Raw genomic sequence first — 1,153,433 nt, forward strand, 5'->3', positions numbered from 1 at the left:
TCAAGTTAAAAGATCTCAAGTATCAGGTGCAGGGGGAAGACCAAGCTATTCCTGAGGCCCTGGATAGCTATCACCAGTTGGGTCAGACATTGATAGGTTAAATGAACCAATGGTGTAACGCAGCAGTAGGGTCTCACCATTACGAACAATCCAGATCCACCCAGGTCAAAGATCCACCTACTCCTGCCAGGTGCCTCGGGGACCTCATAAACAAGCCATAAAGACAAGTATTTTACTTATTCACTTTATTTATGTCCCACCTTTCTCTCTTACATTGTTTCTCTTTTCCTCACAACAGCCCTGTGAGGTAGGTTAAGCTGAAAGTGTATGACCGGCCCAAGGTCACCCAGTGAGCTTCCATGGCAGAGCAGGGATTCAAATCTAGGTATCCCAAATCATATCCCAACACTTTAACCAGTACACCTGGCTGGCTGTTTCCCTTGTGATTTGCCACCCAGGATTTGGCAAGGTAGCCTGTTTCTGTACCCAGAGGTTCCATTCAGCTATCGTAGTAAACAGGAATAGAAAGCCTCCGTAAGAACCTAACTATTGCTTTGCTGTTCCATGCATTCCAGCATTCTTGCCCAATGTTCCATTTCCCACAGTGGGCAGACGCAAGTGCCTTTGGGTATCTCTGAATTCTGAGATGTTTACAAGAAAGGCATGAAGGCAAAATCCTCTATCCAGTTGGTTGTCAAGAACATAAAAGAAGCCATGTTGGATCAGGCCAATGGCCCATCCAGTTCAACACTCTGTGTCACACAGTGGCCAAAGAAACCCAGGTGCCATCAGGAGGTCCACCAGTGAGGCCAGGGCACTAGAAGCCATCTAGTATTCAGAGGTATACTACCTCTCTCTAAATACTGAAGTTCCATTTGGCTATCAGCCGCAGTAGCTATCAATAGTCATCTCCCCTCATCCACGAGTTTGTTAGTCCTTTTCAAAAGTCAGCTCCATTCCCACATTTTGTTGAATGCCTGGACAGAGAGAAACATGCCTAACGCTATTGGGTGTATCACAAGGAAAGATAAGATGCAGATAGGGAAATGTCAGGGAAGCCTGGTTAGCCCAGTGCCTTCAGATCTCAGAAACTGAGAAGGGGTGGCCTTGATTCATACTTGGATTGGAGATAGAGTTGCCAGCCTCCAGGTGGTGGCTGGAGATCTAACCTGGGGTTACAGCTAATGTCCAGGCATCAAAAATCAGTTCCCCTGGAGAAAATGGCTGCTTTGGAAGGTGGACTCTGTGGCATTATATGTCACTGAAGTCCCTCCTTCCCCAAAGGTCCTCAGGTTCCACCTATAACATCTCCAAGTATTTCCCAACCTGGAGCTGGCAGCCCTAATTGGAGACTACCAGGGAAGTCCAGGGTTGCTGCAAAGAGGCAAGCAATGGCAAATAAACCTCTATTCATTTTCTTGCCTTGAAAATCCCACAGGGTCACTATAAGTTAATGGGACCTGATGGCACTTTTTACCAACATATCCACTGCCTTCAATAGCAACCTGTCCACAGGACTATGGGACCAGAAAATTACAGGGCTAGAAACGTAAGGACTAGAAACTTAGAGCCTAACCTTAAGAAGAAGAATGCAGATTTATACCCCGCCCTTCTATTGGAATCAGACACAGAGTGACTTACAATCTCCTTTATCTTCTTCCCCCACAACAGACACCCTGTGAGGTGGTGGGGCTGAGAGAGCTTTCCCAGAAGCTGCTGTTTCAAAGACAACTCTGTGAGAGCTATGGCTGACCCAAGGCCATTCCAGCAGCTGCAAGTGGAGTGGGGAATCAAACCTGTTTCTCCCAGATAAGAGTCCACACACTTAACCACCAGGACTGGATCTACATGTTTTTTGACAGGGGACAAAATTAAAAAAATGACACCCCCTTATGGGCCCATTCTATCTTATGGGCCCATAGATAGAATGAACTTCATACCCAATTTGGCACCCCCCGCCATCTGGCAACCCTCCCTCTGATCTGGCCCTGTTAATCACTACACCAAACTGACTCTCCAAGAAGAAAGAACCACTGAACAGCACTTGCTAAGAACTGCTGTTATGCAGTCCAGTTATGGAGAGAGCCAGTTTGGTGTAGTGGTTAAGTGTGTGGACTCTTATCTGGGAGAACCGGGTTTGTTTCCCCACTCCTCCACTTGCACCTGCTGGAATGGCCTTGGGTCAGCCATAGCTCTGGCAGAGGTTGACCTTGAAAGGGCAGCTGCTGTGAGAGTCCTCTCAGCCCCACCCACCTCACAGGGTGTCTGTTGTGGGGGAGGAAGGTAAAGGAGATTGTGAGCCGCTCTGAGACTCTTCGGAGTGGAGGGCGGGATATAAATCCAATATCATCATCTTCTTCTTCAGTCTACTCTTAAAAAGTAGTGCAAAAGCAATGTGTTTTAAAGTAAAGGCATGTTTGTACTATGAACTTACACTAGATTAAGTTGCGCTGTTAACGCATGCTTATCTTTCAGTAAGGTCAGTGGAATGCTTACTTACTTCAAGGTCTATTAATTGTTACTGAGCTTTTCTCCTTCTGAAAGGAAATTACTGTAAAACCATAAGACTGGGATACATGTTTGTAGAATATATACGTAAAATTATGCACAGGATACTAATGACAAAGCTTCAGTCAGAACTATTCACAACTTAAAAATTCAGTAATGAAAGCCAATCAAAAACAGGTTTAGGCTAGTTGTGGAGCCAATAGGGAAAGAGCAAATGTCTTAGAAGGAGGACCAGAATAGTCTTTCATTGGCTGGAGGGAAACACAAGGGTGTAAACTGAAAAAAGGTAATAAATAGAGTTAAACTGTTGCAGGTGTGGAATCTGGGTTCTGCTCTGCATTCAACTGCTGGCTTAAGTCAAGACATAGGAAATCACCTCCTCAATAGGAAAAGTTATTGAGAAAAAAGTGACTTGGGCTAAATTGATATGTAATGGGGTAAGTAAGCTAACACAAGTGAAATGTCTTAGACATCCGTGGGAGGGGTCAATTTGGAGCACTTCTATTTGTTTGAAGGGCACTTTTCTTTTTAAGGAGGGAGTTGGTAGAAATCCCAGTAGAAAGCAGTTTCTCAAAAACTTTGACCCAAGGAGGGAGGAAATGTAAATATCTTCAGCACCACTAGCACATCAACCACATAGTCCATAACAGAATGTGACTAGGTCTCTGCATGTCCTTGTTGTTTCTGTGCGACTTGGTGGTGTGTGCAAAGGTCTTTGTGGTTGCCAGCTCTAGGTAGGGAAATACCTGGAGACTTTGGCGATTAGGGTTGCCCAGTCTGTTGGAAAATACCTGGAGATTTTGGGGGTGGATCTGGGAGAGGGCGGGGTTTGGAGAGAAGGGAGGGGCCTCAGCATGGTGCAATGCCATAGAGTCCACCCTTCAAAGCAGCCATTTTCTCCAGGGGTAAATATGCAAAATACTCAGGCTCTGGTGTTTAAACTGGAAAAATAGTCAAAATATCAATGAAGAATATATATTAATAGGCAGGGCTTTTTCTTTTTTTAGCAAGAATGCACAGGAACACAGCTCCAGCTGGCTTGGAATCAGGGGGTGTGGCCTAATATGCAAATGAGTTCCTGCTGGGCTTTTTCTACAACAAAAGCCCTGTTAATAGGTATATTATACAATGCAATATACACTATGTCTAAACATTTCAACATTCATTGTATACCGACATAATTGCAATCAATACAATAGCTACCCTCCTGGATTTCCGGTACTGTTCCTTTAACACCACCCTTAGTCCAGTCCATAAGAAAAGTAATGTTCTCATTCTTTCAAATAATTGCATATAAGACAGCAAGGTCTTTCAAAAGTCCACCAAACTCTCTGTAGGGTGTGACAAATGTAGAATACACTAAGAAATCCATGGTAAAATCATCCATGAGAGAAGAGAGTAAAACGGGATCCCCTTTCCAGAACTTTAGAGTTTTGACCCTTCGTCAGCCAGGTCTCTCTTCAAAAAGTATTTGTAGGGCCACAGCGAAAATATTTTTTTATGTAGTGGATCAACGCATAAATGCTTCTAACCTGGGCTTTTTTGTAGCAGGAACTCCTTTGCATATTAGGCCGCACCACCTGATGTAGCCAATCCTCCAAGAGCTTACAGGGCTTTTAGTACAGGGCCTACTGTAAACTCTTGAAGGATTGGCTACATCAGGGGTGTCTGGCCTAATATGCAAAGGATTTCCTGCTACAAAAAAAGCCCTGCTTCTAACATTTGCACATGCAGAGGTGAGTTAACTTGTGGCAAATCAAAGGAGACTTCTCTGCCAGAATGTACTCATGTATGCTGGATGGTGCTGGTAAGAAGGCTGCACTTGCTCAAGGGTCTGTCCTTTACGGACCTGCTGTTATTTTCCCATCACTCCTTCCTTCCCCAAGTGTCCAGAGCATCTAAAGCAAGCTTCAAGGCCAAGAGCACCTCAAAGTTATGATCAAAGACTTTCCCTTTACTTCCACAGCATCTTGCTGATTAGAAAGACTCAGAACCATCTTTTTGTATAATACAAGGGAGGAGGAAATAATTTTTTAAAATGCTTCAAGGAGCTCCTGGTAGGAGTGTGGGGACGGGTTATCTTCTCTGCTCTCGTCTCATTTTCCCCTCACAACAACCCTGCGAGGTGGGTTAGGTTGGGAGAAGACTGGCTCAAGCTCATCCAGTGAGCTTCACAGCAAGGATTTGACCCCCTTGGCTTTAGTTATTTTGTGTGCTCAGCTAGGTTGCCAGCCTCTAGGTGGGGCCTGGAGATCTTCTGCTTTTACGACTGATCCTCAGTTGGCAGAGGTCAGCTCCTCTCCTAAGCCCTGTCCTCTCCCAGGCCCACCCCCAAAGACTCCAGGTATTTCCCAGCACAGACCTGGCAACCCTAGTGCTCAGAGTGCTTCAGATGCATTATCTCTGTCCATTCAACAACCTTGCAGGGAAGGACAGTATGATTATTTCCCCCAGCTGAGGCAGAGAGAGAAGGGGTTATGGCAAAAGCCAAGGCTCAATCCAGATCTCTCCCCCTCTTCTCTTCAGGGCAAGTTACAACATGATTAAAACACAACCACGTATAACATAATTAACTATAGTACAACAAACGAATAAAACCTTTTAACAACAATAACAAGCAGGCCGCACATTCAGCAGGAGCACAGCTCCTAAACCTTCTGAGCCCCCCCCTTGCTCCTCCCCCCACCTACCTTGTCCATTGAATGGTAGGGGGAGCTGCATAACAATCCCTGGATTACGAGAAGAGCCAATCACCAGGGTTTTTGTCATGCCCCCAGCAGCCCTCGTTAACCCCTGGAGAAGCCTGCACCACCCTTTCTCCACATGTGATTTTGGGCTTGCTGGCCTTTTGACTGTGGTGATGGAGTGGTCAAGGAGAGCCCCAGGTGAGTGAATCCTGCTTGGGCTGGCTGGATCTCTAGCCAACCCAAGCAGACCTCGCTGGCCTGGGACTCTTTTTTCTTGCATCAGGTTGGTTTTGGCTGGTGTTGGTGTGTGGCATATGCTAATGAGTTATGCTAATGAGCTCCACCACTTATTTTTGTACAATACAACCTCTGATAACAAGAAACTAAAAACATTCACTGGCATTTGCTGTACAATTAAACTAAAATCCCAAGGGATTTCAATTGTGAGCAGCTGCTGGTGGAACAGTGCAGAACAAATGGGTGGGTGAGAAGGTCAGCCATGATGAAGTAAAGCTGGGCAGAGCATATATCAAAACAATGTATGTTCCACCTTTCCTGATGGTTCAAGGCAGTTTATAATAATAGGTAAAAAAAGGTTAGGTTAAAACCAAAAATGAAATATGTGAGTACAGGCCTTGAATTCAGCAGGAAATCACAGGAGTGCAGCTCCTGAACCTTTTTGAGGGTTCCCCCTCTTCCTCCCCACCTACCTTACCTTGTCCATTGAATAGTAGGTGCAGCTGCATAACAATCCCTGGATGAGCTCCACCACCTATTTTTCTACAAAATGACCCCTGTGCAAAGTGTCATCAAGTCTTGGCTGACTTATGGTGACCCTGTAGGGTTTTCAAGACAAGAGACTAACAGAGGTGGTTGGCCATTGCTTTCAAGCGACTGTGGAATGACTCTGCTTAGTTTCCCAGATCTGACCAGACAAGAATCTTACACCTTTTCTGTTTCATAGCTCAGTTTCTTAGCTACTGAGTTATACCAACAGAAATTCTGCATTTGTAAGCCAAAAAATAGGTCAAAAGTGAACATCTTCCTGAGCCACAAAGCCTTTCTGGGTAATGGTTGCCTCGGTATCCCACTTTTTAAAATGTTGGAAAGTAATTTCTTTTACCTACTTTTTGCATCAGGGTTGCCAACTCATTTGTAACATTCTGGCATCTCTGTGCATGTGCAGAGTGTTTTTCTTTAGAACAGAGTTTGCGTGCATGTGTGTACACAGATATTTAGTAACTTTAATGTCACTGTTTCTTTGGCAGTACAGAACGTCCTTTTTATAGAAAGCAACTTTAACAAAGCAAATCAATGCTAAAACGAAGTGATTTTGGGTATATGCTGAGTGTTCCCCCGCCTGAAGGCGTCTATTTTTAAGCAGAGCATTTTATACAGCAAAATAATGAATATGCAAACTCCCCCTCCTATTTTTTCTGACTATCCCCCAAAATGAAATTAAAATGATTTCAGAATTTTTTTTAAAAAATTGCTGGGGTGGTAACTCTGATTTGCTGTTTAATCTCCCCCCCCCCAAAAAATGGCTTTTGCATTAATTTTATGCATTTTTGCATTAATTGCTGAGACAATCTGCATTTGTACTGAGATACCATAAAGCTGCATATTTGTTTCAGTGTGTCATAAGAATGTGGCTCCTAAACAGGATTTTTTTTTGCCACAATTTGAGACTGGTAGCAGAATTACCAACTTGGGGAAGTGGGTGTTTTTTCATCAGTCAAGCTGTGTGGGAAAGGCATAATGTGTATGTTGAGTTGAGATCTTTGTGGGGTGTAGTGATTAGAGCATCAGTCGAGGATTGGAGACACTCAAGTTCACATATGTATTCAACCACAAAGTTCACATTGTGTTTTTGGTACAATCACCATATTTTATAAACGAATACATTAATAATTTATAAATAAATTGCCTTAATCTGCATTACAGGATTGTTATGAAGGTAAAAGGAGGGGGAGAAACTGTAATGCCTTGGAAGGGGGAGGGTGGGTACAGAAATCTAATCAATACAAAGTAATAAATGTATTTGGTACTTTCCAGTTAGCAATTGGTTTCCTCAATAAGAAACCAAGTCTTGAGTCTATGGGAGCATTCCTCAGCAGGTTCACTTGGAATGAGTTCCCATTTAATTCAGTGGAGCTTACACCCTGGAAAGTGTTTTTAGGATTGCATTGTATATCACTAATTCCCACTGGATTTGGAGGCAACGTCAGAGTGCAGTTTAGGATATAGTTACATGTGATTCCACATGTGGCCCTTTAAAACATTTTTCTTTTTACACAATGAAACAGTTTGGTGTTATATCTGTAAGAAGAAAGCCTTTCAGTCTGTTCCACATTTGAATCCTGTGCTTCCTTCAAAGAACTCAAGTCAGCATTCACTGGTCTCTCCTTTCTCCATATTAATCTCTGAGGCTGGAGAGAGAAAGACAGAGATTTATACCAAAGTCAGCCCGGAAGCATCATGGCTTGGAGGGGGGTGGGGAGTGGAGAATTTGAGCTCTAGTCCAGCAATATGGTTGCCAATCTCCAGGTGGGGGCAAGAGATCAGACAGGTTAAAACGGATAAAAGGAAGTACTTCTTCACCCAAAGGGTGATTAACATGTGGAATTTACTGCCACAGGAGGTGGTGGCGGCCACAAGTATAGCCACCTTCAAGAGGGGTTTAGATAAAAATATGGAGCACAGGTCCATCAGTGGCTATTAGCCACAGTGTGTATGTATATATAAAATTTTTTGCCACTGTGTGACACAGAGTGTTGGACTGGATGGGCCGTTGGCCTGATCCAACATGGCTTCTCTTATGTTCTTATCAGTCCTTTTGGAGAAAATGACTGCTTTGGAAGGTGGATTTTATGGCATTGTACCCTGTTGAGATCCCTCCCTAGGCTTTACCCCAAAATCTCCAGGAATGTCCCAAAGCAGAGTTGACAGCTCAGTCACAGCATCTTGTGGAGAGCCTCTGAATTCAGGGTGCCATAGAATTTCCCAACCCAGGAACCCTATCCAACACTTTTGTTACACCACACTAGTTCTTGTCATCCTTTGCATGGTGCCATTTTCCCACTGAAAGTCATTACCCCGCTGCTGCTTTTGCTAGAGATAACCTACATACCTCTATACATTTTCCCTGCCAGAGCCAGTGTGGTGTACTAGTTAAGACTGCTGAACAACTAGGGTTGCCAGCCTCCAGGTAGGGCCTCGAGATCTGCTTTTATAACTGATCTCCAGCTGGTAGAGATCAGCTCCCCTGGAGAAAATGGCTGCTTTGGAGGGTGGACTTTAGGGCATTGTATCCTGCTGAGGCCCCTCCCTTCCTCAAACCCCTCTCCCAGATCCACCCCAAAGTCTCCAGGTATTTTCTAACATAGATCTGGAAACCTTATTGGAGACTCAGGCTCACAGGGCTTTTTTGTAGAAGACATTCCTTTTGATATTAGGCTACACCCCTCTGATGTAGCCATTCTTCCAAGAGCTTACAGGGCCTATTGGAGGATTGGCTATTTCAGGGATGTGTAGCCTAATATGCAAACAAGTTCCTGCTACAAAAAAAGCCCTGCAGAATCATATTTCCACTGGTGCCATGGAAGCTTGCCAGATGACCTGGGACAAGCTAGTCAGTCTCTCAGCCTAGCCTACCTCACAGGGTTGTTGTGAGGTTAAATTGGAGGAGAAAGGACAACAATGTAAGCTGCTTTGGGTACCAACTGGGGAGAAAGGCAGAGGACAAATGAATTACACAAAATTCCACTGGAACCTAACTTCAGGTCCAATACAAGTCCCGGAGCACATGATACAGTAACCTCCCTCTGGGCCTCTGATAGGGCTGCCAATCCCCAGGTGGGGGCAGGGGATCCCCCGGTTTGGAGGCCCTCCCCCTACTTCAAGGTCATCAGAAACCGGGGGGGGGGGAAGAAAGGGGGAGAAATATCTGCTGGGCATTCCATTATTCCCTATGGGAACTGATTCCCATGGGGGGGCTATTTTCTGAGGTAGATGCACCAAATTTGCAACATAGCATCCAGTGCCTCTCCTCAACCCCCCCCCCCCCCCCAAGTTTCAAAAAGATTGGACTGGGAGGTCCAATTCTATGAGCCCCAAAAGAAGGTGCCCCTATCCTTCATTATTCCATGTGGAGGGAAGACATTTCAAAGGAGCATGGTCCCTTTAAATGTGATGGCCAGAACTCCCTTCGGAGTTCAATTGTCGTTGCCACACCCTTGCTTCTGACTCCACCCCCAAAGTCTCCTGGCTCCACCCCCAAAGTCCCCAGATATTTCTTGAGTAGGACTAGGCAACCCTAGCCTCTGAGCACGTGCAAGCTGCTTTTCCTACCCCCACCAAGCGACTACAGCCAGCCTACAGAGTTTCTCCTTTCATAGTCCCCTTTTAGAAAATTATATGTTGATTGTGTTCATTCTTACAAGGAAGATTCGACTTCCCTTCCCCATCTAGAATGGCGAGAACATGCTTGCGGGCGCCAAATGCCCTTGAGCCAACGCGGAGCAGGAGGATAATTCAGTGCTAAGCGAGCGCCGCAAACCAAACGAAACCGGCGACTTTCAATTAGCAAAACAGGGGCGGAGCTATATTTGCATAAGACCTCCCCTCGCTCCCTGTTTTCCCAGTTCCCAGCAGCACTATATGAGCTTTCCCAGGCAGTGACTCAGGCAGACTGTCAGTTGGAGAGCTGCGCCCAGGAAGGCGAAGAGGCACCCGGAGAGCCCTGCCCGTCACTCTGCCGCCGCTCGCCGTTGCCAGGCCCTGAAACCCGCCGCCATGGAGACCCCCGGGCAGAAGAGAACCACCCGGAGCGGGGTCAACTCGACCCCTCTCTCGCCGGCCCGCATCACCCGCTTGCAGGAGAAAGAGGACTTGCAGGAGCTCAACGACCGCCTGGCCGTCTACATCGACAAGGTGCGCTCGCTGGAGTCGGAGAACGCCGGCCTCCGCCTGCGCATTTCCGAGTCCGAGGAGGAGGTGAGCCGCGAAGTCACCGGCATCAAGTCGGCCTACGAGGCCGAGCTCGCCGACGCCCGCAAGACGCTGGACTCGGTGGCCAAGGAGAGGGCGCGCCTGCAGCTGGAGCTCAGCAAAGTCCGGGAGGAGTTCAAGGAGCTCAAGGCCAGGTGGGTGCCCGCGCCGGGATCGGGGTCTGGGCTGAGGGTGGGTGGGCGCTAGCCTCCACAAATGGCTCCAGGGCTTTGCGAGAGACACCGGGGTGGCCTTTCCGGCAGGCAGGTCTCGTTTCTCCCTGCGGGCATGCGTGTGTGGCCTTTGAGAAATGATCCTTGGAACCTTAAGGCAAGCTGTGAGCTGGGCGAATGTGGCGTAATGGGATTTTATCTTTGCGCACAGCAGAGGGACATGGGAGTTGACGGCCAAAGGAGCAGGGAGGGAGGGAGAAAAATGTCATTCTCCAGTTGGAGAAACGTTGACTCTCCCTGCAAAGAGCACGGAGGATAGAGGATGAGAGATATTGTCCTCCCCCCCCCCCCCAAACAAACCAGTCCTTTGCTGGGTTTAAATGGTTGTAAGAGTGGCTGGCCCTGTAACGTCCTTGGGAAAAGCCTGAAATGACCGGCCTGACAGTCTTTCTGCTTTTGGAGGGATGCCAGTGTTTGAAAGCACAGGTGGGCTCAAAAGGGACCCTCCTTTGCCGCTTTGAGAAAGGCTCCCCCCCCCCTTTAGAAACACCCAGTGTCTGTCTCAGTCTTGGGCATTTTCCAACAGCTGTCAAATTGCGCTTTTTCTCTGTGTCCTGGAAAACCCTTTGAAATGAGGGCTGGGCCACAGGAGGCAGCCAGCCGCCTCCGTCTTGGCAGTGGGGAGGGCTTGTGGTTCGCAGGAACATCTGCCTTCTGCCAAGATGCCTCCCCTAAAATTCAGTCTGGGGGTGCTTTTTAATGTGTTGAAGTAAATACTGCCTAGATCCATTCCCCCTTTTTGTCAGCTGGGCTAAATGTAGCTCTGAAGCCCTTTTCACCAGCTGCTGGGCCAATCATGCAAACAGGTCTACTAGCTAATTACCTTCTTTTCCCCACCTTTGGGGATGGAGTTGTCTGAATGGGTTTCTGTGATCCTCCATCTTTCTGGCCATGGCTCAGTTTGGGGGTGCCCTGCAAAATGGTGCACTGAACTCCTGGCAGACTCCAGGGCAACCCTGGTTGCTCTGAGGCAGGAAAGAGAACAGCTGCCTCCAGGTTTACCGATTTGATAATTCAGTCTCAGCCTGTTCTCAGCCTATATAGGGCTTTAATTTTGCATACGCCATGCAAATTTTCTTGGATTTCCTTCCAGTCCTTTGAATTCTTGTGAGTTTTATCTTTGGCAAAACCTAAGTCTGAATGGAGAACACTTCTTTGGCACTTGTTCACTGTGGCCGGCAGAGCTGTATGGAAGAGAATTTTGAGAATACCCGACGTTCTGGCCTGGAGCGTGGAATTTTTGCACTTGTATGCTTAGGAAAAAGTGCAGAAACCATTTTCCACACAGGGTTTGGCCAAGATTTAACAATCGCTGGGTTCCCACCCCAGCATCACAGTCGCTTTCCAAATAATCTGTCTCAGTTTTTAATTTTTTTCTGCCTGCTTTTCTCCTATTGTCTTAAGCCTTTCTTTTGGGGTTGTGGTGGTGGAATTTTAACCTGCTCCCCACCCTCCAGATTTCTGCAACTGGTATAATTTATGTAGATGAAGCCGATTACAGGATACAGTTCACTGTAGGCTGGCTGCATTCTTGTGGTAGAGATGGTAGGGTGTGGTGATCCCTGGCTTTTTTTGATAATGAGCTGGAGAAAGGAGGGTTGGTGCTTGAACACCCAGAAGCAATGGGTGTACAACGATGCATGAGCTGGCAGCCATGGTCAAGGAGTGGGAAGTTGGCAGAGTAACTGATCCCCTCCCCCCCAAAAAATGGTTTTCTAGTTTCAAAACATTCAGCTTTGGTGGTCTTAGAATTTTTGGTTGGGGTTCTTTTTGCTCTTCCTCAGCCCTGAGGACTAGTAAAACATATCCAGTTTCCAGTGAAAGCTCAGATTTTCATAGAAGTGCATGCGTGCGACAGTGACCACACTCTGCACTGTTTGATAGTGATTGTGGCCTCTGTCTACTCCGGCTTCTGCAATGCAACTGAGTTTTGGTGGAGACCCCAGGACTCAAGAGGACGTAGAGGCTTTATGCCAAAGTTAGCATTCTGACCTTCTATGGTTTTGGCCTTGGTCTCCGAGGCCATTCATAGGAGAAGCATCGGAGGGAGGCTTCCTCTGTCCCTCTTGACGTGAAAAAGAATCGGATCTGATTAGAGTTGAGGATGGGTCTGCCAGTGGCTATTAGCTGTTCTGACTAACTAGAACTTCCATATTTAGGAGCAGTCTACTAGATTGCAGGGGACGAAGAGCAGAGGAAGGCTATTGCCTTCCAGATTTTCTTGTGAGCCTCTCAGATGCATCCACCCAGCCAGCCGCTCCAGGACTCGGTGAACTCTGATTTAAGCAAGCCAGTTTCTTCTAGCTGAAATAAAAACTGAACAGACCTGGAAGGGAACTTCATTTAAGAAACATCCTTCTGCATCCCTGGTGGTCGTGGATCAGGATTCTCAAATTTCAAGCCAGTGCTCCCCATACTCCTGAGTAGTCTCATTCAAAGCCCACGCTGTGTCTTACAGATGCCTCTGAAAGCAGCTCACTGTTTTATATTTAACCGGCATGTCCCGCCGTAGGTTCCCTCTTTAGAAAACTTTGTGCTCGTCTCGACTGACAATGCAAGCTTCTGCATTTAGAGCCAGGCGCTCTATGCCATGTGGCTGAGCTTTTTAAAGATGGCATTACTGAGTGCTGGATGGCTGTTCCTTTACATGGGCGCCTGGTTGTTGCTTAGCATTGCTGGATCTGCAGTGTGGCTGAGCAGGGGAAGTTGCAGGCGTGGAATCTGCCCTTTACACCAGTTCTCTTTAAAGTGCAGATACCTAAAGCAAGCTTGGGCATAAGTTTTATAGTTGTGCACGTGCAGAATACGTAACCATTCAGATCAGATTTCCAAGGCTGTTTGTAAATTGGCCTGACGTCCATTTCAGCATCAGGATCTGCCTTTCAAAGTCATGCTCTGTCATTGAGCTGTTGAAGTTTCTTGTTCAAATCGCGTCTCTGCCGCTAGTATGCTAGGTGGCTGTAGGTTTTCAGCCCTTTCGCCACGTCAGCATCACAACAACCTTGCGAGGTGGGTTAGGCCAGTCGTCCCCAACCTTTTTGAGCCAGCGGGCACCTTTGAAATACAGACACGGCATGGTGGGTACAAACAAAATGGCTGCCACAAAAGCCAACCACAAAATGGTTGCCATAACTTAAGTAACACAGCATAGGTTCTTGTGCTCTGGTGGCAGTTGATGCCAAAGCGACGTTTTTAAAAATCTGCAATGATGGTCGGAAACCTTGCTGGGCAAAACCTGGCATCACCCGCTTCTTAAACACTTGGTGTCAGTAGGCAACATGATGGGGACTCCTGGGTTAGGCCGAAAGAAAGAGTAACTGGCTCAAGGTCAGTCAGCAAGCTTATGGCCCAAGAGGGAGGAGATTGGCAGGGATACCCTTATTACCCCAGTTTCTTTCTGTTGCCTTTTCTGTAGCCACTTTCCTAAACTCAGAGCAGGGGTCGTGGCTACAGCATTTGCACATTTGTTTGGGATGGCTTGTCCCAAAGGCAGAGAAGAGAAAGGGGTCACTTCAAGGCAGAACAAAGACAAAGGAACAAATCGATTCAGAGGGAAATAGAACCTTTCATAATTATACAACCCCTTTGCGTTTCGCATGCAGCTTCGCCAGGGGGAATCTTTCTGATTTCTTTTGAACTCTTTTTAGTTATGTATGGGAATGGAACACAAGAAGTCTCTGCCCCAAGGAGCAGTCAAGTGTATATTTTGCCAGCAATCGCAGTGCTAAAGGAAGAAAAAGACAAGACAGATGGGAATGAGCAGGATAGAAGGGACTGGGAGAATCAAGAGCAGGCTGGGAACACACACACATTTTGTCTCGTCGTTCAGTTTTTCCCCTTTTGAAGAATGTAAACTAGCATTTAAAATGCTTTGTGTGCATCTTGTGTGATCCTTACAACAGTCTTGTAAGGTAGGCCAATATTGGGGCTGAAAGAGAGAGAGACTGAGACTCAAGTGAACCAGCGGCAGAGGCGAGATTGCGATCAGGAATGTCTGGATTTGTAACTTGTTCAGCCATTAACCTGCACCAGCCCTGTACACTTGAGGCTTCTTGCCCTTCTCTTGGGTGACTGATTCACCGGCCACTGTGCCGCGCCTCAGAGCAGTAGGCATCCTTGGTAATGTGTGGGAGATTGCACCCTTGGCAACTGTGTGTTTGCACTGCAAACAGCCCCAGATGCAAATCCTCCCCACCCTTTAAGGGAGTCTGCATGGCCTTTTCCCATATGCCGGTCTAGATAAAAAGGCTCCCTCGTAATTACTCGCCTGCCTCTGCAAACAGCGCAGTGATAGTGGTTGCCAAGGGAAGCCGTGTTGTGAGGTGGCAAACAGAGTGCCTTGTGACTCAGAAGTGGGAAACCAGAGTAGTAATTCATTGATTTCGGCTGCGCCTGTAGACAGAAGTTCCAAGGAGAGCTGGAAAGGGCGTGCGGGTGAAGCTTGAAGGGCTGCGACTGGCGGGGAAATCAGATTATTCACCTTGAGAGTTTCACTGTGGCTGTGAAATTTCTATTTTAGTGGTTGTTTTGTGAAGATCAAAGCGATTGGGGCATGGAAGTGTCTCTCGTTCTGTCATGTCCTTTCTCCCTCAGAACTGCACAGCTGGGCTGAGAGATTGCATAATATTTCATTCATTAGCTGTTGGTCTTCCTCTCTGGTAGCTTTCTGCCCTCCCACCTGATATTTGGCACAGAGGGTAAAATGAGTTGAGTTGCAACTGAGCAGCCGTCTCTGGCACTGATATCAGTTTATAAACCATTAAATAAGCTATGACTGGGATGTCTGAAGGGCTTTCTTTCAGCTGCATAGTCCTGCTTGTTTACTGAGGTCCTCACCTGAAGCCTTTGTTTTGGTGGCGCACCTTCAGAGGTCAGACAGGAGCGAGGTCTTTTGGGTGGTGGCTCCCAACAGTGGTATAGCTTCCCCACTTGGCACAGTCTACTGAGTTAGAAGAATCTTGCAGCTACTATTGTAAGCTGCCTTGAGCCAAAAAGAAAAGTGAAATGTAAATGTTTTAATAAATAAAACTTCGAAGAACTTTTCATGACAGATAACTTGAGGGTCCTCTTTCTAGAGTTGGTCTTGTTCAGTTCCAGAAGTTCAGTGTCTGCCCTGAGTGAATAGTAGATAAGGTACTGAGAGAAGGATCTGGAATCTCTTGACTGAGAGACTGAACATCTGTGGTTTCGGCTGTGGCGGTAACAGAGATTGAAACAAGGAAAGCAAAAGGAAAGTTTCCTCACTGAGATCTATTAACTTGAGAGGTCTGTATCAGTTTAGGTCTGGTATTTCATATGTTCTTATTCTTGTAAACTTAAATTGTATTTTATGTTATTGACTGTATCATGGAAAAGAAGGGTTGAATAGTACAATATTGCAGCCTGAGACCTTGGAGAGCCGCTGCCAGTCTGAGAAGACAATACTGACTTTGATGGACCAAAGGTCTGATTCAGTATAAGGCAGCTTCATATGTCCATATGTCAATATTGTTTCTGGAGCAGTCTCTTACTGCTGCTGTAGCTGTGCTGGGGGTACACTTTGCCATCATGGGTGGCTCTTCTCTGTTACTGGGGCAGGCCTGCTTGGCAGAAATTGCTTGGAAAGCAGCATGGCAAGGGCTTCATGGAGGGAAAGGGAGACTGCAAGTGGCGCACACAGATATCCAGGCAGCCATTCATCTTGCGGCTAGAAGGAAACAGACACTTGATATCTTAGCCGATCAGGTTCAGCTAGTGGTCTGGCCAGCCATTTATCTGGGTCGCGCAGCCTTTTGTCTGCACCAGGTCTCAGTGTGATCGTCTTACTTTAAAAATATGACGCTGGCTTAGTGGGGAACGGATGGTTAAGGCTGAAAGGAAGCGTCCTGCCTAAGGTGTAAGTGGTCCCTAAATGCCACACCACTATTCGAATTGATGAAGGGAAATTTGCACTCCAACTTTGTTCTATTGCTTCAGACCAACACAGCTGCCTGCCTAGTCTCTAAGATGTTACTGCCCTCAAATCTAGTTCCCTATTTCTAATTGGCTCTTTCTGTAGCCTGCACCTGGCATATTTCTGCTGCAAGGTGTTTAGGTCTATTAAATATGTTTGCTTTCACAGGAGCAGGTGAGAGAAAGACACGTTGTCCCTGTAGCTGGATCCACCCATCCCTGACTCTAATCACAGTCTCACAGCTGAAGTAAGGGAGCTGTACAGACAAAGATCCCTAGAGAAGCTGTATATGAAAGATGCAGTCTCTGCACCCCATTCTGTCATCTGGAGTATCCTGTCTGTATGTGCTTTGTGCGTTTTCACCTTGTCGTCTTTCATGTCTCAATTTTTCCTGCCAGCTTTGACGGAGAACGCATTTGCCCCCCCAGCCAGACTGATCTTTTCACTTCCTTCCCAGCAGTTGCACTGCCTTTTAAAAAAGAAATTAACATTTCATGATTGACCCTTTGCCTTCAACCAGTGGAATGCTTGTGAGCATTCTGAGACGCCGGTGGCTGGTGAGGCAGCCAGAGTGGCCTCCCTGACAGGTGTCTCAAAGTTTATGTTGCCAAACTGCTGGCAGCCAGCCTTTGGGATTGCCTCCCCAATTGCAGACCAGCCGCGGTCAAGAGAGTTGTAAATGTTGCTTTTCAATGAAGGTGCTGACTTGTTTCAGAGGGAAGCCGTTGGCTTATAATTAACCAGCTAGAGTAGAGTCCAAAGAGGGCCTGCACCTCTGCAATAGAGCACAGTTTTTGAATGAAGGAAGCTCCACCTTTAATCCTCGGTGTCTCTAGCAAAAACAGTCTTGGGCCTGGGAAAGTTTTTTCTTTGCCTGGGACCAGGGCTGGCCCTGCCACTCGTCAAACTAGGTGATCATCTAGGGTGTTGGCCTTCTGAGTGTGCTGAATTGGGTGCTCCCCGTGTGACTTGGTGAAGTTATCAGTGCAAGGGGGGGGCACCAGAAGTTGGCCTTGCTTAGGGTGCCAGGCAGTCTAGGGCCAACCCTGCCTGGGATGCTGGAGAGCTGCTATTAGGCATTCCTGTGCTGTGTTAGAAGGACCAAGGATGACCTGCTACAAGACAGAATCCTAAAAGAATAGCTCAGTGCCAGAGTGCATTGTTTGCCTGCAGAAGGCCCCAGGGTCAGTTCCTAGGGGCAGGAGGGCTGAGGAAAAAGACCTTGTAAGATTAATGAGCACAGGCCCTAGTTCTTAGGCTAGGTGGGCCAATAGTTTGAACATAAGAGAAGCCATGTTGGATCAAGCCAGTGGCCCATCCAGTCCAACACTCTGTCACACAGTGGCCAAAGAACCCAAGTGCCATCAGGGGGTTCACCAGTGGGTCCAGGACACTAGAAGTCCTCTCACTGTGCCCCCCCCCAAGCACAAAGAATACAGAGCATCACTGCCTGAGACAGAGTTCCATCAATACGCTGTGGCTCATAGCCACTGATGGACCTCTGCTCCAGATGCTTATCCAATCCCCTCTTGAAGCTGTATATGCTTGTAGCCGCCACCACCTCCTGTGGCAGTGACTTGGCATAAGGCAGTTTCATAGGTGCCCATTCTAGAGGGGGGTACTGTGTTAGTCTGCCGCAGCCTAAATAGCAAAGAATTTCGTAACACCTGAAAAATAACTAATGTATTGTGGTGGTGGATGAAATCCTCTTTGGTAGATGCACAAAGCAGAAAGGCCGGGGGAGCAGAGAGGAAAGCCCAGCTTCCCAGGACAGGTTGTGTTGCATTACATTACAGAATGCAGTTCAGCATAAATGATCTGCTCAAAGCGGGCGTGGACACTCCCAGCTGTGGCTGAATTAGCAAAGCAGGGTGAATCTGAGTAATGCATGCAGGTCTGTAGGAAGAAGTGATGAGATCTTAGCTCACCGCCCCTCTTCACTATTGAGTCTGGCATCAGACCTGCATGTTAAATTCCAGTTCAGCAGCGTCTCGCTGGAGTCTGCTTTTGATTTCTGCTGAAGAGCTGCAACCTGGAAGTCTAGATGATTGAAAGTCCAAGGAGGCGGAAATGCTTCTCTGTTCATTTCTGATATTTCCGTTTTTAATGTCTGACTAGTTTGTCCTCTTGTACGAAGATTTCCCAGTGTAACTGGAAAAAGCGCGTGGCTGGCACATGGGAGGAGCAAAATGAACACCCCATCTATCCTGGTTACCCTCTCTCTTGTTCAGGTAAAAGCACTAGGTAATCTTGGTGCCGGATAACTTGCTGTTCTGCATATACTGCAGCATGTATAGTCAGTGTACATGGCCACTTACACGTGGTAAAGGCGTTCTCCAGAAAGCTATAACGGGTAAAGCAACTATTACCACGTTCTTACCTTGAATCCAATGCATAAAGCACGTTACAAGCGGCATTCAGCCCTCCATTCAGTAGGTTAAGTAGAGGGTGTTACTTCCCAAGATAGTTAATCCAGTGTCTCAGTGGTGCTGAGATTTGAACTAGGGTCACTGCCTGTGTCCCGCATGGACCTCTTGTGTGTTTCTTGATCATATAATTGTTTCACCAGGGGGTATATTAAAGGCTCGATAGTTGGCTAAATGGAATGCTTTTTCAAGACCCGAGCCAGCCCGTGGTGTTAGAAAGGACGGCTAAGTTTTGCATTGGCGCAAGCTGGCAGTGCGCATGTACCAAACAAGTGAGCCGTCCCATCAGTCCCTGCTCCTGGCTTCTTTCAAATAAGCCAATGGCCATCGGAGACATTGTGCTTGTAACTCCGGATTGGCTGTCCGCAGGGGAAATGAGATGGTTATTTGGTTTTGAAGGGCAAGCGAGACTGTTTGTCATCGGGGTGAGCCTGTGCTGGAGAAGCCCGTTTCTGACTCACTGTTGCAGGCAGCAGCCAACGCCCTTGGCTGCTGTAACAGATGCCTCTTGTGGGGCTTGAGATTCACAGAGACCGCCAGCTCTTGCCAGTATTTACCCCCCCCCCCCCAAAAAAAAATACACATATGGAGCTTTAAAGCAGAGGCTGGATGGGGGTGCTGCCCGAGGCCTTTTCTATTACTTTCCTTTGGAGTTTGCTAGCTAGGAATGTGTGAAACAGCACTCGTGATCACTCCGTATTTGGCATCCTCCATATTGGTTCATCCATTGAAGTTGGCAGTGTATTTGTCCCAGTGCATTCTGGGCAAACTTGGCTTGCTTTGGTGTTACGGGTCAGGCGTCTGGAGTTGTGTACAGTTTGTTCCCCCGTGTGGGGAATCGAGCCCATAACATTTGCAGTCACAATTAAGTATGACTATGTGTTTTTGGTTAGATTGTGCAATTTTTTTTGTTTCCCTTTAAACAGCTGGAATCTGGACAGAATAGCCATTTCCCACCCTTTCTCCTTGCTTTGGGATGTTCATTGTTTTGTTTCAATTGCCCTGAGAGTTTGACATTCACAGTGATATTGTGAGCTCCTCGAAGCGCTAGTCAAAATCACCCCTGATACAGCCAAGGCCTTAAATCTGCTCACTGTAGACTTGCCGTTTATGGGATTGAAACCCATGAATCATGAGTCCGTCTAGCTCAGACCTTGCTGATTGTTGCTCCCTATGCCATATCTTGGAAAAGCAGACTGGATCCTGTGTGAGGCTTAGCTGGTTTGAGCCAGGCCTAACCCTGTCATCTTCTTCAGTATGGACTCTGTTTACATGGAGGCAAGGTTTGAGGGCAATTCAGGTCTTTTTCTGTAGCAGGAACTCCTTTGCATATAAGGCCATGCACCCCTGATATAGCCAATCCTCCTGGAGCCTACAGTAGGCCCTGTACTAAGAGCCATGTAAGCTCTTGGAGGATTAGCTACACCAGGGGTGTGTGGCCTAATATGCAAATGAGTTTCTGCTACAAAAAAAGCCCTAGAGAACATGATTCAGAGTGGTACAAAGAAAACAAGGCTGCCTGGAGAATGGAGCTACTCTCGGAGCAGTCTTTCTCTTGTATTCTACCATCTTTGCCTCTGCATGAATACCATTTACCTCAAGAATAGGGTTTTTCCCATGCATGTGCCATCAAGAAATATGCATACAAATTGCATAAAACTGTTCTGTGCATAGCTTTCGAAAGAAGACGACGACATTGGATTTATATTCCGCCCTCCACTCAAGAGTCTCAGAGCGGCTCACAATCGCCTTTATCTCCCTCCCCCACAACAGACACCCTGTGAGGTGGTTGGGGCTGAGAGGACTCTCACAGTAGCTGCCCTTTCAAGGACAACCTCTGCCAGAGCTATGGCTGACCCAAGGCCATGCCAGCAGGTGCAAGTGGAGGAGTGGGGAATCAAACCTGGTTCTCCCAGATAAGTGTTTTCTTCCATCCTTGTGGCATCTCACCACAAATGCACATCCTTACTCTTGCACGCCACGACATGTTGCTGAAGATCCTTCTCTGCATGCTGGATGTTGTCAGGGCTGGTTTACCACCTGAGTGACCCGAACAGTCGCTTTGGGGCACCAGACTGGCAAGGCAGCGCAGACGAGGAAGGAGACGACAGGCAGCCCCAGTGCGCCTGTCATCCTCTCCAGTGCTAGTGCCACGGGGAGGGAGTCTAAGGCCTAAACTAGATGTGACATCAGCCACGTGGCTGCCAGGGGGACAGATGGCTTCACTGCCTGTTGTGCGTTTCCTTTGGGAACTTGGTTCTGTAGTCCCGCAGGGATCTGATTCAGGTTGGGACTGGGGTATAGAAGGAGGGGGGGGGGGGGTTCAGCTTTCCTTCCAATGCCGTTCTTCTTTTTAAAATTTTAACCATTTTATTATAACGAAAGTAATTGTCCGTAAGCTTTGTAGTAGGCACATACATAGTAATACATAGTATCCATTGCAGATGTAGAACTTTAAAGTACATTGTTTATAAAACAATAAAATCCAACAATTCAGGAGGTATCAATTCTGCTACAGAGGCATTTGAATTCACATATTCCAGAAATGGAAACCATTTTACAGTTAGGTGATTCCATAATTAATATTTGTGAAGACAGTTTGTCTTGAACCATAAATTCTCCAACCTTCACATGTCATTCTTCTATTGAAGGGGTACCCTTTGTTTTCCATTTCTGGGCCAATATTATTTTTCCAGCTAACAACAATAATGAAATGAGGTTTCTATGTAACGGGGTAGAAAAATTTTCCGGCCAAAGGTTTAATAATATTGAGTCTACTGCAAGTGGAACTAGACAACCTACAATTTCTGATATTTTGGCCACTATAAGGGACCAGTAGTTTTGGATTTTGGGACAGGACCACCAGCAATGAAGAAAATTACCTTCCAGCCCACATCCTTTCCAGCAGTTGGCATTGTTACTTATTTTACTTATAAAAATCTTTAGCAGCATTAAGTACTAGCGGGACAGGATTTTGTATTGTTGGGTACGAATATTTATAGCTCTACTCTTCAAGGTTGGGGTGGACCATATTTGTTCCCATTGTTCTGTAAATTGAATACCGCAGTCTTTTATCCATGCATTTTGTTGGGATGTGGGTTTGTTCCAAATTTTTTCCATTAGTATTTTATAAATTATCGTTATTTGGCCTTTTGTTGTAGATCTTCCTTTTTTAAAGACTTTTTCAAAACCATTCAATTTGGTTTTACTTATTATTGGCAGAATTTGGTTAAAGACCTGATATATTTGATAATACTGAAACCATGGGATACTAATCTTGTGTTTTTTCTCCAGCTGTTCTTTAGTTCCTAGTCTTCCGTTAATAACCAAATCATTTAATTTAAAATGATTTTTCTCCCTCCAATTTCTAAAAGCATTTGGGGCCCTTCCTGGGATGAACCAGGTCTGGCCCAAAAAAGCCATCATAAGGGATGTTGGAGGAGCTAGCTGTCCCCTAACTTTATCCCACATCCCTAGTGTGAACTATAAGTAGGGATTCAAACCGATGCCTTTCTTCCACTCTGAAAATGGCTCCAGGGCTGTATGTGCAGAGTTCTCAAGGCAAGTGGTGCCCTCCCCACAGTGGGGCATATAACATCACTGGAGTTATTTGAGGTCTGGAAAATGATACAGAGGGGGAACTAGCCCTTCCTCTCCCTGCACAGTGGTCCCAATCTAAATTTGGTTGTTGTGGTGCTTTAGAACAAAGCCTACAAGAGGGAATTTGGAGAGACTTCAGTCTCTGTGGTAGTCACATGGTAGACGCATGCAAGAGCTTCCTTTGTGCCACACCTTGGGCACTTCTCCTGGCAACGTGGGGGGAGGTGTGCTCTTCTGTTGTGCTTCCGCCACCCACCTTTTTAAGGAAGGTCCAGAGCAAGGTTCCCTCTAAGCTGCAGAGTCTTGTGAGCAAAAATTCTGCTTCGTGAGCTGCTGGCGTTAAAGTTGTGAGCTCCTGCATAAATGAGTTTGCTCTGGGGCTATCCTTCCTGGGCTAAGACAAAACTGTGTGAACTGGAGGCTGAAAAACTGAGCTAGCTCGCACTAGCTCAGCTTCGAGGAACACTGGCGCAGAGATGTTTCTCTGCACTGCTTCTTGGAGCCTGCCAGGAGGTCCAGAAGAGGTCCATGGGGGTGCAGCTTGATAGATTCAGACAGCCTTGTAGGAGCCACTCCTGCAACCAGAGTTGCCAACTCTAGCCTGGGGAAATCCTGGAGATTTGGAGGGGGAAGTCAGGAGAGGGGTTTCATGTACAATTTATGAGGTTCCATAGTGTTTGACCTCCAAAGTGGTCATTTTCTGCAGATCACCATAGTCTGGATATCAGTTGTAGTTCCAGGAGAACTGCAAGCCCCACCCAGAGGTTGGCTGCTTTGCACTGGCGCTGCATGTGTGTTTGTGTGCTGGGCGTCCTTCCTTCTAAAAGAAGATTTAATTCTGCAGTGGCTCTAGGTTGCCCTCCTAGCAGAATGCCATCTCAGGTAACAAAGCCCTGACTTTTAAATAAGAAAAAACTTGTCTATGGATGCTGCAAATCCAAGTGGAGAAATGCAGTCCACAAGGGTGTATAATTCCTTTCCTTGCTGCTCGCGTCTTAAAATCCTAACCCCATGCTGCAGATCCAAACACCTAGTTATCGTTGTGAATGAGCACTGGGGAGCCCTGCTTTTGGCACTTGGAGCACAAGAATGGGGGTGGGGGAATGGGATTAAGCTTGTTTGGACCAAAGCAGCCATTTCCTGAAACCGCTTTTCATTGATTTTGAAAACAAGACTTCTTGATTATATTTGTGTGTCGCATGCCATTAGCTCCTCCCAACATGCGTAACAACAGTTTGCTGGCTAACTGCGAAAGTTAGCCTTCCAAATTCCCACCCCAAGGCAAAATTGGGATGATTTACCAGAGACAGGGGGTGTCCTGGATAAGCAAGAACAACCAAAGCATATGCAGTGGTAAACATCACCTCCCCCCTTCCTTCCCGTATGTACCCGGAATGTTCTTCTGATGCTTTGGGTGTGGCTTTGCCCTGGCTTTAATTGGATCCTTCTGCCAGCCTCCCTCTGGATTCAAAACCGTGCTTGAAACAGCCAGTCATGCCAGAGTTCTTCCAGCTGCACGTCCTCGCAGCTTGGCAGGGAGTTCTAGTGAGACGGCAAGAGCCTCTGTGTGTGCGTGTGTGCTTTGCTACTTGTTTTTGTGCCCCCTGTATTGCTTTGTTTCTTTTCCTTTTTGCTGTCAAGTTGCAGCCGACCTAAGGCAACCCTGTAGGTTTTCCAAGGCAAGGGACTTCAGGGGTGGTTTGCCATTGGCTGCCTCTGCGTAGCGACCTTGGACTTCTGAGCGGGTCTCCCAACCAAATACTGACCAGGGCTGACCCTGCTTAGCTTCCAAAGGCTGATAAGGTTGGGCTGGCCTGGGCTATCCAAGTCAGGGTTGATTCCCAGAAGACTTTTTTTTTTAAAAGTCTGCAACAGTAATTATTTGAAAGCTGCATTTTGCACTTTATGGGCTGTATCCATCCCTGTCGTCTTAGCAAAACTTGGGGGTTTTAATATGCTGTTCTTACTTAAAAGTTTATTCTGAAGATATCGGTGATCTTGAAGAAAACTGTCAACTTATTTTGTTTCCTTATTCTGTGCAGCTCCCTTCACTTTCCCCCCTGATACTTTGATCAGACAAATCTCCTTTGTATGTCTGTGAGGCTCCCATTAAAATTTTCAAGATCCTAGGCTCTTGTTAAACCTAAGCTTCTAGTCCTTCTTGTGGAAGTGTGCCGCGGTGCTTCTTTCTCTCTCTCTCATTCCTAAATCTACTATCAGTAACCTTTTCAAACTCAGAGTGCTCAAATATCTAAAAGGCAGAGAGCTGTCCTTGAGCCAGCTTTTAACTGCCTTCTTTTAAAAGCCAGTTGTATTCCCCCCCTTTTTTTTTTGTTAAGGTGATTTGGTGGATGGGTGACCACCAAGGAAGTCCACGGTCACAATGTAGAGGCAGGAAATGACAAAACCACCTTAGATGACCTTTCTACAGGTTCTTGTTATCTTCTATTATTAAATTTCTGCCCAAGAAAATGTAAATGCTATTCATGGCATATCAGAGGTCTTATGCAAGTTGGCATCTGATAAAAACTAATTATTTCTGAGGGTCACCTCAAATTATTTCTTTAGGAAAATTCTAGTCCTTATTTTTCCCTCAGAAGTGATGGAAACTGGACCTTCAGTACTTTGCCAAAGGCAGAAAATATGGCAAAGGTGCGGGAACGTGCTATCATGCATTCTTCCCCCTCCATACTGGACACAGAATAGAGTTCCCAGGTCTGGGTTGGAAAATACCTGGAGACTTTGGAGATGGATCCTGGCGAAGGTAGGGTTTGGGGAGGGGAGGGGCCTCAGCATGGTACAATGCCATAGAGTCCACCCTTCAAAGCAGCCATTTTCTCCGGGGGGAGCTGATCTCAGCCAGCTGGAGATCAGTTGTAAAAGCAGGAGACCTCCAGGCCCCACCTGGAGGCTGGCAACCCTAACACAGAATGTGGAGTGTAGGAATTAGCAGCTATGGCATTTGTGATGGGAAGATGGAAGCGGAAGGGGGTAGAGAAGAATATTGTCCTTTTTGAACAAAGTTAGTCCAGTAGCACCTTTAAGCGGCACTAGGCTCTAACTTTGTTCTGTTGTTTCAAGCCAACAGAGTCACCTGGGTTGTCCTTTTAGGATATTACTCTGAGTAGCAGCCCCTTCTGCCCTAAGATGATGATACTGTTGGTCCTGTTTCTCCATCTTGAGAAGAGAAGATCTTCTCGATCGGAGTAGGCTTTGGCATGCACCGGGAGGGGAGGCAGGCTGGTTTTTAATTTCCCTTTTGAATTCTGCGTGAGGAACTAGTCTTTGGTTGACATGAGATTGTCTGGCTATTGTTTCCTGAATTGCTGCTCCCAACAGCGCAGGGCCTGTATGGTTCCCTGCCTTCTGTCAGCCCCGCCTCTCTTTTGATATGCCCTGTTTCATAATGCAGAACCAAAAAGCTCGTTTGTTTTGGAATATCCTCTGAGTTTTGGACCTTTTTAATGGGTTTTGGGGTTTTTTGACTTTTCTCAGGTTGGGGAAGAAGAACTTAAGGCATACCTTTTTAAAAAAACCCATCTGAAGGATCGGCTAACCTAGCATTCTGTTCCTAAGATGCCTCTGGGGACTTGCAAACAAAGTTGAACTAGCTCTGGCTTGTTAGCTACATGGAGATTTCACTGTGTCTGGCCATGGAGGTTCCATTTAATTCTTGGACATTGTTTTGCTGGGTGGGGATTAAAGGTCCTTTTGGTCTGTCACCTTGCTTCCAACACTAGCTAGTCAGGGAAGTCTGAGCACAGAGCAAGGGTCACTGAGGGAGTGGCAAGGGGAGGTAATTATGAATTTTCTGAATTATGCAGGGCTTGGACTAGATGGCCCTTGGAGTCCCCTCTAGCCCTGTGTTTTTAGTTTGCAACCAGGGCATGAAAGCGACAGCACTGCCATGCTGCTAATCTGGCCTTCCTTGGTATACTGCTTCAGTCCATGGATGTTCCACTTAGCTGTTATGGTTAACCATGGCTTATCCAACTCACACATGGGAAAGTAGGATGTTTCTGGCATTGCAATGTACTGAGGGGGAGGGGGGGGAGTGAGGCTGTATTCATTCTCAGTTTGCACATAAGAATATCAGAAGAGCCCTGCTCCATTAGAACAGTAGTCTGTGTAGTCCAGCATCTCATCTCATACAATGGCCAACCAGGTACTCTGGAGGGCCAGCAACAGGATATAGAGGCCTAGACTTTCTGCTGATGTTGCCTCCTGGCCTGGGGATTCTGAGGTTGACTTTCTTAATGTGGAACCTCCCTTCAGTCATCGTGGCTAATAACCCGTTTTCCATGCATCTAATCCCCTTTTAAAATCGTCTGGGCTTGTGGCCATCCGAATGCCACATCTTAATCACTTGTGATGTAAAGACATATTTCCTGTTATTCATCCTGAATTTACTGCCCATCGGCTTCATTGAAAGTTGCGAGAAAATGGTTTGTCTTCATACACTGCGATGCTTTTACTGTTCCTGCCCCAAGTCCGGCATATGTATCTGCCCTATCAGTGGCAGAGACTTATGGGCCTTTGTTTGCATGGAGCAAACATGCTTCCGTCCCACAGAAAATGGACTTTGATCCCTTTACAGGATCCTTTACCGGATCCTTGAGCCGCCCACTCTGGGTTTGTGCATGCTAAATCAAAAAGGTCTGTGCTGCCAAGCCATCTGTTCTTGCTTCTTTTGTCCCATCAGCAACTGGAGGAGTGAATGTTCTTTCCTAGAATCAAGTCAAATCTAGCATTTAGAAGAAGACCATAGATTTATACGCTGCCCTTCTCTGTGAATCACTCTCAGAGCAGCTTACAATCTCCTTTATCTTTTTCCCTCACAACAGACACCCGGTGAGGTAGGTGAGGCTGAGAGAGCTCTCCCAGGAGATGCCCTTTCAAGGACAACTGTGGGAGAACTATGGCTGACCCAAGGCCATTCCAGCTGGTGCAAGTGGAGGAGTGGGGAATCAAACCCTCTTCTCCCAGATGAGAGTCCGCACATTTAACCACTACACCAAACTGGCTCATTTAGCTATGAAAAGGGCCCCTGAGAGAAGATAAGGTTGGGCAGCTGAGTGTTCAGAGACAATTGGAAGGTGCCAAGGGTGAAAGATGCCAAGTGTGGGAGGCACAGACACCTTTCTGAAGCTGGCACGTGCAGAAACTGAGGGGGCAACCAGAAGAGACAGCATTGTGTAGTGGTTAGGGTGCTAGATGAGGACCTGGGAGATGTGGGTCAGATCCTCACTCTGCCATGCAGGCTCACTAGGTGATCTTGGGCCAGCCATTTTCTTTCAGGCCAGCCTACTTCATTGGGTTGTTGTTATGAGGATAAAATGGGGAGAGGAAGAGCAGAGCACCTCCCTCTGAGCTCTTGGGAAAAGGGTGACTTTAAAAAACCAAAAAGGCAAGCAGCGGAAGGCTTTCGTGTGTAGAGGGGAAGAGGCAGTGGCCCAGCAGCTGGGAAGTGGCCAGTTCATCCTGCTGGCAGACCTCTCATGAAAGCAGAAGATGGGGGAGACTGAAGAGGAAGTTGGTCTCCAGCTTTCCTCAGACAGAGAAGGAATGGGGAAGGGAGGCAGCGAGGCAGGACAGCTCACCTTCCCTGCTCCTGAGGCAAAATGGCTCTACACATGCCCCAGCCTTCTTTCTTACAAAGGGCATCTTTGCTTCTTTTAGCCGTCTGGTTAGACACGGGCAACAGTGTCGATGAGCGAGGAAGAGGACATCTGAAAAGAAACTTTTTCGGCCTTTTCTCTTGCACCGAATGCGGTTGCAGATCATTTAGCTAAAAATGATGTTGGAAAAGTTCTCCAAATAGTCCCTGGGGACAGAGTCTGGCAGTTTGGGGAACCTTGCGCTTCTCATCCCTGTGGCACAGTCCTTGCTAAATTGTGTCTAGGCTGTACCATGGCACACTGTGGAGGCTCCAATAAATGATTGCCTGTCTGTGCAAAATAATAATCCCTGCAGTTAAACGAGCATGTCAGGGAGTAGGCTGAGCTGGACCCTGATATGCTAGTTTTCTATGTGCAGGGAGTTTTAAAAAAAACTAAGAATGTGTTCTGTCATGTGCGCCCCTGCTTGCAGCCCGGAGCAGTGTTGCCCTAGCATTGTTTGACTCCATCAGTGGGAATGCAGGTTTTGATCACATGCAGACATGTTTCTAATCGAAGGTTGTTCAGGGACACAAGGGAGTGGCAAGGAAGAAAGTGGAAGAGATTCTCTCTGTCTCTGTTTTTAATTTTATACCTTTGAGGTGGGGAGAGCGGTGAGCGGGGTTTATCGTTCCACAATGAGAATGTCTTTTCAAAGAGTGGTTGACAGGATGTGAGTCAGAGGACCAGATTATCCCCTGGGGGTCTGAAGGAGTGGCTGGTGTGGGTACTGAAGCTGCTTACTGTGGGAATGAGGAGAGAGGAATGATGGGTACCTCTTAGGGAGGTCTGTATGTTGTGCACTGTGACACAGTTTGGAGGCTCAGGCTGCTAATTTGGGGGAGGGGGTTGCTCCTCTTTTTAATTTTGGAGTGGGGAGTACTATAAAGATGCTCTTTTTTAGCCATTATAGCCAAGTAGACCCTCCATGTTCAGATGCAGTATATCTGTAAGTCCCAGGAGCTGATGGTAAACAGATGAAGACTGTTTCTGTCCTGTTCCGCCTACAGGCTTCCTAGAGTCATCTGACTGACTGCTGTTGAAAACAGGGAGCTGGGTTAGAGGGACTCTTGGTCTGATCTAACAAAGCCGTTTCTAACTTTGTTATGACCTCCTTTTTTTTTTGAGACTGGGATTTGTGCTTATCTCAGATGGATAAAAAGGAAGAGGAGCAGGATACAAACCCTCTACATATATGGAAGCAGATGTACACGATTTAAATCTGTGCTGCAGAAGTCTGCTTTCCTTGGTGCAGAAATCTGGGTTACTTAAAAGTTGGCTTGTAAACAGCCACTTGTAAACAGCCTCGTCACCTGGTGTGTGTGAGGAGTGCGGCTAGCTAACCAGCTGAGAATCTTTGTAAATTGCAGGTGAGAATTTTTGGGACTAAAATTGGAAGTGATTTGATGCCTTTTTGTCTTCCAGACCCAGGGCCGGATCTAGGGGGGGCAGAGCGTGGTGCTTGCCCTGGGCGCCGATGGAGGGGGAGGGCGCCAAATTGGGTATGGAGTCCATTGTATTCTATGGGACCATAAGATAGAATGGCCCATAAGGAGGCGTCATTTTTTAATTTTGACCCCCCCCCCCTCAAAAAGCATGTAGATCTGGTCCTGTCCACACCTTCTCTTCCAACTAACCTTTGAAGAATTTACACATATTGCCTTGGAGATATATTTCTACCCCCAGCCAAACTCTCAAGTATTTCAAAGAACAAAAAACCTATGTTTTGAACCCTGAGGTATTAGAAAACTAACACAAACTTCCATGAGTTTTAAAGGAAAGCACCTAGATACATCTCAGATATCTAAAATTAATAAGGTCTAATGTTTTTGCACCTTGGGGTGTATTTTCTGCCTCAAGAACACTCTTGTGTTGAGGTAAATATTTATTAGGAAGCATCAACCATTTGTCATGAACAATTGTATCTCTCCAGAGCACCATAAAAGGCTTTCTTTGAGCAGTGTTTTATGAAGAACCTCATGGGGTATTTTTTCGTATCACAATACATAATACAGGCTGTGTTTAAAACATACCCCAGTGACAAAATGCATAGCTTTCTCTGGGATTGTACTTCTGCCCCAAATGGAGTGTTTTGTTTTCTGCAGAAGGAATACCATGAGTGGTTAAGAGAGCCTGTGTTTTGAGTACATTCTGTTAGCAATACCATAATAAAATGTCCATAACCAGTTTTCTGTGCAGTCTGCCAAAACGCATACAGCAGGGAGCAAGACATCATCCACAATGTTGTTCATACTCATAGAGTTGGAGAGTATGATAGAGACCATCTAGTCCAATCCCTGCTCAATGCAGGGTCAGCCTAGAATAGAGGTGGCCAAACTTGCCTAATATTCATAGTCACATAGAATAAATGTTGGATGTTTGAGAGCTGGAAGGAAGGCAAATATATTGGGGGGGGGGAGAAAGGTGGAAAGAAAGTAACTTTAAATGAGTTATCCAAGTGGATGTCTGGCTTGGCTTGGAGAAGTCAAGGAAGGCAACAGGCAAATAGATTGGGGGGGACGGGACAAAAAGATGGAAAGAAAGCAACTTCAAATGCATTCTCTAAGCTGACAGCTGGCTTGGCTTGGAGGAGTGATTTAAAGAGACAGATGCCTTCTCCAAGCCAGCTGACCAGGCAGTGGGGGCTTTGAGAGCTGCACAGTATGTGTGGAAGAACCACGTGTGGCTCCTGAGCCTCAATTTGGCCCCCCATGACCTAGAGCATCCCTGACAAGTGTCTGACCAACTGCTGTTTGGAGACTGCCAGACAGTTCTTAGATGGTTCAGAAACTTTTTTTTGTGAGGGGAGGGTTATTTGTGAGCGTGACTTGCAGGACCACAGCTAAGCACAGGCAGCCAGTTCTGCAGCACCAGCATAGTTGTGTTGGACTCCTTACTTTCGATGGTTATGCCTTTTGCATTGGTGTTGCTGAGAAATTTGCACTTTTCAGAGTTGCTGTAGGAATGGGCAGGGCCAATCCCAGCAGCAGGAGGACAGGGGAGACCTATTGAAGGGGTGCACGTGCCTAATAGCAATTTGGCAGCCCACCTATTTTTGCAACTGCTCTCTTGCGCTCCGTGCCTTCAATGGACACAGTGTCTGAGCAGGAACAACTGGCCAAGCCAGCAACTTGCACTTAGTTTTCCCCCCAACTGAGAATTCTGAAATTAAGTGCTGTAGCAGCTTTGGTATGCACAATCCCCCCCTCCCCCAACTAGGTTTGCCACATGCCATAGATTCTGCAGAGGAAGCCTGGGAGCAAAGGAGTTGTGTGTGTGTGTGTGTCTGACAAAGAGACAGGATGGCACCTGGTTTAGGAGTCAGACCCCGACTGTCCTGGAGTCAGCAGGAGGAAAGATATCCAACCAAGCAAAAAGAAAACAGCCTGTTCCCCTGGATTCTAAGAACATAAGAATAGCCCTGCTGGATCAGACCAGTGGTCCATCGTGTCTCACACAGTTGCCAACCAGTTCCCCTGGAAGGCCAACAAACAACAGGGCATAGAGGCGGAGGCCTTCCCCTGTGTTGCCTTTGGACACTGGGATTCGGAAGCAGTCGTGGAAGTTCCCTTGAGTTGCCACAGCTAGCAGCCACTGATAGACCTGTCCTCCATGATTCTTATCTAATCCGCCTTTAAAGCTGTTTATTCCTGTGGCCATTACTACCTCCTCTGGCAGTGAATTCCACACTTCAGTCACTCCGTGTGAAATAGTATCTCCTTTTGTCTGTCGTGAATCTACTGCTCATCAACTCTAGTATTTGATTCTGACCCCTCACTCTGCCTTATTTTGCTGTTTCCAGCTTGGTATCCTGAAAGGGAGTTTTGGCCCTTTCTGATTTGACCCAGTGAATCCCAATTCTAGCCTTGACCTTTGCTGCAGTCTCTATGGGTTAGATTGCGTTTTGTTGTTTACCCTGAGAGCCAAAAATGTACCTTGGGGGAAGAAAGGGGCTGGAATTGTTGGAGTATAGGCCCTAATGGATCCTGACTTGGATAGAAGAAGAAGAAGAAGATATTGGATTTATATCCCGCCCTCCACTCCGAAGAGTCTCAGAGCGGCTCACAATCTCCTTTACCTTCCTCCCCCACAACAAACACCCTGTGAGGTGGGTGGGGCTGGAGAGGGCTCTCACAGCAGCTGCCCTTTCAAGGACAACCTCTGCCAGGGCTATGGCTGACCCAAGGCCATGCTAGCAGATGCAAGTGGAGGAGTGGGGAATCAAACCCGGTTCTCCCAGATAAGAGTCCACACACTTAACCACTACAGCAAACTGGCTCTCCTACACCAAACTGGCTCTCCTGGATAGCCAAGATTAGCTTGATCCTGTCAGATCTTGGAAGCTAAGCCAGTATTTGGAAGGGATCACCAAGGAATGCCAGGATCTCAATGCGGAGGCAGCCAATGGCAAGCCACCTCCAACTTCTTTTTCTTTAAAAACCCCATAAAGGTGTCCTAAGTCGAGGGTGAGGGGGGAAGCCCTACTATAATGATTTTGCAAAAGGAGACTTTGGGGGGGATTCATATGGAGTGCCTGTTTCTATCTTGATTCTCCTAGTTTACAAACAGCACTGGTTGAAAAATAGTTCAGGACAAGGTTCTTATACGGGCAGTATCCCATTGCGGTTGGCTTGGTCTGGCAACCCTTCTGTGTTGGTTTTAACACTGTTTTTCTGGAGCCTGGAGCTCAGAGGGAGAGCACCTGCTTGGCATGCAGATAGTCTCAAGTTAACCCCGTCCCCCCTCCCCCGGTTTCCTTAACTACAGGTATTGATGGTATAGGGCTGGAAAAGGCTTCTTCACTCTCTAAGAGCAACTATGTTCGCAGAAACTAGGCCGAGGAGGAGGATATTGCATTTACACCCAGTTCTTCACTCTGAATCTGAGAGTCTGAGTGGCTTACAATCTCCTTTACCTTCCCCCCCCCCCACAACAGACACCCTGTGAGGCTGAGACAGCTCTCCCAGAAGCTGCCCTTTCAAGGACAACTCTGCGAGAGCTATGGCTAACCAAAGACCATTCCAACAGCTGCAAGTGGAGGAGTGGGGAATCGAACCTGGTTCTCCCAGATGAGAGTCCACGCTACTACACCAATCTGACTCTCTCAAGAGGAAGTGGCGGTGGGTATGCTTTGCATGCCGAAGGTTCCAGGTTCATTCCTTGGCGCCCCCATTTAAAAACATCAGGTAGGAGGTGATGGGAAAGGCTTGAGACCCTGGAGAGCCACTGCCAGTCAAAGAGAGCAGCAAATATGGGCAGTGGCAGACCTCATGATCTGACCAGGGTAAGGCTTCATGTGTTTGAATAAATCAGACCATAATTTTTTTGACTCTGTTGCCTGAAACTCTGGAAATGTGGATTTTTGTGTGTGTGTTTTCTTACAAAGATCTGGCGTTTAGCAGAATGAACACCAGCTTGTTTTATGGAGCGCGGATACTGTGGCACAAAGATAAAGTTAATTTGTTTCAAGGCGTGGGAGATAAAAAAATATATTTTATTTATTGGCAAGATTTATAGGCTTGCAGCTTTCAGCCAACTGCTCCTGAAGCCGTTTACGACCTAAAGTGGCAGCAAAAACAATTTAACAATAAAATTAGACTTGCGCTAATGAAAAAGGTCCAGCAACTGACAAAATGCAAAGTCCTTGGAAGACATGCAAACAAACGTATGGGGGCATACAATTATTTCAGTACTCTGACCTGGATAGCTCAGGCTAGCCAGCTCTCATCAGATCTCAGAAGCTAAGCAGGGTCGGCCCTGGCTAGTGCTGGACGGGGGACCACCAAGGAATACCAGCAGGGGTGGAATTCTAGCAGGAGCTCCTTTACATTTTAGGCCACACACCCCTGATGTAGCCAATCCTCCAAGAGCTTACAAAAAAGAGCCTTGTAAGCTCTTGGAGGATTGGCTACATCAGGGGTGTGTGGCCTAACATGCAAAGGAGCTCCTGCTAGAATCCCACCCCTGAGTACTAGGGTTGCTATACAGAGGCAGGCAATGGCAAAAACCACCCCTGTTTGTCTCTTGCCTGGAAACCCCTATGGGGTTGCCATAAGCCGGCTGAGACTTAATGGCACTTTGCCCCACCACCAATTGTATTAGTCAAAGTGAAGGCCGAAGAATGGAAAATAAAGAAGTTTGTGGAAACCAACCAACAACCTGGGTACGAAGAGACCTGGGCTCCTGAAGCTGGATGAGGTCAGCAGAAGAGGACCAATGGGAGGGAAGGGAGTCCAGGTAAAGGCACCCAGGCATCACCACCAAGAAGGGAAGGCCTTGTCCCTAGGTGCCACCTGACTCCCCTCTAAAGGAGTGAGCACACAGATTGAGGCCTCTATAGAAATCTTAACTGATGGGCAGGTTAGTGGGAGAGTTCTGATCTTTTTAACATCTGTTTGCTGTGCATTGAAGACTTTTAAAAGTCATCTTCAGCACTTTGAACTGAACACAGAAGGGAATTGTCAGTCCAAATGACTTCTTTTTTCCCTAGGACTGTCAAAGATACCGTTCTTTTATAACAAATCGCAGCCAGCAGTCCCCCTGTTGCTTTTTGTGCTGTTCGAAGCTGCCAAAGTGTTTTCAAATGATTCTTGAGTCCTGGCCTTTCCAGAAGTTGGTGTATTTCTTCTGCCCTTGATCTCTGGCTCTGTAGGACAGTACACTGTCTCTAATCCCCATCCCTCTGTGGAAAAAGGACCGCTTATGGTCTGTCAGAACAACCAGGGTTTTGCAAGTGCGTATTGAACAAGAAGGTAGTAATTAAAGGAAGCCTCTTTGCCTACCCTACCGGGCAAGGCTTGCATTGCAGCTTCCCTTCTTCAGTGTGGCATGAGCAGAGAGGGCTCTGGGGGTGGAAACATGATCCCGGTGCACATGCTGCTTTGGGGTGTGGCTCCCTGCAGTAGGCCTGGGGCCTCGGCTGCCTAACCAGGAAACGCCTTCGCTGGTCTCAGCCAGCTGCCGAGCTGGTCTGGTTTTGTCTGGGACTTGGCTTGGACTGGCTAGGCTCTTTGGCTGCAGGATCTCCTAAAATCCTGATTTTTATATGACAGCCTTATTTTAAGAACTGCCTCCTGCTTCAACTTGGAAGACGCCGAATGCCCAGTTGGCTAAAAGTCTGAATTTGATGGAAGCCGCTGATGTTTGCATGCTCAGTTCCTTCCAGCATTTTATTCAGTTGGGCACCACCCAGCCATCCATACAGAGCTGAAACAAAATGGCAACTGTGCAGTGAAAGTGCTGTAGTCCAGGGGTGGCCAACAGTAGCTCTCCAGATGCTTTTTGCCTACAACTCCCATCAGCCCCAGCCATTGGCCAGGCTGGCTGGGGCTGATGGAGTTGTAGGCAAAAAACATCTGGAGAGCTACTGTTGGCCACCCCTGCTGAAGTGTAGAGTGTTGGACTGCTATCTGGGTTCGAATCCCCACTTGTGCCATGGAAGCTTGTTGGGCTGACCTTGGGCCAGTCACATCCTCTCAACCTAATTTACCTCACAGTTGTTGTGAGGATAAACTGGAGGAGAGGTGAATGATGTAAGCTGCCTTGGGACCTGGTTGGGAGAGAGACAGGAAATAAATGGGTTAAAGCAAGGGTGACCAAACTTGCTTAATGTAAGAGCCACATGGAATAAATGTCAGATGTTTGAGAGCCGCAGGACATGACCGTCAGATGTTTGAGAGCCGGACGAAAGGAAAGAAGAAAAGCAAATAGATGGGGGAAGAGGTGGAAAGAAAACAACTTTAAATGCATTTTCCAAGCTGCTGGCTTAAGTTGGAGAAGTGATTTAAAGAGGCAAGTGCCTTTTTTCAAGCCAGCCAACAGGATGGCAGGGGCTTCGAGAGCCACACGATATGTCTGAAAGAGCCACATGTGGCTGCTGAGCTGCAGTTTGGCCATCCCTGTGTTAAAGGATTCAGGGTTCTTGCATCTGTAAGTTATTGGCTGCTGCAGCCTTCTTTGCTACCGTTTTTACCACAGCTGTGCTGAACCAGTAGCACAGAGAGCTGCTGCCCAGGTGAGCCTTGAGTATCTGACACCCCCACCCTGCTTCTCCAAAAGTTCATAGCTTGAGTAAAGCTTCAAATCCCGTTCTAGCCCAGGCTGAATTGATCCCTGGATCGGTGAAATGAAGCCAGCTTCCTTGAGCTGTTAGAAGCAAAGTTTTTTTTCCGTAAAAGTTCCTTTCCCTCTCTCTTGGCAAGCTGGAGATGAGTATGCACACGCAAGAGTTTAAGAGTGTGTTGCAATCAGTATGACTGAATCAATTAAAGTTAAAATTAATTAAAATTTAAAAGGGGGATTAGATAGACTTCTCTTCCCTGAATCTCTCAGTGGCTGCTAGCCATGGTGACTGAGGGGAACCTCCACATTCAGAGGGACAAAGCCTCTGAATCCCAGAGCCAGAAGGCGGCAACATCAGGGGAAGGCCTCAGCCTCTATGCTCTGTTGTTGGTCCTCCAGAGGAGCTGTTTGGCCACTATGTGCGACAGGATGGTGGACTAGATGGACCACTGGTCTGATCCAGCAGGGCTCTTCGTATGTTCTTAATTACTACTCCATTAATTGGAGTCAAGAATAGATCCAGTTGCGGTCTGTGTAGCTGTGTATCTGGGCCATGCCTTTTTATGGCATCTTTGGAATTTGCTGCCCTGAAATATGTAATGAAGACCATCACTTTGGATGCCTTTAAGAGAGGGATGAGACCAATTGACGCTGTGGATAGCTCAATGGCAACTCCATACTCAAGAGCAGAATTTATTTTATGTTGTTTCTCATCCACCTTTCTCACTGAGATGCACGGTGGATCGCACAGTGTAACTCAATACAGTCATCAGGGACGGGGTATCCAGTAGACTATGCAATCGGATTGGAATTGCTGAAATCTGAAACCAAGCAGAACGCCATCTGAATACCAGTTGCTTGGGTCTCATTGGCGAGGGAAGACTCTGCCTTGACTTGTGAATTCATTGGAAGCATCTGGTCATCCACAGCTAGAAAAGGGACGGTGGACTCGAACAAGATTTCAGTTCAGTAGTACATTAAACCCCACGGGGAGCCCCACGGGGCAGAGTGGTAAAGCTGCAGAACTGCAGTCCAAGCTCTCTGCTCACGACCTGAGTTTGATCCCGGCGGAAGCTGGGTTCAGGTAGCCGGCTCAAGGTTGACTCAGCCTTCTGACCTTCCAAGGTCGGTAAAATGAGTACCCAGCTTGCTGGGGGTAAAGTGTAGATGATTGGGGAAGGCAGTGGCAAACCACTCTTAACAAAAAGTCTGCCAAGAAAATGTGATGTGACATCACCTCATGGGTCTGTAACGACCTGGTTCTTGCACAGGGGACTACCTTTTTAGCACCTTAAAAGATCTTATAGGGTTATAAGTTTTTAAGGGTCAAAGCTTCCTGTGTCAGATACCAGCTTTGACTCTCAAAAGCTTAGACACTGGGGACCTTGTTGCTATTCATGGTGCTCTGGTGGGAATTAATCAGGGGCCGGTGGGAATTAATCAGCTAGAAATGCCCTTTTGTCGGTTGGCAGCCTTATTTATCAACCGTTTCTGTGAGTTTTGTGTGTGTAGAGGAAGGAAGAAAGTAGGCCTGAGAGAGAATCAGCAGTGTCCTTGTTGCCACTGCAGGTATTAATAGAACCAGTAAATAAAATTTCCATGAACAGCCGGACCTGAGCGAAACGTTGCTAGCCCGGCATGGGAAATCCATCTCGACCGGCCTGTCTTTGCAAAGCACATGTCCACACTCGGTGCCAACCAGCAAGAAAGCCTTGCTTTGTTTACAGTCTCCGGCAAAAGACCAGCAGTCGGTTCCTGCAAACGTTGAATGAAGCACCCACCACACCCTGCATTTCATTGCCCCTTACAAGAGCAAGAAGCGCCTACGCTGGGTGTTGTGCCAGCTGTGGATCGCAGTATGCATTTGTGGAGAAAGGAATCACCTGATTCCAGATGTCTCACATGGTTTGGACGCAGGGTAAGGAGTGACAGGATGACCTTTCCCATGGTGGATTTAATAGAGCAAAGAAGAAATGAGTTTCTATTGTTTATATTTTTGATATCTTTGATTTTTGGGAGAGGGGGGCTTTTTCAAGAGCTTGTGAGATATGGCTACCGACTGCTATTTTTATCCAGGTATTTTTATCTTTGCACCTTGAAGCATGTGCAGAGTTCCCCCAAACATTAGTCTTCTTTTTAAAACTGTGACTTAAATAAAATTGGGGAATAACACAGCTACTGGCTTTGCCTTCAAGACCAAAAGTGCCCTGACAGGTCTGTAAAAAGGTTGCCTAATCCAGCATCCCCTTTCTCACAGCCTCGATCAAATTGATCTGTTAAGGTTAGTGTTACTTGCGCTGACTGGCAGCTGCTTTGCAGGGTCTCCAGTGGAGGTCTTCCCCCTCTACTCCTACCTGATCCTTTCAGCTGGACAATGCCAGGAATTGAATCCAAGACTTGCATGCACAGTGCATGTGCTGTCCCTGAGCCACAAGCCCCATCTTCTGGGAAAACCCCAACCATAAAGGTTAAAGCCCTCTACTGCTTGTCCCTAGCATTCAGAGGTATGATGTCTCTGCAGATGGAGGTTCTACTGAGCTATTATAACTAAAAGCCATTGATTTTTCTATTCTCTTTTTTTATTAAGCAATTTTCCTGCTAATCGCAGCACTGGAGGGAATTCCAAAGAGGCTGGCAAAAATATTTCTGGCTGGCGGTCCATCTCAAAGCAGTGGCCTTTTCCACTCACAGTGCCGCATTTCTGGATGTCGCAGTAGCCAGTGGCTCTCTCTCTTTCTTCAAAAACAGGTGGTGACTCATTCCAAACTCAGCCAGGAAGGGCCTTTGTGCAGCAGCTGCTGCCAGGGCATCTGTTGGGCCTCTTTCGTATTCTGTCTCCAGTTGCAAAAAAAAGTCTCCCGGCTTTCCCTGCGCCCTTGAAAAACCAGCCTCCCCCCACCCCACCCCTGCTTGCTTGAAACGTAAATAATTCTCCTGGTTTTTTTTTAATCTGCAAGCCAAAATAATAAAAAAGTTCCCTTTTGTGCTGTGCCCAGGCCAGTTGCGGCTGCTCTGTTCAAACTTGAGGCCCGACGGCCCCTCCTGTTACGTCTCTGAGTCAGATGGATCTCAGCTGCCAAGAGCTGGAATCGGAAAGGCAGACCCGGGGTGGTGATAGAAAAGCAAACTATTCGCTTTTCTTTGTTTGTATGGATAAGGGAGTCTTGGAAGGAGGGATTTAACATGCAGGCAGCTTTGTGTTCTGCTCATGTTTATGCATCTAGTGGGTTTTTTTGCCTTGTTTTGAGAAGGGTACTTCAGTTTCTTTAATAGCTGTTTACAGATATTAATTAAATGGAACCTTCAGGCTCAGGAGCAGTGTGTCTCTGGACACCACTGTCGGGGGGGGGCATTGTTTGGAGAGCTTTTGACTTCATGACCTATTTGGGAGCTTCCTGGTAGCATCTGGGTGGTCACTGTGGGAAACAGAATGCTGGACTAGATGGACCTTTGGCTGGATCTAGCAGGGTGGTTCTTATAAGCAGCATGCTGGTAGGAGAGTCTGACTCCAGAAATGTGACTTAGGAATCATAGAATTGGAAGGGACCTCCAGGGTCATCTAGTCCAACCCCCTGCACAATGCAGGAAACTCACAAATACCTCCCCCTAAATCCATATGATCTGCATTGCTGTCAGATGGCCGTCTAGCCTCTGTTTAGAAACCTCCAGGGAAGGAGAGTCCACCACCTCTCGAGGAAGCCTGTTCTGCTGAGGAACCGCTTTAACTGTCAGGAAGTTCTTCCTAATGTTGAGCCAGAAACTCTTCTGATTTAATTTCAACCTGGTGGTTCTGGTCCGACCTTCTGGGGCCACAGGAAACAATTCCACGACATCCTCAATATGGCAATTCCACGACATCCTCAATATCCTTCAAGTACTTGAAGATGGTCAAGTAGGTAGCCAAGGAACATTGACAAGATGCTGGATTCTGTGCCCGGAATCCAATTTGGGGTCTGGATAGTGTGCTCGTGCAGTTCACACATCCGGTTTTGCAGATCATGCTTGTGAGCCGCCCTGAGCCCGCCTTTGGCGGGGGAGGGCGGGATATAAGAATAAATTTATTATTATTATTATTATTATCAATCAACCAGAATTACTAAGTTCTCAGCTTTTATCTGATGGCTGCTTTGGGTGGTGGACTCTATGGCATTAAGCCCCACTTTTGATGTCTCCCCACCCCACCCCAAAATCACTCTCCCTAGATGACAATCTCCAGAATTTCTCAACCCAGAGCTGGCAGCCTGTACTCGGGTGAGTGTCTCTTTGCAGACTTGTGAACTCATGAAGCCAGCTTTTATTGAATCAGGCTCTTGGTCTGTCAAGGTCAGTAGAGCTTGTGCTGATTCTGCATTTTCAGGGTTTCTTGCAGATGACTTTCATATCACCTATAACTGGTCCTTTTACGTGGAGATGCTGGGGGTTGAACTTGGAGCCTTTGTATAAAGTGGATACTCTTCCACTGAACCAGAGCCTGGTTTTTTGACCACTGTGTGACAGAATGTTGGCCTGATCCAACATGGCTTCTTTTACATTCTAGAGCCCCTTCTGTTTGCATATCAAATGATGCCTTTTGTGAGCACAGTACTGACACTGTTGTTGCTACCCAGCAGCCACCTGGGCACCAGTGTCCTCTTCCAAAAAGCCTGTGCTGTTTTCTAAGCTCTAGAAACACTCTGACTCTTGTGGGACTCTTTGGCTGCTGGGAGAAGAGGAAATACAGTCCAGGATATCCTCCTGGATCCCATCCCAGCCATTGGGGATGTTCTTAAAATGGCAAAAAGCAACACCTTTGGTACGAACCTGTGATGGCAGAGTCAGCCAGACGCCAGTGCCTATGTGCATAGGCTGAGCCATGTGAATTGTGGGCCAGTTGGCAAACAGGACAGCGGTGAATGACTTGCGTTGACGTTCAGAGGAGGAAGGATTTGAAAGACAGCTATTTCCTTGCTGGGTGGTTAAGATTTTTCTTACAAGCCCTGCTCTCTGTGCCTCCACCTTCAGAGGTGAGGAGGGTGTGGCCAGAGACAAGGCTTTTTCAGTGGTAGCACCTTGTCTATGGAACACCCTTCCCCTTGAGGCTCTCTCAGTGCCTGCCCTGGGACTCTCTTTTAGGCATCAGGCCAAAACGTGTCTTTTTCAACCAGGGTTTTTCATTAAAGGGTTGATGTTTGCCAAAAAGGGTTGATGTTTGTGCGCTTCTCAATTCAGTGCCTCTTCCTTTTGTATAAATTTACTAACTACACATATTTTTTTTATTTTCCTGTCCAGTTGTAACTTTCCAGTTCAAATACATTTTGTGTCATTTAACTGCTGGCATTTATCTGTGAGCTTTTGCAGGTTCAGCGAATTGCCATTTTCTCCCCCTTCACTGGCATAACGCCTAGCTGCTATGGAAATTTCAGTGGGCAGGCAAAGAGTATGGCATCAAAAAGTACTACAGCTTAATTTTAAGGATGATCACAGCTTATTTTTAATGATGATCTTTAAATGATCTTTTAATGATTTTTATGACCACCTTCTAGCCTGAGAACCTGTTTTATGGGATTTGTTTTACGCTCTGGCTGGGGTTTTAAGAGTTTATTGATGCATTCATTCTGCTTTACTTTGCAAACTGCCAGTCCAACAGATTCTTTGGAAAGGTGGCGTAGAAGTTTCCTAAAAAAGGCCTGAGATAGGGTTGCCAGCTTCCAGGTGGGGGCCTGGAGATCTCCCGCTTTTACGGCTAATCTCCAGCTGGCAGATCAGCTCCCCTGGAGAAAATGGCTGCTCTGAAGGGTGGACTCTATGGCATTGTCCCATGCTGAGGCCCCTTCCCTCACCCCACCTTCTCCTGGCTCCACCCCTAAAGTATCCAGGTATTTTCCAACACAAACCTGGCAATCCTAAGAGGGACTGTGCAAGGGGCCGAACAGAGCTCTGCCCTCCAAATCAGTCTGCTGATTCTCATTTGCCTGCCTTGAAAGCCACACTGCTGAGAGAGAACAGAGGGAGCCATTGATTTCTTCTCCTGAAAGTCTCCCTGACTGGTGTCCCCCTCCCCCGCCCTGTGCTGGGAAAGGAGCTTGTGCTTGCGTGACCCAGGAAGGCCTCTGATCCAGATCAGCTCTTGAAGGGGGGGGGGGGAGTTTTGCAGATGCTCCATGGAGTTTCAGAAGAAACAGTTCCCAGCATTGCACAGCAAAGACAGTGTTTCATCAATGAATTGTGCCTATCATTTAGGGTTGCCAGGTCTCCCCTGATCACTGATGGGGGATGGGGGTAGGGCTGCTAGATCCAGGTTGAACTCCTGGAGGTAGGGTTGTCAATCCCCAGGTGGGGGCAGGGGATCCCCTGGTTTGGAGGCCCTCCCCCCGCTTCAGGATCATCAGAAAGTGTGTGTGGGGGGAATGTTTGCTGGGCACTCCCATTATTCCCTATGGAGATCGATTCCCATAAAGAGTATAATGGAAAATTGATCGGAGAGGGTGTTTTTTGAGTTACAGACACCAAATTATCAGCATAGCATCTAATGCCTCTCCTCAAAACACCCTCCAAGTTTCAAAAAGCCCCAAAAGAAGGTGCCCCTACCCTTCATGATTTCCAATGGAGGGAAGGCATTTAAAGGGTGTGCAGTCCCTTTAAATGTGATGGCCAGAACTCACTTTGGAGTTCAGTTACGCTTGTCACAGCCTTGCTTCTGGCTCCACCCCCAATGTCTCCTGGCTTCACTCCCTAAGTCTCCAGATATTTCTTGAATTGGACCTGGCAACCCTAGCTGGAGATTTGGGGAGGGCAGGACCTTAGTGGGGTTCAGTGCCATAAAGACCACCCTCCAAAGCTGCCATTTTCCCCAGGGAAGCTGATCTCTAATCTTGGGACGAGCTATAATTCCAAGGCAATCCACCGGGAGGCTGGCATCCAGAAATGGGTCTTCCTGAGGCGATGTCTGTAGGGCGTTCACTGTACAAAAGGCAACGTGTTTCAGCGTTGTTTGTCTCCTGGAATTACAACTGATCTTCAGGTAACAGATCAGTTTGGAGAAAATGGCTACTTTGGATGGTGGACTCTATGGCATTATATCCCACTCATGTCCCAGCCTGCCCTCCCAGGCTCTGCCCCCAAACTCTCCAAGAATTTCCCAGCCCAGTGCTGGCAACCCGAAGTGTGAGCTGTTGATGGGACTCTGGCGAATGTCAGACTTAGCTGTCAACTCGAGTTAGCTCTGGTTGCGGGTGGGAGTCCAGGACCTGTGCTGTGCATTCGGCTGTGCCAATGAGGGTAACCAGTCACCTCTGTGAAGTCACGTGATCCCTCCAAATGGCAGTCTGCTGCGTCTGCATCCCCAGAGTCTTGAACCCTCAAACAGAGTCCACATGCCAAAAGCTTTACTGATGTGTACAAGTTATCAACATTTGGTATTGCTGTGTATGTGGTAGGAATAATTTTGCATACCCAGGTCGTAGTGGTTTGCCACTTCCCCCTCTTGATTGCCACAACCCTCAAGGTTTTCATAGACTTGTGAACTGGAAGGTTTCCCTCATGCACATGTATGTGTGTGCACAGACCACCGATCCTGCTGGCTCCTGTTAGTTATGTGGCAGCCAGACAAGACAGGTTTGATGCTTCTGCTGCTTTACAGACGGGCATGTGGATTGCTTGTGGCACTCTCTGGGAATTGCCCAGTAGGAGAGAGGCCCTGGGCTGTTCAACTGCTGTGGCATTTTCAGCATGCTGTAGCTGGGCTGGTTTCCTCAGCCGAAAGGAATGTTTAGAAGTTTCCTCTAAGCCGTTGTGCGCCATTCTGGTTTAATTTTTGTTTTTATTGGGATTAAGTCCCTTTTTTCCAGGAAGAACAGTCTCAATCCTTCCCCTTATTTCAGCTGTGGGAAGGTGTCAGACTCTCTCTGTCTCATATACAAATGTATGTTTGCAAATCTTCCTATCAGATATTTTTTGTTCTCCCTCTCCACACACACTTAAATACAAGTGTGTGGGGGGGGAATCCTGATGCATTTTTCACATTGCTCACAGCCTTCAAACTTCTTCTAACTGGCGACGTGGTGGTGGCGGTGGCGGGGAGGTGTGGCATATTTGACTCATTTCTCCCCCAAAATGTCACTGAGCCGGTGCCAAAAAGTCCCATTTCCCTGTTTGAATGTGTTTCTCTTCTCTCTCTCCCACCCATTCAAAGCGGTTGCTAGGGCTTCGCTGGCCCAAACAGCGGCAAATACTGCAGCTTCCATTTGTGGAAATGCAAAGCGGCTGGAATGATTCAGCCGGGGCTGGAGTGGGGAGGAAGGGTGGGAAGAAGAGACGGCCCGCCACTCCAGCCAAGACCTTGCTTATTGCTGCCTTTCTCTTCCTGCCTTAATGTAATATTTAACATCTTGCTTCCTAATTCAGTAAGCCCGGAATTAAATTGTCACCGCTGCTTGGACACAAAGAGCAGATTGTGTATAATAATGGCTTTTGATTTACTTAAGATAGAATGCCAAGGTGGCTGTTTTGTCTTCTAAATCAGGGGTGCCCAATGTGGTGCCCATGGGCACTGTGGGTGCCCATTGACACCGTTCCTGGTGCTCACCTAGTGTTTTTAAGTGGGTGCATTTCTTGCCCAGTGGGGCTTTGTTTGGCCACTGATTGGCTGTGCAGATGAAAATGTTGTTTCAGCGTCAGGTACCCCCAGTGTCGGTTTTATTATCTCACTCACTTTTCCCAGTGTTTTTTGAAATTACCTCTTTTCCCCCCGCACTTGAATTTCTTCTGTGTGTGGGGTGGTGGTGGTGGTGGTTTCTGACTCCTGTGGCAGCCATTTTATGGTTGTACCTACCACCGTGTGCCAGAATTCCAAAGGAGCCCACAAGCTATGGTTGCCATCTTCCAGGTGGTGGTTCAAGATATCCCAGAATTACAGCTTGTCCCCAGATACCTGATTCTCAGGGGAAAATGGCTGCTTTGGAAACTGGATTGAATGGCCCCTCCGCTCCCCAGGCTCCACCCCCCCCAAATCTTCAGGTGTTTCCCACTCTCCGAAGCTGGCAATCCTAAATTCAGGTTCAAAAAGGTTGGGGGCGCTGCTTTAAAGGGTAGCAAGACTACTTGCTTGTCATCTGAATATGGTAGGCCGAGCGGCACCAGGCTCTTTAGACAGTCTCCGACAGAATTTTGGTGACTCCAGTTCTCGTTCCTTTTTAAGGACCATGTTTCTAGCCCTTGCTGTGCTTGAAAGTTTGTGCCTGAGAAGTGTGATGACGACCAGTTAAGAGCTGGAGGCAAGTTGACCCAGACTCTGGGCTGTTGGCAGGCCTGTCATGGCTTTTGTTGATATTGCAGACATAATATTTTCAGCAGGCAAATATTGTTGAGCCAGGTGCTGCCACCTCTGCCTGGCTCATGAAAATAGCTTGCCCATGGCAGGCTCCTCCTGTGCAGAGGTGTCCCTTGTCATCCCACATCCCAGTTTCAGAGTTGTGACTTCCGGATTTCTTACTATCAGAGCTTTTTTTTTAAACAGGAACACACAGGAACGCAGTTTCAGCTGGCTTGGTGTCAGGGGGTGTGGCCTAATATGCAAATAAATTCCTGCTGGGCTTTTCCCACAAAACCCCTATGTGGGTGTGGCCTGATATGCAAATGAGTTCCTGTTGGGCACTTTCTACCAAAAAAGCCCTGCTTACTAAAATCAGTGGCACTTAGCTTGTGTTTGATGACAGGGGTGTTTCCTAGCTTTCAAGGTCTCAAGAAACTTCTGCATCTGGGAAGATGGTCCTTTTTGTTCCCCAAGTCAGGTTTCTTTTGTGAAGTTGGGATATCCTGATTTATTGTGTTGGTGAATTAGTAGCTAAAGATGCACAGCTGCCTTTGTACCTCACATTCGAGGTTCCTTTTTCCGTCTGTCTGCATGACCCTAAAAGTTGTTGAGTTTTAGTTGCCATGTGAAGAGGTTTTGGTTTTCTCAGTCTTTTGATGGTGCACATCAGTTTTTTCTGATTTCTTTTCTCCTTTTCTTCTATGTGTACTTGGTTTAGTGTGTGGTATTAACTCTGGACTGGGAAATAACTGAAAATTGGCAACAATGTGTGTGGTTTTTTTTTAAATTATTTCCTTTCCCCTTAATTAGTACATGGTTGATATTTATTTTTGAAATTCTGGCTGGTTTCTGTTTTAACTGTGCCCATCATATTTTTGTAATGGACATGAGCTTGCCTCTCGAGCTGGGGGAAAATATATTCTCTCTGTCTCTAAAGATCCCGGCGTGATAAACCTCAGCTTGAGACCCTGGAGAGCCGCTGCCAGTCTGAACAGACAATACTGACTTTGATGGACTGAGGGTCTGATTCAGTATAAGGCAGCTTCATATGTTCATCCAGCCTTCCTTTTATTTTGTTGGAGCTTTGTTTTTGCACTTCTACTTTGGGGCTTTGTTTTTGCACTTCTGCCTTTGTGCCTGCTTGCTTTATTGTTAAAGAGTGGCAGGTGCTTCATGCTCCTCCGGCCTTTGAAACCCAGGGGCTGCCTTGTGAGGGGATTGGAGGTAAACTGCAAGAGATGCTTAGAAATGTGGAAGGTGCTTGATGATCACCCCGGGGGGGGGTGGTGGATGGGAGACGAGGGTCTTGCTGGAATGTTTGGGCGTCTCCCTTCTTAGTGGAAAAATCTTGTTTTAATTCCTTGGATATGAAATCCTACCCAGTTGGCTCTGATCTGGCAGGATGGCGGCATTCTGCAGGCTTCCCTTCAGCGTGGCAGCGGCTCACTTGAGACCAGAAAAGAATGGATGAGTCAGAGAACGTGGCATATTGTCTTTTCGTTTTCCCCTCAGCGTTGAAAACACAAGTGGGATTTCCCTTGCCTGTCCTTTCCTGGCCTTTTTGTCACTTTTCCAAACAAAATAAGTTTCCAGTGAAGATTTCGAAAACCCGACTCAGTTTTAGAGCTGTTTTATGTAACCTATGGCTGCCAACTTCCAGGTGGGGCCTGGAGGCCTCTTGGAATTACAGTTGATCTCCATGCTTTGCAGGATGGATTCCATGACATTATATCTCACTAGGTCCCTGCCTTCCCCAAGCTCTGTCCTCAAACTTCCAGGAGTTTCCTGATCCAGAGGTGCCCGCCCCTTGCCCTGTAGTATCTGCCTTGCAGATAAGTACAAAAAAGGGGAGGAGGTTAGACTTCTGGTACATCTCTGCTCAGCTTGAATCCAGCAAACTGCTGTCAGGCTTTGTGGGCTTAGGAGAGATGGTTAGGTAGACTGTGGAACTGGCAGCCCGCACAGGAGAAGAACCAAGTTGGCTTCCTACAGCAGCAAGTTGCCCAGAATCGGGGCTTTTTTTTGTAGCAGAAACTCCTTTGCGTATTAGGCCACATACACCCTGACATAGCAAATCCTCCTGGAGCTTACAGGGCTTTTAGTACAGGACCTACTGTAAGCTCCAGGAGCTTGAATACATCTGGAGTGTGTGGCCTAATATGCAAAGGAGTTCCTGCTACAAAAAAAGCCCTGCACCAGAATAAAGTAATCAAGCATCATAATTTTTACCACCAGGAGTAGTTTTCCTGTTATGATCTAGGATGTTGTTTTTGTAGGGTGGGGACAGTTGCATGAGAGGGGCTGTGGTTCAGCGGTAGACCATCTGCTTGGCATGTAGAAAGCCCCCAGGTTCAGTCTCCAGCATCTCCAGCTAAAAAAACAAACCAGACAGTAAATGATATGAAAGACCTTGACTGAAGACCCTGGAGGGCTACTGCTACTGGCGGTCTGAGTTGACAGTATTCTCTTTTGATGGGCTGACAGCAGGGCTTTTTTTGTAGCAGGAGCTCTTTTGCATATTAGGCCACACACCCCTGATGTAGCCAATCCTTCAAGAGCTTATAGTAAACCCTGTAAGAAGAGCCCTATAAACTCTTAGAAGATTGGCTACATTAGGGGTGTGTGGCCTAATATGCAAAGGAGTTCCTACTACAAAAAAAAGCCCTGGCTTGTGTGTTCATGAAACTCCTGGCTGGAGGTGTCAAATTCTTCCTTCTAGTGCAGGGGTGGCTAATGGTAGCTCTCCAGATGTTTTTGCCTACAACTCCCATCAGCCCCAGCCATTGGCCATGCTGGCTGGGGCTGATGGGAGTTGTAGGCAAAAAAAACATCTGGAGAGCTACCATTAGCCACCCCTGTTCTAATGGACCGGGTAGCAGGGCACTCGGACCTGTTAAAACAGTTCTTTCTGACAGCTCCTGTCCTGGAAAGAATTCTTGAGCAAATGGGTGTCTGGCTGTAGGGCTGCCATCTTGATTTCATTACTTTCTCCTGACTTAACATTGGTGCACTTGCTGCTTTGGCCGAAGGCCCTGCACACAAAGGTAATAGAATTAAGAATGAGGAAACAATTAGAAGGCTCCCAGTATGCCCCGGAATGGGAAGTTAGAGCAGCTAATCGTATCATCTGAGATTGTGGTTGTGATCTGGCAAACTCAGATTCTGATATATATCTTACAGCTGTCCTGTCTTTTATCGTTTGCTTCCCAATGTTGTTACTTTCTAAGACGAGAGCAGTAAGGGGGATGTGCGTTCAGATGGGCATCCCGTGGAAAGCAAAGGACAGCATCCAGATTTGGATGGGGGTGCAGACATGCACTCGCTGTAAAATTGCCATTCCCCCCTCCCCATGAAAGGGTTGACCTGGATCCTCTACAAAATGTTTGCAGGTATCCTAGTCCACTGAGTGCAAAAACAACACAAATGCTAATAAAATGATCCATTGTACGATTCAGAGCTGGGAATGCATACTCTTATAAAATGCTTTTAATTGCTTCCTCCTCACTGAATTCAACTCAAACATGAACCAGTTTTGCTAGAGAGGATAAGGAATTATTTGGACAGACTGTCCCCATCCTGCCAGCAAGCTGCACAGTTGTCACAAGCATTGATCCTTCTGTCTGACTTCTAGCTTGGCTAGAGAAGGGGCTAGCGACACCTCTCAGAGGGTCTGATTTGGCCTCCAGGCTGCCAGTTACAGAGGGTTGCTAGCTCTGAGGTGGAAAATCCTGGAGATTTTGGGAGGTGGAACCTGTGGAAGGTGGGGTTTGGGGAGGGGAGGAACCTCGTCAGGGTATAATGCCATAGAAACTACACTTTAAAGCAGCCATTTTCTCCAGGGGAAGTGATCTTGGTCATTTGGAGATAAATTCTAATAGCGTGAGCTCTCCAGGTACCACCTGGAGGGTGGCAACCCTGCAGAGCAATTGGAAGCTCCTTGCTGGATTCTTGCCAGCAAGGCTTGAATCAAATTCTGTGTTGAGTTCTTTGCTAGGAGCCATCCGAAGACAACCCAAAAAGTTATAAACAGTTCTGAGCAAGCCAGTCATTGTTTCTAAAGTGCCGCTTTTAGAAGCGTCACAGCAGGGGATTCGCGAAGTTATAGGGAGGAAACTCCCTACTTTTCTGTAGTTTAACTTTCAGTAGTTGATTTTTATGCCATCTCTGTGCGTCTAGGCTTAAGGGGAAACCACCCGAACTCAGGAATCCGAAAGTAGTAATATTCTTCCCTTTTAGGGGCAGGCTGGTGATTAGGAAATGAATAGCTGCAATCTGTACTGGGGGTGGGAGGGACGCTTCTTTCTGTAAGTCTAGCGGGAAATCCCAGGTCTGCTGAAGCCACATGAAAATTACTGCCTGTGGAGTCTGTACTGGAAACCTATTATGGCAAATGTTCTGGTTATCTAGGGTTGACAGGTCCTATCTATCTAGGGATGATGGGTAGGGTTCCAAATCCAGGTTGGAAAACTCCTTGAAACTTGGGGGTGGCGCAGGGGGAGTACAGAGACCTCAGTGGGGTACAATGCCACAGAGTCCACCCTCCAAAGCGTCCCATGTTCTGCAGGAGAACTGATCTCTGTAGTTTGAAGTGAGCTGTCATTCCAGGTATTCCAAGCTCCCACCGGGTGTACTGAGTTCTGTGACACAGCACAGTGAGGACAGGAGAGCTATTTGGGAGAACTAATTACACTGAGAGCTATCTGGCAGAACCGGATTTGATTCCCCACTCCTCCACTTACAGCTGCTGGAATGGTCTTGGGTAAGCCATAGCTATTGCAGGAGTTGCCCTTGAAAGGGCAGCTTCTGGGAGAGCTCTCTCAGCCCCCCCCCCACCTCACAGGGTGTCTGTTGTGGGGGGAGAAGATATAGGAAATTGTAAGCCGCTCTGAGCCTCTGATCAGAGAGAAGGGGGGGGTATAAATCTGCAGTCGTCTTCTTCTGTTTGGCCTGGGCCTCATATTCACAGATGACCTCTTCAAAAAAAGGCACTTGGAACAGCAGTTATAAGGACTAGAAATGCTGCCTTCCTTTTCAAAACAGAATTTGAAATACTTTAGCTGTTTGAAACAGCCAGCAAAGGATGCTGGGAATTCAGATTCCAAGATGTGGGGAGGAATGTCCCTTGTGCAAATGTATAGATTTTCTCTGTTGATAAAGAGTGCCTGTTTCCTTCATTTTTCTGTCTCTTCAAAGCCAGGCCCTGAGTATTGGAGGGGAACATTCTGTCCCCGCCCCCCCAGTTGCTCTTTGTAGAATCTTTGGCCTGGGGCTTGCGGCACAGGGAGAGGACGACTGCTCTCAAGAGGAGGAAAAAATATCAAGAGAGGAAAAAGCACCTAATTGTTTAATAAAAGTTGTATGTTTGTATTTTTAAAATGTTTGTCTTAATCTTGTAAGCCATGTTGTTGTCTTGACCAGGAGTGGCCAGAGTTTTTTAACATAAGAGCCACATGGAATAAATATCTATGAAGTCTGAGATCCGCAAGACAAGGACATCAGATGTTGGAAGGAAGGCAAATAGATGGGGGAGAGGTAGAAAGAAAACAACTTTAACTTTAAATGAATTTTCCAAGCCACCAACTGGCTTGTCTTCGGGAAGTGATTTAAAGAGAGGAAATGCCTTCTCCAAGCCGGCCAACGGGATAGTGGGGGCTTCAAGATCCATACAATATGCGTGAAAGAGTCATATGTGATTCCCAAGCCACAGTTTGGCCACCCCTGGTCTTGACCTTTTGATCCAAAAGGTATCATGCAGATTTTTTAAAAAAAAGCTGTATTGTCAGATAGCATAAAATCGTGTCCTGCAATTTGCACGTGGCTTGCACTCATTTGTGCAATGCCTTTAATATCCACGCTGGTGAGCAAGCGGATGAGTTGCTGCCTAGCCTCTTCAGCCCTCACTGCGAGCAGGCTAACTGCTTTTTAAAAAACGATGCATGTAATTTATCCAGTGCGTCATGCATCTGTCGTCCCCTGAAGAAAAAAAAGATGGATTCTCTGCATCCCCCCTTTTTAAGTTTGCAAGAATTTGGTGGCTTCAGTGAGTGACAATGCAGAACTTCTGAAGCTGTGAAGGCACTAATAATTGAGCCCTGGGCATGATGCTGTTGTGTTTTGCTGCTATGCAGACAGGCACCTCTTCTGGAATCTGCTGTTAGATGGTGGGAGGAACAGGCCCATCGCTCAGGAACAGATATGCTTTGCAGCCAGTGCAGTCATCTCCAGGATCTCTGGTTACAAAGAGCTCCAAAGGCAGGAGTAGCAAAAGCCCCAGACTGAAATCTGAGAGACCCGGAACAGGACTGAGGAGACAGGAGGGGCCAAGAGGTGAGCCTCAGCATCAGGGCGCTTCATATGTTCTTGAGCCAAAATCTGGAGTGAGACTCCTCTGCTTTTTGCCACAGGTCTCTGTAGCACAGCATTGGAGCACATGGCTTTGCATACACAAGGCCCCAGTATCTGGCATCCCTACTTGGAAGGGAGGCGATGTCTTTATAATGAAGTGTAAATGATAACACGTTCCCTAGGTTTTAAAAACTGTGTTTCGGTTGTAGACCTTCGTCTTGATCAATTCACTTCATATTATCTGGAACCAATGCTCACAACAATATGCACGCGACTAGTCAGTTTCTTTATCTGACATTAGCGGTTCTCGAATTATGAAGACGTTGCCTCATGTGTTGAGTCTTCAGTGTACTGCAAAGTAGTTTTTGACATCGCAGACATCATCGTCATCCATCAGGAGAGGTCAAAGCACACCTACTAGGACTTTGCACTCCTTGGAGTCTTTCCTCTATATGGACTCTTTCATGGTGCAAAATGGGAAATGCTTTATTGTAATTTTGATTTATAATTTTATTATTTTTATTTCCATAGATTTATAGGCCGCCCTTTCCCATAATGGGCTTAGGGCGGCTTCCAACATAATAAAACAATCGAAACAGTTTAAGAACAATTAAAACAGTTAAAACAGTTTAAAGGTAAAACAATATGGTTATGTATGAGATAAATAGTATGAGATATTCCTTCAATAGTGAGTCTTTAAAAAATTCTTTGTACTGAGCAACTGCAGCATATTCTTGTAAATTTCACTGAAATTGACTTTTTTGTAGGTCTCCCCTGCTTCCTAACTTTACTGTGTTCATCCAGTTTGGTTTGCTAATCCCCAGGTGGGGGCAGGAGATCCCCGGTTTGGAGGGCCCTCCCCCTGCATCAGGGTCATCAAAGCAATGTGTGGGGGGAGAATGTCTGCTGGGCACTCCATTATTCCCTATGGAGACCGATTCACATAGGGTATAAGGAAGGATTGATCCATGGGTATCTGGGGTTTGCGGGGACGACAACTTTTTTTTTAACTTAGAGGCACTGAATTTTCAGCGTAGCATCCAGTGCATCTCCTCAAAATACCGTCCAAGTTTTAAAAAGATTTGGAACCCCTGGTCCAGTCTATGAGCCACAAAAGGTGCTGCCATCCTTCGTTATTTCCAGTGGAAGGAAGGCATTTAAAAGGTATGTGGTCTCTTTAAATGTGATGGCCAGAACTCCCTTTGGAATTCAGTTATGCTTGTCACACCCTTACTCCTGGCTCCACCCCCAGAGTCCCGAGATTTCTTGAATTGGGCTTGGCAACCCTACCCTGAACAGTCAGAGCTTAACAGACACCGAGCTGGGCAAAGTGGACCCCCAGGATCTGACTCTGAAAGAGGCATCTTCATGTATTTTTGGCACATGTGTTTTAACATGCTGCCTTCAGCAAGGGGGAGAAGCACACGGTGCATGCTCAGAGGCCCTTTGTCGCAGGGTGCCTGTTCTCTAAATGCCAGATTTGGCCCTTTCCAGCTCTGCGGCTGCCTTTCAAGCAAGCAGCAGAGAGCAGTTTATCCCTTCTTCAAAGGCAGTTGTGCAACTCAGGCTGCCTCTCCCAGATAGCTGCTGCTCAGACCGACTCCCTTGTTCAGCGCATTCCAGGCCCGCGCGCCTGTTCTGTCTACCACACAGAGGGTTTAGTCTTTTGCTTTTCGTCATCTGTTTAGTGAGTGTCCTTTATAAAAAGAAGAAAAAAAGCAGCTGCGTTTCAGTTTACCACTAGCCGTGTCTTTTTTGGACGTGTTCCTTTAATTTATTTCTCCACAAACCCTCCTCTTCCCTCCCGCCCTCTTTTGTACTAAGTAATGGAAACTTGGATCTGAGCTGATTATAAACTTTGGATTTTCTCTTAGCTCAGCCATATTTATAGCTTTCTGTCCTCCTCTCTGCTGCCTCCTGCCCGGGTTGTGTGTGTGTGTCTCAGCTAAAAAGCTTTTCACTTCATTTCTGTGTACTGGTAAATGTTACAGCGTAATAGAAATTACAGTCATATTTGCCTGGTATACTTCCTGCAGATCTATTTACCAATCTTTTTATTTAATTAGAATTGTAGCCTGGCTAGTAATATGGGGATGAGTCTACCCAAGCAGTCCCTGTCTCAGCCTACACCATATTTCTTTTGGACCAAGTAGGAGGTGATGTGAAATACCTCAGCCTAGAGAGCTACCACTCTGAGCAAAGAATACTGACCTCGATGGGCCCAGTACAAGGCAGTTTCATGCATGTGTTCATGCGTGAGGCGGAGCTTGTCTGAGTGACCCAGTGAGCTTTTGTGGCAGAGTAGGGATTTGAATTCAGTTCTTCCAGATCCTAATCTTACCACTGCTTTCAAAAGCCTTCAGTTTTCGTGAGCCTCCTGCCAAAGGGAGTTCTGAAGTTTACTGGTTGGGTCAGCCAGCATTTTTATTATGACTTTTGAGAAATGTTTGGCTTATCAGAAACTGAAATCCCCCCGTCTGGAGACCGAAGAGAATGGTCCAAAGATATTTGGAGGGTTTTTTAAGCAAGACATTTGGTCAAATTGATCAGCTAAACATTTTAATAGAAGAGCACATCAGCAAACCCCTTAGCTGCCATCTTAAAATATATTTGTGGAGGGTAAGCTAACGGACAACTTAATAAGCAGAAACCTATCCCCTTATTAAAGATACTCTGATTTTTTTTATTTTTGGTCGTTGATGCAGTAACAAAAATTCCTCACCAAAACTGGCTTCCTTTCCTTGAATCCAACAAATTAGAATTCTCCTCAATAGATTAATCAATTGAAAATTTCAGTTGACCCAGGCCAGTTTTAATTGCTAGAGCTGAGATCTTGTTCACACTAAGGCTCAAGCCTGCCTGGAAACCTTATGCCTCTGACCCCGTGCCATGGATGATCTGTGTGCAGTTTGCTGTTGCTCAGAGGCACTCTTGCACTGTGCAGGGGGTTGGACTAGATGACCCTGGGGGTCCCTTCCAGTTCTATGATTCTTTCTGGTGTTTCCCGGATTGGCCAGTGCACTTCTGGTGAAGCACTAGTGCTATCTGGGATTCATACAAGTCAGTCCCTTCTGAGCTCAAAGTGGGATTAGTAATTATGTGCAACAGCTCTGAAATGTAGGCCAGCATTGTTATTCCCAGATACCGGCTGGAGGTGGGAGGGTTGCCAGCTTCCTGTTGGGAAGTTCCTGGAGATTTTGGGAGTGGAACCTGATGTGGGCAGGGTTAGGGGAGGGACCTCAGCATAGTGTCCACCTTCCAAAGCAGCCATTTTCTCCAGGGGAACTGATCTCTGTTGCCTGGAGATCTTCAGCTACCACCTGGAGGTTCACAGCCCTATGAGAGAGTGTGTGAGTACCTTGCCTAAGGCCCAGCTAGTGAGTCTGTCGCAGAGTCAAATTTTAAATCTTCTAGCTTTTTCTTAGTTCCCCTGTAGCCTTCATGGGTAGAAGCTGTTTCTAAATCTCCGCCCAAGCACAGGGCCTTTTTTGTTCTCAACCTCATAGTTTGTTGGAGCTGGTCAGACAATCATCTATAACAGGGGTGGCCAAACTTGCTTAACATAAGAGCCACATAGAATAAACGTCAGATGTTTGAGAGCCATGAGACATGAATGTCAGATGTTTGAGGGAAGGGAGGGAGGGAAGAAAATAGATGGAAGGAGAGGTGGAAAGAAAGCAACTTTAACTTCAGATGCATTCTCTAAACTGTCAGCTGGCTTGACTTGAAGAAGTGATTTAAAGAGACAAACAGCTTCTCCAAGCAAGTGGGGGCTTTAAGAGCCACACAATGTGTGTGAAAGAGCCACATGTGGCTCCCGAGCCAGTTTGACCACCCCTGATCTATAAGGTGGGATTTTGAACACACTCTGTGAGCAGCTGGCTGGTCACAAAGCATTTTATGGGCATCCAAGTATGACAAGAGTGCAGGGCTTTTTTTGAGCAGGAACGCAGTTCCGGCTGGCTTGGCATCAGGGGGTGTGACCTACTATGCAAATAAATCCCTGCTGGGCTTTTTCTAAAAAAAATCCTACGTGAAACAATAGTGATGTCAGGGGGTGTGGCCTAATATGCAAATGAGTTCCTGCTGGGCTTTTCCCTACAAAAATAGCCCTTCAAGAGGGCTCAAGAGCGTAAGCGTCAGCCTTTGGGAGGACACCTGTTGGTTCAACTAAGCTCAGATAAATCTTCTGAAGTGGGCAGTGAAATGGTGGCTCTATCAGAGATGGGAATTACTCGGTGTGTGAACTTTCACTGTTCAGAGGGTGGGAGCTTTATCCGTACCAGATCTTCAAGAGTCCTTGAATTGCTTTTCTGTGTGTTTGGTGTTACATGCTGCTGCATGGTATTAAAAGGTGCATTGGTGTTGCAAACATGCTATGTTGGAAATAGCCACCTCCTCTGTTGGGTAACTCGAATGAGTTCTTTCCCTGAGGCTCAGTGGGGTTTGTTCTGGTCAGTGTCTGGATGGAAAACAGACTCATAAATCACTTCTTGGAGGATGGGTATGCCCCACCCTCCTTCCAAGGTACTAAGAATGGCGCACACATTTTGCCTTCAGGACAACCCTGTGAGCAATGTTGGACTGAGAGGGTGCGACCCACTGATGTCTAACCAAGGGGCTGTGATGGTCTGAAGCAATGCAATAAGAGCCCGGGGGCACCTTTCAGATAAAACAAGGGAACTTTGGACTCCTGCTTATGGGAGGGGCAGTGGCTCAGTGGTAGAGCATCTGCTTGGTAAGCAGAAGGTCCCCAGGTTCAATCCCCCAACTAAAAAGGATCCAGGCGATAGGCGTGAAAAAGCTCAGCTTGAGACCCTGGAGAGCTGCTGCCAGCCTGAGTAGACAATTCTGACTTTGATGGACTGAAGGTCTGATTCATTATAAGGCAGCTTCATACGTTCATATGTACTTTCAGACCAACAAAGTTTTTACGCAACAAAGTTTTTCGTGTGCAAGCACACTTCCACCGATAAAATGAAATGGAAGTAAACCGTTCCAACTTACAGACAGGGCTGAACAGCAAATTAGCGTATGACATGATGAAGAAAAGTGGCACACTTGGCTTGTTCCTGTTATGTCTCAGAGTTGTCTTTATCATGGTACATGCTAATTTGATGTTCAGCCCTGTCTGTAAGTTTGAATGGTTTTCTTCTGTTTCATTTTATCGGACAAAGTGTGCTTGCCCACGGAAACTAATACCTTGAATAAAACTTCAAAGGTAAAGGTAGTCTCCCGTGCAAGCACTGAGTTGTTACCGACCCATGGGGTGACATCACATGACGTTTTCATGGCAGACTTTTTATGGGTTACGGGGTGGTTTGCCATTGCCTTCCCCAGTCAGCTACACTTAGCTGATCATAAAGGTGCAGCTGGACTCAGACTTTGTCCTGATGATTACCCAGTAAGCTTTCCTGGCAGTGTGGTGGGGGTGTCACCTCGGGGCTGGGAAATACCTGGAGACTTTGGGGGTGGAGATGGGGGAAGGTGGGGTATGGAGAGGAATGTCAGCAGGGTATAATGCTGCAGAGTCTGCCCTCCAAAGCTGCTGTTTTTTCCAGGGGGAACTGATCTTGGTCACCTGCAGATCAACTGTAACAGCAGGAGATCTCCAGGTGCCACTTGGAGGGTGGCAACCATGCAATGTGGAGAAGTGCACTCTGCTCTCTCAGATTCTAGTTTGATGTTCCACCCACTGTGGTGTACCAAAGAGACTCGCACAGGTTTTTAAAGGACATGGTGGACGGCCTTGCAGTTTTCCATATCTTCCAGTGTGTTTTGGGGAAAGGAGACATAGCAGAAGCTTGTCAATTGTTACATGGTGTTGGGAAGGTGATCCCCCTCCCCTTATCATTCTAAAACTGGGGAATCATCCATTGAAACTGATGGATGGTAAATTCAGGCCAGGCTGGTTAAATGGTTTCACACAGTGTGTTGTTAACTTAGGGATTTGTTGCCGGGAGATGTGATGAGGCTTCAGGATTCCTGAAGGGGTAACTCTATCCAGAGAGAGCCAGTTTGGTGTAGTGGTTAAGTGCGCAGACTTATCTGGGAGACCTGGGTTTGATTCCCCACTCCTCCACTTGCACCTGCTGGAATGGCCTTGGGTCAGCCATAGCTCGTGTAGGAGTTGCCCTTGAAAGGGCAGTTGCTGTAAGAGCTCTCTCAGCCACACCCACATCACAGGGTGTCTGTTGTGGGGGGAGGGGGAAGGTAAAGGAGATTGTGACCATGCTGAGATTCAGAGTATAGAGCAGGATATAAACCCAATATCATCATCTTCTTCCATGGCTATTAGCAGTATCAGCTAAGTGGAGCCCCCATGTTCAGAGGCAGTGTATCTCTGAAAACCAGTTGCTGGGGTGCAGCATTGAGGGAGGACTGTTGGTTTCGTGCTCCACTTGCTGAGCCACCTAAAGACATTGCTGGGAAGAGGGGACTGGGCAGATCCCGTGAGCTTCTCCTATTTTGACATTCTTGTGTCGGTGGACTCAACTTGCATTCCACAGACAGTAGTGAAAAATGTTGCTGGCTCCCACTTGTCCAGAGAGCTGCTCCGAGAGATCGCCACCGTCTTAGATGTGTGAAGGAAGAGGCTCATTTATTTATTTAAATACATCCAAATTTCTCTCCTGTGTGCAAAGCTGGCAGGTTGCAGGGCAGCATGGAAGGATTCTGCACAGCTATTCTGTGTTTGGAGGCAAACTAGCTCTAAATTCCCAGCCACAGGGCAGACAAATTGGGAGGATTGTCTCCTTCCAGACCCTGCTTGTGGGTTTCTCAGGATCTCCTAGGTGGCTGTTGTTGGACCAGCTGGACTCTAGGTCTGATCTGATAGGACTCCTCTTTCATGTGTGTGTTTGTGTGTCTGCACCTGGAAGTCACGGCAACTTCTGAGGCCAGACCCCTACTGGGAGCCTGGAGGATATGCAGAGAGAAGGCTGAATAAAGCCTGCCCCCGTCCTCCTGACTGCTGGTATTCCAAGAAGGTCTCCCCTCCAAGTACTTACCAGATCAACACTGCTTAGCTTCCAAGATCCGACAAGGTCGAACTATCCAGGGCAGGGCCCGATAGGATTCCTCTTGTGCTGTCATCTATCTTTCACGATGGTGTCTCACTGTTTTAAGCAGTGGGAGATGTACAGGCTGTCAGGAGATAAAACCTGGTCCCTGAGATGCAGGCTTAATGGACACTTCTCCTTTCTTCCTCCCTCTTCACTTTTTAGGAACACCAAGAAGGAAGGGGACCTGCTGGCTGCCCAGGCCCGCCTGAAGGATGTCGAGGCCCTGCTGAACTCCAAGGAAGCTGCCCTCACCACTGCTCTGGGGGAGAAGCGGAACCTGGAAAACGAAGTCCGTGATCTGAGAGCCCAGGTGGCCAAGGTGAGCAACGCCCATGTCCTGCTAGTATTCCTCAGTCAGCAAACCAGAGCAGGCTGCATGTCCATCAGATTTCTGCCTGAGCGGCTGGAATGTTTGAAATCAGGCTGAGTTAAATCACTGGAGAAAACAACTCGGAGTCTCGTAGTGCCCGGGAGGGTAGTGGATATATTGTGGGCTTTTGCAGGCCACTGAAATGGACTCTGGCCTGCAAAATGTGAAGCCAAAATCATCTTGTTATTCTTCAAGGTAGGGAGGGACAGTGGCTCAGTGGTAGAGCATCTGCTTGGGAAGCAGAAGGTCCCAGGTTCAGTCCCCGGCATCTCCAAAAAAGGGTCCAGGCAAATAGGTGTGAAAAACCTCAGCTTGAGACCCTGGAGAGCCGCTGCCAGTCTGAGAAGACAATACTGACTTTGATGGACCAAGGGTCTGATTCAGTATAAGGCAGCTTCATATGTTCAAGGTGTCAGAAGAGGCCTGGTGATATAGGAAGGAGTATGGTAGCCCTGAAGATCCACCCCTTTGTGAATACAATATAACTCTATGTGTGTGTTTGATATACATGTACACATGCCTCTGTACCTAAATTTGTCTGTAGAGACATAACGGCATTTTAAGACTGTCATCTGTTGAATGAATTTTGGTCCATCAGTTTCATAAACTATCCTCAATTTAGGCTGTGGTCCTAGGCAAGCTGATGCAAAATCAAGTGTGACTGGGCAAAGTGAGGCTCCTGTTCTGAGTAAACGCACATAGGATTTTGCTCCGAATCTTTTAAAATTTGCATATTAATACAAATAATACGCTATTTGCCCAATGCGTAATTATTGTGGCAGCACAGTCTTAGAAGACAGGGGCCTCTGTGGCTCAGAGGCAGAGCCTCTGCTTGGATGCCGAACGTCCTGGGTTTCAGTCCCTGGCATCTCTAGTTAAAAGGACCAGGTGATGTGATTTCAATTTGAGATGCAGCCGGAGAGTTGCTGCTAATCTGGGTGGACAGGACTGGTCTTGATGAGACCCATGGTCTGATTCAGTGTAAGGCTGCTTCATGTGTGTTCAAGAGAGATTTCCCCGGGGGTGTGTGATGGATTCTAAAACGATGTCTTCCTTCCTATCCACAGCTTCTATACATTCTTGCATTCAGCCCCCCTCCCCGGCCACCAAAAAAAAAACCTTGCTAGGACGTGAACACCTCTTTAGTGGGACAAAATTAAGCAGATTTATTAGTATTGTAATTGAATTGACATAACGATGCAGTTTGAAGGTTGGGTGGGCGATTCCATGTGTTTCCCATTCGGGCTTGGTGTGTATTTTTTATGTATTCAGCAAACCTGTTTGATTGTCTCAAACATGCCTCTTTCCAATTTCCAGGATTTTGAAACAGGTGCCTCTGTCTGCTCTCTTTAACACCATTTAACATGTGTCCAGCCCCTCAAACAACTTAGTCCATAATTGCTCTGTCTGACCTGTCTTTAGGCAAAAGAGAAATACTGGGATATGGTTCCAGAGAGTGCCTAAACTGCCCCCCCCCCCCAAAAAAATTAACTTCGCCTCTTAAATTGTCTCAGGTATTTTAAGGAATCCCTATTTGGGAAAGGTGATGGTAAACCACCCCGTAACAAAAGTCTGCCAAGAAAACATTGGGATGTGACATCACCCCATGGGTTGGTAAAGGTTTGCCTTTACCTTTACATCCACTTTGTGCGAAAGTTCAGTTGTTGTTAAGAGCATTGTTAGGGAATCTGCCTTCTGAAGAGGCCACATTGGCCACCAGGGGGAAGCAGAGTCCACAATCTGTGCATGGCAGAGCTTCACTTCCCACAATAACTTCTGTAGGAACGAATTCAGATTGGGGTGTGTGTGCGTGTGTGTGTGTGGTTGGAATAGTGTTTCCAGGGCCTTTTGGAGAATATGGGCAGCAGATTGTATGTTTCACTATCTCCACCTTGTGTTAAAACAAGCTCCCTGCAACTCAAGAATTTGGCAAGGTCAAGAACATGGTAAAGCATTTGGTCATGTGTTTTCCCGCCTGCGTTCTGTGTGCTGTTCCTGCACACTTGTGTTAATAGATTTTTATTTGAGTTTTTAAGGGGATACAGAGTAGGGAAAAGAGGGAAACACATTTAAAAATATAGTTACCAAATTTTACGAACATTACAGACATTCTTTAATCAATATGTGTGTGTGTGTGTGTGTGTATATATATATACACACACACACACACACACACAAAAGCAATCAAAACAAGAAAAGGTATGATATTATAGCTTAAAAATATATTGTGATATAGATGATATTATGACTTCAAATTACATATGGCAATATCATTTGGAAGTGTGTGTGCGTGTGTAAAAAAATTAGCTTAATATTAGATTAGATTAGATAATTTTATTTATATCCCGCCCTCCCCGCCGGGGCAGGCTCAGGGCGGCTAACAGTAACAGTAACATTCCATTGTATAAAAACAAGGTTACATTCAACATTAAAATTCTAATAGATTTAAAATTAATTACAGTTATAAAAGTGCTAATGCTATTGCTATTTGTTCTTTATTATGATGGCGGTATCTTTAGTACTTAATTTTCTACATCATCGAAAGCCAGTCGGAAGAGGAAAGTCTTGCAGGCCCTGCGGAATTGTTCAAGATCCCGCAGGGCCCGCATTTCCTCTGGAAGTTGGTTCCATAAGCTCGGGGCCACAGAGGAGAAGGCCCGATTGCGGGTGCATTGCAACTTCACCTCTCTTGGTCCGGGGATAGTCAGCAAGTTTTTTCCAGCTGACCTCAGTGCTCTCTGGGGTTCATATAGGGAGAGACGGTGCCTGAGGTAGACAGGTCCTCGACCATATAGGGCTTTAAAGGTAATGACCAGCACTTTGTAACGAACCCGGTATATAACTGGCAGCCAGTGCAGCTCGCGCAGCCCAGGCTGTATGTGCTCCCATTTAGGGAGCCCCAACAGTAGCCTGGCCGCTGCGTTCTGCACCAGCTGCAGCTTCCGGGTTCGGTACAGAGGCAGCCCCATGTAGAGGGCATTACAGTAATCCAGTCTCGAGGTGACCGTTGCGTGAAGTACCGTTGCCAGATCTTGGCGCTCTAGGAAGGGAGCCAACTGCCTTGCCCGCCTCAGGTGGAAGAAGGCTGACTTGGCAGTGGCTGCAATCTGGGCCTCCATTGATAATGAAGGCTCCAGTAAAACTCCCAGACTCCTAACCCGGTGCGCCGCTTTCAGCGGCGCCCCGTCGAAGACCGGAAGAGGTGTTTCCCCTTCCCGGGCGCCCCGACCCAGACAAAGGACTTCTGTCTTCGCTGGGTTCAATTTCAGCCCGCTCCTCCTCAACCACATTGCCATATCCTGCAGGGCCCGGTCTAGATTCTCAGGGACGCAGTCAGGCCGGCCGTCCATTAGCAGATAGAGTTGGGTGTCATCTGCATATTGATGGCACCCAAGTCCGTATCTCCTGGCAATCTGGGCAAGAGGGCGCATGTAGATATTGAATAATATTGGTGAGAGAACTGCCCCCTGAGGCACTCCACAGTCCAGTGTGCGCCTCCGGGACCGCTCGCCACCAATTGCCACCCTTTGTCCCCGATCCTCGAGGAAGGAGGAGAGCCATTGTAAGGCAGACCCCCTCACCCCTATATCGGCGAGGCGGCGGGTCAGTAGCCGATGGTCGACCGTGTCGAACGCGGCCGACAGGTCTAACAACATCAGCACCGCCACACCGCCCCGATCCAGATGCCGTTGGAGATCGTCTACCAGGGCGACCAGTACTGTCTCCGTCCCATAGCCCGGGCGAAAGCCGGACTGGCAAGGGTCTAGGATGGAAGCGTCATCCAGAAAGCTCTGCAACTGCGACGCCACTGCCCTCTCAATTATTTTACCTAAAAACGGTAAATTAGAGACCGGTCGGTAGTTTGCCAATTCGGCCGGATCTGCTGTAGTTTTTTTCAGGAGGGGTCGGACCAAAGCCTCTTTCAGGGATGATGGAAAACGCCCCTCTGAGAGGGATCTATTTATGATGTCCCGTAAAGGACATTCAAGCTCCCTCAGGCAAGATTTAATTAGCCAGGAGGGGCATGGGTCCAGATCGCAAGTTGTAGGGCGCGCAGAGGAGAGGATTCCGTCAACTTCCTCCAGGCTGAGCGGGTCGAAATGATCCAGAGTTAAATCAGAAGACAGGCAAGGGGCCTCGGGCTCATGTACTGTATCTAAGGTGATGGGCAGGTCCTGGCGGAGCGACGTGATTTTGTCTGCAAAAAATTTCGCAAAAGCCTCACAGCCTATTTCTAATTCTCTTACGTTTGGTCTGCCTTGGGGCAGAGTAGTTAAGTGTCCAATTATTTTGAATAATTGTGCCGGGCGCGAATTTGCAGACGCAATCTTGGCCGCAAAGTACTTCTTCTTTGCGGCCTTGACTGCCATCTCATACGACCTCATAAGCGTTCTGTAGGATGTTCTCGCCGCTTCGCCACGAGTGCGCCGCCACTGCCTCTCTAGTCGTCGGAGTCCTTGTTTCAACCGGCGTAGCTCCAGGGTATACCAAGGAGCCAGCCTTGAACGAGGGCGCAGAGGACGTCGGGGTGCGATCTCGTTGATTGCCCCAGATAGCCGGTCTTGCCAGGCATCAACCAGGGCGTCAAGGGAATCACAAGGCGTCAAGGGAATCACAAGGGGGCCAAGGATCCCGAAGAGCCGTTTGGAACCGTTCCGGGTCCATCAGGCTCCGCGGGCGAGCCAAAATAGGCTCTCCGCCCTTACAGGGTTGTGGTAGCGTCTCCATACGAGCCTTGAGGGCTAAGTGATCCGACCATGGTATCGCCTCCGTTGCGATTTCGTTCACTTTAATTTCGTTCACTTTAATATAATGACCTAGCCAAATATTCTAACTTTTTCTCATGATATTTTATCTTTTATATCCTTTTTTTTCTATCCCATGAAATAACATGTATTACCTCATAAGAATTTTTATAAAAAAATTTCACACAACAATCATTTGGCTAAAAGTCACAAGGATGTAATACCCTTAGTATTTCTTATTAAAATTGTCATGTAATGGTATATAATCTTAAACCATTCAAATGTGCAGTTACGAAGACTGATTATAATGATCATTAGAAATTTGCCAATTACTTTCAAATTCATATTTCACTCTTTGATGTAGTTCTTCAACTTTGCCATAATTGCATATTTTTGGCATCTCTATCCAGTTTTCAAGAATTGGGCAACACTCAGCTTTCCAGTTAGCTGCAAATAGTACTCTTGCTGCAGTAAACACATATCTAAGCAGTTCCTTAGAGCCCTGTGGCGCAGAGTGGTAAAGCTGCAGTACTGCAGTCAGAGCCCTCTGCTCACAACCGGAGTTCAACCCCAGCGGAAGCGGGTTCAGGTAGCCAGCTCCAGGTTGACTCAGCCTTCCATCCTTCCGAGGTTGGTAAAATGAGTACCCAGCTTGCTGGGGGGAAAGTGTAGATGACTGGGAAAGGCAATGGCCAACCGCCCCATAAAAAGTTTGGTCCTGAATCCAGTTCCTTCTGAGGGTCTCTCTGGCCACTGTGGAAAGAAACAGTTCCTTCTTCTGAAGAGAGCAGCGATGAATTTTGGGACAACCCTGTGCAACTTAGCTGAGTGTACCAAAATCAGTGCCTGCCAGTCTGTATTTATGAATAAAGTGTCTCCAACATTCAGGGCACCTGTTACAGAATTCAGTAACCTGGGAACATATGAAGCTGCCTTACACTGCTCTGTGGCACAGAGTATTAAAGCTGCAGTACTGCAGTCCTAAGCTCTGCTCATGACCTGAGTTCGATCCCCCATGGAAGCTAGGTTTTCAGGTAGCCGGCTCGAGGTTGACTCAGCCTTCCATCCTTCTGAGGTTGGTAAAATGAGTACTTGCTGGGAGGAAAGTGTAGATGACTGGGGAAGGCAATGGCAAACCACCCCGTAAAAAGTCTGCCATGAAAACGTTGTGAAAGCAACGTCACCCCAGAGTTGGAAACGACTGGTGCTTGCACAGGGGACTACCTTTACCTTTTGAAGCAATTCCTACACACTTGAATGGATGTGTTTTGAATGAAAACGTGAGGAGAGCCTCGGAAAGGGGGCAGAACAATTGTGTGAGAATGAAACTCTTTAATATGTCAAAAGGACTCTTTTCTTTCCCTTATTAATCATTGCTTTTTGTGGGAGAGCCCTCCCCCTTAGTTTCAAGAAGTAGGCAACACAAGCTCTCCACGCCAAGAAACACATCTAGAGGGGATGGATGACAATTATAGGACTTCTTCTCCATGCAGGCCAGATGAACATATGAAGCTGCCTTATACTGAATCAGACCCTCAAGCTGAGGTTTTTCACGCCTACTTGCCTGGACCCTTTTTTTAGTTGGAGATGCTGGCGATTGAACCTGGGAACTTCTGCTTACCAAGCAGATGCTCTACCACTGAGCCACCATCCCTCCCCTAAATCCGCAGTGTGTTTCATGGTGTGCTATTCCCAGGCAAGAGGTGCCAAGGATATTTGGAGCAGCCTCCTTACAAGACAAGAGCAGGTTTTTTTTTTTTTAAGTTTCATTTAGGAGGGAGTATACAACAAAGTTATGCACGGCGTGGAGAAGGTGTGTGCAAGAAGTGTTTCCTTTCCCATCGCACAAGAACTGAGGTGACCCCATAAAACTGGTTGGTGGAGCTAGACTTGAGGGCAAAGAACTTCTAGAGTCTGCTGCCATGAGATGCCGTAAAGACAACGGGCTAAGATGTCTTTAAAAGGGGATTTGATCGATAAATGGAAGAGCAGGGCTTTTTTTTTGTAGCCAGAACTCCTTTGCATATTAGACCACACATCCCTAATGTAGCCAGTCTCCAAAAGCTTACAGGGCATTTAGTACAGGGCCTACTGTAAACTCCAGGAGGATTGGCTACATCAGGGGGTGTGGCCTAATATGCAAAGGAGTTCCTGCTACAAGAAAAGCCCTGTGGAAGAGGGATCGGTCTGATGCCAGGACAGCTGATTGGAGCTTGCATGGTCATGAGCAGGATATCTCAGAACAGCTGTTCTGGAGTTTCAGCAGTGGGGCAGAGCTGCTGCTTTTGTGTCCTCCCAGTGAGGTTGCTGGATACATCTGGTTGGCTGACTTTCAGTCTGCTCCAGCGAGACTGTTTTTATGTTCAGCCATCACCAAATGAAGCTGCTAACCTGCCTCTTCCCTCTGAATGGCTGGTTATGAGGAGCTGTAACTCTTGTGTTCCTCAAGAGCAGTGGCCCCCAACCTTTTTTGGCACCAGGAGCCGGCCCCAGGGCCAGCAGGGTGGGGGCACCGAATTCAGTGCTGCCTCCTCCTCCCCCCGTGGTGCTTCCTCCTCCCTCCGTTTTCATAATTTTAAGGTCCAGGAAGAGGCGGTGAAGCGCCTCTTCCTGGGCCTTTAAAGGCCGACCCCCCCGCTAATTGGTGGAGAAAACTGCAGCAGTAGTGGCAAGCCACCCACTGAAAAAGCGGCACTGCCCTTGCCGCCTCTGGGGAAGGAAGTGGGGAGGAGGAGGCAAGGGCAGTACCACTTTTTCAGCAAGTCGCTTGCTGCTGCTGCTGCGGTTTTCCCTGCCCGTCAGCTGATCGTGGGGGAGGGGTCGGCCTTTAAAGAGCCCAGGAGGCACTTCACCGCCCATTCCCAGGCCTTAAAATTGTGAAAATGGAGGGGGGAGGCACTGCTGGGGGGGTGGGGGCCGAGGTTGCACAGCGCCATGGGGGGGCAGGGGGCGAGGCTGCGCAGCCCAGTTGGGGACCTCTGCCCTAGAGGAATTGAACATACAAAGCTATGAGCGTGGATCGTGGAACTGAACATGCAAAACTGCGATGCTGGATTCTGCCAGCATAGCTGTCAAGCTTCAAGCAGCCTGTTCTGTATGAGATGCCCTTCTTCCTTAGTTGCCTGTGATTCATTTTTTCTTTTTTCCTTCCTTCGCCAGCTGGAAGCGGCTTTGGCTGAGGCCAAGAAACAGCTTCAGGATGAGATGCTGCGGCGGGTCGATGCTGAGAACAGGCTGCAGACTGTAAAGGAGGAGCTGGAATTCCAGAGGAACATTTACAGCGAGGTGAGTAGATGCCTTGCAGAGGGGTGCAGGTGCGTCACCTCTGCTATTGCACCCTCTCCCGCACTCAGAATTCAACCATCTCTGCAGATCAGATTAGCTGAGAGAATCTGGTAGGTGCCTGGTTTTAGCAAGCAAGAAAGGGGGGGAAGCCAGTGTGTAGGCAAAATTACAAATAAGAGAAAAGAACCGCCGACTACGACCACTAGATGTCACTCATGTATCTTAGAAGCATTAAGTTACAGTTTTATTCTATACAAAAATCCAGTCTCTATCTTGTTTGGCTTGTGGTCATAACCAAAATGATATTGCGGTAATCCAATATGGAAAGAGAAAAGCACAATAAGATATAGTCCCAAAATTTCAGTGTCCAGCTTGATGTGCAGTCATGAAGGAGAGTGGACTGATGCAGAATCTTGAAAATCCATAAAGGCAAAGCAATAAGGTGCATTCTCACGTTTTGAGTAGCTCTTTTTCAAACCCAATAGGCTAATAATGGGACCCAATCTCAGTAATATGTTCATGTAGGAACCATTTCATTCAGTCACGGTGGATCACGGGTCCTTGGCTTTAGCAAGTTGCAGCTTCCCTTGAAGACATGGGCTTCAGTTTTTTCTTTGGCACCAGAGCAGGCAGTTTTTAGGCAGGGATGCCGACTGACTGGATTTTTAAAGGCCCAGCCATCATCATTTTCTTTTGGCTGCAATGCAAAGAAGAATTGCTGCTGCAGTTAACATGCGTGTGTTGATAGAATAGTACACAGACAGACACTGTGGTTGTTAACAAGGGAGAGTGATAGCATTTTATAGTGTTTTGACTGTTTGTGGGCACTGCACCTGGAAATAAAGCCATGGATAAGAGGCGATCAGAGGTGGCGGCTGTTAAGAACGTAAGAGAAGCTGTTAGATCAGGCCAGTGGCCCATCCAGTCCAACACTCTGTGCCACACAGTGGCCAAAAAACCCAGGTGCCATCAGGAGGTCCACCAGTGGGGCTAGGGCACTAGAAGCCCTTTCACTGTGCCCCACCCACCCAAGCACCAAGAATACAGAGCATCACTGCCCCAGACAGAGTTCCATCAATACACCGTGGCTAATAGCCACTGATGGACCTCTGCTCCATATGTTTATCCAATCCTCTCTTGAAGCTGGCTATGCTTGTAGCTGCCACCACCTCCTGTGGCAGTGGCTTCCATGTGTTAATCACCCCTTGAATGAAGAAGCACTTCCCTTTATCTGTTCTAACCTGACTGCTCAACAATTTCATGGAGTGCCCATGAGTTCCTGTATTGTGAGAAAGGGAGAAAAGTACTTCTTTCTCTACCTTCTGTACCCCATGTATAATCTTGTAAACCACATGTCACCCCTCAGTCGACGTTTCTCCAAGCTAAAGAGCCCCAAGCGTTTCAACCTTTCTTCATAGGGAAAGTGTTCCAACCCTTTAATCATTCTAGTTGCCCTTTTCTGCACTTTTCCCAAAGCTGTAATATCTTTTTTGAGGTGTGGTGACCAGAATTGCACGCAGTACTCCAAATAAGGCCGCACCATCAATTTATACAGGGGCATTATGATACTAATTATGTTCCTTTATGTATAATTATGTTCCTTTATTCATTTTGTCCATTTATACCCTGACTTCCTCTCAGATGGGGGACCCAAAGCAATTTATTTCTCCTCTCCTCTATTTTATCCTGACAACAATAACACTGTGAGGGAGGTTAGGCTGACAGGGCATGACTGGCTGAAGATCCCCAGCCAAGTTCCTGGAATGCTGACATAATCCTGGCTCCTTCCCTCCTCTCTCAGGAGCTTCGCGAGACCAAACGCCGCCATGAGACCCGCCTGGTGGAGATTGACAGCGGTCGCCAGCAGGAGTTTGAGAGCAAGCTGGCCGACGCCTTGGTGGATCTGAGAGGCCAGCATGAAGCCCAGATCCAGCTCTACAAGGATGAGCTGGAGAAGACTTACAGCGCCAAGGTAACATGTCATCCTGCCCCAGTCCCAAAATGGAAAGTGGGGGAGCAGAGGACCTTCCAAGAAGAGGTGGGCATACGGCATCTCCTTCTGGCTGTGTGCCTGAGAATTTTACCACAGCAAGGACTCAACTGGATATGACAGTTCCCTTGGAATGACCCAACGATGCTGCCTCCATTTTACAGCCCGATGAGGGGGATCCAAATATGTTGTGAGAGCCTGATACACTGCAGGCCTGCAGCATGGTAGGACAAGGCTCTCTTGTCCTCTTCCCCCTCTCTCCCACCGGTGCCTTTTTGGCACTTGAAAAGATGTCAAGGAGGGGGGGGGACAAGAACGATGTAGCCAATCCTTAGAGCTTACAGTAGGCCCTGTACTAAGAGCCCTGTAAGCTCTTGGCGGATGGGCTACATCAGGGGGTGTGGCCTAATATGCAAAGGAGTTTCTGCTATAAAAAATGCCCTGGCCTCATCCCGCCACACCCTGGGCCTGATCAGGACCAGTCATTGCCACGTTTTTAAATTGGTGCTGTTTGACTCTAAAATGGCAGTGTTGTCACTGGGTTGTACCTGTGGGGAACTGTCACATCTAGTTTGGTCCTGAATCCAGTTCCTTCTGAGGGTCTCTCTGGCCACTGTGGAAAGAAACAGTTCCTTCTTCTGAAGAGAGCAGCAATGAATTCTGGGACAACCCTGTGCAACTTAGCCGAGTGTACCAAAATCAGTGCCTGCCAGTCTGTATTTATGAATAAAGTGTCTCCAACATTCAGGGCACCTGTTACAGAATTCAGTAACCTGGGAACATATGAAGCTGCCTTACACTGCCCTGTGGCACAGAGTATTAAAGCTGCAGTACTGCAGTCCTAAGCTCTGCTCATGACCTTAGTTAGATCCCCGGTGGAAGCTGGGTTTTCAGGTAGCCGGCTCAGGGTTGATTCAGCCTTCCAACCTTCTGAGGTTGGTAAAATGAGTACCCAGCTTGCTGGGGGGAAAGTGTAGATGACTGGGGAAGGCCATGGCAAACCACCCTGTAAAAAGTCTGCCGTGAAAACGTTGTGAAAGCAACGTCACTTCAGAGTTGGAAACGACCTGTGCTTGCACAGGGGACCTTTCCTTTTCCTTTCCTACACTGAATCAGACCCTCAGTCCATCAAAGTCAGTATTGTCTACTCAGACTGGCAGCGGCTCTCCAGGAAAGACGGACCAGAGGGGCTGCCCCAAGAGGTTGCTATGCTAACTGCTGGAAGTCAAGCAGACTGCTTAACTGCTTTGGATCAGCCAGGGGTGGGGGTTGGAGCACTGCAGTAATTATCTGCTTGGAATGCAGAAGGCCCAGGTTTGATCCTCAGCCTTTCCAGGGACTGGATCTCAAGGAGCAGGTGTTTTTCATGGAGACCCTCTATAGATTCAGGCAGGGTGGCTGTGTTGGGCTGAAGCAGCAGAATAAAGTGTGAGTCCAGTGTCACCTTGAAGACCAACAAAGTTTTATTTGTGGCGTAAGCTTTCACGTGCAAGTGCGCTTGGTGAGATACAGAAAGACGGTTATGGACGAATTGTGCATGCACCGTGAATAAAACTTAGTTGGTCTTCAAGGAGTCGCTGGACTCACATTTTGTTCTAGCTTGGAAAAGTAGACAGTAGTCAGTGGTCCAACTTTGGGGTAAGGAAGTTCATAAGTTGTAAGCCACCCTGAGCCCACTCACGGGATATGGCAGGGTATAAATCCTAAAATTAAATAAAATAATGTGGGGTTTGAGTCTAAGCCAGTTTGGTGTAGCGGTTAAGTGGGTGGACTCTTATCTGGGAGAACCGGGTTTGATTCCCCACTCCTCCTCCACTTGCAGCTACTGGAATGGCTTTGAGTCAGCCATAGCTCTTGTAGGAGTTGTCCTTGAAAGGGCAGCTTCTGGGAGAGCTTTCTCAGCCCCACCCACCTCACAAGGTGTCTGTTGTGGCAGGGCGGGGGGGTGGTAAAGGAGATTGTGACCGCTCTGAGACTCTTGAGATTCAGAGTATAGGGATATAAATCCAATATATTTCTTTTAAGGCTTTGTGGGAAAAGATGTGGCTTTTAAGGAAGGGTTTGGAGCAAAAGAGAAAGATACTGTACGTGAGCATTGGGAGAGAGATGGCATAAAGGCGAGCGAGAGGTGAAGTGAGTTACTGGGAAACAAGGGTGCAAAGAGAGCGTTCAGAGTAAGAAGAATACTGGTACCTTAAGCTGGGGTGGGGTGGCCAGGAGCTGGTTTGCCTTGTGTTTACTCAAATCTAGCCCACGTCTCAGGACTTCCCATCTTCATTACTTTTTTAAAAAAACACACCTTCTGATTACTCCTCCTCTCTCCTCCTCCCTCTCCCTGTGATGTGAACTCCTTTCCAGCTGGAGAACGCCAAGCAGTCTGCCCAGAGGAACAGCAGCATGGCGGGGGCGGCCCACGAAGAGCTGCAGCAGACCCGCATCCGCATCGACAGTCTGTCCGCTCAGCTCAGCCAGCTGCAGAAGCAGGTGAGGGCACCTGCAAGGACCGGTGGGGAGTGGCAACCGGGGCGGCCAGCGCTCCTTCAGGACAGGCCTCTGGTGGGGCTAGGCCAGCAGTTTGTAATCAGTGTTGAGTGCCTTTGCTCAGAGGGTTCCATTACAACGTGGTTCAGTAAACCTTGCGTTAGCATTGATGGCAGAGGTAAAACAAAGAAGCATGCGTGATGCTCCACAGTACAGTGAAATGCTGTTTGGTTAAGACACTTTGGGGGTGAAGCCCTTCCTCTTTCCCAGCTCTTTGTTTTAAACTTTCTCCAGGTTCTAAGAAAACACAGTCAAGTCTAATTCAATGCACTGTGTTACTGCATAAGAACATAAGAGAAGCCATGTTGGATCAGGCCAGTGGCCAAAACCCCAGGTGCCATCAGGAGATCCACTAGTGGGGCCAGGACACTAGAAGCCCTTTCACTGCTGCCCCCCCCCACCACGAACCCAGAATACAGAGCTTCAGTGCCCCAGACAGAGAGTTCCATGTATACCCTGTGGCTAATAGCCACTGATGGACCTCTGCTCCATATGTTTATCCAGTGCAGCCATGGCCTGATTATGAGGCTGAGGCGAATGGCGCATTACAGGCTTCTAACATTGTTCTGTTCTTTTCTTTTCTGAAAGAACAAAGGCAGAGGTAGAATCCGGCTGGCTGTTGTCAAAAGTCGCATGAATTGGACGGAGACTGGTCTGTCCATCAAAGCAGTTCTGGTGTTCTGTAGAAGTTGTCTTCTCTGTTGCTGTCTGTTACCCAATTCTCACTGCATTGTCTTTCTGGTTGGGCAGTACCATTTCTTGCGCTATTTAACTTGTCATATTAAATAGATATGCCTTGTTTCAATTTTCCGCAATCTTGGACCTATTACATTATTACATATGCCTTCAGCTTGTCGATTGTATTGACTTACCTTACGTAATCTTCTTGAGTTCGAGTGAGAAAGGCGAACTGTAACTAAATAAAGCGCTGCCAAGTCAGTCAACCCACTATGACTCCTCGTGGGGGTTTCCAGGTGAGAGACCAGCAGGAATGGCTTGCCATTGGCTTTCCTGTGCAGACCAGCCCACATCTTGCTCGCTGGTTTCCCATCCGAGATACTAACAGTGGCCAACCCTGACCAGCTTCCGAATTCAAGCTCAGGAGCAATGTTCCCTCTAAGCTGCAGAGCCTTGTGAGCAAAAATTCTGCTTTGTAAGCTACTGGCATTGAAGTTGTGAGCTGCTGCATATATTATTATGCTCTGGGGCTATCCTTCCTGAGCTAAGACAAAAAGGTGTGAGCTGGAGGCTAAAAATCTGTGAGCTAGCTCACGCTAACTCAGCTTAGAGGGAACACTGGTGAGGAGTGTCAGACTCATTTATTGTGAGGGACAGATCTGATATAAATGAGACCTTCTTGGGGCCGGGCCAGGTTGACTTTATAGACTTTGTAAAGGACACAAACACTATTAGAGATTAGGGTTTGTAGAATCTTTCGGGCTCAAGTGCCGTGTTCTACTGGAGGAAGTTTTCCTTCCAGACGTTTCGTTCTCAGCTGCGGAGAACATCCTCAGTGGCGTTGCAGCCGGAGCAGGCGCTCTGACCTTCTTGGCTGCTGTGCATTGAGTGGGGCCAGGGCTGCCGGAGAGCTGCTATTTGTAGGCTGGAGGGGGTGTGATGAAAGGGCAATTGGTTTGTGGATGTGCCCATTGTTTGGTGGGGCTTCCTGGAAGGGTAGTGATACAAACATCCACAAACCAATTGCCCTTTCATCACAGCCCCTCCAGCCTATAAATAGCAGCTCTCCAGTAGCCCTGGCCCCACTCAATGCACAGCAGCCAAGAAGGTCAGAGCGCCTGCCCCGGCTGCAACGCCACTGAGGATGTTCTCCGCAGCTGAGAACGAAACGTCTGGAAGGAAAACTTTCTCCAGTAGAACACCGCACTTGAGCCGGAAAGATTCTACAAACCCTAATGATGTTACCAGCCGTGAAAACCTGAAATCTTTGATACTATTAGAGATTTTTTTTAAAAAAGAAGCTTTAAATAAAACATACTTAAAAGATTAGCACTCTTGCAATATTTTGACAGTCTCTGATGAAGGAAGGAAGCAAGAGCGAGGGAGAAGGAAGCGGACTTGTTTGCAGGCCTGATAGGATCCCTCCGAGGGCCTGATTTGTCCACCACGCTGCCTGTTCGACACCCCTGACATTCATGTCTCATGGCTCTCAAACATCTGATGTTTATTCTTTGTGGCTCTTACATGAAGCAAGTTTGGCCATCCCTGGACTAGGGGGTGAAAATGTAGTATTTTTTGAATATTTTCTTGGTTGCTGCCAAGGAGGGGAAAGTTAGCCTCTCCCCTAGATAGCTGCCCTCGAGGCGGAATCTCTCGTCTCCCCAGCCTTCTGAGTCCCCGGTGCCGGACTTTGCCCCTGACCGCTCCCCCTGCTCTGCTTCTTCCCCAGCTCTCAGCCAAGGAGGCCAAACTGCAAGACCTGGAGGATGCTCTCGCCAGGGAAAGGGAAACCAGCCGCCGCATCCTGTCCGAAAAGGAGCGGGAGATGGCTGAGATGCGGGCTCGCATGCAGCAGCAGCTGGACGAGTACCAGGAGCTGCTGGACATCAAGCTGGCCTTGGACATGGAGATCAACGCCTACCGCAAGCTCCTCGAGGGGGAGGAGGAGAGGTCAGTGCCCAGCTGGGCCAGGACAGGGACAGTCCCCCGGTTGCGCTCTCTGTTGGGATGGGGGCACAGGAGCCAAGGGAACCCTACTCTACTCACCGCCCTCTCCCATTCCTTCCTCCAGGCTGCGCCTCTCCCCGAGTCCTTCTTCCCAAAAGTCCGGCGCCAGGACCCGGATCTCCCACTCATCCATGCAGAGCTCTTCCAAGAAGAGGAAGCTAGAGGACGGAGAGAGCCGCACCAGCTTCTCACACCATGCCCGGACCAGCGGCCGTGTGGCTGTGGAGGAAGTGGACCTCGAAGGGAAGTTTGTCCGTCTCAGGAACAAGTCTAATGAGGTAGGGGTGTGCATGCTTGTAGGGGGGAGAGCCAGTTTGGTGTAGTGGTTAAGTGGGCGGACTCCCAAACCTGGGAGAACCGGGTTTGATTCCCCACTCTTCCACTTGCACCTGCTGGAATGGCTTTGGGTCATCCTGGCCATAGCTCTCGTAGAGGTTGTCCTTGAAAGGGCAGCAGCTGTAAAAGGTCTCTCAGCCTCACCTACCTCACAGGGTGTTTGTTGTGGGGGAGAAAGGTAAAGGAGATTGCGAGCCGCTCTGAGATTCAAAGTATAGGGTAGGATATAAATCCAGTATCATAGAGTTGGAAGGTACCTCCAGGGTCATCTAGTCCAACCCCCTGCACAATGCAGGAAACTCACAAATACCTCCCCCTAAATTCACAGGATCTTAATTGCTGTCAGATGGCCATCTAACCTCTGTTTAAAAACCTCCAAGAAAGGGAAGCCCACCACCTCCTGAGGAAGCCTGTTCCACTGAGGAACTGCTTCCTTGGGAGGTGGTGGGTTCTCCTTCATCATCATCTTCACCCTTCATCATCATCTTCCTCCTTCCTTGTGCCTGTTGGGAATGAGTTAGGGAGACCACCAGCTCAGAACCTCCCTGTAGGGTCAGAGGGCCTGAGGTCTCTTAGTGCCCCTCTTAGTATCTTGAATCCAAGGGAGTGTCAGAGTGTTCTGTCTGGTTTAGAGCCACAAACTGTGGTTCTCAGTCTTTTCCCTTTAATGTTGGAATTGGTTCTGCTGAATTGTGGTGAGCAGAGAAAAAGGGAAGTAAGATGGCTGCAAGGAGAGAGACTGTACTAGTGTTATCCTTCTGAGGGGGAGGCTGGGCCCACCTATGGTTCTAACTAAATGCCCAGCTGTGACCTGGTTTGGAGTCTGATGGGGCCATGAGCAACACTTAAACTTTGGGTGTTTCAATTCATAGAGCACCAGTTGTAGATGTTTCTCTTCTGTCCCTCCTTTCAAGTTTTGTTGGTGTTTAAAATTTCAGAGATTTTAAAAAATTGTGTATTTGTTTATTTGAAATATTTATATGCTGCGGTTTTGAGCAACAAACACAATCGTAACACCTTACTAGACTCCACAAATTTCCAAGCAAAAATAAAAATTAACCAAACATCAAAACATGCTGAAACAGAACTGGCTTCCTGCATGTTATCAACCAGGAGGCCGCAGGGGCTTCCCCTGGGAAAGGTGTTTCCTTGTGCTGGGGCTGCCACTGAGAAGACCTTATCTCTTGTCACTGCCCACCCACTCTTAGAGGGAGCTCAGGGACCTTGGGTGAAGACCTGCATGTGTGGGGAGGCAATTAGGGAGTAGAAAGGAGGCCCTTAAAGTATCACAAGGTATCTTGGGATTTTGGTACCTGCTTCCCTTTGGGTGTCCTTCTGTGTTTCACTTTTGCAAGGTTTCTGCTGTTTTAAGTGATTGGTGCCTCTTTGTCAAAAGATTGGGATAGACATCTTTTAACAAAGTACATTTTCACATAGATGTTAGCTTTCCCCTGATCTGATGGGAAGAGAGCACCAATGAAACCAATGCAATGGCACAGCAAGTCCAGTGGGCCGACAGCAGATGGACCTACGTTGTGCATTTGGGGCCGGGGGACACTTGTTGGTCTTTAGTGTGCAGGGCCAGGATTTGAAGAATGTACTAAAGGTGCAACCACAACCATCCAGCTTCTCTTTGGGGGCAGCAGCTGGGCCAAACAGGAGATCGAGCCAGGGCCAGCTTGTCTGCCAGGGACTTAAGCGGTGTCTGCCTTCTGTGGTTTCCCTCCTCCAGGACCAGTCTTTGGGGAATTGGCAAATCAAGCGCCAGAACGGAGAGGAGGCCCCCATCTGCTACCGGTTCCCTCCTAAGTTCACCTTGAAGGCTGGGCAGGTTGTTACAGTAAGTACCTGTGAGGATCCTCTGGTGTGAGCTCATGATGAGGGGGGTTCCCTGTCTTCTCCGCTAGGGAAGGGGATGGGTGGGTGAAGCAGCATGTGATGCTTATAATCAGAGTTAAACTTGGCTGTTCTTGGGGCTTTTTTGTAGCAGGGATGCCTTTGCATATTAGGCCACGCCTCTTGATGTAGCCAATCCTCCAAGAGCTTACAGGGCCTACTGTAAGCTCTTGGAGGACTGGCTACATCAGGGGTGTGTGGCCTAATATGCAAAGGAGTTTCTGCTACAGAGAAAGCCCTGGTTGTTCTTAAAGGTGCCACTGGACTCAAACTTTGTTCTGACCAACATGGCCACCCACCTGAATCTCAAAGCTGAGGAGACTTTGGCTGAAAGCGTGTAGCCGGTCCAGTGTCACGCCTTGGCAAAGCGGAGATTCAGACCTGGCTCTCAAAGGGTGGTTTTGCTAATGAGTAGCCATCTTTGGTTCCTAGTCCTGAAAAATACCTGGGCTGTTCTAGAAGGAAGAGCACAGAGCTCCTTTGAGGAGTTAATTGGGGAGGGGCTGTGGATAAGTGGCAGGCTCCATCTCCAGTAAAGACCAGGTGAAATGAAAGACCACTACCCGAGACCTTGAGCTCAGCTGCTGCCAGTGTGAGTAGACAGTATTGACCTCAATAGGACCAAGGGTCTGACTATTGTTTCCTCTCTTCAGATCTGGGCTGCTGGTGCTGGGGTGACCCATAACCCCCCTTCGGATATGGTGTGGAAGAACCAAAGCTCCTGGGGATCTGGGGACAGCCTGCGCACTGCACTTTTCACTTCCACTGGAGAGGTAAGGCACCATGAGCCCGGCACTTGACAAGAAGGGGGCAGTCAACAGCTGGCGTGAGGCAGCTGGCCCTCAGCAAAAAACAGGGAGGCCTGTCCAACATCCCTAAAGGAATTGTATTGGGGCCTGTTAGCTGGTAGAGCTCAGTTTTGCTGGTCTCTTCCAACTGGTCTTTGGCCTCCTGTTTGTGTCTGGTTTTGATTATGAACTTCCAGAATGGCCTCTTGTCCCTTTGTCAATGTCTAATACTAATACTAATGATTAATAGCAATACCAGGAACCTGTTTTCACCACCAAGATTTTGAAGTCTGAAGCTTTTTTCTTTCCCCCCTGCCTTGGCTTCTGCTCTGGTGTTAAATGTACCCTGCCCTTCCTCCCTAAACAGAACAATTATCAACAGCTACATGTGATGTCACTTCCTCCTTTTCCCTCCTTTTCTCCACAGGAAGTGGCCATGAGGAAGCTGGTGCGCACTGTAGTTGTTGAGGATGACGACGAAGAGGATGACGATGAAGTTGGCATCCGCCGCCACCAGCACCACCACGTGAGTTCTTGAAGAACTTCTAACTGGCTCTCTGAAACGCAGACACCGTGGTCTCCCCTTCAGAGGTTTCTGGTCACCTAGAGGCAGGATTGACCCTGTCACTAGGCAAACTAGGCGATTGCTTAGGGCAGGGGTGACCAATGGTAGGAGCTCCTTTGCATATAATGCCACACAACCCTGATGTAGCCAATCCTCTAAGATCTTACAAAAAAGAGCCTTGTAAGCTCTTGGAGGATTGGCTACATCGGGCGTGTGGCCTTATATGCAAAGGAGCACCTGCTAGAATTCCACCCCTGGACACACCTATCTTGAAGGATGCTCAGCACCTTCCCCAAAAGTAAAATGGCAACAGTGTGTTGCCAGGGGGAGGCACCTGGAGAAACTAGGACAAATCCCTGATTAGAGATCGGTGGAGCTGTGAACGGGCGTCTCTGTATTCCCAGAATCACTGGGCAGGATCCTGTGATTTGTTCCACTAATGGCAGCACTTCTCTCCAGTGGGATGTAAGCCTCTTGCACTGGAGGAAACTACTGCTGTTTAGTGAAACAAATCCATAGGATGCAGCCCATTAAGTTTAACAAAGTAATGCGTCTTAAATAAGTAGATTTGGTTTTTAGATTTTATTAGCTTCATTTTATAGTCTGCCCTTTTTCACAGAAATTCAAGGGGGAATTACAGAACTAGAAAAGCAAGATTTGTGTTCAGAAGCACCATAAAGACCATGAGGATATCCAGGTGTCTTTGAGTGTCAAAGATACCTGATGAGCTTTGACTCTTGAAAGCGCACACCCTGGAAATCCTGTTGTCTCTAAGTTGCTACTGAATTTGAACCTGCCTCTACTTCTGCAGACCAACTTAGCTACCCACTTGGAACTAGAATAAGAAAAGAATGCAGCCAAGACCAGGGTGGTAACACAGGCCACAAGCATTGCAGTGAAACGGGATGACTTAGTGCGGACTCTTAACTGGGAGAACCGGGTTTGTTTCCCCACCCCTCCACTTGCAGCTGCTGAAATGGCCTTGGGTCAGCCATAGCCCTGGCAGAGGTTGTCCAGCTGCTGTGAGAATCCTCTCAGCCCCACCCACCTCACAGGGTGTTTGTTGCGGGGGAGGAAGGTAAAGGAGATTGTGAGCCAGTCTGAGACTCTGAACTTTGGAGTGGAGAGCTGGATATAAATCCAATATTATCATCTTCTTCACTGAAATTGAGGCTTGGATAGTGCACTGAATAAACAGCTCAATTTCCCCCTTTATTATTCCCCTTGTGAACAGTTGCATTCCACATGCTTTATTGGAATGAGCATGGGAGCCTTCTTTATTTTGTACCTTTTATTTTTTTAAAAGCACTCTTGAACAGTACTAAATGGTCCCTTGAAGGAATAGTTCTGTTTTTATCCATTCTCTGAAATGATAGGAGTATGGGACCTTTCTTGATACCTGTCTGATAAGAGGGGCCACCACAGAGAAGGCTCCATCATGGGCTGATGTTGATCTTACCCATTTGCAAGGTGGCATCTTCAGAAGGTTTCGTAAATACCTTTTATTCACATGGGCCACAATGACCACAGATCAATGCACAAGCTTATTTTGTGTTTTGTGATGGCGGTGAGAGACTCAGGTTAAGTTACACTTTACATCTCTGCTTAGTGCTACAATCCTGAGCAATTAACTGATCTGCTGCGGTTGACTTAAATAGGTTGGACACAAACTAAGTGTTCCACTACTGGAAGCAGCGGGTAATTTCTGCCAATCTCCTGCTGCAAACCTGTGATTTGTCCCTCACACTGTTCCTGAGTTCTCCCTGTCCCCCAGAAGTAGCATTTTGAGGCAATCAGTGGGCTTCATTAGGAGGGGGAGGGTAGGCTGGAACATTCTTGTTCCCCTGATGGCAGTGCCTTGTGTGACTGGGCAACTTAGTGAGGATCCAGCCCTCTGCTTGCCGTGAGGCGTTGGGTGAAAGGCCTTCTCAAACAGCTTGTGAATTGGCACCTTCTCACTGTCTCCCTCTCCTCCTTCAGAGCCACTGCAGCGCCACCGGAGACCCTGGCGAGTACAACCTGCGCTCCCGCACGGTGCTGTGTGGAACTTGCGGGCAGCCAGCGGAGAAGGCCGGCCCCACCAACGCTGCCACCGGCGCCATGTCCTCTGGCTCTTCCTCTTCCAGTGTCACCGTCACCCGTGCTTACCGCAGCACAGGAGGGACTGCCCTTGGGGAGAGCCTGCTACCCAGGTCTTACATTCTGGGCAATTCCACCCCACGCCAGCAGGTTAGTATTCCATGGGGTGGCACAGAGGAGGGCAAAGAGATGATTGCCTGGAGAAACAAACTGCAGTTTGGTGTAGGGGTTAAGTGCACGGACTCTTGTCTGGGAGAACCAGGTTTGATTCCCCTCTTCTCCACTTGCAGCTGTTGGAATGGCCTTGGGTCAGCCATAGCTCTGGCAGAGGTTGTCCTTGAAAGGGCAGCTGCTATAAGAGCTCTCTCAGCCGCACCCACCTCACAGGGTGTCTGTTGTGGGGGAGAAGATATAGGAGATTGTAAGGCGCTCTGAGTCTCTGATTCAGAGAGAAGGGCAGGGTGTAAATCTGCTGTCGTCTTCTTCCTTGAATTGGTGTTTGCGTGTATGCATTTATCTACTTTACTGGCTTCCATGGTGTCTAATCTGGAGAGCCAGGTTTGATTCCCCATTCCTTCACATGAAGCCAGCTGGGTCAGTCCCAGTTCTCAGAGCAGTTCTGGGAGTGCTCCCTCGGTCTCACCTACCTCACAGGTGTCTGTTGTGGGGAGAGGAAGAGAAGGTGGTTGTAAAGTGCTCTGAGACACCTTTGGGTAGTAAGGAGGAAAGATCCCCTGTGCAAGCACCAGTCATTTCCATCTCTGTGGTGACGTTGCTTTCACAAGGTTTTCACAGCAGACTTTTTATGGGGTGGTTCACCATTGTCTTCCCCAGTCATCTACACTTTCCCCCCCAGCAAGCTGGGTACTCATTTTACCAACCTCAGAAGGATGGAAGGCTGAGTCAACCTCGAGCCAGCTACCTGAAAACCCAGCTTCTGCCGGGGATCGAACTCAGGTCATGAGCAGAGTTTGGACTGCAGTACTGCAGCTTTAACACTCTGCGCCATGGGGCTCTTTTTTGGGTAGTAAAGGGTGGGGTATAAATCCAATCTCTTCTTCTTAATGAGGGGAAGGTACTACAATTTGATGATTTTGGTGGTCTGTTTTTGCATGTACGTATTGCTTGCTTTAGCTATAGTATCCAAAATACATTGTGGTGACTTTTCCCTTCTCCTTTCCTTTGCAGGGTCCTCAAAACTGCAGCATCATGTAAATCCGCTTGATTTCTCCCCCCAACCATGTTCACTGCCCAAATATACAATGCTATTCGGTCCTTATTGTGTACACAGGAGGAAAAAAAGAGCGAAAAACGTTTTTAAAGAATTTATTTTCTATGGCAAGAATTTATACTTATTATATATATAAAACGCTAAAGATGCTTCAGGGGTTTTTTAAGGAAAAAAATCTTTTTTTCTATAACAAAAAAAAGGCTTTAATTTTTTTTTTCTTTTTTAAAAAAAGAACCAAGCCAAAGAGATTGTATTGTTGGTGCCAAAAAAAGAGAGAAAAATGTTAGTTTAATATCTCTATATATAGGTATAGATGTATCTTTTTCTTTGAATACCAAAGCTTGCTATTTGTTAAAAAAAAAATAATAATGAGAAAATAGTTCCCAGAGAAAGGCCCCCTCTAGGGAACGGTGCTTCCTGGGGCTGAATTCTGGCCTTTTGCACTTAATCTGTGGGATGTATTGAAGAGGCAAAGGCCTCCACGACTTACTTTAGCTAGCGGTGTCTTCAGCTCACAACTGCCCCTGAGGCAGAACCCTGTTTCATCCCTAGTGTGGACCCTCTAAATTCTTGTTTACACCTTGAGGGAGGCTTGGGGGACCCATTTATTCATAAATGTTACAGACCTTTGGGTTCAAAATCCATAAGGAGCAGCACAAAACATTTAATCTGGCCTAGGTTATCCAAGATGGATTCCCTCTTGCTTTCGAGACCAGGTTTTAAAACACTACGGGGGGTGGGGGTGGAATAGTGGTAAGAGTCATGCAGGCTAAACTCCAAAGCGTCCTTAAAATCCCAACTGCTGCCGATTCTGATTTTTCTGCCCCTTCCCTTTCAAGAAAGACACCTGTGTTGACCCCAGTCACTCCTAATCCGATTAGCTGCATCTAAACGAGGTGTATTTGCACTTTCTGAAATCTGCATTTTAAATCTCCACCCCTGAAGAAGACCTAGATGCTGTCTGGATTTGTGCCTTCAGTGGCTCTCGACAGTTTTATGCGGAGGGGACATAATGCCCCTCCCACCCTGCTTCTCCTTCAAGGAAAATAGATCTTGAAAAGAAATGCCTTATTTTGGAAATCAGGATTTGAACCTCTCGCTTGGGTCGCTGGGGTTTTTCCTAGCAAAGACCAGCAGAGGGAGCTTCAAGCTCCTCTCTCCCCTGCTTTGCTTGAGCTGCAGCCGCGCTGTTATCTTTCCCCGCTCCACGCCACTCGCTTAGCTGCAGTAGCCACTATTGATGCTCTCGGGTTGATTTTTTATGTACTGTATGTTCTTCGGTGGCACTTTGGAGGGTGGAAAAAGGGAAAGTGAGAGAATGTAAGTCAAACTAACCAAGATGTGCCTTGCTGGGAAGAAGTGACGTTCATAGGCTGGGAGTTAGAGGCAAGAGAGACAAGAGGACAAGAACCCAGAAGCTGCCTTCAGTTAGCTAGTTTATTTTTTTTCTCCTGGAGGTGTTTTCATTTAAGAGAAAGCGAGCGAGACCGCGAGCCTTTCTTTCAGTTTCGGGACCAGGCACTTTTCAAAGGCTGTCAGATTTAGCACAAGCGTCAGACTTTTGAGTTGTGGTGGCAACTCAGTAGCTCTCCCTCTCCGCAGCTCTGTTGTGGAAAGACAGTGCTTCACGTGAGCAGGGGTTCTTTTAGTGTGAGAGCTCCCTACCAAATAGCATGGGCTCCTTTCTCAAAATGATGGCATCATGGGAGTGTGTTGTGGGGGGGTGGGCTTCTCCTCCCTGCTGTTAATGGAGCTGCATTGGTGGGGTTGTTTCCTTCTGGAAATCAGGCCCAGCAAAGATTCTCCCCCCCCCCCCATTTCCCCTCTCCTCCTCAACACAAAGCAGGTAGTGAGGTCCCAGATCAGTTCCTAGCGTTTCAGATCAGCTTCTCACTTTGGTTTTGGAAGATAACAGGTTCAGGGGTTAGGAGCTCAACTTTTTAGGGTATGTTTTGATGAAGATGGGGAGCAGGGACACAAACTCTTTCCTTGGGGATAGCCTCTGCAGTGATCCAGCAGAGTGCACACCCAAAACTGGTCCCTGCTGGGTTAGGAGGATTTGGAGGGGGGGGGGAATGGAACTGGCGCCCTCTTTTGTGCTTCTGAAACCTGTTTGACCAGAGCCAGCAGTGGCACCGAAGGAATGTGTGCAAACTCGCCCCCTCCACCCCCATGGACAGTCAAGACTCTCCCTTCAACTTCTTTTGAGTGGGTTGGCAACTTGGCAACATGGGCTGCAGCCTTAATTTGTCAGGGGGGAGTTCAAGGTGGCCTAGACCCCTGCCTCCCCCCCCCCCACAACAGATGGTGATTAGCACAATCTTTCGAGCACTTCCAATTAGTGGCCGCAACATCGAAAGCTCTGCTAACGGCTTTTTTTGCAGCAGGAACTCCTTTGCATAGTAGGCCATGCCCCTCTGATGTAGCCAATCCTCCAAGAGCTTACAGTAGGCCCTGTAAGAAGAGCCCTGTCATCTCTTGGAGGATTGGCTACATCAGGGGTGTGTGGCCTAATATGCAAAGGAGCTCCTGCTAAAAAAAAAGCCCTAGCTGTGTATGTGCAGAGGTATGCACGGCAAGGATCCTCTTCCCAAACAACAGCTTGGCGCGCCACGTTTCAAACGATTTCCCCCACCCCAGACTCGAGTGTTTTAAAAAGCAGCGCCGCCTTTGTGGCACCAGAATTTACAAGGAAGGGGAGCCCGTCCGCCCAGGCGCATCTTCTTGCATGCTGCTCTCAACTGCAGCAGAGTCTTTTACTCAGGAAAACCACGACAAGGGTGGTTAATGTCTAGCCTTGCCCTGTGCCACTTTTCCAGCTGCAGGCGGCAGCCGCTTGCACCCATGTTGCATCGCATCTGCACTGTGGCCTTAATTCTGGGGCGGGGGGAAGGGCTTGGTACAAAGAGCCACGCCCTAACAGGCAAAAACACTCTAGGCTGCCACTGACCTCCTTCTCCCCTGTTCGTCTTGTCGCCCGGCATGTAGCTGCCCCAGCTCTGACCTCTTTCCGCCCTTCCTGGCAAGGGGCCATTGCCCAGAAACCAGTTCTCCAGGGGAAGCCACTTCTTTTTCCTGTTCTACCGCTAATTTTGGATGCTGTGAGGTGGGTCCGATGAGGCCTGCTTTGCTGAGACTGTTGCAATATTTTTTTCCTGTATTTTCTTAAAACCAATACAGTTAAGGAAATCTACTCTCGTGTCCGTGTCTGTTTGCTGCTTACGTTACTGGGTCTCCTCCGACAGTACGCCATTGAGGTGCCCCCAAACATTAGCTTTGTTATTCCACCTTTCTGTTCACAAGCGAAGCAAAGAGAGCCAGTTTGGTGTAGTGGTTAAGTGTGCGGACTCTTATCTGGGAGAACCGGGTTTGATTCCCCACTCCTCCACTTACAGCCGCTGGAATAGCCTTGGGTCAGCTATAGCTCTCGTAGGAGTTGTCCTTGAAAGGGCAGCTGCTGTGAGAGCTCTCTCAGCCCCACCTACCTCACAGGGTGTCTGTTGTGGGGGGGGGGGGAGATAAAGGAGATTGTGACTGCTCTGAGATTCAGGGTATAGGGTGGTTTATAAATCCAGTATCTTCTTCAAGGTATGTGCTGCGGGAGGAGTCTGTGAGGGAGGAGGGATCCCATTTCCCCAGGCCTGCTCCAGCTTTTCCACCCCATGAAATCTCTTTGCCTCTGCAGGCTTTCCCGCTCCCCCTACCACTGGACTGGCTCCCTTCTGCATCTCATGCTCAAGAGCAGTTCTGTGTAGTGGTTAAGTGTACAGACTCTTACCTGGGAGAACCGGGTTTGATTCCCCACTCCTCCACTTGCAGCTGCTGGAATGGCCTTGGGTCAGCCATAGCTCTTGCAGCTCTCCTTGAAAGGGCAGCTTCTGGGAGAGGTCTCTTAGCTCCACCCACCTCACAGGGTGTCTTTTGTGAGGGAGGGAAGGTAAAGGAGATTGTGACTGCTCAGACCCTGAGATTCAGAGTATAGGGTGGGATATAAATCCAATATCATCTTTTCTCAGAGCTCTCTCAGCCCCACCTGCCTCACAGGGTGTCTGTTGTGGGGAAGCCATGCAAAGTGAAGGGTGAGGTATAAATATAGTGTGCTCTTCATCGCATGCCAGTGTTCCAATGTGACATTTTTAGGTTGCTACGACAACCCAAAATGCAGCTGAACTCTTGGGTTTTTTTTTTTTTTCATTTATCACATTTCCACAAGAACAGAAGTTGCTATTAATGTTTAGGACTTTAAAAGACATAAACCAAGTAGGTGGATTTAATGCCAGCTATTTCTGTTGTGCTTGGCTAGCAGACCTAGAGATGTAGTCCCTTTATGGTGTCATCGTCACAGACTCCTTATGGTGACCTCAGGCAAAGGAGAAGCTGAGGTAGTTTGCCTCCCCCTGCAGAGCCCTCCTTGGTAGTCTTATGTTGAAGTACCAACCCTGCTTAGCTTCTGAGATCTGATGAGATACCTAAACCATTCCATTTCACTGACTGTACCACGTGGAACCAGGCTGTGTGCAAGAACACAGAAAGCCATGGATCTTCCGCCACAAAAGTTTTTGAGAACTGTGCGCAAACCAGGCCTTGAATTCAGCAGCAGCTCACAGGAGCACAGCTCCTGAACCTTTCTGAGGGTTCCCCCTCTTCCTCCCCACCTACCTTGTCCATTGAATAGTAGGTGCAGCTGCATAACAATCCCTGGATTAGGAGAGCAGGCAGCCAGCCAGCCACCAGAAGCTTTGCCACATCCTCAGCAGCCCACATTAATCCCTGGAGAAGCCCGCACCACCCTTTCTAAGTGATTTGGGGCAGTGGGTGGCTTGCTGGCCTTTTGACTGTGGGGGGGGGGAGGCAGCCAAGGAGAGCCCCAGGTAACCAAGGCCTGCTTGGGTTGGCTAGAGATCTAGCCAACCCAAGCAGGCCTCGCTCGCCTGGGGCTCTCCTTTCTTGCATCAGGTTGCTTTTGGCTGGGGGGGTGGCATATGCTAATGAGCTCCACCACCTATTTTTCTACAAAATGACCCCTGGAGCCAGCTGATGTTATGAAAACCTTATCTATTGGCTGCATCCTAGAGGATTCTGATGATAAAATCTCTTTTTCAAAAACTTCACACTCCAGGTTGGCTTCTATTAATATTTGATTAATCAAATCAGTCAGTAGAATTGGAGAAGGGCTGCAGCTCAGTGGTAGAACCTCTGCTTGGCATGCAGAAGATCCGAAGTTCAATCTCCGACATCTCCAGTTCAAAGGACCAGGCAGTAGGTGAACTGAAAGAAATTTTCTCTGCCTGAGATCTTGGAGAGCCGTTGCTCGCCTGGGAACACAACACTTACCTTGATGGATCGAAGGTTTGATTCAGTGTAAAGCGGCTCCCTGTATCCAGTTTTTTCAGCAATACTCAAGATGTTAACAAGCTCTTCCTTGACTGCTAAGGGTTTCTATTATTGCTCCAGTAACATCTGAGTTGCCAAGAGAAGGTTTAGTATAAGTATTCTGAAGGCACAGGGAAGCACCTAGTTAATCTCTATAGGGTGACATCACAATCCTATATGGAAATATGGTTTAGCACAGGGGTGGCCAAACCTGCTTAATGTAAGAGCCACATAGAATAAATGTCAGCTGCTTGAGAGCCACAAGACAGGGAGGGAGGCAATTAGATGGGGAGGGGGGACAGGTGGAAAGAAAGCAATTTTGACTTTAAATGCATTCTTCAAGCTGCTAGCTGGCTTGGCTGGGAGAACTGATTTAAAGAGAGAAATGCCTTCTCCAAGCTGGTCAGTGCAGCAGTGGGGCCTTCGAGAGCCACACAATACGTGTGAAAGCCACGTGTGGCTACCGAGCCGCAGTTTGGCCACCCCTGGTTTAGCATTAAACATACAAAGCTGCCTTGTACTAAGTCTGATCACCGCCTGAAGCATGCAGTCTTCCCCTACATTTGTCTGCAGCAAATTTTGCATTTTGCAGGGGTACAGCTGCAAGCTGTGGTTAAGGATGCTTTTAACCTCCCCTATTGAAGTCCCAGATTTGCTTCTACTTCTCCAGGGGTGAATATTTCCCACCCTGTGTGTTACCCCTTGTAATCACTAGATGGCACTAGAGGCTTCTCCAAGGTTTCTTTCTGTCAGGCATGTAGCTCAGGTTTGCAAGAACAGAAATGTTGATCATGGCTCTCCCCAGCCAGCTTTCACATGTCTGTTCCGCTCTTCCTCTGAAGGAAACCCTGGATTTTCCCTCCCTCCCCCCGCAACAACCCTGCGAGGTAGTCTGGGCTGAGAGAAAGACTACCTAGCATGAGGTCAAAGCCACATAATTAGGCCAAGTAGGCACTGGCCTATGGGCCCCCATGCCTTTAGGGGCCCCAGACAGGCTCCCCCCCCATTTCCCCCCTGCTTGTAGCCCTCCCAGCCTGCACACACAGCCAGCAACTGAGCTGCTCTTTGCCCGACTCGCCTGGTGCGGCTACTGGTGGCGTTATCAAGTTTGCCTCTCTCTGCCTCTCCCCCGCACCTTAGTAAAAAGGGCTTTCGAGAAGGTGCCTGCAGGCTGCAGCGGGGGCTGTGGGTGGTGGGACAGGCCCTCAAACGGATATAATTTGCAAGGGGCCCCCTAAGACTTTGACTGCCTAGGGGCCTCCGCAGGGTTTAATCCGGCATTGCACAAGGTTAATTTCACTCAGGGAGATTATGCTTGGGCTGCCTTTGCCTCCTGGCTGGTAAGCATGGCTTATTAAAAACATCATATTCCCCTTCCTCCATTTCATCCTCACAACAACAACCCTGTGAGGTAGGCTGGTGGTGGAAAGTGCCAACAAGTCACGGTTGACTTCTGGTGACCCCAGTGGGGGTTTTCCAGGCAAGAGACATTCAGAGGTGTTTTGTCATTGTCTGCCTCTGTGTGGCAATGCTGGACTTCCTTGGTGGTGTCCCTTCCAAATTCTATCCAGGGCCGACCCTCCTTAGCTGCTGAGAACTGAGGAGATCAGGCTTGGCTGGGCTACGGGCTGGATCTTAGTCTGCCACTCAAGCAATGCTGAATCTCCAGAGGTGAAATGGGCGGCCGATGAACCCAGCAGCGCCTTAAAAACCAACAGCCTTTTCCAGGGCATAAACTGTTGGGAATAAAAGCTCATTTCACCAAATACAGTGCAGCATATTGGCTAGACTAGGCCGTGGGAGCCATAGGTTCAATTTCCTGCTCTGCCATGAACAAATGAAGCTGCCTCATATTGAATCAGACCCCTCAGTCCCGCAGGGTCAGTATTGTCTCCTCAGAAAAGCTGCGGCTCTCCAGGGTCTCAGGCTGAAGTCTTCCTCATCACCTACTATGTGTTCCTTTTAACTGGAGAAGCCGTGGACTGAACATGGGACTTTCTGCATGCTGAGCAGATGCTTTACCATTGCGCTATAGCCCTTCATGGAAGCTCACTGGGGGACCCCTGGGCCAGTCACATGCTGTCAGCCTAGCCTACCTCACAGGGTTGTTCTGAGGAAAAAGTGGAGGACAGGAGAAGAGAATGATGTAAAACGATCTGGGTCCCCACTGGGTAGAAAGATGGGGTATAAATGACATAAAATATACCAATAAATAAATGAGAATGACAATCGGACAGCTCTGCATCCCAACACCAACTGCCTCTTCTTTCTAGTCCCCTCTTTTTTGTTAATGGATACAAGGCCTTGAACAACCCAAAACCACAGAATAATTTCTTCCAGATTCAGAGCATAAGCTTTTGTAGCATAAAGCTTATCGTGGCACAAGCTTTTGAGAAACACAACTCTCTTTGTCAGATGCTACAATAAAATTTGGTAGTCTTAAAGTTGCTACTGGATTCTAATATATTCTAAAGAATTTAAATTTGATGCTAACCCTTTACACCAGGGGTGTCAAACATGCGGCCCGGGGGCCCAATCAGGCCCTCAAGCAACTGGCTGCCATTTCCTTCCTTCCTTCTCCCTCTCTCTCGCTCCCTTTTGCATCGCAGCTTATTTTGCCAGGCTTGCTCAATAACACAGGAACTATAGAGCAAAACCTTTATTTTCTCCATTGGCTGAGGCTCTTTCCTTGGAGGGGAGGCAGAGTTTGCTTCGCCAGGCTCTCTCAATCACACAGCAGAGCTACTGAGCCAAGCCCCTCTTTCTTCAAAAAGAAGCAGCTCCCAAAAACTTTGCAATGGCTACTGTACAATCATACTTTACAACTGGAAATAGGTTTTGGGAAACAGAATCTGGAGAGCTGATATTGTGTACCAAAACCCTTCTCTGGATGCACTGTCCTCTTGCTGTCTCTTTTAAGCAAGGGCACTTCACCATTATGGGTGAAATGGTATCAGTCATGCCCGAACCCGGCATAAAAATGCATAGGAAAGAAGGCATTTGATTGTGCTAACATAAATGCTCAACACCCTGAGGGAACAGGAAGAGTGGATGAATAATGAGCGAGTTTTCCCATTGGAATAATTTAATGTGCTAATGGGGAGCAAACCTGCCTTCCTCTTCTCCAGGTTGAAATAAAATCCAACTCAGTTTTCTTTTCCTTTCGCCAATACTAGCCCTGCAATTCAATGACTTGAGCAATATAACAATCTGAAATTTCATTTACAGTCTCTATTTCTATTGGTAAAATGTGGTTTGGATCCTATTACTGTTAGGTGGATCTGTGACTGGTTGACAGATTGCACCCAAAGAGTGCTTCTTAATGGTTCTTCATTCTCTTGGAGATAAGAGACAAGTGGAGTGCCTCAAGAATCTGTCCTGGGACCTTTTTGTTCAACATCATTATAAATTATTTGGATGAATGAATAGAGAAAATGTTTATTAAATTTGCAGATGATACTAAATTGGGAGGGGTTGCAAATACAGTAGAAGACAGACAGGATACAGGATGATATTGACAGGCTGGAAAATGGGGCTAAAACAAATAAAATGAATTCTAATGGATAAATGTACAATTCTGCATCTAGGTAGGAAACATCAAATGCATAATTATAGGATGGGGGAGACCTGACAGTAGTTTGTACAAAAAAGGATCTAGGGGTCTTAGTGGACAATACATTGAACATAGGTCAGCAGTGTGATGTGGTAGCTAAAAAGGCAAATGCAATTTTGGGCTGTATCAACAGACGTATAGTGTCCAGATCATGTGAAATTATGGTATCACTTTGCTCTGGTTAGACTTCACCTATTGTGTTCCATTTTGGGCACCACAAATTAAGAAGGATATAGACAAGCTGGAAGGTGTCCAGAGGAGGGCAACAAAGATGGTGAGGAGTCTGGAGACCAAGTCCTATGAGGAAAGCTGAAGAAGCTGGGTATGTGTAGCCTGGAGAGGAGACGACTAAGAGGTGATATGATCACCATCTTCAAGTACTTGAAGAGCTGTCATATTAGAGGATGGTGCAGAGGTGTTTTCTGTTGCCCCAGGTTGGACCAGAACCAATGGGCTGAAATTAAATCAGAAGAGTTTTTGACTAAACATTAGGAAGGACTTCCTGACCATTAGAGTAGTTCCACAGTGGAATGGGCTTCCTCGTGAGGTAGTTTGGAAATTTTCAAACAGCGGCCAGATGGCCATCTGACAGCAGTGCTCATTCTGTGAATTAGGCAGATCGTGAGAGGGAGGGTAGGAAGGGTTACATCGGTGCTTAGTTCTTGTGGCTCTTTCTTACATGCCCAAGGAAATGCTGATCGCCACTTTGGGTCAGGAAGCCATTTTTCTCCAGGCTAAAGGGTTTGTGGAGGTAGGGTTGCCATCTTCTGGGCATTGTGCAAGGGTCACTGGTGGTTTGTGGGGGGAGGTACTTGTGAATCTCCTGCGTTGTGCAGGGGGTTGGACTAGATGACCCTGGAGGTCCCTTCCAACTCTGATTACCAAAAGACAAAAAGAAGAATTTTATTAAACAATCAAGGTAAGGCTGTAGCCAGCAGGAGGACACAGGAAGACTGAGGAAGATTGGGTGGGGGTGCTGCAGATTCTATAGGGGGCACCGCTCCTGTGCCACCCCCCCCCCCCACTGGCTAAGGCCCTGATTCAAGGTTGTATTAGAATTTTGATTTGAGAGTACAAAGGGGATCCCCCTGCTTGGATTAAAATCATCAAAATTCACCAGCCACAGTAGAATAAAATGTCATCTTTGATTAGAATGTAGAGGGCATTCCAATAAAATATGAGAGATGGAATCTATTTTACCAACAAGGGAGCAAGAGCAAATTCTATCAGAGTGAGAAAGAAGCAAAAAGCCACTTCTCATAACCACTACTGAATGGGCATTCGTTCTAGCAAGAGAAAAAGCCCCGAGTAGACCAAGTGAGGTCAGAGGATAAGAACAGGAGGGAAGAGAATGAGGAGGAAGTATTCAAAAAAGACTGTGAAGAACTAAACTATTGGAATCAATCTGCCTAAAACAGGTTTTAATTGTAGCAGTTGATTCAGCGAACCCCAACTCCTTGATGGATTCAGTAGAGCCCCAACCCCAATAAGAGAAGCGAATGATTGCTTTTACACTCTTACAACTTTTAAATTACCTTTTTGCCTGTGACTGTCCCAAATTAAATTAAAGGGGTAACACAAAGATACTTACAGATTTTTACCTGCTCAATTTTACAATTATTTAGTATCCAGGGAATGTTGGTATTAGATAGAACCTTTTTAAAGACCAAGACTTTGGATTTAGAGTAATATGCCCCTAAGGAGTGGTGATTGCAATAAAGCAAAAAAAAAGGCATTCATTGAGTCCCTAAGGCCAACTCTAGTGCTAGAGAGCAGAAGAATGTCATCAGCAAATAACAGGGGTGGCCAATCTTGGGGGGGGGATCTGTTGTCCCTTGAGGGTGCTCGTAGGTCCTCTAAATATAAATTTAAAAGAAGCCAACTCCTTTAATAACCACCACCTCTTCTTTGTAACACCCCTCCCGCCTTCTGACCTGGATATAAGAACCGATCCTGATGGATCTTCATTTGTATCTGATGAAGTGAGCTTAGACTCATTACACTCCGCGAACTGTTACAGCTCTTTAAAATGCTACTGGACTGGGCTGCCAACCCCCAGGTGGGGCCTGGAGTACTTCCAGGATGGCAACTGATCTCCATATCACAGAGATCAGTTCCCCTGGAGAAAATGGCTGCTTTGTCTCCTGGTAGATCCTGTGGCATAACTCACAGAGGCTCCACCCCCCAAAAAATCTTCAGGAATTTCCTCCCAACCCATAGTTGGCAACCCTGTACGGGACTCCACTTTTTGTTCTACTGCCTCAGACTAACCTACCTCACAGGGTTGTTGTGAGGACGAAAAGAGGGTTGACAGCCCCGGATTGTAGGGTTGCCAAGTCCATATCTGGGGACTTTGGGGATGGAGCCAGGAGACTTTGGGGGTGGAGCCAGGAGACATTGGGGGCAGAGCCAGGAGCAAGGGTGTGACAAGCATAATTGAACTCCAAGGGAGTTCTGGCCATCACATTGAAAGGGACAGCACACCTTTTTAGATGCCTTCCTTCCACAGGAAATAATGAAGGATAGGGGCACCTTCTTTGGGGGCTCATAGAATTGGACTCCCTAGTCCAATCGTTTTGAAACTTGGGAGGTATTTTGAGAAGAGGCACTAGATGCTATACTGAAAATTTGGTGCCTCTAACTCAAAACACAGCCCCCCTAGAGCCTCTGATATCCGTGGATCAATTCCCCATTATTCCCTAAAACTGCCAGCGATCTAGAGCTGTGGGGGGTGGGGCTTCCCCCACCGGCTAGCTGGCTGGGGGGTGGGGGGAAACTTGTAAAACCAGGTGATCCGCCGCTGGGACCTGGGGATTGAGAAGCCTACCAGATTGGGAAATTCCCAGAGCTGGCAAAACCTAGGGAGGCCAGGGGTCAGGATAGGAGGGCCCTCCGCAGGGTGCGATGCCATAGGATTCACCTTCCAAAGCGGCCATTTGCCCTCAAGAAGGGGTGGCCAAACTTGCTCAATGTTAGAGCCACACAGAATACACATCAGATGTTTGAGAGCCACAAGACATGGATGTCAGATGTTTGAGAGCCACAAGACAAGAAGGGAGGGAGGGAGGAAAGCAAATAAATGGAGGGAAGGAGGAGGGAGAGAGATGGAAAGAAAGCAACTTTAAATGCTTTCTCCAAGCCACCAACTGACTTGGCTTGGAAAAGTGTTTTAAAGAGAGAAATGCCTTCTCCAAGATGGCTGACAGGATGGTGGAGGCTTTTGAGCCACACATATCTGTGAAAGAGCCACATGTGGCTCCTGAGCCACAGTTTGGCCACTCCTGGCCTAGAGGAAGTGATTTCTTTTGTCTCCTAATTCCGGGAGATCTCCAGGCGCCATCTGGACTACGCTAAATAGAGAAGGCAAGAAAATTTATGTAAACTGCCTTGGAGGAAAGGCAGAATAAAAATGCGTTCAATATTCCCGCCCAACCCCCCCTTGCAACCAAGCACGTCGAAACGTTCATAAGCAGGTGGGTGGGTTTGAAGTGAAATTTCCTCTCCGGCTATTCGGAACCCGCAGACCCGCGAGTTTTTCACCGTGAATAGCAAAACCAGCTTTACAGTAGCACAAGGGTGTTTTGTGCGTGCGTGTAGAATTAACGGTTGCAGAACCGTTTATGCAAAACCACACCAACGCTGCGCCTTTTGCGTAAGGCAAATTCCATGTCGCAAACTCGGGGGAGGAGGGGCGTTGCGTTTGTTGGCTGGGTGCACAAATGGCAAAGTCTCTGCCTCGTCAGTGCCACGTGTGAATCCAACCTTACTAGGGTTGCCAATCCCCAGGTGGGGGCAGGGGATCCCCCCGGTTTGGAGGCCCTCCGCCCGCTTCAGATCAGAAAGCGAGGGGGGGAGGGAAATGTCTGCTGGGCACTCCATTATTCTCTATGACCGATTCCCATAGGGTATTATGGAGAATTGATGTGCAGGTACCTGGGGCTCTGTTGGTTGAGATAGAGACACCAAATTTGCAGCATGGCATCCAGTGCCTCTCCTCGAAACACCCTCCAAGTTTCAAAAGGATTGGACCAGGGGGTCCAATTCTATGAACCTCCAAAGAAGGTGCCCCTTCATTATTTCCAATGGCATTTAAAAGGTGTGCGGACCCTTTAAATGTGACGGCCAGAACTCCCTTTGGAGTTCGATTATTATGCTAGTCAAAACCTTGCTCCTGGCTCCAGCCCCAAAGCCTCCTGGCGCCACCCCCAAAGTCCCCAGATATTTCTGGAATTAGACCCGGCAACCCTACTTGTGCGTGTTCGGGGTTGGGAGCGCCTGTTCTCTTCGATCCGCCCCAATTCAATCAAGGGCAGCAGCCAAGTCAGCATCAGCTGAGGCGCAAGTCCCGCAGTCAACCCGCGGAGCTGTCGCTGTAACTGGGCGCGCCCGCTCCTCTTGCGCCTTCGGGTCGGCTCGGTTGGGGACTAAAGCAGCGGGGCCGCCGCTTTGGGATTGGGGGTCACGTGGAGCTGCATGACTCCTCCCCTCCCCCCAGTCCGGGGCGTTGCGAGAAAATCCGGGGAGGGGGGGGGGTGTTAGCTGGGAAGTTGCGAAAGGCCTGCGACGGAGAAGTTTGCTTTTCTTTTCTTTTCTCCTGGTTTGCGAGTCGTGCCAGGCAGAGGCCGCTTGGCAGGCGACTGGGCAGCCAGCGGAGCGACGCTAATTCTCCCCGGGAGGCTAATCGGGTGGAGGCGGCGGGCAGAGGGGGGAGGAAGAAGGGCAGAATCGCGCCCGGGATCGACGGACGGAGCCCTCCCTGAGTTGCTGCTGCTGCTGCTGCTTCGCACAGGCTCGAGAGGGAGAGCGCGCGCGCCCCGGGCAGAGGCTCCGCGAAAACAACTTTCCTCCCAAGGCAGCTTTTGCAGCCCAAAACCGGGGCATGCCGAAGCAGACCGAAGATCGGCCTCCACGTGAGTTGCTGCTTCCTTCCCGGCGTTTTTAGGGCTTCTCAGGAACTTTTTTTTTTTTTTTTTGCGGAGGGGTTGCAGCTTAAATTGCCCCACCTGCTGGGGTTGCCAGCCTCCAGGTGGGACCTGGGGATCCCCTGGAATTAAAGCTCAGCTCCAGACTACGGAGATCAGTTCCCCTGTTGGAAATGACTCCTTTAGGGATGGGCTCTATCGGCCCACTGAGGCCCCTGTCCTCCCCGGGCTCCACCGCCACATCTCCAGGAGTTTCCCAGCCTGGATCTGGCAACTCTAGTCTCTCCTCCCTTCCCAAACATTGGAGTCAGTGTAAATGCGCAGGTTGTTTGCAGATGCAATGGAGACAGACCTAACGAGTGCTCACCACCTGGAGGATCAGACTGCGAAGCTGGTGCCTGCACACTAGCGCCAGCCTCTGAGCGACTCTGTGCAAGCGCGCTGCACGACGTGGTTTTGCAAAACCGTCTGGAAGGAACAAGCCGACGGTGGCTGACTCCAGGGGCCGACGTTACTTAACGGAGGCTTGCCAGGGTCTCGCCTGTAAGTTCAGGGTGTCCCGACGGCAGCGCGGGCGATTGATGGGGAAGATCTAGCCAAATAAACGGTAGAATGCTGGTGTTTTCTCTATGGGGACATGGATGATGGTTTCCCTATTGCTGAGGTTGCTAATATAGCATGGTGGCAAAGGGGCTTTGCATGGTAAGTTTTCTCCATGAGAATATAAGAAGAGCCCTGCTAGATCAGACGAGTGGTCCATCTAGTCCAGCAATCCACCTCACACAGGCCAACCTTTTCCTCTGCAGGGCCAACAACGGGGCACAGAGGCCGAAGACTTTCCCTGATGTTGCCACTTGACTGCCTCTGAACATGAAGGTTCTCTTTAGTTACCATGGCTGGTACTGCTGACAGACCTTTCCACCATGAATCTGTCCAGTCCCCTTTTGCAGCTGTTTAGTCCTGTGGCCATCACTACATCCTCTGGCAGCAAATTTCACATTTTAATCACTCTCCGTGTAAAGTGTTTTTCTCTTGTTTGTCCGGAACCCAGGGCTTTTTTTTGAGCAGAACCCACAGGAACGCAGTTCTGGCTGGCTTGGTGGAGGTGTGCCTTACTTTGCAAATTAGTTCCTGCCGGGCTTTTTCTACCAAAAAAGCCCTGCCGGAATCTGTTGCTCGTTAGCCTTTGTTGGATGCCATGGTATCCTTCGGTTCTAGTATTTTGGGAGGGGGAGAAAAAGTTCTCTATGTCAATTCTCTCCACCCCATGCATAATTTTATAAATTATTATTAAAATTGCCCTATTTTTTCCTCCAGCTGTGCCTCTCCCACTACCAGGGCTGCTGCAGCTTTCAAAACCCAGCAATTTAATGTTGTTGATCTATCACTATGATATGATATGGGTAATTGGTTCTCTGAATTCTCAGGTTTCATTTTTTAAAAAGTCTACTGTCTTTCATCATGGAGAAATGTGTCTGCGACTGCAGCAACAAGCACTAGACTTTACCCAGTCTCCTCCCTTAAAAAACAAAACAAAACTGGGGACTCTGAGAAACTTCTTATAATGTTATGGTGATAAAGTTGCCCTTTAACCCCTTCCCTCGTGAGAGAGGAACTGGCTGATATGGGGAAATTGCCCTGTGGGTAGGACTAGGAAAATCCAAACTTTCACACCCACTTGGGAGCTTTCCAGAGTTTCTACTTTCCCCAGATTTTTTTCAGCAAAGCAGGTTTTGGCAGGATCATGGGAAAGCCAGGGAAATCCTGGGAAACGCACATATGTGGGGAAGTACGGGGGGGGGGGGGGGAGAAGGAAGCCTGCTTCCCAACAGCATTAAACCTGGGACATATAACCTGGGTGGAAATGGCCGTGTCTAGTACAAGGTATGCACACAACCATGTTCGATGTTTTGTATGGTTGGATGATTCCAGCATGTTTTATATGATTTGACTATTTGATTTGGAGGGAAAGAACAAGTTTTTAGTGGATGAAAGGGCAGTGATTCTGTCCAAGGGCTTGTTGAGTCCAGTTATTACCCAGAGAGCAAGATGCTATAGATCACCTCCCACATTCATCGTGGGGGAGAATTGGCCTTGGCTAGGACAGCCACATTCTTAGGGAGCGTTATAAGAAAGCAAGAGTCGGTGGGAAAGACAATAATGCTAGGAGACTCAGAAGGCAGCAGGAAAAGAAGACCTAACATGAGATGGATTTAATTTAACCAAGACCTTAAAGTTCAGACCTTTTGTGGGGGGGTCATTAATTTATACAGCCGCCAGAAGTTGGAAATGACTCAACAGCAGGACTTTTTTTGTAGAAAAAACCCAGCAGGAACTCATTTGCATATAAGGCCGCACCCTGACAGCATCATTGTTTCACACAGGGCTCTTTTTGTAGAAAAAGCCCAGCAGGAGCTCATTTACATATTTGGCCACACCCCTGATGCCAAGCTATCCGGAACTGCGTTCCTCCTCAAAAAAAACCCCTGCTTGACAGAACTTAACACACACACACACATACACTAATGCACCGGACAGCTTTAGTTTACAGATTGCACATCTTGCCAGTGGGGCTGCCAGCTCTGTATTGGGAAATACCTGGGAATTTTGGGGGTGGAGCCTGAGGAGGGGAGGGACCTCAGCAGGGGCACAGCACCGTAGGGTCCATCTTCTAAAGTAGCCATTTTTTTCAGGGGACCGGACCTTGGTTGTCCGGAGACCAAATGCTATAGTGGGAGATCTGCAGCCACCACCTGGGGACTGGCAACCTACCTGCCAGCCTCTCTTTGCAAGGCCTCAGCTAACCTAGCATGTTTGGCAAAGCTTTAATTTGCTTGTTGAGCGGATGAATCTCAGGAACCCATCCACTTATTATTGCAGTGAACTTGATCTACTATTCTGTGATGTTCAGATTGGTCTTAATGGCAGACCCCAGGAAGACGCGGTGTCCCATTGCGCTTCATGATGAAGCTGGTGGAGAGGCAAGTGATTTAATCACAGCTTTTCTAGGAATAAATGGCCCTTTTGTAATACAGGCTGGCTCGAGGGCCCAAGCTCCTTAGACATGAGCTCGTGGTCTGTTAAGCCTTGGAAAATTGCGGGGAGGCAGCCCCGCTGGAGAAACAGAGCAGCAGAATTCTTCAAGTCATGCAAACAGAGCCAGATTGGTATAGCGGTTAAGTGCGTGAACTCTTATCTGGGAGAACCGGGTTGATTCCTCACTCCTCCACTTGCAGCTGCTGGAATGGCCTTGGGTCAGCCATAGCTCTGGCAGAGGTTGTCCTTGAAACGGCAGCTGCCGTGAGAGCTCTCTCAGCCCCACCTATCTCACAGGGTAGGTGTGGAGTAAGAATATCTGAGACTCTGATTTAGAGAGAAGGGCAGGGTATAAATCTGCGGTCTTCTTCTTCCCCACTCCTCCACTTGCAGCTGCTGGAATGCCGGAATAGCTCTCCCAGAGTTTGTCCTTGAAAGGGCAGCTGCTGTAAAAGCTCTTTCAGCCCGACCTACCTCACAGGGTGTCTGTTGTGGAGGAGGAAGGTAAAAGAGATTGTGAGCCACTCTGAGCTTCGGAGTGGAGGGTGGGATATTAATCCAATATCCTCATCATAATCACTTCTATGTGCCAAAAAAAGAGGGAGTGTAAGGGGTTTTTTTTTTCAACTTACCTGTCCCAGGTGAATTGCTGCCTTAATGTTTTGTCTTTGAGGGATGCTTTTTGAACTGTTGTGGTGCCGGAGTTTGTAGAGCTGCTTCCTCAGGCTTCAAGGAATGAAGTCTTGGAGCAGAGAAAGGCCCAGTTGCATAGATGATGGGAGTTCTGTGTAAAGCATTCCAAAACCAGGTTTTATTTTTTAAGTAGCAGGCACAAAGGATCCCTCCTAGGACCAGAACCACAGCGTGGGTTCTTTCAACCTTCCCTTTGTGCTTATTCTTCAACCTGAAACTCCACCTGGGGTGTACGTACAAGTCATAGAATCATAGAGTTGGAAGGGACCTCCAGAGCCATCTAGTCCAACCCCCTGCACAATGCAGGAAACTCACAACAAATACCTCCCCCTAAATTCACAGGATCTTCATTGCTGTCAGATGGCCATCTAGCCTCTGTTTAAAAATCTCCAAGGAAGGAGAGCCCACCACCTCCCAAGGAAGCCTGTTCTACTGAGGAATTGCTCTAATGGTCAGGAAGATCTTCCTAATGTTGAGCTGGAAACTCTTTTGACTTAATTTCAACCCATTGGTTCTGGTCCTACCTTCTGGGGCAACAGAAAACAATTCCACACCCTCCTCTATATGACAGCCCTTTAAGTTCTTGGTGATCATATCACCTCTCAGCCGCCTCCTCTCCAGGCTAAACATCTCCAGCTCCTTCAACACACTTCTGTGTCCTTGACACACTTCTGTGATTATAACTGCCCCGGATCATTTTAGATCAAGGGAATTGCTCAGCCAATCCAAAATGTGCAGGACTTGTCTTGTTTTTAAATTTGGGAGCTCAGTGTATGGAACTCCCAGTGACTTGGCCTGCTGTTTCATACCCTGCAGCTGCTGAGATAATGTTTTGAACCTCTGAGAATGAGAACACCTCATGGTAGACTTAGACACAACCATACACCTAAGCAGGGGTGGAATTCTAGTAGGAGCTCCTTGGCATGTTAGGCCACACACCCCTGATGTAGCCAATCCTCCAAGAGCTTACAAAAAAGAGCCTTGTAAGATCTTGGAGGATTGGCCACATCAGGGGTGTGTGGCCTAATATGCAAAGGAGCTCCTGCTAGAATTCCACCCCTGCACCTAAATACCTTGGCATTATCTTGGACAGGACCTTGTGCTGTAAACACCATCTTACCAATGCAGCCATGAAAATATGCATGCAAAGCAACATTCTTCAAAAATTATATGGTACAACTTGGGGTGCGTCCGCTACAACACTTAGATGCTCAGCTTTGGAGGTGGTGTAATAGTAGTGCAGAATACGGTGCTTCAGTGTGGCTCAGCAGCCCCCATGTCCACAGATTTGATGTCTAACTCAGTGCAACTATGAGAATCATCAGTAGCTGTATTAAACCCATTGCTGCCCATGTTGTTCCCTGGATCTCCATAGACAAGATGCTCTTCATTAATATAGAAAGATAATTGAAAACAGAGACTTGCCTATCCACAAAGACATGGCTGATACAGGCCTATCCAGACTGAGATCCTGACATCCAGCAATAAGATCTGCACAAATCCTGCAATCACAAAGTTGTGATCTAGAAAATGAATAGTTGTGATAGTGAACAGTCTTTAAGCAAGTGACTGAACAGACACTTGTCAGGGATGCTCTAGGCCAGGGGTGTCAAACATGTGACCTGAGGGCCACATCAGGCTCTGGAGGGCTCTTATAAGGGCCACAAGCACCTCACTGTCATCTGCTTCCTTCTCTCTCTCTTGCTTCCTTCTGCGTCACAGCTTGCTTTGCAAGGCTTGCTCAATCACACAAAAGCTACAAAGCAAAGCCTCTGTTTACTCCATTGGCTGGCCAGCACATGAAGCAACTTATGTACAAGTTCTCACAATGCCCATCCATTTCATGTTTTCCCCTGGGTCTTATGCACAAAGCCGTGACCATGAGATTTGCAACTTACACATACACCTGAACAACACTTGAACAGCATACTTAAGATTACTACAGCACAGACACTGTCTTCAGATTTTGATGCAGTTAATTCAGAGCAAGAGGTGTCAGTTATCAGATACGTAAATAAACAAAATATTGCAAGAGTGCCAATCTTTTAAGCATATTTTAAGTTTTTAAAAAGTATTTAATTGTGTTTGTCTGTGTCCTTGATAAAGTTTATATCTCCACTACCTGACGTTACATTTTATGACACACACGTTCCGGCCCAACAAAGTCTCATTTATGTCAGATCCAGCCCTCATAACAAATGAATTCGACACCCCTGCTCTAGGTTGATCCTGCATTGAGTAGGGGGGTTGGATGTCCTGTATGGCCCCTTCCAACTCTGTGATTCTATGATTCTATGCAGTCAGTTCCACTGGATTGCCATAGCCTGATAAACACCAATGAGAGGCTCACAGGATGTGACTTGCCACATAAAGTATGGAAGATGGGTAATAGAATACGAACAGGTATTGGAAGTTGTGCAGACCTGTTGTTTAAATGGGGCAAAATACCAGGACCCAAATGCGATTGTGGTACAGCCTGACAAACTATTTTTCATCTGTCACAGGAATGTGAGTGTTGTGCTTTCCGGGGAGATGCGATGGAGCATTTTGAACTCTCTCCAGCTGCAACTGAATGGAATGAAACTTTAGGTATTAGTATTTAGGGAGATTGCCCAATCGGCCTGTATACTCACTGTATCAATTTGGTTCAAAATCTTATATTAATATAAGCTTCCGGAGTGTAACTCTGCCATGCAAAGGATAAATAACAAATTATGGTTTGTGTTGAGGTAAGCTTCAGTGCTTGAATTTCTGCCTGTTAGGAAGCAGTTAATGGTCTCCAACAGAAGAGGCCGTTGCGTTATATACGGTTGCCAACCTCCATGTGGTGCCTGGAGATCTCCCATTATTACAGCTGATCTCCGGGTGACATAGATCATTTCACCTGGAGAAGGTGGCCACTTTGGAAGTTGGACTCGATGGAAAGTCCTGCCCCCCCCTCAGGCTCCACCCCCCCCCAAATCTCCAAGTATTTCCCAGCCTGGATCTTTCACCCCTATGCATGAACCTGCCGTGTTGAGTCAGATTATTGGTCCACCCAGCACAGTATTACTTCTTCTGACTGGCAGCAGCCCTCCAATATGTCTTCCCAGTATCTGCTCCCTGGGGTCCTTGTCATTATAGAAGCCAGGTGCTGAACTGGGGACCTCTTGCGCCCAAAGCAGATGCTCTGCCCCTGAGCTCTCTGTCTTTCTCTCTTTAGCCTGGAGAGGAGGCATCTGAGAGATGATACGATCACCATCTTCAAGTACTTGAAGGGCTGTCATATAGAGGATGGTGCGGAATTGTTTTCTGTGGCCCCGGAAGTTAGGACCAGAACCAGTGGGTTGAAATTAAATCAAAAGTTTCCAGCTCAACAGTAGGAAGAACTTCCTGACCATTAGAGCGATTCCTCAGTGGAAGAGGCTTTCTCGGGAGGTGGTGGGCTCTCCTTCCTTGGAGGTTTTTAAACAGATGCTAGATGGCCATCTGACAGCAATGAAGATCCTGTGAATTTAAGGGGAGGTGTTTGTGAGTTTCCTGCTTTGTGCAGGGAGTTGGACTAGATGACCCTGGAGGTCCCTTCCAACTGTATGATTCTATGATTCTCTCACACCAGGTTTGGGTAGCATATTTATTTCCTTTATTTATATCCTGACTTTCTCCCCACTGGGGAATCAAATCATTTTACATTGCTCTCCTCATCTGTATTTTATCTTCACAACAACCTTGTAAGGTGGGTTAAGCTGAGAGTGTATGACTGGCCCCAAGCTTCCATGGCAGAGTGGGGATTCAAATCCAAGTGCCCTAGATCCTAATCTGATGGTAGCAGCTACACCACCCTGGCTGTATGTATCTTAAACCAGCAAATTTCAACAGGAGGGGTGTGGAGAAAGTCTGACTGATTGCAGCTTTCTCTCTTCACTCGCTCCTGAGCATTTTCCTGTCAAATGTAAAGATCTGTTTGTTCCGCGTTACGGTCACAAGATAGTATCCTGGGTTTCATTTCCTGCTCTGGATAAGAAGCTGTTTCCTAAATGGGTTTGCAGCCTGCAGAGAGAGATGCAGGCAGACATTGCTGGGGAGGAGCTTTGAGTTATTTCTGAAATTGGGGGGGGGGGGGGCCCAGCTTGTGGCCCTTTTTTATTGGGATTCGATTCATAGAATCATAGAGTTGGAAGGGATCTCCGGAGTCATCTAGTCTAGCCCCCTGCACAATGCAGGAAATTCACAAGTACCCCACCCCCAGTGACCCCTGCTCGAAGCCTGAAGATGGCAGAAAAAAAGAGGAAAAAAACTCTCCAGGATCCCTGGCCAAATTGGCCTGGAGAAAAATTGCTGCCTGACCCCATAGTGGCAACCGGCATTTCCCTGGGCGTGTAAGAAAGGACCACAACAACTAAGCAGTGATGCAACCCTTCCTGCCCTCCTTCTCATGATCTACCTAATTTACAGAATCAGCATTAAGAGATCATAAGAGAAGCCATGTTGGATCAGGCCAATGGCCCATCCAGTCCAACACTCTGTGTCACACAGTGGCCAAAATACCAGGTGTCATCAGGAGGTCCATCAGTGGGGCCAACTTTGCTGTCAGATGGCCATTTAGCCTCTGTTTAAAAATTTCCAAAGATTGGGTTGTTAACTCCACCCAGCTGAATCTCAGGAGAGGTTAGACTGATGCCTTTGGGGGGCTTATAGGAAGGTCTGTCTTGTCCTCTCTGTGTCCAGAGCTGGTCACTTGAGAGCCTGCCTAGTGTAGTGGTTAGAGTGCTGAGCTAGGATCTGGAAGACCCAGGTTCGAATCCTTGCTCTACCATGGAAGCTTGCTGGGTGACCTTGATCCAGTCACATTCTTTCAGCCTAACCTACCTCATAGGGTTGTTGTGAGGATAAAATGGAGAAGAGGAGAATAATGTGCCTTGGGTCTCTATGGGATAAATGCGGAGTATAAATTATGTAAATAAGTAAGTGAAGAGATACTGAATATTTGAGGCTTCATTTGCCTTTTGTGATTTAATAGCTCTGGAGTGCTCTACCCTTTGTAATGCCATTCAGGATCATGTCAGAGGTCCATCATCTTGCTGTTTCCAGAAGCAGCAACCAGTGGAAATTCACAAGTAGAGTACAAAAGTCGACAACCCTCTTTTCTCAGCAGCTTGCTGCATTTAAACATGGAGATTCTGTTTGCCTGTCATGACCACTCACTGATGACAAGTCTGTCATGAATTGGTCTAACTATAAATCTTTTTTTGTCAGAGTCACCCAATAGCCTTCATTGTAACTTGTGACGGTGAGTTCCATAAGTTATACAGTTTGTACGAGTCCTGAGTTTATAGCTCAGGAGTCCCTAACCTTTTTGAGCATGTGGGCACCTTTGGAATTCTGATACAATGTAGTGGGCGCACCCACAAAATGGCTGCTGCTGGAGGCAGGGCTGGCTCACCCGCTAGGCAAACTATTTTGCGGAGCTAGCCACAAAATGGGAAATTCAAGCTAGAGTTGTCAACTTTTCACTGGCTGTGCCTTTAAGCGGAGGCTTGGTGTGCAGACGGTAGTACGTGATGATGCTTATCTCTATGCCTGGAAGAACTTTGCCTGCTGATTTCTACAGATCTTTCTGCAGGAACAGGATAGGGTCTTTTTCCCCCAGTCAGTTGGCTGCCTTTACTTATCTGAGACCCACTGTATCTCAGATGAGTGGGAGATAGGCCGTGGCTGTGCTTGGCGAAGAGAAATTCCACAAGCAGTATGATCAGGGTGTTCTCTTTATTATATCCACGTAGTTACGGTATATCCTGATACAGAACACAGGTTCATGTTGCAACAATTTTCCTTTTTTCCAAGTTGTGAGGAATTCTAGAAGCTGTGTTCCTACGTTTAGGTTCCTGTGGCTGAGGGAGCACTGGAGCCTTATGTTACCTCTGTATATCTACGGCAAAAGCAATATTACCTATATGGGATGAGTGGAGAAGCAGAGGGGCAGTCAACAAGGCATATCCATGGCTCCACATGGGGGACCCTGCATCCTGAGACGCTTCCCCTCCAGCCAACTCAAAGCCCTCAAAAGGAATAAAAGAATCTCACTTCTGATACCAATTTTGTGTGGTTGCCTCATGTCCTTAGATGGGGAGAAATTCCCAGATCAGTGATTCCATGTTTAGTGTTCAGTGTGCTGTAGGTGTCTGGTATCTTGGGGAGGGGCTGCAGCTTAGTGGAGGAGTCTTGGCTTTGCCTGCAGAAGGTCCCAGGTTCAGTCCCCAGTTCAATCCCCAGCATCTTCAGTTAAAAGGACCAGGCAGTAGGTAATGAAAAAGACTTCTGCTGAGATGAGACCCTGCAGAGCTGTTGCCAGTTTGAGTAGACCATACTGACCTTGATGGACTGATGGTCTTATTCAGTGTAAGGCAGCTTCAAGAGGGGACTGGATAAACATATGGAGCAGAGGTCCATAAGTGGTAATTAGCCACAGCGTATTGTTGGAACTCTGTTTGGGGCAGTGATGCTGTGTATTCTTGGTGCTTGGGAGGGGCAACAGCGGGAGGGCTTCTAGTGTCCTGGCTCCACTGATGGGCCTCCTGATGGCACCTGTGTTTTTTTTAGCCACTGTGTGACACGGAGTGTTGGACTGGATGGGCCATTGGCCTGATCCAACATGGCGTCTCTTATATTCTTATGTAATAGTGGTCTCGGTTAGAACATTCCTGTAGAATATAAGCTTTAGGTGAACAGACTGAAGGCTTGAGGGGCCTCCCAGGACTACCCCATTCCAATTCCAGCTAACTCCAGTTATCTCTGTGTGTCTTTTCTGAAATGCCAACTGCTGTGTCTCTCACACATGGCCCAGTTGGGCCTCCTGCCCTCAGCTGGGCTATTTCCTTCTTGGATTGGTCTCTCAATCCAGAAATCATTGTGATTCCCATCTATCACTTGCTGGGTGACCTTAGGCCAGTCATGCACTTTCAGCCTAAGCCACCTTAACAGGGTTGCTGTGCGGATAAAATGGAGGAGAGGAGAATAACGTAAGCTGCTGTAAGTCCCCACTGGGGAGAAAGGGGGAAAATAAATAAATACTATCAGGAGAGCATCCTACCCTAGTCGTTCTGCTTGTAAGTCTTCTGGAGAGGCAGTGGACAAATTTTGGAAATAATTTAATAAATACTGACCATCCAGAGCTGACTGTCTAACAAAGGAAGAACGAGCCATGAGCTCTTAACAGTATTTTGGGTGTACTGAGGCAACCAAATGGGTCCTTTCAAAATGCATTCTCGCATTGAGCATGGAAATTTCTGGAGGGACAAAATCTCGAGGTCCTGCTAAGGAACCCAAGAGAAAGGCTGTCGGATCTGCCCGAAGGGGGGCATGGACATCAGCATCCTTCTTCCCACACTGGTTCCCACGCTCTCCCCTTTTGTTTGTCCCAAAGAGGTGGATATTTAGAGGTAGGACTTTTTTTTTTGTAGCAGGAACTCCTTTGCATATTAGGCCACACACCCCTGATGTAGCCAATCCTAGAGCTTACAGTAGCTCCTATACTAAGAGCCCTGTAAACTCTTGGAGGATTGGCTACATCAGAGGGTGTGGCCTAATAAGCAAAGGAGTTCCTGCTACAATTTTTAAAACGCTGTTTAGAGGTATACCCCATCTGAACATGAAGAATCTGTTAGGCTGTGGCTCAGACCTATTGCTGGCCTTCCATTAAATAAACAAAGATGCTTTCCTAGCTTGGCTGTACTGTAAGGCTGCCGATATTGCTGATTTCCTCTCTGAACCGACTAGCCTGAGGTCTCCCTTGTGCTTGTGTTTCTGGGCTGCTGCCAAGCTGCTTCCCCTCTTTTCCATTCCACTGTGCTTCCCTTGGCCTACCTTGGCCCTCCTTCCTTCCCTTTTCTGCTCCCTGCCAGGATATCTGCAAGCCAAGAAAGGAACAATGGTGTGTGGAGTACTGGTATAATCTGCAGAAGCTTTTCTCCGAAACCAGGGTAGCCGGGTCTCAGGGGAGTGACTTGGAGTTTCAGGATATTTGTGACCTTTTCAAGGGTCAGAGCAAAGATGAGAATGAGGGGGTAGTCTGTATCTAGGAGGGCAGACTCTCACTGATTTCTCTGCTAATTCCAAGACCTTCTGCTTCCTGCTTGAGCTGCCGAGCTCAGCTGATCTGATCTGCAAGTTGCCATCTTCAGAATCTACCAGGCACTACTAGTCCCAGCCCTGTTTTGGTAGGCTCCAGTTTGGTGTAGTGGTTAAGTGCATGGACTCTTATCTGGGAGAATGAGGTTGTGATTCCCCACTCCTCCACTTGCTGCTGCTGGAATGGCCCTGGGTCAGCCATAGTCAGGACTGGTGTGTGGGAGTAGGCAAAGTAGGCGGTCACCTAGGGCGCCACCTGGCCTAGGGGGCACCACTGGGTGCCCTCAACAAAGCCAAGCCATTCCCCTCTCCCCGATGTGTGACTTGGCCTCCCACCTCATCCTGTCCTACAATCCTCCTTCCTGGCATGGCCGGAAAGCACTTGTTCTCACAATTTTTTGAATAACTTATCACATTTAAAAAAAAAATCAGTAAATTAAAAATGTAAAAAGTTTCAAGTTTGGCACTCTTCATTTTCCCTATATTTTTAATAACGGGGGGAGGGGGTGCTAGTGGGTGATTTGCCTAGGGTGCCAAAAAGCCTAGCACCGGCCCTGGCCGTAGTTCTCGCAGAGGTTGTCCTTGAACGGGCAGCTACTGTGAGAGCTCTTTCAGCCCCACCCAGCTCACAGGTTCTTCTTCTTCCAGCCCAACCAGGTACCACCCCTCTAGCTCCTAGGTCCCACCCCTTGAGCGTTAGAATGTGTGCCTAAAAGGACATGGCAAGTCTAGCCCAAACTTTCCCAGTTCTTCTGGCTCATGTTCACCTGTATGTAGTCTTTGATAAGGAAAAGCACTCTGCACTTGCTCAGAGGTATCTTCCCATCTCTGTTTCGCTTGTTCCAGAATTTCACCCCCCTCAACTGTTTTTGAGGCCATGCACCTTGGGGAAATTCCAGCTAAGGTCTGCTTAACAATGCTGACAGTTCACCTATATTTTCTTGTTATTCATTCCACACTTTCCTGCCCTGTGAGGGGTTTTAGGTTGGTTTCCCTTACTCCATTTTATTCTCACAGTAACCCTGTGAGGTAAGCCTAGGCGGTGAGTGTGTGACTGGCCCAAGGTCACCCAGTGGGCTTCTCTGGCAGAGCAGGGATTCGAACCTGCAGCTCTCAGGTCCTAATATGACACTCTAAGCATTACACCATGCTGGTGACATCAGATCATATGCCAGATCATCTCCCTCCCTCCCTCCCTTCCTCCCTCCTTCCTTCCTTCCTCCTTCCTTCCTTCCTTCCTTCCTTCCTTCCTTCCTTCCTTCCTTCCTTCCTTCCTTCCCCCCCTCCCTCCCTCCTTCCTTCCTTCCTTCCTTCCTTCCTCCTTCCCCCCTCCCCCCTCCCTCCCTCCCTCCCCTCCCTCCCTCCCTCCCTTCCTTCTTCCTTCCTTCCTTCCTTCCTTCCTTCCTTCCTTCCTTCCTTCCTTCCTTCCTTCCTTCCTTCCTTCCTTCCTTCCTTCCTTCCTTCCTTCCTTCCTCCCTCCCTCCCTCCCTCCCTCCCTCCCTCCCTCCCTTTCTTCCTTCCTTTCAGAACCCTTACCAGTTTCTCCCCAACGCTTTGTTCATGGTCACATATTCAGAGAACACACTGAAAATGTCACAGCCCTGCCCAGAGCTCTGCAAACCCACAAAGAGATGGTTGCTGTGTGACCCTGCGGCCCAGCACATACTACGTGAGGCTTCCCCCTTGCCATAACCCCAGTCATCAGTCATATGATTAGCTAATCGGCTGGACAAAGAAAGAAGCTTGTGAGCTGGGTGCCTCTGGAAGGGAAGGGGGAAGCAGCAGTTTTCCAGTGCCACCCAAAGCAGAGTTGGACCCAGGGCTTTTTCTGTAGCAGACACTCCTTTGCATATTAGGCCGCACACCCCTGATATAGTCATTCCTCCAAGAGCTAACAAGCTAACAGGGCTATTAGTACAGGGCCTACTGTAAGCTCCAGGAGGATTGGCTAATATGCAAAGGAGTTCCTGCTGCAAAAAAGCCCCGCTTGGACCTTTCTAAACCAAAGGAAATCAGTTGTCTTACGAGGCTGTCACTCCTTAGGATTGTACTGTGATTTTAGTAACCCAACTGAGGAACAGGGTTTTCTCCTCCCCTTAAGCATTTGCTGCCCAGAGCCTGATGAAAGAGCAAGATTAAAATGTGATAAGAAGATATTGGATTTATATCCCGCCCTATACCCTGAATCGCAGAGCCTCAGAGCTGTCACAATCTCCGTTACTTCGCCCCCTCTCACCACAAGAGACACCCTGTGAAGTGGTTGGGACTGAGAGAGCTCTTACAGCAGCTGCCCTTTCAAGGACAACCTCTGCCAGAGCTATGCCTGACCCAAGGCCATTCCAGCAGCTGCAAGTGGAAGAGTGGGGAATCAAACCCAGTTCTCCCAGATAAGAGTCCACACACTTAACCACTACACCAAACTGGCTCTAATAGTTCCACAGCTGAGAAGCCCCATGATGTATCTGTCTCTGCATCCATATGTAGATTATTACAGAATCGAGAAAAGGCCAGAAAGTGTTTTTCTTCTAAGAAAGAGGTAAATAGAAAGAAAAACCACTGTAGCTGTGATAGGAGTCTTTGTTTCCAGTCCGTGGGTCCTGCAGGGCTTTAGTAGTGTCGCAGAAGCCAAAACAACCTATTTGTGCAGTGGATGTGACAACTTCATCTCAAATCAGATAGCACTGTAAAAACCTGGAAGACCTGTTGGATCAGAAATGTTGGTGAGAGGAGCATGCACTCGTGGTGTGGGGGTAGCAGTTGGGAAGACTGCATGGACTGGCTTGTCCCTCTGGGGCTTTTGGAACTATGCACACCATGTAATTTGCTTTCATGTGATGTGTGGATAATGTCTTGGAGGTATGGGTGGGTCTAGTGAGATTCTTTGTCTAGGGGCTCACAGTGGCTCTGGGCAACATTGCGGACACACCATGGGTAACAATATCCCTTTTTTGTGTCTCCTGCTCTAATGCTTTTCAATTAAATAACTGAATATTTCATGACAACTGTGTGGAACAGTTAGTATCCAAGTTGCATTTCTCACTGAGGTGGTTTGCCTATCTTGAGTTACACCACATCAGACAGGAGGTGAGGCTCATGTAGATGAATTTGGCTGTTAAAATATCTCCCTGCATGTCGAAAACTAGTGCTTCAGGGAAAAGGCTGCTCCTTGATATCTAGATTTCTCTGTGCAGGGGGATATAGTTTTAATGCAAAGGTGCATTCAGTCATGAAAGATGACTACTGTATGAGAACAAAGCCTTCAGAGTAGCTGTGGTGGAAGGAGTCAGCTGTATTATCCATGCGTCCTTTCCCTAGAGTTCATAGTGCTTGTAAGGTCACACAGCTTTTCCATCTATTCCAATCTGCACCTACCTGCCAATTCCCTGGCCCTTCAGATAGGAAGAGGTTTGCATTAATGGGAAGTGCCATGAAGTCACAGCTGACTTGGGCTTTCAAGGCAAGAGACCAACAGAGGTGGTTTGCCATTGTCTGTCTCTGCGTAGGAAACCTGGACTTCCTTGGTGATCTCCCATCCAAAGACTAAACAGGACTTACCCCGCTTAGCTTCTGAGATCTGATAAGGTAGGGCTAGCCTGGGCCATCCAGTCTCCTCCTTCTGACTCCTTCCCTTCTCTCTTAGCCTGTGGGAAAGCCTGAGGGAGCCGTCTTTGGCCTCTGATGGTTTTTTCCATGCTGGACATTCTGTTAATTTTTATTTTTTACAGATAGGGTCAAGCACGTGGGTGAGGGGAACGAAGCTCTGCTCTCTCATCTCCTTACACTGTCATGCTCCAAAGAGTGATTAACACATGGAATTCAGTGCTACAGGATGTGGTGACAGCTGCAAGCATAGATGGCTTTAAGAGAGGACAGGATAAACATATAGATCAGATGTCCATCAGTGGCTATTAGCCACACAGTATAGATGTCGGGGGCAGTGATGCTCTGTATACCTGGTGCTTGAGGGGAGGGCAACAGAGGGAGGGCTTCTAGAGCAGAACTTGGTATACTTGTGAGCTATGCTAATGGTGGAAGAGGATACAGAATCCTAGACCCTAATGCACGTACTGTAAAAGAATGCAGTGTGGTATATATAGATGGCAACAGTGTTTTGCAAGCTCCTATGCAAGCTGAATCCACAGTACAGAATCCTATAGAGGATGTTACCTTCAGTGAATTTGCTATTTGGCAACCTGCAGAGACCACCTGTGAGTAGGCAGGTCCACCTTCACAAGAAAGCAATGTATCAGAAAGGGAAGCAGGAAGTCCAGGAGAAGCAGAGACAACCACAGAGTTACTGTGAGAAAGTCAGCAAGGAGCAACAAAGGCATACCACCACCAAGACTTGGAATTTGTGCAACAGTACAACCTGTCAAAGAACCCTCAACTTGGAAAGAAATAGGTCAACTACCTGATCCAGAAAGAAAGAAATGGGTGGATGCAATGAATGATGAAATGAAGTCTTTACATGACAAGCAAACTTGGACACTTGCAAACTTACCTCCTGAAAGAACAGCTATTGGTTGTAAATGGATACTCAGAGTAAAATACAATCCTGATGGAAGTGTGGATTGATACAAAGCACGTTTAGTAGCAAAAGGATACAAGCAAGAACAAGGAATTGACTATACAGAGACTTTTGCACCTGTCATTAGTCATGTCACGTTCAGAATACTTCTAACAATTGCAGCTTCCAAAGGCATGCAAGTTGAATATGTGGACATTAAAACAGCTTTCCGCAATGAAGACTTAACAGAAGAAATTTACATGGAACAACCTGAAGGATTTGAAGAAGTTGGAAAGGAAAAACTTGTGTGTAAACTTCAAAAAGGAATTTATGGATTAAAACAAGCTACAAGAGGTTGGTCAGATAAACTGACAGAACTACTAAAGAAGCAAGGATTTCGACAAGGGAAATCAGAACCCTGTTTGTTTACAAGACTAAAAAATGGACAATACCAGTACATATTGACTTACGTTGACAATCTGATTTTATGTTGCTACAACAAGGAGGACATCAAAGAAATTGCTGATGAGCTGAATAAAGATGTGGAAGTCAAACAACTGGGAGACATAAAACATTACCTTGGAATAGAAATTGAAAGAGCTGAAGACGGAAGTTTTCTGCTGAACCAAAAACACAAAATTATGGACTTTGTTGAATCCATGGGAATAAAGAAACATGGAAACATTAGTACACCACTTGATCCAGCATACGTAACTTTGAAAGAAGGAAAATTGCTTGAAAACAATCGTGTGTATAGAGAAGCAATTGGAAAACTACGGTACTTAAGCAGAATCTTGAGACCAGATATTTCTACTGCTTTTGGAATCTTGAGTAGAAAGACAAGTTCACCATATTATCATGATTGGAACGCCATAAAGAGACTGGCAAGATACTTATCTAAAACTGCTGATTACAAATTACTAATTTCAGCATGTGACAACCCAAGACTAGTTGTCTACATGGACACCAACTTTGGGAGAAATGAAGGAGATGGAAAATCAACAAGTAGAAACGTATTCTTCTATGGAGATAGCGTGATTGACTGGAATACTAAGAAACAAAAGATTGTAGCTCAATCTACTGCTGAAGCTGAATGTGTGTCTGCTCAAAAGGCATGCAGTGAACTGGAATGGATTATTTTTCTTCTTAAGGAATTTGGAATAGAGGAAACTAACCCAGTACTTATGTATGAAGACAACCAAGCATGCATAAGCATATGCAAAGCTGAGAACATAAAACTAGACAAGAAACATATTGTCATCAAGTGTTTACTTGTGCAAAAGATGATTAAAGAAGGACTGATTGAATTACAATATTGCCCTACTGAAGAAATGATCGCTGACATCATGACGAAGCCGCTTGACAGACTGAAGTTTGAACGACTACGTGAAAGTATGAACTTGATTGAAATTGCTAATGACTGAAATGTTACATAACTTGAGAAGGGGTTTGTTGGAATACAAGCTATGCACATTTCAGACATTATAGTTAACTGTTTGTTTACCTGATTGAGGAAGTGATGTATTGTAACCTAAACCCAATTGTGAGCCGAGCCTTCTTTGCCCGTGAAAGATGTAAACCTAACATTGGTCAGAAAGGTCATTAGGTGTGAAATGCTTTGATCTTGTACGCAAGCTGAATTGTTCTTCTTCCTGGCAGAATGCTCATTGGGAAGAAAAACTGTTAGACTGTTAGGGTTGTATAATATAGCCATGGAAAGGACAGCCTTGGTTGACTAGCTGATATGCTAAATTGTTTTTCTTTTATCCCAAGTACCCTATCCTGATGTTTTCTAGTAAACTTTATTTCTTTGATAAGCTTAAGCCTCGACTCCAATTATTTTCCAACGTGTCCTAACCCCACTGGTGGACCTCCTCATGGCACCTGGTTTTTTGGCCACTGTGTGACAGAATGTTGGATTTGGATGGGCCATTGACCTGATCCAACATCGCTTCTTTTATGTTGTTATTGTTTGACTTGTCCCCTGCCCCCAGCTCTAATACCGTAGTTGCAATCAAATGTTATGATAAATTCTGTTTTGTAAATGAGATTGAATTCCTGCTGGTTGTGACATCAAAATGGTTTGACAAACTGGCTAGCACTATACAGGAGTTTCAGACTAGCAACAGTTTCACACTAGACCTTTAATCCTGGTTTAGCCCTGTCCCCAAACTGACATTCTACACTAAAATCATAGAATCATAGAGTTGGTTTCTCTGATTCTATTATTCTAGTGTAGAATGTCAGTTTGGGGACAAGGCTAAACCAGGATTAAAGGTCTAGTGCGCAATTGGTCTAGGAGTTGCAGCGGGTTGGTTAATTGGTTTGTACAAGTTGTGGTTTGTTGTGATGTCTGAGTGTGCTGTGCATATACCACATGAATTGTATGTTACTGATATGTGTACACGTGTGGTGAATTGTCGTTTTCTCTATTATTGGATTTTCCTGCTGCTGTATTTTATCAGTTTGTAAGATGCCATAGGTGTAAGAGAGGGAAGTCAGAAATCATCTGGTAAGATTTGCAGCGCAGACACATGATTTAATTCATTATCTCGCGTAAGGAGCCCTGAGGGTTTGTTCCAGGGTGGGTGAGGGACTCCCCACCGCCTTTTCCTTTGTAGAGAATTTCAGTTTGGCTTCATGCTCTGAGCCAGCTTTACTATCCTTCGATTTGCGGCTGAGGGGAAACTGCTCTTTGCTCCACACTTATCATCCTGTCTGGGGAACGTGATCAAAGGAAATGGCTGGAAGCTGATTATTTGTATTGTTCCGGGCGTGCCGGAGGTCGGGTCTGCTTTTATGAGAGGCTCTCATTTGCCTGGCTGGTAAACATCTGGCGGCCGGTGGATTTTGTTTGGAGGAGGGCGGCAAGTGCGGCGCATTAACGTTTCCGTCTGTACATGTGCCTCTACCCCCAGCTGCCGTGCGATGAGTCCTTTGTGGGGGAAGAAAACCCTTCATCGTCGTCGTCATCGTCGTCTCTCTGCCCGACCCCCACATCTGGAATTGGGAATCACTGGCAGGTCGTTTCTGCATGGCTAACACCGGAGCTGTGTGAGCAGATCGCCGGACCGCTGCTGGAGGTAAGCCGTCGCTATGGCAACGCCAGGATGTTCCCTGAGAAGAACCAGAGGGCCGTTGTGACACAGGGGATGTGTTTGACAGAGGGGTTTTCCTCCTTTCGGCTGTGAAGAGTAGGTCGGTTTTGTAGCACCCGTCAGCTGGTAACCTCCGGTGAGCTGGACCAGGGGTGGGGAGGGTCTTGTGGTCGCGCCTCCAATATGATCATGCCGAGACAGCTGAGATCTAGGTCATGCTGAGCCACCAGGTAATTTTTTTTTAAAGCATGTTTTTTGCTTGGGAAATAATTAAAGGTGTGTGTACGCATCTTTCTGTTGAAAGTGTGAAAAGCAGTCAGGGAAGTGTTTCATAAAAAAAAAACAACCCATGGGTTTCTTGGATGGGAAACCCTTCAGAAGATTTAATACAAAGAGGAGGCATCCTTTAGGGCGGGGTGGGGGAGAGTGTTTCGGGCTCACTGAATATTTGCAAATGAAGGAGCTCCACACCGGTTCCTTTAGAAAGATCTGATGAGTAATTTAAATACACGTGCGTCTTGTGTTTGAGGGGGGGGGGGTAGGGAGTTTCCTCACACATTACGTTGAGTTGGAAATCGGTATGTGAAACAAGGTGCCGGGAGATTTCCCCTGAAACCGGTCTCCCTTGTAGGATATTTGGTGTGGATCATCAGGGGAACTGGCTGTGGGTTTCATGCTCAGGTGGCTGGAGCGGGTGGGGTGGATGGAGGAGGAGGAGGAGGAGAGCAGCAAGCGTAATTTAATAAAAGCCAGGCGCTGCTTAAGCTGTTCAGTGCCGGAAAATTAGATACAGGATTGTGCCAGGGCCCTGGAGCATCCCTGCCTTCTTTGGAGGGCTTTGGTTCTGTAGACCTCACAACCTGAGTGGATCACGTCATGCTGAGTAGGCAGGTGGGGGTTGGAGGGGGAAAGAAATGCGGGGGATGAACGATTCTATGAGGACCTGAAGTCTGGTTGTGCCGCACCCAGCTGCCCAAATGAAGCACATCTGGGGATGCTGTCATGAGCCAGGAGCTGCATCAATGGTGAAAAGTGAAGTCACCTGTTTTTTTGGTTGTGGCTTTTCTGTCTGTTATCTGCAAACCTTGCAGAGGGGGCAGGTCTGGGGTGGGGTGACGGCTACCACCAGGGGTTCAGAATCCAAGTAGGGCTTTGCTGGGATGGAGGGAGATCAGCTGGGCTGGCCTCTTGGGTTTTGCGGGGGTTCTTGGACAAAAAGTCCTCAGTAGGGCACTGTTAACCAGTATCACATCACATGCATCACTGGAGCCAGCCCCCTCCTGGAATCCTCAGGGAAGAGCCAATTCTTTGCAAAATGTCCGATCCCAACCCTTTTCTTGCCCCACCCAAGAAGCATCTGGCCCTCTGATTGTAAGGCTCTCTGCACGTTCGGAATGATCAAGGCAGCAGCTATTGAACTAGTCTCCAGGAGCCATTGAGGGACTGTAGCAGCAGCTTTCAGTAGTGGTAGCTATTGATACCTGGACTGGGGAGACCTCTTGCAGCTCTCTTGGAGCTGCCCTCACTGCTCACAGTCCAACAGTGTGTGGCTTCTGATGGCATGGAGAGTAAAGTCACAGCAAAAGAATATTCTGTGCTAATGTGCTGATGTGGATTGGCATTGTTAGAGTGGGGAAGGAGGAGAAAGGTGGCAGTAAGCAGCCACCAGGCCGGCCCTAGACTGTCTGGCACCCTAGAAAAGGCTAACTTTGGGCGCCCCTCCCCTGCATTGATAATGTTACTGAGTAAAATGGGGTGCCCAGTTCGGTGCCCCCAGAAGGCCAGTGCCCTAGGCAGTTGCCTATTTTGCCTAGTGGCAGAGCCGGCCCTGACGGCCACCAGATCTGCTAGCTGCTGCAGTCACTCAGAGGCATCTGGTCGTGTGGAGGCTGCTCAGGCGAATATGAGGCTGCTTAAGCCATTGCCTGGAGGCTAGTCCATTTCTACACACTTTGGGACCGGACTGCCCGCTTTCAGATGCACTTGCCTGTTCATTAAGGTTGTCTTTGGAAGTCCCCTGGGTTCTTCCATCAGTGAGGTGTGTGATGACTGGAGACGGAGCCTTTTGCGTGGTGGTGCCCTGCTCGTGGAATGCCTTCTCAGGAGGTGTCTGTCTGGTGCTTTCTTCCCCCTTTCTGGTTGAGTTTTATGTGTCGGGATAAAACTGCTGTTAGTCACTTGTGTTTTCAATAAACGAGAAGCTAACAGTTGCTCCGGCTGTTTGGTGGAGAGGTTGTTTTATTGGCATTTCATTCTTGCATGTTAATTGATAATTAGTGTTTCATAGCTAGAAACCGCTTTGGAAATATTATATTGAATGACAGGGCATCAGTTCTCCGAAAAACTGATCTTCCATCTATGCAGGCAGGCTGAGTGCTCCCTTTCTCCTGTGTAGGAGAGACTACAATGCAGTCGTTTTAAAGGGAGGGGGAGAAACCAGCAGGGCTGTGTCCCTAGAAGCAAAGCTGTCCTTCCGCCTTTGACATGTGACTGATCTAATTAGTACCAGTTCTTAAAATGTATTGAGCACCAAGTGCTTTATATGCCTTGTCTGTTACCCCTCCAACAGCCCTGTGAGGTAGGACAGCGTTATCCCCCAGCCAGAAGACTGGGGCACAGCGAGGCCTGTGTAATGTGAGCTCACAACAGTGGTAAAGTTCTCACAACTGTTTTTAAGCACCTCTTGTCCTACAGAGGGATTTAAGCAGGTGAAACTTTTCCTCATATATCAAACTGCTGTCAGAGGCCCTGGAAGAGAGCCAGTTTTCACCAGGGTGGGGTGGAGGGATTGGGGGGAAATCCCTGACAGAGGTGAGATTTGAATCAGCGAAGTCCCGGTTCTGGCTTTTAACTGCTGCCATATACCAGCTGCTTTGCTGGTATATACCCTTTGATTCCGGTCTTGTAGAAATCCCCCCCCCAGCCCCCTACAGAAAGAAAACTTTAAAATGCCCCCTAACAAAAGCTTTGAACCAATAATCTCAGTCAGCCTGGAGAAAGATCGGCCCTTTCATTTTCCTTTCTCGTGGCGGCAGTCCAGCCCAGAACAATGCCAAGCACTTTAAAACTCTGTGCGGCCTCGTTTCTCGGCCAACGGTACACGGTGGCCTGTGAAGTCCGGCCTGGCCTAACCTAGTTTTGCTGGGTTACTACAAGGAGCTTTCTGTCTCAGCTCTAGGGTGTGCTTTGCCACCCCCACCCCGCATTATTCTGCCCTTCTCCAGACAATATGCTCAGCCATTCACATACTTTAGGAGGCCTCCTCTGAGGAGAGGAGAGAGCCAACGTGGGGTTGGGTTGCTGCCAAGACTTGGTGTGTTTGGCCTTTATCCTGACAAGAACACATATATATTTTAAGCCAGTACTATTTTGGCTCGTGAGGACCCGGAACTCCCTTTGAAAAGTTGTGTTTGAAAGCTGTCATGAAGGGTGCTAGGTTCTGACCAGGGCAGTGATGTTGTGAGCAGTGCTGAGTTAACGTGAGTTAGCTCACAGATTTTTAGCCTCCAGCTCACACATTTTTGTTTTAGCCCAGGAAGGATGACCCCAAAGCACATTAATTTATGCAGTAGCTCACAACTGTAATGCCAGTAGCTCACAACTTTAATACCAATAGCTCACTTTAATACCAATAGCTCACAAAGTAGAATTTTTGCTCAAAAGACTCTGCAGCTTGGAGGGAACATTAGTTGTGAAAGGGGAATTTAACCTTTCCTTCATAGGGTGCAAACCTCCAGGTGGCACCTGGGGATCCCTGGGGAGGGACGGTGGCTCAGTGGTAGAGCATCTGCTTGGGAAGCAGAAGGTCCCAAGTTCAATCCCTGGCATCTCCAAAAAGGGATCCAGGCAAATAGGTGTGAAAAACCTCAGCTTGAGACCCTGGAGAGCTGCTGCCAGTCTGAGAAGACAATACTGACTTTGATGGACCAAAGGTCTGATTCAGTATAAGGCAGCTTCATATGTTCATATGATCTCCTGGCATCACTGCTCGTCTTTACCCGACAGAGATTGGTTCCTCTGGAGAAAATGGCTGTTTTGGAAGGTGGAGTCTCTGGCACACTGAGGCTCCTATTCTCCTCAGGCTCTACCCCTAAATCTCCAGTAGTTTCCCAACCTGGAGCTGGCAACTCTACCTTCCTACAACACCTCTTCCCACCCGGAGTATTTCCGTGATCTAAATCCCCCCTAGTAAGATTCTGTTCACCCCATAAGGGTGAAATTTACAATATAGATACCTGTTTTGCTTCTGTGGCTGCTAAGCAGCTTTGACAGAGCAGTTTAGATCAGGAACATGAAATGGGGGTGAAATTAAACACGCACACCATCCTTTGATCAAGACTGGAGGACAACCCCCCCCCCCCCCAAAAAAGAAAAAAGAATACACATAGTTACTGTACAGATTTTTTTGGAAAAATAAATCAGTTGTGGCCCTCTTACTTCATCATTGAGAGACAGTTTGGTGTAGTGGTTACGGTAAGTGGGCAAACTCTTATCTGGGAGAACTGGGTTTGATTTCCCACTCCTCCACTTACAGCTGCTGGAATGGCCTTGGGTCAGCCATAGCTCTTATAGGAGTTGTCCTTGAGAGGGCGGCTTCTGTAAGAGCTCTCTCAGCCTCACCCGTCTCTCAGAGTGTCTGTTGGGGGGGGGAGGTAAAGGAGATTGTAACCAGTGTTCCCTCTAAGCTGAATTAGTTTGAGTTAGCTCACAAATCTTTAGTCTCCAGCTCACACATTTTTGTCTTAGCTCAGGAAGGATGACACCATAGCACACTAACTTATGCAGTAGCAGTAGCTCACAGCTTTAATGCCAGTAACTCACAACTTTAATGCCAGTAGCTCACAAAGTAGAATTTTTGCTCATAAGACTCTGCAGCTTAGAGGGAACATTGATTATGACTGCTCTTAGACTCTGAGATTCAGAGTATAGGGTGGGATATAAATCCAATATCATCTTCATCATACCTGTTTTGGCCTTGAGTGAGCGTGAAGGCAGATAGAAGCTTCCACTGCCTAGGGCAACTCATAACAATTAAGATATAAATAAATCACAATAGCATATGATAAGAACCAAGTTAAAAACAGTCAAGCAAGATGGCAGTAACCTTAAAGCCTCCCGCAGGATGATAAGTCAGTGATATATTTCTGTGATGAATTCCATGGACAGGGGAGGCCAAAATGGACTGAATTGCCTGCTGACTTTAATTGAAACCTCCACATTTAGGGGCAGTGTACTATTAGTAGCTGGGGAGCAAATAATAGAAGAAGGGGCTTTTGCTTTCACTTTACTACTTACTGCTCATGGGTCTTCCTGGGGCTGTCTGTATGGCTACTGTGGGAAAGAGGATACTGGTCTTAGATGGGCTTTTGATTCAATCAGGCAGGGGTTTTTCTTAAATTAATCGCTTATATGAGAGTTAGGCTATAGAGAAGAGGCAACTGGGCTTTCTAGATACACATCTCTGCCTGGATCCACTGGGAGTGCTATTGCATAAGATGCCTTGAGATAAAGTTAAGATTTACAGAGTCTGTTTTCAGCCCCCCCCTCAAAAGAAATCTGTACTCCTCCTTGTTTAATTTCTTTTTCAATCCTTTGTATTCCCGTGGCTTATCAGCCCAGCATAAACCTACGGATCGCCCCACAGGAACAGTTAAGCAACCGCTGAGTGTCTGCAGAGGGAGGGAAGCTGAGAAAATACTGGTGGCCAACAGAGGCCTGTAACAAAATAATAATAGGTTAGTCCGAAACCCACGAAATTCACATTGCGCCCCAAACTGAGATGTGAATGTTGATTTGGGTGACAGGAGGAGTTACCGCCAATTAAGCACGAACGAAGTCCTTCTTACGTAACAGAATTGGCTTGTGTTACCGGGGGCATTCTCGACTTCCTGGCCACCCGTCCCTAGGATTAACACCTCCTGAGACAGATTCTGGGGCCCAGCTATGCAATATGCTGTTCCCAGGTCTGTTTCCCAGGTTCACCCTGGATCTTTTCATGCATACATGGTTTGGGAATTCCTTGCTGGCTCTCAGACACATAAGGGCAGATTTGAGCTGGGATCATAGTGTGTGAGGAGAGTGATCTTAAGGCTCCCGCCCCTGTGCCATTTCCCCAATCTGAAATAGTCCCCAGCCGCTGGGGCATCACATGAACCAACAGGCCACACATGAAGTTTCCCTGATGGGGCTTCCTGAGGCCATTTTGGGTTGGGAGAACAGCAGGGAAGGTGGGGAGGGTTAGTATCCTGAGCCCCTGATAGGCAGAGGGTAGAGTCTGGGAGCTAAGAGGTGGTGCCTAATAGATTGGGGCAGAGCATGGTGGGATGGGGTCGAGCCTAGCAGTGGCTGAGGGGGATGGGGGAAGAGCTTGACTGTGCCTCAAGGATTGGGGAGGAAGAAGAGGGGAGTCTTTGGGGTGTGAGGAGGAGCTAACTGAAAAGCTCTCAAGCCACCCTGAAAATAGTCTGTCCACTTTCATATAGGCCTCTTTCCCTCAGTTTTTACTCATTCCAGTGGAAGGAAGTACAGGCCTGCCTCCTAGCTGTCTGCCTGTAAAACAAACAAACTTGCAAGCTGGTACTGTTTTGTTAATTAATAGCTCATTATGATGTTTCATTCGTGTTGGCTGCCTTGAGCCACTCTTTTGAACAGAAAGGCAGGCTACCAATAGGCAAATAAATAATTAAAATTAAGGCAGGGAAGCGGCCCGTGGCCCAGTGGTGGAGCTTCTGCTCACCATGCAGAGGGTCCAAGGTTCAGTCCCCAGCATCTCCAGTTAAAAAGGACCAGGTAATGTGAAAGACCTCCACCTGAGACCCTGGTGTGCCATGACCGGTCTTAGTAGATAATACTGATCTTGATGGACCAATGGTCTGATTCAGTATAAGGCAACTTCATATATCTACATGTTTAAAACTCTTCAGACTTTTCAGGTCCAGCCTTGTGGTGTGGCACCTTTCCACTGTGCCTGATAAAATTCTCTTTTTTTGCCCCGGGGGAGGTTCTAGGGTTGCCTTTTAAATTGCTGCTAGTGCAAATTCACATTGTTTGGGTTTCATTCCTGACCCTTAGAGGGCTCTAATGGTTAAATCTCTAAATAGGTGGATGGATGTGCTTGGCCTCTGGCTCACACTCTGTGTCAGTTACTCCCAATGCCAAGGAAGAGCCCACCTGGATCAGACTAAACATCTGTTGAACCCAGCATCATCTTGTTTCGAACAGTGGCTAGCTAGATGCTTCCAAGAAGCCCCAAAAGGAGGTAATGAAGGCAATAGCGTTGCTCAGTTGTTTGCAACCACTATTTGGTATTCAGAAGTCAACTGCATCTGGACATTTAGCTACCGTAGGTAATAGCTGTTGTTCTCTTCTGTCCCATTCTTTACAAAGGTCCATCTGGTCCAGCATGTGACTCCCAAGACGGCCAGCCAGAGGAAAATTCACATGGAGGAAATGTTAGGGCCACTTTTTTTGGTTGTTGTTGTCAAGTCACAGCCAATTTATGGAAACCCTGTAGGGCAGGGGTGTCAAACATTGGCCCAAGGGCAAAATCAGGCCCCTGGAGGGCTCCTATCAGGCCCCCAAGCAACTGGCTGTCTGCTTCCTTCTCCCTGTCTCTTGCTTCCTTTTGCATAAGAGCTTGCTTTGCACAGCTTGCTTAATCGCACAGGAGCTACAGAGCAAAAGCTCTATTTCTCTTGGCTGAGGCTCCTCCCTTGGGGGAGAAGGGGGGAAAGGCAGAGCTTGCTTTGCCAGGCTATCTCAATCACACAGCACAGCTACTGAGCCAAGCTCCAATGGACAAGGAGGTGGAACTCTCAGAAGGAGGAGGTGGAACTCTCAGAAAGGTTCAGGCGCTGCGCTCCTGTGAGTTCCCACTGAATCTGAGGCCTGATAGTATTCATACCATCTTTCTTCTTTCTGTTGGCTGAGGCTCCTCCCCCATCTCCTTTGCCCAGTTCCCTGGATCCCATTGGAGAGATACAAAGAAAGCACCTTTAAGACCAATGAGTGTGAACATTTTAAGCATTTTTTTTAGTTTTTAAAATACGTGTATGTGTATATGTGTGTGTGTGTGTGTATATATATATATATATATATATATATATATATATATATATATATATATATATATATAAAAATTGTGTTTATCTCTGTCCTTTATAAAATTTATATCTCTGCTACCTAATCTTAAATAGGTACACACGTGGCCTGGCCCAACAAGGTCTCATTAATGTCAGATCTGGCCCTCTTAACAAATGAGTTCAACACCCCTGCTGTAGGGCTTTCAAAGTAAGACATGTTCAGATGTGGGTTGCCATTTCTGCCTTCTGCGTAGCGATTTGACTTCCGCAGTGGTCTCCCATCCAAATAACAACCGGGGCTGACCCTTCTTAACTTCTGAGAGCTGACAAGACCAAGCTATTCTGAACCATCCAGGTCAGGGCAGATTTGGTCCAGAGCCCACTTATTTAGTAACAGAGACTACACATTACAAATCATAGCATATAACCTACACTCGTAATCCCATTCGGGACCCCTAGTTTAAGAGGAGCTGGAACAAAACAGGAGCTCTGATCAAGGATCTCTAACATCTTGCCTAATTTGGCTCCATCTCAAAACCAGCCACTCAATCTTTCTTGTCCCCAGTGGAGGTGGATGGGAGGGGGTGTTTTGTCATATCTGAGAATGGAGCCTAGTCTCAGGGTTGATCATGCAATTGTGCTGAGTTGGCAGGAGAATAAGGAGGAGTTGGCAATGCTACTGCCAGTGCCCGATTTGCATATCTGTCTGATTCCCCCTCCCACTGCTTTGGTTTCTTTCTGTCAAAATCAGCCACCTGTTGACGGATCCAGCTGCTGCTCAAACTCCTTTAGATCTGTCTTGTTTCCCTTCAACTTGATGCCAGATGTTTCTTCTAGTAACCTGCCGGGCAAGAGGCACCCGCCCGCCTCCGTCCAGCCCTCAGGGTGCCATGGAGGCTGTTTGTTTGCATTTTGGGCCAATCTCCAGAAGGGCAGGAAACAGCATAACAGCCTTGCCAGCAGCAGTCTGATCTTGCCAACTGGACTTGTGCGTGAGCCTTCTGTCTTGCTGTGTCTGACAGTTCAGATTAATGCCGCTTATTCATTCAGCATTAGAGGATGCAAAACTTTGTTCGTTCGGTGCAACTGCTTGAGATCAGCCCAACCAAATCCTGCTTTCCCTCGGGTTACCTCTAAGACTGAAGCTAGATGTTGGGGGAGGGCAGTCCTTTGTGTGTTTCAGTGGAGCCCAGGGAAAGGGGGGGAGCAAAAAACATGCACAAGAGAGGGGACCCGAATCCTCCTCAGTGTGCAGTTTTAAACCTCACAGCCCAAGAACTTTATGTCAGCTTGGGTTCTCCTATTGGAACCCCATCCAGAAGAAAAGTAACTGGAGAGTGGGCGGAGAGGAGGCATGCCATGGATTTGTGTAGGGATTGCCGGCATCCCTTTTGCTTTTGCAATAGATCACACCCTTTCTCTGCATTTGCAAGTTTTCAAAGACAAAAACATGGGCAAAAACACAATAGCAACCCTATTCTCAACCAGGGGACCACCATAAGAACATAAGAGAAGCCATGTTGGATCAGGCCAATGGCCCATCCAGTCCAACACTCTGTGTCACACAGTGGCAAAAAAAAAATTATGTATATATATACATATACATATATATACACACTGTGGCTAATAGCCACTGATGGACCTCTGTTCCATATTTTTATCTAACCCCCTCCTGAAGCTGGCTATGCTTGTAGCCGCTACCACCTTCTGTGGCAGTGAATTCCACATGTTAATCACCCTTTGGGTGAAGAAGTACTTCCTTTTATCTGTTTTAACCCGACTGCTCAGCAATTTCATTGAATGCCCACGAGTTCTTGTATTGTGAGAAAGGGAGAAAAGTACTTCTTTCTCTGCTTTCTCTACCCCATGCATTACCTTGTAAACCTCTATCATGTCACCCCGCAGTCGACGTTTCTCCAAGCTAAAGAGCCCCAAGCATTTCAACCTTTCTTCATAGGGAAAGTGTTCCAACCCTTTAATCATTCTAGTTGCCCTTTCCTGCACTTTTTCTAATGCTATAATATCCTTTTTGAGGTGTGGTGACCAGAATTGCACACAGTATTCCAAATGAGACCGCACCATCGATTTATACAGGGGCATTATGATACTGGCTGATTTGTTTTCAATTCCCTTCCTAATAATTCCCAGCATGGAGTTGTACTTGGACCAGCAGTATTGGAGGTGAAAGGGAAGCTGTGTCCTGACATTTTGCACACATGCACATGCATTTATACACTCGTGAGCTAGAGTCAGCACGGACCTACCTCTCTTTTTTGACCAGTGACCTGGGGAGGATACCAAACCGTAAAGAACTTCAGTGCACATAATCTGCACACTGATAGAGGCTGTATTTCTCCAGTGTGGGGTCTCTGTTTACCAGTCATCGCCGCTGAGCATAGGAGCATTTGCACTAGGGACAGAGCATCTGCATGAGGGTTTTGAGCTTACTTCCTTCACTCAGCCATATTTTTCCTGCCACTGGAGAACCTTAAAATAGGCGGTCACTACAGTTGCACCATGGCCCAGTAATGTCAAAAGTCTCACCGTGGAATATTCTGCAATATCCTGCAGTGAAACTTCCTTTTTTTAAACGAAAACTCGGAAATTAGAGGAGGCACAGAGATTATGGGAAGAGATCATCCTAACACTTTTTTCTAAAATTGTGCAATAGTTTTCTATTTTAAGGCAACAAAAAATGACTTCCAGGGTCTGGTAGAGAAAATCGAGCCATAATGGAGTGATAGAAAACAATGGTGTTGGTGGGACCTTTCAAAATGCACACTTTCCCATCCAGACAGCACACTAATGTGCTTGGACTGTGTTCTTTCAGGCATACTTATACCAGGCCAGGTTTGAAAGAGAACGTGTTGAGGACAAGGAGAGTCTGGATAAGTAGAGGAGGAGGAGAAGGAGGCAGAGAAGAAGAGCTGATGATGATGATATTGGATTTATATCCTGCCCTATACTTTGAATCTCAGAGCGGTCATAATCTCCTTTACCACACCCCACAACAGACACCCGGTGAGGTGGGTGAGGCTGAGAGGGCTCTCGCAGCAGCTGCACTTTCAAGGACAACTCCTTTGAGAGCTATGGCTGACCCAAGGCCGTTCCAGCAGCTGCAAGTGGAGGAGTGGGGAATCTCCTAGCTAAGAGTCTGCACACTTAACCACTACACCAAACTGATGTGAATGTGCCAGGGTGAGGAGGAACCTGCTTCAGCCTGAAAGGCCAGGTGGGAAAAAAAAATCTTTGTGTGGGTGCAGCAATATTCCTACCCCAAAGGGAAAATGTTTGGGGGCAGCATTTTGACAGCCATAAGGACCAGACATCAGTAAAGGATGGGGTTTTTTTTAATTCCTCAATCGTGGTGTTTTCAGACTGAAAGAATCCCTACTTTGATTTTGCTTCTGTCTTATGAGAATCAAATGAAGATTAGTTTCTGCTGCCCAGCATGGAGTTTTTCCTGCAAAGCATATACATTTTTCACTGTTGTTTCTGCATCAGTAAATCTACATTTCATATAATTCATGTAGATAATGCAGGACTTACATATAAATATGATATGAAGCAGATCTATAATATCAAGAACACAAATGCAAAAAACCAAAAGCACTGGCAAAAAAAGGTAATGGAAAACCAAACAGTGAATATTTTTCTAAAAGCTGGCTCTGCGCTTAGTCAATAGGGGCAGTTGGACTGTGTGGATTTGGACAGTCTCTTTTTTTGCAACCTGGAACTGTCACCATTAAGCTTTATTTTTTAATCGTCAGAAGTGGGCGGCACTACTTTTAAAATCTGCATTTTTTCCAGTTATTTTTGGTCTGTCTCTTCTTAAGTATTTTCCTGCAGAAGTTTTGGAAATATTTAATGTCAGCTGCAGTCGCCTAATTTTGGTGAGGGAAGGTTGATGCGATTTCCTGAAATCATTGGAGAAAGAAAAGTATACAGACTTTTTTGGGGGGGGGTGTTTACAGCAGTGACTCAAAAGTAGGGGGGGGGACTGCCTGAGTCCATCATTCTCTGGGGCCGGAACACCCAATGCTCCTTTCTGTGTTCCCCAGGTTTCTTGATACGCATGGGCAGTAGGTGGAAGCCCTGTTGTGCATGCTCTTTCACACCTTCTGAGGAAGGAGTGGGGAAGGAGCATTTGTGTTCTGTCTCATTAGAGGTGAGATGTTGGCAGAGACCATAGAAGAGGAAAAAGAAGACCAAAGATTTATACCGCGGCTTACAATCTCCTTCCCCCACAACAGACACCCTGTTAGGTGGGTGGGGCTGAGAGGGCTCTCACAGCAGCTGCCCTTTCAAGGACAACTCTTGCAAGAGCTATGGCTGACCCAAGGCCATTCCAGCAACTGCTAGTGGAGGAGTGGGGAATCAAACCCTGTTCTCCCAGATAAGAGTCCGTGCACTTAACCACTAAACCAAACTGCCCTCACCCTCACGTCAATATAGGACAATATAGGAATATATTTTAAAAAATATATTCCAAATCCACTTTGTATCCTGGGGTTGAGTGTTGGGTTACATTTTTAAAGTGGTGATTGTCCTTACACTCCCTCCCCTCTGCTGCCATTGCCATTGGCTGAGCAGTGTTCATGATGTCACAGACAAGCTAAGCAACAGATGCCAGTGGGGCCTAGGAACAGAGAAAGCTGGGACTGGGATTGCTGCGAAGTTGGGCAGAGCAGGCGGTGGACTAAGGAACAGGAGCCTGTGGGACAGGGTAGGTAGGTAGAGGAAGGGGAAAAGGGGCAAGGGGGGCTGTGTCTTAGTGGTAGGGCCTCTGCTCGGCATGCAGAAAGTTCCAGGTTCAGTCCTTGGCATCTCCATTTAAAAGGACCAGGTAGCAGGAGAGGAGAAAGACTTCTGTTCTGAGATCCTGGAGAGCTGTCAGTCTGAGTAAGCAAGACTAGCCTTGATGGATCAAGGGTCCAAGTCAGCTTTGTTGGAGAAGCACTTAAGGAAGGATGGGCCGACAAAGCAGGAGGTCCATAATAGAGAGAAGGGTAGCGGGCTGGGAGGAGAAAGAGCAAAGGAGAGGAAGACCTATACAAAGGTGTTTCTGCCTTTGAAATAACTGTTCCAAGTTTGTTCAGAGCCCTGACAAACAAGTTCCATGAAATGCAGTAGAAATTTGGGTTCTCTCCACAGTCATCAGGTGGAGAAGTTCTGGTCTGTATTCTCCCGGAAAGGTTTCCCCAAGGGATGTGGGATATTGAAGAGGCCAGAATGGCTGCTGGTGTTGTGTTGTGGTAGAGGGTATGAGACCATATGCCTAAAATTCAACTGGTAAAACTCCTTGGGTAGTCTCAGAGAAGACTATGAGTGGATCAGAGAAGACTATGGGTGGATTCAGTGATTGTGTATCTTTCCCCCATTCCCCTCTTGGCTCTGAAAAAGTGTTCTCCCTGATTACTCCTATGGACTAACAGCTACGGTGGGTTAGCACTCTGTAGTGTGGAAGAGGTAAAATAATTCTTCCCTCCCTCTTAAAGGATGGAAGGAAGAGGGATTTTGACCCTTTCTGCTCCTCACTGCAGCCCATCAACCGCAGGAGTCCTGTGGCTTCATGGTCAGAAAGGAAGCAGGAAGAAGGGGATGTGGGAAAGATCAACAGCTGTCGGCACCTTCCCATAACAGATCACTGGATCCAATCCTAAGTCTCATTCTACCCTCACCCCGTCTATAAACTGGAAAGAATAATATTGGCTTTCTTCATAACGCAGTTGTCACAATTGCAGAGAATAATAATATGCATGAAGTGTTTAGAGTACTCCCTTGAAATTATATGTTATAGGTTATTATATATACGTAATTTATAGTTTTTACAAGAAGACGTCATGATGTGACATTGCCACATGAATTAGAAATGACTTGGTGGTTTTACCTTTACATCTGTTATTCATTAGGGATGGGTTTCCCGCCAGAGTCCGTAGCGGACCATTGTGGGAGAGAGGATGCTGGACTAGATGGGCTGCTTGTCTGAATCATTGTGACTCTTCTGATGTTCTTAGCGGTGACAATGTTCAGTTCCATTCTGTGGAGTCATGCCCAGTGGCGGACTGACCAGGGTATCAGCTTGTCCAACGGCGAGTTACTTGCGGTCAAAAAATGCCCTGCAGCCACTGTGGCCGGATCTGCCTGTCCCGCATTGGTCTTGTGAGCCTGCAGCAGACGTGGACTACTGCACCCTTCTTAAATCTTCGTTCGCGAAGTCAAGCCGAGAGAGAGAGAGAGAATGCAACTAAAATTTATGTTGTATTTAAGGTTGCCAGCCTCCAGGTGGGGCCTGGGGATCGCCCGCTTTTACAGCTGATCTCCAGCTGGCAGAGAACAGCTCCCTTGGAGAAAATGCAATCTGTATTTTACATTTAGTATCTACTGTATACTGCAAGTAATATGTACAATGTATGTACACTGTAATTGCAATTGCAATATATATATATATATATTTCACAAAAGTTTTAATTGTACCTTTTCCTCGCTTATGTGTTTTTTTGAATTTTTTAAAATTTATTTCTTACAAAAATTAAATGATAGTCGTATAGTTGTGGGTGGGCCCCCTTTGTCTATGGCGACCAATATTTTTAAACCCAGCCCGCCTCTGGTCATGGCACAGAAGAGAATAGATTCAGGTGGATAGCAATATTGGTTTGAAGCAGCAGAACAAAGTTTGAGTCCAGGGGCACTTTTAAGGTCAACAGAGTTTTATTCCAGGTAGAACAAGCGCACTTCTTCAGCTATGTTTTTTTGAGGAAGTGTGGATGCACAAAAAAAGTTTATACCTTGAATAAAACTTTGTTGTTCTTAAAAGTGCCCCTGGATTCAAACTTCCTTCCACCGAAGAGAATGAAATAATTTGGCTCCATGTAAATCCTGGAGTGGATTGTAAAAGCAGGAGCAATGTCTTCCCTAGGTGGTGTGGGCGACAAGGAGAAAAGCAAAACATCTCCCCCCCTCCCCACTGGAGGCCTGTGTTTCTTTCTACCAGTTTCCAGACCTGCTTCAGAAATGCTCTTATCCTTTCCAGAAGCCATTAATTGTACCTCAGATTGGGGAGGGGAGGCGTCTCCATCAATTATTCTTTGAGTTGCTATTTATTCTGCTTCTGAAGGTATATAATTTATATGGCTAAAGCAGGAGAGAAGTCTTGGTGGGGGATGTGTCCTGTGGAATGTCTTCTTTGTCCAGTGATACCTGCGTGGCTTACAAATATATAAGGACATGAGCTTCTGGTAGAGCTGCCAACTAGGGGTTGGGAATTGCCTAGAGATTAGAGCGGGGGGGCCTAGGGAGAGTGGAGTGAGAGGGCGGAACCTCAGCCGGGTATAATGGCATAGAATCCATCTTCCCAGAGCAGCCGTTTTTTCAGGGGAACTGATCTCTGTCATCTGGAGAACAGCTGCAATCCCAGGAGGTCTGCAGGCTCCATCTGGAGGTTGGCAATGGCAACCCTGTAAATGGCGGTCAATAATCAGCTGTCTCTAGGGACCTCTGATGACTGGGTTTTTTTTTTGCAATTTGGTAGTAAATATAACTGTTTACAAATGAGATAGCCTAGGGGTCCCTAATCTCATTTAGTTTGTGGGCACTTTTGGAACTTTGAGAATTGTTCTGCCTTAGAATGGCTGCCGCAGGGAACAGTTAGGAAATGACTGCCATGGGATGTTGAGGCGCATTACAGAACATTGAGAGGTTGACACTCCAACATCCTCCCACATTGAGGTGGAGGAAGGCTAGGATTGTCTGCCTTGATGAAGAAGCATTTGAACTCCACAAGACCCATTGGACAGCCCTACACTTGGGATAATTGAGTTCACTTTTGAGACTCTTCATATTGGGTGTAACTGGTTAGTTGGTCCAGCATCCCTTCTCAATTTAGCAGAGTGCACCTTGACTACACACAGTAGAAGCTCTTTGCTGTCAGCATGCTAGCAGAATTATAAAGTTGCACAGAACCGTTTATGAGATTCAAGACTAATAAACAGATTCAAGTGGGCAACCATATTGGTCAGAAGCAGTAGAACAAATTTTGAGTCCAGTGGCACCTTTAAGACCAACAAAAGTTTATTCAAGATATGAGCTTTCGTGTGTAAGCACACTTCCTCAGATACATAGAAATGGAATATAACAGTTCATATATGCAGGCAGATTTAAGTATGGGGAAGAAACAGTAGAGCAATAAATATGACAACGTGGGAGACTAATGTGTAAAAATATCCTTCTTAATTGTTAGCTAACAGTAACAGTTCGCTACCTCAAGCGCTACCTTCACTTGAGAGGAGATGAATAGAGCTTAACAAAGCAGTCTCAATTACTCTTAACAATTAAGAAGGATACTTCTATCCATTAATCTTCTACTTTGACATATTTATAGCTCCACTGTTTCCCTCCCCTCAATTAAATCCTAACATATTGTGATCTATGAACTTAGCTTGTTATTGCTATTTATTCTTTGCATATGTCAAAACATCTTCATTAAGTTGTATGCTAATTTGCTGTTCACCTATGTAGAGGCATCTCTACATATAGGAGAGAGCAGTGGGCTCCTTTGTTGTTGTGTGTAAGAGAAGAAGAGCATATGAGAGGGCAGAACGGAAGGAAGGTAGCTGTTCCCCTGTGATCTGTCAGTCTGTCAAAGAGTAAACAGGAAGAAAAACCCACAGTTTCCCTGTCTGTTTCACTGACTTGTTGCAATCCCCCCTTGGAGACTGCAGCTTGAGATAGTGTCTAGGGCCTTCTGTTCCAACACTTTGTTGGGTTTTGCTACAACATGCAGTCTTCATAAGGCCTTTGTTCTGGATTTTCACTCCTGTTGAATGCTGCTCCCTCTGCTGAGTCTGATCTTGGTCTTTCTGTCAAAATTTATCTGTGAGATGAATTGGGGTTTTCAGGTAATTAATCGCATGGAGGGAAGAAAGAGAGCTGTGACGTCATCCTCTTCCCCCTTTTTTGGAACACGGCAATAGCAAAATTAGATTTCTTTCTTTTGAGAAAGCAGATGAATGGATCCTGAATTTTTAAAGTACTGGCTGGCTTCTTGTTAATAGAAATTAAAATTCCCTTGCGTCTACCTTACGCTAGTTCCTGTATATAGGACTGCCAACTTCTTCCCTACTCATGCACCTTTTTGAGCTCCCCAATGCAGGTAGAAATTAAGTAGGTGAAATTTGGTATCTTGTTTTATTTGTGTGCTTAGGAAACAACTTCACCTCTTGAATTTCTGCATAGATCTGGCTATGGCAAAAACCACGAATTTCTGAATAGATCTGGCTGTGGCAAAAACACAGGAACTGGGCCAGGTGAAAAAGGTGGCCAGTTGTATGTGGGGATGAGTTTGGATTTGTCATCCTTGCTGGTGAGGCCTGGCAACCCCCCACTTGGATCTTACTTCTCTCTGTGCATCATGACGCACTCAAGGCACTTCTGCCTTATGATGACCCTGTGAATTAATGACCTCCAAAACCTCCTATCATTATCAGCTTTACTCAGGTCTTGCCAGGGCTTTTTTTGTAGCAGAAACTCCTTTGCATATTAGGCCACATACCCCTGATGTAGCCAATCCCCTGAAGTTTGCATTAGACCCTGTACTAAGAGCCCTGTAAGCTCTTGAGGGATTGGCTACATCAGGGGTGTGTGTCTAATATGCAAAGGAGTTCTTGCTACAAAAAAAGCTCTGGATCTTGCAAATTGAAGGCCATAGTTTCCTTTATTGAGTCAATCCATCTCATGTTGGGCCTTCCTCTTTTCCTACTGCCATCAGCTTTTCTTGGCAGTACTGTCTTTTCCAGTAAGTCTTCTCACAATTTGACCAGAATACCAAAGAGTCTGTTTCACTTTCGTGAGAATCAACCAATTATTTACTTTTGCGTCATTTTACTGTGCCAAATCCCGCCTCCCCTGTAAAATGTACACGTCAGTCAATCAGCAGCATACAAGTATATAAATCTGTTATGCTTAGGAATGATGTGCGCTGTGCAAATGACCGGCACATCCGTTTCGCCTCAAAACTGTACCATGTGTACATATGACATGCAAGAAGATATAGAAACTCAACTGGGAGAAAAAGAGAACAAATTGGTTCATAAAAAAACCATACTCATAAACAAATATAAGAGCAAGATTCGAATCCAGTAGCAGCTTTAAAAGATCAACAAGATACTCAGTATAAGTTTTCAAGAGTCAAACTCCCTTCGTTGGATACCAAACAAGTAAGAGAACAGTGAAACCACAAACATTTGCTCATGCCGCGAGCCTGGACAACAGGAAAGTTTTACACCCTCCTAAAAAGTGCTCAAGTTTTGGACTTTGGAGGGGCATGGGGATTCTACAGTTGCAAGGCCAGTAAGTTCCCAGAGCTGAGAAAGTGAAGAAGTCTGGGTTCGCCTCTGCCTCCCTCCACTCCAGCAACACACAAGTTTTAACCCACCCCTTCTCTTCTAAAGCCTCAGGGAGCTGCTGAAGTGTGCAACGCCAAATGTGGTACGAGACTGTTTGCTTGTAAAACAAAAGCCACCACCTTCAGCAGACAGGTCCTGCCTTGCTGGGAGAAGAGGCTTTGGATGTGTTGGGACTCGCCGCTCTGTCTTTTCGCCAGGGAGCAAGGACGGGGTTGACTTTCTGGTTTCCTGAAGAACGGCGAGTGACAACCCACGTTCACGGTTCCCTTTCCACCCACCCCTCTTCAGGGAGAACCCTCTTCCTTCATCCAAGTTGTAACTAGGGCAGAAGTTTTTTTTTTACTCTGAAGCTGTGCACGGAGAAAGGAACCTGAGTTTTGGAGTGGAAAGGCTGCTTGACTGACATAGATGTAAAGGAGGCTCTCCCCCTCCAACCAGCTGCTGAATTCCTTCCTTGCCCCATGTTCAGAGGACAAAAAAATCCATAGTTGTGGACTCCTCGGCAGCAAAAATGTTTGTGAATTCAGGCTGGCGTTTGCATCCCTCCGGAAAGGTAATGCAACCTGTGAGGTGTTTAGAGTTGGATGTCTGTACTGCAGACTGCTAGGGCTGAGTTTGTGTATGGGGAGGTGGGGTGAAAATTGCAAAGGGGCAGATTTAGCCCCTTCCAATCCTTTGTTGTTCGGAAGTTAGTTCAGGGCTGTGTTCCCCTCCTCCTGAGAGGCTGGAGCTCACGGATCTGTTTTTACTAACTGTGGCACTTCCTTCCTGTGCAAGTAGACTCCCCCGGGAAAGGCTGTTTGCACCAGGGGAAACTGGTGCAAGCACTAACTGATCAGGGAGCTGTCATTACCGAGAAGAAGGATGGTGCGACCTGGTCTGGTTTCACAGATGAAATGTCTTCCTGCGTATTGCAGTGTGCTTCGTTCGCGTCCAGCTCCTTCAGTTCGTTTCTGTGCCCACTATGTTATTGATATACACACATGCGCATTTCAAAAACTCTGCCAAAAAGCCAGTCTCGGCATGACTGTACATATGGTGGCATCGATCTTTTGTTTTGGTTTTTTTCCCCCCACGTGTGCTGCTGATAGTAGGAAAGCACCGTGCAAAGAGAATCTTGATACGAGGGGACTTACTATCACTCTTGCTTTTCTGCATCTTTCATCAGGGTGCACCCGCACCATGGAAAGGCAAAAGGGGAGACGGTGCAAAGGAATCAAAGCCACAGTATATTGCATATGTACAGCTTTCTAGTATGAATTGTGTGAGGGGAGAGGAATACAATGTGTTTAATGCATCGGTTCCACTTCGGTAATAAGGTGGTGCAATTTGGAGCTGTGAAATTGAGTGGACAATTTGGATGTACAGAATTTCAGGAGTGTCTCTAGTTGTCATCAGGCAGGGAAAAAGGGTAAAGGAGTGTGCAGGAACACCTTTGCAGTGCCCACTCTAGTAATTTGAGTGCTCTAGTAAGTATGCGCTCCTATGAAACTCCTGTAAAAATTTGCCCTGTCTCTGTCTTGTGTGCTCTGTGCTAAGCAGCAACGGTGGATCTGGGCCCTTTGCCGTTGTTGGCTGCTGCACAAATTGTCTCACCGTCTTTGGGAGCCAGCCCTACCCCTTTGCCCATGGAGATTAATCCAGTAGGGCCACTTGGGAGAAAACTGGACTTTCATCAGACATCATTGATTGAGGAATAATTTCCCATTAGAAAAAGAGAGCTAATTGCAGTCATTCATGCCTAACTTACATCCAAGCTTGACTACTGTAATGCTGTCTACATGGACCTTCCTTTGAAGACTACCTGGAAAGCGTAGTTGATGCAGAATTAGATTCCCAACAGGGGCCTTTTGTGCCTATTCTCTAGTCATTTTCACTGGCTGCCATTTTGTTTGCAGGCTCAATTCAGTTCAGGATGGTTTTAATCTTTAAAGCTCTAAGCTAACTGATCAGGGTCCAGAATACTTCAAGCACCACCTATGGCCATGCAGACCTACTACACTCTTTAGTCTGAGGCCCTCTCCTTGTGGTGGTTCTGTCACAAATCCCATTGGTGGCCATGTGGGATACATGAGACCAAGACTGTGGAACTCTTTCCTCATGGAAGCCCATCTTGCACCTTCCCTGGTGGCATTTCAGCATCTGGCCAAGATGGCACTCTTCAGGAAGGTATTTAGACTCCTTGTTTAACAGTATTTGCTAGATTTGACTTCAGTACTTGGTCTGCTGCTTCGCTTTCTTTCTGCTGTTAGGAAAGGGTACAGCTCTAGTCCCCAGTGTAAGCTTGTTTGGGTCTCCATTGAGAAATGTAGGGTATAAATAAATGTTTTCAAATGTGTTTGATATTGTTTGCTGTGGAATCATGCAATGTGCAGGTGTGCAGAAAGGTTTGTTGGAGGAGAGCCTGCACACTCATGCGCTCTTTCTAGCAGACCCACAGAGAATGTGTTTGCTATGGCCAAAGTTTGTGGGAGGAAGCGTGCACCAAAAACATGCGGTGGATATCTACTAGGGAGCAGTGGACCATCATGGTTCCATAGAATATCCTTGAGTGTTTGGGGTGTGACTTTCCCGTTCACATTTATTGCAGTGGCATGCCAGGTGGGATCTCAAACTATCATTTGCATTTTATGTCCCACTCTTCTATCCAGTTGGGACTGAAAGCAGCTTAGACCACCGTTCTCCCCATCTCTGTTTTCCCACAACAGCAATTCTGTGAGGCAGGCCAGTCTGAGAGTTTGTGATGGGCCCAAGGTCACCCAGCGAACGGCCTTGGTAGAAGTAGGGATAACACAGGCCTCCCAGGATCCTATTTGGCCACTCTATCCACTACATCTGCTGCAAAGCCCACACAAAAATAGTGTGTGTGTGTAAGGAAAGGAAGGGATAGCAAAGGATAATGAGATGGTTAGACAGTGTTATATCGATGCAACAAACATGTATTTGAGTGAACTTAGGAGGATGGTGGAAGATAGAAGGACCTGGCACAATGTGGTCCATGGGGTTGCGAAGAGCTGGATTCAATTGTGCGACTGAACAACAACAAAGAAAGGGAATTCTTGTTCTTCTGAGCTGGTTGTTTCTTGTGACCTATTAGAACAGCTTTGGGAGTTGTGTAAAGTAATACAGAAACACGGAGGCTGGGTCCTGACTGACATTTTGATGGGTGCAGGGACTTCCGCTCACAGTGTACGGTTTCCCACTCTCCCCTTCCTATGGGAGCCTGAAATGCCTCCCCCATCCTGTTCCTTTGGAGTATTTTGGGCAGGAGGAAGGAGATGGAAGTCATTAGAAAGATTTGCCTTCCTCTCTTTCTGTCTTTTCTATCTTTCTTTGTCATTAACTTGACTAGACCGCAGATGCTTGTTAGAGGTGACATTAACTAGACCACATGCTTGTTTCCCGTTATCAAGCAGCTGATTGCAGGGCCAGGGCTTCATGTCCTTTCTTCTGTGGAAAGACGCTCCCTCCATTCTCTTGTGAAATGATTGTACAGTAGGCTGTCTTTAAGAATGCTGTTCTCAGAAGCTATTGCTGTTCCAGTTGCTGGAACTTATATCGCAGCAAACCTGGTTAAGGTCAGGGACCAGGGTAATTAAATCTCTCTCCCACCCCTCCTTTCCCCCCCCTTTCCCTATTGGCACATCATTTCTGGCACATTTGAGGAATATTACAAACACTTTTCCATCAGTGTAAATGATCCTAAGGTTGTTAACTGTTCCAGATTAGCGTAGAATGCAACTGTGATCTCATGCATATGGGAATCTCTCCCCTCCCCCCCCCCTCTTTTTACACTAGTTTCTTCATCCCTGCTGTTTAAAAGGGCCGGGTGCAAAAACTCTTCTTTCCCCATCCCTCTCCACACACACCTCCCCACTACGCCACATGCCACTTCTCGGCACAGCCACATTTTCTAGCCATCTGTTCAGCAATCTTGTTATTATTGGACAGACGGTCAGAAAGTGTGCAAATTTCTCTCCCATGCGGTCCGATCCCCAGATAGCTCTTCAGGGCTTGGATATTCCAGGATTGTCAAATCAATTCCAGAGCACCAGTTCGTGCAAAGCACCAGTTCCTGCTGTCTTCTCAAAGCAGAGGCATCTATTTCCCAAACCAGTGCAATGATGCAAAATAAAGGAATTCCCCTTTGAATAAGGGGTGTCTGGCATTGTAAGGGGGGGGCACCCATTACCTGTCCTCTGCTGTCATTTACATGGCTTTTTGTTTTGTGTGTTATTTTTCAGAAATACTTTCTGTTCCCTGCTTCTATCACTTGCTGGGATGTTTTGTTTAATAGCTGCTGCTAATTCACTTTGAATGCACAGGCTTTAGAATCACAAGACAGACTGAACTCAGCCGCAAGGGCAGGGTAAGCAAGTGACCTCCCTTTCTTCTCCTTCTGCTGACCCGCCACAGTTAACTCTTAATTTATCACCAAGCTCACTCTAGACTCTAGATAACACAACAAGGTGCTGTATGTAAAAGGGCAAAGAATCACATATATGCAGTTGGTATCTGAACTGGTGATGACTGAATAGGAAAGAGATATTGGGGTCGTGCCACACAGTTCAGTAAAAATATGGACTTATTGTGGCACAGCGGTGTTAAAAAAGGTAAACCACTTTTTTGGGGATCTCTAGGGAAAGACTGAAAATAAAACAGCCAGCTTCTTCATACCATAATATAAATCTTTGGTGCAATTGCCACTGGAATAGTGTGAGCTGTTTTGGTCACCCTGTCTTGGAAAGGATATCATAGACCAAGAAACAGTGCAGAAGAGGGCAACTGAAGGTGTGAGGAACTCAGTCAAAAGCTTTCTCGGGAGGCGACCACTTTAAATTTCTCCCCGGTCACCTTCCCTCATTATCACTCCCAGAAATCCTGTCGGAACTCTTAATAATTGGCACCAGACAATTTTAATGGCAAAAACCACAAAACATTTATTAGGTAACAAAAGGCAAGGGAGAGGGATGAAATAATATTGATTATAACTGTTCAATATTCAAAAGGTAAATCAGTTGGCTACTGGTTGGCAGAATAAATCAGTTACAGAGAGTAGAGACTAATCAGGCTGAGGTAAAATATAACACTACTTTGGCAGAAGATCTTAAAAATAACAATAAACAAGCAGGCTTCAGAATCCCACTAGACTATTTCACATAGGCTGTCTGTGCCTTCTGGGCACTCAGAATGCTGTTTCTTCAGATGTTTTCCCCCTAACTCTGGCAGTGCCAAATCATAAAAATAACAAACTTCAATCACTCTTCCATACACACATAGAGAACTCCTGACTGGTGTCAGTATTCTTCCTCACAGACCCTTTCACACTAGCTATCTTCCAGGACTTGCACCACTCAATACCGATGCATCTCAGCCTCACAGCTAGTCCTCTGGTCTGAGTCTTGGGTAACCTTGCTGACCACCAGACTCCAGTTCTCCCCTCAGTGTGTATTTGTGTGATCTTGTTTGTACTTGGAGATTGCCTGATGCGCTGGCAAAATCTCCCTCAGAGAGTTTCAAACTTCTTGACAACTCCCTCTTCCAGACCGAGACCATTCAGCTCTGTCTCCCACAAGGAGCCCAGCCACTCTGGCCTTTCGCAGCCCCTCGCCATTTGGTTTTACAACTGCCCAGCCTAAGTCCACTGTCTTCACTTCAGACAGGTATTCTGAAGACTTCTCTTGAAGACTCCCTGGCTCAGACTAAAATCCTGAGGTGATTTTCTGCTGAGCAAACCTCAAAAGGATACTTTTTCATTGCTCGGGCAATGTTCCAGCCAATCGCTGCAAGCCTGTTCCTCAGCTACTCAGGCTAAGTTCCTGAGTCCCTCACAGAAGGGTTCAGGGGCTAGGAGGAGGAGGAAGGATTTATATCCCTTTACTTGGAATCTCATTGCTGCTTACAATCTTCTTCCCTTCCTCTCCCAACAACAGACAGCCTGTGAGGCAGCTGGGGCTGAGAGAGATCTGAGAGAACAGCGACTGACCTAAGGTCACCCAGTTGACTGCATGCAGAGCAGTGGGAAATCAAACCCAGTTCTCCAGATTAGACTCTACCACTCTTAACCACTACACCAAACTGGCTATAATGAACATATATATGAACATATGAAGCTGCCTTATACTGAATCAGATCCTTGGTCCATCAAAGTCAGTATCGTCTACTCAGACTGGCAGCGGCTCTCCAGGGTCTCAAGCTGAGGTTTTTCACACCTCTTTGCCTGGACCCTTTTTTTGCCGGGGATTGAACCTGGGACCTTCTGCTTACCAAGCAGATGCTCTACCACTGAGCCACCGTCCCTCCCTAGTCCATATGAAGGCCAAAATCTTTTGAACTTTATCTAACTATGGAGTGGATAGAGAAAACAGACAAACATTTTTCTCCCTTTCTGGGATTTGGGTTTATGGGCACTGGATCCGAGACAGGCAAAAGGTAAAACCTCTTTGGTCAGTACACCATTAACCAGATGGAATTAACTGCCCCTGTATGTAGCAATATATACTAGTTTCATTGGATTTAAAAAACAGAGTAGAGAAATTCTTGGAGGAGGATAGACCTACCTTCAGCTATTACTCCAGCTGGCTATAAATGTCACCTCCATGTTTTGAGGCAGTATACCTCAGAAAGAGAGTTGCCAGGGGACAACAAATGGGAGGAAGTGATTCTTGGGACCATTTGACTGCCCATAGTGACAAGCAGGATGCTTGATGATCTGGGAATTTGGTCTGATCTAGCAGGGCACCAGGTTCTCTGGTGTGCCTGCCAGTATAGAAGAGACCTGGACATTGGTGGGGTGTGTTTGGAAGCAGATAGCCTTGACATTCTCCTGGCCTCCAGCAATGTGGCCTTTTAGTCACCAGGCCAGCACATTTCTTTTTTTCCCAGGCTTTTCATGACGGGGCTTTATTTTTGCAGCTGTTTTTATAGTCTGCTTCTGGACTGAGGTCTTTTTCAACAAATATTGTTAGGGTGTTCAGTGGCTGCTTTTAACGGATTAATTTGTTTTTACATTTATTAGTTTATTAAAGTATTTATGCCTGTCTTTTCCTCTTGGCTCATATTATATTTATCTGTTTGCTTCATTATAACACGCCTTTCTTCCCACTTGGCACCCAAAGCAGCCTACGTCATTTTCCTCTCCTCCATTTTATCTGTTCAACAGCAACCCTGTGAGGTAGGTTGACTGGCCCAGGGTCACCCAGAAAGCTTCCATGGTCAAGTGGGGATTGGAACCCAGGTCTCCTAGATCCTAGTCCAGTATTCTAACCACTGCCTCACAATGGTTCTCTCTATAGTGATGATTTGTGGTGTTTTTATTATTTTTTTAAACAATTGTAAGTCACCTCAAGTCGCACTCCGGAGGGATGGTGTATGTGTGGTACGTGCCTTTAAATAGCTTCTGACTTATGGTGGCCCTGTGAACTAATGATCTCCAGTTGCCCTATGGGTTAAGGTACTATTTGTCCCATTTAAAAAAAAATGTGGAGCTCAAGAGTTAAGTTGGCAAGGACTATAGAGAGAGACTTTGACACACTTACAAGACTGTTTAAAAAGTGAGTTCCATCCCAAGGAACTCACAGTCTAAATGGGGGAAAGAAAAGCAGAATTCTTAGCAAGAGAGTCAAAGCAGATGCGCCCTTCTAAAACTTGCATGAAGTTTCAGTTGCCGTTGTTGTGAATGTGCGTTTACAGACACAGGAGAGGTGTGGGAATGAAGACTTTGGGCAAAGGAAGTGGGCCTTGAGCCCAAAATCTCCCAGCCTTACTTGAGCTCCTCCAGGGAGCTGCTGGAAACTGGGAGCCAGCTTGATTAAGAGCAGTGGTTAAGAGCAGTGGACTTTAATCTGAAGAGCCGGGTTTGATTCCCCACTCCTTCACACGAAGCCTGCTGGTTGGGTGACCTTGGGTTAGTCACAGTTCTCTCAGAGCTCTCTCAGCCCCATCTACCTCACAGGATGTCTGTGGTGAGGAGAGGAAGCAAAGGTGATTGTAAGCTGCTCTACGAAAACTTTAGGTAGCGAAGGGCGGGCTATAAAACCTACTTTTCTTCTTAATTTCCAGGTGCATGGGGCCTGATGCAGGGAGAGTGGGTTTAAGCCTCCCCCTACCCCACCCCCCCAACCTGAAAAAGTTGCTTTTTTGTCTCTTTGGGGAAACCTGTGTATGGTGGAAAGTGCTGTCAATTCACAACCATTGTATGGTAACCCTGGAAGGGTTTTTAAAGCAAAAACAAACTGAGGTGGTTTGCCATTGCCTGCCCAGCCAAGTACTGACCAGGGCTGACCCTGCTTAGCTTTCAGGTGGGGCTGGCCTGGGCTGTCCAGGCCAGGGCAAAGTGGGTATACTGGTTTGTTGTAGGTAAATTTTCCTCAGTCCGTCAATCAGCGACTTACAGGGGCCATTTTTTTTGCTGGGAAAACTGCATGAATGGGTGGCTTTGAGAACCCTTTTCCTGCGCATGTACACCTGGCTGACAGGAGATGAGGAAGATCCATAAATGATATATCATGTGTAGGGTAGCCAGGTCTCCTGCTATAGAGGAGACCTCCTAGCAGCGCTTTTTTTGTAGCAGGAACTCCTTTGCATATTAGGGCACATCCCCCTGATGTAGCCGATTCTTCAAGAGCTTACAGGGCTCTTCTTATAGGGTCTACTGTAAGCTCCAGGAGAAATGGCTACATCAGGGGGATGTGGCCTAATATGCAAAGGAGTTCCTGCTACAAAAAAGCCCCCTGCCTCCTAGTAATTGCTTCATGTGTGGTTAAATGGGGCACACTTGCATGTGAGATTTCTTCTGGTAAAAAAGTGGAAGTGACGTCATCACATTAGGGCAATTCTCTAGGATTCAGTAAAACTCTATGGTTTGGGGGCCAGTTTTAGAGCAGCATCCCTATGTGATTGTGTCACTTCTGGCGCAAAACATGTGCCTTTCCCTGCCCCCCAGGTTCTCCTGACAGCTTGCTAATCATGTAGTTAGAGACCCTCCAAGGCACCAGCAACTGACCTCCAGTCTGGATTTAAGTGTGGCTGCCGGGTGATTCGAGCTAGACTCTCACCCAGTATAGGTCTTATATTTGTGTTGCAAATGTAATGCACAGCAAACACAAAGCTCTGGTTTGGGGTTTGAGTCCTGGGGGGCGTTCCAGTGCGTGTCTATGTTTGCAAGGAATCTCAGCAACAGAGGACCTCAGCGGGAGAGAGTCTCTCGCAGAGAAAGAGCAGAATTGTCACAGACGGAGCGCATGGGGGAGAGAGAGAAGGTTATGGCAGGCGGTAGGCAGGGAGCCAGTGATTTTCCTTGGGAAGAACTGATCCAGAGCAGGAGGAGAGAGGGCTTGATTAGATAAAGCGAACAGAAGGACACAGAATTCACACGCCAGTTTTCTTTGCAGAAGAGACTGTGGAGTTTTGTCTTCCCAGAACTGACTGCGACACAATCCCGCCGTAGTTGTCTGCGGAGACCAAACTCAGCCCAGAGTCGATGGCTCTGTTAATTTGTCTTTCAGCGATCTGCAGAGCCTGTTTGGCCAGCAGTTCTGTTGCAGGGATGGGCTAGCTGCAGCCTTGCATGGACTGCGCTCTTCTTCACACACACACGCACACCCCGTTAGAATCCCCATAGCCCCTCCCCTGGGTGTGGGGTTTATAAAGCAATTTTCCAAATGTGTAAAACTCAGGATCTCTCAACAGTTAAGGCGTAGCTGATCCAGCTGTAAATGATCCAGAAATGCAACTGTTGTGTAAGAACATAAAGGAGCCGCCTTTGCTGGATCAGAGCTGGTTCTTTTTTTTTTGCAGGAACTTTAGCAAATTTGCAGGCACCAGGAGGTCCCTCTGAAATTGACCGGCAGCCCCGCCCTCCCCACATTTGGGTCACTCCTGTCCTATAGTACCTATGGTACCTTCAGCTTGGGGTGGGTTGAGTGGGGAAAATATGGGCTGTCTTAAACCTTAGAGACATCTAGACTGACCCATTCTGGGACGATCAGCTGGATCGCATCAAAGGTGGAAATCCACATGAGGTGTGGTTCCATAATTATCCTTCCCATCTCTTTGTTATTTGGCAGAATACAGGCACGTTGCGGAGTGGCGGGGGGAGGGATCTACATTAAAAGGGAGAGAGCCCTGTGGGGAGGAATGGGGTTATTTAACTCTTTCTCCTCATGCTGTTTTCCCACAAAAAAACCCTGCTGCTACCCTCTCAGCTTCTTTTAAGGAAAATGAGAGAAAGGACAAACACCATACAGTTTCCCTGGTATGGATGAAAGAATCGTAGAGTTGGAAGGGACCTCCAAGGTCATCTAGTCCGACCCCCTGCACAATGCAGGAAACTCACAACAAATATTTCCCCCTAAATTCATAGGAGCCTCATTGCTGTCAGACGGCCATCTAGCCTCTGTTTAAAAACCTCAAAGGAAGGAGAGCCCACCACCTGCGGAGGAAGCCTGTTCCACTGAGGAACCGCTCTAAGTTCTTCCTAATGTTGAGCTGGAAACTCTTATGATTTAATTTAATTTAATTTCTGCTCCTACCTTCTGGGGCAAACAACTCCACACCATCCTCTATACTATAGGACAGCGCTTCAAGTACTTGAAGATGGTGATCATATCACCTCTCAGCAGCCTCCTCTCCAGGCTAAACATGCCCAACTCCTTCAACCTTTCTTCATAGGGCTTAGTCTCCAGACCCCTCACCATCCTTGTCAAAGTTCAGGTGTGGTGATTTTCAGCAGGAAAATGGCATGAGGGGAATAAATGAGATAGCTTCCCACCCCCACCCCTGATCCTGGTCTCCACCTTTGAAATGTGCCCTCAGTGGCTGTTATCTGTTAAAAAGTCACTGAGGAAAATAATTGGGTAGGTAAATTTATCCCTAACCTGGATGGTTCAGGCTAGCCAGGTTGTCAGATCTCGGAAACTGAGCAGTGTCAGCTTAGGTTAGTGCTTGGATGGGAGACCACCAAGAAAATCCAGAATCACTACACTGAGGCAGGCAATGGCAAACCACTGTTCCTCTTGCCCTGAAAACCCTACCGGGTTACCATAGTCAGCTGCAAATTAATGGCTCTTTCCATCTCCACCATCAGTTAAGCATCTTAAGCTAAAACACAAATGCATTAGAACTTATGTCAGCTGAACAACTGACATTTTTATTACACACTGACCCACACACCCTTCCCTGTCTTGTCGCCTTGATCCTGCTATTGTGTGGGCTCCAGAATTTTGGGGTACCTTTGCAAGGGGTCCTCAGTAGCAAAGAATCCTCCCTTGACTTGGGAGATATAGGAGGATCCTCTTGGATCATCCACAACTTGGGATGAAGTGCTCTTCATTGGCTTGTGGGGGGGGGGGGGCATCTGGCCCGGCCTCACTGACTTCTGGAGAGGCACCAGTCCTGTCCAGACTGCTAAATCCAAGATGATTCTTAAAGAGGGAAAACTGGAGCTGCACGGCTGAGAGATGGCTGCTGGGGTCACTTTGGATTTTCCCAAGAAGTGCAGATTTCAGAAGAGCCGGTGGCTGAGAACCTCTTTGTGTGGGTCACCTGGTAGCCAAAGCGTTCCCTCTTCCCTGGATGACCCAACTGTGTATATCTCCACAGTCTTATTTTCAGTTTCAATATGTTTTCAGTTTACAAGACCGGAGCAAAGCTATCAATTATAGAATGTATTGGAGATCGTTATTTCATAGAGTTGCCATGAGTGGGAAGTGACTTGAGGGCACGTAATACTCACATATCTATTCTGGGGTTCCCCAAGATACGTTGGAAGACAGACATCTTGAGGCAGATGATTTGTCTTGGGGCTTTTTTTGTAGCAGGAACTCCTTTTCATATGAGGCCACACATCCCTGATGTAGCCAGTCCTCCTGGGGCTTACAGTAAGTCCTGCACTAAGAGCCCTATAAGCTCTTGGAGGATTGGCTACATCAGGGGTGTTGACCTAACATGCAAAGGAGTTCCTGCTACAAAAAAAGCCCCGGTCTTGGTTTTCTTGAAAACCTCCCAGATTGTTTACCGGCCTTCACTTCTGTGTTGGTATCTCACTGCGTAGCTTGGCAGCCACAACATATGGCAGGTGTTTTCCTTGCTTCGTCTCGGTTGGCTGATCTGATTCTCGCTGTGAGGAGCCGGATGCTGACTGCTCGGGGTCACCTAGAAGAGCATGGCAGGCCTGTCCTTTCTCAGACCCAGATGGCAGAGCCCCATGTTTATGTGGTAGTAAAGGTTCTTTGCATCCTGAACATCCCCAGGTTCAATCCCATTCTTCCCACTGTTGACCAGGAGCGGTTTGTGCCGGGGCAAAGCGGACAGCAGGTTTGACCAAATAGATGGTAGTTTCCTGTATTTGAAGGGGTTGTGGAAAGTGTGCCAGGATGCATGTGTTCAAGGTTTTCTGGGTTTAGTCTCTGGCAGTTCTGTTGGGCGAAAAAGTTTTGCAGAACATTTTGTGGAAAATGTTCCCCATGTTATACTTTTGTGGAAAATGCCCTGCCCTGCATATGATAATATCGTCTTTATCTGTAATTGTCAGGGCTGTTGCACCACAAATCAGTCATGCTGGACGGGCTAAATTTGGGATGTGATGTAAGGTCAAACTCTAGTGGTTGTACTTGGTCTATTTACCTTCTTTTGTTAACATTATTTAAACTTTTCTAACATTATTTAAATAGCCTGATACTTTACTTAACTCTGAATTTGAAATCTTCCCTGGAAAACCCACATCACTGGTCCCCAGCATCTTAATTTAACAAATCTTAGTATTTTTCCTACATATTGCAAGTCCTGGTATTTGTTAGTGGACAGCATGAGGACCTTGTATCAGATGGTGACGGCTATAAGCATAGGCAGCTTCAAGAGGGGTTGGATAAACATATGGAGCAGAGATCCATCAGTGGTTATTTGCCAAAAGGTATACAGAGAACACTTTGTCTGGGGCAGTGATGCTCTGTGTTCTTGGTACTTTGGGGGCAAGAGTGGGAGGAGGGCTTCTGGAGTTCTGGCCCTGCTGGTGGACCTCCTGATGGCACCAGGCCAACGCCATGCTGGGAATTATTAGGAAGGGGATTGAAAACAAATCAGCCAGTATCATAATGCCCCTGTATAAATCGATGGTGCGGTCTCATTTGGAATACTGTGTGCAATTCTGGTCACCGCACCTCAAAAAGGATATTATAGCATTGGAAAAAGTCCAGAAAAGGACAACTAGAATGATTAAAGGGTTGGAACACTTACCCTACGAAGAAAGGTTAAAATGCTTGGGGCTCTTTAGCTTGGAGAAACGTCGACTGCGGGGTGACATGATAGAGGTTTACAAGATAATGCATGGGATGGAGAAAGTAGAGGAAGAAGTACTTTTCTCCCTTTCTCACAGTACAAGAACTCGTGGGCATTTGATGAAATTGCTGAGCTGTCAGATTAAAACAGATACAAGGAAGTACTTCTTCACCCAAAGGGTGATTAACATGTGGAATTCACTGCCACAGGAGGTGGTGGCAGCTACAAGCATAGACAGCTTCAAGAGGGGTTTAGATAAAAATATGGAGCAGAGGTCCATCAGTGGCTATTAGCCACTGTGTGTGTGTGTGTATAATTTTTTTTTTGGCCACTGTGTGACACAGAGTGTTGGACTGGATGGGCCATTGGCCTGATCCAACATGGCTTCTCTTATGTTCACCTGGTATTTGGCCACATGTGACACAGAGTGTTGGACTGGATGGGTCATTGGCCTGTTCCAACGTGGCTTCTCTTATGTTCTTATGTGCTGTAGGAATTTTAGGCTGGCACTTTACCACTTGTGACATTATGGGAGAATGGGCTTCAGCCTCCCCTTGGTGCCATTTTTACAGTCTCAGTATACCCCATAGAGCCACTGTTTTGTTTTGAGTGTTATTTGCAGAAAATTATGTATAGCTGCATAAGTTGTGTGATTTCACAGTGGGGCTAATAGCAGCTCCACAGGTGTCTGGAAGATGCAAAAATAGTGCATGAGGGAAAACTGAAAGTGTTTCCCCTTGTGCGGCACCCTTGTGAGCAGAAAGGGGCCAGCATGCACGAAACTTCCATCACACATCTGATGCATAATTATGAGCCACGAGAAGAGCCACGCTGGATCAGACCAAAAGACTGTCAAATCCCTCATTCTGTTGTTCATGCAGCATCCAACTAGCTGCCTCTAGGAAGTCCACGAGCAACAGCATCCTTCCACCTGTGCTCCCCAGGAAGCATGCAAAGTCCTTGTCTTGGCTGCCAACAAACCTGAGGACTTTGCAGTGTTTTAAGGTGTTGGGAAAATCTTTTCTCAGGCTGGAACCCTGCAAGATCTCTCAGCAGACAAGAGTAAGATTGCTGACTGAGACATCTTCATATGTTCATCTGAATGAAGACTGCCTCTTAGGAATCTGGAACTTTGACCCATATCCAGGGAAATGGGCAAGAGCTGCTGCTTTGTACATTTGTAGATGTTTGCCTCTCATCTTCGCACTTGGCAGCTGGATACTCGGACCTATATCCGCTCTCGATGCTAACCACAAAGCAGGTTTTCTGTCATCGTCTCCCTGCACAACTCTTGGCTTCCCCGCTGCCTGCTTCCAATTCATAAGAGTGCCTGCACTCCACACACAGACACCAGCTGATCCTTTGCTGGCTCACTCCAGCAATGCCAGGAAATGGGATGACTCGCCTTTGGCTGGGCCTTATCACCCCAACGTTCGCCTGTCAGCCGCTCATCACTTGGCGGCTTCCGATGCTGATCATACCCAGAGGAGGGATAGACAGCTGGTTCGGTGCGTCAAGGGCCAGGCTGAAAAGGTATCACCAACTTGAGGGGAAATGCTAGTTTGCCCTGTCTGCATTTGCATCATTTGCCTCTGTGATTTCCACCCCACCCTTTTTTTTTCCTTGCAGAATTATTCATAATAGTGAGATATTAACATGAGTTAAAATAAGCGTAGAATGAGTCTGAGAGAACCAGTTTTTAAACAATATTGCTTTTGAGATAATGTGGATCTTTTAAAATGCATATACGTTCTTTCTTTGTTATAGTCACAATGAGCTTTTCAGTGTGTTCTTCAGTGCAGTGTTCAAAAAATGTCACAAGTTAATTGGGTATTGATCATCCTTTCTCCCCAGAGGATTTGGGATCCGTAGTGTAGTGTCCCTTGGTGCAGAGTGGTAAAGCTGCAGTACTGCAGTCTGAGCTCCCTGCTCACAACCTGAGTTCAATCCCAGCGGGAGGTGGGTTCGGGTAGCTGGCTCCAGGTTGACTCAGTCTTTCATCCTTCCGAGGTCGGTAAAATGAGTACCCAGCTTGCTAGGGGGAAAGTGTAGATGACTGGGGAAGGCAATGGCAAACAACCCCGTAAAAAAGTCTGCTGTGAAAATGCTGTGAAAGCAGCGTCACCCCAGAGTCGGAAACAACTGGTGCTTGTAATGGTTAGGAGGTCTTGTCGTAATGGTTAGGAGGCCTTGAACACATCCCCTTAAGAAACATCTATCAAACTACAGTTTCCAGGATTCTTGGTGGGGGGAGCTGTGGCAGTTAAACCAGTATAGAACAGTTATAAGTTTTATAGTGCGGCTCTCCTGAAATCCTCTTTCATCCCTCAGTAAGTGCTCTGAGGAGTTTCCCCCTAGATTCCAACCCACAGGGTTGAACTATGTATTAAATGGAAGATGAATAACTGGATCTCCCAGTTTTTTAAAAAGGTTTAAAAGTAACCAGTGAAGAAGGGGGTTAAATTGAGACCATGTTGGGTGGGATTTAACCTTTTTCTCCTCCACCGGTATCGTTTTCCTAATTGCTTTCCCTTCTCCCTCACAAACTGATAGAGAATTTTTTTTAAAATGGGATATAGGTATGTTTCCCAATTGAGGCTAGTCAGCTGTGTGGGTGGTGATTTCTACCAGGAAAATGGTGGTGAGGGAAATGGTTACAGTTCCTCCCTCTTTAGCCCTACATAAGAGAAGCCATGTTGGATCAGGCCAATGGCCCATCCAGTCCAACACTCTGTGTCACACAGTGGCCAAAAAAAAATTATACACACACACACACACTGTGGCTAATAGCCACTGATGGACCTCTGCTCCATATTTTTATCCAATCCCCTCTTGAAGCTGGCTATGCTTGTAGCCGCAACCACCTCCTGTGGCAGTGAATTCCACATGTTAATCACCCTTTTATCCGTTTTAACCTGTCTGCTCAGCAATTTCATCGAATGCCCATGAGTTCTTGTATTGTGAGAAAGGGAGAAAAGTACTTCTTTCTCTACTTTCTCCATCCCATGCATTATCTTGTAAACCTCTATCATGTCACCCCACAGGCGCCGTTTCTCCAAGCTAAAGAGCCCCAAGCATTTCAACCTTTCTTCATAGGGAAAGTGTTCCAACCCTTTAATCATTCTAGTTGCCCTTTTCTGCACTTTCTCCAATGCTATAATATCCTTTTTGAGGTGAGGCGACCAGAACTGCACACAGTACTCCAAATGAGACCACACCATCATATATTTATACAGGGGCATTATGATACTGGCTGATTTGTTATCAATTCCCTTCTTAATAATTCCCAGCATGGCGTTGGCCTTTTTTATTGCAATCGCACACTGTCTTGACATTTTCAGTGAGTTATCTACCACGACCCCAAGATCTCTCTCTTGGTCAGTCTCTGCCAGTTCACGCCCCATCAACTTGTATTTGTAGCTGGGATTCTTGGCCCCAATGTGCATTACTTTGCACATGGCCACATTGAACCTCATCTGCCACGTTGACGCCCACTCACCCAGCCTCAACAGATCCCTTTGGAGTGCCTCACAATCCTCTCTGGTTCTCACCACCCTGAACAATTTAGTGTCATCCGCAAACTTGGCCACTTCACTGCTCACTCCCAACTCTAAATCATTTATGAACAAGTTAAAGAGCATGGGACCCAGTACCGAGCCCTGCGGCACCCCACTGCTTACCGTCCTCCACTGTGAAGACTGCCCATTTATACTCACTCTCTGCTTCCTATTAATCAGCCAGTTTTTGATCCACAAGAGGACCTGTCCTTTTACTCCATGACTCTCGAGCTTTCTAAGGAGCCTTTGATGAGGAACTTTATCAAAAGCTTTCTGGAAGTCAAGGTAAACAACATCTATCGGGTCTCCTTTGTCCACATGTTTGTTCACCCCCTCAAAGAAATGCAACAGGTTAGTGAGGCAAGATCTTCCCTTACAGAACCCATGCTGAGTCTTCCTCAATAACTCGTGTTCATCACTGTGCCTACTCATTCTGTCCTTGATAATGCTTTCTACCAACTTTCCCGGTATTGAAGTCAGACTGACTGGCCCTGCCCCGAATTGGGCACCACAGCAGCTTCGGTTTATGAGCCAGTGTGGTATAATGGTTGGGGTGTCATAAGAAGGCCTAGGAGATGCTTGTTCGAATTCCTGTTCTGCCATGGAAGGTGACTGAACTTCGGCCAGTCACACATTCTTAGCCTAGTCTACTTATCGGGGTTGTTGTGATAATAAAATGGGGAGAATGTTGCAAGCCACTTCAGGGACCCCTCTGGAGAGAACGGCAGGAGTATAAAATAATGAATTTTTAACATTCTGTTGGGAGATCCAGTCACAGATCTCCTACGTGAATGTATCATTCAGCCCTAATTCTCCAAACACCAAGTCGAGTTGAGGCCATACTAGTAGTATCTTGAACACACTGGGAAAAGCCCCAAACAATCTGGTAATGTTAGTGTCAGATCTTCAGGCAGGAGGAGTGTGGGGTTAGCAGCCACTTTTTTGGGGGTGGGGGGAATGCATATTACCAGCTGCAGGGCTTCTTAATGATCTGCATATCTCACGTGTCTGTCATTAACCTAATTCGAGTGGGATTTTAATGAATGCAGCAGATGCCAAAGCGGAGCTGTCAGGCAGGTTGGTCTGAACGCTGTGGTGTCAGTATGAGTTGAGGCGCATAAAGGATTGCTCTGGATCTTGGCGACGTATGCACTGCACGATTAATAAAAAAAACAACCACCACAACCCCTCTGGAATTACCACTGGGTCTTCCAGGTGGGGAACTAAATCAGATAAAGGAATGGTTTGCGTGTCAGACTTTGGCTGCCTGAAGACATGCATTTCAGCCAAAGCCAGACTATCTGGGGAGTGTTCAGAAGAAAATAGCTGGGGATTAATGCCCGCCTGGTCCCAGACATGAATCAAAGGATCTAACTAGTTGATGCTCAGAGGATGTTTGAGCAGTTTCTCAGTTATTATTTTTTTGAAAGTAGAAAACAACCAAGGGGAGGCTGATAGTTTGAGCGAGGAACTCTGCATGGTTTGTGTGTGTGTGTGTGTGTTAATAACCTCCTTTTTGTCTGCTCATGCTTCTATAATAGAACACAAGTTTTGCCTTGTTACTTTCCATACTTGGAAAAACAGTTGCTTGACTTCAGTTGCGATGGCAAAGTGGTAACATTGCATTTATGTGTGTGTGATTACATAACCCTTTATCGGGGTTCAAAACCTTGTTCTTAGAGGCCCATATCTGTTGTTTCTGGTGCAGTGTGGTGACTTGGACTTGTCATTTGAGAGATCCCAGACTCAGGTGGTCTCACACAAGCCTCTCTTGTTTGTTTAGTGTATTTGTATTCCACTTTTCTCTCCAAGGGGTGGGGGGACCCAGAGCCTGAAAGCTTGGAAGGGGAGCCTTCTGATTTCCAAGCAGATCTTCTCTCTCCCCGCTAGCTACAGTCAGTTTGGTGTAGTGGTTAAGTGCGCGGACTTTCATCTGGGAGAACAACTGGGTTTGATTCCCCACTCCTCCACATGCACCTTCTGATGTGACCTTGAGTCAATCACAAGTTCTCTCAAGGCTGTTCTGCTCAAGAGCAGTTCTGTGAGAGCACTCTCAACCCCATCTACCTCACAGGTTGTCTGTTGTGGGGAGGGGAAGGGATAAAGAAGAAGATACTGGATTTATATCCTGTTCTATACTCTGAATCTCGGAGTCTCAGAGCGGTCACAATCTCCTTTACCTTCCACCCTTCAACAGACGCTCTGTGAGGTAGGTGGGGTGAGAGAGCTCTCACAGCAGCTGCCCTTTCAAGGACAGCTCTACAAGAGCTATGGCTGACCCAAGGCCATTTCAGCAGGTGCAAGTGGAGGAGTGGGGAATCAAACCTGGTTCTCCCAGATAAGAGTCTGCACACTTAACCACTACACCAAACTGGGAAAGGAGATTTGTAAGTGACTCTGAGACTTCTTTGGCTAGCAAGGGGCGGAGTATAAATCCCATCTCCTCCTCTTCTTTTCCTCAGTTCTAAGCTCTGATCCTTTGATAAAGAGATGCCAACTGGCCAAGTGCCCACAGTCCCACTTGTGCCTCTGGGGGAAAGCCCAGACCTTAAATACCCTTGTACTGAGGGTATTTACAACAAGATGTAAACTCAGCTGTCACTGACTAGCACTGACTAGCATTCCCCATTTCCTCTTTCAGCCTACTGGACTACCTTACGGGGCTGTTGTAGGGATTACAGTTAAGAGAAGGTAGTGCAAAATGTTGTGAACATTGAAGAGAGGTTAGGGGTTTTTATTAGGCAGGATGGTGACAAAAGGGTTGTAACTAAATATCAATCTGACAGCCTTTGTTTCCTTTCACTTTGCAAACAAAATGTGGACCTTGCTTTCAAATCTGTTTTCTTGTGCAGCTCCCAAATGCTTTCAATGGCAACTAGTTCTCTTTTCTCCCCTTTATTTCTTATTAGATAATACGTTCCATTGCCCTGTTCTGAAAGTGGACACCAATAAGCTTTAACTGATGTTTCGACATGACATGACAGCACTCACCCTTGTAGTGTCACATGGTTGCATACTTCTCTGCAGTGCCGGATTAAACCCTATGGAGGCCCCTAGGCAGTCAAAATCTTGGGGGCCCCCTTGCAAATTATCTCAGAGTTGAAGCACCTACTCCGCTGCTCATGGCCCCCACTGCAGCCTGCAGGCACCTTCTCCAAAGCCCCTTTGACAAAGCTGCGGGGGAAAGCCAGAGAGAGGCAAACTTGGCAACAATGCCAGCAGCCGCCACACCGGGCAAGTCGGCTCAGTTGCTGACTGTGTGTGCAGGCTGGGAGGGCTGCAAGAAAGGGGGAAAACCGGGGTGGGGGTGGGGTGGGGATAGCCAGCCTGGGGCCCCTAAAAGTATGGAGACCCATAGGCCAGTGCCTTCTTGGCCTAATTGTTAATCCGTCTCTGCTTCTCTGGCTTTGTGGGAAACCATCTTTTCTCATGGCGGGGGAATCTTTTCCAGCTCTGCTAGCAGAAATCTTTCCAGTGAGGGTGGGCGGGATTGAACCTCGGATGTGCATGCAGACCAAGGGCTCCGATGCTATTACAATGTGAAAATATAAGAACAACTAGATTAGAACAACAGTAACACTTTGGAGAAAAGAGTCAAAGGTCCCTTTGTCAGAGCTTTAACTCTCAAAAGCTCATGCCCTAAAATCCTATTGTTCTCTAAGGTGCTACTGGATTCAAATCTAGCTGTTCTACTGAAGATCAACTATGTTCAGAAATAAATTCATCTTGATCTGCCCGCTTTGTACTTTTTATAAAATTCTGTCTTATCCCTCTAGTTTTGGGTCAGAGGCAGAGAATGGTCTTTCCCATCACCTCCTTCCTAAGATCCTTCAAGTAGAGTCATCAGGATTTGAGCCTGGAACCTTCTGCATGCAAGGCATTGTGCAGGGGTGTTGGACTAGATCAGGGGTGGCCAAACTGTGGCTCTTTCATACATTTTGTGTGACTCTTGAAGCCCCCACTGCCTTGGAGAAGGCATTAGTCTCTTTAACTCACTTATCCAAGCCAAGCCAGCCAGTGGCTTGGAGAAGGCATTTAAAGCTAAAAGTTGCTTTCTTTCTACCTCCCCCTCATCTATTTTCCTTCCTTCCTTCCCACCTGCTTTCAAACTTCTGACATTCATGTCTTGCGGATCTCAAACATTTGACATTTATTCTATGTGGCTCTTATGTTAAGCAAGTTTGGCCACCCCTGGATTAGATGAACCTTTGAGGTCCCTTCCAACTCTCTGTTTCTAAGGTGAGTGCTCTATCTCTGGGCCACGGCCTCTCTGTCTTCAATCAACAAAATAAGGTAGAGACACTGGAGTCAGTCTTTGCTTTGCACCAACTGTGCACTTCCCCCCCCTCCCCCAGCAGATGTCTCCTGTGTGTACCCACGCACCCAGCTCTCTGGAGGGCCCCAACCCATAGATTAGAAGTTTTGCTTTCAGCTCTCTTGTTCCTTCCTGTTTTGTTAGAGAAACCACAGCAGTTAGCGCTGGCAACCCTGAAACCCTAGTACTCGCTTATTTGCCTGGCACATCTTCAGATCCTGCTTCTGTCCCAGACAGTGCAGTGTTGCAAAGCATGCTTTTATCTTAACAGACAACTTCCCCTTCTGTGCCTTCCTCCCCTTTTCTTTTACAGCTACCAAGTTAGCACCCACGGGCCCCTCAGTCTTCCTCCGAGTTCCCAGCTGCCGTCCACCAACTACCAACCATGAAACCTGGCCAGTCTTCCTGTCTTTTGGGGTTCTTCCTTGTATTCGCTGCTCTCCTGGCCGCAGATCTGATGCCAAGGGTGACCATCCGGAGCGGTAAGTAACCCAAAAAGGGATGGAGTCTGTGGCAAACAGGGAGGCACGGCCAGTAATCTCATACAGGTTCAGGAGGGCAAGATACAGAATGAGCTATTAGTATCCTTGATGGTCCTTCTGCTGGGGCAGAAATTGGTACTGGCTGAAGAACGCAGGCATCCTAAGAACTTCAAATTTGTGTTCCCCGTGGCCACACAGATAGGTTGGAAATTGTTCCATTCTGGAGCATGCAACCAGAAGCGCAGTGGTTATCCAGGGGAGCATAGGTCCCCTCTAAGCTGAGTTAGTGTGAGCTAGCTCACAGTTTTTTAGCTTCCAGCTCACAAATTTTTGTCTTAGCTCAGGAATGATGGCCCCAGAGCAAACTAATGTATGCAGTAGCCAAATTGCTCAAATCTTTAATGCCAGTAGCTCCCAAAGTAGAATTTTTACTCACAAGACTCCACGGCTTAAAGAGAGCATTGGTCCACATGCACCTTTAGACACCCCTGCTGACATATTTGCTGAAAGATAGCACAATCCATCAGTGGAAGGAGCTGAGAGTCTTGGATTCTCCTCCTTTCCATTCACTCCAGCAGTCCCTTCTGACTGCAGGAAAGTGGAATCCAGAGTTTGTGGAACCCATGCAGGCTAATAGCCATGTGGGTCAGAGGGCTGCTTTGAAGAAGGGAAAGGTGTTGAAATTGCCCACATCTTTGTGCCCCCACCCCATCCCCAGCAGACCTGCACTTACAGAAGAAGCAGGGAAAAGGTAATTTTGCTCCCTTCCCATTCCTTGGTGCTGTCTCTCCATCCCTCTCCCAAAATGTATGTATATATCTGTGTGAGTACTGCAACCCTGGTAGAGTCAGAAGGGACTGCTGGGGAGAGTGAGATACAAGTAAAGTCCCAGGATCTTGCACCCACAGATAGCTGAATCTCATGAAAGACATAAAGCTGCCTTCTGCTGAATCCAACCTTTGGTCTGTAAAGATCAGTATTGTGTACTCAGACTGGCAGCAGCTCTCCAGGGTCTCAGGCCGAGGTCTTCCACATCATCTCCTACCTGGTCCTTTTAACTGGAGATGCCAAAGATTGAACCTGGGACCTTCTGCGTGCTATGCAGAGGCTCTGCCACTGAACCACAGCTCCTCCGACCCAGCATGGAACCAGTACAACTGTGTTTTGTCAGGTCAGCAATAGGAGGCCCAGACTCTGCCCTTTCCTCACCTACCCCTCTTTGCACCTTATGCTTGCAATGCTCTCTTAAGATCCTTCTGCCTCTCTTTCTCCAACCTCATTTTTGAGCAAAACTTGCCATTCCTGTGAAGCATTGGCATGAATCCTGCTTTGAATGGAAATAACCCCCGTACCATATCCTTCAACCACTTCTGCACCCTCTGTTGCCTCCAACTTAATGATGAAGTTGGTATTGTAAACTCCTCAGGGCAGGGGGCCTCATTTTTGTAGGGTGTCTATTCCATATGGCACTGGGGTAAACAGCTAATAATACTTGCCTGATTTTGCCAGGTCTATTGTGGCACCACTTTAATAAGACGGGATTTTCAAAGCTCCATCCCTGAACATATGAAGCTGCCTTATACTGAATCAGACCTTTGGTCCATCAAAGTCAGTATTGTCTTCTCAGACTGGCAGCGACTCTCCAGGTTCTCAAGCTGAGGTTTTTCACACCTATTTGCCTGGACCCTTTTTTGGAGATGCCAGGGATTGAACCTGGGACCTTCTGCTTCCCAAGCAGATGCTCTACCACTGAGCCACTGTCCCTCCCCTCTCAGGTTCTGCCTGCTGAGGCTCTTTTCTTTGGGGGGGGGGCGGGATGAGAGTGGAGTGGAGAGCCAGCATTTTAAAAAAATAATCAAAACCTGGAAAGCCTTCCCTTTCCTGATTGCAAGAAATCAACCCTGCGGTTAGCAAAAAGAATATTTTGTGTTTATGTAACTTTCAAGCACACTTCACATGCATTAGCTGTGTAATCTTTGTAAAGTAGATTTGCTTTATTATCCCTCTATTTTAGATGGAGGTGTGGGGAGGATGGGAGGTTGACACCAAAAGCAGGATTCAAACCAGGGCCTGTCTGATTTGACACTTGACATATTAGCGGTTGAGCTACTTAGCTGAATGGAAGCTGGGCAATTCACAACAACCTCATAAGAGCATAAGAGAAGCCATGTTGGATCACGCCAATGGCCCATCCAGTCCAACACTCTGTGTCACACAGCAGCCAAAGAAACCAAGTGCCATCAGGAGGTCCACCAGTGGGGCTAGGCCACTAGAAGCCCTCCCTCTGTTGCCCCCCCCCCCCAATGCACCAAGAATACAGAGCATTGCTGCCCCAGACAGAGAGTTCCATCTATACCCTGTGGCTAATAGCCACTGATGGACCTCTGCTCCATATGTTTATGCAATCCCCTCTTGAAGCTGTCTGAAACTTGAACTTCGTAAAGTAGGCCAATGGTAAATGTCTTGGATTGCTGATGACGGAGGAATAAGACTGAGAAAGAATGGCTGGCCAAAGACTCCCACCATGAGTTTATGGCTGAGGCCTGTAGCTCAGTATGCTTGTATGCAGAGACCTAGTTCTCCAGTGGTCCAGGGTGGGACAGTCTCAACTTCTGCGAAGCTCCCCCGTGTAGGCAGGAGCTTATCAGAAGCTGAGACCGGAACACCAAAAAGAAAGATTCATGGTAAGTGAGACACATCTTCCATTTCCCCTCCATCTACTGTCCTTTCCGTTGCCACGCTGCAGAGGTCTTGAGTCTAGCACTGCAACTACTGAACCACAACAGGCAAAACCAAGCTTTTGTGGGGTGGCTGGCTGGGGGGAGCTGCAATTTTCCTGTTGACCCAAAATAGAATCGGCACAGTAAAAGCGGTATCTTCCGGCAGTAATTATTCCAGCATCTGCTGACATACAGACAACAAACACCAGCTGCCACCTCTCCAAGCAGTTCAGCTGCCTATTGATTCTTTTCTCCCAGGTCTTTCTGCGCAGTCATTTTCTGCTTTAGAAACACAAGAATTGTTGCTCAGCTGGATCAAAAAGGCCCATCTGGTTCAGCATTCTGCCTTCAGAAATTCCACGAAAGGGGCATGAATTCAAACAATCCTCCCCTGCTGTTCTTCCCCAGGGTCTGGTATTCAGAGGTATACTGCCTCTTAACGTGGAGGTTCCATTTAGCTATCTCAACTTACGGCTTTTGTTCAGAAAACCCCTGAGCACAGAGGAGTTTCTGCATGAGTTGATTTTTTGAGCTGCACGTGGGTTTTTTGGCCACTGTGTGACACAGAGTGTTGGACTGGATGGGCCATTGGCCTGATCCAACATGGCTTCTTTTACGGTCTTATGTTCTTAAATAAAACATCTCCCCAATTCAGAAGTGTCTGTCTGTCTGTCAGTCTATCATTCTTTCTCTCTCTCTTTCTCATCTTCTGTCTGTCTGTCTATCTATCTAATCTAATCTACACACATACACATTTTCATTCAGAGGTGGAAAGATGAAAGGACATTTAGGCTGGCTTCTCAAATGTTTCCCCTGATCGCAGGAGGCAGCGTGTTAATTATAGGAGATGGATCTTATCCAGGATACGTCCCTTTAAAAACGGCTGTCAAGCCTGAAAGCCTGCATTTTAATCAAGCTGCATTTCCTTCCCTGGGCTGGGCGATTAGGCCATTTAAGAATTTTTGGCCATGATCTAATTTTCTCTTCATCCTCCGTGTGTTCGTTTCCTGCCCAGAGGATCAGAAGAGGTTCACTTCCATTTTTGTCTCTCCGCCTCCCTGCCCCAAGCCTGGTTTCCTCATTAGCAGCCCCAGCCTAAGCAGAGTCGTAACCTTTGACTTGCGCGGGCCTAGAAGGGTGTGACTCTGCTTAAGATAACGCTGTAGGGTAGGGTCAGAATGGTGACGGGCTGTGAGTTGAGTGCTTGAAGTGAATATCAGCTCTGCTGGATCAGGCCAAAAATCCATTGGTCCCCCGTTTCAGCAGTGGCCAGTCACACCCTTGCCCAAATGCTACTACCGGAACATTGAACCTATTTGTTATTTATACAGCATTGCTTATGTCTTTCCCAACAATTTAGGGGATGCAAATCGTTATTTATACAGCATTGCTTATGTCTTTCCCAACAATTCAGGGGATGCAAATCGGATCCGCCCCACTTTCAGCCAGGACGAGGTTCTGAACTTCGACACGTTCCTCCTGAGTGAAGACAGAGAGACCCTTTTTGTGGGAGCCAGAGACACCATCCTTGCCCTCAACATCAGCGATCCTTCCTCCATCAGGCTGAAGGGTTTGGTGAGTAGAATAGCTGGGCACAGCAGAGATAGAGGAGGGTGCTAGGGGAAAGGTCTGGGATCACGGGATTTAAAGCATTTCACGACCAGTGCAAGGGGACGTACTTGGAGCACCACCCCTCTCCTCATCTTCTGCTGTGCACCTCTGCTCTTTCCACAAAGGTCTGCTTTAGAAACATAAGAACTGTTGGTTAGCTGGACCAAAAAGTCCATTTGGTTCAACATTCTGCCTTCAGAGAGCAAGTTTGGTGTAGTGGTTAAGTGTGTGGACTCTTATCTGGGAGAACCGGGTTTGATTCCCCACTCCTTCACTTGCAGCTGCTGGAATGGCCTTGGGTCAGCCATAGCTCTGGCAGAGGTTGTCCTTGAAAGGGTAGCTTCTGTGAGAGCTTGCTCTGCCCCACCCACTTCACAGGGTGTCTGTTGTGTGGTGGGGGGGGAGGTAAAAGAGATTGCGAGCCACTCTGAGACTCTGAGATTCAGAGTGTAGGGCGCAGTATAAATCCAATATCATCTTGTTGTTGTTGTGGCCTCTTTTATTTAAGGCATGTTCTGCCACAATCCAGTTTTTTCAGTGGCTGTCCCATGGTTCTGGAACAGCTTCCCTGAAGAGGTTTGGTGGGGCTCCTACCCTCTTGGATTTCCAGCCAGTATGCAAAACAGCTGGCACAAAGAGCTATGGGGGCAACCTAAGCATGGGCAAAAGGGGAATACCCTGCTGGTCAGGACATAAATGTAAAAGCAAAAGCAGTACAAAATTAAAAGAAAACTGAAAAACCAAAAGTAGAAGAATCTCATAAAAACTGCACTACTGGGAACACAGAACGACCAGCCACACAAATGCAGAGAAACTTTTGCCGCTAAAAGCTCAGCATCTAAAAAAGGACAGGGACAGCTCCAGGTGAACATCTGGCAGGGGGTTCCCCAGGGGGCTCAGCCACAGAAAAGACCCCACCTCTGTCTGGCAGGTGCCTGCCTGACTTCCTAAGGCAGGATATGAGAGATTAGCCTGTGCTGCTGCTGATCTCCCCTGATGGGTGGGTTTCTGGGAGGAATGAGAGTCCTTCCAATACTGCAGCCTTAGAGACTTCCATGTCCTCCACCAGCACTTTGAGGTGTGCCTAGAAAACAGTCTGGTAGCCTGTGAAGATCTCTGAACAAAGGGCTAGAGTGATCTTGCCTGGATGTTAACTGAAGCACGAACTGTGCTTAGGAAGCGAGTCCTATAATTCTAAAGAAAAAAAGAAAACTACATAAGAAAAGCTCTGCTGGATCAGATAAAAGAGTCATCCTTTCTGTTTCTCATAGTGGCTAACTAAAGGTAAAGGCGCAAGCACCAGTCGTTTCTGACTCTGGCATGACGTCGCATCACGATGTTTTCACAGCAGACTTTTTATGGGGTGGTTTGCCATTGCCTTCCCCAGTCAGCTACACTCCCCGCCCCCCCCAGCAAACGGGGGTACTCATTTTACCAACGTTGGATGGATGAAAGGCTGAGTCAACCTTGAGCCGGCTACCTCAACCCAGCTTCTGCCAGACTCAAACAGGTCGTGAGCAGAGCTTGGACTGCAGTACTGCAGCTTTACCACTCTGCGCCATGGGGCTCCTTAGTGGCTAACTGGATGCCCCTAGAAAGGTCTACAAGTAGGGCAGAGTGGGGGAAGCCTCCCTGCTTTTGATGTCCCCCAGCAAACTGGCCTTGAGAAGCAGACTGCCTCTGCATGTGGAGGTTTCCCTTTTAGCCACCATGGTTAACATTCATTGGTTGACCTGCCCTGCATGGATTTGTCTCATTCCCTTTCACTAAGAGCGCAGAAATAAAAACAGAATGTCGAAATGAAGAAGTACCCCGCCCTCTAAAACTGCCATTTGCTTCATGAGGTGAAAAAAATTTTTTTTTTGTAGCAGGAACTCCTTTGCATATTAGGCCACACACCCTTGATGTAGTCAATCCACCTGGGGCATGGATGCAAGATATAAATTGAGGAGGGAAGATGATAGAAATCAGAACAGCACAGAGGAAAGGGTTGAACACTCAAACTCCCCAGCCCACTGCCACTGATTTATTGACTTCCTCCTACTGCTGCACTTGAGAAAGAGAGAAATTCTGATGAAGGGTATCTGACAAAGAGAACTTCGACTCTCAAAAGCATATCTCCCCCCCCCCCCCCGCCAAAATCTTGTTGGGCTCTAAGGTGCTACCAGACTTAAATCTAATAGTTTTCTGGAGATCTAATCACATTTTTTTCCTGTGCATCGCCTGCAGTTTGGCCCTGGGACAGTTAATTCAATGTGCTTCCACACCAGGACACTATATCCCACTACCAGGGCTTTTTTTTGTAGCAGCAACTCCTTTGCATATTAGGCCACACACCCCTGATATAGCCAATCCTTCTGGAGCTTGCAGTAGGCCCTGTAATAGGAGCCCTGTAAGCTCTTGGAGGATTGGCTACATCAGAGGGGTGTGGCCTAATATGCAAAAGAGTTCCTGCTACAAAAAAAGCCCTGCCCGCCAGTAATAGCAACATTGAGTGGGGTGGCAGCAAACAGGGACAACATCCACACTCCCACCACCATTGTCTTGACCCGTCCCTCTCACCCCCTATGCAATTCATCCTGGCTGGTAAAACCAGGCAAAAATAGGGGGTTGATCTTCCCTTATTAGGGCTAATTGCAGCTGGGGAAGAGAGGCAGTTGCAACTGAGAAAGTGGACGAGGTAATAGAATGAAACCCCCCAGTGCTCTGATCTGCCGCCCCCCCTCAGCTGCTTTTTAGAGTCACCGTATGTAAGATCCAGTCATTGACAATCCATGCTGTTTGGCTCACAGTTTACAAAAGTACAAGCAGATTGGTCTTCCGCATATTTTTTTACTGCACCAGCCATGGACTTTGTGAGGCCTTTTAAGGGGGGTTTAAAGTATGAAGTCTTGCTACTTTACAGGTATGACCAGAGGGTTGCCAGCAGCTGGGAGGAATTGGGCGGGGGGGGGACCAGGATGGGTTACTGGTGCGCAATGTCATTTCTGATACAAAAACAGAAGTCATTGTGTTGAGGCGACACTCTAGGAAGTGCTCAGAACTCTATGGTTGAACCATAGAATTTTGGGCAAATCACAGAGTGCCGCCCTAATGCGATCATGCTACTTCTGGTTTTGTGCCAGAATTGATGAGCTAAGAGGTCTCTTGCTATAGTGGGAGACCTGTCCCCCACCAATACAGGAGGAGCATCCCTGCAAACCCTCCCCCCCCCCCCCCAGATCCCTCAGCTGCAGCCAATAACTGGTCTCATTGGAAATGCAGATTTTAGAATTTCAGGCTAGGTTCCAGAAAGTTTGTTATGGAACATTGTAGTGCATCATGAGAGGCTGTCTCTGTTTGTCAGGGTTTTGTGTGTGTTCCTGAAGCCATTTCTCCTCATGACCTTCTCCCATTATTTTGGTGGTCCCAGACATCTAGGCAGCAACTTATGCCATGTTTCTCCCTCTCTCCAAGAACAAGATGTATTTCATCCAACAGCTCCTTTTTGCTGAAGCCTGACCCAGCTGCCCCAAGCAGACAGGCTATGGGAAGACCAGTGAACAGGGCCCAGGCCTGGCAAAGAGGAACAGGCTTGGCTCACATCCCCTTCCTAAATATAAAAGGGAGGCCTGCTTAGGCCTGAGCAGTTTCACCCTTACCAACTCTTCTCTTTTTTAGCTTCCAGAAGGACTCTTCTGGATCAGATCTGTGGTTTGTCTAATTCAGCATCCTGTTTCGCACAGTGGCCAACCAGCTATCCTCAAGGGCCCGCCAGGCCTTCCCTTCTGGTGCCTTGTAGTACTGATATTCAGAGGTTTACAGGCGCTTAATATGGAGGTTCTTTTTGAGTCACCATAGTAGCCATTGATGAACCTGCTCTCCCTGAATCTCCACGAATGATAGTGGTTTTGAATACATTCATGGGCAGTGAATTTCATAATTTAATTACTGACTGGATAAATAAATACTTCCTGTATTGTTCCTGTGGCTTTCTGTCATTGGTGGTGGGAGATGCCGTCAGGTTGCAGCCAGCTTATGGCAACCCCATAGGTTTTTCAAGTCAAAAGACGTTCAGGGGTGTTTTGCCATTGCCTGCCTCTGCACAGCAGCCCTGGACTTCCTTGGTGGTCTCCCATCCAAAGACACCCATCCCAAATCAGCTTTTGTGATCTGACGAGCTGGGGCTAGCTTGAGCCACCCAGGTTAGGACTTCTGTTGTTACCTAACATATATTGAATATAGATGTCTTATGCTATTGCTCTACTGAATTTTTATTTCCTTTATTTATACCCTGCCTTATCCCCCAGAGAGGACTCCAAAGTAGCCTACCTCATTCTCCTGTTGAGGCTGACAGAGAGTGAGACTGGCCCATGGTCAGCCACCAAGCTTCCAAGGCAGAGTGGGATTGGAATCTGGCTCTCCCACATCCTAGCCTGGCACTCTAACCACTGCACCCCAATGGCTTATGACAGTACCATTTATTACATTTTTTTTTGCCTCAAAGAAGCCATTTGGTTTCTGATTGTTGAGCTGCAAATAAATAAATGGTGCTCCTTCCCCAAGAGAGGGGCAATATGTTATAATGCAGTGGTGTCAAACATGTGGCCCGGGGGCCAAAGCAGGCCCCTGGAGGGCTCCTCTCAGGTCCCCGAGCAACTTGCACTTGTCTGCTTCCTTCTCCCTCTCTGTTGCTGCTTTATGCATCTCAGCTTGCTTTGCAAGGCTTGCTCAATTGCACAGGAGCTACAGAGCAAAACCTCTATTTTCTCCATTGGCTGAGGCTCCTCCCCCTCCTGGTCCCTTTGGGAGGGAGGGAAAGAGCCAGAGCTTCCTTTGCCCAGTTCTCAGGATCCTATGGGAAAATTACAAAGAAAGCACGTTTAAGACCAACAAGTACTAATGTTTTAAGTATGTTTTATTTTAAGGTTTTCTTTTTTAAAAAAATTAGTTATGTTTGTCTGTGTCCTTTAAAAAGTTTATATCTCTGCTACCTAATCTTAAATACATGGCCCAGTCCGACATGGCCCAGCCTGGCCAGACAAGGTCTCATTTAGGTCAGATCCATCCCTCATAACAAATGAATTTGACACCCCTGTTATAGTGGTTAGAGTATCAGAGTAGGACCAGGAAGATTCAAGTTCAAGCCTCTTCCTTTCTCTCCTCTCCTGTCCTCCAGACAGCTCACTGGTACTTAAGCCAGCCATGCTATCAACCTGGCCTACCTTGTAGGGTAGTGTGGGGAAAAGCCAGTGTTGTGTAGTGCTAAAGAGTGGGTTTGATTCCCCACTTTTCCTCCACATGAAGCCTGCTGGGTGACCTTGGGCCTATCACATTTCTCCCAGGCCCACCTCCCTCACAAGGTGCCTGTAGTGGGGAAAGGAAGGGAAGGTGATTGCAAGCAACTTGGAGACTCCTTACGGTAGAGAAAAGCGGGGTACAAAAACCAACTCTTCTAAAGTGGGGAGGAAAACCTGCCTAGAGCTTACTGGAGGGAAGGATGGGATACAAGTGTAATACATCCCTGTCTTCTCCATTTTCTGTAATATAGATACCATGGAAGGCCACACCTGAGAAAAAGGAAGAATGTGTTTTTAAGCAGAAGAGCCTTGAGGTATGTCGAGGGGGAGAGGTGCATGCAAAAAAAGGTAGCGGACCACCAAGATGTATAATAAATGATGTAAATGAATTGAAATGTACCGCCTCTCCCCATATGAACCCCCCTGTGTTCTGTGGTCAGCTGCACAACATCTTGTGATCCCTGGTTCTAAGGACGCCCGACTGGCTTCAACAAGGGCCAGGGCCTTTTTGGTCCGGGCCCCCACCTGGTGGAATGAGCTCCCACTGGAGATCTGGGCGCTGTGGGACTTATCTAAGTTTCGCAGGGACTGCAAGACGGAGCTCTTCCGCCAGGCTTTTAATTGATCCAGCAGGTGTTCCCTGAAATTGTTTCCCCCAGCACCTTTGCCATCTAGGTGTTTATGTTATGCTGAACACTACCAGCCTATATGTGATTTATGACGTTGCCAATGATGAGGATCATGGTCTCTGTTAATTCTGTAATTATGTGATTATTCAGTTCGATGTAGTTTGTTTGATGTTTTTTAAGATATTTTAATGTTGTAAGCCGCCCAGAGCCCTCTTGCGGGATAGGGCGGGGTATAAATTGGAAAATTAAATTAAATTATTGAGGCTTTTTCTTCTGGCCTTGAATGTGATGAATGGATGCCTGTCCTTCACTCTGAGCTGTTTCTCATGGAAGAACGGCCCGATTCCCCAAGCTCCACCCCCCTTCTCAAAACCCCCTGAAATTTCCCAACCTCAAGGCCCTAGATGAGGGACTTGTGTTAGATGGCGGTTTCTGATTTGCTTGTTCTGTTACATTGATCGATTTGTAACTAGGAGATACTGCCTTGAACACCTTAGGGTGGACAGAAAGAGAGCAAGAAAACACCTTAAAATAAGTAGCATAAGGTTTTGCATATGATACTGGGGACCCAGAGGACATTGTGGGAGGGAAGCTGGAAGTAAAGAATTGAGTAACCTCTCCTCCCCCAATAGCATGATGCTGCCAGTTGCTGGGATTTAAAAACATGGCTTCCTTGCTCTTACAACACTGACTGCTGATGTTTGAGTGGGGCTGATGAGTGACACTGTGGGGGAGGAGATAGATGCATTTTTCATGATGTCTCTTTGGCCCCTCAGTTTTTATTCACACACACTGACAGGCTTGAGAGGCCAGGTGCCTCCGTTCCCTACTTGGGCTTTAGTGAGGCATTAGGAGGGGAAGTGTGTGCTTGGTTCTCCTGAGGCATTTTTAATTGGGAGGCCATCAGCCCTGGAGGAAAGCATCCTGTCCCTTTAACAGAAGCTTTTTAATGTGTGAAAAGGGCAGTGGAAGCTTGTAATGGTCTGGAGGTCAATAACATCACCTGATAAATAAATAAAACCCATAAGCCTCTGCTAATGGGAAAAGGCTTTTCCCCCCTCTTCAGGCCCTTGGCAACTAGAGTTGCCAGCTCTGGTTTGGGAGATTTGGGGGGTGGAGCCTGGCCTGATACAGGGCCACAGAATCCACACTTCAAAGTAGTTATTTTCTCCAAGACAACTGATCAGTCGTAAAAGTGGGAAGTCTCCAGGCCCCACCTGGAGGCTGGCAACCCTGATTTTAATGTTTGAAAAGCAGAGAAACTCTGTGTGAGGCAATTGACCCCTTATTCCTCTAAAGGGCTAACGTGAATAGTAACAGGCTTATACCATCTTGCAAGTGTTGCCAATTGAGTCTCTCTGCATACATGGGCCTTATCATGTTCAAGGCCAGAGTTGGAAGTGTGGAAATTAGCTTCTCATGAGAACCTGCGGCCCAAGGGGGTGGGGAGGGGGGTAAAGATCAGGAGGTAATTTTTTACAGAGCTCCAGCAAGAACTGTTCTGATTGGGTATCATCATCCCTTGATGCTGCTTGGCCAAAAAACTATAATTGAGCTAAGAGCCCAGAGAAGGGGCTAGCTTGGATTCTGATGGACAAAAGGACTATGATAAGTGTACATTGCCATAGTGTTGTATATTGGTTGTTTTGATTACTGGTTTGTTCTGTCTGTTACTTGACCTTGAAGTATACGTACTTCATTGCTCTCCAGGACCCTGATGCCTTCATTCCAATTGGCTGTTATTTTGGAACCAGCCAATTGGGACGTGAGGCATTTCTCTCAGGAAATGCAAATGAAGGATCCTAGAGAGACCAATAGGATGGATTGTGGCCCACATAAGGGGGCGTTTTTAACTCAGGCTAAATGTATATAAGGAGTGGTGTGGCTAGGGTTGCCAATCCCCTGGTGGGGGCAGGGGATCCCCCGGTTTGGAGACCCTCCCCCCGTTTCAGGGTCGTCAGAAAGCATGGGGGAGGGGAAGGAAATGTCTGCTGGGAACTCTATTATTCCCTATGGAGATTTATTCCCATAGAAAATCATGGAGAATTCATCTGGGGTTCTGGGGGGGACTGTTGTTTTGGGTAGAGGCACCAACTTTTCAGTATAGCATCTAGTGCCTCTCCCCAAAATACCCACCAAGTTTCAAAAAGATTGGACCAGGGGTTCCAGTTCTATGAGCCCCAAAAGAAGGTGCCCCTATCCTTCATTATTTCCTATGGAAGGAAGGAATTGAAAAGGTGTGCCGTTTCTTTTAAATGTGATGGCCAGAACTCCCTTTGTAGCACAATCATGCATGAGCTTGGCTCCACCCCTAATGTCTCCTGGCTCCACCCCCAAAGTATCCTGGCTCCACCCCCAAAGTCCCCAGATATTTCTTGAATTGGACTTGGCAACCCTAGGTGTGGCCTGTTTGTGTTCAGTTCTGTTCAGTAAAAGTTCTTGCTTACCACAAGCCAGCTGAACTCGCTATATAATACATCGAAAGCAACATAGAAGTCACAGAAGCCTTTGACTCTTTAATTTAAAGTTGGTGCCATCTAACACTGGTTTTCTTGTTTATCCTGCTGCTTGATTTTAGAATGTTGTGTTGCTTATAGATTAAACGTGTTTTGAAAGATATTAAATAAAACTTTATCTAATTTTTAAAAAGGTTTGGATACTTGTGTACATCAGCCTTGAGAACCCACGGGGTTCAGTCTTGGATTCCTTGACACCTGGGTGGCTGTGAAGGGATTTGGATTGGGGCCGCATCACTGAGGGGGAAGGGAGATTTAAACCCTCCCACCAGTTATCGTTTTCCCAGTAGAATCCTTGAATCGTTTTTTAGACCTGGTGGTGGTAGAGGGAAACACTAGGCATAGAAAGCTTTCTTATTCCCCTCTACTGCTGCAGCCAGTAGCGGCTTGAGGGGGATCTTTGTCTGGTAAATAGAGCAGAAGTGAAAGGTTAAACTCTTCTTTTTTGCCTACACTCTGGCAGCATCTTTCTTCCTTTTCTGGAGGATGCTTTTTAAAGGGTACAAAAACACCTCAGAAGATCAGAGATTTCCCTCATAACATGTTGTTAAGGTGGCAGAATTTTAACTTTCAGAGACTTGGGAAGAAACAGAACACTGAAGAATGCCAGCCCCAACAATTAACCCCCTTAAGCTCCTCAGAGGGACAGAGTTAGAGACAGTCATTTCCTTTGGATATGAACCCAGAGGCTGGGACTGCCCGTGGTAGATTGGAACAATTGGAAAGCAAGAAGTCACTTTGGGGTGTGAAGACACCCTCAAGGTTATTTAGCAGGCATCCATTAAATCCTTTACAAACTTTGCATGGTGAAGGATTAAAGTGGGTTTGGGAAAAACTTAAGTTTATGTATTAGTGTGGCATAGATTTGCACTTATACAACTCTGCAGTGGTAACCCTTTTCTGGAATACAAACTGGGGAGGAAATTGAAATCTGGTTTTATGTTCCTCTTCCACAGACTGATTGTTTCAACTTTATCCGTGTCCTGGTACAGCTGAACAGCACGCATCTCTACACCTGTGGGACATATGCTTTCAGCCCCGCCTGTGCTTACATTGTAAGTGTCTGGGGGAGAGAAATGGGTGAGGTTTGATGGGTCAAATGTCTGCAAATTCATTTAGCTGTGTTATATTTCCTGTGTTGTCTCACAAGGCAGCATGCCTCTTTTAAGATGGTGTCTGCTGTAGTTAGCATGGCATTGTCTAAGGAGAGGTATTCTCCTTTCTCACCCTGGAGGGAATCCCTCTTCTGAGATGGTCCCTGTTATAGTTTGTGTAGTGTTGTCTAAGGAGAGCTCCTTGGAAGAAGGATGAGATGAAAATTAAATGAATGAATGAAAAGACTCCTTAAAAATGATACCTGGTATTAATATACTGCTGTAAGAATGTTCATATAGCTTTGTGTTTATTACATCAACCCTATGAAGTAGATCACTATTATAATCACATTGCAAACTGTGAAAGAGCTTGTCTAAGACAGTGTGCAATGTCGCAATGTCATCCTAAGCAGAGTTATGCTCCTTTAAATCCATGGGCTTAGGAATGTGTCACTCTGTTTAGGACTACATTGCTGGTCAGGAAGGGGTAAAATTTGAATCCGGAGCTTCCCTGGATCATAGTTCCTGGCCTCTGTGAAAACAGTATACACTTTAATACCAGTTTAACTGTTGTGCCTTCCCACAAAAGAATATTGAGGTTTGGTGTAAGGTTGAGAGTCTTTGTTAGAAATCTTTGTTCTCTCACACAATTTTGGTCGTGTAGATCATGTAACTACTCCATGCTGTAATGTGCTGTATAGGTCAAGTGATACTTCTCTGCCTCTTGATGATTGGTGCCCAGAAAGAAGGCTGAATTATGTCAAGGATTTGGGACACCCCAGAGTTTGAAAGCACTTTAAGGACCACTCTGGTGTAGTTGGTTAACATCTTGGCCTTGAATCTGAGGGTTCAAAACCCCTAATCTGCCTTGGAAGCTTGCTCAGTGACTTTGGGCCAGTCACTTTGACCGATTTGGCACTCACCCTACACTGCTCTGACGTTCCTCTTTTCAGTGCGGCGTCCTTCCGATTTCTCACTATCTGTCCCGGCGTCCTTCCGATTTCTCACTATCTACCCCGGGGCTTCAGTTTGTCTTTGCTGCACAAAAACACGATCTTTGCTGAAGCCCCGGGGCAGATAGTGGGAAATTGAAAGGACGCCGCGCTGAAAAGAGGAACGTCAGAGCGGCGTAGGGTGAGTGGGAAATCGGTCTTTGTCTTTGCCTCGCCAAGTTCACAGAGTGGTTGGTTATGAGGATAAAATGGAAGCAGGAAGAACAATGTTGTAAGCCATTGTAGCTTCCTGTTAGGGAGAAAAGCGGGGTATAAATCTCTAAATACATATCTTGGGTTCTGTAGGATAGGTGCCTATACACTCTGTCTCTCTTTCTTACCCTTCTTTTTTTAAGCAACTGGATGATTTCAGCCTGGCTGCCGATGAAAACAATCAGTCCCTCTTCCAGAAGGGGAAGGGCCTGTGCCCCTACGATCCTAACTATGACAATACAGCCATTGTTGTTGGTGAGTCGTTCCCCCACCCCACCCCGCTTAATCTGGAAAGCGACTTTTGTATTTCCTTCTGTGCCAGTTCAGAATACTTTGAGTGATGCAGAACACCCAGGATATATACCTGTAACATCCTGATCCTTACTGCAAGGATCACTGATCAAGTCCCAGATCCATCAGGGGTAGATTGGAAAGTTAAAATGGCCCCAGAGAACCAGCTTGAGGCAGTTTACAGAGTTTTAAAAAAATGTTGAAAAACAAAACACCATAAAGTAGTTAAAAAATTAGCAAGCCACCCTGACCTGGATAGCCCAAGCAAGCCTGATCTCATCCGATCTTGGAAGCTACGCAGGTTCGGCCCTAGTATGCACTTGAATGGGAGGCTCCTCGAAATACCAGGACCGGGAGGCAGAGGCAGGCTTTATTCAGCCACTTCTGAATATCCTCCATGCCCCCAGAAGGAGTCAGTCACTAGAGGTCGCCATGACTTCCAGGTGTGCATTCACACACGCACATAAAATAAAAAATTCCAGACGAAAGAAGTTAGCAAGCCCAGCATTGAAAATCTAGTCAAAGTGTTTAAAAAGTATAGAACATTTACCTCAAGTTTCATAAAAATAGGTTTTTAAAAAAAAAAATCAACCCCTGGGTAGAAAGAAATGTATTAGCCTGGCACCTAAATGAGAGCAGGTACCAGCCAAGTCTTCAAGGGGGAGGGCAACACACAGGGGAGAGGCCACCACTGAAAATACCTGTCTCTGGTCGCCACTCCTTCGTCTTTGCTTGGCTGAAGCCAAACTGCACTGCTCAGCCCTGCAGCGCTGCTCAGCTTCCTCCTGGCTGCTGGTGGTCCTCCAGCAGAGCAGCCCAGTGGCAATTTCCAGGTAAGTTAAAGGGCTGGTCGTGTTGTTGAAGGTCCGACTTTACCTGCTGCATGCACCTATTCTGCCACAGCCTGTTTTCTACTAATTGCAAAGCCCAGAAGGCTGTTGCTGCTTCTTGCAAAAGAGATGGCAGCAAAAAAACCCCCAAACAAACCATAATTGTCCTGCAGTTGTTAGTTAATTGTCCTGAGTACCTTGGAGGAAAGGCTGGATAAAACTGTACTAAATAAAATAAATGAGAACGCTCACTTCTGTAGCTGCGGGGTGTGAAATGACAGGCTGCTACTAGAATATGTGTTTGTGTTGTGTACATGTTGACACTTGGGGCTATACTTCCCGCTCCAAGATTAACTTCTAGATTGCTAGCTGTGGAGCTGTAGCCTGGAAGGACAACAGCTTGCACTAGAAATGTTAATGTTTAGATCTTGGAGAGGCACAGATAGGGATTGGTGCCAAAATGTAGGGATTATCTCTGGGAATTAGGAACAGTTGGGGTATGTTAATTAACTGCCTTTGTAGGAGCTGTCCTCTATCTCTGCATGAGTCACAGTTCTAGGCATGGAGGAGAGACGAAAGAGGCAAGGCCAGCGTAGTGGTTTGGCCTGAGTTGCGGCAGGCATCCTCTTTGGTATTGGGACTGACTGGACAATTCAGGAAAGACACTTTCCTAGAATAACGTTCTGCTTCCCCTCCATTCCACAGATGGAGAACTTTACACAGGGACTATGAACAACTTCCAAGGCAACGAGCCCATCATCACTCGCACCTTGGGCAACAGAGTCATTCTGAAGTCTGATTTCTTCTTTACCTGGCTGAATGGTAAGGGCACAGAGGGAATTTGGAGCATTACAGGAAAAGGGAAGCCCCTCTCAGTCGCCCCACACTAGCATCCTGTAGCGTTCCACTGGCTGGCTTGGTCACCTAGGCAACCAATATGTCGGTATGGAGATAAGATAGATTGCCAAGGCAACCAGCTGTTCCCCTGAGGATTTGCGCCAAGTGGGTCATGACCCATAGGGCAAAGGGCATCCCTCACACCTTCTGGTTTTTTTTAATGTGGATCTCTCCCAGCTGACGCAGCTTTTGTGGCCTCTTTCAACATCCCAAGCCCCCCAGATGATGACAAGATCTACTTCTTCTTTTCGGAAACGGGGGAGTATGACTTCTTCGATAAAATGAAGGTATCCAGAGTGGCTCGAGTGTGTAAGGTGAGATGCGCCAGGAGGAAGGGTTCTCTTGGGGTACCGACTTGTCTTTTGTTCTAACTGTTTTGCCAGGCCCTGGCAGTGATTGTTATCCGTGGGAAGGAGCATATATGCTGCCTGTTTTGTATTTGTTCGGGAGTGCTTCTGAGAGGGTCTTTGTTCGCACTGGGCAGGGATGTCCCACGATCCAGCCATTGGTAGCCACCAACATCTGCAAGGTGGAGGTGAAAGCAGCAGAGTAGCATCTACAGTGTTCCCACCCACCATAATTTTCCAGCTTTCCATCACACCCTGACAAATGTTGAAACAGGGGTGTCAAATTCATTTAGGAGGGCTGGATCTGACACAAATGGGACTTTGTGGGGCCGGGCCATGTGTGTCATAAAATATGCCAGGTAGTGGAGATATAAACTTTATAATGGACTCAGACAAACACAGTTAGATATTATATTTTAACTTAAAATACAAACATGCTTAAAACTCTTCTGATATTTTGTTTAAATTGGGAAGGTGGAGGAATAGTGGAATTTGGCAGTGCAATTTTTAAAATAAAACATCAAGAAAAATCACAAAGGCTCTGACTCTGTGGAAACAATGAAATGGCATTGTAAGTTTCTCCCCCACCACCCAACCATCACTCCCAAATCTGCTCAGATTGGCAATGGCTTTCCAGTATAATATCCCCCTTTTGCTGTGGGTTCCCACTATAGAGAACTCACTAGATTAGGGCCATTCAACAGAGATACACTGGCTGAAAGCATCAACCTTTTGTTTGCAAGGACACAACTCCAGGAAGCATGAGTTTCAGCTTGGTATAGGAAAGCTGAAAAAGTAACCATCTCCACTTCATTTGAAACCATTGCAAAGCAAAGATGAAAAACGTCGAATGGACCTTAAAATCCACCCCACGTTTTCCTCACAGCAGCCAGCAAAAAAAGGCAGAAAGAGCCTGGGAACTGTGACTCAACCTGGGAGCTTCAAAGGGGGCTTCAAAGAGCCTTTGAAGCTCCCAGGCTGAAAGAGACTCTGCCTCAGAGCAAATCAAGGAGCCTGGGAACTGAAAGAGACACAGCCTGGGAGCTTCAAAGGATAAGGACAGGAGAGAAAAGAGCCCTGTGGGCCTGATCAAAGTCCTGGGCGGGACAATCCTGGCCCAGGCTGGATGTGTGACACCCCTGTGTAGGAATGTCCGACAGATATTTGTGGCTGCTTCCATACTTCACACACACAAACATGAAAATAAATATGCTTTAATCATCATGGCAGGGTTGGACCTGAATAAATGAAGTCTTTAGTCGTGTGTTGCCGGAGGCAGGGTGGCCTCTGACTCTGATTGAGTCCCCCCCTTCCTTCCAGAAGGGAGGAGGAGAAGAGTGGCATGAACCCAACCCCACTTTCTCCTAACTAAGACCTAGTGGGGGCAGTGGAGCAAGCAGTTTGTGGGGTATGGAGAGTTTGGTGGACAAAAGAGCTGGCTCAAGCCTGAAACCATGCTGTTTGGAGCTTTTTAGCTTAGGACAAAAAGGTAGAAGAAAGGGAGATGTGATTTTGTAGAAGTTATGAGAGGAGCAGAAGTGGGTAGTTCCTCCCTCCCTTCCAAATCAGCTGCATAATTCACTTGGGGAACTCACTACCATTAGATGGGATGACCGCTGCTGCTGAAATAGCTTTAAGAAAATAAGACTTGAGCACATTTATGGAAGGTAGATAAAGATGTGGCGATAAGGCATATCTAAATGGAACCTCTGGGTTTGGAGGCAGTCTGTCTCTGAATTCCAGAGCTGCAGGAGAAGCCTGTGGCCCACACCCATGTGTGTAAGCATCTTGAGTATTGGAGCAAGACCTTTTCTAGCCTTCCCTTTTAACTGGAGAGGCCTTGATCTAGGGACTTAGTGCATTTGCAGCTGGTGTTTGGCCACTGAGCCATCCCTGGGGCAACAGGGTGATTTGTAACAGGTCCTTGCTTTATTGCCCTCTCCAGAACGACATCGGAGGAGATAAAGTACTTCAGAAGAAATGGACCACCTTCCTCAAAGCTCAACTCTCTTGCTCCCACAAGGGCGAGTTTCCATACAACGTCATCCAGCACATTGTTGCTGTCCCGCAGCAGGGAGGCAGTACTGTTTTCTACGGCATCTTTGCTTCTCAGTGGTGAGCCAGGGGGCCCCGTTGGGATGCAGGGCTTGACTTGGGTGGGGAGGGCTACGGAGAGCCACTGTGTGCCCCCAGGCAAAGATTCCCTTTCGATCCCCTCTTTGCACTTCCCAGATCTGACCCAAACATCCTCTGAAAGCAAATAATACAACACTATGAACAAGATAATTGGTTGCAGCTATGTTCATTGTGCTATTCTTTCTATTCCATTCCTTAAACATTTTTGTGTGTATCCTTGCTCTCTGGGACTGGACGGGCAGCAACCCCCAAGAGGGCCTGCTTGGTTGTGGCACCAAAATTATGGAACTCCTCAATGGCATTTGTTTCCCCCTTTTTGCCAGAGGATGAAGACATGTTTGTTTTGTCTGGAGTTCCTTCCTTCCTTGTGTTTTAATTTGCTACCCTCTGTTTTATGTATGTATTTTTGTTCTGTGTTTAATTTGATCTTCTTCGTGGTCTCTGTGCAGTCCCACACATGGGTTTTCCCGTCAGGACGAACCCTACCTCGGAGATTTTAAAAGCTAGCCTAGGCGTTATTTTTGGCGCGCACTCCCTTCCGTCCTGGGGAGCAGGCATCCACTGCGCATGCCTGGAACGGGAGGGAGGCGCCCCACCCAGCCAGTTTCTTTCCAACCGTCGCCCGGGATAGTCTTACCTCGTTGCGCTCCTCTTTTACCTCAGATCCTAGCCTTCGCTTCTTCGTCGTTTCCTCTCGTTTGTTCCATTTTCCTCTTTATATTCTTATACTCTTCATTATTCTTCAAAAAAAAAAAAATAAAAATAAAAAAATATATCTTTCCTGCTTTTACCTCAGACCTCCCTTCCCCTACCCCCCCTCCCCCCCCGGGCGTATGGAAGGAAGGGATAGTAGAATAACCTTTAAAAGGTGTTCGCGTTGTAGGGCAAAAATCCCTACATCGGACGGACATTCACTTTGTTTATTTTGCCTGGGAGAAGCCCATAAAGTAGACGCCTGTGCGCATTGCCTTCAATCGGCAAACAGGCGCGGAAAAACAGGGCCGCTAGACTGAGAAGTCATCTTATGGAGTCTGTGCTTCACCCTGAAATGTCGCAATCCTCTACTACAAGTAAGTCGCCTCCCCTTCTGTCTCCCCAAGGGGACGGCGCAAGGTCGGCAGCTTCAGTGGCCACTGTTCCCAGCAAGCATAAGCCCGGCGATGCCGCGAAAACCGGCGACGGCGCGAAGACGTCACAACAAACGGTCGCGCCTATTAAATTGAAAACTGGGAAGCACACCAAGAAACACAAGCACTCCGAGCCGAAGGGCCCGAAGGATTCGAGAAAACCTACCGACCCGAAGGAACCGAAAAAATCTACCGACCCGAAGGACTCGAAAAAACCTACCGCTCCGAACAAACCTTCGGAACAACACCAGTCTGACATACGTTGTGACCCGTCCACACCCGGATCCGATACCCAGGAAGCGGCCACTCCGCTTACGGACTCACCGCATCAGCAGACGGAGGAAGTTATCCCGGTTCCGTCCCGATCCCCTTCTTTGCAAGGATCCATACCAGACCCTTCGCTGGAGAAGATCCGAGACCCGCTGCAGTGGACTCAACAACACATCAACCCCAGATCGTTCCGCGATATGTCGAATCCCATCCAATATAGACACGATGCTCATCGCTACTTTGATACTCATCGATTCCCAGCCAGATCTCCGAGCATCGAGAGACATCGGTACCATCATACACGTTTCCCGGAGAGATCCCCTAGCAGGGGGAGGGACCGCTATCGCTACAACCCGAGATCTCGGTCTCCATCCATGTCCCCGAGAAGACGCTACTACACCTCGAGGTCTCCATCAATGGATTCCCATCAATGCTGCGGTTACCACCACTCTCGGTACCGTGCAGATCACCACAGGAACCAATCCAAGGAAGCAACTCCCGTCCAACGGAGTAAGCAGCCAACGAAACAGCCATCTCCGACTCCTTCCACTTCGACCTCTAAACCTAAGAACACGAGTCCAACCAGACCGGACCCGCAAGCACCCGAACCTGACAACTCCGATGTCGAATCCGACGCGTCATCGGACTCGATGCAATCGATGTCCTCTCCTGGATCCCCAGCTTCAGATATTGCAAAGCCTGCAGATTTGTCACCATCCGACGGAGCCAAAACATATCTGGACTTGGTTGCAAACATGGCTTCTGCTCTTAATGTAAAGCTGACATCGGACGCGCCCAAGGTCACGGATGTAGTTCACGATTTGGTCCATTCGGACCTACCTGCCGGTTCCTTTCTGCCAATGCTTCCGGTGCATCTAGATGCCATTAAAGAAGCCTGGGACAAGCCGGCATCTATTCCTCCCACGTCAAAGCGCATCGAATCCCTATACAAGATCCAAGCTACGGAGTCGAAGTTTCTTTTCAGTCACCCGGCTCCGAACTCGATGATAGTCCACTCTTCCTCCAAATCGAAGCAGACTCGTCATCCTGTACCCCCGGAGAAGGAGGGCAGGAAATTGGACACACTGGGAAGGAAGATGTATTCCATCTCCACAGCAAACGCCAAAATCAACAATTATTTGGCATATTTTGCTGCTTACTCCCACAATCTGTCCTCCCAACTGGGCACGCTTGTCTCGGCTCTACCAGAACCTGCTCAAAAACAGGCATGCACATTATTACAGGAGCTCAATAGAGTCTCCAAACAACAGATAAATACCATTCGTCACTCCGTGGGATGCACCTCCAAGGCGATGGCTGCCTCCATTGCCTTGAGAAGGCACGCCTGGCTTCGCTCCTCTTCCCTACAACCCGACATTAAATTTAAAATCGAAGATCTCCCTTTCGACGGCCAAGGCCTTTTTAATGCCACGACAGACGACATACTCACCACAGTCGACGACAGCCGCAAACGGGCAAAAAGACTTGGTGTGACCCAACAGCAACAGCAGGGCTACAAAGCCAGACCATGGAAGCCAATGCCATTCAAACGCTCCAGGTCCCCTCGACAATCGGAATACTGGAAGCGTAAGGCTCCACCGTCTAAGCAACCTTTTACCCAGCGGCAGCAAAGACCACAACAACCTAAAAAGACTGCAACTGCATCCAAGCAGTCTCTTTGACTCTCCACCTCTGCCACCTCACAACACTTCCAGACTCCTACCGTTCTACGAGAACTGGAAGTTAATTACCACAGACAAATGGGTCCTGAATATCATTTTAAGAGGTTATTCAATAGAGTTTCATTCTCCCCCTGCAAGACACCACTTTGTTGCAACCCCTCCATCCCCTCCCCTCCAAGAAGAGATCATCACTCTTATGGCCAAGGCGGCCATAGAACCTGTCCCAGATCAGTACCATCGGACAGGCTTCTACTCCCGGTACTTTCTAGTCCCCAAGAGGGATGGAGGTCAGCGCCCGATTTTGGACCTCAGGGCTCTCAACAAGTTCATCCACCACAGAAAATTCAGGATGGTCACCCTCCAATCCATCTTGCCCCTAATCCCTCAAAATGCTTGGATGGCGCTGGTAGACTTACAGGATGCCTATTTTCACCTAACAATCCATCAAGGCCACAGAAAGTTCCTGAGATTTGCCGTGGGAAACAGACATTATCAGTTTCGAGCGCTTCCGTTCGGACTCTCCACAGCACCCAGGACTTTTACAAAGTGTATGGCGGTGGTCGCTGCATACCTCAGACAGCGCGGAATTGCAACTTACCCATACATAGACGATTGGCTCCTTGTGGGGCCTTCAAGGCCACAACTGGAAAAAGACATTGCTATAACCCTTGCACTCTTAGCAGACCTGGGTCTCCAAGTCAACCAGCAAAAATCGAATTTAATCCCCTCACAGGACATTCAATTCATAGGGGCTCGCCTCTGCACCACGGACCACAGGGCGTACCTCCCAACAGACAGAATAGCCTCTATTCACACACTAGCCACAGAAATCATGCAACAGCCAAAACAGACAGCTTTCACCATTCAACGCATGTTAGGACTCATGGCAGCGACAACGGCGGTTCTACCACATGCAAGACTCCGTATGAGGCCCCTACAAATCTGGTTTGTTCGTGCATATCGTCCCCAACGCCAATCTCAACAAACCCTCCTAACTGTCCCAAACAACATCCTTCCCTCTCTGGGATGGTGGACAGTTCGAAATCATTTGCTGACAGGCATGCCATTCTTAAGACCAAGCCCGTCAGCGGTAGTCACAACAGATGCATCAAGGTGGGGCTGGGGAGCCCATCTAAACACCCTCTCAGTCCAGGGGCAATGGACGCCATACGAACAGTCGCTCCATATCAACTGCCTGGAGCTCTTAGCCGTCCACAGAGCTCTGAAATCATTCCTGCCAACTCTTCACGGCCGTCACGTTCAAATAGCGTCCGACAACGTGGCGACTGTGTTCTATATAAACAGGCAAGGAGGGACTGCATCTACCCGTCTTTGCAAGCGAGCAATGCACCTCTGGCACTGGAGTATCGCGCATCAGATCCATCTCACTGCAGTACATCTCCCCGGTGCCCAGAACACACAAGCGGACACATTGAGCAGGTACCTCATCAACGACCACGAGTGGTCACTCCACAGGCAATACCTTCTACCAGTGTTCCAGAAATTCGGAACACCATCAATAGATGTGTTTGCTGCACCAGACAATGCACAATGTGCTCTCTTTTTTATGAGAGGTCCGCCCTCACCACAATCTGCAGGGGATGCCTTCATTCAGAGATGGACGGGTCCATTACATTTCCTCTTCCCACCGTTTCCACTGATAACACGATCAATACAGAAAATTCAACTGGACAATACAAATTGTATTCTAATCACACCGTGGTGGCCTCGCCAACCATGGTTCACAACGCTCCTTTTCCTATCGGACAATACTTACCATCACTTCCCCCGGGCCAAGAATCTCCTCTCGCAACAGAACGGCAGGGTTCTTCATCACGACCCGGACAGACTCCGCTTGACAGCTTGGAGGATACTTTCTCAGAATTCCCTGAGGGAGTGAGAAACGTCCTATTAAATGCACGAAAACCATCAACGAGAAAGTCATATTCCATGAAATGGAAAAGATTTTCCATCTACGCAACCAAGCATAACTTTAAACCTTTGTCTGCCTCTATGCCTCAAATCTTGGCCTATACATTGTCATTATCTGAAAAGGGGCTAACTCATTCGTCTTTAAAGGTGCACCTGGCAGCAATCTCAGCTTTTCACCCTCACATACAAGGACGGTCTGTATTCTCACACCCCGCTGCGAAATCCTTCTTGAAAGGAATTTTACACCTGCATCCACCATCACGACAACTGTACCCCAGTTGGAGTTTATCTCTAGTATTAAGCCAGCTAATGAAACCACCTTTTGAACCCATGGCTTCAATCCCTTTGCATCTCCTCTCGTGGAAAACGGCGCTGCTAGTCGCACTTACCTCCGCTAAAAGAGCCAGCGATATTTGTGCGTTTAGAGCAGACACGCCTTACACCATTTTTCATCACGATAGGGTAGTGTTACGACCAGATCCTACCTTCTTGCCTAAGGTAGTATCCACGTTTCACCTCCACAGGGTCACAACTCTACCCGCTTTCTTTCAACGTCCTACAGATAAGGGCCAAGAAGCCCTACACTGCCTAGATGTTAGACGGGCACTCGCCTATTACATAGATAGAACAGCATCATTCAGGAAGGACTCCAGACTCTTTGTGGCCTATGGACGGCACAATAAAGGACAAAAGATATCTCCTCAGAGACTTTCGAAATGGTTGGTTGCTGCTATAAAGCTGTGTTACAGACTAGCAAAGCAGCCGGTTCCAACTACACTACGAGCTCACTCTACAAGAGCTTTGTCAACATCATCTGCCTTAGCCAGAGGGGTCTCCATGGAAGACGTCTGCGCTGCCGCCGCCTGGTCTTCCACCTCGACCTTTGCTATGCACTACGCTCTGGACGTTCGTGCTAGGCAAGATGCCTCCTTTGGACAGGCAGTACTCCGCTCTATCTTCGACTAAGATACGATCTGGATCCGGTAAGTACCAACTTACCTTGGAGTCCAATACTTGCTTGACTGATTTGCATTAACATTGCATTAATTTTTCTCTCCTACTCTAGTGCCAGCACCCACCACCGTGCAGTTCAGCTTATCAGTCACCCATGTGTGGGACTGCACAGAGACCACGAAGAAGATAAACAGGTTACTCACCTGTAATTGATGATCTTCGAGTGGTCATCTGTGCAGTCACACACGCCCGCCCAACCATCCCCGCTGCTGGCCACTGGTACTCTGCAACCGCTCATCTACTATATCGGCGGCGGGGAAAGAAACTGGCTGGGTGGGGCGCCTCCCTCCCGTTCCAGGCATGCGCAGTGGATGCCTGCTCCCCAGGACGGAAGGGAGTGCGCGCCAAAAATAACGCCTAGGCTAGCTTTTAAAATCTCCGAGGTAGGGTTCGTCCTGACGGGAAAACCCATGTGTGTGACTGCACAGATGACCACTCGAAGATCATCAATTACAGGTGAGTAACCTGTTTTTTTATGTGATGTTTAATGGTTATTTGCCTTGATGGCCGTGACTGGGCAGAAAGGTGGGATAACAAATGCTGTGAATAAATAATAATAGAACTATTTCTATCCCACCCTTCTTTCCAAAAAGAGCCCCGTGGCACAGAGTGTTAGAGCTGCAGTACTGCAGTCCTCAGCTCTCTCACAACCTGAGTTCAATCCCCAGCGGAAGCTGAGTTTTCAGGTAGCCAGCTTAAGGTTGACTCAGCTTTCCATCCTTCTGAGATGGGTAAAATGAGTACCCAGCTTGCTCGGGGGAAAGTGTAGATGACTGGGGAAGGCAATGGCAAACCACCCCGTAAAAAGTCTGCCATGAAAACATTGTGAGGGCAACGTCACCCCAAGTTGGAAATAACTGGTGCTTTTACAGGGGATCTTTCCTTTTCTTCTTTCCAAGAGCTCAAGGCAATGCATGTCATTTCATAAGAACATGAGAAGCCATGATGGATCAGGCCAATGACCCATCCAGTCTAACACTCTGTGTCACACAGCGCCTCCCAAAAAGGTGCCATCCAATGTTCCCTCTAAGCTGCAGAATCTTGTGAGCAAAAATTCTACTTTGTGAGCTACTGGCATTAAAGTTGTGAGCTGCTGCATGAATTAGTGTGCTCTAGAGTCATCATTCCTGAGCTAAGATAAAAATGTGTGAGCTGGAGGCTAAAAATCTGTGAGCTAGCTCACGCTTAGAGGGAACACTGGTGCCACCAGGAGGTCCACCAGTGGGACCAGGACACTAGAAACCTTCTAGTGCCTCCCCCAGCACCAAGAATACAGAGCATCACTTGCCCCAGGCAGAGAGTTCCATCTATACCTTGTGGCTAGTAGCCACTGATGGACCTCAGCTCCATATATTTATCCAATTACACTCTTGAAGCCGTCTACGCTTGTAGCTGCCACCACCTCCTGTGGCAGTGAATTCCATGTGTTAGTCACTTCTTGGGTGAAGAAGTACGTCCTTTTATCCACTCTAACCCAACTGTTTCCCCCCAGTCTTCCTGACAGCCCTGTGAGGTGGGTCAGACAAAGTATGGCTGGGCCAAAGTCACTTTCTTTTTCTCTCCTGTTTAATGAATAACTCCTGAGTTTATTGCTGCACTCCAGAGGGATCTCATCCACCTCCCAGGGCAATCAATCTCCTTGGAAGATGGTTCCACCTCGCCAACTTTGTGTGCTGGGGAGGGGAGCTTCTCTGAGGCTGAGCTCCCAGAATCTGTTTTGGTGGCCTGAATTGAAGTCCCAGAGATTGTGAAGTCTCTGGGTGCGTACAGAGTTCCTTTCGGATCTAGCAGTGCAGCTGCCCTGTACATCTGTTTGTAGGCGGAGGGGAAATCTGCGGAGCTCAGCCGTCTGTGTGTTTGACTTTGAGGCCATCAAGCAAGCCTTTGAAGGGAAATTCAAGGAGTTCAACAAGGATTGTTCTCAGTGGATGACGTATAATGGGCCAGCTATCGATCCCCGCCCTGGCAGCGTGAGTATTGCTTCTGGCCCGAATGTCTGGGCATTGCTAGAGAGTCACTGTTTGAGTCCTTCCCCAGAAGAGAAAGTGCACAAGTTGTTTGTGTGCATTCCTAGTGAGCTTAGATTTTGTTAAAAATGAGCGCAGTCACGAGGGCTGGTAACCTGCTTTTCAGAATTAAAGGTGAGATTCCCAGGAAGTTGAATTCTGTGGCCACTGGTACTTTCTTCCTTTTTTCCAAGAAAAGGCAAGAAGTTGTTTTCCCAGGATTTGAACCAGGGCTTACTAAAGCTCAACCCTGGCTCCTATTAGATGTATTTCTTTGTTTTATTAAAATATTGATATTCAGGGGTCATTTTGTAGAAAAATAGGTGGTGGAGCTCATTAGCATATGCCGTCCCCCCCCCAGCCAAAAGCAACCCGATGCAAGAAAGGAGAGCCCCAGCCAGCCCAAGCAGGCCTCATTCGCCTGGGGCTCTCCTTGGCTGTCCCCCCACCCAGTCAAAAGGCCAGCAAGTCATCCACCCCCCAAAATCACATAAGAAGTGGAGAAAGGGTGGTGCGGGCTTCTCCAGGGGTTGATGAGAGCTGCTGGGGGCTTGGCAAAGCTCCTGCTAGCTGGCTGGCTGCCCGCTTTCCTAATCCAGGGATTGTTATGCAGCTGCACCTACTATTCAATGGACAAGGTAGGTGGGGAGGTGGAAGGGGAACCCTCAGAAAGGTTCAGGAGCTGCGTTCCTGTGAGCTCCTACTGAAACTGAGGCATATTGATATCCCACTTTCCTTATTGCTATCAAATCACAGCTGACTGATGGCAACCCTGTAGGGTTTTCAAAGGAAGAGACTTTCAGAGCTGGGTTGCCATTGGCTGCCCCTGCGTCGTGACCCCAGACTTCCTTGGTGGTCTCCCATCCAAATACAGACCAAGGTCAGCCCTGCTTAGATTCCAAGAACTGGCAAGATTGGGCTAGCCTGGGCTGTGCGGGTCAGGCCGAAGGTGACTTACTAGTCATTGTTAAAAGAATCGCAGTTAATAACCAACAAAATAAAAACCTCAAATGATCCAAACCCCCCAAAGATACGTGCAGGGTATAACCCATTAAAAGACCTAGCATAATGGTCTCTTAACATTTTCCAGTGACCACGCTGCCCTTTCATCTTCAGGATGCCACAGTGGAGAAGGGGTGGGCTTAGGCTGATGCCAACCAGGTCCTCTTTATTGGGGGAACAACCATATGGGTGGCAGCTTGAAGATTATAGTTGGCACAGTTGGGATATATGGGAGAAGATGATACTGTAGATATGTAGATCCTAAGATGCGGAGGATATAAACCTGCTACCCCTTGAATTGCACTTGGAAACAAACTGTCAGCCATTATTGCTGTTTTAAGGTGGACAAGATAGATGCCCACTGGTTAGCCACTGACAATAATAGGGCTGTCACACTGGAAACCAGCTGAAAGCTTAGCTGTGAATCATTACAAACATAAGAAACTGCCTTATACTGAATCAGATCAACAGCCACTGGATGCAACACGGTATCAGTTAAAGCAACGCACAGTGTAGCCGCGTCTATTTAAAGGAACAGCCACACGTTATACCCTAGAACTCTTATGCCAACTTTTATAAACTAACTTCCAGTTTCACAAAACATACAACTCTTATCACTATGTAGGCTTACAATGACCTTCCCAACAAGAATGATAGAATAACAATAGGCAGTCCCACTACATTGCCTTCCAAATGAACAAAAATCTTGCTCTGTTGAGTTCCTTGCAATGATCCTCCCTTGTAATTTTCTTTTGCTGCTTGCTGCTTGTCTTTCTCAGAGGTGTCTGCTGCAGGAATGCTTCTTCCAATTGATAGGCCAAGAATAGGATGACTACACACACCCCAGGATATTAATAATAGGCGTGTTTCAATAGCCTCTTTGTCTGGTCACCTTCTTAGTCGGAACCACTGCTCATAAATTTAATAGGCACCATTTTCTCCTCACAGCAGTATCAGTTCTCATGGGAAGGGATTTCACATCACCTACTTCCTGGAACTTTAACTAGAGATGCTGGGGATTGAACCTGGGTCCTTCTGCATGCCAAGCAGATGCTCCACCCCTGTGCCATGACCTCTCCCGTAGAAGACAGTTTAGGAGTAACTCTTGATGAAGATGTGCTTGAAATTGTGTGGTTTTACAGTGACTGATTCAGATCGGATGGGATGTTTAACATTTGATTGAAACTGTTGTGTGTGGCTGGCGTTTTAACTCCAGCTAGGTTGAATTCAAAGAAGAATCAGCTGTCAGAATGGCTTTTGCAGATCAGCGATGCCCCCCCCCACTTCCTCTACGTTCTGCATGGAAGTAATTCTATTCCAAAACATGGGTTTTGAATTTTAGGGGCGGGGGGTCATCTCTTAAATAATTCATGAGGCTCTGCCCGTTAACATGCATAAATTCTGCAGCGCGTAACGAGCTGTCTTTGCTTAGTCACCGAGAATAGCTGCCAGAGCATTAGAAAGCAGCTGCTGGTGAGGAATTAAAGTTTTAGAGATGGCTGGCAGGGGCAAACTTTAAAAGGTAACATCTATCAAAGAGATTTAGAGCCAAAGTGCATATTACAACGGAGAGGGCTGGGGAAGATGTGCCAGTGTGGGCTTTAACACACTGGGTTGGCCCAAGAGGTGATGCCTATCGCTGCCTTGCAGCTGGCGGCTGGGAGTCCCAGTGGCGCTTCCAGGGGATTTTTTGCAGCAGGAGCTCCTTTGCATATTAGGCCACACACCCCTGGTGTAGCCAATTCTCCTGGAGCTAAAACAAAAAAAGCTCTTGGAGGATTGGCTACATCAGTGGGGTGTGGTCTAATATGCAAAGGAGCTCCTGCTGCAAAAAAAAAATCCCCTGGCCGCTTCAGTGCCTTCTTCACTGTGCCTCCTTTGGCAGTTGTTTGGATGGCTTGGCTGGAAGCGGCTTGGCCTGGTCCCAAACGAATGGGAGCCGTGGATGCCTGCCTGGTGACCTTGAGCCAGTCACAGCCTCTCAGCCTAGCCTACCTCACAGGGTTGTTGTGAGGATAAAAACGAAGGAGAAGAGAAAGATGGAGGCCACTGTGGGGTCCCCATTGGGGAGAAAAGCAGGACAGGAATGAAGTAAGTAAATTAAAAAGTCTTTTGCCACTCACTTGAGGGGATCGCTGCTTGGGCAGAAGCAGGGCAGGGGGGTTTTCTCATCTGGAGCCCTGATTTCCTATGTAACCATTGTTTTATAAAAACAGGATGGATTTTTAAAGATCACTGTTACTCTTCCTTAAATAATTCCACTTTACCTGCTGTGACTGTAATGCATAAAAGGATTAACGAGCACTTTAAGGAAGTTCTTACTTGAGGAAAAAGCTACCATGAATGTGGGTAAAAAGTTTCCAGATCTCAAAGTGGGGATGGAGGGAGATAGCCTTGACCCATCTATACTGGCTCCAACTTTTTTCTTGAGCCCAGTTCAAGGCACTTGGTGTTTAAAGCTTGATACAGATTGGCATACCTGAAGGACGGTACACTCGAGGGACTGTCTACTCCCGCACTAACCTACCTCACTGCTAAGGTCATCTTCCAAGGCCCTACTTCAGGTGTCCTTGCCAAGGCTCTAACTGCATCCCACAAGCAAGCAATGGCCAGGAGGCTCTTCCTAATGCAGCCACCTGTGAGTAATTATGCCAAATACTCGCAAGTTACTGCTGGACAGTTCTGATGATGTGCATCAAGCTGGCACTACTCCTTTATTTTGCAGAAGGTAGGTAGGCAATAGTAACACGCTGTGTGGGCTGCCCTTGAAGACAACCCAGAAACTACAACTGGTTCAGAATGTGGCATGGCCTAGAACACTAATATCTGATGGAACATCTCTCCCCATACATCCCAGGGTGCTAACAGCCTCTCTCTGCTGCCGCCCTCTAGTTATTAGGTGGGCAGCATTCTGAGGGCCTTTTTAAGCATGGCACCTAAACTATGGAATTCTCTCTCCAGAGACATTCATCTGTTGCTGTCTTCCATCAGAAGGTGAAGACTTCTTTCGTTTTGACCACACACACTCAGTGATTCCTCTTTCCAAGCCCTACACTGTTTTGTGTGATTTTCATGTGTGCATTTCAGTTTGGGTTTTAACTGGTCTTTATGACAGGCTTTTGTTAGCCACCATGGTGGTCCTGACTGGGCAGAAAGATGGCACACAAATTTTGTAAACAAATAAAAATGGTTGTTCTCATTTGGGTCATACATGTCTGCAACTAACAGTTCATAGATTCTGAAATACACACATGCTCAGGCCTGAGGAGGGGATTCTAGAAGATTCTGTTGTTAAGGAAATTCCATAGAGGTTTCTAAAACCCCAACTCAGTCTGTGGCAACCCCAACTATAAAAATTCCACATTGTCCACAAAATATTCCTGGAGGTTTCCCGGTCATAAAATTTGGTTTGCCTTTGTGGAGGAGTTGGACACTTTTTTAAAGTGTAGACACAACACAGTACCCTTGTTTTTACATTCCTGGTCACATCGTGTTTTACAATGTTATGTCTCTCCTTCCTGCAGTGTTCGGTTGGCCCCTCCGCAGACAGAGCCCTGACGTTCATCAAAGAACACTTCCTGATGGACGAGAAGATTTTGCCCAAGCAAAATCAACCTCTCTTGGTGAAGCAGAATGTCCAATACACTCGGATTGCGGTCCACCAGACCTTGAATATTAAGGGGGAACCATACACCGTGATGTTCTTGGGGACAGGTATGGCTTTCACTGGCATGGTAGAACTCTTTGTTTAATATTTCAACATTTCAATATTTGTCTCGATGGATAGGAATCCCCCGGTCTGTCCTTCCTCAGATGGTGCCTTCCACAGTCAGCAGGAGCCTTCCTCGGAAACAAGGCTGTTTGAAGGAAGGCTCCTGATGCTTGGTGGGGGGGTGGCACTCTCATTAGCAGGGTAGAGTTACTTATTCCTATCTTACACTGAAGTAGCAACCATGAGGGCTGCAACATTTGGTTGGTTAATTTGCTCATTCATTCTATTTCTGTTCCACTCTTCCCCACTATCGTGGGGCTCAGAGCTGATTACGACATATAATAAAGTTTAAAATACAGTAAAAGCATACAATATAACAAATTCAATTATTAACAATTAAATCAGATGGCATATAACAACATTATCACAGTTCCGTGGGAAGAAAAAAAAAAGGTGTGGGGAGAAAAGAGACAGGAAGAACTATATAAAATAGGAACTCCCCTGGATTTACCTGTATGCTTGGTGGTACCTTTCCATTTTACAAGCCCTAAACTCAGCAGAGAATCTTACTGAAATGGCACCTCAGACTTTTGCGGAAATTTTTAAGGCATCAGTTGTGAACTGGCTGTATTATCTCAATCCAACTTTGACTTCTGTATATCAACCTCGAGTCCCATGTGGTCAGCTCAGAAATAAAAAGTACAGCATAGCAAATTTATATGGAGTTTCAGCTATAAAAACCAGTAAAACATCAAGAAGAGGAGTTAGTCTTTTGCTCCCTGATTGTTATGGCAGCCAAAAGGTACTTTGCAGCCAGGCTTGTGATATGGGAACATTGGTCAGATAGTAGGAAAAAAACTAACTTTGCTTCAGGTAATCCATAAAAATTAGACAGAATAGGTTTGATTATATAGTCCCGCACTTCCCCATAAAAATCACAGTAAAGTAAGACATGGGCGACCATTTCAAGGTGCCTTCCATTACATGGGCAGACTCTATCCTGATAAGGGTTGCTGGCAAACCTCCCAGACAATACCGCTAAGGGTAGAACATTGAGTCTTGCTAACATAAAAGAGCGGTGTGACTGGGGTGAAGTAATCTGGGAAAGGTAGGCAGCAGGCAGCCCATGACCTGGGAAGATGCCAAATGCTAAAGAGGAACAAGTTTTATGTCCTGAAGAACAAAGGGACTGTTTCTCAATATCTAAGATCCTCTGTTTCAGGATTCTGAATGCCTTTGTTTCAATTAGCATATAGAGGTTGTCCAAAGGTACACCTATGGAGTGTATTTTCTTCTGGATCTGACTATACTAAGTGGAAATGAAGGAATCCGCTAGCATCATATGGATATAATTAGCAGGGTCTGCCCTAAAGTGTAGGCATAGCCAAAACTTTATAGTTAGTAGCCATGCCCTGGTCTCAATCAAATGGGTTCCAGTCTCTAGGCACATTGCAGCATAGCTGACACAGTTGGGGACCCCTAAAATATGGCTTAAAAATGCCTGAATTTGCTCAAGTTGGAAATTGAGGGCGCAAACCCAAACGGGGATCCCATATAACAACTGAGAAACTGTTTTAGAATTAAAAACACAAATGGCAGCTGGGACAAATTGGTTGTCGTTCTTGTAAAAAAAGCGAACCACCGCAGATGAACTACACCTTGCTGAGATGACTGCTTGCTGAGATGACTGCTTGTCCAGTTATGATTGTATTGGAAAAAGACCCCCAAGTATTTGAAAGATTTCACCTTTCCAGTATTATTTCCCTTGAGGCACCAGCTTTGTGGTTTCCAGGACTTTTGAAAATACTAAAATTTTGGATTTTACATGGTTTATAGACAGGAAATTTGTCTCGCAGTATGAAGTAAAAGCGAGTAACAGGCGCTTGAGGCCTTTCTGCGAACGTGACAGTACAACTGCGTCGTCAGCGTAGAGCAATAAAGGGATAACATTTGGCCCAAGTTTGGGGAAGTGACCATCAACAGCATTTACAGAGGGGGCCAGATCATTCAGGAATAAATTAAACAAATAGGGGGCTAGAATACAGTAAGTAAAAGTAAGTAAGTAACATTTTATTTGTATCCCGCCCTCCCCCGCCAAGCAGGCTCAGGGCAGCTAACAACAACAAAAGACAACAATACATTAGTAAACAATTACATTAGTACACATTAAATTAATCTTAAAAACCAGTTGATACATTAATTAAAAACCATTATTAATCTGATTACATTAAACTAAGTTACATTAATTAAATCTAACCATATTATTGTCGTTGACGCTATCTATCAGTTGGTATCAATGGCGAATTTCCTTGTTGTGCACTTGTGATTCAGCTATTCGGAAACGCCAGTTTAAAGAGGGTGGTCTTGCAGGCCCTGCGGAACTGATCGAGGTTCCACAGGGCCCGCACCTCCTCTGGGAGCTGATTCCAAAGATATGGGGCCGCAGAAGAAAAGGCCCGTGTGCGGGTGTTCTGGAGTTTGATTTCTTTTGGCCCAGGGGTAGTCAATCTGTTTTTTCCTACTGACCTCAGTGCTCTCTGGGGCTCGTATGGGGAGAGACGGTCCTTCAGGTAGGCCGGTCCTCGGCCATATAGCCCTGTTTGACTCCCCAATTGGAAATGATCTTTGAAGTTAATGCACCTAGGTCTTTATATCGCACTTGACACTATTAAGGGAATACATTTTACGAATAAGAAAAAGTAGGCATTTATCCAGACCCATGATGTCCAATTTGTTCCAGAGAAGATCCCTGGGAATAGAGTCAAATGCCCCTTTTAAATCAAGGAAGGCGGCAAACAGCCTTCTTCCCCTTCTACCACTGTATTTCTCTATCAGATAGTTAAGAATTATACAGTGGTCCATTGTAGACTTGCCAGGACAAAATCCGCGATCTGTTCCCTACTTGGGAGGTTTTGCTCTTTCATCTGTGAAGTGAGTTTTCCCAAGACGTGTCTTGCATATAATTTGCCTGCTATGTCAAGCAGACTAATTGGGTGATAGTTCTCTGGTTCTTGTGGGTCACCCTTCTTATAAACTGGGACAATTATGGAATTTGTCCATGATTCAGGCATGGTCCCTGTTTTATCGATCACTGTGAAGAGAGTCGCCAGAGAGGAAGCCCACCAGTCAGAATTGTTTTTAAATAATTCTGGTGGGGGTCCATCTGGGCCTGGGAAGGGAGTCCTGAATTGGGTCCTGGTGGTGGGCAGAAGAGGGCCCTCCAAAGCCTGGAACCAGCACTGGGTTCAGAGAGGCTGCATGTGCCTAAAGTGTGGGAAGGGAAAAAGTTTCAGCTTCCCTTTTCTGAGTTAGTTGCTGAAGGAGAGACTGTTGCTCAGTGGTAGAGCAGCTGCTTGGCATGCAAAAGTTCCAGCATCTCCATTTCAAAAGCCCCAGTCACAGGTAATGGTGAAAGGACTCCACCTGAGACCCTGGTAAGCTACTACCAATCTGAGTAGATAATACTGACTTAGATGGTGTGATTCAGTATAACAGCTTCACATGTACACACATGCATATGCACACCTTGGTTTTGTACAGGATCATGGCAAACCTGGGTTTAAATGGTTTTTAACTTGGGTTTAATCATTTTTAACCGTCTCCCTATTATTCAAGATGGCAGCTGCAAGTGCAGACAGCTTCAAGAGGGGATTGGATAAACATATGGAGCAGAGGTCCATCAGTGGCTATTAGCCACAGGGTATTGTTGGAACACTCAGTCTGGGGCAGTGATGCTCTGTATTCTTGGTGCTTGCGGGGGGGAAGGGGCGCAGTGGGAGGGCTTCTAGTGTCCTGGCCCCACTGATGGACCTCCTGATGGCGCCTGGGGTTTTTTGGCCACTGTGTGACATAAAGTGTTGGACTGGTCTGGATTGGACCATTGGCCTGATCCAACATGGCTTCTCTTATATTCTTGTTTCCCCCAGATAATGGATTCCTTCACAAAGTAGTGGTCACCGCCAAGGGAGCTCACATCATCGAAGCGATCGAGTTGTTCTGGGAGCCAGAACCGGTTCGGAACTTGCTGCTCTCTCCTGAAAAGGTAGGTTACTTGTTTCTGTCTTATCAGACAAGGTTCCCCGCAGCCTGTGGGCACATGTGGATTTTGACGATAAGGGAGGCGGGTGCCGCTGTGAAACAATTGCCAAGGTGGGGTTGGAAAAGGTCTTGCTTTTGCCCAGACTTGAACCAACTGTAAATCATCTTCATTAGAAGACCCAAATAATAATAATTTTCTTTTTTGCCCCTTGCAATCATAGGGTATCCTTTATGTGGGCTATTCTGAAGGAGTCCTGCACATACCGCTGGCCAACTGCAGCATGTACAAAAGCTGCGCGGAATGTGTGCTGGCACGAGACCCCTACTGCGCCTGGAACCGGCATTACAGCAAATGTATTCAGTTCCAGAATCTGGAGGTCCTGTGAGTATTTGCAGGACTGAGCCAACTCAGCAGGGTGGGTGGGTGTGGCTAGTTGACACATGGTGGCAGAATGAGGAGGCAGAGTCCTGTGCTAGCAGAACAAGTGGTACAGTTCAGGAATCACTTTTTTAATCCACTTTCCCATTTTAAAAAAAAGTTTTCTGAAAGCAGAAAACTAGCACATCAGGGAGTAGACTGGGATTGAACCTTGCTCCCTGCTGAACTAGATGTTTCAATATTGCAAAGATTTTTGTTTTATTCGGGGAGCGTATAAATTGTATACCCTCCCCTTCACTACCCAAAGGAGTCTCAGAGCAGTTTACAATCTCCTTTCCCTTCCCCTTCTCACAACAGACACCTGGTGAGGGAGGTGGGGCTGAGAGAGCTCTGACAGAAACTGCTCTTGAGAGGAACAGCTCTGAGAGTTATGACTGACCCAAGGTCAGCCCAGCAGTAGCATCTTTAGGAGTGGGGAATCAAACCAGGTTCTCCCAGATAAGAATCTGCTCACTTAACCACTACACCAAACTGGCTCTCAATAATTTTAGGAGATGAGATCACTTCGTAGAATATGGGTGATTTGAAGGGCACTGGCCACAGATTCTAGAGTGGTAGCCACTTGACTCTGTTGGCAGCAGAAACAGCCACAAGATTGACCATGGCATCAGCTTTTGTGATCTAGCACTCACTTCTCCTCTGTTGGCAGAGATACACAGGAACAGGGGAAAACAGGTTTTTAAGCAGTGGGGTTAACAGTAGGCCTACTGATCCCAAATGTATTGGTGGGGGGGCTGCTGATTATTGGGTTGAGTGTGTTGTTTTGTACAGAGAAGGTCTCTGCTTCAGTCCCCGGCAGGTCTTGAGTTAGAAAATTCTTTAACAGAGAGGTGCTTCCAGTAGGGCTAAATGAATAAATGGTCTGACTCCGGATAAGTCAGCATTGTGTGTCCATATATGAGATCAGAACAGCGTCTGATTCACAACATCAGTTACGTGGCGAGACAATACTTTCTTTTTGGCTGTGCCGTGCTAATAGGGCAAAGGAAAGCCTGATAGCTTAAACAGAACAACTCTAGAAACACAGAGCTGGAAGTGACCCCCCCCAATGATCATCTAGCCCAGGGGTGTCAAACTCATTTGTTATGAAGACCAGATCTAACGTAAATGAGACCTTGTTAGGCCAAGCCACGTTGGGTTGGGCTGGGCCATGTGTGTACCTATTTAAGATTAGGTAGCAGAGATACAAATTATATAAAGAACACAAACACAAATATATATTTTTTAAAAACTTAAAACATGCTTAAAACGTTAGCATTCATTGGTCTTTCTTTGTATTTCTTTTATGGGATCCAGGGAAATGGGCAAAGGAAGCTCTGGCTCTTTCCTTCCTTCCCCAGGGGACTGGGAGGGAGCCTCAGCCAATAGAAGGAAGAGATGCTTGGTTCAGTAGCTCCACTGTGCAATTGAGAGAGCCTGGCAAAGCAAGCTATTCCTCCCCCCTTCCTCCCCAAGAGAGGAGCCTCAGCCAATGGAGAAAATAGAGGTTTTGCTTTGTAGCTCCTTTGCAATTGAACAAGGATTGCAAAGCAAGCTGTTATGCAGAAGGAAGCAAGATATAGGAAGAAGGAAAGCAGATGACAGCCAGTTGCTCGGGAGCCTGATAGGAGCCCTCTGGGAGCCTGATTCAGCCCCCTAACTGCATGTTTGACACCCCAATCTAGCCTAACCCTGCATAATGCAGGAAATTCACAGCTACCTCCTCCCTCCCTCTCCCCGTGACCCCTGCCCTATACCCAGAAGAAGACAAAAAACCTCCAGGATCCCTGGGCTGTTCTGGCTTAGATGAAAATTCCTTCCTGATCCCAAAGTGGCGATCAGGATTACCCCATGTTCAGAGGCAGTCTGCCACTTCCCGGACTTACGAAGCTGCCTTCTACTGAATCAGACCATTGTTCCATCGGGGTCAGCCCTGTCTACTGAGACTGGCAGCAGCTCTGCAGGGGCTAATGCAGAGCTCTTGCATATCATCCTTTAAAAAAAAACCTGGAATCACTGGGGATTGAAATGGGGACTTTGGGGATGCAAAGCAGCTGCTTTCCCACTGAGCCATGGACTCTTGGATATCACTTCCAGGCTGCATTTTGTGTGGAGAGGCCTGCTCTTGGAAACAAAACATATTATATCTGCTGCGATCCCATGAGTCAATCCTTATGCCCTTTCCACTTCCAGGACTAACTGGCTGCAAGACGTCGAGTATGGGAATCCCGGCCTTGGATGCCAAGACATGAGCAAACGCTCCAGAACTTTGTTGAAGTCTCCGAATGATGCCGATGACAGAGTTGTAAAAAGTTCAGTGCGAGTCTTTCAGGATTTCATTGATTGTCAAAAGGGTCCCCTCTTGTTTTGAAGTGGTTGGGCTGGATCCACTTGGTTAACAATAGTACTTTCCTCCTTTCTCTCCCCTACAACCCCCCCCCCCATTTAAAATAAGTTCTTCACTAACTAAACCCCATGCTTAAGGTTTCTTGGGAAGCGGACTTAGGAAAATGGTGAGAGGGCCTACAAAACTCGGTGGAACCCACAAAGAGGGGAGCCAAATGTGAAATGCCTTCTGGAACCTCCTGGTCATTCCCCTCAGGCTTCCTGAGAACTTTAGGATCTCCTTTGAGCAAGGACAGGATATAATGTTTTGTTTTATTTTATTTATGTTACTCATAGTCTGCCTTTCTCCCAGGGGCTCAAGGCAGATCACAGAGAGTGAGTCAGTACAGTCAGCAAAATGGGACATTCAGTAATGAATGCATTAGGATTTTAGAAGGCTGGGAATAGTAAAGAGAAACAGAAGCTTAGCATAAGTAATTCGCATGACGCATTAAGCAGTACCGAAGTTAACAGAATAGGATCCTATCTACAGTGCTCTATATACAGCAGTAAAGACCACAAGTACCAATCATTAGAAGAAGGTTGGACCAGAACCAACAGGTTGAAATTAATTCAAAGAGTTTTCAGCTAAACATTAGGAAGAACTTCCTGACAGTTAGAGCAGTTCCTCAGTGGAACAGGGAGGTGGTGGGCTCTCCTTCTCTGGAGGTTTTTTAAAGAGAGGCTAGATGGCCATCTGACAGCAATGCGGATCCTGTGAACTTAAGGGGAGGTATTTGTGAAGTTCCTGCATTGTACAGGGGGTTGGACTAGATGTCCCTTCCAACTCTATGATTCTGTTCTATGAGCAGTAACTTTGTGAGCCATTTTGTGCTGTGCAGCCTTATTACTGCTACAGAAAAGCCCTCTTGAATTGTTCAGTAAAAAAAAATTCTGATGTGAAAAATGACAATTGTGGCAAACTGGCCTTTGAAAAAAGGACAAAACTGACAATTTAAAAGGAAACAGAACAGCATCAGTTTCAGTCACTTCCCCATGGAACAATTCCCTGGTCGGCTCTGATGGCTGCTGCAAATGCATAGGCTTTCCTAGTGGCAACAGAGCTTCCACAGGAGGGTCTTCCTGTGTGGTATCTCAATGTACCTGCTATTGGTCAACTTTGTGTCCATTTTATTTTTAAAAAATCAGTCATAGGTCATTTGTCTTGGTATTGGAACACTGCAATGATCTATTGGCTACTGATTTGTTTTTTAAATGGCAGTGAGTGGAAATGGTTTGCAGAAATCTGCCCCTTCCCACCCAAACTTGGATGTGATCTTCCAAGAAAGATAGTACTTAAAGTAGGTTTAGGCAACCTTGCAGTGGAACCAGGGTGTACCTGGAAGGTGGAAGATACACATGACCAGGGCTTGAATTCAGCAGGAGCTCACAGGAGCACAGCTGAACCTCCAGCGGATCTACATGCAGTGGGGAGAGAACTCCCCACTGCATGCAGAACCACTGGAGGTTCAGCTGTGCTCCTGTGAGCTCCTGCTGAATTCAAGCCCTGGTCATGTGTATCTTCCACCTTCCACAGATCCCGGGGCATGTGCAAATGAGAGATGCTACTGAGCTCCTGCACCTTTTTTCTACAAAATGACCGCTGCACATGACAGTATTGTGCAGAAGCCCCCAAAAGAACCACGGCAGTCCAGATGGAAATGCAAGGCAAGATCTCTGTGTGGCAGTTCTTGTGCCCAGCTCCCGCCTCAGAAGGTCGACCGGTGCCATAATCCCAGGGGAGATCTGATTGAGACTTTGGCATGTTGCTCCCTCGTGAAATTACAGCTCCGTATGTTTCATTTCAGCTTTGACCTCTTCGTTGAACTCTATGGTACGGTTGACCTGTCCTCATGCTTCCGCCCTGGCCAACTACACGTGGAGCTATCCGAAGGAGAAGACGGAAGGGCTGGTCATAGAGGAAGGCAAAACCCTGGTCGTCATTGTCCAGAGGGCCTCCCTGGGCACATACGAGTGTTTGTCCTACGAGAACGGGTACGAGCAGGTGGTGGCCAGCTACCGCATCCTCACCCCGAAGTACCCCGACATCCTGGGCAGCAGCGACAAAGACGGCATTGCCGAGGAGGGCCTGCCCCACCAGGCTCTGCCGGCGGGCAAGCGGCGTTCTTACTGGGTCCAGTTTGTGACCGTGACCGTGCTGCTGTCCATGACCTTAGCGATCGCAGCAGCTTTCGCTTTCTTCACTTACCACGACCGGCTGAAAGCCAAGAACAAAGTCCAGGGGTCCAGCGCCCCCGAAGGCGGCAGAGCACTTGGGCAACAGAAAGTCCCCTTAAACAGCAACCAGAGCACCCCACAAACCAACGAATACCAGATGCAGGGCTCTCCGACGGAAGGGGCCACTGGCGGTTCCAAGCCCTGCTGCGTGCAGCCGGAAGGCGCGTTCCAAGTGATCGACCTCGACAACAACCGCCTGAACTCTGCCTTGGTGAACGGGGATGACTCCAGAAAGGCCGTGGCGGTGGGTGGGAGCCTGGCTTGATCTAGCTTTGCCCCCTCGTTGGCTGTTGCTGGGAGCGACCCTTCAAGATTAACATCTCGAGCTCACGGGCAACCTGAAAAAGAATTCTTGGCCTAGCCATTTCTATGGCAGCATTCAGAAAATACCATCCGAAAACAAGGAGTTACCTCTGAATTCAGTTTTTCTGGTCTTGTCTGTACGATGCCACGCAGACCTGAAAAACTGGCGCCAAGGGGCTGGGGCAGAATCCCTTAATATTCATGGGTCTTTGGGGTCCTCCCTGCATCTGCTCTTCCTCCGTCAATATGGTACCAGAGCCCATCGCCACGGCTTCTCTGCACAGTTGCTCCTAGCCAAATTCATAAATCTCCATGTGAAATGTTTATGGAGATCAGGGACAAGCTGACCCCAGCCTCTTAATCTTCTGGGTCCCATAGGGTTTGGAGAGGTTTGGGAATCGGAAGGTCAAGGCTGGGCTGCTTCGTTGGCTCTGCTAGACGGCCTTGAGGTTTTGTGACACAGGAGGCCGGGGCTTTCTGCTGCCAAAAAAGCAAGGAAGGGGGGAGGCCACAAAACAGTGGGTTTAAAGGAAGAGGGGGGAACAATAAGAGACAAGTACAGCCTTCCTGTATGAGGGATCAGTGGGGAAGGGGAACGTCAGAGGCAGTAATGTTGCTACGTAAATTTGGGCCAATGTTGAGGATGGCGGAGTGGGAAACAGGCTGACATCTCTGACCAAGGGAGTGCAGGCCCCACTCAGAGGGTAGTCCATGTATGACAGTGTCCTCTCCGGTTCCTGGTCCAGGAGGGAACTCTGTGTTTGATGGTGCCTGGTGGATGGAGCTGGGCATATGTGGTCTTGGGGCCCTGTTTTTTTTTTGTGGTATGGGAGTATTATGGAAGGGTGAGGTTCCAGCTGCTCGCTGGCCCTGCTGTAAAGGAAAATGGGGAGGGGAGACTGAGACGTGTCTGCAAGCCTCTATGTGAATCTGAATCTCCCCCTCTTTAAGAACACCTTGAAGGTATATTTGATCTAAAGACTGGCTTACCGTTGATTCGAGGTTTTATGCAAAAAAAGAAGCAAAACTTCTGTAATCCAAATTCAGCACCAAGGGAAAAAAAAGTGGATTCTTCTACAGTAGCATTTTTTTCCTCTTATTTTTGCACAATCCTGACATTTTTACTATTTTTGCATAAATTATTGTGTTTTTGCTACTCTCAGAGGGGAAAGGAGCTAAGCAGGGTCCAGTGCCCCCAAACCACTGGAAATATTGTTCAGTCACCTTCCTTTTGGCTTCTGATATTTTTACATCCCTTCACTTGCTCTGAGGACTAGAAAGCTGAGTTGTGTTTTGAACAAAAGTTGATTGTCAGGAAGGAAGTGCTGTAATCTACACGTTTCTTTCCCCTGCACTGTGAATCCTTATTTTAAAAGAAGTAGTTGATGTTGCCTCTCTGGAGAAATGCTTGTGGGCCACATTCAGTATTATCTTTCCTGTGTACATATGGGGTGCTCGGAGGGGATTTAGACCAAAGCTGCAGTGTCCATGGCATAAATTGGATTTGAACCCATCTCTGCAGACCAGAAGACTGTTTGTTCACCCCTGCCACCTTAACATGGGACCAAAGAACTATGCGTGAAGGAATTTGTACAGTCAGAGAGTGAAGGACATTCTGAGTGTTTGATAACAGCTGAGACGGCAGCCTTATCTTTTTACCCAGTGTGCCCTTCTCTTGGCGTTTGCGCTTTCTGTACAAACACCGAACCTGCTTGTTCCACCTGGGTGGGGGCTGTCCCTTCTTATCTTGCTCCAATTTAGGAGAGAGCTGAAATTGTTTCTTCCCTCCCACCTTCCACTAACAGCTGCATTTCTTCAAGGCGGAACTGTTATTCCGTGCCCATGTAGCGCTGCTGACCTCTAGTGAGTAAAACAGCAAACCACAACTTTTGACAACTTTGTTGAGACCTCCAGTTTGTTTCTCTTGGCACTTTCCCCTGATCTGGGGACCTTGACTGTTAGAAAAAAAAGGAAAAAACCCTCTCTTCTACTTCTTTAGGCTTGCTGTGGCCACGGAAACCGTTTGGGAGGTGGTTACGTCAAGACAGTATTTATTCTTAAAATTGCTTATTTTTTTATGGGATCTAAGGACGTGTCGATTTGGATGCAGGACTTCAGAAGCCCAGAAAGTCATCAAGCACCCAGATGTTCTGGACTCAGTAACCAAGCTTGAGCTCATTTCGTGAGCCCCTACACAGGGCGGCAATGCAAGTTTGCATTTGCGTGTCTGCTTGACAGACAGGGCTAGCCTCAAGGACTGGTATCACTGGACCCAGAGCCTACCACACATCGGGGATGGTGGGAGCAGGGTCCACCGGAGACCATCTTCCCAAGGTCCCGTGGAGGAGCTGCAGCAGCCGATTGCAAGTCCTTGACTAGCATATCCTGTTGCCGCCACTGAAAGCACATTTGTCACATTTGTGTGTTAACCTTTGTTAGGTATATACGCAAAACAACTCTGCACCCAGAACTTTGTGCGAAAACAAAAGGGGGTGGGAGGAAACCCACCCCCTCTGCTGGGTCTAAGGAAGCAGCAGCCATCGGTATCTGCTGTGGTCCGTGTGGCTTTCGTGTGCATGTGTGTTTGTTCATATGAGAGAAATGTTCTTAAGCTGTGATTTAAGATTGCTGTTTTTCCCCCACAGTATGTGTGTGTGTGGGGGGGAGAACCAGCCATCCTAGTTGGGGTATCTTTTGTATCAACAGATTGTATCACTGGAATTCAGTGAGTTGCAAAAATAAAAGGAATACAAATCCAAGGAAAATGGTTGAATTGGAATCAAACAGCTAGTAATCCAGAATTTAGGTTCATGGCTTTGGGAAGGAGGGCTGCGCCACCTTGCGCCAGTGAGAACAGCTGGATTTGAGTCAAGTAGGGAAGGAGGGATGCGCCGCCTTGCGCCAGTGAGAACAGCTGGATTTGAGTCAAGTAGCACCTTAAAGGCAACAAGATTTTTGGAGTGTGAGCCTTCAGGAGTTAAAGCTGCTTTTGTCAGATACCCTGAACATCTTGTTGGACACTAAGGTGTTCTGGAACTTAGATCTGGCTTGTTCCACTGCAGACCAACCAAGCTACCCTCTGAAACTTGTTCAGTGGGAAGTCTTCTGTACTTTACTTTTCACCCAAATGTTCTCCCACCCCACTATTATTTAGGGGGGGAGAGACACCCCCCTCTTACCCCGAAGGGGTTGTTTCCCAACTGAAATAGGTCCGGATGTTTGTGTAATCCAGTTTTAGATTTAGTATTTGGCAAATCCTTATCAAAGGGCCATTTATCTTGGGTTGATAAAAGGTTTTAGGCCCCTTCCTTAACAAAGCAAATTTGGGGGGGGGGGAGATCATGGGATTGTTATCTGCACTCTGGCTGACTTGAAACAAAATGGTTGTCCTAAACAGGAGTCAAAGAATAGTTTAAGTGAATTGCAAATTACTGGAGAAAGGTTTGATTTCCTATACTGTATCCCCAGCCACACTTGCACAAAAGAAATCTGCCCTGTCTTGGACTAGAGACAGCAGCGGAACCACCTTCAGTTCTCCCGAGGGAAAAACACTTCCAGCTTCATTTTCCCTTTAACAGAGATAAATTTATACCAGTTTGGTGTTCTGACCGTTTCACTCCACGTTGTGTTTATAGTTTTTTTTAAAAGATGTAAATCTTTGTTGCATTTATACATGCTATTTTTATTAAAAAAAACATTGATGTCATTACAATCTGATTATTGCATTTGAATTTAAGCAGCTGACTCTCGGGTTAGGGGTTTTCAACTTTTCCGTCCTTCTGTTCCATAAGGGGTAGGAAACAGTTGGAGGCTGTACCTATATTCTGTCTTTTCCAGAAGCCGGTGTGTACACTTCTTGCAAGTCGTCAGGTCTCAGAATGTCTATGCCAAAATAAGACAACTGTGACTTGAAATTATTATGGAACCTAACAATATACATACAATTTATTACCAAAACAATTAGAAAATATATCTATACAGTATCAGCACACTGAATAACACAAATTCATTAGTGGTACTGCTCCCCAAGAGATTTGGAAGTCTATTGAAGTTGCTATTCTGATGTTTATGCGGTGCAAGTTCAAATTTCCATTAATCCCAAGAAGCAATTAATATGCTGTTACAGGACCGCCAACTTCCTCTTCCTGTTTCAATCTTTTGTCAGGCACAGGATTATTCAAAAGGTTCCAATGAGTCAATAAAGACATAGAATTGAAAACACAGTATTGATGGGACCACAAGTCTCCAAAGAATTCTCCAGTAGGCATTGCTCAGCAGACTCAAAGCACTGACTAGCAGAGATAATGTGTCTCCACACACCACTAAGAACTGTATCATATCTTCTCTGAATGCGTGCAATGCAATCACCTGAAGAAAATGAGGTATTCTCTAGCCCAATAAACTGCTAAATGTAAAACGTATCTGAGCTGTTCACAGTGGACTGTGCCCACAAACAGCACAGACAGTCCTGGAATTTCAGCCTGTTGCCCTGAGAATTTCTCCGGACCTGAATATGGCAAAGCCTGAAGCCCAGCAATCCACTCATCATCCCTACTGTTTTTCAAGATCTCTAAACACGTTTGGCCGTTCTGAGCAGGAAAGGAGTTAATGGTGATGCTGAAATTCCACCTGGGCTTGGCAAGGGGGTTCTAGAACATTCCTTGGTCGTCACAGTTCCTTTGAACATATCCATGCCTCCCCCCCCCCCATCAAGTCATAGTGGACTTATGCTGACTCTGTGTGGCGGAGAGGGCGGGATATAAATAAAAGTTTATTATTATTATTCAAGGCAAGAGGTGAACAGAGGTGGTTTGCCATTGCCTGCCTCTGTGTCATCTGGTATTGGTGGTCTCCCAAGTACTGACCAGGGCTGACCCTGCTTAACTTCCAAGCTCTGTCAAGATCAGGCTAGCCTGGGCTATCCAAGATGGCCTCAATTCTCCTTGTAACCACATCTCAGCATATGCAACGTCTGGCCGTCTGTCACAATTTCCTTCTTATTGGGAAACCCTTCAAAAATACAGCCAGCAGCAGCCAAGAATACTTCCTTGATCTTCTTGTGCTCGTAAGATTTTCTGCTTTTAGCAACTTAAGTCTGCAGTGACAAGAATGGCCATTATAGCACTCTTGCGCGGCACCACTGGCCTTGTGACCACTGTGACACACAGATTTCAGTCTGCCGATTTTCCATCTCCAGTCCTCGGAATCAGGTTAAAATTTCTCAGTGAAAGCACCATGACACATCTGAAAGTCTCATTACTATTATGACAAAGTCTGGGGTAGCGTCTCCAGCAACTCAGTGTTGTGCTAGGGGTTTGGGATCTTTTGGAAAGTGTTGCATGTGCCCCAGCCTCTTTTGAAGGGCTGCTTCCTTGGTGGCATGTTCCAGACATGTCCCTCCGTTCTGAAGGCCTCCATCAATAAGTTATTTATTATTACCTTAGATTTATATGCCACCCACTCCGCAAGTGGACTCTGGGCAGCTAACATAGTAAGAACCATTTCAATTACAATTTAAGAACAATAAAAACAACATAAACAATTTTAAAAACTAGATATTTGATGCTATACAAGGAATTTTGACATAGGTGGATCAGATTATTTTGATGTCCCAGTTCTTCTGTTAATCTGTTGGTGGTCCTGATGGTATTATTCAGCTATATAGCAGTGGCAGCCTCATCCCATATTAGTTGTTATAGGCCTGTCAAAAAAGTTCAGTTTTACAGGCCCTGCAGAATTAGGAGAGATTCTGCAGGGCCCTTATGGCCTCTGGGAGAGCATTCCATAACATTGGTGCCACCACTGAGAAGGCCCTGGCCCATGTAGAGTTTAATCTGGCCTCCCTTGGTCTGGGGATGGATAGCAGATTTTGGACTCCCAAATGCAGTGCTCTCTGGGGTGTATATGGGGAAAAACAGTCCCTTAGATAGACAGGTCCTCGGCCATATAGGGTTTTAAAGGTCAGTACTACCTCAACCACTCCTGGCCTGAATAAGCACATGGGATTCTCAATCATGTTTCACTCTGCATGTTTCCTACACTAGATTTCCCTGTCTCTACAGCTGAGAGTGGCCCTCTCCCACCCTGAGTGGACCGACTGCTCTTTTGCCTGGATCAGATTTTCAACAGGCCTGTTTGTAAATGCTTCTCCCTTCTCTTGCCTTTCCATTTGCAGCTTTTAGTAAACAGTGTAAATATGACTAATGAAAACCACACATCTGATGAAGTAAGCTCTGACTGACAATAATGATGTTACCTTTGCAGAATTACCCCTCAAAGTTTCTGTCACATGCTGCATGAAGTTGCCTAATAATGAATCATACCCTCAGTCTCTTAAGGTCAGTGTTCTCCCCTCTGACTGGCAGTGGCTTTCTAGCATCCCAGTCCAAGAGCTTTGACATCACCTCCTCCCCAATCCTTTCAACTGGAGGTGCTGGGGATTGAATGTGAAACTTTCTGCGTGCCAAGCAGACACTCTATCACTGAGCCACAGCCTCTCCCAAAGCTGGGTCTCTCTCTCGTATCTTGGTTTATCTAAGAAGTCTCACTTCACAGAGGTTTTACAAAATGCAAAGGTAGATAACCAGCTGGTGATCTCATTGCAGGTGGAAAATGTCCGTCACATTAAAAAAAACCCAAAAAAACCCCCCACTGCCTTCCCAACTGCAAGCTGCAAATATTATCACGAACCCTCTCTTTTCCAGCTGACTTTCCTCATTTTGCCCAACTTGCTTTCCTTCTGACGAAGGGAGTTGTGACTCTCGAAAGCTTCTACTTGGAAAATCTTGTTGGTCTGGTGCCGCTGGCCTTGAACCTAGCTCTTCTACTGCAGTCCAGTTTGGCTACCCTCTGAAACTTACTTTCCTGTGTTTGGCCTCCCTCGATTCTTACTCCTCCCACCTGGCTTATCGCCCAGACCCCCATCCTCTGCCAAATCTTCTGGAAGTCTTCCGCCTCCATGAATGCTGTTCTCTTCCTGGAAATTGATAAACAACCAAATGGCAGCAAGTCGAGACAAGCCAAACGAGCAAGCCTGACTCTGGCATTTCTGTCCAAACTCACCACTCTCTTTCCTTTACTGCAGAATCTTGATTTCCAATTTCAACTTTTATTCTTCTGACCTCTCCGCTGGGCAAGCATTAGCATTCAGGTGCTAAGGTTGTAGGGAGTAAAAAAGGTAAAGGTAGTCCCCTGTGCAAGCAACTAGACATTTCCAACTCTGGGGTGACATCGCATCATGACGTTTTTATGGCAGACTTTTCATTACGGGGTAGTTTGCCATTGCCTTCCCCAGTCATCTACACTTTACCCGTAGCAAGCTGGGTACTACTCGTTTTACCAACCTCGGAAAGATGGAAGGCGGAGTCAACCATGAGCCAGCCATCTGAACCCAGAGCTTGGACTGCAATACTGCAGTCTACCACTCTGCACCACGGGGTATGGAGGTTTAAAATTCTCTTAAATGCTGGGTATAATGACACCTGATAGCATTTAAAGTACCACAAGATTCCTGTTTTATTCATGCCCCACCCCTTCAATTACAACTTGCCATGCATTTCTTACTTTTGTTTTTACCTTAATTTGATTCCAGTTAACCAATTACAATCCCATAGGTATTTTAGTCAAACTACAATCCTAATCTTTGGGGTGAGTACTCCATTACCTTCCCAGTGCTCACAAACTTTTAAATAGCACTGCTTTACACTTTGGGGTGGGTACTGTATGACCTCATCCCAGGGTACACAACTTTTGATTCCATTTTCACCCTATCATCTAAAGAAGAAAGGAAACCTTTCAGTCATCATCTCTGTGGGGGTAAACCATGTGCCTGAACAAGGATTTACCATTGGAATTACAACCTCTCAGCCCAGAGACCACAATTCCCCTTTCCAAAGAAAACTTAAAATTATTACCCGTATAAAATTAAGGCTGATCCACCCCACCACTTTGATTCACTCCAAGTTTGGTCTGTATGAGACACAATGCCACCCGGTGCCTAGTGATTTTCAGCCAGAAGGACAAGACCCATAGACAACAATGGTCCAATTTAGTTTTGTGCAAAGGGTCTCACCAACTTGCCGCTGATCCAGGCGCACCGGGGCGAATCGTTATGTCCCACCGGGTGCCATTTCTGTTAGCTCTTATTAGGGTCCCTGTATCCATATCTGCATACTACACTGGGCTTTTTGCTGAGGTTTGGACTCTTAGTTCTTACTTGCGGTCAAAAAATAACTACAAAGAAAAGGCATGCACCTGCCTCACAAAGTGTGCAAAGACTAAAGCTTGCGTGTTGGAACATCAGAACCATGCTTGACACAGTAGACAGTGGTCGCCCTGAATGACGCTCTGCTCTAGTTGCCCACGAACTTCTCAGGTTGAATATTGACATAGCAGCTCTCAGTGAGGTCCGTTTCCCTGAGGAAGGTAGTCTTCAAGAACACGGTGCTGGCTATACCCTCTACTGGTTGGGTAAGTCAAAGGCTGAGAGCCGCCTTTCTGGCGTTGGCTTCTTGGTCAGGAACTCCATTGCCTCCAAACTCGAAAACCTGCCAACAGGTCACTCAGATCGCATCATGTCCATGCGCCTCCCACTTCAAAACAAGCAGCATGAAACACTCTTCAGTGTGTATGCCCCAACCCTTCAAGCAGATCCTGCAGAAAAGAACAAGTTCTATGCTGATCTACGCAACCTCGTACGGAAGACCCCTACAGAGGACAAGGTGATCATCCTTGGCGACTTCAATGCCAGAGTAGGTAAAGACTCGGAAGCCTGGAAAGGAGTACTTGGCAAACACGGCATTGGCAACTGCAATGATAATGGGTGCCTCCTGCTAGAATTCTGCACGGAGCACCAGCTCACCATCACCAACACTATCTTTCAGCAGAAGAACAGCCTGAAGACAACCTGGATGCACCCACGGTCCAAGCACTGGCACCTTATCGACTACATTCTGGTGCGCCAGAGAGACCTTCGAGATGTCTTACACACCCGAGTAATGCCCAGTGCAGAATGTCATACGGATCATCGTCTTGTACGCTGCAATCTCTGTCTTCACTTTATACCCACACCCAGGAGAGGAGGTATCCCTCAGAGGAAGCTTCAGGTTGGCAGCCTTCAGTCAGCCGAAGTTAAAGCTGCCTTCCAGGCAAAACTCCAGTCAAGAATTGAGGACCCCAGTTGCCCCACAGACCCTTCTCCAGAAGCACTCTGGGAACACCTAAAAACTACCATCCTGTTGATCTCTGAAGAAATCCTCGGGTTCTCCACAAGGAAGAACAAGAACTGGTTTGACGAGAACAATCAAGAGATCCAAGAATTACTAGCGAAAAAGAGATCTGCCTACCAAGCACATCTTTCTTAGCCCTCCTGTCCCAGGAAAAAAGCAATCTTTTGCGCTGCATGTAGCAACCTCCAGCGCAAGCTTCGAGACATTCAGAACGAGTGGTGGACCAAGCTTGCAGAGAGAACCCAGCTGTGTGCAGACACTGGTGATTTAAGAGGGTTCTACGAAGCCCTGAAGGCAGTATATGGCCCATCATATCAGGCTCAGAGTCCCTTGCGTAGTGCAGACGGCCAAGTGCTCCTCACAGACAAGGCATCCACACTGAACCGGTGGTCGGAGTATTTTCAGGTTCTCTTCAGTGCCAACCGCGTAGTTCAAGATTCAGCAATCCACCTCACCCCACTTCAACCAGTGAAAACAGAGTTGGATGAGATCCCCACCCTAGAAGAGACTGTTAAAGCCATCAAGCAACTGAAAAGTGGCAAGGCAGCGGGAGTTGATGGAATCCCACCAGAGATCTGGAAGCATGGGGGCACAGTACTACATAGCACACTTCACAAAGTACTTGTCACCTGCTGGGAACAAGGCAAACTATCGCGATGCAATCATCATCACTCTACACAAGAACAAAGGGGAAAAGTCAGACTGCTCCAACTACGGGGGATAACCCTGCTCTCCATCGCAGGCAAAATCCTTGCCAGAATACTCCTGAACAGACTGGTGCCCACCATTGCAGAAGAACTCCTCCCAGAGAGCCAGTGCGGCTTCAGAGCTAACAGGAGCACCACCGACATGGTATTTGTTCTCAGGCAGCTCCAAGAGAAATGCAGGGAACAGAACAAGGGTCTATATGTGACTTTTGTCGACCTTACCAAAGCTTTCGATACCGTTAGCAGGAAAGGCCTGTGGCAAATCTTGGAATGTTTAGGATGTCCCCCAAGGTTCCTCAGCATGATCATCCAGCTACATGAAGACCAGCGAGGCCAAGTCAGACACTGCAACGACCTCTCGGAGCCCTTCCCAATAGGCACAGGTGTAAAGCAAGGCTGCGTTCTCGTGCCAACTCTCTTTACGATCTTCTTTAGCATGATGCTTCAAAGAGCCGCAGTATATCTAGATGATGACGATGGTGTCTACATCCGCTATCGCACTGATGGCAGCCTGTTCAACCTGAGGCGACTAAAGGCCCACTCCAAGACAATGGAAAAACTTATCCGAGAGCTACTGTTTGCTGATGATGCTGCACTCGTCTCCCACTCGGTATCAGCTCTGCAGCATATGACGTCCTGCTTTGCAGAGGCTACCAAGCTATTCGGCCTAGAAGTTAGTCTGAGGAAGACAGAAGTTCTCCACCAGCCTGCACCCCAGGAAGATTATCGCCCTCCCTGCATCACTGTGGGTGAATCAGTTCTGAAGACAGTCCAGCAGTTCAGCTACCTGGGGTGCATCATCTCCTCAGATGCCAAGTTCGACAAGGAGATTGACAACAGGCTGGCAAAGGCAAACTGTGCATTTGGCCGACTGCACAAAAGAGTGCGGAGCAACAAGCATCTGAAAAAAGGCACAAAGATCAATGTTTACAAAGCGGTTGTGATGACAACCCTCATCTACAGCTCTGAATCGTGGGTTTTATACCGTCATCACCTGCGACTCCTTGAGCGCTTTCATCAGCGCTGCCTTCGCACCATCCTCAACATCCACTGGAGTGACTTTGTGACCAACACTGAAGTCCTCAAGCGGGCGGAGGTTACAAGCATCAAGGCACTGCTGTTGAAGATGCAGCTGCGCTGGGCAGGGCATATTTCTAGGATGGAAAACCACCGCCTTCCCAAGATTGCTCTGTATGGCGAACTTTCCACCGGCCATCGAAATAGAGGGGCACCAAGGAAGAGGTACAAGGACTCCTTGAAGAAATCCCTTGGCACCTGTCGCATCAACCATCACCAGTGGTCTGACCTAGCCTCAGAACGCAAAGCATGGAGGCACACCATCCACCAGGCTGTCTCTTCCTTTGAGAACGCACGCATAGCTGGTCTTGAGGACAAAAAGAGATTAAGGAAGAATCGCACTGCTACAGCACCAACCCCAAATCAGACTTTTCCCTGCAGCCACTGTGGCCGGATCTGCCTGTCCCGCATTGGTCTTGTCAGCCACCAGCGAGCCTGCAGCAGACGTGGACTACTGCACCCTTCTTAAATCTTCGTTCGCGAAGTCAAGCCGAGAGAGAGAGAGAGGGGACTCTTAGTTGCAACAAATTCTTTCAGAGCTTCCACACAGCACTGTTACCTGTTGTCTTTCTGTGGTTTCCCTCTGCTGCTTCCATTGTTTCCTAAACTGCCTTTCCTCTGATGTTTCTTACCAGCATGGAGCTAAAGTGTTTTTGCCTTCTGTTTGGAAGATACAATGCACACCTACGTTGGCACCATTTTCCCTGACATATCCCCTCGCCCCTGACACCTTTTTCCTTCCTTGAGTCATCAAGGGGGCTTTATATGAAAATCAGCATGAGCTAGATCACTGTAGTATTATAATGTTACAAGTGGGGGACCCCTGAGGATTTCCAGCTGTATTTTCCTCCCCCACTACTTCCTCTTTCCATTCCCTGTTATCCTCCATAGCCTCTCCTTTCCTGCTTCTCGTCAAGACCCAGCAGCCAGTCTACCTTTATCTGTCCCCATCTCTTCAGCTTCCCCTTCTTCCCAACCTTGACAGCCTCTCCTGAGGCTGGGCTGCGGCTAGGCCCAGTTGTGAAGTGACTGGTGCTAGGCTGGGCTGCGTTCTACTATGGCTGCTGTGGAGCTGTGTGGATAGGGAGTTTCTGGTAGGTGCTGCTGGGTTTGTCCCTAGTGAGTCCTCCTCAATCAGGGGACATAACACTGGATGGGGCAGGACCTCTTATAGGGCTCTGTCGGCCTCTTAGGCTACTTCTGCCCCCCACCTGCTTTGCTTTACAGAAACCAAAGCTCTGAAGGCTAAGCAGTGTTGTAGTTGTTTAGCAATCCCTACCAACCAGTTCTATGGACATTTTTATTTAAAGCTACAGGCATTGTGTCTGTAACCTGGGTATAGTTATACTATCCCACATTGAGTTTAAAATCATTTGGAAACGAGAAAGGGTGCCGCCCCATTATTGTATGTGTTCTTGTTGCTCAAATCAAATTTATAACAATTGTTAAATCTTATTGATCTGTATCATTCATGGAGGAAATACAATGGATATTTGGAATTGGGTAATCAATTTGCTCAGTGGAAATTCGGTATATAGCTCTGAAAGTGGTAATCCAGGTAATAAACAGGCTTGGATCGTGAAATATCACTGACAGTATATTGAAAGGGGTTTTTTTTAAGATTAACTTTGGTTTTTTTGCTTAATACAAAGTATATATAAATTAATTGCTTTTCACAGGATGGCCAAAGAGTTACATGAAGCTGACAGCATCACAACAGTCAAGGAGACAAGAGAATCTGTGTGTATCTAATGCAAACGAGTGAATGAATGACGTGTCAGATGGCCCATGCAGATGTAGCCATTGAAAGACCTGTAGCTGACATACAAAACATTAAAAAAACAGGCCCAAGGAAAAGGTGGAGCACAGGGTGATCCAGGATAGGAACCACCCACAGATCAAATTCTCCATTATACCCTATGGGAATAACAGCGCCCAGCAGATATTTCCCTCCCCCCTCCCCTGCTTTCTGATGACGCTGAAACGGGATAGGGCCTCCAAACCGGGGGATCCTCTGCCCCCACCTGTGGATTGGATACCACAGTAAGTAGCAAATCTGGACCCCCCCCCCCGGAAAAAAACTGGAATGATAACAAAACAATATTCCAACAACAGTGATACTGTATCACTCACACCATTTATAAATAGAAATACTTGTAGTCAATCTATAACAGGAAATCACAGTGAAGAATACGAAAAAGTTCAAAGTTTCAAATAAGCATGTCAGTTTCCGACTTTAGATACTTCAAAGACGGTTCACCTAAGCTCCTAAGGGCGGTTGAGGCTGCTGTGCTGTGTTACCCACTGTTGAAGAAACCATCGTTTTGAATTTGCTAAGCTTTCAACCTTGCGACTTGAAACCTCAAAACGTTTGAGACTGTAAGGAATTGCAATGCACGGAAAATCACTGGAGCTACCAGCACTTTAATTTCCCTGCAGGAGCGGGTGAATCGTCTTTAAGGCCACCTGGTGGGAAGGGCGGGATATAAATTACAAATAAATAAAGTATCTAAAGTCGGAAACTGGCGTGCTTTTTTGAAACTTTGAACTTTTTAGTATACTTTACTATGATTTTCTGTTCTCAGGGCTTTTTTGTAGCAAAAAGTCCAGCAGGAACTCATTTGCATATTAAGCCACACCCCTTGACAGCGCCATTGTATCTTCACTGGGCTTTCCCGATAAGTCCAGCTGGAACTCATTTGCATATTAGGCCACACCCCCTGACATTGCAATTGTTTTTCTCCACAGGGCTTTTTGTAGAAAAAGTCCAGCAGGAACTCATTTGCATATTAGGCCACATCCCGTGATGCCAAGCCAGCCGGAATTGCGTTCCGGTGTGTTCCTGCTAAAAAAAGCCCTGCCTGTTATTATAGATTGCCCACCTGGGAATTGGCAGCCCTAGTCCCAACAGAACCCCTACAACGCAGCCAGCCGGCCCGCCACAGACCAGAGAGGGGGAAGAAGGCGGAAAGCAACAACAGAAGACCTCCCCACCAACCCCGGCACCTTCACGACCAATTCCGGGTACAACAAGACGCCCACGGACCGAGACGGCGGGACCTTCTCCCGCTTGCCGGGCTCTGAGACCCTCTTCCCGCCAGAGCAGAGCCGAAGCGGCGCGATGCAGACCAACCGTTTGGAACTCGTTGAACCGTTGCAGCGGGGGAGGGGGGCAAAGGCTGCAGGGGGCGGAGCCTGTCGGGGTGGCTTGGGAAGAAGAGGGCGGAGTCAACGAGGAGCAGCCAACCCAGGATCTTAGGGGCTACAGGGCAGGGGAAGTGGCCAGTCACGCAAAGGGGAGGAACGAAAGGGAGGCCTTGCTTGCCAGCCTCCAGGTTGGGCCTGGAGATCTCCCGCTTTTACGACTGATCTTCAGCTGGCAGAGATCAGCTCCCCTGGAGAAAATGGCTGCTTTGAAGGGTGGACTCTATGCCATGGCATTATGCTATGCTGAGGCCCCTCTCCTCCCCTCCCCCCGTCCTTCAAAGTCTCCAGGTATTTCTCAACACAGACCTTGCAACCCTAGGATAGATCGTGTTGGTCTGAAGCAACAGAACAAAATTAAGAGTCCAGTGGCACCTTTAAGACCCACAAAGTGAGCTTTTGTGTCCATGCACGCTTCCTCAAACAAACTGGGGTAAAACTTACCAGTCCATACCTGTTAGGCAGAGGTTGAACAGCAAATTAGCATGCAAGCCTACAATATAATGAAATGTTTCAGTGTCTGAGAAAGTGTGGCTGCAACTTGACTCTTGCTTTGTTAGACTCCAACTTGTGATTCTTTTAATCTGCTAAAAAGCATTTCCATAATTTCCCATACTAATTCACTGCCCACTTTCTCTATATTTAGGACTGCTCGCCATTCCATCCTACTGTCTTCTACCACACGAAGGCTTACATTCTGAATTAAACTTTGTTGGTCTCAAAGGTGGGACTTGACTCTTGTTTTGTTACCCTGAATAAAACTTCATTGGTCTTAAAAGGTGCCACTGGACTCCAATTTTGTTCTTTTGCATTGAAGCGACAGAGGGGAAACCCGGATGTCACAGCTAAAGAAGGGTCGCCTGAGCTTCTTCCTTCCAGCTCTAGATCCCAAACTTTGCCTTGCCCACCTGTGCGCGCGCAGCTTGGTCCATTTCACCCCTCCCCCACGCTTTCCTTCTATGGCGGGCCTCCATCTTAGCTCCTGTCCCGGAAGTTCGCGTAGTGAAGCGAATGGAAGCCAACCCGTGCCTTTGCTGCCAGCACGTAAGATGGAGACGGAGGTGCTGAATGGCGGGCGGCGATTGGCTCGGGCGGGTGGCCAAAAGGCTCCGCCCCTTCACCGAGGGCTCCGCTCGGACCGTGTGAGAGGAAGTGAGGGAGAAGGCGAGCCGGGCCTGGCTTGGCTGGGGGCGCCTGGGGCAGAGGCCCCACCCTGGGGCCAGAAGGGGAGCGGAGCCCCCGGGAGGGAAGGAAAGGGGAGGCGCCCAACGGCCACTTGCAGGTCAGTGAGGGGAAAGGGGCAGGGGATTTGAAAAAGGGGCAGAGGCTCCATGCTTGGGGAGTGAATAGTCCAAGGTGAGAAAAGGGGCTGTCCTGGGAATGGCATGCTGTTCTTCTTTTTTGCGGGGGGGGGGGGAGGGGGTTACTTAAAAAGGGGGAAGAGCCTACTTTAAAGGGAGTGGCCAGCCTTCTAAAAGAGCGGGCGTGTTGCAAAGGCTGGATATATTCCAAGGGCAAAATTTGGGTTCGGGGAAAGTTCACACTACAAACCCCATTGGGTAGTGGGGTTGAAGTAGGGAGCATGTGAGAAGCTTAGGGGTAAGGCTGAATGTGTAGAAGGTTTGGGCTGCCTGAGGTAAAGCAGGGAGGAGAATAGTCAGTAGCAGGTAAACGCGGAAAGGTTTGTATAAATACTCACGGAGAAAAGGAAGTCCTTCTTCACCCAAAGGGTGATTAACCTGTGGAATTCACTGCCACAGGAGGGGGTGGCGGCTACACGCATAGCCAGCTTCAAGAGGGGATTGGATAAAAATATGGAGCAGAGGTTCCATCAGTTCTCTTATGTATATAAGAGGTTCTCTTATGTTCTCACGTTAATAAAACTTAAAAACTCCTATTGAGTTGAGAAACTGTTAAGAAATTTGTTCTGGGAGAGGATGAATTTGCTTTTCAAAAATGAGAGGAGGAAGAGTGGAAGCTGGGCATGGAGTAGGGGTCACTGGGGATGTGTGGAGGGGGAGGTATTTGGGAAGTTCCTACCTTGTGCAGAGGGTTGGACTAGACACTAGATGACCCTGGAGGTCCCTTCCAACTCTATGATCCTAAGATGAGTGGTATTGGGGTGCCCAGTATGGGGAACTTATGTAAATTGGTTTCTTCATTGTATCCCCAAACAGGTTGGGGATAGAGAGAAGAGAGACTTGGTGAGTTTATCAAAGGGAAAGAGGGGAGTGGAACAGGCAGGGTGGCAGGAGGCTGGTATTGGAAAACCAGGGAACCTCACTGGGGACTAATTGGATGATAAGCGAGTGAAAGATATTTTCTGGGAAACAGTGTGGTGTTGGTTTCAGATCTGAGGAGGTAATGAGTAGTTTGAAATTACACTTTTGAGAGTAGGTTTCTAGTGAAGATTTATCAGAAAGGTTGCTAGGGGCTAGACTTTGGGGCAGAATCCTTATTGCTATGTTAGATGCCGGTAACAAACTCTTATGTGCCTGTTAGCCGTGAAGTTTCCACAGTTCTTTTTTTGAACTCTGCAGTTTAAGCTTGTTACTCATTTGCACTTCATGCAACCATGCACCTGGCCTCTAGTTTACTGCATGATTACATATCCTGGTGTTTGTCCTCCTAGGACTTTTAGTTTTGTTGAAGAGACTAATATTCAGGTTAATGGGAAATGCGAAGAATGTTGTCGCTTAAAAACAGGTCAGATCTGTCTGCCTAACTTGTTGCCCACCAGAAGCAAAATCTGGGATTGCAAAAATAGATGTCTTTAAGGTTCACCTATCAAGCCATTTAAAAACATTGGTGGGCTGTATAGGCTGTGAGGAGGAAGACATAAATTGGATAGGCCTGCACAAGTGACTCTGGGGGGAGGGATTTGTGTTGTAATGCTGCAGGACAGCTTGGATGTGGTTCAGGTTTTTCCCCTCAGAATGGCTTGGTTTAATCAGCCTCACCTCCCCCTTGAGATGTGATCAAAACGTCAAATCCCCCTGTACAGGTATAGAATCTGGTTCTCGCCTCTTTTGAGTTTAAACAGTATCTGGCACCTTCTTACTGTTTCCTTTTTCCTCAGTGTGCTGTTGAAGAAACGTATTAAATTTTGTGTTATGCAAGTGCACACTTCTGCTTGTGGATTCCTGTCCTGGGGACATTTTGCAAAGTACTTCACTAATCATCCTTGTGAATCTTTTGATTTGTGATCTGACAATAATCAAGTGTCCTTGATTGTACAATCCTACAAGTTGGTAGCAGAATTGCACTGCCTTTGTTTTTCTTCCAATTTTTCCCACGTGGTAATTATGTTTTGCACCTTTCAGGTTATGACCTTGTTATTCGATGGTACTCAGCTTTTCCCTATTACAGACTGGGGGAATTACAACCTACGCATAGCATTGGATTTATGTTGGAAGTTGGACAAAAACTTTTAAAAGTTAGCAGCTTGGCTCTCCTGATACCTTGTGAACAGCTCAGAGATGAGTTCAGAATTAAAATTAGAAGTGTGGGCTTGTGTTCCAGCTTGTTTAACCTCCTTCTGTCCCTTTTGAGATCTGAGCAAAATGTAGTAAGACCCTTGCTGTGTCCTGCTCTGGATGCAACCCAGCCCTTCATTCTTGGACTTTTCCCTCTCATCCAGAGCACAAAAGGCACAGCTTCATTGGCCAAGGAAGCACGTTCAGCCAGAACTGCAGCTTCTTGTAAACATGAACTTGGTTAATGTGCTAAATGGGGACAAAACATGTCTATCTATCTGCATTTTTGGTCCGTTTATTAATAAACAGAATACTGTATAGTAAATTTTCCTAAACCCGTGCAAACAAAAGTGCAAAATTAAATAACAGAAAATCAACAGAAGCTGTCTGGTATAAACAAGTAAGAGAGAAAGTGGATACAGGCAAACTTTTATTCCTTAGAAGAAGGAATAAAAGCTCAGTAGCACCTTGAAGTCCAGCAAGATTTCCAGGGTATAAGATTTCAAGAGTCAAAGCTTCCTTTTTCAGATGTGATGGGCACTTTGACTCTAGAAATTGTGTTGGTCTTGAAAGTGCTACTGGACTCGAAGCTTGCTGTTCTACTGCAAACCAGCACAGCTTACCCACTTGAAACTTTCATTCCTTAGCATTCTAGAACTTGGCCACCCAGACCAAATGGTACATTAATTAATTCAATTTTACTTCATTTACATTTCTCCCCAATGGGGACTCAAAGCGGCTTATAACCCCTTCCTCTCTTCCATTTTATCCTCACAACAACCCCATAATGCAATTTAAGCTGAAGACCCCAAGGTGTTTCAGATAGTTTTTGTTTGCTTACATGTTTGATGTCTTAGGTGACTAATGACCCAGGATGTGTATAATAGCAGCGGTCAAGCCAGTAAAACTGGTTGTGTGCCTAATTGCTTTTTTGGACTTACTTGCGAGCCCATTAAAAAGCAGTTTTGTGTTACTCTTAGATCTAACAAATTTGTAGCATAAAGATTTTACTACTTCAGGAGCACAAAGCACCTTCTCAGTTGACAGAAGGATACACATAGAACAAAAGAAGAGAAGGCCAAAAAGCCCCAGCGGTCCAGGAGTTGAAACATTACTATGCAGAGATCATATGGAAACAAGGCAAAGTCAATGGAGTCAACAATCCTATCAAATGCAAGATAAGTAGCTTGCGGTGATCCAGGCACTCCCAGTTTCTGGAGCCCCAGTCTGATAGTGTGAAATCTGCAAATGTATTCCAGCTTCACGTTGGAGTTCCTTTTTGAAACTTCTTTGCTGAGGTACAACAGCTTTTACATTTTTCCAGGGAGGCTGTACTGTTGACCCTTGTTGATGTTTGTACATCTGATTTGCATCCCTTATTTCTCTTGTGTACAGTCAGGCGGCTTGGCCTATAGTTAATGGCATCAGGGTTTGTTCATGCAGCCACAACCAGTCTTGCTGGCACATGAGAGCGGATTTTTATTTATTCATTTATGTATATACATTCACTCATCTGATCAATCTGCAAATGGGCAAAATCAACTGCCTGTACACGTGCCTTCACAGTTGTCATCCAGGGCTTATGGAGGTGGTGAGGAAGGCTCCCACTCTCCTGGCCTTCCTCAAACAATGCAAAACTGAATTGTTCAAGAAGACTTTCCTGTGCAGGCAGTGGAATTGCACTGTACTGAACACGAATTTACTGAGTTACTTGGATTAATCATTAGGGACAGTGGTCTGCACTTGCTGTGTTTAGCCTGTGGCAGTTAGGCGCCTGCTGTGCAATTTTTGCATGATTTAACTCCTCGTGTAAATACTAAAGCATCACTTCACTTCTGTTTTTAGATTTCTGATTGGTTCTACAACCCTAATCCTATTGTACTGTTTATTGAATGTCCCCATTCTTTTGATTGTATTCACTCTACATAATCCGCCAACTCCCAGTGAGAAAGGTGAACTTTAAGTAATGTAAATAATTTATAGACCACCTTTTTCACTGGAAGTCAAGGCAGATTACATAATGTAAATTGGTGCAATCGATGGGATGAGGAGATATTTATTTTATTTTTATTTTATTATATTTATATCCAGTCCTCCCCTGTTGGGCTCAGGGCAGCTCACAACAGATTAAGATACATACTATTAAAATGAATTACAATAAAATCATTAAAATTCATTATATACATACATTTACAGTTTCAGTCCTAAAATCCAGGATGGCATCAGTATTATTAATTCATAGTTGACGCTGCATACGGTAGTGTTGTTCAATGCTGTGGTATAGTGGTTGCGTTCCCGTTAGTTGTTAAAAGCTAATTTAAACAGTTCCTTTTTGCAGGCCCTGCAGAATTGTGGCAAATCCCACAGGGCCCTGATATTTTCAAAGAGAGTGTTCCAAAGGGCAGGGGCTGCTACTGAGAAAGCTCTTGTTCTGGTGGTAGCCGGCCGGGTGTCTTTTGGCCCGAGAATCACAATAAGATTTTTACTCAATCCTAGTGTTCTCTGGGCTCATATGGGGAAAGGCAGTCCCAGAGGTAAGCAGGTCCCTGACCGTATCGAATAAACAATTTAATAAGACTGGGGTTGCAGAAATCTTGGAAGAAGGCATTAGTGTTAAACATGACATGTTAAACAGCGCAATAAATGATATTACATAGGTTGAAATATAATGCAGTGATAGCAAGATAAAACCATACAGCAACAGGTAATGCATTTTAGTAGTATAGTCTACAATTCTCTCTCCTGAAGCATCTTCCTAAATCATTCTATCATAATTCAGTCCGATCTCCTTTATAAAAATGCCCTCCTGAACTGTACAGTTTATATTCTTTGTGGAAAGCCAGAACACCACCTCAGGCAGGCCATTTCATACATCGTCAGAGGAAGTGCATGGCTTCATAGCATGGCTACAGTTGCTGGGTCTTACTGCGGCAATGTCATTCAAATAGGAACAGAACAGAACAGAACTGGTTTGTTGCAGAGGTTAGTTCTGGTAGTTCCACAGCAGCAGTCAGAACATAGCAATGAACTGGGGAGAGGTTATTGGGGGCCAGCCCCCCTCCATAATCTTTGGACTTCTTTCAGTCTCTCCCATTTCCCAAGAAATCTCTAGCAATTTCTCATACTCTTGTTAATGTCTTCATTTTCTTCCCCACAGACACCATTTTGAACTTTTAGTCTTCTTCCGGGGCTGGATAAGTGATTGCTGGTCTCTGTTTAATCATTCTTAGCTGTGCCTGAGGTGTCATCGAGAGCTGCTCTCAGTCAGAATAGATAACTTAAAAAGACAAAAGTGCCTCAGAGTGGACTGATAACCTGACTCTGTAAGGAAGCATCATGCATTATCGTGTTGTGTGTGGGAAGGTCCCAGGTTCAGTTTCGGGTAACAGGGCTGAAAGGACTCTTCTCTGCCTGAGGCCTTGAAGAACAGCTACCAGTCAGAATAAACAGTAATGAGCCAGGTGGGCCAGTAGGCTGACTCAGGATAAAGCAGCTTCAAGTATGGCACTTTGAGGAGAAGTGGAACATGCAGTGGAGCGAGTAGCTGGGAGTGGTGATGGCCATGTGAGATGCAGGGGGATCAAGGAACATGGCTCGAGGAATTTGCCCATCCTCCAAAAGCTGCGTCTGCTAAACTGGTGTGCGTGTGTGTGCGCGCGCGGGTGAGGCTTACCTTGCCGAAATAGCATTGTGAATTCTGAGATGTGGCATTGAATGGGAAGGACTATCTTCCCCTGTGCACGTTTAAGGTAACGCAGCAGTCTGAATAGCCCATACTGGCCTGGCTTATCTGAGCTTGGAAGCTAAGCAGAGTTGACTATGGTTAGTGCTTGAATGGGAGACCACCAAGGAAGACTTGGAGTTGACATGCAGAGTCAAGGCAATGGCAAACTGCTCTAAATATCTCTTGGTTGTGACTTGACAGCACTTAATTATTAATAATTATATGATAACTTGAAGAAGCTCCTGCTTTGTTGGAAGGTGGGTTGCAGCCGGAGATGAGGACCTGTCTCTGATGGTCCTCTGCTTATAGAGCTTTCTCTCCACATACGTTCATTCACCTGGTGCCTTGTTTGTTGGCTTCTGGAATTCCAAGTGAAGATGACCTGAGCTTTCTGACTTGCTCTTGTGGTGCTGTGGGGGGATGGAATTGTATGCAGTTTCTTTTTTTACTTTGCTTTTCCTTGAGATTTTTGTAGAGTTGTAACAGCCAATGGCTAATTACAATAAATGGAGAGTTGCTTTTTAAATTTAAGAATTAGCAATGTTGCTGATTTTTATATTGATATTACATTCTCTGTTAGGTGCCTTGGAAGTTCTGTGAACTGAAAAGGTCGTGAAATACAGATATTTGGAATAAATGTCAGCATGTGTACATTCATGAGAATTTTGTCACTGAAAGCACAAGGGGTTGAGTCCGGAATGGCAGAATGGAAGTTTCCTGCTCTACCCCACACTTCAGCTTGCTGATTTCCATGCAGTGCTGCCTAGGAGGGGGAGAATATAGGGGTCACTGAGGTACTGCCCTGAAGGAGGTTTGCAGCAGGAAGGAGAAATTGATGGAAACTGCCAGTTTAGTCTGGATCTAGCCCAAAATTTCAGCCCACAGGACTGTGCAATAAAACCTTGAATCCAGTAAGGGGGGGGGGTTGCTGATATTTAGAAGCTAAAGAATCTGGTGGGGTGAGATTCTAGGAATTAAGATAATAGGTGGAGAAATCACAGTAAAGGTAGTTCAGCAGTGGAACCAGCTGCCTAGGGAGGTGGTGAGTTCCCCCTCACTGGCATCTTCAAGCAGCAGCTAGGCAAGCACTTGTCAGGGATGCCTATTCCCTTTTGAACCTACCCAACCACTACAATCATCTACCAACTCCCTGTTTCAGATTCCTCCACCTGCAGAGAATAGGTGGCTGGATACCCAGGAAGAGGGCCTTCTTGGTTGTGGCACCAAAACTCTAGTACTCTCTCCTCAAGGACATTATTTTGTCCCATTCTGTTGCTTATCTCCTGCCAGCAGATGAAGACTATTTTTGTGGGGGGGGGGGGTTTGACATTCCTACTTCCTTACCAGTGTTTTAATTGTCTTTATGTCTTTGTATGTATTTTAGCTCTGTTGTTAATTTTTTAGATGATGGAGAGGTTGGTTGTTTTTAATAGTTTTAAATTTTGGTTTTATGATGTATGTTTGAATCTTTTAGCCACTGTGGTGGCCCTTGTGAAGGCAGAAAGGTGAAAGACGAATTTTGTAACCTTTTTTTAAAAAACAAAATCCCTGACTGTTTTCATGCTTTGCAGAAAGTTTGGGATTCTGAAGAAAAGGAGAGACTGAAGACTTTACAGTCACTTGGTGCTCAGGATGAACGATACAACGATCCCTCGGCTGCTTGCAAATTCTTTTGTGCTAGATGAATACTGAAAGGTACCCTTCATCCTTTGCCGAATTCTTTCTTTGTCCAGAGTTTTTGATTGCTTGATGCTGCTCCATTTCCAGCATCATGCCAGCCCACAGTTTGTGCTACCTAAATATTGAGTGAGCTTCAAAACGTACCCCAGATACATGACCCGGAACTGCTCGTCTGCACCCTTTCTCCATTTGCTTAGTGCGCCAGACTTCTGGAAGCAGAACAAGGGCTTGTCTTGTTTTGCCAATTTGATCATCATTCTGCATGGTCTGTTTCAGCCCTGTTTTGGTGCCCTGTGTGAACAGAGACAGTGTGATCCCTTCCTGGAAATTCAGAAACCTGTGGAATTTCTATCAGGAGAATCCCTATTGGTATTGGCATTTAATTTATAGCAAGATTCAAGAGAACAAGAATTTGGAATTAGACTAAATTGACATTTGTCACCTATTCCCCCTGTTCCTGCTGCAGAAGCCCCACCCCACCCCGATATCATTCCTTATGGTCTTCTGTCCCCTAAGAGCAGCATTTCATGGAGATCAATGGGAGCAGGGAAGCAGGAGAGTTTTCTTCTGCCAACTGGAAAAATTCAGTCTGGCTTCAATCCATCATTCCTTAGTTATGGTTTACTTTTAAGCATAGAATTAATACCGTCTGTGTGTAGGATAAGAAACCTAAGGTAAAGAAAGCCAAGGCAATTCAGTGATTCAGAAGAACACAGATTCAGGTGGGTAGTTATGTTGGTCTGAAGCAGCAGAACGAAGTTTGAGTCCAACAGTTTTATTCAAGGTATTAGCTTTCATGTGAAGAAGTGTGCTTGCACACCAAAGCGTAAACCTTGGATAAAACTTCGTTGGTCTTAAAGGTGCCACTGGACTCAAACTTTGCAGAAGCAAAAACAGACAAGCATGTTTAGGTTGCAGTTTGGAAACCCAAGCTGTGGCCTGAAAGATTTAAGACTTTACTAAAAGATTGAATTCAGCAGGCATTTAATACAAGTAGGTCTGAACCAGGAACTCACTTGCTTCTGCCTTGTTTCTAGGGGGCCTCAGCCATGGAGGACAAGCGTAACATACAGATCATCGAGTGGGAGCACCTGGACAAGAAGAAGTTCTACGTCTTCGGCGTCTGCATGACCATGATGATGCGCGTCAGCGTGTACCCCTTCACGCTCATCCGGACACGGCTGCAGGTCCAGAAGGGGAAGAGCCTTTACAACGGGACCTTTGATGCCTTTGTCAAGATCCTGCGGACAGAAGGAGCAACAGGGCTCTATCGGGGCTTCTTGGTCAACACCTTCACCCTGATCTCAGGCCAGTGCTACGTGACAACATACGAGCTGACCCGCAAATATGTTTCCAGGTACAACAACAACAACACCGTCAAGTCAGTGGTGGCTGGTGGCTCAGCTTCCCTGGTGGCCCAGAGCATCACGGTGCCCATAGACGTTGTCTCCCAGCACCTGATGATGCAGAGGAAAGGTGAGACCATGGGCCGGTTCAAGGTGCAGGCCTACGAAGGCAAGCGCTTCCCAGTTTTTGGGCAGACTCGGGACATCATTTCTCAGATCTTCAAGGCTGATGGGCTGAAGGGTTTCTACAGGGGCTATGTGGCCTCCCTCCTCACCTACATTCCCAACAGCGCCGCCTGGTGGCCCTTCTACCACTTTTATGCAGGTAAGTGAAATCAGAATGCCGAAAACTCTGATGGACCAAGGGTCTGATTCAGTATAAGGCAGCTTCATATGTTCATATGTCCCAGTCCCCTGGGGAAGGAAGCGAAGAGCCAGTGCTTCCTTAGCCAGTTCTCTGGATCACACGGGAGAGATACAAAGAAAGCACCTTTAAGACCATCAAGTACTAATGCTTTCAGCATGTTTTATTTTAAGTTTTTTTTTAAAAAAATCTTTAATTGTAGTTTGTGTCCTTTATAAAGTTCATATCTTTGCTATCTGGCATTGCATTGTATGACACATGGCCAGGCCCGACAAGGTCTCATTTATGTCAGATTCGTCCCTCATAACAAATGAGCCTGACACCACTGCATAGAGCCTTAAACAGCCTAGGTTGGGAATGTCTAAGGGAGCACCTCCTTCCTTAAATTTACTATGTACCAATGGAGCCCTGCTTCAGGTTCCAGCTGATGTGGACTCCAGACTGGTCTTTGTAAGGAGCAGGGTGGTTTGGCATGGTGCTTTCTCTTGCAGATCAGCTTCCCCCTCCCCCTCCCCCACTTTGCTCTCACAGTGTCCAAGAAGCAGGTCAAGACAATGCAGTTCCTTTTATTATAGACTTGTTTCCCACGGCTTTGGTTCAAGTATTGCTTTTTGAGTTGTGTGTGTGGCTTTTTACCATCTTTTATATTTTGCTTTTGGAATGGTGGCTCAGAACCCCTTCGGGCACCTTGTAAAAGCCTTTCCTGTTTTCCTCATGTTTTTCTTCTGGTCCTTTCTGTGGGTGCCTTCAACACACTAAATAATGCGCTTTGCAACAGAGTTTTTACTATAACGGCAAAATCCACTTGCAAGCAGTCACTGTGTGAGAGCACCCACTGTCAGATCGTTGCTATTTAATTCTCAGCTAACAGCTTACTGTGGTTCAAACCTTGTGTTAGGTCTATAGAGACTATATTTTTCTCCCTCCCTTTCTCTAAGGAGCTGGTGGGTTTTCCCCTCCTCCTGTTTATCCTCAGAACAGCCTTGTGAGGATTCGGTTAGGTTGAAAGAGAGTGACTGGCCCAGGGTTATGACTGAGTAGAGAGTTGAAGTCAGGCCACCCCAGTCTTGTTTGGACCACTGCGCCACACTGGTTAGTATGCATGCATGTGTGCACTGAACAGATGTGCTAGCCAAGGAGAGTTAATGTCACAATGCATTTAGTAGTCATAAGAGCATAAAGGAAGCCATGTTGGATCAAGCCAGTGGCCCATCCAGTCCAATACTCTGTGTCACACAGTGGCTTATTGCTGACCTTGCTATAGCCAGGGCTAGCCCAGGGGTCTTCAGTGCTCTAGACAGCCCACAGTTCTTCTCCCCACCTCACACACTGCCATGAGCCGGGTATGTGCAGAGCCATGGTCACCATCACTATCTGGGTTAGCTCTGTCCTCTTCTCCCTTCCTCCCTTCTTTCGAGCTACTGGTGGAATATAGGCAGGGCCAACATGTCTTGGCCTCCAGGGCTGCCAGAGATCATGCAGTGTACCTGGGTGGTGGAGCCTGGGGCTGCCACTTGCTGCAACTGATCTAGGACATTTGGTGCCCTGTATCACTTAGGTCTGCCTAATGGATGGGCTGGCTCTAGCTATAACTGATGAACTGGTTGGGGGTTTTTTTGCGGGGTGGGAGGAGACTGGGAAATGAAAAAGCCCCATGGCACAGTGTTAAAGCTGCAGTACTGCAGTCCTAAGCTCTGCTCCCAACCTGAGTTCGATCCCCTGTGGAAGCCGGGTTGAGGTTGACTCAGCCTTCCATCCTTCCGAAGTTGGTAAAATGAGTACTTGCTGGGAGGAAAGTGTAGATAACTGGGGAAGGCAATGGTAAACCACCCCGTAAAAAAAGTCTGCTGTGAAAACGTTGTGAAAGCAACGTCACCCCAGAGTCGGAAACGACTGGTGCTTGCACAGGGGACCTTTCCTTTTCCTGAGAAATGAATCTCTACAGCCAAAGTACAAATAGCCATGTTAGTGTATTAGGAAGATTCCATGCAAGGGCAGTTTAAATGCCTTTTACAAACTCCCCCCCCCAACAGATCACAAGATGATTTAGCAGCACACTATTTAGACAAGAATGACAACTTAACATAGCACTAAATTGTCATTTGTCCTGCTCATACCGCAGAATGGTGAAATAGTACCCTCTGGTGGCTGGCTGTATTATTCCATGATGTCGTCCGAGACCTGTTTCTGTACAGAGATAGTCAGAGCCATGCAGAATCAACTGTCGAGTTGTGTGCAAGCTGTTGAGTTTTCCAGAACATTTTTCCAGGCAGGATGCTAAACAGGAAAAGAACATAAAGGAAGGGACTGAGAAAGTTTGTGCTGGGCACTGGAGAAGCCCTGGTCCATTTTTTCAGGTATCCAAATGTGGATGAGGCTATTGACAGAGGGGATGGTTATATGGGGTCACACTAAGGTGTGGTGGGACTATGGCTGAGAACTGCTGATAGATGTCTATTCCCCAAGATGCTAATATCCCCTTACCAAATTAAATCAAGATCTATTTTAGCTGCCGGAGGCTTCTGCAGAGCTCCCAAGCAGGGTGTGAAGATAACAGCCCTTCCCTGCTCTTTATCCCCAGCATCTAGCACTTCATGCTAGTATCCATAACTTGGCACTCTCTCCTATTCCCAGAACAGCTTTCTAGCCTCACGCCCACAGACTGCCCGCACCTGCTCCTCCAAGCCATCTCTGGGCCATTGGCAGCTGCCACAGCTTCCACCCTCACCAACCCCATGGACGTCATCCGAACTCGCGTGCAGGTAAGAGTTGCTGCAGCCTGATGGCTCCTCTGCCTGAGGCCTTGTCACGGACAAAAGGCCTATAGTGTCGTTATTTTACATTTGCACATAATTCTTGACTTGTACCTTTTCCAGAGATGTGGGCGATGTCAAAGTCTCTCCTTCAGATCATCACACTGATTTCCCATCTCTTTCTGCGCCCTTTTCTTTACAGTTCATGTTCTTCATAGCCTGGTTCTGTTTTTTGGTAGAGAGGTCTCTCCTCTCAATAAAAGTGCTTGCTTTGTATGCTGGTCTCAGAGATTCAGGCTCTGGTTAAAAAGATCTCAGCAGGGCTTGGAATGATCTAAACTGAAAGTTGCTTCATGCGTTATGAGGAAAGGAGCCACAGTTTAGTGGTTGTCCCACACTGCCCTAGTCTATACTTAAATGGTAATCACTTTAGGGCAGGGTAATAGATGCTGGTATGTGGTTTAAGTGACTTTCAGGGGCCATATACAATGCTCACTGTGAAAAGTCATAGTGCTTTCATGTGAAGAGTCATCACATTACAGGACCTTAATGCTACATGCCTTCTGAATGCTTATGTGCCTGCTGGAGGAAGTCCTTGATTCCATTCATGTCCTTAGCTCAAATACTCAGGAGTGGCCAGGCTGGGGACAAACCAGTTGAAGCTGTCTAGTGGGCTAATTAGATCAACAGGATGGTTCAAGTGGCAGCTTTGGACAATACATACCATCATTCTGTTCCCTTATTCTGATATATTTCTGTGCATAATTTTCACTCCTTTTTTACCACCATCAATCCAGAAAGTCTTCCTGTCCCCTTAAATAGTTCTGCCCCACCTTTTAGCTGCTGCTTTTGTCTACTGCTCAGTTCTAGAACAACTCTGTCTCTCTTTTCAAACCAGGTGATTCTCTGATGTTAAGTTCTGCACATAATGTGCCATTGAATCAGATCTGCGCTGTTCTAATGATTTAATTTGTGCTATTCTGAACCAGTAGTCAAAAGATCAGGACACAAACATCTTACAATACCTTTTTTTTTTCTTCCTATGCATCTGTCACCCTCCAAGGGCCTTGGTCCTTTCCCTTGGGGCTTCTTTCTGGCCTCATCAACGAAACCTGGTTGTGGGTGTTGAGCAGTGAGTCAAGTTCTGCCTATATAGATTGCACTTTTCTGCCTGGAAAGATCCAGAGAACGTTAATACAGATTTCATTAAAGGGTTGTTGTCGTTGACTATGATTCTTCCCCAGAACAAGGAAGAGAAGTCTGGCATTAAACCAGCAGAATGCTCCGATGTGTAGCATTGGCACACTGTGTGCCCAAATATGGGTGCACCTTGACTGCAGCCTTACCCACTCCAAAATTCATCCACTGCTTTTGGACAGTTGTACCTTTTTCTTTCATATCTCCCTCTCCCCTTATTCCAAATGCCAACTTTAAGCTCGCCAGTTGTGTGTAGTCTCAGTCTTAACCCTTCACTGTTCCCAACTGCAACATATCCTAAGGATATGCTTTCTGGGTTGGTAAAACAGTACCTGAGCAGTATCTGTGGAGTGTGCGTGGGGTCTCACAGGGCTGAATTCCCCTTTAGCAACAGTGTGGACCTGCCTCTCCAGCAACAAAACATTCCCAGCACATACAAGCTAGTCCATCAAGAAGGTGCAGTCTAGCCTAACATCTTTCCTTACAGTCTGTTTTTTTGTTAATGAAGTAGCTTTCTTTAGTGCAGTTCCACCCCCACCCTCCCAGTCTCAAGAGGTGCAGCTCCCATATAGGTCTGCCACCTCCATACTGAGGCCTGTGTTTGCTTGCATTCATCCCTCTGTCTTCTCTTTCCAATGTTGTCCCACACTGATCTTAATCAATGATCACCTTGGGTTGATGGATGCTGTTCTTTTATTTTAAATGGCTATCAAGCTTTACGTCCAAAGACAACTGTATCAAACCAATGGACAAAAAAAATACATATATTACAAACATTTTTACCAAGTCAACATATGTACGAAGCACAAACCACATTACAAGAATTCAGTGCAATGAACCATCAGTACCAGTAGTCCACAGAAGCCCAACTCTTACAGTCCTGGTGGAACTAAAGTAAAATTTCACCCAGCAGTCCATATATAACTTTTGTAAAGTTCATACCCAGTAGAAGTTGGTTCAAAGAAGAACTCTTTTGCTCAAGAAAGGTGTGCAGTCAGCAACGCGTTCACTAGCTGATGATAAATCGCATTTCACTGTACTAGCTTTATCCAGAGCCAACAATTTTCTATGGTGTCCTGAGACCCCCGCACTTTCTCTAGTATAAGTGCACAGTGAAACACAATCTATCATCAGGTAGTGAACGCATTGCCAATTGCACACCTTCTTGAGAAGAATTCTTTGAACTGACTTCTACTGGATATGAACCTTACCAAGGTTATATATGAACTGTCCTTTGCAGTAAAAAAGGCCAACGCCATGCTGGGAATTATTAGGAAGGGAATTGAAAACAAATCAGCCAGTATCATAATGCCCCTGTATAAATCGATGGTGAGGTGTCATTTGGAGTACTGTGTGCAGTTCTGGTCGCCGCACCTCAAAAAGGATATTATAGCATTGGAGAAAGTCCAGAAAAGGGCAACTAGAATGATTAAAGGGCTGGAGCACTTTCCCTATGAAGAAAGGTTGAAACGCTTGGGGCTCTTTAGCTTGGAGAAACGTCGACTGCGGGGTGACATGATAGAGGTTTACAAGATAATGCATGGGATGGAGAAAGTAGAGAAAGAGGTACTTTTCTCCCTTGCTCACAATACAAGAACTCGTGGGCATTCGATGAAATTGCTGAGCAGACAGGTTAAAACGGATAAAAGGAAGTACTTCTTCACCCAAAGGGTGATTAACATGTGGAATTCACTGCCACAGGAGGTGGTGGCGGCCACAAGCAAAGCCACCTTCAAGAGGGGTTTAGATAAAAATATGGAGCATAGGTCCATCTGTGGCTATTAGCCACAGTGTGTGTGTGTGTATATATATAAAAATTTTTGCCACTGTGTGACACAGAGTGTTGGACTGGATGGGCCGTTGGCCTGATCCAACATGGCTTCTCTTACGTTCTTATGTTCTTATGTCGAATGAAATTTTACTTTAGTTCCATCTGAACTGTTACAGTTGGGCTTCTGAGGACAATTGGTACTGATGGTTCATTGTATTGAATTCTTGGAATGTGGTTTGTGCTTTGTACAGATGTTGACTTGGTGGAAATGTTTGTAATATAATAATATATGGGGTTTTTGTCCATTGGTTTGATACAGTTGTTTTTGATCTCTGCCTCCTCTCTCAGAGGCAGGGCCAGGGTCCCTCTGACCACAACTTCTGAAGGCCATTGAGTGCTTTATCAGTCAGAATCTTGAGTGAGCTTCACATACAGTTGCTTTTGGCTGTTCAGTTCTGGAAAGAAATGTAGCCTTAAAACTGGGTAAAATAAGCATCCAGGCATATCTTTGTAGAACTGATTCTGGCCTTGGAACATGGCATAGTTGGTTGCATTGTAAAATGAATGTGCATGGACATATTGATTGCAGAGTGTCTACAGCTCTGCTGAAACTACCCATAATTTGTTTGTCCCTTCATGCTGCTTTGAACTGAACTTCTGACTGTGTGGTTTTCTTTCTTCCCAAGGTGGAAGGCAAAAACTCCATCATTCTCACTTTCAAGCAGCTGATAGCGGAGGAAGGGCCCTGGGGCCTTATGAAAGGCCTCTCAGCCCGCATCATATCAGCTACCCCATCCACCATCGTCATCGTGGTGGGGTATGAGACACTGAAGAAACTGAGCCTCCGTCCAGAGCTGGTGGACTCCAGACATTGGTAGCAGAACTGGACCTTCCCCCTCCCTCAGAATCTCTTGGACCATTGTCAAGGTTGGCAGTTCACCAAAAATAAGAGTCTGGTGGCTGGGACTGTGGAGCATTTGGCACAAGTGGTTGTATCAAGCATCCTTTTCCCTTACTCCAGTGTTGCTCCACTGCGCCCCTCTGGGATGGTCCCAGGCATTCTACAAAAAGAACCTACTGCAAAACTCTCGGACAGCTAACCCGTGTGCAAGTGAAACACAATGCTCCTCCTGGTGATCCGTTCCTGAAATTAAAGGCCCACAGCTGAAGCAGAGCACTAGTGTCGTCTTAGAATGGATTTTGATCCTTTTGCCAAATGTCCACCACTGGGAGAATTAACCTTTCTTTCTAGAGCCCCAGCTGGGGAGTCTGCCGATCGCAACAGTGTCTGCCGGTAGACAGAAAATATTTAATTGATAAAGGTCCCATCCCCCCCCCACCCGCCTGTCTTCTAATATCTGAAGTTTTGAGATCGTGGGGAAAAAGCACCAAGTGTTATTTTTTTAAGATGCTGCTTTGATATCTGGACAAGATTTGTACATAATAATTTTTCTCCTTTTGTATATTCTTGAAAACTTTCTTGCCAACCTTCCATTATTGAAGCAGTTGCTCTTTTTTTGTGTGTGTGTCAAAGGTGATTTTAAAGGAAGTTCCCTTTTTAATCCATGGTAGCTGTGATGCTAAATCGTTTTGTGCGCATATACCTTCTCAGAGGAGGTTCTCTCTAGAGAAAGTGCTCCAGTTGTTCTGTGGCCTTTGCAATGGGAGTGTAAAGAAAGGGAGGGGGGGAGACAGACATTCTAAAACATTTCCCCCTCTATTTTTTTTCCAAAGCACGAAGACTTCTGATGATTCTCTCCTCTTGGTGGGCATCATCTGAAAGGCAGAGTGTAGTTTTGCTGAAACGATTTGTAAAGTACTGTGTTTTTAATGTTCCTTATATAAGGTATGTCTGCCTTGATTATCGAATGAGTGTTTTGTTTAACATATAGAAATGTGGGGGGGAGGGGAAGCAAATACTCTCTCCTCCCTTGGTGGTTGATGGGCCCCTTGGCACCCTGGCCTGTTTAGCCTTTGCCACTCTTCTCTGGTTTGGAAGAGGTCAGGCTGAGTTCCCATTTCCTAGCAAACAGCCATCGGGATTGGTGAGATCAGGTGGTTTTGATCCTGTCCTCTCCCATCTGAATACTGTCACCGCCTCTGGTGTTCTTTGAACCCAAATCCCTCTTTGTCTGCAGTAGATCATTTTGCTTCTCCCACCACCACCAGCCTCATCTATTCATGTAGTTATCCTTACAAGATACGTGGGGGTGGGGAATGTAGGTCGTCACGTGATGGAAGTACATTTACTCACTTTTATTGTGCGATATGGGGCGGGTGTCTTTGAAAGCAACGCCTGATCGGTGATACTCTCTGCACTTTGGTGGTTCTTACTGCTGTAAGGATAAACAGATTAACTTACGTTGGTTTACATGAGTGCCATAATTGAGAAGTAAGCAAAGGGATTCCGTGCCTAGCAATCAAGTTCTTGAACGTGGTTTTCTAAGTAGGCCCTGTACAGCATGTAAAAAAAAAGAATTTGATTCCAGTGTGCAGTGGGTCCCAGGTGAAATCTCGCAATGTGCTCCCACCTCTTGCCGAGGACTCTCCTTTTGTCTTCTGTCCACAACCTCTCTGTGTTGGCACACAAAGAGGGAGAGCAGCATCCGTGTGTATACTCCCTCCCCTTGATCAGGAAGGCTGCTTTCTGACCTTGCCTCACAGGGAAGGAGCATACGTGCAGACACTGCCTCTGCACACATGTTCCATGCTGATGAGCTGACAGCCTCACAGCGGTAGATATGCTTCTTGTCAATGCATCAATGGGTGGTATATGTCTTTCCTTCTCCCCTATTTCATTGCTAGCTGAATCAGAAAGCCCCTTGAGGTTGGGGGGAGGTTGTACCAGCAGAAAACCAGGGGTAGAACTAGACAGATGCCTTTGTTCCTGTACCAATTCCAAACGGTGGACTCATCTGCATGACTTCCACACCATCCAAAGTTTCTGTGCCCAGTTATGTATCCTGCATGGCAGGCCTTTTTCTCTTTTGAGGTGGCGAGCCTTGTCTGTAAGGTCGTAGTATAGATTGCGGTTGGAGGGTTCGTAAGATGAATCTCTTCTGTATCCAGAAAGCTTCCCTATGCAGAGTGTGTATGGCAGCGGAGAGGGCCATGCTTCCTCCTCCAACTTTGGTAGCTCTCTACATGGAGGGAAGTGTCTTTGTATAGAGGGGGGATTCAGGTCATTTGTGCTCCCCCCTGCACTTGAAGTGAGGCTTCTGTGGCACAGGCTTAGCCCCTTAGATTTAACGGTAGATACATGGGGAGTTTACATCTGTCACCTCACCCCATATGTTGTAGGGTTGCTCTAGATTTGGCAGGTACGTGTTGAGCAGGATCAGCCCTGTGTTTGAGGAGCCTTTTTGCACCTGAAATCAATCCAGAATATCCCAACACACAGCTTAAATTTGATTTGTCTGATGTCTTGCTTTGCCTTGTTTCTTTTTTTTTGCTAAATGGAGCAGTTAAACTACTTGCTTCTGTCAGAAGCACACACTTCCAGGGCTGAACCACTTTTCCTGCAGCATTGTTCAATGCCATAGTCTTATTTTTATTTTGTGTAGGCCTGGGATTCCCCCCTTCCGCTTGTTTTACGGAGGCTTTCAATGGAGAAAACCTGGATGGCGACTTGTGTTGATAGCTTTTGTTTTCACAGTAATGGGGCAAATAAACTTTGAACACTGTAGTCCTAAAATGAGTTAACACTCTTCTAAGTACGTTGAAACCACCAGTAAGAGTGGAGAGGTGTAACTCTGCTTACGAAGACATTGTAAAAGCACTTAAAGGTTTGTGCCTGCCCCCCTGGAAAGCTGTAGTGAAAGCACTGCAAAGGTTTATTATTTCTGTCCATTCATAGGATACACCAGTTCTTGTGAAAACCCTTGTAGCTGTTCCAATCGGCAAAATGTATAGGGTAGTTAATCCCCCATGCAGTGCAGTGATGAGTAATTCATACCTGTGGTGTCTTGGTCCTCCCTTTCTCTTATGCCATCTTCAGCCCCATGGACAACCCCCCCCCCTCCTAAAACGATCACTGAAATACGGGGCTGAAATTTCATTCCATTCTTCCTCTAACCCTACTTGACAAGTAAACAGCGACATGTTCTGAATTAACTTTTTTTTTTTGCTTCCAAGCGCTTATACACAGATAATTCTCAAGGAGCTCCATCAGACTGATCTAAAGAAACTATTGTGACTTGATTTACCTTAAAAGTGTTCCAAGCCATGAGGTTTAAAGGTTGAGCGAGTAGGGTCAGGTCACCCTTCAAGATGCACACAAACAGAGAACTTTTTTCCCATCCAGGTCTGTTGATTAAACGAGAGTGAATTCCACACCATCTATGCTACTCTGTGCCTGCTGTTTCGATAACGGAGTTTGAATGTATTTGTGTACATTGGGGGAGGGAAAAAGAAGTTTCAATTTTGCACTGTAAGGCGTCTTTGAAGTGTAATTAAAGTTTTTATTGTTTATTTACTTGACCCTTTTCCTGATTGGTTTTCTTTGGCACTGATTTCAAGTTTTAAGTGTATGTTTCTTTAAATGTTAAGTTTTAGAAGAATAAGGGGGGGTGAAAGAATGAGTGATTGAGGTGATTGGTTGGTGACTGAGTGTATGGGTGAAGCTTAGAAGTGGGTGTGTGGAGAAGAGAAGGCAGAAGCCAGTCTGTTAGCAGTGAACAGTCAGTTGTGGTCAGCCAGCAGTCTTCAAAGTCTGAGAAGCAGTCTTCTGATTAGAATCCCATATAGTGCTGTGAAAAGCATTAGGATTCTATAAAAGAAAAGTAGAAATACTTAGGAGGGCATATTAGTGGTGAGAGAGTCAAAACTTAATATTGTCAAGAGTATTTAAGGGTGTGAGACAGAAGCTGACAGAATCCTTAGAAGAGGAAGAGTAAACTGAGCTAAATAGAATAAAGATGGACAAATTATATTCTGAAGAGAAGGGAGGATTTGAGAGTGAGGAGCATCCAGAGGCCCCAGCCTCGTGGATTTTACGGGCCCCCTCCCCAAGCCTTGGCTGGGGCCTCCATGTGCTGCCTTGTTTTCCACCCTCATGAGCCTGAATGATAAATTCTTGGGTGGGTGGGAGGAGAGGCCCCTAGATTGCATAGGCTGCAAGGGCAGCTAGAATCCTTTCCAGGAAGGGAGGGAGGAGGGCAGCCAGCCTGTACAAGCCATGTGCGTTACCTGCTGCTCCCGATTGGGGAAGGGCACAGGAAAGCAGGGAAATGAGGAGGGAGCGCAGAGATACAAATCAGCCTTGTTTTGAACTTCAGAATTGGAATTTTATCACTGCAGGCTGAGCTCCAGGAAAGATAGAAGGGGAATTGGAGCTTACATGCAATTCAAAACACACCGGAGGGGGGAGAGAGAGGAGTGGCCCCCAACCTCTCCAGCTTCTTGCTCTCTCACCCCTGTGGCCACCCCCCCTACAGCCCCCTGTGGCCGCCTCCGCCTGTGATTCTGTGAATGAGTGTGACACCTCAGTCAGAAATTGTTATATACTGTTTTATTCACTGAAGAGTTAAGCTACAAAACAGCTTGAAACCAATACACTTGTTCAAATAAAGTTTTGTTTCATTTATTATTGACCTGGAGTCCTAGGCTATTAAAATATAAGACATCCTCAGGACTGCATAGATCAACAAAGGAGCCTTAGAGCTTGGGCACAGTATTGAGGGAAAGGTTAATAAGATTGGAATTAAATTCCTGGTGGCAATGTTATAAACCCAGAGAGAGTGATAACAAAATGAAAAAACACATAATAACTACACAAAAGAGAAGCCATGACATGCACAATGGGGGAATGGGAGACAGAGGACTTCTACTGAGCTGTAGGCCCTGCAGGGGTTAACTGTGATACCCTGCAGTTGCCGTCTTAACACTTCCTTAGGAGTAAGCCTCATGGAGCACAGTGGGGTGGACTTCTGAGTAGATGTGCCTTATGATTGTGCTGTCAGATTAACTCTGGATTGTGTTCTTGGATGCTTTGGATTATGTTCCTGGGGGAATTCATTGGAGAAGATCAGAAAGAGCAGAGAAGTTTCCTGAAGGCAGCCCATCCACCCATCAGCCACTTTTCTGTGTCAGCACTTGGAGGGGTCTCAGTTTGCCTTGTCAAACATCTATTTACTTCATTGATACCCCACATTTCTCCCCAGTGGGGACTAAAAGTGGCTTACATAGGTCACATTTCCTCCATTTTCTCTTCACAACAACCCTGTAAGGAAGGCTAGATTGGGAGTGTGTCACTGGCCCAAGGTTAGCTAGCAAGCTTCCTTGGCAGAACAGATTCAAACCTGGATCTCCCAGAGCCTTGTCCAGCACTTAAGCACTGCACCACAGTGACTCTCATCTCACTCTTCCTTGTAGATGCATCCCACTTCAATTTATTCATAGCATGTATGTAATCCCAATGACACAGGCAGATTATGGCTACTGTCTTCACAACAGTCCTGTGAGATAAATTGTTTCTTTTTACATTTCCTTCCTGCCTTTCTTCCATTCATAGAATTCAAGGCTTGTTAAGACTCAGTGTGACTGCCCTATCCTGGCAGGCTTTTGTAAGGCAGCCATGAGATCAAATGGATCTGACTGCTACTTCCATATAAACTGAAAGTGCATACCAGAATCATCTGTTGGGCCCCAGCCATTGACAGATACTGGAATTGCCTATGCACTGCCATATCTCACCCCAGAGTGTTAGCGATTTAGCATTTGCATAGTAGTTCTAGATGAAGAAGGGAGCAATGACTCACAAAAGGTCATACTCTGCCACTTATTTTGTTAGTCTTAAAATGCTTCTGGACTCTTGCTTTTTTCTACTGCTATAGTAGTTCCAAGTCAGGCCTTTTCCCCTGGGGGAACGAGGCAGAACTGAGTTCCAGAACCTCTTTGTGAAAGCAAAATTCTCAGAAAATGCTTGAAAGTTCATGAGGGGCACCTGTATGTTTCATCTTCATTTAACTTTTGAGAGTTCCGACACCACTTTTTCCAGAAAAAAACCCCTGGTTTCAACGTGTAAAGCACTTCATGTATATTATCGTGTAATGCCTTACAGCTTAATGCTTAACAGCCCTCTAAGGTACTGGCCACTGTGTGACGCAGAGTGTTGGACTGGATGGGCCATTGGCTGGATCCAACATGGCTTCTCTTACGTTCTTAAGATAGGTCAATATTATCCCCATATTCTAGTCAGCAACTGAAGCAGCAAGTGGCTTGTGAATCCTGTTCCTTTACAACTCAAAGATATATGCTAAAGGAAACTTTGTTGTGATCTGTGATGTCTGGATTGCTAAATTGTTATCCAGGAAGGGGTGCCACTGACAGACCCAGATTAGAACGATGGTTTCAAGTAGGGTTGCAAACCCTGGTTTGAGTTAACTCTGTTTTTGCTCTGTTTTCTTCTGTGAAAGATCTGGGATGAATGGAACAGCTTTCATAAATGTTACCTGAAAAAAGAAACATAAATACAGGATTTCCCCCCCCCCCCCCAAAAAAGAACACAAGATGTTTGTCTGTGCTTCCTTTTAGTTGTGAAAAGCAGGAGCTCCTTTGCATATTAGGCCACGCACCTCTTAGGAAGGCAATCGTCCCAAGAGTTTACAAGACAAGTCTTATTCCAGGGCCTACTGTAAGCTCTTGGAGGATTGGCTACATCATGGAGTGTGGCCTAATATGCAAAGGAGTTCCTGCTAAAAAAAAAAAAAAGCCCTGCGAATCAACTGGTAGAAATGATAACGGGGTGTGTAATTTTATTCAAATTGCCAAGAACAAAGGGAGTGGCAGGCAAAGGATCCTTTCTTTAAAGCTGCCTGGGTGGCCTTCGCTGTGCTCTTCCCTCCGAGGCTTTCCTCTGTCCCTGCCACAGATTTGCAAGGTACGGTAAGAAGCGCAGCGGGACCTCTATCTCCATCCGCTCCACCGCAGCCCCTCACCGCGGATCTCCCCACCCAAAAGCGGGCGAGCTCAGAGCTTCACCACCTCCCTCCATAGCAGCCAGTCCCCACTCACACAACCCCACCGGGCCCCGGAAAAGAGAGCCCCGAGGAGCGTAACTATAGCAACGCTGGGAAAGGGCGGCCCAGACGTCCTCTTCGACCTCTCTCTGGCCCGCTCTTTTATCAATTACACACGGTGGGCGGACACAAGGCGAGGGCCGCGGAGATTCAACCAATCAGGAGGGAGCACCAGTTTTCAATAGTAGAAAGCCAGCGGGCGGGACTTCTACGAGTTTGAATACAACTTTGGCGGTTCAAAATGGCGGCGGAGGGCTGCGAAGACGCGAAGCCGGCAGACACTCAAGAGGAGGCTGGAGCGGTTGACGCGCTTTCTTCCTTGACAACTCGGGAGGAGCCCGGCCGAGAGCAGCTATTCAACCTCGTTGTTAATACTTTCTTAGAAAAGATGGAGGAAGCTGGCAGGTGAGAGGCGGCGGAGTGGGAGCGTTCGCGCAAATGGGGCCACCAAATGGAGCCTTGGCGTGGGGGCATCCCGAGATTTGAGGGAGAAATTACGCGAGACTCGCTAAAGTTGACGCTAGTTGGGACTTTTCTTTTTTTTTAAAGAAAAGCAAATTTCTAAGTACATTGTTAGATCAGTAAATGGCCGTCTGAGATTCTCATGAAGTTTAATATGATTTTATTTTGTGTGGAATGCGGAGTGGAATTCTAGCAGGTGCTCCTTTGCATATTAGGCCACACCCACAGATGTAGCCAATCCTCCAAGAGATTACAAGGTTCTTTTTTGTAACTTCTTGGAGGATTGGCTACATCAGGGGTGTGTGGCCTAATATGCAAAGGAGCTCCTGCTAGGATTCCACCCCCAATGCCGGAATGAGTTCTGTCTGGATTGAAGAGGGTAAAAGGCAATAATTTATCCCATATGAACCTGCTTACTCACCTGTGGAGGCATCCACCCTCAGGAATAGCAGGTTGCCTCAAGAGATGCTATCATTTGGTCAGGAGTAGTTGCCTCGCTCCTTTGTTGATTTTTATTATTCTGTTTATAGGATTTTTAAATTGGTTCCCTTTTAATAATAATAAAATGGTCAGTGGAGATGGACAAACTTTATTCTGTCATAAGCAGAGCACTAACTCATGAAAACTGTTTCCATGGTGACCCTGGTGACTTGTTCTGTTATACAGACTAACACGAGGGATTTTTTTGAGCAGGAACACAGTTCTGGCTTGCTTGGTGTAAAGGGGTAGGGCCTAATATGCAAATGAGTTCCTGCTGGGCTTTTTCTTTAAAAATACCCTTTGTGAAACAATGGTGACATCAGAGCATGTGGCCTGATATTCCAATGAGTTCCTGCTGACTAACACAGTCATCAGTCTGGAATTACTTTTGTATGGAGCCCTTACGAGCCAACCGCCCACCTTGTACAAAGCAGCCTTTTTTTGTCCACTGTTTATATTACTTTTTAAGTCCTGCAGAATTCTGTGCAACAGGGACTGGAAACAGCAAACATGCGGTTACTAATTCAAGGCTGCAACCCATAGTTACCTAAGAGTAAGCCCTGCTTTAAACGGAGACTGAGTTCTGCAGAACCATCCATTGGTTTGCAGTGTTAATTAAGAGAAACAAGGAGAGCCCTCCTTGGGAAGACAGAATGCCCATCTCAATCAGCATCTTGTTTCCCATTGCGGCTACCCAAATGCTTTTGAGAAGCCCACAAGGAATCTATCCTCCCCCTGCTGTTCCCCCCCCCCCAGCACCTGGTACACAGAGGTAAGCTCCTCTTTGATTATCTGTTTAAGCTATAATGGCTGAAAGTCATTGGTGAGTCTATCTTCCATTAATATATCCAGTCTTCTTTTTCAGCAATCTGAGGTTGCAGCCCACATTATATCTTATGAAAGTGGATTTCATACACTAATTTTGTGATGTGCATAGTACAGAACTGTATTCTCTCTTGGCTTGGTCCCTAAAGCAGTTTGCCAGTTTTTGTCCTTGTGGGTTCCACGGCAATTTCTTGGTGGTTCAGAATATGCGTGTTTGTACAGTGTACAGGCTCTTATTTAGCAGCGTGTCCCACCTCTGACTGACAGAATCCTGTTTATCATGCTTGGCTTTGACAGTAGACGAGATTATGATGGTTGTCCATGCATTATGTCAGAATCCTATAACTAAAAAGGATGGGGGTTTCTGGAATGGATAGCAGATGGGGCTGGCATTGTGGAGATTTTTTCTCAGATTAGAATTTGGTGTGTTGGAAATAACCTGTACTTTCTTTCTTTGCCAACAGCTATCAAGAGTTTGCAAGCTGCTATAACCGTCTCTACAAAGTGCAGCCTGAGCTTACAAGACGTATTTATGATCAGTATATTTACCAGCTGCAGACGTCCTTTCGGGTAGGCCTGAAAAACAAACAAAAACCTTTTAAAATATTTGCCAGTTCAGCTGAGTTTTTTTTTAAAAAAAAAGTGGACACGGCTTTGCAAAAACAAAGGTTTTATTTGAGTAGTGCCCTCCAAATCATTTTTCCTATTGAAAAGCATGTACAAAGATGGGGGATCTTAAGAGATCTATAAATTTTGGTAAATGCGTTTGTAGTAATTTTTCTTATGTATTAATTTTGAAACTCTTTAGGATAATTACATGTTGTTCTTTAGAAGTTACTTCAGACAACCCACAGGTTCAATTCAGAAATCACACCAAGCCATGGTTAGCACTAACTATTGCTCGGAGTCTGGATTCCAGGTTTTGCTTCCAAACATACACCAGGCAAATCATGACTTCAAGGTGTTTGTCTCCTTTAATTTTTCTGCTGGTTCAGGGTGCTATTTCTGTGGCACATTGGCCTGCCTTGTGGGAGAGCAACAACAGTAATTAAGGTTTTTTTGCTTCAGACATAATGCCAGGTTATAACTGACACAAACTGTAGTGTGCAGAAGTCCATTTATAATAGCTTCTGAACTTGCTTTCCCAGCTGATCTCAATTCAGAAAATGATGCCAATCTGTAGTTATGCTGCCTTAGACACAGTGTGATGTCTAAACTGAGCCATAGCTTTCCAAGTTGGATGTGCCTAAAGGACCTGGTGAACAGCTTTCTTTTTACATCTAAAGTAGGCTTGTCTAGTAGCTTCATATAAGTCTAGAAAAGATCACAGTAACAATAGAAACAACAGCAAGAACAGGGTTCTTATTGGACTTATTTGGATTTTTGCTGACCTGTGCAAACCTTTAAGCGTTTTGCTCCTGCAACAGGAATAGAATATACTTTGGAGAATGTTGTTTTCTGCTTACCATAATGATTTGCTTCTGTTGTGTTCCATTAATGCCAATGAATATAGTATTTGGAAAATTCCTCTATTTAAAAAAAGAGAGAGCTAATGTGTAATCTTCTTGGTCCCCTTAGAGCTGCCACATTTCATAAGCATTATTTTCAGCCTTGCTTTGAAAGTGGGTATTAAAATTTGCATTACAGCAGGGTAGTTGGCTGAATGGTAAATAACAGTGGCAATTTGGAGGAGGAGAGCTCCTCATGCACACACTCCTGTATGAACTTAGAAATAGGGACTTGCGTACAGTGTGGTGACAGCAGCAATGTATCTCTTCCTGATTCAGGAGGAGATCAGTGACTTGAAGAATGAAGGGAATCTTGAGGTGCTTTTTAGAACGCTGGATAAGCTTGTGGAGGAAGCAAAGCAGAGAGAAACACCTGCATGGTAAGGAGTGAATAATTTGGCATAAGATTGGCTTGCCAGATTGAACCAGAAGTCACCCGAGACAATTTTTTTTTGTGGGGGGGAAGGGCCTAACTGGTTACAAGTTTTAGAAAATTCATGAGCCAAGTAAGGAATGAGTAGTACCTCCCATTGGTTGATGACCCTAGCAGCTGACACAGTGCCTCAAAACATAGAGATTTGATTCAGCTCATTGCTAACAACTGGTGGGACGTCTTCTCTTAAATCTGTATTGCCATTTCTAAAGCTCTTTAAACCAGTACTTTTCACTACATTTTGTGGTAGTGAATTCCATCTTCTGAAGAAGTACTTTCCTTTATCTTTCCAGAACTTGCTTCCTGTTAACATAATTGGATGTTCCAGTGAGGTGGCTTTATATGTATACAAGAATTCTCAGTGTCACCAGCACATAATCTTATTTCATTAGTTGAATACAATGGGTTGGATCCTACAGGCCCATTCTGCTAATGGTGGCTGTAATGGAATGGTGCCACCACCCCATACAGAAAAGGGCAGTTTGTCCCCCAGATGTCTCTCTGTGGCATTCTACCCTATTAGGAAGCTGAGAGCAAAAAGTTGCCTCTTGCCCTCTCTTGTTTCTGGCAGTGTGCCACGCCCCGTGGATCTGAAAATATGCCACCTTGGGCATTGACTCCAAAGGGGAGTCTTATCATTACACTACTGAGTTGCCAAGGCAGTGGGATAAGGAAGCATGAAAGGCTCTTTAGTTTAACAGCAATTGGGAGCAAGCATCGTGCACCACCCAGGGCCACACTTGCAAGCATCACTCTCATTTCTCATCACACCCATTAGCCCCCATACAAAGGAAGAGTTCAGTTTTTCAGAACCCCACCCATGGTAGCTCATATGGCATTAGCCAGCCTGGGTGCCAAGTCCCTGGACTCCGGCCTGCCAAAACATGGTCCCTCCAATCAATAGGTGTAAATACATCATGGCATATTTTTCCATTGAGTTGTAAATGACCCTTTCCATCTGGTGAAGTATATCTTTACGAGACTCCGCCAGTCTCTGGGTGCCAGCTTCATCTTTCATCTTCATAACTGTCACAGAATATTGTGTCCCAAACAGTGGCACTATCCCCCAGTGCTGCCATTAGCAGAATTCCATGAGATGCAACCATGTTATCTTTGACCTGTTATCAACCCGCAAAGGGGTTTACCACAAGCTAAGCCTATATAGCTTTACACACACACACACACACAAAAATCAAACAGCCACCATAAAATAAAAGCTGTTAATTTGATAACACTTTTATTGCATTTGGTTAGTCATCTTTTTTCTCAACTAAAAAGCTCTGAGTTACAGCCAAAGCTCTTCCTCACAGCCAAAGGTGCTAATTCTCTGGTCATCATAAAACAGCAAATGCTCTTGCAACTCCTTGAAGACAAACAGATTTATTGTGGTATAAACTTTCATGAACTCCAAGCTCTCTCTATCAGCTGACATCGTGCGAGCGTGAGTCTGTAGAAATTTATGCCGTAGTAAACCTGTTCATCTTGAAAGTACCACAAAACTGTTAGCTGGGTTTGTGGCAACAGATGAGAATCAGATTATTTTAGTTTCCTATTTCAGTCCTTTCTCCAGTGCAACCTCTCTCCTTGAGATTGGAGGGGGAGGTTTCCCCAAAACTTTATTTTTTTGGATATTTTTATCCCATTTTTCTGCAAAGCAAGCCTCAAAGTGCCTTATAGAAAACAAACAAACAAAAACTACCAACCTAATAATCACAGTATAGTAGAACAGAGAAGCACCAGCCTGGAGGTGGGGCTGAGCAGCTGGAAGAACTCAGCCACTGGTGAAATCGTCTCCCCTGGCAAACAGCAGCACCTATACACTGAAATGTGGCTACATAATTGGTTAGTGTCAGAGCCCTGTAGTGCAGAGTGTTAAAGCTGCAGTATTGCAGTCGGAGCCCTCTGCTCATGACCTGAGTTCGATCCAAGCAGAAGCTGGTTCAGGTAGCCGGCTCAAGGTTGACTCAGCCTTCCATCCTTCCGAGGTCAGTAAAATGAGTACCCTGCTTGCTTGGGGGGAAAGCGTAGATGACTGGGGAAGGCGATGGCAAACAACCCCGTAAAAAGTCTGCCATGAAAACATTGTGAAAGCAACATCACCCCAGAGTCAAAAATAACTGGTGCTTGCACCTTTACCTTTTTAATTGGTTAGTGTAAAGCTACATACAGCGTTTGGCTTGCTGCTAGGTTGTGTGGATCCTTTGCATTCCAGTAGACTAGGTAGGTGATCTTTATACTAAATAAACTGTGTCTGTTGGGTCAGTTCCTCATTCTTGTCATGTATTTATTTAGTTAAGGACTGCCCTGCCATTCTCCTCAGTAGGGACCCAAAGTGTTTGTTCTTCCATTTTATCCCCTCTTCCTCAGGCGCCCCAGTGGAATCCCAGAGCAAGATGTTCGCAGTGCCGTAGTGCCATACCTTCTGAAACAGCGCAGGATCCTCCAAAAAACCCTGAAAGAGAAAGAAGAGGGGAATGCCGAACTGGCCGAAGTGGTGCTGGCTGGCCGGAAGAAAATAGCAGATCTGCAGAAGGAGATCCAGAAACACAAGGAAGAGTGGCAAGTGAGTGCAGTTTTATGAGTACGGTAGTGAGAGTAGGCAGGAGGACATAAGTGATGTTGTTTTACTCTGAGTCAGTGGTCTCTTTGCTGATTGGCAGCAACTCAGACGGGGGGAGATCTTTCCCAACACTCATTCCTTGAGAATCCTATAAGTGAAAATGTCTGAGATTGATCTTACGCTTGTAAACCAGGTGCTGTACAGTATGCCATGGCCCCTCCCTGGAAGAAGGGGGAAAATGGCAGTATCTGATATAGGCTGTAAAGTAGGACCACTGCTTGGCTTTAGAAGTCTGTTATTCCACTGATGAAAACTTCAGATTCCTTTTAAAAACCTATGTGTGTGTATACACACATTCATATATATTCTTTTATTAAAAGTAATAGTTTGAAAGTATCTGCCTGATTGGTTGTGGAAGGTTTTGAATCCATTCATCCAGCTGAACCAGTTTGGTGTAGTGGATAACTGCACGGCCTCTAATTAGGGAGAACCCAGGTTTGATTCCCCACTCCTCCACATGCAGCTGCTGGTGCGATCTTGGATCAGCCACAAGTTCTCTGCAAAGCTGCTCTCTCAAGAGCAGTTCTCTGAGAAATCTCTCCGCTCTACCTGTCTCACAGAGTAACCTTGTGGGGAGAGGAAGGGAAAGGAGATTGTAAGCCTCTCAGACTCCAAGTGAAAGGTGGGGTAAAAATCGAATCTCCTCCTCATGGCTCTAATTAAGAGTGATTCCCATCTCTAGCTGAGGTGTTCTTATTCTTTCCAGGTGATCGCTCAAGAAAGCCGAGAAATGGCGAATGCCCTTGATGAACATCGCTGAACCTTATCTTTGTATACATTTTCTTACAGTTAGGCTTCTTAATATTTAAGAAATGCTTGCTAGAAACCAGAAAAGTAACTCCTTCAGAATGTTTTATCAAAACATTAAAAAGTGTACATTTCTTGATGAAACTGCTCTAGGTTAACTAAAGGAGTCTTTTTTCCTCAGAGTAATAGTTTACTATGTGCATAAATTTTATCCCACTTTTTATGTAAGAATAAGCAGCAGTACCAAGGGATAACAAATTCCCTTGGCTGGTTTTCCAGCTTCAAACACCCACTCCAGAGCTCTTTGCACTCTTGGGGAGAACTCGTGAGTTGCCTCTATGCTCCAGACCCCACCCCTAGGTGGGCAAATTGGTCTGGGGTTGACTAGCGTGAAATGGTGGTTAGTTTAGATTTGGGGAAAGTGGCAGTGACTGGAGGATCAAACCCCACCCCCAGTGCGGCACATAGTTGAATATGGGAAGTGGGGGGAATTGTGGCTGCTGCTTAGAAACTTGAAAATGGTTGGGAGTGTCAGCAGTCAGGCTTCCTCTCCCTCAGTGGCAGTTTATAGCTAGAAGACCTGAGACACCCCTCCTTTCAAATATTTGATATTTCAAATATCATAAATGTGATACACTGCCTGGCCTATAATGACACAAAAATTATGTCTGCCAGAGACAAGTCTGGACACATAGTTTAGAAGTGTGTGAGAAAGAGTGGCTGGCCAGCTAACGACTTTCTCCCCACCCTAGGGGAATGCATAATATAGGGCAATATGTCTCCTGATAGCAGGTTGCCTCACCTTTGTCCAATCTCCAACTGTCCAGCTTCCCTCCCCCTTACCCATTTACCCCAATTAAGAAGCACTTAATACTATTCACAAACCTGGTAGCTTTCCCCATCAATATTTACAGGGTTGTCAGCAGCCATTCGCATCTATATTCACATCAGAAAAGCCCATCAAGCTTATCCACCTCCAGACAAACCATCAAGTTATTGTTTAGGGGCCAATATATCAACTTGCCCTAGGGATAATTTTGCCCTATAAAGTATGGCATCCTGCTCCATAGCAATATGTGTGCATTCTTGGAGAGCCAGTTTGGTGTAGTGGTTAAGTGTGCGGACTCTTATCTGGGAGAACCGGGTTTGATTCCCCACTTCTCCACTTGCACCTGCTAGCATGGCCTTGGGTCAGCCATAGCTCTGGCAGAGGTTGTCCTTGAAAGGGCAGCTGCTGTGAGAGCCCTCTCCAGCCCCACCCACCTCACAGGGTGTCTGTTGTGGGAGAGGAAGGTAAAGGAGATTGTGAGCCGCTCTGAGACTCTTCGAAGTGGAGGGCGGGATATAAATCCAATATCTTCTTCTTGGCCATACCTCACAACTCCATATCCATTTGGGCCCTTTCTTCATTTTGCGAAACGCTGGTCATTTCGCTGTTGCCTCTGCGGACCTCGCTCTTCAAGACTGGTAACTATTGTGTTCTCCCAAAATCACTTTCTCCTATCTCCTCCCTGATTTCCTCTTAGCTAGTTTGCGTGTTTTTCCATATGGTTGTGTGTGTTTTGCCCTTTCATTCTTTTTTCCCAATAAAGCCCTTTCCAATTGGACATTGGACTGGTTCATTTCAAGAGTTCTCTAAGAGAAAGATCCCTGTATATATAAGTTGAGAATCCCAATTACCCCCTCTATCTTTGTTTCCTTTAAAGCTGATTTCCTCCAATTAAATAGGAGACTGCCTGGATAACAGGAGATCCTCAAAACAAAACAGATAGGGTGAAACATATATGGATGAAAGTCTTAGGGCATCATGGTCAGTACATGTCATTTGGTGATTGCTAAACACATATTCTTCTTAAAAACAGAAGAACACTTGTTTCGTGAAGTCATACCTGCCTTCCAAATGCTGTTTAGGAGGGATTCTTGTATTTGACTGGCTAAGTGAGCTATAGTATTGCCACATTTTTCTAAAAGACAGCCACTGTTAGTTGTCACACAGCCTTCCAAAAACCTTTGAATATTTAGGCTGCCTCGAGGCAGGTCAAATGCTTGGAAAGCAGTTGGCCGTCAGTGGGGTCTCAGTGTGTAGACCTAAGGGGTGATCAGAGCTCTTTGAGCACAACTTAACCCTCTTGGATACCTGTTGATGTGCCACATTCTGTTGTTTTGGAAATAGCTCTGAAATGCTTTTAAGTTTCTATTAAAATATTATTTTGTAGTTTCTGGCTTGCAAGGATCCTCTGTTAATGTTCAAGTGCTATCCATGTAAGCCATTTTGCATAACAGAGTTACTGTGATAAAACGAGATAGATCAAGATGAGTAGCCATCTTGATATATCTACAGCAGTACAAAAGAGCAAGAGCACCTCAATGACTAACAAAATTTGTGGCAGGTTATGATCTTCCGTAAGTCACTGCTAACTTCTTCAGATATGATAAAATGGTTAGTACTGCAATCTTGGAAGTTCCAGCATGTGTTTCCCTTTAAAAGCCTTGTTAAAAACTTCCCTGAGTTCCTGACCCCATTCCACACACCAAAATCTTAAGCCTTTCTTTTTGTCTTTCAGGGCTTAGAAAGGGTCGTTAGCTCAAGGATATATAGCCCATATTTTATATACAGAGGTTCTCTAGTTTAGTCTGTGACTTCTCTAGTTACAAGGGCTTTGGGTAGCAGGGCTGGGGAGTGCCTGTCTCCCCATGACAGAACGTGTCGGTCAGAGTAGACATTGTTGGCATACATGGACCAGTGATACAGAGCTATCTTATGTTCACAAGGATCATCTGTAACTTAATGGTACAGAACATAGAAGCAGCCAGGTTCAGTCCCTATTACCTCTAGGGGGAAAGATCCAGTAGCAGGATTGATAGTGACCTCTCCTTGAGCTCTTGAGAAGAGAACTGCTAGTCCCAGCACTAAGCTAGATGGACCAATAGTCTGACTCCTTTGACTAATATAGCTTCATCTGATATCTTTATCCACCACCACCACCACCCCTGTCCCCAAGTTTCCTTGGCAACAAATTGGTACCAAAAGGGCTCCTCCTAAGTTGAAAGTTTGACAACCCCTCCTTTGGAACTTTGCATTGAAGCTGAAACTGGAGGCGTGGCTATACTGTACTTCCACCATCTGCTGCTGGTTAGAACTAATCTTGTGGCTGGGTGTGAGGTTGACCAAGTTCCCCATGTTGTCCCCCTCTTCTGTAAGCATTCATTCCTAGATTACACAATAAATATAGAGTAGGACAGCAAATAGTCCAGTTGGCTGGGTTGTGCCACGGTCCCTGTGGACCAGCAGTGGGTAGCATTAGTTGTTTGTTAAGAGTTCTTGGCCGCCTTAGATCAGCCTCGTTTTCCAAATGCGGGCTGGACTTCCAGGGCTGGGACGCTGTTGGGACTCAAAGCAAGCACGTAAGATGTGAGGAGTGATAAAAATAAGCTGCTGGGTTTTTTTTCTTCAAACTTAAGAATGCGGAGATCTCGCATGGCAAATAAGGGGTGATGAGATTTAAAGGTGTGGGCAGCACAATCTCTTGCTGTGTTATAATCAAGGATAAGAAATCCAGCTTTCTCTCCCCCACCCCTTACTGCCACAGTAGATCAGCAGAAGGCGGGACAGAAAAAACTAGCTCCCTTCCCTTCCATGTTTGCTGCTGTCCTTCATAGACTTCTTTTTGGGGAGTGGGATTCAGCTCTGAAATGTATAGCTATCCTTTTGTCTGGTGGCTCTTAGACTTTCTAGGATTTATACTGAATTTATTTTACTAATTAAAAACAACAATATTATATTTTGGAATTTTGCTGTTTGTCTGTAATCTGTTTTCTGCAGATTGTTTTTCCCGCAGGAGCAATGTGTATAAATAGAACTTTCGTTTATTGGATTTTCACCCTGCATTTCTGCAGAATTGCAAACTGCACATTGCCCTGATCTTCAGCCTCATATATTGTCCCCCAGAGCAATTTGCCTAAATTAAAATACGGATACAAATATCAATTCAATTGTAATAAAGAGAAGGTGTTCTTATGTCCTCGTCCAGGCACAATGGAAGGATGTGTGGCTGTTTTCCCCAGCCTCAGCAATAGCAGTTGGTAGTTGGGAAAGAGGGGGGATGTTCAGCTGGAGCTAGTGGCAGTAGACATGCCATCATATTGCAGCTGACTTATGGTGACCCTAAAGCATGAATAGCAGAAAACGACCTTATCTCTCCCTCAGCATCCCTTCTGATCCATGTAAAGTTGATGCTATGCAACGGAACTGCAAGAATAAAAAGTCATGTGTGATCAGAAAGTACAGTGAGTCATGGGAATTGGACAAAGTTGCCTCTCCTGATATTTTTGTGGGTACCTGAACCTCTGTTGACACAAGAGGCAGTATTCCCGCACCCACCTATGTTGTGTGGGAGGTTTGTCTAGGTGGGTTTTCCAGCATAAGCTTTCCATGAATCAACAGGGTTGGGGCAATCTAGGGAAGATCATCACTCCGTGAGTGCTTTGTAGAATTCAACCTAGGTGTGTTATATTTTTTGAAGTCCTCGAAATCAGGGGTCCCCAACATTTTGGAACCTATGGGTGCATTTGGAATTCTGAGACAGTGGGGTGGGTGCAGCACAAAATGGCTGCCACAGGAAGCAATGCCAGCCACAGAATGACGGTTGCAGCTTGCTTTCAGTTAAATAGTGAAGATTCTTGTGCTATGGTGGCAACTGCTGCCAAAGCAATGTTTTTAAAAATCTGCACAGCCAATCAGATCTCTGACAAGCCTCGGTGTGCAAAAGCCTCACCTGACCCACTTACGTTCTAAAACCACTTGGGCACCAGAAAAGGTATTGGTGGGCACCACAATGCAAATGGACACCACAATGGGAGCCATTGATCTAAATGCTCTCCTCCCAGCCACGTATGTTCTCTGTTTAATACAAAAGCCTTTTCTGCATGTACTGCACATCGTTTGTAGCTGAGACCACTCCCAGCTGTTAAATGACCTTTTTAGAATTCTCTTTTGCCCTTTTTGTCTGACCTTGTCATATTCTATTGTTCTGTAACTGTATGTCTTTTAACAGGTAATTTGAATGAGAAATACTTTAATTGAACACTTGCTCTCATGTTCTTGGTTTGTAATATCCAATCCCTTCAGTAATGACATATATAATGTATTAAATGACAGCCATGACCAGATTTTTTCCCCTGCCTTATCTATCATTTAGTTCTCTAGACCAGGGCCCCCCAACCCACGGGCCATGGACCGGTACTGGTCCTTGGCCTGTTAGCAACTGGGCTGTGAGTTGTATAATTATTTCATTATATAATACAATGTAATAATAAGAAGACGACGACATTGGATTTATACAAATCTCAGAGTGGCTCACAATCTCCTTTATCTTCCTCCCCCACAACAGACATCCTGTGAGGTGGGTGGGGCTGAGAGAGCTCTCCCAGAAGCTGCCCTTTCAAGGACAGCTCTGCAAGAGCTATGACTGGCCTGAGGCCATTCCAGCAGCTGCAAATGAAGGAGTGGGGAATCAAACCTAGTTCTTTCAGATAAGAGTCTGCACACTTAACCACCACACCAAAATAAAGTACACAATTGTATCATCCCCAAACCACTTCCCCCCCCCCACCCCGGCCGATCCGTGGAAAAATTGTCTTCCACAAAACCGGTCCCTGGTGCCAGAAAGGTGGGGACCACTGCTCTAGACAACAGAAGGCCATCCAAACTGAAGGGACCATTGAGGCTGGACATGGTAGGTGAAGGAGCACTGATACAATTGAGACTATTCTACCTCCACCCCTTTTATGTTCTGACTGGGTTTTTAATGCTGGGTTTCAATTAATAACTAGCATATGTTTTTATTGTTTTTCATATTGTTAAGTGTCTTGGACAGGTTCCCTTGAGAGGTGGGATGGACATTTTCTATCTAAAATGGGCAGGCAGTCGACAAATGCTGTGCAATATGCACTGGCTACCAATCGAGTACTGGATTAATTTCAAGGTACTAGTATTGACATTTGAAGCCTTGCGCAGCCTGGGTCCGACATACCTGCAGGACTGCCTCTCACCATATGAGCCCCGGAGATCGTTATGATCAGCAAATCAACATCTTCTGAGCATCCCTGGCCCAAAGGACGTCTGGCTTGCCTCAGCCAGGGCCTTTTCGGCCCTGGCTTCGACCTGGCGGAATCAGCTTCCTATGGAGGTTCGGGCCCTACCGGATTTGCTGCCATCCGTAGGGCCTGCAAAATGGAGTTGTTTTGCCAAGCCTTTGGCTGAGGCAGGTGGGTGTCCTTACCTTACTGCTGACATCATCTAGCAGACCTCCCTACTCGAACTGCTACAGTTACAGCATCCGTGACATCTAGGATATCTCATCTGTGCTGTAACCTGTAATATATGCGGTACCATTTGTGTTGTATCATTTGATTGTTCATTGATTATGGCTTTATGATTTTACTGTTTTATTGTGCTTGTGATCCGCCCTGTGCCCATTATGGGGACTGTAAATCAACTAAAACAAAGTATCTCTGTAGCAGTCTTTGTGGTACTGGAGGATAGCAAATGCATGTTGCAAAGGAACAGACTTCGCAAGCCCGTCCTGTTCCTTTGGGTTGCTCTCCGGGAGATCCAGAAAAACCTCATGCTCATCCTGACTTGGCATTCGGCAATGCTTCTCCTTTCCCTTGCTCTCTAGGAAGTCTGAAAACCAAACTGGGTAACAACCACAGTCACCAACGAATCTGAGAATATCTCCTGCTAAGCAGGGTTGCGTGTCTTGCACTTTGTACCTGCCCTGCCGTTTTAGAGGTTCCACTGGTTGCTGTACCCTGCCTGCTTTGCTCCCACAGGCTAACTTTGAAATCTCAAGCTACTGTGATCCAGGGAAGGCAAGCTGACCTGCTGTTCGTCCCTGTTTCTGCACTTCAGATAGCAAGATGGAATCAGGGTGTTCCCAGTTGCTGGCACCAAACTTCCAGATGATCTCAGCAAGAGAGTGCATGTATATGCCAGCAGGACACATGGGTAGCAAAGAAGCACTCCCGGACACCTGTTTGTTCCCCCACTCAGAGTTCCAAGACAACTGATGTGGACCTCTCTATTCTATCCAAATTCGCTGCTGAGTCTACAAAAATATATCAGTTTTTGAGAGAAGACACTTGATGTGGGTTGCTGCATTCTGAGTCAAAGGCCCTGTAGCTCACAATTCAAAATCTTCAACAGTTGTGTATTACCTCAGTTCACAAAAGCAAACTATACTTTTTTATGGTCCTTTTTTGCAATGTTTTGTCAGTGTGCACATACTGTAGCACTGAGGGAAAATGGGTCCAGCAAACGTGGCGCTGGTGAGTGGGGCCCCCTTTGGCATCTGTCTCCTTGCAGGCTTTAGCTAATGGTTTGCATCTGGCACAAATGAGAGCGCTGCTCTTGGGTGTTTCCTCTCCCTGGTTTGGAGGCCTTCCCAGAGCTTCAGAGCTCAGCACTGTGGCTTGCAATGGCAGGATGACATTTGGGGGGGAGAACGGATGGAGCCATGCAAAATTGCACCTTTGGGTTTCTCTCTGACCCTGCACATCTAAGCAAAGACAAACCCAAACAGCAGGAAATCTCTGTAGCTCATGAGTAAAATTATGGGCTGTGAGCATCTTTTCCGCTCCTGGCTACTGTTGTGTGGTGTTGTTGGCCTGGCTGAGGCTTCTCTTTGAGGGCAACTTCAAATGACAAAAGTGAATCAAGAAGATATTGGATTTATATCCCGCCCTCTACTCAGAGTCTCAGAGCGGGTCACACTCCTTTACCTTCCTCCCCCACAACAGACACCCTGTGAGGTGGGTGGGGCTGAGAGGACTCTCACAGCAGCTGCCCTTTCAAGGACAACTTCCAGAGCTATGGCTGACCCAAGGCCATTCTAGCAGCTGCAAGTGGAGGAGTGGGGAATCAAACCCGGTTCTCCCATTCCGCACACTTAACCACTACACCAAACTGGCTCTTTTGTCTCCCATTCCCATGATGCTTGCAGGCATTAAATGACATTTGTGGGCAGTAAGGTCTGGATGGACAAGGAAATCTTCCCTCAAATGCTAATAAACTTGACAAATTTAGTGCTGCTGGCTGTAGTGATGGCTGGTAGTTTCATTGAGGAAGATGGAGGGGTCCATAAATGGCTGTTAGCCACGACACCTAAATGGAACCCTCAGGATCAGAGGCAATGAACTTCTGAGTACATGCAGGCGCAATAATAGAAAGAAACTGGCCTCTGTGCCCTGCTGGGAGGCATTCTGGTAGCATCTCTGGCTACTGGCAGGAAGCAGCATGCTGGGTTAGATGGGTCATGGCTGCTCTTATGGGCACAGTCTGGTGTACTGCAGGAGTCCGTGGCCTGTTAGCAACTGGGTCGTGAGTTGTATAATTGTTTTATTATATTTTACAATGTAGTAATAGTGGTGATAGGAAGAAGAAGACAGTGGGTTTATATCCTGTCCACACAATTCTCAGAGTGGCTCACAATCTCCTTTATCGTCCTTCCCCAGACACCCTGTGAGGTGGGTGGGGCTGAGAGAGCTCTCCCCAGAAGCTGCCCTTTCAAGGACAACTCTTCTAGAGCTATGGCTAATCAAAGGCCATACTAGCAGGTGCAAGTGGAGGAGTGGGGAATCAAATCTGGTTCTCCTAGATGAGAGTCCGCACACTTAACCACCACACCAAAATAAAGCGCACATTTGTATTATCCCAAAACCATCTCTTCCCCCCCTCTCCCCCCACAGTCCATGGAAAACTTGTCTTCCACAAAATCTGTGCCAAAAAGGTTGGAGACTGCTGATGTAGTGCTTAAATACATGGACTCTTATCTGGGAGAACCAGATGTGATTCCCCACTCCACTTGCAGCTGCTGGAATAGTTTTGGATCAGCTATAGCTCTCACAGAGTTGTCCTTTAAAGGAAGAGCTCTCTCAGCCCCACCCACCTCACAGGAAGGTAAAGGAGATTGTAAACCACTGAGATTCAGAGTGAAGGGTGCAGTATAAATCCAGTATCATCATCTTCCTGTGATTCCCTTTTTCCAGCTGAGAAAGACTTCCTTCAACAAAGAAACACTTTTCTTTGTGAGAGAAAGATTTTCTCCAGATGAAGTTACTTTCCACTGGAAGAAAGTCTTTCTCTGTTGAAGGCAGATTCAAAGGAAGAGGGTCACAGCCTCCAGATTAGTGGAAGGAGCAACAGGTACCAACCCAGATTCTTCTTGTGGAAATCACAGTATGCAGCAATTGTTGAAATACATCCCTTCTTGCGCTGTCCTGTTGTGGGCTACAAGAGAAGCTTCTTGCTTATCTGACCACGAATCTCAGCAGTTGGTGCTCAAAGACAGTTGCATTCCAGCTGTGGATCACAAGTCCAGGGACACAAGAAGCTACTCTCTATTGCTGCTACAATTCTCTCTGATAAGGTAATAGAATTAATTTTATCAAAGATTTCAGGTTTTCACGGCTGGTGACATCATTAGGGTTTGTAGAATCTTTCGGGATCAAGTGCCGTGTTCTACTGGAGAAAGTTTTCCTTCCAGACGTTTCGTTCTCAGCTGCGGAGAACATCCTCAGTGGCGTTGCAGCCGGAGCAGGCGCTCAGACCTTGGCTGCTGTGCATTGAGTGGGACCAGGGCTGCTGGAGAGCTGCTATTTGTTGGCTGGAGGGGGTGTGATGAAAGGGCAATTGGTTTGTGGATGTGCCCATTAATTTTGCTCCCAACTCATTTTCTGTTGGAGTCAAGCCCCCGTCCCCCCAAGTGTGCACACAATTGCAACTTTTGTTAAAAACGGGAGCTGTTCTTCGTGCATTCATTTTGGAATAAGCTTGTGAGGATTTACTGGGGAGTGGGGAAGACTCCTTGAACTCAACAAGCTTGCTTTTCCCTGGAAGAAAAATTTGGCCCAGTCACATACTCTCAGCCTAACTCTACCTGAGAGGTTTGTGGTGAGGATGAAATGGAAGAGGATAATTTTGTAAGCCGCTTTGGGTCCCCATTAAAGAGAAGGGTGGGTTATAAATAGACCTCATTTTGGGTTGAAGCTCACAGGAGAGGAGCTCCAGAATCTCTAAATTTTACTGTGCTCTTTCTACCCCCCCCTCCCAAAATACTTGCTTCTGGGCTCCAAACCCCCTGTGAGAATTTTGCTGAACTCTTAAGATTTGACAAATTTTCTAATGTTTTCCCCCACAAAAAATTGGGAAACAACCAAAACATATAAAGCAGACAGAGGGAAATCTTCATCATGCCACTGTGGCCACATAGGAAAACGTAATTTTAAAAGTATGATGGGAGTAAGGTTTTATAATGAGTTATAATTCAAGAAGCGTTTTAAGGTAGATGCTGAGATTATATAATTTAGTCCACCTTCCAGTGATGTCAGGGGTGTGCAGGATATGCAAAAGAGTTGTGCTAATGAGTTCCGGCACCTCTTTATGAAATGACCCCTGGTTATAAATGAAGTAAGTAAGTAAAGAGGTGGGACCAAGCAAATATGAACCATCTGCAGTAAACAGAAGTTGGAATGCATGGGTATCTATGCCAAAGACGGGTCCATAACCATTTTGAGCCTGCAAGCAACCTTTGGAATTCTGACACGGGGTGATGGGCACAGCCACAAAATGGCTGCCACAGGAGGTGCAGTTGGCCACAAAATGGCCGCTGTAGTCCTGCAATCACACAGTGAAGATCCTTGTGCTGAGGAGGCAACTGCTGCCCAAGCAACTTTAAAAAAAAAAATCTGCACAATGAATGCAATCTCCAGTGGTCAGTCAAGAGCCCTAATGGGCAAAAGCCCTACTGATTCTGTTCCCTTTCTAAAAACACTTGGCAGAGGCCAGGAAGGATATTGGTAGAGGCCATGGTCGCACACACACAACGTTGGGGGATGCCTAGCCAAAGTCATAGGGGTTCTCCAAGACAACTTTCACATGCTGACCAAGATTCAAGTCCAGTTGCAGCTTAAAGAAGATTTACAGGGGTGTCAAACTCATTTGTTATGAGGGCCAGATCTGACATAAATGGAACTTTGTGGGGGCAGGCCATGTGTGTCATAAAATGTAATGCCAGGTAGCAGAGATATAAACTTTGTAAAGGACACAGAAAAACACAATTAGATAATTTTTAAAGCTTAAAACATGCTTAAAAGATTAGCACACCTGCAATATTTTATTTAACAGTTTCTGATAACTGACACCTCTTGCTCTGAATTATTGCATCCAAATTGGGAGACAATATGCTGTAGCAATCTTGAGTAGGCTGTTCAGGTGTGTATCTGTAAGCTGTAAACCTACTTTTGATTTACTGACATTCATTGCAGAAATCTCATGGTCAATGCTTGGAGCCTAAGAGCAAAATATGAAATGGCTGGGCATTGCAAGCTTTTGTACATAAGTTGCTTCGTGAGCGGGTCAGCCAATGGAGAAAATAGAGGCTTTGCTCTGTAGCTTGTTTGAGCAAGCCTGGCAAAGCAAGCTGTGGTGCAGAAGGAAACAAGAGAGGGAGAATGAAGCATATGACAGTGAGTTGCTCGTGGACCTGATAGGAACCCTCTGGAGGCCTGATCCACATGTTTGACACCCCTGATTTACAGAGTATAAGTCTTTGAGAGTCAACGCTCCCTTCATCTCAGGGAGCACTGACTCTCAAAATCTTATACCCTGGCAATCTTGTTGGTCTTCAAGGCACTACTGGACACAAACTTTGCTCTTCTGCCGCAGTCCAACATGGCTACCCACCTGGAACATTTGTATCCTGTTCCAATCTCTTTAACATTACACTGGCCCTGTTTTCCCGTTGGCTGACATGCCTAGCTATAAGCCACAGCTGCCATTTGGAGCTGGCTCCCTTCCTCCCTAGCAGATGGGCTCCAAAATAGATCTGGCAGCCATACTTGGTGACCTGCTGCTCTTGCGGTTACAGCAAGCAGGAGAGGGATTTGTGCATTGCACACTGCTTGCCAAGCCACAGGTTTCTAGAAAGATATAAAGGGTGAATGGAATTCCAGGAGGGGGAACAGGAACGACCAGTCAAACAAGCAAGCATCTTCAGACCTGCAGAGAAGATCCATTAGTAAGCACCAGCCAGCATGCGTATGCTAACTCTGGTGAGCCTGTTGGCAGCAGTGACGTTGTGCCTTTGTCACGGAGGTAAGAGGAGGCGCAGAAGTCATTATATTTTTAGGTTTAGGATCATTTGTGGGGCTGCTGATGATGTCAAACTCATTCGTTATGAGGGCCATCAGGCTCCTGTACATAGCCGCCTGTTCTTCCAGCCTGTTCAGAGAGGCTGTGGCTCTGTGGTAGGGCTCTTGCCTTGCATGAAGAAAGTCCTGGGTTCAGTTCCCGGCACCCCCAGTTTAAAGATCTCAGGGAACAGGAGCCTTAATCCCTTAAAGACACCCCTCCCCCCTGCATGTCAGAGCAGACAGCACCAGTGGTCAGATTTGGTATGGCTGCTTCATAGGTGCATGACTATGTCTGCATACAGGAGGGAATAGCTTGAGAAAATGGGGATACTTTAGCCTGCATAATCCACAGGTTGCTCACATTCAATGCTGAAGACATTTTCCTGGGATTAAGTCCTACTAAATATATCTGAGTAAGCCTGTGTAGGATTACTCTCGCAATCTCAGGCTTGTCTCGATTTCATATTCAAAACCCATCCCTCATTGCTGATTCTTCCAATTGTTCTTCCCAGTCTCGACCTGCCTCCATTATACCTTATGGGAATTGGTCTCCATAGGGAATAATGGAGTGCCCAGCAGACCTTCCTTCCCCCCTCCGCTTTCTGATGACCCTGAAGCGGGGGGAGGGCCTCCAAACCGGGGGATCCCCTGCCCCCACCTGGGGATTGACAACCCTATATGAAGCCCACCCTCCAAAGCAGCCATTTTCTCCTGGGGAACTGCTCTTGACCACCTGGAGAACAATTGCAATAGCAGGCAACACTACCCACTGCCCATTCATGTGGTGTACATGCCCTTCTTTTAAATCAGAATTGGCTTTGGGATTGTTACATTCTTGTTCCTATCTCTTTTCCACAGATGATTCGGCTCACTCCAACGACTCGCCCAGGTCCGAAGGTCAGTAATCTCTCTGGTATATTGTTTTGCTTCTAAGAAAGCGGGGGCGGGGGGATACTTGAAAAAGATTTGCTCACAATACTGAGGCTGCTACTGCTTCTCCGCAGAAGTTCAGCAGAGGACTGTGAAAGGCAATTAGAGATGCTGGGGAGAAAACTAGCGAAGGCTGTCATGATCTGTTTTTGGGCTTCTCGGAGGGATCTGCTTGGCCACTGCAGACACAGGGTGCAGGGCTAGATTACCCTCTTCCATTTGCTGCAGCAGTGCTCTTCTGCCATTCACACTGCAATAGGTTACATCCTTCTGCTGTCCTTGTTTAACCCCACCTGCGCTCAGATCTCGGTTGATATTCTGGAGTAGGTGAGTGTGGTGAATTTCTGCCCCAGAAATCTCACATTCAATGGCCTAAGATGCCTAATTGTGCATTGGCAAAGAATTCAAGTACAAAAAAACTTGCAAAATTAAGGAGGATTATACTATTCCTTGGCAGAAATTAGAAGGTATTTCAATTAATTTCTCTCAGCATTCCACAGTTAAGAAGGGTACATCTGCCCATCCGTCTCCAATTTTGATATATTTATTTCCTTCACTTTGTCCCCCCCCCCCCCCAAATTAAACCCAAACAAACAGAGCAGTTCCTCAATGGAACAGGCTTCCTCAGGAGGTGGGCTCTCCTTCCTTCCTGTTTTTAAACAGAGGCTGGATGGCCATCTGACAGCAATGCTGATCCTGTGAACTTAGGGGGAGGTGTTTGTGAGTTTCCTACATTGTGCAGGGGGTTGAACTAGATGACCCTGGGGGTCCCTTCCAACTCTATGATTCCATGAAATAGTGACCGTATAAACTAAGCCTATTATTCCAGCTTGGTCCTTGCATCTGTTAAACACCTTTATTATGCTGTATGCTAACTTGCTCACCCTCTAACGATTTGTATGGACTGGTAACATTCATTTCAGTGTATCTGAAGAAGCGTGCATGCGTACAGAAGCTTACACCTTTAATAAAAAATAATTTGGCCTTAAAGGTGCCACAGGATTTGAACTTGGTTCTTCCTATTATTTTTGTAAGGAGAAATTAAAATAGGGACTGCACCAGTCATGAAGAGATAGAAGTAAGGCCAAAGCTGTGGGTAGAAGTAAATGAAATATATATTTTATTACTCCACTAAAAATTCCCATGGCATTTGGCCAACAGCCTCCTTCTTCAGGGGCATCTTACCAAGCAGATGCTCGACCACTGAGCCACCATCCCTCCCCAATGTAATATACAAATGCAATACTGATTTCTCGTAATCGTATAACAATGGTTATCAATCTACAATGGTTATTTAGTTAATTATGTAAATTGTGTAATATTTTATATAGTAAAATTATGTAAATAAATAAAATTCTTTTAAAACCAGATTGCAATTTGTACAATATCAACTAGATAACAAACCATTGAGTTTATAACCACTAAGGAATTATTCTGTCGTTATGACTTTTGTGAAGGAGAACTAGGGGAGGAGGGGGAGCCTCCCTGTAAGTAACAGAGATAAAGTAGACAGCCTGTTCCAGCACCAAACAGGTTCGCGATCAATTTTAAACGAATCTTTCTTCTGCCTAGATGAATGTTACAAATCTTTTATACTTTCACTGTTCCTTCAACAAGAGTACAAGATCCATAGCTATTACCAATGGAAGGGCCATTTAGTATATATCAGCGCTTAGATAATGCAATATAACCTGTCCTGGTGCCCATCAAGTGTTTTTAGAATGTGGACAAGGTGCGGCTTTTGCTAAGTAGGGCCTCTGATTGGCCAATCAAAATATGTTGAAGAGTTACTGGTAAGAGTTGTACATAACCTCACTCTTTGACATTGTGTGGTTGGCTTTGTCTTGTGTGCCAGCAATTTGGAAGCTGGCTCCACCTCCTACAGCAGCCATTTTGTGGTTGCACCCACCTTCCTATGTCCAAATTCCAAACATGCCCACACAGGCTCAGAAAGGTTTGGGACCCCTAAACTAATTCTCCTCCTAAAAAGCAATCATGGGTTTCTTATCACATAAGAAACATAAGAGGACGTTCTCTGGCAAATACCATTTTTTTACAAATATTATTCTTTAGATCCACACTTACATTGTTATAAGACTACATATAATCCTATCACATTCAGTTTTCCCTTTCTTCATGAGTAATTTCTTCTTATCTGCTGTCAAGGCTTTTAAAGAAGCAGACTATAAATAAGCTTTTCAATAAGCAGACTATAAAAAGCAAATTGGACAGCCCATAGTAGCTAAATTGTGCTTAAGAACGGAAGTTTCTCATTTAAAAGTCATAAATATTTAAGGAATTTTTATGAGTCATAAGAATTGGGCAAATGGTAAATTATTCCTCATATGTTTAGGTGGTGACTGTCATATCTCAGAGTTTTAAATAAACATTCATATAGAATTTAGCATATTCCTTTATGACCATGACATCTAAAAAAATTAATTTTCTTGTCATGGAGGTCAAACTCTTCTAACAGCGATGCCTTCCATTAGCATAAGGAGGCGTCCTCTACCAGCAGAAGGCTGCTTATGCCAGAGGGAAGCACCATGGTTACCAGAACAAATCCATGAGATCCAAATTGGGGTGGGGTGGGGTATTTGTCCTGAAACAGCAGGGATGAGAAACTCAGTCATCCCTAACTGGAAGCGAATCAAAGTGGTAATCTTTAGGGCAAGGGTGGCCAAACTTACTTAACGTAACAGCCACATAGAATAAACATCAGATGTTTGAGAGCCACAAGATAGGAAGGCAGGAAGGCAAGTAGATAGGGAGGATGGAGGGAAAGGTGGAAAGAAAGCAACTTTAACTTTAAATACATTCTCCAAGCTGCCAGCTGGCTTGGCTTGGAGAAGTGATTTAAAGAGAGAAATGCCTTCTCCTAGCTGACTGCCGGGGTGGGGGGATGCTTTGAGAGCCACACAATATGTATGATAGAGTCACATATGGCTCCTGAGCAACAGTTTGGCTATGCCTGCTTTAGGGTGTTGTTAGTTTCAAACTCTTTCTTGGCAATAACCACTGTTTCTTCCCCTTGGCAGCTTTCATCTCCAGACGCGACAGTGCAGGGATAGTGAAGAGACAGACACGGAATCTTCATGGGTAAATGTCAACATGCAACATTCTAAGGGGGAGGGCTCTCCAACAGATTTTAAGATGGCTCCACGAGTCCCTAAATATTAGACCTCAGAGAGCTGGAATCCAGCCAGGTCCCTACAGCAGCAAAGATCCCAAGGACCAGGCAGCTGTTCTGAGGATTGCTGAGAAAAAGCTCTCCAGCACTGTTCAGTTAGGGGGTGTAGTCTGGTAAGAACTGGTAGCCAGAAAAGGCAGTATGTATGTATGTATGTATGTATTTATAGCCTGCCCTTTCCCAAATGGGCTCTGAGCAGGTAACAACAGTCAATAATACAAGGTTGAAGTCAGATACATATAATAAAACTATATACAATCTAAAAACAGTATAACAGCCTAAAAACAAACTCCAATTCTGCAGTTGGTGGAATATGAATACTTACATATTTTTGCAAGAGAATGAAGAGAAACATGGCAAGCAAGAAGAAATCCCTTTCCCCCATTGTATTGCAAGTCCCAATAGTCCAGGGGTGGCCAAACTGTGGCTTGGGAGCCACATGTGGCTCTTTCATGCATATTGTGTGGCTCTTGAAGCCCTCACTGTCCCATCAGCCAGCTTGCAGAAGGCATTTATCTCTTTAAATCACTTCTCCAAGACAAGCCAGACAGCAGCTTGGAGAATGCATTTAAAGTTAAAGTTGCTTTCTTTACACATCTCTCCTCCAATTCATTTGCCTGTCTCCTTCCCCATCCATTTGCCTTCCTTCCTTCCTTCCTTCCTTCCTTCCTTCCTTCCTTCCTTCCTTCCTTCCTTCCTTCCTTCCTTCCTTCCTTCCTCCCTCAAACATCTGGTGTCCATGTCTTCGAGCTCTCAAACGTCTGACATTTATTCTATGTGGCTCTTACATTAAGCAAGTTGGGCCACCCCTATGATAGTCCATCACAGTGCAGTGTGACCATACTGCAGAATACGGGAGGGGACTATGGTGATGAAGGGGTGGGATTATGGAGATAGGAGCAAGCTTGCTTCTAAGTGGTTGAAGGCACCAGGAAACAAATTTAGCTTCCAGCCCTTACTGCCCCCACTCCTTCATCTTCTGGTCTCCATTTCCTCCTGTGGAGAAAAGTTAAAACAATGAACTGCACATTAGTGCAGTTGCACAGTTTTGCATTGCATGGTTTCTAAGCTAATGTTTGTCCAATCGGGTGTCAGCCCTGCTGATGGCCAAGAGAGAGGCCAACTCACTACACTTCTGCTCTCCTGTAGGGCTGCCGCCACTCCAGATGTTCCCTCACCTCTTGAAAGTCATCGAGAGATCTGTGAGCTGAGCGTTGACTGTGATGAATTGGCTGACCAGATTGGCTTCGAAGCAGCTTACCGCCGATTCTACGGACCAGTGTAGACCAGCTGCATTCAGCACAGTGGGGAACTGGAAGGAGGATCGGGTCCAGGGACCAGCAGCTTAGCTCATTACTTGGTGCCATTCTGTACATTCTGCAATTCTAAGATCCAGGGCTGTCTGTGCCACAGGCCACTCCCAAAGGCTTCTGCTTGCAACTGCCATAGCCTTTGCTTTCTAGCTGCTGCTGTAATGTGTTTAACATTGATGTTTCTGTAAAGGAGAGACTGGAGATAAATTAAAAATCTATTAAAAACACATTTTCCTTTCATTGGGCTGAGCAAATGGTTCCAGTTAAGATATTTCTTTTGGTTTATTTAGAGCCCACCTTTCTTGCTAAGACTCAAGGCAAGTTTCAGAATAAAAGCAATGTATTCCTACAGCATCAGATGTCCAATTAACAATGCACTGGTACAGGATAAAAAGTACAAGATGAACAATTAGCTGCCTGAGGCAGAGATTCCCAATGCGGTGCCTGTGAGTCCCATGGCACCTGCCAACACCTTTCCAGGCACCTGTTAAGTATTTTCAGGAAGTGGGTGGGGCCAGGTGAGGCATTTGCCCAGCAGGGGTTCTGATTGGCTGTGCAGATTTTTTAGCAATTGCTTCAGCAGCAGCCACTCACAACAGCACAAGAATATTCACTACAAGACTGAAGGTAAGCAGCATGTAAGCAAGGAAATGTTTTAAAACAATGTGCTCATTTTAAAAGGCAACCAGTTCAACACAGCTTCTCCTTGAAATACAGAAAAATTAGTTATACATGGCTTTTTTTGTAGAAAAAGCCCAGCAGGGACTCATTTGCTTATTAGGCCACACCTCCTGACAACAAGCCAGCCGGAACTGTGTTCCTGCTAAAAAAAAAAAGCCCTGGTTATACATGAGTTCACTCCCCATCATTTTGTGATTGGCTCTGCCCCTTGCAGCAGCCATTTTGTGGTTGACTCCACCTCTCAAAGCAGCCATTTTGTTGCACCCACCACCATCCTGTGCCAGAATCCCAAAGAAGCCTGCAGCCTGTAACAGGTTGGGTACCCGTTGCAGAGAGAATGTATGCTATAAACAATGCAGTGAGTTTAATTATTTATGTAGAAGACAAGGCAGTAAAAGCAAGATAAATCCTAGAATAATAATTTGAATTCTCTATAGTCCTGTTCCTTTATAAAGGCTCGGAACTCTCCTAAACTGCTCTATTCTGCTGAAGTTCTAATCTCTTCATTTAAAAGCACTCCTGAATGTCACTGTTTTGCACATGCTGTGGAATGATAGCATTGTGGGGGCCTTACTGATCACCTCAGGCAGGTCATTCCACGAAGTGGAAGCCACGGCACAGAATACATCAGTGGGCACGCTAGTCTTACCCATTTGGAAGGTGGCTCCTTCAGAAGCCTTTGCTCACGTGAGCAAAGATGTGACCATGGAGTTGGAGCATGGAACAGGAATACAGAATTAGGGGGGAAAGCAAGTCAAAAGCCATTCTGTGCACCTAGGATAGCCGCCCTGAGCCTGCTTCGGCAGGGAGGGCGGGATATAAACTGAATAAACTAAACGTTGCCTGAGGGGTGACATGATAGAGGTTTAGAAGATTATGCATGGGATAGAGAAGACAGAGAAAGGTACTTTTCTCCCTTTCTCACAATACGAGAACTCGTGGACATTCCATGCAATTGCTGAGCAGTCAGGTTAAAACTGATAAAAGGAAGTACTTCTTCACCCAAAGGGTGATTAACATGTGGAATTCACTGCCACAGGAGGTGGTGGCGGCTGCCAGCATAGACAGCTTCAAGAGGGGATTGGATAAACGTATGGAGCAAAGGTCCATCTGTGGCTATTAGCCACAGCTTATTGTTGGAACTCTCTGTCTGGGGCAGTGATGCTCTTTATTCTTGGTGCTTGAGGGGGGTGCACAGTGGGAGAGCTTCTAGTGTCCTGGTCCCACTGATGGACCTCCTGATGGCACCTGGGTTTTTGGGCCACTGTGTGATGCAGAGTGTTGGACTGGATGGGCCACTGGCCTGATCCAACATGGCTTCTCTTATGTTCTTAATTGTGCTAGAAAAAGTGGAAGGCAGCAGGAAAAGAGGGAGACCCAACATGAGATGGAGTGATTCAATCAAGGAAGCCAGAGCCCTCATTTCGCAAGATCTGAGCAAGGCTGTTAACAATAGGATATTTTGGAGTTCATCACATCATAGAGTCACTGTAAGATGGAAGTGATTTGATGGCACTTAAGTGAGGAGATGCTGGGTGGAAGGGTGTGGCTTGGTGGTAGAACATCAGCTTTGCATGCAAAAGGTCCCAGGTTCAATTCCCAGCATCTTCAGTTAAAAAGATCAGGTAGCAAGTAATGTCAGAGTACTAGATAGACCAAGAGTATAAGGCAGCTTCATGTGAGCACATGAGGGAGCTGATGGTGGTTGGCTGGACTGCCTTGATTTCACAGAAAGAGGAAGCAGGAAGAAACGTCCACGGTTGTGATTGGCTGACCTGTGTAGATAGTAGAGAAAGGCAGTAACAATAGCTAAGGAAGGGAGAAGAGAACCAGGCATCTAGGAAGAAGCAGTTATCAAAGGCAGGAGCATGGAATAGGGTTGCCAACCCCCCCAGTCCGGACAGGGAATCTCCTGCCTGGGAGGTTCTCAACCCACCAGCCCACATCGGGCCGGTGGAGGGAACCTCCCCCTGCGATGACATCACCCGGAAATGACGTCATCAAAATGGTGGCACCCATGTGGGACTGCTCTAGGCGTTTCCAGAAAAACTCTATGGTTTTCCCAGACGCTCTAGCCATTTGGGAGGTTAAAGCTCTATAGTACTTTTGCACCATAGAATTTTAACCTCCCAAATGGCTAGAGCGTCTGGGAAAACCATAGAGTTTTTCTGGAAATGCCTAGAGCAGCCCTGCACAGGGTGCCGTCATTTTTACGCGAATGTCCCCCACCGGGGGATGACGAGGACTTGGCAACCCTAGCATGGAAGCAGGACATTGATCATTGCTGACATAGTGCATAATGCATCAAGTTTATTTTGATAAGTTTCCAACGTTCTGTGGCACTGCAAGGTGGCTGAGCCTTCCAGAGCAGTGTTTCCCAACCAGTGAGTCAGGAAGATTCCAAAGTGGGTTGGAAAGCCTTCGAAAGTGGGTCTCAGGCCAGCCCTTCTAATGGCTGTCCTTATGTTCTTATGTCCTTTCCACTGCTCTCTTATGTATTTTGGAAACCAAGATCTCATCCTGGAAACAGTTATCTTCCAAGCCATACATTAGTTGGTATTTTTAATTCACTGCACATACATGTTCACTGCAAGCATAGACACCTTCAAGAGGGGACTGGATAAACATATGGAGCAGAGGTTCATCAGTGGCTATTAGCCACAGGGTATGTTGGAACTTTCTGTTTGGGGAGTGATCTCTGTATTTTTGGTGCTTGGAAGGGGGCAACAGTGGGAGGGCTTCTAGTGTCCTGGCCCCACTGATGGACCTCCTGATGGCACCTGGGGTTTTTTGGCCACTGCATGACACAGAATGTTGGACTGGATGGGCCATTGGCCTGATCCAACATGGCTTCTCTTATGTTCTTATGTTGATCAAGTGAAACATGCTCTGATGGTTACTTGAGTGAGTTTCTTAAAATCACAGAGGATATTAGAGGGAGTAAGGGAGAAGAAGAGGGTGGTCAAAGGCTGGAACGTAACTCCCATAGTGTGTCAGAATGCCACTTGCTTGGGGTTCATACTGGAGGCGGTTGCACCCATTGTGCAATGTTGGCTGGTTTCCCAGAAATATCTGTAGAAAATGGAATGGTGAACTAGATAGGTGTCAAGCTCATAGTTTACCTGCGGTACCTGAAAACCTTGGGTCACTATAACACGCTAATTTGGACTGGAGGGTCATCATACCAAAAAGGTTGGGAACTACTGTTTCAGATAATGATCCTGTTGAAAGGTAGCCCTCTCGAGGTATTCTTGACTTTCATGACATCTTCAAAAATGGAGGATGAAGACAAAGTTCAAATAAGCCCCACACTGTTATTGAGAGTTTCGAATAGTGGTTAAGTGCGTGGAGTCTTATCTGGGAGAACTAGGTTTGAATCCCCACTCCTCTACATGCAACTGCTGGAGTGACCTTAGGTCAGTCATAACTCTTTCATAGCTGTTCTCTCAAGAGTAGTTCTCTCAGAGCTCTCTCAGTCTCACCTACCTCACAGGGTATCTGTTGCGGGAGGGGAAAGCAAAGGAGAATGTAAGCCACTCTGAAACTCCTTTGGGTAGTGAAGGGTGGGGTATAAATCCAATCTCTTCTCTTCTTCTTGAAGACAGATGTCCATGCCCTGAACCAGTATCCTCATAATTTGTTGTTAACCAATTGAAGGTGTCACAACAAGCTGTTTCCTAGTTTGGCCAGATTTCAGTTGATATATCTTGAGGACGTGCTGCCTTTCTTCTGGGAACATGTCATAGGAATCATTCTCTTGTGTTTGTGCAACCTTTGGCTTCATCCTATAGGTTACAGGAACTGTCCTGTTATGGGAACACTTGCTCATTCCCCCTGCTGCTCTCTGAAAGTTAAGAGCATTGTTGTCCAGGTGTTGAGAAGATGGAGGGGACACCAAAACATCCACAGGAAAGTAGAATCAGGAGCTTAAAGGAAGCAGATGAACAAATATGCTAATAATGCTTTCAGGCACAAAATATGTGGGTTATGGGCAGCGTTCCCTCTAAGCTGCAGGGTCTTGTGAGTAAAAATTCTACTTTGTGAGCAACTGGCATTAAGGTTGTGAGCTACTGCATACATTATTGTGCTCTGGGGTCATCCTGAGCTAAGACAAAAATGTGTGAGCTAGAGGCTAAAAATCTGTGAGCTAGCTCACGCTAACTCAGCTTAGAGGGAACACTGGTTATGGGCAGTATGGTCAGGCCCCTAAGGAGAGGTTCCAGATGATAAAAAGCATATAGCATCACTGGCGGCTATCCCAGAATGGGAAAGAGATTTGCACTGCAACATTTGTGTTGCATATGAAAAGCACAAGAGGGGTTGTTAATTGCTGAGACTGTGAGTTCAATGCCTGTTCAAATGATAACAATTCCAGTAGGATAGCGGTGTTAGACTTTAGCAGCAAAAATAAAAAAGGGCTCCTGTGGCTCCTTAAAGACTAAACAAAAGTGGAGTCTGGCTTAAGCTTTCGTAGAGTGGAACCCGTTTCTTCTAATGCAATGAATGGATCCTCACAGTGGGAGCATTTATGTCAGAGGTAATCCCTACACAAAAGAATCAATGGACACACATCTGAGCCAGTTTGGTGTAGTGGCTAAATGTGTGGACTCTTATTTGGGAGAACCCGGCTTGTTTCCCCATTCCTCCACTTGCAACTGCTGGAATGGACTTGAGTCAGCCATAGCTCTTGCAGAGGTTGTCCTTGAAAGGACAACTTCTGTCAGAGCTCTCTCAGCTCCACCCATCTCACAGGGTGTCTGTTGTGGGGAAGGTAAAGGAGATTGTGAGCTGCTCTGAGACTCTGAGATTCAGAGTAATAATAATAATAATAATAATAATAAATTTATTTTTATATCCCGCCCTCCCCCGCCAGAGGCGGGCTCAGGGCGGCTCACAGACATGGAAATTCCATGAATTAAATAAAACAATATAAATAACAATTATTAGATATAGTTAATTACATAATAATTTAAAATGAATAAAATAGATAAAAATAGGTGCTATAAAATTACTGTAAGTTGTAATATCCACAAGATGATTAAATGGCTACACATCAGATTAGCCAGGTTCTGTCTCAAAGGCAAGCTGGAAAAGAAATGTTTTACAAGCCCTGCGGAATTGATTCAAGTCCCGCAGGGCTTGTACCATCTCTGGAAGATGATTCCACCATCGAGGGGCCATTACCGAGAAGGCTTGCTCCCTGGTTGTCTTCAGTCTAGCCTCTCTTGGCCCAGGGATTGTAAGAAGATTCTGAGAGCTAGATCTCAGTGCTCTCTGGGGAACATATGGGGAGAGGCGGTCCCTTAGGTAGGCAGGTCCTCGGCCATATAGAGCTTTAAAGGTGATAACCAGCACTTTATAGCGAACACGGTACACAACAGGTAGCCAATGCAGATCCCGCAGCCCAGGCCGCGCATGTTCCCACCGTGGTAGTCCCATTAGCAGCCTGGCTGCTGCGTTCTGGACTACCTGGAGTTTCCGTGTTCGGTATAAGGGCAGCCCCATGTAGAGGGCATTGCAGTAGTCTAGTCTCGAGGTGACCGAGTATAGGGTGGGATATAAATCCAATATCTTCTTCTTCTTCAATTAAAATCATAACATTCAGAAATAGGTGGGAGAACATTTCAGTCTCTGCAGGTAGGGTTGCCAGCCTCCAGGTGGTGATACCTGTTGACTATTTCTTGAACTTTGGATCAAATAGCAGAATCTGGACTATATTCAACCTTCCATGAACAGGGTTGCTAGGTCCAACTCAGGAAATATTTCGGGACTTTAGGGGTGGAACTGGGACTTTCCCATTTCCTAAAAATAAAGAAATAAAAATACAGCAGTGCAGTTCCCCTGAATACTGTCCTCATCCCTGACAAGTGTTTGTCCAGCCGCTGCTTGAAGACTGCCATAGAGAGGGAACTCTCTCAGTAGCTGATCCCATTGTTGAACAACTCTGACTGTAGTTACAGCAGCTACCACAGCTAGAAAACTGAATTGGAGGGTGGGATCCAGCACACCGTATCTTTGAAAACTAGGAGTGAAATATCTCCTGATATCCTGCTCTTGATGGACAGGAGGCTCCAAGAACAGGATGAGGGAGACAATTGGGACTGTTGCAGGAGGGAGGACCCATTGAAATTGTGGTCTGGTGGTGGAAGTTGTCATGGTGTGCTGGATTCATCTAATATAGGGGTGTCAAACTCATTTGTTATGAGGTCCAGATCTGACATAAATGACACCTTGTTAGGCCGGGCCATTTCGGACTGGGCCATGTGTGTACCTATTTAAGATTCGGTAGCAGAGATATAAACTTTATAAAGGGCACAGACAAACACAATTAAATATTTTTTAAAAACTTAAAATAAAACATACTTAAAACATTAGCACACATTGGTCTTAAAGGTGCTTTCTTTGCATTTCTCCCATGGTATCCAGGGAACTGGGCAAAGGAAGCTCTGGCTCTTTCTTTCCTTCTCCAGGGGTTGAGGAGGGGGAGGAGCCTCAGCCAATAGAAGGAAGAGAGGCATGGCTCAGTAGCTCTGTTGTGCAATTGAGCAAGCCTTGCAAAGCAGGCTATGATGCAGAAGGAAGAACGAGAGAGGGAGAAGGAAGCAGATGACAGCCAGTTGCTCAGGGGCCTAATAGGAGCCCTCCAGGGGCCTGATTCGGCCCCTGGGCCGCATGTTTGACATCCCTGATCTAATAGTTTGGACTTCTGAATGTGATTCACTGTGCTGTTCAAGCTTGCTGGGTAAACTCTCCACCTAGCTGAAAGACTAATGTATATCTCCCTGAGTTTCTTATTGGAAGGGCAGGATGGAATTGTACCAAATAAATCAAAGGGTTTTTTTGGGGGGGGGAGGCAAAGACACACAATAAGAGCCCCGTGGTGCAGTGTTAAAGCTGTAATACTGCAGTCCTAAGCTCTGCTCATGACCTGAGTTCGATCCCCGGTGGAAGCTGGGTTTTCAAGTAGCTGGCTCGAGCCTTCCATCCTTCCGAGGTCAGTAAAATGAGTACCCAGCTTGCTGGGGGGAAAGTGTAGATGACTGGGGAAGGCAATGGCAAACCACCCCGTAAAAAGTCTACCGTGAAAACATTGTGAAAGCAACGTCACCCCAGAGTTGGAAACGACTGGTGCTTGCACAGGGGACCTTTTCTTTCCTAAAGACACACAACAAAGTGCTCAAAATGAGATTTGTGTATGATCAAAGGCTTCCCATAGAAACAGAACAAAAGTTTTTAAAAGCGACAGTGATAACAAACAAAGATGGGTTGGAAACTGACAGTTGTGGATGAATGTGAAAGTTGAAGGCAATTGGTGGTCTGAAAAACAGCAGGCTGTCCAGAACGGATGTAGGCTTTGTGAGCCAAAAAAAGCCTAGAGACCAAACCACAGACCAGTTTCTCAGAAGAAAGGTTGGGGGTGGAGGGGGATGTAGCAGCAAAAACAGTACCAGAGGAGCATTCTTCTTCAGGGAGATGGTGAGGGGATCGTATAAATTGGAGGGGGGGGGCGGGGAGGGATAGGGGAGAGAGAGCAAAATGATAAAATAAACAGATGACAGCATTGTATCAGCCAAGGGCTTGTCAATTACTACCAGCTGTGGCAGCAAACTGGCTCCTCTGCTATTACAGTCGATCTCCAGATTGCCAAGATCAGTTTCCCTGAAGAAAATGGAGGCTTTGGAGAATGGACTGTATGACATTATATCCTGCTGAGGTCCCATCCCTACCCAGGATCCATCCCCCAAATCTCTGGGTGTTTCTCAACCCAGAGCTGGGAACCCTGCTCCTCTCCTTCCTGGGTAATTTAGGAGAAAGCATTCCTATTTCACAATGAAATTTTTACCTTGCAGTGAGTACATGGACACTTCATTTTATAAACCTCTAAAAAATGTTCCTATTTTGCCCCAGTTACATTTTTTAAAAAACATGAGTTGTTAGCTTTCTTATTCTTTAAGGTCTGGCTCCCTCTCCAGGGTCTATCCAACCTCTGAGTGGATGTGCGAATGCACTGGCTTCTAGCTACGGTTGCCGATCCCCAGGTGGGGGTAGGGGATCTCCCGGTTTGGAGGCCCTCCACCTGCTTCAGGGTCATCAGAAAGTGGAGGGGGGATTTCTGCTGGGCACTCCATTATTCCCTATGGAGACCGATTCCCACAGGGTATAATGGAGAATTGATCCATGGGCATATGGGGCTCTGGGGGGGGGGGCTGCTTTTTGAGTTAGAGGCACCAGATTTGCAGCATAGCATCCAGTGCCTCTCCTCAAAATACCCTCCAAGTTTCAAAAAGATTGGACCTGGGGGTCCAATTCTATGAGCCCCAAAAGAAGGTGCCCCTATCCTTCATTATTCCAATGGAGGGAAGGTATTTAAAAGGCCTGTGGTCTCTTTATTTGTGATGATCAGGGGGAGTGGCTTTGACCCATTTCCGGGTTGGAAGCCATTGCCCAGCTCTTACTCAGCCTGCTTAAAAAATATTTTTATCCCCTATGGCATCAAAATGTAAGGTTTAAAAGATGGCTCCGAAGGGGGGAAATAAAGGCAAAAATAAAGAAGAAAGAATGCAGCCTTTAACAGACTTTTTTCCAGCTCCAGACATACCATCCACCTCCTCCACAATGCTGGGGAGGGGTGAGTCCACTGCTGAAGAGACTCCTCTCACTGCAAATTTTTTAATACAGGCACTAGCCAAACAGAGGACAGGTCCTCTTGTGGATCAAAAACTGGCTGAGTAATAGGAAGCAGAGAGTGAGTATAAATGGGCAGTCTTCGCAATGAGGACGGTAAGCAGTGGGGTGCCGCAGGGCTCGGTACTGGGTCCCATGCTCTTTAACTTGTTCATAAATGATTTAGAGTTGGGAGTGAGCAGTGAAGTGGCCAAGTTTGCGGATGACACTAAATTGTTCAGGGTGGTGAGATCCAGAGAGGATTGTGAGGAACTCCAAAGGGACCTGTTGAGGCTGGGTGAGTGGGCATCAACGTGGCAGATGCAGTTCAGTGTGGCCAAGTGCAAAGTAATGCACATTGGGGCCAAGAATCCCAGCTACAAATACAAGTTGATGTGGTGTGAACTGGCAGAGACTGACTAAGAGAAAGATCTTGGGGTCGTGGTAGATAACTCACTGAAAATGTCAAGACAGTGTGCATTTGCAATAAAAAAGGCCAACGCCATGCTGGGAATTATTAGGAAGGGAATTGAAAACAAATCAGCCAGTATCATAATGCCCCTGTATAAATCGATGGTGCGGTCTCATTTGGAGTACTGTGTGCAGTTCTGGTCGCCGCACCTCAAAAAGGATATTATAGCATTGGAGAAAGTCCAGAAAAGGGCAACTAGAATGATTAAAGGGCTGGAACACTTTCCCTATGAAGAAAGGTTGAAACGCTTGGGACTCTTTAGCTTGGAGAAACGTCGACTGAGGGTGACATGATAGAGGTTTACAAGATAATGTATGGGATGGAGAAAGCGGAGAAAGAGGTACTTTTCTCCCTTTCTCACAATACAAGAACTCGTGGGCATTTGATGAAATTGCTGAGCAGACAGGTTAAAACGGATAAAAGGAAGTACTTCTTCACCCAAAGGGTGATTAACATGTGGAATTCACTGTCACAGGAGGTGGTGGCGGCCACAAGCATAGCCACCTTCAAGAGGGGTTTAGATAAAAATATGGAGCACAGGTCCATCAGTGGCTATTAGCCACAGTGTGTGTGTGTGTATATTAGGGTTGCCAAGTCCAATTCAAGAAATATCTGGGGACTTTGGGGGTGGAGCCAGGAGACATTAGGGGTGGAGCCAAGATCAAGGCTGTGACAAGCATACTTGAACACCAAAGGAAGTTCTGGCCATCACGTTTAAAGGGACGGCACACCTTTTCAATTCCTTCCTTCCATAGGAAATAATGAAGGATAGGGGCACTTTCTTTTGGGGCTCATAGAATTGGACCCCCTGGTCCAATCGTTTTGAAACTTGGGGGGTATTTTGGGAAGAGGCACTAGATGCTATACTTAAAATTTGGTGCACCTACCCCAAAAAACAGCCCCCCCCAGAGCCCCAGATACCCGCAGATCAATTCTCCATGATTTTCTATGGGAATAAATCTCCATAGGGAATAATAGAGTTCCCAGAAGACATTTCCCTCCGCTCCCCCCGCTTTCTGATGACCCTGAAGCGGGGGGAGGGTTTCCAAATCGGGGGATCCCCTGCCCCCACCTGGGGATTGGCAACCCTAGTGTATATTTTTTTGGCCACTGTGTGACACAGAGTGTTGGACTGGATGGACCATTGGCCTGATCCAACATGGCTTCTCTTATGTTCTTATGAGTGGGGAATCAAACCCAGTCCTCCCAGATAAGAGTTCGCACACTTAACCACTACACCAAACTGGCTTTCCAAACTGGTGGCTAGCAACCCTCGTGGAAGTTCTTGGCCTCTAGGCCCTGTCGTTGGCCCTCCAGAGGAACTGGCTGGCTACTCTGTGAGATAGGAGGCTGGACTAGATGGACCATTGGTCTGATCCAGCAGGGCTCTTCTTATGTTCTTAACAAAGGTGGTAGGTGGAGGAAAGAGGATAAGAAAAGGGGAAGGTTCTCTCTAGTATAGTCTTTATTATACAGACAATGCCAGCCATAACCTCCTGACCTTCCCAACCAATTAGAAGGCTGTCTCCATGGGACTTTCCACCCACTCCGCCACACCAGATTGACAGCTGAATTGTCTGAACTAATTAACAGGCTCTTGAGATGATCTTGGCGAATAACCATGTGTGTGTGTGTGTGGAGGGGGGCGGGTTGGCTGACACCTGCAAGCAGTGGGAGCTCCAGCAGATAAGCATTTTAGCAGGAATTCTCATCTAAGATGGCCTCCCTCTTGACAGCATCATACGAAGAAGAACACTGCAGTGCCATGCAGTCACAGCTGGCCATTTCACAACCTGCAGTTGCTGTGATTTTGACTGCTGTTAATGAAATGTTGCAGCAGGACTATATTTATCATATCCATAATCTAAATATTCTCCCTTTGGGATGCTATTGAAAAACAACATCCATCTTCATGTTTTATTTGACATCTTCTGTTTTTGTCTCTTTTAAAAATATGTTTTAATTTTTTTCAGATGCAGGATATCTAAAAGCATTGTTTCTTTGCAGCCATCACCACCATGGAGTTTGCTTTAAAATGAGCTTTGGGCCAGGTCCTGTTGCTCCAGCCATCTCCCTAGTCTTTTAATTGCTTGCAGCCCCTCAGTAAACCAAGGGGCTACCTGGATTCTAACTGGGGTTGCCAAATCCCCCCTGACCACTGGTGGGGGATGGGGGGCACAGGGTTACCAGATCCAAATTGGGAAACTTCTGGAGATTTGGGGGTGGAGCCTGGGGAGGACAGGGACTTCAGTGGGGTACAATGTCATGCAGCCCACCCTCCAAAGCATCCATTTTTTCCAGGGGAACCAATCTCTGCAGTCTGGAGTTGAGCTGTAATTCTGGGGGATTCCCAGGTCCCACTTGGAGGCTGGCATCCCCACTTCCATGCAGTATCTTTTAAAATGAGCTTTGGCTCATGTCCTATAAGATTCCACCTGTCTCCCTTTTCTTTTCATCGCTCTCATTCCATCAGTAAACCAAGAGGCTACCTGGACTCTAACAAAGCCTTCAGCAATTAAGCATTACAGTACAGTATCACTTCTTCCCAAGTGACTTGACCATACTTTTTTTGTGAATTTTTTTAAATGAAAAAGAATTTTCAATATTGTATTAGACAATCTCTTATTTTCTGCTCTGCCCCAGCAGCTCTCTCTCAGCAGCAGGTGCGGTCGCTCTAGGTCAGGGTTTCCCAAACTTTTCTTTCCCATGGCCTGGTTATTTTTACACTTCTCCTTCGTGGCCCACTAAAATTTGGGGGTGGAGCCAGGAGACTTTGGGGGTGGAGCCAGGAGACAGAAATGATGTCATTTCCTGTGGTGTCAAGGACCAAGTGATGTCACTTCCGGGGCACACTGAACCAAAACTCCACCTTTTCCTGTGATGTCACTTCCGAGCACTCCCCCAAACCTGCCTCTTCTTCAGAAGTAAATTCATTTTCAGAAAAATCTCTCTGAAACTCATGCTGAGCCAAAATGGGGGTGGAAAGTGGGCGGTCCTCTCTTCACCCCCACACCTGCATGCACCTATCTGTGTATTTTTCTCCAGCTTGCAAGCACACCCATGTTCAGTTGCCTGCACCACCTACACATCCCTTCCTCAACAGCACTGGCCAGTGTATGCAGTTGGGAGTGCTGTTGCCATTGCCATCAGGAATGCCAACACTGTGTACCACCCACACTGGGCCCTGGCAGCTCCTCTACCTCAAAATATGCTGACACATTTAGTAGGCCCTTCCTTCAGCTGCTACTACTGGAACCCTGCTTCAAGCTACAACCAAGCTTGCTTGGTTTTAAGAAAATCTTTTGACAGCTATTTTTCATACTTTTCTTTGGTTGAAACACTGGGAAATTGCTGTGAAAGGTAGCAGAGAATTGTACTGCAATTAATGAATTAATTTCAAGTTATATGAAGTTCATACAAGCTTTTCTGCAGTTATCCCAAAAAGGATATTTATGAGGGGCTTGCAGCTGTTTACTGGCGGTGTTTCCCATGCCTTTAAAATCAACCTGTTGTGCAGATACATAGCCAGTGAACTACTTTCATCCTTTTTTATATCTACAGGAGGAGTTTAATTTTGGTGTCAGACAGCTGTTAAAAGCAGGACCAGTAAAATGGTGCCAAGTTAATAGTACCCTCTCTTTCAGTGCTGTTGAGATATACTGCAGTAATCTCCAATAATCTCTTTCTGCCCCACACCTCTTACTCTCAGTCACTCACACAGAAATCTCATAGAAGGCCACCTGGCTACAACTGGGGGTGCCAACTTTTCATTGGCAGAGCTCCTATGTCTGCAACAACAGTATGATGAACAGAAAAGTTTCATCCAGCAAAAAAGGAAGGAAGGAAGGAAGGAAGGAAGGAAAGAAGGAAGGAAGGAAGGAAGGAAGGAAGGAAGGAAGGAAGGAAGGAAGGAAGGAAGGAAGGAAGGAAGGAAGGAAGGAAGGAAGGAAGGAAGGAAGGAAGGAAGGAAGGAAGGAAGGAAGGAAGGACATAAACATAAAAGGAGCCATGTTGAATCAGGCCAGTGGACTATCCAGTCCAAAATTCTCTCATACAATGCCCAAATAGCACCAGAATGTCCACCAGTGGGGCCAGGGCTCTAGAAGCCCTCCCCCTGTTGCTTCCCCCCCCCCCCCAGCACCAAGAATACAGACAGCATCACTTGCAGGGAAAGAAGGAAAGAAAGGAGGGGGCAAAGAAAATAAAAGCCTTCCTCACCATCAAATGGCCCCAGCCAGCAAAAATTCTGCCCAGGGGTCATTTGGTTAAAAAAAACAGATACTGGAATGCCCACTCCCTGTCCCTCCCGGCTGAAAAAAACACAGACACCCTTCTTTGCTGCCCAGGCCTCCTGGGGAAATCTCCCCAAAAGAACATACTGCAAGGCACATGAAAGCTCATACTTTGAAGAACACTTCATGAGTCTAAAGTGCCAATGGATGCCAGCTTTTCTCTCAAACACTGGGAGCGGGGGAGAAAGAAGGAGAGGCACCCCAGCTCCTCTTTGCACAACACAGAGATGGGGCTAGCTTTTCTGGGTGCGGGGCTAGTTTTGGCTTTTCTTGTGACCTGGTAGTGAGGCTTCCGTGGCCCAGTACCAGGTCACGACCCTGCAAATGGGAAACACTGCTCTATGGTACCTATTGCACCATAGCATTTTCCCTACCAAATGGCTACAGCATCCAGATAACCCATAGAGTTTCCCCAGAAATGGCTAGAGTGGCCTCTGCGCGATGTCACTGGTGTGATGATGTCACTTCCAGGTGACATCATCATCCCGGTGACGTAGGGAGAGGTTCCCCCCACTGGCCCAATGTGGGCCAGCAGGTTGGGAACCTCCCAGGCGGGGGAACTCCCACCTGGACTGGGGGCTTGGCAGCCCTACAAAGGAGCAAAAAATAAAGATACATCAACTGGGTTTTGAATGGTTTGGTTTTTATGACTGGCAGTCAGGTGAGGGAGCAGAGAAAGGATACAAAGATGTCTTGGAACACACAGCAGACTTTCGATCCCTCCAGTCCAGTGTTGTCTCCTCTTGGTGGTTGTGGGTTTTCATTCAGTTGGATCTTTTGTCAGCAGTGTTATGAGTAAGCAAGGTGCATTCCCAACCACAGTTCCGGCCTCCTTGTTCTGAGACAGTGTTAAGTTTCCCAGCTGTTTATTCTTCTCTGTCTTGAATAAGAATGAATCTTGTGTGGGGTTTGTGGTGCTACTTCCTGTGGAGTTAGTCAGTATGGGGAGGGGAGGTGATAGACAAATTAAAAACTAATAAGTCACCGGGTCCGGATGGCATACATCCGAGAGTTCTGAAAGAACTCAAAGATGAACTTGTGGATCTTCTAACAAAAATCTGTAATCTTTCATTGAAATCTGCCTTCGTTCCTGAGGACTGGAAGGTAGCAAATGTCACCCCCATCTTTAAAAAGGGTTCCAGAGGAGATCCGGGAAATTACAGGCCAGTCAGTCTGACTTCAATACCGGGAAAGTTGGTAGAAACCATTATCAAAGACAGAATGAGTAGGCACATTGATGAACACGGGTTATTGAGGAAGACTCAGAATGGGTTCTGCAAGGGAAGATCTTGCCTCACTAACCTGTTGCATTTCTTTGAGGGGGTGAACAAACATGTGGACAAAGGAGACCCGATAGATGTTGTTTACCTTGACTTCCAGAAAGCTTTTGATGAAATTCCTCATCAAAGGCTGCTTAGAAAGCTTGAGAGTCATGGAGTAAAAGGACAGGTCCTCTTGTGGATCAAAAACTGGCTGAGTAATAGGAAGCAGAGAGTGAGTATAAATGGGCAGTCTTCGCAGTGGAGGACGGTAAGCAGTGGGGTGCCGCAGGGCTCAGTACTGGGTCCCATGCTCTTTAACTTGTTCATAAATGATTTAGAGTTGGGAGTGAGCAGTGAAGTGGCCAAGTTTGCGGATGACACTAAATTGTTCAGGGTGGTGAGAACCAGAGAGGATTGTGAGGAACTCCAAAGGGATCTGTTGAGGCTGGGTGAGTGGGCGTCAACGTGGCAGATGCGGTTCAATGTGGCCAAGTGCAAAGTGATGCACATTGGGGCCAAGAATCCCAGCTACAAATACAAGTTGATGGGGTGTGAACTGGCAGAGACTGACCAAGAGAGAGATCTTGGGGTCGTGGTAGATAACTCACTGAAAATGTCAAGACAGTGTGCATTTGCAATAAAAAAGGCCAACGCCATGCTGGGAATTATTAGGAAGGGAATTGAAAACAAATCAGCCAGTATCATAATGCCCCTGTATAAATCGATGGTGCGGTCTCATTTGGAGTACTGTGTGCAGTTCTGGTCGCCGCACCTCAAAAAGGATATAGCATTGGAGAAAGTCCAGAAAAGGGCAACTAGAATGATTAAAGGGCTGGAGCACTTTCCCTATGAAGAAAGGTTGAAACACTTGGGGCTCTTTAGCTTGGAGAAACGTCGACTGCGGGGTGACATGATAGAGGTTTACAAGATAATGCATGGGATGGAGAAAGTAGAGAAAGAAGTACTTTTCTCCCTTTCTCACAATACAAGAACTCGTGGGCATTTGATGAAATTGCTGAGCAGACAGGTTAAAACGGATAAAAGGAAGTACTTCTTCACCCAAAGGGTGATTAACATGTGGAATTCACTGCCACAGGAGGTGGTGGCGGCCACAAGTATAGCCACCTTCAAGTGGGGCTTAGATAAAACTATGGAGCACAGGTCCATCAGTGGCTATTAGCCACAGTGTGTGTGTGTATATAAAATTTTTTGCCACTGTGTGACACAGAGTGTTGGACTGGGCGGGCCGTTGGCCTGATCCAACATGGCTTCTCTTATGTTCTTATGTGGAGACTGTATTTGGATATGGGGTGGGGCAGGTGGGAATACAAAGCAAGACAGCACACAGCTGGGGCATCAAAGCAGTGTGGTAATGGTAATGCTGGGAAGGAAGATTAGGAACCTCAAAGGTTAGGTGTCAAGTCTGATGCTTCAATAATGAGTCTTTGTTGATAAAAGTTTCAAGTTTATTGTAACATGTTGCAAGACTGGACGACAGAAATTGAGAGAACTGGCGAGCAAATACAGAGAGCAAACATTTAAGGTACAGGTCAGAGGAATTCCTTAGGGTGGGGCATTCTAGGCGAGTGTATTCACACATTGTTGTTACTTTATCGTTCTCAGGCCTGGCTGGCCTTGGGCACTTCCTTGGTACCCATTATCTCTGAGAAGGCACAGTAATCTTTTCTCATAGTCAGTTGCAAAGCATGGCTACATAACAAAAGGAAAGGAGGGGGGTATGGAGAGGTTGAGCTAGCAGCATTTGAATACAGTATGGTTTTACCCAGGAATCATTTCCTGAACCAAAGTTTGAACCAGAGTTTAAATCTATACTATTAAGGCATAACTCAGACTTGACATACTGCCCCCCCTAAGCCCCCTCCACGGCGAGGGGAGGGGCCCTGGTCGAGGGGAAAGATCCCAGGGCTCCGTGGGTGATGAGGCAACGGTCGGTCATGGCGGAGGGGAGCCCGGCGGAGAGAGGATGCCAGCTGGATGGCCCCGGGTCTCGGCGGATCCAACTGCAATGAAACACAGGGTGGATTTTACCCAGGGCTGGTGGCAAGTCCAGTTCCACAGTCACCGCATTTATCACTCTCTTTACTTTAAAGGGCCCCAGGAACTTGTAAGCCAATTTTCTAGAAGGTTGGGTTAGGGGCAAGTTCTTGGTTGAGACAAATACCGAGTCTCCCACTTTAAACTCTCCCGCCGGGACATGGGATTTGTCATACTGTTTCTTGTAGGACTCCTTCGCAGCCTCTAAGTTCTCTTTAATGATTGGCCAGCTGTTGCTCGGCCCCTTCCACCACTGCTCAAAGGAGGTGGGGTTGTCTTGCGTCGCTCCCCCCTGCAGTAGCGGGAGGGGTTTACCTTCGTAACCGAACACTGTGAAGAAGGGGGAGGCTTTGGTGGAGCTTTGCATGGTGTTTTTGTAACAGTATTCAGCGAAGGGGAGCAGTTCTACCCAGTCCGACTGTCGCTGGTTAACAAAGCACCTTAGATATTGCTCAAGCACCCCGTTAACCCTCTCCGTCTGCCCGTCCGTCTGAGGGTGGTAAGCGGAGCTCAGCCCCTGCTCCATCCCTATTAGCTTACAGAACTCCCGCCAGAAGGTGGCAACGAACTGCGGCCCGCGGTCGCTAATGACCTTGTCTGGGACCGAGTGTAATTTTATCACGTGGTCAAAGAACAGGGCCGCTAGTTTCTTTGCGGTGGGCAGCTGGGCGCATGGGATGAAGTGTGCCTGCTTGGAGAAAGTGTCTACCACCACTAAAATGACAGTCTTCCCCCGCAAGGGGGGGAGCTCCACTATGAAGTCCATGGACACTATCGACCATGGCCGCTTGGCGGTTTCAAGTGGTTGTAGCAAGCCGGGTGGTTTCCCCCCCCCCGCTTTTTGGCCATTATGCATATGGGGCAACTTGTGACAAAGTCAGACACGTCTTTGCGGAGGGAGGGCCACCAGAATTGCCGGTTTGCCAGATGCAGCGTCTTAACGTAGCCAAAGTGCCCGGCTAGCTTGGAGGAGTGACATAGCTGCAGGATTTCTCCCCTCATGAGCTTGGGCGCACAGAGTTTTTCCCCTTTGTACCATAGTCCGTCTTTAGCTTTCTGCACCCCCTCCGGCCTTTCGTCTCCCTCCCTCTCGGTCTCTAGGGCGATACGCTCGGGGTTGATCCCTCCCAACTCCCTCTTCTTCTTCTGGGAGCGGGTGGTGACCATGGCCGCCACTTGGGACGGGGGAATTAACGAGTCCACCACCTCTTCCCTCTGGCTCTCATGCTGCGGAAGCTGCGAGAGTGCGTCCGCCAAAAAATTCTTTGTTCCCGGGATGTGTTTCAGGGTGAAATCGAACTTCGAGAAAAATCCCGCCCACCGGATTTGTTTTTCACTCAGCTTTCTTTTCCCCGTTAGGGCCTCTAGGTTTTTATGGTCAGTCCATATTTCGAAAGGGAGTTTCGCTCCCTCAAGCCAAGATCTCCAAGTTTTCAGGGCGAACATGACTGCAAACGCCTCCTTATCCCACACGGACCAGTTACGCTGGTCGTCTGAAAACTTCCGGGAGATGTAGGCACATGGTCTTAGTTTCCCCCCCTCATCTTTCTGCATGAGTATGGCTCCCACGGCCACGTCGGAGGCATCGCATTGGACCACGAAGGCCTTTTGCTCGTCCGGGTGACTTAGGACCGGCTCGCTGGTGAACAAGCGCTTCAGGTGATCGAACGCGGTTTGGCACTCATTCGTCCAATTCAGCCTAGCCCCGGTCCGCTTGGCCTCTGGCCCCTTGCCTTTGGTCTTTAGGAGATCAGTCAAAGGCAGAGCGATTTGGGCGAACCCCTCTATGAATTGTCTGTAAAAATTTGCGAACCCGAGGAATGATTGGAGTTGTCTACGTGTCCTCAGGGGAGCCCACTCCAACACCGCTTGGACCTTCGCCGGGTCCATAGCCAGCCCGCGTTCAGACACCCGGAAGCCCAAGTAATCTAGTTCCGTCCGGTGGAACTCACATTTAGACAGCTTAGCATACAGTTGGTGCTTCAGCAGGGTGCTGAGCACCTCCCTCACCAATTTTACATGCGATTTCTCATCTTGTGAATAAATAATGATGTCATCCAAGTAAACCACCACCCCCTTGTACAGGTAGTCCCGTAACACATCATTGATAAAATTCATGAACACCCCCGGGGCCCCCTGCAGTCCGAACGGCATCACCAAGTATTCAAATTGTCCCATGGGGGTGTTAAAGGCCATTTTCCATTCGTCCCCTTCTTTGATGCGCACTCGGAAGTAGGCATCCCGCAAATCCAATTTGGTGAATATCTTCCCTCCCGCCACCGTACTCAACAAGTCCCGGATGAGGGGGATGGGGTAGGCGTTTGACATAGAGATCGCGTTAATCCCGCGAAAGTCAGTACAAAGTCTCAACGAGTTGTCTTTTTTCTTCCTGAACAGAACTGGGGCGGCGTGGGGGGCCGTAGCCGGTCGGATGAACCCCCTCGCCAAGTTTTGATCTAGGAACATGCGGAGCTCCTTCTTCTCCGCCCACCCCATCTGATAGAGTTTTGCTTTGGGCAGAGTCTCCCCCGGGATTAGCTCTATAGCACAGTCCGTGCTCCGGTGGGGGGGGGGGTAACTGGTTGGCTTCCTTCTCACTAAAGACTTCCATGAGGTCCCGGTAGGGCTCGGGGACCGAGTGCACTTCCTCCACTGTCACACAAGCCCTTTCCTTGGCGGCGGGAGCCTTTGGCCCCCACGCCGGGTTCCAGAAGTGGGATTTACACCCCGGGTCCAGGAACCGGATGGTTTTGGCTCTCCACCGGATTAACGGCTCGTGCTTCTCCAGCCACCTCACCCCCAACACCACCGGGTACGAGCACGAGGGAGCGATTACGAAGTACTTTTGGTCCCAGTGCTCTTCGATCCCCATCGGGCAAGGTTGCGTCTCGAGCGTGCAAGGCTCTCCGCACATTACTGACCCATCCATTTGCTCGAACAGCATGGGGTGAGGTAACTGTGAGCTCTCTAGTCCCAAAGCCTCCACCACCCTGGGGGACATCAGTTCCCTGTTACACCCCGAGTCTACTAGGGCCCGTATCTGCATCAACCTCCGTAGCTTGGGGTTCAGCAGTTTCACAGTCACAAAGTACAATTTTCCAGTTACTCTCACCGTCAGCGGCTCCCCATCTCGATCGACCTGCTGCCGGGCAGCCTTCAGGGCAGCAGGTTGGCCTCGTTTCCCGCCGGCTCCTCGATCCAGGCCAGGTCGGCCAGCTCGGCCGAGAGGAGTACCTCTTCCTCCTGTAGCTCTTCTTGCGCCGATGCCGCGCTGCTCTTCGCCGCATCCTTAGGGCGGCTGGACGGTTTCTTCGGGGTTGGGGCGGCGGCTTTCGGCGGGGCCGGGGTCGCTCTTGGCAGTGGGGGGTGTGGGCAGTTGGAGGCCAAGTGGTTGGGATCTCCGCACCGAAAGCACCTGCGCGGTCCCACCGGCACCGCCGCCGCCGGCCTCTTCCCCTTGGGTGGCTCGGTTTTCGGGGCCCCCCCTTTCGCCGGGGTCTTCCCAGACTGGTGCTGGCGGAGCATGGCCACTCTCTTGAGGTTGTTTTCCACCTCCCCTGCTAGCTGGATCCAGCCCACTAGGGTGGTCGGGCGGGCTTGGGTGAGAGCCCGGTCTAGGATGCTCGCGTTCAGCCCATTTGTGAACTGTTCGATTTTCATCACTTCGTTCCAACCCCGGACCCTGGCGACGTTGGCCTGGAAGTTGGCGGCGTATTCTCGGATGGGTTGGGGCCCCTGCTGCATGTCCTGTAGGGCCGCCAGCGCTCGGGTCTCTTGCAGCGGGTCCTCATATTGGGTCAGTAAGGCTTGTAAGAAAGTGTGTACGTCGTCCAGGATCGGGCTCCTGGTCTCACACAGGCTCACGTACCATCTCTTGGCCGACCCCCTCAGCTTCGACCCCAAGTAGTCGACTCGGCTGAACTCATCCGGGAAGGAATGCCCCCAGTAATGCATAAAGCTGTTCGCCTGGATCGCGAAGTAGTTCACCTCCTCCGGGTCCCCATCGAACGTGGCGTCTAGTTCTCTTCCCACATGCCGGGGTCCCACCGGAGCCAACGCGGCCGGGGGTGCCGGTGCTGGTGGTGCCCCGACTCTCCCCAGGGGAGGGGTGGCGGCCGCCGCCGCGGGTTGGCTGCGGCGGCCTCTGGTCGCCGTGGGGGCCCCGGCCGGGCGCCTGGAGGTCGTTTCTCCCATGGCTCTCCCGAGTTGGATCGTCAGGTCTCGGACCTCGTCCCGCAGCCCCTCGAGGGCTTCGTCGATCTCCCTCCGGACCATCGAGCGGAACAGTTGATAATCCTCCTCGTCCTGCCCCTTGAGCCGGGGCTCTTCGCATTCGGCCTTTCGGGCCCTAGCTCCATCATCTCCGCTTTCTCCCACTTGGACGACGATGATGCTGTCCGCTTCCCCCGTCTCCCCGGAGCTCGGGTTGGCAGCCTCGTTCCCAGCCATCTGGATCGGCCTGACATGGTGGTTCAGAATGGCGTCTCTGCGCAGCGGGGCCTAATCTATTATGGTGGTCGAGGTCCTCGGCTGATACTGCCTCGGGGACAGCACTAGTTGGAATTTGGGTGGGGATTCCGCGGCCCTCCTGGGGTCCAGGACGTGCCACGGGGTCGCCCCTTCCGAGCCCACCTCGAGTGGGAGTTCTCCGTTGCCTGGAATCTGGTCAGCCATCTGGCCTTTCAAGTTGCCGGCACGGTTGAAGCCCCCAAAAGGGAGTTCTCTCAAAATGTCAAGTCTGATGCTTCAATAATGAGTCTTTGTTGATAAAAGTTTCAAGTTTATTGTAACATGTTGCAAGACTGGACGACAGAAATTGAGAGAACTGGCGAGCATATACAGAGAGCAAACATTTAAGGTACAGGTCAGAGGAATTCCTTAGGGTGGGGCATTCTAGGCGAGTGTATTCACACATTGTTGTTACTTTATCGTTCTCAGGCCTGGCTGGCCTTGGGCACTTCCTTGGTACCCATTATCTCTGAGAAGGCACAGTAATCTTTTTCTCATAGTCAGTTGCAAAGCATGGCTACATAACAAAAGGAAAGGAGGGGGGTATGGAGAGGTTGAGCTAGCAGCATTTGAATACAGTATGGTTTTACCCAGGAATCATTTCCTGAACCAAAGTTTGAACCAGAGTTTAAATCTATACTATTAAGGCATAACTCAGACTTGACATTAGGAACCTCAAAAAATAAATACCATGACGAAGAAAGAGAAGATACCTCTTTATACCTTATTTTTTCCTACTTTAAGGAGACTTAAGTGACTTACGGTCTCCTGCTTTTCCTCTCCCCACCACATTACTCACCTTGTGAGGCAGGAGGGGCTGAAAGAGTCCTGAGAGAACTGCAACTGGCCCAAGGTCATCCAGCAGATTTCATGTGGAGCAGGGCTATTTTGTAGCAGGAACTCCATAGCATATTAGGCTATACCCTACTGATGTAGCCAATCCTCCAAGAATTTACAGGGCTCTTCTCACAGGGCTTACTGTAAGTTCTTGGAGGATTGGCTACATGAGAGGGGTGTAGCCTAATATGCAAAGGAGTTCCTGCTCAAAAAAAAAGCCCTCATGTGGAAAGTCAGATTAGAGTCTGCCGCTCTTAACTGCTACACCATGTTGGCAGTGGAGCCTAGAGAGGACAGTGTGAGAGAAAGGATGCTAGACTAGACGCCCCACTGGTCTGATAGCGCAGGGCTCTTCTTAAGTTCTTATGTGGGGTACAATGCCATAGAGTCCACCCTACAAAGCAGCCATTTTCTTCAGGAAAGCTCATCTCTGTAGTCTGGAAATCAATTGTAATTCTGGGAGGTCTCCAGGCCCTGTCTAGAGATTGGCTGGGTTGCCAGGTTTGTGTTGGAAAATATCTGGAGACATTGGGGGTGAAGCCAGAAGAGGGTGGGGTTTGGGGAGGGGAGGGGCCTCACCATGGTACAATGTAGGCTTCCCAAATCCCCCGCCTGGGTGGGGGACCCCCAATTTGGAACCTCCTCCCCCCGCTCGCCAAAAATCCAGAAAGTGGGGGGGGGAGGAGGGGGAATGGCGGCCCTTCCCACCCAGCCCCGATCCCAGCAGCTTCTCCTTGCCCCTTCCCTTCCCACCGATCCCCGATGCTTCTCCTCGTCCCTTCCCTTCCCTTCCCACCCCGGATCGCAGCAGTTTCTCCTTGCCCTTCCCTTCCCACCCAGCCCCGATCGCAGCAGCCGTTCTTCCGTTTTCCCAGGCTGCTTCCCGCCTCCAGTCAGCTGGCTGGCAGTGGGGGGAAGCCCAGCCCCGCCCACAAAGGACCATGTGATTTTGCACCTCTGGAGGCTTGATTGAAAGGCTTCAATTTGGGATGGTGTGTCTGTGTTGCTGTGAAGAAGCTGGCAGCAACTCGTGAGTAGAGAGGCCAATCCCCTGCATCAGATTTGCCAGAAACGGGGGGGAGGGGGGGAGGAGAGGGAAACTTCATTATTCCCTATGTGGAGATCGATTCTCATAGGGTATAATGGGAAATTGATCAGGAGGTTTCAGGGGCTCCGAGGGAGCTGTTTTTTGAGATAGAAGCACCAAATTTTCAATATAGTATCTAGTGCCTCTCCCCAAAGTACCCCCCAATTTTCAAAACGATTGGACCAGGGGGTCCAATTCTATGAGCCCCAAAAGAAGGTGCCCCTATCCATTATTTCCTATGGAAGGAAGACATTTAAAAAGGTGTGCTGTCCCTTTAAATGTGATGGCCAGAACTCTCTTGGAGTTCAATTATGCTTGTCACACCCTTGTTCCTGGCTCCGCCCCAATGTCTCCTGACTCCACCCCCAAAGTCCCCTGGCTCCACCCCCAAAGTCCCCAGATATTTCTTGAATTGGACTTGGCAACCCTAGTACAATGCCATAGAATCCACCCTTCAAAGTAGCCATTTTCTCCAGGGGAGCTGATCTCTGCTAACTGGGGATCAGTAGTAAAAGCAGGAGATCTCCAGGCCCCACCTGGAGGCTGCCATCAGCATGTCCTGACATGGGGCAGTTGCTGAGGCCCAGGCCTCTGGTGGGTCACACTGCAGCTTCAGGCTCGAAAATACTTGGAGATTTTAGGGGTGGAGCCTGATGAGGGTAGGGGCTGGGAGGGGAGGGACTTCAATGGAGTATAATGCTATAGAGGCTACCTTCCAAGGGGGCCATTTTCTCAAGGCAAACTGACCTCTGTCACCTGGAGATCAGTTGCAATAGCGGGAGATTTCCAGCCAATATGTGGAGGCTGGCAATACTATGGTGAGCCTCCCACCTCCCATACTCCTGGCTGGACACAGTGCTGCCAAGGGAAGGGCATGCAACCAGTGAAACAGCTGGGAAGTCGGGTGGGGGGAGAATGGAGAGGTGGTCAGTGAGGTCTGTGGGCAGGAAGGGGGTGAGAATAGAAGGGGGCAGCAGACAGGGGAAGGTCAGGGGGACCCTGGCACCCTCCGTCAGCCATCCACCAAAATCTGGAACCGGCCCTGCCTCAGAGGCGCTCTGCTATTTTTACCCAGGTTCCAAACTTCACCTTAAGCCCAGCTAGCCCTTCTGTTGTGCACACAGGTTGATTCTGACATCTTCTGCAAAATTTATCACACTCACCCGCTTCCTCTCTTTGTGGTTTTCTCACTGTATCCCCCCTGCCTCCCAAAAAGCATCTCCTCACCCTCCAAGCCCTTATAAAAGCGCTTCTGCTTCTGGGCAGGGCTTGATGCTCCCACTGTGGAACAGCTGCTCCTGCTATGTGGCCTTCCACCCTCTCTGCTTGGCTGATACTGCTGGCGAGGGGATGGATATTTACCCCACTTCCTGCCAGCTCCATCCAGACCCCAGACCTGAGCGTGGTAAGGAAGCCTTTATTTGTTTGTTTGTTTGCTGACTTGCTGTATTTACATCCCACTTTTCTCCCTGGTTGGGACCAAAGGTGGCTTACAACCTTCTCCCCTTCTCCTTTTAATCCTCACAACAGCCCTACAAGGTAGGTTACAGTGAGAAAGAACCCCCCTGTGTACCCCAGCAAGTTCCTGTGGCAGAGGGGGGATTCTGAGGCTGGGTCTCCCAGCTCCTAGTCCAACGTTCTCACCCTAGTACTGTACTGTCAGAGGTGAGGACCGGGGGTTGCTAAGGAGGAAGGAAAAAGAAGAGCAGGTGTTAAGCTACTAAGACAGGTTGTCAAAGTGTCATTTTTCTGACAGGGCCAGTGGGTTTAGTGGTTAGAATAAGCTTTGGGAAGTATGGGTGCAGATCCATACATTTTGGTGGGTGACCTTGAGCCAGCTAATCTCTTGCAGCCTGACCTATCCCAAAGAACAAGATGTTCTTCTCTGAGCATTTTGGATAAGCGGTGGTAAATGCTGACATGGTGACCCTGTTGGTTTTTCAAGGCAAGATGAACAGAGGTGGTTTGACATGGCCGGGGCTTTTTTTGAAAAAGAAGAAGACGATGACAACGACTGCCACCTCTGGGTTGGGAGCGCACAGGAACATAGTTCCAGCTGGCTTGGTATCAGGGGTGTGGCCTAATATGCAAATAAGTTCCTGCTGGGATTTTTCTACATAAAAAGCCCTGAACATGGCCTGCCTCACCATAGCAACCCTGGACTTCACTGGTGCTCCCCAGGACCGACCCTGCTTAGCTTCCAAGATCAGACAACACTGGGCTAGCCAGGGGCCATACAGGTCAGGGCCTCTGGAAGTAGGGCAGGTTAAAAATAAGATAGATGGATGGGGGGGGGGGGAATCGATGGATGGATGGATGGACAGACAGAAAGAGGATGGATGATGGATAGATAATAGAGGATTGATGAAAAGATAGATGGAGGAAAGAGAGATGATAGACAGATAGAGAGAGATATGATGGATTGATGTAAGGATGGTAGATAGATAATAGAGGATCCATGGATGGATGATAGATGGATAGATAATAGATTGAGAGATGATAGATAGATAGATGCCTTACAGAGAGAATTGCATCCAGAAAAACTTTCTCCATTGCTATAGAGCCATAGTGGGGGGGTGGGGGAGAGGTATTTCCTGTTGAATTGTTGAAGGCACAGGAGCTAGAGAGAAAGGGAGCAATCCTGGAAGAAAGTTGTAGCTACAGCACTTAGGTCAGAACTGAGGTTTATGGGATGGGAGAATAAGCCAGTTGCATCATGGCTATTCATCAGGCTGCCAGCTCTGGGTTGGGAAATACCTGGTTAGAGATGTAGCCTGGAGAGGGTGGGGTTTGGGGAGGGGAGGGAGCTCAGAAGGATGTCATGCCATATAGTCAGCACTCCAAAACAGCCATTGTCTCCATCTGGTCATCTGGAGTTCAATTCAAACAGCAGGAAATCACCAGGTGCCTCCTGGAGGTTGGCGACTAGCTATTCACGAGTGCTTTTTGAAGAATTCACCTTCTGCCTTTCTCCCCCTGTAGACTGAAATGACCCAGATGTTCCAGGATTTTATGATGCAGTATAACAAGTCCTACAAAAGTCCAAAAGGTAATGGAACTGTTTCTCTCAGCCAGGTTTGGGAATGGGGGTGGGGGTGGGTGGAAAAGATGGTTGAGGCGAGGTTTGCAAATTCCCAAGTGGGAAATGTACATGCACACAGGAAACCACCAAAGATGTGTTGTTCAATTCCCAGGTGAGGGCAGGGGATCCCCCCCCCCCGGTTTGAAGGCCCTCCCCCTGCTTCAGGGTCATCAGAAAGTGGGGGCGGAGAATGTCTGCTGGGCACTCCGTTATTCCTTATGGAGACCAATTCCCATGGGGTATAATGGAGAATTGATCCACGGGTATCTGGGGCTCTAGGGGAGTTGTATTTTTAGGTAGAGGTTCCGAATTTGCAGCATAGCATCCAGTGCCTCTCCCCAAAACACCCTCCAGGTTTCAAAAATATTGGACCAATTCTATGAGCCCCAAAAGAAGGTGCCTTTATCCTTCATTATTTCTAATGGAGGGAAGGCATTTACAAGAAGAAGATATTAGGATTTATATCCCGCCCTCCATTCTGAATCTCAGAGTCTCAGAGCGGTCACAATCTCCTTTACCTCCCCCACCCCACCCCCCGCAACAGACACCCTGTGAGGTAGGTGGGGCTGAGAGAGCTCTCCCAGAAGCTGCCCTTTCAAGGACAACTCTGTGAAAGCCATGGCTGACCCAATGCCATTCCAGCAGGTGCAAGTGAAGGAGTGGGGAATCAAACCTGGTTCTCCCAGATAAGAGTCTGCACACTTAACCGCTACACCAAACTGGCTCCCAAGGTGTGCCGTCCCTTTAAATGTGATGGCCAGAACTCCCTTTGGAGTTTAATTATGCTTGCTACAACGTTGCTCCCCTGCCTCCACCCCCAAAGTCTCCTGGCTCCACCCCCAAAGTCCCCAGATATTTCTTAAATTGGACCTGGCAACCCTAGTTGAGGCTGTCTTTGGAGATGATCTGAAACCCCATCAATTCATCAACTCTAGCTTTGATTTCTCAACCTGCTGATAATTCCATTCAAAGCTTTTCAGTTTCCATGCATCCTTGCTGTGAACCTAAAAAACAGGGATTTGACTCACAAAGATGGCAAAACTTTGATTGGATTAATCAGTAGGGTAAGAAATCAAAGCTGAAGCAGATTAATTAATGAGGCTGCCCATGCATGGGTCCTGCCTTTATTTTTTAAGACTCTTGAAATTCTGCTGTGTTACTGAAAACAGAATAAAAAGAAAAGATGAAAGGGGTTTATTTGCTTTGGTTTATTGTTCCACTGCTCTCCAGGAAAAGGCACCAAATTGGAGATTTTGATCATATGCAAACTTATTTACAGAAATTGACAGATCAGTTAAAAGGCTGATGAGTGATCAGGGCCAAAATATTGCACCGGCCCACAGCCTTAACACTTCAGGCTGCACGAAGCCTGCATCTGGGATATTTTGATTTCAATCCTTCCTTCCCAAGTCCATTACAATATCTCTCTTGTATCGACACAATAGCCCTGCAGGATAGGTCAGGCACAGAGAGAGACTGGATTTTTGCACTAGGATCATAGAGTTGGAAGGGACCTCCAGAGTCATCTAGCCCAATCCCCTGCACATGGCAGGAAATCCACAAGTACCTCTCTCCACACGCCCCCACACCTCCAGTGATTCCTGCTCCAAGCCCTGAAGATGGCAAAAAAACAAAACACAAACACAAAAAAACCCAAAACAAAACCCTCCAGGATCCCTGGCCAAACTGGCCTGGATAAAAATTGCTACCTGACCCCAAAGTGGCAAACAGCATTTCCCTGGGTGTGTAAGAAAGGGCCAACTAGTACTTTTCCTAGTTTGATGGTTAATTTCTTTAGTTCCTGCATAGTGTACTTTTCATGCTGTGACTCCAGGAGGATTACAAAATCTTTAAAAACATTTGTTCCAACAGCATGATATATCTGATAAACAATGCAGTGGGATTAGGACTACAGAACTTGAAAACAGTGCAAACAAACTTTTGTGAGGGCCCAACTAGGCATGACAGAATTTCCCCACCCCTGGCTGTTTTGATACTGGAAAAGGTACGGGGTGGGGAGAGAGGGGGAGAATTCCTCAGTCCACCATGCTGCAGGGCCAGTCAAGATCGGGCCCTCAAGGTGTGGTTAAGTTCACATTAAAATGGTGGCGGTGTCCCTGTCTATTTTGACCTCACAGCCCCACCCACCTCACAGGGTGTCTGTTGTGGGGGAGGAAGGTAAAGGAGATTGTGAGCCGCTCTGAGACTCTTCGAAGTGGAGGGCGGGATATAAATCCAATATCTTCTATCTTCTTCTTCACAGAGTTCCCCAGCTTGTGTGTATCTGCTTAATTTCTGCTGTCTAGCATGCAGGAGACTGGTTTGGAGTCCCATTGCAAGCACTGCACTCCATTTTCTGCTAAATCCATCAATTTATATTTGCTTGTCTTCGCAGGAACCTCCGCCCCCACTCCGTATCAGTCAAGTCACTGTTATCCCCATTTCACAGTTAGCAGAACTAAGGACAGAGTGGGTTTTAACTAAGGTTATCTAGTGAGTTTTAATTTTTAATTTAATTTAATTATTGGATTTATATCCTGCCTTATCCCGCAAGCAGGGTCAGAGTGGCTTACAACAATAAAATCAAACTTATCAGATTAAAATAACATCATAAAAACAGGTACTACAGAATCAAAGGCAGCACACCAAACAACATTTCAGACATAGGCAGCAACACCACTCAATAGCATGTAGGTTGGTGACTGTCAACATAGCACAGGCATCATGATGGTGAGATGCTGGGGCTTTCAGGCTGAACTATGATCTGAACCGAAGTCTTCTCAGTACCCTGGCTTCCCTCCCTGGGTCAAGACAGGACAGGAGATCCAGAACTTGTTTGCCATGCCTTAAAGCAGGAGTGTCAAACTCATTTGTTATGAGGGCTGGAGCTGACATAAATGAGACCTTGGGCTGAGCCATGTCAGGCCGGGCTGTGTGTACCTATTTAAGATTAGGTAGCAGAGATATGAACTTTATAAAGGACAAAGACAAACACAAAGACTTTTTAAAAAACCCTTAAAATATGCTTAAAACATTAACATTCATTGGTCTTAAAGGTGCTTTCTTTGTAACTCTCCCATGGGATCCAGGGAACTGGGCAAAGGAAGCTCTGTCTCTTTCCTTCCTTCCCCAGGGGACCAGGAGGGGGAGGAGCCTCAGCCAATAGAAGGAAGAGAGGCTTGGCTCAGTAGCTCTGCTGTGCAATTGAGAGAGCCTGGCAAAGCAAGCTCTCCCTCCCTCCTTCCTCCCCAAGGGAGGAGCCTCAGCCAATGGAGAAACTAGAGACTTTTCTCTGTAGCTCCTGTGCTATGGAGCAGGCCTGGCAAAGCAAGCTGTGATGCAGAAGGAAGCAAGAGAGAGGGAGAAGGAAGCAGATGACAGCCAGTTGCTCGGGGGCCTGATAGGAACCCTCCAAGGGCCTGATTCAGCCCCTGGGATACATGTTTGACACCCCTGCTTTAAAGCTTATGTAGCCCAATCTATTGCATAAGACCTTGAGAAAGAAAATGTAATGTAGTGGACAGCATACTGGTCTCTGCTAGGGTTGCCAACTTCCAGGTGGTGAAAATACACAATAGACTACACAGAAGAATGAAGTTGCAACCCAATAAAACAAACCACTCTGTGAAAAATGCTACTACAAAATATAATTCATACAAGGAAAAGAGTGCATTTCAGCAACCTCATAATTTTACATACCGCATGTGCATATATATGCACATATATACACAATTGTGCAAATAGTCTAAAACATCATAAGTCCAGAAAAGAGCTCCAATGGACCACTAGCAAAGTAAAGCCCATTTTGGACCACCAGGTCCTTCCTCCAGGGAGCGTCTTGCAAAACTTGAGGTATATGTGTAAAAATATTCACAATGTTCAGTTCTTTCACAACATGCATAATTAGAATTCTGCTGCCTCCATTGGGACGCAATTAACTTGCTGACCAGATGGAGGCAGCAGCATTCCAATTATGCATGAATTTGTGAAAGAACTGAACACTGTGAATATTTTCTATACATATACTTCAAGTTTTGCAAGACATTCTCTGAAGGAAGGACCTGGTGGTCCGAAACGGGCTTTACTCTGCTAGCAGTCTGTTGGAGCTCTTTTCTGGACTTATGGACTATTTGCACAGTGGTGTATATATGTGCATAAATATGCACATGCGGTATGTAAAATTATGAGGTTGCTGAAATGCAGTCTTTTCCTTGTATGAATTATATTTTGTAATAGGATTTTTTCACAGAGTGTTTTGTTTTATTTGGTTGCAACTTCCAGGTGGTGGCTGAAAATTGTCCAGGATTACAAATGATCTGCAGGCAACAGAGATCAATTCACCTGGAGAAAATGGTGACTTTGGAAGGTTGACTCTGTGGCATTATATACCATCAAAGTCCCTCCCTTCCTCAATCCCACTCTCCTCAGGCTCCACCCACAAATTCTCCAGCTATTTCCTAACCTAGAACTCAAGGTCATATCTCTAAGGGGCACTCTAAATCAAAGGAAATCTGACAAAGGATTCATTTTGAAGGAAAACGTGTTCATGTTGGAGAAGGAAATTCGGTTTATGAGACTATCTGCCTTTCTTGCCTCAGAGATGCATCATCGCTTCAAGATCTTCGAGCAGAATTTCAAAGCAAGCCGTGAATTGCAGGCGTTGGAGCTGGGCACAGCACAGTATGGGATTACCCAGTTCAGTGACCTGACAGGTAAGGTGTGCATCTGAGTCCCAGAGGTCACCTTACCCAGAGGCAAAAGGGGATTGGATGTTGTCAGGGCTTTTTTTGTAGAAAAAGTCCAGCAGGAACTCATTTTCATATAAGGCCACACACCCTGACAGCACCATTGTTTCACACAGGGCTTCTTTTGTAGAAAATCCCCAGCAGGGACTCATTTGCTTATTAGGCCACTCCCCTGACTCCAAGCCAGCCAGAACTGCGTTCCTGCTAAAAAAAAGCCCTGGATGTTGTTATCCAAACTCCCCGTTTGTGGTATTGAGACCCTTTCCCTGTGAGGTACACACATGAAGCTTCTTTACCCTGAACCATTGGCCCATCAAGGTACAGGAGACTCAAAAGAGAGATTGCACTTGTATTGGTAGTGTTGTCTTTGGTTTCCTTGCCCTTTGATAGCCTGAGGATAGTAAAGACTGCTGTATCATCAGACTTGGGGGAAGATAAACCTGTTGAATTTCTGCCTGTCACATAAGAAAGTCATGAGTGCCCTGTCAGATTCCATCTCCAACTTCTTGTCTCCCACAGTGGAGTCTCTGTAACTTCTGTTGATAGTGTTTTTCAGTACTGACATGATTCTACCCAATGCTTAAGCTGAACCTTTTTTTCCTATGGCTGTAGGCACGGCTTGCTTGCTTGCTGTATTATATATTATATATATTTAGTTATTTAATGCATAAAGGAGAGATCCCCAGCCTTTTTCTACTGGTAGACACCTTTTGGCATTCTGACATCAAATTGTGTGCACAATCACAAAATGGCTGCAACACGAGATAGAGCCAATCACAAAACAACTGCTGCAAGACAAAAGGTGGAGCCAGCTGCAAAATGGCTGCCATAGCGAGGGTTGCCAACCCCCAGTTGGAGGAAGGGGATCCCCTGGTTTGGAGGCTCTCCCTCCAGGGTTATCGGAAAGTGAGGGGAGGGGTTTGAATGGCCACTGGGCACTCCATTATACCCTATGGAGACTGGTCTGCATATTCATGGGTATCTGAGGGAGCTGTTTTTTAAGAAGAAGAAGAAGAAGATATTGGATTTATATCCCGCCCTCCACTCCGAAGAGTCTCAGAGCGGCTCACAATCTCCTTTACCTTCCTCCCCCACAACAGACACCCTGTGAGGTGGGTGGGGCTGGAGAGGGCTCTCCCAGCAGCTGCCCTTTCAAGGACAACCTCTGCCAGAGCTGTGGCTAACCCAAGGTGCAAATGGAGGAGTGGGGATTCCAGCAGGTGCAAGTGGAGGAGTGGGGAATCAAACCCGGTTCTCCCAGATAAGAGTCTGCACACTTAACCACTACACCAAACTGGCTCTCCAAACAGGCACCAAATTTTCAGCATAGCATCTAAAGCCTCTCTTCAACCCCCCCCCCCTCGGTTTCAAAAAGATTGGACCAGGGTGCCCTCAGCCTCCATTATTTCCAATGAAGGAAAGGAATTTAAAAGGAGAAAGGTCCCTTTAAATGTGCTGGCCAGAACTCCCTTTGGAGTTCAACCATGCTTGTCACAACCTTGTTTCTGGCTCCACCCCCACCCCCACCCCAAAGTCCCCAGATATTTTCTGAGTTGGACCTGGCAATCATAGCCACAGCAGGTAGAGCAACCCACAAAATGTGAGGGAGGGAGGTGGTCCTACATAACTCTAATAGCGTGTTCGACATCTCAGACAAAATCTCTGCTTAACAGGATGCCTTTTTAAATAAACCCATTGCTTAAATATATTTTCCTGCTTACACAAAGCTTACCTGCTGCCATGTGGTAAAGATCCTTGTGCTGTAGTGACAGTTGCTGCCAAGACAGTGTTTATTTTTGAATCTGTGCTCGAGCTGCCAAGCTCCTGCTGGGGACAGGGGATCCCCCGGTTTGGGTGGCCCCCAGGGTGGAATTCTAGCAGGAGCTCATTTGCTGGAGCTCATTTCCACACCTCCTGATGTAGCCAGTCCTGCAAGAGTTTACAAGGCTCTTTTTTGTACGCTCTTGGAGGATTGGCTACATTAGGGATGTGTGGCCTCATATGCAAAGGAGCTCCTGCTAGGATTCCATTGCTGGGTGGCCCCAACCCGCCGGTATGGAGCAGGCTGCTGGGGGGATTCCTGCCCCCAAAGAGCCCTGTCATCATGCAGTGTTCCCTAAAAGTGACATCATCGCACTGGGCATGTTGCTCTGGGGGCGTTCTAGGATTCACGGTAAAACTTTATGATACCAATGGCACGAATCTTAGAGCATCGGGGAAGGGAGGGACTTGGCAACCCTAATCTGCACAGCCGATCATATTTCCATTCACTAATCAGAAGCCCTGTTGGTCAAAAGTCCCAATTGGCTTCACCCACTTGTTGAAAATTCTTGGTGGGTGCGGAATATGTTCAGCAGGTACCATGTTGGGGACCCCTGACCTTTAGCCAAAAGCTCAAGATGTGGCTTATAAAAAAATTAAAAACTAAACAGGAAATAAAATTTACAGTCAGCAGCACAAAATCAATAAAACTTCAGGGACCTCAAGACGACCTCCACATGGAGCTCAGAGCCTGTTGTTATCTTGTATTTTTATAAATAAATTAAGCCAAACAACTGGACTGGGTTGAGGGTTTCTAGCGAGAAAATGTGTTCATTTATTGGGTCAAATGTAGAATATTTGAAGTTATACATTAACTGAAAGGGAGGCCTGAGCATGCACAGAGTGCTGCTTGCTCATACTAGAGCAGGGATGGCCAAACTGGCTTAAGGTAAGAGCCACATAGAATAAATGTCAGATGCTTGAGAACCTCAAGACATGAACGTCAGATGTTTGAGAGCTGCAAGGAAGGAAGGAAAACAAATAGATGGGGAGGGAGAAGTGGAAGGAATGCAACTTTAGCTTTAAATGTTTCTCCAAGCCACCAGCTGGCTTGGCTTGGAGAAGTGATTTAAAGAGACAAATGCCTTCTTCAAGCTGGCCAACTGGACAGTGGGGGCTTCAAGAGCCACATGTGGCTCCTGAGCCACAATTTGGCCACCCCTGTACTAGAGCAACAATCACCAGCTCCCTCCACATGACAATGAAAATGTACCTTTATTCTCCTTCATCCAGAAAGGGAGTTTGAGATGATGTTTGGAATCCCTCAGCCCATAGAACTCCCCCTATGGAATCGGCTGGCGAAGTCCCCAAAGGCACAAAAACCACCATCCTGTGATTGGAGGAAAACTGGGGCCATCGCAGAAGTGAAAAATCAGGTAAGTGGTATAAAAGGAGTGTGAGATGAGAAACCAGAATCTCTGAAGGACACAAGCAGTTGCTGCAATCTTTCCCACTGCAATGCAGAAAAAGCAGGCTTGGGAAAGAAGGCAGGAAAGATGGGGAAAAGCCAGGAGGTGTGCAGAAGCACCATACAGCTGTGGGTGAAGTCGGGATGGGGGAAAACATGCTTGCCAACAGCAGCCTTCTTGGGACAAACCAGCTGTTGCCAACTCTGGATTGAGAAATTCCTAGAGATTTGGGGGTGGAGTAGGTTTGCCAATCCCTAGGTGGGGCAGGGGAAAGGTACACAGACCTTCACGAAAACCAGTCTAAAAATATCACAATGCTTAATAATCCTTATAGAAATAGAAATATATTTATACAAAAGAGTGAAATGAATCACATTTAAAGCAATAGAACGCTGACCACGCCCACATTTATAGTCTTTCACCCGCAATCAATGCTAATCACTCCAAAATTGAAAGTCCGGGCTGTGGTGTAGAGGTCGATTCTCAGACAGAGTCCAACACTCCAATTTTACTTCCATTCATTGTGGAGGAAAGACTATGGGTGCTGGAATGGGTGCCAAAAGGAGGCTGGAACTGTGGTTGGGATTATGGGAACGGGCGTTGTCAGCATTCTGTTGCTTTAAATGTGATTAATTTCACTCTTTTGTATAACTATATTTTTATTTCCAGAAGGATTATTAAGCATTGTGATATTTTTGAGGCTGGTTTTCACGGAGGTCTGTGTACCTGAGCCTGCTACGGTGGGGAGGGTGGGATATAAATCAAATCAAATTAAAAAAATAAAATAAAATACCTTTCCCCTGCTCTACTTTTCCACGGTTCTCGGTTTGGTTGCTTTAATCCCCAGGTAGGGGCAGGAGATCCCCTGGTTTGGAGCCCCACCCCCCTCGCCAGGGTCATCAGAAAGTGGGGGAGGGAAATGTCTACTGGGCACTCCATTGTTCCCTATGGAGACCGATTCCCATAGGGTGTAATGGAGAATTGATCTGTAATGGATATGTGCATAATGGGTATAATGGAGAATTGTGGGGGGGGGGGGGAGGAAAAGGAGAATTGATCTATGGGTATCTGGGGCTCTGGGAAGGCTGTTTTTTGAGGGTTTTTTATTTTTAGAAATTTTCTATTGTTAAGTCTAGTTGTTAGTTGCTATGCCATCTTTTTGCTAATGCAATAAAGATTGATTGATCTTCAGAATATATACTTTATTAACTTTCTATGAATTTATTGTATTATTATTTACAACGTATTTGACTTGGTAATTTGTTCACAGTTTATTTTTGGTTGCTTTTACCTTTTTCTCCTGGAGGATGGCAACCCAAAATTCAGGGCTTATTTTTGCTGTCAGCCAGGGAGTCCCCATGTAACCTGTCACTATAAGCTTACCTGCAGTATAGCTAGACAATGGGATTTTGTGAATGCACACACTGTCTTCTTTTTCTCCCCCTTCCAGGGGAAGAAATGCCGAGCATGCTGGGCTTTTGCTGCTGCAGCCAACATTGAGGCCTTGTGGAATATCCACCAACATTCACCGCGAAATGTCTCTGTACAGGGTACATTGGAGCAGGGCTTTTTTAAAGCAGGAATGCACCCAAACACACTTCTGGCTGGCTTGGGATCAGGGGCAGTGTTCCTTCTAAGCTGAGTTAGTGTGAGCTAGCTCACAGTATTTTAGCCTCCCACTCATAGATTTTTGTCTTACCTCAGGAAAAATGGCCGCAGAGCAAACTAATTTATGCAGTAGCCCACAACCTTCAGGCCAGTAGCTCAAAAAGTAGAAGTTTTGCTCATAAGATTCCGCAGCTTGGAGGAAGTATTGGTCAGGGAGTGTGACCTAATATGCAAATGAGTTCCTGCTGGGCTTTTTCTACAAAAAAAGCCCTGTGTTGGAGCATTTGACATACATGCAAGGAATACAGAACAGAATATATTTATCCGAATGGCTCTGTGTTAGAGCTCAAAGACCATCTGAACAGAAAGACTTACAAATTAGCTTAAAATTTGCAAATTAGCTTGGGCAGAAAAAGATTTGAATTAAAATATTCTCAATTATGGAACACTGTTGGATTTGATATTCAGTTAAGGACTATACTGTGTCAGCTGCTTCTTGATAATGTTGCCTTCTGTTAGAAAAGTTTTTTAAACGTTCTGAAATTATCTGAATTTTACGCATTTCAGAACTGAAATGTGGACATTTCCTTACCTGTGTATTGCCTGTTATCATTTCAAGTTCCAGATCATTACAGTTGACCAACACTCTTGAAAGAGACTGTTCTTGGGATTGCTCATACAGATATGCCCCCCAGCAGTGGGAAATGGGGGTGGGGGTCAGGGTTGCCAGCTCCAGTTGGGAAACTCCTGGAGATCTGGGAGTGGAGCCTGGAGAGGGCAGGGACCCCAGGTGAATACAAGGCCATAGAGCCCACTCCCCAAAGCATTCTTTTTCTCCAGGGGAACTGATCTCTGTGGTCTGGGGATGAGCTAGGTCCCATCTGGAGGCTGGCATCTCTCCATACTCATATTAAGCCTTTTTCCTGCTAAGAGTGGGATTCACTTTTTGGTCTCTTCTACCATTACAGAACTGATAGACTGCACATATCCCATGTACGGCTGCAAGGGAGGCTATGTGTGGGATGCCTTCCTGACTGTCGTCAATCGCAGTATGTACCAAGAACCGGGTCTCTCTTTTTTGAGCAGGAACGCTGTTCTAGCTGGCTTGGCATCAGGAGGTGTGGCCTAGTATGCAAATGAGTTTCTGCTGGGATTCCCCCCCAAAAGCCCTGTGTGAAACAATGGTGGCATCAGGGGGTGTGACCTAATATGCAAATTAGTTCCTGCTGGGCTTTTTTATCCAAAAGAAAGCCCTGTGTGAAACAATGGTGACATCAGGGGGTGTAGCCTAATACGCAAATTAGTTCCTGCTGGACTTTTTCCTACAAAAAAAGCCCAGCCATGAACCCTTCCCCTTTTCTGTTAACTGGACTGAGCACCTTCAGCTATCCAGAGGGAGAGCCTTTTCAAGGATCTGATAACGGAGAAAAGCACAGCGGAGAGCAACCAAGAGGATTAGAAGGATGGAGCACCTTCCTAATGAGGAAAGGCTGAAGAGTCTGGGACTTTTCAGTTTAGAAAAGAGATTACTAAGAAGAGACATGGTAGAGTTTTATAACATTATGCAGGGAGTGGAGAGAATTGATAAAGAGAAATTTTGCTCCCTCTCCCAAAATACTAGAACTCGAGGGCATCCAGTGAAGCTGATGGGAATTATATTTATGGAGGATAAGTTCGCTTGTGGCTACTAGCCATAGTGACTTTAGGGATCCTCCACATCCTGAGGCACTAATCCTCTGAATTTCAGAGCCAGGAGGCAACATCAGGGGAAGGCCTTGGCCTCTATGTCCTCTTGGTGGCTGTCCAGAGGAACTGGTTGGCTGCTGTGTGCGTCAGGATGCTAGACTAGATGAACCACTGGTCTGATCCAGCAGGGCTCTTTTGCTTTTCTTGTGTCTTTGGATGAAAGACAAGAAGGCAAAGGTGAGAAAGGTAGAAATTTAAATGAGAAGATGAGAATGTGTCCCTGATTGGAGAGAAGAAACTTGATTGATGGATGAACTTTGTTCACACTCACTCTATCGACAACAGCTGTGTGCTCTTTCCAGGTGGATTATCAAGCAGCAAACTCTACCCGTACGTGAAGAAAGATCAAAAGTGCCAGCAGCATCGGAGACGAAAGGTTACTGGGATTGAAGGCTATGAAATACTGCCCAGGGATGAGAGAGGTGAGGATTCAGGAGGCAGAGGTGGTGATGGCAGTTGGTTTGGAAGGACCTGGAGAACACATACAGATAATTAGTCCACCAAGATCAGTATTGTCCACTCAGGCTGGCAGCAGCTATCCCGGATCACAAACAGAGGTTTTCCATATCAACTCCTAGTTGATCCTTAATTGGAGATGCTGGGGATTGAACCTGGGACCTTCTGCATGCCAAGCAGATGCTCTACCATGGAACTACAGTCCTTATCAAAGTAGTAAAGCAGTTGCTTCACAAACCTCTAAATTTGCTTTGTAATGTAGCAGGAACTCCTTTGCATATTAGGCTACACCCCCTGATGTAGCCAATTCTCTAAGAGCTTACAGAGCTCTTCTTACATGGCCTACTGTAAGCTCCAAGAGGGGTGTAGCCTAATGTGCAAAAAAAGCCCTGCAGATCATTGACCCATCTAGTTCAAGATGATATGCTCTGATCAGCAGTGGTTCTGTATGGGTTGTGGAGGGCAGGGGTCTTCCTGAACATGTGCTATTTGGCAGGGCTTTTTTTGAAGCAGGAACTTCTTTGCCTATTAGGCCACACCCCCTGATGTAGCCAATCCTCAAAGAGCTTACGGGGCTCTTCTTACAGGGCCTACTGTAAGCTCTAGGAGAATTGGCTACATCAGGGGTGTGTTGCCTAATAGACAAAGGAGTTCCTGCTACAAAGAAAGCCCTGCTATTTGGGATCTATTAAGTGGAGATCCTAGGGGCCTAACCTGGTATCTTTTGTATTCAGAGCACTAACTGGACTTGCTTTATAAAAACAGGTATAGTGGAACTCAGAGCAGCTTGGCCACTGATCTCCCTGGCTGAAGAACGTATGAAGCTGCCTGACACTGAGTGAGGCTATCAGTCCATCAAAGTCAGTATTGTTTGCTCTGACTGGCAGCAGCTCTCTGGTGGAGAGCTGCATTCACAGTATCTGCTGTCTGATCCTTTTAATTTGGGACTGAACCTGGGACCTTCTGCATGCAAAGCAGGGGCTCTGCCACTGAGCCACAGCCGCTCCCCTGGTTCCACCTATATGGGGAACTTACTTTTTCAACCAGGCAGTGTGGAGGACATGCTGTGATGAGGAGGGCAGGAGAACCTCAGTTTTGTAAGTGGTAGCTTAAATTAAGTCTTGATCAAAATGGTACTGAACTTCTGTATGAATAAATATTGAGGGGAAGGGAAAGAAAGAACTGGAGTGAAATGCCAGGAGCCAAGCCTTCTCAGATTTGATGTTCTGTGTAAAGATACTAAGAGTTACCTGAGCTGCATTAGGCTTGCCAGCCTCCAGGTGGGGCAACAAAACAGGGAAAACACAGACTAGGTTGAGATAAAGTGAACTGCCATGTAGACAATTGTATTACAACCAGGGCTTTTTTGGTAGCAGGAACTCCTTTGCATATTAGGCCACATAGCCCCTGATATAGCCAATCCTCTTGGTGCTTACGTAGAGGGCTCTTCTTACAGGTCCTACTGTGAGCTCCAGGAGGATTGGTTACATCAGGGTGTGTGTGGCCTAATATGCAAAGGAATTCCTGCTACAAAAAAAGCCCTGATTACAACCAATAAATATGTGCTACAATACTTGTATACAGTTACAGTAAGTAACTTAACAACAATGACTCATTCTTCTGAAAAATATTAACTTCACTTGATAATGGAAACTACTGTGCACATTAAACACTGACAAAAATAAAAGTACTTCCTTTCAGCAGGATAAACCTGAATCCTTAACAGTCCAAAACAGAATACTGTCAGGGCTTTTTTTGAGCAGGAATGCACAGAAATGCAGTTTTGGCTAGCTTGGTGTCAGGGTGTGTGGCCTAATATTCAAATGAGTTCCTGCTGGGCTTTTCCTACAAAAAGCCCTGAAACTGCTAGTCCAGTGATATCCAAGAACGTTGAATTTGTAATGAAGATACTAACAGTCTTTATATGATATAATAATTCACAAGAGTGCTGAATGGTTGTGTAGTTAAATAGTTGATGTGGTAACACTCTTCCTAGGTTCAATCTTTGCCTGTTTCAAAGCAACCTTCATCTGACCACACATACGAATTATTCAGGAACTAAAAGTAACATACAACAAATAAGAAATAATGTACAATTCTAGTTGAATTAATATACAATTCAAGTTGAAAAATAAGTGAAAAATCACACTGCTCACCCAGTGCTCATGCAATAAAGGTGCAGCTAGTCCCAATATTCTGTACTCCCAACTGCTAAGGTATACATTAAATTGAGTGCAGCTGAGTGCCTTGCAAAAAATTTTAAAGAGACAGAGTACAAAAAAATCAGTATGATATCCATGCGAATTGCAGGTTGAAAATAACTGATTTAAAGATATGGAAACAGATCCAAATTGGCATTAGGCCTATACGGAGCCACTGTGTTAAACAAAACTTATGTATGAAGTATGCCTCTTTTTGCAAAAGTAATCTACGGGAGTTTTTGACACCATAGTCATTACCTGTTTGTAACCTGTACATTACAGCACATCTAAGATCATGCTGATATTCCAGAAAATGACTAAAGATTGAAGCCTCCTGAATTTTTAATCTGACATGCGACAAGTGGTCCAACACATGAATTTTAAAAGGTCGCATGGATGATTCAATATAATATTTGGGACAGGAACACCTGAAATAAATAATTTTGGGTGATCCATAATTTGAAAGATGTTTTACATGCTAAGTAAATTGATTAATAGTGACTTCATTTGCCTGTACTGTATAATTACACACAAGGCATCCTTTCCCACACTTAAAACGTCCAACCAGGAGATGGGTTCTTTGCCACATGTTGTTGTTGTTGTTGCTGTTCAGTCGCACAGTTGAGTCCAACTCTTTGCAACCCCATGGACAAAGTAACACCAGGCCCTCCTGTCTTCCACCATCCTCCGAAGTCTGCTCAAATTCGTGTTTGTTACATCAGTAACGCTGTCCAGCCATCTCATCTTTTGCCGTCCCCTTCTTCTTTTGCCTTCTGTCTTTCCTAGCATCAGGATCTTCTCTAGTGGATGCTCCCTTCTCATTTGGTGGCCAAAGTATTTGAGCTTCAGCTTCAGCATCTGACCTTCCAGGGAACAGTCTTGGTTGATTTCCCTTAGGACTGACTGATTTGATCTTGCAGTCCAAGGGACTCTCAAGATTCTTCTCCAGCACCACATCTCGAAAGCATCTATTCTTCTGTGCTCAGCCTTCCTTGTGGTCCAGCTCTCACAGCCTGTTCTCAAATATGAATGTACTAAAATATCCTGGAAATTGTGTTCCCTTCCTCATCCTATAGTCAGAAAATTAGAACACCCCAAAAGAGGTTGAATAACATGCCAATGTCTTTGTAAGATCTGTGCAATCTGTTGTGATCTAGTAGAATATTGAGCACACACAAAGGGAGGCCTGGAGATCTCCCACTTTTTCAACTGATCTCCAGCTGGCAGAGATCAGCTCCCCTGGAGAAAATGGCTACTTTGAAGGGTGGACTTCATGGCACTGTACAAAGCTGAAGCCCATCCCCTCCCCCAAACCCTCCCTCCCAGCTTCACCCTCCAGGTATTTTCCAACACAGATCTGGCAAATGGCAACCCTTATTGGGACTGAGGAAAAGAGGCCCAAGATCTGATCTCTTGAGCAGTGAATGAACACACAGCTTTTGTGACTAAATAAATTTTATTGTGTTAATATTTGCTTGTGGCCTCTTTCGCGGAGGGACTATGGCAGAGGTCGTTGTCCTTTTGGAGTCCATGGGCACCTTTGGAATTCTGACACGGAGTGGTGGGCTCAGTCACAAAATGGCTGCCGTAAAATGGCTGCTGCAGAGGCAGAGCCTGCCACAAAATGACTGCTGTAGCTTCCCTTTAGTCATGCAGTGAAGGTCCTTGTGCTGTGGTAGCAACTTTTGTCAGAACAATGTTTAAAAAAAAATCTGCACAGCCAATCAAAACATGGAAAATATTATGATGATATGGTAAATTTTCTGTGTGCTGCTGAGCTGTTTATAAAATGTTTTTATTGTATTTTATTGGTTTTTTTATATGTTGTACTCCGCCTTGAGCCCTACAGGGAATGGGTGGAATAGAAATATACTAAAATAAATAAATAAATAAAATAAATCAGTGGCCAGTCAGAAGCTTTGCTGTGCAAATAGGGTTGCCAAGTCCTCTTCAAGCCCCGATGGGGGACATTTGCACGTGCACAACGCGCGTGTACAACAAAATGATGTCACCCGGAAGTGACGTCATCAAAATGGCGGCACACACGCAGGCCACTCTAGGCATTTCCGGGAAAACTCTATGGTTTTCCGGGATGCTCTAGCCATTTGGGAGGTTAAAACTCTATGGTATCTATTGTACCATAGAGTTTTATCTCCCAAGTGGCTAGAGCATCCTGGAAAACCATAGAGTTTCCCTGGAAACGCCTACAGTGGCCATTGTGGGCCAGCAGGTTGGGAACCTCTGGGGCGGGGGATTCCCTACCTGGACTGGGGGCTTGGCAGCCCTATGTGCAAAAGTACCACCTGGTCCCACCCACTTTCTAAAAAACACTTGGTGAACACCAGAAGAGGTGTCAGCAGATACTATAGTGCCCATGGTCACAGCAATGGGGACCCCAGGAGATGGCGTTTTTCCACAGAGGAAATATTTTGTGTGAGTTCAACCATGGAAGAGCTCTGAGCAATTTGAAAGCTCATTTCAATTTTTAGGTGACCCAACTCCCCTCATTTAGTCTTAAATGTAGGAAACTAGAGAGGATGACTTGTCTGTGAGGAAAACCTACTGTTTATTCTTAGAAGTCTTTGTTATATTTGTGTGTATTCACAGGCCTAAAACTTGACACTGGAGACAGGGGGCGGGACCCATATTTCTAGGCACCACCCAAGATCAAAATTAAGACCTCTAGTCTCTGCCTGCTGCACCCCAATGCTAACCCTGTCCTGTTTCTCTCTAGACCTGGCTGAAATTGTTGCTTCACAAGGTCCCATAGCTGTTCTTTTCAATATGAAAGTCCTTCAGGTAAGTCTCTGATGGAGTGAAAGCTTCTGTTACTGATAGGGTTGCCAGCTTCCCGGTGAGGCCTGGAGATTTCCCACTTTGACAACTGTATCCCCAGCTGGCAGAGATCAGCTCCCCTGGAGACAATGGCTGCTTCAAAGGATGGGCTCTACGGCATCGTAGTATGCTGAGGCCCCTTCCCTTCCCTCCCCAAACCTCACCCTCTCCTGGCTCTACTCCCAAGTTTCCAGGTATTTTCCAGCACAGACCTGGCAACCCTAGTTACTGACCTTATCCACCCCCTTTTTCTTGGTTGCACTTTCTTCAGAGCAGCAGTCTGTTCCTGCTTCAAGGAGTCTTCTCAGGCTGATCCTTGTCTGCCTTGATTTTTTTTTCTTTTTTTAATAGCATTACAAAAATGGAGTTATCTGGAGAACTTCTGATGACTGCAGCAAGGAATACCTTGACCATTTTGCCCTCATTGTGGGCTACGGGCAAGGTGAGATTTTGGGATAAAGGTAAATAGCACTGGGGCAACTTTTGTGGCCAGTCAGCAGAATGTTGTTCCCAATCCAAAACAACAGTTGTCGTTAAGCTAGTTTTACACAGCAAAAGGGCAGAGTTGCTGGCCCCCCTGGTGGCAACCCATGAGAGAATTGGGAGGGGGGGGGTGCTGAGACTGGGAGAAACAGTCCTGTATAATGCTGTGATGTCACTTCCAGACGAGTGCCCCAAAAGTGACAATACAGCGTTGCATGACCCTCTAGTGCAGGGGTGTCAAACGTGTCCTGGAAGACTACTATCAGGCCCCTGAGCAACTGGCTGTCATCTGCTTCCTTTTCCCTCTCTCTTGCTTCCTTCTACATAACAAGGCTTGCTCAATCTCACAGGAGCTAGAAAGCAAAACCTCTATGTTCTCTGTTGGCTGAGGCTCCTCCCTTGGGGAGGAAGGGGGGGATGCAGAGCTTGCTTTGCTAGGTTCTCTCAATTGCACAGCAGAGCTACTGAGGCAAGCCCCTCTCCCCCCTGGTCCCCTCGGAAGGGAGGGAAAGAGCCAGAGCTTTAGGGTTTGTAGAATCTTTCGGGCTCAAGTGCCGTGTTCTACTGGAGAAAGTTTTTCTTCCAGACGTTTCGTTCTCAGCTGCGGAGAACATCCTCAGTGGCATTGCAGCCGGAGCAGGCACTCTGACCTTCTTGGCTGCTGTGCATTGAGTGAGGCCAGGGCTGCTGGAGAGCTGCTATTTCTAGGCTGGAGAGGGTGTGATGAGAGGGCAATTGGTTTGTGAATGTACCCATTGTTTGGTGGGGCTTCCTGGAAGGGTGGTGATAAGGAAACTGGCTGTGGAATGTGACCATTGTTCTGTGTTGATTACTAGGAGGGTTGGAAGGGATGTGAAGATAAGGAAGATGGTTGTTGATTATGCTGACTGTTCTCTGGAATGTGCTGGTTGTTCTGTGACCTTCTGCAATTTGTAGTCTGTAGGGTGTTTTGCAGAGCTGGATACCAAGAATGGTGGATGGAAATGCCTTCTTCCTTTCTGTTGAAGTTGTGCTGGTGTTTGTAAATCTCAATAGCTTCTCTGTTCAGGCGGGTGTGATAATGTGAGACCGTAGAAAGGACTTCAGTTCTTTCAAAGTGGATGACGTGGTCTCCTTCTTGAAGTGCATGTTCAGCGACAGCTGATTTTTCTGGCTGAAACAAGCGACAATGTCTCTTGTGTTCGGTGAGGCGGGTGTTGATACTGCGTTGGGTAGTGCCAACATAGACTGCACCACAGGAGCAGGGTATTTTGTAGACTCCAGGGGTTGAAAGTGGATCTCTCATATCTTTGGCAGAGCGCAGCAAGTGGCGGATCTGTTGTGTGGGCTTGAAGACTGTGTCCACATTGTGGTGTTTGAGAATTTTGCCAATGCGGTCGGTGACAGTTTTTATGTAGGGCAGGAAGGCTGTACCTTCATTTGTGTGTGGCTCGGGATTTGGTGTGGATGGTCTCCTGGGGTGGAGGGCTCTTCTAATTTCTTGTTGGGAGTATCCGTTGGCCTGCAGTGACTGGTTGAGGTGATGTAGCTCTTGCTGGAGTTGGCTTGGATCACAGATACGTGATGCTCGGTGGATGAGGGTTTTTACAACTGCACGTTTTTGGCGAGGATGATGATTGGAATTCTTATTTAGATAGCGGTCGGTGTGTGTGGGTTTCCTGAATACAGTGTGGCCGAGTTTTTCGTCATCTTTCCTGGTGATGAGGACGTCAAGAAAGGCAAGTTGACCATTGTTTTCTTTCTCCACGGTGAACTGGATACGAGGATGGACTGAATTCAGATGAAGGAGAAAGTTATTCAACGCAGCATCTTCATGACTCCAGATGGCAAAGACATCATCCATATACCGGAACCAGCAACGTGGTTTTAGGAGGGAAGATCTTAGTGCTGTATCTTCAAAGGTTTCCATGTAAAAGTTAGTGATGACAGGGCTAAGGGGGCTTCCCATGGCAACTCCATCAATCTGTTCATAAAAGTTATTGTTCCATTGGAAGTAGGTAGTGGTGAGTACGTGGTGGAATAGGGCAGTGATGTCATCAGGAAAGATGTGTTGTAGATGAGCAAGGGTTTCTTTGACGGGGACCATGGTGAACAACGAGACGACATCGAAGCTTACTAAAAGATCGCTGGGTTGGAGTTTTAGGGGTTTGATTTTTTCCAGAAAATGTGATGAGTCCCTGATGTAAGAGGTAGTGTTGCCCACAAGGGGTTGAAGAAGGCCGGTCAAGTGTTTGGCTATGGCGTAGGTAGGCGAGCCGATGGCGTTGACTATCAGTCGAAGAGGAATATTGGGTTTGTGGATCTTAGGGAGGCCATACAGTCTGGGGGGCAGAGCTTCAGACTTTCTGAGCAGGCATTGATCCTCAATCGGTATTGAAGAGCCTTTGATGAACAGATTTGTTTTCCGAAGTATTCTCGTGGTGGGGTCGCAGCGAAGTCTCCTGTATGTATCTGGCTTGAGAAGGTCCTGAATTTTGTTATGGTAGTCTTCTGTATTGAGAATAACTGTGGCGTTCCCCTTGTCCGCTGAAAGAACCAGTATGTCCTTGTCAGTGTTGAGGGTTTTCAGAGCTGATCTTTCTGCATGGGTGAGGTTGCTTTTTGGAGGTTTAGTGTGTTGTAAGATTCTTGATGATTCTCTTCTTATTTCTTCTGCAATGTGTTGTGGGAGGTTACGGATACTGGCTTCAATGTTGGCGACAATGTCTTCTGTAGGAATTCTGGAAGGGGTAGCCAGACCCATGGTGGATATATGAGAAGTGTGAGTGATGCGGTCAACAAGGTCCCAGTCATTTTTCTGTAGTTTGTTGCTGAGTTCAAGGTGAGTGAGAAGAAGTTGGCGGTCATTGAGGGCTAGATCCCGTCTGGTTTGGTGTATTCTGTCACGTAGGAGGGCTCTTTCCATACGGTTATAAATGCGGTGAGCAGGAGTGCTGAAGTGGCGTTTTTGCTGTAAAAAACGGGGGGTGATCTCTGTATCTCGGCAGCGTAGCAGAAAGGTGAGTGAGCAGAGGAGTTGGGCCTTTCTCTTGCGAAGTGTCTCCAGCCGTCGGATCAAGCAGTAGGATTCCTCCCCGTAGAGGCGTGTTATCAAAGATTTCAGGTTTTCATGGCTGGCATCAACATTAGGGCTTGTAGAATCTTTCGGGCTCAAGTGCCGTGTTCTACTGGAGAAAGTTGTTCTTCCAGATGTTTCGTTCTCAGCTGTGGAGAACATCCACTGCGGAGAACATCCACAACGCCACTGAGGATGTTCTCCGCGGCTGAGAACGAAACGTCTGGAAGAACAACTCCAGTAGAACACACCACTTGAGCCCGAAAGATTCTACAAACCCTAATGTTGATGCCAGCCGTGAAAACCTGAAATCTTTGATAGCCAGAGCTTTCTTTGCCCAGTTTCCTAGGTCTCATGGGAGAAATAGAAAGAAAACATTTTTAAGATTGAGTACTAATGTTTTTAACATGTTTTAAGAGGTTTAAAACATCTTTAATTGTGTTTGTGTCCTTTATAAAGTTTATATCTCTGCTACTTAATCTGGATTGAGGTGGCTCGGCGGTGCTGATGTTGTTAGACCTATCAGCTGCATTCGATACGGTTGACCATCGGTTGCTGTCCCGACGCCTCGCCAATGCAGGGATTCAGGGGCTGACCTTGCAATGGCTTTCCTCCTTCCTGGAGGGTTGGGGACAAAGGGTGGCGATTGGGGGAGAGTCCTCCCGAAGGCATGTGCTTAACTGTGGTGTGCCACAGGGGGTAGTGCTCTCCTCAATGTTGTTTAACATCTATATGCGCCCCCTTGCCCAGATAGCCCAGAGGTATGGGCTGGGTTGCCATCAGTACACTGATGACACCCAGCTCTATCTACTGATGGACAGCTGGTCTGGCTGTGTCCCAGAAAATCTGGACTGGCTCTGCAAGCCGTGGCTAGATGGCTTAGGCTGAGCCGACTGAAGCTGAAGCTGATGAAGACAGAGGTTCTTTGCCTGAGTTGTGGTGGTCTGGGCAATGGAAATCCCCTTACCAAATTTTGATAGTGAGCCACTGACAATGGCGCACAAGGTCAGAAGCTTGGGGGTACTGCTGGAGCCTGCCTTGACAATGGAGGCCCAGATAGCAGCCACTGCTAAATCCGCATTCTTTCATCTTAGGCGGGTGAGACAGTTGGCCCCCTTCCTTGAGTGCGACGACCTGGCAACTGTGATCCATGTAACGGTCACCTCGAGACTGGACTACTGTAATGCTCTCTACTTGTGGCTGCCCTTGTCTCGAACCCGGAAACTCCAGTTAGTGCAGAACGCAGCAACCAGGTTGCTATTGGGGCTTCCCAGGTGGGAGTACATACAGCCGAGGCTGCGGGAACTGCACTGGCTGCCAGTAGTATACCGGATTCACTACAAGGTGCAGGTCATTACCTTTAAAACCCTATATGGCCAAGGACCTGCTTACCTTAAGGGACCGTCTCTCCCCACACGTTCCCCAGAGAGCACTTAGATCTGGATCTCAAAACCTATTAGTGATCCCTGGACTGAGGGAGGCTAGACTACAATCTACCAGAGAGAGGGCCTTCTCGGTAGCAGCCCCCTACTGGTGGAACCAGCTACCGGAGGATGTGAGGGCCTTGTGGGACCTCGCCTAGTTCTGCAAGGCCTGTAAAACCACATTCTTCCAGCTAGCCTTTAACTGATCTAGAGTTATTGTATTGTGGGAGCAAATGTAAGAATATTGACGCCATCAGAAGTGAAACAACTACAAATGATATCAGCACCAGATTGTTTTAATTGTTTTAATTATTGATGTCTAAATTGTCATATTAATGTCATGCGATTTTTAAATTGATTGTTTTATTTTGTTGTTGTGAGCTGCCCTGAGCCTGCTTCGGCAGGGAGGGTGGGATATAAATCAAATCAAATAAATAAATAGGTACACAGATGGCCCAGCCTGACCCAGCCTGACAAGGTCTAATTTATGTCAGTTCCAGCCCTCATTACAAATGAGTTTGACACCCCTGCTCTAGTGTTTCTCCCCCATGTCTGTGGTAAAAACTATGGTTAAAACAAAGACCAGCACATAATGCACTGACATCCCTTCCAGGTACTCAGCAGGAAACGATGTCACAGTATTGCATGACATGGTCTCTGCCATCGTTTTTGCTCACAGGGGAATGCCAGCCATGTTAGGCAGCCTGAGAACACTAGGAAAGGGGGGACTCCACATGCAGTCTGTTGCTGTAGGAAAGATATGGGTGTCCTTTATTGTTACGAAATACAATGACAATGACAAACGAGGACAGATAACCATTCTAGCTATCTGAACTAGGATGGAGAGATACAGTGAGAACACATCTTGCCCGCATGGGAAGGGAGACCTTGAGAGGAGCAATCTGCGTAAATAATAAGACAGAAGCAGAACAGACAAGGGGAAAGAAACAAAGGAAACTGATGTATCTGTAAGGTTGCCAACATCTGTGTAGGTAGTACAATGAGAGAGGCCACTCTGTAAGACTAGCAACATTAACCGAAAAGTTCTTGTGACCTAAATTACTATAATAATAAGCAGGGCTTTTTTTGAGCAGGAACGCCGTTCCACCTGGCTTGGCACCAGGGGGTGTGGCCTAATATGCAGATGAGTTCCTGCTGGGCCTTTTCTACAAAAAAGCCCTGATAATAAGCATACATTTATTACAAATAAGACAGGCAAAAAAATACAACCATCAATGTATTGCAATTCAATGTGTGCTTCCAGCCATCTGAGCATTTGCCTGTGAGAAAGGAATAATGGAGACTGGTTGTCCTTCATAAGTTTATGTATTGAAAATATGTCTTCATTGATTTTATGAAATAATATTATAATCCGGTTCCTGCAACATCTGGTGCCTCTCCAGGACCCTACTTTCAGTCTTGAGTTCTGGTGACATGGTAGATGATGGGTGGCCAAACTTGCTTAATATAAAAGCCACATAGAATAAATGTCAGATGTTTGAGAGCCACAAGACAGGAACGTCAGTTGTCTGAGATCCACAAGGAAGGAAGGAAGGAAGGAAGGAAGGAAGGAAGGAAGGAAGGAAGGAAGGAAGGAAGGAAGGAAGGAAGGAAGGAAGGAAGGAGAAAAGTGGAAATAAAGCAACTTTAATTTTAAATGCATTCTCCAAGCTGCTGGCTGGCTTGGCTTGGAGAAGGGATTTAAAGAGAGAAATATTTTTTCCAAGCCTACCAAAGGCGTGGTGGGGGCTCCAAGAGCCACACAATATGTGTGAAAGAAGAAGAAGATATTGGATTTATATCCTCTCCTCCACTCTGAATCTCAGAGCAGCTCACAATCTCCTTTAGCTTCCTCCCCCACAACAGATACCCTGTGAGGTGGCTGAGGCTGAGAGGACTCTCACAGCAGCTGCCCTTTCAAGGACAACCTCTGCCAGAGCTATGGCTGACCCAAGGCCATTCCAGCAGGTGCAAGTGGAGGAGTGGGGAATCAAACCCGGTTCTCCCAGATAAAAGTCCACACACTTAACCACTACACCAAACTGGCTCTTTGCTTTGCTGCCATAGTTTTATGTGGAAAATTTTCCACCCCACATATGAAAATATAGGCCATATATTTATAATTGTCAGGGCTCTTGTGTTGTAAATCCATCATGTGAGATGGACGGAGAGGCAGAGGGAGGGACCACAGCTGAGTGGGAGAGCATCTGCTCGGCATGCAGAAGGCCCCAGGTTCAATCCCCAGCATCCCCAGTTAAAAGATCTCCTAGCAGGTGATGTGAAACACCCAAACCTCAGTTTGGCCACCCCTGCAGTAGGTGGTGGCCAAGGAGGACCAGGCAACACCTGACAGGCTATTTGGATCCTACCAAGTTGACAGGCAGGCAAGAAATGGGGAAAAAAATTAAGGACTGACCACCCCTTTCCCCTTTTTTGTTCAGTTCCAAAACAGCATGGATCCTCAGAGGAACGGTATTGGATTATCCAGAACTCATGGGGAAAGGAATGGGGAGAGAAGGTGAGCTATGATGTCATTATGATGTCAGTGGAAGGGGGAATATGAGAAACAGAAGAAGAGGAGCTGATGGGGCCATTGTGAACACACTGTGAACCCATGAAGCTTCCTTACACTGAATCAGAAACAAACAAGGACCCAGGTGGAAACAGGCACCCACACAGTGTGTTTATATTTTTGCTTACACTGAATCAGACCCGTCTGCTCAGATGGGTAGTGGCTCTCAAGGGCTGATAACAGACAGGCATTTTGGGGTGGATTGGAGGCGTCCCAAATCAGCCCGGCTCAAAAAGAACTGTCCCAAACCCTCCAAACGCACAAGGTGGCCCTATCCTGTCAGTGAGGCGGCTTGGCATGATCAGACAGGGGGGCGCCTCAGAAGCTGGACCATTCTTTTTGACTTTTTAACATTTTTATTTATTTATTTTATTCGATTTTTAGCCCACCCTTCCCGTAGGACAGGCTCAGGGCGGGTTACATCATAAAAACAGCCAACAATAAAAGACCAATTTAAAATATATTTTTTGACAAGTCAAGTGCTCATGCGGAAGTGGCTTGGCGGGTTCACATTGCCAAGGCATCTCGCTTGTGTGCTTCTGCGTCCAGATGCCGAAGAGGCGACTGGCGCGTGGCTGAAAAATTTGCTACCACTTCGACAGTGGTAGCTTTTTGAGCTCCTCTGAGGACATAAATCGATGGTGCGGTCTCATTTGGAGTACTGTGTGCAGTTCTGGTCGCCGCACCTCAAAAAGGATATTATAGCATTGGAGAAAGTCCAGAGAAGGGCAACTAGAATGATTAAAGGGCTGGAGCACTTTCCCTATGAAGAAAGGTTGAAACGCTTGGGACTCTTTAGCTTGGAGAAACGTCGACTGCGGGGTGACATGATAGAGGTTTACAAGATAATGCATGGGATGGAGAAAGTAGAGAAAGAAGTACTTTTCTCCCTTTCTCACAATACAAGAACTCGTGGGCATTCGATGAAATTGCTGGGCAGACAGGTTAAAACGGATAAAAGGAAGTACTTCTTCACCCAAAGGGTGATTAACATGTGGAATTCACTGCCACAGGAGGTGGTGGCGGCCACAAGTATAGCCACCTTCAAGAAGGGTTTAGATAAAAATATGGAGCACAGGTCCATCAGTGGCTATTAGCCACAGTGTATGTGTGTATATAAATTTTTTTGCCACTGTGTGACACAGAGTGTTGGACTTGATGGGCCGTTGGCCTGATCCAACATGGCTTCTCTTATGTTCTTATGTTCTTATGACATCGAAGGATGGGGTGAGTATGGGATGGGGACGGGCGGCAGATGTTAGTGTTTGGAAGGGTTTTTCCTGTCAGTTTCCAAGGCGTCTCAGAGTTGGCCCAAACTGCCCGTCTGTTATCAGCCAAGGTGTCTCAGGGAAAGGCTTGCACATTATCTACAACTGGATCCTTACTGAGGATGCCAGGTTTTAACCTGGGATAGGATTGTTAGGTCCTGCCTGGCAACCAGCAAGGGGGGGGGGGACTTACTAGCAGCAGAAGGGAGGCCCAGATCATTTGCAGCCATGTGACGTCAAAGTGATATCATCACATCGAAGATGTCAGGGCGGTGCTTTGGTATTTGGGCAAAAACTCTATGGTAAATTTGGTTTCTACTTATAGAGTTTTTTACCAAATACCAGAACGTCGCCTCAACCTGATGATGTCACTTCTGGGTCATGTGGACAGTGATGTAGACACATTGTTGCACATCAGCTGGATCTTCCTCTTTTTTGGGATAAGTTTCCCTGCCAGCTAGCTGATCGGCATGTGGACAGTGAGGCCTGGCAGTGGGGAACTCCTGCCTCCACTGAGGGGTCCGGCAACCCAATCTTGGACCTCCTGCATGGCAAGCAGATATTCTTCTGCTGAGCCATGGCCCTTCCACAGCCACTGAGGGATTTTGTACATTCTTAATTTCCTCCCTTGTCAGTTCCTGTTCCATTGGGTCAGGGTTGGCCAAACCGTGGCTCAGGAGCCACATGTGGCTCTTTCACACATATTGTGTGGCTCTTGAAGCCCCCACTGCCCTGTCGGCTGGCTTGAAAAAGGCATTTCTCTCTTTAAATCACTTTTCCAAGCCAAGGCAGTTGGTGGCTTGGAGAATGCATTTAAAGTTGCTTTCTTTCCATCTCTCCCTCCCCAATCTATCTATCTTCCTGCCTTCCATCTTGTGGCTCTTAAACATCTGATGTTTGTATCCTGTGGCTCTCAAACATCTGACGTTTATTCTATGTGGCTCTTACATTAAGGAAGTTTGGCCACCCCTGCTTTGGGTGTTGTCCCCCCTACCCCCAGTTCTGCACATTTTGCTCCCCCTGGTGCTCGATTTGATATTACAGCAGTTTATGTCTGATATATGTCTGGAGTATGCCCTGCAGACTGAAACTGCAGTTTTTTGTGTCTGATCTAAACAGCGACTTGGCCACTAGAGGGAGCAAAACACTTTGAAGAAACAAGAACTTATAAGCGAAGTTGAGAAAATGGGAATGCAGAAAAGCCCTTTGTTTGGGAACTGGTCAGCTTGGCAACAAGGCAACTGCATAGAAGGAGATCCTTGATTAACAAGAGGGCACAGCTTGAATAGAAACAGGGGTGGAATTCTAGCAGGAGCTCCTTTGCATATTAGGCCACACACCCCTGATGTAGCCAATCCTAGAAGAACTTACAAAAAAGAGCCCTGTAAGCTCTTGGAGGATTGGTTACATCAGGGGTGTGTGGCCTAACATGCAAAGGAGCTCCTGCTAGAATTCCACCCCGAGTAGAAATGATTGCAACAAGTATCAGAGCACATGTAGGGAGCCTTTCTTCTAACTACGGCTCTGAGATATCTGAAGTCAGCAGAGAGGCAAGGGCTCCCAGCACAGAGGGTCTGACTTCCACAAAGGCATGAGTCTCTTCCTCTCTTTTTGGAACTTAAATGCTGGAGGTGGGTGCTAGGCCAAGATTAGGTGTGGGTGAGTAGGGATCGAGCTAGGCTTGCCAATTCCCAGGTCCCAGCAGGGGTTCTTCTGCTTTCCCAGGCTCCTTCCCACCCCCAGTCAGCTGGCCGGCGAGGGGAAGCCCCACCCCCAGAGGACCATGTGCCTTTCTCCCTCCGGAAGCTTCAGTCTCTGATTGAAAGGCTTCCTCTTGGGATGGGGTGTCTGTGTTCCTTTGGAGAAGTTGGCAGCAACTTGTGAGTAGAGAGGCCAGTCCCCCGCTTCAGAGTCGCCAGAAAAGGGGGGGGGGAGGGAAACGTCTGCTGAGCACTTCATTATTCCCTATGTGGAGATCGATTCTCATAGGGTATAATGGGGAATTGATCTGGAGGTTTCGGGGGCTCTGGGGGGCTGTTTTTTGAGGTAGAGGCACCAAATTTTCAGTATAATATCTAGTGCTTCTCCCCAAAGTACCCCCCCCAAGTTTCAAAGCGATTGGACCAGGGGGTTCAATTCTATGAGCCCCAAAAGAAGGTGCCCCTATCCTTCATTATTTCCTATGGAAGGAAGACATTTAAAAAGGTGTGCTGTCCCTTTAAATGTGATGGCCAGAACTCCCATGGAGTTCAATTATGCTTGTCACACCCTTGTTCCTGGCTCCGCCCCAATGTCTCTTGGCTCCACCCCCAAAGTCCCCAGATATTTCTTTAATTGGACTTGGCAACCCTAGATTGAGCTTTCATCTTGATCTGATAGACATCCTTTTCATATTTTCTTGACCCACTCTCTCCCCATTCAGGGATATTTCCGGATGCACCGTGGGGATAACACCTGTGGCATCGCCATGTTTGCGGTGACGGCTTTGGTGAAGAATTCAGGGGCAAGATCTGAAGTGGAGGTGGTGTGCCCCAGATGAGGGCAAAAGTATAGGTGCACCCTGTGCTTTGGTGGGGGGTGGGGGTGGGGAAGAAGAGCAATGAGGTGGCAAAAGGGGAGAGGAAAGCTCCCACCTCCATGGGGAAGAGATCCACCTGTGTTCTGCTAACTGCAAGCATGTTTTTCCCCCATGGTTATTTTCCTTTCCTGTGTTATGTGCTGCCACCTACTAGCCATACATTTCAGAGCTTCATATTACCAAAACAGTGTATCCCATCAGGCAACGAACACATACAGAGTCAACACATATAATAATCAGAATTTCTGTTTTCCCTGGCAGTGTGTCTCTAGGCTGAGTATTGCTAATTTTAATCTGCATGTTTTTTAAAATACAGTTTTGTGTGACATTCTCAAAATTAGGTATACTTTTAAAATGTGGTTTTTTATTTTGCTTATTTCAGTCTTTATTTTACTTTTCAGCTGAGTGAATTTTAACTTTATGTGAATTATTAAGAGAGAGCCAGTTTGGTGTAGTGGTTAAGTGTGCGGACTCTAATCTGGGAGAACCGGGTTTGATTCCCCACTCCTCCACTTGCACCTGCTGGAATGGCCTTGGATCAGCCATAGTTATCACAGAGGTTGTCCTTGAAAGGGCAGCTGCTGTGAGAGCCCTCTCCAGCCCCACCCACCTCACAGGGTGTCTGTTGTGGGGGAGGAAGGTAAAGGAGATTGTGAGCCGCTCTGAGACTCTTCGGAGTGGAGGGCGGGATATAAATCCAATATCTTCTTCTATCTTCTTCATCTTCATCTTCTAATTGGCAATAATGAGAGAAACATTCCACTAGGATGAAAGAAAGCAGAAATGGAAGCAAACTGACAGATGGAATAAAGAGTAAAGCTATGGCTGGATCCTATGGCAGTTTCTATGGTTTTGTGGCAGTTCCAGGCCTCATTTTGAGCAGGAGCTCACAGGAGTGGCGCTCTGGAACCTCTAAATTTTATTGTGCTTTTTCTTTCTCTCCCGCACCCCCCCCCCCCCAAATACTTCTGGGCTTCACTGTTCAAACCCCCTGTGAGAATTTTGCTGAACTCTAAGATTTGACAAACTTTCTAATATTCTTCCCCACAAAAAAAAGGAGGGAGGGGAAATAACCGAAACATATAAAGCAGACGGAAATCTTCATCATGCCACTGTGGTGGCCACATAGGAGAAAGCAATTTAAAAAGGTATGGCAGAAAGGATAGTTATAATTGAAGCAGCATTTTAAGGTAGATGCTGAGCTGATATAATTTAATACACCTTCCGGTGATGTCAGGGGTGTGTGGCATATGCAAATGAGTTATGCTAATGAGTTGTGTTAATGAGCTCTGGCACCTCTTTTTCTACAAAATGTGACACAGAGTTTTGGACTAGATGGGCCACAGGCCTGATCCAACATGGCCCTTCATTTTTTAAAAAGTTATCTGCTAGTAGTGTCTCCATAAAACTTACCTTGCTTTAGGAAGGAAGGAAGGAAGGAAGGAAGGAAGGAAGGAAGGAAGGAAGGAATGTAAGAGATCTTTCTGGAAACATTGGTGCAAAACTTATTTTGTAATTGGTCATGTCCTCCATAGATTTTTTTTTTAAATCCCACACTTACACCTGATTTTCCAACAAAGCAGATTATAATCAGCAGGTATTGTTTAGAACAGGGAAAATACTGTAGTGTCATCATTCTGTTAGATAAGAACATGAAAAGAGAAATCATTACCATTCCTACTTATATATATATTCCCCTCATCTAAAATGATTGGTTTGCTGGTCTTGTTTGGTCATATAACTCTTTCTCTTCTTGTCTATTCCAAAGCTGCATTTCAATAGTCATTTGTATAGTTTTTAAAAAAGCTTCACTGATAGTGTTGTTTGTGCTGCTTTGATCCATCCATGTAATGAATGGGAGTCTGTATATAATTATGTCAATAAATCAGTGCTTGAATTCTGCCAAGATTTCTACAGGCACAAGGAGAGAAGGCGATTCTGCCCCTAAACTATCCCCAGGGAGCAGCATTTTGGGGTGTGTTTAGGGCTGCCATAGGAGGGAGGAATCAACAAAAATCACACTTTCCTCTTGGTTTTTGGGGGGCAACCGTGGGAGGGCTTCTGGAGGGCAACCTTAGGGCTGAGAGAGCTCTGAGAGAACTGTGGCTGGCCCAAAATCACCCAGCTGACTATTTTGCTAGCTGTGGATTTACATTTCTAGCTGCCCCCCTCCCCAACGCAAGCCTACTTCCCATGTGTGAAGGGGCAAAGGTGATGTGTGCCTTACATATTGGGATCTTGCATAGGTTAGCTTGTTCAGTGCTGAAATGCTAACTCCACAGGGTCCAGGCAAACCCTGAGGAGCTATTGGGATGGGTGGGGGGAGGGAACTGGTTTTTCAGAACTTCAAATACACCTTGGCACATTCTAGTTAGTATTGGCTTCTCTTCCTTAATACTGATTAGCTGGCACAATGCAGTTTTTACTGATTGGTCCTACCTTGTTGGCAGCTCTGTCTGCAGAAGTGGGTGGAGTCCAATGGAGAAAGGAAAGTTCCATGGTGTTTAGGAACGGATGGGAGCATATCATTAAAGGCTCTACAACTATTCATTTAAAATAACCAGCCAACCCATTGATTCCAGCTAAGACAAATTTTATTTTCTACTTCAAGCCAGGATTCAAAATCTGAGAAAGTGAGGGCGAGGAGCAGGGAGGGGGGGGAGAAACAACTGAAGGAACTTCTGAGGGGGTTTATAGATGAAAGGGCATATCTACCTCATACAAATGATTTTATAGAGGAAATGGTGTATCTGCCTTACAGATGGTTTTATAGATGAAAGGACAGCTCTGCGACAATGGTGGAAAGCTTATTTCAATAGAGCTACAAGATCTGAGGTTTCTTTAGTCGGGAACAATATGTGGATTAAATGAGGCATGCTTGTGAAATCCAGTGCTGAACCGCTCCCCCAGATCTGGGGCTCTGTAAAGGAATATATACTAGAGCTAGAGTTGCCAAATGCCAACCTCTAGGTGGCACCTGGAGATCTCCTGCTAATTGATTTCAGACAAGCAAGATCAGTTCCCCTAGAGAAAATGGCTGCTTTGGATGGTGAATTCTATGGCATTAGACCCTGCTGCGGTCCCTCCCCTTGCCAACCTCTGCCCTCTTCAGGCTCCACCTCCAAAGCAGAGCTTTTTTTTGTAGCAGGAACTTCTTTGCATATTAGGCCACACCCCTCTTATGTAGCCAATTCTCCAAGAGCTTACATGGCTCTTAGTACAGGGCCTACTGTAAACTCATGGAGGATGGGCTACCCCAGAGGTGTGTGGCTTAATATGCAAAGGAGTTCCTGCTATAAAAAAAGCCCTGTAGTATTTCCCAATCCTAAACAGAAGTCCTAATGTCAGAATATGGAGTTCTTTTGGAGTTGCATTTCTGAGAAGAAGCAATAAGAAAAAGAAATAACAAAAGAAATAAGTCGAGAAGAAATAACAAAAAAAACCCTCTTCAAAACTAACTACTTGATTTTTTTTTAAATTAAGTGGACAAAGGGTTGATTTAAAAAGGGGTTGTTTTGTCTGGTTTTTTTTTAAGGGGTTATGTTACAGAAGAGCAGAATTACACTCTTCAGAACTATATAAGAAAACCAGAAACCCCTCCAAACAACCGTTTGTTGTGCCAGAGCTATATGAAAAAAAAAAAAATAAAGCCATTTTCCAGCACAAAACAGATGTGTTTTGAAGGGGTTTCTATGGTACAGCAATGCTCTAAAGCAAAAATGTCCAAATACATCTTTAAAGCTAGTTGGTCGCTGCCAAAAATATACAAACAGAAATATATTTTTCAGTACATTAAGGATTAGTCATAATGGTGGGGGAGTATATAGTCTGGTGTTACTGAAGAGCAGTTGTATTCTTCTGCAATTTGACAACAAAACAAACATAACCCTTTTAAAAGGTTTCATTGGCATGCTGAAAATATGAAAACTTTTTTTAAAAATTATCTTCAGGGCACAAAGTTTTAAGTTTGGAAAGGATTCCCATCATTTGTTTTTAGAGTGAAAAGCATGCAATAGCTCTTTTCCATAGCCTAAACATGAAACAAAATCCTTAAAATCAGCCCTTTGTGAGCCCAAAAGAAAGAATAGGTTTGATCTTTCAAGTACATTCCACTAAAAGTAGTGGGAAAGCCCTGCCATTAGTGGGACAGATCTGTGGGATCTAACCCTCTATGTCTTTTAGCCCCGGGGGTGGGGGAGGAAATTTGGATTAAATTTCTTTTTTGTTGTTGCCCAAAGTGCTGTTGTTAGTTTGCACTTCTGTGGAAGATAAGCCATAAATATCTCTTCCTCCAAGGAACCTTTGTTCAGTTCTTAAAATATAGTAATCTTAAAGGGATAAACCTATTTCTTGCACCAAAGACATTCTTTAGTTTCTGAAATATTCACTTGCTGCTCAAAGACAACCCAAGCAGAACCCGGGTTGTCAGCTCCAAGCTGGAAAATACCTGGGGAGGAGGAGGAGGAGAAGCGGAAGAGGAGGAGGAGATTGGATTTATACCCCACTCCCTTTACTATCCAAAGTAGTCTCCGAGAGGCTTACAATCTCCTTTCCCTGTGAGGTAGGTGGGGCTGAGAGAGCTCTCCCAGAATGGCTCTTGAATGGAACAGCTTTGTGAGAACTTGTGACTGACTCAGGATCACATCAGCAGGTGCATGTGGAGTGGTGGAGCATGAGGAAGGCGGGGTTTGGGGAAGGGAGGGACCTAATTAGGAGATATCACAGAGGCCTGGCGTGACTTTGTCCATGGGGTCAAAAAGACTCAGACTCGACTGTGCGACTGAACAACAACAAATCAGAGTCCACCTTCCACAGTGGTCATTTTCACCAGGGGAACCGATCTCTATCAACTGCAGATCAGTTGTGATCCCAGGAGATCTCCACCCACTACCTGGAGGTTGGCAACCCTAGCATCCCAAATCACCACAAAACTGTGGAACAGAAAAACAAGTGGAACTGAGGTCACCCACTCATCCCTAGCTCATATCTGAGATGTGGGACAGGTCAATGTCTACCTGGGGGTTGGCAATGCTAGCATGACTCCAACCTGGATTAGACATGCCCATAGCTTTCTAACTGCAGTGAAGGAAACTCCAGACTTCAGAAATAACTGGACAAGTCCTCAAAGATCAGTGATCAGGGTTCCCATCTTTTAAATTTTTTCTAAATCGGAAGCGGGAGGGGGTAACTGGCTCCTGGAGTGCTGGACAAGGAGCCAGTTAATTCTTTTCCTGAGGTAATTCTTGTCATGTTTGTAGCGGAGCAGTCAAGGCATGACTTGAATAGGGTTGCCAGGCCCTCCAGAGGTGGATGGAGGGGTTGGGTGGCCAGATCCAGGGTGGGAAACTTCTGGAGATTTGGGGATGCAGCCTGAGGAGGACAGGGACCTTGGTGGGGCACAGTATGAGTCCATTCTCCAAAGCATCCATTTTCTCCAAGGGAACTGATCTCTGCAGTGTGGAGATAAGCTGTATTCCAGGGGGTCCCCAGGTCCCACCTGGAGGCTGGCATCCCACACAGAACTCCCCCAAAGCAAGCTAGAGACAGGCAAGCTCTGCCCACATAATCTGTTTAATTCTTCCCTTCCTTGCCCCAATACATTCTGGGAATTGTAGTTTTCATAGCAGTGGACATCAATGATGCTCAGTGTTAGGGTTCCACATCCAGGTGGTGGCTGGAGATCAGAGACCACTGCCTGGCAGTGCAACTTGCCAGAGCACAGAAAACATAATTTGAGAGGGAGGAATCTTTGCCCAGCGCTGTGGTCTCAATCCCTCCTCTGACAGCTGCTATTTAAAGACGATTAAAGAAGCAGAGGCTTATTTCATTTCCCCATCTCATTACACCTTTGGATCTGGCCAGTTCCAGAGCCCTGTAAGAAAAGGTCAGGAGAGGCCTGCCTGCTTTCTGTTCTGCGGCTCATTAAACATAAACGGGTACATCAGATGGCTCGTCCAACATCTCAGGGTGGTTCGGAGGGGTCGGAGGGGCTTCTTGGCACCCCTCCTCGCTAATGTACATTTTGTCGAGTTGGAAAAATATGATCACCGACAACTTGCACACCAGTTTCTGCAAGCCATGAAAAGACAAAAGGGGGAAATACAGTCACAGGCTGGTTTGGTTGCAATGAGAGCTAGCTAGATTTTGGACTGTATGAACCCTCCCCAGTACTCCCCAATACTCTGCAATCAGAAAACTAAAACACGCTTTAGTTAGGCATGCTGTTTGCCCCAATTAATTCAGCTGACCATTTGTCATGAGGGGCCAGCCACTTCTGGTGCATTTAAAACTTTTTTTCTAATGTAAACGCCCTCCCTCCTTAAGAGCTGCTCTTTGTCCCATAGGAGGAAACCCAGCAGTGGGACCATTTGGAGGTTAATGGGTGGGGGGAGTGTCTGGCAATCTCAGAGACTGGACTCAGGGCTTTTTTTTTTTTAGCAGGAACACACAGGAACGCAGTTCTGGCTGGCTTGGCTTCATAGAGTGTGGCCTAATAGACAAATGAGCTCCTGCTGCGCAAAACAATGGTGATGTCAGGGGGTATGTCCTAATATGTAAATGAGTTCCTGCTGGGCCTTTTCTACAAAAAGCCTGGTGTGAAAAAATGGTGGCATCAGAGGGTGTGGCCTAATATGCAAATTAGTTCCTGCTGGGCTTTTTCTACAAGAAAAGCCCTGGTCAGGCTGATGGCACTTGGAAATGCTCCTCTCACCCGAGGTGTTCTTTGCCCAGCAAAACAAAGTCTGCAGGTCACAGGAAGGGCCAGAGAAACTACAAATGAGTTTACAGTTCTCCGGAAAAAAAAAGATTTCCGCTTCCACTCCAAGTTCTTCATTATCACTCATAATTTGGGGGGCCTTTTCTGATTTCATCCTGGGGAAATTAGCCCAATTTGACTTACCGGAGTCCCAGGTAGTATCACACAGTTCTTTAAATCCACAGCTTGGTCCTTTGGGCATTCCACCTCGACCAGATTCATTGTCACATGAAATATTTTTCCCGATATTGTCTGGAAAGCAATCAGGTAGGTTGTGAGCAAGACCTCTGTAACAAGCAAACAGAGTGGGGAAATGGATTTCGCCTTGTTCTGCCTGCTCGGGGGCCAGAAGCAGGGGTTAGAATCAGAACGAAGGAGAAACCTCGAAGCAGGCCTTGCAGGGCAATGAGAGTATCACAGAGATGCCCCCTGGTTCAGGGATTCAGAGGCTTAGTACCTCTGGAGATTTTCTTTAATCACCATGGCTAGTAGCAAGTGATGGACTTGTCCTCCACGAATTTGTCTAACCTAGGGTTGTCATGTCCAATTCAAGAAATATCTGGGGACTTTGGGGGGTGAAGCCAGGAGACATTGGGGATGGAGCCAGGAGCAACGTTGTGACAAGCATAATTAAACTCCAAAGGGAGTTCTAGCCCTCACATTCAGGAGTTGTTTTGCAGAAAAATAGGTGGTGGAGCTCATCCAGGGATTGTTATGCAGCTGCGATACTATTCAATGGACAAGGAGGTGGAACTCTCAGAAGGAGGGGGTGGAACTCTCAGAAAAGTTCAGGAGCTGTGCTCCTGTGAGCTCCCACTGAATCTGAGGCCTGCTCGCATTTAAAGGGACCACACACCTTTTAAATTCCTTCCCTCCATTGGAAATAATGAAGGATAGGGGCACCTTCTTTTGGGGCTCCTAAAATTGGACCCCCTGTTCCAATCTCTCTGAAACTTGGAGGGTGTTTTGAGGAGAGGCATTGGATGCTATGCTGCAAATATACTGCCTCTGTCTCAAAAAAACAGGCCCCTCAGAGCCCCAGATACCCGCAGATTAATTTTCCATCAACCCTATGGGCATTGGTCTCCATAAGGAATAATGGAACGTGCAGAAGACATTTCCTTCCCCCTGCTTTCTGATGACTCTGAAGAGGGGGAAGGGCCTCCAAACTGGGGGATCCCCTGCCCCCACCTGGGGATTGGCAACCCTAGTCTAACTCCCATTTAAAACTATCTATGCCTGTGGCCAGGGATGGAATTCTAGCAGGAGCTTCTTTGCATATTAGGCCACACCTCCGATGTAGCCAATCCTCCAAGAGCTTACAAGGCTCTTTTTTGTTAGCTCTTGGAGGACTGGCTACACCAAGGGGGTGTGGCCTAATATGCAGAGGAGCTCCTGCTAGAATTCCACCCCTGCCTGTGGCCATCACTGTATCCTCTGGCAGTGAATTCTACATTTTACTCAGTCACTGAGTAAAGACGTACTTTCTTTTGTTCATTCTGTGTCTTAATATCTACTGCCCAGCAATGGTAGTTTCTGTCTGGGTTTTTTTTTAATCATCCTGGTGGTAGGAGCGAGAGGGTTCCATCTCCTTGTCTAGGAGACTTTCTTTGTAAAGAGGCCTGCAACTCAGCACCTGCGCTGGCCTTGGCAGGCCCTTTTCTGAGGACATTGGATGAAATCCAGTGTGAAAAATACACACCAAGCTGGATTTTGGCATTTTTTTTCTCTGCCCGAGCAACACCAGTCTTCTTTACAAACTTCCTCCCTTTTCTGTCTTTCTACCCAGTGCCCACTGAGTTCCTAGGACTGCCAGGTCCCTGTGGCCATGGGTGGGGGAGTGGGGGGCAGGGAGGGTTGCCAGATCCAGGCTGGGAAACTCCTGGAGATTTGGGATTGGAACCTGGGGAAGACAGGGACCTCAGTGGGGTACAATGTCATAGAATCCACCCTTCAAAGCTTCCATTTTTCTCCAGGGGAACTGTTTTCTGTAGTCTGGAGATGAAAAAGAAGACTGCAGATTTATACCCCGCCCTTCTCCCTGAATCAGAGACTCAGAGCGGCTTACAATCTCCTATTTCTTCTCCCCCCACAACAGACACCCTGTGAAGTGGGTGGGGCAGAGCAAGCTCTCACAGCAGCTGCCCTTTCAAGAACAACCTCTGTCAGAGCTATGGCTAACCCAAGGCCATTCCAGCAGCTGCAAGTGGAGGAATGGGGAATCAAACCCAGAGAATAGTCTGCACACTTAGCCACTACACCAAACTGGCTCTCCAGCTCACCTGGATTCCTGTAATTCCAGCTCACCTGGAGTCTGGCATGTGGCATCCCTATCAGAGTTTCTCTTACCTCCATCAAAATGTGGGTCAGCTCCCCCGGTGCCCTGTAGAAGGTAGTGTTATACTTCTGGTTCCAGTACTTCAGCGCCAGCTCATTAACTTTAGTGACCTGGTCGATAATTGTCTTTTGATGTCGTTGCCAAAGCTCCTGAGCTGCTTCCTTGCTCAGGAATCTTGGAGGGCCTGGCGGTGACTTAAACTGCTCTGTTCCTTGGGTTGGTGGCCCCAGGAACAGCACCAAAGTGAATGGCAAAAGCCAACATATCATGGAGCAAGCCATTGTGTCTGAAAGTGTTGGGGTCCAGAGAGTGCCTGGTGGGAGGAACGTAGCCTCTGATATAGGAGACCGAGCTCGGCCCTGATGAAAGCCCCACCCAGAAATGGGAAAGAAATTTTATTTGTAATGACCAAAATGATGACATGCCCAGCCACGGCAAAGGGTAGCACAAAGGTGACATTTTACAATGATGCTTCCATCTTGATGGCTGAGCTGCCATTTTGTGTGGTGTCAAGCGGAAGGAATGTCGTAATGCAGGACGTGGCAAGAATGTTGAGATGGGTGCCAGGCATTCATAATGTGTACCGATGGTTCTTATCTCCAGAGTGTGTGTCCATAACAAACAGAGAACTCTTATTATGAACCCTGTTCACCCATAACTTTCAGCCTAGCAGAACTGTATGTACAAACAAACGCCAATCACCATTTGCCCGGAGTTTTGAAACAAAAATATTATTTAGAAAAGCTTCCCAAAAGATCTACTCAATATGTCAAAATCTGTACTCTTTGCATATCTAACACTTTGGTTTAAGGGTTCCATATACCTGAGTAATCTTAGTGAGGGTTTAACACCATAGGAGTAGTGTAGGATTTGACCATACAAAAGCAATCCCAAGTAGTGTATTAATCTAGACCAGGGATGGCCAAACTGTGGCTCTTTCATACATATTGTATGGCTCTCAAAGCCCCCACCACCCCATCCTCCAGCTTAGAGAAAGTATTTTTCTCTTTAAATCACTTCTCCTAGCCAAACCAGTCGGCAGCTTGGAGAATGCATATAAAGTTGTTTTCTTTCCACCTTTCCCTCCCTCCTCTCTCCCCTCATCTATTTTCCTTCCTTCCTCAAACATCTGATGTTCATGTCTTGCAGCTCTCAAACATCTTATGTTTATTCTATGTGGGTCTTGCATTAAGCAAGTTTAGCCATTCCTGATCTAGACTATCAACATTTCAGAGCTGGAAACAAGGACATGTTTGTAGCACTCTGATTCACCTCTCAAAAGTGTTGTGCATGGCAGAGTCCCTTTTTCACCACCCATATTCCCCACTCACTATTACATTGAGGGCTCTGTGTAATTCAGTATATGCTATATGTTTACTCAGCAATAGCGCCTTGTCCATTGGGTTAAAAACCAGGGACAGCCAGTTTGGTGTAATGGTTAAGTGTGTGGACTCTTATCTTGGAGAACGGGGTTTGATTCCCCACTCCTCCACTTGCACCTGCTGGCATGGCCTTGGGTCAGCCATAGCTCTGGCAGAGGTTGTCCTTGAAAGGGCAGCTGCTGTGAGAGCCCTCTCCAGCCCCACCCACCTCAAGGGTTTCTGTTGTGAGGGAGGAAGGTAAAGGAGATTGTGAGCCATTCTGAGACTCTTCGGAGTGGAGGGCGGGATATAAATCCAATATCATCTTCTTCTTCTTGTTCATTTTGTTAAAGCTGTACTAGAGAAAACACAATTGTCCTTCAATATAATATTCAAAATATGCATCTGTAGTTGCAATATGACTGGCTGGTTGTACAGCATGTGCATAACTGCCATCTAGTCATGACTGACTGATGGCAACCTCAGCAAGGGGCTTTCAAGGCAAGTGAGAAGCACAGGTGGTCTCCCATTGTCTCCCTCTGCAGAGTCTTCCTTGGTGCTGACCCTGACAAGATCAGCTGTACTGTCTATGCCACCTTCCCTCTGGTTGTGCATTACCTGCATTACCTTATCATTCATGTGTATGCATTGCCAAGCACATATGGCAGACATTTTAAGAAGGATATAGACAAGCTGGAACGGGTCCAAAGGAGGGTGACAGAGATGGTGAGGGGTCTGGAGACCAAGTCCTATGAAGAAAGGTTGAAGGAGCTGGGCATGTTTAGCCTGAAGAGGAGGCGGCTGAGAGGTGATAGGATCACCATCTTCAAGTACTTGAAGGGCTGTCCTATAGGGGATGGTGTGGAATTGTTTTCTGTGGCCCCAGAAGGTAGGGCCAGAACCAATGGGTTGAAATTAAATCAGAAGAGTTGCCAGAACAAAATTAGGAAGAACTTAGAGCGGTTCCTCAGTGGAACAGGCTTCCTCAGGAGATGGTGGGCTGTCCTTCCTTGGAGGTTTTTAAACAGAGGCTAGATGGCCATCTGACAGCAATGAAGATCCTGTGAATTTAGGGGGAGGTATTTGTGAGTTTCCTGCATTGTACAGGGGTTGGACTAGATGACCCTGGAGGTCCCTTCCAACTCTATGATTCTATAAGTTGCATATGCTCCAAACTCACAGAGTTAACCGAACTCTGAAGGGTGAAAATTCTCACCCTACCACACAGGAAAAAGTTCGAGTCCAGTGGCACCTTTTAAGATTAACAAAGTTTTATTCAAGGTATAAGCTTCCATGTACACTTTGGATGCTTTGAAATGGAAGTTGCCAGTCCATACATAGAGATAAGACAGTGAGCAGCAAATTAGCATACAGCTTAATAAAGTGGTTTGACAGAGGCAAGGGCCAAACTGGAATAACAGGCTTAGTTTATATGGTCACCATTTCTTGGGTTTAATTCCAGGGGAAAAGACAGCGAAGGAAATACATACATCAGAACTGGAGACTGATGGGCACATGTACCCTTCTTAATTGTGGAAAACTGGGACTTCATCACACTCCCTCCATCTCCCCTCAAGTGTGGAGTGATCTTCTTTGAGGTTGGCCATGCATTATATATCTCCTTTGCCCCCAGACGAGAGAAATACATACTAATCTACCCTTTCAAATTACAACCCTATCCCCCTCTTCCCAGGGACCTGGCAACCCTAGAAGAGAGAAGGAAAGGGGAGAGGCTACTGGCACTGTTAAGGGGTGGCAAACAATAAAAGCATGAGAGAGAAGAGGGAGGGAGTGGGGAGAGATTTCCCCAGCATCACAAGTCCTGGATGACAGTGTCCTATTCCTTTAGGGAGGCTTGGAACTGTCAGGGATTGAGTCATGCTTGACTACAGATGGTACATTGTCGTCAGGTGTAGGCCACTTAATCAGTTTGTATTGTGATTGGCTAAGACCACTAGAAATACAGTAGCCAGCTACCAGTTCACTGTGGGTTAGGGAAAGAATGATACTAGTGCGGCATACTGTTTGGATAATGGATATTGGCGTGATGACGTTGGACCGTGTAATGACTACTCTCTTGGACTCTGTATTTGTACCTCTGCCTGGCTCTACTTGTGTGTAAGTGTATGACCCTTGGACTGCCTACTGACTCTGTTACCTGCCTGAACCCAATACAGTTTGTTTAACCTGCTGTCTGTTTCGAGTGTCTTCCTTGGGACTGCTCCCTGTGACTGGTCAGTCCAGTGGTCACTGCTTCTACATCTGTGGCACTGGAGAGGCCTCCAGTTGTTTTCAGCACCTTGACCTTGGTCATCAATGCAAGACCCAATGCAAACTCAACATTAAAAGAGACAACAGAAAGCCTACTAATATTTGAATCCAGGTTATTTAGCAACAAATTCATGTGTAGTTGCTTTTGACATTATGCCAAGGGTGGCCAAACTGTGGTTCAGAAGCCATATGTGGCTCTTTCACACATATTGTGTGGCTCTTGAAGCCCCCACCACCCTGTTGTCTGGCTTGGAGAAGGCATTTGTCTCTTTAAATCACTTCACCAAGCTATATCAGTTGTAGAATGAATTTAAAGTTGCTTTCTTTCCACCTCTCCCTCCCTCCTCCCACCTCCTCCTTCCTGTCTTCCTGTCTTGCTTCCTTCCTCCTTCCTTCCTGTCTTGTGGCTCTCAAACATCTGATGTTCATGTCTTGTGGCTCTCGGACACCTGACGCTTACTCTATGTGGCTCTTATGTTAAGGAAGCTTGACCACCCCTGCATTATACCCTTCTGAGGTTACTCCCCTCCCAAAACCTCACCCTTCCCAAAGTTGACATTCTGCAACTTTGACTGCTCCATGGTTACCACGCAGCAATAATCTCAACCATGGGGTGGGCACGCAGTGCAGTGGGTTAAGGGTGGATATTTGGACAAAATTCTCCAGCACAAATTGCTGGATTCTCCAAACCCAATTGCATGCTAAAATTAGAAGCACAGCCAAAATACTAAACCCATCATCTGACCACAGCCCTAGATTGTAGTCCAGCACTCTAACCAAACGTTGCATTACGCTGCCTCTTTGATTTGGTACCTCGTTTCTGGGTTTCAAAAGTATGCTAGCGCTGAATACTGAGGTTCCATTTTGCTCATGGGGCTGATAGCCATCCTGCTTTGTGAATTTGAAAATCTGCATCTTCTGAAGAGTGTGGGAACACAAACAGTGGCCCTTCTGTGAGATCATGAGCAGCCCTTCAGGTTTTATGGACACGAGTTGTATGCATAGCCCTCTTAGGTAACAGGTGAAAGCTTTCTTTGTGCATTAATCTGTTTCCAATTACAAAAGTTGACATTATGCTTATTATCTTAGCACTCAAACAAACTTTGATCAGCTGGCAACCCCTTTAATTATATTTATATTGGCAAAGGAAAAAAAGAACACTAATGGCCAATGTTGGTTGAAGACTTTAGGTCCCCGGATTATTATAAATCGGCAAATGGGAACCCACAAGGGCTTGTGGGAGGCATCACATTTTTGCCTCCCCCACTGTTTCTTCTGTCCCTTTCCTGAAAGCCCCCACAGCCTTTCCCCTGCGTCCTTCTATCCTTCTACAGTTGCCAACCACCAGGTGGGCCCTGGAGAGTTCCTGGAATCACATCTCCCAACTACAGAAATCAGTTCCACAGTAGGAATTTCCTGGAGATTTGGGGGTGGAGCCTTGGAAGGGTGAGGTTTTGGGAGGGAAGTGACCTTAGAAGGTATAATGCCCTACAGTCCACCATCCAAATAACGCTGCCAAGCCCCCGGTCCAGGCGGGGGTTCTCCTGCCTGGGAGGTTCCCAACTCGCTGGCCCACACTGGGCTGGCAGGGGGAACCTCCCCCAATGTCGCCAGCTGCTCTAGGCGTTTCTGGGAAAACTCTATGGTTTTTCCCAGACACACTAGCAATTTGGGAAGGAAAACTCTATGGTACAATAGGTACCATAGAGTTTTCCCCTCCCAAAATGCTAGAACATCTGGGAAAACAACAAGAGTTTTTCCCGAAACGCCTAGAGCGGCCAATGCGCAACATTGCCAGCACGATGACATCACTTGCGGGTGATGTCATTGCACCGCATGTTCCCTGTGAGAGGCAGGGGGGGACTTGGCAACTCTACATCCAAAGCATCTATTTTCCCAGGGGTTGGCAACCCTAGATTCCCCCAGAGGAAATAGCTGCTTTGGGGGGTAGAATCTATGGCATTATACCCCTTTGAGGTCCCTCCCCTCCTCAAATCCCACCATCCCCAGGCTCAACCCCCCAAATCTTTAGGAATTTCCTAACCTAAGGCTGCCAGTCTCCTGGTACAGCCAGAGGTTCCCTTGATTTGGGGGGCTCCTTCCTGCCTCAAGCCAGCTGCCCGGCAGGGGAAGCCATACCCCCAATAATCCTTGGTGGCCCCATGGGCATGCCTACCTCCCCAGCTGCAAATTTGTGGCTTACAGGGCAAGTGTGCCCGGCACCCACTCTCTCAGAGAGAGCGGGAGTCACTTGCTCCTGCCTTCCAAGCCTCAATGGGAGCCTGGAAGGGTGGCAGCACCCAGCGCCTGTTTCCTCCCCAACAATTTAAAGGGAAGGTCCCTTGAAATGGCTGGGGAAAGCCATTTCAAGGGAGGGCATTTGTGTGCTGTACTGTGTCTCCAGCGTGACGACATTGTTCTACATGATGTCATCGCATTGAGGATGGCCTTGGCCTTGCCCCCTCCTGGAACACCCCCCAAATTCCCCCATTGAGGAATAGTAGGGATTTGGCAACCCTATCCTCACTTGGACTTGGCAACCCTATCTCCTTCCCACCCAACCTACGTAGGGTTGCCAGACCTGGGTTGGAAAAATACCTGAAGACTTTGGGGGTGGATCCAAGAGAGGGTGTGGTTTGGGGAGGGGAGGTGCCTCAGCATGGTACAATGCCACATAGAGTCCTCCCTTCAAAGCAGCCATTTTTTTCAGGAGGAGCTGATCTCTGCAAGCTGGAGATCAGTTGTAAAAGAGGAAGATCTCCAGGCCCCACCTGGAGGCTGGCAACCCTACGTCCCCAGTCCTGTTGAGCTTGTAAGCATTTTGGGGAATTCTGAAGACAGAGGGGGAATGCCCTATGACAAAATAGCTGCCATGAGAGGAAATCACAACATTACTCCCATGTAGGACTGGTGCCAGTTTTTCTTGTGCTCTAGATGAGGCCCTTGCCACCCATGCCTTTCCTCCCCACCCCTCACCTGCAGGCAAAGCCAGGACAGGGCCTCACCACCCCCTGGCAGCGTCTGCCCTGCTGCCCCACTCAGCCTCTTCCCCACGGCTGCCTGCCCGCAGCACTCTGGCCAGGCTGGACAGCAAGGCGATTGAGAGGCGGGTGGCGGCAAGGGCAAGAGTGGCAGCAGCAGGGCAGTGCAGTAAGGGAGGGCAGGCTCTGAGCACCTCCGAGTGCCACTCAGCCTTTCTGCGTCTGTGCTCCCTTGCCATGGAAGCCTTAGAGTAGGAAGCATAGCAGCAGCAGCAGCAAGGGCAAGTATGGCGAGAAAGGGGCACCAGGGACAGTGAGACACCTTCCACCTGCCCCTGTGGCCAGGTGCTGCCCTAGGAGGCCACCTACCTGGCCTACTGAGTAGCGCTGACCCTGTTCCCATGGAATGATGAGGCCAGTCACATACTGTTGGAAGTTTCAGAAGCATGCAACCTTCTCAGATGGAGGCAGCTGTTTCTGGTGGAAGTTCCCAGATGACATAAAGGTGATGCTTCCTAAGTTCTTCTGAAGCACCTTTCTTGGTTTGCAAACCTCCAGGTGGGGCTTGGAGACCTCAGCTAGCGGTTCTATAGCTAAAGCAAACACTGAAGGAGATAACGGGCAACCTTGTCCCGTTCCTCTCGCTGGATGGAAAGCGGAGGAGTTACAACCATTTTAGAATCCTGTTTCTGAGGAGACAGTTATTATGAAAGAACCAAAAAGGTTCTAAGAAAGGCTCAGGGGGAAGTAATAAAGATAGCCATCAATTTCTCCAGAGAATTCATGAGGAAAGCAACTTCAGGATGAAGACACACAGACCACTGTGCGCACTGCGCTGACCACAACACAGAAAGGATGGCAAAAGACAGTGTCAGCAGCAAGTCGGATGTTAAAGATGAAGTCAGCCCTCCATATGGACAGCTGTATCTTACGAGTCAGCCATGAGTGATAGTTTGAAGCTTGTTGGCTGACTGATTGTAACTGGATTCTGTGGAGGTGCCAGCCTTTGGAAGAAGGAAGGGCTGCAAAAGTGTATCAAGAGGAGACCCAGACAGAACCAGGCTAAAGATCACCCAGCAACTTGACCTCAGTTGGACACAACTAGGGCTTTTTTTGTAGAAAAAAAGCTTTGATGTGGCCTTGGGTCAGCCACAAGTTCTCTCAGGTCTGTTCGGCTCAAGAGCAGTTCTGGGAGAGCTCTCTCAGCCCCACCTACCTCAGAGGGTGTCTGTTGTGGGGAGGGGAAGGGAAAGCAGATTTGTAAGACACTTTGAGACTCCTTTGGTTAGCGAAGGGCGGGGTATAAATCCAGTCTTTTCTTCTTCTTTGCCTTGCTGCTTAGAGGGAGACAGTGCTGAAGGGCAGGGCAAGCCAGGCTGACAGAAACAGACAGAGGGGAAGGGGGGAAACCACAGGCACAGACTCCTTCACCCCATCACTCTCAATCCCCCCCCCCCCACAACTTCAGGAGTTCAAGAGAGCCAGAATGAAAGCATAAAAGGGATAAGGGGGGATACTGTGGGTGCTGGCAGGTAACTATAAAATTATAAACCCAGGGAAAAGGGAGTCTGGGAAAGAAAAGGTTTAAAGTCACCCATCTTCCTTGGCATTCGGTAAACCTCACTGGAGGGTGGCTGAAGACTTAGAAGGTGGTTCTAGAGACAATGCTAAGGTACCTCACGGCATAGCTGTGAAAATAAAATGGGAGAAGGCAAGCCAGATGAGCAGCTCTGGGAGTTGAAGGGAAGGCAGGATCAAAACGCATTTGATTCTTGCTTTTGTGAACAAATACAATCTCAACCCAGTTTGTTAACACCCAGGTTCAAGCTTTATTATTTTTTCAGACCAACTTTTCATACTAAAGATTGCTGCCTGTTCAAAATCAGAGATGTCCCTCACAGACAGAAATCCTTGTGGTTACTTTGAAACCCTGATTCTTTTGACCCCAGCATGGTGACAGGCAATACCGTCAGAGGTTATGACTTTCTACCTCAGATCTGGAACAAGCAGGTTAGCAGATCGTAAGCTTAACATTTTTGGTGGTGATGGGAGAATAGACTTAGCCCTTAACCAGGGCCGGCCCTGCCACTAGGCAGACTAGGCAATTGCCTAGGGCACCGGCCTTCTGGGGGCACCATATTGAGCACCCCCATGTGACTCAGTGATGTTATCAATGCGGGGGGGGGCGGGGTCAGAAGTTAGGCTTGCCTAGGATGCCAGACGGTCTAGGGCTGGACTGGCCCTTAACTGGTTTGCATTTGAAGTTCTTCAACTCTGGCTTGTTTGTCGAAGGCGGGGTCCAGACGTGGAATTCACATTCCTATTTTGAGAGATAAGAAGGGGGTGGGGAAAGAGTACCCACGTTATTGTTCCATTCTGCAGAACTGGTTGCCTTCTCAGGATGCATCTAGTGGCATTGTACCAGTGTGCTTTGGGTGGGATCCAGCAATGCAGGAAATTAAGTGCCGTTTCAGGTGGGTCACTGTATCGGTCAGCAGAAGAATGAGATTTAAGTCCCGTAGGTCAGAAGAAGAACAAGATTTAAGTCCCGTAGGACCTAAAAAACTAACAAGATTTCCACAGTGCCAGTTTGGTGTAATGGTTAAGTGTGCGGACTCTTATCTGGGAGAACCGGGTTTGATTCCCCACTCCTCCACTTGCACCTGCTGGAATGGCCTTGGGTCAGCTCTGGCAGAGGTTGTCCTTGAAAGGGCAGCTGCTGTGAGAGCCCTCTCAGCCCCACCCACCTCACAGGGTGTCTGTTGTGGGGGAAGAAGATATAGGAGATTGTAAGCTGCTCTGAATCTCTGATTCAGAGAGAAGGGCAGGGTATAAATCTGCAATTCTTCTTCTTCTTCTTCTTCTTCTTCTTCTAAACTTTAAAGAGTCAAAGCCTTTGGACTTTCTTGGAGCTTTGACTCTTGGAAGCTTATATCCTGGAAATCATGTGGATCCACTGGGCTCAAATCTTGTACACTTACAGCAGTTCCACTTGTGCAAGAAATAACATCAGGTATACTACAATGCAGACTAATAGCTACCAATCCTCCCTCTAAGCTGTGGAGTCTTGTGAGCAAAACTGGCATTAAAGTTGTGAGCTACTGCATAAATTAGTTTGCTCTGGGGCCATTTTTCCTGAGCCAAGACAAAAATGTGGAAGCTAAAAAAAATACAGTGAGCTAGCTCACCCTAACTCAACAGAGGGAATACTGATAACTACTGCTTACTTAGCATGGTGTCATACACTAGCATTAATGCAAGGTGGGATACAATGTGTACTGCCAGGGTGTTCTTTAGTGTGTGTTTCCGCTTGCCTAAGGACCAGAAGTGGCTGCACCAGACCTGTCCAAAACAGAAGAACCTGCCAAGAGTCCTCATCAAGTGAAGCATTAGTAAACAACATCAACAGTACGCTTTTTTGTTCAGAACATTATACAAATCGCTTTGTGGCAGGTAGATGAAGTTGTCCTTTTCCCAAAAGAAACAAACACAAATTGGGAAGGAGAATAAGTTTTCAAGTGGGACGGGGAGGAAGGGAGCCAACACTGATATGCAGCACCAGGCCTTCGCCAGAAGTTCTTCTTTGGTGGGGCCCACAGCAGGATTTGTTGTTTGTGGGGGCTGAGGGGCCACCTAGTTTGGTGGCCCTGGGATCTTGGCACTGTAAACTGCCTTGAGTTTCACAAACTAACCCCCCTTCACTTGGGCAGTCACAGCAGTCACAGCAGCTCTGTTCCCCCCATCCCACCCCTTTCTTATGTGCCCCTCTCTCAGAAAGACAGAGACCTCTTGACTCCGCCCCCCTTTGCTCTGCACTCTAGATTAGGGAAGGGGAGAGAAAAAAGTGAAAAGACCAGCAGCAATGCTACTGCTTGTTCAGAGTGGTGGTGAGCAAAGGGGACAGATTGCGGGCCCTCCAATGGGGGGGCATACAGTTGGAAGGGGGGTTTGAAAGGATGGGCCTGTCCCCTCCTGGCCCCCACTGTAGCTACGGGCCTGTGCAGCACCTAAGTAGAGACACTTTGAGTAGAGATTACTTTGCACTTGGTCACGTTGGACCTATTTGCCATGAGTGGGCATCAACATGGCAAATAAGGTTCAACATGACTGAGTGCAAAGTAATGCACATTGGGGCCAAAAATCCTAACTATAAAGACAAGTTGATGGGGTGTGAACTGGTGGAGACTGACCAAGAGAGAGATCTTGGGGTCATGGTAAATAACTCACTGAAAACATCGAGACAGTGTGCCATGAGCCCATGACACAGTGTGCGACTGCAATAAAGAAGGCCGACGCTATGCTGGGAAATATTAGGAAGGGAATTGAAAACAAATTAGCCAGTAACATAATGCCCCTGTATAAATCGATGGTGCGGCCTCAGTTGGAATACTGTGTACAATTCTGGTTGCTGCACTTCAAAAAAGAATTATAGCATTGGAAAAACTGCAGAAACAGGCAACTAGAATGATTAAAGAGTTGGAACACTTTCCCTATGAAGAAAGGTTGAAATGCTTGGGGCTCTTTAGCTTGGAGAAACATCAACTGTGGGGTGACATGATAGAGGTTTACAAGATTATGCATGGGATAGAGAAGGTAGAGAAAGAAGTACTTTTCTCCCTTTCTCACAATATGAGAACTCATGGACATTCCATGAAATCGCTGAGCAGTCGGGTTAGAATGGATAAGAGGAAGTACTTCTTCATCCAAAGGGTGATTAACACAAGGCATTCACTGACACAGGAGGTGGTGGCAGCTGCAAGGATAGCCAGCTTCAAGAGGGGATTGGATAAACATATGGAGCAGAGGTCCATCATAAGAACATAATGGATCAGGCCAATGGTCCATCCAGTCCAACACTCTGTGTCACACAGTGGCCAAAACCCCCAAGTGCCATCAAGAGGTCCACCAGTGGGGCTAGAAGCCCTTCCACTGTGCCTCCCCTCCCAAGCACAAGAATACAGAGCATCTCTGTCCCAGACAGAGAGTTCCAACAATACGCTGTGGCTAATAGCCACTGATGGACCTCTGCTCCATATGCTTATCCAATCCCATCTTGAAGCTGTCTATGCTTGTAGTTGGCACCACCTCCTGTGGCAGTGAATTCCACGTTAATCACTCTTTGAGTGAAGAAATACTTCCTTTTATCTGTTCTAACCCGACTGCTCAGCGATTTCATGGAATGTCTACGAGTTCTCGTATTGTGAGAAAGGGAGAAAACTTCTTTCTCTACCTTCTTGTAAACCTCTATCATGTCATCCCACAGTCAACATTTCTCCAAGCTAAAGAACCCCAAGTGTTTTAACCTTGCTTCATAGGGAAAGTGTTCATTATTGCATGATTATTTGTACCATACGCTCCCAGTTCCCCTACTGTCCAGTTGGCATTTCTGGGATAATCTGACAGAACCTGGTCTACCATAGGTACAGTGCTTACTCGTACCACAGTGATAACAGGGACAGGGTGACTTGTACATCATGGCCCTGTTAATCAATAGAAACATGCAGGGCTTTCTTTGTAGGAAAAGCCCAGCTGGAACTCAATTGCATATTAGGCTACACTCCTTGACATCACCCTTGTTTCTCACAGGGCTTTTTTTGTAGCAGGAACTCATTTGCATATTCGGCCACACACACCCTGGTGCCAAGCCAACTGGAACTGTGTTCCTGCTCAAAAAAAGCTCTGGAAATATGGAAGCACCAGTGGTGATAGAAAATGGGGGGGGGGGGGGTCGCACCTTAGAAGGCATCAGAAGTAATTGCTTTAAATAGCCAAAGTGTTTCGAGTGTTTGACATAAACAGCTACTGTTTATTTTGACATAGAACTTGAAAGATGTCAGGATGTATTATTTTTGACGTCAACTTTGCTTGGGCAATGCAACTTCTTAGCTTTGGTTGGGGGAGAGTGGTTTCTGTGTTACTGTAGGATAGGGGTGGGGAATATTTGGCCCGAAAGCTGTTTAAGTCCCTCGAGATCACTTGATCTGGGCCCTTGGGGATTGCTGGGCTGAGCTGAGCCATGTGTGACCTTCCTGGGGTCCAGTTGGCTGGTGAAGATTCTGGGTGGCAATCGCGCTGTGCAGCGGCCTCCCTGGGCTATGGCTGGCCGGCCGGGATCGCTGGGGGACCTGGAAAAGTCACTATCACAGTTCAAGTAAGTTTTCCCCTCATTTCTTTATTTCTCTTTCTTTCCATTTCTTCCCCCCATTTCTTTGTTTCCCTTAATTCCCCTTTCTTCCCCCCTTTATTTTCCTTTCTTTCCATTTCTCCCCCATTTCTTTATTTCCCTTTATCCCCCATTTCTTTATTTCCCTATATTCTTTATTTTACTTTATTACTCTTTCTTCCCTCCATTTCATTTCCCTTTCTTCCTCCCATTTCTTTATTTTCCTCCCTCCTTCTCTCTCTCTCTCTGTGGAGCCTGAGTGGTGGGCATTGTGAAGGACTGCTGCTGGGGTATGTGGGTGCCTTTAAAGGTCTTCTGGGAGCAGCTGCAGTTTCCACATGAAGGCAGGGAGGGAGGGAGGGGTGGCAGGGGTGGGAGCCAGCTACCACCAGTTCAATTTGCACTTGATCATCCCAGATGGTGTGGCCTAATATGCTAATGAGTATGTGACCTAATATGCTAATATTAGGGGATGTGGTCTAATAGAAGAAGAAGATATTGGATTTATATCCCGCCCTCCACTCCGAAGAGTCTCAGAGCGGCTCACAATCTCCTTTACCTTCCTCCCCCACAACAGACACCCTGTGAGGTGGGTGGGGCTGGAGAGGGCTCTCACAGCAGCTGCCCTTTCAAGGACAACCTCTGCCAGAGCTATGGCTGACCCAAGGCCATCTCAGCAGGTGCAAGTGGAGGAGTGGGGAATCAAACCCGGTTCTCCCAGATAAGAGTCCGCACACTTAACCACTACACCAAACTCTCTCTAATATGTTAATGAGCTCCTGCTGGGCTTTTTTAAAAAAACAAAAAAAGCATTTGCCTAGGGCAGTGTGTGTGCCAAATTAGGCTCTCCCCTCATGACTTCAAATAGAAAAACAATTATTTGCATTAATTTTGCTGGCCTGAATCATTCTCCCTCAGTGGAGCACTGTTTTTTAAGTTGATAATGTTGTATGGCCCGTGAATGATGTTATAAATATCCAAATGGCCCTTGGCAGAAAAAAGGTTCCCCACCCCTGCTGTAGGACTAGGCTTAGAATGTTCCCCCCTAATGTGCTTTTAAAAAATTATTATTTGGGTATATTTTGGCCCCCTACAATTTCTGAAGTTGTACTGCCAGTTCTACCATCTCAGAATTCTGACACCTCATGCCAGAGAACCAGACCTCAGATTTTAGGGGTATGTCTTCATGGCACTGTCCTTTAAAGCTCCTTGCTTTTTCCGTGACCTGCACAACCAGTATAAAATTATCCAAATTTGCTTGGAGAGGGTTGTTACTACTACCAGGGCTTTTTTTGAGCAGCAATGCACAGGAATGCAGTTCTGGCTGGATTGGCATCGGTGGAATATGCAAATGAGTTCCTGCTGGGCCTTTTCTGCACAAAGAGCCCTGCTCATAATGGTCTGGGAAGCATTCCCCCTTCCTTGTTTACTCGCTCCGACTCATTCTGAACTGATCCTTGGAAAGGTTAAGATATAGTATGAGGTAGCTCCATTTTGAGAGCTGGTGTGGTGTAGCAGATGGCCTCTGTATAGGATCCTGGGAGATGCAGGTTCAAATCTGCCACTATGCCATTGACGTGCCCTGGGTGCCCTTGAGCCAGTCGCATTTCCTCAGCTTAAGCTACCTTTGTTAAGAGAAACTAGGGGAGAGAAGACGGAGACTTGAGCTGTTCTGGGCTCTCATCAGGGAGAAAAAGTGGGAAGTAAGTAAGTAAATAAACAAATGCTGGCAAGTGCAAGGATTGTTGTAAGCAATATCAGACCCTCCCAGGACTTTTTTTTTAAACAGAAACACACAGGAACACAATTCTGGCTGGCTTGTGGCCTAATATGCAAATGAGTTCCTGCTGGGCTTTTTCTACAAAAAACGCCCTGGACCTTCCTGTTTAAGAACATAAGAGAAACCATGTTGGATCAGACCAGTGGACCATCCATTCCAACACTCTGTCACACAGTAACAAAAAAGAAATAAAAATCCCAGGTGCCATCAGGAGGACACTAGAAGCCCTCCCACTGCTGCCCCCTTCCAAGCACCAAGAATAAAAAGCATCATGTGCCCCAGACAGACCCAGGCAGGCTAGGATTTCCCTAAACACAAATGAAGCTGCCTTCTATTGGATAAGCTCATTGGTCTATCATGGTCAGTCTGGTCTATTCCGAGTGGTAGCAGCTCTCCAGGGTCTCAGGCAGAGGTCTTTCACCTCCTTGATCCTTTCAACTGGAGGTTCCAAGGACTGCACCTAAAATTTGAGCCTGAAATTTTCTGCATGCAAAGCAGAGAGTATTTCACTGAGCCACAGCTGGGGTTGCCAATCCCCAGGTGGGGTAGGGTTGCCAAGTCCCCCACAGTCTCCGGCAGGGGACTTTTTTTGTGTGTGCATTGTGCACGGTGAGATGACATCACCTGGAAGTCATCACACTAGCGCCAGCCATGCGCTGACCGTCCTAGGCATTTCTGGGAAAATTCTATGGTTTTCCCAGACACTCTAGCAGTTTGAGATGTAAAAACCAAATTGCTAGAGTGTCCAGGAAAACCAGATAGTTTCCCCAGAAATGCCGAGAGTGGCCGTCGTGTGAAGTTGCCGGCACGATGATGTCGCTTCCGGGTGATGTCATTGCGCTGCCGATGTTGGGGGAGGTTCCCTCCACTGGCCCAATGTTGGCCGGCAGGTTGGGAGCCTCCAGGGCAGGGGAAAACCCACCTGGACCGGGGTTTGGTAGCCCTAAGCTGGGGCCCAGAGATCTGCTCTTAAAATCGATCTCCAGAAAATAGAGATCAGTTCTCCTGGAGAAAATGGCCACTTTGAAGGGTGGGCTCTATGGCATTGTGCACTGCTAAGGTCTCTCCCCTCCCCAAGTGCCACCTTCCACAAGTGCCACCCACCAGAGCTCTGGATATTTCCTGACCGAGAGTTAGGAACTCCAGCGTGGGGAGGGGGGAAGCTCAAGCTCTTAAGTGCTGAATGGACACCCCTTGAAGTTGAGTGCAACACATATTTTATGATAGGTCTCACCGAGTTTGTTGTACCAGGTGTTCTCTGGCAAGATTTAACCCGCTTCACGTCCTTCTTGCATTCTGTGACTGCCAACTCCATGGTCAAGACATACGTGGTACTTTGAACAACCTGAAAGGACAAAGAATGCATTGGGAAAATGCAACATTGCTTCTCACCCCTCCTAAAAGGCTCCTGCTGGCTGTCAGCTCCAGGCTGAAAACTGTAATGTCTGCTGTATGAGCAGGAAATTTCGTCTTTTCCTAGTGCTGCCCACATGCGAGCCACATTTGCTGCTAGGATTGCCACATTCCTCCAAGGAATCAGCAGGTCATGGAAGGGACTTGCCTGGAGAAAGATTAAGGCCCAGGCCTTGTTGCTGGCATCACACAGGAAGTGACATCATCATAACAATGACATCCGGGTGATGCCCTGGTATTTGGTCAAAAACTCTAAGGTAGAATCAATTTCTGCTATAGATGTTTAGCTAAAATACCAGAGCAGGGGTGGCCAAACTGTGGCTCGGGAGTCACATGTGGCTCTTTCGCACATATTGTGTGGCTTTTGAAGTTCCCACTGCTCTGTTGGCTGGCAGTTTGGAGAATGCATTTAAAGTTGCTTTCTTTCCACCCCTCCCTCCCTCCAACATCTGATGTTCATGTCTTGAGGCTCTCAGACATTTGACATTCTTTTCTTGGGGCTCTCAGACATCTGATGTTCTTGTCTTGTGGCTCTCAGACATCTGACATTTATTCTTTGTGGCTCTTATGTTAAGCACGTTTGGCCACTCCTGTGCCAGAGTGTCACAATATGAAGAATTGGACTCAGTAATCCCAAGTTATTTGGCTGGGAAACCAATAGTTCAATGACATGTATTTCACAGAAAACAATTCCACACCATCCTCTATATCAGGGGTGGCTAACGGTAGCTCTCCAGATGTGGGATGCTTATGAAGCCGTAATGAGAAGAATATTGATTACATTAAACAATAAGGACAAAAGGGCAAAAGAAAAACAGATGTTGGACATTCAAAATGAAATAAAGAGAAAAGAAGGGGGACTGAGGAAAAGGCCAGGAAAAAAGAAAATTATAAGGGAGATTACAATACTACAAGCACAAATGAGACATTTGTTAAATAAGGAATTGGAATGGAATTTGAAACAATTACAACAGAAGTCCTTTGAAGGAGCGAATAAACCTGGAAAGTATTTGGCCTGGCAACTGAAGAAAAAGAGAGGAAGTAAAATTATTAATAAAATTGTGGTTGATGGAAGAGAGATAGTAGATCAAGAAGGAATAAAGAGAGAATTTTTCAAGTACTATGCTAAATTATTTAAAGGTGTTAAAGAAGGAAAGGATGGAAGCGTATTTGCAAAAGATTAAAATAGCACCCTTAACTGAATATATGAAAAAAAAATTGAATGATCCAATTGAAAAAATAGAAATTGAAGCAGCAATTAATGCGATGAAAATTGGAAAAGCACCTGGGCCAGATAGATATATGGCAAAAATTTTTAAAGAAGAATTAGTACCGAAACTTCAAAAATTGATGAATATGATAAGAATAAAAGGGAAAATACCAAATACTTGGAAGGAAGCTGTAATTTCTTTGATTCCTAAGGAAGATAGAGATGTCACGTAAAGAACTATAGACCAATTTCATTACTAAATAATGACTATAAGATATATACAAGAATTTTGGCAGAATGTCTTAAACAATATTTGATAAATTTAATAAAAGAAGACCAAGCGGGATTTCTCCCTAAAAGGCAAATAAGAAAAATATTAGAACTGTTGTAAATATTGTAGAATATTATGAAAGACATCCAGAGAAGGAAGTGGCGTTATTCTTTGCAGATGCAGAGAAAGCTTTTGATAATTTGAACTGGGACTATGTTTGCAGTAATGGAGAAAATAGAGTTGGGGGAAAACTTTATAAGAATGATAAAGGCAATATATACTGAACAACGTGCAAGGTTATATATAAATGCAGATCTTAAAGATGACATGATAATCAGCAAAGGTACAAGACAAGGTTGTCCGCTTTCACCTTTGTTGTTTATAATGACTCTTGAAATTTTATTGATGCAAATACAAGATGATAAAGAAATAGAAGGGTTGAGAGTTAAAGGATTTATTTACAAATATAGAGCATTTGCAGATGATATAATGTTTATAAATGAAAATCCTACACAAGTAACACCTTTGTTGTTAGCTAAAATACAAGAATATGGAGAACTGGAGGGATTTTATGTTAATAAAGAAAAATCAAAATTTTTATGTAAAAATATGCAAGTAAACAAACAAACTGTGGCCAGTGGGGGCACCTGAAGCGGCCTTTTTTATTGCAAACGCACAGTCTTGACAGCTCAGAGGTCCTTCTGCTGTTCTGGTGTAAGTGCGTTATCAAGTTCCGGGCTCTCCCTTGGGCCCCCAAGGGCAGTCCAGGAGAGGGTCCCATCTCCCAACTCACTCGGGTCCTCCGCCCAGAGTCCCTGGTCATCTTGCGGTGCCTGCCGTTGCCTTTCCTTCAGGTTGTTAATGTGGATGGTCTTCTTCTGGCGGGGGCGGGTACCGCATTGGACCTCGTAGGTGAGAGGGCCCGGCACACGTGTGACCGGAAAGGGTCCCCTCCAGGTGTCCCATTGGTTTTGGCCCATCACCCCAATAGCGTTAGCACTTTTATCAATCTAATTAATTAATTTTAAACTTATCAGAATTTTTAATGTTAATGTTTAATGTTAAATGTAACTTTGTCTTTTGTATAATGGAAATTTGAACGATGTTGTTAGCCACCCTGAGCCTGCTCCGGCGGGAAGGGCGGGATATAAATAAAATTATCTGTCTATCTATCTATCTATCTATCTATCTATCTATCTATCTATCTATCTATCTATCTATCTATCTATCTATCTATCTATCTATCTATCCCTCGGTGGACTAGGATGCTCGTTCCCACCTATAAGTGCCGGACCTTGGTTCCATGGTCATACCGTATCTGCTGGTTTTCTTGGGCCCGCTCTAGCTGTCCTTCTGCGTCCTGCCATATGTCCGCTAATCTTTCGTTTAGCCGCTGGATGTACTCCTCTGGAGGCATATCAGGCTCCTCCCATCCCCGGTCCCATTACTCTTCTAACAGGCCCCAAATCCCCCAGGGCTGGCGCCCATATAACAATTCGAAAGGGGAATACCCTAGGGAGGCTTGCGATGTTTCCCGGATGGCAAAGACCAAGGGGTCCAGGCACAAATCCCACACCATGGGGTGGGCGTATGCCATCCTCTTCAACCTGGCCTTCAGTGTCTGGTTCATCCGTTCCACCAGCCCGTCAGTTTGGGGGTGGTGGACCGAGGTGAACAGCTACCTGATGTGCAAGGCCTGGCAGACCTGTTTCATAAGGCCCGAAGGAAAGGGTGTCCCCTGGTCTGTCAGTATCTCTCGGGGAAGCTCTACCTGGGCGAAGAAGCGCATCAGAGCCCTGGCCATGCCGGAGCTCTTCATGCTGGGCAGGGGTACAGCCTCTGGGTACCAGGTGGCGTAATCCACAAGGACCAAGATGTAGCGTACTCCCCTCGGGGTTCTCAGCAGGGGCCCCACAAAGTCCATAGCCACCCGCTCAAAGGGACTGCCCACAAGAGGAAAGGGGGACAAGGGGGCCCGGGGGTCAGCTCGGGAGTTGAGGCGCTGGCAGACGTCACAGGAGCGACAGTAGGCCTGCACATCGTGGGCCACGGAGGGCCAAAAAAAGTGGGCCAAGACCCGTGCCAAGGTGTTCTTAACGCCTTGATGGCCCGCCCATTGGTGGTCATGGGCCCCCTGCAGGACCTCTGTCTGATACTGGTGAGGGACTAGCAGTTGTTTATAGAGGCCTAGCCGCCCTTTTACCTCATGGAACCAGACTCCTTCCTCCCTGAGGATCCGGGGCAGGCATTGACCACGACGTTCGTCTATGGTGACCCCATCTCAGACTGCTTCATGCCGCCGCATGGGCTCCAGTCCCTCATCCTCTGTGCCACCACGAACTGTGGGTCTCCTGTCCTGGGTCGATGGCCCCTCTCCTGGATCGGTCCCTTCCTCCGTGGCCGTGGCGTCCTGGTCTATAGGACCTGGACCCCCACCATGGCCAGGGTTAGCGGCTTCCAAAATGTCCACAAAACACGGGGCGTCCTGCCTGAGGAGGACCGGGTAGGGCAGTCGCGGGACTTTGGCCACCGGCACACTCCAGTACCGGCCCAGGTATTTCAAGGGGATGGACACCACCGGGCAGCTTTCTGTGTCCATGGATGCTGGCAACGGTGGCTGTCCGCTGGATGGGTAGCGGGGCCAGTACCAGATGGGCCCGTATCATAGACACCGAACTGCTGTTGTCCACCATGGCCTGCACTTGTCGCCCCAAGCCTCACCAGTATGGTCCAGGGGGGTGGTCGGCTCCTCACAGAGGTCTGCAGGGCCTCCTCCCAGCCAGCGTCAGCAGCAGCACCTGTAGCAGCTGCTTGACAACCACCAGTTCCACAATCCGCTTCCCATCCTCCGTGGTCGGGCAAAGCCACCGGGTTGCCGTGTCCTTGAGGGTGGCGATTGCTGACCGGGGGTGGACTGTTGCGCCTGTTGGGCTGGGGCCAGCTTCGGGTCCCTCACAGGCCAGGTAGGTTGCAAGTGGGTGGGGGCCTCGCACGCCCACCCCTATTTTGCGGGCTGGCCAGCTGACCCGGGAGGGAGCCAAGTGGTGCCCGCCCCAACCCCGGGGTTAGTCCCTTAGCGGTCTTGCTGCTGTCTGGCTGGGTGGCAGCATCGCGGTGGTCGGCAGCCTGGAAGTTCTCCCACAGCTCTTGGGCCTCGCTGAGACGCATGGGTTTCCAGCAGGCCACCCAGTGTTGCGTGCGCGGCAGCAGCACCTGTAGCAGCTGCTTGACAACCACCAGTTCCACAATCCGCTTCCCATCCTCCGTGGTCGGGCAAAGCCACCGGGTTGCCGTGTCCTTGAGGGTGGCGATTGCTGACCGGGGGTGGACCACCGCGAGGGGTAGCCAGGAGCGCAGTTTTTGGCGATGAGACTCCGGGGTGTCCTCTAGGTGGTCCAGTATGGCGGTTCTGAGTCCGTCATAGTTGGCTGCCTGGGCCTTCTCTAGCGCCTTCATGGTGGCCTTCACCTCGCCCATTAGGTAGGGGCCCAGGATAAACGCCCATTGTTCCTTCGGCCATTTAGCGGCCTCAGCAACCTGCTCGAACACCTCCAGGTAGGCCTCCACATGGTCCTCTGTGCCCAGCTTCGTCAGCGGGGGCCAGGGGCTTTGGCCAACCCCAAATTGTGCAGCCCCCACGGGGTCGGGGCGGGTCAGCAGCGCCTGCTGGAGGTCCCGTACGAGCGTCGCCTAGGCCACCTGCTGCTGCTGGGTGATGTCGTGTAGGAGCTGTGCCTGGTGGTCGGCCAGCCACTGCCCATACTGGGCAAAGTCTAAAGGTGTGGGGTTGGCATCCATGCCTATCATCTGCCCCACTTGGATGACTGAGTCGTAACTGGCCTCGCCCTCCGAAGAGCTGCTGGAGCTGGAGTCCCAGCACGGGCACTTGGAGCGGGCTGGTTGCCACCCGGGTGGAGCCGGGATATGGGGGCGGGGCCGTCCTAGACCTGGGATGGTGCCCGCATCCTCCACCACATTGTCACGCCCTTCTGGCCCCTGCCACGCCATGGCCTCTGATGTCCTGCTGACCTGGCTTGGGCCGGGGCCCGTCTAGGCGTCTCAGAGGTCTCAGAATGCGGGAGGACAGAGCTGGGTTACCTCACCCATTTATGCTCATGTCCTCCCCGGCTGTGCTTGGGCTCCACTTTCTCTCTGTCTCGACCGCCTGTCCATCGCAGTAGCTTGCTTCCTCCCTGACCTCTTAGCTTTGCGGCCTTTTATCCTTCTCCCAGCCCTCTCCCTTCCTCCCACGTCCCACCCCCAGGTAGCTCCGTCCCCGCTTATAAGCAGGAATGCTGGGGAAGGGCTCCCTGGTGCATGGTCTTCAGGCGGCAGTCGAGTGGGCTGGGGCGTTGTGGTTGCGTCTGGGCGTGGCGGCTCGCACCGCTGCGGCTCGGGGCTCCTGCTTCCCCCGCCCTCTTGGCTGGGCGGCATTCCTGCCCTCTCCCTTCCATGGCCACAGTCGCGGCTCGGCCACCTTGCCCAAGCCTGTGGTTGGGCCCATTGGTTCCCTGCTCCGGCTGGCGTCTCGGAGGGGTGGGCCGTGTCGGGCGGCCAGGAGGTATGCTGGGGCCTTGGAGGGATGCGGGGGGGGGGGTGCTCCTGGCGGCATCCCGTCTCAGCCATGGGGTGAGGGCGGGGCCCCCAATGCGGCCTTGAGCGTGATGGGTGCCGTGAGGCCCTGCGCCAACTCCAAGATGTTCATGCCACAAGAGCTGAGCAGCAGCAACTTCTTCTTGGGCCCCACGACCTTGTGATAAACTATGTAGTTTTTCAGATGCTTGAGCCAGGTCTCACATCGCTCGGGGTTGGCGCTATCGAACTCTGGAATCATTCCTGGCATAGTAGCCATTTTGTCAGCGATGGCGGGGCACGGAGCTGGATGCGGATGCAGCAGGTGCTGTGCCAGTTGCTAGGCTAGCTCACCAGGATCCCGCCTTCGTTGCCACTATAATATAGTGGGTTCAACGCATGGAAGAGTCGAGGTGGTAGTGAACATAGCTCTTTATTAAATACAGCATCATATAGGGCTGCACTCAAAGACTTAACTACTGGGCCAACAGAGCCAACTATATATACATTCCAGGTTCCCGCGCTAGCATCCTATTGGATCATTCAAACCAGCCGGGGGCTCGTGATTGGAGCAGAGCAGCAGGGATTTGGTTCCTGAGTCCCCAAGCTCAGTCCTACAGCCTCCAATGAGCCAGGCAAGGACTCCATATAATAGACACATTACCGATCACATATATAACAATTATGCTCTTTCTTTCTTACCCCCCCACTCAATACTTGCTTCTGGGTTCCATTGTTCAAACCCCCTGTGAGAATTTTGCTGAACTCTTAAGATTTGATAAACTTCCTAATATTTCTCCCCACAAAAAAAAACAGGAAAAGAACCAAAACGTAACAAGCAAACAGATGGAAATCCTCATCATGCCATTGTGGCCACATTGGAGAAAGTAATTGTAAAAGTATGATGGGAGTAAGTTTTTCTTATGACTATTATAATTCAAGAAGCATTTTAAGGTAGATGCTGATATGATTTTGTACACCTTCCAGTGACGTCAGGGGTGTGTGGCATATGCAAATGAGTTGTGCTTATGAGCTCCAGCACCTCTTTTTCTATTAAATACCCCCTGGAATCAAGTATAAATAAATACACCAGTTAGATGTCTGCCTGTCTGTCCCCCAGTTATTAAAGGTCCTCAAAACACTACAAAGGAAACCAAGTAGAATACAAGGTTAGATTGCCCTCTGTTCCAACTCTGTGCTGTGATGGTTTCACCGCTTAAATTCCTGCCTAAGACAACAGGAACCAGGGGTGGGTGGGAGAGAAGGCTTCAAAGCTGATTTTTAGATTAAAATCCTCCCCTTCCCATTGCCCTCCCGATTACTGCCATCCCAAATTCCTCCCAAAGCCATTTTCCAACCTGGGCTCGAGACAGCTTTACTAGTCGCATATAATACTCTTCGTTGTTTTCGTTGTTATAGGCTTGGACAGCAAAATCTGCTGCCTTCTGTATTTCGGACCTGGAGACCGGTTGTTCCTTTATGTCCTCAACTAACTCTCCATATTGGGGGATGACAGCTGCCAGCAGAGACAGAAGAACAACAACGTTGGTGACCATAGTTGCAGCTGAGTGTGTCTTTGCTGCGGCTCAGAGGGCATAAAAGAGAAGGGAAGGCACAGAGCCCTGCCCACAACTGCGCCAACTCCTGGCCCCCACCTGTCTAGCCACACACTGCTTGAGCACACGGAATGAAGCAAAAGGCCACAACATCTTCAAAAAGGCCATTTAAACTTTCAAATGTAGCCTTAGAAAGAGCGATAAGGGTAACTCCTCTTACATTCCAAATCCCATTGTCAGTCTCTTCGTAACAAAAGCGCCAGTCCCAGACAATGCAGAGAAGCGACAGGCAGCCTCCCTCAACAGCAAAAAGTTCTGCTGGAGCACACAGCTAGATGTATTTTCGACAGGAATCATCATGAAGCAAAAGGCCACAACATCTTCAAAAAGGCCATTTAAATTTTCAAATGTAGTCTTAGAAAGAGCGATAAGGGTAACTCCTCATACATTCCAAATCCCATTGTCAGTTTCCTCGTAACAAAAGTGCCAGTCCCAGGCAACGCAGAGAAATGACAGGCAGCCTCCCCCAACAGCAAAAAGTTCTGCTGCATCCGTGCCTGGGAGGTGATGTGCAATTTACCAGTTCCATCAGACACAGAGATGCGGCTGGGACATGGAGCTTTGCTTTCCCGTGTTCTGCATTTCTCTCCTGAGGATCTCTTGAGGCAGTTTCTGGCAACTGCAAAACATCACAAAGAATGAAGCAGAATAAATGCCAACAAAGTAAAAGTGGCAAAATCAAAAGTCAGCAATTGGACAGCTGTATAAAATTGCAAAAAAAACCCCCAAAAAGACTGCAGCAGGAACGGTGCAAACAACGGAGTGTACAAGAAACTCAGAAAAGCAATAAGACAAGTAGAAAACAACATCCAAGAGAAGTGAACACAACCAAGAGAAGTGAAAACAGCATGCACAAGAGCAGCATTCCCAAGTTTTAAAAAGGGAAGAAACCAGTGACAGCAGCTGCCGTTGTCCAAAGTGGTTCTTGCTTCGAGCTGCCATCCACTTTCAGCGGGGCCGGAGTTCCCCTGGAATTACACCTGGTCTCCAGACTACAGAGATCTGGTCCCCTGGAGAAAAGGGCAGTGCCAGATGGCTGATTCGGTGGAATTACATCCCTCCTCTCCAGGCATTTCTTCTCATGTCAGAGCTGGCCAGCCTATTCAGACTCCCCACCCAACGGTGCCCATTTGAGATTCCCCCTCGCTCAGGGGGGACTGTTCTAAAACCATTGTTGCTTCTGTCCTGCTACATAGATCTTGTTGGGCGGTGGGCAGGCAGGAGAGGAAACAATGAGATGAAGAGGGAACACGCCGATATTAAGAGAGGGAACATAGTGATATGAAAAGGGTAGGCAGGTAATGCTTCTGAACTGGCTGTTCTTATTCAGCACACTCTGATGCTTTCCTATTTCCAAGAGAGTAATCATTTATAGACATTGATACGCATAGCACTTTTGGCTTGGTGACAAGTTCTGAGTGATTTTCATTGGGCTTCTTATTCTTTCACCTGGAACCAAAGCCATTCCTCTTCAAGAGGAAAACTAACAGATCCCTTGCAACAATCCAGAAGAACAGAGACTCGAATCAGAGTATTCTCATCCAAGATCTGGAACTCATCAAGCTTGACACCAGAGGAATAGCTGTTGAGTTACAGAGGTTAGAGAGATGGTGCCACAATGGGGAAGATCCTGTTTCTTATAACAAGAGCCACACACCGGGTAAAACACCTGAAGGTAGTCTGAAAATCAGTCTTTAAGGGCTGCAGCTCTCTGGGGGAAAGTATCTTGAAAGCAAGTAGGCTCGCCAATTTCCAGTTGGCGCCTGGAGGTCTCTCTCCATTACAATTGCTCTCCAGACTACAGAAATCAGTTCCCCAGGAGAAAAATTGCTGCTTTGGAGGGGGGGGGGGGGCATGCTATGGTATTATAATCCCTGAGGTCACTCCTCTCCCCAAAACCCCACCCTCCCTGGGATCCACCCACAAATTTCCAGGAAATTTACAGCCCAAAGATGGCAACCCTACTCACTGAACTCAGTCAAGATTTCCATGCCTAGCTAGGATTTAGCTGAACTGAACCTGTGGTTTTACTAGAAGGTTTTTCCATGAGGACCAAACTCAATTACCATTGCTGCTCCGTACCAAATTAGCCCTGAGATCACTGGTCCCCTCTTGGGGGGAAATGGGAAGGGGGTTTAGTAGGAGACAACTCCACAATATCACACACATTCTGGCTCAGGGTCCCCAACATGGTCCCCACCAACATTTTTGTTGGTGCCTGCCAAGTGTTTTTAGCAGGGCTTTCTTTGTAGCAGGAACTCCTTTGCATATTAGGCCACACACCCCTGATGTAGCCAATCCCCCTGGAGTTTACAGGAGGCCCTGTACTAAGAGCCCTGTAAGCTCTCAGAAGATTGGCTACATCACGGGTGCATGGCCTAATATGCAAAGAAGATCCTGCTACAAAAAAAGCACTGCTAAAAACACTAGTTTTTAGAAAGTAGGTGGGGGTGAAATAAGACTTTTGCTTTGACAGACTTCATATTAGTCACTGCAGTTTTGATTGGCTGTGCAGATTTTTTTAAACATTGCTTTGGCAGCTGTTGCCACCACAGCACAAGGATCTTCACTGTGTGACTGTAGAGTTGCCAGCCTGCCCCCCTCCCCCACCGCTGGTGGCAGGAGATCTTCTGCTGCCAGGCCCTGCCCTGCTGCCGCCAATCAGCTGGCTGGTGGTGCGAATTTACCAGGAGCAAGAGGGAGGCCTAAGTTATGTCACCAGCGACATGGCGATGTCACTTTCAGTGTGTATCAGAAGTGACATCATCACATTGGCAACATCACAGTGACACTCTGGTTTCTGAGCAAAAACTCTATGGTAGAAAACATTCTAACAGAGTTTTTGTCCCAATACCGGAGTGTTGCTGTGACAGCACAATGTCATGATGTCACTTCCAGTGCATGGAGGAAGTAATGTTGGGGTTGCCAGGTCTGTGTTGGAAAATAGCTGGAGACTTTGAGAGTGGATCTGGGAGAGGGTGGGGGTTGGGGAGGGGAGGGCCCACAGCATGGTACAATGCCAAAAAGTCTACCCTTCAAAACAGCCATTTTTTCCAGGGGAGCTGATCTCTGCCAGCTGGAGATCAGTTGTAAAAGCAGATCTCCTGGCCCCACCTGGAGGCTGGCAACCCTAGATATTATATCACCAGAGACCTAGCCTGGGCCTCCCTCCTGCTCTTGGTAAGTCCCTCTATCCCTTGCTGGCTGCCAGGACAGACTCAGCAACCTTAAAGATAAGCTCTGCTCTTGTGGCAGCCATTTTGGAGCTTCACCCACAATGCTCTGTCAGAATTACAAAGGTGCCCACAAGCTCAGAAAGTTTGCCGTCCTCTGTTCTAGTTCATTGCTCATACAACTTCTTGTTTCTAGTTCACCTTTATTATTGCAAACGCTCTGCGTCATTTCCATTTCACAGATGGGTAGGTGACACACTCAGCTTCAATACAGGCTTTCAGTGTCATGGGCTATGCCACCCTCCTCTTACAGGGAGCATACACAGCGGAACAGGTTGGAGGTTAGAAACACGTGGATACAGCCTGTATACTTGCCACGTGACAAAGGATTGCTGTAGGAATCTCTAGAAACTCTGTGGTTTAAACCCCAGAGACAAAACGCAAAGCTATTGCACTGCTATGCAGAGTGGAACCACTTGGGAAATACAGAGAAAGAGTGAAGGAGAGCTCAAGACTCAGAAACCCTGTTGCAGATGTGTTCAATAGCAGCAGCAGCAAGAAACCACTGGAGATCATTCTTGTGGGAAACTCCTTGGAATCTCTTTTCGGGGTTCGTAGAACTGGACCCTCTGGCCCAATCTTTTTGAAACTTGGGAGGATATTTTGGGGAGAGGCTCTGGATGCTATACTGAAAATACAGTGCCTCTACCTCATAAAAACAGTCCACCCAGAGCCCCTGATACCCGTGGAAAAATTCTCCATTATTTCCTATGGGAATAAGTCTCCATAGGAAATAATAGAGTTCCCAGCAGACATTTCCCTCCCCTTCCTGCTTTCTGATAACCCTGAAGCAGGGGTTGGGCCTCCAAACCGGGGGATCCCCTGCCCCCTCTGGGGAATGGCAACCCTACTTTTCCCTCCATGTGTTTCCACGTGTTCCCTGCAGCCAAACAGCTTCTTTCTTTTTTTTTTAAAAAAGGAGAGCCCATATGGGCTCAGAACACTGCTACAGGGGGAGGCAGGGCTGCAAACATTTTTCTCATGCGGAAACTGTTGTACATTTCTGTCTTGCCTTCAGCTAGGCTCCTAAGAACTCTAAGCTTTGCCCAATCAGGAAAGAGACTGTTTCGGAGGGAACTGCCGTGACTGGGCCTTCCTTCAACAAATATTTGGATTGGCTGACTTCTGGGACCCTTGTAACATTGTCTATAGTTATTAAAAGATGATGGGCTGGAGGCAATGTCTGGAGTGTATATAAGTGGGGATATTGTTGAGCTGTGTTTGTGTTGTGCTTTGTGAACTGATTAAATCACTTGCTCTTTTCTAAGAAGAGCTGTTCTGGCCTCAATTTATAACACTGGCAACAAGGATGGGATACTAGCCTGCTGAAGAGCCACAGAGAGCTGCCACCCTGGTTGATGACTAGGCAGCCCAGACTGGAGGAGCAGCAACTGCCACTGCCATGACAACACATGGTAAGCCACAAGACAGAGTTCAATATACAACAAAAACTGCATCCGGGGGCGGGGGAGAGTTATTTTGCCAATTTTGTTCCTGCTCCTCTATATGTACACAAACATTGATTATATTGATGATGATAGTGGATTTATATCCCACCCTCCACTCCGAATTTCAGAGTCTCAGAGCGGCTCACAATCTCCTTTACTTTCCTCCCCCACAACAGACACCCTGTGAGGTGGGTGGGGCTGAGAGTTCTCATGGAAGTTGCCCTTCAAGGACAACCTCTGCCAGAGCTATGGCTGACGCAAGGCCATTCCAGCAGGTGCAAGTGGAGGAGTGAGGAATCAAACCCGGTTCTCCCACACTTAACCACTACACCAAATTGGCTCTCACACCAAACTTGGTGAGGTAACTCCCCTTCAAGCAGGTTTGTGTGAGAAACTGCTGGGCAGCAGCTTTTTTTTTTTTTTCTTTGGAGCAGTGTCCTGCAGCTGCAATGTGGTTGCAAAGGACACACGAAAAGCAAGTTAATATGTGGTTTGGCTCTCAGCCTGTTGGTCAGAGGTTTCCCTTGCTGGCAGAGGGAACCTAAGTGAAACCCACTGTTCTTTTATTAATGCTTGGGAAAAGGCCATACTGTACATTCACCAAATAAAAATAAGTTGTGCGTTTTCCTCAGAAAATACATAAAGGGCTACAAGCTCAAGGCTCTTTTGAAACAGGAGGCCAGAGTTCAGAAGAAACACATGCAAAGTACCCAGTTCTCTCTCACAACACAGAGAGAATGAAAGCACCATTCTATTGAAAGGTCCTCCCCCACCATTCCCTAGAAAAGAAGAAGAGATTGGATTTATACCCCGCCCTTTACTTGGTGTCCAAACCAGCTTACAATCTCCTTTCTCTTCCCCTCCCCACAACAGACACCCTGTGAGGTAGGTGGGGCTGAGAGAGCTCTGAAAGAGAACAGCTCTGAGAGCTCTTGAAAGAACAGCTCTGAGATAACTTGTGACAGACCTCAGGTCACTCAGTAGGTCCATGTGTAGGAGGAGTGAGGACTCAAACCTGGTTCTCTCATATTAGAGTCCACGCACTTAACCACTACACCAAACTGGCTCTCTAGAAAACAGAAAGCTAGGAATGAAGTTTCCAGCCTACCATTAGGCCTGTCAAACTAGCTTTCTAAGTTCAGGGAAACTTGTGCATACACAGGTATATTCCAACATCCTCTTTCTCCAGCTGCATACAAAAGCAGGACAGGAGAACCACCCAGTGGTGCATAGCTCAACTTCAGTCTTGGAAAAACAGGAATGGAGCCAGACTTGACTGGGGCAAATTCAGCACAGGATGCTGTAAAGTGTCATATCTCCTTCGACTGCCAGCTCTGTGATGGGTTCAGCGGGAGGTAAAGGAAAGTGTCGCTGTCCAAGTGGTGCCCCATTCAATGCCAATTTCAGATGGTCCTTTTCGCAGTGGAAGAGTAGCTGGAGAGAAGAAGAGGGGAAAGATGTAGTTAGGTGGGGAGGCATATGCTAAGAAATTACTAATAAGCGGTGTTTATTGGTATACAAAAGAAAGGAAGAGTTAACCAGTCTATGATTCTGCAGGAATAATTAATTCTGCTTTCCTTTCCTACATACAAGGGGCTGAACCATAGCTAGTAGTAGTCAAGCATCTGCTTTGCACTCAGTCTCAGGTTTGATCCCTGGGATCTCCAGTTAAGCAATCTGCTGTTAAACAGTATTCATGGCCAATCAGAGTGAATGTTGTTGAAGGAGAAGCATCTAGGCTGCAATTTATTTAGTTATTTATTTTAGTAGATTTATATTCCACCCTTTCCCACGATGGGCTCAGGGCAGATTACAAACACAATAAAACGGTTAAAAACCCAACAATAAAACAATATGGAAGAGAGGTCCATCAGTGCCTATTAGGCACTGCATATTGTTGGCACTCTCAGTCTGGGGCTCTGTATTCTTGGTGCTTGGGGGGGGGGGCACCAAGAATACAGTGGGAGGGTTTCTAGTGTCCTGGCCCCACTGATGGACCTCCTGATGGCACCTGGTTTTTTTGGCGACTGTGTGACACAAAGTGTGGGACTAGATGGGCCATTGGCCTGATCCAACATGGCTTCTCTTATGTTCTTAAAACAATCAAACAAGCATATCAGGATGAAAATGCAGCATTAAATACAGCATAGGCGGTTCGGGCACACTTTACAGAGAAAAATGTGGATGTCATAATTGTTGGCCTGACATCTAATAATCAAGATGGTAAATCAATAGGTCAATGTAGGGGAGGTCAAGTAGATGGTGTAGCGATAAAACAATAAGACAGCTTTGGATCTCTGTCCTGAATAAAGCCAGTGCCAGCACAGGATAACTCAGCCAAAGACAGGAATCCTAGCTCCATTCACACAACACATCATGCATCAAGCAGCAGCACCTCCCTGTGGCAATCAAAGGCTTTTCTGCATGAGTTTTGCTGTCAGTTCTGGCTATATACTACTTCAGTTTATCACCTGATTTCCACATGCAGTTTTGTGTCTTTCGTTTTCACTTCTCCTCCCCCCCCCCCCCCGTTAAGAACATAAGCGCAGAAGAGAAGCCATGTTGGATCAGGCCAATGGACCATCCAGTCCAACTATCTGTGTCACACAGTGGCCAAAAAAACAGATGCCATCAGGAGGTACATCAGTGGGGCCAGGACACTAGAAGCCCTCCCACTGTTGCCCCTCCCAAGCACCAAGAATACAAAGCATCACTGCCCCAGACAGAGTTCCAGCAATACACTGTGTCTAACAGCCACTGATGGACCTCTGCTCCATATGTTTATTCGATCCCCTCTTGAAGCTGTCTATGCATGCAGCTGCCACCACCTCCTGTGGCAGTGAATTCCATGTGTTAATCACTCTTTGGGCGAAGAAGTACTTCCTTTTATCCATTCTAACCTGACTGCTCAGCGATTTCAATGAATGTCCACAAGTTCTTGTATTGTGAGAAAGGGAGAGAAGTACTTTCTCTACCTTCTCTATCCCAGGCCTAATCTTGTAAACCTCTATCATGTCACCCCTCAGTCAACATTTTTCCAAGCTAAGTTATTCCCTGGTGGTTTCCCCTCCTCCCTTCTGGTTGTTTTGAAACAACCTCTATCCTGATGTTTTTCTGGAAGCCGATCTTGAGTCAGCTTTTTCCTTGTGTGGAATGTTTTTGACAGGATTTTTTGTCCAACCCACCTCCCGCCCAATTTTTAATGATCAGACAGTCATCATTATCATCAAACAATGCAGGCCTGAAGGAAAGTGCTTTCAGTTTTTGTTTTTATTTTTAAATTGCTCTGAAGTATCAATATATCACTGTAGTGTTGCAACAGCTTTCATTATTTTGAAAAAGTAAGTCTCTGTCAAACATGCGGGTTCAATGACGAGTCGAAGTTGATACAAAGACTACATTTATTGATAGACCGATACTTTGGTAACAGGTTCTTGAGAGTAATGCTGACAATACATTGATACAATATTTTTAAGACCTACTTCAAAGGGATTCCAAGGGATGGGGTTGCAGGGTAGCGTTCACACATAAACTATCATAAATGTCTACGTTCCCATAGTGTTATCAGGACTGTGTCCTTGCTTTCCCCAGATGGCTCTCACTCCCTTACAGGAAGGTATGAGAAGGCGCTGATTACTTGGTTTCAGTTCTCACTACTTCTAATTATAAGCCATAAAGCAAGATGGGGGAAGGGAAAAAATAACAAGCTAACAAAGTTGGATCCTCCATGATGCTTCACAGACCAGGTTAGGCAGGACCCTAAAACAATCAATTATCAATGGAATTTTACCATGCTTGACAGTCTCTAGCACCTTCCCACACATAAATGTTTTCCCCTTAATATCCCCATGAGGGAAGAGACTAGAAACTTGGAGGGTTTTTTCAATGACAACTGGGGCTTCAGAGAACCTACTTAAACTATCATTATAACACTACATTGAGATATCAATATTTTAAGGCCTTTTTTAAAAAATAGGGGGGGGTGCAGTTATGCCACCAATGACAACAGTACTCTCCCTTGAAAAAACAGATTATTTAAGCCATGTGCAGAAGAAAATAAATGGACTCTACAACTGTGAAGATGTACAGGGAGGGCAGACATGTGGAAGAGCTGTGCCTTAACCAGTTCCAGTACTTACAGATTGACCATCAAGAAAACCAGAAGTAAGTCAGAATGCAGAAAAGGTCAGAATAAATGTTAACAAAATAAAAGTGCCAATATAAAAAAGTCACCCGTTGGACAGCTATATAAAATTGCAAACAAACAAAAAGACTGAGTAGCAAAGGTATAAGCAACAGAGAGTATAAGAAACTCAGAAAAGCAGCAAGACAAATAGAAAGCAACAGCCAAGAGAAGTGATACCGGACAAGTGAAAACAGCATGCACAGCTGTGCATTCCCCAAGTTTTTAAAAAGGAAAGAAACCAGTGACAGCAGCTGCCCTTGTCCAAAGTGGTTCCTGCTTCAAGTTGACAACCACTTTCGGTGGGGCCAGAGTTCTCCTGGAATTACACCTGCTGGTCTCCAGACTACAGAGATCTGGTCCCCTGGAGAAAAGGGCAGTGCCAGATGGCTGATTTGGTGGAATTGCATCCCTGTGGAGCTCCCTCCCCTCCCCAGCCTCTGCTCCCAAATTTCCAGGCATTTCTTCCCACGTCAGAGCTAGCAAACCTATTCAAACTCCCCACCCAGCAGGGCCCATTTGAGATTCCCCCTCGCTCAGGGTGGACTGTTCTAAAACCATTGTTGCTTCTGCCCTGCTTCATAGACCTTGGTGGGCGGTGGGCAGACAGGAGAGGAAACACATTGATATGAAGAGGGAACACAGATAGGAAGTAGAGTTGTCCGGAGGAAGATCTGGTAAGTGTGTGTGTGAGAGAGGGAGGGGGCAGGGGATTCCCTAGTTTGGAGGCCCTCCCCCCCTTTAGAAAGCGTGGGGGGGGAGGGAAATGTCTACTAGGCACTCTATTATTCCCTATGGAGAACGATTCCCATAGGGAATAATAGGAAATTGATCTGTGGGTATTGGGGGCTCTGGGGGGGGGCTATTTTTTGAGGTAGAGGCACCAAATTTTTAGTATAGCATCTAGTGCCTCTCCTCAAAACACCCCCCAAGTTTCAAAACGATTGGACCAGAGGGTCCAGTTCTATGAGCCCCAAAATATGGTGTCCCTATCTTTAATTATTTCCTATGGAAGAAAGGCATTTTAAAAGGTGTGCTGTCTCTTTAAATGTGATGGCAAGAACTCCCTTGGAGTTCAATTATGCTTGTCACATCCTTGTTCTTGGCTCCACCCCCAATGTCTCCTGGCTGCACCCCCAAAGTCTCCTGGCTCCACCCCCAAAGTCCCCAGATTTTTCTTTAATTGGATTTGGCAACCCTATCTGCCTTGGAAGCTTGCTAGGTAACCTGGGGCCAGTCACAGTCTCAGCCTACTAGGATTGCCAGCACCAGGCTGGGAAATTCCCGGAGATAAGAGAACAGAAGGGAGCTCTGTGGTATATACTGCCATAGAGTCTACCTTCCAAAGCAGCCATTTTCTCCAGGGGAACTGATTGCTGTCGTTTGGTGATTGGTGGGAATGCTGAAAGATCTCCAGGTGGCTGGCAACTCTAAGACCCACTCCACAGGGCTGTTGCCATGAGGATAAAATGGAGGTGAGGAAAATGATGTAAGCAGCATTGGGTCCCCATTAGGAGAAAGGCAGGTATACAGGAAGTGAATGAATAAATGGCCCAGAGTATGGGAATCGCTGCAGAAAAAGAACGAGATCCATTACCTCAAAGTATCGTTGTGGGTGGAAGGGAAAACAGGATACCAATTTCTCCCCAGAGTTTTGCTTTTGGTCTGCAGAGGACTTCCACAACACAGTTTGGTCCCCAAAATAAACACTAAAGCTCAAGATGTCATGAGAGGGGTCCTTCTTCAAGCTGAGGCGGAGCCTAGTTGGGTTACAGGGATAACGGAAACAGAGTCAAACAGTCAGGGTTCATCTAATTACTATAGTCTATTATGACTATTATTTAATTTTTTAAAACAAAATTTGTATACTGTCTTAACTGCCCTAACTGTCAGGGCCACCAAGGCAGCTTACTTGAGAACATGAAGCTGCCTTATGCTGACTCAGGCTGGTGATCCATCAGGGTCAGTATTGCCTACTCAGACTGGCAGCAGCTCTCCAGGGTCTCAGGCTAGGGTTGCCAATCCCCAGGTAGGGGCAGAGGATCCCCTGGTTTGGAGGCCTTCCCCTCACTTCAGGGTCATCAGAAAGCAGGGGGGGGGAGGAGGAGAAAAGGAAATGTCTGCTGGGCACTTCATTATTCCCTATGGAGACTGATTTCCATAGAGTACAATGGAGAATTGATCCGTGGGCATCTGGGGCTCTTAGGGGGGGGCCCTGTTTTTTCAGACAGAGGCACCACATTTTCTGCATAGCATCCAGTGCCTCTCCTCAAAATACCCACCAAGATTCAAAAAGATTGGACCAGGGGATCCAATTCTATGAGCCCTAAAAGAAGATACTCCGATCCTTCATTATTTCCAATGGAGGAAAGGCATTTAAAAGGTGTGCGGTCCCTTTAAATGTGAAGGCCAGAACTCCCTTTGGAGTTCAATTATACTTATCACAATCTTGCTCCTGGCTCCACCCCCAAAGTCTCCTGGCTCCATCCCCGAAGTCCCCAAATATTTCTTAGTTGGACCTGGCAACCCTATCTCAGGCGGAGGCCTTTCATGTCACCTTGTACCTGAACATTTTAACCTGGAGATGCCGGGGACTGAACTTGGGACCTTCTGCATGCCAAGCCAAGGCTCTTCACTGAACCACAGCCCTTCCCCATTTAACATAAAACATTACAAACAGGTACTATAAATATAACTCAAACCAAAACTAAAACACATATTAAAAGCACATAAAGCAGTAACTGAAACAAAAGGCAGGAAGGAGGGGTCATTGAGGGAATTACAAATGAAACTGTCTTCATCTGCACCGACAGAATAGGACAGATGAACACACTGTTTTATCTCATGCTTTCAGTGTTCATACAATGGTTGCAGTTCTTACTACAGGCTAGCGTAGTTGTTCATTGTTCACAGAGTAGGAAGGGACCTCCAAGGTCATCTAGTCCAACCCCCTGCACAGTGCAGGAACTTCACAAATACCTCTCCCACACACGTACATCCCAGTAACCCCTGCTCCGTGCCCAGAAGATGGCAAAAAAAAAACAAAAAAGCCACCAGGATCCCTGGCCAAACTGGCCTGGAGAAAACTTGATGCCTGACTGCAAAGAATTTACCCAAGTGTGTAGACTGCACAAGGACCACAAAGAAGATGAAAGGGTCACCAGAATTAAGTACTGATGCAACCCTTCCTGCCCTCCTTCTCATGATCTGCTTAAATTCACAGAATCAGCATTGGTGTCAGATGGCCATCTAGCCTTTGCTTAAAGGCCTCCAAGGAAGGAGAGCCCACCACCTCCTGAGGAAGCCTGTTCCACTGAGGAACTGCTCGAATGGTCAGGAAGTTCTTCCTAATGTTGAACCGGAAACTCTTTTGAATTAATTTCAACACGTTGTTTCTGGTCATACCTTCTGGGGCAACAGAAAACAACTCCGCATCATCCACTATATGACAGCCCTTCAAGTACTTGAAGATAGTGATCATATCACCTCTCAGTCATCTCTCGTCTGGCTAAACATACCCAACTCCTTCAACTTTTCTTCATAGGACTTGGTCTCTAGACTCCTCACCCAATGTTCCCTCTAAGCTGCAAAGCCTTGTGAGCAAAAATTCTACTTTGTGAGCTACTGATATTAAAGTTGTGAGCTACTGCATAAATTATTGTGCTCTGGGGTCATCCTTCCTGAGCCAAGACAAAAATGTGTGAGCTGGAGGCTAAAAATCTGTGAGCTAGCTCACGCCAACTCAGCTTAGAAGGAACACTGCCCTCACCATATTTGTTGCCTTCCTCTGAATATATTCCAGCTTGTCTAAATCCTCCTTGAATTGTGGTGCCCAAAACTGAACACAATACTCTAGGTGAGGTCTTACCAGAGCAGAGTAAAGCAATACCATCACTTCACGTGATCTGGACACTATACTTCCGTTGATATAGCCCAAAATTACATTTGCCTTCTTAGCTACTGCATCACACATATTGCAGACGAGAGGCTGAGACTTCCTAGGTGGTTTCCCCCAAGAGATCTAAACCAGAGACGTCTGATCATGCCGGGGCCCAAACCTGTAGTCCAAGATTGCCAGCCCCTGGATGGAATTTGGCAATCTTCCAGAATTACAGTTGATCTCAAGACTACAGAGATCAGTTCCCCTGTAGAACAGGTCCATCAGTGGCTACTAGCCATGGTGACTAAAGGGAAACTTCATATTTTGAGGCAGTCAGCCTTTGAATCCCACAGCAAGGAGGCAACATCAGAGGAGGGTCTCTATACCTATGGTTGGTTGTCCAGAGTAACAGGTTGGCCACTGTGTGAGACAGAAGGCTGGACTAGATGCTGGACTGGTCTGATCGAGCAGGGCTCTTCTTATGATCTTGATTTCTCAACCTGGAGTTGGTGGCTTAGCCTCATGCATACAAAGCTAACGTTATACCACTGAGCCCACAAGAACGGTTTCATGAGAAGTGATGCAAAATTTCCTTCACAAGAAACCACTGAGGTGCAGAAAATAGATCATATGCAAATATGCATGCAACTCCTCGGAAAACAAGAAATTTTTAACAGAGAAAGGAGGGTGGGGAGAGAAATAAATAGACTTCAGATGCTTTTCTAGATAACAGTTTATGTTTCAGTGCTGAAACTGTAGCTGTAGGTCACATGAACATTTGAGGCTGCCTTATACTGAATTAGGTCTTTTGTCCACCAGGGTATGTCTTTTCTGAGACTGGCAAAGGCTCTCCAGGGTCTTAGTTGAAGGTCTTTCATAAACCATGATCTGGTCCTTTAAAAACTGGAGACACTGAGAACTGAACGTGGGACCTTGTGCATGCTAAGCAGGTGCTTTACCACTGAGCCACAGCCTTTCTCCAAAACCTCTACACCTGGACTGAGATGAAAAGATGTGGTGGGATGATTTGCACAACCGAGACTATTAGTACGGGGGGTAAAAAAAAATGGCCAGAAGCAAACCACATTAGTGAGACATACTCTCCAGTTTAATTTCAATGGCATGGAAACATGCACACACAAAAAAATCTTCTCCAGCAGTCCTTTCCAGACACTACATCCAGACTTACCAGGAGCTACCTAACTTCAAAAATCATCCTGGTGTGCATGGTTACCACGATGCCTGAAAAGGAACAGCGCATGGCTTCAGGATGTGTGGCCTGAATGAATAGTTCTGAGTTCTGATTGATGCATGCTGAAGCTGTCCAGTCATGCTGTCCAGGCAAAACGCATGTGTTGCCTAGGGTTGCCAGCCTCCACCTGGAGCTCTCCTGCTATTGTAATTGATGTTCAGATTATCAAGTTTTCCCCGGGAGAAAATGGCTGCTTTGGAGGGTGGGCTCTATAGTGTTACACCCTGCTGAGGTCCCCTCCCCAAACCCCACCATCCACAGATCCATCCTCCAAATCTCCAGGTACTTCCCAGCTAAGAGCTGGCAACTCTAATGGTGCCCCTGTTGAGATGAACATGAGAACATAAGAGAAGCCATTTTGGATCAGGCCAGTGGCCCATCCAGTCCAATACTCTGTGTCACACAGTGGCCAAAAACCAGGTGCCATCAGGAGGTCCATCAGTGGGGCCAGGACACTAGAAGGCCTCCCACTGTGCCCCCCCCCAAGCACCAAGAATACAGAGCATCACTGCCCCAGACAGAGAGTTCCAACAATACGCTGTGGCTAATAGCCACTGATGACCTCTACTCCATAAGTTTATCTAATCCCCTCTTGAAGCTGGCTATGCTTGTAGCCTCCACCATCTCTTGTGGCAGTGAATTCCACATGTTAATCACCCTTTGGGTGAAGAAGTACTTCCTTTCATCCATTCTAACCCAACTGCTCAGCAATTTCACTGAGTGTTCATGAGTTCTTGTATTGTGAGAAAGGGAGAAAAATACTTCTTTCTCAACCTTGTAAACCTCTTATCATGTCACCCCTGAGTCGACGTTTCTCCAAGCTAAAGAGCCCCAAGCATTTTAACCTTTCTTCATAGGGAAAGTGTTCCAGCCCTTTAATCATTCTAGTTGCCCTTTTCTGGACTTTTTCCAATGCGAATGGCATGGACTATCCCTATTGGCACCATCACTGGTAGCACATCTCCTGATAAAGTGTTGCCATGGGGATATTACTTCTGTAAAGGACCTAAGTGCCAGCACTCAATTAGCTTACCCCAAGTCAGAAATGAAGTAAGGTCATTTGCTCCCTAACACTCTCATGGCCAGCAGGGTTAGAAACACACTATTTTCTCCAAGGACACTATGCAGGAAAATGAAGAGGAGAAAGATCCAGGACGAACAGAAGGAAATACTAATTTACACAGAGAGTGATTAAAATGTGGAATTTGCTGCCAGAGGATGTAGTGATGGCCACAGGCACAGACAGCTTTTAAATGGGATTAGATAGATTAATCGAAGGCAGGTCCATCAGTGGCTACTAACCACAATGACTGAGGACCTCCACATTCAGAGACAGTCAGTGTCTGAATCCCAGAGCCAGGAGGCAACATCTGGGGAAGGCCGTGGCCTCAATTCCATTGTTTGCCTTCCAGAGGAGAAGGTGTGCACTGTGTGAGACAGGATGCTGGACTAGATGGCCCGCTGATCTGCTCCAGCAGGGCTCTTCTTATGTTCTTATGCAGGCCTCAGCCTCTGTGCCCTGTTGTTGGTCGTCCAGAGGAACTGGTTGGCCAGTGCGTGAGACAGGATGCTGGACTAGATGGCCCACTGGTCTGATCCAGCAGGACTCTTCTTATGTTCTTACCCAGAGCTCCACTGCAAACAAGCTATAACAAAGTAAACCATCTTAAGTAAACTACCATGTCCGAATCATTTGCTACTAGTGACGCAATTGCCCCAAGGATCATTAAAAAGAGAGAGAGAGAGTGAACAAAAAGTGGAAAGGAAGCGAACTTACTCTTTTGGATCCTGATGCACCAGCCCTCGCACTGTGATCACATCTCCGGGCTTGAGGGTGTGGGGGAGCAGGCGGGTCAGAGGAACAATCTGAAGGCAAAACAGGAGGAGGAGGAGAATTAGCAGCAGCATTAACTGCAGCTGGTGGAGAAAAAGTGAACAAACGTTATTTAGACTCACCAGACTAGGGTTGTTTAGATGCAGATGCTGCAGGAAGAGCAGGGCAAGAAAGAAAATGGTGGGATTAAAATCACTGTCTTGGAAAGGGGAAAGACTGGTGTTGGGGCAGATGGAGGGGTTCAGACTCTGAGGCAGGCTTTAAACCAAGAGGTGCCCTCCCCCATTAACCAATATGCTAGGGATGAGCATCTTTCCCCACCCCATTCTGACCCTTGGGTGATTTGATTCTCCACAATTTGGGGAGAAATTCAAGAGGAGGAGGAGGAGTAGTTTTGGAAGCATCCCTATACTCACCGGGGCCATAGGGTATCCTGTTCGGCTGGAATCAAAGGGCTGCCAAGTAGAAAGAGAATACTACAGATCAAGGGCCTGCAAGAATCAACAAAGATCTAGCTGTGTTAATTTCACCATTGTTCAGGGCTGAGAAATACATACCACACCCTCTCCTTCAAGTTCTCCTGATATATCAGTGCTGCCAACCCCCCAGGTAGTACCTGGAAAACTCCAGAAACTACAGCTGATCTCCAAATAACAAAGATCAGACTACAGATCTCCAGATTATAAGGATCAGTTCCCCTGGAGAAAATGGCTGCTTTGAAGGGCTGACTCTATGGCATAATATGCAACTGTGATGGACGGCAATTTTATATCTGTGTTGTATAAACATATATAGGTCAATTCTTCACAGGGTCAGAGAGCTTTGAGTGACAGGTTGTTCTAAGCGATCTGATTGGTTGGCATCAGCTGAGCAGAAAGAGACTTTATAGTTGAACGTTGAGGAGATTTCATTTTAAATTCAGTCCTGACTGAAAGCAGTTTAACACAGACAGGAGAACTAGAGAAAGTTGGCAAGGATGAGTGGGTAGTTAGATGAAGTCTTCCATTCAGGCCAAAGAAAGGAGATAGATCTTCTAGAGAGAGAAGAAACTTCCCCAACTAGTCAAACAGGGAGTTAGCTCTGAAGAGTGCAGAGATCCCCAGCCTGGTGTGGATCCCCAGCCTACAAACTGCCTTTGGCGATCTTAAGAGTCAGTTAAAAACTCAAGATGAGTACTAGTGTTTTGAGATAAGGAAACTGAGTATTGGAAAGAGTGTCCCAGCCTTCTGAAAGCCAAAAGGGTCAGAGAGAAATCAAAGTATACTGAAGTGCTTGGGAAAACACTCCAACAAAAGTCTCTCCAACATTCTGACCAATTTCCCACTCACCTTACGCTGCTTTGACGCTCCTCTTCTCAGCAGGGCTTCCGTCTGATTTCACACTATCTGCCCCAGGGCTGCAACCAGTGTCAGCTTTTTCGCACAGCAAACAGAAACCTCTGCTGCGTGAAAAAGACAACTCTAGTTGCAGCCCCGGGGCAGATAGTGTGAAATCGGATGGAAGCCCCGCTGAGAAGAGGAGCATCAGAGCGGCGCAAGGTGAGTGGGATATTGGTCACGGTTTTTAAGCAACTGAATGGCTTAAGAAACTCTCAGCCAGAAATTTAAGAACTAAAGTATGTGCATGTACTGGTTTTACCTCAGAGTTATTTATATTGAGTTACCTCGGAAATTTTACTCCTGATTCACCTGACCTTCCCCCTCTAAGTTGAACAAAATATTTTGTTAATTTGGAATACAAAGACATCTAGAGTGCCATTAAAGTTAAAGGGGGCTCCCGGTTCTTCCCTCAGGTTCCTGGGCTGAGCAAACAGCCCAAGCATTATATTTTGACAAGGTGAAACAGCAGAGTTCTTCAGGAAAGAACTCACATTACTAGGGTGTTTCAGTTAGACATGTTAAGAAAAATGGAGGGAAAGTCTTGCCTCTGAGGCAGGGAAGTTGGGTGGAGGCATCATGCCAACCAAGGTCCCTCCTGCCTCTAAATTCCATCCTCCAAAGGCTCCACCACCAAGTATCCTGGAATTTCCCAACCCAGAGCTGGCAACTCTACTTATATTAGATATTCATCCTATTGATTACACTAATTTATGTGTAATCTGCCTTGAGCAAGAAAGTAAATAAAATTTCAAATGCCATTGGCAGAAGCTCATTTTCACGGCTTCAGATTGCACATAATTAGCTTTTCAAGCCTGCCTGGTGCCTGCTTTCCTTTTCCTTTAGGCACCAGGCCAAAACTCATTTTCCCCTAGGCCTTTAATTAGGGTTTTAAAAATAATTCCTACAAGTTTCTAATGGTCTGCTTTTGATAGCTTTTATGCTGTTAAATCCAATGGCTTGTTTTTACATCATATTGTTCTTAATTGTAAGCTGCCTCAAGCGGGACTCTGAAGAGGCAGCATAAAAATACCCTAAATTAATATACCTCACAGCAGTGAGTTCCACAAGTGAATTACTACAAGAAAAAAAATCTTCTGAAACTAGGGCTGTTAACCTCCAGCAGGTGGCTTACAAATGATCTCCAGTTGGAGAAAATGGCTGCTTTGGAAGGTGGAATTATAGAATCATAGAGTTGGAAGGGACCTCCTAGGTCATCTAGTCCAACCCCCTGTACAATGCAGGAAACTCACAAATACCTCCCCCTAAATTCACAGGCTCTTCATTGCTATAGAAATATGCCTCTGATAGAACTACCTCTTACCCTTATTTTAAAACGCACAGGGACTTGGAAGAAACTTTTTAAAAGAAATCTTATCTAGTACCTCCATACTCTTTCTGGAGGATCTAGGCAGAGGTGGAATTCTAGCATATCAGGCATATATGGACTCTATGGCATTATACTCTGCTGAAGACCCTCCCCTCCCCAAACCCCACCCTCCTCAGGCTCCACCCCCAAAATCTCCAGCTTTTGCCCAATCTAGAGATGGCGATCCTAGGCTGAACCTAATGCCAAAATAGCCAAACCAGAACTCTGAATGTATTGCTCTTATTACAGGCAAATTTATAAGCCACTTTACACAGTTTTTAAAACCGCAGAGCTTTTAAACTGCTTTGATTCATGAGAAAAGCAGAAGATAAAACGTATATTGTTAGTAAATTAAATAATCGTACATTGCTGGCCAGGAAAGCGATGGTTTTCACAAAGATGCCACCAGAGACTCCCAGAGTGTTTATCAGGGCCAGTGGCATGTTGAAGCGATACTGGAGGAAGTGAAGGCTGTTCACGCTCACCTATGGAAGGAGACAGAAGTAATTTGGGATGTGATAAAAGCCCAAAAGCAAGAGTGAGGCAGCCCTGGGGGGGGGGGGGGGCAGCTCAACCTCAGACCCTGGGTCAGAGCTGAACTACCTCTTACCCTTATTTTAAAAGGCACAGGGACCCTGGAAGAAACTTTAAAAAAGAAATCCTATCATCTAGTACCTCCATACTCTTCCTGGAGGATCTAGGCAGGGGTGGAATTCTAGCATATTAGGCATATCTGCATATTAGGCCACACGCTCCTGATGTAGCCAATCATCCAAGAGCTTACAAAAAAGAGCCTTCTAAGCTCTTGGAGGATTGGCTACATCAGGGGTGTGTGTGCCCTAATATGTACAGGAGCTCCTGCTAGAATTCACCCCTGGATCTAGGGCTCTACATTGTAGTCCAACCAGGACCTGCAGCATTACCCATAACATCAGCTTGCCCTGCAAACATCAGTCTTCCCTAGCTCAGGATAGTTTGAGCCCATCAGGTCTTGAAAGCTAAACAGGGTCATCTTAATCTAATCCAGTTTTCCTTATGTTTTCTAAATTCAAATTTAAGAGACAGGGAGATAAAATTCATTCTTATCTGCCGCTTTTGGCAACTGGAACCCATGCCGTTTTTCTATGTTCTGTCCTAATAGTAGCCTCTTGTCTGGAGTATGGGTCATGCATCAAAACAATAAAATGCTGTGGCATACCCATTTCTTTTAAAACCAGTCATAGCTTTTTATGATCCCCACACAGCCCAGAGTTTTGCTGTAATCCATGAAACTGATTTTCTTCTGAAACTCCCTTGTTTGCTTCCAGCAACCAACGTAAATTTACAATATGATCTCCAGTGCCTCTTCTTTTTCTGAATCCAGCATGAACATCTAGCGTTTCTTGTTCCATGTACGGTAACAGTCTTTGCTGTAAGATACTGAGCATCTTTTTACTTGCGTGAGAAATTATTGCAGTGGTTCAATAGTTGCTGCATTCTTTGACATGTTCTTTTTTGGAACTGGAATGTAAATTGAGCTTTCCCTGTCTGTGGACCATTGCTTTGTTCTTCCACATTTGTTGACACCATCTTGTTACGATTTTGATGGACTCCCATTTCAGTGGATTGAAAAAGCTCTAGTGATATCCCATCCAATGTTCCCTCTAAGCTACAGAGTCTTGTGAGCAAAAATTCTACTTTGTGAGCTACTGGCATTAAAGTTGTGAGCTGCTGCATAAATTAGTGTGCTCTGGGGTCATCCTTCCTGAGCTAAGACAAAACTGTGTGAGCTGGAGGCTAAAAATCTGTGAGCTAGCTCACACGAACTCAGTTTAGCGGGAGCACTGATCCCATCCACTCCTGGTGATTTGTTTCTCCCAATTACTCTCAGCGCAGCCTTCACTTAACTTTCTAAAACTGTTGGTGGTTCTTCAAAAGATTCTTCTTTGAAGGAACCTGTCATCCTTTCATCTCTTTTGTACAGTTCTTTGGTGTATTGTTCCCATCTCTTCTTTATTTTGTCCTGTTCAGTTGATGTATTTCTGTGTGGATCTTTCAGCATGTCTAACCATGCTTTAAATTTCCCTTTGATTTCTTGGATCCCGTGGAACAGAACTCCTGGGACGATCTTTCTCTTTTGTTCTCTATTTTTTTACCCTGGTTATTATAGTAGTTCTCTTTGTGAGTACTTGGGTGAAGATCATCTGCAGTTGCAACCTTTACAAAAACAAGTCTGATTGTGAAACAAGACTGTGACCATTAGGGGGAGCCATTTTATGCTACCTACCCAGACATCCTACACTGGCTTCTGAAGGAGAGAATCCACCCATGGGGTTATGTAGGGTTTGAAAGGGAAACAGCACACGTGTGTTATGTGTCCATGTATCTTGCTAGCTAGAATCTGATAAATAAAAAACTGCTAGGAGACACCATAAATTTAAACAACCAGACAGTGTAATGTAGAGGTCAGTGGTGTTCTGACCAAGCTTGCACATAGAATTTCAAATAAAGAAGGGCATGTAGCAAAAAGATATTAACAGAAGACAGTTCAAAAACAGTCTTTCCAATCACAAAGGAGTAACAATATTCCAGTGTTTAGTTTATAGAACTAACAGAAGCCCTTCCAAAGACATCTGTTCTAGATAACAAGAAGTTTCATCTGTCCTTTTTCAGTTTGGAGGCTTATTTATCACAGGAACCAAATCTTTACAAAACATTCATAGAAGACCAACAAGGTTCAAAACATATCTGTTAGATTTCCAGGAGAACCTGGAAATCTAACAGGAATGTTTTGAGCCTTGTTGGTCTCTTGAATAATTCAGTTTTGTACAATTTGTGTTGGGTTTTAAGGACTATGCTGTTTGTGCAGTTTGGTGTAGTGGTTAAGTGTGTGGACTCTTATCTGGGAGAACCGGGTTTGATTCCCCACTCCTCCACTTGCAGCTGCTGGAATGGCCTTGGGTCAGCCATAGCGATCGCAGGAATTGTCCTTGAAAGGGCAGCTGCTGTGAGAGCCCTCTCAGCCCCATCCACCTTACAGGGTGTCTGTTGTGGGAGGAAAAGATATAGGAGATTGTAAGCCACTCTGAGTCTCTGATTCAGAGAGAAGGGCAGGGTATAAATCTGCAGTCTTCTTCTTCTTCTTCCCTCAGACTTCAGAGGGGGACAATTGACAGGCCAGGACACTGATCACCCTTTCCTTTCTACTGGTCGGATGCTATCCTTTTGATGTGTAGATTGCTACTCTCAGAGAATCTTGCTTCCTTCTGGCTTGATACCTTCTCTTTACACCAGTGTTTCCCAACCTTTTCGATGTAGCGGTACCCTTGACCTCGCTCTTCATATCTCACCGTACCCTTGAGGAAAATACCTATTTTTTAAAAAATTGATTTACTTTCTCGTTCTGTGGGAGACATAATAGTTTAATGCTGTTAAGTTTCTGTTTATTCATTAATTAACAATGTGAAAATGAATGTAATTTAAACTAATTAAATTAAGACAGAACAGTGTGATATTAAAGCATTTAGTTTTACTTTAATTTAGTTTTAGTTTAATGGTGCTGTGTTCAGATACAAAATAAAAAAACTAATATAGTTTCTTTACAAAATAACATGGAAAAGCAATCTTGTTACTAATGCATGTTCTACTACTGTTTTATAAATGTAAAATTTAAACTGAAACGAGAGTTTTATGTTGTCACAACATTTTTAATGCGATACTTGAGCTTGCTTATTTTTGCATGGTTGTTTTATTCTTGGTCTAATTTTGGATAAACACACACAAAGTTGTTGTTGATGATGATATTGGATTTATATCCCGCCCTCCACTCCAAATCTCAGAGTCTCAGAGCAGCTCACAATCTCCTTTATCTTCCTCCCCCACAACAGACACACTGTGAGGCGGTTAGGGCTGAGAGGGCTCTCACAGCAGCTGCCCTTTCAAGGACAACCTCTGTAAGGTCTATGGTTAACCCAAGGCCATTCCAGCAGCTGCAAATGGAGGAGTGGGAAAACAAACCCGGTTCTCCCAGATAAGATTCCACGCACTTAACCATTACACCAAACTGGCTCTCAGATCATTAGTTCAGATCATTAAAAGTAAACAGGAGCTGAGGAGGTGACCTGCCTGAGAGAGTTGTGTTGCAGCTTAGTTTGACTCGTGGGAGGATCTGGTGAACCTAGTCCTAATCCTATTACGCTGTGTATTAGATGTCTCCCCCATTTATTGATTGCACTGATTTTTGTACTTCAGTGAGGAAGGTGGACAGTAAACAAACAAATAAAATAAAATTCTTGGTCCTCATTGAGACCTTTCCCCCAACCCTTGGTTTGGCAGGGCTGGCATGATAGGAAGCAAGTGTGAGACTCACCTTCATGTATTCTTGCTCAAAGAGGAACAGAAGCTGGAAAGAGTCCCCTCTTTTCAAAGGCAGGTTAAGAAACTTTGTCTCTTCCATCCAGCGGCCGTTGCTTAGAGCGTTGCAAATGACATGAGGCTGTGGATGGAACCGGGGATTAAAGTGGATGGCGATATTGGCCCGTGGGCTCAGGCTGCAGCCAGTCTGAAAGTCAACCTGGAACCTGGAACAAAGGCAGGGGGTAGAAAAAGTGTCTTGGATGTGCTCTGGCCACACTCTGGCTTCATTCAGCTCCAGAATCACTGGTCAGTGGAAACAGGGCCTTATCAGTGCTGGCACCCATATTTTGGAATAACATCACTAGACATGGCTGTCAAGAGTATGCTTCGGTTTCTTTTAGGAACCAGTTAAAATGTTTTTATTCATGTAAGCTTTTTGTGGTGTTTGACTGCTGTTGTTAGACCTTGTTATTCATTACTCCAATGTATTACAATTAAAAAATGAGTTTTTAAGTGATTTGTCTTTATTTATCTACAATAGCGGCATATAACTTTTCCACAAAAATCTATCAAAAGCAGTTTATAGAAAAGAAAAATATAACAACTATAAATAACATAAGCAAACAACAACAACCAAAAGGCAGCGGAAAAAATTAACCAGAGGACTACAAATAACCCAAAGAAAGAAGCTTGAACACCAAAAGAGAACTGTCTTCATCCAGTTCAGGCAGGGGGAAGGGGGCTGTAGAGATTATGCTGAGCAAACTTCCTTTGGGACTAAGTTTAATTATCGGGCGGCCCTTCCTCTGATAGCTATTTGCCTAAAGCAGGGTCTTAGAAGATGACTGTTAAGTAAGTTCACATGGGATGAAGTTGTCCTTCAGTTGTCTGGATTTTGATGCACCTTTTAGAAAGCCATGGAAGTGCAAACATGTTTTAATGAATCAGTTGCAACTCCTTGCAAAGCCACAATTCCTGGCATTCTTTGGGGAGAACCGGGGGAGTAAAACAAGAAAGAAACCAGTTTCAAAGTGGTTCACATGTGTAGAGTGTAGATGCTGCAGAGAAGCTCTACAATACTGGATCACGTCAGATTTGGATGCAGCCCCGCCTAATTCTGGATTGTGTATTCATCTCTGCAAGTGTTGTTAGATTTCAAGGTTGTCATCAAAATACCTAGGAAAGGAGGGCAGGGGTGTCAGAAGACTTGGCAACATGGAAAGTAACCTTCAGGCCCTGCTTCTGGGCTTCCTAGAAACATCTGGCTGATCATGGCAAGGAAAGAGGGAGCTGATGGCCTTCAGGAACCAGCAGGGCTGTTAAGAGGTAGAAAGGGGAAAGAGATATGTTTTCCCATCTTTCGGCATCCACATCTGGATGAAGCAAGGATTTCAGTCCCCATCAGAGGTTGTGCATTAATAGGAATAGTATTTGAACTGTATGTTAGGGCCTACCAAAAAAAAGGTAAAGGTATTCCCCTGTGCAAGCAACAGTCGTTTCTGACTCTGGGGTGACGTCGCATCACAACGTTTTCATGGCAGACTTTTTACAAGGTGGTTTGCCATTGCCTTCCCCAGTCATCTACATTTCCCGCCCCCGCCCCCGCCAGCAAGCTGGGTACTCATTTTACCGACCTCATAAGGATGAAAGGCTGAGTCAACCTTGAGCTGGCAGCCTGAACCCAGCTTCCACCAGGATTGAGCTCAGGTCATGAGCAGAGAATTCAGACTGCAGTACTGCAGCTTTACCACTCTGCGCCACGGGGCTCATAGGGTTTACCAACAATTGCTATTTTAGCCATGATAGCCTCCAGGTACAAAGGACCAGACAAGTAATTACAATGATAATTGATCGAGAGCTGGTAAGAGGTTGCCAGCTGGCTCTTGCTACAAGCAGACTGACAGACAAGAAGAAAGTGGATGGATGTTCTGAAAGGGCAAGATAGTTGTGTGGATATTTATGGGAGGAATCCCTTCCCATCTGTCTCTTTGCAATAACTTACCTTGCTGCTTCCATTAGGACTGTGCCCTGCAGCAGAACCATTCTCCCAGGAACCAGGCTGCCAAAAATGGTGGTGATATAGGGAAGGACCTGAAACAGAACCGACACCACTTGGATTAATGGTCTAGGGCCTGCCTATATGGCCGAGGGTCTGCCTATCTACAGGACCGCCTTTCTCCATATGTTCCCCAGAGAGCACTGCGTTCAGTGACACAAAACCTACTATCTATCCCCTGACCAAGGGAGGCCAGACTGTGATCTACATGGGCTAGGACCTTCTCAGTGGCAGCACCAACAATGTGGAACGCCCTCTCAGAGGCCATAAGGGCCCTGCGGGACCTCTCCCAAATCCGCAGGGCCTGTAAAATTGAACTATTTTGACAGGCCTTTAATACTTAAATGAGAGAGGACTGCCAACCTACACTGCTGAGCAACATTGCCTATAGGATCAGTGTCAGAAAAAAGAAAGTTATGATCCCGCCTATACTGAAGTTTGGAGCAGCACCATGAAATTGTATTTTAATTGTTGTTTTATTGTTTAAATTGTAATCTTAAATTGTTTTTAAATTGACTGTTAGTCGCCCTGAGTCTGCTTGCGGAGAGGCCGGGATAGAAAACTAACTAACTAACTAACTAACTAACTAACTAACTAACTAACTAACGTAGTTCAAAAGCTGAATACTGCACGAGAGGGAGGGCCATGAAGGTTCTCAACCTTTTTAAAATTCATAATTTATTTTATCATGCATTTTATTAACTGATTTTTAATAGACTGAGATTTTTTGGATACTAAACAGATTTGTACAAAGAAAATACAGAAAAGGAAAAGTAATTATATATAATAAACAAAAAACAAAATCAAAGAGAACTGTTTCTTCCACCCCCCCTTCATTATGTTAGAAGGTTTTTGGAATACTGTCTATTGGTACAATAAAAATTACTTCTGTTGAGATACATTTATATTTGACATTTCAAATTACATAAATACCCTGTTTCTTAAATAATTTATTAGTTTCACCATTGTTGCAGTGTCTACTCATTACAGCATACTCGCTATTACTTTTTGCAAACAGGTAATATAACCTGTAGGGAATATAACCTGTATAATATAACAGAAAAACAGAAAGGAAAGTAATGATATCTCATATAATAGAAAGTAGGAAATATTTCTCCCTAACATGCTCTTCGTTGCACAATATTTTTAAAACATTGTGTAATAGAGTGAAAGTAACTTTGATTGGAATAAATTTATATTCAGATTTATATTCAGCATTTTACACTTACGACTCATTTCGTTCTGCTTCTTTATTGCAATACACTTGTATATAGACTGAGATAGAATAATAGAATCATAGAATTGGAAGGGGCCATACAGACCATCTAGTCCAACTCCCTGCTCCATGCAGGATCAACCTAAAGCAGGGGTGTCAAATTCATTTGTTATGAGGGCCGGATTTGACATAAATGAGACCTTGTTGGGCCAGGCCATGTGTACAAAAAATGTACTGCCAGGTAGCGGACATATACACTTTATAAAGGGCACAAATACACAATTAAAGATTTTTTTAACTTAAAATAAAACATGCTTAAAATATTAGCATGCTTGCAATATTTTGTTTTACAGTCTCTGATAAATGTCACCTCTTGCTATGAATTATTGCATCAAAAACTGCAGACAATGTCTGTGCTGTACCAGTCTTGAATATGTGCTGTTCAGGTGTAAGTTGCAAACCTACTTTTGATTCATTGACATTCATTGCAGACATTTCATGGTCAATGCTTTGAGCCTAAGACCCAGAGGAACATGAAGCAGCTGGGCATTGTGAGCTTTTGTACAGAAGTTGCTTCACATACTAGTCAAGAACATGTGAAGGCACCATGGCACAGACTGAGGGCTATGTGCTTGTATACAAAATTATCATTTTCCCCAGAAAAATGACTACAACTTAAAAAAAAAATACAGCTTCCCCCCAAAAAACAACTACAAGAACAGAGAGACAGCCATGTACAGTGGTCAGTGTCAGGCTACTGTCTGGGATTCTAAATTCTAAAGTCTAAATTCAAAAGTCTAAATTCTAAAGTCTAAATTCAAGACCCCCAATCAAAGGAAAATGTGAAAGAAAAATTAAGGAAAATTTGCTGGGTAAGCTTGGGGTGGGACACACTCTCAGCCTAATGCTGATATTTCTCTTCTAAATTGTCCACATGCTTTCCTATTGAGAAAGACTGGAGGCCATGAGTACAGTGAAAAAGAGGAGGGGAACCCAGTTACAAGCCCAACAAAACTCTCTCTCTCTCTGTAGCAAGGCAAAATGTTAATACCTTCACTAAAACGTTGCTAATCTTAAAAACACCTCTTTGTAGTTCTCCTGATGGTGGGGACTGGCAAAGGAAACTCTGGCTCTTTCTTTCCTTCCCCCGGAGCATGAGGAGGGGGAGGAGCCTCAGGAAGAGAGGCTTGTCTCAGTAGCTCTGCAGAGTGATTAATTGAGCCTGGCAAACTTAATCACCCAGCAGAGCTATAGAGCCAAGTTCCCTCATTGGCTGAGGCTGCTCCTCCCTCCTCCTTCCTTGGGGAACCAGGAGGGAAGAGAGGGAAAGGCTGATTTGCTGCTCTGGCTTATCTGGGAAGAAACACAAATGGCGACCAAAAAAAGCAGGCAAGGGAAAATGAAGCAGCCCAAAGGCAGTTGCTGCAGGGCCTGATAGGAGCCCTCTGTTGGCCTGATCTGGCCTGTGGGCCGTATTTGGGCCTAAAGTATCTCTGACAAATAATCATCTAGCTGCATTTTGAAGACCGCCAATGAAGGAGAATCTCACCACCTTCCTAGGCATCTGGTTCCACCTCTGAACTACTCTGACCATAATTTTTTTCCCCTAATATCCAGCCGGTACTTTTCTGCTTGTAATTTGAGCCCACTGCTTCGGGTCCTATCTTTGGCTGCCAAACGGAACAGCTCCTTGCCCTCCTCTAAATCACAGATTCAAATATTTAAAGAGAGCAATCATGTTCCCCATCAATCTCTTCACTGGTGTTTGCGTGTGTGCATATTTCTTTCCCTGAGACAGAGGGCCATAGGGTTAACAAACAAGGAGCTCACTTTTATTTATATAACAGTGAAGAAGTAGAGATCCAAAGGTTTGGCTTCTATTGAACTTCTGAACTGTCCCCCATTGCAGTCTCTTGGATTTTGTACTACAAATTGACTCTTTTTAGTCAGCTACCTTAAAGCTGATCTTCACCTCAGCTTATTCAAGTAGGCATCTTCTTTATCCCTCTCAACTCCCAAGTTGCTAACTCCCAGTTGTTCTCTTAACTGCCATTTCCCATCAGCTAAATCTGGACACATTGGTGGCCATGAACAGTTTATCACTAAACCATGAAGCACTGCCCATTTTTGCATATCTTAGCTGCAGCTGGAGACGCAGGAGCAAATCAGGCTGAGGTTACCATCACTCCACTATAGAAATCTTCGCTGATTCACCTCTCCTAATATGTGACTCAGGGTATGATCTGAAAGCACATGATACAACTACAAGGAGGTGAGGCAAAACAGTCTGTCCTGTGTCCATGGAAGAAAGAAGGGAGTTCTACCATGGAAGAAAGAAGGAAGGAAGAAAGAAAGGACCCAAAGGGTCATCTAGTCCAACCCCTGGTACAATGCAGAAAATTTACAGCTACCTCCCTGCCTCTAATTCCCCCAGCGACCTCTACTTCATGCCCAGAGGAAGGCAAAAAACCTCCAGGATCCCTGGGCTGATCAGACGTGGAGGAATATTCCTTCCTGACCCCATTACCCTGGGCATATCAAAAGAAAGCGGAGCACTAGCTCATCCCTTCCTGCCCTCACTAGGATTGCCAGGTCCCCTCTGGCTGCTGGCAGCAGATGGTGGGGGTGGGGTTTCCAGTTCTAAGTTGGGAAACTCCTGGAGATTTGGGGGAGGAGCCTGGGAAGGACATGGACCTCAGTGGGATACAATACCATAGAGCATAACCTCCAAAGCAGCCATTTTCTGCAGGGGAACTGATCTCTAGTCTAGAGATGAGCTGCAATTCTGGAGGATCCCCAGGTCCCACCTGGAGGCTGGCATCCTTAGCCCTCCCTCTCATGATTTGTGTAAGTTCACAGAATCAACATTGCAGTCAGATGGCCATCTAGTCTCTGCTTAAAAACCTACAAAGAAAGACAGCCTAGCTCCTCTAGAGAAGACTTTTCCACTGAGGAACTCCTTTGTCAGTCAGGAAGTTCTTCCTAACGTTTAGCCGAAAACTGTTTTGATTTAATTGAAGTTCAGCAGTGCTTCCTATCTGCACGAATGTGCTGCACAGCAGGGATGCCAGTCTCCTGATGGTGGTGTTTGTGTGTGTGTGTGGGGGGGGGGGGTGTCCCCTGCTTTTGGGCCCCACTTCCACCAATGGCCAGTGGGGGAGGAATTGCCTTCCAAACAAGGAAGAATGATGGAAATTGACATGAAATATCTGGAGATCAGGTTGCCCCGAGGGGAAGGGGAGGCAGCTGTGGATCAAAAGCGCCTGTACAGCAACTGGTGGGGAAATCGATTGCTTGAGCCAGCTCAAACAGAAGCCTGGGGGCAGAGCAACTGCTAGTGAGGAATCAGTCTATCTGTTCAAAATCTTCCAGCTCTGACCAGGTCCAGGGCTGTATTCTAGAACAGCATCAGTAAAGGACATGGATAAAGCCAGGACACCTTCCTGCTACTCTGGATTTTTATTTTTATTTTTGACATCTGTCCCATGCTGGCTGTTTGCATGCTTTTCTTCGGTATATTTTTTCCAAAATCCACTCCTACCCTTCCTTCCAAGGAGGTCAAGGAAGCTGACATTGTTCCCCCTGCCCCCATTTTGCCCTCACAACAGCCCTGTGAGGTGGGGTAGGCTGAGAGAGTGGCCAGAGGGGCCCACCAAGTTTTTGGCAGAGTGGAGATTTGAACTGGGATCTTCCAGATCTGAATCTGATGCTCTTATTCCATGGAGCAGATTTGCCTCACTGGGAGATGCAGCAGCAGCATTCGAGGAGAGCCCAGAACTTCTGGGAGCAGGGAGCTGGTGCACTCCTCAGTTTCTGGCAGGACTTCTTTGGAAGCAAAACACCTGTATGGTCAAGAGAATCAATGGGTGAGCCTGCAACCACCTTTGGAATTTTGACATAGTATGATAGGTGCTGCCACAAAATGGCTGCCGCCAGAGATGGAGTCAGTAACAAAATGGCTGCCTCTGCAGCTTACCTTCAGTCACACAGTGAAGAAGATCTTTGTGCTGTGGTGGCAGCTGCTGCCAAAGCAACATTTAAAAAAACCTGCACCGCCAATCAGATCCCCAATGGCCAGTCAGAAGCCTTGCTGTGCAAAAGCCCCACTTGGCCTTGCCAGCTTTCTGAAAATACTGAACGGACACCAGAAAAAGTATCAGCAGACATCATGGCGCCAACAGGCACCATCTTAGGGAGCCCCAGGTTTGTCTTCTGTAGACCTTGCCATTTCAGCGGAAAAGGATGAAGGAGCTCTATCCCAGTGAAGCAAAAAGATTGTTCTTTACTGCCCTCAGATAACGGAGAAAAGGTTGAATTGCTAAAAAATCAAACAGAACTCTTTCCCAAAGGCAAATATATCATGAGGAAATCTTGGGAGTCAGGCTAAAAGCAAACTTGGGACAGAATGCTTCGGTAGCGACCTTCGTCTAACCAGTTAGTCAATTTCTCTCAATGGCATTAGCTAACACCATTGAGAGAAAGTGACTGACTGCATTTGCATTAACTTGAGCATTGGTTCCAGATAATACAGAATAATTGGTCAGATGAAGGCCGCTACTGAAACATGCGGTGTTTAACCTAGGAAGCGCATTATCATTATACAACAACATCACTATCCTTTACAGAGAGACTTTTCAGCACCTTCAGGAGTGCTTTATTACACCGAAGACTATATTCCTTCTTTTGTGGACTCTTGCATTACTATTGTGGATTGCTGAGTCTATGATTGTTCTATGAATTTCTATTGGAAGCTTATGTATTAATTCTTGTATTATTATCCTGAGATATTCATGAATAGTAAATGAATTAATTGCACCACGTAATTGCTATAGAGTCACTAGTGTGATATTTTTGAACACGGTTTTCTCCAGGACTTCAGCCTCCAGGTGGTGGCTGGAGATCACCTGGGATTACACCTTATCTCCAGGCAACAAGGATCAGCTCCGCTGGAGAAAATGGCCACTTTGGAAGGTGGATTCTATATTATACCCCACTGAAATCCCTCCCTTCCCCCAAACTCCATCCTCTTTAGGCTCCACTACCAAAATCTCTAAGTTTTTCCCAACCCAAAGCTGGCAATTCTGTGTATTTGTGTTTAAGCACAGCTCACGAGAAAAGTGTGTACAAGAACTTCAGAAGGGCAACCTATTGGCCGTTGCTCTGGGAGGAGTCCAGGAAGCAAACTGCAGTGACAAAAACTACACTCTAATATGAGGAAACTGTAATGGATTTGCTCAGGTGGCGTCTGATGTCAAGTTGCTGGTCCTTCCCATGATCACCAAAAATGTTCAGGAAGGATCTGATCACTCGGCAGCACAAAATTATTTTGGTTGCTGTACAAATCTCTCTGTTTGTCAGTCGTCCTGCTGTATGGAAACGTTCAGGTCAAACTGCGTGTGTGCATTGGGAATCCTATTCCGTGCAATCCAAAATGAACTGCCAACCCCTCCCCCCACAACAAACAGTGGAGTCCAGTTTTTAAACCACAAACATCAGAAACTGCCAGGAAATGTGGTCAGAGATTTGATAAAATGCTTTTCAATACGGGAAAAGTAAGATCTGGAAATGATAAGAATCTTGGGATGATAAGAAGTTGTAAAATGTTTTCGAGTTAGATTACATGGTTCTCTAAGGTGAAACTGGAGGTAAGGTTCTCACAGTGTTTTCTTTGTTTTCTGCAGCTGCACAATTTTACGTAGAAGCTGACTCTCTGCTCCCCCGTGAACACTATTAAATCCAGAGCGCAGCCTTCACAGATTGAGGGTTCGTTAAAAGGCCGTTTGTCTTTGAAATGAGGTATAAAATGGAATTTTTGGCTTCATGAAACTGTATGAAATACATTATTTCCACCCTGAATTTACTACTTGCAAAACAAATTATTGTTGGAATTAAATTTAATGAGATGTAATGGTTAAGAGTGTTTTATGCAGAGTAGGGAGATCAGGGTTCACTAGCTTTGAAATTTACTATGTGACTTGGGGCTGGACGCTTTCTTCCTTTCAGCCTAATCTAACTAAAAATTCCATAATTAACACACCTGACACATTCATTTGCCTGTTTTCTCCCAGAATTATAACCTTTTCAACTTAGCTTGGTATTCATCTGTTAAAACATTTCATTATACTGCATGCTTGCATACCAATTTGCTGTTGAACGTCTGCCTTATATGTATAGACTGGTAAGTCTCATTCCATTCTGTCTGACAATGTGTGTGCGCGCATGAGAGCTCACACCTTGATTAAAACTTTGTCGGTCTTTAAGGTCTTTAAACGTTGTTCTATTGCGTCAGGCCAACATAGTTGCCCGCCTGGATCACAGGGCTGTTATGAGGGCAAAACACAGATTGGGAGAACCACGTTTATCTCCCCGAGCTCCTTGAAGAGACAGCAGGAAAGCAACACACAAAATAAATATCCATGGGAGACAAATGATATTTTCTCTCCTCCATTCTGGAGACAACCTGTAGGAACACGCCTCCCCCCCCCTTTCTACGTAGTTTTTCAAGCAGGGGTCATTTCATAGAAAAAGAGAAGATGCTCATTAGCACAACTCATTTGCATATGCCACACACCCCTGACATCGTTGGAAGGTGTACTAAATTGTATCAGCTCAGCATCTACCTTTAAATGCTTCTTGAATTATAATTGTCATCATAAAACCTTACTCCCATCATACTTTTCAAATGACTTTCTCCTAGGTGGCCACAGTGACATGATGAAGATTTTCATCTGTCTGCTTTATATGCTTTGGTTATTCCCCACCCCCACCCCTTTTCTTTTTTGTGGGGAAACATATTAGAAATTTTGTCAAATCTTAAAGTTCAGCAAAATTCTCTCAGGGGGTTTGAACAATGGAGCCCAGGAGCAAGTTTTTTTTTTGCGGGGGGGGGGGGGTTGTTTAAGAAAGAAAGAGCACAATAAAATTTAGAGGTTCCAGAACTCTGCTCCTGTGAGCTCCTGCCCAAAATGAAGCCTGTTTGCAAGTATTATAAAATCTCACCCATGAGGTGAGGCTTTTTCCCAGCAGGACCCCAGTTCCTTTAAGCAGTGCAAAGCAGGCATCTGAACAAGCTTAGCAGGTTTTTACACTACCAAGGAGAAGTTCCAGGCACAAAAAAGACCATGCCAGCTTTCAGCAAGCCAAGACAGTTGTTAGATACAGGAGCAGAGCCAGAAGAAAAACATTCCTCTTTAATGATGCCCTGGCTAGGGATGCCAGCCTCCAGGTGGGACCTGGGGATCTCCCGGAATTACAGCTCATCTCCACACTAGATCAGTTCCCCTGGAGAAAATGGGTGAACCCTATTGGCCTTGTACCCCACTGAGTCCCCTGACCTCTTCAGGCTCCATCCCCAAATCTCCAGGAGTTTCCCAACTTGGAGCTAGCAACTCTTCCTTGCCCCTCACTGGAGTCTGGGGGTGGGTGGGAGGGAGGAGGATCTGGCAACTCTAGGGAGAAAAGAAACTAGGCTAGTCCATATTCCATTAAACAATAGTAGCAAAACCAGCTAAAACTCAAAGGAAACCATCTTTGCTAACTTAACAAACTTCTGCAAAGTTTCTACAAAGCCAAAGTTCAACAAAACACAGCAAGGTTGGAATGTAGCCCTGCTAACTGGGTCTTTTCACTTTCTCCTCTCCCTTTCAAGCTACATCATGTTCAGTTGGGAAACTTTCAGCCATTAAAGCAGCTGGGAGGATGTTTCTCACCTTGGATTTTTCAACAACCAACAGGGCAAGCAAGGAAGGAGTTAAAAAAACAACAACAGAACTCACCGGGTGAAAAACCGGAGGCTGAAGAATATAATCTGCTGTGTCTGTAGAAGACTCCATGGCGTGACAGGACCACGGGGCTTTCAAAACTTTACGGTTACCAGTTACTTAACCAGTTCTGCTTACGGCAACCTTAAATCTTGCAGGGGGATCACATGATCTGAGTCATACAGCTGAGCTGAGTTTAAAAAAAACAAACCCTCCCAAAGATATTTGGGCGAAAAATCAGAAAACACAACTTTCTAAACCACGCTTTTCCCCAGGACAAAAAATACCACACAAGGAGTTTAGGGGGACAGATTAGAAAGCTAAGGTTCTCCAAAGCAGAAAACTCCTTGCAAAACACAACCGATTCTTGCCTGCCAGGCAGAGAATTTTCAGGAGCAAAGGTTTTCCTGTTCTGTAGATTAAATGATGGGGCCAGGGCCATCTGTTTAATTTGGCAGCTGCTGTTAAAGAGGCAGGAATGACCAGTCTAGGGTTGTCAGTTCCCAGGTGAGGGCCCTCCCCCTGCTTCAGGGTCATCAGAAAGGGGGGGGAGAGGGAAACGTCAGCTGGGCACTCCATGATTCCCTATGGAGACCGATTCTGGAGTATAATGGAGAATTGATTCGTGAGTATCTGGGGGGGGGCTGTTTTTTTAGGTAAAGGCACCAAATTTGTAACATAGCATCCAGTGCCTCTCCTCAAAACACCTTCCATGTTTCCATTCCCCATTATACCCTATGAGAATCGATCTCCACATAGGGAATAATGAAGTTCTCAGCAGACGTTCCTCCCCTCTCGCCCCCCCCCCCCCGTTTTCTGGCAACCCTGAAGTGAGGACTTGGCCTCTCTACTCACGAGTTGCAGCCAATTTCTTCCAAGTAATACAGACACCCCATTCCAAGAGGAAGCCTTTCTAATTGGAGACTGGAGCCTCCGGAGGGGGGGGGGAATCACATGGTGGCTTTGGGGGCGGGGCTTCCCCCCCCCCCCCGCCGGCCAGCTGACTGGGGGCGGGAAGGAGACTGGGAAAGCGGAAGAACCCCCGCTGGGACCTGGGGATTGGCAAGCCTACTGAGAGTCCACCTTCCAAAGCATCCCTTTTCTCCAGAACTCTGTAGTCTGGAGAGCAGTGGAGATTCTGGGAGATCTCCAGGCTGTACCTGGAAGCTGACAACCTTAAATATATGGGAAAGCTAGTGAGACAGGGATGCAGGTCTTTCTTTTCTGCCTTCTGCAAAATGTCATGTCATGGCTTGTCCCTAAAGTACTATTCTGGGTTGTTTCCTGCTTCTTTCGGGGGAGGTGGGGAGACCCTCTCCTCGGCTTGTCGTGTATGATTTCACTCTCTTACTGTAACCTGTAACGGCAGGTTCTAACTAAACGATGGTTTTCTTCATCCGTTTGTCTTACTGACTGATGCTGAGTGCTTCATCTGCCAAGAGATTCTGCTCTGCTCTGCAGCTTTTGGGTCAGGTCCAAGGCCAGGAGAACTCTGAAAGGATCAGCATTCCCCCAACCAGCTCTTTCAAAGGACTTTCTGTTTGTCATTCTGGGGAAATTGAAGGATCTGTTTGTTGCTTGGCAAAATTAGGGATTAAAATTCCTGATCCCCTACTGCATTTGAGCCCACCGTTCCTTCAAATGTTTATTCCTTGCATTAATCCCCTCAACCAGGGCTTTTCTGTAGAAAAAGCCCAGCAGGAACTCATTTACATATTATGCCACACACACACACACCCCGATGTCACCATGGTTTCATGCAGAGCTTTTCTGTAGAAAAAGCCCAGCAGGAACTCATTTGCATATTAGGCCACACCCCCTGATGTCACCATGGATCCACACAGGGCTTTTCTGTAGAAAAAGCCCAGCAGGAACTCATTTGCATATTAGGCCACCTGATGAGCTTTGTGGCTGGGTAGGCATCTGGACCTAGACCTCTGCAGCTCTGCAAGATGCTAGTTTGCTCTACCACATTGAGGTGCTCCTTGTTGATTGCTTGTGTGTAGGCCTCGGATTCAGCAGGAGCTCACAGGAGCATAGCTCCTGAACCTTTCTGAGGGTTCCCCCTCATCCTCCGCACTTATCTTGTCCATTGAATAGGAGGTGCAGCTGCATAAAAATCCCTGGATTAGGAGAGCGGGCAGCCAGCCAGTCCCCAGCAGCCCTCATTAACCCCTGGAGAAGCCTGTGCCACCCTTTCTCCACTTCTTATGTGATTCTGGGTGGCGGGTGGCTTGCTGGCCTCTTGACTGGGGGGGGGGCGCAGCCCAGGAGAGCCCCAGATGAGTCCCTAGCTCGTGCAGGATTCTCCTTTCTTGCGTCAGGTTGCTTTTGGCTGGGAGGGGCAGCATATGCTGATGTGTTATGCTAATCAGCTCCACCACCTATTTATCTACAAAACGACTCCTGCTTGTGTGTATTCTGGTCCATCAGGTCCATAATTCACAATTTTAAGAAACACAAATCCTGCAATCCTGTGCTCACTTCTTGGGAAGCAGCCTTACTAAACATAGCGGAGGTTTATTTTGAGTAAAGGTACCCAGAACCACACTGCAAAGCTATCGTTCTTTGCACATTGGGCTCTGGACAAGCTCTGTCAAACATCGTGGTATCAACTTCTGAGTCGCCGTGCATACGCTTTGGCTTTCGACACCGCGTAACTGCCTAGGCATACATGATGAACTGCGGGCAGATGCTGCTTATGTTTGTGTTCTCATATATTATCATTTTATCTGGGAAAGGCAAACAGCTGTAGCAATTAAAAGCCCCCCCAATTTGTGTGAAGTGGAGGCCTTAAATTATTTTTTTGGTGTGAAATCTACCTTTGCAGGCTTATTAATCATGTTCCCGCCAGGGGGCAACATTGTCCCAAATTTCACATCCGAGACTGTCATGCTTTTGCATCGGATAAAGTGAACTTCATTTTGACAGTCAGAGTCTGTTTGTGCCATTAACCAATAGACTGTTGGCCTTGCTCAGGAAATCTGCATTTGGATAACGAAGCTTGCAACAGGGCTGTGCCTGGCTGTGCTTTCTTAAAGGGGCTGTCCAGTTTCTATGTGAGGTTATGATGGAATGAACAGAAAATCTGTGACTGCCTGAACAAAAGTCTAGAATGCTGCCACCAAGCCCACGTCTCCGGGTATCCTATAGTGCCACTCTGAGCAGTTAAGCCCTTCAAGCCAATTGAGTCAATTAATCAAGAAGGATGTTTAGGATGGCATTATTTGTTATCTGTGAAACAAAGTTTGAGTCCAGTGACATCTTTAAGACCAACAATATTTTGTTTAAGGTATAGTTTCTGTGTGCAAGCACACTTCTTCAGGGTATCTGAAGAAGTGTTCTTGTATAGCCCTGAGTCCACTAGAGAGAGCTGAGGTATTCAGGGCTTTTTTTGTAGTAGGAACTCCTCTGCATATTAGGCCGCACACCCCTGATGTATCCAGTCCTCCAACAGCTTACAGTAGGCCTTATGCTAAGAGCCCTGTAAGCTCTTGGAGGATTGGCTACATCAGGGGTGTGTGGCCTAATATGCAAAGATGTTCCTGTTACAAAAAGAGCCCTGTAAAATAAGGGGGGAAAGGCACATTTCCCAAGGAATTGGAGGGCCTGAAGTTGCAGGGAGAAGCACTCTCATGTCAGTCAGAAGCATTCCTTTCTCTGAAACTATATATTAATATTTTATGAATACTAGAAACTCCTGTAAAGAACAGAGGGCATCCCAACACAGAGCACAGCTGCAAATTGGTGCATCTTCAAGGGACTGGCTAGACACAAGCAAGGCCAGCCCTTTCACCAGGTGGACTAGGCGGCTGCCTGGGGTATGGGCATCGGTGTTGTCCTCCCACCTGCCCTTGCCTTTGTGGCGAGGGAAATACCGGCAAAAGCAATGGGGAGCAGCAGGCACCATGAGGCTGCCTATCACTCTGCCATTGCATCTGACTCAGTCGTGGAACTACAGCAGCCTCAAGGCACGCACTCTGAGGCGAAGGTGTGCTGCTGCTCCCTGCCGCTTTCACTGAGGGTGGGGCGGGGCACCCTGCCTAGGGCGCTCTTCTCTGTGGAGCCGTTGCTGGACACAAGTCTGCTCAAATGCAACAGGCTTGAATTGTTATATGTTGTTTGTTGTTGCATATGCTTCATTATTGTTCCGAATATGATGCCTTCTAAAGTTGGTTTCTTGTTATTTGCAGGTGGGATCACACTGTCATAGATGTGAACTCTCTCAGTTCCTTCATTAAAAATATTTATTTGATATTGCTCCTTGAATTAAATAGGCTACATTTGCACACAAGTGTCATTTTGTAGAAAAATAATTGGTGGGGCTCATTAGCATAACTCATTAGCATATGTCCCTCCCCAGCCAAAAGCAACCTAATGCAAGAAAGAAGAGCCCTGGGTAAGCAAGGTCCAATTGGGCTGGCTAGACATCCAGCCAGCACAAGCAGGCTTCACTTGCCTGGGGGGCTTTCCTGGACCACCCCCCACCCAGTCAAAAGGCCAGCAAGCCACCCGCCACCCAAAATCACATAAGAAGTGGAGAAAGGGTGGTGCAGGCTTCTCCAGGGGTTAATGAGGGCTACTGGGGGCATGGTAATGCCGGTGGTAGCTGACTGGCTGCCCGCTCTTCTAATCCAGGGATTGTTATGCAGCTGCACCTGCTATTCAACAGACAAGGTAGGTGGGGAGGAGGAGGAGGAACCCTCAGAAAGGTTCAGGAGCTGTGCTCCTGTGAGCTCCTGCTGAATCCGAGGCCTGCTTGCATACAAAAGCTTACACCATGAATAAAACTTTCTTGGTCTTAAAGGTGCCACTGGGGTCAAACTTTGTCCCGCTGCTTCGGTCAATACAGTGACGTGTGTGTCACGTTCTCAGGGTGCAGGCAGACAGGAGTCCAAAGTCAGTCCAAGGTCAAAGTCCAGGAAGTCAAGCAGGAGCCAAGTCACCAATGCAGAATCACAAACCGGAATCAGAAGTCAGTGTCCAAAAGCCAAAAGGTCAGGGTGCCAAGGAAATCAAGCAGGTCAGGATCAGGAATCAGGAAGGAGCGTGGATGCAAGCCAGAGAATAGACTTGTTGCTTCCACAAGGTTACCAGGTCCTGGGTGGGAGCTATACGGGAGTCTCAATCAGTCTGCTTCCTGGGTGGCAGTGACTCTACTAGAACTCAGGGCTGAGAGATCTGAAGCCTCGGCGTGCCTCATGTCTTCACTCTGAAAGTTCTTTCCGGAGCCTGCTTCAAACTCTTGAGATGGGAGGAGGAGAGCTTGGAGGAGACTGATCGTCAACAGCTGACACTGGTGCCTGGAGAGTGATTGATGGGCCAGCTGCTGTTTGTTCAGCTGAGGAACTGGCTGGCAACTCTTCCAGGTCTGTTAACCCTTCCAGCTCCTCCTCATCAGGGCTCATGACACTACCCCCCCCAGCAGGACCTCCTCCCCCACAGATTGGCCAGGCCGGTCAGGGTAGGCCATGTGGAACTGCTGCATGAGGTCAGCAGCGTGTAGGTTGTCCACGGGTTCCCATGAATGGTCGTCGGGGCCATAGCCTTCCCAGTCCACGAGGTACTGGAGGTCCCCGCGGTGGATTCGGGAGTCCAGGAGCTGGTGGACCTCATATTCCACCTCTTCATCAACCAGGACAGGAGGAGGTGGCGCTGGAGGTGGCAGTCGGATGGGATCCACTGGTGTAGCAGGAACAAGGAGGGACCGGTGGAAGACCGGGTGGATGCAGAGGGTGACCGGCAGCTGTAGCCAGAAAGTAAAGGGGTTGATTTGGTTTGTAATCAGGTAAGGCCCTGCAAAGCGAGGATCCAGCTTGCGATACTGGCCAGGCCGACGGAGGTAATGGGTGAAGAGCCAGACGTGGTCCCTGGCCTTCAGTGGGGGCCCCACCTGTTGCTTTTGGTCGACGACTGTCTTGTAGGCCTCTTTAGCCTGTTGGAGCTGCTCTCGGAGCAAGTCCTGGAGAGCCCAGCGTTCCTGCAGGTGCGCATCAGCAGCAAGGACTGCTGTGGGGGCAGGACTGCAGGAAAGAAGCGAGGGTTGTACTTATAGGTGGCAGCAAATGGGGTCTGTTGCATGGACGCATGGATGGCGTTGTTGTAGGCAAACTCGGCCAGGGGTAGCAAGGCGGCCCAGTCATCCTGCCGGTAGCTGGTGTAACAAAGCAGGTATTGTTCCAGCGTGGCATTGGTGCGTTCGGTCTGCCCATCCGTTTGGGGATGGTACGCTGAGAACAAATGCACCTGGGTGCCTAAACTGGAGTGCAGGGCTTGCCAGTATTGGGATGTGAACTGGGGGCCTTGATCTGAGATCAAGTGTGCCGGGAGTCCATGCAGGCGAAAGACGTGCTGGAGGTAGAGCTGGGCTGTTTCAGGAGCCATGGGCAGCTTGGGAAATGGAACAAAGTGAACCATCTTGGTGAAGAGGTCCACCATCACCAGGATGCAAGTGTGCCCTTGGACCTGGGGAGCTCAGTGATAAAGTCCAGGGAGACGGTGTCCCTGGGGGCTTGGCTGGTACATCCTTGGCCCGCCAGCAGACCTCACAGGAACTGACATAGTGTGCCACGTTGGCACGGACGCGAGGCCACCAGAACTCCCGTATGAGCAGATGCAGGGTCTTGTGTTGGTCGAAGTGCCCCGCAGGAGGGGAGTCGTGGGTCAGGCGGAGCACGTCGGCCTAGAGGGGTCCCACAGGCATGTATAGGCACCCACGGTGCAGGAGGAGACCTTGGTGGGTAGAGAGGTCTGCAGCCAGGCCATCTTGCATTTCCAGGAGGCGTTGCTAAGGCCAGGGGTCTTGGGCCTGGCTGGCCTGGATGTCTGCAGCCAAGGTCGGGCGAGTCGTGGTGGCACCAAAGACCGAGGGTACAAGGATGGGGTCTCCTCCGTTAGAGGTACAGCGTACTCCAGTTTTCGAGAGAGGGTGTCCGCTTTCTGGTTCTGGTTCTGTGGGATGTAGGTGATCCGGAAGTCAAACCGGGAAAAGAAGAAGGACCACCGGAGCTGACGCTGGGTGAGGCGTCAGGCAGTCTGTAGATGCTCCAGGTTCCGGTGGTCAGTCAGGACCTGGACTGGGTGGCGGGCCCCTTCAAGGTGATGCCTCCAAACCTCGAAGGTGGTCTTGATGGCCAGGAGTTCCTGCTCCCAAATGGCATAGTTGCGCTCTGCGGGCGTCAGCTGCCGCGAGTAGTATGCGCAGGGTTGTAGCGGATGGGAGGGGTCCTCCCGCTGGGATAGCACTGCGCCAAAGGCCATGCTGGAGGCATCGGTCTCTACTGTGAACGGCAGCTGCTGGTTTGGGTAACACAGGAGCGGCTCGGTGGTGAAGCAGGTTTTCAGGATGGTGAAGGCATGGTTTGCCTCTGGAGTCCAGTGAAATGGCTCTTTGGGCCAGAGGAGCTGGGTCAGAGGCGTGGTTACGTCGGCATAGGCAGGGATGAACTGGCGGTAATAACTGCATACTCAGGAATGGATTAGCAAAGGAATGGACTTCTGAAATAAACCAATAGCTAAAAATAAGACTAGTATGTAATGTATCATGCCTTTGTGTTTCCTTCAATTCCACAGTATAGTTAAATTGCTTTCCTTTGTAAGGCCTAGCAGCCAGCAGGAAGAGGTGGGGGTGGGGAAGGAGAGATGGACAATCTGGCCAATTAGGGCCAAAGAAGTGCATGCCAGTCACAGGGGTTTTTCCCATTTTGAAAATCTTCTGTGCATGGCCAGAGAGCATTACCCTGCTGCTGAATTCCTTGAACATTTCTGAAGGAATATTCTGCTCCCTGATTCCTGTCCCTAGCTGGAGGAAGAAGACATCTCCTGGTTTGCCTGACAACGTCTAAAAATATTTTCCTGTTAGGTCTTTTTAAATTTGCCTAGTGGGTTAAAGGGAGGGCTGTTAAGGGGAAGCTACTTTGGGTTGGGGGGCAATGGCTGCCCTTCCCTAGGCATTTTTTAAAAAGTTTAATTGTTTTGTTGGGAGGCATAGGAGGATTGATAGTCATTTGTGCTGCTTGTTTAAAAGTCATATTCTCTGCTCTGAAGTTAAATAATTTCCACTGTTTGTTGTTTAAATTATATATATATTCTCTGAAGTTAAATCATATGTAATCTGTCTCCGCTGGGTCTGTAATAGTTTAGGCTGGTGACGTGGCCTGTGTCTAAGTGCTTGCCTTGTTGTCGAGGGTACTGTTTTGGTTTGGTTTTTTGAATGTTGTGCCTGCCTTGGAATTTCTTAAAAGGTTTGAGACAGTAGCTCTGGTTTTCTGCTGTGTGAACTGCCTGCCCCAGGTTGTGTGCCTGTTTGTGTGGTTGGCTTTTGACTGAGGCCTGTAGTTAGCCTAGATAACAACAGTTGTTTCACAGGTTATCCTGTTGGACGTGGACTGTTTCTGGGTCCTAGGTTTGGCTATGCAGTGGGTGATTCTGGTGTTTTTGTGCAGATTTATTGTACTGCAACTGCACTAGTTGTGTTAATAGAGGTGATTGTAAGTTTCTCAGTCTTACGAGGTTGTTTTTTCAGGGGGAGGCCAGTTGGTCTTCGAGATTTCTGTTTAGTGGGTACTGCTAGAAGAGGTTTTTAAAGTTTTGACTTCCAGAAAGTTGTTTTTCAGGGGCAAGCCGGTTGGTCTGAGAGTTGTTCAGTGGGCGCTTCTGGGTTTTTATAACTTAGTTAGGGCTATTAAGGCTTTTAAAAATAATTAGGGTCTGAGACAGGAAATTCTTTGAGTAACATTGTTGGCATTGTGCTTTAGCACTTCCCTTGTAAGTAGGCCAGATAAGATCTTAAATGCAGGAGATCTCCAGGCCCCACCTGGAGGCTGGCAACCCTAATTTAAGCAGCTGTTTTCTCCAGGGGAGCTGATCTCCGCCACCTGGAGAGCACTCCAGCCCTCAACTGGAGATTTGCAACAATGATTCCCCAGGAAATCCCTCCTACGCAATTTGATCTTTGTCCTGTTGGTTGTTTTTTGTTTTGTAATGCCATAGTAGCATTGCCTCTGCTGAGCACATGCACTGGTTCTGCTGCTAACTGAAAAAAACACTGTTTTTTTAGGTAAGAGATTCTCTTATTTGACCTTAGTCATTTTCCCCCCACAACTGAAACCAATGGAGTTTTCGCAGCTATTGATTTCAATTGGGATAGGGGCAACCTCTTTGGGTGCCCATAGGATTGGACCCCCTGGTTCAATCTTTTTGAAACTTGGGGGTTCTTTTGGAGAGAGGCTCCAGCAGGTACCCAGCAAATTTGGTGCCTCTCGCTCAAACCCCCCTCCCCTCCCAGCTTATGGAATGGATTTTGCCATTGACTAAAATGGCCCATAGAGTATAACGAAACTGAAAAAAATTGGGAATACCAATTTTTTTCAGGTTTTTTTCTTTTACTTAATATGAGATCCAAGGGAATAATGTTTTTTTTTGTTTAATCAACCCAAAACCTAATTTTAATGAATTTTTTTTCCGTGCACACCTCTAATAAGGAGTCAGAGATCTCCATTCCCCTTATATCTGATGAATGGAACATCTGGAAGACGACTGAAGATTTATACCCCGCACTTCTTTCTGAATCAGAGACTCAGAGCGGCTTACAATCTCCTTTATCTTCTTCCCCCACAACAGACACCTGTGAGGTGGGTGGGGCTGAGAGACCTCTCCCAGAAGTTGCCCTTTCAAGGACAACTCCTGCAATAGCTATGGCTGACCCAAGGCCATTCCAGCAGCTGTAAGTGGAGGACTGGGGAATCAAACCCGGTTCTCCCAGATAAGAGTCCGCACACTTAACCACTACACCAAACTGGCTCTCACTCTTAAATGCTTATACGCCAATAATCTTGTTGATTTCTAAGATGCTGCAGGACTTGAATTTTGCTATTCATAGCAACAGATATTTAGAGGGGAATTTCTTTTTTCTCAGGATCATGTAACTATGAGAAGGATCATTTAACTATGAGAATCTCAACCATACCGAAAGGAAGGCTATAGACAGTTTTAGGAACAAGCCAGATATTATAATCAAAGAGGCAGAGAAAGGTGGAGCTATTGTCATCATGGATAGATCAGGCTACGTCCAGGAGGCTCAAAAACACTGCTTTTTACAAACAACTGTCCTCAAGATTATAAAGGAATTACCCCTGCACAATCAGGAACAAATCCTTTCAGACACACCAGAAGAACCTCAACCAGGAACCTTTTATCTTCTTCCCAAAATTCACTAACTTGGCAGCTCAGGGCACCCCATTGTCTCAGGAATAGACTGTCACCAGGGGGGGGGGGGATCTGGATATATGCAGGGCTCATTTTGTAGCAGGAGGTCCTTTGCATATTAAGCCACACACCACTGATGTAGCCAATCCTCCAAGAGCTTATAGGGCTCTTATTACTGTAGGGAATTCTGTTTGAAATTCTATCTCTTTATCTCAAACAGTTTGATGGATTGCTGGATCAAATAATCATTGAGAGACATTAAACAAGAAAGCCAAAAAAACATATTTATTACTACAGGAAAAGGGTACTGGGAGGTAAAACAATAAACACTAAGAACTACATGTTAACACAAAGAAGAACATATGCTTAATGAAGGATACTTCCTCCTTCTCTTTGACCTCTCTGCCTGAACAAAGGAAGTCACCTGATTAACTGACCAACCAAACAAACCAGTTTTCCCACTTCCAGATCTTGATTGACAGCTGTCAGTATCTTCTTCCTAGGTCATGCAGACAATAGGGAATCAGACACAGTCTTAGCCCTATAATGACTGGAACTCTAGAACATTGCAAAGGACATACAGAACAGATACATAATTCCAACAATTACAAGGCCTCTTGTAAGCTCTTGAAGGATTGGCTATATCAGAGGGGTGTGTCCTAATATGCAAAGAAACTCCTGCTACAAAATGAGCCCTGGATATATGGATTCTGCTCTAGGACCCTATGCCATCAGCACTCCTAGTCAGGGCTTTTTTTGATAGCAGGAACCCCTTTGCATATTAGGCCAGTTTGGTGTAGTGGTTAAGTGTACGGATTCTTATCTGGGAGAACAGGGTTTGATTCCCCACTCCTCCACTTGCAGCTGCTGGAATGGCCTTGGGTCAGCCATAGCTCTGGCAGAGATTGTCTTTGAAAGGGCAGCTGCTGTGAGAGCCAGGGTGTCCGTTGTGGGGGAGGAAGATGAAGGAGATTGTGAGCTACTCTGAGATTCAGAGTGGAGAGCGGGATATAAATCCAATATCATCTTCTTCTTCTTCTCTCCCCTGATGTAGTCAATTCTCCAGGAGCTTACAGGGCTCTTCTTACAGGGCCTACTGTACGCTCCAAGAGGATTGGCTACATAAGGGACTCAAAACAGTTCAATGCATCATTGATGACTTATGACCTGGATAATGATAGTTCTCTATCACAAGTACTGAGAGGGGGGCAAACTTTTTCTTGCCTGCAGACAGCCCCCTCCCCCAGTAAATAGCTCCTCACCTCCAATAATACAGCATCTAATTTGAACATAGACACTGGTACCAGAAGTTGCAATAAACCGTGATGCCAACTTTGCTGCCGCATACACTCGGACAACAGAATCACTAACAACATCAATTACACAGGCTCATTCACTTGCTCTTCTAACTCTTCTAACAGTGTCCTTCAGTTCTCTACATAGGGCAAACAGGTCAAATCCTATGCCAAAGGATAAATGGCAAGAATCACAAAGCAGAGATACCTGAGGGAGAATACTTCGACCTTCCAGGATATTCAGTGGGGGACCTCAAAGTAGCTGCTTTATTGCAAAGGAACTTCAGAAACAGACTAGAACGAGGAGATCGCTGAGGTATGAGTCTATCACAACGCTCAGGACAATGGAACTCCCAGCACTTAACAGAGATATTGGTTTCTTATTTCACTACACATGCGAAGTCACTCAGTTCTTCCATCTGTTTGGAAGGAAGGAAGGAAGGAAGGAAGGAAGGAAGGAAGGAAGGAAGGAAGGAAGGAAGGAAGGAAGGAAGGAAGGAAGGAAGGAAGGAAGGTGGGGAGGGAGAGGTGGGAAAAAGTAACTTCAATTTTAAATGCATTCTCCAAACTGTCAGATGGCTTGGCTTGGAGAGTGATTTAAAGAGACAAATGCCTTCTCCAAGCCAGCCAAACCAGGGAGGGGGGGGGGGGGCGGCTTCGAGAGCCACACAATATGTGTGAAAGAGCCACATGTGGATCCTGAGCCACAGTTTGGACACCCCTTGCCTAGATTTTCTCTTTGATTACTCTGGAAGTGAGAAATGCCAAGTTTTCAAAACATGCCCCCCCCCCCCATGGTGGTACGATTGTGAATCAGCTCTCAGGGGTGACTTTTACCCTTTTGGGTGATGATAGGTACACAGTTTGGTGTGTGATGCACAGCTGCCGTGACAAGCTTACTCGGCTGCATGAAATCCTGGCCCACTCTTAGCACATCCTGACCTTTCTTGGGTGACACCTGCGATAACAGAGAGAGGTGCACAAGGAAGGTGGTGTTTGGGAGCCTGACACGTTTTCAAGCAGAGTCTCGATGGCCATCTGACAGCAATGCTGAACTTAGGCAGAGCATAAGAAGGAGGGCAGGAAGGGTTTCATCGGTCCTTAGTCCTTGTGGCCCTTTCTTACACACCCAAGGAAATGCCGATGGCCATTTTGGGTTCAGGCAGCAATTATTTCTCCAGGCCAATTTAGCCAGGGATCCTGGAGGTTTTCTGCCATCTTCTGGGCATGGAGCAGGGGTCACTGGGTGTGTTTGGGGGAGAGGTATGGTAAATTCCTTGCATTGTGCAGAGGCTGGACTAGATGACCTCCCAACTCTATGATTCTGGTTGCAGGGAGCACAATGGAGTCTGCCATGCATGGAACTGATCAGGAGGGCTGGAAAAAGGATCCTGCAATGAGATATCAACAGCACACTTAAGACACGAATCCCAAGGGTTACTGCAAAACTTCCTTGCAACAAGCTTGCTTTAGGATTGCAACCATGGATTTGTTGGTTTTTTTGCCATCAAATTGCAGCTGACTTATGGCAGGGTTTCCACAGCAAGAGGCGAAGAGAGCTGGTTTGCCATTGCTTGCCTCTGTGTTGTGACCATGGGCTGGCTTGCTGGTCCCCTATCCAAGCACTAACCACGGGTGATCCTGCTTAGCTTCCAAGATTGAATGAGATCAGGCCTGCAGGGTGCAACTGCTGAGAACTAGGGTTGCCCGGGCTCCCTTGGCCACCAGCAGGGTATCTGGGTGTAGGGTTTTCCAATCTAGAGTGGGGAACTCCTGGAGATGTGGGGATGGAGCCTGGTGAGGACAGGGACCTCAGTGGAGTACAATGCCATAGAGTCCACCCTCCAAAGCAGCCCTTTTCTCCAGGGGGGCTGATCTCTGTAGTCTGGAGATGAGCTGTGATTCCAGAGGATCCCCAGGTCCCACTTGGAGAAGACAACAGAAGAAGACTGTAGATTTATACCCCACCCTTCTCTCTGAATCAGAGTCTCAGAGCAGCTCACAATCTCCTTTATCTTCTTCCCCCACAACAGACACCCTGTGAGGTAGGTGGGGCTTTCAAGGACAACTCTGCGAGAACCATGACTGACCCAAGGCCATTCCAGCAGCTGCAAGCGGAGAACTGGGGAATCAAACCTGGTTGTCTCAGAAAAGAGTCTGCCCTCTTAACCACCACACCAAACTGGCTGCCACCTGGAGGCTGGCACCCCTAGCTGATTTCACACGATGGTTTCAGCTCCCTCTGCCTGGCCATCACACCAGCACTAGCACTAGGGAAACCTTGATGACTCTCGTAAAAATTCTCTTTGATTATCTCTGTTTGCCGGGTTCAGCCCTTGTTTTCTGGTCACTGGCCCTAGTCAATCACCGTTCTTAATTTGGCCTTTGTGAGGTGTTCTGGTAAAATGTCATGAGCACTGTTAGCATTTACAGGTGAATCTCTGGGTGGGAGGGGCTGATGGTTGCCTCTTGGCTATAGTGTATGCACGGCATGAACGTGACGCTGTGACCAAATTGCTATTCCACACACTGCAGCTGTTACTGTATATGCAGCCTACTGAAAACAAAAGCATTCTGCAGCCGTGTGGAAGGGTTGCAGGCCTCAGATTAGCATTCCTTGGGCTGCATCCACACGTTATTGGATAATAGCGTATCCATGTTTTTTTGCCCAGACTGCTGCACCCACATTGCCTTACAGCAATCATTCACAATTTGGGTTGCTGAGAGAGGGAAGCTTGGTGAAGTGGTTAAGGGTGTGCAGACTCTTCTCTGGGAGTACCGGGTTTGATTCCCCACTCCTCCACTTGCAGCTGCTGGAATGGCCTTGGGTTTAGCCATAGCTCTCACAGGAGCTGTCCTTGAAAGGGCAGCTGTTGTGAGAGTCCTCTCAGCCCCATCCACCTCACAGGGTGTCTGTTGTGGGGGAAGAAGATAAAGGAGATTGTGAGACACTCTGAGACTCTGATTCAGAGAGAAGGGCAGAGTACAAATCTACGTTCTTCTTTTCTCGTGGGGCTGTCCTTGAAAGGGCAGCTTCTGTCAGAATTCTCTCATCCCCAGCTACCTCACAGGGTGTCTTGTGGGGGAGGAAGATAAAAGGAGATTGTGAGCCACTCTTGAGACTCTGAGATTCAGAGAGAAGGGTGGGGTATAAATCCAATATCATCATCATCATCATCATCATCATCATCATCAGGGTTGCCAGCTCTGGGTTGGGAAATACCTGGAGATTTTGAGAGTAGAGCCTGGGGAGGGCAGGGCTCAGGGAGGGGAACAGCCCAGCCAGGTATAATGCCATAGAGTTTATCTTCCAGAGTAGCCTTTCCCCCCTCAGGGGAACTGATCTTGGTTGTCTGGAGATCAATTGTAATTGTGGGGGATCTCCAGGTGCCCCCTGGAGGTTGGCAACCCTAGAGGGAAGGCAGCTTGAGGTGGCCCAGTCTTTTCAAATCTTGGGCGCTCAGCAGAGTTGGTACTTGGAAGGGAGACCAGGAAGCAGGGCTCTGGAGAGGAAGGCTGTGGGAAAGCCCTGCACTTGCCTTGCACTGGGACCCGGGACCAGATCTACATGTATTTGGGGGGGGGGAGAATTAAAAAATGATGCCCTCTCGTGGGCCATTCTATCTTACAGGCCCATAGAACTGAATGATCTCCATACCCAATTTGACGCCCCCCCAGCAGTGCCTGGGGCAAGTGCCCTCTCTGCCCCTCCCTTGATCCAGCCCTGCTGGGACCGCCATAAGTTGGCCATGACTTGACAGCACTTTAGACACACGTGCGCACACACAGCCTGTTGAAAAGTGTCCTGTCCCTTTAATACAGGTTTAATGCAGGGCATTTTTTGAGCAGTCATTCAGTTCCGGCTGGCTTGGCATCAGGGGTGTGGCCGATTATACAAACAAGTTCCTGCTGGGCTTTTTCTACAAAAAAACAAAGCCTTTGTGAAACAATGGTGATGTTGGGGGTGTGGCCTGAGTTCCTGCTGGGCTTTTTCTACAAAAAAAAGTCCTGGTTTAATGTATGGAAATAGGCAGTTGAAGCTCTTTAAGGGAGGTAAAGTTCCACTAAACCTTTGTATAAAAGGCATCCCCCCCTCCCGCCCCCGGACAGCTGGCAGCCTTATTGCACAATTCGATTTTTGTGTGCAGACATGTCAAATCTGGCCATGAATAATGGCTAGAGAGCAATGACAGCACATTTTTGCCTGCGAAATATTGAAGGGCATATCTATATATCTAATAGCCAACTGCGGGCTGATCTGCAGCTATATAAATCCATGGATTAGGTTCACATGGACAGTAAACAGATACAGCCAGGTGGTCAGCAGTGTCGGTCTGAAGCTACAGAACAAAGTTGGAATCTAGTAACCCTTGTTGAGGAGAAATAGAGCAGTTAACAGACTCCACGTTTACTGCCATTCTCACCATCATTCTCCACTTCTGGGGAGTTTATTGCCTTTTGCTGCTTTCCCAAACAACTTATACTATCCAGATCAAACTGTTATCCTTTCAATTTGTTACTTTCACTACTTTGTCACTGGATTCTAACTTTGTTCCGTTTTGCAGGCTTAACCGCTACCCTCAAGTTATATGTAGCACCAGAGGTGGAATTCAAGCAGGAGCTGCTTTGCATATTAGGCCACACACCACTAATGTAGCCAATCCTCTAAAAGCTTACAAAAAAAGAGCCTTGCAAGTTCTTGGAGGATTGGCTACATCAGGGGTGTGTGGCCTTATATGCAAAGGAGCTCCTGCTAGAATTCCACCCTTGTGTAGCACTGCTCACTGTACCCCGTTTCATTGTCTGATGAAGTGTGCTTTTAGTACACGAAAGCTTACATTCTTGGTAAACAGATACTTGTGCAAACATGGGGGACATGACAGGTTTTCAGAAAAATCTGAAACTAAAAATAATATATATATATATATATATATATATATATATATATATATATATATATATATATATATATATTTTAATCCACCCCCCCCCCCAAAAAAAATACTGTTGGCTGCTCATACATGCACAACAGACTTGCCACCTTTGTCACAGAGGGGCCACCCACGGCAGTGATCTTTGAGAACGGCTTCAGGTAGGAAGTAATGGTGGGGGTGGGGGGGTTTCAGCTTCAGGAGCAGCTTCAGGCCCAGAAGCAGCTGGGAAGTCCTGGAACAGTGCCAGGCTCCATAATGGGGGTGGGATTGGAAGGGAGCTACGCTGGGGCTCAGCAGGAAAGGGGAGAATGGGTCTCACAGGCCTCTACTTGTAAAAATTATTCTGGGATAATGGTGACCAGCCTCGGTCCTGTGAAGGGAACTTGTTCATCCTGTTTCCTTCACTGCTGTAGCTTGACCCTACTCCTATCAAAGCAAATGGGTTGGTGAAATTGATTGAACCAGCTGTCTTCTGGTGTAGTCAATTTATTCAGTCACTGCACACAATTTGTTACAGTGGTTCTGATCAGGAATGCACATCTGTACTTTTTGGTCCAAATCTGGGAGGCATACAATAGAAACATTAATCAACACATTTGCCTTTATCTTTAAGCCTTGTGCCAATTTACATCTATTATAAAGACGCTCTCCTTTTTTGGTCCTATGTAGATTTGGTGAATGTTTCAATCTGTGTCATGAGCCAATTTGGTGTAGTGGTTAAGTGTGCAGACTTTTATCTGGGAGAACCAAGTTTGATTCCCCACTCCTCCACATGCACCTGCTGATGTGACCTTGGATCAGCTACATGTTCTCTCGCAGCTGTTCCATCATGGCAGTAGCATGATGGCACTGGTTCTGCTCGGGGACATGGCACTGCCTGTGGGGGAGAGGCCCCTGCAGCTGCTCTGCAGATTTGGGGGCTCTTCCTCAAACCCTCTGCTCCCCAGAATCAATTTTCCCACTGTTATTACAGTGGAAAAACTGACTGACTGCTTTTTCCCCAGCACTGGGAGAAATGGGCATTTTTGGGTGCCCCTAGAATAGGAACCCCTGGTCCAATCTTTTTGAAACTTGGGGATTGTATAGGGGAGAGGCCCTTACAGCTGCCCTGCAAATTTGGGACCTCTACCTCAAACTCCCTGCTTCCCAGCCGCACTTCATTATACCCTATTTTGCCATTGACTTCAATGGCCCATAGGGAATAATGGAGAGATAGGGGCACCCTCTTTGGGTGCCCACAGAATTGGACTCCTTGGTCCAATCTTTTTGAAAATTGGGGGTTCTGTAGGAGAGAGTCTCCTGAAGCTTCCCTGAAAATATGGAGCCTCTACCTCAAACCCCGTGCCTCACAGCCGCACTTCATTATACCCTATTTTGCCATTGATTTCAATGGCCCATAGGGTATAATGGGGTTGAATGGCCGCCGAATTTTGGCGGCAATTCGTGACTGCAGTATACGGCTCCCGGATCAGATCAGAGAATCTGATTCGGCTCTATACTAGGGGTGTGCATTTGGTTCGGCCGAACCACATAGAGCACCGAATCACCCCTGATTCGGAAGTATACGGCACTTTATACTTCCGAATCCAATTGGGACCCATTATACGGGAGCTGTATATGGCTCCCCGTATTCTTCTGTATAGATATTTGGAATTATATGGAAGTCAATGGAAAAGGCGGGAAAGGGGCTTCTGCAGCCTCAGGGGAGCTGCTTGCTTCCTTTCTTGCCTTTGGAAGCCTTTTCCCACCTCTCCCATAGCCTCCCTGTGATCAGGGAGGGAGGGGGAGGGGGATAGGAGCCCCAGCAGCCAATCCAAAGCATGCATTTGCAAAATGCATTGCAAATGCATGCTTTGCAGGGCTGTTGTGTAGCTGATGGCTGGGCTAATCCCTCAGCCATCAGCAACGTTGTTGTTCTTTTGTTTACTTGGGTATCCAAGTAAACAGTGTTATCTGGCCAATCACAGAGCAGTGCTATTTTTTTAAACTGCTCTGTGTAGGGTCAGAGAACCTTTTTAAGGAGTCTGCCTGGCTGGACTCCATTTCCATTGCTGTTGTGTTGGTGTGAGAGAGAGATTGTGCTGTGCTGGCCCTTGGCTTCAGCTGCTGCTGCTCTCTCTCAGCCTAGCCTGACCTGCCAGACAGTGCCTGGAGAAGAGAAGTTGTCTAAGGTAAAACAGTCTTGGGGTTCTTGTTTTTACTTTAGTTAGTAAAAGGACTTTTTAAGACTCAGAGTCCCTTTACTTATCCATATTTGGGTGGGTGAGTACTGGGTAGCTTATTTGGGGTTAGGGGGTTCTGCTGGCGGTGGGAGCCTAGGCTGGGGTGGGTGGGGGTTGCCAATTTGCCCGTATCTTACTTTAGTGAGAGGACTTTTAAAAGTGCAGTGTCCTTTTACTTTTCTTGATTTGGGTGGCTTGGATTTCTTGGGGTTAGGGTAATGGGTTTTTCTTGGGGGGGGAGGGGTTGGTAAAGTTCCTGTATTGTTAAAAGTTAAGTTTTTTACTGTTTTAAAAGGATTCGGTGTTTGATTTGTTGCTGCTGTGTTGTGCTGCTGTTGTTCCTTTTCTCTTCTGGTTCTGGTTCTTGGGGGGGGGGGCTGTTTGGCCTAATTTTCATTGTTTAAAAGGCCAATTTTTTAACAGTTGTGTTTGTTGGCCTTCTGTTTGGATCGATTGCTGCAGGTTTTGCATCCTCCTGTTCTGGTTTTAGGGGGGTATTGTTGACTGATTTGGCCTGAAGTCTCTTATTGGTGAAAAGGCCACTTTTTTAACAGTTGAGTTTCTTGGCCTTCTCCTGTTGTCCCTTTTCCTGGTTCTCGGTTTGTGTGTGTGTGTGGGGGGGGTTTAAAACTTAAAAGTTAAGTTTCTTTCTGTCACGTTTTGGTTTTTTTAAGTTACCTCTGGTTGGTGTATGGGGTGGGGTTTTTATAGAGTTGTTTTGGGAGTCTGAGGCTGCTTTCGGTTTGCCTAGGGCCACTAAATAGGCTGCCCCACTAATAAGGGTGTTTTTAGGGATTGTGTTTTTTGAAATTAAAAAAAAAAATTAATCCAGTTTAGGGCTTTATCTTCTTTCAAAATTCAACTAGGCCACATAGGGGCGTTTAAAAAAGATTTTAGGTTTCTCATAAAAGGCAGCGTGACTACTAGGCCACATCAGGCTCCCTTTTAAAGAGACTAGGGTTGCAGTGCATCTTGCTTTCAGCCACTGAAAGCCGGTGCATCCTTAGATTTCCATAGGGTAAACCACAGCTTCTCTCAAGTTATAAGGGACACCTGATTTCTAGTTTGCAAGGAAATCCGGTTTGCCCCAGGATCTAGTTAGGAGAAATTTCACTAGGAGGATATAACAAGGATTGCCTTCATCTCAAGGTAGTCTTTTAAAACCTGTAGCCAGGTAGAGGCAGGATCACCTAGTCTCCTAAACTTTACCAGATCACTACTACCCCAACCCAAAGAAGGACAGGTTAGGGACCAAAGAAAAAAAACAAACAAGTTTTGGTGGGAGGGTTTTTAAAAAGAAGTCAGGGCACCTGTTGGTTCAGGGTACAGTTCACTCTCAGTTCAGGTTGTGTGAGACTGGCCAAGGGTGACATGAGTGACAGGCAGCAGAAGAGGGGCCCTGGGGGCAAGGCCAAGGAGAAGACTAGAGTGGTGGAGGGGAGGGGGAGGACCCAGGTCTTCCCCCCACCTGTGCATAGGGCTACTCCACAGCCGCCTTCCAGCACTCCGACCTCTGGCTGGAGTGTGATGAAGAGAAAGGCCCGACTTGGGCCCTTCATTGAGGATGCTTCTGGGGCGCAGTTGGTCTTCCTGAAGGTCAACTTGCCTATGTTCGGCTCCCCGAACGTAGACTTTGAGAGTGAATGAAGTGAGCACCTACTTGTGCCTGTATCCTCTCTTGCCCCGCGCTTGGAAGGTGGTTGTAAAACGCTCTCCCACTAAAAATAGACTAGAGTCCAAAGACAGCCCAAAACCTCACTCACAAATTGATTGGCAGTGCACCCCCCCACCCCTCATCCATCCCCAAACCAAAAGTGAATGCTGGTTTAAAAACTGCAAAGTGATCCAAATTTCCCCAGTCCCCATCCACACATGCCTAATAATTCTGAAAGGGCCATTGCAGCCCCCAACTGTAACCGACAGCACCCACAGGCCCAGCCCAGATAACCCAGGTTTTTTTTCAGGGGCAGGAGGAAGAAAGAGGGAGGTGCCAGTGATGATGACAGGCAGCCAGCAGCCATACCAATGCTGAGGTCCCTCTAATGGGACAGTGATGCTGGTGTGTTGCTGCTGAGCTGAGAGAGAAGGAATGGTTGCCTTCCTCTCACACAATCTGAGGCCCTCCCAGTGATTTTCCTCATTTGAGGTGCAATTCTGGCTCGCCTCCTCGTGGTGCACCCTGGGTAACACAAAAGAGCCTGGACCAGCCAACCATCCATCACTCAAGGTAAGTCTAAATGCTTCTTGCTTTGTGTCAGATACAGAATGATGTGGAGCTAGGTGTGGTGGTCCACCACTTCTCTTGTTTGAGAGTTGTGTTGTTTGGGGCAGGGCTGGAGAACTGGCATCTGTAGATTGTGTGTTCTGTGGCAGGGAAGCTGGCACCTGGGTGAGAGACCCAGAGCCAGCATGCTTGTTGTGCTTGGCCAGCTCTCCCCGTGTTGTTTGGGGCAGGGCTGGAGAGCTGGCATCTGTACATTGTGTGTTCTGTGGCAGGGAAGCTGGCACCTGGGTGAAAGACCCAGAGCCAACACGCTTGTGCTTGGCCAGCTCTCCCCGTGTTGTTTGGGGCAGGGCTGGAGAGTTGGCATCTGGGTCTGCTGCAGCCAGGTCTGCAGAGCAGACCTTGAGCAGATTGTGTTTTGTGTGGCAGTGATGTTGGCAACTGGGTTTATATTGGTTCCAGAACTGCAGGGTTCATAGAGTAGATAGAGGGATGTAGTGCATTTGGGTTCTATAGAGATTCTCTGGTGTGAAGTTAGGTTTGGCTTTGGGTGCCCCAGGAATTGGACCCACTGGTCCAATTTTTTTTTTGGCCTTGTGGGTTTTGTGTGGGACAGTGCCCTGAAGCTGCACAGCAGTTTGGGGGGCTCTCCTCAAAACCTCCTGCTCCCCAGAGCCACTTTTTCCACGACAATTACAGTGAGGAAGTGGCTCCAATTGGTTTTTCTCACCATTGGGAGCAGTGTTCCTTTTGGGGTGCCCACAGATGGGTGCAGGCTTTTTGGGCAAGGGGGGTTTCATGCTGGGGAGTCCCCTGAAGCTGCCCTGCAGTTTTGGAGCCTCTCCCTCAAACTCCCCTCTGGCCAGAGCCACTTTCCCCACAGCAATTATAGTGGAGGAAGTGGCTAATTGGGCTTTCACCATCATTGGTGGCAATGGGCCTTTTGGGGAGCCCAAAGACAGAGACCCCCTGGCCCAATCTTTTTGGGACTTGGGGGTTTTATAGGGGAGAGTTCCCTGCGGGTTCCCTTCAGTTTTTGGGGCTCTCCCTCAAACCCCCTGCCCCCCAGTAGCCTCTAATGCCATTGATTTCAATGGCCCATAGGGTATAATGGTGAAATAGGGACCCAATCTTTTTGGGACTTGGGGGGTTTGTAGGGGAGAGTCCCCTGCAAATTTGGGGGCTCTCCTTCAAACCCCCTCCCCTCCAGGTGGCTTCCAATATACCCTATTTTGCCATTGATTTCAGTGGCCATAGGGTATAATGGGGCCGTATATTCGGAAATAGCCATGCATCTACCGTATATGCGGCTATTCCGATTACGGTAATAGGAAATACACGGTATTCCGTATTTTTTGGCCCCGTGTATTTCCGAATCCGTGTAATTCCGAATTTTTTTTTTTGCACACCCCTACTCTATACTGCTTTAATACAGCCGAATCAGCTGTTTTTGGGGGTATATTGTTTTGACTGAACCGAATGCACACCCCTACAACCCCACCTACTTCACAGGATGTTTGTTATAAGTAGGGGAAGGGAAAGGAGATTGTAAATCGCTATGAGATGCCAAGTGATGGGTGAGATATACATCCAGTCTCCTCCTCCTCTTCTTATACAAGGAGTCCCCAGTGCGGCGGCCATTGGAGCTGTGTCTTAAAGGTGCTACTGGACTCAAACTTTGTTTTCATCTGGGTGAACCAACTTTGATTCTCCACTCCTGCACATATACCTGCTGATGTGACCTTGTCTCAGTCACAAGTTCTCACAGAGCTGTTCCGCTCAAGAACAGTTTCTGTCAGAGCTCTCTCAGCCCCACTTACCGCACAGGGTGCCTGTTGTGGGGAGAGGAAGGGAAGGAGATTGTAAGCTGCTCTGAGACTCCTTAGGGTAGTAAAGGGTGGGGTATAAATCCAATCTCCTCCTCCTGTTCTTCTTCTCTGAATACCACATGCTTCATCACTGAAGAAGGCTTTTTAAGGCTGAAAGGCATTGGGTCTCATTGGTTTCCACTTGTGCTTTATGTATTTTAATTTGTAATGAGGCACTTAAATGCTTTTAACCATTTAAAAATAAATACCTGTACTTTTGATAACATTTAAGTTATATATACTGTTAGTGACAAAAGGCCCTAAATTTGGCTTGTACTAACTTTTTGGTTCTTGATTGTAGCCAGTTACACTCCAAAGGGAAAGGACAGATTCCCGGTATTGCCTGTTTCTCATGCAAAGGTTTCATTTGACTGAATGCAAATGACCTTTATTCTTTATCCAGCCTTTTCCCCAATCCTGTAATCTGAGGTGGAGTATCCAGTGGTCTCAGGACGTTTCCAACTCAGGCTTCCCCAGGATCTGCTACATCATGTACCCATCAGCCTCAGAGGAAAGCAACCCCTTGAACCCTTTAGAGTTGTGTCTTTTGGATGCACACCCCGACATTTTTTTAAATAGCATACCAGCAAGTGCATAATTTCTCCTGGACAATCTAGTTTTCACAATGCAAGGTGTTTGCTTTCTTATTGGGGCATACGCAAACAGGCTATGCTCCCACTTGCCAGCTGGCGTTCCAGGGAAATCCTCACTGCTGGATCATGTAGGTTGCACTCCCTTTCTTGTTGGGGGTGGGGCAGGCTGGGGACTGCTCTGCACTAACTGGGGCAGGATGTGTGGGGGTTGGGGGGAGAGAAGGGGAAGTCCTCTGACCACAAAGCTTCTAATGCATGACCTTGCTAGATCTTGGGCCCCGGAGCCTCATAATTAACCCGGCAGGAATCATGAATTGTTAATGCCATCCATTGATTGCCTTCTTGCCGTTGAATCCCACTGCCTGATAAATTTAATCTGAAGATGCTTTATGCGGAGGGGAGGCTCATCTGAGCCAAGGAGCAGACCTGGAGGTTACCTTCAAGGCCAGCGGCAAACAGGCAGAAGTAGGAACCGTGAAGGCACCACTTCAGACCTTACTTCTGCCATGAACTTGTACAGGGGCTTAAGGCAAACTCCTTTCAACCTCACACGCACTGCCCCGTCTGTTGGTAATAATAATTGTGCACCATCAATTTTCAATTGACTAGGGCCATGGAGTTTTTAAAGGGAAGAAGAAGAAATTCTGCCCTTCACTCTGAATCTCAGAGCGGCTCACAATCTCCTCTACTTTCTTCCCCCACAACAAACACCCTGTGAGGTGGGTGGGGCTGAGAGGACTCTCACAGCAGCTGCCCTTTCAAGGACAACCTCTGCCACAGCTATGGCTAACCCAAGGCCATTCCAGCAGCTGCAAGTGGAGGAGTGGGGAATCAAACCCGGTTCTTCCAGATAAGAGTCTGCTCACTTAACCACTACACCAAACTGAAGAAGAGATTAGATTTAGATCTCACCCTTCACTCGAAGTTTCAGAGCGGCTTACAATCTCCCTTCCCTTCCTCTCTCCACAACAGATACCCTGAGGTAGGTGGGACTGAGAGAGCTCTGAGAGAACTGTTCTTGAGAGAACAGCTCTGTGAGAACTGTGACTGACCCAAGGTCACCCAACTGGCTGCATGTGGAGGAGTCGGGAAACAAACCCTGTTCTCCCAGATTAGAGTTCATGCGCATCAAATTGGCTGTTCCCCCCCATTGCCTGGTTCTGGGTAGCACCCCTGGACTTCCTTGGTGGTCTCCCATCCAAGTACTAACTGTGGCCTGCCCTGCTTAGCTTCTGAGATCTGAAGAGAGCAGGCTAGGCTGAGCTATCAGAAGGCAATAACTCCAGCCTTGCAAGGTTGTTGTAAAGATGACTGAGAAAGCAGATGTGAAGTCCTTTTGAACGTTCTAAAGTGGCACACCTATGCTAACAAGTAAACCAAGGCACCGAGCCAACTCAGAACAAAATGCTGTGTATATTCAAACCATATAACACTGAATGCTAAATATATAGTATATTGACACTCTCCAAAGCATATACATTATATATCAGAATTCCATGAAAAGGACTTTTCACTCCTTATCAGGAGACTTGGTGGAAGAGTGAGAAAGGTTCAGTCCTCTGTGTTGAATGATGCCAGCGTTTGGCTTTAGAAGTCCAGTTGGTGCCTGATGTACAGCAGTGATTCTCTACTGAGAACGTTTTGACTACAAAACGAGAAATGCCACCAGAATCTTGTTTGAAACTGTGGAGTATCATCTTTGGAATTTGCAGTATGGACTGTTGCTAACTCTTTTGGACGCTCTTTGTGATTCAGGACTTTTGCTTTAAGGGAATACATCTTATGTACGGACATGGAATCCTGATATATTTATTTTATTATTAATGGGGTATCTATCCTGCCAAGGCAGGCTCGTATATAATGGATATGCTTTGGAGGGATATACTTTGGAGGAATATGTTATGGCATTAGGGTTATATGGTTTGACTATACACCAATGCTATCTCGTTTGAATTGTGACCGATTTCGCACTAGGCTTGTTCCGGGTGGAGAGCCCTTTTGCTCCCAGGGCTTCTCTCCGTTTTCACACAAGCTGCGAGTTGGCTTGCCGCTTTCCTGCAGCAAGCGAGATCCTCTTACAAGTAGTTTCTGCTCGTCCTGGAAAAGCGGCACACCGACTCGCAGCTTGTGTGAAAACGAAGAGAAGTGTCGGGGGCAAAAGGGCTCTCCACCCGGAACAAGCCCAAGTGCGAAACTGGTCAGTGTGTTTGAGTCTACACATCTGCTAAGCTTTCAGCAACAGTCATTTCCCACATAGCTACTGGAAAGTGTGGCCCTTAGGCAAATGCGTGGTGGTCAGGGCCCGTGGAGTATGGCAGCTAGTGATGGGTCAGGATCCGGGAGACATGGGCACTGAGCCCGATGTGGGCATGAAACTCACTTGCATGATCTCAAGCCAGGCAGGCCCTCTCAGCCCGACCTACCTCACTGGGTTGTTGTTGTAACACTGCAAAGTTGTACTTCTTAATGTGCATATAAGCTTTATATGAATGAGATTGGATTGTAACATGTTAAAGTTGTACTACTTCATAATGTGCACAAATGTTTTATATAAATTTCAAAAGTTTTACTAAATGTTGTCAAGCCAGTATATCAGTGTTTGGGTTTTTTTGTATTTTCTCCAGGGGAGCTGATCTCTGCCAGCTGGAGATCAGTTGTAAAAGTGGGAGATCCCCAGGCCCCACCTGGAGGCTGGCAACCCTATTTCTGAGCACCCTAGAGCAGAGGTGGCCAACGGTAGCTCTCCAGATGTTTTTCACCTACAACTCCCATCAGCCCCAGCCCGCAGGGCCAATGGCTGGGGCTGATGGAAGTTGTAGGCAAAAAACATCTGGAGAGCTACTGTTGGCCACCCCCGCCCTAGAGGAAGGCCGAAAGTCACAGGTTCAGTCCCTGGCAATGCCAGTGAAAAGGACCAGGTAGTAGGTGATGTGAATGTCCTTTGGCAGCCTGAGTAGCCAGTACTGACCCTGATGGACCAAGAGTCTGATCCAGTGTTGAGACAGCTTCTTGTGAAGTGAATATGTTATTCTTGGTAGCCAAAATTGAACCTCCATGTTCAAAGGCAATATACCTGAATGGCAGGCAATAGTCTCTTGCCCTGAAAACCCTACAGCAGGGATCCCTGACATTTTTGAGCCTGTGGGCACCTGTGGAATTTTGATACAGGGTGGTGGGTGCAATGATAAAGTGGCTGCCATGGGAACAATTCGCCCACGCAGAGGAAGTCCAGGAACTGGAGGAGGAGGAGATTGGATCTATACCCCGCCCTTCGCTCGGAGTCTCAGAGTGCCTTACAGTCTCCTTTCCTTTCCTCTCCCCTGTGAGACAGGTGGGGCTGAGAGAGCGCCAACAGAAACTGATCTCGAGAAAACAGCTGAGAACTATGACTGATCCAAGGTCACCCAGTTGACTGCTTGTGGAGGAGGAGTGGAGAATCAAACCCGGTTCTCCAGATTAGACACTGCCACTCTTAAGCACTACACCAAACTGTCTCAGAGGGGTGATTTTAATACACTGGGAAAGAGGAGTGAGGGAATATGAGCAACACTGGGATCAGGTGCTGCAAAACCAGTATTTTGATCTGCCCAGCTAATCAGATCCTCATTGGCCAATCAGAAGCTGTGCTAAGCAAAAGCCCCCCCGACCCATAGTTCTACCCATTCTCTGAAACTCTTGGCTGAGCCAAATATCATTTTGGTGGGTGCTACGGCACCCATGGGTTCCATGTTGGGGACCCCCCGCCTCCTACCAGTTTGGTGTAGTGGTTAAGTGTGCGGACTCTTATCTGGGAGAACCGGGTTTGATTCCCCACTCCTCCACTTGCACCTGCTAGCATGGCCTTGGGTCAGCCATAGCTCTGGCAGAGGTTGTCCTTGAAAGGGCAGCTGCTGTGGGAGTCCTCACAGGGTGTTTGTTGTGGGGGAGGAAGGTAAAGGAGATTGTGAGCCGCTCTGAGACTCTTTGGAGTGGAGGGCGGGATATAAATCCAATATCTTCTTCTTCTTCTTCTACAGGATCACCAGAAGGTGGCTGAAGTTACAGATTCACCATCAATCAACTGTCACTAAACAGCACTTTCCCCCACGAGAAAGGTAAAATACAAATTTCAGATCTAGAACTGCAATCAGAAATACAAGATTTTTTTTTTTTTTTTTTTGCATAGATGTCAAAATTAGAGTAAACCAATGCAACCCCTTGCGAAACTGTCCTTTCAGTGGTGTTGGCATTTGATATTTCTGTCTCGGTTTAGGATGAAGATGGAGGCCTTTTTCTGTAGCAGGAATCCTTTGCATATCAGAGCACACGGCCCTGATGTAACTGATCCACTTGGAGCTTACAGCAGGCCTTGTACTAAGAGCCCTGTAAGCTCTTGGGAGATTGGCTACATCATGGAGATGTGGCCTGATTTGCAAAGAAATCCCTGCTACAAAAAATCCCCCATGAAACTGCTTTATACTGAATCAGACTATTGGTCCATCAAGGCCAGCAGTGATTCCTATCTGGCAGCAGCTTGCCGGGAATTGGATCTCTGGTGGAGGTCTTGCACACCCCCTGCTACTGGATCCTGTGTATTGGAGATGCCAGGAATAGAATCATAGAGTTGGAAGGGACCTCCAGGGTCATCTAGTCCAACCCCCTGCACAATGCAGGAAACTCACAACACCTCCCCCTAAATTTACAGGATCTTCATTGCTGTCAGATGGCCATCCAGCCTCTGTTTAAAAACCTCCAATGGAACTGGGAGTCTTCTGCACACAGACACTCCAGCACCAAGCCCAGGTCCCTCCCCAGATTTCATTCTAGTTCAACAAGAGAATCCTTAAAATAATGAGCCGTCTCCCCCTTTTCTCCCATTGTTATGCGTTCTATTTTTAAATGGGATTCCATTCGGTATGAAACATTTAAATTATATATATTTAAAAACCACAAATACCCAATCAAATTAAACACAAGACTGGAGGCTTGAAATTTGCAGCTTAATTAGCATTTTTTCCCTTTTTTTTTGCAAAATGGCTCATTTGTGAATATTTGTAATTGCAAATGGGAGTTAGGCTTGAGAGAATAATGCTTCACCATGAATGTTAAGATCAGCTGCTTAGCTGGCCTTGGAGAATATGTGTGTGTGTGTGTGGAGGGGGGGACAAAAGGTGTTGCATATTCTTTCTTTTTCCATGTAGCAGCTATAATTGGTGTACAATCCTGAAGGTCTCTCATGCTCTTACCTTAATCCCACTATGCAGGGCTTCTTTTATAGCAGGAACTAATTTGCATAGTAGGCCATGCCCCCTGAGATAGCCAATCCTTCAAGAGCTTACAGATATAGGGCCTACTGTAAGGTCAAGGAGGACTGGCTACATCAGGGGTGTCCGGCCTAATATGCAAAGGAGATCCTGCTACAAAAAGAGCGCTGCCGCTGTGTATAGTTTGCCTTTTCGTGTTGCTTATCTGTGAATCATTTAATGTGTCACGTTGATGTTCAGCTTTGCTTCACCTCCGTTTCCATGTCTCTGATTAGTTCCAGAGTTCTACAAGTCAAATCCTACTGCCATTGCTTATTGGATGTCCCACCCTGCTGATTTGCATGGACTGATTCTGTGTAATCTCCCTTGGGTCCCAGCTGAGAATGGTGGGGTATAAATAGCATAAATATTTGGTTGTGCAACCAACTGAGAAGATGGCTGCATGGGCAGACGGCTTATTACACATCCAGATGCGCATCTCACACCCGCAGCTCCTACACTGAGTGAGCGATCTGTGTGCAGAAATCTGGCCCTGGTGTGCTTTCCTGTTCTTGGATGATTTTATGGAACTAGCCGTCTAGGGGTGGTTGTAGCTTGCAGAGGGACTGCAGTGAAATTACATTGGGGAAAAACTGAGGCCACAAACCAATTCCTCCCTAGTTTGGTGTAGTGGTTAAGTGCGTGGACTCTTTTCTGGGAGAACCCACTTCTCCACTTGCAGCTGATGATGTGACCTTGGGTCAGCCACAACTTCTCTCAAGGCTGCTCTGCTCAAGAGCAGTTCTGGGAGAGCTCTCTCAGCCCCACCTACCCCACAGGGTGTCTATTGTGGGGAGGGAAGGGAAAGGAGATTTGTAAGCTGCTCTGAGACTCCTATGGCTAGCAGAGGGCTGGGTATAAATCCAATCTATTTTATTCTTTGAAGGATCATTTGCCTTAAATTTATAAGTCCCTTTTTTGGGGGGTGGGGGGCAGAGTTCAGATCCCCTCATCCTCTTTGCCTTTAGGCTCTTGGCAGGAGGAAATCGTTGCTCATTGCATGGCTGAGAGCTGGTGCACGCATGCACGTGCGTGCACACAAGGAGACCACACAAGGATAGCATGCATGTGCATCTCTCAGTCCATACTGATTTTTTACAACACCTTTTCTTCCTGAATCCTGTAGTCTCCCTGCTATTCAAGAATCTACCCCAACCTTTACCCTGGCCCTGTGTTCTGACCCCCAGCCGAGCCACATGCGTGTCAGTCCAGTCATTCAATTTGGTCTTTGTTCGATACCTCCAGCCCATTTCGTCCCACTCCATTCTGGGTGGGTGGGTGTTAATCTCCCCCTCCCAGTGCGTGGGAAGAGAACTGCAGCGGAGAAGCAAGCCGGCTGAGCTGTGTCTCCAGCCCCCGCTGAGGGCTCACTTAATTCTCTGGAAATTCGCTCTCAGTTTGAAGATGACAATAATAGCTTAAGAATAATTGACGTGTTAATAAGAAGATGCCTTCAAATACAGCGTTTGCCCGCTTTGTCAAAAGAGAGACGGCGTTGGGGGGGGGGGGGAGAGGAAGAGGAAGGGAAGCGGTTGAAAGTGGAGGTGGGAGAATAATTTGAGCGCAGACACTGCAGGGGATGAGGGTGGAGGGAAGGGAGAGATTTCCTCCTGGAAACTAGGGTTGCCAACTTTCTCTCCCTCCCTAGGCTCTTTTGCCCTTAAGGCCAGTCTGATGGGCTGAAATGTTGCTGGTGAGGCTTCCTGCATCATTTCCATCTATGTCCGGGAACAAACTCTGCATGCTACAGTTCTGTACGCTGGGAGGTACCCAGGGATTTTTTTGTAGCAGAAACTCCTTTGCATATTAGGCCACACTCCCTGATGTAGCCAATCCTCCAAGAGCTTACAGGGCTCTTAGTACAAATTTTTTTTCACATGTTGTTTTGGCAGCAGCTGCCACCTTAGCACAAGGATCTATTCCAGTGTGTTACTGAAGTCAAGTTGTGGCTACCATTTTGTGGCTGGCTCGGCCTCTTGCAGCAGCCATTTTGTGGCAGACATTTTACTGCTGCCAGTGAAGGATTAAACCCTGTGGAGGCTCCTAGGCAGTTGAAATCTTGGGGGTCCCATTGTAGATAATTTCAGAGCCTGAGCACCTGCCCCACCGTCCACGGCCCCCATTGCATCCTGCAAGCACCTTCTCAAAAACCCCTTTGACAAAGCTGCAGGGGAGAGGCAGAGAGAGGCAAACTTGGTGACAACGGCAGCAGCAGTTGCGCCAGGCTTGTCAGCCAAAGAGCAGCTCAGTTGCTGGCTGCACGTGAAGGCTGGGAGGGCTGCAAGCGGGGGGGGGGGGGGGCGGGGAGGCGCCTGGGGCCTCTAAAGGTGTGGGGGCCCATAGGCTAGTGTCTGCTTGGCCTAACTGTAAATCTGGCTCTAGCTGCTGAACCTGCTATGCCATGCCATAATTCCAAATACTCCTGCAAGCTCAAAAAGGTTAGGAAGAACTTCCTGACAGTTGGAGCAGTTTCTCAGCGGAACAGGCTTCCTCGGGAGGTGGTGGGCTCTCCTTCCTTGGAGGTTTTTAAAAAAAGGCTAGATGGCCATCTGACAGCAATGCGGATCCTGTGAATTTCCTGCATTGTGCAGGGGGTTGGACCAGATGACCCAGGAGGTCCCTTCCAACTCTATGATTCTGTGAAGCATGACAAAACAAGCTTTGACTCTCAACTTGTATCTGATGAAGGGAGCTTTGTAGGGTTGTTAGCCCCCAGGTTCCAGCTGGGGATCTCTGTGTTTCAAGGGCTCCTCTCTGCCATGGACCAGCTGTTTGGCGGAGGGGGGAAAACAGGGGATGTTGAGCAGGGACGCTCTGGTATTTGGAAAAGCTCTACAGGTTTGAGGGTGACAAAAACCATAGGATTTTGCCCAAATATCAGAGCATCCCCATGCAACCTCCCTGACACGGTGACATATAAATATGATGCATCTCCTAGTGCAAATCTGAATCTACATTCTACAGTGATGTCGTTTCTGGGCAGGGGTGGAATTCTAGCAGGAGCTCCTTTGCATATTAGGCCACACACATCTGATGTAGCCAATCCCCCAAGAGCTTACAAAAAAGAGCCTTGTAAGCTCTTGGAGGATTGGCTACATCAGGGGTGTGTGGCCTAATATGCAAAAGAGCTCCTGCTAGAATTCCACCCCTGCTTCAGGGTGACATCATCATGTCAGGTACGTCACATGACATCCCCAGAACGCCTCCCCAATCCCCCTGCTGGACAGGCAAGGGGACCTGGCAACTCTAGAGCTTTGTCTCATGAAAGCCCACACCCTGGAAATCTTGTTGCTCTCAAAGGTGCTGCTGCTAGCACTAACTGGTTAGTAGCACACTGGTAATACTAACTGGTTGGGGGCAGAATTAGAGTTCAGGGACAGCTGCTCTGCTTAGGCTGGGGAGGCGCAGAATGTGTCTCTGAACAGGGACGTAAAGGCTCTTGCGAGGCTGAGCAGAGAATGACCTTGTGACATGGAAGGAAGACCGTGCAAAGAGCCCCTGTTGAACAAGGGGACTCCAAAGCTGTAGCAAGGGATGCTGGGAAAGAACACACCTTCACTCACTCTTGTCTTCCCCACATCTCAGTGCCAAGCGCCTAGAATGAAGGGCACCAAAGCAAGAGTCTATGTCATGAGATCATATACATACACACATATATATATAGTTCATTTTTCTTTCCCAAGCTTTTGGCGAAATTTTCATCAGTCCCATGTTACATCCGTCATTCCCATGATTCCTCAGACAATTGATTCCTCTCAGCCGGTTCCAGTTCCTCAGCAAACTGTGCCAGGAAAATGGTTGTGCTCCATGATTCTGATTTGTTCCCTCACCCTTGGGCAGAAAGGAGGGGAGAGATGGCGTCCCCGTCCCCCTCCTGACCCTGGTGAAACAACCTTGTAAACATTCAGCCCAGGCTATCCTCTGCCTTAGTCCCTTTTGCCTTCCCCCACAGCTGCTGTTCCTTTGACATCTCAAAAAAGAGATGGCGCTCAGCGTCTCCCCCTCCCCAAGAGAGGACTCTGTAGCGAAACATCTGAGGAGAGAGGGGGGTGTCTTTAATTCCAGAGTCGGCATACAGCCCCGACGTCTCCCCCTACCTCCCGCCTGTGCTCCGGCCTTAGATTTGGCAACGTTGAGGACAAAGTGATCGGAAGCCAGTAATGCCAAGAGGGCAAAGGTGACATTTGGAAAGAGGAAGCTGGCCCTCCCCCTGACCCCACCCCCCTCCAGACAATACCAATGCTGCTCACAAGGGAATGGCGGAGGGACTCAAGAAATAAGAAAGGGCCTGAAGGAAGAGGCCACCAGAGGGAGAGCTCAGCAACAGGAGGGGGTGGTGAGAGAAAAAAGAAGTCTTCCCCTCCTCCCACCAAATCCAATTTGGGAAAAATCCAATTTGGGAAAAAGAGGAGCAGCAGAATGACAAAGATGGAGGGGGCACCTTTCTCTCTATGGGGGATCCATCTACTCTGATCCTTTGTCCTTCTTCCTTTGGGTGGAGGAAGACTCTTAAGATTAGTGGCCGCTTTCCTTGTGGAGGTACAGCAGCTGCTGGAAAAGAGGGGGCTGATGATTCCCCCCCACCCTGTCCACTGTACCCCTTCTCCTGACGCTGGACCCACATAACCTTCAGAGTGCAGGGAAGAAAAAGAGGAGGAGGAGGTAGGCCCCAGTGCCTCCTAGTAAGCCAAATCGCTTAAGACCCAGAGCTGAAAGAGGCAATGGCCAACTCTCATGGAGGCAGGACAGGGTGTATAGCAAGAAAGAGAGGCAGCAGGGTTTTTCTGGGGGGAGGCCAGGTTGCTATGGAGGGGGCTACTCAATCTCTAGGATAAGATCGTCCCCTTCCAAGCTCATCTCCGGCTTGACGTGGATTTTTTTGATGGTGCCCGACAAGGGAGAGTTGACCACCATCTCCATCTTCATGGCACTCAGAACGCAGAGCGGCTGCCCCTTCTCGACGGCGGCCCCCTCCTTCACTTTGATGTCGATCACTTTCCCGGGCATGGGGGCCCCGATCTGGCCTTTGACATCCTTCAGGGCTTTGGGATGGAAATGCATCTCCTGCAGCAGGAAGAAATGAGAGGATCATAGTCCAGAGGTCTTCTTTCCTGATGTGCTACCTTTCTATATTTGGGAATGGGGGAACCTCTTTTATTTAATATCTGGGTGAATGGAAACTGGCAAGAGGGAAAATGGCTGTCAACTAGAAATCTTGTCTCTAATGTCCTCATTTTTTACATGCAGGGAAGTTGTTGTTTGTTAAAAGGGGGACATATCCGCCTAGGTGCCTCTCCCAGCTGCATCTCATGCTATTCTTTTGAACATACAAGTCAGCTCATAAGAAAGGGGACAGGCAGAGGAGGAGGAATCTGATGACTGCTATTCACTGTATCAGCTAGCAGGACCTCCATGTACGCAGGTCATACAAGTTGTATCAACGGCTGAACTGTGGCATCAGGCTGTACCATTGTTGAGTTATGGTTTTCTTATTTTAAGAAGAAGAAGAATTGTAGATTTATACCCCGCCCTTCTCTCTGAATCAGAGACTCAGAGCGGCTTACAATCTCTTTTATCTTCCTCCCCAACAACAGACACCCTGTGAGGTGGGTGGGGCTGAGAGGGCTCTCACAGCAGCTGCCCTCTCAAGGACAACCTCTGCCAGAGCTATGGCTGACCCAAGGCCATTCCAGCTGGTGCGAGTGCAGGAGCGGGGAATCAAATCCGGTTCTCCCAGATAAGAGTCCGCGCACTTAATCACTACACCAAACTGGCTCTCTTAATCTGTATGTATTATATTTATGAGATATCTTAAATTCGTTGTGTTTAATTTGATACGTTTCATTTATTGTTATTGTAATGTTAAGCCACCCGGAGTCCGTTTTGTGGGACAGGGCGGGGTATAAATTGCAAATTAAATTAAATTAAATTAAATTAAATTAAATTAAATTAAATTAAATTAAAATGATGGTGGGGATAAATGGAGCAGGCGTTCTATCTTTGTCAATTCCTTGAGTCTTTTGGCTAGCTGGCTGGAAAACCCTCAGGAAAAAAAATCCCAAAAGTCATGCAGAGAACTGATTGGGAATGTTCCGTCTGGAGAAGAGGAGGTCAAGAGGTTGAGGCATGACTGCTCTCTTAAAAGCCCCCCCTCACTGGCAGTCTTTAAGCAGCGGATGGACAAACACTTGTCAGGGATGCTCTAGACTGATTCTGCATCGAGCAGGGAGCTGGATTGGATGATCCCTTCCAACTCTCTGATTCTATGACTGCCATAAAACTCTCTTGTTACTTCATCTTAATCTTGTTACTTCATCATAAACTTGTATTTGCTGCTGGAAAGGAAGAGCAACAAGCTCAAATCATATTTGAGGAAGCCTGTAGACAAAAGCAAATCTTCTGACTAGAGGTCCATTAGTGACTATTAGCCACAGGGTATAGATGGAGCTCTCTGTCTGGGGCAGTGATGCTCTCTATTTTTGGTGCTGGGGGGAGGCAACAGCGGGAGGACTTCTAGTGTCCTGGCCCCACTGGCGGACCTCCTGATGGCACTTGGGGTTTTTTGGCCACTGTGTGACACAGAGTGTTGGACTAGATGGGCCACTGGCCTGATCCAACATGGCTTCTCTTATGTTTTGCAGCAACTCTTGGATTTTTTGCTATTTCCTCTTTTTTTCCCCTGTGGACAGGTGCAATTCTCTTGTTTCTGGATGGGCTGCTGTTAAGACGGACTGCGAGAGTGGTGTAGTGGCTGCAGGGTTGGCCTAGGATCCGGGAGAGCCAGGTTCAAATCCTTTCAGTCACAGAAGCTTGCCGGCTGACCTTGGACCAGTCACACGCTTTCAACCTCACCTACCTCACAAGGTTGTTGTTTTGAGAGTAACATGGAGGAGAAGAGAATGATGTAAGCCGCCTTGGGCCCCCAGTGGGGAGAAAGGTGGGCTATAAATGAAGTAAATAAATAAATGAGGTTCCAGGTGCTGGATTAGACAGAGCTTTGGTTGAGACCAGGGTTGGCCCTGCCACTTGGCAAACTAGATGATTGCCTAGGGCGCCGGCCTTCTGGAGGCACTGAATTGGGTACCCCCCATATAACCAGAAGTTAGCAGAGCCAGATTAACAATTAGGCCAAGTAGGCACTGGCCTATGGGCCCCCACACCTTTAGGGCCCCCAGGCGGCTTCCCCACCTCCGTCTTCCCCCCCGCTTGCAGCCCTCCCAGCCTGCCTGTGCAGCCAGCAACTCAGCTGCTCTTTGACTGACTTGCCTGGTGCAGCTGCTGCTGGCGTTGTTACCAAGTTTGCCTCTCTCTCTGCCTCTCCCCTGCAGCTTTGTCAAAGGGGCTTTTGAGAAGGGGCCTGCAGGCTGCAATGGGGGCTGTGGGTGGTGGGGCAGGCGCTCAGGCTCTGAGATAATCTGCGAGGGGCCCCTCAAGAATTCGACTGCCTTGGGGCCTCCACAGGGTGTAATTCAGCACTGGCAGTCAGCCTTGCCTAGGGTGCCAGACGGTCTAGGGCTGGCCCTGGTTGAGACTTGCCAGGCACCACATGAAGTAAGAATAAAAACCTACAGTGCTTCTGAGCACGTGCAGAGTGTTCCTTCTCTGCCTCTTATCGACATGATGCCTTTCTCCCATCTTGGATCTCAAGCAGCATACATGTGGTGGCCAGGGAGTTTCTCGGGAGCCACACCCTGGAGGTGCAACCAGTCCCCGTGCATCCCAGATGGAAGTCAAGAACGGACGGGCTAGATGGCTGAGAGCAGGGCTTTTTTTGAGCAGGAACGCAGTTCTGGCTGGCTTGGTGTCGGGGGGGGGGGGGGGGCGTGGCCTAATATGCGAATGAGTTCCTGCTGGTCTTTTTTCTACCCAAAAGTCCTCTGGCTGAGAGCACTGGCATCTAACCTGGTGAGCCTCCTGCAAAAAACAAGGGATTGGCTCAAGCAGAGGAAAGAAAAACGGCCCGAGCTTATTCATCATTTAATCACCCTCGATGAGTAAGAGTTGTATTTTTAAGCTCTTGGCTAATTTCATCAACAGCAGCTGATTGTTATCTGCTTTATAACCCTTAATGCCCATGAATCCAGTTATTTATAATATGCGTGGGGTTGGTTGGAAGGAGGAAATGGGAGCCCTTTTAATTATCGGAAGGTTATTCAAAGCAAACAAACATTCATAAATATGCAATAAATCTTCATACGCTCCTGCCCCATTACTTTACACTCCTCCAGTGCCTCCGCCCTCCACCATATGGAGGTCTCCTACTCCCCCCTCCAAACAGCTCTGATCTCTCTCCCCCCTTGCTGCCCTTTAGACCCAAAACTGCCTTCCAAAATACCAGCGTCACGTCGTTTCTCTCCCTTCAAACCTGCTTTTTCCTTGGCACAACCTCAAGTCCCAAACTCAAAACAAAGCTGTTAAATGAATGAAGCCTGACTGCTTCCTCCATATGCATCCCTTTCTTCCCTCCCCGGTGCCTTTTTTAGATTGTAAGGTCCTTGGGGCAGGGACCTATTTTCTTGGATGTTGCTCTGTGAAGTGCAGTAGCCTCCGATGTTGTTCTATCAATAATGGAATTACAGGAAACAATATCTAAGCGTACAGGAATATAGGGCTGATCTGCATTCCACAGTTCTGAAAAGCACCTAAATGTTAGCAGGGTTTAGCCTCCCCCGCCAACCACTCTCTCCCCCTCAGCTTCTATTTATTTATAATGTGACAGTTGCCCTCCTCACCTTCATGGCTTTAGTATCCTTGACCAGAATGGAGCGCAACTGCCCGTTGAGCTCAAAGAAGACTTCCCGCTGTCCGGCTCGGTTTAAGTCACCCAGCGCTAAGGCTTTGATGTGGAGGGTCTTGCCACGTTCCAGCTCTACCTGCAGAGGGAGACAGCAAGCTGTGAGTCTCCCTGGTCTTATAGGTAAACCCTAGTGCAGTTTAAGAATTATGCACCAGCCCGAAATCTATGAACTGCATAATGTCTGAAGACCAGTGGTCTCGACTTCAGCTTGTTGGTCAGGACCTTCAGGTGGGTAGTAGAGCCTATGGAACTTATGACAGTTTTTTAATGCTGTGTTTTGGAAGGACCTGCTAGTGCGCACGTGTAAGAACATAAGAACATAAGAGAAGCCATGTTGGATCAGGCCAACGGCCCATCAAGTCCAACACTCTGTGTCACACAGTGGCAAAAAATGTTATATACACACATACACTGTGGCTAATAGCCACTGGTGGACCTGTGCTCCATACACTGTGGCTAATAGCCACTGATGGACCTGTGCTCCATATTTTTATCTAAACCCCTCTTGAAGGTGGCTATACTTGTGGCCGCCACCACCTCCTGTGGCAGTGAATTCCACATGTTAATCACCCTTTGGGTGAAGAAGTACTTCCTTTTATCCGTCTTAACCTGTCTTAACCTGTGTAGAGAGCAAGGGGGCCTCGTCTCAGTGCCTTTACAGCATATGAGCAACAAGGAGCAACAGGACCATAACATCAGGCCACTGAGTGGAAAGGACTTCTTGGTATGGCATTGCAAAATGCTCTCTTAATAGCACTTAAGTGTTTAGTTTTAATTTAGAAGCGAGCCAGTTGCGGAGAGCATTTTTGCAAGTCAAATTCAGAAGGCTTTTGCGTTTGTTTAAAGAATAGGTTAGGGACTGTGCTTGCTCCCAATATACACACTGATTTGTAACAAGAGGCTGATAACTTTGAAGTAAATAGGAATACTCCTGAGGAAGACTTTGACGAAATGAGCCGATATCACTCGATGGACTATTCTTTGTAATATTGTAAGGCGGTACTTCTTAAATGTGACAAAAGATTTGGATGATTCTTGAAAAAAAGTTTTACTGAATGTGTTAGCATATCGCAGTGTTTGTATTTGACACTGGTGATGTCATATCCTTGCTTCTCTTTCTTCCTGTCATGTGACTATGATTACCAGCCTGCAGCTTTGTGGGCGCCATTCTGCCCCCTAGAGGTGAAAGACAGATCTGGGGCCAACAAAGTTTTATTCTGTGTTTAAGCTTTCATGTACATGCATCTTTTTTCAGGTACATAGAAATGGAAGTTGTCAGTCCATAGGAAGATTGGCAACTTCCATTTCAATGTATCTGAAGAAGGGTGCATGCACATGAAAGTTTATATGCAGAATAAAACTTTGTTGGTCTTAGAGGTGCGGCTTTGTTCTGCTGCTTCAGACCAACACGGCTGCCCATCTGACTCTATTAACAAATATTGGTTGCCTGTGCCTCTAAGGAAAATTACAATGCTCACATGAATTTTTGTAAGCTGTTGCGAACTGTCAGCATTGGCAGTGTAAGTTTTCTAGCCATTTTTAAGTAGAATGTACGTATTGTCAGGGGTGGGATTCCAGCAGGGGCTCCTTTGCATATTAAGCCACACACCCCTGATGTAGCCAATCCTCCAAGAGCTTACAGGGTGCTTAGCACAGGGCCTACTGTAAGCTCCAGGAGGATTGGCTACATCCGGGGTGTGTGGCCTAATATGCAAAAGAGCTCCTGCTAGAATCCCACCCCTGCGTATTGTTATGAAGCTGAAGACTTTCTCTCTCAGCACACAAAGGCAATCGAAATGAGTATAAAAAAAGATAATTTTTATCCTAATTTGTGACTCTCCTGCTGTTTGACTTAATCATTTTTATTCATGTAATACAATCTGCCGTTGAGTCTCAGGGAGAAAGACTGATTATAACAAACAAACAAATAATAAAATTGCACAATATGAAACACAGTAATCGTGCTCCAACCTGGGTGGTCCAGGATAGCTCAGTTTTTGCAGCTCTCTGAAGCTAAGCAGGGTCCCCCTAGTTGGAATGGGAGACCTCCAAGGAAATCCAGACAGGCAACGGCAAAAGTGCCTCTGTTTGTTTCTTGCCATTGAAAACCCTATGGGGTTGCCACAAGTCACCTGAGACCTGGCTGCATTCCACCGCCATTAATCAGGCAGTGCAAGATAGCCGATAAACAATGCAATAGGATCTGCGTGACTTTTTTTTTTAAAATGTAAAAAGAAAAAAGGTCTCTCGCTAGGCACTCTTTTTGTGTCCAGGAAAGGCAGGAAGGAGGGCCACATACGATGTTCTATGAAGAAACCCCAGTTGGACACAAGACTGCCACTTGCTATGCTGTAGACTGCAAATCAGAATGCTGCATTCTATTCAGTCAGTTCATTGGCCCCTTGACCCAGTATTGCCTCCTCTGATTGGTTGTGGCTCTCCTGGCTCTCAGACAGTGAGAGGTCTTTCCCACCATCTGTTACCTGTGGTCCTTTTTCCTGGAGAGGGTAACTGGGGACTTTCCGTAAGCAAAGCACTAACTCTGCCACAGAATTACATCCCTTATCCTACTGTCTGGTTTTTTTCTGCGTCATTCTCGCAAATGAGGTTTCAGAAAGCAAAGAAGAGGTGCGCTTCCTTTCTTTCTTCCACAACACCCTTCTCAATGGAATGATACTCCAAACTCTATACCCATTGTGATTCTGGAGCAGCAGTGTTTCCCCCTCAGTATGATTAATAGCCCAGGCTGGCCTGATCTCATCAGATCTTGGGAAGCTAAGCAGGGTTGGCCCTGGCTGGTATTTGGATGGGAGACCTTCAAGGAATACAAGGGATGCTATGCAGAAGTAGGCAATGGCAAGCCTCCTCCAGGTGTCTCTTGCCTTGAAAACTCCACAGGGTCGCCGTAAGTCAGCTGTGTCTTGATTGGGCGGGGGGGGAAGATTAATAGAGAATAAAGAAAACATGTCATATGAGTTGGGAGGCAACATCAGGGGAAGCCCTGTTCGTTGGTGCCCTGTTCGTTGACTCTTCAGAGTAACTGGATTGACCACTGTGTGAGACTGGATGCTGGACTAGATGGACCACTGGCCTGATTCAGCAGGGCTCTAATAATGTTTTTATGAGGGGAAGGCCTCAGCCTCTATGCCGTTGTTGGCCCTCCAGAAGAACCAGCTGACCAGTGTGTGAGACTGGAGGTTGGACTAGATGGGCTGCTGGTCTGATCCAGCAGAGCTCTAATAATGTTCTTATGAGGGGAAAGCCTCAGACTCTATGCCCTGTTGTTGGCCCTCCAGAGGAACTGATTGGCCAGTGTGTGAAACTGGATGCTGGACTAGATGGACCACTGGTCTGATCCAGCAGGGCTCTTCTGATGTTCTTATGAGTCATGGGCAGAGTAAGGCAGCACCTGCCTTAGAGGGGGCTTGTCTGGAATCTCTGCCACCCCGAAGAGCAAAGACCTCCCCCTAGTTACCTCAAACTCCTCTGCTATCTTGGGTCCCTCCAGAAACAGGCGGGTGTTGAGACATTCGACTGGGCCAAAGGTGGATGTGAAATCCTTGAACTCATCAAAGACTTTGGGGTACATGGCGGCAGAGAGAACGTCCTCCGGGGTAATCTCCTCTTCGTGCTTTTGACACAGCTCCTGCTCCAACTTCTGGAAGTCCATAGGGGGCAGAGAAGCCCCTGGGCGACCCTCGATGCGAGGCAGGTCTTTCAACACCTAGGGAAGCAAAAAAGAAACCAGTGCATGAGGTGGAAGTGACAGGAGAGGCCAAATGGGTATGGCTGAGGAAACCTCCCAATGATAACCAGGGAGGAGAAGAGTGAACAGAGTGGTAAAGCAGCAGTACTGCAGTATTCTGGTCTGAACTCTCCACTCACGACCTGAGTTTGATTCCAGCGGAAGCTGCATTCAGGTAGCTGGCCCAAGGTTGACTCAGCCTTCCATCCTTCCGAGGTCGGTAAAATGAGTACCCAGCTTGCTGGAGGGAAAGTGTAAAAAGACTGGGGAAGGCAATGGCAAACCACCCCGTAAAAAGTCTGCCGTGAAAACGTTGTGAAAGCAACCTCACCCCAGAGTCAGAAACGACTGGTGCTTGCACAGGGGACCTTTCCTTTTCCTTTAATTTTTGGTTCAAAGTTGTTATAAGTTGCTCTAGAAATACCCTAGATTAAAATATCTGAACAGAACACAACTATATCAAAACATATATTCTTTTCAAGATGAATCCATGACCCACCCATCTAGTTAAAGATGACTTTATATCAAAGAATGAACTAGTTGTAAAAACTTCTGCCATCTGAGGTTGAAAAATATGACCTCCCACTGTGATATTGTCACATGGGCATTTCCTCACTTGCTAGTGGACCATCACAAATCTTTTCCTTTGAGTTGCTATGGTGCTCATACAGTTCATATTCTGGTTACTAAGGAACCCCTACTGAGCTCCCATCACTCCAGTTGTCAAATGACTCCACAGATCCCCACCCCCAGTTGCTAGCGAACCCCCAAAGAGCTCCTGTTCTAAGCCGTCAAGGAGAAAAGATCACACTATATCTGACTCTTTCTTTCTTTCTTTCTTTCTTTCTTTCTTTCTTTCTTTCTTTCTTTCTTTCTTTCTTTCTTTCTTTCTTTCTTTCTTTCTTTCTTTCTTTCCTTCCTTCCTTCCTTCCTTCCTTCCTTCCTTCCTTCCTTCCTTCCTTCCTTCCTTCCTTCCTTCCTTCCTTCCTTCCCTCCCTCCCTCCCTCCCTCCCTCCTTGGCAAGAAGAGAAAGCGCAGAATTTTGATCTAGGTCTGAGCATGCTCAGATGGGCTTGTTGCCCAAGACTGCAGGCAGCAGGGAATCTTTGGCTCATAGTGCGTTGTCAACACATTGGGCTATTTATCTAACATTTTTCCTCCAATAATCACTTAATTGGCAATCACTTTTTTTTAAAATGGTCTTTCAAGACTTTTCGACACTAATTTAGCCGAGATGGCAGAAAGCCTGAAACACACAGTCAATGGAAATCAATGGGAATAAGAAAGCTGTGTGAGGAGACATTCCATGGGGCTTGGCAAGAAAACAGATTTATTTTTCATGTGGTATCTGAAATTTGTACAGATTAAATATAAGTGCTCATGCAAACGAGGACTCCCAAAGTTTCTGAATCTCTCCTCCTAATGGACAGGAGCCCAGACTTGGATGGCCCAGGCTAGATCTATCTCACCAGATCTTGGAAGCTAAGCAGGATCAGCCTTGGTCAGTATTTAGATAGGAGACCACCAAGGAAGCCCGGAGTTGCTACACAGACGCAGGCAATGGCAAACCAGCCAGTTTGGTGTAATGGTTAAATGTGCAGACTCTTATCTGGGAGAACCGGGTTTGATTCCCCACTCCTCCGCTTGCAGCGGCTGGAATGGCCTTGGGTCAGCTGTAGCTCTCGCAGGAGTTGTCCTTGAAAGGGCAGCTGTTGTGAGAGTTCTCTCTGCCCCACCCACCTCACAGGGTGTCTGTCGTGGGGGGAGAAGATATAGGAGACTGTAAACTGCTCTGAGTCTCTGATTCAGAGAGAAGGGCAGGGTATAAATCTGCAGTCTTCTTCTTCTTGTCTCGTCTTGAAAACCCCATGGGGTCACCATAAGTCAGCTGCGACTTGATGACAGTTTCCACCACCAATGAACAAGAACCCACTGCAGTTCCCAGCTCCTTCTCCACCGGCCACTAAGAACCTACCTTGGATCGGAAGGGTTCTGGGAAGCCTCCGTATGGGATGCCGATGTAGCCTTGCAGAAACCCCACCACTGAGGCTGGGAAGGAGAGCTCATCTGCCTGGGCTTCCACGTCCTGCCGTGTCAGGTTGTTCTGAACCATGAACTGCGCCAGGTCACCTACGATCTTAGAAGAGGGGGTCACCTGCAGGGAGAAGGAAGAGAGAGGTGAGCGGGGAGGTCTTGAGCCAACAGAGAAGCAGCTGGCCCGATGCCCCTTAAATAGAATGCTGAGGTCTGATTAATGGGACCCGAACTTAATCTGCTTATGAAACAAACACATGGAAAGTCTCAGGCACCAGGGAAGAACACACTGTGCAAAGGGTTGGCAAAAATATCCTTGTATGACTGGCTGTAGCATGACACATAGGGCCACCAACTCCAGGTTGGGAAGAACCTGGAAATTTTGGGGGAGGAGCTTATGGAGAGCAGGATTTGGAGAGGGGCAGGATCTCAGTGGGTAATAAAGCCACAGACTCCACCCTCCAAAGCAGCCATTTTCTCCAGGGGAACAGATGTCTACCTCCTGGAGATCAGTTCTAATTGTGGTAGATCTCCAAGTCCCACCGGGAGGTTGGCAAACCTATAAGATCTCCCCACCCCCCATGTGAGTGAGTTATCTCTGAGCCACCATTTGTCACTCTTCAATGAAAAGGAGCTATCTGAAGGCACTCTTAGGAGAGAAACCACAAATACCACTACTCACCTTGCCCAATCTCATCAGATATTTGAAGCTAAGTAGGGCTGGATCTGGTCAGTACATGGATGGGATTCCACCAAAGAATATCAAGGTTCAGACCCCAAGGCAGGCAATAGCAACCCATCTCTGAACATCTCTTGACTTGAAAACCTTATAGGGGTCACTGAAAGTCAACTGCAACTTGATGGTGCTTTCCACCACCACCTTGCCCTCCTTCCTGTGAATGAAAAGGGTAAGCACGCAGAGGAGGCGGGGGAATCAAAGGCATTCTTACTTTGATGAGGTCCCCGAGAATTTTGTTGGCTTCCACGTAGGCTTTCTTCACCTCCTTGAACTTGTTACCCAGCCCCATGCTGTGGGCCTGGAAGTGCAAGTTGGTATACTGTCCCCCGGGAATCTCATTCTCGTAGACATCAGCGTTGCCAGATTTCATGGTTGCCGTGCAATCAAAGGGGGCGTAGAGGCCCCGAGCGACCTCCCAGTATTCACTGTAGTCAAAAACTTTCTCCATCTGGATCCCTGGTTCAATGCAGGCGATAGGGCAGTGGAGAAACAGAGATCACCGCCAGTTAACTCCATATAGTAGGTCAGAAACTGGAAGCCCTACGACCCCCTGATATTATTATTCCAATGTTGTAGATGGGAAAGGTTGACAGCCTCCAGGAGGTGGCTGGAGATCTCCTGGGATTACAACTGATCTCCACGCTATAGAGATCTTGTTGCCTGGAGAAAATGGCTACTTTGGAAGGTGGACTGTATAGTATTATCAGGGCTTTTTTCCTACAGTTCTGTATGCTGAGAGGTACCCAGGGCTTTTGTTGTAGCAGGAACTCCTTTGCATATCAGGCCACACCCCTCTGATGTAGCCAATCCTTCAAGAGTTTACAGAGCTCTTAGTACAGGGCCTACTGTAAGTTCTTGGAGGACTGGCTACATCAGAGGGGTATAGCGTAATACGCAAAGGAGTTCCTGCTAAAAAAAAGCTCTGAGTATTATAATCAATATTAAGTCTTTCCCCTCCCGAAACCCACCTCCTCAGCCTCTGCCTCCAAAATCTTCAGGTATTTCCTGACAATCCCAGAGCTGACAATCCTATTATGGGTTGAGGCTGATAGACCTGCCTGAAGCTCCCAAGGGAGTAAATGGCAGAATTAAGATGTGAACCCAAGGCATCCTAATTTAAAGCTCAGTCACTTAGGCACTCCATCGCCACCCTCAGATTTGAACTCAGGGAACCAACTTCACCCCACTGACCTAATTCCCATAACATGGGATAGAATCCTAAGGATCCATGGGTGCAGTAGTTAGAGATAGATAGATAATTTTTATTTATATCCCGCCCTCCCCGCCGGAGCAGGCTCAGGGCGGCTAACAACATCATTCAATTTCCCTTATACAAAAGACAAGGTTACATTAACATTAAACATTAAAAATTCTGATAAGTTTAAAATCACTTAATTAAATTGATAAAAGTGCTAATGCTAGTTGTGCTTTTATAATGGCGGTAATCATTAGCAATTTCTTTCTTCGTCAGCGAAAGCCAGTCGGAAGAGGAAGGTCTTGCAGGCCCTGCGGAATTGTTCAAGGTCCCGCAGGGCCCGCATTTCCTCTGGAAGTTGGTTCCATAGGTTCGGGGCTACAGAGGAGAAGGCCCGGTTACGGGTGCATTGCAGCTTCACCTCTTTCGGTCCGGGGGTGGTCAACAAGTTTTTTCCAGCTGACCTCAGTGCTCTCTGGGGTTCGTATGGGGAGTACGGTCCCTAAGGTAGACAGGTCCTCGACCATATAGGGCTTTAAAGGTAATGACCAGCACTTTGTAACGAATCCGGTATGTAACTGGCAGCCAGTGCAGCTCGCGCAGCCCAGGCTGTATGTGCTCCCATTTAGGGAGCCCCAACAACAGTCTGGCCGCTGCGTTCTGCACCAGCTGCAGCTTCCGGGTTCGGTACAGAGGCAGCCCCATGTAGAGGGCATTACAGTAATCCAGTCTCGAGGTGACCGTTGCGTGAAGTACCGTTGCCAGGTCTTGGCGCTCTAGGAAGGGAGCCAACTGCCTTGCCCGCCTCAGGTGAAAAAAGGCTGACTTGGAAGTGGCTGCAATCTGGGCCTCCATTGATAAAGAAGGCTCCAGTAAAACTCCCAGACTCCTAACCCGGTGCGCCGCTTTCAGCGGCGCCCCGTCGAAGACCGGGAGAGGTATTTCCCCTTCCCGGGCGCCCCGACCCAGACAAAGGACTTCTGTCTTCGCTGGATTCAATTTCAGCCCACTCCCCCTCAACCACATTGCCATATCCTGCAAGGCCCGGTCTAAATTTTCAGGGACGCAGCCAGGCCGGCCGTCCATCAGCAGATAGAGTTGGGTGTCATCTGCATATTGGTGGCACCCAAGTCCATATCTCCTGGCAATCTGGGCAAGAGGGCGCATATAGATATTGAATAACATTGGTGAGAGGACTGCCCCTTGAGGCACTCCACAATCCAGTGTGCGCCTCCGGGACCGCTCGCCACCAATTGCCACCCTTTGTCCCCGATCCTCGAGGAAGGAGGAGAGCCATTGTAAGGCAGACCCCCTCACCCCTATGTCGGCGAGGCGGCGGGTCAGTAGCCGATGGTCGACCGTGTCGAACGCGGCCGACTGATCTAACAGCATCAGCACCGCCACACCGCCCCGATCCAGAGCACTGGGCGGCTCTGCAAGATCCTGGTTCAGATGTGCATTCTGCTGTGGAAGCTTGCTAGGGGATCTTGGGCCAGTCACACATACTCAGACTAAACCACTTCACCAGGGCTTTTTTTGTAGAAAAAGCCCAGCAGGAACTCATTTGCATATTAAGCCACACCCCCTAACATAGCCATTGTTTCGCAGAGCCTTTTTTGTAGGAAAAAACCCCAGCAGGAATAATTTGCATATTAGGCCACACCCCCGACACCAAGCCAGCCGGAACTGTGTTTTTCTGTTTTCCTGCTTTAAAAAAGCCCTGTACTTAGAGTTGTTGGGATGATAAAATGGTGCCCACTGGAGAGAAGGGAAGGGTATGACTGGACCTTGCTCCCTCCACAAAATGGAGACACCTGTTGATTTTCGCACCTGTGTCATACTCGGATCCACGGGTGCAAGCCACCATTGCTCCCATGCTTGGCTGAGAGGTCATCCCGGACATCGAATCGATGGCCACGTCCACAATGTCGGCGCCTGCTGCTGCGCAAGCCAACATGGAAGCCACACCGGCGCCTGAAGTATCATGGGTGTGGATGTGCAGAGGGACGTTGGGGAAGTGCTCGCGCAGTGCCCCGACCAACATGGAGGAAGCCCGTGGCTTCAGGACACCAGCCATGTCCTGCAAGAAAGAGCAGGGGGAGGCTGAGGTGGGTGGGAGACACACAGGAACGAAGAGGAACTAGTTCTGGGAGCGTGAGGGGAGGAATCAGTGCAGGGGCAGGAACAAAGTTTCATTAAGGGAGGAGCTAGTGGGAGGGGTGGAACAAAACAAAGACAGTGGGAGGAGCCAAGGAGAATAAGTCTGGCAAGCCAAAAAGGGAGGTTGTAGGAGTTCACGGAACAGGAGGGAGTTTTCAATTATGTGCTTTCCATACTAATCCCTTTCTTGAAACATGAGTTGGTGTATTTTTTCCCCCAAGTCGTCTCCTTTCTTCCCCCTCTCTTTCTATCCATCTTTCTTCTTCTCTCTTTGACTTCCTGCTGTTCTAGCCCTTCTGCAGCAAAGCCAGGAGCTTCACGCTGACTTTATTTTTGCTTTGTAGATCCTTGCTTCTTTCTCAGCTAGCAGCACCAATGGGAAATATGCTACTCCATGGTGACTAATAGTCTAGATCAGAGCTTTTTTTGTAGCAGGAACTCCTTTGCATATTAGGCTGATGTAGCCAATCCTCCTGGAACTTACAGTAGACCCTGTACAAAGAGCCCTGTAAGCTCTTGGAGGATTGGCTACATCAGCCTAATATGCAAAGGAGTTCCTGCTATGAAAAAGCCCTGGTCTGGGCCAAGATCGGCACCTTGGGGTGGCAGCCTCCTGTCCTGAAGTAAGCTGGCAGAGGAGAAAGCGCCCTGGGAGCGGTCAGACTGCGTGTGGTCTGCTGCTGACTCTGAGCTGCACATGCTTTGAAGGAGTGGCCAGACCACCATTCAGACAGCCAGGAAAGGCAGCAGGGAAGTGCCCTGGTGATTTGCTACCACTTCCAAAGTGGTAGCTTTTCTGAGCTCTTGTACAATGCTGGAGGATAGGATGAGTACGGGAGCGGAATGGTCTCCAGATGTTCATGTCTGGACTTGATTTTTTAATTCATCTGGGGGGGTGTCCCTGTGTTGCCTCAAACTGTCGATATGGACTCAGCCCATGAGTGGCATGACCCTTATACACAACCGTGCTGGGGACAGGGGAGGAGGGTTAACACAATGCCATGAAGTTTACTAATGGGACTGTGCTAAGACCTGGTAAAAGGTCTAGGAAAGCTGTCACGCTCCTGTTATTCCACAGAATGTACAAAACTGGTTGGCCACTGTGTGAAATGGGATGCTAGACCATACGGACCACTCGGGGCTCTTCTTAAATTATGAACTCTGGGGCTAAAAGTTGAGTTTAAGGCAAGCCCCATGGCTGAGGATTCTTTTATTTGCACATTTGGGGGATAGGGGAGATAGTGGCTTTTGAGTACATCTGCACAAATGTGCTATGCAGGAAGGCTTAGAGAAACACTCAGGGTCCAGCTGATCCCCCCCCATCCCCAAACCTCAAGCCTCTTTCCCCTTTTACCTTGATGGCCAAGATATGAGTTCCAGCTTTGACCAGCTCCTCAGCCAGATTGACGTAATAATCCAGCGTATACTTGGTCCGGGTGGGGTCAGCCACGTCCCCAGTGTAAGAAATGGCGGCTTCCACCACCCCACCAGCCTGCCCGGCTGCCTCCATGCCCAGGAGCATGTTGGGCAGGTAGTTCAGGGAGTCAAAGACCCGGAAGATGTCCATGCCGTTCTCCTTGGCCACTTGGCAGAACCTGAGAAAGTAAAATGTAGGGTCGTGACCAGGCAAGCATGGGGCACCAAGGAATTAATTACCATGCCTGTCCCGCAGGCCTCCCTGATATTCTCAGATCTTATCACAACCAGCCTCTTCTTCTGTAGAAACAATGGATTGAAGTATATAGTTGCTTAATCACGGTGAAGAGCAATCACTTACAGGTGACCACACAAAGAACGGAATTTACAAGCTGCAGAGAAGTGTTTTTTCCCTCCCCCTAGAATGAAATGGAACACCTTCCCTACAAAAAAAGGTTAATGAGGTTAGGGCTCTTTAGCTTAGAGAAATGATGATGGAGAGATGACATGAGAAGAGTTCACAAAATTATGTGTGAGACAGAGAAGGCTGAGGAAGCAGTACTTTTCCTCCTTTCTCACAGTACAAGAACTCGTGCGTAGGGATGGGCACAAACCACATGATGAGCCAAAATTCGGGCTGAATTCTGGCCAGATCAGAGCTTGGGAGGTAAGCATGCATCCTCTAAAGAATCTCTGCACTTTGGGTGCAGCTTGAGGCTGCTTGGAAAATGAAACTCACCCAGAAATTCTGGTGTGAAAATGCTAGACAATGGTAAGGGTGGTGCTGTCCAGCCTTGGAAACACAAATAGGGACCCTCCAAAACTTGACAGGCACTGCTTCCTGCCAATAGCAGAGTTCTCATTAATCACAATGGGACTCAGGTCTATATAAGTGTAGGACGAGTGTACATTCCCTTTGCTGGTGTTGTGGTTTTGGAAGGAGAGGGTATACTCATGTAAGAGCTTTGCTGCTGGGCATGGGGGGTGGTGGTGGGAATTGCTTACCTAGCTTAGTCTGTCAGGGGCCAGAGAGCTTTGCTTTGCCCTGAGTTCCTCTGCGTAGTGATTCGGTTTTTGTTTGTTTCTTTACTGCAGCCTTCTTCAAACGAGGGCTTGAAGGGTTTGTTTCCACTCTTCTTCCCCTCATTATTTTATCCTCAAAAGAACTCGGTGAAGTGAGACTGAGGAAATTCAGACCTTTCCCCCATGAATATCATAGCACAATTCCCTACCCCCTCCACACACACTTCAGATAGTTAGGTAAGCAAAATCTATGCAGACCTTCCCTTGCGTTTGCAAAACGTATACCACAAGTTGCAGAATTTTGTGCACAGCACCGTCTGCTTACTTGAAGACGGAGTTGTCCGGGTAGTTGGTGTAGCCTACAGCGTTGGCTCCTCTCAGCAACATCTGGAACGGGATGTTGGGGATCAGCTCGCGCAACTCCTGCAGCCGGCGCCAGGGGCATTCGTACAGGAAACGCATTGCAACATCAAAGGTGGCACCTGAGAGCATGTGGGAAAAAGAGAGAGAAAGAGAGAGAGAGAGAGAAGAAGAAGATATTGGATTTATACCCCGCTCTATACTCTGAATCTCAAGAGTCTCAGTGGTCACAATCTCCTTTACCTTCCTCCCCTACAACAGACATCCTGTGAGGTAGGTGGGGCTAAGAGTGCTCTCACAGCAGCTGCCCTTTCAAGGACAACTCATAGAATCATAGAGTTGGAAGGGACCTCTAGGGTCATCTAGTCCAAGCCCCTGCACAATGCAGGAAACTCACAAACACTTCCCCCTAAACTCTTGCGAGAGCTATGGCTAACCCACGGCCATTCCAGCAGGTGCAAGTGGAGGAGTGGGGAATCAAACCCAATTCTCCCAGATAAGAGTCCACACACTTAACCACTACACCAAACTGGAACCAGTAACTCAGTTCTACGGAGAGAGGGATTAATTTGAGGTTTGGTTGAATCCTCCACACCTATTCTGAATTCCAAGCCACAGGTCTCCCTGCTCCAAATATTACAGAGTGCTTTTCCCTTCATACTACAAATTTAGCATGAGCGAGCTGAGATCTCTTGTCAGAGGCAAACTCTGCCAGGAATACTTGATTTCTGGCATCTCTGTTTAGAAACTGGCAGCCAAGCTTCAGCAAGGTCCATGCCCTTCCAAACAAAATTCTGCTGGGTGGGACAATTGTCTTGGTGTCCAGTGTATTTTGGCTCAAACCACCCTGAGGATGGGAGGCAGCGACTTCTAGAGAAACTGCAGGCTTGTATGATGTGCTTTGTGTATTACTAGAACCCTACGGTCCATCATTTGGAACAAGAAACAAAATCCATGTAATACTTTGTATTATGGCTAGCCAAAATGAACAGAGACAGACACAAAATGGAGGCTTGGGGGTGGTGGGGGTGGAACCATTATCTCCTCAGAACCTAGGCAGTGTTTCTACTGAAGCACTAGTGAGAAAAAAACAACACCCTGAGCAAGAAATAGGTAGAGTCATTCCTGGGCACCTTCCCCCCTTGAGTAGCCCCTAGTTTGGTCAACTGAAGGGCTGACAGGCTTAAATCAATTGGGAGACATCTTGTTGGAAGACTTGGGCTGAATCAGATACAGCTCTCCACAAAGTTCATTTGAAAGCAATGAGGGCGGCAAAGAAGGCTTTTTTCTCTGCTGCTGACTACATCCCATACAAATAAAATTATTTAGGGTCGTTCAAAACTTGATGACTCCTGGGATGGAGTCAATTGGAAACAGTGATTTGTCTATTAACTGACTTTTTTGTGAGAATCTTTGTGGCTAGAATCACTCTGACCCAATATGACTTTGACATTAATTTAAGAACAGATTGGGCTTCAGAGGTGTGGGTAGCATCACCTCATCAAGCTTTTATGGACAAATTAAGATTGATCTTTCCAATGGATGCTGACAGGGTGCTTGAGGCTGTGAAAAATACCATCTGTTAATGGCGATCCTTGTACATCCTGGCTTTCAAAATCTGTTTTGGGGAAAAGTTGTAAGTTCCATTCATTAGATGTGGTATAGTGTAGTAGTTAACAGTAGTAGTTAACTCTGATCTGGAGAACAGGGTTTGATTTCACCCTCTTCCTCCACATGAGCCTGCTATGTGACCTTGGGTCAGTCACAGCTCTCAGAGCTCTCTCAGCCCCACCTACCTCACAAGGTGCCTGTTGCGGGGAGAGGAAAGGAAAGGTGACTGTAAGCCGCTTTGAGCCTCCTTAGAGTAGAGAAAAGCAGGGTATAAAAACCGACTCTTCTTCTTCCCAGCCCTTTGGAGGCGGCTGTTAGTAGACCATTGCTGAGAAGCTGATTTATTTATTATCTATTCATTTAGAATATTTCTGTGTCATTCCTTCAGAGTCTTGCTCAATGAGGCTTACAATTAAAAACCAGTGTTAAAACACAAGCCATTAGAAAACAGAAGCCATCCGTCACCAGCAGCACAGGAACTATTCATAAAGCACGTGGTGGTCCTGGAAAGTGCTGTCAAGCCACAGCTTGTAGGGTTTTCACGGCGAGAGTCCAACAGAGGTTGTTTGCCATTGCCTGCCTCTGCATAGCAAGCCTGGACTTCCTTGGCGGTCTCCTGTCCAAATACTAATCAAAGCCAACCCTACTTAGCTTCCAGGATCGGATGAGATTGAACTAGCCTGGGCCATGCAGGTCAAAGCCCACACAACAGAGCAGACCATTAAACCCTTGACTCAAAGGCTGTCTTACCTAAAGATGAGCTAAATAATTGCAGTTTCAGACTTGCCAGTTTCAGGCCAGTTTCAGACTTGCCATCCATCTGTGAGACCACCCCTTCCCATATACCCCCCCGGAGAGCCTTACGCTCCATGGATCAACATCTGCTGGTAATCCCTGGCCCAAAAGAAGTCCACTTAGCCTCCACCTGGGCCAGGGCATTCTCTGTCCTGGCCCCTACCTGGTGGAACAAGCTCCCATTGTAGATTAGGGCCTTGCAGGGACTGTTGCAGTTCCGCAGGGCCTGTAAGACAGAGCTGTTCCACCAGGCATTCAACTGAGGCGGTGGACATTTTGTTATTCTGTGGCCTCCCCGCTGCAGGGGCCCTGATGATATAATGTTGCTGACCCATTTATCTTACACCAGCTGGCGGATGTATGGAAGGAGAGGCGGCAACTGATATTACCAAATGCAGAACTGGAGTTTGTTTTTAGATTGTTATATTGCTTTTAGATTGTATATTGTTTTATTATATGTATTTGATTTTAATTTTGTATTATTGATTGTTGTTACCCGCCCAGAGCCCATTTGGGAATGGGCGGGCTATAAATTGAAAATAATAAATAATCCTGGGTATGTATTTGTTGAGTGGGTGGTGGCAGAGCAACTCCAGACTTTCCTGGATGATGCCTCTGCCCTCAATTGTGGCTTCTATGATTATTTTGATCAGGGCTTTTTTTTTGAGCAGGAACGCAGCTCTGGCCGGCTTGGTGTCAGGGGGTGTGGCCTAAAATGAGTCCCTGTTGGGCTTTTTCTACCAAAAAAGCCTGTGTGATGTCAGGGAGTATGGCCTAATTTGCAGATGAATTCCTGCTGAGCTTTTTCCCACAAAAAAGCTCTGATTTTGATGCCTTATCTGCAGATGGATAGGGGCAATACTTCCTTGCTGATCTGACCGGCTCCACTGGTGGTCTCTGACAAATGAGATCCTTCTATTCCATTGAATTGTTTAGAGAATGGGGTGGGTGGGAGAGGACTGGCACTTCAGCGATTTGCCATTTTTAGTCCAACAGACCCAAAATGTTAGCATTGTAGAAGCTGAACTGGCTAGCTGAGAGGGCTGCTACTTGGAGTGCCCAAGGGCTCTGTCCTCTTCCCCTACACTGTTTAAAAGCAATGTCAGGGCACCACATGAGATAGTGTATAGTTCTGAGGTAGGGTGTCATCAACGAGGTGATGAGACCCAGCTCTACATTTCACTAACTAAGCCTCCAGAAGCAGCTGTCTCTGCCCCACACCAATGCCTGGATGCTGCAGTCAAGTGATTAAGGCACAACAAGTTGAATCTGAAGCCAGGAAAGGCGAAGAAGAATAAAGAGAATAAAGCCAACACTGTATAGTGGCAGCTGCCACTGCAATGAAGTTATTTTACTCTTCCAAGCCAATCAAATCTCCAGTGGACAGTCAGAAGCCCTGTTGGGCAAGTGCCACACTTGGCCCAACATTCTTTATGAAAACGTTTGGTGGGCACCAGGAAAGAAGAAGAGGAAGAGATTGGATTTATACCCCATCCTTCACTCAGAGCAGCTTCCATTTCTCTCCCCCAACAGACACCCCATGAGGTAGGTGGGGCTGAGAGTGCTCTGTGAGAACTGCTCTTGAGAGAACAGCTCTACAAGAGCTGTGACTGACCCCGGCTGTATGTAGATAGACTGCATGTGTTATAATGCTGGTTGGTAGAGTGAATAGTCTGATTATTGCCAGTGCTGAAGGAGGTAATCCTTTCTTTGGCAAATTATGTGAAGAGCTTGGTGTGGACTTCATGAAGAAGATGCAAGTGAGCATTGCTGCTAAAAATGCTTTCTACTGATTCCACATGGGAAGCACTGCTTCTTCCTGTATCAACTTGTGTGCCATGACATCAGGCTCTCCCCTGCAGGGTTCTCCATGGCCTCTTCTATTGGAGGATCTGGATGGTGGCGGATATTTCAGGACTTTTTTGGAAGTTGCCCTGAAACAAGCTGTTCCCTCCCTACTGGGTTTGTAAGAGAGCTCGTAAAGTTGTTTTGGTTCATCCGACTTGGGTTTGGTTTTTATTCTGAGATCCTACCTTATTGATATTTTAATGGCATATATGGTTTTGAAGTTGTTTTACCTGCTGTGCTTGTATATTGCTATAATCTTCTGTACTGTAAACTGCACTGAACCTATGTTTATGGAGAAAGGTGGGGTAATAATATTTTAAAGAAATACATGCAATATGGCACATCTTAGCCAGGAACAAAGCTCCGCCTGATTTGCTATAGGATGGCCAGACTTTCCACTATGGCAAGAGGCCTCCCACCAACAGTTATTCTTACCCCCGCCCAACACACACTAAGTGGCAGCAGGATAATTTTTTTCAAAGTTGGCATCCTGTGCATTGTTACATCACTTCCAGAGGAAACCATGGAGTTTTCAGTGATTCCTAGAACTACCCTATGTCATTTCCAGGTTTTCACTGGAAGTGATAAAGGGGCACACATGATGTCACATCCCACCATGTCCCCACCCCTAAACCACTCCCCAGTTGCTTGGCCACCCTAATTTGCTACTGGTCAGGGATTCTAACATCATCCCCTAAAAACGGCTTGCAGAGTACCCCAGTAGTTAGTCAGAGACCATCAATTCATACTCATTTTTTTTTACAGATGAGGCTGAGAGACAAAGGATGGACAGATTATTTGCCCATATTTTAAAGTTCACAAATAGTTTTTCCTGCTGGATCTAGGTTGGAAACCTCCAAACCTATTTGAATCCTGGATTCACCTTGAATGCTGATCTACAACGGGGCCCACTGCAATTTATTTTAACCATACCTTAGTTTTCCCTTTTTTCTCTCTGTCTGTTTTCTCTCCCTTTTTCTGCATCTATTTTCTTCTCTTAAATTACATAAACGAACAAAAAAGGCCATAATTTTGCTCGATGCAACGCATTGTGGGATTAGCGCATAGCCCCATTTTGGATCGTGACCCACTAATTAAAGACCAGCAATGCAAATGGCATGAACACATCCCCACTGCATGTCATAATGAAAGAAAAACATCCTGGTATCAATCTGTATTTTAAGACATGTATCCATCCACATTACTTTCCTAGAGATCAGGGTTGCCAAACAATGAAAAACATAATTAATCCATCTGCCCTTTGACGCGGTTCCCTGGTTACGTGCATATTTTTAGAAACTCAGCACAACCACCTTGTTGAGATACTAAACCGAGTGTGAGATGACTTACAATTTAATAAACCCAAAAGTGACACCATGCAGGATTAAAGGAAAGAGCAACTTGAAGATTCAGCCTTTTGTTCTCTATAATAGTAAACAACATGTTCCATAAGAATAATAAGAATAAGAACAGGCTTGGAAAGAGGAACAAATAGAAAGCAGTCAACAAGGGAAACTACTGGCACATTTCGCCCAGAATTGTCTACCCAAACACTTGTTTCACGTGGACTTGTGGACTTGTCCACAGTACTGTGGAGACACCAACATCCACCTTTGAAGATATTGTATAGTGTGATGGCACCTTTTGGTGTGGTCTGGTGTAGTGGTTAAGAGTATGGAGTCTAATCTGGGAGAACCAAGTTTGATTCCCCACTCCTCCACATGCCAGGGCTGGTGTGACCTTGGATCAGCCACAGTTTTCTTAGAGCTGTTCTCTCAAGAGCAGTTCTCTCTGAGCTCTCTCAGCCCCACCTACCTCACAGGATGTCTGTTGTGGGGAGAGGAAGGGAAGGGGATTGTAAGATCCTCTGAGGCTCTGAGTGAAGGGTGGGGTATAAATCCAATATCATCTTCTTCTTCTTTCCCAGTGTCCACCAAATGTTTTCATAAAGAATGTTGGGTCAAGTGTGGAACTTGCTCAACAGGGCTTCTGACTGGCCACTGGAGATCTGACTGGCTTGGCAGAGTAAAATAACTTTGTTTCAGTAGCAGCTGTCACTATACAGTGTCGGCTTTCTTCTCTTTCATTCATCTTTTCCAGTGGATGTTTTTAAATTACTCCACTTCACCCCTGTACCAAGACTTTTTTTTTGGGGGGGGGGCTTGGTGCGTATCACTCTGCCCTCTGTGGCAGCCATTTTGTGCTTAAGCCTGCAGTCTCAAAATATGGGGGGTCATGCTCTACCATGATTGGTAGCAACTCCCAGTCTTGGTACCAAAGGTTTTTTGAAACTGTGATAGAATTTGGGGCTTTTTAGTGTTGCCAATCCCTATTTGGGGGCAGGGGATCCCCTAGTTTGGAGACCCTCCTCCAGCTTCAGGGTTATCAGAAAGTGAGGGGGGGGCTGAATGTCCACTGGGCACTCCATTATACCCTATGGAGACTGGTCTCCGTAGGGTATAATCAAGAATCAATCTGGGGAGGCTGTTTTTTGAGGTAGAGGCACCAAATTTTTAGCATTGCATCTGGTGCTTCACCTAACCCCGCCCCCCCCCCCCCCCCGGTTTCAAAAAGATTGGACCAAAGTCCAACTATTTGAACCTCAAAAGAAGGTCTCCCATCCTCCATTATTTCCAATAAAGGTAAGGCATTTAAAAGGAGCACAGTCTCTTTAAATGTGATGGTCAGAACTCCCTTCGGAGTTCAACCGTGCTTGTCACAACCTTGCTCCTGGTTCCACCCCCAAAGTTCCCAGATATTTTCTGTGTCTGCAACCCTAGCCACCCTACAGGCCAAGGTGGAACTCTGCCACTGAGGGACAGCTCTCGCCTAGCAATGGCACATACGAAGCTGCCTTATACCTAGCCAGAATGTTGGCCCCTTGAGCCTAATGCTGTCTATTTCTGAGCATATTCGGTTCTCCGATATTCTGTTCTTTCCCAGCCTTGTTACTTGAGATCCCAAATTCTAACTGCTAGGTATTGGCCACGAAGGGATTTGAATGCAGTTCCCTCTCCAGACCAGTCCCCCATGAGCCAATCTGCCACACTGGCTGTCAGTAATCAACGAGTCCACTGATTAAACGAACTGAAGACTTATAAGATCTGCAATGAAAGTAAATGAACATCGGCATGCACTTCACTCCCACAGAATTAGAAACACAGCCATTAGAGCTAGTGCTTCAGCAGAAGTAGAGCATCTTATGATACCCCAATCCCAAATCAAGCCTATCCATCTTTCCCTTTCCTGCCCCTCTCCCCTGTCTGTTCAGTTTTAGATGGGCATCTCTTTGGGGCAGGAGCCTGTTCCCTTTTGCTTGTTATTCAGCTCCATAATGCAAGGTGCTTGTTCTATTTACGCATTCAGTCACAGTTGCTTTTTCAGCACGCGGTTTCTCAAGGCCGGGTACAATTCGAGAACAATGAAAGATCACTGGAGGGCACACCGAGCAGAAGCCAATGAACATACCATGAAAAGCAAAGCACATTAATTACATAACGCTGTTTATAATGTCTTTGCAGTTTGCTGAAAAGGACCAAACTGGGCAGGCAGTTGATTCTGCTACAGCGAGCATTCACTTTGCCATGGCCACCAATCCAGTGGTAATGGAACCATCAAGATATTTTTTTGTGCTAGGAAGGAACAAGGACGCAGATGGGAGAAGGCACTCCCTCCATTATTGCAGTCTTGAGGTCTGGTTGCTTTTCAAGCACTTTGGAATTGACTCTGCAAGCAGATAGTCAAGAAGAATGCCAGTGTCTTGAGTTTTCTATGTCTAGGATCAAAACTTATTTGGGTTACTGTACCCTGAACCAACTGAAACTTAGGAAGTGCCTTCAAGGGCAGCCCTATGTAGATCCCACAACAGTAGCCCAGCCAGGATTTTTAAAAATATTGCTGATAATGTATTAACAACCATTAATAGAAAAGCAGACATACAGTAAGCTTTTCAGCTCCAAAGAGTTCATTCTTAGACAGTCACAGAAGATTTCATGACATTCTGTTTTGACGAGCCCTAGATTTTTATTCCCAGCTGTAGCCTAGGAATGTGACAACGGTTTGCAACATCACACATTTTACGCAGATCGCCTGCAGCAGGCAAACAAAAGCCCGGGAATAAAAGAACAGCATGTAACGCCATCTATTTTTTATCGTCTTTTTTGAAACCGTGTTTGTTTTCTGAAAAATTTAACAAGAACTTGACGGGTTTTTCATAATGGTTTGCCTCTATTTGCATATGCAAACCTCCATGGCTGCTGTCTCAGCAAGCTTCCCGATTAGCTCAGGTGATGGAGAAATCTGGGTTTGATCTGGCGGCTTGGCTCCATATCTCAGGCCACCAAGCTGAACACAGTTCGCCAATCACGTAGTGGGCTTGACACACATACACCCCTGCCAACATTTCACAGAAGAAAGCGGGGCTGTGCTTGTAACACCCCAACAGGGTGATCCTAAACAGACAGATTCGAGTCCACTGGCACCTTAGAGACCAACAAGAGTTTCAGGGTATAAGCCTTTGAGAGTCAAAGCTCCCTTTGTCAGACATGGGGTGGTTCCACACAGGAGATTTGGCCTGACCTAGCCCTGCCTCCCATTCGGATTAAAAGCACACGATCACACCAGCACATCTGCCCTCCGAGCTGCACCCGTTCTCATCCTGTCTCCAGACGCCTCCTATCTGCATTAAAAAGGTACTTGGATTTTCCCGAGGGTGACTCATAAGTGGAAGAGCTGTACGATCGAGCTAAGCCGTTTCCAGCACGGCAGGGGTTTCCCCCCCTAACCCCTCTCAGGGGAGCCCTTGTGCGCTTCTCTACTTGCGTGCACACACAAGGGGCTTTTTAAAAAGAATAGCCCTTTCCACAGCGGGTCCATGGTTGAGCCACGCTAGCAGTGTGAATGGGCAACCACAGACCACTACTGGGATCCTGTCCCTTCAGTGGCTGTTGTCTGATAGCTTAGTAATGGACAAAACTCAAGTGGGGTTTTTCCCTACAGGATAATATCGGGTCAAATTCACAGTGTGAAACCAGCCATGGTCTCTAAAGTGCTATAGGTCTTAAATTTAACTGTTCTACCACAGACCAACACAGCTATCCTCAGAAACTATTCTAAACACAGTCAGAGTCCAGTGGCATTTGTAAGACCAACAAAGATATCTGAAGAAGTGTGCCTGCACATGAAAGCTTATATCCTGAATAAAACTTTGTTTGTCTTAATGGTGCTGCTGGACTCAAACTTTGTTCTATTGCTTCAGACCAACACAGCTACTCACCTGGATCTATTCTGAACACAGTTACTCTCTTATAAGACCATTGAGGTCAATGGGCTTAGAAGGGCCTAGCTTTGGTCAGAGCTTTTTTTCTGGGAGAACATTGCAGTACGGAGTTCTAGAACCTCTGGAGAGCCAGTTTGGAGAACCAGTTTGGTGTAGCAGTTAAGTGCACAGACTCTTATCTGCGAGAACCAGGATTGATTCCCTACCTCTCCACATGCACCTGCTGGAGCGACCTTGGGTGGGTCAGTCATAACTCTCTCAGAGCTTCTAGGATCGTGAACCTGGCTAGGGGGATTCAAGACAGCCAGGAAGGAAATTAGTATTGATTTGTTCATTATAAATAGATAAAACTGCTGAGGTTTTTGGAAAAGAAGACCTCTATTAAAACTTTTTTGATGCTAATAGTAGATCGAGACTAAAACACACACATGGACACACAGGCTTGGCTGCACAGCCCTAGGTATTTCTGCTGGTTATAAGGAAACCACAGATCTTTCCATCCATCACACTCAAGTTTCACCTGGAAATATGGCAGCCAGTGCTTATCAGAGGCATTCTGTCATTCTGGAACAGGTATGGCCATCCTTTCTTGAGCCTGCCTTGCCAACCGGCTGGTTGGCTTGGACCTAGGAGAGGATGCCAGGAGAACATGCCAGGAAAAGATGCCAGCTGCCTCCTCTCCTGAGCCCCTGTACTGCCTTGTGACCCTCCTTAATGGGCAGCTATAAGGAGTCACTGGAGTGGTTGGACCCAAGAATCAGCCTTGACAACAAGCTCTCCAGGTGGACCAGGCCAGCTGAAACCTTGATGAGACCACTGTAGTGCAAGGCAAAGCATAAGCAATTTCATGAAGGCTGCAATCCTGTGCACACTTACCACAGAGCTAGTTGGACTTACTGGCATTCATGTTGAGTTAGCAAGTCCTGTACAGGAACAGCATAGTCTAGCCTGATATTGTGAGATCCCAGAAGCTAAGCGGGGTTCTGGTTAATATTTGGATGGGATGTCCAGGGTTTCTGTGTAGCGGCAGGGCTTTTTTTTTTGTAGCAGGAACTCCTTTGCATCTTAGGCTACACCCCCCTGAGGTAGGCAATCCTCCAAGACCTTACAGCGCTCTTCTTACAGGGCCTACTGTAAACTCTTGAAGGATTGGCTACAGCAAGGGGGTATAGCATAATATGCAAAGGAGTTGCTGCTACAAAAAAAAAAAGCCCTGTGTTAGGGCAGGCCATGGCAAACCACCTCTGAACATCTCTTACCTTGAAAGCTCTATGGAGTCGCCACAAGTCAGCTATGACTTGACAGCACTTTCCACCACCAAATATGCATGATATTGAGCTACTGTTTAGAATCATAGAATCAAAGAGTTGGAAGGTACCTCCAGGGTCATTTAGTCCAACCCCCTGCGCAATGCAGAAAACTCACAAATACCTCCCCCTAAATTCACAGGATCTTCATTACTGTCAGATGGTGATCTAGCCTCGGTTTAAAAACCTCCAAGGAAGGAGAGCCCACCACCTCCCAAGGAAGCCTGTACTACTGAGGAACCGCTCTAACGGTCAGGAAGTTCTTCCTAATGTTGAGCCGGAAACTCTTTTGATTTCATTTCAACCCATTGGTTCTGGTCCTACCTTCTGGGGCCACAGAAAACAATTCTGCACCATCCTCTATATGACAGCCCTTCAAGTACTTGAAGATGGTGATCATATCACCTCTCAGCCGCCTCCTCTCCAGGCTAAACATCCCCAGCTCCTTCACCCTTTCTTCATAGGACTTGGTCTCCAGACCCCTCACCATCTTCATCGCCCTCCTCTGAACCCGTTCCAGCTTGTCTATATCCTTCTTTAGTCTATATCCTTATATCCGATATAAGGCTGTCAGCTTCCTGCAGGTTTCTTTTTGACTACAGGATAAAAAGGCAGCCTGCTGTAATTCCAAACCCCAAACCAGAGACATCTGGCATTCCCAACATCTTCAATTCCACCCCCCCCCCCTTTTCTTACCTCCCCAGTTTTCCATGCTGAAGAGGTTGCTGAAGTTGTGGGCCACAAAGGGGGAGATCTTTTTCAGGTCGTGGGTGCGGACGCGGGTGGCCAGAAGAGACTGGTGAGCATCTCGGAAGGTGGTGTCCATCAGGAGCAGACCCTTGTGTTGGCGAATGGCTTTGGCAAAGCCGGAGGGGCCCTCGCGAAGAAGGATGTCCCGGAAACCGGATGGCGGCTCACCTGTTACAGAGAGAGATGGGGCAAGAGGTGGAGACAAGACAGAGGTGAGTAAAATCACATGAAAAGTGGTGTGAAGAAAGTGGACGGAGGCAACTTCTTCCTTCCTTTCCCCAAACATGAGAACTCGTGAGCAGTGCTCTCTCTAAGCTGAGTTAGTGTGAGCAACTCACATTTTTTTTAGCCTCCGGCTCGCACATTTCAGTCTTAGCTCAGGAAAAATGGCCCCAGAGCAAAGTAATTTATGCAATAGCTCACAATTTTATTGCCAGTAGCTCACAACTTTATTCTAATAGCGCACAAAGTAGAATTTTTGCTCACAGGACTCCACAGCTTAGAGGGAACACCGCTCATGAGTGCCCAGTACAAAGTTGATGGGCAGTAAATTCAGCGCAGATAAAGGAAGTACATCTGTTTCACACATGTTATTAATGTATGCAACTCACTGACATAGTTGTGATGGCAGCCACTGGTGTGGTCATTGTGTGCACCCTCCCCCCTTGTGGAGAATTTTCTCTACAGTTAGAAAACTAGCACAAAAGAGAGCACCCTGACCTGGATGGCGGAGGCTAGCGCAATCTCATCAAACCTCAGAAGCTAAGTAGTGTTGCCCCGATCATTATATGGATGGGAGACTACCAAGGAATACCAGGGCTGTGATGTGGAGGCAGACAACGGCAAACTACCGCTGAACGTTTCTTGCCTTGAAAACCTCACGGGGTCACCATAAGTCAGCTGTGACTTGATGGCAAAGAGAGACACACAGACAGACAGCTGGTTGGGATAGAACCTTCTTTCCCCAATGAGGTTATCTTTCAAATCAGCGGGAAATTTTTATTTCAGGAAGAGGGGTATGAAACACAGCATACGAAAAGAAGACGACGACATTGGATTTACATTCCACCCTCCACTCAGAGTCTCAGAGCGGCTCACAATCTCCTTTATTTTCCTCCCCCACAACAGACATCCTGTGAGGTGGGTGGGGCTGAGAGGACTCTCAGCATCTGCCCTTTCACGGACAGCCTCTGTCAGAGCTATGGCTGACCCAAGGCCATTCCAGCAGGTGCAAGTGGAGGAGTGGGGAATCAAACCCGGTTCTCCCAGATAAGAGTCTGCACAGCTAACCACTACACCAAACTGGGAAAAAGGTGCAACTGCATTCCTCATCATGTTACAAAGAGCAATGCAGGCTTTCAATGGCTTTAAAAAAGTATATTAGACATGGAGAAATTGATTTATCAATTGCAGTTAGCTCTTATTGTTAATTGGAACCTCCCTGTTCAGAGGCAATGTTATGGGGCGTCACGGTAAAGTCGGCAGCAGCTCTATTTTATGGTGGTTGCTACCTTCAGTACTTCAAATAATTGCTGTCCTGGAGTACTAATCAGAAAAAGAGAGAGAGAGAGGGATATTGGTTTCAGGGTAGACTGAACATGTTCTGTGGTATTTGCTGGCATTTATTATGCAAAAATGGCAAGGTCTACCCTAGAATTCTGAGTTACTGAGAATTCCACAGGGAAACAACAAGATATAGCAAATACTCTCCCAACTCTGTTATCCTGAAAATGAGAGCTTTCGGCAAGCGCAAAATGAGGCCTTTGGTTGAACTCTCCTTGTTTGGCTCTCTCAGTTTGTTTGTTACGCAATATCTCCCTCGAGTGCCAAAAAATCAGAACGAAAATTGGAACGCACGATCGGATTGCATACTTGAACACCAGCCTGACTCCCTGAACCTGTTTTTGAGGGGGAGGTGGGGAAAATGTGAAGACTACTGTAATGCAGTTACCGTCTCGAGAATCAAGATGTTGGAATGAAAACTCTCGTGCATGCCTGAGCTGCGATTCCCCATTTCGAATGCCAGCTTGGCCCCTGCACCCATTTGCGATCGGGGTCAGGAAAGATGTAAAACACTCATGGCAAAGAGATTGCTTCCTTGAGCACTGTGATATTTGCAATGAAACCTGGTAAGTAAGTTAACAACATGATTCTCCATTTGAACACCGGCTTGACCTCTGCACTGTGCTGGGAGAGGGACGCTGGTGGGGAGAGTGGGCAAGAAGGAAAGATACAAAATACATAATAAGAAGATGGAGCCTGCAAAGATTTGCAGGGAATGGGGAAAATGAATTATTTGGATGTCCACATAAACACACCCCTCAAATCTCCCTTCAGAGTTCTCTAATTGGGGGCCTGAACAGATTCATTTTCACTCCCCTCCACATTTTTCCTTCACTTCTCATCTGCTTTCAGCCTTCTGTGCATTCATTCTAACATCTCATTCCGCATCAGGTCATTACTTTCTAGTCAATATACAAATTCATACCTTACTCTTTAGTTTCAAGTCTCCCAAATATTCAGGCACCTCCAGTTCATTTATGAGCAACGTGATTTCATTGCTTTTTGTGTTTCTAATGGGAGACCTTACTTAGTCAAGGTACATCTACAGCAAGGTCTCTCTAAAATGGACTTTTACAAGCAGGATGGTCAGCTATGGATTGGGAAATTCCTGGTGATTTGGGGGTGGACACCCGGGAAGGGGGGGGTTAGGGAGTAGAAGGAAGTCAGAAGGGCATAACACCACCCAGCCCACCCTCCAAAGCACCCATTTTATCCATTTTATCTGTCATTTGGGGTGGGCAAAAAAATCCCCAACAACAATATTTTTCGGGTTCGGATATGCTGAGCCTGAAAAATATTACTATTCCCTAATATTCCCAAATCCCAATACTGGTTTGGCATTCGGATTCAGTAAATATTCAGGAAGCCCACTGATTATAGTCAATGATTCCCATAGGGTATCTGAGGTCCAAGGGGGCTGTTTTTTGAGGTAGAGGCATGAACTTTGCAATCTCAATATGGCTGGACTGGGGGTCCACTTCTGGAGGCCCCAAAGAAGGCGCCCCCATCCTCCATTGCTTTTGATGGCAGGGGGAGGGAGACATCTAAAGGAATCAAGGAACCTTTAAATGCCTTCTCCAAGCCATACAACCTCTGTGGCAAGCAAACTTTGAAGATATTAAAGGGTTTGCAGTCCCTTAAAACACCTCTAATCAGCGAGTTCACGCAGCATTTAAAGGGACTGCAAACCCTTTAAATGCTTTTGGAGTTCACTCACTGAGGAGTTGCACAGCTTGGAGAAAGCATTTAAAGGGACTTTGATCCCTTTAAATACCCAGTTTCTCTTAGCTTAGAGAAGTGATTTAAAGAGAGAAATGCCGTATCCAAGCCAGCTGATGGGGTGGTGAGGGCTTCCAGAGCCATACAATATGTGTGAAAGAGCTGCAGTTTGGCCACCCCTGGCATAACCAGAGGAAAAGAGAGCCAGTTTGGTGTAGTGGTTAAGTGCACGGACTCTTATCTGGGAGAATCGGGTTTGTTTCCCCACTCCTCCACTTGCACTTTCTGGAATGGCCTTGGGTCAGCCATAACTCTCACAGAGGTTTTCCTTGAAAAGGCAGCCTCTGGGAGAGCTCTCTCAGCCCCACAGGGTTTCTGTTGTGGGGGAAGGAGATAAAGGAGATTGTAAGCCACCCTAAGAGTCTGATTCAGAGAGAAAGGCAGGGTATAAATCTATGGTCTTCTTCTTCTTTAAGTTCAGATGTTCAGCAGTCCTGAAAATCCCAAATAGGGATTTGGGATTTTGAGGGTTTGGCCATTTTGGATAGCTGAAATTAAGCCCCAATCAACAACTGGCTTAAAAATATACAAAAAAAATACCTGTAAGGCAAAAAATGTGGGTGTTTTTTTTTGGGGGGGGGTGTTTATGCCAGGGGGGCCAAACTGCAGCTCAGAAGCCACATATGGCTCTTTCACACCAATTGTATGGCTCTCAAAGCCCCATCACCCCATAAGCTGGCTTGGAGAAGGCATTTGCCTCTTTAAATCACTTCTCTAAGCTAAGATGGGTGGAAAGAAAGCAGCTTGGAGAGTGCATTTAAAGTTGCTTTCTTTCCACCTCTCCCTCACTCCTTCATCTATTTGTCTTCCTTCCTTCCTCCCTGTCTTTTGGCTCTCAGATATCTGACATTCATTTCTTGCGGCTCTCAAATAGCTGATATTTATTCTACATGACTCTCAAACGTTAAGCAAGTTTGGCCACCCCTGGTTTATGCCAAATGCACACCCCTACTGTCATCTGGAGATCCGCTGCATTCTGGGAGGTCTCCAGCTCCCACCTTGAGGCTAGCAACTCTATTTGCAACTTAATCTTGGACAAAAAACTGTGGAGTAAACCAGCTCTAATTCATGATCGGGTGAACAAGCTCCCAGCCTTTTCTGCTCTAACCACCAGGGACCTATTAGCCAATGAACCCACACCTGCCTGCTCCAAATTATATATCCTTTCTACCGGAACCCACCTTTCTTTTATTTCCCTGCCAGCTCTCCTGCCTCCATGCTAAGTTCTGGCCCTCCCTTGAACCCAGGGACAATAGGCACTACAAGGGAATGCCCGACTAAGTGGTCTCAATTAATGCCCAGTTAACTGGCAGCCAATGGGCCCCTGCGGGGGTCCCACTCATTACCGGTGCCATTCCTTAATCCCTCCTGCTTATAAAAGCATCAAGGGCCGGCTCTTTTTGATTCTGGCACATCTTTTTTTTTTTTAAAAAAAAAAAATAAAAATAAAAAACGGATTTAACCATCGGCTCGGGGGAAATTTAATAAGATTTAAACATCCTTATTTCATTCTCTTAATGCTTGGCTTAGGTTGGGGATTAGCCGCTGACAAAGAAAATAAACTGCCATAATAATGATACAAGGCCAGGATCCGATATAATTAAACTGAGCCTCACGTATCAATCATAAAGAGCAGGAGGCATGTAAATCAGGCGCCTATTATAACCACCTGCCCTCGCTTCTCCCCCCCACCCCGCTTTATTACAAGATTTCCAGGCTGGCTCGTTAAGGTCATAAAATATTTAGCAGGCGCTAACGAGGAACAAGCAGATTCTCACCACCTACCCCCCCATCCGCACCTCGTCCGGTGACTCACATGTGTTTTTCGGGGAGGGGGGGGGAACGGAGCCAGCATGGGGTCCAAACGAGAGTGGACTGCATCAGAGATGGAGGAGAAAATTTTGGCTCTCTTTCAGCTCCGGGCAAATAGCCAGAGGCTTCCATTTCATGCACCAAAATCTAGATTAGTCTTGTTTTAGATTAGGTTGCGATTGCGGTTTTGGAAAGATTAGGCTGAAGAACGGCCAGGTAAACCCAGGGCAGGATTAACCGCATGCTGGATCTGGGTTGCAGCCCAGGCTGTTACCTACTTTTGGGCCTCTGTACTGGCCTGACCTAGATGGCCCAGTATAGCCCCATTTCCAGAGGTCTTGGAAGAAAGAGGGACGGTGGCTCAGTGGTAGAGCATCTGCTTGGGAAGCAGAAGGTCCCAGGTTCAATCCCTGGCATCTCCAAAAAAGGCAAATAGGTGTGAAAAAACCTCAGCTTGAGACCCTGGAGAGCCGCTGCCAGTCTGAGAAGACAATACTGACTTTGATGGACCGAGGGTCTGATTCAGTATAAGGTAGCTTCATATGTTCATAAAGCAGGGATGGATCTGGTTAGCACTTAGATGGGAGACCACCAAGAAAGTCTAAGGTCCCTTCGTAGGAACTTCACAAATATCTCCCCCCCTCCCCAATGATCCCTGCTCCATGCCCAGTAGATGGCAAAAACCTCCAGGATCCCTTGCCAAACTGGGCTGGAGAAAAAAATGCCTGACCAACCCCATAGTGGCAATGAGCATTTTCCTGGGCTTGTAAGAAAGGGTCACTGAAGAATTAAAAACCGATGCAACCCTTCCTGCCCTCCCTCTCATGATCTGCCTAATTCACAGAACGAGCATTGCTCTCAGATGGCCTGAGAAGTGATCTTCAAGTATTTGAAAGGCTGTCATATAAAGGATGGTGCAGAGTTGTTTTCTGTTGCCCCAGAAGGTCGGACCAGAACTAATGGATTAGTATATACACACACACACACATATATATACACACACACTGTGGCTAATAACCACTGATGGACCTCTGCTCCATATTTTTATCTAACCCCCTCTTGAAGCTGGCTATGCTTGTAGCTGCCACCACCTCCTGTGGCAGTGAATTCCACATGTTAATCACCCTTTGGGTGGAGAAATACCTCCTTTTATCCATTCTAACCCGACTGCTCAGGGTTAAAATTAAATTAAAAGAATTTCCAGCTAAACAGTAGGAAGGACTTCCTGACAGAGCAGTTAAGAACATAAGAGAAGCCATGTTGGATCAGGCCAATGGCCCATCCAGTCCAACACTGTGTCACACAGAGGCCAAAAAAATTATATATATATATATAACACATAATATAATATATAATATATATATATTATATACATATAATATATATATATTAGCCACACACGCTGTGGCTAATAGCCACTGATGGACCTCTGCTCCATATTTTTATCTAAACCCCTCTTGAAGGTGGCCACGCTTGTGGCCGCCACCACCTCCTGTGGCAGTGAATTCCACATGTTAATCAGTTCCTCAGCGGAAGAGGCTTCCTCGGGAGGTGGTGGGCTCTCCTTCCTTGGAGGTTTTTAAACAGAGTCTAGATGGCCATCTGAGAGCAATGTTCATTCTGTGAATGAGGCAGATCATGAGAAGGAGGGCAGGAAGGGTTACATCGTTTTTTAAATTCTTTAGTGACCCTTTCTTACAAGCCTAGGAAAATGCTCTTCTCAGCTGTCTCCTCTCCAGGCTAAACATCCCCAGCTCCTTCAACCTTTCCTTATAGGACTTGATCTCCAGACCCCTCAGTGTCTCCGTTGCCCTCCTCTGAACACGCTCCAGCTTGTCTATATCCTTCCTAAGCTGTGCTGCCCAAAACTGAACAGAATACTCCAGGTGAGGTCTAACTAAGGTCAAGCCAAGGTATACCTGCCAACAAATTGTGCTAATGGCTCTGGAGGAGGTGTTAATAGAATATTTTGTTAAGATATGATAAGGTTTTGTTTACAGAGGGAACTATCTCAGCTGTAAGGGTGGGCCATGACATAGGCTGATAGGAGTGGTTATTTTTTTGACGAGTGAAAACAGGATTTATTCCAGAAGGCTTCTGGAGCTAAATGACTGCATATATAAATATTGCAACTTCACGCTAGAGTGCTTGCATTACTGGTTCTATAGGCCATTTGATGATCCATGATATTTTCTAAAAATCATGTGATATTCTTTTCATTATGCATTGTGGTTTTAAGCTTCCTGGGAGCCTCTTCAAGGATCCACATGGATTAAAAAGAAAAATACAGATGTCTTTAACAGATGCAAATGCGTTTAATAAGGAGACTTCTGGGAGAAGGGTTTCCCCCTCTAAAACCTCCTCACTATATACAAAAAGACCATTAAAATAAAGAAGGAAAACAACAGAGAAACCAATACACCCTGTGGCTTTGGATTGAGAAGTTTCTTGTAGGACTGCTGTTGTGTATGTGGACTCATGTCTATGTTCCTTTGCCAGTAGTAGAAGAAGATGATATTGGATTTATATCCCGCCCTCCACTCGAATCTCGGAGTCTCAGAGCAGCTCACAATCTCCTTTACCTCCCCCCCCACCACAACAGACAACCTGTGAGGAGGGTGGGGCTGAGAGTACTCTCACGGCAGCTGCCCTTTCAAAGACAACCTCTGCCAGAGCTATGGCTAACCCAAGACCATTCCAGCAGGTGCAAGTGGAGGAGTGGGGAATCAAACCTGGTTCTCCCAGATAAGAGTCCGCACACTTAACCACTACGCCAAACTGGCTCTCTCCTGGCTGGCTCCTTGGAGCCTTGAGGACTGAGCTTGGGGACTCAAGAACAATGGGCAGTAGGATCCAAATCCCTGCTGCCCTGGTCCAATCAGAAGCCCTCTGCTGGTTCAAACAATCCAATGGAGCTCTAGCGCGGGAACCCAGGACTGTGTAAAGTTGGCCCCATTCAGTAGTCTTCTAGTTCAGCGGTTACCATGCTGTAACTTAATAAAGAGCAATGATCACTGCAACCTCGTCTCCTCAATGCTTCGAACCCACTATATTATAAGTGCTGAAAACTCCCACACAAAGATTTCCTCTGCCCCCTCCCAAACCATGCAGATGTCAAAAGAAAGCACGTCACGTGAACAACCCACTCTACTGCTGTCTTCCCCCTGACTAATGCCGCTGGAGTTCTGTGCCCTTCTCTTGGCAGCTCAGAATTCCCATCGCTCAAACAACCAGGATTGCACAGCTTCTGTGGAGTCTGAAAAATTAACCTATTGGGAGCACGTACTTCAGTCTTATTCAGTTATGTTTTGACTTCAGTGAACAATACTATTTTAAAGTGAAAAAATATTCATCAATCCTGTACAGAGAGCCAGTTTGGTGTAGAGAGCCAGTCTGGTGTAGTGGTTAAGTGTGCGGACTCTTATCTGGGAGAACCGGGTTTGATTCCCCACTCCTCCACTTGCACCTGCTGAGATGGCCTTGGGTCAGCCATAGCTCTGGCAGAGGTTGTCCTTGAAAGGGCAACTGCTGTGAGAGCCCTCTCAGCCCCACCCACCTCACAGGGTGTCTGTTGTGGGAGAGGAAGATAAAGGAGATTATGAGCCACTCTGAGATTCGGAGTGGAGGGTGGGAAATAAATCCAATAACATCATCTTCTTCTTCTTCTTTGCGTATGTGTGAGTGTATGTCTGTGTGTGCCTGGAAGTCATGGAGACCGCTGGTGACTGACCCTTACTGGGGGCCTGGAAGATATTCAGGAAGGTGGATGAATAAAGCCCGCCTTCACCTCCTAGCTACTGGTATTCCAAGAGGGTCTCCCATCCAAGTACTTGTTAAAGTCAACCCTGCGTAGCTTCCAAGATCTGATGAGATCAGGCTTGCCTGGCTATCCAAGTCAGGGCCTCTACAGATGTTTTTTACAAGTCAATTTAGAACCTTTGGGAGAAATAGGAGCTCCCCCCTGGAAATCTCTCGGCTGTTGCTTCTGATTATTGACCTAATTTTGAATCAAACTGAGCTTGGCCTTTTTAATTTAGGGGGGAAACGTAGCTGAGTATGTTGGGGGCAGGGGGACAGGGCAGAAATGGATAGAATTATGCATGGATGGCCCAGGCTAGCATGTTCTCATAGCTCTTGGAAGCTAAGTGGGGTTGGCCCTGGTTAATACTTGGCTGGGAGATCACCAGGATTGCTATGAAGAGGCAGGACAATGGCAAAACACAAGGGTGGCCAAACTGTGGCTCGGGAGCCACATGTGGCTCTTTCACACGTATTGTGTGGCTCTCAAAGCTCCCACTGCCCCATCAGCCATCATTTCTCTCTTTTAATCACTTCTCCAAGTCAGCCAGCGGCTTGGAGAACGCATTTAAAGTTGCTTTCTTTCCACCTCTCTATGTTTTCCTCCCTCCCTTCCTTTCTGTCTTGCAGCTCTCAAACATCTGACATTCATTTCTTGCTGCTCTCAAACATCAGACATTTATTCTGTGTGGCTCTCACATTAAGCAAGCCTGGCCACCCCTGGCAAAACACCTTTGTTCATCTCTTGCCTTGAAAACTCAACAAAAGCCACCATGTTGGTTGTGATTGGATAGCACTTTCCACCACTGCGCGTTGGATGAAGACAGTGGATAGAGAGAGCCCCCTTGCTTCATTCTCCCGTAATACCAGAACTCAGTCACCCAATAAAACTGATAGACATTCAATTCAGGATAAGCCATAATTATCTTTGCACAATTATCTTATGGGGCTCACAGCTGCAAGAAGATAGTGTTGGCCACTAACCAAGATGACATTAAAGGGAACTAGACAAATTCATGCAGGATGAGAAGTCTGTCAACAGCTATCAATCATCATGTATCAATGGAGCCTCCATGTTCAGAGGCAGTGTACCTCTGAATACTACTCACTAAGGGACAAACAACAAGGAAGGCTTTCTAGAGCTATCTGGTTGGCCTCAGCGGTAAACAGGACTTGACGTAGCTTCAGTCTGATTTAGTAGGGCTCTTTCTATGATTTTAGTATTTGTATTGTTTTGATTTTGGTACACAACCCAATGGACATCTGCAGCCACAGGATTTTAAAAATGCACACACACACACGTTTGCTAAGTCATTGCCTCTAATATTTGCTATTTTTTCAGTGTCTCTTTTTAGATTACAAGTTTGAGAGCAGACACAGTTCTTGGCAGGTTTTATTCACTGCCTGATGGTGGAAGGAAACAGACGCCTGGGTAGAAGAGAGGTAGAGATGTGCAGGGCATTTAGACACTATCCCAGAATCCTTGCACCTTCCCAAGAGCCTCTGGGGCTCAAACTTTGTTGGTGCAGACACCTGGACAATAGGGAGATGGTCTGGCCACTGCTCACCTGGTACCAAGACAAAGCCAAGATAGTGGCCCTGGCACTCAGTTACTGGACTCCAGAAAACTTCCTTATTGATGTCTAGGGCTGGATACATGCCCATGGGCAGGATGGATATAGACTTGCCAAACTCCAAAAGGGGTGGCAGAGGTCTCCTGCAACTAATCTCCAAACTACAGAGCTCAATTTCCCTGGAGGAAATGGCAGCTTTGGCAGCTATACTCTATGGCATTATACACAGCTAAGATCTTTCCTCTCCTTAAACCCTGTCCCACTAGGATTCACCCTTCCCAATCTCCAGGAATTTCCAAACCCAGAGATGGCAACCCTAGATGGAAGACAGAAGTGAAAACACTGAAGCAGGGCTTTTTTTTTTTAGCAGGAACGTACAAGAACTCAGTTCTGGCTGCCTTTGCATCAGGGGGTGTGACCTAATACGCAAATGAGTTCCTGCTGGGCTTTTTCTACCAAAAAATCCCTGGACTGAAGTGACCTTGCACTAGGAGTAGTCCTGTCTGAGCAATACTGACCTACTTAACAGGACTGTTCTAAGGATTACTGAGGGCCCAATTAGGTGAGATGTGGAGAGACTGGTGACTGCATCCCTCCACACTGCTTTTTAAAATAAAAGCAGCTGTTTGGGGGGGGGGGACTCAGTTTGGAGAGGCAACACGGGAAACAGTCTTTAAAAACTCCCCTCCCCGTAAGATTTGCCTGATGCAAACTGCTTCCCCCTCTTCCGAGAACTCCCCCCCACCATGCAAAGCAGCCAGTAGTGGGAGGGGGGAACATTTGCATTAGGCAAATGATTGTTTGGGGGGGGGGGGAGAATGTAACCTCCAGCTCTGCAGCCCTGATTGGAATCAGATCCTCTCGCGGATCTTCCAACCTCCTGTCTAGTTTCACCCTGAGATAATGCTTTGAAATGCTAAGCATTTAACGTGGTTCTCTTTTCCAGCTGCAGATAGAAAAAGCGGGCCTACTGGCTCCGATGGAAAAGAATCGGCAGCAGCTCCCCAATCCATGACTAACACAATTATGAAAAGCGAGCATATGCATGCAAATTAGTTTCATTTGCATAATTCACCCAGGCTGAAGACGGCTCTCGGAGTGACGTGTATTACTCTCGTTACGGGCGCTATCCAACTGGTGCTTATCACAGTACCTACGGAGGCAAGTCTGTTGCTGTGGCTCTGGGACCTGGGGGGACAGTGCTAGCTTCTTCGCAGGTTCAGGCCCAACATCACCACCTAAAAGGACCAGGTGATGTGAAAGACCTCAACCAGAGACCCTGCAGCACGGGTGACCAAACCACGCAGAATAAATGTCAGATGTTTGAGAGCAGCAAGAAATGAATGTCAGATGTTTGAGAGCCGCAAGACAGGAAGGAAGGGAGGGAGGGAGGAAAACAGATGGGGGGAGAGAGAGAGCAACTTTAAATGCATTCTCCAAGCCGCTGGGTGACGGAGAAGTGATTAAAAGAGAGAAATGCCTTCTCCAAGCCGGCTGATGGTTCAGTGGGAGCTTTGAGAGCCACATAATATGTATGAAAGAGTCTCACGTGGCTCCCGGGCCACAGTGTGGCCACCCCTGCCATAAAGAGTGGCTGCCAGTCTGAGCAGACAAGACTGACCTTGATGGAGCAGGGATCTCAGTACAGGGCATGACACACAAATGATACTGCCTCGTACTGAATCAGACCCTCGGTCCACCAATGTCAGTCTTGTCTACTCAGACTGTCAGCCACTCTCCAGGGTCTCAGGCAGAGGCCTTTCACATCATCTCCTTCCTGGTCCTTTTAACTGGAGATGCTGGGGACTGAACCCGGTGCCAAGCAGATGATCTACCCCTGAGCCGCAGTTAGGTTTGCCAGGTCCAGTTAAAAAACTGTCTGGGGACTTTGGGAGTGGATCCAGGAGCAAGGTTGTGACAAGCATAACTGAACTCCAAAGGGGGCACTGGCGATCACATTTAAAGGGACTGCACACCTTTTAAATGCCTTCCCTGCATTGGAAGGATAGGGGAACCTTCTTTTGGGGCACATAAATTTGGACTCCCTGGTCTAATTTTTTTTAAACTTGGAGGGTGTTTTGAGGAGAGGCACAGGATGCTATGCTGAAAATGTGGTGCCTCCACCTCAAAAAACAGCTCCCGCAGAGCGCCCCAGACACCACAGATCAATTCTCCATTATACCCTATGGGAATCGGTCTCCATAGGGGATAATGGAGAGGCCAGCAGTCATTTCCTCCCCCCCCGCATTCTGATGACCCTGAAGTGGGGGGGAGGGCCTCCAAACTGGGGGATCCCCTGCCCCTATCTGGGGACTGGCAGCCTTAGACACAATCCTTCCCTTTCGGCTTTGTGTGCTTTCATAGTATACCTCGGTAGCCAGAATAAATCCGTAGAGTTCCCTCTCTGTATCCCCGTGCCTCCACCTCCCTCTGTTGATTCTTGTGTCATATTTTAGATGGAAAGATCCTTAGGGCAGGGTCTCTTTGTATTTTACGAAGCCCCCCCCCCCCCCGCACACATTGCTAGCGCTCTTTACACAGTCATTCTCTTCCTCCTTCTAAGAATAACCCCCCTTGCCCTGTCCTCCCAGTGGGGAAAAAAGGAGTTTGCAGGCCAAGTGGTTGCTAATGATAGCTCCCTCCGGGTGCCTTCTGGAGAGGTTCAAAGATGTCTCATTTCAGGCTTTTTCCCATGCAGGTGTTGGAATAAGTGCCCCGAAGCTCCCATGCAGCAGCAGTCCTCACAAAACCGTGCATGACGATCTCCCCCGTGCAGAGGGGATTAGCGGTGTTGGGCTGGCAGGGCATGAGGTAAGAGTCCTGCTGACTCTGGCAAGACAAAACCCCGTGGAGCTGGTTTTAGCTTTTGCATCCCGCCGTCAACATGCTCCTCGGGTAATAAAGGCATCAGAGTGCCGTCGCTGAGCCGCTGGAAAGCAACTGCCGGTATACGGCCTCTGCAGCACGTCCCGAGCTCGGGATTTGATGGACACCTCTTTTTCCCTCAGGTAACAAGACGCCCCTTACATTACATGGCCCGACATGTGGATGCAATGCCCTTGGCTCATGGACCGTTTCCTTTGGGGGCCTCAAATAAGCAGCTGACCCCCAGCCTAGGGTTGCCCAAGTGGCTTCAACAGCTGTGATCCAGAAACAGCTGGGCCGGTCTTGCTGGATAAGCAGGTCTCTCCACGGCTCAAGCCAGCCGACGGTGCCAATTCCCTCTCCGCGCTCCGATCAGCAGCATTTGGGAGGCCATTCATCAGAAGGGCAATTTGGCTCCCGCTGTGCCTATGGGACCACAGTTAGCTGGCAGAGTGTGCAAAGCATATACTGCTTTGCCGGGCTCAGAACAGCTCTCCTGGGTCCCAGGAAGATAAAGGTCCCTCCCAACACCTGCTAACTGAGACGGGCAGGGGACTGAAGCTGGGGCCTTCTGCATGCAATGAAGGGGCTCTGTTGGGATCCTCGGCCCCTCCTCCTGTTAAACGGCACTGGGCACGCCGCAGCCCCCTTTGCCAAGAGAACAGGCCTTTTCTCGCTCCATTAGAGCAGCTTCTCTGCCCATGCCAAGAAGCACTACTCCGTTGGCCTAATCTTGACTGTATGCCCAGTGCACTATCTGGAAATTAATCCCCAGCTTTGCCCATATAAAGACCAGCACATCTCCTGCCCTGAGTACTCTGATTAGTGCTGCAGACAGAGCTGAAAGAACGGATGGTGTTTCCCTTTGCAAAAGGAAGGTTGGCCATTTCCTCCTTGGCCTCAGGCAGCCCTGGTGTCCACCCCCAGCTCCATCAGCCCCTTCCCCCTGGAAACAAAAGCCCAGAGACTGTACCATCCAGCACTGGGGGCCACATGCATGCCCAAGGATCTGTAATATCCTTAAAACCATATATTTGTGATGAATTTTCACTGCAGGAGGCTTCGAAAGCCAAACTTGGAAGGCACAAATAGAATGCACAACCAAACAGCTAAAATAATCAATCTTATGGAAGCCGGCGCAGTCTCGCCCAATTAAAATCAGCAAAATGGCTCATCCGTTCCATTTTAGGACTAGGACAAACTGCAGATGGCAAAGACTCTCCTGTTGTGAAAAATGGGATATTGTGCATCATGAAAGGGCGCAGAAAAGCAACCAAAACCTGATCAGGGGGCTAGAGCACAGTCCCTAGGAAGATCAGGTTAAAATGCTTTGGGCAGTTTAGCTAAGGGAAAAAAAGTGACTAAGGGGAGACGCCACAGAGGTCTATAAAATTATGCATGGTGTGGAGAGAGTGGACAGAGAGCAACTCTTCTTCCTCTCCAAGAATACTGGAACCAAGGACCATCCACTGAACCTAGGGAGTGGGAAATTCATACAGAGCATAGTGAAACTGTGGCACTCGCTGCCACAGGATGCGGTGATGGCCACCAATCTGGAAGGCTTTAAAAGGGGAGTGGACAACTTCATGGAGGACGGGGCTATTGGTGGCCACTAGTCCTGGTTGCTCCTGGTCAGGATGGAGATCTCCCTCCAGCACCAGAGGCAGCCTGCCTCCTTGCATCAGATGCTGGGAACATAAGAACATAAGAGAAGCCATGTTGGATCAGGCCAACGGCCCATCAAGTCCAACACTCTGTGTCACACAGTGGCAAAACATTTTATATACACACATACACTGTGGCTAATAGCCACTGATGGACCTGTGCTCCATATTTTTATCTAAACCCTTCTTGAAGGTGGGAGAGCATGGAAGGGGGGATGCGGCTGCAGCCATTCTGCTCATGGGCTCCATAGAGGGAGCTGGCTGGCCATTGTGTGAATAGAATGCTGGACTTCATGGACCTCTGGGATGATTCAGCAGGGCTCGTTTTATGTACTTATGTTCAACAGCTTTCCATTGGTCTGCTGTGGAATAGTTTAAAAAAAAAATTAAACCTTTTATTTATTTAGATATTTAGAAAATCTGCTTTTCTCCCTCATAGGGCCCCAGCATTGTTCTCCCCACCCATTTTATCCTCACAACACCAACCCTGTGAGGTATGCTAGAGTAAGAGGGAATGACTGATCCGTGGTCACCCAGCAAGATCTAAACCCAGGTCTCCCCAGCCTTAATGCAGCACTCTAAGCACTACGCTGCACTGCTAAATGAAAAGTTCTGGTGAAAGGGAAAGCTGGGCTTGTAGCTTTGTGACTCTATAGCTGATCCTTGACATTTGAACTTCCCCCCAGTGGCCCAAGATTGGAGGTGCATTGACGGGGGCGGGAGGGAGGGATTTGCTTGGCAGGCAGGAAGTCCCGGGGTCAATTCCAGGCATTTGCACTGAAGGGATCCCAGACAGCAGGTGCGTGAGAAGATCCTTCTTTGGCTGAGGTCTTTCCGAGCTGCTGTCAGTAACAAGGCACCCTTAACACTGATGGGTGCTCTCTGAGGTATGTGCTTGTGCCCATCTGCTTCTTCTCCAAAGCAAAGAACCAAGCCCAGCTTTCTTCCATCTCACTGGAGCAGAGGAAAAACAGGTTGCTTACCTATAACTGATGATCTTTGAGTGGTCACCTGTGCAGTCTACACACTTGGGTTCGTGCCTTTGGTTGAAGTCGGTCTCAGAGAACTCCAATAGCAGTATAGCGTTTCTTTTGGCGGGCTCCTCTCCCGCTCTGAGGAGCAGGCAGGCTGTGAATCACTTCATGTAGGGGTTCTTTTGCAAGTTCATAGCACAGCTTGATAGTGGAGGACACCCACTTGGAGAAGCGTTGCGGTGATACCCTGGCGCCTTGTTGAGGTAGGCCATAAGCCACGAATAGTCTTGGTTCCTTTCTAAATGCAGCTGTCCTTTGTAGATAGAAGGCGAGAGCCCTGCGGACATCCAGAGTGTATAGGGGTTCCTGGACGTTGTCTGTAGGGTTTGGACAGAAAGTTGGCAGTATGGTGGACTGCGATAGATGAAAGGGGGACACAACTTTGGGTAGGAAGGCTGGGTCTGTGCACAGTACTACCTTGTCTTTGTGAAAGACGGTATAGGGTGGATCTGCTCTGAATGCGGACAAGTCACTTGCCCTTTTGGCCGACGTGACAGCCACAAGGAACGCCATCTTCCAGGAGAGGAGTTACAATGAAGCAGTGGCCAGGGGCTCAAAGGGTTTGCCCTTGAGCTGCGTGAGGACCACGGAGGGGCTCCAAGGGGAGAGCAGCGGTTTGATGGAAGGCTTCAGATGTGAGCTTTTCCTTTTAGGAAGGCTTTCGCCAATGGGCGCGAGAAGACTGAGAAGCTGTCAACTAGGACATGGAAAGCTGATATAGCTGATAGGTGGACAGGCTAAGGCCCGAGTTGGCGAGGAACAGTAAGTGTGAGAAGAGCAGCTGCAGTGGGGCCGTGTAAGGATCCTCTTTGGACAATAAGGAGAACATTTCATCGGAAAGGGCTGGAGATGGAGGAGTTGGGACGAAATGGGAGAATGCAGGCAATTCAGAGAATTCTATGGCGTAGCCCACTCTGAAGATAGTGAGGACCCAGACATCTGATGTTATGGACTCCCAAAGACCTTGAAAGGGGGAGAGTCCGGTCCCTAGGAGTGCAGGACGTTCTGGATGGTTGGGGACGTCAAACTGACTGTTTTCCTGTTGGGGAAGGTCGTTTGGACTGGTTGGGCTTCTGCTTTGGGTAGGCAGATCTTGTTGATGAGGAGAATTGTTTCCGCTTCCAGTTGTCGGTAGGTCTCGCAGGGTTGTATTTCTTGTGAGACGACCATTGCCTGGGCCGATAAGGTTTTGAAGCGTTGGGGGTGGCAACACCCAGCCTCTTTGCTTTTCTCCTGCTGTCGTTCACGTTAGAGAGAACCTCATCCGTGGTGGAGTGGAAGAGGCTCTCTCTGTCAAAGGGAAGGTCTTCTACTTTGGTCTTGAGGTCAGGTTGGAGTGTGGCAGACCGTAACCAAGCATGGCGACGAATGGCTATGGAGGTAGCTTGCACTCTGGATGAGCAGGAGACAGCATGCTTCAAAGAATTTATTTGTTGCCAGGAGACCGAAGACATTTCCTGTATGACGGCCGCGGCTTGAGGTTGTGCCGAGTCAGGTAGGCTGACGAACAGTGGGGTAAGGCGACTGGCTAGATTAAAACTGTAGGCCGAGAAGTAAGCCAGATAGGTGTGGAGCTTACTCGTGGTGGTGGTGGTGGAGTATAGCTTCCTACCTGGAGTGTCCAGCTTGTGGCCTTCCCGTTCAGGGGGTGTGGGGTGTCTTGTTGGTTTTGACTTTGAGGCCGAGTGAATTATCATAGAGTTTGGGGCGGGGTGTGAGAACAGGAACTTGGCATCTGTAGACTGGACCCTGTAGAAGGCGTCAAGGCATTTTGGCGTAGATGTAATGGAGGCAGGGGTCTCCCATGCTTCCTTGAGGGTGGCCAGATGGACGGGCAGCATTGGTAGTAGTGTGGCTGGCAGCAGTTGATCTTGAACCACTTTTAGACCGGGTCTGTGACCTCCGGTTTGTCCGTGTTGATCGGGATGTGTAGTGCTTTGGCCATTCTTGTGATCATCTCCAGGTACAGTTTAGCACCTTCAGATGGCAACAGTGGGCTGGGAGGGGTGATGTCATCAGGTTGGTCATGCAGCAATGAGTCATCCACCTCCGAGGGGGAGGATGCTGATGAAGAGGCGTCTGAGGAGCCGTCCTCTGTATCTTTAGGGAGTGAAGCAACTGGGTCCTTTTGTAGGAGGTCACCCGGCATGTAGAAGGGCTCAGGGATGGGTGCAGGTAGCTGTGATGGTGCTCCAGCGGCTGCGGGGATCTTGTTGTTGTGAGGTGGTTGCACAACGACAGGCACCGATGTCACGGGTTTAGTGGGTTCCACAGGCCCAGGGGCGAAGGAATGGCCTCCACGAGCAGCCTGCTTACTCTCTGGGTAATGTCTCCGAAACCAACGTGCATAGGTGTCTGGAGATGGCATTCTTGATGGTGTTGGAGTTGGCGAGCGTCACTTTCGGCAGTAGGGTTGGTGCCTTGAAGTTGAGCAGGACCGATGGTGGCGTCTGCTCCTATGGGATGCTCTAGAGGTTGAGTGTCGGTGCTGTGAAGTGGAGCGAGATTTATGGCGGCTGCCATGAGACCCTCTGGAAATCGAGCGAGACTGGTGTCGGCTTCGATGAGAAGCTTTCGACTTCGAGCGTCAATGCCTCGAGGTCCGGGAGGGTGAGCGACGATGGCGAGAAGCTGAGTGGCTCCGGAAGTGGGACCGTGATCGTGTGCGGTGGGATTTGGAGCGGGAGCGGGGGCGATCCTGGGTGGAACCCATGGAGGTGAGTTGGGAAGCTCGAAGTGTGGTCAGCTGTGTGATAGGGCGTCGCAGGGACTGGCTCAGGAGGGAGAAGTTTGGAACATCTTGGAACCATGCCACTCGTTCCGGGGCTGAAGGCACTTGGGGAGACTTAGACAAAAGTCTAAGCTGAGAGCTGCTTCCGGCGGAGTCGAGGGCTTTGTTCAGTGTCATGGCCGCGGTGATTAGAACATCTGGGTCAAGGGCATCATTATTTGGGATCAGAATGACAGTGGAGGGATCGAGAGGGACGGTGGCTCAGTGATAAAGCATCTTCTTGGTAAGCAGAAGGTCCCATGTTCAATCCCTGGCATCTCCAAAAAAGGGTCCAGGCAAAGAGGTGTGAAAAACATCAGCTTGAGACCCTGGAGAGCCGCTGCCAGTTTGAGTAGACAATACTGACTTTGATGGACCAAGGGTCTAATTCAGTATAAGGCAGCTTCATATGTTCATATGAGAGGAGCCAGTGTGGTTGGCGCCGAAGACGCCGGAGTTGTAGTGGTAAGCGTCGAAGTCAGAGCTGTAGGAGCCATAGAGGGCGCAAGAGGCATGGTGATGGTCGAAGTTTGTGGATGCGATGTCGAAGTCGACGCTGTAGGAGCCGAGGTTGAAGCTATTGAAATTGAAGCCGAGGGTGTCGGAATCATGGTTGACTGTTTGGGGTTTGTTCCTGGGTCTTTCGGTGCCATAGATTGATGCTTCTCCTTTTTGTCAGGCTTATGCTTCCACTTATGGGAAGGAGCCAATGAAGCTGAGTCTCCCTGCTCCATTTGGGGGGGGGGGGAGGTGGCGAGGCCTTCGGTGCGGTAGGTTGGGCCATAAGGGAAAGTCGCAGCAGATGGCTTTGGAGACGTGTGGCTCGGTTCTTTTGTAGGGAGGACGACGATGAAGACGAAGAGACGACGAAAAGAGGACGAAGACACTCAGAAAACGAAGAGATGTAGAGAAGACGCTGAAGAAACGCTGAGAAGCTATCGCAACAAGGACTGGTAAGGGCGGCAGCAAAAAAGAAACTGAGCGGGAGGCAGAGCTCCTCCCCCGCTCTGAGCATGTCCATAGCCTGCCTGCTCCTCAGAGCAGGAGAGGAGCCCGCCAAAAGAGACTCTACGCTGCTATTGGTGTTCTCCAAGACTGGCTTCGACCAAAGGCACGAACCCAAGTGTGTAGACTGCACAGGGACCACGAAGAAGATCTTGGGGGTTCAGAGGAATACAGGAGGCATTACCTTTGAGTCTGAAGAGCGTGTCCATCTGGAAAGATTGTTGGCTTGGAACTTCTGAACATTCACTCTTTCACTCTTTGCTCTCACCTTGTGGCAGCCATTTTGTAACTGTTCCCACTTCCCATGGCAGCCATTTTCTGGGGACTCCCATGATCCTTGCACAAAATTCCAAAAGTGTCCACAAACTCAACAGGATAAGAGACCCCTGAAAATCTAATCCTTGCACGAAATGAGGCCTGAATTACCTTTCTATATTAGACTAAAAGTCTGCAAAGTCTAGGACTCAGAGAGTGATGTAGTTAAGAAAAAAACAGTTTAAAAAGGGGATTAAATATACTCATGGAGGATAAGTCTGTCAATGGCTGCTAGCCATGGTGACTGAGGGGAATTTCCACATTCAGAGGTACTAAGCCGCTGAATCCCAGAGCCAGGAGGCAACATCAGGGGAAGACCTCGGCCTCTGTCTTGTAGTTGGCCATCCAGAGGAACTGGCTGGCTGCTCTGTGAGACAGGACGCTGTACTAGACGGCCCTTCTTATATGGCATCTTGAAGTTCTAAATATATGTGTATTATATGTTGCCAAGTCACTTCTAATTCATGGTGACCCTATGAATGAATGACCTCCAAAACAACCTATCTTTAACTTTCTGGCTTAGGTCTGTCTTACAAATTGCAGGCCTTGGATTGTTCATGGAGTCCATCCCCTCGTCTTGGCTCTCCTTCCTTTTCTCCTGCCTTCCACTTTTCATAGCATTCTCTTGGTGTGTTGGGGATGGGCGGGAGACAACAGCACCATGAGCTTTCAAAACCAGATCCACCATCTCCCTGCCTCACTAGACTGCTTCCCTCTTCCCCCCTCCCCAAAATAGCGCCGGAAACAAAAATTCTAATAATTCCTGTGACTCAGCCTGCCGAGCACACGACTGTCCTCATTTAAATGAGAAAGTACAAATTGGGGTGGGTGGCGAGGGGAGGACTTCAAACATAACGGATGTTGCTGGGAAGAGAGAATTTCCATGTAAGGGGGTGGGAGATAAAAGTGCATGCGGCTGACAATGTCTCCCTCCCCTGCTACATCGGCTTTTGCTGTGCTTCTACAGGCTGGGCAGGTAAGGCTCATTGGGGCTTCCCAGAATGCAGATGGGCGGCAAAGCAGCCATGTGCCATGAGATGGATGCTGTGTGCTCAGCCCAACTTCTGGAACCACTCAGGGGAAAAAGTGAAACTCCCAGATGGATTTGGGCTGGAAATATGTGCGAGTCCAGACCAAATGCCCATGTTTGCGCTATGCTCTTCAACGGCATGGCTATGACTCAATAGAATTCAGAATTCTATAATAATTACTTTAAGCACTCTCTCTGACTGACCTACCTCACAGACTTGTTGTTGCTAGGAGAAAATTGAGGAAAGGAGAATAAGCTACTTTGGGTCTCCATTGGTGAGTAATAATAATAATAATTCATTTGTATATCACTGTCATGATCCTAGGCCCCAGCAAAGCCTATATCAGAGTGGCTATGGGGCCTACATTTCCCAGGATCCCTTCTGTCCTGATTGGGTGAGCAGCAGTTTTGGAGGGAAATCAGAGGGGAGTGGAGTGTAGATCAGACGGGAAGCCCCAACCCAGTAATTCCCAAAAATAGCACCTACGTGTGCTTGCTGAGGTATTTGCTTCTTTTCCAAAGCAAAACCCCAGTGTTCTTGCACCACACTGGAGCAGGTGGGGTTTCAGAATAACCCAGGAGGACCACCTTTGAGGCTGAAGGGACTGCCCACCTACAAATAACAGCTCCAAGCCCAGGCTTGGAACTTCCCAATGCTCACTCATTGCCCTCATATCCCATGGCAGCCATTTTGTGACGGTAGCAGCGTGTGGTAGCAGCCGCTATCCTTTCGCAAAATTCCAAAAACATCCACAAGCTCAACAGGGTTGGGGACCCCTGCAAGTCTAATCTGTGAACCACATGAAACCTGAATTGCCTTTTTATACTATGTATTAAACTAAAGATCTGTTGAGCCAAGGACTCTTCAACAGTGGCAGCTTGAAATTCCAAATATATGTGCGCCATGCGTCATCAAGCTGCTTAAGACTTATGAATTGGTGTTAGTGGAATGTGCTGCTAAGTCACAGCTGACTTATGGTAACCCCACAGGGTTTTCAAGACAAGAGATGTTTAGAGATGGTTTGCCATTGCCTGCGTCACAACCCTGGAATTCCTTGGTGATCCCCCATTCAAATATTAACAGGGCTGGCCCTTCTTAGCTTCTGAGATCGGATGAGATCAGGCTTATCCTCCAAAACAGGGGTGGCCAAAGTTGTTTAATGTAAGAGCCATGTAGAATAAATGACAGATATTTGAGAGCTACAAGACACGAACATCAGATCCTTGAGAGGACGGAAGGTAGGAAGGAAGGAAGGAAAATAGATGGGGAGGGAGGTGGAAAGAAAGCAGCTTTTAAATTTAAAGTCATTCTCTAAGCTGCCAGCTGGCTTGACTTGGAGAAGTGATTTAAAGAGACAAATACTTTCTCCAAGCCAGCTGATGGGGTGGTGGGGGCTTCGAGAGCCACACAATATGCGTGAAAGAACCACAAGAGGCTCCCGAGCCACAGTTTGGCCACCCCTTCTCCAAAACAGCCTATCATTAACAGCCTTGCTCAGGTCTTGCATACTGGGGGTCACGGCTTCCTTTATTGAGTAAATTCATCTCATGCTGGGTCTTCTTTTTTTCCTACTACCTTTTATTGTCTTTTCAATACTTCCACTTACTCCAAAAGGCCCACCAGATCCTCCAACTTACCCAAAGGAACTGGAGGGACCACTGGATCGATGGGCGAGGGCCGGGCGTTCACGGGGATAGGTGTGGTGGGGCCGTTTACCATGACGTGGCCTGGAGGAGGGGAAAGGTCAAGTTACAAGCTGGCACATGGGAAAAGGCACTTAATGGCCACCGACACAGGACTCCTGCCCCCTCCCATCTTCTTGCCACGCACCCAGGTAGTGGAGAAGCTTCTGGGCTCGGTTCTGGCCAGGTCGCAAATTGAAAAGGTCGGGGTTCTCATCGATGAACTGGGTGTCCACGGTTCCCCGGAGGAACTGGTCGTTGCCAAGCACGTTCTGCAGGAAGGGGATGTTGGTCTGCAAGGAAGAAGGAGACCAGAGTGAGGCCGGGAGGATGCCTTCCGTATCAGAGTTTTACAATATGCAAGGAATCTTCTGGGCCTGCCAGCCACACAGCACACTGCTCTGCAAGATCTGCCCCAAATACAGCCAATGGAGCGCTTTGTCTCCAACAGCAATTAGCTGGATATCCTTAAAACTTCAGAAGCAGAATGAAAAAACATCAGAGGAGCCCTATGAAATCAGACCCGTAGTGTACTTGGCTGAGCATCCTTTCTGGCAAGCGTACGAAGCAGGGCATGCAGACAATCGCTCCTCAGCAACTGGTATCACACCACACTACCTCTGCACCTGGAGGTTCTATCTACCTCTCATAGGTAATAGCTGCGGATAGAATTTTCTTCCTCCGTGAGTGCATCTAATGCCCCTTGAAAGTCATCTTAATCCTCCAGTAGCACCTTAGAACCCAGCAAGATTTCCAGGGCATAAACTTTTGAGTATCAAAGCTCCCTTTGTACCTGATGAAGAGAGTTTTGACTCTTGAGAGTTTATACCTTGGGAATCTTCTTGGTACCTAAGGTGCTACTGGACTTGAATCTTCTTACACTGCAGACTAACATGCCTACCTACCTAGAACTCTCTAAATAAGTCCTTCCTTCCTTTTTGTCTATCCCAAATCCACTTCCTCCAATCCACACACAGGTTCATAAACTCCTACCCTGTTGCCTCTGTCCCCAGCTACTTTCCTCTGAACCAGAGGTGGCCAAACTGTGGCTTGGGAGCCACATGTGGCTCTTTCACACGTATTGTGTGGCTCTCAAAGCCCCCACCGCCCCATCGGCTGGTTTTGAGAAAGCATTTGTCTCTTTAAATCACTTCTCCCAGCCAGCTGGTGGCTTGGAGAATGCATTTAAAGTTAAAGTTGCTTTCTTTCCACCTCACCTTTCCTCCCCCCATCTATTTCCTTCCTTCCTTCCTTCCTTCCTTCCTTCCTTCCTTCCTTCCTTCCTGCTCTAAAACATCTGATGTTTATTCCATGTGGCTCTTAAGTAAGTTTGGCCTTTCCTGCTCTAAACAAAAAGCCCCCAAACTCTACTGAGTCTCATAGGGAAGTTATTCTACCTCCCCCCCCCCAGACATTTTGGCTGCCCTCTCCACCCTTATATTCACACAGATTACTACACCCACCTAGCATGAAAAACAGGCATACACGGCTTCCGATATCCTGCCAGACCTCTGGTCTATCGAGCTCAGTATCATCCGCTCTGGCTGCCCATCAGTCACCAAGGTCTCAAATGGAGATTAGCATTTTCCAATCTTGCCTCTTGGGATGCTTTATCTGACGCCCAGGATTGATCTCAGAGCCTTCTACACATTAAGTGCATTCACTGCTGACCCACAGGAATCCCAAACCTGCTTTTATCCATACAGCTGTTTTAACAACTTAAACCTGGCCCATCTCTTCCTCCTGGTGTGCCTACATGCTGTTTTAAGTCTACACGCACAAACATATCTCACAAAAGAAGCTTTGACTCGCGAAAGCTTATATCTTAAAAAAACTTGTTAGACTCGGTAAGGTGCAACTGGACTTTGCCAAACGTAGCGGGTGAATGGGGTAAGCCCATTCACTGATGTCTGTGTCGCCCAGGGGACAGTGGCCTGGGAGTGATAGGCTCTGGCAAGGTTGGTTCCAAGGGGCCCCTTGTCTGCCCATCGCCAGGCCCCCATCATACCTTTCTGCCCCTTCCACCTGTGTGTCCCACCTTCTACTGCTTGTAAGCCCTCCCACTGCCCATGGTCAGTTGTCTGAACCTCTTGTACACCTTTTCCCCAATTGCACAGGCCATTGCGTGCAGAGTTGGCAGTGCTGCTACCATGGCCACCAGCAACATCTCCACTGTGCTCCACATGGCTTTTCCCAGATATCAAACCACTCCTCCTAAACCCTTATCTGGTGACAAACAAATGCATAGAGTGTTTGTTGGCTGACAAATGTTCCTCAATTACAGAGCAACTTGCAGAGTTTTTGGCCCTGCAGTGAATGAGAAAGAAATTAAATATGGAGCCAGGTAATCATGTATCCCTATGTTATCAGAGAGCCCCGTGGCACAGAGCGGTAAAGCTGCAGTACTGCAGTCAAGCTCTCTGCTCACGACCTGAGTTTGATCCCAACGAAAGCTGGGTTCAGGTAGCCGGCTCGAGGTTGACTCAGCCTTCCATCCTTCCGAGGTCGGTGAAATGAGTACCCAGCTTGCTGGAGGGAATGTGTAGATGACTGGGGAAGGCGATGGCAAACCACCCCGTAAGAAGTCTGCCGTGAGAACTTCATGATGCAATGTCACCCCAGAGTCGGAAATAACTGGTACTTGCACAGGGGACTACCTTTACCTTTTTTTATCCCTATGTTGCCTGTGGCGGTGAATTAGTGTGGTCTGTCTTTCCTATTCTGAAGTTTCTTCGAATCTTGTGTTTCTTTTCTATTATAAAGGTTATGTCTGTCTGTCAATGGCTTTTCCCAGAGGCTCTGGGCAGCTGCGGATGTGGGCGGCAAAGCACAGCAAGCAAGCAGAGGAGGAGGGCATGCCGACAGGGGGCAGAGTGGATGTGGGTGGGAGTCAGCTGCAGCGGGCCCCCCTAGGAGCCCTGGCAGTTGCCCCACCAGAGGGCTTGCTGGCGCTGGCCCTCAGCACTGTATTCCCCGACAAGCCTAGATCCTCTGCAGAAGAAGTCACAAAAGCCTTTTCCTTCCACTGCAAGAAATGCCAGGCTGTGTTTCACTGTGATCAGGCAGCCTCAGATGCATTCAGAGGAAGCCTCGGGGGCATTTACGGCGAGATCCACCCCCTCCTTGCTTCCACAGTATCTGACAAGGCGGCTTTTCTCTGTTTCCTTTGCTGGGGATGGATGTTACCGCCCTAAGGAAAAGAACCAGGAACATCTCCCGCAACCACCGGCTTCTAAGGGCCTCCTGCTGTGAACCTGCAGGCTTTCAGTGTCAAGCTCAGCCACCGCCTCTGTTCTTCTTCCTCCCCAGGCGCAGGCCTCTCTGCTGAAATGCAGACTGTTGGAAATGTCTGTTCTTTTCGCCTAAAGGGTGGAAACTGACCAGGAGCTGAGAAACTGGACGGAAATGAAGAAAAGCTCAGTTTGCGCTATGCTTAATAAGGACAGAAGATCAGTGTTTTGGTCTCCCATGGGCAGGACTTCTTCTTTTCGTTATCATGTCACAGCTGACTTACGGCGAGCATGTAGGGTTTTCAAGGCATGAGGCGTTCAGAGGTGGTTTGCCATTGCTTGCCTCCGCATCACGACCCTGGTATTCCTTGGTCTCCCGTCCTCAGACTAACCAGGGCCGACTCTACTTAGCGTCTGAAATTTGTTGAGATCAGGCTAGCTTGGGCTTTCCAGGTCAGGGCAAAGGCTGGACCAGAGCTTTTTTTGTAGCAGGAACTCCTTTGCATATTAGGCCACACAGCCCAATGTAGCCAATCCTCCTGGAGCTTACAGGGCTCTTAGTACAGGGCCTACTGTAAGCTCCAGGGGGATTGGCTGCATCAGGGGTGTGTGGCCTAATATGCAAAAGAGTTCCTGCTATATAAAAAGCCATGGGCTATACAAATTGTATAGAGTCAGACCCAGATGCCCCCCAGCCTGGCTTGGGTACCTTGGAAGCATCCGGCAGCCCATGTTGGACAGACGAGGGCAGATTTGATGGACCTTTGGTTGGATCCCGCTCTGCTCTTGCAGCTTTAATTAACCTGGGCCAAGGGCCCCCTGGGGAGAGCCATGTTATCCTCAGTGCACCTGTCTATGGGCAGGGGGTGGGAAGGAGCTGCTGATACCAGGTGTATGTCAACTGCATTTGTAAATCCTTTTGGATGCTAATATTCCTTTCTACTTTGAGAATGTACATTATTACTTTTTAAATCTGAACAGCGGATTGTGAATTTTTCCCAACATGGTATAATAAAATAAAGCCAAACACTGTAAGAGATGCTGAGGATGTCTGAAAGCGAAAAGTGCAGGCCCCAAATTGAACATGTGACGTTTCCTTATACTGGGTCAGACTTCAGGTTGCCATGTCTGGAGTCTGAGGAGGGCAGGGTTTGGGGAGGGGAGGGGCCTCAGCATGGTACAGTGCTACACAGCCCTCCTTCCAAAGCAGCCTTTTCTCCAGGGGAAGTGATTTCTGTAGCTCAGAGATGAGTCATAAAAGCAGGAGATCGCCAGGCCCCGTCTGGAGGCAACTTTAGTCAGATAGTCCAGCTTTCTTCAATTTTACATTTATGCCCTGCCTTTCTGCCCTTACTCGGGCCACCAAGGTGGCTAACAAATGAAAACATACATAATAAAATGACATTTTAGAACTATTAAAACTAACCAATCCCCCCTGCCCCCAACCCAACTAGGCCAATATTTGACTGGCAGTGGCTTTCCAAACTCACGGGAAGAGAAAGCCCTTTCTGCTGCCTGAAATCCTGGAAATGGAGACTGCCTGCAAGCTAAGTGCTCTACCACTACAGACCTTCACAGAGGCCATGGCTCAGAGGCACGTGGTCCCTGTGAGGTAACCAGGTTCGATCCCCATGACCAAAAACTGAATAACAGCTGACATCTGAGAATACTGCTGGAGCCTATGGAGAGCCTTTGCCAGTCAGAGAAAACTATCTTGCCCCTCACAAAACTACAGTCTGAGCACAGAAGCTGAGGAGGAGTCTCTCTGTGTGGTGAAAAAGACGTGTTTTGCTGCTCCCTCAGGGAAGGCTGTGTGCCGTCCCCTGCCCCTCGACATAATCAGGAGAGGTGAAATGACATACGCAGGAGAGAGGCCATAAAGCTGACTGGGGAGTGTGAGAGGGGAGCTAAAGACAGGCCCACAGGGGGACACCAGCTGCTGGAGCACATCGGAGGGACCACAGGAAGGCTGGCGGAACAGCCCCTCAGGACGCCTTGCTTCCCTGAGGAAGAAGCAGATGGCCCCAAAGGCCTCTGTGGGCCCAAACGCCAGTGGTGCATTTGTGCTGCAGCTGCCTACACCCTTCACGGCCGACAGAAGGGATTTCTGCCTCTTAGGGAGCCCAGAAGGTGCCGTTCACTTCATCTTAAGGAAGTTTTCCTCTAGTGTTTCCTCTGACAGACACCTTGCTTTCTTGGCTATGGCCTTCCACTCAAGAATGAGAGGTCCCTCAGACAAGGCACAGCCAAGAGGGTCCCCCTTTCACTGACTGAGGATCAAAAGGCATGTGAGGCCAGTGATCTGATTTCTTCACATATATCAGGGGTGGCCAACGGTAGCTCTCCAGATGCTTTTTGCCTACAACTCCCATCAGCCCCAGCCACTGGCCATGCTGGCTGGGGCTGATGGGAGTTGTAGGCAAAAAAACATCTGGAGAGCTACCGTTGGCCACCCCTGATATATATTTCTTTTTAACTCTATTTAGTAACAACAACAGTAATACATTATATGAAAAACATCAATAAAAATTATTTCACTGTGAGCAAAACCCCCTAGTAATAACAATAATCAGTGGTATACCATAAGAGAAATACTTGGATCAGTGAGCATTTATGTAATAGCATCATGCAGGATTTGGGTGGCTGGTGAAATCATTTCCGATACTTAAGATTTGATTGCTTAATAACCAGGATGGAGCTGTGTAGTTTAAGGGCCTTTAATAGATTTTCTGTGTAGATTTTTCAAAGAATTTAAAAAAGTGCTCTAACTTGGCCAGGCTAGCCTGATCTCATCAGGTCTTGGGAAGCTAAACAGGGTCGGCCCTGGCTGGTATTTGGACGGGAGACTTCCATGGAATATCAGGGTCATGAAAAAGAAGAAGAAATTGGATTTATATCCCACCCTATACTCTGAATCTCAAAGTCTCAGAGCAGTCACAATACCTTTACCTTCCCTCCCATCCCACATACACAGCAGGCACCCTGTGAGGTAGGTGGGGATGAGAGAGCTCTCCCAGAAGCTGCCCTTTCAAGGACAGCCTCTGCCAGAGCTATGGCTGACCCAAGGCCAATCCAGCAGCTGCAAGTGGAGGAGTGGGGGATCAAACCCGGTTCTCCCAGATGAGTTCGCACACTTAACTAGTACACCAAACTGGCTACCTGATGTAGAGGCAGGAATGGTAAATCACCTCTGAAAACCCTATGGGGTTGACATAAGTCAACTGTGACTTGAGAGCAGTTTCCACCACACACACGCAGGTAGCCAGCCGCCTGTCTGTGACATTAGTTCTGTCAGACGGATTGTCAATAATTTTGAGCTGAGAGGAAATGTCATCCGAGATCAAGAGATCCCAAATCTTAACACACTATTTTTAAAAAAAAATCATAGGGACTTTTTATTTTCCTCAAAATGCTGCAAATAGGAATTTAGCAGCCGCCAAGAGCAATGAAATGAGCTCCCATCTTATTTGTATTGTTTTATGATTAAACATTTCCAGCAAAACTGCAGACATTTTTAATGGGATCTTATATCATGGTGTATTTTTCTAATAGCAAGAGGCAGCCACAGGCAGCGATGGTACAGGGATTAGAATGGGAGCCACAGTGCAGGGGAAGGGTGGGGAGTTCAACCCTTTCCCCTCATGCCTTTTTCCCCAACAGAATTGCATGAACGGGGGGGGGGGGGGGGGGGGGGAAGACAGGCAACATATTGGACCTGTCTTTTTCTCTATTAAGGCTAAGGGCACCTGGGAGGAAAGCAAAAGGCAAAAAAGCTTAACCCTTTGGTGCAGAGCAGTGGAAGAGAACCTGCATTGCATACAGAATCATAGAGTTGGAAGGGACCTCCAGGGTCATCTAGTCTAACCCCCTGCACAATGCAGGAAATTCACAAATACCTCCCCCTAAATTCACAGGATCCACACTGCTGTCAGATGGCTATCTAGCCTCTGTTAAAAAACCTCCAAGGAAGGAGAGCCCACCACCTCCCAAGGAAGCTTGTTCATTGAGGAACCACTCTGACTGTCAGGAAGTTCTTCCTAATGTTAAGCCAGAAACTCTTCTGATTTAATTTCAACCCGTTGGTTCTGGTCTGATTTTCTGGGGCCACAGAAAACAATACTGCAACATCCTCTATATGACAAGCCCTTCAAGATGGTGATCGTATCATCTCTGATCTGAGGTTCAGTCCCAGGTACAAGGATCAGGAAGCAGTGTGGCAAAAGACCCTGCAGAGTTGTTGCCACTCCAAAAAGACCGTACCAGCCTCAACAGACCAACAATCTGAGTCAGTATAAGGTAGCCTCATGTGTTAAATAGTATCTCCCCCATCCGTGATCTCAGCTTCCCTCCCTTTCCAGCTGTTCCTTTTTGCAATATGTTGTGAAACTTGATTCCTGCTCAGAAGAAGAAAATATGAGATTTATATCCTGCCATATACTCTGAATCTCAGAGCCGTCACAATCTCCTTTACCTTCCTCCCCCACAACAGACACCTGTGAGGTAGGTGGGGCTTAGAGAGCTCTCACAGAAGCTGCCCTTTAAAGGACAACTTCTACCAGAGCTATGGCTAACTCAAGGCCATTTCAGCAGCTGCATGTGGGGGAGTGGGGAATCAAACCCGGTTCTCCCAGATAAAAGTCCGCACACTTAACCACTACACCAAACTGGCCTGGTGCTCAGAAATGAGATGTGACTTATGAAAGTTCATACCCCACCAAAAAATTTGTTAGTCTTGTAAGGTGCTACTGGACTCTTGCTCTTTCCTACTGCCAGAGATTCACAGCATTAAAGATGGAACAAACTAAATGGAATCAAAGAAATAATTTGCTTTAAAAATCAGAGATTCATAGCATTAAAGATGGAGCAAGCTAAATGGAATCAAAGATCTAATTAGCTCTAAAAGTCAGGGATTCGTAGTGTTGAAGATGGAGCCAACTAAATGGAATCAGATATTTCTGCTTGGATGGCAAGGAAGTGTGTGTCTGTATGTGTGGTGTGTGCATGAGTGTGCGTGTAGGCAAAATAACCATCCCTCAGTAAACTTTAGCTGTTTATGCTTATTCTTAGAGGTAAACACACACAAGCATATATTTAAATGTGTATAATTAGGGATGCCAGGATAATTTGACAGTTTTGTCTTTCCACCGCGGATGCTATAGCTTGGCTGGCGCATACAATTATCACAAACCCATCTCCTATCTGTTCAACTCTCTATTATTTAATTTTTGTCAGGGAAAATTAGCATCAGTGTCTGAGCAAGCAAACTCTGTGTGTGCGTGTGTACGTGTATGTACAGTTTGAGGACAAAGATACATATCCAAATGTACAACCTGGTCGAAAGGAAAGGACTGTATCTATACCTTCGTTTTGCAGAGCATCTGTTTTAGGCCTGCAGACCCCAGGGTATCTGAGATGCCCCGTGCAGTTTGGTGGACACTCAAGACTTTGCATTTTTCTTTTTTTTAAAAAAACAAACAAACAACTCAAATACTTTTTCTCCGAGAATGCACTCTGCAACATGCCCAGGTTTCTCCAGAAGGGGGCAGGCATGCCTTCCCTATTTGACCGGATCTCTAAAAGCAATAGGAAGAGAATTACCAATTCTTGCATATCTGTAAGGTTGGTGGGTTCTGGCTAATTGGGAAAGAATCCCCAGTGCTTTCCATTTTGCCATTTGCATGCCTCCATCTCTCCAAAGGCTAAGAAATGAGCAGATTTTCTCTTCCTCTCCCTGCTTCCCTCTCTCTAATCAATAGACTTTTCTCTACAGGCCACAGGGCAACAGAAGAATTTCCACTTGATTCATCATCTGGCTTTTAACAGATCCGTCAATTGCTAATTAAGACTACAACCTTTAGCTGATTAGTCGGGTTTGATTAGTCGGGTTTGATTAAAACACCGCTGATTGACTTTACACACAATAAGCACATTAATCCAAAGGAAGGGTTTTTTTTTTTTTAAAAAAAAATCAGAATTATTTTTAATGTGACTGATTAAAAAATTTGCAATAATAAGTGCAGACTAGTAGAGATATTCCCCTCCGCGAAAGCTTGGATGCCTGTTCTAAGACGACACCTGCAGTGTGCGTTCCCTAAAAATAAATTAGGCTTATTTATTTACAACTATGTTTTTTGTAATGTCTATTATTAGCACGTTCAGTGTTTCAAAACAGTTCATACACATGATCTTGTAATCCTTACATCATCGTTGTATGTGAAGCCAGAAATCCTCATATCCAGAAACAGTTTGCCCAAGGCTATCTAGCGAGCTTGTAGGTGGCAGTAAGACCGCCTCTCCCCATATGAGCGCCAACAGGCTTTGAGACCATCTGCACAACATCTTTTTGTGATCCCTGGTCCTAAGGATGCCTGGTTGGCCTCAACGAGGGCCAGGGCCTTTTCAGTCTGGGCCCCTACCTGGTGGAATGAGCTCCTGTTGGAGATCCGGGCCCTGCGGGACTTACCTAAGATTCGCAGGGTCTGTAAGACAGAGCTCTTCCACCAGGCTTTTAATCTACCAGGTGTCCTCTGAAACCTTCCCCCAGCACTTCATTATCCATGTACTTGAGTTGGGTCAAGGGTCCGAGTTACAACCTTAAGTGTTGTCAATGACCTGAAGCTGTGCTATGTGGTGTTAACTAGCTGAAGTCGTACCAGCTGCTGAACTGTGGCCTCTGGCTGTATTATTGTTGGAGTTATGACCCTCTATTTATGTATTATGTTTATGAGATATTTTAAATTTGTTGTGTTTAATTGGATATGTTTTATTTATTGTCATTGCAATGTTTTAATGTTGTAAGCTGCCCTGAGCCTGCCTTGCGGGATACGCGGGGTATAAATAGCAAATTAAATTAAATTTGAACAGGTGACTTTCGGGATCACAGCTTAGTCTCTTACCCTCTAGGCTACCAGAGCTTCAAGTTCAATACATTTTGAAAAGAAATTACAGGGTTAATTAATCAAAGGCTGTAGTTGGTTGGCAGCCCTGTAAACAACGGCTCATTGATAACAATTAAGATTAAATGCATTTTAATCATTGCAAAAAGCAAAACAAAACCTCATCTTGCTTGTTAGACAGAAAAGCCATCTCCTCCCACCCAACTTTTTAAAAGTTTTTTTTCCAAAAAAACCTTAAGCACTGTTTGCAAACCAAATCAGGTCAATGGCATGCCATAAAAGAGAAAGTAGATTCACAACCCGCCCCCCCCCCCCCAGAATTCATGAGCTGCAAAGCAGTGGAAAGTGGATTACTTAAGAAAACCAATATGTTAAAATTATTTGCTCTTTCTCAGGCGGGCAACAACTGGACGTGATCTAGAGGCATACACCAGAAGTGGAAGCTGGATAACCAACAATGCACAGCTGCCTGGGTTGTTTTCTTATTATGGAACTGTCAGAACAAAAACCAGCCTCAAACACATAAAAATGTACCTTCTGCCATCTGCCCTTCTCAACTAACATCGTGGCCATGCCAAATGCTAAGGGAGGACACCTCTTGATTCACCTACCAGCTTACAACATCCAGCCCCACCTTTCTCCTCTGCTTGCAGCGTGGAGAGCATCTGGAACACGACCGGGCCCCCTCCCCCTCCCTGCCCGACATATAGAGTCCTAGATTTCAGTTAATCTGCCCCAACCACCAGCTAGCATGCCAGAATTGGCAGCACAGCCCAGGAATCTGAAAAGCTGGCTCGATCAATGGCAGAGTTGAAGCTAGGCGGACCCAGGAGATGGACGCCCATGCTCTGATGATCATCAAAATCTGCCCTCTGCCTCTGACAACCCAGGGGTTCTGGCATCCCGCTCTCCCCCAATCCCACCCACCCTGATGATTCCAGGGGGAGGGGGTTGAGCACACACATGCTAGGAGTGAGGGGGGGGGGCTGCTGTATCATCACACACACAATAAGCTCCTTATAACTCAAATCCCACCTCCTTGTCCCCAATGCTCAACAAATCCCTCTCCATATTGAGCCTATCTGTCCTGCCTCTTTGTCCGTGTTAATAATAATAACAAAAAACTGCTCAGCAGCTGCTGAGATAAAGACTAGCAACCTCACATGTCTCCGGCTCTTCTCTGCCGCGTGATTCAAACCCAGCGCTTACTTAAAGCTAGAGGAGAGGGGGGAAAGACAGACCGGATCATGGCTAGATCTTGCCCACCCACAGCCATCTAAAGCAATATGTAAAAGGATTGCAGAGTGCCTCACCTCTCCACACACTTGCTGCATTGATTCCACTCCCTCTTGGCTAATGAGAGGAGATGAGCTAGAAGATGCTGTGGCTTAGTGGAAGAAGCTCTGCTCTGCATGCAGAAGGTCCCAGATTCGACCCCTGGTATCTCCAGTTGAAAGGATCAGGTTGCAGGTGATGTGAAAGACCTTTGGGGCTGTGGCTCAGTGGAAGAGCCTCTGCTTTGCACGCAGAAGGTCCCAGGTTCAATCCCCAGCATCTCCAGCTTAAAAGCATCTGGTAGTAGGTGATATGAATGCACTTCTGCCTGAGACCTTGGAAAGCTGCTACCAGTCTGGGTAGATAGTAGTGAACTTGATGAACAGACGATCTAATATGGCACCTTTATGTGTATTCAGCACGACCCCAGTCCCCCCCTTTCTGTTAATACCACCAGCATACTTATGTGGCATTCCAATTCTCGTGCCCTTGCTAGACTCCATTGGCTCTCTACATTGCCTCTGTTTGCTTTGCAGTGGTCGGTCCTCTACCGCTTTAAAAGCCAACAGGGTGTCTGTTCATTAAAGGTATTGAATTCCCCACCTCGTACAATCTGTTATCAACAGCTCAAAATATGCTCAGCTCTTGTACCTGTGTGAAATAGCAGGCCTTGCTGTTCATGTGCAACCTTACTATTGGAACCTTACTGTCCATGCGCAGGCATGGACATGGATGTGTCCTAATGACAAGATGTGTTCAGTAGGGACTGAACTTTTTGGAGACCCCAGAAGTGCAGCTAAACATGGTGAATGACAATTGAAGCAATTCACACTATGTTTTAATGGCATCCCTGCCATTTAAAGGTTTTGGAGGAACAGGGGCCAGAAAATTGAGATGGTCCCTCCTGGACTTCCTACATATGCTGAGTCTTTCAACACACTGTCAAATCTTCCCTCTTACAGTCTCATGTTTTCCATCAGTGGCTATTAGCCACAGCATATTGTTGGAACTCTCTGTCTGTGGGAAGTGATGCTCTGCATTCTGGGTGCTTGGGAGAGACAACAACAGTGTGAGGACTTCTAGTGTCCCGGCCCCACTGATGGACCTCCTGATGGCACCTGGGTTTTTTGGCCACTGTGTGACACAGAGTGTTGGACTGGATGGGCCATTGGCCTGATCCAACATGGCTTCTCTTATGTCCCATTTATTTAATACCTTTAAAAATTCCCATTTCTCCTCCAAGAAACTCCGAACAGGGCACTGGACTCTGAAGAGGCAGCACAGAAATATTCTAAACAAATAAATACATGGCTCCTTATTTTTATCCCCTCGACCAGGGCTTTTTTTGTAGCAAGAATGCCTTTGCATATTAGGCCACACACCCCTGATGTAGCCAATCTTCCTGGAGCATACAGTGAGCCTTGTACTAAGAGCTCTGTAAGCTCTTGGAGGATTGGCTACATCAGGGGTGTGTGGCCTAATATGCAAAGGAGTTCCTGCTACAAAAGAAGCCCTGCTCTCAACAATCCTGTGAGGTTGGCTAGGCTGACAACGTGTGGCCTAGCAAGCTTTAGGGCAGTATTAGGATTTGAACCCAAGTCTCCCAGGCTCTTAGGATCCAGTGCTCAAACACTTCACCGTGCTGGCTCCCTGCCATTTCCAAAAGATCCGACTGCTGTGAACTCCTAACCAATCTGGATTGAAATATGACCCTTGTTCCACTGATGATGATTGGCCCACAAGCATACGTTGGCAGGCTGGGAGGATTTGGAATTTCTAACTACCCCCTTCAGGCATTCTGGTAGACACGGTGATTCTAATAGAGGTTCTCCAGAGGTAAGATTATCCACTGTAAAAAGGTGATGTCATGTGTTCCTTTTAATGCCATTATCATATCATGCCTGTTTCTGAGATCCTTTCTACCTCAATAACTATTATGCTACTATAACGTACTATTTTAGTAGTTCATTCCCTTCTAATAGAAAATTTTAAATTATAATAAGCCCTATAACACTTATACTGTGTTAGAGCATAAAAAGGACTTCATGCACATAGGAGAGCCAGTATTGTGTCGTGGATCTGGAAGAGTCAGATTCGAATGCCGTCCCCACTCTGCCATGGAAACTTGCTGGCTGGACCAGTAACATAAGCTCAGGCAACCCACTTTGCAGAGTTATTGGGAGGAGAAAATGTATTACATAATGGGGAGAAAAGTGGTGTAGGAAGGAAGGAAGGGAGGGAAGGAAGGAAGGAAGGAAATCATCATGATCCTTACAACAGCCCTGTAAGTTAGGCCAGTATAATTACCCCCATATTGCAGATGGAAAATGGTTTGCCTACAGGCACCTAGGGAATTCATGGTAGAAGCAAGACTTGAACACAGGGCTTCACAATTCACGGCTCAGCACCCTTGATATGTTCCATAGTTAAGGTTGCCAACTTCCAGGTGGGGCCTGGAGACTTCTTGAAATTACAACTAACCTCCCAGGCTCCTTTGATCATTTTTCCAGGAGAAAATGGCTACTTTGGCGGGTGGACTCTGACTATATACCCCACTGTAAAACAGCTTAAAATACTCCAATGAAATCTCTCCCCTTCCTACTCTCCATCTCCACAAATCTCCCAATCCAGAATTTGCAACCCTATCCATAATGTATTTTGCAATTACAACGTTTTTGTGTACAGCAGAAGTTTGTGGGGTGGGGGGGAGAGATTCTTAAGCTCTTGCCAGTAAGATAACTGGATCCATAATTCTTTCTGAAGCAAACATTGTCTTAAGTTATTTTAGAGTGGTTGGGTGTGACAACGTATTGAATTAGTAGTGAATGCGCAGCAACAAACATTTATATTGCTTCTTGCTGGGGGGAAAATTGGACGCCACTTTCATTTCACATAAGTTGGAAAGGATGTGGTTAACCGCCCTTACATCTCAATGAACATGTCTTGAGAAAGCCTGCAGAGTCAGAAATGCATTTATTTGGAAATGCACAGTGATTTCTCTAGTATTTTGGTGACAGGCATAAAAGACCCCATTTGTTTATGTGTTTTGCCTGCACCACAGTGCTCCTTGTTTTTTTTTTAAATGAAATATACAAATATTTATCACCCTAGGCTTTTAACTCTCAACTTTCCCCCACCTCTTTCCCTCTCCCAACTCCCACCGACAATATTATTCTGCTAGTATCACTCCCCTGAGGTTCCTCTTTCCGATCCCCCAAACAGGACCTTCCTATCTCCAGCCTGGACCCTCCACTCATCTCCCCAACCCTACTCCAGCATCTCTGCCTCCTAGCAACCGTTGCCCCGGATGATGGGATGAGGACCAAACTGGTACCAGCTGCTCTTTGGTCCCTTCCCTTTCCATGAGTGCAGTTCCTGATGAGTTATCCTTTGCAGGGGGAGGGGGGGGAGAGGGAACCATACAGAAACCAACCAGGACCGAAAAGCAAAGGTGAGGAGATGTGTAGCAACATATCGGAAATCCGCCCACATCTCAATGTAATGTTCAGTGACTGCACGTAAACAGCAGCGAAATGTGATGGGAAAGTAGCACATAGTTGATTGAGTAAGGCGCTGTGGGGGAGGGGGCATCTTGGCATCTGGAGTCTCCCCTCCCCCCCCCCGCCCTCTCCAGAGGGAAGGGAAGGACAGGCCACAAGATTAGGACCTTGGGCTCCAGCTCTCTCCGCTCCCTCTGCAAGTCCCACAGGAGGAAGCCGAGGCTCCTTTGCAACTGACGCCCAGACCTGGGACAGCTCCTCTCCCTTCCCAACCCCAGCTGGGGAAGGAGGCGCTGGAGAAGGAGGAGGAGGAAGAGGCTGGAAGAGGCGGAGCCAAGCCCAGCAGCTGCTTGCTCCGGCCGGCCAGGCAGCCGAGACAGCCCCGGCCCAGAGCAAAGGGGGGGAGGGAAGCGGAGATTGGGGGAAAGGGGGGGGAGCCTTAACAGAGCGCGACGGCCTCGGACGCCCGGCCCGGCCCCGCCTCGCCTGAGCTGCAGCAAGGCGGACGGAGACAAAGCGCGTCGGCGGAACCCAGCAGTCCGGGAGGGAAAGGAGGGGGAGCTGCGGAGGAAGGAAGCCGGATCCGGGGGGGGGGGGGCGTCTGTGGAGGTGGGGGGTGCGCCCAAAAGGGCTCCTCTCCCGGCCTGATCTGCATCCCCCCTCCCCAAGGGGGCGAGGAATTCTTGCCAAGGCAGACAGCCTCCCCAAGAGGAGAAGCGGGGCAGGGCTCCAGAAGGCGACGCGCCCCCTCGGACCTCCCCAGGTCGACCTTCCGTAGGCATCCCGCCGAGAGGAGAGCTGAGAGAGCCCAAGATCTCCAGAGGCGGCGGCAGGACCCCCAGCCCGGGCAAAACCCTCGCCTCCTTCCTTCCCAGGAATGGGCATCGGGGAAGACGAAGGGACTGAGGAACGGCAGGAGAGGGAGATCGCCGCCAGAGCTCGCCACGGCCGCATTCCCCCACAGCCGGAGATCTAGGCGGCAGGGATCCGGCAGAAGCCAGAGCGGGCTGCCTGCAAGAAGCCCCGAGAGGAGGACCTGAAACTCCACCGGGCACCAGGGAAGGCAGGCAGGCAGGAAGCGAGGCTCTCTCTACGGCTCCCTCGAGGGCGGCGCCTGCAGGGGATGGAACCCAGGAGCCCGGAAGGGTGAAGGAAGGGGGCGCGGGCAGCACCCCGGATCCGGGTGCGAGAGAGACGGAGGGGCTGGACTGAAGCACGACCCCCCCCCCCCCGCCCCTTCAGCCCTCGGAGCTGCTCCCAGGCGGCCGGGGACTAGAAGCCCGGGAATGGGAGCCGGGAGCTCGGAGGGGCCGAGTGGCCGTCTCCGCCTGCAGAGGAGGCTCTATCCGCGCGGGGCCAGGGCGGGAATCCGAGGACGCTGACGCCGACAGGGGGGCGACAGGGACCCTCCCCGCTCCTGCTCTGCAGCATTTCCCGAGCCCGGCGGTGCCTTTGCCTTAAGGGGGGGGGTGAAGAGGAAGGAAGCTCCGGCGCTTCTGCTGCCCCCCTCCAGCCCCCAGCAACTTTCGCTCGCAGCGGCAGCAGCCCGGCGCCCTCCCCGCCTCCCATGGCATCTGGCAGCCTCGGGGCCCCGGGGCAAACAGCCGCCCAGGCGAGCCTGAGCCAGCGGCGCGGAGACACCCGGCGGGGCGGTGGGGCCATGGAGGACGGCGGCGGCGGCGGCTGCTGCTCTCGGGGGCCCTGAGAGATCGAGCGGAAGGTAAAAAAAGAAAAGGGGGGGGCGATTTTGGGAGGGAATCAATGGGTGGGATGCGGCTGAATGAGAAGATCTGGATGTGGATCAAGGGAAGTTGGGTTTAGCAACGGGGGGTGGGGAAGCCCGGAGTGACTAATGTCCTGCGGATGGGGCTAGAGAGTGCGGGGGGGGGGGGGCGTATAAGCCAGCAAATGCCAAATGTAGAACACCCCCTGCTACACCGGAGGGGGAGAGGGAAGAGCCCCCCCTTTCAGCTATGGGCTTCTGGATTTGATACTGTGGTGCCCCCCCCTCATTGCCGTTCATTCCCCCCCCCCCCCCATCTCCATTAAAGCTGATCAAGATTCCCCCTACCCCCCATCTCCAGCAAAGCAGAGCAGGGAAAGTTGCATTGCGATGGGGATAGCGCCGGCGGGGGGGGGGGGAAGGCTCTTTCTCTCCTCCCCCCCCCCGTCCCCCCTTTCTTCTCTTCTGACCTTTGTCATTCCCTCTCCCGGCTTTGATTCGAATCCCCCAGGGGTCTCTTTTAGGGACTGGAAGCAGATGTTTGTTATGGGGAAGGTGGAGGAGAGAGAAATCAGGCGACGGCGAATTATTCCTCCCACCTGAATGATAGTCACGTCCCAGCCATTTCTCTCCCCCTCTTTCTTTCTCCCTCCCCACTTCGAGCTGCTTTAATGCCGAGCACCAATAATCCCCCTCCCCCCCCCCACCGCCGGAATCTGCAACCTTTCGCCTGCAGCAGCACAGAGAACAGCTGCCAACGTTTCGGCCGCTAGGGGGCCTCGCCGTGCCCCACGGCGCCTGCCTCTTGCGCTTGGCGGGAGGGCGGGGCGGTCGGGAAGTGTTTGAGGAAGACTATGATAGACTGTGGGGACCCACACGCTGCAAAGGCTGAGCTTGGATAACCATACCGCTTTGCATTCACATTAAGGCGTCTGACTTTTATTGAGGGGGTGGGGATGGGTTTCCACCTGACAGCTGGACCCCAAAGTTGTTGCTAACAGCCCCCCCCCCCGCCCTTTGCTCGATTTGCTTTCGACTCTGCTTCCACGATGCCTGATCCCATGACACCTCTGCCTTCGCGTTGCTTCTCTAGCTATTAGAGCGCTGGTGCTGAGGACCCAGGAGCCCTGGCAGACTCCTCCCCCACATTGCTCCAATGCATCTCTCTGTTTCGGATTCCTCCGACGCCACAAACCCCCTCTGATAGTCCTGGCTCCCCAAAGATGCCCCCGAGATGGGGCAAATGGGTCCTAGACCTGCCACCCCCTGAATGAAAGGGCCTACCGTCCCCCCCCCCCCCACCCTCTCTGTGCTTCTTGCCTTCCCTCTCTCATCAACTGCTTCCACGAGAATTTACAAATTGCTCCGTGCTCTGAGAGCCCTCCGCTCACCTTCATCCTCTCCTGGCCTCCTCCCCTCTCTCTGCCTAGATTCTACTCCATCTTCCCGGCTGAGGAAAGCACACACACACACACCTTAGGGACCTTCCTTATCCAGGTCCAGACCACGGGGTTGTGGAGCCCAGGACTGTCTGCCTGGCAGCAGCTACGCAAGAGTTCACGCACAGAGAAGGCTTTCTCAGTGGATGCCGGTCAGATCCTTCTGCACTGGGGATTAAGTCTTGGTGTGCAGACTTTCGTGTGGACCCTCTGCCCAATAACACAAGGAACTGCCTTTTTATAGAGTCTGATTCAGCCAGCCTATAACTGTCACAGGTCCCAAGCAGAAAACATCTCCTGTTAACTGGAGATGCCAGGGATTCAACATAGGCCTCTGATGCACATGCAAGCATTTGCCCAACCAATGAACTGTGGACCCGGCTCAGTAACATGCGTAACTGCCTCACAACAAGCCAACTTGTGCACTATTGGGAGCAACTCTTCAAGAGCTGAGGTTGAGATGAGATTGTGGCTCAGTGGTACAGCACCTGCTTTGGCTCGCAAAAGGTCCCTGGTCCAGTCCCCAGAACTTCCAGTTAAAAGATCAAGAAGCAAGGTGGTGCAAAGGATCTCCACTCGAGACCCTGGAGAGCCACCGGTAGCCAGAGTAGACAACAGTGACCTGGAGAGGCCATGGATCTGTCTCATATAAGGCAACTTGACGGGTAGCCAGGATTCTTTCAATTAGAGAAGTCGTGGACTGAACCTGGGATGTGTAATTATTATTTATTGCATTTAATGGATTGCCCAATCCTGGCCGAAGCAGGGCTCTGGGCGATGTACAACAATAAAAAAGATATGTAAGTGACACAATAAAACATTCCAAATAAAAGGCGGCAACTCAAGGGGGGATGTACATCCATCTCTGCCCTAGCAAGAAGAAAGGGACATATACTAGAATGAACATGTTGGGAGGTAAAATTCCACATTCCACAGATGTGAAGCTGGGTAACACACACACACAGCTCAACCAAACATACAAATTTGCTGGCATACAAATTAGACAGACAAATGCATCTTTCCCTTCCATTATGTTCACAACAGGCACATGTCAAATGCAAATGCTCACAAGAACAGACATTCGTGAGTGCAATGGCAGGTCAGTACCAAAACCGCCTCTCTCCCCTTCTCTCCTCCCCGCCAACCATCCAGATGCCAGGCAGCATGACACATCCATCTATGCCTCTCCATCCCATGAGGGCTGGAAGGCCAGATGCTGAACCCACGGCTCCCGCCTCCAGGACAACCACGCAGGGGCAAAGGCAGAGGCTTCTGCATGGGGTGCCCAACAAGGAAGACTAAAAAGGGGCCTGGAGATCACATTTCTTAGATGCATGTAAGTTCTGGAGTTATGATGGTCTTTTCATTGGCCAATGATGGTCTTTTCATTGGTAGCAGGAAGAGCTGTACAGATAAGAAGGCCAGGAGACCAAGGGAGGCTGGCCCAGTAAGGGAGTTGCCCTCCCCTAAGTGGGATTCCTTCCAGAGATGCTCACCAGAATCTGCCACATTCTTTTTCACAAGGAGCTCAGGGACATGTACAGAGTTCTCATTCCCCCCATTTTATCATCGCAACAAGCCTGTGAGTGGGGGGCGAACCCAAGGTCACTCTGTGAACATCATTGTGGGGGGATTTGAGCCCAGGTTTTCCAGATCTGAGTCTAACACTCACCACAACACTACACCACACTGGCTGTCCTCTTCCCCCTTCCCTCTCGTACAAGCTGGGGACAGATCCTAGGTGATTCAGACTCCCTAAATTGTCCACCCACTAGCCTTCAAAATATAAGACAGAACCGTGTTCCCATGATGCCCCAGTGTTCAAGGCCTTGTTTTCACCAGGTGTGTCTGAATTGGACTGTTCCACATGGCAAACGATGTGTGTGTTTGTGTGTGTGTGTGTGTGTTTCACAGAATGCTCCTGGGTTGTTGTTTTTTTTTTTAAAGAAAGCTAGCATGTCAGGGGCAGCATTTCTCCCTGATATGTTAGCTGTCTACATGCAAGGATTTTTTTAAAAAAAAAGTGACAAGGAACAGTCAGTCATGTGCATGCTATGGCACAAAATGCTCTGCTGGTTTTAAAAATACAGAAAGCTAGCATGTCAGGGACAGCATTTTCCCATGCTATGCTAGCTGTCTATGTGCAAGGTGTTGTGTTTTTTTTAATATATGGGAGGAATATTCAGGCATGTGGATGCTGTATTATAGTGGTACAACCCAGACATGGGCTGACTGGTTCCATGGAGAACAATGCCAAGGAAGAAGTTGGTGCACAGGTTAAACGGGCATGGCCTTAACCCCTCTTTGAGATCTAGAGCCACAGGTGGCCTTGGGCAAATGTTCTTTATCTCTTGGCTTGAGGTCCCAACCTCAGGGGAACCTTCAGAATTGTTGCAGTAAAGATGGCAAAGAACTGATTGGATTCACTTTTTTTAAAATAAACATTTGACTCAAAACCAGCAGTGTATGTACTGTTGTGCATAGAATTGGAGACAAGCACAGGTAAAAGGTGTAGCGGGGAGCAGAGGGTAAGGGAGACAGCAAAAAAGGGGGGCGGAGAGAGGGAGAGAAAGAGAGTAAAAGGTCTAGTTGTCTCATGCTTTTCTGCTTAGTGCGGTCAATAGCCCTGGAATAATAGGGGAGGATGGGAGAAAGCAGCAGGCCCAAGGTCACCCTGAAAGTTTCACTAATGAGAGAAGATTTGAACACAGGCCTTACTCATCCATGCCTAAACCTCTGTCCCCTGTGTCACCCAGCCTATCCTGAAAAATGCGATACAAATGATTAACCAAGCAGGATCCTTTAACAGAGTTCACCACGAGCTCCTAGCAGATCCCTCAGCCCTTTTGCTGGGTTTGAGGCTTTTGCATGGGCAGGGGTGCTTCTCTCCTGATCACAGCACCAAGGCAGACAGGCAAGACAGATTTCTTCCCAGTGTTCATTCGAGGCTTGGCAGCGTGGGGAAAGGAGCTGGCTCTCTGCCCTTGGAGCTCACAAGTTAATGGCCAGCAGTGCGTCACTCGGGGGAATCTAAGCCTCGCTCAGGTATCCCCTCCTTGGCTTCCATTCCTGGCATAGTTGAGGCCAGCCCAGATCTTGAGCTGCAGTGATGCAGAGCCCACGGCACCGGGTGGGAAATGCAGCCATAAGTTTTTTGCTTAGCCGTGAGACCGGAGGGTCATGCACAGGCCAGCCTGGACAGCAAAGCTGTCCTGAACCCCTTTCCTCTACATGGGGCAGGGAAGAGAGACCAAAAAAAGGTACCTTGTTACCCAGTCTAGCAATCCGGCTTCTTGCCATGGAGTTCTTTCTACCGATGTTTTTTTTCCAACTTGGCAAGGTGCCCATCCTAACAATGAAATGAATCCTTGGCCATTTATATAGACTGTTTTGAAGGTTCAAAGCATGTCATATACATTATCTCAGTTATTTGTACCTTGGTCCTTGTAAAGTAGGCCGGAGTTCTTATTGGCATGTTGCACGTGAGATTGGTGACCTGGCTAAAGCTGTCTGTTAAGTCCATGGCCAAGTGGGGATCTGAACACAGAGGAAGCCCGTATGACTGAAATAAAGCTCATTCCTCCTCCCTTTTCTATACCTGCTGAATTTCTGTGTCAGATTGCTTGTTAAAGCACAGATGCATGACAGGATAGGGTAGGGATGGGGTGCCAGCCTCCAGGTGTGGCCTGGGGATCTCCTGGAATGACAGCTCCATCTCCAGACTACAGAGATCAATACCCCTGGAGAAAATGGATGCTTTGGAGGGCGGACTTGCTGGTATCGTGCTCCATTGAAGTCCCTGTCTTCTTCACGCTCCATCCAGTGTTCCCTCTAAGTTGCGTTAGTGTGAGCTAGCTCACAGTCTTTTAGCCTCTGGCTCACACATTTTTGTCTTAAGCTCAGCAAGGATGGCCCCAGAGCAAACTAATGTGTGCTCACTCACAATTTTAATGCCAGTAGCTCATGAAGTAGAATTTTTGCTCACAGGACTCCACAGCTTAGAGGGAGTATTGGCCCCATCCCCAAATCTCCAGGATTTTTCCATCCTGAAGCTGACAACCCACCCTCCCTCCCCCCCAATCCCCATTTTTCTACCACTACTTGGTTTGCCTCCAGCTGGGTTTTTCCACTCAATTTACACTTAGGTTCATTCCTTTACCCAGTAGCTTTTAAAAACTTATTTCTGGATATCACTTGAAAGATCAGCAGCCAAGAGATAAAACAGGAGGGATGGATGAATGATAGAAAGCCGGCGCTGGCGGGTCATGCTCAGCCAGTGAAAGCTTTCTTCCTCTCTCTCTTTTTGTATAAATAGCACAGACACCTTTAAAGCATCTGGTCGCCGAGACAACGCAGACCTTTAATCCCTTTTTGCAATTATTTCCTAAACTGCTTCGGAGTGGTACCTTTCTCTGCGCTCAGCCCCACAACCACCTGTGTCCTAGAAGGATAATCACTCCGGCACACTGATAGAGTCTTTTCATCCATCTCCTTAAAATGAAAATACGGCCCATCAGCTTCCCTGCTGCAGAGACAGCAAGGGCAAATGCCAGATGGTTTCACAAAGTATTACCCGCCATTTTCTACGCCATACGCACGGAGAACCCCAAAGCCTAGATAGTTTCAGCGGGGTTTGTGAAGCAGCGCCAGCCAGATTCCATTCCATACCACCACCCCCTGCCCTCCGAGGCTAGTTAGCTGCCAAATATTCCCCTCCAAATTTTATACCATAAGCAAAGAAACTCCTCCTTCCTGCCCCAAGACTAGATAGCTTTTATGGGCCTTGCTAAGTATTACCTGCCATTTCCCATACTGTAAGCGAAAGTGACCCCAAAGACTAGACAGTTTCAAAAGTTGCACATTAAATCAGTTATCTTCTACCTGCTGGCAAAGACTGGAGTGGGGAAATAAAAGGAAGTTATTCTGAGAGGGAAAGGGCAGGCTCATTATACTCCAGTTGTTAACTTTGAGGAGAGTCTGCTGCTATGGGGACACGTACGCTTTGTCCTAGAATCTGTTCTCCCACATTCAACACAGCCAACTCTGATGGTCATGGGAGGGGGGGAAGGCCCTACATGTACTCAAGATGCCCCCTTTGTTATCACTCCACAGAAACGTGACTCAGTGGCAATGTTCCCTCTAAACTGCAGAGTCTTGTGAGCAAAAATTCTGCTTTGTGAGCTACTGGCATTAAAGTTGTGAGCTACGTCATAAATTAGTGTGCTCTGGGGTCATCCTTCCTGAGCTAAGACAAAAATGTGTGAACTGGAGGCTAAAAATCTGTGAACTAGCTCACACTAACTCAGAGGGAACACTACTCAGTGCTAGAGTCTTTCTCTGGCACGCAGAAGGTCCCAGGTTCAATCCCCAGCACCTCCAATATAAAGGATGAGGCAGTAGGTGATGTGGCTGCAGATTCATAGCTGCAGATTCATAGCTGGCAGATTCATAGCTGGCAGTAGGTGATGTGGCTGCAGATTCATAGCTGCCCTGGTTGGGCAGGGAATGAGGCATCAAGCCCCAAGGACAGAGTACTTCAGTGCTTACAGACGCAAATGGATCTGGCCAAAGTAAGAACAAAAGGTTCCCAGACCTTGCTATGATGTCACACCTAAAGGGACAGGAGAGGAAGGGCTGTGGCTCAGTGGAAGAGCCTCTGCCTTGCACACAGTAGGTGCCAGGTTCTATCCCTGGCATCTCCAGTTGAAAGGACCAGGGAGTAGATAACATGAAAGACCTCAGCCTGAGACCCTGGAGAGCTGCTGCCAGTCTGAGTAGACAGGACTGACATTGATAGACCAGGGGTCTGATTCTGTCGAATGCAGCTTCGCGTGTTCATGTGTCCGAGCCAGGCTTTAAGGCTAAGCCTGGTGATCCCTGAGACAAATTAATCCTTCCTGGAAGATTACAGACCATTCTGTGGGGTTTAACCACACACGTTTTGCTCTACAGCTTCCACTTCCTTCAACTAAGACTGCTGATTTAATAATCTATATGTCTCATTTAATAATCTATGTTTGACCTGATGGTGTCAAACATGTGGCCCAGGGGATGAATCAGCCCCCCAGAGGGCTCTTATCAGGCCCCCAAGCAACTGCCTGTCATCTGCTTCCTTCTCCCTCTCTCTTGCTTCTTTCTGCATAATAGCTTGCTTTGCAAGGCTTGCTCAATTGCACAAGAGCTACAGAGCAAAGACTCTATTTTCTCCATTTGCCGAGGCTCCTCCCTTGGGGAGGAAGGGGGGGGAGGCAGAGCTTGCTTTGCCAGGCTCTCTCAATCGCATGGCAGAGCTACTGAGCCAAACCTCTCTTCCTTCTATTGGCTGAGGCTCCTCCCCCTCCTGGTCCCCTGGGGATGGAAGGAAAGAGCCAGAGCTTCCTTTGCCAAGTTCACTGGATCCCATGGGAGAGATACAAAGAAAGCACCATTAAGACCAACAAGTGCCAATGTCTTAGTCATGTTTTATTTCAGTTTTTAAAAAAATCTTTAATTGTGTTTGTCTGCGTCTTTTATAAATATCTCTGCTATCTAATGTTAAATAGGAACACACATGGCCCAGCCCAACAAATGTCAGATCTGGCCCTCATAACAAATGAGTTTGACACCCCAGCTATAGACCATATTCCAAGGCTATTACAATAGTCCTGTAATGTAGGCTGGCATGATTATCCTTGTTTTGCTGACAGGAGTGAAGAGCGATTGACAGAATAGGGATTACCTGAGGCTACTGAGCTAGCACTGCAAAGTTATTTCCTCTCTGTAATTTGTTCAGTTTCAGATATGCCCAGAGACTCAACAGTAGCATCTTTGTGTAACCCTATGCTATTACACGCTAGCAAATTGCCAGTCATTACCATGTGCCATAGCACCTGCCTACTACGATATAAACCTACCTCATGATTAAAGCCATCTTCACAGGTTTTGCTTTGTGTGCCCTGTCACCCGAGTCTAGACAAGCAGCAACTGGAAAAGGGAGCTTCTTGGTTGTGGCACCCGAAATGTAGAATTCTTGGAGAACCAGTTTGGTGCAGTGGTTATGTGTGCGGACTCTTATCTGGGAGAACTGGTTTTGATTCCCTACTCTTCCACCTGTGCCTGCTGGTATGACCTTGGGTCAGTCACAAGTTCCCCTTCAGAGCTGTTCTCTCAAGAGCAGTTCTGGGAGAGCTCTCTCAGCCCCACCCACCTCAAAGAGTGTTTGTTCTGGGGAGGGGAAGAGAAAGGAGACTGTAAACCGCTCTGAGACTCTGTGAAGGGTGGGGTATAAAACCAATCTCCTCCTCCTCTCTCTCCACTTCTCTCATTCTCTTCTGCCAGAGGGTGAAGGAGCTTTTAGTCTCATCTGGCATCTCTTTTTAAATTCTTTTTTTTCTGTTTGTTTTAATTGTTACTTTCTCCTTCTCTCTATGTGCACACATTGTTGTTATATTTGGTCTTAAGGTTTTATAGCTGTTTCTTGCCTTGAGGGCACTAATTGGGTAGAAAGGTGGGATTAAAATGTTTTCAATTAAGAACAGAGAAGGAGCCAGGGACTGTGTATTGCAAAGATCCCTGGGATGTTGCAGCACTCCTCTGCATTGCAAACCACTGCCCACCCCCCCATGAGTTCAGCCAGTCACATTTTTACCTCTCATAAGACTACATCCAGGTTCATAAAACTGCATAGAGGTTTACAAGATTATGCATGGGATAGAGAAGGTAGAGAAAGAAGTGATTTTCCCCCTTTCTCACAACACAAGAACTTGTGGGCATTCAATGAAATTGCTGAGCAATTGGGTTAGAACAAATAAAAGGAAGACCCTTTTCACCCCAAGGTGATTAACACATGGAATTCACTGCCACATGAGGTGGTGGCAGCTGCAAGCATAGCCAGCTTCAGGAGGGGACTGGATAAACATATGGAGCAGAGGTCCATCAGTGGCTATTAGCCACAGCATATTGATGGACCTCTCTGTATGGGACAGTGATGCTTTGTATTCTTGGTGCTTGGGGAGGGGTAACAGTGGGGCTTCTAGTGTCCTGGTCCCACTGATGGCACCTGTTTTTTTGGCCACTATGAGATACAGAGTGTTGGACTGGATGGGCCATTGGCCTGATCCAACATAGCTTCTCTTACGGTCTTATGTTCTTATCTAGGTGAAATCTGGAATGTCACTGGGATGTGAGATACTTTGGTCTGTACCAATAGGTACCTCAGGCACTGTCAAACATGCCTCCCCTAACTGCACAACCATCCACATACCTCTGTGCTGAGTTTCTTGGTCACACACATGGTCCTGATATCTACACATGTATGACGGAGATCACTTATCCCATCCTGGTAGAAAAGAGCAAGAGTCCAGTAGCACAAACACAATTTGTGGCAGGGGATGAAGTGAGCAGTGACTCACAAAAGCTCCTACCCTGCCACAAATTTTGTTAAGTCTTTAAGGTGCTACTCGACCCTTGCTCTTTTTTACTGGGATGGGATAAGGGATCTAAGTTGTACATGTATAAATACCACGACCATTTCTACTGCTACAGTTTGGGGTAGAGAGCCAGTTTGGTGTAGTGGTTAAGTGTGTGGACTCTTATCTGGGAGAACCGGGTTTGATTCCCCACTCCTCCACTTGCACCTGCTGGAATGGCCTTGGGTTAGCCATAGCTCTGGCAGAGGTTGTCCTTGAAGGGGCAGCTGCTGTGAGAGCCCTCTCAGCCCCACCCACCTCACAGGGTGTCTGTTGTGGGGAGAGACGATATAGGAGATTGTAAGCCTCTCTGAGTCTCTGATTCAGAGAGAAGGGCGGGGTATAAATCTGCAGTCTTCTTCTACAGACAGACCAACATGGCCACTAGGGCTTTTTTTGTACCAGGAACTCCTTTGCATATTAGGCCATGCCCCCTGATGTAGCCAATCCCCCTGGAGCTTACAGTAGGCCCTGTACTAAGAGCCCTGTAAGCTCCTGGAGGATTAGCTACATTAGGGGTATGTGGCATAATATGCAAAGGAGGTCCCGCTACAAACAAAAAATCACCCTGGCGGCCACCCATCTTGATTTATCGCATCCTGAGCTCCCTCCAAGGAACTCAAGAGCAACATGTCTGGGTCTTTCCTCCCTCTTCACTTCATTCTCACAACACCCCTGCAAAGTAAACTAAGCTGAGAAAGAGTGAGTGGGCCGGGAGGATCATTCCTCTGTCCACACTAGATCTCAGATTTTTGCCATGGCTGGAAGCAAGAGGCTGCTCAGGGGAGGAAGAAGTGGAGGAGGGTACGAGCTGTTATCTGAAATTCTCCAGCATGATCCCAGGTCTGGTGGTCATAAAAGTGCTGTCAAATTGCCACCAATTTATGGTAACCCTGTAGAGTTTTCAAGGTAAGAGACAAAAGAGAGGTGGTTTGCCATTGTCTGCCTCTGCGTAGCAATCCTGAGCTTCTTCAGTAGTCTCTCATCCAAGTGCTAACCAGGGCTGATCTTGCTTAGTGTCCAAGATCTGATGAGACTGAGCTAGCCTGGGCCATCCAGGTCAGGCCCAACTTATGTCTAGTGTCGCATTAACCAAATGTCATCTCTCCCTTCCAACCTCTTTTACAGGGCCTGCAAAGCTGTCTACCATGGAAAGGCTGCTGCTGGTCCAGCTGCTAATGGTGGGGAGCACGCTGGCTCAGATCGAGGCCTGCCCCTTCCACTGCGTGTGCCAAAACCTCTCTGAGTCACTCAGCACGCTCTGCGCCAACAAGGGTTTGCTCTTCATCCCGCCCAACATTGACCGGCGGACCGTGGAGCTGCGTCTGGCTGACAACTTCATTCGAGTGGTGGAGCCACCAGACTTTCTGAACATGTCGGGCCTGGTGGATCTGACCCTGTCTCGGAACACTATTGACACCATTCGCCCCTTTGCCTTTGGGGACCTGGAGAGTCTCCGCTCACTCCACCTGGATGGCAACCGGTTGACCGAGATCGGCGAAGAGGCCTTGCGAGGAATGTTGAACCTTCAGCACCTCATCCTGAACAACAACCAGCTGGTGGAAATCTCGGTGGCCGCATTTGATGACTTCTTGTTGACCCTCGAGGACCTGGATTTGTCCTATAACAACCTGCAGACTGTCCCCTGGGAAGGGATACAGGGAATGCTCTTCCTTCACACGCTCAACTTGGATCACAACCTCATTGACTTTGTCATGGAAGGCACTTTTGCCGAGCTGTACAAACTCTCCCGGTTGGATATGACCTCCAATCGCCTTTACACGCTGCCCCCCGACCCGCTCTTTGCCCGCTCTCAAGTCGGGGTTATCAGTCCAACTCCTTACACTTCCACCATAGTGCTAAGCTTTGGTGGGAATCCCTTGCATTGCAATTGTGAGTTGCTGTGGTTGCGGCGCTTGGCTCGGGAGGATGATATGGAGACCTGCGCCTCCCCTCCACAGGTAGCAGGTCGCTATTTTTGGTCTGTGCCTGAGGAAGAGTTCACCTGTGAGCCGCCGCTCATCACCCGCCACACCCACAAGCTCTGGATCTTGGAAGGCCAAAGAGCCACTCTGAGGTGTCGGGCCATTGGGGACCCAGAACCGGTCATTCATTGGGTCTCCCCCGATGACAAGATCATCTCCAACTCTTCCAGGACTGTGTCATTTCGCAACGGCACACTGGACATCCTGGTGACTACTATCCGGGATGACGGAGCCTATACTTGCATTGCCATCAATGCAGCTGGGGAGTCCACCGCTGTTGTGGACCTCAAAATCATCCCCTTACCCCATCGGGGGGAACGGCAGCATCACTGTGCTGCAACAGGACCCAGGCTCCTCCGACATTGCCACCTCGGCCAAGACGTCGGCCAATGCCACCGAGGGGGGTTCCGAGCGAAGAGTGGAAGTATCTGACGTGACAGCCACCTCGGCATTGGTGCGCTGGATGGCTGACAAGTCGGCCTATGCAGCATGGATGTATCAGATCCAATACAACAGCACTGCGGACGAGACACTCATCTACAGGTAAAGAGTTCCCGGGGATGGTGGTTGGGGTGGAGCGGCTTCTGTATCTGGCCCCCTCCCATGATGGGCCTGAACGACTTGCTCTGAGATAGACAACAAGGGCTCTTTACCCCCTCTTCCCCAGCAGAAACAGCAACATGAGGCCTCCCCTCGTGATGCATTCCAGTTCCTCGCTCTTTAACCCCATGCAAATGCCGAAAGGATCGTGTAAGAGGAGAGCCTGGCTCCAGCCTTGCTGGCTATGAATAGGAAGGATGAGATTCAAAACCCCTTTGCCAAGCCCCACTATATGTTCGAATGCGAGTGGCTTACTTGTAATGAGCAGTCAGAATTCCTTCCCGTTCAGCCCTTTTTACCAAACCACGGGTCTGGTTGTTAAGGCTGCAAAGACTGAATTGGAAATGAGTAATTGCAACGAGCAGGAAAAATCTCATGTTTCCAGGAGAGGGGGCACTAGTTAAATGGAATTTCCAGGATGTGTGTGTGTATGTGTGTGTGTGTGTGTGTGTGCGCGTGTGCCTGCATGCTTCGCATATAGCTCTTCACTTCTCAGTAGGAAATACAATTATGCAAAACAGGCATGTGCAAATAGGCTTCATTTATGTAACGGCACAGATTGCAGAATCTACATTTCTTAGTTCCGAATTCTGATTTTCTTTCTTTTCTAAAAAGCACATAGTATAAACCCACATCTTTCCTTATCCCATTCCATATACCGACTACAGACTCCAGGTATGAATCCGGTGGAGCCTTCCAGGCTCTAGCTATCACCTGATTTATTTATTTATTTTTAGAAAAACCAAAAATATAACCATCCAAGCAGGTTTCTTGCTCTCCCCATTCGGCTAATTTGATACATTCCAGCAGCCCGCTAAGAGTTCATCCCATCTCTGACCTGAGAGTGCCATTTTTGCAAGCCCCCTCCTGCCCCCGTTAAGAAAACAGAGGCTTTTTTTTTGGGGGGGGGAGGCTGCCCAAGAAGCACAGCAAATGCAGAGCTGAGAATTGGACTCTGGGGATCAGGAATGAGCACAGAACAGATACTGGCTCCAACCACTCAGTCTGAGATCTGCCAGTTGCTCAGCTCATGTGCACAGGAGGGAAACCGGCTGCCAACCTGACAGCTGGAGGACTGGTGTTACTGAGTGCCATCGAGACTGGAACCAAGAGGCTGGGGTCCAGATCAGAAAGTCTGTAGTTCTAATCTCACTTCTATAATACCCTCAGGTTCCCTCACCAATCTGCAGGGCTTTTTGAGTCGGTTTGGTGTAGTGGCTAAGTGTGCAGACTCTTCTCTGGGAGAACCGGGTTTGATTCCCCACTCCTCCACTTGCAGCTGTTGGAATGGCCTTGGGTCAGCCATAGCTACTGCAGGAGTTGTCCTTGACAGGGCAGCTGCTGTAAGAACCCTCTCAGCCCCACCTACCTCACAGGGTGTCTGTTGTGGTGGGGAGAAGATATAGGAGACTGTAAGCTGCTCTGAGTCTCTGATTCAGAGAGAAGGGCAGGGTATAAATCTGCAGTCTTCTTCTTTTTGGAGCAGGAATGCAGTTCTTGGCATCAGGGGTGTGGCCTAATATGCAAATGAGTTCCTGCTGGGCTTTTTCTTATTTTTAAATTTTATTTTAGGCAATTTATAGTCCGCCCTTTCCCAAGGATGGGTTCAGGGCGGATAACAGCATTCTAAAAACAGTATAAAAACAACAGTTAAAACCAGAGCGATGTGGACAATACAGTTTAACAGATCATACAAATTATAAATGGCGGCTCAGTTGGGCACATATTATATGAACCGAAGATAGTAAATAGAACAAATGATATGAACCGAAGATAGTAAATAAAATAAATCTCCAAAAAACCCCTTGCTGATCTGCAATGCAGAAGCAGTGTCATTTTTTACAGAGCTGCTCTGAGCATGGCCACAAGGTCGTGGCCTACACCAGGGGTGGTCAAATTGCAGCTCGGGAGCCACAGGTGGCTCTTTTGTGTGGCTCTCGAAACCCCCACTGCCCTGTCAGCCAGCTTGGAGAAGCCATTTGTCTTTTTAAATCACTTTTCCAAGCCAAGTCAGTTGACAGCTTGGAGAATGCATTTAAAATTAAAGTTGCTTTCTTTCCATCTCTCACCTCCCACCTTCCTTCCTTCCTTCCTTCCTTCCTTCCTTCCTTCCTTCCTTCCTTCCTTCCTTCCTTCCTTCCTTCCTTCCTTCCTTCCTTCCTTCCTTCCTTCCTTCCTGTCTTGCGACTCTCAAACATCTGACATGTATTCTATGTGGTTCTTACATTAAGCAAGTTTGGCCACCCCTGGTCTACACAGAACGATCTATACACAGAAGGTGGAACTTCCCTATGATCTCTGTTGTTTCTGCAGCTCCTTCAAACCTCTAGGAAGGTCACTCCCAGGGTTAAAGGAACCTGCACAGTGGAACAGCCCCAAAGATTGTGGGGGTGGGGGGAAAGGGGCTGGAGTGAAATAGGAGGTGAAGTTGCTCTTCCTCCCTCTTCCATGAATGCAACAGCATTGGAGGGGAGAATTTCATCCTTGTCCTCCATATCTCTGCCCCCTGACCTGCACACCTGTTCTTTTGCTTGAGTCCTGCACTCACAGGTGTTCTGGGAGTCAGAAGGGACTGCAGGTACAGAGAGGAATGCAGGAAAGTGGCAGATGCCTTCTGTGCACGGCTGGCTGGATAAAAGCTCGAGTATGTGAAGTGCCTGGAACACCAAACATTGCAGTCTAAAGGACATATATTGTTATTACCTGTCCCTTTTACATCTGTGGGAAAGGCAGTGTATGCATTCAGGAAGAAGAGGTGGCAACCGTTTCCACGCTATAAGCGAGAAGGACCTTGCATAGTTTGACAGCTTCCCTATGGGATAAAGGCTGTGTCTTTCTGCATGTCAGGGGAACAGGATGAATGAAAATAGGTGATTTTTTAAAAAAATGTTAATTATAGTCTCTTTTTTAAAACACAATTTAAATTTAATCTACATAAGTGTTGGAATCCTGCCCTTATAATTTCTTAAACTTGAATCACAACCATCGATCCATCACGCTGAGTTAAAAAGCCAGACAGGATGGGATGAAATGTCTGACTTCCAATGTTAAGCACAGTAACTGCAATGAACAGAGTCCTGTGTTCATTATCTCCCTGCTGGACCCAAATGTCATCCAGGCACTTGGAATCCAGGACAGACCATCCTGCATCTCACCAGGAAGCCCATATGGATAATGCTGTCTTCCTGTTTTATGACTTTCAACTATCCTAGCTTCGCAATGTGTTCCATTCCCAAATTACTGAACATTAATGGCCCTCCCTGCCAAACAAGACGGAAATTTACAGTCTAGCTCCTGAAGAGGCACTGGTTTGCCTCCCTTATGGAGACTGTTGCCAGGTTCCCTCCAGGCCACCAGCAGGGGGGTGGAGGGTAGGGCTTCCAGCTTCAGGTTGGGAAACTCCTGGAGATTTGGGGGTGACACCTGCCGAGGTCAGGGACTTTGGTGGGGTCCACTGCCACAGTGTCCACTCTGCAAAGCATCCATTTTCTCCAGGGGATCTGATCTCTGCAGTCTGGAGATGAGCTATAATTCCAGGAAATTCTCAGTCCCTCACATGAAGGCTGGCATCGCTATAGGGTTGCCAATCCCCAGGTGGGGGCAGGGGATCCCCCGGCTGGAGGCCCTCTCCCCGCTTCAGGGTCATCAGAAAGCAAGGGGAGGGGAGGGAAATGTCTGCTGGGAACTCTGTTATTCCCTATGGAGACTTATAAGCATAGAAAATAATGGAGAACTGATCTGCAGGTATCTGGAACTTGGGGCGGGGGGGGGCATGCTATGTTTTAAGGTAGAGGCACCAAATTTTCAGCATAGCATCTAGTGCCTCTCCCTAAAATACTCCCCAAGTTTCAAAAGGATTGGACCAGGGGGTCCAATTCTATAAGTCCCAAAGGAAGGTGTCCCTATCCTTCATTTTTTCCTATGGAAGGAAGGCATTTAAAAGGTGTGTGGTCCCTTTAAATGTGATGGCCAGAACTCCCTTTGGAGTTCAATTATGCTTGTCACAACCTTGCTCCTGGCTCCACCCCAATGTCTCCTGGCTCCACCCCAATGTCTCCTGGCTCCACCCCAATGTCTCCTGGCTCCACCCTCAAAGTCCTCAGATATTTCTTGAATTGGACTTGGCGACCCTACATCGCTATGGGATCTTCACAGGCACTTCCGAGCCCTGAGTGATGCCTGTTTACTCCTAGAGTAAATGCCTTGTTGTTCAAGGGGATTCCCTTCCAGATAAAGTATGTGAAGCTCTGACGCTTTAGATTTCAAAAACCAGCAACTGGAACTGAATCCGTATGTCGCTGGATACTGTGCTATTGTTTATGTTACATAGCAATCCTTTGCAACTTGATTATCTTGTCTGCACAGGAGAACCCAGCTGCGAATGATAGCTATAGCACAATAACCAGCCATACATGGATGCAGCCCCTGGGTTCTCATCCTTGGATGTGTGCAAAGAAAGCAAAAGCAGAAATGGGACTCCTGACTCCAGTTCTGCAGAATGTGCAGAAGTCCATGACCAAAGGGTTTTGGATTATGCTTGTAGGCCAAATAAAAAACTCTATTTTGTAGTAGATTTTTTTTTAATTGTTAGAGTAACTGGGTCATAATGTGTGTGCCTTTTCAGGAATCCTGACGCTGCCTTGTAGCAGGGTTCATCTAGCCTAGCATTGTCTATTCAAACACAGACAGGGCTTCTCCAAAATGGGCTGTTTGAGCACTTCTAACACAAGATGCCTGGGGATCGAATATAGGACCTTCTCCAAAGCACGTTCTCTACCAGCAAGCTACTGTCTGTCCCATATTAGGGTGTGGAGACAGGGAATAACAAATAAGAACATAAGAGAAGCCATGTTGGATCAGGCCAATGGCCCATCCAGTCCAACACTCTGTATCACACAGTGGCCAAAAATTTCTTTCTTTCTTTCTTTCTTTCTTTCTTTCTTTCTTTCTTTCTTTCTTTCTTTCTTTCTTTCTTTCTTTCTTTCTTTCTTTCTTTCTTTCTTTCTTTCTTTCTTTCTTTCTTTCTTTCTTTCCATCCATCCTGTCTCTGTTCATCTTTTTAAAAAATCCTACATTTAGGTGGAAAGCTCAAGGCAGCATATACGATTCGTTCTTGCTCCATTTCATCTTACAAGAACCCTGTGGAATAGATTAGACTGAAAACAAGTGATGGTCTCAAAGTCACCTAGCCAGCTTTCAAATCCAAGTGAAAAATTAGTCCAAAACTTTAACCATTGGGGAGGGACGATGGTTCAGTGGTAGAGCATCTGCTTGGTAAGCAGAAGAAGGTCCCAGGTTCAATCCCCAGCATCTCCAACTAAAAAAGGGTCCAGGCAAGTAGGCGTGAAAAACCTCAGTTGAGACCCTGGAGAGCCGCTGCCAGTCTGAGTAGACAATACTGACTTTGATGTACTGAGGGTCTGATTCAGTATAAGGCAGCTTCATATGTTCAGCCATTATGTCAGATGCAGTTGGCTGCAGGGAACAGGCTTGGCTGAACTGTTACCCTTGACTTGTGTGAACTTTCTCTATGCAGAAAGGTCCCCACCCCCATGCACCAAAAAGCACCCAAGCAACCCACCTCTACCTGTAGTCTGAAACAACACAGTTCTAAGAAGAGAACCACTTAATTCTACTGGCTGTCTAAAACCTTCCTTGATTATTCTAGAGTAGCCACTTCTTCTGATCCCACATTCACAATCACCTGGACTAGAATCTTTCCATTCTTTAAAAGCAGGTGCCCTAAGGTGGAATGGAACCATTTTTCTGCCAGATCATACAGCTGGATAGCAATGCCCTACCTAGTCCAGCATTCTTTTCTCTGCACAATGTCCAACCAGACATTTCTGGAAGTTCAAAACAGGAAGACAACAGGGTTGAAGCTGTGATTCAGAGGCAGAACACCTGAGGGACCGTCTTTCCCCATATGAACCCCAGAGAGCACTGAGGTCAACGGGGAAAAACTTAATGACTATCCCTGGGCCGAAGGAAGTTAAATATCAGAGCACCAGAATACGGGCCTTTTCGATCGCGGCCCCTACCCTATGGAACCGACTCCCCGAGGAGGTGCGGGCCCTGCGGAGCCTTGAACAGTTCCGCAGGGCCTGCAAGACCATCCTTTTTAAATCAGCATATTCGGACTGCTAAGAAAAATGGTAATTAAAGATCCGCCAATGCGGTCCAAAGATCTATACCGCAGTATAATTGTATCTACTAGACTGGTTTTAATTTAATGTTTTAATGTTTTATTGTTCTATAATGTAATTCTAATGTTTTATTTATTATGGTGTGTTTTTATGGATTGCTGTTAGCCGCCCTGAGCCTGCCAAGGTGGGGGAGGGCGGGATATAAATGAAATTAATAAATAAATAATAAATAAATAAATAAATGTTTGGTGTGCAGAAGGCCCCAGGTTCATTCTCTGGCCTCTCCAGTTAAAAGGGTGATGTTAAAGGACTCCACCTGTGACCCTGGAGAGCAGCTACTACTCCCAGTACAGACTTGGATAGGTCAGTGGCCAGACTGAATATAAGGCACCTTCATGTGTTCATGTAAATGCATTCAGACCTCCTCTGTTGTTTGTTTACAGCATTTAGAGCTACACTGCTCCTGAACATGGAGGTTCAAAAATTCCTTCCATAAATTTGCCTAATTCCCCTTTAGATCTTCTAAACCCTTTGTTTCTCCTTTCTAATGTACACATTGTACTAGTTTTCATTTTAAGAGAAATGTCCCTTTCCCCATGTCTCAGTGCCCTGACCTCGATGGCCCAGTCTAGCCCAATCTCTGCTGTTGCCAGCCCCCCAGTGGGAGCAGGGGAACCCCACTTGTGCAGGCTCTTACTCACCCTAGGGGGGAATCCCACTCCCAACTGGCCATTTCAGGCCTACTTTCAGTTTTGGGCCTTCTTCTAGTTGGGGGTGACGCTCTGGTTTTCGGGGATAACTCTATGGTTGAAGTCAAATTTACCATAGAGTTTTGCCCAAAACACCACCCTTGACCAGAAGTAGGTCCCAAACCAGAAGTAGACCCCAAAATGTCCAACATTGCTTCTGGTCACCCAAAAGGATGTCGGGAGACCCCCGTTGGCCAGGTAACCCTATCAATATCATCAGATCTTGGAAGCTAAGCAGGGTAGGCCCTGGTTAGTATTTGGATGGGAGACCACCAAGGAAGCCCAGGGCAGGCATTATGCAGTGGCAGGCAATGGCAAACCCACCTCTGAATGTCTCTTGCTTTGAAAGCCCTATGGAGTCACCATAAGCCAGCTGTGACTTGTTGGCACTTTCCACCACCATGTCCCAATTCTGCTTTCCCTGACCCCTTCCTCCTTTCTTTTCCCTGTGGTCCTGAAATGGCTTCAACTGCAGCCAAGCATATACAAAACAGGATTTCTCCAGCCTTCTGAGCAGGTATTCAGTCATTTCCCACTTAGAGAGTGCCAGAAGCACCAGAAACTGTAATAGGAAGCAGTTATCAGGCAACAAAGTTCAAGATCTAGCAGGGAACTCTGACCCTAGCGTAGTGTGAGATTGGATGCATTCATTCAGCAGTGAGACAAAGACTCTGCAAACACTTAAGAGGCATTTCTCTATAGAGCAGGGGTGGCCAACAGTAGCTCTCCAGATGTTTTTTGCCTACAACTCCCATCAGTCCTCGCCATTGGCCATGCTGGCTGGGGCTGATGAGAGTTGTAGGCAAAAAACACCTGGAGAGCTACAGTTGGCCACCCCTGCAATAGACCATACACCAGGCCATTACAGGTGTTTAATACTGTGTTTTTTAATTGTGAACTGCCTTGAGCCAGACATTGAAGAGGTTGCATAGAAACATTCTAAGTAAACAAATCAATAAGAAATCATTTCAGTTAGTGTAAAGATACAGGAGTTTGAATGACCCCCTGAACTGAAAATTCAAACTTGGACTGAACCTTTGGGGAAGGGATCCCCAACGTTTTTGAGCCTACAGGCACCTTTGGAATTCTGACCAAGGGTGCTGGGCAAAATAGTAAAATGGCTGTTGCAGGAGGTGGAGCCCATCCCAAAATGGCTGCCACAGGAGGCGGAGCCGACTACAAAATGTCAGGGATCATGGTTATACTCGGGTGGAATTCGAGCAGGAGCTCTTTTGCATATTAGGCCACACACCCCTGATGTAGCCAATCCTCCAAGAGTAAAAAAAGAGCCTTGTAAGCTCTCGGAGGATTGGCTACATCAGGGGTATGTGGCCTAATATGCAAAGGAGCTCCTGCTAGAATTCCATCCTTGGTTATACTCAATTCTAATATTAACTCTTCTAATATTTCAAGGGGAAGCTCTGTTTAACAGGATGCCTCTTAACATGTACAGCCAATCAGAAGACCTGGGAAAAAGCTCCACCTAGTTCCACCTACTTTCTAAAAGCACTTGTTGGGGACCCCTACTTTAGGGAGACCCAGTTCAAATACATCTTCAAATCAATGTAAAGAAATCTCTCATTCTGCTCCCTAATGCTGATTTGTATGGCGTAAACCAAACAGTGGAGTGTGTCCTGTTGTGGGTTGCAACAGAGGCAGCGTTGGAGATTGGCAGAGCTGGATACCAGCTCAGGCCAACATCTCAGCAGCTCAGAGTGGGATTAATACACTCTGTCCACATAATATGGGCTACGTGCACATTCAGCAGTGAACACGCTCCTGGATGCAAAAAGACTGAACAATGAGGATAGCACATGGGCTTCCAACAGGCCAGCATGTGAACAGTCATGGTGTCCCATGGGTTCCCTTCTCCACGGAGAAAACAGCTTTGTGCTCATTTCTTCATTCCCGCAGTCCCTCCTGCAATGTCTCCTGTGCCCTCCTTCCCCCTAGACTGGATTTTGGCGGCAGCTGGGGCAGCAGCTGAGCCTCTGAGTCCCGGCAGCTGGACCCTTCCCTCTGGGACTCAGAGCCCAGATCTGAGGCAGTGCATTGGGGAGGGTGCGCATGTGTATGTGTGTGCAAAGGAAGAGGGGAGACGAGGTCAGTGTTCCACACATGTTCACCCTCTTGCCATGCACTCCATTGAGACCAGTTGCTCTAAAGTTGCCAACTCTGAGTTGGAAAATTCCTGGAGATTTGGGAGTTGAGCCTGGAAAGGGTAGGATATAATGCCATAGTCGGAGCTTTTTTTGTAGCAGGAACTCCTTTGCATATTAGGCCAAACACTCCTGATGTAGCCAATCCTCCTGGAGCTTACAGTAGGCCCTGTATGAAGAGCCCTGTAAGCTCTTGGAGGATTGGCTACATCAGGGTTGTGTGGCCTAATATGCAAAGGAGTTCCTGCTACAAAAAAGCCCTTCATACAGTCTTCCTTCCAAAGCAGCCATGTTCTCCAAGGGAATTGATTTCTCTTGTCCAGAGTACAGAGTTGTCAACTCTGGGTTGGAAAACATCTGGAAATTCTTGGGATGGAGACTGGGAAGGGCAGGGTTTAGGGAGGGGAGGGGCCTCAGCAGAGTCCACCTTCCCAAGCAGCCATTTTCTCCAGAGGAACTGATCTTGGTCATCTGGAGATCAACTGTAATAGCAGGAGATGTCCAAGCCCACCTGAAAAGTGGCAGCTCTAGTGGAGATCAGTTGTAATGGCAGAAGATCTACAAGCCCCATCTGGAGATTAGCAACCCCAGGTGCTACCCTAAAGCACCCTTAAAGCTCTTGGGCCCACACAAGGCTTGCTTCCCCCTGTTCTCACTGTGCTTCACCTAAACAGGTAAATCTCTGCCAGGCCAGACTAGTGGCTGTGGTCCCATCCAGGTCCCCTGATGTCAGCTGCTGATACTGACGAAGGAGAATCCCTGTTTTGGCTTGTCAAAATGTTCCTAATACGAGATGCTTGCACAGTCAGTCTTCAGGTTCAGCTCTATCCTTTGAGAGCCAGTGCTTAAGTACGTGGACTCTTATCTGGGAGAACCATATTTGATTCCCCACTCCTCCACTTGCAGCTGCTGGAATGGCCTTGGGTCAGCCATAGCTATTGCAGGAGTTGTCCTTGAAAGGACAGCTGCTGTGAAAGCCCTCTCAGCCCCACCCACCTCACAGAATGTCTGTTATGGGGGGAAAAGATATAGAAGATTGTAAGCCGCTCTGAGTCTGATTCAGAGAGAACGGTGGGGTATAAATCTGCAGTCTTCTTCTACTAAAGGATTGTCTTTCTTGATCCCCAAGGGTACTTCAGGTGGTCCTTGAGTCCTCTGCAAGGACAAAGGGTGCACACCTTCTCATGCCCATCTAGCTAACCTGGAAAAGGAGCTCATTCAATTTTCTAGGACTGGAGCAGGGACTTTTGACCTTGGGGAAAAGGATGGTATCTTCTTCCCCCTCTTACAAAAAGTGGGAAATCATACAGCTGTCAGTCGGTTAGCTTCCAGCTCCCCAGAAAATGTGCTGATTGGCTGCTGGGAACCAGCAGCGTGGTGCTAGGCTCTCTAATTGGTCAAGTGGCCCCAAAGAGATACAGTTTTAACAAGGTCAACAGTTATTTCATGCATGAAATGAAACTGGTTCTCATTCTCTTTTCCGAAGCAAAGGATTTCCCATAGCTACAGAGACACCCACTCTGCATCCACAGACAATAATAGCCATCGGCTGTATTCAATTGAATACGCATAGTTCTGCTTTTGTTTAATGTTTTTCCCCGCTATTTCTGCCTTTGTTCCGCTGGCCTTTGGCTAGAAATTATTCCTCGTTTTCTTCAGTCTCTTTGAATCCAGGGGTGAGATTGATTAGGATTCGGGTCAGAGCCTTTCTGAGTTGTGGCTATATAGTTGAGTTGTGACTTTGTTCAGATGAGGCAAACATTTCTGAATGCTTGCTTTTGAAGCAATAGCTGACACGGTTCTCATTGTATTGTCTTGAGGACACCAATGGCCTTCACTTACTGCACCGTTTGCAAAGAGGGGTTATGTGGCAGGAGCCAGAGAAGGGGAGGGTTTGTAGGTCCACAAAAATGTTAGTTGAAAATGGGGAACCCCCCCCATCCCCCAGTTGCTAAAGTCTGAGAACTGCTGCTCTGAAAATTAAATCTCAGAGAGAAATGGTGATGTATGCATATTATGCAGGGCTTTTTTTGTAGCCAATCCTCCAGGAGCTTACAGGGCTCTTAGTACAGGGCCTACTGTAAGCTCTAGCAGGATTGGCTACATCAGGGGTGTGTGGCCTAATATGCAAAGGACAAAAAAAGCCTATGTATATGGCAGGGGTCTCCACCCTGGTTCCAGCGGGAGCCATGGTGCCTGCCAATACCTTTTCTAGGACCCAGCTTTTAGGAAGTGGGTGAGCCCAGCAAGGCTCCTGACTGTAGAAGATTTCTTAAAATGTTGCTTTGGCAGCAGCTGCCACCACAGCACAAGCACCTACGTTGTGTTACTGAAGTTAGGATTTGGCAATCATTATGCAGCTGGCTCCACTTCCTGCAGCAGCCATTTTGGGGCAGCTGTTTTGTTGCGGCGCCCACCGTGCTGTATCAGAATTCCAGATGTGCCTACAGCAGGCCTCATTTTGGGCAGGAGCTCTGGAAGCTTTAAATGTTATTGTGGTCTTTCTTTCTTAATCCCCGCCCCTCCCCCCAAAAATACTTGCTCTTGGACTCCATTGTTCAAATCTCCTTTAACCTTATTTAGTGGTGGGCTCTCCTTTGGAGGTTTTTAAACAGAGGTTGGATGGCCATCTGACAGCAATGCGGATCCTGTAAATTGGGGTGGTGGTGTTATTTGTGAATTTCCTGCATTGTGCAGGGGGGGTGGACTAGATGATCCTGGAGGTCCCTTCCAACTCTATGATCCTGTGAGAATATTGTTGAACTTTCTAATATAAAGAGCTTGGGACTCTTTAGCTTGGAGAAACGTTGACTGCGGGGTGACATGATAGAGGTTTACAAGATAATGCATGGGATGGAGAAAGTAGAGAAAGAAGTACTTTTCTCCCTTTCTTACAATACAAGAACTCGTGGGCATTTGATGAAATTGCTAAGCAGTCAGGTTAAAACGGATAAAAGGAAGTACTTCTTCACCCAAAGGGTGATTAACATGTGGAATTCACTGCCACAGGAGGTGGTGTCGGCTACAAGCATAGACAGCTTCAAGAGGAGGTTAGATAAAAATATAGAGCAGAGGTCCATCAGTGGCTATTAGCCACAGTGTGTATATATATGTGTGTGTGTATATATATATAATTTTTATATATAATTTTTTTGGCCACTGTGTGACACAGTGTTGGACTGGATGGGCCATTGGCCTGATCCAACATGGCTTCTCTTATGTTCTTATGTTCCCCCCACCAAAATTGAGGAAATAACCAAAACTTATCAAGCAGAAAATGGAAATCTTCATCATGAAACTGTGGCCACATAGGAGAAAGTAATTCAAAAAGTATGACGGGAGTCAGGCTTTATTATGACAATTATAACTGAAGGAGCATTTTAAGGTAGCAGCTGAGTGATGTCAGCGGTATGTGTCTTGTGCAAATAAGTTACTGATGAGCTCTAGCACCTCTTTTTCTACGAAATGACCCCTGGCCTACAGGCTCAAAGAGAGAGGAGACCCCTAGTGCAGAGCACGCACTTTGAGATAAACACGCAAGAATGAACACTAAGGCTCTATATGGTGTACAGCCTGGCGTTTCACATACCCTGCAGCAGCTGGAGTGTATTTTGTACCGTTGATAACATGTGTAGAGACAATTGTGCTTCTTTAGTATCTTTCCCACCGAAAGGGTTGTCTTGGTTATGAAACCAGTGGAGGATGGAGGATAGACAGCTGCAGAGTCAATGAATACAAAACAGGGCAGGCAGAACAGAGCCTTCCCCAGTGCAGACGGTGCTTATCTATGAGCTTGCAAAGGGATCCTTGCAATGGGGGTCTGGAAAGGACAATCCTGTCCATCTTTTCATCTCTGGAAGGCTGAACAGTGCAGTGCAGTAGGCAAAAGATACTGCTCAGCCGGGAGGGGCCAGTGGCTCAGCGACAGAGCATCTGCTTGGGCATGCAGAAGGTCCCAGGCAGTGCTCCTCTAAGGTGAGTTAGTGTGAGCTAGTTCACAGGTTTTTGGCCTCCGGCTCACACATTTTTGTCTTAGCTCAGGAAAAATGGCCCTGGAGCAAGCTCATTTTTGCAGAAGCTCACAACTTTAATGCCAGTAGCTCACAAAGTAGAATTTTCGCTCACAAGACTTCACAGCTTAGAGCAGGGGTGGCCAAACTGTGACTCGGGAGCCACACGTGGCTCTTTCACACACATTGTGTGGCTCTTGAAGCCCCCCACCCATTGGCTGGCTTGGAAAAGGCATTTGTCTCCTTAAATCACTTCTCCAAGTCAAACCAGCCAGTAGCTTGGAGAATGCATTTAAAGTTGCTTTCTTTCTACATCTCCTTCCCATCATCTATTTTCCTTCCTTCCTTCCTTCCAGTTTGGCATAGTGGTTAAGTGCGTGGACTCTTATCTGGGAGAACCAGGTTTGATTCCCCACTCCTCCACTTACAGCTGCTGGAATGGCCTTGGGTTAGCCATAGCGCTGGCAGAGGTTGTCCTTGAAAGGGCAGCTGCTATGAGTCTGCTCAGCCCCACCCACCTCACAGGGTGTCTGTTGTGGGGGAGGAAGATAAAGGAGATTGTAAACCACTCTGGGACTCTGACATTCGGAGTGGAGGGTGGGATATAAATCCAATATCATCTTCTTCTTCTTCTTCCTTGTAGCTCTCAAACATCTGACATTCGTGTCTTACGGCTCTCAAACATCTGACATTTAGTCTATGTGGCTCTTATGTTAAGCAAGTTTGGCCACCCCTGGCTTAGAGGGAGTATTGATCCCAGGTTCAATCTCCGGCATCTCCAGTTGAAAGCACCAGTAGGAAATGATGTGAAAGACTTAGCTTGAGACCCTGGAGCGCCTCTGCCAGTCAGACTAGGCAATACTGACTGTGACAGACCAAGGGTCTGATTTGGTGGAAGGAAGCTTCATGCATTCGTGTCAGCTGACCAGGCAAGGATAAAAAAACTGACCAACCCGGAGATTCCATACTGCTAGCCAGGGCTTTTTTTTTGTAATAGGAACTCCTTTACATATCAGGCCTGATGCAGCCAATCCTCTTGGAGCTTACAGTAGGCCCTGTCCTAAGAACCCTGTAAGCTCTTGGAGGATTGGCTGCACCTACCTAGCCCATCAGTGGGGCAATGCCTTTTGGCTTCAGTGTACATCATCTCATCTCCGGAGACTCATCTCTACCGTATTCTAGAGAAAGAACAGATATCTGTGGGATATTTCCCATGAAGCTTTCCTTATCACATTTGAAGGTGGGAGAGACACATTTGAATGGTATGCTTGCTTAAATTAACACTAACAGAGGAACAGAAAGTCCCACGTCCTTTTTCACTGCATTACTTCCTCTCCAGGGTATCAAAGTTTTTCTACCCATGGGAAGCTCAACCACGGAGCCAAACAAGGCCACCTCCCAGGGGACCCAAATCCCCGGAGACAATATGCCAGTCGTGTAAACATCCTTGGGAAGAGAGCTGATGTCTAGATATCCCTTCTTTCAATGTAGTTTTATAGGAGGAAGCTAGATTTCACCCTATGGCAGTGGTGACGCCTGGGAATTGGGATTCCAGATTAACTAACAGGAAGCAAAATAGTCTGGGCAGGCGATAATGAAATTATAGGATGTAAAATGTGAAAATAAGAAAACTGTGTCTCGGCTCTTGATCACTGAATGTGCTCTGCTTAAGGTGGCCAGGGTACAATAGGATACGAGAAGGCTGATGAGAAAATGTACCAACTTTTTAATTTGTTAGGGGCAAGGTGGGAAATTTTGCCCCAAGCGGCTCATCTCTGAGAAAAGAAAGTAAATGCTGATTTCAAAGGGTGGATAAGGTGGTGATAACATGGTGGGTTGGTAAGGAGGTATTGACTGATCCCATCTTTCTTTCCTGCTAGGATTATCCCGGCCAGCAGCCGCCATTTTGTCCTGAAGCACCTTGTGCCCAGTGTGGATTACGACCTGTGCGTCTTGGTCATCTTCGATGACATGGCCACGTCCCTGGCAGCCACACACTTGCTGGGCTGTACTCAATTCACCACGGGGGAGGCCTACCCAGACTGCCACTCCCTCCACGCCCACTTCCTGGGTGGGACCCTGACGGTGATCGTGGGAGGCATCATTGTGGTCACCTTGCTGGTTTTCACGGTGGTCATGATGGTGAAGTACAAGGTCTGCAGCAGTGCCCACGGGAGCCTGCCCAAGGTCACCAATGTCTACTCACAGACCAACGGCGGGCACCCCAATGGCCTGCTCCCCCAGCGGACGCCCCCCAAGGAACGGGGCCCAAAGCACCGGCGCGTGCGAGTCAAGGCCGCTCGGCCTGAAGGGCTGGAGCACAGGACGGGGGACGGGACGGGGGGAGTGGCCTGGAGGTCACCCGTCCCCGCCAAGACCAAGCGCAGCAGCTCCCTGGACATGGGCGACATCTCGGCCAACTCCTGTTACAGCTACGCCAAGCGCCTCAGCTTCATGTGGACCAAACGCAGCCAGTCTGTGCATGGGATGCTTGTGCAGTGTGCGGCGGGCCCCGAGGGGGACGCCAAAAGACTTGGGCCCTTCTTAAATGCAGACGAACTTGAAGAAAGTGTGGTATAGCCTGTAGCCCGGATCCCTGGAATAGGGGGGAAGGGGGACAAGCGTCCCACCCCATGCAGCTAGAAGGGTATGCCAGACTGCAGCCGAAGCCTGGATGAGTGAGGGTGCTGGGGAAGGGTGAGGGGGAAAGAGTCCCTCTAACAGATACCGCAGAGGTGGGGGACTTCCCAACGGGAAGCACTGGATATACAATGCAACCTCATCTGGTCTAGCAACAGTGCCTGCAGGTGTGCCAACAGGTGGTGCTACAATTTGCTGCACTAAAGCACCCATGTCGATTGTGGTAACACCGACAGAGGCCAGGCTGCGTACTGGAAATTCTCCTGGAGAAAGAACGCGCACTGAAGGGTGACAGAAGGAGAGCCGCTCTGACTGGAAAAATGGGAAATGTACTTTGTTCTGCTCAGCCTCTGAGGCCAGTGGCTGCCCTGGTCCTTGGCGTTTTTGCCTGCGCCAGTGGTTCTTTGGAGTGGTGAGTGGGGATGTGTCTTCAGAAAGCCCGAGAGCAAAGTTGCGGGTGCTGAAACTGATTGTTGTGGAGGGGAAGGGGTGTGTCTTTTTTTAATTTTAATCATTTGCCAAAAGGAAAGAAAAGAATACTAATAAAATAACCCCGAATTGTCAATGTGACGACAGATGAGACGGGAAAGCAGGTACTGTGGACAGAGAATGTGTATAATCTGTGCTAAAAACCGGGCTGGGAGGTGGGGGGGGGGATATCAGAATTCCACATTGGGGTAACCCAGATTCTGTACCAAGGAAAGCTGGAATTCCACTGTCTGCATAAACTGTGCACATTTGCATACATTTCTGGATTTGGGCATAATTTATTCCGCTGCTGCTGAGTGGTTCAGCAGGGGGAAACAGAATGCAAATCTTCACGTTCATTCAACCTCCTAGCTTCTGAGATTTATCACTGAGATATTTTAAAAGGTGACGTTTGCAGCTGTAAGGGCTGCGAAAAAGAAAAGAAAAAGAAAAAAGAAAACTGGGGAGTGGAGGTCTCCCTGGGACCTGTGAATTCTGCACTGAATATTAATTTTCATTTCTTTAATGGCAGCTACATACAGGCAAATACAGCTGTGAATACAAGGAGACCTGGCATGAGACACCATATACTATATCAGGGGTGGCCAAACTGTGGCTCAGGAGCCACGTGTGGCTCTTTCACACATATTGTGTGGCTCTTGAAGTCTCCACTGCCCTCTCAGCTGGCTTGGAGAAGGCATTTCTCTCTTCAAATCACTTCTCTAAGCCAAGCCAGCTGGCAGCTTGAAGAATGCATTTCAAGTTAAAGCTGCTTTCTTTCCACCTTCCTTCTCTCAAACATCTGGTGTTTATGTCTTGTGGCTCTCAAGCTTCTGACATTTATTCTGTGTGGCTTTTACGTTAAGCAAGTTTGGCCACCCCTGCACTATATAGTTTTAGGGTTCAAGCTTGAACCCTTCCTTGAAGCTGAAATGACTAAACGGGGGCTATTGTACTTTGGTCACATCGTGAGAAGACCAGCGTCACTGGAAAGGACAATAATGATAGGAAAAGAGGAAGGCAGCAGGAAAAGAGGCAAACCCAACATTATGCGGATTGGCGCTCTCAAGGAAGCCATGGCCCTCGGTTTGCAACACCTGAGCAAGGCTGTTAATGAAAAGAAGTTATGGAGGTCATTAATTCACCAGGTTGCGATGAGTTAGAAGCAACTTGACAGCACTGAGCACAGAAACAGATTTAGGGCTGGATCTTACGATTTGCTGCCGCTGTCTCCCTCCAGCGAAGAAAGACTTCTCTCCATCAGGGGAAGCCTGTGTACATCAGAAAACATCACTCTCTGTCGGAGGAAGTCTTTCTCCCTTGAAGGAAGACATAGCAGAAGTCACGCTGAAAGAAAAAAAAAAAGTGTTCGTCTTTAAGGTGCCAGTGGACTTCTGTTTTATTTAGCAGAAGACAGTCATACAGAGAGTCATAGGGCCCAGCCTTTAGAGTTGAATCTGAATGAATGCTCACAGTGGATTCCAGAGAAGGATTATGTGAGAGCTATCTTTAGGCTCTGACTGTCTTGAGGTCTGTTGTCAGAAGCAGGGCAGCCAAAGCCTCAGGGTTAAGTCTCAAAAGATGCAGTTGCTATTCTAACCCTTGTGGCAGTGAAGATGTAACGAATATAAATGACAGCAAAAGGATTATCCAGTCAGAAACAAAGGGGGACAAACAAACGAGACTCCATGCTGGGGTGCCTCCAAGATGTCTGGGATTCAAGAGGGCAAATTGGAAAGAATAGCTCACTCCCACCAATGTTTCCTCTAATTCCCACCCCCCTTACTGAACAGTTCCCATCCTGAGCAGAATATAACTGCAGTAATCTTACAATGGGCAGTGCAAGATGCTGCATGACTGCAGACTGCTGGTGAATGGGGCTTCCTGTGTTCATGAGCGGTCGCTCTCAGGTCCACTGCTTAGATCAGGGGTGTCGAACTCATTTGTTATGAGGGCCGGATCTGACATAAATGAGACCTTGTTGGGCCGAGCCACATTGGGCCAGGCCAAGTGTGTACCTATTTAAGATTAGGTAGCGGAGACATAAATTTTATAAAGAATATAGACAAACACAAATATATTTTTTAAAAAACTTAAAACATGCTTAAAATGTTAACACTCATGGGTCTTAAAGATGCTTTCTTTGTATCTCTCCCATGGGATCCAGGGAACTGGGCAAAGGAAGCTCTGGTTATTTCCTTCCTTCCCCAGGGGACTGGGGGAGTGGGGGAGCCTCAGCCAAGAGAGGCTTGGTTCAGTAGCTCTGCTGTGCAATTGAGAGAGCCTGGCAAAGCAAGCTATTTCTCCCCAAGGGAGGAGCCTCAGCCAATGGAGAAAATAGAGGCTTTGTAGCTCCTGTGCGATTGAGCAAGCCTTACAAAGCAAGCAGATATGCAGAAAGAAGCAAGAGAGAGGGAGAAGGAAGCAGATGACAGCCAGTTGCTTGGGGGCCTGATAGAAGCCTTCTGGGGGCCTGATTCGGCCCCCAAACTGCATGTTTGACACCCCTGACTTAGAGGGAACACTGTACCACTTCCCTTTAGATAGTTACAACCAGGGCTTTTTTTGTAGCAGGAACTCCTTTGCATATTAGGCCACACACCCCTGATGTAGCCAATCCTCCAAGAGCTTACATGGCTCTCAGTACAGGGCCAACTGTAAGCTCCAGGAGGACTGGCTACATCAGGGGTGTGTGGTCTAATATGCAAAAGAGTTCATGCTACAAAAAAAGCTCTGTTTTACAACCCTGGTTTTCTCCCTGACGGGGTCCCACAACAGCTAACAACTTCACTCTCTGCTATTTTATCCTAACAACAACCCTGTGAGGTAGAGGTTTAGAGAGAGATTGGCCCAAGGTCAGCTGGCAAGTTTCCATGGTGGAGTGAGGACAACGCGGGTCTCCCACACCAGTGGTAAGTTCTACATCAGCCTTGTCACAATGGATGGGAGCTGCCCAGAAGCACGGCACAGGAGAACTTCCTGGTAGGTCACGCTCTCTTTGTCATTTCTCAAGATGGTTGGGAAACTTTTCAAAATGCTGCTCCTTGAGGAAAGTTAACCAGACCGTGAATGTACCTAACAGAACCACCACTGTGGAACTGGGACATTCCAAATTTGGAACCGTCAGAATGAAAGGCTTCACTCTCCAATACAGCAGTGTGTGTGTGAGAGAGAGAGAGAAAGAGAGAGAGAGACAGAGACAGAGACCCATTACTGAGGTTTCAGAGGTGTCACAAATTATAGGCAGAGTTGCCTACTCTAGGTTGGGGAACTCCTGGAGATTTAGGGGTGAAGCCTAGAGGCAAGAAGGGTTTGTGGAGGGGAAGGACATCAGCAGCCATTATCTCCAGGGGAACTAAAGAAGAGGAGATATCCTGCCCTTCAAAGGAGTCTCAAAGTGGCTTACAATCTTTCCCTTCCTCTCCCCACAACAGATACCCTGTGAGGGAGGTGGGGCTGAGAGAGCTCTGACAGAAACTGCTCTTGAGAGGAATAGCGCTGTCAGAACATGTGACTGATTGAGGGTCACATAAGCAGATGCATGTGAAAGAGTGGGGAATCAAACCCAGTTCTCCCAGATAAGAGTCTGTACACTTAACCACTGCACCAAACTGATCTGGGGATCAGTTGTAATTTCAGGAGATCTTCAGATCCCAACCCTAACTATAAGTCCTTACACATGGGGGTAACCAACACCAACAAAATAATACACAAACCCAGAGACTGAGTGACCCAGAGTGGCACAGCCTTCAATCCAGCGCCAGAATTTCACATTTGTGCCCTGCCCTACCCTTTCCTTAGCTCTGTGGGTGCCACCACACCTGTGACCCACACAAGAGGCTTATCTACTCCAGCTTGCAAATATATTGCCATTATAAAAATAAAAAGAAGGGGGCTGAAATCCTGTCATGATCACAAGAATCCCGCAGTGGAAACCTTGGCTTCCCTTCCCCTGTGCTTCAGCGGTTTTGTCAAGATAACGGCATACCACAGTGGGGCATGTGAGCTCATCAGCTTTGTTTCCCCGCAGGCCAAGCAGGGTTTTTGAACCAGGAGGAAAAGCTCAAAGGCGGGAGTTGGTCGCCTCAGAAGAGCCCTGCACACTTCAGAGGCGTCTGCCACCACACACACCAGGGGGGAGCAGGAATGGCCTACGGTCCCTTGGTCATGACACTCGGGTTAGAGTTGTGGGAGGGGAGGAAGAAAAGGTACAGCTTTCCCATAGGGAGAAAAGTCTGAAAGGAGATTGGTTTCGAGATAGCTCCCCTCCCCCAGCGCATAAAGAGTATATCAATGAAACAAGGCAGCCAAAAAAGAAGAGGTGGTTTTTATACCCTGCTTTTCTCTACCTTAAGAAGTCTCCAAGTGGCTTACAATCGTCTTCTCTTCCTCTCCTCACAACAGGCACCTTGTGAGGTAGGTGGGGCTGAGAGAGTTCTGAGAGAACTGGGAATGCCCCAAGGTCACCCAACAGGCTTCATGTGGAGGATTCCACTGCTCTATACCACACATAACTGATGTATGGAATTTACAAGATACAGCCATTACTCAGAGTCTAACTAAACATGGGGAGAAAAGGGATATGATATAGCCCAGGGGTGGCCAAACTGTGGCTCCGGAGACACATGTGGCTCTTTCACACATATTGTAAGGCTCTCACCACCCTGTTGGCTGGCTTGAAGAATGCACTTAAAGTTGCTTTCTTTCCACCTCTCCATCCCTCCCCCATGTAGTTGGCTTTCCTTCCTTCCTGCGCCTCTCAAACATCTGATGTTTATTCTTTGTGACTCTTACAGTAAGCAAGTTTGGCCACCCTTGAAATAGCCCTGTCTTGCAAGATCTTGGCAGCTAAGCAAGGTCAGTACTTGGAGGGAAGGCCACCAAAGAAGCAAACCACCTCTACTGCCTTAAAAGCCCCTTGTCGGGGTTGCAATAAATCAGTTATAAACTGAAGGAACAAGCATAGGTAACCAGACATGGCATTTTCTGGAGAATCCATCAGGGCAGCAGAGAGTTTCCTCAGCATTCGTGATATCAGCTTTCAAGCAGTAGCAATACCCTCCGTCCCATCTACAACTAAAGACATCCATTCCTGTTCCATCCACATGGCTGGGGAACAGACTGGAATTTCTGAAGCACAAAGGAAGAGAAGATGGCAAGAAATAGCAATCCCAAACTGATGTTCTTAACCAAACAGGCACAAGTACCAACAGTTGTTCTGTTTGGGCACTTAGAGGGCTTTAAAAGGGGATGAGACAGATTCACAGAGGAGGCAAGTCTATTAGCAGCTACCACTATGATGGCTAAATGGAGCCTCCATGATCTATGACAGTGTACCTTGGAATACAAATTGTTGGAGGGGCATCCACATGGAATAGCTGTTGGTGTGGTGACTTGCCTGGAAGTATCTGGGCTAATCTTTGTTGGTAGGAGGATGCTGGACTAGACAGATGTTGGTCTGATTCAAGAGAGCTTTTCTATGTTCTTAGAAAATGGAGGGTAGAGGAGAGACCATCTGCCCAAACGCGACCTTCTGCTGCAAAGAATGTGGGAGCACATCAGGTCGAACAGAATACAGAAAACAGTCATGCATTAACATTTCAGCTTGCTGCAGGTAGATAATCAGTGATATTTGCATGACCACGCATAACTTGCTCTTTTCAAAATACAGTTATTCTCATGGTGCTCTCAATGTATGGGGGTGCTTTAAAGCATTCTATAAGCAAAAATAAATATAGGTCACAATAAGAATTAAAAAATTGGCACTAGGGAGTGAGAGCAGAGGGTGAGAGGGGAACAGATGCAAATTCAAGGAAACAAATTTAAATTGGGTTTGTGGGGAATGAGGAGTAAGGGGAGGGGGAGACGGAGGAGATTTCTAAGCTTTCCCTGGCTGAGGGGCACTGCTTTCCTCATGAGGAAATGCAGAAACAGACTATATCCTCCCGAATTTCTGCCTCTTGACTTAGGGTTGCCAGCCTCCATGTGGGATCTGGAAATCTCCCAGAATTACAACTGATCTCTAGGCAACTGAGATCAGTTCCCTTGAAGAAAATGGCTGCTTTGGAGGATGGACTCTGCCATTATACTCTGCTGAGGACATTCCTCCATCCAAACCCCAGGCTCCACTCCCAACCCAGAGCTGGCAACTGGATTAAATGCAGAGAGACCAAGGTTACCAGCTCTGGGTTGGGAAACACCTGGAGATTTGGGGGGTGGAGCCTGTGGAAGGAGGAGGGGCTTAGAGAGGGGTGGGAGCTCAAAGTCCACTCTTCCAAAGCTGCCGTTTTCTCTGGGGGGATTGATCTCTGATGCCTGGAGATGAGCTGTAATTCTGGGAGATCCCCAGGCCCCACCTGGAGGTTGGTTATACTAGATAAAGGGTGGTAAAACTTGCTCAAAATAAGAGCCACATAGATTAAATGTCAGAAGTTTGAGAGCCACAAGACACAAACATTGGAAGGGAGGGAGGGAGGGAGAGGTAGAAAGAAAGCAACTAACTTTAAATGCATTCTCCAAGCTGCTGGCTGACTTGGCTTGGAGAAGTGATTTAAAGAAACAAATGCCTTCTCTAAGCTGGCCAATGGGGCTTCAAGAGCCACACAATATGTGTGAAAGAGCCACATGTGACTCCTGAGACACAGTTTGGCCACTCCTACCCTAGACCAAGGCCGCTATACTCTCAGCACAATGAGAACTGTAAATCTGGGGTCTGGTGAGAGAAAGGAAAATGAGGGCTGCCAGCCAATTATTCCTTGCATTCTTGTTGCTTGGGGGCTAAGCAAAACCAGAGTTTTTGGGTGACTTCCATTCCTGCTGCAGATGCCAGCTCTTGTCTGCCCAGAATCTGCTCCATCCAAGCCTGAGATCCAGAACAACAGAGTGAGAAAATATCATTCCTCCAAGGGAACACGGAGGAGCAGCAGGAGCCTGGGAAAGACAACCATGCTGGGGTCACAGCCTCACCAGAATGCTGCTGCAGGCAGCCCAGCCTTAATGCACACATTAGATAATTGATTCTGATACCACATGACAAGGCAGAAACCTTTGGCTTCCTCCTTCCTTACTGTCTCTCTCTTTCCAAAGCTGGGGGTACAAGTTTGGCTGGTGGTGAAGGTTGCCGGATTCTAAGAGCCTGACGTGGAGTGCAGGATTAATTCCCTGCCCCAGCTCCCAAAGCAGGCTCCCTCCCCACACACAAACACATCAGTTTATGCAATCTAAGCTAACTGCACATGCTGCATTTCAGAAACCTCAGATGACTTAAGTAAGACAGCCAGGCTTCAAAGCAGCAGTTGGGCAGAACATGCTCAGAAACGTTAGTCAACATATATGGAATAAACATCAAATGTTTGAGAGCCACAAGTCATGAATGTCAGAGGTCTGAGAGCTGCAGGACAGGAAGGCAGGCAGGCAAACAGATGGGGGGGGAAGGAGAGGTGGAAAGAAAGCAACTTTAACATGCACTCTCCAAGCTGCTGGATGGCTTGGCTTGGAGAAGTTATTTAAAGAGACAAATGCCTGCTCCAAGCCGGCTGATTGGTGGAGGGAGGGGGCTTTGAGAGCTGCCCAATATGTTTGAAAGAGCCACCTCGGCTAGAGACACATTCCTTTTGAACTCTGGGAAAAGGTGATCCGATAACTTTGAAACTGCAGGGAACAAAACAATAAAATATTTAAAAGGGCAACTGGATGCAGAGAAGGGATACATGGCATGCCTCATCACCCACAAACCTGATTCTAGTTGGAACAAATCCATAGGAAGGATGGGCTATTCCCAAATTATTCTGGGGGGATGGACATGATTTTTTTCTCACCCAAAGAGTGGGATAACAGTAACCAAATGGATACCACAAGATAACATTTTATAAAACTGACCAAGTTCTGTCTGGGATCCAGTGAGATTCTTTACCCCTAAATCTGTTTCAGGGGGACTCCTGGAGAAACCCTTGTGTTCCCCACACTTCTCCTACAGCTGTCAATCAGAGGCAGGTATTTCATTACATGCTGCAGAATGGGGGATAATGATATCTTCCCTATGGGATACAGTCTAGGTTGAGAAATTCCTGGAGATTTGGGGGGTGGCATGGGTTCAAGAAGGGGAGGGACTTCAGTGGGGAACAATGCCATAGAGTCCACCTTCCAAAATGCCCATTCTCACCTGGAGGCTGGCAAACCTAAGGCAGAGATGAGAGGTGGGTGCTGCTGAACCATTCCTGTAAGGCCAGCATGTCTGAGCAGGCCTGGTAGGTGGCTACCTAGGGTGCAGTCTGGCCATTGGGGTACGCCGGCCCCACCATGCATGCCTTGGAGTGCCCATGCTGCGCCACTGCTCTCACCTTCCCAGGTCTGTGCTTTGGGAAGCACAGACGGGGCAGGCCAGAGTGGCAGGGCAGTGTGAGCCACAGACGCAGGGAAGGTGAGAGCGGCAGTGTGGGAAGCACAGACCTGGGGAAAGTGAGAGTGGCAGGGTGGCGCATTCAGAGGTGCTTGGAGCCTCCCTTGCCGCACTGTCCTTGCTGTAGGGTTGCCAAGAAATATCTGGGGACTTTGGAGGTGGAGCCAGGAGACTTTGGAGGTGGGGCCAGGAGACACTGGGGGTGCAGCAAGGTTGTGGCAAGCATAACTGAACTCCAAAGGGAGTTCTGGCCATCACATTTAAAGGGACCGCACAACTTTGAACTGCCTTCCCTCCATAAACAATAATGAAGGATAGGGGCACCTTCTTTTGGGGCTCATAGAATTGGACCCCCTCCTCCAATCCTTTTGAAATTTGGATGGTGTTTTGAAGAGAGGCACTGGATGCTATGCTGAAAATTTGGTGCCTTTACCTCAAAAAACAGCCCCCCCCCCCAGATCAATTCACTATTATATCCTTTGGAAATCGGTCTCCACAGGGAATAATGGAAAGCCCAGCTGACATTTCTCTCCTCCCTCTCCCATTTCCTGATGACCCTGAAGTGGAGGGAGGGCCTCAAAAACCAGGGGATTGGCAACCATACCTTGCTGCCACAGGGGTGGTGGTGGGGGAACGGGGCCTAGGGCACCAGAAACCCTGGCACGGGGCCTGCATTCCTGTCTTGCATTCCTACCCACCGCTCCTCTGCTTTAAATCTCCCCCACGTTCTATCTACACAGCCCATACTCTCACAGCAGACTTAGGATGCTATTCTGCTCCTAGAAACAGGGGTAGGAAGGACCCAGGAGTCCTGACTGCAAGATCCAGATCATAAATTCTCTAATATATACAGCCCCTTATTAATTTAAGAAGGCAGTGGGGGGAGGGGAAAGAACCCTCAGCCTTGGCTGGGAAGGGGGGCGTTGGATTCGCCAGAATGAAACGCCAGCTCCGATTGGACGGGTTTGCAATTCCCAGGGTTCCCCCTGGCGTCCCTCTGGCCTGCTCCTCCGGCAATCTATTTTAAGCAGCCTGAGCAGCACGAGGGGGAAAGGCAAGGCTGCCCCTGAATAATTAATAAAAGCAATAGATCTTCTCCTTGAGCCCAATAAAATCCCAATTAGCTTCTCCCTCCCTGCTTCTGCTCCTTCTCCCCTCCCCTCTGAAATCAGAGCTCTGCCTACCGGGCAGATAAAACAATGATAACAGAATTATTAGAAGCCTGTTTTGGCATCCTTCGCTTAACAGTGCAAGTTCTTCCAATTAGAGGCACGGATGGAGAAAGATCAGCCAACACAAGGCGGTGGAGGTGACTCCTTTGGAAAAGAGCCCTCGATGGCCCTAGTTGGTTCTTGAATCCCACCAGCAGCTATTGCCTGCTTGCCCTTTAATGACATCCCTTGCCTGGAACCAGACTTCTTTTCTACGTATGGGTGTGAAAGTTGGACAATAAAGATAGCCGATGGGAAGAAAGTGAGTTCGTTTGAAAGGTGGAGTTGGAGGAGAATACTGTGGACTGTCAAAATGATACATAGGTGGGTTGAAGGTCCAATTAAGCCTGAGCTTCCCCTAGAAACTAAAATGACTAAACTGAGGCTACTGTACTTTGGTCACATTCCGAGAAGACAAGAGGCACTGGAAGAAGAAGAACTGCAGATTTATACCCCACCCTTCTCTCTGAAGCAGAGATACAGAGCAACTCCTTTATCTTCCTCCCCCACAACAGACACCCTGTGAGGTGGGTGGGGCTGAGAGGGCTCTCCCAGAAGGTGCCCTTTCAAGGACAACTCCTGCCAGAGCTATGGCTAATCCAAGGCCATTCCAGCAGGTGCAAGTGGAGGAGTGGGGAATCAAACCCGGTTCTTCCAGATAAGAGTCCACACACTTAACCACTACACCAAACTGAAAAAGACAACCATGCTGGGAACAGCTGAAGGCAGCAGGGGAAAAAAAGGGGAGACTCAACATAAGAACATAAGAGAAGCCATGTTGGATCAGGCCCATCCAGTCCAACACCTTGTCACAGAGTGACCAAAAAAACAGGTGCCGTCAGGAGGTCTATCAGTGGGGCCAGGATACTAGAAACCCTCCCATTGTTGCCCCACCAAGCACCAAGAATACAGAGCATCACTGCCTCAGACAGAGAGTTCCAACAATACGCAGTGGCTAATAGCCTCTGATGGACCTCTGTTCCATATGCTTATCCAATCCCCTCTTGAAGCTGTCTATGCTTGTAGCTGCCACCACCTTCTGTGGCACATTCCATGTGTTAATCACCCTTTGGGTGAAGAAGTACTTATTTTTATCCATTCTAACCTGATTGCTCAGCAATTTCATTGAGTGAGTTCTTGTACTGTGAAAAAGGGAGAAAAGTAGTTCTTTCTTCACCTTCTCTATCCCATGCATAATCTTGCAAACCTCTATCATGTCACCCCACACGTTTCTCCAAGCTAAAGAGCCTCAAGCATTTTAACTTTTCCTCATAGGGAAAGTGTTCCAACCCTTTAATCATTCTAGTTGCCCTTTTCTGGACTTTTTTGCACATGAGATGGATGGACTCAATAAAAGAAGCCACAGTCCTCCATTTGCAAGACCTGAGCAAGGCTGGTAACAAGAGGACATTTTGAAGGGCATTAATGCATAAGGTTGCCATCAGTCAGAAGTGAATTGACAGCACTTAACACCCACCCACATACCTCACCTTTCTCCTCCCCACTTTGTCCTCACAACAACCTTGTGAGGTAGTTTAAGTTGAGAGCATTGACCAGTCCAAGGTTGCCCAGCGAACTTCCCTGGCAGAGTGGGAATTAGAACCCAGGTTTCCTAGTCCAGCACTCCAACCACAGCACAGCAGTTTTGTAAACACATAGCAGGTACACTCAGATCAAAGGTCTTGGACTGGCCACAACTTTCAAGGACCCAGGAAAGCGCTGCCGAGAAATCTGAGGTCTGATCTCTTGGTGTCTTCCCTTTGAATGGAAAGCTGCCAAGAAGGACTCTGCCAATTTGAACACAGCAGAAGTATCTGGGGATGTTTAATTCTTTCCTCCCTCTCTGTTTATTGACCAGCATCCCCTCCCAGCGGGGAAAATATAGAGATTTCTATACTTAGCCGCTCCCCTGCCTTTCACTGAAAAAGAACATGTTGGGCGATCTGACCACAGGTATCTTACGTAATTTGGAAAGCCAGTGTGTCTGACTAAGATCAGAGAGGCCCAGGTACAAATCCCCACTGTGACATAGAAGCTTGCTGGGTGACCAGCCTCCAGGTGGGACCTGGGGATCCCTCAATGTTCCCTCTAAGCTGTGGAGTCTTGTGAGCAAAAATTCTACGTTGTCAGCTATTGGCATTAAAGTTCTGAGCTACTGCATAAATTAGTTTGATCAAAGGCCATTTTTCCTGAGCTGAGACAAAAATATATGAGCTGGAGGCTAAAAAATTGTGAACTAGCTAACACTAACTCACCTTAGAGGGAACACTGCTCAGAATTACACCTCATCTCCAGATTACAGAGATCAGTTCCCCTGGAGAAAATGGATGCTTTGGTGGGTGCCCTCTATAGCATTGTACCTCACTGAGGTCCCTGTCCTCTCCAGGCTCCATCCCCAAAGCTCCAGGAGTTTCCCAACCTGCCACAGGAAATGGTGGCAGCTACAAGGAAGCAGAGACAGCTTCAAGAGGAGATTGGATAGACTTGTACAGCAGAGGTCCATGAGCAGCTATTAGCTGCAAGGTAGAATACTATATTTGGAGCAGTGATGCGCTGGGTTCTTGGTGCTTGGGGAGCTTCCGGAGTTCTGGCCCCACTGATGGACCTCCTGATGGCACTTGATTTTGGGCCACTGTGTGACTCAGAACGTTGGACTGGATGGGCCATTGGCCTGATCCAACATGGCTTCTCTTATGTTCTTAGATCTGGCAACCCTACCTCCCCCATCCTCTGCTGGTAGCCGGGTGGAACCAGCCCTAGACTGTCTGGCACCTTAGGCAAGGCTAACTTCTGGCACACCCCCCCCCCCTGCACTGATAACATCACCAAGTCACATGTCAGCCCCGAGGAAATCACCTAGTTTGCCTAGTGGCAGGAGGTCCCTGGGTGGAACCTGGCAACCCTACTTCGGCCAGTCATACACACAGAGCCTAACCGATTTCACAGAGCTGTTGTTGTGAAGATAAAATGGAGGAGAGGAGAATGCTGTGTCTGCTTCAGGCACCCATCGGGAAGAAAGTCAGGATATAAACAAAGTAAGTTAACCAGTGAATCTTGTGCAACTTAAGACTTAGGTCAGGGCCTCCCAACCTTTTTGACTGTGCAGGCAGGCTGGAATCCTGACACAGTGTGGTGGGCACAGCCACAGAACAGCTGCCACAATATTATTTTATTAAATTTCTAAATTAAAAATCATGGCTTTGGGAGGTGGAGTCAGTCACAAAATGTCTGCTGCGGCTTACACAGTGAAAATCTTATGGTGGCCTGCTGCCAAAGCAACGTTTGAAAAAAATCTGCATATCCAATCATAGAATCATAGAGTTGGAAGAGACCTCCAGGGTCATCTAGTCCAACCCCTGCACAATACAGGAAGTTAGCATAAGAGAACATAAGAGAAGCCCTGTTGGATCAGGCCAATGGCCCATCCAATCCAACACTCTGGGGCACACAGTGTCCAAAAAAACCCAGGTGCCATCACAAAGTCCATCAGTGGGGCCAGGACACTAGAAGCCCTCCCATTGTTGCCCCACTAAGCATATAGAGCATCACTGCCCCAGACAGAGAGTTTTAACAATACCCTGTGGCTAATAGCCACTGATGGACCCCACAAATATCTCCCCCCTATACACACACCCAGTGACTCCTGCTCCACACCCAGAAGATGGCAAAAAAAAAAAAAAATCCTCCAGGATCCCTGGCCAAACTGGCCTGGAGAAAAATTGCTTCTTGACTCGCTGGGTGTGTAAGAAATCTCCATGGCCAAACATGGCAGGCACTAGGAAAAGATCTTGGCAGCTGCCATGTGGCACAAGGTCAACAGGTCGGGGACCCCTGTCTCAGGCGAACATTCCTCACTTAACTTGATGTTGCTGCATTGCGTCATGGGAAACTGACCTGCAGGTGTCTTCTCACTCCACTCCACCCAGTCTGTCTCCCTAATAATTAGGCCACAACACACACAAAGGCTCTAAGCAGATGCTGAAAAACAGCTCCTTCTCTCCCTTCATGATGGTGGGCGGGCGGGGGGGGGGGGAGGGATGATCAGGCCCTCCCCTCTTGCCGCATTCCAGCTGCATGCCTTGACGGTGATGTGTTCCGGCAGCGCTCATATGGCTGCTGTCTGGGGACAGATGGGTGAAATCGAGGTGCCCTTCAATTTCTGCCCCTGGGTGCTTGCAGAATCTTTGCCTTCCAGTGAGATGGGAGAAAAGAGGAAGAATAGAGCCTCCTTTTTTCCCTCCTTGGCCCTGACACATCAGAAGCAGAACTAATTCTCTCTCTCCTTCTCCATCCCAACGCCCCAAAACCAAGCTCCCTACCCCATTTTGACTGTAACTTTTCCGGACAGTCAATTGCTACCATCGATGCCATCAGCCACGCTGGCCTGATCGCTGTAGGATCAGCTTTGCCTTTATGGGCCAGATAGAGGCAGCTTGTTTCCCTTGGAGGGAGGGGAGGAAAGGGGGGGAATAGCTGTGTTCAGCCAGATACACATTCCATCCTCCCATTGCAGGATCAAAGATGGGGTGGGGGGGTGCCACAGAAAAGTCCAAGAGGAACACAAGTCAGAGAAAGCTTCTGCAACTGGACAGTTGTTAGTCTTTCAAGATTTCCTAAACCTTGGTTCCATCATCAACCAAGAGGGAGATGGCAAGCAAGAAATCAGGAGACTGAGACTAGGGTGGGCAGCCATGAAAGAGTCAGAAGAGCCAGTTTGGTGTAGTGGTTAAGTGTGCAGACTCTTATCTGGGAGAACCGGGTTTGATTCCCCACTCCTCCACTTGCACCTGCTGGAATGGCCTTGGGTTAGCCATAGCCATCACAGGAGTTGTCCTTGAAAGGGCAGCTGCTGTGAGAGCCCTCTCAGCCTCACCTACTTCACAGGGTGTGTTGTGGGGGGAGAAGATATAAGAGATCGTAAGCTGCTCTGAGTTTCTGATTCAGACAGAAGGGCAGGATATAAATCTGCAGTCTTCTTCTTCTTCTTAAGTGTAAGGATCAGGGCTTTTTTTGAGCAGGAATGCACAGGAACACAGCTGGCTTGGTGTCAGGGGTGTGGCCTAATATGCAAATGAGTTCCTGCTGAGCTGCTCCTACAAAAAGCCCTGTGTTGAACGGTGACACCAGGCGTATGGTTTAATATGCAAATTAGTTCCTGCTGGGCTTTTTCTACAAACCCCATTATTAGGTATGGGTGTGAAATTAGACAACGGAGAAACAGGAAGAAAGTGGGTTTTTTTTTTAAAAATGCAGCATCAGAGAAGAATTTTAAGGATACTCTGGGTTGCCAAAAAGAGACATAGGTGAGTTCTAGGTTAAATCAAGCCTGAACTCTCCCTAGAAGCTAAAATGACTAAACTGAGTCTTCGTTCACATTCTGAGAAGACAAGACTCACTGGAAAAGACAAGAATGCCAGGAAAAGCAGAAGACAGCAGGGAAAGAGGAAGACCCAACATGAGATGGATGGCCTCACTCAAGGCAGCCAGAGCCCTCTATTTGCAAGACCTGAGCAAGGTTGTTAAGAATAGGATCATAGAATCATAGAGTTGGAAGGGACCTCCAGGCTAATCTAGTCCAACCCCCTGCACAATGCAGGAAACTCACAAATACCTCCCCCTAAATTCACAGGATCTTCATTGCTTTCAGATGGCCATTTAGCCTCTGTTTAAAAACCTCCAAGGAAGGAGAGCCCACCACCTCCCGAGAAAGTCTGTTCCACTGAGGAATAGCTTTAACGGTCAGGAAGTTCTTCCTAATGTTGAGCCAGAAATTCTTTTGATTAAATTTCAACCCATTGGTTCTGGTCCTGTCTTCTGGGGCCACAGAAAACAATTCCACACCATCTCAGGGGTGGCCAACGGTAGCTCTCCAGATGTTTTTTGCCTACAACTCCCATCAGCCCCAGCCAGCATGGCCAATGGCTGGGGCTGATGGGAGTTGTAGGCAAAAAAAAAATCTGGAGAGCTACTGTTGGCCACCCCTGCTCTATATGACAGCCCTTCAAGAACTTGAAGATGGTGATCATATCACCTCTCAGCCGCCTCCTCTCCAGGCTAAACATCCCCAGCTCCTTCAACCTTTCCTCATAGGACTTAGTCTCCAGACCCCTCATCGTCTTTGTCGCCCTCCTATGGACCCGTTCCAGCTTGTCTATATCCTTCTTAAAATGCGGTGCCCGAAACTGAACACAGTACTCCAGAGGCAAGGTCTTACCAGAGCAGAGTAAAGCGATACCATCACATCACATGATCTGGACACTATACTTCTGTTGATACAGTCCAAAATTGCATTTTGATGTTTTGGAGGTCATTAATTCACAGGGTTGCCACAAGTTGCAAGCAAAAATGACACATGGAACCTGTAAAAGACACTCTTGTTTTGGGCTGCAACTGACTTACGCAGCCACCTTTATCCCCCAAATGAGCAATAAAAACTCCCCTAAATGAGCAATAAAAACCATCAGCATAGACTAAAACTAGCACAAAACGCACACATCTTTCAACCCAGAGGAATAACAATTGAAGCAGCAAGACTAAGGGGGGAAGGACCACCAAGAGCAGAACAAAAGCGAAAGACTCCCATTAGCAATCCACAAACGCCTAGGAAAATAAACACATTCAACCCACTGCTTCACACTCATCAGGGACAGAGGGGGGTGGGTGGGCGTGGGGGTGCCATGACTGAAAAGGATCCATTTCTGGCAGCCGCCCACTCAGCCTTGGCATCCAGAGAAGAGCTTAGTTCTTCAGCAGGTTCATATGGGAGCAGGCAGTCCATCAGATAGCTTAAAGGTCCCAAGTGGCCTGGCATTGGGATAAGACTTTGCATGTTTGGATTGTGCCCAGAAACTAATTGGTAGCTGGCATCGTTCTCTCCATACCGAGAAGATCTGTTCCCTGCTACCTGCAACAGCTGAGCACTTCTGTGGTTACATTCTGAATGCACTGAGCCTTCTGAACAGCCTTCAAAAGCAGCCCTGTGCAAGGTGCATTGCAGTAGTCTGTTTGGGATGTAATCAGAGCATTGACAGTTGTGGCCACACCCTGGTCTACCCAGGAATGGCCCCAGGTAGGCCTGAAGCAGACTAAAAGGTGCCTTGTGCCGCAAAGGAATCCTGAGCTTCCATCTGTAAACAGAGATCTGATAGCACCCCCAAGGTAGAAATTGGCTCTTTAAGAAGAAGTTTGGATTTATACCCCACCCTTCACTTGGAGTCTCAGAGCAGCTTTCCCTTCCCTTCCCCACAGCAGACACCCTGCAAGGTAGGTGGGGCTGAGAGAGTTCTGACAGAAACTGCTCTTGAGAGAACAGCTCTGACAGAGTTATGACTGATCCAAGGATGCTCCAGCAACTGCATGTGGTGGAGTGGAGAATAAAACCCAGTCCTCCCAGATAAGAGTCAGCAGCACACTTTACCACTACACCCAACTCAAAGAAGAGATTGGATTTAGATCCAACCCTTCACTTGGGAGTCTCAGAGCAGCTTACAATCTCCTTCCCTTCCTCTCCCTATGAGGTAGCTGGGGCTGAGAGAGCTCTGAGAGAACTGTGACTGACCCAAGGTCACCCAGCTGGCTGCATGTGGAGCAGCACGGAGTTAAACTTGGTTCTCCAGATTAGAGTCTGCAGCTCTTAACCAGTACACCAAATAGAATAAGAAAACAGAAGTTTGCACAATTATAAACAGCATGTAGAAAAAAAAGATGAAGAAGATAAATTATTTCCCTGCCCCTCTCTCTCACAGCTCAGGGTCACCTATTGAAACCAATGGACAGAAAAGTCATGAGAGACCAAACAACGAGCTCCTTCACACATCACATGACTTACATGTGGGACCCAATGCCACAGGATATGACAATGGCTATTGTTGTTGTTCAGTCGCACAGTCAAGTCTGACTCTTTGCGACCCCAAGGACAAAGTCACGCCAGACCCTCCTGTCTTCCACCATCCTCCGAAGTCTGCTCAAATTCATGTTAGTTACACCATCACCAGTGGTCTGACCTAGCCTCAGATCGCAAAGCATGGAGGCACACCATCCACCAGGCTGTCTCTTCCTTTGAGAACGCACGCATAGCTGGTCTTGAGGACAAAAGGAGATTGAGGAAGAATCGCACTGCTACAGCACCAACCCTAAATCAGACTTTTCCCTGCAGCCGCTGTGGCCGGACCTGCCTGTCCCACATTGGTCTTGTCAGCCACCAGCGAGCCTGCAGCAAACGTGGACTATTGCACCCTTCTTAAATCTTCGTTCGCGAAGCCAAGCCGAGAGAGAGAGAGACATCAGTAATGCTGTCCAGCCATCTCATCTTTTGCCATCCCCTTCTTCTTTTGACCTTCTGTCTTTCCCAGCATCAGGGTCTTCTCCAGTGAGTGCTCCCTTCTGACTTCGTGGCTAAATTATTTGAGTTTCAGCTTCAGCATATGAAGTCTTAAACCGAATCTGACTCTTGGTCCATCAAAATCAGTACTGTTTTCTCAGATTCATAGTGGCTCTCCAGGGTCTAAGGAAGAGGTCCTTCACATTTCCTATTACTTGATGTCAGGGATTGAACCTAGAGATGCCAGGGATTGAACTTGGGACCTTCTGCATGCCAAGTAGGTGTTCTGCCCTTGAGCCACAGCTCCTCTCCCTCCTTATCCAGAAAAGGGAATTAAATACCAGAGGATGTGGGACAAACAGCAGAAGAATGACTTAACTTCATGCCCTTGTGGTGCGTTTCCCAAAACCATCAAGATTTCCTTTAATGACAGCGACTTCTGAAAAATATCCCAAGCCATTAAAACATAAAGAAAATGATTAAACTGAGGCTATCATAGGCTTATCGTAAGTCCCCTGTGCAAGCAAAAGCCGTTTCCAACTCTGGGGTGACATTGCTTTCACAACGTTTTCACAGCCGACTTTTTACGGGCCTTCCCCAGTCATCTACGCTTTCCCCCAAGCAAGCTGGGTACTCAGTTTACCGACCTCAGGAGGATGGAAGGCTGAGTCAACCTCGAGCGGGTTACCTGACCCCAGCTTCCACTGGGATCGAACTCAGGTCGTGAGCGGAGCTTAGGACTGCAGTACTGCAGCTTTACTACCCTGCGCCACGGGGCTCTTCATTAAAACATACATATTTCAAAATCCTTGTTAATATAAGAAATTTGCTTCTCCTCCACTCTCTCCCATGTTACAGAGGAAAGGAAAATATGAAGACCAGATAAAACTAGCTCAAAGAAAGACCACTGCAAAAGTAGACTGACAGCAGGAAGAGACAATTCTGTGAGCAGTGATTTTGCGAGAAGAGTAAAAATAATGATTATGTACATACAAGACTGCAGCAAACTATCAGACCATTGTATTAATTTCTCAGACAAGTAAGCTAATGCTCAAAATCTTACAAGAAAGACCATATATGAAACAAGAAATGCCAGATGTTCAGCCTGGTTTCAGAAAGGGAAGAGGCATGAGAGATCACATTGCAAATTTGCGTTGGTTTCTGGAGCACACAAGAGAATTTCAGAAGGAATTTTTTTTATAGATTACAGTGAAGCTTTTGACTGTGTAGATCATGAAAAGCTATGATTGGTTTTAAAACAAATGGGTGTGCCGTAATGTACGACTGTTTTGATTTGCAACCTGTACTCTGGACAAGAGGCTATTGTTAGCACAGAATACGGAGAAACAGAATGGTTTCCATTTGGCAAAGGTGTCAGGAAAGGATATATTTTAGCTCCCCGTCTCTTCGATCTATATGCAAAACATATCATAAGGAAAGCTGGATTTGATTTAGACAAAGGTGGAGTGGAAACTGGTGGAAGGAACAATAACAATTTGAGAAAATGCAGGTGACACCACATTACATGCAAAAAATAATGAAGACCTGAAGCAACTACTGTTGAAGGTTAAAGCAGAAAGTGCCGAAGCAAGATTACATCAAGGAGACAAAAGGCTTCTTAACTACTGGGGAATTTACACAACTTTAAGTCTAACAATGAAGAAATTGTTTTTGAGTCCAGTGGCACCTTTAAGAGCAACCAAAGTTTATGAGCTTTTGTGTGCATGCTCTTCTTTGGATGCTTGAAACTGTTCAGGATTTTCTATTCCTTGGCTCAGCCATCAACCAAAAGGGAGACTGCAAGCAAGAAATCAAGAAGCTGGGAAGGGGAGCCAGGGAGCTAGAAAATATTCTCACGTGTAGGGATGTGTTGCTGGTGACCAAGACCAAGATAATTCATACCATATTATTCCCTATTACCAGGGCTTTTTTTGAGCAGGAACACACAGGAACGCAGTTGGCTTGGGGTCATGGGGTGTGGCCTAATATGCAAATGAGTTCCAGCTGGACCTTTTCTACCAAAAGAGCCCTGTGTGAAACAATGGTGATGTCAGGGAGTGAGCCCTAATGTGCAAATGATCCCTGTTGGGCTTTTCCATTACTATGTACGGGTGTGAAAACTGGACAATGAAGAAAGTGGACAGGGAGACAGTTGATTGACTTGAGAGTTTTATGGATATCATGAACCTCCAAAAAGTGGGTTTTAGATCAACTCAAGTTTGAACTCTCTCTAGAAATGAAAATGATTAAACTGAGGCTATCATAGGCTCATCGTAAGTTGGAAGCAACCTGACAGCACTTAACACACACAAATGCACAGATGCTGTCAAGTCACAAACAACTTATGGTGACCCAGCAAGGGGCTTTCATGGTAAGTCAGAAGCAGAGGTGGTTTGCCATGGCCTCCCACTGCAGAGCCTTCCTTGATGGTCTCCCCTCCAACTACTGATACCACTTAGCTTCCAGGATATGATGAGGCTGGACTATACCGTTCCCTCTCCACACCAATTACCACCATCACAAAAAGGCATACCACTGGCTCCCAGAGGAGGAGCCTGCCAGCCTCCCATGCCTAATTGAGCCTTGCCAGGTCTTTTGACTCTCACAAGAGTATTCCCTCTTGCTGTCTTTTCCTGGGTCTTCTCAGGGATATATGCAAGGTACTGGAGACTGCAATCTAGTTGACAACTACAAGAAACACTATGTTGACAAGATGGACCATTGGTCTAATCCAGCAAGGCTCTTCTTATGCTCTTATTAAGAATGTAAGAGAAGCCATGTTGGATCAGGCCAATGGCCCATCCAGTCCAGCACTCTGTGTCACACAGTGGCCAAAAATTTTATATATATATATATAAACACACAGACACACACATATATATACACACTGTGGCTAATAGCCACTGATGGACCACTGCTCCATATTTGTATCTAACCCCCTCTTGAAGCTGTCTATGCTTGTAGCCGCCGCCACCTCCTGTGGCAGTGAATTCTACATGTTAATCACCCTTTGGGTGAATAAGTACTTCCTTTTATCCGTTTTAACCTGACTGCTCAGCAATTTCATTGAATGCCCAAGAGTTCTTGTGTTGTGAGAAAGGGAAAAAAGTACTTCTTTCTCTACTTTCTCCCTCCCATGCATTATCTTGTAAACCTCTATCATGTCACCCCACAGGCGACGTTTCTCCAAGCTAAAGAGCCCCAAGCGTTTTAACCTTTCTTCATAGGGGAAGTGTTCCAACCCTTTAATCATTCTAGTTGCCCTTTTCTGGATTTTTTCCAGTGCTATAATATCCTTTTTGAGGTGCGGTGACCAGAACTGCACACAGTATTCCAAATGAGAACGCACCATTGATTTCTGCAGGGGCATTATGATACTGGCTGATTTGTTTTCAATTCCCTTCCTAATAATTCCCAGCATGGCGTTGGCCTTTTTTATTGCAATCGCACACTGTCTTGACATTTTCAGTGAGTTATCTACCACATCCCCAAGATCTCTCTCTTGGTCAGTCTCTGCCAGTTCACACCCCATCAACTTTTGTTTGTAGCTGGGATTCTTGGCCCCAATGTGCATTACTTTGCACTTGGCCACATTGAACCTCATCTGCCGCGTAGAAGCACACTCACCCAGCCTCAACAGATCCCTTTGGAGTTCCTCATAATCCTCTCTGGTTCTCACCACCCTGAACAATTTAGTGTCATCTGCAAACTTGGCCACTTCACTGCTCACTTCCAACTCCAAATCATTTATGAACAAGTTAAAGAGCATGGGACCCAGTACTGAGCGCTGCGGCACCACACTGCTTACCGTCCTCCACTGCGAAGACAGCCCATTTATACTCACTCTCTGCTTCCTATTAATTAGCCAGTTTTTGATCCACAAGAGGACTTGTCCTTTTATTCCATGACTCTCGAGCTTTCTAAGGTGCTTTTGATGAGGAACTTTATCAAAAGCTTTCTGGAAGTCAAGGTAAACAACATCTATCGGGTCTCCTTTGTCCACATATTTGTTCACCCCCTCAAAGAACTGTAACAGGTTAGTGAGGCAAGATCTTCCCTTGCAGAACCCATGCTGAGTCTTCCTCAATAACCCGTGTTCATCAATGTGCCTACTCATTCTGTCCTTGATACTGCTTTCTACCAACTTTCCCGGTATTGAAGTCAGACTGACTGGCCTGTATTTTCCCGGATCTCCTCTGGAACCCTTTTTAAAGATGGGGGTGACATTTGCTACCTTCCAGTCCTCAGGAACGGAGGCAGATTTCAATGAAAGATTACATATTTTTGTCAGGAGATCCACAAGTTCAACTTTGAGTTCTTTCAGAACTCTTGGATGTATGCCATCTGGACCTGGTGACTTATTAGTTTTTAATTCATCTATCAGTTGTAGGACCTCCTCTCTTGTCACCTCAATCTGACTCAGGTCTTTCAACACCCCTTCCAAAATTAGTGGTTCTGGAGCGGGCAAACACTTCTCGTCTTCCACAGTGAAGACGGAGGCAAAAAATGCATTCAGCTTCTCAGCCTTTTCCCTATCCTCCTTCAGTAATCCTTTTACCCCGTGGTCATCCAAGGGCCCCACTGCCTCCCTGGCTGGTTTCCTGCTTCTAATATATTTGAAGAATTTTTTATTGTTGGTCTTTTATGTTTTTTGCAATATGCTCCTCATAGTCCCTTTTTGTCTGCCTGATCACTCGGGCTAGCTTTCCACCGCTTGAAGGAGTCCTTCTTACCTTTTACAGCTTCCATTACTTAGTTTGTTAACCATGCAGGCCTTTGCTTATACCTGTTTATGCCTTTCCTAACTTTTGGTATATATTTTATCTGAGTTATTGGCCATGACTATTAAATAGAACCAGATTCAGAAGCAGTCTACCACTGCATACCAGTTGCTGGAGGGCAGTTAGAGGAGAGGGCTGCTGCCTTTCAGGCCTTGCTTGGGGGCTTCCTGGAGGCGTTTGGATGGAAGCTTGGGGAAAAGGATGCTGAACTAGATGGGCTCTCAGGCTGATCTGGCAGAGGTCTTTTTATATTTGTTGCCAGAGGTTGTCATGATGGCCACAGGAATAAACAGCTTTAAAGGAGGATTAGATAGATTCATGGAGGATAAGTCTATCAATGGCTACTAGGCATGGTGACTGAAGGGAACCTCCATGTTCAGAGACGCTAATCTGCTGAATCCCAGAGCCAGGAGGCAACATCAGGGGAAGGCCTCAGCCTCTCTGCCCTGTTGTTGGCCCTCCAGAGGAACTGGCTGGCCACTGTGTGAAAAAGGAGGCTGGACTAGATGGACTATTGGTCTGATCCAGAAGGGTTCTAATAATGTTCTTATGAGGAGAAGGCCTCGGCCTCTCTGCCCCATTGTTGGCCCTCCAGAGGAACTGGTTGGCCACTGTGTGAGAAAGGAGGCTGGACTAGATGGACTATTGGTCTGATACAGCAGGCTTCTAATAATGTTCTTATGAGGAAAAGACCTCGGCCTCTCTGCCCCGTTGTTGGCCCTCCAGAGGAACTGGCTGGCCACTGTGTGAGACAGGAGGCTGGACTAGATGGACTATTGGTCTGATCCATCAGGGTTCTAATAATGTTCTTATGAGGAGAAGGCCTCGGCCTCTCTGCCCCATTGTTGGCCCTCCAGAGGAACTGGCTGGCCACTGTATGAGACAGGAGGCTGGACTAGATGGACTATTGGTCCGATCCAGCAGGACTCTTCTGCCCCAAGCAGCTTGCAGTATGCATTTTGACAGGATGGGAAGGACAGCAAGGGGAAGGGAAGAGAGGCCAGAGCTACAATACTGCCTGTTTCCTAAATGGAGCGCTAATAGGGCTGACGTTGTGTGTTTCCACACACATCTTCCAGCACATTCCCACCATACTATGGCTGCTCCTCTACCCTGTTAACTGACATGCCCCTTGTCCTATACCTTCTGCCCAGGCCTGGGAGAATCGCCACTGTGCTCAAAGCTATGAGTGGATCTTCTCCAAAACCACCAAGGGGCTCGAACTGTGATCACAGCTTTAGAGCTCAAGGAGAAAGACTTTCATCTGCAGCAAAGTCTCTTGAAATCAATGTTCTTTAGCAACACTCTGCTCCCCTCCCTCCTCCATCTTCAAAGGGGTTTATGCTTTTCAGAGACCCCCAGGTCCCAAAGGGCAGAAAGATCCACTTTGTTTCCTTGCAATCATCAGGCAAAGAGCTCTCTTCTCAGGGTTGGATGGAAAGGAAATATGCAGAGGTACCTGTGGCTGCTCCCCTCCAGCTGAAATCGCTCAGCGTGTCTGGGGGAGGGGGAGATGTTGCTGGAAGAGACTTTGAAGAAAAGGTGGGTTCCCCTCCTAGGGCTGGGAAACAGAGCCCAGCAGTTGTCCATCATTTCAGAAACAGAGCCCCCCCCTCCCCATCAAACAAGGTTTGGAGGCAGCTCCTCCGCAGTCATGCACTATATTATCTTTTATCCTTGTTCCACTTTTGCTCCAACTGTTAGGCACAAAGAGGTACACACCCATGATTGTTATGATTTGGAAAGAAAACACACACACACACACAGAGGCAGAACAGAGGGGGGCTGCCCTCTTCTATCAGACCCGAGACCAGCTCTGCTGGGCCGGAAGAACAAATGTTCACCTACGGCCTCTTCTTTCCCCGCAGCGGCTGTACAGATGTCTCGAGGCAGCTTCCCTAGCTGCTGTAACAGACATCCAGAGGTATACTACCTCCGCACATGGGGGCCAATGTTCCCTCTAAGCTGTGGAGTCTTGTGAGCAAAAATTCTACTTTGTGAGCTACTGGCATTAAAGTTGTGAGCTCCTGCTCTGGGCCGTTGTTCTTGAGCTAAGACAAAACTGGGTGAGCTGGAGGCTAAAAAACTGTGGCCCCATTGTGCCTTCTGTGGTCACCATATACAATCTGTACCCCTCCATTACTCTATGTAATTGGGCCTCTTTGATATGTCACGCTGGTCATACATGTCCCCATCTCCATTTTTCTCTACACGGATGCCTGCACACCTGGACAGGTAAATATCACATCTGTAACCATCCATAAAGGTCTCTATTTCTCACCCCTGATTTTCCTAGCCTCTTGATTGTGTGTGTATTTTGATTGCTTAAGTGTGATTGTATTACTACATATTTCTCTAAGTAAACATTTTAAACTATCTAAATTTGGAGTCTTTTCTGATACGGGACCTTCATATTATGGGTGAGAGAACCCATTCCTAAATAGCTCTACCTATAGTCTATCTAAGAGGTAGCCAAACTGTTGCTGAGGAGTCACATATGGCTCTTTTACACATATTGTGTGGCTCTCGAGGCCCCAACTGCTTTGCTGGCCAGCCTGGAGAAGGCATTTTTCTCTTAAATCACAGCTCCAAGCCAAGCCAGTGGCGACTTAGAGAATGCATTTAAAGTTAAAGTTGCTTTCTTTCCACCTCTCTCTCCCCTCGATCTATTTGTCTCTCCCTCACTGTCCTGCGGCTCTCAGACATCTGATATTCATGTCTTGCAACTCTCAAAAATCTAACATTTATTCTGTGTGGCTCTTATGTTAACCAAGTTTGGTCACCCCTGGTCTATCTCTTGCTAATTCCCCCATCAAAAAAGTAGACCCAAGTAATTCTAGTAACGTGTGAGCTGAACTCCCCTCTCTAGAAAGATGTGGCCTCCCTATACTTGCCAGCTCTGGGTTGGGAAAAACCTGGGGTGGAGTGTGGAGCCTGGAGAGGGTGGGGCTTGGGATGGAGAGGGACCTCAGGGGATTTGTGGCTCACCTCCATAGCAGCCATTTTCTCAAAGGGAATGAATTTGGTTATCTGGAGATCAATGGCAGTAGCAGATGATCTCCAGGTGTCACCTGGAGCTTGGCAACCCTAGGCTCATCCACAGGTACCACTGGAAAAGCTCCATTCAGCAATGGCCTCCTGGAGGGGGCCAGCTATTCCTTAGAGCCAGTTTGGCGTGGCAGTTAAGCGCGCAGACTCTTATCTGGGAAAACCAGGTTTGATTCCCCACTCCTCCACTTGCAGCTGCTGCAATGGCCTTGGGTCAGCCACAGCTCTTGCAGGAGTTGTCCTTGAAAAGGCAGCTGCTGTGAGAGCCCTCTCCACCCCACCCACCTCACAGGATGTCTGTTGTGGGGCAGAGAAGATATAGAAGATTGTAAGCTGCTCTGAGCCCCTGATTCAGAGAGAAGGGCGGGGTATAAATCTGCAGTCTTCTTCTTCTTAGCCCCAAGCCCTGAGATCCCTGGACCAATGGAGACAAGCCCGACATCTCTGCCCATGGCTCAAGCTGCTCCCTACCCCCACAAGGATCTTCTGGCAGGCAAGTTCTTTCTTAAGTGTGCAATGCTCTTTCTGTCTTTGCTGCAGCACCAGCTCTGCGCTTTCTCTTTCTCTCTCTCCCCGCCCTTTGATTTTGGAAAGGAGCAACCTTTTCCTTTTAAAGCAGTCTTTGCTTCCTGCCAGTGCCGTGCGCATGGAGAGGTTAGCCCGTCCCAGTGACTACTAGAGAAGCCACTTCAGAGAGTGGGACACTTTTAGCTGCTCCCTTTGGGCCGTAATGTAGAATAGCTTTCTCTAATTGCAGAAAAGGGGGGTGGGGAGGGAAAGGAAGGAATGCAGAGAATTGAAGTTGGTTAGAATGCACACTGCTAAGATGTTGCTTTGGAAATATGTTTTGTCTCTGGGACTGGGGAAGACGCAGCACACCCAAATTCACTCGTGTCCCAAAACAGATCACTCAGTATAACCAATTTTCTTGTGCATTCAGCGTTCTGCGCACAGAAAGCTGCACATTCAGGGAAAGAGTCAGCCTTGCGTCAGGGCCGGATCTGGGTGGGGGCGGGGGGGCTGCTTGCCCCAGGTGCCAATGGAGGGGGATGCCAAATTGGGTATGGAGTCCATTGTATTCTATGGGACTGTGACGGAACCGGCCCAATTCTGCCTTCAGACCCGGTCCCGTCAACTCCCTATTGAGTCGCCAACTCCTGGAGGGAGCTATTTCTCCTCCGGCCACTTGGGCTCGCTGCCACCACCTGCTCAGTCTAGGGGTTCGGATTGAGAGGAACAGGACTCCCAATCCCCCTCTCCAGCTATGAGGCCAGGCCTCAAGGTCCTCTGCCACCCTGTACTTGGGTATCACAGAGACTACAGCACTTCTTCGGGGAACCCCTGGAGGATTGGCACCTTATCCAACTGCATGCCTTCCCCCTTCCCCGGGGCCCCCTTCATAAAGCAGCGTGGTCTAAGCGGTCGGGATCTATGTGGTACAGAGTTTGACTGCCAGCATTCAAAACAGCAAAAAAATTGTTTAATAAGAAGAGAAAGAAAATTAAAACAAAAACAAAAACAGTTACATATAAAAGTTTAGCATAGCACCTGAATAGCAACCAGAGGACAAATAAAGGTGGATTTAAACGCATCTGCTCATCCCTGGTGTAAACTGGCCCTACCTTGTGAATGACTGCCTTGGGGCCACCCCCACAGGCAGGAGCCCAGGCTACCAACCTTTCCATAAGACAGAATAGCTCATAAGGGGGCATCATTTTTTTTAATTTTGCCCCCCTCAAAAAACATGTAGATCCGGTCCTGCCTAGCATTCTCCTTGGCATACTAGCTTTCTGCATGCAGGGATCTCCCCGCCCCCATCCCATCCCAAGAGAAGAGCAATTCAGATACACGACACTTCACTCGCAAGGTAAAGTATTGGTGTAGCCGTGCTTTCCTCCTTTTTCTGGGATTCAGTGCCTGCTAAATGAACTCAGCTGCTGACATTTTTATTCATTTGGTTTTGATTTCTGTCGTTTTAATGATTATTTTAACAGTAAGTTGTCAGCTGGTTTGGAAATTTCCTTTTCAATTAGGAGGTGTAATAAAGTTAGCGAAACAAAACACCGAGTTTCCAGCCTGGGAGGAATCATGGGGGAGAAGAATGATTGGAAATTATTTCCACAACCCAAACTTCCCCCATCAGAGAGCTCTTAGGCAACTGTGCAAGTCAATTTCTCAGCCCCCTTTCTCTGTTTTCTCTTTCCCCCTTTAATTGATGCTCCGCTGACAACAATGTTTTGTGGTTCTTGCGGGTAATGAGCATGCTCTGTCTGCTTCAAGTTGTTTTTTTTTGGGGGGGGGCTGTATTTTTTTTTTAAATTGCAAAACAAATTTCAAGGAAAATCTGCTGTGTGTTGGTGGGGCCCCTATTTGCAGATTTAGATATCTGCGGAAAGGGGCCAAACATCACTATAACGACAACACCACATCACTGAGAGATGGTTTAGTGTAATAGCCAGAGCAGGGGTGTCAAACTCATTTGTTACGAGGGCCGGATTAGACATAAATGTCACTTTGCGGGCTGGACCACGCGTGTCATAAAATGTATTTCCCAGTGTGGGAGACAGAAACTTTATTTATTTATTTGATTTATACCCCGCCCTCCCCACCAAAGCAGGCTCATAAAGGGTACAGGGCAAGCCCAATTAACATTATTTTTTACTCACAAATATGAACATGCTTAAAACATTAACACCTGTGCACTATTTCCTTACAGTATCTCCCTGATGCCCACCCTCCCACTTTCACCACCCCTTACGCATTAGCACAGGGACAGTATACAGGGACATAAGGCACAGCCTCTGTCATCTGGCAATAAAGGTAGCGGTCAGTTGCTCATGGCCCTGGATGAGCTGGTTCTGGCCCATAGGCAATGATTCAGGTACATCCCTGGGCTAAAGTATAGGACTAGGATCTGGGAGACCCAGATTCAAATCCACAGTCACACATACCCAGTTTAACCTACCTCACAGGGTTGTTGAGAGGATAAAATGGAGGAGAGGGGAATGATATAAACTGCTTTGAGTCCCCTATGAGAGAGGAAGGGTAATAATGAAGTGCAAAAATAAACAAGATATAGCCAGTGATATACAGGCCTTGAATTCAGCAGGAGCTTTCTGATGCCCCCTCCCCCCCCTCCTACCTTGTCCATTGAATAGTAGGTGCAGCTGCATAACAATGCCTGTATTAGGAGAACAGGCAGCCAGCCAGCCACCAGGGGCTTTGCCACACCCCCAGCAGCCCTCATTATCCCCTGGAGAAGCCCATGACACCCTTTCTCTACTTATGATGTGATTTTGGATGACGGGTGGCTTGCTGGCCTTTTGGCTGGCGGAGTGGGGTGGCCAAGGAGAGCTCTGGCCTCGCTCACCCAGGGCTCTCCTTTCTTGCGTCGGGTTGCTTTTGGCTGGGAGGGGCAGCATATGCTAATAGGTTATGCTAATGAGCTCCACCACCTATTATTCCATAAAACAACCCCTGGTTTTATATATATATATTGGCAGGGGGGCTTCTCCCCCAAGTAACTTCCAATCCCAAACATGGTCCGATTGAGAAAGAGGGATAGCTTTGCCACTTGACTCTGCAGCAAGTATAATTGGGCCAAGGGCCAGCAGTGAAAGGCAGCTTCAAGCAGAGGCACATCTTGCCTTGTTCCTCCCGCACAATTATCACTCAAAGACAATAACTCCCTACCACAGATGGACATTAGCCAAGGAAGCTGTTCTGCTCTTCATTAGGGATTTCAAAAGCAACTGCGGGGAGGGGAATTGGCTGGATGAAACTATTAAGACTCTCCCTCTATTCAGACGGCCTATTTAATGGCTGAATCCAAGGCTTCCAAAGGTATTTAATGGCTGAATCCAAGGCAACCAACTTGCACCCGCAATCACATAGCCCCCTGCGAAGCCTGAGGCTCAAATTCCTGATAAGCTGTAAATCCCGAGTCATCTGGAGTAAGACTTGTGTTCACCCCCACCCCAGTTCAGCTGCTCCCTCCAATTCTGCAAAATGGAGACAGCAGTAACCCAAAAAATGGGAAGGGGAGTGGCTCAGTGGGAGGGCAACTGCTCAGCAGGCAGAAAGTTTCTGGTTCAATCCTCAGCATCTCCAGTTAAAAGGCTGCAGCTGATGGTGAGGACCTCTGCCTGAGACCTGAGAGAGCTGCTTCCAGCCAGAGTAGACAATACTGCGCTTTGGTGGACCAAGGGACTGAGTCAGAAGGCAGCTTCATGGGTTCAGAAGGGTTAGTGCAAGGTCTAACTTCCAGTGTTTGTAGAATGTTCAAACTGTTTCACGTATATCAGCGCAGGAAAACCCTTACAAAAACTCTGCAAGGTAGGTAAAATGTTGGGGAGATGAGACTAAGAAACAACACAGATTACTTCTAGGTCTTGCGGCTGAGCAAGGATCTGACTTGAAGCTCGATCTCTTAGTTGCTACACACAATCATCTTTGACAGGGCCTTTGCTTTTTAATAAGTGCTATGGAAGTTGGGAGCCACGTGTGGCTCTTTCATACATATTGTGTGGCTCCTGAAGCCCCCACTACCCGGTCAGCCAGCTTGGAGAAGGCATTTGTCTCTTAATAATAATAATAAAATAATAAAATTTTATTTATATCCCGCCCTCCCCGCCAAAGCAGGCTCAGGGCGGCTAACAACATTTTCATAAAATTATACAAAGTTTAAAAACACATTAACTTTAAAACGTTCCAGTTAACCAAATACAATACAAATTTCCAGGTGCTAATTCCATTTATAAATGATAGTAGCGAAAGTCACCCAACAGCAGTCTCTCAGTCAACAAAGGCCATCCTGAAAAGGGTGGTCTTGCAGGTCCTGCGGAACTGGTCAAGGCACCGCAGGGCTCGCACTTCTTCCGGGAGCTGGTTCCATAGGTGTGGAGCTGCGATGGAGAAGGCCCGTGTACGAGTGTTTTGAAGTTTGGCCTCCTTTGGTCCTTTAAATCACTTCTCCAAGCCAAATCAGCTGGCAGCTTGGAGAATGCATTTAAAGTTAAAGTTGCTTTCTTTCCACTTCTCCCTCCCACCTCCATCTGTTTTCCTTCCTGCCTTCCTTCTCTCAAACATCTGACATCCATTTCTTGCAGCTCTCAGACATCTGACATTTATTCTATGTGGCTCTTGTGTTAAGGAAGTTTGGCCACCCCTGGCCCAGGCCAACCTGATCTTGTCAGATCTCAGAAGCCAAGCAGGGTCAGCTTTGGCTAGTATTTGGATGGGGAACCCCCCAAGGAACTCCCGGGTTTTGACACAGAGGCAGGCAATGGCAAACCACCTCTGAACGTCTCGTGCCTTGAAAACCCTACAGTTGTGACTTGACAGCAAAAAAAGAAAAAAGGAAATAATTGCATTTTACCTTGAGGCCCTTTCTTTACACACCTGCCCCCTGAAAAATTCAAGTCACTTTATCTCCCATGGTAAGAAGGATCACTTACTGGATTTTTATGCACTGGTAAAGAAACAAGAACAGGCACAGCCAGCCCTAGGCTGTCTGGCACCCTAGGCAAGGCTAACTTCTGCCCCCTCCCCCCCCCCCCCGACACTGATAATGTCGCCGGCTCACATGGGGGTGCCCAGTTCAGAGCCCCCAGAAGGCCAATGCCCCAGGCCTTGGGTGTCAAACTCATTTGTTATGAGGGCTGGATCTGCATAAATGAGACCTTGTTGGGTTGGGCCATGTCAGGTTGGACTGGGCCATGTTGCGCCAGGCCATGTGTATACCTATTTAAGATTAGGTAGCAGAAATATAAACTCCCATGGGATCCAGGGAACTGGGCAAAGGAAGCTCTGGCTCTTTCCTTCCTTCCCCAGGGGACCAGGAGGGGGAGGAGCTTCAGCAGAAGGAAGGGAGGCTTAGCTCAGTAGTTCTGCTGTGCAATTGAGAGAGCCTGGCAAAGCAAGCTATTCCTCTCCCCTTCCTCCCCAAGGAAGGAGTCTCAGTCAATGGAGAAAATAAGAGTTTTTGCTCTGTAGCTCCTGAGCAAGCCTGGTAAAACAAGCTGTTATGCAGAAGGAAGCAAGAGAGAGGGAGAAGAAAGCAAATGACAGCCAGTTGCTTGAGGGCTTGATAGGAGCCCTCCAGGGCCCTGATTCAACCCTCGGGCAGCATGTTTGATACCCCTGCCCTAGGCAATCGCCTAGTTTGCCTAGTGGCATGGCTGCCCCTGAGAACAGGCTTAGAAAGACATGAGCCAGGCTGTGCCATGGCCGGATCAGGACCAGAAAGAATTTCCACCTTGGCACAAGCACACTGTCTCAACCCTAACCCTACTCCATAGGGTCGTTGAGAAAATAAAATGTAGGTAACCTTCATGTCTGTATCCCTGAGTCACTTGGAGAAAAGGAAAGCAGTGTGAGAAATAAACAATACATGAATAACGTCTGGCTTAGCAGCAAACATCTGCTTTGAGTGTTGAGCAATTCCATTAAAACAGGTGCAGGTGGCAGTGATGGGGATTTTTCATTAGCGGCGGGGAGAGTCTTCTCCTGGCTTTCGGTGTTCCTCCCCTCCTGCCGTCAATCAGTCCCTCCTGCCTCCTTCCTACTGCAAACACTGCACAGACAATAGTTGAACATGATTGGAAATTAAGCTCCGAGAATGGAAGAGGTTTGGTATTAACGGCGCTGTACAAAGACAAGGATGTGTGGAGTGGCTTCTTGAGAGGCGGGATGGATGATTAGAAAGGGGGTGGTGGAAAAGGGGGGAACAGCCAACCGGGCCCTGCTGCAAATAAAATCACAAGGATAGTTACAGTGCTGTGATTGATGAGCTGGAGTGTTGGTATGCCTCCCTGATTCAGGCCAGAAAATATAGATGCAAATAGCAGATCAGAGTCTATGACCGTTTTCGCACACAGCTCACCTCACAGTCACAATCCTGTTCCCTCTGCAGCATTTGTCGGATTTCCCACCATCTGTGCCGGAGTTACAGGAAGTGCTGCGGCTTTTGCGTAGCAAACGTAAACTGGGTTTTAGCGGTTTACGTTTGCTATGCAAAAGCTGCGGCACTTCCTGTAACTTCGACCAGATGCTGCGGAGGGAACAGGATTGTGACTGTGAGGTGAGCTGTGTGTGAAAACGGTCAATGTGATGTACAACAGAAACACTATTCAACACATAAAAAGGTAAAGTTAGTCCCCTGTGCAAGCACTGAGTCATTACCAACCCATGGGGTGACATCACATCACAACTTTTTACGGGGTGGTTTGCCATTGCCTCCCCAAGTCATCTAGACTTTACCCCCAGCAAGCTGGGTACTCATTTTTTCAGCTGCGGCTTTTGCGTAGCAAACGTAAACTGGGTTTTAGCGGTTTACGTTTGCTATGCAAAAGCTGCGGCACTTCCTGTAACTTCGACCAGATGCTGCGGAGGGAACAGGATTGTGACTGTGAGGTGAGCTGTGTGTGAAAACGGTCAATGTGATGTACAACAGAAACACTATTCAACACATAAAAAGGTAAAGTTAGTCCCCTGTGCAAGCACTGAGTCATTACCAACCCATGGGGTGACATCACATCACAACTTTTTACGGGGTGGTTTGCCATTGCCTCCCCAAGTCATCTAGACTTTACCCCCAGCAAGCTGGGTACTCATTTTTTCAGCCTCATGGCATTCTACATATGAACATATGAAGTTGCCTTATACTGAATCAGACCCTCAGTCCATCAAAGTCAGTATTGTCTACACAGACTGGCAGCGGCTCTCCAGGGTCTCAAGCTGAGGTTTTTCACACCTATTTGCCTGGACCCTTTTAGTTGGAGATGCCGGGGATTGAACCTGGGACCTTCTGCAGATGCCAAGCAGATGCTCTACCACTGAGCCACCATCCCTCCCCAAATTTTATATTTATTAGAACCCCTCCCCCTTTTTTTGGTCCGGTATTGATTTGTTAATAGTTATAAGCTGTATCACGAATCTGTTATGTATACATTTGACCTCTGAAGAAGGCCTTTTGGGGCTGAAACACATTGCTTCCCACTTGCACACTATGTATTTTAATTTGTAATGAGGCTAATGTTGGGTGCCTAAATGTTTTTAATTATTTAATAATAAATACAAGTTAATTTTGATAATATTTAAGCTATATATATATTGATTTTAACAGTAGATCCTCAACTTGGTTTGTTAACCTTTTTGGTTCTTGATTCCAAGATTTGGGTTAAGTTGTCTCCCTCCCCCCCTCCCCCTTGGTTTCTTTCCTTTATACTGAATCAGACAAGCGGCCCATCAAGGTCAGCGTAGTCTACACAGAATGGCAGTGGCCAGGGCTTTTCTGTAGCAGGAACTCCTTTGCATATTCGGCCACACACTCCTGATGTAGCCAATCCTCCTGGAGCTTACAGTAGACCCTATACTAAGAGCCCTGTAAGCTCTTGGAGGATTTACTACATCAGGGGTGTGTGGCCTAATATGCAAATGAGTTCCTGCTACAAAAAAAGTCCTGGCAGTGGCTCTCCAGGATCTCACATAAAAGTGGTTCTTTTAAAATGGAGACGATGGGGATTGAACTGGAGACCTTCTGCGAGCACAGCGGATGCACTTCCAAAGAGTCACAGCCCTCCCCTCTTGGGAAGTTTTCCGTGCAAAGCAAGTGATCTACTATTAAGCTATGTCCTTTTCAAATTTTTATTCATCAATTGCTTGACCTGGATGGCCAGCCCGATGTTATCAGATTCAGAAGCTAAGCAGGTTCAGCCCTGGTTAGTACTTGGATGGGAGACCGCCAAGGAACATGGGGGTTGCTACACACAGGCAAGCGATAGCAAACCACCTCTGAACGTTTCTTGTCTTGAAAGCCCTACGGGGTCCCTGTAAGTCACCTGCAACTTGATGGCACTTTTCACTACCACATCCATCAGTTAATGTCTCCCTTTTGCAGCTGGTCACCATATGCTCCCTTTCCAGCTTAGCCGCTCCATGGCCATTGCACACCTCTTGCTTCATCCTCCCATGAGAGCCACTTTGGTGTAGTGCTTAAGTGCACATTCTCTAATCTGGGAAAACTGAGTTTGAGTCCCCACTGCTCCATATGCAGCTGCTGGTATGACCCTGGGTCAGTCACAACTCTCAGAGCTGTTCCTCTCAAGAACAGTTCTGGTAGAGCTCTCTCAGCCCCATCTAACTCACAGGGTATCTGTTGTGGGAAGAGGAAGGGAAAGAAGATTGTAAGCCACTCTGAGACTCCTTTGGATAAGAACATAAGAGAAGTCATGTCGGATCAGGCCAATGGCCCAGCCAGTCCAACACTCTGTGTCACATAAGAACATAAGAGAAGCCATGTTGGATCAGGCCAGTGGCCCATCCAGTCCAACACTCTGTGTCACATAAGAACATAAGAGAAGCCATGTTGGATTAGGCCAATGGCCCATCCAGTCCAACATTCTGTGTCACATAAGAACATAAGAGAAGCCATGTTGGATTAGGCCAATGGCCCATCCAGTCCAACATTCTGTGTCACATAAGAACATAAGAGAAGCCATGTTGGATTAGGCCAATGGCCCAGCCAGTCCAACACTCTGTGTCACACAGTGGCCAAAAAACTCCCAGGTGCCATCAGAAGGTCCATCAGTAGGGCCAAGACACTAGAAGCCCTCCCACTGTTGCCCTCCCAATCACTGCCCCAGTCAGAGAGTTCCATCAATACCCTGTGGCTAATAGCCACAGATGGACCTCTGCTCCATGTTTATTCAATCCCCTCTTGAAGCTGGCTATGCTTGTAGCCGCCACCACCTCCTGTGGCAATGAATTCCATGTGTTAATCACTCTGTGGGTGAAGAAGCAGGGATCGTTTTTGTAGAAAAATAGGTGGTGGAGCTCATCCAGCGATTGTTATGCAACTGCACCTACTATTTAACGGACAAGGGGGAAGGAGGAGGGGGAACCATCAGAAAGGTTCGGGAGCTGCACTCCTGTGAGCTCCTGCTGAATTCAAGGCCTATGAAGAAGTACTTCCTTTTTATCTGTTCTAACCCAACCGCTCAGCAATTTCATTGAGTGTCCCTTTACAAGTAGTAAAGGGCGGGATATAAATCTAATCCCCTCCTCCTCCTCTGATCTACCGACAAGACTAGAAATCCTGCCTCAAGCTCTCCTCTGCTCAGACTGCTAGATTGAGATTCTTTTCTTAGTGGCGAAGTATCTGAATCCTTGCAGGCAGGCCCTGTTTGCCTGAAACAACCTTGCTTAATTTGTATAATTTATTTTGTAGGCAGATCTTAAGCTTCCTTGGCAGGGCGCTTGAAACATTTCTTTGGCTGCTCATAAATCTGTGCCAATTATTTTCTTTGTGAGACCGCACTCGGTTGCTATCTCTGGGCGCCAAACATAACGTAAGGTATCCTTGATGTACTGCCGCACGACCAACCCTCGCTGCCACGGCCAGGGATCACCCGCAGCCATGACTTGTCCTGATGTCCCTTGGAAGAGAGGGGCCGTGGGCCTGGCCTGTTTTCCGCAAACACCTGGTAGGTCAGAACAGCAAGGAGGATATTTGCCAGGGGATCAGAGTTTCATCAAAGGCAGCCATTTGGAAAAACAGAGATTTCTATAAAATCAATCAGCCGTGTCGCATTTCCCGCAAGTTTGCCATCACTGTGGCAGCGATTTCTCTTGGACGCATGGTGACTACTCTTGTGGGTCAGGAGAAGGGGAGGGGGAAGCCCTGGGCCTGAATGCAACACAAGGAGTGGACTCTCCTTGACCAAAAGAGTGGGAAGAGAAACAGAAGCAAAGGAAGTGCTCATTAATCTGCGCCAATTATTTAAGCAGATCGTGAGCGGGAGGGCAGGAAGGGATGAGTCGATGTCCGGCTCATGGGCCCCCTTCTTATATGCCCAGGGTAATGCTGATTGCCACTTTGGGGTCAGGAAGGAAGGGATTTTCCTCGAGGCCAAATTGGTCCAGGGATCCTGGAGGTTTTTTGCTTCCCTTTAAGCATAGAGCAGGGATCATGGACCGAGTGGGGCGAGGGAGCTGTGAATTTCCTGCATTCTTCAGGAGGGTTGACTAGATGACCCTTGGGGTCCATTCCAGTTCTGGGTTTCTATATGAAGAACAGAAAGCACTGCATGGGTAGATCAGAGGGGGAAATCACCTTCCCCAGCATTTTGCTCTAAGGTGCAGCTGGTTGCATATTGAAGCGTTTGGTGTAATGGTTAAGTGCGTGGACTCTTATCTGGGAGAACCAGGTTTGATTCCTCACTCCTCCACTTGCAGCTGCTGAAATGGCCTTGGATCAGCCTTAGCTTTCGTAGGAGATGTCCTTGAATTGGCAGCTGCTGTGAGAGCCCTCTCAGCCCCACCCACCTCACAGGGTGTCTGTTGTGGGGGGAGAAGATATAGGAGATTGTAAGCCACTCTGAGTCTCTAATTCAGAGAGAAGGGTGGGGTATAAATCTGCGGTCTTCTTATTATTATTAGGGGTGGGACTCAAGCAAAACGATGTAAGTTTCTAGCCCTTGTTTAGCACCAGACTTTGGCATTCAGAGATGGAATGCTGCTGTACATGGAGGTTCTCTTTATCAATAGGCAATCACATTGTTTAGAAAAGCCATCTGAGTTATCAGCCATAGGTAAGCAGATCAGTATTGGTGCATGAGTTGAAGATTGCTTGCCAGCCTACTACTCAAAGTCCCCTGCAATACAAGCCGGAATGGGATACTGCACATGCTCCAGTTATACACTGGGTAACAGTGAGATTTATTTGCCCAGGTCAGCACCTTATGTGAGTGCCTTCCCTGAAATATAGCTCTAAACATGCAACATACAGGAGCTCCACGGCAGACACCAGAAGGGTCTACTAGTACAGAGGGTTTTTAAAAAATTCTGGTTTAGCTTTGAGCTTTTTTTTTTTTTTTTGCTGTTTTTGTCCCCACTCCTGTGTCTTTAGTGTAGCTGTTAAGTGCATGGCCTCTAATTTGGGAAAACCAGGTTTGATTCCACACACCTCCAAATGCAGCCAGCTGGGTGACCTTGGGTCAGTCACAATTCTTTCAGAGCTCTCAGCCCCACCTGTCTCACAGGTGTCTGTTGTGGGGAGAGGAACGGAAGGCAATTATAAGCCACTCTGAGACTCCAAGTGAAGGGCGGGGTATAAATCCAACTCTCCTCCTGAGCCTGCTTCGGGGGGGAGGGCGGGATATAAATTATTATTATTATTATTAGTAGTAGTAGTAGTAGTATAGTGGTTAAGTGTGAGGACTCTTATTTGGGAGAACCGGGTTTGATTCCCCGCTCCTCCACTTGTACCTGCTGGAATGGCCTTGGGTCAGCCATAGCTTTTGAAGGCGTTGTCCTTGAAAGGGCAGCTGCTGTAAGAGCTCTCTCAGCCCCACCCACCACACAGGGTGTCTGTTGTGTGGGGGAAAATAAAGGAAACTGTGACCTCTCTGAGACTCTGAGATTCAGAGTATAGGGTGGGATATAAATCCAGTATCATCACCATTATCATCATCATCTCCTCCTCCTCAGAAATATAGCATCCGATGCTTTTTTTCCCTGGGACAGAGGCAAATTTCTTCATACCAGGCTAATGGCACAGGAGCAGGACAGGTTAAAAGGGTGGGAACCTGTCACAGCCCACCTCCTTGCTTTCCCGCTCTCCGCCAACATCACCTTTCCCTGGGTGACGGATGCAGCAAGCACGTCCTGCAGTTACGTCGTTTGCTCGTCCCGCTTTATGCTAACGAGCCGCCATCGATCATCATCGAGATGCGCTTGGCTGGGACCGTCTGGCCGATTAGTGCTACATTACCGTTTCCTGGTATGCCAATATGTTTTCATATCTGGGGCATCCCATCCCATGCATCCACCCATTCGTCATCGTCGTCCCGTCTTGACAGCCGTGCTCGCTCTTCCTTCGTCTCGGGGAGAGCTTGGCCTCTTCTCCCGCGGCTCAGACGGTCAGAACTGAAGTGCAACGACGATGCAAGGTGGGGTAGGGGCAGACTCCTCTTGTTTCATTGGCAATCAGGGTTTCCCTCCTCAGAGTATGGTCCTGGCTGTTTGCTCTGCAGAGTTAATTGCTATGAAGAGGGATAGTGGTGGTGGGAAGTGCTGCTAAGTGGCAGCTGACTTCAGGCAACTGCACAGCGTTTGCAAAGCAAGAGATGATGAGAGGTGGTTTGCCATCACCTGCCTTTGTGTAATGACTCTGGACTTTCTAGATCTGTGGCTCAAACTGTGGCTCTTCCACACATATTGTGTGCCCTGTTGGCCGGTGGCTTGGAGAATGCATTTAAAGTTAAAGATGCTTTCTTCCACCTCTCCCTCCCTCCTCCTCCTCCCCATCTTCCTTCCTTCCTTCCTGACTTGTGGCTCTCAAGCATCTGATGCTGATGTCTTAAGACTCTCAAACATCTGATGTTTATTCTATGTGGCTCTTACATGAAGCAAGTTTGGCCACACCTGTTCTAGATGGTCTCCCATCCAAGCATAAACCAGGGCTGACCCTGCTTAGCTTCTGAGATCTGATGAGACACGGCCTAGCCTGGGCCATCCATGTCAGGGCTTAAACAGGGATAGAAAGTACTAAAAATCCAGCCTTGCTCTTCCATCAACATCACCCAGATGGTTTGAATATCATCCCAGGTAAATAAGATCAGACTACGTGCACCCCTTGTTTTGAAGCAAGGTGTGATGAAATCATAAGAACATAAGAGAAGCCATGTTGGATCAGGCCAATGGCCCACCCAGTCCGACACTCTGTGTCAAACACTGGCCAAAACCCCCCCCAGGGGTCATCAGGAAGTCCACCAGTGGGGCCAGGACACTAGAAGCCCTTCCACTGCAGGGCCCCCCAAGCACCAAGAGTACAGAGCATCACTGCCCCAGACAGAACGTTCCAACAATAAATCCCAGGTGCTGGATTTGGGAGACCGTTAAAGGGCAGCAGAGAGAGAAAAATCCTTCTCTCAGGGCACAATCCAACCCTAAAGCTTCCCTGTGCAAAACCCCACTGAAAGGAACAATGAAAAATTGCCTCGCTAAACCGGACAACCTAATGTTCTGATTCTGGCAGCGGCCAAGCAGAGGAGACTTGCAAGGAGAGCAAGATGGAGGCAGCCATTCCCCTCTTGCCCGCTCCTGGAATCTTGGCGTTTAGAGGTCTACTGCTTCCAGGGCCAGCCCTAGACTGTCTGGCATCCTAGGCAATTGCCTAGTTTGCCTAGTGGCAGGGCCAGTCCTGACTGCTTCAGTATGTGGAAGTGACCCTGTTCACTCTTACGGTTCATCGATGTCATAAAATTCTTTAACCCTTTACAAAGCGTACCAGAATTGTCTGACTGAATCAGTCTGATCTGGCGCTTGGAGCCAGGCCTTCCTCTGAAGATTCCGTTCGAGACAATGGAATTGCCCATTCTCACTGCATTCCAGGCAGCGTTGCATCAAATTGCTTCAGCGCAGGCCCTCGGAGCATTCTGATTCCGGCATCTTCCGCTTTTCATTGCCGCTGTTTGAAATCCCGTTCTTTGTGTCGTTACATACTTAAGCTTATGTTTAACGTGGCGTCTTCCTGCTTTGTAATCTGCCCCTGAGCTTTCGCAAGGGATGGAGGTATAAAAGAATAAGACACGTTCTGGCTGAGGATTCATTAGACTTCTCTGTTTAACCCGTCGGCTAATTTGCTTGGGTATTTGGATAAAGTGGCACAAACAAAGATGGGCTGCGAGCTACTGCGGAAGTGACTGGCTTCAAGAGAAATACCGAATGCCTGTAAACAAAACAAGAACTGACCCTCCTCAGCTGCAGAAAGGGATTACTAAGATTTAGAGACATGTCTGAGATGGGTGTGGGGAGAAACAGACATGGGCTTGCAAATAATGACGGACACTTTATGATCATAAAAGTACCACTTGGATGTGGGCACCTAGAAGGCATTTTCTGTGTTGTCAAGTCCAGCCTCTCCTTCTTTTGTAAATCTGAGAGCCAGTGTGCAGGCTCTTATCTGGGTGAAACAGACTTGATCCCCCACTCTTCCACATGCACCTGCTGATGTGACCTTGAGTCATTCACAAGTTCTCACAGAGCTGTTCCTCTCAAAAGCAGTTTCTGTCACAGCTCTCTCAGCTCCACCTACCTCACAGGCAGTGTCCCTTCTAAGCTGAGTTGGTGTGAGCTAGCTCACAGTTTTTTAGCCCCCGGCTCACACATTTTTGTCTTAGCTCAGGAAAAATGGCACCAGAGCAAACTAATTGATGCAGGAGCTCACAACTTTAATGCCAGCAGCTCACAAAATAGAATTTTTGCTCACAAGACTCCACAGCTTAGAGGGAGTATTGCTCACAGGGTGTGTGTTGTGAGGAGAAAAGGGGGAAAAGAGATTGTAAGCCGCTCTGAGACTCCTAGGGTAGTAAAGAGTGAAGTATAAATCCAATCCCGTCTTCCTCTTCTTGTTCTTCATTAAGATTTTTTTTTAGAAAAACCAAGAGGGTGAATTAAAGTCCATGTCAGTTACAGGCCAAGTTGGTTGCAGCTTGATGGGTTTCGAGGGGAAGGAAGGTGCACAGTAGAAGAGGGAGGGGGGGCTGCTTCTCCTCTCTCAGCTAAGCCTAGAAAATCCCTCCTTTAAGACTCCTTAAAAAGGTGGGGGGAAGAGATCAGACATCCGTGTGATAAATATCCCCCCTAATCGTGTTAGAAGCAAAACACTCAGGCAACAGCCTTGAGGCAGCCTTCCCTCTGATTGGGAGAGTGAGAACACCTGATTGGGGGGGGGGGGCAGAGAGAGAGAGAGAGAGAGAGAGAACGTGCTTGATGCTGCCAACAGAACAACAGACAAGCCCCAACCGGCTGTGCCGGAGTCTATCAAAATCAAAAGGAATTGTTTGTCCTTTCCTTTCTTGTTAAAGAGCTGTTTTGCAATCAGACTTCCTGCTTCTTTCCCTTAGCAGGCTTTCTGCTTCCTTCCTAGGCATCTTCTCGCTTCCTGGTGGCAAGCAAAGCCCCCCACCCCTCTGCACCTGCCATCAGTTTCTCCACCTCTACTGTAGCAATCTCTGTGTTGTTCATACCACAGTATTCTGTGTGAGGGGCAACAGTGGGAGGGCTTCTGGTGTCCTGGCCCCACTGATGGACCTCCTGATGGCACCTGGTTTTTTTGGCTACTGTATAACACAGAGTGTTGGACTGGATGGGCCATTGGCCTGATCCAACATGGCTTCTCTTATGTTCTTGTGTGTGTGTGTGCATGGATCCTGTGAATTTAGGGAGAGGTATTTGTGAATTTCCTGCGTTGTGCAGGGGGTTGGACTAGATGACCTTGGAGGTCCCTTCGAACTCTATGATTCTTTGACTGGTGCTACTGTCTCCTTGGTGATCCATCTGTCTGCCCCCCCCTCAAAAATAATTCTCCAGCTTTATTACTTTTTTTATATCAACTGGGTAAGGCAAGAGCGAGAGAGTGTAAATTTGAAGTGTTGCTTTTTTCCTTTCTGCCTGGAAGGCTTCGGAGCCCAGCCAGGATTATCGACTCTGGATGCTGTTTGGGCGGCTGCCAGCCCCGGTGAAGTCTCTGGCACTGCAGCGGCTCAGACGGGGAGAGGGAAAACTCGGTCCATGTGGGAGGGCCCAACCGTGCTCTGATGCTCAGCTAGCTGCAGGCTGGAGTTTTGGGGACTAGAGAAGAGAAAGGAGCTGGGGAAGATGAGCATGTGGGGAGAGCGGCAGACCCAGGTGGATGTGCTGGGATGACTGATCACTCTGTGCAAGAGAGGGACTCTGGCTTAGAGATCACACACACGAAGCTGCCTTCTACTGAATCAGACCACAGGACTATGAAGGTCAGTATTGTCTCCAGAGAGAGCCAGTTTGGTGTAGTGGTTAAATGTGTGGACTCTTATCTGGGAGAACCGGGTTTGATTCCTCCACTTGCAGTTGCTGGAATGGCCTTGGGTCAGCCATAGCTCTCGTAGAGGTTGTCCTTGAAAGGGCAGCTGCTACAAGAGCTCTCAGCCCTACCTACCTCACAGGGTATCTGTTGGGGCCGGGGGAAGGTAAAGGAGATTGTGACCACTCTGAGATTCAGAGTATAGGACAGGATATAAATCCAATGTCTTCTTTTTCTTCCTCAGGCAGGCAGCAGCTCTCCAGGGTCTCAGGAAGAGGTCTTTTGCATCACCTTTTACTTGGTCCTTTTAACTGGAGATGTCGGGAATTGAACCTGGGACTTTCCGCATACCAAGATGAGGTTCTTACACTAAGCCCCTCCATTTTTCAAAGGAATCCACTTTCTTCCTGTCAGCTTTCTTCCTGTCCAGCTTTCACGCCCATATATAGTAATGAGGAATACTATGGTATGAATTGCTTTGGTCTTGGTCATTAGTGACACATCCTTATACTTATGCTGAGGAAGAGATATACGAATTGCTTTTTGATCCATGGGGGCAGGGCTTTTTTTGTAACAGGAACTCCTTTGGATATTAGGCGACACACCCCTGACGTAGCCAATCCTCCTGGAGTTTACAGTAGGCCCTGTACTAAGAGCCCTGTAAGCTCTTAGTGGATTGGCTACATCAGGGGTGTGTGGCCTAATATGCAAAGGAGTTCCCGCTACAAAAAAAGCCCTGCATGGGGGTAAATATTAGTGGATATTAGCACTTTCAAAAAGTGTGAGAGAACCAGTCAGGCATTCCTTGCTGCAAAGTTTAATTTGGTTATCAGTAAAGGTGGCACAGGGACACTTTGCTCAGGTAAAAATATTTGTTACAGAAAAAGATATCAACGCCTCACAATTACATGTATATAAGCTTGCACGTAGCAATAGCACATGGCTTGTTTCCAGCCCTCATGGTGACCAAAAGGCTCAGATGGTCAGAGAAGAAGGAGCTACTAAGTCAACAAAGAGATTTCACCCAGGTTTGCTCGGGGTCCTCCAAACTGTGCCCTTGAGACATAATTAAGAGCTCCCCTCTGTTGTGAACACTTGCAAATATCTGCATCCTGCTGCAAACCACTTTGGTGTAGTGGTTAAGTGTGTGGACTCTTATCTGGGAGAACCGGGTTTGATTCCCCACTCCTCCACTTGCGCCTGCTGGAATGGCCTTGGGTCAGCCATAGCTTTCACAGGAGTTGTCCTTGAAAGAGCAGCTGCTGTGAAAGCTCTCTCAGCCCCACCTACCTCACAGGGTGTCTGTTGTGGGGTGGGGGAAAGTAAAGGAGATTGTGACCGCTTTGAGACTCTGAAATTCAGAGTGTAGGGTGGGATATAAATCTAATATCATCATCATCACCATCATCATCATCACCATCTTCTTCTTCTTCTGAAGCCCCTCCATTTAAAAAGGCAACGTTTTGAAAGTGAGATTTTCTCATCAGCATGTTGAGAGTGGAATATTTGTTCAGGCTGGTTGGAAAGTGTATCACAAATTCTCAAGCGGACAAATACCAGCCATGGGACATAAGGGATATCCAAAGTAGAAGATGGTGCCCTTCTTTACAAAATGCACTGCCATACTCCAGTTCTTACAGACCTACTCATTTGTCAAGGAGCCGGGCACTCTGAGATTAGGAGTGGAGGGTGGGATATAAATTCAGTATCTTCTTATTCTTCTCCCAGTATTCACCCTCATTGCCCCTGCCTTTGTTCAGGCTTGTTGGACTCCCCAGTCCCCTTTCTGACACTGATTACGGGAGACAGGATGTCATCCCACCGGCAGCTCACCTGTTCTTGGAGGTGTATGTGTGTGTGTGGGCTCACAAACCGGCAATGTGATTCGCCAACAAGGCGCTTCACGATACTTAATGGTATTCCATTGCTTTGAACCGTGTGGGTCTGGCAAGGCCACTAATCTTTCCCCACGTGTCAGGTCCTGTCCGCTTTCCAATTCAGCCACCTTGTAGGCAGGTTGTTGAATATTCAGGACGGGCGCCTCAGCCTTGTTGTTTCCACCTCCCCTCTTTGCCTTTGGTGAAAATGATTGCATCAGAAAGGGGGAAGGAAAAGCGATCCCGGCACCTGCCACCTCTCCGTGCCCTTTGTCAAAGCCTCTCGGTTAAATAAATGCTCTTGGCACGGTAGGTGTGTCGCATCAATGGCCAGCGCATCAAAGGAATCCACTGACTTAACGGCATCTGGAATGGGTGTCAGGCTCATGAAGGCTGTGTTGCAACCTGCACAATTGGATTCAGAACTGGTGTAACTTCAGCACTCACGGCTGGAAGACGACCTAGCCTGTGATCTCACTCACAATCACATCCTGGATAAATCACCCTGCAGTGTTCTTTGAGTACCTTTTGCTGCACTTTCTCTCCCCAAAGTATATTCCCCAAAAAGTTAGGAAAGCTAAAGCTCAGTACGAGCATAGGCTGGCCAAAGATGCTAAAAACAACAAAAAAGGGTTATTTTCTTATGTTCAGTAAGAAAAAGAGAAAAGGACATGGTAGGCCCATTGCGAGGGCAAGAAAGTGAAATTGTAACGGGTAATGAAAAGAGGGCGGAACTGCTCAATTCCTACTTTTCCTCAGTCTTCTCTTCTGAGGGAAATGGTGCTCAACATGAAAAACAGAACATATAAGGAGGGTATGAAGTTCCAACCTAGGATCAGCATAGGGGTAGTACATAAACACCTAGTTTCTTTAAATGAAACTTAAGTCCTCAGGGTCAGATGAATTGCATCCAAGGGTTCTAAAGGAGCTTGCGCATGTAATTTCTGAGCCTTTGGCTATTATTTTTGAGAATTCTTGGAAAAAAGGAGAGGTGCCGGAAGATTGGAGGGGGTGAATGTTGTCCCCATCTTCAAGAAGGGGAAAAAAGACGATCCGGGTGACTACCGACCCATCAGGTTGACGTCTATACCTGGAAAAGTTTTAGAACAAATCATCAAACAGTCGGTCCTGCAACATTTAGAAACAATGGATGTGATTACTAAGAGCCAGCATGGATTTCTCAAGAACAAATCATGTCAGACTAACCTGATCTCTTTTTTTGAGAAAGTGACTACCTTGCTGGATCAGGGGAATGCTGAAGACGTTGTTTATCTTGATTTCAGTAAGGCTTTTGATAAGGTTCCACATACTATCCTTGTTGACAAGTTGGTAAAATGTGGTTTGGATCCTGTTACCGTTAGGTGGATCTGTAACTGGTTGACAGATCGCACCCAAAGAGTGCTTGTTAATGGTTCCTCATCCTTTTGGAGGGGAGTGACAAGTGAAGTGCCTCAGGGATCTATCCTGGGACCTGTCTTGTTCAACATCTTTATCAGTGATTTGGATGAAGGAATAGAGGGAACGCTTATTAAATTTGCAGATGATACTAAATTGGGAGGGGTTGCAAACACAGAAGAAGATAGAAACAGTATACAAAATGACCTTGAAAGGCTGGAAAACTGGGCTAAAACCAATAAAATGAATTTTAACAGGGATAAATGTAAAGTTCTGCATTTAGGTAGGAAAAATTCAATGGAGGTGGTGGCAGCTACAAGCATAGCCAGCTTTAAGAGGGGATTGGATAAAATATGGAGCAGAGGTCCATCAGTGGCTATTAGCCACAGAATATATATATATATATGTGTGTGTATGTGTGTGTCTATACACACACGTATATTGGCCACTGTGTGACACAAAGTGTTGGACTGGATAGGCCTCTGGCCTGCTCCAACATGGCTTCTCTTATGTTCTAATGCATATTTATAGAATGGGGGAGACTTGTCTTAGCAGTAGTATGTGCGAAAAGGATCTAGGGGTCTTAGTGGATCATATGCTGAACATGAGTCAACAGTCTGATGCGGTGGCTAAAAAAGCAAATGCAATTTTGGGCTGTATCAACAGAAGTATAGTGTCCAGATCAAGTGATGTGATGGTATCACTTTACTCTGCTCTGGTAAGACCTCATCTGAAGTATTGTGTTCAGTTTTTGGCACCACAATTTAAGAAGGATATAGACAAGCTAGAACGGGTCTAGAGGAGGGTGACGAAGATGGTGAGGGGTCTGGAGACCAAGTCCAATGAGGAAAGGTTGAAGGAGCTGGGGATGTTTAGCCTGGAGAGGAGGCAGCTGAGAGGTGATATGATCACCATCAAGTACTTGAAGGGCTGTCATATAGAGGATGGTGTGGAATTGTTTTCTGTGGCCCCGGAAGGTAGGACCAGAACCAATGGGTTGAAATTAAATCAAAAGAGTTTCCGGCTCAACATTAGGAAGAACTTCCTGACCATTAGAGCGATTCCTCAGTGGAACAGGCTTCCTCGAGAGGTGGTGGGCTCTCCTTCCTTGGAGGTTTTTAAACAGAGGCTAGATGACAGCAATGAAGATCCTGTGAATTTAGGAGGGAGGTGTTTGTGAGTTTCCTGCATTGTGCAGGGGGTTGGACTAGATGACCCTAGAGGTCCCTTCCGACTCTATGATTCTATGACTCTAAAAGCACAAACACACCTCTCGGTCTGCTTGTTAATTTTGTGAAACTGGACGGGTTGGATAGTTCACATCTAATGTCTTGCAAGCAGACATTGGGAGGCTGTAGATCTGAGCCATTCAGCAAACCATCTTTAATTCAGGGCACAGGCCATGGGGGAACTTTCCCAGCACAAGCCATGAAGAAACCAAAAGAAGAATTAAGGGCATGGAAAGGAAAGGTCCCCTGTGCAAGCACCAGTCGTTTCTGACTCTGGGGTGACGCTGCTTTCACAACGTTTTCATGGCAGACCTTTTGATTGGCTGGTATGCCATTGCCTTCCTTGGTCATTACACTTTCCCCCCAGCAAGCTGGGTACTCATTTTACCAACCCCGGAAGGATGGACGGCTGAGTCAACCTCGAGCTGGCAACCTGAACCAACTTCTGCTGGAATCGAACTCAGGTCGTGAGCAGAGGGTTCCGATTGCAATACTGCAGCTTTACCACTTTGCGCCGCGGGGCTCTTGTCAAAGGGCATGAGGATGCCCTTAATTCTTGACAGAAACCTATGCAGGGGGATGCCTAGATTGCAACCAGTGTTCCCTCTAAGCTGAGTTAGTGTGAGTTAACTCACATTTCGTTTTAGCTTCCAGACCACACATTTTAGTCTTGGCTCAGGAAAAATGGCCCCAGAGCAAGCTAATTTATGCAGCAGCTCACAACTTTAATCCCAGTAGCTCACAAAAGTAGAATTTTTGCTCACAGAACTCCACAGCTTGGAATGAGTATTGATTACAATACACCTACTTTTCTGGTTCAAAGGATTTTATCAATATAATACTATTTTAAAACTGGTATAGCATTCACTTATGCTCAAGACCCAGATTTGAGTCCATTAGATTGCAACCAGTGTTCCCTCTAAGCTGAGTTAGTGTGAGTTAACTCACATTTCGTTTTAGCTTCCAGACCACACATTTTAGTCTTGGCTCAGGAAAAATGGCCCCAGAGCAAGCTAATTTATGCAGCAGCTCACAACTTTAATCCCAGTAGCTCACAAAAGTAGAATTTTTGCTCACAGAACTCCACAGCTTGGAATGAGTATTGATTACAATACACCTACTTTTCTGGTTCAAAGGATTTTATCAATATAATACTATTTTAAAACTGGTATAGCATTCACTTATGCTCAAGACCCAGATTTGAGTCCATTAGCACCTTAGATTCCAACTAGATTTTTTGGGATATAAACTTTTAAGAGTCAGAGTTCCCTTTATTAGACGCCTGTGTCAGATACAGAGGTTCATCAAATTAGGCATAGGGTGGAGAGAGCAGACAAAGAGAAATTTTTCTCCCTCTCCCAAAAGACTAGAACTTGAGGGCATCCAATGAAGCTGATGGGCAGTAGATGCAGGGTGGGAAGAAAGGCAACATTTCTCCTCACAGCCAGTGATTAAAATGTGGAAGTTTGGTACAGAGGATGCAGTGATGGCCACAAACATAGATGGCTTTAAAAGGGATTAGATAGACTCATGGAGGATAAGTCTATCAGTGGCTCCGAGTCATAGTGACTAAAGGGAACTTCCTTGTTTGGAGGCAGTTAGTCTCTGATTCCAAGAGCCAGGAGACAACATCGGGGAAGGCTTTGGCCTCTAGGACCTGTTGTAGACCTTCCAGGGAAGAGATGGCCAAACTGTGGCTCTTTCACACATATTGTGTGGCTCTCACAGCCCCGACCAACCCATTGGCTGACTTGGAGAAGACATTTGCCTCTTTAAATCACTTCTCCAAGTCAAACCAGCCAGAGGCTTGCGGAATGCATTTAAAGTTCAAGTTGCTTTCTTTCCACATTCCCCATCTATTTGCCTTCCTTCCTTCCTTCCTTCCCTCCCTGTCTTGTGGCTCTCAAACATCTGACGTTTATTCTGTGTGGCTCTTACGTTAAACAAGTTTGGCCACCCACAGGAACTGGTGGGCCACTGTGTGAGACAGGATATTGGACTAGATAGACCACTAGTCTGATCCAGCAGGGCTCTGGTGTTCTTACGTCTCTCGAAAGCTTATGCCACCATAATCTTGTTGGTTTCTAAGGTGCTACTGGACATGCCTTTAGCTCTTCTACCGCAGACCAACACGGCTACCCCCTGAAACTACCCTGTGCTCAGAAATATCGACGTATTCTCACCCTGAGACTAAATCCACAGAAACGGCTCGTCCACCAAATGGCTCTACAGCCTGCCTGAAAAGAGGGGGGGGGGGGGAGCAGCAGCTGTTATGAACCTTGCATCACCAGCCAGTCGCCTTGGGGCGATTCTTTCCTTATCAGAGGTGACCAGGACGGTTGCTGTTCCCAAGCCTGAAATAATTAACCATGGCTTTCCCCTCTTAAACCAGCATTATGGGTGAAGTGGTGGGGGACCTTTGAGGTTAGGTCTTTAGAAGTGGGTGGGGGGGGGGGGAAGGCCCACTCTCTTGCATGGGCAGACACAGAGAAGCATCAGCTCAGAGATTGCCCTGCTGCTTTCACACTTCCCCTCCTCCCACCGGCTCAGAAGGCAAATCGTTTCCCTCCCCTCTCGAGAGCATCGACAGGTCAATGACGGCACTCTGTAACTAGCTGGAGATGAGCTCCGGCCTAGTATTAAAGAGAAGCCGGGGAGGGGGATCAATTTTTATCAACTGATGATACATTAGGAGTATATTTCACACACACACACACACACACTCCTCATGACACCTACTCCAACACCACCTGCAAGTCTGGAGAGCATCAATAACGTGCTGCTGGCCGAAGCTGCGACAAGGAAGGAGAAAGTGAGCCGAATTGGCAGAAAGTAAACCTGTTTGTCAATAATATTCTGGGCTGTCTGTGCTCGGCACATCCTGGTCTCAAGTCGACAGGTAAAAAGGATTGAGAAGTTAAGTGGAAGGGACGAGAGCGCCGGCTAAGGAGCCCAAGAGACCCAAATACCCCAGTTCCAGGTGACAAAGGCAATAATAAAAATAAAACAACGAAATCAACATGCAAAAGCACGTTCTTCTAAAAATACAGCCTGAGAGAAAAGTCAACATGCCTCCCAGAATGAAAGTGGTTTCACCCACTGCTGGAAGGTCTGGGGGGATGTAGGAAGACAAGCCTGCTTGGGGAAGAGAATTCCAGCACCTGGGAGGGGGGTGACAGGTGGAAAAGCCCCTCCCATCATTTCCCCCTCTCCAATCCCAGGACAGCCAACATCTCAGTTGCCCAGACCAGGGCTCCTGCTGAAGACCCATGACCCAGCACAATGTCATAGGGGCTGAGGCAGTCCTTCTAGTCTGACTGTTACAAATTGTTTGGGGCACTATGGGTCACTGTGGTCTGGAAACTGGAAGCCACCAGAGATGAAACAGCACTGAAGGGTGGGCGGGCAGGAGAGATGGTGGGGGCCACTGAGGTCATTGAAGAGAATGAATAAACTAGACCAGAAGTGGCCAATGGTAGCTCTCCAGATGTTTTATGCCTACAACTCCCACCATCCCCAGCCAGCATGGCCAATGGCTGGGGCTGATGGGAATTGTAGGCAAAAAACATCTGGAGAGCTACCGTTGGCCACCCCTAGACTTGACTTTGCTGAGACTTAGGATGGAAGGAGCTGTGGATGTGGGAGGAAGTCTGATCCCCAGATGCAAGCCAACAGCTTGGGAGGGGCAGTTTGGATCTTCGAATCATAGAATTGGAAGGGACCTCTAGCGTCATCTAGTCCAACCCCTTGCACAATGCAGGAAACCCACAAATGCCTCCCCCACACACACCCATGCCCAGAAGATGACAAAAAAAGGATCCCTGGCCAATCTGGCCTGGAAAAAAACTGCTGGCTTACCCAAAAGTGGCAATCAGCATTTCCCTGGGTGTATAAGAAAGGGTCACAAGAACTAAGCACTGATGCAACCTTTCCTGCCCTCCTTCCCATGATCTCCCTAAATTCACAGAATTAGCACTGCTGTCAGATGACCATCTAGCCTCTCTTTGAAAACCATCAGAGCCCATCACCTTCCGAGGAAGCCTGCTCCACTGAGGAACTGCTCTAACTGTCAGGAAGTTCTTCCTAATGTTTAGGCAAAACCTCTTCTGATTTAATTTCAATCTGGTGGTTCTGATCTGACCTTTGGGACCACAGAAAACTACTCCACATCATCCTCTCTATGACAGCCCTTCATGTACTCGAAGATGGTGATCACATCACCTCTGTGTCTTCCACCACACCTGGATGGATACACCACAGCAGCAGCCCAGAATGCATTTCACCAGCCTTGCCAGCCACTTTTGTAAGACAAAAGAGGCAGAGACCTTCAAGCTTTAGTTACATCCAGATCAGACAGCTGTGATATGCTCTGTGCCCAGTTTCTTTTTAAAAAGTGTCCAGATACAGCCATGGATACAGCCAAGGGGCAGCCAGAATGTTTCCTGAATGGAGCCAGCTGAACGGATCACATAACACTGACATCTGCATTGGCCACTGGTCTGTTCCCAGGTCCAAATTTATTCAATTTTACTTCAAAGCTGAGAAAGTTGCACCACCATAGGAAATCCAAAAACCAGGATGGGAAATCCATGCAATAGTTTTATTAGCACTAAACTGACACAAAACACTGTACACGCTTCATCAGTTTGGATCCTACAAAATTTAACCAGATAGAAGGGTCAAGAGCAGATTCTTCAGGCTGTAATGCACTAAATATGGATGCTTAGTCTGAGGGATGCAAGCAGGCAATGAAAACATAAGAAGAGCCCTGCTGGATCAGACCAATGGTCCATCTAGTCCAGCATCCTAGCTTACCCAGCGATCAACCATTGCCTCTGGAGGGCCAACCACAGAGCATAGAGGCCAAAGCCTGGTGCCTCCTGGCTCTGGGATTCAGAGGTTTGTTGTTGTTCAGTCACACAGTTGAGTCTGACTCTTTGTGACCCTGTGGACAAAGTTATGCCAGGCCCTCCTGTCTTCCACCATCCTCTGAAGTCTGTTCAAATTCGTGTTAGTTACATTAGCAATGTTGTCCAGCCATCTCATCTTTTGCTGTCCCCTTCTTCTTTTGCCTTCAGTCTTTCCCAGCATCAGGATCTCCTCCAGTGAGGGCTCCCTTCTCATTTGGTGGCCAAAGTATTTGAGCTTCAGCTTCAGCATCTGACCTTCCAGGGAACAGTCTGGGTTGATTTCCCTTAGGACTGGCTGATCTGATCTTCTTGCAGTCCAAGGGACTCTCAAGATTCTTCTCCAGCACCACAGCTCGAAAGCATCTATTCTTCTGCACTTGGCCTTCCTTATGGTCCAACTCTCACAGCCATACATTACCACTGGGAATACCGTAGCTTTGACTATACGGACTTTCAGAGGTTTAGTGCCTCTGAATGTGGAGGTTCTCTTCAGTCACCATGCCTAATAGCCATTGATAGACTTATCCTCCATGAATCTGCAGCAATTCCCATTTAAAGTTGTCTACGCTTGTGGCCACTCTGACCTGGGGAGACAGGCTAGCCAGATCTTGTAGGAAGCTATGCAGGGTCAGCCCTGGTTAGTGTTTGGAAGGGAGAAAACCAAGGAACACAAGGCTTGTGACACACAGTCAAGCAATGGCAAACCACCTCTGAATGTCTCTTGTCTTGAAAACTCCATGGGGGTCACCATTGTTGTGACTTGATTTGTGGTCATCACTTCAGTCTATGGCTTTACTTGTATAAAGAAGTATTTTCTTTTGTTCCTCCTGTATCAATTGCCAGTCTATTTCACTGGATGCCCTTGAGTTCTAGTTCTACTTCACTCATAATTTCTTCATATCTTGAGTTCTACCTTGTTCATAATTTTATAAACCTGTATCACATCCCCTCTTAGACATTTCTTTTCTAAACTGAAAAGTCCCAGACTCTTCAGCCTTTCCTCATAAGGGAAGATGCTACAAACCCTTAATCATCTTGGTGGCCTCCTTCTTTTATCTTTTTTTCAGCTCTGCAATGTCCTTTTTCAGATAATTGGCTGAACTTTATTGCTGGCATGGTGTCACCTTGACATTTGGGAAGTTTAGGGATGGACTTGTGAGGGTAGTTTCTGTATTTCACCGAAAGAATAAAAGAATGGAGGATGTGGACTGAATAAGCTTTCCAGAGAATGTTCTGTAAGATGACTCCAGCGTTAAAGCCCAGCTAATTGCCCCAATAGCAACCCTTACGCCCTAGACTAGCACCACCTCACCAGAACTGGGAAGATAAGGAGGGTTCCCCATGGTCAGGGGTTTTTTTGTAGCAGGAACTCCCCTGATGTAGCCAATCCTCCAAGAGCTTGCAGTAGGCCCTGTACTAAGAGCCCTGCAAGCTCTTGGAGGATTGGCCTAATATGCAAAGGAATTCCTGCTACAAAAAAAGCCCTGCCCATGGTTAGTACTTGGATGGGAGAACACAAAGGAAGGCTGGGGCTGCTATGCTGAGGAAGAGAAAGGCAATCCACCTCTGCTCATCTCTTGACTTGAAAACTCCCAAGTGGCGGTGACCGTAAGTTGGCTGCAGCTCAATGGCACGCTTTTTTAATTGTCTGCTTGACCTACAATTAAGCTGACTAACTGAACACTGCAGCCTGAAGAATTTGCTTTCCACCTTTGTACCTTTTAAAATTTTATAACACTCAGCCTGATGAAGAGTTCTGGTGAGCTTGAAAGCTTGTGCAGTGTTTTATGTCCATTGGGTGGTCCTAATAAAAGGCATGCAGTGGATTTTGTTGTTCTGTGGTTGCTTTTATTAGCTAATTATTATGATTGACTATTGTTCCTATTAATATGTTGTACTCCATCCTGAACCCTGGGAAAAGGTGGAATAGAAATTAGCTAAATAAATAAATCAATTCACAAGCTGCCTTTCCAGTTTGGTGTAGTAGTTAAGTGCACGGACTCTGATCTTGAAGAACTGGGTTTGATTCCCCACTCCTCCACTTGCACCTGCTGGAATGGCCTTGGGTCAGCCATAGCTCTCGCAGAGGTTGTCCATGAAAGGGTAGCTCCTGGGAGAGGTCTCTCAGCCCCACCTACCTCACAGGGTGTCTGTTATGGGGGAAGGAGATAACGGAGATTGTAAGCCGCTTTGAGACTCAGAGAGAAGTATGGGGTTTAAATCTGTGGGCTTTTTCTTCTTCTTCTTTGACTTCCCAAGGAGGCTCATACAGAGCACAGTATAAGTGACAATTGTTTTTTTTTTTTAAATGGTAGGTGTCTTTGAAGGTGGTGGAGTGGGAGCCAGAACACCAAGTGCACAGTAAGCTGCTCTGAGACTCCTTTGGGTAGGTGAAGGGCATGGAGTGCACAGTTCCAGAGATAGCTACCAAAAAGCTCCAATTAGGGGTTTCCACCAAGCACAACCTCAATATCATGGCCTCCCTGAAGGACCTCAGAGACTGGGCAGGCACAAATGCTCTTTCAAGTACCTGCGACCCAAAACATGTGGGTTCCGACCTTTAAAGCCCTGAGTAGCTGGGGCCTCATATCCAGAGAAAAGGACTCCCTATTCACATGTGAACTCACTGACACAATAACATCTCAGAAAACCTTCTACAATGTCCACACCTTTGAGGGATTTCAGATTAGGGCTGCCAGACCCAGGGAGGAAAACATCTGCAGATTTTGGGGGTAGAGTTAGAGGGCGGGGTTTGGGGAGGGGAAGGATTTCAGTGGGGTATAATGCCATAGAGTCCACCTCCCAAAGCAGCCATTTTCTCCAGGTGAACTGATTATTGACGCCAGGAGATCAGTTGTAAAGTGATGCACATTGGGACAAAAAAAAAAAAATCCCAACTTTGAGTATAGGCTAATGGGGTTGCTAAATCTGAGAGGGAAAAGATCTTGGGGTTGTAGTGGATAGTTTAATGAAGGAGTCAACCAAGTGATGAAAAAGGCAAACTCTGTGTTAGGGATTATTTGGAAAGGGATTGAGAACAAAGGTATCAAGAGCCAGTTTGGTATAGTGGTTAAGAGTGGCGGACTCTAATCTGGAGAACTGGGTTTGAGTCTCCATTCCTTCACATAAAACCAACTGGGTGACCCTGAGTCAGTCACAACTCTCTCAGAGGTCTCTCAGTCCCACATACCTCACGGGGGTGTCTGTTGTGGGGAGAAGAAAGGAAGGTGATTGATTGTAAGCCGCTCTGAGACTCCTTCAGATAGTGAAAGGTGGGATATAAAAGAAAAAGAACAAGAGATTGGATTTATACCCTGCCCTTCACCTACCCAAAGGAGTCTCAGAGCAGCTTACAATCTCCTTTTCCTTTCCCTTCCCGCAACAGACACATTGTGAGGTAGGTAGAGCTGAGGGAACTCTGACAAAAACTGTTCTTCAGAGGAACAGCTTTGTGAGAACCTGTGACTGACTCAAGATCAAACCAGCCGCTCTAGGTGGAGGAGTGGGGAATCAAACCTAGTTCTCCCAGATAAGAGTCTGCATGCTTAACCACTACACCAAACTGGCTCTCCAACTGCTCTTCTTAATGCTCCTGTATAGATATATAGTGTGACCTCATTTGGAATACTGGGAACAGTTCTGGTCACGGTTATCTTCAAAAGGGCCTTGCAGAGCTGGAAAAAGTACAGAGGAGGGCAACCAAGACAATTAGGGGGTTGGAGAACCTTCCTTACGAGGAAAAGCTGAAGAGTCTGGGACTTTTCAGTTTAGAAAAGAGAATGAAGAAAGAGAAAAAAGAAATGAGGGACATGATAGAGATTTATAAAATTATGCATGGAGTGAAGAAAGTTGACAAAGATAATTTTTTCTCCCTCTCCCAAAATTCTAGAACCTGAGGGCCTCCAATGGAGCCGGTGGGCAGTAGGTTCAAGATGGGCAAAAAGAAACACTACTTTTACACAGAGAGCGATTAAAATGTTGCATTTGCTGCCAGAGGCACTAATCCTCTGAATCTCAGAGCCAGGAGGCAACACCAGAGGAAGGCCTCGGCCTCTATACCCTGTTGTTCGCCCTCCAGAGGAACTGGTTGGCCACTGTGTGATGCTGGACTGGAAGGACCACGGGTCTGGTTCTTATGTCTTTTAGGAGATCTCCAGCCACCACCTGGAAGTTGACAACCCTACACCAAATGCTTGAGTTCTCTCCCAGAGGAAGTATCTCTCTTTAGTCCTTCTAGCCCCAGGCAAAGGCAGAACACTTCAGGAACGTCTTAAAGAGATAAATATTTCTCCCTCTCCTTTGGCTGTCTTTTTATTTTTGTTGTTGCCTCCTGTCCCTCCCTGTGAGCCATTAAAGTTTTTATGATGAGGCTCTTTGGTTTCGCTAGGATTTTAATTGGCCCGGGAGCCTTTTAATTAACAGCCAGTTGGTCTCTTTGGGAATTTTACAAAACTGAAAGGCGGGATATAAATCTTTTAAATAAATAAAATTAAAGTTTTCCTTTACGGGATGACAGTGGTCAGGTCTCTTGTGGAATAGACACTTCTAATCTATTTTTTCTTAGCTGGAAGGCAATTCAGTAAAACAAACCTTGGGAGGGGAAGGGATATCTGAATGATAGAAAACTCAGCAGCAATAAAAGAATGTGAGTAGGAAATCTGTAATAAAGGCGGAAAAGGAGAAGGGTTCAAAAAAGGGCTTTATAAATACAATGCTCCATCAACCCACTCCAGAATCCCCGCTATTCCTTTCATAGCCTGCAGCACCCCTGGTCTCCATTACGAAAGAAAAGGCTGAAATTCAACCTGTCTTTCATGTTCTAATGAAACCGGCCTCATCAAATACGGGCCGCAAGCAGAGGCTTCCGACGGAGACATTCATCTTTATTTATCTGGTCTCCTCGCAGCTGTGATTCTCTCTCATTTATTTGTCTCCTCCCAGCTAAAGACTACAGCGAATAATCCGTTTTCAATCCATTCCTTGTTGACCCCTCCCCCTTTCCCGGCCTTCCACAACACACTGGGTGTTTGAGGTGTGTATTGGGAACTCATTTACAAAGGGGAAAAAACACCAGAGATGACATTAACCAAGGAGGCCTGTGTATTCAGCTGAGATCTCGCAGTTACAGAGGAAAGCGGCCAGACGCTGAAGCGGAATGAGAAAACAGCAGATACCTGAGGCAACAGACAAGGGAGGGGTTTCCTCTCCACAAACTGTTTATAGAGGCCTAGTTTGCAGTGAGGTTTATAGAATTATGCCTGAGGTGGAGGAAAGGGGATATTTCCCCCCTCCCCTCCTCTCTCATAATGACAGAATTCAGGGGAACCCATGAGGTTGACGAGCAATAGATTCAGGCCTGATAAAAATGAAATAGATCTTAACTACTGAATTGTGGCATACCCCGCCACTTGGACACACATGAAGCTGCCTTAATACAGAAGCAGACCACTGGCCCATCAAAGTTAATATTGTCTACCTAGAATGGCAATTTCTCTCTGGGGTCTGGGAGAGCATGGAAGAACTGGGTTTGATTCCCCACTCCTCCACTTGCAGCTGCTGGAATGACCTTGGGTCAGCCATAGCTCTTGCAGAGCTGTCCTTGAAAGGGCAGCTTCTGGGAGAGCTCTCTCAGCCCCACCCACCTCACAGGGTGTCTGTTGTGGGGGAGGAGGGTAAAGGAGATTGTGAGCTGTCCTGAGACTCTGAGGTTCAGAGTGAAGACCAAGATACAAATCCAATATCATCGTCGTCGTCGTCGTCTTCTCCTTCTACACCAGTTTGGCGTAGTGGTTAAGTGCGTGGACTCTTTTCAGGGAGAACCGGGTTTGATTCCTCACTCCTCCACTTGCACCTGCTGAAATGGCTTTGGGTCAGTCATAGCTCTGGCAGAGGTTGTCCTTGAAAGAGCAGCTGCTGTGAGAGTCCTCTCAGCCCCACCCACCTCACAGGGTGTCTGTTGTGGGGGAGGAAGATAAAGGAGATTGTGAGCCGCTCTGAGACTCTGAGTGGAGGGCAGAATATAAATCCAATGTTGTCTTCTTCTTCCTCTTTCTTTCTTTCTCTCTCTCTTTCTTTCTTTCTCAGCATCTAGTAACTGGTAATTTTAAACTGGAAATGCTTGGGATTGAACCTTCTCTATGCCAGGCAGATGTTCTACCACTGAGCTGTGGTTCCTCCTTCTAGTTGTAGTGGTGACCACTGGCACGGGCAGATTTAAACAGGGGTTAGATGGATTCATGAATGAGAGGACATTTGATGGCTACCAGCTCTGATGGCTAAAGAGAACCTTCACCTGCAGATGCAGGAAGCCCCTGAACACCAGTGACAGGAGGCAAGATCGAGAGATGTCGTGGGCCTCTATGTTCTGTCTGCTTGGCCCTCTGGTGTAAGTAGTTGGCTACTGTGCGGAACAAGATGCTGGAGAGTTGGAAGGGGCCATACAGGTCATCTAGTCCATCTCCCCACCACTCTCAATGCAGGATCAGCCTAGAGCATCCCTGACAAATGTTTGTCCAGCTGCTGCTTAAAGACTGCCAGTGAGGAGGAGCTCACCACCTCCCTTGGTAGCTGACTCCACTGTTGAAAAACGTTTTTCCTAATATCCAGCCAGTACTTTCCCACCCTTAAGAAAGAGCCAGTTTGGTGTAGTGGTTAAGAGCGCAGACTCTTATCTGGGAGAACTGGGTTTGACTCCCCACTCCTCCACATACACCTGTGGGATGGCCTTGGGTCAGCCATAGCTCTTGTAGGAGTTGTCCTTGAAAGGGCAACTGCTATAAAAAGCTCTCTCAGCTCCACCCACCTCACAGGGTGTCTGTTGTCGGGGGGGGGGGGAGTAGATGAGATTTTAACTGCTCTGAGACTTTGAGATTCAGAGTATAGGGCGGGATATAAATCCAATATCATCATCATCACCTTCATCTTCTTCTTCATCATCATCATCATCTTTTAAACCCATTATTGCAAGTCCTATCCTCTAGACTAGAAGGACTAGAAAGGCTGCTGGTCTAGTAGACAAGGACTGCTGGTCTGATGCATCAGGACTCATGTTTTTACCTGTGTCCGGCCTTCCAGTGGTAGGATATGGTAGGGGGTGGGTGGGCTTGCAGGGCTGAGTGGCCATGAGAAGGTGATCCCGTAGCATGTCAGGAAAAAAGACTAGGTCAGGGGACATCTCCCTGACTTGCTAGTTTATGTATATGCAGCAACGTATTGTGTTTTTTTAAATACGGAGGACCATATTAAAGAAACAATACATTGTGAGCCTCCCATCGTCTGCAGGCCAAAAGGGTTCAGACCAAAGTGACCACCTCAGTGGGAAGGAGGGGACAAAATGTTCCAGTCTTTTTGCCAACCGCACAACCGAGTGCTTTGTCTGGATTAGAATGCATAGATGCGTTGCAAATCCAGCACCATCGGCTCAAGGTGTTCGTCTCCAGCTTGGAATGGAAAACGAGATCATGTTATCATATCTGCCTGAATAAGAGCAGTCAAAAGGACCACACCACACTGCCTGCATAAAATATGGAAGTGATAACTGAGTATGGAACGGTGCAGGGAACTCTCCAAGCTCCCCTGCTGATTTTTCCAAAAAAGCTCGTAAATCACAACCCTGCTTTTGAATTGAGCCAAGAAGAAATTGCATCATCATGAGAAAAGAAGCTGCCCGACAGCCCTTGGTTCTTGTCTTTCCTGGCCCAGCAATGAGAAAGTACCTCAAATACCTTTTCTTGCCCGGAGGTCCCTCGGCTGACGCAAGAAGAGCTCAGCTCAGACGTGCCAACCAGCCCTGCTGCCTTTAATGCTCTCTGGCAGGAACTGAAGAGCCTGGCTACTTTCTGCCAGAAAGCCTTTATCGGCTCCTTTCCCCTTGGCCTGCTGGCAGCTGAGAGGCGGATGGGGCGTCTGCGAGCAGAGGAGAGGCAGCGGCCGTGAGGTGGGATGCAACAGAGTCAGTTGGCCAAAGGCGGGAAAGAGCAGCCCTGTCAATGGAAAAGAGTGACGGATGCCTCTGATCGATGGCAGTGGTGTGTGGGAGGAACTGTGTGACATTTCCGTGCCTTTCAAACCTTATGCAAATTTAGTTGCCTCACGGATTTTATTTTTTTTTTAAATTTAGGATGCAAAGCCAAGCCTTTTTCATGTGAGTTTTCCTCAAGGGCTCAGCAGTCGCTGAAGGGAAAGAAAAGGATTCAGGAAAAGAACCTCAGGGCTTAAACCTCAACTGAATCACACAGGCTGGGCCGGAATGAGGGAAGGAGATTCCACACCAGGCCCAATGCTGCTATCGGCTTCATTAGTCACGGGGACAAAGTTCCTGCCTGGTGGCCAGAAGGATCCAGTTCAAGAAGAATAGTCTCTCTGAGCTAGCAAATGCCCCGGAATAGCTTCACTGTTAGCTCTGTGACATTTTAGGTAGTTCTTGAGGACATGAGTCCCTGCTGGATCAGACCAGTGGTCCATCTGAGAGAATATAAGAACATAAGAGATGCCATGTTGGATTAGGCCAGTGGTCCATCCAGTCCAACACTATGTGTCACACAGTGGACAAAAAAACCAGGTGCCATAAGGAGGTCCATCAGTGAGGCCAGGACACTAGAAGCCCTCCCACTGTTTCCCTCTCCCCTCCCAAAGCACCAAGAATACAGAGCATCACTGCCCCAGACAGAGAGTTCCATCAATACGCTGTGGCTAATAGCCACTGATGGACCTCTGCTCCAGATGCTTATCCAATCCCCTCTTGAAGCTGTCTATCTAGTCTGGTATCCTTCCTCACAGTGGCCAGCCAGTTCCTCCAGAGGGCCAACAACAGGGCATAAAGACTGAAGCCTTCCCCTGATGTTGCCTTCTGGCTCTGGAATTCAGAGAATTACTGCTTCCAAATATGGAGGTTCCCCTCAGCCACCATGGCTTTGTTTGTTGTATACATTTACACTATACAACAGCATGCGCTGCAGTATTACACTGCTTTAATATTAGTATGCTTTGACCTGGATAGCCAAGGCTAGCCTAATCTCACCAGATCTGGGAAGCTAAGCAGGGTCGGCCCGGCTTAGTACTTGAATGGGAGACCATCAAGGGAGCCCAGGGTTGCTAAGCACAGGCAGGAAGCAGCAAATATAAAAGGAAGTGCTTCTTCACTCAAAGGGTGATTAACACATGGAATTCACTGCCACAGGAGGTGGTGGTGGCTACAAGCATAGACAGTTTCAAGAGGGGATTGGATAAGCATATGGAGCAGAGGTCCATCAGTGGCTATTAGCCACAGCATATTGTTGGAACTCTCTGTCTGGGGCAGTAATGCTCTGTATTCTTGATGCCTGGGGAGGGGGGGCACAGTGGAAGGGCTTCTGGCCCCATCGGTGGACCTCCTGATGGCACCTGGGTTTTTTGGCCACTGTGTGACACAGAGTGTTGGACTGGATGGCCAATTGGCCTGATCCAACATGGCTTGGAGAGCCAGTTTGGTGTAGTGGTTAAGTGTGTGGACTCTTATCTGGGAGAACCAGGTTTGATTCCCCATTCCTCCACTTGCACCTGCTGGAATGGCCTTGGGTCAGCCATAGCTCTGGCAGAGGTTGTCCTTGAAAGGGCAGCTGCTGTGAGAGCCCTCTCAGCCCCACACACCTCACAGGGTGTCTGTTGTGGGGGAGGAAGGTAAAGGAGATTGTGAGCCGCTCTGAGACTCTTCGGAGTGGAGGGCGGGATATAAATCCAATATCATCATCTTCTTCTTCTCTTATGTTCTTGAATCATAGAATCATAGAGTTGGAAGGGACCTCCAGAGTCATCTAGTCCAACCCCCTGCACAATGCAGGAAACTCACAAATGCCTCCCCCTAAATTCACAGGATCCTCATTGCTGTCAGGTGGCCATCTAGCCTTTGTTTAAAACCTCCAAGGAAGAAAATGCCTGTGCTCAGCCTTTGCCTTGAATACCCTACGAGGTCACCATAAATTGGTAGTGACTTGATGGCCCTTTCCGTCACACATCGTTACTGTACTTGTCTCTGATTTTGTTATCCTGTTATACTGCATTGTTGATAATGCACATGCTACCGCTCTGATTGCATAGTCTTTAACTGTAACCCATAAAGTAAATAAATAAAGCAATGGGATGACAGCCAGCTGAGGCCGCCCACAGACAAGCAGGACTTTCTACATATCTGGGGGACTCTCCAGTTACATATATAATACTGCAGATCGAAAAGTGGGGGGTGGCAGGAAATCCTTCCAATATAGCCTGATGTACTCATAATTCTTTTTGAAGGCAATTAGAGGGCAGTTAAGCATCAGTTGAAGAAAAGGGGGGGATGGGAACAAAACTGGCTGCTAAAGCCCCTGAAGTCTTATAATATCCTACAAAGGAATAAATGTTCGGAGCCAGAAAGAATTTTTCCCTGCAATCCCAGACTCTGTAACCACAGTACATCTACATTTTGTTGTTCTTTGAAGTCTTTTTGAAAGAAAATAAGGAGAACTCTATTGGACTGAACCCAAAAGATCCATTTGACCAGATACCTTTTAGGAAGGCCATACACAAGCACTTAAGGGCAATCATGTTCCCTACTGCACGGTTACATGGCACTTCTGTTGCCTGAACATATGAAGCTGCCTTATACTGAATCAGACCTTTGGTCCAACAAAGTCAGTATTGTCTACTCAGACTGGCAACGGCTCTCCAGGGTCTCAAGCTGAGGTTTTTCACACCTATTTGTGCCTGGACCCTTTTTAGTTGGAGATGCTGGAGATTGAATCTGGGACCTTCTGCTTACCAAGCAGATGCTCTACCACTGAGCCACCATCCCTCCCTCTGCTGTTTACTCACCAACTTGCATTCAAAGGCAAACTGCCGCTGAACTTGGAGATTCTAATTTGTCATCCTAGTGATCCTTTTTGATGTCTGAGTTAGTCTTCCTATAATTCTAAAAACATCCCTGGAAGGCGGACTAATATTACACCTGCATCGCATACAGTTGGCTTAAAGTCACCTACAACATTTGCATAAGTTGAAAGATTCAAACTAAGGAGCTCAAGGTTTATGATTCAGCCACTTTGCTACATCAGGACTTTTCATCGGTACTTACAGAGCTAGAAAAAGTGCAATCAAAACGATCAAGAAATTCCCTGCAAAGAGCATTGGGAGCTTCTCAGTTTAGAAAAGGGACAGTGAAAGACCAGCTTCATCCCAAAACAAACGAGTATCTTTTCCGGAGCCTTTTTTGTAGAAAAAGCCCAGCAGGTACTCATTTGCATATTAGGCCACATCCCCTGATGCAAAACCAGATGGAACTAAGTTCCTGCTCAAAAAAAGCCCTGATCTTTTCACACAGCACATTTAACAGAACCCAGCTGGGGATTTTGGGAATGAAGCCTGGGAAGGTGGAGTGTGTGTGGGGGGGGGGAGGAGCTTCAGCGGGGCACATTGCCATTGAGTCCACCTTCCAAAGTGGCCATTTTCAACAGGGGAACAGATCTCTGTCTACTGGAGATCAGCTGTAAATCCCAGGAGATTCCTAGCCCCCAGCTGGAGGGTGGGAACCCTAACAATTAACCATTAGAACGGACTTGTTTCCTCCAATCACCTTTCCCCTGCTCAGCTGGTCCTGGAGAAGAGCAAAGAACTACATGGGCACAGAAATCATGGAATCCTAGAGTTGGAAGGGATCTTCAGGGTCATCTAGTCCAACTCCCTGCACAATGCAGGAAATCCGCAAATACCTCCCCCCACCCACACACCCAGAGACTCCTGCTCCACACCCAGAAGATAGCTAAAGCCTCCAGGATCCCTGGTCAAATTGGCCTGGAGAAAAATTGCTGACTGACCCCAAAGTGGCAACCAGCATTTCCCTGGGTGTGTAAGAAGGGGCCACAAGCACTAAGCACCGATGCAACCCTTCTTGCCCTCCTTCTCACAATCTGCCTCATTCACAGCACTGCTGTCCGATGGCCCCCCTACCTGTCACTGTTGAAAACATGGCTCCCCAATCCTCAGCCCCGCTCCAAATTCTGTAGTTTCATTAGCTCCTGCCGGTTGAACCAGATCTCCAGAACCCAATTTGCCAGCAGGAGGTCCAGTCCCGTTTCCCATTTTTGGAGGAAGAAGGAGGGCAAGTTAGACAAGTGACACAGCAAGCCGTGAAGGCAGCAAGATCAGGCATTTTGCCAGGGTCCTCAGTTCAGAAGGCCAGGCACTGAGGATTAAGTAGCCATGCGATGGGCGAGCGGATCCAGCCTCCCGCTGAGTCATGCCATATAAAGCAGCCGGAGCATCGAGCCATTTACAGACTGTATCGTTAACAACAGACATATTTCCCTGGCAGATTTCATTAATGTGCAGATGTCGCCCCTTATAACTTTTATGATTTGTGTGATTATGATTTTCGGTTGGCTTTCGGTTCTGCTACGTTGCATTTGATATCGCGCAATGCAATCCATTAATGTGTCAGCTCGAGGAATACACTTAATTATGTACCCTGGTTTCCTGCTTGCTCTTTTTTGTGTGTGGTTACAGGGGGGGGGAGGGGGGCTCTTATCGCTTTCTGGCTCCTGTTTGTTGGCTAAGCGCTAATGGGCCCCTCTGTTTTCCTGCCAACAGACCTCCCAAGAGAAAGCACCCACTGCCCCAAAATACCACCAACCTCATCTTGCAGGATAACGAGAGGCTGCGTGAGAACATTCTCAGTTTGCACGCCCCCGTCTCTTGCAGAAGGTGGCCCATGGAGGGACCCCTCCTGGAGACCACCCACAGTCCCAGAGTAAACGGAGAACACCACGCAAAAGCGTTCTTGTCTCCTTTGCAATGACATCCTCCAGCCTGGAACTCCTGAGCTGCTGGTCTGCAGCAAATCAGGATCAGGGCCATCTGGGCTCTCCTCCCCCGCGGAATACAAGGAAAACATTCTGCAGGTTTCCCGGGATACGAGGCACAACCCAGAGAAGCAGATGCCCCGAGAGTGAGGCCCCATGCCAGCCACCAGCAGCTCCTCCCAGCGAAAAGATGAGCATACGGCAAGCGGGCGTTCCTCCCCTGGCATGGCACCATCTGGTGCTGTAACAGAACAAACCCCGCTGATGCCATCCGATACCAACCAGCCCGGAGGAGGTGACCATCTGGCTTTTCTGTCCCCGTGGAAGAAAGCAGGTCACGGGGGCAGGCCTTGCAAGAGCTAACCTCTTAGTGGAAAGCATGGAGCAGGTCTCGGCCAGCGCGTCATTGCACGGAGTGGTCTGGAGGTGATGTATCGTGTGGTGTGTGCCAAGCAGGGCTTGATCTGGGTGGAACAGAGCACAGACCTTAGATCTGGTGGGCCTAGATTCAAATCCGAGCTCCACTGCGGGCCGCCTGAAGAAGTCACTTCAGTTCCTCTATGTGGCTGCCTTAATGCACTATGAGCTAAACGTGCATCACAGCGGAAATACGATCGAGGAGGTTCCCCCACCCTGTTCAAATTAGGCAGCCTTGGACAAGCCAGCCTGGACCCGGATGGCTCAGGCTAGCCCGATCTCTTCTAGTCTTGGGAGCTAAGCGGGGTCGGCCCTGGTTAGTATTTGGATGGGAGACCAGCCAGGAAGTCCGGGGCTGCTACACAGAGGCAGGCAAATGCAAACTGCTTCTGTTCTTCTCTTGCCTTGAAAAATCATAGAATCATAGAGTTGGAAGGGACCTCCAGGGTCACCAAGCCGCTGCACAATGCAAGAGATTCACAAATACCTCCCCTGCACACATACCAGTGACCCCTGCTCCATGCCCAGAACATGGCACAAACCTCCAGGATCCCTGGCCAAACTGGTCCAGAGAAAGTGGCCATCAGCATTCTCCTGGGCGTGCAAAAAGGGGCCACAAGCACTAAGCACTGATGCAACCCTCCCTGCCCTCCTTCTCACGATCTGCCTAATTCATAGAATCCTATGCTGAAGTGCCGTTATAAACTGTCTGAGACTTAACAGCACCTTCCACTACCAGCTGGAGAAGCCCGGACCTGGAGGGCCCAGGCTGTCCTGATATCATCGGATCTGGGAAGGTAAGCAGGGTTGGTGCTGGGATGGGAAGATCAGGGTTGCAGTGCAGAGCTGGGCAATGACAAATCGCCTTGAAAACACCAGGGGGGTCACCATAAGTCAACTGCAACTCAATGGCACTTCCCATGACCAGTCAAGCCACCCTCTCCTAGCCTCCCATCTGCAATGTGGGCACATCCTGGCGTCCCTCACAAGACCATTGTAAGAATTACTATGAGAGAGTGTAGGTGCCATGACTGAGCACCAAAAGAAGTGTACAAATGCTTTGTTTCATTACTGAATGGGAACAAGGAGGCGAACTGCATGGCAGTGCCCAGGGCTTTTTTTGTAGCAGGAACTTTCTTTGCATATTAGGCCACACACCCCTGATGTAGCCAAGCCTCTAAGAGCTTACAGGGCTCTTAGTACAGGGCCTACTGTAAGATCCAGGAGGATTGGCTACATCGGGGGTGGGGGGTGGGGTGAGGCCTCATATGCAAAGGATCTCCTGCTACAAAAAAAGCCCTTGTGATCAGGAGGATACACTCTGCACGTTCTCAGGGGCACACTTAAGGATTAGAGAACAAAGGAGAAAGGGGGAAGAGATGGGGAGCAAAGATGACATGATTTGGAGACGGGGAGCAGAGGTGGCAGGCGATTTGCTTTGCAAACAATGGGCAGATTTCGGCAACAACATGGGAACTGGACTCTGCGGAAAACAGGGAGCCCTGTTCCCTGCCTTAGGGCAGCCATATCAGATGTTTGTTCCCTGATCAGGATTGTGATCCAGTCGGGGCTTTTTGTTGTAGCAGGGACTCCTTTGCATATTAGGCCAATGACGTAGCCAATCCTCCTGGAGCTTACAGTAGGCCCTGTAAGAAGAGTTCTGTAAGCTCTTGGAGGATTGGCTATATCGGCAGGGTGTGGCCTAATATGCTAAGGAGCTCTTGCTACAACAACAACAAAGCCCTGGATCCAGTTCCTGTAACTTCAGCTCTGATTTGGAATCTTGCTTCTGGAAGCATCATGAAGCCTATCAGATACGTCCTTGAGAGGGAAGCATCAGGCCTTTCATCATTTCTTTTGTTTCCCTGATACTGTCATCATGAACAAGCTTCAGGTTGCACGCTTTCCTTGATGAGTTTTTGTTTCTTTTGTGCATTTTCTACACAATTTATATGTACTACGTGCATTATTTATAGATATGGCTGATTCTCTTTTTGGACACCTAAATAACATGAAGATGTGAAAGATTCAGCACAAGGGAAACAAGGAAAGGGCTGAATGAATAAGGATTCGTAGCTTTGATTCACACAGGGAAGAAGCAAAAACTGAAATGGGATCTTCAAATGGAATCACCAGCAAGCTTGTGAAATTTGATAGCATCCCTGTTTCGAAGCTGATCAATACATTTCCTAGAGGTGGCAACAACCTCAGAGAAACAAAGCTCTGTCTTGAGAGGCCGCAAGTCTCATCTCAGAGAAGGTGGGCTTAGAAAGCACAGGAAGCACAATGGGAGAAGGGCTGCAGTTCTGTGGCAGCTGATCTGTTATGCACACAGGAGGTCTCAGGTTCAATTCCTGGCATCTCCAGTTAGAAAGGACCAAGCAGTAGGTGATGCGAAAGACCTCTGCCTGAGACCCTGGAGAGCTGATTCCTTATGTATTATTTTTATTTATTACTTCCGTCTTATATCCCGCCCTCTCCACAAGAGGACTTAGGGTGGCTGACAGTCAATTTAAAAAAAAAAACATTTACAATTGTAATTTAAAAACGATAAAACAACAATTTAAAATACATTTTAAGGCGCTGTTCAACCTCAGTATAGGTGGGATCTTCTCTCTTCTGGCAGTGATCCTATAATGATCGTAGTTCCTCAGCAATGTAGGGATCCCACCTATACTGAGGTTGAACAGCACCTAAAAATGTATTTTAAATTGTTATTTTTATCATTTTTAAATTACAATTGTCTGAGCAGACCCATATTACTTCCCATCGAATCCTAGAGTTGGAAGGGACCTCCAGGGTCATCTAGTCCAACCCCCTGCACAATGCAGGACATTCGCAAATACCTCCCCCTCACACACCCAGTGATCCCTGTTCCATGCCCAGAAGATGACAAAAAACCTCCGCGATCCCTGGCAAAAATGGCCTGGAGGAAAATTGCTGCCTGACTCCAAAGTAGCGATGGGCATTTTCCTGGGTGTGTAAGAAAGGGCCACAGCTATGACTTTAATCCCCAAGTGCAGGATCTAGAGAGCTGCCCATGTGTGGAAGCCTCAGTCACATGACAGGAAGGGGAGAAGCCAGAGTTATACATGCCCTCATCAGAACTGAGACCCAGGGCAGCAGAACAAGCCAGATGGGGACAGGAATCACAAGTCAAGCACCAGGAGAAGGTCTACCGTAGTGAGGAAAAAGCCAGGGGGTCAAATGGCTAAAGGGATCTTCTCCACGGCTAAAGCACCTCATCTCACTTTCTCGCTGCTCATCCCAGCATAACACCTTTGCTCTCTCCATGGGTGCACTAGCAGCAGGTCCTTCAAGAAAGAAACAAAAAATGGCCTCTCCAGGGGAGCTCGTGACCCTCCAGGGAGGGCTCTGAAACCAGCCTGAGAATCTCAAGACGACCAGCATAGGCAGCACAGAGCCTGAGAGATCAGTGGTTTGACTCGATCCAAGGCACCTTCATGGATGCATGAGGGACAGCCCCCTCCAGGTGTGCCATCTGGAGCTCCTTCAACAAAGAATGGGACATCATGTGAGGCACGAAGGCAAAGTGCCACCAGCGAGTCTCAAATCCCACACCAGTTTTCCCCATGGTCCAGTGATCTTGGGACCCTTGGGTGGGTCACAGAGTGCTCCCTAGAGGTTTATAAGCAGGGGGTTTTTTGAGCAGGAACACACAGGATCGCAGTTCTGGCTGGCTTGGCACCAGGGGGTGTGGCCTAATATGCAAATGAGTTCTTGCTGGGCTTTCTCTACCAAAAAAGCCCTGATTATGAGCCCTCCTGCATAGTGTCAGAGGGTGGCTGTGCTGGTCTGCAATAGAAAAACAGGTTGCTTACCTGTAACTGATGATCTTCGAGTGGTTTTCTGGGCATTCACACCATAAGTGCGATGCACAGAGACCATGAAGATTCAAGTCCAGAAGCTAGATTCAAGTCCAGTAGCACCTTAGAGACCAACAAGATTTTTGGGGTAAAAGGGAGCTGGGACTCTTGAAGGCTTATATCCTGAAATCTTGTTTGTCTCTAAGGTGTTTGCTGGACTTGAGTCCTCCTGGAGGTGTCATTCCCACCCCACGTTCTGGAAGGATCTGGGCTACTTCTTCCAAGGGAAATCCTTTCTGGCAGCAGCACTCACAGGATGAAACTCTCCTGTGTGTGCTTGTGTGTGTGTGTGTGTGTGAGAGAGAGAGAGAGGCAGACAGACAGAGAGGCAGAGACACACAGAGAAATGCATATGGGCGATGCCTATTTATACCCTGCTTTTCTCCCAGCTGGGACTTAAAGCATCTTAGAACATCATTTCTTCCCGCCCCCACCTTCTCACAACAACAACAATCCTCTGAGGCAGGCCTGGCCAGGCTGAGAGTTTGTGACTAGCCCAAGGTCCCCTAGAGTACTTCCAGGGTAGAACTGGGAATTCTATGCCCTGCATCACACTGTGGTTGTTCTGCTGGACGCCAGTCATTAGGAAGCCAAGGAAGATACCTCTTGCCCCCGGTAAGAACTGTAGCTTTCTTTTCTCAATTCTTTAAATTCTTTAGTGGGGGTTTTTGCTGCCACCTCTGCGTCTGGAGAACTTTTACAATGAGAAGTTTTCATGTGTGTTTTTCTGGATTTAATGTGTGCCATTTTATTACTGTGCTAATGCTGTTAAGCTGCCCCCTTGTGAGCCCTGCTAGTGGAGTATAAATCCCATTAAAAATATTAAAACAAATAAATTATAACCCTCTTGGAACCTCTGGGGGTCAAGTGAGCTAAAAATCCAAATAAATGAATGAATGAATAAATAAATGAATACGTTAGCAAAGGGAAGCAACACAAACCGGCCTGTCGCCTCGAGTGAAAAGGAATACCAAAGTGCGCCGTTTCCCGTTGGAAAATGCAAATCTGAAACAACAGAAGTGTGGGAGCCCGGGAGCTGCCTCCTACCTTGACACCACGGATCCGGAACTCTGCCAAGGCCCGGCTCATCTTGGAAGCTGCCGTTGGGTGGTCTTTTCCGTGAGCGATGACTTTCACCAGCAGCGAGTCATAGTGCGGGGAGATGACGGCTCCTTGGAAGGCTGAGGCACTGTCCAGGCGGATCCCCATGCCCTCGCCGCTCCGGAACACCTGGGAAGAAAGAGAAGAAGAGCAAGAAGTGAAAGATTTTCCCAGAATGCAACAGATGAACAGTTCAGTGGGTGGTCTGTGTGGTTTCGGGTGTCCAAGGATTCTAGGGGACAGACTGTGACTCAGTGGTAGGGATGTGTGTTTTGAATGCAGGAGGTCTGGTTGTTGGTATCTCCAGTTAAAGGATCTCAGGAAGGGAGTGGCTGGAAAGATCTTCCTCTGCTTGAGGTCTAGCTGAGCTGTTGCCCATCAGAGGGGACCATGGTGAACTAAGACCATGGTGAGAGCCAGTTTGGTGCAGCGGTTAAGTGTGCAGACTCTTATCTGGGATAACCGGGTTTGATTCCAAACTCCTCCACTTACACCTGCTGGAATGGCCTTGAGTTAGCCATAGCTATCGCAGGAGTTGTCCTTGAAAGGGCAGCTGCTGTGAGAGCCCTCTCAGCCCCCACCCCACAGGATGTCTCTTGTGGGGGGAGAAGATATAGGAGATTGTAAACCACTCTGAGTCTCTGATTCAGAGAGAAGGGTGGCGTATAAATCTGCAGCCTTCTTCTTCTTCTGAGTGGGCCAAAGGTCTGGTCCTAAGGCAGCTTCATGCACTTAACCTTAAGCCTTTGACATCTCAAGCAGCAGAGCTGGGAAAGAAATCTGAACGTACATTATACATTCTGCTTTATAATGAATCAGACTCTTGGTCCATCAAAGTCAGTATCGTCTACTCAGACTTGCAGCAGCGCTCCAAGGTCTTTCAGATCATCTACTGCCAGATCTTTTAACTTTTGGGGATACTGGGGATTGAACCTGGGACCTTCCGCACGCTAAGCAGATGCTCTACCACTGAGCTACAGCCCTGATCTCCTTTGGGGTGCCAGATGGACTGCTGTGCTTATACATACATGCCGCCAAGTTGCAACCAACTTATGGCAACCCCAGCAATGGAAGTGAACTTATGGCAACCCCAGCAAGTGAGTGGGAAAGTTGGTTTGCCATTGCCTTCCTCTGCAGAGCCTTCCTTTGTAGTCCCCCTTCCAAGCACTGACTCTGCTTAGCTCCTTAGATAAGAGAACATAAGAGAAGCCATGTTGGATCAGGCCAATGGCCCATCCAGTCCAACACTCTGTGTCACACAGTGGCCAAAAAAGCAGGTGCCATCAGACAGTCCACCAGTGGGGCCAGGACACTATAAGCCCTCACACTGTTGCCCCCCAAGCATCAAGAATACAAAGCATCACTGCCCCAGACAGAGAATTCCATCAATATCCTAATAGTCACTGACGGACCTCTGACGGAAATCTGATGAGACTGGGCTACCCCAGACCTTTCCACATCCCAGACTGGTCAGCCTCAATCCCCATGATGGAACCTTCTATCCCTTTCACAAACACTATGCCAAAGACCCCATAGCGTGAGAAGAGCCCAACACCCCCAGAACAGAAGGCAGAATCCTCAGATCTTTTCCCATCCAGGAAATAATCGTCACTGTAGCTCAAAGGGTCCTATGCAGCTACTGAGGCAGAAACCCGAAGTCATCTTCATTTCCTTTTCCGCCACCGTTCACAGGTTCTCTCTCACATGCCTCTCCTTTGTGCTCAACCCTGGGCAGCCGGACTGCTGTGGTCAGTTTCAATTTGTATTTCCAGCATGTTTCATTTCTGTTCTCTCTAATGCTGCCCCCCCTCTGGGGAGTACAAGCTGCCAAGTTGTTTCTGGAAATGGCCCTGGAGGGAAACAATGGCCAGACAACTGCACCCGGTTGCAGCAGGAGAGGGCAGTAGGAGGGGAGAGCACCACTCAGTTGTAGACTTACACACACATTTTAAGAGGAAGAGAACTCTCTCTTTCACAACAGTCCTGATGCACTAGGATAACCTGAAGTGACAGGGCCCCTGCCACTTGCCAGAGCGTGTAAAATCACTGGACTTCTAAAGATCAGGCTCCTGGAGCGGCCTCTTACGCAAATGGCTACTTGGGCACAAACCAGGACACTGGCTTACCGTCTGCCCACCCTCAGGCAATACACCAGTTCTGGGTGCTTGAAGAGTCCCTATTTTTTACTTGGTTTTTAAAATAGGCTGTTAGTCCTCAAGGAAAACACCACTTTAAACACAAGGCACCAGGTTCACGGAGGCTCATGGTAAAGATCACTCCCCAGCAGCATACTTCCAAAGATCTGCAGTGGGCGTCTAGAGATGGGACAAGCAGTGAGTGAGAGACGTCAAAGTGGGACAGCAAGGCTCCTGTATCTTTAACAGCTGTGCAGTCAAGGAAACTTCGGCAGGCTTTGCTTTCCTCATCCTTGCATGACAAGCTATGCCTGCTAGAACTCCTTCTCTTGCACCACTGTGACAGATACAGGATCTCTGCACTTTGGGGTAGCCTGGTGCAGTGGTTAAGTGTGCGGATTCTTATCTGGGAGAACTGGGTTTGATTCCCCACTCCTTCGCTTGCACCTGCTGGAATGGCCTTGGGTCAGCTGTAGCTTTCATAGGAGTTGTCCTTGAAAGGGCAGCTGCTGTAAGAGCTCTCTTAGCCCCACCTACCTTACAGTGTGTCTGTTGTGTGTGGGAGGAAGGTAGAGGAGATTGTGAGCCACTCTGAGTCTCTGAGATTCAGAGTATAGGGTGGGATATAAATTTGCATGTTTTTAAACAGAGGCTAGATGGCCATCTGACAGCAATGCGGATCCTGTGAATTTAGGAGGAGGTATCTGAGAATTTCCTGCATTATGCAGGGGGTTGGACTAGATGACCCTGGAGGTCCCTTCCAACTCTATGATTCTGTGTGGTCACCGGGAAAGACAAAAAGGGACAAGTATAGTTACATATTTAGAAAGAGGATCCCACACTGCAAACTGCTGCTAAAAGCAGTTCTGAAGACTAAGAAAGGCTCCTGGACACAGAGCCTACATCCTAAGTGGATATAACCCCAGAGTGGACCAAGGTTCAAGTTCTCACTTGGCCACAGTGTCTAACTTAAAGTGTTATTGGGAGGATAAAATGGGGTAATCCCCACTGCTCTGGGTTCCTTAGAGGAACAGAGGGATGCAATTACTGGAATAAACAACAGTAATAAATAATGACTGTTGGCGTGGCAGGAATGATAACAAATCCCTCTAAAGCTCAGATATCCTCAGCGTCATAATCTATAGAGCTTTCCATGCATGCACCAGTGGCTTGTGATTGCATGACAAAATCCCTGCATGTCCTCCTGTGGAACAGACTGTGGGTTCAGAATGTGGCTGGGGGGCAGAAAGCTGGGTAAATGCAGAAATAATGTGTGTGTGTGTGTGTGTGTGAAGGGGGGAGGTTCAGGAGGTCCAACAAACAGTGCCTTATGATACAGGGCACTGAGCAACATGTCATCTGGGATCTGTCCGTGGTGCTGAAATGACTGGTCCAGGCATGTCTGTCAATGTCTCAATATTAATTTTCATAGTTGGGATCTCTCTCCGCTGTTCCTCGACACATGGTCAAAAGGGAGTGCCTAGCTAAAGGTCTGGTCCTTCGTGGCCTTGTGTCCATCCAAGGAGATGGAAAACGAAAGCTTCCTTCTGGTGTTCTGAGAACTTGTAATCTCTGCTTGGGCGTCTGCCCCCCTCTCCACCTTGGGGTCAGTCAGTTCTTGCTTCAACAGAGATAAATTATTAGCTAGCCTTTTGGCTTCCCTTGTCCTTTAGGTGTGACATTCTAGCAAGGTGTGAGATAGTAAACCTTTTGGTCTCTGGCCAGAGCCATTTGCAACTGGAAGCACGGATACTCTGCACTTGGGGGCCTGATGGCTCATTCCCTGGTCCCCCTTTCTGCCAGCTATGAATTTGCAGCCAGGTTCCACCTCACAGAAGGAGTACAGTCCCAATGGCTGAATTATTGAGATGCATTCTAAGGCACAGGGCATTTCTCCAAAGCCTGACTGGACCTGTTTCAGGAAAGCTTACCTCCCATTACTGATCTCACTGAGCACCCTCTAATAAGCTTCCAGGTCACCCTGGTGTTCTCATGGCAGTGTTGTGGATCCAGCTGGTGAGACAGACATAGACTCCAAACACAGGGAGATCCCAGGTCTCAGCAGATGCAGGTAGAAGAAACAGACAGCCATAAAGGACAAATGTGGCCCAGGCATGCCAGTGAATCAGTCCAGAGAAAGGGAAAATGGGCCAGAATCCCACAGCTAACAGCCACCTCCGCACTACTGGCAACCAGACCATCTGGCTCTATGCATCACAGCCACAGACCCCTGCTGATCAGAGATGCTAATGGATCCACCAAGAGGTTACTAAGCACTGCAGGTGTGAAAAGGTGCATGTGCAGTAAGGGCTCTTTAAGGAGACACTCCTTGTCCTAGGGAGGTGAAGGCCTGATTCTGCATATAAGAACTCAGTCTGAGGGGGATGACGAACTATGCAAGATACCTGATGACCTGTGAATGGGTATTCTGAGTGTTTTTAATTGACAAAAGGCATTAAGAACATTAGAGAAGCCATGTTGGAGCAGGCCAATGGCCCATCCAGGCCAACACTGTGTTACACAGTGGCCAAAAAACCCAGGTGCCATCAGCAGGTCCATCAGTGGGGCCAGGACACTAGAAGCCCTCCCACTGTGCTCCCCCCCCCAAGCACCAAGAATACAGAGCATCACTGCCGCAGACAGAGAGTTCCAACAATAAACTGTGGCTAATAGCCACTTATGGACCTCTGCTCCATATGTTTCTCCAATCCCCTCTTGAAGCCATGATTGCAGCCACCACCACCTCCTGTGGGACAGGTGGCAACCTGCCATGGGATGTGGCATGGGACATTTTCCTGACTTCAAACGATACCCCCTGAGCTGTAATTTGCTCCACCAGGTTGATTACCATCTCCAAAAGTACATTTGATGCCAGGAAAACCCCACCTGATCCAAAACGTGAGAGATCCATTCACAGATCTTCCAACTGCTGTCTAGTTTAGTCCCGGCTCTGCCCTGCATTGGAGCGTGTGTCGGTCATGGAGCTGTCCAAGGTACTGCAGCCACTATCAAGCCAAACCACTTCCTGGCTTTCTGCTGCACTGACTGATGGCTGCCAGGATTAGATATGGCGAGGAAGTCCCAAAAGATCGTTGTGTCAACCGTAGTACCTTCTCTGAGGGTAAGCCAGTCTAAAACTCTCCGCCTTACATCAGACTGGCTCACCTATGAAGCAGATCGCACACTATTAGCGTTAATAAGACTAAATCATGTACCTAATTGGCCTTACATACAAAACACGAATAGTACTCGGCTCACACTACTGGCTGATGAAGAGGAATCAGCTCCAAGCACTCCTTCCCTCCCAAAGTCCTTGACGGGTGCAGGGAACTGAATATGGTGCCACCGCCATGTTCTGATTGAGATTCAGTCCAAGACTCGCAGGAGGAGCGACGCAAGAATTATGGCTCTCCGGGGGCCATGCAGAGACAGAAACACGTTTGTGGATCTCTCTCCTTTGCTTATTTAAACCGAAGGAAGAATTTGTTATCAGAAGGAACTGAGAGGCTGGTGAGCGGCACCACTAGCAGCCGGAATAAATCACGCCGTCAACCTCCACGTTCTCTACCTGCTAATGAAGCCAATAAATCAGTCATGCAAACTGGGGCAAGACCCGAGGTTTTGCTTACAAATGCTCTTTAATGGGGTTCTGTGGCAGATTAGGATTAAATACACCTCTCTTTGATGACAGAAGATGGGGAGTTTTTCGGTGTTCTAATGGCTGACATTTTGGGAGGTGGTGGAGTGTGGAAATGCTTCAAACACAGTATAGAGCAGAGGTCACTGGTGGGGGGAGGGAGAGAGCTGTGAATTCCCTGCATTGTGCAGAAAACTGGATTGGATGACCGTTGGGATCTGTTTCTATGTAAGGCCACGCCAAGGAAATTCAAGCCTAAGTAGCTCGTTATCCGCTACCCTTCTTTTGGATAAGTTCTATGTACTGGTGTCAAGCATGCATATTTACATGTGCCATGTAGGCCCAACATACACAGAGCAGAACACCACTCTGGCCTGCTCCTCCCACCTTTACAACTAAAGGGTGCCTAATAATGCCATCTGGCCCAAGGATGTTTAGGTTAACTTGTAGCAACGGTGTAATGGACCTCTCCCCCAGATTCACACAGACAGGTCTTATCTACTCTCCGAAAAAGTGTGAGAAAGGGAGATGTTTTTATTAGCTTGCATTCCTTAGCAATAAAAGAGATACTAGAGAGTAGCCTTTGAACCTGTGACTCAAATTGCATCTGTATGTTATCCTTCTGAAGTCTTCCTATAAAGTAACTATTCGAATCTGTATACGTCATTACTTCCAAGGATTCTGTTCTTGACTAAGCTATGGCGTTTTACAACAAAGCAACTTTTGATTCAACAACAAAAGCTTGATTTTTGAGAAATATCGATGCTTGACAATAGGGAAATGTGGGACTACAAAGCCTATCTGGTTTCTGCTGTAGATAAGAACATGAGAAGCCATGTTGGATCAGGCCAATGGCCCATCCAGGCCAACACTCTGTGTCACACAGTGGCCAAAAAACCCCAAGTGCCATCAGGAGGTCCACCAGTGGGGCTAGAAGCCCTCCTGCTGTGCTCCCCCAAGGACCAAGAATACAGAGCATCACTGCCCCAGATAGAGAGTTCCAACAACATGCTGTGGCTAACAGCCACTGATGGACCTCTGCTCCATATGCTTAACCAATCCCCTCTTGAAGATGTCTTTGCTTGTAGCCACCACCACCTCCTGTGGCAGTGAATTCCACATGTTAATCACCCTTTGGGTGAAGAAGTACTTCCTTTTATCAGTTCTAACCCGACTGCTCAGCAATTGTATTCATATGTATGTATGCAAGGGCCATCAAGTCGCCACTGACTTATGGTACCCCAGAAGGGCCTTCAAGGCAATGGGGATGCAGAGGTGGCTTGCCATTGCCTTCCTCTGCAGAGTCGTCCTTTGTGGTCTCCCATTCAAACACTGACCCTGCTTAGCTCCCAAGATTAAGCTATACCATGCCACCTCCCCTCCAGCTGTATGTAGTAACAGGCAAAACCACTCTCTAAAAAAGGTAGTCCCCTGTGCAGGTACCGGGTCATTACTGACCTATGGGGTGATATCATATTGTGACATTTTCTTCACAGACTTTTTACGGGGTGGTTTGCCATTGCCTTCCCCAGTCATTTACACTTTCCCCCCAGCAAGCTCATTTTACCGACCTCAGAAGGATGGAAGGCTGAGTCAACCTTGAGCTGGCTACCTGAACCCAGCTTCCTCCAGGATCGAACTCAGGTAATGAGCAGAGCTTGGACTGCAGTACTGCAGTACTGCAGTACTGCAGCTTATAGAAAGTCCTGTACAAGCACTGAGTCATTACCGACCCATGGGGTGACCAGGAATATTGAGAGCCAGTGTGAAGTAGTATATGGCTCAAAGGTATGGTCTGAAGACAAATGGTACAAAAACCTTGTTGAAGCTAAGCGTGGCTGGGTCCCATCAGCTCCTGGATGGGAGACTTCCTAGGAACCCCACACATGCTCACTGTGAGTCGTATGATGGAAGAAAGAAAGGATGTAAATTGATATAAATAAAGCAGTAGGTTGGAGTTCCAATCATGTGTGGATAGGATGTGTGCATGAAGAGATCTTCCTGTTCTACCTGCATGCTTGTAAAGCCTCTGCAAAGGGTCAAGGGAATCCTTCTGTACAAAATGCCATGTGGCACAGAGGGCTGTAGGAAGAAGGGAAATGGAAATCCCCCCTTTCCCCCACTCTTGTGGTAGCAAAGGCATATTCCATTAGTGTGAGCGGAGGGCTGATTTTGCTCATCACCATTCTGCTGCCAAGGATTCCAGGTTGGCTATGGTGGTGTAGCAGTTAAGAGAGTTGTGTGGGTTAAGAGCAGTGAACTCTAATCCAGAGAACCGGATTGTTCACTCCTTTTCATTTTTCATTTCATTTCATTTCGTTTATATCCCGCCCTTCCCACCAAAGCGGCTCAGGGCGGCTCACAACACAAAAGTTCTAACATAGGATTGAGTTTTAAAATACATCAATTTACAACATTTAAACAATAAACCAGTAAAAACAGTAAAACATTTACCAAAGTACCATACTACAGCCTTCTATTCGAAATTTTCAAGTACCGATCAGTTGTATGCCAACCGGAAGAGGACTGTCTTACAGGCCCTGCAGAACTGCCCAAGGTCCCGCAGGGCCCTCACCTCTTCCGGTAGCTGGTTCCACCAGCAAGGGGCTGTGATTGAAAAGGCCCTGTCTCTGGTCGGCTTAAGTTGGGCCTCCTTTGGCCTGGGGATTGCAAGCAGGTTTTGAGAACTCGATCTCAGCACTCTCTGAGGAACATATGGGGAGAGACGGTCCCTAAGGTAGGCAGGTCCTAGGCCATATAGGGCTTTAAAGGTAATAACCAGCACCTTGTACCGAACTCGGTTTATTATTGGCAGCCAGTGCAGTCCCCGGAGCCCCGGCTGGATGTGCTCCCATCTAGGAAGCCCTAATAGCAGCCGGGCAGCGGCATTCTGCACTAGCTGCAACTTCCGGGTTTGGCACAGGGGCAGCCCCATGTAGAGGGCATTACAGTAGTCCAACCTCGAGGTGACCGTTGCGTGGATCACCGTTGCGAGATCGTCATGCTCCAGGAAAGGGGCCAACTGCCTCGCCCGCCTAAGATGAAAGAATGCGGACTTGGCAGTGGCTGCTATTTGAGCCTCCATTGTCAAGGAAGGCTCCAATAGTACCCCCAAGCTCCTGACCTTGTGCGCCGTTGTCAGTGGCACACCGTCAAAGGCTGGTAAGGGGATTTCCCTTCCCGGGCCACGACGACCCAGGCAAAAGACCTCTGTCTTGGCTGGGTTTAGCTTCAATCCACTTCCTTCCTTCCAATGCAATTTGACAACAAATAAAAAACAAACAAACAAACAAACAAGCAAACAGAGAGTTGTTCTACCCCTGACCTCCTCCTGCCCCACCACCCTCTCCTCCCTGGAACGCTGCTTCAACCCAGATTCTGAATGAGACATGCCAGCTGAGCTACTCTGCAGAAAATAAGCAAATATATGCTTTACTCTACCCTGGATTTAATTTGAGTGCAGAAATTGAGTTTTCGCGATGCAAAATTTAGAGCCGGGGTGGGAGGGATGCAGTATTTCAACTGCTCGGTGGCCAAGAATACTTAAAAAACAGCTGTGTGCTTTGAGGTTGGAAAGGAGGGGCAGGCCTTTCCAATTGCTTTCCGCGCTGGTGAGCGAGGGGGGCAGATGTTGTCTCCTATGGAAATTAAAAGAGCAAACGTCTCCCGCATGCTGATTTGTCCGACTCCCCACGATCCGCGCACAGCGGTGCGGCCGGGTCGATGCACGGCGCCTGCCGGCCTGTCAAGTCACAGTCCCGTTTTTCATCTTTGGGGTGACAATAAAAAGCCAAGTCAATTTTCCCCAGCCTTGGTGTTAAAATACGGAGCAGCAGATTAGAAAAAAGCCAGGGTGGGGAGAAAAGGCAATAGGCAGCAAATTGCTTGCCATTCTGGCACAGAAAAGAGCCGAATCCAGCCTGACCAGGGATCAGGGGGCTGTGGGATAACAAGGAAGGAAAGAGAAGGAGAGACATCTGGAAGGTGCCCATTCTAAAATGCAGGTGAGCCATTGAACAACAAAGGACCTGGATAACAGACACGCTGGCAGGTTCCCATCACGAATACGTGATCAGAAGGGAGTCCAGAGCTTGTGTTTCCCAGCCAGAACAGCTATGTCCATTCATTTACTTTATTTATAACCCACCTTTCTGCCCCAAAGGAACCCAAAGCAGCTTACATTCTTCCCTTTTATGCTTGAAACAACCCTGTGAGACAGTCTAGGCTGGAAGAGTCAGTGGCTGACCACAGGTCACCCAGCAAGAACATAAGAACATAAGAACATAAGAGAAGCCATGTTGGATCAGGCCAACGGCCCATCAAGTAAGAACATAAGAACATAAGAACATAAGAGAAGCCATGTTAGATCAGGCCAATGGCCCATCCAGTCCAACATTCTGTGTCACACAGCGGCCAAATATATATATATATATATATATATATATATATATATATATATATATATACACACACACACACTGTGGCTAATAGCCACTGATGGACCTCTGCTCCATATTTCTATCTAACCCCTTCTTGAAGGTGGCTATGCTTGTGGACGCCACCACCTCCTGTGGCAGTGAATTCCACATGTTAATCACCCTTTGGGTGAAGAAGTACTTCCTTTTATCCGTTTTAACCTGTCTGCTCAGCAATTTCATCGAATGCCCACGAGTTCTTGTATTGTGAGAAAGGGAGAAAAGTACTTCTTTCTCTACTTTCTCCATCCCATGCATTATCTTGTAAACTTCTATCATGTCACCCCTCAGTCGACGTTTCTCCAAGCTAAAGAGCCCTAAGCGTTTCAACCTTTCTTCATAGGGAAGGTGTTCCAGCCCTTTAATCATTTTAGTTGCTCTTTTCTGAACTTTCTCCAATGCTATAATATCCTTTTTGAGGTGCGGCGACCAGAACTGCACACAGTACTCCAAATGAGACCGCACCATCGATTTATACAGAGGCATTATGATACTGGCTGATTTGTTTTCAATTCCCTTCCTAATAATTCCCAGCATGGCGTTGGCCTTTTTTATTGCAAACGCACACTGTCCAACACTCTGTGTCACACAGTGGCAAAAAATGTTATATACACACATACACTGTGGCTAATAGCCACTGATGGACCTGTGCTCCATATTTTTATCTAAACCCCTCTTGAAGGTGGCTATACTTGTGGCCGCCACCACCTCCTGAGGCAGTGAATTCCACATCTTAATCACTCTTTGGGTGAAGAAGTACTTCCTTTTATCCGTTTTAACCTGTCTGCTCAGCAATTTCATCGAATGCCCACGAGTTCTTGTATTGTGAGAAAGGGAGAAAAGTACTTCTTTCTCTACTTTCTCCATTCCATGCATTATCTTGTAAACCTCTATCATGTCACCCCGCAGTCGACGTTTCTCCAAGCTAAAGAGTCCCAAGCGTTTCAACCTTTCTTCATAGGGAAAGTGCTCCAGCCCTTTAATCATTCTAGTTGCCCTTCTCTGCACCTTCTCTAAAGCTATAATATCCTTTTTGAGGTGCGGCGACCAGAACTGCACACAGTACTCCAAATGAGACCGCACCATCGATTTATACAGGGGCATTATGATACTGGCTGATTTGTTTTCAATTCCCTTCCTAATAATTCCCAGCATGGCATTGGCCTTTTTTATTGCAAACGCACACTGTCTTGACACTTTCAGTGAGTTATCTATCATGACCCCAAGATCTCTCTCTTGATCAGTCTCTGCCAGTTCACACCCCATCAACTTGTATTTGTAGCTGGGATTCTTAGCCCCAATGTGCATTACTTTGCACTTGGCCACATTGAACCGCATCTGCCACGTTGACGCCCACTCACCCAGCCTCAACAGATCCCTTTGGAGTTCCTCACAATCCTCTCTGGTTCTCACCACCCTGAACAATTTAGTTCATAAGAGAACTAAGAGAAGGCATGTTGGATCAGGCTAATGGCCCATCCAGTCCAACACTCTGTGTCACACAGTGGCCAAAACCCAGGTGCCCTCAGGAGGTCCACTGGTGGGCCCAGAACTCCCATTGTTGCCCCCCCTCCAAGCACCAAGAATACAGAGCATCACTGCCTCAGACAGAGTGTTCCACTGATAGCCACTGGTCGACTTCTGCTCCATATGGTTATCCAATCCCCTCTTGAATACGTGAACCAATGAATTCCACGTTAATGACTCTTTGGGTTAATTACTTTCAAGTACTTTTTTTTTTTTTGTGAAGGAGCTTTCATGGCAGAGTGGGGCTCTGAACAGGGGTCTCCCAGGATCCCACTCTGACACGATAAGTGCTACATACACCATGGAGAAGGAGGGGTAATTTTGCAGCATGTACCTTTAAAGGATCTTGGGCATCAGGCCTGGGAAAACCAGTGGCAGTCACATTGGCCAGTCCTGGGCTCAACAGATCCATGGTCTGCTCTTCAGAAGACAGTACTCGATGCTTACTGGGAAGGTGCTTGTGCTCAGTGGTGGCACATATTCATTCATTCATTCATTCATTCATTCATTCATTCATTCATTCATTCATCCATTCACTCACTCATTCACTCACTCACTTCATTAATACTCTGCCTTTCTCCCCAACTGATATCCCAAGTGGATAATGTCATTCTCCTCTCCTCCACTGTATCCTCACAACAACCCTGTAAGGAAAGTTAGGCTGAGAGTGTGGACAAGCCCGATGTCACCCAAAAAGCTTCTGTGCAAGAGCAGAGATTCGAACCTGGGTGTTCCAGATCTTAGTCCAACACTTTAGATACTATATCACACTGGCACTCCATATGATTTGCATCTAGATGGTTCCAAGAGAACATTCTGGGAAACCCCTCTTAAAGGAGGTTAAGGTTGGCAGAGAAATGGCCTATCAGTCTCCAAGGGCTTGATTCAAAGGTAAGAAGGTTTGGAATGTATGGGGAAGAGGCTATAAATGAGTGGCATAATAGGCTCCAGGCTCATAAGAACATCCCTGTTGGATCAGACCAGTGAGGGTCCATCTAGTCCAGCCTCCTGTCTCACACAGTGGCCTCAGCCTGTTTCTCTGGAGGGCCAACAACAGGGCAGAGAGGATGAGGCCTTCCCCTCATAAGAACATCAGAAGAGCCCTGCTGGATCAGACCAATGAGGATCCATCTAGTCCAGCATCCTGTCTTACACAGTGGCCTCAGCCAGTTCCTCTGGAGGGCCAACAACAGGGCAGAGAGGCTGAGGCCTTCCCCTGATGTTGCCTCTAGGGGTTTCCACACACACACACACAAAATCAGGATTTTTTGGATTTGGGTATACTGGACCTGAAAATATCAGTATTTCTCTTTTTAAAAAGCAAATGTTTCATTGTGTAAATAAAATATTTTCATCAGTCAGCATGCAAAGCCAAATAAAGGAAGAATCATAGAATCTTAGAGTTGGAAGGGACCTCCAGGGTCATCTAGTTCAATGCCCAAGAGAGAGAAAAGAGGAGAGAGAAAATATATAGAACAATACTAATAATATAAGTGGTAACAATGCTATGGAAGGTCACAATAAGAATTAAAGAAAAAGAAAGGGTTATCTATATTAGCACCATAATTGTAAGAATTTAACTTCACTTGGGGTATTCCTGAAATTCCTGAAATCCAGTACTGGTATGGTATTCAGACTCGGGATTTTTCAGGAATCCTGATTTTTTTTTTCTGCTCCATATGGGAACCATTATAGTCAATGGGGACTATCTGGCGGTATCCGGGGACCTGGGAGGTGTTTTTTGAGACAGAGGTACCAAATTTGCAGCATAGCTGCTGGTGCCTCTCTTCAGAAGAATCCCCTAGTTTCAGAAAGATTGGACCACGGCAGGGCTATTTTTGTAGCAGGAACTCCTTTGCATATTAGGCCACACCCCCTGATGTAGCCAATCCTCTAAGAGCTTACACTCCTCTTAGTACAGGGCCTACTGTAAGCTCCAGGAGGATTGACTACATCAGGGGTGTTGCCTAATATGCAAAGACGTTCCTGCTACAAAAAAAGCCCTGAACCAGGGGGTCCTATTCTATGGGCCCCCAGAGAAGGTGCCCCAATCCTCCATTTTTTTTCAATGGGGGAAAACCACAAAGGGGGAAAAAGCAAGGGCAAAACGGAGAATTTCCGCAGTAGAAACCGAAGGCGGGAGGGGAGGATTATTTGTCATCTTCGGAGTGCCCAGCAAAACCCAGTGCCACTGTGGCAATGCCAACTCAACTAATCCAAAAGTGACAAAAGAGGAGGTCCTACAACTGATAGACAAATTAAAAACTAACAAGTCATCGGGTCCGGATGGCGTACATCCGAGAGTTCTGAAAGAATTCAAAGTTGAACTTGTGGATCTTCTAACAAAAATCTGTAATCTTTCATTGAAATCTGCCTCCGTTCCTGAGGACTGGAAGGTAGCAAATGTCACCCCCATCGTTAAAAAGGGTTCCAGAGGAGATCCGGGAAATTACAGGCCAGTCAGTCTGACTTCAATACCGGGAAAGTTGGTAGAAAGCATTATCAAGGACAGAATGAGTAGGCACATTGATGAACACGGGTTATTGAGGAAGACTCAGCATGGGTTCTGTAAGGGAAGATCTTGCCTCACTAACCTGTTACATTTCTTTGAGGGGGTGAACAAACCTGTGGACAAAGGAGACCCGATAGATGTTGTTTACCTTGACTTCCAGAAAGCTTTTGATAAAGTTCCTCATCAAAGGCTCCTTAGAAAACTTGAGAGTCATGGAGTAAAAGGACAGGTCCTCTTGTGAATCAAAAACTGGCTGAGTAATAGGAAGCAGAGAGTGAGTATAAATGGGCAGTCTTCGCAGTGGAGGATGGTAAGTAGTGGGGTGCCGCAGGGCTCGGTACTAGGTCCCATGCTCTTTAACTTGTTCATAAATGATTTAGAGTTGGGAGTGAGCAGTGAAGTGGCCAAATTTGCGGATGACACTAAATTGTTCAGGGTGGTGAGAACCAGAGAGGATTATGAGGAACTCCAAAGGGATCTGTTGAGGCTGGGTGAGTGGGCGTCAACGTGGCAGATGCGGTTCAATGTGGCCAAGTGCAAAGTAATGCACATTGGGGCCAAGAATCCCAGCTACAAATACAAGTTGATGGGGTGTGAACTGGCAGAGACTGACCAAGAGAGAGATCTTGGGGTCATGGTAGATAACTCACTGAAAATGTCAAGACAGTGTGCATTTGCAATAAAAAAGGCCAACGCCATGCTGGGAATTATTAGGAAGGGAATTGAAAACAAATCAGCCAGTATCATAATGCCCCTGTATAAATCGATGGTGCAGTCTCATTTGGAGTACTGTATGCAGTTCTAGTTGCCGCACCTCAAAAAGGATATTATAGCATTGGAGAAAGTCCAGAAAAGGGCAACTAGAATGATTAAAGGGCTGGAACACTTTCCCTATGAAGAAAGGTTGAAACGTTTGGGACTCTTTAGCTTGGAGAAACGTCGACTGCAGGGTGACATGATAGAGGTTTACAAGATAATGCATGGGATGGAGAAAGTAGAGAAAGAAGTACTTTTCTCCCTTTCTCACAATACAAGAACTCGTGGGCATTCGATGAAATTGCTGAGCAGCCAGGTTAAAACGGATAAAAGGAAGTACTTCTTCACCCAAAGGGTGATTAACATGTGGAATTCACTGCCACAGGAGGTGGTGGCGGCCACAAGCATAGCCACCTTCAAGAGGGGGTTAGATAAAAATATGGAGCAGAGGTCCATCAGTGGCTATTAGCCACAGTGTGTGTGTGTGTGTGTGTGTGTGTGTGTATAAACATTTTTTGGCCACTGTGTGACACAGAGTGTTGGAGTGGATGGGCCATTGGCCTGATCTAACATGGCTCCTCTTATGTTCTTATGTTCAAACAAGAAGGGTGTTGCAAGTTCAGCAGAATGCTCTGAAAGTGTTTAAAGGGCTTGTGGTTCCTTTAACCAGCTTCTGTGAGTCCTGCTAGTCCACTCTGGAGGCATTTTTTAAAGGAATGGAAGCATTTCTGGATAATCTCAAATATTTGGGGGGGTTATTCCGGATCAGCTACATTTGATAGCCAAAACGATCCTCAAATGTATATTCCACTTTAAAAATAGCCAAAAAAAATACCGCAATGTTCCCTCTAAGCTACAGAGTGCTGTGAGCAAAAATTCTACTTTGTGAGCTATTGGTATTAAAGTTGTGAGCTACTGCATAAATTATTGTGCTCTGGGGTCATCCTTTTTGAGCTAAGACAAAATGTAAGCTGGAGGCTGAAAATCTGTGAGCTAGCTCATGCTAACTCAGTTTAGAGGGAACACTGACTATAAGGTATTTTTCTACTATTTCTTCAGCTCATGTATACAGAATGTACACTCCTAGTAGCCTCCTAGCTCTGGAATGCAGAAGATTAATGCCACTGAACATGGAGGTTCCCCTCAGTCACCAGGGCTAGTAGAAACTGACAAACCTCTCCGCATTCAAATCCTTCCTTGATTGCTTGCTTAATTTTGAGCCCATCTTTCTCTCTGAGATTCAAGGCATCTGAGAACCAGTTTGGTGTAGTGGTTAAGTGTGCGAACTCTTATCTGGGAGAAGCAGGTTTGATTCCCCACTCTTCCACTTACAGCTGCTGGAATGTCCTTGGGTCAGCCAGAGCTCTCGTAGGAGTTGTCCTTGAAAGGGCTGATGCTGTGAGAGCTCTCTCAGCCCCACCCACCTCACAGGGTGTCTGTTGTGGGGGGTAAAGGAGATTGTAAGCCGCTCTGAGACTCTGAAATTCAGAGTGAAGGGCAGGATATAAATCCAATATCTTCTTCAGATTACAGAAAATAATTCTTATCAGATTCTTCAGTTAAAAAAAAAAATCTCATGGAACCGGGGCACGAAAGGCTTCTGCTTCAGTGCTGGGAGAACCACTGTGGGACGAAGCAGAAGGGGTTAAAGGCAGCAACACGAATCTACACTGACTCAGTGGAAGGCACTTGGGTGTGTTGATCAGTGGTGGCAGTGAAGTGGGAGGCGGATCAGCACGTTGTTAAAGAAGCAGGTCTACTTGAGCGGGGCTGTTGATTCAGCTCCCTGGGAATCTCAACATTTTCCCCCCCCCCCCAAGAAAAACACCACCAGCAGCAGCTTCCGGCTGTTGTGATGGTAAAAAATAAGCTTGAAGCGTTGTGGGCAACATCTGTTGAAATCTTAGAGGCCTGGAGAGGAGGCACCATAAGTTTTCCAGCTTGGGCGGGGGAGGGGGAGGAGAGGCACACGCCAATGCCCAGCTGAACAATGAGACCCACTCAGACTCATGAAACCGGAATAAATTATGCAAAACAGTCAAAATTGCAGAATAAATCAGGCGAGGTAATCGAAATGGTGCCAACGGTGCCATTCTAATGATTTGCACCGATCCGGCCTTTTCACGGCACAACATTTTGCTATCGCATCGATCACGTTTTTAATCTCGCCTTTCCTCCGCGGAGTGCTGGGTGATGTCCTCGAAGCTCCCTCCCTCCATTTCATCCGCACAATGCCCCCGTGAGAGAAATTAGACAGAGAAAGTACCACTGGTTGAAAGGCAACCTGTGGATGGGAGGATACGAACCCAGGCCCCTCCTGTCAAAATCCAGCACTCTGTTTTTATTTACCATCTTGTTATATCTCACCGTAGTGCTCATCAGGGGCCCTCCATTGGCACAGTCCTGAACACCGCCTCGGCTCTGCTGAATCAGACCAAGAGCCCACATAGACCAGCTTGCTGTTTGCTGGAGAGAACCCTGCATTTATTTCAGCATGACTTCAAGCAACCCTGGTCTAAACAGATCTCCTCTTCCAAGGGAAATTCCTGAACCATGCAGCATCTGCCCAACTCCCGTCCTTTCTTTTCTCCTGATCTTTTCATGCCTCTCCTGTTCCCACCCCTGCCCCGTTGCCACACTACAGGAGAAAGAATGAATAGGATGCAATTCTTTTATTAAAAAGAAGGCACAAAATCAGGGGGGTTTTTTGTAGCAGGAACTCTTTTGCATATCAAGCCATGCCCCTTGATGTAGCCAATCCTCCAAGAGTTTACAGGGCTCTTCTTACAGGGCCTACTATAAGCTCTTAGAGGATTGGCTACATCAAGGGTGTGTGGCCTAATATTCAAAGAAGTTCCTGATGCAAAAAAAAAAGCCCTGCATAAAATAGATTGGTGTTATACATTGGTGGGATTTGGAATGGTATGGTATAGCCCCATCTCATCATATCTCAGAAGCTAAGTAAGACCAAGCTAGGAGACCATTGAGGAAGAGTCTGCAGAGGAAGGCAATAACAAACCACCTCGGCTTCTCACTTCCCTTGGGAGCCCTTCCTGGGGTTGCCATAACTTGACTTTGCAGCATATGGCAGAGGAAAGAGCTTCCAAGTCACAGCTGATTTATGGAGACCCATAGTGGGGTTTTCAAGGTAACAGGCATTTAGGGGTGCTTTGCCATTGCCTGCCTCTGTGTCCCAACCCTGGTATTCCTTGGAAGTCTAGCCAGGGCCAACCTTGCTTAGTTTCCAAGATCTGACGAGTTCAGGTTAGCCAGGGCTAGCAGGTCAGGGCTGACAACATATCTACATGGATGATTATTTGTCAGAGATGCTTTAGGCTAATCCTGCATGGAGCAGGGGCTTGGACTAGATGATCTGTATGGCCCCTTTCAACTCTATGATTCTATGATACATACATATACATCTGTGGTTTTTAAAAAAGGGAAAAGCTGACAAAAACCATATATGTCTTATTATGCCTTTCCTCCAAAGAACTCAGGCAGTCCAGCCCTAGGGCACATGCTGCCCCACGCAGGCTCCCTCCTCGCCTCCGCCACTCTCCCTTTGCCACACCCTGCCATGCCCCCCGCCATCGATCAGAGGAACACGCCAACAAGGCTGGGCCCTACTGGCTTCGATGTGGCTGGCATCTGAGTGTATTTGAAGAGAGCACTGGAGGAGGCTTCTCCTCCCTCCTTTCTGGAACTGGAAGCGAGGGGAGAGTGAAGCCTCCTCCAGCTCTCTCTTCAAAAACCACTCAGATGCCGACAGCCTCAAAGCCAGTAGGGCCCAGCCTCATAGCTGCGCACTCCTCTGATCGTGCAGGGGGCGGGCAGGCAGAGAGCAGTGTGGTGGAAGGGAAGGGAGGTGGCTGGCGGCGGTGGGGGAAAAAGGCAAATTTAGGTGTTTGTCTTGGGCACTGGGAGGGGTGAGCCCAATTTGGCACACCCCTCCTGATGCCCTAGGCAGCCACCTAGTTTGTCAAGAGAGCGAGCCAGCCCTGAGCTCAGGGTGCTGGCTGACAGATTGTCTCCTCCTCCTTTTTATTTTCACAACAACTCTGTGAAGTAGGCTAGGCTGAAAGAGAGGAACAGACAGGTAGAGGCAAGGAGTGGCTCAAAGTCACCCACGCAGCATGTTTCAGGACTGAATGTGGATCTAAACCTGTTTCTCTCCAGCACTAGTCTGGCACTATGACCATTATGCTGCACTGTCTGCCAAAGTAAATAAACCCTTGCTACCAAAAACTTCAAAAGCTGCAACCTCAATAAACCGTGCTAATTAAAAATTATGGAAATATTTCTTCTAACCGTAAGTGGGACAAATTAGCGCTCGAGAAACTGGAGTTCTGCCTCCTGACTGCGGCAAGTTTTAATTAGCTCTGCCAGTCACTCCTGAGGCTTCAGCAGGAGTTGTCCGTACAAGCTGCAAGCCTGTGGCACAACCATAGGGACTGGAAACTTGCATTTAAAAGGTTAAATGATACTCTCAGAAGGAAAAAAAAACAAAACCTCTGCATTTGTGGCACCTGCAGAGGGCAGTGAAGAGTCTGCGCAGCTCTGGACAACAGAACAGTCCTGCTGGAACAGACTCAGTCTTTTTTTCCAATAGTGCCCCCCAGACACTGCGTGCCAAGCAGGGCTTTTTTTGTAGCAGCAGCTCCTTTGCATATTAGGCCACACACCCCTGATGTAGCCAATCCTCCAAGAGCTTACAGGGCCTCCTGCGTAGAACAGGCTCCATCAGGAGGTCCACCAGTGGGGCCAGGACACTAGAAGCCCTCCCACTATGGCCCCCCCAATCACCAAGAATACAGAGCATCACTGCCCAAGACAGAGAGTTCCACCAATATGCTGTGGCTAATAGCCACTGATGAACCTCTGTTGTCTGGCGATCACATACCATAACCCCTTTTTCCCTCTGCTTGCATGTGATGGGCAAGAAATCTTCCGCAGGGTCCCTTCTTTGTCTCAGAGAGTCTCTCTCTGCCCTGGCTTTCTTCCCCCGCCCCCACTGGCCCATAATCCAAACCAAGCCAAGCTGCTCAGGCAGAAGGTTACACAGTACGTTTTGTAATGCGAAAAGCAAGCAGAAGCACGGCGGACCCTGCTTGTCTGCTAAATTAATCATGACTCCAGAGATGCGGAGACCTTCCAGCACTCAAAATCGTTCGGCGCTGAGAGCTAGAGGAGTTTTCAGGGAATGTCGTCCATTAGGAGGTGGCTTCGTTCCCAGGTCTTAAAAGGACACTGGATCTCAAGGGCGCAAGCCTGGACCTCCTTGCCTGGAAAGGTGGACTGCGTGCCACAGCCCCACTGTTTGCCACGGCCAGCTCAAGGAAGGCACAGTCCTGTCACTAGGATCTATCCCCCGGCAATGTCTGTGCCCCCTACAGCAGCCCCTCCATGCAGAGGTCTCTCTCTCTCGGCTTGGCTTCGCGAACGAAGATTTAAGAAGGGTGCAATAGTCCACGTCTGCTGCAGGCTCGCTGGTGGCTGACAAGACCAATGTGGGACAGGCAGGTCCGGCCACAGCGGCTGCAGGGAAAAGTCTGATTTAGGGTTGGTCCTGTAGCAGTGCGATTCTTCCTCAATCTCCTTTTGTCCTCAAGACCAGCTATGCGTGCGTTCTCAAAGGAAGAGACAGCCTGGTAGATGGTGTGCCTCCATGCTTTGCGATCTGAGGCTAGGTCAGACCACTGGTGATGGTTGATGCGACAGGTGCCAAGGGATTTCTTCAAGGAGTCCTTGTACCTCTTCTTTGGTGCCCCTCTATTTCGATGGCCGGTGGAGAGTTCGCCATACAGGGCAATCTTGGGAAGGCGGTGGTTTTCCATCCTAGAAATATGCCCTGCCCAGCGCAGCTGCGTCTTCAACAGCAGTGCCTCGATGCTGGTAACCTCTGCCCGCTTGAGGACTTCAGTGTTGGTCACAAAGTCACTCCAGTGGATGTTGAGGATGGTGCGAAGGCAGCGCTGATGAAAGCGCTCAAGGAGTCGCAGGTGATGACGGTATAAAACCCACGATTCGGAGCCATAGATGAGGGTTGTCATCACAACCGCTTTGTAAACATTGATCTTTGTGCCTTTTTTCAGATGCTTGTTGCTCCACACTCTTTTGTGCAGTCGGCCAAATGCACGGTTTGCCTTTGCCAGCCTGTTGTCAATCTCCTTGTCGATCTTGGCATCTGAGGAGATGATGCACCCCAGGTAGCTGAACTGCTGGACTGTCTTCAGAACTGATTCACCCACAGTGATGCAGGGAGGGTGATAATCTTCCTGGGGTGCAGGCTGGTGGAGAACTTCTGTCTTCTTCAGACTAACTTCTAGGCCAAGAGCTTGGCAGCCTCTGCAAAGCAGGACGTCATATGCTGCAGAGCTGATACCGAGTGGGAGACGAGTGCAGCATCATCAGCAAACAGTAGCTCTCGGATGAGTTTTTCCATTGTCTTGGAGTGTGCCTTTAGTCGCCTCAGGTTGAACAGGCTGCCATCGGTGCGATAGCGGATGTAGACACCATCGTCATCATCTAGATCTACTGCGGCTCTTTGAAGCATCATGCTAAAGAAGATCGTAAAGAGAGTTGGCGCGAGAACGCAGCCTTGCTTTACACCTGTGCCTATTGGGAAGGGCTCCGAGAGGTCGTTGCAGTGTCTGACTTGGCCTCGCTGATCTTCGTGTAGCTGGATGATCATGCTGAGGAACCTTGGGGGACATCCTAAACGTTCCAAGATTTGCCACAGGCCTTTCCTGCTAACGGTATCGAAAGCTTTGGTAAGGTCGACAAAAGTCACATACAGACCCTTGTTCTGTTCCCTGCATTTCTCTTGGAGCTGCCTGAGAACAAATACCATGTCGGTGGTGCTCCTGTTAGCTCTGAAGCCGCACTGGCTCTCTGGGAGGAGTTCTTCTGCAATGGTGGGCACCAGTCTGTTCAGGAGTATTCTGGCAAGGATTTTGCCTGCGATGGAGAGCAGGGTTATCCCCCGGTAGTTGGAGCAGTCTGACTTTTCCCCTTTGTTCTTGTATAGGGTGATGATGATTGCATCGCGAAAGTCCTGTGGTAATTTGCCTTGTTCCCAGCAGGTGACAAGTACTTTGTGAAGTGAGCTATGTAGTACTGTGCCCCCATGCTTCCAGATCTCTGGTGGAATCCCATCAACTCCATGCAGAGGTAAGAAGAAGAAAACTGCAGATTTATACCCCGCTCTTCTCTCTGATTCAGAGACACAGAGTGGCTTACAATCTCCTATATCTTCTCCCCCCACAATAGATACCCTGTGAGGTGGGTGGGGCTGAGAGGGTTCTCACAGCAGCTGCCCTTTCAAAGACAACTCCTGCAATAGCTATGGCTAACCCAAAGCCATTCCAGCAGCTGTAAGTGGAGGAGTGGGTGGGGAATCAAACCCGGTTCTCTCAGATAAGAGTTCGTACACTTAACCACTACACCAAACTGGCTCTCCATAAGATCATAAGAGAAGCCATGTCGGATCAGGCCAGTAGCACATCCAGACCAACACTGTCATACAGTGGCCGAAAAACAACAACAACCAGGTGCCATCAGGAGGTCCATCAGTAGGGCCAGGACACTAGAAACCCTCCCACTGCCACCCCCACAGCAGCAAGAATGAAGAGCATCACATTCCCCAGACAGAGAGTTCCATCTATACCTTGTGGCTAATAGCCACTGATGGACCTCTGCAGTGTGAGTCACTGCTATGTATGGGGGGGGGGGACTCTGAATTCTGCACACCCCTCCCTCTCCTGGAACCATCAAGTTACAAGCAACTGTAGCTAGAAGTACTTTTGCTACTGTGGTGCCTTTCCTCCTGGTCTGCTGCCCTGGCTAAGCCTCTGAGCAAACCACCAATCCTATTCCTACTCCCCCGCCATGCACTTGTTTGAAAAACAAGCTTAATTATTTAACAGTGAAAATAAAACATTATATAATTCAGCATTGCTTTAATAACTACTGTTACATTGCACAACATCCGATACCCATCTTGGTGTTGCTGTCAAGGGTGTGCCCATTATTACCCTCTTCCTGGATCCTATTTCAAGTAGAGAACCAGCCCCACCCTGGGAAAGGGGAAATGGAAAGAGTGCTACTTAAAGGGTAGATGATTAAACCGCAAACGCATTTTGAATCTTTGCATAAGAACATAAGAAGAGCTCTGAGAGGTCCAACCAAAGGTCCATCGTATCCAGAATTCTGTTTCCCCATTTCAGCCAGCAAGATTCCTTTAGAAGGCCAACAAGCAGGGTTTGTATATACTAACAGGTGTCTCTGCTTTTGCTCCTAGCAGACAGTACTCAAAGATACATTACCCTGGTACATGGAAGCTCTGTTTACTTATAATAACCCATAACTGCAGGTAAATCTATCCTCAATAGATTTCTTGGGCCCTCTTAAAGGCAGTGGCTAAATTGCTGCATCAGACAGCAACAAACTCTATAAGCAAATTCTGTGTATGGGTTTTCCTGGCATCCTGTTTTATAATTGTTTTATCATATGTTGAGCTCCGCCCTGAGCCCTATGGAGAATGGGTGGAATAGAAATATACTAAAATAAATAAATAAATCTGCCCTGAATCTACTGCTCATCACTTTCTCCAGATCATCCTGAATTCTTGAATTTTTGGGAGGAGTTTGGTGTAGTGGTTAAGTGTGCGGACTCTTATCTGGGAGAACTGGGTTTGATTCCCCACTCCTCCACTTGCAGCTGCTGGAATGGCCTTGGGTCAGCTATGGCTCTTGCAGAGTTGTTCTTGAAAGGACAACTTCTGGGAGAGCTCTCTCAGCCCCACCCACCTCACAGGGTGTTTGTTGTGGGAGAGAAAGGTAAAGGAGATTGCGAGCCGCTCTGAGACTGAGATTCAGAGTATAGGGCAGGGTATAAATCCAGTATCATCATCATCATCATCATCATCATCATCATCATCATCTTCTTCTTCTTCTTCTTCTTCTTCTTCTTCTTCTTCTTCTTCTTCTTCTTCTTCTTCTTCTTCTTCTTCTTCTTCTCTCTTTCCACTTTTCCCATGCATCCCCTTAGCCCGCTTTTTCCCCTTAAACCAAAGTCTCTATCCTCCCCTCATAGGAAGGGTGTTTGAGTCACCTGATCATCTGAGCTGCCCTCCTTTCCTCCCAACTCTGGAGCACCCTATTAAAATTGCTCCATGGCCTTTTGCTCTATGTCAGGGCTGGCCCGCAAATCCAGGGCCCTGCTGAACGCCGTGCAGAGGGGTTTAGCAGGAGAACTCCTTTCGGCTCTCTTTGCAGAGAGTTCGCTCTGTCTGGGAGCCTTTACAAGGCAACCGATAATTCCTGCACGGTGAACAAACGATGCTTGCCTGCCAGGCGGGGATAAATGTCAGAGCCCGTCGTATATCTCAGTGCTATACGCAAAGGACGTGAGGAGAGCCCTGGCTGGCTCACAGAGGAGACACTGGGCTAGGTGACAGATTGCCAGCAAGCAGGGAAGAGATAGCCAGTTCCGATGCCCCTTTCCTTAGTGCTGTGAGGGGGGAACTGTGCTCCCTCCAGGTTTAAAAGCTTGAAAAGGAGACATGACCGACTACATTGGACCCAAAGTCCATCAAGTCTGCCCTCTTCTCATTCTCCCAGTCTGCGGCCAGATTTATTACTTACTTTTCTGAATTTTTCTTTAAATCACTTTGATCCTGCTCTCCCCTATTGATAATGGCGAATGGCTTATGACGGGCAAATCACAGTCAAGTCACAAAACAATAAAACATCGCTATCTGATAAAATGGCAGAGAGATAGATGTAAATATTCACAGAAGATTAAAACAGCAGCAGAATAAAATGCGGACAGCGATTTTTAAAGAACATTTAAAATGGGTCAGTGTAAACACAATATATATTTTTAAAAGAACCCAAGGGGAAAGCTTTCTTTAAACAAAAATGGCACAGAGAAAATGCTGGTTGAATAAAGATGTCTTTGCCTGGAGCCTACTAGGCTATAAATTCACAGCTGTAGGCGAGCCCTTCCCCATAACACTAGAAAGTGGGGATGCCCAATGAAAATGATGGGTCATAGGTACAGGACAGACAAAACAAACTAATTTTGAACTCAATGAGTTAATTACATTGTGGAAATTGCTGCCAGTGGATGTAGCCATGGTCATGAGCATAGAAGCCCTTAAAAAGGTAAAGGCAGTCCCCCTGTGCAAGCACCAGTCATTTCTGACTCTGGGGTGACGTCGCATCATGACATTTTCATGGCAGACTTTTTTTTACGGGGTGGTTTGCCATTGCCTTCCCCAGTCATCTACGCTTTCCCCCTAGCAAGCTGGGTACTCATTTTACCGACCTCGGAAGGATGGAAGGCTAAGTCAAGCTTGAGCTGGCTACCTGAACCCAGCTTCCACCAGGATCAATCCCAGGTCGTGAGCAGAGAGTTCAGACTGCAGTACTGCAGCTTTATCACTCTGCGCCACAAGACTTATATAAGCTTCTAAACCCTATAATTCACCCAACAATCCAGCCATTGGGACTACACTTTGTTTATGAATGGGAACTCAATTGCAAACTCATTGCTGACAGAAAGAAGAGGGCCAGGGCATGAGCCATCAAACACCACCCAAGGCTCTGGCCAAAAAAAGAGTAAAAGGGCTCACCTTGCTAGAATGTCACACCTCAAAGGTCACAATTGAACAACCAAATTACTAGATAGTAATTTCTCCTTCTTGAGGCAGGAAAATTAGAATGATTCTGCAGGAGGGGCGACTCTTAAAGGAGAGGTTTATAAATTATGAGGACATGAGGAAGAAGCTCTGTCTTATCTTTTGGCTTTTGACAAGGGAGGGTCAAGCCATGAAGGACTAAAAACCTTTTCCTAGGGACTCTGTCTTGGTCACATGGTGAGGGACAATGAGGAGAAGTTTCCCAGCTTTAAGTAGTAAGGGAATGACAGACTTTTAAATGCTACAACTTCAAGAATTATTACCCTATCCTACTTAAACATGGTAAGTGAGGTTACAGTGAGGAGATTGTGTGTTTTCACCTTTTCTTTGTGTCCTTGTTCAGTCTAATGCTTGAACAGAACACATCTGTATTCTTTTTATTTTTGTTTATTGAATTTCAATATTGTGAATTCTCAAAACCTGTTCTCTGTAAACATATCATGCTTATTCAGTCTTGCTATCCAAAGAGTAGCAAAGGGCAGAGGCAGTGGGTAAACTTACCATTCACTGAGTGCAATAGCATAGAATTTGGAAATGTGACAGATAGTTCGTGTGCTAGCTTGCAGGGAAGAAGGAGGGAATGGGATTTATACCCTGCCCTTCACTACTCAAAGGAGCCTCAGAGTGGTTTACAATCTCCTTTTCCTTCCCCACCCCACAAGAGATATCCTGTGAAGTAGGTGGGGCTGAGAGTTCTGAGAACAGAGTTCAGAGAACAGCTCTGAGTTCAGAGAACAGCTCTGACAGAAAAGCTCTGAGAGAGTTATGACTGACTCAAGGTCACATCAGCAGGTGCATGTGAATGAGTGGTGAATCAAACCCGGTTTTCCCAGATAGGAGTCTGAACCCTTAACCACTACACCAAACTGGCTCTCTAGCCTGTTTGGTGGGCAATGGGCAATGTGACAGCTAAGCAAAGCCTTTAAATGGCAATGTAGATAGAGTAGTCAATGTGCAAATCTATCCAGCAGGAGATATTTTCAGATTTGCTAATGGCAGTGATTAGATCCCAGTTTGATTTGGGTGCCCCCCCTGCCCTGGAAGTAAGGGAAAGATATGTCAACACTAGGATGGCTGTGAGGTTTTTCGACTTCCTGGGAACAAAGGAACTGGGCTTGTGTCTAACAGGAGTTAGAAAGACTCATGGAGGGCAGATTATCAATGGCTACTAGCCATGGTGAGTAACGAGAACTTCCACATTCAGAGGCAGTAAACCTCTGAAACTCAGCGGTAGCAGGCAACATCGGGGGCCTCTGTGCCTTGTTTGCTGGCTCTTCAGGGAAACTAGTTTACTGTTGTGTGAAACTGGATGCTGGACTATATGATGCACTGGTGTGATCCTGCAAGGTTCTTTTTATGCTCTTATGAGCATCAGTGTGGAGGGTGTTCCATAATTTAGGTGCCACCACAAAGAAGGCTCTGTGCCTGATGTTCACCCATCCAATTACTGAAGGTGAGGGGGCACAGAGCAGGGCCTCTGGTGAGGATCTCAATCAGTGGGCAAGTTTCTATGGAAAAATTATTCCTTTGGGGACCACAGATTGTGGAGGACAGATGACTCTAGGAAGCTCAAACCAGGTGAAGGCGGCTACAAGCCCACCGTTTCCCTACTATCTACCCCAAACACCTGGTGTTGCGTTATACTGCAACTGAACATCAGGTTCAATGTAGCTATCACGTCTACTGGTGATTGACAGCTCTATCCTCCATAAGAACCAGGGTATTACCGGGAAAGGTCTAGACTAAGAATCTATTTTGACTAGAACATCATTTTGAATATTGGATAAATTCCTCCAGGCTCCTCTTTCAGATGAGTAGCACAAGTTTTGCATGCAGAAAGTCCTTTCTCTGCTTAAGACTCTGAAGAGGGGACAATACAGAGCTCAGTGGACCAGCAGTCTCAGCCAGGAGCATATCTCCACCACATGGTCCCTGTGACAGAACAGCATTCCTGTTTAAAGAAGAGAGGGCTGAAATGTTCAGTGTTTCCTCACTCCCAGTGCACCTCTAAGTCCCACTGATGTTGAGTAACACAATCTGGGGGAGGCGGGTTGCAGAAGGAAAGCGGAAGTGGAAAAGCCCCATTCTGCAAAGCCCACAGATGGCTGGGTATGTGCCAGTTTTGCGTGGCCACTAGAGGCTCATGAAGGAGTGTGTTTGCATGTACATGCATGTTTTTAGGGCAGTGGGTCCCAATCTTTTTTGGCACCAGGGACGGGTTTCATGGAATACAATTTTTCCACGGACCAGCGGGGTGCTGGGGTTTTTGTCACCTCAGGCTGCCCCCCTGCCCCTGCCTCCCCATGGGGGTCTTTAAATGAGGGGTAAGCGAAGGTTGCTGCCACGCTGCCCCTTCCACCAGCCCGGGACCCAGGCAGATGAAAGAGGTAGTGCTTTGGATCAGGTCCTGGGCAGGCAAAAGGGGGAGTGGGGCTGGCTCCCCCAGGGGAGACAGCCTCCGAGCAAGGCCACACTGCCTCTTTTGTCTGCCTGGGTTGGCAAAAGGGGTGGTGTGGCACCTCTTCCTTGCTTTGCCGCTGCCTTGCTCCTGGTTGCTAACAGGCCAGGGACCAGTACTGGTCCACAGCCCAGGGGTTGGGGACCCCTGTTTTAGGGAGAAACCAGAGGACTAGGAGGGGAAGAGGAGAAGGAGAAGGAGAAGATGATGGTGATTTTATTGGATTTATATCCCGCCCTCCACTCCGAATCTCAGAGTCTCAGAGCGGCTCACAATCTCCTTCACCTTCCTTCCCCACAACAGACACCCTGTGAGGTGGGTGGGGCTAAGAGGGCTCTCACAGCAGCTGCCCTTTCAAGGACAACCTCTGCCAGAGCTATGGCTGACCCAAGGCCATTCCAGCAGCTGCAAGTGGAGAAGTGGGGAATCAAACTCGGTTCTCCCAGATAAGAGTCTGCACACTTAACCATTACACCAGACTGGCGGAAAAGAAGGGAAAGAGAAAGGGGGGGGAGGGATTCAGCAGCACAACATTGGGTTATGTTATGGCTGAGGATGAACGATCATGGCCGAAGGCCTTAACAAAGAAGAAGGGGTGTTCTAGGAATAGTTTGAAAACCACAGGGAGAGACTTGCCCCTCCAGCTAGCCGCAATGGCCACGTGTGTGATCCAACAGCAGAATCCCAGGACTGGGTAATAGGGCTGCCAGAGAGCGTTAGTTCCGATTGAGCCAGAAAAGCGGCGACGGAAATCAAGCATGATCGAGTTGCCCAAGGGATCTGGAGGCAGGGTATAGGCAGAGGAGGTTCCTTCTCTCAGATAAGCCCGCAAAAACCATCCCTTTCTTTGCATCCCCTCGTGTCTCTGTCGGAAGGAGCTGCCTCGCCCTCCCCGGGGAAACTGAACTGGATAACTCACCATGCATTTAACGGCATTGTTCCCACAACAGAGATGTCATTTAAGGGAAGCGATTTGCCAGCATCCAGGGAAGAAGGGGAGCCGTTCCTTAGCATGTGAGCCTGCTTCCCACTGGCAGCTGTTTCCCTGAGGCATGCTCACTCCAGCAGACTTTGCTCCTTTACAGATCTTATGAGCTGCTAGACGCATAAGAAAAAGGGATAAGAGAGATCCAGCCGCAAGCAAAGGCGAACAAGAAGGACTTCGTGCAGCCTTCATGGACCCAAACTCATGGCAAAGATCAGGAGTAGTTCCCCTCCCCCCAGGCTTAAACTGCAAGGCATGAACTGGACCAATTGGCTTCCATAGCCAGGGGTGGAATTCTAGCAGGAGCTCCTTTGCATATTAGGCCACACACCCCAATGTAGCCAATCCTCCAAGAGATATAAAAAAGAGTCTTGTAAGCAATTAGAGGATTAGCTACAGCAGGAGTGTGTGGCCTAATATGCAAAGGAGCTCCTGCTAGAATTCCACCCGTCCATAGTGGAGCAGGGATTTGAACCCAGGGCTTCCAGACCCAAGTCTTATGCACCATGCTGGCTCTCCAAAACATTAAAGGTCACAAGTCCAAGAAACCTTTTGGCACTGGGGATTCAAGCCTTACAACTACACAAAAGGTTGGCCTGTATCCTTATCCCACAAATGGCAGATGTGGCTGAAGTTGAAACAATGGTCTCTGTGAAGAAATGCATTTTTTTTCTTGGGAGGTTTGAAATGAGCAAAACCTTCACTCTGAGTTTTAAAAGTCCCCCCCTCTCTGAGCAGAGAACAGGCAGGAAGGGGGGAAAGTCCGTTCAATTGCTTTCCAGACTAAGGTCAGCCCACCTTTGTACAAATGCAAATAGATTTAGACAATGAGTAGGTCAAGCTCCTACCTCCTCCAAGCAGGGGATAGAGATCTGGAGGAATTAAATACTAGAGAGACTTCAGGAAGGAAAATTCTGGAAATTTCAGGAAAAGCTTCTCTGATCTGGCCTGACTGGTCAGCAGGTGGGGAAAAGAGAGGTGATAAAACTCAGGGGAGCAAAGAGGAAGGTCTCTTCGGTGCTAAGTCCATCAGAGCAGACAGAACTCATGACAGAAGTTTGAAGGAGGCAGCCATTGACCATGTGCTGACCAGAAGAACTGAAGAAAGCTTCAAGGTAATCAAAACTCTGTAGAGACCTATAACTTCCTAAACTAAGAACCCTGTCCTATATTTTAACATCTCATAAGGCAATGAGATGATCAAGCCCCACCCTCATAGGGCATGTATTGAGAGAGGGACAGAGAAATTGCATTTTACCCATTTCTTTTGAATCCCTTGCTCAGTCTGGTGCTGTGCTAAAAGTATGCTTGTGAATATTTTTCTTTTCAATAAATACTTATAGTTTTTGATGCTGGTTGTGGTTCTCTGTACCACACAGACTTCCACCATCTTGGGCACGCTATCTTAAAAGAAGTGCTGGGAGAGGGAAAAAGGCAAATGCAATTTTGGGCTGTATCAACAGAAGTATAGTGTCCAGATCACGTGATGTGATGGTATCACTTTACTCTGCTCTGGTAAGACCTCATCTGGAGTATTGTGTTCAGTTTTGGGCACCACAATTTAAGAAGGATATAAACAAGCTGGAACGGGTCCAGAGGAGGGCGACGAAGATGGTGACGGGTCTGGAGACCAAGTCCTATGAGGAAAGGTTGAAAGAGCTGGGGATGTTTAGCCTGGAGAGGAGGCGGCTGAGAGGTGATATGATCACCATCTTCAAGTACTTGAAGGGCTGTCATATAGAGGATGGTGTTGAATTGTTTTCTGTGGCCCCGGAAGGTAGGACCAGAACCAATGGGTTGAAATTAAATCAAAAGAGTTTCCGGCTCAACATTAGGAAGAACTTCCTGACTGTTAGAGCGATTCCTCAGTGGAACAGGGTTCCTCAGGAGGTGGTGGGCTCTCCTTCCTTGGAGGTTTTTAAACAGAGGCTAGATGGCCATCTGACAGCAATGAAGATCCTGTGAATTTAGGGGGAGGTGTTTGTGAGTTTCCTGCATCGTGCAGGGGGTTGGACTAGATGACCATAGAGGTCCCTTCCAACTCTATGATTCTATGAATGCAGTCAGTGGGCAAGTGGCTATTCCTCCAGGGGTGCACAAGGCAGCAAACTGTCCCTGTGATGAGCATGTGCTAGGCAGTGGGAGACACAGAGGCAAGGCCTCAGAACTTTAAAAAGGGAAGCTGGGAGCCTTGACTCTCCCAGCGGGTAATTCCTGCGAAGGTCAGTTGGTGATGGCAGGTCAGAAAGAAAAGTCTTTCCGGGTATTAGGAAAACCTTAGGAGGGCAGGGTGGAACAGGGCCTGCAGGCCTGAGCAGGCCTCTTCTGCCACAGTCCCCCAAAGTAAGTTTTGGAGTTTCTGCCGTAAGACATGCAATTTGTCTGCCTCCGCTTTGCCTTCCAGAATCAGAAAATCTAAAAACATCCTTACTCCAAAGGGCTTTTGAAGACGGATTTTATTCAGCGTTCTGAGACAACTGGGCCAAGTGTACAGAGCTTAACCACGACTGCAAACCCATGACATTTCAGGCTCTGTCTCTGACGCTGATTTCTGAATCAGATTCTATTGATCGCTCAATGTTGTTTCTTTGCTGCCTGCTTGTATTTGTATTAAAGATCACCAATCTTCACTGCGTATTTACAGTTTTATGGTTTTTATATTAACAGTATTTGTCTCTACTCCGGTAAGCTCCTTAAGAGCACAAAAAGGCAAGACCCAATTATCCTGAATCGAGGCCACGTATTAAGCTTGCGGTAGAGGGGGAGTTTCAAACCGGAGGCATCTCGATTCGGAGCTCAGTCTTTTGATTCCTACGTGCACCCGCCACCACATAAACCCGAGCTGAAGTGACAGGCAACTGGGCCAAGCGCACTGAGCTTAACAGCAGCAGCCAACCCGTGACATTCGCGACTGTGGCTGTGACGTCAGTCGCCGCATCAGATTCTGAAAGCTGATGTCGGCAAGTCACAGTTCAAACAGAGCACTAAAGCAGATTCTTCGGCTTCATAATCCTCGGAGAATAGGAGGTCAGCTGTGGGAACGAGCTGGGAGACTATTGGCTTTTTGGCAGGAGAGAGTCACCCAAACGCTCGTTCGAGAGGCTGAACCCTCGCACAGTCTGGTTGTGGACTCGAGCTGCCTGCGCAGCACTGTAACTCTTCTGCCATCCAAATGTGACTCTGTGTCCCACAGCTCCAAGGGACGCCCCCTGGGCAAGCAGATGTTCCAGCCCAGGCCAGATGCTTTCTTTAGACAGGGACCCTGCCTGCCTGCCTTTAAAACAAAACCGGTCTGCTTTTGTCTTGGTTCCCCCCTCCCTTGTTTGAATTTGTGGTTCGGCCTCAGCGCAAGCCAACAGGCGGTTTTAAATACGCATGTGTTTTCGCTTCTCCTTTTTGGAACAGGTGGCACCTATAATTTCACACAACCATAGCCCTGGAAAATGAATGGAAGAGGACTGTAGGCAGAATCTAAACCCATATAATCCAAATGAGAGGAAGCCGTAAGTGGCCGGATGGTGCCACCCAGGCCAGGGTCCTCTCTGCTTGCCTACAGAAGAAAAAGAAGAAGAATTGCAGATTTATACCCCGCCCTTCTCTCTGAATCAGAGTGGCTCACAATCTCCTTTATCTTCTTCCCCCACAACAGACACCCTGTGAGGTGGGTGTGGCTGAGAGAGCTCTCCCAGAAGCTGCCCTTTCAAGGATGACTCCTACAAGAGCTATGGCTAACCCAAGGCTATTCCAGCAGCTGCAAGTGGAGGAGTGGGGAATCAAACCCGGTTCTCCCAGATAAGAGTCCGCGCACTTAACCACTACACCAAACTGGCATCATCCCCCTCCCCATTCTCCTGCAGCAAGTGGAAAGGCATGAAGTTATTGCATGGAATCTTCTGCAGCAAGTGGAAAGGCATGGAAGACAGTCGTCAATGGTGATTAGTCATGACAGCTGAAGAGAACCTCCAGCCTACCAGATGCTGGAAACAAGAAGAGGTCAGCTGTAGCCAGCCCTGTTTGTAGACTTCCCAGGGGTTATTTGACCAGCAAAGGTAGGAAATACTGGATTTCATGGGATATTTGTTCTAGTCTAGTCTAGGGTCAGGAGCCTGGGGGTGCTATTGGAGCCATCCCTAAAGATGGAGGCTCAGATAGCGGCCACTGCCAAGTCCGCGTTTTTTCATCTTAGACGGGCAAGGCAGTTGGCCCCCTTCCTGGCCCCCGACGACCTAGCAACAGTGATCCACGCTATGGTCACCTCGAGGTTGGATTACTGCAATGCCCTCTACATGGGGCTGCCCCTGTGCCGGACCCGGAAATTGCAGCTAGTGCAGAATGCTGCGGCCCGGCTGTTATTGGGCCTCCCAAGGTGGGGGCACATCCGGCCGGGCCTTCGGGCTCTGCACTGGCTTCCAATAATATACCAAGTCCTGTACAAGGTGCTGGTCATCACCTTTAAAGCCCTATATGGCCTGGGACCTGCCTACCTGAGGGACCGTCTCTCCCCACACGTTCCCCAGAGAGTACTGAGGTCTGGCACTCAAAATCTGCTCACCATCCCCGGGCCCAAGGAAGTGCGTCTCAAGGCAACTAGAGACAGGGCCTTTTCCACAATGGCCCCTATGTGGTGGAACCAGCTACCGGAAGAGGTGAGGGCCCTGCGGGACCTTGCTTAGTTCCGCAGGGCCTGTAAGACAACCCTCTTCCGGTTAGCCTATGCCTGATTAGATAATGTAGCTACCAGATTTCTGTGATTATACTGCATAGTTTTAATGTTATAATTCTAAGGTTTTTAGGTTTTAATTGTCTGATTTTAAATGTAATAACTTGCTCTGATTTTACTGTTTTATTGTTTTATTGTCGTTGTAAGCCGCCCTGAGCCACTTGTGGGAAGGGCGGGATAGAAGTCACCAAATAAATAAATAAAAATAAATAAAATAAAATAGTCTTGAGAAAGGAAGGGGGAGAAACTAGCACACCTACAACATGTCTGCAGATACCCACAGAGCAAGGAAGTCTCTCCGACTGCATCCCAGAGAACAACTGACTCTATGGGTGCTTTCATACATGCTAAATAATGCAGTTCCAATCCACTTCAGCGGCCATTTGCAAGTGGGTTTTGCCATTTCATACAGTAAAATCCATTTGCAAAGTGGATTGAAAGTGTGTTATTTACTGTGTGTGAAAGAACCAATTATATGAGGCAGGCTGTCCTGTCAGGTCAGTTCTGACCCAGGTAGCCCATGGAAGTTAAGCAGGATATGTCCTGGCCAGTACTTGGGTGGCAGACCATCAAGAAAATCCAGGGTTGCTATGCAGAAGCAGGCTGTGGTGAAGCACCTCTCTTCATCTCTTCCCTTGAAAACTCTATGTCAGGGGTATCAAATTCATTTGTCATGAGGGCCAGATCTGAAATAAATGAGACCTTGTCAGGCTGGGCCATGTATGTCATAAAATATAATGCCAGGTTGCAGAGATATAAACTTTACAAAGGACACAGACAAACACAATCAAAGATTTAAAGGAAACCTAAAAATGCTTAAAACATTAGCACTTGTTGGTCTTAAAGGTGCTTTCTTTGTATCTCTCCCATGGGATCCAGGGAACTGGGCAAAAGAAGCTCTGACTCTTTTCTTCCTTCCCCAGGAGACCAGAAGGGGGAGAAGCCTCAGCCAATAGAAGGAAGAGAGGTCTGGCTCATTAGCTCTGCTGTGTGATTGAGGGAGCCTGGCAAAGCAAGCTATTCCCCTCCACCCTTCCTCCTCAAGAGAGGAGCCTCGGCCAATGGAGAAAATAGAGGATTTACTCTGTAGCTCCTGTGCGATTCAGCAAGCCTGGCAAAGCAAGCTGTTATGCAGAAGGAAGCAAGAGAGAGGGAGAAGGAAGCGGAAGCCAGCCCATTGCTTGGGGGCCTGATAGGAGCTCTCCCGGGCTGCATACCTGACACCCCTGCCCCATGGAGTCACCGTAAGTTGGCTGCAACTTGGCAGCACTTCTTTCCACCTGTTCTCAAGGTAGAGAAGGGTCTTTCCTGGGGATTTAACCTGGGACTTCCTCTGAACACATTTAGTGTTTCAATCCCCTTGGACTACGCAGCTCTGGACTCTGGCAGTGGCTCCTGGAGAAGGCCCTTCTCCAGCCGGAGATCCAAAACCCATTTTCCTGGAGCTATCAGGGACTGAACCTGGGACCTTCTATGTCATCTCTCAGTGAGCTGCCCCTGTGCAGACCTACCAGTCTGCACAGCCCCACTCTACATACAGCTTCTTGGCTTCACTGGAGTGGGAGAAACTGCCGGAAAGGGGTAGAACCTAGAAACTGTCGTGGTTTCTTTAAAACAGAGGATACAGTGCTTTATTTAGGGGTGGTTTATGGGACATTTTTATGGTGCGCTTTTTTTTTATTGAGTAACTTGCCCCCAAGATTTAGGAGAGGACTGATGAGCAGCCGGAATAAATGGAATCGTCGCATTCCTGGAGCTCCATATTTCGGCTTCGTCCCTCGACCGACCCTCACTCCCCATGAATTATAAACGCCTAATAGCTCGAAACGTGTTCTGCTCCCGTACTCAGGGTTGTCGGCTGATGCCTTCTGAAGTTATGCCAAGGGCATACGTGGCTAAGTAGCTTCTTTGCCAGCAATTTAAATAAATAAATGACATTAGGAGATGTGCGTCACCGACGCAGTGACACGCCGGTAAAAGGTTTTGCAGTTAGGAAGGAGGGGGGGACTGCCCAGCTACTCCCCCCCCCCACCTTCCCCCTGGGACGACGCAGCCTAAATGACAGGATGTGAACACAGTTAAGTGCTTAGAAATACCTCGAGCAAGAACAATGCAAAAGCCTCCACAGAGGACTGGAAGATGATACCGAGTGCATGAGCCGCAAAGCGAGTTGGCTGTCAAGTTCTCAGGGTGCAGGCAGGCAGGAGTCCAAAGCCAGTCCAAGGTCAATGACCAGGAAGTCAAGCAGGAGCCAAGTCACCAATGCAGAATCACAAACCAGAATCAGAAGTCAATGTCCAAAACACACAAGAGCAGGGTGCCAAGGAAATCAAGCAGGTCAGGATCAGGAAGGAGCATGGATGCAAGCCAGAGAATAGACTTGTTGCTTCCACAAGGTCACCAGGTCCTGGGTGGGAGCTATATGGGAGTCGCAATCAGCCTGCTCCCTGGGTGGTACTGACTCTGCTAGAACTCAGGGCTGAGAGAACTGAAGCATCGGCCTGCCTCATGTCTTCGCTCTGAAAGTTCTTTCTGGAGCCTGCTTCGAACTCTTGAGATGGGAGGAGGAGAGCTCGGAGGAGATTGATCGTCAACTGGTGCCTGGAGAGTGATTGATGGGCCAGCTGCTGTTTGTTCAGCTGAGGAACTGGCTGGAAATTCTTCCAGGTCTGTTAACCCTTCCAGCTCCTCCTCGTCAGGGCTCATGACATTGGCTGAGCGAGGAAAGTGCCAGCATGAATGCTTCCCCTTCTCTGCAACCAACCAGCAGGGTAGGCCACTGCAATCTCAGTTTTAGAGATGGATGGTGGAGACAGTGGTTGGACTCAGTCCAATTTCCCACTAGCCTTATGCCGCTCTCACTCTCCTCTTCTCTGCAGGGCTTCCGTCAGATTTCACACTATCTGCCCAGGGCTGCAACTCGCTCCGCTTCTTTCGCGCAGCACACAAGATTCTCTAAAAACCAGTTTCTGTTTGCTGCGTAAAAAAGGTGAAGCTAGTTGCAGCCCCAGGGCAAATAGTGTGAAATTTGACAAAAGCCCTGTGGAGAAGAGGAGCATGAGAATGGCATAAGTCTAGTGGGAGATCAGTCTCAGGCAGTGTTCCCTCTAAGCTGAGTTGGCGTGAGCTAGCTCACAGATTTTTAGCCTCCAGCTCACACATTTTTGTCTTAGCTCAGGAAAGATGGCCCCAGAGGACACTAATTTATGCAGTAGCTCACAGCTTTAACGCCAGTAGCTCACAAAGTAGAATTTTTGCTCACAAGACTCTGCCGCTTAGAGAGAACATTGGTCTCAGGTATCACATAAAACCATGGTTTGCAGTAACTGCGTCCTCAAACCCAAGCCCTGTGGGCACCGTGGCTCAGTGGGAAAACCGCCTACTTTGCACATAGAAGGCACAGGCAAGATTCAATCAATGGTATATCCAGTGAGAGGGCAGGCAATGCTGGGAAAAAAACTCCGTCTTTCTCAGACCCCAGAGAGCTGCTGTCCGAAGACACAGTTCCAAGCTAGGCGGACCAGTGGTCCAACTTATTATAAGACAGATTCATATATTCAACAAACAAGTTTACTGTTCATCATTTCCTTCTCTTGTTGGCCCTCTCGTTACTCACCTCCATGCGCTCTCTCCCACCTGCAATAGCTCCCAGAGGCAGAATGATGGTCATAACTCTAGTCTGTTAACATCACTCCAAACTTCAGTGGAAACAAGCCATAAACTGTGGTTTTGGATTCCACTTTCCTGGCCAATGCCAAACCATGGTTTGTGGATTCAGACGCTTCACCAAACCACAGTTAACACTACGCTCTGATCTAATGTATGAATTGTGATGTATGAATTGTGTCAGAAAGACAATGGGGATTTCTACACCAGTTTAATATCTCCTGCACGGTTACACATTTCCTCTAAAGAATCCTTGGAAGTGCAGTCTGGCAAGGCTAGTCCTTATTGTGCCTTAGGGTTCCTAGGGCTCCACTTGGCAGACAAAATGCACTGAGAAATGGTTTAAGCCAGGGGTGGCCAAACTTGCTTAATGTAAGAGCCGCACAGAATATGTGTCAGAAGTTTGAGGGAGGAAGGAAAACAGATGTGGGGAGGAGGGGAGAGGTGGAAAGAAAGCAACTTTAACTTGAAATGCATTCTTCAAGCTGCCAGCTGGCTTGGCTTGGAGAAGTGATTTGAAGAGAGAAATTCCTTCTCACAACCAGCTGATAGAGAGCTGCACAATATGTGCGAAAGAGCCACAGTTTGGCCACCCCTGGTTTAAGCAATGTCGCTACAGCCAGTCTGGTGTAGTGGTTAAGTGTGAGGACTCTTATCTGGGAGAACCGGGTTTGATTCCCCACTCCTCCACTTGCACCTGCTGGAATGGCTTTGGGTCAGCCATAGCTCTCATAGGAGTTGTCCTTGAAAGGGCAGCTTCTTTGAGAGCCCTCTCAGCCCCACCCATAAGAACATAAGAACATAAGAGAAGCCATGTTAGATCAGGCCAATGGCCCATCCAGTCCAACATTCTGTGTCACACAGCGGCCAAATATATATATATATATATATATATATATATATATATATATATATATATATATATATATATATATATATATATATATATATATATACATACACACACACACACACACACACACACTGTGGCTAATAGCCACTGATGGACCTCTGCTCCATATTTTTATCTAACCCCTTCTTGAAGGTGGCTATGCTTGTGGACGCCACCACCTCCTGTGGCAGTGAATTCCACATGTTAATCACCCTTTGGGTGAAGAAGTACTTCCTTTTATCCGTTTTAACCTGTCTGCTCAGCAATTTCATCGAATGCCCACGAGTTCTTGTATTGTGAGAAAGGGAGAAAAGTACTTCTTTCTCTACTTTCTCCATCCCATGCATTATCTTGTAAACCTCTATCATGTCACCCCTCAGTCGACGTTTCTCCAAGCTAAAGAGCCCTAAGCGTTTCAACCTTTCTTCATAGGGAAGGTGTTCCAGCCCTTTAATCATTTTAGTTGCCCTTTTCTGAACTTTCTCCAATGCTATAATATCCTTTTTGAGGTGCGGCGACCAGAACTGCACACAGTACTCCAAATGAGACTGCACCATCGATTTATACAGAGGCATTATGATACTGGCTGATTTGTTTTCAATTCCCTTCCTAATAATTCCCAGCATGGCGTTGGCCTTTTTTATTGCAAACGCACACTGTCTTGACATTTTCAGTGAATTATCTACCATGACCCCAAGATCTCTCTCTTGGTCTGTCTCTGCCAGTTCACACCCCATCAACTTGTATTTGTAGCTGGGATTCTTGGCCCCAATGTGCATTACTTTGCACTTGGCCACATTGAACCGCATCTGCCACGTTGACGCCCACTCACCCAGCCTCAACAGATCCCTTTGGAGTTCCTCACAATCCTCTCTGGTTCTCACCACCCTGAACAATTTAGTGTCATCCGCAAATTTGGCCACTTCACTGCTCACTCCCAACTCTAAATCATTTATGAACAACCCACCTCACAGGGTGTCTGTTGTGGGGGGAGAAGATATAGGAGATTGTAAGCTGCTTTGAGACTCTGATTCAGAGAGAAGGGCGGGGTATAAATCTGCTCTTCTTCTTCTTCTTCTACCCAACAGCTTGTCCAGGGAAATGTAGCAATATTGCAGCCATGGCAAATTTTGAAATAGGGGCTTCAGCCACACATTTCTGCCTTTGGGGTAGTGATTTCCACTGATTTCCCCCGCCCACCGCAGATCCTCACTTTCCCAATTATGCTTTTCTTGAAGGTTTGCTCACTTCTCCCCTTGGAACAAAATTTGGAGGCCCCAGTGGGCTACAGCAGAAGGGAGAAGCAAGGCAGTTTCCCCCCACAAGAGCTGCTCCAGCAGCAGATATCGCTGGATACAAGCCCAGTCTCCAAGGCCCCATGTCTGACTGAACAAGCACTTACTTTTGATTTTAAAAAAATAATTGTGAATAATATTTTGACTATGCTGGCGGGCTGGTGAAGGGGAAATTGTCTTGTATAGCACGGATCATGCCAGTTGGCTGTACATGGGAATGGAACGGCAGACAGAAGCGACACAGTCTCCATTCTAAACTGCAGAAAACAAGTCCCAAGGGCATGATGTGAACATCTCTTTCCTTCTTCCTCCTCCCTTTCTTGCCTATTCCCATGTAAAGGAGAGAGAGGGGTGGGGGGAAAGACCCTTGAAATTGCAGAAGCAAAAAATTATACGAAGCATATATATGTAAATCTGTCTAATTTGCATGCTCCCGAGCAGAAAATGTAGGTTCCTTGAACAGAAAGAATCCGCAGTTTCAAATGCAGCTCCAGAGCTCTCATTCCACGTGAGCACCACCAGACAAGGACCCCTCACCGTTATGCCATCTGGCAGCTATTTGAGGCTCAATGTGAGCCATAGTTCACCAGGGCACGAGCCCCAGGACCTGTTTTTAATAGCGGAGCTCTGCCCCGGAGCACGACAAGCTGAAATCGAAAACAAGGGAGGGCACCCGAACAGCCGGGACGCTGACGGGACGAGCAGAAAATGGCCGTGCACATTGCAAATCAATAGAAATGTTCTGGAAAATAAATAAACAAATGCAGGGATCAGGGAGGAGGCGTCTAAGCATGTACAAAGTGGGGGTGAGTTCTGCCAACGGCTATTAGCCACAGTTGCTCAATGGAACGTGTATGTTTGGAGGCAGTATATCAGTTGCTGGAGGAAAAACCATGGGGAACAGTTGTTGCCTTCAAGATTTCCTCTTCAGCTCCATGGGGGGAATCTGGTGGGCTGTTGTGGGAAACCGGAAGCTGGTCTGATACAGCAGGACTCTTCTTAAGTTTTTAGTCGTGGAAGATCAGGCTGAATAAAGCTTCCAGGTTTAGAGGTAGTCTCTAAAGCAGGGGTGGTCAAACTTGATTGACATAAGAGCCACACAGAATAAACTTCAGAAGCTTGAGAGCCACAAGACATGAACATCAGATGTTTGAGAGAAGGAAGGAAGGAAGGAAGGAAGGAAGGAAGGAAGGAAGGAAGGAAGGAAGGAAGGAAGGAGGGAGGGAGGGAGGGAGGGAGGGAGGGAAGGAAGGAAGGAAGGAAGGAAGGAAGGAAGGAAGGAAGGAAGGAAGGAAGGAAGGAAGGAAGGAAGGAAGGAAGGAAGGAAGGAAGGAAGGAAGGAAGGAAGGAAGGAAGGAAGGAAGGAGATGGAAAGAAAGCAACTTTAACTTGAAATGCATTCTTCAAGCTGCCAGCTGGCTTGGCTTAGAGAAGTGATTTGAAGAGAGAAATGCCTTCTCCAACCCAGCTGATAGGGCAGCGGGGGCTTCAAGAGTCGCACAATATGTGTGAAAGAGCCACATGTGGCTTCAGAGCCACAGTTTGGCCACCCCTTCTCTAAAGCACTGGCTAAAACCCCTGTGAATATCTCTTGCCTTGGAAACCCTCTGGGGTCACCACAAGTCGGTGTCAGGATCTTTAAGGTGGCTTTCCTCTTTCAGGTCCAGATGGAATCAGTGGGAAGAGAGCTCTCTCTCGCGGGATGGTATTCACAGCCCTCTCAACCAACGGCATTTTACAGATCTTTCCCCAGGCAACCCAGGGATGCTACTTGTAACAGAATATACAAACAGCCCAGTTTCCCACCCCACCCCACCCCCCGTCGCTTTAGCAAGAAAGCAAGGAAGAAGAAATTATGGCAGGGAACATAACATAGCTCCTGACAGTCGGCTGTGATTTGACAGCATTATCCACTACCACCATCACCATCTCTAAGACTGTATTGACAGAAGTACAGTGCCCAGATCACACAAAATGATTGTATCACTTTACTCTGCACTGGTAAGACCTCACCAGAAGTATTTTGTTCAGTTTCGGGCACCACATTTTAAAAAGCATATAGACAAGTTGGAGCGGGTCCAGAGGAGGGCGACAGATATGGTGAGGGGTCTGGAGACCAAGTCCTATGGGAAAAGGTTGAAGGAGCTGGGGATGTTTAGCCTGGAGAGGAGGTGGCTGAGAGGTGATATGATCACCATCTTCAAGTACTTGAAAGGCTGCCATCTAGAGGATGGTGCAGAGTTGTTTTCTGTTGTTCCAGAAGGTCGGACCAGAACCAACAGGTAGAAATTAAATCAGAAGAGTTTCTGTCTTAACATTAGGAAGAACTTCTTGATATCAAAGATTTCAGGTTTTCACAGCTGGTAACATCATTAGGGTTTGTAGAATCTTTCGGGCTCAAGTGCCGTGTTCTACTGGAGAAAGTTTTCCTTCCAGATGTTTCATTCTCGGCTGCGGAGAACATCCTCAGTGGCGTTGCAACCGGAGCAGGTGTTCTGACCTTCTTGGCTGCTGTGCATTGAGTTCTGACCTTCTTGGCTGCACAGCACAGCAGCCAAGAAGGTCAGAACGCCTGCTCCGGCTGCAATGCCACTGAGGATGTTCTCCGCAGCTGAGAACGAAACGTCTGGAAGGAAAACTTTCTCCAATAGAAACGGCACTTGAGCCCGAAAGATTCTACAAACCCTAACTTCTTGTTTTCTAGCTACTGAACCTTACTGAAGACCTAATGTTATAGCACCACTATGTTAATGTTAATTTTAATATAACTTGTAAAGTGTTTTAATGATGATTTTATAATTATAATTGTTGATGTATATTATATTTTTATGCTGTGAGCCGCCCTGAGCCTGCCCTGGCGGGGAGGGCGGGATACAAATAAATATTATTATTATTATTATTATTCTTGATAGTTAGAGCGGTTCCTCAGTGGAACAGGCTTCCTCGGGAGGTGGTGGGCTCTCCATCCTTGGCGGTTTTAAAAGAGAGACTAGATGGCCATCTGACAGCAATGAAGATCCTGTGAATTTAGGGGGAGGTATTTGTGAGTTTCCTGCATTGTGCAGGGGGTTGGACTAGATGACCCTGGAGGTCCCTTCCAACTCTATGTTTCTATGCTTCTATTCTATAAGTCAGGATGGCCACTCTGGGAAACCAGAAGTTGGACTACATCTAAGCTCATGCTGTTTATCTTACATTCTGACCAACTATACCCAACCCAAGGGCGCATGTATGAGAGAACCCCAGACACAAGTTCTGAAAGCTCATCTATATTGTCTTTAGAATATGAAGCACTGCGGGACTCGAGATGTTTTTTGCACAAGCCTGCAGCGAACGTAACCTTGGTGAGACGGTCGGGTCCCTCTCGCTGCTCCCCAGCGCCATTCATCAACTCCTGGGCGCTGTCTTCCTCTGCCCTCTGCCTGCCTCGGTGTCCTTCCCGGCCAAGGGAAGAGACCTGGAGCTGTCAAAAGCAAGCTACATCCCCCCAAGGCAGGAGTGCAGACAGATCACAGGAACGACTGACGTCTTCTCTTCCCTCTCACCAGGAAGAAAAGCCATTCTCCGTAACCGTGGGGGCCAAGTCTGCCTGGTGGAGGAGGCAGCCGGGCAGGCCGCATGTGGTGGTCCAGAGCAGGAGCCGCATTCAGCCGGATCACTGTGGGACGTTGTTAACCGGGAGCGGGCGATTGATCTGAACAGACACTGCAGTGCCCGTGGCAATGATGACACAAGGAAGGGAAAAGGTTGCCATGTTTCCTTAGCTTAAAGAGCAGTGTGTGATTGTGTGTGTGTGGGGGGGGGGTGAACCCACTGAAGGAAGAGAAGAAAAACCAAGGGATCGGAAGAAATGGTCAGAAGCAAGCCTGTTTGGATTGGTGCCGAAGGGGAAGAACAGGATCGGTTTAGTGTCGTAGTTAAGTGCGCGGACTCTTATCTGGGAGAGCCAGGTTTGATCCTCCACTCCTTCGCATGCAGTTGATGCCCCTGCTCTGGTATTCCTTAGAGGTTTCCCATCCAAGTGCTTGCTAGGGTCGGCCCTGCTTAGCTTCTGAGATCTGACGAGATCTGGTCTGCCTGGTCAGGACACCTCACAAGGCTGTTGTGATGATAAAAGGAGAACCACAAGTGGCCCCCTGGAGGCAGGGAAAGATAGGGCAGAGTCCAACAGTTTGCACATCAGGCAGGACTGTAGTAGGACCATCTGGGTCAGATGCAGGCAAGAAGGCAGCTGAGGGTGGTGTTCTAGTAAAAGCTGACTGACAGCCCTGAGGGGAGGTGTGCTTGTCAAGCCTTCAGAAGGGACTTCCCGCAATGAAAGGGTCATCACATGAAGCTGGCTTATACTGTATCCAGAGCTTTTTTTGTAGCAGAAACTCCTTTGCATATTAGGCCATACACCCCTGATCAGTGTTCCCTCTAAGCTGAGTTAGCGTGAGCCAGCTCACAGGTTTTTACCCTCCAGCTCACACATTTTTGTCTTAGCTCAGGAAGGATGACCCCAGAGCACACTAATTTATGCAGGAGCTCACAACTTTAATGCCAGTAGCTCACAAAGTAGAATTTTTGCTCACAAGATGCTGCAGCTGACAGGGAACATTGCCCCTGATGTAGCCAATCCTCTTGGAGCTTACAGGGCTCTTAGTACAGGGCCTACTGTAAGCTCCAGGAGAAATGGCTACATCAGGGGTGTGTGGCATAATATGCAAAGGAGTTCCTGCTACAAATATAGCCCTGACTGTATCAGGTCATCAAGATCAGTATTGTCTACTCAGACTGGCAGTGGATCCCCAGAGTCTCAGGCTGAAGACTTTCATATCACCAGCTGCCTGATCCTTCTACCTGGAGATCCTTCTAACCTGATCCTTCTAACTTGGGACTTTCTTCATGCTACACAGAGACTCTTCCCCTGAGCTGCTCCTCTCCCTGAGGCAGGTGCTCTCTGGCAGGGCTTGGATGCTTCGTGCCACCTCAGGACTCAGCCCAGCAGTGAAGGACAGGCCTTTGGGGCAGCTGCTGGTTCTAGGGCAGTGATGTGTCCAGGGCTATGGAAGACAACCCAAGGTGAAATTGCTGTCCCAGCACATTGATGGGAGCCTCTTTAAGTGCCTGCGGAGTTCATTCCAGGACCCATGCCTTCTCTTCCTCAGTCTGAAGATCTGGGTTCTCCATAATGGCATTCTTAGGTATTTCTGAAGGACAGATGTAGCAATATTTATTGTCTATGACACTGTAATAGAACCTCCACCTCTGATTACAGTAATCCTGATTCTGTGAACTTAGAAGGGAGGTATTTCTGAGTTTCCTGCATCGTGCAGGGGGCTGGACTAGATGAGCCTGGAGGTACCTTCCAATTCTATGATTCCATGATTCTATCTCTGAATACCTGTTGCCTTCACACCCTGCTGATCGGCCTCCTAGATGGCTGGTTGACCATCATCAGAAACAGAGTACTGAACTAGATGCGATTTTGGTCTGATTCACCGAGGCAAATCTTGTGAGCCATGACAACCAGACAGAACTTCCATGCTCAGGGGCAGTCTACCTGGGAAAATCTGGTGCTCCAAAGAAGCAGCAAAAGAGCCATTGTCTTCATCCCACCTCCTTTTCAACTTCCTAGGGTATTGGTGGCTTGCCACCAACGGAAACAGAATGGTAGATGGTCCTTGGATAAAATCCAGCTGGATTATTCTTTAAAACCAATTTAGTTTTATTCAGAACGTAAGCTTTCGTGTGCATGCACGCTTCTTCAAAATAGTTCACAATAGAGTGATTTACAGACATTCTCACATTCTGACATATTACTGTTTTATTGCTTTCGGATGTTCATGCTACCCAAATCAAAGGTTTGCTCAATTTGTTACTATTGAGGTTTGCTCAGTTTGTTTTGCTATTCTGGCATTGGATCTTAAACGTGTACCATTTTGCATTCTAAACCACTGCCTACCAGCTATATGTAGCCCCGCTCACTGTACCTGATTCCTCATCTGATTATTCTTGATCAGTTAAATTTTGAACACTGAACTAAGGGAGGGGGGAGGAGAGACAAAGTCTATACTATGACCCCCCATCTTTCTGAGCCTGCAGGCACCCTTGGAATGTGGAATGTTGACCTAGGATGGTGGGAGCTATTAGAAATTGGCTGCCCGAGGAGGAGGAAGAAGAAGATATTGTTTAAATTTTTTTTATTAATTTGCAATATATTGTTATAGAAATCTTTAAGAAAATGTAAAAATAATACAGAATAAAAACAATACATCGCTTCCCCCCTTCTCCTCCCTCCCTTTTTCTTGACCCCCGTTGGTGTACTTAAAATTAAAAGAAAACTAGGTAACTTAACAAATCAAGAATCTCCATTTTAGAACCCTATAGCAGTACGGGAGAAATAAAAACAAAAAATAAGAAAAGTTAACTCTATAAGTTCATCTTCATTTTTCAAAAGAAGAATTTTCCCTTTATAAACTTTAGTCCATTATTAGCTTTTATCAAAAATCATTAAATGTCCCTTAACTTTCCATTGTTTTTCAACATAATTTTGAAATTTCTCCCATTCCTTCCTGAACTTCTCCAAATCATAGTCTTTTAAGATTCTTGTAAGTTTGTCCATTTCACTCCATGATATAACTTTTGAAATCCAATCCCATTTTTCTGGTATTTTATCTAAAAGAAGAAGATATTGGATTTATATCCTGCCCTCCACTCCAAAGAGTCTCAGAGCGGCTCACAATCTCCTTTACCTTCCTCCCCCACAACAGACACCCTGTGAGGTGGGTGGGGCTGGAGAGGGCTCTCACAGCAGCTGCCCTTTCAAGGACAACCTCTGCCAGAGCTATGGCTGACCCAAGGCCATGCTAGCAGGTGCAAGTGGAGGAGTAGGGAATCAAACCTGGTTCTCCCAGATAAGAGTCCGCACACTTAACCACTACACCAAACAGGAGAAGAAGAAGAGGAGGAGGATTGGATTTCTATCCCACCCTTCACTACCTGAAGGAGTCTCAGAGTGGCTTACAATCTCCTTTCCTTTCCCCTCCCCACAACAGACACCCTGTGAGGGTAGGTGAAACTGAGAGAGTTCTCCCACTCTTGAGAGGAACAGTTCTGTGAGAACTTGCAGCTGACTGAAGGTCACATCAGCAGTCGCATGATGTGGAGGAGTGGGGAATCAAACCTGGTTCTCACAGATAAGAGTCCACGCACTTAACCACTACGCCAAACTGGCTCTCAAAATGAAGCTGACCAGAAAAATCCTTTTATGGAAGGCAAAGCCACACACAAACAGGAAGGACAAAATGCAGGGGAGATGGGGGTAATTAAAAATACACTGGGATGGAGGGGTGAAAGAAAATAAAACAATCACTGTGATGGCAGCTGCCATTGAAACAATGTTCTTTTAATCTGCATAGCCAATCAGATGTTCAACAGCATCCCAAAAGCCTTACTAGGCAAAAACCTCACTTGTTCTCACCCACTTTCTAAAGACACTATGGATGCTAAGCAGGGCTTTTTTTGTAGCAAGAACTCCTTTGCCTATTAGGCTACACACCCCTAATGTAACCAATCCTCCTGGAGCTTACAGTAGACCCTATACTAAGAGGGGTCTACTGTTGGAGGATTGGCTATACTCTTGGAGGATTGGCTACATCAGGGGTGTGTGGCCTAATATGCGAGGGAGTTCCTGCTACAAAAAAAGCCCTGGTGCTAAGTAAGGTGTTGGCAGGCACCATGGCATCCAGGGGCACCATGTTGGGGAACTCTGGTCTACCCAGTCATCTTGTTCTTTCAGTCTTGGATCTGACAGAGAACTTTTGTGATTCTGCTGCAGGTCCAAAGTCACCCAGCACGGAAATGCTGTTTCTGCAAACAATGCAAGAAATCTTCACGGCTTCTGCCATGAGCGACCCCCTCCCCAATCTAAGGGGAGCTGACAAAGACTCATTATTTATGAGCCATCCGCCAAGAAATGGGATGCGGCTAATTAAGTTAGATGTGTGGAAGAAATCATTGGCAAGAGGGGGGAAGCAGAGCCTGCTGGGTAATTAAAGCACTAAGCCCAAGACAAGTTATTTATAACCTCAGGCTGGAAGGGACATTTGCTCAGCTGGTTCCTTATGGAGTTCTGGTCCAGTTCCAGATCTTAAAGTGCAGACCGACCTTCATGACATGGGCCTCACGATAATGAGCTTGTTCTCCCCTCCATCGACCCCCCCCCCAAAAAAAAAGACATGTCCAAAAGCTTAAGGCACTTCTGTGGAGTTGGGGTAATGTGGAAGAAGAGCAAAACAGGAGCTAGAGAAAAGACAGATTCTCCCTCTTTCATAGTAACAAAGAAGATTCAGGCCAACAAAAAAAAGAATTCCAAATAAAGGCACAATTAGCTTTTGGAACTCACAGCCACAAGATGTGGCTATGGCCATTACTGGTCATTGAACAAATGAGACAGGAATGGTCTGTCATTGGCTAAATGAAACCTTTGTATTCAAAAGAAATCTACCTTTCACTGTCTCCCAGTCTGACCCCCACCTCGTTTCCTTAGATCATAAACACAGGGACTTCTACAGGTGCCTGGACCAGCAACTGACCGCTGGTCAACAAGTAGGGCAATGGCTTTCACAGAGGTTGCCCCTCTTGGTGTAGTGGTTAAGTGTGTGGACTCTTATCTGGGAGAACTGGGTTTGATTCCCCACTTCTCCACTTGTACTTGCTGGAATGGCCTTGGGTCCGCCATAGCTCTGGCAGAGGTTGTCCTTGAAAGGGCAGCTGCTGTGAAAACCCTCTCCAGCCCCACCCACCTCACAGGGTGTCTGTTGTGGGGGGAGAAGATAAAGGAGATTGCAAGCCACTCTGAGTCTCTGATTCAGAGAGAAGGGCGGGGCATCTGCAATTCTTCTTCTTCTTTCATACTAGCTCCCCGGGGAAGTTTGTGCCCTGTGGGATCTTTCAGCATTCATAAGAACATAAGAGAAGCCATGTTGGATCAGGCCAATGGCCCATCCAATTCAACACTTCCATCCAATCCAACACAGTCCAACATTTGCTACCTTCCAGTCCTCAGGAACGGTGGCAGATTTCAATGAAAAATTACATATTTTTTGTCAGGAGATCCACAAGTTCACCTTTGAGTTCTTTCAGAACTCTTGGATGTATGCCATCCAGGCCTGGAGACTTAGTTTTTAAATTGTCTATCAGTTGTAGGACCTCCTCTCTCACCATCTCTGTCTGACTCAGGTCTTTCAATACCCCTCCCAAAATCAGGAGTTCTGGAGTGGGCAAACACTTCTCATCTTCCACAGTGAAGACGGAGGCAAAAAAATGCATTCAACTTCTCAGCCATTCCACAGGGCACATAAAGCTGCTTTGTTTTGTGTGGTCATTGGTGAGTATTATGAATCGAGGAGCTGGTCACTTGGTTGGTTCCTTGTTTTATGCAGCCTTTGGTTAGTGTTATAAACTGGGAATCTGTGTTTTAATTCTTCAGAGTGGTTTGTGGTTCAGTTGACGTTTTAATTGGTTTTATTGTTTTATACCTGCCCCATTTATTTGTATTTGTATTGTATCTGTATTTATTGTGTTTTTAAATATTGTAAGTTGCTCCAAGACCTCATAAAGAGAGGGTACAAGGTATAAAATAAATTAATAAATACCATATTTTATTTATGCACAGCTAACAACACGGATTCAATTACTACTGATGTGTCAGGAATTCAGCCGCTGGCGTACAAGGTGCTTTTGGAAAATGAACTCACTTTGGTGCCTGTGTGGGCAGAGTGAAGGGGGGGAGCATCAGCAAGATCTGGAGGGGTGCCCTTTTTTAGTAGGTGATGTCAAAGGAAGATTGCAATGTGAGATCACTGAACTCAAGTTCATTCATAAATTCAGAACAATGGATCCCACCCCCTGGGCTGAATAGGGACATATGATTCTTGTCTCACAATATTCTTAAATAGATGACGATATGACAGCAATGGTGATTCTGAGAACTTAGGCAGACCATGAGAAGGAGGGCAGGAAGGTTTGCATCAATGCTTTGTTCTCATGGCCCTTTCTTACATGGCCCAGGGAAATCCTGACTGCCACTTTGGCGTCAGGAAGTAATTGTCTCCAGGCCAGTTTGACCAAGGATTCCAGAGGGTTTTGCCATCTTCTGGGCTTGGAGGGGTCACACTGTGTGTGTGTATGTGGGAAGTAGTTGTGAATTTCGTACATTCTGCAGGGGGGTAGGACCAGATGATCCTGGAGGCCTCTTCCAACTCTATGATTCGATGAGATGCTAAGTTTCTCTACCTAAGTATTTCCCCTTGGCTCTAATCAAGCTGATCATAATGTGCACTGAACCTCTGCATCATGCCTCCCTTCTTTGCCACACCCCTCCCACCTCCTGACGGGGACAAAAGGACTCAGAGATCTCCATTCTAACTCATATCTGACAAAGGGAGCTTTGATTCTTAAAAACGTACACCTCGAAAATCCTGTTAGTGCTACCGGACTTGAATCTAGCTGTTCTACTGCAGACCAACCTGGCCACCTTCTGAAACTATCTCCAAATTCCCAGGCAGTACACCGCTAAATACTCTATGCTAAGGGCAAAGGAGGCAGGGTGGAGGGGTGTTGCTTTCATGTGCAGGGAGTTAATGTAGTTCCGCAGGGTCAGTAAAAACAGAGATGTCCCGCCAGGCCTATGGTTAAGGTGGCGGCAATTCATCCATATTGGCTTCCCGCTGCTCTGCCCTGCTCTGCTCCATCATGGCTAACTTTTTCACCCACCCGTTTGCTTTGTACTATTCCATCTATGGCTACCCACAATCAGAATCCATTGGGACTTTTTAATCACCCACAAGCGCCATCCAATGCTTTAGCAGTGTTTTAGAAATGTTTTGTGAACTGATTAATTAATATAGACTTTAAGGTTATGTCCAATGTTCCCTCTAAACTGCAGTCTTGTGAACAAAAATTCTACTTCATGAGCTACTGGCATTAAAGTTGTGAGCTACTGCATAAATTATTGGTGCTCTGGGGCAGTGTTCCCTCTAAGCTGAGTTAGCGTGAGCTAGCTCACAGATTTTCAGCCTTCAGCTCACACATTCTTGTCTTAGCTCAGGAAGAATGGCCCCAGAGCAAGCTAATTTATACAATAGCTCACAAAGTAGAATTTTTGCTCACAAGACTCTGCAGCTTAGAGGGAACATTGCTCTGGGGTCATCCTTCCTGAGCTAAGGCAAAAATGTGTGAGCTGGAGGCTAAAAATCTGTGAGCTAGCTCATGCTAACTCAGCTTAGCGGGAACACGGGTTGTGTCATATTTCAGTTATGTTGTATGTTTCAACCATGTTTGAATCCCACTTTGAGCCTGCAGTGCAGGGGAGGAAGAGCTAAAAATCAATCAATCAATTAATCAAGCAAATAAATGTAAAGGATTCCCATCCCAGAAGGACACTGGATTCAGTGGACCTCTGGCCTGATCCAGCAGGGCTGTTATTCTCTTCCTTCTTTCCTCTTTTCAAAGCATCGTGACTGCATTTAAAAAAAACAAAACCTGCCTTGTCTCTTTCTCTCTTGAGATTGCTCCACTTCATAGATGTAAGCAGTTTTATTTGCACCACAGCACAATAAGCAGACATTTTTGTTAAATTTGCTTTTCCCCAGAAAGCCAATGCGGCTAGCTGCTTGCTTAAGAGGAATGGATGCAGATTAAGGATTTCTTTTCTTTTTTTTAAATCTTCCCTTACCGGTAGCAACCGTTTTCATACATTTCGCTCTGGGTACTCACAACACAGTCATAGATGAGCTGCAAGAGGACGGTCCACCTAAGAGAATGCGCCTCGCAAGAGAAAGGCAGCTCTGCTTTCGAAGGAGGGCTGGTTATAATGGGGGGAGAGCTGGGGATGGCAGAACTGCAATCCGTATTTGCAAACACTGGGGGGGCTAACCGTTGCCTGAGCTGAGCAGCTGCTCTGCGTGCAGGATACTGTGATTCTGCCAAAGCGCAGAAGAAGCACATCATGCAATACTGGGCACAGAATCCAGATGCTTGAGTTGCTCCTTTGTCAAAGAAAGCAAGTTTCCAGCCCTCTGCATTGCAACGATATGCTTGAAAGTGCTGGGAATCATATGGTAGAAATCTCAGATGGCCTCAAAGGATTTCCAGGGTTTGGGAACAGCGGCTTAACTGCCCTGCCCTAGCGGTAGCAAAATCATGGTGATGCATTGCTAACTTAATTTTTAAAAACTGAAATATTTAAAGCAGGATTGCCTGGACACAGAACTTTAATTTTCACAAAATAGGCTGAATGCAACAAGGTTCCTGGTGGTGTGGTGTCCTATCCCAAAACCTCACTTCAGACATCACACCAAGCCACAAGAAAGCTTTATTATGGCTTAATGTTTGAAACCAACAAATGTTTGAAACCAACAAATATGGCTTGCGCCAACTACATTTTGGCAAACCAGGTTTACAGTAGGTTTGCAAACCGTGGCTTACAGCAGCTATGGCTTGGTGCAGAGCTAAAGCTCTGGTCACCGTCAGATGCGAAAACTACAGTGCAAACAACTGAAATTGGAGGTGCGTGTGCCTAGAGAGTAGATGGTTGAACAGAGGAGGAATGAAAGAAGATTAGGAGCTTCCAGATACCATTTGCCAGCTGCACATCTGAAAGCAAAAAACACCGTATGGACTCTAAAACCATCATTTTGCTGAATCAGTGTCTTTCATCAGTATCAAATACCCTTTCATAAGCAGCGACGATCCTGTTAAAACGATTTCCTGCTCCTCTTTCCCAGATCACAAACATGTTCTTTTGCTACTTGATTTAAACAAGTAAGAAAAAATTTGAGAGCCCATCGACCCCCAAAAAACTTCGTTAGTCAGCACATCAATTACAATAATTAAAATAACCGTTAACGACAACAGGGAGAGTTCCCTGTCTGAAAACCCTGCGCTCGTTCTTGCCCGCCCACAGCCGCCATTCTGGGGAGGCTGGGGCAAACCTGCAGCAGCTATATAAGGAAGAAATCTAATAACACAAAAGATTTTTAAAATTAAACACATCTCTGAGGAGGCTGCGTGGCATGACACGAGCCCGGAATTAATTAAAGGCAGGCTAATTTCCAAATTTCCCCCTCCTACCAATGCCTACATAGGTCCCAAGCTGCTTAGGAGACAGAACAGGCTACAAATAATGCAACACGTTATAGAGAGAAGAAAAAATATCTGGAAATATTGTCCTCTCTTGTATTGGTTTTGGGTTTCTTGGGAATGGCCTACTTACAAATGTACACACTGAGCAGGCTTTTGGGGGATGCAGAAATAAGCACATATATATGAATATATGAACATATGAAGTTGCCTTATACTGAATCAGACCCTCGGTCCATCAAAGCCAGTACTGTCTACTCAGACTGGCAGCAGCTCTCCAGGGTCTCAAACTGAGGTTTTTCATGCCTACTTGCCTGGACCCTTTTTAGTTGGAGATGCCGGAGACTGAACCTGTGACCTTCTGCTTTCCAAGCAAATGCTCTACCACTGAGCCACCATCCCTCACATGGGCAGGCCATAGGGTTGCGAATCTCCAGATTCCAGATCTCCTGGAATCCCAGCTGATCACCAGAGGACAGAGATCAGTTCCCCTGGAGAAAATGGCTGCTTTGGAGGGTCGACTCTCTGGTATTCCACCCCATCGAGGTCCTGCCTCTCTCCACCTCTTATTGTTCCCAGGCTTCACCTTCAAATCTCCAGGAATTTCCCAACCTAGAGTTGGCAACCCTAGTAGGGAAGGCAATTTCTAAACAAACCGGCATTCCAGAGCCCCTGAGTGGTTCTGCTAACTAAATGAAAACAGACTGCTTCTCTCTAGCTCTCTGTGCATGTCCACACAAACAGACGCAGAGACAAAATAAGTCTGAGCCCCACACCCTAGCAGTTTAGCATGACATGTATCACAGGATCACCATGTTCAATTTACCCAAACAATGCCCTATCACCTCCTCTTTTCACTGTTCACTTATGATCAGACTCCAGACCAAGACCTTCTTTTTGCTACCAGGCTTAGCCTTCAAGTTGTGAAGCAACAAAAGAGTCAGCCAGTTTTTGATCCACAAGAGGACCTGTGGATCTAGGCTCTTTAGAAAGCTTGAGAGTCATGGAGTAAAAGGACAGGTCCTCTTGTGGATCAAAAACTGGCTGAGTAATAGGAAGCAGAGAGTGAGTTTAAATGGGCAGTCTTCGCAGTGGAGGACGGTAAGCAGTGGGGTGCCGCAGGGCTCGGTACTGGGTCCCATGCTCTTTAACTTGTTCATAAATGATTTAGAGTTGGGAGTGAGCAGTGAAGTGGCCAAGTTTGCGGATGACACTAAATTGTTCAGGGTGGTGAGAACCAGAGAGGATTGTGAGGAACTCCAAAGGGATCTGTTGAGGCTGGGTGAGTGGGCGTCAACGTGGCGGATGCAGTTCAATGTGGCCAAGTTCAAAGTAATGCACGTTGGGGCCAAGAATCCCAGCTACAAATACAAGTTGATGGGTTGTGAACTGGCAGAGACTGACCAAGAGAGAGATCTTGGGGTCGTGGTAGATAACTCACTGAAAATGTCAAGACAGTGTGCGTTTGCAATAAAAAAGGCCAACGCCATGCTGGGAATTATTAGGAAGGGAATTGAAAACAAATCAGCCAGTATCATAATGCCCTGTATAAATCGATGGTGCGGTCTCATTTGGAGTACTGTGTGCAGTTCTGGTCGCCGCACCTCAAAAAGGATATTATAGCATTGGAGAAAGTCCAGAGAAGGGCAACTAGAATGATTAAAGGGCTGGAGCACTTTCCCTATGAAGAAAGGTTGAAACGCTTGGGACTCTTTAGCTTGGAGAAACGTCGACTGCGGGGTGACATGATAGAGGTTTACAAGATAATGCATGGGATGGAGAAAGTAGAGAAAGAAGTACTTTTCTCCCTTTCTCACAATACAAGAACTCGTGGGCATTCGATGAAATTGCTGAGCAGACAGGTTAAAACGGATAAAAGGAAGTACTTCTTCACCCAAAGGGTGATTAACATGTGGAATTCACTGCCACAGGAGGTGGTGGCGGCCACAAGTATAGCCACCTTCAAGAAGGGTTTAGATAAAAATATGGAGCACAGGTCCATCAGTGGCTATTAGCCACAGTGTATGTGTGTATATAAAATTTTTTGCCACTGTGTGACACAGAGTGTTGGACTTGATGGGCCGTTGGCCTGATCCAACATGGCTTCTCTTATGTTCTTATGTTCTTATGAGTCCTTACTGTCATGCACAGCGAGTCTTTTCTCTCACCACTTTATACACCATGCCCAGCAGAGATATCCAGGGTTAGAAAGTGGGGCTTTCCAAGCCAGCGGGTGCAGGAACCTTCTGCACGCCAAGAAGATGCTATGCCACTGATCCATGACTCAATGGCCATTTACCAAGAGCTTTTTAAAAAAAAACCTGGGCCAAAAACTTACAGCCTTAGACAATCTCGTTTTCCTTTCATGTAGGAAAAAGGAGAAAAGGAGAGAAGAGACTGGATTTATACCCTACCCTACACTAGCCAAAGGAGTCTCAGAGTAGTTTACAATCTGCTTTCCCTTCCCCTCCCCACAACAGACACCCTGTGAAGTAGGTGGGGCTGAGAGAGCTCTCCCAGAACTGCTCTTGAGCAGAACAGCCTTGAGAGAACTTGTGGCTGACCCAAGGTCACATCAGCAGGTGCATGTGCAGGAGGAGTGGGGAATCAAACCTGGTTCTCCCAGATAAGAGTCCGCGCACTCAACCACTACACCAGACTGGGGAGGAAAAAGAAATTACAGCACTGCCAACACAGTTTATCAACAAGACTACCTGCTACTATAAAGACCAGTTAAAGCTGACTTTAGTAATGGCAAAAAGAATAGCTTTACTAACATTTGCAGCTAAAATAAGCATTGCAGCAAAATGGAAACAAACATCTGCTCCGAATCTGAATCACTGACATACAAAACTATGGCAGCTCTATATTATGGATAAACTAATGGATATGACAAAAACAGATATAGAATTAGAAAACTCTGACGTCTATACTATTTGGTACCCAATTTTGAACTACCTTATTCTTCAAAAGGAGATTCCTGAAATTGTAACATCTTTACAGTTATGGTAGCAATATAAATGATAAGAAGTGTTAGTAATGTGGTATATGGAAGAATGTATATCTACCAACAAAAGCATGAACAAATACAGATTAATTATTGTATATTAGAGCTACAAAAAGTAATTTTAGTTTTATTAACTTTATTTACATCTATGTATTAATTGCCTCTGATCACAAAAATGTATAGGGAAATACTGCTGAATTACTCTATGTTTAAGTTTCTTGGTTATCTGAAAAAATCTAATAAAAACTATGTTTAAAAAAACCCCGACTACCTGCTAAAGCAGGGGTGGGGAATATCCGTCCCGAGGGCCGTTTACGGCCCTTGAGACCACTTGGTCTGGCCCTCAGGGATTGCTGGGCCGAGCCAAGTCACATTGCAGCCTGGGGCCCAGCTGGCTGGTGAGAATGGTGAGGCACAGCCACACTATGCAGCAGCCTCCCTGGGGCCTGGCTGGCTGGCCAGGATGGCTGCGGGGCCTGGAAAAGTCACTGTCACAGTTCAGGTGAGTTTCCCCCTCATTTCTTTATTTCCCTTTCTTTCTATTTCTTCCCTCCATTTCTTTATTTCTCTTTATTCTTTCTTCCCCTCCCTTTTTATTTTATTACCCAGCTGCCACCAGTTTAATTTGCACTTGATTATCCCAGATGGTGTGGCCTAATATGCTAATGAGTGTGTGATCTAATATGCTAATATGTGGTCTAATATGCTAATGAGTTCCTGCTGGGCTTTTTCTATCAAAAAAAGCCCTGGACCTAGGCATTTGCCTAGGGTGGTGGGCCGGGTGTGTGTGCCAAATCAGGCTCTCCCCAGATGTCTTCAAATAGAAAAACAATTATTTGAATTAATTTTACCAGCCTGAATCATTCTCCCTCGACAGATCACTGTTTCTTAAGCTGATAATTTTGTATGGCCCACGAATGATGTTATAAATATCCAAATGGCCCTTAGTGGAAAAAAGGTTCCCCACCCCTGTGCTAAAGCATTAGCCTTCAGTAATGGAACTGAGACAGTTTCAGTTGCTCCAAGTACATTGGGCTCTTAACATTGCTGAGCCTGTGGACACTTTGGGAATTCTGAAATTGGGGAGCAGGCTTATGGTTGCCAACTCTGGGTTGGGAAATTCTGGGAGATTTGGAGGTGAAGCTTGAAGAGGAAAGGGAGCTCAGCAGAGACGTCAAGCACAGGACCCACCCTCCAAAGCTGCCATTTCCCCCAGGGGAATAGATCTCCATTATCAGGAGACTGCCAACCCTAAGTGGACACTACCACAAAATGGTTGCCAAAAGAGGCGGGACTAGTCACAAAACGTTGGGAGGTTCCAAACTCCTGTGAAGGTGGCAGTTATTTCCAAAAGGCACTCCTTGTAGACGCAAAGCAGATGATTCCAAGACCCCTCTGAAACACCTCTTGATACAACATGGTGCCGAACAGCCAGGACTGGTTCTTTGTTCCCGGGAAGAAGGAAGCGGACATCAGGACATACACTGATGTGGATTATGGTGCCCCTGTGCACGTGTTGAGGATCAGTGCTCTAGCAGATTATCTCTATTTGCAGATGGACAGGGAGAATCCTCCGGTTTTAGTTCTTCTTGATTTGTCAATGGCCTGTGATACTGCAGACCACTCTGTCTTATCGAGCTGCTTAGAAACAACTTTAAGTGTACTTGGAACTGAGCTTAAATGGTTTCGATCTTTCCTACGTGACCAAACTCCACAAAGTATTAGCTATACCGTGTATGGTGTTTGGGACTTAAGCTGAAGAGTACAGCAGAGATCCATGCTGATCTCAATGCTTTTCAGCAACTACATCAGCTCAGCTAATAAGATTCCCCATAGCTACAGTTGCCAGCTTCCAGGTGGGGCCTGGAGATCTCCCAGAATAACAACTGATCTCCAGATAACAGAGATCAATTCCCCCTGGAGAAAACGGCTGCTTTGGAGGGGGGGATTCTACAGCATTGTACCCCACTGAGGGCTCTCCCCTCTCCAAATCCCACACTCCCCAGGCTCTAGCTCCAAATTCCCAGGAACTTCCCAATCTGGAGTCGCCATCCCTGTCCATATCTTTGAGCCTGGGCGTCATCACTATGCTGGTCAGGGGTGGAATTCTAGCAGGAGCTCCTTTGCATATTAGGCCACACACCCCTGATGTAGCAAATCCTCCAAGAGCTTACAAGACTCCTTTTTGTAAGCTCTTGGAGGATTGGCTACAACAGGGAGTGTTGCCTAATATGCAAAGGAGCTCCTGCTAGAATTCCACCCCGATGCTGGTAACATCCAGGTCTCTCACTGTCCTTTCAAATAAGCCACCAGAAGCCTCGGACCTAAATAACTGTCTAGACGTTGTGTTTGCGGCTGAGAGAAAGCCAGATAAAAATGGAAGGCAGACGAGACAGAGTGATACTGACTAGCAACTGCTGATGTGTTACCCCCATTAGGATAGGGACAACTCTTTCCTTTGCAGATTATGCAAAGAATCTTGATTCATCTTTACTGCAGAGAAGCAGATTAGCATGGGGTGGGGTGGGGGGGCTAAGAGTTTCTTCTTTCAACTAAATCTAGCATAGGAATTATTTCTACGACTCAGCCTACCTTGGCTATGCCAATCCATACTGTTCTAAACCTTGAAACTTGACTGCTACAAACGTGTTCGACATGGGGCAGCCATTACAGACAATTCGGAAGCGTCAATGGCTCTGTGCAAGCCAGCTCGATTTGAATTTCACGAAACTACATTCCATGCTATATCCTTCCTGCATTTCAGGGCCCCTTGATCCTGATGTTTGTTATTTTCTTTCCGCACCTCCTACATAAAATGTCTGCATGGAGAAGCTCTGTGAATTGGCTCTGAAGGCGTGGGCTCTAGTCCATGAAAGTTTATGCTGGGATTAAATTTTGTTAGCCATTTAAGTGCCACAAGAGTCCCATTTCTTTCTGCAGCACAGCTATCCCTCCGGAATTACAATCCCCAAAAATGCTATGGGAAGAAGGAATTATCCAGAATCTTGGCGAACTCAGATGCGCTTTCAGAAAAAAGGAAGAGGAAGAAAGGAAGGGGGGGTGTTTATGCTAAAACATTACAATTGGGTCCCAAGATGGGTCCCATTTTGAATGAATAAATACATGAACCTGCCTGAAGAAGAAGAATTGGATTTATATGGGATTTATATTCCACTCCCCACTCAGAGTGGCTCACAATCTCCTTAACCTTCCCCCTCCACAACAGACACCCTGTGAGGTAGGTGGGACTGATAGAGCTCTCTCAGAAGCTTCCCTTTCAAGGACAACTCCTATGACAGCTATGGTTAACCCAAGGCCATTCCAGCGGGTGCAAGTGGAGGAGTGGGGAATCAAACCCGGTTCTCCCAGATAAGAGTTTGCACACTTAACCATTACACCAAACTGGCTCTCTACACCAAACTGGCTCTTGCTCCCTCAGGGTCAGTCCTGTCTACTCAGACTGGCAGCAGCTCTCCAAGGTTTTCAGCAGAGTTCCTTCACATTACCTCCGACCTGCTTTTGTTAGCCGGAGATGGCAGAGACTGACCCTGGCACCTTCTGCATGCAAACCAGGTCCTGTGCTGAGCCATGACGTTGCCTTATAGTGAATCAGACCCTCCGTTCCTCCTGATCAGGCAGTCACTGTCCAGGGTCCCATTTAGAGATCTTTCACATCACCTATTATTATTATTATTATTATTATTATTATTATTATTATTATTATTATTATTATTATTATTATTATTATTATTATTATTATTTTATTTCTATTCTGGCCCTTCCCCCTTTGGGGGGCTCAGAGCAGAGTACAACAATTTGCCTACTGCCTAGTCCTTTGTAATGGGAGATGCTGGGGACTGAAGCTAGGATCTTCTGCGTGCCATTTAGAAGCTCTACCACCAAGCCACAACCCCTCTCCGATACTAGAAGTATGGGAGAAAATTGCTTCATAAGGAACAATATGTTGAATCCCATAATTGCACAAAGATCCAGAATGTGATCCAGCCCTTTGCCATCTCTCTCTCCTCCCTGAGCAAGTGTTGTGGGGGGGGGGGGAGGCATTTGCAGATCGGCTCTAATTAACCCAGGATGTGCTGAGACAGCGCGTCCCACCAATGCACACGGCTCTTGCTCCCTCCCCAGCTTTGCTGACGGAAAACCCCCTCCAGCTGGTAAATAATGCAATTAGCAAAAACTCGGGTGATCGACATGGTGGGGTCAGCCAAGAGCTGGGGGCTTTTTTCCGTCGCTTGCTGCTTCCGTCGTTCTCTTCCAAGGCAGTGCAGTGGAAGGGAGACGCTTCTGACTGGACCTGCAATAACTGAGGCAAAAGAGGTGAGGCAGGGAAGGCAGTGGGGTGCCAGAAAATGCAGAAGAACCTGGCTTCCAGAGAACTGTCTTAATGGCTTCAGTCACACAGATATTACGGATAATAAATCTGGTGAAGGAAGACGAAGAGGAGGAAGAAGAACAAGACTGTAGTTTTATACCCTACCATTCTCGCTGAATGATCTCAGAGCAGCTCACAATCTCTTTTATCTTCTTCCTCTGCAACAGACACCCTGTGAGGTAGCTGGGGCTTAGAGAGCTCTCCCAGAAGCTCCCCTTTCAAGGACAGCTCTGCAAGAGCTACGGCTAACCCAAGGCCATTCAAGCAGGTGCAAGTGGAGGAGTGGAGAATCAAACCCGGTTCTCCCAGATAAGAGTCAGCACACTTAACCACTACACCAAACGTGCAGCTGCTGGAAGGAGGAGGAGATTAGATTTATTCTCTGCTCTTCACTTGGAGTCTCAGAGTGGCTTCCAACATCCTTTCCCTTCCTCTTCCCAGACGAGACACCCTATGAGGTAGGCAGAGCTGAAAAAGGCCTGAGAGAACTGCTTGTGGAGGAGTGGGGAATCAAACCCAGTTCTCCAGATTAGAATCACCCACTCTTAACCGCTGCACCAAACTAGTGCTTTTAGTGGTCAAAGCGCTGCCAGAGTTGGCACATCCATTAGGCAACATTAGGCAATAGCCTGGTGTGCCGGCCCAAGGGGGGGTACATTGTTTCTGGGAACTGACGGGTCAGAGAAACTCCCCCGGCCCCTCAGTTCCCCAAAACAACAGCACTTTCAGTCCACAGCGCTCTCCAAACTCGGAAAGCGCCAAGGACTGAAAGCGCCATGTTGTTTCTGGGTGCCGAGGGGTCGGAGGAAATCCCCTGGCCCCTCAGCGCCCAGAAACAATGGAACTTTTGCAACCAACGTGATGATGTCATCTCTGTGTGATGTCATCATGCCACATGCACACACATTAAATGTTTTCCGGGGGGGGGGGGCTGGACGTGCGTCGGGCTTCTGCCTTAGGTGGCAGAACCCCATGTGCCAGCCCTGAGTGCTGCACACGCATTATCTTGTTGAGATCCTTATGGCAACCTTGTAAGGCAGGCTAGTATTAGTTTAATCCTTGTCACAGATGCCTATTCTTCATGATTCCAAATCTCAGCACACAAAGCTTTAGCAACACTCCAGTTGTCAAGCAGGACACAAGCTTCCCGAGCCAACCTCTTTGGCACTTTTCAGACATAGCTGCCTCCTTTGAAGAGTTTTGGAAACTGCAGTGGGTTCGGGATGCTGTCTGACATGCTGCCGGGAGCATGCAACTTCTGCCTTGTACCATCTCGGGCTGCCGTGTAGTTTCTGAGAATAACTGAAAATGCTGGTTTTGACTTTAGAGCTCTTTCTTGTTTGGGTCCAAAATACCACGAGGAGTGACTTCGGACACACACTTCTGGACACCGAAGTTACCTTTAGAGATCCTTCTCTATGGCTTTCCACCATTTGACACAGAAACCTTTTTAGAGAGCAGAACCACAACTTTGGAAAACCATGAGGCTGCCCCATACTGAATCAGACCACTGGTCCATCGAGGTCAGTATGTTTGATTCAGTGTCCCAGCAAGGTACACATTGATCTCTGGAACAAGGCAAAGACCTGTGTGGCTGGTATGATAACCTCAACTGACCCTTCCTGCTGACTAAAGCCTGCAATCTTCCACATGATACTACAGAGCTGCGGGCAATGACTCATCAGGAACAACAGCTAGGCTGAAGGGGAAGAACATTCAGGATGGATCCCAATGAGCCCTGGCTGGCACTCATTTTAACAGTGCTGGCATCAAAGCATTCTTACTCTACGGGGCATCTGGAGGGATTTTGCCAAGTGGTTGAAAGCCTTAGACCTTTGGACCACAATGCTTACTTGGTAGCCTATTGTGGCATTTTTGCTATATGCTTTGTGAATAAAAATTGCTCACATATTTTGTAACTTAAATTTCACATGGTCCACGGGTCAGCTGAATGTGTGACCATGGCCTTATTTTAAAGCCATTGCAACTTGAGTGCATAGATAAGAACATAAGAGAAGCCATGTTGGATCAGGCCAATGGCCCATCCAGTCCAACACTCTGTGTCACACAGCGGACCAAAACACCAAGTGCCATCAGGAGGTCCGCCAGTGGGGCCAGGACACTAGAAGCCCTCCCACTGTGTCCCCGCCAAGCACCAAGAATACAGAGCATCACTGCTCCAGATAGAGAGTTCCATCAATACCCTGTGGCTAATAGCCACTGATGGGACCTCTGCTCCATATGCTTATCCAATCCCCTCTTGAAACTGTCTATGCTTGTAGCCACCGCCACCTCCTGTGGCAGTGAATTCCATGAGTTAATCAGTGAATTCCATGTGTTAAGAGCCAGTTTGGTGTAGTGGTTAAGTGTGCGGACTCTTATCTGGGAGAACCGGGTTTGATTCCCCACTCCTCCACTTGCAGCTGCTGGAATGACCTTGGGTCAGCCATAGCTCTGGCAGAGGTTGTCCTCGAAAGGGCAGCTTCTGTGAGAGCCCTCTCAGCCCCACCCACTTCACAGGGTGTCTGTTGTTGGGGAGGGAGATAAAGGAGATTGTGAGCCACTCTGAGAATCGGGGGAGAGTGTAATATAAATCCAATGTCTTCTAATCAACCTTTGGGTGAAGAAGGACTTCCTTTTATCCATTCTAACCCGACTGCTCAGCAATTTCATTGAATGTCCGTGAGTTCTCATATTGTGAGAAAGGGAGATGACCTTGCTACAACTGTCTGTCTGACCATTCATGTAGCCCTTTTCCAATCTGTCCCCTTTTAATGTCATAGGAAAGAACAGCTCATGCAATGAGTTCTGAGGACGTGGTCTTGGGAACCCCTTAAAGAGGGGACAGTAAGACTTATACTGAAGATTCATCTGTTGCAATATGCAATAAGCCAGAGTGACAAGATCACATTATGGCAGGTCAACAATGGGTTCTCTTGGATGAAGTGGATGCCTGGAATCATCTGGTGTCACAGGGGAAATGGAACTGCTCTGGTCACACTGGTTGACAACCTTTATTGAGAGACAGATGGTGCAGCCCAGTTTTGTTGACCTTCCTAAACCTCTCAGCAGCTTTTGCTACCACCAACCATAGGTTTGGAGCCAGAGGTACCACTTTGTAGTGGCTCCACTCCTATTGGACAGGAGGATTCCAGAAGGTGACTTGATAGGCTTGCTGATCTGCCCCACAGGAGTGAATCCTGCGAGCTCTACCCATTGTTCAACAGCTACATGGAAGAAGTCATATGAGACTTCCATAGTTAAGTGGCACCAGCATGCAGATAACACCCAGTTATCTCATTCCTTTGCCTTGAATTACAGTGAGGTAGTGAGTTCTCTGATTTCCTGGAATCAGAAAGGAGTTAGAGGAAGGCTTAATTCCTTGGCGCTCAATCTGGATAAGTGTGAAATTATTGGTCCAGGAGCTGAGTAATCTAGCAGCTGGTTGGTGAGAGTCCTGTTCTGGATGGGTCTTGCCAGTTTGGTGAAGTGGTTAAGTGCGGGGACTCTTATCTGCAAGAACTGGGTTTGATTCCCCACTCCTCCACATACACCTGCTGGAATGGCCTTGAGTTAGCCATAGCTTTCGCTGGAGTTGTCCTTGAAAGGGCAGCTGCTGTAAGAGCTCTGTCAGTCCCACCTACCTCACAGGTATGTTGTGATGGTGGTGGGGGGAAGATAACAGAGATTGTGACTGCTCTGAGATTCAGAGTATAGGGCAGGATATAAATCCAATATCATCATCATCATAATCTTCTTCTTCTTCCTCCTCCTCCTCCTGGAGAATCTGGTTTGTTCTTTGGGGGTACACTTCAGGCCAGATCCATCTTTTCCACAGCATTGGGCAGTGACTTTTCTTGAGCAAGAGAAGGCTAACCAGTACAAAACATGCCTTGGTAACTTTGACAGAGGACCACTGCATTGCGTTCCACATGGGACTGCCTCTGGAGATTATTCAGAACCCATAGCTGGTCCAGGGAGCTGCAGCAAGATGAAGAAAATGTATGACAAATGGAAGATTCACCCTCTGCTCTCAAAGCACTGCAACAGTGAGTGAGAAGTTCCCAGGCATGTTCAGCAGGGAAGATCTGTGGAGCCTGTGCTTTCAACTTGCTCACCTCCCCCCACCCCCACCCCCCAGTGACCCAAGACAGGTTGCAGCCACTCAACTCCCAAATTCCATCCCTGCAGTGGTTTACAGGGCACCAAGCTCATGCAAGTTTTGCACAAAGGCATTTTGTCGAACTGGGGGAGCGCATGCTCCTCTCTTCCCTTGTCCAAATCACCACTGCGATATTAACATTATGATTCAATTGTTGCTCTTATGTTTGCCATTTCACTATATATTGCCTATATTTTGATTCTGGGGTTTATTAGATTTTAATGCACTCGGTGCTTTAGATTGTATTTTTCCCCCTGCTCAGTTTTCAAACACAGAGAGCTGCTCTTGAGCGTTTTTGTTTTAATGGCGTTTTATTCCAATCAAAGCCTGTTTAAAATGATGATGTTGTGAGCCGCCCCAGGCATTTTTAAGTGAGAGGTATAAATATTTTAAAGGCAATGCTGTTTAAGGACTTTTAAAGCCTTACACGGTTTTGGTCCTGGTTATCTGAAAGACAGAAGAAGATGATGATGATATTGGATTTATATCCTGCCCTTCACTCTGAATCTCACAATCTCCTATGTCTTCTTCCCCCACAACAGACACCCTGTGAAGTGGGTGGGGCTGAGAGAGCTCTCCCAGAAGCTGCCCTTTCAAGGACAACTCTGTGAGAGCTATGGCTGACCCAAGGCCATTCCAGCAGCTGCAAGTGGAGGAGTGGGGAATCAAACCTGCTTCTCCCAGGTAAGAGTTCACACACTTCACCACTACACCAGAATGAAGGATTGTCTCTTCCCACATGTCCCTGTGTGCCAACTATGGTTATCAGGGAGCCATCTGATGGCTGTCCCACCACTTAGGAGGGCTGTCTGGTGTCAACCATAACCTGGGCCTTTTCCATTGTGGCTCCAGCTCTATAGAGTGGGGGTCCCTAAAGAGGTGAAGGAGACCCCCTCCCTGGAAACCTTCAGGAGATACTGCCAGGCCTGTCTTTCAAGAGGGACTGAATGGCAGGCATGTTTTAGAATAAGAGATTGGATTTATATCCCACCCTTCACTCAGAATCTCAGAGTAGTTTATAATCTCCTTCCCTTCCCCTCCCCACAATAAATACTCTTTGAGGGAGGTGGGGCTGAGTGTGTTTTTTAAGAACTGCTCTTGAGAGAACAGCTCTGAACTTGTGACTGATCCAAGGTCACCCAGCTGGCTGCATGTGGGAAAGTAGGGAATCAAACCTGGTTCTCCCAGATTAGAGACCATGGCTCTTAGCTACTACACCAAATTGGTTTTTTAGGGGAGGGGAGGGAAGAGAAATTTGGGATTTGCTACTACATGTCTGGTTTTAATTGGAAATGTTTTGAACACTGAATAGTGAGGATAGGTGGGATATAAATGTTTTAATAATTAAATAAAATATATAATGTGATGTTTGTAATCAGACAGAAAGATGCTGGTATCCCAACTGTTTGAGCTGTAGCTGGTCAAAAGCCTTCTCTGTGTTGGCCCCCAGTTCCATCCCAAGAGAATGCTGTGGCCAATTTCCTGTTTCAAAAAGGTTACCTAGAGGTTTGCCCTCTTCTATCTTTTTGGCTATCAAGTTGCTACCAATTTATGATAATTCGGGGTGGGGGGGGGGTTTCAAGGCAAGAGACGTTGAGGTGGTTTGCCACTGCCTGCTTCTTTGTAGCAGCCCTGGACTTCCTTGGTGGTCTTACATTCAAATAGTAGAGGGCCAAACCTGCTTAGCTCCCAAGATTCAATAAGATCAGGCTATTCTGGTGTATCCAGGTCAGGGTCCCTCTCTCTAAGGTTGACTTTAAAAAATGTTTAACTGGTCTGTTCATCTTTTTTCACCATTTGCACTGACTTTCCTGTTCTAAATTGATTGCACCCTGACCTGGATGGCCCAAGCTGGCCCGATCTCATCAGATCTGGGAAGCGAAACAGTGTTGGCCCTGGAACAAAGTGTGAGTCCAGTGGCACCTTTAAGACCAGCCAAGTTTAATTCTGGGTATATAAGCTTTTGTGTGCATGTGCACTTCTTCAGATACATTGGAACAGACCTCCTCAAGTTTTACACATAGGTAACAGTTAGTTGCCAGAAAAGTCTAATTAGAGTCAAGATGCAAAAGTAACTGGGTGATAAGTATAACTGATTAAAGCAGTTGGCAAGACCTGTTAATAGCAGCAAATTGTGCTTGTGGGGGGCACAGTGGGAGGGCTTCTGGTGTCCTGGCCCCACTGATGGACCTCCTGATGGTACCTGGGTTTTTTTGGCCACTCTGTGACACAGAGTGTTGGACTGGATGGGCCATTGGCCTGATCCAACATGGCTTCTCTTATGTTCTTATGTGACACAGAGTGTTGGACTGGATGGGCCACTGGCCTGATCCAACAGGGCTTCTCTTATGTTCTTATGTGACACAGAGTGTTGGACTGGATGGACCATTGGCCTGATCCAATATGGCTTCTCTTATGTTCTTATTTATTTACTTCTTCTTTCATCAAGTGGCAGCCAACTTATGGCAAGAGGGTTTTCAAGGCAAGTGACATTTAGAGGTGGTTTGCCATTGTCTGCTTCTGTGTAGCAACCCTGGTCTTCCTTGGGGGTCTCCCATCCAAGTACTTGCCAGGGTCGGCCCTCCATAGCTTCCAAGATCTGATGAAAGGGCTAGCCTGGGCTGTCTTGGTCAGGGCCTGATCACCGTTCTAAAACACAGTCAAGGCCTGCTTTCAAGATTACTACCTTAAAAAAAAACCTTCCGAGACATTGAGGTGGGGCGATATCACAGGCACCTGCCCCTCCCCTTTCAAGATTTAATTTGTGTGCTCCTTGGGGCAGCTGCCTCTTTTTCATTCTGCTTTCTGTGAAGCGCCTCATAGCCTAATGGCTCCATATTAAGAATGATTGTAATCGTAAACGGTGACGGGAGACAATCAGTAGCAACTTCCCACTGCCCTTTTGGGTTCCTCTGAGCAATGGATTGTTTATGTGTCGCTTGGCATTCCTCCTACTCTTCCACCCGCCCCCTTCCCAGTCTGACATTTCCATTCTGTGGCACATCGAAGACGGAGGCAAAAGGTGTGGAAATGCAGATGGGGGCTTGGAAGGGCAGAGAGAGGAGATGGGTAATATGGGTGGCTGGTGATATTTCAGGGGTGCCAGATTCAGCAGGCAGGATAAAAGGCATGGCTGTCTTGCTGTTGAATTGCATTGCTTAAAATGACTGCAAATTCTCTTGGTCACAGAGACTGCAACTTTCCCAGTGCCTTGTGAGAGCCATTTCCACATGGAGTTTTTGCTCTGCGTCCCTCCTCTCCAATTGCTATGGGGGTTTGAGGAGGGGTCCACATTGTCACATAATCTTTCACATTCTGGGTTTCCCTCCAGTAGGGTTCCCAAGTCCAATTCAAGAAATATCTGGGGACTTTGGGGGTGGAGCCAGGAGACTTTGGGGGTGGAGCCAGGAGACATTGGGGGCAGAGCCAGGAGCAAGGGTGTGACAAGCATAATTGAACTCCATGGGAATTCTGGCCATCACATTTAAAGGGACAGCACACCTTTTAAAATGTCTTCCTTCCATAGGAAATAATGAAGGATAGGGGCACCTTCTTTTGGGGCTCATAGAATTGGACCCCCTGGTCCAATTATTTTGAAACTTTGGGGGTACTTTGGGGAGAGGCACTAGATACTATAAGAAGGAAATTAATATTGTTATCATCTATCAATATTTAGCATGTGCAAAGCACTGTTAATATTTAAAGTGCTTCGTGTACTTTTACTGGACAAGCATATGGATTGGATAAGCGTATGGAGCAGAGGTCCATCAGTTGCTATTAGCCACAGCGTATTGTTGGAGTTCCAACAATACGCTGTGGCTAATAGCCACTGATGGACCTCTGCTCCATACGCTTATCCAATCCATATGCTTGTGCAGTAAAAGTACATGAAGCACTTTAAATATTGATAGATGATAACAATATTAATTTCCTTCTTACATTTTATAAAGTTCTGCTTTTTAAGACTCTTAAGAATCAATATAATACATTTGCTCCTCTCCTAAAACTTCTACAGAAGCTGAACTCTCATCTAGCCTTAAAAGAACTCCCACAAAGAGGGAGGGGGTAAGCCCCTCCCCTCCTCCCAGCGATGCCACACCATTCACAAACCTCCTTTCTCTCCTTCACCTTTGGAGATGACCAGACTGCACTCCTAGAAGCCTCTTGTTTAGACAACACTGAAAAGGGATTAGAGAAATCCATAGAAGAGGAGAGTTCTATCAATAATTAATAGCCATGATGGCTCAATTGAACCTCCAAGTTCAGAATACTTACTACAATTCCTGAATGAGTGCCTGGAGGCAGTCATGGGCTGAATTGAGCCCCGTAAACCAAAGCTCAATCCAGACAAACCTGAGTTACTGTGGGTAATGTAGTTCTGAGTAGTCAATGCTGAGCATATACGGGGGGGGGGAGGGGACAGGGGGGTTGGCTTCCTGTCTTGTTTGTGAATTTCCCAGGGGGATTTGGCTGTCCACGGTCAGAAACAGCCATCCCTGGGTCCAAATGGCTTTAACCGCTATTGGTCAGCAAGCATGGCCTCTGGTTGCCAGGCGCTTAGGCAGGTGGATGGCCAAGCAACTCCAGGCATTCTGGGATGGGACAGATTATCAGGGCCCATTTCAGATTGGGTGTCTGGACTGAAACTGCCTTTGTCAACCCTGATGAATGACCTTGGCTGCAAGAGTCAGGAGAAGGAAGTCCCAGGTGATTCTCCCGGACTTTCTACCTTACTGATCACAGCACCAGTGTTCTCTCTAAGCTGAGTTAGTGTGAGCTAGCTCACAGATTTTTAGCCTCCAGCTCACACATTTTTGTCTTAGGAAAGATGACCCCAGAGCACACTAATTTATGCAGTAGCTCACAACTTTAATACCAGTAGCTCGCAAAGTAGAATTTTTGCTCACAAGGCTCTGCAGCTTAGAGGGAGCACTGCACGGCACCCTTACATGAAGCTGCCTTATACTGAATCAGACTATCAGTTCATTGAGACTGGTATTATCTACTCAGACTGGCAGCTCTCCAGTGCTGACATCTTTCACATCACCTACCACCTGATTTTTTTAACTAGAGATGCTGGGGATTGAACCTGGGACCTTCTGCATGCTAGGTGTATGCTCTACCACCGAGCCATGGCCCTACAACCTTCTGGACTGGTTGGCTGAGGCAGTCATTGGGGGGACCTTTTGGGATCGTTGGTTCCTTTCCTAGTTGGCTTGTTCACGCCAGCAGAGGACAGTTGTTTGATATCGCTCATCCCTCCCTGAGAATAAAATCCCAGATGTCTCCCCCGGGTCCTTCAAGATGTGGCACAAAGCAACTAGGAATTAAGCCTAACATTACAGAATTGGCTAAAGACCAAGAAGCACAAAGCTCTTGTTGATTGCCTGCCTGAGAACTGTGTATTGCAGATAATAAATATACCTACTCAAATAAAGTCACCGTGTCTGAAGTGCCGCTGGTTTTACGACCTAATTTTTTTTCTTTTTAACTTGGGGCTTGGGAAGCAATTGATGATAACGCGGGTGGGTAGCTAAGACCTACATGAAACTCCAGGAAGGCCTCTCATCTGGGACTTGGAACAAAACACTATCCATCTCCGCTCTGTTTCACTTTGTCATCTGAGACAGGTGGGCCAGTGTAGTTCCTGAATGAGTGCGTGGAGCCTCCCATGGAGCCCCATAAACCAAAGCTCAATCCAGACAAGCTGGAGTTACTGTGGGTAATGTAGCCAATCAAGGAGCAACCTTATTATGAATGGACTTACACTCCCCCTAGAGGTGACAGTTGGCAATTGCAGCTGTGGGGTACTACTAGATCTGTGCCCGTAGAAGGAAGCTCAATTTTTTTTTGGCAGCACTGGCGGTTTCCACACAAGAACAAGCTTGTGTGGTGTCCTTGTTGCTAATGACGCTGCCAGTAGGTTTCCACAAGGAAGTTTCCCCTGCAGATGCCTTAATCCAGTCCTCCTGCAGCAGCCATCATTAGAAATGGTCACTGTGGGAATGGAGACAGGGAAAGTCACTACTACATAGGCAGGAAAATGCAAGCTGTCCCACCTACAGGGTAGCCATTCCGGCTTTACTGCAGTTTTCCCCAAAACTTTGGAGGTTGGAGAACAATTAGGAAAAACTGGAGAAACTGAGGGAGGAGCTTGAATGTACCGCAATGCTGTGGGGAAGCAGCAAAAATCCACTTCCAGAAAGCAGTGAAGCTGGACCAGGTAACCTTGTGGGAGTTTTCATTATAGCATATTTCTCCAAACTTTGCTGGTACACCAGTTGTGAGCTTTCCCTACGAAGTACAAGTTGGCCACAGCTATCAATTCTCTAATCATGCCGTTTTTGAAAACTAATGGTGTGGCTGTGCGCGCGCGTGTGTGTAGGGTTTACATAGGGCTAGATTAGAAGACTGTTTGGAAACAGTGAACAGCGTAGAATGCAGAGGCATGGTTGCAGAGTGAGCTGAGCAGCATTCTACCAGTTTTAAAAGAATTCCACTAACTTTAAGTTCATTTCTGGGCACAAGTCAAAACACCACTTCTCACCTTCAAAGCCCTAAACAGGGAATCCTGCTCACTGTTTTTCCTGATGCCCACCTGTCTCTTCCCCAAAGACAAAAGGCAATCCTACCTTTCTTCCACTAAAGTAGGGGATCCTTTGGAACAGAAGAAAAAAGGTTGACTTTTATACCTTGCTTTTCACTACCTGAAGGCGTCTCAAAGTGGTTTACAGTTGCCTTCCCTTCCTCTCTCCACAACTGGCAGTTCTGAGAGAACTGTGACTGACCCAAGGTAACTCAGCTGACTGCATGTGGAGGAAGAGTGGGGAATCAAACTCGGTTCTCCTTGGGGTCTGCAGGGAGCACCTTTTCAGAAGCAGCTGCCCCTGTCAGAAGAGGATACTCATCTTGGAACCTCTTAACATTCTGATGAACCTTCCAGTGTTCTGCAATTGGCTGTCAGAGGGCAGGACCATTTTGCTGTTGCGCCTGTTATTGTTCTTAAAGTTCCAAAAGAGTGCAAGATTTCAAGAAGGTTAAAGACTCCTGCCCTAAAGGGCTGGAGCCAAGGTACTTGAAGGATTGCTTTCTCCCATAGGAATTTGCCTGCCCCTTAAAATGGACATCCAAGGCCCTCTCTGTCTGCTACCATCTTCTGAAGCAAGGTAGGTGCTGACTAGAGACAGGGCCTTCTTTGTGGTGATGCTTGGAAGGCACCGCCATCAGCAGTTTACCTTTCAGGTGCTGGGTGAAAGCCATTTACATCTGGTCAGACATTTTTCAGGTTACATTTTTGCATTTGGTTTCTCGCCTACGTATTTTATTGATTGCTGCTGCGTGATTTTAATTGCTGCCTGGGTGACGCTGCTAAATTGACTTCACTAATTTTATTGTGTGACCGCTGGCTGAATTGATTGGTTTTAATGAGGCTTTATGCCACTGTTTCATTCCACATTTGTTTATTTTTATTGATAACATTTTATTATTTTATTGGTTTTCATATATTATAGCACATTTTAATAGCCTCCTTTTGTTGTAAACCATTTGGGGCACATTTTTTTTCCCTGGTAAGTGGCTCAACGCAGGGCCTTCCTGTAGTCATTGTTTAACAAAGAGAGAGAAATGTGGAAAGAGCCAGAGGTAACATTTTACTCCCTTCTCCTACAACACTAGAACTCAAGGCCACCCAATTAAACTGATAGACAACATATTCAGAAAGAAAGAACTTCACACAACACATAACTGACTTACAGAACTCACTGTCACAGAACTATAGTGATGGCTATGGACTTAGATGGCTCTAAAAAGAAGATATTTGATTTATACCCCGCCTTTCACTGGGAGTCTCAGAGCAGCTTACAATCTCAATTCCCTTCCTCTTCAGAAGGAAGGATCATGTGCAGTGATGGTATTGCTTTACTCTGCTCTGGCAAGACCTCACCAAGAGCATTGTGTTCAGTTTGGGGCAGCTACCGGACTTGAACCTTGAGCTTCTGCTGCAGGCCAACACAGCCACACACCTGGAAATATCTCCATGTTGAGAGGCAGTGTACATCTGAAGACTAGAATCATAGCATCATAGAGTTGGAAGGGACCTCCAGGGTCATCTAGTCCAACCCCCTCCACAATGCAGGAAACTCACAACAAATACCTCCCCCTAAATTCACAGGATCTTCATTGCTGTCAGATGGCCATCTAGCCTCTGTTTAAAAACCTCCGAGGAAGGAGAGCCCACCACCTCCCGAGGAAGCCTGTTCCACTGAGGAACCGCTCTAACAATCAAAAAGTTCTTCCTAATGTTGAGCCGGAAACTCTTTTGATGTAATTTCAAACCTCTGGTTCTGGTCCTACCTTCTGGGGCCACAGAAAACAATTCCACACCATCCTCTATACGACAGCTCTTCAAGTACTCAAAGATGGTGATCATATCACCTCTCAGCCGCCTCCTCTCCAGGCTAAACAGGCCCAGCTCCTTCAGCCTTTCTTCATAGGACTTGGTCTCCAGACCCCTCACCATTGTCGCCGCCCTCCTCTGGACCTGTTCCAGCTTGTCTATACCCTTCTTAAAATGTGGCGCCCAAAACTGAACACAATACTCCAGGTGAGTATACTAGTTATTGGAGAGGGCAGTGGCCTGCTAAGAGACACTATCCTTCTTCTGGGCTTCCTGGAACCATCCCACTGGCCACTGTAGGAAACGATGCCGAATTAGAGGGACCCTCCGTCTGATCTTCCACAATAGGGATCGTGGCTAATTTTGACCTAACAGTGTTCGACGAAACAATGTCAGCTTAGAAAGCACGATTTCCCTGCTACTCAAAACGCCAAATAAAAATCCCACAGTTCTTCAAGTCCTCCATGACATGTCTCCTGGAGGAGCCAAGTCAGATGTGCTGACTCAATTAAATTAAGACTGGGTTCCCCCCCCCCTACTTTTTTTGTTATTAAGAACCGGCGTTGCTAATCTACTCCTTTTCAAGCTCCTAATTAGCCCTTTGATTAATTATGCATCCTCTGCCTGGCTAATGGGCTAATGGTTTCTGAAGAGTGATTCCCTCGCATTTATATATTTTTTAAAGGAATTAATTAATTTTATAGAGTGGAAGCAAGGAGCTCTGGTTTTCCAGAGGGAACTGTTTCAGAGTTGTACGCTGAAAGACAGAGATGCGAATTGCTTTGGGGAGTGGGATTAGAAGGAGAGAGATGGATTTTCGATTGAGAATTCAGTGAAATCAAAGAAGAGGCTGACAACCCTTCCATTAGATCCTGTTCCTATTGCTAGGTCCCAGGGCTTTTTTTTGTAGCAGGAACTCCTTTGCATATTAGGCCACACTCCCATGATGTAGCCAATCCTCCTGGAGCTTACAGTAGGCCCTGTATTAAGAATCCTGTAAACTCTTGGAGGATTGGCTACATTGGGGGGGGGGTGGCCTAATATGCAATGGAGTTTCTGCTACAAAAAAAAAGCCCTGCTAGGCGCTAAGCTACAGTTTGCCCCGCTCCAACAAGGAAGAAGAAGGTCTTAGTGACATTCATTTGGGAATATCCTTGCTGTGTTTTACATATGTAAACTACCTAATATAGACAAAGGTTAAGAAACTGGTGGTACAGAGCTTCAGCTAGTGCTCTCTCTCTCTCTCTCTCTGTTTTTTATTGTTGCAACGATTCCCCAAGAATCTCAGGATAGCATACATAATATACATCTGCTACTTTATCCACACAACCCTGGAATGTGGGCTAGGCTGATCCAAACTTAACAAATGAGCTTCATGGCAGGCTGAACTCTGAGCTCTTGTGTAACAGCTTGCCGCTCTAACTACTGAATGAAACCTAATTCCACTATCTATCTATCTATCTATCTATCTATCTATCTATCTATCTATCTATCTATCTATCTATCTATCTATCTATCTATCTATCTATCTATCTATCTATCTATCTATTTCTTGGATTTATATCCCACCCTCTTTGCCAAAGCAGGCTCAGTGCACTGACACCCTAAATGCCTACCATTTCCTGCAAAGCCAGCATTGTTGCAATGAACTCTTTGCCAACTTTTAAATATACTTTCTTATCCTGCCTTTCCTTCAAGGAGTTCAAGATGAGGGTTGTCTCCTGTGTTGTTCTCTGTGTTGTCCTAACATCCCTGTGTGGAGGGCTTGGCTGAGAGAGAATGGCTGACTCGAGGTCACCCAGTGAATTTCGGTGGCAATGTGGAGATTTGAACCTGGGTCTCCCAGGTCCTAATTTGAGACTCTTAACCACTACACTACCCTGGCACCATATTGGTCACTTTGCCAACGTCTTCCCAATGTGAGCCCGACACATACTCTGGATTGAGTAAGCCAAGTCCTATTGGGGTAGAGAATGCTGTACTACAGGTGGAAGATCACCATTCAAACTTCTCCTCATGCCATATAACAGAAAACTAGCCTAGCAGTCAAAGGGCCTAATTTTTTATTTAAGCATGAAAAAGGGACATCCCCACACACCATCAAAAGCCAGTTTGGTGTAATGGTTAAGTGTGTAGATTCTTATCTGGGAGAACTGTATTTGATTCCCCACTCCTCCACTTGCAGCTGCTGGAATGGCCTTGGGTCAGCAATAGCTCTTGTAGGAATTGTCCTTGAAAGGGCGGCTTCTGTGACAGCTCTCTCAGCCGCACCCACCTCACAGGGTGTCTGTTGTGGGGGAGGAAGGTAAAGGAGATTGTAAGCTGCTCTGAGACTCTGATTCAAAGTGAAGGGCGGAGTATAAATCCAACATCATCATCATCTTCTTCTTCCTCTTCAGTCATATAGTCCATTTTACGATTTCAGTGCCCCCCCCCCTTGATTCTGCAGGGCGTGGTGCCTCAACCTGAGCAGAAAGTTCTGCCAAAGCCACTACAGCTCTTCGCCTAGAGAAGGGTTACACTTATACATATAAAAGAAGTTGCCTTGTACTGAATTGTCCAAGGTCAGTATGGTCACTCAAGAGAGAACATCAACCCTCTCTCTTCCCAGTTCACTTATGTCAGCAATTGCCAGATTCAAGACCAAGACCCTCTTTTTGCTGCCAGGCTTGACCTTCAACTTGTGAAGCAACAGAGGAGTCCCTAATGTCATGCACAGCGAGTCTTTTCCCTCACCGATCATCATTACACCATGCCCTACAGAGATATCTGGAGTTGGGAGGTGGAACCAGTGGGTGCAGGATCCCCATGAACACATGAAGCTGCCTTCTACTGAATCAGATGCTTGGTCTACTAAATGTCAGTATTGTCTACTCAGCTCCAGGCCTCAGATGGAGGCCTTTCATATCAACTGTCACCTGGTCCCCTTTAACTGGAGATCCCAGGGATTGAACCTGGGACCTTCTGTGTGTAAAACAGAGCTGCAATCCCCTCCCTATTGGCACAAAGTCATCCAGTGAACTTGGGGCTAAGAGGGTCTCTGCCCATACACTTGCTGGAGAAGCGTACAGTCAAAGGGGGCAAAGCCAATGTTGCTGTCCCTCTGTCCTTCATACAGTTCAAAACTATTTGCTAATCGGGAATGCAGATAAATCACAGTTCATCCAGATAAAGCAGTTCCAGGTGGAATTGCATTTTCTTTTCTCTTTTTGGACAAAACAAGGTTCAAGCCCTTGAGGCCACAAGATGTACTTGAGAGTGTCACAGTCATGTCTTCTTAAATCTCAAGATTTATATTGATTCAACCATAAGGGTCTCAGAGTGGTTTATAACATTTCAAAATACAATTCTAATTCTTACACTCCCTCCTCCATTCTCAGTGTCTGAACCCCTCGCCCAGTAAGGAAGATTAAGGAAGGAAAGTGTTTGCTGTAAGAATGTAAAAGCTTCTGGATACATAAGATAAATTTTCTTACTTATTTACTTTGCACGTTGCTGATGTTAACAATTCATCGACCTTGAAATATGTACAAGTACTTGGGTTTTCGTGAGAGAATTTCTGGAAATTTCTGCAGGTTATGAATCAAGGACAAGATCTCATTTCTTGGAACTGGGAATGTGGCAGCTCCAGCCTCACAGAAAGTTGGTTACACTCCTCCACCCTCCCCAGCCATTTGCTCATTTTGCGACTGGCATTCAGACTAGGTATACTCTCTTGGAGCATGGGGGTTCCATTTAGCCCTCAGATGTTGGCCAGGAACATCTGGAGACCTGGGTTCAAATCGCCATGTAGCCATGAAGTTTACTGGATGTCTTTGTGCCAAAGTGTTCTCTCTCAGGGCCAAATTAGATGAGATGATTTTTCACAGGCTGGGTATGGCTTCCCCATCCTGACTCTGGGACCACCAGCCATATCATGCCACTGTAAACTCATTTCCCAAATGTGAAGTGATCTAATTTGAATTAGGATCATGGTACAGAGAAGGAGTCCTGTGGTGCAAGTGGTAAGCTGCAGTACTGCAGTCCAAGCTCTGCTCATGACCAGAGTTTGATCCCAGCAGAAGCTGGGTTCAGGTAGCTGGCTCAAGGTTGACTTAGCCTCCATCCTTCCGAGGTTGGTAAAATGAGTATCCAGCTTGCTGGGGGGAAAGTGTAGATGACTGCAGAAGGCAATGGCAAACTACACCATAAAAGTCTGCCATGAAAACATCATGGTATGACATCACCCCATGGGTTGGTAATGACTCAGTGCTTGCACAGGGGACTGCCTTTACCTACCTTTACAGAGAAGAAAGATCTTCAACCTTCCCCTCAAAACCATTTGCCTGACCCATTGGGGGTACTATTTGCTCCACTGGGGGCTGCATATATTGATGTGGTATATGTGCAGCTCCCTATGGGGAAAAGAGCATCTGTCAAGGAGTCCAAGGCTGAACCCTGTGGGCACTCAGGGTTCCTGTACACAAGTAAAAACAGGTTGCTTACCTGTAACTGATGATCTTCGAGTGGTCATCTGTGCAGTCACACTGATGGGATTAGGTGCCAGCGCCGATCTCGGTCGGTAAACTTGAAAGCTGCGGATTTCCACACCGACGTACCAGTGCACATGCCCAGAAGCCCCACTGCGCATGCTCACTGGGAAGGGAGTGGATATCCCGCCAGTTCCTTCTGACCACTGCATGATCCTGAAGATGGACCGGCAGCAGAGGGGAAGGAGGGCGGGTAGTGTGACTGCACAGATGACCACTCGAAGATCATCAGTTACAGGTAAGCAACCTGCTTATCTTCTTCATGGTCTCTGTGCATCACACTAATGGGAGATTAACAAGCCAAAATCCTACCTGGAGAAGGGTGCAACGGTCCAGCATCAGAAAATAGATTGCAGAACAGCACGGCCCACAGAAGAGTCCTGACGTAAGCGCAAGTCCAGCGCATAGTGATTCATGAAGGTATGCGCGGAGGACCAGGTGGCAGCCTTACAAATGTCCTTGAGTGGGACACCTTTCATGAACGCTGCCAAAGTTGCCATAGCTCAAGTAGAATGGGCTCGTATGGACCCTGGAAGGGGCTTCTTACTCAATAGATAACAAAGTCTAATGGTTTCTGTTATCCATTTAGAGAGTCTTTGAGACGATATCCTCTGCCCTAAAGAAGCCTTGGCATAAGAAACAAAAAGTCTGGAATCCCGCCTAGAAGGATTCACACAATGTAGGTAGAAAGACAGTGCCCTTTTTACGTCCAAGGCATGCAGTCTTCGCTCAGATTCAGTAGTCGGATTAGGGAAGTACACTGGCAAGTAAATCTCTGTGTTTAGGTGAAAGGACGAAATCACCTTAGGAAGAAAAGTGATATCTGAGTGAAGCACCGCCCCTTCATTGGTGAAACACAAGTAAGGGGCATCGCATCTGAGAGCTGCTAGCTCACCCACTCTTCTCGCAGACGTAATTGCTACTAGAAAGGCCATTTTCCAAGCCAGCAATTGGAGAGAACAAGTAGCCATCGGTTCAAAGGGTTTCCCCGACAGTGCATGAAGAACCAAAGACAGGTCCCAAGCTAGAGTAGGATGTCTCACAGCAGGATACAGTCTAGAGATACCCTTGAAGAACCTCTTGGTATCAGGATGAGTGAAGACAATGTCCATCGATCTGGGAATGATTAGCAGCGATGGCAGCCAAATAAACACGTAACGATGAGACTGCTAACCCCTTATCCAAAAGGGAAAGAAGAAAGTCAAAAACTGTAGGCAAACCTGCTACAAACGGATCTAAGGAACGATCAGAGGAAAACTGAGCAAATTTTGACCATTTATATGAGTAAGATTTGCGTGTAGAGGGTTTCCTGCTGTTCAGCATGATGAATTTAGCTTTGTCTGACAGCTGAGTCACTGCAGACGCCATGCGGTTAGCTTTAGATGTGGAACATCGTGATGTACTACTTGACCTTGGTGAGTGAGAAGAAGATTTGAAGCCGGAGGAAAGTGGTGAAACATTCCGTTGGCTAGACGAAGAACCAGGGAGAACCAGTGCTGTCTGGGCCACCAGGGTGTCACAAGGATGCCTACAGGTCTTTCCCTCAAGATCTTCTGCACTACCTTGGTGATTAGGGGAATGGGAGGAAACAGGTATACATGATGATGATTCCACGGAATGAGAAGACCGTCCCCCAGGGACAGGGTATCCGTCCCTCCTCTGCAGCAGAAGAGTTTGACCTTCCTGTTGCTGCGTGTGGCAAAAACATCTAGTACAGGGGTTCCCCAGCGATGAAAAATGGGTTGAAGGAACTCCCAGTTGAGCTCCCATTCGTGGAGCGCAGCTCCCCCCCGACTGAGGAAATCTGCGCAGACATTCAAGTCCCCTGGAAGATGAGTCGCCACCAACGACACCCCCATCGATCCGCACATCTCCCATATGTTCAGGGCGAGCATACAGAGTCTGCAGGAGATTGTACCCCCTTGTCTGTTTATGTATGACATCGCCGTAATGTTGTCCGTCATGATGGCTACCGTTTTGCCTTTGAGAAGTATCTGAAAGGACTGTATAGCATGGAAAATCGCCAACAGTTCTAGGAAATTTATGTGGTGGTGTGCATGGTGACTGGGCCACCTGTCCCCTACACAGAGGCCGTTTACATGTGCTCCCTAGTCCCACAGAAACGCATCCAATGTTATTGTGACTGCCAGGGATGGTTTGTGAAAGGGAGCACCTTCCGTCAGGTGATGCTTCTGATCCCACCAGGTGAGAGAAGATAGAACTTCTCTGGAATGGTCAGCTGACGAGAAGGAGGGTTGCGATTGCATTTGAAATGTTTGAGGAACCAAAGCTGTAGGGTCCTCATATGAAGCCTTGCGAAAACCAAAACGGAAGTGGTGGCAGCCATGAGACCCAGAAGCCGCTGAACTTGGCGAGCTGTAACCGTCGGGTTGCAATGAAAAGAGCGAACTAGCTGGATTATATCATCTGCTCGATTTGGTGGAAGGAAAGTTTTGCAAGCAAGGGTGTCCAATATGGCACCGATGAACTGTACCCTCTGAGAGGGCTGAAGATGTGACTTTTTTTGGTTGATCTGCGGGCCTAGCTCCCTCAGAAGAGCGAGAGTGATGGTGATGTGATGCAACAGCATGGTCTTCAATCCCGCCACAAGGAGCCAGTCGTCTATGTACGGGAACAGGGTTATACCCTGCAATCTCAGATGGGCTGCGATAACTACCATAGTCTTGGTGAAAACTCTGGGGGCTGTAGAAAGGCCAAAAGGTAGTGATCGGTACTGGAAGTGGTCTGCTCCAATTGTGAATCTTAGGAACTTCCTGTGTGAGGGATGAATGGAAATATGGAAATACGCGTATTGTAAGTCCAGCATAGCCATCCAATCCCCTCGATTGAGAAGAGGGAGAATGTTGGGTAAAGAGGTCATTCTGAATTTGTGGTAAGTGATAAACAAATTCAGAACTCGAAGGTCCATGATGGGACGAAGACCTCCATCCCGCTTGGGAACTGCGAAGTAGCGAGAGTAGAAGCCGAGGCCTCTTTGGCTTAAGGGAACCTGTTCGATAGCTTGTTTGAGAAGAAGGGACTGAACCTCTTCTTTCAAGGTGTTTGAGGGGCTGGTAGGGACGAAGGTAGGAGTGGGTGGATTCTGACTGAATTTGATCACATAACCCAGTTGGATTATGGATAGGACCCACTGGTCTGAGGTTATTTTGGACCATGCCTGGAAAAAGGGAAAAAAGTGTGTATGGCTCAGAGACAAAGGTTGGGAAGGAAGGGGAAGCGAAATGCAGTCAAAGTCCCTGCTTGGGCTGTTTGGGACCTTTCTGTCGAGAAGGCTGCGTCGAGGAAGAAGAATATTTCGGCATGGCCGTATAAGATGGTTTGGAGAATGTTGCTGTAGGCTTTGGATGCCAAGGTTCATCTGGAGGAGATTTTGAATAGGATTTTTTATTCCATGGTTTCAGCCATTGTCGTTTCGTTTGAGAGCGAGGTGTAGAAACTCCCAAATTCCTGGATGTTTAAATACTTTTGTCTAACTCCTGTAACACTGTATCAGTATTGGAGCTGAAAAGGCCGGTACCATCAAAAGGCAAATCTTCAATGTAAGCCCGCGTATCTAGTTGAAGGGCCGTAGAGTGCAACCAGGAATGGCGTCTCAACGTGATGGCTGTAGTCAAGGTCTTGGCACAGGTATCACCTGAGTGTTTGGCTGAATTAAGCTGTTGCTTGGCCAGAGCCATTCCTTCCCTTTGGATCTTCTTGAGAACATTCCTGTTCTGTTCTGTAAGGCTAGGCAAGATGTTTGAGACTTGCTCCCAAAGAGCGTATTGATAATGACCCATACACGCTGTGTAGTTGGCAATCTTGACCCCCAAGGAGCTAGCTGAGTAAAGTCTCTTTCCCATGCTATCCAATTTTTTCCCTTCCTTATCTGGCAGATAGAGTGTGTCTTCTTCACCTTGGAGGACGAGGATACCACGACTGAATTTGGTTTAGAATGGTTACAGAGAAGTCTGCGCTGGACTCCTGGATGCGGTACATGTGGTCCAGCCGACGAGATGAGACAGGCGTGGATGCTGGTTTCTCCCATGATGATTTTGCAATGTGCAGCATAACACTGGTGAGTGGTAGAGCAACTGCGGTAGAAGTGTCCATTTGAACAATGTCAAAAACATTATCAGTGATGACTGGTTGCGGTTGGACAGTAGTGAGAGATAATGACTGAGCCATCCGCTTAATGAGGTCTCCATACGATTTTAGATCCTCAGAAGGCGAAATGGTCTGTTCCTCCGCTATCTTCTGCAATGGAGAAGGTTCCCCAGGTGACGACGTTTCTTGCTCCTCCAGGGATGACCCCTCCAGGGATCTAAGCGACACATCAGGAGAAACAGAATGTTCTGATAAGTGATGAGTTGGGGATGACACAGGGCCCGCAGATGCGACCTTTGCTCTCTCCGAAGAGGTATGCTGAACGGGTTCCTGATGGTGTCTGATTGGTTCAACCTCGGGCGGTTTCGATACTGACGCAGATGGAGTTCGTCTTGGAGGTTTATACGATGTTCGGGATTGATAGGATGCCTCGAAAAACTGATCCCATTCCATCTGACATGGAGGAAGTAAGGGAAAAGAAGGTTGCATGGTTATATGGTATGTCCCATATAAATATGGTATGTCCCATATAAATACTGCCACTGACGCTGATCCCAAGAAATCTGAGCAGGGAGGCGGTGAGGAGGAGAACGGTCGACCTCTCGGTATCAAGGGGAGCGGCTTCTCGAGGACTGATCCTTTCTTGGTTCTTGCAATCGACCCCGAAGAAGCGGACTTCGAGATCGAAGGTCTCAGCTGTTCGAGCTCGATCAGGTGGACTCCTCTCTGTACTGGAGCGTTGCGCTAGTTCAATCTCCTGTTCGGAATCGGAAGAAATGACTAGCTCAGTTGACATTGAGGCGAGTATCGGAGGGCTTAGCCGACAACCCGGTGAAGCGAATAGCTTCAATGGTGGAATGGTCGGTACCATCGGGTCCGATGGTGAAATCAGAGAAGCTGGAGAGATGGATTTGCTGTGTTTTGGCTTATCCGATCTCTTGGCTTTCTTCTTCTCCGCATGCAACCCCTTATCCTCCTTATGCCTTTTTGCAGGCGTAGAGGATTCTGACAAAGCAGCCGAGCCCAGACGTTTGTTAGGGCGATCGGTGTCGGAGGAGGGATGATCGGTATCGACCGATTTTGATGGTTCAGCGGGAGTGGTGGGGTGTTCGACCCGTTCTTTCGAGGGGAGAGCGCCTGCTCCATAAGAGCTGCTGCAAGCCGTGCCGCTCTATTCTTTTTGGTCTGCTTCAAGAACTTAGTGCAATGCACACAAGAGTCCGTTCTATGTAGCTCCCTGAGGCACAACAGGCACAACGAATGTCCATCTGGTGGGGCTATTTTACTCCCACACTTGGAGCACCTTCTGAAAAATCCCCACCGTCTTTCCATACGAGAGATGGAGGGAGAAAAACAGGTTGGGGGGAGAGGGAAGGGGGGGGGGGTTGGAAAAAGCGGGAAAGTTCTTCGAGCCCCACTCTCCCCCACAACAAAAGTACCTATCTAACTAGCTAACTAATACTATAACTAACTACGAGCTATACTACAACTATAACAATTTTTTTTAAATACTATGAATAAAGAAGTTCACCGACTGAAGCGACGAAAGATCGACTGATCAGCGCGGTGGTCAGAAGAGAACTGGCGGGATGTCCACTCCCATCCCAGTGAGCATGTGCAGTGGGGCTTCTGGGCATGCGCACTGGTACGTCGGTGCGGAAATCCACAGCTTTCAAATTTACCCATCAAGATTGGCGCTGGCGCCTAATCCCATCAATGTGATGCACAGAGACCACGAAGAAGATCTAAACCAGTGTGATGTAGTGGTTAAGAGCAGTGGACTTTAATCTGGAGAACCTGGTTCCCCACTCCTCCACATGCAGCCAGCTGTGTAACTTTGGGCCACTCACAGCTCTCTCAGAGCTCCCTCAGCCCCACCTACCTCACAGGCAGTGTTCACTCTAAGCTGAGTTAGCGTGAGCCAGCTCACAGATTTTTAGCCTCCATCTCACACATTTTTGTCTTAGCTCAAGAAGGATGACCCCAGAGTGCTCTAACTTATGCAGTAGCTCACATCGTTAGTGCCAGTAGCTCACACCTTTAATGCCAGTAGCTCACAAAATAGAATTTTTGCTCACAAGACTCTGCATTTTAAAGGGAACATTGCTCACAGGGTGTCTGTTGTGAGGAGAGGAAGGGAAGGTGATTGTAAGCTCTGAGACTCCTTCAGGTAATGAAGTGCAGGGTATAAAACCAGCTCTTCTCTTCTCTTCTTCCTCTTCTTTATTTTTAAAATTATATGATATTAGATTTTTAATTTCTGTCAAAACAAAAGGTTTAATCTACAGGCAACTCTCCTCTCTCTCGCCTTTGCTTGGCGAACGAAGATTTAAGAAGGGTGCAATAGTCCACGTTTGCTCGCAGGCTCGCTGGTGGCTGACAAGACCAATGCGGGACAGGCAGGTCCGGCCACAGCGGCTGCAGGGAAAAGTCTTATTTAGGGTTGGTCCTGTAGCAGTGCGATTCTTCCTCAATCTCCTTTTGTCCTCAAGACCAGCTATGCGTGCGTTCTCAAAGGAAGAGACAGCCTGGTGGATGGTGTGCCTCCATGCTTTGCGATCTGAGGCTAGGTCAGACCACTGGTGATGGTTGATGTGACAGGTGCTAAGGGATTTCTTCAAGGAGTCCTTGTACCTCTTCTTTGGTGCCCCTCTATTTCGATGGCCGGTGGAGAGTTCGCCATACAGGGCAATCTTGGGAAGGCGGTGGTTTTTCATCCTAGAAATATGACCTGCCCAGCGCAGCTGCATCTTCAACAGCAGTGCCTCGATGCTGGTAACCTCCGCCCGCTTGAGGACTTCAGTGTTGGTCACAAAGTCACTCCAGTGGATGTTGAGGATGGTGCGAAGGCAGCGCTGATGAAAGCGCTCAAGGAGTCGCAGGTGATGACGGTATAAAACCCACGATTCGGAGCCGTAGATGAGGGTTGTCATCACAACCGCTTTGTAAACATTGATCTTTGTGCCTTTTTTCAGATGCTTGTTGCTCCACACTCTTTTGTGCAGTCGGCCAAATGCACGGTTTGCCTTTGCCAGCCTGTTGTCAATCTCCTTGTCGATCTTGGCATCTGAGGAGATGATGCACCCCAGGTAGCTGAACTGCTGGACTGTCTTCAGAACTGATTCACCCACAGTGATGCAGGGAGGGTGATAATCTTCCTGGGGTGCAGGCTGGTGGAGAACTTCTGTCTTCTTCAGACTAACTTCTAGGCCGAATAGCTTGGCAGCCTCTGCAAAGCAGGACGTCATATGCTGCAGAGCTGATACCGAGTGGGAGACGAGTGCAGCATCATCAGCAAACAGTAGCTCTCGGATGAGTTTTTCCATTGTCTTGGAGTGTGCCTTTAGTCGCCTCAGGTTGAACAGGCTGCCATCGGTGCGATAGCGGATGTATACACCATCGTCATCATCTAGATCTACTGCGGCTCTTTGAAGCATCATGCTAAAGAAGATCGTAAAGAGAGTTGGCGCGAGAACGCAGCCTTGCTTTACACCTGTGCCTATTGGGAAGGGCAGTGTCTGACTTGGCCTTGCTGGTCTTCGTGTAGCTGGATGATCATGCTGAGGAACCTTGGGGGACATCCTAAACGTTCCAAGATTTGCCACAGGCCTTTCCTGCTAACGGTATCGAAAGCTTTGGTAAGGTCGACAAAAGTCACATACAGAGCCTTGTTCTGTTCCCTGCATTTCTCTTGGAGCTGCCTGTGAACAAATACCATGTCGGTGGTGCTCCTGTTAGCTCTGAAGCCACACTGGCTCTCTGGGAGGAGTTCTTCTGCAATGGTGGGCACCAGTCTGTTCAGGAGTATTCTGGCAAGGATTTTGCCTGCGATAGAGAGCAGGGTTATCCCCCGGTAGTTGGAGCAGTCTGACTTTTCCCCTTTGTTCTTGTATAGGGTGATGATGATTGCATCGCGAAAGTCCTGTGGTAATTTGCCTTGTTCCCAGCAGGTGACAAGTACTTTGTGAAGTGAGCTATGTAGTACTGTGCCCCCATGCTTCCAGATCTCTGGTGGAATTCCATCAACTCCCTCTGCCTTGCCACTTTTCAGTTGCTTGATGGCTTTAACAGTCTCTTCTAGGGTGGGGATCTCATCCAACTCTGTTTTCACCGGTTGAAGTGGGGTGAGGTGGATTGCTGAATCTTGGACTACGCGGTTGGCACTGAAGAGAACCTGAAAATACTCCGACCACCGGTTCAGTATGGATGCCTTGTCTGTGAGGAGCACTTGGCTGTCTGCACTATGCAAGGGACTCTGAGCCTGATATGATGGACCATATACTGCCTTCAGGGCTTCGTAGAACCCTCTTAAATCACCAGTGTCTGCACACAGCTGGGTTCTCTCTGCAAGCTTGGTCCACCACTCGTTCTGAATGTCTCGAAGCTTGCGCTGGAGGTTGCTACATGCAGCGCGAAAGGTTGCTTTTTTCCCAGGACAGGAGGGCTGAGCAAGATGTGCTTGGTAGGCAGATCTCTTTTTTGCCAGTAATTCTTGGATCTCTTGATTGTTCTCATCAAACCAGTCCTTGTTCTTCCTTGTGGAGAACCCGAGGACTTCTTCAGAGATCTGCAGGACGGTAGTTTTTAGGTGTTCCCAGAGTGCTTCTGGAGAAGGGTCTGTGGGGCAACTGGGGTCCTCAATTCTTGACTGGAGTTTTGCCTGGAAGGCAGCTTTAACTTCGGCTGACTGGAGGCTGCCAACCTGAAACTTCCTCCGAGGGATACCTCCTCTCCTGGGTGTGGGTTTAAAGTGAAGACGGAGATTGCAGCGTACAAGACGATGATCCGTATGACATTCTGCGCTGGGCATTACTCGGGTGTGTAAGACATCTCGAAGGTCTCTCTGGCGCACCAGAATGTAGTCGATAAGGTGCCAATGCTTGGACCGTGGGTGCATCCAGGTTGTCTTCAGACTGTTCTTCTGCTGGAAGATAGTGTTGGTGATGGTGAGCTGGTGCTCCATGCAGAATTCTAGCAGGAGGCGCCCGTTTTCATTGCAGTTGCCAATGCCGTGTTTGCCAAGTACTCCTTTCCAGGCTTCCGAGTCTTTACCTACTCTGGCATTGAAGTCGCCAAGGATGATCACCTTGTCCTCTGTAGGGGTCTTCCGTACGAGGTTGCGTAGATCAGCATAGAACTTGTTCTTTTCTGCAGGATCTGCTTGAAGGGTTGGGGCATACACACTGAAGAGTGTTGCATGCTGCTTGTTTTGAAGTGGGAGGCGCATGGACATGATGCGATCTGAGTGACCTGTTGGCAGGTTTTCGAGTTTGGAGGCAATGGAGTTCCTGACCATGAAGCCAATGCCAGAAAGGCGGCTCTCAGCCTTTGACTTACCCGACCAGTAGAGGGTATAGCCAGCACCGTGTTCTTGAAGACTACCTTCCTCAGGGAAACGGACCTCACTGAGAGCTGCTATGTCGATATTCAACCTGAGAAGTTCGTGGGCAACTAGAGCAGAGCGTCGTTCAGGGCGACCACTGCCTACTGTGTCAAGCATGGTTCTGATGTTCCAACACGCAAGCTTTAGTCTTTGCACACTTTTTGAGGCAGGTGCATGCCTTTTCTTTGCTGTTATTTTTCGACCGCAAGTAAGGATGCCCGTTGACCGCGGCTAGCCAACTGGGGTGGGGGAGACGAGCTTTGTTTAGGCCACCTTTTCTAGGCCCCTCTCCGTGTGGAGCAAGCAGTGCTGTCCCAAGATAAGGCTGCTTGGTCGTTCAGGGTGCTGCCGAAAAATGCTTTCGTCTCCGGGTTAGCATCAGGCGACCAATACCCTGAACCGCCTACATGCAAGATCGGGACTGCGGCTTCCAGTGGCACCTTCCACCTGCCGTTTCGCCCCTTGCCCATCGCTGCAGGACTTGATGCGTTGTGGGTTGTGTGTGTGGATATGCCCTTCAGGCCTGCGCAGAGGAATTTTTTAGGTGAAGCGCAGTGTGCGCGGTACTGGCTCCACCCTTTCACCTGGGGGTCATCTGCCATGGCCCAGTAAGCCGGGACGCCGGCAGCGAGTCCTCCAGGTGGTAGGTGTTACATTAACGAGCTCTATCTGCCCGGGTTTGATGTTAGAGTTTTCCTTCTCTTAGGCTGGCGAGGTTGGTGGGCCCAGCCTGCCCATCCGGTTATACCGCCGGACATTCGGTCGCACCATGACGTAGCAAACTCTGTGAAAACGGGGGGGACCAGCGAGAAGGTGTTGCTACGGATGCAGTAATGCAGGAGAGGCCATTGCAGTGACCATCTGCCAGGCATAGCCAGACAGTGACCACGTGGCGTTCACTACACCGGGAGAGGAGAGGCTATGTATTGCGCATGCACTTTCCCTGGGGGGGGTAGGATTCCCAGAGGGCTGCACAATCTTGAGTAACAGGCAACATGGCGCACTAAAATCACACAGCAAAAACCACCAAGAAAACCATCTTAACTCTCTAACACATTTTCAAGATCTGTGCTAGGTGGCACAAACCTTAAATTCAAGAGTCAAGGGCCACAACTTATGTATTCTATCTATTGCATATCATACAAGCATATCATAGTCTAGGCCATTCCTTTAGAATCCAAGCCAGCCTCCTTTCTCTGGCCTTATAGCTTAATTAAAGTTTTTCGGCCAAACAGCATCAGGCGACGATGACACTCAATCAGGACACGTTCTTGATAGAATCCTCTAGAAAATTACCTCATCACATCCCACCCTGTGGGCCACAGGTTCTCAGGAGAAGCTAACTGCCACATTTCCAGCTCTGGCCTTGAAGATGATAAAGGCTATGTAGGCAGAGAGACCCAATTAGCAACACTTGCAAGATGGAACAGGCCGTAACCATTCACATTAACCCTTGGGGGGAGGGTCAGGGCTCTTTCCCTCACAGCAACCCACAAGAACATTTTGGGTCAAGAAAACAGTGCAGGGGGAAGGCTGAAACTCTTTTCCTTCCCCCCCCTCCCCCACACACACCATGGTCCTAATCTGAATTGAGGCTCTGTTCTTGAGAAATGATTTCCCTGGCAGCTGATATATGAATGCTGGAGTCAAAGTCAGGTCAAGGGAAACCAGATAACAACACATGTGATGGATGATGGTTGTTTTCCTCACACGGGAAGCCACTTGAGTTCACGAGTGGCATATAATGGGATAAAAATACCCTAAGCAAACAAAAACCATTCAAAAATAGTCTCATCTGGCCATCTAGAATGGCCCTCAGCCTGCCCTGCTTCATAGAGGTGTTATGATGATAAGCAACAGACAGGAGTGCTATTCGGAGGAAGGGGGGGAGATAATAAATCTTAGATAGATAGATAAATGGCAGCGCTCAGAGCCCTGAGGATTGTGGACATCCACATAATCCGACATGCAATGTACTTCGGTGCTTCCATGCTTGCTCTTCTGGTGATGGAGACGAGAATCAACAAATGGCCGAGGCCAAACACTCACACCTCGTTCCACAAAGTCCTTCAGAAGCAGGGTAAAGATTAACACTCCCCAATGCTCGCTTTGGAGCCAGGTCCAGCTTGGACCAATGAATCAACACCCTCCAATGCAAGCCAATAAGAACATAAGAGAAGCCATGTTGGATCAGGCCAATGGCCCATCCACTCCAACACTCTATACACACAGTGGCCAAAAAACCCAGGCACCATCAGGAGGTCCATCAGTGGGGCCAGGATACTAGAAGTCCTCCCACTGTTGCCCCTCCCAAGCACCAAGAATACAGAGCATCACTTGCCCTAGACAGAGAGTTCCAATAATAGCCACTGATGGACCTCTGCTCCATATGTTTATCCAATCCACTCTTGAAGCTGGCAATGCTTGTAACCGCCACCACCTCCTGTGGCAGTGAATTCCACGTGTTAATCACCCTTTGGATGAAGTTCTTTCTTTTATCCGTTCGAACCCGACCGCTCAGCAATTTCAGCAATTAAGCCAATGCACAACCAAAGCATCAAATGCTTTTCAAAAGCATTTAAGAACGGGTCGGGGTGGGTAAGCGAGCAGATGCACAGACACCAATATTAAGAATCCTGCTAGGGTTGCCAATCCCCAGTTGGGGGTAGGGGATCTCCCGGTTTGGAGGCCCTCCCCCAGCTTCAAGGTCATCAGAAAAGGAGGGTTGGGGAGGCAAATGTCTGCTGGGCACTCCATTATACTCTATGGAGACTGATTCCCATAGGGTATAATGGAGAACTGATCCATGGGTATCCAGGGTTCTGAAGGGCCTGTTTTTGAGGTAGAGGCACCAAATTTTCAGCATAGTATCCGGTATCTCTCCTCAAAACACCTCACAATTTTCAAAAAGATTGGACCAGGGTGTCCAATTCTATGAGCCCCAAAATAAGGAGCCCCATCTTGCATTATTTCCAAATGGAAGGAAGGCGTTTAAAAGGCACTCAGTCCCTTAAATGTGATTGCCAGAACTCCCTTGGGAGTTCAATCGTGTTGGTCACTCACATCCTTTCTCCTGGCTCCATCCCAAAGTCTCCTGGCTCCACTCCCAAAGTCCCCAGATATTTCTTGAGTCAGACCTGGCAACCCTAAACCCTGCCCTAATCCAAAAGCAGCCAGCAGGTTGGCCTTCCCTTATCTCTTAATGTAGTAAGCACAGAACATGGCAGTTAAAAAGAAACAGAGACAAATGTCAGTTGCTTTTGGAAGCATGAGACATAAACTGTATGTGAATAGTAACGGCTTCACCAAAATCAATGGTGTATCTCCGTTTGGAAAACCACATTCAGTTTTAGTTGCTTCCACTCAAATAAAAGGTTATGCTCTCAAATTACTCAAAATGTATTCTTTTTAGGAGACGCTTTATTATCCAAAAAGAACTATATGCAATACTATTGGAATCCAGTTATTCGTTATCTTAAATCCAACAATGTTCTACCAAAATGATCAGATTATAATATATGGTTGTTTACATAAATGTGTTTATTCTATTCCTTATCAGTATTACATAAATGTGTTTATTCTACCCCTGATCAGTATTTTAAACACTGATATTAGACTAAGGACCATTACCTTTTCATTAACTATCCAGGAAACCTAAAATGTAAATTTGATAAAGATGGAGTCATCAATATATTAATATGTAACTTCCTTTGTAACTTTGTTTGAATGTTGGTTTATGAATACGTATGTTGATCTCACACACTAATTGTTTGTAATGCTTGGAATGAAAACCCTTATGTTTGTTATGTCAGTTAAGTTTTAAAAAATTCATTAAAATTTAAATTGGAAAAATAAAAGGTTATGCTCGAGCTGGGGGAAAGGGGCTACAGAAAAAGGACAACCGAAATCATCAAGGAGTAAAGATCCCCTGCTAAAGAGAAATGTGAAACCATTCAAGGCTTTTAAGTTTTAGGAAAAAGACATCTAAGTGGAGACAGGGCAGAGATTTGTAACATTACCCAGGGCATGGACAGAGAGAACCCCTCCCCCCTTAAAAAAAACCTTGCTAGAATTCATCATTACTCAAACAAATCATTGCACAGTAGATCCAGCAGAGACAAATAAATGTACGTCTTTATGCAATGCGTAATTAATAGTCTGTCACAAGATGGTGTGAAGGCAGCTAGCTTAAATAATAAGTAAGTAAGTAAAATTTTATTTGTATCCCGCCCTCCCCGCCTAGGCAGGCTCAGGGCGGCTAACAGCATAAATGGCTTTAAAAGCGGGGTGGGGGTGGGGTTACCACAGCTGTGGATGAGAGGTCCATCAATGGCTAACGGACATGCTGGTTAATAGGAACCTGTTTGAGCAGCCATGTATCTCACAGTCTCTTTCTGGGGAGAGGCAACTCTGGGGAAGGTCTACTGCCTTCAAGCAGTACGAGCACACCCTTGGCCCGATCTCTTCCTAGGTTATGAATCTGCTCTGGATAGTTCCAGGAAGTCATGCCTGGGAACTGGGCTAGACCCAGCAATCCTCCAAGAGGCCTGCCTCCAACTTAAGCACAACTTAACAGCCACTGAGACTGGAGACAAAATCTGGGCCAAACGAAATGTTACAGTGGACAGCCATCTCAGTGGAAAATTTAGCTGTCTAAAAACTGCCATGAGTATCTTATCCTGATCGGGCCTGTGGTGCAGGAGCTCCAGGCATTACTGCCCCCCCCCATGCACCTTTCCAAATACTGAAACACCTGCATGGGGCCTGCTTTTTGGTACTTTAAAGGCATGGGAGGGGGAAGCAAAATCGCATCTTGAAGCCATGCCTTTGCAGCAATTTTCCTCTAATATGGCATCAGTGAGAATGGGTTGGGCCCCTGTCCACCATAATGAGTAGTTTCAATCTTCAAGACAGCCAAAAGAGGCTTGAAAGAGACAAATGATTTCCCTGGCTCCTGGTGTGTAAATTCCTTCCCACAAGCTAGGCATTTCTTTTTCCCAAACCTGCCAGATCCGTTTGACCAGAAGGAATGGTAGAACAAAAGAAGCATGTGTGTACACCAGGGAAAGTGACCCATCCTTCCAACTGCTTCCAGTCCTCTTCAAAGCAATAACTGGTTCACGGGCCCAGAAGGAAAAGCTGTCTGTCTCCTGATGCAAAACAAAGCAATCAGGAAAGGTCAAAGGCAAGCTTCCCCGTGATTTCCCTTGCTGCATTTGAGCTGTTCCTCTACTTCAACCAAGCTGCCTGCAAGCATCGTATTCCTCCACCCCGGTAATCCAATCACCCTCCCCTGAGTGGCAGTAATTGGCGCTGCATTTGGCACCGAGAAGGAGAGATCTCTGGGACTGAAGAGATGCGGCAGCCTTCTCAGACTCGAACGGCAGAGCTAGGGGCCATCTCATGCAAAAAGCGGGCTGAGAAGGCCGTTACCGCCTCCGACACTCTCGACTCCTGTCAGGCCCCTTGGCTCGAGAGATGCTCAAACTGGCTGCCGCTTCCCTCACATCAGCGGGAAGACATTGGCATGAGGCATGTTCTGAGCACCGGCCTGAGAAACACCACCCGTCCGTAGTGCAAGGAGAAAGTCGGACATGGTGTTTGTTTGCTAGCCAGCAAAAAGGGTGGGTGAGGGTGTATTCACATGAGCGTCAATAGCGTTCAGTGCTACTGGACGAGCTGCTAGGGGTGCACACCTGCACTGTGGGTGGTGGGAAGTTGTCAAGTCACAGATGATGTACGGCAATCCCCTAGGGTTTTCAAGGCAAGAAGTGTTCATAGGTGGTTGGCCATTGCCTGTCTCTGTATAACTAGGTAGCCAAACTTGCTTAACATAAGTGCCATATAGAATAAACGTCAGATGTTTGAAAGCCTCAGACATGAACATTAGATGTTTGAGAGAAGTTATTGGATTTATATCCCGCCCTCTACTCCGAATCTCAGAGAGAGTGGCTCACAATCTCCTTTACCTTCCTCCCCCACAACAGACACCCTGTGAGGTGGGTGGGGCTGAGAGGGCTCTCACAGCAGCTGCCCTTTCAAGGACAACCTCTGCCAGAGCTATGGCTGACCCAAGGCCATTCCAGCAGGTGCAAGTGGAGGAGTGGGGAATCAAACCTGGTTCTCCCAGATAAGATTCCGCACAATTAACCACTACACAGAAGGCAGGCAGGCAAATAGATGGGGGAAGTGGAGGGAGAGGTGGAAAGAAAGCAACTTGAACTTTAATTGCATTCTCCAAGCCACTGGCTAGCTTGGCTTGGAGAAGTGGTTTAAAGAGACAAACACTTTCTCCAAGTCGGCAGGCAGGGTGGTGGGGGCTTCGAGAGTCACACAATATGCGTGAAAGAGCCAGATGTAGCTCCTGAGCCACAGTTTGGCCACCCCTAGTATAACCATCCTTGTCTTTCTGGGTGGTCTCTCATCTCAACACTATCTTTGCTTGCTTTGCTTCTGAGATCTGATAACATCTGGCCAGTCTGGGCCATCCAGGTCAAGGTCCTGTACTGTCCGGCCTTATTTTTTAAGAACAGGAGGACATGGTGTGGGTTTTGCTGCCAGTGAAATCGTGTTCAATAATGGCAATGGCTGCATCCCTGAAAGGAGAGGATATGGCGGTTGGGAGACCGAAGTTTCTGAACTGCAGCTCTGTGCAAGCGCAAAGCCCCTCTGTGTGGTGTGCAGGAAACACAAAGAAGCAACGGTGAAGGTGGCCAGTATTGGAGGGATGGCTGAGCATTTTCAGCCGCACCCCCCAATCCCAACTGCACAAGAGGGTAAAGCTGTGGTCTAGCAGCTAAAGATGAAAACGGAAGGAAATGCTGACGCCAACATTTCTTCTGAAGTTAAATTTCTCTTATCCCCACTGCTGCCGTCTTTTTTCTCAGACTGAAAAGCACCAAGCTCTTTAGCCTTTCCCCAGTTTCAAAAGACAAAGAAAAGGCTGCTTCAGAATTTCTTTGACTTCAAATATCTGTTACCTGCAGCCGCCAAGAGGCAAGGCCATGTAGTAGGCCCCAAAGAATAAGCAAACTGGAAAAGACGTTTGTCCTCAATGCTTAGGCACAGCAACTCAGCAAAGAGGGAAGGTCAACTCTGCTTATACTCAGAGGCACATCTGGAAGGATGCGGAACGGCACCCTCTAGCAACGAGGATTCCCAACCTTTTTGAGCCTGTGGGCACCTTTGGAATTCTGTGACAGGGTGGTGGGTGTAACCACAAAAATGGCTGCTGCAGAAAGTGGAGCCACCCACAAAATGTCTACCATATGAGGTGGAGCCACACACACGGAGGAAGCCCAAGTGCTGGGTAGAAAAGGGGTGATTCAAAATACACTGGGAAAGAGGGTTGAGAGAAAGTAAAACAAATACTGTCATGGCACTCACCACTGAAACAATGTTATTTTAATCTGCATAGCCAGTTTGGTGTAGTGGTTAAGTGTGCGGACTCTTATCTGGGAGAACTGGGTTTGATTCCCCACTCCTTCACTTACAGCTGCTGGCATGGCCTTGAGTTAGCCATAGCTCTTGGAGGAGTTGACCTTGAAAGGGCAGCTGTTGCGAGAGCCCCCTCAGGGTGTCTGTTGTGGGGGGAGAAGATATAGGAGATTGTAAGCCGCTCTGAGTCTCTGATTCAGAGAGAAGGGCAGGGTATGAATCTGCAGTCTTCTTCTTCTTTAATGGTGGATCAGAAGCCCTATTGGGCAAGAGCCCCATCCACTTTCTAAAAATGGTATGTGCCAAGAAAGTGCCTGAAGGTGCCATAGTGCCCATGGGCACCACATTGGAGACCCCTGCTCTAGCAAACTTGTGATGATGTGGGAAGGCTTGGGTACTCAAAATCAACACCTATATGAAGAAGAAGAAGAAGAAGAAGAAGAAGAAGAAGAAGAAGAAGAAGAAGAAGAAGAAGAAGAAGAAGAAGAAGAAGAAGAAGAAGAAGAAGAAGAAGAAGATGATGATATTGGATTTATATCCCGCCCTCCACTCCGAAGAGTCTCAGAACGGCTCACAATCTCCTTTACCTTCCTCCCCCACAACAGACACCCTGTGAGGTGGGTGGGGCTGGAGAGGGCTCTCACAGCAGCTGCCCTTTCAAGGACAACCTCTGCCAGAGCTATGGCTGACCCAAGGCCATGCTAGCAGGTGCAAGTGGGGAATCAAACCCGGTTCTCCCAGATAAGAGTCCGCACACTTAACCACTACACCAAACTGGCTCTCCACACCAAATGTCAAGCTCCACACCAAATTCCCTCCTCCCGATACACACACCAGTTGCTGTCAGACCAAGATATCTGCGAGCACTAGAGCATCTCAAAGAAACAAAAGGCAAAGAAAAAGGCTCCTCTGAAACCTCTTTCCCCACCCTGGTTCCTGAGGACAGCATGTGCCACGGAGGGCAGTCTGCTGTGCGCTGATAACAAGGGCACAGTTGGCCATCCTCTGGCTCTCCCTGCTAATCTGATGATGATTAACAATGTGTCAAGACTGCCCAATGTTGTCTTGTGTCTTGGGCAGCACCCGGCCCGGGGCTACTGATTTATGGAGGTCCCCTGGACAAACCGCTCCGGAGGGGCGTACTAATCAAAAGCCAGTATCTCTCCGGAAAGAGACGGGTCCTCACAGCGGTTTGTCTCAAGGCTGAAAGAGACATTGGGCAAGAGATCCGAGATCAGATTCCCCCCTCCTTTTTTTTTTCTTTGACTCAGCTGCAGGGGAGGGAGGCTGGCCGATTTGCTCAGAGACTGAGGAATGTGTGTGTTTAATCCTTTCCTCCCCACACACTATTTCGTCCCACCCTCAAAGCTGCCATCAGCCCTATGAGGTTTAAAAAAAGAGAAGTGAGGTACCTGCAGGGCTTTATTTGTAGAAAAAGCCCAGCAGGAACTCATTTGCATATTAGGCCACACCCCCTGACACTAAGTCAGCCAGAACTGGGTCCCTGTGTGTTCCTGATTAAAAAAAAAAAAGCCCTGGGTACCTGTATCATGGGGTTGTGTGTGTGTGAGATTTAGATTAACAACAAGGCACGCGGGAAGCATTGCACAACTCTTCCCTCATGCCATGACTCCATACAAAATATCACACACGCGCACACACGCACCACAGCTACCTATGAGTTAAAGAAAAACAAAGCAATGATTCACAGAACTTCAGAAAGAAGGGAGACCATATCCCAGGAATAGAACTGTGGGGATTTTACATCCAGGTTATACAGCTGACTGTATAGCAATTCAAGCCTGAGGTAATAAATTAACCTGCAGAACTCACTGCCACAAGATGTAGTGGCTGCTGTTACTTCAAATAGATTAGAAGGGGCAGGGCTTTTTTTGTAGCAGGAACTCCTTTGCATATTAAGCCACCTCCCTCCCCCATGTAGCCAATCTTCCAAAAGTTTACAGGGCTCTTAGTGCAGGGCCTACTGTGAGCTCCAGAGGACTGGCTACACCAGGGGTGTGTATGCAAAGGAGTTCCTGCTACAAAAAAAAGCCGTTAGAAGTGGGATTAAACACTTTTGTAGAGGACAGGTCCGTAAGTGGCTATTAGCCTTGAGGTCAAAATGCAATCAAAATGGTTCAGGGTTGGTATATCTAAATGTGAAAAGGGCAATAATGTGGGTAGGTTTTGTTTCCATGCCTAATAAACTTTCTGCAGGGATCTTATTAGGCATGCTGGGAAACAGGATGTTGGACTAGACGGACCTTTGGTCTAATTCAGCAGGGACCAGCAGCTCAACATGCCTGTGAGAGAAAGTCAGATACATAGAGACTTGCTCTGGCTGGTTAAATGTGGGATGAATCACGGACAAATACACACTGACAGCAACTAAGAAGGTTGCCAGATCTTGGTTTGGAAGTGCCTGAAGATTTGGGGGTGGAGCCCAAGGATGGTGTGGTTTGGGGAGGGGCGGATCTCAGCAGGGTATAATACCACAGAGTCCGTCCTTCAAAGCAGCCATTTTCTTCAGAGGAACTGATCTCTGTACTATGGAGATCAGCTAAAATTCTGGGGGCTCTCCAGGCCCTACCTGGAGGCTAGAAACTACTGGGTATTCTTAGAGAAAAACAGTATTTAACAGAGTTAGAAATGGCCACTGTGTGACACAGAGTGTTGGACTGGATGGGCCATTGGCCTGATCCAACATGGCTTCTCTTATGTTCTTAGCAGCACAGCAAAGAATACGCAGAGATCATGTGTGTGTTTAAAAGAATATGATTGCTTTACTTAAAAATATAAGGGAGGGTAAACTGGGAATAAAATGACAGACACTAACTTCTACATGTTTACAGCTTGAGAACAAAGTTAGGAATGGCTTCTCTTCTCCAAAGTTAGACAAGGGGAGGAAGAGATGCCATAAAACGCAGAATAGGCAATACATTGATTTCCAATCACAACACTCAATTACTGGTCATTTAACTAAGACCTTCTACAGACTTTCGCGGGCTTTCTCTCTAGCTAACAGATAGGTTACAGTAAACACATGAGCCTTCCTGTTGACCAACAATAACAACAAGGTTAACTCTATAATTACGCAAGTGTTGCAGACTTGCTAATCCCAACAGAAACTCAATCAACTAATGAGATAACCAAATTCTTTATTACTTGAGATAGACTGTTCCTGCCACTTGGAATCTGGGGCACTAGAATTCTACTGCACTGGCTTGTCATCAGTAGCTGGCCAACAACTAGAATGATTAAGGCTTGGAACACTTTTCTTATGAAGAAAGGTTGAAACGCTTGGGGCTCTTTAGCTTGGAGAAACATCAACTGAGGGGTGACATGACAGAGGATTACAAGATTATGCATGGGATAGAGAAGGTAGAGAAAGAAGTACTTTTCTCCCTTTCTCACAATACAAGAACTCGTCAGCACTCAATGAAACTGCTGAACAGTCAGTTTAGAACGGCGAAAAGGAAGTACTTCTTCACCCAAAGCGTGATTAACATGTGGAATTCACTGCCACAGGAGGTGGTGGCAGCTACAAGCATAGACAGCTTCAAGAGGGGATTGGATAAAAATATGGAGCAGAGGTCCATCAGTGGCTATTAGCCACAGGGTATTGATGGAACTCTCTGTCTGGGGCAGTGATGCTCTGTATTCTTGGTGCTGGGGGGGGGGGGCAACAGTGGGAGGGCTTCTAGTGAGAGCCAGTTTGGTGCAGTGGTTAAGTGTGCAGACTCTTATCTGGGAGAACCGGGTTTGATTCCCCACTCCTCCATTTGCACCTGCTGGAATGGCCTTGGTTTAGCCATAGCTCTGGCAGAGGTTGTCCTTGAAGGGGCAGCTGCTGTGAGAGCCCTCTCAGCCCCATCATCTCACAGGGTGTCTGTTGTGGGGGGAGAAGATATGAGAGATTGTAAGCCGCTCTGAGTCTCTGATTCAGGGAGAAGGGTGGGGTATAAATCTGCAATTCTTCTTCTAGTGTCCTGGCCTCACTGATGGACCTCCTGATGGTACCTGGGTTTTTTGGCCACTGTGTGACACAGAGTGTTGGACTGGATGGACCACTGGCCTAATCCAGCATGGCTTCTCTTATATTCTTAACCTAACAATGTATGTTCTTATGTTCTTAATCTAAGAATGTATGATTAGACCTCTAGGATCAGGACAGTCTCATCCAGCATACTGTTTCCAGAAGTGCCTCACATCCACCAATGCAACAGGCACTCTATCTCTGCCAATAGCATTCAGGGGGCTCAAATGTGCTTTGCTTTGTGAGGCTAAAGGCCAAAAGCCAAGGAGAAATTGAAGCAGTAATATTCTGCCTGGCCTGATGCCCACACACAGCGTCTCCATAAACTGCTACTCGGGGTTTCCATCCACTATGCTGAAATAGAAAACATGGATTATCTCAGGCCCAGAAGATGACATTTTTTCAAACCCCACACTGTACTTTTCAATGATTTCAACAACTGTAACTTCCAGACAGCTATGGCTGGTTTGTATGCTGCTGGGACTCAGATACATGCTACGGTCACCTCAAGAATAGACTACTGTAATGCTCTCTACATGGGGCTACCCTTGACGCAAACCCGGAGACTACAGCTAGTGCAGAATGCTGCGGCACGGCTGCTAATGAGGCTGTCACGATGGGAGCACATTCAGCCAGTACTGAAAGAACTGCACTGGCTACCTGTTGTGTTCCGAGTTCACTTCAAGGCGTTGGTATTGACCTTTAAAGCCCTTTATGGTCAGGGACCTGCATATCTACGGGACCGCCTTTCTCCGCATATCCCCCAGAGAGCACTGCGTTCAGGGGCAAAAAACCTACTCTCGGTCCCCGGACCAAAAGAAGCCAGGCTATGCGTGACAACATCTAGGGCTTTCTCGGTGGCAGCACCAGAGCTTTGGAATGCTCTTCCAGAAGCCATACGGGCCCTGCGGGATCTGTCTGCATTCCGCAGGGCCTGTAAGACCGAGTTGTTCAAGCAGGCCTTCGAGGCTTGACGAAGATGGCTGCCACCGGACATCACACAGAACGCCAGTGTTCACGGCTTGGAATTCTAATGCCGCTATAATGTATTCAGCACTATATAATGGTTTTAATAATCTCGAATTGTAATACGTTTTTAAACTGAAAATGTAAATTATGGTTTTATATATTTTATTTGTTTAATTGTGTAGATACTGTGAGCCGCCCTGAGTCCGCTTGCGGAGAGGGCGGGATATAAATCAAATGTAATAAATAAATAATAATAAATAAATAAATACAGGCCTGTTGTTATTCATGCCCGCTGACATCCAGACTAGACTACTGTTATGTGCTCTGTGTGGGGCTGCCCTTGAAGGCTTGTCTGGAAAAGTCAGCTCTTCAAACTGTTTTTAATAGGGAGAGTATCTCACACCAGCATTTCAGTGACTTCACTGCCTTCTGCTTTGCTTTCAGGGTCTATCTGATGTGTTGGTTTTGGCCTTTAAAGCCACAATTGAGCCAAGCGCATACTGGCTTAAGGGCACTATCTGGGCCCCGGAACCACAGTGGTCCTGCTTAAAATACCCATCCTGGTGGAAGAAAAACTGGCATCTGCCAGGGACAGAAAATGGTTTACCATATTTTTACTCTAGTCCTTCCTCCAAAGAGCTTAGGCCAATATATTCACAATTTTGCAAGTAGCCTGAAAGAGTGTGACCAGTCCCAGTATCCCAGGTTCATCGATCATCCAGTGAATTTCATGTGGTGTGGGGATCTGGACTCCAAACTCTCAAGTCCTAGCCCAGGATTTTACACAGTGGATTGCTAGTTGCATCTATATCCCTCAGGAATTCTACCCCGAAGGAAGCAGGTGATTAATGTTCTATTCTGTTATGCTTTTGGTGATTGCACTTGAGTTGATTAAGGAAATGTTATGTTGCTTTTATGTTCACTGTGTAGAATTTGGAAGCTGATCCTCAGAGGCATTATTGAAATGTCCTTGATTCTACTTGGTTGGAAAGCAAGACTTTTGGAACTCCCTGCCACAAAATGTACTGACAGACATTGGCCTATATGGGTTTAAAAAGAGTTGGAGACCTTTAAATTCCCTTGAAAGGGAGAACAGGACAGATTAAGAGAGGATAGGTCTATCACGGGATAGACAGCTGAATGGGATCTTTGGACTGAGAGACAGACGGCCTCTGGATGTCAACTTTTTTGGGGGGGTGGGGAGAGGAACAGTCAGCAGTGTTCCCTCTAAGTTGAGTTAGAGTGAGCTAGCACACCATTTTTTAGCCTCTGCTCACACATTTTTGTCTTAGCTCAGGAAAAATGGCCCCAGAGCAAACTAATTGATGCAGTAGATCACAATTTTAATGTCAGTATCTCATGAAGTAGAATTTTTGCTCACAGGACTCCACAGCTCAGATTCAGCAGATGAGAGGCGTTACCGTTGGGTCTTGACTGGGGGCTTCCCTCACGGGATCCAACGGTCTCAGGCAGAGGCCTTTCACAGCACCTATTACCTGATTCTTTTAAGTGAAGATGCCGGGGATTGAACCTGGGACCTCTTCTGCATGCCAAGCAGATGCTCTGCCACTGAGCCACGGCCTTTCTCCAACTTGCTGCTGCTGGACTAGATGGACAGCTACTCTTACACTGAGGTGGAATGGTGATTCTAATACTGGGTGAGCAAAGACACTGCTAGTGCTAGTTCAGAATGTGTAGCTGTGTTAGTCTGTCTGAAGCGGGAGAAAAGAGCAAGAGTCCAGTAGCACCTTCAAGACTAACAAAATTTGTGGCAGGGGAAGGGCTTTCCTGAGTCACTGAAGAGGCAAACAGTGACTCACAAAAGCTCATACCCCGCCACAAATTTTGTTAGTCTTTAAGGTGCTACTGGACTTTTGCTCTTTTCGAGAGATAATGCTGTTCTCTGTTCAGAATCTCCATCTTCTCAGAATCCCCATCCCCCAGCTCTGGCGGGACACACCATCACTGCCCCAAGGCCAGCAACCCCATTGCTTACGGCCATGCAGAGGGTGCCTTCTGTCAAAGCTCAGCCAGCCCACGAAGGCAAGGGCTCCCATCTCAAAGGGTGCAGTCTCCTGGCAAACAGGAGAACAAAGGCTGAGGGCGAGATGCAAAAGGACACCGAGCAACCGCTGAGCAGCTGAGGATGGGGTTTTTAAAAAGAGCAACTTGGCCCCCAGGCAGAATCCAGCCCGTTCTGGTTTGGGGTTTGTGAGGAGCCAGAAATCCATCATGGAATGTTCTCTAAAGAATCTTGAGCATTACTGAAGGGATGGGTGGGTGAGGGGAAGGACGGCGAGCCTGTTGTCTTGTTCCACTGGTAGGTGGTCAGATCTCCATGACAACCCAATTTTGCAGAAAGAGCAAAGCGAGAGAGAGACAGAAGCGACAGGTTGCACTTCGTTTTCATTTCTGCCCCTGAAGGGAAGGAAGGTGGCGCTGCTCAAGGAACCATCAATAACGCTTTTTAAATATAGATATATAAACCACAACAGCAGCACGAGCCGTGCTTAGCTCCGATGTGTCCTTTCTCAGATACTTCTCAAGTGCAGAGCCCTCCCAGGCAGGGGTGGAATTCTAGCAGGCGCTCCTTTGAATATTAGTACACACACCCCTGATGTAGCCAATCCTCTAAGAGCTTACAAAAAAAGCCCTGTAAGCTCCAGGAGGATTGGCTACATCAGGGGTGTGTGGCCTAATATGCAAAGCAGCTGCTAGAATTCCACCCATGCTCCTGGGATAGGGAAAATGGCACCTGGGATACTTGACACTCAACACTCCTTAGGCTCACAACTAGGCCTTGCCACCTTTTCACTGAAGGGTCAAGCTATTGAGATGCTGAGGATCCTTGCTTGACTACCCAGATGTGTAACTGAGCTGGAAAAAATAGCCATGGGTGCTGGTGATGGGGGGATAAGCAGTGCAGGGGGCTATTACTGTTTTTAACAAAAAAAAAAAAGGCAAGGGGGGACTTCTACCTATCCTTGTCTAGAGCAACAGCCCTTTTGGCCACCGTTTCAACACAGGGTACTGGATTGGATGGGCCACTGGCCTAATCCAAATGGCTGCTTTTTGCAGCTCAGTGACACATCTGGGCTGCAATCACATACACTAAATAATGCACTTTCAATCCACTTTCAATGCACTTTCTATCTGGATTTTGACAGCTCACACAAATCCGGTTGGGAATTGCATTGAGATTGAAAGTGCATTATTTAGTGTGTGTGACTGCAACCCTGGAGGATCTGAACAGAAATCTCCAACGTTACATGTTCACAGAGCCAAGATAAAATCCTGCCTCCCTGTTTGTTTTTAAAGCCATATGCATGCCCCCATCCCCATTCTGCTGGGACATGCACTTATAGAATCACAAGTTCTCACACCAAGAAAGGAAACAACATGACACAAAATATCGCCAGTGCATGGGAACGCCGTCATTGTCAACCAGTCTTCTGTCATGACTTGATATCCATCCAAACAACAGCCATCTTTACCCTGCGCGAGTTAACTGACACATCAAAAGCTCAGGGATGCAGGGCAGACTTTACCTGTAGTCCAAGAAAAATGAACCAGGTCAATCTGCCAAGAAGCGAGTTGCAGGACTTTTTTTTGTAGCAGGAACTTATTTGCATATTAGGCCACACACCCCTGATGTAGCCAATCCCCCAAGAGCTTACAGGGCTTTTAGTACAGGGCCTACTGTAAGCTCCAGGAGGATTGGCTACATCAGCAGGGTGTGGTCGAATATACAAACGAGTCCCTGCTACCAAAAAAAAGCCCTGGGGACTTGCACTACAGGGGCAAAGCAGACCATGTCCCCAGAACCACCCACCTGGCCACTGGGGATGGGGAGATACCTAGAGAAGGCTCACGGTCGTCATCTTCAGGTGATAGGCAGATTTATCAATAAAAGCTAGAGCTCTGCACCATTCTTTATTTATTAAAAACCCTTCTAAGCTCGACTTTCTCCAAATAAGAGGTACTCAAGGCGATTAATAACACCAAAAGCCGTAATTCTAAAAACAAACCCTATCAAAATCAAAAAGCTTTAAAATTCAAGGCACCCACAAAGCAATTGTCTTGAAGAGCCGCTCCCAAAGAGTTGTGCTTTACAAGCCCTCTGAAATGGCAAGACGGTTGCAGGGCAGGCTTTCTCATTTCCTCCACAGGAGGCTATTCCAGGGCCGGCTTTGCCACTAGGCAAACTAGGCAATTGCCTAGGGCACCAGCGTTCTGGGGCCATCGATTCGGGCACCCCCAATGTGACTCTCTGATGTTATCAGTGGGGGAGGACCGCCAGAAGTTAGCCCTGCCTAGGGTGCCAGACAGTCTAGCACCAGCCATGGGCTATTCCATAATGTTGGAGTGACTGCAGACAAATTCTGGGAAGCAGGCAGCAGTGGGATGTCACGACACCCATCAAACAACAGATGTAAGTCAATCTAGAGGATTTAATGCTGGGGTCTCCAACGTAGTGCCCCTAGGTGACATGGCTCCTGCCAACACCTTTTCTGGCGCCCACCAATTACCTTTGGGGAGGGGAGGGCTTTTGCCCAGCAAGGCTTCTGATTGGCCACTAGAGATCCGATTGGCGGTGCAGTTTTTTAAAAAAATGTTGCTTTGGCAGCAGTTGCCACCACAGCACGAAGATCTACATGATGGTACTAGCTGTGGCAGCCATTTTGTGGCTGGTTTAGCCTCTAGTGGCAGCCATTTTGTTGTTGTGCCTACCATGCCATGTTGGAATTCCAAATGCATCCACTGGCTCAAATAAGGAAGAGGACCCCCAATTTAGAGTAAAAACATCTGATCTTTTCACTTAGAGCCAATGTGCTGTAGGGTTAGAATATCAGAGCAGGGGATGTGGAAACCCCAGGTTCAAATCTCTACTCTGAGCCCTGACCTGGATAGCCCAGGCAAGCCCAACCTTGTTAAAGCTCGGAAGCTAAGCAGGGCCAACTCTGGCAAATACCTGGGTGGAAGGCCTCCAAAGAATACCAGGACTGGAATGCAGAGGCAGGTAATACAAGCCACCTCTCTGAACGTCCTTCCTTCCCAGCCCCACTAGGGGTCACCAAAAGTCAGCCATGACTTCCAGGCATGCATGCATGCATGTGACGCACACACAAATGCTCAACAAGAAAATAAAAAATCTCTACTCTGCCACAGATGCTTGCTGGGCAATATGGCTGCCAACTGCCAGGTGATAACTGCAAATCTCCTGGGATTACAACTGATCTCCAAGTGACAGAGATCAGTTCCCCCAGGAGAAAATGGCTGTTTTGAAGATGGATTCTATGGCACTGTACCCTACTGAAGTCCCTCCCCTTCCCAAACCCTGCCCTCCTTAAGCTTCACCCCCAAATCTCCAGGCATTTCCCAACCTGGAGCTGGCAACCCTACTGGCAACCTTGAGCTAGTCACACATACCCAAGAAGAAGAAGAAGATAATGGATTTATACCCCACCCTTCACTCTGAATCTCAGAGTGGCTCACAATCCCCTTTATCTTCTCCCCCCACAAAAGTCGCCCTGTGAGGTAGGTGGGGCTGAGAGAGCTCTCCCAGAAGCTGCCCTTTCAAGGACAGCTCTGCGAGAGCTATGGCTAACCCAAGGCCATTCCAGCAGCTGCAAGTGGAGGAGTGGGGAATCAAACCCGGTTCTCCCAGATAAGAGTCCGTGCACTTAACGACTACACCAAACAGTCTACCTTACCTCACAGTGTTGTGAGGGTCACATGGAGAAGAGGAGAATGATGTAAGCCACTTTGGATTCCCCCCCTGGGGAGAAAGATGGGGTATAAGTGAATGCTCAGTCAATATTTTCTGGTCCCTCCCTTTCCCTGCAGAGTTACCCCTGGAACTCTCTCCCATAAGGCCACAGCAGCGTACTCTTTCTCCCTTCTCAGTCAACTCAAAGCAAAACCCTGTTTAGAGAAGCATCGTTTTCAAAGTTGCCTTTGCAAAGCAATCTGCCATCCTCTTTCTTGGCCCTACAAATCTCTTGGGTTTTTTTCCCGCGAGGTGGAAGAGACGGTAAACATCTCCCCTGTCGACCAGCCTCTCGACTCACTTCTGTCCTTCTCCTTGTCAGCTCCTTGTCCCCCACCTCAAGGCCTTCTCTCTGAGGTACACCGGCTGCGTGTACGGCACTTCCCTAATTCTCTTTGTCTTCGCCGCACGCAGGAAGACAATAAAACCAACTCGCCGAGCCTCTTAAAGGTGTGCTGCTGTCAGACAAGGCGGCTTCCGGGATAAAAAAGTGGCGGAGTGACGGTGCCGTGAGCAAACTAGATATATGTGTGTATGTGTTTTCCCTTCCCCTGAATGTAATTGAGCAGACATAAGCTTTGATTTATAAAAAAAAAAGCTATTAGCATGAAACTAAAATAGTTTTCTCCCTGCTAAGATCCAAAGCAGACAGGTTGTTTTGTCCCCATCCCCCTCCCCACCCCAGCTTCATGAGAAGAGTTGCTTTTTAGCACATCTGCTGAAATTTGGAAGGGGGAATAATTTGTACAGCCTCACACCCTGCCTCACAAGGGCTCTACTTTTCTCTTGCTTGAACATGCAGAGCTGTCTTCGACTGAGTCAGACCAGTGTCAAGGTCTCTCAAGGTTAGCCTTCTTTCCTTTGACTGGCAGTTGCTCTCCGGGGTCTCAGGTGGAGGTCCTTCACGCCAACGACGACTACCTGGCTTTTCAGCTGGAGATGCCAAAGACTGAAGCTAGGACCTTCTGTATGCCAAGCAGATGCTCTACCCCACAGCCATGGCGCTCTCCAGCCAAAAGTGCATATAGATAGGAAAGTTGACAAGATTCACCTTTCTGGAAGAAAAACAGAATTTGAAGGGCAAAAGGGGCTGTTTGCACAGACTGCTTTGCTCAGTCAGTTTTTAAAAGTGCACTGCTCTGAGAAGGCATCTTCAGGTGAGGAAGGAGGAGGAGGGGGGGATTGGATTTATACCCCGCCCTTCGTTACCCAAAGGAGTCTCAGAGCACCAGTCTCCACAACAAACACCCTGTGAGGTGGGTAGGGCTGGAAGAGCTCTCGTAGAAGCAGCCCTTTCAAGGACAAGCTCTGCAAGACCTATAGCTGACCCAAGGCCATTCCAACAGCTGCAAGTGGAGGAGTGGGGAATCAAACCCTGTTCTCCCAGATAAGAGTCCACACACTTAACCACTACAGCAAACTGGCTCTAGAAAGAGGATGCTGTCTCTCCTGATTTGAGCTCTCAGCATCCTAATTCGAAAGGAGCTCCATGATACCTGCCCTCGAGACTGATGGACTTCTCTCAAGTATATTTTGATACCTCCTTTTCTCTCAGGTAGCATGGGATAGAGTCCATTTCCCTATGTAATCCTCACAGCAAACCTGTGAGGTTGGTTACACTGTGAGCGTGTGTGGCTAACCAAGGGCACCCCCTCTGCTTCATGGCTGGTTGCTGCCTTTCTCTGGGAGGCCAGTTCTGCTCTGACTACATTTAGTAAATACCACCACCCTTGTCTTCTCAAATTCTGACACCAGATGGTGGGCCCAGTCACAAAATTGTTGCCACAGTAGGAAGAAGACCCAACCACAAAATGGCTGCCACAGGAGGTGGAGCCAACTAAAAATGTCAGGGAGCGTGGTTGTGTGTGACTAAGAGTAAGTTTTGAAAAATTCCAGGCACAATCTCTGTTTAACAGAGTGTAGTTTTAAATTAACATACTATTTAAAAATATTTTCTTATATATGCAGATTATCTTCAGTTCTATAGTGAAGATCCTTGTGCTGTGGTGGCAGCTGCTGCTGAAGCAACTGTTTAAAAAAATCTGCACAGCCAATCAGATCTTCACAAGAAGCTCTCCTGGACAAAAGCCTCCTCTGGCCTTGTCCACTTTCTAAAAATACTTGGTGGGTGTCTGTGGGTACCACCGCACTCCTGAGCTGAAGAATCTTCCACACCACATCCAGATGTTGCTGTTAAGAAGAACCAGGAGAAAAGCTGGCCACGAGGCTTTCAGCTTCATGAAGAGACTTCACAGTGGTCTGTTGAAGACATAATGCTCGACAGTGATTTAGTGCTAACCACAACCTGAAACCTTAAATGACTGGCATTTGCTGCCATTAGATGATAGGCGTTGCATCAGATGGCTTTCAAAGGGGATTAGAGACATTCACAGAGGAGGAAAGATCTAGCAGAAGCCTAAAAGATTGGAGAAGGAAACTAGCATTTGAAGCTATGACTCGCTGAGGACTTTTGCTCTCAGTTAAAAGGAACAGGACTCCTATTTCTCAGGTGTTCTCTCCACAGATGTTGGTATGCTTGTTTCCCCTAATAAAAATGCTTTTTTACTCATCTAAAAATTCATGCAGACCTAATCAATTTGTTATTCAGTTAAACTAAGAAATTCAAAATCGTACAGTCAGTTGACTGAAGATGCCTATCACCAAGCCCTCTGCTCATGTTGGCTAAATGGATCCTCCAGGTTCAAAAGCAGTCTACCTGGAAGGATGTTCCCTGGTGGGCATCATCTTCCTGAGAGCATCATCTTAAAAAGGAAAAGCCCCAGAATAAATGGACACAAAGAATGCATGCTATTTTGCTATGAGCACAACATAACTTTTGAAACTATTCTGCATAAATTGGAAAGAAAAATCTTTTTAAAAATTTCTTAACAATGGTACCTGATGGCCTTTTGACATATCAAAATAGACTGTTTTCTTCCCTCCAGTTCATTTTTTTTTAAATTCATACATGGCGATGATCCTTCCCTAAACATTCAGGCAAGCTATAATTTTTCGTATTACAAATCCTGCAAATTACCAAGACTCTTTGGGCCCGCCAGCTATTCTTTTGAGCAATTTACAAGGAAAAGCAGGCACGCCAGACCGGGAACCACATTCTCAGATGTGCTGGCAGGATAAACTTAGCAGCTAACTAGAAACAAACAAACTCCAAAGAAACGCCAGCACCTAACGCTTTGAGATGTGGGGAAGCAATCTGGCAGGCAGCTGAAGTGACAAAATTGACCAATTACAGAGGGGCCTGGAAAGGCCGTCAGCCAAATAATCGGCTCACGGAACACCGGGTCTTATTTACTCATTTTTGGGCACGGAATATGCTACAGTAATCTGTGGGCCTATGCCTCATTTTCTACACTGATGTGTTTTCCCATCCTCTTTTTATTCATGTTTTGGGTGTATTATTTGTCGGTCCCATTTATATTTTATTTCCTTGCGTGACGCAGTTTCCCCCCCCCCCCTTTTTAATCTGAGAACTGTACTTTACAAAGAAAGAAAGAAAAATTCACTTTTCTTCCTAGCAGAAGAGACGAGCCATAGTGGACTAAATGGTGGGGATGCTGCAAACACCATCTGTGCCAAGAGTTGAGTCCCTCCAGCACAAATTAAGAGACTCAACAGCCAGAGTTCCAAGTGAGTTGATCCAGAGATTCCTTTATTACCACTAGTGGCAGGTGGAAAACCCATATCTCTCTGCACCACCATTCCTCCTGCGTTTTCCCTCAAACTCATCTTTACAAACATAGCATATTTATACAATTTCTCATAACAAAGCAGATCTCGTTGACTGGTTACAAATCTTTGCTCTTAGCCTTTTGTGGTGTCTCATTGGCTTAAAGAAACCCATCTCTACCAGGGTGAGTAATTCCTTAGGGAGTTCTTTGTTCCCTACTCCCAATCTCCTGTCTTCCTGGCATCCCATTTTCTGGTTTCGTTCCAGAGGATGTGTCAAAAAAGTACAATCTCTACTGCGTGGGCAGGATGGCTCCTTTCAGACTAGGAGGTCCTTATCAAAGGATGCTAACAGACCTCCGATAACATTCTCTTGCCAGGGAAATGTGTTTCCTTTCATAGATTTTATGCTTAGCAAGGACTCTTAATAGAAGTCTAATGTCCATTGTTCCAGACCACTTCAGGTCTGGGACAGAGAGAGATAAAGCACTATGTACTTTTAAAGCAAGTCCTGCAAATGTAATACTTTGAAGGTAACAGTTCAAATGCAATGGTATGCAAGGTAGGTTAGAGCAAGTGAGTTCTGTGATCTGGATTAGTGCAATTCTATTTGACATTCTGTCCATGCTCTAATGCAAATCTGAATCTGCGTCCTACAGCTCCCCCCTTTTTGATTTGAAAATGGAGGGGACATATCGACACTCCACTTTCACGGAAGAACCCCCTCTCTCTTCCCCCCACCTGAAGAAGCTGCCGTGCTGCTCACACTGGTCAGAACAAGCCAGTGATCATCAGGTTGTGGATTGGGAATCGGGATGCTTGGGTGAGTTGTACAGCCCACAGCCCCTCTGTTAAGTTTCCAGCACTTCCTTTGGGATGGCCTCACCTCTAGTGTACATGCCTCATGCCCTCTTCCCTAGGTTGTCAACCTCCAGATGGTGCTGGAGATACCCTGGGACTGCAACTGATTCCCTGGAGACCAAGGTCAGTTCCCTTGGAGAAAATGGCTGCTTTGGAGGGTGGACTCTATGGTATTATAGTCTACTGTAGTCCCTCCCCCCCCCAAAAAAAACCCCATTCTCCCCAAGGCTTTACCCACAAATCTCCAGGAATTTCCCAGCCCAGAGCTTGGCAAGCCCACCCTTCCCCCTCTTTGCTTGTGGAGCAACAGGTCAGCAAAGTGAGGCTACTCTATGGAGGAAAAGATTCCTTAATAATAATAATAATAATAATAATAATAATAATAATAATAATAATAATAATAATAATAATAATAATAACTTTTTTATTTATATCCCGCCCTCCCTGCCAAGGCAGGCTCAGGGTGGCTCACAACACATAAATACAATACACAGTAAAACCATAATACACAATAATTGCAGTTAGACCATAATACACAATAAAACCATAATACACAATAATTAGAGCAAATCTTGGAGATTTGAGAGTGGAGCCTGGGGAGGGCAGAGTATATTTATTTATTATTTTATTTTTATTTTTGTTAATTTGTATTTCACCCTTTCCTGCAAGTGGGCTCAGGGCAGATAACAACAAAAGTTAAAACAATTAAAAACTACAAGCTAAAACCATACAATACAATAAAACAAATAGCACATATGTCACAGGCAGTGGTTCCATTGGGCACATTCTATATATCAGCACAGCAATAGGCCCAGAGATGAAATAATAAATTAAGGTAAGATAGCATCATGACAGGGAAGGGAGGCCAAGCAGATGGAAATAAGGAAGTCCGCTGCCTCAGCCAAAGGTCCGGCGGAACAGCTCCATCTTGCAGGTCCTACAAAATGGCATCAAATCAGGCAGGGCCCAGATTTTCACAGGGAGCTGATTCCACCATGCTGGGGCCAAGGCCGAGAAGGCCCTGGCCCTGGTCGAGGCAAGTCGAACATTCTTTGACCAGGGACCAGGAATGGTCAAAAGATGCTCTAAAGCCACAGAGTCCATTCTCTAGCAGTTATCTTCTCCAAGGTGGCTGATCTCTGCTGTCTGGAGATCTCCAGACCCCACCTGTAGGTTGGCAACCCTAAATCCCCAGCTTCAGTCCTTGCTATCTTTGCTTAAAGGATATTAAACTGCGGGGATTCCACATGACCTCCCTCTGCCTGAGACTGATGCAGATCAGTCAGCTGATGCCAAACAAGGCAAACCTTACTGGGTCTGAATGCTCATGGCAGCGTGGTTAGAGTTTCAGATGAAAATCATGGAGACCCAGGTTCAAATTCCTTCTCTGTCACAAAAGCTTGTGGGGGGAAGGATTTGAGTTAGTCCTTCTCTCTCTCTCAGCCTAACCTACCACCCGGGGCTGATGTTGTGAGGATAAAAGGGAAGAAGGGAGAACAACATTGTAGATCTCTTTAGGGTCCCCATTGGTGAGGCAGGAAAGCTGGTATAAACACCTGGAGATTTGGGAGGTGGAGCCTGGCGAGGGCGGGGCTGGGGGAGCAGGGAGAACACAGCAGGGTATAATGTCATAGAGTCCACCTGTCAAAGCAACCATTTTCTCTAGGGGAACTTTTCTTGGTTGTCCAAGGATTAACTGTAATAGCGGGAGATTTCCAGATGCCACCTGGAGGTTGGTGACTCTAAAAAGGAAGAGCAGCTTCATGTGTGTCAAGCTCCAACTTTGCCTTGGTCCAGGCTTTCAGCTGGAGTTGCCAGTTCTGGGTTGGGAAATGCCTGGAAATTTGGGGGGTGGAACCTGGGGAGGGCGGGGCTTGGGAAGGGAGAGACCTCAGTGAGATACAATGCCATAGACTCTGCCTTCCAAACCAGTCATTTTTTCCAGGGGGACTGATCTCCATAGCCTGGAGACCAGCTGTAGATATCCAGGAGATCTCCAAGCCACCCCATAGAGGCTGACAACCCTACTTAGCAACTTGCCAGGACAAAACAGCAGCAACTCAAGTCTGCATTGCTGAACTTTCCTACTTGCACAGGGTTCTTGCAAGGGAACTGTTTATTTTAGACAGAGAAAGAAAAAGAAAAAAATCTCGGCCTGCCTACTTGTGCTAAATTATTTTCACACTGCAGTGGGAGCAGACGCTCGTCTGTTAACAGGAGCACTTAGAGCTGGGCAGCAAGGGGGGCAGGGAGAATCAGATCACTGGAAATTAAGTTTTCAGCTGACTTCCCTTCCCAACGGCCCTTCCACCCCTGTTTGAGGTGGTGCGTCTGACTGCACAGAGGCAGAATTTTAAAGGTAGGCTGGTGCCCTGCCATGATCCCAGAGGACTGTGGTTCCAGACAGAATATGGTGGCCATTCCAGACCTCTGAACTACCCCTTCTATGTCTTCACTTCATCAAAGAGATGTTTGGTGATCTGGTGGAACTAGAATGAAGCTCAAATATATTGGAGACTCAAACTGGCAAGCTCATGGCTTGGCGAAGATGAAGAAGAGTTGGTTTTTATATCCCACTTTTCTCAGCCCCGTGGCGCAGAATGTTAAAGCTGCAGTACTGCAGTCCTAAGCTCTGCTCACAACCTGAGTTCAATCCCCGGTGGAAGCTGGGTTTTCAGGTAGCCAGCTCCAGGTTGACTCAGCCTTCCATCCTTCCGAGGTCGGTAAAATGAGTACCCAGCTTGCTGGGGGGAAAGTGTAGATGACTGGGGAAGGCAATGGCAAACCACCCCGTAAAAAGTCTGCCATGAAAACGTTGTGAAAGCAATGTCACCCCAGAGTCGGAAACAACTGGTGCTTGTATAGGGGACCTTTCCTTTCCTTTCTTTGCATTAAAGAGGCTCAGAATAGCTTGCAAATGGCTTCTCTTCCACTCCCCACAACAGGCACCTTGTGAGGCAGGTCGGCCTGAGAGAGTTCTGAGAGAACTGGGACTGGCCCAAGGTCTCCCAGCAGGCTTCGTGTGGAGGAGTGTGGAATTAAACCCTGTTCTCCACATTAGCGTCCTCTGCTCTTAACCACTACACCATGCTGCTCTATGATGCTTAACCATATTCACAAGTTCCATCTCATGCTAAATAACCCAGAAATGCCCATTCCCACACGTAAAAAAGCCTTGATGGATTACAACCACATCAGCACACACTGAACTGTATAACTGAATAATGCAGATTTAAAATTTAAAACTGTATAAAATTACTGTATAACTTTTTAATGCTGATTTAAAATTACTAACTTTTTATTTGAATATGTTGTTAGCTGCCCTGAGCCTGCCTAGGTGGGGAGGGCAGGATATAAATAAAATTTATTATTATTATTATTATTATTATTATTATTATTATTATTATTATTATTTGAACTGTAATGAATTTCTATCAGCCATTCTTGTCCAATCTGTAAGTGGGTTAGCTGCAGGATGGGGGAGCGTAGGTCATTCTGTCACCCATTTTGCCTGGGCATGGAAAATACCACCTTCTCAGAGCTTCTGTGACAACAGTGAAGAACATCCCCGCATGGCACCTCCCTTTCCCACAACTTAAATATTGAAAGAGAGCCAAGTTGGAAGCTGGAACAAGCAAGTTTAATAGACATGTGAGTTCAGTAGCAGGGTGGGGAAGCCAGGACCCTAGTCCTTCTGTGTCCCTAAAAGGGTAAGCACACTTTCCACAAACAGATCTACATAAATAGGAAATTTATTACAAAGGAAATTAAAGAAAAGCAATTATAAAGGTAGAATGCCAGCAGGGGGTTGGGGGATGTCCAGCGTATTGCATTGAGCAAAACATATACGACTGTCATGGGTGTGTGCTCAGTGCAAGGAGCTCCTGGTTCCCAGGGAACAAGTTTATGCCCTCAAGTCCAAGGTGGCTACCCTAGAGAAGCAGAAACAGTCAGTTAGGCACATGGATAACTCTTGGAGACTTGTTTGGCCCACTCTGAGAATGGCATCCCTACAGCTGTTAGGGAGCATTAGGGTCAAGCGGGGGGGAAGGGCACCGTGCTGAAGAAAGCAGAAATGTTCCCTCAGAAAAGTTGGTGAACAGGTACCCTTTTGTACAAAAGAACCATCCCTGGGCAGGGAAGGGGGGGGGGGTTCTTGGCAGTTGGTGATTGAATCCTTAGGCATAGATAGATGTGTTGTGAACCCAAGTACTGACTGCACGGTGACCTGCCTGTTGCAAAGGTAGGAGACGTTATGTGTGGTCTAGAAAGGCTGGCAGACAGTGCAGAGGAGGAGCCCATGGTCATAGTACATACTGGCACCAATGATGTGGACAAATGTAGTTGTGTGGTTGTGGAAGACAAATTTAGGCTGCTAAGCAAGAGACTCAAGGTCAGGACCCCCAAGGTAGCCTTCTCAGAAATTCTGCCACAGGATCAGCTAGACAGGCACAAATCAGGAGTCTCCGTGCATGGACGAGACGGTGGTGTAGGGAGGAAAGCTTAGAAACAGCCCCCCTACCGCCCAGTACTTCCCTTAGAGACAGCCTCCACTTGTCCTGAGAAGGAACTAGGCTGTTGATGCTTAAAATCCAAAAGGTCGCAGAGCAGTTTTTAAACTAAATCTTGGGGGAAAGCCAACAGGAGATGAAAGGTTTCTGGTTTGGGATGGCTCATCTCTAAGAGATGAAGGGGTAGCTGTTACTGTTCTAGATGAAAATGGATTAGGACTGGACACTGAGAGGGTGACAAACAATACTGACTGCCTGACAAGATCTAGAGGCCACAAGAGGAAGATCGCAGGCTTGACATGCCTGGGAAATTACAGATGTTTATATTATATAATGCTAGAAGTGTCTGGGGAAAAATAGGGAAGCTGAAATGCTTAGTGACAGAGGAGAATACAGATATTGTGGGAATTTCAGAATCTTAGTGGGATGAGAACAATCAGTGGGATATAGCGATTCCTGGATCTAAATTATACCAGAAGAATAGAGCGGGAAAGGTTGGAGGTGAAGTGGCTCTGTATGCTGGAGAAGGTATATAGTCCATTAAAATTGAGAATGTAAGAAATAGATTTGCTTACAGATATGCTGTGGGTGGAAATCGTGTGGCCCAAAGGAAGTTTAACCTTGGGAGTTTGTTATTGTCCATTAAACGAAAAGTTAAAGGATGATTTCAAAACAGCAAAAGAATTAAGGAAAGCAGCTAGATAAAATAACTGTTCATAACAAGTAATTTCAAGTACCCAACATTGATTGGGTCAATATGTGTTCAAGTCAGGAGGAAGAGACTGAGTTCTATTTATTTATTTAATTTATATTCCAGCCTTTCCCAGAAACGGGCTCAGAGTGGATAACAACATAATAAAACAACAATTAAAACTTACAATTAAAATCAGAGCAATGTAAATATATATTGGCCACTGTGTGACACAGAGAGTTGGACTGGATGGGCCATTGGCCTGATCCAACATGGCTTCTCTTCCGTTCTTAAAGCAGCAGTACAATAAAACTACAAGAAAGTTAAAAGCAAGTTATGGATGGCAGTTTCAGTTGGGCACATTCTACAGCCTACTGATGGTCTAAAATACAGCAATTAATGATAGTAAGATGGTATTGCAGTAAAGATGGTATTGCAGCAAAGAAGGCCAGCCAATGCAGTACGATGCCCGCTGTCTCAACCAAAGGCCCGGCAAAATAGCTCATAAGAACATAAGAGAAGCCATGTTGGATCAGGCCAATGGCCCATCCAGTCCAACACTCTGTGTCACACAGTGGCAAAAAATTTTTATATATACACACACACTGTGGTTAATAGCCACTGATGGACCTCTGCTCCATATTTTTATCTAAACCCCTCTTGAAGGTGGCTATGCTTGTGGCCGCCACCACCTCCTGTGGCAGTGAATTCCACATGTTAATCACCCTTTGGGTGAAGAAGTACTTCCTTTTATCCGTTTTAACCTGTCTGCTCAGCAATTTCATCGAATGCCCACGAGTTCTTGTATTGTGAGAAAGGGAGAAAGGTACTTCTTTCTCTACTTTCTCCATCCCATGTAACAGATTGTAACAAACTTTGGGGCCCATATGGGGAGAGGCGGTCCCATAAATATGTCGGTCGCAGGCTGCGTAAGGCTTTAAATGTCAAAACTAGGACCTTGAAATGGATCCGGTACTCAGCTGGTAGCCAGTGCAGTTTCTAGATACACTCTCAAAGACTGTGCCATGGAGCAGATGGTCACAGAACCTATTGGGGGGGTGGGCAATTCTGGATTGGTCCTAAGTAATGCTCAAGACCTGGTGAGAGATGTGAAAGTGATAACACCAGTTGGAAACCGTGGCCATAATGCTATTAAATTTAGCTTTTTTGTAAATAGGGAGTTGTCCCAAACAGTCAACATAACCACACTTAACATTCAAAGGGGTAACTTCCTTCAAATGGGGGAGATTGTAAAGAAAACTGAAAGGAAAGGTAAGGAGGATCAAATCCCTTCATGAAGCTTGGAGACTTTAAAACTACAATCCTGGAAGCTCAGATAAAATGCATACCGCAGTTAGGAAAGTTACAAATAGGTATAAAAAAGGCCTGCATGGTTAACGAACAAAGTAATGGAAGCAGTAACAGTAAGAAGGATTTCTTTAAACAGTGGAAGGCTAATCCGAGTGAGGTAAATAAAAGGGAGCACAGACTTTGGCAAATAAAATGCAAGTCGGTGATCAGATAAGCAAAAAGGGAGCGCAATGAACATACTGTAAAAAACATAAAGACCAACAATAAAAATTCTTTCAAATACATTAGTAGCAGAAAAACAGTCAGGGAGGCAGTGGGGCCCTTGAATGACAAAGGGGTAAAAAGATTACTAAGGGATAATAGGGAAATGGTGGAGATGATGAATGTATTTTTTTGCTTCAGTTTTCACTATGGAAGATGAGAGGTGCTTGCCCACTCCAGACTTGCCAATTTTAGGAGGAGTGTCAAAAGACAGATTGAGGTGAGTAGAGAGGAGGTGCTATGGCTGATGGACAAATTAAACACTAACAAATCACCAGGCCCAGATGGCATACATCCAAGAGTTCTGAAAGAACTTGTGGATCTCCTGACAAAAATATGCAACCTATCACTAAAATTTGCCTCCATTTCCAAGGACTGGAAGGTAGCTAATGTAACCCCCATCGTTTAAAAAAGTTCCAGAGGAAATGCTGGAAATTACAGGCTAGTCAGTCTAATATCAATACCAGATAAGTTGGTGGAATCTATTATTAAAGACAGAATCTTCCCTTACAGAATTAGTAGGCACACTGATGAACAAAAACTACTGAGAGAGAATCAGCATGGATTCTGTAAGGGAAGATCTTGTCTCACTAACCTTTTAGAGTTCTTTGAGGCGAACAAATATGTGGACCCACATGGGTGACCCAGTAGATGCTGAAGAACAAAGTTTGAGTCCAATGGCACCTTTAAGACCAACAAAGTTTTATTCAAAGCATGGCTTTTTTTGTAGCAGAAACCCCTTTGCATATTAGGCCACACACCCCTGATATAGCCAATCCTCCAAGAGCTTACTGTAGGCCCTGTAAGAAGAGCCCTGTAAGCTCTTGGAGGATTGGCTACACCAAAGGGTGTGCGGCCTAATATGCAAAGGGAGGGGGGTGTTCCTGCTTTAAAAAAAAGCTCTGATTCAAAGTATAATCTTTCATGTGCATGCACACTTCAGATACATTGAAATGGAAATTACTAGTCCATACATATTGTTTCTTAGACTTCCATAAAGCTTTTGATAAAGTTCTAATTAAAGGGTCTTATGCAAACTCAGCAGTCATGGGATAAGAGGACAAGTCCTCTTGTGGACTGAAAACTGGTTAATTAACAGGAAACATGGAGTGGAGTATAAATGGGAAGTTTTCACAATGTAAGCAGTGGGGTACTGCAAGACTTGATACTAGATCCAGTGCTTTTTAACTTGTTCAGTAATTATTTAGAATTTGGAGTAAACACTGAAGTTGTTTGCAGAAGATGCTAAGTTGTTCAGGGCACTGAGAACCAGCAAAGCTGGAGAGTAGACAGTAATGTGGCAAATGAGGTTCAGTGTTGGCAAATGCAAAGTAATGCACATCGGAGTCAAAAATTCTAACTATAGATATATGTTGATGGCAGTAAGTGACCAGGAGAGAGAGCTTGGAGTTGTGATAGATAACTCGCTGATAACATCAACTCAGTGTGTGACTTCAATAAAGAAGGCAAACTCTGTGCTGGGAATTGTTAGGAAGGGGTTTGAAAACAAATCAGCCAGTATCATAATGTCACTGTATAAATCTATGATGCTGCCTCATTTGGAATACTGCGTACAGTTCTGGTCACTACTCCTCTAAAAAGGTATTATAGCATTGTGGAAAGTGCAGAAAAGGGCAACTGAAATGATTAAGGGGATAGAACACCTTCCCCATGAAGAAAGGTTAAGGAGGTTAGGCAGGGGTCGTTTTGTAGAAAAATAGGTGGTGGAGCTCATCCAGGGATTGTTATGCAGCTGCAATACTATTCAATGGACAAGGAGGTGGAACTCTCAGAAGGAGGAGGTGGAACTCTCAGAAAGTTTCAGGAGCTGTGCTCCTGTGAGCTCCCACTGAATCTGAGGCCTGAGGTTAGGACTCTTGGGCTTGGAGAAATGACACTTGAGGAGTGACATGACAGAGGTTTACAAAATTATGCATGGATACTTTTCTCACAGTACAAGAACTTGTGGCCACTCAAATTAATGAGCAGTAAGCTTAGAACAGATAGAAGGAAGAACTTCACCCCAAAAGTAATTAATATGTGGAATTCATTGCTGCAAAAAGTGGTGGCAGATAGAAGCACAGGCTGGATACACATATAAACAGGGGACTGGATAAACTTATGGAGCAGAGGTCCATCAGCCACAAGATATAGATGGTACCTGGGAGGGCAACAATGGGAGGGCTTCTCCTGATGGCGCTTGGATTTTGTCCACTGTGTGGCATATAGTGTTGGAGTAGATGGGCCACTAGTCTGATCCAACATGGCTTCTGTTATGTTCTTAAGCCAAAGAAGCATCAACTAAAAAGACAATTTTCCTGTCCAGTCAAATTGAACTCCTTCTTTGGAGGTTTTTAAACAGACTAGATGACCATCTGACAGTAATGCTGATTCTGTGAATTAGGCTGATCATGAGAAGGAGGACAGGAAGGGTTGCATCAGTGCTTAGTTATTGTGGCCCTTTCTTACACAGCCAGAGAAATGCTGATTGAGACTTTGGGGTGAGTTAAAAATTTTTCTCTAGGCCTGATTGGCGAGGGATCCTGGAAGTTTTTGCCATCTTCTGGGCATGGAGCAGGGGTCACTGGGGATGCATGTGTGGGGGGGAGGTATTTGTGAATTCCCTGCATTGTGCCGGGGGTTGGACCAGATAACCCTGGAGATCCCTTCCAACTCTAGGATTCCATGATTCTGACCACTCAGCTCAGAGTTGTCTTCTTTAATGAAGCAGCAGCAGTGTTGGTCTTTATACCCTGCTTTTTTCTACCTTAAGGAATCTCAAAGCAGCTTACAATTGCCTTTGCCTTCTTCTCCCCACAATAGGCACCTTCTGAGGCTGAGACAGTTATGGGAGAACAATGACTGGCCCAAGGTCACCCAGCAAGCTTCATGTGGAGGCTTGTGGAATCCAACCTGGTTCTCCAAATTTAGAGTCCACCTCTCTTAACCATTACAACACGCTGACGGGAAGCTGCTCTCATAGACAGAAACGATTCTCAAATGTAAGGATACGTCTCTGGCAACTGTGAACATGTTAATTCTTGCCATAGTTTTCTCCATTGCTAAGCAGGGGTATGAGAGTTGGAAAATGAAAAGTGCTGACACGAAGGAAGTGGATTCATTTGAAATATAGTGTTGGAAGAGTTTTATGCATACCGTGGACTGCCAAAAAAGACAAATTATTGAGTTGTAGATCAACTCAAGCCTGAAGTCTACCGAGAAGCTACAATATCTAAACTGGGGCTATTGTACTTTATGCAGCAGGAAAAGAGGAAGACCAACATGAGTCGGGTCAACTCTATAAAAGAAGCAATGCTCTTCAGCTTGCAAGACTGAGAAAGACTGTTAATGATAGGACATTTGGGAGGACATTAATTCATATGATCACTGTAAGTTGGAAATGACTTGATGGCACGCCCACACACTCAAATAAAGATCTTTCTCAGCACCTGCTATCCTTTAACTGAAGATGCTATCCTTTAACTGAAGCTCCATGGCGGCCTGGGAAGGGAAATCCCCCTTCTAGCCTTTGACGGTGCACCATTGAAAATGGTGTGCAAGGTCAAGAGCTTGGGGGTGCTGCTGGAGCCTGCCTTGTCAATGGAGGCCCAGATAGCAGCCACTGCTAAATCCACCTTTTTTCATCTTAGGCAGGCGAGGCAGTTGGCCCCCTTCCTGGAGCGCAACGACCTGGCAGAAGTGGTCCATGCAACGGTCAGCTCAATGTTGGACTACTGTAATGCCTTCTACATGGGGCTGCCCCGTGCCGAACCTGGAAACTGCAGCTAGTTCAGAATGCGGCAGCCAGGCTGATGTTAAGGCACCCTAGGCGGGAGCACATACAGCCAAGGCTGCGGGAACTGCACTGGCTGCCAATAGTGTACCGGATTCGTTACAAGGTGCTGGTTATCACCTTTAAAGCCCTATATGGCCGAGGACCTGCGTACCTTAGGGACCGTCTCTCCCCATACATTCCCCAGAGGGTACTGCAATCTGGTTCTTGAAATCTTTTGGTAGTCCCCGGGCTGAAGGAGGCCAAACTGAAAGTCACCAGGGAAAGGGCCTTCTTGATTACAGCTCCCCACTGGTGGAACCAACTGCCGGAGGAGGTGCGGGCCTTGCAGAGCCTTACCCAGTTCCGCAAGGCCTGCAAGACTACCCTCTTCCAGCTGGCTTTTGCCTAATATGGAATTCTGTAGAAGAAATACCATCGCCACGGAAAAACTGTAAGATGGATAACACTGAGATTTTAGCACCAAACTAATTTGATGGTTTTAATTAGATGGTCTTAATGTAGGATAATAATATGTATATATGATTTGTAATATGTTTTGTAAACACCTTGTTTTAACTGTTGAAATATAGCATATTATGTTATGCCATGTGAGCCGCCCTGAGCCTGCTTCGGCGGGGAGGGCGGGATACAAATGAACAGGTTGCTTACCTGTAACTGATGATCTTCGAGTGGTCATCTGTGCAGTCACACTGATGGGATATAGGCGCCCGCGCCGATCTCGATCGGTATTCTTGAAAGCTGCGGATTTCCGCGCCCCAGGCCCAGTGCGCATGCGCAGAAGCCCCACTGCGCATGCCCACAGGGACCGGAGCGGACATCCCGCCAGTTCCTTCTGACCGCTGCGTAAGCCCTTAGAGATGGACCGGCAGCGGAGGGGAAGGAGGGCGGGTAGTGTGACTGCACAGATGACCACTCGAAGATCATCAGTTACAGGTAAGCAACCTGTTCATCTTCTTCGTGGTCTCTGTGCATCACACTGATGGGAGATTAGCAAGCAGAGTCCTACCTGGAGGAGGGTGCAACGGTCCATCAGCGAGAAGCCTCTTGAAGCACCGCACGGCCCACTGATGAGCGTCTACGCCAATCCAGGTCCAACGCATAATGGTTTACAAACGTATGCGGGGAGGACCAAGTGGCCGCATCACAAATGTCCTTCAGTGGGATTCCTCTCATAAAGGCTGCCGATGTCGCTAGGGCTCTAGTGGAATGAGCTCTAATCTGTCTTGGCAGGGGTCTCTTGCTTAACAAGTAGCATAGTTTTATCGTCTCAGTTATCCATTTGGAGATTCGCTGTGACGATACTCTTACACCTTGTGATGTTGTGGAATATGAGACAAAAAGTCTAGTGTCCTTACGTCCAGGCCTCACTCTATGTAAGTAGAACGAGAGTGCCCTTTTTACATCTAGTGTGTGAAGTCTCCTCTCCCAGTCTGAACTTGGGTTTGGAAAGTATACGGGTAAGCATATTTCTGCATTCAGATGAAAGGCAGATGTCACTTTCGGAAGGAAGGTTACATCCGGGCGCAGCCTCACTCCTTCCGCGCTGAATCTCAAGTATGGGTCATCGCAGCGCAACACTGCCAGTTCATCGACCCTGCGGGCTGAGGTAACGGCCACTAAGAAGGCTGTTTTCCAAGACAGTAATTGCAAGGAACATGTCGCCATTGGTTCCAAGGGTTTTCCCATTAACGCCTGCAACACTGCTGGAAGGTCCCAGGCCGGGGCTGGGTCACGTACCGTAGGGTACAATCTTGCTAAGCCCTTTAAGAACCGTTTAGTATCAGGGTGAGAAAATACCGAATGGCCTCCCAATTGTTCATGGTTAGCCGATATAGCTGCCAGGTATACCCTCACCGATGACACCGTTAGTCCCTTGTCCATTAGCGAAAGCAAAAAGTCTAATATTAGTGGCAGGCCTGCTGTCCTAGGTTCTTTATTAGTCTTGTTAACAAATTGGGCAAACCTTGTCCATTTATACTGATACGATTTTCTCGTGGATAACTTTCTACTATTCAGCATGACGTCAAGGGCTCTGTCCGACAATCTCGTCACTCCAGCCGCCAAGCTGTGAGTTTTAGGTGGGGTACATCGTGGTGAATCACCCTGCCCTCGTGAGACAGCAGAAGGTCTGAGCTCACTGGAAATTGGTGGAACCTCCCGTGAGACAGCCGCAGTATCGGGGAGAACCATTGTTGTCTGGGCCACCATGGTGTGATGAGAATCCCCTTGGGGCGTTCTAAATGAATCTTGTGAACCACCCTCGTGATCAGTGGGATCGGTGGGAAGAGGTACACATGCCGGCGGGACCATGGGATCAGTAACCCGTCTCCCAACGATAGGGGGTCTGCCCCCCCTCTGCAGCAAAATTTTACGCATTTTGAGGTGCTGCGTGTGGCAAACACGTCCACTTCCGGTGTGCCCCATTTCTGGAACACCGGCTGAAGGAACTCCCAATTGAGTTCCCATTCGTGGAGAGAGGCCCCCCCTCGACTGAGGTAATCCGCACAGGCATTCAGATTGCCTGGTAGATGTGTGGCTACTAGAGTTGTGTCCAATTCTCTGCAGATTTCCCAAATCCTTAGGGCTAGAAAGCACAGTTTCCTTGAAACCGTGCCGCCTTGTCTGTTCACATAAGAGAGGGCAGTGGTGTTGTCTGTCAAGATCGCTACCGTTCTCCCCGTAATCAGGTGTTTGAAGGAGAGAACGGCATGATGTATGGCCAGCAGCTCCAGGAAGTTGATGTGGTAACGCAGAAGATCCTGAGGCCATTTGCCCCCCACACACATGTCGTTCGCGTGTGCACCCCAGCCCCACAGGGATGCATCCGTGGTTATAGTCAGCGTGGGAGTCTGTCTGTGGAACGGGGCTCCCTGGAGGAGGTTCTGTCTCTCCTGCCACCAGGGCAGGGTCCAGAGCACCGACGGTGGGACCGTCAGTTGGCGTGAAGGGGGGTCTGTTTGACAGTTGAACACACGTAGGAACCACAGTTGCAGTGTCCTCATGTGGAATCTGGTGAATCTCAGTACTGCCGTGGTCGCTGCCATTAAGCCCAGGAGGCGTTGAGCTTGGAACGCCGTGACTGTAGGGTTGGTCAGGAACACGTGTATTAGAGATATGATGTCTTCCGCTCTTTGTGTCGGCAGGAAAGCCCTGCAGGCTTTTGAGTCCAATATGGCCCCTATGAATTGCACCCTCTGGGAGGGCTGCAACGCCGATTTCTTTAGGTTGACCTGTAGGCCTAATTTTTGCAGAAGGGCTAAGGTGACTTCTACGTGCTGTGTTAAAAGTATTTCCGAACTCGCTACCAGCAGCCAGTCGTCTATATAGGGAAAGACAGTGATCCCCTGTAGACGCAGATGAGCAGCCACCACCACCATGATCTTTGTAAAAACTCTCGGTGCCGTAGAGAGGCCAAAGGGCAAAGCTTTGTATTGGTAGTGGGAGTCTCCAATTGTGAATCTGAGGAACTTCCTGTGGCCCTGATGTATGGTCACATGGAAGTAGGCATCTTGCAGGTCTAATGTGGCCATCCAATCCCCTTGGTTCAGTAGGGGTAGGATGTTCTGTAGGGAGACCATTCTGAATTTGTGGTTTTGTATGAAATTGTTTAGGCCTCGTAAGTCCATGATGGGTCGAAGGCCTCCATCCTTTTTGGGGATGGTGAAATAACGGGAGTAAAACCCTCGCCCCTCTTTGTTGGTTGGCACTTTCTCTATCGCATCTTTTTGGAGAAGCGATTGGACCTCTTCCTGTAGAGTGAGAGATGCTCTGGTGTGAATGACAGTGGGAACTGTGGGGTTTTCTCTGAATTCTATTTGATAACCCTCGCGGATTATCGACAGAACCCATTTGTCCGTAGTGATTGTGGACCATGCCGGAGAGTATGGGAAAAGTCTGGTATGGTGTGAGTCCGAAAGGTAGGGGGCAAAACAGGGGGAAGGGCAGTCAAAGACCCTGTTTGGACGGTCTATTCCCCTTTTGTCTGGATGGCTGTGACGAATTAGGTGAGTACTTCGTTTTCGGGTTGTACGGCGGTTTGGAATAGGTTGAGGAACCTTTGGGCCTCCATTGTTGCTCGGTGGGTTGCTTGGAGAATGGCTTCTTACTCCAAGGTTTGTTCCAGGAACGCTTCCCCTGGGTTCTAGATGACATGGGAACCCCCAAATTGCGAGATGTTTTGATGCTTTTGTCCATCTCTTGCAATATGGTGTCTGTGGTGGAGCTGAATAGCCCACTTCCGTCAAAGGGGAGATCTTCGATGCAGGATTGTGTATCCGGCTGGAGTGCCGTCGACCTCAACCAAGAGTGGCGTCTTAAGGTGATTGCCGAGGTGAGTGTTTTTGCTGAGATGTCACCTGCATGTTTAGCCGAATTAATTTGCTGCTTAGCTAGTGCTATGCCTTCCCTTTGAATCTTCTTGAGTGCCTGTTTGGCTTGTTCTGACAGGTCCGGAAGTGTTGATAACTGATCCCATAGGGCGTATTGGTAGCGGCCCATGCACGCGTCATAATTTGCCACCTTTATTCCCAGCGAGCCTGCAGTATAAAATTTTCTGCCTAAATTGTCCAACTTCTTTCCTTCCTTGTCTGGAGGAGAAGCATGTGTCTTTCTGGCCTTTGACGAGGACGCCACCACCACCGAGTTTGGTTTCGGGTGGGTAAACAAAAACTCAGCTGTGGATTCCTGAACTCGATACATGTGGTCGAGTCTTCGGGAGCTTATTGGTGTTGAGGCTGGCTTGTCCCACGATGCTTTTGTCGTGTGTAGCATCACCGTAGTAAGTGGTAAAGCTATGGCCGTCGAGGTATCCAATTGCACGACATCGAACACGTTATCGGTAACTACCGGCTTGGGTTGGACCGTCGGTAGCGATAGAGTGTGTGCCATCCTTTTAATTAAATCTCCATATGATTTTAAGTCCTCTGATGGAGATATGGGCAATTCTTCGCCTACCTTGCTGGATGGAGCTGGCTCTTCCGGCGAAGAAATTTCCTCTCGGGGAGAGTCTTCCCCGGATGTTGGGGAGCCTTCTCTGGATTCTGAGTGCTCCGAGGAATGCTTGGGTGTTTCTTGGGCCCTTGGTGACTCGGGAGTCTTCCGCTCGGGGCTCCGAGATCGTGGGGTAGTCTTCAGCGTTTTCGGTGGTGTTGTGTCCGGTGGTTTCGACACCGACGCCGACGGTGTGTGTCGAGGTCGGTATGACGTTCGGGATCTGACAGAGGCTTCCGATTGTTGGTCCCAATCCAGATGTCTGGGAGGGAACCAGGGGAACATAGAAGGCATGGGGCAGGACCCGTAGAGGTACTGCCACTGTCTTTGATCCCACGACATTGTAGGCGGTGGTTTCGGAGGAGAACGATCCCTGTTGCGAGATCTCTCCTCTGAATCTCTGGATCGATGCCGATACCGGGGAGCATGCCGGGGGCTTCTTGAACGGTCGCGCCCGCGGTCCTCTCTCGGCGTGGTAGATCGATCCTCCTTGGGGTTCTGGGTTTGCCGACGATCGGGGCTGACCGATGGTTCCCTGATCGGCGTTCGGGGTTGAGCGGTGTCTTCCACGGTGTGTATCTCCAGTGGACTGCTCTCCGCTCCCGATCTCTGGGATAGCTCTAAGTCACGATCCGAGTCGGACGAAATGGCGATCTGCGTCGACATCGATGCCAACACCGGGGGGCTTAACCAGCGGCGTGGGGAAGCAAACAGCTTCAGTGGTGGTACTTTCGCCGTCGATCCCGATGGTGACGTCGGTAGCGAAGTTGCGGACGATCGATGTTTGTCCGACTTTTTCTTTTTCTTCACTTCCGGCTGCAGTCCCTTCTCCTCCCTTGGCCGTTTTGCAGGAGTGGAGGAGGCGGACTTTGATGCCGAGCCCGATTTTGTGGGGCGGTCGGCGTCGGAGGTGCTCTTGTCGGCGCCGAGCGACTCCGATGTCGATGGGGTGTGCGTCGCTGCCGACGTTCGTTTAGGCGACAGTGCTTTCTCCATCAGTGCCGCTGCTAAACGACCCGCGCGGTTCTTTTTCGTCTGGCGGGAAAATTTTGCGCAATGGACACACGCGTCGGGGATATGCGTTTCTCCCAAGCAAAAAAGGCAAAGAAGGTGTCCGTCTGTGGGGGAGATCTTGCTACCGCAGTTCTTATACCTTTTGAAAAATCCCCACCGTTTTTCCATACGGGGGGGGGGGGTGAGGGAAAGGCGGGAAAAAAGGGAAAACTGAGGGAAAAGTTTCGGAAAAATTTTTCGCCTTCTCCCTCCCTAGTCTTTAAAAAGACTGTTGTGTGGTCTATGCCAAGTAAAGTTCTATAACGTTCAAAAATCCAACAACTAGCAACTTCCAAGAAAAGGATTTCTACCGACTGTGCGAGAGATCGACCGATCCAAGCGGCGGTCAGAAGAGAACTGGCGGGATGTCCGCTCCGGTCCCTGTGGGCATGCGCAGTGGGGCTTCTGCGCATGCGCACTGGGCCTGGGGCGCGGAAATCCGCAGCTTTCAAGAATACCGATCGAGATCGGCGCGGGCGCCTATATCCCATCAGTGTGATGCACAGAGACCACGAAGAAGATTAAAGATTATTATTATTATGTTCAGGGTTAAGAACATAAGAGAAGCCATGTTGGATCAGGCCAATGGCCCATCCAGTCCAACAACTCTGTGTCACACGGTGGCAAAAAAACCCCCAGGTACCATCAGGAGGTTCATCAGTGGGGCCAGGACACTAGAAGTCCTCCCACTGTTGCCCCTCCCCAAGCACCAAGAATACAGAGCATCACTGCCCCAGACAGAGAGTTCCATCTATACCCTGTGGCTAACAGCCACTGATGGACCTCTGCTCCATATTGAAACTGGGTCCTATGTGCACATCAAGTACATCCTTTACCATTGAGCCATTAGCCCACTCTAGAACCTTGGAGTTCTGACTCAAAAAGGAAATCTGACTCTCGAAAGCTTCAATCCCCAAGAGCTTCTTGGTCTCTTAAAAGCTACTGGATATGAATCTGGCTGTTCTACTGAAGGCCTACATAGCTACCCTCTGACGCTCTCTTCGTGGAAGGCACTGCATTCAGCTGCATGGAGTGAAAGACATCAATCTCACATGTAATTGACAAAGGAAGCTTTGACTCTGAAAAGCTTATACCCCAAAAATCTCATTGGTCTGTCAGGTGCTGCTGAAATCTAGCTGTCCTAGAATCTTTGAGCACATGATGTGCTTTGGATGTTAAGTCATTCCTCACAGATCAGACTCACAGGGTTGTAGTCAGACAGCCAGTTTGGTGTAGTGGTTAAGTGTGCAGACTGTTATCTGGGAGAACCGGGTTTGATTCCCCACTCCTCCACTTGCACCTGGAATGGCCTTGGGTCAGCCATAGCTCTGGCAGAGGTTGTCCTTGAAAGGGCAGCTGCTGTGACAGTCCTCTCAGCCCCACCCACCTCACAGGGTGTCTGTTGTGGGGGAGGGAGATAAAGGAGATTGTGAGCCGCTCTGAGACTCTGAGTGGAGGACGGAATATAAATCCAATGTCTTCTTCAGAGATGAGTTGACATCAGTGTGGAACCTGTCCTGTGAGTGGGAGGGGGCAATCCTATCCCCCAGGGATTACCAATCCCCTTAGGACAAATCATTCATAGTTTTGGGGGTAGTCATCATTGATATGCTGACACAGCTCTGTATCTTCTTATCCAAATCTTCCGGAGATGTTGTGGGGGTCCTGAATAGGGGTATGAATTTGGGTCTGCCCAAACTGAAAATATAACTGAAAATCACCTTATTGGTATTTGGGGGTATATTTCAGCATCCCAAATGTATCCAGAATTTTTCAGGAGAAGCAAGAAAAAAAATCCCCTTTAAAATCCCAGATATATTCAGGAATTACCAGCAAACGCAGAACAACGGCTGAGGGGTGGGAGCAGATCGCTCCCATTGCTCAGCTGTTTTGGGGCTTTCTTCTGCAGTCCCTTTTAAAAGTGGGTGTTTAAAGGGGCTGCAGAAGATAGTGCACAAAACAGCTGGGGGGCACTCCCCCGCTGGCTCAGCTGGTGTGCTTTTGGGCTGTTCAATCGAACTGCCGAAGAGAGCCCCAGCTGAGCCTACGAGGAAAGTTCTTCCCACAAGATCAGCTGCTTTGCAGGCTCTGTTGGGCAATCCAGTTTAAAGGGACTGCCCGAAAGAGCCTCAGCTGAGCTGCCTCTCAATTTCTTTTTCAGCTTTGCTGCTGCTTTTTGTAATTTTTGGTTCAAATCTGTTGCACCCCCCCCCAAAAAAAAAATCTGGGATTTCTGAAAAATCCCAGATCTGAAGACTTTACCTGAATTGCTGCTTGTCTGCTGTAATTAAATAGCTATGAATGAACTAACTAAATCCTGACAAGATAGGGGTAATGCTGGTTGGGAAGGTGGAGATTGTGCTTCCCACCTTCAAAAGGGGTCAGCTGACCCTTGCTGACTCGGTTGAAAGCTTTGGGGATGAGAAGAGCCAGTTTGGTGTAGTGGTTAAGTGTGCTGACTCTCATCTGGGAGAACCGGGGTTGATTCCCCACTCCTCCACTTACAGCTGCTGGAATGGCCTTGGGTTAGCCATAGCCTTCACAGGAGTTGCCCTTGAAAGGACAGCGGCTGTGAGAGCTCTCTCAGCCCACCTACCTCACTGGATGTCTGTTGTGGGAGGAGAAGATATAGGAGATTGTAAGCAGCTCTGATTCTCTGATTCAGAGAGAAGGGTGGGGTATAAAACTGCAGTCTTCTTCTTCTGGATCCAACATTACAGCTGGAGAGCCAAATTAATAAAGCTGCAAAAAATGTTTTCTTCCAACTCAACTTAGCCCAGAACATGCCCTTCTACTGTGACTTAGCTGATTGGGCCACCTGGATCCACACCATGGTAACGAGAGTGGACTACTGCAATGCACTCTACATGGGTCTCCCCTTGAAGGGAGGAAACACAAACAGCAGTAGCTTCTCTAGCATTATAGGAACTATGGAGCAGATAGTGCTGGCTAAATCACTGTTCCCGCTTACAGTTTCTAATCCCAGCTCAGCACACCCTGAAGAGCCTCCATTACTCCTTAATTTCATGAGCAGCATCTCTGGTATAAATATGCTAAGAACCTTCATTTTATACATTCATGGTAGGAAGAATAACATTTGCAAATTACAGAAGAGGGAAAGTAAGACTAAAGAAAAAACAGATCAACTGACAAAAAAAAAAGTTGGGGAATTATTCAACTGACAGCATATATAAAAGCTTAACATTACAGTACAAATAATTTTCAGGTTATCAGGAGACGAGTCGATGAATATATTCTGGATGCATTTAGAACAACTCATACGCATTTAGGTTATTTCAAGCCAATATGAATAGCTGAACAACTGGTTTTGTGACATGTATCAGCGGATCTTAATACTGTATATTCATGGGAAAAATCAATTATTTTTTAAAAAAAGAACTGTAAACTGAAGAGCTGAATTATGGAGCAGCAAGGAGAGGAAAGAAGGGCCTGTTCCCATTTCTAACACCTCTCGCCTGTCAAGGATGCAGAGTGCGACCTTGCAAAGCACAAGAATAACAACAGTCCTCGAGAAGCGCAAAGAAAATCAAATTTTAGAGGGGCAGCCATGCAAGTCTGCTGCAGCTGAAGCAATAGTCTCCTCACGCCACCTTAAAGGATAATCTACTGTGGCAGAAGCTTTCGGGAAACAGAGTCCAGTGGGCCAGAATCACCAAGAGATGGTGGGAAGGAGTTTGGCACCGTTGGGTACCTGAAGGGGCCTGCAGCCTGCATCCAACAGAAGGACTACTAAAGGCAGCAAGAGAATCACATGCTTCCCCAGGAAGCCTTTGCAAACTGGTCTAGACATCCTTGCAGTCTCTTTCTTGCTCCTCTAAACCAGTGTTTCCCATCCTGTGCGGTAAGATCCGAAAGTGGGCTGTGAAACCTCTGAAACTGGGTTGTGGGCCAGCCCTCTCTAATTGCAGCCTCTGCCCTTTCCACTGCTCTCTTTTAAATCTTGGAAACCAATATCGAACCCTGGAAACAGTTATTTTCCATGTCATACATTAGTTGGTATTTTTTCTTCCCTATATACAAATGTTGATCAAGAAAAACATGTCCTTTAGGGTTTGTAGAATCTTTCGGGCTCAAGTGCCGTGTTCTACTGGAGAAAGTTTTCCTTCCAGACATTTCGTTCTCAGCTGCGGAGAACATCCTCAGTGGCGTTGCAGCCGGAGCAGGCGCTCTGACCTTTTTGGCTGCTGTGAATTGAGTGGGGCATTGAGCTGTTTATTGTGTCCCACTCAATGCACAGCAGCCAAGAAGGTCAGAGCGCCTGCTCCGGCTGCAACGCCACTGAGGATGTTCTCCGCAGCTGAGAACGAAACGTCTGGAAGGAAAACTTTCTCCAGTAGAACACGGCACTTGAGCCCGAAAGATTCTACAAACCCTAATGATGTTACCAGCCGTGAAAACTGAAATCTTTGATAAAACGTGTTCTGATGGTGGGTAAAATCTTGGGAATTATAGAGAGTAATGGAGAATGCTCTAGACTGATCCTGCATTGAGCAGAGGGTTGGACTAGATGGCCTGTATGGCCCCTTCCAGCTCTGTGATTTCATGAGAAGAAGAGGGTGGTCAAAGTCAGGAAAGGCTGTGGATATGCAAAGGCTGTGCATATGAACATATGAAGCTGCCTTATACTGAATCAGACCTTTGGTCCATCAAAGTCAGTATTGTCTTCTCAGACTGGCAGCGGCTCTCCAGGGTCTCAAGCTGAGGTTTTTCACACCTATTTGCCTGGACCCTTTTTTGGAGATGCCAGGGATTGAACCTGGGACCTTCTGCTTCCCAAGCAGATGCTCTACCACTGTCAGAATGTCAGAATGCCACTTGCGTGGGCTTCATGGGGGAGAGGGGAGCTGTGCTTTTTGTGCCATGTTTGTTGGTTAGCCACTGTAGAAAAATGGAATGCTGAACTAGAAGGATGCCAAGTTCACAGTTTGCTTAGGGGTGTCAAAATACCTAGGGAAGCCTTGGATGGGTCACCACACAAAGTAAATTTGGACTTCCGGGTCACCATACAGAGTAAGCTGCAAACCCCTGCTTTAAACCCGTCAGGATTAACAGGAGAAAAATGAGCATGAAAAAAGTTGCACTCTGCATAGTTGTAGTTGCGAGGTTGTGGGGTGGGTAGTATAGCCAAAATGAGAGGAGAACTGGTTGTAATTTTTTCTGCCCTTTGCTTTAAGCAGATCGCAGCAGTGTCCATGGTTCTCCCTTCCTCTTTCATCCTCAGAATTAACCACATGAAGTAGGCTAGTCTGACAGCAGGCGATTAGGCCCGAGGCCACCCAGTAAACTTCCACGGCAGAGTGAGAATTCAAACCCAGGACTCCCAGATCCTAGAATGATGCTTTAACCATGACACCACACTGGCAGAAACAGAGCACTCCATGGACACCCTGTGCCCAAGTGGTCATAAAAACTGGCAGCTGCTTCACTCCATGGGCACCAACACACACACACAAAACCTCACTCAAGAGTGAAAACAGAAGGTGGACGCTATAAAGAAAGGTCTGGCACTCTGAGGCAAAGGTACATTAGATCATGCCATTGAGAACAGCTGGAGACAAGATCCTGTCCAAATCCAGCAAGGCATATTACAAGATGGGTACGGACTACAAACCAGCAAAGTCAGATACAGAGGGCCACTCACCTTATTGATAAGGCCGCCAGCTCTAGATTGGGAAATTCTTAGATGGGGGTGGGCACAGGACCTCAGCAGGGTACCACCTTCCAAAGCAGTCATTTTCTCCAGGGGAACTGATCTTTGTCATCTGGAGATGAGTTGTAATTCCAGGAGATCTCCAGGCCCCACCCAGAGGCTGGCAACTCTGAACACTTCAGCATGATCTGTTCCATGTACTCACCCCCCACAGTCAGCCTAACCTTTTCCCTTCAAAAAAACTAGTAACCGTGAGGTAAAAGAAAGCATCCCTTCTGCATGAAACAACTTGGCCTTAAAATCTGCTTGGCCCACAGGCAGACCCAGGCCCACAGAGCTCAGAACTGTGAGGACAGGTCACACCTTTCTGATCTTCTCCCACTTGGCTTCCTCCTTCAGAAGCCTTGAAATGTAAGGCTCTTTCCTCAGCAAGGCCTGACCTTTCCCACAGCCTGAGGGAACGGCAGGGGAATGGTGTGGCAGTGTCACACAGCCTGAGGCAAAAAGGGAACTGCGGCAAAATTTGGAGCACATCACAGGAGAGGGAGGGTGAGAGGGGTCTTCATTGTTTAAACGTGTTGACAGCAAATCACCACCAAAACAAACCAGTGAAAAACAGGGATTCTGCTGACAAGAAAGATGGCCTCTCTTGCTCTGGGAAACATCTGTGGGGCGCAGCATATTGGCTAAGAGGCGGAGCTATTGATCAGGAAGGCCTCAGTTCAAATCTCACATCTGCCACAAACTCGCTAGGGGGACCTGGGCAAAGGCCCTCTCTATTAGCCTCAGCCTCCTATCTGCAGTATGAAGGATATTCCAGCCCTATCATATAAGGCTGTCGTAAGATTTTCCAGATGTGAAGCATTATACAGATAAATTCATCAAAAGGCCAAAACTGCCTGTGGGTGCTTCTCACCTGGTGATACATGTATCACAGCAGTCTAGGTAGGACTCAAAGTTTTCATGACAAGTATTATGAATTTAGAAGAGCCCTGTGGTGCAGAGTGGTAAAGCTGCAGTACTGCAGTCCAAGGTCTGCTCACTACCTGAGTTCGATCCTGGCGGAAGCTGGGTTCAGGTAGCCGGCTCGAGGTTGACTCAGCATTCCATCCTTCCGAGGTCGGTAAAATGAGTACCCAGCTTGCTGGAGGTAAAGTGTAAATGACTGGGGCAAGCCACCCCATTAAAAAGTCTGTCGTGAAAACGTTGTGATGCGATGTTACCAATATTCCCTCTAAGCTGCGGTCTTGTGAGTTAAAATTCTACTTTGTGAGCTACTGGCATTAATGTTGTGAGCTACTGGCATTAATGTTGTGAGCTACTGGCATTCAGGTTGTGAGCTGCTGCGTAAATTAGTATGCTCTGGGGTCATCCTTCCTGAGCTAAGACAAAGATGTGTGAGCTAGAGGCTAAAAATCTGTGTGCTAGCTCATGCTAACTCAGTTTAGAGAGAACGCTGGTTGTTACCACAGAGTTGGAAACGACTGGTGCTCGCACAGGGGATTACCTTTACCTTTTTATATTTAGAATTTGCTCTCTCTGAATCTCCATGTCCATCTGCAAGTGTGACACGCCATCTCCTACTGACCCAACCTGTCACAAATTATCCACCTGTGACCTTTTCCCATGCCAATAGTCACACTGGACACTCGAGTGCTGCTCTTAATCCTCTGTTCCGCCTGCCCACCAGCAGGCATCTATGATGTGCTGCTTCCTGCCAATTCTACCTACCGGGGATTATCCATTAAAGCCACTGCAATAAAATTTACTCCCAACAATACTACTGCGATTTTTTTTTAATGTCCTTAAAGTTTACCGTAAATGCACAAACCCAATAACAGAACGCTAGTAAACATATAAAAGTCCTTAAAGTTTACCGTAAATGCACAAACCCAATAACAGAATGCTAGTAAACATGTAAAAGCCCTGTTTCTATCACAGTTAGAGCTAGGATGTTTTAGAGAACAACTGGAGGGGCATAAGATACAAAAAGAAGAGAACCACTGTCCTAGAAGAACCAGCCAGATGCTTATGGGAAGCCCACGCAGCAGTGTTCTTTCCCATTAAAGCAGTGCCAGATTAAACCCCGTAGAGGCCCCTAGGCAGACAAAATCTCAGGGCCCCCTCGCAGGCACCTCCTCAAAAGCCCCTTTGACAAAGCTGCAGGGGAGAGGCAGAGAGAGGCAAATTTGCCAACAACAGCAGCAGCAGCTGCACCAGGCAGGTTGAGCAAAAAGTGGCTCAGTTGCTGGCTGTGCATGCAGGCTGGGAAGGTTGCAAGCACGGGGAAATGAGGGGGGAGCCGGCCCGGGGCCCCTAAAGGCGTGGGGGCCCATAGGCCAGTGCCTATTTGGCCTAATTGTTAATCCGGCCCTGCTGTTAAATGGTCCCCAGCACGAGATACTCAAGGGTATACCGCCTCGGAACAAGGAGGGTTAGGGATGCCAGCCAGTTTGGTGTAGCGGTTAAATGTGCAGACTCTTATCTAGGAGAAACAGGTTTAATTCCCCACTTCTCCACTTGCAGCTGCTGGCATGGCCTTGGGTCAGCCATAGCTCTCGCAGGAGTTGTCCCTGAAAGGGCAGCTGCTGTGTAAGAGCTCTCTCAGCCCCACCCACCTCACAGGGTGTCTGTTGTTCAGGGGGCAGGGGGAGAAGGTAAAGGAGACTGTGACCACTCTGAGACTTTGAGATTCAGAGTATAGGGCGGGATATAAATCCAATATCATCATAATAATCTTCTTCTTCCATCATAAGAGCTCTGCTGGTCAGACCCAGGATCCATCAAAGTCCAACAAGCAGCTGATAAGCCCCACGCATGGCATCCTCCTCCTCAAATAACTCTTTGTCCCCCAAGCAACTGCTATTCAGAGTTACACTGCTTCTGCCCTTGGAGGTTCTACTTAGATGCCATGCCTAACTGCTGTTGACAGTCCCGTTTGCCTATATGTATTTCTCTAATCCCTTTTTAAACACATCTCCTTGCTTTTAGATCAATCTCAGCATGAAGGGCTGTCCAGAGAGACCGCAGATACTCGCAGCGTCGGAATCAGGGGCAGTGTAAATATTAAGTTCTCATTTGATCGCAGCCAAGATTAAGTTGAAACTATGAGGATTTGTTTTAAAGTAATTTCCCAGCAGATAAAAATGCTTATTTTCCTAAAGCAATGAAAACTCTTAGCACATACGATGCCCAGAGATACCTACCCTGGCTTTCCCTTCCAGTACCCCCCAGTCTCCTTGGAGGCTTGAGAAATTGGAAAGGGAAATTGACAAGAACAAAACGGAATTGACTAAAGGCCCTTAAGACAATCAAGCTTCAAAAGATAAAGCGAAGCAACAGCCTCCGTCTTTTAAAGGAGTCCTTAATTGCAGAACGCATCAATTAGTTAGGAGAGATTGGCGGGGGCGATTTCTGCTTAGCTGAGCAATGAAATTGATAGGGGTTGGAGGGGGAGAGAAGCCACCGCAACCCAAGAACCCAAACCTGAGAACATTTGTTTTAATTAAAGCGAGGGCAAAAGAGGAACATTCGCAGACCCCCCCCCCCCGGTTCTTTTGCGCCAGGGGGCCCGCACAAAGGCAGAGCGCATGAAAATAAGGTCAGCGTTCACTTGAAAACTCATTAAGAAAACAAGACAAAAGAATGCCCCCAACTTTTAGAGGGGGAAAGGGGTTGTTTTGGATCTGTCGTACACAGGAGACCTGGAGACAGGAGCTACCCACCCACCCCAGTTCAAACTCATGAGCAGTCATCATCAGTGAAGAAGAGAAAAGCGGTAATTATCCTCAAGTCTTTTGTAGGAAGGTTTAACAACCCCCCACTCATGGTCCTACTCCAAACTGAGGCCCTGCACAGCTGCAATGGTAAGTTTTACAAACACTAAGGATTTATCCAGGGCTTTTTTGTTGTTGTTTGGTAGCAGAACTCCTTTGCATATTAGGCCACACACCCCTGGTGTAGCCAATCCTCCAAGAGCTTACAGGGCTCTTAGAACAGGGCCTACTGTAAGCTCCAGGAGGACTGGCTACATCACGGGTGTGCGGCCTAATATGCAAAGGAGTTCCTGCTACAAAAAAAACTCTGGTTCTGTGGCTCTCCCTTATCATGTTTAGTGTGGCTCAGACTCTCCTGTTCTGCCTGTCTGCTTGGGCCAGCAAGGGTCAGCACCTTATCAGTACCCTACCACCAAGTTGCTTAAGTTATGTTGAATACTACTTTGAAAATTCTGTAATTTTACAGATTTTGTAATTATGATACTGTCTAGCCTGGATGTGGTTTGCTTAATGTTTCTGTTAATGGTTTTTAATGTTGTAAGCTGCCCAGAGTCCACTTGCGGAATAGGGCGGGGGATAAATGGAAAATTAAATTTAAAATTATATTAAATTAAGGGCTGGGGATAAGCTGAGACGCATCCGGTTCTTAGCAGATCAGCAGCCTTCCAGGGCTTCCTCCCACCCCGTAATGAGAAGGCACAGAAGAATGTAAATGGAGCAAATGTGCCAAAATATGTCTCATTTGCCCTGGCCTCTAGAAGGTAAGCAAGGTCAGCCCTGGTTTGTACTTGGATGGGAGACCAGCAAGGAAGTCCAAGGTTCCTATGCAGAGGCAGGCCATGACAAAACACACAACCCCCCGTCCCCTATTCATCTCTTGCTTTGAAAAGAGTTATCGGTTAACTAGGAAATATAAATGGAACCGAAAGTTCAAGAAGCCATCTCCCTCAAAATATTAATTGTTGTGGGCAAGAAGAAGAGAAGAAATTGGATTTATATCCCATCTTTTACTAGCCAAAGGAGTCACAGAGCGGCTTACAAATCTCCTTTCCTTTCCCCTCCCCACAACAGACACCCTGTGAGGTGGGTGTGGCTGAGAGAGCTCTTCCAGAACTGCTCTTGAGCAGAACAGCCTTGAGAGAACTTGTAGAATACAGAATCTCTGCTTCTGGCTCTCCTTCAACACAGATCGACACATACATACTAGAATCTCTGCCTTCAGCTCTCCTCAACACAGATCGACGCACGCATACTAGAATCTCTGCTGCTGGCAGCAATGAGAGAAGACTGATGAAGGGTTAAGAACTATGAAACCATAAAGAATCCAGGAAATACAGTCTTTTGTTCTCTCCGTAAGAAATTTCACAGAATGACGACTCTAACCCCACCCAAGCTTCAGACCTTGGGAAGCAGCTGAAGGCGGCACCTCAGAAATTTGGAATATAGAAAGGATTGATGGGGGGAGGGCGGTGTTTGAGAGTGTGCATTCTGTCTGTTTGCTGTACAGATTCACTTTCTACATGGTTTTGCACTGAAAGTTTATTTACACACGTTATTGTGTGAGAGTGTTAATCCAACCGGTGAGGTTTTTTGCTTTTTGTATTCTACACAGTACACCGGTACCTGTGCGTTTTCGTATTGAGAGAACTTGTGGCTGACCCAAGGTCACATCAGCAGGCGCATGTGAAGGAGTGGGGAATCAAGCCCGGTTCTCCCAGATAAGAGTCCGTGCACTTAACTACTACACCAAACCGGCAACAGGAGAGGCTTGGTGCTTAGGGGGCGACAGTGGGAGGGCTTCTAGTGTCCTGGCCCCACCAGTGGACCTCCTTAGGGTGCCTGGCTTTTTTGGCCACTCTGCAACAGAGTGTTGGACTGGATAAGCCACTGGCCTGATCCAACATGGCTTCTCTTATGTTCTTATACCTTGTGAAGGCCTAGCCTTTATGCACACCCAGAGGCATTTGACTGTCCACTGTTGGAAACAGGATGCTGAATGAGGCAGCTCTTGGGAAAAATTCAGCAGGACTCTTGTTAAAGTAAAGTGGCCTGTCAAATCACAGCCAGCTCTCAGTCAGAGGCTAGCACCATCTTGTCAAATTTCAGAAGCTAAGCAGGGGTCAGCTCCGGTTCACACTTGGATAAGAGATAACCAACGAAGTTCAAGGTCACTATGCAGAGGCAGGCAATGGCAAACAACCTCTGCTTGAAAACCCTACAGAGTTGTCCAAAGTTAGCTGCAACTGGATGGAACTACCTATCATTACAGTGTATTGTTTATAGACTTCATTTTCATCCTTCATTTCTTCTAAGGAGCACAGGGTGCCCGAAAGGGGCTCTCCCTCCTCCTCCATTTTACTCTCACAACAAGCGTGTAGGGTAGGTTAACCGAGGAGATGGTAACTACATGAGGATTGGAACCCGGGTCTCTTGTCTGATGCTTCAGCTGCTACCCCACATCAGCTCTGAACTTAAAGGCTCTGAACGTTATGCGATCTTTCACAATATACCACTGTAATGCCTTTGGAAAGTTTCAATACTTTTCACTCCACCTCAAACCCACATTTCCTCTTCTATCCTTCCATTCCAATCACAATCTCATTTCTTACACTGCAATGCCCTGTAAAAGTCATGTCTTCCTACCCACCCACCCTCCCAGGGCAGTGGCTTTTGTAAGCCGGCTGCGTTGTTGTTGACAGCCCCGATAGTCACTTTTCTTCATGTTGTCTTAGGGAATACAAGAACATTTGGAAGGCGTGCGGAGGAGTAAAAGGGTGATGCTTTTTAAAATGATTTGTGAACTTCCATCAAGTCAGGCTCGAGGAGGCTCAGAAGCTAACCGAGAAGGGCAGGACGACCAAGTTAACGCCTCATGCATGTCTCAAAATCATACCACATTTAATTTCCATTTAAAAAAAAATCCGTTCACCCACGTGTTGTCACACTGGGTTCTTGGTGGGATCACCAGCACTTTGTGTTTTGGAAGGCAAAGTAAGTTCTCCTGGATGCCTTTGCATCCCCCATGGTATTCCTCCTGACTCTGTGCCCTGCAGTCTTGGATTGTGTGTATTTGACAAGGGAATAAGTCCAAGACAAGAGGAAATTTGCACGAACACACTCCAAGGCTCTCACTAGCTCACCAGGGGGCAGGTAGCCATGACTCGCTTGCAAGAAGACTGATCCTGCCATTGAACAAGGGGTTGGACTACTAGATGGCCTGTATGGCCACTTTCAGCTCTATGATTCTATCATTCTAAGGAGATCTGCTAATGGAGGTTCAAACATGCTATGGCTTCAGGATGGTAAGAAACCACAGAAGTCTCTCGTGCTGCTGTTGTTTTTTAGTGGGGGGCTTTTTTTGTAGCAGGAACTCCTTTGCACACACCCCTGATGTAGCTAATTCTCCTGGAGCTTACAGTAGGCCTTGTAATAAGAGCCCTGTAAGCTCTTGAGGGATTGGCTACATCAGGGGTGTGTGGCCTAATATGCAAAGGAGCTCCTGCTACAAAAAAAGCCCTGTACAAAAGATATACAAAATCAGATGTTATACAAAAAGTCAGGATCTCCTATTCATTTAATTTTTCAAAGGTTAAAAGCAGTGGGGTTTGGGTTTCATCCCACAAGGCACAAGTGAGGTTCTTAAAGAGGTGGGAGGCATTAAGAGCAGGTGGTCCCGGCAGGGCTGGCCAGGGCTCCGGCTGGCCTGACCTGCCACGTGGCAGCCACGTGCTTCCAGGCCAGGAGGTGTGGCCTAATATGCAAATGAGCTCCTCCTGCTCTGCTTTAAATTATTGAGGGGCTAACAATGAGCACCTCCAAAAGAAAATGTCTGACATGAGTTCTTAATGGAAATAATCTCATCTCACCCCCAAAGGACTTCTAATCTGCCCCACCCGATGGTATGAGAAAACTCGCTACTTCTTCAAGATGGGCCACCAGCTAAGATGACTTGACAAGAAGATTAGTCAGGACAGAATTACCAGTGACAATGAACTATGACAGGGGTGGCCAAGGGTAGCTCTCCAGATATTTTTTTGCCTACAACTCCCATCAGCCCCAGCCATTGGCCATGGTGGCTGGGGCTGATGGGAGTTGTAGGCAAAAAACATCTGGAGAGCTACCCTTGGTCACCCCTGAACTATGATAACTAGATAGAAACTCCATCAGACAGCATAGGGTGGTGGTGACTGGATTAGTATTTGGGAGACCCAGGTTCTAATCCCTGCTCTGCCATGGAAGCTCACACTGGGTGACCTTGGACCAGCCACACGCTCTCAGCTTAAGATACCGCACAGGGTTGTTGTGAGGATAAAGTAGAGTGGCTTTCATACCCCACTTTTCTTTACTGTAAGGAGTCTCTAAGCGACTTACAATTGCATTCCTTTCCTCTCCCCACAACAGGCACCTTGTAGGTGAGGCTGAGAGAGTTCAGAGAGAATGGTGACTGGCCCAAGGTCACCCGGCTGGCTGCATGTCAAGGAGGATTGGGGAATCAAACCCGGCTCTCCAGATTAGTGTCCACTGCTCTTAACCACCATATTACATGTGGAGGAGAAGAAAAATGATGTGACCTGCTTTGGGTCCTCACTGGGATGAAAGGTGAAGTATAAATAAACATCAAGAGGTAGGATACATCTGAATGCCAGATGCTGAGGCAACAACCTTGCTGGATCACAGCAAATGTCCCATCTCTTCCAGCAATCTGTTTCCAACAGCAGCGGGCCAGATGCCTCTGAGAAATCCTACAGCAGGGTACTTGGGCCTCCTTCACAAAAACTGGCATTCAAAATAGGTTTGCCAACCTCCAAGTGGAAGCTGGAGATCTCCTGGGATTAAAACTGATCTCCAGGTGACAGAGATCAGTTCACCTGGAGAAAATGTTCACTTTGGAAAGTAGATTCCATGGCATTATACCCCATTAAAGTCCTGCCCCTCCCCAGACATAAGAACATAAGAGAAGCCATGTTGGATCAGGCCAATGGCCCATCCAGTCCAACACTCTGTGTCACACAGTGGCCAAAAAAAGTCCAGGTGCCATCAAGAGGTCCACCAGTGGGCCAGGACACTAGAAGCCCTCACCCTGTTGCCCCTCCCAAGCACCAAGAATACAGAGCATCACTTGCCCCAGACAGAGAGTTCCAACAATACACTGTTGCTAATAGCTACTGATGGACCTCTGCTCCATATGCTTATCCAATCCCCTCTTGAAGCTGGCTATGCTTGTAGCCACCACCACCTCCTGTGGCAGTGAATTTCATGGGTTAATCACCCTTTGGGTGAAGAAGTACTTCCTTTTATCAGTTCTAACCCGACTGCTCAGCAATTTCATTGAGTGCCCACAAGTTCTCATATTGTGAGAAAGAGAGAAAAGTACTTTTTTCTTTACCTTCTCTATCCCATGCATAATCTTGTAAACCTCTATCATGTCACCCCTCAGTCGATGTTTCTCCAAGCTGAAGAGCCCCAAGCGTTTTAACCTTTCTTCATAGGGAAAATGTTCCAACGCCTTAATCATTCTAGTTGCCCTTTTCTGGACTTTTCCCAAAGCTATAATATCTTTTTTGTTCCAACCCTTTAATCATTCTAGTTGCCCTTTTCTGGACTTTTCCCAAAGCTATAATATCTTTTTTGAGGTGTGGTGACCAGAATTGTACACAGTATTCCAAATGAGGCCACGCCATCGATTTCTACAGGGGCATTATGATACTGGTTGATTTGTTTTCAATTCCCTTCCTAATTTATTTATTATTTATCTATTTTTCACATTTATATCCCGCCCTCCCCGCAAAAGCAGGCTCAGGGTGGCTAACAACAACATTAAATCCACAATAAAACCATACAATAAAAACAATTACAGTAAGATCAATTAAAATTAACAATTACACTTTAAATATTGAACAAATTTTTAAAGCAGTTTTAATAATTCCCAGTATAGCCTTTTTAATTGCAGTCACACACTGTCTCAACATTTTCAATGAATTATCTTCCATGACCCCAAGATCTCTCCCTTGGTCAGTCTCCTCCAGTTCACATCCTATCAACTTGTATTTATAGTTAGGATTTTTGGCCCCAATGTGCATTACCTTGCACTTGGCAACGTTGAACCTCATATACCATGTTGATGCCCACCCTGCTCTCCTAAGGCTCCACCTCCAAAATCTCTAAGAATTTCCCATTCCAGAGCTGGCAACACTAATTCAGAAGCATATTGCCTCTATATGTGGAAGTTCTTTTAAGATATTTTGGCTAATGGCTGTATGTCTTCTTTGTTGTCTAATCCCCTTTTCTAAATGAGCGGCCGTTGCAACACTTTGTGGCAGAGTTCTGTATGCTTTGCATGAAGGCATTTTCTTTTCGTCTGTGCTGGATCCACTGCTCATTCATACCCTGATTCTGGGCTTCTTAGAGTGTATTTTTAACTGGCAGCTGCTGAGAAGATAGTGCTGGATTACACAGCTTCTTGGTTGGGTCTCTCTTCTCGAGTTCCTCTTCGGAGGAACAGCACGCCTTGCCAGACTGTGTGTGTTTGCTCTCTAATAAACCCCTAATTCACCCTTCGTCTCACCAGGCAGCCTTGTCCTAACAGATGCCAAGTTGGAAGAGATTCCCTTTGCTATCCCCGTATTTCAAGTTCAGGAAGCAGATGCGACGGGGGAATCGCTCCGTAATAGACACTGCTGCTCTGATGCCCTTTTGAGAGCATGGCTATAATTGAAAAATCCCTGCCTTTTGTCTTGAACGCTCGCTGCGGTGGCACAAGGCACACGGCGAGACATCTGCTCAGCGACTTTGGAGCCTCAGAGGATGACAGCAGTGCCGAGAACGAGTGACCGGGAGCCAGCCGCCGGGGGGTCTGAGAGAAAAAACACATATTACAGTGCCTAAATGAAATGAGGTTGCAGGCACAGAAAAGGAGCTTTATAACAGGAAGGGATGGCGGTCATGACTTCCTCGGTGGGATTCCCAGATCTAGAAAGCAAATGAGAATCAAGAGCACGGAACACCGTTTGGCCTCTCTCCCTATGCTCCACCACGACAACTTGGCTCAAGGTCAGCAAGGACTTCTGCGGGTGCCAACCTGCAGATGGGCAAAATCAACAGCTGCCCATAAGTGTAGATGACTGGGGAAGGCAATGGCAAACGACCCCGTGAAAAGTCTGCCATGAAAACATTGTGATGCGATGTCACCCCAGAGTCAGAAACAACTGGTGCTTGCACAGGGGACTACCTTTACCTTTATATAGAGTTGCACTGTACAAACTTAGTAGGATAAACTGCACAAACTTAGTAGGATAAATGATTTGGGATTGTAAGTAGTATCCCATTATGTAAATCTTGTACTGCTTTATGTGTCATATCAGTACTTTCTGGTAGTTCTAAAATCCTAATGCACTGGTTAGTGAATATCCCCTTTGTTGACTGTACTGGCTCGCTATGTGTGATGCACCTTGAGTCTCTTTGAGAAAGGCAGAGTATGTATAAATGAATTTCCCCAAATTTCTGATAGCCAAAGGAAATTTCCCTCTCATTAAATTTAAGTTGGAGGCAAAGTTTCATTCCTATCTCCCAAACAGTTTGGTTTTAGAGTATATAGAAAGTTTGTCAGAGGAGCCCACCCATTCTGCTTCTGTATGAGTCCCTGTTCTGGGCAGATAATAGTGCTGCATCTTAGCATCAGCAGCTACAGAACACACCAATTGCTCCTCCTGCAGAGATTGTAATAGAATTCCTTGCTCTCGTTTGAGGCTGACTGGAAAGGAGGCAAGGACAGAGTAGTAACATGCAGAGACATAATGGGTAGACTACTATAGGAACAAGATTCAAGTCCAATACAACCTTAAAAACCAATGAGACACCAATGGTATAAGCTTTTGAGAGCCAAAGCTCCCTTTGACAGATACAAGTAGAAAGAGAAATCCTAAGTCTAGGAGCAGATATTTCTTTAGTATCTTTGCTCTGGCAGTGACAGAATGCTTCATTTATTCCTGTGGCAGAAATGCAGCAGAATTACCTAGTCCTCACAGTAGATGTTAGGAGGAGACAAGGTCATGGGGTGAATCAGAGTTGCAACAGACAGCCTCCTCTAAGTATTTCTGCTTTTCCTCTGCATTGACTGAATGTATCACCCATTCCTGGCACAGAGCTGCAGCAGAATGACCTGTCTCATGCAGAGGCTATCTGGGAGGTAGAAAAGCCAGACCAGTAACTCACACAGAGAACTGGCAGGAAGCCTCATCTTCAGGCACAAGCTTTGGGTTTCAATTACATAGTGGAAGCAAACTTTCAGTGGTCAACAGCTCAGCTCAAAGGGGGGGGGGCACAATTAGCTCCATATCCCTTGGGGAGGTTTGGACTGATGTTCCTAAACTAGCAATCCCAACCTCTCATGCCACACAAGAAATTCCTTTTCACTTGGAAGGGAATTTCATAAGCAGTTTGAGATAAGGTACAGGGAGCCTGCCATTCAATGTGAAGAAGCAAAAAAATCCACCAGATGCCTGGGTTGCAGCTGAAGTTGTTCTTTGGCTACCAGATCATCAAGAACTCACAGAGAGTGGCCTCACGAGGAGCAGTTCTGGGACGGTGGGACAGCTGGGTGGGAGATGGGGTGGACCTCTCAAGAGGCATCTGCTGACTGTCCTGAGATGAACCCCACAAGCTGAATCTGTGGGGAGATGCTGCATTCAGGACTTACAGGGTCTCCTAAAACTTCTCCAGGACTGGTGGCGGAGAGAGCCCTAAGAAGACCACACTCACACCAGACAATTAGGGTTGACAAGTCCTACCTTGGCTTCGGCAGGGGATTCATCTTGTGAGCGCTTCACGCATGCAGTGCAATGACACTGCCCAGAAGTGATGTCATCATGCTGGGCATGTTGTGCTGGGGACATGCTAAGATTCAAGTAAAAACTCTATGGTACCATAAAGTTTTTACCTGAATGCTAGAGTGCTCCCTGCATGAAGCGCCTGGTGAGATGATGTCACTTCCAGGTGATGTAATCGCACCAAGCACGTCGTACGATGACGGGGGCAGGGATCTCCCCGCCTCCCTGCTCCATCCCGGCTGGTTGGGGTTTTCCCCCCGGTTTGGCAAAGAGCTTGGCAGCCCTATGGACAGTGCAAAAGTGGCAGCTGAGGCTGGGGCTAGCAAGGAAAGACAGCCTCTTTAGCTGATGCTTCCTTTGCTTTGGCTCTGATGGAAGGGAATCACGATGCTTGGACTTCTGAGGTCTTGCTGTCGGCCTTGCTGTCTGGCAGCCTGGGTACCAGAGCCACGACGCTGAAAAACTCATGGATGGACAGCAAAGAGACGGGGCCAAAACAGAGTATACAGATCTGTCTGGCACTAGGTCAGTCAAGACTTGAGCCATGAAGCTTGTAGGTGACAAAATAAACTCCTAAGAGTAATGGAGAAGCTTAGGCACACCAGTCTTGGAAAGTGTTGGCGACCAATCATACTCCCTTCACCCAGGCAGTAATCCAGTCCATTGCAGCTGGATAATTTTGTGCCACGACAAAACCCCTTTTAAAATCCCACTTGACACCCTGCAAGATCTTGGCTTAGAGTAGCTGTTTGGCACCCACCCAAGAAAGCGTTGTATAAAAGCTAGTCTTTTCAAAAACGTTTTATTTAAAAAACAGAAACAAAACATGACTTTCAATATATAAGCTCTCGTCCTTCAAAAAATAAAGAGAACGGAGAGAAAGATTGAACTGACTCGTTATGCTTGTGGCGCTAATATCGACTAAACATTATCCAGTTTTCAGGGAATTTGTCTTCCTGTCGTCGTTCATTTCTCAATCTAAAACAGCCCTAGTTCCCGCTCGGGCAGGTCTGCGCCTGGGCTATTCCACATCGCACTGCGGGAGACTTGCATAACTGAATGCTCTTCCACACAAAAGGGGAAAAGGAAAACAAAAAGCAGAGGCTGGCTAGGAGGCCAAAACAGGCCTGGAAAGAAGAAGAAGATATTAGATTTATATCCCGCCCTATACTCTGAATCTCAGAGTCTGAGAGCGGCTCATAATCTCCTTTACTTTCCTCCCTCACAACAGACACCCTGTGAGGTAAGTGGGGCTGAGAGAGCTTTTACAGCAGCTGGACTTTCAAGGACAACCTCTGCCAGAGCTAAGGCTAACCCAAGGCCATTCCAGCAGCTGCAAGTGGAGGAGTGGGGAATCAAACCCGGTTGTCCTAGATAAGAGTCCACACACTTAACCGCTACACCAAACTGGCTCTCATTACACCAAACTGGTGGCAGGAAGCAGACCAGGCTGGAGGGAAGGGGTGCTCCTTGTAGGTAAAACTGAGAGCTGTGCCCCCCCTTGCTGGCCAAACTGGCTCTCCAGTTACAAAGAAAAGGGCTACAGAAACCTGATTCATCCAGGCCAGCCAGGATTTGAGCACCTCTCTGCCAGCCGAATATGGGATTCCCAAACTAACCGCAGTTCAAATAAACCCTGGTTTCTTGTTACGTGTGAACTCTACAGAGAGTGATTCCGTTTAGCTGCTATGCAAATTCCAGCCGCACGCTCCACAAATCCCACATTACAGGCTTCCCATCTGCCCTTCAGGTAATTCAGAAGTCAAACCCGTCGGCTCCCTGGGCAACTGACATCCTAAAACCTCTGTAATTAATTCTGTTCCTTTCTACCAATAAATCTGAATCTTCTGGTCTTGCTGCCATACGAGCGTAAAACCTGCTGGGTACTCTCTATTCAGTCTCCAACAGCTCGCACGATCTAATTTACAAGTTTTCTCACAATTTATATAGTGCTAAATACCGCTGAAACATAATTTTTCAACAATTTTTCTTTCAATGTCACGCAGATCAGTTTCAAGGGTGTTTTGTGCCAAAGCTATTTCCATGCATCCCGCAGAGCGAACAAGTTTAGATCTTTCTCTCGTTGGACCAAAAGGGATGCGTTGCCAAAGACCGTCCACTGCACTTTTGCCTGACACGATAAATCCTCGAATGATTTCTGGCAACAAAAGATTCCCGAGACATTGATCCAGAATTTGACTGTCCATTTGTTAAGAGAATGAACAGTCGGGAGAGAATGTAGGAAAGGGAGCAATTGTCATGAATGGGGGGGAGGAGCAGGGAGGGCCCCAGTCCTACGGCCACCACCCAGAGAAACAGAAAAGGTGGAGGGGTGGCAGTTGTGAAAAAGGCGAGCTCCAGGAGAGAAGGATTTATTAGGAAAGCGGCTGGAAATGAAATTGCTGATATTGTATTACCCTTGCACAGACAGATTTATGCTTCAGCCTCCTTTGGAATACTGTGTATGGTTCTGGTCACTGTGTCTCAAAAAAAATAATAGTTGCAGAGCTGGGAAAAATGCAGAAGAGGGCATCCAAAATCAGGGCCTGATTAAACCGGTTAAAATGGATAAAAGGAAGTACTTCTTCACCCAAAGGGTGATTAACATGTGGAATTCACTGCCACAGGAGGTGGTGGCGGCCACAAGTATAGCCACCTTCAAGAGGGGTTTAGATAAAAATATGGAGCACAGGTCCATCAATGGCTATTAGCCACAGTGTGTGTGTATATGTAAAAAATTTTGCCACTGTGTGACACAGAGTGTTGGACTGGATGGGCCGTTGGCCTGATCCAACATGGCTTCTCTTATGTTCTTAACCCTGTGGAGGTCTCTAGGCAGTCAAAATCTCGGGAGGCCCCTTGCAAATGATCTCAGAGTTGAATCCGCTACCCTGCCACTTGCAGTCCCCACTGTAGCCTGCAGGCACCTTCTCAAAAGTCCCTTTGACAAAGCTGCAGGAGAGAAGCAGAGAGAGGCAAACTTGGTGATGACACCAGCATCAGCCACACCACGCAAGCCGGGCAAAGAGCAGCTCAGTTGCTAGCTGGGTGTGTGGGCTGGGAAGGCTGCAAGTGGGAGGGGGGAGCCAGCATGGGGCCCCTAAAAGCATGGGGGCCCACAGGCCAGTGCCTACTTGGCCTAATTGTTAATCCGTCCCTGTCCAAAATGATTCAGGGCTTGGACCACCTTTCCTGTGAGGAAAGGCTAATGATCCCTTCCAGGACATTTCAGTCCAATGACAAAAAAGGGGAGATATGTCAGAGGCGCACAGAGCTCTGCATGGGGTGGAGAAATGAACAGGGAGCTTTTCCTCCTCCCATAATGGCAGGCTTCAGGGGCCACCCAATTAATTTGATGGACAGACAAAAATTAATATTTTATTTTTTCAGAAATTCAGGGGTGGAATTCACTGTCAGTGGAAGTAATGATGGCCACAGTCATAAATGACTTTAAAAAGAGGATTGGACAGATTCAAGGAGGAGTGGTTGGTTATTCCAAGGGAACCTCCACTTTCGGAAGCAACAAACCTCCAGGGGCAATTGGTTGGCCACTGTCTGAAAGAGGATTCTAGACTAATTGGGCCACTGGTCTCATCCAGCAGGACCTCTCTTGTGTTTTAGGAACAGAATTTCCAGGATTTCAGCAGGCTACAGTTAAGATGGGGAAGTGGGAAAGTCCGGCTTTGTGCATTCTGCTCTGCTCGTCGATAATGGTAGGATACAAATCATTATTTTAATTCATTATCTGCGACTCGAACTACAGAAACATGAGAAAGATGTTTCTAATAAATAATGAAAACCACTCTCTTGGCTGCCTAGACACAGTTGCTTCCATCTGTCCTCTTTTGTTCTGTCTTCTTGGCCTTTATTCACTTTGAATCTCTCCACAGAGCTCTCTCCGGCATGTCAACTTCTGTCTTGAACTGGGAACAACAAACAGCTTATTTTGACTGACTTCCACGGCAAACTAGACAAGCTTTCAGCTAAGATTCCTCTTTTGTTACAAAACCAGGCTTATGATTGCATCCAGTGCTGGGCATCACTTTCTGCTAGTTTACCAAGGATTTGTACCTCCACAGTCTGTTTCCCCAGTAAAAATCTATCCCTCTATGGGCTATACTGGGAAAACAAATGCTGCCAGCTAGGAGCCTTTAAAAATTACAGTGGAGTGGCGTGACAGAAGTGGATTAGGTTGGACTTAGAATCATAGAATCACAGAGTTAGAAGGGACCTCCAGGGTCATCTAGTCCAACCCCTTGCACAATGCAGGAAATTCACAAATACCACCCTCCCCCCTCAATTCACAGGATCTGCATTGCTGCATTGCTGTCAGATGGCCATCTAACCTCTGCTTAAAAACCTCCAAGGAAGGAGAGCACACACCTCCCAAGGAAGCCTGTTCCACTGAGGAACCACTCTGGCAGGAAGTTCTTCCTAATGTTGAGCCAGAAACTCTTCTGATTTAATTTCAACCCATCCGTTCTGATCCTACCTTCTGGGGCCACAGAAAACAATTCCACAACATCCTCTTGATGTATTTGTACTTGTTCTGATCTAACAGAGATCCTCTGGTGTCCTTGCTATGGCTGGATGGAAAGTTTTGAGAGATCCTTGAGAAGATGCCATCCCACCTTCCTCCCCCTACACACTAAGCATACATGCAGACTTCACCCTCCCTCCCAGGTGTGTCAACAAACACAATTTTTTTCAGCTCCCCATTGATGAGGGGAGGAGGAGAAAGTGGATAGTGAAAACTTTCTTCTACCATAACAGAGTTGATGGGCAATATATTCAGGACGGAGGGCGGGGTGGGGCGGGGAGGAAAGACTTCTCTATTGAACAAGGCATTGAATTGTGGAATTCATTGCCAGTGGATGTAGAGCATTGACAGCAGGTGGTTTTAAAAGGAGGCAGAGAGATTCATGGACAATTTGTTCACCAGTGGCTTTTAGCCATAATGTCTAAAGGGAATCTCCACATTCAGAGGCAGTAAACCTCTGAGTATCAGTGATGATGATGGTGAAGAAGAAGAAGAAGAGGAGGAGGAGGAGGGGAGGAGGAGGAGGGGGGGAGGAGGAGGAGGTTGGATTCATACCCCACCCTTCACTACCCAAAGAAGTCTCAGAACAGCTTACAATCTCATTCCCTTCCTCTTCCCACAACAGACACCTTATGAGATAGGTGGGGCTGATTAAATTCTTAATAAAGGTAAAACTGTTTTACTGCAAAGGAACTTCAAGAACAGAATGGAGAGAGAAATTGCTGAATTACAAATTATTATGAAACTTGGAACAAACACCTCCCCAAAACTGAACAGGGATATTGGTTTTTATCTCATTACAGATGCTAAACCCACACTCAGAACTTCAAGAACAGAACGGAGAGGGGAATTGCTGAATTACAAACTATTATGAAACTTGAAACAAACACCTCCCCAGGACTGAACAGAGATGTTGTTTTGTTTTTTTATCTCATTACATATGCTAAACCCACTTTCACCAAGATATATCCACAGTATTCCAATGTATTTCTCTTTTAGGATAGTGTATCAGAATAATGCTTTTGTATTGACATACTCAAACAAGCGATATTGGCTGTTTATCTCATTACATATACTAAACCCATCTTCCACTATATTTTAATGTATTTTTTCCTAATGGCAAACTAAAATGATGTATATATTTATGTTACATGTTAAAAGGTAAATTAGTTGGACAGGAAAAACTTCTGGGAAAGAAATGCCTTCTTTTTGACCCAGGTTTATTAGCAATAGAATAATTAACAGGCATTCTCACTTTCTGGCATGTTATTATTTTATGGTTTCCCATGCTAGCGCAACCCAGATCAAAGGCTTTCTGAATTTGTTAATTTTACTATTCTGCTATTGGTTTTTAACTTTGTACCACTTGGCATTCAAAACCCCACCAGCTATGCTTACTGTACTCTGCTTACTGTACCTCATTCCTCGTCTGAAGAAGGGTGCATGCACACGAAAGCTTACGTTCTGAACATAACTACGTTGGTCTTAGAGGTGCAGTTGACTCCTATTTTGTTCCTTTGTTTTCCTGATTGGGGAGGGGATGGGGTAGCACAGCTCAGCTCTTCTGTACTTCTTGTAGCCCCGCTGGCCTCAGAACATCAGAAGAGAACAGTGGCTCATCTAGTCCAGAATCATGTTTCATACAATGGCCAGTTTTGTTTTCCCAGAGAGCCAAAAACGAGGTGTAAAGCCAAAGCACTCCTGGGTGTTGTTTGGTGTAGTGGAGCCATTTTGGTGTAGTGGTTAAGTGAGCAGACTCTTATCTGGGAGAACCAGGTTTTGTTTCCCACTTCTCCACATGCAGCTGCTGATGTGGCCTTAAGTCAGTCACAAGTTCTCACAGAGCTGTTCTGCTCAAGAGCAGTTCCTGTCAGAGCTCTCTCAACCCCACCTATCTCATAAGGTGTCTGTCGTGGGGAGAGGAAGGGAAGGAGATTGTAAGCTGTTCTGAGACTTCTTTGGGTAGTGAAGGGTGGGGTATAAATCCAATCTCCTCCTCCTCCCCCTCCTCCTCTTCTTCTTCTTCTTCTTCATCATCATCACTGATACTCAGAGATTTACTGCCTATTTTGACTCCTATTTTGTTCTACTACTTCAGACCAACACGACTGCCTATTTGGATCTATCTACAGGAAAACAAAGGATTTCCCTGTGGGAAAGCAAAAAACCACAGCAGCATTGTTTGGGACCAGGGACAGTTCTTCGGCTACCCACATGGGTGGACTGACAACATGGGGAGCAGCCAGCAGCGACCACCTCCCTTTTCTCTCTTACCATCTCTGGGCATCACAAATGAGCAGCAGCTGATGGCAGCCCAGGCTGCCCCTCTCCTCCTCCTCCTGAAGGACAATGTGCAATAGTGCAGCAAAGAAGCACTTAGATTCTTTTCATTAGAACAGCGAGAGGACAGGTAGGAACTCCTCCATGGTGACGCAGAGGCACATTAATGGGTTGGGGAGCATCAAGTCTCTCTCTCTCTCTGTATCAGATAAACGTCAGATGTTTCAGAGCCACAAGACATGAACATCAGATATTTGAGAGCCACAAGACATGGAGGGAGGGAGGGAGGGAGGGAGGGACAGGTGGAAAGAAAGCAACTTTAACTTTAAATGCATTCTCCAAACCACCGGCTGGCTTGGCTTGGCAAAGTGATTTACAGAGATAAATGCCTTCTCTAAGCCAGCTGACAGGGCGATGGGGGGCCTTTGAGAGCCACATAAAATGTGTGAAAGAGCCACATGTGGCTCCCAAGCTGCAGTTTGGCCACCCCTGCTCTGTATGTTAAAACCAGTTTGCGGGAAGAACATAAGAACAGCTTTCCTGGATCAGGTTCAAAGCCCATTAGCCCAGTCTCCTGTTTCCAACAAAAGCCAGCGGCTACCACGAAGCCCAAGAGCAGGGAACAAAAGCAGTAATACTCCCCTGCATGTGATCTCTAACTCCGTTACCAGTATTCGGACGATAGCTGGTTACACGAAGAGCCCAAAGTAACACTCACATGGCACAAAACGTGACTAGAGATTAGTTTATACAAAAGATATCAAGACCAAAGGAAAAACTGTAAGACACAAATGCCCAAAGGAACACCAACCAGATTTCCTACACAAACGACCCTGACCCCACGAAAACTAGGATTAGATACCCTACTACGCTTAGCTATTAACTTCGATAGATTCATAATCCACCAGAGGATTATGAATGAAAAGCTTAAAACTCAAAAGACGGTGTCCCATCTCAACCTAGAGGAGCCTGTCCTATAATCAATAACCCATGTTACACCTCATCCCCCATTGCATTTTGAGCTCAGCCTATATACTGCTGTCACCAGCTTACTTTATGATAACCTCTAGACACGGAAGCTCTGCTTGGCCACCATGACAGGTTTTCCTCCTTGATGACTATGTCTACTTACCTTTTCAAGCCATCTAAGCTAATACCCATTGGGAGACGGCAAATGCCTCTGAACACACGAAGCTGCCTGCCTCAAGGATCAGAGTCTTGATCTAGCATCATCTAGACCTGATCCTTTTAAACCAGTGCTCAGCAGGTTTCAGTGATTGAACCTGGGATTTTCTGGAGGCCAAGGAAATGCTCTTCCACTGAGCCCCAGCCCTTCTCACCATTAGCTGATGATGTGCTTTGTTTTTTTGCAGCCACTGTGGCCGGACCTGCCTGTCCCACATTGGTCTTGTCAGCCACCAGCGAGCCTGCAGCAGACGTGGACTATTGCACCCTTCTTAAATCTTCGTTCACGAAGCCAAGCCGAGAGAGAGAGCTTTGTTTTTATCAGTTCAAAACCTATTCCTCACCGGTTTCATTTTGGTGACCCCCCTCACCCCAAGTTTTAGTTTTATGAGAGAGAGAGAGAGAGAGACAGACAGACAGACAGACAGACAGACAGACAGACAGACGGAGACAGAGACAGAGTAAGAGAGACAAAGTGAGAGAGACAGACAGAGAAAGAGAGACAGAGAGAGATTCTCTTGCACTGTCTCTAGAGAAATGTTATAAACCCCTATAATACCCCCCCCCGCAGCCTTTGGTCAGTCTTTTTTTCTAAACTAAACTCTCCCCAAACCAATAGGCATCACCCATTGGGAAGATGCTCCAAGCACTTGCTCATTTGAGTTCCCCTTTTTGTAACCTTGTCCAGTTCTGTAACACAAGGATGCTGGGAGCCACCATGAGCTCCCCACTTCCAAAGATTCCCTCTGGGCTCCCCATCGTGCTGGATTTGTCCCCCCTCTATCCAGATTGATCACAACTGCTAAGTTGCTGCTATCCTCTAGCAGGATTCACCTGGGCCCTGGGAATTTTGTGCCTCTTCCAGGCAGCCCCACTACAAATGTCCTTCTTTGGTAGTCTTATGCAGAGGGGAGGCAGGCTGCCTAACACTGTCCACAGTCCGTCTTTAGCTGCAAAGTTCAGGCGGATTTCAGGTTCTTCAGGAAGTGTTACTAAAAAGTAACAGGCAGATTTCCACGCAGGACAACAGCAGAAAGGTCAGTCGGAGAGCTCTCACACTGGGAGGAACAGGCTCAGGCAGCAGAGCAGAGCTCTCGACACATTTGTGCAGACTGACAAAACATGCAGAGGCCCCCTTAACCAATAGCGTTTGATAAAGGGCTTCTTTGGGGGAGCTGCCATCTTCCCGCTCCAGATCAATCTCTCGCTTGACAGTTCCACACCCCCCCACCCCCACCCCACACATGGCTAGCTGGGCGATGCCACCTGCTGTCAGGCTTCTTAGCAAGACTCGCGTAGCATCCCAGCTCTCTGGTGGTTATGTTTGATTGGCAAGAGTTGTTTGCGCAGTTAAGGCAAGGGAAGATGAAATCCTGCAGACAGCACACACACGCGCGCTGGGTGCTCGAAATGAATATCCTGACAGGCGAGTAGAATGGGAAAAATCAAATACACACACACGCGCCTCTTTAACCACAGGCAGCCCCAGAGGACTGGAAACCAAAGAAGCTAAACGGGATGGGTAGAAACGGAGGCAGGTGGTCGACATAGAGACGCGTGCACACACCCCAGTCACATTACAGCAACCGCTGAGAATCAATTAACTTCTCAAAACAGCACTGATGGAATGGAACGGAGACCTGGCACTCGCCAGCAGCGGTTGATGCAGGCTGTCCAGCATCAGGGGCATCTTGGCTACAGGTGGGGGCTCATGTGATGCAACTCGCCGACAGAAACAGGCCTGGCAGGAAGAAAGTGAGTGCATGGGGCTGAGCAGTTCAACGAACACCAGGGCTTTTTTTGTAGCAGGAACTCCTTTGCATATTAGACCACACCCCTGATGTGGCCAATCCTCGTGGAGCTTACAGTAGGCCCTGGACTAAGAGCCCTGTAAGCTCTTGGAGGATTGGCTACATCAGGGGGGTGTGGCCTAATATGCAAAGGAGTTCCTGCTACAAAAAAAGCCCTGACGAACACACTCCGTGAGATCCCAGGGATCTGTTCCGCCCCCGGTGGTGCTTTCCTCTGAAGCAAGCAGAAATCCCCTCTTGCACCAGAGGAAAGCACCATTGCCTCAGCCGATCTATGGATCCAACTCCCATCACTCATGCACCTAAAAACAGCCTGACGGGACGGGCCATTGCAGCATTCCATGTTCCAAACTAGAAATTTTATGTATTTATTTCAGCTGTTTGTTTCCCTCTTGCATTTTTACTGGAGGTCGACAAGGTGTCTCACGGCAGTAAAAACCAAGAAAACACAACAGTGAAATACTGAACAGCAGTAAAATAAAAATACGCAAAGTGGCAGCCAAAACATTCCAATGGAATATACAGCATAAGCAGCTACAGGGTAATATAAGCAGTCATAATTTTTAAAAAGAGCAGTTATTCGACACACCCTTAGCAGGAAACACAGAAAGAAAACAAATACTAAAAGCAGTCAAAGCAACAGAATAAAAATAAAATAAGAATGTCTTCATATGGAAGCTAAAACTCAAGTGACTCTGTGCTAGGAAACAACATATAGAGCTGTTCTAGAGGCAATGTGTGACTACAGAGATAGTCCCCAACCTTGGATATTCATATACCTCTCCAGGGCTTTTTTTGTAGCAGGAACTCTTTTGCATATTAGACCACATCCCCCTGATGTAGCCAATCCTCCAAGAGCTTACAGGGCTCTTAGTACAGGGCCAACTGTAAGTTCCAGGAAGACTGGCTACATCAGAGGTGTGTGGCCTAATGTGCAAAGGAGTTCTTGCGACAATATAAGCCCTGCACTCTCTCTATAAGGAAGGGCACACACAGAGATCTGAGCTGTTCGCATGGGAGCAGGCAGTTCTCCAGATACTCCAGACTCAGAAGTAGCATGGCCAAAATATTATGAATGAGATGCATTCAAATTCCAAACAGGGTAACTGCAAACCTCAGCAGTATGTCTAGCTAAGGAAGTACTTCTCCCCATTTCGTCAAATAATTAAAGCGTGAGATTTTATGCTTACTTTGTTGGCCCTTCAGGGCACACGGGCTGGCCACTATGTGAAACAAGGTATCATAGTAGACAGACAGTGGGCCTAAACCAGCAGGGTTCTGGTATTCTGTCAATCTAAGGTTTTATTAAAGCCTGGTCAAATTTACATTGTAAAAACCCAACAGGCCAATGCAGAACACAGATCCATGCACAACCCTGCTCCAGTTCACAGGTTCTGCTCCTCCTTCCCCCTCTTTAAAAAACAAATCAAGCCTCTCAGATCCCCCCCGGGTGCCTTTACAGGAGTCTCTTCTCAGCTCCCCTCAGCATCCTTTTTCCCCCCTTTACCATTTTCCCATTTTCAAAACATTTGAATGGTTTCACTCTAAGCATCTCAAGTGCCACAGGGGTGCTGTAGGAAGAAAACATGACATATTCTAGGCACTCTCAACTGACACGAGAACTTGGAGAGGGATGCTTTTTCCCCGCCTCCATCTCCCATCTCTGAGCACATTAAATGCCAATAATTCAAGAGGTGAAAAAAATCTTGATACGGAGGCAAATTTTCAATCTTCCTCTCCCCTTCCCCCCCCCCTTCTCTTTTTTGCAACACATTAATGAAGTTTCGATCTAACTCCTCGCTTCTGAGGCTGCCTCCACTAATGAGTTGGGCAGGATTCCTGGCAGAAGGGAGTGGAGGGGACAATTTCTGTGGCTTTGAACCCTCGGAGCCGTCGGGTGGTTGCTGCTAAATTTGGAGATGCTGTTTCTCTTTTGGCTTAAATCGCTTTTTCCCCTTGCAAGGTTCCCTGGGAGACCAGGACGAACAAGTGTTATTATTAAAGAGACACAATTCTGCTTTCATAAGAGACAACCAGACATCTTAGTGGACTGGATACTGATGGTGCGGGATGTGACCTGGGTGAATCCCTCTCTCTGCCTCGACCACAAATTCACATCAAACCATTATTTCTCAACCTCTGCAATATGGAGGTAATAATATTAACCAGGGCTATTTTTGTAGAAAAAGCCCAGCAGGAACTCATTTGTGTATCAGGCCACACCCCTGATGTCACCGTTGTTTCACACAGGGCTTTTTTTGTAGAGAAAGTCCAGCAGGAACTCATTGGCATATTAGACCACACCCCCTGATATCAGCATTGTTTTACACAGGGCTTTTTTGTGGAGAAAGTCCAGCAGGAATTCATTTGCATATCAGACCACACACCCTGATGTCACCATTGTTCCGCACAGGGCTTTTTTGTGGCAAAAGCCCAACAAGAACTCATTTGCATATTAAGCCACACCCCCAATGCCAGCATTGCTTCGCACAGAGCTTTTTATAGAGAAAGTCCAGCAGAAACTCATTGGCATATTAGGCCACACCCCCTTGTGTTAGCATTGTTTCACACAGGGCTTTTTTGTAGAGAAAGCCCAGCAGGAACTCATTTGCATATTAGGTCACACCCCCTGATGCCAGGCCATCCGGAATTACGTTCCTGTGTGTTCCTGCTCAAAAAAAGCCCTTATATTAACATACACATATTGGAATATCCAGTGCCAAGTTTGAAAGCAGATATATAAGGAAGTGCATAAGGCTGCCACTGAAAACGGCAGCCCTGTGTCTCCTCTCCCTCCCCTTGCCTGCCGATAGCAACTTGTAGCTGATTTGCTGATGATTCTCTGCTACATCAGACAGATTTTTAACTGTCACTGTAGCTTGCCCTGAGTCCCTAGATGGAGAAAGGTGGGCTAGAAAGTGCTGCCGTTACATCAAAGAACCAAAATGCCAGAGGTGACATCACTGCCCTGCCAGCTTCCCCCACCTTCCCTTGCAAACGGCAGGCAGTGGAAACCAAGGAGGAGGCAGGGAAACTCCCCTTGTGCTGACACGGTCATGATTCACGTTTCTGTTTAATATTTAGGCAATAACATCTGTCACGCTTCTTCACTTCCAGGCAGTTTGCAAAAAGAGGAGGGGAGGGGGGAAACAACACGCAAGATTGTCAGCTATAAAAACAAACTATATAAATAGCATAAACGCCTCAATAAAATGAAGATAACTACACGAAAGGCACTGGGGAGAAGAAAGAATGCTGGTGTAAACACTGGGGAGAACAGCCAGAACTTGGCACCCAAAACTTGATAAGTTTGGAGGCAGGCAAGTGTCTTCGGAGAGCGAACACTGCAATGGGGCCCCCACTCTGAAAAAGGCCCTTTCTCCAGCAGTCACCCATCTGACTTCCAAAGGCAGCCCACCCACCCCCCACCCCCCACCAGAACCTCAAAAGCACAAACTGATAAAAGAATCACAGAATTGGAAGGGACCTCCAGGGTCATCTAGTCCAGGGGTCCCCGACCTCTGGGCCATGGACCAGTACCAGTCTGTTAGCAACCGGGTTGTGAGTTGCATAATTATTTCATTATTACAATGTAATAGAAATAAAGTGCACAATTGTATCATCCTGAAACCATCCCCCCACCGTGGAAAAATTGTCTTCCACTAAACCGGTCCCTGGTGCCAAAAAGGTTGAGAACCGCTGATAATCCCCAGCACAGTGCAGGAAAGTCAAAAATACCTCCTCCCATACACAGTGACCCCTGTTCTTTGCCCTGAAGATGGCAAAACAAAAACAAAAAAACCCCTCCAGGATCCCTGGCCAATTGAGCAAAATTGCTGCCTGACCCCAAAGTGGCGATCAGCATTTCCCTGACGTGTAGGAAAAGGCCACAAGAACTAAGCGCTGATGTAACCCTTCCTGCCTTCCCTCTCATGATCTGCCTCAGAATAAGCACTGTTTAGGCATGCCTTATGCCATACCTATACCTCAGGGGAGTGGCTGTTGCCCAGTGGTAGAGCATCGGCTTGGTATGCAAAAGATCCCAGGTTTAGTCCTGGCATGTCCAGTTGTAAGGACTATGTAGCAGGTGATGGGAAAGACCTTTCTCTGCCTGTGACTCTGAAGAACTGATGCGAGTCTGAGTAGACAATTCTGATTTTGATGGACCAAGAATCTGATTCAGGATAGGGCAGCTTCATGCATGCAACCACTCCCCACTCCCCATGCAACCACTCCTACCCCATCTGGGGCTGCATGGGTCAAAACTTTGGGGCCCCTGTAAACCAATGAAAGGACTTTTAAAAAAAATGAAAGGGCTTTTTAACTGCTTTTGTTTTGCCATCTTCTAGGCAAAGAACAGGGGTCACTGTGTATGGGGGGAGGTATTTGTGAATTTCCTGTTGAACTGATCTGGATAGCCCAGGCAAGCCCGATTTCATCAGATCTCAGAAGCTAAGCAAGGTTGACTCTGGCAATTACTTGGATGGGAGACTTCCTTGGAATACCAAAAGTTGGGGGGCAGGGGCAGGCTTTATCCAGACACCTCCCTGAATATCCTCCAAGCCCCCAGTAGGGGTCAGTCACCAAAGCTCACTATGACTTCCAGGTGTGCATGCACACACATGCACACAGAAAAAATACAAAAATACCAAATTATAAACCAATACTATTAAAACATGTTCAGCAAACCACCATCAACAACCACATTGAAAGAACCAAAGTTTCCAAACAGCCTTCGAAATGAAAGCCCCGCACAGAACACTTTGCGGCTGTCTAATCTGCACTGCAGTCCTCTGATCTAATTTCCTGGATGTTAAATGAGGAGGGGGCACAGGGCTGGGAAGAGAAAAGAGATGATGCCGGGTGTTTTTCGGTGGGCAGTCCGCAACCTCTGCAGCACAGAGTATTTCAATCTCACTTCGTGCCGGCGAAAATTCGACTGCGACAGAATATTCCAACACAGAACTGCATCAGTTCAATATTGTTGATAAAAAGGCTCGATATCTTTCGATGGTAGCCAAATGAGCAATGGACAGATAAAGGAAAATAGGAAGACTTTCCCTATAAAGGTCAGCAGATGAATGCACTGACCAAGCGAAAAGATTTGGGTCTGCAGCATTTATACCAGCTAGAGCACGATACGGGTATCATATTGAGTGATATTGGCTGGCACTGATGGAACAGAGTTCCCATCTGTGGTGATTCTGCCCTTTGGCTGCAGACGCCCAATCTGCTCTCCACCATGTTCTGTGGCTTCAGTGACCCGTAGGAGAACAATTTCAGGGGGCACAGAGGGCTGCAGTGAGAGTAGAGAGCTGGGGAAATTGCCTTCCTCTAGCATACCTCCATGCATGCTGCTTAGGTCCCAAGTCCATATGCTGGTGGAAGAAAGGCTAACTCATCCGAGCAAAGTTGGTAGAGGGTGAACAACTTCAGTGACTTCCATTAGTTTGGTTGCCCTTTATGAATTATATCAAGATTCCTAACACTGTCTATCCAGTGAATATCCTTTTGATTTATGCGTACTACAGATGATAAGGTTGTCTTGATGCGATTTCTCCTGTAGCCCATACACCTCTTTTTGTTTTTTTAAAAAAAAAACACTTGAAAATAAACTCGATCAAGATATTTCTGTGAACGGAGTCACTGAAATCAAAGCACAATAGAATCGCATGAATCAATACCCCACGAAACCCCAAGCGAGAATGCCACGTGGAATGAACAAGGAAGCCGTCAGCAACATTCCCACAGGTCTATGAAACTGAGGCAACAAGATAAAAATGTTCTGGAGGAAACTCTGAAGAGGAAAACAGGTGGCTCACCCTACCTCGATTCGGCCTGTGTCAGGCTGGAACCCGCGAGAAGGGTCCTCGGTGGTGACCCGACATTGTATGGCACAGCCGTTGATCCGCACGTTGTCCTGCTTGAGGCCCAGCTCGGGCAGGCTCTTCCCCTCAGAGATATGGATCTGGGCGTGGACAAGGTCGACGCTGGAGGCAGAGAGAGAAAAGAGGGAAAAGAAGCTTCAAACAAGCCCTCTATCAGCGTGGTGTAGCAGTTAGAGCAACAGGCTAGGATCTGGGAGTGGTGGTGGTAAGTGTCATCAAGTCACAGCCAACTTATGGTGAGCCCTTGTGGGGTTTTCACATCAAGAGATGAACAGAGGTGGTTTACCATCACCTGCATCTGTGCTGCAATCCTAGACTTCCTTGCTCATCTCCCATCAAAGTGCTAACCAGGGCCAACCCTACTTAGCTTCCCAGATCTGATGAAATCAGGCTAGCCTGGGCCATCCTGATCAGGGAGACCAGGTTCAAATTCCTTCCTTTCCCCACAACAGACACCCTGTGAGGTAGTTTGGGCTGGGAGAGCTGTTCTTGAGAGAACAGCTCTGAGAGAACTGTGACTGACCCAAGGTCACCCATCAGCTGAATGTGGAGGAGTGGGTGAGTCAAACCCAGTTCTCCAGATTAGAGTCCACCACTTCTAACCACTACACCAATCTGGCTCTCACCGAGGAAGCACAGTGGATGACCTTGGGCCAGGTGGATTTCCCCAGCCTCACACTGATCATTGCCAGCTCAGAAAGCAGAGGTCTGGCTGCTGTCTGAGCTTCTCTAAGGTTCAGTGATGACCCCCTATGCCCTGAGAGATGTTTGGGAACTTCTTTCTTCAGTTTGCCGAATTCTCTGAGCCAAACTAAACAGGGCCTTTGTTTTTGAAATCAGCTCAAATATAAAACTGGAAGACTCTAAGCAGAGCATGGGGGCAGGGGGAGCCCGAGTTCACCTCTTGCCTGCATTCCCCTCCCAATCAACCCCACCTCCCCAGATGGTTTCCTCCTAGTGGTTTCAGGATTGGCAGTAAAACCTGCAACCCAGGAGAAAAGCAATAACAATAGTGATTATTTCTTACAAAATTTATATCCTTTTTACTCTCATCAGATTATTAACTGAAATCATAAAAACACATTTTAAAAAACAATTAAAACCAAACAAAAGCACCATCACTCAAAGAATGAAAATCAAGTCAAAATAAGCATATAGTACAAAAAAAAATACGCACATATAGAAACGATTAAAAACTCTGAGCGAACGCCAGACAAAATGACAATAGTCTTTCCTTGGTGGTGAAAGATGGTAACAGAAAGAGGCAGGCAGGTTTCTCTAGGGAGAGATCTCCGGAGCCATGACTGAGAAGGCCCTCTCCTGGTTGCCTGGTTGCTTAATCTTAGAAGGCAGGAGCACCCAAAGTAGAGACTTGCAGGACCATAGTGCTTGGATACATTTTTAAGGGAGTTGGCGGGCCTTCAGGAATGCTCATCCTAAACCACACAGGGCTTTACAGGTCAACACCAGTAGCTTCAATTGTGCTCTGAAACAGATTGGGAGCCAGTGTAGACGGGCCAACGCTGGAGTGAAATGGTTCCTATAATCCCCTGTAGTCAACATTCTGGCTGCAGCATTCTGCACTAGTTGAAGTGTCTGAACACTCTTCAAGGGCAGCTCCACATAGAATTCATCGCAGAGTTCTAACTTAGCTGTAACCACAGCATGCACCTCATAAACACATAAAAGAAGCCATGTTGGATCAGGCCAATGGCCCACACAGTCCAACACTCTGTCACACAGAGGCCAAAAAACCAGGTGCCATCAGGAGGTCCATCAGTGGGGCCAGGACAATAGAAGCCCTCCCACTGTGCCCTCCCAAGCACCAAGAATACAGAGCATCACTGCCTCAGACAGAGAGTCCCATCTATACCTTGCGGCTAATAGCCACTGATGGACCTCTGCTCCATATGCTTATCCAATCCCCTCTTGAAGCTGTCTATGCTTGCAGCCGCCACCATCTCCTGCGGCAATGAATTCCACATGTTAATCACCCTTTGAGTGAAGAAGGGCTTCCTTTTATCTGTTCTAACCTGGCTGTGCAGCAATTTCACTGAGTGCCCTTGAGTTCTTGTATTGTGAGAAAGGGAGAAAAGTACTTATTCCTGACCTCAGCGGGCAGATCTTTTCTGCCCAGGAAAGGCCGCAGCCGGCTAACCAATCAAACCAGGTAAAAGGCATTCCCGGCCAATGGCAGCCACCTGCTCATCCTAGAGGGGAGGAAGAGTTTTGTGGGAAGAGCAGCACAGGCAAGAGAAGATCCCTCTGCTCCTGCCCAGCAGGGTGGTGTCTTAACTTCTAGCATTTCCAGTTTATTGGCCCTTGCAGAGCCAATACAGGGGGAAAGGTCTTGCTTAGCTCATGACCCCAACAAGTCACTCATACTTGGCCTAGATGAACAGATAGTCTAACTCAATATCAGGCAGTTTCACGTGTCACTGGATAGGAATCCGGACTCAGTGATGGAGCACCTGGTTTGCATGCAGAAGGTCCCAGATTCAGAAACACACACACACACCCCAGTTAAATTATAGTTAGGTGGTCATCCATGTTGTTCTGAAGCAATAGAACAAAATTTGGTTCCAGTAGCACCTTTAAGACAAAGTTTAATTCTGAGCATAAGCTTTCGTGCGCATGCACAGTCCTTCAGATACTGAAGACACTTCTTTGGATTCTGAAGAAGCGTGCATGCACACAAAAGCTTATGCTCAGAATTATACTTTGCTGGTGCCACTGGGCTTTCTCTGCCCCAACCCCTGGAGAGTTCCTGCAAGTCCCAGGAATTGCCCTTTCCAGGACAACTCCTGCAAGAGCCATGGCTGACCCAAGACCATTGCAGCAGCTGCAAGTGAAGGAGAGGGGAATCAAACCTGGTTCTCCCAAATAAGAGACTGTGCACCTCACCACTACACCAAACTGGCTCTCAGTTAGAGTGCTGGACCAGGATCAATACGGCTCAGGTTCAAATCCCTGACTCTCCCACAATGCTCCCTGGGGTGACCTTGGAACAGTCATTTTCTCACTCTCTAATCTCCCTCAAGTGTCTGTTGTGAGGATAAAAGAATGGCCAGGACCCTGTTCAGTATTGGGTCAGAAGAACAGCTTGGCTTGTTCACCCACATTGCCATCAACATCACCTTTTCTGCTCCCTGCAGGGGCGTTCAACCAAAAAAGGCAATTCGGGTCTCTCAGCTTTACCTTTTTCTCAACCGCTTGATCTCACCCTCCCTTCCAAGCAGCCTCAGCCTGTTTCTGGCAAATAGAAGCACTGCCCCCTTCCCCCCCCCCCCCCGCAGCAACCAAGGGGACTGGCAGCCAGCCAGCTCTGCACGGGGCACTGCCACTGAAGAAGAGGGCTCAGATTACAGAGTTCATGGATCACAGAAGGGAAGGAAAAATCAATCCCCTTAAAAACAAGCTCCCGGCTCTCCCTCCCCACCCCCGACCCACCAAAGTATATTAAAGCATTTATCCGCCCATTGATTTTTGTGAAATTTCACTTGTCATTTCAACATTGCTATTAAAGCAGTGGTTGAGGAAGGGGGATGGGAAGCACACCAAAAGGACTCTTCACTGGCACCCAATCCTTTGTGCTCCAAGCTACCGAGGGATAGGGGGTCTGGTGGGAATGAAGAAATCCAAGCTTGCCACCCCGGCCCTTACTAGGGGTTGGGGTAATGGAAGCCTACTACACATTGGGGGCACCTAATCTTTAAAACAAATCACACAAATTCGTGGAGAATGGGCCTCTTGTAATGAAAGGCCAGCTGATCTTCCATATTGATAGGATTTCGGGTCCTGCTAGTGGACCTCCTGAAGGCATCTGGGTTTTGGCCCCTTCGTGACACAGAGTGTTGAACTAGATGGGCCACTGGCCTGGTCCAACATGGTTTCTCTTATGTTCTTATGTTCTCTGGTGGGAGGCAAACAATGTTCTCCGGTGGGAGGCAAACAATGTTCTTATGTTCTCTGCTGCCTTCACGTCCTCCTCCTGAGCTTTTAGAAAATGTGAATGGAACCATTTGCAGCTGGGAGCACAGGACCAGTGTACCCTCTAAGCTGAGTTAGTGTGAGCTAGCTCACACAGTTTAAGCCTCCAGCTCACACATTTTTGTCTCAGGAAAATGGTCGCAGAGCACAAGAATTTATGCAGCAGCTACCAACTTTAATGCCAGTAGCTCACAAAGTAGAAGTTTTGCTCACAAGACTGCAGCTTAGAGGGAACATTGGACAAGACCACTGCAGCCAAAGGCAAGAAACAGGCAGGAAGTGACACAAAAAGAGGGCCCCGGTGGAGCTGCCTGTGTGGAGTGAAAGAAGCACTATGGGAGATGAGAGATCCAGGCAGGGCAGGGCTGGGGGAGAAAGAAATGGAGACCCTCTTCAGAACACAAGCATCTAACTTTGATGCTGAAACGGGCAAGCAGCAGGGAAACAGCAAGAGGGTAGGAGCCCTTGAGGCAGAGGGGGAGAGGGGATGTTTTTTTTACACAGAGGCATGCTGAATTTCAGGTCCCAAATTTGGAAAGAGTCCCTTGCTAGCAGCCCTCAGCCCCTCCCGGAGTCATCAGCTGTGGAGGCAGAACCTGCAGCACCCGGCCACTTTCCCTTATCAGCCTCCCATCTCTGCATTGTTTCTGTGTCGCATTCACTGTCCTCTGCATCTCCCCCCCCCCCTTTCCAAAGGCAGCTCCCGAAGGCCCTGCCAGGGATGAATGGATACAAAAGACAGCTGTGCGCAGCCTGCGGGAATATGCAGGCTTGCTTTCTCGTGCACATACGCATAAAGGCATTAGGCAGGCATCATGTCTCCGAGGAGGTGGTGCTGCACCCTTTGGTGTTCAGAGCTGCACTCAGAGAATATCTTCTAAAATCACTTTAATAATAATAAGAAAAATGTAAGTACATAAGAGAAATCATGTTGGATCAGGCCAATGGCCCATGCAGTCCAACACGCCATGTCACACAGTGGCCAAAAAATCCAAGTGCCATCAGGAGGTCCACCAGTGGGGCCAGGACATTAGAAGCCCTCCTGTCCCCCCCCCCCAAGCACCAAGAATACAGAGCATCACTGCCTCAGACAGAGAGTTCCAACGATACGCTGTGGCTAATAGCCACTGATGGACCTCTGCTCCATATGCTTATCCAATCCCCTCTTGAAGATGGTTATGCTTGTAGCAGCCACCACCTTCTGTGGCAGTGAATTCCATGTGTTAATCACCCTTTGGGTGAAGAAGTACTTCCTTTTATCAGTTCTAACCCGACTGCTCAGCAATTTCATCGAATGTCTACAAGTTCTCGTATTATGAGAAAGGGAGAAAAGTCCTTCTCTTGTAAACCTCTATCATGTCATGTCACCTTAATAATATTAAAGAGCACAGCAGTGGTTTCTTTCCTCACATAAAACATTCAAATGATATCATTTCAGCAGCCCGAATTAAGACGAAAATTCTGCACAGATGCAGAGTTCGGAACAGACTGCAGAATTCCGAACCTCAGAATCTCAGAAATAAATAGAAACCCGCAGCTGTTGTGATCTTTTTTATTTTTAAAAATCAAACTTCTAGCTTTTATGGTGCACAAAGAAAAAAAAACCTTTGGAAATGACTCAGGAGCACATTCTCCCCCCACCCCCCAACATGGATGGGAAGAGAACCCAGAATATCCCCAGAATCTTTGCTCTAGTTCTCACCCTCTCACAGGTTCTGTTTAGCCCAAGAGAAAAAACGCAAACCCAAAACTCTGGGCTCCTCCCCAGGGTCCGATCACTTGAATCCCAAACATGGTAATTTCAGGCTGCCAAAAGCCCGGCTCACTTCTGCCAATCCCTGCGAGCCTCGCTGGGAGGATTAGCACTGGCCGATCCATGGGATATTTGGGCTGTATCATCGCTGCCAGAAGACGAGGAACGGCTCTGTGGTTTAAGAAAGCCGGCAAATCGTGTTTTGCTTCTGAATTGCCGGGGCTTAGCTGTCACTTAACAAGATTGTCAAAGGCAGTTTGCAAAATCGGGCAAAGGGCCAGCATGCCCTGAAGAGAAGTGGGCAAGAGCGAAGAGAACGAGAAAGCAGCACGAGATGAGCTGGATAACGGCTTCCCCTGGAATTCTGACTCCTCTGCCGTAAAGCCTCCTGATCTTCCTACGCAAGTAATTGCCTAACTATGTCATAAGGCTACAGCGGAATTGAAGAGACCATCCAGAAATGAAGGCATAGAGCAGCTAAGAGGATCCCAGATTTGGGATCCAACAGATCAAGGTGCCCTTATGCATAGGGCTCTGCTGCCTGGCCACATTGTTTTTTAACCAAAGAGGATCCAGTGCCTTTAGCCTTTAATCAATAACATCTTAGGCTTTAACCACATCAGTTAACTTCACTCAATTCCTGGTTGTGCAACAAAGAATGCTTCTCACACACTATCCTTTCCTTTCCCTATTTTGAGCAAGAATTTGGTCAAGATTCGAGTCCAGTGGCACCTAAAGACTAACAAGTTTTAGAAGAAGAAGAGAAGAGATTAGAATCATAGAATCATAAAGTTGGAAGGTACCTTCAGAGTCATCTAGTCCAACCCTTTGCACAATGCAAGAAACTCACAAATACCTCCCCCTAAATTCACAGGATCTTCATTGCTGTAAGGTGGCAATCTAGCCTCTGTTTAAAAACCTCCAAGGAAGGAGAGCCCAGCCCACCATCTCCCAAGGAAGCCTGTTCCACTGAGGAACCGCTCTAAGGGTCAGGAAGTTCTTCCTAATGTTGAGCCATTTGATTTAATTTCAGCCCGTTGGTTGAAACTTATTAGATTTATACCCCACCCTTCACTACTCAAAGGAGTCTCAGAATGGCTTACAAATCTCCTTTCCCTTCCTTTCCCCACATCCTGTGAGGTAGGTGGGACTGAGAGAGCTCTCCCAGAACTGCTCTTGAGCTTGTGGCTGACCCATCAGCAGGCATATGTGGAGGATTGGGGAATCAATTCCAGTTCTCCCAGATGAAATTGGTGAGCAGACAAGTTAAAACGGATAAAAGGAAGTACTTCTTCACCCAAAGGGTGATTAACATGTGGAATTCACTGCCACAGGAGGAGGTGGCGGCCACAAGCATAGCCACCTTCAAGAGGGGTTTAGATAAAAATATGGAGCAGAGGTCCATCAGTGGCTATTAGCCACAGTGTGTGTTTATGTATGTATGTATGTATGTATGTGTATGTATATATATATACATTTTGTGTCACACAGTGGCCAATTTATATATATAGCAGGTATATATTTATATATATTTTATATATATATATAAAATTTTGGCCACTGTGTGACACAGAGTGTTGGCCTGGATGGGCCATTGGCCTGATCCAACATGGCTTCTCTTATGTTCTTAAGAGTCCACGCACTTAACCATTACACCAAACCGGCTCTCTGGAACTTGTTGGTCTTTCAGGTGTGAGTGGACTCAGATCTTGTTCTTCTACTGAAGGCTGACACAGCTATGCCCCTGAAACTTTCCTGACTTTCCCAAGTCAGAATGCCCCAACCTGGATGGTCCAGGCTAGCCCAATCTCATAACATCTCAGATGCTAAGCAGGGTTAGTCCAGGCCAGTATTTGGATGGGAGACCACCAAGGAAGTCCAGGGTTGTTATGAAGAGGCCTGTCATGGTAAACCACCTCTGAATAGCTCTTGCCTTCAAAACTCTAGGGAGGGGTCACCATAAGCCAGTTATGACTCAATGGTGGGGAAAAAATACTACCCTTTATACACTCAATTAATCAGATGGCTTTCTGCTGAGCTCACCTGAATTCCTGCCCTTCTCCAAGTCCAAGAAAATCAAACATTTCATTCCTATTATCTCCCCATTCCTGTATCAGATCTACAATGGTACTCTCCCCCCCCCCACACAAAAAAAATGTATTCAGCAGGGCTTTTTTCTACCAAAAAAGCCCTGGTCAGTAACTAGATCTTGAGATTTTTCTGCTCAGCTATGCACCCTGAGTCTTAGTTCTACAGCTGCATTTATCTCTCTTTCCCTCTCTTTCTCTCCCTCTCTTCCTCTCTTCCCTCGGATTATACTGGAATTTCCATTCGCTTTCTCACTAGACCACTTAGCAAGTTTAGGGACTCACACAAGAAGGTGCCTTATAATGAACCAGACCACTGGCTTCAACTGGAAATGCTGGGGACTGAACCTGGGACCTTCTGCTCCAAACTTCCTTTTTTGTGCAGAAGACTATTAGCAGCCCAAGCCAAATTTCCATTCCGAATAGGTAATAACACCTTCTGCACCTTCTCTTGAGTTTATATAACTAAACAGGTATAAAGGTAAAGTTAGTCCCCTGTGCAAGCACCAGTAGTTTCCAACTCTGGGGTGACATCGCATCAGGACGCTTTCACGGCAGACTTTTTATGGGGTGGTTTGCCATTGCCTTCCCCAGTCCTCTACACTTTCCCCCCAGCAAGCTGGGTATTCATTTTACCAGACGGATGGAAGGCTGAGTCAACCTTGAGCTGGCTACCTGAACCCAGCTTCCACTGGGATTGAACTCAAGTCATGAGCAGAGAGTTCAGACTGCAGTACTGCAGCTTTACCACTCTGCACCATGGGGCTCTGCTGAACAGGTGTACATGGGCATTAACAGTATTTGTATTTATTGCAGGATTCCCAGTGTTTGGTACTATATGTGTGCTTCGTATTATTCTGACTGTACAAGCGTTATTTTGAATCCTGCTTAAATAGACCATCCCTGCTTTCCAATATTTTGAATCTCGGTCAAACTTGCCTAGGAGCTATGTCCCTTAGAACAGGGCGTGCCTGATCCCAACCCTATATATATGCCGATGTTAAAACAGTAACCCTGCAGATCCTTTAGAACAAGAACGAGAGGTGGAGGAAAAGAAGCCTCTCTCTTACACTTGGCTTCTCCAGAGTGAAGCTAGACCAATCAATCAATGAGCCTCTTTCATACCAACGGATACGTACACGCTATCTTCCCAACCGCATACAAGAATAAACAGCAGGAGGCATAAATAGCACCACCAACTAGAGGCATCTGAGCTAAGAGAGAAAACTGGGTGTTTAACTGGAGACAGCAGTCTAACTGAAGGGCCCAGGCTGGACTGATCTTAGATCTTGGAAGCTAAGCACTGTCAGCCCTGGTTCGTATTTGGATGGGAGACCATCAAGGAAGTCCACGAATGCTATGCAAAGGCAGGCACTGGCAAACCACCCCTGAACATCTCTTGACTTAAAAACCCCAAGGTAGCTAAGCGCTGGGAAATATAAATGGAACCTGCAAGTTCAGAAGCTGCTTGCCTCTTAAGTATTAGCTGAGGGGCAGCAGAAGTCAAAAAGGCCTTCTCTTGTGCAGGCCAGAGGCATTTGTCTGCCCACTGGAGACAAATGAGAGAGTGGAGAGCCAGTTTGGTGTAGTGGCTAAGTGTGCGGACTCCTATCTGGGAGAACCGGGTTTGATTCCCCACTCCTCCACTTGCAGCTGCTGGAATGGCCTCGGGTCAGCCATAGCTCTGACAGAGGCTGTCCTTGAAAGGGCAGCTGCTGTGAGAGTCCTCAGCCCCACCCACCTCACAGGGTGTCTGTTGTGGGGGAGGAAGGTAAAGGAGATTGTGAGCCGCTCTGAGACTCTTCGGAGTGGAGGGCGGGATATAAATCCAATATCTTCTTCTTCACTGTCAGAAACAGGATGCTGAACTAGGCAGCCCTTGGGATTAATCCAGCAGGACTCTTCTTAAGGTAAAGTGGGCTGTCAAGTCACAGCCTACTCATGGAGACTCCAATGGAGTTCTACCTCTTGGGGTTCCAAGGCAAGAGATGAGCAGAGGTGGTTTGCCATTGCCTTCCCTCTGCATAGCAACTCTAGTCTTCCTTGGTGGTCTCCCATTTAAGAACTGGATGTGGTTTATTTACTTAGCTTACAAGTTCTGATGAGATCAGGTTAGTCCGGGCTATTTGGGTTCTCACATGCCTATATTCTTATTCCCAACTAGGAATAAGGGCTGTTGTGAAGAAAAATACAATGGGCTCTAGAAAGAGGCTCTGGGCAACTGCCCCCTCTCCCGCTGGCTTCCCGCCCACCCAAGTGAAGGCATTCACCTCCACACACACACCTCAAGGGGAGCTGATCTCTGCCATCTGGAAAGCAGTTATAGTTCTGAGTGATCTCCAGCTCTCACCTGGAGATTGGCAACAGTGATTCTGCAGGAGGAAATGACTGATTTGGAGGGTGGAGTCTATGGCATTGTACCTGTCTGAGGTCCCACCCCTCCTCAAACCCTACCCTCTCCAGGCTCCACCCCTCAAATCTCCAGGAATTTCCCAACCAGTCAGGTGGCATCTAGTCACCCAGAGGGTGCTGCCAGGCCTAGTGTAGCCAACCTCCAGGTGGAGCCTGTAGGATCTCCTGGGATAACAACTGAACTCCAGACAACAGATCTCTCTCCCCCTGGCGAAAATAACTGCTTTGGAGAATAGACTCTGGCATTACATTCAGCTGAGGGCTCTCCCTTTACTGCCTAGCAATAGCCTCTGAGCAATCCTCATCTGTCCTGGGTTAGGCTGAGGGGAGGAAGGAGGGAGGAAGTGACAGGAAAGAAGCAGCCACCATGACCTCTGAGGAAATGCTTTGTGAGGCAGCCATTTCTGAGACCGGTTGATGGAGAGGACACAGAGAAGCATCAGGGATGCGTCTGTCTCTGAGGTAAGACTGTTTTGGTGGTTTGCTCAGTGTTCCTGGGCCTGCAGTAGGCAGGGGACAGGGGAGTCAGCCAATGGTAACCCAGGGGTGGTGACTGATGCATGATGGGCCAATGGTTTATGGAGCACAGGCATCAGCCAAAGGGAGAGCTTCATTTGGCCAATTCAACTATGGTTTTATTATTATAAAGGATACTGCAGAATTGAGCTCCCAAAGTTTAAAATCACCTTCCTAGGTTACCTTTGCAGGGAGAGCCAAGCATGAAACTTTTAGTGGCCAGGTAAGAAAGCTCAAGGCAGCATATCACGTCTGGTGGTGGCAGAAGAGACACGTTTAATATTTCTTGTAGGGTACTAAAACACTTAAGGCAGTTGGAGGGTAAAGCAAGGAGACTCACTTATGCAGCCTACTCCTTGTTCAAATCAAGGACAAGTGCAAATCTTCAGCAACAGCAGCATCCAAATTAAACCTGGCTTTAATTACGCATGCACTTAGTTGCTGGATCAATAATGCAGCTGTCTTGCTGCAGCATTGCCCATTATAAGACTGCTGGGCAGCAACCGACTTGGGGGATCAAGGGCAGCAACTGTGAGATGGCTGACAAAGGCCAGGGCTGGTACAGGATGGGATGCGGCAAGTTTCTAGTCCTTAAGATTTTAAACAGCAGTCGGAAAAGAGCAGATGAAACCTCAGATGGGGAGGGAAGGTAAGCAGCATCTCTGCAAGTCCTGAGGTGGGGGGCTTTGACTTCCTCAACCCGCCCCCCATGACTAGCAGAAGCAGAACTATGCAAAAAACAAACAAGCAGTAGGCCTATGCAACACAGGCTTCATTGGCTGAATGTACACAAAAATCACACAAATTCTGTTTGTGGTTCTTGTAAAAGAGCCTGAGCTACTTTGGTACAGAATCTTTATTTTTGGGAGGGGGGGTGCAAATAGGACACAGTGTTTAGGATACCTGGTATTCACAGCTGGAAAACAAGGCTCTTGCTGGGTGCTACGCAGGAGGAGTTTGGCCTGCGCAGTACCCAATGTGGGGCTGCACTGAAGCCATGACAATGGACACCTGATACCTCTCCTTTCTCTCAGCCTTCCGATCCCCCCTCGAAACCCACCTTTTCTCTGTTAGATGAAGCCACATTTGCTCACATTTGCTACATTCAAGAGCCAGTGCAGTGCAGTAGTTAGAGAGACAGACTAGGATCTGAGTGAGGCAGGTTCGAAACCCTGCTGTTCCATGGAAGCTTGCTGGGAGACCTTGGGCCAGTTCCACTCTCTTAATATGCCCTACCTAACAGGGTTGTGAGGATAAAATAAAGAAGGGAAGAAGGCTGAAAACCACTCTGGATCCCCATTGGGGGAGAAAAATGGGGTCTAAATGAAGCAAAATCATCTAGACCTCAAACCAAAACAAACTAATCTTGTTCATATTCATGTCACTGGAGTGCCCCAGTTCAGTATAGAGCCCCAGCTTTGTAGGCAGTAGATTCCTGGTTCAATCCCTGGCAGGTTAAAGGGTCCCAAGCAGTGTTCCCTCTAAGTGAGTTAGCGAGAGCTATCTCACAGATTTTTAGCCTCCAGCTCACCGATTTTTGTCTTAGCTCAGGAAGGATGACCCCAGAGCACAATGCTCACAACTTTAATGCCAGTAGCTCACAAAGTAGAATTTCTGCTCACAAGACTCTTCAGCTTAGAGGGAGCATTGATTCCAGGTACTGGGAAAACTCCTCCCATACCACAGTCTCTGCAGAGAGCAGGCAAACTCAGACCTAGATGGGCCAATGGCCTGATTCAGTATAAAGCCATTTCATGTGTTTCATCTATGTTTTTTCTCTCACTGTGTCATTCCCTTCCTCTCTCCATCCCCAGCAAAGTAGACTGTGGTCCTGTGGGCAAGGAACCTCTTTTGTGTAGTGGTTAAGTGCGTGAACCCTTATCCCCACCCCTCCACAAGTGGCTGCTGATATGATCTTGGGTCAGCCACAAGTTCTCTCGAGGCTGTTCTAGGAGAGCTCTCTCAGCCCCACCTACCTCACAGGGTGTTTGTTGTGGGGATGGGAAGGGAAAGGAGATTGTATACCACTCTGAGACTCCTTTGGGTAGTGAAGGGCAGGGTATAAATCCAATTATTTCTTCTTCTCCTCCTCCTTCTTCTTCTCTCCTTCCCACTTAGATTAGACACGAAAACACACCTTGTGCATCAATAGTACAGCAATTTTTTCAAAACACACACACCTGGATCTTTGGCACGTTATCAAAAAGTTAAAAGTATCTATACTGATAAATTCAGGTGGGTGGCCATGTTTGTCTAAAGCAGCAGAACTAAGTTCAAACTCAGTGGCACCTTTAAGGCCAACAAATCTTTATTCAGGGTATAAGCTTTCGTGTACATGCATGCTTCTTCAGGTATATTGAAATAAAAGTCACCAGTCTATACGTACAGGTAGAGGGTGAGCAGCAAATTAGTCTACAGCACATTAAATTTGTTTGACAGATACAAGGACTAAACTGGAATAGCAGGTTTAAGTTTATACGGTTACCATTTGTTTGGGTTTAATTCTAGAGGGAAACATAGTGAAGGAAATAAATACGTCAAAATCAGAGGATGGTGGGCAGGGGTACTATTTTCTAAAGTGGACCAGGGTAGAAGCTGCTAAAGTGCTGCTGATGAAAACCAGCTGATAAACAACCAGTTGATTTTTGCTCTCGTGCCTCCCCTCTCCCTTGTATCCAGTCTGCTGCTTGTTCCTGCCCTCAGTTCAAGGCTCTTTTGTAGAACTAGTGGAAGGAACGAAGAAAGAAAATGTGCAATGGCATGTGTGTATGTGGGCACGTGTTGACTGGTGTGCCCTTTGGATGGATTGACAGAGAGCAGCTCAGCGCCTACCACACCGCTGGGCTCCACTCTTCTAGCTTAATCTATTTGCAGATTCGGTCAGCAACCTTTCACAATTAGAAAGCTGTGCTCAACCTCTCCTGATGAATCACCAGCAGGATGGGAACGGAATGCAACAAACAAGGCAGCCATGGGGAGGGGAGGGGTGGCCCTGGACACATAATCATTGCTAATCGTTGGGATAATGCTTGCTGTTCTTTGCTGAAAACCAAAAAGGCCAAAGCAAGGCTGTGTAAAAATGCTCAACGCGAAACAAACAAACAAAAAACCCGGTGACAAGAACAAGACAATTGGCCACTTCTGCACAAGCGGCCAAGCTTGGCAGAGGTAGAAAGCCGCCCCAAGCTGGCAGAGCAACAGACTTTACACAAATCAGAAGCCTGCGAGGAATGACAGATGGGGGCACAGAACTGGGACTCAAAATCTCCTCCTCCACAATCTTGTGGGTTTGAGCAGAACAACTTCCCCCCAGTACTCAGTTTTCCTTTGTCTAAAGACCATTTATTGATTTCCTTTGTTTATATCCCGCCTTTCTCCCGCACAGAGCACCAGCCAAAGGTCGATTTCCTTCAATCTCTTGCACCGTGGAAGCCCATTTTCATCACTTCCCTTTGTCACCCTTAGGCTTTTCATCACTTCCCTTTGTCACTTCCCTTTGTCACCTTTAGGCTTAAATTTACAGAGTCCTGTTTTTCTGTGTATCTGGGAAGTATAGAAGGAAACCCTTCCCTTGTCTCCATGTAGGCCCATTTCACTGCTAAAAGCAGTTAGCCACAAAGATAGATGGCAGTATGTTATAGGGGTCAGAATATCAGCCTAAAGCCAGGAAAACCTGGGTTCACATTCCTGTTCAACCTCATCTGTTCCACAAGGATGCTGTGTGGAATAAAACAGGGTGCAAAGTTACTAATTTAAAACATTTCAAGTTGGCTTGTCTCCCAAAAAGGACCACAGCCAGCTTGAGCTCCTTGAATGAACAGAAGGTTGGGGGAATAGACATCAAATAATTCACCATGGAAAAAGAAATCGAGGGTAAACTCCCATTTCTAGATATCATGGTAATCCACAAAACTAACCTTCAATTAGGTTACAAAGTCTACAGAAAACCAACTCACACAGATCATTATTTACACAAAAACTCCAATCACTACCCTCGGCAAAACAGAGGCATAATCAAAACATTAGTAGACCATGCAAGACAGACACATGAACCGCACTTTCTCAACGATGAACAAAAGTCATCTGAACCACGCACTTCAAGCAAATTTCAAGAATGAAATCAGAAGAGCGATTAAACCAAAGGCAAAACAATCAACTGAAGAAAAAGTCTCCCACAGGAAAAGTGGTTTTGCCATATATCAAAGGAATCACTGACCAGATATGAAAAAACACAACCTACAAACAATATTCAGGCCCACCAGAAAAATACAACAGATGCTACGATCAGCAAAAGACAGAAGAGACCCCCTTACTTTTGCAGGAGTATACCACATACCCTGCAGTTGTGGACAGGTTTACATCAGGACCACACAACATAGCATCCAGACAAGAATAAAAGAACATGAAAGACACTGCAGACTTGGCCAACCTAAAAAATCAGCAGTGGCTGAACACAACCTAACTTAAACAGAACACAGTATCTTATTCCAAGACACTGTAATGCTGGACAACACATCCAATTACCAATGTAAGATTACACAGTAAAGCCATTGAAATCCACAAATATAAACACAATTTGAACAGGAGAGTTTAAAAATAAATAGGGCATGGTTTCCAGACCTGAAAAACACAAAATGCTCTAGCTTACAACAGCACTACAGACAAAATTAGAATTCCAAAAGTCATTCCACATGCAAAGAACCTCCTCAAGAAAGCTCCATATAGAAGAAGACTGCAGATTTATACCCCACCCTTCTCTCTGAATCAGAGACTCAGAGCGGCTTACAATCTCCTATGTCTTCTCCCCCCACAACAGACACCCTGTAAGATGGGTGGGATTGAGAGGACTCTCACAGCAGCTGCCCTTTCAAGGACAACTCCTGAGATAGCTATGGCTAACCCAAGGCCATTCCAGCAGCTGTAAGTGGAGGAGTGGGGAATCAAACCCAGTTCTTCCAAATACAAGTCCGCACACTTAACCACTACATCAAACTGGCTCAACAAAAGAACCTCCTCAGGAAAGCTCCTCCATTAACATGTCACAGCCTGGGAAATTCCTACAAGATAACGACTCAGCCCTACCCCACTTTCCTGAGTAAATATAAATTCCTAACATTTCTTTTTCTTTCCTCTCACTTTGACACGGAGAGAACTCTTTCTGAGTCATACCTCTGAGGATGCCAGCCAAAGCTGCTGGTGAAATGTCAGGTACTACTATGCCAAGACCAAGGCCATAGAGCCTGGAAAATCTACAACAATCAAATAAATAACTGTTGCATTTGTTTTAAGAGCTACTGCAAATGCTTGCATCCTACATTACATATTTGACTGGGGAAAATGCAGGTAGTTTGGATTTTTTTTGTTTAAATTTGTGTAGTAAGGTATATTGGACTTCTCAACTATTTTGAGCACCCAGAATGGGAGAAAAGTGAGATTTAAAAAACCTTTATATTAACTGTCTGCCACCATATCAGTGGCTCAGTGGTGGAGCATCTGCTTGGTAAGCAGAAGGTCCCAGGTTCAATCTCTGGCATCTCCAAAAAAAGGGTCCAGGGAAGTAGGTGTGAAAAACCTCAGCCTGAGACCCTGGAGAGCCGCTGCCAGTCTGAGTAGAGAATACTAACTTTGATGGACCAAGGGTCTAATTCAGTATAAGGCAGCTTCATATGTTCATATTGAATCTGTGGGTTCTTTTGAAATTTTAAGGACAGGTAGTGGGCACCACAACAGAATGGCTGAGATGAGTGAGCTGGGACCAAATGTAAAATGGCTGCATTGAGGTTTAGTTACAGAATGGCTGTGATGAATGGGTCAGGACCAACTGCAACATGGCTGCCATGGGCAGAATGGCTTTGATAGGTGAGTCGGGACCAATTGCAAAATGGCTGCCATGGGGTTTGTTCTCAGAATGTTGGGATGTTCCACACCAAGCATTCCCCTGTGATACAGGCAGGTGCTTCTGACTGGCTGCTGCCTGTAGACACAAAGGTGATGTTTCCTGGGTTCTTCTGAAGTATCCCCTCTTGGGAGAGCCAGTATGGTGTAGTGGTTAAGTGTGCGGACTCTTATCTGGGAGAACCGGGTTTGATTCCCCACTCCTCCACTTGCACCTGCTGGCATGGCCTTGGGTCAGCCATAGCTCTGGCAGAGGTTGTCCTTGAAAGGGCGGCTGCTGTGAGAGCCCTCTCCAGCCCCACCCACCTCACAGGGTGTCTGTTGTGGGGGAGGAAGGAAAAGGAGATTGTGAGCCGCTCTGAGACTCTTCGGAGTGGAGGGTGGAATATAAATCCAATATCTTCTTCTTCTTCTTCTTCTTGCAGTGAAGTGGACTCCAGCTGGTGTTGGCTCCTTGTTTGGGGGAGGGGAGAAGTAGGTGCCAGGAAGCACACTGGTGAGGGCCATGGCAACCACAGATGCCATGTTGGGGATTGATTATTTTAATTAAAAGAGGACCACAATAAGCTTACTGACATAATTCTCCAGTTCAAAGCCAAGAGTCCAGTGGAATTCACAGTCCACCATGTGTTTTCAAGCAGTCGGTGAGAAGAAAAACATGAACTGTCTTATAAATCAGAGCAAACCACTACGGCATATGGGACAGAATATCAGACTAGGATCAGATGGAGCAACTGCAAAGTAATGCACATACTGAAGCAAAAAATCCTAACTATAAACATAGATTGATGAGGTTAAAACTGGCAGTGACTGACCAGGAGAGAGATGTCCAAGTCATGGCAGAAAACTTACTGAAAATGTCAACTCAATGTGCAACTGCAATAAAAAAGGCACACACTATGCTGGGGATTATTAACTTTCAAAGTAATTAACAGAAGGAATCAGCCAATATCATAATGCCCCCGTATGATGCAAGCTCATTTGGAATACTGTGTACAGTTCTGGTCACTGTACCTCAAAACAGATATTATAGCACTGGAAAAAGTGCAGGAAAGGGCAACTAAGACAATTAAGGAGATGGAACACCTGCCTTATGAAGAAAGGTTAAAGAGGTTAGGATTCTTTAGCTCGGAAGAACGACAATTAAGGCGTGACATGACTGAGGTTTACAAAATTATGCATGGTACAGAGAAGGTCGAGAAAGAAATACTTTTCTCTGTTTCTCACAATACAAGAACTTGTGGGCACTCAATGAAATTAAGAACATAAGAGAAGCCATGATAGATCAGGTCAATGGTCCATCCAGTCCAACACTCTGTGTCACACAGTGGCCAAAAAACCAGGTGCCATCAGGAGGTCCATCAGTGGGGTCAGGACACTAGAAGCCCTCCCACTGTTGCCCCCCCAAGCACCAAGAATACAGAGCACCACTGCCCCAGATGGAGAGTTCCATCAATATGCTATGGCTAATAGCCATATGTGCAACTGAAATTAAAAAGGCACACGATATGCTGCTAAATTAATGAGCAGTAAGCTTAGAACAGATAAAAGGAAGTACTTTGTTGTGGGTCAGCCAGGACTTAGTGTTAGCAAGGATTCCTCAGGAGAAGAGGAGTTCGTGTAGCCAGCTCTGAGTCACCAGAAGCTGGCAAGCAGGAAGCTGAGCTGCAGGTTTGTCAGGATTCACAGCCAACAGCTGGTGCAGAGCCTTCCTCCAGTCCTGATTCAACACGTGAAACTCAGTTGGTCTCTCCAGTCCTCCAGTAAAACCCACACCCTTAAAGCACTGCAGATGAAAGCTAAGAACAGGACTACAGGAGAGACAAAAAAGTGCACACCTCCTGGCCCAACATCAGCTGTTTTCTAGCAAAGATGAACAGCTGCAGAATTACTGCTGAGTAGCTGGCTGCAAGCATGACCCTTAAGCATATGGCTATAAAAACCAGACAAAGGAGGCTGTTGGGCATGGATGCAGTGTGTGTGGTAGATCAACTCTGCCTGGCCTCATTTTCTAGAACCCTGGCCTTTGGAATCAATGATTCTGACTTGCCTGACTTCTGGCACTTGGTACTCTGAGCCTGCTAGCCATACATACCTCTTCACCCAAAAAGTAATTAACACATGGAATTCACTGCCACAGGAAGTGCTGGTGGCTACAAGCACAGACAAGCTTCAAGAGGGGACTGCATAAACATACATGGCAGAAGTCAATCAGTGGCTATTAGCCACAAGATATAGTAGTGATGCTCTGCATTCCTGGTGTTTGGGGAAGCAACAGTGAGAGGGCTTCAGAAGTTCTGGCCCCACTGGTGGACCTCCTGATGCCACCTGGGGTTTGGCCACTGCGTTACAATGGAGTGTTGAACTGGGTGGGCCATTGGCCTGATCCAACATGGCTTCTCTCATGTTCTTACGGAGTGCTGAGTTCTGATGCTCCCTGCTCAAGCATGAAGCTCACTGTATGAGAAGAAGAAGACTGCAGATTTATACCCCACCCTTCTCTCTGAATTAGAGACACAGAGTGGCTCACAATCTCCTTTATCTTCCTCCCCCACAACAGACACCCTGTGAGGTGGGTGGGGCTGAGAGCGCTCTCACAGCAGCTGCGCTTTCAAGGACAACCTCTGCCAGAGCTATGGCTGACCCAAGGCCATTCCAGCAGGTGCAAGTGGAGGAGCAGGGAATCAAACCCAGTTCTCCCAGGTAAGACTTAACCACTACACCAAACTGGCTCTATTGAGCTAGGGCTCATTAGCCTCTCTTGGCCTAGCTGACCTTAAAAGGTCATTGTGAGGACAAAATTGGCAAATTCTCAGAGAAAGGATGGGATAAAAATATTAACAGGAAGAATATACAGACAAAAGATGTGTTCGTCTCTGGATATGAGCCTGTCCTGCATTGTGTCAGGCCACTCATCCATTTGATGGTGGAAAGTGCCATTGAATCACAGCTGATTCTGAGGTTTTCAAGGCAAGAGATGAACAGAGATGGTTTGCCATTGTCTGCCTCTTTGTAGCAACCCTGGATTTCCTTGGTGGTCACTCACCCAAATACTAACCAGGGTTGACCCTGCTTAGTTTCTAAGATCTGACATGATTGGCCTAGCCTACGCAATCCAAGTCATGATGCTGATCCATTTAGCCAATCAAGAATGGCTCTTTGCTGTAGAGCCAGTTTGGTGTAGTGGTTAAGTGTGTGGACTCTTATCTGGGAGAACCGGGTTGGATTCCCCACTCCTCCACTTGCACCTGCTGGAATGGCCTTGGGTCAGCCATAGCTCTGGCAGAGGTTGTCCTTGAAAGGGCAGCTGCTGTGAGAGCCCTCTCAGCCTCACCCACCTCACAGGGTGTCTGTTGTGGGGGAGGAAGATAAAGGAGATTGTGAGCCGCTCTGAGACTCTGAGATACGGAGTGGAAGGTGGGATATAAATCCAATAACAACTTCTTCTTCTTCTCTGAGGTTGAGGTCTTTCCCAGCCTGGCTCTCAGAGGCCACCTTCAGCTCAAAGTGTCAAGAGCTGGATCTAGGACCTCCTGCATGCAAAACAGATGCTCTGCCGCTGAACTCACATGAAGCTGTCTTGTTTTCTTATCAGATCTATGGGTTCACTGAGCTCCATATTGTCAAAGGGCCTTGCTATGTCTTTGCTGAGGCTGTAGGTCTTGTGGTCTGATGTAACTCTGATGGGAACATTGTGGGAGGTTGGGCAGGGTTGCTTTCGCCTGCTTGCTCTTTCTTTTGTCTGTAACACATGAAATATCCACTCTGCCCTGGCAGGGAAGCTCATGTCTGGGTTTCAAGGACATGATATCTCCTCACAGAGACTGTCTCAGCACCTGCTGGGCATGCAGTGGGGAGTTGGGTGAAAAACTGAAGAAGAAGAAGAAGACTTCAGATTTATACCCCGCCCTTCTTTCTGAATCAGAGACTCAGAGCAGCTCACAATCTCCTATATCTTCTCCCCCCACAACAGACACCCTGTGAGGTGGGTGGAGCTGAGAGGCCTCACAGCAGCTGCCCTTTCAAGGACAACCTCTGCCAGAGCTACGGCTGACCCAAGGCCATTCCAGCAGATGCAGGTGGAGGAGTGGGGAATCAAACCCGGTTCTCCCAAATAAGAGTCCATACACTTAACCACTACACCAAACTGGCTGTTACCTTTGATATGCACAGGCTTTCTGCTAAAAATTTTGGCTGGCTGGTAATGGCCTGGGAAAGTGTATAAAGATCTGGCTCAAAGGGTTATAGCCACATCTGACACAAAGAGTCATACCTGCAGTATTGTGTCTATCAATAAAATCCTTTTCTGACACATATGGCCTTCTATGATTGTCAGCAGCTTCAAAAGTTGTTGGTAAAGGGTTTTTCCTAGACTTTTTATCTCAGTTTTTTTTTAACTGGACATGCTGAGCAATGACCCTGAGATCTTCCACATGCAAGCCATGTCTTCAACTGCTGCGATTTGACCCATCTTCTAAAGCAAGGCTCTGTCAACATTTACTAGTGTGTTGCTTTTTAAACTGCACTCCAGGGAACCCTGCAGCTCCTCAAAAGGTCATTGGAAGGGGGAGGGTCTTTGATGGAGGAAAAAAAAATCAGTTAACGGCAGGACAAGATTTCCTGAAAGACAGCTTGCCTGACCAATCCTGATCTTCTTCTGCAATGGGCGGTCACAGGAGAATATCTGGCATCTGCTTGGCATGTGCAGGACCTACCAGGAGCAGCTGGTGCACTTCTTAAGTGTACCCTAAAACATACCCAGAATGCTTTGCAACATAGAAGTCAATGCTGGCTGCAGGTATCAGGGCACCCTGTTCTAGCAGGCCTTCTGTGATTGGCAGCAATTCCTCCTTGCCATTCACATTCATCCTTCAGGATAGAACAAGTCAGCAACTGAGCAGGTAGGAACACACACACACACTGGGGCAAGTGATGCTCTATATTCTTGGTGCTTGGGGGGGGCGGTGCAACAGAGGGAGGGCTTCTAGTGTCCTGGCCCCACCGGTGGAACTCCTGATGGCACCTTGTTTTTTGGTCACTGTGTTGGACTGGATGGGCCATTGGCCTGATCCAACATGGCTTCTCTTAAGTTCTTGTGTTCATACCAACACACAGTGGAGAACCAGTTTGGTGTAGTGGTTCTTATCTGGGAGAACCGGGTTTGAATCCCGCTCCTCCACTTGCAGCTGTTGGAATGGCCTTGGGTCAGCCATAGCTCTCGTAGAAGTTGTCCTGGAAAGGGCAGCTGCTGTAAGAGTTCTCTCAGCCCCACCCACCTCACAGGGTGTCGGTTGTGCAGGGGAGGGGGAGGTAAAGGAGGCTGTGACAGCTCTGAGACTCTGAGATTCAGAGTATAAGGCAGGATATAAATCCAATATCATCATCTTCTTCTTGTCTGCAATCTCTCTTTGGGCCAGAAGCAGCAGCCAAGGCCAGGAATGCTAGGCAACAATGGAACAGGCTTCCTCGGGAGGTGGTGGGCTCTCCTTCGTTGGAGGTTTTTAAACAGAGGCTAGATGGCCATCTGACAGCAATGCTGATTCTGTGAACTTAGGGGAAGGTGTTTGTGACTTTCCTGCATTGTGCAGTCAGTTGGACTAGATGACCCTGGGGATCCCCTCCAACTCTATGATTCTATGACCTCAGGCCAGGGAAGATGCCCAGCCATGCTGACAGCAGAAGCTGGCTCCATATAGGAGTCTCTGGGCATTCAAATCAATTTGGGAAAGGGCTCCCTGAAAGCAGAAAGCTTGAAAGACCTGAGAAAACCAGCAAGAGAGATTCTTGTGTGACATAAGCAGGGATGGAATTCTAGCAGGAGCTCCTTTGCATATTGGGCCACACATCCCTGATGTAGCCAATCCTCCAAGAGCTTACAAGGCTCTTTTTTTGTAAGTTCTTGGAGGACTGGCTGTATCAGGGGTGTGTGGCCTAATATGCTCCTGCTAGAATTCCACCTCTGGACATAAGCACTTGTGCAATCCTTCCTGCACTGCACCGGTGGCATCACGCCTCCCCGCACCCTGGAAAGGAACCGCCCCACTGAGAGCACACTCCCACTTGGGACAGAGAACGCAGAGCGAATGGAAACCAAAACCCAGCAGCAGCACAACGTGCGTCAACTGCCAAGGAGGCCAGGAGCTCTCGGGAAAGGGATAGAGAGGATAATACAGAAAAAATAACTTAATACCACTCTATAAATCCACAGCGGGACCGTGCGCCAAAAGCAGTTTGCAGTCATTACCTTCACAGAATTGGGAGAAAGCTGTCTCAAGAAGGGCAGGAGAACCAGGTGGAGGTGGTGGGAGGGAAGGGGGAAGGAGGGAGCTTGAAAATTTCAAGGCAATGGAAACTGAGAAAAAGGAACAGCAGAGCTCAGCAGAGAGGAGAAGAATGAAGGTGGAAGGGGTCCAGAGCCACTCTGGAGTCTGAGGACCAGCTAACCGTGATTTTCTTTTTAACCACAAGGAAAACTACTGGGGATTTTTTTTAAAGCCCTTAATTTTGATCCATTATTTATTCAAAGATTTATAACCTGCTTTTCAGTTTTCTGCCATCCCCTGAGTGGCCAGCAACCCGCAATTAAAATGGAAATATTACCGGTTAAAGCAAAAAAAAAAAAGAAGAAGAATAACTGCACCCTCCAAATTAATAAAACCACAGAGAGGAATTGGAATGAGATCAACAAGGAAACGGGAGACTGCAGAAGCAGACAGGAAAAGCTCCCACTGACCAAGGCAATTCATAAGAACATAAGAGAAGCCATGTTGGATCAGGCCAATGGCCCATCTAGTCCAACACTCTGTGTCACACAGTGGCCAAAAAAACCAGGTGCCATCAGGAGGTCCACCAGTGGGGCTAGGACATTAGAAGACCTCCCACTGTGCCCCCCCCCCAAGCACCAAGAATACAGAGCAACAGTGCCCCAGACAGAGAGTTCCAACAATACGCTGTGGCTAATAGCCACGGATGGACCTCTGCTCTATATGCTTATCCAATCCCCTCTTGAATTCTGGCAACCACCATGTTTGTCCAGTGCCAAGAGGCCAGCAGAGATGTCTCAATCACAGACTGCCTGTTTTGCAAGCAGAAGGTCGCAGGTTCCATCCCTCGCATCTCCAGTTACAGGATATCAGGCAGCAGGGGGTAGGAAAGACTTACCTCTCAACCCTAACCCCTAGAGCTGAGCATGATGCCCAGGAGCACTGTGCCGTCTGCTGACACCTTTTCTGGCACCCACCAAGTGTTTTTAGGAAATTGGTGGGGCTAGGTAGGGCTTTTGCCCATCAAGGCTTCTGATTGACTACTGGAGATTTGACGGTCATGATCTTTTAAATGTTGCTTTGGAAGCGGCTGCTGCCACAGCACAAGGATCTACATCGGGGTGGCCAAACTTGCTTAACGTAAGAGCCACATAGAATAAATGTCAGATGTTTGAAAGCCACAAGACATGAACATCAGATGAAGGAAGGAAGGAAGGAAGGAAGGAAGGAAGGAAGGAAGGAAGGAAGGAAGGAAGGAAGGAAGGAAGGAAGGAAGGAAGGAAGGAAGGGAGGGAGGGAGGGAGGGAGGGAGGGAGGGAGGTGGAGGTGGAAAGAAAGCAGCTTTAAATGGATTCTCCAAACTGCTGGCTGGCTTGGCTTGGAAAAGTGATTTAAAGAGAGAAGGGGTGGTGGGGCTTTAAGAGTCACACAATATATGTGAAAGAGCCACATGTGACTCCCGAAGCACAGTTTGATCACCCCGATCTACATTATATATTGCTGAAGTGGAACTGTAGCGAACACTTTGTGGCTGACTCTGCCTCCTGTGGCAGCCATTTTATGACAGCCATTTTGTTGTTGCACTCACCATGCCATGTCAGGATTCCAAATGTGCCCACAGTCTTCAAAAGGTTAGGGATCCCTGCCTTAGAGAGCCTCTTCCAGTCAGAGCAGCCAACACTGAGAGACAGAAGGCAGCCTGACATGTTCAAGAGCAATAATCCTATGTTTCAGCTTGCAGCTGTAGAATGGCCTTGAGTGAGCCATAGCTCTCGCAAGAGTTGTCCTTGAAAGGCAGCTTCTGTAAGAGCTAAAGGAGATTGTGACCGCTTTGAGATTCAGAGTATAGGGCGGGATATAAATCCAATAATAATATCCTCCTGCTCCTCCGTCTTCTTCTTCGTGGGGCCATAGCTCAATGGCAGAGCACTTGCTTTGCTAGCTGAAGGTCCCAAGCAGGCTCAGTCCTTGGCATCTTCATTTAAAGGCAGCAAGGCATTGGCAAAGCTCTTTCTCTCCTGCAGACCCTGGAGAGCTGCTGCCAGACAGGTACACAATAATGTGCTAGACAGCCCAAGGGAGTATACTTTAGCTGTACTGAATCCAGATGTTGAGACTGGTGTCTGCAGCTGGTCCTGAGCTGGCATCCTGGTAGGGTATCAGCTGGGGACTTGGTTACATGTGCTCAGCTCTTGCCAAAGGAGGGAACTGCATCCATCTCCACCAGCTGAGGATGTCCCTCTGCACCCATAAACCAAACCAGGTTGGCTGACAGGCCTGGTTCACACAACACAGATGCCCTAATCTGCAGCAACTGAAATTAATCAAATGCATGGTTTTTCCTCCTCCTAGTGGAAACTTGGCTTTGGCCATGGCTTTTGGTAACGACGTTGCCCTGGAATGCAAGCTGCTTTCTGGAAGGGAAAAAATGGGGGGTGGGGAATGGAAATTTCCATTTTCTCCTTCCATTGCTGAAAACGGCACCAAGGAGGCTAAACCGAGATGCTTATTATATGAAGAGCACCATTCCCCCTGTCACATCAGATGGGATCACAAAGATCAGAGGCGACACTGGCTAAACAGAGGACAGGAGAATATCTCTGGACTGCACACCAAAACGTGAAAATTTCACAAGATAGGGGAAACGGCCAGGCTGTGCAGAGGTTTGAGAAGGCCCAACCGCGGCCGGAGAAGATGGACTTTCGGTTATGCTCATTCAAGAGGCACCCAAAACTGTTTCACGATGCCGCAGGTCAGCACCAGGCCTCAGCTTCAGCAGGAATAATCCCCAGTGCTTTTGTGCATTGCTGAAAATCATGCCCTGGAAGGTGTACAGAAGATATGAAAACGGCACAAATCAGGACTCTCAAATCTGGCACACTTCTACGGCTGTGACAGCACGGAATGTAGCAACCAGGTCCGTGGCCTCAACTAGCAAACTAGACGGCAACTCTAAGGAAAGTCCTGGGAGACCCAGACAGCGAGGCTTGGAGGCTATGAAGTCAGGCCTGAAGACCCGCCTACAAAGGACAGACCCCGCCCATGCAGAAGGAAGCCCCTGGGTTAGGAACTAGCAGCCCAGACTACAAGAATGGGCAGCAGAGCCAAGGAGCCAACCCAGCGACTGCCTGAACTTCCTCCCCCCTCCCTGTCCTCCATGTGCCTGAGGCGTGGTAAACACAGGCAGTAGCAGGAAGAGAGGGAAATCAGGTGGCAGGGCGAGCTGCACCCCTCCGGCCAGCAGGGGAGGGATAACAACTCTTCAAAGTTCCCTGACATCAATTATTCCCTTTGAATGGAAAACTAGCACAGCATGCAAAAGGCTAGGCTAGAATTTTCTCCCTGGTTTTTTTTTAAGTTTTTAAATTTCAGGGTGCATTAAAAATGGAACTCCCCTTCCTGGAGACTAACAATTCAGTCTGCTGTATCATCTCATTCTGTGGGCCAGAGATGCCCACCAAACACTGAGATGCCTGGCTCTAACTCTTTGATTAAGAGATTGATGTCCAAAGCAAAACCCAAAGATGTCTCTCAGTGATCAGACTGCTGCTGAGCCTTGTGTTTCTCCAATGGAAGGAATCCTCTTCCTTCCCTGCCCCAGGAAGAGTTCTGGACCGCTTGAAAGCTTTGCCCCACCGTTTTGTGACGCTTGGCTGGTAGGTCTTGCTGAAGGGGTGAAGCCCAACGTGCTGTCCCGGGCCTGCTGAACTAGAAAGGCTGGGGGAGTGGATGAACAACTTTTTCCAGCTGTCCAGGGACGCTGTCCAAGGTCCTGAACCTCCTGCCCATCAACTTCATTGGATGCCACCGAGTTCCAGCATTTTGGGAGGAGAAAGTTTTCTTTGGTAACTCTCTCCAAAAGGTAAAGGTAGTCCCCTGTGCAAGCACCAGTCGTTTCCGACTCTGGGGTGATGTCGCATCACAACGTTTTCCAGATTTTTTCCAGGGTGGTTTGCCATTGCCTTCCCCAGTCATTTACGCTTTACCCCCAGCAAGCTGGGTACTCATTTTGCCGACCTCAGAAGGATGGAAGGCTGAGTCAACCTTGATCCAGCTACCTGAACCCAGCTTCCACCGGGATTGAACTCAGGTCGTGAGCAGAACTTTGACTGCAGTACTGCAGCTTTACCACTCTGTGCCATGGGGCTACCTAACTCTCTCCAACCCATGCATAATTTTATAACCTTCTATCATGTCCCCCCTTAGTTGTTTCTTTTCTAAACTGAAAGGTCCCAGATTCTTCAGCCTTTCCTGAGAGGAAAGGTGCTCCTGCACTCCAATCATCTTGGTTGCCCTCCTCTGTGACCAAAACCGTATACAGTATTCCAAGTGAGGTTGCATACAGGGACCTTACCAGGGCTTTTTTTGTAGCAGAAACTCCTTTGCATATTAGGCCACACACCCCAATGTAGCCAAGCCTCTAAGAAGAAGAAGAAGATGATACTGGATTTATATCCTGCCCTATACTCTGAATCTCAGAGTGGTCACAATCTCCTTTACTTCCCCCACACACACACGCACAACAGACATCTTGTGAGGAGAGTGGGGCTGAGAGATGTCTTACAGAAGCTGTCCTTTCAAGGACAACTCCCACGAGACCCAAGACCATTCCAGCAGCTGCACGTGAAGGAGTGGGGAATCATACCCAGTTCTCCCAGATAAGAGTCCGCACACTTAACCACTACACCAAACTAACTCTTAGAGCTTACAAGGCTCTTAGTACAGGGCCTATTGTAAACTCTTGAAGGACTGGTTACATCAGGGGTGTGTGGCCTAATATGCAAAAGAGTTCCTGCTACACAAGAAGCCCTGGGCATTACTATATTGACTGTTTTAATTCTCAGTCCGTTTCCTAATAATCCCTAACAAAGTTTGCCTTTTTCAGAGCTGCAGCACACTGAGTTGACACTTCCATTGAGCTATGACCCCAAGATCCTTCTTTCTCAGTCTCAGCAACTTCAGACCCCATTAGAAGAAGATATTGGATTTATATTCCGCCCTCCACTCAAGAGTCTCAGAGCGGCTCACAATCTCCTTTACCTTCCTCCCCCACAACAGACACCCTGTGAGGTGGGTGGGGCTGGAGAGGGCTCTCCCAGCAGCTGCCCTTTCAAGGACAACCTCTGCCAGAGCTATGGCTGACCCAAGGCCACACTGGCAGGTGCAAGCGGAGAAGTGGGGAATCAAACCTGGTTCTCCCAGATAAGAGTTCGTACACTTAACCACTACACCAAACTGGCTCCCCCAGTTACCATTAGCCTACAGGGGGGCTAAATTAAATGGTTCAAAGATTTCTCTGTGTCCCATCTTTCTCTTATGAGTTCTGTCATTCAGGATATACACTCCTGCTTCTACAAGAATTTGGATTGGTCCTTGCTTGCCTCAGTTGCTGTCTTTGGCCCTTCCCACATTAATGATTTTGGCCTGACCTGAGACAGTAACAACTAGTTGATGCTTAGAAAAATTACAGCAATCCCCCCCACCTTTTTTTTACAATGAGCTGTAAGGCCACCAGACCAAAATGCATTATTGGGGTAATAAGATGTGACCTTTTTTGTTAAATTTTATAGGGGTAGGGAAATCTCTGCTCTCCAGTAAAACTCATGGCTTGTTTCCACCGGTCCATCTTACAGGATGTTTTCAAGATCTAATGAGAATATCTTTGCAGGTCTGACAAAAGAAACTGTTGGGCAGATGGACTTGTTTTCTGCAGAAAGAGGAATTGAGATGCACTTCTCGCCGATATTCATGGGAACAAAACCATCTAGACCTCGTGTATCTAAATCTACTCCTTTTAAACATATCTGTACCTAGCAAAAAATAAAATAAAATAAAATGCATATCTCCTGGAAGCCCAGAGTATCCATGCACAGAAGAGGCTGTCTGCTGCAACTCTGCATGATTTACTGCTCTGGCCTAATCAGCCTTTACTGGGAGTACGTCATTTTGTAATGAAGATGACTGTAGATTTATACCCCGTCCTTCTCTCTGAATCAGAGTCTCATAGTGGCTTACAATCTCCCTCGTCTTCTCTCTCCACAACAGACTCCCTGTGGGGTGGGTGGGGCTGAGAGAACTCTCCCAGAAGCTGCCCTTTCAAGGACAACTCCTGCGATAGCTATGGCTAACCCAAGGCTATTCCAGCAGCTGCAAGTGGGGAATCAAACCCGGTTCTCCCAGATTAACAGTCTGCACACTTAACAACTACACCAAACTGGCTCTCCAGTTTGCCCCGGGTCCCAGCAAAATCACCTGTCCGCAGGGGAGACAAGCCCAGAACACTGACTACCGCAGAAGCACAGGAGGGAGGCTCCTCCAGAGAAAAGTACACCTCCTGAAAGTATGACTTTTAAATAAACACACACACAAACAGCCGCCTTATACTGAATCAGACCATTATTTCACCAAGCTCAGTACTGCCTACTTAGACTGGCAGCAGCACTCTAGATTCTCAGGCTGAGGTCTTTCACATCACCTTCAACATGATCCTTACTGAAGATGCTGGGGACTGAAGCGGCGACCTTCGACCTGGGGACTGAAGCGGCGACCTTCGACACACAAAGCAGAATCTCTTCTAGCGAGCCACAGCCTTTATCCTAACTGGCTACCCTGAGCAGGATTCAAGTCCAGTAGTCCCCTATAGATCAACAAGATTTCTAAGGTGTAAGCTTTTGTGAGTTAAGAAGATGACGACTGCAGATTTATACCCCACCCTTCTCTCTGAATCAGAGACTCAGAGCGGCTTACAAACTCCTTTATCTTCTCCCCCCACAACAGACACCCTGTGAGGTGGGTGGGGCTGAGAGGGCTCTCACAGCAGCTGCCCTTTCAAGGACAACTCCTGCAATAGCTATGGCTGACCCAAGGCCATTCCAGCAGGTGCAAGTGTAGGAGTGGGGAATCAAACCCGGTTCTCCCAGATAAGAGTCCACGCGCTTAACCACTACACCAAACTGGCTCACTCTTCCAGATTCTCTGAAGCTTGTTGGTCTTTAAGGGGCTGCTGGACTCAGAACTTGTTCTTCAATTGCAGACCAACGTGGCTACCCACCTGGCTATCCCTGATTCCTTACAGCACCGCAAATGAATTCCTCAAGCCGAGTCCTGCAATAATTTGCAGACTGAAGCTCTGCCCATGCAAAGGGTCACCGAGTCTGACTGCAATGGCCCTCCAAAAATAAAGCAAAGCTTTGTGCTTTGCACCCTGGAAGCTTGTTTTGTGCTCTCTTTCTATTGGAAGTTGCAGTCCAGCCAGCTCATCCTCATTTTCAAATCCAGGCAGGTCTCATTGAGGCCAGATTTACAGGGATCAAAACCTCCTGATAAGATGAGGGCGAATGAGACATCGCTGGGCCCTGCAGAACAGCGATCGTGGCCTGGGCCAGCTTCCGCTCTGGATGGCTGGACCAGGTAATGAACACCAGAGATGCTCAGTCTCAGTAGGAAGTGGACAAGCTCGAGCGACCTTCATTGTTAAGGAGAGAGATTAGCGAGCAGCTTCCTCTGGCTCTCCTTCTCCCCTTGCCAGCCACTGCCAGGGAATTTTTTTGAAAAAAAAAATAACAAAGAGAGAGAGAGAGAGAAAGCAGATGGATGCATTCCAAAAGCACAGCTGGAGGAAGATGGGAAACGGAGGGATAATGAAAATCTGACAAGACGTGTGCATACTTATCAAGGAAGAAGCGAAGGAGGGTCCAGAGGTCCGGGGGGGTGAAGCCTCCTTTTCAGCCAGCAGGGGGCAGCGGTTTCACATGTACACCCAGCCCATGGCAAGTATGAGAACAACACCGATGCACCTCTGTCCAGCAGGGGGCAGTGAAGTATATTTCTAGAATCCAAAGTGGCTAATATCGTGTATTGTTTGGTGTAGTGGTTAAGTGTGCAGACTCTTATCTGGGAGAACCGGGTTTGATTCCCCACTTCTCCTCTTGTAGCTGCTGGAATGGCCTTGGGTTAGCCATAGCTCTCCCAAGAGTTGTCCTTGAAAGGGCAGCTTCTGTGAGAGCCCTCTCAGCTCCACCCACCTCACAGGGTATCTGTTGTGGGGCAGGGGAGATAAAGGATATTGTAAGCTGCTCTGAGACTCTGATTCAGAGAGAAGGGTGGGGTATAAATCTGCGGTCTTCTTCTTCTTCCAATATCCTGGAAGCCCTAGGTAGGGTGACCAGGTCCGGGTTGGGAAATTCCTGGAAGTTTTGGGGAGAACCCTGAGGAGAGCCGGGTTTGGAAAGAGGAGGGAGCTGAACAGGGTATAATGCCATGGAAGCCACCCTCCAAAGCAGCCATTTTCTCCAGAGGAACTGATCTCAGTCGTCTGGAGATACATTCTGAGTGATCTCCAGGCCCGACCCAGAGGTTGGCAACCTTGATTCATGCCCGTCTGTTCTCCTATAGATTGCTGCTGGCTCAGATAGCTTTACAAACTTCACAGGAGCCAGTTTGATGTAGTGGTTAAGTGCGCGAACTCTTATCTGGGAGAACCAGGTTTGATTCCCCACTCCTCCTCTTGCACCTGTTGCAATGGCCTTGGGTTAGCTATAGCTCTGGCAGAGGTTGTCCTTGAAAGGGCAGCTGCTGTGAGAGCCCTCTCAGCCCCACCCGCCTCACAGGGTGTCTGTTATGGGGGGAGAAGATATAGGAGATTGTAAGCTGCTCTGAGTCAGAGAGAAGGGCAGGGTATGAATCTGCAGTCTTCTTCTTCTTAGCTAAAGGGAATCTCCATGTCTGAGGAATCTACCTCAATACTAGTTGCTGCACCTGAGAGAACTGTCACCTTCAGACCTTCTTGTGGGCCTCCTGCAAAAATCTCTTGGGCTGCTGGTGAACGAAGGATACTGAACTTGATGAATCTCTGCCTGAGCGCTCGCGGGAAGCGTCATTGGCTGCATGCGCCTTGGGCACAGGGAGGCAGACAGCAGCAGGTGTGGGGAGAAGAAGAAGATGATATTGGATTTATATCCCGCCCTCCACTCCGAAGAGTCTCAGAGCGGCTCACAATCTCCTTTCCCTTCCTCCCCCACAACAGACACCCTGTGAGGTGGGTGGGGCTGAGAGGGCTCTCACAGCAGCTGCCCTTTCAAGGACAACCTCTGCCAGAGCTATGGCTGACCCAAGGCCATTCCAGCAGGTGCAAGTGGAGGAGTGGGGAATCAAACCCAGTTCTCCCAGATTAAGAGTTCATGCACTTAACCACTACACCAAACTGGCGGATGGGTGTGGGGAGACAGAGGGCATCGGGCGCAGGGAGAGGGAGCGCTTCATGGTGCCCCTAGGCCAAGTGGCACCCGAGGTGACTGCCAACTTGACCTACTCCCATGCACCAGCCCTGTATACAGGGGAGGGAGGGCTATAAATTGAAGAAACACAGGTAAAGATAATCCCTGGGCAGGAAAGTGGTCTGAAGTGACTCTGCCCACCCAAACTGATCACTGGAGTACAAACAGGCTTCTGCGACAGGCTGGATTCGTGCCTGGACACCAAGGACTCCGGGATTTTGCCCAGCATTTCTGGATCCATGTGGCCCCCTTACCTATTTTCCCCAGGGCCTTTTCTCTCCTCTCTCCCCCCACCAACCCTATTGCAGGCTTCTGCCAGCCCAGTGTTTGTTTTTTTTAATCAGTTTTCTTTGAAAGCCTGAATCATGAAAGCTGACGGAGTTCACGCCCTGCACGTTTAATCCATGCAAATGTACCCCATTTCCATAATTCATTCGGCGAAGACGTCTTTAGAAAAGACCCGTTGCAGAATTTGGAAGCTGCTCAGGCGCGGGAATGAAACTTCCAGGGCGTGACCCAGAACTCTGCACCGGTGAGACAGACCATGCACGTTTCTTCATGTAGGGAAAGCCATCGCTGGAGTAGGGCTGGTGGGGGTGCCGCCCCACCCAAGATATTGGGTGGGGAGACGCTGGAATTAAAAGCTTCCATATCCCAAGTGAAAGGATAGCTTGGTTTTCCAATTGAAATATTTAGGGAGGGGGGGGTTAAAAGAGAGAGAGAGGAAATGAGAGAGAACTTCTTCATTCTGGTTTTCCTTAGAGGAGTTCAGAGCAGTAAACAATATTTATTTATTTTGATTCGTTAGCCACCCTTCCTTGCAAGCAGGGGTCCCCTTTTTTTGGTATATTTTTGTGTGCTCGTCTACACCTGGAACCTTTGGCGACTGACCCCTACTGGGGGCCTGGAGGATATTCAGGGAGGTGGCTGAATAAAGCCTGCCCTGTCCTCCTGACTGCTGGTATTTCAAGGAGGCCTCCCTTTCAAGTCCTTGCCAGAGTCCACCCTGCTTAGCTTCTGAGATCTGATGAGATCGGGCTTGCCTGGACTATCCCGGTCAGGGCCTCCCTTACATTTTCAAAACAGCCCTGCAAGGTAAGCCAGGCTGAGACAGTCTGACTGCACCAAGCTTACCCAGCGAGTTTCATGGCAGAATTTGAACTTGGATCTAGAGCTCGAGCAGAAGCAGGCCATAAATGTGGGCAGTCTGCTGCCATTCCCCACCATAAAAATGGTACTGCTGGGGATTCCAAAGAATGTGGGAAGTAGGTCTCAGCCTGGGGCAACAACCCAGTTTTGCCATGCACGAGGTTCCATTTGCAAACACTGGGTGCAGTCAATCAAGCGGAAGACCCTGCCCCACCCTCATTTGGTTGGCTCTGAAAGAGAAGGCACAGACCAACTGCACACCCCCTGTGCTAGAGCAGACAACCTGTTTCACATGCACAAAGTCCAGCCTCCAGCAACTTCACTCCAAGGTAGATCTAGGTGAGCAACCATGTTGGTCTGAAGCAGAGGAACAAATTTTGAGTCCAGTGGCACCTTTAAGGCCAACAAAAGTTTATTCGAGGTATGAGCTTTCGTGTGCAGGCACGCTGCTCCAGATACATTGAAATGGAACTGGGTGGCAAACCGTATTGGTCTGCAGCAATACAACAAAACAAAGTAGGACTCCAGTAGCACCTTTAAGACCAATGAATAAAACTTTGCTGGCAGGGGTGGGATTCTAGCAGGAGCTCCTTTGCATATTAGGCCACAAACCCCTGATGCAACCAATCCTCCAAGAGCTTACAGGGCTCTTTTTTGTAAGTTCTTGGAGGACTGGCTACATCAGAGGTGTGTGGCCTAATATGCAAAGGAGCTCCTGCTAGAATTCCACCCCTGACGGCCACCATCATGATCAGGGGGACGAGGGGGAAATCCCTCATTCACTGCTGTCACTGTGATCATGGTAAGATGCTGCAAGGGGATAAGAATTTAAGGAACTTGTTACTTACTTAATTTCAGACACATTTCCCTAGTTACCTGTGTTAAGTGCTGTCATGTTGCTTCTGACTTACGGTGACCTTATGAATTAATGTTCTCCAAAGTGTCCTCTTATTAGCAGTCTTGCTCAGATCTTGCAAACTGGGGGCCATGGCTTCTTTGATGGAGTCCATCCACATCCTGTCGGGTCTTCCTCTTTTCCTGCGGCCTTCCACTTTCCCTTGCATCACTGTATTTTCCAGTGCATTCACACTACACCAAATAATGTGTTTTACATCTGGATTTTTGCTAGTAAAAATCCAGTCGCAACACGCATTATTCAGCGTAGTGCAAACACACCCTTTGTATTCTCGTGATGTGACCAATGTACAATAGCCTCACTCAGGGCTTTTTTCTGTAGCAGGAACTCCTTTGAATATTAGGCCACACACCCCCTGATGTAGCCAATCCTCCTAGAGCTTACAGGGCTCTAAGTGCAAAGCTACTGTAAGCTCCAGGAGGATTGGCTACATCCGGGGGTGTGGTCTAATATGCAAAGGAGTTCCTGCTACAAAAAAAAAAGCCCTGGCCTCACTTTAGTCGATTCAGCTTCTAGGGAGAGTTCAGGCTTGATTTGATCTAGAACCCACTGATATGTCTTTTGGGCAGTCTACGGTATCTTTAAACTCTCCCCCAGCACCACACCTCAAATCAATCAACCTCCTTCCTGTCAGTTTTCTTCATGGTCCAGCTTTTACATCCACACACACTAATGGGGAATTACCATAGTATGAATTATTGGTCTCCGGCAATTACTTATTTATAACAAGCACAAATTGGAACAAACGGAGTATTTAAATAGCTGCCCTTATTCGACTTGAAACATTTTTGACATCCCAGAGGCTAAAAGAGACTTGGATGGTCAGGCTCAGCTACAGGTTAGGGAGTTTTGTCATTTAGGAGGACAGCACCGAATCTCATTCATTTCTCTGAAACCATCCCGGGGAACCCGACGGCAAAGAAGGCTGCCTAATGACTTCCTGTGTGCGGAACTCTTGAAGAAGCCACCGGTGCAGTGTGAGGCACCTGGGAAGATGACTAGATAGCTGAAACCGCACAGGGAACGGATTCGGCATGCGCAGTTGGCATGACCGTTGCCTAAGCTCCCCTTGAGCAAAATCACTTCTCCCCAAAGCAGGGCTGGCACCCTAGACTCTCTGGCACCCTAGGCAAGGCTTTCTGCCCCTCCCCACGCTGATAATGTTACTGAGTCACATGGGGTGCCCAATTCAGCGCCCCCAGAAGGCCAGCGCCCTAGGCAATCACCTAGTTTGCCTAGTGGCAGGGCTAGCCCTGCTCCAGGGGTCACCGCAGCCGTCTCTCCATCAAGGTCTATAGCACATCCCCTCTGTTTGCACATCCCCTCTCTCCGCTCCCAAACCTTATTCAAGCGGTGAAATATTAAAGCTGCCCTCCCTTCCCATGTCCCTCGCAACGAGCAGGCAAAGCTATTTATATGCCATGTGGGTCCTGGAAGCGGACAGGCGGCTCTGAGCTTCAAAGGCCATTAGCAGCGGGCCTTCGCAGAGACTTCTGAGCCCCTGTTAACCACTCAGAAACCTCAGGCCCCAGAGCTGAGCCCAGCAGACTGAGACGGCCTCCGAGCCAGCGGGTTCTTCAAGCTCTCAGGCCCGTGACCCTTTCTCTCCTCTCTTACTTGGCAGGAAATTAAGGCACGTGCTTTCTCATTACATTACTCATTACTCCCCAAATTGTAGTCTGGAGAACGAATGTCAGAGGGTTTGTTCACATGCTGTTTCCTGGGGTAAGCTGGGGAGGGGGGGAAGACAAAGAAGCTGCAAAGAGAAGAGGGAGGAGAAAATCACAGCCGTCCCTGAACACCTTCTGCTGGGACGGGTTTTGGGCAATGGGGAAGATCTGAAACCCAAAGCCACATGCTCAAAGCTGCACCAACCAAACTCCTCTTTTACTACACTGCACAAATACAGTTCAATTATAACGTGTGAGGCTCACAGCACGAAACAACAATCTTCAAAATGTACAAATGCTGTGAGAAAAAGCTCTCCTTCAATAAATGTACTATAATAAAACAATTTTAATAGAGTCTCTGTGTATCTGGACTTTATTAATCACCACGCACCATACACATATACTTTCAGTATATGATTTCCCATCATTTCACAATAATTACAGAACTTTATAACAGCAGTTCCAAACACCTTTTCTATTACATCATCACAACAACAATCCGCATTGCTGTTCATAAAGTGACTCATGCTAATCTGTGATCCATGAGTGAAGGTAATGATATACATTCCATATAATAAGCAGTCCTCAAAACGCTTACAGGGACTCCATTAATTTATAACCATAGTCCACACAACATACCAGTCCTCAGTACAATCCCAAAAAGAAACTCAGGACTTGAGTTACATTTCGCAATTCTTATAAGTTTGCGGAGGGCTACTTTGTTGTATTTCCCTGCATTGTGCAACGGGGTGGACTAGATGACCCTGAGGATCCCTTCCAACTCTATGATTCTATGATTATCATTATAAATGAATGCTGCAGATGCTCACTTGGTGTCACTCACTCTCTCTTTGCAGCAGAGAGCCAGTTTGGTGTAGTGGTTAAGTGTGTGGACTCTTATTTGGGAGAACCAGGTTTGATTCCCCACTCCTCCACTTACAGCTGCTGGAATGGCCTTGAGTCAACCATAGCTCTGGAAGAGGTTGTCCTTGAAAGGGCAGCTGCTGTGAGAGCCCTCTCAGCCCCACCCACCTCACTGGGTGTCTGTTGTGGGGGGAGAAGATATAGGAGATTGTAAGCCACTCTGAGTTTCTGATCTGGAGAGAAGGGCAGGGTATAAATCTGCAATTCTTCTTCTTCTTCTCTTGACCAAGCCTACCTCACAGAATTGTTGTTGCAATGACAAAATAAGAACATAAGAACATGAGAGAAGCCATGTTGGATCAGGCCAATGGCCCATCCAGTCCAACACTCTTATGTCACACAGTGGCCAAAAAACCAAAATTATATCTATATATCTATATATACACACACTGTAGCTAATAGCCACCGATGGACCTCTGCTCCATATTTTTATCCAATCCCCTCTTTGAAGCTGGTTGTGCTTGTAGCCGCAACCACCTCCTGTGGCAGTGAATTCCACATGTTAATCACCCTTTGTCCGTCTTAACCTGACTGCTCAGCAATTTCATCGAATGCCCACGAGTTCTTGTATTGTGAGAAAGGGAGAAAAGTACTTCTTTCTCTACTTTCTTCATCCCATGCATTATCTTGTAAACCTCTATCATGTCATCCCACAGGCGACATTTCTCCAAGCTAAAGAGCCCCAAGCGTTTCAACCTTTCTTCATAGGGAAAGTGTTTCAACCCTTTAATCGTTCTAGTTGCCCTTTTCTGGATTTTCTCCAATGCTATAATATCCTTTTTGAGGTGCGGCGACCAGAACTGCACACAGTACTCCAAATGAGACCACACCATCGATTTATACAGGGGCATTATGATACTGGCTGATTTGTTATCAGTTCCCTTCCTAATAATTCCCAGCATGGTGTTGCCTTTTTTATTGCAATTGCATACTGTCTTGACATTTTCAGTGAGTTATCTACCACAACCCCAAGATCTCTCTCTTGCTCAGTCTCCGCCAGTTCACACCCCATCAACGTCTATTTGTAGCTGGGATTCTTGGCCCCAATGTCCATTACTTTGCACTTGAACCTCATCTGTCACGTTGACGCCCACTCACCCAGCCTCAACAGATCCCTTTGGAGTGCCTCACAATCCTCTCTGGTTCTCACCACCCTGAACAATTTAGCGTCATCTGCAAACTTGGCCACTTCACTGCTCACTCCCAACTCCAAATCATTTTTGAACAAGTTAAACAGCATGGGACCCAGTACCGAGCCCTGCGGCACCCCCCTGCTTACCGTCCTCCACTGCGAAGACTGCCCATTTATACACACTCTCTGCTTCCTATTACTCAGCCAGTTTTTGATCCACAAGAGGACCTGTCCTTTTACTCCATGACTCTCGAGCTTTCTAAGGAGCCTTTGATGAGGAACTTTATCAAACATTTTCTGGAAGTCAAGGTAAACAACATCTATTGGGTCTCCTTTGTCCACATGTTTGTTCACCCCCTCAAAGAAATGTAACAGGTTAGTGAGGCAAGATCTTCCCTTACAGAACCTATGCTGAGTCTTCCTCAATAACCTGTGTTCATCAATGTGCCTACTCATTCTGTCCTTGATAATGGTTTCTACCAACTTTTTCGGTATAGAAGTCAGACTGACTGGCCTGTAATTTCCCGGATCTCCATTGGAACCCTTTCTAAAGATGAGGGTGACATTTGCTACCTTCCAGTCCTCAGGAACGGAGGCAGATTTCAATGAAAGATTACAGATTTTTGTCAGAAGATCCACAAGTTCAACTTTTTCTTTCAGAACTCTTGGATGTATGCCATCCGGACCTGGTGACTTATTAGTTTTTAATTTGTCTATCATTTGTAGTACCTCCTCTTTTGTCACAATCTGACTCGAGTCTTTTAACACTCCTTCCAAAATTAGTGGTTCTGGAGCAGGCAAGCACTTCTCATCTTCCACAGTGAAGACGGAGGTAAAAAATGCATTCAGCTTCTCAGCCATTTCCCTATCCTCCTTCAGTAATCGTTTTACCCCTTGGTCATCCAAGGGCCCCACTGCCTCCCTGGCTGGTTTCCTGCTTTTAATACATTTGAAGAAATTTTTATTGTTGGTCTTTATGTTTTTTGCAATATGCTCCTCATAGTCCCTTTTTGCCTGCCTGATCACAGTCTTGCATTTGATTTGCCACAGCCTGTTATTAATCTCACTCGGACTGGTTTTCCACCGCTTAAAGGAGTCCTTTAAGAGGAGACAGCAATCTTGTAAGTTCCTTTGGTTGCCCATTGGGGAGAAAAGTGGAGTATAAATACAGATGGACCAATGACATGAGTGAGTATAAGGTAGCTGCATATCTTCATATATCAAGTTAGGAAGGACTGAGCATCCATATAGCTCTCAGTGCACCGAGAGCAGCTGAGAGGCAATTAAAGGGGAAATTACAAAACAGAGGATGACAACACAAGGTTATCTTTCTGGAGGGGGAGGGGGAGATAATTAAGGGATTAATTATCCTCTGCAATTCCTCAAAGGGCCCCTGCTCTTTATTACTGAATGCACATGATGCTGCCTTATAATGAACCAGATCAGTCTATCATGGACAGTATTGCCTGCTCAGACTTGTAGTGGCTCTCTGGGATTTCCAGTAGAAGAATGCAGATTTATACCCGCCCCTCTCTCTGAATCAAAGTGGCTTATAATCTCCTATATCTTCTCCCCCCACAACAGACACCCTGTGATGTGGCTGGGGCTGAGAGGGCTCTTCCAGAAGCTGCCCTTTCAAGGACAACCCTGCCAGAGCTATGGCTAACCCAAGGCCATTCCAGCAGCTGCAAGTGGAGGAGTGGGGAATCAAACCCGGTTCTCCCAGATAAGAGTCCACACACTTAACCACTACACCAAACTGGCTCTTTCACCTATGATACTGGGGATGGCGAACATTGAACCCAGGACCTTCAGCATGCCAAGCAGGTGCTCTACCACTGAGCCATAACAACTCCTCTGGCTTACTGCTTGTTTCTCCCTCTTCCAACCTGGGTGAAGTCAGCCATAGCAGTGCTAATAAAAATATGAATCATTTTGATTGCTGCTACGACAACTGTCACCACCTAGATCGGAGGAGAAGCGACTCGGCAGAAAGTGACAAGGAACAAAACCTCGCTGTGAACGGTTGATAAATAACCAGCTTGTATTGCTCCCCACTCATTGTGCCGTGGCGAATGTGCTTTCCTCATCCCCACGCTGCTGCTGTCTCTTTGGGAATGCAACAGAAGGCAGGCCAGTACTGTGGACAAGCTATCAGCCCAAAGCCGGTGCTAGTCCAAAGCCGGCCACCTCTGTGTCCCAAATCTTGGCCTTCTCCCCTTTGAGGCGAAGGGGACGATGGAAGATAACCAAAGATGCTCGTCTCAGGCGGCTTCCCTTGGCAAACAAGGGCGGGTAGGATATCAATATGGGAGCATATGTTTGGCACGTTAGGCAGCCCATAGACAGAAAGGCAACTTAATCATTCTGAATTAGGTGTAACTGTCTCCTCACTCTCAAGAGACTACATTATGCAAAGTCTCACACAACTTTGGAATGTGAAACAGTCATCACTGCTGAGAACCAGACAAAGGAACGTGTTGCTCCCCATCCCCCCAGATCTGCCTCAAGAAGCACAACTTCAGAGGGTCTTTTTCCTTGGCTTTTTGGTTTTGCTTTGTTTTGTTTTTGGGTAGGAGGGTGACAGCGCCGGATGCACATCTGATTCGACGATACAGATGCAAGTACACCTCTGCGACACAGACAGCATGAAGAAGGAGGGGGCATGTGCCACGACTGCAGAAACAGAACCAGCCACAGGAATGGCTCCTGGAGAATCCCAGCTCCCTCGCTCTGTCTCTTCCTCTCCTTTATAATCAGGTTTTCAGTCCTTATGGTTAGAAATGTGTGTTTGCAAGTGCAGGGGCTGTGGCCGGTGGGATCTCAGAAGCATTTCTGGTGGCGGGAGAGATGGGGGCCTGGGGAACTGTTTTCCTCTTCCCCTCTCCTACTGACTGCCAAAACCTGAGTTCAACAAACAAGATCAGACAAAACAAGACAGCCAGTTTGATGCAGTGGTTAAGTGTGCAGACTCTTCTCTGGGAGAACCGGGTTTGATTCCCCACTCCTCCACTTGCAGCTGCTGGAATGGCCTTGGGTCAGCCATAGCTCTCACAGAGTTGTTCTTGAAAGGGCAGCTGCTGGGAGAGCCCTCTCAGCCCCACCCACCTCACAGGGTGTCTGTTGTGGGAGAGGAAGATGAAAGGAGATTGTAAGCCACACTGAGACTCTGATTCAGAGAGAAGGGTGGGGGATAAATCTGCAATCTTTTTCTTCTTCAAATAGGCACAGGTACGACATTTAAAAATAATTTTAAGCCAGCGTTACACCAAACTCTGCATAGAATTCAGTATCCCAATATGAAACCATCCTGTCTGTGAGCCGGACTCAATGCAACACTATGGGATTTGTGACCTGATCTGTTGTTTTGCTTGTTTCAACTAAATGTGAGGGCAGGGGGGGGGGGAGGATGTCTGGCGTGAACAGCAAGGCCTTGGGGAAGCATTTCACTTGTTTTCACGTTGTTTGCTTATTTCAATCAACCCCCTTCTCAGCTGCTACTTGCCTGTGGTGTGGAGAAGGGAGAATAGAGGCATAAACCAAGACTCCCCCCCCCCCCCCGTTTATTTCTCCTCCACAGAGCAAATAGAAATGTGGGGAAATCGGGGCAGGCACAAGGGTGCTGGGAAAGGTCACCCCCCCACACACACACACACACACTGCTGCTTCCCTGATCAAATTAGCAGCCCTCCAGACACTTGGAGGGGGACGGGGTGGAACTGGGAGCCCAGCTGCAGATCTCCCCCACCCAGAATGTGGTTTGGTTTGACTGGCATTCAAATTTGTTAATTGCAATGGAGGAGGGAAGAACTCAGTCGCAGCTCTCCCTACACAAAGTATAGTTTGGTCTGACTGGCATGCAAATTTGTTAATTGCAATGGAGGGGAAAAACGGGCGTTCATTATGTTGCCGCTGAAATCTGAATCTCTGCATTGGGAAGCTCAGGCATGTTCTTTGACTAATTGCAAATATTTGAACCAAACCACTCACTTGCACTGCAGGACAGGCGAGCCCCCCCTCCCCGCATCTGCGAATGGGAAAGCCGTGAATTAAATGCCACACAGGAATCATAGAGTTGGAAGGGACCAGCAGGGTCCAACCCCCTGTACAATGCATGAAATTCACAAATACCGCCCCCTAAATTCACAGGATCTTCATTGCTGTCAGATGTCCATCTAGGCTCTGTTTAAAAACCTCCAAGGAAGGAGAGTCCACCACCTCCCGAGGAAGCCTGTTCCACTGAGGAATTGCTGTAATGGTCAGGAAGTTCTTCCTAATGTTGAGCCGGAAACTCTTTTGATTTCATTTCAACCCATTGGTTCTGGTCCTACCTTCTGGGGTCATGGAAAACAATTCCACTCATTAGCATAACCCCCCCCACACACACCAGCCAAAAGCAACCTGATGCAAGAAAGGAGAGCCCTGGGTGAGCGAGGCCTGCTTGGGCTGGCTAGAGATCCAGCCAGCCCAAGCAGGCCTCACTCACCTGGGGCTCTCCTTGGCCACCCCTCTTCCACAGTCAAAAGGCCAGCAAGCCACCTACCGCCCCAAATCACATAAGAAGTGGAGAAAGGGTGATGTGAGCTTCTCCAGGGGTTAATGAGGACTGCTGGTGATGTGGCAAAGCTCCTGGTGGTTGGCTGGCTGCCTGCTCTCCTAATCTAGGGATTGTTATGAGCTGCACCTACTATTCAAGGGATGAGGTAGGTGGGCAGGAGGAGGGGGAACCCTCAGAAAGGTTCAGGAGCTGCGCTGCTGTGAGCTGCTGATGAATTCAAGGCCTGATTGTAGGGAATGTGAAAGTCTCCTGGCTCCACCCCCAAAGTCCCCAGATATTTTGTGAGTTAGACTTAGCAACCCTACCTGCGTATATTCCTTCCAGGGCACAGGATGCAATGGAACAAAGTTTGAATTCAGCGGCACCTTTAAGACCAACAAAGTTTTATTCACTGTCTCGGATGTGCTATTTTAAAAGGAGCGCCAGGGGAAGGCTGGCAGTTGGCAAGTGGCTATTCCTCCAGGGCAACACAAGACAGTAAACCGTCCTTGTGGTAACCAGGCACTGGGCAGCGGGAGACACGGAGCCGAGGCCTCAGAAATCGGGAAGCTGGGAGCCCTGACCTTCCCAGTGGGCACCATACAAAAGGTCAGGTGGTGGTGGAGAGGAGAAGAGAGGAGAAGAAAAGCCTCTCCAGGTGTGGAAAAACACCTGGGTGGGCAGGGCAGACTAGGACCTGCGGGTCAGAGCAGGCACATTCTGGCACAACTGCATAAAGATTTCAGAAATCTGAAACCGCCAGAAAGAACTGAAGCACAACGTAAGTATTAACACGACACATGAAGCAGTACAGGAATTATATAACTGGATCCTACTTAACAATAACCTATACCCGGCAGTATAGACGGCAGTCTCAATCATTTACCCAAGCAAGTTCTTAAAAACCGTTTTGTGCACTGCAACCCAATCACGCAGAAAAGCCTCTTGAATAGTTTTGCATAGTCTGTGGAAAGCCAGGGAAGCGGGAGCTTTCCTGACCTCTACAATTACAAACTATTCCAGAGATACACCACTGCAAAAAGGACCCAGGTCTTAATCATAATCATAAGGACCAGAAGCTTACTGGTACTTTGTCCAGGGCTTTTTTTGTAGCAGGAACTCATTTGCATATTAGGCCATACCCTTCTTATGCAGCCAATCCTCCAAGAGCTTACAGGGCTCTTAGTACAGGGCCCAGTGTAAGCTCCAGGAAGATTGGCTGCATCAGGGGTGTGTGGCCTAATACGCAGAGGAGTTCCTGCTACAAAAAAAGCCCTGTAAGTGACCAAGATTTTCATGGGTATTAGACTGCATGCTCAAGATTACATTCAGTGCTTAGTTCTCATGGCCCCTTTTTTTCATACCCAGGGAAATGCCGATTTCCACTTTGGGGTCAGGAAGCAATTTTTCTCCAGGCCAGTTTGGCTAGGGATCCTGGAGGGTTGGGGGCGGGGGAGGTTGCTATCTTCAAGACACGGAATAAGGGTAACTGGGTATGTGTGGAGGGAGGCATTTGTGAATCTTGTCCACTGTGCAGGAGGTTGGTCTAGATGACTTCCTGAACGGTGGCTCATTCACACAGATTGTGCAGATCCAAGAAGGAATTTAATGCAGGCTTACTCTCAAGTAAGCATGCTTAGCATTGGGACCTCAGTCAGCCTCTGAGTGCTGACCTATAAGTAAGTGACTACTTCCGCCATGTGTCAAGAGGGGAAGGAGGGGGAAATAGGCAGGACTGGAAGCTCTTCTCCTCCACCACAGAGGTTACCCAGAGACCTAGAAAGAGAGCACAAGAGCAAAGGGAGCCACTGGAAGGAAGGACAGAATTAAAGATGGCGGCACAGAGTTCCCCTTTAATTCCATAGCTCTTGTAAGAGCTGTTATTTACTAACCCTTTTGTCAAGGCAAAGAAAGATGTGTGATAATACAAATGGTGGTCAGTGATTTATGCAGTACATGTGTGTTTCCTTCTCCCACTGGTGCAAAAAATAATTCCCTAACCTTTCCCTATGCTGGTCTTATGGGGACTGTTATTCCCAGCTTTTGTTTTTTTAAAAAAAGTCTCCTTCTAGCATGTTGTAAAGTGCATACAAATGTATTTTATGTTTCTGTGCAAAGAAACTGAATTTTAATAAAGTCATGTATATAATTTGTTTATGTCCTGCAGCTCTCATATATCTGACGTTTACTCTATGTAGCTCTTAAGTTAAGCAAGTTCGGCCACCTCTGCCCTGGAGCTACCTTCCAACTCTATGATTCTGTGATTCCAGACCACAATATATATACAGTCCTGCTGATAAAGCAAGCCCAGCAGGGGTTGGGGTGGGGAGATGTAAACACAATGAAGAATCGGGGTATCTCACCCTCAGGCGCTGACAGCCAGGCCTCTCAGTCTCCTCTTTTTTGCGGTGGCCCAAGGATTGCCCAGCCTCTGGTAGCATAGGATTCTGAGACCATTCCAGGAAGCTCCTCCAGGGCCAGATACCCCGGATAAACCCGGGTGTGGCATCCCACTAAACAGAGCCATATTGTGTCTCTGCCACACGTGTCCAGCATTGACAAAGCTCCACCGCATCATTAACTCCACTGGAAACAAACCGTCACTTGGGTCCTCTGCTTTTCCCCAATACCTGCTTAATTGATAATGACAGCGATAACGACCTAACATTTATTACCAAGCCCAGCACGACAAGACTGTAAAGTGTGCTAATATATACACAGATATATAGTCTGGAAACCTGAGGGAGGGGGACATTGCAATCCACCCCCACACACACACACACGCACACACTCCCCACCTCTCCTCCCCAGCAGATTCCAGGAATTCCTCCACCCTGGAATTTATGGAAATAAAAAACAGAGGACAGTGATACATAAAAAGCTCATAGAAGATGCCTTGCTAGAATAGCTCCTAGACCCACAACCCAGGGATCTGTTTCTAGGCTCTAGGGAAGGGCTGTGGCCCAGGGGAGAGCCTCTGCTTTGCATGCAGAAGGTCCCAGGTTCAATCCCTGGCATCGTCAGCTAAAAAAGGACCAAGTAGCACGTGATGTAAAAGACAATGGAGAGCCACTACCAGTCTGAGTTGTGTGTGTGCACTTGTGTGTGTGTCTGTGTGTGTACAGTGTAAGAGCAGAAGAGAGAAAGTACGTCATGTTTTTTCTGATAAAGAAGGCCCTGGATCAATTCCTGGGACCACCAGTTCAAAGGCTCCTGAAGTATAAGAACATAAGAGAAGCCATGTGTCAGAACTTGTATCTTTACTGCTGGTCCCCTATAATGTGACCAATGCTGCAATGTATTTTTACTATGACTTAGAACTGCTTTGTTACTGAACCAAACTGACTCCATGTTGTAACCCTTGCTTGACCCAAAATGCTTGAATAGTAATTAACCTTGCCCCACTGGTATCCAAAATATTTGGGGTTGTAGAATGAGTTATGTTATGTCTCTGCACATTCTCACACTGGGACCCTTTGAAGCCGAGCAGCATGGCCTTCGAAGTAGGGAGGCATCCTCTCTACTGATAGTGATGGTGAGAAGACAGATGTGCCTGTAACGGGGTGAATTGTGGCTTTGTGAGATGTTTGTTTTACGTGTATAAAATTGTGCTGGTGCTGGCTCTCGCCATCACTGTTATCTTGCCTCTTCCAGTGCTTAGTTCTTTTCAATAAAATCCTAACTTTGTAACCAAGTATGGGATCCGTTTGAAGTTCTTAAGTTCTGACATTATAACAGTGATCCCATTGTTAGTGGCTTATCTGTACTGGAGGCTTGGCCCGATGGCGGCAAAAGTGCCAGACGACGGAGAGCCCACCACCCCAACAGAGGACCCGCCGCTCGACCCAAATGTGACGGGGGTCCGGCGCAAAATTAAGGTCCCGGCGCCTTTCTCGGTCGACGCCGCGTTCCCAGCCCCGCGAACCTGGAGCCCACGGAAGTCCACGGCAGCAATCGACGCCGCGGAGCAGCGGTACCGAAGCATGCTGGGCGAAGGGGGAGCTGGAGACGGAGACGGCGGCCAAGAGGAGGGCCCGGAGCCCCGAGGGGGAGACGACCAGATCCGGACCCTCCGCAACGACTTATTCGACTGGGTTCGGGAGATACACGACGACGTGCACCGATCCCGCGTGACGATGGCCGAGGAGTTGCAGCAGAACCTGGGCGCGATCTACGACCAGCTCCGCACCTTACAAACTGCGGTCCTGGGGGTCCCGATTGGAGGGCTACCGCTGGGGCAACTGCCCGTAGCCCCGCCGGCTCCGCCGGCCCCAGCGCCGCAAGCTCCGGCCGCCCCGGCCCCGCCGGCTCCGGGCGTCCCGGCGCCGCCGGCTCCGCCCGCCCCGGCACCACCAGCCCCGCTGGCCCCGGCTGCCCCGGCGCTGCCGGCCCTGCCCGCTCCAGGGGCCCCAGCGCCCCCCGCCCCGATCCTGCCGGTTCTACCGGGCCCCGCGCCGCCGCCGGGGGCGCCGCGAGCCCCAGGGGGGGCCGAGGGTCGGGGAAGAGAATTGAAGATCACTTTCGATGGGAATCCGGAGGACGTGGAGTATTTTACCATACAGTGCGACACGTTCTTCACCCACTGGGGTGCGGATTACCCGACCGAAGCCAGCCGAGTGTACCACATTGCATCCTGACTGAGAGGCGCGGCCCGCAAGTGGTACGTCGGGCTTTTTATGGGAAGAAAACCCGAGCTAGCCACGGTGGCGGGGTTCCTGCACGCGATGCTCCGCCAGTATGGCGATCCCCTGCGGGAGGAGAAGGCCGTCGCCGCCCTTCAGCGCATAGAGCAAGGCAACCGCTCCACCCGCGAGTATGCCACCGAGTTCCTGGGGTACTGCGCGGCGGCGAGGGGATGGAACGAGGTCATGAAATATACCGCGTTCATCAATGGTCTGAACCCGTCAATCCTCGACCGCTGCTACAGTCAAGGGAGACCCGACACGTTAGTCGGATGGATCCAGCTGGCCGGAGAGGTGGAGACCAACCTTCAACATGTGGGGATGCGACGGCAGCAGCTGGCGAAGAAGGCGGCGAAGCTCACGCCGACTAAATCCGAAGGGAGAAAGGCACCGGCGGCCTCCACCCCGTCTCCCGCTCGCAAGTGCTTCAAATGCGGAGACCCAAGTCATCTCGCTGCCAACTGCCCAGTAAAAGTGGGTGCCACCCCACCCACGGCGAAAACAACTACCCCAGGGCCGAAGAAGAAAAAGAGCGGCCGCTCGAGGGAGCCCAGCCGGGGCTCCGTCGCCACTTCCTTGGCGACTGACGAGGATTTTACCACCGACTTGGCTACAGTGGAAGAATCGACCGAAGAATCGGACGACACCGAGTCGGCGGGAAACGACAGCGACCTGCTTTAATGGGTGCCGCAAAGCAGGTCCAGCAACAGCCGGCACTCCTCACGGTGAGAGCAACAGGGGGTTTACTATTTATGGCTGTCACCCTCCTCAACCCTACCCTAAAGAGATTCATGCACGCCCGAGCGCTGATCGACTCCGGGTGTAACAGGGAACTGATCACCCCCCGCCTAGTTGAGGCGTTGGGATTAGCCACCTCCCCCCTACCACAGCCGATGCAGTTCCAGCAGATGGACGGGGGGCCCATGAGGGGGGAACCATGTGCGTTAGAGACTCAGGCAGTCCCGGTGGGAACCGAGGAGCATTGGGGGATCGAGACTTTCGTAATTGCCCCCTCTTGCTCTTTCGACGTGGTGATGGGCTCGTCTTGGCTCGCCCGCCACCAACCAGACATAAGGTGGGAGGAACAAATCGTCCGGTTCCCGGATTGGAGGTGTGAGCATCACCACTGGCGCCCCGAATGGGGACCGCACGCTCCCCCCCAAAACATGCGGGCTTGCCTCACTCTCGAGGAAGTCGCCTCAATCCCCAAGGAATACCAGGATATAAGATTAGCGTTTAGCGAGAAGGAAGCGGACGAGCTACCGCCCCACCGCCCTACGGACTGTGCCATCGAGCTGATCCCAGGGCAACAGCTTCCCAAGGCGAAACTGTACTCCATGGGTTGGGCGGAAAAAGCTGAACTCCGAAAGTTTTTGGACAAGAACCTTAAGCGCGGCTTCATACGGCCGGCCACTGCCCCCCATGCCGCCCCCGTCCTCTTCCGAAAGAAGAAGGACGGGTCTCTTAGGCTCTGCACAGATTTTCGTGCCATAAACGGGATTTCCATGTCCAACGCCTACCCGATCCCGTTGATAAAGGATTTGTTGAACACCGTAGCAAAGGGCAAAGTATTTACAAAGCTTGATCTCCGAGACGCGTACTTCCGCGTCCGCATCAAAGAGGGGGACGAGTGGAAGACAGCATTCAACACCCCCCTGGGACAATTTGAGTACCTAGTAATGCCCTTCGGACTGCAGGGAGCCCCTGGTGTTTTCATGAACTTTATCAATGAAGTGCTACGGGAATTCCTGTTTAAGGGGGTGGTGGTGTACCTTGATGACATCATTATCTATTCACAAGATCTAAAGTCTCATGTACCCCTGGTCCGAAAAGTGTTACGCACCCTTTGCAAACACAAACTGTACGCTAAATTGTCAAAATGCGAGTTCCACAAAACCGAGTTGGACTATTTGGGTTTCCGGGTGTCGGGGGAGGGATTGGCCATGGACCCCGCAAAGGTCCAAGCGGTACTAGACTGGGAACCCCCTCGAACCCGCAAACAGTTACAAAGTTTTATCGGGTTCGCTAACTTTTACCGCAATTTCATTAAGGGGTTTGCCACCGTCATGCTCCCCCTCACGGAACTTCTCAAAACCAAAGGGAAGGGTGAAGAGGCGAAAAAGCCGGGCGCACGCCTAACGTGGACGCCTGAATGCCAAAAGGCTTTCAATGAACTAAAACGCCTCTTCACCTCCGAACCCGTGTTGGCTCATCCTGACGAGCGGAAACCCTTCATGGTCCAATGCGACGCCTCCGACGCCGCAGTGGGAGCCATACTGATGCAGAGGGGGGAAAATGGGGTGCTCCGTCCATGTGCCTATATTTCAAGGAAATTTTCCAACGAACAAAGAAATTGGTCAGTCTGGGACAAGGAGGCGTTTGCGGTCATGTTTGCCCTGAAAACTTGGCGCTCCTGGCTCGAAGGAGCGAGAGTGCCCTTTGAAATCTGGACCGATCATAAAAACCTTGAAGCCCTCACCGGGCGCCGCAAAATGACTGCAAAACGAATCCGGTGGGCAGGTTTCTTTGCTAAATTTGACTTTGTGCTGAAACACATCCCAGGCTCAAAGAACTTTTTAGCAGACGCCCTCTCTCGCATGCCACAACACGACAGTCTCCGGGAGGAGGTAGTGGACTCATTAATTTCCCCCTCAGCCATCTCGGGGGGGGTCACTACCCGCTCAGGCAGGCAGACCAGCCCTCCGGATTCAGATCTGCTGCCTCGATTCCTCTCAGAATACAACCAGGAGACCGACCGCCCACCTAACTTGGTCAAAGCCGAAAACGGGCTCTGGCTGCACAACGAAAAAATCTATGTGCCCGACCCCCTCCGAAAAGAGGTCTTGGAGCGCTGTCACTCAAGTCGCCTGGCCGGCCACTTTGGCTATGTCAAAACCCTCAACTTACTCACCCGCCAGTTCTGGTGGCCGAAAATTAAGAAAGATGTCTCTGAATTTGTTCTTTCATGCCCCACCTGCCTCATGGCAAAAAGAAGGGGGGGTAAACCCCCAGGCCACCTGGTTCCACTCCCTACAGCCACCAGACCTTGGTCGGTAGTCTCCATGGATTTCATTGTCGAACTCCCACCCTCACAGGGCAAAACAGTCATCCTGGTCGTAGTCGACACATTTTCTAAGCAAGCCCATTTCATCCCATGCAAAAAACTACCCACGGCCAAAAAACTCGCCCAGCTCTTTTTCACCCACATTGTACGCCTACACTCATTCCCGGACAAGGTCATTAGTGACCGCGGGACGCAGTTCGTTGCCAACTTCTGGCGGGAGTTCTGCAAACTGGCTGGCATCGAGCAGGGGCTAAGCTCTGCCTACCACCCCCAGTCGGACGGACAGACGGAGAGGGTTAATGGTCTTCTGGAACAGTACCTCCGCTGCTTCATTAACTTCCAACAGTCCAACTGGGTGGACCTCCTCCCTTTTGCAGAATATGGCTACAACAACAGCCTCCATAGCTCAACCAAAACCTCCCCTTTTCAAATTATCAATGGTTACGAGGGCAAACCGTTTCCCACTCTCGCCCTCCCCGCCAGCCCGGCCGAACCCACTTCCTGTCAGCAATGGTGGGAGGGCCTCCGTGAAGGCTGGAAGGGTATTCAGGAAAACCTGGAGGAAGCGAAAAAAGCCTACAAAAAGCAGTTTGACAAAAAGCACTCCCAAGAGTGGGACTTGAAGGTGGGGGATACAGTTTTTCTGTCCACAAAAAACCTTCCCCTTCCCCAGCCCTGTCGCAAACTCGCACTGAAGTTCCTGGGCCCATTTAAAATAAAAAGGGTAATAAACAAAGTGACCGTGGAACTCGAACTGCCCAAATCTCTAAGTAAGATCCATCCTGTTTTTCATTGCAGCTTGCTTCGGAAAGACCCTGGTGCTACGTCCTTCCATCCCAGGGCCCCTCCGCCCCCTCCGACGACAGTGAGGGGTCAGAGTCACCATGAAGTCCAGGAGATCCTGGACTCCAGAGTCAAACGGGGGAAACTGTATTATTTGATCAGGTGGAAACACTTCCCCCCGAGCTGTGACGAGTGGGTCGAATCTCAGAATGTAGCCGCTCCGCAACTGCTGAAAAAGTTTCACCTACTGTACCCGCACAAGCCCAAGGCGGGCCCCGCGGGAGGGGGCGCTTAGGGGGGGCAGTATGTCAGAACTTGTATCTTTACTGCTGGTCCCCTATAATGTGACCAATGCTGCAATGTATTTTTACTATGACTTAGAACTGCTTTGTTACTGAACCAAACTGACTCCATGTTGTAACCCTTGCTTGACCCAAAATGCTTGAATAGTAATTAACCTTGCCCCACTGGTATCCAAAATATTTGGGGTTGTAGAATGAGTTATGTTATGTCTCTGCACATTCTCACACTGGGACCCTTTGAAGCCGAGCAGCATGGCCTTTGAAGTAGGGAGGCATCCTCTCTACTGATAGTGATGGTGAGAAGACAGATGTGCCTGTAACGGGGTGAATTGTGGCTTTGTGAGATGTTTGTTTTACGTGTATAAAATTGTGCTGGTGCTGGCTCTCGCCATCACTGTTATCTTGCCTCTTCCAGTGCTTAGTTCTTTTCAATAAAATCCTAACTTTGTAACCAAGTATGGGATCCGTTTGAAGTTCTTAAGTTCTGACACCATGTTGGATCAGGCCAATGGCCCATCCAGTCCAAAAAACCAGGCGCCATCGGGAGGTCCATCAGTGGGGGCAGGGCACTAGAAGCCCCACTGTGCCCCCCAAAGCCCCAAGAATACAGAGCATCACTGCCCCAGACAGAGAGTTCCAGCAATACGCTGTGGCTAACAGCCACTAATGGACCTCTGCTCCATATGTTTATCAATCCCCTCTTGAAGCTGTCTATGCTTGCAGCCGCCACCACTTCCTGCAGCACTGAATTCCACGTGTTAATCACCCTTTGGGTGAAGAAGTATCAGGGATGGGAAATATCTTCGCCTGAAATTTTCAAGAGCAAGGGGAAATAATAATGGCCTTAATTGATTTAGTATGGAACAGGCTTGGATGTTACTAGTCTGGCTCTGTAGGACAGAGAATGAGTACTTTGAATGCTGAACAAAGTTTGAGCCCACCGGCACACAGAAGTTCATACCTTGAACCAAACTTTGTCGGTCATAAAGGTGTCACTGGACTCCGACTTTGTTCTACTGCTTCAAACCAACACAGCCGCCCACCTCCTTTGCATGCTGTTCTCTATCAAGTGCATTTTTATCCCTCCCTTTCTCAGGAAGGCACACTCAGTTCATCCTTCCCCATCTCAGCCTCACAACAACCCTGTGAGATAGGTAAGGAGTGTGACAGGCTCACGGTAATCCAGTGAGTTTCATGGTGGAATGGGAATTTGAACCTGAGACACACAAACACACACCCAGACGCTTAGTCTAATACTTGAACTACTATATCACACTAGGTCTCCTGATAGAGGGGAGTGGGAAATGCCTCTCTTTGCCTGAGACCACAAGGGGAGAGGAAGCTCAGCAGCTTCGACTTCAGCTAGTGTGATTGGATGGGGTGGGGGGAGGCAGAGATGCCTTGACAGTAATGGAGGCCTCTCAGTGGCTAGGAAGGAGAGAAGGTGCTCCTCAGTGGATTCAGAGCATCCTTTTCCAACAAGGCAAAATAACACTCTAGTCCTTTGCTGTGTTAACGCTTAACATAAGAACATAAGAGAAGCCAATGGCCCATCCAGCCCAACTCTGTCACACAGTGGCCAAAAAAACCAAGTGCCATCAGGAGGTCCACCAGTGGGGCCAGGACACCAGAAGCCCTCCCACTGTGACCCCCACAAGCACCAAGCTTACAAAGCATCACTGCCCCAGACAGAGAGTTCCACCAATAGCCTGTGGCTAATAGCCACTGATGGACCTCTGCTCCATATGTTTATCCAATCCCTTCTTGAAGCTGTCTATGCTTGTAGCTGCCACCACCTCCTGTGGCTGTGAGTTCCACATGTTAATCACCCTTTGGGTGAAGAAGTACTTCCTTTTTATCAGTTCTAACTCGACTGCTCAGCTATTTTATTGTGAGGGAGGGGGAGGCCAAATTCAGTTCCAACACTCTGCCGGCCCAGGGGCCATAGTGGACAGCCGGCTGGTCCCTGGTGCCAAAAGGGTTGGGGACCACTACTTTGCAATACCCTGAGTTTGCGCCTTGTAGAAATAAAGCTGGTTTAACTTGAGAGAGTCTGCACAAGTCCTTACCCTCCTGGGCTGCTTGGTGTCCTACAGAGCAATATTCTTGTGAGATTAGCTTCAGGCAACCAGAGAGAGAGAGAGAGTTAAGTGCCATCAAGTTCTTTCTGACTTATGGTGACTTAATGTCCTATCGTTAACAGCCTTGCTCAGGACTTGCCGTGGCTTTCTTGATGGGAGTCAATCTACCCCGTGCTGGCTCTTCCTGTTGTCCTATTGCCTTCACATTTTCCTAGCAGTACTGTCTTTTCCAGTGACTTTTCTCATAATGCGACCAAAATACGATAGCCTCAGTTTTGTCATTTTAGCTTCTAGGGACAGTTCAGGCTTGATTTTATCTAAGCAGCACTTATTTGTCTTTCGGAGGGTCCACGGCAGGCCTCATTTTGGGCAGGAGCTCACAGGAGGAGAGCTCTGGAACCTCCAGAGAGCCAGTTTAGTGTAGTGGTTAAGTATGCGGGTGGACTCTTATCTGGGAGAACCGGGTTTGATTCCCCACTCCTCCACTTGCAGCTGCTGGAATGGCCTTGGGTTAGCCACAGTTCTCGCAGAGTTATCCTTGAAAGGGCAACCGCTGTGAGAGCCCTCTCAGCCCTACCTACCTCACAGGGTGTCTGTTGTGGGGGGAGAAGATATAGGAGATTGTAAGCTGCTCAGAGTCTCTGATTCAGGGAGAAGGGCAGGGTATAAATCTGCAGTCTTCTAAATTTTATTGTGCTTTTTCTTTCTTACCCACCTCCCCCCCCCCACAAAAAAAAATACTTGCTTCTGGGCTCCATTGTTCAAACCCCCTGTGGGAATTTTGCTGAACTCTTAAGATTTGACAAACTTTCTAATATTTTTCCCCATGAGAAAAATGGGGAAATAACCCAAACATATCAAGAAGACGGATGGAAACCTTCATCATGCCACTTTGGCCACATAAGAGATAATCATCTAAAAAGTATGATGGGAGGAAGGTTTTATGATGACCATTCTAATTCAAGAAGCACTTTAAGGTAGATGCTAAGCTGATCTAATTTAGTACGCCTTCTGGTGATGTCAGGAGTGTGTGGCATATGCACATGAGTTATGCAAATTAGTTGTGCCAATGAAGAAGAAGAAGAAGAAGAAGAAGATATTGGATTTATATCCCGCCCTCCACTCCAAAGAGTCTCAGAGCGGCTCACAATCTTCTTTACCTTCCTCCCCCACAACAGACACCCTGTGAGGTGGGTGGGGCTGGAGAGGGCTCTCACAGCAGCTGCCCTTTCAAGGACAACCTCTGCCAGAGCTATGGCTGACCCAAGGCCATGCTAGCAGGTGCAAGTGGAGGAGTGGGGAATCAAACCCGGTTCTCCCAGATAAGAGTCCGCACACTTAACCACTACACCAACTGGCTCTCCGGCACCTCTTTTTCTCCAAAATGACTCCTCCTGGTATCTGTAAAACTCTCCTCCAGCACTTTTCAATTGAATCTGCTTTCTTCCTGTCAGTTTTCTTTTTTGTCCAACTTTCACACTTGTACATAGTAATGGGGAACTCTATGGCATGAATTATCCTGATCATGGTTGCCAGTGACACATCTTTACGCCTGAGAATCTTTCCTAGCTCCTTCCCGGCTTCATCCCCAGTCTCAGCCTGCTGATTCCTTGCTTGCTGTTTCCTTCTTGGTTGACGATGGCTCCAAGGTGTAGGAAATACCGAACCATTTCATTTTCTTCACTGTCAACCTTAAGGTGGTGTGATTCTCCGACAGTCATTACTTCTGTCTTCTTGGTGTTCGGCTGTAACACTACTTTGGCACTTTCTGCTTCACCCTTCGATCAATAGTCATTTCAAGTCCTCATTATTTTCAACCTGTAATGTTGCATCATCTAAGTATATCAAACTGTTAATATTCTTTCCACCACTTTTCCCTCCACCTTCACCTAAATCTAATCCATTTTTTCTGATGTTATATTTTGCATATAGATTGAAGAGATAGGGAGATAAGATGCATGCTTGTCTGTCACCTTTGCCAAATGGAAACCATGCTTTCTCTCCATACTCTGTCCTAACAGTGGCCTCTTGTCTAGAGTACAGGTTGTACATCAAAACAATCAGATACTGTGGCATTCCCATTTCGTTTATAACCAACCAAGCTTTGCTGTAATCTATGAAACACAAGCTGATTTTCTTCTGAAATTCCCTTGTATGCTCCAGTAACCAAAATAAATTTGCAATATGATCTCCAGTGCCTCTTCCTTGTCTAATTCCATCTTGAACATCTGGCATTTCTCGGTCCATACATGTTAACAGACTTTGTTGTAAGATTCTAAGCATCACTTTACTTGCCTGAGAAATTACTGCAATGATCCATTAGTTGCTGCAGTCTTTGACATTTCCTTTCCAGAATGTAATGTAATCTAAATTGGCCATTCCCAGACTGTGGGCCATTATTTTATTTTCCATATTTGTTAGTACAGTCTTGCTATGATTTTGATGGAACTCCATTTCTATGGCTTTGAACAGCTTGATTTAGATCCCATCTGGTCCTGGTGATTTGTTCCTATCTGTAGCTCTCAGTGCAGTTTTCACTTCACTTTCTAACTTCAAAAGACCCTTCTTGAAAGAAATCTGTCATCCTTTTGTCATCCTTTTGTCTCTTTTGTATAGTTTTTTGGTCTACTCCCATCTTTTCTTTATTTCATCCTGTTCAGGTATTTCCATCTTGATTTTTCAGCATGCCTAGGTTTATGAGACAGGGCTAGATTCTAACCAAACTGGTGGTGGCAGCAATAAAGGGGGGGGGCACAAAACAGTGGCTAGGCTTGTCCCATAACATGACAGAGACCATGACAGCTAGCTTATCTACCTATCACATTTTTATTCTGCTCTTCCTTCAAGGAGCTGAGGACAAGGCAACATACTGGGCTCTTCAAACCCCATTGTATTATCACAATGACCCTGTGAGTCAGGGAAGGGGAGAGGAGGGGAGGAAGGGAGGGCGGACAGAAGGAGAGGTGGAAAGAAAGCAGCTTTAACTTTAAATGCATTCTCCAAGCTGCCAGCTGGCTTGGCTTGGAGAAACGTTTTAGAGAGAGAAATGCCTTCTCTAAGATGGCCAATGAGGTGGTGGGGGCTTTGACAGACACAGAATAAGCGTGTCACACAGTGCTCTAACATTACACCACACTGGCAAGACACAGAAACAATCTGACTCAGTATCAGGCAGCACCACACATTCACTGTGGAACTAACAGAACTGCCATTTCTCCACACGTCTAGACTGACTCATCTCCCATTTCACAAAAGATGTCTTAAAACTCACCTCTTTCTTCGTGCTTTTCTTAACAATTTATTTCTCCTTCTCCCACTCTGCAGGCTTCTCATCAACTATTTCAAATCTTTCTCACCTTTTCTTTCCTCTCCTCTATCCTTATGTAGACACACATGTCTCTTTCCCCTCACACGACTCTCCAGAGAACAGCCAAAGAGGGCTGGGCAAGCCAGAATTGGGGCTGAAAGAAGGTCTCTCCCCTGACAATGGGGCCCTCAAGCACCACACTAAATTCCCTCCTGAGAGGACAATAATTTATCTATGTTAGATGCTGGAGAAAGTCATGGGAGGCATTATTGGAGTGGAGTGGTTACCATCACCTGGTAACCACCTTGGCCCCATGGCTTGGCCTCTTCACGTGCATAGCCTTGCCCTTCATTTTGTTTCTGGGTTGCTCTAGCGTGCAATTTATTGTTGGCAACAGGTGACTAAATGGAACCTCCATATTCAGAGGCAGTGTACCTCAGAAGAGTAACCCTTGGAAGCTAGCAGCAGGGGGAAGCACCGGCCTGCTTAGAGGTCCTGAGTTGGCCACTGTGGAAAAAACAGGATGCCTGAAGAGGTGGACCCATCTCAGCCTTATCCAGCTCTCTTAGGTTTTTAGTCGGTTTTTATACATACATTCTGATTTAATGCCCAGTAGAGTACCACCGCCATCACTTACTCTGTGATTTCTTCTGTCACCGTATGCTCCACTTGGAGCCGAGAGTTGACCTCGATGAAGTAATGCTTGCCATGTTTGTCCACCAGGAATTCCACAGTGCCAGCATTCTCATACCCCACCTGCGGAAAGGAAGGCCGTCACGTGAGTGTTTGCATCAGCCCAGCAGGTGGTAGAGGGTTGCAAAGGCTCCAGTCCTCAAGGTAAGCCAGAGCAGGTGGTGGCAGATGAACAAGGGCTGCAGTTCAGCCATAAAACACAGACTCATAGATTCATAGAGCTGGAAGGGACCTCCAGGGTCATCTAGTCCAACCCCCTGCACAATGCAGGAAAATTACAAATACCTCCCTCTAAATTCACAGGATCTTCATTGCTGTCAGATGGCCATCTAGCCTCTGTTTAAAAACCTCCAAGGAAGGAGAGCCCACAACCTCCTGAGGAAGCCTGTTCCACTCAGGAACCGCACTAATGGTCAGGAAGTTCCAGTATCTGTTACTGATAAGCTGGGAGTAAAAAATAGCTTGTTCCATTTTAGAGAGTTACTCAGGCTGGTGATTCTGACTAGGGATGGGCACAAACTAGGAAAATGGAGGTTAGTGGGGTCTCACCAACCACAGTTTGTGAATCTCCATGAACTTCTCTGTTCCCTAAACAATTCAGGTTTGTGGAGTTCCCTCCCCAAGTCACACTGCAGCTGTGGCACACTTCCAAGAGAGAAGGGAAGGCAAATTGCCTTCACGTGTGGATGCATGCCACTGAGGCAGCACGACTCTGGAGAGGGAAGGGGGGCATTTTTAAATGTCTCCCCCTTCTCCCCAGAGTTACACCACAGTAGTGGCATGCTTCCAGGAGTGAAGAGAAGACAATGTGCCTTCCCTTTATACGTGGATGCCTGCTGCTGAGGTGGTGCAATTCCAGAGAGGGAAGTGGGGGGGGGGCCACGAACCAGATGAACCGCCGCCAAAACCATGGCGGTTTATGGGTGGGTCATGAGAACCAAGTGAGTTCGTCAACTGGGGAGTTGCGAACCACAAACCAGCCTGGTTCCTGACGAAACCTGGTTTGTAAGTCAGTTCATGCCCACACCTAATTCTGATATTCTTCCCGGGTGCCCAAGCAACTGAATCACTGCTTATAGAGAGGGCAAGATCTTCATCCAATAGCATCGTAAAGCCCAAGAGTCAAAGCTGCCTTGGTCAGATACAAGAAGGAACAGAGATTTCATTCCTTCTTGTATGCTTTGACTCTTGAAAATCTCTGGAAATCTTGTGGGTGCTACTGGACTCAAATCTTGTTCTTGTACTGCAGACTAACAATGCTTATGGGGACACTCAGTCATATTAACGGGATGACTTCGTAACATGGTAGTGTAGTACAAGATTTCCCACTACAATGTACTCCCTCCCCCCCCCAAAAAAAACCCCTTGACACGTAGTTCCTTGGGAAGAGCACATGGAATTCACTGCCACAGGAGGTTGCGGTGGCTACAAGTATAGCCAGCTGCAAAAGGGGATTGGATAAACATATGAAGCAGAGGTCCATCAGCGGCTATTAGCCACAGGGTATTGATGGCTGCCCCATGGCACAGAGTGGTAAAGCTGAAGTACTGCAGTCAAAGTTCTCTGCTCATGGCCTGAGTTCGATCCTGACGGAAGCTGGGTTCAAGTAGCCAGCTCAAGGTTGACTCAGCCTTCCAGCCTTCCGAGGTCAGTAAAATGAGTACCCAGCTTGATGGGGGGAAAGTGTAGATGATTGGGGAAGGCAATGGCAAACCACTCTGTAAAAAGTCTGCCATGAAAATGTTGTGATGCGACGTCAGCCCAGAGTCAGAAACGACTGGTGCTTGCACAGGGGACTACCTTTACCTTTATTGATGGAACCTTCTGTCTGGGGCAAGTGATCCTCTGTATTCTTGATGCTTGGGGGGGGGGGCAACAGTAGGAGGGCTTCTAGTGTCCTGGCCCCACTGATGGACCTCCTGGTGGCACCTGGGGGGGGGGGGGTTTTGGCCACTGTGGGACAGAGTGTTGGACTGGATGGGCCATTGGCCTGATCCAACATGGTTTCTCATAGATTCTTATTATCCATGCTTACTAACTTGGCTACCATCAATGAGCATCTACTTTCTGGTTCAGGGTAGGGCTTGGACTCCAAAGGTGTGGGTGCTTGAATGATCAGAGAGAGAGCACTACCAGGTGACAAAAGCCCCTTGGCCACCAGTTTGATTAGGGAAAGTCATTGAACCTCCACTCTGTTTGCTCACCAGTTTCGGGATATGGCACAGGAGCCAACCATGGTTGATAGCGTATACCATAAGCAAGCACCAGCAAGGCCACGCTCATGGATCTCTTCGCATTAAGTCCATAAGCGCAGTTTCGCTGAAGCACAGCTTCAAACGTTATCACAGAGAGACCCAGAGCTCAGTGACGAAGTGCATCCTTTTTGCACAGAAGGTTCAGGGCTCTCTCTCTGTCACTGCCAGCTGAAAGGATCTCAAGACTGCAGGGCTGGGAAGAACCCCCCTCCCATAGAGCTGCTTTCAGCCAGATAGAGAACACCGAACCCTCCCTCGGCCTGTTGCCGTAATGGAAGTTTCACTTGTCTGTATGCTGGCACTCCACTCAACCATAGCAGCCACCCACTCACTGTTGAGAAAACACAACAAGCAATTCGGAAAGATTGCCCCCTTAATCTCAGGTAAGACCTTCATCTTGTTACAACACAAACAGTTTCAGCATGCAAAATGTTCAGAAGTAAATGGGGGGTTGGGGGTCCCCAAAATTATTTCAAAGACCATATGGAGAATTTGGGGGGTGGGAGGTTTGGAGCTCAGAAGATAATTGTCCCCTACAAACGTTAACTGCCGCTGTGGAGTTTTAAAGAACGCCACCAGATAGCAACGATGCATGCAAATCGAGTGAGCTATTAAAGAAGCATCCTTTTATTGACCTGCGTCTTTCCTCCTCCCCTCCTCTCCCCAAGCATTATTTGCATTTCCAGAATCAGGACAGAGAAGATTGCTGAGTCTTGTTTGGGCCACAGGCCGTAGCAAAATTCTGCTTTGCAGAACAGATATAAATAGCATCCGACGCCCGGTGCTCTTGGCGAGACGACACGACAGATCTCTTCCCTCTGAGTCTTTATATACAGACAACTTTAGCGGACAATGGAATTTCAACCTACCCCACCCTCCCTGCAGATGCTATTGCTCAAAATTATATGGGGTGGTTCTCAAACAGCCATGTGAGATGGCCAAAGAATAGGGTGACACGGTAAAAGGGCTGTGGCTATGATCAGAGAACGCAGCCAGTGTGCGGCAGAGAATGCTAGAGATCCTCGGAAACGCATCAGGGCTTTCTCAATGAGATCATCAGCTTTGCTGAAAAAAAAGATTGTCACTCATTATCCTCCTCTTTCAACATACAAGAAAGCATCAGCTCTGCTGGTCTAAATGGAGCAGCAGAATGAGATGGTGGAATCCTGAGGTGTTAGAATGAAGAAGAAGAATCAAGAGTCTCAGAATGGCTTATAATCTTCTATATCTTCTCCCCCCACAGCAGACACCGTGTGATGTGGATGGAGCTGAGAGGGCTCTTCCAGAAGCTGCCCTTTCAAGGACAACCCTGCCAGAGCTATGGCTAACCCAAGGCCATTTCAGCAGCTGCAACAGCAGTTAGAAGCGGTTCAGCCCATTCCAGCACCTCCAGGCTCTCCCATCCCATTGTGCTGCATACAAAGACCCAACTTCCCGGAGAAAACAGAGATCTATCACAGGCCAACCGCTAAGTAGAACCTCCATTTTCATACGAAGAGTGCCTCTGAAGTCACTGAGGGGAAGCTGTTCCCATCCTGCCCTACCTGCAGGCTCCATGAATGCATCTGGTTGGGAAACAGAAAGCTGGAGTATTTGGAATGCGACAGGACTTTCCTTACACTCAGGTGTTTTGGGGTTTTTTTGTAGCAGGAACTCCTTTGCATATTAGGCCACACAACTCTGATGTAGCCAATCCTCAACGAGTTTACAGTAGACCCTGTACTAAGAGCCCTGTAAGCTCTTAGAGGATTGGCTACATCAGGGGTGTGTGGCCTAATAATAAAAGGAGTTCCCGCTACAAAAAAAGCACCCTGCTTGCACTCTAAGCCAACTCTGGTTTGGAAAATGTCTGGAGACCTGGAAGAAGAGCCTGGGGAGGACAGGATCAAGGGAAGCCAGGGATGGAAGCAGCATATAATGCCATAAAGTTCATCCTCCAAAGCGACCATTTTCTCCTGAGGAACTGATCTCTGTCATCTGGGGATCAGTTGTAATTCTGGGAGATCTCCAAGCTTCACCTGGAGGTTGGAAGCCCTATCCAAAAGTGAAGCTCCAAGGGCCTAGCCAGTGCCCCGCATAAACTGCCCATGCCCTCAAAGGTCTCCCAGAATCTCTTGTTGCACTTTAGAGTTCTCTAGATCTATACTGGCCTGGCCAGAATAGTTAAGATAGAAGGGCTACTGCATAAGCGTTTTGTTGAACCAGCTGAGCACCAGAGGGCTGCCTGCCTCGGAATTCTGTTCTGTGTTAAAGGTTAACTTCATTTCCAAATAAAGTTTACATTGTGGCATGAGTTTAGACTTGCTTGTTTCACTTCTAGCTAGCCTTAGATAATACAAAGCACCAGCGTGATTGCCTGAGCCTGGGTAAGGGGACATATTAGAGACAAAGGACCGAGACCAAGACTGGTGGGGGGTTGCGAACTTCGGTAACTCCCCCCAACAGTGTAGAGTGACCACAGAGTGGTAAGCTGCAGTACTGCAGTCCAAGCTTTGCTCACGACCTGAGTTCGATCCTGGCGGAAGCTGGCTTCAGGTAGCCGGTTCAAGGTTGACTCAGCCTTCCAACCTTCCGAGGGCGGTAAAATGAGTACCCAGCTCACTGGGGGTAAGGAAGAAGAAGAAGATATTGGATTTATATCCCGCCCTCCACTCCGAAGAGTCTCAGAGCGGCTCACAATCTCCTTTACCTTCCTCCCCCACAACAGACACCCTGTGAGGCAGGTGGGGCTGGAGAGGGCTCTCACAGCAGCTGCCCTTTCAAGGACAACCTCTGCCAGACCTATGGCTGACCCAAGGCCATTCCAGCAGGTGCAGGTGGAGGAGTGGGGAATCAAACCCGGTTCTCCCAGATAAGAGTCCGCACACTTAACCACTACACCAAACTGGCTCTCCAAACCAAACTGGCAGCAGATGACTGGGGAAGGCAATGGTAAACAACCCCATTTAAAAGTCTGCTGTGAAAACATCGTGATGCGACATCACCCCAGAGTTGGAAATGACTGGTGCTTGCACGGGGGACTACCTTTACCTTTTTAGAGTTCTCTGGCAGATCAACTAACATGGATCAACTGGGAAGTCCGAAAGCTGTCAGCACAGAAAAGTACAGATCCAACACCTGCTGACGTCCTTTACCCTGGCTCTTCCCGCTGGAGGTGGCCCAAACACACCCTGCAGAACCAAGGCCCAGCTGTTAAGCAACAGCCATCAAATTTCCCCTCTCTGGATGGGGGAAGTAATTAACGATTTAAGGCTTTTCATCCTGGGCAGAGATTGCTCATCACTGAATGCACGGATGGTGATGACGGTGGGGTAATAGCTGTTAAAGTGGTCTTGCAACCGGGACAGGAGGAAAGGATAACTCCTTGACACGAGAGCCCCACATCCCTTTTTTCTTTTATGGCTGGCAAGGAGCAGAAAGCTGCGTGCAAGGTCTCTCTCTTTGTCTCTTGCCCCTCCCTCTCCCATCCAGTCCCCTTGGTAAACATGGGGTTACGCGCCATTAAACACACAGACCAAAGACATCTGCCGTCAGATCAAATATTTAGCAGAAAGCCTCGGAAGATGCACACAGAATCCATATATCTGCAGGAGAAGAAGGGCATTAAAATGGAGAGGACAAGCAGCGGGGCTGCCCACGTACTGGCCGCAACGGAGCATTAAAAAGCCATCATTAGTATTTGCATAGCCCTCTCCCAAAGCCTCGCAAAGCAATTTGTCTGCCACCTCTTTTACGAGAACTTTGTAAGGCGGGATGGTATTTCAGGGATTTGGAGGCAGGGAGACAGCAGAGACTGAAAATAGCTCGCTGAGGCCTTTCCCACCCCAAGTTTTTGATTGAGCTGAAATCTGAATCAGGAATTCCTGGTTCATATCTCCTGCTTTTGACTATGGAGCCCACAGGGATAGCAGGAATATCGACCATTGCCCCAAAGCAAAAGTCATATATTTGATGTTAAGGGCAAGTTGTCAAGCATGATATTTCTGGGTATTGAATCAATATATGTATTGGAAGTCATTTCCTCCCTGCCTCTAAATTCTTCTTTCTCATAGTTGCATTTCAAAGCTTGCTTCTCCCCACCCACCCCCCTTTTCCTTTCCTTCCTTTCTCACCTCTTGATAGAAGATTTAGAATATGCAAGTAACCTTGATGCTGGAAGCGAGGCGCCTCCCCTGACCAGTTCCCATCCATACAACTTATCAGAAAGACAGGAATGTCTGGGAACCAGGAGAAGTTGTAGTAACATAAGAGTAGTTGATAGTACCCTTTGAACCTTTGTTGCAATTTATATCTGCATTGTTATGTTTTGAAGCTATCTTTTCCAATGCCTTTGAAGTAGCCTTTAAGAATCTATACTGTGTGAAATTTTGTATCACTTCCAAAGTATCACACCTTGGACCAGAGTATCAATAAAACGAGTCTTTGTATCAAACAATTGCTTGGTTATTCGAAATACTGATGCTTGACACAAGTGAAATGAACAAATGAACTTTTGAAAACCCCACAGAGGAAAGGGGCAGGAACCCACCTGGACAACCTGCTGTGCAGAATGTTTATTTAAACCAAATGCACCGCAGAGGTTCCATGGGGTATTAGGGATGTGCTTCTGAGCAGAGAAGGATGTGCCACACAGACAATGGTATTTTCTCTTACATGGTGCAAAAGCACAACAAGCCATTGGAGAACTGCCAAAATTGTACCAGTCCACAAAACTGCTTCTCCACTTTAGCAGGCAATTTCCCAAATGAGTGATGCGGGTGTACAGGAAGACAGAAAATGAGTGGAGAGGGTTTGCACACCCACACTGCTAATAGCCAGGGATCTGAAGTCAGCATGACTAAAACCCCATGAGGTGAAAATCTGTCCTAACAAGAAACTCTCACCCCGAGGTGTCTTCCAGAAGATGTAACAATGAGATGACCTTGAAAAGGCAGGTTTGGAGAGGACAGGCAAGGAGCAGAGGGGAAAGCGGAGGATGAAAGACACTTGAAGCTCCAAACACCAGTCTGGCCTTTCCCAAACCACAGGGAATTTCACTGATGTCCTGATCTTGAGCTCCTTAATTAAGACAGAGCGCGCAAGAGACACACAGAGAGAGAGTGAGAGAGAGGTTGCATGTCTAGGAGTTGAAAGGAGAATAGGGAGGATCATCAGCCGAGCCTGAGGATAGGGTGGCATGGGGAGCAGCGGGGCCTGGGGCACGGGGGTTTCTGTAATCCTCTTCCAGGAGCATTCGATTTCTGGATCAGAATTAAAAGCAGAAGAGAGGGGAGAATATGGATTAACTGTGCATTTAAATCTCAGTCGGGGAGCGAGGACGCCTAGTCAGACAACCATAAAGAGGATAATGAAGCGGGGAAGTCATTACTGATGTTTTAGCCAAGGAGCAATCGGCGGCTCCTGAATTTTAACAGCCGCGGAGAGCACCTGGGGGAAGAAGCAAGGGGAAGGGTGGGGGAGGGGGGAGGCCATGCCTCTGAAAGAACGCGTAGGTGGAGGAAGAAGGAATCCAGGCGCAGCGGAGAGCAGGGGAAATACAGCCCAGGCTGCGAGTATTCTCTGACAGGAATTGATACAGAAGCATGGCATTTAAAATTCTTTGGGCCTCAGGTTCGCCTTGAAAACAAGCAAGTTCTTAGCCCTTAGGGATGTCTAGGCAGACTGAAAACTCCCAGGCAGTAGCTGGTAATTTTGCTGGGCAGAAAACAGGACTTCCATCATCTGCTTTGCTCTCGTGAATAGCAGAATACTAAACTGTCCAACATGAAGATGCTTCTGCAGTTTTCTCCTGTGAATTTCATAACCCAAGCAGGTTGCAGGATTCAGTTACCTCTCAGTCAACACTCCCTCTAAGCTGTGGAGTCTTGTGAACAAAAATTCTACTTCATGAGCTACTGGCATTAAAGTTGTGAGCTACTGCAAAAATTAGTTTGCTCTGGGGCCATTTTTCCTGAGCTAAGACAAAACTGTGAGCTGGAGGCTAAAAAACTGTGAGCTAGCTCACACTCACTCAGCTTAGAGGGAACTGTTTTTTTTATTTTATTGTATTGTTATATGGTTTTAATCTGTAAATTCTGAACTGTTATTTAATCTATGTTGTTGAAGAGCCCCGTGCTGCAGAGTGGTAAACCTGCAGTACTGCAGTCCGAATTCTCTGCTCACAACCTGAGTTTGATCCCGGTGGAAGCTGGGCTCAGGTAGCCGGCTCAAGGTTGTCTCAGCCTTTCATCCTTCTGAGGTTGGTAAAATTAGTACCCTGCTTGTGGTGGGGGGGGGGGGAGTGTAGATGACTGGGAAAGGCAATGGCAAACCACCTTGTAAAAAGTCTGCTGTGAAAACGTCATGATGCAACGTCACCCCAGAGTCGGAAACGACTGGTGCTTTCACAGGGGACTACCTTTACCTTTAATCTATGTTGTTATCCACCTTGAGCCCACTTGCGGGAAAGGACAGAATATAAACCAACTTAAATAAAATTAAAAATAAACGAACAGACACTGCTCTCAGCATAGAAACTGGATTCCCCCTTCACACAGCAAACTGATATTTTCCGTTTGAGCATGGACTTGTAACAGGATGTGGAAGGGACTGGTATAGCCCAATCTCACCACATCTCGGAAGCCAGGAGGATCAATACTTGGATGGGAAACTACCAAGGAAGACTCTGCAGAGGAAGGCAATGGAAACCACCACCACTTCTTATTTGTCTAGAAAGCCCCTTGCTGCAGTCACCATTTATTTATGTATTTGTGTTATTGATAGTCCACCTTTCTCCCTTGGACTCAAGGTGGATTACACAGAGCGAGTGAATACAAATTGATGGTTGGCACATTCAGTGATGCAGAATTCCAAAGTAATATCCAAGTTTCAGCAAGCTATACTATACACAATAAAATAGACTACAGTCCCGAACAATTTTTCCAAGTCATGTTGTGGATCATTTAGTACGGTGCGGCTCCACTGCCTTGCTAGGAAAGCCCTCTTGAATAACTCAGTTTTGTGTAGTTTGTGAAAAGGCATGAGACTGGGAGCCTTCATGACCTCCTTCATAAGGTGTGAGCCACAACAGAGAACACAGGTGTACTGGCAGTTGGTGAGTTTACCCATTTGCAGGTTGTCATGGTGAAGCCTGGAGAGAAAGACAGTCTCACAAATATGAGGGTCCAAAGCCATGAAGGGCTTTGAATGTGATAACTAATACCTAAATGTGGCCTATAACACATTCCAAAAGGCTACATAAAAGGACTTCTGGGCCACAAGTTCTCCTCACGTATGGCTTCTGAGCATTGAAGAAACATGAATCATATATTTTCCAAAACTCTATAGCAATGAGAACTAGAAACTTTGCCCATAATTATATGCTGGGGTGGAATTCTAGTGGGAGCTCCTTTGCATATTAGGCCACACCCCCTGATGTAGCCAATTCTCCAACAGCTTACAGTAGGCCTTGTAAGAACAGCCCTATAAGCTCTTGGAGGATTGGCTACATCAGGGGTGTATGGCCTAATATAAGAACATAAGAGAAGCCATGTTGGATCAGGCCAATGGCACATCCGGTCCAACACTCTGTGTCACACAGTGGCCAATATATGTATACACACACACACTGTGGCTAATAGCCACTGATGGACCTCTGCTCCATATTTTTATCCAATCCCCTCTTAAAGCTGGCTATGCTTGCAGCCGCCACCACCTCCTGTGGCAGTGAATATGCAAAGGAGCTCCTGCTAGAATTCCACTCCTGCAGACTGATTTTTCTTCTGTGGCAAGAGAAAGCTCTGCCATGCCAGTGCAGAAGCTCTGGGAGTACAAATCACTGCATAGCCCATCTGTAATGGCCTCTCCTGCCCTGTTCCACTTTTTTGTGTTGTTTGCTCTCCTTGTCCACCCACTGTTTCCAGTATTGTACCATCTGCAGTAGAGTTTTTTGGGTCTAGCTATTAATTGTGCTACAGACTGCCATCTAATGATTATATTAATTAATGTTTTGCATAAGTTTTTAATGATGGCACTGTGTTTTAAATTCTTAATGTATTGTTTATTTGTAGTTGTAGCTTGCCTGAGCCTGCTATGCAAAGAAGGGCAGGCTAGAAATCTAATCTAATAAATAAACTTAGGGCGTTTTTGTAGCAGGAAATCTTTTGCAGGATTGGCTACATCAGGGGTGTGTGGCCTAATATGCAAATAAGTTCCTGCTACACAAAAAAGCCCTGAATAAACTTAAGCGGCAGCTCCCCAAAGGTATCACAACTTTTCTGCAACCTGAGCAGAGCGCCAAAACCAAAGTTATTCTCCTTGTCAGAACTTTTTCTTTTTTTAAATTCCCAGAGAGATTGAGTGGGAAGAAATTGCTCAGGGGTCACAACCCGCTGCCCCAGGATGGCGCTGAACCAGCCTTGTTCCCAGTCCGCTGAGCCGCAAAACTCAATTTCCACCCCCGGGGATTGAAAAACATGGCGCATTGAGGGCTGTAAAAATAGCACCTTAATCTGCTCCATGGGTGACTTTCGTCACATTTGACTACAGATGTTCTTTCACTCCTCTTGGAACTGCTGAGGCAGCACTGCGGGGAGGGGGAGGGGAAAAATCAGACTCTGGGTTCCAGTGTCAAGAAACTGCTCACCTGAGAAACCAACCCAGACCAGTGACCCTGAAACTGAACCAAAAAGGACACCTTCTCTGGTTTTTCAAGGCTGACAAAACACCTAGGCTGGAGACACCGTTCCTTCACTCAGAATCCAAGACAACAGGTCTTCTGCTCCCTCCCAAGACTCCCGACAGCCAGGGCTTTTTTTGTAGCAGGAACTTCTTTGCATATTAGGCCATACCCCCTGATGCAGCCAATCCTCCAAGAGCTTACAGGGCTATTAGTACAGGGCCTACTGTAAGCTCTTGGAGGATTGGCTGCATCAGAGGGGTGTGACCTAATACGCAAAGGAGTTCCTGCTACAAAAAAAAGCCCTGCCGACAGCCACCACAGGCTGTGCATGACAGACGCACAAGTTCTGAGGCAGCCAAATTCATTTCCCCGCGGATTAAAAATTACCTCTAATGAATTTGAGGGAGGGGGGGAAATCCTCTTAATTATCTATTTAAGAAGGGAAGGAGGGAGAAAATAAAACCCCTGATGAAGGAAAAACTGAAAAACCGAAGCAGCCTAATCAAATATCATTTTAATCATTAAAGCTAAATCAAATTACGGTGCGAGGGTTTGGAGAAAGGAGATCAAATGGAACGCAGCCTCTGTTTGTAAACTGAAGCAGATGGGAAAGAATGGATGCCGGTGAGCGCTGTCCTACTCTCTGGCTTCAGCACTGTGAGCAAATGCACATAATGCAAGCATAGCCAGCTTCAAGAGGGGACTGGATAAACATCTGGAGCAGAGGTCCATCAGCGGCTATTAGCCACAAGGTAGAGATGGAACACTCTGTCTGGGGGAAGTGATGCTCTGTATTCTTGGTGCTTTGTGGGGGTCCACAGTGGGAGGGCTTCTAGTGTCCTGGCGCCACTGATGGGCCTTGGAGACCCTGGAGAGCCGCTGCCAGTCTGAGAAGACAATACTGACTTTGATGGACCAAGTGTCTGATTCAGTATAAGGCAGCTTCATATGTTCATATGACCTCCAGATGGCGCCTGGTATTTTTGGCCACTGTGTGACACAGGGTGCTGGTGTTGGACTGGATGGGCCATTGGCGTGATCCAACGTGACTTATGTTCTTATGTTCGGCAGATCTGGCCTTTATGCTGGGAAGGGGGGCAGGGCTCACCCCTGTCAAAAGGTTTCCCCATACTACTAACCCTTCGCAAGCTTCCTGTCCCCTTCCACATCCTGCTCCCACTCTGGGCCTTGCCTTTCCATGACCAGCACCATCCTGACAATCCTCTGACCTATTCTTCTTTCAGACCTCTGTCCAGAGCTGCCAGAGAAATCCTTTATGCCCAAACTCCTTTCTTGTTCTTCTGCCCAAGTCACATCTCTTCCCTTGTATCTGTGTGCATGGTATGGCCTTGATGATTCTTGAAGGCCTCAGGCAGGAGTAGCAGCAGCAGCTGTGGCTCAATGGTAGAGCATCTGCTTGGCATGTGAAAGGTTCCTGGTTCAGTCCCTGGCATCTCCTGTTTAGAAGGCCCAGAGAGTAGCTGAGGGGAAAGACCTTCACCTGAGACCCTGGTGAGCAGCTGCCAGTCAGAGTAGACAATGCTGATCTTGGCAGACCAGTGGTCTGGTCCAGCTCAGCAGAAGGAAGTTTCATGCATCTTCCTTATGTTTGTTACCTGCAGGCATGGAATTCTAGCAGGAGCTCCTTTGCATATTAGGCCACACCTCTCTGATGTAGCCAATCCTCCAAGAATTTACAAAACAGAGTCTTGTGAGCTCAGAAGATTGGCTACATCAGGGGTGTACAGCCTAATATGCAAAGGAGCTCCTGCTAGAATCCCACCCCTGGTTACCTGAGTGTTGAATCCACAACCTTCAGCATGTCCTGCACAAGCTATGGATCCTTGCCCAGATAAGCCACTAATCTGTCTAGCCCAGTACTGTCCAATCTGGCCAGCAAAAGCTCTCCAGCATCTCAGGCAGACAAAAGCCCAACATCCTTTCAGCTGGAGATCCCAGGGACTCATGACGAGGCTGTCTAAAAATCTGATGCTCTGTTGTTGAACTGTAAGCCTACCTAAAAATATTTTATTTAAAAAAAACATTTTAAGGTGCCTTTGCACCCAATGTAAGGTCCTCAAGATGGCAAATGATGAAAACATTAAAATAAGCTAACGTGTTTGTAAATATAAAACACGAAAAAGAAGAAGAAATGCAGATTTATACCCCACCCTTCTCTCTGAATCAGAGACTCAGAGTGGCTTACAATCTCCTATATCTTCTCACCCCACAACAGACACCCTGTGAGGTGGGTGGGGCTGAGAGGGCTCTCCCAGCAGCTCCCCTTTCAAGAACAACTCTGTAAGAGCTATGGCTGACCCAAGGCCATTCCAGCAGCTGCAAGTGGAGGAGTAGGGAATCAAACCCGGTTCTCCCAGATAGGAGTCAGCCCGCACACTTAACCACTACACCAAACACATGAATCAAAAGAGTTTCCGGCTAAACATGAGAAAGAACTTCCTGACAGAGCAGTTCCTCAGTGGAACAGGCTTTCTCTGGAGGTGGTGGGCTCGCCTTCTTTGGAGGTAATAGATGAGTAATAGCAGGGGTGGAATTCTAGCAGGAACTCCTTTGCATATTAGGCCACACCCTCCTGATGTAGTCAATCTTCCAAGAAGAGCCTTGTAAGCTCTTGAAGGATTGGCTACAACAGGAGGGTGTGGCCTAATATGCAAAGGAGCTCTTGCTAGAATTCCACCCCTGGGTAATAGAGTCAATAATGACAAAAGGAAAGTACTACCTTACTCAATGAGTGATAAACTTGGGGAATTCACTGCCACAGGCATAGAAGGCTTTATAAATGGGATTAAAGATTCACTGAAGAGCATTCATAGAATCATAGAGTTGGAAGGGACCTCCAGGGTCATCTAGTCCAATCCCCTGCACAATGCAGGAAACTCACAAATACCGCCCCCTAAATTCACAGGATCCACATTGCTGTCAGATGGCCATCTAGCCTCTGTTTAAAAAGCTCCAAGGAAGGAGAGCCCACCACCTCCCGAGGAAGCCTGTTCCGCTAAGGAACCACTCTAACTTGTTCCACTAAGGAACCACTCTAACAAGTTCTTCCTAATGTTGAGCCGGAAACTCTTTTGATTTAATTTCAATCCAAATTGGAATTCTCTGGGATATTCCACCCATGGCTACTAGCCATGATTACTTAAAGAAACCTCCACATTCAGAAGTAGACCTCTGAGATACCAGTGCTCTGAGGCAACACTAACACTTAGTCTCTATGCCTTCTTTGATGGCACTGCAAGACAAGTGATTTGCCTCTGTGTTCAACAGGATGCTGGCCCAGATGGGCCACTGGTCTGATCCAGGAGGGCACTTCTAAAGTTCTTCAAATGTGGTCATGGCCAGTCATTTGGATGGATTTTAAAAGGAGGCGGAAAGATTTAGGAAGGACAGGTCTACTTCTGGCTACTAGCCAGGACAGCTGACTGAGATTTCCTGGTTCTGAGGCTCCGTCCCCCTGACTGGAGGGATCACCCGGTGAGGACTGTTGCAAACGGACCCCATTTGTGGACTCCTCTAGGCATCTGAGCAGCCTCTCTCGGAAAAAGAATTCTGGACCACTGATCTGATCCAGCAGGGCAGTTCTCATGTAAGCGGTTCTGAGCCCACATGGGCATCTCAACCAGCAAGACCTGCCACCTAAACTTCCCCCTCTGGGATACTGAAGCGTGGGCAGTGAGGAAGCGAGAGGGGAGCGGAGGCAGATCTTGCCAGCTGTGTCAGGAGGACTCCAGGGACTGGGAAATGGATCGGAGATGGAAGGCAAAACAGGGAAAGGAACTCGAGACTGAAGGAAGGAGGGGAGGAGGAGGGGGGGGGGAACGGAAGCAGATTGCAGACGACAGCAGAGGGAGGAGAAGAATTAGGGTAAACAGCGATTCATCAGAGCAACTTTAATCAAAGGGAAGAAACCCAATTAACAAAGAACTGCTGTTCACGGCTGATTATGGTAAAGAGAGGCTCACAGACCGCGTGATCTCCGCTTCCTACCAAGCAAGCAGAGGCCGCCACGTTAGTTACCCGAACCGGGGTGGTTTCAGAAGTAATAATTGGAAAGCTCATCAGTCAGATGAGGGGATGTTTGAAGCAGGAGAAAGATGGAAATAACTAAGCTGTAAATAAATCAGACCCACCACTTTATTTCACTTTTTAATTTAACCTTTCCTCCAATGAGCTTGGGACAGCACACGCAACTTTCTCCACTTCATCCACTTCTCTCTCATATACTTCATCCTCAATAATAGTCATCTGTACAAGTGACAACTTTGTACCTTCTAACCCTGAGGGAGACCAGGCCAGTGTTCCCTCTAAGCTGAGTTAGTGTGAGCTAGCTCCGTTTTTCAGCCTCCGGCTCACACATTTTTGTCTTAGCTCAGGTAAAATGGCCCCAGAGCAAACTGATTTGTGCAGGAGCTCACAACATTAATGCCAGTAGTTCACAAAGTAGAATTTTTGCTCACAAGACTCCACAGCTTAGAGGGAGCATTGGACCAGGCAGCCCACCTAATCCTTCGCCTGACTTCATCTCTTCCTAGGCTTGCCAATCTCAAAGTGGGGCCTGGAGATCTCCCAGAATAACATCTCCAGAGATCAGTGCCCCTGGAGCAAATGGCTTCTTTGGAGAGTGGACTTTATGGTATTGTATCCTGCCAAGGTTATATAAGAACATAAGAGAAGCCATGTTGGATCAGTCCAATGGCCCATCCAGTCCAATACTCTGTGTCACACAGTGGCCTAAAAAAAAAACACAGGTGCCATCAGGCAGTCTACCAGTGGGGCCAAGATACTAGAAGACCTCCCACAGTGCCCCCCCCAAGCACCAAGAATACAGAGCATCACTGCCCCAGACAGAGAGTTCCAACAATACGCTGTGGCTAATAGCCACTGATGGACCTCTGCTCCATATCTTTATCCTATTATCCCCAAACCCGGCCCTCCCCAGGCTCTGCCAACAAAACCTCCAGGAATTTCCCAACTTGGACCTGGCAACCCTATCTCCTCCCCAAAGAATTACCGCTATTTGTGCTTATGCCAGGGAGTTTTAACACAGTTTTCAAAGACAAAGAAAATGTCCACAGACGGACAAAAGGAAACACTCCTCTACACAGTGAGGGATTAACATGTGGAATTCACTGCCAGAGGCTGTGGGGCTGGCCAGAGGCACATGCAGCTTTAAAAGGAGATTAGACAGATTCATGGAGGAGAGGCCTTTCAGTGGCTACTAGCCATGGCGACTAAAGGGCTCCTCCATGTTCAGAGGCAGTTAACCTCTAAACCTCAGTGCCAGGAGGCAACATCGGGGCAAGACCTTGGCCCTGTTGTTGGCCCTTCAGAAGAACTGCTTGGTCATTATGTGAGGCAGAATGCTAGACTAGATGGAGCACTGGTCTGATCCAGCAGGGCTCTTCTTATGTTCTTATGAGATGGTTCAGAAAAACGTTTCGGTAAACGAATAGGTACCGCAGGCTATACTGCTGTGTATTGTTTGTTGTTCTAAGTATGCCCCAAATAGGAAATTTCTGAATTGTTTAACATGTCATGTTTAAATGTTTGTGCTTTGTTCCAGCATTGCTTCAGTTCCCTGCTTGTTTTCAGATTTTTTGCAGTCCAAACCCTCCCGCATCATTTACTGGCTATCCCAGCTTGCTGAGTGAGTTGACTTCCACTGCATAATCCTTCTGGAGTCTCAATGAGAATATCAGGCTTTAAATAACGTAACCAGCTAAGCCAACAAATAAAACCCTTGAGAGGTAGGCCAGTTTGAGAGAGAGTGCAACTAGCCCAGCGAAGTAGAGATCAGAACAAGGGGCTCCCAAATCAATTCTGACCCTCTAACCACTACACCTCCCTGCCTCTCTAACCACTATGTCCCCTTGGTCCTCATTGCCAACTAAAGTGTGTGCTAATATCCTTGCTTGCGTTCTTTTTTCCGCTGTTTTGACCCCGCTCTCCACATGCAGACTTCTTGGGGCAGGGACCCACTTGCTTAGGAAGCTCTTCAAAGTGACGGGTGGTGCAGCAGCTAGACCAGGAGTGGCCAAACTTGCTTAGTGTAAGAGCCACACAGAATAAATGTCAGATGTTTGAGAGCTGCGAGGGAGGGAGGAAAATAGATGGGAAGAGAGGTGGAAAGAAAGCAACTTTAAATGCATTTTCCAAGCTGCTGGCTGTCTTGGTGAAGTGATTTAAAGAGACAAATGCCTTCTCCAAGTCAGCCAGAGGGGCGGAGGGAGCTTCGAGAGCCACACAATATGTGTGAAAGAGCCACATGTGGCTCCCGAGCCACAGTTTGGCCATCCCTGAATTAGACCCAAGGCTCTCCTACTCAGACCAGGAATGCCTCAGCTTTAAGGGCCTGCCGCCCCCTACTGTGCCTGGATCCAGCATCAGGGGAGACCAGCCAAGAGCCTCTCATCGCAGTCAGACCCACTTCCCCAAGCACCGATTACCTTCTCCCAAGCAACTATTATTGTGTTTTATTTATTCCTGCAATATAAAATGGCTGTAATCTGCTTTGGGAGTCCAGGACCATAAAAGACAGCAAATAAAGAAAGCAAAACAAAACAAACCCTGCTCAGCTGTGAAGTTTGTAGGCAACTGAGGGTTTAAAGAGAGAGGTCTCCTACTGCCAAGGCAAGAAGTCTCAGGTTCAGCTACAGAAACTTCAGGAAGCAGGACTGGGGAAAAGCCTAGCTTAAGAAACAAGTTTGGGCTTGACAGACAAGTGAAGCCGCTTCCTACTGAGGCAAGATCTCCTCTGATCCACTGGCTCCTCTGGCTGGCAGTGGCTCTACACCCTTTACTACCGGGTCCTTTTAACTGGTCCTGTCCCACGGCATTGCAAACCATCTGACTCAGCATAATCACACATTTCTAGGGAGGGAGCTAGAAACCAGTCATCTTACAGCTCAACGGCAGAGCATCTGTTTTGCATGCAGAAGGTCATGGGTTCAAGCTTCAGCCTCTCCAATTAAAGATCTCTGGTGGAAAGCACTGGGGAAGACCTCTCTCTGACTGAGATGTCAGTTCTGAGCTAGATGGACTGCCTGACCCCACATAAGGCATTTCTCTGTTTCTAGTTTGATGGGGCTGAGCGCACGATTTGCATGCAGAACGCTCAATCCCCAGAACATCCAATTCAAAAGGATCTCAAATAGAAGGCCCAGAAAAGACAGAGAAAAGGGCATGAGCTGTGGAAAACCACAGTGAGCTGAGACAGACCAATGGTCCAATTCAGCATAAGTCAGCTTCATCTATTCCGTTCACAGTTCAGCAGAGCCTTGAGTGTCCCAGTGGGACAAAGCAATAGCCCGAATTCAGTGTAAAGCCCTTCACATGCGCACCGACAGAGCTTAAATAAAATTATTATTAACAGCCACAGCAGCAACTCCAGCCAGCACAGCTAGAACAAACATCGTTAATTGTCACCTGCAAAATTAACTCGAGGCAACATTACAAAGGTCTGAATTATTCCGTTATTACTTATAATGGGAGTATCTTGCTCTTTCCCAAAAAGGAAGTACATGTTGGAAGGGAGAGATAATGTAATTATCGAAGTCACCCAGTGAGCTTCCCTGGCATGAGTGGGAATTTGAACCTGGATCTCCCAGATACTGGTCTGACTCAGGGGGGGTCGAACTCGTTTGTTATGTGGGCCAAATCTGACCTAAATGAGATCTTGTCGGACCGGGCCATGTGTGTCACAAAATGTAATGCCAAGTAGCGGAGATGTAAACTTTATAAAAGATACAGACAAACACAATTCAAGATTTTTTTTAAAAAGCATGCTTAAAAGATAAGCACTCTTGCAATATTTTGGTTCTTTAACAGTCTCCGATAACTGACATAGTATCTCTGAATTATTGCATCAGAATGTCTGTGCTGTAGCAATCTTGAGTATGCTGTCCAGCTGATGTTCAGGTGTGTATCTGTAAGTTGCAAACCTACTTTTGATTTACTGACATGGTTTCTCAGCCTTTTGGCTAAGATCAAGTGTAGATTTATTGACTCATTACAGAAATATCATGGCCAATGCCAATTCTTTGAGCCTAAGACCTAGAGGAAAACATGAAATGTCTGGGCATTGTGAGCTTTTGTTCATAAGTTGCTTTTTGTGATGATCAAGAATACGTGAAGGCACCATGACACAGATTGAGGGCTATGTGTTTGTCTACAAAACTATATTCCACAGAGAAATAACTACAACTCCTATGTGGCAGTGCAAGAACAGAGAGACAATAATGTATATCGGTCAGTACTAGCCTCCCATCTGGGAAGTCTAAGTTCAAAATCCCCAGTCTGCAAAGGAAATGTGCTGGGTGAGCTTGGTCTGGACACGCTTCACTGGCTTGTTATTCCTCATCTAAATAGTTCACATTGCTCTCCTACTGAGAAAGACTGGATCATGAGGGCATGAGTACAGTGAAAAAGAGGAGTTGCATCCAGGAAAGCCCCGGCATAACAGCCCAACAACAACAAAAAAATTTCAGTCTCTCTCTGTAGCAAAGCAAAAAGCTCATACCTTGAATAAAACTTTGTTGGTCTTAAAGGAGCAGATTACACTGTAACTAGACTGTCCTTGTGGCTGCCACAGGAATGCTGTCACAAGGGCATGATCCTGATTGCAAACCTACTTTTGATTTACCTACATTGTAGCAGGCTGAGACACTCTTCCTCCTTCCACCAACTTATCAAGTGAGGAAGGGCCCAGACTCCCTGGCTGTTTCAGCACTTGAAATGGCATGGAATGGGAGGAGTACACCACCTTACAGGCACAGTCAGGATTGGTTCCTCATGGCATTTTTAAATCACCATAAAATGTCACTGATGTCCCCAAGACTTCCACTAGGACACAATCATGTCTAGCTTGACTGTGAGCCATCCACCAGTCCTTGAAACAATACATCCCAAAACTGAATGATGAATAGATTAGAATAAAATAGAATCATAAAGTTGGAAGGGACCTCCAGGGTCATCTAGCCCAACCCCCTGCACAATGCAGGAAACTCACAAACACCTCCCCCTAAGAACATAAGAGAAGACATGTTGGATCAGGCCAATGGCCCATCCAGTCCAACACTCTGTGTCACACAGTGGCCAAAAAAATGATATATATATATATATATATATATATATATATATATATACATATACATATATATACACACTGTGGCTAATAGCCACTGATGGACCTCTGCTCCATATTTTTATCTAACCCCCTCTTGAAGTTGGCTATGCTTGTAGCCGCCACCACCTCCTGTGGCAGTGAATTCCACATGTTAATTACCCTTTGGGTGAAGAAGTACTTCCTTTTACCTGTTTTAACCCGACTGCTCAGTGATTTCATCAAATGCCCACGAGTTCTTGTATTGTGAGAAAGGGAGAAAAGTACTTCTTTCTCTACTTTCTCCATCCCATTCATAATCATGTAAACCTCTATCATGTCACCCCGCAGTCAACGTTTCTCCAAGCTAAAGAGCCCCAAGCGTTTTAACCTTTCTTCATAGGGAAAGTGTTCCAGCCCTTTAATCATTCTAGTTGCCCTTTTCTGGACTTTTTCCAATGCTATAATATCCTTTTTGAGGTGCGGTGACCAGAATTGTACACAGTATACCAAATGAGACCACACCATCGATTTATACAGGGGCAATAGGATACTGGCTGATTTGTTTTCAATTCCCTTCCTTAAAATTCCCAGCATGGCGTTGGCCTTTTTTATTACAATCCACACTGTCTTGACATTTTCAGTGAATTATCTACCACGACCCCAAGATCTCTCTCTTGGTCAGTCTCTGCCAGTTCACACCACATCAACTTGTATTTGTAGCTGGGATTTTTGGCCCCAATGTGCATTAAGAACATAAGAGAAGCCATGTTAGATCAGGCCAATGGCCCATCCAGTCCAACACTCTGTGTCACACAGTGGCAAAAATTTTTATATATATATATATATATACACACACACACACACACACACACAGTGGCTAATAGCCACTGATGGGCCTCTGCTCCATATTTTTATCTAAACCCCTCTTGAAGGTGGCTATGCTTGTGGCCGCCACCACCTCCTGTGGCAGTGAATTCCACATGTTAATCACCCTTTGGGTGAAGAAGTACTTCCTTTTATCCGTTTTAACCTTATGTTCTAAAGGGCAGCTGCTGTGAGAGCCCTCTCAGCCCCACCCACCTCAAAGGGTGTCTGTTGTGGGGGGAAAAGATTTAGGAGATTGTAAACCGCTCTGAGTCTCTGATTTAGAGAGAAGGATGGGGTATAAATCTGCAGTCTTCTTCTTCTTCTCCAGTGGTCAGGGTGGACCTGACAACCCTACATGCTAAGGATAGAAGCCCTAGTGAACTCCTTGGCTGAATTCAAAGCAAGGCAACTTCCCAGTCAACAGTTTCATGCTTTATTTTCAGTGCTAATTCTAGCTCCTCTGTCCAATTGGCCCACTTATGTTTCAAAGTCTCCCTCCCCCCCCCAAAAAACCCATCCCTGTTTGAGGATCCTGTCACACACACCTGGATTGTGCACCGCTTGACCGCCCTGGAGTTTCAACAACCAGCTCCCTGGCCTTAAACCCCTGCACCACTCAGCGCTGTCAGGCTTATCCTAGCAATAACGGGCAGGAGTTTATTAATAGAGTCAAGGTCGAGAGTTTTTGCTCCAGGCTGGGGTGGGGGGGGAGGAAGGGGGGTTGCCTGAGAGCCAGGCCTCCAGAGCTGCTGCTGGCTCTTTGTGCCTGCCATTTAAGAAGATTCGACCAAGGATAATAGGGAGCAGTGGGGGGGGGGGGGAGCTGATCTGTCGGCTGGAGGAAGAGCGCAGCGAGCCTCGGAAGCCCAGGGAGGGAGGAAGCCTTCGCTGTCTCCAGAGTAACCACTGCCCTCTAGCGACCAGCACCTGGCACAGTCAGGAGTGGTGGGGGGGAACCTGCAGGATTAGGGCATGCACAGTTGGTTGGTAATAAGAAAGAATGAGGAATCAGGGATCCGCCTGTCCTGCGTGGACAAAGAAATGGGCTGAGGATCAAATCAAGCCTGAGCGTTCCCTAGAAGCTAAAAATGACTCAATTGAGATTATTGTACTTTGGTCACACTAAGAGAAGGCAAGAGTCGTTGGAAATGACAACAATGCTAGGAAAAGCGGAAGGCTGCAGGAAAAGAGGAAGACCCAATGTGAGGTTTTTTTCTGCTGAAGCCCACAGGAGCAGAGCTCCGCTTGGGCTGGCCCGGGCTCTGCTGGCCCAACCCACCATGTGGCAGCCGCGTGCTCCCAGGCCAGGAGGTGTGGCCTGATATGCAAATGAACTCCTGCAGGGCTTCTTCTACCAAAAAAACCAAAAAGCATTGGATGGACTCAATCAGGCACTGGATGGACTCAATCAGACTCCCATATCATCATCATCATCTTCTGCTGCTGCTGGTATCTGATGGAGCACTGACTCTTGGAAGCCTATATCCCAAAATCTTGTTCTAGAAGGTGCTTGAATCTAGCTGTTTTACTATCCTCTGAAATAATCTGTTAGAGAAGATGAAGCTGACCTAGACAGAACAATGGTATCAGGCAGCTTGGTGTGTTGAGAGGTTCTAGGGAAGGGCCATGGCTCAGTTGGAAAGCACATGTTTTGCAGGTGGATGGTTCCAGGAGAGGCAGTGCGGTATAGTGGTTAAAAGTGGTGGCCTCTAATCTGGAGAGCTGGGTTTGATTTCCGCACTCCTCCTCCACCTGCAGTCTGCTGGGTGACTTTGGGCCAGTCACGGTTCTCTCAGAATTCTCTCAGCCCCACCTCCCTCACAAGATGCTTTTTGTGGGGAGAAAGGAAAGGCGATTCTCTTACTGATCAATTTTTAAAGGCCATTTCCGTCTCCCACTGACCCTTTCCTAACATTTTAGATCCAGTGAAGCACTCTTGATGAAAAAGGGCGTCACCTGTTTTTAATCTGATAACGAAGCTGAGAGGAAACGTGATTTCTTTCCTTCTCCCCCACGCACAGGCCCTTGATGCTTTCCCTCACGCTCAGCTCTCTGTACTAACAGCTCCTTTCCCTCCCCTACCATCAACACACACCGCAAAAAAAGGCTGAGAATTAATCGTGAAACATGCATCTCGCTGCCGGTCTGGAACATGTCAAGGCTGCGCAGAAACAAACCTTCCATTTCGTCGTCCTCCGCTCCTGACAGCAAAACAATTACAAATGCTGGCACTACCATTACGAGATCCTATGCTACCCGAGGAGTCTTTCAGAAGAGGATGAGAAAAATTTGCGGAGGATAGGCCAATCAATGGTCATCAGATGTCATGGTTAGGGGAATTTTCATGGGCAGAAGATCTGAATATCAATCGTGGGGGAGGGAGCAGGGGAAAGTCTTTGTTTCCACAGTGGGCTTGCGAGTTTTCCAGAGGCCCTTGGCCAGCATCTGTAGGACACTGCAGGACTAGATGAATCACCGCTCTTCTTATATTCTTAGCACACGCACACACGTATCAGACTCTGTTCCCGTTGCACAGACATGTGACCTGATTTAAAGCAGCAAGACACACTCAGAAGTAGGGTTCCCAGCTCCAGGTTGGGAAATATCTGGAGATTTTGGGGGTGGAGCCCAAGAAGGGTGGGGTTGAGGGGTGGGACTTTAGTGACATATAGTGCCACAGAGTCCACCTTCCAAAGCGGCCATTTTCTCCAGGGGAACTGATCTCTGTCACCTGGAGAGCAGTTGCAATAGCAGGAGATCTCCAGGCACCACCTGGAGGCTGGAGCAACCCAAAAAGAGTAACGTGGAAGATGGAGCAGGTAAGAAGCACTAAAGCCTCCATGATAAACCAGCCTCAAGAATAAATAATTTCTATTCAGATACAACGCAACCTTGTGCAATAATTATTACAAAAGTGCAATGATATCACATCCGAGTCCCGTAGGTTCAAGTTCATGATGAGAGTTCTTGTTTTTATAGAAAAAGGTCCGGAGTGTGATAAGATGAACCGGGAAACCAGAGTCCAACGCTCCAATTCTTCTCTAGAAGTAACCAGTGTAGACCGTATTGACAGCAAGGCACATTATCGCAACAGGGCTGCGTATATTGCCCTGTTTCACACATGGCTTCTACAAGCTTTAGTATCTTTTATAACATTATACATGGCGTTAGCTCAATCCTTTCACTGTTGTAATAATTATTGTGCAAGGTTTCTATGCTTTGTATATAAATAGAAATTATTTATTCTTGAGGCTGGTTTATCGTGGAGGCTTTAGTACTTCTTACCGCACCACCAGGAGGTTGGCAAGCCTACTCAAAAGGTCACGTCCCCCCCCCCAGCCCTGAATCTTGCTTTCCCGCCTACCCTGGATCAATGTTCCCTCTAAGCTGCAGTGTCTTGTGAGCAAAAATTCTACTCTGTGTGAGCTATTGGCATTAAAGTTGTGAGCTACTGCATAAATTATTGTGCTCTGGGGCTATTTTTCCTGAGCTAAGACAAAAATGTGTGAGCCAGAGGCTAAAAATCTGTGAGCTAGCTCACACCAACTCAGCTTAGGGGGAACACTGCCCTGGATCCAGACCCATCTCCTAATAAACATTTCTCAATACTCACTTTAAAAAAAAATTCAAAATTGGAGTCTGAAGGGGTACATTACCACAGTATCTAGATAGCCAGCACAGTGTAGTGGTTACTAGCATGACATGAGAATCTGGTCTGAATCCCCATTCATGCCATGGAAGCTTGCTGGGTGACCTTAAGCCAGTCACATGCTCTTAGCCTAACCTACCTCACAAGGTTATTCTGAGAATTAAATGGAGAAGAGGAAAAGGATGTAAGGTGATTTGGGTCCTCACAGGGGAGAAAGGTGCGGGTATAAATAATTTTTTTTAAAAAAAAAAAATCTGGTTCACGCCTTATCCCAGATGTCAACCCACTCTCTTTGTCGTATCTGCTAGTTGCATTCTCTGTCCACCCAGCCCGCCGCAAAACATCAATTTCATAAGAACATAAGAGAAGCCATGTTGGATCAGGCCAATGGTCCATCTAGTCCAACACTGTGTCACACAGTGGACAAGAAACCAGGTGCCATCAGGAGGTCCACCAGTGGGGCCAGGACACTACAAGCCCTCCCACTGTTGCTCCCTCCCAATTTCAAAAGCCACAAAATTGGTAGAAAAACATCAACCAGGGTTGGCATTTGAGCGCTGGCAAAGGCAGTTCTCCAGTTCCAGAGCAGAGATCTGCAAGTGCTGGGCTGTATTAGAAGTGATCCTGAGGAGCAGCCAAAGCAGCAGCAGCAGCATAGCAGGGAGAAGGCGAGTTTCTTCTGGATCTTGGAGCTACTGGATTGAGGATTTGGGGTTTACACCATCAAGCTTGCCCAAGTTGCTTCTGTGTGTGTGTGTAAAGTGCCACCAAGTCGCAGCTGACTTATGGTGACCCCAGCAAGGGGTCTTTAAGGCAAGTGAGAAGCAGAGGTGGTTGGCCATGGCCAGGGCTTTTTCTTTTTTGTAGAAAAAGCCCAGCAGGGACTCATTTGCATATTGGGCCACGCCCCCTGACATCACCATTGTTTCACATAGGACTAGAAAAGGCCCAGCAGTGACTCATTTGGATATTAGGCCACACCCCCTGATGCCAAGCCAGCCGGAACTATGCAGCTCATGAAGTAGAATATTTGCTCACAAGACTCCACAGCTTAGAGGGAATATCAATCCCAACTACAGGTGGGCACGTGTAAATGGTAACAGAACAGGCAGGAAATGCGGAGCAGTGTAATGGTCAGATGGCCGGACTAGAGCTGGGTTCAAACCCACACACAGCCTTGAAGCTCACTGGGTGACCACAGATCCACACATGCTCTGCTCTCTCATCCTACCACAGTTCTCAAGATTTGTTGTTAGAAGGGAGAACCAAAATCATCGAAGGAAGGATACACACTAAAGAGATCCCTGTCCCCACCTCTGCTGTGCAGACAGACCCCCCAAGATGTCCATGACTTGAAGGTGACCCAGGTTGCTATTAGAGACAGGGCCTTTGCAGCCATCCTGGTACCCTGCCACACTTTCCCCTCAAAATAAACTATATTCATTCATTGCCCGGAAACCCAATAAGAACATAAGAGAAGCCATGTTGTATCAGGCCAAAGGCCCATCCAGTCCAACACTCTGTGTCACACAGTGGCCAAAAAAAAACAAGTGCCATCAGGAGGTCCACCAGTGGAGCCAGGACACTAGAAGCCCTCTCACTGTGCCCCAGAGCCTGCCCTCTCAATATGTGCTTGCATCATTCACTTTCAGGCACCAATTTAAAATTTCTGCTTTGATGAAGCCTTTGGCAGCAGTGAGCCGGCTTCCTTCAGTTTTGCTTATTTCTGGTCTGCAAGACTGACCGCGCTGTCCCGGTCCTCCTCTATTCTGTTTGTTTTATAGCATTTCCTTGTTTTGCAATTATTTGTTTACAAATGTTGGACATAGATTCAGATTTGCATTAGAGCATGGACAGAGTGCCAAATAGAATTGCACTAGTCTTGATCATTTGCACTAACCTGCCTTAACAAAGTATATATATGTGTTCAAAGTATCATGTTTGCTGTGTTATGTTTGCTGAGCTCACCTTAAGAGTATTATAGAGCCTTTTCTATGATTTTGGTTCCAAAGTCCTAACCAGGAACAATGGGCTACTGTTAGATATGAGAGGAAGTCTCCCCTTTAGCAGAAACTTGTTATCTTCATTTTGTTCTGTAAACATCTTTCGGTGGAAAGTAAGCTATCTTTCTACCTCCGGGAGTCACCGGGAGCCTATCTCTCAGAGAAGGTCAAATCTCCCTGCTATAGCAGGAGCTTTGCGCTGACTCATCCTGGAATTGGGCCAGGAGGCCTACACTGGAGTTGAACAGGGAAGGGGGTGAAACCGCAGATATGAAGTATGGGGAAGTGGGGCTTGGGGGTCCAGATTAGCAGCCCCCGGGAGATATCTATTCATCTCTCGCTTCTAAGTTGGGATATGGGACTTATTTGACCAATGAATGTAATCAGAATATCAAAGGCGAAGGCCGGTGCAGCCAATCTGTAAGTTGGCCTTTGTTTACAGAAAGGTATAAGATGTTGTTACGATGGGGAAGAATTTCAAAGGAGAACGGAGGAGGGGATGAAAAACAATAAAAGAGATCTGCACATCAACTCTTCTGTGCCTCTGTCATTTGGAAAGTCCCTTGATTGGAAAGAAGGGGGGCTTCATCCATTTGCAACACAGGCACACTTGGAGACTTACGCTGGGCAAAAAGGTGGGACTAGAAATGTTCTGGGTGAATAAATATGAATTCTCAAGAGAGCCACCAAAACCGCAAGAGGATGCGGAACCAGGCTGCGGACAAGTGCTGGGTGAATCGCAAGACCAGGGCAAGCTGCTCAGGCATCACTTTACTCTGCTCTGGTAAGACCTCACCTGGAGTACTGTGTTCAGTTTTGGGCACCACATTTTAAGAAGGATATAGACAAGCTGGAACGGGTCCAGAGGAGGGCGACGAAGAAGGTGAGGGTTCTGGAGACCAAGTTCTATGAGGAAAGGTTGAAGGGGCTGGGGATGTTTAGCCTGGAGAGGAGGCTGAGAGGTGATATGATCACCATCTTCAAGTACTTGAAGGGCTGTCATCTAGAGGATGGTGTGGAATTGTTTTCTGTGGCTCCAGAAAGTAGGACCAGAACCAGTGGGTTGAAATTAAATCAAAAGAGTTTCCGGCTCAACATTAGGAAGAACTTCCTTACCGTTAAAACAGTCCCTTAGTGGAACAGGCTTCCTTGGGAGGTGGTGGGCTCTCCTTCCTTGGAGGTTTTTAAACAGAGGCTAGATGGCCATCTGACAGCAATGAAGTTCCTATGAACTTAGGGGGAGGTATTTGTGAGTTTCCTGCATTGTGCAGGGGGTTGGACTAGATGACCCTGGAGGTGCCTTCCAACTCTATGATTCTGTGATCTCCATTCCCTACATTGACAGCTTCTGAGCCAGCTGCAGCAGTGGAGGGCGGGGGGGAACAGCACAGTGGAGGCACGCTCGGCCTTTGCTGGGAAAACAGCCCCCTTGAGGCCAGGGCCATCACTTTGATGGAGAGCTCGGCAGCTCCCAGTGCTCGCAGGCATCCTTCCGCTCCACTCCGGGAGATGTTTCTAAATCTCTCTTGCCGACACTCGGTGACACTTGGGAGCCACTGGGCTCCATAGGCAGGAGGCTGATCCAGGCAGCCAGAACGGAGGACTTGTTTCTAATCTGTACTGTCATCTTTATTCTCTCTCCCCTGTGTGAATTACAATGAACTGGCAAGATGCACACCCCTCCCTGTTCAAATCACCACTGCAAGGCAGGTTGACCTTCCCTACTGATCAGCACCCCCGCAACAACAGCTGAGAAGTCCCCCACCCTGGAGGAGGAGAGCATCTTCCAGCAGAATCAAGGATGTTCACATACATGAAACTGCATTGCACTGAACCAGACCCTGGGTCCATCAAGATCAGTATTGTCTACTCTGACTGGCAGCTGCTCTCTAGGGTCTCAGGAAGAGGTCTTGCACATCACCTGCTGTCTGATGCTTTTAACTGGAGATACTGGGGATTGAACCTGGGACTTTCTGCATGCCAAGCAGAGGCTCTGCTGCTGAGCCACTGCCTGCTCCTTTTATTGCATATTATATTGTGTTGCATATTATATTGTAGCATGCTCCCTCCACAGCAGATCTGATCTGCTGCAATTATCCCACAATGTTGTAGAATCTGCCCTCTCAATTAAAAACTGACTGCATGTTGCCAACTCTAGTCAATACTTGCCAGAGTCGGCTCTGCTTAGCTTCCGAGATCTGATGAGACTGGGCTTGCCTGGACTATCCAGGTCAGGGCAAACCCCCAAAATCTTGTTGGTCACTAAGGTGTGACTGGACTCAAATCCAACAGTAGAGGAGCAGGTATCCCTGGTTTCTTTCTCACCAATGGGGCAAAAGCAGAGTTTCTCGTGAGTGCGCACTGAGTGCTGTCAAGTCACTTCTGACTCAGAGAGTCAGTTTGGTGTAGTGGTTAAGCACATAGACTCTTATCTGGGAGAACTGGGTTTGATTCCCCACTCCTCCACTTGCACCTGCTGGAATGGCCTTGGGTCAGCCATAGCTTTCGTAGGAGTTGTCCTTGAAAGGGCAGCTTCTGAGAGAGCTCTCTCAATCCCACCTACCTCACAGGGTGTCTGTTGTGGGGGGGGGGGGCGGAGGTAAAGGAGATTGTGAGCGCTCTGAGATTCAGAGTATAGGGCGGGATATAAATCCAATATCCTTTTCTTCTTCATAGTGACCCTATGAAATAATGTCCTCCAAACATCATTAACAGCCCGGCTCAGGTCTTGCAAACAGAGGGCCGTGGCTTCCTTCGTTGAGTCCATCCATCTAATGTTGGGTCTCATCTTTTCAGGCTGCCTTCAACTATTCCTAACATTACTGTCTTTTCCAGGGACTCTTGCCTTCTGAGGGGTTTCTGCGAACTGCTGATTCATCCTCTAAGAGCCTGAATGTCGGCATGCATCTGCCTGCCAGGAGCTTGGCCTTTAGAGTTCAGATCTCAGCCCTGCCCACATATGGTGTCATGGGCAAGGTAGTATTTTTCCAGCTCTCCCAGGAAAAATATATGGCTTGCACAACTGTACTCATGAACACGAAGCTCAAGCATGCAGCCCTGTCTTTTTCACTGCAAGCCAGAGGGGCAACAATTTAACACAGATGCATGTCGTGCCCTCCTTTTGCTATCCCTCCTTCAAAAAAAAGAGAAAAAGCCAGAGAGCCACAGGTGCCAAACATGTGGCCCGGGAGCCGAATCAGGCCCCCGGAAGGCTCTATCAGTCCCCCACGCAACTGGCTCTTGTCTGCTTCCTTCTCCCTCTCTCTTGCTTCCTTCTGCATCTCAACTTGCTTTGCAAGGCTTGCTTAATTGCACAGGAGCTACAGAGCAAAACCTCAATTTTCTCCATTGGCTGAAGCTCCTCCCCCTCCTGGGGAAGGAGGGAAAGACCCATGGGTCCCATGGGAGAAATACAAAGAAAGCACCTTTAAGATCAACAAGTGCTCATGTTTTAAGCATGTTTTATTTTAGGGTTTAAAAAAAAATCTTCAGTCGTGTTTGTCTGTGTCCTTTAAAAAGTTTATATCTCTGCTCGGTGGCTCAGTGGTAGAGCATCTGCTTGGGAAGCAGAAGGTCCCAGGTTCAATCCCTGGCATCTCCAAAAAAGGGTCCAGGCAAATAGGTGTGAAAAACCTCAGCTTGAGACCCTGGAGAGCCGCTGCCAGTCTGAGAAGACAATACTGACTTTGATGGACCCAGGGTCTGATTCAGTAGAAGGCAGCTTCATATATATATTCATAGCTAATCTTAAATAGGTACACACCTGGCCCAGCCCGACATGGCCCAGCCTGGTCAGACAAGGTCTCATTTACGTCAGACCCAGCCCTCAGCACAATTGAGTTTGACACCCCTGGCCTAAAGGATGAAGACGCCACGCTCCTCCAGCTCCTCTGTCGCCTTGCCCCCTCATGCATTCTTCTGGAAGAAGCTTCCACAGTCTCTAGCTGTGGACCCTTAAATTGATACAGACTGCTCTGGATTGCAGCGGAGTCTGAATCCAAAGCAGCAGCTCTCCCATCCGTTCCAAGACGAGTTGGCCAGCAGCACGGTGGTTTAACTGTGAGGCCCTGCCCAGCGCCAAGGTGGCGCGTGGCCAAGAAACCACTTTGTCATTGTTTGTAAGCGCCACCGCTGGCAGTGGAGGGTTGGACAGAACAAGGGAGGGAGGGAGAAGGGGAGAGCACACAAGCCCTCGAGGAAACAGGATCCAAACTCCTCACTCCCACCGCACAACAATCCACCCCCCACCCTCTGTGCAAGTCATCTAACTGTATGAAGCTGCCTTCTATTGATTCTGGCCATCGATCCACCTGCTGTCTTCTCTGACTGGCAGCCACTCCGCAGGGACTCAGGCAGGGGTCCTCCTTCACCACTCCCTGGGCTCTTTTAATTGGCCCTGGGACTGTGGATCTTTTGCATGCAAAGCAAGCAGCCGACCACAGACCGCCTTCTAACGTTGGTGTGTGAAGCTGCCTTATGCTACAGACCCATCTAGTCGAGATCTGTCTACTCTGACATCAGCTCTTTGAGGTATTAGAAAGAGAGAGGCAATTTCCAGCTCCGATACCTGAAATTCTTATTCACAGGAGGTGCCCAGGATGTAACCTGGGGAGTATTCACATGCAAAGCAAGTACCTCACCGCAGAGAAACAGAAGCTTCCCCCCATACTGTATGAAGCTCCTTTACAGCTTCGGTCAAAATATTAGTCAAATCTAACACAGTTCTGCTTCTTTTGAGCAGCAGAGGTTGCAGAGAGCTCCAGGCGAAGGCCTTTCTGAGCCCTGATCCTATTAACTGGAAATGCTGGGGATTGAACCTTGGGCCTTTTGGGCAGACGAGAATGTAAAAATAACCTCACCCGGATCAGATCAGACCAAGTAGTCCATCATTCCATTTCCCAGCTGCACTAAACAGATGCTTTTGATATGTCCACCAGGAACCCTTCCCTGTTGTCTGGCTGTCAGCAACAAGTATTCAAAGGTGGAATGCCTCCGGATTTGGACATCACTTAGCTAACATGCTGGTACACTTCCTTTTCCTTGTATTTGTCTAGGCCCCTTTTAAAGATGGGGTGGAGAGGACTGTCTCCTCTCTCCTTTAGTTAGTGATCTATTATGTGAAGAAATGCATGACTTTCTCCATTCTCAGTTCTACCACTTATTGTATTTCATCCAATGAGTCAAAATTCTAATATATTTCTCTCTCTCTCTCTCTCTCTCTCTCTCTCTCTCTCTCTCTCTCTCTCACTGTCTTCAAACCATTTGTAATTTTTAAATCTTCTATCATGTCTCCCCAAAAGGTGAAGACCGTATCTTTCTGGGGCTAAACTCTATGTCTTAGAGACCAGCCCCTCCACCTCCTTTTGAGATGGACCTGGAGTTAAATTTTTAGAAAGCTACAGAGAGGCCAAATTGCTAGGGATCAGGTGATGGGAAGAAAAAAACCTGGTTTTTAATAACCCCCTTTTCTCTAGAAGAAGATGATATTGAATTTATATGCCACCCTCCACTCTGAATCTAAGAATCTCAGAGCAACTGACAATCTCCTTTATCTTCTTCCTCCACAACAGACCCCCTGTGAGGCGGGTGGGGCTGGGAGAGCTCTCCCAGAAGCTTCCCTTTCAAGGCCAACTCTGCAAGAGCGATGGCTGACCCAAGGCCATTCTAGCACCTGCAAGTGGAGGAATGGGGAATCAAACCTGGTTCTCCCAGATTAGAGTCCATGCACTTAACCCCCTGCCTACACCAAACTGGCTCTACCTTAAGAATTCTCAAAGCTTCTTCCAATCGCCTTCCCTTCCTCTCCTCACAATGGACACCTTGTGAGGTAGGTGAGGCTGAGAGAGTCCTAAGAGAATAGTGAGTGGCCCAAGGTCACCTAGAAGGCCTCATGTGGAAGAGACGTGGGGAATCAAACTTTATTCTCCAGATTAGAGTCCCATGGTCTTAACCACTACACAACACTGACTCTCACCAAGGCCCTTTCCCCCATAAGACTCCCCCCCGCAACAATTTAAATCTTGATTGAAACCCCCATATCTCATTTCCCAATGCAATATGTCATGTTCCAGGACCTACATGATCAGTGGAGGGGTCAGAGGACATGAAGGATGGCTCCTGAACCTTAAGAGTATTCCACTAGAACCCTGAGGTTCCTTCATCTTTCGTCTTCAAAGAGTTGAAGCACCACCCTCTTCCTTCAGTCTAGAGAATTCATTCCCTCTGCCAACGCCCAATCAAATCAAGGAGAAACAGCAGGTCTTCCATCCCCACCAGCCTGCACGCCTCCAGAAGAGGGTGGAGAGGCAGGATTGGGACACACACCTCCTGGCCATCCATTCCAGAGCAAGGCTAGAGCTTCCTGCCAGCCAGAGATCCTGTTCCTGGCTCTTGCTAGGAGCTAGCCATGGTCCTGACCACTGTTCCCTCTAAGCTGCAGTCTTGTGAGCAAAAATTCTACTTTGTGAGCTACTGCCATTAAAGTTGTGAGCTACTGCATAATTATTGTGCTCAGGGGTCATCCTTCCTGAGCTAAGGCTAAAATCTGTGAGCTGCAGGCTAAAAATCTGTGAGCTAGCTCATGCTAACTCAGCTTATAGGGAACACTGGTCCTGATGACTGCTAACCCCAATCAGGGCACACTTGAAATGATGGCCTGAAGGAGGACACAGTGCCTTATCTAAATTAAGGTTTCCAGGAAGCTCCTGCTCAGGGCTTTTTTTGTAGCAAGAACTTCTTTGCATATTAGGCCACACACCCTTGATGCAGCCAATCCTCCAAGAGCTTACAGGGCTCTTATTCCAGGGCCTCCTGTAAGCTCCAGGAGGATTGGCTACATCAGGGGTGTGTGGCTTAATATGCAAAGGAGTTCCTGCTACAAAAAAAAAGCCCTGCTCCTGCCAGTCCATGCACTCCACCACTTGGCATGGCCCCACAGTGCTCTACCACCACCACCACAACCACCACCCCTCCAGTCACAAGCAGCTGCCCAAGACTGCCACGCTCTCGATCCCTCACCTGCTTGGCCAGCTTGACGGCATCGTTGGTAAGTTTGGAGCGCAGCTGGTTGTCCAGGTGGGCGGCAGGTGCTATCTCCACCACCTTCTGGTGCCTCCTCTGGATGGAGCAATCTCTCTCGTACAGATGCACCACGTTCCCATACGCATCACCTGCCAAGAAGCAAGAAATGAAGTTCTGCAAGTCCTCCGGGGGGGGGGGAGGCCACGCCTGTACTCCCCACACAGTACCTTTCACATCCCCAGGAGGAGTCGGAGAAAACTTTGCAAGAATAACTGAACTTTTCTCACAAGTGCTTTCAAGCCTTCCTTCTTCGGATTGCTTTATACTGCTGGGAGTTCTCCAAGCACGGAATAAATTATCTGTTTTTACACAGCATTTATTGCGTGGGGTTATTTTCCATTCCTCACGCAATATCAAACACAAGTTCATGCTCTCACTCTCTCTCAGGTGCACACACATTTATTTTCCCGGTTTCATTGTGTTTGTAAGATGTTTGCGCTTGCCTTGAGCACCAGGAATGAGAAAGGTTACATACCAAAATAAATACAGAGAGCTGAAGCAATGGTGGGCCTAACTGACGGCACATTCTTGCCAACAAAAGGGCCTTAGCGACAGGTTTGTTGCAAGCTGAATTCCACTTGGGCTAACAAAAGCAAGGAAGGGGGAAAGCTGGCCACATGGTCACAGCTGCCCCGTAAATTGGCCCTTAAGCCCAGCAGTCAGCATGGCCTCCGCTTTGTCCAGCCAGCCTCCCATTTGTATCTTTTGTTTAGCCCTAGCAGTAACACAGTCAGACACTCCACACCTACCCAGAATCTGGACCTCGATGTGTCTCGGCTTCTCAATGAACTTCTCCACAAAGAGAGCTCCATTCCCAAAAGCGGAAAGGGCTTCAGAGTACGCCCGGGTGTAGTTCTCCTCCAACTCCTAAAGGGAGAAGATGCCATGTATGTGGACACAGAATCATAGAGTTGGACGAGGCCATACGGGCCATCTAGTCCAACCCTCTGCTTAATGCACGATCAGCCTAGAGAGCATTCCGGATAAGTGTTTGTCTAGCCGCTGCTTAAAGACTGCCAGTGAGGGGGAGCTCACCACCACCCTAGGGAGCAGATTCCACAGCTGAACAGCTCTTATTGTAAAAAAAGTATTTCCTAATATCCAGCTGGTACTTTCCCATTCTTAATTTAGACCCATTATTGCAAGTCCTCTCCTCTGCCGCCAACAGGAACAGCTCCCTGCCCTCCTCTAAGTGACAGCCCTTCAAATACTTCAAGAGAGCCATCATGTCCCCCCTCAACTTCCGGTTCTCCAGACTGAACATCCCCAAGTCCCTCAGCCTTTCCTCATAGGGTTTGGTCTCCAGTCCCCTATCATCTTTGTCACCTTCCTCATAGGGCTTGGTCTCCAGGCCCCTGATCATCCTCATTGATCTCCTCAGCACCCGCTCCCTTCCATCCACATCCTTCTTGAACTGAGGCCTCCAGAACTGCACACCATACTCCAGGTGCAGCCTGACCAATGCAGTGTACAGCAAGATTCTATGACATCTTGTAATTTGGACCTTATGCACCCCAAGATTGCATTAGCCTTTTTTATCTCTGCATCACACTGGCTGCTCATATTATGGTTCACTCTTACTCTAAGATCTTGTTTACACACACTGCTACCCAGAAGAGTATCCCCTACCCAGCATGGTTTTTCCTCATTTTTGTTACCCAGATATAGAACTTGGAACTTATCCTTGTTAAATTGCAGCTTGAAGCTACCTCCTACAGGATCAGATCATTGGCCCATTGAGGTTAATACCGTCTACTCAGGCTGGAAGCAGCTCTCCAGGGTCTCAGGCGGAGGTATTTCACATCACCTACTGCTTGATCCTTTTACCTGAGGATTTTGGGGACTGAATCGGGGACTTCCTGCAAGCCAAGAAGGTGTTCTACAGCTGAGCCATGACCCCTCTTCAATTGTTGTGTTAGCTATAATCAGGGCTTTTTTTGGTAGCAGAACTCCTTTGCAGATCAGGCCACACACCCCTGATGTAGCCAAACCTCCAAGAGCTTACAGGGCTCTTCGTACAGGGCCTGCTGTAAGCTCTTGGAGGACTGGCTACATCAGGGGATGTGGCCTCATATGCAAAGGAGTTCCTGCTACAAAAAAAAGCCCTGGCCATAATGGCATGAGCAGGAGGGGGGGGGCTCTCACTTCCATGTGGGATCCCAGAAGCTCTCCTCCACAAGAGCCCAACTTGTTTGCCCAGCAGGAAGGGAAGGGGCTGGCCCTTCACCCTCCCCAAAGTCTCCTAAACAGCTCTCCAAGTTCCCCCCTTGCTTTTCCTGGCCCCTCCTCCAAGCTTCAGCAGAGGCCACCATCTCAAGTGAGGAGCTGTGGCTCAGGGATAGAGCATCTGCTTGGCACGCAGAAGGTCTCCAGTTCAATCCCCAGTGTCTCCAGTCGAAAGGATCTAGTGCTAGCTGCTGGGAAAGGCCTCTGCCTGAGCCCCTGGAGAGCTGCTGTCGGTCTGAGTAAGGGCTCTGGCTCAGCAGTAGAGCACTCGCTTGGCATGAAGAAAGTTCAAGCCCTGGTATCCCCAGTTAAGAGATCTCAGGCAGAAGAGAAAGGGAAAACCCCAGAAGGCTCCCCTTGGCCAGAGGCACCAATGCTGAGCTTGAGGAACAAGGCATCCACACCTCTTGGCTACCCTTCCGTTCTTCCCTTCTGGGACTGGCTGCTCAGACAAATCAGCCGTCCTTGCTTTTCACTGCTGCCTCCACAGTTCCTTTTTGATTCAGCCCTCTATGCCACCCCACCCCCCGCCAACATGAATCCCATCACTGCATCTCAAGAGCAGCACACGAAGGTGGGGTAACCCTTGGCCCCCACACATCCACCCAAGAGCTTTGTTGGCAGTTCTGCCGGAAGGTCGCTTTGTTTTCCTGTCATGACAAGATCTGTGTCGGCTTCTGATTGTTTCAATGGGACATAACCTGCAAAGCTCTAAATGATCTGCACCCCGCTCAGCTGAAGGACTGTCTGCTCCCATAGAAACCGGCACACTTGTTTAAATCCTCATCGAGGCCCTTCTCTGGGTCCCTCCCTGCTAAAGATGAGGGGGAGCAGGCAATAAAAGAGGTGCCTAGCAGCATCTGACCATCTGGGGCTGGTTCCAGGTTTTGAAGGGCCCCATCTGCCCATCCTCAGCCCCCCCCCATACCTTTTCACAGCCACAACTGTGTGCCCCCCCCATCTTCTCCCATTCCTAAGCCCTCCTATTTCTCATACTCAATGGCCTGCACCACCTGCACGCCCTTTTGCCAACAGTGCTGTCCGGTGTGTGCATCTGGGAGTGCCACTGCCATGTTCCCCAGCAGCAGCATCACCATGCTCCACGTTCCTTTCCCCAGTGATGCCAGGCAGTAGTAAGCATGGATGGTAAATAACCAAGCAAGCAGGTGGAGAAGGGCACGCAGACAAACGGCGGGGCGTAGAGGTGCATGGATGGGGTTCAGCAACCAAGGCCCCTGGGAACTGACAGCTGCCCATCTCAGGGTATGCTGATGCTAGCCCTGAGACCACTGGTCTATCTAGTCCAGTATAGCATAGAGCCAGCACAGTGTGGTGGTCAAGAGAACCCCTGAGAACTGGGTTCAGAATTCCAAAGAAACCCGCAGGCTTGAAGAGGTCGGAGACTCCTGCGTTAGTTTTAGTTTGTTTTTGTTTGCAGCGTCCTCCAGTCCCACTGCACACTTAATTGGAGGTCTCTGAGGTCCAGTTGCTTTGTATTCTGCCATCTGCCTCGTGTCTTGGTGAGACTAAGGAAGGAAGAAAATCAACAAAGGCCCAGCCATACCTCATAGCTACGCACGACTCGCATTCCCCGCCCTCCTCCGCCATAGGCTGCTTTAAAGATGATGGGGAATCCGTAAGTGTTAGAGAATTCGTGAGCCTCGTTGAGAGAGGAAATCGGGGCATCCGTCCCAGGAACTACAGGCACTCCTGGAGAGGGAAGAAACAAAGCTGTGATGCTCCCTGTTCAGCTGCTTCCCCATGCTGGGAACCTGCTTTCCCCCTTGTTATTCCTTAGCACCACAGGTTGCAGTTTTGAGTCACAATTGTCCCAAATTTATACAGTGCCTATCATGTAAGTATATGGCATCATCCAAGTGTATGCCAAGGGTGGCAGTTTGAAGTCAGGCGTTCAGGCACTTTCTGAACAGTGCAACAAACTATTCTGACCAAGCCAGAACCAGCAGTTATGTACACAGTCATCTCATGTCTGTGATTCTTGCTGGACTAAAAACTGCAATACACTCTCTGGTCATCTGCAATGGTGGCACTGCAGAGAAAACAATAGTTCCCTTGGCTTGCAAACTGCCCTGGTTCAGAAAGTATGAAGCCAGAGACCCTGAATTGAGATGCCCCCCAATACCCAATGCCAAGAAAGCACTGGTAGTCTTGGTCATGTAACCCTGCCTCTCTTACTTTGACGACCCACCTTCAGTCATTCATAAAGAAGCAGATAATTCTGCACTAAACAAAAGACACCTCCAAGTATATCTAGAACAGCTTCCATCCAGCACTAAGCCAATACAGTTTATTTAGGATGAAAATTCAGGGCTGCCCCAGTTTTTAAAGAACTAACCACTGGGTGATGACTATGACAGCAAAGACCTCTGGGAAAACCTCTCTGCAGGACCCACCATGTTGCAAGCAGGGAAAAAAGGGCAATCTTGGCTCCTGAACTGTCAGGTGACCCTCCCTATCGAGATGGTTCCTCCCCCATGTGAATCCTGCCCTATTACTGGCCAAGGCACCCTGTCCCCGCTACCAATCAGGCACAGCCCCCTGCTCCATGGCAGTGCAACCCTTACCTGCACTGATGGCGATGGCGCGAGCTTCAACCTTGTCACCCATTTTGCGCACTACCTCAGGGGTGGGCCCAATGAATCGCACACCAGCCTCAATGCAGGCCTGGGCAAAATCTGAGCGTTCAGAAAGGAAGCCGTAGCCAGGGTGGACAGCATCCACTTCATTCTCCTGGAGAAAGCAGAGATGAAGCATTAGGGAAGGAAACAAAGGGGAAACTTAGAATCACAGAGTTGGAAGGGGCCAGACAGGCCATCTAGTTCAATTTCCTGCTCAATGTAGGATCAGCCTAGAGCATCCATGACAAGTGCTTGTCTAGCCACTACTTAAAGACTGCCAATGAGGGGGAACCCACCACCTCCCTCAATAGTCGATTCCACTGCTGAACAACTCCTACTGTAAGAACGCATTTCCTAATATCCCGCCAGAATCTTTCCACCCTTTATCTAACCCATTATTGCGAGTCCTCTCCTCTGCTGCCAACAGGAACAGCTCCCTGCCCTCCTCTAAGTGACTGCCCTTTAAAGTTCAATAATATTTATTGGCATGATTGCCCTTTAAACTTCAAGAAAACAATCATGCCCCCCCCCCCTCAACCTCTTCTTCTCCAGACTGAACATTCCCAGGTCCCTCAGCCTTTCCTCATAGGGCCAGGTCTCCAGGGAGACCCAGCAGAGCAACACAAAGATCTGCCAGTGACTGGCAATTTGGATGTGTACCTCCCATTTCCCAGAATCCTTTTCAGCTCTGGACAAGGGCACCCATCAGTCACATCTCTAATGGGCAACATGATAGAGTTTTCTAAAATTATGGTGGTGAGAGCAAGGGTACTGAGACCATCTTCCTTCTTCTATAATACTAAAATTCAGGGGCATCCGGTGAAGTTGGCATAAGATAGACACAAACTTCAAAAAAGGCCCTTTTCACCTAAGGCCATGGGACATGGTGTCGCCCTCAACCTTAGCTGGCTTTAAAAGGGGATTAGGGAAATTCACAGAGGAGGAAAGGTCTGCCAATGGCCCAAGAACCAATAGTACCTAAAAGACTAACAAAATGCTTTCGTGAGTCACTGTTCACTGCTTCAGACTAACACAGCTGTCCATCTTGATCCATCAACAGACTGTTAGTGATGACAGATAATAGGAGGCAGTGCAAGGCCAAATACCAAATGCACAGGGGCAATAAGAAGAGTAGGGTGTCTGTCTTCCTGCCCTGGTTGCAGGCTTTCCGAAGGAAGAAGAAAATACATACATACATTTACCTACTTACTTACTTTTTTCGATTTTTAGCCCGCCCTTCCTACGTGAATTTAGGAGGTATTGGTGAATTTCCTGCATTGTGCAGGAGGGTTGGACTAGCTGACTCTGGAGGTCCCTTCCATGATTCTATAATTTATGCTCCGTTTCTCTCTCCAACAGGGACTTAAAGTGGGTTATCACGCTGTTCTCCCCTTCTCCATTTTATCATCACAACAACCCTGCGTGGTAAGTTAGCTAAGAGTGTGTGACTGGTCCGAGGTCACCCAGCAAGCTTCCATGGCAGAGGGGGAATTTGAACTTAGGTCTCCCAGCCCCTTGCTGAGCACTCTTAATCATTACTCCATAATGCTATGCTCTGATTCTGCAAGGTCGCTCTTATGCCTCTCAGCGAAAATGAGGAGGGCTGCAGTCACAAAAGCAATCCTGAAGTTCCTTCAAGGTTCTGTTCATTATAGAGCAGCTAACTAACAGCCCTGCCACCGAGGACTGGCTTTTCGACAGGGCAGATTCTGACTGTCAACACACAGAAATGCATTCAGAAGCCCTGGGAAACAAATTAACTGTGCAAATGTCAGTGTAGTGTACATCACTTTCATAGTGTGTTGCACTGGGCAAAACTCTGGATTCAAAGAAGGAGAAGGCTAGTTTTAAAAATCCCTCCAGTGCTACAAAGCTTTGTGATGCTAGGGCAAACCAAGGGATGAGCCTCAGCCAATGGAGAAAACAGAGGTTTTGCTCTGAAGCTAGGGAGATTTGAACCTGGGATCTGAAGCCACCAATTGTCAGCCTTTTGCATGGTAGCTGAGAAAATAAAAACAATCACGCATGCATGACCCTGGGCTCTTGGGGGGAAATGTCAAATGCAAAACCAAGACATTGTCAGCCATAGAGCTGTGGTTCAGGGCACCCTGGCTTTAGCTTTATTGGCTATCCGGGTCCTGATGTCCTACTACAAGGGGAACTGAGAGAAGCAAGAAGTTATGAACAACAGCCTTGCCTCCCAACTAAAGCAAAATCTATCAGCTTGAAAACGTCTCCTCTGCTTCCATTCGATGTCTAAGAATTATAGCTATTTTGAAGTCAAGCTCAACCGGTTGGCTGAAGAGACTGATGATCAGTCAATGAAAAAACGGATCAAGTGATGATGCAGCAGAGTTATGATTCAGGAGTTCCTGAGTTCATAGAGTCCTAGAGTTGGAAGAGTCCACAGAGGCCATCTAGTCCAACCCCTGGCTCAATGCAGGATCAGCCTAGAGCAAGGGTGTCAAACTCACGAGGGCCAGATCTGACTTAAATGAGACCTTGTCGGGCTGGGCCATCTGTGTGATAAAATATAATTCCAGGTAGCAGAGATATAAACTCTATAAAGGATACAAAAACAGTTATTTTTAAAAAAATTAAAATAAAACATGCTTAAAATGTTAGCACATTGGTCTTAAAGGTGCTTTCTTTGTATCTCTCCTGTATAACTCAGGGAACTGGGCAAAGGAAGCTCTGGCTCTTTCCTTCCTTCCTCAGGGGACCAGGAGGGGGAGGATTCTCAGCCAATAAAAGGAAGAGAGGCTTGGCTCGGTAGCTCTGCTGCGCAACCGAGAGAGCTTGACAAAGCAAGCTCTCCCTCCCCCCCTTCCTTCCCAAGGGAGGAGCCTCAGCCAATGAAGAAAATAGAGGCTTCGTCCTTTCGCTCCTCTGCTATTGATCAAGCCTGACAAAGCAACCTGTGATGCAAAAGGAAGCAAGAGAGGGGGAGAAGGAAGCGGATGACAGCCAGTTGCTTGGGGGCCTGATAAGAGTCTTCTGGGGGCCTGGTTCAGCCCCCAGTCTGCATGTTTGACACCCGTGGCCTAGAGCATCCCTGACAAGTGTTTGTCCAGCAACCGCCTGAAGATTGCCAATGAGGGGATGCTCACCACCTCCCTAGGCAACCCACTCCACTGCTGAACTACTCTTACTGTTAAAACACAAAACAAAAAACCTTCCTGATACATCCAGCTGGCACTTTTCTGCCTGTAATTTAAACCCATTATTGTGAGTCTTCTCCTCTGCTGCCAACAGGAACAGCTCTCTGCCCTCCCTCTTACCTCTGCCACAAATTCTCCAGGTGGTTTTAGGAAAGTCACTCACTCTCAGCAAGAGTCTTCCTTCAGCAATATGGAGAAAGCAATACTGGCCTACCTTTCCGGGTCGTTGCACAGATTATTAAAAAGATTCTTTTTTTTTCCAAATTAAAAGTTTTATTGAGTTTTAGGTATAGGAAAGGGGAAAGGAAAGATTCTTCAGGAAGTTATGGGAAATCAGGGTTGGAGGAAGAGAACAAATACCTCTCTTAATTACATTTTTTTCTCATTACGTATACATCTGATTCAATAACCACTCCATCTATATATCATTTACAACTGGTATTTTCTATTTTGTCTCTTATAACATTCTGTCTCTCTATAATTCTTACTTTGGCTTACAAATACACATTTATAAGAAAAGATTCAATGTGAAGTTATTTCAACACTCAACGTAACTGAGCACGACCAGAGTGCCCACGTGGTGTAATGGCTGAGAGTAGTGGACTAGGATATAGGAGACCCTGCCATGAAAGGGGAGGGGCCATGGCTCAGTGGTGGCACATTTGCTTGGTGGGCAGAAAGTCTCAGGTTCAGTCCCCGGCATCTCCAGTAAGATCAGGTGATTGGAAAGACCTCTCCCTGAGACCTTGGAGATCCACTGCCAATCATAGTAGACAAAACCTACTTTGATGGGTTGAAGGTCTAATTCAGTATAAGGCAGTATCATGCGTGTGGTCAAGCTCACTGGAAACCTGGAGGCCAGACATGCTCTCTCTCACTACCCAACCTACCTCACAGGGTTGTTGAGAGGAGAAAATGGAAAACCACACACAGGGGCGGAATTCTAGCTGGAGCTCCTTTGCATATTAGGCCACACACCCCTGATGTAGCCAATCCTCCAAGAGCTTACAAAAAAGAGCATTGTAAGCTCTTGGAGGATTGGCTACATCAGGGCGTGTGGCCTAATATGCAAAGGCGCTCCTGCTAGAATTCCACCCCTGACCACACATGTCTCCCAGAGGAGGAGATTGGATTTATACCCCACCCTTCACTCAGAGTCTCAGAGCAGCTTACATTCTCCTTCCCTCCCTCTCCCCACAACAGACACCCTGTGAGGTAGGTGGGGCTGAGAGAGCTCTGAGAGAACTGCTCTTAAGAGAACACCTCTGAGAAAAATGTGACTGGCTCAAGGTCACCCTGCAGCTGCATGTGGAGGAGGAGTGGGGAATCAAACCCAGTCCTCCAGATTAGAGTCCGCCACTCATAACCATGACACCCAACTGGCTCGTGAATTAAGGGCTGGATAAAAATGCACTAGAGCAGGGGTGGCCAATGGTAGCGCACCAGATGTTTTTTGCCTACAACTCCCATCAGCCCCAGCTAGCATGGCCAATGACTGGGGCTGATGGGAGTTGAAGGCAAAAAACATCTGGAGAGCTACCGTTGGCCACCCCTGCCCTAGAGAGATTTGCCTGTGTGATACATACAGGTTGCAGAACTACAAAATCTGGGGCTGCTCTAATGCCTGGTTTTCATTTTCAAATTACATATAAGCCTCCACCAACTAAAAACTGGGGAAACCTTCATTTGCACATGCCAGCAGAGCCAAATAAGTGACCTGCTGGACTGGGGTGGGGGGGATGGCAAGGCTCTGCCGCCCCTTGCTAGCTAGCCAATGAATCTTTGTACTAAGCATTTCCTAATTAACGAGGCTGCGCTCCACCCACACCTCTATCAGACGGAGGATTCCGGGCTTGCAAAGCTGGCTCCTTGTTAGCGGATCATTTTCTCACTGGCTTTATCGGGAACATGAAAAGCGAGAGAACAAAAGCGGGCCCAGCTTGGCGGCTTAATTCAGAGCTTTCACTTCCGATCCGGCAGCCTCTGATTGATTTAATGAGCAGCTTGAGAAAATCAGCAAGGTGGGCTCTTCTTTGCACAGGGCTTGACATGGGCCCTGGTACCATCCATAATGCTGACTGGGAGGCAGTTCTTATCGATAAAGGTGGAGATCGATTGGCATCGGACCACACACCGTACATCAAAGCGATGGAAAAATTAGTGACAGGCAGCTAGGGAAACAAGGTACGAGCACGCAGGACATTCACCTCTTGCCTCCTACCCATAGCTCTTGCACACTAGATCTTTGGCTACTCATTTCTCTGCTGCCCTGCCAGCTTGTTCTGTCCTTCTACTATCCCCAGACTTTCAAATCTGCCTCTCTCCTTCTATCTCAACAAGGTTTCCTGTACAGGGGGTGGAAATCACATGCCTTACAACTCTCACAATGGCTCTGCACTCAGTCCTCAGCAGTCTAGATCCTCTCCTCTCAGCATTGTGAAGTGTTTATGAACAAAGATTTCAGGTTTTCATGGCTGGTAACATCATTAGGGTTTGTAGAATCTTTCGGGCTCAAGTGCCGTGTTCTACTGGAGAAAGTTTTTCTTCCAGACGTTTCGTTCTCAGCTGCGGAGAACATCCTCAGTGGCATTGCAGCCGGAGCAGGCGCTCTGACCTTCTTGGCTGCTGTGCATTGAGTGAGGCCAGGGCTGCTGGAGAGCTGCTATTTCTAGGCTGGAGGGGGTGTGGTGAAAGGGAATTGGTTTGTGGATGTGCCCATTGTTTGGTGGGGCTTCCTGGAAGGGCCCTTCCAGGAAGCCTCACCAAACAATGGGCACATCCACAAACCAATTCCCTTTCACCACACCCCCTCCAGCCTAGAAATATGGTGCGGTCTCATTTGGAGTACTGTGTGCAGTTCTGGTCGCCGCACCTCAAAAAGGATATTATAGCATTGGAGAAAGTTCAGAAAAGGGCAACTGGAATGATTAAAGGGCTGGAACACCTTCCCTATGAAGAAAGGTTGAAACGCTTAGGGCTCTTTAGCTTGGAGAAACGTCGACTGAGGGGTGACATGATAGAGGTTTACAAGATAATGCATGGGATGGAGAAAGTAGAGAAAGAAGTACTTTTCTCCCTTTCTCACAATACAAGAACTCGTGGGCATTCGATGAAATTGCTGAGCAGACAGGTTAAAATGGATAAAAGGAAGTACTTCTTCACCCAAAGGGTGATTAACATGTGGAATTCACTGCCACAGGAGGTGGTGGCGGCCACAAGCATAGCCACCTTCAAGAGGGGTTTAGATAAAAATATGGAACACAGGTCCATCAGTGGCTATTAGCCACAGTGTGTGTGTATGTGTGTGTGTATATATATATATTTGGCCGCTGTGTGACACAGAATGTTGGACTGGATGGGCCATTGGCCTGATCTAACATGGCTTCTCTTATGTTCTTATGTTCAATTGCCCTTTCACCGCCCCCCCTCCAGTCTAGAAATAGCAGCTCTCCAGCAGCCCTGGCCTCACTCAATGCACAGCAGCCAAGAAGGTCAGAGTGCCTGCTCCGGCTGCAATGCCACTGAGGATGTTCTCCGCAGCTGAGAACGAAACGTCTGGAAGAAAAACTTTCTCCAGTAGAACACGGCACTTGAGCCCGAAAGATTCTACAAACCCTAATGTTTATGAACATTCCGTAACTTCAACAGTTTGGCCAAAGAACAGATTAGCAGGTGTCATGCATAATTCAGTGACCCCAAGCCGTACAGGTGAGGAGCCAAGGATGCTAATAATGGGATTGGGCAGAACAGGAGGAGATGGTTTCTGCTCACTGGAGGGGCCCTTAAGGCATGCTGAATAGGATTTCTGTAAGCCTCCAGTAGCTACTTTCAGCACCCCACCCCCACTTGAGTAAGCTACTTTCAGCACCCTACCCTCACCCCTGAGTGAGGCAGAATTTGCCATTTTAGTACCTATTGTTACTCTGTAATTTTAGATTTTATATATTTTAAATTGGTTTTTTAATGTTGATTGTTTTTATGATGTAATCCACCCTGAGCCTGTTCTACGGGAAGGGTAGGCTAAAAACCGAATTAAATAAATAAATAGATTCATCTGCTGAAACATGCTAAAAGACAGGCCTAACATGCAATTGCTTGCTATAGGCTGGAGACTAAGTTCACGGTCAACTGCTGCAAAACGTTATCTATGTTTACGAATATCAAAGTGCTCATAAATAGTAGGAATTTATGTTCATATACTTATATGCTGTGCAAAAGTTACCATTTACACAATGCAGACTCAAAGGAATATTATTTTATTTAAAAAGCCAAAGCTTCAATTGTCCCAATAACCTATCCGCTCAAAAGAGCACAACTCAAACTTCTTAGCTCAGGGTAGAGGTGTACTCCGTTCCCAATTTCGATGGAAAAGCGCAACAGCAGACCCGGTATCCATCGAAAGAAGATTGAGCTAAGAAGATTGAGCTGTGCTCTTTTGAGTGGATAAGTTCTTGGGACAATTGAAGCTTTCGCTTTTTTATAAAATAATATTACTTTGAGTCTGCATTGCGTAAATTGTAACTGTTGCACAGTATATAAGTATGTGAATATGAATTTCTAGTATTTATGAGCACTTTGGTATTTGTAAATATAGATAACATTTTGCAGCAATTGACCTGAGCTTAGCTTTTCACTTGCACTTTTTTACATGGTCTACTCTAGTGTAGGTGTTTATAGGCTGGGGACTGGCAGCCTTTGCTGATGCTTTTCCATTCAGTTAGCCTAAAAAATCAAGAGGGAAAATGTGGCTATGCTAACCTTACACTAATGGATGATGAAATTGCGCATTTTTTGCCAGTTGCAGGAAAGAAGAGCTACTGTAGCATTGTGGCCAAGCTATGAATCATAATGTTCCTGGCTCAAGTCTCACCTCTGCCACGAAGCTGCAATCCCTCAGCCTCCCATCTGCCCCATGGGAATGACTACTGTGCCCTACTTTAGATTACTACTGGATACATTAAACTGCCTTATACTGAATCAGATCATTGGCTCATCGTGCTATTTGTCTACTGGAAGCAGCTCTCCAAGGTCTCAGGCAGAGGTCTTCCCCATCACCCACCAGTACACTCTCTGAAAAGCGTTACACTCTGGAGATAAGAACCTCCTGGTTATCCCTGGCCTGAAGGATATCTGGCTGTCCTCAACCACAGGCAGGGCTTTTTCAGCCCTGACCCCAGCCTAGTAGAACTCTCTGCCTGATGACATTCGTGCCCTGTGGGACCTAATGCAGTTCCACAGGGCCTGTAAGACAGAGAATGTTTTGCCAGGCCTATGGTTCAAAGCAGCAATCCTAGCATCCCTGTCTCCCCCCTCTAGGGAAGGATACAGGATGTTAAACACCATATGACCAGTAATTATTGTTGTCTGTGTGTGTGTGTGTGTGTGTGTGTGTGTAATTGTATTTATAAGCCATTGTTAACTGCCCTGAGACCCTAATGGGGCGAGGGCAGAATATAAATTAATCAAACAAACAAACAAAGCAGCATCTTGTGAATGCTTGGAACATCTGGAAGCAGCACACCAGTGCTCCGTGTTTGGGGACTTTCATGTGGATAGGGTTTTTTGAGCAGGAACGCACAGGACCGCAGTTCCTGCTGGCTTGGTGTCAAGGGGTGTTGCCTAGTATGCAAATGAGTTCCTGGTGGGCTTTTTCTATGAAAGAAGCCCTGGGTAGATGTTTTTGTCACTTCCACTGCCAGCACTGTGGCCCAACAGGAGCTCCTTAAGCACTGGTTCAGCTGCATTCAGGACATCCCGCTGTGGGCTGCGCTTCCTCCTTACCTTGGCGACTTTAATGATGTCTGGGATGTGCAAGTAGGCCTGGACTGGGGGAAGCCCCCGGCCAATGAGATAGGCTTCGTCTGCTTTCTGCCTGTGCATCTGACCCGTGTCCTGCTCTGAGTAGACCGCCACTGTCCGGATGCCCAGCTCAGTGCATGCTCGGAACACCCGGATTGCAATTTCCCCTGGAATGCACAAAACAAATAACAAGATTGATAACAAGGACAAGAGAACTGGAGTCCCCCGGGTCCAATCCCCTTCCTGTGCCATCTCACCTCGGTTTGCCACCATCACCTTCTTGATGGGCTTGTATTCCACATGCTGGGTGCTCTGGAAAGCGGCAGGGCATACCAAAAGGCGCTTCAGGACCAAGAAGGCCAGACGGCCCTTGGCAAAATGCAACTGTAACATCTGTGGACACAAGAGAAAGGTCGGTTTCAGAGGGGCGCCCATGCTGGGTCTGCTGGAGAAGAGCTCAATTCAAGTCCAGTAGCACCTTAGGGACCAAAAAGACTGTCAGTGTATAAGCTTTTGAGCTTCTTTCATCAGATAAGTGGGATGGGCATTGGACAAAGGAAGCTCACCTCTTGAAAGCTTATACCTTGAAAATATGGGGGGCAGAGGGGGGAGGGGAAAGGAAGGGAAGAAGGCAGGCGGGAAGGAAGGAAGGAAAAATCTGTGAATGGAAAGCCATAAAGGATAGGAAGCCCTGACGCAGAATAACACAATGAACTACATGTTTATTTTTTAAAAAATGAATAGCAAACACGCATACAGACACGTACATGGTCTCTGTGCTTTTGTAATTAGATCTGTTTATCATGCTTCACCTACACTTCCTAACCAGATCTGCTTAACATCTTGTATCCTGCATTTTCCTGGATTAGATCTGATTTTACGTCAACCCCATTTTGCCTATCTATCCACATCTGAGAGTAGCTCTTTACTCTTTTGATCGGATCTTGTTTTAAAGTGGCTTCTCTTTGCAGTTATCTCCTTCCTTCCTGTTTGGTTACACTAGGATAAATGTCTTTAGTCATAAAGGTGCCCCTGGATTCCTGTTTTGTTTTCGCTGCATCAGCACAACACTCGTGACCCCACGGGAACTTTCTGTGCTTGTAGCTTTAAGTGTATTCATGTCTGCTTCAGTGCATCCAATAAGAGAGCTCCATCTCACAAAAAACTATACAGGTATGAATTCTGCAAGTCTTCAAGGTACCACAAGCCCTGACCTGGATAGCCCAGGGGTGGTCAAAAAGTGACATTGGCTGGCTTGGAGAAGGCATTTCTCTCTTTAAAACACTTCTCCAAGCCAAGCCAGCCAACAGCTTAGAGAATGCATTTAAAGTTGCTTTTTTTATACCTCTCTCCCCTCCCTCCCCATCTATTTTCCTTCCTTCAATGTTCATGTCTTGCAGCTCTCAAATATCCAGTGTTTATTCTATGTGGCTCTTACATTAAGCAAGTCTAGCCACCCCTAAACCGATCTCATCAGATCTCAGAAGCTAACCAGGGTCAACCTTGGCCAGTATTTGGACAGGAAACCACCGAAGAAGTCCAGGGTTGCTACACAAAGGTGGGCAGGCCCGTAGTCACGGGGGGGCACGGTCCCTCCACCCAACTCTCCGTTGGACCTTTATGACCCCTCCTTTCCCCGGCCCCTGCTCTCTCCGCCACTGCTTTTCTCCCCGTGGCTCTGGCAGCCCCTTCTGCGCCGCACCTCCCCCTCCCTCCCTCCCTTCCTCCCACCCAGCCACCCACTCACCCACCAGGTGAAACTGTAAAGAGCGGGCTCCTGGGGCTCTTGCAAGGCACCCCCTGCCGATCACGTGATCAGCTGGAAAAGCTGCACCGAAGCTGGAAGTAACTTCCTACTCCGGCTTTCCGGCGCGATCAGCAAGTTCAGCACTGGCCACCCGAACGCTGAACTTGCTAATCGTGCCGGAAAGCCAGCGTAGATACCGCCAGCTTCAGAGTCGCTTTTCCAGCTGATCATGTGGAGGGGCACCTTGCAAGAGCCCCAAGAGCCTGCTCTTTACAGTTTCACCCAGTGGGTGAGTGGGTGGCTGGGTGGGGGAGGTGCCGTGCGGAGGGGGGTGGGCCACCAGAGCTGCCATGAGAAAAGTGGTGGCCTAGAGAGTGGGGGCTGCCAGAGGGGAGGGCCCTCCATCCAAAAATATTTTCCGTGGGCCCCCCCAACCGGAATTTTCTGGCTACAGGCCTGAAAGTGGGCAATGACAAATTATCTCTGAACATGTCTTGCCGATGGGACCGCGATAAATCAGCTGTGACTTGACAACAACAATAACAACAAAAGTACCACAGGACTCGTATTATTTTTACATGCACGCGCAATAATCAGCCTTTTTCGGGGTGGCTTACACAGAGTGAGTCAACGTGATCAACAGGACACTACATTCAATAAACAATGCAATAAGATTAGGATTGCAGAAACAACCAGAAGTCTAAAGCATGAGTTTTAACACAGCACATGAAATTATGCAAAAATAACACTGTAGAATCCTAGTTTCAGCAAGCTTGACATAGTAGTACAGACCACAGACCCTAATAAATTATCTAAGTAACTTTGTGAATCATTTAGTACAGGGATGGCTGAACTTGCTTAGTGATTTAAAGAGACAAATGAGAAGTGATTTAAAGAGAAGTGATTTAAAGAGGCAAATGCCTTCTCCAAGTTGGCCAACAAGGCAGTGGGGGCTTCAAGAGCCGCACGATGTGTGTGAAAGAGCCACATGTGGCTCCCGAGCCATAGTTTGGCCACCCCTGAGTTTAGTACATTGCAACTCTATTGCCTCATTTATCATTTACTAGCCAAAACTTCCCTGGAAGCAGCACCTATGGCATCTAATTTCACCTATGGAAAGGCAGTTACATTTCATTTCACTTGACCCATTTTACTTCACTTACTTATTTGCACATTTAAAAGTGCAAGACTCTTAATGGGGTGGGGGAGGAGACTCACAACTTGGCACACTGGAGCAACTTTCCAGCCCTCACCCCACCATTTTAGCCCTCCGCAGGCAATGAGAGCCAGTTCGGTGTAGTGGTTAAGTGTGTGGACTCTTATCTGGGAGAACCAGGTTTGATTCCCCACTCCTTCATTTGCACCTGCTGGAATGGCCTTGGGTCAGCCATAGCTATATCAGGAGTTGTCCTTGAAAGGGCAGCTGCTGTGAGAGCCCTCTCAGCCCCACCCACCTCACAGGGTGTCTGTTGTGGGGGGAGAAGATATAGGAGATTGTAAGCCGCTCTGAGTCTCTGATTCAGAGAGAAGGGCAGGGTATGAACCTGCAGTCTTCTGTAAATCTGCAGCCTTCTCCCCTTCCAAACTAGTGGGGTTGTTTTGTGTTAACTAGATAATAGCTTCCAGGAAAGTTAAAATAATGCAGCAGTTAAAAGATAAAGGGGGGAGGGATGTACAATGCACTCGAATACACTTGGGTGCTGTTCATCGGACTCTAAATTACTTTTGACGATGCAGAGGCTGCCAGTCGATAGAAAGAAGAATTAAAGCAACCGCCAGAAGAGGCCTTAATAAGACCTGCAAAGGGAGGAGACAGGGACGGAGCAAAGAGTCCTTTACACTGGAGCCAGGGCCATAGCCAGGATTTCCTTTGGTGGGGCCCACAGAAGGATTTTTCATTTGCAGGGACCAGGGGACAGTTTAAGGAACCCCCCGCCCTGTTATTCCATACTAATCTGGACAATGAGTGTTGTGTATGTGGACTTTATGTTTCATGTGTGTGGTTAATTCCTGCCTGGCTCATTGGAGCCTGAAGGATTCGGGATTCTGAGCTTGGGGACTGGGAACAATGGGAAGCAGGATTTAAATCTCTGTTTCCCTGGACCAATCACCAGCCCCCTGCTGGTTCAAATGACCCAATGACATTCTAGTGCGGGAACTTGGGAGTGTATATAGTTGGCCCAGTTTAGCAGTCTTAGTTGGCCTGTTACCATACTGTAATCACAATAAAAAGAGCTTTGATTCACCGCTACTACGTCTCCTCATGCATCGAACCCACTATTTAACAATGAGCAAATTAGTTTAGACTGCCAGACCCCGCTTCTTGTGGGATCCCTTGCAAAGATGCTGAGATGCGGAACTGACCCCTCCCTTGAAGTCAGGCAGGCGGCTGCCTTGCTTCTGCTTCTTGCAGGGGTGGAGACCCTGGAGCACACAGGGCCACTTGGTGCCACCTCCTGGCATGGGAGAAGAGAGGTCTGGCTGGAGCAAGGGGCTCACCCCTCATGTGCTGCTGCTGTTCCTCGTCTGCCCAGGAGTGTGAAGAGAGCGGCGGCAGCGAGCTCTCAGTCCCTCCCCTTGCGGGTGGTGGGGAACTGACTGGAGGGGCCTGAAAGGTTTCACAGGGGTCTGGTTGGTGGGGCCTGGCCCCCCCAGGCCACCCTGGTAGCTACCGGCCTGATTGGAGCAAGCCTTCTGCTCTCCTTTCCCAAGCTAGGCCATCTTCCATCAGAGCTGAAGACATCTTAGGTTTGGTGTTCCCTCAGCTATTCCTCCATCCTGACCAATGCTTTAATGGTTGTTTTCATGTCTTTGTATGCATTTTAACCCAGCTTACTGGGTTAAATCCAGCTTGCTGGGGGGGGGGGAGTGTAGATGACTGGGAAAGGCAATGGCAAGCCACCCCGTAAAAAGTCTGCCGTGAAAACATCATGATGCGACATCACCCCAGAGTCGGAAACGACTGGTGCTTTTACCTTGATGCATTTTAACAGAAGGGAAGGTGTGGTATAGATCTCGGAAGCTAAGCAGGGCAGGTACTTAGAAAAGAGACCACCAAGGAAGGCTTTGCAGAGGAAGGGAATGACAGATCACCTCTGCTTCTCGCTTGCCTGGAAAGCCCATGGCTGGGGCCGCCATCAGTCGGCTGTACCTTACCCATACACGTGTATGTAAGTAAGTAAGTAAGTAAGTAAAATTTTATTTATATCCCGCCCTCCCCCGCCAAGCAGGCTCAGGGCGGCTAACAACAGCAAAATAACAATACATTTAACAAAACATTAAATTAACCCCAAACCGATTAATACATTAGTTAAAACAGTTACTAAATCTAAAAACATTAAGTTAAATCTGACAGTACCGTTATTAATCGACGCTATGCCTGTCAATTTGTGTAATGATGGCAGATCTCCAGACTGGACCATTTTGATGTTTCTTTGTGGACTTGGTCAGCCGTTCATGAATGCCTGTTTGAAAAGGGTGGTCTTGCAGGCCCTGCGGAACTGATCAAGGTTCCGCAGGGCCCGCACCTCCTCTGGGAGTTGATTCCACAAACATGGGGCCGCGGTAGAGAAGGCCCGTGCATAGGTAGTCCGAAGTTTAACTTCTTTTGGCCCAGGGGTGGTCAATCTGTTTTTACCTACTGACCTCAGTGCTCTCTGGGGCTCATACGGGGAGAGACGGTCCCTCAGGTAGGTCGGTCCTCGGCCATATAGGGCTTTAAAGGTAATCACCAGCACTTTGTACTGGACCCGGTATACAATCGGCAGCCAGTGCAGTTCGCGTAGCCCCGGCCGTATATGCTCCCATCTTGGCCTTATGTATGTAGAGCTTTGGGGATATATGCTGTAGGGTGGAGCAATGAAATGAGCTGGCGCAGGTGTGGAGGATAAGGCCTAATTTTTTCTCTCTCCAAAGACTGGAATTCTGAAAGGCCTCAACTGAAAACGTTTTTTGTCTGGTGCCAGCCCTCCCTTTATGGAAATCACTTTTTCAGGAGGAAGTTAGTAAGCCCCCAGACCACCTATCTTTGAAGGGAGGGACGGTGGCTCAGTGGTAGAGCATCTGCTTTGATGGGCCGTTGGCCTGATCCAACATGGCTTCTCTTATGTTCTTATGCTTAGGAAGCAGAAGGTCCCAGGTTCAATCCCCGGCATCTCCAACTAAAAAGGGTCCAGGCAAATAGGTGTGAAAAACCTCAGCTTGAGACCCTGGAGAGCCGCTGCCAGTCTGAGAAGACAATACTGACTTTGATGGACCGAGGGTCTGATTCAGTATAAGGCAGCTTCATATGTTCATATGTTCAACTGAAGCTGATTTCTTCTGGTGAAAAGGGAGGCCCTGAGGCCTGCTTCTAAGGGACTTTGGCTGGACCAGCTTCAACAAGAAAACAGCACTTCTGGGACATTGACTACTAGCCCCTTAGTTTGGGAAGGGAAAGGAGTTTGGGGGTGGAGAGTACTATATCTTGTGTGCAAGACTGTATTTTCCCTGTTGTAATAAATAGTTACTTTGCTTAAGCCGATGTGTGTGAATGGGTGGGGGGCTTTAAGAAAGGAGGCCCTAAGCCTTGAACTTGCCCTTACTTCCAGTGCTCAGATGACATGTATTTTAGCCCCGGTTTTAATTATGTACATTTTAAATTCGTTAGCCTCCTCAGCGGCTCCTGAAAGAGCAAAAGGGCAGGATATAAATTTTTGTTAAATAAATATTAAATATGAAGCTGCCTTACGCTGAATCAGATCATTTGCTCCATTAAGGTTTGTACTGTCTACTCAAACGGGAAGCTGCTTTCCAGGGTCTCAGGCAGAGGTCTTTCACATCACCTGCTGCCTGGTCCTTTTAATTGGAGATGCTGCAGATTGAACCTGAGACTTTCTGCGTGCCAAGCAGATGCTCCAACGCTGACCAAAGCCCCTCCCAAACAAATAATACAAAAGAGGGACTGGAGTCTTCTCAACACCTTTTATCACTTTTGCAGAGTCTCCTCTATAGACCCCTCTACTTCTTAAACAGGGGAGGTAGGATTTGTTCCTTATCCCTGCACGCAAGCAGAGAAGCAGGACCTCCCTGTGAAACATGTGGCTGGCCAGTCTCAGCTGAGCATCTGTCAGTAACTTCTTTTATTATTATTATTATTATTATTATTATTATTGGATTTACCCCCCGCCCTCTACTCTGAATCTCAGAGTGGCTCACAATCTCCTATATCTTCTCCCCCCACAACAGACACCCTGTGAGGTGGGTGGGGCTGAGAGAGCCCTCCCAGAAGCTGCCCTTTCAAAGACAACTCTGCGAGAGCTATGGCTGACCCAAGGCCATTCCAGCAGCCGCAAGTGGAGGAGTGGGGAATCAAACCCGGTTCTCCCAGATAACAGTCTGCACACTTAACCACTACACCAAGCTGGCTCTTTAGCCATGCCTTGAATTTTTTTTAAAAAAAGGGAGGGGGCTGCCGAGAATCAGAAAATGTGGTTAGGGAGCCACAGCCAGTTCATGATCCATCCCAACTTGCATGCACAGGATGACTGTATATACTTACTGGTGATGGAATAAAAGCAAACAAAAGGCTAAGGGTAGAGGGGACGTTCATTCAAAATCAGTGCAACCCCCAAAGGAGCTGTTTTCTCACCCCAGTTGAGAGAAACTTTCCTGAGCAGACAGGTTAAAATGGATGAAAGGAAGTACTTCTTCACCCAAAGGGTGATTAACATGTGGAATTCACTGCCACAGGAGGTGGTGGCGGCCACAAGCATGGCCATCTTCAGGAGGGGTTTAGATAAAAATATGGAGCAGAGTTCCATCAGTGGCTATTAGCCACAGTGTGTGTGTATATATAATTTTTTTTTGCCACTGTGTGACACAGAGTGTTGGACTGGATGGGCCATTGGCCTGATCTAACATGGCTTCTCTTATGTTCTTATGTTCCTGGTGTATAGATCCACGTTTCCATGACTCTGCATACTAACTCACTGCCCACTTTCTCTGTATTTAGGACTGCTTGCCATTCCATACTTTTGTCTGATGAAGTGTGCTTCTAGAACATGAAAGCTTACATTTTGAATAAAACTTTGTTGGTCTTAAAGGTACGACTTGACTCTTGCTTTGTTTCCCGGAGTATGGCACCCCATTATTTGTCAACTAATTAATTCTGTACATCGCCTAGGATGGGGACAGGCAATTAAAAAATGCAATAAAATAAATGAAATTTGCCAACTCATTTACCAGGTTGCCAACTCCAGGTTGGGAAATACCTGGAGATTTTGGGTGTGGACCTGATGAGGGTGGGGTTTGGGGAGGGGAGGGACTTCAGTGGGATAGAATGCCTCAGAGCCTGCCTTCCGAAGCAAACATTTTCTCCAGGTTATCTACAACAGATCTCCAGCCACTACCTGGAGGTTGGCAACCCTATTTGCATCCCCCTTTCTGCCCTTGGACACTCCGACTCAGCTTTCCCTACAAAGACAGCTCAGCACATGAGGACATCTGGGTGCCTGTTTTTGAAGATGAGAGTGAGTGACAGACTCACAAGCAAATTCTCCCGCTTTCGTCTCTCCTTTGCATGGAAACAGTCTAATAACTTTCAAATAGGCTCTTGCTTCCCGAAACTGCCTCAGGGACTTGGTCTGTTACTCCACCAAGCTACAGAAGCTAAACGAGGATGCAGTAAAGACATCAGCAGTTTAACAGTAGATTTATTTTTATACCCTTCCCCAAAAAATCAATAGCTTCTCCAGCACAGAAGACCCTAAATTAACATGCATGTGGTGGCAGCCGCCTGTCCTCTGCCCAAAGTCCTTGGAAGGGGGATAACAATGGGAGGGTGACAACAGTGGCACTCAAGGCGAGAGGATGTTGCAGGATGCTTCCCACTTTTAGCTTCTAGAAGCAGAATGGTTTTAATGAATGTAAGAACATAAGAGATGGCTTCCTGAATCAGAGCAGTGGTCCATGTCAGGAATTACCAACATGGCGCCTACCAGAGAGCCAGTTTGGTGCAGCAGTTAAGTGTGTGGACTCTTATCTGGGAGAACCGGGTTTGATTTCCCACTCCTCCACCTGTACCTGCTGGAATGGCCTTGGGTTAGCCATAGCTCTCGCAGGAGGTGTCCTTGAAAGGGCAGTTGCTGTGAGAGCCCTCTCAGCCCCACCCACCTCACAGAGTGTCTGTTGTGGGGGGAGAAGATATAGGAGATTGTAAGCCACTCTGAGTCTCTGATTCAGAGAGAAGGGCGGGGTATAAATCTGCAGTCGTCTTCTTCTTCTTCAGGTGACCACCAAGTATATTTAGAAAGTGGGTGAGGCCAGATAGGGCTTTTGCTTCTGACTAGCCACTGAAGATTTAATTGGATGTGTAAAAAAGCAACAACATTGCTTTGGCCGCAGCTGCCACCACAGAACAAGGATCTTCACTGTATGACTGATGGTAAGCTGCGGCAGCCATTTTGTTGCTGTGTCCACCATGCTGTGTTGAAATTCCAAAGATGCTCACATATTCCACAAAGGGTTGGGGACCCCTGAAACAGTCCAGAATCCTGTTTCAAACAGCGGCCAACCAGTTACCCTGGTAGGCCAACAAACAGGCAAAGATGACAAGGTCTTCCCCCAGTGTTGCCTCCTATCAGCAGAGTTCAGCGGTTTAGTTCTTCCAGTTTCCATGGATATCAGTCACTGTCAGCCCTCTCTTCCATGACAGGTCCACATGGATTGGATTACCCATCCCAACAACAAATAACAGTAACTGCTCGGCATGGTATGGCTCAGTGCCTCAAGTTACTAGCCCGCATGAGATGTGCGGAGATTTTTGTTTTCGTCGTGATTTTTCAACTCGCACCTTATACAGAAAGAAATGTGTCGTCCTAACTTAACGTCTTGATAATAAGAGTGCCTTTGTGTGATGCAGGGAATCCATTTTTCACTTCAGTTAAGCAGCAGACAGCCCATTCTGTCCGCAAGCTGTATCCGTCAATATTTGTCAGGGCCGACACCTTCACCAGCCATACCTAGATTGATGGGATCAGATGCATTTTTGGAGTGCTGGCCTCAGACAATTTGAGCAGCAAACACAAAGGTTTTAGTACAATAAGCCACCAGCTCCTTCGTGGCCAAGAACGCTTAAATACACAAGCCTAGCAACCACTGAGCGACTCACCGTTGGGGGGGGGGGGCTTGCTGACAATGTAATGATGTCAGCAGTGACACAGTGATGTTACTTCTGGTGCATCTCTTCCAGTTGCACCGGAAGGGACGCTGGCATATCAGGACACTCCAGCTGGCCCCTCTATTTCTCCCACTGCTCAGCCAAGTAGCAGCAGTGGGAAGCAGGGCTGCCAGGTCCAATTCAAGAAATATCTGGGGACTTTGGGGGTGGAGCCAGGAGACTTTGGGGGTGGAGCCAGGAGACTTTGGGGGTGGAGCCAGGAGCAAGGTTATGACAAGCATAATTGAACTCCAAAGGGAGTTCTGGTCATCACATTTAAAGGGAATGAACACTTTTTAAATGCCTTCTCTTCATTGGAAATAATGAAGAATAGGGGCACCTTTTGGGGGGGGGGTTCATAGAATTGGACTCCCTGGTCCAATCTTTTTTAATCTTGGAAGGTGTTTTGAAGAGAGGCACTGGATGCTACGCTGAAAATGTGGTGCCTCTGCCTCAAAAAACAGCCCCTTTGGAGCCCCAGATACCCACATATCAATTCTCCATTATACCCTATGGGAATTGATCTCCATAGGGTATAATGAAGTGCCCAGCAGCAATTTCCCGCCCCCACCCCCCACTCCGCTTTCTGATGACCCTGAAGTGGAGGGAGGGTCTCCAAACCGGGGGATCCCCTGCCCCCAACTGGGGATTGGCAACCCTAGTGGGAAGGGGCCTGCAGGGGGAACATACAACCGTAACTCAAAAGGAAAGGCAAATGATTCAGAGCAGCATCTCTAAAAATAATAAGGGAAAGGACTGGTGTGGAGAACAGATTTTGCAAAGACCAGGGCAAAACAAGTGCTGTAGTAGTACACCTGCTTGGCGCACATAAGGCCCCAGGTTCAGTTCCAGATGTCTCCAGTTCAAAATCCTCAGGTAGCAGGTGCAGGAGGAACACCTGCTCAGCCTGAGGCCTTGATGAACAGCTGTCAGTCAGAGTAGACAACAATAAGCTAGGCAGACCAATAGTCCAACACAGCAGGCAGCTGCTTCATACAGGCCTGTATGGGAGGCAATCCTAGGAGAGATTCTTTGCAAGCCAGAGGGCCAGAACCATGAATTTATTTATTTTTAATTTAAAACACGGTGTAGCCACCTTTCTGCCTTGCAGAACTCTGGGTGGCTTACAATGTAAACCATTGGTCCCCAACAGTTTTTTGAGCCTGCAGGCGCCTTTGCAATTCCAACACAACATAGTGGGCAGAGCCAGCCACAAAACAGCTACTGAAGCTGGCCTTCACACAGTGAAGTTGCTTGTGCTGTGTCAGCAGTTGCTGCCAAAGCAGTGTTTTCAAAAATCTGCGCCGCCAATCAAATCTCCAATGGCCAATCAGAAGCCTTATTGGGCAAAAGCCCCCCCCCGGTCCCACCCACTTTCTAAAACCACTTGGTAAGCACCAAGAAAGGTACCCACAGGCACCATGTTGGGGACCTCTGATGTAAATAAAACAACAGCTATTAAAAACACACAAAAGACCACAGTTTAAAGTCTCTGTTAGGACAGCAAACATACAAAAACTAAGCTAGTCAAATACAGTCCTTAATAAAAGTGACCTCAACTGCCTCCTGAAGATCAAAAGTGAGGGGCCAAGGCACACCTTCCTAGGGAGGCTGCTGCAGAATCTTGGGGCTGTCACCAAAAAGGTCCTCTTGTGTGCCCACCAGGCAATCTTCTTTGATTGGTGGGACAATCAGGAGGGCCTCTCCCTGTGATCTTAGTTCTTAATGAACATCAGCAAGCGAGGTGAGGGTCGATGCTGCCTTCTGAAAGCAAGAACTCTACCCTACATGGAAACCTCGACACTCGGCTCGTAAATTCTGCATGCACAGAGTCAGGTTGTAGCTGCTCGGCAACAAGCACCAGGCAGTGCAAACACTTAAGGACAGAGATGTGGCATTCTGCTCCAGAATTTCATAGGATGTAGACATAATGCTACACTGTTCTCAGTCAGACCTTTACCTGACTGAGCACAAATGCACACCCTTATTACACAACCCATTGGTGAAGGCAGCTCTCTATGTGCTGCCCACAATATCAATTTTGGCATGTCCCAAGCCCCGTCTGCATTGGATTCTGAATCGATGGGTAAAAACTGCAGCACTAGTCCCTAGAAAACATCCAAATGCAGCAAGATATAGTATGATCTTATTATATTTCCCTCCAACCTTTCTCCAAAGAGTCTCCCCCTCCATTTTATCTTCACAACAACCTTGCAGAGTAGTTACACGAAGAGATGGTGAACACCAAGGGAGTTTCAAGGCTAAACAATTATTTGAACCCAGGCAGGGCTTTTTTCATAGAAAAAGCCCAGCAGATACTCCTTTGCATATTAGGTCACACCCCTTGTCACCATTGTTTCACACAGAGCTTCTTTGTAGAAAAAGCCCAGCAGGAGCTCATTTGCATATTAGGCCACACACCCTGACACTAAGTCAACTGGAACTGCCTTCTTGTGAATTCCTGCTTAAAAAAAAGGCCTGAACACAGGTCTCCTTAACATTAGTCCAAGTCTTTTTTAAAATGAAGCTGCAAGGTCTCCTTTGCATTCAGCGCCATCTAAGCTTGTTTACATGCAGTGAACCCCGGCACTTCATTTTACAGCCGTGGTGAAGTGCAGACTTGGGGCTTTTCCATCATATCCTGAAACATTCTTTTCTCTTTGCTGCCTCCCTGTTGCCCCCTTTTTAATTTTGTTTTTGTAGGGAACTATTCAGGCTGATGATGCTTGCTGACTACTCCGGGGAGCTGGTCTCGATAAATATACATCACACTATTGTTGCATCCAGAGCAGGACAAACGAATAAGCCAGTCGTAACAGGTTCCTCCCTTTAAACCTTAAGCATCAGTCCTCTAGGCCCAGTAGAAACTTGTAACATAATGCTACCGCTCCCATACACGCACGTATATTCCATCCCATTTCTATCAGGTTTCATGAATCATTTTATTTAGGAAGTTCTAAGGCAGGAGGGTCCCCAACCTTTTTGAGTCTGTGGGCACCATTGGGTTTCTGGCGCACACTACCACAAAATGGTTTCCAAGGGACAGAGGGAGGGAGAGAGAGAGGCCTCACCTACATTCTAAAATTACTCAGTAGGCATCAGGAAAAAGGTTGGTGGGTGTTATGGTGCTCACAGGCACTCTGTTCTAAGTAGACCACATCGTAGTAGATCTGGGTGTTCTCTCTAAGTTGAGTTAGTATGAGCTAGCTCACAGTATTTTAGCCTCTGGCTCACACATTATTGTCCTAGCTCAGGAAAAATGGCCCCAGAGGAAATTAATGTATGTAGCAGCTCACAACTTTAATGCCAGTAGCTTACCAAGAAAAATTTTTGCCTGTGCGGTAGGTGCAGCTGAGAGAGCACCATGGGTCCAAGGTCACCCAGAAAGTTTCACTGTAGTGGGAGAATCTGAACCCCTGGTTTGATAACCAAGCCATAACCTCACACTAGACCATTAAGATGCCTGTAAGTCGGACTCAACTGTGCGACTGAACAGCAACAAAAAAGATTAATTTTGTTGTTGCTGTTCTGTTTTTAGGGTACATATGCACACAATAACAGTGTTGTCAGACATAACTAGAAGGGAAACGGAAAGAAAATAGGGATGCATTTACCAGGAACAAAAAACAGGGATTGTCCATTATACACTTGGGAAGCTGTAATGTTTGAAGGGATCAAGCAGTATTCTCAGGATCTACTGTACTTCAAGACTATTCTCTCCCTAGAACAGGGGCAGCCAAACTGTGGCTCTCAAAGCAACCCCCCCCCCCATCAACCAGCTTGGAGAAGGCATTTATCTCTTTAAATAACTTCTCCAAGCCAAGACAGCAGCTTGGAGAATGGATTTAAAGTTAAAGTTGCTTTCTTTCCACCTCCCCCATCTATTTGCCTTCCTTCCAGCTTTCAACAAGCTGGAAGGAAGACCTTCACGCCTTGAGGATCTTAAATGTCACATATTTATTCTATGTGGCTCTTACCTTAAGCAAGTTTGGCCACCCCTGCCCTAGAAGCTAAAATGACCAACTGAAGCTATCATGCTTTTGCCACATTCTGGGAAGACGTCACCAGAAAAGACAATAATGCTAGGAAAAACTGAAGGCGGCAGGAAAAGAGGAAGACCCAACATGACATAGATGGAGCCCATCAAGGAAGCCATGGCCCTCAGTTTGCAAGAACTGAGCCAGGCTGCTAACGATAGGATGCTCTGGAGATCACTTATTCATAAGGTAACCATACGTCAAAAGCAACCTGACAGCACTTAATGCTCACACGCTATGCTCCCTAGACACGAGTCTGGGTGCTGAACTCTCAGGTTCCTTCACAGAAGATAAAACTAGACAATAAAGTCGGAACCGTATGTCAGAATGGACTTCACAGGTATGAAGAGCATGCCTACAGATGGCACAAAAGGTCATCATTTGGGAAGTCCTGAAGAACAATTGTGTTTCCTGAGAGATCTTCCGCTGTGTCAGATTGGCAGCAGCATATGGCTGAGACCGCACAGAGCCATAATTCAACAAAACTTAATAACAACTGAGGATTTTTATTGCACTTTCAAGGGTTCAAAGTGCTTGAGATGCTTTATTGTGTTATACTCCCAACAACACCCCTCCCCATCCGGACAGCCGGTATTATTACCCCTCATTGCAAACAGAGAGCTGAGGCAGGGGTGGGGGTGTTTGCTTAAGTCCACCTAGTGAGTTTCATGGCCCAGACGGCATCTGAACTGGGGGCTTCTTGATCTCTAAGTTTCAGGTGGGCAGCCAGGCTGGTCCAAAGTAGAAGAGCAAGGTTCGACCAACAAGATTGCACACATACATGCAGATGCCTTACACTGAATTAGACTGGTGGTCCATCAGGGTCAGTATTGTCTACTCAGACTGGCAGCAGCTCTCCCAGGACTCAGGCTGAGCTCTTTCACATCACCTCCTACCTGATCCTTTTAACTGGAGATGCCAGGGATTGAACCTGGGACCTTTTACCTGCCAGGCAGATGTTCTACCAACTGAGCCACAGTCCCTCCTCCATGGTGTAAGCTTTTGGGGATCAAAGTTCCCTGCATCAGATACAAGCAAAGGGGCGAAGGGAGTTTTGACTCTCAAATGCTTATACCCTGGGAATCTTGTTGGTCTTTTAAGGTGCTACTGAATTCAAATCTCAGTCTCTTTGGAACACTGGCTAATAGCAGATGATATAGGGTTGCCAGTCTCCAGGTGGGACCTGTAGATCTCCTGCTTTTACAGCTAATCTCCACCTGGCAGAGATCAGCTCCCCTGGAGAAAATGGCTGCTCTGAAGGGTGGATTCTATGGCATTGTACCATGATGAGACCCCTCCCCTCCACAAACCCCACCCTCTCCCAGTTCCACCCCCAAAATCTCCAGGTATGTTTCAACCCAGACCTGGCAACCCTATGACAAACTTTGTTCTGTCCTCAGCAAGGCATCGCTCAGTAGATGTACCCTTGCCCTCTGTATCAAAGCAACCAATATTAGCCTCAACTGCTCTGTATTCAGATGCAGTCTCTCTGAAGTTGGGAGAAAAGAACAGTGCAGGGCCATTCTTTTTATCCCCCACTGGTGGTCTCTCTGGACCCATCTGACCAGCTGCTGATGGAAACTGGATGCAAGACCCGACAGTGCAATCGAGCAAAGCTCCTCTTATGCTCTGAGCAAATGACCCACTCCCCCATCTTCATTTCTTCACCGCCCCCTCATTCCATCACGTGCTGCGGGGAAGAGTGAAGCACAATGGAAGCAATTTGTTAGCAATCCGCTCTGTTCTCCTTGCGGACAGAAAACACCCAGAAATATACTGAGGTGCCATTCTCACTCCTAATTAAGTGCCAGAGATTAAAAAAGAAGCACTCAGTACCACTTACATTGGCCTTGTTTAGGAGGAAAGAGGGGGAAAGGATTAGAGTACAGCCTTTTTGGAAAACTTGTCCTGAGCTAACAAGATTCCCTTGCTTTGGAGGCCCCCAAAACACTGAGATCTGGAGAAGATCTGGACACTGCCGAAATGGCTGACCTGTCTCCATTAACCTTTTTTGGGGAGGGCGGGGGGGGGGAGAAAGGGCTAAGCAGCTCTTCCACACAGCACCAAGCAGGATGAGACAAGGTGGGGGGAAATTTGTTTATTAAAAAAGGAAATGAAGTCTACTGCCCATTCAAGTTCTAGTATTATGGGGGAGGGGGCTCTCTCCACAGCTGGTATCCCCAACATGGTGGCTAACACCTTTTCTGGTGTCTGCCAAGTATTTTTAGAAAGTGGGTGGGGCCAGATGGAGCTTTTGTCCAGCAAGGTTTCCGATTGGCTGCAGAGATTTTAAAAACTGATGCTTGGTTGCAGTTGCCACCTTAACACATGTATCTTCAGTGTGTGACTGAAATAAGTTATGGCAGCCATTTTGTAACTGGCTGAACCTTCTGAGACAGCCATTTTGTTGATATGCCCAACAAATTGTGTCAAAACTCCAAACGTTCCCACAGGCTAAAAAAAGTTGGGGACTCACACTCCACACCATTTGTAATTTAATGTCATGTCCATTCCCCCATACCGACTATTTTTCTAAACTTGGAACAGGGAGCTACAGATATCGATATGTATGTTGACTATGTTGATATGTATGCTAGTGGATGCAACACTGCATCTGGAACAGTGATTCATCTCACCTAAAAATTCCCAAATTCTTAATTTGAGGCAGGATAGTTCCATCAAAAAAAGAAAGGTCTTACTTTTTAATAATAGGAACATTTCCGGTAAAAGAAATATCCCTCTGCAGCAGACGGCCCCTCATACAAATAGAAGGCCTCCTAACACCTCCATCTTGATCTCCCCATTTCTGTCCACTCCACATTTTCAAGGGCCAGCCTGGGTTTGTCAAAGTCCTCCTCTCACTTACAAGTGTACTATCTAGAATGTCAGACTAGGTTCTGAGTCACAGGTGTCCATCCCTTTTGGGGAGAGCTGACAACTCTCGACTTAGGGCAACTAGGCACTGATAGCAGCCAAGTTACAAGAGCGAGCCACTCTCCTGTCCACTCAAAAAATCCTTTGATCTGACTATTCTCCTAAGAACAAAAAAAATTACAAGGAGTCAAAATAAGGCACTCTTTTAAAGATTTTACTTTTTAAAAAACTAAACAAATTAAAAATGGCAGGATAAGGGACAAGGATGATTATATCAGAGCAGTTCCTTTGGTTTCATTACAGGCTCTCCTGCTCACTCCAGAACGCAGTCAATTTTTCTAAGCAGCCACAAGAGTTGTTTTGGCTTCTGAACTGGCAAAACACTTCCAAGCAGCGAGGTCAGTTCTCACAAAAGAGCAACTTGACCCTGCCCATTACACAGATATCTGTTCCTCAAAAACACAAGCATTGTTCACTAGGCTGAATCAAGTTGAGGATTGAAGTGAGTCTGTCAGAGGCCTATTTGGAAAGCTTTTGAGGCCAAGAAAGGCTAAGGGAGCCTGTCACATCTGGGAGACCCAGAGTCAAATCCTCACACTGCAACTGAAGCTCACTGGATCACCCTGAACCAGTCATTCTGTCTCTCAGCCTCACCGACCTGACAGTATTCTCATCGAAGCGAGAAGAGGAGAACCACAGTCATCACTCAAGAGTTCCTTAGAGAAAGAAATACACTAATTTGGCCCTCCTACAGCTTACAGGAACCCCCAAAGGCCCCTCTTCAAAGACCTACATCAGAGGACCTTCTCCTTGTGCCCCTCTTTCAGAAAAGAGGTGAATGCCTGTTATCTACTTCATCTTCTTTTCAGGGACAGATGAAGTCCATCTTGCTCACCCACACTTTTAACAACACAGATCAGTTGAACATATTTAACACAGGGGTGTCAAACATGTGGCCCGGGGGGCGAATCAGCCTCCCGGAGGGCTCCTATCAGGCCCCCGAGCAACTGGCTTTTATCTGTTTCATTCTCCCTCTCTCATGTTTCCTTCTGCATCTCAGAGCTTACTTTACAAAGCATGCTCAATCGCACAGGAGCTACAGAGCAAAAACTGTATTTTCTCTGTTGGTTGAAGCTCCTCCCTTGGGGAGGAAGGCGAGGAGGAATAGCTTGTTTTGTCAGACTCTCTCAATTGCACAGCAGAGCTATGAAGCCAAGCCTCTCTTCCTTCTATTGGCTGAAGCTCCTCCCTCTCCTAGTCCCCTAGTGAAGGAAGGAAAGAGTCAGGGCTTCCTTTGCCCAGTTCCCTGGATCCCATGAAAGAAATACAAAGAAAGCACCTTTAAGAATAATGAGTGCTAATGTTTTAAGCATGTTTTAAGGTTTTTTTAAAAAAAAATTAGCCGTGTTTGTCTGTGTCCTTTTAAAAGTTTTTATCTCTTCTACCTGTGTGTATGCCACCTTAGGTGCATTACAATTTTTGCAGAAAGCTCTTAGAAACTACAGCTCACCCACATCACAACTGTTCATTGGCTAAGACATCATCAGATAAACAACAGCTCTGATACCACACAATACACTTGGATGAAACACCACCAAGGGAGACCCAGGTTGCTATGCAGAGGAAGACAATGGCAAACTACCTCTGTTCATCTCTTGCTTTGAAAACCCTACTGGGTCACCATAAACCAGCTGCAAGTTGACAGTGGTTTCCACCATGAGGTGAATGCTAGAAGAACCAGTAAGTGGAAGGCCAACAGTTTCATAAGACTCAAGAGTTTCTTAGAGATGCTTCATAAAGGGAAATGAAGCTGAAACATGCACAATGCTAGATGGGTTACCATGTTAGCCTCCAGGTGGGACCTGTCCATAGGTGTCCATAGCAGTAGAAAAGAGCAAGAATCCAGTAGCACCGTACAGACTAACAAACTTTGTGGCAGGATATAAGCTTTCGTGAGTCACTGCTCACTTCTTCAGATACCTGATTCACGAAAGCTCATAATCTATCACAAATTTTGTTAAGTCTTTAAGGTGCTGTTGAACTCTTGCGCTTTTCTGCTCATACACAGTGAAGTAAAACAATCATTCATTCAGTGTGCTCCTATATATTTTATTACTTACTTGTAAGACCTCATGTCTGCCATTTCCTAATCAACTACTTGCCCTGACCTGGATGGCCCAGGCTGGCCTGATCTCACAAAATCTCAGAAGCTAAGCAGGTCAGCCTTCGCTGGTACTTGGACAGGAGACCACCAAGGAAGTCCAAGGTTGCAGTGCAGAGGCAGGCAACCGTGAACCACCTCTACTCACCTTTCGCCTTAAAACTTCATGGTCTTGGTGTCACCTTGGATCGGTTACAACTTCACACCATGCAGTTTTCTTTTTGTAGCAACCCTAATAGCCCAAGCTAGTCTGATCTCATCAGACCTCAGAAGCTAAGCAGGGTTAGTATCTGAATGGGCAACCACCAAGAAATAACTGGGCTGCTGTGCAGAGGAAGGCAATGGCAAACGACTTTGTTTGCCTCTTGCCTGGAATGCCCCATGGATGGGGTTACCATCAGTCACTTGAGACTCAACTGGGCATTATTCTCCTTCTTCTGTGTTTTGTTTTCAACATCAGCTGAACAAGGCTGGTTGACCTTAATGACTTGGAACCAGGGTTCTTCAGGGACCACCTTCACCCACAGGAACCTCAGGCCTTCTGGAGAGACCCTGCTACACAAATTCCACCATCATCAGAGGTATGAGGGATGGCTACATACCCCAGGCCTTCTCAGTGGCAGCACCAGAGCAGTGAAATTGTCTCAGTTTGCCCTTATCATTCCAGGAAGGCAACTCATCCAGTCCTGGTTCAGTTGAAGCTGGTTTATGTTTACCTGTGGCCTACTAAAAAATGGTTTGTGCTCCTTTGTTGATTCTGCAGGTTGATTTTTTTCAATGCTTCCAACATATGCTAAATTGCTGCCGCTGATCCATTTACTGCAATGTGGGATGAATGCATTCTATTTAAAAAAAAATAGGTTGCATGATTTATTCTAATGGCAATGTTCAGGCCACGTCAATGCACAGTTGGTCTTCTTATTTTAAAGGATTAACCCAAGGTGGGAGGAAAAGCAGCAAAAATACACACAAAGTCAAACACAACTACGCCGATGAGCTTGTTTAACTTGATTTATTAATCTGAATCCAATTTACAACTACCTAGAGCTGCTGGGCTTTTAAACAAAAACAACACAATCTCGCCGCCGCCCTCGCAGTCCTCTTTTACTTTTGTACTGCAAGCTGTGTGTCTAATATGCCATTCTGAGACCGAGGGACCCATCTCCTTGCAGTCAAAACGACAGTGGCGCTTTCCGCCTGGCTCCTAACACGCCACCTGCCATCTCCATAAAGCCCGTCAACTTATACACGCATAATTGAGCAGAATACAGCTTTTGTTTTACCACTTATAAGAGAGGAGCCTCGTTGCAGCCTGTCATCCCGCCCCTTCGTTTTAGGGGAGTTTGCCGGTACAAAAGGGATGATCCGATTATAGACAAGTGAAGGCCTCTCATTAGGGGGCACATCGACAATGGAGCGGCGCTCAGAAGCCAAGAACTGCTCAACAGGAGAAAAGAGGGCGAGAAGACAGAGACTTAGGCCCGCTGCAAGTCAATCAGGACATCCATCACCCATGCCCGGTACTATCTGTTGGATGACACTTTGCAGGAGGACACCCCCAGCCCACCCTTCTCCTCCATTCTCTTGAAATTAACCATCCTGACACATTTGAATACCTGCCGCTTTCCAGAAAATCAGCATTGTGTGCTTATAAATGACAGCTGCTGTTCTGAGAAGCCGTAACACTTAAGCCATAAAGACAACCTGCGAGCGCATGGGAGTGTGTCAGCCAAAGAGCCCACAATGGAGCCGAGCAGGTGCTCTGGCCCACAAAATTTGGGCTTCAGAAGGTTTCTAATGACCAGAATGAGCAAACTGGCAGTCGCTTGAAATATGCGTATGGACTACCTCCTCACGTGGGCTGATGAGATGGACAGCTGGTGGTAGAAATCTAATGCCTCCCCCCGTCCTCCAAGGCTGTGAGGTATGTGGGCTGGTAGCTGCCTAAGTGGCAGAAGTGCATCAGACATAGGCAGCAAGAAGAATGAATGAAGAGAGAAAGAGTGTTCCATTATTAATGGGGGGGGGGGGGTCCCAAATATTTTCTGTCTTCTTTTCAGCCATTTTGGACCTGGGTCAAAGGGAGGAGAGGGTGTTCATCCACTGAAAGGGAATGTTGTGCTGCTTCATTCACCCAGTGTGACCTCATTTCATAGCTAACTCCAGCTGGCTATACATCATGGCATCCTCCTTTGACTATGAGATTCCTAGTTGGCTAACTGCAGTTGGACACATATCACATCATCTCATCACCTACTGACAATGTGATTCTCAGCTAGCTACACACCATGGCATCCCTCTTTGACTATGAGGCTCCTAGTTGGCTAACTCCAGTTGACCAGGTATCACATCATCTCATCACCTACTGACAATGAGATTCCCAGCTGGCTACACACAATAGTATCCCCCTTTGACTACAAGGCACCTAGTTGGCTAACTGCAGTTGGCCATGTATCACATCATCTCATCACCCACTGACAATGAGATTCCCAGCTGGCCACACATCATGGCATCCCCCCTTGACTATGAGGCTCTTAGTTGGCTAACTCCAGTTGGCCAGGTATCACATCATCTCATCACCCACTGACAATGTGATTCCCAGCTGGCCACACATCATGGCATCCCCCTTTGACTATGAGATTCCAAGTTGGCTAACTGCAGTTGCCTATATACCATCTTTGACTATGAGATTCCCAGTAAGCAGCACATCATGCCATTGCCCTTTGTTGATGAGATTCCCAGTAGGCTACGACGGCAATGTATCATCATGATGTCATCAGCTCACTAACTTTATTCCTGACTTGTGAAGATCACCCACGTGTCTGTTGGTCTTCCCATGCAGAAGACAACTCTGTAAAAATGGTGCCAAAACAGCAACAGATCTGAAGACAGAACAGGTCTTTTATATCACTAACAGCTGAGCTGAAGAAGAAATATCTCCCCCTTGCATAAGCAGTAACACCTGGCAAAATTTTGTCTTCTACTCAACAGCTTGAGATAGAAGTGCACAATTGTCCTCTGTTGCATCTGAGCACACCAAAGCTAGGCAGCATCTCAGCTTTCCCCTATTCCTAAATCATTAACATGAGTAGTGCTCTGGAACAGTGGAGAGCCAGTTTGGTGCAGCGGTTAAGTTTGTAGACTCTTATCTGGGAGAACCGGGTTTGATTCCCCACTCCTTCACTTGCACCTGCTAGAATGGCCTTGGGTTAGCCATAGTTATCGCAGGAGTTGTCCTTGAAAGGGCAGCTGCTGTGAGAGCCCTCTCAGCCCCACCTACCTCACAGGGTGTCTGTTGTGGGGAGAGAAGATATAGGAGATTGTAAGCCACTCTGAGTCTCTGATTCAGAGAGAAGGGTATAAATCTGCAGTTGTCGTCTTCTTTCAACCAGTGGTATATGTACCACTAGTAGCAATCTAAGAGGGACTCAGGGTATTCAGGACAGTTAGTAAGCACTCACTCTCCCTCAATCCTTGTGTCCACAAGAACGTGTGATGTGCCATCTCCTGCCGAGACTACCAGTCATACGTTGTCTATTTGTGACCTTTGGGTTTGTTAGTAGTAACAACATAATGCTTCAAACAGATAAATATCCTTCTCAGAAAAAAGAAATCTACTTTTTGTTTCTGTCACGGTGGGACTCAGGTTTGTTAATACAGCAATTCGTGGGACATATAAAAGGCAGAGAACCAGTGCTCTGTAAGTTAAAGCTCAAATCAGCCAAGAATATAGATGGAAGATTCCTGAGAACTTGTGCAGAATTATTTAAAATTTATTTCCAATGTTGGGTACCTATAACCATGCTCAAAGCAACCATTCAGTCAAGACCTCCCGAGAAATATTTGCTGCCAGCTCTGTCATATTTCACCTGTCAAGTTCGAATGACTTGATTGTTCCCAAGTATTTAATGGATGGCTGTGCATATGGCTCTCTGCAGTTGTCTGTCGATGCTGCTCTATTTTTTTTATTTCCCTTTTATGCGTTTTAGTATTTTTAGAGTTATTTGGATTTTGTTGTTAAATGGATTTATGGTTTACAAGCCACCACGGAGGATCAGTAGGAAGGGTGAGAATGTTTTACAATTAAAAAAAAAAAACCTGTCTGGAGTTTAATACAATCTGAGTCAGAAAAATCAAAGATCAACCTTCCAATGTATATCCAAGTATTCAACAGAGAAGGGCCAGAAGGGGCCTGGCTCCCCTACCTTCTGTGAGTGCCCCATTAACAAACAAGTAGGAGTTGAATGTTTATTAACCCGAGTGATCACAATGATCAGTTGTTAATTTTTAAACTATGTATATAAACTGCTGTCCAGTCACAGCTGATTTATGGCAACCCTAGCAAGGGGTTTTCAAAGCAGGTGAGAAGAAGTGGTTTGCCATTGCCTTCCACTGAAATGTCTTCCTTGCTGGGGTCCCACCCAAGCTCTGACTCTGCGCCTGGCTTCCAAAAACTGATGAGACTGGGCTATACCATGTGACAGCTATACCCTCCAATTTAGGATTTTTGCTCACAAGACTCTGCAGCTTAGAGCAGGGATGTCAAACTCATTTTTTATGAGGGACGGATTTGACATAAATGAGACCTTGTTGGGCCGGGCCATGTGTGTCATAAAATGTAATGCCACAAACTCAAAGATTTTTTTTTTAAGGCTTAAAACATTAACACTTGTTGGTCTTAAAGGTGCTTTCTTTGTATCTCTCCCTGCGATTGAAGGAACTGGGCAAAGGAAGCTCTGTCCCTTTCCCTCCCTCTCCAGAGGATGAGGAGGGGGGAGCCTCAGCCAATAGAAAGAAGAGAGGCTTGGCTCAGTAGCTCTGCTGTGCGGTTGTGAGAGCCTGGCAAAGCAAGCTCTTCTCCCCCCCCCTTCCTCCTCAAGGGAGAAGCCTCAGCCAATGGAGAAAATAGAGGTTTTTCTCTGTAGCTCCTGTGCAATTGAGTAAGCCTAGCAAAGCAAGCTGTGATGCAGAAGGAAGCAAGATAGAGGGAGAAGGAAGCAGATGACAGCCAGTTTGCTTGGGGGCCTGATAGGAGCCCTCTGGGGGCCTGATTCGGCCCCTAGACTACATGTTTGACACCCCTGACTTAGAGGGAACATTGCTTGAGACCGTTCCAGTAAGGAGCAACTAACAAATCAATCAATCAATCAATCAATGATGGATCCTTGGAGCTGCCAAAAAGACAAATCAGTGGGTTCTAGATCAAATTAAACCTGAACTCTCCCTAGAATCTAAAATCACTTAACTGAGGCTGCCGTACTTTGCCCACATGATGAGAAGACGGCTCCCTGGAAAAGACACTAATGCTAGGAAAAGTTGAAGGCAGTCAGAAAAAAAGAAGACCCAACGTGCAATAGATAGGCTCCATAAAAGAAGCCTTGGCCCTCAGTTTGCAAGACCTGAGCAAGGTTGCTAAGGATTGAAGGTTTTGGAGGTCTTTCATTCATAGGGTCACCCTAAATTGGAAGCCACTTGACAGCACTTAACACACACACAAAACTGAATTCATGGGACTCATGGGACTTAGGCAGTGGTGAATTTCAATGTCACCCCCCCCCCCTTCCACCTGTCTCCCATATTTCAAGCACTGCTTAAGAACCAGACTTCGACCTACTGAATCCAGTTATTTAACCCCCCCCCCTCTCTCTCCCGCTCTCCCTCCCTCCCTCCCTCACTGTTTGAATAGCCCCATGGCCTACAGTTGCCCTTTCCTCTACTTGGACGCAGAACAGAAAAATAAAAACATCCAGCACTTTATAACCCTTATCAACTTTCTGCGTTAATGAGGAGCTACCTAGATTAGTTTAACCGAGGGGTCACCAAGAGGAAAGACCCCCTTGGCAAACACAGCACATCTGGGAAGGGGTCACAACTTGCCCCAGATATAGGGATGAAACGGGGAAATTTGTGTGTATGTGTGTATTTAGTGGAAATACCTTTGCGGTCTTCCTCAGACAAGGTTCCAGAAGTGGGTCAAAGTCTCCGCCGGCATGCCAGCTTTGGCTGCTCAGAACAAAAAGCTACAAAAGCTCAGCTATGTTTCCTTCGCTGACTCAAGTGGTGTTAATTTCTGGAACCTAGCTTTTCCCCCCTCCGGTCACACATCAAAAGTTGGGTTCAGGTAGCCGGCTCAAGGTTGGCTCAGCCTTCCATCCTTCCGAGGTAGGTAAAATGAGGACCCAGCTTGCTGGGGCGGGGAGCGTAGATGACTGGGGAAGGCAATGGCAAACCACCCCGTAAAAAGTCTGCCGTGAAAACGTTGTGAAACCAACGTCACCCCAGAGCTGAAAACGACTGGTGCTTGCACAGGGGACCACATACCTTTACCTTTTTAATTAGAACATGGGATGAGTCTCTGTCGGAACATATGTCTTCACTAGTGAGAATACTCTTCACTTTCTCTTTACCCTTTTACTGACATTAGACAGGGTTATTGTGAGGATAAAATGGAGGGGAGGAGGACAACGTAAGCTGCATCGGAGTCCAGATTGGGAGAAATGACGTAAAACCTTAAAAAGTAATGAATGAAACTGCGTGGTGTTCGCTATCGGCAGGCAAAGTGTGCTTTCCCATTTTTGATGAAACACTACCCCTCCTTAAAAAAAATTATAGATCATTTAATTTCTCAGTTCTCAAACTTTGCATGTTTGAGGTGACAACAGAAGCTCCAGCCTGCATTGATTTATGTATTCTGTCCTTCTACTTAAAACGCTCTCTCAGGATTCTAGAAAAGAGAATAAAACAGCAACATCAAATCAATCAACAGTTTAATTATTTAAGTTGAATTAAAAGAACAAAACACATAGGGACAGTAGGAGTTTACAAACTCCTCCCTTGGCCTGACCAATCCTCCCTTTAAAGCCCTGGAACCACTGAAAAACGGCCATTGTCAAAAATAACGACAAAAACAAACAGGATCAATTTGATTCTTTGCTGACACCACCAACACCACCAGCCCAGCTGAGAGAGGCACAAAAGGAAGGGGTGGAATTGTGAGAATTGGTGTGCAATAGACTACACCATTCCGGTCAGGAATATTCCATCTTGAACATTGCCCTATGCTTGAAAGGGCTCCCAAAAACCGGAAACCGCACCTGTATTTTCAGCTGTCTGTGAGCTGCCCTGTGGATCGTTTGGTCAAAAGGCAGGGCCTTGGTAGAGCTGCCAGCTTTGGGTTGGGAAATACCTGGAAAATTGGGGGGTGGAGCCTAGGGAGGGTGGGGTTTGGGAAAGGGGAGGGCTCTCAGCAAGGCACAATGCCATAGAATCCACCCTTCAAAGCAGCCATTTTCTCCAGGTGAACTGATATCTGTTGCCTGGAAACTAGTTGAAATAGCAGGCCTCCAGGCCCCATCTGGAGGTTGGCAACCATAAACTTCAGTCTCAGATATGAAGAAACCTCAAACCATTCAAGTTCTGTTCCTTATTTCACCCAAGAGAACTTTCCAAAAAAAGTAGCAAGCTGGAACAATTGCCCCAGAGAGCATTCCCAGACGCTTCTGACACCTTTTGTGATCAACACCCAGAGAGTGCTATTTAAAACCTCCAAACAAACAATTACCCAGGTTAAGTGCAAAGTCGTTTGACAACCACATCTGCCTTTCCCTACCAATCTAAATGTCTCTCCAGATAGACAATCTTTGCCACCCCCAGCCTCTTTCCCACATACCTTTGGCACATTTAAACTTAAAAACGATGTGCTGGTTGCTGTCTGGAAAAATAGGGAAATTTAGAGGGTAACGTCACAAACTCTGGGGGAGTGTATTTTTCTCCCTAGAGACAGCATACGCAAAAGGCTTCGGAACTGGGCAAGGACAATACATCCTCCACCTGTTTTCATGCTAGCGAAATGGAACCTAAACCCATGAGGCAGCATACCTTCAAGAACCAGATGCTGGAGAGAAACTCACTGGGGAGGGGAAACTGCAGCTTTCTTTACCCTGCTAGTAAACTTTTCAGAGACGGAGAAGAAGGGTTTTTTTACCCCGTTTTTCTCTACCTTAAGGAGTCTCACAGTGGCATACAATTGCATTCTCTTCCTCTGAATTCTGAGAGAACTGTGACTGGCCCAGGGACACCCAGCAGGCTTCATGCAGAGGGAAATCAAATCCGGTTCTCCACATTACAGTCCGCCGCTCTTAACCACTACATCACACTGGCAGAGGCATTTGGTCCTCCAAGTGTTGGAAAGCAGACACCAGATGAGCCAGTGGTCTGACTCAGTACAGCATACTTAGTTTCTTGTAGGGGACAAATAAGAACATAAGAGAAGCCATGTTAGATCAGGCCAACAACCCATCCAGTCCAACACTCTGTATCACACAGTGGTCAATGTGTGTGTGTGTGTATACACACACACACACACACACACACACAGAGTTATTAGATTCAGGTGGGGTAGCAGCAGGGGCTTCTTTTGTAGAAAAAGCCCAGCAGGAACTTGTTTGCATATTAGGTCACACCCTCTGATCAGTGTTCCCTCTAAGCTGAGTTAGCGTGAGCAAGCTCACAGATTTTTAGCCTCCAGTTCACAGATTTTTGTCTTAGCTCAGGAAGGATGACCCCAGAGCATAATAATTTATGCTGTAGCTGACAACTTTAATGCCGGTAGCTCACAAAGCAGAATTTTTGCTCACAAGACTCTGCAGCTTAGAGGGAACATGGACCCTGGTGCCAAGCCAGCCAGAACTGTGTTTACATGCGTTCCTGCTCAAAAAAAGCCCTGTAGTAGGTAGGTCTGAAGCAACAGAACAAAGTTTGAGTCCAGTGGCACTTTTAAGGCCAACCAAGTTTTATTCACAGTATAAGACTTTGTGTGAAAGCTTGTATGAGCTCTTTTTACAAACCAGAAGTCCAAATTCTAATGTAATCCTGGTTGGCAGGGAAGAGAGCAAGCTATCATTTGAAAGTACAAAATCTTTAATTATCTCGCTGTGGGCAAAGGGAGGAAGCGCATGAACTCATGAATCCCCTTCAGGTTTCTGCACATCGGAACAAACCCCCAGTTTGTCGTTGTATCTGAAGGATGCCTGAATTTCTCAGCTGGATTTTAATTGCAAGCTACCTTGAGGACCTCGGACAAAGTTATTTCTTCTAGCAGTAATTAAATTGGCAGACAACCACCATGAAGAACGCGTGACCTCTAGTGGGCACCTCCACTAGTCTGACAGAAAAAACTGCTCCAATTCTTTTTCGTCCGGCTCCTGCAGAACAGAAGTTGGCCACGTCTGGGACACTCTATGCAATGGGTTTCCATTTTAATCCAAAATTATGCTGAGTACTGAGTCATTCACTAAGACTCAGAGTAATCTAGCACCTGGCAGCAGATCCTGGACAGACGAAAAGTTTAGCATTTCTTCACAATCAGGTTTGGGAATTCACCACCACAAGAACGGACACCAGAACAGATGCCATTTCAGAAAGCAACAGATCTGGGGGCGGAAGTGCTCCATGTTCACAAAACTACAAGCAGTCTGGACAGAGGATGAAGAGAGAAAATAACCTGTTCTTCCCAATAAGCGAGAACACCTAATGAAGGTGATTCACAGCAGGCAAGAGAAAGTACTCCTTTGCATAATGCATCTACAGTTGCCAACTTCCTAACTATATAAAGAAAGGTAAAGGTAGGCCCCTGTGCAAGCACCAGTCATTTCCATAGCTTCATGTAAAAAGCTGATCTGGTCACAATTGCACATGCTCCTAATAACATCCAGACTAGATTACTGTAATGCATTCCATACACAGGCTGCCCATGAAGACTGCTAAGAGGCTTCACAAAGTTCAAAATACAGCAGCTAGAGTCCTACTAAGAGCCCTGTGGCACAGAGTAGTAAGCTGCAGTACTGCAGTCCAAGCTCTGCTCCTGACCCGAGTTCAATCCTGGCGAAAGCTAGGTTCAGTTAGCCGGCTCAAAGTTGACTCGGCTTCCATCATTCCGAGGTCGGTAAAATGAGTACCCAGTTTGCTGGGGGGGGAGTGTAGATGGCTGGGGAAGGCAACGGCAAACAACCCCGTAAAAAGTCTGCCATGAAAACATTGTGATGTGACGTCATCCCATGGGTCGATAACGAATTGGTGCCTGCACAAGGGACTAACCTTTACCTTTTTAGAGTCCTACTGGAACCCACTATACTGAACACCATGCACCAGCTTTGTTACCAGTGGCTTACAGCTCGTATCTGGGTCCCATTCGAGGTGCTGGCTTTAAAGCCCTAAACTGTTTGGGCCCAGGCCTACAGTATTTAAAGGATCATCCCGTATCTGTTTGCCCAAGCCCTAAGATCAATGAATAGGACTGTCCCTTGGGGAAACATGCCTTGGCAGACATTACACTGGCAAGGACTTTTAGGAGGGCCTTTCCAGCTGCCATGCCCAGGCTGGGAAATTCTCTTGCCCCAGGAAAAGAGTCTGATGTTTCTTATGGCTTTGAATATATATATAGCTGGGGTCTGCTCACAGAACCAAAAGAATGGATATAAATTAACTAAAACAATAATTGTTTATTGAATTCATTTATTAGTTACTTTATCTTCTCCTCCACTTAATCCTCTGAACAACCCTGTGAAGTAAGCTAGGCTAAGTGTGTGTGGCTGGCCCAGGGTGACCCAGCAAGCTTCCATGGCAGAGCCGGGATTCGAACCTGGGTCTCGCAGATCCTAGGCAATCACCCTAGCCACTACACCACATTGGCTCATCATAAAGTGGCTTTAGAGACATTTAAAGAAGAAGTGGAAATTGGATTTATATCCTGCCCTTTACTACCCAAAGGAGTCTCAGAGTGGTTTACAATCTCCTTCCCCTTCCCCTCCCCACAACAGACACCCTGTGAGGTAGGTGGGTCTGAGAGAGCTCTGACAGAAACTGCTCTTGAGAGAACTTGTGACTGACTCAAGGTCACTTCAGCAGATGCATGTGAAAGAGTGGGGAATCAAACCCAGCTCTCCCTGATAAAGAGTCTATGCACTTAACCACTACACCAAACAGCTAATAAATAAATAGAATCCTAATATGTAGAGGCAGCCTATCTCAAACTAGAGAAGCTGGGGACAAAGCTTTCCAGATGCATCTGTCTAGCCACTGCTAGAAACAAAATACTGGACTAGATTGTTTGATCCAGCAAGGCAAACTCATTTTCTCAGTCTAAAGAATTGTGAAGTCTACATACCCTGAGTTGTCCTGCTAAAGGAAGAAAAGCCCACGTGGAAAATTTGGCCTTTGGGTTGATGCCTCAGTCCTGCACGCGTCTCTCTTTCTCTCCACACCCACAACCAACACCGCTAGATGCCACACAGCATCCTGAAGCCAAAAAGGCTTGCAGAGACTGCTGAACTTTGGCACTAGTTACCCAATAGGTAAACACAACAATTCTGCAGGAGGTAGGCCACAACTAGTTAGCCCTGGAGCAAAAAAAAAAAAAATCTGGAAAGAAATTCATAACTCGAGATGAATGCGGGGGGGGGGGTCTCTCTCTCCCTCTATTTGCTGATTTATAGCTGGGGTCTGCTTACAGAATCATGGGATTTTCACAGCACAAGATGTTCAGAGATGGTTTGCCACTGCCTACCTCTGTGTAGTAGCCCTGGACTTCCTTGGTGGTCTCCCATCCAAATACTGACCAGGGCTACTTAGCTTCCGAAATTCAATAAGATCAGGCCAGCCTGAGCTATCCAGGTCAGGGGGAGCGTCTTAGAGGGTTTTAATCCTGTTCAGATTGGATTATCAGTTCCGATTCTGTTTGGGATTTCTACCACATGCCCCGACTTTGGGAAATTCAAAGTAGTCTTTATACAGATTGTTAGAGGAGAAAACACAGAACATGTGCATTCCACTCAGTGAAGTCTGAAGTCTTCCAGGTTCTAGACCAGGGGTGGACAAACTGTGGCTCGGGAGCCACATGTGGCTCTTTCATGCGTATTGTGTGGCTCTCAAAGACACCCCCCCCACCTGGCCATTTTGGAGAAGGCATTTATCTCTTTAAATCACTTATCCAACTCCAAGCCAAGCCAAAGTTGCTTTCTTTCCACCTCACTTTTCCTCCTCCCCACTACCTCCCTCCCTCCCTCCCTCTCAAACATCTGACGTTTATTCTATGTGGCTCTTAGGTTAAGCAGGTTTGGCCACCCCTGTTCTAGACCAAATCAACCTGAACTCTCTCCCTAGAAGCTAAAATAACTTAACTGAGGCTGTCACACTTTGGTCACATCATGAGAAGACAAGAGGGACTGGGAAAGACAATAATGCTGGGAAAAGCTGAAGGCATCAGGAAAAGAGGAAGACCCAACATGAAATGAATGGACTCAGACAAGGAAGCTACGGACCTCTGTTTGCAAGACCTAAACTGTTAAGGACAGAATGAGAGCCAGTTTGGTGTAGTGGTTAAGTGTGCGGACTCTTATCTGGGAGAACAGGGTTTGATTCCCCACTCCTCCACTTGCACCTGCTGGCATGGCCTTGGGTCAGCCATAGCTCTGGCAGAGGTTGTCCTTGAAAGGGCAGCTGCTGTGAGAGCCCTCTCCAGCCCCACCCACCTCACAGGGTGCCTGTTGTGGGGGAGGAAGGTAAAGGAGATTGTGAGCCGCTCTGAGACTCTTCAGAGTGGAGGGCGGGATATAAATCCAATATCTTCTTCTTCTTCTTCATTGGACGTGATTAACTCACTGTAAGTCAAAAGTGACCTGGCGGCACTTAAAACACACACACAAAAGGCAGCTTCCTCTTGCTTAAGTGACTCTTCCCCCCCACAGAGGGGCCATGTAGGATTCAAGCCATGATGCCTTCATATAACAATCAGCTTACTGGAAAGTCACACTGGCATTATGGGAGGACCCAATTCCCCTAGTATGCTGTGGGGGTTGTTAGGTGGCCTTGGACAGCTGCTTTCTCTTGGCCTGGCCTACCTCGCAGGGTTGTTGTGAGGGTGAAGGGACTCTGAGCTGGGAATATCCAAATCGGCTGTGGGGCTAGTGTGAAACTGGTCAAAGAGTCACAGAGGCACAGGAAAAAACACAGTGGTAGAATATGCTAGTCTCCAGCTGTTCAGGAACACATCCTCAGATTCTAGGATGCAGCGTTCTCATGGCGGACATGCACACCATCAAGCGCTCGGGCAGCGTGGTCCAGTTTCGGTCGACTCTCGCCTTGTTGATGGATGTGACTTAAAATGCACGTGCCAAGGTGGCTTTGGGCTGGGAATATCCAAATCGGCTGTGGGGCTTTCACAGCAGAGCAACATTTATCTTCTGAAACTCAATCACACCCTCAGGAACGGTTTGTCATTTAATGCAGTTGACAGCTTTCCTTTAAGTTACCACTGCCAAAGCAGTGGAGTAACTCTAAAAGGGGACGGGGGGAGCTGTATGAGTGTGTTGTGTATATTTTTTAAAAAAATCAAACTCAAGGCTGAAGGAAGAAGGTGCAACAACCGCAGCCATGCCTAGAAGCAGCCATGCATGCCACCTAAAGCCTCCCCCCTTGATCGAGGTGTGCCAACGGGACAGACAAAAGAAAACAGCGATTTACACAGCAAGCTACTAAAATGCAGAATTTGCTGCCAGAGGATGTTATGGTGGCCACAGGCACAGATGGCTTTACAAGGGTGGTTAGACAGATTCATGGAGGAGAGGTCTATCAGTGGCTACAAGCACAATAACAGGAGAACCTCCACATTCAGAGGCAGACAGCTTCTGAATCCCCCACTCAGAAAGCAACATCGCAGGAAGGTCTCAGCGTCTAGCTTCTGTTGTAGTCCCTGCAGAGGAAACTGGTTGAGGGCACTGTATGAGACAGAATGCTGAACTAGATGGACCACAGGTCTGATCCAGCAGGGCTCTTCTTATATTCTGATGAACGAGCTGGCGCTGATCAGTGGCAAGAAGGTAGCTGTCTGCCTAGTTCAACCTGCCCAGAGGAGGGGCTGTTGCTCAGCGGTAGAGCCTCTGCTTGGCATGCAGAAGGTCCCAGGTTCAATCCCCAGCATCTCCAGTTAAGGATCAGGCCACAGGTGTTGTGAAAGACTGCCACTGCCAATCTGAATAGATAGTACTGACCCTGATGGGTGATTAACACATGAAATATACTGCTACAGGAGGTGGTGGTGGCTGCAAGCACAGACAGCTTCAAGAGGAGATTGGATAAAGATATGGAGCAGAGGTCCATCAGTGGCTATTAGCCACAGTATATTGTTGCAACTCTCTGTCTGGGGCAGTGATGCTCTGTATTCTTGGTGCTTGGGGGAGCAACAGTGGAAGGGCTTCTAGTGTCCTGGCCCCACTGACGAACCTCCTGATGGCACCTGGTTTTTTTGGCCACTGTGTGACACCAAGTGTTGGACTAGATGGACCACTGGCCTGATCCAACATGGCTTCTGTTATGTTCTTATGACTGAGTATAAGGCAGATTTGTATGGCCTCACATGAACTGTTACAATTTCATTAGTTCCAGGGAGGAATACTGGCATTGAAATATATTGGGGTAAATCTTTCAAAAATGTATCATTTCCCTTGGAAGCACAGATGCTTTATGCAGTATCCCTGATCCTCCGCATTTCCCAGTTAAGGGGAAAATGATGTTCAAACAGAGTACAAAAATGTTCTGACTCCAATGGTAACAAGAGAAAGAAAGTTCACTCTCAAAAACAGAAGGACATCTTACATGACATATTCATGTAGGTACATTTAACTTATTGTGAACAGATTAGCTTCAAAAAGGTTAACTTGCTACGGCTCCAGGCTCAGGTAAGAGACAGAAGAAGAGGGCCCAAAAGGAAATTTAACTATGGGAGTTTGTTATTGCCCACCAAATCAAAAGAGAGAGGACGATTATAATATGATGGAAGGCTTAAAGATAGCGGCTAAACGTAAAAACTGTGTCGTAATATGTGATTTTAACTACCTGCAGATTGATTGGGTCAATATGTATTCTGGTCGAGAGAAAGAGATTGAGTTTCTTGATGCTCTCAATGACTGTGCTATGGAGCAGATGATCTCAGTTCCTACCAGAGGTGGGGCTATCCTGGATTTGGTCCTAAGTAATGCCCAAGACTTGGTGAGAGATGTAAAAGTGATTGCGTCGCTTGGGAGCAGTGACCATAATGTTATTGATTTCACCATTTGTATAAATGGGGAGTTGCCCAAAAAGACCGCCACAACCATGTTTAACTTTAAAAGGGGTAAATTCACTGAGATGAGGAGGCATGTGAGGAGGAAACTGAAAGGAAAGGTACATACGGTCAAAACCCTTGGGGAAGCTTGGAGACTATTTAAAATTATAATCCAAGAAGCTCAAATAAAATACATACCACAAGTTAGGAAAGGCACAAACAGGCATAAGAAAAGGCCTGCATGGTTAACAAACAAAGTAATGGAAGCTGTAAAAGGTAAGAAGGACTCCTTTAAGCGGTGGAAAACCAGTCCAAGTGAGATTAGTAAAAGGGAACACAGGCTGTGGCAAATCAAATGCAAGACTGTGATCAGGCAGGCAAAAAGGAACTATGAGGAGCATATTGCAAAAAACATAAAGACCAACAATAAAAATTTCTTCAAATATATTAGAAGTAGGAAGTAGGAAACCAGCCAGGGAGGCAGTGGGGCCCTTGGATGACCATGGATGACCATGGCGTAAAAGTATTACTGAAGGAGGACAGGGAAATGGCTGAGAAGCTGCCTGAATTTTTTGCCTCTGTCTTCACTGTGGAAGATGAGAACTTTTTGCCCGCCCCAGAACCACTAATTTTGGAAGGGGTGTTGAAAGACCTGAGTTAGATTGAGGTGACAAAAGAGGAGGTCCTACAACTGATAGACAACTAATAAGTCACCAGGTCTGGATGGCATACATCCAAGAGTTCTGAAAGAACTCAAAGTTGAACTTGTGGATCTTCTAACAAAAATCTGTAATCTTTCACTGAAATCTACCTTCGTTCCTGAGGACTGGAAGGTAGCAAATGTCACCCCCATCTTTAAAAAGGATTCCAGAGGAGATCCGGGAAATTACAGGCCAGTCAGTCTAACTTCAATACCAGGAAAGTTGGTAGAAACCATTACCAAGGACAGAATGAGTAGGCACATTGATGGTCACGGGTTATTGAGGAAGACTCAGCATGGGTTCTGTAAGGGAAGATCTTGCCTCACTAACCTGTTACATTTCTTTGAGGGGGTGAACAAACATGTGGACAAAGAAGACCCAATAGATGTTGTTTACCTTGACTTCCAGAAAGCTTTTGATAAAGTTCCTCATCAAAGGCTCCTTAGAAAGCTTGAGAGTCATGGAGTAAAAGAACAGGTCCTCTTGTGGATCAAAAACTGGCTGAGTAATAGGAAGCAGAGAGTGAGTATAAATGGGCAGTCTTCGCAGTGGAGGACGGTAAGCAGTGGGGTGCCACAGGGCTAGGTACTGGGTCCCATGCTCTTTAACTTGTTCATAAATGATTTAGAGTTGGGAGTGAGCAGTGAAGTGGCCAAGTTTGCGGATGACACTAGATTGTTCAGGGTGGTGAGAACCAGAGAGGATTGTGAGGAACTCCAAAGGGATCTGTTGAGGCTGGATGAGTGGACGTCAACGTGGCAGATGTGGTTCAATGTGGCCAAGTGCAAAGTAATGCACATTGGGGCCAAGAATCCCAGCTACAAATACAAGTTGATGGGGTGTGAACTGGCAGAGACTGACCAAGAGAGAGGTCTTGGGGTCGTGGTAGATAACTCACTGAAAATGTCAAGACAGTGTGCGTTTGCAATAAAAAAGGCCAACGCCATGCTGGGAATTATTAGGAAGGGAATTGAAAACAAATCAGCCAGTATCATAATGCCCCTGTATAAATCGATGGTGCGGTCTCTTTTGGAGTACTGTGTGCAGTTCTGGTCGCCACACCTCAAAAAGGATATTATAGGATTGGAGAAAGTCCAGAAAAGGGCAACTAGAATTATTAAAGGGCTGGAACACTTTCGCTATGAAGAAAGGTTGAAACGCTTGGGACTCTTTAGCTTGGAGAAACGTCGACTGCGGGGTGACATGATAGAGGTTTACAAGTTAATGCATGGGATGGAGAAAGTAGAGAAAGAAGTACTTTTCTCCCTTTCTCACAATACAAGAACTCGTGGACATTCGATGAAATTGCTGAGTAGACAGGTTAAAATGGATAAAAGGAAGTACTTCTTCACCCAAAGGGTGATTAACATGTGGAATTCACTGCCACAGGAGGTGGTGGCGGCCACAAGCATAGCCACCTTCAAGAGGGGTTTAGATAAAAATATGGAGCAGAGGTCCATCAGTGGCTATTAGCCACAGTGTGTATATGTATACATATGTATATGTATGTGTGTGTGTATATATATATATAAAAAAAAATTGCCACTGTGTGACACAGAGTGTTGGACTGTATGGGCCATTGGCCTGATCTAACATGGCTTCTCTTATGTTCTTAAGAGGGGTCCGAAGATGAAACAGAAGGCAAGTCAGGTCCAAAGAGTCTCAACATATAACTGATGAGAGGGTGGGACCAACTGCCAGGTGTACCTGAGGGTGATAATTCTCTTAACCCTTTCCCTTCCAGATCATATTGCATGCAATATCGAACAGTCATCTCGTGCTGAGGCCCCTCCCTGGGCTGAAATTGAGCTTGCTTTTTCTGAGCTCTGAACACGCTACTGAAACATGGCAGCTGCTGATGGATAGTGGAAGTTCCAAGAGGCTATAGGCTCCCTGACAAAGGGCCCCTTGGTGAGACCCCTTCATTTCGACAAGGCACCAATTACAAATTGAGTATTCTCTGTCTCTGCCTGAGCAGGGCTGCGGCCCTTGGCTTTGCACAAGGAACCCTCTGCCATGAAGAAGAAGATATTGGATTTATATCCCGCTCTCCACTCTGAATCTCAGAGCGGCTCACAATCTCCTTTATCTTCCTCCCCCACAACAGACACCCTGTGAGGTGGGTGAGGCTGAGAGGACTCTCACAGCAGCTGCCCTTTCAAGGACAACCTCTGCCAGAGCTATGGCTGACTCAAGTCCATTCCAGCAGGTGAACATAAGAACATAAGAGAAGCCATGTTGGATCAGGCCAATGGCCCATCCAGTCCAACACGCTGTGTCACACAGTGGGCAAAAAAAAAAAAATTATATATATATACACACACACACACACACACACACACACACTGTGGCTAATAGCCACTGATGGACCTCTCCTCCATATTTTTATCCAATCCCCTCTTGAAGCTGGCTATGCTTGTAGCCGCCGCCACCTCCTGTAGCAGTGAATTCCACATGTTAATCAACCGTTGGGTGAAGAAGAACTTCCTTTTATCCATTTTAACCTGACTGCTCAGCAATTCCATCAAATGCCACGAGTTCTTGTATTGTGAGAAAGGGAGAAAAGTACTTCTTTCTCTACTTTCTCCATCCCATGCAAATGGAGGAGTGGGATTCAAACCCGGTTCTCCCAGATAAGAGTCCGCACACTTAACCACTACACCAAACTGGCTCTCGGGTATGGAATTTGCTGCCACAAGATGGTAGTAATAGCGGCAAAGATGAGATGGCTGGACAGCGTTACTGATGTAACTAACATGAATTTGAGCGGACTTCGGAGGATGGTGGAAGACAGGAGGGCCTGGTGTGACTTGGTCCATGGGGTCGCAAAGAGTCAGACTCGACTGTGCGACTGAACAACAACAAAGCTCACAAAGTAGAATTTTTGCTCACGAGACTCTGTAGCTTAGAGGGAACACTGCCCAGGACTATTCATGGAAGCATCTTCTTAGCCATTGTTAGGTTAGGTTTGGTTTATTCAATTTATATGCCGCCCTCCCCGCTAAAGCAAACTCAGTGTGGATTACAAATTCACAATGAAACAGCAATAAGACATTGAGTTAAACAATAAGTTAAAAATAATTAAATTAAAAGCAATTCAGGTGCTAATTTCAATACAATCTAAAGATGGCATTCAGTGGTCTTAAAACATCCATTGTGGGAAACTGGAAGGTGGTTTTGATGTGATACTTGGGAAAGAGCGAGCTCCAAGGCTGACAGCCCAGATCTCCAGATTAAAGGATAACCAGGTCCATCTTGCTCTGCCCTGGATAGCCCAGGCTGCCCCAATCTCAGAAGCTAAGCAGGGTCAGCCCTGTTTAGTATATGGATGGGAGACCACCAAAGAAAACCAGGGCTGTGATGTGGAGACAGACAACAGCAAACCACCTCTGGACATCTCTTGCCTTGAAAACCACACAGGGTCACCACAAGTCAACTGTGACTTGATGGCAAAAAAGGGGGGCAATTTCTAGAGTTATTAGCTTGAGATTTTGAGGTGGAACTGGGAAGTATGAGGTCTGGGGAAGGGAGAAGATCCCTGCCAGGGTATCATACCATGGAACCCACCCTTCGAAGAAGCCATTTTCTCCAGGGAAACTGATCTATGTCGTCCGGAGATCAGCTGTAATTCTGAAAGACCTCCAGGCAACCCTGCCCCCATCCTCTGAGCTGTTGCCAATCACAGTAGACCTTCTCAGACAACTTTGCAGAGTCTCACAACTTGAGGGAGGGAAGGGGCACTCAGAAACGCACTCTGGGAAGCAAAAAGCAGCAGCAAGCCAGGAAAAAGCAAGGTAACTTCACAGCAGAGGTCTTTTGGGTGGCACCAATCCAGAGACCAAAGCTGCCGCACAGCCTCCATCACTCGCCTCGACATCTCTGAGCACGACGGGGGCTTCGATTTCCACCGGGTGCCACAGAAATACAAATAAATAGCTCTAATAATCCCGTTGGCTCCCCTCCATCTGCCACGGCTCCAACGCAGCTGTCAGCATCCAAGGGAAGAAAAATAAACCAGAAAAATGCTTGTAACCCCCCCCCCCCCTCGTACCCCCACCACCGTACACACCCCTGCAAAATTAAACAGCGGAGATGTGGAAACGAAGCAGAATAACAAAGCGCTTGTCAGGGGTGGGGGGGCAAAGAGGAGAGAAAGAGAAATATTCAAATCTCCCTTGCAAGCAATTTATTAAATCCGCCAGCCTGGAAAAACGACTCTCAGTGCTAAGAGGTGGCATTCCTACAGAGGCCTGTGGCAGCCAGCAGCCAGCTCTAATGAGTGAATTATGTATCAAATCCCAAGGAACAAAATTAATGGACAGCGTGGCTACGGTGAGGATCAAACACGCAAGCAGAGGCTTGCAAACACACACACACACACAAATATTTTAAGAATTCCCTCACGTTGCACAGCCAGATTTATCCAGCACGCAAGTCCCTATGATCGGAAGCTTCCCTTGAAAGAGCAACTGTAACCTATGCCGCAGACGACATAAAAACACAGCAATAAAAACCCCCACTCGGTCGCCTTGTTAGGCTGGTTTAAATACACATTAGTGTCGGCAGAATTCAGTCGGCCTCGGAACGCACTTGCTGGCTCAACCAGCGCATGTGGCTTGTTAGGAGAGGAGACTGCGGGTACAATGAGAAACTCATAATTTGTTGGCCAGAGATGGGTGGTAAGGACGGCAGGAAAAGGGCTTACGTATCACAAAGGCCCTTTGGTGACAGCAGTGGGACTCCACACTTCACTGAGTTCTATGCACAATAGGTCTTCAGAGTTCACAGAAACCTACCGTGCACACTTCTCGTGCAGGACTCCTTGCTGTGGGCCCTCCCTGTGCCAGAAGGAAAGGGCAGGTTTTGCACTCCAAGCAATGCGGGGCCCTAGAAGAAGAAGAAATTGGATTTATACCCCATCCTTCACTCTGAATCTCAGAGCCACTACAATCTCCTTTACCTTCCTCCCCCACAACAGATACCCTGTGAAGTAGGTGGGGCTGAGAGAGTTCTCACAGAAGCTGCCCTTTCAAGGACAGCTCTGTGAGAGCTATGGCTGACCCAAGGCCATTCCAGCAGCTGCAAGTGGCTAAGCAGCTTCCCCCAGAGGAAGTGCTCTTGGAGAACACTCATCTCTTTGATAGGGGTTTTGTTGATTTGCTTGTCTGTTTCAAACCTGAGGACTGAACACCTGAAGCTGTCTTATACTCGGGGCTTTTTTTTGTAACAGGAACTCCTTTGCCTATTAGGCCACACACCCCTGATGTAGCCAATCCTCTTGGAGCTTTCAGTAAGCCTGGTAATAAGAGCCCTGTAAGCTCCAGAAGGATTGGCTACATAGACCAAGGATGTCAAATTCATTTGTTATGAGGGTTGAATTTGACATAAATGAGACCTTGTTGGGCCGGGTCATATGTGTTATAAAATGTAATGCCAGTTAGCAGAGATATAAAGGACACAAACAAAGCCAATTAAAGATTTTTTAAAAAAAACTTAAAATAAAATATGCTTAAAACATTAGCACTCGTTGGTCTTAAAGGTGCTTTCTTTGTATCTCTCACATGGGATCCAGGGAACTGGCAAAGGAAGCTCTGGTTTTTCCCTTCCTTCCCCAGGGGACCAGGAGGGGGAGGAGCTTCAGCCAACAGAAGGAAGAGAGGCTTGGCTCACTAGTTCTGCTGTGTGATTGAGCAAAGCAAGCTCTCCCTCCCCCCCTTTCTCTCCAAGGGAGGAGCCTCAGCCAATGGAGAAAATAGAGAGAACTGAGGTCAGCCGGGAAAAATCTAATGACTATCCTTGGGCCGAAAGAGATCAAATTACAGAACACCAGAGCACGGGCCTTTTCAACCGCGGCCCCTGCCCTACGGAACCAGCTCCCTGAGGAGGTGCGGGCCCTGTGGAACCTTGACCAGTTCCGCAGGGCCTGCAAGACTACCCTCTTTAAACTTGCATGTTCGGACTGCTGAAGAAGGCTGTTAATTAAGGATCTTATTCTAATTAAAGACTTATACCGCTGTGTAAACTGTATAGAATGTATAAACTGACAGAACTAGCGTCAAACACCATCGGCACTGTCAGACCAAGTTATTTTAATTGTATTGATTGGTTTTTAATGCTGTTAAACTTAAAGTTTTATATTGTTAAATTTAAATGTTTTATTTATTATTGTATGTTTTATGAAATGTTGTTAGCCGCCCTGAGCCTGCCTAGGTGGGGAGGGCGGGATACAAATAAAATTTATTATTATTATTAGAGGTTTTGCTCTGTAGCTCCTGTGCAACTGAGCAAGCCTGGCAAAACAAGCTGTGATGCAGAAGGAAGCAAGAGAGAGGGAGAAGGAAGCAGACAACAGCCAGTTGCTTGGGGGCCTGATAGGAGCCCTCTGGGGCCTGATTTGGCCCCCCAGGCCACATGTTTGAAACCCCTGCCCTTGACAGCCACTGCCAGTCACATGAACACATGAAGCTGCCTTATACTGAACCAGACCCTCAGTCAATCAAAATCAGTATTGTCTATTCAGACTGGCAGCATCTCTCCAGTATCTCAGGCAGAGGTCTTTCTCATCACCTACGGCCTGGTCCTTTCTGAAACAGGGACCCACTGCATGCAAAGCGGATGCTCTACCATTGAGCCACAGCCCCTCAAGCCTCAGTAGACGATACGAACTACTGAGGGTCTGATTAAGTATAAGGCAGCTTTCATGGGAAAGACAGGTTGCTTACCTGTAACTGTAGATCTTCGAGTGGTCATCTGTGCATTCACACTCATGGGGATAGTGCGCCTGCGCCGATCCCCGAATCGGTAACTGAAAAAGCCCGGGATTTTTTCGCGCTCGGCGCCAGTGAGCATGCGCACGCGACCCACTGCGCATGCCCACCAGCGCCCGCGCGACAATCCCGCCAGTTCCTTCCTGACCGCCGAGAGCCCCTTGTTGGAAAGAGACCGTCAGCAGCGGGGAAGGAGGGCGGGTAGTGTGAATGCACAGATGACCACTCGAAGATCTACAGTTACAGGTAAGCAACCTGTCTATCTTCTTCGTGGTCTCTGTGCTTCACACTCATGGGAGATTAGCAAGCAAGCATACCTGGAGGTGGGAAGACGGTCAGCCCGAAGAAACAGCTTGTAGCACCACAGCTCCCAACCGAGTCCTCTGCTGAGCATGCACGTCCAGCGCGTAGTGCTTCATGAAGGCATGCGGAGAAGACCAGGTAGCCGCCTTGCAGACATCAGACAGGGACACGCCCTTCAGGAATGCCACCGACGTGGCCATCGCCCTTGTGGAGTGTCCACGAACAGGTCCAGGTAAAGGCTTCTTAGCCAACAAATAACAAAGTTTGATCGTCTCAGTGAGCCACTTGGAAAGTCTTTGAGACGAAATCTTGGACCCTAACTTGGGGGCAGAGTAGGAGACAAAAAGCTGATTATCCTTACGAAACCCCCGTGAACGATTCAAATAAAACAGGAGGGCACGCTTAACATCCAACGCATGCAGCCTGCGTTCCTCATCCGAGGAAGGGTTAGGGAAAAAGGTAGGCAACCAGACTTCTAAGTCAAGGTGAAACTGGGAAACCACTTTAGGAAGGAATGTAATGTCCGGAGCCAAAGAAACCCCAGCCTCCCGAAAGGCAAGGTATGGGTAGTCACACCTCATTGCCATGAGCTCCCCCGCACGACGTGCTGAAGTGATTGCAACCAAAAATGCAGTCTTCCAAGACAAGAGTTGCAGGGAACACGTTGCCATAGGTTCAAAGGGACGGCGAGTCAACTTGTCCAGAACCAAAGTCAAGTCCCACAACTGTGGAGGGGATCTAGAAGGGGGATGGAGGCGAAACAGCCCCTTCATGAATCTTTTTGACTGCGGGTGAGCAAAAACGGTGTAACCCTCAACCGAACCATGGAAAGCAGAAATAGCTGCTAGGTAGACCTTGATGGAGGAGAAAACCAGTCCCTCGTCCATCAAGGACAAAAGAAACTCAAAGATTGCCGACAGCCCGACCGAGGCGGGCGGCAACGGGGAGTCAGCTACAAATTTGCTAAACTTCTTCCACTTCCTCTCATAAGAGGCGCGGGTGGAAGGTTTCCTGCTGCTTTGAAGCACCTGCTGGACCCTAGAGGAAAAGTCTAGGGGTCGATGAACCACGCTGTCAGTTTCAGGTGAGGCACGTTGTGATGGAGCACGTGCCCGCCCTGGGCCGACAACAGGTCCGGTTCTGCCGGGAACTGGTAAAAGGTCCCCCTCGACTGCTGGAGCAGAATCGAGAACCAGCTCTGACGGGGCCACCACGGAGTCACTAGGATGCAGCGCGGCTTCTCCTGCACTAGCTTGTGAACTACCCTCGTCAGCAAAGGTAAGGGCGGGAACATGTACAGGAACCAGCCCTCCCACCGAAGTAGGAGTCCGTCTCCCAAGGACGCCGGATCCGCACCTCCCCTTGCACAGAACAAGGGGCACTTCTTGTTCTGCGCTGTGGCAAAAACATCCAACTGAGGGTAGCCCCAAAGTTGGAACACTGGCTCTAGGAACCTCCAATGCAGTTCCCATTCGTGTGGGGAGGCTCCCCCCCTGCTGAGAGAGTCCGCCTGTATGTTGAGGACCCCCGGCAGATGTGTGGCCTTTACAAAAATGTCCCACTGGAGGCACTCCTCCCAGAGATCTATCGCCAGCGAGCATAGCCTGCGAGACACAGTCCCCCCCTGTCTGTTTATATAGCACAGGGCAGTGGTGTTGTCCGTAAGCAATGCCACAGTCTTTCCCGCTAACAGTGGACGGAAAGATCGAAGGGCGAAGTGAACCGCCAGCAGTTCTAGATAGTTTATATGGCACCAACGCAGTTCTGGTGTCCACTGGCCTCCCACACATAGATCTTCCAGATGAGCTCCCCACCCCCACATGGAAGCATCGGTAGCGATGGTCACTGTAGGAGTCGGCAGATGAAAAGGAGCCCCTTGGCAGATGTTGCTCTCTACTCCCCACCATTGCAGTGAGCGGAGAGTCCCCAGTGGAATGGTGAACCTCTTTCGAGGTGAGTCTCTGAGAGGTCGAAAATGGCGCAAGAACCATAACTGTAGGCCTCTCATGTGCAGTCTTGCGAAGCGTAGCACGCTTGTCGTCGCAGCCATCAACCCCAACATCCGCTGGAGCTGCTGGGCTGTGCCCCACCGCCGTCTTCGAAGAAGTTGTACCAGAGCGATGATGTCCTTCGCTCTCTGCGAAGGAAGAAATGCTCGATGCTGCTGTGTGTCCAATAGAGCCCCTATGAATTGGACTGTCCTTGAAGGAGTGAGATGGGACTTCTCCAGGTTGATCTGCAGCCCCAGGGTGCCGAGAAGACGCAGAGTGATAGCAATGTGAGTTGTTAGACTCTCCCTCGACCTCGCCACAAGAAGCCAGTCGTCGATGCATGGGAAGACGACGACTCCCTGCAGACGAAGATGGGCAGCCACCACACTCATCAGCTTCGTGAACACCCGAGGGGCAGTAGACAGTCCAAAGGGCAGGGCCCTGAATTGGAAATGCCGAGCACCCACTGCAAACCTTAGGAAACGCCTGAACGCAGGATGAATGCTGACATGAAAATAGGCATCCTTGAGATCCAGGGTCGCCATCCAGTCCCCTTGATTGATGAGGGGCAGGATTGTTTGCAGCGTGGCCATTCTGAACTTCTGGTACCGAATAAATTTGTTCAGACTCCGAAGGTCCATGATAGGCCTCAGGCCCCCGTCCCGTTTGGGGACCAGGAAGTAGCGGGAGTAAAAACCTCCTGTCCTGGCCTCCAATGGAACTTCCTCTATGGCTTGTTTCTGTAGGAGGTTGTTCACCTCCGCCAGCAGAGGTGGGGAAGGGGGAGTGGTAACTACCACGGACTGGTCTGGGGTCTGAATAAACTCTATTGTGTAGCCCTCTTTGACGATGGACAGAGCCCACCTGTCTGTGGAGATCAACTCCCAGGCAGGCAGGAAAGGGCGTAGACGGATGGAGGAGTCGACAGTGGGAGCGATGACGCGTGCCAGCGGGAAGTCAAACCCCCTGCTTCTGTGGCCGGGCCCCTTTAGACTTATTAGAAGGCTGGCCCCCGTAACGGTTTCTGCCGTTACCGGAGTAGGATGGTCTTTCGGGCTGTTGAGAACGAGGACGCCACTGCTCCGGGGAGAACTTTTGGTACGTTTTTTTGGACCAGGGTTTGGACCATTGCTTGGATTTAGGGGACTTGGAGGACGACTGGACACCCAAGTTCCTAGACGTCTTGACACTCTTGTCAAACTCTTGCAGCGCCGTGTCAGTTGTGGCGCTGAAAAGTCCGTCACCCTCAAAGGGTAAGTCCTCAATAAAGGTCTTGGTGTCCTGATGGAGTGCCGTTGACCTGAGCCAGGAGTGCCGGCGGATGCAAACTGCCGAAGTAATAGCCTTGGCTGAAGCCTCAACCATATGTTTCGCCGCGGCCAGCTGCTGTCTGGCCACAACGAGGCCTTCCCTCTGCAATTTCATTGCCGCCGTCTTCTTATCCTCGCTTAAAGAGGAGAGGAAGGGGGAGAGCTGTTCCCACACTGCAAACTGATATCTGGCCATGCATGCAGCGTAGTTGGCCACCTTAATGCCGAGAGCCCCCGCCGAATAAACCTTGCGGCCCATGACATCAATCTTCCTGCCCTCCTTGTCCTGCGGGGAGGAATGCACCTTCCTGGCCTTCGACGAGGATGAGACCACCACTGAGTTCGGACGCGGGTGGGTAAATAAGAATTCGGCCCCTGCCTCCTGGACCCTGTACATATGGTCCAGCCGTTTGGAAGAGACCGGTGTCGAAGAAGGCTTCTTCCAAGGTTCCTTGATGGCCTGAAGGATCACCTTGGTGACCGGCAGGGCCACTGCAGTGGACGTGTTGCGTTGCATGATGTCAAACACGTTGTCATCCACTACAGGCTCCGGCTGAGTTACAGGCAGTTTGAGGGTAGCAGCAATTCGCCTCACGAGGTCTCCGTAAGACTTAAGATCCTCCGACGGCGAAATCGGGAGATCTTCCGCCGTTTGGGGACCCGGTGAGGGTTCCAACTCCTGCTCTTCAGTTTCCGACTCCGACGAAGAGGAGTCTCGCTGGGTAGAGTGCTCCGAGAACATCGGGGTCGATTCTCGAGGTGGAAGCTGAGTCAGCGGTGGTCTTAGCGGGGTCTCGATCGGAACCAGCTGACGGTCTGGGGGAACCGAAACCGATGCCGACGCCTTTCGGGATCGATGTGAAACCCTCGACATCGAAGAAAACTCCGACGCTTGCTCCCAGTCTGGATAGTCGTCGGGGTACCAACGAACGGATTCGTATCTGGAGTAGGGAGGCTGCCACCTGCGCTGTTCCCATGGTGGTATCGGGAAGCGCTGGAGAACGGGAAAACGCTCTCGCCTCTGTCGGGGCTTGAACGGCGGGTCTACGACCGGTGCCGAAGCATCCACCTCCGACGCCGAATCACTGATCGACCGCCGACGGGAGCCGGAAGATGAGGACCGTTGTGTGAGGTCGATCTCAGGCTCGTGCTCTGACGCCGACAGCCGACGGACTGATGGACTCCGAATCGGTGAGACCCGCGCCGACTTTGACGGTTTTGTCGAAGTCGGTGCATCGCCCGACGGGGAAGGAGTGCGGGGTCGCTTGCGCTTCTCCTTCGACTTCGCCTTCGCCTTCTTAGGAGCTCGGGTCCCCGAGTCCTCTCGGCGTTTCTCAGCGGGCGTACTCGAACCCTCGTGGGAACGGTTTGTAGCGCCACGCTCCTCCGGCAGATCCAAAGTCAATATCGGAGCGGCATCGGCCGATGCGAGCTCCTGTGCCGGGGTGTCGGTCGACTTCGGTGCCGATGACTCCATCGGTCGATGAGGCCGAAGCGCCGATTCAGTCAGTGCCGCCGATAATCGAGCCGCGCGGTTCTTTCTAGTCTGTTTAGAGAACCGAAGGCAATGCGGACACGACTCTACCCTGTGCGTTTCTCCAAGGCACAGCAGGCAAAGGGAATGGCCGTCCGGAGGGGCGATCTTCTTGCCGCAAGCACGACAGCGCTTGAAAAACCCCCAGCGACTTTCCATAAGCAGCCGCCCGAGAAAAAACTCTCAGTTAAAAACGACTGAGAGAAAAGTGGGGGAAAGCGAAAACGGAGCGCCCCAAGGGGCAAGGCCGCCAGACAAACGGAAAAAAAAACGCTTTTTTTTTTTTTTTTTTTTACTAAACACTATCTAACTATCTAACTATACACTATGACTAACTAAGGAACTATCTACACAGCGAAACGGGCAAAAAACGAGAGAAGAAAAATCTCACCGACCGGGGAAGCAGAAAGTGAACCTCTCTAGCGCGGCGGTCAGAAAGGAACTGGCGGGATTGTCGCGCGGGCGCTGGTGGGCATGCGCAGTGGGTCGCGTGCGCATGCTCACTGGCGCCGAGCGCGAAAAAATCCCGGGCTTTTTCAGTTACCGATTCGGGGATCGGCGCAGGCGCACTATCCCCATGAGTGTGAAGCACAGAGACCACGAAGAAGATCTTGGGTTTTCCCAGTCTAAGTCTATTACTCTAATCTCTGTATTAAATTGGCTCTCCCACTCTGGGATGGAGGCTAACCTCACTCCCTGCCAGCCACTGATTTACAAGCCCGCTTGAGTCTCCGCAGTCCCATCAGTGGCATTCTACCTGCCGGTCACACACAGATGTGATGAAAATTGGCATGCGTGCCCTGAGAGAGAATCACAGAAGCAGTTAAGACCACAGCTGTGGGGAACAACAGTGCCAAACTAAGGCATGGCACGACCCAGTACAGAACCCGGTCCAGCTGAACTACTCGAGAGCGTACACTAGCCTCCTCCTCCCACCCCTCAGCGCAGCCTGCCAGTCAATCAAATTTTCTGCAATGCAGACGCTTGTCTCAGGGCTACGTACTCCATGTGAGACATAAAATTTGTTTTGTTTAGATACTAAACCAGGAACAGCTGGATTCTACAACCGGCATAGATCTGGCTCATTGTGCAGAGCTGCATGACAGACCACTGGCGTAGGGTGGCAGCTGAACCGCAGGTCAGAAAGTCTCCAGCTCAGATCCTGCAAAAGTGCCCGGTAGCAGTAGGCAAGCCTCTCTCTGTCCTCTCTACAGGAATGAAGATAACAATCCTGACCAGGGCTTTTTTTGTAGCAGGAACTCCTTTGCATATAAGGCTACACCCCCCTGATGTAGCCAATCCTCCAAGAGCTTACAAGGCTCTACTATAAGCTCTTGGAGGATTGGCTACATCAGGGGGGTGTAGCCTAATATTCAAAGGAGTTCCTGCTACAACCCCCCCCCCCCATCCTGGCCTACCTTATAGAGCTGCCTTATGAATTACAACACAATAACGGGAACAGCTTTGACTGCTCTGTGTCTGTGTGTGCGTGTGCGTGAAGCACCGTCAAGTTGCTTCTGACTTATAGTGACCCTATGAATTCATGTTCTCCAAAACATCACTAACAGAGGGCCATGGATTCCTTGATGGAGTCAGTCCGTCTCATGGTCAGTTTTCCTCTTCTCCTGCTTCCTTCATCTTTTCCTAGCATTATGGTCTTATCCAGTGACTCTTGTCTTCCCGTGATGTGAGCAAAGTACAATAGCCTCAGTTTAGTCATTTTAGCTTCCAAGCACAGGCCAATCAACTAAAGTCCAGCAGCAGTCAAGAGAACAAGAAGAGTTTCAGGGTAAAAGCGTTCAAGATTCAAAGCTCCCTTCATCAGACTCAGTAGAACAGTTTGGTGCAGTGCTTAACTGCACGGACTCTTATCTGGGAGAACCCGGTTTGATTCCTCCACTTGCAGCTGCTGAAATGGCCTTGGGGCAGCCATAGCTCTCGCAGAGTTGTCCTTGAAAGGGCAGCTTCTGGAAGAGCTCTCTCAGCCCCACCCACCACACAGGGTGTCTGTTATGGGGGAGGAAGATAAAGGAGACTGTGAGCCACTCTGAGATTTGGAGTGAAGGGTGGGGTATAAATCCAATATCCAGTATCATCATCTTCTTCTTCTTCTTCTCCTCCTCCTCTTGTCGGAAGGTGGGAGGCGTACTATCAAGAATGCTGCTAAAGGATGGAAAGATGCAATGAGTTTCACAGTGTACCATGTCCTCCTTCCCTAATTAAAGTGGTCCTGTGCAAACACAGATTCCCCCAGGTGGATTCTTTTCGCCTCGCCAGCCTCCTGCGGAAACCAAGTCTCTCCCTAAGCGCATATAAGGGGAATGAATACACTTCCCCTGCTTCCCCACCCCCACATCCCTCCTCTCCTGTGGCAATCTCCCCTTTATGGCTCCTTGGGGCAGGAACCTGTCTTCCCGCACTCCACAAAGCATCAGGCACCCTGGGGGGTGCTAAATATAAAAACACGCTCATAATATTCATCGTAATTTGTTCCAGCGTTGCTTTTTAGCACTCTGGATCATTAATTTTGTCTCACTAGCTCTAAGGAGGAGCTACGGAGGCAACTGATGCCTTAAGTCCTTATAGCGCTAGAACATTCATTTGACATAGATTTCAGCGGGCACCACCCACAGGCTTTCAAGCCTACCTCTGCCACCCCTGAGGGAGACAGCAAGCTCTGAGATCCTCGGGGCGCTGAATTCTGCACCCAGCTGCACGTTTACACAGGCACATTCCTGCCTCATCTTCTCCTCACTTAGTGCCTACTTGCATATGCAAGCTTCTCTCACCCCTAAGGACAAGAAAGATGCAAAAATAGTTAAAGCCAGGACTGTCACCAGGACTGCTTTTTCATTGCTTGCGTGTCGTTCCAACTTTTCTAAAGCCAAGCAGATCATTACAGAGGGCAGTGAAGCTGATCTTCAGCAGAACAGCTAGATTCGAATCCAGGAGCGCCCTAGAGCCCAACAAGACTTTCAGGGTGTAAGCTTTGACTCTCTTTGACTTTCCCGCCAAACGGGAAAGACAACTGTGAATGGCACACAAAAGGGTTGTCTGTACTGTTTGGTGGTTGTTGCTATACACAGGGGTGGAATTCCAGCAGGAGTTCCTTTGCATAAGAACATAAGAGAAGCCATGTTGGATCAGGCCAATGGCCCATCCAGTCCAACACTCTGTGTCACACAGTGGCCAAATACACACACACACACACACACTGTGGCTAATAGCCACTGATGGACATATTTGCTTATTAGGCCATACACCCCTGATGTAGCCAATCCTCCAAGAGCTTGCAAAAAAGAGCCTTGTAAGCTCTTGGGAGGATCGGCTACATCAGGGGTGTGTGGCCTAATATGCAAAGGAGCTCCTGATAGAATTCCACCCCGGAACTGTGGATTCATAGGTTGGTTATTTCAGCTTGAATAAAGCCAAGCTTTATTCGTGGCTCTTGATCCCTTGCCATTTTATAACTGGTATACCAGCAGAAACCTTAACCCAAATGGCCCAGGCTAGCCCAATCTCATCAGCTCTTGGAAGCTAAGCAGGGTCTGCCCAGGCTAGTATTTGGATGGAAGACCACCAACGAATACCAGGGTTGCTACACAGAGGCAGGCAATGTCAAATCACCTCCGAATGTCTCTTGCCTTGAAAACCCTCCAAGATCACCATAAGTTAGTATCAAATACTGCACAGTCTTCATTAACGATGAGTTCTGTTTATTCAGTCACAGACACTTTATTCAATAACAAAGCTGTATCAGGCAAGACCGGGTCTTGCTAAGACGGAGGAGTCACAGGTAAACAATCAGATATATAGGCTGGTTCAGAACGTTACTTCATTTGAGTAAAAAGCACCTTTTTTCTCTACCAATGAAGCAGCATCCCAGCACCTAGCATTCCAACTACCCTTATCTGCAAGCAGCGACAGTCTCTTGAAGGCTCCGGCGTACCAAATATCTCAGGGTGAGAGATGAAATTCGTAAGTTTCAGAGACTGCATAAGAATGATTATACAGTCAGCTGCTTCTATAAGCACAACAGCACATTGTTACAAAGTCTGAACCATCGTGGAAGTACTTATGGCAAGGGAGCACCTTGACAGTTAGCTGTGTCTTGATGGCAAAAAAAAAACCAAAACCAAAAACCGCACACACATACCATCAGGCAGATATCTGACTCATTTGAAATGTGGTGTTGGAGGAGAGTTTTACAGACACTGTGACCCACCAAAAAGATAAACCAGTGGGTTCTAGATCAAAGTAAGCCTAAGCTCTTCCTAAAAGGTAAAATGATCAAGCTGGGGCTATTGTAGTTCGGTCAGATCGTGACAAGACAAGAGTCACTGGAAAAGACAACAGTGTTAGGAAAAGTTGACAGGAGCAGGGAAAGAGGAAGACTCAGTATGAGATGGGTGGAGTCTATAGCCACAGCACTAGGGTTGCCAGGTCCAATTCAAGAAATATCTGGGGACTTTGGGGGTGGAGCTAGGGGACTTTGGGGATGGAGCCAGGAGACATTGGGGTGGAGCCAGAAGCAAGGTTGAGACAAGCATAATTGAACTCTGAAGGGAGTTCTGGCCATCACATGTAAAGGGACCGCATACCTTTTAAATGCCTTCCATCCATTAGAAATAATGAAGGATAGGGGCACTTCATGGTCTCCTGGTCCAATCTTTTTGAAGAGGGAGTGAGGAGAGGCACTGAATGCTATGCTAAAAATTTGGTGCCTCTATCTCAAAAATCACTCCCCCCCCCCCCGATCCCCATGGATCAATTCTCCATTATACCCTGTGGGAGTCAGTCTCCACAGGGAATAATGGAGTGCCAGGCAAACATTCCCCTCCCTCCCCCCAGCTTTCTGATGACCCCGAAGCGGGGGGGGGGAGGAAAGGAAAGGTCCCCTGTGCAAGCACCAGTCGTTTCCAACTTGGGGGTGATGTCGCATCATGTTTTCACAGCAGACTTTTTACAGAGTGGTTTGCCATTGCCTTTCCCAGTCTTTTACACTTTCCCCCCAGCAAGCTGGGTACTCATTTTACTGACCTCGGAAGGATGGAAGGCTGAGGCAACCTTGGGCCGGCTATCTGAATCCAGCTTCCGCCAGAATCGAACGCAGGTCATGAGCAGAGAGTTCAGACCACAGTACTGCAGTACTGCCCTGCCCCCACCTGGGGATCGGCAACCCTACACAGCACTCAGCTTGCAAGACCTCAGCAAGGAGGTTGAGGATCAGATGTTCTGGAGGCCATTAATTCATAGGGTCATCCTGTGTGGGAAGCAGCTTGAAGGCACTTCACACAAACACACACACACACCCCACCTTAACAGCCTGAATAGCCCTGACTAACCAGATCCTGTCAGAGCTTGGAAACGAAGCAGAGGAGGAGGAAGAGATTGATGATGATGATGATGATGGTGATGGTGATGATGATGATGATGATGATGATGATGGTGATGGTGATGGTGATGATATTGGAGTTATATCCCCCCCTATACTCTGAATCTCAGAGTCTCAGAGCAGTCACAATCTCCTTTACCTTCCCCTGACAACAGACACCCTGTGAGGTAGGTGGGACTGAGAAAGCTCTCTCAGAAGCTGCCCTTTCAAGGACAACCTCTGCCAGAGCTATGGCTGACCCAAAGCCATTCCAGCAGGTGCAAGTGGAGGAGTGGGGAATCAAACCCGGTTCTCCCAGATGAGAGCCACGCACTTAGCCACTACACCAAACTGGCTCTCACTTGGAGGGAGACCACCATGGAAGACAGGGGTGGCTATGAAGAGGAAGGCAATGGCAAATCATCTCTGCTTGCCTCTTGCCTTGAGAACCCCCTGCTTCTGGGCTTGCCATGAGCCGGCTGCAATTTGAGGGCAAGCAATTATTATTATAGTGTCTCAGCTGGAAGCCCGGAAAAGGCCAAAAACGACAGCTGGGGGAACCTCTCCCCTCTTACTTCTAAGCAGGTAAAAATGGGTTTCAGTGCAGGAGGGATGGGATGGGCTTTTTTACCTTGCTAAGGTTCCACAGCAAAGTAGCCCCCACCTTTAAACTGTTGCGATTTTCTGTCTAGACGGGCCCCAGGACATTGCTCCTGATGGTGGTGCTTTAATTACTGTGCCACTTACGACTAGATGGGGAAGTAATTAAACCAGGCCGGGGGTAAGCATTCCTCGCACGTTCGCCTCCCTTTGGGACAATCTGATCAGAGGGATGCCGGCTTCTTCACTCCTGCCTCATCTTGATCAAGCCAGGTCTTTCTGACAGAAAAACAAAAATCTAGGTCACTGTCATTGGGAAACTGGGGGAACAAAAGGGGAGGAAGGAAAGAATAAGAGCGCTTTCTGCGGCGAACGGTCTACGCATCTTCGGTACCCCTCACAATTGCCAAATTAAAAATTTAAGGGGGAAAAATCTGCATCTCTCTCTCGTTCTTCATTATAGACCATCTTATAATGTTTAATATTTCGGTGCAATGAGAGAGAGGGAGAGAAATCAAAGCTTCATGTGGCAGTGACCCAAGGGGGAAATGAAAGCAAGTCACTCTCAAACCAAATGAAGAGAGCTCGTGAAAGCATATACTCCCAAAATCTCTATGGTACTTTTTTTTTTTTTTTGCCATCAAGTCAGAGTGGACTTACGGTAGCCCCATGGCGTTTTCCAGGCAAGAGATGATCAGAGGTAGTTTGCCATTGGCTGCTTCTGCATTGGAACCTATCCGGGTCAGGGCCTCCAAGATGCAACTGGACCTGACTCTAGCTCTTCTACTGCAAAGCGACTTTCCTGAGACAAAGCACTCTCGATGTCTCAAGAAGTTGGGGTATGAGCAGCCAGTGTGATGCAGTGACAAAAAAAGGCTAACACCATCTTAGGGTGTGTCAACAGAGGCATAACATCCAAATCACAAGGATGTGGGCAGAATGGAGCGGGTGCAGAGGAGAGCGACAAAGATGATCAGGGGACTGGAGACCAAACCCTATGAGGAAAGGCTGAGGGACGTGAGAATGTTCAGTCTGGAGAAGAGGAGGCTGAGGGGGACATGATTGCTCTCTTGAAGTATTTGAAGGGCTGTTGCTTAGAGGAGGGCAGGGAGCTGTTCCTGTTGGCAGCAGAGGAGAGGGCTCGCAATAATGGGCCTAAATTAAGAATGCGAAGGTACCAGCTGGATATTAGGAAAAACGTTTTTACAGTAAGAGTTATTCAACAGCGGAATGGGCTGCCTAGGGAGGTGGTGAGCTTCCCCCTCACCGGCAGTCTTTGAGCAGAGGCTGGACAAACCCTTGTCAGGGATGCTCTAGTAAGTAAAGTAAAGTAAAATTTTATTTATATCCCGCCCTCCCCCGCCGAAGCAGGCTCAGGGCGGCTAACAGCATTTCAAGTAAACAATACAATAATAAAAACATTAAATTCACATTAAAATTCACATTAAAAACCAGTCAATAGTCAATAATTAATTAAAACATTCCTAAATTAACACTGGCGGTAAACGTTATTAATCTGGCGGTAAACATTAAATTCAGTTATTGGTGAACGCCTGTTTGAAGAGGGCGGTCTTGCAGGCCCTGCGGAACTGGTCTAAGTTCCGCAGGGCCCGCACCTCCTCTGGGAGTTGGTTCCAGAGTTGTGGGGCCGCAACGGAAAAGGCCCGAGTGCGGGTGCTTTGAAGTTTAACTTCTTTTGGCCCAGGGATATTCAGTCTGCTTTTCCCCACTGACCTCAGTGCTCTCTGGGGCTCATATGGGGAGAGACGGTCCCTCAGGTAGGTCGGTCCTTGGCCATATAGGGCTTTAAAGGTTATGACCAGCACTTTGTACTGGATCCGGTATACGATTGGCAGCCAGTGCAGTCCGCGCAGCCCCGGCCGTATATGTTCCCATCTTGGGAGACCAAGTAACAGCCTGGCCGCCGCGTTCTGCACTAGCTGCAGCTCCCGGGTCCGGTACAGAGGCAGCCCCATGTAGAGAGCGTTACAGTAGTCCAATCTTGAGGTGACCGTCGCGTGGATCACCATTGCTAGGTCCCGATGCTCTAGGAAAGGGGCCAGCTGCCTCACCCGCCTCAGGTGGAAGAATGCTGACTTGGCAGTGGCTGTTATCTGGGCCTCCATTGATAATGAAGGCTCCAGTAAGACGCCCAGGCTCTTCACCCGCTGCGCCGTCTTCAGCGGCGCCTCGTCAAAGGCTGGGAGAGATATTTCCTTCCCCAGAGTGCCACGACCCACATGGAGAACCTCTGTCTTCGCTGGATTTAACTTCAGCCCACTCAGTCTAAGCCACGTTGCAACTGCCTGCAAAGCCCGGTCCAGGTTCCGCGGGGCGGAGGCGGGCCGGCCGTCCATTAGTAGATAGAGCTGGGTGTCATCTGCATATTGATGGCAACCCAGCCCAAATCTCCGGGCAATCTGGGCGAGGGGGCGCATATAGATGTTGAATAACATCGGGGAGAGAACTGCTCCCTGGGGCACCCCACAGTCTAGTGTGCGCCTCTGGGATCGCTCACCCCCAATCGCCACCCTCTGTCCCCGACCCATGAGGAAGGAGGAGAGCCATTGTAAGGCCAGCCCCTCAACCCCTATGTCGGCGAGGCGGTGGATCAGCAACCGATGGTCAACTGTATCAAATGCAGCCGACAGATCTAATAACATCAGTATTGCTGCACCGCCTCGATCCAGTTGCCGCTGGAGGTCATCCACCGAGGCGACCAGGACCGTCTCCGTCCCGTGGCCCGGCCGGAAGCCAGACTGGCATGGGTCTAAGACAGAAGCGTCATCTAGAAATCTCTGTAGCTGCAACGCCACTGCCCTCTCGATAATTTTACCTAAAAATGGTAAATTGGACACCGGTCGGTAGTTTGCCAATTCGACCGGGTCTGCTGTAGGTTTTTTCAAGAGGGGGCGGACCAAGGCCTCTTTCAGAGGCGTTGGAAAATGCCCCTCTAGGAGGGATCTATTTATGATGTCCCGTAGGGGACATCTAAGCTCCCTCTGGCAGGATTTAATCAGCCAAGAGGGGCAAGGGTCCAAATCACATGTTGTTGGGCGAGCAGCAGAGAGAATTCCATCAACTTCCTCCAGGCTGAGTGGGTCGAAGTGGTCCAGTACTAGGCTGATCCTGCATTGAGCCAGGGGTTGGACTAGATGGCCTCTGTGGACTCTTCCAACTCTAGGATTCTATGAACTCAGGAACTCCTGAATCATAACTTTGCTGACCACCATGCAGGACCAGCCTAGGGCATCCCTGACAAGTGTTTGTCCAGCTGCTGCTTTAAGATTGCCAGTGAAGGGGAGCTCACCACCTCCCTCGGTAGCTGATTCCACAGTTGAACGAGTCTTACTGTAAAGCCGGTACCTTCCCACCCTTAATTCAGACACATTACTAAAAGTCCTATCCTCTGCTGCCAATAGTAAAAAGCTCCCCACCCTCCTCTTAAGTGACAGCCCTTCAAATACTTCAAGAGAGCTATCATGTCTCCCCTCAGCCTCCTCTTCTCCAGACTGACCATTCCCAAATCCCTCAGACTTTCCTCACAGGGCTTGGTCTCCAGGCCCCGAGCATCCTTGTCGCTCTCCTCTGCACCTGCTCCATTCTGTCCACATCCTTCTTGAAGTGAGGCCTCCAGAACTGCACTCCAGGTGTGGCATGTCCAACGCAGTGTACAGCAGGACTATGACCAGTGTTCCCTCTAAGCTGAGTTAGCATGAGCTAGCTCACAGATTTTTAGCCTCCAGTTCACACATTTTTGTCTTAGCTCAGGAAGGTTGACCCCAGAGCACACTGATTTATCCAGTAGCTCACAACTTTAATGCCAGTAGCTCACAAAGTAGAATTTTTGCTCACAAGACTCTGCAGCTTAGAGGGAACATTGACCATGACCTCTTGAGATCTGGATGTTATACCTCTGTTGATGCACCCCAGGATAGCATTTGCCTTTTCTGTCGCTGCGTCACACTGCCTGCTCATATATAACTTACGGTCCACCCGTACTCCAAGATCTTGTTCACACACACACTGCTACCCAGAAGTGTATCCCCCATTCAGTATGCGTGTTCATCATTTTTGTCACCCAGATATAGAACTCAGCACATTAGCATAACAACATGACAGAACATTAGAACCGTCCCTTGAAGGCACACACACGAGCCTTCGCTTTCTCAGAGAAGCATATTTATCTCCTTGTGCCTTTCCCAACTGACGTTACCTGACAATTTTGTTGTTCGGAGGTTGCGCCATCTCAGCTGCTTACGCTTCCTCTTCCTAATTGCTCGCCGAGGTTTTTAATTAATTACTGTTCTAACTGATGCTATGGTTGCTGCCACACTTTCGCTTTGTTTTTCATAATTGCTCATCGTAGTTCTAAATTAATTCCTGCTTTAATTGTTATTATTTTTAATTGTTGTTTTATTGCGATGGTGAGCCCATTTAACAGCCGTTACAGAGGACGGAAAGCAATATGTAAAAGTCAGGGCTTTTTTGTGGCAGGAACTCCTTTGCATATTAGGCCACACACACACACACACACACGATGTAGCCAATCCTCCTAGAGCTTACAGGGCTCTTATTCCAGGGCCTACTGTAAACTCCAGGAGGATTGGATACATTGGGGTGTGGCCTAATAGGCAAATAAGTTCCTGCTACCAAAAAAAGCCCTGCTGGGAGTCAGTGGAGAATGTATAAACAAGGATGCAATATTCTAACACACTTTAGTGCAGGGGTCCCCAACACGGCGCCCCAGGGCACCATGGCATGCGTTGACACCTTTTCTGGCAGCTGCCAATTGTTTTTAGAAAGTGGGTGGAGCCAGGTGGGGCTTTTGCTCAGCAAAGCTTCTGATTGGCCCCTGGAGATCTGATCAGCTGTGCAGGGTTTTTTTTAAAAAATATTGCTTTGGTAGCAGCTGCTCCCAAATCACAAAAATCTTCACTATGACTGACAGTAAGCTGTGGCAGCCATTTTAAGGCCGACTCTGCCTCTTGTGGCAGCCATTTGAAACAGCCATTTTGGGGCTGCACCCACCACACCGTGTCAGAATTCTAGATGTGCTTCCAGCTCAAAAAACATTGGGGACCCTTGCCTAAACACGGCCAGGAAACAGATTCAGAGTTGGAGACAATGGAAATAGAATGACAAGGCCAACATCTCTCTGAAATCCTTATAAAATGGCCAAAAAATAATGTTTTGCCAGTTGAAGCTGCAAGACCCAGTAGGTGTAAATTGAGTCTTGACAGCAGGGATTCTAGGAGAGAGTCAGCCTTATTAGTGAAAGCAGTGGATTCCACTCGTCCTACCCACCCCTGCCCTCTCTGTAGCCATATTCTCTGCCGCCCCTACCAGCTGTTTCCACCCCCACCTGGGAGCCAACGCAACGGTTTCCAATCCCCATCCCCAGGGATCATTTTGTAGAAAAAGAGGTGCTGGAGCTCATTAGCATATCTCATTTGCATATGCCATACACCCCTGACATCACCAGAAGGCGTACTAAATTATATCAGCTTGGCATCTACCATACTGAATTATAACTGTCATAATAAAACCTTACTCCCACCATACTTTTTATATTACTTTCTCCTATGTTGCCAGAGTGGCATGATGAAGATTTCCATCTGTCTGCTTTATATGTTTTGGTTATTTTCCCATTTCTATGGGGGGAAATATTAGAAAGCTTACCAAATCTTAGAGTTCAGCAAAATTCTCACAGGGGGTTTGAACAATTGAGACCAGAAGCAAGTATTGGGGTGGGGGGGAAAGAGCACAATAAAATTTAGAGGTTCCAGAGCTCTGCTCCTGTGAGCTTCTGTCCAAAGTGAGGCCTGCTCATCCCTTTTAAACCCGGCAAAGCAAGCTGTGCGTGACCCATAAGGTTTCCCAAATGCTCAGAATGCTCACATTGGAAAGCCCTATAGGCCGGGCACACCTTACGATGCTCTGTTTAAAAGAGGCAAGGAAAGCAGGGAGGGAAAGAGGATTAGCCACTCCAGACAGAGGCAGGGAAGAGAAGGTAGATGACAGCACCAGCATAGGCAGCACAGTTCGTGGGCAGCTGTGTTGGTCTGAAGCAACAGAACACGGTTTCCCAAATTTCCCCCCACCCCACACCGTGGCCCGGTTATTTTTAAACTGCTCCTTCCTGGCCCACTAAAATTTGGGGGTGGAGCCGGAAGAAAGGAAATGATGTCTCCCCACCTGGCGGGGAAAGGGCAAAGGCAGACGATCTGCCTCCTCCCCCCCTTTTAAACACCCCATCGGGTGTTTAAATGGGGGAGGAAGCCTGGGAGCTGCCTTTGCCGGGTCCCCACAACCCGGTATGGAGAGGTCCATGACCCGGGGCCAGGTCGCAACCCTGCAAATGGGAAATGCTGCAATGGAACAAAGTTAAGAGTCCATTGGCACCTTTAAGACCAACAGTGTTATTCAAGGTATAAGCTTTCAGGTGCATACACACTTCAGCGTGCATACTAACCTACCAACTTTGTTGGTCTTAAAGGTGCCACCTCACTAACTTTACTGAGCTGCATGTTTTCAGGATTCACTGGAGTGCCTTCTCATTCCAAAGGGCCAGCCATAGCAAAACATACAGAAATCTGCACAAATTCACCTAGGTAGCAGAATCTGGCACTCCAATGTGGAATTTCTTTGTTTTCCTCCACTGCTCTTCCAATAAACGGCCAGCAGCCCTTTACATTTTTATGTGCCGTGCGTATATACTCTTGGCAAACAGGAGGAATGGAGGGAGGAATTACCCTGGCATAATTCTACTGTTCTATCAGAGTCAGTTGCTAAACAATACTAAGGTCTCGTACAGTAATTTCGAAGCACTCTGCAGATATTCCATCTTCTTTGTCATTCCTGCATTGCAGAGAGCAGAGAGGCATGGCTTGCTGACAGCAACCTAGCAAGCTAATGGCAGAAGCCAAGATTCCAGGCTCACAGCTCATTCTCTTAACCACTACATGATTTTAGCTCCTAAAAGGATTCAGGTGGGTAGATGTGCTGGTCTAAAGCAATAGGACAGTTAAAGTCCAGTGGCTTATATTCAGAATTAAACGTTGCTGGTCTTAAAGGTGTCACTAGACTCAAACTGTGTCCTGAAATGATTGCCAGTCTTGCACTACATTCAAATCTGTATGTTTCATGGCTCCCCATTACAATTCACAATGAACTGCAAACCAACTTTTGCAATGCGGAGCCAGCCATCTCAGGGGGGCAGAGTCAATTCTGGCCTCAAAACTGGCGCAATCAGTTCTGCCTCGAAAAGCAGGTATGCAGATATGCATCATGGTCCATCTTTCTCCACATTTAAAGCATTTACTGGCCACCTTTCTACCTTATAGGAACTCAAGGTGGTTAACAATGCAAATAATAATTTACAAATACATAAAAGCAAAGAGTTAAAATCAATAACTTAAGACTGTCAGAAGAACTAATCAAAAGCTGTCATGGATAAAACCTCTTCAACTGTCTCCTAAAGACTGAGAACAAGGGGGCCTTGGCGCATCTCCCTAGGGAGGTTGTTCAACAATTGTGGGGCTGTTACTAAAAAGGCCCTATCTTGTGTACCCATCAGACAAATTTCTTCGATTGATTGGGCAGTCAAGAGGGCCTCTTGCTGTGACCTTATTTCCCAGGCTGCCACATATGGCAGAAGACAACCCTGCCAGTAACCTGGTCCCAAGCCATGTATGGCTTTAAAGGTCAAAAGTAACATCTTGAATTGGGCTCAGGAACAGATCAGTGACTGCTGTAGGACTGGGTCACATGATCCCAGTCACTGTCCTTGACCAGCAGAGAAGAAGGAGGAAGGAGAAGACTGTAGATTTATACCCCGCCCTTCTCTCTGAATCAGATCTCAGAAGCTAAGCAGGGCCGGCCCTGGTTAGGACTTGGATGGGGGACCACTAAGGATGCCCAGAGTCGCTATGCAGAGGCAGGCAATGGCAAACCACCTCTGTTTTGTCTCTTCCCTTGAAAACCCCATGAGTCGTCTCCATAAGCTGACTGTTTGACGGCACCTTCCAACACCAGTTTGGCCACCAGAATCCAGTGGCAAATGGAAGAAGCCGCTGTTCTTTTGAGAAAAGAAGAAGGAAGAAGGCAGATTTTAGCGGAGAGTTGAACTGCATATGTGGATTTGATGCTATCAAGCTCAGGCTCGATAAGGGCTGGGAACAGCCAGCTCACGACAGAAACTTCGTCGTCTCTCTGATCGTCTTCCGGCGCCAATTCATCAACTGCTGGGTATGCATCGCAGCCTATCTGATAGGATCATTTACTCTTTTGACTACATCATGTTTTTATCTGCACCGTGTGAATGTAGTATGAAATGTACCTCTTCCTTGAGCAGCTGAGCCTTTTGTAATAACTCTCACCCCCTTCCTGGTAGCACTTGGGCACGTAACAAAAGCACACTTCAGAGCTGCAGAGATACTTTTCAATAGGGACATGCACATGGCTTTTTATAGAAAAAGGACGTGACCCTGGCCCAAGGAGTGCACAGTCTCCACTTCAACAATAAGGGCAGGCAACAGACAGAGAGAGAAGAAAAAAAGAGAAGGGAGTTTCACAGAGGGGAGAAAGATGTACAAAAGCAGGTGGAGGAATGAGATGTGCACATACAGTTAACCAGTGGCTCAGTTTAGAAAGGTTTCATGGGCCAAGTGGTTTTGCAGGGGGATCTAAGCGAGAAATGGCACAACATTCATTTTCAGGGAAAGAGCTTTAGGTACAGAGGGGTGGCGAGGGAAAACAGGCCGAGCAGGTTTGGGGAACAAGAGAGAGAAAACATCGGATACCGGAAAGCCAATGGAAAGAGTCCGAAAATGGCCACGGCCCCTTTTGTTTGCTAGCCCACAAGGCTCAGCTGCAGAGCGAGCCCGCTAGGCACGTCCGAAACCATTAACAAAAGCCCTCATTGTGGCTGGCGCTGTCCGCGCACTCCAGCTCCTGCCGCTGCTTTGGCCACCCCACCTGCGCGCTGCCATTCCAACCCTGCCCAGGCCATGCCCGTGCATTGATTAGCGCTCACACAGATGCGACAATTAACGATGCAAATTGCAGTCCATTCCAAGACAGGGAGTCCTTCCCCCCTCTCCACTTTTTTATGACGCAGTGAACAATGGCACATCAGGCAGTAACCAAGGCAATTAAACTACAGCTTTATGGCACTTTAATAATTCGCTCGCTCCCAAATTTGCTCGCTGTTTTTTTTAAAAAAACACCAGAACCAGCCTCATCTGACAAAAAGGTCGCAGACTGGGATGCACAACGGTCTAGCTATGGAAAAACACATGCCGCACACAAGACCTTCCCGGCCTCACCGGCAATCGGGAGAGTGCTTTTATTTTGGTGAATTGAAAGAAAACAGGATGGCCTGATCAAGCCAGCCCCAGCTCACGCTGAAGACAGCACGGTGCAAAACAAAACAAAAATAAATTCAAAAGCCAGTGGGGAGCCAATGTTGGAAGAAGAGGACATTCGCAGGGCTACAGTAATACAAACACAGAAGCAGGGAAATCTGAATTTAAGAGAGGGGAGGGTGCGTGGCCGCACATGAAGCTGCCTCATACTGAATCGGACCATTGGTCCAGTAGGGCTGACAAGCCCCCGGGCCAGACAGGGGTTCTCACATTGGGCCAGTGGGGGGAACCTCCCCCGACGTCTCCGGCATGATGACATCACCCGCAAGTGACATCATTGCACTGGCGACATTGCATGCTGGCTGCTCTAGGCGTTTCCAGGAAAACTCTATGGTTTTCCTGGATACTCTTGCAATTTGGGAGGGAAAATTCTATGGTGACATCATCATGCTGGGGAGGTTCCCCCAGCCAGCCCAATGTTCCCTCTGTCAGAGGCCGCAAGGGACTTGGCAACCCTATGGTCCATCAAAGTCACTACTGTCTACTCAAGACTGGCAGCAGCTCTCCATGATTTCAGGCTGAGGTCTTTCGCGTCACCTACCACCCAGTCAGTGTTCCCTATATGCTGAGTTAGTGTGAGCTAGCTCACCATTTTTTAGCCTACAGTTCACACATTTTTGTCTTAGCTCAGGGAAAATGGTCCCAGAGCAAATGAATTTATGCAGTAGCTCACATCTTTAATGCTGGTAGCTCACGAAGTAAAATTTCTGTTCACAAGATGCCACAGCTTAGAGAAGGGGTGGGGAACCTCTGTCCGGAAGGCTGTATACAGCCCTCAAGCTCACTTGGTGTGGCCCTCGGGGATTACTGGGTCAAACCGAGCCATGTGGCAGCCTCCCTGGGGTCCGGCTGGCTGGCCAGTATTGCTGCAGGGCCTGGAAAAGTTACTGTCACAGTTCAGTTTGCACTTGATTATCTCAGATGGTGTGGTCTAATATGCTAATGAGTGTATGACCTATTATGCTAATATTAGGGGATGTGGTCTATTATGCTACTGAGTTCCTGCTGGGCTTTTTCTACAAAAAAAGCCCTGGACCTATGCATTTGCGTTTGTGTGTGTTTGTGTGTGTATGTGTATGTGTGTGCCAGATTTCCTCATGACTTCAAACAGAAAAACAATTATTTGCATTAATTTTGCTGGCCTGAATCATTCTCCCTCGGCGAGCACTGTTTTTTAAGTTGATAATTTTTTATGGCCCGCGAATGAGGTTATAAATATCCATATGGCCCTTGGCAGAAAAAAAGGTTCCCCACCCGTGGCTTAGAAAGAGTATTGTTCCTGGTCTTTTTCCAACTGGAGATGCTGGGGATTGAACCCAGGACCTCTTGCATGCAAAGCAGAGGCTTTTCCACTGAGCCACAGCCCCTTTAGTGACCATACCACGAAAGTAGAGGCTTTAACATTCTGTATTCATGGAGGAGAATTCTATCTGTGGAGGCTTAATGAAGCCTCCCTATGCAACAGCGGTATACCAGAATGCCACATGCTAGGGAAAACCAAAACAGAAGAGGACTGCTGTTGTCATTCCTGCCTGGTGAGCATTCTAGAAGGCAACTGACTGGCAAAGACGTGGCAGAAGCCAACAGCTTAGATGGTAGTGGAAGGTGCCATGAAGTCAAACCCAACTTATGGTGAACCTTCATGGGCTTTTCAAGACGAGAAATGAACCAAGGTGGTTTGCCACTGGACTTCCGTTTGGCCCCTGAGATCTGATGAGATCAGGCTAGCCTGGGCCATTCAAGTCAGGGCCAAACAAATGCATAAGTGCACAAGATTTACCACTGTATCTCTGTATACTCCGAAAAGCCATATACCACCCCACAAAAGCAGAATAAGAGTGATCTTATTCTTATCATCTTCATGTCCTCCTTCAGTTTCTCCAGAATCAGCTTGCTGAATACTGATGGAGGCAAAGCACTGGGCTAGATGGATATTGAAGGCAATTCTTGCATTCCTTAAACAATTAACTGCATGAGCATGAGTTTTTCTCTCAGCCTTCTTTTGTTTCTTAAGCATCCAGTCCTTGAGGCTGTGTAAAGCCACAGCACTGGAGCAGGAGGTGCTTCAGAAGAACCCAAGAAGCATCACCTTCCCATCTGCAGGTAGCATCTGTTCTGAAACAGAGGCCTGAATCGTTCAACAATACCCAGCATTCTTCAACTGGCCCCCAAGATCCCATGGCACCACCACAAAATGGCCGCCCCTTTCTTGCCCTCAACATTCCGGAAGCACACTGAGGCACAACAAAACTGGAGGTCTCTGCTGTAAATGAACACTTGACAGAATACAAAGATGTCAAGTCAGAAACCTGAAGGCTGTGTGAGGAGGAGAGGGAAGGGATGAGCAGGATTTCTGTCAGGCTAACCCAGCACCACACATGCCTCTATCGAGAAGGCCATTCACCCAGAGAAGACACAAAATGGAGCCTGGGACCACACAATCAACGAAGAATCACTCTGGAAAATTCCCTCCTGTGCCATTTCTCGCAAGCACCCTCAAGTGAACTCCCAGCTCAGCCCTCCGCCTGTTCATTAGCTGCCTAGATTGTCAGCCCTTGGGGTGGGGACAGCCGCCGTTCTCTCTATATTGCGGTTGCTAAAGAAATCTAATTAAAACGCTAAGATTCAGCGATCGCTCCTCTGGGCTGCGGCAGAAGAAGGGAGGGACCAAGTCACAGCAGAGGCAGAAATTGCCCAAGGCACTCTCAATCTCTCAAAGCGACAGCATTTTAAAAGAGAAATGTACAGAGCATAAACAGACAGCTTTACCTCCAGATCGGCAGCGGAAGGGCTGCAGTTTAATGGCACAAGCGCCTGCTTGGCATGCAGAAGGTCCCAAGTTCAATCCCCAGCTTCTCCAATTACAGGATCTCGGATAGCAGATACAGGGAAAGGCTTCTCTCTGCCCCAGACCCCGGAGAACCATTGCTATTCAAAGCAGGCAATTCAGAAACTAGATAACTTTGCTAGAAGGCAGCTTCACAGGTTCCTGAGGCAAAAAACTGCTACTCTGAGGGGGCAGTCAGATCTAGACAGAGCGGCAGTACGAGCTTTATGTATTTATTCCTGGGGAGCCAAAGTGTAGTGTAAAGTTGCCAACCTCCAGGTGGGGCACAATTCCAACTCTATGATTCTATGAAAATGGTTGCCTTGGAAAATGGACTCTGTGACACTATAATCAGTTGAGGTCCAGGTCCAGATCTGAGCCTCCCCAGGGCTCTATCCCCAAATTTCCAGGAATTTCCCAACCTGAAGCTGCCAACCCTAGTGATGTCATGGTCTGGGAGACCCAGGGTCCAAGCCCCACTTTGCCATGGATCTCACTGGGTCCCCTTGGGCCAGACACTTCCTCTCAGCCTAATCTACCGCACAGGGTTGTTGCTATGGGGACAAAATAAAGGAGGGAGAATGATACATATTGCCTTGACTGAGATCCACTGAGGAAGACATAAAAAAGTACAATATGGATATTTTTATAGCTATTTTCTGCCAGAGACTGGAGTGAGGCAGAGTTACAAAAAGAACCACTTGTGGCTGGCCTGGATTTGTTACATCAACATGACGATGCTAAAAAAATGCAAGCAACTGTGAGCATCTGCATACAAAAAAAAAAGACAGAAAAAGTGGAATCTCTTGACACTGACCCATTTCCACCCTGCATTTACTCACCAGCAAAGTCACAGCACCAGTTGATTTTTTTCCCTCTCATGCCTGGATTAAAATTTGGCAGGGCCCCCACCAGCCAGGTAGAACTACAGCGGCTGGGAGGAGAAATGAGAGGGATTCAGCCCAAGGGGCCACCTGTTGACCGCCCCCCCCCCCCGCTTTCTCCAAAGAACCCTGAGGGGCACCACCAATGCAACCCCATCCAGCAGAGCCACGGATGTTTCACAGCCGGTTTGGTGTAGCAGTTAAGTGTGCGGACTCTTATCAGGGAGAACCGGGTTTGATTCCCCGCTCCTCCACTTGCAGCTGCTAGAATGGCCTTGGGTTAGCCATAGCTATCGCAGAAACTGTCCTTGAAAGGGCAGCTGCTGTGAGAGCCCTCTCAGCCCCACCCACTTCATAGGGTGTCTGTTGTTGGGGGAGAAGATATAGGAGATTATAAGCCGCTCTGAGTCTCTGATTTAGAGAGGAGGGCGGGGTATAAATCTGCAGTCGTCGTCTTCTTCTCTGGGTTGTCACAGTGACACAACTGCCATGCCAGAGCAGCACCGAGATCCTGCAACGTCTGCGAGAAACCCTCAACAACGGAGAACCGCCGTGCACGCAGGGGTGTCATCGCTCATTCTGGGCCCGGAGACATGTTTTATTCTAAGCAATTGCCAGGGCCTGACTGCTTGGGCTGGAATTGATGGCGAACGGAATGCAGGGCGAACTCATCAGAAGCTCTCCAGGGGCGAGGAAGAGACAAACAGGCCTGGAGATGGAGAGAGAAAGGTTCACGCCGCGTCCCCCGAATTAGTTATAGCCCCTCCGATGCACACACAAAAACCCACCATTCCTCTACGCTGTGGAGAGCAGCGTGTCGGACACACCGATTAAACGAGAAAAGCGAGGATGCCTATTCATAGATTAAGAGATCTCCTCCAAGGCTGCTGGCAGGGCACAAACAGAAAGCAGCCGACAAAGAAGGGCTGGGAGACAGCTTTTTAAGACTCCGATAAGGAAACTGACAAAGAGGGGGAAGGCAAACGGATGGATGGGCTCTGGGTGTCGTGGGACCAGTTATGCTCTCTGCAGGGTTGTTGTGAATCTCCAGCAGACAAAGGGAGCCAGACATAGGCTGTCCTTATCTCCCCTGCTTCTGCCAGATTCTGTCATTTCCCCCAAAGACCCTCCATCATGACTGTATTCTAGACATCCCCACCACTGGTTCTAGCCAGTAATGAAGGAGGAGAAGGGGCCGTGGCTCATAGGTAGAGCATCTGCTCGGCATGCAGAAGGTTGCAGGTTCAATTTCTGGTGTCTCCAGTTCAAAGGAACAGGCAGTAGTTTGTTGTTGTTCAGTCGCACAGTTGAGTCCGACTCTTTGCAACCCCACGGACCAAGTCACACCAGGCCCTCCTATCTTCCATCATCCTCCGAAGTCTGCTCAAATTCGTGTTAGTTACATCTGCAATACTGTCCAGCCATCTCATCTTTTGCCGTCCCCTTCTTCTTTTGCCTTCTGTCTTTCTCATCATCAGGATCTTCTCCAGGAAGCGCTCCCTTCTCATTTGGTGGCCAAAGTATTTGAGCTTCAGCGTCTGACCTTCCAGGGAACAGTCTGGGTTGATTTCCCTTAGAACTGACTGATTTGCCAGTGACGGGGAGCTCACCACCTTCCTTGGTAAAGGATTCCACTGTTGAACAACTCTGACTGTAAAAAAGTTTTTCCTAATATTCAGCCAGCAGCTTCTCGCCCTTAATTTAAACCCATTCTTGAGAGTCCTCTTCTCTGCTGCCAACAGGAACAGCTCCCTGCCCTCCTCTAAGCGACAGCCCTTCAAAGACTTCAAGAGAGCCATCATGTCCGCCCTCAACCTCCTCTTCTCCAAACTGAACATTCCCAGTGGCTGCAATTGAAGATGGGGAAGCCTTTCCTCGTAGGGTTTGGTCTGTGCAGAGGCAGGCAATAGCAAATCACCTCTAAAGGCCCCTTGCTTTGAAAACCCCAGGGGTGTAAAACTCATGAGGGCCAAATCTGACATAAATGAAACCTTGTCGAGCCGGGCTGGATCATGTCGAGCTGGGCCATGTGTGTACTATTTAAGATTAGGTAGTAAAGATATAAACTTTATAAAGGAGACAGACAAACACAAATATATATATTTTAAAAAACTTAAAACATTAGCACTCATTGGTTTTAAAGGTGCTTTCTTTGCAGCTCTCTCATGGGATCCAGGGAATCCAGCAAAGGAAGCTCTGGCTCTTTCCTTCCTTCCCCAGGGGAATGAGGAGGGGAAGGAGCCTCAGCCAATAGAAGGAAGAGAGATTTGGCTCAGTAGCTCTGCTGTGTGATTGAGAGAGCCGGACAAAGCAAGCTATCTCTCCTCCCCTTCCTTTCCAAGGGAGGAGCCTCAGCCAATAGAGAAAATAGAGGCTTTGTTCTGTAGCTTCTGTGTGATTGAGCAAGCCTTGCAAAGCAAGCTGTTATTGCAGAAGGAAGTGAGAGGAAAAAGGAAGTAGGTGACAGCCAGTTGCTTAGGGGCCTGATAGGAGCTCTTCGAGGGGTTGATTCGGCCCCCGGGCCACATGTTTAACACACCTGCCCTACAGGGTCACCGTAAGTCAGCTGTGACTTGATGACACTTTACACACACACAGCAAAGCAGCCATTCAACAAGATATGGCTCAGGTGGACGATTAAAGAGAATGGAGACAAATGGATGTTCTCTGGCATAAGCCACTGGAACAAAGGGCAGTTGCAGAGAAACAGAATGGCATAGCTGCTGTTGCTCCACACTCAGTTGATTTGTGATCAAGCCCCACTACCCATTACAGCAGGCACAGCAGACAAGGAGCAACACAGCCAGAATGTCTTCTCAAAGAAATGGAAAAGCACCGGAGATGCCAAAATGTTTGGGACTAGCCAGATAATGAACAAGGTCTCAGTGGCACAGGCTCTGGGAGCAGACTGGCACCCTTAACCCTGGCTTTTCCAGTCTGTTTTAGTTTTCAGAGTAGAAGACGACTGCAAATTTATACCCCGCCCTTCTCTCTGAATCAGAGACTCAGAGCAGCTTATAATCTTCTATATCTTTTCCCCTCACAACAGACACCCTGTGAGGTGGGTGGGGCTGAAAGGACTCTCACAGCAGGTGCCCTTTCAAGGACAACTCCTGCGATAGCTATAGCTAACCCAAGGCCATTCCTGCAGCTGTATGTGGAGGACTGGGGAATCAAACCCAGTTCTCCCAGATAAGAGTCCACACACTTAACCACTCTACCAAACTGGCTATCCCACTGTAAAAGGCGCCTTCTCTGATGTGTTGCAAGAAGAAAGCATGTTTGAATTTTAAAATCAGTGAGTTCAAAGCCGGAGAGAGACAGAAAGAATCGATCTATTAGAAATAACCAATTGGTCGACAGATTCAGAGTAAGGGAGGATGTCTCTGCCAAAAAGATCCAGAGGGTACCACGGGAAGCTGTGAGAAGTTATTATGCCCACCAAGGAAAAAACACCAGAAGAGCACTGCTGGATAAGACAGTGGGCAGCCAGAAATCCACAAGCAGGGTATGGAAGATCTGTCTATCCCTGTTCCTTGCCCCAGCATCTAATATTCAGAAGTACGCTGCCTTTGTACATGGAGGTTCCATTCGGCAATCATGGCCAATAGCATTGATAGTCCTTTCCTTTGCCATTAATCTGTCAAATTTCCTTTTCATGCCTTCATGCCTTCATTATCAATGGAGGCCCAGATAACAGCCACTGCCAAGTCAGCTTTCTTTCATCTGAGGCGGGCGAGGCAGTTGGCCCCTTTCCTAGAGCGGCAGGACCTAGCAATGGTGATCCATGCGACGGTCACCTCAAGACTGGACTACTGTAACGCTCTCTACATGGGGCTGCCTCTGTACCGGACCCGGGAGCTGCAGCTAGTGCAGAATGCGGCAGCCAGGCTGTTACTTGGTCTTCCAAGATGGGAGCATATACGGCCGGGGCTGCGCGGACTGCACGGGCTGCCGATTGTATACCGGATCCAGTACAAAGTGCTGGTCATAACCTTTAAAGCCCTATATGGCCAAGGACCGACCTACCTGAGGGACTGTCTCTCCCTATATGAGCCCCAGAGAGCACTGAGGTCAGTAGGCAAAAACAGACTGAATATCCCTGGGCCAAAAGAAGTAAAACTGCAAAGCACCCGCACTCGGGCCTTTTCCGCCGCAGCCCCACAACTCTGGAACCAGCTCCCAGAGGAGGTGCGGGCCCTGCGGAACTTAGATCAGTTCCGCAGGGCCTGCAAGACCGCCCTCTTCAGACAGGCGTTTACTAATGATTGTACTAATGTTTACGGCTAGATTAATAATACTTACCGCCACTGTTAGTTTAGGAATGTTTTAATTACTGATTGTTTTTAATGTGATTTTAATGTTTTATTATTGTATTGTTCATTTTAAATGTTGTAAGCCGCCCTGAGCCTGCTTCGGCGGGGGAGGGCGGGATATAAATAAAATTTTACATTACATTACATTAAATTACATCTAAGTAAGAACATAAGAGAAGTCATGTTAGATCAGGCCAATGGCCCATCCAGTCCAACACTCTGTGTCACACAGTGGCCAAAAAAAATTATATATATACACACACACACACACACACACACTGTGGCTAATAGCCACTGATGGACCTCTGCTCCATATTTTTATCTAAACCCCTCTTGAAGGTGGCTATGCTTGTGGCCGCCACCACCTCCTGTGGCAGTGAATTCCACATGTTAATCACCCTTTGGGTGAAGAAGTACTTCCTTTTATCCGTTTTAACCTGTCTGCTCAGCAATTTCATCGAATGCCCACGAGTTCTTGTATTGTGAGAAAGGGAGAAAAGTACTTCTTTCTCTGCTTTCTCCATAAGTAGCCATCACATTTGTGGAAGCAAATTCCGCAAGTTCAGTAAGCATTGGGCGAAGTTCTTTCTTTTGGCAATCCTGAAACTCCTGCCAATGTCATTTGTACTGTAGAAGATGGAGCTAAAAAAAGAAAAGGAAAAAATACCCGTCTATCCACTTTCTCCCCACTTTACATAATTTTAACGACTTCTATCATGCTCTCTCCTTAGTTGTCTTCCCCCCCACACCCGAACTGAATAAAACCCAACCGCCTTGGCCTCTTCCAATGGGGAAGGTGCTTCAGTCCTTTGATCGTTCGGGTGTTTAAATGTATTCACATGTAATGGGAACTGTTCCTTCCATCTTCCGAGAGCCATTAAAAGGCACCTTCTCTTGGTGTGTTGCAGGAAGAAAGTGTATTTAAATATAAAAATCAGTGAGTTCAAAGCCGGAGAGAGACAGCAAGAATCGATCCATTACGAATAACCAATCGGTCGACAGATTCGGATTTTCGCCTCTGGTGACCCAAAGCAGGTATGGTCAGTGCTAATTTCCCACCACCACCATCATCACACACACACACACACACACTCCATGAAAACTTCCTGTTGTGCAAAAACACTCGCCGGCAACCACCGCTCATTGCACACCCCCATGCTCTGCTCTGCACTGGCAATCCAAGCCCTTCTAGTGCCTCTTTACTTTCTATCACCTGGATAGATAAGAGGAACGGCTGCTGGGAAGAGTGGCTTAGCAGAGATATTGAGCATGCCTTTGCAGAAAGAAACAGATAAAATAGGGAGATTAGAAGGTGACAAAAGACGGAGCTTAAAATGCCGGGGCTGGGAGAATAGATTTTGAAAAGGGCAGATGAGGCCTCACGGGGAGGATTCCAGACGGAACGCAGAAGAGATGGAGCTGAGCTGTGGAGGGGGGGGGTGGGGAGGCAGAAATGTTGCCACCCTGTAGCTATGGAACCCTGTGCACAGAATTCAGGACTTCACCACTCAAGCACAGAGGAGAGGGGTCTTTTCTGGAGCTGCACTGTCTTTATGGAACTCCATGCCTGGATCCATCTCATATGCACCAGCAGGGTTGACTTGCCCACTAGGCAAACTAGACAATTGCCTAAGGCGCTGGGAGGGGGCGCCGAATCGCATTCCCCCCCTCCCGGTGACCAAGACAACCACCTAGTTTGCCTTGCCACCCCCGCTGCCAGACCACTCCCTTCCGCTGAGCTCCCCCCACCTCCACTTGCCGTGACAAGGCTGGGCCCTACCAGCTTCAAGGCAGCAGCAGATTTTTTGAAGCCAGCAGGGGAGGAGGCTTTGCTCCCCCTCACTTCTGATTCTGGAAAGGAGGGGGGAGAAGCCTCCCCCTGCGCTGGCTTCAAAAAATGAGCATCTTCCTTGAAGTTGGTAGGGCCCAACCTCGTTGCGGCAAGCTTCGGGGGGGGGGGGCATGCAACAGAATAGTGTGCCAGAGGGAGGACGGGAGGCGGGGGGGACTGCTGGGCAGAGAGCCTGCCTGGGGCACCACACACCCTAGGGCTGGCACTGCGCACCAGGCAAAATCTGCCCGTTCTGGATTTTGATGGCTGAGTCCTGCCTCTGCCCCTCTCTCTCTCCCATCTTGACACCAAGTGCTTTCACTCCCCCCCCCCGCCACCAACCCACCTGGAAAGGTGGGGATGCCCCCTACATCAGCTCCTATTCCACATACCATTTATCTTGCCTTATCCTTGAAAGGGCAGCTTCTGTGAGAGCTCTCTCAGCATCAACTACCTCACAAAGTGCTTGTTGTGGGGGAGGAAGGTAAAGGAGATTGTGAGCCGCTCCGAGACTCTGAGATTCAGAGTGAAGGGTGGGATATAAATCCAATATCTTCTTTTTCTTCTTCTTAGATATTTTGGTGTCCGTATTACTGTCAATTCCTAGTACTGTTGTACTGTTCCTTAGTTGTCTTATTCCAGGGGTCCCTGGCATTGGGTTCAAATAGCCATGTAGTGCCCATGGGAGCATGGCATCTGCCATCACCTTTCCTGGTGCCAAGCATTTTGAGAAAGTGGGTGTGGCTTTTGCACAGCAAGGCTTCTGACTGGCCACTGGAGACCCGATTGGCTGTGTGGATTTTTAAAAAGATTGTTTTGGCGATAGCCGTCATCACAGCACAAGAATCTTCAAATGTTTGACTGAAGGGAAGCTTTGGCAGCCATTTTGTTGCAGCCATTTTGTGGCTGCATCTGCCATTCCATGTCAGAATTCTAAAGGTGCCTGAAGGCTCTGAAGCAGGGGCTCATCCAGGGGGCCGAACCAGCCCATCCAGGGCTCTTACCTGGCTTGCAAGCAACTGGTATACATGGAAATATCTCTGCTCCCTGGCATTACATTTTATGGCACACATGGCCCGGCCTGGCAAGTGACATTTAGGTCAGATCCAGCCCTAGTAACAAAAAAAGTTTGACACCTCTGCTCGAAAGGGTTCAGGGCCCCTGTCTTACCCTGTCTGATTGTACTGTTGTATATCCTGCAACCCGCCTTGAGTCTCAGTGAGAAAAGCATTCTAAAAACAAAGTAGATAAAGAAAAATAACCACACCTCTCAGAAAACTGACAAGATGTGCAGCCACTATCTTACTAATCCTACAGACCCACCGTGAAGGTACCCTGCATACCCCACATACCAAGAGCCATGACACGTTATATTTAATTTTAATCAATTCATGCCCCGTCCTTCTCCCCACTGGGAACCAAAAATGCTTCTCTCTCATCCTTCTCTCCTCCACCTCATAACCACCTTGTAAGGCTGGATAGGCTGAGAATATGTGACTGGCCCCAATCCCCAGCCAAGCTGCCATGGCAGACTAGGAGACTCAATCCTGGGTCTTTCAGATCGTAGTACAGGGGTGGCCAAGCTTGCTTAGTGTAAGAGCCACATAGAATAAACGTCAGCTGTCTGAGAGCCACAAGACATGGACATCAGATGTTTGAAAGGAAGGGAGGGATGGATGGAGGGGAGGGATGGATGGAGGGAAAGAAAGCAACTTTAACTGCTGGCTGGCTTGGCTTGGAGAAAAGATTTAGAGACAAATGCCATCTCCAAGCTGGCCAACAGGGGGCTTCAAAAGTCACATGTGGCTCCCAAGCTACAGTCTGGTCACCCCTGCCCTAGTACAACACTCTGACTAATACATCACACCATGTCTCACGCTGGTGTGGTGCTTAAGAGTGTCAGACGATGATCAGGGAGACTCAGGTTCAAATAGCCAGTCTGCCGTGAAGCCTAATTCCTTCTCTATCTGAGCCTGTCCTGATTCGGGTGGTCCAAACTAACCTGATCTTGGCAGCTAAGCACAGTCAGCCCCTATCAGTGCAATGCTGGGAGACCTCCAACCAAGTCCTGGGTCTCTGTTAGCCTCTTCCCTTGAAAACCCTACAGAGTTGCCATAAGTTGGATGCAGCTCGGTGGCCCTTTACACACACACACACACACACAACCTCTGTGCCTAACCTACCTCATGAGATTGTTCTGAGGATAAAATGGAAGATTATATATGTTGCTTTGAAAGCTAGTTTGGTGTAGTGGTTAAGAGTGGTGAAATCTAATCTGGAGAATCGGGTTTGATTCCCACCTCCTCCACATAGAGCTGCTGTGTGACTCTGGGCCAGTTCCAGTTCTCTCAGAGCTGTTCTCTCAAGAGCAGTTCTCTGAGAGCTCCACCAGCCCCGCCTACCACAGATGTTGTGGGGAGAGGAAGGGAAGGAGACTGTAAGCCCCTCTGAGACACCAAGTAAAGGGCAGGGTATAAATCCAATCTCTTCTCTTCTTCTTCTTCTCCTTGGAGAATAAGCAGGGAGAAAAAAACAAACAAATAAGCAGGGAGGGAAAAAAAACAAATTTATCAGTTGTCTGTTCTTAAAGCAAAGGTGGTTGAAGGAAAAGGATTCTAAAGCTTGACAAAATGGTGAATTCCCGGAAATGTCCCACATATGGACACATGCACATTACACAAATGCACACATGCGCATGTTTCTGCTCCCTGAGCGCATGCTGCTCTCTGCCGGCCCCTATGATAAAGAGTTTCACCGGCAGAAGCCAAGGGAGTTTTCAAATTGCAATAAGTGGACCTTTATATTTTCTCCCCAGAGATTCCCTTTTGAGGCAGCTTCGGTTAATTATCCACTGTGCTGTTTGCACAGTCGGGGCCGGTTACAAATTAAGCAGAGAGCCCAGTGCCCCGGAGAAGGGTCAAGGCTGGCAACACTGGCACATGAGGAGGCAAATATTTACAAAACTGACACTGTGTCATTGAAATATAGCGGCCTGACCCAAAGCACCCAGAATCACTGCTTGCCGTTTTCTACATGATAATTAAGAACTGAAGCCGACAGATGAGCCGACTCAGGGAGAACAGCCTGACGTAGGCAGGCAACGGCGCTTGCCTTCCCAGGGAAAAGATGCCAGACTTCCAACTGCTTCACTGGATCAGACCGACGCTGATTATTCGACAGCTCTGTTGCCAGCCAGACACCACCAGAGAAGCCAAGCAGAAGGGGCACACCCAGCCCTTAATTTCCCCACACTGGTGAATCAGAGGCATGCTGCCCCTGACTACGGAGTCTCCGTTTCCCTGCCATTGGCTGCTTCCACGTGGGAGTGCAAAAAGGTGCTTGGGAATAGTGCCTATACCTCCCCCCCCCCCCCCCCCCGTTCCTGCACCTGCTCCAAATTCACACCCCTTTGCTTTTGTCATGTCAGCACATAAGAACACTAGAAGAGCCCTCCTGGATCAGACCAGTAGTCCATCTAGTCCTGCATCCTGACTCACACAGTAGCCAAACAGTTCCACTAGAGTTTAGAGCAGGGGTGTCAAACATGCGACCTGAGGGCCGGATCAGGCCCCTGGAGGGTTCCTATCAGGCCCGCGAGCAACTCACTGTCATCTGCTTCCTTCTGCATCACAGCTTGCTTCGCCAGGCTTGCTCAATCACACAAGAGTTATAGAGCAAAGCCTCTTTTTCTCAATTGGCTGACCAGCATATGAAGCAACTTATGCACAGAAACTCACAATGCCCAACCATTTCATGTTCATAGGGTTGCCAGACTCCAGGTACGGCCTGGAGATCTCCCACTTTTACAACTGATCTGCAGCTGACAGAGATCAGCTCCCCTGGAGAAAATGGCTGCTTTGAAGGGTGGACTCTATGGCATTGCACCAAGCCGGGGCCGCTCCCCTCCCCAAATCCCACCTTCTCCTGGATCCACCCCCAAAGTCTCCAGATATTTTCCAACCCTAACTTCCAAGCTTTTGGAAGCAAAACCACTTGTTCTAATGCAGGAACTGTTCCCAAGTAAAAGCATTTTGACAGTCGATCCACAATCTGGAACAAAAGGCAGGCCTTGAATCCAGGGCTCCAAAGTCCAGCTTTTTTCCCACTGGCCCTCAGTCAGCTCCCTGGCTTCTGTGGTTTCTCTTGCGTAAAATAAAATGGGGGTGGGGGGTGTTATTAGGAAAGGGATGGAAAAACAAAACAGCCAGGATCACTCTGGCCCTGCACAGATCTACGGTGCGGTCTCATTTGGAGTCCTGTGTACAGATCTGATTGCTGCATCTCAAGAAACAATATTGCAGAGTTGGGAATGCAGCAGAGGGCAACCGAGATGATGAAGGGTTTGGAGTTCCTTTCTGATGAGGAAAAACTAAAGCGCCCGGGGCTTTACTGTTTAGGAAAAAAACACAACTGGAAGGGAATGATAGCGGTTCATAAAATTACCCACAGAGTGGTAGAGACAGCCGAGACAGCCAGTTTTCTCCCTTTTCTGTAATACCAGAACTCAGGAGCTTGCAACAAAGTTGATGAGCAAAAGATGCCAGGCAGAATTACTCTGTGTGTAATTCAATCAGGGAATTCTCTGACAGCAGACATAAGGATGGCTACTAGGATAAATGGCTTTAGGAGGCGGTAAGATAGCTTAGTGGAGAAGAGGACACCAGTGGCTACTATCCACCACAACTGAAAGGAGCATCGGCTTCATGGCAGAGCACCACATTCTAAGTAGGATATAGACAAGCTGGAATGGGTCAAGAGGAGGGCGATGAAGATGGTGAGGGGTCTGGAGACCAAGTCTTATGAAGAAAGGTTGAAGGAGCTGGGGATGTTTAGCCTGGAGAGGAGATGACTGAGAGGTGATATGATCACCATCTTCAGGTACTTGAAGAGCTGTCATATAGAGGATGGTGCAGAATTGTTTTCTGTGGCCCCAGAAGGTAGGACCAGAACCAATGGGTTGAAATTAAATCAAAAGAGTTTCTGGCTCAACATCAGAAAGAAAGGAGATTGTAAGACACTCTGAGACTCTGATTCAGAGAGGGGGGAAGGGTATAAATCTGCAGTCTTCTTCTTCTTGGTTTAAAAGCCACAGTGGCAGTTTTGCTAAAGATGTACTTGAGGAATAGAGATGACCCACAAAAGGTTTTATTGGCATATCAAACCAACCTCAGAAACTGAAGCATGTGGGTTCTGTAAGTAATTAACTTATGGAATTCATGGCCACAAGATGTAATGGCAGCCACTAGCTCAGAGGGATTAAAAAGATCATTTAATCATAGAAGACCAGTCTACTAATGGCTGTGAACCATGATGGCTACACAGAACCTCTGAAGCCAGAGGCAGTCTACCAATCGTCACAAGGAGGCGCTACGGCTTCATGGCTTGCAGAAGGTCCCAGGTTCAATCTCTGGCATCTCCAGTCTGAAGAATCTAGCAGTAGGTAATGTGAAAGACATCTGTGTAACACCCTAGAGAGCCACCACCAGACTGAGTAGACAATATTGTCCTTGATGGACCAACAGAAAAGAGCAGGATTCCAGTAGCACCTTACAGACTAACAAAATCTGTGGCAGGGTATGACCTTTTGTGAGTCACTGCTCATTTCTTCAGATACCTGAAGTATCTGAAGAAGTGAGAAGTGAGCAGTGACTCACAAAAGCTCATACCCTATCAAAAATTTTGTTAGTCTGTGAGGTGCTACTGGAATCCTGCTCTTTTCTGCTGCTACGACAGACTGAGCAGCTACCCATCTTGATCTATAATATTGCTGGACCAAGGGTCTGATTCAGTATAAGGGAGATCCACGTGTTCAAGGTAAAACAGCAGAGAAGGCCGTTGCCTTCATTCACTGGGTCTGGGCTTCTTATAGGATTCTTGGTGGACCATTATGAAAAGGAAGAAGCTGGATTAGGCAGACCAGGGCTTTTTACAGTAGGAACTCCTTTGTATATTAGACCACACCCCCACGATGTAGCCAATTCTCCAAGAGCTTACAGTAAGCCCTTTAAGAAGAGCCCTGTACGCTCTTGGAGGACTGGCTACATCGGGGGGGGGGGGGGGGAGCCTAATATGCAAAGGAGTTCCTGCTACAAAAAAAGCCTTGAGGCAGACCTTCCTGTGTCCATGGGATCCAGCAGGGCTCTCTAAGTATTGAACTGAAATTGAAGGCTCTGACCTGTGTGGTGCATTAGCATTCCCATATGCATGCTGACCTACAAGAGTCAAAATGCATCCATTCCCTGCTCACACAGCTTCTAGTTCTACAGATCCGGGGGAGTTAGCTGAACCATGCAAAACCCCAACACTAGCAACTCACATCCACAAAATGTTAATGAGGCCTCTGCAAAAGCAAACATGGGGATACAGCGGGGGTCCCCACCCCAACCTTTTTCAGCCTGTGGGCACCTTCAGAATGCTGGCACAAGCTGGTGGGCACAACCGCAAAGCAGCTGCTGAAAGAGGTAAATCCAGGCACAAAATGGCTGCCACACAAAGTGGAGACACACATATACAGAGGAAAAAGGTAAAGGTGGTCCCCTGTGCAAGCACGTCATTTCTGACTCTGGGGTGATGTCACATCACAATGTTTTCACGGCAGACTTTTTAGGGGGTGGTTTGCCATTGCCTACCCCAGTCATCTACACTTCCCCCTCAGCAAGCTGGGTACTCATTTTACCCACCTCGGAAGGATAGAAGGCTGAGCCAACCTTGAGCCGGCTACCTGAACCCAGCTTCTGCCGGGATTGAACTCAGGTCGTGAGAAGAGGAAGCCCATGTTAATTTAGAAATACACAGGGAAAGAGGAGTAAGAGAGAACACAAAGCCAACTCTCTCGGCTTGGCTTCGCGAACGAAGATTTAAGAAGGGTGCAATAGTCCACGTTTGCTGCAGGCTCGCTGGTGGCTGACAAGACCAATGTGGGACAGGCAGGTCCGGCCACAGCGGCTGCAGGGAAAAGTCTGATTTAGGGTTGGTCCTGTAGCAGTGCGATTCTTCCTCAATCTCCTTTTGTCCTCAAGACCAGCTATGCGTGTGTTCTCAAAGGAAGAGACAGCCTGGTGGATGGTGTGCCTCCATGCTTTGCGATCTGAGGCTAGGTCAGACCACTGGTGATGGTTGATGTGACAGGTGCTAAGGGATTTCTTCAAGGAGTCCTTGTACCTCTTCTTTGGTGCCCCTCTATTTCGATGGCCGGTGGAGAGTTCGCCACACAGGGCAATCTTGGGAAGGTGGTGGTTTTCCATCCTAGAAATATGCCCTGCCCAGCGCAGCTGCGTCTTCAACAGCAGTGCCTCGATGCTGGTAACCTCTGCCCGCTTGAGGACTTCAGTGTTGGTCACAAAGTCACTCCAGTGGATGTTGAGGATGGTGCGAAGGCAGCGCTGATGAAAGCGCTCAAGGAGTCGCAGGTGATGACGGTATAAAACCCACGATTCGGAGCCATAGATGAGGGTTGTCATCACAACCGCTTTGTAAACATTGATCTTTGTGCCTTTTTTCAGATGCTTGTTGCTCCATACTCTTTTGTGCAGTCGGCCAAATGCACGGTTTGCCTTTGCCAGCCTGTTGTCAATCTCCTTGTCGATCTTGGCATCTGAGGAGATGATGCACCCCAGGTAGCTGAACTGCTGGACTGTCTTCAGAACTGATTCACCCACAGTGATGCAGGGAGGGTGATAATCTTCCTGGGGTGCAGGCTGGTGGAGAACTTCTGTCTTCTTCAGACTAACTTCTAGGCCGAATAGCTTGGCAGCCTCTGCAAAGCAGGACGTCATATGCTGCAGAGCTGATACCGAGTGGGAGACGAGTGCAGCATCGTCAGCAAACAGTAGCTCTCGGATGAGTTTTTAACAAAGCCAACACTACATTGTCATCAGCCACCAAAGCAACCTTTTAAAAATCTGCTCGGTCCATCAGATCTCCAAGGGCCCTGCTGGTCCCTACTTGGCCCACAGACTTTCTAAAAAAAAACACTGGGTAGGCACTGAAAAAAGTGTCTGCAAGTGCCATGGATCCCACAGGCAAAAAGTTGGGGAGGGATGGTGGCTCAGTGGTAGACATCTGCTTGGTAAGCAAAAGGTCTCAGGTTCAATCTCTGGCATCTCCAACTAAAAAGGGTCCAGGCGCATAGGCATAAAAAACCTCAGCGTGAGACCCCGGAGAGCTGTTGCCAGTCTGAGTAGACAATACTGACTTTGATGGACCGAGGGTCTGATGCAGTATAAGGCAGCTTCATACGTTCACATATGTTCCTAGGATAGAAAGTGACCGGAAAATAGGTTTTGCCAGCAGCAAAATAGCTGAGTGCATCTTACCTGTGGCCTAACCTGGATAGCCAGATCCCAAAAGCTAAGTCGACTCAGTCCTGGTTAGTATTTGGACGGGAGACCACCAAGGAATTCTGGGGTTGCTACACCAAGGACAGCAACAGCAGACCACCTCCGTTCATCTCTTACCTTGAAAACCTTGTGGGGAAGCTGGAAGTCAGCTGTGGCTTGTTCGCAAAACAAAAAAAAAAAATCCTACCTATGTTGAAATTTCACAAGCTAAGCTCACCCCTGCTCTATAGAGAGACACCGACCAGCAGGCGTCCTCCAAGACCAGGCCCACTTTCTCACTTCACCGCTCCCCAGGTAATCCTTTCACAAGAGAACGGAAGGAATACAACTGGTTTGCTCACATTTCCCAGGGGGCATGCTCCTTAAGAAACACTCCGGCCATATTAACCTGGCAAGCAGGCCAAACAAGCTGAGCGGGCCTGGGGAGGGGGTCAACTACTCTTGCTTCAGAGTCTCTTGCCACAGAACAGGGTCCAGTGTCTCTTCAGGGCCAGCTGAAAAAACTAGAGCTCTAGGAGGGCGGTGAGGAGGGCACGGAGGAGGAAAAGAAAAAGAAGAAAAATGAGGAGGAGGAGATTGGATTTATACCCCGCCCTTCACTCTGAATCTCAGAGTCTCAGAGTGGCTTACAATCTCTGCTATCTTCTTCCCCCACAACAGACACCCTGTGAGGTAGGTGGGGCTGAGAGAGCTCTCCCAGAAGCTGCCCTTTCAAGGACATCTCTGCCAGAGCTATGGCTGACCCAAGCCCATTCCAGCAGCTGCAAGCAGAAGACTGGGGAATCAAACCTGGTTCTCCCACATAAGAATCTGCGCACACTTAAACACTACATCAAACCGGGACATAAACCATGGCACAAGATCTCAAAGCTCTACCCGGCAACCTGAGCTTGCAAAAGTCAACAGCATCTTTGGTGTAGCTGCTCCAGGTCTCTCAGCCCCCCCTCCCCTTCCCCACTAGGTCCTTTTGCTCTTTTACTGGTGGGCTCCAAAAGAATTGTGATGTTCCAAGGCCATTTGTCCGTCTCCTTTGGTACCGCCTACGCTGACCAGCAACGGCTCTCCAATATATCAAAAAAGGATGTGCCAAACACACCCCTTTTATTTGAAGTCCTGCTAACTACAGATCGCTTGCAACGGGGACTGAACATGCAAGTATGCATTCTGCCAATGAGCTATGAAGTCTCCCAAGAAACACATGAGACTTCCAGAGCCAGTTTGGTGTAGTGGTGAAGTGTGCGGACTCTTATCTGGGAGAACCAGGTTTGATTCCCCACTCCTCCACTTGCACCTGCTGGAGTGGCCTTGGGTCAGCCATAGCTCTGGCAGAGGTTGTCCTTGAAAAGGCAGCTGCTGTGAGAGCCCTCTCCAGCCCCACCCACCTCACAGGGTGTCTGTTGTGGGGGAGGAAGGTAAAGGAGATTGTGAGCCGCTCTGAGACTCTTCAGAGTGGAGGGCGGGATATAAATCCAATATATCTTCTTCCCTGCACCAAGGCAGAGCGCAGGTTCAACAAGCTCAGCATTGTCTGCTCTTGTGACCAGCTCAGGCTCTCCAGCAGAGTGAGGCTTCTCCCAACACCCACTAGCAGAAACTCCTTATCTGGTGATGCCAGGGATTTCACTTGCAGCCCTATGCAAAACCACAAACTACAATCAATACTCCCTCTAAGCTGTGGAGTCTTGTGAGCAAAAACTCTGCTTTGTGAGCTAGGTGAACTCTGCATAAATCAGTTTGTTCTGGCGTCATTTTTCCTGAGCTAAGACAAAAATGTGTGAGCTGGGTGCTTAAAAAAAACCTGTGAGCTAGCTCACACTAACTCAGCTTAGAGGGAACACTGGCTACAGAGCCAGTTTGGTGTAGTGGTTAAGTGCATGGACTCTTTATCTGGGAGAACCGGGTTTGATTCCCCATTCCTCCACTTGCACCTGCCGGAATGGCCTTGGGTCAGCCATAGCTCTGGCAGAGGTTGTCCTTGAAAGGGCAGCTGCTGTGAGAGCCCTCTCAGCCCCACCCACCTCACAGGGTGTCTGTTGTTGGGGGAGGAAGGTAAAGGAGATTGTGAGCCGCTCTGAGACTCTGAGTGGAGGGTGGGATATAAATCCAATATCATCTTCTTCTCCCCGAAGTCACGCAAGAAGCTAACTCATGCTGAAGTCACACAAGAAGCTAACTCATGCTAACTCATTCCTTCTCACCCGCTGTTACCTGCAGAGCTGATGCAGTGCAGTGGCAAAGAGACACAGCTGTTAATCTAGAGGTTATGGAGTCACACCTCATTGATGAACCCACTAGGTAGCCTTGGGTAGCCCTTCTCTCAGTCTCAGACTTTTCATCCACAATGTGGATATAACAGTGATCAAGCTTACCAATGCAAAGATAGATCCAGATGGGCAGCAATAAAATAGAATAGTTTTATTCACGGTTTGAGTGGAAGAACTGTGCTTACACATGAAATTTCATACCTTAAATAAAACTCTGTTGGTCTTGAAGGTGCCACTGGAATCTAACTTTATTTTAATGTAAAGACAGGATAACATGCAAACACTTGGAACAGTGTGGGGGGGAGTGGCCATGGCTCAAGAGTAGAGCCTCTGTTCGGCATGCAGAAGGCCCCAGGTTCAATTCCCAGCATTTCCACTTAACAGGATCTGGCAGGAGGTGATGTGAAAGATCTCTGCCTGAGACCTTGGAGAACTGCTACCAGCCTGAGTAGACAATACTGACCTTGATGGACTGATGCTTTGAATTCAGCATAAGGTGGCTTCATGTTTCGTGTTTCAACAGCTAGATTTGAGTCCAGGAGAAACTTATAAACCAGGGGTGGCCAAAGTGCAGCTCGAGAGCCACATGTGGCTCTTTCATGCATATTGTGTGGGGCTCAAAGCCCCCACCACCTTATTGGCCAGCTTGGAGAAGACATTTGTCTCTTTAAATCACTTATCCAAGTCAAGCCAGCCGGCTGCTTGGAGAATGCATTTAAAGTTAAAGTTGCTTTCTTTCCACCTCCACCTCCCTATTTATCCCCTTCCTCCCTGCCTTGTTCTCAAACATCTGACGCTCATGTCTTGCAGCTCTCAAACACCTGTCATTTATTCTATGTGGCTCTTATGCTAAGCAAGTTTGGCCACCTCTGTTATAGACCAACAAGACTGGGGGGAAGACACTTTCGAGAGTCAAAGCTTGCTTTGCTGGATACAGAGCTTTTGATTTTCAAAACATTATAACTCTGAAATCTTTTTTTGGGGAGGGGGGTATGACCACGCACACCTGGAAGTCTTGGCGAACTCTGATGACTGACCCCTCTGGGGGCCTGGAAAATATTCAGAAAGGTGGCTGAATAAAGCCTGCCCCTGCTCTGGTATTCCAATGAGGTCTCCCATTCAAGTACTTGCCAGAGGCAACCCTGCTTAGCTTCCGAGATCTGAGAAGACTGGGCTTGCCTGGACTATCCAGGTCAGGGCATACTCCTGAAACTTTGTTGGTCCCTGAGGTGCTAACTGGATTTGAATACAGATGTTCTAGTACAGACCAACCCAGCTACCCTCTGAAACACTTGGAAGTGCTAGACAGATGTGATATGTCGTTTCTGCTCTGCTGTCAGCTCTCTGGGGTCTCAGGCAGAGAACAGTCTTCCCCCAACATCTGTTCCCCTATCTCCCTTTGAAGGGGAGTGACTGTGGAACTTCTGCATGCAAGACAGGTACGCCACCATCAATCATTTTTTTTTTATTTTTCTTATTCTGGTGATTATAGTCTGCCTTTCTCACAGAGATTCAAGTGGATTGCAGTGTGTCAATCAAGAAGGGGTGGAATTCTAGCAGGAGCTCCTTTGCATATTAGGCCACACCCTTCAAAAGTAGCCAATCCTTCAAGAGCTTACAAAAAAGAGCCTTGTAAGCTCTTGCAGGATTGGCTACATCAGGGGGTGTGGCCTAATATGCAAAGGAGCTCCTGCTAGAATTCCACCCCTGCAATCAAGTATGATCAACTGGACGGGCTGTCCAATGAGCAACATGATAAGGTTTAGACGACAGAAATCAGTAAATAAACAGGAGTCTCACACATGGAGTGGAGGTCCATCAGTGGCTATTAGCCACAAGGTACAGATGGAACGCTCTGTGTGGGACAGTGATGCTCTGTATTCTTGGTACTTGGGGGGGGGGGGGGGCAGAAGGGGAGGACTGCTAGTGTCCTGACCCCACTGATGGACCTCCTGATGGCATCTGTTTTGTTTTTTTTTAGCCACTGTGTGACCAAGTGTTGGGCTGGATGGGCCACTAGCTTGATCCAACATGGCTTATCTTATGTTCAGAGCTGAAACAAAGCATGAGCTTTTAAACATGACATGTTAAGTGGGGTACCAACTACCTAGTCTGAAGGATACCTACAACGTTAGGGAGCAATACATACAAGTGGTGTAGGTTAATGTCCGTATCACTTTACCAGTGCAGTTTTCTGACCATTTCATTACAGTCCAGTTCTATCTACCTGCCCCAACAACTAATAATAATAACTATGCAATGAGTCAAGTCACAATGAACTCATGAAGACCTCAAAGACCATGGGGTTTCTCGAGACAAGAGAGGAGCAGAGGTGGCTTGCCATTGCCTTCCTCTGCACAGCAACCCCTGCCTTCCTTGGTGGTCTTCCTTCCAAGTACTGACCAGGCTGACCCTTCCTGGTTTCCAAGATCAGGCAAATCAGGGCTATTTTGGCTGCTACCCAACAACTCATGGAGCTGTTTTATTTATTAGACCTTAGAATTATAGAATCATAGAGCTGGAAGCAGGGCTTTCTTTGCTACCCCTCCCAATTTAGTATCATCTGCAACTTTAATAAGTGTTCGCTCCATTCCTTATTAAATTTGCAAAAGGTCATCCATGCTGATGGCTACCTCCGCTTCAGAAACTGCCCCACGATACAGATTTTATAAGGCTCTAAGCGAGGGAAACATACGCACAGACTCTGATAGAAAATGGTTGCTCCTAAAGGAAGACCCAAGTTTCTTAAAAAGTGCAAGAGCAGCTATTTGATGAAGACCAAGAGATCTGCACAGATATCAGAAACTGCAACATTAAAAGGCCGGGGGGGGGGAGGTAGGGAATCACCTACAAAAGACTGCAAGGGTTTGCAGAAAGCCTAGATGGCAGAGATTTTTCCTGTCTCCCTCTGTGCAGATAAATACACAGCTTGTTTTTCAATGTGTCTAGCCAGCAGTTGGCATGCCTACAGCTGTGTGCTAACATCTCTCTCACTCAGCTTCTTACGAGAACCCTAACCCCCGCTGCCCAGGTCTGCTAGACCTCTCCCGCTTTCTAGCCGTCTCTTCCCTGACATAATGAAAAGACAACAACATTTACCTTTACCTGTATTTAAATAAAATCTCATATTTCAACCTGTTTTGCAAAACCATTTTCCCCCCCAATTGTGGAGAAACAAATTTAGTGTGGCTCTCTGCCTCCCTCTAGAGGCCTGAGTGTTCCAATCCACCACAGAGCTAGGAAATTTGTGAGAGCTGCTTTCAGTATCCAATTTACACCAGCATTTCCTTAAGTCCTGGTACCCAAGGCACACTCCCCACTCCAAAATCAATGCTGGAGATGCACCTCACTTGGAAACAGTGCTTTTCTACTAAAAGAAAGGACAGCCCATGCTTGGAACAGGCTACCCTCCCCTGTTGGGTTTCTGCATCAGCCGCTGATCTGGATGCGTCTTCTCGTTGAGCAGAAGCCAGAACAGAGCAGGGACTCATGCAGAGAAGCCACGGGTAGAGCATCTGTGTCTCTGCATCAGGAATGATTAGATCAGTCAATCACTCCCAGTGCAGAGACTCGGCAAGACTGTCTTCCCCCCAACCCCCAGCCCCAACACTCAAGAACACCAACAGAGTTGAGAGCAGAACCACAGATACAGTCAGAAAGCAAGCAGCCATCTCCTGCAGACGGATTCTCAGAGCACAGAGGGGCCCTCAGATATTTAATTCATGCATTGCTTCAGGCAGCTTTCACACTGCTTGGGAGTCTTGTGAATTGCCGGTTAAGATGTCACCTTGGAGATATCTGGAGTTCAATTTGGCGCCAAGAAAGTGGGCTCCGTTGCAAAAGCACTCTTTCCCCCAATACTTCCCAACATCTGACTCAGAAAATTAAGTGCCCACCTGAGTACTAAACGACAACAACCTGGCATTCGTGGAGCGCTTTACAGAGCTCAAAGCACATCTTTGCCTGCATCCCCTGAAATCTTTACAAGGTTGTTGTCAGTAGACGACTTGGATAGCCTTCGTGCTACAGACGGGAGAGGCTAACGAAGAAAGGGATAACAGCTTCACTTTGATAGGAATAAAGATATCAAATGGAAATAAGACCTCCTAGCAAGTTTGAGGACAAGCTCTAAAGAAAGGATTGTTATAATACTGGTTCTACCTTACAGGGTAGTTGTTAAGCATGACTTTGAATGCTTTTAAAAAGCACCACAGAAACGCTAAGTATTATTATTAGTATTACGTTATCAAAGGAACTGGAACAGTTTTGGCAAGATATCATTACGTTTCACAAAAAAACATTAGCATTACAGCTACCAGAGACCCAAATCATCACAGCCCACAGAAAACCTAACAGTGGGACTCAAAATGAGGGTTTTTGCAGGCCAGGGCGTGATGCTCCAGTTGCCAGGCAATGCGCAGCCCCAATCCCTGCCCTTTCAATGGACTGTTAAGCTCTACCTAAAAACCAAGAGTCAGGTCTCTTTCACATGCCCAAGGCAGCTTAAAGCTTAGAAGAATGTCTTGCAGACTGGGTTCTGCTGAACACACACGAATTCTCTTTCAGGAAACTGACTGCAGCCTTTTGGCCAGAAAATGAAATCTTCTCCCTCAGAGACGGATTACACAGCAGTCCTGTGACCAGATTTTATTGTTGACTCAGCTGCCATGCCTGGTCACCAGGTAACTTTGGCCATGGGGGGGTGGGGGGAAGGGTTGCCAGGCTGGAAAATTCCTGGAGATTTGGGGGTGGAGCCTGGGGAGGACAGGGGCCTTAAACAGAGCACAACGCCACAGAGCCCGCCCTCCAAGGCATCCATTTTCTTCAGGGAAACTGATCTCTGTAATCTGGAGACGACCTGTAATTCTGGGAGATTCACAGATCCCCCACCTTGGTACAGTGGGAAGGCTTCTAGTGTCCTGGCCCCACTGATGGACCTCCTGATGGCATCTGGGTTTTTTGGCCACTGTGTGACACAGAGTGTTGGACTGGATGGGCCATTGGCCTGATTCAACATGGCTTCTCTTATCCATAGCTCAGGGCAGTAGGAAAGAACACATTCTAAGGAAAGGTCCTTGGATTATTTTTTTTTCCCTCCATGGACCAACACTATCTCAGAGTTCCTTCTGAGACAGGAACCATGGAATGATATTCAGAAAAACCACAAAGAGGGAGAAGGGTTGAGACACCTTCTCCCCTCAAACTGTGGTTGTGATCCATACACCCATAACACCGTGGCTGCTTGAAGTGAATTAAAAAGTTAGTTACAGGAATCTCAGCATCTAGACAGCGAGGGCTGAAAAGGGGGAGCTGTGGACTTGTGAACTCCCAAGCGGTGATAGAACAGCAACTCATAAACAGTGTTCCCTTTAAGATGAGTTAGCACAAGCTAGCTCACAGATTTTTAGCCTCCTGCTCAAACATTTTTGTTTTAGCTCAGGAAAAATGGCCCCAGAGCACGCATAATTTATGCAGTAGCTCACAATTTTAATGCCAGTAGCTCACAAAGTAGAATTTTTGCTCACAAGACTCTGCAGCTTAAAGGGAGCATTGCTCATAAAATGCATGACTCAGAGTTTGAGAGTTTCACACGTACCCCATGCCAAGAAACACATGTGGGATGAGGGCTCTTCTCTCTTAGCAGCCACTCAAGCTCCTCCTTTCGGCCACCATGAGAGGGGTTAGCCGTTGACCTTTTGCTATTTGGTTTTTAGAATGCCGACAGCACAAAACCTGATCCTCAGGTTGAGCGCTGCCAAGATTCCAGGGCGCTTCCAGAAGGCTAAAAGAAGGAGGATCCAGGTGGCTGGAGGGGGGAGGAAAGGAGAGATCTTTCTTGGGTAGTATGTTGGATTGGAGTAAAGGGATGGGATCGCCTGTCCGGCTCTTCAGTGGGAGCAGTCATTGGCAGAACCCAAGAACTCTTCAACCAATATGCAGTTTTCATATACTCAGGATTTCAGCATATCCTGGTTATACCTGCCCCTCACATACTATATACCTGCCCCTCACATACTATACTATAAAGCGGGGGTTGTCAGCATAATGCCGTGGGCAGCTTAATGCCTGCCGACACCTTTTCTAGTACCCACCAAGTGTTTTTAGAATGTGGGCAGGGCAGAAGGGGCTATATGGCCGAGGACCTGCCTACCTTAGGGACCGCCTCTCCCCATATGTTCCCCAGAGAGCACTGAGATCTAGCTCCCAAAACCTCTTTAAAATCCCTGGGCCAAGAGAGGCTAGACTGAAGACAACCAGGGAGCAAGCCTTTTCAGCAATGGCCCCTCGATGGTGGAATCAACTTCCAGAGATGGTGCGAGCCCTGCGGGACCTGAACCAGTTCCGCAGGGCTTGCAAAACCTCTCTGTTTCAACTTGCCTTTGGGACAGAACCTGGTTAAACGGATCTGTAGCCATCCAGCCATCTTGTGCATGATTGTGATCTATAGCACTTTATAGCACCGTTTTATCCATCTAATTAACTATGTAATTGAATTGTAACTGAATTGTATTTTAAAATTGTTTGTTTTATATTGTATTTTATTTATATCACGGTGTTCCGTGTCTGTGAGCCGCCCTGAGCCCGCCATCGGCGGGGGAGGGCGGGATATAAAAATAAACTTATCTTATATCTTATCTTTTGAAGTTGGATTTATACCCCACCCTTCACTCAGAGTGGCTTACAATCTCCTTTCCCTTCCCCTCCCCGCAACAGACATTCTGTGAGGTAGGTGGGGCTGAGAGAGCTCTGAGAGAACTGCTCTTGTGAGAACAGCTTGGAGAGAACTGCGACTGACCCAAAGTCACCCAGCTGGCTGCATGTGAAGGAGTGGGGAATCAAACCCAGTTCCCCTAGATTAGAGTCCATGCTCATAAACACTACACCAAACTGGCTCAGCAAGGCTTCTGATTAGCCATTGAAGATTTGATTGGCTGTGCAGATTTTTTAAAATGTTGCTTTGGCAGCAGCTGCCACCACAGCATAAGGATGTTCACTGCGTGGCTGAAGGTAAGCTGCTGTTGCAGCCATCAATTTGTGGCTGGCTTGTTCTGTGGCAGCCATTTCCACACCATGTCAGAATTCCAAAGGTGCCCACAGGTTCAAAAAGGTTGGAGACCCCTTTTATAAAGTTATCTCACACATACCAAGAAGAAGATATTGGATTATATCCTGCCCTCCACTCTGAATCTCAGAATGGCTTACAATCTCCTATATCTTCCTCCCCAACAACAGAAACCCGGTGAGGTGGGTGGGGCTGAGAGGGTTCTCACAGCAGCTGCCCTTTCAAGGACACCTCCTGCGAGAGCTACGGCTAACCCAAGGCCATTCCAGCAGGTGCAAGTGGAGGAGTGGGGAATCAAACCCGGTTCTCCCAGATAAGAGTCCACACACGTAACCACTACACCAAACTGGCTCTACACCACTACACCACCCAAGACCACTATGTAAGTGAACCAGGCTCCTTATGTCACAATTCCTCAAAAGTCAAAGAACATGGTAACAGCCATAGAATCTAGTTTCCAAGCGTCTTTTTTTTTTGAGGGGGCGGGAGACAGTTTTAAGTCTCCTGACCTTATGCTGCACAGATGTGTTTGAAACTTTGGGGGGGGGGGGCATATCTAGCATAAGCACTGAAGCAAAGCCAGGGAAGTGCTATATGTTGTCGAAGGCTTTCACAGCCGAAGTCCATTGGTTGCTGTAGATTTTCCAGGCTGTGTGGCCGTGGTCTTGTGAGACTGGTGGTTGTCATCGTCGTTATAAAAAATCAGCGAGAGGTGCAATGCCCCGTGCTTCTTTTAGTGAGGATGGAATAAAAATGGTTAGATTCCTAATATTCAGCAGGCCATGTGCCAGGAACGAGTCCCTGACAGTTATGGCTGTTGCTTTTACTGGTGTTATTTTCTTTGCTTATCAATGCTCCATCATTATCACATTATCACCATTCCATTTATATGATGTACTAACTCCATATTGTAATTGTATCCGTGAATACTAACCTCATTAATTTTTGTAGCCATTTAGTATTCATGTACTGTGGGATGTTCCAGGCCTGCAGGTAGAAGAGAAGTATGGAGAGACAGCACTAATCTAGTCTCCCTGGGTAACACTGATAGCAGGGCCAGATTAGCAATTCGGCCAAGTAGGCATTGGCCTGTGGGCCCCCAAGCCCTTAGGGGCCCCAGGCCAGCTCCCCCCGCCCCAGTCTTGGGGCTCTTTAGCTTGGAGTAACGTCGACTGCGGGGTGACATGATAGAGGTTTACAAGATTATGCATGGGATGGAGAAAGTAGAGAAAGAAGTCCTTTTCTCCCTTTCTCACAATACAAGAACTCGTGGGCATTCAATGAAATTGCTGAGCAGTCGGGTTAAAACGGATAGAAGGAAGTACTTCTTCACCCAAAGTGTGATTAACATGTGGAATTCACTGCCACAGGAGGTGGTGGCAGCTACAAGCATAGCCAGCTTCAAGCGGGAGTTAGATAAAAATATGGAGCAGAGGTCCATCAGTGGCTATTAGCCACAGAGTGTGTGTGTGTGTCTGTGTATATATAATTTTTTTGGGCCACTGTGTGACACACAGTGTTGGACTGCATGGGCCATTGGCCTGATCCAACATGGCTTCTCTTATGTTCTTATGGTCTTCCCCGTTTGCAGCCCTCCCAGCCTGCACGCACAGCCAGCAACTGTGGGATGTTCCAGGCCTGCAGGTAGAAGAGGAGTACAGAGAGACACCACTAATCTAGCCTCCCTGGGTAACACTAATAGCAGGGCCGGATTAACAATTAGGCCAAATAGGCACTGGCCTATGGGCCCCCAAGCATTTAAGGGCCCCAGGCCAACTCCCCCCAGTTTCCCCCCTGCTTGCAGCCCTCCCAGTCTGCATGTGCAGCCAGCAACTGAGCCACTCTTTGCCCAACTTGGCTGCTGCTGGTGTCATCGTCCTGAATACATAGGTTCCATGGCTAGCGAATGTCAGCAGACACTCTCGCAGGCTTTCCAGTGTAAACTGAGGGCTAGAAGCTTGTCGTTTCTTTTGGAAGGCTACAGTTCTCAGCATGCTCAGTACCCAAAGCTGCCCTGCCGCACTGCAGTCTTAGAGCACGCACCGCCTAACGTAGGAACCGAATACGCCGCCAAACAGGAAACAGGCTGCTTTTTAGTAAACGCACAACTCGAACCAGGTTCTAATTGCAGGTATGTGCAGAAGCCAAACTGAGCCGAAAGCATTTTCTGTGCCTTCGAGTGGTACAAAACATTTCTCACAGCAGAGGGCAAGCGCTTAAAACACAACGCTGGATCCATTATTGCTCACAAAGAACATTTTTTGAGGGGGGAAAAAAAAGGAAAAGGAAACATCTCCAAGGATCTGAGAGAAGAACACTCAGATCTGCCCAGTGCAAGCACGGGTCCCCACCGTGCCCATTCAAACCCCAAATGCTAGAAGAGAGGGGAATCCAGGGGAGGGAAAAGGAGGGGCAGGCGAGAGAAGGAGAAAGGGAGAGTCGCCATTAAAAGCAGGGGATGGTAAACACCGCAGGGACGACGCACCCGCTGGCTTGCCAAAGCGGATTAAACAAATTGAGAGTTGCTAAGGAAGGGCTGAGAAGAATGGAAGCAGAACCGAGGGAGGGGAGGGGAGGGGAGCGCGACTGGGAAGCAAAACAGAGCAAGGCAGCCATTCAAAAGAGGCCAGGAGGCCTCTACTCCAATCAGCGGAACAGCAGAAGGGGAAACGGGGCTACATCTCTCCACTAATTCCAAGTAGCTTGTGGAGAGCCATTTGCCCGGTGGCTTACAGGGAGGAGAGAACAGGTTGCAGGCAACGCAGGAGCAACATTCTTCCAAAGGCTGGGCCGTCATTTTTCTTTTTTAAAAAAAATGCCAAAATGTGTAACGACGCAGGACAGTAGGGCTACAGAACACAAGGGTTGATAACGGCTGGTATATCTGGGAAGCTGAGTTAAAACTAGGCCCTGCAAATATGAACAGGAGTCCTGTGGTACAGCTAGATTCAAGTCCAGTAGCACCTTAGAGAGCAGCAAGATTTTCAGAATATGAGCTTTCGAGAGTCAAAATTCCTTTTGTTAGATAGCCCCAAAATCTAATCAGTCTCTAAGATTGGTACTAGACACCAACTGAGGGGAGGGGAGGAGCAGATAGGAGAGGAGATTGGATTTATACCCCGCCCTCCACTCAGAGTCTCACAGCGGCTTATGATCTCCTCCCCCCTCAACAGACACCCTGTGAGGTAAGTGGGGCTGAGAGAGCTCTCCCAGAACTGCTCTTGTGACTGACCCAAGGTCACCCAGCTGCTGCATGTGGAGGACTGGGGAACCAAACCCAGATTAGAGTCCGCCACTCTTAACCATTGCACCAAACTGGCTCTAGCTGTTTTACTGCAGACCAACACAGCTTGTGGCAGCTTAAAGACTAACTCACTTCCATTCTTGTGTTAGCTTGTGTTGATGGGGGGCATGAGGGCTTAGGGCAGCTGCCAGTCAGAGCAGACAACACAAGATGAGTGAGACCAATGGGTCTGACTCAGCAGGAAGAAGCTTGGTGGGACCAAAGGCTCCAAGGTAAGGCTGCAGCTTAGATCTTTTTGGTTTTGAATCTGGGCTGTGGAGAGTTTACTAGATGTGTCTTTCCCTTTTTTTACATAGTTTTCCCTACCCAGAGTGTGTGTGTCGGGGGGGGGGGGGTCTTCCCAACTCAATCCCTACTGATGACAGGTTTTGGTTCAGCATTTTTATGAATTTATCCTACTTGCTGACAACGGATCCAAAAAGAACTCAGGCAGTTGCAATTTTTTTACTCTTTTTGCCTGCTGAATGATAAGTGATTAACAGCTATTCACTGCTTAAGATCAATGCACTGTGGATCTTTTACTGGAGTTAAGGAAAGCAAGGAAAGGAAAGGTCCCCTGTGCAAGCACCAGATGTTCCCAACTTTGAGGTGACGTTGCTTTCACAACGTTTTCACAGCAGACTTTTTACAGGGTGGTTTACCATTGCCTTCCCCAGTCTTTTACACTTTTCCCCCAGCAAGCTGGGTACTCATTTTACCGACCTCGGAAGGATGGAAGGCTGAGTCAACCTTGGGCCGCCTACCCGCATCCAGCTTCCGCTGGAATCGAACTCAGGTCGTGAGCAGAGAGTTCAGACCACAGTACTGCAGTACTGCTGCTTTACCACTCTGCGCCATGGGGCCGCTAAAGGAAAGGAAACTTTGAGGCAAATATGGATGTTTGTGTTCAGGAGAAACACTTGGAGAGTACAGAGCGAAGCAGTAAGTGTGGGTTACTGCATTTTAAAAGCATGTATATGCTACACTTCTCCTGTCAACAGGGGCTCAAGATGGCTTTATGTGGGCCTGCATATCATCTTAGTTTGCGATCTGGGACACAGCTGAAGATATACAACCTGTCTTTCGCTGCTCTTGGCTCATTCCCACTGACAGGAACCTGGGTTAGGAGCAAGATGCAGCAGCGATCGCCAACTGCCCCTCTATTACCTCTCCAAAGAGGAGGAGAAAAAGCAGCTTCTGCCAGGGCCCGTAGCCAGAAAATTTTAGGTGGGTGGGGCCATGGAATTAAATTTCAGGTGGAGGGGCCTTCTACTCTCATGGCCCCTGCTCTCTCCGCGGCAGTTGCTCTGGCGGCCCCCACCTCCCTCCGTGGCACCTCCCACCCTCCCTCCCACCCATAACCGAAGCACTGGCTGCTGGGACTCTTTCAAGGCCGCCTCCCCCCGCCAATCAGCTGATCAGCAGGAAAAGCAGCGCTGAGGCCGGCAGCTCCTATACTGCTGCCTCCTCCCCACTTCCTCCCCGGATCGCCGCTTTCCCCGCAAATCAGCTGGTCAGGGGGGGAGGTGGCCTTGAAAGAGTCCCGGGAGCCAGCGCTTCAGTGGGTGGGAGGGGGAGTCGCTGTGGAGGGGGGCAGGGGTGCCAGAGCGGCGGGGAGATCGGGGGCTGCCAGAGCAGCGGCTGTGGAGAGAGCGGGGGCCGCAAAAGTGTCGGGGAGAGCCGGGCCGCCAGGAAGAGCCATACAGGTGGAAAGGGGGGTTGGGTGGAACAGTCTGGGCCCCCTGGGGCCCCCTGTGGCTACGGGCCTGTCTCTGCCACCAACTATGGAAATGGCTGACAAACCTTTGAGCAGGGGATATCGGGAATTAAACCTGGAATCTTCTGCAGGCAGAGGCATCTGCAGAAAGGTCCAGTCCTGGGGGAAGGCACTGCCCCCACTAGAGGGGGCAAGGGGTGATCACTGCTGCTATGTGTTACAAGCTATGCCAACCCCTTCTCTGCTCAAGCCCTGGAGAAGGAATGCCAGGCAAATAAGACACCATGGACCAAAATGGGTCCATGTTCTAATGCAGCAGAAGGTAGCAGCAGAAGGTGGTGTCAAATGTCCACGTGGACAGAGAGGCAGAACCAAAAACTGTCAGTCAATTTAACAGTGTTTTACAGCCCAAAATAAAGCCATGCTTCCACCACTCCCTGGGAAAATACAAAGCGAAGCACGGTGGTGGTAGTGAGGAAATGAGAACAACAAACCAACAGAAAGGTCAACTGTAATGAAAGGAGGCAATTAGGCAAATTTGCAACATTTATTCTGGTTGGCATCAGCAGACATGTTCTGCACTCGAACGCTGCAGAAACTGCAGAGAGCCGAGTTCAGTCAGTCAGTCAGTCACATTTTATTTGTATCCCGCCCTCCCCGACCAAGCGGCTCAGGGCGGCTAACAGCAAAAAAACTCAATACATACATTATACAATAAATAACATTTAACTACAATTAATTAAAATCCATTAAAATTCTAAGAAACATTAGTGCATTTAGTGCTATATTCGCTGGCAAGTTTACTTGGTAGTTTAGTAGTTTCAGCTGGTGAAGGCTGTTTGGAACAAGATGGTTTTGCAGGCCCTGCGGAACTGTTCAAAGTCCCGCAGGGCCCGCATTTCCTCTGGGAGCCGATTCCACAGCTGTGGGGCCATAACAGAGAAAGCCCGGGTACGGGTACTCTGGAGTCTTACCTCCTTTGGCCCGGGGATAGTCAGCAGGTTCTTCCCTGTTGACCTCAGTGCTCTCTGGGGTTCATACGGGGAGAGACGGTCCCTAAGGTAGGCAGGTCCTCAGCCATATAGGGCTTTAAAGGTAATAACCAGCACTTTGTAGCGAATCCGGTATATAACTGGTAGCCAGTGCAGTTCACGCAGCCCGGCTGTATGTGCTCCCGCTTTGGGAGCCCCAGCAACAGTCTGGCAGCTGCGTTCTGCACTAGCTGCAGTTTCTGGGTTCGGCACAAAGGCAGCCCCATGTAGAGGGCATTACAGTAATCCAGTCTCGAGGTGACCGTTGCGTGAATCACTGTTGCCAGGTCCCGACGCTCTAGGAAGGGGGCCAACTGCCTTGCCCGCCTCAGATGAAAAAAGGCTGACTTGGCAGCGGCTGCTATCTGGGCCTCCATTGATAATGAAGGCTCCAGTAGAACTCCCAGGCTTCTGACCCGGCGCGCCGCTTTCAGTGGCGCCCTGTCAAAGACCGGGAGAGGTATTTCCCCTCCCAGAGCGCCCCGACCTAAGCAAAGGACCTCTGTCTTCGCCGGATTCAGTTTCAGCCCGCTCAGCCTTAACCAAGTTGCCACGGCCTGCAGTGCCAGGTCCAAGTTCTCTGGGGCGCAGCCAGGCCGGCCATCCATTAGCAGATAGAGCTGGGTGTCATCTGCATACTGTTGACACCCAAGCCCGTACCTCCTGGCAATCTGGGCAAGGGGGCGCATATAGATATTAAATAGCATCGGCGAGAGAACTTCTCCCTGAGGCACCCCACAATGTAGTGTACGCCTCTGGGAGAGCTCACTCCCGATTGCCACCCTTTGTCCCCGATCCTCAAGGAAGGAGGAAAGCCATTGTAAAGCCACCCCCCTAACCCCAACATCGGCGAGGCGGTGGGTCAGTAGCCAATGGTCGACCGTGTCGAACACAGCCAACAGGTCTAACAACATCAGCACCGCCACACCACCTTGATCCAGATGCCACTGGAGGTCATCCACCAAGGCGACCAGCACTGTCTCCGTCCCATGACCCGGGCGAAAGCCGGACTGGCAAGGGTCTAGGATGGAAGCGTCATCCAGAAAACCCTGTAACTGCAACGCCACTGCCCTCTCTATAATTTTACCTAAAAACGGTAAATTCTAGCAAGGCAGCTGAGCTGGAATCAGGAGGGGAGAGGTAAAGAGCGCACCAGCCCTCGATCAGAGCTGATCTGGTAGGCCCAGTCACAAGGCAATATATCTACGGAAACAACTGCAGACTCAGACACACATATTCACACAAAATGGGATTCATGCCACTTAATAGGCCAGGGGAATCTGAAAACTTTTGAGCCGTGGGGAGACAGACGCCAACTGGCAGCTTGGATTTCCAACTGCCTCAGCAAATCAAGGCCTTCCTCTCCGCTCTGTGATTATTAAAGGGTTCCCTCCGCTTCAACTTGACGTCTCCACCTGTCCCCCAGAGCAGCCTTCGTTCTGCTCAGCGATACTTAACTCCACGCTCGTTAGCAAATCCCCCCCCCACACACATTTAAAAAGGCTTCTCTGTTAATGTTCTGGAATGGATCGGAAGATTAAAATCAAAGTCGCTTTTCCCACCCTGCGCCGCCACCATTACCCCTGCAAGCAACATAATTTTACGCTTGCAAAGCAGATGTTCCCACACAAGCCAGGCAAAGATTGGGAAAGGGCAGTTTTCACGTGGAGAGGAGGCATCTGAAATCAGCCAGTTCAACAACAAAATACACTTTTAAAAATCTCTTGTCATTTCTATCCCATTATTCTAAGGAGTATAAATCAGCATACAATGAGGTTTTAAATATGACCTTTAAGGCCTTGAGCAGTCTAGGACCAACGTAGCTACAGGACCGCCTCCTCCGTTATGTCCCTGGAAGGGCATTACACTCTACTGGTCATAAGAACATATGAAGCTGCCTTCTACTGAATCAGACCCTGGGTCCATCAAAGTCAGTATTGTCTACTCAGACTGGCAGCAGCTCTCCAGGATCTTTCCACGCCTACTTGCCTGGACCCTTTTTAGTTGGAGATGCCGGGGATTGAACCTGGGACCTTCTGCTTACCGAACATATGTGCTCTTCCACTGAGCCACCATCCCTCCCCTTAAGAATTTACTAGTATCCCTGGCTCTAAAGAGGTTCTCCTCCGTTATGTCCCTGGAAGAGCATTACACTTTACTCATCAGAATTCACTAGTATCCCTGGCCCTAAAGAGGTTCGGCTGCCCTCAATGAGGGGCAGGACCTTTTCAGTCCTGGTCCCGACCTGGTGGAACGCTCTGCCGGAAGACACCAGGGTCTGAGAGATCTTTTACAGTTTTGCAGGGCCTGTAAGAGTTGTTCCGCCAGACTTTTGCTTAAGGACGGCGACAGTTGCTGAGCCGGCACCTCTCTCCTCTGCCCCTTTAGGGGTCTCTCAGACCTGATACAGCAATTGGAAATCTGGACTAGTAGCACTTTAATAAGACGCCATCAGGGTTTGTAATCTTTTTTAGTTTAACTGGTTTTATTGGTTCAAATGTATGCATTTTTATCCATTGTTGTACATCGCCTAGAGCCTGGCACTAGCTGAGATTGGACGATTCATCCAGTTGAATAATTCAGCCCATCAATTCAATCCCCTCTTCCATTTTATCCCCACAATCACACTTTGAGCAGGTCAGGCTGAGAACGTGACAGGCCCAGGGTCAACCAGCGAGCTTCATGGCTCAGTTGGGGTTTCAACCACTGTTCCCTCTAAGCTGAATTAGTGTGAGCTAGCTCACAGTTTTTAAGCCTCCAGCTCACACATTGTTGTCTTAGCTCAGGAAAAATGGCCCCAGGGCAAACTAGTTTATGCAGTGGCTCACAACTTTAATGCCAGTAACTCATGAAGTAGAATTTTGGCTCACAAGACTCCACAGCTTAGAGGGAGTATTGATTTCAACATAGGGCTAATTCTGAGACTCTGACCCCAACATCACATTGGGGAGGCGCCATGGCTTAGTGGGAGAGCCTCTGTAGTACAAACGCTACAACAGGGGTGGCCAACGGTAGCTCTTCAGATGTTTTTTGCCTACAACTCCCATCAGCCCCAGCCAGCGTGCCCAATGGCTGGGGCTGATGGGAGTTGTAGGCAAAAAACATGTGGAGAGCTACCGTTGGCCACTCCTGCACTACAATACAATCAGCAACTGCCACAACTTAAAACTGCGTTGAATACAAAATACTTCTATCATACTTCAATTTTTTTTACTGCCAGGTTTCTTGTACACTGACATGGATAGCCCAGGCTACCTCAATCATTTCAGAAGCTAAAAAGGGTCACCCCTGGTTAATATTTGGATGGGAAACCAACAAGGAATACCAGGGTTGCTACACAGAACCAGGCCATGGCAAACGGCCTCTGTTCATCTCCTGCCTTGGAAACCCTACATGGTCACCGTACGTTGGTTGAGACTTGGCAACCAAAACAACAATCAATTTCGCACACTAAGAAGGATCCCCACATGCCAGAAAAGATGGCTGCCATGCGCAGAACAAATGCCATGCGCTGAGCCCACTTGCGGGATAGGGAGGGATATAAATCCAAATTTAAAAAAAATAAATCTGCATGAGCCAGCCCTATTTATTTTTGTTTCTCTCTATGGTGGTGGAGGACCCTGAGGGATCTAGACAGGGCATGATTACCACCTGAAATTAAGTTTTCTTAAAGAAGAAGATGATGATATTGGATTTATATCCATAAGAACATAAGAACATAAGAGAAGCCATGCTGGATCAGGCCAACGGCCCATCAAGTCCAACACTCTGTGTCACACAGTGGCAAAAATGTTATATACACACATACACTGTGGCTAATAGCCACTGATGGACCTGTGCTCCATATTTTTATCTAAACCCCTCTTGAAGGTGGCTATACTTGTGGCCGCCACCACCTCCTATGGCAGTGAATTCCACATGTTAATCACCCTTTGGGTGAAGAAGTACTTCCTTTTATCCGTTTTAACCTGTCTGCTCAGCAATTTCATCGAATGCCCACGAGTTCTTGTATAGTGAGAAAGGGAGAAAAGTACTTCTTTCTCTACTTTCTCCATCCCATGCATTATCTTGTAAACCTCTATCATGTCACCCCGCAGTCGACGTTTCTCCAAGCTATAGAGTCCCAAGCGTTTCAACCTTTCTTCATAGGGAAAGTGCTCCAGCCCTTTAATCATTCTAGTTGCCCTTCTCTGCACCTTCTCTAATGCTATAATATCCTTTTTGAGGTGCGGCGACCAGAACTGCACACAGTACTCCAAATGAGACCGCACCATCGATTTATACAGGGGCATTATGATACTGGCTGATTTGTTTTCAATTCCCTTCCTAATAATTCCCAGCATGGCGTTGGCCTTTTTTATTGCAAACGCACACTGTCTTGACACTTTCAGTGAGTTATACTCTGAATCTCAGAGTGGTCACAGTCTCCTTTACCCCCCCGCCCCAACAACAGACACCCTGTGAGGTAGGCAGGGCTGAGAGAGCTCTTACAGAAACTGCCCTTTCAAGGATAACTCCTATGAGAGCTATGGCTGACCCAAGGCCATTAAAGAAAGGGCATCCATGATTGGGGAAATGCGGGGGGGGGGGTGTGGAATCTGGGGTTTCAGGCCGCTCTTTCTCCCTGTGTGCCATGGTTTCCGGCCACCCCTGAAAGAGAGCTGATTTGCATGGCCCAAGAGGATAAAATCTCAGATCTCCCCCCCAGATCCTTCACCCAGCAGCTCACACCAACTACGGAATCAAACACTGGTGCTGACCTGTAGCTGTCAGGCACCAGAGTTCCCCTGAACGCATGCCTGAGATTTGAGTACTGTATGCATAAAAAATACATCTATATAAAGTTGCCTCACCTGGAGTGCTGTTTTTTATGTCCTAAAATGTTTTACTTGCAGCTTGGGAGGCATTCCATAATAACACTATATACTTGGTGAAGGCTGTGGATGAAAGGTTAAGAACCGCCGGCGTAACCCTTTTATAAAGCAATTTAAGCTACATTTTTTATACAAAGGCATCACAATAATGAACACATGAATCTGCTTTATGCTTAGAGTGGCCAGACTCCAGATGGTTACTACAACAGCAGCAGAAAAAACATGGAATTAATAACTAATCACAGCTATTAATAAAGATTTATATTTCCCCTTATTCCAAACTCTTTATTTATTCCTTTAATTTCTATTCCGCCCTATCCCACGAGCTGGCTCAGGGCGGAGTTCAACAAATAGCAGTAACAATAGATAATTAACAACACATTTAGCAATTAAAACAATAAAAGCAATAAAACAATTAAAATTATTCCAGTTCAGGCGGAAGACAGACTAACCAACCCATAATACAGACAAAGCTGGAACAGATGATACATCAATACATCAGCAGGCCCAACAGAAGACGGAATACTGCGACAAGGGAGACCAGACGATGTATTATGGATGCCTGCTGCCTCACTTGAAGGCCTGGCAGGACAGCTCCGTTTTACAGGCCCTACAAAAAGGTAGTAGATCAGGTAGGGCCCTGATCTCTAATGGGAGCATGATCCACCAGGCTGGAGCCAGGGCAGAATCAGTCTGTGATATTCATATCAGTCTATAAAATTCATCTCTTCTCTTTTAGGAAGAGACTTTTGCATGGAGCACTTTGAAATGTTCTGGAAGAGATTTGTGGCATAAGCTTCATGAAGAAGGAGAAGGAGAAGGAGAAGGAGAAGAAGGAGAAGGAGAAGGAGAAGGAGAAGGAGAAGAAGGAGAAGGAGAAGAAGGAGAAGGAGAAGGAGGAGAAGGAGAAGGAGAAGGAGAAGGAGAAGGAGAAGGAGAAGGAGAAGGAGAAGGAGAAGGAGAAGGAGAAGGAGAAGGAGAAGGAGAAGGAGAAGGAGAAGGAGAAGGAGAAGGAGAAGGAGAAGGAGAAGGAGAAGGAGAAGGAGAAGGAGAAGGAGAAGAAGAAGAAGAAGAAGAAGAAGAAGAAGAAGAAGAAGAAGAAGAAGAAGAAGAAGAAGAAGAAGAAGAAGAAGAAGAAGAAAAAGATGATGATGATGATGATATTGGATTTATATCCCACCCTACACTCCAAAGAGTCTCAGAGTGGCTCACAATCTCCTTTACCTTCCTCCCCCACAACAGACACCCTGTGAGGTGGGTGGGGCTGAGAGGGTTCTCACAGCAGCTGCCCTTTCAAGGACACCTCCTGCGAGAGCTATGGCTAACCCAAGGCCATTCCAGCAGGTGCATGTGGAGGAGTGGGGAATCAAACCCGGTTCTCCCAGATAAGAGTCCACACACTTAACCACTACACCAAACTGGCATAGTGGTCTGAGTGAATTGCAACCAGATATGGACTTTTCTCAAAACACTGGAACAAGTGTAATTGACTGGACTTTATGAACTTCCTTCCTTCCTTGCAGCTCTCAAACATCTGACATTTATTCTATGTGGTTCTCACATTAAGCAAGTTTGGCCACCTCTGGCATAGAGGCAGAGGTCTTCCCCTCATGTTGATTCTTGGAGGCTCAGCCCTCTCTACCAGCAGCAGGCTTTCAGAGGAGTAAACCAGATTGTCCTGGCCAGGTGCCAAAGCCCCCACTGATCCTATCAAACCCAGACCACACAAAACCAACCCCCTTCTTTGCTCTGAAGGTCACAGAACAGGCACTGCTGGGGGAGAGGTCTCAAGCTTTGTAAGAGCGCGCCCACCGGCTTATCAAAGCAAGCCCCTTATCTTGTACAAACTGGAACACCAGCAACCTCCATCTAATATTCAAGAGTCAGCTTTGTAATCTGCAGGAGAACGATAACAGAGCAGCACGAAGACAGAAAACATAAATGAGCCGTGCAGCATGGGGGGGGGGGGGGAGGAAACCACCAGGAGGGCATCGTTCCCCCAGGTGTTTAAAAAATTAATTGGATTACCAAAGGGCTGGGATGCTTAGCAAGAGCACCGAATGACAGAAAGGACATTTGGCCACCGGTGCTGCAACAAGCCAGTTCTTTTCTTCGTGCTCAGAACATCATTCATATTATTCAACAGGTTTAGTCATATGCCAACGTATACAATTATTATATCATTTTTTCATTGTCCCCCCCCCCCCCCCCCAATCACAATAGTCCATAATACAAACTAGCAATAAGTCCACAATTTTCCAATAGGGGGATAAAGGGCAGGAAATATATTCAGCCTTCGCAAAAGACGCCCATTCCAGATATTCCAAGACATTTCAAATCAAATCTGTGAATCTGTGAAAGCTATGACCTTCGTGTCTGTGTTTGAAGGAACTGAAATCGCGTTCCAATTTACAGCCTGAAAACCGAGGAAGATTTGTAGACTTATCGCTGATCGATGAATGAATGTTATATATGTTTTTGCATATTACTGTGGAATATATTAAGAGCCCCGAGGCGCAGAGTGGTAAAGCTGTAGTACTGCAGTCAACCTCTCTGCTCACAACCTGAGTTTGATCCCAGTGGAAGCTGAGTTCAGGTAGCCAGCTTGAGGTTAACTCAGCCTTCCATCCTTCCGAGTTCGGTAAAATGAGTACCCAGCTTGCTGGGGGGAAAGTGTAGAGGACTGGGGAAGGCAATGGCAAACCATCTTGTAAAAAGTCTGCCTTGAAAACATCGTGATGTGACGTCACCCCAGAGTCGGAAACGACTGGTGCTTGCACAGGGGACTACCTTTACCTTTCTATGGAATATATTATTGAAATTTGAGAATTGTTTGTATGGAACTTTGGAACTTAGCAGTTTTTTCCATTGCCTAGTTCAAACACTAGGCATCAGACTTTTCCCTGCAGCCACTGTGGCCGGATCTGCCTGTCCCGCATTGGTCTTGTCAGCCACCAGCGAGCCTGCAGCAGACGTGGACTACTGCACCCTTCTTAAATCTTCGTTCGCGAAGTCAAGCCGAGAGAGAGTTCAAACACTAAGACCCTTTCAGTGTGCGGCTTACTTTGCATATGCAGCAGAAAGAGATGGTAGAGGTCCTCACAACACCATAGACTGTACCACCTCTGTGTGCATGGGAGGGGGAGAAAAGAGGATCACTTTTTTGAATGCCATCTTGCATTTTGATGAAAAGAATAAAGTTTCCCATAAGCAGTGCTCCCCAATGTGATACCTGTGGGCACCGTGACACCTACTATGGCACCACTACATCCCCTAGCACTTTTCAGAAAGTGGGCAGGGCCACTCTAAGGCAGAGCTTGCTATTGGCGATCCGCTTTCAAAGTCTAGCCAATAACAAGCTGCAATAGCAGCCGCAACCACTGGAGGATCAGGAGACCTGTAAGCTCCCAGGCTAGTGGGTCCATTCCCACTTCAGGCATTCCTTCTTTTTTATTCCCCCTTCTTCCTCTCCTTGGGATGTCCTTCTTTTCATTCCCCAATCTTTTCTGTAGTTGGTTTTTAGACTTCACCAATCGCTACCTGAAAGAGTCTCCATTCACTACCAGCAGGAGAGGCTTACAATCTCCTACCCTTCCTCTCCCCACAACAGACACCTTGTGAGGTAGGTGGGGCTGAGAGAGCTCTGAGAGAACAGCTCTATGAGGACTGTGACTGGCCCAAGATCACTCACAGAATCATAGAGCTGGAAGGGACCTCCAGGGCCATCTAGTCCAACCCCTTGCAAAATGCAGGAACCTCACGAATACCTCCCTCCCACACACACCTCAGTAACCAGTAACTCACTTCTCCATGCCCAGAAGATGGGGAAAACCTCCAGGATCTCTGGCCGATCTGGCCTGGAGAAAAAATTCTGACTGACCCCAAAGTGTCAATCAGCATTTCCCTGGGTGTGTAAGAAGGGACCACAAGAACTAAATGCTCCTCAGCAGCTGCATGTGGAGAAGTGGGGAATCCAGCCCAGTTCTCCAGACTGAAGGCCGCCACTCTTAACCACTACACCCCACTGGCTGTCTTCTTCCCTCCCTCTCTCCCAGCCTTTCCTTTATCTCTTTATCACATGATGTGATGGTATCGCTTTACTCTGCTCTGGTAAGACCTCACCTGGAGTATTGTGTTCAGTTTTTGGGCACCACATTTTAAGAAGGATATAGACAAGCTGGAACGGAGCCAGAGGAGGATGATGAAGATGGTGAGGGGTCTGGAGACCAAGTCCTATGAGGAAAGGTTGAAAGAGCTGGGCCTGTTTAGCCTGGAGAGGAGGCGGCTGAGAGGTGATATGATCACCATCTTCAAGTACTTGAAGGGCTGTCATATAGAGGATGGTGTGGAATTGTTTTCTGTGGCCCCAGAAGGTAGGACCAGAACCAATGGGTTGAACTTAAATCAAGAGTTTCCGGCTCAACATCAGGAAGAACTTCCTGACCGTTAGAGCGGTTCCTCAGTGGAACAGGCTTCCTTGGAAGGTGGTGGGCTCTCTTTCCTTGGAGGTTTCTAAACAGAGGCTAGATGGCCATCTGACAGCAATGAAGATCCTGTGAATTTAGGGGGGAGGTGTTTGTGAGTTTCCTGTATTGTGCAGGGGGTTGGACTAGATGACCAACTCTATGACCCTTCCAACTCTATGATTCTATGATTCTTTTTTATTCCTGTTCTGTGATTCTTTTGTAAACTGAGGAGGAAGGTATTGTATTTGCTTCCACCTCCTGAGGAAGTCATTTTGGGGTTATGTTCACTGTGTGCTGCCAAAATCCCAAAAATGCCCACAGGCTCAAAAAGGCTGGGGACCAATGTTCTCTGTAAGCTGCAGAGACTTGTGAGCAAAAATTCCACTTTGTGAGCTGCTGGCATTAAAGTTGTGAGCTACTGCATAAATTATTGTGCTCTCGGGTCATCCTTCCTGAGTCAATACAAAAATGTGTGAGCTGGAGGCTAAAAATCTTTGAGCTAGCTCACACTAACTCAGCTTAGAGGGAACACTGCTGGGGACCACACCCCCCCTCCCCTCAACAACAGTAACAACAGAAACAACAAAAACATTAGCACAGCAAGAATCAGGCTGAGATATAAACTTTTGCCCTAATGTGCTATTTTCTTGGAAGGGTTTTTTGTTTGGCTTGGGTTTTTGCACAGAGAAGCAGTCCAAAACGGCATGCCTCCTGCAATCAAAAACTGCATAACCCTCCACCCCCCCTCCACAGGAAGCTACCACTGAGCCTATTTTACCTCACAGGCAGGCTAGACCTCCACTGCTTTAATGGTGCGCAAGCATGTGATCCCCCTCGCCTTATGGGAAGGGCCATTTCAGGGAAGGAGACAGAACTCCAGCTCCGTGCCCTCATTAGCAGGCGTGCTCCTGCCTGTCGCAACTGGCGAGGAGTCAGCAGGCCTTCAGGAGCTGTGTTTGCTTAGATTTATGGAGCAGCTCCACCGATGCCAGCATTGAGTCTAGACCAAGCGCTTGGCATTGTCTCCAAGCGGAACTGTTGAAGGAAGTTGCATAACGGCTGCCTGCCACCCCCGATCTGCCAGGTTAGAGGGCCTCACAGCAATCGGGCAGCTCCCCAAACTAGAGTTCATTGCCCTCTTCAAACCCACCCTGTTTTAGGGTTGCCAAACCCCAGGTGGGAGCAGGGGATCCCCCGGTTTAGAGCCCCTCCCCCCACCTTAGGGTTATCAGAAAGCCGGAAGGGGAAGGAAATGTCTGCTGGGCATTCCATTATACCCTATGGAGGCTGGTTCCCACAGAGTATAATGGAGAATCAATCTGGGGGTCTGGGGGAGGCTGTTTTTTGAGACAGAGGCATCAAATTTTCAGCATAGCTGCTGGTGCCTCTCCTCAAAACACCCCCCCAAGTTTCAAAAAGATTGGGCCAGGGGGTCCAATTCTATGAGCCCCAAAAGAAGGTGCCCCTATGTAGGGTGTAGGAAAAGTACCAGACGCCACGCTGGCAAACCACGTGGAAGCCTGTGCTGCCTGCACCCGACGTAGCCCAATCAGCAAGTGCCTAGTGTCTCATGGCGTAAAGAGCATGTGCAGTCCTGCGACCAAGCTGTCCAATCACTGACTTACACATGGAATTTAAATAAAGCAGCGCTCCCGCTCGGAAGGAGGTCAGCTTTCACCCACGATCATCTCGTCTCGTTTCCTGACTCCCACAGCTGGTGACCCCGACGTGATCAGCTCCCCGCCTCTACTCGCCCGACCTCTCGGTCTTCACGGTGCACCTTCTCAGGTGAGTATGGGGGAAACATTGTCCAGAGAACAGGTAGCGCATGCGGATGAATTACGGAAATTATGTCAGTCACAGCAGCCCGACAGATGTCAGGGAAAGAGATCCTTGAGCTCCTGCGGGAGATAGACTGCCAGTGTCCATGGTATCCACAATGTGGTTCCATGAAGCCCAGTGACTGGGGGAAAATCGGAGCGGAGTTGCGGCAGGAACCCCGCGCTCCTATGTCTCTGCTCATAACCTGGCAGCGGATTCATCATGCCATTCGCCAGTTCACTCCGACTGATAACATCCTCTGTAAGCCCCCTGAGACGTCGGGTGAACCCCCCCCTTATCTCTACCCGGCCCTGGCCCCTTGGCCAGAGGCCTCAGCTCCCGCGGGAGCTCCCCAGACGGTTGTGTCTCCCAGTGAGCCGCCGGGCTCAGCCCTCCCGGCGCCCCAGTCCTCTCCCGCCATCCTTCTCAGTCCCTTAGAACGCTCCTTGGCTCGAGCCCGAGAGGCAGGGGAACTGGACTTGTCAGAGGATTGGGGTGGGGAATCTCCGGGGTTGTTCCCCATAACACGGACCCCGGATCCTCGGCACCCTAACCAGGTTCAAGTAACTTGGACAGGGTTGCCCTATTCCGTCCTGAGAGAATTGAACAAATCCATTAAAGATTATGGCTTGAAGTCTACCTTTGTGCAGGGGACCTTAGAAGGTATCGCACAAGGTTATTCTATGTTGCCCTATGATTGGAAGACTCTTGCTCGTATGATTCTGTCCCCCTCCCAATATGTCGTGTGGGACAGCGAATATCGAGCCGCCGCCATTGCTGCGGGTACTGCTCAAATTACCGCCGACCAGCTTTATGGGGCGGGACAGTTTGCTGACCTGGCTGCTCAAGCCCAGCTCACTGACGCCCATCTGGCAGGCGTTAAAGCTTGCATCCTCCGCTCCTTCCGCCGGGTCCCAGTTACAGAGAAGGCACAAAAATCATTCAGTGCCATCCGGCAGGGCAACGGGGAGCCTTATGGCGCCTTCATCGATCGCCTCCAAGAGGCCATCCAGCGGCAGCTGGATAACATCGAGGCGCAAAGCGAGTTGCTGGTGAAGTTAGGCTATGAGAATGCCAACACTGACTGCAAGCGAGTTCTGAGCTCTGTCGTCAGCCGCCCTGGCTACACCTTAGCCGACATGTTAACAGCCTGTGCTGAGGTGGGCTCCAAGCAGCACGAGATGGCGCTTCTGGCCACAGCCCTTCGGGGAAATGGGGGAACAGGGAGTGTTCATCATTCCTTCTTGTGAGGAAGCCCCTCCCCCGGGGGTGCCGCTCCTAGTACAAGCATGGAGCCAACTCCCTTTTTCACTTCCGCCCGGGACTCCCGTCGTTCACGCGCTTCCCATAAGGGGGCGCGAGGGTGGTTTCTCTTCTTCTTCTGTTTTTCAGATCGCTCTGGTGAACCAAGAGATCCTTGCTTCCAAGCCTTTACGAACTTATTTAGTCAACGGAAAACCCTTTGAGGGCCTTCTAGACACCGGAGCTGATATTTCTGTTATTGATTCTGCTCAATGGCCGGCCGAGTGGCCGTTAGACGATAGTCCAGCGGTGCATGGTGTTGGTGGGACCAGGGCCGCCCGTCAAAGTCAGCGGTCCCTCCCCGTCGTTTCCGCGCACACAAAAACTCTTTTGGGCTATATTCAGCCCGTTGTGGTCCCGCTGGGGTTAAATCTCTGGGGGAGGGATCTTCTCAATCAGCTAAAAGCAAGCCTGATTCTTGATGAGTAATGGCCAAGCCTTCCGCAGTGGCCCTTTCTTGGCTTTCTCAAGAACCCGTTTGGGTAGAACAATGGCCGCTGCCCCTTGAAAAATTACAGGCTTTGCACTCCCTGGTCGATGAGCAAGTAGCCGCAGGTCACCTCACGACCTCTACCTCGCCTTTTAATTCCCCTTTTTATTTCCTAATGTTTCCACATTTACCCCCGGTTCCATTTGTAGTGGTTGGATAATTAAGGACCCTAATTTGTGGTTTTTCTGGGGTGGGGGGGTTGCCACCAATTTTCATCCAGGGGATTATGAGTGTGCTTCCGTTGGATTTCTTACTTTGCCTGTCACAGTGTTGCGTCCCTCACCTGCACCCCCGCGCCAACGGCAACAACGGAGCCCATTGGGACCAGGTTGCTCGGACACAGTGTTTGTGGACCCCCAATTGAGCGGGGGTCCCGAGAAATGGGGAGTGGGGCGAGCAGTCATTTCAGGCCTCACGGGTGTTCTAACCCTAGGAAGCTATTCCAACATAATTGCTCAAGAAAATCGAGCCTCCATCATTGGACTCACCTGTCGTCTCGAGCAATCCATCAATGCAACAACCGCTATCATCCGCGATTCACAGAGCGAAATCTTTAGTCTACACCAGGTCCAGCTACAGCATCGACTCGCTCTGGACTATTTACTGGCTCGCCAAGGAGGCTTTTGTAAAATCGTCGGGCCCGCGGCCTGTGAGGTGCGCTTTCTAGATCTCAACCGAACCATAGAGAAAGAACTGGAGCGTTTGCACACCTTGATTGCAAATAACGCGCTCCACCCAGACTGGGACCCGTTTGCATGGCTCACCTCTTTCCTTCCAAATCTTACTTGGCTTCGACAATTAATTTGTGCCGGTATTGCTATTGTTATTTTATTGATTAGCATTTGCTGTTGTATTCAGTGTCTTCCTAACTTGATACAATTGTGTACACAATCCAAAGAATCATGGCAGCGACGAGCATTGTATTACGCCTGCTACAAGCTTAAAAACAAAAAGGGGGAGATGTAGGGTGTAGGAAAAGTACCAGACGCCACGCTGGCAAACCACGTGGAAGCCTGTGCTGCCTGCACCTGACGTAGCCCAATCAGCAAGTGCCTAGTGTCTCATGGCGTAAAGAGCATGTGCAGTCCTGCGACCAAGCTGTCCAATCACTGACTTACACATGGAATTTAAATAAAGCAGCGCTCCCGCTCGGAAGGAGGTCAGCTTTCACCCACGGTCATCTCGTCTCGTTTCCTGACTCCCACACTCCTATCCTTCATTATTTCCAAACGGAAGGAAGGCATTTAAAAGGCATGCGGTCCCTTTAAATGTGATGGCCAGAACTCCCTTTGGAGTTCAATTACGCTTGTCATAACCTTGCTCCTGGCTCCACCCCCAAAATCTCCTGACTCCACCCCCAAAGTCCCCAGATATTTCTCGAGTTGGACCTGGCAACCTTACTCGAGCTCCAGGGTACAACCTCCGTCAATCTGATTTTATTTACAATAATTCTACCTACCTTATGTATTGTAGGCAAGGCCTCTAATGTATATATGAAGCACGGTATTTTTTAAAAAACTAGATACACAACAATATAACCATATAAAGCCCTGACCTGGGTAGCCCAGCAAGCCTGATCTCATCAGATCTCAAAAGCTAAGCAGGGCTGACCCTGGCAAGTACCTGGATGGGAGACCTCCAAGGAATACCAGGGCCGGGACGCAGAGGCAGGCAATAGCAAGCCACCTCTCTGAAAACCCAAACCCCTCTAGGAGTTGCCAGAAGTCAACCATGGGGAGGGACGGTGGCTCAGTGGTAGAGCATCTGCTTGGTAAGCAGAAGGTCCCAGGTTCAATCCCTGGCATCTCTAAAAAAGGGTCCAGGCAAATAGGTGTGAAAAACCTCAGCTTGAGACCCTGGAGAGCCGCTGCCAGTCTGAGAAGACAATACTGACTTTGATGGACCAAGGGTCTGATTCAGTATAAGGCAGCTTCATATGTTCATGACTTCCAGGAACACACACGCGCATATACACACAAATACAAAGAATGTTAAAATATACCAAATATAAACATAGGGCTGGAAGGTGCCCCAAAGGTCATCTAGTCCACCCCCATGCACAGTGCAGGAAATTCGCAGCTACTACACATGCAATCCACCACTGAGCCCTGCCCTATGCCCAGAACAAAGTAAAACCCTCCAGGATCTCTAGAAGAAGAAGAATTGCAGATTTATACCCCGCCCTTCTCTCTGAATCAGAGACTCAGAGCGGCTTACAATCTTCTATATCTTTTCCCCCCACAACAGACACTCTGTGAGGTGGGTGGGGCTGAGAGGGCTCTCACAGCAGCTGCCCTTTCAAGGACAACCTCTGCCAGAGCTATGGCTAACCCAAGGCCATTCCAGCAGGTGCAAGTGAAGGAGTGGGGAGTCAAACCCGGTTCTCCCAGATAAAAGTCCATGCACTTAACCACTACACCAAACTGGCTCTCCCTAAATATAAACCAGACCTAAACATACAGTTAACAAACACAAGTTATGGCAAAAGCCCCTCAAGCTGTAAGGTTTTGAAGGCTTCTCAACAAAACAGCTTTAACTCAGTGCCCCACTGAACAGAGAAGAGGTGCCAGGGCACATCAGGCAACCAACCTATCAAACACCATCAATTCTGCCTATCACTGAACCAGAGCAGAAGATTCCACAGCCCAAGAATGCCATCAGGTAGGCAGCAGTTCACAGAGTCGGAAGGGACCTCCAGGGCATCTAGTCCAACCCCCTGCACAATGAAGAAGAAGTCCATAGATTTATACCCCGCCCTTCTCTCTGAATCAGAGTCTCAAAGCGGCTTACAATCTCCTCTATCTTTTTCCCCCACAACTGACCCCCTGTGAGATGGGTGGGGCTGAGAGACCTTTCCTGGAAGCTGCCCTTTCAAGGACAACCTCTGCCAGAGCTATGGCTGACCCAAGGCCATCCCAGCAGCTGCAAGTGGAGGAGTGGGGAATCAAATCTGGTTCTCCCAGATAAGAGTTCACACACTTAACCACTACACCAAACAGGGAATTCACAAATACCTCCCACTCCACACACAGACCCCTGCTCCATTCCCAGAAGACAGCAAAAAACTTGTAGGATCTCTTGCCAAACTGGCTTGGAGAATTACTTCCTGGCCCCAAAATGATAATCAGCAATTATCTGGGCATGTAAGAAAGGGCCATGAGAACTAAGAACGGATGCAACCCTTCCTGCCCTCCATAATTCAAGACAAGACAATTCAAGACCTAATTCAATATTGGCATAAAACCTAATTCACAGAATCAGCCTTGCTGTCAGATGGCCATCTAAGCCTCTAAAAACCTCCAAACCCCCCCCCAAAAAAAACCCTCCAAAGAAGGAGACCCCACCACCTCCCAAGGATAATGTTTTTTTTACCTTGTTTTGATTTGACCAGTTGGAAAACTGGACTAAAACCAATAAAATGAATTTTAACAGGGAGAAATGCAAAGTTCTGCATTTAGGTAGGAAAAATCCAATGCATCGTTACAGGATGGGGGAGACTTGTCTTAGCAGTAGTATGTGCAAAAAGGATCTAGGGGTCTTAGTGGATCATACGCTGAACATGAGTCAACAGTGTGATGCGGTGGCTAAAAAGGCAAATGCAATTTTGGGCTGTATCAACAGAAGTATATTGTCCAGATCACGTGATGTGCTGGTATCGCTTTACTCTGCTCTAGTAAGACCTCACCTGGAGTATTGTGTTCAGTTTTGGGCACCACATTTTAAGAAGGATAAGGGATAAATTCAGAACGTGAGCTTTTGTGTGCCAGTTAACATAAACTAACAATCACCAGAAAACAAATTGTGCTTCTCTAAATCTGCTAACATTTCCATGATTTTGTATACTAATTCACTGCCCACTCTCTCTATATTTAGGACTGTTTGCCATTCCATCCTATTGTCTGATGAAGTGTGCTTCCTGCACACAAAAGCTTATGTTCTGAATAAAACTTTGTTGGTCTTAAAGGTACAACTTGACTCCTACTTTGTTCTAGGCCAGATGTTAGTAAGATGCTCCCCCCACCAGCCCTTCAGCAGCTGCAAGCAATGCTTCTCCTACTGGCCACCTACAAAAATTGCAGGTATCTCCAAACAGGAGACTGTAGCTTTTCAAACAGCTGCTGGTTAAGCTACTGGATTCCAGCTTTAATTGCATTTTTAAAACAAATTTGCAACTGCAGGCTAACTCTAGTTGTGCCAGGATGAAAGCCGCAGAGAAGAACTCTGGCAGTCAATTGCTCAGGAGAGGCAACAGGAGAGCTGGGCAGCTTTCCTAAGGATTGCTTTCATCTGCCACATTTTTATGTTGCCTTTTCTTCAAGAAGATCAGGGCAACATACACAGCTCTTCCCTACCATTCTACCTTCACAAAGACTCTGTGAGGCAGTTTAGGCTGAGACAGAGTCAGCCTGTGAGTTCGGTGGCTGAGCAGGGGTCTGAAACCAGGACTTTCTGGTCCAGTCTGACACTTTAATCCAGGAGTGTCAAACATGCGGTCTGGGGGCCGTATCAGGCCTCCAAACAACTGGCTGCTGGCTGCTTCCTTCTCCCTCTCTCTTGCTTCCTTCTGCATTGCAGCTTGATTTGCAAGGCCTGCTCAATTACACAGGAGCTACAGAGCAAAGCCTCTATTTTCTCCATTGGCTGAGGCTCCTCCCTTGGGGAGGAAGGGAGGAGGAATAGCTTGCTTTTCCAGGCTCTCTCAATCACACAGCAGAACTACTGAGCCAAGTCTCTCTTCCTTCTATTGGCTAAGGCTCCTCCCCCTCCTGATCCCCTGGGGAAGGAAGGAAAAAGCCAGACCTTCCTTTGCCCAGTTCCCTGGATCGCATGGGAGAGATACAAAGAAAGCACCTTTAAGACCAACAAGTGCTAATGTTTTAAGTTTAAAAATAAATCTTTAATTGTGTTTGTCTGTGTCCTTTATAAAGTTTATCTCTGCTACCTAATCTTAAAAGGGTACACAGATGGCCCAGCCCAGCATGGCCTGGCCTGACATGGTCTCTTTTATGTCAGATCCAGCCCTCATAACAAATGAGTTTGACACCCCTGCTTTAATACTTCTGCAACCCTCTGCTGGCTGTCCATAAGAAGTGTCACCAGGACCCCAGATGTCCTGCAAGTGGGCATACTCAAAAGGAGATGTTAGGAAACAGTGAGTCAGCAGCCTGGAATTTGTCCTGGAGAGTTCCCTGAGGATCTGGCTATGATTACGGAATGAGATTGTCCAAAACATGGGTTGGGGGTGGTGGTCTTTGTGACTCTACTTCTTCAAATAAGCCTCCAGGGGCTTTGGCCATGTGGCTAAGGGACGGCAACCTGAATCCAGATTGGACAAGACAGAAGCCCTGCTGGTTGGCGAGGAGGATGGGCTAGAAGGGACTGTACTGCCCACAACTGATGGGAAGAGCCTTTTTTTGACAGACTCTGGGAAAATCTGGGGGCGGGGGGGCGTTATTAGATACTGCTTTTATTCAATTATTTTTTTCTGGGAAATGTGGTGCTAGAACTCTCAAGAGGGAAATGAAGGAGAAACATATGGGTGCCCTCATGAACTTTTAAACGTTTTTTAAAAGAATTTTGCTTCCACAAAAAGAACATGAGAACATAAGAGAAGCCATGTTGGATCAGGCCAATGGCTCATCCCATCCAACACTCTGTGTCACACAGTGGCCAAAAAACCCAGGTGCCATCAGGAGGCCCATCAGTGGGGCCAGGAGAGTAGTTTTCTGCAGTACAGTCATTCATCATGGGGGAAGCCCACATTTTACAGCCAAAAGAAAATAAAGTTTTGTAAATACAGTTTGCTTATTTTTTTTTATTCTGGCTCTCATTCCCAAAGTATTTGGAACTTATAAATAAAGGAAATGGGGAGAAGGAAGGAAAGGACTGAATTTGGAGGGTCAGAATGGATAGATTCCCTCCCCCCCCCCCCCACACACACACACTTTTAGAGGTTCTGGAACTCCGTTCCACCACATTCCCCCAGGGGGAAAAACCCTGGCTATATTGATAGAAAAGCAGGTCAAAATGGTGGCTATAGATGTTTTGTTTCCCCAGCCACATTTAGTGTGTTAATTACCTCTATGATTCTATGACACACTCATCCACACTACAGTACTGCTGAAGCTAGACTATCAGAATGTGAGCCTGCCCTTGAAGACAGCTTGGGAACATCAACTGGTCCACAAGATGGCAGCACAGTTACTAGATTCTGGAACTCGCTGCTTTGTTCCTATCGCCCCCACTTTGAAATCTTGCCAGTTTCCGGGTTTAGTTCAAGGAACTCAGTTCTTACTTTCCCAACATGGGTCCCACGTGCTTAAAAGACTGCCTCTCCCCACAGGAACCTGTGCAGCAACTCTGATATCTGAACAAGCCCTGTTCCCTCCTGTAGAGATGTAAGATCGACCGCAGCTTGACTGCAGACATTTCAAGTAGTGACTCTACTGTCATGGAAAACTCTTACCCAAAAAGGCAAGGAAAGCATCTGCAGTCATGTCCTCCCAGGAATTACACAAAGCTGAATTATTTAGAAGAGGACTGGTAGCAAATACAGTCTTTATTATTGGTCTGGCTTCTCACAGGGATTTTTAAAATGTGATCACTACATCCAGTTCTGAACTTCAGTTTCCTCTCTCTGTTCTAGCCTGACAACATCCCTGTGAAGCAGACTAGGCTGAGAGAGTGACAGGCCTTTGCACGCCAACACATTTCCATGCACTGGAGCAACAGGGTCAGAGATGCAATTCCCAGTTAACAACCAGGCATTCTGAACCAGGTAAAATTTCCAAACAAAAGGCAGGTCCACGGAGAGCACATCACAAATTCTAAACACGCACAACCTGTCAGCGTAAGTTCCATCACAGCGCCCAGATTTTAAAAAGCAATAATCCCAATTTTTCTTGTCCTTGAGCAACCGTAGAACTTCAAGGAGAAAGTTCCTTTCTTCAGCTTCTAGGCCGTTCAATGGTAGAAAAGAGACAGGTGTTAGAATCTACTCGATAATGGAAACCATGGCCCTCAGTCAGCAAGACCTGAGCTAGGTGGAGGTCGTTAATTCATAGGGTCACCTTAAGTAGGAAGCGACTTCACTTCACTTAACACAGGCATTCAAATTTGGAACCACCAATACAGCTCCAGGCAGCGTGAGCAAGGTTAAAAGCACAACACGGTACCCACGCCGGTTTATTAGTCTTAGCAGAACAGGAGGTCTACCTTGAAGGTTATCACTGTTCTCCTCCACTAGAACATCTGGTGCTGATGGTTTGACTCCTGCAGCCCACCACGCTCTGGCTCCAACGTTACAGCTCCAAAGGAGCCAAGACTGTATCCTGCAGAGACAAGGAAAGGCAAGTTACACGGAGCAAACTGAAGGAGACATGCAACACATCCTCATGCAGCAACTCCCCTGAAGCATTTAGTAAGAGCCTTCTCCTGGCCTTTGCAATCCCCCCTAGTAAGCCTCGAAACAGTCAGACAAAACAGACAAAGACCAGAGATAGAGGTCTCCAAAGGACAGCAGCAGCCTACTTTTCCAAATGGCCTTGTCCAATGACAAGAGCAAGGACTTAAGTCAGGGGCAGGGTTCATGCAATGCAGACACAAGAGCCTAGGTTCAGTCTCTGGTTAAAAGGATCTCAAGTAATGGAGCAGACAACAGCAGTGTCAGGCAAGAAGAACCCAGATTCAAATCTCCTTTCTGCCATTCAGTGCAATCAGGCCTGGGGCTGGGGGTTCTGCCATCCAAGGCAGAGCACCAGCCCCCTCTCCCATTCCTAAGTTCTAGCTGGGGGGGGAGGCATGGCAGTGGGCTGCTCAGAACTTGGCTCCAAGCGCGCCTGCTGCCACGCCTCCCCCCAACCTCCCCTAGGCTTCCCGAGTCTCGAGAAGCCAGGGCGACATCAAGGCAGCAGTGGGCGTGCTTGGTGCTTGGGCACTCAGCTGACCCCACTGGCCTTCCCGTGACCCAGGAAGACTGGGCGGGGGCAGTGCCTGCGCAGTGTGGTCTTCAGAGCCTGCAAGGCTCCGAGGAGCGCACTGCACAAGTGCTGCCCACGTTTGCATTCCCCAGGTCTGTGCTACAGACCCAGGGAACGCAAAACTGGCCAGGCAGCGTCTGCACTCCATGGAGCGTGCTTTCCTTTAGGGAAGGCAGGCTTGTAGGAGCACACATGCTGCGCATGGGGAGAGGGGGCGCCTGGCCGTGCCCCGTAGGCCTAGTGGCGCCCTAGGCAGCTGCCTACTTGGCCTACTCCCACCTGCCGGCCATGAGTACAATGGATGACCTCAGTGTAACTTGAAAGCTGTTGCAAGGATATGGGGAGAAGAACCACATATGGGTCCAAGCTCCTTGAAACAGAAGCAAGATAAAAATATGAGAGAGAAAAGCAGGAGCCAAAAGAGAGAATATTGGGATAGATGAATCAGTGGTTTGATTCCATAGAAGGAAGAATTACATGTTCTTCTGACAGTTCCAGGCAATTTTGGAACAGATGGAGGCAGTCTTATAACCATTGGCAAGCTTCCACATTACCGGGGTGTGTGTGTGGCTCAGTGGTAAAGCCTCTGCTTGGCATGCAGACGCTCACAGGTTCAATCATCAGCATCTCCAGTCTAAAGGACTGGGTAGGCCCTGACCTGGATAGCCAAGCAAGCCCAATCTCAACAGATCTTGGAAACTAGGCAAGGTCAACTCTGGCAAGTACTTGGATGGGAGACCCCCTTGGAATACCAGTAGTTGGGAGGACAGGGCAGGCTTCATTCAGCCACCTCTCTGAATATCCTCCAGGCCCCCGGTAGGGGTCAATTACCAAAAGTCACCATGACTTCCAGGTGCAGAAATGCACGCACACACACACACACAAAATACAATAATACCAAAACAACAACAACAGCAACAAAGACCAGATAGGACATCACACAATGTGAAAGCCTGAGCCCCTGGACAGCTGCTGCCATTCTGAGTAGACAATGCTGACTTGGATGGACCCGTGGTCTGACTCAGTAGAAGGCAGTGTCCTTTGTTCACGTGTACTGCGCAAATAAATTATACTTATTTTGAGACCAGAGATTGTAAGAAAAGCCAAACAAAGTTTACAGATGCCATCTAAATCCAAACAACCTTCTCTCGTTAAGACAGTCTACTTCAAGCTCCAAGAAACAGTTGTGGGACACATGCACAACGAAAGGCAAAAGACAGCCCTTGTGCAAAACATACCAGCAAATTTGTTGTGGCTGGTTTGGCTGCAATACAAGACCAGACAACAATCCTGTGCCTTATCTCCTCGGAATTCAGGTTGCAAGTTCTACGCATTCTTACTTAAGACAGAGGACCATGGAAAATAGCCCAGGGGTTTTTTTTGCAGTGGGAACTCCTTTGTATATTAGGCCACACACCCCTCACGTAGCCAATCATCCTGCAGCTTGCAGTAGGCTTTACTAAAAGCCCTGTAAGCTCTTGGAGGACTGGTTACATCAGGGGTGTGTGGCCTAATATGCAAATGACTTCCTGCTACAAAGAAAAAAGCCCTGTTTCTGTGCAAAAGATGCCCAAGATGAGGAAACAGCTTTCATAGCAACCTTCTTCCTTAAGGTTTTATGGAAATAATGTTCCAAATGCTTGATCCTCTTTCTGTGACTAACTGATCAATTCAGGGACAATGACAAAGGCTGGCCTGGGGGCAGAACATTTGAAGCCCGAATTTGAGGCCCCTCTAAGCTGTGCACTCCTCTCATGGATTGCTGCCTTGTTGTGGGGAGAGGGCTTGCGCGGTTCAATGAGGCTGTGGGCTATGTCATGCAGGACCACCCAAGATGAACAGGTCACAGCTGAAAACCCAGACTAAATGTGATCCACTGGAGAAGGAAATGGCAAACCACTCCAGTATCCTTGCCAAGAAAACCCCATGAACAGAAACAAAAGGCTAAAAGAGATGGCGCTGGAAGATGAGCCCCTCAGGTCTGAAGGTGCACAATATGCTACTGGGGAAGAGCGTTCAAGCAACCACAGAAAGAGTGAAGCGGCTGGGCCAAAGCTGAAAGGACGCTCAGCTGTGGATGTGTCTGATGGTGAAAGAACAGTCCGATGCTGCAAAGAACAATACTGCATCGGAACGTGGAATGTAAGATCTATGAATCAAGGGAAGCTAGATGTGCTCAAACAAGACATGGCAAGACTGAACATCGACATCTTGGGAATTTGTGAACTAAAATGGATGGGAATGGGTGAATTTAGCTCAGAGGATCACTACATCTATTATTGTGTGCAAGAGTCCCGTAGAAGAAATGGTGTGGCCTTTACAGTTAACAAGAGAGTGAAGAAGGCAGTAATGGGATACAATCTCAAAAATGACAGAATGATCTTGGTTCGTATCCAAGGCAAACCATTCAATATCACAGTAATACAAGTCTATGCCTCAACCAATGATGCAGAAGAGGCTGAAGTGGACCAGTTCTATGAAGATCTACAACACCTTCTAGAATTAACACCAAAAAAAGATGTCCTCCTCATCATAGGGGACTGGAATGTCAAAGTAGGAAGTCAAAAGGTGACCAGAACAACTGACAAGTTTGGCCTTGGAGAACAAAATGAAGCCGGCCAAAGGCTAATAAAGTTTTGACAAGAGAACAAGCTGGTCATAGAGAACACCCTCTTCCAACAACCTAAAAGGCGACTCTACATGTGGACATCACCTGATGGGCAACACAAAAATCAGATTGATTATATACTCTGCAGTCACAGATGGAGAAGCTCCTTACAGTCAGCAAAAACAAGACCTGGAGCTGACTGCGGCTCAGATCATGAGCTACTCATTGCAAAATTCAGGCTTAAACTGAAGAAAACTGGGGAAGCCATTAGGCCATTCAGGTTTGACCTTGATCACATCCCTTATGAATATACAATGGAGGTGAAGAATAGGTTTAAGGAACTAGAGTTGATAGACAGAGTGCCTGAAGAACTATGGATGGAGGTTCGTGACACTGTACAGATGGCAGCAATCAGCACCATCCCAAAGAAAAAGAAATGCAAGAAAGCAAAGTGGCTGTCTGATGAGGCTTTACAAATAGCTGAGGAAAGAAGGAAAGCAAAAGGCAAAGGTGAAAAGGAAAGATTCACCCAACTGAATGCAGATTTCCAGAGAACAGCAAGGAGAGATAAGGAGGCGTTCCTGAAGGAACAATGCAAAGCAATAGAGGAAAATAATAGAATGGGAAGGACAAGAGATCTATTCAAGAAAATTGGAGAAATCAAGGGAACGTTTCGTGCAAAGATGGCCATGATAAAGGACCAAAATTGTAGGGACCTAATAGAAGCAGAAAAGATCAGGAAGAGGTGGCAAGAATACACAGAAGAATTATACAAGAAGGATCTCAATGTCCTGGACAACCATGACGGTGAAATCAATGACAACCTTGAGCCAGACATCCTGGAGAGTGAAGTCAAATGGGCTTTAGAAAGCATTACTGACAACAAAGCGAGCGGAGATGATGGTATCCCAGTTGAGCTATTCAAAGTCCTAAAAGATGATTCTGTTAAAGTGATGCACACATTATGTCAACAAATTTGGAAAACACAACAGTGGCCACATGATTGGAAAAGATCAGTTTATATTCCAATCCCAAAGAAGGATAATGCCAAGGAATGTCCAAACTATCGCATCATTGCACTCATTTCACATGCCAGCAAGGTCCTGTTAAAGATTCTACAAGCTAGGCTTCAGCAGTAGAGGAACTAGAGATCAAACTGCCAACATTCGATGGATTATGGAGAAAGCACGGGAGTATCAGAAAAACGTCTATTTCTGCTTCATTGATTATGCTAAAGCCTTTGATTGTATGGATCACAACAAACTGTGGCAAGTCCTTAAAGAGATGGGAGTACTAGACCACCTCACATGTCTCCTGACAAACCTATATAAGGGTCAAGAAGCAACTGTCAGAACGGGATATGGAACAACTGATTGGTTTAGAATAGGAAAAGGAGTTCGACAAGGATGTATAGTGTCACCCTGCTTATTTAATTTATATGCAGAGTACATCATGCGGAATGCTGGCCTTGATGGAGCACAAGCCGGAATTAAGAATGCTGGGAAAAACATCAACAACCTCAGATATGCAGATGACACTACTCCAATGGCAGAAAGTGAGGAGGACCTAAAGAACCTCTTGTTGAGGGTGAAAGAGGAGAGCACAAAAGTAGGCTTAAAACTCAACATCAACAAAACTAAGATCATGACATCTAGCCCAATCACACCTTGGTAAATAGAAGGGGAAGACATGGAAGTAGTGACAGACTTCACATTTCTGGGATCCAAGATCACTGCAGATGGTGACTGTAGCCATGAAATTAAGACGTTTGCTCCTTGGGAGGACAGCTATGGCGAACCTGGGCAGTATAATAAAAAGTAGAGACATCACCTTGCCGACAAAAGTCCATATAGTCAAAGCGATGGTATTCCCAGTAGTAATGTATGGCTGTGAGAGCTGGACCATAAAGAAGGCCGAGCGCAGAAGAATAGATGCTTTTGAGATGTGGTGCTGGAGAAGACTCTTGAGAGTTCCTTGGACTGCAAGAAGATCAAATCAGTCAGTCCTAAGGGAAATCAACCCTGACTGTTCCCTGGAAGGTCAGATGCTGAAGCTCAAATACTTTGGTCACCAAATGAGAAGGGAGCACTCACTGGAGAAGATCCTGATGCTGGGAAAGACAGAAGGCAAAAGAAAGGGACAGCAAAAGATGAGATGGCTGGACAGCGTTACTGATGTAACAAACATGAATTTGAGTGGACTTCAGAGGATGGTGGAAGACAGGAGGGCCTGGCGTGACTTTGTCCATGGGGTCGCAAAGAGTCGGACTCAGCTGTGCGACTGAACAACAACAACAACAAGCTGTGCATGTGAGCAGCCACTCATAGACACAGGAAGCCCACCCCCACCCCAAACAGCAGTCTGGAGCTGCACTCCTTATTGCTCATTTTAAGATTGCAGCAGACATATTCTGCTCAGGCTGTGAACTGCTCTGCTCAGTGTGTGGGTGGGGGGGATTAGAGCAGGGGTCCCCAACCAGTACTAGTCCAGGGCCTGTTAGCAACCGGCCACAGAGTGCGGCAGAGGTGCTGCACCACCTCTTTTGCCCACCTGGGACCCAGGCAGGCGAAAGAGGCATGGCCTCACTCCGAAGCACCACCTCTTTGACCCACCCAGGTCCTGGGCAGGCAGAAGGGCAGCGTGGCAGTGACCAATGTTCCCTCTAAGCTGCAGAGTCTTGTGAGCAAAAATTCTGCTTTGTGAGCTACTGCCGTTAAAGCTGTGAGCTACTGCATAAACTAGTGTGCTCTGGGGTCACCCTTCCTGAGCAAAGACAAAAATGTGTGAGCTGGAGGCTGAAAATCTGTGAGCTAGCTCACACTAACTCAGCTTAGAGGGAACCCTGGCAGCAACCTTCACCTATCCCTCATTCAAGGACCCACTGAGGGGCCAGAGGGCGGGCAGCCTGGGGCAGCAAAACTCCCAGCACCACCAGCCAACTGGTCTGTAGAAAAATTGTCTTCCATGAAACCGGTCCCGGGTGCCAAAAAGGTTGGAAGCCACTGGATTAGAGGGAACATTGCCCACAGCCTAACAGAGGGCCAGTTCCAGTTTCTGGGCAAAGCGAATTCTACCACCCCCCTCTCCCCACCACTAAGACGCCCTCTCGCACCACCATTCCTGCCCCACCCAGGTACCCTCCCCCACCTGCCTGTGCGTCCTTCCCCTGCCTGGCTGTTCACAAAGCTCTTCCACAGCCACCTGCAAGCTCTTTCCTTGTCAGCACCAGGAGGCGAGCAAAGCTGGGAGTGCCATTGCAGTGACCATCACCACCCCCACCCCTGGAAGTACAGGGCAAGCCAGGTAACCAGAAGGTGCAGTGCTTGCATGGGAGTGGGTGAGGGAGGGGTGTTCAGGCAGGTGATTGAGGAAAGTGTGGGGCAGTGGGCCTTAGCAGATGCCTCCAGCAGAATATGCTGATACTGGCCCCGCCAGCAACAACAGACATTAGGAAGGAGAGACTGCTTAAGAGGCCCCTGTAAAATCCAAGCAGCCTTTTGGACAGGCTTCCATGTCATCTCAGGAGTGGAGGTGAAGTCTCCTGCACCTCTTTTAGCTTTGCTAGCACTAACAATGGCATCCAACGAAGCTGAAGAACAGCAGATTCAGGACAGAAAAGGAAATACTTCTTTACTACAGAGCAATTAAAATGTGGAGTTTGCTGCCAGAAGATATAATGGTGGCCACAGGCACAGACTGTTTTTAAATGGGGATTTAAGTCTACTAACTACAGTGCACAAATCTTTCAATGGCTACTAGCCATGGCGACTAAAGAGAGCCTCCACGTTCAGAGGCAGTCAACCTTTGAATCTCAGGGCCAGGAGACAACATTTGGGAAGGCCTCGGCCTCTAATGCTAGTCTTCCACCTGAAATGGAGTAAGTTTATTGTTTTAATTGTTTTATCGCTTTGTTTATTTACTTCTAATTTTATTGCTTGCTGTTATTGTTTAAGTCTGTTGTGACCCTCCCTGAGCCTGCTCACGGGATAAGGCGGACTAGAAATGGACATAAATAAATACTTATGATTCTATGAACATAAGAGAAGCCATGTTGGATCATGGCATATCCAGATCAATGGCATATCCAGTCCAATACTCTGTCACATGGTGGCCAAAAAAACCAGGTGCCATCAGGAGGTCCACCAGTGGGGCCAGGACACTAGAAGAGGGGGTTAGATAAAAATATGGAGCAGACGTCCATCAGTGGCTATTAGCCACAGTGTGTGTGTGTGTATTTGGCCACTGTGTGACACAGAGTGTTGGGCTGGATGGGCCATTGGCCTGATCCAACATGGCTTCTCTTATGTTCTTAAATAAAATGCTGAACTACCTGGACCACTGGTTTGATCCAGCAGGCCTCTTCTGATGTTCTTACAGGAGTGTGAAAGAATCATGCCCTGCTCTCTCCTCTAGGAGGCCGGGTGCATGAGCAGAGAGCATGTTTACAATGGGAGGGGAACACACACTGGAGGACATCTGGCAAAGAGCTCAGCAAAACTTGAAGAAAGTCCCAAATCAAGAACATGAGTTTCCTGCATTGTGCAGGGGGTTGGACTCTGACCCTAGAAGTCCCTTCCAACTCTATGATTCTATGAACATAAGAGAAGCCATGTTGGATCACAGCATATCCAGTCCAATACTCTGTCACATGGTGGCCAAAAAAACCAGGTGCCATCAGGAGGTCCACCACTGGGGCCAAGACACTAGAAGCCCTCCCACTGTTGCACCCCCCAAAGCACTAAGAATACAGAGCATCACTTGCCCCAGACGGAGAGTTCCATCTATACCTTGTGGCAAATAGCCACTGACCTCTTTTCCATATGTTTATCCAATCCCCTTGAAGCCGTCCATGCATGTAGCTGCCACCACCTCCTGTGGCAGTGAATTCCACGTGTTAAACATCAAATGATCAACCTACCCTGTGCCAAGAAGAAATTGGAATTTCTAAGCACCAGGATCCTATTTTTTTTTAACTCCTGAAGATGCCAGCTCTTGGAGCTTTGCTTTCCCCCTGCCATCTGTTTGGGATGGCAAACAGGCGGGTTTCCAAGCTCTGCCACATCAGCTGCTTTCTTTGTTTTTCCCCCTCTGCAAGCACACGATGTATTATTATGAGGCACTGCCATCCAGCACTGAACCGGAGGAGGTCAGCATCTACCAGAGAAGACCCGCCGTCATCCCAGCCGAGGAGATTTCCGAGCCGGGAGGAACTGTGACAAGATTGACGAGTGGGATCAAACTCCGCACCAGCTTGAGCCTCTTCCGGGAGTCATGAGACTCTTTCTTCTCCCGGATGAAATGTTTTGACAGGTACACGCAGAGCGAGCAGGTCCCGCCAGACAAAGCCGTGAGAGGCATGCAGAGAGAGAGGAAGACCAGACAGCCAGGGCTCTGTTTTTCTGGGAATTTTCAGCCCAACTCCATGAAGATCTCAGGCCAGTCTGTCCGACACTGGCCAGGGGGCTAGCTTGCCTGGCTTAGACCGACTTGACCCACCTTCCTAGAGCTCTACAGCTTCCCAGTAGGCATTTTTAAGTCTGCAAGGTCTCCAAATCCTCCTGCTACTAGTTCTAGTAGCCAGCCCAGAATTCTGCCCACAAAGTTCAGTGTTCAGGCAATGCCTAATGGTAAACTCAGCAAGGGCAAGCCACAATCCCACACAAGTACAAAGAATGCTCAGTTCACCTATGGAATGCACTGCCTTAAGGTATGAAGCGGGCCTCTGGCTTAGATTAGATAAATTCATACAAGAGAATGTGGTAGCCATGGCAACTAAAAGGAACCTGCATGCTCAGGGACAGTGTACCTTAACACCAAGTGAAGGGGATAAATAACTGGAGAGGGCAGTGGCTCGGTGGCACAGCTCCTGTTTTTCATGCAGAAGGGGGCCCAGGTGCAATCCCTGGCATCTCTAGTTAAGTAAACTGATGATGGGAAAGACCTCAGAGCTTAGGAAGCCACTGCTAGTCAGTGTAGAGAAGCCTGAACTTGACAGATCAGGGATGGCAAAACTGTAGCTCAGGAGCCACATGTGGCTCTTTCACACATGTTGTGCGGCTCTCAAAGTCCCCACCACCTCATTGGCCAGGCATTGAAGAAGGCAAACCAGCCAGCAGCTTGGAGAATGCATTTAAAGTTAAAGTTGCTTTCTTTCCACCTCTTCCTCCCATCCTCATCTATTTGCCTTCCTTCCCTTCCTCCCTCCTTCCTTCCTGTCTTGGGGCTCTCAAACATGTGACGTTCATGTCTTGTGGCTCTCGAACATCTGATGTTCATGTTTTGTGGCTCTCAAACATCTAGGATTTATTCTATGTGGTTCTTATGTTAAGCAAATTTGGCCACCCCTGTGATAGACCAAGAATCTGGCTCAGTGTAAGGCAGCTTCCCATGTTCTACCTGTGCATCTCCCAGAGGAAAATGGCTGGCCACAGGTAATAAGTGGAGATCCCCTGGGATTACAACTGATCTCCAAGTGACAGAGATCAGTTCACCTGGCTGCTTTGGAAGGTGGATTCTATGGCACTCTACCCCACTGAAGTCCCTGCCCTCCCCTGGCTCCACCCCTAAAATCTCCAGGTGTTTCCCAACTCCGAGCTGGTCACCCAGGGAAACACAATGCTGGATGCAACGGGTGGTACATGTGTGTGTGATCTAACAGGGTTCTTTTGCCCAGCAGAATGTCAGCCGGGGGTATGTAGAAACAATAGTTCTGCAAACATCAGCTTCTAACTATAAAACAAACATCAGGCTGCTAGCCTTAACGAAGATTCAGAAGCCAAAAAGGTTGCTGAGTAGGGATCTCCAGGGACAAGGTTTTCGTACTTCTCCGCCTTGCTCACCTGCTGTCCCATTCCACAACTGGCACTAGGGCTTTTTTTAATAGCAGAAACTCCTTTGCATAATAGGCCACACACCTCTGATGCAGCCAATCCTCCAAGAGCTTAAAAAGGTAAAGGTAGTCCCCTGTGCAAGCACCAGCCATTTCTGACTCTGGAGTGACGTCGCATCATGACGACTTCATGGCAGGCTTTTTTACAGGATGGCTTGCCATTGCCTTCCCCAGTCACCTACTCTTCCTCCCCAGCAAGCTGGGTACTCATTTTACCGACCTTGGAAAGATGGAAGGCTGAGTCAACCTTGAGCCAGCTACCTGAACCCAACTTCCGCCAGGATCGAACTCAGGTCGTGAGCAGAGCTTAGGACTGCAGTACTGCAGCTTTACCACTCTGCTTACAAGACTCTTATTACAGGGCTTACTGTAAGCTCTTGAAGGACTGGCTACATCAGGGTGTGTGGCCTAATATGCAAAGGAGTTCCTGCTACAAAAAAAAAAGCTCTAACTGGCACAATAGACTTAAGGAGGAGCAGGTGAGGGCAAGACCCAGAATATATAAATATAAAAGCTATGCAAATAGTTTAATGTGTATAAATTCATACTGGAAACAGAATCCCACTTCCTTAACCAGACAAAGAACATTCAGTATACACAAACACAGTTTTAGTTTCTGTACTTTTGGCACAGAGTTGTTTCGGAAATGCCTTGGCACTGTCAGCAACCTGATCAGAGCCCAAAAACAGCAGGACCTGGAAAGGAATAACTTAGGCCTGCTGACCAGAAACACCAACTGTTCACTCCCGAGACCAGCTCCACTTGCCTTACAGAAACGGTTGCTTGCTGAGTCCTTTGGTACACGAAGATGAATGCCTCTCGGCTTCCAAAAAGCAGCTCTGGAGATACTTTGGCTTTATACGGCTTGGGAGCCAGCCCTGGTCTCACTGCCCCATTCGATGCTAGTAACTTTGTTTTCCCTGCGCTTTTTCACACTTTTAAAACAGCAGATCAGTAAAAAGAAAACATAAAGGCAAATTCCCAACAGAAGAAACAACTGAAAACAATGAAAAAAACACCATTATCTCCAAAGTCATCATTTACCTAGCAAATGAAACGGATAACCAACAGACGGGAAGAAATAAAAAAAAAAAGAATGCCATCAGACAAAAAAAGAGAAGATGATACAAAATCTCTGTGATCAAAGCAATATTTGGATAACAGGCGAAGCTGGATTATCCACGGAAGCCAAAAACTGGAACCCATTTCCAGTAAGTATCGCAATTTCCTAAACTTGCACGTCTTTGATGGGCCAATTTCCCCCCCTATTTCTTCTTGTTTTTTCCTGCCAAGCGGTATCCTCTCTCTCTTTCCCTTCAGCCTGCCCCCCCATTTCATGCAAAACACACCAGACTTCCCTTCCTTCCTTCACAAGAGGCACTCAAAGTTGCTTTTCCTTTCTATCTGGGTCTCCATTTACAGCCTCTCCATCTTTGGCACGTTCAAGTTCCTGGCTGCAGAGTAAGAGCACTCTGGCCTTGTTTTCACCTGCGCGGCCAAGCCAAATAATAACCATTTCAGAGTACAAGTTGGGGGGGGGGTGTCACATGATCTGGTGATTCCACTTTTTCAAAAAGCTCTATATTGTTACTCCCACTTTATGGAATGGCCTGCCTGAGATCAAAAAAGCTTCCACCTGCTACAGAGAGCCAGTTTGGTGTAGTGGTTAAGTGTGCAGACTCTTAGCTGGGAGAACCGGGTTTGATTCCCCACTCCTCCACTTGCACCTGCTGGAATGGCCTTGGGTCAGCCATAGCTCTGGCAGAGGTTGTCCTTGAAAGGACAGCTGCTGTGAGGGCCCTTTCAGCAGGACTGGATCTACATGTTTTTTGAGGGGGAGGGGAATTAAAAAATGATGCCCCCTTATGGGCCATTCTATCTTATAGTCCCATAGAATACAATGGACTTCATACTCAATTTGGCGCGCCCCCACTCCGGCGGCACCCAGAGCAAGCACCCCCCTCTGCCCCCCCCCCAGATCCGGCCCTGCCTCTCAGCCCCACCCACCTCACAGAGTATCTGTTGTGGAGGGAAGATATGGAAGATTGTAAACCGCTCTGAGTCTCTGATTCTTCTCTTAAATTGGAGAACCGTGTTCAATTCCCCACTCCTCCACTTGCAGCTGCTGGAATGGGTCAGCCATAGCTCTCGCAGAGTTGTCCTTGAAAGGGCAGCTTCTGTGAGAGCTCTTTCAGCCCCACCCACCTCACAGAGTGCCTGTTGTAGGGGAGGAAAATAAAGGAGATTGTGAGCCGTTCTGAGATTCAGAGTGGAAGGTGGAATATAAATCCAATGTCTTCATTTCTATAGACCAGGGGTGGCCAACGGTAGCTCTCCAGATGTTTTTCGCCTACAACTCCCATCAGCCCCAGCCAGCATGGCTGATGGCTGGGGCTGATGGGAGTTGTAGGCAAAAAATGTCTGGAGAGCTACCGTTGGCCACCCCTGCTATAGACAATCCCCATTACTAGTCTACCTTTCCAGCAGGGCTTTTTTTCTAGCAGGAATGCACAGGGACACAGTTCCGGCTGGCTTGGTGTCAGGGGGTGTGGCCTAATATGCAAATGAGCTCGTGCTGTGCTTTTTCTACCCCCCCCCCCCAAAAGCCCTGCTTTCAGGTAACAATGGCTCCCTTTCTTCCATTATATGACCAACAAAAACAATTCAAAAACAATTGGCCCAATCACTTCTATTTTTTTTAGTACTGTTTTGTTATGAAACTACATTACTCATTTCAGTACAGTTTAGTTAAAGAACAATACATACCCTGCACGATTCCAACTACTCTATACACTGTTTATTTTAAATGTCTGTATAGCTTAATTCTTGACTTTGTAAATCAACCCCTAACAAAATGTCATATTATTTGACTATGTTATAAAATGTTGTTCTGGAATTGTTGAACTGCTGTTTATGATTTGGAAAAATGCTAGAAATTAAAATAAACAGTGAGGGGGGGAGGAAAGCTCCCACCCTCCTGGCCTTTTGCAAACTATGCAAAACTGAACTATTCAAGAGGGCTTTTCTATGCAAGCAATACAGTTGGCACTGTGCAAAATGGTTCACAAACTCACTTGGATAAACAATTAAGACTCTGGTTTACACCAGGGGTGGCCAACTGTGGCTCTTTCACACATACTGTGTGGCTCTCGAAGCCCCCACCACCTCATCAGCTGACTTGGAGAAGGCATTTGTCTCTTTAAATCACTTCTCCAAGCCAAGTCAGCCAGCAGCTTGGAGAATGCATTTAAAGTTAAAGCTGTTTCCTTTTCACCTCTCCTTTCCTTCTCCATTCCCCCATTTTCCTTCCTTCCTTCCTCCCCTCCCCTCCCATCATCTGACACTCATATCTTGTGGCTCTCAAACACTGATGTTTATTCTGTGTGGCTCTAACATTAAACAAGTTTGGTCATTCCTGGTCTATACTGCTGCATAGACCATATTGTTAAGTAGGATCCTATTATATAATTTCTGTACCACTTAATATCTCACTATGTTATGCTTCAGTTCTTTCTGGGGAATCCAGATGTCTAAAATCCGAATGAACTGTTTACTAAATGTCCCATTTTGTTGACTGTACTGACCCACAACACATAATCCACCTTGGGTCCCTGTGAAAAACGTGGACTATAAATAATGCAAATTAAAAACACAGAGAACATGAACACGTCAAGCAAAAGGCTAGATAGGAATCTTCTTCTCTTGATGCTCCAGCTTTCCAAGTGGAAGGGATTTCCCTTGTACAGAATTCCCCTGCCCACAGAAAGCTAGCACGTCAGGAACAGGGTTTTAGCTGAGGTTGCTTTCAGTATATGTTAGCTTTCCTATACGCAAGAAAGATTTTGCATGGAGGAACTCCACCTGCTGGCCATCCTAAGTAATATAGCCCAGAAACAGATTTAACCCCCTCCAAAGGACAAGGTCTATGTCCAATAGTGAATGTACGAATGCTTCCAGATGTCCATAAGCATAGCATGAAAGTGACAGCCATTCCCTGCATATGGTATTTAAGGGTACACTGCCTCCGAATAAGGAGGTTCCATTTAGCAATATGCCCATGTGCCATTGTCAGCAATCAACATTTCAACGTTTCACCTACACAGCTGTAAATTCTTCAGTCCACTGGATTACTGGGCATTTATCTTTCCAGTGTTGTAATATAAATCTTTTAGCAACAGTAAGGCACGGAGGGTCTATTTTCATTGACCATCAGTTAGTCTCCAGGAGGCAGGCAAACAGTTTAAAAGCTGTCCTGGTTAACAGCCAAAGATAAACTTGTGAATCCGGCTACCTCGACTGGTAACCAACGACACGTGTAAAGAGCGAATCAGGGATTGCAGCATATTCCTTTGTGCTTTCACATAAAGTCATCCAGTTAGCCTGGCGCAATGAGCCACTTGCTTGGTGGCTTGTCACCCGCGTGCCTCAGAAAGTTGGCATGACTCAAGCTCCCTTCTGTCGCCGCAGACTGAACAGACAGGGCCGAATACATGCCGTTTTCAAAAGGATTTGGAGCTTCGTTTCTCAACAGAACAGCTTGGCAGACGCGAAAACATTGAGAAATCGCCTGCAAGTCCAAGAAGCCTCTATTGGAAGCACAGGAAGAGAGCTGCAGGAAGGGGCCACAGCTCACCAGCTTGGTATTGCAGCAGCTTGCTGGGAGTGTTCCCGGTTGATAGACCAGCGCCAGACTTGATTCTAGGACGGAAAACCTTTCTGTTTCAGAGAAGAATTAAGCCTCTTAGAAATCCACTCCTCTATTGAAAGAAAAACTATGGAAATCAAGACCTTGGCTCCGTGCTATTAGAATTTGTGGCAATCTCAGTTAAGGCAGGCTTGGGGAGAGGGAGTTAAGGTAGACTTGGGGGAGGGAGAGAGTCCAGCTGAAGAATTTTATTACTGTGGGACAACATAAACTTTGGGGGATTCAAAGCCTCATTCATTCACTTGTTCATCTTCTAATATTGTATATGCCAGGGATGGCCAACGGTAGCTCTCCAGATGTTTTTTTGCCTACAACTCCCATCAGCCCCAGCCATTGGCCATGCTGGCTGGGGCTGATGGGAGTTGTAGGCAAAAAACATCTGGAGAGCTGCCGCTGGCCACCCCTGGTATATGCCATTAAATGTCAACAATGCCCTTCAGTTGTCTACATAAGGCAAACAGGTCAGCCTGTAAGCTAAAGGATAAAAACACACAAATCTGACATTAAGAATCACAAAACTCAGAAACCTGAGGAGGACACTGCCGTTTTCCAGGACAATCAACGGGTGGCCTCAAAGTAGCTGTTTTATTGCAAAAGAACTTCAGAAACAGACTAGAATGGGAGATTGCTGAGTTACAAATTATTATAACGCTCAGGACAACTGAACCCTCAGCACTGGCCTCACTGCATATGCTAACGTCATTCAGTTCTTGCATCTGTTGTAAACTCCTTATTTTGCTGTATGTTAATTTGCTGCTATTGTAACCCGCCCTGAGACTGCGGTGCAGGGGGGGAGGGCTACAAATTGAGTAAAATAAATAATATTCACAGGTCTTATCAATCACCTTCATCCACTTAGCTATATTTATTGATAAGTTAGTTATGCATCTAGACTCTAATTGGCCCTCCCTGGCAACACCCTCCCCACTCTCTATCTATATGTTATGGTTGGTAACAAATGTTTTGATGTATCTGAAGAAGTGTGCATGCACATGAAAGCTTATATCCAGAATAAAACTTTGTTGCCACTGGACTCAGTGCTTAGGGGGCAACAGCGGGAGGGCTTCTGGAGTCTGGCCCTGCTGGTGGACCTCTTGATGGCACCTGGGTTTTGGCCACTATGTGATGCAGAGCGCTGGACTGGATGGGCCACTGGTCTGATCCAACATGGCGTTTCTTATGTTCTTATGCAACTTTGTTCAAAACTTTGTTATGGGAAGCAAACTTTTGAAAGCTTAGCTTCTGCACCAGAACCTAACGCTAAGCACGTTTAATAAAATGTCAAAGCTGCAAAAGTTATTTATTTGAGCACCATTAGACTCAGGACGCCCACTGCTTGCAAGTCCTTGAGTTTCAATGACAACTGATCTCCTGTAAAGTTTATATTCAGCTACAGAGTCAACCTCAAATCAACAGCCTTGCAGAAGTTTGCTGATGGTTTCCCCCTTACGTGACAGAGGTTTGTTTTTAGGAACAAAACAGAAAGGGGAAAGTTTCTAACTGAACAGTAATCACTTTTTTAAGGTGCACAACTTAGCGACCTGGAAAAGTGCCCAAATGCAGGTCCTTCGAGATTTTTAGTGTAATTGGGGCCGATCGACATGGGGGTGGGGGGAGGGAGACATCAAGGCAGCCTCACGTGCAGCCCAGAAAGATCTTCTCTACAATAATACCATTGAGTTTAAAGGAGGCGGCTGCGGGAGGAACGAAGGGTGATGGACAGGAGAACAACATCAGCACATGCTCACGGCCGATTTCCTGGTGCTGAGCAAGCAGGTCAGCCAGTGAGAGCTGACAATTTACAGAGGTGGACAAAATAGATGAGGGGGGAACCACAATAGAAATTTATAAAATTATACACCAGTTGGAGACAGAATTTGCAGCCTCTCTCATAATATGAGAGGCAAAGGAAGTTCTTCTTCATACACTGCTTAATTAAGAACATAAGAAGAGACCTGCTGGATCAGAACAATAATCCATCTACTCCAGCATCCGGTCCTAGGGTTGACAGTCCCCAGTTGGGGGCAGGGAATCCCCTGGTTTGGAGGCCCTCCCCCCACATCAGGGTTATCAGAAAGCAAGGGGGGGATGTCCACTGGGCACTCCATTAAACCCTAAGGAGACTTATAGGGTATAATGGAGAATCTATCTGTAGGAATCTGGGGGAGCTGTTTTTTTGAGGGAGAGGCACCAAATTCCCAGCATAGCATCTGGTGCCTCTCCTCAAAACAACCCTAAAGTTTAGGGAGAGCCAGTTTGGTGTAGTGGTTAAGTGTGCGGACTCTTATCTGGGAGAACCGGGTTTGATTCCCCACTCTTCCACTTGCACCTGCTAGCATGGCCTTGGGTCAGCCATAGCTCTGGCAGAGGTTGTCCTTGAAAGGGCAGCTGCTGTGAGAGTCCTCTCAGCCCCACCCACCTCACAGGGTGTCTGTTGTGGGGGAAGGAGATAAAGGAGATTGTGAGCTGCTCTGAGACTCTTCGGAGTGGAGGGCAGGATATAAATCCAATATCAAAAAGATTGGACCAGGGGGTCCAGTTCTATGAGCCCCAAAAGAAGGTGCCCCCATCCTCCATTATCTCCAATGGAAGGAACGCATTTAAAAGGAACACAGTCCCTTTAAATGTGATGGCCAGAACTCCCTTCACAGTTCAGTCATGCTTGTCACAACCTTGCTCTTGGCTCTGTCCCCAAAGTCCCCAGATATTTCCTGAGTCAGACCAGGCAACCCTAGATCTCACACAGTGGCCAACCAGTTCCTCAGGAAGGCCAACAAGGGGGCATAAAGGCCGAAGCCTTCCTCTGAGGCTGCCTCCTGCCTCTAGGATTCAGAGATTCAGTGCCTCTGAATGTGGAGTTCCCCCCTCAGCCCCTGTGGCTAGTAACCACTGACTGACTTATCCTCCATGAATCCATCTAATCCCATTTTAAAACTGTTTATTCTTGTGGGATTCGCTTCTATAGGATCTGGCGATCATCTTGATCACTAGCTTTCAAATGTACAGCAAAATTCATCACTAATGTTATTGCTCCAACAGCCTATAGTATACTTCTGAACTAGGGTTGCCAGCCTCCAGGTGGGGCCTGGAGATCCCCTGCTTTTAAAGCTGATCTCCAGCCGGCAGAGATCAGCTCCCCTGGAGAAAATGGCTGCTTTGAAGAGTGAACTCAATGGCACTGTGCCATGCTGCGGCTCTCCCCTCCCCAAACCCCACCCTCTCCCAGACCTACCCCCAAAGTCTCCAGGTATTTCCCAACACAGACCTGGCCGGTGTTCCCTCTAAGCTAAGTAAGTGTGAGCTAGCTCACATTTTTTTTAGCCTCTGGCTCACACATTTTTGTCTTAGCTCAGGAAAAATGGCCCCAGAGCACACCAATTTATGCAGTAGCTCACAACTTTAATGCTAGTAGAATTACAAAGTAATTGCAAAGTAGAATTTCTGCTCACAAGACTCCACAGCTTAGAAGGAACACTGGATCTGGCAACCCTACTATGAACACCAGACTCAGAGACCAGCAACAGAAGAAAGCTGCATGTTTGCTTCCTAGGAACATCTGGCCTAGACGGGCCTTTGCTCCAACACCACAAAGCGACTCTTAATAGCAAAGTCCCCCAAAGAATAACCCACTGGCTATATCCACACCAAGAACCAGGGTACAGCAGCTCACACCCCATCCCTGGCGGGGAGAGGGTAGAAAGAGAGGATAAACCACACCAATCCTTGGAACTTTAATCGAGGGGTTGGGCTAAGTTATCTTTACATCCCCTTCAGTCCCTGACCTCTTTTCCAAACATTCCTCAGCAGATTGGAGCCGAACCTCGGCCTGCAACAATGGCGCATTGTGACACTTCTCTCCACCCGCCCACCCCTGCTTTCTCCAGAGCGGCAGACCTGACCCCTTGCCCAGCTCTGCAGCAGCAACAATACGAAAAGGCAGCCCTGTCAAACAGTTTCCATGGGGTTCCTTCCAAAGCTGTCCAGCCGCAGCGGGAGGGCTTCCAGTCTTGGCAAAGCTTTCGTCAGCGGAGTCGAGACGACTCCTCCCACTTTCTAGAAAAGCTGCACAACTCCCAATGGAACAAAGTTTGAATCCAGCGGCACCTTTAAGATCAACAAAGTTTTATTCCATGTAGGAATAAAACTTCTGTGTGCATGCACACTTCCTAAGATACAATGAAATGGAATTTACCACTCCGTATATATTGGAAGAGGGTGGGCAGAAAATTAGCATGCAACATAATGAAGATATTTATCCAATTCAGGAATAACAAGCCTACTGATTGAGTTCAGAGGGCAGAGAAAGCTGTTGCAACCATGGGCTTGGTAAGAAGACAGAGGGAGAGGAAAGGTGCCGAGTTCCATGGGGAAAATGGCCAGTACGTAAACAAAGTCCCAAGTTTCATGGCAAAGGGTGGGTCAAGGAGGGGTATAGAAAGGTGAGGAGGAAGCAGCACCACACCTGTAGCAGAAGGAAGTTCCAACTCTAGATCCCTCATGCAAAAATTCCCCTGCTGAATCAGAGCAGTGGCTCATCCAGCTCAGCTTTCAGTTTCCAAAAGAAATGCCACACACTTGCTCTTAAGAATCATAGAGTTGGAAGGGACCCCCCAGGATCTTCTAGTCCAACCCCGTGCACAATGCAGGAACTTCACAAATACCTCCCCCTAAGTTCACAGGAACAGCATTGCTGTCAGATAGCCATGTAGCCTCTATTTAAAAATCTCCAAGGAAGGAGAGCCCACCACCTCCCAAGGAAGCCTGTTCCACTGGGGAACTGCTCTGTCAGGATGTTCTTCCTAATGTTTAGCCAGAAACTCTTTTGATTTAATTTCACCCCACTGGTTCTGGTCCTACTTTCTGGGGCAACAGAAAACAATTCTGCACCATCCTCTATAAGACAGCCCTTCAAGTACTTGAAGAGCTTGCAAGCAAGGCACAAACAGAGTGGCCACTCTCACATACAGGGCTGGGCCGGGGTCTTTCGCAGACTTGCCACCTGGAGCCTTACAACCAAGCCAAAGGGTACTCATCCCACCAGCCAGGAAGCCCCTTTCCTGGCTTGATCCTATTGCTGTTATCCACCTGCTCCTCATTGCTACTGGCCTTCTGGCTGGGCACGGAGTTCCAGCGCCAGACACACAGACTAGAGACATCTCCTTATGTCAGCTCTCCGGCAAAGGCCCTTCACAGCTCTCCATGGTTAGCCATGCAGACAACGAGATCAACGGCCAAGAAGCCATCCACTTACACAAAAGGCACTCTGTTCAGAGAGAATGGACAGAGAATGAGCTGCACATAGCCTTGCAATTGAATATTCTGTGCCATGGCCACTAAGTCAAGAGATAACCTTTCCTCTAGGCTTCTGTTCACCTGAAAGGTAAAGTTTCCTCAAATGGGTATTAATCAGAAGAGTGCATTTCCTGTTATGGTTAGTTTCAGCTGGGGCTCCAAGACAGAGAACACACCAGGTATGCTTGACAGAAGGAATAGCATTGTTCAATGGTTACAGCTTTGCAGGAAGATCTGAGACACACACACAGTTCAAATCCAATCTCTGTCATGGCTTGCCAGCTCTGGGTAGGGAAATAACTAGAGATTTGGGGGTGGAGTCTGGGGAGGATGCGGTTTGTGGAGGGAAGGGACCTCAAAATTGTGTAATACCATACAGACCACCCTCCAAAGCAGTCATTTCCCCCTAGAGGAACAGACCTTGGTTGTCTGGAGATAAACTGTAATAGCAAGAGATCTCCAGGTACCACCTAGAGGTTGGCAACTCCGCATGGAAGTTCACTCTGTGGCCTTGGAACAGTCACTCTTGGCTTAACCTACCTCACAGGATTGCTGTGAGGATTAATATGCAGAAGCTGAGAACAATGGGGAAAGCAGTTTTGGGAGCCTGCCAGGGAAAAAAAGCAGAGTATAAATATCTAACTACATGCAAGTTTGGCATTTGGAATGTAGCCCATGAAAGAAAGGGGAGGGATGAAGATGGATCCTAAAAAGTTCCCCTTCAAGCCTTTCTTTGGCCTTTCCAGCAGTTATGCAGCCACTAGAACTCCTGATCCTGAGAAATCTTATTTATCTCTCCACCACCAACATCTAGGGATGCCAGCCCCCAGGTGGGTCCTGGAGATCTCCTGCTTTTTCAACTGATCTCCAGACAACCAAGGTCTGTTCCTCTAGGGGAAAATGACTGCTTTGGAGGGTGGACTGTATGGTATGCAGAAAATGGCTGCTTTGAAGGGTGGACTCTATGGCATTGTGCCATACTGAGGCCCCTCCCCAACCCCAAATCCCACCCTCTCCTGGATCCACCTCCAAAGTCTCCAAGTATTTTCTCACCCAGACCTGGCAACCCTACCACCATCTCTTCTTCTTTAGATACTTCCCACATGCTTCTAGGCATAGCATATGGACTAGAAATCTACACATTTTAAATAGGGGGGGAAAGCAGAAATCCAGAGGACATATCACCTTTTACATTCACCCCTGGAGGCCTCCTTTCACTTAAGTTCACAGGCAATTAAAGATGACAGACACGCTCCCCAATCCATCCCGTTGGAAAGCATTTCATTACAAGTTTTGGCCTGCAGGGCAATAAGAAACCTCTGGAAAACAGTTACTGTTGGGTTCATGCCCTGACTTGAGGGGAAAGCCTGCCTGGGACAACTCTTGGCTGAAAATTGTTAGCTCTACTCTCTGTACAGACGGCAGGAAGAAGTGAAGTGGCTTCAGAGTGGGCAGGGCAAAAAAGTGAAGAGCAGACGTGGGAAGGGAGGGTGTGCACCATGCGGACAGGAGCAAACAGCTGGCATGCTTACAAACCCAGCCTTACATCGAGCCAGACCAATCATCCATCTAGCTCAGTATCCTCCATTCAGTTTCAGACTAGTTGTCCCATCTAATTCAGCACTGTCTGCTCAGATTGGCTCTCTGGGAACTTCCACAGAGATATGTCTTATAAAGCAAATAGCTTTTGAACAGAAGCTCTTTTTAATGGGAGGTTCCGGGAACTGAACCTGGGATCTTCCATATGCAAAATGTGTGCTCCACCACCCAGCCACAGCTCTTAAAAGAAAGCGTATTAAAACCCAGGGGTGGATTTTCCAGCTTCGTTCCCCCCCACCAAAAAAAAGATATATTCATCCTGTCTCCCCCTCTCTCTCTCTGCCTGCTTCAGGCTGTGCCAAATACGATAAGAAGGCTCAACTTAAAAAACAATTGCAGTCATTTAAAACAACCTAAGCTTTCTGTTTTCAGGAACAAAGGTAAGCACAAACCCAAGAGCTGCCTAGAGCAAATGCCAACAGGGTGAGTGCCATGGAGATCTTTCAGGACTACAAGGTTCTTATACTTTGCAGCAACTGACATTCTTGGGGCAGACCTTTTACAGATGAGAGCTCATTTCCCCATAAGCAAAAAGTGCAGTTTGCATGACATGCAACTCACCAAGCCAAAAGCACCCCATCACTGACTGCAAAATGCTCAGCAATCCCATACTTCTTCCCCCCCTCCAGTCACTTTTGAAGTCACAGGATTGCCAAGCGCCTCAGGAACCCAACATAGTGGAGGGGGGGCGGTGTTTGGTCTGACAGGCCATAAGGAGCACTCTGTGCCTATTGCATAGCCAGCAACAGAGAATGTGCTTAATTCAAGCCAGGAAAGCGGTAGTACAAACGCAAAATGGACATGGGCCTCTGCCAAGGCACAAAAAAACGGGCTCCCACTGCCAGTGATCCAGCAGGATGGAGAATCTCACTCTTCGCCGAAAGCTCCGCATGGTGCAAAGTACAAAATCCACCAAACAGCAGCAAGGCACATATGGAGCAATTAAGCAAACAAGCACACATCCATGATTAGCAAAGCGCAACAGAATTTTTAAGTGATGTTTTCAGCAACAGGCTTCGTCAGTGGCATCACGTTTGAGCAGGGGCCAGGGTAGAACATACTTTGGGCATAAGATGTCCCAGATTCAGGCCCTGGTGACAACAGACCTCTGACCAAAGGCCCTGAAGCCACTGCTCACCAGAGAAGGCAATAATGTGTTGGCTGGATTTCTGACTCAAAGTATGGCAGAAGAACCAAGAGTCCTCTGGAATAAGGCCAACCAGGGCCTTTTTTGTAGCAAGAACTCCTTTGCGTACTAGGCCACACACCCCTGATGTAGCCAGTCCTCCAAGAACTTACAGTAGGCCCTGGAATTACAGTGCAACTGGTTATTGATATGCTGTGCCCTGTCAGCCGGTCATGCATTTTATTTATTGTTTTTACTGTTAATTTTAAATTGGTGTTTTAACTTTGATATGTAGGTTTTTATTGCTATTTTATATGTTGTGATCTGCCTTGAGCCCGCCTATGGGAAAAGGCGGGATATAAGCCTATAAAATAAATAAATAAATAAATAAGAGCCCTGTAACCTCTTGGGAGGACTGGCTGCATGAGAGGGATGTGGCCTAATATGCAAAAGAGTTCCTGCAACAAAAAAGTCCTGAGGCCAATGGACCATCTGGTCCACCATTCCATCTCCAAAAATCGCTCACATAAAGCCTCCAGAAATCTTACAAACAGGGGACATGGCCTCCCCTCCCCCTTGCTGTTGCCTCCCCAGCAACTGATATTTAAAGATACACTGCCTTTGAAGGCAGAGGCTCAACCTCCCATAATGGCCTAAATGGCCAATATAAGGTTCCCAACACTGGGATGGGAAATCCCTGAAGATTTGGGGGTGGATCCTTGGGGGTTGAGTCAGCGAGGGGGGGGGGAACCTCAGCAGGGTATAACGCCACAGAGTTCACCTTCTACTGTAGCCATTTTCTCCAGGGGATGTTTGTAGTCTGAAGACCGTCATTCTGGGTGAAATGCAGCCATCTTGAGGATGGCAACCCTATGGATAGACCTACACCGTCCTGTTATAGTTCTACAATCATGTGGGTCGATAATTTTCTGGGGGGCGGGGGGAGGAACCTGACGGAAATGTTTTTAAAGAATTGCTTGCTTTAGTTTTGTTGCTCTGTAAAGCCACATTGAAGGTACTGTTCATATGACAACAAGCAACACTGAGAAAAAAACAGGACTGGAAGGGAAACAGTTAATAAACCAGGGGGGAGGTATTTGTGAAATAAATCCCTGCATTGTGCAGGGGGTTGGACTAGATGGCCTTGGAGGTCCCTGCCAACTCTATGATTCTGTGATTCTCGGTAAAAGGGGTTTTTTTGCTTTATTTATATCCTGCCTTCTCTTTAACGGGGACCCAAAAAGGCTGACGTCGTTCTCCTCCATTTCATCCTCACAATAACCGTGGGCTGTAGGTTAGGCTGAGAGTGTGTGAGTGGTCCAAGGCGCTTCCAAGGCAGAGTGGGGATTCAAAACTGGGTCTCCCAGATCCTAGTCTGGTACTGTAACCTCTACATTGCATAGACAAAGGATTATTAGTGGGAAATCTCACTTAAAAGGAGAGGAGGGAGGGCAGGTTGGAAAGCAGGAGGCGTAAGGCAGGAAAGGAACTGGAGAATGTAAAAGAACATAAGAGAAGCCATGTTGGATCTGGCCAATAGGCCATCCAGTCCAACACTCTGTGTCACACAGTGGCCAAAAAACCAGGTGCCATCAGGAGGTCCATCAGTGGGGCCAGGACACCGGAAGCCCTCCCACTGTTGACCCCCACCACGCACCAAGAATACAGAGCATCACTGCCCCAGACAGAGAGTTCCAACAATACACTGTAGCTGATAACCACTGATGGACCTCTGCTCCATATTTTTATCCAATCCCCTCTTGAAGCTGTTAATGCTTGTAGCCACCACCACCAACTGTGGCAGTGAATTCCATATGTAACTAACCCTTCGAGTGAAGAAGTACTTCCTTTTATCCATTCTAACCCTGCAATTTCATTGAATGTCCACAAGTTCTTGTACCGTGAGAAAGGGAGAACAGTCCTTTCTCTACCGTCTCTATCCCATGCATAATCTTGTAAACCTCTATCTTGTCACCCCTCAGTCAGCGTTTCTCCAAGCTATAGTGCCCCAAGCGTTTTAACCTTTCTTCATAGGAGGAGAAGAAATGTGCTCTTGGAACAGAAGGAGAAATCCTAACCATATAATCTAAACATCGGAAGCTGTCTTATGTATTTATGTATTGGATTACTTATTTATTAATTGACTACCTTGTACCAAACCCGCCTATCTAGTCCCATCTCGTTTGCTTTAACACCTCTGCAGAAGCAACCTCTGCAGAAGACAGATGTTCCTAACCCCTCCTTTCCCAAGATCCTTTTATCTGGAAACCGAATCCGGGCAAAAAGCATGTGGCTTTGCCACTGAGCAAGAGGCGGCAGGGAGGAGATGTAGATAAACAGAAGAGATAAGCAGGATGGCTGGAAGGGGGCGGAGTGGTCAGCAATAAAGTGATTGCAACAGACGCTTCCAGCCAGTGGATTCCCTATGAAGATATTTCGCAAGTTAGAGAGAAAAGAGGGAAGAAAACTTGACAGGGAAAGTGGAAAAGAGAAAGGAGATACAGAAAACAGGAAAGAAAGAAGGAGAGAGGGAGAGAAAGACCATGCAAAGGAATGGTTTTGTGGGGCCAGAAATTCTGCATTACAGAAGAGTCAAGCAGGGCAAGGAGAGAGAAACAGCCTCTGAAGCTAGAGCAGCGGAGGACCGGGAAGCAAGGCGGCGGCGGCGGCATTGCCTGCGGGGAAGGAGTCAGCCGGATCCCCAGCGATGAGAGAGGGGAAGGGAGCGCCCGCAGTTGCCTCAGGCCTGCCTCCCCCCTCATCTTGAGGAATGTCTCTACGATGACACAGGGGTTGGCATGACATCACAGCGTCCTGACGTCACATGCCCGCAGTTCTGACACCGCGCCGCTTTGCGGGTTACTCACCGCCGCCCCGTCCGCTCCTCTCCTCTTCTTGCCGCCTGCCCGCCTGGAACCTCCTGCCTCCGCTCGCGCCTGATGCTTCCTCAGCCTGCCGGCCACGGCCACGCCCACACCACTTCTGATTAGCCGCCTCAGCCGCCCGCTGCGTTCTCATTGGCTAATGATGGAGACGCCTTCGTTTTTCCCCTCATTGCGGCCCCGCCCCCTCCTCTTTCCCTCCTCCTGCGGCCTGCCCTCCTGTCACTCAACCCCAGTTCAAGCCTGGCGCCTTCACGCCACGCGTCCCGCCCCTTCTGGCGAGTCTCGTCTTCTCATAGGTTGACGTGTCCCTTATCCCTTCGTTCCAACTGGCTAGTCGACACGCCGCTCTTCGTTGCCACAAGTCCCGCCCACTTACCCTACCCGTGCTCTCTATTGGCTGCCTTCACCTCCCCCTCACTGCTACTGGTTCTTCGCTACGCTAATCCTCCGCGATTCCTACCCACCCTGTTGATTCGTGGCTTCCGATTGGCTGCTCATTCCTACTGGCTCGTAGATATGTTGCAAAACATTTCCCCCACACACACACCTCTACAAGAAAAGTGGCGGGAACAGTACTGTCGCGTGCCGAGAGTGACTCCGTCTCCGCCTTCTTGAGCACTGATTGGATGTCAGGGGAGGGCAAAGGGAGGGTAAAGTGAGGGGGTGTGTCATGCGGGTGATTCATTCATCAAAAGGGCGGATTGGAGGTGCTGAATTCGCAAACTGTACCTGTTTATAAATGGCAGGAAGGTGGTCAAGTCATTGAGTTGTGCTGCGGTTCTGTCAACCTGTATTGCAATTTTTATCATAAAAATAGGCACAGTGGTTTTAAAGGGCCTTCAAATAACAGTTGACTTATGGCGGCCCTCTAAAGTTTTCAAAAAATGCCCATGGCACAGAGCGGTAAAGCTGCAGTACTGCAGTCTGAACTCTCTGCTCACCACCTGAGTTTGATTCCGATGGCAGCTGGGTTCAGGTAGCCAGCTCAAGGTTGACTCAGCCTTCCATCCTTCGGAGGTTGATAAAATGAGTACCCAGCTTGCTGGGGGGAAAGTAGATGACTGGGGAAGGCAATGGCAAACTGCCCCGTTAAAAAGTCTGTTGTGAAAACGTCGTGATATGACGTCACCCCAGAGTCAAAAGCGACTGGTGCTTGCACAAGGGACTACCTTTACCTTTTCAAAGGAGAGACATTCAGAGGTGGTTTGCTATTGGCTTCCTCTTCATAGCAACCTTGGTATTTCCTGGTGGTCTCCCATCCAAATACTAACCAAAGCCCATCATACTTAGTTTCTAATGCAGGGGTGTCAAACATGCCGTGTGTGGGCTGAATCAGGTCCCCGAGCAAATGGCTGTCATCTGCTTCCTTCTTCCTCTCTTGCATCACAGCTTGCTTTGCCAAGCTTGCTCAATTGCACAGGAGCTACAGAGCAAAGCCTCTATTTCCTCCATTGGCTGAGGCTCCTCCCTTGGGGAGGAAGGCAGGGAGGGATAGCTTGCTTCAAAGGAAGCTCTGGCTCTTCCTTCCCCAGAGGACCAGGAGGGGGGAAGAGCCTCAGCCAATAGAAGGAAGAGAGGCTTGGCTCAGTAGCTCTGTTGAGCAGCTGAGAGAACCTGGATTGCATGGGAGAGATACAGAGAAAGCACCTTTAAGACCAACAGGTGTTATTTTAAGCATGTTTTATTTTAAGTTTCAAAAAAATCTTTGTGTTTGTGTCCGTTATAGTGTTTATATCTCTGCTACCTGGCATTATTTATTTATTTATTGGATTTATATCCCGCCCTCCCCGCCGAAGCAGGCTCAGGGCGGCTCACAGCAATAGCCAAAACAATAAAACAGATAAACACTAGGATTTAACAATTAGGACAGATTAAGTATTAGCAATTAAAACAATTTAAAAACAGTTCTGGTGCTAATATAGTAGCTCCAATGTGTTCAGCAATGTTGGGCACTTTATGACACACAAGGCTCGGCCCGACAAGGTCTCATTTATGTCAGATCCAGCCCTCATAACAAATGAGTTCAGCACCCCTGATCTAATGAGATTGGGCTAGCCTGGGCCATCTGGGTGGGGCGGGGGCACTGTTGATTGTTGACTGAAAGTGTCTCCAAGGTGCTACCACAAGGGCCACGTGTCATGGCCTGTCTCTGCGTAGTGTTCCTATGACTTCCCTGTGACATGGCATCCCTTGCTGATCCACCATCCAAATACTAACCAAGGCCAACAACATGACTTCGTTTCCAAAATCTGATGGGATTGGGCTAGCCTGGGCCATGCTAGGTCAGGACCGTTAATGAGTGGTGTAAAATGCTGTCAAGTCGCAGTTAACTTTTGGCAACACTGTAGGGATCTCAAGGCAAGAGAGGAGCAGGTGGTTTGCCATTGGCTTCCTCTGTGTAGCAACCTGGACTTCCTTGGAAGTCTCCCATCCAAGTGCTGGACCAGGGTCCACCCAGTTTAGCTTCCAAGATCTGGCAATTTACTGAGTAACAGTACTAAGATTGTTTTTAACTCTTGTTGGGTTTTCTCCTGCCTTGCTTCAGAATGAAATCTGTTTGTGGCTCTTTCGCACTCATCTGTAAATGTTTATCGTAACAGTATTATTATTAGTCATAACTGAATAAATAAGTTATTGGTGTGACAGAAAAACTGCCTGACAAAATGTTTAAAAATAAAATAATCTGTACAACTAATTTATATTTCATCAGGGCTTTTTTGTAGCAGGAACTTCTTTGCATATTAAGCCACATCCCTCTGATGTAGCCAATTGTCCGAGAGCTTACAGGGCTCTTAGTACAGGGCCCACTGTAAGCTCCGGAAGGACTGGCTACATCAGGGGTGTGTGGCCTAATATGCAAGGAGTTCCCACTACAAAAAAAGCCCTGTATTTCTTTATTATGATTAAATTAGTTTTTTCTTAAGACAAGAGACAGTCTTTTCTTTACTTTTATCTTTGCTTTTGTCATAAAAACAGCTGACCTATCCAGGGGTCATTTCATAGAAAAAGAGAGTCCACAGCTCATTAGCACAACTCATTTGCATATGCCACACACTCATGACAACAGCAGAAGGTGTATTAAATTATATCAACTCAGCATCTACTTTAAAAGGCGTCTTGAATTATAATGGTCATAATAAAACCTTACTCCCACCATCCTTTTAAAATTACTTTCACCTATGTGGCCACAGTGACATGATGAAGATTTCCATCTGTCTGCTTTATATGTTTTGGTTATTTTCCCAAAAATGTTGGTGGGATATTAGAAAGTTTGTCAGATCTTGGAGCTCAGTAAAATTCTCACGGAGGGTTTGAACAGTGGAGTCCAGAAACAAGTATTTTGGTGGGGGAGGGGGAGAGAAAGAGCACAATAAAATTTAGAGGTTCTGGAGCTCTGCTCCTGTGAGCTGCTGCCCAAAATGAGGCCTGCCTATGGCAATCAGGTAGGATTTTCCAGAACAAGAGATAAACAGAGGAGGTTTTGCATTGTTTTCCTCTCCCTCCCCCTCTCTCTGTATGTGTGCACATGCTTGTGCGTACGTGAGGCGGCATTGCTCTTTTTAACTTTTTTTTTGGGGGGGGGGGAGGATTGAATGGAAGGCAGTTGTATCTGGATTTGCAGCATTTTGGGATAAATGAGTGTGCATAGTCTCATGGCTATAAATGCATGTGTCATACCACCCTCTCACATTTTCCAATTTACAAATGTTCCGTTTCCCTGATTAACCAGATCCAGGTGGATTAGCTGTGTTAGTCTGAAGCATTAGAACAAATAGAAGTAGAATAAGCAAACAGTGTGCCTGCTGATGATGTGAGAGTTGGACCATAAGGAAGGCCGAGCGCAGAAGAATAGATGCTTTTGAGCTGTGGTGCTGGAGAAGACTCTTGAGAGTCCCTTGGACTGCAAGAAGGTCAAATCAGTCAGTCCTAAGGGAAATCAACCCAGACTGTTCCCTGGAAGGTCAGATGCTGAAGCGGAAGCTCAAATACTTTGGCCACCAAATGAGAAGGGAGCACTCACTGGGGAAGACCCTGATGCTGGGAAAGACAGAAGGCAAAAGAACAAGGAGACTGCAAAAGATGAGATGGCTGGACAGCATTACTGGCTGGAGGGCCTGAGATGAGATGGCTGGACAGCATTACTGGCTGGAGGGCCTGAGATGAGATGGCTGGACAGCATTACTGGCTGGAGGGCCTGAGATGAGATGGCTGGACAGCAATTTGAAAGATGGCTGAAGAGCCTGGCTTGACTTTGTCCATGGGGTCTCAAAGAGTTGGACTCGATTGTGCGACTGAACAAAAGTGCCTGCTGATGAAGGCTCATACCTTGAATAAATTTTTATTGGTCTCAGGGCTCTTTTTGAGCAGGAACGCACAGGAATGCAGTTCCAGTTGGCTTGGCATCAGGGGTGTGGCCTAATATGCAAATTAGTTCCTGCTGGGCTTTTTCTATCAACAAAAAAAACCCCTGTTGGTCTTAAAGGTGCCACTGGACAGAATTTGTTCTCCTGGTTAACCAGGAATTTCAACCAGCTGCAAAGTATAATCCAGTGTTTACCACTAGATGGAGCCAGAGCTACATGTTGCAAGATCTTTTCCCCACAGTCCCACAGTTTTCAAACTCAGGCAAGCTCCCCCCCCCCCCCCCCCCCATGAGCCAAAATTCTACAGCAGGAGAGATCATCCTGCATTCATCAGAACAGATGCCCAACTCACATCAGAAGAAGCTCTGTTTGCTATTTTTGAATATACCCACTCCCTGATCCCCCTCGTTCCTTCTTCTTCCCATGGGTTAGCCTGGGACAGTAACAGCAAGGGAACCTGACCAAGACCCAGGAAGACCCAGTCATCCTGCCTGTATGCGTTTCTGCTGTATGCTACACCGCCAAACTGGTCACAAGGACATCCCACCACCACCACTCCCCAGTATTCCTTCCGTACATTGACTCCTCATGACTTTGACTCAGGCTGTGTCGCAACCAGTTCCTTCCTTCTAGGCCTGAAGGTCTGCTGTACAGTCCAGCTCATACACTGTGGGTGCCTGGTGCCTCCTGAGGGGAAGAGAAGCAATGGGGCAGGAGATGAATCACTGTTGAAAGCCGCATCTTTGCCTCCCCTGGGCCAGGCCTCTGCTATCATTCCTAGGTTACTGGCTACTGAGAAGCCATTTTGGAAGTGGCCTAGACCCTTTTGTCATCTGCTCTCACACTTCTGTGCATGGTTTCTTTTTTGATGTCTTGGGTCAGGGAATTTTTTAAGTATCAAAAATATCTAGCACGTTTACTATTCAGAGTTCTTTGGATAATTCACAATCACAACAAGAGCCCTACTGGATCAGACCAGCAGCCCACCAAATCCAGCATGCTGCCCTGAGCCTGCTTTGGCGGGAAGGGTGGGATATAAGCCGAATGAATGAATGAATGAATGAATGAATGAATGAATGAATGAATGAACGAGCATCTGTTTTACATAGTAGCTGATCAACTGCCCTGGATACCAAACAGGCCATAGAAACCAAGGTCTTGTCCTGATGCCACCTCCTGATGCTTTTGAATGTGGAGGATCATATTAGTCACCATGGCTAGTAGCAGAGCATTTTTTGTAGAAAAAGCCCAGCAGGAACTTATTTGCATGTTAGGCGGTGCCAGATTAAACCCTGTGCAGGCCCTTAGGCAGTTTATCTCAGAGTTGGAGCGCCTGCCCCACAGCCCATGGCCCCCGCTGCAGCCTGTAGGCACCTTCTCAAAAGCCCCTTTGACAAAGTTGTGGGGGAGAAGGAGAGGCAAACTTGGAGACAACGGCAGCAGCCACACCAGGCAAGTCGGGCAAAGAGCGGCTCAGTTGCTGGCTTTGTGTGCAGGCTGGGAGGGCTGCAAGCAGGGGGGAAACAGGGGGGAAAGCTGTGGGGGCCCATAGGCCAGTGCCTACTTTGCCTAATGGTTAATCCAGTCGATATTAGGCCACACCTCCTGACATCACAATTGTTTCACACGTGGCTTTTTTGTAGAAAAGGTGTGGCAGGAACTCATTTGCATATTAGGCCACACCCTCTGGTGCCAAGCCAGCCAGAAGGGCATCCCTGTGCGTTCCTGATCAAGGAAAGCCCTGGCTAGTAGCCATGAACCTGTCTCACTGCCTTTAAAAGTCATCTTTGTCCATGGCCACCAGAGTGAGCGAGTGCATAAAAAGTGCCACCTTATGGCAACCACGCACGGGGTTTTCAAGGCAAGAGGCTTCAGAGTTGGTTTGCCATGGCCTGCCTCTATGGAGTAACCCTGGACTTCGCTGCAGGTCTCCCATCCACGTATTGATACCAGGGCTGACCCTGCTTAGCTTCTGACAAGGCCAAGCCATCATGACATCCCGGGAACTCGTTTAATTGGATCAAGAAGTATTTCTTTTTGTCTTTCCTGTACTAACGGTGTGTCAACTTCATTGGGTGCCATGACGTTCTAGTATTACAGGAGAGTCACCAGCATATGGCGTTTGCAGAATGTGATTGGAAACAAAAAAGAATGCAGCAGGAAAGATGTTCCTGTAGTCAAGAAGTCAGAAACTGGCCATCCTCTAAGATAACTCTGGCCTCAGCCATGTGCCCCAATGGTCAGCTCCATATGCAAAACAGGGGTAAAGAACTACAGTATCTGTCCCAATGGGATAACCCAGGGATGTCCAGACTGTGACTCAGGAGCCACATGTGGCTCTTTCACACATATTGTGTGGCTCTCAAAGCTCCCAGCACCCCATTGGCCGACTTGAAGAAGCCATTTCTCTCTTTAAAGCACTTCTCCAAGCCATGCCAGCTGGTGGCTTGGAAAATGCTTTCTTTCCACCTCTCCCTCCCCCATCCATTTGTCTTCCTTCCTTCCTCTCTCAAACATCTGACATTCATGTTTTGTGGCTCTCAAACATCTTACATTTATTCCACTTGGCTCTTACGTTAAGCAAGTTTGGCCCCCCCTGGGATAACCCCTAATCTGAATGGCCCATTTTAGCCTGATCTTGTCAGATCTCAGAAGCTAAGCAGGGCCAGCCCTGGTTAATATTTGAATGGGAGACACCCCCCCCTCCAAGGAAGTCCAAGGCTGCTACACACAAACAGGCAATGACAAAACACCTCCATTTGTTTCTTCCCTTGAAATCCCCATGGGATCTCCATACATCAGCTGCAACCTGACAATCTGTTACACCTCAACTAACCTTTTATTGGGGAATATTAATATTTCTTAGCTCAAAATGGTGAGTCTACGAGAGGTGAGGTGAGGAAGGATCTCTGTCAATGTTTACGAAGATAGACCACTGAAAATCCTTTGGTTAATAATGGGTTTTAGTATAGGTATTGGTTTTCAAATAGTTACATCCCAGTCAATAATAATAATAATAAAATTTTATTTATATCCCGCCCTCCCCGCCGAGGCGGGCTCAGGGCGGCTAACAACATATTCATACGGGTATACAAAGGTTTAAAATCACATTAGTTTTAAAAACATTCCATTTAACCAAATACAATACAAAATTTTTCAGGTGCTAAATTCTATTCATGGGATCATGATAACAAAAGACGCTCAACATCAGTCTCTCTCTCAGCCGGCAAAGGCCATCCTCAAAAGGGTGGTCTTGCAGGCCCTGCGGAACTGGTCAAGGCTCCACAGGGCTCGCATTTCACCCGGGAGCTGGTTCCATAGGTGTGGAGCTGCGATGGAGAAGGCCCGTGCGCGAGTATTTTGTAGTTTGGCCTCCTTTGGTCCAGGGATAGTCAGCTGGTTCTTCCCTGCTGACCTCAGTGCTCAAACAATTTCAAGCATACAAGAGGAATACAGTGGTTAGCTGAATAAGTGTGGGTGGGGGGAGAGGTGATACAATACTTAGATCTTGCAGAGTAGGCTCAGTCAGAGGAAACACAAGGGAGATTTCAGGAGCTTGACCTTTCACCTCCCACTCCCACATAGCACCTCAGAAACCAACAAAATTTCCAGAGTATGATTTTTCAAGTCAACATTCCATTTGTCCCTCCACCAAAACTACTTGCTGACCAAGCTGAAGAGATTTTGGAACGGAGGCACACAGATGCCGCCTCTTGCAGCCTCAGCCTTAAGAACTGTCAGAAAAATGATCCACATTTTCCTCAGCATTCAGTGACTGACCCTTCCCTTCATATTCACACCATCTCAGAATCCATGGCAAACTATTTTCATGAAGCCCTTCCCACCCCCCTTTAGAGTCCCCTCCTGGAACCGATTTCCCTAGCATCTCACTTTTTAAGCTCAATAACTGTAGCGCCTCAAGGTCTGAGCTTTTGAGGCCATTAAACTCGATGTCAAACACAGGGGTTAATCTTCAGCCTGGCCTTCTGCTCTAGGGGGCAAAGCCCGATAACCCTGCCGAAACAGATAGTGTGTTGAGCTGGTGGATGGGACAGCGATGGTGGGGGATGCGTCCAAGTGGCCTCTTTCCCCCTCAGCTTGTTGACGTTGGAAAACTTTTCCTTTGCTCTTTGCCCCCTGCCATGTGTCTTGGGCACAGACTGCCCTTTGCTCAGACACAGAAATAAAAAGGGAACGATTATTTTTTGCTGGTTGGATCAGCAATCAGATAAGAGACTGACTTGGAGAGTCCAAAGGGTCCGTAAGTGGAAACTCCTCCTCCTCATCCGAGGGTGAATCACCCTGCAAAAGAGGAAGGAAGAACCACACACGCACACAGGAGCTCTAACCAGCCACCAGCTGGGGCAGATTGCAACCAGCCACTCTAAAAGTGTGCCCTTCCTGACACGGCCATGACCAACAGCAGAAGGTTCCGGAGGTCGTGTTCCTTGCGGGTGGCCAAGTCCCCCGTCCTCTTGGACTATGCCTCAGGAAGCTTTTACGACCCCCTGGAAGAAGCAGATCATGCTAAGGAACCCCAGGGTGCAGTCGTCGGGCAAAGCAGCCTGATTCCCTGCACAGAAGAGTCCCAAAAAATCTCTGCTCAGAGCAAAGGAAACTGGCGGAGAGCAACCAGCCTGCGGGTTCGAAAGGTCGGAGGTGAAGAAGCCGTGACAATGGGAGAAATGGCCCACTACTTGGGCCATGATGACGGACAGCTGCTCATCGGGGAGGCCCACGGAAAGGCTGGGAGCAAAATGAAGAAATGTAAAAAGGTAAGAAATGTAAAAAGGCAAATGTAGCCCCAAGATTCAGGGGTTGTCAACTGAGCAAGTGGGGAAAAGCATGGCCTGTTCTCGTGCTGTTAGTGGTCACTTTACCTACAGGCATCAGCAAGTGGGAGATAGTAGGGCTTTTTTGGTAGCAAGAACTCCCTTGCATATTAGGCCATGCCCCCCAATGTAGCCAATCCTCCAAGAGCTTATAAGGCTCTTAGCACAGGTCCTACTGTAAGCTCCGGGAGGATTGGCTACATCAGGAGTGTGTGGCCTAATATGCAAACGAGTTCCTGCTACCAAGAAAAGCCCTGGGAGATAGCATCACCCCCGACTGACGCATTGAGGTGTTGTTGAGCATCAAACAAGAGTGGTACTCCAATTCTCGCTTCAGCGGCGTTATTCCATAGCTGGCTGTTTGGCCCAATGGCAGGGCAGGGGACACCATGGTGCTGTTTTCAGAGTGGGGTGGGAGAAACTTGGGGTGATGAGACTCTCAGTCAGCGTTTCCTGGCCCTCTCTACAATCCACAGAAGATTAAAACAGAGGAAAGCAGCCCGTTTTAAATAAGAGAACGTACTGCAGCATCATTTGTCTTCGTTTATACTGTTTATTAAAGCATTGATGCCCCAGCTTTCCTCCTGGCTCACAGCGGCTTACAAACAGCAATTAAAACATCACACATTCAAAACCAGATAAAATTTAAAATCCCAAATACCTCCTTCTCCCATCAAAAGATGCCAGCTGTTCATATCCCACCAGAAGCCCTGGCAAATAATCATACCTTGCAATGTCTTCTTCTTCTTCTTAAATTGACTTAGGGTAAAATGTCATTCTTGCATATGTGCATACATCCCTAGTTGGGTTTTTTGTTTTTTTTAAAAAAAGGAATTCATGCCTTTGATATGTACAGGTATAGACACATTTAAATCATTTATTGTTGAAAGGAACAGACTGTCCAATGTCGCTTAATGCTGGCACAGACTAGAGGAGGGCAGTAAAGACTTAGTACAGGACATCAGGGGTGGCCAAACTGTGGCTCAGAAGCCACATGTGGCTCTTTCACACATATTGTGAGGTTCTCAAAGCTCCCACTGCCCCGTCGGCTGGCTTGGAGAAGGTGCTTGTTTCTTCAAATCACTTCTCCAAGCCAACCCAGCCAGCAGCTTGGAGAATGTATTTAAACTTGCTTTCTTTCCACCTCTCCCTCCCTATCTATTTGCCTGCCTTCCTCCCTCCCTCAAACATCTGATGTTCATGTCTTGCAGCTCTCAGACGTCTGACATTTATTCTACGTGGCTCTTACATTAAGCAAGTTTGGCCACCTCTGGTATAGGTGTAGGTAGAGGGCTCTCTGACCTTTCCTTTGTCCTCTCCTGTTTCTGTCCCTGTGTTACCCAGAATGCTACTCTCAGGGGTTCCTTCCTCCTGGTAACTTCCCTTCTCTTTCTCGTCCTCTGTATACACTATGAGGGTGGGAGATGCTTTCTTCCCTCTCTCCCCATCATAGCCTAGATGAATAGCTAGAAGCCTTTCCAATCCAATATGGAGTTTTTTTACAATTAACACCCCCCCCCCCTTTTTTTCTGTTTCTTTTCAAAAGCAACAAGCCTCAGTGTAAACTGACTCCTCAACCAGCCAGACTATAGAATTCCTCTGTGCAGCGTGAACTCTGCTTTCATTTATAATAGATCAAGGTGGGGTAGCCATGTTGATCTGAAGCAAGAGAACAAGGGCTGATTCCAGCAGCACCCTTAAGACCAACAAAAGTTTAATTCTGAGTATAAGCTTTCATGTACGTTGGAAGTGTGCCTGCACATGAAAGCTTATACCCAGAATTAAACTTTGTTGGTCTTAAAGGTGCCACTGGACTCAAACTTCCTTTCATTTCTAATAGTCTTTCAGCATGGTGCTCGGTTGACCATAGATATGGGGAGTTCAGGAGGTGGGGGATGATTTACACAGCTTTAAAATGCATGTAGGTTGGCCTGTACTGGTTGCTAGGGCCGGAGGATCTCCCGAGACTGTGAGAGTCATGAGAGGGAGCCTGAAGCGCAGCACCCAACAGATCAGTGGGTGGAGCCCAGCAGTGCCAAGCAGAGGATGGCATGATGGGGCGGGGTCCAGAAGCTGATCCTGCCTGTGATTGGTGGTTGAGCATGGCATACTTGGGGGCAGTGTTCCCTCGAAGCCGAGTTAGAAGAAGAAGAAGATATTGGATTTATATCCTGCCCTCCACTCCGAAGAGTCTCAGAGCGGCTCACAATCTCCTTTACCTTCCTCCCCCACAACAGACACCCTGTGAGGTGGGTGGGGCTGGAGAGGGCTCTCACAGCAGCTGCCCTTTCAAGGACAACTCCTACCAGAGCTATGGCTGACCCAAGGCCATTGTAGCAGGTGCAAGTGGAGGAGTGGGGAATCAAACCCGGCTCAGTTAGTATGAGCTAGCTCACAGATTTATAGCCTCCAGCTAACACATTTTTGTCTTAGCTCAGGAAGGATGACCCCCAGAGCACAGCAATTTATGCAGTCGCTCACAACTTTTAATGGCAGTAGCACACAACTTTAATACCAGCAGGTCACAAAGTAGAATTTTTGCTCACAAGACTTTGCAGTTTAGAGGGAACATTGCTTGGGGGTAAAAGTTCTTAAAATTTCTCAAAGCAGAAAACAGCTTCCCCCTCACTCACTGAGGCTGTGATAATGTACTTTCAAACCATCTCCAGTGCACTTTCCAACTGGATTTTTCCACATAGTATAATCTGGTTGGAAAGTGCATTGAAAGTGGATCAAAAGTGCATCATTTAGGGTGTGTTTTTGCACCCTGATACCTCAAGGCCCATCCCCCAGACCAGACAATGGTGCAAGTTGCCTACAGAGGCTGGTCTGAATGGGGAGAAGACAGTTATGCATTATTAACCCCACGAAGCACAGAGTTCAGCTTCCATTCTTGCTAGAGTTGCCAACATCCTGGTGGGGCAAAACTGAAGGAAACTGTGCTATAAACAATACAATCAAGACAGGGCTTATAACCACAAAAACTTCTCTGGGTGATTATTCTCTAATGTGACATAATCATGCCAAACATTACTGTGAGCACAGCATATTGTACCAAGATATAACAGTAAACAATTGATAACAAGTCCATCATAAGAGAAAGTCCATCATGAGAGTCCAAAATGTCAAGTTAGAAAAAAGGCTGCAGTACAGAAAGATCTTGCAGCAATCTCAAAAGCGCAATCTCAGCGCGCAGCACGCCCTCTAGGCAAAATGTGCGTATTCCGATAATTCTTCCTCAGGCGACTATTCTCCTGGAACCGAAGCTCACAATTTAAGGCATTCAGAAGTAGCTTCATAAGAACATAAGAGAAGCCATGTTAGATCAGGCCAATGGCCCATCCAGTCCAACATTCTGTGTCACACAGCGGCCAAATATATATATACACACACACACACACACTGTGGCTAATAGCCACTGATGGACCTCTGCTCCTCTTCCACGGTTCTCCTGGAATTACAACTGATCTCCAGACTACAGAGATCAGCTCCCCCAAAGAAAAAAGCTGTTTTGAAGGTAGACTCTGTGGTATTCTACCTCACAGAGGTCCTGCTCTCTAGACTCCACCCCAAAGTTTCCAGGAATTTCCCAGCCCAGAGCTGGCAACCCTAATTTGCCCACCCTCCTCTGTGTTGTGCTACAGCCCGGCTCAATAGACTAGAGGCAAAAACACTGCCAAGGGCATGGTGGAAGCTGGCCATCAGCAGCACGGCTGGGACTGCAGGCAGATGGTAGAGGACATGCTCCAGTGGCATCAGCCTCTACGAAGGCATATTTTCCATTATCAACTCTGGCTTGGGAAAATCCAGGGTTTGGGTGGGAGAGGGAGCTCAGAGGGGTATAATGCCACAGAGTTCACCTTCCAAAGCAGCCATTTTATCATAACAGAACTGAAAACTGGAGCCTGGGCCAACCTCCAGGTGGGACCTGCGGATCCCCTAGAATTACAGCTTATCTCCAGACTACAGAGATGAGTTCCTCTGGAGAAAATGGATGCTTTGGAGGGTGGACTCTATGCTACCATATCCCACTTAGCAGTCAGACTGCTAAGAAAGTTTTACCATAAACATCTTTATCTCCTACGGTTGCCAGGTCCACTCTGGGCTGCTCCCTCTAAGCTGAGTTAATGTGAGCTAGCTCACACTTTTTCAGCCTCCGGCTCACACATTTTTTTTGTCTTACCATACCGCATTCCAGGAATTTGGAAGTCATAATCCAATAAAACTATTCATACCCAGCGAAGTAAGCCAGCAGCAATAAAACAAAACTAAACAAACAGGCATGAGATAATTAAAATTCCATAAAACTGAAGTGTGTTTGTTTAAATTGTTTCGAAGCCAACTTTCTTCTAACTAGGGTCACCAGCTCTAGGTTGGGAAATACCTGGAAACTTGGGGAGGAGCCAGGGGCAGGTGAGGTTTTGAGAGGCAACTCTGCTCACCTGTGGAGAGGAGGGGACCAAAGGTGGTGTGAGAGAAACAGAAGTTTGGAGATAGGCAGACTAGAATTCGTGCGTCTCTGCCTCATATCCCTGGAACTGCTCAATTCAGTAATTTCCCCTCATCCCTACCAACTGGAGGTAGAATCTCTTGTATTTGATGAAGTGGGCTGCATAAGTCTACAAAATATATGCAGTAATGCATTCACTCAAGTGTCACAAGATTTTGTTTTGCTGCAACAGACTAAAACAACAGATTCTCTCCCCGCCCCCCATCCCTGGACCACTAGGCTAGATACAGCAGGCATTCTGGGAATAGGAAGCAGGGAACACTTGAGCCAGATGGGTTCAAGATAGCTGTGCAGCTACTTAAAAGCTCCAAGTGTTTGTGTCTATTACTTCTGGAGGTCCAGAGATCCAACATCAACTCTGTGCCTTTGTCAGCAGGGTGACAAGGAGAAATTGAGTAGGTCACTGGTCACAGGAAGTGACACACAAAAGTTGGCCAATTACATTTGTCACTCAGCAAATAAAAGAAGTAAGAATGCTGCTAGAAAAAGAAGTCGGTCTCTCTCATATGCAGAGGAAATGGCTACCTCTTTCTGGCACATCTCCCTCCAACAGCTGTCCAATGAGCAGAATTTCAACCCTTTCCCCTGCCTTGATTTTCTCAATATTCTATCCCTCTTGGAGCATATTGAGGACTCATCATTCCCCTCATCTTTTGGCTAATATTTAAGGCTGTATTTCTCTGAATACCTGGGGCATTCCCAGAATAAGTAGAAACACCCCCCCAACTTGTCAGAGTATCTCCTGGTTTTACTGATTTCACCACCTACACAGGTGCCAGTTTGAAATGACAAATCCACTGGCATTTACTACTAGATAATAGAGATGATTAGATATTGATAACCTCCTTCTTCCATTCCCTATTAAAGAGAGCTAAGTGCCCTGACCTGGCTAGCCCAGGCAAGGCTGATCTCTTCAGATCTCAGACGCTAAGCAAGGCCGACTCTGACAAGTATTTGGTTGGAAGACCTCCAAGGAATACCATTCGGGAGGCAAAGGCAGGCTGTATCAAGCCACTTCTCTGAATGTCCTCCATGCTCCACTAGGAGTTGCCAGAGCTTGCTATGACTTCCAAGTAAGGTCATACAAACACACAGATGCACAAACACACAAAATGCAAAAATACCTTTTTAAAAAAGAGATCTAAGCCAGTGGCCATTACTCACATATTGTAGCAGTGATTTCCACAAGTCTGTGTGTTGTGAAAAGAACTTGTTTCCGTATCCTGCACATACCGCCACTTAATCAATCCCATTTGCTTTCCAGGAGGTACACCGTGTATTCCGTGAAGGCTGGGAGACCTTTGTCAGCAACCTCTACAGCTTGACCCTGAGCCGCCCAACCAGCACACGCGCATCACGGTCACCGCCACCTCCAGGAAGGCAGTGAAGTACCCAAGAGCAGAGAGTGAACCTGGACTCACCTCTCTGTGCCACCAGTAGAACTGACCAACACCATTCAGACATTTATCACTTGGACCTTCTTTTTCACGTCCACATCAGTTTTCCCCAATCAGTGTAACACTATTTGGTGCAGCTAGAGAAAGGGGCAGGCCCTGCCCTGAGCAGGTGGGAACAAGAATCTTTTCGAAAAGCAAGGGCAAAAAAGAAAAAAAGACTGCCTAAACTGTGAGCTGAAAATTAAGTGACTTTTTAAAACCCCACAAACTTTGGCAACAAACAGGGCAATGGCAGCATGCAACTTCCCTCCGACAGACCACTCCCACTGTACTTCTTCCTACAGCAAGAAGAGCTGGAAGTCTGAAAGGGGAAGAACCAGGGCACTTCCCAGCTATCAGCCCAGAACAGATCGCCAACCTCACAGAATTGCAACTAGGGGTGCCGACAACTGGAGATCTCCCGCTTTTACAACTGGTCTCCAGATGACAGAGGTCGGTTCCTCTGCAGAAAACGGCTGCTCTGGAGGGTGGACTCTATGGCATTGTACCCTGCTGAGGCCCCTCCCCTCCCCAAACCCCATCTTCTCCAGGGTCCACCCCCAAAGTCTCCAAGTATTTTCCTACCCAGATCTGGCAACCCTAACTATAACCGATCTCCAGACAACAGAGGCCAGTTCCTCTGGAGAAAATGGCTGCTCTGGAAGACAGACTCTATGGCTTTGTACCCCACTAAGATCCCTCCCCTCACCAGGCTCCACCCCCAAATCTCCAGCAATGTTCCTAATGCAGAGTTGGTAACCCTGTCCCAGTCTGTTGCTGGTGTTGGAAGGAGGGATTTGGACTCCCACCACTGAACTGACAGAAGTTTCCTGCTCTTCTTTATCCCTATGGCCTCCCCCCCCCCTCCATCCTTTCCCTTGTTTCTCCTCCTCCAGGTAAATGGGTGCGATCAGATAGGCCGGGATGTAACACTCTCCTTTCTTTGGCTCAGTTTCGCTATGCCAAAGGCCCACCTTGGCAGGTGCACACATCTGCCACCTGCTCACTGCATTAGCAACCTTACAGGGCTGATAGAAACAAAGTTTGCCTCTTGGGGAATGAAGGGTCTGCAGACAAGAAAAACACACACACATCTGGATATGAACGTGCTCTGTGACCGGAAGTGTTCCTGCACTGAATAAACCTTGATCCCCAACCCTGGTTGGTCTCCTGGGAAAAGTTGAGTTTGTGTCCAGTTTGTGTCGGTTCATTTTGTGTGTCCAGCACAGGAGAGATGTAACGCAGGATGAGGTTTGGAACAGAAAGTGCAGTATAATTTTTCATTTGGATGCCCTCTCAATTCAGGCTTTTCGTTTAGTTCAGGGGTGGCCAAACTGTGGCTTGGGAGCCACATGTGGCTCTTTCACACATACTGTGTGGCTCTCAGATAGAGAACCATAAGCTAAGTTAAACTACTATCCATACATGGCTGCCAGACAGGAATAGTCCAGTATTGCTTGGAATTCCACCACACCAACATGCATCTAACATCCCTCCACTAAGTGCAGTAAAATACTTATTTACCTACTTTGTTTATGCCCAGAGCTGGATGGCCCAGGCTAGCCTGACCTCCCCAGATCTTGGAAGCTAAGCAGGGTTGGTCTTGGTTAGTACTTGGATGGGAGACCACCTATGAAGACCAGGGACTCTATGCAGAGGCGATCAATGGCAAACCACCTCTGTTTGTCTCTTGCCTTAAAAACCTTAAGGCAGGGGTGTCAAACATGCAGTTTGGGGGCCGAATCAGGCCCCTGAGCAACTTGCTGTCATCTGCTTCCTTCTCCCTTTCTCTTGCTTCCTTCTGCATAACAGCTTGCTTTGCCAGGCTTGCTCAATTGCACAGGAGCTACAGAGCAAAACCTCTACTTTCTCCATTGGCTGAGGTTCCTCCCTTGAGGAGGAAGGCGGGGGGAGGAATAGCTTGCTTTGCCAGGCTCTCACAATCGCACAGCAGAGCTACTGAGCCAAACCTCTCTTCCTTCTATTGACTGAGGCTTCCCCCCGCCGCAGTCCCCGCGGAAGGAAGAAAAGAGCCAGAGCTTCCTTCGCCCTGTTCCCTGGATCCCATGGGAGAAATACAAAGAAAGCACATTTAAGACCAATGAGTGCTAACGCTTTAAGCATGTTTTAAGTTTTTTTAAAAACATATTTGTGTCTGTTTTCTTTATAAAATTCATCTCTCTGCTACCTAATCTTAAATAGGTACACACATGGTCCGGCCCCTCATGGTCTCATTTATGTCAGATCCGGCTCTCATAACAAATGAGTTCGACACCCCTGCCCTATGGAGGTCACCATTAATTAGCTGTGATTTGACAACACTTTCTACCACTACATTGTCTGTACAGAGTTTAAGCCCTTGTTTAATCAGTCCTACCTGGATAGCATAGGCTAGCCTGATCTGGTCAGAACCTAAGCAGGGTCGGCCCTGGTTAGTATTTGGATGAGAGACCAAGAGGCAGCCCATGGCAAACCACTTCTGAGTGTCTCTTGCCTTGAAAATCCTATGCTTGAAATCCTTGAAAATCTGAAGAAGCAGAAGAGGAAATTGGATTTATAACACACCTCTTCACTCAAAGTGGTTTACAATCTCCTTTCCCTTCCTCTCCCCACAACAGACACCCTGTGAGATAGATGGTGCTGAGAGAGCTCTAACAGAAACTGAGAACAGCTCCGCGAGAACTCAGACTGACCCAAGGTCGTTCAGCAGATGCTTGCGGCAGAGTGAGGAATCAAACCCAGTTCTCTCAGATTAGAGTCCACTCACTTAACCACTACACCAGACTGGTTCTCTACACTACACCAAAATGGATCAGACCATCAGCATAGTTGTTTTGAAAGTTCCACCTCAGTAGAAAGGCGCTCTTCACACCTGCTCAGAAGCACTCAACACAAGATGCCCAAAAGCTGGCCTTTGCGATTCTGTCCTTGCCTGATACCATGCGCACAGGCAATCTTGGAACACACTCTTCCTTCAGCTGAAATAGCTACTCTCTCCATCTCCCTGCCAGCGTCACTGACTCAGACCTGGATTCTGCAGCATCCAGAGTATTCTTTTGCTGATCTGGAAGTCACTGTTCTCCTCTGAAAGAACTTCCAAGGGAGAATCTATCCTGCAGTGGCTGAGTTAGCAAAACTCCCACTCCCTCTAGGTGCTAATCTTAGCATAATCCTGCCCTCCAGAGGCAACATGGCTGCTGCATCTTACCTCTGGTCACACAGCAAAGATCTTAGTGCTGTAATGGCAGGTGCTGCCAAAGCAACATTTTTTTAAAAATCTGCACAGCCAATCAAAAGCCTAGCTGGGAACAAGCCCCACTTGCCCCTGCCCACTTTCTAAAACATTCAGTGGGCACCAGAAATATTCAACAGGCACCACAGCACCCATAGGACTACAACAGAGGCCCCTACCATGAGGTTTTAATGTTAAGAGGCAAACAAAGGTGGTTTGCTATTGCCTGCCTCTGCGAAGCAACCCTGGACTTCCTTGGTGGTCTTCCATTCAGGGGTGGAATTCTAGCACGTCCCCCTCCTCCCACGACTGCTCTGTGGCTCTTTTGGCCGACTTCTCATGTGCCTCCTCCCTCTTTTTGCACCTCGCATACCCCTGGCTCCATCGCCTCCTGATCTGGTCCTCCTTACTCAACTTTGGTTTCGATTTTTTAATTCCCCGCTCCCTCTTTCCTTTCCCCGCTCAGAAACCCGGAGCTGCTGCTGGGGGACCTGGGAATCATAGTTTCTTGGAAGCCTGCAGGGAAATCAAGGTGTGCGCCACAGACCGGTTTGCGCCCTCAATTGGCACGTATCTTCTAGCTAGTACTTGGGGGCATCAGAGTCCCCCTTCCCCAAGGAAAAACCTGTTGCTTGTTTCCCATCCTGGCCTTCTCTGCCTGGGCTGGATCCGTGTGCGGCAGGCAGCCTCTCCTGGCTGATGCCAGAGCAGGCCAGCAGCAGCCTTCTTTACAGATTTGATTGTCAGATTGCAAAATCTGAAAGGCAGCAGAATCTTAGTTACAGTTAAGCAACTCCGGGAGTGCTGGAGAGCCAGCTGTAATTGAGCTGCGGGACACAAAAAAGTTTGATTTTTAATCCAGCACTTTCTGCAAAGAACTTGAGAATGGCATATGCACCTTCTCTTCCCCCACTTTATCATCACAGCTGAGAGAGCTCTCACAGCAGCTGCCCTTTCAAGGACAACTCCTATGAGAGGACAACTCCTTGAATTTAGGGGAAGGTGTTTGTGAGTTTCCTACATTGTGCAGGGGGTTGGACTAGATGACCCTGGAGGTCCCTTCCAACTTTATGACTCTGTGAAAGGGCAGTTGCTGTGAGAGCTCTCTCAGCCCCACCCACCTCACAGGGTGTCTATTGTAGGGGAGGAAGGAAAAGGAGATTGTGAGCCGCTCTGAGACTCTGAGTGAGGGTGGGATATAAATCCAATTTCTTCTTCTACTGGGGAATTAAAGTTCACACAAACAAACTGAAATTGTTACGTTGTTAGAGGATTTTCTATTCCTTGGCTGCATCATCAAGAAATAGCAAGGAGATTAAAACTGGGGAGGGCAGCCATGAAGGAGTTAGAAGAGATTCTTAAGTGTGCTGCTGGCAACCTCTATTCTCAAATTCTTTACAGGAAGTGTTGGATTAGGTGAGATGATAAAATGGGGGAGGAGAACATCTATATCCCACAGCCCAATTAATGCATGATTTAGGGTGTCATCCTCACAACTGTAGCATCCCGTAGGTCGGCGTGTTCTAAAAGAAGCCCAACTTCACAGTTTCATTTTTCTGGAGTTCTGCTTAATAGCAAACTTAAGGCCGCAAAGAAACAGGAAGAGAAAGGAAAAAAGAATTCTCAATCTATTTTACGTAGCAAGCTCCTATTCCATCTCCCAGTCCCAAAAATCCATTTAATATATAGTCCTCAGATAGAGGACGTATCAGATATTAAACTGATAAGAACAGATTGACTTTAATTTAGAGAATGTTTGTCGCTTTAAAGGGAAGAAGAATAACGTGAATACTAAGATCATGCATTGGCTCCCACTTTCCAGGCATGATGCAAACATTAAAGAAGAAAGTGAATAATAAAGATCATGTGCGGCACCCAGAAACCACACATGATTTAAACAAAAGGCTGACCATGTGCAGCTACCAAATACTACACTTGATCTTAACCAAATGACCGAGAAGCGATACCGAAGAGCTTCCAGGCCAAGCGAGCCACCTCCCGCTGCATTCCGAAGCCGCCGCTCTTTCCGCCTTCCCGGTTAGCAGCCTCCTGAAAGGCGGTTTTGTAAATTTCACCGCTTGGAATGCCGGGCTCGGTGATCTGCATACGCCCGCCTCCTCTCCCTTGATGCACGGCACTTCCGTTGGACCACCCCCTTCCGATTCACGGCTGATAGCGGGGCGTTTCCTTTTCTGCTCTCTTGTTTCTTCAGCTGCTAGAACGGCCTTTCAAAGACGCCGAATATTCCAGGCTACTGAGAAAGAATTAGGGGCAAACAGCACAAGGGGAGGATCAAGAATGCACTAGGCCATTCCTTCTTTTTTGCGGTGAAGGAAAACTGTTAGGATGCGCCCCTCTTCCTGATGGCCTTGTCTGGCTGCACAAAAGCACTGCTTTGTTGTGTCAGTAGCAATATGGAGAAGGAAGGAAGGAAGGAAGGAAGGAAGGAAGGAAGGAAGGAAGGAAGGAAGGAAATGCAGGCGAGGAGCAATGCTCCCTCTAAACTGCAGTGTCTTGTGAACAAAAATTCTGTTTTGTGAGCTACTGGCATTAAAGTTGTGAGCTACTGCATAAATTATTGTGCTCTGGGGTCATCCTTCCTGAGTTAAGACAAAAATCTGTGAGCTAGCTCGCACTAACTCAGCTTAGAGGGAACACTGGTGAGGACTTAGTGTTCTTCTAGACAGCTGCTGTTTCTCTAAACTCCTAGCTGGCTTGGACGCCCAGCTTCTTCCACAGTGGGTGTTCTACAATCCGTAGGATGTAAATTCTATTTAGCCACAAAACTAAATAAAAGCTTTCTCTTCCCTCTAGCCCCATTTAGCCACAAAACAAATAAAAGCTTTCTCTTCCCTCCCATTTCCTATAAGAGGTCTGTGCAGTGGTCATCATTCTTCTTGTTACCCGAACAACAATTCTGGGAGGTGGGTAACTTGCCCAAAGTCACCCAGTAAATCAACTTCATCTTTGAACAGGTACTTGGACACAGACTGGCACTATACCAGCTTTTTAATCCTTCATTTTGTTTGCCCTTGCAATAATTCCATGGCCAGTGTCCCTTATTACAACAGACCAGGAAACCAAGGCAATGACAGGGACTCACGTGAAAGCTAGAGTTAGGTGGCTTTCCTCAGACAACCCGTTTTAGTTTATTTCAATTTCAATTTATTACTGTTAAAGGATGACAAACCATCCATTATTAAGGTTTATGCCACATTTTTACTGGGGGGGGGGGAGGAGTTGGCACCATTTGATTTTCAACCACAGCTTGTAAGAAGAATAAACTATAATAGCATTTATATAGTGTGACTTTGCAACAATCTTGTTGAGTAGGTCAGTATTCTCAGATGTGGGGCGGGGGTGGAGGGGAGAACAGGGCTTCCCTGAGGCCATCCAATAAGTCCATGACAGAAGTGGGGGCAGAAAGTCATGGGATTTGAACCCATGCCATCTCAGGCTGGTTCTGCTGATGGGTTGGCAGGAGGCTCAGAATAAATACAAAACGAAGTCCTTTGCACAAGGTGTAGGCATGATGCACATGCTATTTTAGCAGTCTTTCTGTGGATAGAACACCCATAATTTAACAGAAAGAAAAAAATACATGGAACTCGCTGCCACAAAATGGAGCTGTTCATGTTGCTCAGTGGTCTTCAGCTGCCTTCTGGAAAGGCCTGCTCGAGGCCTCTTGGCTTGTTTTGTGCACAGTGAGCGGAGCGGTGAGAGACAATCAGGTGAGGTCACTGCAGCAGAGAGGACTTCATGGCATGTTCCTCTCACTGTCAAGAGCGGGGTGGTCAAACTGAGGCTCAGGAGCCACAGGTGGCTCTTTCATACATATTGTGTGGCTCTTGCTGCTAGTGACAGGGGTGTCAACTGCCCGGAAGAGAGGAAATTATTTCAACTTTGTTTGCAACAGCCAAACAGGTTTTATTGTAAAAAAGTTAGAGCCATAATGCCTAGAAATGTCCAGCTGAAGCTTTCCATGACCTGGAGGTCGGCGACATCCCCTTATAAAGTTATAACACCTCTCTTCTAAAGGAGCAGGAAACTTTTCCTCCAAGATATTGACAACTGTAGCTGTCTGTAGATTCAGGTGGGGTAGCTGCCTTGGTCTGAAGAAGCAGAACAAAGTTTGAGTGAAGTGGCACTTTTTAAAATAAATAACTTTTATTTCAACAATACAGACTTAAAATGTTGCTATTACAATCTCGTTAATAAGAACTGAAGAAGAAGTGAACAGAACAAAAACATGTTTCCGCATTAAAAAAATTAAATAAGGATACACTGCCTGATAAATAAATTGAAACCTTAATGTTAAAAAGTGATTACAATGATAGAATTTCTTTGTATACTGTATTCTGATTTAGAGAATTAAGGTTTAGTGTCAATTTTTTCTAAGATCAAAGACCATTTGGTAACAAATTGTAAATAGGATTCATATCCTATTTAAAATTAGGATATGGGAAACAGCGCTAATAGTTTTAAAATTGATAAGTAAATTATGGTTTTATATGTTTTATTGAATTGATTGTTTTTATGATGTTGTAAGCCGCCCTGAGTCCGCTTGCAGAGAGGGCGGGATATAAATGTAAAGTGATAAATAAAATAAAATAAAATAAATAATAAATATGGGTCGGACTGTTCCAAACTAGATGTAATCTTGTCCATGACCAGATGGTCCCAAATTTTTGGAAAACCATTGGTCAAGATTGAGGAGTTTAGAATTCTTCCAGCTCTGGGCTACTACAGATTTGGCAGCAGTTAGGAGAGTGGTCAGGAGAAGTCATTTGTGGGCAAGTATTTTAACATTATTCCAGTGGTTGAGATTATAGGTTTGCCAGTCCCCAGGTCCCAGGGGGATTCTTCTGCTTTCCCAGGCTCCTTCCCGCCCCCAGTCAGCTGGCCAGCGGGGGGGGGGGGAGGGAAAGCCCCGCCCCCAAAACTACCCTGTGACTTTCCACCTCTGGAGGCTTCAGTCTCGATTGGAAAAGCTTCCTCTTGGGATGGTGTGTCTGTGTTACTTTGAAGAAGTTGGCTGTAACTCGTGAATAGAGATGCCAATCCCTTGCTTCAGAGTCACCAGAAACGGGGTGGCGGGGGAGAATGTCTGCTGGGCACTTCATGTGGAGATCGATTCTCATGGGGTATAATGGGGAATTGATCTGGAGGTATCAGGGACTCTGGGGGGGCTGTTTTTTGAGGTAGAGGCACCACATTTTCAGTATAGCATCTAGTGCCTCTCCCCAAAATACCCCCCAAGTTTCAAAACCAGGAGGTCCAATTCTGTGATCCTCAAAAGAAGGTGCCCCTATCCTTCATTATTTCCAATGGAAGGAAGGCATTTAAAAAGGTGTGCTGCCCCTTTAAATGTGATGGCCAGAACTCCCTTGGAGTTCAATTATGCTTGCTCCTGGCTCTGCCTCCAATGTCTCCTGGCTCCACCCCCAAAGTCTCCTAGCTCCACCCCCAAAATTCCCAGATATTTCTTGAATTGCACTTGGCAGCCCTAGTTGAAAAGAATTAGTAATGCTTTATTCAAAGTATAAGCTTTCGAGTGTGCAAATACACTTCTTCAGACACAAACAACAGAATAAAATCTCCTCAAGTCCTACTTCCAGGAAAAGGAGTGGGGGGCAGCCGTTAGGATGGGCCATTCAGAGTCAAGATTCATAAGTAGAGCTAAAATAGGATTAAGTGGCCCTTAAGATCGTTGAATGGCAGCAAATTAGCATGTAAATGCAAGAGCTAACAAGTGACAAGGAAGGAAGCCTTCGACAACATAAGGAAGGCAGCCTTCAGCAGCCTCGAGTCCCTTTGTTGTGTGTGTTTGCTGTCAGAGAAAGGCTGCAAATGAGCCAAGGGGAAAACGCTTAAGCTTAATACCTGGCAATGGGAAGCTGATGTCTTTCATGGCATGAAGTTTAAGGTGGGGGGAAGGCCTGGGGGGAAATGTCTTGCTCAGGCCTCATTCTGAGCAGGAGTTCACATGAGCAGAGCTCTGAACCTCTGAATTTTATTGTGTTCTTTCTTACCCTCCCCTCCCCCAGTACTTGCTTCTGACCTCTATGTTCAACCCCCCCCCATGAGAATTTTGCTGAACTTTAAGATCTGACAAACTTTCTAATATTTCCCCCACGCACACACAAAAAAGAGAGGAAAATAACCAAAACATATAAAGCAGACAGGTGGAAATCTTCATCATGCCACTGTGGCCACATAGGAGAAAGTCATTTTAAAAAGTATGATGGGAGTAAAGTTTTTATTATGACACTTATAATTCAAGAAGCATTTTAAGGTAGGTGCTGAGGTGATATAATGTAGTCCACCTTCCAGTGATGTCAGGGGTGTGCGGCATATGCAAATGAGTTGTGCTTATGAGCTCCGGCACCTCTTTTTCTACAAAATGACCCCTGGTCTTGCCCCTTTAACAAAGGCTTAATGTGTGGAAATGCCTCCCAAAAAGTTTGCATGGCATGGAAGTAAATAGCATCAGCTGCTAAATAATGCCTAAGTCTCTATTAAAGCCTCCAGGCAGTTGGCAACCCTAGCTATAACCTGAACCCAGGTTCCCAAAGTCCCAGTCCAACTTTGCAACATCACCCTTATCTTACCAACATCCTCTGCAGGAGTTTCTGGTTTCAAAACTTCTTTTCTTTTGAACCCACAGCCAGCTCCACCTTCTCCCCTCCCAACAACCCTTTTCCCTTGGTACTATCACCCTCTATGGATCCCAGCCACTTTATTGGAGAAATATCCAAGGTCTTGAGAACATCCAGGCTGAATGTATGAAAACAGGGATGTCTGGTGTTCACTGGGTTAAGGGGCAGGTTGGCACCCCTCCACCAGTGCCAACTGAGTCAGACTAGGATTACTAGAAGAAGACTGCAGATTTATACCCCATTCTTCTCTCTGAATCAGACTGAGCGGCTTACAATCTCCTATATCTTTTTCCCCCACAACAGACACCCTGTGTGGTGGGTGGGGCTGAGAGAGCTCTCACAGTAGCTGCCCTTTCAAGGTCAACTCCTGCGATAGCTATGGCTAACCCAAGGCCATTCCAGCAGCTGTAAGTGGGGAATCAAACCCAGTTCTCCCAGATAAGAGTCCACACACTTAACCACTACACCAGATCACCCCGCCTTTCCCAGTGCTATAGCCAATCTCTTTGCAGTCTGATCCCAGGCACTGACCTGCATAAGGCCGCAGCATCTATATCAGGAATGCCAAACTGTGGCTCTTTCACACATATTGTGTGGCTCTTGAAAGCCCCACCGCCCCATCAGCCAGGTCGGAAAAGGCATTTGTCTCTTTAAAACAATTCGCCAAGCCAGCAGCATGGAGAATGCATCTAAAGTTGCTTTCTTTCCACTTCTCCCTCCCTATCTACCTTCCTTCCTTCCTTCTTTCCATCCTTCCACATCTGACATTTATTCTGTGTGGGTCTTGCATTAAGCAAGTTTGGCCACTGCTGGTCTATATACTAAGATACCTGGAGCATCCAGCAAGGTGGGTTCAGCCATCAGCCTTCCTTTCAAAGCATTTTCATTTCATGAACTCTTTTTGAATTGTGGACTAGGCTGGGCCCTATAGTTCTAAGACCTGCTGCTTCAAAGCGTGAAGCCCTTTCCCCAATACGACAGAAGTGAGGGAGTGGGGACGAATTGCTGCTTAAGGGGTTGCCTGAGGTGCCAAATTGACAGGGGTGCAATGGGGAGGGGGACAGACAGGCATGGGGTGCACCTTTAGTCTTCTCTCAGCCAACTGAGCTCCAGTGGGCTGCCAAGAAGGAAGCACTGCTGTAGGCTGCAGCCCAGAGGAGCCCACTTCTGTTATAGGGGGGGGGGGGAGGAATGCCTCCCGCTGTGTTGCAGTCTTCCCATTTGGAGCGGCAACAGGAGCAGAGTCGTCCCTACAAGGAAGCAAGCCAGACAAAGCAGCAGTCCTCTCATGAGGAAACTCCATCTCCGCAAAGACATTGAGTCACACTGAAGTTTCTGGCGCTGAGCTGGGCCATCATCCGCATCCTCCAGCCCGCCTTCTTGGCAGCTGCCGGCAGCTGCAGCCACGAGACAGGGTCCACAGAAACTGGCTGCCAGATTTCAAGGGGGACAGCTCAGCTTTCCATGCCTGGCTCTGCTATTGCCATCTCCACATCTGGGCCAGCTGTGAGTCTTTCCTGCTTCTCTCTTTTCCCCTTCCTGCTCTGGGTGGTTTTACTTGGACCTAGAGACCCAACGGCTGCAAGAAGGAGGGAGAAAAGGAATTAAGTACAGGCAGGTCCTCTCTGTGCCTTGACTCCAAGCCCCACCTTCAAGCCCGGGCTGATTTCACCGCTCTGCAGAAGTGCCATTCGGTTAAAATGCCAAAAGCTTCTGAGTTCCACAAAATTCTTGAAGAAGAGTTCAGAATTTAGAAACATGCTCTGTACTTAGGGCTTTTTTTGAGCAGAAGCACAGTTCCAGCTGTCTTGGCATCAGGGGTGTGTGGCCTAATATGCAAATGAGTTTGTGTTGGGCTTTTTCTACAAAAAAGCCGTGTGAAACAATGGTGTCTTCAGGGGGTGTGGCCTAATATCCAAATAGGGTTGCCAATCCCCAGGTGGGGGCAGGGGATCCCCCGGTTTGGAGGCCCTCCCCCCCCCCCCCCGCTTCAGGGTAATCAGAAAGCGGGGGGGGGCGGAGGAAATGTCTGCTGGGAACTCATGATTCCCTATGGAGGCTTATTCCCATAGAAAATAATGGAGAATTGATCCGTGGGTATCTGGGGCCCTGAGGGCCCTGTTTTTTGAGGTAGAGGCACCAGATTTCCAGTATAGCATCCAGTGGCTCTCCCCAATATACTCCCTAAGTTTCAAAAAGATTGGACCAGGGGGTCCTATTCTATGAGCCCCCAAAGAAGGTGCCCCAATCCTTCATTATTTCCTATGGAAGGAAGGTATTTAAAAGGTGTGCGGTCCCTTGAAATGTGACGGCCAGGACTCCCTTTGGAGTTCAGTTATGCTTGTCACACCCTTGCTCCTGACTCCGCCCCCAATGTCTCCTGGCTCCACCCCCAAAGTCCCCTAGCTCCACCACCAAAGTCCCCAGATATTTCATTTTTTGGATTTGGCAACCCTATATTCAAATGAGTTCCTGCTGGGCGTTTTCTACAAGAAAAGAGCCCTGTCTCTACTTAATAATGTTTTATTGCTCTTAATCAAAGGAAATGGACCACTGTGGCTTTGGAAACTTCTCCTAACAGACCCACATGACTACCTTCAAGTTTTTATTTTTTACGAAATATAATTATAAACGTTATTATAATTTATTATGTTTCTTATTGTTTAAAATATAACAAAGTTATTATTTATTATAAACCACACCTCCAAATAAAAAAATACAACAAAATATGGTAATAAAGGTGGCAAGGCTACAGATCACAGAACCATAGAGTTGGAAGGGACTTCCAGGGTCATCTAGTCAAACCCCCTGCACAATGCAGGAAATTTACAGGTATGTCCCGCACACACGTAGCCCCAGTGACCCCCTTCTCCAAGCCCAGAAGATGGCAAAGAAGAGAAAAAAACCCCTCCCGGATCCCTGGCCAAACTGACCTGGAGAAAAACTACTGGCTGACCCCAAAGTGACAATTAACATTTTCCTGGGAGTGCAAGAAGGGGCCACGGAAACTAAGCACTGATGCAACCCTTCCTGCCTCTATAAAAGGTTTCCAAATATCTCAAAATATGTCCATGTGCAATTGACATCTATATGGAATACGTTCAAATGTTTGTTTTTTCCTGAAATACTTTTATCTCCGATATAAATCAGATAACTTGCTGCTGTGGTCAGGCACACATTTTTGTCGATGTAGTTTAGAGCCAATAGTGATTACTATGACATCGCTGTTGGCTCCAGGCTGCATTTAACGATTTTTATTTGGCCAGGAGAGAAAGGTACACAATTGAACCATTATTCAAGGGAAGTGTCCCTGACCATGGCAGCAAGTTATGCAGAAGGAGGCCTCTGATTTATAGCTTTGCCTTCCGGTCACAGATAAAACAACCTCACCTTGGTCTAAATTTAAGAAATGACTGTATTATTGTAAGGCCTGGAGCCGTTCTATAACAACAATGTTTGACCACTGATGAAGGCCAGTTGGCTGAAAGGGTCAACAATGGTTTATTGTTGAGATTAACATGTAATTTTATTCTAAACGGAGGCTCATACTTGGGTCTATATTGACTGCTATTGAATTTATAATCAATACATGCACATTTTTGTATATTTGGTGCTGTTTATGCTTCAAGAAATACTGGGCTCTTGTATTCTGATTTCCTTCAACTTTTGGTTCTTAATTCAGTTCATTTTGGATGAAGTTCTCTCCTCCCCCTTCTTTTGTCTTTTATTATCTCTGGGTGCACAGGCGGGTCCCTCCTCTCAAGGTCTCACCGTTCTTAGCGCTCAATGAGGACTTCAAGGATGGAGCTTCCCCTCTCCGAGGCCAGCCAAATCCCTGTGCCCAAGGGACTGGGGTCCTTTTTCCAGAGAATGAGGCTTACCCTGCATGGCAACCGTCCCCTTTGCGGTGTGGCGCAGCTGCTTCAGCAGTTTCCTCCTCTTCTTCCACGAAAGAGTGATGTATGTTAGCTTGAGAGCTGGAGCTGAAAGAGAGGCCAGGAAGACAACGTGCAAGAAAACTCTTCGGCAAGAGAAGGCAGTGAATATCCAAGGTCTCATCCTGCTCCACACACCATTGCAGCTCAGCTCTCCCCACGGGCTCAGCACACAATACCAGTTGCAGCGACCTTACCTGATCCCACAACTCTGACTGGGCCCCTTTTCATGGGGGGAAGCTGTTCCCTCTCCCTCTACAGAGCAAACCAAGCAGACCCCATTCTAGCCACTATCAGCTTCTTCAGTGTAGAAAATGTCATAGTGATTCTGGGAATGCAAAGCAGCTCACCCCCCCGCCCCGAGTCCAAATCTTGCCTCTGACACAAATTCACTGGGGCATAAGAAGGTTTTTAATCATCATGGCTAATGCTTGTTGAACACATAAAAGCTGCCTTATACTGAATCAGACCTTTGGTCTATCAGGGTCTACTCAGACTGGCAGTGGCTCTCCAGGGTCTCAGACAGAGGTCTTTCACATCACCTGCTGCCTGGTCCTTTTAATTGGAGATGCCAGGAATTGAACCTGGGACCTTCTGCATGAAAAGCAGATACTTCACCACTGAGCCATGGCCCTTCCTCATTGATTAAAACAAGTACAGCTTCCTGCTCTAAAGCCCTTTGGGTTGGCAACCTGCATCACATTTTTTTTTTCATTCATTCATTTATTTACACTCTTCCTTTCTCCTCATAGGGGACTCAAAGCAACTTAGATCATTCTCCTCTCTCCATTTTGTCCTGACAACTACCCTGTGAGGTAGGTTATGCTGAGAGCGTGTGACTGGCCCAAGGTCACACAGCAAGCTTCCATGGCACACTGAGGATTCCAACCCAGATTCTAGTCTGATGCTCTTAACTGTTACACCAAACTGGCTACCTACCGGAGTCATGTTAAAAGACTTTGGCCGTTTTCCCACTGACCTTACTCCAGAGCGACGTCCCTCTTCACTGCGCAGCGTCTGCGCGGATTTCCCACCAACTGCTGCGCACAACCAGGAAGTACCGCGGCTTTTGCGTCGCAGATGTAAACCGCTAAAAACCAGTTTACATCTGCGACGCAAAAGCCGCGGCTCTTCCTGGTGGGAAATCCGCGCAGACACTGCGCGGTGAAGAGCGACGTCGCTCTGGAGTAAGGTCAGTGGGAAAACGGCCTTTATTTCAGTTGTTCCATCCAGAGTTTACTGCCCATAAAGTCTCATCAGCAAGAGCCTAAATGGACCATGCAACTGGCAGCTCTTCAGGCAATGAGCTAAGGAGGGCTCCGCTTCCACTCCGTCCAGCAGATTTCAAGAAACAACTCCACAGCATCTCCCTCCCCCCCATCATTTCCGTGTCTCACTCAATGTCTTTCACAAGCGAACTTGCTCAGAAACTTTTATCATAAACATCTTTATCTCCTAGAGTTGCCAGGTCCCTCGTAGCCACTGGCAGGGGATGGGGGTGGGGCAGGGAGGTAGAGTTGCCAGACCTGGGTTGGGAATGGAGCCAGATTAGGGGATGGAGCCCGGGGAGGACGGGGCCCTCAGCATAGTACAATGCCACAGAGTCCACCCTCTAAAGGATCCATTTTCTCCCAGGGGAACTGATCTCTGTAGTCTGGAGATGAGCTGTAATCAGTGTTCCCTCTCAGCTGAGTTAGTGTGAGCTGGCTCAGTTTTTTAGCCTCTGGCTCACACATTTTTGTCTTAGCTCAGGGAAAATGGCCCCAGAGCACTATCTTATGCAGTTGCTCACAACTCTAATTCCAGCAGCTCACAAAGTAGAATTTTTACTCACAAAACCCCACAGCTTAGAGGGAACATTGGCTGTAATTGCAGGGGATCCCCAGGTCCTACCTGGAGGCTGGCATCCATATAAGATTTTGTAACTATATAGCTGTAACATTGGCCTACCTTACAGGGTTAGTGTAAGAAGTACTAGAAGTAGGAAAAGCACTTTGGCCATTCTGAAAGCCCAGCATAAATACTCTATTACCAGAAAATAGGAAGAAGATGCAGAAAACCTTGGGAGGCCCCACTACCGCCCTCGGCCAATTGACTTTTCCTCCACCAGCCCCCATGCTGTGCCCACCCCGCAACGGCTCCCAAACCACTTTCTGACTCCACCCCCCGAATGTCCCCCTAGCACAGAGGTGGCCAAACTGCAGCTCTGGGGCCCCATGTGGCTCTTGAAGCACCCACTGCCCAGGTTTGGAGAAGGCATTTCTTTCTTTTAATAACTTCTCCAAGCCAAGCCAGCTGGTGGTTTGGAGAATGAATTTAAAGTTAAAATTGTTTTCTTTCCACCTCTCCCTCCCTTCCTCTTCTCTTCCTCATCTATTTTCCTTCCTTCTCTCAAACATCTGACATTTATTCTATGTGGCTCTTACATTAAGCAAGTTTGGCCACCCCTGCCCTAGCACCTACACCATGCGGCCTTCTAACCAATGAGTGTCCGTTCTTGCCCTGACGACATCCCTGCCTTCTTCCGATTGGCCGAAAGGCTCAGGACCAACCGGAACTGGAGTCCAGCCGTCCTCCTGGTGCCTTCTCCTCCACTTCCTAAAATTGCCAGCAGGGAGCGCCCGGGAGGGACCGCCTTGGATATAAATTAGGAAGCCCGGGAGTTGCTCCTTCTCTTCCGCTTTGTTGCTTCGGGGTAGGTGAGCGCTGAGAAGGAGTTAATCTGGCGGCTCTTGGGTGTTTGCCGCTGGCCTGGAGGGAGCGGAGCAAAGGGGTTAAGGAGTGGCTGTTGTTGAAGGGCTGTGCCTCTTGCAGAATGCGAGCCTTAGGAGGGGAAAGGGTTGCAGCCGCGTGGAGGCATCGTGGCCTGGAGGAGGTATTTCCACTTCGATGGAAAATAGGGTTGCCAATCTAATACACAACCTGTATTAGAGTTTTGTTATTTGTATTTTCAAGGTGATGTCTTTATGAAGCCTCAGTGTTTGTATCCAATTTGTATGGAAAGTTTTGTGGCCAGCAGTGGAATGGAAGGCTTTGCTGTGCTTCTGGTGAAAGGAACTGGCTTACTCCCTTGTAATATACAGCAAAAGTGGAAGATATCATAATACTGAAGTGCACCTATTATATCATAACACGAAACGCACCTATTATATTATTAAGTAGTTATTTGTATGCTGTATCAGTTAATCACTACGGGCTCTAAGGATTTAATTTTTTTTATGGTTGTAAATGTGAACTTTTGTGTTTAACATATTAAGTATGAAGCAGTTTTATATTTAAAAAGTATATAAACGTATTTTAAAAGTATTTAAAAGTTTGGAAGTTTATTCATATCACAGAGATTTTTGTTGTTTGCATATATCCTCACTGTGATTCCCCTGTTATTCTTGCAATCGCCAGATGAGGGTAGGGGATCCCCGGGTTTGAAGGCACTTCAGGGTCATCAGAAAGCACGGGGGTGGGGGGACGGAAATGTCTGCTGAGCACTCCATTATTCCCTATAGAGACTGATTCCTCTAGGGTATAATGGAGAGTTGATATGGGGCTCGGGGGGAGGGGCTGTTTTTTGAGATAGATGCACCAAATTTGCAGCATAGCGTCTGATGATAATCCTCGAAACACTGTCCCAAGTTTCAAAATGATTGGACCAGGGGGTCCAATTCTATTAGCCCCAAAAGAAGGTGCCCCATCCTCCATTATTTCCAATGGAGGGAAGACATTTAAAAGGTGTGCGGTCCCTTTAAACGTCAGAACTCCCTTTGGAGTTCAATTATGCTTGTCACAACCTTGCTCCTGGCTCCACCCCCCAATGTATCCTGGCTCCACCCCCAAAGTCCCCAGATATTTCTTGAATTGGACTTGGCAACCCTAATGGAAACTCTGGGGTCTTCATCTGTGCCGTCGGGGTGCTGTTAACAAAACCACTGCTTCTTAGTCGCACCTAAGTCTCGTGGAGTTGATTTAGGGGTGCTTAACACCACCACAGCGGATTGTGGTATGCTATCTAGGTTCAGGGTAGGGGGTGGCTTGCTGGTGCTAAGTTCATTTATTTAAAGAAATAAAGATGGTTAGAAGCATAAGTGTTTAGGAAACTAGGGCAGACCTTCTTGGCCATCAGGGCACCAGAAGAAAGGAGCCTCTGTGTTCAGAGTCAGTTAACCCATAAAAGTTGCCCAATCTTGAGTTGGGAAATTCTTGGGGATTTGGAAGGAGGGAGGCTGGGGAGGGTGGAGTTTGAGAAGAAAGGAAGTCTAGTAGAGAAGTGGTACCATAGAATTCACCCAGCAAAGCTGCCATTTTCTGCAGGAGAACAAATCTCTGTCATCTGGCAATCAGTCCAGGCCCCACCCAGACAGCCCTATTCTAGATGCTAGAGTTGAAGATGGAAAACCTGTTTCCATAGTGTTGTTTTCTGCTGATTCAGCTGACTGCCTCAGTTTGGTCGTCTACTCTGACTCCCAGTAGCTTTCCTAGCCTTTTGACAGGATGGCTGGGGACTGAATTGGGGACTTTTTGTACTCCCTCCCTGAGCCATGTCTTCTGTGGTACTTGAACCAGGTAGCCCTTTGTGTATATTCTGTATTCAGTCTTGCACACAGGCGCAAGATCTTGTATCCTAGTCTGCAGCCCTGTATTTACTCTGTGTGACATCTGAGAGCAGCTTGAGGGTTGTTTTTTTAAAAACACCTAGGCGTACAAAAGATTATTTTGCAGCCCCAGTGAGAAGGGGGCCTCCTTTTCTTGGCAGGCCCGGGTGGCTCAGTGCCCGGCTCTGTTATGTCTGGAGGTAAAGAAATGTCCCCCCAGTGTTCTGTCTTCGGTGCCAGTGGCGTATCCATCTGCTGGTTCTATCCTCAAGCGCTGGGACAAAAGGGCTGTGTGGCCCAGTCACTCTGTACAGGGTGAGATTGCAGAAATGGGGGTAGTTTGGCCTACCTTCAAGAGGGGGTTAGATAAAAATATGGAGCAGAGGTCCATCAGTGGCTATTAGCCACTGTGTGTGTGTGTGTGTGTATATATATATATATTTGGCCGCTGTGTGACACAGAATGTTGGACTGGATGGGCCATTGGCCTGATCTAACATGGCTTCTCTTATGTTCTTATGTAGTGGTTAAGTGTGCGGACTCTTATCTGGGAGAACCAGGTTTGATTCCCCACTCCTCCACTTGCACCTGCTAGCATGGCCTTGGGTCAGCCATAGCTCTGGCAGAGGTTGTCCTTGAAAGGGCAGCTGCTGTGAGAGCCCTCTCCAGCCCCACCCACCTCACAGGGTGTTTGTTGTGGGGGAGGAAGGTAAAGGAGATTGTGAGCCGCTCTGAGACTCTTTGGAGTGGAGAGCGGGATATAAATCCAATATCATCTTCTTCTTCAACAAGGCTTTCTTTGCAAGCTGGGAAAGGGGTGATGCATACGAAAGAACACAGGTGATGGGATAGGGGGTATCTAAAATACCGTAATGATGCATCTTATCGGTTTCTTTTTCCCCCCACAGGTTTTTTGGTCAGGTCAAGTTCTGTCCCAGAATTCTGTGAAAATTTAGACCTTGAGTGACGAGTGCTGCATCCTCAGACAAGTTGGAAAGGCCTTTAAAGAAGACAGAAACACAGGTTGCTTACCTGTAACTGGTGTACTACAAGAGTAACTTAAAGCCCTGGGATGAGCTATTTTAGCAAAGGAAGGATGAAAGAGGAAGAATTTGGCTGACAGGCCCAGAATGGGTAACGTGGTCCCAGTCCAGTCCAGCCCAGTTAACTGCATTTTAAACTTCTGTTGTTAGGATTGACTCCAGGCACTGGAAATCCATCATCAGATCTCCCATTCCATTACATTCTGTAAAGGCTTTCCACAGCGCCCCAATTCCATTTCAGTCCTTTTACTGAGTTAGAGACAGGAGATTAGATCAGATTGCCCACAGCTCTTCTAGTGGTGAATTTAGTATGCTGCACTTCTCGCCTGAATCCCAAACGAATGGAGGTTGTTATTTGGGGGAAAGATTTAAGTAGAGAGGATCGCCTCCTTCCATTTCACAGCTCCATCACCCAGGTCCTGTTCTGAAGGCAATTCTGTGTCGAGCTTAACATGAAACCTGCATGGAGATCAACCCACCATCTTGTTGCCTTTCCTTTTCTTTAATGGAAGCAGTAGAAAAGGGCAAGAGGTACAATAGCACCTTAAAGAATAACAAAATTTGTGGTAGGGGCCCTGACCTGGATAGCCCAGGCAAGCTCGATCTTTTCAGATCTCAGAAGCTAAGCGGGGCTGGCCCTGGCAAGTACTCGGATGGGAGATCTCCTTGGAATACCAGAATCGGGAGGCAGAGGTAGGTTATATCACTTCTCTGGATATCCTCCATGCCGCAGTAGGGGATGCCAGAATTTGCTATGACTTCCAGGCATGTGTGCGCACACATGAAAATACACACAAAAATTGTGGTAGGGTATGAGCTTTTGTAAGTCAAATTTGCTACTTTTTTGCTGTTGCTAACTCCTTTAAACCTGTTATTTAAAGTGGTAGTCGTCCCAATGCACTCTAGGAAAAAAAATTAGGAAAAAATCCTTACTCCAAAATATCAAAATCAATATAACAATATTAATATTGAACAATTTTAACAATGTTAAATATAACAACCAAACTTCCAAGCGTTTCTAATTTGTAGAAATTTATGGATTTGTCAAAGTTTCTATAAATTACAGTAGGTACAACAATGCAACATATGAAATAAATTTAACAGTTATAGTGTTACATCAGTTTCTAAGTACATTGCCTAAAGATAATTAAAATTTCATACAGTTTTTCAAGTCACCAGAGGATTTGTTTTCTGAAGCCAAAACCAGTGTTGAAATCACTGAGATGGTTTATTTAGTATTTTTCCTAGTTTTTAACCTGTTTCAATCTATTCTGAATATAATATACAGTTCTTGATGTTTTATCTGTCTTGATTTTTGTTTCTTTATATTAAGCATTGCACATGAAATAATAAATTTATTAATTTCACCATAGACCAGGTTACCTTCCTTTTGTTTCCTAGTTTTTTTCTTTTGTCCTGCTGTACTGTTTTGAGTTCCACCAACTGAAGGATGTTGATGTTTTATCATGGCTTCATTCCATGAGCACTCTAGAACATATGAACATATGAAGCTGCCTTATACTGAATCAGACCTTTGGTCCATCAAAGTCAGTATTGTCTTCTCAGACTGGCAGCGGCTCTCCAGGGTCTCAAGCTGAGGTTTTTCACACCTATTTGCCTGGACCCTTTTTTGAAGATGCCAGGGATTGAACCTGGGACCTTCTGCTTCCCAAGCAGATGCTCTACCACTGAGCCACCGTCCCTCTAGATGCAGGTGGGGCTTTGTAGAGGGGTTTAGTAGCATGTGAAGCTCATCTTTACAAAACAATGGAGAGTTCTCACCAGCTTCCAGAATTCTTCAGCTTTGCCCCATGTCCTGTCCCTTTATTTGCCCTACTTCCCTCATAGCACAGCATTTATGCTTTAGAGTTGGGAGTGAGCAGTGATGTGGCCAAGTTTGCGGATGACACTAAATTGTTCAGGGTGGTGAGAACCAGAGAGGATTGTGAGGAACTCCAAAGGGACCTGTTGAGGCTGGGTGAGTGGGCGTCAACGTGGCAGATACAGTTCAGTGTGGCCAAGTGCAAAGTAATGCACATTGGGGCCAAGAATCCCAGCTACAAATACAAGTTGATGGGGTGTGAACTGGCAGAGACTGACCAAGAGAAAGATCTTGGGGTCATGGTAGATAACTCACTGAAAATGTCAAGACAGTGTGCGTTTGCAATAAAAAAGGCCAACGCCATGCTGGGAATTATTAGGAAGGGAATTGAAAACAAATCAGCCAGTATCATAATGCCCCTGTATAAATCGATGGTGCGGTCTCATTTGGAGTACTGTGTGCAGTTCTGGTCGCCGCACCTCAAAAAGGATATTATAGCATTGGAGAAAGTCCAGAAAAGGGCAACTAGAATGATTAAAGGGCTGGAACACTTTCCCTATGAAGAAAGGTTGAAACGCTTGGGACTCTTTAGCTTGGAGAAATGTCGACTGTGGGGTGACATGATAGAGGTTTACAAGATAATGCATGGGATGGAGAATGTAGAGGAAGAGGTACTTTTCTCCATTTCTCACAATACAAGAACTTGTGGGCATTCGATGAAATTGCTGAGCAGACAGGTTAAAAGGGATAAAAGGAAGTACTTCTTCACCCAAAGGGTGATTAACATGTGGAATTCACTGCTACAGGAGGTGGTGGCGGCCACAAGCATGGCCACCTTCAAGAGGGGGTTAGATAAAAATATGGAGCAGAGGTCCATCAGTGGCTATTAGCCACAGTGTGTGTGTGTGTATATTAAAAAAAAAAAATTGCCACTGTGTGTCGCAGAGTGTTGGACTGGATGGGCCATTGGCCTGATCCAACATGGCTTCTCTTATGTTCTTATGTTCTTTCCAGAATAAAACATCTACAGCTGTGGCATTTGCTGCTAGACGTTGTTGTGGGGGGGAGGTTCTGCATTTAAATCACTAGGGCGCTGGCTGTAGGTGCCTGGGTTGGTGTGACTATGTAGTTCTTAGTTCTATAAACATAAGATTATATAGATAGGATCACAGTGTAATATGTTTAAAGAAAATTTGGACCTGTGTTCCAGAGCCCCATGGCACAGAGTGGTAAAGCTGCAGTACTGCAGTCCTAAGCAATGCTCACAACCTGAGTTTGATCCCCGGTGGAAGCTGGGTTCAGGTAGCAGGCTCAAGGTTGACTCAGCCTTCCATCCTTCTGAGGTTGGTAAAATGAGTACCCAGCTTGCTGGGGGGAAAGTGTAGATGACTGGGGAAGGCAATGGCAAACCACCTTGTAAGAAGTCTGCTGTGAAAACGTTGTGAAAGCAACGTCACCCCAGAGTTGGAAATGATTGATGCTTGCACAGGGGGCTACCTTTTTCTTTTTCCCCCCCATAGCTCATCTCTGAACTCTAGCTAAGTGGTCACACCCTGTACTGGTGGGGTGGCATAGACCTCCCCATTTCATATATAAAAAGAGTGTTCACACATGTAGCATTCCTTGCACTGAGTCATCTTTGCAAGCACATTTGTATGCAGAAGGCTCACATCTCCCCATACTTCCAAGCAAGTTAATGAATTGATTATCAATAATTTCCTTCTTTGACAAATCACACATCTTTAATACAATGTGTCTAATGATGCAATTGCATTTAGACAACTGAACGCTGGTATGCTGGAGGGGGTGCACTGCAGAATTTCCAGGGCTGGCTTCAAGGGATAAACAGGCTACAGTCTTTCCTGGAAAAGAACAGAAATGGGCAGGTTTGACAACCACCCATACAAACTGATCAGTCTTCAGCTATCCATGTAGATGACAAAAGTTTCCCCTCACCACCACAGCTGGACTTAGCATCCCTCTGAATACTGGACTTAGCATCCCTCTGAGATAATCAGATATTCCAGGCAAGTCACTTGACCCTCTAAGATCTCAAGGTGATCAGAAGGGAGGAGGAGAGGTTGGAGTGACAAACAATTCCCAGCAGCTCTACCACTTCCCTCCCCCCAGAGAAGAACCGCTTGGAGAAACTAGCCTTGAATTTCGGAGCTTGGTATTCAGTTACAGTATTCCTGTTCGGGCACTTCTGAGCAGAATTCCCCAATGTGGCTTTAGCCCTTGCCCAGTGGGGCATGTGGTTCTTTGTTGGTTTCCAGCTTGAAAACACCCACCACCAGAGGAATGGGTAAAACATTTGAAAACCATACAAAAGACTGAGGGGGGTCAGATTGCCTGTGAGAAGTTGCGCAGAAAGTTGGAAGATGGGAAGATTTATTCACTTGGCACGCTCCTACACATTCCCTGACCAAAAAACTAAAGACCAGTATGGGACAAATTGAAGGAAATAAATAATGGAAGGCCCAGAGAGACAAACCACTTTCTGGGGCACAAAGAAAAATTGGAAACAGAAGAACAGGGAGAAGTCAGAGACCATGGCTGCCAAAGGGGTAGTCACTGTGCACCCCAAATTTGTTTGGAAGGACCAGAATTGCTTAATTGAAATCTCAGGCTATCTGTCCAGAACCTGCAAAGAAATACTGTATCAGGTCCATACAATTTTCGCAATTTTATAAAAGGGTGGGGGAGGTGAATGGGCTGAGCCTGAGACCAAGGGAAATGAAGTCCATAGAGCAGGAGTGGCCAAACTGTGGCTTGGGGAGCCACATGGCTCTTTCACACACATTTTATAGCTCTCAAAGCCCTCATTGCCCTGTTGGCTGGCTTGGGGAAGGTATTAGTCTCTTTAAATCACTTTACCAAGACAGCTGGTGGATTGGAGAATACATTTAAAGTTGCTTTCTTTTAACCTCTTTCTCCTCCCATCTGTTTTCCTTCCTTCTTTGTGGGTCTCAAACGCCTGATGTTCATGTCTTTCAGCTCTCAAACATCTGATGTTTATGTAGCCCTTATGTTAAGCAAGTTTGGCAACCCCTACCATAAAGATTTAGTTGCTTGGGCACCTCTGTCACCAGCTTCTTTTTCTTTAAAAGGGATCCGCTTACTATTAAACTGCAAGAGACAGGAGTCGGGCTTTGCCAGCAAAATCTTCAGCATCACTGTTGTTATATTAAGATTGAAAGAAAAGAGGGAGCCCTCCTGTGGTCAGTGGTGGAATACGCCTGCCTTTCCTCCCAACACACCCAGAGTAAACACCTGGAATTCGCTGCTGCAGGAAACTAAAGAAATTGGGAGCCCTGGTTTCTAGCCCCACTCCCCCCTTCAAAGGCCCTGGGCTTTTGCTCACGGGCTCTGCTGGCACCAGCTGGGCACATTCCATTATCCCCTGAGGATTGCTATCTCTTTGTCTCCTTAACCCAAGTCTCTCTCCCTTTGTACAGTAGGGTTGCCAAGTCCAGTTCCAGAAATATCTGGGGACTTTGGAGGTTGTGACATGCATAGCTGAACTCCAAAGGGAGTTCTGGCCATCACATTTAAAGGGACCACACACCTTTTAAATCCCTTTATTAGAAATAATGAAGGATAGAGGCACCTTTTGGGGCTCATAGAATTGGACTGGTCCAATCCTTTTGAAACTTGGAGGGTAATTTGGGGAGAGGCACTGGATGCCATGCTGCAAATTTGGTGCCCCTACCTCAAATAACGCCCCCCCCAGCCCCAGATACCTGTGGATCAATTCTCCATTCTACCTTATGGGAATCAGTTTCCATAGGGGATAATGGAGTGCCCGGCAGACATTTCCCTCCCCCTTGCTTTCTGATGACCCTGAAGGGCGGAGGGCCTCCAAACCGGGGGTTAGCAACCCTAATGTACAGTATACCATTGACTTGGCTAATAGAGGCAACAAGTTGGGAAGCGTATAATTACTTGGAGGATGAATTATCAGGCACTCTGCTTCCAAGCCCATAGTGACCCGCACCATCCCTCCGCTCCCTGTCCCTCAGAACTGTAAGCTTTTAGGGGAATGGAGCTAACCAAGTTCCCCTCTCCTGCAGTTTCAGTCCCCTCTTTTAACTGATGTTTGATGACCCTCAACACTTCAGATGTCATCAGGCCAGGGAGAGGGGGTCGCCTTACTTTTCTTTTTGAAAAGTTTCAAAGCCCAGTGATAATTCCCTGTACAGCTCTGGGGAACATCTATCTTGTCAGGACTGGTCCCATTTCAACGTCTCTTCCAAGAGAAATGCATAATGTGTGTGTGGGGTGGGGGGGACGGTTATTTAAGACATGGTTCTGTTGAAATCACATGCATTTCCCACCCTCAGATTTTCCTCATACTAGTCACAACTAGAGTTGCCAGCTCTAGGTTGAGAAATACCTGGAGATATTGACAGTGAAGCTTGAAGAGGGTGGGACCTGATCTCTGTCAGCTGGAGATCAGTTGTAAAAGCAGATCTCCAGCCACCACCTGGAGGCTGGTAACCCTAGCATGGGGGAAGCCCCTTCTCATTTTTGTGATTATGGTACAAATTGGGCTCCTCTGCACCTGAGAATTGATTTTGCAGGTTGCCAACTTCAAGGTGGGGGCTGAAAATCTCCCAGGACTACAACTGAATTCTAGACAGCTGATTTGGAGGATTGACTCTATGACATTATACCCTGCTGAAGTCCTTCCCTCTCCAGATCCCACCTTCCCTAGGCTCTCCAGGGTTCACCCTAAAATGTTCAGTATTTCCCAAGTGGGAGTTGACAACCCTATGTTCAGAACTCCCATAGTACATCTATAGGACTACATGGGGGACACATAAATGTTGTAACGTGAATGGTGGAATTCTAGCCGGAACTCCTTTGCATATTAGGCCACACACCCCTGATGTAGCCAATCCTCCAAGAGCTTAAAGGTAAAGGTAGTCCCTGTGCAAGCACCAGTTGTTTTTGACTCTGGGGTGATGTTGCTTTCACAACGTTTTCACGGCAGACTTTTTACGGGGTGGTTTGCCGTTGCCTTCCCCATCCAAGAGCTTACAAGGCTCTTTTTTGTAAGCTCTTGGAGGATTGGCTACATCAGGGGTGTGTGACCTAATATGCAAAGGAGCTCCTGCTAGAATTCCACCCCTAGTTTAGCAAACCTTAGTTACTGCTGCTGACCCACTTTACGATCCTAGGCTTGCTCATCATCGTAGCAGAAACCAAAGAGAAATCTTCTCACTGAGAGCCAGCATGGCGTGTGGGTTAGAGAGGCCCTTGGGAAATCCAGATTCAAAACACCATTCTGCCATGCTGCTCCCCTGCCTCACAGGGTTGCTCAGAGAACAAAACAGGAAGGGGAGAACCGTATATAGGGTTGCCAACTCTGGGTTGGGAAATTCCTGGAGATTGGGAGGGGTGAAGTCTGGGAAGGAGTGGGGTTGGGGGAGGGGAGGGACCTCAGCAGGATACAATGCCATAGAATTCACCCTCTAAAGCAGGGGTGGGGAACCTTTTTTCTGCCAAGGGCCATATGGATATTTATAACATCATTTGTGGGCCATACAAAATTATCAACTTAAACAGTGTTCCGCCAAGGGAGAATGATTCAGGCCGGCAAAATTAATACAAATAATTGTTTTTCTATTTGAAGTCATGTGGGGAGAGCCTAGTCTGGCGTGCACACACACACACACCCGGCCTACTGGCCTAGGCAGATGCATGGGTCCAGGGGATTTTTGTAGAAAAAGCACAGCGGGAACTCAGTAGCATATTAGACCACATTCCCTAATATTAGCATATTAGGTCACACAATTGGCATATTAGGCTGCACCATCTAGGATAATCAAGTGCAAACCGAACTGTGACGGTAGCTTTTCCAGGCCCTGCAGCAATTCTGGCCGGCTAGCCAGGCCCCAGGGAGGCTGCTGCATGGTACATCTGGGCCCTGTGATCCCTGCCTGGCCCTGGGGAGCCTGCTGCACAGTGCAGCTGGGCCCCACAATCCTCGCTGGCCAGCCAGGCCCCAGAGAGGCTGCCACATGGCTTGGTTTGGCCCAGCAATCCCTGAGGGCCGCACCAAGTGACCTCGAGGGCTGCATACGGCCCTTGGGACAGAGGTTCCCCACCCCTGCTCTAAAGCCACCATTTTCTTCAGGGGAACTGACCTCTATAGTCTGGATATCAGTGGTAATTCCAGGAAACCTCCAGGCACCACCTGGGACTTGGCAACCCTAATTTGGTGCCAGGAAAGGTGATTTAAAAACAAGTAGGATGAGTGAAGCAAGGTATTAGGTGTAACATGGGATGCAGCCTTGGGGGCCGTGCAGAGGGATTTATGGCAACTGATTTCTGCTATACTCCAAGACAGGCAGGGTCAAAAACCATAAACTGCCACCATTTGAGGTACCTAGAAAACCTTTTTAGAAGAAGAAAGGTGATGGCACTGGGGTAGAGCATCTGCTTGACACGCAGAAGAGGTCTCAAGTTCATTCTCTGGTTCAAAATAACAGATAATAGTTGATATGCAAGGCTTCTCTCTCAGACCCTGGAGAGTCGCTGCTGCAGTCCAAGTACCCAGTACTGAGCTTGATAGACCAGGGATCTGATTCAGATTCAGAATAACACAGATTTGTGCTTTCATGAATTTCTTAATTTTCTGTTTTATGCATCCAGTACACCACTATAAAAGGAGAAAATGAAACCCCATATTAAGAGACAAACAACCTGACAGATAAAACCAAAGCATGGCAGATGGTTTTAATATTTTGGAATGTTCTGATGATTTGTGTCTCTTTTATGGTTATTGAAATTCCTTTTGTGGTTAGTCACTGGCAACTGCCTTCCAGGAAAAGCTGCAATTTAAAAACAACTTTAAAAAAACAGGAGGGGTGAATTAGTGCTTAGGGGGGTGCACCCACTGACCCCGCCTGGCTACAGTTGTTTAAAAATCCAATTTAAATACATGCTGTAGGCACTGTTCTCCAAAGTCACTGATTTATGTCCTGTGGAGGATGCTAAGAGCTGCAGCACAGACATGGGCCTAGAAAAAGAAGAAAAGGAAGAGGAAGAAGAATAAGATTGCAGATTTATAACCCGCCCTTCGCTCTGAATCAGTGACTCAGAGCAGCTTACAATCTCCTATACCTTCTCCCCCCCAACAGACACCCTGTGAGGTGGGTGGGGCTTAGAGAGCTCTCTCAGAAGCTGCCCTTCCAATGATAACTCCTGCGATAGCTATGGCTAACCCAAGGCCATTCCAGCAGCTGTAAGTGAAGGCGTGAGGAATCAAACCCGGTTCTCCCAGATAAAGAGTACACAACTTAACCACTACACCAAACTGGTTCTAATATGCACTCCCCACTGTCCCCATGGACAGTTTTTTTTTTGTTCTGATGTCTCTTTAAATAACTCCCCCTCCAGGGTCAGCCCTAGAGACTCTGGAACTCTAGGCAAGGCTAATTTCTGGTACACACTGATGACATCACTGAGTCACATGGGGATGGTTTCCAATTTGGCACCCCCAGAAGGCCAGTGCCCTAGACAATTGCCTAGTGGCAGGGCCCGCCCTGTCCCCCTCCAAATGGATTTTTGCCTTATAGTGTTAGCATTACCATTCAGCTTCTTCCTAGGGCCTTTGGAAGTTAGATCTCTGAGTGGGGTGTAGATGTGTCATTCTCTACAGCACATCCAGTGCATTTGAACAGCATTGTGCAGTTTGTCAGACTCGGGTCTTGGAGATCCAGGTTTTACTCCCTATCCTGACATATAGTAGAGTCCAGTAGCACCTTTTAAGACTCACAAGTGTTACTGCAGCATAAGCTTTCAAGAAACACAACTCTCTTAGTCGCATGCATCTAATGAAGAGAGCTGTGTTTCCTGAAAGCTTTTGCAGCAATAACGTTTGTTAGTCTTAAAGGTGCTACTGGACTCTTTACTATTTTGCAGCAACAGACTAACACAGCTAACTCCTGGCATTCTGACATAGGAGATTGCTGGGTGACCCTGGACAAGTCACACTGTCAAGTGTCCTTGCCATTTTTGAGTTACCGTGTATTGACTTGCTTCTTTGTTTTGGGAATATGGGAAAGTGTGGACTGTGCCTGCTTTGCTCTGTCGAACAGTTATAACTTGCAGGGCTTTTTTAATAGCAGGAACTTCTTTGCATATTAGGCCACACACCCGTGATGTAGCAGATCCTTCAAGAGCTTACAGGGCTCTTCTTATAGGGCCTACTGTAAGCTCCAGGATAGCTACATCTGGGGTAGGGTGGGGGGGTGCATCCTAATATGCAAAGGAATTCCAGCTACAAAAAAAGCCCTGGTTATAAGTATTCGTTTCTACTCTGTGGAGAGGTTTGGAGCTGCTGTCTCAAGGTTGTCTTATCTCATCCCAGAGCTAGCTTAAACTCCTTATTGTCTGGGACGGGAAAGATGTTGGTATGAACCAATTTGTATTGCTTTGCACTGTAAGATTTGGTGGGCTGCATAACGGCCCTAAAGAGGGCATAAAACTCTGGCCACCTCTCAGCGGAGCCAGATCTGACACAGAGGTGTATTGCTACTGACTCTATCAGTCAATAAATCCAACCTTCTGACAACCCTAAAGGTCTACTTTATGAACATATGAAACTGCCTTAAACTGAATCAGACCCTTGGTCCATCAAAGTCAGTATTTTCTACTCAGACTGGCAGTGGCTCTCCAGAGTCTCAAGCGGAGGTTTTTCACACCTACTACCTGGACCCTTTTTAGTTGGAGATGCCGGGGATTGAACCTGGGACCTTCTGCTTACCAAGCAGATGCTCTACCACTGAGCCACCGTCCCTCCCTTTAATTGAGGATAGTCCCAGAGCTGACACACACATGCTCAGCCAACCTGCCTCACAGGGTTGTTGTGAGGATAAAACAGAGGAGGGGGCAGGAGATGTAAGCTGCTTTAGGTCACTACTGGGTAGAAAGGTGGGGCATAAATGAAGTAAGTGAATGAATACGAATGTTGAGGCAGACCTTGAGAATGTAGTGGACAATTGAAATTAAAAACCTGAATTTTGGTTGGAGGAAGTGACCTCATAGGAATGGAATGGAGGAGCTGACTTTTGACCCAAGTGTAGCATCACAGGATATGACATCACAGAACATATCACATCCCCAAACTCTGCCCTCTTCAGGCATTGCCAAATCTCCAAAAAAATTTCAAACTAGCTTTGGCTTATTTGTTGCTACACATGTGGTCAGATTCCCAGATGGTCCAGAATCTCAGATTTCATTTTGACAAAGTTAAGGCGCTAGTCATTATGCTCAGCACAAAATCAGACCCCTGCAAGGTGGTCATCCATTTCTTCCCAGGCAGATGTACATCATATGTTTGTCCAAGTCTAGAAACATTTTTGGTTCATTTCGCAACCTATGTGGATCACTGACAACTCTCCATTTGAGTTTCTCCCTTGAATGGCCATCCCTTTAGTGCCCTGAAGTGGCTGACTTGAGCATAAAGGGAGTTTTGCAGAACCAGACCAAGATTCCATTTTAGTTCAGGATCCAGTTTCAAACAATGGTTAAGCAGGATGTGAAGGCGAAGGCCATCTCTGGATGCTCATCTCTAGTATACAACACAGGCAGACTGTCTTAGAGTACTGAGGTTCCATTAAAAGGTTCTCCCAGCTTATTCCCAGGAATGACTATTACTTTAAAGATAGATTCAGGTGGGAGCCATATTGGTCTGAAGCAATAGAACCAAGTTTGAGTCCAGTGGCACTTTTAAGACCAACAAAGTTTAATTTTGGGTATATAAGCTTATACCTAAAATAAAACTTCACTGGTCTTAAAGGTGCCACTGGACTCAAACTTGGTTCTAGTGCTTTGAAGAGCAGAGAGGTCCAGAGACTTAGGAAAGAAAAGCCGCAGGAAGTCAAAGGTTAATGAACAGTTTATTTGCATTTTACAAGACTAGTTTCCTTACATTCTCAATTAATTTGCCTTAAAGTGCTGAGAAAGAGTTTTCCTTTCCTTATTTTGTTTGGTTTGTGTTTTAAATCAGGATACATTTGTTAATGAAAAGATAATAAAATACCGGTACGGGTGGAAGGGACTAGAGTAGCAGATGGAATCTTTGCACCACAACTAAAAGAAAGTCCTGTCTTATAATACAATGAATGTCAAATATATGGAGACAACTAAGATGATGTCATAATGTACAAATGTTAGTTTTCAATTATTTTATTGTAGCAAAATATTCTTTAGCCAAACAAAACTTAAATTAAATTAAACCATGAGTGTCTTACATATATGCATTTTTCTGTCTTTTCCCAGCTAAAAAAACCCTTTTGAGACAATTCCAAATCTTGTGAGATTGAAAATTGACACCTCTCAGTTGCTTCTATATACTTTTACAGTGTTTTTCTTTCAATACATCCATTTGAATGATAGAAATTTTAGCCCCCTGCAAATAAAAGCCAAAAAAGGTCATTAAATGGAACTAATTCCATAGAAGACCAACACTGAAGATATTCACCAAAATTTGAATATCAAAATATATTTGTTTTAAAGCTTGCTAAAGTAAACGTGAAGCTCTCAGCATTCAAAGCGCAAAACCCTAATCCTGAACACAAAAACTTCCAAAATACATCTGAGGAACTGTACATCCATCTTCATGGCACAGCTTTACACATCATAACAGATCCTGGCCCTTCCTCTTTAATGGGTAAGTCATTCAGAATTAGCATTGGCACAAATTATACCGATTAATTAAATGGATACAGCTGATTCGCCAAGCAGTGCTTGTTTCTCTGCTGACTGATTTGGCACCATTTTCAGCACTTGTGGCCGCAGTGCGTTGTGGGAAAGTGGGGTAGTGCATTCTCAGAAATCGATTTGGCTTTCAACTGCCACAACACCACTAAGGACTTAACCAAGAGAGCAGCTGTACCAGTTTCTGTTTGATATCTCTCGATATCTATGGAAGATGGAAACATATTGGTGGACACCTTCCTGATCACAGTAAAACAGTAGTTTTTTTTCAGTTAAGGCCTACCATTTCACTGGGCATCATCTATTTTATTGCTGAGTATTTCGAGCTAGTACAATTTATATACACACACAGAAAGTAAAGAGATATATATACATAGACAATATGTACATGAGATTTCTCCCCATTTTATTCTTTCTTCTTTGCCACAGTTAACTCTACTGATGGCATTCGAAAACCAGCTTTTGTCCCACTGTCGTTGCTTGACGAGGAAGACAGCCGAGACTTCTTTGATGCTAATGAGGCCCCACTACCCTGCATCTTCCCCTCATCATCACTTCCCGTTACCTCATAAGAACCTTTAGATTTTGACCCTATTCCCCCAAAGGTACCAAATTTCAGCTTGGCATGCTTGCCCTCATGCTCCAGTGTGCCAGTTGGCGTTGAATGTGAGGAATGCTCATCACTGAAGGACGATGACCGGTGACGTGACTTTTTGGTCTTAAAAAAGGAGAACTTCCCTTTTGGAGAGGCAGTTGCTTCACCTACTTCCAAGTCACCCTCCAAGGAACCCGAACTAGCCTTTAACTCTCCTTCACCCCCTGAAACAGACACTGAGACCTCTGGGGACCCAACACTGCCTTTGACCTTAGGTTTAGAGAAAGCAAACTTTGGCATTTTAATTTTAGATTTCTTAAGCTTAATGTCAGGCTCTTCTAGTTCAACGTTCACTGCCCCAGCATGGACACTAGCTTCTGGAGCCTGAGGGAAATCAACATCAACCCCAACCTCCCTTCCTGTTAGTTCCTGCCCCGTTACCACAAATTTTGGTATTTTCATCTTAGGGAACGACACTTTTCCAGATGGGCTTTCCAAATGGCCTTGTGGAACATTCACCCCAATGGAAGGACTCTTGATTTCTAACTGGGGACCTTTCAGATCACCACCTACTTTTGGTCCAGAAAACTGAAAGTCTCCTGCCCCTTGCATGCCAACACTTAGCTCTGGACTTTTGACTTTAGGCCCTTTCAAATTTATGTCAAAATCTGGTCCAGAAACTTTGGGAGCTGACACATTGAGCGAAGGTCCTCTCAAACTGACATCAGGAGCACCAGCATTTAAGTCCATGCCAGAAATTTTTACACCTGGTACTTCAATTTTTGGACCTTTCATGTCACCAGCAATATCAACATCGGTTTTGAAGCTTGGTCCTTTCAGGTTCAAGTCCATGTTTTGGGTGGAAACTGCTGGAGCAGAAATGGAAGGCCCTTTGAAATCAGGTCCTTTGATTTGTGGTCCTGCAATCTTCACATCCAGGTCAGAACCTTTGCCATGAGAGCTGGAGATGCCAAACTGGGGAAGCTTGAGAGAAGGAAGTTTAATTCCGCCTCCAGAACCTTCCAAGTTAACACCGGGTGCCTCAACAGCCACCTTAGGAGACTTAATGTCACCAGAAATGCCAAAATCTCCTTTGATCTTTGGTCCTTTCAAATTCACATCAAAATCAGGTGCAGAAATGCCTCCTCCAGAGGTCATTTTCACTGACGGTCCTTTCACATCTAGGTCTGGAGCATTCAAGCTGACATCTAGACCTTGGGACTTCGGCATTTTAAGCTTCCCTTCAAAACCAACATCAGCATCTGGCATCCCAATTCCAATTGTAGGGCCTTTGATATCACCAGAAAGGCCCAGGCCTCCTCCTAATTTTGGTCCTTTCAAGTTTACATCCACTTCAGGGACATTCACATCTCCTTTGATACTTGGGGCTGAAACATCAATGCTTGCTGAGGGCAGCTCTCCTTGAAGATCCACCTCTGGCCCTCCTAATGTTACTTCTGGTTTCCCGATCTTTGGAAAGCCAAACTTGGGGAACTTCAGTTTCGCTTCTGGGCCTTGCAATTCTCCTTTGGGGAGTTCAACGTCACCTTTTAGCTTTGGTCCTTTCACATTAATGTCGAGATCTGGAGCTGAGAGTGCAGGAGCAGAAATGTCCACAGACGGTAGGTTCACTGAAGGACCTTTTAGGCTGATGTCAGGAGCACTAACATTTGCATCAATACTTGGCACTCTGATGTCTCCTTCCAGTTTTGGGCCAGCCAGATCCACATTCCCACCTGAGAGTTTAAACTTTGGTTTCTTAAGACTGATGTCAGGACCGCCAACATTAACATCAGGGAGACTTGCGCTTGGAACAGTCACGTCGAAGCTTGGTGATGTTACAGATGGTGATGAAACATCTATTCCTGGTGCCCTGATTTCTCCTTCCACCTTTGGCAAAGAAGCATCAGCCTTAAACATAGGTGATTTTATATTAAATTCAACATCAGGGAAAGAGAGTTTCCCAAACATAGGTTTCTTTTCCTTGGGTGACTTGATGTTGATGTCCCCTTTCAGTGATGCATCTGGGACAGAGAGACTTCCTTCTAAATCGGGTGACTTCACACCTGCACTCATCTCCCCACTCACATCAAGGCCAGCCTTCTTGCCTTTAATCTTAGGCCCACTCATATGTATTTTGGGCATTTTGAACTTGCTCTTCTTTCCTTTGCCAGATATGTTGATGTCAGGTGACTCAACATTCAGTTCACTTTCTGGAAGAGAGACGTCCATGGTGGGAGATTTTACTTCTGCTTTGGGGCCTTTTGCTCCAAACCCAAATTTTGGCATCTTAAATTTGGGGAGTTTAACATTTCCTTCTGGCCCTTCAACATTTACATCTGGACACTCCAGGTCAATCTCAGGACCTTTTGCCTCAATTCCCGGGCCTTTAATATCAACCCCTGGACCTTTTAAACTGCCCTCAATCTTGGGAACATCCACATCTCCTTTCACCTTGGGTCCTTTCAAGTTTAAGTCAATCTCTGGCATGGAGATTTTTGGTGTCTTGAAATGCATTTCAGGCATCTTGAGCTTGGGGCCTTTCAGCTGTCCTTCTGGTCCTTCGATGTCCAAGCTGGGACCTTCAAGGTTGACTTTGGGACCTGATACTTCAAATTCTCCTTTAGGCAGATTCACATCCACATCAGGTCCTTCACCTTTGAACCCAGGCATGCCAAATTTGGGGAGCTTCATCTTGGGGAACTTCACCTTTCCATCTGGGCCATGGAGATCAACATCAGGCATATCAATGTCCAGCTTAGGGCCTTTGATGTCAATGTCTGGACCTTTCAAGTCTCCCTCCAACTTTGGCCCAGAAGCACTCAGGTCTCCTTTCATCTGAGGTCCTTTCAGGCTTAGATCTACATCAGGCATGGAGATGTGGGGAGCCTTAATGTGCATTTCAGGCATCTTAAACTTGGGGCCTTTCAGTTTTCCTTCTGGACCCTTGACGTCCAAATCAGGAGCATCGATGTCTAGTTTGGGACCTTTAATATTAACATCTGGTCCTTCCAAACCACCTTCAACTTTTGGCAGAGACACATCCACATCTCCTTTCCCTTTGGGGCCTTTCAAATTCAAATCAAAATCCGGCATAGAGATTTTGGGGGTTTTAAAATGCATTTCAGGCATCTTAAATTTCGGACCTTTCAGTTTTCCGTCAGGACATTCCAACTCAACATCAGGTACATCAACATCCAGTTTGGGCCCCTTTATATCAACACTCGGTCCCTTTAAATCGCCTTCCATTTTCGGGAGTGAAACATCCAAGTCCATATCCCCTTTCAGTTTGGGGCCTTTTAGGTTGAAGTCTACATCCGGCATGGAGATTTTGGGAGCTTTGATGTTCATTTCAGGCATTTTAAATTTAGGGCCTTTCAGTTTTCCTTCTGGTCCCTCAATATCAATGTCAGGAGCACCAAACTGAGGCCCTTTGAAGTCAATTTCAGGGCCCTTTAAATCACCTTCTATCTTTGGGACAGAAACGTCCACGTCGCCTTTTATTTTAGGGCCTTTCAGGTTCATATCTGGCATAGAGATTTTCGGTGCCTTAAAGTGCATGTCTGGCATCTTAAATTTAGGACCTTTCCACTTTCCTTCAGGGCCTTCGATCTCAACATCAGGAGCATCAATGTCCAGTTTAGGGCCCTTGAAATCAACATCTGGGCCTTTCAGGTCACCTTCAAAGGTTGGCGCAGACACGTCAATATCTCCTTTCACTTTAGGGCCTTTGAGATTCAAGTCAATGTCTGGCATGGAGATTTTGGGGGTTTTAAAATGCATGTCAGGCATCTTAAACTTTGGCCCTTTCACTTTTCCTTCTGGGCCTTCAATGTCCAAACTTGGTGCATCAATGTCGACTTTGGGAACAGAAACATCCAGGTCTGCTTTGGGAAGGCTTACATCCACATCTGGGCCTTCAGCTCTGAAACTTGGCATTCCAAATTTGGGCATTTTGAATTTGGGCATCTTCAGTTTTCCTTCAGGCCCATGGAGCTCCACATCTGGGGCATCAATATCCAACTTAGGACCCTTGATGTCAATTTCTGGCCCCTTCAAATCGCCTTCCAGTTTGGGTGCTGAAACATCCAGATCGCCTTTCAGTTTGGGGCCTTTCAGGTTGAAATCCACATCAGGCATGGAGATTTTAGGTGCTTTAATGTTCATTTCAGGCATCTTAAATTTAGGACCTTTCCACTTTCCTTCAGGGCCTTCAATCTCAACATCAGGAGCATCAATGTCCAGTTTAGGGCCCTTGATATCAACACCTGGGCCTTTCAGGTCACCCTCAAATGTTGGCACAGACACATCAACATCTCCTTTCACTTTAGGGCCTTTGAGGTTCAAGTCAAAATCTGGCATGGAGATTTTGGGTGTTTTAAAATGCATATCGGGCATCTTAAACTTTGGCCCTTTCACTTTTCCTTCTGGGCCTTCAACGTCCAAACATGGTGCTTCAATATCGAGTTTTGGAACAGAAACATCTAGGTCTGCTTTGGGAAGGCTTACATCCACATCTGGGCCTTCAGCTTTGAAACTTGGCATTCCAAATTTGGGCATTTTGAATTTAGGCATCTTCAGCTTCCCTTCAGGCCCATGGAGCTCCACATCTGGGGCATCAATATCCAACTTAGGACCCTTGATGTCAATTTCTGGTCCTTTCAAATCGCCTTCCAGTTTGGGTGCTGAAACATCCAGATCGCCTTTCAGTTTGGGGCCTTTCAGGTTGAAATCCACATCTGGCATGGAGATTTTAGGTGCTTTAATGTTCATTTCTGGCATCTTAAATTTAGGACCTTTCCATTTTCCTTCAGGGCCTTCAATCTCAACATCAGGTGCATCAATGTCCAGTTTAGGCCCCTTGATATCAACATCTGGGCCTTTCAGATCACCTCCCAATGTTGGCACAGACACATCTACATCTCCTTTCATTTTAGGGCCTTTGAGGTTCAAGTCAAAATCTGGCATGGAGATTTTGGGGCTTTTAAAATGCATGTCAGGCATCTTAAATCTGGGACCTTTCACTTTTCCTTCTGGGCCTTCAATGTCCAAACTTGGTGCATCAATGTCGACTTTGGGAACAGAAACATCTAGGTCTGCTTTGGGAAGGCTTACATCCACATCTGGGCCTTCAGCTTTGAAACTTGGCATTCCAAATTTGGGCATTTTGAATTTAGGCATCTTTAGCTTCCCTTCAGGCCCATGGAGCTCCACATCTGGAGCATCAATATCCAACTTAGGACCCTTGATGTCAATTTCTGGTCCCTTCAGATCGCCCTCCAGTTTGGGTGCTGAAACATCTAGATCGCCTTTCAGTTTGGGGGCTTTCAGATTGAAATCCACATCAGGCATGGAGATTTTAGGTGCTTTAATGTTCATTTCTGGCATTTTAAATTTAGGACCTTTCCACTTTCCTTCTGGACCTTCTATGTCAACATCCGGCATCTCTACATCCAGCTTCGGTCCCTTGATATCAAAATCTGGGCCTTTCAAATCGCCTTCCAACTTTGGCACAGTCACATCCACATCTCCTTTCACTTTGGGGCCTTTCAGATTCAAGTCAAAATCTGGCATGGAGATTTTGGGGGTTTTAAAATGCATATCGGGCATCTTAAACTTCGGTCCTTTCACTTTTGCTTCTGGTCCTTCAATATCAACATCAGGAACATCAATGTCTACTTTGGGGCCCTTGATGTCTACTTCAGGCCCTTTGAAGTCACCCTCCAGTTTTGGAACTGAAACATCAGCATCTCCCTTTATTTTGGGGCCTTTTAGGTTCAAATCGAAATCTGGCATGGAGATTTTAGGTGTTTTAAAATGCATGTCGGGCATCTTAAACTTGGGACCTTTCAGTTTTCCTTCTGGACCTTCAATGTCAACATCAGGAAGGTCAACATCTAGTTTGGGGCCCTTTATGTCAACATCAGGGCCTTTGAAGTCTCCTTCCAACTTTGGTGCTGAAACATCTATATCTCCTTTCAGCTTAGGTCCCTTCAAATTCAAATCTATGTCTGGCATTGAAATCTTGGGGACATTGAAATGCATTTCAGGCATTTTAAATTTAGGACCTTTGATCTTTCCCTCGGGGCCTTCTATATCCAAGTCAGGAGCTTCAATGTCCATTTTGGGACCAGAAACATCAATGTCAGCTTTGGGAACATTTATGTCCACCTCAGGACCTTCTGCCTTGAAACCAGACATACCAAATTTGGGCATTCTAAATTTGGGCATTTTGAGTTTGCCCTCTGGTCCATGGAGATCAACATCTGGTGCATCAACTTCCAACTTAGGGCCTTTGATGTCAAGGTCAGGAGCTTTCAAATCTCCTTCCAAGCTTGGAACAGAAACATCCAAGTCACCTTTTAATTTTGGCCCTTTTAAATTTAATTCCACATCAGGCATTGAAACTTTAGGTGAAGTAATGTTCAGGGAAGGCATTTTAAATTTAGTACCTTTTACTTTCCCGTGGACATCAACATCTGGAACTTGAACATCAACTTTTGGACCTGATATATCAACGTCTGGTTTTTTAAGCTTTACATCAACCTCTGGGGTCTGACCTTTAGAGCTTGAAAAGCTAAACTTGGGAAGTTTGAATCTTGATTTCTTTGGCTTTCCTTCAATTTCAACTTTTGGAGCCTCCAGGTCAATGTCAGGTCCTTTCACTTCAATGTTAGGACCTTTAATATCACCTTCTAGATCTCCCTTCAATTTTGGACCTTTCAAATTCAAGTCGATATCTGGCATTGAGATTTTTGGAACATTAAAGTGCATTTCAGGCTTCTTAAACTTGGGACCTTTGATCTTCCCTTCAGGACCTTCAATTTCTAAGTCAGGTGTTTCAATGTCTAGTTTGGGGCCAGATACATCTAATTCCCCCTTTGGAAGACTCACATCCACTGAAGGCCCTTCCCCTTTGAAGCCTGGCATGCTGAATTTAGGCATTTTAAATTTTGGCATCTTCAATTTGCCTTCTGGGCCATGTAGGTCAACATCTGGTGCTTCAATGTCCAACTTGGGTCCTTTAATGTCAATGTCAGGACCCTTCAGCTCACCTTCAACTTTCGGTAGTGAAACATCGACATCTCCTTTCAATTTTGGCCCCTTCAAATTTAAATCAACATCTGGCATAGAGATTTTGGGGGCCTTGATGTGCATATCTGGCATCTTAAATTTGGGGCCTTTGATTTTGCCTTCTGGACCTTCGATATCCAAATCAGGGCCCTCGATATCCACCTTTGGAGCAGATATGTCAATGTTTCCTTTGGGGAGACTGACATCAATTTCAGGGCCTTCCCCTTTGAAGCCTGGCATTCCAAATTTAGGCATTTTGAATTTTGGCATTTTTAGTCGGCCCTCAGGGCCCTGAAGATCAACATCTGGTGCATCAATATCCAGCTTGGGCCCTTTGATGTCGATGTCAGGACCTTTCAGTTCACCTTCAATGTTTGGCAGTGAAACGTCCACATCTCCTTTCAGTTTTGGCCCCTTCAAATTTAAGTCAATATCTGGCATAGAGATTTTTGGTGCCTTGATGTGCATTTCTGGCATCTTAAATTTGGGGCCTTTTATTTTGCCTTCTGGACCTTGGATGTCCAATTCAGGGCCTTCTATGTTGACCTTTGGAGCAGCTATATCAATGTCTGCCTTTGGGAGATTGACATCTACTTCAGGACCTTCCCCTTTGAAACCAGGCATTCCAAATTTAGGCATTTTGAATTTGGGCATTTTCAGTCTGCCCTCAGGGCCCTGAAGATCAACATCTGGTGCATCAATATCCAACTTAGGTCCTTTGATGTCAATGTCAGGGCCTTTCAAGTCTCCTTCTAGCTTGGGAACAGAAACATCCACATCTCCCTTGAGCTTTGGACCTTTTAAATTGAGATCAAAATCTGGCATGGAGATTTTAGGAGTTTTGAAGTGCATTTCTGGCATCTTAAATCGGGGGCCTTTAACTTTGCCTTCTGGACCTTCGATGTCCAGTTCAGGGCCTTCTATGTCGACCTTTGGAGCAGATATGTCAATGTCTCCTTTTGGGAGATTGACATCCACTTCAGGACCTTCTGCTTTGAAACTGGGCATTCCAAATTTTGGCATTTTAAATTTGGGCATTTTGAGCTTGCCCTCTGGACCATGAAGTTCTAAATCTGGGGCATCAATGTCTAACTTTGGACCTTTGATGTCAATGTCAGGCCCTTCTGCTTTTGGCAGTGAAACGTCCACATCTCCTTTCAGCTTGGGTCCTTTCAAATTCAGATCGAAATCTGGCATAGAGATCTTGGGTGCTTTAATATTCATTTCAGGCATCTTGAATTTTGGACCTTTCACTTTTCCTTCTGGACCCTCAATATCAATGCTAGGAACATCTATGTCCAATTTAGGACCTTTAATATCAACTTCTGGGCCTTTCAGGTCACCTTCTAGCTTTGGAACATCCACGTCACCCTTCAATTTGGGACCTTTCAAATTCAGATCAAAATCTGGCATGGAGATTTTGGGTGCTTTGATGTGCATTTCAGGCATCTTAAACTTAGGACCTTTCCACTTTCCTTCAGGCCCTTCAATCTCAACATCAGGAGCATCAATGTCCAGTTTGGGGCCCTTGATGTCTACTTCTGGGCCTTTCAGATCACCTTCTAGTTTTGGAACTGAAACATCAACATCTCCCTTCAGTTTAGGACCTTTCAAATTAAAATCAACATCTGGCATTGAGAGTTTGGGAGCTTTGATATCTGGCATTGAAATTTTGGGGGCTTTGATGTGCATCTCTGGCATCTTAAATTTTGGGCCTTTAACCTTTCCCTCTGGACCTTCTAAACTGACATCAGGAGCATCAATGTCTAACTTTGGCCCTGTAATATCAACATCTGGTCCTTTCAGTTCACCCTCTAACTTTGGCAAAGAAACATCTGCATCTCCTTTCAGTTTGGGACCTTTCAGGTTCAAGTCAAAATCTGGCATAGAAATTTTAGGTGTTTTAATGTGCATTTCAGGCATCTTAAATTTGGGGCTTTTCCACTTCCCTTCAGGGCCTTCAATTTCAGCATCAGGAACATCAACATCTAGTTGAGGACCCTTGATATCAACATCAGGGCCTTTCAAGTCACCCTCAAACTTAGGTACAGAAACATCAACATCTCCTTTAACCTTAGGACCTCTCCAATTCAAATCAATGTCTGGCATGGAGATTTTAGGAACATTAAAATGCATTTCAGGCATCTTAAATTTGGGACCTTTCAGTTTTCCATCTGGTCCTTCAATATCAACATCAGGAATATCAACATCAAGTTTAGGACCCTTGATATCAACTTCTGGTCCTTTCAGATCCCCTTCTAACTTAGGTACAGAAACATCCACATCTCCCTTCACTTTAGGACCCTTGAAGCCCAGATCAAAATCTGGCATGGAGATTTTGGGAGTCTTAAAATGCATATCAGGCATCTTAAATCTGGGACCTTTCAGTTTCCCTTCTGGTCCTTCTAGATCAACATCAGGAAGATCAACATCCACCTTGGGTCCTTTAATGTCCACTTCTGGGGCCTTCAGCTCACCTTCCAGCTTTGGTGCGGACACATCCATGTCACCTTGAACTTTAGGGCCTCTTAGACTCAAATCAATATCTGGCATGGAGATTTTAGGTGCCTTGATATGCATTTCTGGCATTTTAAATTTAGGACCTTTCCATTTTCCCTCTGGACCGTCAATGTTAATGTCAGGAGCATCAATGTCCAATTTTGGCCCTTTGATATCAACGTCAGGGCCTTTCAAATCACCTTCTAGCTTTGGTACAGACACATCCACATCTCCCTTCACTTTAGGGCCTTTCAAGTTCAAATCAAAATCTGGCATGGAGATTTTGGGTGCTTTGATGTGCATTTCTGGCATCTTGAATTTAGGACTTTTCCACTTTCCTTCAGGGCCTCCAATCTCAACATCAGGTGCATCAATGTCCAGTTTAGGCCCCTTGATATCAACATCTGGGCCTTTCAGGTCACCTTCCAATGTTGGCACAGACACATCAACATCTCCTTTCACTTTAGGGCCTTTGAGATTCAAGTCAATGTCTGGCATGGAGATTTTGGGGGTTTTAAAATGCATGTCAGGCATCTTAAACTTTGGTCCTTTAACTTTTCCTTCTGGGCCTTCAATGTCCAAACTTGGTGCATCAATGTCAACTTTGGGAACAGAAACATCCAGGTCTGCTTTGGGAAGGCTTACATCCACATCTGGGCCTTCAGCTTTGAAACTTGGCATTCCAAATTTGGGCATTTTGAATTTAGGCATCTTCAGTTTTCCTTCAGGCCCATGGAGCGCCACATCTGGGGCATCAATATCCAACTTAGGACCCTTGATGTCAATTTCTGGTCCCTTCAGATCACCCTCCAGTTTGGGTGCTGAAACATCTAGATCACCTTTCAGTTTGGGGCCTTTCAGATTGAAATCCACATCAGGCATGGAGATTTTAGGTGCTTTAATGTTCATTTCAGGCATTTTAAATTTTGGACCTTTCCATTTCCCTTCAGGACCTTCAATGTCTACTTCAGGGACCCCAACATTCAGTTTAGGTCCTGTCATGTCAATACCTGGGCCCTTCAATTCACCTTCAAACTTCGGACTTGAAACATCATAGTCTCCCTTAAATTTAGGGCCTTTCAAATTCAGATCAACATCTGGCATGGAGAGTTTGGGGGTTTTAAAATGCATCTCAGGCATCTTAAATCTGGGACCTTTCAGCTTTCCTTCTGGGGCTTCAATATCCAATTGTGGTCCTTCGATGTCAACTTTGGGACCAGAAATATCAACATCTGCTTTGGGAAGGTTTACATCCACATCTGGTGCTTCCCCTGTGAAGCCAGGAATTCCAAATTTGGGCATTTTTAATTTTGGCATCTTCAGTTTCCCTTCAGGCCCATGTAGCTCAACATCTGGTGTGTCAATGTCCAATTTGGGGGCTTTGATGTCAATTTCAGGACCTTTGAATTCACCTTCCAACCTGGGGGCTGAAATGTCTGCATCACCCTTAAATTTGGGCCCCTTCAGATTCAAATCAATGTCTGGCATGGAGACCTTGGGAGCCTTGATGTGCATTTCTGGCATCTTAAATTTTGGCCCTTTCAGTTTTCCTTCAGGGCCCTGTAAATCGACATCAGGTGCTTCAATGTCCAGTTTGGGGCCTTTAATGTCAATTTGGGGTCCTTTTAAATTGCCTTCAATATTTGGAACAGTCACATCCATCCCTCCACTTCTTCCTGGCGCCTTGAGGTTCAAGTCTACATCTGGCATGGAGACTTTAGGTGCTTTGATGTTTAGTTTGGGCATCTTAAACCTGGAACCTTTCAGCTTTCCTTCAGGGCCTTCAATGTCTAATTCAGGAGCTTGCACATCTATTTGGGGACCTGTAATGTCAACCTCCCCTTTGGGCAAACTCATATCTACATCAGGGCCTTCAAGCTTGGGACCTGACATGCTAAAATGTGGCATCTTTAGTTTTGGCATTTTCAATTTCCCCCCACTTTGCAGATCTGCATCTGGACCACTTATGTCAATGGTGGGTCCCTTGATATCAAGAGCGGGGCCCTTCAGTTCTCCTTCCAGTTTTGGTACAGAAACATCAACGTCCCCCTTCAGCTTGGGTCCTTTCAAATTTAAGTCAATATCTGGCATGGAAATTTTGGGTGTTTTGAAATGCATTTCAGGCATTTTAAATTTAGGACCTTTTATTTTCCCTTCAGGGCCTTCAATCTCAACATCAGGAACGTCAATTGCCGCCTTTGGTCCTGAAACTTCCAGGCCTCCTTTGGGAAGGCTTACATCAACATCAGGGCCTTCCCCTTTCCACCCTGGCATGCCAAATTTCGGTAGTTTCATCTTTGGCATCTTCAGCTTGGCCTCTGGACCTTCAAGATCAACACCTGGGAGATTTACATCAACCTTTGGGCCTTTTACATCAATGTCAGGTCCCTTCAGTTTACCCTCAATCTCTGGAACAGTCACTTCCATTTCACCCTTCATTTGGGGGGCCTTTAGATTCAGATCTACATCAGGCATAGAGATTTTAGGAGCCTTAATATTTAGTTTTGGCATCTTGAATTTGGAACCTCTGATTTTCCCTTCAGGACCCTCCAGGTCCACATCAGGTACTTCAACGTCCACTTTAGGACCCTCGATATCAAATTGAGGTCCTTTCAGTTCACCTTCTATCTTCGGCCCAGAAACATCCATATCTCCCTTCAACTTAGGGGCTTTCAAATTCAAATCCACATCAGGCATAGATAGCTTGGGTGCATGTATATTTAGTTCAGGCATCTTAAACTTGAGGCCTTTAGCTTCAGGTCCTTCAATGTCTAATTCAGGAGCTTCAATGTCTAATTTTGGTGCAGAAATATCAACATTTGCCTTTGGAAGATTTACATCAACCTCTGGGCCTTCTGCTTTGAAGCCTGGCATTCCAAATTTTGGCATTTTGAATTTGGGCATCTTCAGTTTCCCTTCAGGTCCATGAAGATCAACATCTGGGGCACTGATATCTATTTTGGGTCCTTTGATGTCCATTTCAGGGCCTTTGATGTCACCTTCCAACTTTGGAACAGAAACATCTACATCTCCTTTGAGCTTGGGGCCTTTTAAATTCAGATCAACATCTGGCATAGAGATTTTAGGAGCTTTGATATGCATTTCTGGCATCTTGAATTTTGGCCCTTTTATTTTCCCTTCTGGGCCTTCGATGTCAAAGTCAGGGCCTTCAATGTCTACTTTGGGACCAGAAACATCAATATTGCCCTTTGGAAGACTGACGTCTACAGCAGGAACTTCTCCTTTGAAGCCTGGCATGCCAAATTTGGGCATTTTCAGCTTTGGCATTTTCAGCTTTCCTTCGGGACCCTGAAGATCTATATCTGGCATGCCAACATCTATTTTGGGGCCCTTTATATCCATTCCAGGACCTTTCAGTTCACCTTCTACTTTTGGCATAGAAACATCTACATCCCCTTTCACTTTTGGCCCTTTCAAGTTCAAATCAATGTCCGGCATGGAAATCTTAGGAGTTTTAATGTTCATTTCTGGCATCTTGAATTTGGAACCTTTAATTTTTCCTTCAGGCCCTTCAACGTCCAAGCTAGGAGCATCAATATCTATCTTGGGGCCTGAAATTTCAAAGTCACCCTTTGGAAGATTGACATCAACATCAGGAACTTCAGCTTTAAAGCCTGGCATGCCAAATTTTGGCATTTTCAGTTTAGGCATTTTGAATTCTGGTCCATGAAGTTTAACATCTGGTGTATCAACATCCACTTTGGGCCCTTTGATATCGACTACTGGGCCTTTTAATTGTCCTTCCACCTTGGGAATAGAAACGCCACCTTGAATCTTGGGGCCTTTCAAGTTCAGATCGATGTCTGGCACAGATATTTGTGGGGTTTTGACATGCATTTCTGGCATCTTGACATGGGGACCTTTCAGTTGTCCTCCAGGACCTTTGATGTCCAAACTAGGAGCTTCCATTTTTATCCCAGGGTCTGAAACACCGATGTTTCCCTCTGGAAGAGTGACACCGACAGTAGGGGCTTCACCTTTCAAGCTTGGTACACCAAATTTAGGCAGTTTCATTTTCGGCATTTTTAGTTCTGGCCCATGAAGTTCAACATCTGGTCTGCCAATATCTAATTGGGGGCCTTTGATATCAACACCTGGGCCTTTCAGTTCTCCTTCCACCTTTGGAACGGACACGTCCCCTTTAATTTTGGAGCCCCTCAAGTTCAGGTCGATATCTGGGATGGATATCTGAGGCGTCTTGACATGCATTTCTGGCATTTTGATGTGAGGACCTTTCAGTTCTCCTCCAGGGCCCTTGATGCCAAAGCCAGGAGCATCTATATCCATTTTGGGGCCTTTGATATCAACCTGGGGCCCCCTGAAGTCACCTTTTATCTGTGGCACAGAGACATCCACACCACCCTTTGGAAGATTGACATCAACATCAGGAACTTCGGCTTTGAAACCTGGTGTGCCAAATTTTGGCATTTTTAGTTTAGGCATCTTGAGTTCTGGTCCATGAAGTTTAACATCTGGTGCACTGACATCCACTTTGGGCCCTTTAATATCAACTGCTGGGCCTTTTAATTGACCTTCCACCTTGGGAATGGAAACATCAACGTCACCTTTGATCTTGGGGCCTTTCACGTTCAGATCGATGTCTGGCACAGATATTTGTGGGGTTTTGACATGCATTTCTGGCATCTTGACATGAGGACCTTTCAGTTGTCCTCCAGGACCTTTGATGTCCAAACTAGGAGCTTCCATTTTTATCCCAGGGTCTGAAACACCGATGTTTCCCTCTGGAAGAGTGACACCAACAGTAGGGGCTTCGCCTTTCAAGCTTGGTACACCAAATTTAGGCAGTTTCATTTTCGGCATTTTTAGTTCTGGCCCATGAAGTTCAACATCTGGTCTACCAATATCTAATTGGGGGCCTTTGATATCAACACCTGGGCCTTTCAGTTCTCCTTCCACCTTTGGAACGGACACGTCCCCTTTAATTTTGGAGCCCCTCAAGTTCAGGTCGATATCTGGGATGGATATCTGAGGTGTCTTGACATGCATTTCTGGCATTTTGATATGAGGACCTTTCAGTTCTCCTCCAGGGCCCTTGATGCCAATGCCAGGAGCATCTATGTCCAGTTTGGGGCCTTTGATATCAACCTGGGGCCCCCTGAAGTCACCTTTTATCTGTGGCACAGAAACATCCACATCTCCAGTTAGTTTCGACCCTTTCACATTTAAGTCCACATCTGGCACGGCTATTTTTACTGGTGATGTTTTCATGGATGGCATAGAGACTTTTGGACCTTTTATGCTACCCTCAAGTGTAACATCTGGAACTTCAGCATCTAGCTTGGGGCCCTTAATGTCCACACCAGGCCCTTTCAGGCCACCTCCCAATTTTGGCCCCGAAATGTCCATGGCTCCTTTCACTTTTGCACTCTTGAGGTTCAAGTCAACATCTGCCATAGAGATGCTGGGTATCTTACCACTTATTTCAGGCTTGCTAAACTTGGATCCTTTCATGTGTGCATCAATGCTCACATCTGGAGACTGAATATCCACTTTGGGCCCTGAGATATCAATCCCCCCTTTAGGAACAGTCACATCCACAGCGGGGCCTGATGCAGAAAATTTAGGAAGTTTCATGTGAGGTATTTTAATGTTTCCTCCACCCATTTCTAATCCAGTGTCTGGAGCCCCGAGATCAACCCTGGGGCCTGCCAAAGTTGGAGAAGAAACTTTGACTCCACCCTTCAACTCAGGTCCTTTTAGACCCACATCCATCTGTGGCTGTTTAATTCCAGTGCCCCCCACCATATATGTGGGCCCCTTCAGAGAACCTTCTGGGCCTTTGAGAGTCACTGATGGAGCTGTCACGTCAAGTTGAGGAGCCTCCAAGTCAGAAGTTGGAGATGAAACACCAAATTTTGGCATTTTCATTGCAGGAAACGTTATTTTGTCTTTGCCTTCTATGCTTGACACAGGGATCTCAACTGAGGGACCTTTGAATCCACCTTGAATTTGGGGCCCTGAAACATTAACTGAGGGACCCTTCAGGTGTGGTGATGACAAACCGGCTTGCACTTGGGAGCCTGAGATACCAAATTGTGGCAGTTTACCTCCTGAAACTCCAGCTTTCAAGTCTACATCAGAGCCAACAGTTTTCCCATTAATTTCAGGTGCTGTGATATGAAAACCAGCTTCTGGGCCTTCTGATGGTCTTAAGTCTGTTCTCAGATCTACTCCTATGACATGAGGCCCAGAGATGCGAATATCAGTTGTCCCCACAGTGGGTTTATCTGTGCGAATTTCAGGAACTCCGATGTCCAACTTCCTGGAGGGTGATTCAGGTGTTCGTCCAGTATATGTAATGTCAGAAGGTCTTCCTGTCACCCCGGCATGGAAATCTGTTCTTGCTGACAAATCCCCATGTGGGATTTTGATTACAGTTTTCCCAGGCTCAGTTTCAATCTCTGTTTTGGAAATGTGGGTGAGTTCATGTTTTGGAATCTTGATTTTGAACTCTGGACTGGTGATGTCAATGTCTTTGGCACCTTCGCGTCCTGTTACGTCAACGGTATATGCGGTAACTCTCTTGGTAACGGTGATGGTTCTGCTTTGGGTTCCTGTGTGCTCAACTTCCATACCATCTTCTGATTTAAGACGTGGCTTAATTTTTGTCGTGTAGATCCGTTTGTACTCTTCATCATCCCCGCTCTGGAAAAGAAAGGAATGAGGTATTAAAGCTAAGCTTAACTGTAAATGTGAAAGGCTTATATCTACATCTCTTCTGCTTCTAGATCGGTGATGTCAAACATGTGGCCTGGGGGCTGAATCAGGCCCTCGATCAACTGGCTCTTGTCTGCTTCCTTCTCCCTCTCTCTTGTTTCCTTCTGCATCTCAGCTTGCTTTGCAAGGCTTGCTCAATTGCACAAGAGCTACAGAGCAAAACCTCTATTTTCTCTGTTGGTTGAGGCTCCTCTGGCTTCTGGTCCCCTGGGAAGGGAGGGAAAGAGCCAGAGCTTCCTTTGCCCAGTTCCCTGGATCCCATGGGAGAAATGCAAAGAAAGCACCTTTAAGACCAACAAGTGCTAATGTTTTAAGCATGTTTTATTTTATTTTTTTTAAAAAAAGAAATCTTTCATCATGTTTGTCTGTGGCCTTTATAAAGTTTATATCTCTGCTACCTAACCTTAAATAGGTACATACATGGCCCAGCCCAACAAGGTCTCATTTATGTCAGATCCGGCCCTCATAACAAATGAGTTTGACACTCCTGATTCCAGATCTATCTCTAGATGGTGGTGGAAAGTGGCATCCAGTTGCAGCTGACTTATGGCTAGCCTGCAGTGTTTTCAAGGCAACAGATGAACAGAGGTGGTTTGCCATTGCTTAGCTCTGCACAGCAACCCTGGAATTCCTTGGCGGTTACCCATTCACGTACTAGCCAAGGTCAGCTCTGCTTGCTTTCTGAGGTCTGATGAGCTCAGGCTAGCCTGGGCTATCAAGGTCAAGTCAGTTCTCCAGATACATCTGTTTAGCTACAAATACATCACAGTTTGTGGCAAAAAAAAATGTTCCTTTTAAGAACATCTGAAGCTACCTTGGAGTCAAACCAGTGGTCCATCTAGCCCAGTACTATCTATAATAATAATAATAATAAATTTTATTTATATCCCGCCCTCCCCACCTCGGCAGGCTCAGGGCGGCTAACAACATTTTATAAAAACATACAATAGTAGATAGTAGATAAAAGCCTTAAATTTAACAATATAAAACGTTAAAACATTAAACTTAATAACATTAAAACCAATCGTAATAAGTGCAGTTATTCAGCGGTATAGGTCTTCAAACCGCATTGGCGGATCTTTAATTACCGATCTTCTTAGCAGTCCAAGTGTGCAAGTTTAAAAAAGGCGGTCTTGCAGGCCCTGCGGAACTGATCAAGGTTCCGCAGGGCCTGCACCTCCTCGGGGAGTCGGTTCCATAGGGTAGGGGCCGCGATTGAAAATGCCTGTGCTCTAGTGTTCTGGTATTTAATCTCCTTCGGCCCAGGGATGGTCATTAGATTTTTCCCGACTGACCTCAGTGCTCTCTGGGGTTCATACGGGGAAAGACGGTCTACTCCAATCAGCAGCAGTTCCCCAGTAACCCTCCCAAGTACCATAACATAATGACCAACAATTCAAATCTTTAGAACAATTGCATGTTGAATTGCTCTGATGTCTGGAATATCCAGAACACCAAAGATCATAGGAACGAACCAGGGTCAAGTGCCTCTAAAATTCCTTAGCATACACCATGGGCCTTCCTCCGTTAATCACCTCTAAACCACGTACTCACCAGAACAACTTCTGGACTCCTCGAGGTAAATACATCCTGTGACCAAGACTGTCCCGGCAATGGCGATCGGTCTCCTTTCCTCTGCAGCCGAAGGCCCACGGTGTGGTGGCCCACGTTTTTCAGGATCTGTGTGACCTCCCCAGACTGCAGGTTGTCAAAGTAGATTGTGGCACTCACTATCTGATCTCCTGGGAGGGAGGGAGGGGGGAGAAATGTACACACACAAAAAGAGAAGATGTTTAGGCGCTCCAAACTGGACATAAGAAAATCCCAGTTAAAACACAGCAGAAGTCTATCTAATTCAACACCCTGACAGTGACCAGCCAGTTGCCTCCAAGAAACCCACAAGCAGGCCAGGGAGGCAAAATTTCTTGCTTACTTGCTCCTCAGTCATGGTATTCAGATACACAGCCTCCAAACACAGAAGGACTACTTAGTTATGATTGCTAATAAACACTGATGGCCCTCTCCCCTTATATATTAATGTCACTGGGGGATTCCCAAGTTCTAGTATCCTGGGAGAAAACCAATCTGTCTCCTTTCTTCCCATTTTGGCAGATGCAGCTTCTCATATGAGGAGGCGGAGTGATAGAGTTACACCTACCAAAATAGACCGGTCCTCTGGAAAGTGTCTAAAAAGTGTAAAGCCATCTAGAGTTGGGGTATGCAGAAGCAGAGTGGCACCTTGAAGATGGACAGAATGTTATTCCTCCATCAGCCTTAATGGACCACCATCCCACATGAATCCTCCTATGGCAGCAAATATGATAAATTAATTAGGCACAACTGAGGCCGTGAAGCAGTAACCCACAGGGAATTTAATTTATTCGCAGTTTTTATCCTGCCCTTCCTTATGGAACTAAAGCACAGTAGATCTCCCCTCTTCCATTTGGGATCAGACCAGTGCCCTTTGGGATCAGACCAGTGCCCAGCATCCTGTTTCACACAGTGGCTGAGCAGTTGCCCTGGAGGACTGCCGAACAAGGCTTAGAGGAAAAGGAACCTGATGTTGCCTTCTAGCACTGGGTTCTAGAGGTTGAATGCATCTTAATATGGAGGTTCCCTTTACTAAATGTCGCCATTGATGGACTTATTTTCCATGAAGATAGATCAAGATGGGTAGCCATGTCTGTTTAGGGTTGCCAAGTGTCCTGCGTCCTCCGGCGGGGGACTTTTTCGTGTGTGAAAAGCAATGTCATCACCCACAAGTGATGTCATCGTGCCAACATCACGCACCAGCCGCTCTAGGCGTCTTCAGGAAAACTCCATGGTTTTCCCAGATGCTCTAGCAACTTGGGAGAGGGAAACTCTATGGTACCTATTGTTTTCCCTCCCAAATTGCTTGAGTGCTCGGGAAAACCATAGAGTTTTCCCGGAAACGCCTAGAGCGGCCGGTGTGTGACGTCACCCGTGCAATAACATCACCCACAATGTGTGCCGGCGGGTTAGGAACCTCCAGGGCAGGAGAACCCCTGCCTAGCCTGGGGGCTTGCAGCTCTATGTCTGTCTTCAGATATCCTCCATGAATTTTTCCCTTCACAACAACCCTACAAGGTAAGTTAGGCTAAGAGAACAACCAGTTCCCATGTGAGCTTCATAGCTGAATGGTTTTTTGAATCCAGGCCTCTGCCCGTCCGGTACTTCACCATCCCACATGAATCCTCCCACGGCTTTTTTTTGTAGCAGGAACTCCTTTGCATATTAGGCTACACCCCCCCTGATGTAGCCAATCCTCCAAGAGCTTACAGGGCTCTTCTTATAGGGTCTACTATAAGCTCTTGGGAGGATTGGCTACGTCAGGGGGGTGTAGCTTAATATGCAAAGGAGTTCCTGCTCCCAGAAAAAGCCCTGAATCCTCCTATTCCTTTCTCAAGTGTGCACTTGTTGTTTGGCCATCAAGTCACAGCTGACTTATGGCCATCCCTGGTGGGGTTTTCAAGGCAAAATCCTATCGGGGGTAGTTTGTCATTGCCTGCCTCTGCATCACAATACTGGCATTTCTTGGTGGTCTCTCATCCAAATACCGACAAAGGTCAACCCTCCTTTGCTTCTAAGATCTGGCAAGGTTGCGCTAGCCAGATCAAGGCAGAATTTCTAGCTTTTAATAAAAGCAGAACATGTAGGTGAGGACAGCCGAACCCTGGCGGGTCCTTCCCTTGATTTCACATGGCTCAGATATTCTCTGCATTTTTCTTCAAGCCACCTTCAATACCATAAGCAAGGCTGGCTATAGCTGGGGGAAAGTGATGATTCACAGGAGCACAATGAAGGCAGCAAGGACAGATCTCGGTTCTCCTTGCCCTCATGTTCTGCTTCTGTTTAAAAAAACCAGACTCTCCTGCCAAGGGCTGTTTTTTTTTAAGCAGGAACACAGTCCCGGCTAGCTTGGTGTCAGGGGTGTGGCCTAATATTCAAATGAGTCTCTGCTGGGCTTTTTCTACAAAAAAAGCCCTGCTCCTGCCCAACTCCTACTTTAGGGAACCTTTCTTGTCATTACAAATGCCTGTCTAGAAGAAGAAGAAGACTGCAGATTTATACCCGGCCCTTCTCTCTGAATCAGAGACTCAGAGTAGCTTACAATCTCCTATATCTTCTCCCCCCACAACAGACACCCTGTGAGGTGGGTGGGGCTGAGAGGGCTCTCCCAGAAGCTGTCCTTTCAAGGACAACTCTTGCAAGAGCTATGACTAACCCAAGGCCATTCCAGCAGCTGCAAGTAGAGGAGTGGGGAATCAAACCCGGTTCTCTCAGATAAGAGTCCGCACACTTAACCACGACACCAAACTGGCTCTCTAAGCAGGCTTTCTAGTCTTTGTTTTAGATACAACAAGCTTCTCTCCAGCACCATCTGGGCCCTCTTCTCTACTGACCTTCCTTCACGACTCCTGCTTTAGCAGCCGGCGAATCCTCCGTCACCTGTTTCACAAACACACCCTCTTCCGTCTGCTCAATATTGAGGCCACGAGAGCCACTTCCTTGCCAGTCTGGGAGCAGAATCTCCCGAGTGTCTTCTTCCTCCTTCTCCATCTTTAAAAAAAAAGAAAGAACAAAGATAAGAACATAAGAGAAGCCATGTTGGATCAGGCCAATGGCCCATCCAGTCCAACACTCTGTGTCACACAGTGGCCAAAAAAACCAAGTGCCATCAAGAGGTCCACCAGTGGGGCTAGAAGCCCTTCCACTGTGCTCCCCCCTTCCACAAGAATTCAGAGCATCACTGCCCCAGACACAGAGTTCCAACAATAAGCTGCGGCTAACAGCCACCTCTGCTCCATATGCTTATCTTGAAGCTGTCTATGCTTGTAGCCGCCGCCACCTCCGGCAGTGAATTCCACATGTCAATCACCCTATAGGTGAAGAAGTATAAAGTAGAAAAACTGAAAAAAGGGGGAAATTTATGGGCTGGGTTTGAGTAGTTTACACTCAGAAAAAAGGAATACATTTTGCACAGAGGCAACACAAATTCTGCACACAGAAACACTGGATTCAGCAACGTGAATTCTGCAAAACAGATTTTTACATTTGGGCTCCTTGGAGGAAATCAGGACAAATATCTCATAAATGAATAAACAGGAGAGAGGTGCTTTCATTTCTGAATGAAAAGGAAAACAAGAACTAGTGAGGCCAACGTTCAGTCACCCACCTTTCTGGGACTTTGGTCCAGGCGGGAACCGCCCCAGGAATTCCCTTCTTGTCACTTGCCAATCCTTTGGTACTGTCGGTTCCAACTTGCCAGCCTAGAAGAGAAAAGAAAAGCCTGTCATTGGTTGGTAAATGTAAACAGGTTTCTGTGGCATCCAGCTGTGCCCCGAGTGTGTGTTTACAGCGATTGTGCAACTTCAGGGAGAAAAACCCACCAGTATTCTATCGGCTCTCGAATTTTGAGAGTGTAAGTTTTCCAATTGTTTTCATTTTAAAATTAAAGTTTCTAGCTCTGACGGATGCAAAAGGTAGGCAGGCGTGTTCAAGTGTGTTGGCAACAACACAGGATACAATTTCCAAGTCCAGAGCAGAACTAAGAAGACTGGTGGAGAGAGAAAATCAGATACTTTTGAAAAGGGAGATGGATGAGGAAGGCACCCCGTTGTTTTCTCAGCATTCTGCCAGTTTTGCATGACTTGCAAGCTCCAACATCCCTACACTAAATACCAACTGGCTCCATAAATGATGATGCTCTATCTGCCATCCTCTACTAGGAAAAGTTCCAAGGGAGCTCATATTCCTCCAGAGGGAACCCTGGGGATATCCCTATGACTGCTGCAGATACGACATCAGAACTGCCTTTCCAGATCAGACTGAGGGTCCATCTAGCCCAGCATCCCGTTCCCAGCAGTAAATTAGCCAGAGGCCTCTGGGAAGTCCCACCAGCTCTCCCTGTCATCCGTCTGCTGCAAATAATAAAGGTAAACCACTGGGCATGAAGGCTTTATTTAGCTGGCCATCTTAATATTGTTTCGGCCTTTAAAGACATCATTTCAACCAGTCAACAGTGCCTTGTGCAGAGAAGGACTTTCTCTTGTCCATCCTGGCCCTACAGCCAATTTGTTGTATGCGCTGCTTTAGTATTACCACGAAGGGCCATACATTTCCCATCCCACCTCTCCTCACCATTCATAACTTGTTAACATCGCAGTCGTGAACACACAAAGCTGCCTTATACTGAATCAGGCCCTTGGTCCATCAAGGCCAGTCTTGTCTCCTCAGACCGGCCAGGATCTCAGGCAGAGAGAGGTCTTTCACATCACCTACAACCTGGACTTTCGGGGACTGAATCTGGGATCTGCTACACATCGAGCAGTTGCTCTATCACTGCATCACAGGCCCTCTCCTCTCTCAAAAATGCATCTTTTGCTGAACTACAAAGCCCCAAACATCATTCTCTTTCCTTCTGATCCAGAGTTGCCTCGGGGATCGAGCCTGGGAAGCATGGCCTCTGGAAGGGAGATCAACAGAAATGCAACGCCACAGAGTCCACCACCCACAGCGGCCATTTTCTCCAGGGAAACTGATCACTGTAGCCTAGAGATCAGTTGTAATCCCAGGAGAAGAACCCTATTCCAGCCCCCTTGACTTGAACTCTTCCCGGTTTTACAATAACACCAACAACACCGCAGCTACCAAGTCCTTTAAACACTCACACCTAGGGCTTTTTTTGTAGCAGGAGCTCCTTTGCATATTAGGCCACACACCCCTGATGTAGCCAATCCTCCTGGAGCTTACAGTAAACCCTGTACTAGGAGCCCTGTAAGCTCTTGGAGGATTGGCTACATCAGGGGTGTGTGGCCTAACATGCAAAGGAGTTCCTGCTACAAAAAAAGCCCTCACACCCAAATAGTGTTGGCAGAGATGAACCCAGTCCTGTCCCCTTGCTCCAGCCTACCCACTCTGTGCCTTCTGCACTGGCTGAGTGCAGCACATGACAGCTGGCCGATTCCAAAGTGCGAGCATGTGAAGTATGGTACACATGCCACAGGGAATGCAAAGAGCGCTCTTTCCCTCTCTCTGTCCTCTGAAACGAGGGACCACCAGGGGACAAACTCCTCTGGCATGCAGGGAAACAACATACAACGTCAAATGAGCTGTAGGGCTTATGTTTCCACCAGCGCTCGACCCACATAGACTGTTCCCAGGGCATAGACCTAGAACATGTGAAACAGCAGAAAGGATATTTCCTCTGAATATGTGCAGAATGCTGTTTCCCCTCATAAGTCTACAAGTCCGTTGTTTTCTTAGGGTTTCTCGTTTTGCTGAACAATTGCAATTCATCATCTGAAAACACACATTAGGCAGAGAAGATAGGTTTAAGTGACAGCTACTAACGGTGATAGGTTAAAATAAAACTTCCCGTTTCAAAGGCAGTCTAGCTTCACAGCTTGCTTCTGAACTCCCCAGAGGTATTGGATGGGCTACTGCCAAAGTAGCTGGATCTTGGCAGGCGTTTTTTACATAGAAAAAGCCCAGCAGGAACTCATTTGCATATTAGACCACACACCCCCAGGCACCAAGCCAGCCGGAACTGCATTCCTGCTCAAACAAAGCCTTGGATCTTGGTATTCTCTATCAAACACAGAGAGGGGAGATGTAAACACCTACTTGCTATTAATCATGATAACTAAAAATGGACCATCCATACGCAGGAACAGTCTGCCTCTGAGGAGGCACAAGCAAGAGGTGCTGATGTCATGCTCAGCTTGTGGAGCTTCTGGGAGGCATCCAGGTGGCCACAGCTGGAAACAGAATGTGCCCTAGATGGACTTGAGCAGCTCTTCCTCTGTGCAGTTATTTAAAGCTGTCTTTTTAAAAGACCATCTCTACCAGCGGAAGATTAATTTCTAATTAACAGCACAATTCATACATTTTTCCTTTCTGGCATAATTCCCAGTGAGATGGCAAACCCACATCTGGACTGCAGTGGGTTGGGGAAACACCTGGAGATTTTAAGGTGCACCAGCCTGAAGAGGGCGGGGTTTGGGGAGTGGAGACACCTCAGCAGGGTATAATGCAAGAGAGTCCTGCTTCCAACGTGGCCGTTTTCTAGTCTGGAGACCAATCTAAAATATTGTGCTTTATTTTAACTATTTAATTATTATAACTGTTTTAACAATTTTCTAAAATTCCTGTTGTGATCTGCCCTGAACCTGCTTCAAGGGAGGGTAGAATATAACTCAAAATAATAAAAATAATACTGAGAGATCTCCAGGCCCCACCTGGAGGTTGGCATCCCTTTGCCTGTAGTGTTTCAGACTGTAGGCGACTGAAGGGACCTTTTCAACAATATATATATATTCTTCTGTATATTTCAGTTTGGCCAGAGGTCTTGGAGAGTTTGGGGGTTGTTTGTTGTTTTTTTGCCACCTTCTGGGCACAGGTCACTGGCGTGTGCAGGGGGGAGGTATTTCCTGTATTGTGTGGGGGTTGGACTAGATGACCCTGGAGACCCTTTCCGACGCTATGATTTTGCAAAGCAAGGCAGGGCTGGCCCTGGTCAGTGTTTGGACAGGAGACACCAGGGCTGTGACCCTGAATCAGACAAGGGCAAACCATCTCTGAACGTCTCTTGCCTTGAAAGTCTCATGAGGTCGCGGTAAATCAAGCTGTGACTTGACGGGGCGGGGGGAGCAAAAGCCTTCTCCCTGAAAGGCTAGTTTTCTATCAGCAGGGGCCTCATTGCATCCTTCCATTCCTCCTAGAGAGCTCCGTCAGCGTCCCTTGCGGGGAGGGAAGAACTTAATCCCTGGCGGTGCAGCCGGAGGGAGGCCGGCAGGGAAGAGGGACACGTTGCATCATCTCCCAGGCATGTCTCGTCCTGCCGCTGCACGGGCTCGCCAGAGGGCGCTGCCGCTCTCCCAAGGCCGGGCCCCGCACGCCCACCCCGGCCGCCGAAGCCGCCCAGCCTGCTGCGCTGTGCCAGCTCTCTCGGCGACGCGCGAAAGAAAGTTTTCCATTTTCCCAGCAGCTCCAGACGTGCACGCTCAGGTCATGCGGGAAACCTGATCAGCCCCGAGGAAAAGGAGGAGGAGGAGGGAGGCCGGGCGGGCATGCCTATCGAGGAGGGCACCGCTGGCACCGACCTCAACCGCTCGCCCGCTCTGGGGAACCCAGCAGAGACAACGCTTTAGCTGGGAAGGTTAACACTGAGAAGCCTCTCTCATAGGGTTGCCAAGCCCCAGGTGGGAGCAGGGGGTCCCCCGGTTTGGAGGCCCTCTCCCTGCTTCAGGGTCATCAGAAAGCGGGAAGGGGAGGGAAATGTCTGCTGGGCACTCCATTATTCCCTATGGAGACCGATTCCCATAGGGTACAATGGAGATTTGATCTGTGGGTATCTGGGGCGGCTGTTTTTTGAGGTAGAGGCACTATTTCAGCATAGCATCCGGTGCCTCTCTTCAAAGCACCCTCCCAAGTTTCAAAAAGATCGGTCCAGGGGGTCCAATTCTATTGAGTCCCCAAAGAAGGTGCCCCTACACTATTTCCACTGAAAGGAAGGCATTTACATGTGATGACCATAACTCTCTTTGGCGTTCAATTATGCTTGTCACAACCTGTCTCCTGGCTCCACCTCAGTGTCTCCTGGCTCCACTCCCAAAGTCTCCTGGCTCCATCCCCAAAGTCCTCAAATATTTCTTGAATTGGACTTGCCAACCATACTCTTGCAACAGGCTTTCTCTGGGGCCTCTCATGACGGCGGATCCACTTGTTATAAGGGCGATCATTTCATTCTCTCCCCACATTTTCTTTAAGCAACCTTGTGGGGAGGGGGTTGCAGTGGGTGAAGGCTGGGCCAGGGTGCAGAAGGAGAAGGATTTAACCCCCTCCCCTGCACCATTTCCCCCCCCCCCTCAAAGGACACCTTTCCCCTAGGGTTGCCACTGCCTCCAGGTGAGGCCAACATTACAAGGAATCTCCAGACAACAGCAATCGCTTCCCCTGGAAGAAACGACTGGTCTACATGGTGGACTCTGTGGCGTTTTAATCCCTTCCCAAATCTCACTCTCACCAGGCTCCATTCCCAAATCTGCAGAGATTTCCCCACCTGAAGTTGGCATCCCAAAATTGCAACTAAGAGGGGAAATCAGGAAGCTGTAATGGAGGAAACAGTGAGAATGATAAAGGCGGGCGGGGGGGGGGGTGCTTTTCCCCAGCACTATGGCCTCAATCCAGTTTTAGTCTGAAAGGAAATATCTGGAAATCCAATTACCGATCTCTCACATAAGGTCTAGTTCGGTCCTCAGACTTTCCAGTGTCTCACAGATGAAAATACAGATATACAGGGTGCTTTTTGTGTAGAAAAAGCCCAGCAGGAACTCATTTGCATATTAGGCCACGTGCCCTGACATCACCCCAGTCATCCCACAAAACAAAGGGCTGTTTTGTAGAAAAGGCCCAGCATGAACTCATTTGCACATTAGGCCACACCCCCTGACACCAAGCCAGCAGGAACTGCGTTCCTATGCATTCCTGCTCAAAAAAAGCCCTGGAAGGAAAAAAAATTCCTGGAAAGAAAGGCATCTTTCAATGCAGTTATAAATAATGTGACTGAGTGGCTGGAATTTACAATGTTATTTTGGCAATTAATATGAACACAAAAAGTAAATATTAAAGCCGTGAATGCTTTCAGCTGAGCCCTAGTTTTCACTAAGAACGTAATTTCTGTAATATGATTGCCAAAGCTGCCTTGGCTAGGCTTTGCACTCATGTTATCTTCCACATGCCTTCTACTTGTCTTTGGGTATGTTTACCTTCTCTGGGAACTGAATCTCACAACAGTGAAGGAATGTGGTGGAAATGATCCCCCCACCATCATTCTAGTACATGGGGAACCCAATATTGCACTTTACAAATGTGTGACCTTGAAAAGGTGCTTTGTAAGGCAAACTATAATAAAGGAGGTTGTATTTTTGAAATCCGGGGTATGCAACCACATCCCCTAGAACTGGCTTCAACTCACTGCCATAATAGGCAACCTGATTTTCTGCTTCGGTCAACTCCTCCCCTCCAATTGCATTTCTATACCAAAGGAAAGCTGCACCTGTTGAACTGCAGGCTTTCACTACAGCAGTTCTCGGGTTGTATCCCCTGTTACAATCCTAGTCAGCTAAACTTTTGTCCTGGGGATGCTCCACCCCCTTCAGAACCTGGCAATGCCTTACATTCCACAAGGGGGGGAAATATTCTCTGAATGTGGGCGGGGCAAGGAATGAGCCCTGTTTACCTTGTTGGTGAGGCAGCCTTTGCTTCACTCCCCTCTGAAATATATATAATTTTTAACAAAAAAGGCAAAGGTAGAGAAAGGGCCTGGATCCACAGAAACCACAGGATTGGTCCTAGAAAACAACTTTCAATCAAATTATTTCGATCAGAGTTCAACTGGAATCTGAGATTTTGCAAAGCTTCACCCAAGAGTCTAAACTGATGCCATCTAGGGTTTGCCAAGATAGAAGGAGCTACACCCTAGAAAACAAGATCTGCCGATGGACAGACAGGCGTGGTGGGGATTGCGGCTGATTTCAGCTGGATTTCTCCCCTCCGCACACACACCAACCATTAAACTGGCAAGGAAACAAAGAATTTCTGGGGGGGGGGGGCAGGAATCTTCGTGACAGAAAAACATTCTCTCTTGCAAGGCCTAGTTAGTTTTTGGAAGGATGCCTGGCAGGATTTTTGCTGCCCCAGCAAATGAGAGGGGTTTGGTTTCCCTCCTCAGCACCACTTTCAGCGCTCACAATCAAAGTCCTCTCCGTATTCATAAAATGGTTAATCCATTTCTCTCTGCGTGTGTGTTTTAAAAGGTATGTGGTTCAACTACCACAGCCGTCCAAACACGACATCAAATGTCAATAGTTTTGGAATCCTAAAACTGAAAAAAGAAAAGCAGAGCTAGATGCTTAAGCAGAAATTGTGATTGCAAACCTAGTGGTTCCCCTCCCCCCCCCCCCATCCATATACTGTTTAATTCATTACCGGACTGGAGCAAAAGGCGGCTGTCTAGATGCCGAACTGGAAAGCAAAGTGGCTTCATTTTCCACCATTTTGTCCCACTACTGACCTCCTGCCAAGATGCACACACACACACAGACACACCATTTCACAGCCTCCTCATAGCACACCTGGAGTCTCACTCACTGCAACAAGAGGGGGAAGTGGATAAGAGAAGCCTCAGCTCTCCAGTTTCCAAATTTAGCAGTGGATTTAGAAAGGGGAATCACCGGGTGGCCGTCTGGCAACTCTACTGATGCTTTGGGAACGGCACGGCCCAAGGCACTGCAAAGGATCCTGGGACCCACTTCCCAAATGATATGCTTAAGGTCTCCTGAATTCATTACTGATGCAAGCAGTCAGCCTGACACTGCCAATGACACTGGGAAGAAATGGAGGAGCAGTGGCTCAGGGGCTAGAGCATCTGCTCTTCGTACAGAAGGTCCCAGGTTCAATCCCCAGCATCTCCAGTTTAAAATATCTCTGCCTGAAACTCTGAAAAGTTGTTGCTAGTCGTAGTGGATAGATCAATGGTCTGTCACTACAAGGCTTAGCAGTCAGGTTAGAATGGATTAAAAGAAGTATGTACTTCTTCACCCAAAGAGTGATTAACACATGGAATTCACTGCCACAGGAGGTGGTGGCAGCTACAAGCATAGACCGCTTCAAGAGGAGATTGGATAAGCATACGGAGCAGAGGTCCATCAGTGGCTATTAGCCATAGTGTATTGATGGGATTCTCTGTCTGGGACAGTGATGGTCTGTATTCTTGGTGCTTGGGGGGGCGGGTGGATAGTGGAGGGCTTCTAGTGTCCTGGTCCCACTGGTGGTCTCCTGATGGCACCTGGGGTTTTGTTTTGTTTTGGTTTTTGGCCACAGTGTGACAGAGTGTTGGACTGGATGGGCCATTGGCCTGATCCAACATCCAAGAACTAATCAGGGCAAGCCCTGCTTAGTTTCCAAGATCTGGCAACGTTGGGCTATCCTGGGCCATTCCTGGAAGAAGCATTTTCTAAAGATGATCCAGCAGCAGACCGATACAGTGCACCAAGCATCACCCATTCAGGATGCATTCTGGACAGCACAACCAGCCAGGGGTGTCCAAAAGACTTTTTGGTGCAATGCCAACATTAGGGGCTTCTTTGGCAACAGACCCATTTGGACCTCTTTGAGCGAGCAAGATCTGGTTCTCAACCTATGACTGGGCTGTACCATCATTGCAGACAGCAAGTAGAGGCCTCCGTGCAAAATCTGGACATAGAAACTTAGCATTTCAAGGAACATCCTGTCTTGACATGTCAGTTTTCTACAGGCGAGGAATAGCACACAGGAAAAGCACTGTCGTGAACTGCGCAGAACAGCATTCTATCACGTGAGCTCCAACCCTCATTCTCCCAGATATAGGTTGACTACCTCTCTAACAGCTAGGTCTTAGGGTATATATAAAATATGTTTGAATAGAGCTTGCTGTGTTTTATTTTGTTTTTCTTACTGCAGCACAAGCCCAACTTCCCGCAGCCTTCACACTGGACCAAACCAATGTACCTGCCAGTGCTTTAGACACTAGTTGATTTGCCTGTTTTTTTCTTTCCTTGTGCTTCAAGCATCACTTGTGGATTTATTAATTTTTTTAAAAAAAGAATACTAAGTTACAAAACTGCAGGGTTTGTGAGGACACAGCCACTGGCCAATCAGTGCTGCATATAGCCAGCTACTACTACCAGGTGAAAAAACTGGTTTTCACCTAGCTCAGCCCTGTTGAAGAGTAATAATGGCAATTATTCTCTTACTGGAAGCCTTACACTGCCCTGTAATGTAGAGCTAGCATTATTCCCCTATGGCAGATGCGTGGCTTGCCTAGCACCACTCTGTGAGTTTGTTACAATGGTTGGATTTGAACCAGGAACATTTCAGGGGGGTTTTAACCGCTACACGACTGATGACTGTGAATTTATACCCTGCCCTTCTCTCTGATTCAGAGACTCAGAGCGGCTTACAATCTCCTATATCTTCTTCCCCCACAACAGGCACGCTGTGAGGTAGGTGGGGTTGAGAGGGCTCTCCCAGCAGCTGCCCTTTCAAGGACAACTCCTGTAATAGCTATGCCTAACCCAAGGCCATTCCAGCAGCTGTAAGTGGAGGAGCGGGGAATCAAACCCGGTTCTGCCAGATAAGAGTCCGCACACTTAACCACTACACCAAACTGGCTCACCAAAGGCTCTTCCATGCCAGGTCAGCCAAACAAATTAATGTACATTTGGGCCTCCCTTACCAGGAAGTGATTTTTTATAGAACTCACTGGGATTTAATTCTGAGCAAACATGTTAAGAAACCAACTGTCAGCCTCCTCTGCTGTTTCTGGACATCACAGCAATAACTCCTTGAGGTCTAGAACACCATGATTTTTTTTTTTCATTTTAAAAAGCAGGATTGTACCAAACTATCAAACCAATGAATAAAACTGAGATCACAAGAACCTCTTTCACAAGGTTGTTGAGAGAGATACATGTAAAGCCCCATGAGGCCTCTGAAACTAAATAATCTCATTTTTAGTGTGAGGTAAACTTTCTCACTCAGAATTTATATGGGGGGAATTTATGATCTGGGGAAATAACTTTCCGCTGCTGCCCAATGTATAAAATCTCAAGTTGCGCTTTCATAACACACAAGAAGAAGTGTGCTGTTCAGAACCCAGTCATCTCTGACCTTACAGAGGTAGAATGTCCTATTTTATTTGTTCAGTCTATTCATAGAAAACTTTTGGATTGAAAGCCTTTGAAATGGTTTCTGTTATTCAGCACTCAAGACAATCAAATCAACTTTTTAAAAATGCATATCTCCACTCAATATCGAACAAAGTCCGGCCACAAGTTCCAGCTGCACTAGTAAGTATTTCCTACCTACCCCTTCAGCGTCGTATCTGCTAATTTAGCTCAAAGCTTCCACAATTTGTTTCATGATTAAAATATACCTTGCCTTTCCCACTTGCCTCAACACAGTTTACAAATCTGAAGTCACACATTACAAATAAAAACCCAATACCGCCTCTCTTCGCCCTTAGAAGATGCCGGTTCTTCACAGCCCCTCAAAAGTCGTGGTAAGAAAGACAGCCTTGTAGGACCTCCTAAGGATCTCCCACAAAGGGGGTTCACCCATCCTTTTTCAGGGAGCCTGTTCCATAGAATGGGAGCCATGATGGAGGAGGAGGAGGTTAGATTTATATCCCGCCCTTCACTTGGAGTCTCAGAGCAACTTACAATCTCCTCTCCCTTCCTCTCCCCACAACAGATGCCCTGTGAGGTAGGTGGGGCTGAGAGAGCACTGAGAGAACTGTGGCTGACCCAAGGTCATCACCCAGCTGGCTGCATGTGGAGGAGTGGGGAATCAAACCCCGTTCATCAGAGACCACTGCTCTTAACCACTACACTGCAAGGAAAGGCTCAAGTTCTGGTTGGTGTCAAATGGGCCACCTCATCGTAAGTGAGGTTTTGGCACCTGCAAATGGAGAGAAAATCAGCTGAAGAGAGAACAGGCCCCAAATGGTACAGAAACCTCCTGGACAGCTTGCTCTCTTTAATGTTGAAGATGGTGGGAAGCATCGTAATTGTCATTTCTGAGCCAAAATGTTTTCAACATGCTTGGGAACAGCTTGAGGAGGAAGTACCTACGGTTGCCAGTCTGTGTGTGGGGCCTGGAGATCTGGAAGAAAAACTGATCTCCAGACAACTAAAATCAATTCCCTTGGAGAAAATGGCTGCTTTGGAGGGTGGAGTCTATGGCATTGTACCCAGCTGAGGTCCCTCCTTTCCCCCAAACCCTGCCCTCCTGAGGCTCCACCCCCAAATCTCCAGGAATTCCCCATCCAAAGTTGGCAATTTTAGTGTATCTGACATCACTTTTAGGAAGGAGGTGTGGAGGGGTCATTTTGTAGAAAAAAGAGGTGCTGGAGCTCATTAGCACAACTCATTTGCACATGCCACACACCCCCTGACATCACTGGAAAGTGTACTAAATTACATCAGCTCAGCATCTACCTTAAAATGTTTCTTGAATTATAATTGTCATAATTACTCTCATAATACTTTTAAACATTATTTTCTCCTATGTGGCCACAGTGACACGATGAAGGCTTTCATCTCTCTGCTTTATATGTTTTGGTTATTTTCCCATTTTTTGTGGTGAAAAATATTATAAAGTTTGTCAAATCTTAGAATTCAGCAAAATTCTCACAGGGGGTTTGAACAATGGAGTAGGGGTAAGAAAGAAAGAGCACAATAACATTTAAGAGGTTCCAGAGCTCTGCTCCTGTGAGCTCCTGCCCAAAATGAGGCCTGGAGGTGTGGAGAGAAGATAGAAGCCGTGAAAAGGCCAGTACACAAATACAACAAAAATTATTTCACTTCATTTCCCCCACACACCTTGTTCTCCAGTGGGAACCCAAAGCAGCTGACAACCTTCGCCTCTCCTCCAGTTTCTCCTCACAACAGCCCTGTGAGGAAGATTAGGCCGAGAGAGTGACTGCCCCAAGTTCATTCAACAAGTTTCCTTGGCAGTGGGTGGATTTGAACCTATGTTTCCCAGAGCCAAGTCCAGCATTCAGATCACTATACCACAATGGCTCCGGTGGGATCACACAACCCTAAAGTCACATAAAATAGCACACCAGGATTCAAGCACACCCCCACTGCCCATTAATGCGACTGAGATGGGCATGTTTTGTATCGCTTTAGGTCAGCGGACAATTCTCAAGCAGCATTGAAGATGCCTGGATGGTTAGGAAACCGATGGCCAGTGATGACTGGTGGCTGCAGGCTACAGTTGCCAACATCCAGGTAACGCCTGGAGCGCTGAAATTTCAACTGATCTCCAGACAAGCAAGATTAGTTTCCCTGGAGGAAATGGCTGCTTTGAAAGGTGGACTGTGGCATTATACATGCTGCTGAGGCCCCGCCTCCAAAATCACAGGTATTTCCCAATCCAAAACTGACAATGTTAACGCAAGGATTTGCAGCCCTTTGGAAGAAAGAAATGTGTGTGTGTGAGAGACAGAGAGAGATAGAGACAGACAGACAGAGAGAGATGTGGATTCTATTTGCTTCCAGGGGAAGCAGATGCTGCTCCACAGATTAGCAGCGTCTGTCCAGAACTCTCCTGCTGGCCCTTCTGGGTAGGAACATATGCCTAAACAGCTATCACCCACATGCCAATTGCGCTCCACTCACAAGGAAACAGATGCTGCGGCAGCTGCCTTTGGAACTTCCTAACTGCTGGGGGGAGGGGGCCGAAGAACTGCACACACATGCACACATGCACAACGGATGTCTTCTTTCCAAAAACAAGTCCCCTACAATCCGAGTCGAGAGAAATGCTGATTGTTCATCCTTCCAGACCCCTGTGGTGGATTCTTCCTGCTCTGTTCCCCTCCCAGCAAACCCATAACAAGGAGAAATGGGGAGCCCAAAGTCAAAGCCACGGCGTTGTGGTTCTTTGCTGGAAATGTAGTTTAACTCAGAGGCTTGTCTACGCGGGAATGGTGTCTTGGATCCATAGCGTTTCCTTTTAAAATGTCTCTCTCCCCCCACCCCTTCTTCTACCCAGCCCTACTTCTCTCAAGTATTGGGTAGCTCCTGTTTCAGAACTGGAAGCAGGACCCAACTAGGAAAACAGCAGCCAGTTGATCCATTCTCATGACCACCTTTGCACGGAACCTGCAGAAATATGGCACAGCCAATCTTGACATTCTATAGCACAGTGATACTATTTGTTTGTAGCAGTGAAGCCCCTGATTCCAGCTGGCAGAGATGATGCAACCCCATGGAACGTTCACAAACATTCCACTTGTTCAAGGGATAATGCTGTTGGAATGCTTGCAATCCAGCTTTTGTGCAGGAAGGACAAGGTTGTCAGCATGATTGGCTTTGGCAGGGCAGGTTCAGGACTGCGAAGGGTCGCCAATGCAAAGAAGGCGTAAAAGGCCTACATGTAAGAGGTGGAACAAACTAGGGCCAAGAAGCAAATGGGAGGGCTCATAGTCAAATTTTAATTTTGAGCTTAATGAATCTGAGCTTACAGACTCTCTGTCTGGGGCATGTGATGCTCATTATTCTTGGTGCTTGGAGGGGCAGCAGTGGAAGGGCTTCTGGCCCCACTAGTATACCTCTTGATGGCACCTGGTTTTCTTGGCCACTGTGTGACACAGAGTATTGGACTGGATGGGCCACTGGCCTGATCCAACATGTCTTATGTTCTTAATTATTTAGCTGCAAGTTTCTGGTTTATTTGGAATCCATTTTTATTTACATGATGTAAGAAGAGTCCTGCTGGACCAGACAGAGGCAGGGTCACCAATGCTGGCAATTCCCTGGAAAGTTGGGGAACGTGTTTCGGAAGGGTGGAGTTTGCAGAAGTGAGGAAGCTCACCAAGGATATGCTATAGAACAGGACTGGCCAAACTGTGGCTTTGGAGCCACATGTGACTCTTTCACACATATATTGTGGCTCTCAAAGCCCCCACTGCCCTGTTGGCTGGCTTGGAGAAGGCATTTGTCTCTTTAAATCACTTCTGCAAGTCAAGTAAGCCATCAGCTTGGAGAATGCATTTAAAGTTAAAGTTGCTTTCTTTCCACCTCTCTCTCTCCCTTCCTCCTTTTCCCTATTTCCTTCCACCCTCCCTTGTCTTGCAGCTCTCAACCATCTCACATTCATGTCTTGTGGCTCTCAAAACATCTGATATTTATTCTATGTGACTCTTACGTTAAGCAGGTTTGGCCATATCTGCCATAGAACTTTCCCACTGAGGTTACCATTTCCTCCAGAGGAAATGACCTCTGTAAATCTAGAGATGTTGTAACTCTGGGAGAAGTCCACACCCCACCTTTAGGCTGATAATCCTAGACAGAAAGTCTATCTGATTCAGCACCCTGTTTCCGGCTGTGACTGACCAATGATCACTCCTCAGTGTAAGTCCCCAGGATCTAATATTCAGAGGTATACTGCTCCTGAATATGGACGTTCCATTTAGCTGCCACAGCTAATATACCACTATTTATTTATTTATCATAGGGCAGAGTTACACACAGGAAACATACAATAATACAAAATATGTAACCAAGTAGATACCATGGTTATGCAGACCGATTGGGCAATCCCCCAAAATACTAATTTCTAGATTTTCAGTCCACTCAGTTGCAGCTGGGGAGAGTACAAAGAGCTCTGTCACGCCCCTCTGGAAAGTACGATGCTCACATTCCTGTGACAGATGGAAAATAGTTTGACGGGCTGCACTGCAATCACATTTGGGTCCTGGTATTTTGCCCCTTTTAAACAACAGGTCTGCACAACTGCCACAGCCTGTTCGTAATCTATTAGCTGCCTTCCAGACTTTACATGGCAAGTCAAATCCTGTGGGCCTCTTGTTGGTGCTTATACAGGGGTGGTTTTTTTGCAGAAAAAGCCCAGCAGGAACTCATTTGCATATTAGGCCACACCTCCTGGTGCCAAGCCAGCCGGAACTGCGTTCCTGTGCATTCCTGCTAAAATAAATAAATAAAGCCCTGTGCTTATCTATAACCTGATAAGCACCAAGAGGCCCGGGATTTGAATCAAGTGGAACTGATTTCATCCATGTTTGCAATCACTCATTCCTTAGAAATTTTTGTGATTGCAGGGTCTGTGCAGATCTTATAGCTGTGTGTTGGGATCTTAATCTGGATAGCCCCATGTCAGCCATGCCTTTGTGGATGGGCAACTCTCTGTTTTCAGTTATTTTTCTATAGCCACAAAGAAGAATATCTTGCCTTCAGAGGAGCGATGTGACACAATGTGGGCATATGTAACAGGTCACCAAAGAGCATAAGAAGAGCCCTGCTGAATCAGACCAGTGACTCATCTAGTCCAGCATCCTGTCTCACACAGCAGCCCCAACCAGTTCTTCTTGAGGTCCAGCGACAGGGCATAGAGGCTGTGGCCTAGGGTTGCCAAGTCAAATTCAAGAAATATCTGGCGACTTTGGGGGTGGAGCCAGGAGACTTTGGGGGTGGAGCCACAAGGGTGTGACAAGCATAACTGAACTCCAAAGGGAGTTCTAGCCATCACATTTAAAGGGAATGCCCATCTTTTGCCTTCCCTCCATTGGAAATAATGAAGGATAGGGGCACCTTCTTTGGGGGCTCATAGAATTGGACCCTCTGGTCCAATATTTTTGAAACTTGGAGGGTATTTTGGGGAGAGGCACTGGATGTTATGTTGAAAATTTGGTGCCTCTACCTCAAAACACTGCCTCCAGAGCCCCAGATACCCACGGATCAATTTTCCATTATACCCTATGGAAATTGGTCTCCATAGGGAATAATGGAACTCCCAGCAGACATTCCCCCCCCCCGCTGCTTTCTGATGACCCTGAAGCAGTGGGAGGGCCTCCAAACCAGGGGATCCCCTGCCCCCATCTGGGGATTGGCAACCCTACTGTGGCCTTCCTCTGATGTTGCCTCCTGGCCCTGGTTGATTGCCTCTGAGCATGAAGGTCCCCTTCAGTCACCATGGCTAGTAGCCACGAACAGACCTGTCCTCCATGAATCTGTCTCCTTTCCTCTTAAAGCCATGTATGCTCCAGGTCATCACTAAGTCCACCAGCAGTGAATGTTAATTTTACAGATGCCCACAAATGTGAGATTCATACAGATTCCTTCCTAGCAGGCACTTCCGCTTTCCTCGGAGCAAGCAACCGATTGCCCACGGGTCACTGTGTGGATGCATTTTGACTCGCAGCTCCCTCCAGTTCCCCCCCCGCAGTGACTTGGTCTTGTTTTTTGGAGATCCAGAAGCTGCAAGGGAAACTAGGGAGCCGCAAGTCCAAATGCAGCCGTTCATTGACTAGTGAGGAATCGGTGGCTTGCTTAGAGGAAAGCAGAAACTCAGGGGCAGAGCGACTGCTAGGGAGGAAGCTGTATCAGAGATTTTTAAATGTAAATAGATTCTTGCAGAGCAGCAGCATACACTCATGGGAAAGAGGCTCTCTTTTTTCCAAGAAGGGCTGCAAAATGTCAGAAGCCAGTTTGACATCTTTCTGGTAGAACAAGTTTATTTTTTTTGGGGGGGGGGGTGTTTCTCCCCTGTGAAGTTGGATGGTTAACTGGAATGACGATACCACCTACTTGGATACTGCAAGTGCTCTGCTCCAAAATATATGAGCATTACTTTGAGAAATCTCCAAGGATGGCAACATTTCGTAACTGGCAAGGGAAACAAGATAAATGGGGCACTAAAGCGGCTGAACACTTACTCAGTGCCAATGATCCTGGGCTCCAGATTCCCTGTGTGCTCGTCGCTGTTCACCCTGCATTCTTGGAGGCCCTTTAACACACACACACACACAAACCTGTGAACATCTGAAGCTGCCTTAGACCAAGACCACTAGTCGATCAAAGTCAGCCTTGTTTACTCCAACTGGTGGCAGCTCTCCAGGGTCTCTGATCAAAGCCTTTCACATCCCCTACAACCTGATCCTTTTAACTACAGATGCCGGGGATTGAATCAGGGACCTGCTACTTGGGAGGCAAATGCTCTGCCACTGAGCCACAGCCCCTGGTCCTCTCTGATCTAGATGCCTTATTCCTTTTCTGTGTCCGTAGGGTCATTTCTTCTTGGGAGGAACGGAATGCGTGAAAAGGAGAGGCAAAGCTCCAAGTTTGGGACAGCGGCCTAACTATGCACGCTTACTCGGAAGTCAGGCCCACCAAATAAGTGGGACTTTTGTTTGAGTAGACGTATTAGAATTGTTCTGCACGGCAGCTGGAATCTTCTTCCCCTCGACAGCTGAGATCTTCCAACAAAGCGTCCTCACAGCTTCACAAAGAGGGCAGACCTGCCCCACCCTCCTAACTGGATTTGGCAAGATCTGCTGTATTTTTTTTAAAAATCAGTTTGTCCCAAGTGAGGATTCTGGAGGGCTCGGCTACATGCCAGACTTTTCCACTTCCAGAGGTTGGGCGTGTATCCTGGTCCACTGACCTGTGCACACTGGAGCAAGTTGTATGCACACACCTTGCAAGCAAAGATCTCTCTGTGCTCTTCTGTGCAACAGGCAGTTGTTGGTGAGTTGAGAGGGAGGCAGAAAGGGAGGGAGGCAGAAAGTTGGGGGTGGGGAGGCTCAAAATACTGGAGACGCATTTCCATACTATCTTCTCAGCATCAGAGAAGGCTGCCTCCCAACAAAAGCATTGGGGTACCGAGCCTAGCAATGGTTGATCTGAGTGGCCACAGGCTGCATGCAGAGGGATACTTCGGAGTTTCTGGAACAAAACCTGTGACTTCCTGGCAAATAAAGCAGCCACCCATTGCGTTTTCAGTGGTGCGGTATTCAATACTCAAGCAGCACCCCAATAGGGCAAAGAATACCCCATTCATTCAGGCAGGGCTTTTTTTTGTAGCAGGAATTCCTTTGCATATTAGGCCACACACCCCTGATGTAGCCAATCCTCCAAGAGCTTACAATAGGCCCTTTACTAGGAGCCCTGCAAGCTCTTGGAGGATTGGCTACATCAGGGGTATGTGGCCTCATATGTAAAGGAGGTCCAGCTATTTTTAAAAAAGCCCTGCATTCAAGAAAGGGGGCACAGCTCAGTGGAAGAGCATCTGCTTGGCATGCAAAAGGTCCCAGGTTCGATCTCCACAGGTGACAGGTCATGTCTAAGCCTGAGACCCTGGACAGCTACTGCAAGCCTGAGGCTGACTTTCTGGTTCCATATAGGGCAGCTTCATGCATGTTCATGCTGGAGCTCTTTCGGTTCAGGAAAACAGTCCAGGCAGGAGGAGCCAGTGGAGACTCTCCTCCGCCCACACCGTGGTCCTGATCTGAATCAGGCCCCTCGGGCACTTGGGCACTCAGTTCGCAGCAGCTGCTGTCTGGTGTCTGACTGAGCCGAGTAAGAGCCGCAGAGGGGAAAACCCAACCCACCTTGTTTTCAAACAAGCTAGCATCTAGTTTGGTCATAGGCTGCCAGCCACAGGTCGGGTAATTCCTAGAGATTTGGGAGTGGAGCCTGGCGAGGGCATGTTTGGGGAGCGGAGAGACCTCAGTGGGGGGTGCGCCTTAGAGGTGACCCTCTGCAGCTGCCATTTTGTCCAAGGGAAATGATCTCTGTAGATCAGCCGTAATTCTGGGAGATCTCCAAGTGGAACATGGAGGTCGGTAACCCCACCCGGGGCTCTATAGCATGGCCACCGTTCTCCAGACCCTCAGGTGTGGGGGGGCCTCTCCACTTGTAAAGAAGAGGAGGAGGAAGAGATTGGATTTATACCCCGCTGTTCACTCAGAGTCTCAGAGTGACTTGCAATCAATCTCCTTCCCTTCTTCTCCCCACAACAGACATCCCCACAGTGATGACCAGTGAGGCTGAGAGAGCTCTGACGGAAACTGCTCTTGAGAGAACAGCTCTGAGAGAACTTGTGAGTGGCCCAAGCTGGCTGCATGCGGAGGCGGAGTGGGGAATCAAACCCGGTTCTCCAGATTAGAGTCCACCGTCTTAACCGCTGCACCCATAGTGTTCTTTTCAGCCAGGATGCTGGAGAATGAACCCTCAGCACACTCTGCCGCAGACCGCGGGCCCCTTCAAGGCCCCAGGCAGATATTTTCAACCTCCCCAAGACCATTTTGTAGGGGAGATGCCAGGGGCTGAACTTGGGACTTTTTACTAGCATAGCTAATTGGTGCTGGGTTTTTGTTTTTTTTAAACAGCTGCCATTTACACACAATTTCATAAACCAACAAAGTAAAAAAGCGCCCTGCGTGGGGGGCGGAGGTGGGGGCTTGCAAACAAATAACTCAGCCCTGGAAAAGACAACAGAGAGAGTGGATGTTGCAAGGGAGGATGCAGAGAGCTGAAGCATGAAAAGCACACGCTGAGCACAGAGCCTACATTCCTGTATCCTTGGCTAGCGAACAGACGACATGTCTTATTCTGAGTCAGATCTGACTCTACTCTTGCCTCCGACAAGCAGCAACTCTCCAGGGTCTCCAGAGGAGGTCTTCAACATCAGCCACTATCTAATGCTGTAAACTGAGATCCCGGGGACTGAATATAGGATCTTCTGCATGCCAAGCAGATGTTCTACCAGCCAGGCTTGCCAACCCCCAGGTGGTGCCTGAAGATCCCCCAGAATTATAACCAGGGCTTTTTTTTTTTCTAGCAGGAATTCCTTTGCATATTAGACCACACTCCCCTGATGTGTCCAATCCTCTTGGAGCTTATAGCAGACCCTGTACTAAGAGCTTTGTTAGCTCTTGGAGGATTGGCTACATCAAGGGAGTGTGGCCTAATATGTAAAGGAGTTCCTGCTACAAAAAAAGCCCTGAATTTATAATTGATCTCTAAACTACAGAAGTTAGTTCCCTAGGAGAAAATGGCTGCTTTGGAGGGTGGCGTTGTACCCATCTCAGGTCCCTCCTCAAACTCAGCTCTTCCATGCTATGCCCTCAAATCTCCAGGAGTTCCTGACCTGTGAGTTGGCAACCTTATCTGCCACTAAGCCATGCTCCCCTCCCATCCCAATGTGCAAGGTATCCTCTTCTGCCTAACTCAGCCAATTCACCATGACGTAGCCTCCAGCGGCACTAAGCCAGAGACAAAGAAAACAGACTTCATTTCTATCCTGTCCCATGACGATGCCATGTCTTAAGCTACTTTACATCTTTGCTCAGCATTGTTTGTTCTCATCAGGAGGAGCCTTTTGAAAAGGATCCAAGAACTAAAATCCAGGGATTGAACCTACAGCCTTCTGGATGCAAAGCAAAAGCTCTGTCACTGAGCCATAGCCCCTCCCTTCATGTTCAGAGTGTCAGGCCCCCATCTTCTAAACCCCGAAACTGGCCGCAAAAAAGAGCCTTGTAAGCTCTTGGAGGATTGGCTACATCAGGGGTATGTGGCCTAATATGCAAAGGAACTCCTGCCAGAATTTTATCCCTGTTCGTATCACATGCAGGAGGATTTCATGGTGAACCAAGAGAGTTTACCCTCCCTCTTCTTTCCCAACCCCAATCCATATCCAAACACCCCCCTCCAGAAAACCTGACACAGTGCCCCGCTTTTCAGCACAGACAGGACCCACAAGCTGGGTCTGTTCTGCTTGCTTGGGAAAAAGGGAGACAAAAGAACCGCACCCTGGTTTGTTCCTCTGGACAGGAGCCTGCGGGTTGGGTGTGATTGCCTAAAAGGATGACTCATAGTGCACAGAGAGAGAGAGACTGGAGCTGAATCAAGGGAGAGGCTGGGCTGTAGCTTTGCAGAATCTTGCAGCCAACTCGCACCGACATTTTAGCAACCACAAAGTAAGGAAGCAGACAACGGGGTCCATAATCAGAAATGGAAACTGAGACAACTGGGCAGAGCGGGATGGAAGCGGCACAAAGAATCCCAGAAGGAAAGCAGCAGGGGTCAGGTTTTTGACAGCCAAGTCCCATTTGGAAGGGTCCAAGCTCTGTGGGCAGGGCTTTTTGTAGCAGGAACTCCTTTGCATATTAGGCCACACCTCCCGAATGTAGCCAATCCCCCTGGAGCTTACAGTAAGTCCTGTAAGAAGAGCCCTATAAACTCTTGGAGGATTGGCTACATCAGGGGGGTGTAGCCTAATATACAAAGGAGTTCCTGCTACAAAGAAAGCCCTGTGAGAGATCAGGTGTGTGTGTGTGTGTGTGTGTGTGTGTCTCAGGTTCAGTCCTTGGCAACTCAAAGGATTTGGGGGAGCTGGTTTTAGAAAAGATAATTCTTCTCCACTGGTTCAGATGGGTAACAATGTTGGTCTGAAGCAACAGAACCAAGTTTTGACTCCAGTGGCACCTTTAAGACCAACAATTCTGGTTATAAGCTTTCATGTGCATGCGCATTCCCTTTTTCCCATGTATCTGAAGAAGTGTGCATGCACACAAAAGCTTATATCCAGAATTAAGCTTTGTTGGTTTTAAGGGTGCCACTGGACTCATAACTTTGTTCTTTTCCACTAGAGTCTGTCTCAACCAGGGGTGGTCAAACTTAATTAATGTAAGAGTCACATAGAATAAACATCCGATGTTTGAGAGCTATGAGACAGGAAGGAAGGAAGGCAAATAGATGGGAGGGAGTTAGAAAGAAAGCAACTTTAACTTCAAATGCATTCTCCAAGCTGCCAGCTGCCTTGGCTTGGAGAAGTGATTTGAAGGGACAAATGCCTTCTCAAGCCAGCCAATGGGGCGGTGCGGGCAATATCCCGAGCCACAGTTTGGCCACCCCTGCTCTAAACTGATGCCGGGAGATGTGGATAATGCAAAGCTAGAAGGCCCAATAGTTTAATGCAGCTTTGTCCATAGCTCAGCAGTAGAAAGCATGCAGAAGCTCTCATGATGAGTCCTGTATTTCTTCAGTTAAAGGGGAATTTCAGGGAGCAGGCCAAATGGAGTAGGCAGTAACTGAGCCAGATGAACCAAGAGTCTGGACTTGGTATGAGGCAGCCTTGTACAGCCATGGAGATTCTGAAGTAAACTGGTGGCATCCTGCAGCTCTTGAACCCCTATGTTTCCGCACGTCCTTGCTCCACTTTGAGGGCAGAGACTCATGCAGAGATGCAGTGGTCAGCCTCCTCTTAGAGCAGGTAATTCTGCAGCATCTCTGCATTGGAGATGATACAGACTAACCCAATCGCACCTGAGACAGAGGTGCAGAAATAAACAGGCTGCCTGGAAAGAGGCACAGCTTCGGCATGCAGAGACACAGTTGGCATCCTCCTCCATGGATCTGTGTTTCGTGCCTCCAAGAGATCCTTACAATGTCTACTTTATTTATTAGTTTTGTTATTAAAATATATCCTGTCTTTCAGTGGCTCAAGGTGGCCTACATAATCAAATAAAACTCCAGTTCCCCTCCCTGCCCCCCAAATAAAATGTCTGTAACTTACACTCCATTAAAGGCTCTGGTTAATAAAATACTTTTATATATGTATGCGTGTGTCATCAAATTGCAACTGACTTACAGCGACCCCAACAAGGGGCTTTCAAGGCAAGTAGGATGCCAAGGTGGTTTGCCATATGAACATATATGAACATATGAAGCTGCCTTATACTGAACCAGACCCTCGATCCATCAAAGTCAGTATTGTCTACTCAGACTGGCAGCAGCTCTCCAGGGTCTTTCCATGTCTATTTGCCTGGACCCTTTTTAGTTGGAGATGCCGAGGTTTGAACCTGGGACCTTCTGCTTACCAAGCAGATGCTCTACCACTGAGCCACCATCCCTCCCCATGGCCTTCCACTGTGGAGCCTTCTCTGGTGGTCTCCCTTCCAAGTACCGACTCTGCTTTGCTTCCAAGATCTGACAAAACCAAGCTATACCATGCTGCCTTCCCTCCCGTAATACAATTATAGCACCTCCTAAAAGTTTCCGAGGAAGCCCTGTGGTGCAGAGTGGTAAAGCTGCAATACTACAGTCTAAGCTCTGCCCATGACCTGAGTTCGATCCCGGTGGAAGCTGGGTTCAGGTAGCCGGCTCAAGATTGACTCAGCCTTCCATCCTTCTGAGGTCGGTAAAATGAGTCCCCAGCTTGCTGGAGGGGGAAGTGTAGATGACTGGGGAAGGCTATGGCAAACCCCCCCTGTATCAAAAAGTCTGCCAAGAAAATGCTGTGACATCATCCCATGGGTCAGTAATGACTCAGCGCTTGCACAAGGGACTACCTTTACACAGAGCCCCCATTATCTCCTTGCGGAGCCTGTTCCACAAAGCAAGCACCAAGAAAACATGGGCTCTTGTTGATGCCAGGTGTGCCCCCTTTAGTGAGGAAAAGACCCAGAAGTGAGCAAGCTGGAGACTGTAGCTGGCACCCAGGAATGCACAGGGTGGGATAATTTCACAGTCCAATAGCTGTCCTCTCACAGCACCTGCATAACACTTAGAATCAGAATAACTGAGACGTGTAAACTGAACAACTTTTGGAATGAAGAGTTCTGCATTCGCTCAGAAACCTGCATGCTCCTAGACACCAACAGAACTTGATCTGACAAATTAAGCCGTTGGATATCAAACAAAAATCTGAACAGCAGGAATGAGCCTTCTGCCACCCGTCAAATACCCAGCCTATGGTCAACAAACTGCACCTTATATAAGCAAGTAATACAACCCTCCTCAGCAACAGGCAGTGAGTGAGGAATGATGGATGAATGAATGAGTGAGTGAGTGATGACCACTGCAAATTTAACTTGCCCGGACAAGACTCTGGCTAACACAGGTCCTCGAATCAAACCAACAAAGTTTACTGGCATATCCACACACAGCAAATCTGAGAAACCGGATTCTTCTGTTGAGGATCCCCTACAGATTTACATCCGTTTTGTTTACTACTCTGTAAGAGCCAGTATGGTGCCGTGGTTAAGTGTGCGGACTCTTATCTGGGAGAACCGGGTTTGAATCCCCACTCCTCCACTTGAAGCTGCTGGAATGGCCTTGGGTCAGCCACAGCTACCGCAGCAGTTGTCCTTGAAAGGGCAGCTGCTGTGAGAGCCCTCTCAGCCCCACCCACCTCACAGGGTGTCTGTTGTGGGGGAGAAGATATAGGAGATTGTAAGCCACTCTGAGTCTCTGATTCAGAGAGAAGGGGGGGTATAAATCTGCAATCTTCTTCTAAATGCAGAAATGATTCTGGTTCTCTCCTACATGAACCTACCGGAGATAAAGAGACTGATTCTGGTATGCTTGTGCACAAACCTACCTGATACATGTGGCTGACAGCAGACATTTGAGAATGCAGGATCTTTTTGGATAGCCACATCAAACATTTTATTAACACACCTAAGAACACAATGCGCATAAGCAACTCGGGGCTTTATACTCATGCTGAACATACCCTGGCGGCTTTATATGTTCAGCCATCAACTCCCAGTCCCGTAACACCCCTAACCACCCCTTCCCAGGTGCTTGCCTTCCTCCTCACTCGGAGACCCTGGGCTGAGCATCAGCTGCTCTTCTGCCAAGGCCATCGAATGAGGAAGGATCCCGGCAAATGCCTGTCTGTCCCCAGCTTTGAAAGAGGAAACCCAGCTATCGCGGGGAATATGCCAACCTCGATGGCCCACGCCACTTGCTTCTATTCTCAGGCTGGCCTCGTGTTTGCATTCTCTGTATTTTTAGAATCATCTGCTTTGCCTCGCATGCTATGAGCTGTTTAGGCTTTCTTGGGATATCCAGGTTATTACTGGAAAAGGGGCGGCGGTGGCAGGAGACAGCAAAACATAGCATAGCGTTACTTCGATGTCAAGGAAGACAGCGATTCGCCAGTTGGGTACAGCTAGAGGGACGGAGCGTCCAAAGCTGTGCTTCATTTCAAGAGTCAAAGGGGGCAGGGGCACAGGGCCAAGGACAGCCCTGCCACGAGGCAACAGGAGGTGGATGCCCCGGGCGGTGAACCTGAGGCAGAGCAGGGTGGCAGAGCAAGCGATGGGCATAGCTGAGCGGCAGGGCACAATCCACTTGACTTTTCTGAAGAACAAACTCTGGTGAAATCATTAGGGGAGATGCCGTGATGGGATTTATGTATGGGATCTTCTCAGGGTCTCCAAGGAGGGGACAGAACCTTAGGGCAGGTTAGCTTTTGCTGTGTTTGGAAGCTTTTGCTAACAGCTCCACCTATACACCCATCAGATGCCACTCCTGTGTGCCCCAGGCATAGAAAGACTCTTCCCAAATTGGTCGGGCACCACTGGGTTCTGTCCCTGTACTACCAAGCTCCAATCCAGACCTGCTCACACTGCCCTTCAGTTCCCAGGCTCCACCTCCTGATTCTCACAGTCTGAGCCTGGCCATCCCATGGGAGGGGGCTCCTTGCATAGAGTTGGCAGGTGTGGGTTGGGAAATGCCTGGAGGTTTTGGGGGTGGAGCCTGCATAGGGTGGGATTTGGCGAGGGGGAGGGGCTTCAGCAGGATCTAATACCATAGAGACCAACTTCCAGAGCAGCCATTTTCTCCAGGACAACTGATCTCTGTCTGCTGGAGACTAGTAGTAGTTTCGTGAAATATTCAGCCACCACTTGGAGGCCAGCAACCCTAAGGCTGAGATGAAGTGGTTTGACAGTTTGGTGAAGTGGTTAAGTGTGTGGCTTCTTATCTGGAAGAACCGGGTTTGATTCCCCACTCCTCCACTTGCACCTGCTGGAATGGCCTTGGGTCAGCCATAGCTATCGCAGGAGTTGTCCTTGAAAGGGCAGCTACCATAAGAGCTCTCTCAGTCCCACCCACCTCACAGGGTGTCTGTTGTGGGGGAAGAAGATAAAGGAGATTGTGAGCTGCTCTGAGACTCTGATTCAGAGAGAAGGGCAGGGTATAAATCTACAATCTTCTTCTTCTAAGGCAAACTAATAACTTTGTGGCTTAGAGTTGGCAGGTCCCCCTGGCTACTGGCAGGGGATGGGGGTGGGTAGGGTTACCATACCCAGTTTGGGAAACTCCTGGAGATTTGAGGATGGAGCCTGGCAAGGACAGAAACCTCAGTAGGGCACGATGCCACAGAGTCCAACATCAGAAGGTGCCATTTTTTTCCGTAGGGGAACTGATCTCCATAGTCTAGGGATGAGACATAATCCCAGAGGATCTCCAGATCACAGCTGGAGACTAGCCTCCCTATTTGTGGCCACGTTAGGTATTGGGAAAGGTGTGTTGGGCTAATCCTACTTAAGCCCACCTGGGAATTCACATCCTGTGACTGAGTAGCCCATCCATCTAACCCAAAGATAAAGCAAAGGAGTTCTGCTAAGCAGAAAGCACTCTGTATATGCTCAAGGGAACACTTCTTCATCATCAGAGCACACATGCTGCTACTGAGCCATGCATTTGGGGGGGGGGGGGAAGGGAAACTGACTACCCAAGAAGCAAGCCACAAGTCCTTGCCGCTGACGTTTTATAGGAACTGGTTTTACAGTGTCTTTGTAATATATTCTGTTATCATTTTCAAAGGTCTAACTGAAGCCCAAAAGGAGTTATTTACAACAGAACTATGACTCTTATCTGATAAACTCCAAATCCTATCGCTGGAATTGATTTTTATTCTTTGTTATCGTTTTGATAGCAATTACAGTGTGCTTTATCGTAAACTACCATGAGAAATTTTTGCGTGAAAAGCAGCAAAAAACCCCAAAACCCTCTTATAAATGAATGGTGAGTTAAAAACACGATTCCCGAGGTCAAACTAAATGCTGACTAGTCCGGTTTATTCATATAAACCTCTGGATGTTTAGCAACGGTAATATATTTTCCCCCTCTTCCTCCCCCCCCCCCCCAAAAGGAAAAAGTAGAAACCTATTCCACAAGCAAAAAAAAAAAAAATGCATGCATGCATTGAAGTTAATGGCTGAGCCATTTCTTTGCCAAAGCATGTCTCTGGAACTAGGTGAAGTCTCGGCCATCTGGCTTGGGATTCAGTGAAGCTCTTGTTCATTAAATGTAAAACAAATATACTGATTTCCTCAGCCTTATGTTGGAGGAGATTCTTTCCCTCAATGAATCATTCATTACTCCAACCCCTGCAACTTCCAAGAAGGCAGCAGGATCTTCAAAATCGGGCGTGGGGAAATTCTGGGCCTGAAGGCTTCATCTGGGATTGCTGGCCTCCCATTATTATGACTAATCTCCAGTTCAGACTATAGAAATCAGTTCCTCTGGAGAAAATGGCTGCTTTGGAGGATCGGCTGTATGGCATTGTACTCTGCTGAGGTCCCGTCCCGTCCCGTCCCTCCCCTTCCCAAACCACATCCTCCACAGGCTCCATCCCCAAAACCTTCAAGTATTTCTTATCCAGGAGTTGACCACCCATTTTTTAGGATTCCAAACTGGATGCTTCTGACTCTTCTTGCCTCCGGCATCGCGGCGATGGCCCAGATGTTTCCCTCTTGCCTGCTCAGAGGCTCTTAATGGCTCTTAACAGCCCTTGAGCTGCTTTAACAATTTTTCAGGCGTGTCCTGCTAGCTGCTGCTGCAGTTCAGCCAGCCAATAATTCTGACCAGATTAAAAAACTCCCGCAGGCTGGAGGTGGTGGATCCTAGCTTACAATTTGCCTGCCTTCGTTCGAAAGTCACCTCTTGGCCAGCTCCTCTTGGCTTCCTTTCAGGCCTCCAGTTCCCTGCCCATTTCCTCTGGCCAGCAGAAAATTAACAGGGTGCTTTTAAGGAGCTTTAGAATCCAGGAATGACAACTGATCTACAGACTATCAGTTCCCACAGAGAAACTGGCAGTTTGGGAGGGTGGACTTTATGGAATGAGTTCCCTCACCTCCCCAAACACCATCCCCAGGTTCTCTCCCCAAATCACCAGCCGGGAACCCTCCAACTAGAGAGAACAATACAAGAGCCCTACTAGCCCAGATGTGGGCAATCCATGAGTGGATCTCTAGAACTACTTTTAGAAATTAAAAAGCAGCCAAGGGGAGGGAGATTTGGATTGGGCTGCAGCAGGAGGGAAGGTTTATTCCTCCCACCCCACCCCAAAAAGCCACTTTTCTAAATAAAACCTGACACCCTCCCCAAAGCTATCAGGGAACAGAGGCTGGTACTCATCCTTCCATCTCCAGGGCTAACAACAGCTTGTAGGGATTCCTACTGGGAAACCTTCATGGGCAAAGCATTCTATTTCCTACTTTCCCCATGCAGCTGGTTTTTAAAAACCTTTTTTTTAAAGTATCAGGAAACTCTTTCATGTGTCTCTCTGGCAGCTCATCTACATACACCCTGAGAGCCAGTGTGTTGTAGAAGAAGAGAAGAGATTGGATTTACATCCCCACCCTTCGCTATCCAAAGGAGTCTCAGAGCAGCTCACAAATCTCCTTTCCCTTTTCCTCCCCACAGATACCCTGTGAGGTAGGTGGAGCTGAGAGAGCTCCCACAGAAACTGCTCTTGGGCAGAACAGCCCTAAGAGAACTTGTGACTGACCCAAGGTCACATCAGCAGATGTAGGTGGAGGAGTGGGGAATCAACCCAGGTCTCCCAGATAAGAGTCCGTGCACTTAACCACTACTTCAAACTGTAGTGGGTACGGTGGTGGGCTAGGATCGGGTAGAACCAGGTTCAAACCCCACTCTGGTGTGGAAATTTGCTGAATGACCCTGGGCCAGTCACACACTCTTAGTCACAGGTGAGGATAAAATGGAGGAGAACAATGTAAGCTGCTTTGGTTCCCCACCAGGGGGTGGGGGGGAAAGATGTGGTATAGCTGAAGTAAATAAAAGCAACTGCGTACTATATTAGCAGTTCCAGCTTGTGATGGCTGCCTCTGCCCCGCCACTGCCCAAACCAACTAGATGGCAATCTAACTACTAGGATGTGATATGTGTAAGAAGTCCAGTTGTTAATCTTCCCTTCAGGGTTGTCTGCCTTAACCACTACAACAAACAAACAGCGATGGAAACCACCTGCTCTCTTCCTTCACCAACATGCTCCAGGGGACAAGCATCTATTCTACTCAAATCCTATGTTATGGATTGTTAAGAAAGGAATTAAAAACAGCCAGGGTCCTATTACCTTCTCACACGAATCAAGGGCATGATGACCACACGTGATGCAGTGTACAGTCCTGGTACTGTATCTCAAAAGGAGCATCGTTTAACTAGGAAAGGACTGCCCAAAGGATCCAGGGATGGAAAAACTCCCCTACAAGGACAGGCATTGTATCTGGAGCTCTGCTTTTTAGGGAAAAAATAGGCAACTAACAGAAGGGAAAGATAGTAGTGTTTTACAAAATTGTGAATAGCATGGAGACTGCAGATTGAATTTTCTCATCCTGTCCCATAATAGGCAAACTTGGGGTCAGCAAATGAATGTTTGGAGAGAGCCAGTTTGGTGTAGTGGTTAAGTGTGTTGACTCTTATCTGGGAGAACTGGGTTGTAGTTTCGTGAGATATTCAGCCACCACATGGAGTCCAGCAACCCTAAGGCTGAGATGAAGTGGTTTGCCGGTTTGGGGAAGTGGTTAAGTGTGTGGCTTCTTAACTGGAAGAACTGGGTTTGATTCCCCAATCCTCCACTTGCACCTGCTGAAATGGCCTTGGGTTGGCCACAGCTCTTGTAGGAGTTGACCTTGAAAGGGCAGCTTCTGGGGGAGCTCTCTCAGCCCCACTCAGCTCACAGGGTGTCTATTGTGGGGGAGGAAGATAAAGGAGATTGTAAGGCGCTCTGAGACTCTGATTCAGAGAGAAGGGCGGGGTATCAATCTACAGCCTTCTTCTTCTATAGCAAAGCAGTTTAAAGATGGGGGGGGGGGAAACACACTAAATTTTTCACACAACAGAAAACCGACCTATGGAACTCAACGCTGTAAAAGGTAATGATGGTTTTTAAAAAATGATTTAGACAAAGTCATGGAAGGTAACTCAAATAATGATTATGTAAATAGAACCTCCATGTTTGGAGGCAGAATATCAGAAACTAGGGATAGACAACAGGAGAGAGCAGTTTCCTTTCAGCCCCCACTTCAGAGTTTGCTGAAAGTCTCCAGGTGCCTGCTGTTGGAAACCAGACGTTCAACTAGATGAACATTTGGTCTAATCCAGGAGGATTCTGCTCAAATTTGTTAAAAATCTATGCATTGTTATCCTTAAATAAGACACACAGGACTTCATTTCATCTGATGCCGAGACCCAGAAGCACAGAAAGAAAGGGGGGTGATAAAGGCTACACACAGGGGGAGCCTTCTGCTTCAATGCAGTCGTGCGAAATGTTAAATCAAGACGTTTGTTTCCATTTTAAAAGTCATCTCAGTTTATCAGTGGGATTTTGTGATTTGCACAAAACTCTGGTCCCTGTGAGCAGCTAAGGAGCCTCTGGCCTGGCATGTTAAAGGGGGAGCACACATCTGTGTGTGTGTGTGTGTGTGTGCGCGCGCGCCACAAGCCATGGGTACCCCGCTGAACAGAAGTGGCAACCTTTCATCCTGGTTAGTCATTTTTAAATGGCTGTTGTGTACACAGGGGTGACAGACTAATACAATCCCTCCAGAAAGGTCAGAAGATAAAGAGATTTGTTGAGCAAAGCGAAGACTGCCAGGTCAGCTAATGCCCTCTCTGCCACACCAGCCATGACAGGTGACACATTAGAAAGCACAAGAAAGGATCGAGCTATTGAAGAAAAAACTTCTTTGGGGGGGGAACTGAGCTGCCAGCACTACCAAAAGTCCACAGTACCTAAACAATAAGACTTCTTGATTCTCTAAGGAGAAACTTCTTGGTCACCGGGAGGCGATCTTTCCTCATCACAGGTGACCAAATGAGTGCTTATTTACAAGGCTGGCACTAGTTTACATACCCTTCCTCTTCCCAAGAAAACATAGTTGCCTCCTTGAGCTTCCGCAACAAAACAATCAAGAATTTTGAGACACGGCGGACCATTTCCTTGACTTACCCTCCAATAAAGACCACCACTAAGTCTCACATTTTTCTTTGTTTCTTCGAAGAGAACTCATAAACTTTTCCCAAGACAATTTAATTGTAGTTGTCGTGTAGTTACAGCTAGGGTATTATATCCCAAAACAACGCATGCCTAAGCTCTCTGTGCACGGAATTAACTCAAGAAACGCACAATCAGTGTTTCTCTTGATATCTACCATTTCTGTTTAAAAGGTTTGGGCAATGGGCAGCCTCGGTAGAGGAAGAAAAGGGGGCAGGTGCCTGTCAGAGAGCAGCAGCATAAGAACATACGAGAAGCCATGTTGGAACAGGCCAATGGCCCATCCAGTCCAACACTCTGTGTCATACAGTGGCCAAAAAACCGAAGTGCCATCAAGAGGTCCACCAATGGGGCTAGAAGCCTTTCCACTGTGCACCCCCCCCCCCCAGCACAAGAAAAGGCAGGAGACAGTGACAACTTGGGACATTCGCTTAGGCTTGCCAACCTCCAGTTGCAGCCTGGAAATCTGGAATTACAGCAGATCTCCAGATGACACATATCAGCTCCCCTGGAGAGAATGGTTGTTTTGGAGGACAGTCTCTACACATTATTCCTTTACCTCTCTAAATCCCACCCTCCTCAGGCTCCACCCTCAAATCTTCGGGAATTCCCACATCCAGAGTTGGCAACCCAAGATTTCCTCAAGATGACTGCAATATTTCCTGCTGAGAAAAACTTGAGAATTTTGGCAGGGGATGGAACCTTCGAGGCACAGGATTCTACAGAACTCAGTGTTTAGATATCAACTTGCAGTATATCCAAGCAGGTTAGTGCTAGCTTAATCTGACCGTCAGGCAGGGACTTGGGGTCTTTCCTGCTACGTAAGACCTTCTCAGGTGCTGGTATAGAATTTGTGTGCAAAGAAATCTAAGTTCTACCACAGAACTGCAGTTCCCACTAAGATGTCAGAAAGCAGGATTCAGAAGCTACACCATCCTCTAGATTAGATTGTAAGCCCCCCAAGGCAGGGACCTGTCAACTTGGTTCTAAACATACTGACAGCAAGACACAACAACCCAGATGCCAGATGTCCGCACCCCCAAAAGAAATCTAGCCTTGCTTCAGAGTTCAGGGTACAGAAAGAGAAAACCAAGGCTACTGGTGTCCCATACGGATCCCAGTCTCCAGTTGAAACTGGAGGATCTTTTGGAACTACAGCTCATCTCCAGGTGAGAGACGTCAGAAAACCTGATGCTTTGGAGGGTGAGCTCTATGGCATTGTACCCCACTGAGGTCCCTGCCCTCCCTAAGCTCCATTCAAAAAATCTCCAGGAATTTCCCAACCTGGAGCTGGCAATCCTATGGCCCTGCCCTCTAATAGGAGCTAGGAGGGACTTGGCAACCCTCACCTGGGGTGGGAGCAAGATTTACAGGGAAGGGTCATCTTAACTACACCCAAGGGTGGAATTCTAGCAGGAGCTCCTTTGCATATTAGGTCACACACCCTTGATGTAGCCAATCCTCCTAGAGCTTACAAAAAAGAGCCTTGTAAGCTCTTGGACGATTGGCTACATCAGGGGGTGTGGCCTAAGATGCAAAAGAGCTTCTGCTAGAATTCTACCCCTGACCGCACCACCAACCAGCTCTCCCCCGAGAGTGCCAAAGCGCTCTGTTATGCTTTAAAGACACCTTTGTGTCTAGTCGTCAGCATCAGCTCTCCCACCAAACGCTGTGACCCACAACCTCACAGCCCCGGACTTAGTAGTACCCACCCAGATATCCCTGCCAAGGGCCAGGCAAGCTGTTTTATCACACTAGACAGACTCCACTGAGGCACAAGCATAAGTTCCTCAGAGTGCCCCAATCTGCCTTCCAAACATTGACTGTGGAACCTGCTGAGGCAGATTCCTCCTCCACCCCACTCCTTACGCCTTGGCAAGACTGGGAGATGAAGAGATAAGAGTTAAGGTTTTCTGGGCCTGCTGCACTGGGGACCTTCCCTCCACCACAGCAACAGCAGACAGGCATAGGCAGTAACACACACAAGTTCCAGAACCTTTTGGGATTAGTCCTACACTCGACCAATCTGAGGCTGCCACCTCAGCTATGCAGCATATCAAGGGGTCAACCCTGGTATGGAAAATTCCTGGGATTTGGGGGTGGAGCCTGGGGAGGGGGGGTTTGAGGAGGGGACGGACTTCAGCAGCGTAGAGTGCCATAGAGACCAGGTTCCAAAGCAGCCATTGTCTCCAAGATAACCCATCTCTGCCGGCTGGAGATCGGTTGTAATTCTGGGGGATTGCCAGCAGCCACCTGGAGGTTGGCAACCGGTGTTCCCTCTAAGCCGAGTGATTGTGAGCCAAGCTCACAGTTTTTTAGCCTCCAGCTCACCCATTTTTTGCCTCAGCTCAGGAAAAATGGCCCCAGAGCAAATGAGTTTATGCAGTAGCTCACAACTTTAATGCCAGTAGCTCACAAAAGTAGTTTCTGCTCACAAAATTCCACAGCTTAGAGGGAATATTGTTAGCAACCCTAAGTGGTAATGTATTGCCTGGAGTCAATACAGCCCATCTGGCTCAAGGACGCTGAAGCCAAGATTCCCAGAAAGTATGGCCTTCAGCCAGGCCCTTTTTTTGTGTGGCAGCTGGTCACAATATTCCCATTGCGAATGCTTCTACGCAAAAGCAGCGAGAGTCCCAGCTTTTCAGATCAACACAAACAAGCTTCTAGCCCTCATGGCCGTGGTTTCAAGCTCAGCGATTCGCGGACAGTCTGTTCCTGCACACAGCAGGTCTGAAGAGCGTGCTCTGCTCCGACCTCGGAGCACACTGGAGCTGTTCTGTTTTCTGTCAGAATAATTGTATGTGGCAGTAAACACAGGCCAGTGTTCCGCAGCAGGAGAAAAAATTATCTGTCCGGGCAATATGAAGCAGATACTTGGCAGTGTCCCACTCATTCCGCTCTGTGTGACTGAACGGAGAGATGGGGCACGCTTTCACTGGCAGGCAAGAAATATACAGCCATTACTCAAATAATGGGGAAGGGGGGGAGAGCTCATTACTAGGCAGGTAACATAGTAAATATTTCCACACAGCTATCAAGCATTTAGGCAGAAATTCCTGCTTCGGAGCTTGGTGCTCACCAAAGGAGTCCACCGAATGTACAAACCCTTTTGGCTGCGAACCTTCCGCAATGGAACATCCGTCAGTGTCTGAATAGGCTTGGAAGCAAAGTGTGTCCCTCTGAAAAGATGCCCAGAAGGGTGGAAAAGGAGACTAGGCTCGAGAAAATAGAGAAAGTTCTGACTTCCAACAGCAGCACCTTGGGTTGGAACCAAATGATACACAGGAGCTCCAGTGGTCGCCATTTCCAGGGCCGTCTCCAGGTTCTGGTTCCTATCTGTGGTAAGTCACCATCCTCCATGCGGCTCTTATTTTGCTTTTAGGGGAATGCCTTGTTCAGACATGGTTAGAATTCGAAGGATTATCTTAGAGATTTCAGTCCACTTTAACCCTGATTTCCAGCTATATTTCCCTTCCATCCAACCATGATGGTTGCCAGCCCAGTGCAGAAATTCAACCAGATCCTTAAGGGGGAGAGCAGTGAGAAGGTGCTACCTTAGCCATGGAGCCACAAAGATCATAGGACAAATATTGTCAGAGGAGGCAGGGCTCCGTGAACTCTACGCACAAAATGCTAGTGCTGTCATTCTTCAGAGTTCAGCTCTGTTTAGTGTAGTGGTTAAGTGTGCGGACTCTAATCTGGGAGGACCGGGTTTGATTCCCCACTCCTCCACTTGCAGCTGCTGGAATGGCCTTGGGTCAGCCACAGCTCTTGCATGAGTTGTCCTTGAAAGGGCAGCTGCTGCGAGAGCCCTCTCAGCCCTACCTACCTCACAGGGTGTCTGTTGTGGGGGGAGAGGTAAAGGATATTGTGACTGCTCTGAGACTCTTGAGATTCAGAGTATAGGGCGGAATATAAATCCAATTTCTTCTTCTTCTGGGGGTATCTATTGAGGAGGGGAGAAAGACTGGATGCATCTTGTCCATCTGTCTAAAGCACACATGAGAATACATACACATGAAGGTACCATGCAGGCTGGCATTTCACACCACGCAGCTGCTGAGAACGCAGTCAGCCATCCATACTATGGTAAGTTTCAGTCCACGACAGCTTTGCCTGAAGTATCAACTGGTGCTTGGTGGGGTGGGGTATTCAGAGATTTAACAAAAAGGATCTTAATATTCTTAGATAGCTGGGAATCTCCCTCCAGTCTGTGGAATGTAACACCTCTCAAAGTGTTTTAAGAAGCTGACATCCCTTAGATCTAAGAAGAAGAGCAGAGCCTAGAATCAGATTTTACAATCTTGGATCTAAAAGGAAGAGAAGAGTGTGGAATCAGATTTTTACAATTGGTATATAGTAGAGAGAAAGGTGTAAACTGGCTAAAGGTGAAGCATCTTTGGGCTACAATAATTGCTGTTATTAATATAGGATTGTGGGCGTTTCCTCTGCTCACAGTTGTCTGTTGTTTCCAATATGCTTTGTTTGTATGTATGTAAATAAAATATATGTTATGGAGACTCTACCAGTCTCCAGGACATTTCCGCTCACTAATTAACCCTTCTTACGCTGCTTTCTCATTGCTCTGGAATTGGGGGAGAGCTTAATAACATTACAGGATCGTTACCATTGCTGGGGGGGGGGGGTTGGTAGCTTTAACCACAGGAACAAGAGAGGAGAATCTAATGCAGAGTTAAGTTCTTCAGCAGTGTGAAATAGTAATGGGAAAGAAGGGAACGGTGATCGTTGCTGTATTGTAGATGATCGTCAAGTACCTAGCTAGATCTTTATTCTTCCAAATGTGAAATATTAGGTATAGGTATGTCCCAAGAGCTTGTCTGTGAACCTGTTTATTCAGATCTTCTTGTCTGTTACTATTTACTGCTGATGCTCTTTTTGTTGTGCAATACCCACTCTATTGCCCTCTGCATGTTTGCTGTTAGGCCTGTTTGCCAAATCAACAATCCACTCGAACCTGCTTGCTGTGGTAGGCAGGCTGCTGAGTGGGTGGATGTCAGTGTGGAGTTTTCCAGCAGACAAAGAGGTGTTATGTTAACATCCTACACAGTGTCCTGTCCCTATTCTCCCCCACCCCACAACCACAGTTGTTTCCCCTTACTCTTTCATACACTCAACTGGTGTTTTTTTTTTTTTTGTAGAAAAAGCCCAGCAGGAGCTCATTTGCACATTAGGCCACACTGCTTGGTGTGTTGGGCCAGCTGGAGCCCTGGCCAGCCCAGGTGGAGCTCTGCTCCCGTGGGCTCCGGCAGGAAAAAAAAGCCCTGCACTCAATACTTTCTGGTTACCACCACCCCAGCCAAAGAATAGCTCCAAATGGCTTCAAGTGCCAAGATATTGCACTAAAAAGTCTGCTTTCAACAGTTTCAGATCTCAGAATTATGACCCCAGATTGCAGAATTCAAAGGATTATCTTAGAGCGAAGATTTCAGTCCACAGAAAAGAAAGCCAGTTTGGTGTAGTGGTTAAGTGTGTAGACTCTTATCTGGGAGAACCAGGTTTGATTCCCCACTCTTCCACTTGCACCTGCTGGAATGGCCTTGGGTCAGTCATAGCTCTGGCAGAGGTTGTCCTTGAAAAGGCAGCTGCTGTGAGAGCCCTCTCAGCCCCACCCACCTCACATGGTGTCTGTTGTGGGGGAGGAAGATAAAGGAGATTGTGAGCTGCTCTGAGACTCTTGAGTGGAGAGCAGAATATAAATCCAATGTCTTCTTCTTCTTGCTTTAACCCTAATTTCCAGCTATATTTCCTTTCTTTCCAACCATGATGGTTGCCTGCCCAGTGTAGAAATTCAGCCAGATCACTTAGCGGGAGAGCAGTAAGAAGGTGTTACCTTAGCCACGAAGCCACAAAGATCATAGGTCAAATATTGTCAGAGGAGGCAGGGTTCCATGAACTCTTATGCACAAAACGCTCAGACACAGAGAAATTTCAGTTTTGTACTAGTCATATCCCATCAAGAGGATTATGCAACTATCAGCCAGCACGCCTATGCATGATTGCTACTTTACATACATTTATTTCTGCTAGCTGTGGTGAAAGAAGGAAGACTGACATGCGTGCTTTGTTACAGTCCCCAGGTATCCACCCTCTGGTTCCCAAAACATCATGACACGTCAACATCCCAATGTGACTCTAAGAAGCAAATCTACTCAGCCATGGGCACAAGGAACGTTTCTTAATAAGACGAAAGCAGCACCATTCAAACTATAACTATGACACCCTGCCATTCACATATTAGGAGATTTTAAGACTAAAAGTCTGTAGGTGAGGGAAGCTAAACTGACTCCTCCAACTTCTCACCAGATATCTCCCTTCATCCCTTTCTCCTTCCAATTTATTCTCATAACCTTACATATCTTAAATATCAAGGAGACAATGTACATGAGTAGGGCAGACCCAGTTCTAAATAGATTACTGCCTCAGGTACAAAGTACCTTTCTGTGGCAGTGTCATGGACTCACTGAATGCACCCAGTCCCAAATAGTGGAACTGCTAAGTTCAGGATTTCCTCAATAACCAAGAAGTTATTTTGTGTCCTGCTGCATAGTGGATCCCTTGTGTGTTGCAGCAGATCCTGAGTTTCAGATCTCAGATCTCCTGCAGCCGAACTCAGTTGGATAATCAGGTCCCAGAATTCCTTTGCAACTGTGCAAGGGAGCTCCAGCGCTCCAACCACACCCATTGGCACAAAGTTCTAGAAATCTTTAGAACATTGTTGGTACTCCAGGAAATATGTTCCTCTCACAATACTGCTTGTTTAGGCAGTTAACTCTGGGAATACAAACTAACCAGCATTTAACTCCTTATGGAACATACACACATTATAACAAATCTGGCATGTTTCTTGCCTCATACCAAAATAGTTCTTCTAACTACCATGGACTTGGTGCAATTCGAAAGGATTTGAGCCACAAATGTTTCCTTATAGATAACTGTAGTTATTTGTGGCTCTCCCACACACAAACCACAATGCCTGTATCAGATGAGGAGAGCACTGATTCTCAAAAACTGACACCCCCTCAAATTTTTGTTAGTCTTTAAGGTGCTACTGGACTCGAATCTAGCTGTTCTATCGCAGACCGAAATACGGCTACCTTCTGAAATTATCACAAAGCCCAAGAGTCACATAAAAAAACATTTGAAGAAAATGTGTTAACTCAGGAGCAAAAAATTAAAGGTGGGTTCCCCTAACTCCCAATCATGTGTCTGGTTTTGAGATGGGAGAGGAGAGGAGAAAAGGCGGGGGGAATAAGAGAAATTGGCCACAAGAGGTGGTTTAGGCAAATCAGACCAATGGAGAGGGATGGGCAATGGAAAAAGCCTGAGCCCCAAGCCCTTTACACTGGGTGTGTCTCTTGGTCTGACAGTCCATTACTCAAGTTTATTAAAATACCTGCTCATCTGTGATCAAAGCCAAGAAAAATAAGAGGCGTTTTTATAAACTGGACAAGAATGGATTCTCCCCTCACACCTTTTCTAGTTGTACCTTTTGATGTGACATAGGCAATTAAAATGAACATCCAAAACTGCCTCATATAAAATTTTATCACTGATTCACCTTGTTCCACATGCTGTTCGGGGACAGAAGGATCTTTCAACTTTTAGAACTTGCAAATTTCCACAAGCAATGCATGCAAACCTTCCGCATGGACAGCCCCTCTCCCAATTTTCAGGGGCCATTTTGGCTCACTGACATATTTTCAGGAGCTAGTAAGTTTGGTTGGACTTCATTTCAAGCGTGCTGCTTGAAACTTCATTCCTTTCTCTTCAAGCCAGAGGAAAAACAAACGTATTTCCTTTTCAAAAAATTTACAACATGAGATTCTTTGAATTCCAGAAACCTAAATCACACCAGCAGCTCTCAGTTTGCCAGCAGGTTCTCAAGAAGGTCTTGCAGTCTTAGAGCTTCTCCCACATCTGCCTTGGTTGGTCAGACATGGCAGGCCAGGGAGGGCAGCTTCTGAAGCTAGGCCAACGCACCCTATCAGGGCCAACCTTCCCAAACAAGCAGTACCCTGTTTCTTTCTCCCGTATAACAAGCTGCATTTCTCCTATCAGGGTAAGAACTGAAAGGGGCGGATTGTGCAGCAAAAAAATATATCTTTGTTCTCCTGGCAAAGCAGGACAAAAGTCATATGAGCATCTTTGAAAAATGCCACTGCAGGCCTCAAGATTGTGCCAAGCGCGTTGGCTTGGGGTCAGGAGCTAGCTGGAAGAAATGGAAACAACAGAGGGAATGTGGGTGAATGTTCGGGACACGAGGTCTCCAAGAGCAATTTCTTTGGCAGGAGAGGAAAAGGAGGGCAAACTCAGTGGCAAGGGAAGGGTGCATGTGTGTGTTTTGCATCTGGCCGCCATCTTAGTACTCCTGAAGGAGTTCTGTGATTGCCTTACAGCCAAACCAACACAAGAGGCGTGTGACACCTTCAAGTCACTCTAACATATTAACTGCAGCAGATGCTTTCATGAGCCAGCGCCTCCACAAGGGTGCTTGTCGGGTATGTGTGTGTGCGGGGGGGGGGGGGGTTGGGCGAATGTTATTCTGAAGTGAGACCAGAAGGCCTAGTGATCTAAGAGTCAAGCATCCTGCATAACTTGAGTACTACACAAATGAAAACAAAATCCAGTAAAAAAAATAAATAAACAAGCCACTCAGAGTGGATGTGAATCTTTCCCAACTGCTGCAGACATCTCAAGGACTGAGGTTTACAATAATTCTCTTCTTTGCACTTGGGTGTACAGATTCCCAAGTACCTTAAATTGACACACAGACTTTAATAAGAAAAACAAAAAGCGAGGCCTTGTTCTTCAAAGATTACAGTTTAACAGACCACTATTTTTAAGAGTCTGGTTTGCAAGAAGCTGCTCTTCCCACAGTCACACACATACACACACAGGGCTTTTAAAAAGCAGGAATAAGCAGGAATAAGCAGGAATGCACAGGAATACAGTGGGTGTGGCCTAATATGCAAATGAGTTCCTGCTGGACTTCTACAAAAACGCCCTGTATGAAACAATGGTGACACCAGGCTGTGTGGCCTAATATGCAAATACATCCATGCTGGGCTTTTTTCTAAAAAAAGCTGTGTGAAACAATGACATCAGAGGGTGTGGCCTAATATGCAATAAGTTCCTGCTGGGCTTTTTCCGCAAAAACACCCTATGCTGAACAATGGTGCCATCAAGGGGCGTGGCCTAATATGCAAATAAGTTCCTGTTGGGCTTTCCCCTGCAAAACATTGTGTGAAACAATGATGACATCATGGGGTGTGGCCTGATATGCAAATAAGTTCCTGCCCACAATTATTTCCTTTGCCGCACAGTCATCAAACAGGTCTAGTAGGTCTTTGACATAATATATAAGTCTACCAAACCTACTGATTGGAAGCAAAGATAATATGGGAGATGCATGCACACCACCAACAGAGACCGCCTTTCAAACCTCCCTTGCCCTGCCTTCTCTTTATAGCCTCAATGTTAACTAGCAGAAAGGGAGAAGTAATAAACAGAGAAGAGACCGGCAACATTGAAAAGGATTAATGCAAGCAAATATAGCTGTGTATACTTTAGCTTCTGTTCTGTTGAGTGTGGCAGAAGGCAGCCAATTTATTTATTTAGTACATTTTTATCCCACCCTTCCTCCAAGAAGCACAGGGCAGCACACATGATTCTCCTCTCCTCCATTTTATCTGCACAACAACCCAGCAAAGGAGGCAAGGTAGAAAGCGTGACTGGCCTAAGGTCACCTGGTGAGCTTTGCGGTGAAGTGAGGGATATGAAACTGGGTCTTCCAGATCCTACACTCTGACCACCACACCACACTGGGGTTAAACACAAGTGCTTTGCACACAAAAGAGGAAGGAAAAGAAGGATCACAAAGCTGCTTCTTTACAAAACTGCACAGAAGCCACAACTGATTGCCCTCCCCCCGCAATACCCATGCATTTTGCTAATTTTTTTTAAAAAAACATACAAGTAATATTTGTTGGTCCTGCGAGTTTTTCCACATTGTTCCCTGTAAAACCTGTTTGGCCAGAGACTGCAGTGTGGCAAAAGCAATCTGTGTGCGCACAGCCAGAGGAAGGCAAAACCACAGTCAAATCCACTTCAAATCATTTTCTATTTCCAGTCAAATCTGTTTCATCCTCAGTCAAATCCATTTCAAACTGCCAACTAGGGCAGGAGGCATCTTCCTCTTCCTCCTTCTAGCATTTCAGGCTACACGCAGGGCGTTTTCGCACTGACCTTAATCGGCAGCAACGTCCCTCTTCACCGCGCAGGATCTGCGCGGATTTCGCACCAGTTGCTGCGGAGCACCCGGAAGAGCCGCAAAGTCCCACGGCTTTTGCGTCGCAAATGTAAAGTTGTTTTCCGGCGAAAACCATTTGTGACGCAAAAGCCGCGGGACTTTGCGGCTCTTCCGGGTGCTCCGCAGCAACTGGTGTGAAATCCGCGCAGATCCTGCACAGTGAAGAGGGACGTCGCTGCCGATTAAGGTCAGTGCGAAAACGCCTGCAGTCACAGCTCATCTGTCCAGCAAAGTTAGAGTCCAATGGCACCCTTAAGATTAGCAGTTTTTACTCTGAGGAAGTGTGCATGCACACAAAAACTCACACATTTGTTGGTCTTAAAGAAGAAGATATTGGATTTATATCTTGTCCTATATTCTGAATCTCAGAGCGGTCACAATTTCCATTACCTTCCACCCCCACCACCACAACAGACACCCTGTGAGGTAGGTGGGGCCGAGAGAGCTCTTGCAGCAGCTGCCATTTCAAGGACAACTCCTACGAGAGCTATGGCTGACCCAAGGCCATTCCAGCAGCTGCAAGTGGAGGAATGGGGAATCAAACCCGGTTCCCCCAGATAAGAGTCCGCACACTTAACCACTACACAAAATGCTGTCAATCTTCCCCTCCCTGATGCTGAAATCCTGACCCCGTGAAGGCAGGAATCAGGCCCTGTCTAGATTCTACAGCCCAGAGGTTGTCCATCTTCCACTGGGCGACCTCCACATCTTGGAGGATTCAGCCCCACCATACAGCCAGTGTGAAGCAGTTAACAGTGCTGAAGTACGATCACTCACAAGGTGACTTGGGGGCAGTCACTCTCCCATAGTTCTGACTAGTTCACAGGGTTGTTGTGAAGACAAAATGGGGAAGAGAATACGCAATCCTGAACTCCTTGGAGGGAAAGAATCTAGGGGTCTTAGCAGACCATACGCTGAACAAGAGTCAACAGTGTGATGCGGTGTCTAAAAAGGCAAATGTAATTTTGGGCTGTATCAACCGAAGTATAGTGTCCAGATCACGTGAAGTGATGGTATCGCTTTACTCTGCTCCGGTAAGATCTCACCTGGAATATTGTGTTCAGTTTTAGGCACCACATTTTAAGACTGCAGACAAGCTGGAACAGGTCCAGAGGAGGGCAACGAAGATGGTGATGGGGCTGGAGACCAAGTCCTACGAGGGAAGGTTGAAGGAGCTGGGCATGTTTAGCCTGGAGAGGAGGCGGCTGAGTGGTGATATGATCATCAACCTCCAGTACTTGAAGGGCTGTCTTATAGAGGATGGTGCAGAATTGTTTTCTGTGGCCCCAGAAGGTAGGACCAGAACCAATGGTTTGAAATTACATCAAAAGAGTTTCCAGCTCAACATCAGGAAGAATCTCCTGATATCAAAGATTTCAGGTTTTCACGGCTGGTAACATCATTAGGGTTTGTAGAATCTTTCGGGATCAAGTGCCGTGTTCTACTGGAGAAAGTTTTCCTTCCAGACGTTTCGTTCTCAGCTGCGGAGAACATCCTCAGTGGTGATGCAGCCGGAGCAGGCGCTCAGACCTTCTTGGCTGCTGTGCATTGAGTGGGGACTCAATGCACTCAATGCACAGCACTCAGTGCACTCAATGCACAGCAGCCAAGAAGGTCTGAGCGCCTGCTCCGGCTGCAACGCCACTGAGGATGTTCTCCGCAGCTGAGAACGGAACGTCTGGAAGGAAAACTTTCTCCAGTAGAACACGGCACTTGATCCCGAAAGATTCTACAAACCCTAATCTCCTGATAGTCAAAGTGGTTCCTCAGTGGAACACAGGCTTCCTCAGGAGGTGGTGGGGTCTCCTTCCCTGGAGGTTTTTAAACAGAGGCTAGATGGCCATCTGACAGCAATGCGGCTCCTGTGAATTTAGGGGGAGGTGTTTGTGAATTTCCTGCATTGTGCAGGGGGGCTGGATTAGATGACGCTGGGGGTCCCTTCTAATTCTGTGATTCTAAGGGATAAAGGATACACTTAGTAAGATACCATTCATTCCAGTATTCCACCAAATCAGTTTCCCACTTCAGTTTCCAGTGGAAAGCATAAAGGGTTTTTACCACAGAGATACCAAAGCAATGCCACTCTGGGCACACATGTGCCAACAGCAGCTGCCACTTTAAATACATGAAGTTCCGGCTGTCTGCCAAGTAAACTTTTTCTCCCTATCTCTGTGACACCTGCTGATTGTGTGTAATGTTGCAGAGATGAACTTTGGTCTGCCCCACCAAGAAATTTCCTGTGTTTTAAAGTGAAAGGGAAACGCAGATAGGTTACTCTTTAAGAGACCTGTTACAGCCAGTTTGGTGTAGTGGTTAAGTGTGCAAACTCTTATCTGAGAGAACCGGGTTTGATTCCCCACTCCTCTACTTGCACCTGCTGGAATGGCCTAGGGTTAGCCATAGCTCTCGCAGAGCTGTCCTTGAAAGTGCAGCTGCTGTGAGAGCTCTTTCAGCCCCACCTACCTCACAGGGTGCCTGTTTGGGGGTGGGGGAGAAGGTAAAGAAGATTGTGACTGTTTTGAGATTCAGAGTATAGGGTGGGATATAAATCCAATATCTTCTTCTTCTTCTCTTGTGGATACAGGCTGTGATGGCTCCAGCTTGAGTCTTTTCTGTTACTGTCCCCCATTATGGAACAGCCTCCTGCAAAGGGGGAGGCCTCTGGGGCCTTCAGGGAAGACCGTAAAACAAAATTGTTTAAAACAGCTTATGAGGCAGCTTGAACTGTTCAACTGTTCTAATTATCTGTATCAATTATGTTTTGGAATTACTTGTTCTTAATGATGTATTTCCTTTAATTCAATGTCAATATTTTTGCATCCTTATTTATTGTTGCTACCTGCCTTGGGTCCTGACTGTGTCGAGGAAAAAAAGGTAAGGCATACAAATGTTTTAAATTAAAAATAAACAAAAGCCAGGTTGGGTTGTAGGAGGAAAACTGGATCAAGCTTGACAGCGTTCAGCCTACCCTTGGCCAAAAGGAAGGGCAGACAAGAGGAAGAGTTATGGCCCGCTGCTGCTGGGTGACTTCTGGTAAACCACTTTAATGGCCACATGCTCAGAATTTAGATTTGCCAAGGATTTTGAACGAGCAGTCTGATACATGGATGGGGAAGGGCTGTGGCCCAGTGACAGAAAACCTGCTTGGCAGGCAGGAAGTCCCAGGTTCAAATTCCAGCACTTCCAGTCAAGGATGATGTGAAAGATCTCTGCCTGAGATCCTGGAGAGCTGTTGCCAGTCTGAGGAAATACTGACTTCAATGGACCAATAGTTTGATTTCATACATGGCAGGTTCACGTGCATGTGTAAGACACTTCGGATATTCTTAACAAGACGACTAATCGTTTAAGACAAGGCTGGCCAAACTGTGGCTCTTTTACACATACTATGTGGCTCTCGAAGCCCCCACCACCCTGTCATCCAGCTTGGAGAAGGCATTTCTCTTTTTAAATCACTTTTTAAATCACCGGAGGGCCAGTTTGGTGCAGTGGTTAAGTGCGCGGACTCTTATCTGGGAGAACCGGGTTTGATTCCCCACTCCTCCACTTGCACTTGCTGGAATGGCCTTGGGTTAGCCATAGCTCTGGCAGAGGTTGTCCTTGAAAGGGCAGCTGCTGTGAGAGCCCTCTCAGCTCCACCCACCTCACAGGGTGTCTGTTGCGGGGGAGGAAGATAAAGGAGATTGTGAGTCGCTCTGAGACTGAGATTCGGAGTGGAGGGCGGGATATAAACCCGATGTCGTCTTCTCCAAACCAAGCCAGTTGGTGGTTTGGAGAATGCATTTAAAGTTAAAGTTGCTTTCTTTCCACCTCTCCTCAATATATTTTTTCCTTCCTGCAAACATCTGATGTTCATGTCTTGCAGCTCTCAGACATCTGACATTTATTCTATGTGGCTCTTACATTTATCAAGTTTGGCCACCCTGACATACCAGCGTCCCTTTAACCGTGAAGGGATCCTAAGTGTACCACCTTAAAATTTACAACTCAAAATGAGGGATGTTTGAGGCACGCAAGCCTGAAGTCAGCCCAGCCCATCAGAACATACACACACCCCATCAATCCATGCACCCACTCAACACACATCCTGTTTTTTTCCACAACACAAGGGCAGCACACATTTGCAGAGGCACACAGCATATGCAGGCACCATTGGTGACAGCTGCCTACACAAAAACCTGGCCAGACAGCTCCTCGGCGTCTTTGTTAGAACCACTTGTTCTGGCTTGTTTCCTACAGGACGCCGCTGAGAGCTCTCCAGGGCAGGAACACGCTCTTGACTGATCTCCCTTTGTCTGTTTGCAAGTGCTGGGCGAATGAGCCAGTAGAACCACCTTGGGAGCGGGGCATGGAGGAGGCGGGAGGTGGGGAGAGGAACTTTTGGCACCTCCCTCTGTACCCAGCTCTTCACATCCACAGTGCTGAGGCAGGCCTGAAGAAGAGCTAAAGAGATCAAGGTGATAAGGATGTTCACAAAAAGAACACCAACCAGCAAAGACGGCACCTACTACTGCTGGAATACCTGAGTCTATGCAGCCAAGGATCTGACATTCCAGTGGTGCCCAACCCTGCTGTGATCCACCCCCAGGATTCTCTTGGCCCCATCTTCTCCTTGCATCATTCACTGCCAATGCAACAGCATATCCGCTCTCTATGCATCGGCTTGAGCTGGCCTCTAAGCTGCTGCTGCTGCTAACTTCTGTCTCTCACTAAGCTTTTTCTGCTATGCCCATTCCTTCCAGAGACCTACCTTCCTATGTTGTCAGTGTCAAAATTCGGATAGCAAGAAATAAACAAGAAGAAGTCAGGAAAAACAAGTTAATTAATTAAGACCAGAGCGTTTGGCTCAAGCTTCAGCCACCAGTTTGCAAGGGCAGCCACATGCAGACCATGAAAGCAGTGTTCCCCCTAAGCTGAGTTAGCGTGAGCCAGCTCACAGATTTTTAGCCACCAGCTCACACATTTTTGTCTTCGCTCAGGAAGGATGACCCCAGAGCACAACGATTTTTGCAGCAGCTCACAACTTTAATGCCAGGATCTCACAAAGTAGAATTTTTGCTCCCAAGACTGCAGCTTAGAGGGAACATTGCATGGAAGTAGAAGTCAACCGAGACACACTCTGAAAGCCAAGTGGAATTTGATGCTAGTAGATTTTACCCATGCAGCTTGCAATGTGTCAAACTGCAAAATTCTTCTCGCAACATACCCACCAGGCTCCCACAAAGCAAGAGCTGGTTCTTTTTTCAGAACCAGAGAATCTGTGGTTTGCCCAAAGAGGTAGAGAGACCCTTTATCTCAAAAGGAGAGGATTTTGCTATTTTACCAGGGAAAAAGCCAAGTGCCGTGGCACCTCCATGTCTTTGGTGCAGGAAGAAGATCCCTCATCATCAGTTTTCTGGAATACTGTCTCCCACAACAGCACCAGTGTTCCAAAACAGAGTGCAAGAGGCAGTAAAAAACAGAACAAGGCTGGGGAAACAGCAAGGCAGCTCTGTCCATATGAAAACAAAACTCTCCACCTCGCAGGGCAGAAACCCAAAGACAGAGCAGTTGCAATGCACTACTCCCTCAGTATGGACTATGAGAGGATGGCCAGTCTGCATTGAGAAATATGGCTGATAATGACAAAATCACGCAGGCCTATCCACAGAGGAGGCTGCCTGCTGCACACCTGCATCATTTCTAGTTCTGGCCTTATCTCCTTTCGATCACCCTCTCTACCCATATTTCTCTTCTGAGTGGATCATCGGATTGATCCTGACACGGAAATTCAACAAGACTGCCCACCCTCAGAGGAATCTGCCTGTTGCAACTCTGGATGTGTCACTGTTCCCGGCTTATGTTCTTGCAATCAGGGGGCACACCCAGAACATGCAGAAGCCCAGATGGTGGTCCTTCTTTTTTAGCATGGGTATTCTCTTACACACTCTGAAAGTATACCATTCTTTACACGTAAGAGTAAAATATGTCTCCACATTTAAATTGGTGAAGGAAGAAACAAAAACACTCATCTTCACCGCCAGAAGTCTAGAATTCACTGGCACAATGAGGACTCTGAGCATGTACTTAATCCTAATGCACTACGCCGAGTTCAAAATGCAGAGTTGCCTGTATCTCAATTCTGCCATCTGCAAACTCCTGCATAAATTAAGCAAATAGTTCTAATATTTGCTTATTTATTCAGATTCTGCTAGTCAAGAAGAGAAGGGTGGAATCAGGCAGAGCACTAAAGCTTTTGGAATATCCTCCCTCTTTGAATCCATAAGAGCTAGAAACTTGCTCATTATGTTTTAAATGGAAGCACAAAAATGTGCAGGCTGCCTTACTTGTGTGCCCACATCCTTCTTCTTCTGCACACTTCCACATGCACAATTTAAGATTTTAAAAAGCAAGAAAAGCGTTACCCCACACCTTTTGGAAATGCAAAAGGGAGATCAAGAAATCCAAGTAAATGCAAACAAACAGCAGACACGAACTAGCAGAGGGGGAGAACAGTTTTGAGGATGAATCTAAGTGGTGAAGGGCTCTTTCATCAGCAACTGCCATGCTTGGCACAGGAAGCAAGGCCAGCTGGAGGCTGCATATTCAGTCTGTTATGGATCAAATACATGAAGCGGCTGGGTACACATTTCAGGCTGTCGAACCATCTATCTTGCTCAGGACTGCAGGACTGGCAGAAGCCCCCCTCCATCTGCAGCGGAGAAAGGTCTCTCCCAGCACCTGCTGCCCAAGATCCCTTTTTAAGCTAGAGATGCCATAGACTGGACCTGGGAGCTTCTGCATGCAAAGCATGTGCTCTCCCACTGGGATATCATGGGCCCCCGCCAGAACCACTGCTATGTGAAGCTGCCTCCTAATAGGTCAGATGATGGGTCCATCTAGCTCAGGACTGGTCCTTCTGGCTGCTAGCAGCTCCCTGGGATCTCAGATGGAGACAAATTCTTCCCAATCCTGAGATCTCAAGGACTGGATCTGGGACTTTTGGCATACACTGCAACCCGAAGAAGACGACTGCAGATTTATACCCCCCCCCTTCTGAATCAAAGACTCAGAGCGGCTTACAATCTCCTATATCTTCTCCCCCCACAACAGACACCCTGTGAGGTGGGTGGGGCTGAGAAGACAACTCCTCTTATAGCTATGGCTAACCTAAGGCCATTCCAGCAGCTGCAAGTGGAGGAGTGGGGAATCAAACCCAGTTCTCCCAGATAAGAGTCCACGCACTTAACCACAACACCAAACTGGCTCTCCCCTGAGCCATGAACCTGCAGGACTATACATCTGAATTAAAAGTCCAATCTGGGGGTGTAGAGATTCCAGTATTCTACACCTTGAATAAGCTGTGCAGATTCTGTGTATTGTTGTATTATTCTGCTTCATTATGGGGAAGGGCACCTATGCCCTCACCTATTGAGGAACCCCTCCAAACTTCTGTGATTTCAAGTGGCATCGCCCCAATGCTTTCAAGTGTATCTTTGCAACCATAAGGACTATAAACTTTCAAAATTTGAAAGCAGAGATTCCCCAGTAACTACACTTTGCATCCAGTGCCAGTCTATGCTGTATCCCCTCCCCTCAAATTTTGCAGGGAAGCCTGATTATTCCTAAAAAGACATACAGACAGGGCAAAAATGATGCGTGCAAGCACATGTGGTATCAGTTCTCTCATTTTCACTGAGGTTGTAAGCTTATTCCTGGTGGTACCACTTCAGACTCCAGGTGGGGACGTGTTAGATGAATTCTGAAGTCCTGGTTCCAGTCCTCTTACCCTCTTAAGTGCATGTAAGTACAATGAATACACATTCTTTCTCCATTTGCCTCCTCCTCCTTTCCCTCTGTATCCGGTTTTATGTTGCAAGCTCCTTGGGGCAGGGATCTCTGTTCTTGTACTCTATACAGCACAATGCACAACCATGGCCAAATATGAAACAAAAACCCTAAATTGCCAAACTCAGGTAGAACCCTTACCCCTGATACACTGGCTTTCTTGGAGCAGGGAATTTATTTTGATATGGAAGAAGAAGGGGGTTTTTTTGTAGCAGGAACTCCTTAGCATAGTAGGCTACACACCCCTGATGTAGCCAATCCTCCTGGAGCTTACAGTAAGCCCTGTACTAAGAGCCCTGCAAGCTCTTGGAGGATTGGCTACATCAGGGATTTGTGGACTAATATGCAAAGTAGTTCCCGCTACAGAAAAAGTCCTGTGGAAGAGCAGTCCATCACACAATCTTGTCAGAAAAGGTAAGGCCTAGATCCAGATTGACTATCACAATGGGAAAGCTTGCTTTGCCCCTCAACTTACCACACTGGCAAGAACCACTCAAACACATAAAGTTGCTTTCTAGCAAGTCAGACCATTAATCTATCGTAGTACATACTGTGTACTATGACGGGCAGCCACTCTCCAGGTTCTCAGGCAGAGGTCTTTCACATCTACCTGTTAAATGGAGATGAGGGGATTGAACCTGGGATCTTCCACATGCCAAATAGATGTTCTCACAACAAGCCATAGCCCCTTGCCTATGAATGGCAAAAATGTCAGGTCTGCAAGCGAGACACAGAAAAATCTGTTTGCAGGGAGCATACAGATTCATCTACAAAGCTAATTCTTTGTCACCTTGGTGCATGTACACATACAGGCACAGAATGTGAGGTTCACAGGTGTCTCCACACCCTTCACAAACATGCAAGGTGTCGCAGATCCACTAACAGAAGGTTGCCGCCTCTAATTAGGTAGGGGAAGGGCTGGGCGGGAGTCTGAACTGCACACAGTGTAGACTGGAGCGGCCAAGTTGGATGTATACTGTGATTCTGCTCTGGGCATGGCTGTGGTTGCAGAATTCGGCAGCCAGAGAGGCTCTGCTTCCAATTGCTTAACAAAAACAAGTTCCTTATGGTTTGCAGACAGGCTGGAAAGTGGTCCACCCCATCAAATCTCAGGCACCCGAGTGGTTGCGAAATAAGATTTCAAGTAAGGGTCTGACGTCCTTAGACTCCCTGCTTGCTCACGACCAGCAAAACTAGAATGATAAAAAGGAGTAAAAATGGAAGAAGTATGCAAACTGAGCCAATTTACATCGTTAACTCCACTTTCCCGGCATGGATTTTCAATTTGTTTAGCACTGACTACCCAACATGCTGGCTGATCCAGGACTCTGGCTCTCTCCTTATATTCCCCTCTCTTCCTTCAACCATCTGACAACACAATTCTTTCCTTTCTGCAGCAACGTCTGGGCTCAATCAGAACCATCGTCATTTATTTTCAACCAGAATGCAACATGACAAGCAAGCAACGAAGCGCTCTCCAAAACAGCGTCCACAGAAATCTTGGACCGGAACCCTGGAAGAATCAGGGCTCTGCAATGCTTTCCGAAGCACATTTCCTTTAGGAACACAAACTAACTTTTGTCTCACGTGTGCCAACCTCGTGATTCGCTTCAGAAGAGACCACAGGCGTCAGTCAAATTGAAGGTTCTCAGCCTCCCAACTCTTCAGCTATAGCAGCCCAAAGAGCCTGTGGAGGAAAATCTTCAAATTGTGACATCCAGGATTCTACCTTCCAAAAGCCAAACCGCATCCAGAGTTTTGAACAAGAAGCCTAGGAACCAGATGTGCATGATTCCCAAATATACACCATTTTTGAAATAATTTCATCTCAGGTTGCTAGAAAGACTTGAGGAAAAGGTCTTCTTATTTTGACTGCAAACTAATGTAACCTCTCTCTGTGTTGCTTCATTGTTGCCCTCAACGAACCCCCACAGCAGAAGGACAGGCGGCAAGGGGAGCAACAGCTGAAAGGCAAATTAACAGGACGTGCAGGGCTATTCAGAAAGAACACACTTCAAGCAATGCAACAGGGGCCAGCAGACCATGGGTAAGAGAGGAAAGGCAGAAAGTTCCCTTCTTTCTAGCTAGGCACAAAACCTCATGAGGGAAGATGGCATGGGTGAGGAAGACAGAGCCAGTTTGGTGTAGTGGTTAACTGCGCAGATTCTTATCTGGAAGAACTGAGTTTGATTCCGCACTCCTCTACATGCACCTGCTGATGTGACCTTGGGTCAGCCACAAGTTCTTTCAGAGCTGTTCTGCTCAATAGCAGTTTCTGTCAGAGCTCTTTCAGCTCCACCTATCTCACAGGGTGTCTATTGTGGGAAGGGGGAGGGAAAGGAGATTGTAAGCCACTCAGAAACGCCTTCAGCTAGTGAAGGGCGTGGTATAAATCCAATCTCTTCTTCAAATGGGGATTCAGCTAGGCCCAACTTCAGGTTTCTGTGGTAAATGAAATTTACTTCAGAATTTTGTCCTTCTGGTTGTCTGTCCTGTCTCACCTTCTGCTTCAAAGGCCTTGTTCTGAGGTGAACCTGTGTCAGAGGCATACCACATCAAACTGTGGGGCACCAAATAATTGAATGTGCCTCCATTTAAAAAAACCTCATAAAACATACATCTGAGGGAAAGGCAATACTAGGTAGGGAATTTTTTTTTATGGAAGACCATCCAGTCACACAAGACCCCCCATCACTGGTCTGAAAATGAGTACACCATGACAGTGAAAAATAAATCTAAAAACTTTAAAACATTCAGGTGGGTAGCCATGTTGGTCTGAAGCAACAGAACAAAGTTTGAGCTCAGGGGAACCTTTGAGACCAACCAAGTTTAATTCTGTGTATAAGTTTCCATGTGCAAGAATGCAAAAGCTTATACTCAGAATTAAACTTTGTTGGTCTTAAAGGTGCCACTAGACTTACTTTAAAACATGTACAAAGAGAGAGTTATCTGCCTGCAAAGCTAAACATCCCTCTTTTTTTGACAGTCTAAGTGACCCTCTCCGTCCCCATGGCCTTTGAGTCCAGACATCTGTGACCAACCACCTAGCGCCAATTGCAAGGCTTCCCATCTTAAAATGAAAGACACAAAGTCCTCGGTCCTTTTGTTACAACTTTGCTGCTTTGTACAATGTTCCCTTTGGCAACCCAGTTTGTTGGCTTGCAAGTCTCCTCCAAGCCAAGGGGCCAACCATCCCAAGCACAGAGCAACTAATTTGAAAAGAAGCATTTTTCGCAGCCTTCCAAATCCCCTTTTCAGCCCCATCAATTCCAAAGGAAGCATCAGCAAAAAACCCAGCAACTTCTGCGCCAGCCAGCCAACCCAGGCCGCCTGCCACATGGTGGGGGAAAGGGAAGTTAATCTTTGGTGTCAACTAAATTCCAATAAAACATTTGTGGCTGTGTTCAGAGCCCCAAAGTTCCCTTGCCTAAGGGAGAGGGAGACAGCTCCAGAAAGCTGATGGGAGCCAATGCCTCCCTACGCTAAGTCCGCTTGCTGCTTCCCAAAGCAAGACAGTGGTGCCACACCCAAAAAAGCCCCATGACCAACAGAAGCTGCAACCAGGCAAGGGTGGAATCAATGTCAGAAAAGTTACAGAACCAGTACACACCAGCCTGCCCTACCTGAGAGAAGACACCACCCACTCCTCCATACTGAATTCCTTTCCCAGCAGAGAGAGAGAAACTAGAAGCATTTGGGGGAAGGAAACGTGGTTGTGGACAGCATAATGGGTCCAGAGAGCATCTTATACTGGAGATATTCCCAGAACACAGGGTAGATCTCGGGGGGGGGGGGATTTTTTTCTCCCACAGCACAGGATTTCCAAAGGACTCTGCCCCAACCCCATTCCCAATCAGATGCTACAAAGGGAGCTTCACATCCATTGCTGTGGTGGGGACCGACCACGTAGCTGAGAGGGTCTCATTTCAAAAGAGCCATAAAACAGAGGAAACTGAATGAGGGGTACACAAATCCAAGTGGACGGCCGTGTTGGTCTGAAGCAACAGAACAAAGCAGTAGACAAGTCGCACCTTTAAGACCAACTAAGTTTTATTCAGAATGTAAGCTTTCGTATGCTCTAAGCAGACTTTATCAGACAAAAATGGAATGGCAAGCAGCAGTTCTTAATACAAGTGGGCAGTGAGTTGGTATGTAGAATCATGGGGATGTTTTTAGCAGATCAAAAGAATCACAAATTGGGGTCTGTGTTTGTTAGTTAGTGTTGCTAAATGGGCTGAAACAACATAGGAGGGTGATTGATGTCATAGGTGTGAAGTGCCCAGTCAGAAATGAACAGAGTCATGCACTATCTTCCTTAAAAATGCAAACCCAGAGAGTCCCACATAGCCCTACAGAACCAGGTTCTCCTGATCTAAGCGAGACATTCACAACTATCCCCAGTTCTTCACAACTCCCAGGCCCAGACCCTCCTCAAGACTCCACAGATCCTTGTTTGCAAAGAAAACACTGGCTTGTGTTGCTTCAGAGCATGGTGGGGAAAGCACCTAAATCTCTCCCCACAGTGCGGACCCTCTTGAGGCCGCCTAAAGTCCACAACCACCCTCCTCACCACAGTATCTTTGCTACCACTGCAATGGCAAAGACAACCCACATCAGAACTTAGTAAATGCTCCTAGCCTGCCTCATGCATCCTTTCAGCCCTAGACCACGCCATAGGGTTTCCCCAACAAGCACTCCAAACCATTCCCTAAAGCAGGGGTGGCCAAACTTGCTTAACTTAAAAGCCACATAGAATAAACATGAAGGAAGGCAAATAGATGGGGATAGGGAGGAGGGAAGGAGAAGTGGAAAGAAAGCAACTTTAAAGGCATTCTCCAAGCCACCGGCTGGCGTGGAGATGGGATTGAAACAGAGAAATGCCTTCTCAAAGCTGACTGATGGGGCAGTAGGGGCTTTGAGAGCAACACAATATGCGTAAAAGAGCCACATGCGGCTGCCGAGCCACAGTTTGGCCACCCCTGCCCTAGAGGGCTAGGCCACGCGGCTGCCTGTCCAGTCCTAGTACCCCCCCGCCTAGGGGCGCAAGAGATGCAGTTGGGAGGGGTGTTATTTTGCTCCAAGCCCCCTTCAGCAGGTCGCCTCGCGGGTCCTAGAAGCCTCCCCCATAATATTTGGACTGGAGCAGGCCCTCTCCCGCGCTCCTCCCTCCCTCCCAGCCAGGCCGCCCGCCCTGCTTGCCTGCCTGCCATTTGCCAGCGCAAAAGTCTGCTTCGTATTAGTCAGTCTTTCCAACCACCGCATTCCAGAGGCAGCTGGAGGGGGGCCAACTGGGGAGGGGGGGAGAGTTGGGGAAGGGGGTGGAGCTTCCCCACCCAGAGGGCCAGCCCTAGAGCCAGGCGGCTTCGGATGCTTCCCAGCCCCTTCCCAGGCTGAGGCGAAGCGGAGGGGGGGCGGGGGGAGAAGTACAAAGTTTGTGCAAAGGAAGAAGGGTGAAGAGATGCCACTCCTTTTCCTGTCTGAATCCGAATTAAAGCAAGGGGTGAGGGAGGGGGAAGGACGAACGACTGTTCCCCTTAAGCACCGACCGTCCCTACAGGCACCACACAACTATCCCCTCGACGGCAAAAAGTTCCCACTCCTTCTAAGGAGTCACTCCGAATTAACAAGACAGCAGAGCAAGCGGAGGCGTCTTCGAATGGAAGAACGCGCCAGACGATGGGCACATATCTTAGCTTCTCTCAAGGCGTATTTCTTCGCAGGCTGCATACCCTACTGCCGTCTACTCCAGTGTAATTCTACTGAATTTAAAAGGGCGTCACTACCACCACCTCCCCACCCCCACAAAAAAAAAAAGTCGGAGAAGTTGGGGAAGGGTCACTACCACTACCACCACCAAGTCCACGCAAACACCAGCTCTGCCCTTCTCTCAATTAGGTTTTCTTGCAAACTTGCTACCATTGCGATTTTTTAAAAAGGGAGTCACTCCGGAACAAGCCACCGCCTAGCACGCATCCACGTCCATTTCTACACGATGCCATGTGCGCGCCTAAGCCCTCCGTGCAGTCGCGCACACCCACCTCCTTCAAGCATCAAAAAAAACCCAGCTGCGCGAGCCGACCACCCAAATGAAGAGAGGAACAGCATGTAAACAAGCCCCTGGTGCGCCATTCCGCACATGCAGTCTGAACACACGCAAATCGTTCCTGGAGACCAGCGCGCAGATCTCCACTTTGCCAAGGGGTGATTGCCTCCTTCCACCCTTTGCATTGCATGCGCCCCACTGCTCCTAATTCCCAGTTGCAAATGGGGGGAGGGTCACACCCAATACTGCCCGGGAGACAACTCAAAGAAGCAAGCGACATTTAAAGCGAACTCTTTCATAAGTTTTCCAGGGAACCACTTTTTTGGGGGGGGGGGGGAAATGTGAGGGGGGGGACGCCACCACCTTTCACCGACGCCCCCTAGCTCTGGCAGCTCCCCTCCGGCCAACCAGCCTCCCGGCTCTCCAAACTTTCCATCAACTGCAGGGGGAAAAACTCCAGCGCCTGCAGAAGTTCAGTCCACCCCACCAGCGCCCCGCCTCGTGTGCCAAGGGCGTTGCCCGCTGTCAGATGCCGGGGGGGGGGGGCTCAGCAAATCGAGGGCTGCAAAGCGACCCCTTTTCAGCAAGAGAAAAAAAAAACTTTTAAAGATCCATTTGTCTCTCTCGGCGCACGGCAAGCTTGGCGGCAACCCCTTTGCAAAGAGCGTTTAAGAAAAAATTACAAGTTTAGAGCAAGAGCTTTTGGGGGGGGGGGGGGAGGGCGGGTTAAGTCGAGTTCCCCCATCCACTCGACCCTGGTAAAACTGTCCCCACGATCGATGTCCTCTAAAGAAGACGGACACCCGCAGGACACGGCTTTTGCCCACCCGGGCTGCGACGCTGATCACATTTCTCCTACCAAGAAAGATGCCAATCTCCCAACCTTCCCTTGCTGGTACCTGTGGGTCAGAGGCCTTCAGCTGCCCGGCACTGCCATGCCAGACGATGTCCCGGGACTGCCTAGACCCCGCTCTGGTCCGGGATTCCTGGAGGCGGTAGCTGAGCCCTGGCAAGCAGGCTCCTGTGATATCCCTGCAGCAGGAGCGCTCAGAGTGGGCAGCTCCCAGAGCTGGGTTGGGCTCTTGTAACTCAGCCTGGGATGGGTGTGACTCTCTCCCCTTCCCAGAGCCAAGGAGGGGAGGGACCAAGCGAAGTAGACAGAGAGAGAGAGAGAGAGAGAGCCGGCCCTGAGCGAACACACCGCCTCTCCAGCCAGCTCCAGCAAGATCCTCTGGGAGCACCAGGGAAGAGGGACCTTGCTGCAGCACGTGGGCTACCCCTTCCTACCCTCTCTAGGTTTCTAAAGTTTCTTGCAACAGAGAACATCAAGGTTTGTCCATCCTTGGAAGGTTGTTCTGGGGCAGGCCTTGCAAGGAAGGCAGGGTTTCTTGGGCGGTTATTGGGGATCCCCCGACCCAAGTCGTGATGGACGAGCTTTGCCGATTAAGCCAGATTGTCCACCATGAGATAGTGTCCCTCTGCCATGCTCAGCTGGAAGGGAATGTGGGGTTTGTTGCACCACACGCTCTCTGTCCACACAGGGCAAAGGCAAGGGGGAGAAGGCCTAAATAATACCAAGCCTGCCAGGGAAGATCTGTGAAGTTCAGAGGATTCTGGGAGTATTCTACAGAACATGCCTTGGTTGCTCTGGTTGCTCCATCTTGGTTCCCAAACTGCAGTATGTTTTTTGGAGCAAGGGTGGCCAGACTGCGGTTCAGGAACCACATGTGGCTCTTTCACACATACTGTGTGGCTCTTGAAGCCCCCACTGCCCTGTTGGCCAGCTTGAAGCAGGCATTTGTCTCTTCTCTGAGTCAAGCCGGTTAGTGGCTTGGAGAATGCATTTAAACTTGCTTTCTTTCCACCTCTCCCTCCCTCCTACCTCTCCCATCTATTTGTCTTCCTTTCTTCCTTCTCTCAAACATCTAACATTCACGTCTTGCAGCTCTCAAACATCTGTTTATTCTATGTGGCTCTTACATCAAGTAAGTTTGGCCACTCCTGTTCTGGAATATCTCTCAGGACTATGATATTGTCTATTCTTGCACTTTCTGGCTCCCCCCCTCCCCCACCCAAGCTTTGGTACACTCTTTCTGGGTTCAATATGATCTTTGTGGAAAGTTTGTACCCAAATCTCTTTGCTCACTGTGACGGAACCGGCCTGATTCTGCCTTCAGACCCGGTCCTGTCAACTCCCTTTTGAGTTGCCAACCCCTGGAGGGAGTTTATCTTCTTCTCACCACTAGGGCACGCTGCCACTACCTGTTCAATTTAGGGGTTCCTGACTGAGAGGAACAGGACTCCCTTTGCCAGTTCTGTGGCCTCGAGGCCCTCTGCCAACCCAGCACCTGGTTATGACAGAGACCAAAGTCTTTCTTTGGGAGACCCCTGGAGGATTGGCACCCTTGCCAACTATGCCTTCCCTGTACTCCCCTCTAACAGTAGTGTGGTCTAAGGCGGTTGGGGAACTTTGGTGATACAGAGGGACTACCTTTTAACCAAATAAAACATTTATTTAAAACAAGCAACTATTTACAGGCATTTTTAAATACAGGGTGAACAGAAGTAATAAATGAAAGTAGGGATAAACACTCCTTCTTTCCCTAATATATAACTTGCCCTAACCATACCTTCCAGAACCAACTCACCAGTCTCCAAAACTCAATCAAAACTCAACTAACTTTCAGCTTCCCCTGACAACTTTTAATTGCCCGTTTCCCTCCAAAAACCTCTAACATAAAACCCAGTTCCTGCCCAGGATCTGGTTTTCCCTCCTGCAGCCTTCTGGGAGACCAGCTTGAAAGACTTCCTGTCTCTCTAGGAGGCCTCAGAAGTGCTGCTTCCAGACAGAAGGGGAGAAGGAAGGAGGAATAGGCCAAAGCCTTGCCTAGAATTTTATAGACTCCTCTAGCCAACTCCCAGACAAGCACAGGCCTAAAATGGTGTTTCTCCATACTCACCATGGGGTTGACAATTATTTCGTGTCCCGCCCACGTTGGCACCATTTTCCTTGCATCGGGAAGGATGGGCCACCAGAGATCATTTTGGGCCACCAGAGATCATTTTCAGGCTCTTAAAAATAATAGGTAATTGCTAGATTGCTGTAGCATTGCAGCAGGATGCTGAAGCAAGGAAAATGCAGGGAGACTGCCTGGAGGACAGTCTATTACCACTGAGGTTGCCTCTGCATTTGTAGTGAAAATGGGAGTTTACAGGGCAGAGGGCAACTTGGAACATGGAACTGTGAAGCTACCTGGAACATGGAAGCTGTCTTATACTGCAATACTGAGTGAAACCACTGATCCATCAAGAAAGTATTGCTTACTCAGACTGGCAGCAGCAGCTCTCCAGAGTTTCAGGCAGAGCCCTTCGCCCAGGGGTCATTTTGTAGAAAAATAGGTGGTGGAGCTCATCCAGAGATTGTTATACAGCTGCACCTACTATTCAGTGGACAAAGTGGGGAGGAGGAGGGTGAACCGTCAGAAAGGTTCAGGAGTTGTGCTCCTGTGAGCTCCTGCTGAATTCAAGGCCTGACTCTTACTATTGTCGGCTCCTTTTAACTGGAGATTCCAGGGATTGACCCTGGGACCTTCTGCATGCCAGTTTGGTGTAGCAGTTATGAGTGGCAGACCCAAGTTTGATTCCCCACTTCACATGCAGCTTCTGGGTGATCTTGGGTCAGTCACAGTTCTCTCGGAGCTGTTCTCTCAAGAGCAGTTCTTGAAGAGCTCTCTCAGCCCCACCTACCTCGCCGGGTGTCTCTTGTGGGGAGAGGAAGGGAAGGAGATTATAAACTGCTGCAAGACTCCAAGCGAAGGGTAGAGTATAAATCCAACTCCTTGTTCTCCTTCTCCTCTGAGCCACAGCCCCTTATGTGCTGCTTTGTTAGGCCATACCTACCATCACTCTGTGAAGTACCAGTCACTGTGGTGCACATTGGAAGATAAAGCCAGTGAAAAGCTTGTCCACTGTTATGCAACCCCCAATAAGCTTCCATGGACCCTCTGGCTTCCCCAACACGGTTTGAAAAGCACACCCCTATTTCATCTTTTTGCTCTCTTTCCTCCCTGTCATCTTCCACGATCAACATTCTATTGTAAGTTCCCAAGGGCAGGATCTCTTTTTTTCTTTTGCCACTCCATAAATCTCACACACCACAATGGTACTGAAGAATTTTTGGCAATCAAAGAGGAATGGCGCCTACTCAACCATCTCTGGGCCTTTCTCCACCCAGTATCAAGTTTTTTCACATTCATTGTGGGCCAGTTTGTCACAGATGGCATTCAAAGCTGCCCTATACCAAGTCAGGCCATTGGTCCTTCTGGCTCAGTATTGCTTAATTTGATTGGCAGAGGGTGAGGAAGGTCTTTCCCAACCAAGGCTAGCTGTAATCTTTCAACTGGAAATGCCAGAGTCTGAACCCCGGGACTTTCCTATAAAGGGAGGGGCTGTGGCTCATTGGCAGAGCCTCCACTTGGCATGCAGAAGATCCAGGTTTGATCCCTGGCATCTCCAGTTAAAAGGGCCAGGCAGTAAATGATTTGAAAGGCCTCTGCCTGAGACCCTGGAGAGCAGCTACCAGCCTGAGTAGACAATACTGACCTTGATGGACCAAGGATCTGGTTCAGTAGTAGGCAGCTTCTCGTGTTCACCTGCACACAAAGTGTGTGATCTACCACCCGGTCATAGCCCGGCCCCTGTCATTTGTTTTGCATTGCCCGTGTGGGCAGTGTAGCATTTCCTGAGTACTGAAAACACTGTATTTTGTACTCAGGGAAATATTTATATAGCCTCTGCAGCTTATTTGGAGCTTTACAGAGTAATATGAGAGCATAAGAAGAAACTGCCCGGGCTAGGCCAAACCCAGCACTACTCCTGCAAAGATCCCTGGAATGACATAAAAAACACAAGCATAGTCCTGAAAGGTCTGTCTAAGCCAGCCTCCTATTTCCAACAGCAGCCAGCTGGACGCCTCTAGGAAGTTCACAAGGCACTATTCACAGCACCTGGGATTGGGAAGTAGACTGCCTCTGACCAGGGAAGTTCCATTTAGCTATCGTAGCTATGAATAGTCCCTACCCTCCCTCATGAATTGTCTAATGGTAAAGCTGCAGTACTGCAGTCCTAAGCCTCTGCTCATGACCTGAGTTCGATCCTGGCAGAAGCTGGGTTCAAGTAGCCAGCTCGAGGTTGACTCAGCCTTCCATCCTTCCGAGGTCAGTAAAATGAGTACCCAGCTTGCTGGGGGGAAAGTGTAGATGACTGGGGAAGGCAATGGCAAACAACCCCGTAAAAAGTCTGCCGTGAAAACGTTGTGAAAGCAACGTCACCCCAGAGTCGGAAACAACAACAACAACAAATTTTATTTGTATCCCGCCCTCCCCGCCGGAGCAGGCTCAGGGCGGCTAACAACATGGTTCAGGGTTGAATTATACAAATGGATAAAATTACATTAAACATTATAAGCATTTAATTAAAATCTGGTTAAGTTTTAAAATTAAATTAATTAATTTTTAAAAGTGCTAGTGCTATGTTTACTTTTTCTGATGGCGGTTTCCTTCGCAATTTCTATTTTCATCAGGGAAAGCCAGTCTGAAGAGGAAGGTCTTGCAGGCCCTGCGGAACTGTTCTAGGTCCCGCAGGGCCCGCATTTCCTCTGGAAGTTGGTTCCATAGGCTCGGGGCTATAGAGGAGAAGGCCCGGTTACGGGTGCTTTGCAGCTTCACCTCTCTCGGTGCCTGCACAGGGGACTACCTTTACCTTATTTCTTTAAAGAAAAATGCTATGTAAGCTAGTGGCAGGAGGTCAAGCCGTATGGTATTGCCTGATCTTATCAGACCTCAGAAGCTAAGCAGGGTTGATACTTGGATGAGAGACCAGGTGCTTTGCATTTTTTTTTAAAAATCGAGGCAGGGGAGTACCAAGTCTGCAAATGGAAAATTCTTGCCAAATTCAAACAGTCTGCCTCACCTCAAATTCTTGAGCAGAACACCAGGTCCCTGATGAGCAGCTTGTGCAGAGTAACTGATGGGGATGGAGCGTAACCGTCAGAAGTGTAGAGGTTGGTGAAAGGGGGGCCCACAAACTTCCTGTGGGTTGCCCATGTACTACGAAAGCTCCCCGCCTTCTGCGGGCCACAGCAACAAGCCCTCTCACCCAAACACCTGCGATGTTTACTTGCTATAAATACCCAGAGTGCACAACTTGTTCATATTTATAAATATCACCCAAAAAAAACCTCTTGTTCAACCACACAGACTCCTTGGAGATTCCTCAGATGCTGCCCAGCTAGTTGCCCAGAACTGGTTCTCCAGCCAATCCACCCAAGTGCTGCTTGAGGCGGCACAGTTAGGAAGGTGCCAACGCACCCTGGTGATTCGAATCACTCTCTGCCAGAGCTTTTCTTCTGGAAAAAGAGGTGCCAGAACTCTGAAGAGGGAAATGAAGGAGAATTCTCACACACGAGGGCCACTCACGAACTTTTAAACATTTTTTTCTGATAATTTTGTTTCCAGAAAGAGGTTCTGGAACTCCGTTCTGCCTCATTTCCCCAGAGAAAAAAGCCCTACTTCCTGCCATCAATGCAGCATGGGAGGAGACTGGTTGGTTATTTATTTAATTAATCTGATTTCTAGCCCGCCTTTCCTGCGAATGGGCTCAGGGTGGGTTACAACATAATCAAAAACAATAAAGTTCACATTACAGGGCTTTTTTTGTAGCAGGAACTCCTTTGCATATTAGGCCACACACCCCTGATGTAATCAGTCCTCCAAGAGCTTACAAGGCTCTTGGAGAACTGGCTACATCAGGGATGTGTGGCCTAATATGCAAAGGAGCTCCTGCTAGAATTCCATCAAAACGTGGACAGCAGCAGAGTTGGCCCAATGGAGTGCCAAAATTCCTTGAACCGGGGCCCTGCGATTGTCCCCTTGTTAAGAAAAGGCTGCCTTTCCACTCTTGGTTTTGTTTTATTCAGCGTTTCCTTGGGTTTGCCTCAGGTATACCACTGACTAGCCAAATTTCCAGAGGTACCCCGATGCACACACCATCCGTTTCATAAAGAAGGGTGTCCTTCTATCTGCCGGATCCTGAGAAATACTGAATAAGCGCCTAGCATACTGGAACTGCTGTACTGGAGCAATCAAAACCTCCACCTAGTTCAGCTGTCATTTCCCATCAGCAGCCCCCACTGCCCTATTGGCCAACTTGACCCATTGGGAGTTGCAAATTTCTTCAACATATTAGAATGGATTTTTGTGGACTGTGTATGTGTGGGATTTCCTTTGTAATGGATTTTTATCTCATGAATTGAGAACTTTGATAAATTTGTAAAATTTCTTAAAGACTTGTTTTTGTTCTTTCTGGTATAGCTGATTTTTGTCTCACTCCCCACAGGATTGGCTGTTCTACAGGCACATCCTCACTGCTCCCCACTGATTGGAGAGCCATAAAGGTAGAACGGATTTGATTGGAGGGACCTGGCTCCCCCTGACCCCTTGTAGCTACGAGTCTGCACAGTGGTTAACTGCCTCTATCTATGGAGGTTCCACGGTTAACGCCATTGATTCAAAATTCTGACCTCCGTGAATTAACCCAATCCTTTTAAAAAAAGCAAGCCATCAAAGCAACCAGCTTCATAACTATACCGTGTGGTGATCAGTTCCAGAAATTCATTTTGCATGGAGGAGTGGTTCGCTTGGTCAGTTCTGAGGCAGTGCTCCATCGCCTTCACTTTCTCTGACACCCCCCCCCCCAAGTTTGAGTTTTATGAGAAAGAGGACAATCTACGGTTGCAAACTCTAGGCTGAGAAATTCCTGTAGATTCAGGGGTGCAGCCTGAGGAAGGGGGAGGGAGGAACTCAGTCAGGTATTATTTGTTCATTTGTTTTGTGAGATCTCTAGCCCACCCTCCATAAACAGCAGTCTCAGGGCAAGTTACAACACTGGAGCGCCAAAATTCCTTGAATACCACACATTACAGTAGCCAACCTCCATGGCAGACCTGAAGATCTCCCAGAATTACAGCTGATCTCCAGATGACAGAGATCAGTTCCCCCAGAGAAAATGACTGCTTTGGAGAGTGGACTCTGAGGCACTATACACTGCTGGGGTACCTTCCCTTCCCAACCTCCCACCTCCCTATGCTCCACCTCCAAGTCTCCAGGAATTTTTTAGCCTGGAGCTGGCAACCCTACATAGAGTTCGCAAGGCATTTTTCATAGCAGGAAGCTCCAGCAGGAACCAACTTATCCTGGAGCTTAGAGGGCTCTTAGTACAGGGCCTACTGTACGCTCCAGGAGGACTGGCTACTTCAAGGAGGTGTGGCCTAATATGCAAATGAATTCCTGTTACAAAAAAAAGCCCTGGATTTCACCCTCTATGATAGCTGTTTTCTCCAGGGGAAACCAATATATGTAGTCTGGAGATCTATTGTAATTCCAGGAGATCTCCAGACCTCCACTTGGGGGTTGGCAACCTTACCTCTGTGCTCCTACTCCTTCCCCCCGCCCCCCCAACACTGTGTAACCCATAATAACAATTCTGTTCCTCAGCTACATAAGAAAAGCCCACATCACTCCCGGAGCCTCTAATTACAGCTGGATCTCACTCTGTAGCCATAACAGAGAGATGGATTAAAGTCCTGGTCTTTGCTGAGTGGGAAACCTGAACAGACATCGCCTCACACATAACTCAAAGCAGACAGACTATGACTGGTGTGGGGGGTGGGGAGGAACAGCCAGAAGATGTTAATCATCATGTTTGTGGAGGAAAGGATTACTTATCATAAGCACAAACAAACATTCAAACCAAAGCTGAGATATCTTAACGCAGGCTGGTTCTCCTTTCAGCGCCGGAGATTCTTGAGAGCAGAGACAAGAAAGACACAGTGGAGGCAACTGCAAAAAAATAATGTTTCCTTTGAGGCGTTGTTCACCTGTGGAACTCATCGTTACAAGACGCGGTAAGGGCCACTGACCTTTGGTAGCTTTTTTGAAAAAGAGGATTAGACAAGTTAATGGAAGAGGGTGGATGTTATCAGAGGCTACTTGCTGTAGTAGCTAAATGAAACCTCCATGTTCAGAGGTAGTTGATTGGGGAGGAAAAACAGCAGGAGAGAGCTGTTGCCTTCTTCCCTTGCTTGTGGGCTTCTTAGCAGCATCAAACTGGCTCCTCCCTCAATAGGGTTGCCCCCTTTGGGTGAAGAAATACCTGGAGATTGGGGGGGGTGGAGTCAGGGGAGGCGGGGTTTGGGAGAGAGAGCGGTTTCAGCAGAGCACAATACCATAGAGTCCACCCTCCAAATCAGCCATTTTCTCCAGAGGAACTGTCATCTGGAGACCAATTGGAATCGCAGGAGATCCCCAGGCCCCACCTGGTGGTTGGCAACACCTTCCCCCAAGCTGCCAATTTCCAGCTTGGCTCTGCCAGCATTTCTTTCTAAACATCAAACCAAATTCATTTTACTTACAACGAGAAAGCTCTGCTTGGAGATCTTTGGGTGCAATGGAGAGAGTGCATTTCTGACTGAGGCCTAGGTTCAACTCAGCCTTCAAAAGAGCAAAACCACACCTCTCCCATCCCCGGTTCTCCAGGGCTGGCCTGAGCCGAGGAGGAAACCCTAAACAGCATCCGGTCTCCCACTAATTAACATGGAGATGCCATTCATTAGGAAATTTTCTGGAGCTGAAATGAAGGAGGTGCACAGGGCAGCCCTTGGAGGAAAAGACATTGCTTGTGTACTGTACTTCTATGGGATACTGTGTGTATATAGTGGTGGGGTGGATTTAAACAAAAGCTAATGTTTGCCATTTAGGGCAGGCATTCCTCTCTGCCCCACCCACCTGCAAACTTAGAGCATGTCACAGAACATATGAAGCACCTAAAAAGTTTCATGTAGTGGTTAAGTTTTATCTGGGAGAACCACTTGCAGCTGCTGGAATGGCCTTGGGTTAACCATAACTCTTGTAAGAGTTGTCCTTGAAAGGGCAGCTTCTGTGAGAGCTCTCTCAGTCCCATCCACCTCACAGGGTGTCTGTTGTGGGGGAAGAAGACAAAGGAGATTGTAGGCCGCTCTGAGATTCAGAGTGGAGGGAGGGATATAAATCCAATATCATCATCACCTTCTTCTTCTTCTTTGGTCTGGGCTCAGGGGTGTCTCCTCCAACTGGCAAGCAGAGAAAGACATTCCAAGGCATTTAAATCACCTGCAGTTCTTTTTAACTACCAATCTGGGGATTAAATTGAGGACCATCACCTTCTGCAGTGAAGACACACGCTCTGTTGCTAAGCAACACCTTTCCCGGTCCTCTCACCTCCTCTCCCCCCCCCCCCCATACCTTCTCTTTGTATCTCTTTCCTGGGCTACCCCTGCTCATGGTCTAACCCACAGGAGTGTGTGTGGTGCAATTAATTACTGTTTACCAAGCACTTCGGGATCCCCGGAAGAGAGGCGCCAGAAAAAGAGGAGCTGGCTCTTCTAATTATTACCTGGCTTGCAGGAGGCTAAATTAGCTGACATCCTCAGCAAAGCCCCTTGAAGACTGCAAGCAGGCTGAGAAGCCCTGGGACAACAGTGTGGAAGACTCATGATTAGAGCTTTGTAAGAATCCAGATTTCTATGGAGACACCACCAAAGGCTATCCTGTACCTTGCCAGTTTGGTGTAGTGGTGAAGTGCACGGACTCTTATCTGGGAGAACCAGGTTTGATTCCCCACCTCCACTTGCACCTGCTGGAATGGCCTTGAGTCAGCCATAGCTGTCACAGAGCTGTCCTTGAAAGGGTAGCTTTTGTCAGAGCTCTCTCAGCCCCCACCTACCTCACATGGTGTCTGTTGTGGGGGAGGAAGGTAAAAGAGATTGTGAGCCGCTCTGAGACTCTGAGATTCAGAGTGAAGGGTGGGGTATAAATCCAATATCTTCTTCTTCTTCTATATGAACAATGACTGACAATAAGGGATGCTGGCAACCATGTTGGTCTGAAGCAATAGAACAAAGTAGGAGTCCAATAAAGTTTTATTTGGAATGTAAGAACATAAGAGAAGCCATGTTGGATCAGGCCAATGGCCCAGCCAGTCCAACACTCTGTGTCATGCAGTGGCCAAAAAAATTATATATATATACACACATATATATATACACACTGTGGCTAATAGCCACTGATGGACCTCTGCTCCATATTTTTATCTAACCCCCTCTTGAAGCTGTCTATGCTTGTAGCTGCCACCACCTCCTGTGGCAGTGAATTCCACATGTTAATCACCCTTTGGGTGAAGAAGTACTTCCTTTTATCTGTTTTAACCTGACTGCTCAGCAATTTCATCGAATGCCCATGAGTTCTTGTATTGTGAGAAAGGGAGAAAAGTACTTCTTTCTCTGCTTTCTCCATCCCACGCATTATCTTGTAAACCTCTATCATGTCACCCCGCAGTCGACGTTTCTTCAAGCTAAAGAGCCCCAAGCGTTTCAACCTTTCTTCATAGGGAAAGTGTTCCAACCCTTTAATCATTCGTTGCCCTTTTCTGGACTTTTTCCAATGCTATAATATCCTTTTTGAGGTGCGGGACCAGAATTGCACACAGTATTCCAAATGAGACCTCACCATCAATTTATACAGGGGCATTATGATACTGGCTGATTTGTTGTCAATTCCCTTCCTAATAATTCCCAGCATGGCGTTGCCTTTTTTATTGCAATCGCACACTGTCTTGACATTTTCAGTGAGTTATCTACCACGACCCCAAGATCTCTCTCTTGGTCAGTCTCTGCCAGTTCATGTAATGTAAGCTTTAATATGCGTGCATACTTCATTAGTCAATGGAATGGGGTACACTCACCATCATTCTCCCATTCTGACATGTGAACAGTTTTATTGGTTTCCTACACAAATGCTATCCAGACCAAATTTTCTTTCAATTTGTGAATTTCACTACTTTGCCACTGGATTTTAACTTTGTACCACTTTGCATTCTAAACCACTGCCTACCAGCTATATGTAGCTCTGCTCACTGTTACCCCAATCCATTGTCTGATGAAGTATGCATGCATACGAAAGCTTACAATCTGAATAAAACTTTGTTGGTCTTAAAGGTGCTACTGAACTCCTACTTTGTAATAAAGGATGCTGTAGGAATTCCAAAAATTGAAATGGTATATTAATTAAAGAACAAACTCTGTATTGTACTGGATCAGCTATATAAAAGCTACAAGAGTCTAACACACTTTACACAATATAGCTCAAATATACAAGAAACAAAAAAAAATGCAAAAACTTAACTCAAGGCTATACTAGTTCATATATAAATGAACCGGACTTCATAGGACATTGAGATGAAATGAGGTTTGAAAGACTATGGGGACCAGTAAAAAAAATCCTGCTTTACATGTCTTCTTCAGGTCTAACAGCTACAGACATCAAAATTACAAATATGGAAGTGGTAAAGCTGCAGTACTGCAGTCGGAGCCCTCTGCTCATGACTTGAGTTCAATCCAGTGGAAGCTGGTTCAGGTAGCCGGCTCCAGGTTGACTCAGCCTTCCATCCTTCCAAGGTTGGTAAAATGAGTACCCAGCTTGCTGGGGGGAAAGTGTAGATGACTGGGAAGGCAATGGCAAACCACCCTGTGAAAAGTCTGCCGTGAAAACGTTGTGAAAATAACGTCACCCCAGAGTCGAAAATGACTGGTGCTTGCATAGGGGACTACCTTTACAGTAAACATAATACAAAGAACCAAGCTGTTTCAAAGACCACAAAACAAGTAAAATATGTTCCACAAAAGCAGTTTACCTACCAATTCTATGTGCTAATACAGAAAGATTAACATAAGAGAAGCCATGTTGGATCAGGCCAATGGCCCATCCAGTCCAACACTCTGTGTCACTCAGTGGCCAAAAAAACTAGGTGTCATCGGAGGTCCATCAGTGGGGCCAGGACACTAGAAGTCCTCAGAGTTTTGTACAGTTTTTCTAATTCAATCTCATGAAGATAATTGCAGAGAGTAGTTTTGTTGGTCTGCAGCAGAACGATTCAAATCTAACTGATTTCCAGAGAAAATGTCTGCTTTGGAGGGGAGACTCACATTCCTAATGAGCTTCTTTCCCTCCCTAAAAACCACCCTCCCCAGGCTCCACTCCCAAATCTCCAGGAATCTCCCAACCCACAGTTGGTAACCTCTCTCTCTCTCTCTCTCTCGGCTTGACTTCGCGAACGAAGATTTAAGAAAGGTGCAGTAGTCCACGTCTGCTGCAGGCTCGCTGGTGCTGACAAGACCAATGCGGGACAGGCAGGTCCGGCCACAGTGGCTGCAGGGAAAGGTCTGATTTGGGGTTGGTGCTGTAGCAGTGCGATTCTTCCTCAATCTCCTTTTGTCCTCAAGACCAGCTATGCGTGCGTTCTCAAAGGAAGAGACAGCCTGGTGGATGGTGTGCCTCCATGCTTTGCGAGTTGGTAACCTACAGTAGTTCAAAATGACCTTAGCTGCTGCAGACTGTGAAATGACAGGCTGTGCAGTGCTTGTGGCCTTATTGTCCATGCACAGACATTTACATGCATGCGCAGTAAAGCCAGGGTCCATCCATCCATTACGTTCTACAGCTGAACTCCAAGAAATGACAGCACTGGACAATCACACTAACAACAAAGGCAAAAATTGGGACAGTAATTTACCAAGGATGAGAAAATAGGGAGGGTCCTTGGTAAACAGGACCCGGCTGTCATTTGTGAAGTTGGGTTTGCTTTGTGTATCTTCTAATTAATCTTTGTGAGCCACCTTAAAAGAAGGTGTAAATATTTCAACCATGTCTGTAGTCAAGCCAAAGTGTGGCTTGAAAGTCCAAATACCCTGGCATTCCTTAACCCTTGTGATCAACATGCATACCATAATGGAAGCTGTGTCTACAATGGAAAAAGGGTGACTTGTTAACTTGAGTTGGAAACCTTGCTACAATCATTGTGAGGCAACAGAAGGAATAGTTACATCAAGTCACCTCAAAACACACGCCTTTGTCGCAACTTAATTGTGAATATACCCAAGAGCAGACTTTTGAACCTTGTCCCCTTTGTCTCTAGACTATCTCGGCATCATAAATCTTTTGGGATGAAAGCTTCAGCGCTATCCAAATGAACAGTCTACGTGATTCTTTACAGCCAAATATAACAACTTGCCTTTGAAATCTTTGGCATTCTATTATCTCAATACTTTTTAACTTTCTGTCTCATTATTGCTTCCCCTTTCTCTCTTGGTTCCATGACATTATTATTCAAAAATTATTATTCAAGCACAGAAATAGACTAGATGCTCCAGATCAGCTTCCCCTAATAGAGGCGTTGTCCCCTTGTAGAGCCAGTTTGGTGTAGTGGTTAAGTGTGCGGACTTTTATCTGGGAGAACCGGGTTTGATTCCCCACTCCTCCACTTGCACCTGCTAGCATGGGCCTTGGGTCAGCCATAGCCCTGACAGAGGTTGTCCTTGAAAGGGGCAGCTGCTGTGAGAGCCCTCTCCAGCCCCACCCACCTCACAGGGTGGTCTGTTGTGGGGGAGGAAGGTAAAGGAGATTGTGAGCCGCTCTGAGACTCTTTGGAGTGGAGGGCGGGATATAAATCCAATATCTTCTTCTTCTTCTTGTACATGGAGACTTTAGACCAGGCGTGTCAAATCAGGCCCCTGGAGGGCTCCAACCAGGCCCCCAAGGAAATGGCTGTCATCTGCTTCCTTCTCCCTTTCTCTTGCTTCCTTCTGCATAACAGCTTGCTTTGCAAGGCTTGCTCAACTGCATAGGAGCTACAGAGTAAAACCTCTATTTTCTCCATTGGCAGAGGCACCTTCCTTGGGGAGGAAGGGGGGAGAAATAACTGCCAGGCTCTCTCAAATGCATAGCAGAGCTACTCAGCCAAACCTTTCTTCCTTCTACTGCTGAGGCTCCTCCCCCTCTCCAGTGCGCCGGGGAAGGAAGAAAAGAGCCAAAGCTTTCTTTGCCCAGTTCCCAGGATCCCATGGGAGAAATACAGAGAAACCATCTTTAAGACCAATGAGTGCTAACGTTTTAAGCACGTTTTAAAAAATTTTTTAAACAATTATTTGTGTTTGTCTGTGTTCTTTATAAAATTTATATCTCTGCTACCTGATCTTAAATAGGTACACACATGGCCCAGCGTGACATGGCTCGGCCCAACCCAACATGCTCCAGCCCAACAAGGTCTCATTATGTCAGATCTGCCCTCATAACAAATGAGTTTAACAACCTGCTGTAGACCCACATTTAGTTAAGTTAACTGGCAGCCCTAGTTGAGATTTTGAATTTTGGTTTGTATGTTTTTCATTTATGTTAGTTTATATGTTTTATCTGCCTTGTGCTCCATAAATAAGAGAGGCAGCTAATAACAACAGCAACTTCTAGCCCACTTCTATCATACATAAACAAGATTTACATAATTTAAATATAATGCTTAAGACACCCATATTACTAAGATAAATAAATAAAATACAAATAAAAGTGCCAGAGTAGGGGTAGCAACCTCAAGGTGCGGCCTGGGGATCCCCCGGAATGGCAGCTCCACATCCAGACTGCAGAGATCAGTTCCCCTGGAGAAAATGGCTGCTTTGGAGGCTGGAGTCTATGGTATTGTACCCACTGAGGTTTCTGTCCTCCCCACCCAAATCTGGCAATGCTACCCCCCGCCAATCCCCTGACAGTAACCAGAAAGACCTGGCCACTCTATGGAGGTTTCTATTTGCAAGAGGGAGACAGCAGAAGGCCAAAACAGCCCTAGTTTCTCCCCATATGCACGTTGTAGAGTAATCCTCTCTGGTTGGAAATACCTGGACATTTTGGGGGTGGAGACTGGGGAGGGTGGGATTTGGGGAGGGGAGGTGCCTCAGCAGGGTATATAACACCATACAGTAGGGCTGTCAGCAGTGTTCTCTCTAAACTGAGTTTAGTGTGAGCTAGCTCACAGATTTTTAGCCTCCAGCTCACACATTTTTGTCTTAGCTAACGAAGGATGACCTCAGAGCACAATAATTTATGCAGTAGCTCCACCTGGACATTGACAACCCGAGGCCCCTTGCACCTGGGGATAGTGTCACCATTAGCAAACTGGATCATAGGGTTGCCAGACTCCAGGTGGGGCCTGGAGATCTCTCACGTTTACAACTGATCTCCAGCTAGCAGAAATCAGCTGCCCTGGAGAAAATGACTGCTTTGAAGGGTGGACTCTATGGCATTGTACCATGTCGAGGCCCCTCCCCTCCTGAAGCCCCACTCTCTCCGGGCTTCACCCCCAAAGTCTCCAGGTAGTTTCCAAAACCAACCTGGCAGCCCTAGGTTGCCAGCCTCCAAGTGGTACCTGGAGATCGCTCGGAATTACAGCTGGTCTCCAGATGAGAGTGATGTTCACTTAGAGAAAACGGGTACTTTGGAGAGTGAATTCTATGGCATTATACTCTCCCCTCCTCAAACTGAAGTCCCTTTAGGGTTGTCAATCCCCAGGTGGGGCAGGGGATCCCCTGGTTTGGAGACCCTCCCCCCGCTTCAGGGTCATCAGAAAGTAGGCAGGGGGTGGAGGGAAATGTCTGCTGGGCACTCTGTTATTCCCTATGAAGACCAATTCCCATCGGGTATAATGGAGAATTGATCAGCGGTTATCTGGGGCTCTGGGGTGGTTGCTTGTTGTGCTAAAGGCACCAAATTTGCAGCACAGCATGCATTTCAGAAAAATTCTATGAGCCCCCAAAGAAGGTGCCCCTATCCTTCATTATTTCCAGTGGAGGGAAGGCATTTAAAAGGTGTGCAGTCCCTTTAGATGTGAAGGCCAGAACTCCCTTTGGAGTTCAATTATGCTTGTCACAACCTTTCTCCTGGCTCCACCCCCAGAATCCCCAGATATTTCTTGAATTGGACTTGGCAACCCTAGGTCCCTTCCATCCTCAAACCCTGCCTGTACCAGGCTCCACCTCCTAAATCTCCATGAACTTCTCTATCCAGAATTGTTCACCCATCTGAAGGATCCAAGCGCTCTGCTAATTGCAAACTGTGTGAAAGGCCTCCCTTGTAGAAATACGTTTAGTAATCAAGTCTGAGGTAATAATGCTGAGAGAAATGTAACCCAGGCTGGTTTTCTAGCTAGTGGAACTGAAACCTTCTTACTAAGGATTCCTCATGTTGCCTGGACATCCCAAGCTGTTGTGTCATAGCCAAACATCCACCAAGACTCAGCAACACCTGCTTCGAGGCAATACAAGTCATCGTCATAAGGAACTGGGGCTGGAGTTTCCCTTGCGGCCTGTCCAGCCCTTGAGCAGTCTTCCGTGGCAACTCGATCTAGCTATTATAATATTTGCCTCTACTGTGAGCTGGTAGCCTTAGCAATCATGCGCCAATAGCCCTTTCTGTAGAGAAGGGAAAGGGGATTCCCTTCTGACTTGAAGCAAGGTGGCATCTCTGAAGGGAAGCCTGAGGCCTCATCTTGCAGGCCAAACTTTTTGAAATCTCCCCCCACGAACATCTCTTGCCCCCTCATTGGTGAACTCTAGACTGAAGCAGGGCGCGCCACATTCCAGTCGGATTTCGTTGCAGCGGAGAGGAGGAGTTTGATAAGAAGCAGACTGAGTCACAGAGGGAGGAACTCCTTAAGGGTTCCTTATGAGATCTACCACTAAGCCACATTCTAGCCTCAGCTCCCTTTCCCTAGTTCCAGATAAATGCTTGTGACGCCCACCTATCACTCTGAGGACTTGTTTGTACCAGAAGGGAAGGCTTAAACCTCTCTCTCTCTCTTTTTCTCTCTCCCCATTCTTTCTCAACTGAAGCAGCAAGATAGCAAAGACATTCGGAGCAAGTTTCTTCCTCTTTTTTTAAACTCACCACCAGAAACCCACAGACCGCAGCTACCCCTATTTCCAGACCTGCTTATGCTCTGCAATTTCAGAAACGATCTACGTTTTGCGCAAAGAAAAGCTAAAATGATGAAATGCAGAATATATACTAAGCACATTTACATAATTAAGCCTCTTTTTTTTGCTCATGGCGGCTGTCTCCTGGCCACAGGAAATTCCTTAAGCCCATCTACTTCACAGGGTTATTGTGAGGACAAAAAGGGGAGAACCAGGTATGCTTCCCTGAGCTTCTTGGAAGAGGGGAAGATTAAAAAAAAAAACACACAACATTTTAAAAGCCTGTTATGATGGCCCTGCCCACTTCCCTCCTTCAGAGGCAAAATTTCTCCTCCTCTTTTCTTTTCCTTTACTGACAGATCCACCCTAGTACTGTGTTTTCTTCTTTGCTGAAGAACTCTGGCTGTCCCACATGGTCACAGTGCGATATTTTGGCTACTGGCTCAGCCCAGGAACCTGAGGGAAGGATCAGGAGACTGCTTTAACTTAAATTATTTAAATGGAACTCAAGGCATTTGCAAATTCAAAAATAACAAACCATTTTATTTGACGTAAGAGGGGAAAGGTCAAGTGAAATCAGGGCTAAAATTTTTGAGGTAATTCAATATCGATAACTCTGATAAAATCCAGCCCTGTGACGCAGAGTGGTAAAGCTGCAGTACTGAAGTTCTAAGCTCTGCTCACGACCTGAGTTCGATCCCGGTGGAAGCTGAGTTCAGGTAGCTGGCTCAAGGTTGCCTCAGCCTTCCATCCTTCTGAGGTCGGTAAAATGAGTACCCAGCTTGCTGGGGGGAAAGCGTAGATGACTGGGGAAGGCAATAGCAAACCACCCCGTAAAAAAGTCCGCTGTGAAACGTCGTGATGCAACGTCACCCCAGAGTCGGAAACAACTGGTGCTTGTACAGGGAACTACCTTTACCTTTTAAAGGTAAAATCAGTACATGCAAAGAGTTTAGCTCTTATCTTTCAGGCTAATGAGAATTTCTTAAGCTGTTCACAGTTACTTAAATCTTTATGTTGAGAGGCATTTGTTCCAGTGTTTTCCCAAACACTTTAGTATACTTTCTTTGAGTATTCCCTGACTCTTTTGGGTTCCAGAAGGCTGGGACACTCTTTCCAGTATCCAGATCCTTCTCTTGAACACCAGTACTCATCTTGAGTTTTTAACTGACTCTTAAGGTCTCCAAAGGCACTTTCTAGCCACACCAGATCAGGGACCTCTGCACTCTTCATAGCTAACTCCCTGTTTGCTTAGATAGGGAATTCTCTCTCCAGAAGATCCATCCCCTTTCCTTGGCCCAAATGTGAGTCTTTGCTTACTTCCCAATCTTCTTGCCAGCTTTCCCCCAGTTCTCAATCTAACACAGCTAAGCTAAGACTGAAATCAGACTCCACCCTCCTCAGATCCAATTCAGAAGTCTTTCTCTTCCGAAGTGATACTAACTGATCAGATTGCTTGGCGAAGCCTGTCACTCAAGGCTCTCTGTTTCTGCGAAGAATTAATCCTTCACAGTCCTTTACCTGTTTGTACAGCACTTCTAAGCTTTTAAAAAGTGCAGTCCGTCTCACTTGACTTTGTAGCCTAAAGAACTAGAAATGGGGGGGTTTTTTGCACTCTTCATTTTTAAATTATACTTGAATTTCTCAGGATGCTGAATTCTGAACCCAACAATAATTTCTATATTTGGTACACTGCATTGTGGAACACACACAGTCTTTTCCATTTCAGACTACTGCATGCAACAGGAGAAATCCACTACAGAAGTGGTTTCCAAACCAAGTGACAGGACCCCTTAGCCTTAGCAACCATGCGCCAATAGCCCTTTCTGCAGAGAAGGGAGAGGGGATTCCCTTCTGCCCTGAAGCAAGGTGGCACCTCCAAGTGGAAGCCTGAAGCACTGGTGGAGCACTTGGTTCCCCCAGCGGATGTCACCCTCCCTAGACATGTCACTGGAAAAATCACTTGGAACTGGGATAGCCAGTTGATGACCCCACTCATGGCTATCTCAGCTCCAAGTGATAATGACTTCAATAGGGTGCCACTTACAGGTCACTCACTTGTAAATCCTAAACCTAAACGAAGAGATTCTTATATTTTATGTTGAGGAGGAGGAAAATAGCATGGAGTTAACTTGTGAGTGGGTCTCAAAAAGCAGAGAACCACTCTACAATGTTACCAATCTGGAGTTTAAATGAGCTCACTGTGGGCTGTTGGGGGGTGGAAAGCAGGGCATCTCAGTACATTGGGAGATCACAGATCTCAGACCCTTGATTCCAAAATAATCAAGGGCACAGCCTGAAGAGTAATCTGGGCCAAAGGACCTCAGAATGAGCAGTTGATGAAATCAGTGTTGCAGACAGAGGAGCGGGCTACAGTCCATATAAAAACAGGATTGTCAACCAGCCACTAATTCTTTCCTTTGACTGGTATGTTCTGCTGTCGGGACTGATTTATTTATCTAAGATAGCCATAGATCAAGTTTCTATATCACTCAAAGCCAAAAACCAATAAAAGGGAATTTATTGGACAGAAATTTTTCAGCAATGCTCCAACCATCGCCCACAAGATTAGCTGGCCACAAGCAGAGAACCTTAGCTTCCACTGGAAATAGCGAGGATATTCCAATAACCTGAGCAAGTCTGTTCCAATTCCTTTCATTTTTGGCCCTACAAATCCCATGATCATCCTGAAGCTGGAGACCAATTTTGAAAGGACTGGCTTTCTCTTCTGATGAGTTATGCCTGCCAGAGAGAATTGCAGCTTCTGACGCAGAAAGCAGCAGACTTGGAGTTTTCTAGATATCACATAGGCCAAAATGTTCAAATTCCTTTTACCGCTGGCACATCAGCTTGCATGATCATCCTGAAGCTGGTAGCCAGTTTTAAGACTCACAGCTTTAATTCCTGCCACAAGCAGACAACATTCACTTCCATTGCAAATGAGGGCAGTCTGGCAATAACCTATTCCAATTTCCTTCACGTTCGGCACTGCAACTCCTATGATTGTCCTGAAGCTAGGCTAATTCTGAGGGACTTAATTTTATTGTCTGAGGAGTTATGCCTACCACAGATGGATTTTTTTATTATTAGCCAGTTTGGTGAAGTGGTTAATGTGCAGACTCTTAACTGGGTTTGATTCCCCACTCCTCCACTTGCAGTTGCTGGAATGGCCTTGGGTCAGCCATAGCTATTGCAGGAGTTGTCCTTGAAAGGGCATCTTCTGGAAAAGTTCTCTCAGCCTCACCTACCTCACAAGGTGTCTGTCATGGGGGAAGAAGATAAAGGAAATTTTGATCCGCTCTGAGACTCTGATTCAGAGAGAAGGGTGGGGTATAAATCTATGGTCATCTTATTCTTCACATTCAGCACTGCAACTTCCATGATTGTCCTGAAGCTAGGCTAATCCTGAGGGACCTAATTTTATTTTCTGAGGAGTTATGCCTGCCACAGATGGATTTTTAAAATTATTACAGATCCATGCCCCCCCCCCCCCCAAAAGGACTGGAAAGTAATTATTTTTGAGTGGATTTGGGGAGGAGGCAAGTCTAAGGTTATGACTCCAGGCTACCTGTTAGATTCGAGTCCTGTAGCACCAAAGAGGGAAGATTTTCAGGGAATAAGATATTCAGGGGGCTACCTGTGTGCTTACTTCTGCAACCCCCAGTTTAATTGGTAGATTTGTAAATAATAAAATCCTGAGAGAAATACCCTAAGGCCTTGATGCTTAAAAAAAAAAGTTGATCCTTATAAAGATTACCTTGATTTTCCCATCACTGAGGAAAGAGGAAGTATGGGATGTAATTCAGGAACACGCAGTATGGAGACACGCACTATTAAACAGGCTTCATAACTATTAAACTCTACCTATTAAATAGGTACAGCTGAAGTGTAACCCTTAAGTGCACTGATACAAGGGCTGTTCTAAACAGGATTCCATCTTGCTCACAAACTGCAGCAAGAAGTGATTCTGGCCGAGTTTCGACATTCTGTGGGTTCCTGAGTGAGTTAATGCTCCTGATACCCACCTTTCCCACATAACTTCCTCTAATTTCAGTCTTCTACAAAAATAAAACCTCCTGTTGCACTTGGGCAGTTCCTCAAACTTGCTGGCAGTCCTGGGACAAAGTTTCTATGCGTTTGCTGTAGCTCATTCTGAAAAGTTAGATTCTCTAACACAAACACTTTTAGCCAGCAAGCTATATACATGTGGCATGGGGTGTAACATTTTCCTAATGCAAACTTCCTAAAATACATATGAAGCTGCCTTATACTGAATCAGACCATTGGTCCACTGAGGTCAGTATTATCTACTCAGACTGGCAGCAGCTCTCCAGGGTCTCAGGCAGAAGTCTTTCCTATCATTGCCAACTTGGTCTTGGAGATGCCAGAAACTGAACCTGGGACCTTCCCCATGCCAAGCAGAGGCTTCTGCACTAAGCCACAGCCCTTCTCCAATGGGAAAGTGTTACACAGGAAGCTGAAGAGCTGGGCAATCAAGCCTTACTCTGTGCAAATCTTACTCAGAATTCAGAATGGCTGGCACTCTAGTTTCTGAGACATAACTCATCTGAAAATAAAGCAAGAAGTCTCAAAACTGGCCACCAGTTTCAGAATGATGGTGGAACTTGCAGTGCCAAAATGTGAAGAGAATCAGACTGTCCTGGCACAGATTAGCTCCAGAATATCCCTCTGCTATTGGCAACAGAAGGACAGGTTTACTTACAAGAAGCCAGGAAAATACATCCAGTAAAGAATGGGAGGGTGAAGGATAAAAATATCCCCTCTGTGACAAAACAAAAGAGAGTTTAACAACTTCCCTGACCTATCAGAGCCCATGTGGTATACAGGTTAAAATGTCAGATTAGGATCAAGAAGATCCAGGTTCAAATCCCACCTCTGTGCTGTCAGCCAGACCTACCTCGTAGGGTTGTTGTGAGGATCAAATGAAGGCTACGAGAATGATGGAAGCTGCTTTGGCTCCCTATTGGGCAGGGTTGCAGCTCCAGATTCCTGGGGCATTAGGGGTTAAAGAGGAGGGCAGGATTTAGAGAGGGGAGGGACTTCAGTGAGGTAAATGCCACAGAGTCCACCTTTCAAAGTGGCTGTTTTCTCCAGCAGAGCTGATCTCTGTTGCCTGAAGATCAGTTATAATCCTAGGAGATCTCCAGCTACCAAGAGGAGGTTGGCAAACATACCACTGATACAAGAATTCTCAATCATTCCTGCTGCAAACACAGCAGAATTATCTGCTGTTGAAGGAGGGTGGTCACTGTGCACTGAATCAGTGCTTTTGGTTTCTCTCATTTCCAATCTGTCTCTGCTGAGGTTGAGTCATCTGATCCACATCTGCTTCATTCAGCCACTCCTGGTGCAGAGATTCAGCAAAATTACTTGCAATCAGAGGAGGCTGCCTGGTGTATCTCTGCCTGTATCACTGATCCGGGCAGTACTTCTGTTCAGGCAGAACAGTGACTTATGCAAGAGGAGAAAAAGAGTATAGGCCTGTGAAGATGGAAATTCACAGACTTTATAAGTATGCTATTTTAAGAGTGAAATATCCCCCAACTATAATTAAAAGCATAAAGGCTTGCCTCGGCAACCAGAAGTGCTGAAATCGTTCTAGAGCCAGAAAAAAGTGTGTTTGCTTTGCAGGTAACTCTGACTCACCTTCTGATTACTTGAACAGGTTAATTGCCCATTAGCTACCACTGATGACCAAGCTGTGCCAAAGCCTAGATGAAATATTACTATGCAAACAGAACAGCCTAACTCACACCCTTCGAATTCACCTGTTTAATAGGATATTGCAAACTCACACCCAGTTCATTTTTTCCATTTCTGTGGGCTAGCTTTTACTTAGCATTGGAAAATATCCTTAGCAGAATGTTACCAGTCCTACAAGTACATCCCAGAGACAAATAGGGACACCCCAGTTTCCATAATACGTATGGTCGGTTCCAGGATTTTTGGGGGGAACCCTAGGCCCATGGGCCTCATCTGCCCACCAACAGAGCCCCCTCATGTAGGGTTGACAACCTCCAGTTGGGGACAGTGGATCTCCCAGTTTGGAGGCCCTCCCCCCACTTCAGGGTCATCAGAAAGCGGGGGAAGGGGAAGGAAAAGTCTGCTGGGCACTCCATCATTCCCTATGGAGACCGATTCCCATAGTGTATAATGGAGAATTGATCTGCAGGTATCTGGGGCCTTGGGGGCTGTTTTTTGAGATGGAGGCACCAGATTTTCCACATAGTATCCAGTGCCTCTCCTAAAAAAACCCTCAAGTTTCAAAAAGATTGGACCAGGGGGTCCAATTTTATGAGCCCCAAAAGAAGGTGCCCCTATCCTTCATTATTTCCAATGGAGGAAAGGCATTTAAAAGGTGTGCAGTCTCTTTAAATGTGATGGCCAGAACTCCCTTTGGAGTTCAGTCATGCTTGTCACAACCTTGCTCCTGGCTCCACCCCCAAAGTCCACAGATATTTCTTGAATTAGACCTGGCAACCCTACCCGCATGCCCTCTTTTCCACCCCCACACCTACGTGCCCTCACCTGCCCATGCATGCTTTGTCTGCTTGCAGGCTCTTCCACCTCACATGCTCCGTTGCCTTCATCACCTGGCACCCTTTCCCTGACACCACTGGCAGTGTGCACAGGTAGGAGGGCTGTTGCCATGGCCACTAGAACTGCCACCATTGTTCACCACCCGTTCACGCTTCCTCAGTGAATCTGGGTATCTGGGAAAATGGGTAGAAGCAGGTGCCAGGGAAGGTGGGATGGGGATTCAGCAGCAACGGGCCCTGGCAGCTGCCCCACCTCAGGGCATGCTGACGGCAGCCCTGATAGCAAGCATGCCTTTGCAAGCCCCACCACTTCTCCCCATCTCACATTGCTGAAGGCATGTCACTGATCCCTTCTGCACGCTGCATTCCTTTACTCCTCAGACGCCCTGTCCTCTGCCTACCCTGAAAGCCAAGATGGTCCTCAGGTTAATGATAGGCCAGAAGTTTTCAAGCGTTTGAAATGAACATCAGTGTGTGAAATGTCAGGCCTGGAACTGCAGGGTTAGAAGAACAGACTGGCAATGTCTCTTGCTCAGTCCTCCAAGACTACAAACACCATAGAGCAGGAGGGTGTCGAACTCATTCGTTATGAGGGCCGGATCTGACATAAATGAGACCTTGTTGGGCTGGGCCATGTAGGGTTGGGCCAAGCCATGTAAGGCTGGGCCGTGTGTGTACCTATTTAAGATTAGGTTGCAAAGATATAAACTTTATAAAGTATACAGACAAACACAATTAAATATACATATATATATATTTAACAAATTAAAACATGCTTAAAACTTTAGCACTTGTTGGTCTTAAAGGTGCTTTCTTTGTACTTCTATCATGGGATCCAGGGAACTGGGCAAAGGAACTGTGGCTGTTTCCTTCCTTCCCCAGGGGGCTGGGGGGGGGGGAGAGCCTAAGCAAATACAATAAGGAGAGGCTTGGCTCAGTACCTTTGCTATGCGATTAAGAGAGCCTGGAAAAACAAGCTGCCTCCCCCTCCCTTCCTCCTCAAGGGAAGAGCCTCAGCCAATGGAGAAAATAGAGGTTTTGCTCTGTAGGTCCTGTGCAATTGAGCAAGTCTTGCAAAGCAAACTGTTATGTAGAAGGAAGCAAGAGAAAGGGAGAAGGAAGCAGATGACAGTCAATTGCCCGGGGTCCTGCCATAGAGCAAGCTAGATAGATAGGAAGACAATATCAGTCTCCTTTCTGTCTGCTCTGCTTTCACTCACCCTCTCTAACCAGTAGAATGTAATCTCAGCGGACTATACTCAGGCCTCATTTTGGGCAGGAGCTCACAGGAGTAGAGCTCCGGAACCTCTAAATTTTATTGGGTTCTTTCTTTCTTCTCCCCTCCCCCCAAAATACTGGCTTCTGGGCTCCATTGCTCAAACCTCCTATGAGAATTTTGCTGAACTCCAAGATTTTACAAACTTTCTAATATTTTTCCCCCACAAAAAAAGAGAAAATAACCAAAACATATAAAGCAGACAGATGGAAATCTTCCTCATCCCACTGTGGCTACATAGGAGAAAGTAATTTTAAAAGTATGATGGGAGTAAGGTTTTATGATGACAATTATAATTCAAGAAGCATTTTAAGGTAGATGCTGAGCTGATATAATTTAGTACAACTTCCAGTGATGTCAAGGCTGTGTGTGGCATATGCAAATTAGTAATGCAAATAAGTTGTGCTAATGAGCTGCTACTTTTAGATCTCTTTTTCTATGGAATGACCCCCGACTATATGTAAAATTATTTTCCAAACCTACAGATTCGCAAGTAATATAATGAGTACTTGGTAGATGGTCTATTGTTCAGTGTATTTTTTTTGCTTCCTTCCTCAGCCACCTAGAAGTTGGCAACCATACCAGAAACAAAGCATATCATGAAAGGAACCTTAAGTAATATAGTCCTGTCAACTTAATGCTGACAGCATACATGAACTTCTACGTTCAAGGGCAGTAAAACTCTGAATAACATGCCAGGAGACAACATCAGAGGATAGCCTCGGCCTCCATGCCCTGTTGTTGTCCCTCCAGAGGGACAATCAAAATTAAATTAAAATTAAATCTGTGAGACAGGATGCTGGACTTAGATGGACCACTGGTCCAGTCCAGCAGGGCTCTTCTTATGACATTGCATTTTACACTGCCTTCAAGGGCAGCCCCATGTAGCACGCCTCACAGTAGCCCAGATAAACAGGCACTAAAGAGAATTCATGTCTCTTGAAAAGTTCTCTTCCACATTCCCAGGCTCCTTCATTACTCCCACAAGCCAAGCATTCCTTCCTATCCTTGCCTGGGCTTGCTCCGTGCTGCAGTACCGGCTGCAGATATGAAGTGGGATTTGTGTTCCAGGTTTCTGGGGAATGGAATGAAACGTAGGCAACAACTGAGATTTTTATCATTCTGTAATAATGGCTCGAAGGGATTTTGGTGTTTTTTGGAGTCAGATATGGGTGGCTGGCATCATTCTGCCCACCTACAGCCTCTTTTGGTGACCCGTTCGTGGCCGGAAATGCCCAAGAGATGGGTGGGGGTTCCATCTCCTCACCTCGCCTATAATCAAGGCCTCCCCAATCTCTCTGTCTCTGCTCTCCATCTTTATCCACACCCCACAAATCCAGGTCTATCACTGGGATAAGAGGCAGAGGGCAAGACAGAACCTGCGCGGACCAGGCTGGAAGAAAGTCTGAAGAACAGGTTCTTTCAGATCTAAAGACAGAAAGAATAAGGCAGGGCTGGCCCATCCCCTCAGAGTTGCAACTGTTAAATTCTCTCAGGACAGAAAAAGAACAAGGCACAAAGATCTGTCTTTATCTGCGCAGACTGTCTACACCCTGTGGTATTTTTTTTAAGGCAACACACACACAAACACACACTTACACAAACTTGTATGTAAATCTCCTGAAATTAAAACTAGGGCTGCCAATCCCCAGGTGGGGGCAAGGGATCCCCCAGTTTGGAGATCATCAGAAAGCAGGGGTGGGGGGAAAATGTCTGCTGGGCACTCCATTATTCCCTAGGTAGACTGATTCCCATAGGGTATAATGGAGAATTGATCTGCAGGTATCTGGGGCTGTGGGGGGGGGGAGCTGTTTTTGAGGAAGATGCACCAAATTTGCAGCATACTTGCCTCTCTTCAAAGCACTCTCCGGGTTTCAAAAGGATTGGACCAAGGGGTTCAATTCTATGAGCCCCAAGAGAAGGTGCCCCTATCCTTCATTATTTCCAGTCGAAGGAAGGCTTTTAAAAGGTGTGCAGATCCTTTAAATGTGATGGCCAGAATCCCCTTTGGAGTTCAATTGTGCTTGTCACAACCTTGCTCCCCTGCCTCCACCCACTAACCCCCAATGTCTCCCAGCTCCACCCCCAAGTCCCCAGATATTTCTTGAATTGGACTTAGCAACCCTAATTAAAACTGAACTCCAGATGGCAGAGGTCAGTGTCTTTGAAGAACATGGCTGCTTTGGAGGATACACTCTGTGGCATTTTACCCACCTGAAGTCCCTTCCAGCCCTCCACAGGCTCCACCCACAACATCACAAGGAGTTTCCCAACCCAGAGTTGTCGACCATATGATATCCATATCATATGCCCCTTTGCCACCATGTTCAATACTGATTGTATAGTGACCAGCTTTTGAATTTGAAAGCCAAACCAAAAAAACAAAATCTCTGGAATTTTGTTTGGAAAGCCTCTGAGCATATGTAGAGGGCTTTCAATCATCTTTCATGCTAGTTCCCAGGATAGGATTGCCAGCTCCGGGCAGGGTTGACCTGTCCATTAGGCAGCCCTAGGCAGCAGCCCTGGGGGGGCGGACGATGACTAGACCCCTCCTACCCACTCTTTGGCAAGGGAAATAGGAGGGCACGGTGCAGCTCCTGCTCTGCACCCTTTCATTGAAATCTGCCTCCGTTCCCGAGGACTGGAAGGTATCTAATGTCACCCCCATCTTTAAAAAGGGTTCCAGAGGAGATCCGGGAAATTACAGGCCAGTCAGTCTGACTTAGGGTTGCCAAGTCCCATTTTAAAAATATCTGGGGACTTTGGGGGTGGAACCAGGAGACTTTGGGGTGGAACCAGGAGACACTGGGGTGGAGCTAGGGGGTCCAATTCTATGAGCCTCCAAAGAAGGTGCCCCTTTATTATTTCCAATGGAGGGAAGGCATTTAAAAGGTGTGCGGTCCCTTTAAATGTGACGGCCAGAACTCCCTTTGGAGTTCGATTATTATGCTAGTCACAACCTTGCTCCTGGCTCCACCCCCAAAGCCTCCTGGCTCCACCCCAAAGTCCCCAGATATTTCTGGAATTAGACCCGGCAACCCTACTTGTGCGTGTTCGGGGTTGGAGCGCCTGTTCTCTTCGATCCGCCCCGCTTCAATCAAGGGCAGCAGCCAAGTCAGCATCAGCTGAGGCGCAAGTCCCGCAGTCAACCCGCAAAGCTGCCGCTGTAACTCGGCACTCCCGCTCCTCTTGCGCCTTCGGGTCCGCTCGGTTGGGAACTAAAGCAGCGAGACCGCCGCTTTGGGATTGGGGGTCACGTGGAGCTGCATGACTCCTCCCCTCCCCCCCGTCCGGGGCGTTGCGAGAAAATCCGGGGGGGGGGGTTTAGCTGGGAAGTTGCGAAAGGCCTGCGACTGAGAAGTTTGCTTTTCTTTTCTTTTCTCCTGGTTTGCGAGTAGTGCCAGGCAGAGGCCGCTTGGCAGGCAACTGGGCAGCCAGCGGAGCGATGCTAATTCTCCCCGGGAGGCTAATCGGGTGGAGGCGGCGGGCAGAGGGGGGAGGAAGAAGGGCAGAATCGCGCCCGGGATCGATGGACGGAGCCCTCCCTAAGTTGCTGCTGCTGCTGCTTCGCACAGGCTCGAGAGGGAGAGCGCGCGCGCCCTGGTCAGAGGCTCCGCGAAAACAACTTTCCTCCCAAGGGAGCTTTTGCAGCCCAAGACCGGGGCTCCTGGAGGAGCAGCTGGGGGGGGCAGCGGCGTGGGGGCAGCATCGCCCGCTCCGGGATGGGGCGCCCGCCGTTTCCCCCCCTCCCCCCGCTTCCGTTTTTTGGGGGAGCGGGGGAAGAGGGTGGAAATCCTGGGGTCCCCCGCCAGAGCGGGAGGGTTGGGAAGCCTAGTCTGACTTCAATACCGGGAAAGTTGGTAGAAAGCATTATCAAAGACGGAATGAGTAGGCACATTGATGAACACAGGTTATTAAGGAAGACTCAGCATGGGTTCTGCAAGGGAAGATCTTGCCTCACTAACCTGTTACAGTTCTTTGAGGGGGGGAACAAACATGTGGACAAAGGAGACCCGATAGATGTTGTTTACCTTGACTTCCAGAAAGCTTTTGATAAAGTTCCTCATCAAAGGCTCCTTAGAAAGCTTGAGAGTCATGGAGTAAAAGGACATGTCCTCTTGTGGATCAAAAACTGGCTGAGTAATAGGAAGCAGAGAGTGAGTATAAATGGGCAGTCTTCGCAGTGGAGGACGGTAAGCAGTGGGGTGCCGCAGGGCTCGGTACTGGGTCCCATGCTCTTTAACTTGTTCATAAATGATTTAGAGTTGGGAGTGAGCAGTGAAGTGGCCAAGTTTGCGGATGACACTAAATTGTTCAGTGTAGTGAGAACCAGAGAGGATTGTGAGGAACTCCAAAGGGATCTGTTGAGGCTGGGTGAGTGGGCGTCAACGTGGCAGATGCGGTTCAATGTGGCCAAGTGCAAAGTAATGCACATTGGGGCCAAGAATCCCAGCTACAAATACAAGTTGATGGGGTATGAACTGACAGAGACTGACCAAGAGAGAGATCTTGGGGTCGTGGAAGATAACTCACTGAAAATGTCAAGACAGTGTGCGTTTGCAATCAAAAAGGTCAACGCCATGCTGGGAATTATTAGAAAGGGAATTGAAAACAAATCAGCCAGTATCATAATGCCCCTGTATAAATCGATGGTGTGGTCTCATTTGGAGTACTGTGTGCAGTTCTGGTCGCTGCACCTCAAAAAGGATATTATAGCATTGGAGAAAGTCCAGAAAAGGGCAACTAGAATGATTAAAGGGCTGGAGCACTTTCCCTATGAAGAAAGACTGAAGCGCTTGGGACTCTTTAGCTTGGAGAAACGTCGACTGAGGGGTGACATGATAGAGGTTTACAAGATAATGCATGGGATGGAGAAAGTAGAGAAAGAAGTACTTTTCTCCCTTTCTCACAATACAAGAACTCATGGGGATTCGATGAAATTGCTGAGCAGACAGGTTAAAACAGATAAAAGGAAGTACTTCTTCACCCAAAGGGTGATTAACATGTGGAATTCACTGCCACAGGAGGTGGTGGCGGCCACAAGTATATCCACCTTCAAGAGGGGTTTAGATAAAAATATGGAGCACAGGTCCATCAGTGGCTATTAGCCACAGTGTGTGTGTATATATAAAAAAAAACTTGCCACTGTGTGACACAGAGTGTTGGACTGGATGGGCCGTTGGCCTGATCCAACATGGCTTCTCTTATGTTCTTATGCACCACCACCGTGGCGCTCTCCCTTACTGGGGGTGAGGGTGGGAGGAAGAAAGGTGTGGGCAGTGGGGCAGAGTGAGGGCAGGAGGCGGTGGGCCGGGGCCTTGCCTTGGGTGCCAGATGCCCTAAAGCCAGTCCTGGCTCTGGGTTGGGAAATATCTGGAGATTTTGGGGGTGGAGCCTGGGGAGGACAGGGTTTAGGGAGGGGTGGGGCCTCAGTAGGATAAAATGCCATGGTGTCCACCCTCCAAAGGGGGCATTTTTCTCCAGAGGAACTGCTCTTAGTCTCCTGGAGAACAATTGTAATAGCAGGAGAGATTCAGTTGCCACTTGGAGATTAGTAACCCTATCCCAGGATCCTTTGGGGGAAGCCACAACACTTAAAGAGGCATATAACCAATGTAAGTTTGTTACCTACTGAGGACACCATCAAGCCAGCAGAACTGTAGAACCTTGGCTTTGTCTTTTACTTGCCTCTCTTTTAGTTTATTTATTATTTGTATGATTTTGATTTGTGATTTGTATGATTTATGATTTGTATGATTTTGTTCACCATGTTCAGTCCAGCACAAATTGTGTCACTCCTCCTTTCGTAACATTGCCAAAAACCAGCACCTCCCACCCACCCACTCAGTGGAAACTCTTCACACATTGGTTGCTTCTTGATCTGAGTACTGTGAGCTCCTTCTCTGTTCTTCCGTTATCACACCTCAGCCCCCTCATTTCTGGCCAGTACTCCTGCCACAGAATCATGAACATCCTTAGATCTCACCTCTAGGTTCCTGCCTGCTCCAAGAACAAGCCAAATGCCTCTCTTCAGTTTCAAAGACCTCACAGCCTTCCCTTCACTCCCACATCCTGATGCACCCCAGACTGGGTTACCTCAGCCACCTAGAGGCCTCCCACTCCGGCATTTCCTCTTGCTGCCCCTTATACCTGGCCCTATCTGTCAGAACACCTGTGTGATGCTACCACTTTCTCAAACTCCATCCACAAATTGCACTTTTTCTGTGCCCCCTTCAGCATAATCCCCATGTCCCATGAGTCCAAGTATTAGACCACTCATTTATCACAGTTGTCAACTTCCAGATCTCCCAGCATTCACCAAGGCAGTGTTAGGAACCCGGCTAAGTACCTGTAACTGGAATGAATATATTCTCTCCCTTTGTTCATCCCCTGCCGCCACCCTCCCATTATTGTCTTGCTTGTGCCAGCGCTAGATTGTAACCTCCTTGGGGCAGGGACCTGAATAGTTCTCTGTAAGATGCTATGAAAATGATCGATTCATTATAAAAATTCACAATGACCTTTATAGGCTAGTGGCATGTGTGGGAAGTCCGGTAGTCAACAAATATTGAGGGCTAGTCACTTCGGCAGGCTCATTTGCAAACCATGACCTTTTGTAATGTAGGACATGCTCTGACGTCCACCTTAGAAAGGCTTTCCTGATGCTGCGCCAGCAACAAACACACACGGTAATTTTGGTCTCTAGCTTTACATCCTTCTTTTCTGGCTGTCAGCCAAGAGAGTGACATTTCGGCTGAGCAAGTAAAACTTTGTGCAGCTGTGAATCCAGGTAGACTGGCTGCATTCCAGACAACAAATCCACAAATACCAGTGGTATCAAGCAACTACGTATGGGAACCAAGCAGAAGCTGTGGTCTAGGGGTATGCAGAAGTTCACATGCTGTGTTGTATTCAAGCATCCTACTGTGCCCTGAGGCTGACCTGGAGACCCCAGGCTGGTCTGATCTCATCAGATCTTGGAAGCAAAGCAGGGTCAGCGCTGGCTAGTATTTGGATGCGTGACCTTCATGGAATACCAGGGCCATGATGCAGTGGCAGGCAATGTAAACTCACCTCTGAACATCTCTTGCCTTGAAAATCCCATGGAGTTGCTATAAATCAGTTGTGACTTGATGATACTTACCACCACCACTGTGCCTTGAGAAATAAATGAATTAAATCATTTCAGATTTCTGTGAACTCCAAAGCATATCCAGAGGTAGCTGTTACTGTGCCACTGTGTGAGTTTCTGTTCTATAGTACTTGCCATGCTCCAGGTGGATCCTGGAGATTGGCTGGAATTACCATTGATCAGGGCCTTTTTTTGAGCAGGAACACAAAGGATTATTAGCCAGTGTTTGTGTGTGTGTCTATTTTTGGCCACTATGTGACACAGAGTGTTGGACTGGATGGGCCATTGGCCTGATCCAACATGGCTTCTCTTATGTTTTTATGGAACGCAGTTCTGGCTGGCTTGGTGTCAGGGGGTGTGGCCTACTATGCAAATGAGTTCCAGCTGGGTTTTTCCAGCAGACAAGCCCTGTGTGAAGCAATGGTGATGTCAGGGAGTGTGGTTTAATATGCATATGAGTTCCTGCTGGACTTTGCTATTGCTCTCCAATCGACAGGGAAGTTCCCCTATAGAAAATGGCTACTTTGAATGACATTATACCCCTGTTGAGGTCCCTTCCCTTCCTAAACCCTGTCCTCCCCAGGCTCTACCCCAGATCCCCAGCTTCCTTCCAGTTGGCCTTTTCTGGAAGATGGACAGTTTTGTAGTGGCTTTGCATAGAGAGTGCATGAATGAACCAGTGATACCCAATGAAGGAAAAAACCAACAGAATTATCTGTCCTGCCTTCTGAGGAGGTTGCCTATAGCAACCTTGAATGAATTAACTGCTTTGGGCTAATGTTCTTCAAGTCTCCAGTGGAAGTGGGCAATTCTTTTGTGATCTTGCACTAGGAATAACAAAAAGAGCCAGTAAAGACAGATGATGCATCTCTGCATGAAGCCAGTGGTCTGAATATTCTAACCACCTTCCTGTGGGACCAAATGGTTCTTATTTGGTTTGCATTGATTGAATGAGCCAATTACACCTGACAAAGACACACCAGAGAGAATCCACCCTCAGAGAAGGCTAACTGTTGCAACTCTGCCTGAAATCAGGAGATATGCCAAGGCTGTAGTCAGAGTGGGGCCGATGGGTATACCACTCCAACTAGTCCACTGATTCACCCCACCTTTTAAAAAAACACCTGCTCTCTTTCCCTTCAACCATTAATTGTGATTTAGGAGATTCCATATAAAGCATGCAAGTTTGTTTTACAGAACAGGCAGATCTCTCATTCTCTAAAAAAAAAATAATTTGTGGAAAGTGGGACTCCGACCCCCTAAGAACGTCAGTGTCCACTCAGCAGACCTGTCCTGTTCATGATGATTCCAGTGGAATATTGTCGCAAAACCAAGTAAATGTCCAGTGGCACCTTAAAGGCTAACAACATCTGTTCCAGCATGAGCCTTTGTAAAACAGAACTCACTTTATCAGCTATAAAAAGGAAAAATTAGCCCCTTAACTCCACAAAACCTCATACTGAAATAAACGCTGTTAGTCTTTTAAGAGGCCAGTGGACTTCTGCTTTGTTTTTCTATCCTGTTTGGCCCAGCAATTTCTTTAGGGTGGGTTTTTAAAGATTCCTGTCATCCTGGTGGTTACGTGATACTGAAAGACATCCCCCTTCAGTTCCCATGACTCTAACCATCGGGGTGAGGAGCTGTGTTAGGAAGTTACTATTTGGTTAAGGAATGTGCTCATTATAAGCAGGAAAAAGCTTTGGAACATAAAAATAACTGTTGTCATTCAGATTCAGGTGGATAGCCCTGTTGGTCTGAAGCAACGGAACAAAAGTTTAATTCTCTGGGTAAGCTTTCACGTTGGTCTTAAAGATGTCACTGGACTAAAACTTTGTCCTGTTGTTATTCAGGTTATGTTTCTCACCCACAGGGACCCTAAAATATGCAGAGATACTTTGGCTGGTTGTGAGGATTCTAGAAGCTTCTGTTGGAAAAAGTGCAGAAAAGGGCAACTAGAATGGGTTCTGTAAGGGAAGATCTCGCCTCACTAACCTGTTACAGTTCTTTGAGGGGGCGAACAAACATGTGGACAAAGGAGACCCAATAGATGTTGTTTACCTTGACTTCCAGAAAGCTTTTGATAAAGTTCCTCATCAAAGGCTCCTTAGAAAGCTCAAGAGTCATGGAGTAAAAGGACAGGTCCTCTTGTGGATCAAAAACTGGCTAATTAATAGGAAGCAGAGAGTGGGTATGAATGGGCAGTCTTCACAGTGGAGGACGGTAAGCAGTGGGGTGTCGCAGGGCTCAGTACTGGGTCCAATGCTCTTTAACTTGTTCATAAATGATTTGGAGTTGGGAGTGAGCAGTGAAGTGGCCAAGTTTGCAGATGACACTAAATTGTTCAGATGGTGAGAACCAGAGAGGATTGTGAGGCACTCCAAAGGGATCTGTTGAGGCTGGGTGAGTGGGCGTCAACGTGGCAGATGTTCAATGTGGCCAAGTGCAAAGTAATGCACATTGGGGCCAAGAATCCCAGCTACAAATACAAGTTGATGGGGTGTGAACTGGCAGAGACTGACCAAGAGAGAGATCTTGGGATTGTGGTAGATAACTCACTGAAAATGTCAAGACAGTGTGCGATTGCAATAAAAAAGGCCAACGCCGGGAATTATTAGGAAGGGAACTGAAAACAAATCAGACAGTATCATAATGCCCTGTATAAACGCTTGGGGCTCTTTAGCTTGGAGAAACGTCGAGTGCGGGGTGACATGATAGAGGTTTACAAGATAATGCATGGGATGGCGAAAGTAGAGAAAGAAGTACTTTTCTCCCTTTCTCACAATACAAGAACTCATGGGGATTCGATGAAATTGCTGAGCAGTCGGGTTAAAATGGATAAAAGCAAGTACTTCTTCACCCAAAGGGTGATTAACATGTGGAATTCACTGCCACAGGAGGTGGTGGCAGCTACAAGCATAGACAGCTTCAAGAGGGGGTTAGATAAAAATATGGAGCAGAGGTCCATCAGTGGCTATTAGCCACATTGTATGTATATGTGTGTGTGTGTGTGTGTATGAAGAACGGTTAAAACGCTTGGGGCTGTTTAGCTTGGAGAAACGTCCACTGCGGGGTGACATGATAGAGGCTGACAAGATTGTGCATGGGATGGAGAAAGTAGAGAAAGAAGTACTTTTCTCCCTTTCTCACAATACATGAACTTGTGGGCATTCAATGAAATTGCTGAGCAGTCAGGTTAAAACAGATAAAAGGAAGTACTTCTTCACCCAAAGGGTGGTTAACATGTGGAATTCACTGCCACAGGAGGTGGTGGCAGCTACAAGCATAGCCAGCTTTAAGAGGGGATTGGATAAAAATATGGAGCAGAGGTCCATCAGTGGCTATTAGCCACAGTATATATATGTGTATGTGTATACACACACACATATATTGGCCACTGTGTGACACAGAGTTTTGGACTGGATGGGCCATTGGCCTGATCCAACATGGCTTCTCTTATGTTCTCATGGTTCTGAGGGAAATTAATTAATTAATTAATTTATCTGAGGCACCACCTGGAACTATGGTAGCCATATTCAGCAACAGCAAAGGATTTGAATAAGCAACTTAGAGGCAGGTAGTTTTTGTTGACACCTTTCTTCCAGCTTCCTTTTTCCAAGTGACCTGCGCCACCAGTTTTAGGGACTGGGGAAGGCCTGCCCCTGCGGTTAGAGGTTTAGGAAACAACAGGGCGGGAGTATGTGCCTAGAAGGGGGCAGCGCCTGTCAAATTTTCTGACATTTTAGGCTGCAGCAGAAAGGAGATGGTGGTTTCAGAGCAGGAGGCAGGATGGCTGCAGGCACCTCATGCAACAAGCGAGGGAATGGAAACGCCTGGTCCGAGCCAAGATAAGCAGAGAGAGGAAAACATTGTTCCTGTGGTCTCAGCGCATGATCCTTTTCTTGGGTGGAGATGATCTCTCAAGGATGATTGTTTTTGTTTGGTTGGCTGGCCGGTTGTCACTGAGCAATTTCCTCACCTTGTGGGAACGCAACATGCGCCGCACATGGCTGTATCTACATGCAGCACTCATGCGGCCCACAGCAGAAGCTAAAATGGCTACCAGATGTAGACCTGGATCCCAAGTGTACAGCACATAACACACACACACTTCCAGGTGGCACTTTAAGACATAGATGGAAAACTCATAAATGTGTATCATCCTATGGCCCAGCCTAAATCTGTATATGTATATTTCAATATCTGGATTACTAAAATTTTGAACATAAGTCATGCTGGTTTGACAAGAATTCTTCTTTTTTTCCTCATACTCTTTTACTATCTTATAAGGAATAATGTCCTCAACTAAGTTCCTTCATGATCCTTTTAAGCAACTGCCATGATCACAAACAATACTGGCTAAAGGAGGAACATTTTTCAAGGGCTCAAACAGAGGAAGCTATTGGGAAGAGCCATAAAATGCTCCCTCAGTCTCAGTTTGCCTCAGGGCCATGCACGTAAGTGAAAGAGGAATTGAACCCTTCAACCTTCTCTCTATTCCATTATTCAAAATCAGCCCCCCCCCCCCCCCGCTTTCTTTTAAAGGAAAATGTGTGTTTTTAAAGGACGTGTCTTTTTTCTTTTAAAATGCAAACAACTGAGCAGGTTTCCTTATAGCAAAACCAAGTGGAGACTGAAAGGCCAAAACCCCTTCTCTGCATGGCTCTGAAGCAAACTGAAGTCAGAAATGTTGGTGGCTTCAATTTGTGTTCTCTGGAGAGAGGGAGTGCCTGAGATCATGGGACAGAGTTCTTGGAAAGTCCTCCTCGAGCCCAGTGATGGCATGGTCAGGCACCTGATGAGGCCCCCAGCCTGGTGAAAGGACCCTGTTGTGTATTATAGTTCTCACTACAGTACTAGACTTGAGCTTGAAGCCCACTTTCATTACTCTCTAGGATCCTGATGCCTACTTTCTGATTGGCCGTTCTCTTAGAACCGATCAATCAGGGCGTGAGGCATTTCTTCCAGGAAATTCAAATGAAGGATCCTGGAGAGAGCAATAGGTTTTACTCACCCACAGTGAGTTGAGTTGAGTTGCCTGTGTTTGTTTGCGACTGTTTCTTCCTGAATAAACTATTGCTACTTACTTAAGAGCTGACTGAACTCACTTAGCAATAGACCCAACCATAGGCACTGATCAACTTCTCCCATCTGCTTCTACCAGGAAATGGAGGATGCCCCAGAAACCTCTGCAACACCATGGGGGCCTTTTTTGTGTGTGGGGGGGTCTGTTTCCTAAGGAGGGGTGCTGGAGGCACCAAAGCATGAAGTAGTCACAATCTGCAACCTGTTGCAGGAAGGGAAGGTATGGTACTGTGGGTGTGTGCATGCTAGAAGGGCTTGAGCTGGTGAGCAGAGCTGGGTGGGTCAGGTGGAAGAACTTCTGCTTTGGGGAGGGGCCCCTGCTATCACCGATTTAATTCTCTCTCCCTCTCTCTTTTTTGCAAGACATACTCCAGACTAAAAATAAGATCTCATTTTTTAAAAATGGAACTTGTCAAATTGAAAAGTCATGGCTGTTCCCCCCCCCCCACACACACACACTTAGGTGGGGCAAATCAGTTCCGCAGGTAAGGTTGTGTATCCACTGGCTCCACCCTGGCTATGGTCCTGTGCTTGTCCCTCCTGTCCCAAAGCCTCTTGGGAAATCCTCTAGAGCAGTGGTGTCAAACTCATTTGTTATGAGGGCCTGTTCTCACAAACTGGGCCTGGCCATGTGTGTCATAATAAAATGTAATGCCAGGTAGCAGAGATAAAAACTTTATAAAGGACATCAACAAACACAAAGATTTTTTTTAAAAAGAACAAAACTTAAAATATGCTTAAAAGATTAGCACTCTTGCAATATTTCATTTATTTAACTGTCTCTGATAGCTGACACCTCTTGCTCTGAATTACTGCATCAAAATCTGGAGACAGTGTCTGTGCTGTAGCAATCCTGAGTATGCTGTTCAAGTGTTGTTCAGGTGTGTGTGTGCAAATTGCAAACCTAGTTTTGATTCATTGATATTCGTTACAGAAATCTCATGGCCAATGCTTTGAGCCTAAGACCCAGGGGAAAACATGAAATGGCTGGGCATTGTGAGTTTTTGTACATAGGTTGCTTCATGTGGTCACCCAATGGAGAAAACAGAGGCTTTGCTCTGTAGCTCTTGTGTGGTTGAGCAAGCCTAGCAAAGCAAGCTGTAATGCAGAAGGAAAGCAAGAGAGAGAGGACACAGAAGACAGTGAGTTGCTCATGGGCCTGATTAGAGCCCTCCAGGGGCCTGATTCAACCCTTGGGCTGCACATTTGACACCCCTGCTCCAGACAATGCATGATGGAATACCATTTAAGGATTTACAGTGTCACCCACTCTGATGGAATTTCTCTCCTCTTGAAGAAACAAGTCTGTAGTCAGGGGATGCTCCTGGACTCAGGCCTTCTACTAAATAAGCAGGCAGCAGCTGTGGCCAGGAGTGTATTTTACCAGCTTCAAATGGTTAGCCAGCTGTAGCCATTCCCCAGCAGAAAAGGTCTGGCCACTGTGGTGCATCCTTATATATAGTTTAGATTACTGCAATACAGTGTTTGGGAAATTCAACTAGTGCAGACTGCTGCAGCAATGATGTTGACCAGAGTGGGTCATAGGGACCATAACCCTTCAGTCTTGGCTCGTCTACACTGGCTCTCGATCTGTTTCCAGGTGCCAGTGTTGACATTTAAAGTCACATATGCAGGGGTGGAATTCTAGCAGGAGCTCATTTGCATATTAGGCCACACCCTCTGATGTAGCCAATCCTCCAAGAGTTACAAAAAAGAGCCTTGTAAGCTCCTGGAGGATTGGCTACATCAGGGGTGTGTGTCCTAATATGCAAAGGAGCTTCTGCTAGAATTCTACCCATGCCCATATGGTTTGGGACCAACATACTTGAAGGATTGCCTACTCCTTATGAACCACTGCAGTCATCTTCTGAGGCCTTGCTTCAGTGTAGATAAGCCAAGATTGCTTTAGGTGCCCCTATCTTCTGTAATGTTCCCCTTTGGCTGTGGGTTCCCAGGTTACAGGACTCACTCAAGCACCCATTCTCAGGTCCATTCAGCAGAGACAAGCTGGCTCAAAACTGTTTATTTGCAAGGGAACAACTCCCCAAACAAAACAACTACAGCTAACATGCAAAACTGGAAACTGAAACAAGAGCTCCAACCAATAGGACCAAACTAAATCACTCAAATATGGGGGGGAGGATTAGGGTGTTCCATTACATATATACGATAAATATACCACACCTTCTAGGATTAGGTGGGTGGTCAGGAGAGGGCCTTCTGAGCTGGAGCATCAAAACTCTGGAACTCTCTCCCCAAGGAGACTCACCTGTCCCCTTCTGTTGCCATCTTAGTGGTTAAGAGCGGCGGACTCTAATCTGGGAGAGTTGGGTTTGATTCCTCATTCCTCCATATGCAGCTCCTGGGTGTCCTTGGGTTAGTCCCAGTTCTCTCAGAGCTATTCTCTCAAGAGCAGTTCTCTCAGAGCTCTCTCAGCCCCACTTACCTCACAGGGTGTCTGTTGTGGGGAGAGGAAGAGAAGGAGATTGTAAGCTGCTCTGAGTGCAGGGCGGGGTATAAACACAACCTTTATTCTTCAAAAGAGCTGTGAGCCAACAGGGTACTGATTCAGATCTCGTCTCAGCTACAAACACACTACGTGGCCTTAGGCAAGCCATTCTCTCTCAGTCCCCATTAGCAATAGGCAGGTAATATAAGGTGCGGCCTACCTTACAGGGATGGCACAGCAATTATAAGAAGCTAACATAAGTGAAGCGCTTTGAGCACTAGCATGCTGATTATTATAGATAGACTAGTATGATGCTGTTTATTATAGATAGGCAGTAAAAGCATTTGTTGACTAATTGCTTTTGTTGATTCATTTGCAGGCCTTTGTGGTCAGCTTTTGTGCACAGCAGCAGTGAAGAAGAACAAATTCCATATTCGGAATTGTTAGGAAAGAGATTGGAAACAAAAGTGAGCATGCAATCTGTGCGCAGAGGCATCTGGACTACCGAGGACTGCCGTGGGGGCCAGCCCGTCTCAAAAAGGGTAAGTAGAACTGGAACAAAACACTGAAAAGGGCCACCAAAAACAATCCAGCAATCAGAGTATGGCCTGTACAAGAAAAAAATGTTTGGGAGGTCTGAGTTTAGGGAAAGGCAGACAACTGAGGAGTTTATGAGATCCTACATGGCGTCAAAGGATGTGGATACAGAGAACTTTTGTCTCCCTCTTCTGTAATACTCCAGATCATCCAGTGAAAAAGAGAGGCAGTAAAGTCAGGAGAGAGACAAGAAACTAACGGGCCTCTTTGCACAATGCATAAAGAACATATGGAATTCATTACCCCAAGATGTGATGTTAACTACTAGCTTTGAAAAGGATTGGAGAAGTTCAGAGAAGAGGCTAGATCAGG

General features: G+C 47.3%; 10 protein-coding genes, 1 non-coding gene and 1 pseudogene across 18 annotated transcripts; 8 read left to right on the top strand and 4 right to left on the bottom strand.

Moving 5' to 3' along the window:
- The first annotated feature begins 2,825 nt into the window (after positions 1–2,825).
- LMNA (lamin A/C) lies at positions 2,826–84,495 on the top strand. 2 transcript variants are annotated; one of them, XM_060253860.1, is made up of 13 exons: positions 2,826–2,945; positions 9,666–10,339; positions 58,954–59,110; positions 67,066–67,191; positions 68,993–69,163; positions 71,540–71,665; positions 74,130–74,350; positions 74,472–74,685; positions 76,476–76,583; positions 77,293–77,412; positions 77,855–77,953; positions 79,973–80,221; positions 81,260–84,495. In XM_060253860.1, the coding sequence occupies exons 2-13, from the start codon at positions 9,990–9,992 to the stop codon at positions 81,284–81,286; spliced, it is 1,968 nt and encodes a 655-aa protein (XP_060109843.1). In that variant the 5' UTR covers positions 2,826–2,945; positions 9,666–9,989; the 3' UTR covers positions 81,287–84,495. The 2 variants fall into 2 exon arrangements, with proteins under 2 accessions (XP_060109843.1, XP_060109835.1); XM_060253852.1 differs by having other exon boundaries at positions 9,839–10,339.
- A 10,401-nt stretch (positions 84,496–94,896) lies between these two features.
- On the top strand, positions 94,897–198,597 carry SEMA4A (semaphorin 4A). Its single transcript, XM_060253871.1, has 16 exons — positions 94,897–95,198; positions 114,471–114,880; positions 154,595–154,763; positions 158,898–159,058; positions 164,625–164,687; positions 168,475–168,573; positions 169,961–170,072; positions 171,644–171,760; positions 172,013–172,149; positions 174,128–174,297; positions 182,163–182,313; positions 186,876–187,065; positions 190,990–191,105; positions 191,323–191,483; positions 193,713–193,831; positions 195,713–198,597. The coding sequence occupies exons 3-16, from the start codon at positions 154,667–154,669 to the stop codon at positions 196,405–196,407; spliced, it is 2,388 nt and encodes a 795-aa protein (XP_060109854.1). The 5' UTR covers positions 94,897–95,198; positions 114,471–114,880; positions 154,595–154,666; the 3' UTR covers positions 196,408–198,597.
- A 13,157-nt stretch (positions 198,598–211,754) lies between these two features.
- On the top strand, positions 211,755–231,450 carry SLC25A44 (solute carrier family 25 member 44). Of its 3 annotated transcripts, none has more exons than XR_009556185.1 (5): positions 211,755–211,942; positions 219,432–219,555; positions 220,578–221,211; positions 223,890–224,012; positions 227,658–227,677. XR_009556185.1 is itself a non-coding variant. In XM_060253882.1 (5 exons), exons 3-5 carry the CDS (start codon positions 220,590–220,592, stop codon positions 227,847–227,849), a joined length of 942 nt encoding a protein of 313 aa, XP_060109865.1. In that variant the 5' UTR covers positions 211,755–211,942; positions 219,432–219,555; positions 220,578–220,589; the 3' UTR covers positions 227,850–231,450. The 3 variants fall into 3 exon arrangements, 2 of the variants coding, with proteins under 2 accessions (XP_060109865.1, XP_060109873.1); XM_060253882.1 differs by having other exon boundaries at positions 223,885–224,012; positions 227,658–231,450; XM_060253890.1 differs by lacking the exon at positions 219,432–219,555 and having other exon boundaries at positions 211,810–211,942; positions 223,885–224,012; positions 227,658–231,450.
- A 3,353-nt stretch (positions 231,451–234,803) lies between these two features.
- Positions 234,804–242,208, top strand: PMF1 (polyamine modulated factor 1). Its single transcript, XM_060253907.1, has 5 exons — positions 234,804–235,394; positions 237,221–237,326; positions 238,544–238,644; positions 241,065–241,260; positions 242,024–242,208. The coding sequence occupies exons 1-5, from the start codon at positions 235,231–235,233 to the stop codon at positions 242,075–242,077; spliced, it is 621 nt and encodes a 206-aa protein (XP_060109890.1). The 5' UTR covers positions 234,804–235,230; the 3' UTR covers positions 242,078–242,208.
- Positions 242,209–254,068: 11,860 nt separating this feature from the next.
- Positions 254,069–259,929, top strand: BGLAP (bone gamma-carboxyglutamate protein). The gene is given in 4 exon segments (XM_060253918.1): positions 254,069–254,218; positions 255,115–255,153; positions 258,225–258,291; positions 259,526–259,929. Coding segments are annotated over 4 exon segments (303 nt in total). The 5' UTR covers positions 254,069–254,157; the 3' UTR covers positions 259,662–259,929.
- Positions 259,930–284,112: 24,183 nt separating this feature from the next.
- On the top strand, positions 284,113–315,280 carry LOC132580167 (cathepsin W-like). The gene is made up of 11 exons (XM_060250890.1): positions 284,113–284,142; positions 286,531–286,597; positions 291,229–291,342; positions 294,430–294,572; positions 296,056–296,155; positions 297,182–297,262; positions 298,262–298,381; positions 303,351–303,415; positions 303,803–303,893; positions 310,855–310,931; positions 314,676–315,280. The coding sequence occupies exons 1-11, from the start codon at positions 284,113–284,115 to the stop codon at positions 314,790–314,792; spliced, it is 1,005 nt and encodes a 334-aa protein (XP_060106873.1). The 3' UTR covers positions 314,793–315,280.
- A 37,767-nt stretch (positions 315,281–353,047) lies between these two features.
- Positions 353,048–756,639, bottom strand: LGALS12 (galectin 12). 2 transcript variants are annotated; one of them, XM_060253998.1, is made up of 10 exons: positions 756,636–756,639; positions 381,522–381,598; positions 372,477–372,565; positions 370,488–370,698; positions 366,505–366,624; positions 363,811–363,849; positions 363,517–363,543; positions 363,338–363,426; positions 358,026–358,188; positions 353,048–353,679 (listed from the first exon to the last, which is right to left on the bottom strand). In XM_060253998.1, the coding sequence occupies exons 2-10, from the start codon at positions 381,576–381,578 to the stop codon at positions 353,533–353,535; spliced, it is 942 nt and encodes a 313-aa protein (XP_060109981.1). In that variant the 5' UTR covers positions 381,579–381,598; positions 756,636–756,639; the 3' UTR covers positions 353,048–353,532. The 2 variants fall into 2 exon arrangements, with proteins under 2 accessions (XP_060109981.1, XP_060109973.1); XM_060253990.1 differs by lacking the exon at positions 756,636–756,639 and having other exon boundaries at positions 381,522–381,903.
- PC (pyruvate carboxylase) lies at positions 414,165–962,644 on the bottom strand. Of its 2 annotated transcripts, none has more exons than XM_060253969.1 (21): positions 962,523–962,644; positions 846,936–847,071; positions 846,661–846,845; positions 837,665–837,830; positions 836,644–836,789; positions 833,603–833,720; positions 832,791–832,942; positions 799,161–799,279; positions 741,725–741,887; positions 581,523–581,705; positions 466,229–466,373; positions 466,036–466,125; positions 443,135–443,356; positions 431,565–431,721; positions 430,155–430,395; positions 428,471–428,720; positions 425,657–425,901; positions 424,648–424,827; positions 422,403–422,651; positions 418,863–419,003; positions 414,165–415,194 (listed from the first exon to the last, which is right to left on the bottom strand). In XM_060253969.1, exons 2-21 carry the CDS (start codon positions 847,069–847,071, stop codon positions 414,946–414,948), a joined length of 3,537 nt encoding a protein of 1,178 aa, XP_060109952.1. In that variant the 5' UTR covers positions 962,523–962,644; the 3' UTR covers positions 414,165–414,945. The 2 variants fall into 2 exon arrangements, with proteins under 2 accessions (XP_060109952.1, XP_060109960.1); XM_060253977.1 differs by lacking the exon at positions 962,523–962,644 and adding an exon at positions 876,859–876,877.
- LRFN4 (leucine rich repeat and fibronectin type III domain containing 4) lies at positions 482,579–511,441 on the top strand. Its single transcript, XM_060253928.1, is given in 4 exon segments — positions 482,579–482,701; positions 493,719–494,880; positions 494,882–495,118; positions 510,120–511,441. Coding segments are annotated over 3 exon segments (2,079 nt in total). The 5' UTR covers positions 482,579–482,701; positions 493,719–493,738; the 3' UTR covers positions 510,820–511,441.
- Positions 962,645–1,008,359: 45,715 nt separating the features above from the next.
- Positions 1,008,360–1,008,538, bottom strand: LOC132589164 (U2 spliceosomal RNA; annotated as a pseudogene).
- Positions 1,008,539–1,022,088: 13,550 nt separating this feature from the next.
- On the top strand, positions 1,022,089–1,022,229 carry LOC132589392 (small nucleolar RNA SNORA57). Its single transcript, XR_009556597.1, has one exon. It is a non-coding gene; the product is annotated as a small nucleolar RNA SNORA57 (small nucleolar RNA).
- A 12,471-nt stretch (positions 1,022,230–1,034,700) lies between these two features.
- Positions 1,034,701–1,113,221, bottom strand: AHNAK (AHNAK nucleoprotein). Of its 3 annotated transcripts, XM_060253954.1 has the most exons (7): positions 1,113,038–1,113,221; positions 1,057,664–1,057,757; positions 1,056,891–1,057,047; positions 1,054,021–1,054,208; positions 1,051,387–1,052,394; positions 1,042,854–1,050,834; positions 1,034,701–1,039,646 (listed from the first exon to the last, which is right to left on the bottom strand). In XM_060253954.1, exons 3-7 carry the CDS (start codon positions 1,057,045–1,057,047, stop codon positions 1,035,946–1,035,948), a joined length of 13,035 nt encoding a protein of 4,344 aa, XP_060109937.1. In that variant the 5' UTR covers positions 1,057,664–1,057,757; positions 1,113,038–1,113,221; the 3' UTR covers positions 1,034,701–1,035,945. The 3 variants fall into 3 exon arrangements, with proteins under 3 accessions (XP_060109937.1, XP_060109929.1, XP_060109922.1); XM_060253946.1 differs by having other exon boundaries at positions 1,034,701–1,050,036; XM_060253939.1 differs by having other exon boundaries at positions 1,034,701–1,050,834.
- Positions 1,113,222–1,153,433: the final 40,212 nt, after the last annotated feature.

The sequence above is a fragment of the Heteronotia binoei genome, chromosome 1 (genome assembly GCF_032191835.1).
Source record: "Heteronotia binoei isolate CCM8104 ecotype False Entrance Well chromosome 1, APGP_CSIRO_Hbin_v1, whole genome shotgun sequence".
NCBI classification, from domain to species: domain Eukaryota; kingdom Metazoa; phylum Chordata; class Lepidosauria; order Squamata; family Gekkonidae; genus Heteronotia; species Heteronotia binoei.

What these genes read in the sequence shown, in the direction of transcription:
- LOC132580167 (XM_060250890.1), top strand. Translation starts at nt 284,113, where the DNA reads ATGGGGCAGTTGCTGAGGCCCAGGCCTCTG. An exon ending in CCAGTTCAGTGACCTGACAG is followed by an intron (nt 291,343 to 294,429) that starts GTAAGGTGTGCA and finishes TCCTTCATCCAG; the next exon opens with AAAGGGAGTTTGAGATGATG. An exon ending in TCAATATGAAAGTCCTTCAG is followed by an intron (nt 303,416 to 303,802) that starts GTAAGTCTCTGA and finishes TTTTTTTAATAG; the next exon opens with CATTACAAAAATGGAGTTAT.
- AHNAK (XM_060253939.1), bottom strand. Translation starts at nt 1,057,047, where the DNA reads ATGGAGAAGGAGGAAGAAGACACTCGGGAGATTCTGCTCCCAGACTGG. An exon ending in GGAGTCCAGAAGTTGTTCTG is followed by an intron (nt 1,052,395 to 1,054,020) that starts GTGAGTACGTGG and finishes TTTCTTTTCCAG; the next exon opens with AGCGGGGATGATGAAGAGTA. An exon ending in CAACTTTGGCAGGCCCCAGG is followed by an intron (nt 1,050,835 to 1,051,386) that starts GTTGATCTCGGG and finishes AGGGGGCCCCAG; the next exon opens with GTTGATATCAAAGGCCCCAA.
- PMF1 (XM_060253907.1), top strand. Translation starts at nt 235,231, where the DNA reads ATGGCGGCGGAGGGCTGCGAAGACGCGAAGCCGGCAGACACTCAAGAG. An exon ending in AAGATGGAGGAAGCTGGCAG is followed by an intron (nt 235,395 to 237,220) that starts GTGAGAGGCGGC and finishes CTTTGCCAACAG; the next exon opens with CTATCAAGAGTTTGCAAGCT. An exon ending in AGCTGCAGACGTCCTTTCGG is followed by an intron (nt 237,327 to 238,543) that starts GTAGGCCTGAAA and finishes TTCCTGATTCAG; the next exon opens with GAGGAGATCAGTGACTTGAA.
- LMNA (XM_060253860.1), top strand. Translation starts at nt 9,990, where the DNA reads ATGGAGACCCCCGGGCAGAAGAGAACCACCCGGAGCGGGGTCAACTCG. An exon ending in AGAGGAACATTTACAGCGAG is followed by an intron (nt 67,192 to 68,992) that starts GTGAGTAGATGC and finishes CTCCTCTCTCAG; the next exon opens with GAGCTTCGCGAGACCAAACG. An exon ending in TTTTCACTTCCACTGGAGAG is followed by an intron (nt 77,413 to 77,854) that starts GTAAGGCACCAT and finishes TTTTCTCCACAG; the next exon opens with GAAGTGGCCATGAGGAAGCT.
- PC (XM_060253969.1), bottom strand. Translation starts at nt 847,071, where the DNA reads ATGTTACAGTTGCATTTTGCCAAGGGCCGTCTGGCCTTCTTGGTCCTG. An exon ending in CTGACACAGGCCGAATCGAG is followed by an intron (nt 581,706 to 741,724) that starts GTAGGGTGAGCC and finishes CTTTCTTCCCAG; the next exon opens with GTGTTCCGGAGCGGCGAGGG. An exon ending in CTCATATCTTGGCCATCAAG is followed by an intron (nt 428,721 to 430,154) that starts GTAAAAGGGGAA and finishes TCTTTCTTGCAG; the next exon opens with GACATGGCTGGTGTCCTGAA.
- LGALS12 (XM_060253998.1), bottom strand. Translation starts at nt 381,578, where the DNA reads ATGGAGTCTTCTACAGACACAGCAGATTATATTCTTCAGCCTCCGGTT. An exon ending in GTCCTAATGGAAGCAGCAAG is followed by an intron (nt 370,699 to 372,476) that starts GTAAGTTATTGC and finishes CCTTTGTTCCAG; the next exon opens with GTTCCAGGTTGACTTTCAGA. An exon ending in GTGCATCAGGATCCAAAAGA is followed by an intron (nt 358,189 to 363,337) that starts GTAAGTTCGCTT and finishes TAACCCAACTAG; the next exon opens with GCTCCGCCTCAGCTTGAAGA.
- SEMA4A (XM_060253871.1), top strand. Translation starts at nt 154,667, where the DNA reads ATGAAACCTGGCCAGTCTTCCTGTCTTTTGGGGTTCTTCCTTGTATTC. An exon ending in GCCCCGCCTGTGCTTACATT is followed by an intron (nt 168,574 to 169,960) that starts GTAAGTGTCTGG and finishes TCTTTTTTTAAG; the next exon opens with CAACTGGATGATTTCAGCCT. An exon ending in TGCTGCTCTCTCCTGAAAAG is followed by an intron (nt 191,106 to 191,322) that starts GTAGGTTACTTG and finishes TTGCAATCATAG; the next exon opens with GGTATCCTTTATGTGGGCTA.
- SLC25A44 (XM_060253882.1), top strand. Translation starts at nt 220,590, where the DNA reads ATGGAGGACAAGCGTAACATACAGATCATCGAGTGGGAGCACCTGGAC. An exon ending in CTTCTACCACTTTTATGCAG is followed by an intron (nt 221,212 to 223,884) that starts GTAAGTGAAATC and finishes TCCTATTCCCAG; the next exon opens with AACAGCTTTCTAGCCTCACG. An exon ending in TCATCCGAACTCGCGTGCAG is followed by an intron (nt 224,013 to 227,657) that starts GTAAGAGTTGCT and finishes TTTCTTCCCAAG; the next exon opens with GTGGAAGGCAAAAACTCCAT.